Source organism: Euleptes europaea, chromosome 1 (assembly GCF_029931775.1).
Source record: "Euleptes europaea isolate rEulEur1 chromosome 1, rEulEur1.hap1, whole genome shotgun sequence".
In the NCBI taxonomy this organism is placed as follows: Eukaryota; Metazoa; Chordata; class Lepidosauria; order Squamata; family Sphaerodactylidae; genus Euleptes; species Euleptes europaea.
In genome coordinates this window covers 53,569,637-54,723,069 of record NC_079312.1, presented here as the reverse complement: position 1 = coordinate 54,723,069, position 1,153,433 = coordinate 53,569,637, and the positions used below count along the sequence as shown (strand labels likewise).

General features: G+C 44.0%; 10 protein-coding genes, 1 non-coding gene and 1 pseudogene across 12 annotated transcripts; 5 read left to right on the top strand and 7 right to left on the bottom strand.

Moving 5' to 3' along the window:
- The first annotated feature begins 78,830 nt into the window (after window positions 1-78,830).
- CFAP100 (cilia and flagella associated protein 100) lies at window positions 78,831-107,351 on the top strand. The gene is made up of 13 exons (XM_056862921.1): window positions 78,831-78,934; window positions 81,454-81,646; window positions 83,521-83,588; window positions 86,034-86,197; window positions 86,922-87,002; window positions 89,240-89,421; window positions 91,369-91,543; window positions 93,524-93,587; window positions 95,331-95,482; window positions 96,413-96,548; window positions 96,781-96,983; window positions 105,294-105,387; window positions 107,202-107,351. The coding sequence occupies exons 1-13, from the start codon at window positions 78,842-78,844 to the stop codon at window positions 107,313-107,315; spliced, it is 1,719 nt and encodes a 572-aa protein (XP_056718899.1). The 5' UTR covers window positions 78,831-78,841; the 3' UTR covers window positions 107,316-107,351.
- A 3,229-nt stretch (window positions 107,352-110,580) lies between these two features.
- Window positions 110,581-130,005, bottom strand: ZXDC (ZXD family zinc finger C). Its single transcript, XM_056855204.1, has 10 exons — window positions 128,832-130,005; window positions 124,417-124,569; window positions 123,513-123,591; window positions 122,998-123,128; window positions 120,741-120,911; window positions 118,551-119,236; window positions 117,745-117,829; window positions 113,407-113,558; window positions 111,862-111,963; window positions 110,581-110,733 (listed from the first exon to the last, which is right to left on the bottom strand). Exons 1-10 carry the CDS (start codon window positions 130,003-130,005, stop codon window positions 110,647-110,649), a joined length of 2,820 nt encoding a protein of 939 aa, XP_056711182.1. The 3' UTR covers window positions 110,581-110,646.
- A 13,491-nt stretch (window positions 130,006-143,496) lies between these two features.
- Window positions 143,497-198,072, bottom strand: UROC1 (urocanate hydratase 1). The gene is made up of 20 exons (XM_056846907.1): window positions 197,947-198,072; window positions 189,815-189,945; window positions 187,960-188,053; window positions 186,854-186,913; window positions 183,326-183,454; window positions 181,911-181,972; window positions 181,436-181,502; window positions 179,326-179,469; window positions 175,323-175,411; window positions 174,410-174,472; window positions 173,610-173,789; window positions 168,413-168,510; window positions 166,268-166,340; window positions 164,186-164,307; window positions 159,242-159,312; window positions 158,151-158,249; window positions 156,594-156,693; window positions 155,493-155,574; window positions 144,833-144,932; window positions 143,497-143,643 (listed from the first exon to the last, which is right to left on the bottom strand). Exons 1-20 carry the CDS (start codon window positions 198,070-198,072, stop codon window positions 143,497-143,499), a joined length of 2,037 nt encoding a protein of 678 aa, XP_056702885.1.
- Window positions 198,073-203,546: 5,474 nt separating this feature from the next.
- Window positions 203,547-260,782, top strand: LOC130475157 (netrin-4-like). The gene is made up of 10 exons (XM_056846896.1): window positions 203,547-203,637; window positions 212,978-213,519; window positions 227,469-227,732; window positions 241,990-242,116; window positions 244,277-244,465; window positions 249,226-249,442; window positions 250,664-250,800; window positions 252,140-252,208; window positions 253,081-253,251; window positions 260,618-260,782. The coding sequence occupies exons 1-10, from the start codon at window positions 203,547-203,549 to the stop codon at window positions 260,752-260,754; spliced, it is 1,944 nt and encodes a 647-aa protein (XP_056702874.1). The 3' UTR covers window positions 260,755-260,782.
- Window positions 260,783-267,682: 6,900 nt separating this feature from the next.
- CHCHD4 (coiled-coil-helix-coiled-coil-helix domain containing 4) lies at window positions 267,683-276,354 on the bottom strand. Its single transcript, XM_056862631.1, has 3 exons — window positions 276,271-276,354; window positions 272,723-272,821; window positions 267,683-268,033 (listed from the first exon to the last, which is right to left on the bottom strand). The coding sequence occupies exons 1-3, from the start codon at window positions 276,290-276,292 to the stop codon at window positions 267,744-267,746; spliced, it is 411 nt and encodes a 136-aa protein (XP_056718609.1). The 5' UTR covers window positions 276,293-276,354; the 3' UTR covers window positions 267,683-267,743.
- A 536-nt stretch (window positions 276,355-276,890) lies between these two features.
- TMEM43 (transmembrane protein 43) lies at window positions 276,891-292,018 on the top strand. Its single transcript, XM_056856540.1, has 12 exons — window positions 276,891-276,939; window positions 279,753-279,902; window positions 281,205-281,339; window positions 282,849-282,943; window positions 284,122-284,171; window positions 284,955-285,024; window positions 285,484-285,554; window positions 285,799-285,920; window positions 287,601-287,675; window positions 287,786-287,887; window positions 289,812-289,929; window positions 291,681-292,018. Exons 1-12 carry the CDS (start codon window positions 276,928-276,930, stop codon window positions 291,881-291,883), a joined length of 1,203 nt encoding a protein of 400 aa, XP_056712518.1. The 5' UTR covers window positions 276,891-276,927; the 3' UTR covers window positions 291,884-292,018.
- Window positions 292,019-295,879: 3,861 nt separating this feature from the next.
- XPC (XPC complex subunit, DNA damage recognition and repair factor) lies at window positions 295,880-312,824 on the bottom strand. The gene is made up of 14 exons (XM_056854072.1): window positions 312,713-312,824; window positions 311,219-311,336; window positions 310,323-310,407; window positions 308,432-308,589; window positions 308,098-308,215; window positions 306,759-306,848; window positions 305,178-306,131; window positions 302,881-303,041; window positions 302,152-302,233; window positions 300,206-300,340; window positions 299,243-299,412; window positions 297,784-297,877; window positions 297,255-297,344; window positions 295,880-296,116 (listed from the first exon to the last, which is right to left on the bottom strand). The coding sequence occupies exons 2-14, from the start codon at window positions 311,269-311,271 to the stop codon at window positions 295,904-295,906; spliced, it is 2,403 nt and encodes an 800-aa protein (XP_056710050.1). The 5' UTR covers window positions 311,272-311,336; window positions 312,713-312,824; the 3' UTR covers window positions 295,880-295,903.
- Window positions 312,825-319,142: 6,318 nt separating this feature from the next.
- LSM3 (LSM3 homolog, U6 small nuclear RNA and mRNA degradation associated) lies at window positions 319,143-324,911 on the top strand. The gene is made up of 4 exons (XM_056865047.1): window positions 319,143-319,237; window positions 323,372-323,482; window positions 324,132-324,227; window positions 324,825-324,911. Exons 1-4 carry the CDS (start codon window positions 319,217-319,219, stop codon window positions 324,903-324,905), a joined length of 309 nt encoding a protein of 102 aa, XP_056721025.1. The 5' UTR covers window positions 319,143-319,216; the 3' UTR covers window positions 324,906-324,911.
- Window positions 324,912-345,176: 20,265 nt separating this feature from the next.
- LOC130493200 (ATP synthase subunit f, mitochondrial-like) lies at window positions 345,177-345,465 on the bottom strand (annotated as a pseudogene).
- Window positions 345,466-585,122: 239,657 nt separating this feature from the next.
- Window positions 585,123-633,859, top strand: SLC6A6 (solute carrier family 6 member 6). Its single transcript, XM_056854961.1, has 14 exons — window positions 585,123-585,188; window positions 600,616-600,855; window positions 601,353-601,487; window positions 605,790-606,024; window positions 612,768-612,900; window positions 615,975-616,109; window positions 617,379-617,482; window positions 617,603-617,727; window positions 621,340-621,452; window positions 625,979-626,116; window positions 627,477-627,579; window positions 628,745-628,845; window positions 630,872-631,042; window positions 633,580-633,859. The coding sequence occupies exons 1-14, from the start codon at window positions 585,134-585,136 to the stop codon at window positions 633,718-633,720; spliced, it is 1,929 nt and encodes a 642-aa protein (XP_056710939.1). The 5' UTR covers window positions 585,123-585,133; the 3' UTR covers window positions 633,721-633,859.
- A 13,499-nt stretch (window positions 633,860-647,358) lies between these two features.
- GRIP2 (glutamate receptor interacting protein 2) lies at window positions 647,359-1,139,808 on the bottom strand. Of its 2 annotated transcripts, none has more exons than XM_056861417.1 (24): window positions 1,139,723-1,139,808; window positions 740,703-740,783; window positions 732,692-732,827; window positions 731,461-731,606; window positions 728,525-728,611; window positions 728,162-728,237; window positions 726,355-726,500; window positions 710,049-710,196; window positions 705,226-705,395; window positions 701,480-701,605; window positions 699,945-700,097; window positions 697,088-697,274; window positions 687,039-687,184; window positions 684,416-684,496; window positions 672,099-672,162; window positions 670,471-670,616; window positions 669,943-670,087; window positions 665,064-665,203; window positions 662,640-662,816; window positions 659,746-659,905; window positions 655,716-655,836; window positions 653,838-654,077; window positions 651,754-651,918; window positions 647,359-647,595 (listed from the first exon to the last, which is right to left on the bottom strand). In XM_056861417.1, the coding sequence occupies exons 1-24, from the start codon at window positions 1,139,775-1,139,777 to the stop codon at window positions 647,398-647,400; spliced, it is 3,294 nt and encodes a 1,097-aa protein (XP_056717395.1). In that variant the 5' UTR covers window positions 1,139,778-1,139,808; the 3' UTR covers window positions 647,359-647,397. The 2 variants fall into 2 exon arrangements, with proteins under 2 accessions (XP_056717395.1, XP_056717404.1); XM_056861426.1 differs by having other exon boundaries at window positions 651,754-651,900.
- TRNAA-CGC (transfer RNA alanine (anticodon CGC)) lies at window positions 825,554-825,625 on the bottom strand. The gene has a single exon. It is a non-coding gene; the product is annotated as a tRNA-Ala (tRNA).
- Window positions 1,139,809-1,153,433: the final 13,625 nt, after the last annotated feature.

The window sequence follows — 1,153,433 nt, the reverse complement described above, 5'->3', positions numbered from 1 at the left end:
TCGAGCCATGGGTCACGGACAACGCTCTGGAAGCTCTGTGATCTTCCAAGCATCATTTTAAGCTGAATTACATCTATGTGAGGCCCCGATTTGGATTATGGCCATGCAAGGTCTTCCACCCTTGCATGGTTTTGCTAATCAAAACCAACACCATGTACCACACTGTTACGGCTCTTTAAAGGAAAAAGACTGGCAAATAATGGGCATTTAGAGAATTAATAGCAGCATGGGTGCCCAGTTTTGATTAGTGGAAACATGAGGAGGTGAAAGAGTTAAGCCCCCCTTCCTCTCTCCCCACATAGCCAAGATCAAAACTGGGGCCCCACACAGCTGTAATTCGGTTTTAAAAGCTGCTGGGAAGCTATTGGTCTCCATCACACGTGCATTGGCTCGTTGGCTTGGCATATGGGGTAGCGTTATTACTTCAAGATCTCAAAAAAGGCATCTTTGCAGACATTTAGGTCATATGCACATTAATGTCTATTTAATCACCACAGTAATTGATTATTTAACAAGTAGGCAATTAAAATCCTTTACTTGGTTAATTTATTCCTGATTTTTGCTAGTGAAACAAAAGACAAATTTGACTACGGCAGTTTGGATGGGCTTAAAAAAAAGTATATCTAGCATTGCCTTTCATTTTTGCTAGTGTGAAAAAATGTATATAGTAACTGTCATAGTCATGGGAGACTCGGCTTTCAACGGTGGCTCAGCAGTACGCAAAAGGTTGGGCTGGGAGACTGCTTCTTTGCGATGTGGGACTTTCATACACGGTTGGTGTAGGTTCAGTCATACTTTTCAACACAGTGTGTCTGGAAATCTAGGGTGAGGAATCAACATTACATTAATTGCACTACCGTCTATGTCCTTCTTTAGAAGACCTACGTGTAGTGGTAGAAACCTTGGGGTAGGGATCACTGACAGGCTGGATGGGGTGTATCCAGACAATACAGAGAGGCCTGATTGATCTGCATGTCGGCAGTTCTGCTGTGCTAGATAGAGTCAGAGTTCCCTTGAAATTAGAGATGCCAGCCTCCGGGTGGGACCTGGGGATCCCCCGGAATTACAGCTCATCTCCAGACTACAGAGATCAGTTCCCCTGGAGAAAATGGATTATTTGGAGGGTGGAATCTATAGCTAGGGTTGCCAGGTCCCTCTTCACCAATGGTGGGAGGGTTTTGGGGTGGAGCCTGAGGAGGGTGGGGTTTGGGGAGGGGAGGGACTTCAATGCCATAGAGTCCAATTGCCAAAGCTGCCATTTTCTCCAGGTGAACTGATCTCTGTCAGCTGGAGACCAGTTGTAATAGCAGGACATCTCCAGCAGGACATCTCCAGAGGTTGGCAACCCTATCTATAGCACTGTATGCCACTGAGGTCCCTGTCCTCCCAAGGCTCCACCCCAAAATCTCCCGGAGTTTCCCAATCTGGAGCTGGCAACCCTACCCCCACCCCCAACTGGTGGCCACGGGGGACCTGGCAACCCTACACAGCATTTGTATTGATTGGGATCTTATTTAGGGTTGACAGGTCCCTCTTCGTCACTGGCGGGATATTTTTGGGGCAGAGCCTGAGGAGGGCGGGGTTTGGGGACTTCAATGCCATAGACTCCAATTGACAAAGCGGCCAGTTTTCTCCAGGTGATCTGATCTCTATCGGCTGGAGATCAGATGAATTAGCAGGAGCTCTCCTGCTACTACCTGGCAGTTGGCAACCCTAGATCTTTCTGGATTGGACGTTACTCTTGGCCTCCCAGGTGGCAGTTATGGCAAGGAGTGGCTTTTACCAACTGAGGACAAGGAGGAATAAACTTTAGAGTCTGAACATCATTTTGCGTACTTTCTAATAAAAGACCAATTGAAGGAGCTCATAAAAACATGGTGGTTTATACACAATATTATACACCGTGATGATGTGCCAAATGCGATACAACACACTCTACATAAAGGTACATTTGAAAGCGTTCAGAAACACCAAGCAGCTCAAAATGCCACAACGTACATTATTAGAAGTTATGAGCAATGAACGCTGATACTGAAAGAATTACACTGGCTCCCAATTCATTTCCAGACACAGTTCAAAGAGTCGGTCTTCAGTTTTAAAGCGCTATATGGACTTGGTTCAGGGAACCTTTGGGAGAACCTTTTCCAATATGACAACATGGACACATTTTCCCAACAATAAGGTCTTTAGCGCAGGACCTGCTCCAAAATTTTGTTTTCTTAGGAACAAGGGAAATGGGTGACACCCATCTTATGGAATTCCTTCCCTAGATATGTTCCACAAGCCAACTCATATCGCGTTTTTAACGGGGGGGGGGGGGGAGCTTCAAGCAAGTAGAAGACTGAGAAGGCTGAAAGGGGATATGATAACCATCTTCGAACACTTGAAGGGCTGTCATATAGAGGAGGGTGCCGAGTTGTTTTCTGTTGCCCCAGAAGGTTGGACCAGAACCAACGGGTTAAAATTAAACCAAAAGACTTTCCGTCTAGACATTAGGAAGAATTTTCTAACAGTTAGAGTGGTTCCTCAGTGGAACAGGCTTCCTCGGGAGGTGGTGGGCTCTCCTTCCCTGGAGGTTTTTAAGCAGAGGCTAGATGGCCATCTGTCAGCAATGCTGATTCTATGAACCTAGGCAGTTCATGAAAGGGAGGGCACCTTGGCCATCTTCTTGGCATGGAGTAGGGGTCGCTGGAGGGGTATGGGGGAGGTAGTTTGAATTTTCTGCATTGAGCAGGGGGTTGGACTAGATGACCCTGGTGGTCCCTTCCAACTCTATGATTCTAAGTGTATGTGGGAGTAAGGAAAATACTTTAATTAATGCTATCGGTTCCTGCACTGAACCTGTTCTTAGAGTTTTCAGAGTGTGGTGTTTAACTTAAGTATGTTCCACTGAGAAATTTGTGTGTGGTTGCTTTTGTATCAATGTTAGCTGCTCTGAGCTGTGCCATGCATTACAATGTAAGTTTCAAACTCAATCCATTAATCAAGAAGTCTACATTCAATTCTAAGAGCTCTCTGACATGCCCATCCTGACACATCAGTGGTCCATGAGCACTATGCAATATGCAATGAAAACATGATGAAAAGTTATGGTTAACAGCAGTTCCCTGGCGCGAGTCTACCAATCATTAGGGGAAACCCATCTCTCTTTAAAGATCATTGCAGAATGAGGCATACTTAAACCCACTGATAATCAGTGGATTTCATATCACCTAACTCCTCTTTGGATTGTGATCAATCTGTTTACCAGGGCAAGTACTGATTTAAACTGCAAAGAGAAACAGGCTTTTAGAAGGAAAGAGTTGAGTGTACAAAAAATATGAGAAATAAACCACAGCGGGATGAACAGAAAAAAGGACAGACAGAAATTCTCAGTGTATATTTTAAGTTGTCCTTGTCAGCTTGCAAGTCACCATATGATCACAGGAAGGAAGCCACCTTACATCTAGTCACGGTGTTGGTCCATCTAAAGTACCATCCTAAGCAGAATTACACTCATCGAAATCACTTGAATCTAGATTAATGTTTTCCACAGGCACAAGTACTTTTCCTCATCTTCTCCCCTCCGCAGCAGCCTGAAATACCCCCCCCCAATCCTGTTTCTGGGGAGGAGGGTATCCTCAGGAACAAGATCTTGGGGGGCAGGGAAGATGGGGATTGCTGGGGGGGATTGCACTTTGTGGGTAGAAGTCTTTGTACAATCAGAAGATGCACACTCAACTCAATGCACCCAGCTCTGCTCAGGACTGCACTGCTAGTCCAGTACTGTGCCTGACAGCGACTCTCAGGGTCCAGGGAAGACAAGATACCCCACACTGGGTATCTCAGATCCTTTCATTTTTAGATGCCAGAGAATGCACATAGAATCTTCTCCATGTAAATAATGTGCTCTGCCATTATGGCTCCTTCCTATCATTTCAACAAGTGATAAAAAGGACCTCTCATTTCAGAAAATATGGTCCTTAAACCACAATTGAGGGAGAAGAGGAGGGCGAGCATGTGATTCTGCAAATCACAAGTATGTTTTCCATACGGGGCCAGCTGTTCTTCTTTTTATATCTCTGTACCCATATGGCACAAATCAATGCTGTCTTGGTGAGGAAACATGAACATGAGGCAAGGGGTGATATCCCGAAAAAGAACACCAGTCAGTAAAGAGATGGGAGATCTTGTGCCATTTTCATTGCCCTATCAAAGCTCTGACTGAAGTTAAAGGGAATTTAGGGTGTTGGAGGAATGCACATAATTAATCATTCCCCCACTAGCAGCCAAATGCTTCCTTTGACTTGAGATTCTCAAAGGACGCAGGACAATAAATAAAGTTACAGTTATTTTTAAACATATTTTCATTGATTGATGGCTATTCCCAACATTTAATCAATGAATAAGTTCTTTTCATCTGCAGCTGAAATGCAGCCAGCACTGGGGTGATGCACATTAACTATTTCCCAGTGCACAATAGTACCCCAAATCTCAGCCAAGCTACCACAGTGTTGCTGTCTTGCCGCTGTTGTTCAGAGCTGCCTTGTTCTTCTCAATAGTCGCCTACTTAAGCCACCAGTGAAGAGGCAGTAAACATGCCAATAGATCACTGTATTTTCCCAGCTAGTACTCAGAACATCACGAGGACAGCAAAGGAAAATAACTGAGCCGCTTGTCACTCTCGGGAACATTTCAAGCACTAAAAGGGAATGCCCTGTTGCTGCTACCACCACCCGCCTGCTTCACTCCTTGCTGCTTTTCAAACAGCTGCGGACTCTCTAGGCCAGCGGTTCTCAAACTTTTTTCGCCGCGGCACCCTTGTCGGGCTAAAAAAAGTTCGCGGCACAGCTACCCTTAAAGCGGTTTGAATACTTAGGAAAAGAAGAAGAAACAGTGCAAATTTAATGCTCAGTTGTCTTTAATGCGATGAATGAAAGTGTTTGGATGAATTTTTCATTATTTCCTTTGTGTTGATGGGAAGTTTAGTTAATTTTACCCTCAAATCACTTGACCCAGAAAGTTTACTCCTGTATCTGTTTTTTATGTAAGCTTACGTTGAGAATGCAGACTCACAGAGATAAGTTGAAGTAAAACGCACAAGTCTTTTCACTGCAGCCTTGCCAATAGCATTGTTTTCTGAATACACCTGCATCCAGTACTCTTCTTGGCTTTCTTCACAGTATTTCTGTTTTAAACTGCTGTCTTCGCTGATCTCAAGCAGACTTTGAAAAATTTCATTCGTCATTCCAGTAGGTTTATGTTTCGGGTCGCAGGAAAGAGGAGGAGGTTGCAGAGACCGGAGGGCCGGCCGAGCTCGCCCATTTTGCGCGGGAAAAGAGAAGCACCAAAATGGTCGGGGGGCGCGCGCCTGAGGGAAAATCAAGGAGGTGCACTTGTTGCTTCTCTTCGCGCCCCCCCCACACGCAAAATGGAGGGGTGAGCCTGAGGGGGAAAGGAAAGGGGGGGAGCTTGTTGCTTCTATTCGGGCCCCTCACACACACAAAATGGAGGGGTGCGCCTCAGGTGGAAAGGATAAAGGGGGCACTTGTTGTGTCTCTTCGGGGGAGGGGGCCCCAAAAAAACGGGGGAGGCGAGCCTGAGGTAAAAAAGAAAGGGGCACTTGTTGCTCCTCTTCGGGGTCCCCAGCGGAGGGACACGCCTGAGGTGGAAAGGAGAAGGGGGGCACTTGTTGCTTCGCCCCCCCAAAAAAATGGGGGAAGCGAGCCTGAGGTAAAAAGGAACAGGGGGCTTTTGTAAAAGGGGGTCGTGACTCGAAAAAGGTTGGGAACCACTGCACTAAATAATCAGTCTCTTAAAAGAAAAGAATACAAATTTACCGTCAAATTCACTGGAATCTTTTTTTTTTTGCGACAACAACCCGGTACCACTCGAAACAAATTACGCACAACCACAAAATAGGCCGACGAGTGGCAGACGCAGCATATAGACAAGGAGATAATGGTGTTGCCATGTTATAAAAACAGATTCTACTGCTAAATTGCTAAATCTTAGTGAAAATTAAATATTATTGCCGTGGCACCCCTGGCACCCAGATTGAGAACCTATGCTCTAGGCTTGTCAACAGCCCTTGATACCAACCAGTCCCATAAACCTATGTTCTCCTTACTACCCAGGTTGCACAAATATAATTTGTTGATACTTGTTTACACAACGTGCGAGTCAGATTGGGGCATAATCAATGCATCTTCTAAAAACCCTTGCATAATTTCAAGAGAACACTGTGGCCCAGAAATTCCAAGAAACTCAGACTCACTTACCCCACAACTGTTATTGTTTTCATGCAGGGAAATTATATAATTAACAGCCAGTGTTCTCTAGCACCCAGAGTGACGAGTTTGGCTTGGGGAATCCAAGGGCGAAAACGCATGGTCGCTTTATCCTCCTTTAATCCGTTTCAGCCAGGATTCAGCCAGGATCGAACGCATGCGTTTTGCCTAATGTGCGTTCGATCCTGGCTAAAACAGGGATTAAAGGAGGATAAAGCGACCATGCGTCTTTGCCCCAAGGCTCTAATCCCTGCACATCCATGTATTCAACCACGGAACGAGACATGTTCCAGCCTCAGTTCCTCTTCAGGAAAAATTCCGTCACAATCCATAGTGACGAAGACCATTTCTGCATGGTCAATTTTGATGCTTGCTCACAGCTCTTTTTAAAAATGCGACTTTAAAAATGCCTATTCGCGGTCCCAACGCAAAAGGAAAATTACACACACACCCACTCGCCTGCTCCTTCGTTCCTGTTGCATATCTATTAGCATGTGCATAGCTAACACTCTGTTGTTGTTTTGCATGGTTCCTTCAGGGGATTCTTCGCAACGGGAGCAGAGCAAACATCAAAGGTCGCGTTAAAGGGACTCCTAAGTAATTCAAAGCAGGTATGCGCTGGCTTCGCAGTCACTTCCGGAATGACAGTTCAGAGTGAAAAAATTCAAAAAAATATGCGGGGCAATTCAACCTGGAACACACTACTAATTACCATGCATAAAACCCAGGAGGTGGCTATGCTGATAGCAAAAGTGAAGCTATGTGAACAGGTGCAAGGCTGGTTTTCAAAGGTTAGGGTCACCATGATCAGAAACCATGTTCATCCTCACTCCTGGGATGGCCTTAAGTATACCAGCGCTTACTCCCCCCTCCCTCATTAGTTTTCTTCAGTGGAAATGCCATACTTGGGGGACACCATTGCAACGAGAAAACCTGCCCTAACAAGTGTCTCTGTGAATACCATGGTCTTTACCCATTGTACTTTTCAGGGATCCTTGCAACACACACATCTTGTATCCATATTCACCCTGCCTATCATAATGACAAGCATTTTGCTAATGGGAATCACAATGGCCAGGACCCCCTGGAACATTTCCGCCAACAGAAGGATCTCCACTTGCGGGGTACAGCTTCCTCACGTCCCTCCTCCTGCTGCAGCCCCAAATGCCTAATAAAATGCTACTCCCTGGGAACAGCATGTGATTGGTGTTTGGGGCTGCAGCAGGAATAGGGAGGTAAGAAAGTTGTCCCCCACGGATGGAAATCCTTCTGTCTGAAATGCCCTGGCGGAACCAGCCGAATGGCCGGAAGGTTTGAAAGTTCTGCCTGTAGAGAAGACCTTCAAGATGACAATACAGAATGAGAAAGAACTATTGGTGGCTCAGTGATAGAGTGCATACTTCGCAAGCAGAAAGTCACAAGTTCAATCCCCTGCATTTCCAGTAAAAGGATCAGCAACAGGTGGTGTGAAAGAGCTCCGCTTGGGACCCAGGAGAGCTCCTGCCTGTCAGAGCAGACAATACTAATCTCGATCCACTGAGGGTCTGACTCAATATACAGCAACTTGAGGTGTTTTCCTATGCACCATTGTGCATACTGAGCTGGCACGAAGGGAACTAACAGCACGATCCTATGCCTATCCAGACTAAACCAACTGAAATGAATGAGTTTAGACTAGACAATAACTCTCCTTAGGATTGCACTGCAAATTAATTATTATCACAAAGCATATCATAATAATATAATCATCCTTTATTGTCATCTGCTTGTCAGGCTGATTTAAAAGCATGCTTGCCAGTGGTTAAATCCTACGAAAACGGGAGGGTTCACTGTTGTGCCAAGTAAGCATTTAAGATTGCCAGTGCATGGTGCTACCTTTACATATACTAATTGCAGGCATGCTGCCTGGCTGCATACACAGTCCAAAGGCCAGCCTTTGCAAATCCTCACCAATGCTAGTTTTCATGTTAAGATACTGGACAAGTTTCTAGATTTCATGGCTGGCGAGAATATTTAAAAGGCCAATTATGTAAAAGAATCTCTGCAAAAGCATTGTGGAGCGGGCCAAGAAAAACTCTCTAGCACACGAGCTTAAACTCTTTGCCCCTCTTTCCCCTCACAGCCTACCTCACCTCTAGTGTCTCCAGTGTCCCGTGAGACTCTTTCTTGCCATTCACAAATTCAGAAGACATAGCCTACCCTTTATTTTTATTATTTGTAAGCTTGCAATAAAGAGAAGATACCTGGCAATAAATAAAAAGGGAAGTGGTTAGGGAAGATTCCTACAAGATCCCAATGTGATCCAGTGAGAAATGTTTCCCTTGTTCAGAGCATTGTCTGAGATTTCTGGAGGAATGTTCAAGGGGGAAAGAAGTCTTTTTTTTCCTTGTGCAAAGCCAATTGCTCTTTAAAGACGGCCATTCTCCTTTAGTTTCTGAAGGAGGAAAAGACTTTGTTTACAGCAAGGCGGGCCAAAGACTTTAATCCGCAGCTCTCGATTGTGTACATTCCGCTTGACATTCATGCCGGTCACACACATGCAGTCCCAAGCCTGTCGATGCTAATCTATCACGATGTGAATGGATAAAAGCTGTGGGATTCATTGCACTGGGCAGGGAGGGGAGGGGGCGGAGGAAGGGGAACGGAGATGGAGGGGGTACATTTCATATCCCCGCAAGAAGCAGGCAGCGGTTTCGCACAGGGTTTGTTTTGCTTCCCCTCAATAGCCAAGTGTGCATAGCGCCAGCTCGGCTTCACGAGGTTGGGCATTAGAGAGGAGAGAATCACTTCTCTGACTGAGGTGGCTTTGCCTTCTCTACACCCTCTCTGAAGTGTGGAATGACCGATAATAACCCCACAACCATCTCTCTTTTTCTCTCTCTCTTTTATTTATTCTGCTTTTATTCCACCCTTCCTCTAAGGAGCTAGGGGCAGTGTACATCTTTCTCTCCTCTTCCATTTTCATCTTCACAACAACCCTTTAAGGTAGGTTAGGCAGAGTGTAACTAGCCCAAGGTCACCCAACAAGCTTCCTAGCAGAGTGGAGATTCTTTCTTTCTTTCTTTCTTTCTTTCTTGTTTTATCCTACCCTTCCTCTAAGGAGCTCGAGGCAGTATACATCTTTCTCTCCTCTTCCACTTTTATCTTCACAACAACCCTGTGAGGTAGGTTAGGCAGAGAGTAACTAGCCCAAGGTCATCCAACAAGTTTCCGGGCAGAGTGGGGATTCTTCCTTCCTTCTTTCCTTCCAGAGCCAAGCATACAGCTGCCTCCACCTGTTGGGGCTGTCGGTTCCTTTTCCCACCGTTGCCTTCCAAACCAGCCCAAGCCAAAGTTGTTCAGGGGAAACTGGAAGCAGAGCCTGGCTCTGCTGCTGCAGCACCTCCTTCCTTTCTGAAAGGGTATTTCTCTTATCGCTCAAGTGAGACTGGAGAGGAGGAATGCAGCTGTTCACCATTCCTGCGAGCAGCAACAGACTGACTAAACGCACTGAGGGATATTTATGAGGGGGGTGTCCTAATGATGACAGCTGCCGCTTCAGAAATAGAACCCAGAGGGCTTCACCTGTGACATTTCCCCTGTACAGTGTAAGGGAAGACCTCTGTTCCCCATCATCTGTGAAAATGCACACAGGTACTCTACCACGTGCTTGGAAGTCATGGCACACACGGGGGCCCACTCAAGATTCTCACCCCTGACACGTGTGAAACTTTCCTAGAATTCCTCTGGAATCTCTTTCCTCTTTTTTTTGGGGGGGGGGCAGAACTCATATCCCTGGGAGTTCAATGAATCCAGTCCCAGGTCAGCAACTGGAACCTACAATATGGGGCTTTCCCCAACTCTCCCATCCTGCGAGTAACTCCCCGGTGAGAAGAGGTGACTTTTTAAATCTGCTGGTGTCAGATTGTGCAGGCCTCAGAGTTTCCAACAATGAAGGGGGTTCTTTCGCCTACGCAGAACTCCCACACTGTTCCAACAAGAAAACAGCAACGCAGACACTGGGCCTTTCTTCAAACGAACCCGCCTTCATCGGAAGCCACCTTTGCGCCCATATGCCATCTCTGCCTGGCAGGTTTGGCCTTGGAGCGGCCGCTCCCCTGAGGCACCTTTCCCCCCACCCAAATTCCCCAAACTCAACCATCAGCCCCCAGGCAGAGTTTTGAGAACTCGGGGGTGGGGGGTGGGAAACGCGCATCGGGAGAGCGGCCAATGCAAGGCCCACCCTCCCCTGCACCCTGTCCATTCCCTGGGCCTCCGAGGGCCGCGAGAGCCCCCTCACCAATCCGCTCCGGGATCAGGAGAGCAGAGAGGGGGTTTTGCGACAGGCGCGCAAGCCGCGGCCCTCTGCAGCGCCCGTGGCCGAGCCACGCGTGGGGTGGGTGGGGGGAGGAAGGGACCGCTGTCGCTTTTTAACCTGCTGGAAGGAATCAAGCCTGCAAGTCCAACGGGGCGGAAAGGTTTCCTTTCCTTTTCCTCCGCCCGGGGGGAGGCCTAGGCCATTGATGCACGGGAGGTTCCGCCTTAAACGTGCCGTTCTCTAGGCGCACGTTTTTCCCTATCCATAATTCTCAAAACTCTGCTGATTGTTGAGTTTTGAGCATTTGGACGGGGAAATTGTGCATCTGGAGAGCGGCAGGTCCAAGGCGAAACTTCCCAGGCACGAACGGCCGTAATAGATAGATGTCGCAGCCTCCTCCAGACGAGAAATCGCGCCTCGGGCAGCTGGAGGACGGGGGGGGGGGGTCAGCACCTGCCTGTTCGCTTGTCGTTCGGAAGAAGGGGGCTGCCGCCGCGCCGTGGGCCGAGGAGTCCGGTCTCAGCCGCGGCCCTGAGCCGGTCCGCCTTGACATATGGTGGCAGGTCAACCACATCCCGCCGCCTTCCTCCAGCGCCCGTTCCTTCCATCCGGACACGGGCGACGGGGATCCTTAGCAGGATTCGCACTCCCTCCCTCCCGCCGCCACCCTGGGCTCGAAAGGCATGCACCCTGTCCTTCAAGAAGGATCGCTAGTAGGGACCCTTCCCCCCACACACACCCCGGCGCGCGCGCATACACGCACGCACACACGTGCATTATAAACACCTTCCCCAAACACCCGCGCCGCCCTGCCTCCATCGCCTTTCGCAAATCCGGACCGGCCGGGAACCCCGAGCCGAAAAGCAGCGGGTCTCCCTGCAAGGCTCCCCCCACCACGAGCGACCCCCGGGCCTGCTTGGCGTTTCTGGGCGCGCGCGCACGCTCCGGCGCGAGATTCGCACTCGCTCCCTCCCTCCCGCTCCTGCCCCGGGCCAGGAATCCGAGTCCTCTGCTTCTTACCTCCACTTTCCTGCCAGTACCCGCGGTGGGGGTGGGGGAAAGCACCCCAATGTTTCCTTACTTGGCGAAGAGATCCCAATAAACAGCGGCTCCTCTTGACATTAAAGCAAATAGAGAGAGAGATATAGGTCAAGGAAATGTTTCAAAGCCCCGATTTCTTCCTAGGCAAATGGGGGCAACCGGGTGGCGACTGGTGTCCTTGAGAGCCGCCTCGAGGCAAGCGGGGTCCCGATTGGCAACCAGCAACGCGGCTGGGGATGTGTCCTTTAGCTCTCCTAGCATAGTACTATATCCCCGTCACATGACTGCCAGGGAGGTGATCGCAGCGAGAGCAGGGGAAGGCTTGAAGGAGGCTCGACCCAAACTGGCCACTTCATTGGCCGAGGGAAAGTCAAGGGGCGGCCCTGGGGTTGGTCGTCAATGGAAGCATCTGGCTCCCTAGCATCTCTCTCTCTCTCTCTCTCTCTCCTCTTACTCTTCCCCCCCCCCCCCAATTTCTGTACCGAAGCCAACAAAGCCCCAGAAAGAATGTCTGGCTTCTTCTCTTTGCTTATGATGCTGCCTCTTCAGCCAGGGCGCAGGAGATCATGTAAACGCGAGGGAGAAAATCCCGCTAGGCACGAGCTTAGAGGCCTGGGCTACTAGAAGGAACCTCGCGCCCAAACCCTACCCCCAGCAATCACAGGATTTGCTTTAGAGCAGTGGTTCCCAACCTTTTTTTGACCAGGGACCACAAGGACTTTTTTGTTCAGTGCAGGGACCCCAAGGTTCAAAATAAAAATTCCGAGAATTTGAAAATAAACTTTAATCGTAACTGTTAGTTAAACATTAAGCTTAGAGTAATATTTGAATATATATTTTATAATAGAGAACTTTTAATTGAAAATATTAATTTATTATGGGTTTATAACTTTGACCTTAATTTAGTTCTCATGGACCCCTGGGGGTCCACGGACCCCTGGTTGGGAACCAGTGCTTTAGAGAGACAGGAAAGGTGGCCACCCTTTCAAAAGGCATTTGATTTTGGAATGCAGAGCTGGTTTGTGGATACCAGGTGCGCTCTCCTCTTATGGGGCTAACGTAGGGTTGCCAGGTCCCACTTCGCCACGGGCAGGAGGTTTTTGGGGTGGAGCCTGAGGAGGTGGGGTTTGGGGAGGGGAGGGACTTCAGTGCCATACAGTCCAATTGCCAAAGCTGCCTTTTTCTCCAGGTGAACTGATCTCTATCGGCTGGAGATCAGTTGTAATAGCAGGAGATCTCCAGCCACCACCTGGAGGTTGAGTAATCAAAAACTGGCTCCAAGTACACAAGGAAGGCAAGGAATCAAAATAATGCACTTGTATAGCTAACAATAAAAGCTCAGACTCAAACTGAAATGCAATTAGGTCTATTCAAAGGAACAACCTTAATTATAAGAATAAATACGTGCTCAAAGAGCAAAAGACAAAAATCAAACAAAATTCACAGTTACAGTATCCCAAAGGTAAGTATAAGTATACAATTTCTCTAAAAGGTAAGTCGAGGTATAATAGGCCAAAAGTCCAAACATCCAACTGGTAAGTATGCACAGGCAACGGAGTAGTTATAAACCGCAATGGGCTTCCGGTAAAGTCCCCATTTCATATTCTTTTTTCAAGCTTCAAACGTTTCTGTGTGCCAATAACCCTTATGGGAAAAGAAGCTTGTAAGCTTGCAATTAAATATGGACAGCTTTACCAAATTTTGTTTGATTTTTGTCTTTTGCTCTTTGAGCACGTATTTATTCTTATAATTAAGGTTGTTCCTTTGAATAGACCTAATTGCATTTCAGTTTGAGTCTGAGCTTTTATTGTTAGCTATACAAGTGCATTATTTTGATTCCTTACCACCTGGAGGTTGGCAACCCCTAGGTTAACTCTTTGCATCCTTGGTTTCTTCACTTTTTATGCCCTAGGGCTCAACAGTCTCTGTCTTGGAATGCACTGAATAAAAAATGAGGACATAAACATAGCACTCCAGCAAGGAAATTTTATTTGTGTATAAGGAAAGGCTGTGACATGGATAGCCCAGGCTAGCCTAGGTCAGATCTTGGCTGCTGAGCAGGGTCAACTCTGGTTAATGCTTGAATGGGAGACAGCCAAGGAAGTCCAGGGTCGCTATGCAGAGGAAGGCAATGGCAAACTACCTCTGAATGTCTCATTTTGAAAACCCTGCCAGCTGTGCATATGCCACATAAATTTCAGACTTATATCCAAGGAGACTTTGTGCCTGATAGCTGTCTCCTTAACATATGTTTGATTCCTATGTACTATGTGCCACTCTAAGAACCTAAGGGAAACATTTAGAATATGGAATATTATCCTGCTGGCAGGGTGAGTGGTATAAAACCACTCTTCTTCTCTTGCAACTGTGGAGAAGGGGCTGCCTAAAATCCCGAATGCCCCTAATTTGTGCCCAAAATGTCAGAAGCATCCCTCCCCAGATTTGTAGGTTGCCCTGGAGGGAATGGTATGCCCCATTAAGAATTCATAATGACAAACCCTACATGGTGACAATTCTCCGCAGAGTTCTCATTGCTACTTCAAGGCACTCACAGCACTCCACAGGGCAGTTTCCCCCACAGTTAATTTTGCCTCCACCCCACATGCTTGCTTGCTTGCTTTTTCTTTCTTTCTTTCTTTCTGTCTGTCTGTCTTTCCCTCATCATCCCACCCCACCTCCTGCCACCATAGGGATTTTTGGAGGAAGAAGCTAGGAATACACACACACACACACACACACACACACACACACACACACACACAATCTCTTGCCATGATCCACTAGCTCCTCCGAATTCCTAGCTTCTATTTTTTTTAAAAAAGCAAGTGGCTAGCCCTTTGTGTTGTGGAGGTGTAAAGGGTACATCTTCTGAGTTATTCACACAACCATTGGGTTGGGATTAACCTCTGCAGGGATGCTCCACTAGCAGCTTATTGAAATTTTGGGTTGCCTGGAACTACTAAAGCTGAAATTAAAATTATCAAAACGAAGAGGATAAAATGGAGGAGAGGAGAACAATGTAAATCACTTTGACTCCCCATTGGGAGGAAAGGCCGGGTATAGATGAAGTAAATAAACTGGCTTATTTGTGTTGCTTGCTCAAGAGTAACTGGACCTAGCATGCGCTGACACACTGCAGAGTAGGTGTTCCCCACATTAGGCATTATTAGGGCAGTCTGTTTTCCTGCATCCACTCTCGGCGATGCTTTGAAATGCTTCTGCTTGGGCACATCAGGTTAACACAGAGTTTGTGATTCCAAGCAAAACAGGCTACCACCTGCCTGAAAGCACTTCACTGTCAAAGGAAGAATGCATGACAAAACGTAGAAATGTAGAACACAGTGCCTGCTTTTTGAATTAAATGGGCGGGTTTTTTTTGTGTGCAGAGATGTGGTGCAGAGCTCACAATGCCAGGCATTATTATTTAGTTATTTGTTTAAGTAGAGCTTTACATAATCCAAGGCTGTTTCAGCTGTTTAGAGATTTGGGTCCCAATCCAGCTAAATGTGATTTAAAGCTGCCATTCTATGCCCCCTTACCTGGGTGTAAATCTCATTCAACTCACTGTTGTTTATTTCCAAGTAAAGATGCAAAGAATTGAGCGGGCGTGTCTCATTGAAAGCAGGTTTCTGAAGCAATTGGTGGCCATGCTGGAAAGCTGATTGACAATCACACTCCAACTTCGTGGTGCTTTACCAGGCACACATTATTGCTCCGTTGATTGACTGGGACACCCTGACGTAATATTTTTAAATGGACGATGGTGTCATTTTTTTTGTTTACTTATTACATTTTTGTCTCTTTAAAAGATTTTATGTCCCACTTCTTTAAACATTTGAAATGGCTTACAAATCAGTAAAAAAGAAAAAAGAAAAAAAAGAATCATATTAAAACCAACAATTGAGTAAAATAAAATAAATTGTTTATTACGGTCCTTTGACCAAACATAAAATATTTACAGGAACATTGCCCTACCCAGAGCAGCAGTATAAAACAATACATTTTAATTAAAACACTATGCAAAATGTTACCCTCGTTAAAACAACTGGTCAACAATACAACTTAAGCAATCACTCCACTTTACAGCTTTTCATTCCTGTTTACATTTAGGTTTCCCATGATTAACTACTATTCTACAAAACTTGGCCACTAACTTTGTTACCTGAGAAAATTCATCCTTTTTGTACCCAACAATTGAGTACAAAACAATACTTCTCTATAATATAAACAGTAATGTCCAAGCAAAGGGCTGAGAGACGAGGGGTGAATCCCATCATTTTTGTCCCCACCCCATCCTACCCTCAGTAGGTTGCTCACTTGCTGGCCAGCCTGCCCACCTGCAGAGTTGCTGCCAACGGCTGCCTGGCTCCCGTGGCAAGGAGCAGCAGAGGATAGCTCCAGCTCTCCCTTCCTTTCCCCCCCTGCCCATCTGCCTGCCTCCTTGCCTGCTTGACTCCCTAACACATGGGGTGGCAGTTCCAGCTGTCCCTTCCTCCTTCCCACCTGCTTAACCTGCCTGGCACATACAGCAGCAGCTCCCGTTCGTTCGTTCTCTTCTAGTCTCCTCTCTCTGCCAGAGAGTGACAGCTTTCCTGATCTCCTCGGGCAAGCCATTCCAAAAGGTGGGGGTCACAACAGAGAAAACACATTATCCACCAAAGGTCCCCCCCCTCTTATTTTTTTATGAAAACCAACAAACAAACCAGCCCTGTGCCTCCTAGGAACTTGTTAAGTTTCTACAAAGACATACAGGACTGAACTTGAGAACTTGACAGCCTGAGCAGTTTTACAATGCTACCTGGCAGGCTGCGGGGAGGGCATTGCCCCCACTGGGAAATCCTGGAGGGCCTGGCAGCCTGTGAGGGGGGGAACATTGCCAGGATGAGCACTGCTCCCCCCCCCAAGTTTATACCCTGAGGGTGTTGATGATCTGCAGCAACCTTGCTATGCTAAATTACGTATTGAACCTAGGGTTGCCAGGTCCTCCCTTGCCACCAACGAAGGATGGTGGGGTAGGGCTGCCAGCTCCAGGCTGGGATACTCCTGGAGATTTGGGGGTGGAGCCTGAGGAGGACAGGGACCTCAGTGGTGTACAATGCCACAGAGTCCACCCTCCAAAGCATCCATTGTCTCCAGGGTAACTAATCTCTGTAGTCTGGAAATGAGCTGTAATTCAAGGGGATCCCCAGGTCCCACTTGGAGGCTGGCATCCCTAACTGAACCGGAGATAGTATATCAGTGAGATTTAGTGCTTACCAAGCATACAGGAATGCATAAAGGAATACATATGAGGACAGCAGACCATTATGGCAGTGTTTTCATATGTCATTCAGCTGAGAAGTATGTGCAGTAGGCAGCTCTGATGCGTAAGACTCTCCTGGTCAAGGCTGCCTTGCACCAAGGTATTTCTTGCGGTGCATTGGGTGGTTCTTCCATAGGTTCTGTCCCTGTGCCTCGCATATGTTGTGCCAAATGGAGCAGGTTGAGATAACAATGTATACAGTCTGCATTGCATGTAGATATGATCCAAGAGTCACCATCTGCACTGTCTCGGGGGCAATGTTGAGTCAAAATCAGCTTGCATCACACTGTCCCTGATTAAAGGAACTGAGTCTGTCTGGGGATTCTTCCTCCTGCTTTTCCCTGCAGATAGAAATACAAAATATGAAGCAGCTCGTGGTCGCTACAAATACAGCAAAGGAAATTACATTTGCTGATTCACTTCTTATGAATCATGCATGTTGCAAAAGGACACAACCCCCAGGTCACAAGTTTGGCTGTGTGTGTGTGTGTGACTTCTTTGGCAATATCTTTTCTTAAGTCAGGCCCCATATAATTTCCCATTCCCCCCTTCTCCCTCATGAATACTCATGAACACAACTTGCAGTTCACTCTACTATCCAGCCAGAATCAATCCTGCCTTCTGTTTACGAGGGCCCAGTGCAGTTAAACCTGCATCTGATTCTGGATTCTTCAAGCTAATGAGACAGCTATTTGCTCTTGATCCCACCCATACCTTGTTTAGGCAAACTTCCCTTTGGCTGTGAAAATTCTAAGACCCTAATGGAAGGTCTGGCCTGACTTTCAATTCATTCAGGGCCATATGTACTAGGTTGTCGATTTAAGTGGCGTATGAATAACAGATGTTTGATGGATTAAAGTTTTGTAGAACATCTTAGTAGCTGTTGCACAATCAGCTGCTTAGGATTGGACTAACTCCCAAATCACATTTTTATTCTACCCTCTTTCTATAGAAAGGGCAGCCGTGAAGGAACTAGAAAAGATTCTTAAGTGTAAGGATGTGTCACTGGCAACCAAGATCAAGTTAATTCATGCCATCGTATTCCCTATCACTTTGTATGGGTGTGAAAGCTGGACAATGAAGAAAGCTGATAGGAAGAAAATGTAACTCATATGCACATGATGATTGCCTTATTTGCACTTACATTATTATCTCATATTCAGTTATCTAGATAATAACCACATGATTAAGATAGAACAGATTTAGAGAAAGATGACTGATATTTTTCTATAAATCTGAATAAAGCCGAATCCTTATATCAGCTTTCTTTGGATAATCGAAATTTTTTGGATTGATTAAAACCGCACCCGAAAAATACGCATCACAGAGCTGAACACTTGGCTCGCCCGAGCCCAGCATTCAGTTCACTGCCGCCACCTCCAAAGTCCACATGGACTCAGTCAGCAAGTAAATGAGGGAGGGAGGGAAGGAAGGAAAATGGCGGCAGTCAAAGCAGCCCTGAATAATGCTGAAACATTCAGCACTATTCAGGATTCGCTTTTTGTCTCTCTTTAATAACCACCATTTTTTCCAGTAAAAAAGCTCCCCAAAATATCTTTTCGGTTCAGCTTTAGCTGAATGCACACTCCTAATATGCACTCCTGTGACAAGCAAACCAGATTTCTCTGTATGGACATCTCAGAAGAAGACTAGGTGAGATTTCTTGGTGGGTAAATTGGGCTTTTGATAATCCCTAAAAGCAATGAGACAACAAGATGGAACTTTATTTGGTTTAAAAACTATTACTTGATGTAATATGATTAAGCGATGCTAGGAACTTTGATAATTTTAGCATTTATCTTCACAGTAACAGTAGGGTTAACTTTTTCATGTCTGTATTTTTTCTGTGTTGCTCAATAAAAACAATATTTTCTTATCTCAATAACAGATAAAAATTTCTACAGGTGTTCTGTCTAGTTTGCTGGTTAATAGTTCAGACAATCAAACTCATCCCCTTACTCTTTTGTACTATCAGAATTAAAGGTTGTTAATCACCCTTTAATAGATAAATCCTGAAGAATTCTGCTGCTAAACAGTTTTGCACAGGCAAAGCCTTTAAAAGTGTTTAGTCCAGGTTCTGTAACTGGATGTAGGAAGGAATCTCTCATTACAGGGCCTTCTGAACATTTCCTCTCCACAGACGGTATAATTCTGTATAATACTATCAGCCATAATCATGCAATTAAATAGGAGAAATGCCATGACCGTATTTTGTTCCCTCATGTCCTGATTCTAATGATAGTTAAAGGAAATTTACAAGAAAGAGAAGAGTTTATGACTGGGCACTGGTACCAGTATGCAGCGTCCAATGCCAAGGGTTTAGGAACATCCTGAGGTTGGATTATTATAACCTATATATGTGCCTGCATTATTGTCCAAGGTAATCTGCTTTTCTGGATCCATGCCCTCAATATTCCCCAGAATTATAATAGACAAGGATTACCCTTAGCATTCACATACAGGTTAATAATACCCCAAACCACTTAAATAACGAACAGAGCATTCCTGACCGGAATGCCTGCACCGGGCTTAGGAGGTAATGCAGCGGCACTGCCTCCTAAGGACACTCTACGGAAACCTCTGCCCGGTGCCAAAAAATGGTGTATCTTGGCCAAAATAAAAGGGGGTGTTCCCGAGCTGAAATGGCTCAGGAGGCTGCCTAACGGCGGCCTTGCCCCCTAGCCAGCATTGTAAAGCCCTGGGAACACCTCCTGGGACGCCGTTACACTCCTGGAACGCCTCCCGGGATGCCGTTACAACCCAGGAACGCCTCCTGGGTTGCCGCCGTGGCCTTTGCCTGTATCTGGACAACTGCGGCAGGCTCCGGCGGTATCCGGGCCTGGCACTGCAATGGCAGCACCCAGAAACCAGCATCCAGCCCTGCACGCCGGCGGGGGGCCATAAACACCAACGTGTGCCTCCCGGACGCCGGCACTGTGGGCCCTTGTGCCAGCGTGGGCCATCGTCAGCCTCCAAAGGCCTTTGGGTCGGGCCGCTAGTACACCTCAGGAATGCACTGAAAGCTTCCAAACCTGCATTTATCAGGAGGGAATACAGAGATGAAGAAAGTTAGGATTATAAACCTGCACACAGAAAGTTATTAGGTGTAGAATCAGCATTCATTCAGTTCAACAAACATTGGCAAGAGTGTGAATGTGTGTGAATACAAATATATTAGTGTCCACTAAATATTGATATTGAGGAATAGAGCTTTTCATATTTATCAAATCATCACTAATTTTAACAATGGAACGGGTAACATGTTTGTCAAATTTCCAGAGGGCACAAAACCAAGAGGAATTGCAAACAATATGGAAGGTAGGGCTGGCATTCAAAATTGTTTTGATAATTTGCAACATGCTGGCTTGTAAAATGAAATATTGAAATTCAGCAAGGAATTCAGCAGTTTATTGATTAGAAAAACTCACTGGGAGGTTCTCCTGTATAATTTTCAATGAAATAAATGGTAATTGTACCAGATAACTATTCTGTTCCAGGAGATTGTGCCCCTGTTGTCAGCAGTGTTTTGGACCAAGTTCTTCTGAAAGGAATGAGCAATTTAGCAGTGTTATGTGATGAAGTAGGAGAGAGGGAAGCATTATTTTGCAGGTTCCTTCAAAGTATTTTATATTGCAAGACACACAAGATAATAATATCCCTCTGGAATCTAGGCCCCATTTGCTGTATTATGCCCAATTTTTGGTTATCATGTTTGAAGATGAATGCCAGCAAGTGAGAGAGGATCCAGAGTAAACATCAAATAGAGGGTGTGGCATACATGAGTTACAGGTAGAAAGCCTGGAGAACGATGCCTGTTCTTAACCAGTTTGATTGATGTTCTGCTCCTGCTGAAGTCAACAGAAAAACACTTCAAAGGTTCAGCTTTGGAACTAGAATGAAGAATCTTGCATTGTAATCTGTAGCGGGAATATGCTAACCATGCATTGGCAGAGCACGGTATGGCCCTTGTTTCTCTGCTTTCCTATACATGCATTTCAGGGATCTGTGTTGTAAGTACAGCGATGAAATTATCCATGAAACTCCTAGATAAAATCACATACTTTTCACTTCTGCTGATCTCTCACTCTAGTGGCTTTTAACCTTTTGCTGTATGTTGAAGACCAGGACTCAGGTTTGCTTGATCTTGTGCACATGTGCGTGCATGTGTGTGTGGTCTACCACATTTTCTTATGGCCACCATGTGAGATAATGACTGAAAAACCTTTGAGCTATAAATCAGCTGCTAATCTAGAACCATGCATACCTGGGCGGGCTACATATAACCAGGGCTTATTTTGCAGCCTGAAGAGGCAACTTGTTTTTCAGTTTGAGTTTTAAGATATAAAGTGAAACAGGGCTGCTGCATCAGCATGCAGAGAAAATTTCAAAGGAATCTCGATTTTGTCCCTGCTCATGTCAACACAGGAGAGGTAGGGTTGCCAGGTCCCTCTTCGCCACCAGCGGGAGGTTTTTGGGGCGGAGCCTGAGGAGGGCAGGGTTTGGGGAAGGGAGGGATTGCAATGCCATAGAGTCCAATTGCCAAAGTGGCAATTTTCTCCAGGTGAACTGATTTCTATCAGCTGGAGATCAGTTGTAATAGCAGGAGATCTCCAGCTATTACCTGGAGGTTGTAAGAATCAAACAGGGCAGGCTCACAAATTACAAGAATATCGAAACGTGTATTCAACGTCAAAACAAGTGCAAAACATCAACAAGCAGTACAGTGTGACACAAATATATACAATACTATACAATATGTACAGGCTATTTTAACAAATAAGCACACTGGCTGTTTCTCAAGTCAGACGTGAAGCAGAGTCCACTTCAAATGGGTGAGTAGAAGGTCACTATTTAAAGTTATGGGTCTTGCCGCAGCACCACAGCAGGCAAGAACAACAAGGAGGAAACGCTTTTCCGGATATTTCTGGCATTTTCACCACAAAAGCTTCATCAGCCTGAAATTATTAAATAAATAACATTTGCTATCTCGAATATTAACTATAATATATTTATAACTTGCATTGCAAATTCTCACCTCAAACAAAGAAGAGAAAGGAACTCCCCGTGGAACTTCTCCAGATTTCTTGGGAAGGTCGCGAATTCACTTAGAGGATTGGTTAATTAACCATCCTTATTTCCATATATGTTTTTTGCTATTTTTATTTGTTTTTTAATATATGCTCCCCTTCAAAACGGGGCTGCAATGCAATGTTTTAACTCAAAGTGTAGCGTCTTAAAGATATGGGGTCTATGAAGAGGGCAAAGGAGAGCTGGAAGGAGGTGGGGCAGGAAGGGCCCAGCAAGAAGGGAATGGAGCCAAAGCAAATGGGGGGAGGAAGGAAGCAGGGGCAAAAAGTCTACATTGGACAGGACAGGAGCCAAAGAAGGAGAGGGTTTTCCTCTCCCCCATGAACCCTCATTGCTCCCTTGCTTTTATTACTCTACTAAGCTACTGTCATTTTTATTTTCGTTGGCTAATCAATAGCTTTGAGAGCTGAGGGTCAAATTAGAAGAGACAGAAATCATGCCTCTCCCAGCATCTTTTCAGTTGAATTGCTACCTTGTAGGACTCTGGTTTGGATTGGGGCTGAGTAGGAGGGGAGAGGAGGTTTAACCCCTCCACCTCTGCACACCTCTGCACAGATTAACTAATGGAAACTGGGTCTTCTGTGTTATTAGACCTATAAAGAAAAAAAGTAAGGAACCTATATTAGAATATTGTCAAGGGCTTTCACGGTCAGAGTTCATTGGTGTTACTCCTCTGAAGATGCCTGCCACAGCTGCTGGCGAAACGACAGGAAAGAAAATACCAAGACCACAGTCACACAGCCCGGATAACCTACAAGAACCAACCTACATTAGGCCTGTCTTTTTCTTTTTCTTTGAAGAGCTATAAAAGTGTGTATGTGTAGGTTTTGATTAGGAAAAAAATGTAGAAGCAGAAGGATTAATCCCCACTTTGCTCCCTACATGGTCCCAATCCAAATAACAACCTGTTCAGCTGCCATTCAGCTTTAAAAGATACTAGGAAAATCTCTTCTGATCTGAAAGCTGGCACAGGATGAATATTGTTGTCATATTGTGAGAGATCCCCTCTCTCTGAGTTTGCTTCTCCAAATCAAATGTTCAGACGGTGGTAAAGAAACAAAGGATTTATTGAAGACATCAGGAGATGAGACAGGCACAGGTAGAAAGTTGCAAGTGAGGGGCTATTCGGGTTTACAGAATATATTGACTCCAGGGCACTGGGGCACTGGGGTTCACACTTATTGTTATGGGAAGTTACAAGCTTGGCATAATACAAAACATCAGACGAGTCCCAGGAAGTCTGGTGAAGCTATCACACTTCCAAGGCCGCATCGGCCTGAGGGAGTACTGACAGGAAGAACAGCGGGGGGGAAGATACTAGGGGCAATCAGGCCTGGCGCCTGAGACCAGAAGGTGTGAACTGCTTTTACGAGTTCACTGATAACAAAGCAGGTGATGGGAAGCAGAGACACATAGACAGAGACCCTCACATTCTGCCCCCCTTAAGGCCCCCCTCCAGGGTCCTCGAGAGGGCGAGGCTTATCGGGATAAGCGAGGTGGAATTCTCGGATCAAGCGAGGGGCCGCCATGTGGGGTGCGGCCACCCACTCGTCGTGAGCGGACCCAAGGTTTTTCCAACGAACAAAGTAAAACAGTTTCCCTTTCTTCCATTTGGAATCTAAAACCTTGGATATTTCCAAATGGGTATCCCCCCCTACCACGGTAGGAATCTCGTGTGCGGGAGGGGGGTGGAACTGGGGAGCTGGCACATAAGGTTTGAGGAGGCTTATATGAAAGACTGGATGGACCCCCTTGAGGGTCTTTGGGAGTTCCAGTTCCACGGTAACCTCGTTGATTACTCTGGTAATGGGGAAAGGTCCCACATAACGGTCGCTCAATTTTTTGCAGGGACGCAGAGAGCGGAGGTTTTTAGTGGACAGATAGACTTGCTCTCCCACCTTAAGTTCCCACCCCGGAGACCGGTGTTTGTCTGCCTGTTCCTTGTATTTGCTTTTTGCCCTCTCAAGATTCTTGAGCAGCCATGGCCAGGTAGATTTGACTACCTGAATCCACTCCTGAAGATCAGGGGTGGACTGGAGATCTGGCGTGACGGGAGCGGAATCGAAAGGACCGAATTCCGTCCCGTATATTACTTGGAAGGGACTAAAGCCGGTAGAGGAATGAGGCGCATTGTTGTACGCATATTCGGCAAATGGCAGCAGGTCGACCCAGTCGTCCTGGTGGAAATTTACATAGCAACGCAAATAACATTCTACCACCGCGTTTACTCGTTCAGTTTGACCATCCGTCTGGGGGTGATAGGCGGAAGAAAGGCCCTGTTCCTCCACCCCCATTAGCTTTAGGAAGGCTCGCCAAAATTTGGCAACAAACTGGACCCCCCGGTCGGAGAGGACCTTCCTCGGGATCGAGTGTAGCCTGAGGACGTGTGTGACGAACAGTTTAGCCAAGCCCTGGGCTGAAGGAAGACCTGCACATGGAACGAAATGGACCTGTTTGGAAACGAGGTCCGTGATTACCCAGAGAACCGTCTTTCCCCGACTTGGAGGTAGGTCGGTGATAAAATCCATGGCGATGACTTCCCAGGGACGGGAGGGGTTCTCAAGCGGTTTGAGAAGCCCTGGGGGTTTTCCCATCCGTCTTTTAGCTGTGGCGCAAGTGGGGCAGCTGCGCACATACAGCTCTACATCGGATCTCATACCGGGCCACCAAAACTGCCTCCGTACCAGGTGAAGAGTTTTTATGAAACCAAAATGACCCGCCAACCTGGCACCATGTACAAGTCCCAATACCTCTTTACGAAGGGAGGATGGGACATATAGTTTTCCCCCTTGCACCCACCAGGTGTTGGATCGTTCCAAGCCAGTGGGGAGGAGATGGTGCTCCTCCTCCTGTAAGGAGGCGTCCCGGAGCCGCTGTTGGAAGGCTTCCGGGATACCTTTGAGCGTAGGGAGGGTCTCTGGTTGTTGGGCTTGGGACCGGGTAGTGACGGCTAAGCTAGGAACCTCCCCTCGCTGCTCGGGAGTGAACAGGGAGTCGACTGGGCGATCGAAATCGTTGCGATACTGGGGAAGTCGTGACAAAGCGTCGGCTAGGGCATTCTCTTTGCCAGGGACATGCTTGAGGGTGAACCGGAATTTTGCGAAGAATTGGGCCCACCGAATTTGTTTGGCGTTGAGCTTTCTAGCTCCCTTGAGAGCCTCAAGATTCTTGTGATCGGTACACACTTCAAACGGCAGCTCGGCACCTTCTAAAAAGTGCCTCCATATGGTGAGGGCATGTTTGACCGCCGCCGCCTCCTTCTCCCAAATAGCCCAGTTGATTTTGGACTGGGAAAACTTCTTGGAGAAGTAGGCGCATGGTCTCAACCGCCCCCCTTCATCCCTCTGCAATAGGGCCCCACCCATGGCCACATCCGAGGCATCCACTTGCACCACAAAAGGCTTGGTGCAATCCGGGTGAGCCAAAACGGGTTCGGATGAAAAAAGCAGCTTTAAACGTTCAAAAGCTTGCTGGCACTGGGGGGACCATTGCAAACGGGCTGAGGGAAGCGCGGCGCTAGCCCCCTTGTCCTTGGTACGCAACAGGGCAGTGAGGGGAAGCGCAACTTGGGCAAAGTTGGGAATGAAGTTGCGGTAAAAGTTAGCGAATCCCAAAAACTGCTGAAGTTGGCGGCGGGTAGTGGGGGGTTCCCAATCCCGCACCGCCTGGACCTTTGCGGGGTCCATTTCTAACCCTTGGTGGGAAATCACGTACCCAAGAAATGTAATGGAAGGTTGGTGGAACTCACATTTGGACACCTTAGCATACAGTTTGTGCTCCCGCAGCCGCTGGAGCACTTCTCGCACTAGGCGCACATGTTCTTCCATGGTTTCAGAGTAAATAAGGATGTCATCGAGAAATACCACCACCCCCCGAAACAGCAAATCACGTAAAACCTCATTAATTAATTGCATAAACACACTGGGAGCCCCCGAAAGTCCGAAAGGCATGACTAGGTACTCAAACATCCCAAAACAGCTGGAAAAGGCTGTTTTGGGTTCGTCTCCTTCTTTAATGCGAATGCGGTGGTATGCTTCCACTAAGTCCAGTTTGGTGAAGATTCGGCCCTCCTTTAATTGTGCTAGAAGGTCGGGAATAAGAGGGAGAGTGTAAGCGTTAGACTGGGTGACGGCGTTTAGCCTACGAAAGTCAATGCACAGTCTTAAATCTCCCGTCTTTTTCTTCACAAAGAAGGCTGGGGCCGAATAAGGAGCCTTGGAAGGGCGTATGAAACCCCTCGCCAAGTTGGCATCCAGATAGTCCCGTAACACCGCCTTTTCACTAGGGCTCATGGGGTAGACCTTCCCTTTAGACAGTTTGCCTTCCCCCACAATTTCGATGGCGCAGTCCGTCTCTCTGTGGGGGGGTAGTTCGTCACATTCCCTAACATCAAAGACGTCTGCAAACTGCGAGTATTCAGTGGGCAGTTGAGGAGGAACGGTGGCTGGGGGGGGGGAACCCTACCACAGCGGCTGCCGGAGACCGGACAACCCGTTCCTTGTCATGTAACCTACAGGGGTTTTCGGGAAACGAGAGCACCCGTTCAACCCAGTCGATGGATGGGTTGTGTCCCCGTAGCCAGTTCATCCCTAACACCACAGGGGTTACTATAGGGGCGATGGTAAAATACAAGCGTTCCCAATGTTCCCCCACGGACATAATCACGGCTGCAGTTCTGTGGGTCACCGGGCCCCGTTTAAAATCACTCCCGTCCATTTGGGAAAAGCGGAGGGGTCCCGGAAGCCGCTTGCGCCGGACTCCCAGTTTCTTGGCAGTGTCCTCACTAATCATGGTGCGGGCACACCCCGAGTCAACCAAAGCGGGGAATTCTAAACTGGGACCCCCTTTTGGTAGGGAAAGGTGAACACGCACATATACATTGTCCTCTTGGGCGCTTACCATCGGTGGAGCTCCTTGCACAACAACAGGGGCGGTCTGCTGCGGAGCCCCCTCTACAGCAGACCGACGGCGTTTTTTGCCGGCTGTTCCCACTCCTCCTCCTCGCTGGAAGAGGGGGAAGGAGTGGTGGCGGTCGGGGACCCGTCCGAATCAAAAGTAGTACTTGTAATCCGGGACCCCGTTGGGCCAGTAGAAGTGGAGACCCCGTCCTGGGGGCGCGCATGGAGAGCGGAGGGTGCGCCGGAACGTCGGCCCGGTGGTCCGCTCCTGCGGCGAGGCTGGTCCTCGGCAGCCGCCTTCTGTGGTTCGGTCGGGGCTTGGCGTGGGGGGTTGGGACGGCCTGAACGAGAGGGGCATTGCGACGCAAAGTGTCCCTTACCTCCGCAGGTCAGGCAGACACCGGTCTCAAAACGCTTGCGGCGTTTAGCGGCCGAGGGACCCCCGCTGCCCCCCCGTCGGAAGTCTCGGCCCCGGTCGCCCCGGGGTCTCGGGTCTCGTCCAATGCGTTGTTTGGACAAGGTCAGAAGTTGTTTGCGATTCTCGATGTCGGCAGCGTGGCGAACCCAACCTTCCACATCCGGGGGGTTCCCTTGCATAAAGGCCCAATGTTGGAGGTCCGGGTTGAGGCCCTCCCTGAAACACTGTACCAAAGTGGCCTCACTCCAGTCCAGGATTCGGCTGGCCAGTGACTGGAACTCACTTGCATACTGCGCCACCGACTTGGTCCCTTGGCGCAGTTGCATCAGGGAGGCTTTAGCCCGCTCACCCAGAGTCGGGTCCTCAAAGCGGTTTCGGAGTGCTACCATAAACTCGTCCAGGGTTCGCAGCACCGGCGAGCGGAGTTCATACTGCAACACCATCCAGGCGGCCGCCTCCCCTTGCAGTAAGGAAGCCACGTACTGCACCCGGGACTCCTCGGAAGTGAAGGTTCGGCCTTGTTCTCGCATAAAAATGTCCACTTGGACCATGAAAAAGGTCAACTGGTCCCCTGAACCGTCATACGTGACTTTCAGGTCCCGACGGGACGGGAGGCTAGGAGGCGCGGGAGGGGCTGCCGGTGCCCCGTCCGGGAGATTGCCGGCGGGCGGTTGCACTTTCAGTGCGTCAAGGGCCGCTGCCATCTCACCCATCACACGCTGCATGGTCTCCATCTGCTCCTGCATAGCTTGGCGATCCTCCTGCCACTGCTTGCGTTCTTCCTCCATCAGGGCCTCCTTGCGTGCCGGGTCCCCTTCGAGTCCCGTGCTGGGAAAGGCTAATCGGCGATCCTTCGCCGCGGTTCGGGAGAGAGACCAACCCTTGGGGGAGTCCAGCCAATTGTTGAAAAGTCCTCGGGGACGTCCGTCCCGGCCTTGGTCGGGGATGGGATCCCTAGGTTTCTTTGGCTTGGCACCCTCCTCCTTGGGGTCCGGTTTCTCCGGCACCACCGGTTCCTTCGGTGCCACAGGGGTAGTAGGGGTGTTTTCCTCGTCGCCTTGCATTCTGTCCCAAAAGGTACAGCAGCAGTCCGAGAGGCAAAGACTTGCAACTTAATGTGAGAGATCCCCTCTCTCTGAGTTTGCTTCTCCAAATCAAATGTTCAGACGGTGGTAAAGAAACAAAGGATTTATTGAAGACATCAGGAGATGAGACAGGCACAGGTAGAAAGTTGCAAGTGAGGGGCTATTCGGGTTTACAGAATATATTGACTCCAGGGCACTGGGGCACTGGGGTTCACACTTATTGTTATGGGAAGTTACAAGCTTGGCATAATACAAAACATCAGACGAGTCCCAGGAAGTCTGGTGAAGCTATCACACTTCCAAGGCCGCATCGGCCTGAGGGAGTACTGACAGGAAGAACAGCGGGGGGGAAGATACTAGGGGCAATCAGGCCTGGCGCCTGAGACCAGAAGGTGTGAACTGCTTTTACGAGTTCACTGATAACAAAGCAGGTGATGGGAAGCAGAGACACATAGACAGAGACCCTCACACATATCTCCAGCTTTCAGAGTCATATGTCAATATAGTTTTGCCGCAGCAAGAATTACTATTGCTAAAAAATGGAAGCAAATAAATAAACCTTCAATTAAAGAGTGGAGAGAAAAACTATGGATGTATATGCGGATGGCCAAAATTACAGATTCTTTACATGGTAAAGATATGGATGAATTTAAACACACATGGTTAAAGGCCGCCGCATATTGGGATAAATTGGCAAAAACGGATTTTAAAGGTATAGTTAATGAATTATAGTTCAATGTGATTTTTAATTAATGACTATAATAATAGGTTTCTAAATACTGTCATAACACTTCGCCGGAAGTCCAATGGTGAAGGGCACATAGGTGGGTGGTAGGGTATGGGGCACTATAGGCCTTTTTAAAAAAAAGAAAAGATAGTAAATATTAATGTATTAGTATTGGTCGTAATAGTGCGCTGTATATGTTTTTTGTGTATTTCATGTTTTTTTCTGTATTGGATTATGATTTTATTATTATTACTATATATTTTTTCTTTTTTTTCTTTTTTGTATGTATTATTATAAAAGCAATAAAAAAATTAAAAAAAAGAAGTGTCATATGGCCACTGAGATCTCACAACATAGTCACATGAGACCTCATTTGGCATTCTTTTTCTTAAAGTTGCAATGTATCCATTTGCGTAGGCAACACTTCTATGTGTTTTTTTTAACACCCCGTTTGTTTGTTTTTGGGTTTTCAGATTCTTTTGCAAACCAAAGGTTCCCTTAGCTTTGCAGAAACATCTCCCCTGTCTTTGAGTGGTCCAGTTGTACAGATTTTTTAATCTGCGGGTGGGTCCACTGTAACAATTAGATATATAGTCTGTGAACTGAACAACACAGATGAATCATGTATTAGGGTCTTCCACAGGGGTTATCTGCCCCAAGTTCAATGCTTTTGGAAAGGCAGGGTGTGTTTTCCCCCCTCAGCATCACGGTGCATTCGTGCACCTCCAGAGGTCTCCCCAACTTTCCCCTGATTTTTCTCAGACCTGCTTGGCTCTGATGTTCTGGGAAAGATCACAGGGAAGCCTGGATGGCTGCTGTGTGGGTGAGTAAATTGGGATTTTCTGGCCAACATGGGAGCCATTTCCTCCTCCCTCCTCCAACTACTGGGAGGCATTTTTAAAAAATTGCACTAGAATATAGTTATATCAATATACCATTGTAACAATAAGTGTGGTAGGTTCTCTGAATTTCCAGCTTTCATTTTTTAAAAAGAGACAGTGCATTCCTGAGAAGCGCCAGCGCCCAGGGCAAAAGTCCTTTAGGAGGCCCGGCAGGGCCTGCACCAGCATACGGCCACACCCCAATGGCATCCGGGCAAGTTACACCGGCGTTAGTGGCCCCAATGCTAGTGGGAAGGCCCAGACGCTGGTCGCCAGCCACTGCCGCAGCTGTGCCGGGACGGGACGCCGACGGAGTCTTCCACAGCATCTGAACACCAGCAAAGGCCGCTGCAGGGACGCCTCCCAGGACGTTACGGCGCTGGGCTGGGGGTGGGGCCGCCATTAGGTGGCCTCCTAAGCCATTATGGCCTGGGAATGCCCTTTTTTCCCCTTTTAGGTGGCATGTCTCTCGTTCAACTCTATGAGGGTTGCACGGATTTTTTTGCGCCGGGAGGAGGCAGCGCCGCTGCGTTGCCTCCTAAGCCTGCCGCAGGCATTCCAGCCAGGAATGCACTGTAAGTTTCACGATCCTTCCCATGCAGAGATATAAGGGGGGGGGGGGAAAGCTATATCTTTGCAATCAAAGGGGTCAGCAGCCTACTTTTTTAAAAAAAGTGAAAGCTGGGAATTCAGAGAAACTGCTACTCCTATAGTTAAAATGGTATATTGATATAAATATATTCTAATGCTTTTTTTTTAATTGCGAAAACCCTGTTGGCCCAGGGGAGGATGGATGGCTGCTTCCTGGGGATTGGGGCAGGAAAACTGTGGGGAAATCTGCCATATGGAGGCCCATTGCTACTGGGCTCTGTCTGTAGCTGCACAAGCAACAGGGAAATCACAAAATCCCATCACCATATGGAAGACACCTTGTTTGCGAAAACATGGTGAGCATTTTTCCTAACATAACAGATATGAAACAATTGTTTTTTTTAATAAAAGGATCAGTACTGAGTGGTATTTCACAGGGAAGAGCTTTGGTAAGAAACTGATTATAAGCTGCATCAGAATTTGTTTGTTCCAAACATGCAGCCTGATTCTGAATGTACCCACAAGGGTAGGCGCCAGTGCCCATTTTAATTATTTATATGCCAACCCTCAACTGCTGCCTGGGGCAGCAAACAACAATATAATACTTCACAGTATAAAACCTAAAACAGTCTATTAAACTAATTCAAAAGCTGTTCTTATGAGTAGGCAATCTTTTAAGGGACTGTGATATAGACTTTACTATTGAATAGAAATCTCTTCTCTTCTATCACATTTGCTGCTTGTAGGCTTGTCCATGATTAAGCTTAATGCATTGAAGCCTCATTCCATGTGTTTTTTTCGCAAAGGTTAAGTCCTGTTATGTTTGATAGGGCTTTGGTTGAGGTTAGTATGCTCAGAATTGCAGCCTTATTGTACTAAAAACAATGATTAATGCTTCTGGACCTAGGGGTAGGGTTGCCATGTCCCCCAGCCACCGGATAGGGGATAGGATAGCCAGATCCACGTTGGGAAAGTCCTGGAGATTTGGGAGTGAAGCTTGGGGAGAACAGGGACCTCAGTGGGGTACAATGTCCTAGAGTAGGGCTGTCGATTCGGTTCGTCCCAAACCAAAAAACAGCCGAATTTTCCCCGATTCGGCGGTTTCTAGTTCGGATGGAACCAAATTCAAAAAAGGTGGGAAAACAACGAGCCAAATTCTGCAAGTTCGGGGTGATCGCCGAATAAAGTCGGCAAATTTGGGGGCTCCGAATCAGCAGCATAACCGTCAGTTAGTAAGCAACTAGCAGCATTCGGCAGTTTAAAGCCATTAAAAACATATTCACTCCTTTCCGTGGCTCTGGGGGGGCATTTTTGGAGGTAGAGGTCCCAAACTTTCAGCGTAGCTTGAGGGGACCCTTCTTGCAAGAACCCCCAAGTTTTGTAAAGATTGGGTCAGGGGGTCCCGAGCTATGGGGCCCGGAAGGGGTCCCCCCAAAAAATCGCCAATTGGAATAAAGGCATTAAAAACATATTTGCGCCTTTCCACGGCTCCGGGGGCCATGTTTGGGGGTAGAGGTCCCAAAATTTCAGCATAGCTTGAGGGGACCCTTCTTGCAAGAACCCCCAAGTTTTGTAAGGATTGGGTGAGGGGGTCTTGAGATATGGGGCCCAGAAGGGGTCCCCCCACCCATCTGCCCATTAAAGCCTTTAAAAACACATTCGTGTTGGGCCATACCATTACCCCGGCCCGGGGGTCTGGTTGCCTCAGCAGTTGGGATGTACCATTACCCCGGCCTGGGGGTCTGGTTGCCTCGGCAGTTGGGACGTACCATTACCCCGGCCCGGGGGTCTGACTAAAAGGCAATTAATCCCAAGTTATGGGGTCTCCCCCATCCACCAATTGGAATGAATGGGAGCAGGCAATCCTTAATGTGCATCTAGAGAGCGGCAAATCCAAGGCAAAACCTCCCGTGCCAGAGAGTATGTGTGTGTGAGTCTGCTAGAATCGTATTGGATTACTCCTGACTCCCAGTCCCTGCTCCTGATAGAAGAGAAGAAGACATCCACAGTAAGACCCATTTGGGGGCTTTTCTCCATAATTCTCTATAATTTTTTTCCTGTGTGTGTGTGTATATATGGGGAGGGGGAGATTCTGTGTGTGTGTGTGTGTATGTGTGTGTGTGTGTGTGAGGGGGGAAGCCAAAGGGGGGTGGGTTTACCTGTTCTACTGGGGGGTGGGCTTGATTGCCTCTGTGTGGGACTGTGCTTTCTACTGTTTTCACCGGTTGCCAACTTCGTGTGGAGTTAACTGTGGGTCAGTGAGTCTCTCTCTGGCTGGTTCCTATTGTTTCCAATGGGCTGTGCAGCCGCTCCTGTTGTTTCGAATGGGCTAGCCTGTCATTCGTTTTAGTACATCCCCTATTTCAGTGGAGTCAATGCAAGTCAACCGACATTCCCCTCTCCCATTATCTTCAATGGGCTGGGCAGCCTCTCCCATTGCTTCCAATGGGCTGACTTGTCATTCATTTTAGTACATCCCTTTTAATGGCTTTATTCCAATGGGCAGATGGGGGGACCCCTTGCGGGCCCCATAACTTGGGGCCCCGACCCAATCTTCACAAAATTTGGGGGTTCTTGCAAGAAGGGTCCCCTGAAGCTACACTGAAATTTTGGGACCTCTACCTCCAAACATGCCCCCCCAGAGCCGCGGAAAGGCACGAATGTGTTTTTAATGCCTTTATTCCAATTGGCGATTTCGGGGGGGACCCCTTCCAGGCCCCATATCCCGGGACCCCCTGACACAATCTTTACAAAACTTGAGGGTTCTTGTAAGAAGGGTCCCCTCAAGCTATGCTGAAAGTTTGGGACCTCTACCTCCAAAAATGCCCCCCCGGAGCCGTGGAAAGGCGTGAATGTGTTTTTAATGGCTTTAAACGGCCAATTTTTTCCCCGAACTTCGAATTGCGTGCCAAATTCCATGGATCCAAATTGGGGGAGTTCGGGCTTCGGCATTTCCCAAATCAAAACGGGCTGAATTTTGCCGAATCCGAATTTTACCGAATTTTTTTTCAACAGCCCTATCATAGAGTCCACCCTCCAAAGTATCCATTTTCTCCAGGGGAACTGATCTCTGTAGTCTGGACATGAGCTGTAATTCCAGGGGATCCCCCAGGTCCCACCTGAAGACTGGCATCCCTACCTAGGGGTCATTTATTTTAGGATATTTTTATGCTGCCTCTCCAGAGAACCTGCTTTAGGTGGCTTAGAAATCACATGGGGCAACATTAGTCCTTGAGTGATATGACACTGGTCAAGCCAGAAAGGTATGTAGGAGAGGGGGCGGGGCTTTGCACCTTATAAAAACCTTCAAGAGTCTTCTTTTGGTTAAGAGGTAAATTTGTAACTTGAGAGACACAGCCTGCCCTTTTAATTATAAAATAACAAAAAATAATGTTCTTGTTGGCTTTGATAATCTAAAAGTTGTCAATCCTCTGCAATGAAAGTAATTCTCCCAAGCCAAGACCAGCTGATTTATTCAAGACTTCCACTGCATAAACAGCCGCTGCAATGCCCTCCCAATCTGTGTACACAGACATCAACTTTTTCGAATTAAAATAATGAAGGAGGCAGGAAAGGCAGTGTACCTCCTCATTTTCCATTTCTTTTCTACTTATTTAGAAGAAACAGCTTTGATCCTCTTTAAACTCCATATGCCCAACTAGCTGCACAAAAACTTAGTTGACCTTTCATATTCCCCCCCCACACCTGCGTCTTTGCACATTTATCCATCTGCCTGCTAAAGCAAACACTGTGGCCCATTTTTATTTAGCACACTGACATAGATTTTTAGTCCAAGAGCATGGACAACCAATGAAAGGGTTTCCATCTAATTTCTGCGTAGGTAGCAGGGCTGTTTTGACCGCATTAATTTGCAGTCCTTGAAACATTAGCAGATAAGAACTCCAAGTCCTCTTAATGCTCCCGGACTATTGACACAAGGAACGTGTTTATTCTCCAATGCCCTATTGCAGTACAAGGTAGAAACATCGGCAGCAATCCATGGGCCCATCATTCATTTGGCTACCCAAGGTCACTCGAGTGACATGGTTATTATGTTTTCACTTTATACCAGTTGTGTAATTTGGCAGTAAGATAGTTAACAACATTTGGGAGGAGTGTCTATAATTCCATGCTGGGAAAGCAATGTATTCACCAGCATTCCTAATACTCAAACATATGGCAAACTGAAAGAGAAGAAGGGATATTTTCAGATTAGCAAAATTTAACTTTACGCTCTTGCTTTATACTAGTAACAAAATCCAGACAATTTGTTAAATTAAAATTTGGGGAGAGAGTCTCTGACTGATATTCAGGGGGAAAGATACCAAGAGATTGGGATGTGTAAGGATACAAGCAGTTGACTTACATTGATGCTGTTCTATTGCCATCCAGTTATTGGAAATGGGCTTTCTTTACAGGTTTGCTGGAAGTGGTGCATGATGGGACTCAGGAACTTGACCAAAAGAAGTTAATGGTGTGTTCCTTACCTTGGTCTGGAGGAGCTAGGAGATTCTTTCAGCCTAAGGAGCCTTCCTCCAACTTAAGTGGCTTCAAGAACGGCGCCGAATTTGCACAGAATAGACTCTTCCCTTCACTGCAAAGACTCACTCCCATGTTTCAAGAACATTGAACAAAGGGGTTTGGTTTCACAGACATACACACACACACTGAAGTAGGGCACTTTTGGTGAAGTGACCCTTCTCTCTACTCCTGAGACCATTATTTTCAACGGGGAATCCCTTTGTGGGTCTTGGGCAGATGTTCGTAAAGATAACAGCACCAAAGTTACACAGAACATAATCCTCCCTTTCATCTAAGTTTCAAGCACATTTGTTACAGGTACGAGGGGGCTTATTGCCGCTGCGCCTCTTCCCTGCCGACTCCGCATGCCGTATTTTCAGGAATGGGCTGTAAATGTTTTAAAAGCTTCTATGAGCAGAGAAAACAGTTTTTAAAACATATATAGCATTAATAAATAGAAATTTATATAGCCTAGGATGCAAATTTGTTACACATATAAATGATGCATACAAATGGTAAATCAAAATCATGAAATGGACCACAAGTGCGATAAAAAATTAGGTATTCAAAAGCTGAACAAGGAGGGGGTGCTGCTCCACACCTGAGGGAGGTATCATGTAATCTGAGGCTGGCTCTGCCCAGAGAAGTGAAGAACGTATAACTCCACTGCCAGGTTCACACATGCAAGGGAAAGACGTGACAAATTGTGGTGGTAGAATGGGCTGCACTTCAAACAGCAAGTGAAAGACCACATTTTGGAATGCTCCCCTTGCTGAAAACTCCAGCACAGCAAGAAGAGAGGATGTAAAAGCTTCCTCCTTCCTGTAGCAGTTTTCTTTTGGAATGGCAATTTTAATGTGAACGAGCTTTTAAAGCTGGAACCCATCAGCAGCAGTCTACAATCCCTCCTACCATATTATTGCTATCTCATTCTCCCGAAGTGTGAACCAGGTGAAAGTTTGACTTGTAATCAGTTTTAATTTTGAAATTTGACCAATTATAGGGACATTTTGAGGCCATATGAAATGGGTATTAGAGCGTATTCTAAGGTCAATATTATGTACTTCAACCCATTGGCTTATGATTCTATCATTGAACTAGCCTTATTTTAATAACAAACACTTACAAAAATTCCATTGATTTTGTTGAAAAATTCACTCATTAAAAAAAAAGTTGTTTCAGGCTCCCTCTGGGATTAGGGGCCCTGAAGCTTAAGCTTCATTAGTTTCATAGTAGATCTGCCACTGCTGGAAGCTACGTGGATGCTCTAGCAATCACCTCTAAACAGGGTAGAAGTCTAATTAATGATGATGATGATAAACGTTAACAGGTAATGAAGAAAGGCAGAATTGCTCATTTCCTACTTTGCCTCAGTTACCCCTTGCAAGGGAAACTGCTCAACTTAGCAAAAAAAACCTTCTGGCACAGACTGTGTCTATGCTTCCCAGCCTGTTTCCAGAGCGGGGGAGGGGGTGAGTTTTACCCCAGGGTTGCTGTGGCTCAAAGGAAGAACAGCAGCCAGAGCAGGAGAGGGACCAGACACTTTGAGGACTGGACACCTTGAGGACTGGTCACTTTGAAACAACATCTGCCCACCAGCTGTGTGTGTGTTGCTCATTTGTTTTGTGTTGTTTTTATGGGATTATAAGTGGCTTTGGAAGACCATATACGGTGGGAATGCAGGGTAAACAATCTTTTAAAATAATAAATACACATGCTCTGTCACTGAGTCATGGATTCCTCTAGTGAGCTGCAGGGAAGGCAGCACATTTGTAAAGACAAAGGAACAGGGGGAAGATGAAAGGAAAGGAAAGACAGTGAGGGAAAGTATGTTCCTCCAAACAATGTGAAGGCTCCCTTTGTAGGTAGCATTGCCTAGCTGCTGATGCATTGCTGAGCAAGAATTAAGATGGAGAGAATGTTTATAAGCATATTGGGAGTGGGACCACTCATGTACACTCATGGATCCCATTGGGTAGACCAGCAGTTCCCTGTGCAATAGCTATATCTACACTGCCAAGGCTAGATCCTGCCCTCTGCACACCTCATGACTATCTAGGGGCACAACCTTTGAATGCTCAGCCCTGCTCAAGAAATAGCTGTATCACTCTACTTGGGTCCAATTTCATGGAATTTAGGGAACACCTATGCTACAAACTTCATCAGATTCCAATTCCCAGGATTCTTTGGGAGCAGACATGAAAGCTATACTCAGTATACACCTTCATTTCATAATACAGATAATGCTCCTGATCCCATTCAAGAAAGACGGTGAACCATTGAAATAACAAAGATGAGAAAAAGGATTTGAAAGGCAGGCCATATAAGAAACAGAGGGAGGTTGTGAGCATATTTGGCTTAAACAAACGATTAACAGGGTCAGTTTTTGATTATGTCCAAAAAAAATCTCAACAAAAAGAGAGAACACTTGTTTGCTCCTCTAGAAAATGGGCACATGTGGGCTTAATTGAGAAGAACAGAGGAAATGCTTTCTAACTGTAAATCTGAAACAGCCACATGGTTCAGTACTCGAAAGTAAATGAGGCACCTCAGGGTCGGGCAGAGCACCCTGGGAGAATTGTTCATCCACTGTTTTCCAGTACATTGTCGACCCACATCTGTCAGGTAGCTGCTGCTGCTCATACACTTTTGTTGGGCATGCACCAACATGGCTGAGGAGTCATACCGGCACTAGAGCACCGGGCAGCTTCTTTGACCCCTGCAAAGTGCTTTTCTTCCTGTGAGATTCCAGTCCAGTGTTAGCCTGCATGTGGGAGCAGTTTCAAATGAAAAAAGAAAATGGCCGGAAGCAAAAGGATAAGCACCATATCTCATCACATCAATCCTCCATACCAGATGGTGCCTTCCCAATGCTGCCTTTCAATTAAAAAAAAAACCCTTGGGGCTTCCTTACAGGTGTTTGCTCGTAATATGTAGTTTGCCCCTAAAAACTGACCATGCTCAGACTTACACCAAGTCTAGCAACAGACTTGAAACGACTACTGCTGAAAGTTAAAAGAGAAAGTGCCAAAGCAGGACTGCAGCTGAACATCAAGAAGACAAAAGCAATGACTACAGGAGAATTACTCAACTTTAAGGTTGACAATGAGGAAACTGAAATTGTTGAAGACTTTCTATTCCTTGGCTCCATCATCAACCAAAAGGGAGACTGCAGCCAAGAAATCAGAAGGAGATTGAGACTGGGAAGGGCAGCCATGAAGGAGCTAGAAAAGATTCTGAAGTGTAAGGAAAAGATTCTGAAGTGTAAGTGTGTCACTGGCAACCAAGATCAAGTTAATGCATGCCATCGTATTCCCTATTACTATATATGGGTGTGAAAGCTGGAAAATGAAGAAAGCTGACAGGAAGAAAGTAGACTCCTTTGAAACATGGTGTTGGAGGAGAGTGTTACGGATACCATGGACTACCAAAAAACAAATCAGTGGGTTATAGATCAAATCAAGCCTGAACTGACCATAGACACTAAAATGACTAAACTGAGGCTATTGTACTTTGGTCCCATTATGAGAAGACAAAAGTCACTGGAAAAGACAATCATGCTAGGAAAAGTTGAGGGCAGCAGAAAAAGAGGAAGCCCCAACAAGAGATGGATTGACTCTATAAAGGAAGCCACGGCCCTCAATGTGCAAGACCTGAGCAAGGCTGTTAAAGATAGGGCATTTTAGAGGACGTTGATTCATAGGGTCGCCATGAGTCGGAAGCAACTTGACGGCACTTAACACACGCAGCAACAGGCCGATCAGTCAAGGCACAAACCTCTGACAAGACCTGAGGAAAATTAATATTTGTATGAAGAAAAAATATCCATTTATTTTATTACTGTATTTCAATTCTGCTCTTCCTCCAGGGAGCTCAAGGGGCATTGTCCATAGTTTTCTGCTCCCATTTGGTCCTCAAAACAATCCTATACGGTAGATTCGACTGAGAGAGAGAGAGAGACTGCAGACCGGCCCAAGGTCATCCAATTAACTTCACGGCTGAGTAGAAGCCTCTCAACTTACTGCCCTGACAATCAACAAAAGGAGGCAAACACAAGATCATTTATGATAGTGTTTTGGAGGGCTGCCAGTTTGGCTGTTCTCTTCAGGCCAAATCAAAACAATCGCTGGGAAGTACGAAGGAGGAGCTCACCCCTCCCTTGTCAACTACATGAGCCTCTCTATGGAAACCTTTCTCACACTTAAGAGAACCAACATTTTCAACGAAATATCCGAAGAGACACTGTCCTTCAGTGTTACTCCTCTGAAGATGCCGGCCACAGCTGCTGGCAAAACGTCAGGAAAGAAAATACCAAGACTACAGTCACACAGCCCGGATAACCTACAAGAACCAATATCCCAAGCTTCTTCTGGAAAACTCAGCTAGTAGGAGCTTTGCCGTTAGGAAACACCTGAACAATTACGAGCTGGCAGTAAAACCCCTGAAACTCTTTTTACTGCATTGTCTTCAACACTCAGTGCTAGCACTATATGATGACCCAGCCAAGAGACTCCCCTGTAACGTACCTTCTAGCCGTGTTCTGTTTCAGCAGCGATTGCCTGGTTTTTCAGAGCCAAAGAAACAAATAAACCATTATGTGTATATTTTGCACTGTATGTGCCAGAAGCAATTAAAGATGAAACAGAGAGTATTTCCATGCAGCATAAGCCCTGATCACATGTTACAGTGAACGCATGTACATCCTGCATGAACATGTGTTTCAATCATACATTCAGCGCAAGCTTGTTGAGTGTAGCATGAGAATTACTCATTGCACATATAAGGAAAAATCAAGTGTAAACTGTACGTTCGGGTTGCCAGGCTTCCTGCTACGATGAGCCTCATTGCCTGCTGCTGCTCCAAGCAGTAGTGGGAGAAAAATAAAATAAAAACAGTGACATACCATTGAGTTTCCAGACATACCATAGTGATATGCCATAGGGATTCCTAGAGCTACCCTTTGTCACTTCTGGGTTTTTCCTGGAAGCGACACAGCAACGTCGCCATCATCAATGTCACATGCACAGCCCCTTGTCCCTACACACAGTCCTCCTGCAAGTTGCTGGGCATGGCCTGGCACTCCTACTTTACACAGATTGTACATGTATTCACCATAATGTGTGAACAGGGCTATAGAGTCTGACTTAATCCTGGTTTAGCCTCCTAATTTGTAGGGAAGACATTGCGTTCCTAGCGCCTGCCGTCTTTTCCATTGGAAAAGACATTATGCAGCTGGCAGGCGCTAGTATCGCAATGTAACTTATGACGGTTGCTCATGAGGAAGAATGACTGTTATGTAAAACTGGCGAAATGCAAGGGCTGAAGAAGCCATGATACGGTGAAAACGCCAATAAATTCTGGAAGACGCGTTTCCGAACTGAATCCATTCTTTTTCGCCTACAAATTGGTCTGCTTGGAGTACTATTGACATAAAAGCACAAGAATCCAAGGACAGTGAAGAAGGACTTTCTTACCAGATGGACATTGCTGTTGGTTTCCTATTTGTTGGTTTAATGTCAGTTTCGCTGTTTATATTTCTGTATATATAGTTAGATAGTCTTATGTGTGAGATTTTGTGCACATATTTGTTGGTGTTTGGTTTAAACACATTGAGTGTGGTTATTATAGAGATATTTTTGCTAAAATTTGAGCTACAGTGCTTCTTGTTAAGATTTGAGCTTGGGTGTGCTTGTTTGTGTATTCTTACCTACATCGCTCAGTGCTGGTGGAGATTAATTGCAAATACCTGGAGGTTGGCAAACCTAGTGTGCAGTCACTATTATGTGGGTCTGGAGAGATGGGCTACTTACCAGATTAAAAATATATATTAAAAACCATGGAAATTAACTGTAGTTGAACTTTTAGTGTCTATTACTGCCTTCTATCTTTAATATACCTGTACAGTCATTATCACAAGCAGGCAAGCATAGCCATATATCTTCATTATGGCGCCCTATCAGCTATCCAGGCAAAGCGATTTGCCTATGATCATCCTAGGAGTCCTTTGATGATTTTAATTAGTGTACTTACATTCTACTCTCAATAAATGCTGCAGGGCATAAGACTACAGGGTAGGATTCAAACGGTGTTGAGAAAGCTGGGGGTGGGTGAGTGGAGAAGATAACAATTAACCAGGACCTTAATTATTGAGAGATTCCTAAGTTGTGCCTGCCTGCAAATTACTTCCTGCAACCTAGAAATTCTCCCCTAATACTTGGGCAGATAAGAGTTTGTGGTTACCATGTAGCAAGGGGAAAGCATTCCACACAGTATGTTTGAAGTCTTGGCATTCAGAGAACTGATTATTTGATTTATTTAGATCCCTTACTTGTAGAGTTGCCAACCTCCAGGTACTAGCTGGAGATCTCGCTATTACAACTGATCTCCAGCTTATAGAGATCAGTTCACCTGTAGAAAATGGCCGCTTTGGCAATTGGACTCTATGGCATTGAAGTCCCTCCCCTCCCCAAATCCCACCCTCCTCAGGCTCTGCCCCAAAATTCTCCTGCCGGTGGCAAAGAGGGACTTGGCAACCCTACTTCATTGATTTTTCTGTAGCAAGCAGTGGTAGGGCTTAAAACTGCCTGGATATTGTGCCCCCTCAGCCCTTTAGAGTAAAGTACTAATGACTAAACTGAGTCTATCGTACTGTGGTCACATTATGAGAAGTCAAAACTCACTAGAAAAGACAATAATGCTTGGAAAAGATGCAGCAGGAAAAGAGGAAGTCCCAACAAGAGATGGAAGCCACAGCCCTCAGTCTGAAAGGCCTGAGCAAAGCTGTTAACAATAGGATATTTTGGAGGACATTGATTCATAGGGTCACCATGAGTTGGAAGCAACTTGACAGCACTTAACACACACACAGTTCTTTTTGTGTTGGATGTGATTATTCCTTGGTGAGTAAAATGCATTCTTCACCTGCTCAGCGCCATGCATTCCTGTTATTATAACTATTCTGTGGAACTGTCCTGGAGAGCATTTTTATAAAGGGAATCGTGACCTGATAAAATAGAATTGTTCTAGAGGTCACTTTTTACAAAGGGGATAGGGTTGTAGTATTAATAGACTGTGGGGGGAAAATAGACAGGGTTTTTTTTAAATATTGAATTTTAATGGCGGAGGGCGGGGTTTGGGGAGGGGAGGGACTTCAATGCCATAGAGTCCAATTGCCAAAGCGGCCAGTTTCTCCAGGTGAACTGAACTCTTTTGGCTGGAGATCTGTTGTAATAGCAGGAGATCTCTAGCTAATATCTGGAGGTTGGTAACCCTACCCTGGCAGCCCATCTCAAGAATGGGAAGCAGTGAAGAGGGAATGTGACTGGAGGCAAGCTGAACTTGCACTACTGCCGAAAACCCTGTACTGACCCTGTAGCCCTAAGCGCTGGTTCTGTTTTCACCAGGAAGCGCTTGTTGTTACTCTGCCCCCCAACTTTCTTTTGAATTAAATGAACAGGGCTGTGGACAGAGGCCCTCTGCTGGCTTAGACTGAGACAGTGAGACCAATGCACACGATCCTGAAGTTTGGGTTGTTTGATTCATTTTAATTCCGACTGTCACCAGCAAAGAGTTTGGGTGGCCATTAATGAAGGACAATGATGCAAAACCTATTTTGACAGGAGGAAAGAACCCCCTAGCACAACAGTGTGAGGGGTCTAGCCTTTCAGACATTCTTATTAATGGCTGACAATATTCCATGCAGTAAGCTACTTTGTGTGTTTGCTGATGGTCTCATTCTCACCCAGCATCAGTGACTTCTCACACTAGTACGGGCCACAGCTGAGAAACGTTGGTAGCTGGAGAGAGACAGACCATGTGGAGAGGATCAATCCACTACACTTGAAATAATAAAAAGAAACAGTAGTGCCTTGTGGTACCTTAAAGACTAATGCTGGTTGGGAAGATGGGGGTCCTGAAGGACATTGTTCTTCCTATTTTTGATGGAGTTCAACGGACCCTGGCTGTCTCAGTTAAAAGCCTTGGGGTTATAGTGGATCTAACCTTATTATTAGAGATGCAAGTTTATGCAGCTGCAAAAAAAGAGAGGCTTTTTTTTACAATTTAGCTTAGCCCATAAGATAGCCCCTTACCATGATATAGCTGATCTGGCCTCCTGGATCCATGCCACCATAACATCAAGACTAGACTACTGTAATGTACTGTACATTGGTCGACCCTCAAAATCAACCTGGAAACTCCAACTGGTGCAGAGTGCCACAGCTCAGCTATTATTGGGTGCTAGACAGAGCATGCTCATTTCTCCAGTTCTGCAGACACTCCATTGGCTGCCCATTTGTTACCAGGCTCAAGTTAAGGGATTAGCTATCACATACAAATCCCTACATGGTTTTGGTTCCACTTATCTGCGGGACTGCCTCTTCCCCTATGCTCCTTCACAACAGCTTTGCTCATCTGAGCAGGGCCATCTACAGGTGAAACCCGCAAAGGATAAAAATCAACAACTACCTGTACACGTGCTTTCAACAGGGTGGCTCCTACCTTACGGAATGGCCTGCCCAAGGAGGTCTGGAAAGCTTCCACTCTCCTGGCTTTCCACAAACTATGCAAAACTGAATTATTCAAGAGGGCCTGTCTGCCTGGGCAATAGGGCTGCGCTGTACAAAGTGGTTTAAAACGTTACTTGGATAAGTGGATAGGGACTCTAGTCTATACTGCTATGTATTGTTTACTGTAGGTAGGATTCTATTGTGCAATTTTTGCACCGATTAATGTGTCCTGTTAATACTTATGCTGTGCTTCAGTTCTTTCTGGTTGGCTCCAGACTTCTAAAATCCTAATGCATCATTTATTAAATGTCCCATTTTGTTGATTGTGCTGAATAAGGGCGAAAACGCACGGTCGCTTTAGCCTCTTTTATTCCCTGTTTCAGCCAGGATTCAGCCAGGATCGAACGCTCGTTTGGCGAAACGCATGTGTTTGATCCTGGCTGAATCCTGGCTGAAATAAGGAATAAAGGAGGCTAAAGCAACCATGTGTTTTGGCCCTAATTGTTAGGGTTGCCAGCTCTGGGTTGTGAAATACCTGGAGATTTTGGGGGTGGAGCCTAAGGAGGGTGGGGTTTGAGAAGGGGAGAGACTTCAGCGCCATAGAGTCTAATTGCCAAAGCGGCCATTTTCTCCAGGGAAACTGATCTCTGTTGCCTGGAGATCAGTTGTAATAGCAAGAGATCTCCAGTCACCACCTGGAGGTTGGCAACCCTACTAATTATGTGTAATCCCTGTGAGAAAAGTGGACTATAAATAACATAAGTACGTAAGTAAAATTTTAGTCTGGCATAAGTTTTGGTGAACTAGAGCACACCATCAAATGCATGTATTGGATCCTCACTGGACAGAAATGTATATAAGAGTTATGGGGGGGAAATAAGCAGCAGGGATAAAGGGTCATGAAATGCAGGAAATATAGGGTAAGATGTAATTAGGTACAATTAAAATGTAATCAAGTAACAAATGGACTCTAGTTCATGAAAGCTGATGCTAGAATCAACACCTGTTAGCCTTTCAGTTGCCACAAGGCTTCTGTTTATTTTTGCTGCAACGGATTAACATGGCTACTCTCTGTGGAATAAAATAGTTTACCATGCTTCAGCCATCTCTGTTTGCCAGGATCTTATTTTTTAGCACTGCTACCAGTCCCTGGTAAACCACCGTCTCTCTGTTGTCACTGTTGTACCATCTGGCAAGATATTGGGGTGCTTTTAGCCAACTCTGGGTTGGGACATTCCTGGAGATCTGGGGGTAGAGATTGAGGAGGTAGGGTTGCCAGTTATCCCCCAGCGACTGGGATAAGTGGGGGGTTAACTTACCGGCAGCAAACTGAGGCCTAGGTCTCTGTTGTCAGCAATGTGGCGACGTCATTTCCAGCGCGCACTGGAAGTGACGCCATCATGTCGCTGCTGATGGGGGGGACTCTCTTGTATTTGGGCAAAAACTCTATGGTAGAAGCTGTTTTGCCCTGACCTGGATGGCCCAGGCTAGCCTGATCTCGTCGGATCTCAGAAGCTAAGCAGGGTCAGCCCTGGTTAGTATTTGGATGGGAGACCACCAAGGAATACCAGGGTTGCTGTGCAGAGGAAGGCACTGGCAAACCACCTCTGTTAGTCTCTTGCCATGAAAACCACAAAAGGGGTCGCCATAAATCGGCTGTGACTTGAAGGTACTTTACACACAGAGAGAAGCTGTTTTACCATAGAATTTTGCCCTAATTCCAGAACATCCATGTCGGGTTGTTGTGGGTCTGGGAACCCTATGGGGAGGGCAGGGTTTGAGGAGGGGAGGACCTCAGCAGGGTACAGTGCCACAGAGTCCACCTTCCAAAGCAGCCATTTTCTCCAGGGGAAGTAATCTCTGTCTTCTGGAGATCTGTAAGCCCTAACTGTAGGTTGATTATCCTGCTTGAATTGCCATTCTTCAGCCCTCCCCCTTCCCCAGTCTCTAGAAGTTAGATAATAGTTGAAGCTGGGCAAAACAGATGCATGCACGTATGAATTCAGTAACCAACATGGCTGCACATGATTTTATGTCCCCCCCCCCGTAACCACCTATGCATATATTAGAAGTGTTATCCTAATCAGAGAGTTACACCCTTCAAAATCTATTGAAGTCAATGGGTTTAGAAGGGTGTAACTCTTCTTTGTGATTGCACGTAAATGTTACTGAAAGTACTTGAGTTTCAACTATTTAGTAATAACTGAGGACAATAAGATCCACTGTGAGATTAAATCTTGCATTAACCAGCCTTTGAAAGTGGATATGGATGGTTTCCTAATGTATGCTGTCTCATAAACCAATGTAGGTCTCGATATTATAGATAGGAATGTACACAGAATACAGCAGGGGGAAGGGAGAGCCTCTGCACATGTCCTTCCCATACTGATCCTGTAGATCCTATTAGTAACATAAGTAGGGTTTCCAGCTATCACCTTCATCACCCTTTTCATCAGTCAGGCTGGAGCCCAGGAGGGTTCGCCTGCCACTCGGATGGGAGCTAAGACAAAGCTCTCCGAGTGAGTTTACCGTGACTGCAGCCCCGTGTGGCTCGCCTGCCGCTCGGATGGGAGCTACGACAGAGCTCTCCGAGTGAGCCCGGTGTGGTTCGCCCGGTCCCGGTGGATCTGTTCCCCGGAGCTGGAGCCCTGGGTCTCCTCCTTGATACCTTCCTTTGAGGACGCCCTAGACAACGTTCATTGGGCAGAAGTGGAACGTAGCCGCCTGACTGGACTTGTACGGGCGCAGCGTGGAGGCCAGCGCCCGCCACGACCTCCTAGTGTCAGATTGTCTAGTGGAAGATGCTCAACTGGCCCGGTTGTGCGGAGCCGGGTTAAAAGCACTGGCAAAACGGATGGTTGCGCTCCTCCACGGAATGACCTCGACCACCGCTTCAATGGCCGGGATTGCTTAGCTGTCATAATGTGAGCTCTTGACCCATCGAACCAGAAATCACCACAGAGACAATCAGATTCCAAGCAGATGGCTTTTACTGGTCAAATAGGCAATACAGTGCATTGAGGATAAGATGACAGCTATGAGTTGTCTTGCTCGTTAGTTGGAGATATAAGGCATGGAAACGGCGGGAGATTACAAAGCATAAACAGAGCACTATTTTCCAGGAGTGGCGTTCCCAGGCTTTGGTATGTGGAGCCGTCCTTGAAGTCTGGACGGTTCAGCAAAGGAACGAAAGGAAACATCTAAACCGAGATAACAGCCTGACAACCAGAGGGTATAGGATATCCCGCCCCAGTTCCTATTGCCTGCTGCTGCTCAGCTGGATGGCAGGAGGAAATGCCCAGGCAAAATGGGGAGCATGATTGGCATCCCTGGTGTGGAAACATCACCTCTGGTGCAACCCACACCATCACTTCAGGAGATGCTCTAATTTTCACTCCAGGCTCTATGGTTAAGACATAGAATTTGGGGCAAATGCTAGAGCATCCCCCCCTCCACACACACACACAGTGCAATGGCATCACTTCCAGGTTGTCCCAAAACGGATGTTGTTTGATCCATGGATGCCAGCTGCCCATCTTGCAATACAGATGTTCCCACCTACCCTATCTCACCTCCTCCATCTAGGTGTTAATAACACACAAGCATCCCTGTTTACATCTATGATTTCGTTAGGGATATGTGTGGATAGGGTGGCCAAGCTCCAGGTACTAGCTGGTGATCTCCTGCTATTACAACTGATCTCCAGCTGATAGAGATCTGTTCACCTGGAGAAAATGGCTGCTTTGCCAAGTGGACTCTATGGCATTGAAGTCCCTCCCCTCCCCAAACCCCACCCACCTTAGGATCCACTACCAAAACCTCCCACTGATGGCAAAGAGGGACCTGGCAATCCTATGTGTGGATCAGCTGACACATATAGGTCATTCCATGTAGCACATGGTGGCTCTTTGAAGAAAAGGCAGATGAGGGAAGATTCTACTGTCTTACTCCTAGGCGCTAATAAAAGCAATCCAGTAGGTTGCAGGGAGTGCAAGGTTGGGTGGGAAGGGCCTGAGGAACAACACAGTATAGTATTTTATTTCTGGGAATGATATACCCTCTTTGACATTGACCTGGATCCTGGACAAGACAGTCAATTCCTTTGTGTTCCAGGGCGTACTGGCAAGCTGCAAGAGAACTGCTAATGTGCCACAAGAAATAGACGTTCAGTGATGAAAAGTTCCTGCAAGGAAGCTGCCAGCTGGTCTCTGTATGAGCTGGCTGTGCCTGGTGCTGATTAGCCTCTGCAGGCAGGTGCAGAATGTTGCCATGTCTCTGCACTGTGTCCGGTGGGATCGGCTCATTCAGTTCCTCCCAATGCGGTTCCTTGCCCCCAAAAGGAGGCACACCCAGTACACTGATTCATGCTGCACATATACTAGGGTGGTCCTCGGAGTGGATGGCTGATCTGATTCATAAACTGACTCCTTTAGTGCTGACCAGCATCCACCAAACCCTTGAGCAGCATGCCCGGGAAGAGGCTGAGGCTTAACACCTCTCAGTGCAGTTTTCTGCGCAGGCTGGGAGAAAAGAAGCTGGAGATAATGCTGGCCAAATTTGAAGACCACAAATGTTAGCGGTTACCTGTTAGCAGCAATCCACACTTAAAAAAATTAAGGTGATGTTTGGATGATGCAGATCAGCCATAAATCAAACCTAGTTTAGCCCATATTTTGATGTCTCGTATCTTCATTCTGGGATGTAGCAGTTTTTGGTCACATGAAGCTGCAGTATACTGAATCAGACTGTTGGTCCATCAAAGTAAGTATTGTCTACTCAGACCAGCAGCGGCTCTCCAGGATCTCAGGCAGGGGTCTTTCACATCATCTGCTTGCCTGGTCCCTTTAACTGGAGATGCCGGGGATCAAACCTGGGACCTTCTGCATGCCAAGCAGATGCTCTACCACTGCGCCACAGCCCCTCTCGACCACAATAATGCTTTCCCTTAGAAGTGATTTCCAATTTTCTATTGACTGCAGGCTTTTTGACCTCTTCTGCAGAACAAATCCACAGGGGGCAGCCATCAATGAAAGCAGATCTGCCTTTGCCAAAGCAATTTGAACCGCACGTGTTGCCATTTGGTAATCTATTAACCGGGCTGCCCAAACCCAACTGTCAATATATGATTTCTTTCATGACTCATGAGTCTGCTATCAGGCCTTACCTCTGCTGGTGTTGAAATGATGTATGGGGAAGAGATTGCAGGTTTTGACGTCATTCCAGTAGAATGACACCCAGCTGTTTGTCCAGAAAGGGGCTTGCAGGTATGTCTTTTGGAAAACAGAGATGTTACGCAACAGCAAAAGAATAGAATGGCCAGAAAGACTATTGATCATTCCACTTTTTTTTCTGCTTTAGCTGGAAAAGAGCTCTGTCGTTATGACTGCTTGCGTTTTCCATGGCTTCAGCCTGCCAAAGGAATCTGAATGTCATTTCTTATTAAGACTCAAAGTGTAATATTGTACATCTGGAAGAAGAGAGGAAGGTCAATTAGTCTTGGCAACCCCTTGCATAAAGATGCAATCTTCAGTATTCAGTGTTTGCCTTGGAATAGCTGCATCATGCAAAATTTTTAATGTCTTACAAGTGGAGAGCATACGCGTGCAGAGATCTGAGGCTGAGTCTCTTTAATTCATGCTGGGAGAATGATACATACTCTCTCTGCAGAAAGGAACAGCATCAATCAGAATGAAGCTAATCAATGATTTTTGACAAACTGCTAAGAGATCCATGAGCTTCACCATATCTGTTTTTGCCCTCAGTATCATATCTGAGCCCTGACCTGGATGGCCCAGGCAAGCCTGATCTCGTCAGATCTCAGAAGCTAAGCAGGGTCAGCCCTGGTTAGTATTTGGATGGGAGACCACCAAGGAAATCCAGGGTTGCTGTGCAGAGGAAGGCACTGGCAAACCACCTCTGTTAGTCTCTTGCCTTGAAAACCCCATAAGGGGTCGCCATAAGTCAGCTGCGACTTGATGGCACTTTACACACAAACATCATATCTGATGGACAGGTTCCCACAAGCTGTCTCATGAATAGCACTGATGATTAGCTCGACTGGCAGGAAGTAGATTTATGACTGGCAGGAAGTGGATTTGGGTCCCAAGACACCTTCATTGTTGGTAACCTGAACAATGTTATCACATGGAAGAGGCCAAAAAAAATGAAGTTTCAAAATAGGCACAGGTTTCCTTTTGATCTTCGTTTTCTGTAAAATGATTTTGTTTTGGATGCAAGAGGCAGCTTACATTTCAGATACACATTGAGATGTGAACCATATACGCGAGGTTATACTGATGTAATTGAGGTGCTCACATACAGCAGGCAGCATAGTGTGATCCTACACATGCAAGGGTGCTCATGGGGGGTTGCCAGGACATATTGTAAAGGAGTGCCAGAAGAGAGGGCCAGGTCAAAGGGAGAGGAGACAGCTGTATGCCACCTGTGCTCATGGGAGGAAGGGTGGGATAAAAGGGCTCTACATAAATACATTTATGCACAATAGGCCATAGAAAAGGTAAAGCTGACCAAATTAGAGGGCTGTAGATCTTGGTTTCTGCTCTGAAAGCCAGCTACATCATTACTGCACATGACTCTTCAGAAAACTGAATAAGCAAAACCAGAAGCAAATTCATGCTTCATGTAGGGAGTGTAAAACCTATTGCTGTGTTGTTACCTTGCCCTTCCCGCAAGGACTTCAGGGTAACATATATGAATCAAGGGTCTACCCTCCTCCATTTTGTCTTTACTAAGTCCCTCCCTTCCCCAAACCCCACTTTCCTCAGGCTCCATCCCAAAAACCTCCCACCAGTAGCGAAGAGGGACCTGGCAACCCTACCTGTGAGGTAAATGAAGCCAAGAGAGTGCGACTGGGCCAAGGTCACCCAGTGAACATCCTGAGTGACCAGGGGGAAAAAAGGCCTTCCATGCTCATGCACCCTTAGCACCAACCAGCACTGCAGAGTTAATGCTATTGGTTTATTGCATTGATTTCCTGGCTTTCTTTCATCATAGAATTCGAGGCAGTGTATGCTGTGGTTCCCAGGAAGGCTCTTATCCTGGCCCTGGCAAGACCTAGACTGGATTAGCTTCAGCAAGGTTGCCGTATCATTATTTATTTATGTATTAACATATTAATTAATTTATCAATTTATTACATGTTAATTATTTATTTATTAATATGTCATTGTTTATTAATATTTATTAGGACATTAGACCATAATGTTCTACCAAATATTTGCAATACATATCATCAGACGTGCGGATTATTATTTAATCTAGGCATATCAATATCGTATAAAAACAATATATCCAGTAATGCTTGTTTGTACATCACAAAAATGTTAACTATAATAGCAATATGAAGACGCTTTTTAAGGTCTGGAGCTTAGCATTAGCACCAGCTCAAGTGTGCTTATCCACTTCAAGCTTTTGCTTAAAAAGCCCATCTGCAAGAGCTTGTAAACAGATAATACTTGTTTGAAGGAGATGGATATATGTTTTTCTTATCTTACTCTTGTTCTGACTCAACAGTCTTGAACCGATGGCGATCCAACCCTCTTATAGGCAATCATCATAGCTAAATATTTAGGGACTGCTAAGGTAATTTTCCCAATCTATAAGGAAAAGCCGGATGGTTTTTGAGATGATAAATTCACATAACCCATTAAGAGGGAGGACAAATACCTTTTCCTCAAATCAGACCAGATTTCACACTCCAATAAAATACGTTCTAAGGACTCAAGCTGACCTGATCAACATATACAAATGCTGTCCGAATATACTATGCCTGCATATCAGCCTTCCAGTATGGCCAAGGGAAAAGAATTTAACCAAGCGAGCATAAATGCTCTTCTATAATGAGGGATAGTTAGGTCTTTTAAGTAGCTTGGAATAGCACAAGAGAATGGAACTCCAAAGAACGCTGGTGGGCATTAGGGCTGTTGGGAAAAAAAATTCGGTAAAGTTCGGCTTCGGCAAAATTTGCCCCTTTTTAATTTGGGACGTGCCGAAGTCCGAACTCCCCCGCTTCGGATCTGCGAAATTCAGCGCGAGATCCGGAGTTCGGGGGAAAATTCGCCTGCCCAGGCAGCGCCCACAACTTCAAAGAGTCGAAAGGGGGCTGGGGTTTTTAAAGAGCCTTGCGCGCCGTCGTGGAAGCCCCGTGAAGGCGCGTCGGGGGGGAACAGATCTGTGCCTCCCAGCTGGAAGGTGCAGATCTGTTTAAAGCGCCCCCCGCATGCCTTCATGGAAGCCCCATGAAGGCGCGAGGGGGCAGAGGGGTTTAAAGACCCCCGCCCCTCTTCCCGGGACTCCCAGGAAGGCGGGCAGTGGGTTGTCAAGCCCCTCTGCGCTGTCTGCGCAGACAGCGCAGAGGGGTTTAAAGACCCCCCGCCCCTCTTCCCGAGACTCCCAGAAGGCAGGAGGTGGGTTGTCAAGCCCCTCTGCGCTGTCTGCGCAGGCAGCGCAGAGGGGTTTAAAGACCCCACCCCTCTTCTCGGGACTCCCGGGAAGGCAGGCGGTGGGTTGTCAAGCTCCTCTGCGCTGGCTGCGCAGGCAGCGCAGAGGGGTTTAAAGACCCCCCCGCCCCTTTGCTGCTGCCCCAAACCCCAAATTTGCTGAATTTATTCGCGAACACCCCGAACTCGCTGAATTCGGCTCCCTGTTTTCCCACCTTTTTTGAGTTCAGTTTGTCCCGAACTAAAAACCGCCGAATCAGGGTAAATTCGGCTGTTTTTCGGTTCGGGACGAACCGAATCGACAGCCCTAGTGGGCATACATGCTGTGTCCTCAATTAGGTACTTGTTCTATCCAAATTTGGTACTGAGGCTTTATTTGTTTTACAATATCCATATCTTTATTATTAGGGTTGCCAGATACCAGGTAATGGTGGGCAATTAAGGGGGCTGCCTGGCTCCCTTCAGTTGCCTGGTGGGTGGAAGCAGGCCAGCTAAAGGGGGGGGAATAACCTCACTTCCGGGTTTACTCTTGAAGTGATGGGGACACTCCAGCACTCTATGGAAACCATAGAGGTTTTGGACAAATATGCTAGAGTGTCCCCATCACTTCCAGGTTTACCCTGGAATTGACGTTATTGCACCAATCACCACCACCCCAGCCCCACCACAACGATGTTCCCATCATTGACAAAGGGGGACCTGACAACCCTATTTATTATGAATGGATATGGAAATTCAAGCACTGAATAACACAACAAAGGGAAAGGTAAGACTAATGATGTAAGCATCTGTATCTAAACACCTTTGGGATAAGAACATAAGAAGAGCTCTGCTGGATTAGACTAGGGGTCCATTTAATCTACCATCCTGTCTCACACAGTTGTCAACCAGCTGCTCTGGAAGTCCAACAACAGGTCACAGAGGCCGAGTCCTTTCCCTGATGTTGCCTCCTGGCACTGGTATGTAGAGCTTTACTGCCTTTGAATATGGAGGAATGTGGAATCATTGGATATATGTTCACATGGCAATCAGGCTTGTCAGAAAATAATTCATGAGTAAAGGGGAGGTGCAGCCTCTTCATGACATCTTTTCTCAATAGAACTTCCAATTAGTCACACCAGTGGTCCCCAACCTTGTTGAACCTGTGGGCACTTTTGGAATTTTAAGGACAAGTAGTGCCTGCCACCACAAAAATGGCTACCAAGGGGAATGGAACCAATGACAAAACAGCTGCCATAGAATCAGCCCTTTCAGAATGGCTGCTCCCTGCCGATACAAAGGGCTCAGGAGCACTCCTGTTCCAGTGAGATGAAAAGCTCAGATTAGCTGTTTCTTTGGGGAAGAAGCAAGTGGCCACCAGAAAACATTCACAGGTGCCACATTGCGGATCATTGAGTCACACACTCAAGGGTGACACAACTCTTGTGTATTCTTCTTACTCTAGTGGCATGGATTGGATACCAAGCACTTAGACCAAGCCTTCATTCAAATGTCACTTGAATGTAAGGAACCTGGTCAGTGTTGAGTTGTGCAAGGACAAACACAGATGCTGTGGAGCTACAAAAGTCAATAGGCATGACTCCCTGTTCCAAGAGCTCATGTTTTGGGACTGTGTTGAAGGACATGGTGGAAGAACTTATATGAGACTATCAGTGCAATCTTAAAAGACATTTTCCTTGGAGTAAGCCCCATTTAATAACATGGGACTGACTTCTGAGTATACCTGTTTAGGATTGCTCCCTAGCAGTCTAATCCTGAGCAGAGTCATGCCCTTTTAAGCCCATTGACTTCAAATGATTTAAAAGGGTGTAACTCTGTTTAGGATTGCACTGTACAAGTGGGGGAAGTCATTGCTTTTATACTGGAAATATTCTGTTGCAGCCCTGAGCGAAATCTAGGTCTTCAAGGAAGTCCTGCTTCCATCTACATAGCTTTAGGTCTACAGCAGGTGCAGCTGTTCTATTTACTGACCTATCTGGGGTCCTCTGAAACTGTTTGTACATTCTGTAGCTAATATGTCAAGCACCACAAGAAAAATACTCCAGAGCACAGGAAAGAAAAGCACTGGTTGAAGAAGTAGTATCTTCTTAATACAATACATCTGGGAAAGCACAGCCTCTGGCCTTCTGCCCAGAATTTCTCACAAGCTTGAAGGAAGACAAACTGACCACTTTACAAATAACACTGTGTATGGAGGAACACTTGAGAAAGATTTTACTCGAGGTTTCTTTTGCCAGGCGCAAAAGTACTTTACAGATGCTTTCCAATGCTCTCGCTTACAGATGCATTTTGCTTAATATAGTCCCGCAGCGGCATAATGTTATCTTCTTGCACGTGAGTCAACAGAAGCTGAAAAACAAAGAACCCGAGAACTGTTTTGGTCTCATTACAGCAGCTTGCACCTGTGTGGCTTTTCTTACACTTAATCTTCGCTCGTTTATTTCCTGAGAACAGCGCAAGGGAAATGAAAATATGCAAACTTCTCCTTTTCAGCTCTTTGGAGTAGATTTTCTCCCTTTCATAAGCATCTCATTTCCAAGTGTGTACTATTCCTGTTCCTCAATACAGTTGAGTCCAAATGCTAATAGGATAGGAAGTATTCATACATTCATAAAAGGCTCTGAGTCTTTTCCATGACTCAGCCCCTGCCAGCCTTTTCTTAACATTCTTGTTCCCTTCTGCAGTTTAACACTTTTGTGTATTTTATTTAAACAACAACCATTTTTACCTTTTTGAATCCTCAGTTTACAGACTAGTTCAGAGTCTTGTTCCCTGAGTCATTCACCCTTAGGGTTGCCAACCTCCAGGTACTAGCTGGAGATCACCTGCTATTACAACTGATCTCCAGCCGAAAGAGATCAGTTCACCTGGATACAATGGCCGCTTTCCCAATTGTATTGTATGGCATTGAAGCCCCTCCCCAAACCCCACCCTCCTCAGGCTCCACCCCAAAAATCTCCAGGTATTTCCCAACCCGGAGCTGGCAACCCAATTCACCCTACAAACTTAAATCACTGTGATATCCACAAGACAAAACAAACAAAACCCCTCTTATAAAAGACTTAACAACAACATATAATAAAAATAATTCACAGTGGGTAGCCATGTTAGTCTGTCTGCAGTAGTAGAAAAGAGCAAGAGTCCAGTAGCACCTATAAGACTAACAAAAATATTTTCTTGCAGGGTATGAGCTTTCGTGAGTCACAGCTCACTTCTTCAGATACAGCTCACTTCTTCTGAAGAAGTGATCTGTGACTCACGAAAGCTCATACCCTGCCAGAAAATATTTTTGTTAGTCTTTTAGGTGCTACTGGACTCTTGCTCTTTTCTACTTCTGTATAATAAAAAGATTTTTTTTAATTATCCAGATTAAAATCAAAACCAAGTCAAATAACTGTTCTCTGAAATAAAAATTATCTTTGCCTTATAAAGGAATGCTAAGATTTGAATTTCCTGGGGCATAGTGCTCCACTACCCCATACAACCACCAAGAAGATTCTAGGGATGTGACACGGTAATCCTAGCAGTATAATCCTAAAAAACACTTTCCTGGGAGTAAGCCCTATTGAACAATCCTTAGTAGGATTCTGAGTTAGGGTTGCCAACTTCAGCTTGGGAAATTCCTGGAGATTGTGGGGGGATGACTATTTGAAAGGGATTTGGGGACAGATTTGGGATGGGATTTGGGGACAGAGTTCAGTGGGGATATGATGTCATTCTATGAGTTCTGTTTCTCCTACAATGTATGGCTTACCATAGTGTCTGCCCTCTGAATCTCCCATTTTCTCCAGGAGAACTGATCTTTGTAGTTGGAGATCAGTTATAATTCCTTGAGCACTCAAGCCCCCATTTTGAGACTGATAACCCTATTCTAAATAGTCCTGTTTAGGAATGCTCCCTCAGCAGTTACTGCCTTCTAAGTCCATTGAAGCCAAGGGGCTTAGAAGGGTATAACTCTGTTTAGGACTTCCATTTGAGCTGCTGTCTGCTACCATAGAGGTGACTGTATGGAGTCTTTGGCAGAAATGGCGCGGGGGGTGGGTGGGAAATGTGTGCCATTGGGCTTCTGGTCGTGGAGGCTACCAGACGCCATGTCAAACCATTCTCCCTTTAAAGACCCACTGCTAGCATGCTACTGGGCTCTGGTCAAGACCGAAAGATGGACTGGCCAGGAGCTAGTGATAATGAGCCTGAACTGGGTGGAAGGTGACTCAGCCAGTCCTCTGGTAGGCAGAGCTCAACCCCCATCTGAGTGAGCTCGCCCTGGCCCCCAAGGAGTGAGTGCTTTGGAGGAAGAGTTGCCTGTCAAAGAGGCTCCCCCTTATTCAGAAGTGGCTCATGAAACTATTTGGTGCACAGATGGTTCAGCCAAGTATGAGGGAGGAGAACGAGTGCAGTGTGCAGCTGCAACTAATTTTAAATGGCTATGGACTTGGGCTGGGAAAGGACAATCCAGCAGCACTATGCTGAACTGGTGCCTGTGGTGAACACCTTCAGATTTTGGGAGGGGTGGTATACTTGAACAAACCCCGATCAATCTAGAGGAATTAGTAGCAAAGAGCTGGGAACTACCTACTAGACAGCTGTAGCAGGCTCTGTTGTATCTAGATTGCCTAGACGTGGCAAAACTGAAACATGGAAAATATTGTCATGGTCAGAGTTCATTGGTTCTTGTAGGTTATCCGGGCTGTGTGACCGTGGTCTTGGTATTTTCTTTCCTGACGTTTCGCCAGCAGCTGTGGCAGGCATCTTCAGAGGAGTAACACTGAAGGACAGTGTCCTTCAGTGTTACTCCTCTGAAGATGCCTGCCACAGTGTCCTTCAGTGTTACTCCTCTGAAGATGCCTGCCACAGCTGCTGGCGAAATGTCAGGAAAGAAAATACCAAGACCACGGTCACACAGCCCAGATAACCTACAAGAACCAATGAAACATGGAAAGTAATGCATTTTGTTAATGTTTCTCTCTCATTGTTTTTCTTTGTTTTTTGCATGGAGCTGACTGTTAAGACCTATGCTGGTGGGTGTCTACCTTGAAGTCAAACCTGTATCCCCAAGACCCTTTCAAGCAACTGCAGCCTGAGACCTTGATCTAGGATGGGCAATGTGACTACTTCGTTGCTCTGCAAGTGACCTCTGCTGTCACATAAATGATGGGTCCCTGGGGTAACTGGGAAATGTATAAATAATTGGACCCTGAGTGGCCATAAGGAAAACACGGATGAAGGGTGTATTGATCACCAAGGGGTGGAGTGTAGTGGAAATTGTGGAAGACAATTGTACTCACGAGGAGGTAGGTGGTGCTCAATGCAGCCCTTCTCCATGTGAGAGCAATCTCAGGGAGTTAATTGTCACACTGCACTGTAGATAAGGAGCACCTGGTGGTGGGGAAATAAATCGGGCTTCGCTCTCTGCCGAAGAGAGAGGGGCTCCAGACACGAAGCCAGATAGGGACAAGGAGCGTCTGGAGAACCAGGATGGGCTGCCAGAAAGAGAAGGAGCGGCTTGCTTGCCTCCCAGGAGACGACTTCCCATCCTCGTAAGATTATTTAGCCTGGATAAAAGGTTATTTTTGTTTAAGATTACTTAGCCTGGCCCGTTTACGCACTAGCAACTTACCTCGTAATTGCAACGTGTCCAGTACACAAGAATCCAACTCGCTTTTAAATTTCTGCTCGCACTGCTCTGCCTTTCTTCGCTGCATGTGATAAGCTGGGAGCACCGGGCTCCCACACATGCCCAGTCGGCTCTGGAAGCAAGAGGACGGCGATTGGTCCAGCTTCCCTTAGGGAGGCGGGAGGAGTGGGGTGGTTGGCTGGCAGCAGGAAGTGGGCTGGCAGCAGGAAGTGGATTCAACACTGATTGCATGTTCCCACTGTAAGGCTCCCGGTGAGGAAGACGCTTAATTTTTTTACTTCGCCTTATAAGCGGATCCTCTTACTGCGGAGAAAGTGCGCTCTGATGACGCTTCAGAGATCCTTCGAACAGAGTAAGTGCGAACATGCAAGGAAAGCCCGCGGAAGCCGGCGCCGCAAATGGTAAGTGCGGACACGGCCCTGGATAAAAGGGTATTTTTTGTTTAATAAAGACTGCATACCTTGCTCTCCCCAATACCTGCCTATTGGAATCCTTTCTTTACCAAACCATGGGTAATACACTGGTGCAGACTATAAAGGAAAGATTGAAGGCAGCAGGAAAAGAGGAGGCCCCAACATGAGATGAATTGACTCAATGAAGAAAGCTACAGTCTTCAGTTTTCAAGACCTGAGCAAGAATGTTAAGATGTTTTGCAGGTCATTTTAGTTCATGTGGTCACCATAGGTTGGAAGTGACTTGATGGCACATAACACACACACATACTCCCAGATCCTAGTCCCACTCTTACCACTGCACCATACTTGGTGAGAGGATTGACCCTGGTTTCGGCTGGAGAGGGCAGGATAGAAATGGAAAATAATAAATAAATAAATTATAGGAATTGATAGTAGTTATGAAGAAATCACAGACAGATCTGAGGATCTTGTCTATCAATAAAATCCTGGGTAGAGCTATCCCTTTCTAAGTCAATTGAAGGCACTAAACTCAGAAGGATGTAATTCTGCTTATGACTGCTCTGTATGTCTTCAGGTCACAACTAAAACTCACTACCGCATAAGGAACTCTCATGTGAACTCTAACCAATGTTTTGTTGGATTTGGCTTGAGTTTTTCTCTACATTCTCCCACCATCCTCCAACCACTTCTTTGCTAACAGCTCCTTGTTATATAAAGTTGCCAACATTCAAGAGGTCTGGAAGATGATGGACAAAGGCTCTGCATGCTCTCTAAAAAGTTCTTTGAGCACTCTCGAGTGCATACTATCTGGTCTGGGGATTCATACTCATCCAACTACCTCTCAACTACCTCTCTGTTCATGTCAACCAGCAGCCTGGATGCTGCGCCTTGCCTGCTATCATCTCTAGATGAGCCCATTCTCTTCTTCAGGGAAAAAACTGAGGCAAAATAGGCATTGAGCCTTTCTGCTTTCTCTTTTTCCTCTGTCAGAGTTTCTCCATTTTCACACAACAGTGGGCCTTTGGTTTCTTTTCAATTGACCCCTCTGAAGAACAACTTGCAGAATAGCTTGACGTTCAGATGTTAGCAAGTGGAAATGCACATCTCTGTGCTATAAAAAGCTTCTGGCTGATTTTTGCAGCTCAAGTCCACTCTGAGTCAGATTTTGAGGGGCAGTGGAAAACCATAATGTATGATAGGGGGCTTTTATTGTATTTTCTCAGTCTAATCTTGACTGAACTGAGGCTATCGTATTTTGGTCACATTATGAGAAGACAAGAGTCACTGGAGAAGACAATCATGATAGGAAAAGTTGAGGGCAGCAGGGAAAGAGGAAGACCCAACATGAGATGGATTGACTCAGTCAAGGAAGCCACGACCCTCAATTTACAAGACCTGAGCAAGGCTGTCAAACATAGGACATTTTGGAGGACCTTGATTCATAGGGTCGCCATGAGACAGAAGCGACTTAAAGGCACTTAATACACACACACACAATCTTGATGTGAGACGTAAGCAAAGAAGCAAGGGGATCCCTCAAAATGTGAAGTTAGTTAGTAAGACCCAGTGCAGTTAAATTCAAGCTTAAGACTGTCGGCAAGATTTTCTGATCCAGAGAAATTAAACAGCAAATAAGCATCTTGTAATTACTGGAATAAGGAGCCATGAAGTCACAAAAGGGAAAATAGGATGGAAAGTTATAGCAGCAACCAGCTTGGGTAGCAATTATTCCTCTTATCACCCCCCAGGGCATTGACCTGCTGTACAAATTTGGGATAGGGAGACTCAGGCAGAGCAACCTCAAATGCAATATTGACACAAGAGGTCTTTCTGCTGAAAAACAATCTCCAGGATCTGCTGACATCCTGGTTCATGGAACTTGGTGCTTCCAGGCAGGTGTGGCCTTGGAGCACGCCAGCGATTGGTTATGGCCTTGGATCCTTCCAGCTGATTGTTGGCTGGAATCAGATCAACTATGTCTGTGACTTAGAGGTCACTCTTGGCCATTGCCAAATGACCAGACCTCCCCCTCCCCCCCAAAAAAACCAGTTTGGGTGGTTCCTGAGCCTCTAACAACAGCCTGGTCTCGGGGAATGAGTAGGTGAAGTTTTCCTCTGCGTTAAGCTGCAGCTGGAGATGGTTTTTAAAAGTTGGCAAGCCCTGCAAGCCATGTAAATTGCCCAGAGATAGATGTGCTCCTGAGAAATAAGCACATATAACCTGAAAACTGAGAGAGGACAATTTCCCCTGCATCATCCCTGAATGGGGACTTTGAAATGGCTAGCATCCATTTCCCAAGAAGCTGAGAAAGCAGACACCAGTATTTCCCCAGACTTCTATGTTTTACTGCACAAACCTGCTGCCCCCAAGGTGTACCCACTCTGGATTTTCAGTTTTTGTAACTATGGATCCAGAAAGGAACCAAGAAACAACAGTAATTGTGAGATTTGGATGCTTTGTAGGGAAATTATAATAAATACTAAAATGGTCCCACATCCTCGGCATCACTTTATGCAAGGCGGGGGGGTACAATTCCTTTGACCTTCACCAAGAGGAGATAATTTAAAGAAGCACAGAGAATTCAAAACAGGATTTCTTCTTTTGCTCTGCTAGTTCTGTAGGAGAATTTTGTGAGGACTGACATTACTCATCATTTGGGGAAATGGTCTACCAAAAGGAATGTTAAAAATAACACCTATATCTATAAAGACTGCCTGACTCACTCACGTTAGGCTACTGGACAAAATACATATTATCCAGAACTGTGATTAGGTCTCCTGACGTTTTCCTCAACATTTGAAAGCAGCCGTGGGTGTCTCTCTCCCCCGCCCCCCATTTGAATTGGAATTCTGGCACAAAAGAAGTTCGACCCTTCCCTCCTGCCTGCATTATCTTCTCAACCAGAATTGCTTGTCGGGCCAGCTATTAATCACAGTCGGGTGGCAAAGATGCGTACAACCCAGGTACAACCCATACTCCTTTCCCCCTCTGCTGCAGCTAATAGCAGCACCTAGACGCAATTCTATAGGGGGAACACCCTGGCATTCTGCAGTTGCCATGTTTGTGAGATACATGCCCATTGTTCAGCAAACGTTTCCATCCCAGATGAGCTTGGCCTGGCTTGAACCATGGTGCAATGAAAGTGCCCTAATTACCCCCATTTACAATCCAGCATCGCAGAGTAATGTTGTTTAGAGGCATTCTCTTAATTCCTCTTTACCCAATTTCTCCCTGAAATCCAACCCTCTGTTTCTGTTCCTCTTATTAGGAATTTGGAGTCTGTTTTGAATCAATTCTGTTGTGATCAAAGGAGACATTCTAAGAGAGGAGGAGAAGGGAGGGAGGTGCTACGAAATTTCAGAATTTCATTCTGGTAATGCTCAGAGGCAGGCAATATCTTCCCAAACCTTCCTACTCCTCCTGCTACAGCACCCTGTGGTGGGTAACATCAAAAAACCTCCACATGGACTGAAATGATAAAACGGTGTGTAGAGGTGCAACGGAAATTGACCCCGAGAAATAAAAGATGAAATTAAAAAGCAGGGTTTTTTAAGAGAAAAAATGGGAATAAGAGGAATCAGTTGCTATATCTTTTAAAAGTTTTTGGGGGAAATAAATTCCACTCCCCCATAACAACACTACTGCAAAGTGCAGGAAGTAGGCACTTCAACTGAGTTTTCTCTTAGTTTACTTTAATTCCCAAGCAACATAGCTGAAAACAAACAGTGGACTGTTCTCTTTGTTGGTCCTCATACACTTAAGCCATCCCTTTAGGCTTGTATGCTGTGTGCAGATGAGAGCTGTTCTGTTACATTTATTGACTATGGTGTTGGCGTAAAATTATGGCAATACCTGTATACAGAATGTGCATTGAAGATGACACCCAGAAGACAGGCATCAGGAAGGGTTTTGTCTCTGCTAGTCCTTACATGAAAGGCTGTTGCTTATCGTTTATCTCATCACAGGAAGAACTAGAGCAAAAGATGAAGAATTACAGTGCCATCCTAAACAGAGTTACATACTTCTAAGCCTGTTGACTTCAACTGGCATAGAAGGGTGTTTAGGACTGCGCTGATAGGCTGACAGGCATTAACAACCAACAGAAATGGGTTGTAATAGGGTTTAAAATGACAAACCTTTGTGTTCAGGAATGCCCCTCTTGGGTGGGGCCAGCAGATGGAATGAGGCTAGGCAGAATCAAGACACAGCCTGGAAGCTCAGGTGGGTTGGAGCAGAGCCAGGTAGGACTGCCAACAGGCCTGGAGAAAAATTCTTTCCCCCCTTTAATAGATGTTATTTACCAGATGATGTTCTTTATGTCCATGCTATTACCTCATATTAAGCCTTTACTAAACAGTAGGGTTTCCAACCTCCAGGTGGTAGCTGGAGATCTCCCGCCATTGCAACTGATGTCCAGGCAACAGAGATCAGAATAAGAACATAAGAAAAGAAATGCTGGATCAGACCAAGACCCATCAAGTCCAGCAGCCTGTTCACACAGTGGCCAACTAGGTGCCTCTAGGAAGCCCACAAACAAGACCTGGAGAAAATGGATACTTTGGAAGGTATATTCTATTGCATTATACCCTATTGAAATCCATCTTCTTCCTAAACTTTGCCTTCCTGAGGCTTCACCCCCAAAATCTCCTGGAGCAGCAACCCTACTAAAGAGACAGGCCATTTTTTCTAAGGACTGTTGGCAACCCTAAAGCCAAGACACAAACTGGAGCTTTTCAGACCAAACAATCCTGCAAGTTGGACCCATAATATCTGTATATCTAATTCTCAACATGGCCAGATCTGTGGATACTCAAATGTGTAGCATTTACAGTTTCAGACTAGGATATGGGAGACCCAGTTTCAGATCCCTCCTTTGCCATGGTGCTCACTGGGTGACCTCGGGCCAGTCTTACACTCTCAGCCTAACCTACCTCACAGGGTCGTTGTGAGGATAAAGTGGAGGAGCAGGAGGAGGATGTAAGTCACTTTGGGTCCCCATTGAGGAGAAAGGTGGGATATCAATGAGGTAAATAAACACAGATTCCCTACTGTGGTGAATAACAGTAAGGGATAAGAAGCCAATTGAATTCAGAAGAACAAACTCTGTCTCAGTGTCAGTCCCAATTCAATACTCCTTGATTACTATTCATAAAACTATAACTATGAACGTGGGAATGCCTTCTTTCAAAAGTTCTGGAAATCTGGGCTGTCCTGGACAAACTGGTATCATTGAAGGGTGCACAGATAGTCATAAGAAACTGTTAATCGCCACAGTCAAATCTGAAGAGAGTCAGCAGTATGTGCATTTATTTATTCTAACAGTACAGGCCCGGCTCTCCTTGCTCCCCTTGCCAACCCCATAGCTCACTAAACTGGGGATATTATTTTTAGGGTCTCTGCCTAGCATAGGGTTGCCAGATCTTCTGGAATTACAACTGATCCTCAGACTACAGAATCCGTTGTAATTCCAGAGAAAATGGCTGTGTTGTCCCCCACTTAGGTCCTTTCCCTCCCAAAACCCCACCCTCCCCAGGGTCCACTCTAGGGTCCAATTGCCAAAGCGGCCATTTTGTCCAGGTGAACTATTGGCTGGAGATCTGTTGCAATAGCAGCTAGCACCTGGAGGTTGGCAACCCTAGTCCACTCCCAAATCTCAAAGAATTTCCCAACTCTGACTTGGCAACCCTAGCCCTGCACGATCCATGGGCTAGCCTGGAAATTGTCGTTTGGCCCTATTTTTTCTCCTATTATGGTAAGTATTTTCCATACATTTCATCCAACAACAAATAACTATTCTTCAAAAGAAAACAATTAGAACAGCTAAATTTAACAACACGCAGCACTGGGATTTTCATTAGTTTTGTTAAGAAAGCAGCAAGTCGTACCCACATATGTTTCATCAAGCAGCATTTTTGCACACTATTCCAAATGTATGATGGTTTGATCCAGGCCTGCAACTCATCAGCTTCAGTTCCTTGTGGAATAACAGGACGTGTTTGTTGCAAGTCCCTAGCGATGACTCCTCCCACAATTAAGTTATTTCTTGACAAATCCTGCAGTGTGTGATCTAAAGCCTTTTGAGACGTGCTACACTCATCCCATATGCTCTTGTAAAATTGGAGCTTTTGATGTTCCTCGACCAGTATTCCAAGTGGGCTGGTCAACAGTTTACGTATTTGACAGTAGTTGCAGCTGTAGGAAAATGTGCATCCCTTACGCACTTCTTTTTTGTTCCCTTCACAAGCCATTCAAACAGCCCACCTTCTTCTCTATCTGTGTAGCTGCAGGAAGACTTCGATCTCAGCAGAACTCTGCAAAAAGAGATGTCTGGAGGAGAGGATATTCTCCACCTTCCCTCTCTAGTCTGCCTCCAACTTCCTGGCTTCCAGCAAGGAAATTATTACTTTCATTACAAACAGTAGAGGGATGTTCTGGAGATAAACTGCGCCAGGATGCTCCAATCCCCACCCCCAAAGTTTTGGCACTGCACTTCTGTGATCACCCTGAAGCTGGTGGCTTTATTTGTACCCCACTTTTCTCCCCAATGGTGATCCAAAGCATCTCACAACTTTCTTTCCTTCTCCATTTTATCCTTACAACAACCGTGTGAGGTAGATGAGGCTGGCCCCAAGGTCATCCAGCAAGCTTCCAACCTGGGTCCCACAAACATCCTGAAGCCAGTTTTGAGACTCCGAGTTTTATTTTTTAATTAGTTACGCCTGCGACAGACAGACAGATGCACACATTCTTTTATTATTACAGATTCATTTCCCTCGATTAGCTAAAGCAAGACTTGCAATATATATTATCAATAAAATACAACATGCCTACAAAGTGCTATTTTAAGTGTGCTAACACTTCCTCTTTTCCTGGGGCAGTCCTGGTTTGGGGGTACCTGTCCCTGATAAATCACTGGCAGGGTATGAGCTTTTGTGAATCACAGCTCACTTCTTCAGATAACTATAATAATGGTATCTGAAGGAGTGAGCTGTGAGTCACAAAAGCTCATACCCTGCCAGAAATGTTGTTAATCTTTAAGGTGCTACTGGACCTCGGGGGGAGGTGGTTGTGAATTTCCTGAATTGTGCAGAGGGTTGGACTAGATGACCCTGGTGGTCCCGTCCAACTCTATGATTCTATTATTCTATGACTCTTGCTCTTTTCTACTGCTACAGACAGACTAACATGACTACCCATCGTGATAAATCACTGTTCAGATTTTGTCTGTTTTTGCCTTTGGTGGGTTTTTTAAAAAATGTGTTCCCATGAGTTGTTAGCATTCTCATTCTTCTAGATTCAGAAGTTAACTCTCTAAGGAGAAGGGGATGTTGTGTTTGTGCCTCATGTATGTGAACAGTAAAAACCCCATGGAGTGCACCATGAGACATTTAATGCAACTGCTGAAGTATATTTTGAATTATAGAAAACATATTATAGAACAAATTATGGCTTTTGAGTAGATTTTGAAGCAAAAGAATGCTTGTCTGAAGGGCAGGGCATTTCACAGCAAAGGAATACAGGGGGAGAAACCAAGCCTTCAGCAACCGTAATGGGAAGTCAGGCTCAGGCAATGTGAGAACAGGGCTCTTAGAAATGCATTCCTCTTTTCATCTCTAATATGTCGGAAGGTATGCTATTAAATGCCTGCCTGAGACCCTGGAGAGATGCTGCTTGTCTGAGTAGACAATACTGACTTTGAGAGCCAGCGTGGTGTAGTAGTTAAGAGCAGTGGTTTGGAGCGGTGGACTCTGATCTGGAGAACCGGGTTTGATTCCCCACTCCTCCACATGAGCAGCGGAGGCTAATCTGGTGAACTGGATTTGTTTCCCCACTCCTACACACGAAGCCAGCTGGGTGACCTTGGGCAAGTTACAGCTCTGTTAGAGCTCTCTCAGCCCCACCTACCTCACAGGGTGCCTGTTGTGGGGAGGGGAAGGGAAGGTGATTGTAAGCCGGTTTGAGTCTCCCTTAAGTGATAGAGAAAGTCGGCATATAAAAACCAACTCCTCCTCCTCCTCCTTTTCTTCTTCTTCTTCTTCTTCTCCTCCTCCTCCTCCTCCTCCTCCTCCTTCTTCTTCTTCTTCTTCTTCTTCTTCTTCTTCTTGATGGACCAAGGGTCTGATTCAGTAGAAGGCAGCTTCATGTGTTCATGTGTTCAAATGCCAGTGAAACAATAAGAAAGATTCCAATGATATGACCTAGAAATCAAAAAACCGCCACCCCCACCTAGTTAAGTATGGAATTGCCTGGTTAGGAATGAAAGATACCAATCTCTCTCACACTGAACTGGACAAACCACATTGAGCCAAAACACTCTCATCCCTTTTAAAAAAAGAATACATCTCAATGTCGGAGGACATCATGTGGCAGATTTCAGAAGTGCAGCAATAAGGCCAACCAAGTAGGATTGTTCCCTACGTTATACTTCCCCTCTGATCTTTTAAGAACAGACAAGGAAGCTGGCAGCCTTTGTCGTTGCGGTCACATCACATATGGGGGTCAACCAACAAACCACCCTATCCGCAGCTAAGTTTCTGTCCTCTGCAATCAAAATACGGGTCGAGATAATGTCCCTTGTGCAATTTATTCAGATTCTGTAACTTAAACTGCTAGATTCTAGAATGAATGATGTATGCTGAGATTTTGTTGGTGTAATTAATTCAATAACAATAATTTTTCTGCTTCTATGGGGTTTATGGGCCATAATAAAGATTGACTGACATGCGGATTGCTGTATTATGGGGGAAAGGAAATAATTCTCATGTAAATTTGATGAATTGAAGACCCCCGTGGCGCAGAGTGGTAAACTGCAGTCCTGCAGTCCAAGCTCTGCTCACGACCTGAGTTCGATCTCGACAAAAGTTGCTTTCTGGTAGCCGGCTCAAGGGTTTTTTTTTAATTTTATTGCTTTTATAATGAAACATACAAAAAAGAAAAAGAAAAAAGAAAGAAAAAAAGAATAATAAAATCATAATCCAATACAAACAAAAAATGCACAAAAAAATAAACAGAGCACTATTATGACCAATGGTAATACATTATTATTTACTATCTTTTCTTTTTAAAAAAAAAGCCTATAGTGCCCAAAACCCTACCACCCACCTATGTGCCCTTCACCATTGAACTTCCGGAGGAGTGTTATGACAATATATAAAAACCTGTTATTATAGTCATTAATTAAAAAACACATTGAACTATAATTCATTAACTATACCTTTAAAGTCCGTTTTTGCCAATTTATCCCAATATGCGGCGGCCTTTAACCATGTGTGTTTAAATTCATCCATATCTTTACCATGTAAAGAATCTATAATTTTGGCCATCCGCATATACATCCATAATTTTTCTCTCCACTCTTTAATTGAAGGTTTGTTTGCTGACTGCAGCGAAACTATATTGACATATGACTCTGTCACCTTTATCTAAATCTTTTTTCGGAATACCCAATAAACAAAAGGCAGGATCTTTTTTATTTTTTATTTAGTCAGATTATTAGTTTCATTTACAACTAATCGCCAAAATCTCCTAATCTTTTTGCAAAACCACCAAACATGAATGAATGTGCCTATATCTGTTCCACATTTCCAACAAAGAGCCTCATCCTCTTTTTTCATTTTACTTAATAGTACTGGGGTTATGTACCATCTATAAAACATTTTATATAAAATTTCTCTTATTTCATTAGTAATAGTAAATTTAAATTCCTTTTTCCACAAATTGTCTTGTCCTACATTAAGTGGAGTTATTTGGTCGGGTTTTTTTGTTGCGCTGGGGTTATGTACCATCTATAAAACATTTTATATAAAATTTCTCTTATTTCATTAGTAATAGTAAATTTAAATTCCTTTTTCCACAAATTTTCCCATAATTCCAAATCTATATTATAACCTAAATCGCTCATCCATTTCACCATCACTGGTTTAATCCTTTCCTGTTCTAAATTCATTTCTATCAATAATTTATAAATCCTTCCTATCAATCCTTTATTACTCTTAGATAATATAATCTCAAATTTAGATTTGGTTTGATCAAACCCCATCCTATTATCTTTACTAAATACATCCCTTAATTTATAGTACATAAACCAATCCTTAATTTGAAGTTCTTCTCGAGTGTCGGCTCAAGGTTGACTCAGCCTTCCATCCTTCTGAGGTTGGTAAAATGAGTACCCAGCTTGCTGGGGGTAAAGGGAAGATGACTGGGGAAGGCACTGGCAAACCACCCCATAAACATAGTCTGCCTAGTAAACTTCGGGATGTGATGTCACCCTGTGGGTCAGGAATGACCCAGTGCTTGCACAGGGAACTACCTTTAACTTTAAATATGATGAATTACCTGTGTCACATTTTAATCATCAGATAGATGCAGTGATGTGTCTAAGGGTGTTTCCACATAGGTTTTTGCCCCAATTTGATGCTGCTGGGGGATATTTCCTGCTTTTCCACAACATTGTGGGGAATTGGTGCACCTCCTGGGCTATCCCCTGGCTTTCCCCCCAATCTTTTCTCGACCTGCTTTGCTGCAAAGTTTTCGGAAAGATTGGAGCATGGCCTGGATGGCTGTTGTGTGAGTAGGAAACTTTGGATTTTCCCACCCCCAACAGCCATTTTTATAGTGTCTGTCCTTGAAGCAGGCATGGCTTTTTTTGTTTTTTTCAATTAGCAATTGAATATTGCTATATCATAACAATATAACAATCCCCAGCTTTTATTTTTTGAACAAGTAAGCCTTTAACCCCTACGAAGAAGAAAATGAAGACGATGAAGACAAAGAGTTCGTTTATATACTCCAATTTTTTCTATCAAAAGGAGTCTCAAACCGGCTCACAAGCATCTTCACAAGACACCTTGTAAGGTAGGTGGAGCTGAGATAGTTTGGAGAGAACTGTGACTAGCCCAAGGTCACCCAGCAGTCTTCCTGGGTAGGAATGGGGAAACCAACCCATTTCACCAGATTAGAGCCCGCTGTTCATGTGGAGGAGTGGGGAATCAAACCTGGTTCTCCAGATTAAGGTCTTAACCACCATACCACGCTGAAGGAAGGCTTCACCTTTGCGTAGGTAGGATTCAGGCTGATGCATTTTTTAACATTAACATGGCACCAGGACAATATGTCTGATGAAAATGAACAGTGATAGCAGGGAACTGGTAGAAAGCTCTAACTGAAGTTTATGCCCTTAACTCCGGCTCTTTTGTGGACACTCCCCATTGCTTATCTACTGCCCCAATATACATATACTACATCTGCTGCATAAATTAGTTTCTCTGTTCACTTGGAATTTCTCCTCCACTGAAATGGATGGAAAGCCCTTAAAGGTAAGCCATCACAAGCCAAGTTTCCACAAAGAGTAGCCTGACCACAGCAACCAGCTGCATGTTTTAAAATATGCCTCCACAGCCGTGAGGGGTAGAATGTTGCACATTAAAAAAGCATTAACAATCTGCATCAGATTCCAGATCTTGTGTTCTGTGTCAAGTATTACAGCATCTTTACTCACTTCCTAGCTGTCTCTAGAGATTAAATCTAACACTTTGTGTCTTGTCCTACATTAAGTGGAGTTATTTGGTCGTGGTTTTTTGTTGCGCTGAAAATTGATTGAAAGGTTCACTATGACAAAGTGACGTGTTCTTGGATGTGTCTATTTACTTCTCTGCGATGAACGCCATGGGATTTGTGTGCAGCCTATGCAGATGTGCGTTTTTTAAAAAAATGTTTCACAATCAGCCTCTTTTCTCTTCTTGCCTAATTCATTCAACAGTTTCACAGGGGGCTGGCTCCAGCATCAGCGCAATCAGCAATTACAGGAAAAAAGATGTCTGTGTGACTACTAAATAAGAGTTTAGTTTTTTTTAAAAAACAAACACATTTTGTGTCATTTTTAGCAAAGAGAGTTTCGGCAGAGAGCACAAAACCATCTGGAATACTGTTGGCACAGGAAAGAAACATGTTGTTTTGAGAAGCTCTGTCGCCAGCCTCCACAACACAAACTGGGAACGTGGAGCTGGGAATCAACAACAAGAAAGGGAGATGGGGAATGACATAACTGTTGCCTTGGAAGTTTGAAAAACCAACACCTTTACGACCTCCTGCACACATTTACTAGAAGGACAAACCGATTTGAACGATGGGATCGACCCCAGGTAAGTTCCAGGGTCTTGATTACTGTGGCCTAGGATCAGGGAGACCCTGGTTCAAATCCACACTCAGCCATGATGACTTTGGGTCAGCCAATCTCTCTCTCTCTCTCTCAGTCTAACCTACCTCACAGGGTTGTTGTGAAGATGAAACAGAAGAGCAAAGTACCATATGCATCACTCCACACTTCTTGGAAGTGGGATTATACATGTCTGCGAGAGAGATTTATAGATTGTGGACAAAAAGGCTATTTTAGCCAACATCCACTAGGAACTTCTTTTGCCCCACTGTAATGAAGGTGTTCTCAAACGTGTAACTATTCCCACATTAAACAGGATGCTGAAGTTTGTGATGGATCTACTTTCTGCTTTCAAATATAACGTCATAAGAACCTGTTAATTGTTTTGCAGGATCAGACCAACATTCTGTTTCCAGCCAGGCACCATAGGGAGCTCCCAACTAGGTCACGGTTTTCCCTGTTATTTGTCCCCGTCATAGGCATTCAGACGTATGCAGGTTCTGACCACAGATGTTTCATTTAAGTAATCATGTTAAATATGTGTTGTGTGAAGGCGTGGCTTGTTGATCTAGAACCTACAGCTACATTGGGTGACTCCAAGTTCTATTATGAGACGGAGAAACACCTCTCAAATTTCACCTATGTTGTCAGCTGGCAGTTTCCCAACTAGTTGGACTGCCCAAATGCTCAGCTTCCTAGATCAGTGCTTTGTATCACCACTGGGCTGAACTACTTGCACGGTCATCAGCTTTACACACTTTGCAACATAACCCCTTTGAAAGCTCACGGGTGGAGTTAGGGAGCAAGCATAAGCATGTCTACTCAGAAGTAAGTCCAATTTTATTCCATAGGGCTTACTCCCAGGGAAGTGTCCTTAGGGTTGAGCTGGGATAATGTGACTTGACTTGCATTGATTCCGGAAACTCTGCTGTTAATGGAACGCAACAAACAGCAGGATTTCTGTATCTTCCATTGTTGCATAGAAATGTCAGTAGGTTCAGCTTTTCTTACCCCTCCAACACAGCAATATAAGCAGTGCACCTCCAGAAATTCTATCCTCCACAGAGGAGTCCTGTCTGCTGTTCCATTCGGTGCTTCTAGAACAAAGCCACTGCCTTAACAAAAACTCTTTACAAACACTACTTTACAAATTAACTAAGATACAGTTTGCTTGGTGTCAGCTTCTGGTTCTAAGGTCTCTCAAACGTACCTAAGGCCAGCTTTTACTGTTCAGCCCCAAAACCTTGCAGCATGAAAGCACCAGCTTTTGTGTGTCAAGTGCCGTCAAGTCGCTTCTGACTCATGGAGACCCTAAGAATCAGTGTCCTCCAAAATGTCCTATTATTAACAACCTTGCTAGGTCTAGCAAACTGAAGGCAGTGGCTTCCTTGGTAGAGTCAATCCACATGAACCCATGAAGCTGCCTTATACTGAATCAGATCCTTGGTCCATCAAAGTCAGACCGGCAGCAGGTCTCCAGGGTCTCAGGTAGAGGTCTTTCACATCACCTACCTGCCTGGTCCCTTTAACTGGAGATGCCATGGATTGAACCTGGGACCTTCTGCATGCCAAGCAGATGCTCTACCACTGAGCCACAGCCCCTCCCCAAACCATCTCATAGCCATTATCTTATTAGGTATTAATTCCAGATGGATATGCATCTTTGGCAGCAAAATAAAACTGGAGTCCAGTGGCACCTTTAAAGATTAACAAAAATTATTCCAGTATAAGGTTCCCAGAGTCAGAGAGCTCTCTTTGTCACATGAATGGACACATTTTCTCTCAGGAGTGTGAACAACTGCTATGGATGTACGCTCTGTGCATCGGATGAAGCGGGTCTGACTCAGGAAACCTTACGCTGGAATTGATTTTCTTAATCTTGAAAGGTGCCGCTGGCCTTCTTTTTATGTACTCTTCTTCCTATCCCTGCCCTTCCCGCAGAGTTCCAACCTCATGCCTGACATAGGCCATTTATGCACGGGAGGTTTTGCCTTGGATTTGCCGCTCTCTAGATGCACATTTTCCCCATCCAAATTCTCAAAACTCAACAATAAGCCCCCTTGCAGAGTTTTGAAAAATTGGATAGGGGAAAACGTGCATCTAGAGAGTGGCACATTTAAGGCAAAACCTCCTGTGCATCAATGGCCATCGGCAGGCATCAGGTTAGAACATTCCGGGAAGGGCAGGGATACGGTTGCCAACCTCCAGGTAGTCAGCAAAACAAGAAAAAAGAGAGCACCTCCGTGCTAATACCGTTAGGTTTGGAAACTGGAAAAATTCAGTACAATGATACAAAATATGTGTATTGTGTTTCAAGACATTTCAACAAGTACAATGGACTACAAAAAGTGACAATAAACAATATATATACAAAATATACAAAACGTGTTTGATGCAGTCTATAAATAGTACAATCTTCTTAGTATATATATATATAGAAAAATAGTTTAAAAAGTCCATCAGGTACATGCTTAATGTACCCATCCACCCATCATGCTTAATGAAGACTTTGTGATCATTTATACATGTACCTGATGAACTTTTCAAACTATTTTTCTATATATATATACTAAGAAGATTGTACTATTTATAGACTGCATCAAACACGTTTTGTATATTTTGTATATATATTGTTGTCACTTGTTGTAGTCCATTGTACTTGTTGAAATGTCTTGAAACACAATACACATGTTTTGTATCATTGTACTGAATTTTTCCCGTGCCAGTTTCCAAACCTCCAGGTAGTAGCTGGAGATCTGCTATTTCAACTGCTCTCCAGCCGATAGAGATCAGTTCCCCAGGAGAAAACGGCCGCTTTGCCCATTGGACTCTATGGCACTGAAGTCCCTCCCCTCTCCCCGCCCTCCTCAGGCTCCGCCCCAAAAACCTCCCGCCGGTGGCGAAGAGGCACCTGGCAACCCTAGGATAGGAAGGGACGGAGCTCGGGTAAACCCCACTTTCAGCAGGGTCCCTCTCGCTCCTGCCACCCGCCGCCGCACGCTGGTCCCGAAGCACGCCGGACTGACGTCGGCCTTCTGCCTTCTGTGACGCCACCGTCGCCTGGCAACTGGAAAGAATGGTCGCCTCGGCAACGTCAACAAGAGGGAAGAACAAAGGAAGCGGTGGAACGCCCAGACGCCGGCGAGGGTATCCCGCGTCCAAAGGCAGCGCTCCGCTGAAGCCCAATTGCCCAAAGGGGCTCTCGAGCGAGGATTGCGGCTTGCAACGAAATGGGGAGAGGAGGAGGAGGAGGGGGCGTGAGAAGACGAGGCTAACCTTGTAGTAGACTTTGTTTTCCTTCTCTGAATTTACCGGTTTGGTCAGTCGGAACAGAGGATTCAGGGTGAGCAATGTATTTTTTTGCTTCATCTTATGCATGGGTATTGAGAGGCGCCTGTTTTTTTGGAGGGGGGGAGAGCCACCAAGCAAATGTTTTAGTGGGGATGAATTACAGTGAAAATCATGACAGCCTGTTATAATGGATTAAAAAAAAATACCGCTTGCTGGATATTCAGCGGTAGCATTCTGGCTTCCTTGCCTCTACCTGGTCACAAATATTTATTTTCATTGAGGGGGGAGGGGGCTCGAACATCCAGCTGTCTGTGGACCAAGTTTTCCCTTCCAAAATATTTACATCGACGGTAATTCAGCTGCCTCTCAAATTCCCGTCACGGGGTTTATAAATATTTCCAATGCCTTTTCAGCCCAGTTACTGTTTTTACTTTGACAGTTGATTTATATATTTGTGCTTTTTAGGACAGCACGCTCATTCAAAGGGCTGCTATTTGAGACACATTTCCCCTGTGTGATCTTCTGCGGATCTTACCATTTTCTGGGTAGTTAAGTATTTACGGATTAGCTTAAAAAAATCCTGCGCTGTAATGTGCAGAAGTGGGTCTTGTTTCAGTAAGGAAAGTATGCCATAAATCCTGGGACTGGCCCTCCATGGGTTTGCTTATGGTTTGAGCATTAGGCACTTGGCTCAGTTCAATTGACATCAGTAGAACTAGTGACATATATTTGAAGACTTCTGTTGTGAGTATGCAGTGTGCAGTGAGTATGCAGGCTTTTGAATCGTACAAAAATCTTCATCCTGTTAGGAAGGAGTGATACCTTTTTTAAATTTATAGATGACGTTTTGTGGTTATTACATGTGCTAAAATATTCATGTACAATGATAATCTAAGCAGTTTTGTGTGTGCTACAAATGTTAATGGTCCTGATCTGACCTAACAAAAATTGGGTTTTAGTAATGCTGGGCAGCATCCTTTTCCCTGATTAAGCTTTTATGGTTTTAACAGATTGTGGCGGCAGAGATTTACAGTGTCACCTTAAACAGAGTTTTGCCCTTCTAAATCTAGGGGAGTCAGTGGATTTAGAACACTGGTTCCCAACCAGGGGTCCGCGAGAACTAAATTAAGGTCCGCAAAACAAAGTTATAAACCCATAATAAATTAATATTTTCAATTAAAAGTTCTCTATTATAAAAATATATATTCAAATATTTTTATAAGTTTAATGTTTAACTAACAGTTATGATTAAAGTTTATTTTCAAATTCTCGGAATTTTTATTTTGAACCTTGGGGTCCCTGCATTGAACAAAAAAGTCCTAGTGGTCCCTGGTCAAAAAAAGGTTGGGAACCACTGATTTAGAAGGATGTAATTCCCTTGGGATTGTGCTGTCCGTTCATAAGCAGAACAGGAGAACTGTTTCAGCACTGGAAAAAGCTGCACCTTTTTGTTTGTTATACAGCTGTTAAAGGCTATATAACCAAAAAAGTTATATAAAATAAATAAAAAAACAAAAAAGGCAACAGCTCTAACAGTTCATTTATTTATTATTTCTAATCTTCTTGGAACTCGGGATAGCTTACATGGCCTTCTCTGTTCATTTTTTCATCACAACGACCCTGTGAGGTAAGGCAGCTGAGAGATGTGACTGGCCCAAGGAAACCAAATGAGTTACATGGCAGAGTGGGGATCTGAACCCAGTGCTCTCCAGTCCAAAACCAATCACTGTACCCTCCCCCTCGGAACTAGTTACACTTCTGTCTGCTAAATAGTTTTGTGAACTTTGAGCTAGAGCGTGTTTTGTAAATGAAAACCAGTGCTTTGTGTCACTTTCAACAGAGCAACTTTTCCCCCTATCAAATATGTAGCAACTAGCTAAGCATAGATGTATCTGTCTTTCCACTGAAGATAACGTCCGCTTTCTGCGTGTGTTCTAGGAAGTGAACACAATCGGTACTGAAAACTGTACAGAAGCCAACATCCCGTGGAAACCTTACCCTGTGTTTTATTAGGCAAAAACGCCACCGCCATGTCTACAGTCTCTTTTGGACGTTCGAGTGTGACCCTGGATCCAAATAGCTCTGAACATGCTTTCAGTAAGACTTTTTTCTTCCCTGGGCATTTGAATAACGTGGACTGGCACTTTTTGTTATAGAATTCACATCTGTATATGGGGACAGCTTCTAGACAGACCTGTCTGGAATGTGGCACCTGCAAGAGGCTTCTTGAATAAATATTGCTGTTAAGCAGCCAGATCTACTGACATTGTGGCCATTTTTGCATGGTAATTAGCAGCGCGTTCCAGGCTGAATTGCCCACATATTTTTTTTAAATTTTGTACGCTGAACCGTCATTTTGGAAGTGACTGCGAAGCCAGCGCATACCTGCTTCGCATTACTAAAGAGCCCATTTAACCCGACCTTTGGTGTTTGCAGTAAAGAATCCCTCTCAAGGAACAATGCAAAACAACAGAGGTGCGTTAGCTATGCATATGCTAATTGCTATGCAAACAGGAACAAAGGAGCAGGCGAGTGCGGGGAGTGGAACTTCTCCTTTTGTGTCGGGACCGTGAAAAGGCATTTTTAGAGTCACATTTTTAAAAAGAGCTTTGAGCGAGCATCAAAATTGACCATGCAGAAAGGGCCTGTTTCCCAAACAATCTGTGTCTGGATCCCAACAGGAAATCCTTGCAACTACAAGATGTCCTCATTCATATTATACCTCTCAGTGTCCAGATCTCAGGAAAGGGAGTGGTGCTTTCTGACCAATGGTGGTGTTTCTGGGATACATAGAATTATAGAGTTGGGAGGGACCACCAGGGTCATCTAGTCCAACCCACTGCACAATGCAGGAAATTCACAACTACCTCCCCCCAACACACACCCAGTGACCCCTTACTCCATGCCCAGAAGATGGCCAAGATGCCCTCCCTCTCATGATCTGCCTGTCAACTCTAGCATGGCCTGCCTCAGAGAAGCCCAGAAGCTTCTTATTCCCTTCCTTTGGCTATATAGTGAAAGGGTGTGTGGCAAGAATCCACTAGCACAAAGGGGCACAGAACAGTGGATGCAGTCAACTAGGGATGCCAGCCTCCAGGTGGGACCTGGGGATCCCATGGAATTACAGCTCATCTCCAGATTACAGAGATCAGTTCGCCTGGAGAAAATGGAAGCTCTGGAGGGTGGTCTCTATAGCATTGCATCCCACTGAGGTCCCTGTCCTCCCCAGGATCCATCCCCAAATCTCCAGGGGTTCCCCAACCTGGACCAGGTGCCCATCCCCTGCCGGAGGGACCTGGCAACCATACAATCGACACAGAACTTAATCCTGAGTAAAATCCAATTTCTCAGGGCTTCAATTTTGCCATTGGGCTCCCTTGACAAAAAAAAAAAAAAAAAAAAAAGGAGAATTTCCTGATAAAAATTAGCCACATCTTCTGAACCATTTCAGTTTCCAGAAGTAGAAGCTCCCGTGCTTGGTCTTCTGGGGCTGTCTGGCAGTGTATTTTGGAAGGCGAAAGGACAATCAAAAGCACTTCTCTGAGGGCCAAACTTGAGAAGAGGCTGGGAGAGCCACAAATGGGTCTCGTAAGCATTTTTCATTTGGTGAATAGCTGCAGAAAGCGGGGAGGGGGGCAAATCTGGGTCAGCGTTGCAATGTGGATTAAGAAGGTTTAACCATTTCCTGACTTCTCTCCCCAAAGCTGCTATTTTGCGCAACAGGAGAAACGTTCTGGCAACCTGCCCACCTCTCCTAGCAGGACAATTTGCAGCTTTGGAAAATGGTTGGGGGGAGGGAATGGTTAACCCCTTCTGCCCTCCAGGGCTGCCCCCTACCAATACAAAATGCTTATAAGAACCAGTTGTGGATTTTCCCAGCATCTCTTCAAGTTCAGCCCTTGGGGACAGGCCCACGGGGGGCAATTCCTGGGTCCTGAGACCCTGAGTCCCAATCTCAAGCACCTCAGCTCTATCACTTAAAAAAAACAAAAACTCTTGATATATGGATGACTAAGAGCTGGATTTGATCTTTATTGGTCCAGGGGAAAGATGTCCCTCTCGGGACGTGGGGGATGTGTTTACGATTCCTTCCGTGAAGTCTGCGTCTGCAATGGACACAAAATCAGGTAAGGCGCACTTTCAGATTCTTACAGTTCACTTCTCTCAGACTCTCCCACTGATGCAATTTTGACCCAATCTTTCCTCAATCTGTTTCCCTGATGGTTTCATCAGGAGCATTTTCAGTCGGAAAGAGAAAATGGCCCCGGAACATGCCGAGCTGATTGGCCCTTGTGGCATTACAAGCCGGTGCTCCTTGGCCACTCATCCCAGCAGTGCCAGAAATGGGCATTCGCTCATCCACTGCTTCCTCCTTCAAACAGATGGCAGTACAGGAGACGCTGGGTGAGCTGACACTGATTACTCCTGCTGATCCTCAGCCGAGTGGGAGAGAAGGAGGCATGCCTCTTCTAAGATGGTACCGCACCTGACATTGTTGTAACCAATTGTATGTTAAAAAATTACCGCTTTAAAAAAAAAATCTGATGCCTGATTAACTGGGAGCATATTTGTAATCAGTCAGAAGATTTTTAATTGATTGAAACAAACTAGCTAATCAACTGACAGAGCAATCCAATGAAGAGTCATTCAAGTCTGAGTCCATTGAAATCAAGGGGCTTAAACTAGAGTAATGCTGCATAGTTTTGCAAGCCCTACAATTAAAGTAGGAGCCCCGTGGTGCAGAGTGGTAAGCTGCAGTACTGCAGTCCAAGCTCTGCTCACCACCTGAGTTTGATCCCGATGGAAGTTGGTTTCAGGTAGCCGGCTCAAGGTTGACTCAGCCTTCCATCCTTCCGAGGTCGGTCAAATGAGTACCCAGCTTGCTGGGGGTAAAGGAAAGATGACTGGGGAAGGCACTGGCAAACCACCCCATAAACAAAGTCTACCTAGTAAACGTCGGGATGTGACGTCACCCCATGGGTCAGGAATGACCCGGTGCTTGCACAAGGTAAACTTTTACCTTTACAACTAAAGTAGGATCATTCAGGTACAAATAGAGTATGGGTCTACTCTGTGATGGCTGCTCCAGATGAGATAATCACCTGATGTTACATTTTTCAGCTGACAAATGAGTGCATGTGAACTCAGATCGGAGCACAGTCCATTGTCGTGTTCCCGTATCTTCACAGTGGTGTTATTGCCTTTTTCAGTACTGATACCCTACTAACAACATCCTGTTTCTTGCAGAAACTCCAAGTGCTATGGAACTGGTGTTGGGTAAAAACCCTTTTAAAATCCCTTCAGACATCGATATCTTCTTATTGAGAGACAAACACAAGGAAAAAGCAAGATTAGTAAGTACAAATCATCACAAGAGACTTGCAAAAAAAAAAAATCCCCAAGAATGATAAGTCAGTGGGATGACTCTGGGTTGGACCTCACAGGAAATTTCCATATGTAAGCAGTAGTGCTAAAAGTACTCCTTGGTGTACCTACTTGTACTATAGGAAAGTGATAGTATCCCAACTATTTTTTCTATGTGTGTAAGATCAAACTTTTTTTGCCGTCAAATCACAACGGACACATGGGAACACCCTAGGGTTTTCAAGGCAAGAGATGTGGGGAGGTGGTTTGCCATTGCCTGCCCCTGCATCACAACCTTGGTATTCCTTGGAGGTCTCCCATCCAAATACTAGCCAGGATCAGGGCAGAGTGTGTGTGACTGGCCCAAAGTCACCAAGCAAGCTTCCATGGCTCAAGTGGGGATTTGAGCCTGGGTTTCCCAGATCCTAGTCCAACACCTTAACCACTGCACCACACTGGGTTTCAAGACAAGACATAGCACGAGTTATTTCTTCTGATCCATTCTCAAAAGCAAATTAAATAAAATCACACAAACTGGAGCATTCCATTTCTCCATATTCTCACTGTAATTTTTTTAAAGTGTTGTATGTTGATTTTTGCTGTGTGCGCATCTATACAGGTCCACCTGCCAGCCACCATAGCATCATCTCCCTCAATAAACTAGTGAAATATGTTTTCAGTCTAAAGTAAACTTTGCAGTCACGAAAAACTGGATAGAAGTATTAGCCCAATTAGTGCTGGCGTAAATAATAGCTTAATTGGGAGGGAAATTTTGCTTCGGGAAATGGTACAAGGAAAAGGGTTTGGTATCCTGTTTTTCTGCACCATGACCCTAATTTGGATGGCCATCTCCTATGGGACTGCTATTAGCTTGTTTTTTTTAAAAAAAAACCACAAGATTCTGATCAAGGACCTCCAGTAACGTTGTACTGTTCATTGCAATGATATCATTCCTTTTTCTTGCTGAGGTTGCAAGTTGACTAAGAGATTACACACCTGTTGCATAGAATTGTCTTTATCTTGGACAGTTAGTTGGAACAGTTACAGAAAAAGGCTAGATTAATTCCTTTTTAAGAGTTGTTATTGGCCTTTTTATCTTGCTGTATCAGATGATCTCTTATGCACCTGTTGATTGGTTATTTGCATGTATATTGTTTATCTCTTATTTAGTGGTAACAAATCAGATATTTAGAAATAACCACATGATTGTGATAGATCAAACAGAGAAAGATAAGACTGATATTGTTCTATAGACAAGCATTCTTGTGTCAAGCAAATCAGATTTCTCTGGCTGGAAGTCTCAGAAAAGGTGAAATCTCTTGGTGAAATTTGGGGTAATTTGGGCTTTTTTTGGTAATTCCTAAAAGCAGTGAGGCAGGACCTGATTTGTTTTAAAACTATCATTAGCTATAATATGATTAAGCAATGCTAGGAACTCTGATAATTTCAGCATTCATTTCAATGGTACTTGTGGGGTTAATTCTTTTTTGCCTTTATTTTTTTTCTGTGTTGCTCAATAAAAAGTGTTAAGTCCACGTGGGGAGGACACACCAGGTCAGAGACGGAGTTCCAACAACAACGCGTTTATTGTGAACAGGAACTGAACTAGAGAACACAGTGAATCAGCCCTGCTTATATGCCCCCCTGGCCGCCCGCAACCACTCCCCCCCTGATCCGTGATAGGGGGGAACAACCCCCGGGTCGCCAATGGCGCATGCCGGCTTAGGGCCAATGGCGCATGCAGGTTTAGGAGCCTTCATCGGGGACTCAAGCTCCTAGGTGTTCCCCTGCTTACAGGCCTAACTATATACATACGTAACAAAAAGCATTTTTGGGTTAATAAAAGATAAAAGCTTATGCAGGTGTCCTGTCTGGTTTGCTGGTGGGCAGAGCAATCTACAAGGGGAGGGTGCCAAAAGGAGATAGGAGCCGGTGTGACTCCTGTGCCAGCATTAATGCCACTTGCGCCAGCTAAACTGGCACTGGCGCCAGCTAAACTGGCACTGGCGCCAGTGCAGGGCCACTTACGCCGGCTCTGGGGAGCAGCGCAGCAGCACGAGGATCGAGCATCATTGCAGCCTTGCGGGCAGCATTTCTCCAGCGCAAGGGCTCATGCTGGCGCCGAATGGGGCATTGCTGGGGTGTTCCTGGGGGCAGAGCTGACTTGAGTCAGCTCTCTAAGCCCTTTTGCCCTGGGAATGCCCCCTTTTGCAGTCGCCAACGTGCGCCTGCAAAATTACTGGCGCAACCCCTTGAAACTCTAAGGAGTGGTTTCACTGGGTTTTCTGCAAAATAGCCTTTTTGGCTTGCTGCGCCCCTAATTTTGCATGATTAAGAGTTAGAGGCAGAGAAGTTTCTCTGACGTGATAAACCCTGGGGATCTCTGTGGCTAATGAGTTTTGCACAGGCAAAGGCTTGAAACTGTCCAGTGCAGAGTCTTCAGTTGGGTGCGGGGGATAATCTCTTGCTACAGTACACAGTTGGGCTCTAATGGCTGCATCGCCCCTAGGAGCGAGAGCGAAGGAAGACGCTGAAGGTCCATGAGAAAATGACCTGCTCCACTATGATGGGTGCAAAACAGTCTGGGTTCAAAAGACAAATCCAGCTGGAAGAGGAAGCTGAAGACAGAGAGTTAGCAGCAGAAGCGGAACGTCTGAAAGCTCTCCGGGAAAGCATCTCATGGAAGATCGCCGTCACTAAAGGTAAGGATCTTTTTGCAAACACTCAAATCAAGACTCATAGAGGGACCAAAGTTCAGGAGCTGAACACAATCTTTGTGTGGGCAAGCTTCCAGGTCCAGTTTTGGGTGATTTCCAGTTGAAATGGCCTTAGGCTGAAACCTGCCTGTGACTCAAACACACACGAAGCTGCTTAATACTGTGTCACTCCCTCGGTCTATCAAGGCCAGTTATTATCTGATCTAAATGGCAGCAGCTCTCCAAGAGCTCTTTGAGAGAGATCTTTCCCGTCACCTGCCACCTGATCCTTTTGAAGTGGAGAAGAAACAGATTGAACCTGGGACTTTTTGCATGCAAAGCAAATGTTCTGCCGCTGAGCCACAGCCCTCCCAAATGTGTGGTTCCCCTGAGATTCATTTGTTTCAATGACAAGCAGGGGTGGGAAGCTAAATTATTTAGAGAGGGATCTGCAGGGGAAGGGGAAGGGTCGTTGTCCCACTCCAAGTTACCCCTGGCTCCAACTTGTTTATCTTTCTCTGAGGGAAAAGATACCCGTATTCTCCCACCAATCAGCTTTGAGGGAGCAATTTTGAGCAAGTTCCCTCTTGCTTCTATTTCAAGAAAAAGGTGAGGGGGACATGTATGCAGCTCCGTGTCACATGTAACAAGCCTGGGATAGAAATCAGCTTCAGAGCTTGGAAGCAGCACACAAACAGAAGTGGGCTAGAGGTTAACTTTGAGCCAACATGTGGCAGGAGTAGCACGTGTTAATTCCACTGTCATTTTGTCAATTCCATGCCTCATTTTGAATGCGGTGGGAACCAAAATTCACTCCTCTCTTATTTCTCCCCAAACAGTTTTATAAGATAGACTTTCTCACACACCATTGTTTTATGTGGCGAAATCATCAGAGTTTGAAATTATTTTGTTAAAATGCTTTTATGTGCTAAAGGCACCACTTCCCACTTCCCAAACAATATTGGAATAGTGGGGTTTTCTTGAGCAGGGTGAACAGCACTGATTGAAGTCCTATGTATAGGACTGTGCACAGACACACAAACACAAAATCCTTTACAGACTCAATCCAGTTTTGTTAAATTCAGTGTTAAAGCTCTCTGTTTAGTTGTTCCATGCAGGTTTCACGTTCATTGGGAACCACATTTCTGGTAATAGCTATTTTGTCACATCCAATTGGGATGAAATTCCCAGGGACTGTACTCCTCATCCAGGGGATTCCCTCTGCCAAACTGCAGATGGAGGAGAGAAAGCTCCAATTTACAAGCTATTGATATTCTCATTTCCAGAAGGAACAAAGGAGGCATTTGGCAACCCAAAAAAGCCAGCAGAAATAATATACAATAATGAAGGGGCTATCCCAAGCTCCCTCCCCAAACTCCACCTCCCCAGCCTGCATCGCCCAAATCTCCAAGAATTTCTCAACCTGGAGTTGGCAACCCTACTTTTCCCTGATGGCCATCAGACAACTCTGTTACATGAAATTCAGTTTCTTTTTGCTCTTTGTTACTTTATTTGAGGGCCTGGGGAGAAATCTGGGATTTTATCCTCTGGGTGAGGTGAGTGGTATAAAACAAATTTCCTCCGCTGGCTGCCAGAGGCCATCACAAGTGGAGAAAAGGGGCTGCCTAAATTTCTGAATGCCCCCTATTTGCCCCCATAATTTCTGAACGTTTCCCAAGATTTTGTAGATCGCCCTCTATTAAGAATGTTACCCAGGTAAGATTGACTCCTAATTGCAGTTTCCTCTCACGATCCCAGTGAATGGATGAAGATTTTTGAAAGCCTGTTGCAACCGATGCCCCTCCACTTCTCATTGCTGCATTTTCTTGGCAATTCATTCTGCTTCTTGCTCATACAACTTTGCCTCTCTTTTAATCTAGACCAGGTTGTAGAAAGAGAAAACATGTATGACTACATCAATCAGAAACGGCAAATGTTCCTGCTGCAGGTATTTCGCTTCCCTTTCAGGGGTTAATCTTGTGATTGAGCCTTGTGGTTTTAAGAGCTGGATCCCTTGGATCTGTTCAGTTAACAGTGGTGCTGACAGTCTCGCACCAGGGGAAGGGCTCCTTGTGCCAGAGGGAAGCGCCACTCCTGGTGAAGCAGATCTGCAGAATCCAACCCAGTGTTGTCTAGGCCAGAGAGATTAGCATTTATTTATTTTTTGCTGTCAAGTCTCAGCCACACTTACGGTGACCCTGTGGGTTTTCAAGATAACAGACATTCAGAGATGGTTTGCCAGCATGGTGTAGTGGTTAACAGTGCATTCCTGAGAGGAATGTCTACGCTGGTCATAGGAGGCAGCATGGCTGCTCTGCCTCCAAAGGAAGTTTCGGCCCTGCCTTCGCGCCATTAAAAATCCGTGCAACCCTTCATAGGGTTGCACGGGAGATACGCCACCTTTTAGGCATATGTTCTTATGTATCTTGCCCCCAAAAAGGGGGCGTTCCCGGCCCAAAAGGGCTTTGGAGGCCACCTGAAGGTGGCTCCTCCCCCAGCCTGGCACCGGAATGCCTCAGGAATGCCTCCCGGGATGCTGATGTGGGCTTTGATGGTGGTGGGATGCCAGTGGAATGTCCCGTTGGTGTCCCGGGGTGGCGCAGCGCCTGGCGTCTAGGCCTTCCTGCCAGCATTTGGGCCACTTATGATGGCATAAGTTGCCCGGACGCCGTGCGGGGGCCCCGAATGCCGGCGCCACGCCTTCCTGGCCTCCTAAGGGCTTTTGCCCTTAGAGCTCAGGAAATCGCTGTTAGAGCAGTGGTTTGGAGTGGTGGACTCTGATCTGGAGAACCAGGTTTGATTCCCCACTCCTCCACATGAGCGGCGGAGACTAATCTAGTGAACTGGATTTGTTTCCCCACTCCTCCACATGAAGCCAGCTGGGTGACCTTAGGCTAGTCAACTCAGCCCCACCTACCTCACAGGGTGTCTGTTGTGGGGAGGCGAAGGGAAGGTGATTGTAAGCCGATTTGATTCTTCTTTAAGTGGTAGAAAAAGTCGGCATATAAAAACCAACTCTTCTTCTTTTACCTGCCTCTGCATGGCAACCCTGGACTCCCTTGGAGGTCTCCCATCCAAATAATGACCAGGGCCGACCCAGAAAGGCTTTAGTTGCCAGAGGTTTTGCCTGATTCAAATCTAATGATGGTTACTGTTTGGGAAGTACATTGCCTCTCACCTTCTTCCCTTAGAAAACACACTTCTAAGAAGTTATGTACTGCAGTTAAACTGGAAAAAAAAACACCCAACCCAAATGGTTATTTCACCTTTGAAGGACAGAAGTGTCCCAAGGTGGGAAGATGTAGGACAACACAAAGAAGCAATGGTGGCTGAGGTGTTAGTCTTTTCTCTAGCGTCTCATAAAAACCGGGAAATAATTCTGTTCTCTGTATGGCAGGAGTACGGTTGAATGGGTCTCTCTTCTCACGGTGCTACAGCTCTGTGTTGGAAGATGCTGACCTGTCAAATCTGTCTATGTTATTTGAGCCACAGGAGTACTACTTTGGCTGCTAGCACAGAAACCCAAAACCGGGTCCCAGTTCAGCAGCTGACTCTGTTGTAGAGAATGCTTTTTGTTCATGAGCTCTCTAACAAGGATTGGGGAGCTCATAAACTGCATTAGAGACGTTTGTGGAGTCCAGTTGTCTCCCCCACCCAATGTTCCACACCCTTCCTTTTCATCCAGTACCATTCTCTGTTAGTCCCAATGGCCACCAGAGCCTTAAACCTGACCACCCTAATTCCTGTGTGTTAATATTGTGTGTGTAAAGTGCCGTCAAGTCGCAGCCGACTTATGGCGACCCCTTTTGGGGTTTTCATGGCAAGAGACCAACAGAGGTGGTTTGCCAGTGCCTTCTTCTGCATAGCAATCCTGGTATTCCTTGGTGGTCTCCCATCCAAATACTAACCAGGGCTGACCCTGCTTAGCTTCCGAGATCTGACGACATCAGGCTGTAACATGCTGCCTTCCCTCCCTGTGTTAATATTACAAGGATGTAAATCCTGGGACCAGCCAGTTGGCAGGCCGGGAAGTGGGATGGCCGACTTGTCAGTTCAATTGCATCGCACTTGCCTGTCCAAGCCACTGACCTAACTGCATATAGAATAGGACCAGTTTAAGGAGCAAGTCTCTGCCTCAAGGAAAACCCATTTGAAAGGAATGCAGAGGACTTCTAGAAATTTGTTCTGATGTTTCCTGTACAACATGGAGCAAAACAATGCAATAATCCTGCTTTGCATTTCTCTCTCTCCCAGCCTTAGAAAGGTTGTTTAATGTTTAAGATCCTCAGTCTTCGTGACAAACTAAAATGGAATTCTTAGTAAGCACACCTGAACAAATGTCCCAAGCGGTGTCAATCAACAGACTTGCCCCTTTTTTTGTCTTGAATTTCAGTATGCTGTAACTGTAAAGAAAGATGAAATTCAAAAGCTAGACAAGTTGGCAATGGAAGAGGAAACCAAGCTGGAAAAGGCCGAGCAAGACCTAGAGAATGATGCTGCCATGTTTGACGAGTTCCTGAAGGAGAATGACAGAAACTCTGCTCAAGCCCTGAAAATGTAACGCTCCCAGTTGGACGGTGGTCTTTGGCATTGTTGGAAATGTCAGGTGGTGGGACAAAACAGACAAATCTCTCTTGCATTCAGAATCCCTAAGGGATTCTGTTTACACAGCCCATGTTTATATCTATCTATTTCTCTTGAGGAGGAGGGAGATCAGAAATGTTTGCACCATGAGGATTACTCAGTATTATGAGAGTAAGTAGGTTAAGGTGAGAGTGTACGACTGGACCAAGGTTACACATCAAGCTTTCACAGAAGGGGTAGGGATTAAGGTCACCCAGATCCTAGACCGACACTCTAGTCACACCACACTGGATCTATATTCCACCTATCCTCTACCAGTGGTCCCAGATTCAGTCTTTAGCACCGCCTCTTAAAGGATATTGAGTAGCAAATGTTGGGCAAGACCTTTTTCTGCCTACGACCTGGAGAGCCACTACCAATCAGAAAGACAATATTGAGCAAGATGGACCAGTGAGGCTGACTCAGTATAAGGCAGTTTAACACATCCATATATCAGAAAGTTGGACGACAGGTATGGAACTGTTTCAGAAAATAGCTGACATCTGTCCTAGCAACAGCCAGTGCCTTTTTGGAAAGACCTGACCTGGGCATTGAGAACCACCCCTCTGTTCCACAGCTGCTTTTCTCCTGCACAATTACCATTCTCAATACCATTGCAGTAATTTTTAGTTACCCGTTCTTATGCTTTCTTCTGCAGTGCTGAGAAAGAAACCAAAGCCAAGCTGGAGAAGATACTTGAGATCCGAGAACTGACGGCCCAAATGATGAATATCCAAAGGTAGCAACTGCTCAGGAAATATTGTAGCTGAAGATATCACTCATAACTTGGGGGTTGGCTGGTTTTCCTCCTCCCCCTGTATATCCATAAGTATTCATCTACATAGTGTGGGATTCATTCATGCTTTTAGAACCCCACAGCATAACTACAATGTGCTGTATATGAATTTCTACAGGGTGGATTGCTGGGAGTACATTACATCAATTCTCTGTATAGGCTCCTCATGATTTTCCAGGAGCTGCTTGTTACCACTAAAGCCCTTAATGGCTTAATCAGACAAGAGGAGTCACTAATTGGCTTCTAGGGAATCCTGGGGATTCTCTGAAAGCTTATCAGGGGGTTCTCAACTAAAACAGTCAGTAACGGTAAGACAAATTTCCCCCAAAGTCAGTTTTTCTATTACTAATGACCTGCATCTTCAGTAGGCAGCCACAGGGAAATGTTGGGTGTCACACTCAGTTCATATTGGGTGAGGGCCAAAAATGCCCTACAAAAATGACAATTGCTAAACATGTCTCAGAATCCTCTTTAACTTGAAGGTTTGCTGTAGAAGATTTCCTTCATGGACAAGTCGATATGACAAGTTTGCCCTGAGGGCAAGATGTTTGGGGAGTCACTTTGATACACCATTGTGTGCCATCTATTAGTACTATCGATTATTAAACACCTTGGCAGATCAACTACCAGGTTATGGCTTGGATTCCATGGAATATTTCCCCACCTCCTGCTGTAGTCCAAAATGCCCCCCATGCTGCTCCTGGGGAACAAAGGACCTCCCCCAGAACAGTATGGGGAGGGAAGTCAAAGGTCTGCAACAGGGTGAATCAACAAAAATCACATCCTTTCCATTTGCAGAAATGCTCCATAAGATCCAACCCATTGTCAAATATCAACAGTCCAGTATTCAATCTTGAACTAAAATATTATTGGGTATCCAACACAGATGCCAAATGTTTGGCAAATAGACCTCCAGAGAGTACTCAGCAGCAAAAGCTAAAAAAAAGCAGAAGTTGGAGGAGTAAGTTGTGTTGGAGCTCAAGTTGGGACCTTCAGGCTTCCATTTGTTGCTTTCCTCTGCAATTTGGTGCTTAGCTTATAGCATCCGGATCAGTCTGCCCTACAGGCATCTACCAACCTCTCCGCTCATGGCAGCCTTTAACACTGCATTCTGCCATTGTGAGGATAATGGATGGTAGGGTGTTACTCTTTTTCCACTCTGGTTTCCACTCCTTTTCTACTCTGGTTGACTTGTTACTCCTTTTCCAATGCTGATTCTGTGGTCAATCTGCAAAACCTAACTTATGGATGTATCCAGGGGTCCTTTATGTTTTGGGAAGAGGGCAGTTTCCTCACATTTATACATTCCAGGATCAAAACAGATGCCGGCACGTTTTTAAACGATGGGCTGTCCATTAGGAACTGACTGTTGCGTGAAAGAGGGGGCTTAACTCTTCCTCCAAAGAGTTTTCTTCACCTTGAAATGCCCCATTGAGCTGCTATTCAACTTGTTGGGTGAAACTGACCATAGTTTCCTCTGACGGCAGCTCTAGGGTGAGGACGGGTGCAAGGGGAAACAGCTGAATCTTCTGAACTGTGGATAAGGACTCTGGGGCTGCTGTTTAGCAATATTTAAAAAAAACCAGTGGGGTTCCATTTTTGTTGGGTTGCTCCTTGGGTTGGCCACTCTACCAAACTTCTGTGGTGGCATGGAGTGAGATCCCAACACTCTTCTGGTGCAGAAAAACTGCCAGCTTCTGAATCACTCCTTCCCTTGACTTTGCCCCTGCCAAAGACACTGGAGCCAGCATGGTGTAGTGGTTAAGAGTGGTGGTTTGGAGTGGTGGACTGATCTGGAAAACCGGGTTTGATTCCCCACTCCTCCACATGAGCGGCGGAGGCTAATCTGGTGAACCGGATTTGTTTCCTGCTCCTACACATGCAGACTGCTGAGTGACCTTGGGCCAGTCACACTCTCTCAGCCCCACCTATCTCACAGGTGTCTGTTGTGGGGAGGGGAAGGTAAGGTGATTGTAACCTGGTTTGAGTCTCCCTTAAGTGGTAGAGAAACTCGGCGTATAAAAACCAACTCTTCTTCTTCTTCTTCTTCAAACAAGTAGGGTTCAACAATTCTGCCAGCCAGTCCTCTGAGCAGACCCCTGCTCGAAATCGAAACATTGAATCTGTTCACCATGAGAGGTCTCTGTGTAACTTGTTGATCCTGTCCATTTACCTCCTAGTGAGATAGCCAGATTTGAAGACACTTTGCATGAATACATGGTGTTCAAGGACTTCCTGTTCCAGCTGTCCCCAAAAGAGTGGCAAGAAAACTATGAAAGAAAGCGGCAGAAAGAAAAAATGATGACAGTTGTTCCTGAACTTAAAGATGAAAAACCTGCCCAAGTACCCAGTGCAAGCCGAGGTAAGAGGGCCAGCAAAGGACAGTCTACTGTTTGATCTTCAGCAGCTGGCATTTAAAGGTACACTGCCTCTACACCTGGATGTCCCATTGAGCTATCAAGGGAGATAGCATTTAGAGATGAAGGCCCAGGGGGGTTGGGAGAAATTGGAGGGGGCTTCAGTTTTTGTCTCCCCAAGGACTTGTTTCAATTTTTCCAATGGGAAAAGTGGAGAATTTGGGGGACCACTGAGGAAAAACCTCAGATGAAATATTCTCTTCTTTAGAATGAGTAAAATGTTTCTTAAGTCGTTTTTCACACTGAAAATGTATAGCATGCATAACATCTACTTTTTCCATGGGAAATACTGGGAAATTTGGGGGACCGCTGAAAAATAAATCTCTTATACTTTAGAGGTTTCATATACATTTCCAAGATTTAGTTTTGTTCTGTTTTAGCAACAAGTAGTATGCTATAATGTGTTTAATGCAAATACATTCTTAAAGAAGTCAGCATTACAAAGTTTAGCTTAGAATCTGAGTTCTACCTGTGGAGATCCTATGAGGGAGTTTCTGTCCAAATAATACCCGTTCTTTTATTAACTACAAAATTTGTTTTCTGTCTTCAATGTTTATTTTTCCTACCTAAACAATAAGAGAAAAAATACCTATCTATGTCCTAAGCAATCAGTACTGAACTCACATAGAGTGGCTACTCATAAAGTAATACAACATTTTATTAACAACCAAACACAGTGAATTCTAACACACCCGTGAATCCTATAAGTGAGATACAACTACCGGTATATCTATGAAACTTAACACATTAAAGCATACATTAGAACACACACATAAAAGTAGAGTATCCAATAAAGGCTGGTCGCCTATTTTCAATGTCCTTAGTAGTAGTAAGAATGATATGGTGTAGTCTCATCTGGAGAGTCCATGTGCAAACACACAACAAGACGGCCCATCTCCTCTAGAGGCTTTCAAAGCCATTTCATGTATAAAACACTTCTTCAGTTGTTTTCAATATTCTTGTTTCCATTGACAGGCGTATTGATTCTTGCCCAATACATTTGTTAGTAGCTACTGCTTACAGCTTTCTTTGTGCCTCTAGAGGAGATGGGCCGCCTTGTGTGTTTGCACTTGGACTCTCCAGATGAGACTACACCATATCATTCTTACTACTACTAAGGACATTGAAAATAGGCGCCCAGCCATTATTGGATACTCTACTTTTATGTGTGTGTTCTAATGTTGTATGTTCTAATGTGTTAAGTTTCATAGATATAGTTGTATCATATTTTTCCAACCTCTCTGATGGCAAAAACCAAAGCTACATCTTCAGTGGTGGTGTAAGGTTCAGCAATTTGCAATTCTTTTTCAAGTACTGGGCATACTTGAAATTTTTCTTAAAAGAAAATGAAGATATGTGCATGCTTATATTCCGTAAATTTTCCAAGGAGGACAATGTTCTATGCTCACTAAGTTATAAATGATGCATCATTTTATTGTTCAATCAATCAAAGTTAGTTGGTTCTTGTAGGTTATCCGGGCTGTGTAACCGTGGTCTTGGAATTTTCTTTCCTGACGTTTCGCCAGCAACTGTGGCAGGCATCTTCAGAGTAGTAACACTGAAGTACTCTGAAGATGCCTGCCACAGTTGCTGGCGAAACGTCAGGAAAGAAAATTCCAAGACCACGGTTACACAGCCCGGATAACCTACAAGAACCAATGAACTCTGACCGTGAAAGCCTTCGACAAATCAAAGTTAGATTTGATAGAAAAGTATGTACTGTGAATATTTCAATTCCCCCCCCCAAAAAAATTTCATTTTTTCTCACCACCTTAGTTATCTTTTTTCTAAATAAAAAATCCAAAACATAGATGCCTATATATCTGTCTTTTTAAAGGATTTGTGTTGTTGTTTTTTGTTGTTTTTTTGTTTTTTGCTTTTTTTGTGCTTAGGCCGGGATTCCCAGAGCAGGAGCAAACAGAGAGTCACACATTCCAGTTTTGACCTGTCCACGCCAGACCAAGCCACTTCTAGGAGTCCAAGCTTAAGTATGCCAAGGAAAGAATCTGTCAGATTAAGCCGAATGTTCTCTCGGCAAAACTTCAAATCCCTGCATAACAGAAAAGTGTAAGTGTCGGGGCGGGGGGGGGGGTAGCAAACAACATCAGCTTTACGTTACCTTCTGTCAGAGAAACGTTTGCTTATCCCACCTTGTGAACGAAGGGCTGCACTTTAGTTTTTTTCAGATTAGAACAGACGAGCAATCAAAGGGTGTGTGTGTGAAATGTGTGAAATCTGGGCATGGTCAGAGCAAATCAGCAGCGACTGGCCATGCACATGACTCCTATGGAAGCCTTATCAAATGTGTGCCAGTGCTATTGTATACCACATTTCGCTGCCATGGCTTCCACAAAAGAATCCTTCTCTTCTGCAATTTGAAGCTAACCCTTTTAAATTAATGAGATACTGTGTGTGTTAAGTGCCATCAAGATGCTTCCGACTCATGGCGACCCTATGAATCAAGGTCCTCCAAAATGTCCTGTCATTAACAGCCTTGCTCAGGTCTTGCAGACTGAGGGCTGTGGCTTCATTATAGAGGCAATCCATCTCATGTTGGGTCTTCCTCTTTTCCTGTTGCCTTCCACTTTTCCTAGCATTATTGTGAGTCTTGTCTTCTCATAATGTGACCAAAGTACAATAGCCTCAGTTTAGTCAGTTTAGTTTCTAGGGACAGTTCAGGCTTGATTTGATCTAGAACCCACTTATTTGTGTGTTGCTGTTGTTTTGGCGGTCCACAGAATCCATAAAACTCTCTTCCCACACCACATTTCAAAGGAATCTACTTCCTTCCTGTCAGCTTTCTTCATTGTCCAGCTTTCTCACCCATACATAGTAATAAGGAATACTATGGCATGAATTATTTGAGATACTGTTAATGGGTATTTTCAGCCGATTCCTGAAGTTGGGGGCTGAATGGGCATAGGAGGAGGCATGACCCCTATGCCGGTGTCCATGCCACTTGCCCTGTGCAAACTGGCATGGACACCGGTGTAGGAGCACTTACACTGGCCCCCTGGACTGCGGTGGCAGTTTAGCCCTCCGACGCCGGCACGGCCTCCCGCCAGCATCCTCCTGGCAGAAGTCCTTGCACCAGCATCCTGGGAGACGTTCCAGGGGGTGGAGCTGCCGTTAGGCAGCCTCCTAACCACTTTCAGCCCGGGAGCACCCCCTAAAGCTATGATGGTGCTGCACCACCTTTTTGGTGGTGCAGCACTGCTGTACTCTATGGGGCTTCCCCCCTATTTCTGGGTTTTTACAAATAAAACCCCCTTTTTTCCTCCTGTGCCAGCCATGAAACCTCAATGGAGGTGGAGGAGGGGCCACGCCGCCCCCAGCCATTGCAGCTCTCAGGAATGGGCTGAAAGTTTCCTATTTTGTCTTGTGGCACCTTAAAGACTAATGCATGTATTATGGCATAAACATTCATGACAAAAAAACCACTTATGCTGTATACAATAAATCTGATATACAAATAACAGCACTTAGGCCAGTAATCAAACAGGTGTCTATTAGTCACTATATTTTACATTGTATATTTTTTATATCATATATACAAAATATCTCGCTTCAGGATTAGAAATAAGACACCTGTTTGATTACTGGCCTAAGTGCTGTTTTTTTGCATATCATAAACATTCATGAGCCAGGGACTGCTTTGTTAGATGCATGGAGTGTTATGTTCAGATTATGTTGCTGTCAAGTCACAGCTGACTTACAGTGACCCTGTAAGGGTTTCAAGGCAAAAGACATTCTGAGGTGGTTTGCCATTGCCTGCTTCTGCATAGAGACCCTGATATTCCTGGGTGGTCTCCAACCCAAATAGTGATGAAGGCTGACCTTGCTTAGCTCCCAAGATCTGATGAGATCACGCTAGCCTGGCCTATCATGTACAAGCCAAAGGTATAAACAAAAGAATGCTGTTGGCTCCCTGCACATCAGTGGGCAAGAAATAAAACAAAATAAATAATTATCACATATGTTCTTCCATGTAAAAAGTATACAGTCTTTTTGTGCTAGTATTCAACCCAAGAATAATCCCTACAGGAGTACTGTAACTGTGATAACAGAAGACAAGGACTCTCCAACCCTGTCTGATGAGGAAGATGATGAGGTCAGTAACCTTGAATCAAACGGCTTTTGAATATTACTTTGGATGTTCTTAACTGGCGCTTTACTGTATATGATGCTGTTCTAATATATTCTTGAGCTACTCGATTCACTTTAATGAGGCTTGTGCAGGAGAAGTTACTTGTGACCAATGTTCTCAGTTTGGCACTCCAGGCAAGTATAAACTAGTTAACTAAAATTTTTTGGCATTTGGTACAATGTGGTACAATTGCATATTTTCTCCATAAGGTCACTGTGGTCTGCAAGAATTAAAAACTAGAAAACACTAATGTCTAGGACACAATCCGTATTTGGTGAAACAAAATTGTACCTTTTTAAAATTAGGGGTGAGCAAACGTGTCCAATTTCATTTCTTAGGTTTTTGTCAACTGGTTTGGTTCTTTGCTCTCTGCAGCTGTTTTTGTAGATTCTTGGGAATTGTGTAGACATTATAGGGCTTTTATACACTATTAATATATACATAGGTCCAATAGAATGCAGACCAACACACTGATCATGTTGTAAAAAAATTCTGCCTTGTGAGAAAAATTCAGTACAAGGAAATAGAAAAGAAAGAATCTTGGGATTCACAAAAGATTTCACAAAGCCAGAAGAGGGATTTTAGGGTAAATATCAGGGACGAGAAATTCATTATCATCTCTCTTTTGAATCCACCTGTTTACATTTCATTTGGCGAAGAGGCATTGTGGCATTATCAAGAAAGATGTTCAGGCTATAGACCAGGGTCCCAAACGTGGTGCCCTTGGGTACCATAGTGCCCGCCAAGTATTTTTAGGAAATAGGTGGGACCAGGTAGGGCTTTTGGCCAGCAAGGCTTCTTATTGACTATTGGAGATTTAATTGGCTGTGCAGATTTTTTAAAATATTGCTTTGTCAGCAGCCTGCCACAACACAAGGGTCTACACTGTGTTACTGAAGTTAAGCTGTGGCAATCATTTTGTGTCTGGCTCTGCTTCCGGCAGTAGCCATTTTGTTGCTGTGCCCACCAGGCCATGTCAGAATTCCAAATGTGCCCACAGGCTCAAAACGGTTGGGAACCCCTGCCATAGATTATTATAAATGGTTAGCCGTGTTAGTTGTAGCAAAATAAAAGTCCAGTGATATCTTAAAGCCTAACAACATTTATTTCAATATAAGTGTTTGTGAGTCGCAGCTCACTACTTCAGAAGTGAGCTGTGACTCATGAAAATTCATATTGAAATAAATATAATTTGTCTTTTAAGTTTCACTGGAATTTTGTTTTCCCAAGCCATGGATGGCCTATCTCTCAGATTAGAACTACTGTACACATGATAGAGTTTTGTGGGTGCAAATTTCAGATCTATGACAGCGTATACCTGTGAAGATATTGTCTTCTAGACAACTGTTTAAGGTAAAGGAGCACTAAACTAGCCCTCCACCTTCTAGTTGAGGCTCACTATGGCCCACAATTTTCCTTGTGAGATTTCTTAAAACCTTACTTTGGTTTTTGCGTCGCCTCAAGTGAACAAAGTCTTTTTGAGCATAAAAGGAACCCAACTTATAAAGTGGTCTATTTTGAGAGAGAGAGAGTACAATTACTTGAATTGCAAGTCAAAACAAAAATATTACTTTAAAATGTTATTCTGCATCCTTAATGAGAAGAAAAGCCACCAGAAGGGTAAGAACCCATCTCTCCTGCTCTGCATGCTCTCTGCTGAGGATAAACAACAAATACATTCTTAGGTCTTTATATATTCCTTTGCAGCAACCTGAGATATACTTTACTGATCCACACCAGCTGCTAAACCTTTTCACTGAGCTCGAGGAACAGAATCTGTCTCTAATTCAGAATTCGCAGGAGACAGAGGAAACTCTAGATGAACTTCGGCATACTTTGAGTACTACTCGCCATAAAATGTAAGTTATTAACAGTGCAGTTCTAAGCAGAGTTACCCACTTCTAAGCAAACTGACTTCAGTGGACTTAGAAGGGTGTAACTCTGCTTAGGACTGCATGATAAAAGATGCTTCTTCTGTTGAATCACATTCCTTAATATTATGGATTGTCAAAACAAACTACCTGCACTGTTAATGTTACACCATATGTAAAGAAATGCAGTTTATTATTAATATTGAGAAATTATGCTGCTATGTTATTGTAAGAGTACTCTATTGTCATACTGGGATGTGCATTCAGGTAAAGCTGAACCGAAAAACCCCTAAAAAGTACCTTATTGGTATTTTTTGGGGGGGGAGGGGGTTTACCAGAAAAAATGGCGACAATTAAAGGGAGCCAACAAGTGGATCCTAAAGAATGCTGAATTTTTTCAGCATTATTCGGGGCTGCTTTGGCCCCACCGCCATTTTCCACATGGACTTCAGAGGTGACAATGTACTGAACGCTGGGCCCAGCTCTGCACCATGTATTTTTTGGGTTCGAGTTTAATAAACCCAAAAAGTTTTGATTATCTGGAAAAAGCCAATATAAGGATTTGCTTTTTCCGGATTTTGTAAAAAATTCCAGATTTATAATACCAGAAAAACTTTTTGCACAGTCCTAATAGCTACTGTAAAAAAAAAAAAAAATGGAAAAAGGACCAACAGTTTGCACTTTTTCTTTACTGTCACTTTTATGAGATCCATGTAACTAGGATTCATTTATCTTGTGAACTAGCACATGTTCCCCAAACCTATCTTATAGATTTTATCCATCTTTGTCACCAAACTTAACATAATGGGCCACCTGAATGGACTGTCACATGAAGCCTGCCAATGATTGCATAAAATTCCTACATGGTGAGAAAATATTATGAAACCTTTTTAAAAAATTCGATTTCTTGTTGAACAGGGACATGGAGATTGAGCAGTTAAAGCAACTTTCAGTCACACTTCAAGCCAACATTGTTAAAGAGGAAGAGACAGCAGCTGACCTAGAACTCAAAGCACGGGTCTTTTCCTTTGGAGAATACAAAGCAGAGGTTCAGGTATGCAAGTCAATCAAAGCCATCAAAGAGAAATCACTGGCCAGGATAAGAAGACATATGCATGGCTTACGAATAAATGTCTACTGACTGCCACTAATGAGAGGGTGACACTGTTTCCCCGGAAAAATATTCTACATTTTGCAAGAATGATTGTGAATACCAGTTCAAAGTCAACATGTGTTCCTGGACTCTCTGTCAGCGCTTGAGAATTAATGCTGTCTCTTGCCTGCAGGACAAAATGCTGGTGAGCTTACATCGAAAGGTGCTGGAAGTCTATCGACGCTGCATTGGAGAAAACGAGGCAAATCTTGGAACCCTACAGATGCTAACTGTTATAGAACACCAACTGGATGACTTGCTGGAATGTCTCGAGAGAGTACCTCCGGCAAAAATAGAGCAAGCTGAGAAAGCCAAAGAAAAAGAACGAAGGATAAGGTAAGAGAGAAATCAGATTAGGAATACCCTATTGTTTCTGTCCATTTGAGAGCTGATACATCTGTATAGAAGACTGACCCGTTGTGGATTACTACCTGCACAAAGGCCAATGCACAAAGGTTTGGAAATGGTGAAGTTTCAGGCCTGATTATGGGACTGAAGGCCTTGTGGATGACCTGCCCTGGAAAAGGGACAGGAAGAGTCCAACCCTGTTAACTCTCCTGAAGTTCTTAGTGGCTTTTGATACCAGCAATCATGATATCCTTTCTGGACCACCTTTTGGGAATCTGGGAAGCACTGTTTTGTGGTGAGTTTTGGTCCCACCTCGAATATAGGTTTCTTAATGTAGTACTGGCCCTGACCTGGATGGCCCGGGCAAGCCTGATCTTGTCAGATCTCAGAAGCTAAGCAGGGTCAGCCCTGGTTAGTATTTGGATGGGAGACTACCAAGGAATGCCAGGGTTGCTGTGCAGAGGAAGGCACTGGCAAACCACCTCTGTTAGTCTCTTGCCATGAAAACACCAAAAGGGGTCGCCATAAATCGGCTGCAACTTGACGGCACTTTACACACACACACACACACACACACACACACACACACACACACACACACACACACACACAATGTAGTACGGGGGGGGGGTTGCTGCTTGGCCCCTTGGCCTCTGGTCTGCAGGGTTCCACAATACTCCATCTTGCTGCCACCCCATGCTTTTTAACATCTATGTGAAGCCACTGGAGAGGTGATCCAGAGATATGGGCTGAGTTGCTACCAATATGTGGATGACACTGAGTTCTGTCTAGCACTTCTTGCCAATCCCAGGGAGTCTGAGGAAACTGAATAGGTGACTGGAAGTAGTTTTGGGATGGATGAGGGCTAACAAATTGAAACTTTATCCCTACAAAATGGAGGTGCTAATGGTGGGGTGAAGGTTTGATCAAGGAATTGATATGCCTCCTACTCTAGATGGGGTTGCACCCCTCCCCTAAATGTGCAGGGTCATACCTTGGGGTGCTGCTGGACCTGGCCTTCTGTTGGATAAACAGGTGGCAGCAGGAGCCAGGGGCACCTTTCATCAGCACTGGCTGGTGAACCAGCTGCAGCCCTTCCTAGGCAAAAAAAAATCTTGCCACTGTGGTGCACACCCAGATTAAACTATTGCAATGCATTTAATGTGGGGCTGTCTTTGAAGATTGTCCAGAAGCTAGTCAGTACAGAATGATGCAGCTAAAATGTTGACCGGATTGTGTCATCTGACCATATCAGAACTGTCTTGCTCCATCTGCAGTGGCTTCCAATTTGCTTTTGGGCTCAATTCAAGGTGCTGGTATTGTCCTTAAAAGTCCTACACAGCTTGCAGCCAGCATACCTTAAGGACCACTTACTCCCATATGAACCTACCTGACCACTCGGCCCAGTTTCAGGTGCCCCCACCATCTGAGGCTAAATGGGTGACAACCTGGAAAAGGGCCTTCTCATGCATGATGCCAAAACTTTGAAACTCCCTTCCCGGGTGGGATCTGTCTATCTCCCGCTATTGTTGTCTTCTGCCAGCAGGTGATGGGGGTTTTTTTGCTTGGGATTTCCTCATTATGAGCTTATGTGTTTTATATATTATGGAAGGTAGAATCTAAAATTCAGTTATTGATTTTTCAGTTGACCATTGTCAAAAGACAGTAGTTTGAAAAAAGACTAGTTTCGCCTAGCTTTGGATACAAATTGCGAGCAGCGTTAGCTCTTTTCTCATGTACCAAAGTCCCAGCAGTTTTATAGAGAGGCAGCTATAAAACGAGTTAACAAATAAAGTTTGATTGTCATCACTTACTGCTTAACAGTACAAATTTAAAATATTGTCGAAGGCTTTCACAGTCAGAGTTCATTGGTTCTTGTAGGTTATCCGGGCTGTGTGACCGTGGTCTTGGTATTTTCTTTCCTGACGTTTCGCCAGCAGCTGTGGCAGGCATCTTCAGAGAAGTAACACTGAAGGACAGTGTCTCTCAGGGTCAAGTGTGTAGGAATAATATATAGTCAGAAAGGGGTTGGGTTTGAGCTGAATCATTGTCCTGCAAAAAGTATCAAAGGTAATGTGCTAATCATTGTCCTGTAAGTATCAAGATAATGTGCTAATGAGGATGTGGTATGTTAACATTGAACCATTGTATCCTGAAGTGATCTGTTAATGTGTGAAATCCAAAGCTAATCCGCATGGCTATTGTGGACTGTAGTCTTTGTTAGTCTGGAGGTTTTCAGGACAGGAAGCCAAGCCTTATTCATTCTTAAACTCTCTTCTTTTCTGTTAACGTTGTGCTGATTTAATTTAATCTGTACTGCTTTTTTGATTAATTGTACAATCTTTTTGAATAATGAAGCCTTGGATACTCACCGTAGAGGCTCATTCTCTTCTGAGGCGAAGGGCATCCTGATCAGTGGGTTATTTTCCTCTACATCCGGGTAGGCAGGACCTAAACTCAAAACTTCCTGTCTCCCCTTGGCGGGAAAATACCCCACAGGAAGCCAGTTATCGTCTAGACTAGCTATATTGACAGGAACAAAAAACGCTTGCCAAAAAACCCCTCGTTAACCATTAACATAATAACCGTAACAGGAAACAGAACAGTTAACATACAGAATTCTAACATTCTAGTGCATGTCAGTTTGTAAACCTTGAATTGTACCGGGCGGGCAGGATGCCCTTCGCCTCAGAAGAGAATGAGCCTCTACAGTGAGTATCCAAGGCTTCATTCTCCACTGAGGCAAGGGCATCCTGATCAGTGGGACTTTACAGAGCTCCCCACTGGGCGGGTATCCTTCTATTCTACCACGCTTTGAAGCACCCTGCGGCCAAAGGCCGCCTGCGCTGAAGACCAGGTTTTAATCCTGTAGTGCTTCACAAAGGTTGATACTGAGGACCAGGTGGCTGCCCTACAGATTTCATCAACTGGAGCTTGTTTATCAAATGCCGCTGTAGTGGCCGCACTACGCAGAGAATGGGCTGTAATTCCCCCTGAGGTTGGGACACCACAGCTGTACACTGTCGCAGCGTGTAACCTATAGCTGCCGCTGACATCCTTTTCCCTTTGTTTGGGTTAGAAATCCCTATGAACATGAAATCTGACTGTCTAATGTCAGCTGTCCTATCTATAAAGATTCGTATGGCTCTTCTCAAATCTAAGGTGTGCCATAGTTTTTCTAAGGTTCCCTTAGGTTTTGGGCAAAACGAAGGAAGGTTTATTTCTTGAGTCCTGTGAAATCTAGAATTGACTTTTGGTAGAAAGGTCAGATCAGGAGTTAACAGATCAGGAGTTTGTCTTTATGAAATACACATAGCCCCTCCCTAATTGAAAGGGCCCTAAGCTCCGAAACCCATCTAGCAGAGGTGATTGCTGTTAGGAAAAGCACCTTCATGCGAAGGAATCTCATAGATACCGAGCGGAGGGGTTCGAAAGGCGGCAGAGTGAGGGCTTTGAGGACCAAGTTAAGATTCCAGGATGGGAACCTGTGAACTATGGCTGGCTGAATTTGAGTTACCCCTTTTATGAAGGCCAAAACATGCTTGTGTTGTGCTATTGTACCTCCCTCGTAGCGAAGAAGAACGGTCGCTAAGGCTGCCACTTGTCTCCTCAAGGTAGATGCTGAGAGACCTAGGTGGGTCCCTTGCTGTAAAAACTCTAATACCCGTGGTACACCCGGTAGCAGGGGGTCAACTTTCTTTCTTTTGGCCCATCTAACGAAAGCCTTCCAAGAGGCATTATACATGAGTCTTGTGGACGGTCGTCTGGCCTCAATGATTGTATCCACCACATCGTTGGTATAACCCTGACCCTTAAGGGCTAGCCTCTCAAGTGCCACGCGGTCAAACAGAACCACTGAGGGTCTGGGTGCACTATAGGTCCCTGAATCAACATGTTCGGAGATGGTGGGATCTGCCAGGGTTCCTGACACGATAGTCGTTTCAGATTCACAAACCATGGCCTGCGAGGCCAGAACGGGGCAATGAGAATAACATTTGCCTTCTGTTGTGAAATTTTTCAGAGTACCTTGGGTAGGATGGGAATTGGAGGAAAGGCATAAAGCAGACCTTTTGGCCAGGGACTCAGAAGAGCATCCGTTCTTTCTGCCCTTGGATGTTGGTACCTTGAATAAAATCTTGGCACCTTGTGATTTGAGTCCGAGGCGAATAAATCTACTGAAGGGGTACCAAATCTGGCGGTAATAAGATGAAATGTTCCCTGATCTAGCTCCCATTCTCCCTCGTCGACATATTGGCGGCTTAGCCAATCCGCCTGCACATTGAGGCTGCCTTTGATGTGTTCTGCTCTTATTGATGGTATGTTTTCCTGAGCCCAAACGAATATTGCCAAGGCTTCTCTGTGTAAGGCCGAGGATCGAGAACCGCCCTGTTTGTTTATATAGGCCTTTGTCGATGTATTGTCCGTCCTTATGAGGACATGATGGCCTCTGAGATTGTTGGCAAAGCTCAGTAGAGCTAGTTTCACCGCCCTCAGTTCTAGGATGTTTATGTGAAGCATGGACTCCTGTTGAGACCAACGACCTTGTGCCATCTGTTGGTCCAGGGTGGCCCCCCAGCCTGTTAAGCTGGCATCCGTAAATATCTGCAGGGGTTCGGGATGTATGTATTGAGTTGCCCTGCGTAGTATCGTTGGCTTGCACCACCAGTGGAGACTGCGTCTGACCTGTGTGGGGATTGAGATCATCTTTACCTTCTTTCTGGCAATGTCCAATTGGTATGGGAGAAGAAATGTCTGTAGTGGATGAGAGTGGAAACGAGCCCATGGTACCACTCCGATGCAAGACACCATCAAGCCCATAAGTCTTGCTAGGGACATGAGTAAGGCTGTCTTTAACTTGGCCGTTGAAGAGGCCAAGGATATTATTTTGTCCACTCTGTCTTTTGGAAGTGAGATGGTGTCGTGTTTGGAATTGATCTGTACACCCAGGTGTGTCATGTTCTGGGATGGAACTAAGGAACTTTTCTGGAGGTTGACTAGGTATCCATGTTCTCGGAGTACCTGTAAGACTAGGTTTGTATGTAGTGTGGATTGACTCCGAGTTGGAGTACAAATCAGGATGTCGTCCAGGTACGGATGTACCTGGACTCCTTGTTGTCTGAGTACTGCGATGACCGTAATCATGGTCTTCGTGAAAACCCGCGGTGCGGATGTCAGGCCGAATGGAAGGGCTCTGAACTGATAGTGATTGGTCCCGTAAGCAAATCTGAGGTATTGTCTGTGATTGGGGTGTATGGGTATATGAAGGTATGCCTCTGTGAGGTCCACTGCCCTCATAAAGGTGCCAGGGAGGAGGGACTCCACTATCGATTTTACAGTTTCCATCCGAAAATGCCTGTGAGCCATCCTCTTGTTGATGTACTTTAAGTTGAGGATGGCTCTCCAGTCCCCGTTCTTTTTGGGGACGGTAAAGAAGATGGAGTACATCCCCTGGCACCTTTGCTGGGCTGGAACTGGTTCTATTGCCCTGATGTGTAAAAGGTGTTGTTTAGCTGTGAGGGTTCTGAGATGTTTCCCCTGTTTGAAAGAGGTTGGGGACCGTAGGAAGCGGTTGGAAGGTTGGGAAGTAAACTCCAGCAGGTACCCCTGTTGTAAGATTTTCGCTACCCACTTGTCTGGGCTGGACTGCATCCACTGAGTCGCAAACTGCTGCAGTCTGCCTCCCACTTGAAGAGAGTTGGCGTCACTGCGAATTGGACTTGGGAAATCTATCCCCTTTATCGGTTCTAGGTTGTGGACCTTGGAATCTGTGGAATCTTCCTCCTCTGCGAAAGGAACGAGAGTTCCCCCAGGCTCCCCTGGGTGATCCCCAAGATCCCCTACGGTTGTCAGCCCTGAATCTAGGCGCCACCTTGGAGGAACGAAAGGATGGATATGACGTTGGTCGATGGTCCTTCCTAGTCTGCATTGGTAGCGCTTGCTTTTTGTCCTTGGTTTCTATTAAAATACTGTCTAACTTCTCTCCAAACAATCTACCTTCCTTTATGGGATAGACCATGAGGTTGGTTTTTGCCTTAAAATCTGCGGGCCAGGCTCTGAGCCATAATGCCCGCCTGAAGGATGTGACAGATGACATTGATCTAGAGACAAATGACATGGTGTCAAGGGATGCGTCTGCCATTAGGGAGACTGCACTTAGTACCCTTTCCAATCTGCCTATAACTCTCAGGTTATCATCTGGAACTAATTGAAGAATCTTCTTAATCCACAAATATGAAGCCCTAGCAAAAATAGATGTCGTGGCACTGGCCTGGATAGCCATTGCTGAGGCTTCGTGTGATTTTCTTGCAAGGTAATCTGATTTTCTATCTAGCTGATCCCTTAAGGATCCTACTTCGTCCTCTGGGACTAGTCCTGGTGACTGGAGATCCAGAACCGGTGCGTCCACCAGGGGAACTTTTAACATGGTCATTGCATGTGTTGCCAGAGTATATAACTTTTTTATATTAGGTGGCACTTGGCGGTTGGATGAGGGATTATCCCATTCCTGACTGCCCTTATGAAAAATTCAGGAAATGGCACAAGGTTAGACTGAGGATGAGGTCTGGGGAAACACTCCTTGACTCCCTGTTTTAACTTTGATTTGGGTTCATCCGAAGGATTGGTCTCTTCGTTTAAATCTAAGGCTAAGATGGCCTTGGCTAGTAGCCCTTGATAATCCTCCCCAGAAAACAGTCTAGAGTGTTGTTCAACAGACTGAGGGAGTTCTTCCTCGTCTGTGTCAAATTCCCCTTCCTCTTTCTCTTCCCCTTCATCCTCCAGGGAAGAATTTGTGGACTTGGAAAGTTCCATCTGTGGATCCCTTTGTTCCACCACCACAGCTTTCATGGCTGCCTTTGTGGGCCAGGCAGCCTGCTTTGTAACCCCTGAGGTGCTAGGCCCAGAAACCACTGTGGGATTAGGGTTTTGCATGGTAGGGGTGGATGTATGGCCATCTGGAACCGCCCAGATAGGTGGGGGTAGTCGTGCCCGAAAGGCCTGCCATTGCCGCTGGAGGGCGCAGTTAATCAACTCATCCGCATTTTCCCATGATAGAAAATGGCCTCCCGCCGCCGATTGAGTAAAAGGGGGAGGTTGCCAACTCCCGCCTGGGAAACAACCGGTGCCGCAAAGTTACCCGTTCCCACTGGGAGGGAGACCGCCGCTGCCGCTGCCGAAGCACAAGCCTGAACCGTGGGCATCGCGTTCAGGTGTCTGGGAGACGAATTAGGCGTTCTCCGGCTGGCTTTCATGTTAGCGCTAGCTTTACCGCCCCGCCTCTTTCTCTTCCCGCTCGGCTGAAGCGGCGCGGCTTTTCGCGCCTTTTTTATCCTTGGCTGGGTCGGGGGCGGCTCGCTAATTAGGGCTTCGTCTGGCTGCGGCACGCTCCCTAATGGTCCGCAATTGCGGCCGTTGGGAGAAGCGGGAATCTTTGGGACATTTTGGACCAGTCCCCTTTCATAATCCTTTTCAGAGAGGAGATCGTCCTCTCTCAGTGAAATGGCGTCGGCCATTTTGGCTCCCCTATGCCTTAAGGCTGAAGGAACAGAGGAGAAGACACACCGGGAAGGGGGGGGGAATTATTGGAATAAAACAGGAGGAGAAGGGGAAATGATACACTCACGATTACAGACGGACAGAACGATTTAAGTAAGACTCTCCTAACCACTCCTATCTAGAAGAAGGCACGGAGCTCGCGATGGTGCCTGCTCTACCCGAATAGGCAGGACGAAAACTGGCTTCCTGTGGGGTATTTTCCCGCCAAGGGGAGACAGGAAGTTTTGAGTTTAGGTCCTGCCTACCCGGATGTAGAGGAAAATAACCCACTGATCAGGATGCCCTTGCCTCAGTGGAGAATGCTTGTAAACCAAATAATAGAAGGCAGGCAAAGAACAGGTGTGTGTGATCCTGGTTACCCAAGGATAATTTTCTACTGAAGAGAAGTGCAACAGCACTTAGTCAAATCATGAACGAACCCCGGAATTCACTTAAGTGTGTTTGTCAGTAACAACAGCTCGGGCTGAGATTCAAAGCACATGTTGCATACACAGGGACTTTGTGGCTTTCCCCTTCAGGCGAAAGCCCTCATGACTCCCGTTTATAAGGGGACATGGCGTTTTCCAGAGCAACAGCTCACAATGCACAAGAGGCTATTACAGCAAAGAAAAAACGTCTCCCCACCCCCGTGCATGCACAGAAGCGTGTTCTGAGCTTAGAAAGGCCCTCTCTGGACCCTTGCCCTTGAACAAATACATGGGGCTGACGCGGCGATCCTTAAATCTACTGTCTCGATTTTGATAGGATGAGAGAAGAAAAGATCAAACAGCAGAGAGCACTGCAGGAAGAGAGGCTGCAACGAGCCCTGGCAAGGGCACAAGCTGAAGTTAAGAGAAAGGTAAACCCAGTAACCCGCCACATTTTGTTTAGAATTTTAATTTAACTTAGATCCAAATTGTTCTGTAGCTCTAATTCAGCTGAGCTGTGGCTATACAGAGGGTAAGGTCTGACTCCGGGTATTGTTTAAGTTTGTACATTGCTATTCTTAAAGGTAAGATTTTTGTATTTCAGATGTCCAAAAGAACTTTGAGGTGGGTGGTTTCACATGCACCTCAGACAGCAAAAGCATAACACAGGGTATACTCGTTTTTCTGCTTTCTATCATCTAATCAGTAGTTCAAAGGGTCCTTTTTGATCAGTCTCACCATGAACAGCAAAGGGGTTGTCGTTTCACTAGAGGGAACAGATGGTAAAGACCCTGGATTATCATCACTCTGTGCTGTAAAAAAAACCTGACCCCCTACACTTGTTGTGAAATGAATGTGGATTTTCAGATATACCTCGTGTAGTGAATACAGTGTTCAGGTAAAGAATTTATGACCAGCCATCAAATCAAGTAAATCAACTAAAAAAATTCCCAGTATAGATGAATGACTTACTAGGTTGTCCTGGCATTTTTCCAGTCCTCTTTTAAGACCTGTTTTATCTGGATTGCTTTGGATGAGAGAATCTTTGTTGCAGTGACAGCTTGGCAGTTGAACATGGTAAAAATATTAGGATCTTCTGAAAGTTTCTGGCCTTTTTCCATCTGAAGAATCCTGATTCACCACGACTGCCTGGGTCAGTCCGCCATAATTACAATACAGACCATCCTGTCATCTGTAGTTTAAACATTTGAAACTAGGGGTGTTAACAGCTGCTGATATTGAAAAAGTCTAAGGTACTTTACTCCAAAAGTGGAGGTTGCTGCACAGGCATTGGTGTTCCCGACTTATTGCTAAAGGACATGGCAACTTTCATTGTAAAATATGTATAAAAACCATGTAACAGTCTCGTGGTGCAGAATGGTAAGCTGCAGTACTGCAGTCCAAGCTCTGCTCACGACCTGAGTTCGACCCCAACGTAAGTTGGTTTCAGGTAGCAGGCTCAAGGTTGACTCAGCCTTCCAGCCTTCCAAGGTCGGTAAAAATGAGTACCCAGCTTGCTGGGGGTAAAGGGGAGATGATTGGGGAAGGCACTGGCAAACCACCCCATAAACAAAGTCTGCCTAGTAAATGTTGGGATGTGATGTCACCCCATGGGTCAGGGGATGCACAGGGGACCTTTACCTTTTTAAGTCTCGTAACGAGCAGCAGTGGAGCAACAGAAATGGTGGATGGCAGAAACTGTTCTGCACAGGTTTAATCAAGTGTGTGGTTGTGGTGAGCAAGTAAGGAGGAGCCAAAGCAGGCAGCCTTTGTGGCAATTCACAACGCTTTTCTGTTACCATGGTAAAGGGCACACGCTACAGTCGTTCCAGTTTTAGTGAGGAAGAAACAAGTTAGCGTTGCCCTTTTTTTCCTGCTGGATAGGACTGCTGGAACAGCTCGTCTTTCTTTTAACCCTCTTTCTGCTTTAGGTAGAAATGGAGCAGGGAAGACAAAGCGGCAGTCATCTTACCACTCCAGTCAGCCTTCCTCCAGCTTAAGGAGCCTGCTTCTAACTTAAGAGGCTGTTCCTGCAATGAAAGACCCACTTAAGATAGAAGGAAGCTCCTTAGGCAAGGCTGATTGTAGGCTGCTGTCTTAGCTTTCTATAGCTGTACTTCTGGACACCGTTTTCTGTATAACAGTATCAGCTTGTAGTTTTAAAACGGTTTCTGCTGTCAGCATTTGCACACTAAGCACCAAACCATTATCAGACCTTGCACCTGCTTTTCCTGTATCTTTTCAGACTGGCAGAAGACTGGTGTACCGCTCTGAGCCTCCAGCCATCAAGGAGAAAGAAGATGAGGATCTAGGACTGATTGACAAGGAAAAGGAAGAACTGCTGTACTACTTTACTTAGCAACTTGACAAAAGGCTCTGAAGCGTCGCAATGAGCATGAAGTGAGTAACAGTAGTACAGACTACTTAGGAGAACTGGGTTTGCGTTTTTTAGTCACTCGTATTAAATAAATGTTTTTTAAAGGTAACAAAATCTAATTTTCCTTTTATTCGTTAACCAGCTAATCCAACCCAAAGCCAGAAGAGCCACCTTTTCGGCACTGCTTTAAGCTAGCAACGCAAACCCCTTCAGTTTTGACTTTTTATAACTGAAACAATGAGAACAAGATTAGGGAGACGGAAAGAAAAACCTTGGCTCCAACCAGATGGTTTAATTCCAGCACTGAGTCTGGCAAGTGTAAAACTGAAAGTGACAAACTATTTCGGGATTTCATTAGCAGCTTTTCTTCAGAGCTGTAAACTTCAAAACTTGCAAGAGTTTAAGAATTTCTTTTGTTGCAGTAAACATACTGCGCAGAAATTATTACAATGGTAACATCAACAAAACCCAGCTAAAATGAAGAACTGGACATTAGTTTTTATTATTTCTTCTATCTCAGCAATTTTAGGTGTCCACTGCCAGCAATGGACTGTGCTGGAAAAAGAAATTGATGCTAGCTTACCCTCCAAGCCATTAGAAATTTACAAGGATTTACAAAGCCAAGTAAATAAACTTATTAGAAGTACAGTTACAAGCCCCATAAAAACATTGTCTTTTTAAAAAAAACAAAAAACGTGTGACTGCAAAAATAAAAGGGAGCACCACTTTAGATGGGTCCAGTTCACACTTTTACCCAGCCAATAATCCTCTTCACGTGTTACACTGAGGATCTACCCCCAACCCCAATCACCTAAGGTAATATGTTGGGTCTGTACTCCATAAGTACATCCACAGAGAATCGTTCTTCCCCCTCAAAAAAGGGTGGAAAGATAGACTATTGTGTGGGTTAGGCCTAGGCACATATAGACCACCTCATATAGACCACCTCATGGTGTGCCAGTTTCACACTGAAGCTATTTCTCTGCTTTCCGACAGGACATCACCACAAAAGATGCTTACTGGCCAGATAAGCATGTGAACCATTCCACCAGGTTAAGAGTTTGAGGTGTAAGCTTCAGGGGATGATGTGTCCCCAACTATTCTTTCAACGCCATCATTTCTTAGAAGATTCACGCTGTTTTAGTTTCTCCTAAACATAATCTGAGTGAATTTTTTTAAAGGCTTGAGAGATTAGCAGTATCTTCATCCTTCTGGCTTTAAAGGCTTCGTCTCAGAAACATGAAAAATAATTTAGGCACAAGTTGCAAACAAGTATAGAAACTGTTCGAGCCACTGGTCAGACAGCATACAACACCAGTAATGTAAAATCAAGCCAGTTCATCAAGATTACATTTTTAAACATAATTCAGAAAATCAGAAGTGAGCTGATCTGTAAAATTATTTCAGTCCCAAAAAACTGCATTATCCTGGAAACGGGAGCTCAAAAGGCACAAGAATTAATTACCACATTTTAAACAAGTGATGGGTAAACCCTGTCCTGACTCTCAATTTTGTAACAGGTGCAAATATTTATTCTCCAAAATAATAAATATTAATACTTTTAAATATTCCCAAGCCCAGCACAGCCCTGGCCTCATCTTCCTGATGAAGTACCTGAGACCCAAGACTAGGCCAAGTCTATCTCCTCCAAGTTCCGAGAACGATAGCCTTCCTGGCATCTCTAGTAAGGGTTCCCAGCATCCAAGATATTGCCACTACTGTACACTACAGGCTTAAGTGGAAGCCCGGTCATTAACCTCTTTTCATTGCCTCTGTCCTTAGGTAAGTTTGGGTGGGAGAAGCAAGGAGGCAGCAAACAGGGCCAATCTCATTCCTAAACTGTGCCCAAACTTGGCAAGCCTTTGGGCCAGTGCAGAATACAATGGGGGAGATGGTCAACCTGCAGACGTTTGCCCCCAAACACTGTCATCATCACTATTTCTTACAGCATTCCATGGTCGCAAATAAATTTATGAAAATGTAGGATTATACAGTGCTCATCTGTAGGACCTATTGCTTTGTAAAACAAAAACCTGAAGCGTATTTGTCGTCTCACTTCATGGGAATAAAAATCCATAGACACTAAAATCCATGCTCTTAACAAAATTCTATTTATAATTTTATAGTCATTTGGGCATGTGACAAGAATGTTAAATTCCAGTCTTAATCTATACCGTTGAATGTTGATTTTACACAACTTTATGATTAGGTGGATTTGCTTAGTCTACAGTTTTTGTAAAAAGGCGGCTTCCTATTAAGTTAAAAATGCTCTTCCCTGCTCAGGCAAGAATTCATTTGCCTTCACGCAACACACACAAAACACTATCTGGAAGCTCTGTGCAGCTCAACAGATATGTGAATGGTAACCACGTCAAGGTGCAACCATATGCACGCTTACTCCCACGTAAATTCCATTGAACTCAGCAAAACTTACTTCTGAGTAAACATACAAAGGATCAGGCTGTATGCAATTAAGAAGCAGCAGCTTCATTTGAATTGGCAACACTGTTTTGTATTACTGTAAACATAATTGAAGGGGTAGGAATTAGCATCCACAAAAAAAGCCTCCTAATGAGCAAAGTGAGGCATTTTTACTTGTTTTCTAGGATCTGATGAGATCATTAACTGGCTACCCATTGCAGAGTAGGTAGTAAACCTATCATATCCAAGAACTGCAGAAGAATAATGCAGATTATCAGGGATGGAGGCAACAAGGAACTATTTAGTTCTATTTCAATGTGTGTTATTCCTGAGAGCTGTCCTATTCTTCTCTGCATTAGTCTCTTTAACGATGGTATTCTTCAATGCTGTTAACAAAAAGCAGTTTGTGGAAAGTAAGCAGTCTACACCCTTATTCCTCCATTTTAGTTCTGTATCCAGTTTGGGACACCTATCACCACTTACTTGTATCGATACAGAAGAAAAACAGTCAACTGTAACAGTTAATTAGTATTTCAGTGTTGTGTCCGTCAAAGTATCTCTGAGGATATCCATTCTAGTGCACCTCAATCCAAAGATGTATTTCAAAACATCTATGGAATAACTCAAATAAGGTCTCACTCACACACATTTAGCCACCTTTTTCTGACCACCAGAGAGAATGTACCAAGATTTCCAAGAGCAATATCAAATAAAATTTACTGAACAGTTTTTTTTCATTGCACTATAACCATCAAGCAAAACCATCAGGAAGTACTGATGAGGGTACACTCCCATTTTTCATTTTTTTCTTTTAAAAGCAGGAATGTTCTCTTCCGTTCTCAAGACACCACTGCACTTTTTAAACAGCTTGATGTTTCTGTTCCAGAGACTATCATTCCAGGTCTTGTAAATTAATTGTGCTTCCTGTAAACTGAGAATTATCCGAACTAGCATCGTCTTCATTGGAATTGTGGGGTTCCTGTTCAAAGAAAACGGAAAAAACTCACACAAGATCTTTAAAGCAGCTCTTTCACTTCATACATGAAAATTCAAGTTATCTGATAAGAACCTAGGGGAGGGGCTTTGGCTCAGTGGTAGAGCATCTTCTTGGCACGCAGAAGGTTCCAGGTTCAATCCCCAGCATCTCTAGTTAAAGGGACTAGGCAAGTAGGTGATGTGAAAGACCTCCGCCTGAGACCCTGGAGAGCCGCTGCCGGTCTGAGCAGACAATATTGACTTCGATGGACCAAGGGTCTGATTCAGTATAAGGCAGCTTCACGTGTTCAATATGGCCACCTAGTGGAAATTCTAACTGCCCAAAAAAATCTAATCCAAAATTATAAAGGCAGAAAATGGCACATATTTGCTAAAAAAAAAAACAATTATCACCAACATAAACCCAAACCTGTGAGGCTCTCCCCTTTCCAACTCTGTCAGCCAGTTATCAGCTGTCCTGCTGGGTCCCACTGGTGGGTCTCTCAAGGCTTCAGAATGGGAAAAGGGAGTAACTTCACCTGGTTCCGTCTCTATCCCAGGACAGCAGCTCTTCCAGAGCTGTCGCCTTCCTTGCTCCTTTGCCTCTGACAGGAGCCCATTTTAAACAGGCTGTCTAGCCCCACCTTCCAGTCCTCACCTCCCCAACCACACCTGGGCCTATTCCTGGGGAGCAGTGACTACTCTCTCCTTCCCCTTTCCGACTGCATGGCTGCCAGCCTCCCTCCCTCCTCCAGCCACCCCTCCCACTGACTGTGCCCTAGAGTTGGCTAGGATATGCCATAGGCCCTTTGGGCCTGCCCCTGCTTCCCCCAGGTCCACCCATCCCCAGTGTCTGGGGTGCTGCTGGGCCCGGGTGACTCTTCCTGGTCCTACCCCAGCCTCCTCCATATCTGCTGGTGCAGACATCTTGTCACGGCTGCCCTGGAGTTAAGCCTCAGCTGGCCTGGGCTGGAGGCAGCCTCACCAGTAGGGCAGCTCAGAGTCCAGCACCCTCCCTGGGCACAAAAATAGGGACACTTTACTGCAAAAGAATATTAGTTGCCTACTTTTTCCAAGCCAAACAACCAACATTTCCTTTGATGTCCAGGTATGCAATGGGAGTGTGCTATACCTGAAGGATATGAACAGGCAAGTCCACTGTTAGCTGAGAATGCGAAGAGGAGGACTGAGAGCTGAGCTGGAAGGGAAGATCTCCCTCTCCTGGGGAATCATCCTAAGGAAGAAAAAAATCAAGTTAAGCTTCTAGCCATAAATTAACCCTGCTCTCTTGCAGAAGTTTAAAATGTAGAAGGAAGGGGAAGTGTCTGGAGATGGTACTAGTTAGGCATGGTATGTATGTAATTCAGTGTAGTCCATTTGAGAAGAACCTGGGAAGAAATTTTGTCTGTATTCAGAAACTGGGACACCCCCTAACTCTTATGAAAGGCATACAAATAATATCACCCAGTCATGTACTGAAAATCATTATCTTAATGATTCATAATAAGCTGCCAATTAACTGCAGAAGTTGGGATTCATATAGGCAGGTGAAAGTAGTAATAGTTTTCATCTGGTTTACTCACCTATGGACATTACCTTCTACGTGTTAAATAAAAACTTAAAAAGCATACTGAAATGCTAGTCTAGACAAAGCCACTGTCACTCTTCTTAGAGAAAAACCAACTATGTGTAATGTAATTCTATTAAGTGATTTGTTTTTTCCCTAATAAAGCCCTTTTCTAGGTCGCGTTCTCACAAGGTTGCTCCTTCACTGGTGATGGTTTTAATCCCTATGCAATAATGCAGACATTGTACTTATTTCAGAAGAGAATCCCCTTCTCCCAAGGCATGTCACACTCTACTCCACGCTGCCTCTCCTTTACTCTCCCACTCTGACATCACAAACGTTTGCTTACATGCCTCTTTTCCATTTGCTGCTTTACCACTTACTCCTATTCCTGCTGGCATGTATCCAACCATGCAGATCCTCTAATGCACTGGTTCCCAACTGGGGGTCCATGGACCCCCAGGGGTCCGCGAGAACGTGAAACAAAGTTATAAACCCATAATAAATTAACATTTTCAATTAAAAGTTCTCTATTATAAAAATATATATTCAAATATTATTCTAAGTTTAATGTTTAACTAACAGTTATGATTAAAGTTTATTTTCAAATTCTCAGAATTTTTATTTTGAACCTTGGGGTCCCTGCACTGAACAAAAAAGTCCTAGTGGTCCCTGGTCAAAAAAAGGTTGGGAACCACTGCTCTAATGGAATGGTATTTCCACGCACTGAGAAAGATCTGCTGATACCCCTACCCCTCCCAAAACAAAACTTTGGGAGATTCAGGAGGGAGGAATCAAAAAAGCCCTGCCGCATGAAGTTTGCAGATGACTAGACACACAGCGCTGTTTCATGTCAGCAGAACCTATTTTCAGTAAACAGACAAATGAAAGGCGTTCAGAGATTTAAAAACCTGGACACAGAAGGGAACTGGAAGGCTTCAGTTTATTTTGGAATAGTTTCCCAAGTTCTTCTCAAATGGACTGCACTGAATTACATACCATGATAAACACTGAGAATCATAAATTCCTTTTAAAACTTTAAGCAGCTTTATAGTCTTTCTTTTTAAAAAATGAGTAGGTTATTTTTCCTGTCAGGTACTGAATTCTCACCTGAAGTAGCTGAATCTGACCATATTGTGAGCCAGCTGATGGATCTCTTACTGGTAGGCCTCCATTTGGCAAAACACTGTTACACAACCGAGTCCCATGGCTAGAACCGATTTTATCTCCTTTGCCTTTTCTTATGCCAGAGGTAGGGGATCCTGAAATACAAGTGACATATGTGTAATACAAAGTCAAGTGCCCAAGGAAGTGGTAGTTGGGTAGCTGTATATCTAACACCTCTGAATGGGAACAACAAATGTTTCTACCTACAAAAACAGTCCAGTTGTAAAGATAAACATTTTGTCACGATTCCTATTTCTGTTCACTGCTATTACTATATTGATCCCAAAAGAGTTTCTAGACAAAACCCAGAAGATAATGGATCAATACACTTGGAGGTACAAAAAGGCTCAGATAGGCAGAATGCAAGCCCCTAAAAAGAGATGTGGCCTAGCAGCTCCATCAACTGAAAACTACTACCACGCTACAAGATTTGTGGCACTGTGGTATCGGAAGTCCTCAATATGAGAGGGTCTGTTATTTGGAACATTTGGACTTAAACATAACACTAAATATATGGATCTGAGGGAAGACTAAGGATAACATACAAAATGTTAAGTAAAGCCTTGTATGTTCTCTGGTTGCATGGAATAAATTGAGACTGTTACTCCTAGTGGACTCCTCACCCCTATAAGCTCTTACTCATAACAAACAGAAGGGAGTTTGGTCATGGAATCAGATGAGGGAAAAGATGGACAATAATCCTCTAATTCCAGCACCAGCAGATTCAAAGCTTTATTTGAAATTTAGCTCAAAGAGTAGACATTTTCCAGCCACTGAATGTTTCTGAGAAGTTAATGATGTCCTCTGAATTTTCCAAAGGTCTATTAGCAAAACTCTATGAGGTCCTTCTAGAATTAGATTATAAGGAGCCAACTTACAGGCAGAGATGGCAATGTGATTTAATACAAGAAATCACTAAAGACAAATGGGGGAAATGTATAAAGCTATCTTAGCCACTTCGGCTGACCGTAATGTAAGGGAAAATGGCCTGAAACTAATGTTAGGTGGATTATACATCTGTTATATTAGGAAAAATGTTTGATTACATCTCTGACCAATGCTGGTGATGCCTTCAAGAGAAGGGTTTGTTCTACCATATATAGTAGACTTGCCCAGTTATAAAACAATTCTGGGAGATAATATTTAAAGTATTAAGTGAAATCAGAGCCCATAGAGTAGAATGGTTGGCATGGTTAATCTTTTTTGTCCAAGCAGAGCACTTGTTAGACAAGAAGTATGGTCACAACATAAGGAACTTGGTGGGGTCTGCAAGGATACTGACTGCAGGTCATTGGAAACAAAATACTATCTGTCAAAATTTGGCTGAGGAAATGTTCGTTAACTATGGTGATGGAGAAAATTGCAGTATGTAAGCACTTAAGGGAAGAAAACATAAGAGCAGTTATTTTTGTTGTTGTTCAAAGATGGTCTCTGATCATACAGTACTGAGCTGACCAAGCTTGTGATTCTCAACAGTGTATGAAGTAATCATTCGGCGTAAATAGTGGTAATGTACTCATACAGCCCATTCCTGAAGGGGGAGGCAGTTAGGCAGCAGCCAGGAGCGGCACTGCCTCCACAAAGGCTTCCAAGTCGCAAGGGGAATCTTTTAAAAAAGCCAAATTTTCCCCATAGGGTTTAGTGAGGGTATGCCACCTATTTTGGTGGTGTAGCAACGCTGCAGTGTGAGGGGGAGTTCCCGAGGAGAAAGGGGTCTGGAAGCTAATGCCAGCTCTGCCCCTGGAAATGCCCCCCCACACACACACACACACTGGTGCAGGCTTTCCCTTCCAGGATTTCTTTGCCGGCATGGCAGCAACAGTGGCTGGCGTAGCTCTGTGGCTCCCTGGGCCAGCGTGTTTGGCCCTGCACCAGCATCCATGCCACTTTGCACAGTGGTAAAGTGGCACGGACGCTGGTGCGGGGTCATGCCAGCTCCTATTGAGCTTCAGCCCCCCACCCCCTCAGGTTTGCATGGATAAGGTTAGAAATGGATATAGGTTTTGTATGAAGGTGATATATAGTATTAATTCTATAAATGGATATTGTTTAATTTTGGTAGTTATATTTTGGGTATAAAGAAATGTTACTTGAGGATTATTATTTTTCCAAAGTTACTATTATCGCATATATTTTTTAAAATTTAAAAGTATACAAGTCCCAGATTCATAGAGGTAGCCGTAATGCTGTGAATTTAGTGGAAAAAAATGAAATATATATAATGTAATACTTCTAAGATCTAGCTGTACTTCACTGTTTTAACACTGTATGTACATTATGTATAACTTAGCACATAAAACAATACTGTTATATTTTATGGAAGTATAAATGCCTTACTTTTATTCAAACAATGGTTACAAATATATCCAATGGTAAGGACGGAGAAGCAGGCCACTGCACCCTAATCTGAGTTTTTGCCAGTCAGGAAAATAAAAAAGTTAAGAGTTGAAAACAGAAACCATCAACACGGTAGTAATCGAAAGGAATGTTTTATTAGCCACACTTAGAAACAGAGCCTTCTCCATAAAGTCAACATTATCCAGAAAAAAACTAGAAAAAACCCCTGCAAAACCTGTTTATCATAGGTAACAATCCCTCTTTCAACAATTCCAAATCTAAAAGAAAAAAGAAAAGAAAAAAGAAAAACCCTATTGTGTGCATCTAGGCTAAAAGATTATAGAACATCAGTAAATCTGGACATATACTCTTCAGTCATCACTTGACACAGACAGTACTTTCAAGCAAAGTTAGTAAATATCACTTTAGCCTATTTAGTAAATATCACTGCATAATGAAATGTTGGCAAACAGCTGTCAATTCAGATTTTCAAAAACAAATACAGAATTAACTCAAGATGCATTTTATTAAAGGACACAGAAATTCAGAGTCTACTGCAGCATAGCAGCCTAAGATCGAACTACAAACCAAATCACCCGATTCAGATTTCTCATGGGCCATGAACTTGGTACATTTTTTTTTTACCGTCAAGTCACATCTGACTTATGGTGACCCCTGGTGGGGTTTTTAAGGCAAGAGACGTTCAGAGGTGGTTTACCATTGCCTGCCTCTGCGTCATAACCCTGGTATTCCTTGGAGGTCTCCTATCCAAATACTTGCCAGGGTCAACCCTGCTTAGCTTTTGAGATCTGATGAGATCAGGCTAGCCTGGGCTATCCAGGTCAGGGCACTTAGTACATGGGCATAAGCAAACTACTGCCCCTACTACTGACCACACACCTATTCTTAGGGGCACACACATAAGATCAACTCGTCCGGAATAAGCAAATTCCTAACTTTGTATCACACTAAGGGATTTGAACGTCACATTAAGTGAAGAAAACAGGCACCAGCACTTGGGGTGTTTCCCATTCTTCTGTCTCATCTACAATCAGTTTTTCATGTACGTACACATCCAGTAGAAAGCTACTTAAGCTCCCACTGCGGAGAAAACATGTATACTTTCCTACTAGTGTACATCCACATGAAATATACATTTAAGATAAAACAGAAGGAAAGGAAACTTACAGCTCATTCCTGAGAGCTGCAGCAGCCACGGACAGCGTGGTTGTGGTGGTGCCACGGCGCCTCCAAAGAGGTTTGGCTGAATGGGGTGTTAGAATCACAAATCAATTGTGCTCTTTCCTCCTCTACTGCACATCTGAGTACATAAACATAAAATTGTTACATAGTAATCAAAGGAAATTTTTTTCGGAAACACAGCTAGGATCAGGTTGCGAGGTAAATTATAATTACCATTCCCTACATAAGCATATAATTTAGAAACATAAGAAAAGCAACCTCTGCTAAGCTATCTTGAACATGATCCTTTAAATTCCATTCATTCAAAGAGCATTTATAGGGACTATTTTTCTAAGCAGTGAGAAAAGGTTCCATGAGCCAAGAGACAATCTACTGCATTGTTTCTTCACCAGTCTATATTTTCTACTACAAGAGACATTCTTGAGTCTGACTCTTCACACATTCTAACCACATACCATGAACAAGTATGAGGAGTGACACACTCCATCCTAACCTGCAAGCATTCATCAGAAAGCGCACATATACAATGAATGAGAACCCTGAAAAGTAGGGCTCATTACCAGAGTCAGAACTTAAAGCTATGATATTTACATATTCTAATGAACATGTGCAGGAGACCTTGCTGCCAAGAATACACGCACATTCACTGCATATGCTTAGAATGTGTGAAAGTTTTTTCTGATCTTCAAAACATCCGGTCTCATATCATGGTGAAACTGTTTTCAGCAATCGTTTACTCACCTATGTCGCTCTCGTTTCCTTTCTGTTTTCTCTTCTTGGCAAGCTGAATGGCTCTATAATCAGTTCTTGCAGACCCACCACTCTCCTAATGAGAGAAGAAGGTTTATGCATATCACCACAACTAGGGAGACTATGTTTTAACATTATGTTCCTATTCAGAAAACATATACACTTTTCCAGACAGCACTGGGCAGCTTCCCACAAGTCTGCACTCTAAAATTAACACACACGAACTATGTAGCTCAATACTGTATTTAAAATACTGATATGCCATCTTTCAGTTCAGGGAACATACAAGGCAAGCTAAATACTTAATCCTCTCTTTCCAAATCCTACACACAATTGTTTCATGCAGCTCCCAATACTTAATCCTACTTCAATTTAGAGGGGCTCAATTTCAATGTCAAGCCCAATTAAACAATTGTGTGCAGCATAAAGAGTTCATTTTTCAGGGCATTTTCCTTGTTACATTAAGCAGTGCATCCTTTTCCTCTTGGAGCCCTCATAGCTACACGCTCTTACAACACGTTAGGGAGAGATGTACTTGCAGTAAACCCCAGCTGGGAAAATATTTGTACTATCGCATTCAAGTATGCTGTACAGTGTTTTAACTGGATTCAGTACTTTTTACAGGCAGCCACAATTTATGCCACTTACATTGTACAAAACACACGGCGACTTCATTCATGGCAGACATTCCATAAACCCATTTGATTTGGTAGAAAGGATTGTTCATACACGGCAACATAATATCCTCATAGCTAAGATACTAATGAAAACTAGAGTTACTGAGAGTTACTGCATACCAGAAAAGAGCTGCCAGTCACCATGCTCAGATCAGTTTCTTTCTGCGCACTGTAACTTCCTGGAGGGTTGGAGAACACAAACTGAGTCACCACTTTACTGCCTTCTTGCTGTCCCACAACATCCAGGCTAGGAAGCAAAGGCTGTTCTGCTTTAATTGGAGCCAGTAATTCAGGAGCGTTGTTTCCACCAAAGTTGCTGGAAGGAGTTAAAGTGGCTGTGTCTACCGAAAGGTTATTGCTGGAGGTCAAACCATGCAGTTCTTGACTGGAATTCTTTGCGGACAGAGACGCTAGCGAGCCTAAGGCCTCTGCATTTACAGTCTGTACATCCTCCAAATTTAAAGTGCTTTGCTGTAAAACTGTGGCATTGGTTCCCAAGAGAAGAGAGCTGTCCAGGCTGTGTGGAATGTCACCACTAGTTACTAAAATCAGCGGGTCAACTGTCTGACCAAGAGAATTGCTACCAACGGAAAGACTGCCCCCAAGGGTGGAGCCCACAGAAGCTACATCTATAGTGAGAATTCCTGAGTTTATCAGAGCCATATCAGTTGAAATTCCAGAACTGTTCCCAGATACGCTGGAAAAGAGGGACACAAGATCTATATTGCTGAGGTCACTTTGTCCTGAATTGGTGAGTTCACTGCTAGGCGTGAGGGAACTGATAGTTTCCATTTGATTTAAGAGATCTGAAAGAAATATTTGGAATACTTTAAAATACCAACACCACAGGACTTTAAGACAAAATGCCAACAATAAATTACACCCCCAGTTTGACTAAAGATCCACCACCAAACTTTTTCACCTAACTGCCCCACTCAGTACAGTCAACACCTCCTTTGTACTACTTTCAAAGCTCCCAGAATCTTATTTGGCTACTGTTTCAGGCAATTTTAATTTCCTGCCATTTCCCTGGCGAGAAATATAAGGCAACCTCAAATGCAATCCAGTAGTGTGCTGCCCAAAACCATTTTCATACATCAAACGCTTTGGGTTTGTTTCAACTTCCTGCATGTGACAGACAGAGTGGGAAATACACCAGCTGGTGTCATGTCTCCCCAGGGCTGGAATGGACACCAACCACACAAGGGGCTCCCCTTAAAGAGAGCCCTGAAACTACAACTGATCCAGAATGTGGCAGCCTGACTCTTATCAGGGGCTAGGCACTGGGAATATGTGTTGCCCATTTTGAAACAATTACATTGGTTGCCAGTCTGTTGCCAAGTCCAATTCAAGGTGCTGGTTAGGACCCCTCATGACCTGGGACACAAGTATTTGAAGGACCACCTCCTTCCATATGTCCCTGTGCACCAACTGCGGTTGTCAAAAGCATTTAGGGTGTCCCATCTGGCATTGATCAGAGGACAGGCCTTTTCCGTTGTGGAATGGGCTCCCTGAAGAGGAGAGAAGGCCCACTCCTTGGAGATCTTCAAAAGGTGCTGTAAGACCTGCCTGTTGCCAGAGTTTTAGAGAGGTTTGAATGGCAGGCATCTTTTAAGGGGGGGGGAAGGGGAAAGAGATTTGAGGTTTGCTATTTTATTTTTTGTTTTTAACCTGAAAGTTTTAAACTATCATTGTAAGCCACCCTGAACCTCAAGGGAAGGTGGGATATAAACATTTAAATAAATAGATCTGACTTGATGATACAGAAAGCCAATTCAAATGTTCCTGTAGCTGCATGGAACTTTTACTATACAAAACCAATTTTCAGTGGCTACCAAGCCAGTATAGCACCCATGGATCAGCCTTAAAGCATCCAGCAACAATAATCTGATGCCTAAGAACACTCAGATTATCCCTATAAATGCCCAAGTTAATAGTCAATTTGTCCCATAAGTTAGACAAAGCAGATAAATAGTGAATCTCCTCTTAAAGAATACAAAACTCACAGTAAAAATGCATCAAGGCTTTAGGAGAAAGAAGAGACACGCAACTTCTACATAACTTTTTTGCCTTCTAAAGCACTTTTGAAGTTGCAATGCTATGCACCCTTCACCGGTGAGCACAATGCAATCTCCAAATTAAAAACACATAGGACTGCACATCACATTTCTATGTCAGAAGTAAGACAAAGAATATTTTTCAAAATTTTGGGCTTTAGATATTAGCACATTTCTGCAGTGACTGACTGAACAGACACCAGATATAGTTAAAGAACTGTGTATATATACTTAAATACTCCAGAGTCAATACCTGCACTGAAGTTGTGTTGCTTGACCATATGCGTTTTCATACTGTGCTTCGAAGTAAACAATTTATTACAGCTAGATACAGGGCAGCGGGTCTTCAACGATTCCACATCCTGAAGGTGCTTTTTGGAGTGAATGTAAAGACTACTGCGTGCGGAGAATTTTGCACAACAACCTGAAATAGGATATGTATATTTAGATGCTGCTGCTTTCTTCCTTTATCTATTACATTCACTTTTCAGCCATTAAAAATGACATTCTACTACGCTTAAACTGAGACAGGATGACTGCAGATCCATGAACAATGATGTGGGCTTTTGGGAAAAACTGAAAATTTTAGAACTAAAACTTTCTCCAGTTTATACAATTTACTCAAAAGAGTATGATCTTATTTGAACACTGCTCACTTTGACTCACACGAAGAAAATTAATTATAGAAGTATATAATATTAATTTCCTGCCCCAAAACTTTATGTGGACATTATTTTAATAGCATACTATTTGTAAAAATTTAATATAGAACATAATTAACATTGCTTAATTAAAAAAAACCCAAAGGAACTGAAAACTGTTGATTCACCAATTTTAGCACACCCAAAGAACTGAACAATGTGGTTGTCCATGGATGTGGTTGTCCACTCCCCTACTTGAACAGAATTTAATTCTCATCTACCAAGGTCACTGGGCATCTCATCATTTGTACTAGGTGGGACCCAGTGCAAAGACTGCACAAGGACCGCGGATCCTCCAGCAGAGGGGTCAGATCTTCTCAAGGCCACAGCACCACTCCAGTTCTCTCCATGGCTATCAAAAACTGCACAAGATCCATCACAAATCTCTTGCCATCATGTCAACCTTTAGATGACACTGGGCACACATCAGATAATACCTTCCATACTTATTACACGCTGAAGGTGGGTATCAATCTCTACTGGACAAACATTTGCAGTGCAATACAAAATTACTGAAACCTAAGAACTGTATGGAAAGAAGCAAAGGTGGCCAACATGCCAAGTAACCACCATTCAACTTAGTACTGCAAAACTTTCCCATGAGTTGGCAAGCAGGACAATGCTTCAGGAACTCTGAATTTTACATTTTCTCTGTTTTGCCACACCACTACCTACATTTTCACCTCTCATGTCCTTAAATAAATACCGCATCCTATCCCCCATGGTCCCTTCCAACTCTATGATTCTATGATCACTGCCTGCAGTTGCTGCAAGTGGAAAGATCAAAAAGTGTTTTTTTTCCACTGATGGTACCCAACATTTGAAACTCTGCAGTCTTGTGTTTTCTGCTTCCATTGAAGGCCAAGTCAAGACATTCCTGATTTCATCTGTGTTTGACCAAAATGGTCACTGAACATTGCTGGCTCTTCCATTTAGTCTTTGCTGGTTACTGCTTGTTTTGTTTGAATCTGCCTTTGGTAACAGCAACTCTGAATTATACGTACATGCACAAATGACCCTTTGCCGATACAGAAGAGCAAGGGGGTGGGACTGTGCTGGGTAGGTGCATGTAAGAAGAGTAGTAACTATTATTTTGATGGTAGGGTCCCATAAAACCCAAACAAAATCTGGACTGATTATCTCAACTTCAGAAGAGATCTCAAATTCCAATGCCAGTAATTCATAATTTGAAACTTTCTGACAGACTAAAACAGCATCCTAAATAGAGTTACACTCTTCTAAAACCATTGGAATTTAGGACTGGACTGTGTGTGTGCGCTTGCTTCCGACTCATGGCGACCCTATGATTCAATGTCCTCCAAAATGTCCTATCTTTGACAGCCTTGCTCAGATCTTGCAAATTGAAGGCTGTGGCTTCCTTTATTGACTGCAAATGTTCTATTCAAGTAGCAATAATGGCTTTAGGAACCCCCTAAACCTGCATGCAACTAAGGACCAAACTGGACCCAATAGCGGATAACCCAAACCAGGCTGGACTAATTTTTTACAAGGGGAGGAGGGTAGACAACTTTAAGCACATTATGAAGGGGAGCTGTTTTGCAGTCAAAACTGCTTTAGGAAAAAAAAACTTTTCTGGTAACAACTATAGATCAAACGAATTTCACTCCATCCTCCTATCCTTGTTGCACTTCACACCTCCCTCTTTCCCCTCACAAGCTCTGTATGGATTGAGCAGCAACCTGATCCTGACACACAGGTCTGCCACCATCACATCTACTTCGTCCTCAAGGCATGCATGGAATCCACGGAAAAGAAGACATCCTATAAGATCCCAAGTTCAGGTAATACCTTCTACTGGACACTCAAATGGCTTTGTGCCAAGATGAGTTATACTATGGCCTTTCAAGTGTTCTGCTCTTGTGAAGGATTTTCCACAGCCTTCTACAGAACATGTAAATCGCCTGTCATCTTCATGTTTCCTACAACAAAAATTAAATAAATTTTACATTAATATCAAGTACCAACAGCACAATCTAGAGAACACTGGTTATTAATGGGAATGATTGACTGACATTAACTATCTGTATTTGATTTACCATAATGTATATTTACTAAAGGCATTAGACGGCATGTAAAAGTATTGAATTTCTTTTTTAATTGATAAGATGCACCCCTATCCCCAGGTAAAAAGTCCATCTACTCATTACTGCAGTTGCTCATTCTTCTTGCTACCCTTTCCTCTCCCACTGTCAAAATTTAGATCGCAAAACCTATTCTTTCAACTCTGAACAACCATGTACAATGAGCATGCTATTATAACCATCATGTGCAAAACATCAATGAAGTTAAATCAAGAACTTTACCTTTTGTGTCTTAATAGCTTGGACATGCTGGTGAAAGACCAGCCACAGCCTTCAAAATCACAAATGAAAGGCCTTTCACCTACAAGAAAAAACAACAACCATAACTTACCATTGCCTTCTCAACTGAAAAATGAAACAAATTTGCTCTCAACCATTTCACAGAATATTAATCCAGGGGTTTATAACCCTGATGCCTTTACGTTTCACTTAGATTATAACTGTGTTTCATGGCATTTATTGATAGTTTAGTTGTATTGCTTTACACATTAAACTGCTCTGAGACTCTCTATAACCAGGAATCAACAAAAATGCATTGGTAAACTATCCTACACGATGTTTATCTATTGCCCCTCCTGCCAGTGACATCTTTTCTAGAGTCAATACTAGAAAGAGCCAGCTTTGCATACAGCTTCCTTGGCTCACCTCTGACAGGACTGAAAACTATCTGGATCTGGTAAGTCACAGATTGCAAGGCTGTTTTAAGACTACTACTCATGTGAATTGCAAATGAAAGTTTCACAAATCCATGGAAGCCTGCTACAACGATCAGTTAAATGGAACACAGAACTCTTTGGTCCAGTTCATCACCTACCATTCATCTCTAAGGAAAGATTTGCCCATTTATTCAGTTGTAAATTACATGCTACTCAAGTTCTGAACAACTAAGGTAAACCAAGGACAATGTGGTAATAGTTGGACGTAAAACAGGGGAATGAAAACTGAATAGGAAACGTTTTCTGTTCAGTAGTCCTCAGTACTGCAATTTCTATGTTCAAGTATTTCAGCTGACATGATTTGTGTTTCCTTAAAAAAAGTGTCTAATAACCAGAGAACCCCTCCGTTCAACAAAAATATTTTGTAAAGCAACTACTTGCCAACAGTTACCAATGACCTAGCTTCACACCTGTGTGACTTCTCATGTGGATTTTCAGTCGGCAGGCTTTGTCATACTGCTTGCTACATCCTGGAAAGGAGCAGGAGAACAGTTCTTGTTCTCTAAAGTGGACCCGATTATGGGAAAATAATGCACTCACTGTTATGAAAGTCCTGTCACAACCTGGAGAAAGAAGGAACAAGCAAATCGGATCTTAGGGAACAGAAGAAGCAACAACACAATTTGTTATGCAACTTTACAACAATCTAGAAAAGCTACAGGTGATAATCATATTTCGACTTCAGGGAAACTGATTCCGGCTAAAGTTTGGTCCCATTATTACATTATATACTGCTTTAAACGAGTAGCAGCCGTAGCAATTCATTCTGCACTATTACATGTCAATCAGAGTGGATAAAAATCAATGATTTTTTTAAAAAATTAAAAATTGGATTTTTAAAAATTTAAATTGGATTTTTTGTTAAAATGCTTTTTGAGGAAAAATCCATCTAAAGATAGCTTAAATAGTTTTCTATTTAAGATACACTATAATCCAAAGGTTATTCATCAGGAAATAAGGACTGTTTTTTAATTATGTAGCATGAGACTGTATTTTCAAGCAATGTTTAATGTTTTTGGTAAATGAATTCCATTAATTCATTCTCTTCTCTCCAGTATTAGAGGAGCATGCCTATTATATTAGGTGCTGTGGAGCACAGGCAGGATAATGTTGCTGCAGTTGTCTTGTTTGTGGGCTTCCTATAGGCACCTGGTTGACTACTTGGTGAACAGGCTGCTGAACTTGATGGGCCTTGGTCTGATCCAGTATGGCTTTCCTTATGTTCTTATGTTCATACACAATGTCATGCTCTTCCAGAGGTTTCTGTAAGATTATTGTGGGCAATTTTTCTATCTAAAAGATATTATCACAGATACTTGGTTTTGCAGTTCTCAAAACTGTGAATTTGTGTCTGCAGATATAACATGCCTCTTTTTCACAGCAAAAATGTTATAAAATAAACATACAAAGACCTTAATCCCATGTTTCCTTTCCAAATCTATGTATACAGAATCAACCCCCTTACCTCTTAAGTGCTAAGTTTCAAGAAATTCAATGAATAGAAGATTGTTTGGAGCAGAATAGATCTGCACAAGGACCTAAGTGTGAGGAAGATGGGGCAAAGAGTAAAAATGAAAGGGAAACCTTTTGATCAGAACACTCCACAAGTCTTGGGATCTTTGTGTGTATAGCCTGAAGTTTATCATATTATTCTGTCCCTGGAGAAAAAAAAATATGTAATGGCAGCAGGCCATAAAAGAGACCCAGTTTTGGAATATTTTAATGAAGTTTCTCTACCTATGGGTAAGGAAGGATGCAAACAAAGCAACAAAGAAATGCAAGACATGGTGGACTGACTGAAACTGGAAACAGTACACCATGTACTTCTAACAGTATAACCAAATCAGTAATTTTTGATATAACTGTAAAACTGACCTGAAAAGTTATTATTTTAAAAATGAAACCTTAATCTGGTTGTAAATATTATGAATGAGTCTTTATGAAGAAAACCATTATATAAATCAAGTCTTACTGACTAGGGATTTAAATCATTATTTAAATCAAATCCACCCTAGTGTACACCCATACACAAATTATCCCCACCCCCAAGCTTCCAGCTGTCACCAAAGATGGCATCAGACGAAAAGCAGGAAGCAGACAGGCACGCCCACTATTGTATCTGGATCAGCTTAGCTGAGGATGTCCCTCCCCCCAGTTCTTTTGATTTTTTAACTTATTGGTCATTTATGCATGGTGGCTTTAACCTTCTTTATTCCCCGTTTCAGCCAGGATCAAAGTAACCCAGGTTGGAGGAAACTGTATGCATTGGCTGGAATGATCAGGGACGAAACTGAGAGCTAATGGAGGCATGAATACAGAAAAGCAGTCTCCCTAGTTCAAATCAAGTCCCACCCCTTTAAATGCTGCTCTGTAATTGGCTTACCTCGGGAGAGAAGATTTCCTCCCCCCCCCAAACCCAACTGCCACATAAAAAAGCATTTTAAGGACAAAAAACGGAGCAATCTGAAAGAAGGGGGGGAGAAATCCAAGCCTCGTTTTAAAAAAGCCTTTCTTTTGCTCAGAAAGAACTCCGAGGTAGCAGGAAGCACTTGAATCCCTGCCTCTTTATACACTGCTCCGTGACTGGCTGTGAGAGAAGCCAATCTTCTGTGCTTCCCATTTGGCTATCTGCATGCTGCCTTGAAGAGGGGTTTGGAAAAGGGTGGGGCAAAGCTCAGCCCGAGAACGGAGCATGCATGCTCTCTGACTCCGGAATGAGCCAGGATGAATGGTTTAATTCGGGCCAGGAGAGGAATGGGAAAACCCAGGTTCATTTTGTTGAAACAGGGTTGAGCCAACAAGGAATGAGGTAACGTGCATACAGAAAAAAATGATCCTGCCTGAAACGGAATAAAGGAGGGTAAAGCGACCATGCATAAATGACCACTGACATCATTTCTACCCTGCCTTTCTCTCCTAAGGGGATCCAAAGCAGCATACATCAGTCTCCTCTACTCATAACAATCCTGTGAATAGTAGGCCAAACTGAGGGTGAGTGACTGGCCAAAGTCACCAACTGAACCTCCATGGAAAAGCAGGGGTTCAAACTCAGGTCTCCCAGTAACTAGCCTACTTCCGAGAAATTCCCATCCTCTCTCACTGCCATCCATGGCTGCACAATGAAGAACCAATGGGATTACAACTGTCAGCGAAGCACCCAGGAGGCCAAGGTTTGAACCCTTCAATCAGCCAAGGAGCCCACCAGATGACCTTGGGCCAGTCACTCACCCTTAGCTGGGGGAGGGGGAGGATCCCTGCTCCCACAATCCATACCTCCTACGCACTCAATCTTTGGGATTTTCCCAAGTCATACCAAACCTTCGCTGCATACCTTGTGCATTTTTGATAGTTTTATAAATCTCATTGTGCATAAGAATTCTAGGCAAATTTGAGCAATTTCTCTTTGCATATAGCACTGGGCACATACCAGACTCACTACCAGCTGTCAAGAAGCACTCAAAGGCAAAGACCCACTACCAGCTGCCAAAGAAGCACACAAACGTGAGGGCACCCACCCAGTGTGCCCCAGAGCGGTGTCACAGTGTAGGGATCCTCTGCATTTAGAAATGAGGTCCACACTGGTCATTTCTGGAGAAGGAATTCACAGCTGACCAAAGAGCCCTGGGAAGAAGAGACCCAAAACCTGGGGGTGGCTTTCATCAACACTGCAGCCTTCAGGTCAGCAGCCCACCAGGGCCAGCCCACCAGAGCAGTGAGAGCTGAGCCTGGTGTTATGGTGGCCGATTCAGTCAATATGATGAGGCAGGTGGCTGTGGCATGACACGGCCAAAGCAAAAACTGGATATCTTAGAGAATGTGTGTTATGTTCATACAATAACTTCTAAAGCTTCTGCTGGCATATAATCTTATGCGTCTTTCAGGTGCCCCCATTTATTTTGTGTTACAAGCACACACAACTACCCCCTGGAGAGATGTTTCCATTTCTGTAATACAACTCTAAAACCTACAAGAGCTAGAATGTGCATTTGTTTTTTAATGGCTCGTCTTATGACTCCTACTCCACAGCAGGAAGCTACGACAGGATACAGAAAGGTCCTGTTGTACCTCCACTTCTAAGCCTTGCTAAGGTCTTCAGTGTCTAATATCTGAAGTTGGTAGTTTTAGTTTAATTAACACAGAAGATATTTGAATCGCTTATGATAGAAACTTCTCTATAACCGTATCTTGCAACTAAGGTAAAGGTCCCCTGTGCAAGCACCGGGTCCTTCCTGACCCATGGGGTGATGTCACATCCTGACGTTTCCAAGGCAGACTTTGTTTGCGGGGTGGTTTGCCAGTGCCTTCCCTTTACCTCCACCAAGCTGGGTCCTCGTTTTACCGACCTCGGAAGGATGGACGGCTGAGTCAACCTTGAGCCGGCTACCTGAAACCGATTTCCGTCGGGATCGAACTCAGGTCGTGAGCAGAGCTTTTGACTGCAGTACTGCAGCTGACCACTCCGCGCCACGGGGCTTGCAACTAGCGATCAAGTAATGGCTTTCAACGCTTCTACACTATATTGTATAAAATGAGTATCTTAGAAATGGAATATGTTATCGACAAAGGTTAGAGTTTATTAATCAAAGTCTATAGCTGGATAAAAATGTATTCTGATACGGTGGCTTGGGCGCAGAAATGTGAATATTCTTGTTTCCCCCCTCCCCCATGCCCTTTCCCCCCTTTTTCTTTTTTCCTGTATCCCTTTATTTAAAACAATAATAAATAAATAAATAAAATAATGAAATAGTAAAAAAGGCGGCCTTCCTCCCAAGAGGCCCCCTCTGCGGCTGGAGCGGGCCGTCGCGGGCCTCCGCCGCCCCCTCACCTGGGTACTCGCAGCGGTAGGGCCGGTGGGGCTCCAGGTGGCTGCGGCGCCGGTGGGCGGCGAGGCGGGCGGCGCTGGGGCAGCGCTGCCCGCAGGCCTCGCACTTGAGCGCCGCCTCCTGCTCGTGGGCCCGGCCGTGGGCGCGCAGGTTGTAGACGGTGGTGAAGCGCTTGGCGCAGCCGTCGGCGGGGCAGGCGAAGGGCCGCAGCTTGTCGTGCGAGTGCTGGTGGCGCCGCAGCTTGTAGGCCGTGGCGAAGGCCCAGGCGCAGCCGGGCACCGGGCAGCGGAAGGGCCGCGCCGGCCGGCCCGCGGAGGCGTCCGCCTCGCCGCCGCCGCCACGGTGGGCCGCGGCGTCGGCGCCGTCGTGGGCCGACAGGCGGTGCAGCCGCAGCAGCTGCTTGCGGGGGAAGCTCTGGGCGCAGCGGGGCTCGGGGCAGGAGTAGGCCGCGGCGGCGGGGCGGGGCATCAAGGCGGCGGGCTCGGCGGCGCTGGGGGGCTGAGGCGGCGGCGGCGGCGGGGCCCCGAGGCTGAGGAGCCCGTTCTCGAAGCGCACCACCAGGCTCTGGTTGTGGATGGTGAGGGTGCCCGAGAAGGACGAGTCCTCCGGCGGGGGCTTCTGCGGGCGGGCGGGGCCTTCAGGCAGAGCCGGAAACGGCGCCTCGCGCCCTCCTCGGCCGCCGCCCGGCGCCTTCTCCGGCTGAGGTGGAGGCAGCGGCGGCTCCTGAGGGGGACCTCCTCCTCCTCCGCCGCCGCCGCCCGAGAGGCCCCCGCAGCCTCCGCCCCGCACCAGGTTGAGCACCAGCAGCAGAGCGTCGCTGTCCTGCTGCGCCGCGGGGCCTCCAGCGCCCGGCTGGAGCGCGAAGGCGGCGGCGGCGGCGGGCCCTTTTGGCGGTTGGAAAGGAGGAGGAGGAGGAGGGGGCAATGGCGGCGGCTCCGGCGGCTTCTCCCCCTCGAGCAGCAGCAGCACCGGGAATGTCACCTCCGGGCCTCCTCCTCCCGACGCCGCGGCCGAGTCGCGCCGCTGAGGGGATCGGCGAGCCGGCCGTGCGGGGGAAGGAGCCGAGGAGAGAGGCCGGTCGTCGTCGGCCCCCCCGCCGCCGCCGCCATGTTGCCGGGCGCCAGGCTCGGGCCGGGCGGCCTCCCCGTCGGCGGTTGGCAGCCCCTGCGTTTCCATCTTGGGGGTCCCTGTAGCAGCGGCTGAAACCGGAGCTGGGCGGGGCGGGGCCGGCGGGGCGAGAGGGGAAACCCGGAGCGAGGGAGCCGGAGCCGGGGCTGCGGCGGCGCGGTGGAAAACCCGGAGGCTGGAACGCTTTGCGAACCAGGCCGGGTCGTGGAGAACGGGGCGGGGGCGGAGCGTGCGGTGCGGAGATCCCGAAGGACTCGGGAAGGGGGCCAAGGGAACGGGGGGTCCTGCGGCACTTTCGAGACCAGCCAAAAAGTTTGAAGTCGAGCATCAACTCTCACGGACGAGAATCTCCTTCGACAGATGCATGTAGCTACGGAGAAGGAAAAGGTTTTAAACAGGGATGTGCAATGCGGGAAGTACAAATTGACCCTGCTGTTTAGAACGAGTTGGTGGGAAAGCCGGAACAGAAACAAACAGCCCGAAACGGGCATTAAATAAATAATATTACTGCAAAAAAACACTGGGAGAACACATGAGAACAATATTTTAGAAATGAAAACACTGAAAATAATATGCTGTTATTAACCCTTTCCTAGCCAAGGTGCAGGGGGAGAAGAAGAAGAGTTGGCTTTTATATGCTTTCTCTACCGCTTAAGGAAGAGCTTACAATCACCTTCCCCTCCCCACAGCAGACACCCTGTGAGGTAGGTGGGGCTGAGAGAGTGTACCAGCCCAAGGTCACCCAGCTGGCTTCGTGTGTAGGAGTGGGGAAACAAATCCAGTTCACCAGATTAGCGTCCGCCGCTCATGTGGAGGAGTGGGGAATCAAACCCGGTTCTCCAGATCAGAGTCCACAGCTCCAAATCACTGCTCTTAACCACTACACCACGCTGGCTCACTGAACAGGCATTAAATAGTGGGATGGGCTTTAAAGCCTGCCCACCCCCCATCACTTGCATGAAAATGTCTGCCTACATGCGTTTAATAAGGTGGACCCTAATCCCTAAAAATTATGCTACAATAAAACTTGTTTTTAAACATGCGCTCGTTTATTTTTGCAGTGAGAAGCTGGAAATAATCAAGGGCCAGACTAATGAAGACGGAAATCTAGAGTGAGGTGACTTGCCATCACAATTTGCCTTTTACATGCAGAACAAACTGACACATGTTTACTCAGGTCCCACAGAATTTAAAGACACTAGGGCACATACGGTAGAATTGTATGCAGAATTACTCCAGTCTAAGGCCATTGTGCTGCTTGCACACTTTTTCTAATTTGCACTGGTAAGACGGTAGTTCTGTGTACACTTAACCTAGAGCTATGCCCTACTGAATTATTAAACTTGCTTCCAAAGAATTCCAGTTGGATGGTGGTGTTAGTCTGTTGCAGCAAAAACAAACGGAAATCTTGTGGCACCTTGTGTGTGTGTGTTAAGTGCCGTCAAGTCGCTTCTGACTCATGGGGACCCTATGAATCAATGTCCTCCAAAATGTCCTATCTTTGACAGCCTTGCTCAGATCTTGCAAATTGAGGGCTGTGGCTTCCTTTATTGAGGCACCTTAAATACTAGCAAAATTTTATCGTAGCAAAAGAATTTGTGGACTAGAGCCTACTTCTTCAGAAGTTATGTTCAATTCTGTAAAAGCTGAAGCTGCAATAATATCTTGTTTAGTTGTTAACAGCCCATTCCTGAAACCCGCAGCAGCTGGGGACAGCGTGGCTGCGGCGTCTCTACAGAGGTTTCGCAGCCACCACGGGGGGGAAAGAGTTTTAGAAAAACCTGAAAATGGGGGGAAGGGCCCCATTGCAAACAGTGATGTCATGCTACTAAAAATGGTGTCGCGGCAACGCTGTTGCGTTAGGGCAGTGGTCGGCAAACTCATTAGTCAAGAGAGCCAAATATCAACAGTACAACCATTGAGATTTCTTTTGAGAGCCAAATTTCTTAAACTATATAGGTAGGTACACTGTTTATTCACTTAATAAACTTTAATTAAAATTTTAAGCCTTAATTAAACTATAGGTACACTGAATAAAACTTGATATCATACTTAATAATGATCTTATTTATTGATAAAAATTAAATTGTAAGTAAGGTATCCATAAAATTAAATCATGACAATGACTGACAAACAATGTGAACAATGGCCTTGTATCTCCTTGGAAAGTTTGGGTAAATCAGGTTTGTATGTTGTTGTTTTTAATTTTAGGCATGATTCCAGTTTGCACGCTGCAGGTAGCACGGACACTGGCGTAGGGGTCATGCCGGCTCCTACGAGCATTCAGCCTCCCCTTTCAGGAATGCACTGTAAGTTGCCACTAGACTCTTGTTTATTTTTACTTCTTAAGGTATGTCTATAGGGACCGGATGTTATTTTACCTTTTGAGGAAAGAAACAATTGATGATAATGTCAGTCACAATACCGTTTTTTTAAAATATCCATAAGGGATAATATGAGGATAATAAAGTATTTCTGGCATTGTGTGGGGTGATTTCCCTCCCCGCTGATTAACTATAGCCATACATTCATGATTAAGGGGTGGGATTTCCTAGTTAGCAGAAACTCAAGACCAAACTTCCCGCTCCTGGTCCAGATCTCGCCCTGTGCCATTAACAGTCTAAATGTGTCATTTGAAGACAGATTCTCTGTGTCCTGAAAATAAATTTATCAGAATGCAGCAAATGTGTTTAAATCAGTTCTTTAAAAAAGTTATGTCTCTCTTCACTCTTAAGAACAACTAACTTTCTCTGGATTGTGCATTTATATTATAATATCTGGAGATATTTGCTGTTTTGGTCAAGACATATTAAAAGCAACTTTTTTGCTGTATTATTCTGTTCTGCGAACAGGAGGGGGTGCTATTCCACCTCACAAAACATTGTGCAGTAATATTAGCCACACTTACTGTAATTCTAAATTTATGTTGATTTTTTTTTAGTGTTACCGTTAAAACAAACAAAACAGATTTTCTTCCGCCTTTAAAAATAATGTTGTGTGATTATTTCAATGTACAAAATGTATTGGGTCTATCACCCTAAATACGATTACTGTCCTGTCTTCTTCATCCCCACCCACAACCTATATCCCACTATGCTTACTCCTCCATGAGGTTCTATATGCTCCCCTCTCCCAGATCACTATATATCCTGCCTCAGGTAGATGGGACCACAACAAGAAGTCATGACCCTGCTCCTTTCTTTCAACAACTTTGCTGGAGTTGCAACCTCCCTCTTGAGAAATGCTGTCTTTTAGACTGCTACAGGCCTGTTACCAACAAAATGTATGCCATTATTGCCATCACCTCTCTTCTCTCACACATATATTTCACCCCTCACTTTTTCCCCCTATTTGGTATTGTGGCGTCTTCTTTGTGATATTCAGTCAGGATACCCTCCTGTGCACTAAAGATGTGTGACTGTGGGAGCAATCGTAAGCAGGTCTTTGTTTTTTGCCGTTAAATCACAGCTGAGTTATGGCAACCTTGTAGGGTTTTCAAGGCAAGAGAAATTTCGGAGGTGATTTGCCATTGCCTGCCTCCACGTTACGCCAGATATTCCTTGGAGGTCTCCCATCCAAATACTAGCCAGGGACAGGGCTGAGAATGTGTGACTGGCCCGCGAACACCCAGCAAGCTTCCATGGCACAAGGGGGGATTAGAACCTGGATTTCCCAGGTCCTAGTCCAACACCTTAACCACTACACCACTATGGCTTTCTACTCAGAAGTAAATCCCATTTTAGTCAATAGTGCTTACTCCCAGGAAAGACTCTTAAGATTGCACTGTAACCTACCTTCCCTTCAGCATGCGCTTCTTTATCGATGTATATTTTAGAGCAGGACATTTTCTGGCCTTGTTTATCCCTGGGAGGATATTAGAGAACACAGCTCTAATTTCAGAGTCAGAAATAAAAAAGCACTAAACTGTTGACAGGGTAGCCTGTCATTCCTAACAAATTCTACAGAAGTAGTTTTTCATCTCATAAGCTATACTTATGTACAGCATGGAACGACAGATAGTAATAGTGATTTTATGTGATTCCCAAAACAGTTTTGTTTCAGAGACTGAATACTATACTAGGCTGTTCCTGTTCCCACTGAAGACATTAGGAGAAACCAAATAATTTTACAAGTACTTTGGCCCCCGCTGTGTCAGCTACTGCTACTTAAGGTTGTGTGACTTAGCTGTTCATTTTCCAGATAGAGCAATTCAGATTAACCCCAGTGTATACTTCACTGTTCATTTGGCCAAGGATTTTTTTTCATATTACACAGAAATTCTTAGTACAGTATTTAGATAGAAGAAATGACACATCTGCAACTGTGAGAACCTATTGTCGGTGGCTATGATGTTAGTGTGGTGCAAGAAGTTGGCATTCACCCAAGAAACAGGTAATGTCCTTCAAAAGAAAGTTTCAGATCCTCCATTGTGTGAGACTTCTTTTTGTATTGGGGGGGATGCTATTCTGTCACCACAATCAGCAGTGTATTCTGCTCATACAGCGAAGACCTAGGCTGTTACCGCACTAGGTATTCCCAGCAATGTATTAAGATATTGTCAAAGGCTTTCACGGTCAGAGTTCATTGGTTCTTGTAGGTTATCCGGGCTGTGTAACTGTGGTCTTGGTATCAAGGAAGAAACTAATCATCTAAATCATGCACTGCTAGCAAACGGCTATTCCAGAAATGAAATCAGAAGGGCCATTAAACCAAACAAAAATCAGAAAACTCAGGAAAAACAGTCTCCCATAGGAAAGGTATTCTTGCCATTTATTAAAGGAGTCACTGATAGGATGGAGAAACTTTTGAAAAAATATAACCTACAAACAGTGTTTAAACCCACCAAGAAAATACAACAGATGCTATGATCAGCAAAAGACAAAAGAGACCCCCTCACCTCTGCAGGAGTATATCGTATAACTTGCAGCTGTGGACAAGTTTATATCGGGACAACAAAACGCAGCATACAAACAAGGATAAAAGAACATGAAAGATACTGCAGACTTGGCCAACCTGAGAAATCAGCAGTGGCTGAACATGAACTGACCCAAACAGGACACAGGGTCTTATTCCAAGACACTGAAAGACTGGACAATTCTACCAACTATTTTGTCAGATTGCACAGAGAAGCCATTGAAATTCATAAACATCAGCACAACTTTAACAGAAAAGAAGAGAGTTTAAGAATGAATAAGGCTTGGCTTACTGTCCTGAAAACTTCCAGACTAACAAAGACTACAGTCAACAATAGCCATGCAGATTAGCTTTGGATTTCACACATTAACTGATCACTTCAGGATACAATGGTTCCATATTAACATACCACACCCTCATTAGCACATTATCTTGATACTTACAGGACAATGATTGGATACTTTTTGCAGGACAATGATTCAGCTCAATCCAACCCCTTTCTGACTATATATTACTCTTCCTACACACTTGACACTGAGAGACACTGTCCTTCAGTGTTACTCCTCTGAAGATGCCTGCCACAGCTGCTGGTGAAACGTCAGGAAAGAAAATACCAAGACCACAGTTACACAGCCCGGATAACCTACAAGAACCGATGTATTAAGAGTTTGAAAATGTTATTAAAAATATCGCTTTAAAAGGGTTTTTGGATACCATGGCTTATAAATGGTTGGAAGACATCTTCACAGCTAAAGGGGCCAAACAAAATGCGAAAAGTATTTTTTATAACGTTTTCAAACTCTTAATACATCACTGGGAATACAAGTGCGGTAACCCCCCTACTCAGACCTTTGCCATAGTATACCAGGGAGGAGAAGTGAAATAAAATTTCTTTAAGCAGCTCACTAACTGTTCACCAACTAGGGATGCCAGGTCCCTCTTCTCCAGGTGCACTTATCTCTATCGGCTGGAAATCAGTTGTAATAGCAGGAGATCCCCAGCTAGTACCTGGAGGTTGGCAACCCTATCACCAGCCCAGTAGCATGATTATTGGTTAATTGTTGAGAGGATGATCAGAAATGCTGACCTCATGGTCCACAGATATTCCACAAAGTTGTTAGTTTGGATTTCAGTTACTGTAGACGGATCTGTCATCCTATTGGCCTCCCACTTCTGGGTGCAGCCAGAGTCTATTACAAAAGAGTGGTAACTTTCTTAACAACTGTGCATGTTTTCTCAGTGGGTGCCAATTACTATGTCACGTCTCTAATGTTTTTCATCTCTAACTTGGAAGAATCGCTCTGTATAATACCCTATTTGCTCTCTAGCTATCAGGATATTGAGGATGACAGACATGAGTTTGCATAGCCTGAAAAGATAGGAAAAACAGCTCTCAAAATTTACATAGAGGAAAGCTGATGGAACAGTCTCATTCCTCTGTGGCATCTTTTTAATTTCATGTGCCCCTGCATGACAGCATAGTAAAAATACTAGTTAATTTGTCCCTGCTGAAACAGGTTATCTGCCATTGTATAATACTGGACAGTTAAGGTACATAGATTCTTTCATTTCTCACTCCGTGGGTGATAAACTATTTATACACACACAAACACCACATCATTTTAGTGCATTTGTTGATCTTTTATGCTGAATTATCTTATTACTTCTCTGAACCTAGCATATTACTTTACACAGTTGCCTTTGTTAATATAATATTAATATACCCAAATAGATTATATTAGTATACCCAAAGTCATATGAAGAATATTGGTCATAAACATGTTTACCCAGGATGCTATAAAATCTTTATTTGATTTTGTTAAAAGAAATACCTGTTACTGAGAACAGGGAGTCCTCAGTCTTCATTGCAGAACTAGCTTAAACTGGCCAATGAGGTATGATTCATTGATAGCTTACTTTGAACTGCATTCCACTGGCACAAAACCATAATGGAACAAAAACCCTTCCAAAGAATTCAAGATTTGGCGGAAAGCAAGGCTAGAAAAGAGCTGAATATCATCTAGTTCAATCCCCTGTGTAACAGAATAAGTCCTATATAATATTTCTTGCTCACAGAGTCACTTCTTGGAAGTGAAAATTTAGGTGAGAAAGTTGTAATTCCAAAGAGGTAGCTGTGCTAGTATGCTACAGCAAAAATAAACAGGAGTCTTATGGGACCTTAAAGACTAACACAATTTTATTCCATCACAAGGTTTTGTAAACTAGAACCCACTTTTTCTGATAGACTGCGTTCTCTACATAATTTTTCCGAAGGTGAATATATGAGACCCTATTTACCCAATATCTATATGGCTATATTTCAAGCCTTATAATGTACCAGTGAGGAGGGAAGTCAGCATGGTACAGCCCAATCTTATCAGATTTCGGAAGCTAAGAAGGGTCAATACTTGGATGGGAGATTATCCAAAACTGACTTATTTAGGAGAGCTGTTTTTACACAAATAATTAGGGCTAATTTTTTTTGCCATTAAGTCACAGCTGACTTAACGGCAACCCTGTAGGGTTTTCTAGGCAAGAGACATTCAGAGGCGGTTTGCCATTACATGCCTCTGCATAGCGAACCTGGTATTCCTTTGTGGTCTGCTATCTGAATGCTAACTAAGGCTGACCCTGCTTAGCTTCCAAAATATGATGAGATCAGGCTAGCCTGGGCCATAAAAGTCAGGGCAATTAGGGCTATAATGTAACAATGTTTCAGAAAGTTGCTTTGGCAAAACTATAGCGATTCTTGCTTTTAAGTATGATCCTACTGTGTAATTTCTGCATCATTTAATGAGTAATGCTAATATATAAACTTCATCTCAATTCTGTCATCAGATTTCTGAAATCCAAACCTTATTGCTTTGTTTATTGGATGCTCTACCCTGCTGCTTGTATTTGCAATTCATCTTGAGAAAGGCATGTAAATAAATGAATAAATAAATAAATGTTGGCAGTGGCTGCATTAAAATGGGTGTGTATAAACTCTAATAGGAGGGGGAGCTGTTCATTTTGAATTTGGCAATACATTTAAAAAATACAGAAAATATAAACAAGATCTTGGGGTGGTAGCAGAGCCCTGGCAACAAGTCAGGAATGTTCTGAACCGACAATGTAGCTTTTGTGTTTCAGAAGATGCCATTGTGAGCTGTTTTAATTGATTCTATCACCTCAGACTGCAATCCACTACTGCAGTCCTGTAAGGCTGAAGAAGACTTTACTGCCTGTAACTGAGGATCATTCCAGTCTCCATTCCAATAGCAGCAACAAATCATCACTGCTGTGGTAGTGGAGTACCATGCCAAACAACACCATTGCAAGTTGGGGGGGGATAATGTGGGGCCTGCAGGAGTGATGACATGTGTGTGTTTTTTCTGCATGTGAATATGGTTGACATGTTGTTGAGAAACTTGGGTTGCCAGGTCTCCCCTGGCCACCGGCAGGGGATGGAGGTAGAGTTGCCAGATCCAGGTTGGGAAACTCCTGGAGATTTGGGGATGGGGCTTAGGGAGGACAGGGGCCTCAGTGGGGTATAATGCCATAGAGTCCACCTTTCAAAGCATCCATTTTCTCCAGGGGAAATGATCTCTGTAGACCAGAGATGAGCTGTCATTCTGGGGGATCCCCAGGTCCTACCTGGAGGTTGGCATCCCTATGAAGAAATGAATGATTTTGCTACAGGATGGGCAATCTCCTTCCAGACCAGGGGCCAGCAGCTACCAATTAAATGTTAAATGTCATAATGAGGTGAATTTTTCACTCATTTATTAGATCTATAGTCTGTGTTTGATTTTCAAAAGAAAAGGCCCAGGTGGCCAACTACAAAACACAATACAAATTAGTGAAAGCAGGCCCACAGAAGGGAGTCGGGACCTCACATCTAGTTCTGTAGAATGGCCAGCTGCTACTGAGGGATGGATAGCCATTGGGACAGGCAGAAAGATGGAAAGGCCCTCGTTCTGCCTTTCTTGCCATTAAGTAGCAGAATTCAGTTTCCTCACTTTCGACACAGCTGAGTGGCTATGAAATAGTTTCTTTATGTGTAGATGTGGAAGGCTGCCACATCCTGATCTGTTGATAGGGATGTGGGAAAGGGATCTGACAGAAAGCAGTGTTTTGTAGAGTGGATGAAGGTTGGATTATGGGAAAGTTCTGGTCCAACCATAAAAAGAACAAACAAGGTAAGGGAACAAGTTATCTGAGGAGGCACTTGTATTCTATCCTCATTTTGGTGGTGGAAGTGCTGTCAAGTCACAGCCAACTTATGGCAACCCCGTAGACCTTTCAAGGCAAGAGACAAACAGAGGTGGTTTACCATTGCCTGCCTCCACATAGCAAACCTGGTCTTCCTTGGTGGTCTCCCAGTGTGGTGTAGTGGTTAAGAGCGGCGGACTGTAATCTGGAGAACTGAGTTTGATTCCCCGCTCCTCCACATGAGGCCTACTGGGTGACCTTGGGCTAATCATAGTTCTCTCAGAACTCCCTCAGCTCCACCTACCTCACAAGGTGCCTGTTGTGAGGAGAGGAAGGGAAGGTGATTGTAAGCCGCTTTGAGACTCCTTTCGGTAGAGAAAAGCAGGGAATAAAAACCAAATCTTCTTCTTCCCAAGTACCAGCCAGGGTTCACCTTTCTTAGCTTCCAAGATCTGACAAGATCAAGCTAGCCTGGGCCATCCAGGTCTGGCCATTCTCATTTTACATATAAATTTAAGGAAAAGAGGTGTTTATGCAACAATTTGCAAGCTTTGCAGAGTGAATTTTTTTCCCTCCCCCTCCTCCTGCAGACTACTGAGCCCACCAAACTTTTGTTCTTGGGGGTCAAAGGAACCCTTAGGAACAGCATAGGAAGAGAACTAGTGGTCTGCAGCAGGAGATGGGAAATCAGTGGAAATCACCAACCCCTCTTCCACAAATGGAAATGCCATTCTGTTATAGGAAGTATGTTGGAAATGTGCCCAAATCCAAAAGCAGCACTTTCCTCAATAGATTTCCAACGGAAACCAGTGAGTGTCAGATCTACCTCTTGAGAAGTTTGGAGCAGGATGAGGCAAAGAGGAAGAAAGCTGAAGGAGATAGTCACTTAGCACTGCAGATCCTTTCTTGGCCAGAACTCTGGTGGCACATGGGCAGTCACTGATATCTGTCAGATCACTTAGATCAGATGCTTAGATTTCTGGATTGTTGAACAAGAGTGTGTGTTCAGTATTTTAGCTCTGCCATTCATGCTGAGTAAAATCTTGTATCACAAAACATTTAGTATTAGGTGCTTGGAAAGACTTACATTAGCCATGTCCAAAGTCCGGCCCGCAGGCCGATTGCAGCCCGTGTTCCGGTTTAATATGGCCCCACAGGTAATTTGGCAAAATCTATCTGTTGTGGCCCCCAGTGAATCCACGAGCGCCGCTCAGGACCCCTGGGATCTCTGGATCTTTCAACGCCACGGGACTGCACGTCCTCAGTCTACGTTCTCGCGATCTCTTGGACGTTGCGGGATTTGGTGCGTTCCTTCTCCCTGCGCTGTGTCTTCACCACACACAGCAACAAAGGCAGGCAATTCATCTTTGCTGCACTTGCCATCTTTATTCAGGACAGGGGACAATAGACAATAGTCCAGAAGGGCACAAAGAGCTAAAAGTAAAAAAGATCAAAGTTTATTACGTGATGCTACAAGACACCGCCTCCAAACACTACCCCTCACTTGTGACCCGCCAGCATTTAGCACTGTACATTACAGCGTAACTTCGTTTGGAAGAGATCTCCGGCGAATTCTTGTTGGGCAGTGTATTAGTGCTTGGGCGAACATGCTTAGTATAATTAGGGCTTGGGTGAACATACTTAGACCAAAACCTCTGGCACTGCGCTCACATAATCCCTTCCCCTTCTGGCCAATTTCTAAAATGGTAACTGTAAATAAGAGAAGGAAAGTTGACAGTGAGGGCCGCCGCTTCCAGGACAGGTGAAAAGTGGAATATTTCTTCACTGAAATACAGAATCACTGTGTTTGTCTGATATACCAAGAGACTGTGGCTGTTTATAAGGAATTTAATATCAGGAGACACTACCAGTCGAGACATAGCACATACGACAAGCTAACAGGGCGCGACCGCAGTGAAAAGTGTAAGCAACTTGAAGCTGTTTTAATGTCACAACAGCGATTTTTCACAAGAGCCCATGAGTCAAATGAAAATGCCACAAGGGCGAGCTATGAGGTGGCAACGTTAATTGCTAAAAATTGCAAATCTTTTGCTGAGGGTGAATTTATCAAAGAATGTGTTATGAAAATGGTTGAGAATATCTGTCCCGATGAGAAGCAAGAGTTTGCCAACATTTGCCTGGCTCGTAACACTGTAGCACGGAGAACTGAAGATATTTCATCAGATATTAAGAGACAGTTGACGTCCAAAAGAGTGGATTTTGACTTCTTTTCAATAGCCTGTGATGAAAGCACGGACCTATGTGACACAGCTCAGTTGCTGATTTTTATGAGAGGGGTAGACGATGAAATGAATAGGACTTAAGTGGATAATAGTTTGTCGTTGATTGTTATTGGGATCGTTTGGAAAAGGAAGTTTAACCGTGGAAAGACATTCATTTTTACAATGGCAATTCTGCCCAGCCAAGAAGCTTTTAGTTTGGTCCATGTGAGGAGATTTTTTTCTATTTTGTTCCGAACTGCTTCATAGTTGTATTTAAATAGATCTTGATTTTTTTGGGTATAAATATCCCTAGATATTTTATCGGTTTGATGGATATAACACAACCAGATTGTGCAGCTATATTTGCTTCTTCTTGTTGTGTTGTATTTTCTAGGAAGATTTTCGTTTTTGATCTGTTGAGTTTGTATCCTGCCAGTTCACCGTATGTTTGTATGTTATTCATTAATCCTGTTATGCTGAGTTGAGGTTGGGCAATTGTCAGTAGAACGTCCCCTGCCATGGCTGGTGAACGAAGTGGATTATCAACCCTAATCTGTAACAAGGTGATCAAAGAAGGAGGCAAAGCTATTAAACTCCGTTGTATCATTCATCAACAAGTTCTCTGTATTAAACATCTCAAATATGATCATGTTATGAAACCGGTGCTAAAGACTATTAATTTTATTCGCTCTAAAACCCTGTGCCACTGCCAGTTTAAACAGTTTCTACTGGACATCCAAGCTGAATACGAAGATGTTTTATATCACAACGATGTAAGATGGCTCAGTCGGAGGTCTGCACTGCAGCGTTTCTACTCTCTCATAAAGGAAATCGGAGAATTCTTGGAAACAAAGGGAAAACCGATGCGAGAACTATCTGATCCTATTTGGCTGGCTGATTTGGGGTTTTTAGTTGACATAACAAAGCATCTGAATGTACTGAACACGAGTCTTCAGGGGAAAGTTGCAGCTGTGAACCAGCTTTATTCACACCTCAAAGCCTTTGGAACAAAGCTGCAACTTTTCCAAAGGCAATTGTCACAAACAGAGCCCAATACCATACATTTTTCATCATTGCAGGAAATAATGAACAGTTTTCCACAGGACAATATCAGTGTGCAAACAAGCAAGTATGCAGCAGACATTGCATCTCTGGCTGGGGAGTTTAAACTGCGCTTTCAAGATTTTACTGCTATTGAAAAGGAGATCAGCCTTTTCTCCTCTCCATTCTCTGTAGACCCCAATGATGCTCCAGATCAGCTGCAGCTCGAGCTCATTGAGCTGCATTGTGACAGCAAGTTACGCAGTCATCACCAACAGCTCTCTCTTGTGAACTTTTACCACCAACTAGATAAGAGCCGGTTTCAAGAGATTCGGACATTGGCTAAGAAAATGCTGAGCTTGTTTGGCTCAACATATTTGTGCGAGAAGACATTCTCTGCTATGACCTTTAACAAGAACCGTGTGAGGACAAGACTAAGTGACTCTCACCTGCGTGACATTTTACTAATCAAAGCCACTGCCTTTGAACCAGACCTAGCCTATGTGCTGCAGTCCAGATCTCAGTTTCACCCTTCACATTAGTGCAGGCAAGTTTTTTTTTTCCAATTGAGATGAATACATTGTAAAATCTCAGTTAATGTCCGTTGGTCTAAATCAGGTATAAATATATTTGGACACAACATGTATACCTGGTGTTATGTTCCTGTTCATATTTTTTGAACTTAAAAGTTGACAGACAACCTTTATTACCAATAATATGTAATGTACTTTACAATGTTCCTGACATATATTTCAGCTTCCTGGATTTTTTTTTTCATCTGGCCTTCAGATATGAAAGGCAGAGTGATTTAACACCTGTTTAGATTTGTCATCCATGTGACGAAATGAAAAGTATGCCGTTTGCAATAAACTTTGCATAAAATAGTTAATTTGCATTTAATTTTAATAGTTCAAAGAATGTCAGGCAAAATGGTCGGCCCTCATGCATGTTCACTTCATCAAATCTGGCTCTCTTTTTAAAAAGTTTGGACACCCCTGACTTACATTGATGTTGAATATATATAGATAGATTTCCCTAATGAGAAAAAAGGAAACACTTGCCTTGAAGACAGACTCAAATATGCATTTATTATAGTACCCCGAACTCACACTTTTAGACAGAAAGAGAGCAATGTTTGAAGCACGGTGCAATGGCAAAATAAGGGAATTTAGTGTAATTTTAACAGGGCTTGTTTAATGATGTTGTCATCCGCCATCTTATGTGGAAGGGTCACTTTCAGTTTTTTGTCTTTCTCCATAGCTTGGCAGATGGTTTCATATGCATTGTCGTTGCCTGACCAGCACCGTCTAGTAACCTGTCCATATGAGCAAGAGAGAGAGTGAGAGAGAATAAATTAGAAACTATTATTTCTTTACACTATGACCAACATAGAAAGAGGGGAGAAATGTGACAACACCCACTACTTTAAGGGAAACAAGCAAACCCAGAAAGAAACAACAGGCCACATGAAGTATAGTTCCACAGATTACTTGCATGATTTCAAAATGAAGGGATGCTTTGGAACAAATTCACCTCTTCTGTGTTATGTTAGAGAACTGCCAGTATAGCAGACATAAAATTATGGCATTCCTAGGTCTGACGGGCATCCAGTCAATTCAGTATTCATAAATTGGGTTCATTGGGAATGCCATGGACAAAAAGTTCCATTTGTGTATACTCTGAATTGCAAAAACAAGGAGTTCTGGAGTTGGGGGGTTGAATAATATGGGGATAATTCCTATCAAGTGTGAGTGGAGAAGTGCAAATGGAAGCAAACTTTCCCACCCACTACCTACCACCCCCTACACTGAAGAGTGCCTCATCTCCAAAAAAGCCCTGGGAGTCAGTGAATCCTCAGGAACAGCATGGGGTAAAGTGGGAGGCAAAATCAGTAAAACAAACAAACAAAGAACACCCAATTTTCCAATGGCAGAAGTGCCTTCCCCAAGCAGAAAACATGACTAGGGATATAAACTATTAACTTTACAATGCTTGCAATTGGACTGCCTCTTTTATTCTAATAAACATTGCCTGCGATTTAGTGATTTTTCCTACTAGGCACCTTTTTCCTTATAAAACTCTGTACTTTATTGTAGAATCCAGGCTTGCTCCATATCTAATAGAGGTAGAGATCTTAACAGAGATTTCACTGCATGTATCATTAGCAAATAATTAGCAGAGGGAACTATTATATATATATATATATATATATATATATATATATATATATATATATATGAGCAGAGCTTGGACTGCAGTACTGCAGCTTATCACTCTGCGCCACGGGGCTCTTTTATATATATATATATATACTTTTGAGGCTGGACTTTATGGTATTGTACCCTACTGAGGTCCCTGTCCTCCCCAGGCTCCAGGAGTTTCCCAACCTGGATCTTGTGCCACTAACACACAAACACCCATCTCCCACGAGTGGCCAGGGAGGACCCGGCAACCTTATATGAAAGCAATATTTCAAGATAAGCAGATGAAGTAGATTTGTTTACTCCATTGGAAACATCCCAGCTCAGCATCATCTTAGCACGTTCTTCTGCTTGTGTGGAGCCATCTAGAATCAGGCCAAATCCTCCATTTATCACTTCTCCCCTTTAAAATAAAACAAAAAAAATGCATTCCAGATTTTATGTTGAAATGAATCAGAGACCATCACAGTTTCATCATATGCAAACTTGGGGGAAAGGAAAATATAAATTTAAAATTTGCTATACTTAGATATGACTAACCTATAGTCACTTTATTTAAAATATAGAGAATGAGCAATTTACAATAATATGTGTGCAGGTTGAACTTTATTAATCACAATCTGACTTAATTGACATCCCGTTCAGAAATACAGTAAATGTTCTTAACCTGACCAAAACAATTTCCAACATTTGGGAGCAGCTGGGAGCCTTCTGATCTGACAGTTACAGTGCAATCCTGAGTCATACCATCGTGCTGGGCTGGCAGGGGAAAGGCTTTGTTTGTACCCTCTAGAAAGTGGGCTAGGGGGATAAAGACAAAGCTTGCCTGCAGCTTTTCTTGATAGACAGTGCCAGCCATGCCCGCTAGGGTTGCCAACCTGAAGATCTCCCTCTATTACAACTGCATTCCAGATGACTGAGATCAGTTCCCCGAGAGAAAATGGCTGCTTTGGAGGGTGGGCTGTGTGGTTTGGGATGAGGAGGGACCCTACTGAGGTCCCTCCCCTCCCCAAACCACACCCTCCCCAGGCTCCATTTCCAAAATCTCCAGGTATTTCACAACCCGGAGCTGGCAACCCTAATGCCTGCAAAGGACAGAGGAAAATACTTTGCTTGTACTAGCTGGCAGGCAGGCAGAGGGAGACAGAAGCAGAAACCCAGCAATAGGAACCCACCTTCCTTGCAAACAACCAAGTGAGACAGAGGCAGAAGTTCTGGCTTTGCCTCACCAATGGTACACACACACACACCAAACATATGAGATGCAAGAGATCATGAAGAGGGGGGAAAAAATCAATGTCTCAGATAATCTCTCTGAGAATTTATTTACATCTCTCCTTTCTCTCCAAGGGGGACCTAAAGCAGCTTACATCATTCCCCTCTCCTCCGTTTCATCCTCACTACCACCCGGTGAGGCAGATTAGGCTGAAAAGTGTGTGACTGGCCCAAAGTCACCCCACAAGCTTCCATGGCAGAGTGGGGGATTCAAACGAGTTTACCCAGATCCTAGTCCAACACTTTAACCACTACACCACACTGGATCTCTGGATCAGAACTGCTGGTTCAGAACTTGAGATCTCTCAACGTCTGCAGGGATGAAAGACAGGCACTTCCTCCTATTTATGTGTAAGTAAAGTGAGAGGTGACATGGTCTGTTTTTAAGCAAACCCCATATGGGTCAGGGGAGCTGAAACCTGCCACATCCTACATCTTACTCCAGTGTTTTCTGATCTTCCCCCCGCCCCTAGCCACGCTGATTTCAACTCAAAGCATAGCCAGGAAAAACAATGGTAAGAGAACTAGAAAACAGTGAGGTGGGTTTAGGGAAACATAGCTTAATTCCCTTGTCCAAGGGCTTCATTTTTATTTAAAGTGGCCTTCCATACTACTTAAGGCTCCCAGGATAGGAGGGGAAAGCCCATCCTCAGCAGAATTTAGGCCTCTCTCCCTGCCCCTCCAAATGAGAGTTTAATTGCCTATCGAACAGGGAGGACACTTCCCCCTACCTGCCTGGAATTTGGGTTGCAACCCATTAGAATTGCAGCCCATTTTGGTGGAGGGTAGGGTTGCCAACCTCCAGGTAGTGGCTGGAGACCTCCCACTATTACAACTCATTTCCAGGCAACAGAGATCAGTTCACCTGGAGAAAATGGCCACTTTGGAAGGTAGATTCTATGGCATTATTCCCCACTGAAGTCCTTCCCCTCCCCAAACCCTGTCCTCCTCAGTTTCCACCCCCAAGATCTCCAGGTATTTCCCAGCCTGGACCCGGCAACCGTAGTGGAGGGAGGGAAAGCTGCATCCGAAAACCACCTTCAGTTCTGACATTAAAGCAGCTTTTCAAACAGCAGTTTTAAAAAAGAAAAAAAGAACCAACAACATGACTTCAAATCCAACTTAATTTCTTTTCTTTTTTTACATAGCCCTAATTCATGCCAGAATCCTGGCGTGAGATAAGGAGCCTCCCACTTGTACTTTCCCACACTGCCCAGCCTGCAACCTCGGATCTTGCCCAAGAGCTGGTGCCTACTGTAATTCCCCTGAGTACAAGATGCCCCAGAAAGCACTTGCTTAAACAAATAATGTAAATGCCAGCATGCCTGATGATTAAGTGACTAAAGCGACTGGGATTCTTAAAGGTCAGGCTATGGTTATTTAAGTTTATTACACTGCAGTTTGGGGTTCTGTTGCATTGGAATCTTAATTGACACACCAGATTATACATCACTGGATCAGGGGAGAGTGATATGGTCCACATATTTTCCATGGGACCATCACTACAAATATGTGGCTTGGGATTTGAAGGCTCTATTTTCACACTGTCTTTTTGTCAGATCACAGGAATGTGTACATTGCCTTGCTAAATTGGGCCTCCCTTCCCCATTTTATCCTCTGAGGTAGATTAAGCTGAGTAAAAATGGCTACCATAAGGGCACACAGCAAACTGAGGCAGGATGGAGACCCGAATGTGACCGTAGGCTGACGCTCTAACCACTACACCATACTTAGTCTCACAAACGAGGCATGAAGGTGATGGCCTTTTCCCTTGTACTTTGCTCTCAGCTTGGGTTGCCAACCTCCAGGTGGTAGCTGGAGATCTCCCCTTATTAAAATTGATCTCCAGGCGACCGAGATCAATTCACCTGGAGAAAATGGCATATGTGGAAGGTAGACTTTATGGCATTATATCCCAATGAAGACCCTCCCCCTCCTCAAACCCTGCCCTATTCAGGTTCCACCCTCCAAATCTGTATTTCTCAACCTGGACCTGGCAACCCTACTCTCAGCACCTATATCCCTTCCAGAGATATTCTGCTAATGAATATGAAGTTTTCATATTCTTTCAGCAGTTGAAAGACTGATCCTCCATGAATTGGACAGGGGCCATGGCTCAGTAGTAGAGCATGTGCTTGGCATGCAGAAGGTCCCAGGTTCAATCCCCGGCATCTCCAGTTAAAGGGACTAGGCAAGTAGGTGATGTGAAAGACCTCAGCCTGAAACCCTGGAGAGCTGCTGACGGTCTGAATGGAGAATACTGACTTTGATGAAACAGGGCCTGATTCAGTAAGGCAGCTACATGTGTTCATGTGAATTTTTCTATTAAAAAAAACAACAACCTGGATCTAAAACCTGATCTGGGAATTCAGATTTTGAGGTAAGAATATGTTTACTTACCAAGGAATGGCCAATAAATAGCTTGCAGAGGTGGCTCAAGAGTTTACCTACAGGTCTGGACTACTAAGTGTTGGATTCCTGATCTTTTTTTGGTTCTTAGCTTGTTCTTTTTATAGCCTCATCCACCCTAACAGGAAATGCATGTCTTCCTTCTGCAGTGGCAACATCTTCCTGGTTTCTGGAAGGCTGACATATACAGACATGTCAAAAAGGAATGTCTCCAACTCTTCTATGTGCTTCACAATTCTCTCTTACAGGCAGCACAAATGACTGTAACTATTGTAACTGAGCGCTTCATATCAAAGGTATATACAAACAAAGGCACGGCAACGGCCTGCTAGAGCATTTATAATTTGCCATCGATAATCATGGCAGGAGAGGGATGGGGGAGAATGAAAGGCCTGACGGCAATGGATGTTTATGTGCAGGACATCAACTAGTATTAATTTGCCCTACATTTTAAAATACCAAGGTTTGTTCTTCTATCGTTCATCTTTTACACTAGACAGAATAAACTCATATATGAAGCTTGGTTCTTAAGACTTCTTCCACTTATACTACATCCCATCTGATGTGGGAGTGGTATTCCACTGCAGAGCACGTTCCTCTGGTGTAGGCTCTTTCCACATTACTAAAAGACACTTGCCTTGCAAGAGAGGAAGTGCCTAGTGCCAGAGGAACATGCTCTGCAGTGGAGGGACACCCCTGCAACAGAAAGGGACACAAGACAAGAGGACAGATGACTGGGCATCTGTGCCTGAGATCCTTTTAACGAGAGTTGGCAGGGACAGACCCTTCAACCACTTGGAACTACAATTCCACTTCTATGAAAATTGTGACAGATCAGTTTCCATTCAACTTGTATTACCCACAGAAGATACAAAGCAGAGGAAATCTGTTTGCTTAAATCCCACTATAAAAGTATAAAGTATAAAAGTTTTCAGTGAATGAAATTTTATTGTATAGTAGGGCTGTCGATTCGGTTCATCCCGAACTGGAAAACAGCCCAATTTCCCCCGATTCAGCGGTTTTCAGTTCTGATGGAACCGAATTTAAAAAAAAGGCGGGAAAATGATGAGCTGAATTCGGCGAGTTCGGGGCGCACTGAATAAATTCAGCAAATTCGGGGGCTCAGAATCAGCAGCATAACCTTCAGTTAGTAAGCAGCATTCTCCAGCGGCCAATGGTGACCAAGCTGGGTCTTCTCCTGGCCAATCAGAGCAGGGATTCTCACTTTTGAAATGGCCAGGAGAAGAGTCTAAAAACTCTCTTCCCTCCCCTCCCGTCCCGACTGTATTCATTGCCTTCCAATTTGTTGGCGGTGCTGCTGAGAGATCCGATTCCTGACTGGGCTGAGCTGCTGGTGCTTACCGGAATAGGATTGGATTTACTTCTCCTCCGTGCTCCTGCTGGAAGACAATTTGATTTTGGGGTTTTTTCTCTATACCTTTTCTCCTGTGTGTGTGTGTGGGGAAAGCAAAGTCTGTGTGTGGGGGGGGAGCAGTTTCTGTGGGTGGGGGGGAAGCCAAAGGGGGCTTTCGCCCGTTCTGCCAAGGGATGTGTGCCCGCTCGCCTCTGCAGGAGTGTGTGTTCTGCTTTTAAAGTTTTAAAGTTTAAAGTTGAGTCTGTGCAGCAGCTAGTGAGTCTCTCTCCGCTCGGCACCCGCGCCTTTTCCTCCTTGTTTTTTTTTCCCGTTTGGGGTTGAGCCGAGCCGTACTGGTTTGGGGGGGGGGGCTTTCACCCATTCTGCCTGGGGGGGGAGTGCCCGCTCGCCTCTGCGGGAGTGTGTGCTGTGCTCTGCTTTTGTTTTTTGCCAGCCTGATAGTATTGAAAGCTATGTCTTAAGAAAACTTTTAAACTAAAACTTAACTAAAACTTTGTAACTAAATGGGACATTTGAAAGATGTCATTTGCATTTCTCAAGTTCCCTCTCTTAATTCTACAGATACTGCCACGCAATTCTTCAACAGAATCAACAGTTAGTTTTTTCATCCAAGAGTCGAAATCTAGAATTATGACATATTTTGGTTGCTACACCAACAGATCCAAGATCAGTGAGATTTGCCTTCTTCAAGACACCTAAAAAATGATCACAAATTAAATCTACAGCAAGTCATGTTCGTTGAGTTGAGTTTTCCAACAAGTCTTCTCACTTTTATAGGAGAGCACTCTGCCCTCATTAGTACTGGGTCATATATTCAGATAATCAAAGAAACATGTGGCATTTTGACCTAAGCTACCTCCTATAATTTCCAGATGTCTCCATTCAAGGTGATCAAAGAACTCCAGGCCCCTCTCGCAATCAAGACATCACACTGTTGACTGTGTACTTCAATCGGTAAATTGCCTGTCTCTTTGTTTCCACAAGTCACTTTGGGCTCCTGCTAATAAACAGGATTTGAGAACTGAGTTGCTTTAATCCCTAATGTAACTGTAATTCCATATTTGGTCCAAATAACAGTAAATGTGGCACCAGATTCATATGGATAAATTATATCTATCTCTGTTTAAGCTGTGTGATGATCAGTCCTATAACTAAAAACACAGACAAGATAATTCCTCCAATCACTGGAAAGATGAATTAAAATCTTCCAAAATCCTTAACAAAATAAAGCGGTCATAGAAAAAGCTGGCTGATAAAATCCAAGTAAACACATCACGGTGCATATGAGTAACCTTGCTACAATTTTCTAATGATATCAGATGCCCAAACTTATGTATACCAGAAGTTCAACTATAAGGTATGGATGTTGGGAAAATGAAAAACTAAAAGCTAAAAGCTTGTTTATTTGGGGGTATTTTTTTAGTCATCGAATGCATCCGATCTCCATAAATCACAAAATTTGGCATGCCCTTCATCCTTTCTCATTTCCACTGCAGACAGCCCACATGGGAGATATAGCAATGTAAGTAGGAATTTACGCACTTACTAGTTAATAGAAAATAGCAATGAGAACATATGATATGTCCTATGTAATATGCCTGCAATTATATAGCTAACACATTAAGAACTGGCCCCGTAAACACAAATGAATCTGCCTTATACTGAATCAGACCCTTGATTCATCAAAGTCAATATTGTCTACTCAGACCAGCAGTGGCTCTCCAAGGTCTCAGGAAGAGGTATTTCACATCACCTAATTGCCTGGTCCCTTTAACTGGAGATGCCGGGCATTGAACCTGGGACCTTCTGCATGCCAAGCAGATGTTCTACCATTGAGCCAAAGCCCCTCCCCATGCTCTATTGTCTTTGGGAAGAACTAAATAACATGGAGCAAACCGATTCTGTTGCAAACCAAATGATGCTTTGAACCATAATTGTGGGAGCTGCATCAGCAATGTAGCTTGTTTTGTAATGGAAGCAGTTGCGCTTGGAGCCTCCAGAACAAAGCTTGGGTTTTTCAGTTTATTTATTTATCACATTTGTATCCATTGAGAAAAGCAGCATACATGTGCTGTACCCGACGTTATCTTCACAACAACCCATTATGACTTTAGGAAGCTAACTGGGCTTTCTGAAAATAGTTTGCAATTTTCCCTTTCATCCTGCACAACTGAATCAGAAGAGCAGGGCGGATCAAAGAATCCAGTGCACAGGCAGGTACTACAGTGATGAGATAGAATAAAAGAAGGTGTCTGCCTGAACTAATTGCTAGAAGGCTCTCATGCCCTAAGAATTGTTGGAGGTTTAGTGCCCAGTTAAAAGAGATTTGTTTCATCAAGTTCCTACTTTGCTGCTCTTTTTTAAGAAAAATGCCAGAGCTAATTGGGGATGGAGGGGGTGGCTAGCACTTGACCTGTTTTGCATCAGCAATCTGTTGCTACATTTTAGTATAAGGGCCCCTTATATTGGGGTCTGAAGGTCACAGTTTTTAAATGCAGCTTGAAGGGCATCTAAATGCATCCCATCCACTGACATTCTGAGTGCATATACATATAAACATGGTGTTGGGTGTAGGGTTTTTTTTAAAAAAAATCTCAAGTCATTTTGCTCTTGTTTAGAAAAGTGAGACTTCCAAATCATGCTATGGTCACTCACCAGAACATTTAGGTCTTTGAAAACATTTGGATATTAATGAAAGAGAATCACACAACTCTGGGCCTCAGTCAAGAACATAGTTTTACAAAGTCCAGCAAAGCCCCTTTAAACCACACAATAAATTGTCTGTGTTTCCCAGAAGTAGCTAAAACCAAAGAAAGCCAGGAGGGTCAGACAGGTTTTTCTGAATTATCATTCTTTTCCTTTTTTTCTTTGTTTTCACGACCAGTGAATATTTGTATTTGTAACTCATTTGTACATACAATGCACACATCTTGCATCAAGGCTGTGCTTCTGTTGCAAGAATATCAGATTTCCTAAGCACTTGTGGGGAGGGGAGAGATTGGGTTGGTTGGTTTGTTAGTTTGCCTTTATTTAAAAAAGTGCTTGTTCAGTCCCTTAGTAGAACTCTGATTGCTACTGTGATTATTTTTGCAAAATCTGAGAGCATCAGTGTTATGAACACCTACTAGATATGGTTTTGTGACATAACTAGCGATAAGCACCACAGCTCACATTCTTCCATGCTGATTTGTGAATCTGTTCTTCCAAAAGAAAATTATTCAGTGGATGAGTTTCCACATAGTCTAATTAACTACACACCAGGACAGGATCTAGCCATATTTTAAGTGACAAATGCTAGCAAGGCTCTCTCCCCCCTCCCCCCAATTCCACTGGAGTTCTCATACTGTGTTTTATTGTAATTATTAGAAGGGTGTGGGCTTTCATTCTTTTGTGCTAGAGCACCATCTGACTAGATTTCTTGTGCTTGTGTTGTGCATGCAAAGAAGCAGCACAGTAGTACTCCCCCACCCCACCCCAGCTTTTGTTCCCACCAACAAGCTTAATCTTTTACAGGACATCATACGGTTGTCATTGACAAGGACTTTCAGAATTATTGTACAAAAGCTAAGTTATTGTCTCTTTCCTGTACAACTGGCAAGTGAAAAAGAGGGTACCACATGGTTCAGGTTTTCCTTTGCCAACATCGTTTCCCCCTGCATAAGGACTACAGCATCTGTGTTCAGCCCAGGACTGCCCACCTCACTAATCGCTACTCACATCACATGCTATATCCAATAGATGATTTTCACAAGTGGAATGTCATGGGTAGGGTTGCCAACCTCCAGGTGGTGGCTGGAGATCTCCTGTTATTATAACTGATCTCCAGCTGATAGAGATAATTTCGCCTGGCTTTGGCCATTGGGCTCTATGGCATTGAAGTCCCTCCCCTCACCAAGCCCCATTCTCCTAAAGCTTCATCTCAAAAAGCTTCCACCGGTGGCAAAGAGGGACCTGGCAACCCTAGTCATGGGCCTGTTAACAGATGTCTGACAGTAACTTCCCAGTCTCTCTGACTGGGTACAGTGGAACACAACAGGAAATTTAAGATGAGTGTTACCCTTGCAACTTCCACAGAATTTTCTCTTGGAGAATTCACAGCTTCAATATTGCAAACAAGTAGCAGCAGCAGCAATACTCTGACAATTCATCCATCACATTATCTCTCAGCAATTAAATGCTATTAGTAAACAATGCTATAGCAAGCAGCAGAGGGATATCCATAAGCATACAGTCCAGCTGAAAATTATTAACACGGGTATGACCATTAATGCACATCCCTGTTCTGAAAAACATTCAAGGTTGTCCTGAATAGCTGTTGTTGTTTACATAGGAGACCATCAGATGTGCCCCTATGCACCAATGGGGAAAGCAGGCAGAAAGGGGCCAGTATGAACTGCCAGGAAAACATGATGGAGACCTGGGAAAACATTTTACCCACAGTCACCACTGAATTTAGTTAGAGAACTAAGATAAACGTTACAAGAGCACCAGCAACACTTGTAATCCACTTTCAGCATTGTGTGCACCCCAGACCACAAGTTTTATGTCCCATGTGCACCTCCTAGCCCAATTCTTTGAATATCCATATGACCGATGCCGGTGGGTCCTGAGCTGAACACTGCAGTCCTTACATGATTATGGTACAAGAAAACCGGAAGCCTTTTTCAAGGGTTTGCTTTCCACACTCACTAATTGTATTGTAGGTGTGCAACAATTCACCAGGAACTTATACTGCACAAGTATTCTCGCTGAAATAAACAGGAGCTGTGCAAGATCTCTGGCAATGCTCTTTTCCCATTAATTTCAGTGCAGTTTGTGTTGGACCACATCCCCACTGATAGTACGTAAAGTGTGAAACAGAAGCTCTGGAAACTCCCATGCAAACATAGTGTTCAGGACTTCCTCCACTACCCTACAATCACTGCCTTTTATCAGTGATGTCACCAAAATTCAGAATTACCAGGCTTCACATATAATTGTTTTCCAGCTTGTAACACTCAGATGTATGAACTAGAACTTGGAAAATGACCCCTCATAAGCTCATATCTGGTAGACAGTCAAAAAAAGATTCTGTACGTTTATAATCAGCATTCAGCAGACCACGCTTACTCTGAACAATTCACTGGCTGATGTGATATGAAATGATGAGAACTACAGAGCATTTTGGTGGTGGTTCCCAATCTGTGGAACTCCCTGCCCTTATCTATTTGCCTGGCATCCTCTCTGATGGCTTTTAACTATTTAGTTGGCTTCCATTCTATGCTGTTGTCTTGGGCTATTAGTTATTGTTTTTCCCCAAGAGAATTTCAGAACTGCTTACGTTTATGGTGATATCATTTTAAATAATTGTGGTAAGAACCCAAGTCAAAGAGCCATGTAACAAATTTTAAATAGATAATTAATTAACAATGCTAGAAGCTTTTTAGGTGCATGTGGAAAAGTTGTTTTAAACAGCTTAGTTTCAAACTATTTGAGTTGTTTCTTGCAAATCTATTTGGGTTGTTCCTCGCAAATCTTTTATGTTGCTGTTTTCCATCCAGATGGAAAGCTCTCGTCTGTTCCTGGGTGTGCTTGGTGGGAGGGAAGGGTCAATTTCCAAACTGAGCTTCGGTGTTATGGGTGTGTACAAGGCAGGTGAAATGAAGCAACATCTACAAAGCTCCAGTGCACTCGTGTACAATTATGAGTTGGGAGACAACCCTTAGACAATAGTCACTTTTTTCCTAGATGCTCATTGAAAAACCTCAAAAAGGCTAAGTCAATTCTGAAAAGCTGAAAAGGGGAGTTCATTTATCACTGCCTAGTACTGCTGCAGCATTATGTATCCCGTATCACTTTCCCTCCTTTACTCACACAGCTTTCACTGGACAATGTCTCATCATTTCAAAGTCAAGTTCTCCTTACCAGCCAACACCACCGCCGTTGTGTAAGGCAACCCAGGTAGCCCCTCTGAACGCATCTCCTACAAAATTCTGAACAGCCATATCTGCAGGGAAGGAAAGGAAATCACAGAATCATAGAGTTGGAAGAGACCACCAGGGTTATCTAGTCCAATACCCTGCACCTTGCAGGAAATTCACAACTACCTTCCCCCCCACACCCCCAGTGACCCCAACTCCACACCCAGAAAATGGCAAAAAAAAAAAAAAAAAACCTCCAGGATCTCTGGCCAATCTGGCCTGGAGGAAAATTCCTTCCTGACCCCAAAGTGGCGATCGGCACTACCCTGGGCATGCAAGAAAGGGCCACGAGAGCCAAACGCTGATGCAAACCTTCCTGCCCTCCCTCTCATGATCTGCCTTAGGTCACAGAATCAGCATTGCTGACAGATGACCATCTAGCCTCTGCTTAAAAACCTCCAGGGAAGGAGAGCCTACCACCTCTCGAGGAAGCCTGTTCCACTGAGGAACCGCTCTAACTGTTAGAAAGTTCTTTCTAATGTTTAACTGGAAACTCTTGTGATTTAATTTCAACCCGTTGGTTCTGGTCCAACCTTCTGATGTATGGGAATTTTAAGGGCCTCATAAAAGGGAAAAAAATGGAAACCCTACTTTATTTTTAATCCAGCTACTTAAAGCTGGACTATCTGATTCTTTTTCAAAAATTTGTTCTGGAAAATATACAAGGATTAAAAATGTAATTACGATTTCTCCCATGCAGCTTCCTCCCAACTTTGGTGTGCAAAAGATAGCTGTACATATTCATATATCTAATCCAGAGTCAGTCATCAGTCATGCGCTCCCAACGTGTGATGTGCTTTTTCATGTTTTAAAATGCAATATGTAGTTTTAGGGCCCATTCCTGAAAAATGGGCCCAAAGCCCTTAGGAGGCCAACTATGGCCTTCGCTGGCGCCGGGGCCCACACCGCCAGCGCCCGGAAGGCGCATGCCGGCGTGAGTGGTCCCAGCACTGGCGTGCGAGTGGCCCCAGCACCGGCACATACAGGCCATCGAGTTCAACTAGGGTTGCCAACCTCCAATGTTTGGTTAAACATAACAGCTGACCTGCACAAAGCGCTGATCCGTCATAGATATTTGATGTCTCTCTGTAAGGACTGTCTGTCCCACTTACGTCATGGTGATCTCGACTAAGGACAACAGGCGCCTGGTTGTTGTTTTTGTTGTTGTTTTAAAGGAGAAAAGATTGGAATTTTTGGTGATTATGCCAAATAGTGGTAAAATGCATTGTCTTTTATTTACCAAACTCAGTCAATATAGAAATTTCATTAACCACTTAATTATATATTAACTAATTAACTAACCAATTAAAATAATGCTATGGTCTCTCAATAAAAGCAGGGCCATCTGTAAACAAGGTGGGATGGACTACATTGGGAAGCAGATATTGAAGTGCTAGGGAGTAGAGAGAGAGAGAGAGAGAGAGAGAGATCTAGTCACAGAGCTCCCAACCTATTATCATAACTCGTTTGCCCTTGAATTGATAGGATATAGAGTTTGGTCCTGTTTTGTGCTTCTAGCAAAGTCTGTGGTCTATTTGTATCCACTACAAGGATGGCAGTGGCCAAAACAAGATTTTGATAACATTTTAAAAAGAGACACAATACACACTAAAGGGTATGGGAGTTTGACCTTGCAATTCACAGCCATGGATATTTTTCCTCTCTTAGGCTATGATTGCTTTATAAAACAATGTTATGGGCTCTTTGTGCGCTCCAAAAAGATCAATTGTATTTAAAATATGACGATCAATATTTTCAGAGTAACATAAACCAGACATGCCTCAGTCAAGATTTACCAGATTGAGTCCTTACCGCGTTATGATTATTCAGCTAGAGTACTGAAAGATGCCTGGTATTGCAACTTTATTTGGACTGAATACTTTTAGGCCAATTGCTGATCTCACAGCCCCTAACGCTTTTGATGGACTTAAGTGTTTTCTCAAGGCATATGTTACTGAACTAGATTAGTGCCAAGGTCTTTGTTTGCTTAGGGTCCCAAAAAACCTTGGGGCAGCTCTGGATGGGTCACCCTACCAAATGAACTTGGACTTGTGGGTCACCATACCAAAAAGATTTGAAACTGCTGACCCAGACCAAGTTTACCCATTAGGCTAAATCCTACAAGGTTTCTAGTTCATGCCCAGGAATCCCCCATACAGGAAGCTGTTAACTATTGTGGCTTTCCAGCGTTTGCACCTAAAGCAGAAAAAAAATGCTTTTGACACCCTCCTTGGTGAGAGTAACTCTCTAGAATGAAAATGCTATAATGGATCATTCCAGATGGGAACAGAAAAAAGAGAAGGCTTTAGAAATCTTATAAAATATCACACTTACAAAGGCTCAGCACAATAGGCTCAACCCAAAGCCAAGCTCATTTCAAACTATTACTTTTGTTACTTTACTACAGATTTTACTTCAAGCAATTTGTATTTTATGTGGAAAATATTTGCCCCATATTCCCCATCTCAATTTTGATCCTGTCAATATGGTGTTAACACTCCTTGTGGATGGTTAGACTCTACTGCTCTTTCTCTTCCAGACCACTTTTAAATCAAACATTTCAGGTTAGATTGGGTAAAAAAACAAAGTAGAAAGATTGTACCTTAATCCTGCCTTCAGCGATGCCTTGGTTAATAGCTACTGCAATAGCTACACGGCCATTCTGATCAGAATACAAAATTCTGGCTTGGGAACCTACAACCTAGAAAGTAGAAAGATTGCTAGAATAAAATGTCTTGGCTTTAACCCCATGGTCCAGATATGGCCAAAGCCAAACCTGTCTCCTTTAATTGAAAAAGCAAGGATAGTGAATTCATGGCTGCCTGTTTCTAAGGACTAAGGTATTACACTTTCCATTGGGCTATATTTTTATCTATACTCACACAATGAAAACTAATCATTCTGTATTTAGCTGCCGCAAGCCAGCATATTGACAACCTGAGACCCACAATCCAATATTAACAGTTCCCTTCTTGTCAGATAAGAAGAATAGGACTGGAATTATTAATGGAAACTGAAAAGGAACTACAATTGCAAAGAACGCCAAATATCTGCGATGCTTTCTGTCTCTCTGTGTGCAGTATTTGATTTCCTAGTTCTGAGATGTCATATGGTGATTCCCAATGTTAGGTTTCCCTTGTTTCCATGCCTTTTCCTGATCACTGATACCGATCCTGGGTATTACTTTAGCTGTGGCTAATTTTTTGTAGCAGTGGCTTCTATGTGGGGATGGAAACAGAGCCTGGTATTGTAAGATTAGTTCTGTCCAAGGCTACTGGGTCAGTGGATTGTTAAAGAAAGAAAGATTCCCAATGTTACACTTTATTCATCTAAGGCTCTATATGTTGTTTTTGTTTTGAATGACCAGTGTTTCGATCAAGGGCAATTAGGATGGAATCAGAGTTCTATATGATCCACAATTACACAAGTAATAACAATTTCTTAAAATGAAACATTTTGGAGGAGTGGCTGTAAAGAACCATTTACCATTAAGATGGACTATAAATGAAGTGAAATAAATAAATACATTTGATAGGTAAACTGTCACTAAAAAACAGAGACAAAAACAAATTTGGGAGTCAAATATCTCATTGTTGGAGACAAACTGGTAAGAGGGAAACCCATAGTATCCATATCTAGACCTGAAAGGTATATTCCCTAGCCTAGGATCCCTGAGCTTCATGATACACATACCAAATTGTGCCTCCTGGCTTCTTCAATCCAGCGGATGTTGTCACGGTATTGCTGCTTTACAGAGTCACTTACTATAAAAAAAACGAAGCAAAGAAATGGCTCGTATAATTATTACAGCACAGCCAAGTTATGTGATAGCTCCAGAGCCCGCATGCAAATCAGCTCTGAGATATACATAAAAAGGAGAGAGACATGCACACCTCCAAGATGACCCCACTGGTGTTAAAGGAGTAGAAGAGAGAAAAAACACTATGATCGATTGCCATGTCACTAGGCTTATATATAAACATTCAAGTCCCACAAAAAGAAGAAAGGATAGAGTATTCATGACCAGGTAGAATCTCCTGCTAAAGAGGCCTGTAAAATATATGTGCCAATGCTCAGGAAACAGACATTACTTCACTCCTGTGCCATGACATTTTTCATAATGTGTAGGGCTTTGCAGCAAGATGCTTTAAATTATACATTGAGGATTAAAATGTCAGTCTTTTTAATAACAAAGAGTCAAGGCTGAAACATCCGCTTCCTTACACCAGAAATCTTTTATGGAAATATAATCTATAAGGATATTACTAGACAAATCAAAAAGGAAATTAAACAGGGGTTTGTATAATGTAATAGAGGAAATGTCATAGAGTCAGGGAACTGTCAGATGAGAAACGGCCATGGGAATTCCTTGACTTCATATTGGTGTCAGCCCATAATTCTGAACATTTCTTATCATCCATCTTTATTAGTCCACTGTGACTTGTTTATGAGCATGAACTGTATAGAACTGGAATGAAATTTCCCCAGATTTTGAAATCTGGCAGAACTTTGACCCATATTTGATAATTTGGTAATAAAATTTTAATATCACAGTTTGAGAACAAAGTCCCAATTTGCCTGTTCAGATAGGCTGAATGATGATAGAATAAAACTAATTACGTACTATTGCAAGTAAGTTAAATATGGATTGCTGCTGCATGTCCTATGACAACTATTGATTTCTACATAATGGATACTGTCTGAGAATGGCATCCACTGTGTGTCAGGTGTCAAGTATAGTCTGCATATTGTCAAATAATGACCAGTGCTTCCAGCCAACTCCAAAATCGTTTGTTATCAAATGTAGATGACAACTAGGCAACATTTATCACCTATTCATAGAACCAGAGACCATTAAGAGAGCATTCATTCACATTAAGATTTACAGAGGAGAGTTCCGGGGGGTGAGGGGGTAGCTCCAGGGAAAGAATGGTGACACTGGTCCCTGTCACAAAAACCACTGCTTGTGTCATTGTGTTTTTACAAAATCACAAAATCACACAAGGTTGTAAGAGACCACAAGGGTCATCCAGTCCAACCCCTTGCCATGCAGGATCTCACAATCTAAGCGCTCCCGACAGATGGCCATCCAACCTCTGCTTAAAGACCTCCAAAGACGGGAACTCCACACACACACCCCAGGTGGTAAAGTACCCGTTTTTAGAGGCACTTTTCCTCCTCATCTTGTGTCTCCTCCTCTTTTTCCCAGGCAGAATTACTGCTCTTTTAGAAGTCTAATTTTTCTTGGTGGGGGTTGGGAAGAGAGGCCCTTCTTAAATAATTGAATTTCATTGGTTCTCATAGGTTATCCGTGCTGTGTAACCGTGGTCTTGGTATTTTCTTTCCTGACGTTTCGCCAGCAGCTGTGGCCGGCATCTTCAGAGGAGTAACACTGAAGGAGAGACACTATCCTTCAGTGTTACTCCTCTGAAGATGCCTGCCACAGCTGCTGGCGAAACGTCAGGAAAGAAAATACCAAGACCACGGTTACACAGCACGGATAACCTACGAGAACCAATGAACTCTGACCGTGAAAGCCTTCGACAATAATTGAATTTAATTTGTTTTTCTTTTTTTAAAAAATGTTACCATTTCACCCATGAAAATATTCCTATCTCAGTTTACGTGGGTGACTCTGCTATTTGCTGATCTTTATTTAGGTTTTAGAAGATACTGAAAGTACATTGTGATCTTGTCCACTTTATTTCCAACAGTAAGGAAGTTGACTCCCTGATGTTAAGAGTTATTATTTGTATTTGCTAATGTATTTTTACATCCTCCCAGCCTCTCCAAATACAAGGAGAGCAGGGAACGCATTCTTCATTCAGTTGACATTGTTTCACTCCCCCCTAAGCCCTAACCTAGTCAAGCAACCATTCTTCAGAAGGTATTCAACTTCTGATGGAGATATCTCATGTAATTTTAACAACAAAATAGGTAGCTTTGGGTGTGCTGACTATTTTTGAAGAGTCAAATAATGAACCTATATGCAAAATAGATCATGATATATGCAAAAGTCAGCCATGGGCTTTAGCGTTCCTTTGCAAGCTCTGTTGAATAAAGCGTAGCCTTTCTTTTCCTCAAAATGATGGTGAATGGTAGAATTAACTCGTTGAGGAATGCCCCAAATTCAAAGAACTGGAATTTTGTTTTGGTTATTGTAGCAACTATAGGCACAAACCCTCCGAAGCCCCAGTGCCCTGACAAAGGAGCATCTGCAGTTCCTTATCTAATGGACACCTTGATACATGAGCCACGAAAGGTAAAGGTTTACCTCAAGTATCAACTGATACAGTGAGAATATGGATTGGTGGGTCCACATGGAATTTGATTAATAGGGAAGCCATTGTGTGCTTGCCTCAGTTTATCATTCAGTCCACATTTAACCCACTAACATTCAAACCACTTCTGGCAATTTTCCAGTGGGTGGTAAATACAGATTGGGTGACAAATTTGGTGTATAGCAAACCTATCACACACTTCACCCGTGTGTCAAACTCAGTAGTCATCTACTTAACTCTCTCAGCATACAAATCTGCTCCTGTGCCTTGGCTATCTACAACATGAAAATGGCACCGCACATTTAACAATCTCTGGAATGAGATTTTACGTAGATTCACATTTAGGGCTGTAGCTGAAGTACTGCTTTTAGCTCGCATAGCTGAACCACAAGCAGAACATTCAATAACAAAGAGGTCAAAGAGGATTCCCTGAAAGGTTCGTTTTAATAGGCATCTTTTCCAGCTTTCGTTTCTCACTGAATTCCTCTCCCCAGAGCTCTGCCAAGCACAACAGCAAATCCAATAATAGAGCTGCCACCAAATCTGCTTCAGCCGGCTGGATTTTAAAATGTCATTTTATATACACATATATATAATTCCAATGGCCATTTGCTTGTGAGACATACATCCTTCTGGCCTTATCATGCATTAAAATATTTTGGCCTGTATCCCTTTGAATGGTGGGAAATGCAAGGCAAGTATTTCCTGGGCTGGATGTCATACCTTCAGGGAGAATAAGGGGCTCCTGTTTATTACAGTGTTTTTGTGGTGGACTACTGTGGATCTTCACTCCAGATTAAGCCCTTTTGGTGTCAAGCTGTTTCCAACTGCCCAAATCAAAAGCAGTCAGAGGCAAGCCCCTATGGTATTCAGTACCAAAGACAGGCACTCCTTTTTAATCAAGTAAAGGTCCATATGTCACTAATAACATGTTCACACCTGTTCTGTCAACAAAACCAGATTTGAAGTCTAACAAGCAGCCCACACAAAACCAATATTCCTTTACAGTCAAACCAATCAAGAGAAGTCTAGATTAGATTTTTTTAAAAGCAAAGGAATAATAATAATAAAAAAAACTCATGGGGAAACAATGTTGTTCAATCTTAAAGTGTGGCAACATGGAGGATATGAATTATATTTCCAATATGTGTTTCAGAATATGATCTAAGTAACAGTGCAGCCTTAAGTACAGATACACCTTTCTAAGTGCATGGAGGTTAATGGGCTTAAAAGTGTATCGTTCTGTTCAGGTTTGCAATGTATATTATTCCACCACCACCCATTCTTCCAAGGAGCTCAGGATAGTATAGCTTTTTATACATGTTATCCTCAAAAAAATTCTGAAAGTTAGGTCAGACTTCATAGTTGACTTGGTGTGGGGAGATCTGTGTTCAAATCCCAAGTCCAGTATTCTATCCACTATACTTCAATAGTCTTTAATTAAACCCATGCCAAGAAGCAGAGGCTGCAGTTAGACATTTCAGTGACCCCAAAGATATATATGGTAGGCAGGCCCAGTTGGTAGACATAATGCAGAGAATGTGAAATCTCAAATGTAGAAGACTGGGAAATTTTCTTTGTGTGGAATGATCCAGCGAAGACAAGAGTGTGGTGATCACTCATTGGAAAGAAACAATGATCTGCAAGTATCCCAGAATTATCCATGACCCACGTTCATCCAGGACTATCAACAGCATGGGGCCAATGGATACTCCGGCCCCACCTGGTTCACCTCATCTAACAATTGTTTTAAAAAGAGGCTTTCAATTTGTGACATGAAAGCCTCCACTAAAAATAAAAAATGTTTTAACAATGGATGACCTAAGGCCAGTCGCATTCTCTCAGCCTAATTTAACGTATTCTTTTGAGGATAACATGGGGATAACTGTGTACACTTCCCTGAGCTTCTTGGAGGAAGGATGGATGGATGGATGGATGGATGCATGGATGGATGGATGGATGGACGGGTGAATAGATGGATGGACTTATCAATATCACCCTTAGTATGTTTTTGTCCTGAAAACAAAATCCCTCTTTTGTATGTATGCCATGGCACAAAGTGAGTAAAGGCTGATTATTTCTTTAAATAAAGTACTTTAGAAGTAGGCAAAAGTTTCTGGAAGTGATTGGTTGTGTTCACCTTATAAATTTCTGACTTTAACAATTTGTAAAAATTAAAATGCACACAGACACATGAACTTGGCAATAGGGCTTCAGAAGCTCTTTATGAGGAACTCCTGGATTTTCCATTCATTCCTTTGAAATCCCACTTGGAAATACAGCAACCCTACCCAGCAAGGAAGGCTAGCTATGTCCCTGCATTCATGTAACGTTTGGAAATGAAATCATGCCCCACCTTCCTGAAGCACAGCATCTTCAAGTACTAATTTGGCAATACCATCGGTGATTGCCAAGTCTTCTGGGTTGCCCGAGGTACAAACCCACCGAAATGGACCGAATCCCAAAGAAAAAATGTCACTGGGAAGAGAATATGCTTAATGATTAGAAGATAGTTCAAATTCCTGCCATATTTATCCTGGCAGCTAGCAATGCTTTTCTTTCATTAACTGAAGATGGAAGAATTTCAAACATTTCAAACATACTAATCCAAACGCAAGTCTCTTTGTTTCAGAATTTAAACAAGGCTTTACAAACAGGCATAAGCCGATGTGCATGTATAATCATAACCCACACCTGCCACAAACATGTTCTGAAAGAAGACCAAGGGTTTAATCAGAGCAAGGTTATTTTATGATTCAACTACAGTCACCCACGGAGGGCATCCAGGTACGGTCCCAGGCTGCTTGGAGACAGAGTGCCAGTTCTATCCTGCTCTCCTTTGCCTTTAGGCTCTGGCACTTACCACCTCTGTCCTCAAGAGGCAAACACAAGAGAATGGTGGGAGAGGCCAGGTGTGTGAAGCTGGAGTGCATACCAGAGACCTTTGCACCAAAGCAAAGGATTTGGGGGCAGACGCTTGCTTTTTGTGTGCTGCTATCAGATGTGTGGAGTTTGGAGACTTGCCCAGGTGTCCTCTGTGTGATTCCAGAAGACTCTGAGCACTCTCCAACGTTGGGCAGGGCAGTAGCCAGATCAAAAGCAACAGAGACAGGGGGAGAGAGAGAGGGGGGAGAGAGAGAGAGAGAGAGAGGGGGGGAGAGAGAGAGAGAGAGAGAGAGAGAGAGAGAGAGAGAGAGAGAGAGAGAGAGAGAGAGAGAGAGAGAGAGAGAGAGAGAGAGAGAGAGAGAGAGAGAGAGAGAGACCATTTCTGAACCACCGCATTTAACACAATGGACTTTAGTGTGCATTTTAAGTAGTGGGTCCTGGTCTTCTCCAGGCTGCCTCTTCTATCACTACTCCATAGCACCACTGCTCTAGAGGAGATGAATGGTGGTGGTCACTTAGGGTTGCCAACCTCCAGGTACTAGCTGGAGATCTCCTGCTATTACAACTGATCTCCAGCCGATAGAGATCAGTTCACCTGGAGAAAATGGCAGCTTTGGCAATTGAACTGTATGGCATTGAAGTCCCTCCCCTACCCAAACCCCGCCCTCCTCAGGCTCCACCCCAAACACATCCCTCCGGTGGCGAAGAGGGACCTGGCAACCCTATGGTCACTGGAGGCATCTGTAGAATCAAATGGCATCCTCAAGGGATGCTTGGTCTGTCGGGCACTACCTGCCAAACCCTGCATGCCTAGTCAAGGGCACCCTAAAGTTGCTGTGTTACGGTCACCCTAGCTTTTCATACCAATCCTAATCACATTTACGGTCGTTAGCAGCAACAGATATCAGTGGATCTGTCTCCGACATACATGTGTTTTAAGTCCACAACCTTTGGAAATCATTCTGGGTTTGTTAAGACACTACCTTTCTGAATCACTGGTTTGATGATGCAGCATGCAACGAGAACTTCAGGAAATACCAAAAACAAAGTCAGGGTGTTGTTTTTACTTTGGGGATGTTCCTATCATTGTCAAGTATTTTATGGCTAACTTGAATTCATGGACTATCTTCTCTCAAATGCCCAAGACAGATGTGGAACAGTTGGCCTGTTGTGTTTCACCTCTTATAGCTGATTCTCATAATAATTTCCTATGATCAGATTGGCTTTCATATATCTCCTTCATGCCTGCATACGTATATGTACCTGTATGAATGAAAGATAGGCATGACTGGCTTCCCAAAAGATATGATAACTGCTACAGTCTAGAATTCAGTAAATAATGCACAGGCTTTCTTATGAATTAATTATTCATTTAAGCATCTGAGCACATATGGATAAACAGAAGTGATTAGAAAAAAGTCACTTCAGACTTGGCAGCTCACTCAGTAGCTCCTTCCTTCCTTTCCCAATTCCCTTCCAAAGCACAAGCACAAAAGGTCATATTTTTTAAATGCAACATTTGCTGCTCCATGTTCCACTTTCCCCTGCTTACCCCATTATGTGTTGAACATAAGATGGATATCGGAATTCTCCTTTGTTGGCTCCTTCTTTCCCAACATCAGCACCTTCAAAAGAACTCTAGTTATTTAGTAAGAAAGAAAGCCCTCTTTTATCCATACCATTCAACCTATCTATCAAAATTTTAGCAATAGCTGTACAGGAGCAACATAACATTCAGGGAACTAAATATCAAGAAAATACCACAAAAACACATATGATGTAGTATTTACTATACAGGAAGCAAATAAATTGGTACATAATTTTATTAAAATACTGGAATATTTTTTGGGGGGTATTTCAGGTTATAAGATAAATAATACCAAATCAATCCTGTTAGGTATAGAATTGACAGGAGAAGCCAAAAATGTATTACAGGTATTATGGGCTCATCGTGGAGAACAGACATCAGATATCTGGGCATGCTAATTTCAAATAATCTTGATTCTATGATGCAACAGAATCTTAACCCAATACTTTAAAAGGCAGAAAATAATTTAGATAATTGGAATAAGTATAAAATATCTTGGCTGGGGTGAATGTGGGGTGAATGTGGAATGCACTGCCTCGGAGGGTAGTGGAGTCCCCGTCTTTGGAGGTCTTTAAGCAGAGGTTGGGTGGCCATCTGTCGGGAGCACTTTGATTGTGGGATCCTGCATGGCAGGGGGTTGGACTCGATGGCCCTTGTGGTCTCTTCCAACCTTGTGTGATTTTTTTGATTTTTTGTGTCAGAATGTCTTTCTGTTATAATGAAACTCCCATTGCTGGTTGACGGTTCCATTTTAGACAGAATTCAACCTATGTTCAATAAATTCATATGGGAGAATTTTTTTTAAAAATCGGTAATCAGGCACTTTAACAGACAAGGGCAAATAGTGAGTTGGCTGCCCCTAAGATTATGAGATATTACTGTCCCACAAGACTGATGGCACTCACTAGCTGGTTTAAGAGGTACCAAACCAAAGTAGTCTGCAAAATTGAACAACTGACTTGCAATCTTTAAAGCACTAACAGTGCAATCCTAAGGACACTTTCCTTGGAGTAAACCCCATTGAATAGACCTGAGTAGGATTCTAAGTAGACCTGTTTAGGATTGCTCTCTAGATGATATTCTAGGAATCAAGTGCTGTGGGATCTCAGGGTGGCTCTTTTAAGTATTTTCCCCAGCCAGAATACATTTAAAAAATGAAACATATATTAAAAACTTACTTATAGCAGTGAGACTACTAATGGCAAAAGCCTGGAAAAGTTTCCCAGAATAGAGACATGGACCCATAACATATGGTATATCATGCTTATAGAAAAAATCTTATCATATAAGAAAATTTGGGGAGGGAAAAGCTGTGCATAGGAAAATATTATTGAGACTTGGTGCCTTTTGTTGTGTATTGGAATAGAATTAAACCCTACAACAATGTGAAACAGATTGTTTTAAATTATATTTGAACCATTTCCCCATCGATGATCACAATTTCTTTCCCTTAAGGATAATGAATTACCAGTTGTGGATATTATTATAAGTAATAATTTGTTGATGGCTTGTATCTTTAATATTTGTAGAATGATGTTTTGTATTAAGAAGGGTTGATCTATGTATTTGTCATATGGGATGGGTCTTTTTTAAAAGGATGACACATTTGTTGTTTCTTTTTGTGTACAATAAAAAATTAAAAGAAAGAATATCCATAAATATCAAGGTTGATTGCATTCTTCTGTACATGTCTGCGGACTATTAAATTTTCCATGCCCAAAGAGATTGAGAACAAGCTTTACTCCATTCTTACACTGGATTAGGCACTTTAAAGCAGCATCAACCTTTGGATTGCCTAGCTCTGTGGTGACTGAGAATGAGGTGTGGGGAGAAATTGAAACCAGTTAACAAATAACAAAATTCTAGCACAAAAAACACTCTAAAATGGGAATCAATATGAAACCCACATATGGCTTCCCTTGAGCGTGCTGTTGTTTTACACCACATGAGAGTTCTACTCGCTTTATTCCTGCACAGAGAACAGCCAACCTTCCATGTAAGAACTTTGTAAATATGAAACAACCCTTACCCAGAAGTGGATTATCTGGGGTTCCCAACCAAATGTAAGTTTTATCTAATCTGTGCACCAAAACAAATTTATCTACTCACCAGCTCTCTGAGCTTCTAGAAGAAAAGCATTTCCATAATCCCAAAAAAACATTCCTTGATCAGACAGTTTGTTGATAGCAGCCACTTGTCTTCTCAGACTAAAGACAAAAAGGTACACAATGAATTTGAACACCATCTGTCAATTTACATGCAGTAAAAAACGATGTGATCACTAACACATCCAGTGTATCCTAAAACATGAGGGATAGGGTTGCCAACCTCCAGGTGGTGGTTGGTGATCTCCCGCTATTACAACTGATCTCCAGCCAATAGAGATCAGTTCACCTGGAGAAAATTGCTGCTTTGGCAATTGGACTCTATGGCATTGAAGTCCCTCCCCTCTCCAAACCCTGCCCTCCGCAGGCTCCACCCCCAAAATGTCCAGGTATTTCCCAACCCAGAGCAGGCAACCCTAATGAGAGACTAGGATGATGTGAGAAGGAAGGAGTTTGAACACAGAAAGATCTTGGTGGGGTGCGGGAAATGTGGCTTCAGATTAAAGCTCAGACAAATGTTTTCCAGATCCCCAAAGCTTTTTTTCTTCACACCTGTTCATGGATCAGTTGCTGCTTTGGTTGAGGCAAAGACAGCTAATTCAGAATGATTTTCTTCTTATAATAATAGCAGGTTCAAAACCTACTGAATAAATATTACCCTCATGCAAAATTAGTTTGCTTTAAAATATTGTCGAAGGCTTTCACGGTCAGAGTTCATTGGTTCTCGTAGGTTATCCGGGCTGTGTAACCGTGGTCTTGGTATTTTCTTTCCTGACGTTTCGCCAGCAGCTGTGGCCGGCATCTTCAGAGGAGTAACACCTCAGTGCCGGCCACAGCTGCTGGCGAAACGTCAGGAAAGAAAATACCAAGATCACGGTTACACAGCCCGGATAACCTACGAGAACCAATTAGTTTGCTTTTTCTCAGTGACACAATCATACAGCCAGCTATGATTGGCTATGAGGTAAAATCATGTTGCCCCTGACCTGGCTGGCCCAGGCTAGTCCGATCTCATCAGATCTCGGAAGCTAAGCAGGGTCAGTGCTGGTTAGTATTGGGATGGGAGACCACCAAAGAACTCCAGGGTTGTGATGCAGAGGCAGGTAATGGCAAACCACCTGTGAACATCTCTTCCCTTGAAAACCCTATGGGGTCAACTCGCCATAAGTCGGCTACAACTTAATGGCACTTTCCACCATCACCATGTTGGCCCACAACATATCCCCCCAGACCCATGTCTTTTTTGCAACCTGAGATCCTCTGACATTCCAAAGTCAGAGGTGCTAATGAAATACATCCATGCTGATATCAAGGCAGGGTCCCTCAATTAGGCAGGTGTTTCTCCCAGCACTTTCAAAAGGAAATAGTTTAGCTGCCTGCATGCTGCAGAAGAGCATTAATCAAGGTTCTTTTGTGTGACCCTCCAAAGCTCTTCATACCCATGGCCATGAGCAATGACCCAGGATTGCACAATAATAACTGAAGATTTCAGAGTCTCCCTCGCAATACAGACTTCCCTGATAATTCAATCATAAGCCCAGGAAAAGCCATCAACCCATCCCTGGCCATTGTCAGCATGTTGGAATCACACCTGCTTTACTAATTAAATCATACGCAACCAGACCCATATCCCAGTCCCCATTGCATCACCCTGGTATTCTTTCTTTATAATGGAAGATTTGGACTGTACTATGACAGCTCAGATCCAGACCCTCGCACCAATGAGATCTTGGATCCTAACGTTGCACCAATCACAGTGCAACCCAAATTCCCCCAGTGGGCAGCCAGATCCTGCACTTTAAGTCCAATGCCATCACAGATACTAATTCTACACCAAATTTAGCCAATAGCAGTGCTTCTCCTATTTGTGTTCAGGTAAGTTCAGGTACATAAGAAGGGAAGGTCAAGCTCTCCATTTTCATTGTTGGTTTTGCTCTTGATCCTTCTTCCACGACCACAAACACTAAAACCACTGGACAAACAGAGTATGTTCTTTTCCCCCATTCTGCTTCCCTTCCCAGATTAGACCCTCCATGTTTTCCTACATGCTCCTGCCTCTTAGCTTCTCCACTGCCTGTTCTCAGTCAGTTGGCACTAATGGCAGATGGCTTTCTCATAGCATCTACCAACTGGCTTATTCCTACCATCCTTTCCTGTTTATCCCACTGCATCTTCCAGTCCCTTTTGGGAGTGGGTGGGGCTGGAGGGCAACCCTTCACCTCTTTCGGTTTGGTTTCTCTGAACTAATCACATAGAAGGTACACAATTTGGGTTAAAACTAACTTTAATGGGGCATTTAGCTTAAAATAATACAACTGTACACTAGAATTATACAGCATGCATGGTTTTTATTGTATTGCCATGCATAAATTACTGCTGTACTATTGTCACTGAATAGTTCAGTCTTGCTATCTTTTACAACTACTATTCTTCTCCCTATCTTTACTGTATCAGATAGGATAATAAAGTTACTTGCTGGTTAAAAATCTATCTCCCATCTTTTCTTCGCTAAGAGATTTATTGTGCTATGTTGGGAACTGTAAATACAACAGACTCAAGTCATCTCTTTTTACCCTGGATCTTTGTACTGGTTCTTCATGTGTAGGGAACACTCTTCATGTGACACCCCTGTTACATAGACCGAGTTGGATAACAATTATTGTTAACTAGAAAGAAGGAAATGATTTGAAGAAACAATGTTGACATGAATAGAAGCTCCCAACACAATTTCTACCTTAATGCCAAATGCAGGGGAGGGGGCTAACTGGATGTAGGTGGGGGCATTTTGAATGTGCACCAGAGAGGATCACTTACCTTCTGCACCCCCTGCTACCAAATCATCCCCCCAAAAAAAATCTTCCCCAAAAGGGAAATGTTTTTTGCAGAGGAAACCCCCCACCCAAAAAAAATTATCTCCCTGTTTTGGCTCAGCTTTAGTTTAAATCATTGTTCAGGATGAAATGAAACATTACTCCTGATTTCTGCTGAAAGTGGAATCATTCCCACATAATATAAAGTAATACTAAATGCATTATGTCATCCCATCATCAATAGGGTTGCCAACTGCCAGGTAGTAGCAGGAGATCTCCAGCCGATAAGAGATCAGTTCCCCTGGATAAAAATGGCTGCTTTGGCAATTGGACTCCATGGCATTGAAGTCCGTCCCCTTCCCAAACCCCGCCCTCATCAGGCTCTGCCCTAAAAATCTCCCGCCGGTGGCGAAGAGGGACCTGGCAACCCTAATTATCAAATAGCAACCCTCCCATAGCTCTATTGCTCTGAGTTGTTTGTGGAGAGGGAAAGATTTGCAACACAGTGATATCATATGATGCATGGTGTATTACTGATGGTTACCAGGACTGGGGAACAGCAAAAAGGAGAGTGGGGGGGCTGCTAGTTTCACTGGCAGCCATTTGCGCGCTATAATGTCTAGTTCAGGCTTCAGCTAGGAAACAAACTGGGGGTGTCCTTGGGCTGTCTCTCAGGTTAACTCATCTTACATTGTTGTTGCAAAGAGATGAAGATATCATGTACACTGTATGGATGGAAAAGAAATCTCATAAATAAATGAAAATATCGATACGTGAGTATCATTTTCTTTTCCCAAGCGGAAGCCTCAAGTGACTTATTGAAACTTGAAACAGTGACGAAGAACCGTTTATTTAAAGCAGCGGTTCCCAAACTTTTTGAGTCATGGAGCATTTTTCAGGAGAGAAATTCATCACGGAGCACTAATTTTCACCTAGCACCTATATACTAAACCGAATGACAGTAGTATTTTTCTTTCCAATCTCTTCCTGGAGCACTAGGAGATGTTTTGCTCCAAGCGCTCCGTGGAGCAGTTTGGGAACCGCTGATTTAAAGAATCCTCCTGTAATGTATAGAGCAGGAAGAACGGGGTTCACTTTGAAAAGCAAAAGTGAGGGGATCTGAGCATTCGCCCTTCATGGGCCTCCCTGCAGTCCAACACTCAAAATCCTTTTTTTGCCCAGCTGGACTCTGATAATAAAACTGAGCCCTGTTGGGAGAAAAATACTCGGACTGCCATAGGAGGGGAGCAAGTTCCGCTTGCATCCCCCTCACACCCTTTCGTTCTTTAAACCAGACTCTCCCCTCACGCTTTGTACACAATTGAGGCAGGCTCAAGAATAACCAAATGGGTCTGCTGCGGTCACTGGTTTGAGCCACAGAGTATCAATTGATACGAGCAGCTCCTGACTCCCAGACCATCGTTTCAGAAACGGAGACGTAACAGGAGCAAGCTGCAGGAAGAGAACCATTACTGCTAATCTAATTCTGAAATTCCTAGTTCCGGTGATTATGGGATGGAAAAGTGAACAACTGGCTACAGTTCAAAAGCAACAGAGCTGGGTCACTTAACATTTGCAGTGTTCTCAGAAATAAAAAAAACCCAGCCATTTGTTGATTTGGTTTTAAAACAGAAACAGAAGAAAATAAGGACTTTTCTGTTACTCCCTTCAGCAAAGATATTTTTGCTTCCAGCTGCAGTACTTCTTTTATCGTTTATTTTTCTCACAAAGACTTGTCTTCATCTGCTAGCTCACCAAACCTTATTGCATGCAAGGTTTTCAAGGCAAGAGACTTCAGAGGTGATTTGCTATTGAATGCCTCTATGTAATGACCCTGGTATTCCTTGGTGGTCCCCCATCCAAATACTGACCAGGGCCAACCCTGCTTAGCTTCCAGGATCTGACCAGATCAGGCTAGCCTAGCCTATCCAGGTCAGGACATAATTTCTTACTTATGTAATTATTATCAACATCATATAAAAATGGGGGTGGACTGACTGACTCTTGATTCTAGAGCTTTCTTTCAGCTTTATGTAGAGACAGCGGCAGTTTAAAGGATCAGTTTAAAGGATCAGGTAGCAGGTGATGTGAAAGACTTCTGCCTGAGAGATCCTGGAGAGTGGCTGCCAGACAGTAGACAACACTGATCTTGATAGACCAACACTCTGACTCAGTAGAGGGCAGATTTCATGTGTCTATGTTGCTTAATGCAGAGATATATAACTTCAGATTGCGTTCACCAGAATATAGTCCAGATTCTGATTTTATTAATCCCATTCCAAAACTAGCCTCCTATCCCACACCCCAATTTAAAAATAAAGTCAACTGGGACAAAATGTCGTTCAGCCTACAAATGTCTTGCGACAAAACCGGTGAAAATTATTGTAGTACCTTTCTTGCACAAGGACTTTGAATGCCTCTGCATTGCTGGCCATGAGCTGGTTAGCTTCTTTAAAGTTCAGCTGTGCTGGGTAGTATCCTCCATTGAATGGATTGTGGCAAGATGTTTGATCAGATCCCAAATCAACTAGCAGATCTCCGGTCTTATTGAATTCATCAACAAGTCTCTCCCTGCCCATAGAAAAAGAGGAAGTTGACAACTGTAGGTCAGTTAGCTTGATTTCGATATGGAAAATGTTTATAAACCGGTGGAGGAAAATGGGCATAAGCTCATTAGCCAAGATGCATTTGCTAAGAACAAGCTATCGGGAATGATTTTAGTGGCACATGCTTCACTCTCCCACTGAAATTAATGATTGATTAAAAATGATTAATTTTGGCTGGATCAGGTAAAGCAAAACACAGTGATCCTTTACCTCACCACCAGGCTCTGTGAAGTTCGACATGGAAGAGCCGTTTAATTTGGAAGAAGGCTCCTCAGGCTGGAAGAAGGCTTCAATGGTAAGTTGCAGGCCAGAATCTTTTGTTGGATAATTAGCTTAGTTATTGAAGGAAAAAATTAAGTGGGCATCATGGTTCACTAGCATTTGACACAATGGTATTTCTCTCTCTCTCTCTCTCTCTCTCTCTCTCTCTCTCTCACACACACACACACACACACACACACACACAAGAGAATCACAGGCTAGAAGAGATGCTACAAGGTCCGTACACAATGCGTTGAACTTCATAGTAATTCTTTATTAGTACGTCGTCGTCAAGAAGATCACAGATCAGTTTCATTTACTTACCAAAGATCTACCACATTCCCATGATATCCCATACTGAGAGCCTTTTTATCCTTCCTGGCTTTTCTGTGCAAAGTGAGAAGAAACTAAATTTTAAAATGTGTGTCTCAGTAGTCTTAGCAGATAAGATAGTTTTTGCTCAAAATATTTTTTTTGATAAACTCTTTCAGCAACTGACAATTTCTGTAAGTGGCTTCACTGTAACAGCACACTTGCAGCCCACACTTGAGCCTTTCCTGACATCTTGTTCTTTTCCACTCTCATTTTGCAATCTCCTCCTCAACCTCTGACCTCTTTGCCTGCCATGCCTCTTTTGAGATCATTGGCTGATCTTCTCTGATGTCATCATCATCAGACTTTATTCGCAGTCATAGACCATCAAGTCTCCAAACAAATCTAAGTTAAATACATACATACATAGGGAATAATAATATAATATAATATAAATAATAAAATGTAGCAGAAATTAAAACTCGGGTCTCTGTTGTCATAATTGAGTATTCAGGCATAGCTGTTACAGCATCTCTACTGTAGTTATCATTGATTTAGCAGGCTGGTCAAACCCTTGGCATCAGCAGAGCTAAGGAGACTTTGAAGATCTTAGGCAAGTTATTTACACCAAGCGAAAAGTAGCTGATTGTGTGAGTATTTGTCGGGTAGGTCCAACTACTTCTCATATTCCACTGGAAGACAATTGTAAAAGAATCATATTGGCTTGTTTCTTGCTTATGAACTGGATTAAACCAAGGTGCAAAATCATAGTTTGTGGGGAGGGAGCAAAATGTAATTTGTCCAAATGTCTACATTTGTCCAAATGCCTACAATCCTCCACATTGCAGAAAAGCTTCCAAAAACATTTTAGTGGGGTTTGGAATTAATTAGTGAAAAACTGAGGAACGGGTTTCTTGATTAGTACCTGAGCCGAACAATGCAGTAATCCAGACTGTCGGTGATTTCCATGAGCCATCCTTGCTGGTAACGTTTTAAGAGTGCAGCTTCATCAACCTGAAAGATTGCACACACTCACAAAAATGCACTGACTGCTGAATTTTAGAATATTTTGCCCTAGTTATAAATAGCTAGTTAGTGATAAGACTGACCAATGCTGTGTTGATCTGAGTTCTAGCTTGGAACAGGTCATTCATAGCTACAAATTATTACACTGTAAGATTCCTAGCAGAGAAAATTATCTTTCCTCCCCACAAACCAGCATTCTAAACCATGGTTTAGCCTCAGTTTAGAATCTGATTTGTTAAGGAAGAAACAAGTGCCAGTGTGCCCAGATGTCTGCATTCAGACATCATAGCAAATTGGAGTTTGATTGATTCCTAACCCAAAGCTTTTAGTTGTGCTCCATGTGCAACAGGAGGAGGGAGGAAAGGAGAAGGAGGAGGAAATGTGTAGGCATGACAAAGAAGCCACATTTATGACCGTAACAAACAAAAAGAGGTTTGTTGTAATGTCTATTTGAGGTTGTATCAAAGATGTTGAATGTTTCTGACAGGAAGCAGAGCAAGTTTGGTATCCTTTGTACCCAAGGGAGGAAATCAGGGAAGGGTTTCCTAATACTTTCATGGATTTTAATGTTTTTATGAATATTAAAATCCCAGACATTGTCCTTAAATAAGCTGCTTGAATATTACTAGGAAGTTGGCACAGAAAAACCAATTTTGAATGCATTAGTCATATGTAAGCCAATCTCAGATATACGAATGGCAGATATTAGAACAAATTCATTTAGAAATGATTTCATCCTAGGCAGAAGAATAGGGAGAGGTCATGTGAAGGAGCATAAGGTAAAATGAAAATGTCTGCTTCTTACAACTATGCAGAAGTGAAATTACCTCATATGAAGAATGCAAGAGTTTCATATTTTCCTTACTGGTTTTGAGCCAAGATCTCTGCATAGTGAAAAACCATTGGTTACAGGACTGAGAGACATGGGGTCCAATACTCTACTCATTAAGTTTACTGTGAGGTAGGGCTGTCAATTTGGTTCGGCCCGAACTGAAAATCAGCCGAATTTCCCTTGATTCGGCGGTTTTTAGTTTGGGAGGAACCGAACTCAAAACTGGCGGGCAACCGGGGGGGCCGAATTCAGCGAGTTCGGGAGTTCGCGAATAAATTCGGCCAATTCGGGGCCGTCAGTAAGCAGCATAACCTTCAGTAAGCAGCATTCTCCTCCCCCGGCCAATCGGTGGCCAAGCTGGGTCTCCTTCTGGCCAATCAGTCAGGATTGAGTACTGGAGGAATCAGCTGATGTGCGGCCGGCCGGGGAAAGAGATAGAGAGAGGGAAATCCTCATGTGTGTGTGAGGGGGTGCTTGTGCACATTCGCTCCTTTCCGTGGCTGCAGGGGGCGCATTTTTGGGGGTACAGACCCCAAACTTTCAGGGGATATTCAGACAAGTTTTCTTAAGAGACCACCCAAGCTTTGTACACATTGGGTCAGGGGGTCCTGAGATATGGGCTCCCCCCCTTTTTCTTTCCATGGCTGCAGAGGGCGCATTTTTGGGTGTGCCGACCCCAAACTTTCAGCGGGGCATCAGACAAGGCTTCTTAAGATACCCCAAGTTTTGTAAACATTGGGTCAGGGAGTCCCGAGATATGGGCTCCACCCCTTTTTCCTCTCCCCCTTTTCCATTTTCGTGGCTGCAGGGGGCGCTTTTTTGGGGGTGCAGCCCCCAAACTTTTATCATAGTTTCAGACAATCCCTCTTAAGAGACCACCCAAGTTTTGTAAAGATGGGTTCAGTGGGGGCTGAAATATCGGCTCCCCCCTTTTCTCTTTCCGTGGCTGCAGGGGGCGCATTTTTGGGTGTGCCGACCCCAAACTTTCAGCGGAGCTTCAGACAAGGCTTTTTAAGAGACCACCCAAGTTTTGTAAACATTGGGTCAGGGGCCCCCGAGATATGGGCTTTCCCCTTTTCCCTATTGGGATGAATGGATCACCCTCGAGAGATGCATACATATGGATCTTATATTGGATACAAATGGAATCATATTGGATTACCCAGCCTCCCAGCCCCTCCTGCTGGAACAGAAGACAGCCACAGTAAGACCCCTTTGGGGGCTTTAATTTATAATTTTTCTTTTCTGTGTGTGTGTGTGGGGGGAAAGCAGAGTCTGTGTGTGTGTGTGGGAAGGGAGCAGTTTCTGTGGGTGGGGGGGAAGCCAAAGGGGGCTTTTGCCGGTTCTGCCTGGGGTGTGTGTTCCCGCTCCAGTCTCTCTCTCCCTGGTTTGAGGGGGGGCTTCATTTTTATTCTTCAGGTTTTTCCTCATTCATAAGATCAGTTAGGTTATTTTGATGCTTGCTCAAAACTGGTTTTCAAATGGTGACTTAAAGAATGCATCTGCCTGGTCCCAAGTCCAATGCAAAAGGAGAAATTCCACCCCCTCCTGCTCATTATGCATAGCTAGCTGCCTCTGTCCCTTTCCATGGTATGCAAACTCCCAGGTGTCAGGTGTTGCTTTGCACTGTTGCAAAGGTGTTGCATTGCGTGCTTGTGTTGCTTTGCAGTTGTATTGTTTTGCAAAATTCTTCACACTTGCCCCGCCCTTTGCATGTTTGCAAAGGTGTTGCTTTTCAGTTGTGTTGCTTTGCAAAGTTCTTAGCACCTGCCCCGCCCTTGCTCTCATCAGCTGTTTGTCGGGGCTGGGAGCTTTGTGCCTGGGCGGCAAGCTCTGCTGAGAGATGCACATTAAGGGTGGGGGGGACCCCTTTCAGGGCTCATATCTCAGCCCCCCCTGACCCAATCTTTACAAAACTTGGGGAGTCTTTCAATATATGTCCTTGGAAGCTCTGTTGAAAGTTTGGGACCTCTAAGCCCAAAAATGCCCCCCCCCCGAGCCGCGGAAAGGCGCGCTTGTGTTTTTAATGGCTTTATTCGGCCGAATTTTTTTTTCCGAACTTTGAATTCCTGCCGAATTGAACGGATCCGAAGTGGGGGAGTTCGGACTTCGTTACGTACCGAACCCACAAGGGCCAAATTCGGCCGAATCCGAACTGTACTGAATTTTTTTTTTTTGACAGCCCTATTGTGAGGCCTCTGGCAGGTCACAGGGATGCTGGAGAACTCACTACACACCTGACTCAGCTCCTTGGAGGAAATTTAAAGTACTATACAAATGTGATTAAATAAGTACAAAATATCACACATTTGGACTAGCTATGACCAGCCCAATCCCCTTGAGGAATACAGATACAGGTCTGTTGAATCTTTCCAATTCTATATCTTTGTAATTCACTGAACCCACTGCCCTGAAAGTGAACTTGAAACTCTATAAAATTCACCCAGTGATTCTATAATGCGATTATCTTACTGTAGCATCATGATTGGAGACATCTTACCCTATTTTTCAACTATGATAGAAAGCACCTGGTAAACCATCAGAAAACCAGTGTGCCCAAAATGTATTTTTATGAGATATGCTGGTGCTTTTGGTATGGTCCTTTAGGATACGACTAGAAATGCAGAAAGCAGTTCTGGGGGTGAGGTAACTTGTACCATGTTGCAAGGGGCTTTAATATTCTAAGAAGAGCTATTGTTAGAAGGGAATTCAGCAGTGGAAAACCAACAGGAAAAAGGGATTGCTAATAAAGCCTGAATTCTCCCTGGAAGCTAAAATGACTAAATTTAGGCTATTGTACTTTGGTCACATCACATCATGAGAAGATAAGACTCCCTGGAAAAGACAATAATGCTAGGAAAAGTTGCAGGCTGTAGTAAAAGAGGAAGACCCAACATGAGATGGATTGACTCAATCAAGGAAGCCACAACCGTCAGTTTTGCAAGACCTGAGCAAAGCAGTTAACAATAGGATGTTTTGGAGGTCATTAATAGGGTTGCCATAAGTTGGAAGTGACTTGATAGCATATAACACACACACAAGCGAAGTAATACAATATAAGCAGTTTTACCTCAGCAATAATTCCAACACAGCCAGCGATGACTGCAGCCTTTGCTTGAGCTCCACTCATTCCTCCAAGACCTGATGTAACAAACACTTTCCCAGACAGGTTCTCAACTCCTAAGTAGCGACGACCTGCATTGAGCACTGTTAGCTGAAGCACACAACAGAAGAGGGCCGTTACCAGTCCTTTCCCCATACCCTTCCAATGACAATATTTTTGTCACATCTGCATTTCAAATAATCACAATGCAAAAGCCATCACATAATGCCTTCAAGGACTATTCGGTTTCTGGATTTGTAACAACTTGTAAATCAGGGAGTCTCTACAGCAAGGGTCCCCAACCCTTTTGAGCCCGAGGGCTACTTTGGAATTTTGATAGAGGGTGGTGGGTGCAACTACAAAACGGCTGACACCGGAAGTATAGTCAACCACCCAATGTCAGGTAGTGATGTTCTGCATAATTCTAATAGTAACCGACATTTGAGGCAGAAGTTCTGCTTAACAGGGTGCCTTTTTAAATGAACATATTGTTTTAAAATATTTTCTTGCATACTAGGGTTGCCAACCGCCAGGTACTAGCTGGAGATCTCCTGCTATAACAACTGATCTCCAGCTGATAGAGATCAATTCCCCTGGAGAAAATGGCCACTTTGGCAATTGGACTCTATGGCACTGAAGCCCCTCCCCAAACCCCACCTTCCTCAGGCTCTGCCTTCAAAACCTCCTGCCGGTGGCCAAGAGGGACCTGGCATCCCTATTGCATATATACAGTTTACCTTCAGTCACACAGTGAAGATCCTTATGCTGTGGTGGCAGCTGCTGCTGAAGCAATGTTTTCTTGAGACTACACAGCCAATCAGATCTGTAATGGCCTATCGAAAGCCTTGCTAAGCAAAAAGGCCCACCTGGTCCTGCTCACTTTCTAAAAACACTAGTTTGTCACCAGGAAAGGTGTGAGAGGGTACCATGGCAGCCGTGAGCACAACATTGGGGACCCCTGCTCTATAGCAATAGTTTGCCAAAGCTTCTCCTTTTTTTGTTCAAAGCACAGAGTTCCAGTTTGTATAGCAAAAAATAATCTTCAGGACCCATGAAAGGAGTGTGGAAGCAGCTTCCCAAAGATACTCCCCACCACTTCTGTATATGTGGCAGAAATCTACCTTGTCCAAGAAAGATTCTGCCTTTTCACATACACCCTCTTCCCAATTATAGTGAGTGGAGCCCATCAGCTGCTAGACCAATCAAGGAAAGAGACAAAATGGTATTTGGCCTTAACCTGGGAGACCTGTTCACATACCTTCTTGTGAGGATAAAACAGAGGAGAGGAGAAAGATAGAGGCCTCACTCTCCCTGTGCATTTCCGTGCATTTTGCCTGTGTTTTCCAGATGCTGTTTTAGCCAGAATCTGGAAAATGCAGGCAAAACGCACGGAAATGCACGGAGAGAGCGAGACAACCTCTGATGGTTGGAAAAGGCATGCATAATCAAAAGGCAGCCCCGAAGCAGTTGGCGAGGGTGACCGCAGGGAAACATCCCTGCATAAAAGGTCATAAACTGCTTTTGGTCGCCATTGGGGGAAAGACCAGTGTATGTGTGTGTGTGGGGTGGAGGGGTTATAAATGAAGTAAATAAAGATAAAATTACCTGTGCATGGCTCTACATGGCCAGAAGGATCCCATTTAAATTTAGTCAGAGTCTTCTATGCGTGCAAGGTCAGCATATCAAGAATCCATGGCTCTGGTTCACAGTGCAGTTGATGCCGCACACAGACTTTAATGGCAGAATTTACATATGACACTGATCAACTCGGGATGCCCCCATTCTGATTACATTCACATGATGCAGAAGCACAGTGGAATTGCCTGCCCCAGAGAGGCTGCCTGAGAGGAGGAAAGGAACCCCATGCATCTTTCAGAGACAGCAAGTACCCTCCTGTGTTCTTGAGGGATTTGGGCTCACAAAAGCCTTTAATTGTTTAACGACTCCCCCTATACAGGCAGCTCTCTTGCAGCGTACAGAGTGAAAACTGCTGGTTTAGCTATAAAAATAATCTCTCATAATATTATGAGTCAGTGGGTCAGATCTGCAGCTTGAAAAGCATGGCGCCTTTGCTCACCACAGTTCCATGGACTATTCCCTGTGGTCCAATGTAGCAGTAGCTGCCTGCTGTCATCTGTCCATACCTGTCAATAACAATGGACACAACACAGTGTTCTTACTCATCTCTGCATAATACTATATGAAAACAAGAAATTTCCACTCCATCATCTTACAGGTACAAAGTTCCCCATTTAATTGTATGCTATGGCACATTTCTGTATTTGCACCACAGAGCCTTTTAGTCTGTGGGTATATACATACATCCCTACTCATAGCCTGAGAGGGTCCTGCCTCTCTAACATAAGCTGTCCAAAAATTCCAGACTTCTGAAGACAAATAAATCCTTGCAAATTATTTAAGAAAAGTAACTCAGCTTTGTGCAAATTGAGTTTTTCCAATAGCAAAGAACTAATGGCCTAAATCCAGGTCCCATGCTAATAGCAGAAAGCAAGTCCTAGCAGCTTACTGAAGAATTATCAAAGACAACTCACATCGTGACCCCCATTGCAAACAGTTTCTCATATTCATCTCTGGAGGAATAGTTAGGAATGACCTACACAAAGAAAGAGTAAAATAAAAGCAGTGATGAGAGGCTGTGGGAGAAGAAAGGAGAAAGATCTGCTTTGGAATGGATGTCCCCTCCACACACATACACCATCAAGCTATATCCAGTCAACCTTGCTCATATTTACATTGTGAGAGATCCCATGGGAGGAGCAAGGGAGATCCAACATTATATGTTGTAATTAAAGGAAATATAGTGTGGCCCTGTTATATTCATGATGCTCCAAGAATATCAGAATCTAATGACCAGATAATTATTATAATCTGTCTCTCCTCTTTCTTCTCAAGCAATAAGTAAATTATGACAGAAGACAAGGATGCCTTTGGCTCAATAACATGAAGACCCCATGGATGCAAGTATGATCATGTAGGGTTGCCAACATCCAGGTGGGGCCTGGAGACCTCCCAGCGTTACAACTAGGGTGGCAACCAGAGGGAGCTTGATGGCTGGGACATGGGTGGGTTCAGGGCATCATGTGTGCCATGACGTCACTTCCAGGAAAAACTGGAAGTGACATGATGTCACTCTAGGAATCGCCAGAAACCCTTTAGCAAAACCATACAATTTCCAGTGATTCCTAGAACTACTTGATGGCACTTCCAGATTTTCTCCAGAAATGATATCACACCACTCACAGCCCTGGCTTTTAAAAAAACAAATTCTTCAGCCACTGCTCAGAGCAGCAGCAGGCAACAAGGGTTACCATGAAATACCTCCGGACACAGTGGGAGCCCTGGAAACCCTGGTGGGTTGACCCCTGACACCTAGTTTCAACTGACTTCCAGACGATAGAGATCAGTTCCCCTGAAGAAAATGGCTGCTTTGGAGCATGGACTGTATGGCGTTATACCCCACTGAGGCCCCTTCTCCTCCACAAACCCTTTCTAGCCCAGGCTGTACCACCAAATCTCCAGGAATTTCCCAAACTGGAGTTGGCAACCTAATGATCAGTGTTTTTGATCTTGTGTCAAAAGCTGGTGTATGTTTTAGTTCAATGTGTGCAGTTGGATTGCCAACCTCCAGGTGGTGAATGGAGATCTCTCGCTATTACAAGTGATCTCCAGGCAACAGAGATCAGTTCACCTGGAAGGTAGACTCTATAGCATTATACCCCACTGAAGTCCCTCCACTCCCCAAACCCCACCCTCCCCAGGCTCCACCCCAAAATCTCCAGGTATTTCCCAACCCAAAGTTGACAACCCTAGTGTGCCGTCAGCATGCTGGAGAACAATAACCAAACCAAATAAAATCTAAGTGCTATGTTTGCCAGAAAGTAGTTCAGAAATGACAACAGATAATAAACAAAAGATGAACAGAGGGTAAAATGATTGTGGTGTTTACCATGCCATTGGTGATGACTAATCGAGGAGCATTCGGATGGCTAGGGAAGAGCCCCAAGGGATGTCCACTGTACATGACTAATGTCTGATCTTCTGTCATCTCAGATAAATAGTGCATCACCAGCCAGAACTGAAGGAGAAAGAAACAAGGGGGGGGGATGCACACCATATTTCCTTCTTATATTGGCCAGCTTTATTATAGGATTTTAAGGGGCAAAGTAGATATGAAGACATCAGCCCTGTGTAGTAGAAAATGGGTTGCAAAAGAATTCTTTTGTAAGTGGGGAAGGGAATTTAAAATAGAGCTTTTACATGCTTTCCCCCTAGAAACTGCTTCTCCCCATGTTTTTCCCCCCAACCTGGTAGGCCTCCGTACAGAACATCAACGTTAGCTGCAATTTTATTCTTTTAAGTATTTTAAGTGGTTTTCCTTAGTAGAAAATGCAAATGCTACTGCAAGTCTAAATATGAGAAGCCTAAATTTGTTCCATGAAAACATTTATCATCCTGCCCTCCATATCCAAATGCAAAAGAGTAATTATTATTATCAACAATACTAATGGCTTTCCCTCCGCACAACAGACAGCTTGTGAGGTAGGTGGGGCTGAGAGAGTTCAGAGAACTGTGACTAGCCCAAGGTCACCCAGCTGGCTTCATGTGGAGGAGTGGGAAAACCAACCCAGTTCACCAGACTGGAGTCCACAACTCTTTAACCACTACTGTACCACACTGAGAGTAGTGCTGTGTTCAATCCTGATGAGGTTTGATTTTTGCTGCACTTTGAAGTGAGTGCTGACTCATCAAAGCTTATGCTGAAATACATTTTGTGAGCCTTTAAAGTACTTCTGGATTTTTAATTTTGCTGCAACAGACTAACATGGATACCCCTCTGGAATTATTGTGAAGTGCCCTGTTTCACCAAAAGCTATCAGAGTCTGCCCCTTGACTCTGGAATAATCTGCCTTCAAAACCCACCCATCCAGCAAGCAAATGAGACGAATTGTTCTCTTGAGCACTTCCACAAAGTCTGATTATTTTTACATCTCTTCTCTTATTCCATTTAAATTGTGGAAGAAAAATGAATGAATATTGATATATCCTAGGATTTTTCAGTATTGATGTAGGCACAAGAGAACCCCAGCTCACCCGCCTACTTTCTGGAATCAGTGGAATCCCTGGCCAATGGGTGTTTATCTGTACCATGTTTGTACTGTGTATTGTTTATTTTATTTATTCACAAAATTTATATCCCACCTTTCTGCCCTCACAAGGGCCACCAAAGCAGCCAGCAATTTAAAATATACATGACCAATCATATATAAAACCATCAAAATCAACACCCTCATTAAATCAAATTGAAAACAGAGTTAAAATATGTACAAAGAACATATGTACATAAAACAGCAATTAAAACATTGCTAAGGAAGGAGGGATCACTAAGGAAATGCTAAATGAAACAAAAAAGTCTTCAGCCACTGGCGGAAGACTGCAACAGAAGGGGACAGACTAATCTCCCTGGAGAGAGTTCAGGAGTGTTGGTGCCACAACCAAAAAGGCCCTTTTCCAGGTTGCCACCCGCCTAATCTCAGAAGGTCAGGTGGGTTCATAAGGGAGTAAGTATATTGCTTGTGTTACCCGTGCAGTAATGTGCATTGAGAATAATCTGTTTGCTTCATATCCAACAAGTGTTGGGGCTTCTTATTGAGAAACGGCAATGAGACAAAGCACAGCAGCCTAGTTTCACTGATTCAAGGATGCTCCCAGCCTTTTGTAAAACTGGAAGGGAAATCTGTCCGTCAGGACAAACACAAACTGATGCCCTTCAGTAACCCTCTTGGAAGAAAGGAAGGGGCAATGCAGATAAGAAACACCAGAAATAATGTTTGGAGTCAGGACTTTGAAACAACAAAACAGTTTTTAAACACAGTCTCTTTTTTCACGACTCATAATGCCAGGAACAAACTGTCCTTGTCACAACCAAATAAAATCATTCATCCAATTGCTATTCTTAAGTAACCAGTGACAAAGAAGTATTGTTCACTGTGCTGTGAAACTCCTGGTAGATATCTGAGTCATATCTAAACAGGACAAGACTACTGGAGCAAAGGAATGGATAGCAAGTTTCCAAATCTTGTGTTGTGTGTTGCTGCGCAATATGTGCCCTGAAGAAAGCTAGGCATGGGACACAAAAGCTCGTACTTAACGTACTTTTAGAAGCACAATGGCTAATTCAAAAAAAGAAAGATGAGAGCGCTCCAGTCTGCCTTGAAACCTGGGACCCCTGCCTTCTATGCTCAGATTTGGAGACGGCCACTGTGTTTTTTTAATGGTGAGCAAAGTGCACCTGCTCAGAAACACACCAATATTCATTATGATAATCATTCCATCTGTTCTAAAGCTGAACTCTATCCATGCCCATAGTGGACATTTAGGTCCCTTTCCTATGGGCTTCTTTGGCTTCTGATACCCCATGGATTTTAAGGCTTCACAGAACACTAAAACAGCAAAAAGACATTGGAGAAAAACAGGTTCTGGAAAACCAGACTGAAGCTTTATTAACTATAAGAGGACAGTGTTTTATCCTTAAGGTGGTGTGAAGCCTTAAAATCAGTTTGCCTTCAGAAGCCAAAGTGGGTTTTACCATTATGGTGTGTGAAACCTTTTAAAAAAACCTGTTTGCCTTCAAAATCCAAAGTGAGTTAAAGAGCTCACGTGAGAAGTACCTTCCCTGCTTGTACGTATTCACTCAATTATAACAGAAACTCCAGACAGTATTGCTGGAATCCTGTTTTGTTCCAGTGTTTTCTGTACTGTTTTTCTACCTGTTTTTGCGGCAATCTTTAAAATTTTAATTTTAAAAATTCCAGTGTCATGACATATGGATAGTCAAAGCACTACTGAATTTCTCAAGATGGCAACTCCTTTAGACTTGTCTCCCTTTCTTCTCCTTCCAGCATAAATGATTTCCAGTTTCTCTCACTGGTAGTATGTCAGCATTCATAATTCAACTGTAAATTATAAACTCTTGTTTTAGGAGATGGGGAGATGTTTTTCACTTTGTAGACAATCAAAGCTACCACTGATTTTAACAAAATTTAATTATATCACTGTTTCATCATGGCACTGTTACTATCACAAACAATAACATTTTTAAAAGTTCCTACCTAGCTACTAAATGAAAATGTGTTCTTAAGACCCTCCCCATTCCCCAACAGAACATAAACTGATAAACATAATTTATTCATAAATGCTTCAAGAGAACCAGTCAGACACAAGATGTCAGGAAGCAGCTTAGTCTGAAAACAAAAAAAGGCAAGAAAATTTTCATGGAGAAGTAGAAACTTTTGCTGAAGCTGATACACTTCTGAGTAACAAGATCTTTCTGCAGAGGACAGATTTTATGGTCAATATAGCTCTATAAGTGCTCTGTGGAGCATCCAAGTCAATTCTATTTGAAGCTGAGTGCAGAAAAGTAATCCTTCACCAACACGGTCAAGATTATACTGTGACATTTGTATCGGCACTGTACCTGTGCCCAATTGTTGAAGACTTGTCCGTTTCCTCCGTAAGTTACAAGTTCTTGGGGAAACTGCAGAAAGCACATTTGTAATTATATTTTAAAAAGTGTCTGCCATTTCAGAACACCACCTTTGTGTAATCTCAGTACTCTTTCTTGAATTCGCAAAATCCACATCACAAAAAGCATTTAATCTCTAATGTAGCTATGGTATATTGTTTTTGGCCATCAAGTAACAGCAACCCCAAGGCAAGAGATGTTCAGAGGTAGTTTGTCATTGCCTGCCTCTGGTGGGCTCCTTTCCCAGTACTATCCAAAGCTGACCCTGCTTAGCCTTCAAGATCAGGCTAGTCAAGGGTATAGCTATATGCTGCATACTCCTGGAACTTCCACTCACACAATAGGGAATTCACAGATTTCTCATTCAAGATTCTGTTCCCCCTGCACTGCATCCCATGCTGTTCTCTTAAGGGTTCCTTAACCAGCAGGAGTAGTTATTTGGTGATATGGGGAACTACATCAGACAATAAGAAGAAACAAATATCTCTTCTGCAAGCAGAATGGAGCTCATGGATCAGTGTATCTGATGGTAATTCCATGGATCAGTGTGTCTGATGGTAAAGCCCGCTACAGAGTTGCCAGCTGTGGCAGTCACCCCACAGTCCCAATCTGGGCTGGCAAGCCCGCTGTGGGCTTGCCAACCGAAGCAGCCACCCCCACCCCCACCCTGGATCTAGGCTGGCGAGTCATAGCCTGGCCCAACCAAGTGAATTTATGTCATATCTGGCCCTCATAACATATTTATTTATTTATTTATTTATTTATTTATTTGGACTTATATCCCCATCCAAATACATTCAACACCCCTGGGTTAAAGGATGGCCTGAAGTCACAGACCTCTGATACCTTATTCTTCTGTTCATTACCAGCTCAGCAGTATATAAGTTCCGGTAGCTTGCCAACTCTTTGTCATTCAAATTAGTATTTAAAACTTAGATGCTCTCTCCATTTCAGAATAATCAAAGAGGAACTGAAATATGCTAACTCACAAGGTTCAACCCACTAACATCAATATCGGATTTCTTTCCAGGGCTAAGCTTTCATTGAAGTTTCATTACCTGGGCCACTGCAGGATCAAGATTATTCATGATCATGTGCATTATGGCAGCAGCCTGTATTGTTTGGCAAGGATATTCCTGGATGGGGTAAGCTCTGAAATTAAAAAAAAAAAGGGAAGGGGGAGTATAATGAAATAAATATTATTGAGCCTTTTACAGTTATATCTGAATCATGAGATCAAATATTGATTGTCACTTGGTATTTCCATTACTTGTTTTGTGACATGCTTTGGAAGCACTGTCATCAGAATTCTTTGGGCTAGATCTTATGATTCACAAGTAGCAGAGCAGAACAGAGATCCCCCCTTCCCATTATAGCCTCCCCAAAACTGCCCAAAATACTGCCCATGGGTTATAAAAGGTCACAACCCATCGAGTCACAACCCACTCATGGTGACCCCATGAAGTTCCATCTCATGGAGCTTTCAAGACAAGAGCCATTCAGAGTTGGTTTGCCATTGCCCTCCTCTGCATAGCAACCCTGGTCTTCCTTGGTGGTCTCCCGTCCAAGTACCAACTGTGGCTGACCTTGGATAGCTTCTGAGCTCTAACAAGATCAGGCTGGGCTGGGCTATTAGGGCTGCTCTTCTAGGTATTAGGGTCCCCCAAGAACAGTGCTAGATCTGCAGCAGGAGGGAGAATCAGGGAAAATCACCTCCCTCTGCTGGCAGAAGTGCGCTTGTGGCCGCAGAAATATACTATCTTTCCAATCCCCACTGCATAAAACAATGTGATGCAAAATAACGTTCCTATAGTCCAAGAACCGAGAAGGAAGGCAGTATGGTATAGCCCATTCTTGTCAGATCTTGGAAGCTAAGCAGGGTCAGCCCTGGTTAGTATTTGGATAGACCAACAAGGAATACCAGAGTTGCTACGCAGAGGTACTGGCAAACCACCTCTGTTAAGTCTCTTGCCTTGAAAACCCCATAAGGGGTCACCATAAATCGGCTGTGAATTGATGGCACTGTACACACATACATAGTCCAAGAATCACAGCACTGGAAGATGTGTAGCAACAGCTGTATTTATCAGTTTCACTAGGTCTCATTTCGGGGGGGGGGAACCCACTTGGTTTGCACTTGGATCATGAATGGCCACAGGGAAACTCACTTCACTGAAACATTATGGCAGAATCAGATATCCATTGACCAACTTTAGATGAACTATGAACAATGTAGTTGAATAGTTTTAGCTGCTGGTCTCTTCCTCATGGACACATATCATTAACTACACTCATTAGGATGAAAGAAAATGTGTGGTCTTTGCCAGGCTAGGAAGCCATTTTAATTTTCCTATTTTTTCCATTTTAATTTTTCTAATATACGAATGCACGATGTTATTCCAGTCTAGGGACTCAGCCAAACATAAAATTTTGAAATATATTAAAGGGGAAACAGCCCAAGTTGTGAAACACTTTTGGATGCTTTTAAAACTACTTGGTTGTGTAGATTTAAAGCAACCAACATACATCTTGTTGCTTTTAAATGTTTCTTAATAAGTTCTCTAGACAGGAGTTCTTCATTGATAGATTTCTCCAATAGGAATAACATTGTTCATTGAAGTTCTTTCCAGAGGTATGATGGTTTAACTGTCTCATTAGGGGTGTGTTGGCCATTTAGGCCACCATGGAAAGTCCTGGTGGGCTGATTGCCTAGGAGACTACCTCCCAGGCCCCACTGTGCCTGCCTTTGCTTTGTTTTTCCATGCCTGCATTCCTGTCTGAGGATAACCGGACTCTTCCTTGCCTGGCTTGGTTATGGCTGCACCCCCCCGATCCCTGTTGACATTTTGCTACACATCCTTAACCAAAGCAGAGTGAATGTCATTGTTCACTGTCATTTCTTGAGATCCTTACCTCATCTCAATTTGGGGACAGAACCTGTACATGTAGATGTGTCCATAGTGCCTTAGCTCCTCAGCAAATTCTGGCACCAGCACTGGATGCAAGTTGGGTGGGAAATAACGTAGGGAGTTCTTCAAAGCCAGCTGCCAAGGTTGAGGAAAAAAAGGGAGCATGAGTAAACTTAAAGGTGACTAAGTGGGTGGTTATCACAGAGAGTTAAACACATGAATTTTATCATATCCAGTGGGAAATGTGCCCAGATCCTACAAGCATGTTCAAGGGCATTGACCGTAGTAGCAAAGATGTTCCAGCAAACAAGGTAGGACAGTATTTTGGATGATATCTCTTCACCCCTAATGTTTATATAAACAAAATAATCCCCTGGCACAGTCTGTGCTGCACCCATTCCTCTGAAGAGATAGAACCAGTGAGCAGAACTAGCAGTAGTTCACAGGACTGTAGGCGTATTCAGTCTTAATTCCATCATACTAAGCTCAAAATGTTGCCTGGTTGGAAGCACAAATTTATAGTGATGATGCAGACTTGAATTGGTATAACTTGATGATGCAAACTTGAATTGGTACCATGTGTGGTAACCTTTTGGGCCAATTGTACCAAATACAGTGCAAAAGAAAACAGATTTCTATGCTCAAATATTTCAAATGTGCTGGGATGTTTCAAACAACCAGAATTTTTGTGAGCCTGTACAATGTTTTTGCCTCATGGATGGCTGCCAGAAGTGGAGATTACAATGTCCCACCCGCCCAAAAAAGATTAGCCATTTTTGTATGGGACATCCTATCAGAAATGTATCTGCTTCACTTTCGTGAGATAGCTGCTTTACAAGCAAGTTATTTCTTGCCTTCTGGGCATGGCACAGGTGTAGTGTCTGGATTCTGTTAAGTTCTTCTGTAACGGTCTGATGTGTGGATGGTCTTACTTGGTGGCAGGAGGCTTGGAAGCATATGCAACAGCTGCATGCCTTAGCTGGGAAGACCACTGAGACCTACCCGTTGACCATAGACTGCTAACCTCCAGGTACTAGCTGGAGATCTCCTGCTATTACAACTGATCCCCAGCCGATAGAGATCAGGTCACCAGGAGTAAATGGCCACTTTAGCAATTGGACTCTATGGCATTGAAGTCCCTCCCCTCCCCAAACCCCACCCTCCTCAGGTTCTGTACCAAAACCCTCCCACCAGTGGTGAAGAGGGACCTGGCAACCCTGTTTTGCCTTTTGACCTGCCAGGCTTTGCTAGTGGGAACTGTTTGCTGGATAGTTGGACTTGTAGCTTCCACACTTGCAGGGGGGGGGGGGACTAGCTACCACTGCTAGGAAATAAGCACAAAGCCCTCACTTGTCACCTTTCAATGAACAGTGCAGTTTTCAGATTTTCTCTGAACCTTCAAAGTTAGCAAAACCAGAATCTCTTTATAAAAAGAAATAGAATGACTACAGTGGGGAAAATGACCTTCATCTCAAACTTAAGGGCAGGGACCAGGTTTTAATCACCTATCCACCCTCCCACAGTATTCTGCTCATGTTGAAATGTTGGAATGTTTTAAATAACACAGCCCAAGACATCACTAACCTTAACTGTACTCTGAGGGATGGTATTTTTTGGTATTTATATTTCCTCAGCAGGCAGATCAGACTCTCCCCCCTTCTCCTCAGCTGGCTCATGTAATTGCCATTAATTCTAAAAAAAGATATGGGATATGAAGCAAGGCAAGAGAACCCTATATACTGCTGAGCTGTTCACTTCTCATGTTTGTTCCTTACTCCTCAAGCAATGTGTGCTATGAGGTGTGTGGGAACAACCCACATGGGTGGAGTAAAAATAGGACATATACAGCAAGTCCTCCTCTACTCAGGCATTGCTTCCCTGGCATTCTAGGGACCTGCCCCTAAAATGTGATTATGGCTGTGGTTATACAGCCTGCATGCCCACTGGCTTCTTTACAAAAGATAGAGTAAACATGTCCCTACCAAAAAATGGCTTACACAATTTGAGTTCCAAATAAGCATTTAGGTGAAGACTCTCATTTGTGCAAAGAAATAACAGATCACTTGTCTATTCAGGTAGTTCCGCTCTTTCTTGTGTTGCTCAGTCATTCCTTTTCCACATTTAGCTGTGAGTGGAATTGAAATGGGGTTCCTTGTCCTTGGCATATCATTTTCTTACCTGCTTTTGCCCTCCTCAGGTTCTGCCCCAAAAACCTCCCGCTGGTGGTGAAGAAGGACCCGGCAACCTTATATTACCCCTGCCCCCACAAAAAAAAATCCATCCAGACAGGCAAGATCCTACTACATATTTTGCAGGAAAAGTCCTGCATCTTTGTGTGTGTGCGAAGTGCCGTCAAGTCGCAGCCGACTTACGGCGACCCCTTTTGGGGTTTTCATGGCAAGAGACTAACAGAGGTAGTTTGCCAGTGCCTTCCTCTGCACAGCAACCCTGGTATTCCTTGATGGTCTCCCATCCAAATACTAACCAGGGCTGACCCTGCTTATCTTCTGAGATCTGACAAGATCAGGCTAGCCTGGGCCATCCAGGTCAGGACATCTTTACAACTTCCCTTTTCTTCCCTTATGGGAGGTTTTCACTCTACAAATATTGTGTCTTTCATTTCTATGCTTTAATGTGGAGTTTTATGTATATGTTTCTGTGATTTAAAATGCAGGCTGGATGCTCGATTGATAGGGATGCATGACTGATTGACGTAATGGTTACAGATAGGTGTACAGCTCTTCTCGTTTCTCTAAAGTTCCTTAGATAAACCCAGGCACAAAGCTTAATTTCCTCAGTTGCCACTTAGGCTCACAACCTCTACCTAGAGCACAGATTTCTTTCACAGCACTCTGCAGCACCTCACTCCACCTTTTCTCTCCACACACACTGTAATAACTGTCTCTCACACAAAGCCTCTCTGAACAAACCAGTCAACTCCATCCCCTAGGGTACAGTTAACTTCCAATTATAACATACTTCAATCACTAAGGTTGCCAACCTCCGGGTACTAGCAGGAGATCTCCTGCTATTACAACTGATCTCCAGCCGATAGAGATCAGTTCACCTGGAGAAAATGGCCACTTTGGCAATTGAAACCTCTGGCATTGAAGTCCCTCCCCTCCCCAAACTCCGCCCTCCTCAGGGTCCACCCCAAAAACTTCCCGCTGGTGGCGAAGAGGGACCTGGCAACCCTAGCAGTTGAGATAATTGTATGGCCCCTGCGCTACTTTAACATCTGCTATTTCACAAAGGAGAAATAATGTCCAATCTTCCAATGAAGAGCCAACGTGGTATAGTGTAAGTGCTGTGGACCCTAACCTGGAGAACTGCGTTTGATTCCCTACTCCTCCACATGAGCGGCAGATTCTAATCTGGTGAACTGGGTTTGTTTCCCTACCTGCTGGGTGACCTTGGGCTAGTCGCAGTTCTCTCAGAACTCTCTCAGCCTCACCTACCTCACAAGGTGTCTGTTGTGGGGAGAGGAAGGGAAAGAGATTGTAAGCTGTTTTGAGACTCCTTAAAGGTAGAGAAAATCCGAGTATAAAAACCAACTCTTCTTTTGTTTACCCATTCAAACAGCTGAAACCAGGAAGATGACATATATATTGGTGTTCTACTAACATAATTTAAACTCCTTACTAATTCCTTATATCAGAGTGAAGGCAAACATCGTTCCTAACTTCTTTATGTTATTGATAAGTGAACCTACCTGTTTCAGGTGGAATTCCAGATACCAGAGCAACAACCTGAGTAACTGGCGAGGGGGTCAGTTCTGACAAGCTGCAGTTTTTGAGAATAATCCTGCTAAAATCATCACCTTGATTTTATGAATTCAAAGAGGTTGATTCATTTCAGTTCAAATTTTACATGTGCAGAAGCTTCAAAGTATGACTAAGGTATGCACAGCCTATGAAAGAAGCTTAACAAACATAAAGAGGTAGAGGCATTCCACATGCACCAGAAGATAAAAACAGAACAAAAAAACCTGTGGCTCCTTAAAGAATAACAAATTATACCTAATGCACTCTTAAATTATTGGGGGCATGCCATATGGGGAAAAATGTCTTATTTGGGGCAGATAGCAGATGAGCACAGAGACTCACACTTTGGGGAAGGGAGAAGAAGGAGGATGTTACTGTTTCATGCCCCAAGCAACCAAAGAGCTTGGATGCAAAAGTCAGGAAATATAAGCAAAGTGCCTTACAGCTATGGTTTTTATCCAAGGAGATTAAGCAAGGAATATAAGAAATAACTGTATATCTCTTTAGAAGACCCCGGAGAACACGGATGAGTCTCTTATATAGTCTTTATTTTATTGCCAGAAAACAGAGGTACATGAAAACAAACCATGGGAATAGTTTATATATATTGCATATATAAATCAAGGATGAAGAGCTGCAAATATTAGTTCTTGTAGGTTATCCGGGCTGTGTAACCGTGGTCTTGGAATTTTCTTTCCTGACGTTTCGCCAGCAACTGTGGCAGGCATCTTCAGAGTAGTAACACTGAAGGACAGCGACACTGTCCTTCAGTGTTACTACTCTGAAGATGCCTGCCACAGTTGCTGGCGAAACGTCAGGAAAGAAAATTCCAAGACCACGGTTACACAGCCCGGATAACCTACAAGAACCAATGAACTCTGACCGTGAAAGCCTTCGACAATATTTTGCAAATATTAGTTTCTGTAAGCTCATATTTGCTATGTTATTGTTTGCTTAGCAAAAGTTAAGCTTAGCAACATATTACTATTGAGATGATAATGATTGTGACTGTAATAATAATAGTAAACAACCACCAGGGCTTGTAATATTAACACATAATGTTTAACAACAGTACAGGAGGAAAATATCTGGTATGTCTGTTTCATTTGTAGGGTTGCTAACTGCCTTGAGAAAAAAGGTCCTGTCCCTTTATTAAAGTCTTAATGGCATGTTATTTTCTCTCTGCCCTGAAAAGCTTTAAAGGCTCGTTTCCACATTTTACTCCTCTATTAAAGGGACAGTACACATTTTCTCCAGGCTCGTTGGCAGTCCTATTCACTTAGCTTGAAATCATGAAATCTTGTATGTGGACATTGAATGCCCCAGACAAAAATGCTAAGATTGCTTACAAAGATGGAAGGTTCCTCTTTAAAATGTTCTTTTGAAGATGAAACCAGTTATTATCAAATCGCGTAATCCTAAAAAGAAATGCCCCACCTTCAGATAAAAATATATGATGGCATATATGGACCCTGGAGATTTCAGTAACTATCCACCAGTCTCAAATGTTCCATCCTTGAGCAAGGTGATTGAATGGGTGGTGATAGATCGCTTCAAGCATTCCTGGGTGAAAAATTGTTCGGATTCTTTCCAAGCTGGTTTCAGGCCTGGTGATAAGACTGAAACAGCCTTGAACACTCTGGTGGATGGTCTGTACCAGGGAATGAACAAAGGGAGTGAAACTCTGTTGATTCTCCTGGGCCTCTCAGTGGCTTTTGATACTATCAGTTGTGGTATCCTTCTGGACTGCCTTTCTGGGCTGGGATTAGGAAGCACCATTCTGCAGTGGTTCCAGTCCTACAAGGAGGGTGAGTTTCAGAAGGTGGTGCTGGAGGACTGCGGCTCAGCCCCTTGGCCTCTGCCCTGTAGGGTTCCACAAGGTTCCATCTTAGTCTCTATGTTCTTCAGCATTTACCCGAAATGGCTGGGTGAGGTCATCTAGAGATTTCAGCTGGCTTGCCACCAGTATGCAGATGACACTCAGCTCTATCTTACACTTCCGGCTGATCCCAGGGAGGCTGTAGAAACCCTGAACCGGTGCTTGGAGGCAGTTTTGGCGTGGATGTGGGCTTATAAACTGAAGCTTAATTCCAACAAGACAGAAGTGCTACTGATGAGCAGAAGGTCTGACCACTTCTGGATGGGGTTGCACGGCCCTTGAAAGAACAAGTCTGTGACCTGGAGGTGTTCCTGGACCCAGGCCTACTGCAGAATAAGCAGGTAGCAGCTGCAGCCAGGAGTGCTTTTTACCAGATATAACTGGTTAGCCATTTGTGACCTTCTCTAGTCAGAAAAGATCTGGCCACTGTGGTGCATGCCCCGGTTACATCTAGACCCTTCTACTGCAACACACTTATGCGGGGCTGCCTTTGGGAGGTATTCAGAAGCTTCAGTTGGTACAGAAGGCTGCAGCCAGGATGTTGACTGGAGTGGGTCATCGGGACCATATCACTCTAGTCTTGATTGATCTATAGAGTTGCCAATCTACAGGTACTAGCTGGAGATCTCTTTCTGTTACAACTGATCTTCAGCTGATAGAGATCAGTTCACCTGGAGAAAATGGCCACTTTGGCAATAGGACTCTATGGCATTGAAGTCCCTCCCCTCCCCCAACCCCCCCCTCCTCAGGCTCTGCCCCAAAAACCTCCCGCCGTTGGCAAACAGGGACCTGGTTTCTGGGCACAATTTAAGGTGCTGGAAGAGAAAAACACAATGTAAGCCACTTTGGGTCCACATTTGGGAGAAAGGCACAGTATAAAGGAAGTAAATAAATAAATAAATTTAGAATATATATTTTTTTAAAAACAGCAGGGTCAAGGCTGTAGAAACAGCCTTAACCCTGGGGTTGCCAGGTCCCTCTTCGCCACCAGCGGGAGGTTTTTGGGGTGAAGCCTGAGGAGGACGGGGCTTGGTGAGGGGAGGGACTTCACTGCCATAGAGTCAAATGGCCAAAGCAGCCATTTCCTCCAGGTGAACGGATCTCGATCGGCTGGAGATCAGTTGTAATAGCAGGAGATCTCCAGCTTGTACCTGGAGGTTACACCAAAGGAAAAACTCACTGTTAATCTATAATGGCAATAAGAAAACAGTGCAGGCAAACTGTATCAAAAACATATATTTAATGAAAAAGTGCAAACATCAACATACAAAGGAGCAGCAAGTTTGTTCCTTCAGACGTTGGCTTATTATAGCTATTGACACTGGATTTTTGTATTGAACTTTCTCAGTCTCGTTGGACACAGCCATTGTGCCTTATGTATCATTGCTGCCACATTGTGAATAGCTTCTTTGTGTGTGTGTATATTTTGTAATTTCATTGTTCATGTTAGCACCTTTGTATGTTGATGTTTGCACTTTTTCACTGAATATATGTTTTTGATACAGTGTACCTGGAGGTTGGCAACCCTACTTTACCCTAATGCTGCTGTTTGTTTTGTTTTTCAAACCTCCCACAAGTACACCCCCCCCAAATGAGGAAAGTAAATCTGCAACCAACACACAAACCAAGCTGCAAAAGGTTGAGGAGCAATCAATATAATCTAAACAAATAATTTCAGGTTGGTAGCCATGTTGGTCTTCAGTAGAAGAACAAGATTTGAGTCCAGTAGCACTTTAAAGATCAACAAAAAAAATTAAGGTATAAGCTTTCGAGACTCAAAGCTCCCTGGAAACTTTATACCCTGGAAATCATGATGGTCTTTAATGTGCGACTGTACTCGAATCTTGCTCTGAACAAATATCCTTTAATAAATTAATTAAATATCTACAACCTGCAGAACATTCCTGTTATAATCCATGAAAAATTAAACACGTTTTGATGTATTGTCTTCTGTCAGTGGTCCCTTTACGAAATGTTATAAATAAAAATTATTCCTTTATAAAAGATATGCAAAAAGAGTGAACACACTATAAAGAGTTAAAATATAAAAAATGCATATAAATTCAGTAGGGTTTGGGATTTTTCAAGGATCATGTTCTGTTTGAGTTCTACACATAAGGTTTTTTTAACCTAGAGATATATCTGTTTACCAATAACCTGAGTTCATATTGATTGAAAATTGATCATTGCTAAGATATTTTACTCATTGGTATTTAGTCAAATGATTATGCTGCGGTCTTTGGAAATAAGCCTGTAAAGAATGACTGGCTGGGCACGGGTTCAATAAGACAATTTATTTGCACGTTTGATATTTTAACACTACGTATTGTGTTTATGGTTTTTGCATATCTTTTCTAAAGGAGCACAAGCTGCAACGCTGCCAAAACATGGCTATATTTTCTTGTATTTCGGAAGTACAGCAGACCACTAGAAGGTGACGTTTTGCTGGTTTTGACTGACGGAAGGCTATGGAAAAGGTGCAAACTTTCTTACCTTTTCTTCATGCTCTGTGAGGTTGGGAGTCCTCACCGGAGCATGGGGAATTCCATCCTTTCGGCCTCTGTTCTCGGGAAGAGAGTGCAGAGGAAGCCCACCACAAATTTCTTTCAGGCTGGACATGGTGACTTGTGAGAAATTTTTAGTGCAGAAAGACCATTCAAAAGAGAATTGTAGAATAAGAAGTAGACAAAAAGTAGAGAGTTCTACAGAATCTACAGTGATTCCGCAGTGCAACTCGAAGAAAGCTGACTAGCTTTTGTACAGGTACTTCTCATTCTCTTCGTCCCACACAATTCAATTGGTTCCTCCGGCCTCCTCCTCCTAAAGAATCATTCACAAGTCTGTTTACTCTCTGGTTGCTCTTTGCACATGCTGTCACCCTATCATGGTGAACCAAATTTGCTCCACTCCTGTATTTTATGCGCACCACTTCACCACGAAGCCTGAATTCTTTTAAAAGAGTTTGAATTGAGACATTGGGATCCTTGTCCCTTATGTTTATGTCCTCTAATAAGCAAGTATCCAGACATTACCCACTGGATGTTGTCATATGTGGTGCTACAATCAACTTTGAGCCTCTCTGTTATCATTTATAGGACTGACACAAATAGGGGGAAAGAGAGAGGCTGAAAGGCAGTTTGAGCTTCACATGTGAAAACATCCTGATAACTGTTAGTGTGAAAGAGAGTCATTTGTCATGTAAATAAGCATCCTGGCCAGCGTAGCCTATCTATTCCTATTACAAAGTGATTGAAGTAACTGGATAACCCAGAGGGTTTATCTGCATCCAGTGTTTTCTTCTTGACATTCTCTCAACATGAGTGGAGCAATCATCCTTTATGACTTCCTTGATGCAACAGAGGAAATGTACAAGGCTGGACCGAAGCTTGTTCTTCTGTCTTTCTTGCAGCCTCTCTGAAAAGGTGAATAGTGTCCCAAGTTCTTTGTAGGTTTCTAGTGTGATCCTAATTCACAGTGGGTAGCCGTGTTAGTCTGTCTGCAGTAGTAGAAAAGAGCAAGAGTCCAGTAGCACCTTAAAAACTAACAAAAATATTTTCTGGCAGGGTATGAGCTTTCATGAGCCACAGCTCATTTCTTCAGATACAGCTAGAATGTGAATCCATCTGTCTTTAAGTAGAGGAGAGTGAATTCAGACAAGCATTAGTATGTAAATGTTAACAGTATGTAAATGTGAACAGCAGGCGTGATGGGATTAGGTGTGGTATGCAGAAGAGTCTGTGATGTCCAAGGGAGAGATGGGTGTGGAGAAATCAGCATTGGTAATGAGCCATGAATGCAAGGTCTTTATTCAGCCCAGGTAAATGCATTGACTTTAGTTTGAATATCAACTGTAATTGAATATCAACTGTAATCTCAAAGTGAGATTGGAAAGAGAAACTGCTGAATTACAACTGTAATTCAACTGTAATCTCAAAAGGAGATTGGAAAGAGAAACTGCTTAATTACAGTTGATTTATTAAAATTGGGCAAGAATAAATAAGAGAGAAATGAACAGTGAGGATAAAATAACAACTAATTGCAAAAGACTAACTACACAGTTACAAGCCTTGGTTCATATAGCAGGATGTTACCAAGAAGACTGAGTCCTTTCAGGAGTCACAGTCCTATGTCAGGTTTCCAGTCAGCAAGACCCACCAACAAAACAAGATTATCAGGCACCTGGGCCAAAGCTCATGACCAAGTAGAGTTGCCAGGTCCCTCTTCGCCACTGGCGGGAGGTTTTTGGGCAGAGCCTGAGGAGGGTGGGGTTTGGGGAGGGGCTTCATTGCCATAGAGTCCAATGGCCAAGCGGCCATTTTCTCCTAGTGAACTAATCTCTATCGGCTGGAGATCAGTTGTAATAGCAGGAGATCTCCGGCTAGTACCTGGAGGTTGACAACCCTAGGACCAAACTAGAATGAAGGATCTGAGCTGTATGCCCAAAGACCTGCGTTGGCCTGATCCTGGGCAGCCAGTCAAAAGAATGGTCAATGATGTCACTTGACCAACAAAACCTGTTGTTAGCCATGTGACCTAGGGGGTCAGAGGAATTTGCCAATGTGACCGGACACTCTGCAGCTGTGGCCAGCCCCCTCAACAAGGCTTCTCTCCCACTAGATGAGCTCAGAAGCTAATTCAATGGAATGTTCTCTCCCAGCCCCGGTGTCCTTGGAGCTGCTTACACTTGGTGGTGGGAACTGCACCTGGGTTCTTTTATCTGTCTCTGCAAGTCAACAATTTGCTGAGTTTCAGTAAGGAGACTTCCATCTTGACTAGGCCCTCCCGCCTGAACCAGTGTTTTGAATAAAGCAAGAAACTGCATTAAAAGACCAGTTTGTTGACACCACCAGGGAACGTTTGCAGGCTTCTTCCCTGATGTTCTTTAGGTTGGCCTGCAAGGCAGTTTTGCTTTGGAGAGTTTTCTGCTGATACTTGCGTTTGGTTATTCCATTGGAAACATGGAGGTGGAGCTGTGTTTATTGTGACTTTTTACTTAGTTTTACCTTGGGCTTTAAATGGATTGCTACTGTTTGCTTTTAAGCTGGTTGTGTTGTGAGCTACCCTGAGTTCCAGGAAAGGTGGAATGTACTTTTTTAATACAGAAATTAATGAATGGAACTTACACTTGTGAAAGATACACACACTGCATCAGGTGAAGACTCACCTATATTGCACAAGATTTTCTATGTTTGGAACTCCCTGTGAATTTTTAAAAACTTTATTTGTTTATTGAATTTCTAGCCCACCCTCCCCGGAGAAAGCCAGGCTCAGGGTGGGCACCAGCAATAAAATCACAATTTACACATATATACTAATAAAACATTTAAAATAATAAAATGTCAATTCACAAATTATTAAAAACAGAAGGCGTGCCAAATGGTGATGTCGTACATGCTGCAGCATAATAATAAATAAGAAGGCCAAGCAGGCAAGCCCTCCCTATAATTACACTAGTTGAAAAAGGGGGGTGAAGAGTAGGGAGGCCAGCATTAATACCACCTGCGGCTGCCCTCAGTTGTAGGCTTGATGGGATCTCCCCCATGCCATTTTCCTGACCTCACTGGCCCTAGGGAACCACTATTTGCCCCACAGGGATAAACAAGTTTAGCAGCTTCCTAAACTTAAGTTTAACCCAAGAGAGCAAGCAGCAACTCCCTGGGACAATTTTAAGATGGGGAATATGGTACAGGAGGGGAAGCTTAAAACCTTCCCCTTCCCAGGTGTAATAGCCCCCAACCGAAGTTGGGCCCCTGCATCCCAGAATGTTGAGTCTAACAAAATCCCTGGAAACAGCAAACACATCTAGTTTGGTCCTCTGAGCCTATGGTCCTGGATAGCTTGATGAATACGTACATACAGGAGGAGTCCCCATATCTGGTACTATCTGTTTATATTGGGCACCAAGCATTGTTCGTCAGAGTGGAAGGGATGGTTCTGAGTGGAAGGGGCCGTGGCTCAGTGGTAGAGCCTTTGCTTGGCATGCAGAAGGTCCCAGGGTCGATCCCCAGCATCTCCAGTTAAAGGGACTAGGCGAGTATGTGACGTGAAAGACCTCTGCCTGAGACCCTGGAGAGCTGCTGGTGGTCAGAGTAGACAATACTGACTTTGATGGACCAAGGGTCAGATTCAGTATAAGGCAGCTTCATGTGTTCATGTGTTGCACACAGAAAAGATATTTCTAGCTCCCACGTCCATAAAGTTGCATCTACCCTGGTGAAAGAAAAGGACAGATTCTTGAAATCAAGAGGTATGACTTCCATTCCTAGCTGTCCTTGACCACCGCAGTTCGCGGGCATTCATTCTTAATGGCCAGCATATGTCCCGTGGCACCCACATTTTATTACACACTCCCTGCCTGCCTCCCTCTTCCCTCACAAAAAGAAACACAAGTCCAGCGGCACCTTAAAAACTACCAACATTTTTTTCCTCCGTGAAAGCTCAGTCTGATGAAGTGACCCCTGACTCCCAAAAGCTTACGCACCCCATATATTTTTGTGACTCTGCCCCCCCCCCCGGGCCACTGGACTGGCGCTTTAATTTCGCCGCCGTCCGCTAACACGGCTGCGCATCTGGAATTCTGCATAGGCTCCCCAGCTTGCAACCCACGGCCGGCAAACAGCGCTGGCCATCTCGTCCGGCAGAGGGCGCGGTGGACACAGGAATTAATGCCCGTCTCCGGGAAGGAGGGAGGAGCCCCGCTGGCCACGCCCATGGCCGGGCATTTAATTTAAAGGTACAGTGTTGGAAAGCCGAATCTGGCAAGCCCGGCTCTTGTAAGAGGGGTAGGAGAGGCGGCTAGCGAGCGACCCGCAAACACGTGCGTGCGTAGAGCGGCAACAACAAATCCAAGCCATTAAGGGGCGTGGGAATGATCGCAAGCCCTCCCTCTGCCCCTTTAAACAGTGGGAAGAAGATCACATGTTATAATCATCTTTCTCTGTAGGCAGACAGGGAAGGGAAGGAGGGCAGAGCTGACTGCCTCGGGGTGTCGGGGGGGAATAGATCGCTGTGGAAGAAGAGAAGGCGCAATCCTGGAAGATCCCGAAGTCCTAACACCGGTACAGAGGGGGGGAAACCGCCTCCAAATAATATATTAATAACAATAAAAAAAAAAGAGAGAGAGAGAATTTCTTCTTTGCAGGGATCTGAAAGCGAAGGAAGGCAATGTTCTCTCCTCAAGTGCCCAAAGCGCAGCCAAATGCCACGCTGGCCATTGTGAGCCGCCCTCTGCCCGCTTTAACGACCCGATCCCGCAGGGCGGAGAGGTCCGGTTTGGAAAGCACGCCGCGACCCAAACTCCCCCCCTCCCACCCCCGCCCCCAATCGGTGGCTGTTTTTACCTCTGGCTCCTGGGAGGGGAGCAGAAAGCGGCCGCGCGAAACGGGGGGGGGGCGGATTTTACAATAACCGTATATGACAATTGTTGTTTTTTATTAGTTTTAACCAAAAAAGAAAACATCACAAATTATAAATCACATAAACAAGTAAAAAAAAAAATACAAAGGATGCAAAAATTACAAAAAGAGCACTACTTAATGATAATTGTTGAAAGGGGGGAGGGAAGCAGCCCGTGGCGCTTTCCTCCTCGTCCTCCTGAAACCCCCCTCCCGGCGCGCAAAAGGGGAAGAAGGCACCGCTTGGGCGCCGAGGGTGTGTGTGTGTGCGCGTGTATAACTAGGTGGGTGGGTGCGTGGAGAACCCCAACAAAGGCTGCGTGGTTCGCCTTCCCGGCAGCAGCCCACCTGCGGGGAGAGAAGGGCGAGGGCAAGCCGGCTCCCCGGGGACGCCGACGCCTCCGCCGCCGCGCGATCGCGTCCCCTGCCTGGGGCGTGGGGGGTGCGGGGGGGGGGCTTTCCACCTACAGGCGGACGGGGCTGGCGGATCGAGCCGGGAGGCCGAGCTCCACGCCCGGGGGTGGGGGGACGCGAGGAGGGCTGCAAGCGCCGGGAAGGGGGGCGCGGAGGGGCGCGGGGACCCCAAGCATGAGAAGCCGGCAGTCGTCGGTGCGCTGAAGGGGAGAGGGGGGGGGCCGCGCGGGCTCCGGACCCGCCGGGGGGTCTTGAGATCTGCTCCTTCGCACCTCGCCGGAGAACATGGGTGTCCTCCTCGGCGGAGCCGGGCCGCGTCCGAGCATCGCGCTGATCGTCCTGCTGGAGTCCGTGCTTTTGGGGCAGCCTGGCGCAGGTAAGCGGAACACCGGCCACCGAGAAGTACATGCTCATCGCTCGCCTCTGCGACCCAGTGGCGCAGCTCTTTCACATCTCTCTCTCTTTTTTTTTTTTTGGACCCAAGTCTTTGGTTTCGTCCTTGGTGCCGGTTTACAGCGGACCTGGTTGCCGAGGCCAGAAACGACTTATTCAGCGGCATCCCTTTTTAGTTGGGTCGTGTGTGTGAAGTGCCGTCAAGTCGCTTCCGACTCATGGCGACCCTATGAATGAAAGCCCTCCCAAATGTCCTGTCTTTGACAACATGTCCTGTCGCTACCGTTGCTCCCATTTTCAAGAAAGAAAACTGAGTTGATTCTCTGGCCGTTTATTGCACGGGAGGTTTTGCCAGATGCGCGTTGTCCCCCATCCAAATTTCTCAAAAGTCAACAATCAGCCCCCATGCAGAGTTTTGAGAATTTAGATGGGGGGAACCTGCATCTAGAGAGCGGAAAACCCAAGGCGAAACCTCCCGTGCATAAGTGGCCTCTGACGATAGCAAGTGAGTGCAGAGCTGAATTGGGTTTGAGTAGAGGTGAAATGGCTGGACTAGGGGACTGTTTTCAAATTTCACTTCTGGTGGAAGAAAACCCAGTTCTGCCAAATTCTCAAATTTCAGACTTGCATCTGGGGAAGGAACTGCATCTGAAATGTGTCGGAGTTCCAGGTTCTGAGGACAGATCAGCTTTTCGGCGCATGTCCATGCGTCACTGCTGAAAGTTTGTGTGCAGCACCTGCCATATTGTTGGGGCAGCGTACAAGTTAATAGGAACAATGGTGGCAGTAATACAATACAAGCTTCAACTGCATTCAGTATTTTGTGTAATAAAAGTCAGTGTGGTTGCAGTAGTTAAGAGTGGTGCATTGAGGACTGGGGAGACCTGGGTTCAGATCCCCGCTTGTCACGAAACTTGTCTTAAAGTCATTGGGCTTAACCTACCCTTAGGATTGCTAGGAGGATAAATAAGAGGTGGGGGGAAACTATGTGCACTGCCACAAGATCCATGGAGGAGGGGCAGGATAGAAATGCACTAAATAAGTAACTGTCACCCGCCTATCAAATGTTTATCCCACCCTTCCTGCAAGAAGGTCATGGCAGTGTTTATTGGGCTCTCCCCACCATTTTACCTCCGTAAAAACCCTAAGAGAGAGCTTATGTTGAGAGAGAGAGTGACTGGCCAAAGGCCAACCAATATGCTTCCTGCTTTACAGGCATTTAAACTCAGGTTTTTTCTGGTCAAAGTCGAGTACTGTAGCCACTACACCACACTGCTTTTCACATCAGGCCACACCTTGGTAGAGAAAGGGTGGGATAGAGAGCCAGCGTGGTGTAGCGGTTAGGAGCAGTGGACTCTAATCTGGTGAACCGGGTGGGTTTCCCCACTCCTACATGTGACACCAGCTGGGTGACCTTGGGCTATTCACAACTCTCTTAGAGCTCTCTCAGCCTCACCTATCTCACAAGGTGTCTGTTGTGAGGAGAGGAAGGGAAGGTGGACTGTAATTCGGTTTGATTCTCCTTAAAAGGTAGAGAAAATTGCCATGTAAATCCAACTCTTCTTCTAATAAAATAAATAAAAAATTATATAACCCAAGTGCAAAACTTATGTTCTCTTAAATATTAGTTATTTCCCAGGAAGGACATTTCTTTAATCTGTTATCTTTGATGAGCCAAGAGATCCACTATGGTGCCATCCTAAGCAGTGGCACACCTTTCTAAGCCAACTTGCAGCACTGGACCTAGGAGGGTGTGGTTCTGGTTAAGATCGCCCTGCATGTCATAAAAAGAGCAGGATCCTTCTCCCCCCCCCATGTATGCAGAGAGGCCCCCCCCCCAGTGTGCTGCTTCCTCTAAGCATTCAGCTAGGGAGACTTCCATAGCCAACAGGTGGTTGTATTGCTGCCGTGCTCTTCCACAAAACGCAAGGCCTTGCTGCACCTTACCTACTTGCCTGTAGTACCCATATCAGCTAAATTAATGCAGGATGCACATAGTGGTATGATGTGCAGAGTGATCTAAGAGATGCCATGCAGAATAACGTGAAGCCCAAGTAATGAGATCATGGCCATTGTTTTTGCTGGTGAGCACCAGAGCCAATGCCATAGAATGGACTGATCATTATCCAATTAAACAATGAAATACAAACTGCCAATTTGATATCAAATGTTGAAAGTAATAATAGCAGTAGAAGCAGTAATAGGGCTACTGACGATTTGCTTTGTAAATACATATGATTTTCTGATCAGTTAAAGACATAATGCCAATTAACTGGGCAGCAGATCTTTAAAAATGGTTTTTAATACCATTTAATTTTGACAAAACCGAAAAGTGGCAGGCTCCATCTTAGAAGGGGGCACACTTCCCTTCTCATGCAGGAAGGGAATGTCTCTTCCAAGAAGGCATCTTTTTTGAGCATCCTTTGAAGGACTGTTTTATTCATGTACAGATTCAGGCAGATTTATTTCATTTAATTGATTGATCAAATAAAATGAATCCAAAATAGATTATATCTTGCTTTACACATGCAGCCAAGTGAGGCTGGAATAACATGGTCAGGTTCTGAGTTGGGGGGATGGACTGTACCTATGGCTGCGATCCTCCAGCTCTCCTGGAACTACAGCTGACCTCCAGATGACAGAGATTAATTCCCCTGGGGAAAATGGCTACTTTGGAGGTTGGAGTCTATAGCAATATACCCTGCTGAGGACCTTCCCCTCCCCAAACCCCACCTTCCCAAGGATTCATCCTTAAATCTCCAGGAGTTTTCCAACCCGGAGTTTGCAACCCTAACGGTGCCATCAGTTTGGATGTGGTAGGTGGCACTGAGAGCAATCCTGAGCAGGTCTACTTAGAAGTCAGTCGCATGTTTTACAATGGGACTGACTCCCAGGAAAGTGCTCTTGCAATTACAGCAGCGCTCCATCAGATTTAAAAAAAAAACCGTGGCGCCATGTCAAAGAGAGTGTTTCAAATCCAGCCTATTTCCTTCTCTGCTTATTTTCTATTTTCAGGGAATGGTTTTACACAGGAGGAACATTCAAAATTTGTAGAGTGGAGCGTTACAGTCCATTCTACCAACTCATTATGCAGCATGTGTGATACAGGCCTAACATTTCTTTAACTGTATGCTGAGCCTAATTCAATAGAAAAGAAAAAGATAGGTCACTGCCCCAGAGAGCTTACATATTTTGCCAGTGAAAGAGGCAATAGGAAGGATAGCCAGTGGTGAATTTGAGCAAAAGCAGATGAGCCTTATACTAATCTCATGCATGTCACTCAGAAGTCCTACTATGTTCAATGGGGCTTACTCTCTGGCAAGTGTACATAGGATATCAGCTTAATATCACCAAGTGTATCAGCTGTGCTAGAAGAGTCCTGGTGGGTCGACCGAGACGGCCACAGTAGCAGCATCCAGTTCATCCGAGAGTCAAAAGAGAAGGCAAAACTGGCATGTTGCAAGGAGCTGCAGATCAATTTGTGTCTGTCCTTTGTGCATGAGAGTCTTTCAGACAAGAGACCTGGAATGCTTGTTCTTGGTGAACTCTGTAGTTTCAGACCTTATCCAAAAGATGGTGCTGTTACAGTATAGAGCAGGGGTGGGTGGAAGACGGAGCGTGATCCATCACTGGCTGGTTTCCGGTAGACCCCCAGCCCTTGCTGACTGCCAAAAATGTTGGACTCAGTGGACCTCAGTCTTGGCCAGCAAGGCCTTTCTAATGTTCTTAGCTACAAGTTCATCCTCGGAATCATTTAACATTTAGTTCTGCTTGTCCTAAGCATGCACTTTTGCTTCATGAAAGTAAACTGCATTTGGTGAAGATCCGAGTGAAAGAAAAGAACCAGACTACGTTAAACTGGTAAGCTGCCCGCACATGGATGGTCCTCATCCATTTCCCTAGTGATTCATTTTCTTCTTATGTCACCATGTAGTATGAAAGGCACTCAAGAATAAGGACAAACAAAGAAGAAGAGTTGGTTTTTATATGCCGACTTTCTCTACCACTTAAGGGAGAATCAAACCGGTTTATGATCACCCCTTCCCTTCCCCACAACAGGAACCCTATGAGGTAGGTGGGGCTGAGAGAACTCTAAGAGAGCTGTGACTAGCCCAAGGTCATGCAGCTGGCCTTATGTGTAGGAGTGGGGAAACCAACCCAATTCACCAGATTAGTGTCCGCAGCTCATATGGAGGAGTGGGGAATCAAACCCATTTCTCCAGATTAGAGTCCACCGCTCTTGACCACTACACCATGCTGGCTAGTGGCATGGAATGTTTGGTGGTTTGACTGTGAACCCATCTTTGGGAACACAAAGAGTATTGTGCATACTGCCTCTTTTCAGCTCAGTAAACGTAACAAGGCTACAGTGAACATTTGGTGCCCACTTGAAATAATCTGATTTCAGCCGCTACCCATCTGACAGGCTGTCCAGTGCGGGCTTTTCCAGCTGGGCAGCTAGCTCCAAATGGAATGGCTCCTTCATCATCAGACACTCCAGCCATTTGCCAGCCATCCCCCAACAAAAGCAGCCACCTCGGCTGAGCAGCTCCCCTGGGACAGCTGGCAAAAATACATAAATAGTTAAATGGCATGGATTACTGGGCCTCGCCATCCATCAAGAGAGCCAACCGTAATCAACCTCAATGACATGCAGCCCCCTGGGGCAGGTGAGGAAGAGTGCGCTCAAATCGTGATTGTTGGGCCTTTTATGAATTATTCAAAGAGCCCCTTTTGGCATTCAGGGTGAGTCCCCGGATGCCGGACCCGTTCTGCCCCTTGAAGGCCCACTGCTATGACCCCACATTTTGAGAAATAACCGAGTGATGGATGAGCTGCCTTACTGGGAGGCCAAAGCAATCTTCAGAGTGTTAATTTCTTCCAAAGTGAAGCTCTTAATCAACCACAGATTCTGATCTGTCCCTTCCCACCCCCCTCTCCTCTTTGCTCATCTGCTCTACTTTGCTTTTCCTAATGACACAGCAGTTCAGACAGGAACTGTTTATTGATGTTGCTGCATTAGCAGGCACAGCAGATAACCCTCCTTGTCATCACTGAGTAGAAAGCCAACTGTGCTCACCCCTACTTTGCATGTTCCACGAAACGTTGTTAGGAAATTCAACAAAATGTTCCCTGACTTCACCTAAAGGAATAAAAGGAAACAGCTTTCATATTTTTAGAGGGGGAGAATATCTGCCTTAATTTCATGCCATTCCTCCATCGTGCCATTCCTCCATCCAAGGATCCATTGGGCCAGTTCAGCTCATTCACTGAAGCGACTAGGGTTGCCAGGTCCCCCTTTGCCACCAGTGGGAGATTTTTGGGGTGGAGCCTGAGGAGGGTGGAGTTTGGGGAGGTGAGGGGCTTCAATCATAGAGTTGGAAGGGACCACCAGGGTCATCTAGTCCAACCCTCTGCACAATGCAGGAAATTAACAGCTACCTCCCCCCACATCCCCAGTGACCCCAACCCTTGCCCCGCCATGCAGGATCCCACAATCAAAGCACTCCCGACAGATGGCCATCTAGCCTCTGCTTAAAGACCTCCAAAGACGGGGACTCCACCACCCTCCGAGGCAGCACATTCCACCATCGAACAGCCCTCACCGTCAGAAAGTTCTTCCTAATCCTAGCGATATTCAGAATATGAACAGCAAAGCTTCGGGACTCTGTTGGAAATGTCATAAAATCAGAGGCACTTTTTTCCACTGTTGGTGGGCATGTGAAGTCGTGCAGAAATATTGGGAAAAAATTCATAAGAACCTTGAAGGCAACGTAGGACAGAGCATAAAATATGATCCCAAACTCTTTCTTCTGAATAAATCACCAGATACTATGAATGAGGACCAATGAGGATCGTATTAAAATATCTTTTAACAGCTGCGAGAGTAGTCCTGGCATCACTTTGGAAAACAAATAAGATCCCAAAACTTCAAACATGGTTAGATAAGTCCCTAGAATATATTACTATGGCACAATTAACAGAATATATGAAAGATAATACACAAGAACAGAATCTTGAGAGATGGAAATCCTTTTATGAATATATTAAAAGCACCAGATAAAAGATCTAGTCAAATCAAATAACTATTATGTTAAGAAAATATGGAAGATGGTATTATAAAGAGGGGTAGAGATAGTTAGATACCAACAAAATATGTAAATAATATTATCTTCCCTTTCCCTATTTTTTCCCTCTGTATATCTACTTATTAATGAAAAAATATGCAATAAAAAAAAAGTTCTTCCTAATGTTTAGGTGGAATCGCTTTTCTATTAGTTTAAATCCATTACTCGGTGTCCTAGTCTCTGGAGCAACAGAGAACAAGCTAGTTCCCTCATCAACATGACATCCCTTCAAATATTTAAACATGGCTATCATGTCTCCCCTCAACCTTCTCTTCTCCAAACTAAACAAACCCAACTCCCTAAGTCTCTCCTCATAGGGCATGGATTCCAGACCTTTGACCATTCTGGTCACCCTCCTCTGGACACGCTCCAACTTGTCAACATCCTCCTTAAATTGTGGAGGCCAAAACTGGACACAGTATTCCAAGTGAGGTCTGACCAATGCAGAATACAGTGGTAGTATTACTTCCCTTGATCTAGACAATACTCGTATTGATGCAGCCCAGGATTGCATTGGCCTTCTTAGCCACCATATCACACTGTTGACTCATGTTAAGTTTGTGGTCCACTAAGACTCCTAGATCTCTTTCACATGTACTGTTGTCAAGCCAACTATCTCCCATCCTGTACCTGTGCCTTATGTTGTTTCTGCCTAGGTGAAGTACTTTACACTTCTCCCTATTGAAATCCATTTTATTGCTTATGGCCCAGCTCTCCAATCTATCGAGGTCATTCTGAACTCTGACCCTACCCTCAATGTAGGGTTGCCAGGTACTTCTTCGCCACCAGCGAGATATTTTTCAGTGCGGAGCCTGAGAAGGGCAGGGCTTGGAGAGTGGAGGGACTTCAGTGCCATAGAGTCCAATTGCCAAAGCAGCCATTTTCTCCAGGTAAACTGATCTCTGTCGGCTGGAGATCAGTTGTAATAGCAGGAGATCTCCAGCCACTACCTGGAGGTTGGTAACCCTACTTTAATGCCATAGAGTCCAATTGCCAAAGTGGCCATTTGCTTTAGGTGAATTGATCTCTTTCGGTTGGAGATCAGTTGTAATAGCAGGAGATCTCTAGCTAGTACCTGGAGGCTGGCAACCCTAGAAGTGACCTATGCAAAAGGTTTTCCAGAAGCTCTTGGGCTCAAGCCAAAGATGCCCTTCTGCACATGGTAGGTGTTTTCCACTCATGGCAGATCATTGCCTGATAAAAGTGAAACCAAATCCAAGAGTGTTCTGTTTTGAGAACTACTAGGCCAAGGTATAGCACCACAGGGACTTTTCGCTAGCATGTGTACAAGAGCTTGCAAAACAGAACTTGTGACTACTTTACTTCCTCTTGCAGCTCTTTACATCCAGATCACTGATTTTGTCAAGGCAGTTCAGTATTGACTAATGTGCCCTGCATTTTGCCCTTTCTGGAAAACAGAACCATAACACTAAAAAAAGAAACCTGGGTTGGCTAGTGGAACCATTTCCTCTGCAGAATGTCACCCTGTATTAAAGTATCTTACCTAAAACTTTTTGGTAGCCATCAAATGGGTTATTCTACAATATCCCTTGGCAACTCACACAGCTTTCCTTAATGTTTAACCTAAAATGTCCTGAGTTTGTAAGATATAAATTGGAAGAAGCCTGTACAATGATTGAATAAAGGCAAGAACAATGTGGCCTATGGCTGAAGGACCTCAATGATGATCTGGCTCCCAATCCTGAGGTTATAATCAACATATATCCAAATATAGGTGAGGGGGGGAGGACACTAAATGTAAGAGAAGAAAAATCTAGAAACAAAAGGAAAGGTATTTCAATTAAACCAATCCAACAGCAGGCCAGATTCTGGAAACTGGAGTGTGAGAGAAGATAGAGATGGTTGAATCCGGTCACCCAGCTGTTGACATCCTGCTGATCAGCTTGAGATGTCCTGCAGGGGCCTGACTGAACAAGCATCCCAGCCAAGCAATCATAGTCTAGTAATGAGAAAGCTGTGAGTTGTCACGAGCTTAATAGGTAACAACAAAGTCCTGTAGACTTTTTCATGGTTTCAGTATCATCATTAGGGTTGCCAGGTCCCTCTTTGCCATCGGTGGGAAGTTTTGGGGGCGGAGCCTGAGGAGGGTGGGGTTTGGGTAGGAGAGGGAATTCAATTCCATAGAGCCCAATGGCCAAAGGAGCCATTTTCACCAGGTGAACTGATCTCTATTGGCTGAAGATCAGCTGTAATAGCAGGAAATCTCCAGCTAGTACCTGGAGGTTGGCAACCCTAATCATCATCAGGGGTCTAGTTTGGCTGGTTGCAGTTTCAGAATCCAATGCAAACTTAGCACAGATTTCTTGGTGTCACTAGCTCAGATATAGGGTTGCCATCCTCCAGGTGGGAGATCTCCTGGAATTGCGGTGGTTCTCCAGACAACACAGTTCAGTTACCCTGGGGAGAATGGCTGATCTGGAGGGTGGATTGTATGGCATTATTGCTCGTTGTGCTCCCTCCCCAAACTCCACGTTCCCCAGGCTCTACCTTCAAAACATCCAGGAGTAGGCAACCCTACTCAGACAATGTGGTTCTCTGTTAGGCTGAGTTCCAGCATTCAACATGTTCGTGTCACTTACCATGAAGCACCACTGCACAGTCTCTTATCAGAGCTGATGCATGCAACATGGAGGCTGATTTAAGTTGTTTTGCCCATTGGTAGCTCTTCCTTGTTGTGTGCACGGTGACTCACCATACAGATCATGCGGATTCTGTCCTCGCTCTACCAGCTCTTTTTTGTTTTATAGCAAGAATAAGTGATGCCCATTTGAGTGTAATGGGATAGGTAATTATGTTGATTTGGTGTCATTTGTTCTGCTTCTGAAATGAAAGGCTTAATTAATTAATTCATGTATATCCCTCTTTTGGTGACCCAAAGCAGCTCACAACTCAAAAATAAACTATAAAAACACAGGGGAAACAGAAGAAGGGAAGGGGGGATGCTTCTAAAGGCAGAACCTCCCTACCACCACCAGAAGATCTGTAAAACTCTAAACTACCACCATCAGTTTTAGAGAATTTAGAATATGTATACAGTGGTTTGGGTAGCAGAAAGGAACTGAGCAAGAGAACGGCATGAAGATTGCAGTTAGGCGTTCAGTAAGGATCCAGAAGAGTGATACATAACAGGCCATTGGTTCTGCATAATTTTGTGACCTCATGCTCTCACTGCAGATTCAGCAAGGCTCCGAGCTTTCCGTTGTGATGGACACTCCTGCAATCCTCCTGTGGGGAATCTAGCAACAGGCAGGACACCGGTCACACTTACCACCTGTGGGCAGAACAGCACTGAACTGTACTGTTTTTACCCAGACCACAGTCTCCTCCATCATGTACCACACGGATGTGGGCAGCCCACGTGTGCCAAGTGTAACGCCAACCAGCCTGATAACTCTCACCACCCTCATGATATGACTGATGACTTCTTTCTCAACCCAGCTTCCTGGTGGCAGTCGGCACAAGGGGTACACAGGGAAGAAATCAGGCTGGATTTTGAAACTGAGTTCTACCTGACCCATGTTATTGTGGTATTCAAGTCACCTCGCCCAGCAGCCATGGTGCTGGAGAGATCCCAAGACTTTGGGAAAACATGGAGGCCTTACAAATATTTTTCTGTCAACTGTACAGCCACTTTTGGGCTCCCTGATGATACCGCTGAGGAAGCTTCTTTGTGTACGTCCAGGTACTCAGATGTGGTACCTTGCACCAGAGGAGAGGTAAGTGATGGTAATTGAAATAATGATGAATATTTCAATAGTCACCTAAAAAAATATGCTGAACAAAGTTAGAGATGGATTCAAAAGAAACAGAATCTAATCCAGCTGCAACCACGAGCAACTAGTCACATGTAACAACTGGTAGCCTTAAATTGGGGCATAGAACAGGGGTCACTGGCAGGTGGGGGTGGGGGAAAATAGTTGAGAATGTCTCGTGTTGTGTAGGGGGTTGGACTAGATGACCCTTGAGGTTCCTTCCAGCGCTATGTTTCTATAAACAGCTGTTTATAAGATCATGGAAAGTATGTAAACATGCAACAGATTTGTAATTGGACACAGATTATTTACGGCACAAGGAAATAGATTGGTTACATTTAAATTGGGGTTTTTACTACCATTCTGTTCCAGCATGGCATGGCATCTTGCATACACAGATGTGCAGCCCAATTCTATTCAGGCTTACTTGGAAGTAAGTCCTGGCCCAGGTACGTGTGTCTTGCAACTTTAAGGTTCTTGATGCCCCAAACCTTGATGCCCCAAACTTCTGTTATCTGATTCAGTTGGGTCCCGAGAGAGCATTAGGTTTCTTATGGGTCCGTGTTCTATTTAATAGAGAATCTCTGGTCTAAAGCTCTTTCCCCAATTATAAGGCGTTACAATCCACCCTAGTTGATGAACTTAAAATCCTGGGATTCAAAAGAAGTTAAGAAATGGGTAAGTGACAGGGAAGCGAACCAAGACATATTGCAGATACAAAAAGCACAGTTTTCAAAGTGGTATCCTTTATTCATTTTGAACAAAGCCGCTTCCAACTACCTCATGGAGTTAATAGATCCTGAAAAGAGGAGAGCCTTTACAGTGGCCTGGTTACAAATGTTTCCATCAGAAGTTATTCAAGGTAGATATGGTAGTATCCCATCTGGTCAACGATCTTGCCTCTACTCTGCTGACCCGATAGAAGACCTGCCACGTGTTCTTTTTCATTGTGCCCTATACACCACAATACGTCCTAGATTTACTCAGTGTATACCACAGGTGCTGGTTTCAGAAGAAGCGCAAGTAAGTTTCTTATTGGCAGATGTAAACTCATCTATCACACAGAGAGCAGCCTCTTTTTTCATCACAGCTCTTAAATTAAGGGAAAGTTTTCAATAAGCCTGATATAGGTTAATTATGGTATGACATGGTTTGTAACATGCCAGTAAATGATTTTCGTGGCGGGGGGAACTCCTTGTTGTTTTATTTCGATGTGTAGCAGTAGATGTTACTGTGTTTTTCATTTTTTTAGGGTGTAGCTGGATTGTTAAGGTCTGGGCCTACAGCATGAATAAACATGATGATGATGATAATCTGATTCAGTTACATGCAGCTTGTTCCCCATCGCTTTCAAAATGTTGGATATGACCTACTGTAATAATTGGCTTAAATCTCACCTGGTGTGAGCAGCATCCACAGAAGCTTAAATTTCCTGCTTCCTCCCCCCTCCTCAACTGTCCCCCTCCCCCCAACAGTGCCCCTAGGAATAACACATGGGCAAAGTGGGGGTTCTGCAACAGGAGAAGGTTTTCGATTAAAGTCTCCCCTCTCCTTTCCACTGGTGGAAGGGCTTTCTACCAGTGGAAAACATGGTCAGGAGCTTAGAACATGGGAACACATGAAGTTATTCTTTTTTTTTTTTAATGGTGAATGAGAAATTCAAATATGCTGTGTTATAGAGTGAGTTCTATTGATGAGGACAATGACGGCACAATGAAGGCACAGATATTCATGATGGGTTTCGAAAGCTTGTTTTCTTTGCTACCAATAGAAGTCGTTCCAATAAAAGCCTTCCTCTGGCCTGCTTTATGAAGCCATTCAGTCACATCATGTGGTCTGGCCACCGTTTTCCTTTTGCCTGCATTGTTCCAATCCGATTCAAGATAGGACCCGAAGCGCAAGAAAAAGTTGACATCACAAATAAGATAGAATGAAAATGCTGGGATCTTTCACGTTGTCAGCATGTGCGCTGAAGATTTTGAGAGATTAGAAGCACTTTTTTTAAAAAAAGTAGAGCTTCTGGAAATTAAAACACAAGTCTTTAGCAGAGGGGGAAAGTTTAGATCAATGGAAAGTTGCAACATTTCTCTTCAAAATAACAGGAACTACTGATCAGGATACTTTTCTGGTGCAGAGTGTTCTTGCTTATCTACATTTTTATTAGACAAAGCGCAGGATTAATCAAAAGCCCATCATTTCATCTGTGACAGATGACACCAATGAAGTGTGCTAGAGTGAGCCCATTACTGGAATTCACTGGGGGAAGTTGAATTGTGTATGTGTGAATAAGGTAACCCGTTGCTATGGTAACATGTTAAATATGCCTTGCTGGGCCAACCCATCTTGGACCTGGAGGTAAAGAAGGGGCCATGTGCTTTTTTAAACACACACACAAGTAGATTTTCTAACGTTTCCCCTAAAAGCTCAGCCTGATTGAGCTCTGGCTGCCACAGATGTCACAGGTACGATATCCAGTCCAAGACTCTCTGGTGGCTCCATCGGGCATAAAACCACTCTGATGGGATCCTTTGGTAGCCACCATTCCAGGGATTCTTTTTAGCGTTAATTATCTTTTATGCGGGCCTCCATGCAATGAATAGAGTGCAAAGCAACATGCATAGCAAACCTGCGGACTCTACCTGTGCAAACATCCTTGCCCAACAGAGGCTCCTGGATGGAGATAAGAAACAAGAGCATGATTAGAATGTCCTGGACCTGGCTTGGAAGGCCGTACTGTGCTTTTTAATAATTGCTCAACAGAAGGAAGTTCAGAAAGGGGCATCACCTCCCATCACCGCTGCAAGATATGAGAGCTTTCTTCAATGCTAAGTGTGGGCAACCCCAGACTTATTATGAGTAAAGTCTGCAAAATGAACGCAGATGGTCAATACAAAAATGAATGAGGGGAAAGATGGTTTGTAGGAAGATGGGACTGAGTAAACTGTCCGTCACCTTTCGCCAAACAAAGCTGACAGGTGAACTGAGGTACTAGCTACTGCAGGCTTGTCCAAACTGTGGCCTCGGACAGCTATGAATGTGGCCCAACACAAAATCATAAACGTACTTAAAACATTATGAATCAGCTATCGTTAGTGTTAGTGTATTATATGTGCAGCCCAAGTTAGTGTTAGTGTATTATATGTGCGGCCCAAAACTTCTTCTTCCAATGTGGCCCAGGGAAGCCAAAAGATTGGACACCCCTGAGCTACTGCTAAGATAGCGAACGATGGTTCTGGGGGAACATGTCAGGGAGCTCGCCTCACGTGTAACTGAGTAACTTTGCTCTGGAAGAAGAAGAGTTGGTTTTTATGCCTCATTTTTCTCTACTGAAAAGAGTCTCAAACCATCTTACAATCACCTTCCCTTCCCTCCCACACACAGAATAAGCACCTTGTGAGGTAGGTGAGGCTGAAAGAGTTCTGAGAGAACTGTGACCAGCCCAAGGTCACCCAGCAGGCTTTGTGTGGAGGAGTGGGGAAACCAACCCAGTTCTCTAGATTAGAGTCCGCTGCTCTTAACCACTACCATGCTGGTTGGACTCAACAGGGAAACCTAATATGAGAGGTAGGAGGAAAGAGGCAGAGGCCTGACAAGAGATGGGAGGCTCAGTTCCTAAAATCATTTTAATCTCCTTGTGGTGGTCCCTGTATATCCTCAGAGGTCCCAACACGAAGCCTGAGCTGGTCAACTCATATAGCATCAGGGGAGAGACTTTGTCCAAGGGAGGAGAACTAGCAGAAGATGGGGAGAGTGTAGGGACACACTTTGTTTTTCAACTCATGGCCAAAAAAGGCAGAGGCCAATGCTAGTGGATCAGTTTCAGTCATGCAGCTGTTTGGAGAATGTGGCTCAGTGGCAGAGCATCTGCTTTGGGTGCCAAAGCTCCCAGGTGCAATCCACAGCATTCGCACTGAAAAGGCTCAGATATGAAAGATTACTATGCAAGATCCTGGAGAGCTGCCACCAGTCCAAGTAGACAGTGCTTGTTAGACCAGCAGTCTGACTCAGTATAAGACAGCTTTGTGTATTCATGTACTAGGGTTGCCAGATACCAGGCAATGGCGGGCAATTGTCCACTGCCCCTCAGCTGGCTGACAGGAGGAAGCAGGCCAGCTGAAAAGGGAACAATTAACATCACTTCCAGGTTTATCCCGGAAGTGATGGAGATGCTCTAGCACATTCCTCCAAAAACTCTATGGGAACTATAGAGGTTTTGGAGGAACGTGCTAGAGCGTCCCCATCACTTCTGGGTTTACCCTGGAAGTGACATTATTGCACTGATCACCCCCCAGCCCCACCACAATGAAGCTCCTGCCGGTGGCGAAGGGGGTCCTGGCAACCCTATCATGTACACATGCCCTGGACATACTAATTCCCATTAATACAGCTAGCAAGCAGAATAAAAGAATCACAGTATTGAATACATCCTTTATTGCTGTTTCCTGATCCCGGTGCGTTTCGCCTATGGCTTCATCAGAGGATTTATTGTTACAAATGTGTCCAGTCTCACCTTGAGCAACTGGGATCAGGAAGTAACAATAAAGGATTGATTCAACACTTTGCTTCTTTCCTTCTGCTTGCTACTGATGGTGTGGCCCTGAGTTCTTCCTCATTAATACAGCTATACATTCCCCCCCCCCAGCTGTTGCCTTTAATACTCCTGACTTGGCATATCTCAACTGATTAAGCCCAGGGAAAGGCAAGGTGGCAACCCCATGGCCTCCTATTGAATGGCGGGGGCCCTGCCCTCAGCAGATCTGCTGTGGCCACCATGGCAAAAAAGAGAATTATCACCATTCTTTAGTTTATTCCGACTTCCAGCTGGAAAAGATCGGCGAAGGGATTAGAGGCTCCTAAAGGCAAGTGCCCAAATGTTATGACTAGGGCTGTCTGTTCAGCATTTCGTTGAACTTGAGCTGCAGAGGAGAGAAAACGCAGAGGCAAGCATGGGGGGAAGCAGTTGACCCCGGCAGAATAAACATGCAGACAGCACCACCAGGTTCGGCTTCCCCAGAGGAGAGGCTTAAAGGGGCTGTGCCTCTGTGCGCGAGGGAAACGTGGCCTTATGGCTGAGGGGGAGCTGAATGGGAAATAGATCAAGAGGCTCTTCCATGGCTACGAAGTCAAAGAGTTCTGTTCCAAGCAGCATTTAAATAAGCCGTGTCAGCGTGCTTGGATTTTGGGGGTGGGGGAGCAACTTGTAAACTAGCCAGGAATAGGCGCTGTTTTTTTAGCATTATTTCTGCACTTCCTGACATCGGTTACTGAATAGATTTCTCATCCTTGCATCATTATATAAATGCCTGGCGAAGCTCCTGCTTCTTTTGTCAAATCTAAATGATAAGGGAGACAAATAATAAAGGCTGTTTCTATCAGAAATCGTGAATGTGGTGGATGTGCTCTTTGTGTAAACTTACAGAATGTATTTATTTACATTTATTTAAAATGTCACTTTTCCTTTAGGAGACTTTTACTCAAGAGTAAAAGTCCCCTGTGCAATCACCGGGTAAAGGTCCCCTGTGCAATCACCGGGTCATTACTAACCCATGGGGTGATCTCACATCCCGACGTTTACTAGGCAGACTTTTTTTATGGGGTGGTTTGCCAGTGCCTTCCCCAGTCATCTTCCCTTTACCCCCAGCAAGCTGGGTACTCATTTTACTGACCTCGGAAGGATGGAAGGCTGAGTCAACCTTGAGCCGGCTACCTGAAACCGGCTTCCGTCAGGATTGAACTCAGGTCTTGAGCAATGCTTGGACTGCAGTATGCAGCTTATCACTCTGCGCCACAGGGCTCATGAGACTCTTGAGTACCTGATAGTAACTCCTCCAGTCAGGTCCAGACACGTTTAGTTTAGATACTACCATAGCATCAAACGTTCCCACATCATTCAGTGGATTCAGAAGCTGCTTTATGCTTTAAATTTGCTGCTTTATGACAGCAGATTTGCAGAGTGAATAGCAGATTACACATTGCCATGGTACAGATGACCTTGTGGGAAATTCCCTCTCAAATGCAGGCAGATCTTGAACAAAGCCCATCCAAATAATCAGACTATATAGCCCATCCCTGAAGGTCAGGGGCTTCCTTTGTGCTCCAGCAGTGTGCTGAATTTCAAGAGCATTTATGCGTTCGCTCCCTTGCTTTATTTACAGTGCAGTACTACAGATGGCTTCCTGGGAGAAAGCCCCATTGAATAAACCTGAGTTTAGGATTGCTGTCTTAGAATTGAGAGTTGTTGTATCCTTGTTGATGGCTTACTGTGACAATTCTGCAGACTTTTGTGTGAAGATAAAGTCAATAAGATCCATTAGAGCTTGGACTGTACTGCCAAAATGAAGTCTCAAATTGAAGAGTCCTGGCCTTCTTTCAACAGGTTTCGTTGGATGAATTGTTGACACTTAAGCAACAAGGTTCTTGCCAGTGCCCATGCTGCCTCACATCCACTATATCCACTTTTTTCATGGGTAGTGGTTAGGTTGCCAACTTCCAGGAAGCACCTGGAGATCTCTCACTATTACAGTTGATCCCAGATGACCAAGATCAGTTCCCCTGGAGAAAATGGCTGCTTTGGAGGGTGGACTGTATGGCATTATACCCTGATGAGGTTCCTCCCCTCCCCAAACCCCACCCTTCCCAGGTTACACCTCCAAAATTTCCAGGTATTTCCCAACCCATAGCTGACAACCCTAGCAGTGGTGTGAGGGATTGCTGGTTTGGATCCCAAAGAGCATTAGTGCTTCCCAGATTGAGGGCCTTTTAAAATAGGTATTAAAGGAAGCTCTAGTTAATTTAAAAAAAAAAAAAAAAAACTTCACTTCCTAAATTGCATACTCTTTTAGGTGACCTTCTACATTTATTTCAATCCAGTATCTAGCTGGGCCACGGGATCCAAGCTGCGTTGGTTGCTTTGGCAGATTATTGTTTCTGAGAACAGCAATGAATGGAGCATGACTTCTCAAAAGAGTTCAAGGACTGAGAGCTTGGGATATTATTTTGCAGTAGTTTCACTTCTACCCTGTAGGTGGGTGGGCTTGGCAGATTTATTACTCAGACCCATGGTAGTAGGGAATTGTAGGAGGCCCAGAGCCACTGCTAGGTAGTGGTTTGAGTGTTGGACTGGGATCTGGGAGATCCATGTTTAAATCCCCACTCTACTCCATGGAAGCTTGCTGGATGACTTTTGACAAGTCACACTCTCTCAGCCTCATTTACCCACAAGTTTGTTGTTAGAATAAAAAAGGAAGAGGGGGAATTATGGTGTATGCCACTTTGGGTCCCAGTTGCAGAGAAAAGTGAGATGTAAATGCTTAACTAAACAAAGGAGTTATTTTATCTTGCATGTTGTTAAACATCTACAAGAAACTGCTGGGAGAGTTCAGCCAGAATTCAGAGTGAAATTTTAGTACTTTGCAAATCATCTCCACCACTCATTTTCACTAGATCCAAATGTAAACAGTGGCGTACCTGCCTTGAATCAGTAATGTACTGGCTGAGGTCAAATAAATTCAAGATCACATAATAAGGAGCTGCTTATGGCTGGAAGTCTGAGAACCCAATCCTGGATGGGTCACACACTCCCTGAAGAATATGGTTTTCAGTGTAAAAGTGAATCTGGCTTTTCTGTTAGATTCCCGGGTGGTATGTGGTCAGAAGTGATTTTTATTAGTTTAGGTTAGTATAACAGTTATGCCTATTTCCAGATGATATCACATTGCCAGATGCTAGGGTTGGTGGGATGCCCAGGCCACAGCAGGAGACAGGGGCAGTGGGGACATGAGGGGGCACGGTTGGTGATATTGAGATATTACTTCCAGGGAAAATGTGGAAGTCATATCAATCCTCTCTAGGAATCACTGGAAACTCTATGCAAAACCACAGAGTTTCCGGCAATTCCTAGGGATGACTAATGTCACTTCCAAGTTTTCTCTGGAAGTGACATCGTGCTGTCGGGCTGTCAGCCATTTTTGTTTATTTTTCTCCCCCTGCCACTTGGCAGCCCTGCCGGTTGCATCCATGCCCTGGTAATTTCTCAGCCTGACTACTGTAGTGGGTTCTACAAAAGGCTGCCCTTGAGGGTAGGTTTGAAACTTTGGCAATTTCAGAATGTGGCAGCATGACATTTGCCTGGAGCCACTTGCAGAGAGCATACAAACACTGATTGTATCCACTGGTAATGCATCTTCTTCTATGACCCCTCCCCTTCAAGAACTGAGATCTAGTCTAGACACTCTTGGTTAAGGTATTACCAGTAAATGGTATTGTAGAAATACCCACCCACCCCCATTTGTTTGATATGCTTGTCACATCTTAAGGACAACATCCCTTTCTTCTGCAGAAAGATATCCTGCCAAGGGAGGTCATGCGTATGAAGTGCTCTGAATTCATGACTCACGCATCCTCCTTGACTATGTGGGTTTAAAGTCCCGATAAAAGGAGCTGTTGTTGTGGCTGCATCTTTTCACATCTACTCCAGACTAGGAGACCAGGTTATAATAACAGAATTATCTGTGTCATGGTGGGAGAATCAAAACAGGAACCCATAAATGGCAGGAAATCAAAACTCCAAGACATTGTCTTTGGAATGAAGATGACTTTCTTTGCTGGAGATAAAATATCAATGAGATGAAGCTGCACTAGCTGCTGAAGAGGAAAACACCCTCTTCTTGATGGTTGTCAGCTTTAGTTTTCCCGTCACTCTAAGACACTCCTAAACTCTTTACTGTTAGAGGTCAGGAGCAGGCAAGGACCATAATACTCAATTTTATTATAAATCACAGCTGAATGGTTGCAACCAGTAGCACTTGGAGGATAAGAATGGAAATCCTAACAAAGCATTGGACTCAGCATCATTTTAAATTATAAAAGCCAGAGAGCTTCCATGTAGATTCAGAGGGTGCTTCCAGTCTGTAGGCAGCCAATCACATGGAGGGTTGATTGTACAAGTCCTAACAGAATAAAAGTCAGGCAGTAGTTGCCAGGTTGCATCTCTGAAATATTGCATTTCCTATCCTCTACAGGTCTTTCTGATCACCCCTCCTGCCTTGCCAACTTTGAAGCAAAAATGCAGGCTTAGATCCAGTTCCAGTTTTCTGTGGGTCCCATAGATTGCAACCTTCTTGCCTCTGGCCTCAAATGCTGTTCAAGATGTTGCTCCTGGGGGTGGGGGGCAGGGGACACTCCCCGTGACTATCCTAGGAGGATAGCTTGACGAGCAGAAACACCAAACAAAGGCCACATAGACGAGTCCAGGGCTGACTTGAAAGCATTTATAATCAAGACAGGTGAAGAGGATCTCCGGGGCTTTGTGGGATGGGAACAGAGTCAAATCTGTGCCAAAGAGAAACAAGCAGATGTTCAGGAAACCACAAGATAGAAGAAGTGCCAAAACCACACAGGAGTGGGGCACAAATTGGCCTAGCTGCCATTGACACATGGGCAGTGCCTCCCAGATGCTTGCCACTGCCAGCTAGGTCTAAAATGAGCCTCTGAGGCGGCAACAGAACATCTTGGTCTCAGTTTCCAGTGGGAGGAAGTACCTCTCAGACTCTTAGAGCTGCTAGCCAGATCCAAGTAGTGTTGCCAGCTCCAGGTTGGGAAATACCTGGAGATTGTGGGGGTGGAACCTGAGGAGGGGAGGGTTTGGAGAGGGGAGGGACTTCAATGTCATAGAATCCATCTTCCAAAGTGGCAGTTTTCTCCAGGTAAACTGATCTCTGTTGCCTTGAGATCAGTTGTAATAGCGGGAGATCTCCAGCCACCACCTGGAGGCTAGAAACCCTAGATTCAAGTGAGCTAGGGTTGCCAGGTCCCCCTTCGCCACCTGTGGGAGGTTTTTTGGGCAAAGCCTGAGGAGCATGGGGTTTGGGAAGGGGAGGGATTTCAATGCCATAGAATCCAATTTCTATAGTGGCCATTTTCTCCAGGTGAACTGATCTATATCGGCTGGAGATCAGTTGTAATAGCAGGAGATCTCCAGCTAGTACCTGGAGGTTGGCAGCCCTATCCCAACTGGCAGCAGCCAAGTCCAAGCCAAGCCCCAGCAGTGATTGTCGCATTGCTGAGGCTGTCCATGGGAGGAGGTGATGATAGGGGAGCATAGTTGGAACAGTAACATCCCTTGAACTAGCCCTGAATGGAAAGATGAAATCTCAGTAAGATGTAGTGTATTTGTTTTTAGCAAGCAACATTCGCGTTTTCAGTTTAGAATACATTTTTGCAGTTGGTCATTACTGCTTCTCAGCCAGTAGCAGTATATGTCTTTTGCATTAAAAGATGGCTGACATGTCTGCTCCGCCCAGTCTCATCAGTGAGCTTAAATCTCTTATGCAGAAATAAGCCATGAATAAATCATATAAGCACATCTTGGTGTGGAAGACTGGAGGTCCATAAAAGGATGATACGAACCCTTTGGGACAGGCCTATGCCATTAGCTTGGTGGCTGATGGGCAGATTGCTGATGGCTCATGGGGACCCTTGAGATGTTAAGCAAATTGGCAAATATTTACAAAACAGTAACCCTACTGGGAGAACTGGCAATTTCCCAAGCTGTCAGAAAAACCAAGAGGCCTGCAGGCTAGTAGTCGGCATTCAAACAAGAATTGATTGCTCTATAGCTGTTCTGTCAGTAGTGAAATACTCTGCCTAGTATGATTGGAGCAATCCACCTCTAATATAATCAATGTACTTTTTACTAATTTTTTTATATTGCTTGTACATTAAAATATCCCAATGGACCTCAAGAAATGCAGGTCCAAATAACATTTAAATTAAACAGTGACAATAGGGTTGCCAGGTCCCCCCTCTCCTTTGGCGGGAGGTTTTTGGGGTGGAAGTGAGACAAAGATCACGCATGCGCATGACCGTGCCAACACAATTGCGTCATTTCTGGTTTACACCTGGGAGTTTGAGTGGTAAAAGGCCCATTGCGATGTGGCACTTCCAGGTGTTAACCAGAAGTGACGTGGCACGGCAAGCAGGCGCGCATGCACACGTTGCCTGCCGACCCTCTGCTGGTCGACAGGCAGCCGGGTGGATTGGTGCGGGTTTGACCACCACCACGAAGCACTTGTAGGGTTGCCAACCTCCTGGTACTAGCTGGAGATCTCCTGCTGTTATAACTGATCTCCAGTTGATAAAGATCAGTTCACCTGGAGAAAATCGCTGCTTTGGCAATTGGGCTCTATGGCATTGAAGTCCCTCCCCTCCCCAAACCCCACCCCACCTTCTGCCCCAGAAACCTCCCGCCAGTGGCAAAGAGGGACCTGGCAACCCTAGGCACTTGTCAACCCTAAGTGAAGGCTAAACTAGCTGGTGGTCAGATTTTCAGCACTTGCTACATTTTCATCAGTTTTTAGCAAGTCAGAAGCTTGCTCTAGGGTTGCCAGTGTCAGCAAATACCTGGAGATTTTGGGGGTGGAGCCTGAGGAGGGTGGGGTTTGGGGAGGGGAGGGACTTCAGTGGGGTATTCCATAGAGTTCCCCTTCCAAACCAGCCATATTTTCTGTTGTCTGGAGATCATTTGTAATAGCAGAAGCTCTCCAGCCACCACCTGGTTGAACTGATGAGCTGAAACAACATACAGCACGCTGGCTCAATATCTGTGAATTTCTTATTTAATATTAATGCCTTCAACTATCAACGGAAACTTATCAACAGAAACTTATAAATTCTATTTGACTTAGTACTAACGAACCTATAGCAAAACTAACAAGGCATTGACAGTATGTTTGAAATTATACAACCAACGGAATATCTGCACCTCTTATGATACAATAGTAAACACACAAGACCAGGAACATACAAACATTCATATCCCATTGTCAACACATATATCCAAACCCGGAGTTTGGCAACCCTAGCTTGTTCCCAGTGTGCTTTGCCAAAAGGAGTCCTCATCTATTTATTTTATTAAATTTATATCCCACACTCCCCGGCAAAGCTGGGCTCTACCCCCCCCCTTTTATTTGTGTATAGACATCTTAACAGGTAGATACTGCAGGTTTTTGGCAATCAGAACAGTAAAGAAGAGAAGTGAAATCTGTGCACAAGTCCCCTGTGCCAAAATTAAAGTATCAGTCTCAGGAAGACCATTTGGAGCTCTGGGGATTTTGTACTTCAGAAGGAGAAATAAAATGAAATTTTATTCCATTGGTTTTTGACTTGAGATTTAATTCCAGTGTTTCTCTACTAGCAGTGGAATGGTGCTATCTGAGCTGCATACGCTGGTCCTTCAGCCTTTGTTGCCATTAACCAAACTCAGGCAGGCACGTGGATTGAGTAAACTTGGTCACTGGCCTTTAATTCTGTCGGCAGAAAGAATGCCGGGCACCTGTGCTACACAGAGTGAGCTATTTGCACATGGTTCCATTCCTCAGGGGAATGCGGGCAGCTGGCCGGAAGGGGCCCATGTTGTTTTCTCATGCTTTCATTGATCAGGGGATGTGGAGGCACCTGCGCTGGTTACACACGCTGGGCAGTGTGCCCGTTGCTGCCAGGAAGAAGGGATGTCTCTGATTTGAACCCGGGGCCATTGGCAAACATTTGACCCTTACAGAGATGGGGAGAAGTTGGGAAAAGAGCAAGCAGCAATAGCAGAATGGCATGGAAGTCATTGCTGGCTCTCGTCTGCACTCCTTTGTCAAGTACAGATGCTTCCACAGCTTCTGAGCCCGGCAGCTGATATCCATTATTTTTACAGGCTGTATCTTGCACGTGCTGCTCGCATAGAATAGAGTTAACAATCAGGTTCCCAAACCTCCACCAGCTCATTCTCAGTCCTTGTAAGACATGAAGAAAACGTTTATTTTTATTAGTTAAATGCATATGCTCACAAAAATGGCAGGAGAGACTTTTTAGATTCTAAGTTTTAGATTCTAAGAGGCCCGCAAGCTGAATTTTTACTGAAATCCACCTTCACTTACCGGTATTAGTATTTGTGGTCCAGCCCAACATTGTCCAGCCCAACTCACCGGAACCAGGAAGGACCATAGACACCATTCTCCAGAGGCCAGACCCAGTGTGGCTGGTAGGGTTGCCAACCTCCAGGTACTAGTTGGAGATCTCCTGCTATTACAACTGATCTCCAGCTGATATAAATCAGTTCACCTGGAGAAAATGGCCACTTTGGCAATTGGACTCTATGGCATTGAAGTTCTTCCCCTCCCCAAACCACGTCCTCCTCAGGCTCCACCCCAAAAACCTCCTGCGGGTTGCAAAGAGGGACCTGGCAACCCTAGTGGCCGGGCCTCCTCTGGTGGAGGATCCAGCAGGGCTGTTCTTATCTTCCTTCCCACCTTCCTTCCTTCACTCCAGTATCATAGGAGCATGCCTATAATATTGGGTGCCGTGGAACACAGGCAGGATGCTGCTGCTGCTGCAGTCGTCTTGTTTGTGGGCTTCCTAGAGGCACCTGGTTGGTCACTGTGTGGACAGACTGCTGGACTGGATGGGCCTTGGTCTGATCCAGCAGGGCTCTTCTTACGTTCTTATGAGGTAAGGGTGATTGCTGCAGCATGGGGGGCTGTTTCCGCCAGTCCAAAGAGCAGCTGGCATGAGGGGTGGAGTTAGGGTTGCCAGCTCCAGGTTGGGAAATACAGTTACAGTTCCTTCCTGTCCATTATTTATTTGTTATGGCACATAATCTATTCATTAGAGGTTTAAACTAGCTATGTTTAGCTAAACTAGCTTAGCAGTTATTCCTTTCCCACCCCCCAGCAAATCCCAGGAATTGTATTTCTATGAGGGATCTGTTGGAGAATTTACAGTATCTTGTCCAGAGTACAGTACCCAGGATTCTCTGGGGAAAGCCATGGCCGCTATTAATTAAAAGTTCATAGCATAGCTATTGATCATACATATAGATGATTATATCATGTCATTTATATATTTCCCCCCTTTATCTTGGCTTCTAGGTGATCTTTCGTGCCTTAACTCCCGCTAACAAGATTGAAGACCCATACAGTCCAGAAGCACAAGACCTCCTGAAACTTACGAACTTGCGACTCCTCTTATTAAAGAGACAAGAGTGTCCTTGCCAAGGTCCAGGACTGCTGGAGAAGCCACACAGATTTGCCCACTATGCCATCTACGATCTAATTGTTCGGGGCAGCTGCTTTTGTAATGGCCATGCAGAAGAATGTCAACAGGCCAATGGGACCAGGGCCATAGATAATGTGGTAAGTGTTCCCGCAGTGCCTCCCTCTGATGCCCAGTGCTTGCCCAATAGTTGTGGCTAAGCTTGTATGGACCAGGAGCCCTTGAATTATGTCATTAAATTGATTTAATGATATGTGTTTGGAAGGGAAGTGCATTTTAACGGTTTTAAAATGTAATTTTATCATGTATGTTTTTAATTTTATTTTATGATAAATATGGAAAGATGCAAAGAAATATAAAAGATACAATGAAAAGAATATAAAAGTTGTAAAAGACCTATAAATGAGATCGAACTGAGATTCTGACGATACGTATCGTTAATCTAGCATGTTAATATCACTGTTATATATTCAGTTAAACTGACCTACTAACCTCACATTATCTAACCACCACCATCTATACATTCCTTAATACAACCAGCTTGCTACTTTAGCTTTTATACATCTAAAAGGGTATTTTACAATCCTTTATATCATGTATGCTTTAATTGTTAGCCGCCTTGGTGGCCCTTGTAAGGACAGAAAGACAGGATACACATTCTGTAAATAAATAATAATAATGCAAGTGAATTTTAAAAATTATTTTAATATGTTTAGTGTTATTTAGTGTTGTTTTAGTATCAACAGTGTACTGGGTTGTAAGTCTAAACCAAGTCTTTTCTTTTTAAATGAAAGCAGGAGAGTTAAATCCTCTCCTGATTAACAGTTGCTCTCAGTTCTAACCTCATTTCTGCCTCTAGAGAAATGCCAGATTTGTGAGGAGCCTGGGAATTAGTCATTTTTCGCATAAGCTGGGGACAAGCCCTATAATTACATCTAAAACAAAATGACAGAATGAGGGCATATTTACAAAGGTCCTGTGGATTTTGTGACTTACATTTTCCTACATGTACAAAACCATAAGGATCACTGTGCTGGATCCAAACTACATTGGCAATTGCCACCAATTCCCACTCCCCACTGCAGACTCCCCTTGTGTCGTTCCTTAGTAGGGTTGCCAACCTCCAGGTACTAGCTGGAAATCTTCTATTACAACTGATCTCCAGCCGATAAAGATCTGTTCACCTGGAGAAAATGGCCGCTTTGGCAAAAGTCCCTCCCCTCCCCAAACCCCACCCTCCTCAGACTCTGCCCCAAAAACCTCCCGCCAGTGGCAAAGAGGGACCTGGCAGCCATATTCCTTAGGGTCCCCTCTCCCCCAGGAGCTGCAGCATTTCATGGAGATCAGCGGGCTGTAGTGGGAGGGGGGAGGCAAGAAAGTTAGGTTCCGCTGATGGAAAATTTAGTCTTGATCCAACCCTGCTTTATACCAAGTCAGATCATTGGCCTGTCTAAGTATAGTCCACTCTGCAGATCTTCAGAATCGCAGGTAGAGGAAGGTCTTTTCCAGCACTTGCTAGCTTGTCTCCTTTAATTACAGATGTCAAGGACCAAAGCTGGGACCTTTTTTAGGTAAACCATGTGTTCCACCCTGGAGCCATGGCTTACCCCCTCTCTCTGGGGACAGAGCACCCTATCTTTTCCAGTGCTTCCAGATTATCTAAAAATCTTAACCATTCCAACCTTTCGAAGACTTTTCTTCTTGCAGACATAATGCCTTACCCCTCAACGAATTATTTGGCAGATTCTTAGATAGTCCAATTGAACAGAGAAAGGCAAAGACATAAATACTTATAATTCAATAAAGGCAGCATTTGTAGAAGTAATGATAAAGCTTGCTTTTTCAAGGAAGTTTAGAAAGGTGTGTTACAAGTTCAGATTCCAAAGCAAAGTTCAAGCCATCTGACCAGAAGCAGCAACATCACTTAGCAGCTGAAAGCAGCCAAGTTTCTTAAGGTTCTTTGGATCTCTGAAGAAATCTAAAAGCCTAATCAGTTTGAAATGCCTTAATCTTGGCATAGCCTGGCATTATAAAGTCAAGGACTCCTTTCGCAACTAAGTTAATTTCTCTCTAGATTTTTGTCATGTTGGCTCTTTTTCTGGGCATTCCTGACTTCCATTTAATTGTTGTGGCTTTAGAGGGCATTATTTTAAAATGTTGCAGTATCTTAAGTAAAATTCTTCTCCACCCCTTTCAGCTCTGGTATAAATTTAAGTCCCAAATCTCCTAGCAACACCCATCAACAACAAATATGGACCCACTTAAGGAATTAGTCAGTAAGAGGAAAGCAAACTGATTAATATACTAGTGGTGAAGACTCAGAAGATGAATAATGTGTTAAATTAATACAGCTGGTAGAAGAATAAACACTCAGCCCATCAAAAAGGAAAACATATTGTGGCCCACGCAGTTGGCACACTTTTAATAAACCATTGCTGTATTTCTCTCTTTGCATATTTTTCCATTAACTGTAATGAAACAGGGTTTGTTATGCCACAAAATGACTTCATGCAGCACAAAATGACTTAATGCAGTACAAGATTAAATAGTTTGTTTAACTAAAATTCACAAATTTCTCACATCCTAGAAGACAATGGGAAGAATGCATCCTGGAATGTGCACTGATACATCAACAAAAGATTCTTTTCCAATAAGAAAGAACCTTAGTCTCATCCCATGGAGTTATTTGTTGATTTATTTGTATGCCACCATTTTCAGCAAAACTGCAGCCTCAAAGCAAATTACAGAGAAATATAATATAAACAATAACAATCCACACATTTACACAGTACAGAACATAAACCGGAAGCAATAATGTTAGCTGGCCCTAACTTTTTTGTGTATTCAGCTAGTATCATCAATATATTGTACTCTGTCTGCTTATGGATTCTTATGGACTCAAACGTAGCAGTGCATCATACAAAACCACTGGGAGGGTGGAGATTAAAATTGAAGTAATAAATTAGTACAGGCATACCTCGTTTTATTGTTAGGGTTGCCAGGTCCCTCTTCGCCATTGGCTGGAGATTTTTGGGGCGGAGTCTGAGGAGGGTGGGGTTTGGAGAGGGGAGGGACTTCAATGCCATAGAGTCCAGTTGCCAAAGTGGCCATTTTCTCCAGGTGAACTGATCTCTATTGGCTGGAGATCAGTTGTAACAGCAGAAGATCTCCAGCTAGTACCTGGAGGTTGGCAACCCTACATAGCTAGTATCCAATAGGTAGCCTATGACACCCATACAATGATTGTATTACAATGAGTACACATATGGGGTGAGGGTCAGTCACATTTTTGTCAGTAATAACACCTTGCAGTCCTGGGGAAAATATGATATCCCTGAGACAAAAACACTATTAGTGCAAAAGATGCCTGAATTAAAAAAAACCCCAAAAAAATGAGTAACAACTTTTTTATTGTGGAAAGAAATAAACCAAAGGTTGCACAAAAATCCCTGTGGTGTAAACAACAGAACAGATTTTTTTTTTATGATTAGTTCCTTTAATATAAATGCTAATCTGTAAAGTCACAGATCTCTCTTCTTGGTAAAAATAACAGTCACTATGTTTTGTTTGACTTCAAGTAGAGAAAGGTTAGCATAATAATGAAAGATATAAAATATCCTTGAAAATTATACTTGTGATATCATGGGTTCCTGATATGAAGCAAACATTTTATTTTAAAGATGTGTAATAGGGAAGTCTATGTAATAAGCCACACAAATGTTTTAGCTGAATGCTTACCAAATGGTAGGAATATGTGTGTGCTTCTTTATTTATTTGAAGAATTAATATCCTGACCCTCAGCCTGAAAGCTCATAGGACAGCTCACAATAAAATATGGATACACATTTATTAAAACCCTACCCAAATCCACATCAAATAAAATGATGTGTATGAATGGTTCAGCTATAAATTATTAAAATAAACTTGGAAACAATCCTGATAACCCATGTAAAAACATATGCACAACGTGGATAAATTAAGCAGAACAATAAGATATCACAGAATAATTGAGCAGGCATGATGTTTAAAAACAGAGAGTCCGAAATATTAAGTAGGTTGAATCAGAAACATTCTCCGGTCTGTTCGGTAGAGCTGGCTCCCAGAATAGTGTAGTTAGGATTGCACTGTAAACTACCAAAGCAGCAACAAATAAACTAAAAGAATGAATGGTATTTAAATAAATTTGCAGATATCAGATTCCCTTCCTGCTCAGCTCAGCTTCTCTCTTACTTCCATCCTTCCCTAGGCCACCTGCTACTTTGGTTTCATCTGTCTGCTTCCTTTCTCTTCTCCGTACTTCAACCCCCTGTCTGCTTCCCTTTTTTTTTTTTTTAAGACTCTTCAATTGTCAAAACAAAGAGTAATTTTGGCCAGGGACTGTTCCTGGTAACTAGAGACAGTTGGAGACTGTGCCATCCCCCCTCATATGGGACGTCAGTCGGAGGTGGGAGAGAGAAACCTGGGTTATGTGAGGTGAAAACGGTTTTTCTCATCCCCAGCCGTCTTCTTGGTGACTTGGCTATCCCTTTTCGTTGCTTCCTCTTGAAATACTTCCCTGCTGTTCTCTCTGATAATTCACCATCCAACTGAGTTACTTCCCACATTATCTGATCTAAGCTGAGCCAGTCTTTGTGACCTCCAAATACCATCAGAGGTACTGTGTGCCGTAGCGAGCTGTTCACAGGACAAGCTTTCTTGGGAGAAAAGTGAGGTTGTTTATGCCAATTAGCCAGCTAACATAAGAAACATTCAATGGGCATTCACAATAGCTTGGAGGACAACTTAGACGGGTTTCTAGGGTTTGGGGAGGGAGGCTGGGAGAACTTGTTCTCATAAATGCTTGTGCAAAATGTGTTACATACAAGCATGTGTAGCAGTGCCAGGACAGACTTTTTTTTTAAGGGGGGGGGAGAGAGAGGCTTACCCTTCTCCCTGCCAGCCATTTTTTCTTCTGCAAATCATGTCAGTTGTTTTTTTTCTTCCATGGGAATCCATATGCATGTTTATTAGGGTTGCCAGGTCCCTCTTTGCCACCGGCAGGAGGATTTTGGGGTGGAGCCTGAGGTGGGCGGGGTTTAGGGAGGGGAGGGACATCAATGCCATAGAGTCCAATTGCCAAAGTGGCCATTTTCTTCAGGTGAGCTGATCTCTATCGGCTGGAGATCAGCTGTAATAGCAGGGGATCTCCAGCTAGTACCTGGAGGTTGGCAACCCTAGTGTTTATTCTTGTAAACATGCATCTGGTCAAATATATTGATAATAGTAATCAGCTAGACACATATTATACCGAAGAGAAGGAGTTGCTCCTACAGTCGTAGTTCCTAGTCACCAGGGGACTTGCATTATATGAACAAGGACCTCAGGAGGTTCAACTTCTGACTACTAAAGTTAGGTCAGTCACCAGGGGCACCTGTGAAATTAGCAGTGTGAGATGATGAGTTGGCTCATGAAGTGCCTGTAGTCTAGTCATCAGAGAAGAATGCACCCAAGCCTACAGTCTGCATCATGTTGTGATTGTAGTGGTCCTTTCTCTTGGCATTGGTAAGGTGTCTTTTAAGCTACTTTCACGGTCTGGCCTCAAGACAGTATCCAGAAAATAATGCCAGTCACAGGGTCAGGAAGGGTAAGACACCTAGAGAAAAACAAAAGATCTACTGTGGTTCTCTGGTTACGGAGGAAGATGCCAAGCAGAATGCTCAGGACAGAGATAGTGGCCCAAGGCAAGACATACATGGATGTGGGTATAGGATTTTTAGTCAATGAGAATCATAGAGTTGGAAGGGGCCATACAGGCCATACAGTCCAACATCATGTTCAATGCAGGATCAGCCTAGAGCATCCCTGACAAGTGTTTGTCCAGCCTCTGCTTAAAGACTGCCAGAGAGGGGGAGCTCACCTCCTCCCTGGGTAGCTGATTCCACTGTTGAACAACTCTTACTGTAAACATTTTCCCCTAATATCCAGCCAGTACCTCTCTGCCCACAATTTAAACCCATTATTGTGAGTCCTATCCTCTGCTGCCAACAGAAACAGCTCCCTGCCCTCCTCTAAGTGACAGCCCTTCAAATGCTTAAAGAGAGCAATCATGTCCCCCCTCAATCTCCTCTTCTCCTGACTAAGCATTCCCAACTCCCTCAGCCTTTCCTCATAGGGCTTGGTCTCCAAGCCCCCGATCATCCTCATCGGCCGAGCTGAAAACTAGTTCTGCAGAAACTGAGTTATGCACACAAAGGGTAAAGCAAATTTATTTTCCAGATAAAATAAATTTGCTCAGACAAGCTCTGAAATAAGGACTGTCCACATGAAGGTTATTTTGCATAGCTGAAGGCTTACTCAGCTGTAATCAACAGAACTGAAAATGGAGGTTATGCATGGCACTTAATATTCTTCAGAAGAATGCAATAATGTCTGTCCTCACAGGCGAGATCCAACTATATGTTTACTCTTCAGCAAATGTTCCATGTATCCCTGCAATTTTCTTTTTGTTTCTTTGTGTTACAACCTAATGAATTACTTCCTGTCCTCTCCACAGCCTGCTGGCATTGATATATCAATTGTGGATCATCAATTAAGTACTGTATTTTTTACTTTGTAGGCAGAGCCCCTGCTCATTTTTTTTAATTATCACAATTTTGTAAGGGCACTATAATGATAATAAAAAGGAAATAAAAAATAAGAGAGGCTTTGCCTGAAAATTAAAAGCAGTATGGAATTTTTCCATTCTACTACAAAAATGAAACAGGAATAGATAATGAACAACTAATTCATGAATGCCGAGGCTGGCCAAAGAATTAATTAAGCTGAAAGCAGAAGGAAAGGAAGAAAATTAAAAGGGACGGTAGCCTTGATCAACCTCAATAGCATTTTGATTATCCACATTGGACAATCTGGTGTGGCAATTGTGTTTTATGTTAAAGAACAGAATTGCAAATCAAGTAGGAAAACAGTAGGTTAACGCAGAAAACACTGGAATGCACATGTTTTCCAGAAATAGCTGGATTCTCTATTAAAACCAAGTGAAAAACTCCTAACAGGTATGCAGGTCTTCTGTGATAAAAACATGCTCAGTACTGTATCTATGTAATGCATTGTCCTATATCAGCACTTGTGTCTCTGAAAGATAATACTGAAAGTATGTCCAAGAACTTAAGTCTGTGTTATCTAATGAAGAGTGTAATGTAAAAAAAAAATGCTACAGTCTTCTGACACTATTTTGTAGGATAGATTAACTAACTTCCTTGATACTAAATTTTAAGCAACCCATCTTAGTAAAAGTAAGGAACATGCTAGGAACATGTGAAAAGAGACTTATCTGGTAGTTTAACAGCTTGACTACTGGGGTGTTGTTTTTTCCTTCGTTAATCACTCCGTTGTGCCTTTCTGCTACTTTAATCTCTTATGAAAAATCAGCACTAATCCTGCCAGCAGAGCTCTTTGATTGGAAACACTTGTAAAGGCACTTAAGGCTAGTAAAGTGACCTAATTGGCCTGATCTTTCCCTCAAAGGAACTTTTTCCTATTAAACACTTTAAAAAAAAAACAACTAATCAACTTCATTTGAAACAATCAAAGACTTTTTTGAGATGAGAAATTTTCTAGTGTTGATCTGGTTTTCCTTCATCTTCACCATTGGAGGACTATGCCTACTATAATTTTCCAAGGCTGGCTCAACTAACTACTATGTTCTATCAAGGTCAGCGTTAATGGCTGCTTTTCTCTGCAGCTGGCTATTAATAGTAAGGATATAAATAATGCACCTGTTGAATACCATGTTTTAAATAAGCAATATATGTGATAAAATCACAGAGAGGAGGGCGTTGGGGTTTAGGTAGGGATGCCAGCCTCCAGGTAGGACCTGGGAATCCCCTGAAATTCCACCTCCTCTCCAGAGTACAGAGATCTTTTACCCTGGAGAAAATGGATACTTTGGACGGTGGACTCTATGGCATTGTACCCTCCCTAGGCTCAATCCCCAAATCTCCAGGAGTTTCCGGCAGTCTGCCTGTAGATCCTGGTTGTTGATAGCTCTCACTACGGAGCAGTACTAATCGTGAACGTTCCATTAATGTTCAGATCAAAAATGTGATGTCAAACCTTGTGCTAGGGAGGTTGCAGCCTGTGTTTATGCCAAACTTTTCAATACATATATATCCAACTACCGGTATTTCAAGTCGCTCTGAAAAAAATGCTTAGATTTTCTTCATCTAAGAATCTATCGTATCCTAAATTTTAGGTCATTAAATATTTGAAGCAAATTAATTTTCAATATATATTGATTTTTAAGCCAGGAAACACATTTAATAATACTATTCTATTAATTACACCTCCCATCTTCTTCAGAGGAACTTGTCTGTTTGTGTAAAGTGCCGTCAAGCCACAGCTGACTTATGGCAATCCTTTATGGGGTTTTCAAGACAAGAGACTAATAGAGGTGGCTTGCCAGTGTCCTTCTCTGCACAGTAACCCTGGTATTCCTTGGTGGTCTCCCATCCAAATACTAACCAGGGCTGACCCTGCTTAGCTTCTGCGATATGATGAGATTGGGCTATATGATGCTGCTAGGGTTGCCAGGTTCCTCTTTGCCACTGGCAGGGGGTTTTTGGGGTGGAGGCTGAGGAGGGAGGGGTTTGGGGAAGAAAGGGACTTCAGTGACATAGAGTCCAATTGCCAAAGCAGCCATTTTCTCCAGGTGAACTGATCTCTATTGCCTGGAGATCAGCTGAAATAGCAGGAGATCTCCTGCTACTACCTGGAGGTTCTCAAAAGTTAGGAGAGCCCGTTGGGTCGGCATATGAGGCTTAATTGCCCTAAAAATTATGAAGAAGATTGACTGAAGAAGCAACTCCTTTGCGAAACAACCACTTATCTGGAAGTGTCGTCTCTTTGCGTTGTTTGGATTTCTCCTCTGTTCTGTTTGGATCATTTGTCCCCATTCCTTACCTTGACTTCGGTTTTGGAGTGGTTCGTTGGGGTGATGTAACCTCCTTATACTTGGACCTCAGTTTGATTCTTTTTTGGACTCTTAAACTCATGGACTTGAGAACTTATTTTGAGGTGATGTTTTCCTCAATTGTTCTAGCTCTTTGGTGATGTAACCTTTATATTCTGTTCCTTACTTGTATTTGCAATTTGTATGCTTTAGACCAATTTTCCGTGAAATAATTTTTTGGATTCAATCAGTAAATTTATTTTGTGAGTGAATCATTCAGTTCAAGTACTGTTATCTTCTAGGACAAGCCTTGGTGCTGTTTATTGATTGCATAATAACATAGTTTCCAGCACAGGTTATTGTATTATATTGTTCAACTACCTGGAGGTTGGCAACCCAACATGCTTCCTTCTCTCAGGGGAACTTAGGCCAGCTTAATTGTAGCCTTCATGTCATCTACGATCAAGCAGGCAGCTTAGCTCCAGCAGCGGAATTGTATCATAGACCTTGAAACCATTGTCACTGGGCAATACTAAGTCTTTGTTTACACACCTCCTTCATCTCTAGCTGGATGAACAAATATCCCTATAATAACTGTTATTATCTATTTAAAGACCCAGCTCATAGTGCCATAAAGAAACACAGTGACTTCAGTGACTCAAGTCAGCAAGAGTATTTGACTGTAGCACCCTGAATTCCTTGTTTGTGTACCCAAATAATAACTGTTCATGTACAGATAATAAATATCGTATCTAATCCAGTGCAGGTGATTAAGTGGGGAGCACATCAAGCTTGCTTGCTGGACCCCCCCCCCCCAACCTCCAATTGTTGATGGGCTCTTCTCCTGTATGCGCAGAGACTTTCTTCATGCAATCTGCACCTTGTTTTTGCACATGCAGAAAGTCGATGCATGAGGTGCAGTCAATGCATGGAGACTGGGGCGGTGTTGTCTGTGACCAGATTCCCAATTCCCCTTCCACCCAGTGATTGTACTTACATTTAATCATCCCTTGCAGGTAGGGTTGCCAACCTCCTGGTGGTGGCTGGAGATCTCCCGCGATTTCAACTGATCTCCAGGCGACACAGATCAGTTCCCCTGGAGAAAATGGCCACTTTGGAAGGTGGGCTCTATGGTGTTACTCAGTGTTGAGGTCCCTCCCCAAACCCCATCTTCCCCAGGCTCCATCCTCCAAATTTCCAGGTATTTCCCAACCTAGAGCTGGCAACCCTACCTCCAGGTCTCTGATACTTGATCACACACACAGGCATAAGACACACACACCCTTCATTCATTTGAATAATGCAATAGGAGTTCATGTAATGCTTTAATCTCCTTTTAGGGTTCTCAACTCTGGGCTGGGAAATTCCTGGACTTTTGGGTGGGGTTTGGGGAGGGGAGGGGCCTTAAAGGTAAATGAAAAGGTTTGATGTCCCCAGGGTTTGATGTCATAGAGTCCACCCTCCAAAGCAGCCATTTTCTCCAGGGGAACTAATCTCTGCAGTCTGGAGATCAGTTGTAATTCCAGGAGAACTCCAGGTCCAACCATATCCCCTTTAGACTGATTACACTTTCACGGAACAGAAAATTGTGTCCAAGTCTGGGGCAGATGAGAGTTTGCATTATTTTTCAAGAAATCCATTGTGAACGTTTGTCCCTTCTTTGGGGTTTGCAAAATGACTTGCAGATGATGACGTGCAAATCTCTGTGTCCAAAACCACTTTGGCAATATTACAAAGTAAACACGCATCCCAAAGACAACATTTTTCTGTGAATCGGCAACAGTTGCTTGGTTCTAGGAGGCCTCCAGTGTGCACCCTTCAATCAGAAAGGGAAGAACACCCCCCCAACATACAAATGGCAGCCAAGAAGCAGCAGCACTGGTACCAACAACAGAAGCACTTGTCAATAAGATAAAAGAGGCCAAGTGGAGTACACATAAAAGGAAGGAAGGAAGAGGTGAAACAAAATTGGAATACAAAAGTCAGTGTCACAATAATCTGTCTCACAAATGTCCCAGCCAATGTGATTCCCCCCACCCTTTCAATCTATAGTTTCCGTTCCTTTAGCGTCCTGATCATAGCTGTGGATAAGAGGAATTCCTGACTGGGCTCCAGAAATTAAAGCATTGTGACAGTAGCAGGACACAGGGAGCATATTAAACATATTCTTGCTCAATTGCACTTGCTGACAGTTGGCTTCTAGGCCCACTGAAGATGCTAGCTGTTATTGCTCACAAAATGCCTACTGTGAGGATGCTCTCTATGTGATTGTAAGGAGAAGGGATCTCATATTGCAGGGACGCTATGGGAGATAAAATGTGTTTGTCTCACCACAGACCTCAATGGGAGCCATTCAGAACTGAGTGTGATTCCATCTGCTTTGTGCTGTCCCTTTAACAGCAAAGCCTCCTCCTGGGTTTGGTCTTCGTCACACTACAGTATGGTGTTGGGCAAGTGGAATGGATTTCTGGGACTGGCTTTTATATGGAGAAATAGATGAAGCCGAACGTGATAGGCGATTGTTAAATCAGTCACATTATCATATAAATCAGTCATAAATAAGTGATGTGTTTTGCATAAAAATCCTACCGTTCGTGTTCATCTAAGTACTCCTTAGTGATGTCAATGGCTTCTGATCTGTTTGGATCAGCAATGTTTTCACACGTGCAGTTATAATTGCAGGAGATCTCCTGCTACTACCTGGAAGTTGGCAACCCAATCAATACATGAGTTTCATGTTGGGCTGCCAGGCCTCCTACTGTGGTGAGAGACCTCCTGCTGACACCCCTGGGTGCCCCACCAGAGTTCTGAGTGATAGCAGGGGGAAAAAATTTTAAGTCAGTGTCATGTGCTCCTATACATCACTTCTGAGGAAAACCCGGAAGTGATGTAGGGTAGCTTTAGAAATCACTGGACTCCAGTGATTCCTAGAGCAACCCTGCATCACTTCCGGGTTTTCCTCAGAAGTGACAAAGCGGCCCACACAATGCCATGCCCCCCAATGTCCCCAGTCCTGAAGATCCTGCCACATGTCAAGCACAGCCTGCCAACCCTAGCTTCATATATGCAGATTAGTTCGATTGGCTGAAATGGAGTCCTTCAAGCTTGATTAGAAAGAACTCTAAATTTCAAATTTCCATTTCCTTCCCAGTTTTGTATCATCTACAAAATTGCCGAGTTTTGTTATTTCTCCATCGTATTTATTAATAGTGCAGTAGGTCTGTTTCAACATCTCTGTTACAGGAAGAACACAAGGATGTATTTGTGTGGTTCCCGGGTCTATTAATCAAACGGATACATTCAACCTCAAACATTTTACTTCTGAATTCACTAGCATGTACCCAAAATTCCCCAAGGTTTTGTATTCAGAGTTTTATCCTTGGCATGAGTTTTTTAAAATTCCTTTCTATTCCTGTTTTATCATATCCAATTTTTTCTAGTCTCTGTTGTTGATAATTTCTTAAAAGAGGCTTTTGCACGCTAGCATACAAAAGCACAGTTAATCAGTCGTTCTCCTCCTGCATTCCCCCCCATCCTTTTAAGTCCTAATCACATTTAGGATTCTGAACACAGACAGCTATCTTACACAATCCTCTAGAGACAGTCTGTATAATGTGCTCCGTACCCTATATCCCCCCTGAGGCTGACCAGAGCCGAGGGCAGAGAGGGAGCGAAAGAAATGCATACCCTGAAGTCTGTGTTCAGTCTTCCGTGAGGAGGCAGCCAACCGCTCTGGGCACAGCAAATCTGCCAGCTGGCTGCAGAGGAGCAATGGCATCAGCTACAGCCTGTCCCCATATCTGATCTGACAGGATTAGGAATGAGGGGAGAGGGGGACAAAATTGCCGTGGCAAACTGAGGGCAGGAGAGAGGAGTGTGAAACAAACTCCCCCCCCTTTTAAGTACCCTTCTCACCAGCTCATCTTACCTGCAGGGATGTGTGTAGGGGCAAGTAGTGGGCCTGAAACACAATAGTTTCGACTTTTCAGGAAACATTGTGTAGAAATATCACTGGCATTAGCAGCAAGATTAAAGGGATTTAGATTAGATCCATGCCCCAGTCAGAAATGGAACCCCAGGCTCCACTTTTGTGTATAATATTCAGAGAGGCAGAAGGGTGGCCGGGCAACCACAACATTTGGCACGCACAAGACGGGATGAAAGGTTGTCTTGGGGTCTGGGCTCCTCTGTGCTAGGGTTGCCAACTCTGGCTTGGGAAATTCCTGGATATTTGGAGGCAGTGCCTGGGAAAGTGCAGAATTTTGAGAGGGGGAGCTCAGCAGAGATGTGACACCACTGAGTCAACCCTCTGCGGCTGCTGTTTCCTCCGGGGGAATTGATCACTGTAGTGCGGAGATAACTAGTCATTCTGGGAGAACTCCAGGCCCCATCTGGAAGTTGGCACACGACTTGATTCTGCTTGTTCTGCTAATGTTCAAGTATATCTGATCATTCTGGGGCAGCAGAGCCAGAACTAATGAATGCACTTCTTGTAAACATTTGGTGAGAAAGATCCAATTCAGAATTTCACAAACCTTGCAGCTACTCACAGTGCTAATGTCATTGCTAGCAGGAATAGGGATGCCAGCCTCCAGGTGGGACCTGGGGATCCCCCAGAATGACAGCTCACCTCCAGACTACCGAGATTAGTTCCCCCAAAGAAAATGGCTGCTTCAGAGGGTGGACTCGATGGCATTGTACCTAGGGTTGCCAACCTCCAGGTAATAGCTGGAGATCTCCAGCTGTTACAACTGGCCTCCAGCCGACAGAGATCAGTTCACCTAGAGAAAATGGCCGCTTTGGCAATTGAACTCTACAGCATTGAAGTCCCTCCCCTCCCCAAACCCCGCCCTCCTCAGGCTCTGCCCCAAAAATCTCCCGCCGGTGGCAAAGAGGGACCTGGCAACCCTAATTGTACCCCACTGAGGTGCCTGACCTCCCCAGGCCCCATTATTAATGGGCTTTGCTTGTGTCTTCTTTAAAGTTTGTATCTCCAGTATCTGGCATTAGATTTTATGGTACACATGGCCCAGCAGACAAGGGGACATTTATGTCACATCCAGCCCTCATAACAAATGAGTTCGACACCCCTGCTCTAGAGAATGCTGTGCACGCATAGAGACACTGTCACCATGTCAGTCACAGGAGAAGACAGGGAGTTCATCAGCCTGAACAGCATAATGAAGCCACCTGTTAACTTTTATTCTTGGCACACATACAATACATTTTGCTACTCATGTCCAGAGAATTGTTGGTCTCTTCAAATACAGCTATGATTTCACAACACCACACATGAGTAACAGTCCAAGATTTTTGGGGGTGAATTTGTCGTCTGTGACTTTTAAAATGCCATTGAAAAGTTGAAGCCATCAGCTCTGAGAAAGCAGCCACAGGACTCCCTTCGTTTGGAGCTCTCTTGTCCTTTTAGCGCTTCTCGTTGCTTGAATGTGTTTTCCTTGTCTCGGCAGGTCCATGGGAAGTGTGTGTGCAGACACAACACGGCAGGAAACCATTGTGAGAGGTGTGCGCCATTGTACAATGACCAGCCATGGGAGTCAGGAGATGGAAAAACGGGGGCACCAAATGAATGCAGAAGTATGTGGGTCTGGCGAGGAGGGGGGTCGAGATGGTGGGTTGTAGAGTGATCCATCATTCCCTATGTTGGCAAAGCCCGATTACGGCCAATTCAATGTGTGATGGATTTACAAAGCTGTAGCAGCAGATGGAGAACGGATTGCTAAGTAACAGCATGGAAAATCTTCAGTCACAATATGTGTGTGTGCATATATATATAATATTTCAAATGTAACTGACCTTCTTGACCCATTGCAAGACTTCACAAAGAGTAGAGCAGGCCTTCAAAGAAATTTTCCCCCTTTATTTCTGTCATTGTTCCCAAAAGCTGGGAAGTGGGGGGGGGGGCAATTCATGCAGTGGGATTTTAAAAGTTTACCGGTTCATCAGCAGATGCCAGTCTGGATTGTGTTTTCCCCTGATTTTGTTTAAACTGCCACTTTAATTCAGGATTCATTTTATGTATTGATAGCTCTTGGTAAGACATGATTTCCCCTCTATTGTAAAAAAATATATTAATTCAGACTATTTTTGTCTGTGGATGTTACACTGGTATAGTGTTTGGTAAGAAGAAACTGGACTAAAAGCGAAAACGTCAGCCACAGGAACACCGTTCTAGTCAGAACTGGGCAGCTTCTCTGCAGAGCTCTGTGGTGTGCATAATCCAAATTCTAACCCCAGGGATCCTTTTGTTTTAGAACTATGGAGCAATTAGTGACCTGGATGGAGATGTATCTGTTGCTGCCCACTTTTACTTCTATTTACAAAAGCATAGAGTCACGATTCCAAAGAGATTCCAGTTTAAACTATCTGGATAAAAAAGGGGGGTTGAACAACCCAGGCCCCCTTGGGGCAAATGCAGCCCCAAAGGCATCATTTACATCCCAGTTCTCTTATTAGTATTAAGGGGAAAACACCTTTCCATATTTCATGTCTTTAATATGTAAAAAATCTGTGGGCTTCTCTTATTAATCTGGAGTCCAATTTTCTTAATTATCTTTATCAAGGAGGCAAGTGAAACTCCTAAATGCATTTTTTTAATTTCTTTTTTCAAATGTCATGATTTCTTGAGCTGTATTCTTTTTTTTTCAAACATGGGGTGGCAGATTCTCACACTTGAATAATTACAAAAGAGAAAATATCCAAGACCAAATAAAGCAGACTCAGTTCCTGTAGCTTCTCAGTGCAAATCTGGCAATCTTTTGTGCAGATAATCATGAGATGGAGGGCAGCAGTTATATTACTACCGAGATCCCTCCATTGTTGAATTGGTGGTCTTTACCATGAATTGGTGGTCTTTACACTTCTTGTTACTCACCTTTTCAGTGCTTCCTTTACATTACTAAGAGATGAAAGTATTTATTTATTTATACCCCACTTTTCACCCCAAAGGGACCCAAAGCAGCTTCCAACAGAAAAAAACCCTACATAAACAAAAGCAGTACACAGCAAACACACATACACCCACATACTTACACACACACACACACACAGAGAGAGAGAGAGAGAGAGAGAGAGAGAGAGAGACTGAGAGAGACAGAGAGAGAGAGACTGAGAGAGACAGAGAGAAAGAGAACAGGTGAATCACAAGCTGATTCTGGACTCATAGGCTGGCTTTTCTGGAGACACAGGCTGCAAGCCATGGGTAAGAGCCAGACGGCCAAGAGCCTAGAACAGGAAGGGGAAAAACAATCCTCAGCAGAGATGTCACCCAGCTGGCAAAAACATTCCTCCTCTTGCTCTTTCTTTTCCTCCCTCCCTAAGATTTAAAAAAAAACCCACAGCCAAAAATAAGTTAATTACACTTAAATCATATTTGTCTGGGCTAATGTGTTCCATGGCACAGAGTGATAAGCTGCAGTACTGCAGTCAAAGCTCCGCTCACGACCTGAGTTCAATCCCAACAGAAGTCCGTTTTGGGTAGCCCGCTCAAGGTTGACTCAGCCTTGCATCCTTCCGAGGTTGGTACAATGAGTGCCCAGCTTGCTGCTGTGGGTAAAGGGAAGATGACTGGGGAAGGCACTGGCAAACCACCCCGTAAACAAAGTCTGCCTAGGAAACGTCAGGATGTGACGTCACCCAATGGGTCAGTAATGACCCATTGCTTGCACAGAGGACTACCTTTACCTTTACCCTAACATGTTCCTTGTTTTTTCTTCCCCCCCCCTTCCCCCCGGACAGAGTGCCGATGTCACAGTCATGCTGATAGCTGCCATTTTGACCGGAGCGTCTGGCTGGCATCAGGAAAGCAGAGTGGAGGCATCTGTGACCACTGCAAGCACAACACAGAGGGATACCGGTGTCAGAGGTGCAAACCTGGTTATTACAGAGATAGAGGGAAACCCATGTCTTCCCCAGAGGTTTGCAAGCGTAAGTCATTTTTTGCCCAAGGCAATGCATAAATAGGCGTTTACGTACAGTGGAAATAAAATATATCAATTCAAAGGTTATTTTTTTTTCAACATGCTGGTTGCCTTTCGAGGCTTAAAAACGGCATCCAGGGCTACAGTTGATCCAAATAGGTTGGAAAATTCCTGGAGATTGGGGAATGAAACACTACTACATGTCAGCCTTCAAAGACTAAAATCAAATCTTGCCAGATATCAAATACAGATGGTAAATATTCAGCAAATATTCGGCGAATCGTGAAAATCCCACATCAGCGTTGCCTCAGGTGAATTTTGAAGGCAACGTTTGGGAGTTAAGAACTGAGAGGAAGGTGAGCACTGAGGAGAACAGAGGTCCAATTTCACCGAAGTAGAATATCCTATGATTGGCACAGGTTGATTCTTCAGAAAGTTTTACTTTGTTGTTTCCTTCAGTGAATGTCGAATAATACATCCTGCCGGTTACAGAACCTTTGCTCCGCTGTCAGACTGCCGAACTTGGACACAGAGTCTTTCGACCTCTATAAGACTTGAAACTTAATCGTGTGGAACAGTGACTTTTACAAAGCTTTGCTGTCCCCAAGACTTCCCAGAGTAGAAGAAAAACCGAGAGAGCAGTCCTTAAGTGTCGGGCAACATGGTGGGGCACCCCAGCGGGTTAGCAAGGCAGCTCCTCATCCAGCCTGCTTTCATGAAAGGTTAAAAGTTGGTGAGCAGGGGGCCGTGGGGGCTGAGCCAGCACTAGCATTCAGAAAAGGCAAGCACAAAAGAGCAGAAACAGAGGAAGGGCTGTGAACAGGGAGTTTAAACTATGTCAGGGGCTTGGTTACGGTAGCAAGACAAGCATATGTAACCGGAGTTTAGAGAGACCTTGAGCAGGCATCTTAAAGGAGCAGCAGCACCACTCCAGAAGAAGGACCGTCACCCGTTTAAAGAAATATCAGGGTGAAGACTAGGGTTGCCAACTTCCAGGGGGTGGCTGGAGATCTCCTGCTATTACAACTGATCTCCAGGCAATACAAATCAGTTCCCCTGGAGAAAATAGCCGCTTTGGCAATTGGACTCTATGGCATTGAAGTCCCTCCCCTCTCCAAACCCCGCCCTCCTCAGGCTCCGCCCCAATAATATCCAGGTATTTCCCAGCCTGGAGCTGGCAACCCTAGTGAAGACAGAAGTAATGGGAAAAGGGAATACAACTTCACAGCAGAAATGACACATCCTGTACTAGCCCAGCCACCAGTCTAGCCCTGCCCCATCCTTCAGGTATGCAGCCTACTTTTCAGAATGTATTTTCAGCTATATTTTTGCTTAAAATGGTGCCCCTCTTTATTCTGCTTTCAAGGCAGCTTACATAAGACCAAATCTTAAAAATATAGTAAATAAAAGAGCCAGTATAACTTTCTCATTAAAAAATTTTTTTACACTGCCCCTCTGATAAAATCTAAGAATGCACCTGGCAAAGGCCTGACAAAAGAGGATTGTTTTGTAATGTTCATTTGCTGTTGCCTTATTCATTTCCTTAAAAAAAAAAAAAAGGTTTTAATAGAAAATCTCTCTGGGGATTTCAAGGAATTGATGACACCACAGGGACCCAGGCCCTGTTAATAAACTCTGGGTATTACTTACTGTGAGGGCAAACTTGAAGTAAGAGATTTCTCACTTCAGTGTTTGCTTCTTGAAAGAAATATGAAGGAAACAACATGTGGAAGACATAGACCAATCAACTTTCAAGTTGGCAGCCATCACCACATGCTGGGGCAGGGAGTTCCACAATTTAACTATGCATTGTGCAAAGATACCCTTAACTGTTCTTTAATTGGCACCAAACCACTAGCTCTTCATATGTGCCACATCATATCCTGCAGGTCATGAGCTAAAGACCTGAGAATCGAGAGGTACCAATAACTATTATACTCAGCTTATTTGGCTAAGAGACTTCATGCTAAATATACACTTGTTTTGATGCTGGAAAATACCAAAGAGGAAAATAACAAATTTGTCACAGCAGATTGCACGGATGTTTGTGGAGTGAGCAATGTGGTTCTCAGCTCCACTGTGAGAAGGAAGGAAGAAATGCTTAAGGGAGGGGGGGCGGAATCAAAAACTCTCCCTGTCTCTTCAGTGGACACTAGGTTAGGGAAAGAAAGCAAAGGCAAAAGCTGAATGAAATACTTTATTAATCCCTAGTGAAAGCCTGCTTTAAGAGTGCTCTTCCATCCAGAGCAAAGTACCCCAGTTAAGCTGCAACAGGCCCTCAGGCTCCCAAGAAGAAAAGAGAACTGGACTCTGCTCAGACTCAGAAGGAATCTCTCAGCATTAGTCATAATAATCGAGCACATTCCCTCTTAATCACCAGTCGTAGGGGGAAAAAATGTGTTGTATAACAGTTTGAATGCTCTGAGGCTAGCCAAGGCCCTCTTTGCTGACTTCCTGGGCCTAGGCGTTCCTGTAAAATATGAGACTCCTTAGCCAAAATGGTAATGTGTAAATACGAGATGGTCTGCTATTCCTTATCGTCTGTCGGACTGCTTATCTCCAATCTTTTTTTTGTGCTCATTTGGTACTAAGGGTTGGGGCTGAATGACAGCCAGACTGCACACACGTTGGTCTGGGTGGCTGCAGTCCAGTTCACAGTTGGGTTGCTTAAATTCCATGGACTTCAGTGAGATTTAAGCAGCCTAACTGTCGGGTAGGGTAGCAGCTTAGGATTGTACCTTCCAGTTCAGCCAATTCAGGTCATGTAACAGAACTGATGCAGGAAAAAGAGGTAGGATTGATTGTCAGTTACAGAAAAGGCCTCCAGAAGCCAGGGCTACCCCTATTAAAGTGTGAAGGGCAAGTGTGCTCCTGAACAGCTGAGGGTGCTCTACGTAACGGGCAGTAGACCCCTCCTCCAGATTTGAAGGCCAGGCCTATTTCCCGTTAAAACTAATGTCCCTTTAAACTTTAAAGGAGTGTTACTTTTAATGGATAAGCAGCAGCCAGTCAAGCAGGCTCTGTCCCCACTAGGGTTGCCAGCCCTGGGTTGGGAAATACCTGGAGATATTGGGGGTGGAGCCTGAAGAGGGAGGGATTTGGGGAGGGGAGGGACTTCAATGCCATAGAGTCCAATTGCCAAAGCAGCCATTTTATCCAGGTGAACTGATCTCTATCTGCTGGAGATCAGTTGTAATAGCAGGAGATCTCCAGCTAGTACCTGGAGGTTACCAACAAAAACAAACATCTCTGTACTGTTACCATAGGTTATAGTACAGTATTCTACTCTTAAGGATTTTAAAGCAGACCAGGTGCACAGCTTCTTACAAAGACTGTAACAGGTTCCTAGAATCCTCAAGACTACTGTACTACAGATCTTTATGAAAATTGAATATAGCAAGACCATGTATCCATATGAGGAACTTCTTAATCTTCATTGAAATGAACACATACACTTATGATGAAATATGTGGGACTGAAGAAAACTCCGAAACGATCATATCCCAGCATTCCATCTTGTTCTTCGGTAATATGAACATCCATTGAACATCTACCTGCATTTAGGATACGAAAAATATATGCCTAGATTGCTGTATATGCTTATGGCAATTTATGTACATAGCGCTTCACTGATGTGATTTGTCACTTCTGTATATAGCACTTTGCTGTTATTGTTTGTTTGGTTTTCCAATACAAACTGTTCTTGCAGATATCTCAGCATATTCTTGTACTAAGTACCTGGAGGTTGGCAACCCTACTCTCCACCCCCTTACCCGGAAGGCAGCAGGAGTGGTGAGCGAGGAGGCAGAGCCACCCTGGCCTTTGGAACTTTGAAGGGCCATTATTTTAAATGGGAGGTAGACCTGGTCTCTGAATTTGGAGGCCTGGTCTACCACTCATTGAAAATAATGGCTCTTTAAGTGCACAGCCCTAGTCAGAGATAGCACATTGTATCTCATGCATACAAAACAAGTGCTTCACCACTGAACAATGGTGTCTTCCCAAAACTGACTGGTACCTCTCTTGATCATTTGGTGCCAGACTAGAAAACTGCCAGGGCAAACCTATGCAAAGTTATTCCAGTTGAAACCCTTTGAAATCAATGGATTTATATGAGAGTAACTCTGCATAGGATTGCACTGGGGCTGCCAAATTCTGGGGTGTGGGGTAGTTCATTAATGTCCAGGGACGGTGTAGCTCTGCCACCTCCTGGGAGGCTTCCCGACCAGAAAAAAATATTAAAACTGCATTAAACCCCCATAAAACGCTCCTATTGAGTTTCACGGGGCTACGCTAGCTATTTTGTAGGCATAACTTGATGCCTGCAAAATGGTGAGTTCCGAGGGCTAAAGGGCTTTGGAAGCCGCCTAAAGGCAGTTCTGCCCCTGGGAACACCCCCCCCCCGGATGTTGGCGCAAGCCCTCATGCTGGAAAAACCCTGCTGGGGAGGCAGTGCTGGTGCACGAGGCTTACACTGCCGTGTCACTCCCCAGAGCTGGCACAAATCGCCCTGCACCAGCATCTGTGCCACTTTGGGCGGCGCAAGTGGTATGGGCACTGATGCTGAGGTCACACCAGCTCCTAAACGGCTCCACCACCCCCTTTCAGGATTGCACGGTTAATCTCTCCACTAAGCATGTTTCATGTAAAGAGGGTGATTACCATGTTCCCTACTGAGCGCTATACATGCTGCATTTGCAGAAATCCTATCTATGTATATGACTATGGGATTATAAACTCAGCTGCATTCCCCACTTTCTCATTTAGCTTGCTCCTGTCAACCAGTGGGCTCAGTGAACACAACCTTCAACCAGAGCTGGAGATGCCATCCAAAGACAGGCTTCTGCTTCTGCAAGCCAGGTGTTGCAGGGCCAAAATGTGACAGGTGTCTCATGGGATACTGGGGCTTTGGAAAAAATGGCTGCCAACCTTGTGACTGTGCCAGGGACTGTGACAAGAACACTGGAGAGTGTCTTCTTGATAGGTATGCAAATTGTCTTATTGGGAAAGGGTTTGGGTACAGTTTCCTAGGCTTTTAAATCCAACTGAAAGAAGAGTAAAGGCTGATTCACATATCACAAAGTACATGTGGCAGACCTGTGGTTGCTATGAGGACCCTGGATCAGAAATGTGACTGGAATTCCATGCTGGAAACTCAGTTCCCATGTCTATGGAGTTTCTGTAAATGATTTCCAAATATCTAAAAATAAGTCCATATGCAATTGCCATCTACATGCCACACGTTCAAATACTGATAGAGTTCTAAGGTCCTCATTCCGTTGATTTACCAGAGGTTGGCTTTTATCATTCTAGTGTTGTAATATGAGTCTTTTAGCTGTAGTAAGGGCTCAGAAGGTCCATTTTTGTTGAGCAGATAGTTTAAAAGTACATAAGCATCTTCAAAAATCCATAAACATTCTAATACAAATTGATATAAATAATAACTTCTTCCTAGAAAAACCGAATTACTGGACACATCCAAAGCATATCCTGCAAGTTACAACACCAATAATTAGACACTTTACTCAGTCCTTTGATAAAGAGTCGCTGTGGTGTCCAGTGTATCCTAAACATAATTTTGTTGTTGTTGAATACGTTTCAACAAGATCCATAGAGAGAGTAGGTATAGACTTTCAGGCCATATCACGTTGCTTTGGCAACGTAGGGCAATCTAGCTCCTTATTCCATTCATTCCTGAGAGGTTGCCCAAAAGTTAACAATTACTGCTGATTTCTGTGGAGCTGATCAAAAGTTGTGAATGAATTCAAGATCCTACTTACTCTGGATGAAGACAAGGTTATCTCCAATTATGTACAGCAAATGTTGCTACAGTGCTAGACTGGATGACCCTTGACCTCTTTTCCAATCTGTATCATCGTATGTTTCTATATAACAGTCACTGAGCAATTGTCAATGACAAATGTTCAGTTCTTAGGCTGCCAAGTGGTAATCATTACATCCTATAATCCAGGGGTGTCAAACTCAATTGTTACAAGGGCCGGATATGACATAAATGTCACTTGGTTGAGCTAGGCCATGCTTCACCAGCACAGATAGAGAGTGTGGGGCGGGGGGGGGGAGGTGACTGCCTCAACTGGCCGGATAAGAGCTTTCAAGGGGCCAGATCCAGCCCGCAGGCCTTATGTTTGACACCCCCGCTATAATCTGAATACCTTTTCTGCTCTTTCCATTCTCCTCTTCCCAGTTATGACAGTCAGCATTTTTTTGATGTTCCCATTGGTGGGAGAATTCCTGACCTCATCCAAACCCAATTCAATGAAAGTGGAGATGAATGGCAATGGAATTATCACGAGCAGGGATTTTCTGCGTTAAGGCATCCAGGTATGAATTTGTGTTCTAGCTGGTGAGCATCTGTTATCACTTCTACACTGATCAACAAGGTTAGAAATATGGTTCCCTATGCCTGAGCACTGAATGTGATTGCTAACATACAATCCTGTAAAATCTGTAGAATCCCAAGAAAACAAGCAATCGTGCTTAGGAACTCAATGGGACTTCCAGGTGAGCATGTGGTTCAGCGAGGCAGAATATCTAGACATATTCATTACAGTTATGTGGTATACATCATAAGCAGTTGTCTGTAGCCACTCAAGAATATGTAGTTATGGATGGTGAATCTTTTCTTTCCTGAACCCATTACACTGTTGACCTGGAGGCTGAGGTAACCCACCAGAAGGGGGAATAGTAGATATTCTGAGCCATTCAGAAAGAGCCTACTCACCCACACACAGTTGGACTGTAGTGTTGTGCATAGAAAATTGCCAGGTCCTACAAGTGGAAGTACATTAATCAAATTGTGGAGAGTGGATTTAATGTATTGTGAGTTCTTCTATCACATAACTTGGCCTTTTTAAAACAGAAGTTGATATTTTGAAAGAAGGGCAGGCGTTCCTGGGTGGAAGTTTTCAGAGAATAGATGTATGGCCATAGTACGATGATGAGTTCTGCTAAGTTAAATTACAGACTTCAGATCTTAAATATGCTCACATTTCTAAATAATATCCTTCAAAATCATCGAGACTTGCTTCAGGTAAACATGCTTCAGACCAAAATGTTAGCTTTGCTAAGGAAGGAATTCCCTAAACCACCTCATGTTTAGGTTTATAGCACAATGAGAACTTATTCCCACCTTTCTGCCCCAGAAGAGTGCTCATCTAGGTCTGCCTGAGAGACGCCACTTACTATTATGCACCAAAGCCTATGGATGTATACTCAGAAGTAAGTTCCACTGAGTTTAAAGGGGCATACTCCAAGAAAGCATGCAAGAAGACAGCAGGCTTCATTTGTTAGTACTGACCCCATGAAAAGGAGCCTGTTGCATTGTCCTGAAGCAAAGTGCATCTTTCTCAAAAGTGTTCCTATCCAAGTACTGACAAAATCTGGAGTTGCTTAGATTGTTCATGTGTGATTTTCCTTGCACCAGTGTCTGATTTCTAAAACTCCTCATTTAGCATATATTTAATCTCTTTAATTTCTGGATTTGAGTGTTTGCAAATTTTATGGCGTTGTATTGTTTTATTTTAAGCCACTTCAAAATTAGAAGTGGAACAATATTTTAAACAAAATAAATAGAAATATGTCCATGAAAATAATTTGATTTTCCTCCCCCCCTTCTCTTTCATAACTCCTTCAACACATTGGCCTGTGATTCCCTGCCTAGAAAAGTGTGTATGCAAAGAGAGAATTCTAGGAAGTGTCACCAATTTCTGCCAGATGAAATATGCCTATGGTAAGCGATGTGAAATACCTTCTCTTATTTAAATGGGAGAGGCTACTGAAGCACTAGAACCTCTTTCCTATGGCCCTCCGCCTTCCAAAAATCAAACTCTGCACCTAGAAACCTTAAATTGAACACTCCACCATCAATCAAGGTTATGTGACATAAAGCCATATTGAAATTTCTGAAGGCTTCTCCTGACTCACATAGTTTCATACCTCTATCGTGGGGTGACTCATCCACTGGCTAACTATTTATTTCTTCCTAAGACCTCCAGGCGGCATGCTGAAATCTCAGGGCCATCAGTTTGCCCAAACGGTTGATGTAGGGTTGCCAACCACCAGGTACTAGCTGGAGATCTCCTGCTATTACAACTGATCTCCAGCCAATAGAGATCAGTTCACCTGGAGAAAATGACCTGGGATGCCTTCAGCCACAGTTTGATGTGCAGAAATCAGCCATTGAAGCTTTTCACAATATGGATTTAAGCATGACGCCTGCAAAATTAAGCCACTGTTAACAGCACAAGTAAAGAAGTTGGCAACCCTAAATAAAACTATTATTGATATATGAGGAGAAATCTTGATATATAGAAGAACATGAGTGAAAGCCAGTAAGAAGGGACTATACAAATACAGGCACCCCACTCCTTCCAGAAGTATCCCCATTACTGTGAGGGATAATAAGCCTTACTATTTTTAGAATTAAAAGCTTAGATGCTGAGAAATCCAAATTCTGTGCTAGGTCTGAAGACAAACACCCCTGCTAATAAGATATTCCATGTCCCTTATAGTGGCGCCTCTGCAGTCTGCCCATTAGCACAGTGGCATACATTTTGTTGTTTGGGTGAAATAAAAAATGTTTGCGTTCTTGCTTTCTGGCAGTTATAAAAGCAAAGATCCTCTCAGCTCACGACAAAGGAACTCATGCTGAAGTCGTAGTAAAAGTGAAGAAGGTTCTCAAGTCAGGCAAAGTGAAAATCACTCGGACGAACAGGAGCATCTATCCAGAGTCTTGGACCAACAGGGGATGTACATGCCCTATTCTTAATCCTGGTAAGGGCTTCATGTTTATAACACTGTTTCTGCGGGAAAAGGGGTATTTCTGCAGATTTCTCACCCAAAGCCTGATACGAGCATGTTCATCCAGTGCTTTGCAACATACTGTTCCTGCATGAAAAATACATGGGAACCACCCAGTTTCTTCTGCACATGCAGAATACCACGTGGAGGACCTCCTCATAGAGCATACTGTAATTCGCATTGTTACAGTCCCCAAGTATGATCTGAAGGCACAGGAGGCAGCAAACTATGTATATCACCTTGGGTTCCCAGAAGCAAGGTGGAATGTAAATATGATAAATAAGTTCTGAATACTGGTCATGATGCATACCTATTCTCTCCAGGATCAGAGGAGCATGCCTATTATCTTGGGTGCTGTGGAACACAGGCTGGACAATGCTGCTGCAGTCATCTTGTTTGTGGGCTTCCTAGAGGCACCTGGTTGGCCACTGTGTAAACAGACTGCTGGACTTGATGGGCCTTGGTCTGATCCAGCAGGGCTTTTCTTATGTACTTATGTTCTTATGGAGTGTGCTGATTCTGTCCTGGACACGATAAATGTGTCCAGTCAGTTGTTGCAAGCCGAGTTCATTCCTGTGCCTCAATAACATGCACCCAGCAGCTTCTGCTCTCTGCCTGAAAGTCAGCATAGTTATTGGACTTAGACTAGGGAACCCCAAGTTTGCATTGCTTTCTCACAGCCTAACCAACCATGGGCATTAGCTCAGTGATAGAGCATGCGGAAGGTCCCATGTTCAAGCACTGGCAGCTCCAGTTACAGGATCCCAGATAGTTGATAATACTGAGCTAGATTATGATATCCATAGTAGCTGTGGCAATATGTTTCAGAGCCCAGAAGTAGCAGGCCACTGATGCATATAAATGAAGCACAGGAAATCCCAGATCATAGAACTGATTAAAACTCCACCGTGGAAAGTGAGTCCCCCTGGCTAGCAAGGGCAGTGGCTGAAATGAAAGGATGGACTTTATCCCAATGGGTCTGCTCTCAGTGCAAGGCTGTACATACAGTACATCTTTTAGTTGGTAATGGCTCTAGTTTGTTGTTTCAAGCAGCGGGCTGGAGCCCTTCTGACAAGTGGATCTACTCATGATGAGCAAGCACTCCAAAGATTGCTGCTTCACACAATGCTTCCATTGTCTCTGGGGTGGTGTAAATTGCAAACTCACAGGAGGAGGGATAGCTTCCCCCTCTATCTCCCAGGGGGGGGGGGGAAAGACTCTTAACGTTCATGTGGGTTCCCCTATCGCAAGTGGATTCGCATTTGTTCCATGTTAGGTCAGTGTGAGATAATGTTAAAAATAACCAGCCATATTAAAACAATGTATGATTTGCTTCAGGCGACTGGCCGGGCCCTGTAGCATAACCATCAGCACAGAGACAGAATTTTGCATTGTTTCTTCCAGTTGAACTGCTGTGTTCGGAAATTAGATGCACCATGTTCTTCAAACCAAAGCCTGGGAACATTCTTTGGACCGTGTCTTCCTTTTAAAGGCAAAGTAATCAGAGAACACAATGGTTTACTTTTGCGGGCCATTAAGTTAAAATGAACAGGCTTATACCATCAGGGTTTACACTTGTCTTGCCCTATTCCCTTGTTCAATTACTACCAGATAAATTACCTTGGTGTTTTTTTTTTAAACCTGTGACTAAAATAATCATCCAGGGTAGCTGGGGAAAAAGCAGGGCGTATATAACCTAACCAACCACCACAATTAGCATGGAAGAAGCTTCCTCTGAATGCCTGTAATGATTCCACCCTATCATGTTCTTTGACACTCTTCTTTCAAATTTGTTTCGAGCCCCATGAAATAAGCCTGCAGTCAGAAGATATTTTTTTCCCCTGAGCATTTAAAGGGGTTTCAAAGAGATTGCTGCTCAAGGTGCATTCAGGCATCCCACTATCACCAGTGCCAAAAACATTTTGCTGTCTTTTGTATTGTTTCAAAACACCCATAAAGCCAGTTCATAAAGCTACGGTGGGTTGTTTCTTTATTGCATTTTTATCCCACCCTTCCTCCAAGGAGATCAGATTGGTATACATGATCCCCCATTCCCTGTATTTTATTATCACAATATCCCTGTGTTAGGTAGCAGAAGAAGAAGAGTTGGTTTTTATATGCCGACTTTCTCTACCACTTAAGGGAGACTCAAACCGGCTTACAATCACCTTCTCTTCCCCTCCCACAACAGACACCCTATGAGATAAGTGAGGCTGAGAGAGCTCTAAGAGAGCTGTGACTAGCCCAGGGTCACCCAGCTGGCTTCGTGTGTAGGAGTGGGGAAAACAAATCCAGTTCACCAGATTAGCCTCTGCCGCTCATGTGGAGGAGCTGGGAATCAGACCCGGTTCTCCAGATCAGAGTCCACCGCTCCATACCACTGCTCTTAACCACTACACCACGCTGGCTGTCTGGCTTACAATTAGGTAGGTCAGGCTGAGTGGCTGGCCCAAGGGCACCTAGTAACCTTTGTAGCGGAGTGAGATTCCATCCTGTGTCTAAGGGCATCTGTAGAAATAATTTGGAGGGGGGAGGGAGAAGGTCTATTAATTGCAACTGAAGATCTAATACATTTATGGAGGGGGTGTGGATCAGTGGAAGAGCCTCTGCTTTGCATGCAGAAGTCCCCCACATTCAAGCCTTGGCCACTCCAGTTAAAAGGGCCAGGCAGTAAGTGATGTGAAAAACCTCTGCCTGAGACTCTGGAGAGCTGCTGCCAATCTGCATAGGCAATACTGACCATGGTGGACTAATGGTCTGATTCAGTAAAGGCAGTTTCATGTGTGTTCAGATTTTGGACACTCCCATGTAGACACCCCTGCTTGGGTCTCTTTAGTCTGACACTCTAACCAGTACACCACATTGGCTGTTATATGTGCAGTATGAAACACAAAACCACTCTCAAAACCACTTCCAGTGCTTTTTAAAATCTACTGTTTGTGCCTAGGCTGACTGTGCATTCACACAGTCTACCTCATTTCTCTATGCAGCTCCCTCCCTTTGATTCAGTAACATTTCACACCAGTCCTCAGTCAGGTTTGTCTTTCAATAAACAAAGGCTTCCCGTTTACACAAAAGCACTGATCCCACAACCTTGTGGGCAGAACCCAAATAATATTTGATAGAGTGCTGGACTTGTATTGGCACATTTGTGTGTGAGTTTGTGCTCGTATCAAAGGACTCTATGCAGTCCTGTACATTCACATTCGGTCTTTGAAACAAAACTAAAATCAATATTTGTGCAAAAGCACCTTTTGCAACTGAACTGGATGAAGCTGTGTTAACTTTAATTAGGTAAATGGATTAACACCTACCTCATATTATATTGTAGTTACAATACTGCTTGTTCGTCATAGATTTTGTTAACACTTGCTAGCAATGTACATATAGCCGAGGACAACAATTGTTTTTAGTAATAGTTATAGCACAAATTACAATTTTGTTACCAGAGGTAAGAGTAATAACATTGATCATATTTCTGTCCTACCCTTCCTCCAAAAAGCTCAAGAGTTTATACATGAGATCATTCCATCCTCATACCAATCCTGTGAGGTAGGTTATAGAAAGTGATTTGCCCAAGGTCACACCCTGAGGGCCTAACTACACCTTTCACTTTTCCAGGTCTGTCTTGCGACTGGTCAACAGATAAAGTCCGGACGTTATGTGCTTGGACAAAGTCTGGATGTTAGGTACCTGGGGGGTCCAATTTGGATTGGGATCCTGGCATTCAGGGAGAACGGCTTAAGCATCTCTCCACACCATTTTCCTGACTTGAAATGGCCCCAGGGAGCTACTATTTGCCCAGCTGGGGAAACCTACCTGCAGTACATGTGCAGCCCATCCATGCCTATTAAAGAGGCAAATAGAGTCATTTCTGCATGAAGCTGCCTTATACTGAACCAGCCCCTTGGTCCATCAAAGTCAGTATTGTCTACTCAGACCGGCAGCGGCTCTTCAAGGTCTCAGGCAGGGGTCTTCCTCATCGCCTACTTGCCTAGTCCCTTTAACTGGAGATGCTGGGGATTGAACCTGGGACCTTCTGCATGCCAAGCAGATGCTTTGCAAACTGAGCCACAGCCCCTCCCCAGTTGGTGAAGTGGTAACATGTCACCAAAGGGAAGGCGTAAGCCCACTTTCACTGTTTTCCCTGGTCCAGATGCAAATTGGGTCCCTAAGGGCCTGGGAATTGAGCATGGCATTTCCAGACCTCAGCCATCAATGAGACGGGGGAGACAGACCAGGGAAAAGTGCAACATGTAATATTAGGGCCTGTCTGAGCTTTATATTTGAGCAGGAATTTGAACTCGAGCCTTTCACGGTCAAGTCCAGGAGGGTTCACTGTATCACACTGGCTCTGAGCCAGCGACCTATGGATCAGAGACCTGTGAGGCACTGAAATATTTGTGTATCGAGACACGTCTCGTGCTTCCCTTCCCAATGCTTTAATCCAGTTCAGGAGCATGCCCCGTTCTCGTTCTTTCCGGCAGTCTGCTACGTACTGCTTCCTGCCCCTTTGTTTTCAGGAAGAGGAAAGGTGTCTTTGGGAAAGGACAAGGAAATAATCCACACTCGCCTCCGCTAGTCCAGTCTGGCTCTGCCGTTGACAGTGCTTTCTGCTGCGCGCAGCAGTCTGGCTCCCGGCCCAACTGTCTCTGTGGCATTGTACTGTATGTTCTTCCCCAGCTGCTGACAGGAAGTTCATATCTAATCTCATGGCCTGACAGTTTAATCATAAAACTGAATTTATGGTGTGGTGCCATGGAATTACAACACGGATTCCTTTTTAAGTCTTGCCTGCTTTCCAGGCAAATAATAAAAAGACAGAGATGTAGAAAACAAGCCAAAATAGCCACCTACCATCTGGGCCCTAAAGGCAAAATAGGGCTGGAAAGACCGTCAGCAGACTGAGCGAGACACCCGAAGACTGCCTATAAGATTTACCAAGTTGGAAAGTTACATCTTGCGTTCTTTACAGAGTATCAAGCTGCAGTATGGAAGCAAAAGAGGAGTGGGCCTATGGTAGGGTTGCCAGGTCCCTCTTTGCCACTGGCGGGAGGTTTTTGGGGTGGAGCCTGAGGAGGGTGGGGTTTGGGGAGGGGAGGGACTTCAATGCCATAGTCCAATGGCCAAAACCGCCATTTTCTCCAGGTGAACTGAACTCTATTGGCTGGAGATCAGTTATAATAGCAGGAGATCTCCACTAGTGCCTGGAGAATAGTAGTGAAAATATAGTACTAGGCTCAAACCAATGGCTGAGCCACTGCCATAGCCATTTTGAGCAGCCTTTTTGGTGCAAGAAGACTGAATCATTCTCTCTGTATTAGATTGCTATTATTGCATCTACAAAGACAAACCAATTAATATCTATGAAGATTCCAGCTGATGAAGCTGCAATTTTGCCGTGAAAACGCTAGTGTGCATCCGGACCGCGTTACTGTGGACTTTTTCAGCCTTCCTCGTGTTGCTTTTTGAAGAAAACAACCTAGAGATAAGACTCTTACTTACCTTGAAAAAGACTTTCCATCTTAGATTTGCTTGTACATACTATCACTGCTGTTTTCACTTGTCTGTAGATGTTACACATTGTTCACAATATATGTTTGCATAGTTTGCTTGTGTATTATTTAAATTAATTGGTTTGAGCCTAGTACTATATTTTCACTACTATCCCAGTAGTACTTGTGCATATTTTTCTCAGTGCCTGGAGAATGGCAACCCTATTCACGGATCCAAACTGGATTCCAGAATGCTTTGGGAGATGTTAAGGTTTCAGGCTCTGTTGAGGATGTGTTAGCAGCTTGCAACATGAAGCTCCTTGAAGCTATCAACAAGGTTGCCCCCCGACTACCTCTTCCAACCTTATGGTGGAATTCAGCTCCCTGGTTTAAAAAAAAATACCATAGAGCTGGGTGGCCTGAAGAGAGCTCAAATGTAGCCTATGCGGACTGGCAGAAAGAGTTGCTTTTGGGTAGCCATACACTCATCCCTGGTTTACCTGGCTGTAATAGAACACTTGTTTCTTTGGGAACAAGTAGCACCTCTCCAGCTTTCCATTCAAGTTCTTCTTTTCCCCTCCACTCACACAACTACCCTGAACTTTGCTGATGGTACAGAGTCTCTGATCTGCTTCTTTTGGTGCCCCTGATGGCTTAATTGTCAGAACATCAGCACTTATTACATTTAACAGCCGTTGTGCCTCTGTAACATGGCACATAGAGATTCAGTTGACCCCCTTTAGGCAGTTTATCAGTCAAGGAGAACACAAAAGCACTGCAATAATTGTGTTAATTGTGATCCGACTGGGAATAGAGGCCTTTTGGATTTGGCAGGTTTTTATATCATCTTGTCTCAGATGAGAATATTTAGTTTGGGGAACTGAATCCTAAAAATGAATGTTTGGAATACAGAACTCCTCCCTTTTAAAATGGAAACCTTTAATTACAAATCGGATAGGCATGGACATGATTTCAGACATACTGGAGTGGCTAGATTAAATGCAAAAAGTTGAGGAAGAGTGAGACACTAAAGGTGTCTGATTCTGTAATTTACTAACACAAAGGAAACTGCTACCTTGGGAGTGATGTATTGTAGTAGAAGACAATCTTGCGCGGGGGGGCATTTGACAAATGCAGTAGTTTGGATCCACCAGAGAGTTTCTATGAGAAGGAGGATTTCTACCACTGATGCATCACTTCCTCCCCTCCTCTCTGCTGCTGCAGCCCAAAATGTCTGCCCTTCCAGTGCTGTTGAGAGTGCTGCCCCCCCCCCCAGGAGCAGCATTTCAGGGAGCATCTTGGGCTGCGGCTGGAAGGGGAAGAGAAAGTCACATTCTGCAGCCTGTGGATCCAAGGCGGTTAGTTCCTCCCAGGGGGCCAACTTTTCAACCAACCTCTGTATCTGAGTCTTTAGGAATAGCTGCAGAGCTGAGCAAGAGATACCGCCATGCTGGGAAAACCTTCACTTGTTAATTTCAAGAAAGGGCACAAAAGCAGGCTAGACGTGCTACAGGGGTGGGGAGAGGGGTCAACCGAAAACCGTGAAGAACATTCCTACGCACTGCTAGTCCCTTTCTCCCGTGTGCCCTTATTTTAAATGGCCCACCCTTTCATTTGAATTCTCTTTTGTCTTTGAACTTGTGCGCTCTGTAGCCATCTCAAGCTGCTGAAAGTCTTTGAAAGCGTAGCTTGTATTCTGAAAGACGGACGTTATTTGTATTAAGGTTGCAATGCTTGCATTCTTGTAGCGGCAGACCCCCCTGAAATATAGGCTGTGGGGTTTCAAAGGGACAAGCACTATTGAATATTTGATTCTAACACTTTTGGTATTTTTTTTAAATCAGGCGTCGACTACCTGATAGCCGGACAGGAAGACACAAGGACAAACAAACTCCTAGTGAACATGAACAGCCTGGTGAAGCCGTGGAAAACTCACTGGGGGAAGCTGGTGGCAGACATGCTTCGAACGGGATGCAAATAGTCTCTTATTTCAAAGTGAAAGTCATGAACCTTACACGTTAGTAACATTGCAGTGAACAGCCTAGTTAGTTCTCTTTTTTGTCATTCAGTACATTCCTAGCTAAGTCAACTTTCAAAGCAGACTCACCTTTCCCTCTCTCAATATGAGGGTTAGGCAGGAATCTGTCCCATGACTTCTTCCTTCCATGAATCAAAGGACAACTCCTCCCCTCCCTCAATATTTGTAGGGTTGCGGCTCGCCTCCATAGGTATCCAGTACTTCAGTTCTCCAGGTCCAGAAACAAAGATTACAAGCCACAACAATCAAACTAATGTTACTACATAGGATTGCTGCATCGGGCCTTCATGTCTACAGGATCATTTTCCAATGTGGTTGAAAAGGAGCAGTGACTTTGTTGAGCTTGGAAACTGCAGTGAAGAGGAGTTGGTTTTTTATATGCCGACTTTCTCTACCACTTAAGGAAGAATTAAACTGGCTTACAATCACCTTCCCTTCCCCACAACAGACACCCTGTGAGGTAGGTGGGGCTGAGAGAGCTCTAACAGAGCTGTGACTTTGCCCAAGGTCACCCAGCTGGCTTCATGTGTAGGAGTAGGGAAACCAACCCGGTTCACAAGGTTAGCATTCGCCGCTCATGTGGAAGAGTGGGGAATCAAACCCGGTTCTCCAGATTAGAGTCCACTGCTCTAAACCACCACTTTAAACCACTACACCATTCTGGCTCTCCTTGGCAGCGACTCCTCATTCTGTGTCCAATACTGGAAAAGGCCACTCGTTTGTAACTTCTTTTGCGGCGCTTAGGGCAATGTGGCATACTGAACTGTTGACGGAAGGGAAACATTTGCTACCTTTAGAGATAGCCACATGACCTACCCTTTCCAAGATCATATCTGATTCAGTCGTTATCTTTCTCAAATCCTGTTTTCAGTCTTTTCCTTTCAAGATATTCATCACCACTTCTGTGGTTGCAATCATTGCAGCAACTTGTAATTAATATGACTGTTGTCCAGGGTCCTGAAGATCCCACAAGTATTCACCTTGGAGAAGCACAAACACCTTGTCCCATTGTTCCCACACCCCCGCTTCCGCAGCATTAATAAGCGAGCAGGCATACAACACCCATAAAGCTGCCCCATGTACTGAGAAGCAAGTGGGTAGCATTCTACTTCCTGACCAAATCAGGTATACAGGAAAATGATACAGAAGAAGTGGGAAAGAGAGAAGAGCTCATGGTTCCTCGGCAGTTACTTGCATTTCTTCAATATTCTACAGAGCACACCTGTGGTTAAAAATATTTCTATAGCCTTCAATGAAGAAAGCTTACAGCTATATCAACAGGACAGAGTCATTTACTAGAAGAAACTTGGGAGCATCTAAGTACCACCCCAGTTGGGACTTGTTGTGGCTTCTTCCCCCATAATTAAAGCCTTGCTGTCCCCCTCCATCTTTCTCTGCAAAACCATCTGCCACCCCTCCCCCCAAAAATCAAAGTAATGCATGTATAGTTAATATACTGGTACATGTAATACCGCCTTTTTAAAAACCCACAAAATGGGCTTCAAAAGTGGTTTAAAACTGCTTTGTGTAGGAGAAAGTGTTGGTGACATCACAGCTATTCCAGCCAATCAAGCATTATGCCTAGCCAACATCAGCTACAAACATGCAGCCTCACGCACTGCCCCTATAATCCAGATAAACTGTGGAATGCATTTTTGCAATGAGTTGAGTGCTATACTTCTGGTGTACCCTAAGAAATCATGCCCAGCAATTTCTTTTGAATGGCATCATGAAGCAACACAAATCTTAGGTCTTACTTGAATGATGATGGAGGCTTGTCCCTCAGGGCAAGACAAAGACTGGTATTCTAGAGCTTTGGCCAAGGCACATTATCGACATTAACCAAATAGACTGTATGTGGAAGCCTCCCATTCTTAGGCAACACACGATTTGTCCTAGAACCTATGAAGATTGCTTTGAATACCATTCAGTTGTTGCAAAACAAATGAATTTACATTCAGCTAAAAACATGGAAGAGTAGAAGGGGTGAGGCTCTGGCTTAAGAGAATGAAGTGCGTGATGTTAAAAACACCACAATTTACAACAGGCCTAGCTATCTCTTTGGCACACGATTGGCCTTCCCTTTTATTTAAGATCTGATACCTACTTCTAATAATCTGTAAGTGGAGACATTATTTCCAGCTGCTCACAAGTTCTTGTTAAAACATTAGTCAATTGGGATGCATTGTCTGTTGTAAACTCTACGTGTATACTATATTGGTTGAATGTAATACGCCTTACTCATGCTTTGTTCTGACCAGGAATGTTCAGTCCCCTGAAGAGCTAGGTTAGCTAAATCTTGCTGAAGGCAAGGCGGTCCATTCATATAGAGGAATGATAGGAAGTCCCACTTGTGTGGCTGCAGGTGATTGAGGCTATGGCTGTTACCGCACTAGGTATTCCCAGCGATGTATCAAGAGTTTGGAAATGTTATAAAAAACATCGCTTTAAAAGGGTTTTTGGATGCCATGGCTAAAAAAATGGTTGGAAGACGTCTTCACAGCTAAAGGGGCCAAAGTGTGAACAGTATTTTTTATAAGTTTCAAACTCTTAATACATCGCTGGGAATACCTAGTGGAGTAACAGCCTATATTTTGGATCTTCGGCGGGAGAAATGATGACACATTCTACGTAAGCAGGAACACTTGGTGCTCCATTGGGAAAGAAACCAGAGAAGAGCGGGAACTTGCTGGATCACACACTGTCCACTTTTATAAATTGCTCAAAAATGATAAAGCACTACCAGCCATGTTTTTGTACTCTTTATTTCATTTTAAAAGTAAACTAAGATATTGGATACTGTTGTTTTGAGTGCTTTTGGACTAGGAGGATGTCATTTCTGTTCATGCGGTGCAGAATGGGAAATGAGAGAGAAGCACCGCAGCCCTGTGAAGGGGAGATTTACAACTACAGGGGTTACATATATTCAACATACACCCTGTCCAAATAAATTTATTTACTTTATATCTTGCCTTTCTCCCCAAAGCGGCTCACATCCTTCTCCTCTCCATTTTATCCTCACAAGAACCCCATGGGGTAGGTTAGACTGTGTGATGGTCATGGAAGGTTGCTGAGTGACCTTGGGCCAGAGTGGGGATTTGAACCTGGAGTTCCCCAGGTCTTAGTCTGACACTTTAACCACTACACCACTTTCACTATATGTTGAAAATAAAGTTTGTCAGAGCAGATAATGGCTTGAACCTGGAGATGCACAAGCAGAAAGTTGAACAGACTTAGTGCAATTCCACTTGCAGAAGATTTTGTGCTTTCCTGTGTACTGCAGTGTCCCCAAACTGGTCACACAAGACCTTTAGCAAGTAGGGATTCGATAAATTTGACTTGGTGCAAGTGGGAATTTTGTGCTTTAGCCATTCCACTGTCCCTCATGTCCAGGAGTTACATAGTATTGAGGAAGTTTCTTTCTGTACCCTCCCCACCATTTGCTGGGCCTGCAGTCATGTCCTAAAAGGGTGGCTAAGAGGACATCCTAAACAGAGTTACTACATCCTTCTAAGCCCACTGACCACAATTAGGTTTGTGCTATCATACATTCAAATACCAAGCTAATTGTAGCAACATTTAAGTTACAGCATTCTTGGGTAACTTATTTTCTGTGGGTTCATCATGTTATAGTGCTCTTGTAATATTTAAAGGCTAAGAGCAGCATGCCAGATAAACCCACAGAAAATCAGCTCTCATAACATTGCTGTAACATATGAAGATGCCTGTTGGTACCCGGATTCTGCAAATATTATATATAATAAACCCTCACTATGAAGGCAGCAAGATGAAAAGGATTACTATCAAACAAAGGGGGGGGGGGAACCAGAGTATCACACGACCCAATCTCCCTTTCGAGAGGTGCTTCACGTAATAAGTTGTCCTCAATAGCTTACAAGTGGAGGTCCAGGTAAAACCCATTCTTAACAAGTGGTCTCTTGTTTTTGATATGATCACTTGAGACTCGATCCACATGGGTCACCAGTTTAGGTCCCAAATTTACCACTTCAGTTCTTTAGACACCTGTTTTGTTGACTACTCTGTTCACAGACTGAGAAGCCTTGTCAAACTCTCAAAATGGCCGCTATCCAGCCCAAGAGCCCACTGCTAACAGGCAGCGGGTTGTTCAGCCCCAGTTGGATAATGAAAAACTAACTGAAGCTATCAGATGGCACTTGAAAAAAGGCCTGGAAGGAAAACATGAGACTTGTTTACAAATGTATGTAAAAGCTTCATAACCTTTTGCAGCCAGCTGAAGAGACGAGTGCTGACACATTACTGACAGCTGAAGTTCATTAGTACCATTGTAAAAAATACATTTATTTTAAGGCTTACCAGTGAGCACCAAGGTAAAGTGGTTATGTCAGATGTCAAAGACAATAGGTGTTGATTCAGCTTGACTTCAAAGCATGCAAGAATCAAGTGTCAAATACAAAAAAAAAAAAAGCACAATGCCTCTAATATATAAATCTACCCAAACCCAACATGAGTTTTTAAATGGCATACACCTCCCAGGACTTAGTAGCTTTTCAAAATGTCCCCCTCCCCCGCAAAAAAACACCATTAGAAGATATTAAGATTAACCAAGTCCTCCAACTGGTGTGGGTTTAGATACTTCTGTGGGTTATCATGTAGCTGGGAACATAACTGGCTCCCGTATTTGATTTCTGGCAGCTAGTCAGTAGGGTTTCAACTTTCAAGTAGGGTCAGCGTCCAACTACAGATGGTTGTTGAATTTTGATTGCTGCTAAGGTTAGAATAGAGACAAAAATCCTGTAAAACTGGATTTTGATGCCATGGACCCTCTGGGTGACCTTGGATCGTGTTAATCTTGACTATCCCTTCCAATAAAACGAGAATGATTACTTCATGTCAAAGTTTGTAACACACTTCACACATTGAAAGTACTGATTAGGACTTTAAAGAGGACAGGAGAGTTTACCCTTTTTCTGAAAAGAACTCAATAGAGCAGCACTTGATTGACTCACAAGACACAGTTCAGTAACAGTTTCTACGACACTGACCTAAGAGTACCTACAGTACAAAAACTGGTTCCTAAAGATGAAAAAAAATGTATGAAGGATGGGATCACCTGCAGCACATAAGCATTATGTTTATTGGGGTATGGGGAATAATAAAGTCTCTTTTCCAGATGCCCATAGTCCTCTGAAACATATTTCAGGGAGTAGAACATTGTCTTCTTTTAGCCTCTGATACTGGCTGTTGTCTGGACAATATGTATTATATATATTAAAAAAAACAGAGCCAGTATGTTGTAGTGGTTAAGGTATTGGACTAGGACCTGGGAAACCCAGGTTCAAATCCTCACTTGCACCACGGACGTTTGCTAGGTGACCTTGGGCCAGTCACACACTCTCAGCCCTGACCCCAGCTAGTATTTGGGAGACCTCCAAGGAATACCAGGGGCATGACGCGGAGGCAAACAATGGCAAACCACCTCTGAACATCTCTTGCCTTGAAAACCCTACAGGGTCACCATAGGTCAGCTGTGACTTGGTGGCAATTTAATATATACGTGTATATATTAATATATATTCAATAGAATGTGAGCAAGCCAAACTTACTCCAGCCTATTTTACACCTTACATGTTTTCCAGTGCCATTTTGCTGCAGATGAGCTACATTCCCAAGGTCGCTTAATTGCCACGTCTGGGAAGAGAACCTATGTCAGGGCACAAACACTAAAGTAAAATGCAAGAAAAGTTCCTGAAGCAGCAAGGAGAAATTTGTCATGGAATGTAATGCACCAACAGTGTTTCTAGAATGGTGCGAGTCATGTTGAAAATGGCAGCCCCATAACTTCCCACAAAGGAAAGTGCCTGCAGAAGCAGAAACAAGAAGACATTGCTTGTTGCAGGGACCAACTACAGGGACAGGATGTACAGATTTCTGAAGGGTAAAAGCAGGTATGTTGAAATCAGCTGGCCGGCGGGGACTGCCATTTTTCCTGGGGTCAAAATTGGTGTATGTGTGTGGGGAGAGTATTTTTAACTGAAGAAGAAATGTAACTCGCATTCCATATAGTCCATCATCCACCATTAATAAGAGGACACAAGGACTTCTGTACAAGGTCAAGATTTTAATTTTTTATTATGTACTCAGTCACAGTAGTCACAGTATCTACTCAGAGGCTGTTACTCCAGGTAACATAATAGTTTTCCTATCAAGGGCACATATTTTATCAACCTGTCTGAAGGTGCGAGACTAGAAGGAACCTCACAAACCAGGAACATTAAAGAACACAGTGGTTAGTATTTTCTCATCAATTCAGTTACATCAGGAACTGATCAACATAAATTATAAAAAAAGCAAAAATCTGACTTTCTCCCCATCCCAACACCAACTTTCTATTACTAGAAATCAGTAGTTTATGCAAACTGCATACGGCGTTGAAGCAAAGATTGTTCGACTGAGAACATCACCCACGTTCAGCATCGTATGACTGGTGATGCTAAGAAAGCATTTTATACTGTTTTTAGTATAGAACACGCCCAAAAAGAGTTAATTACTGAAATTTAATGAAATCAATCATTGACCCTATATCCTTAGCAACAGATTCTCTCCCCACCCACCCCACATTTACTATAGGTTGTCTCTACCGATCTTTTACGAGAAAAGCTGCAAGACGAGCATGGCTGGAGTAGAAAATAACAGTTAAATGTGTGGTTTCGCTGTGGGTAGGCATCCTTGACCCCTCTACAGCATTGACTCAGTAAGACCATTGGACTGACTTTGTCCTCCACTTCAGTGAGTTATTTCACAATGCAGTGTGCAGAAGGGCGATGAAAGGGCATTCCTTGAAGAATCAAGAGGAAAGTGGGGTGAGAAAGAAAGAGCAGAGAAGGTGGTTTGTATCCGTTAATGTGTCTTTTGGAATATGGAGGGGAGACCATAGCCTCCGTGAGGCTTCATTAGCTAGATCCCTCCTCCACTTTGGCTACAGAAGGAGTAGTTTCTAAATCTTTGTTCTGCTTTTCTTCCTCTTCGTCATCATCTTCCTCTTGAGGGTAGAGATCAGGGTATTTCTGCATGCACTCCTGCATGGCACGGAACTGGTCCACACAATCTGACCCCTTCATCTCTTCCTTACTATAATGAAAGCAGGAAAAGGCTGACTTGAATTGTTCCCCACAAGGGCCGCTAGCCATTCCACCGAGACAAGGACAATTCCAGTTGATATCTCCATTGGGCAATATCAAACCTAAGGAGGGGGGAAGAAAAGCTGGTAAATTCACAGCAGATTACAAGGATTTTAAAAGTTGTGAATGCATTTATCCCATCTGCACGACTGAATTAACGTTCTGCAAATTCAACATGATGCAGGACAGGGCCAACACTAACAGCCTATTCCTGAGAATGGGGCTGAAAGTTCTTTGCAGACAGCGTGACCTGGCCGCCGGCGTAAATGCGTATAATCATGCAATTACATACATTCATGCGGGCAGTGAGGCCAGTCCCGGCGGCGGCCGAGCGCCGTGGGACCACGCCTCCCCCCTCCGCCAGAGCGGCCTCTCCGTGGTGCCAACAGCGTGGAGAGGCCACGCCGGCACAGGGGGGCGTTCCGGGGGGAGGAGCCACCGGTTAGGCGGCTCCCTATCCCCTTTCGGACACTTCTGCTGGCGCCAGGAATGGCAGTGCTGCACCTGCTTTTTAGCAGGCAACGGCGTGGAGAGGCTTTTTAGCAGGCTTCACCAACCAGGTGTCTCTAGGAAGCTTACAAACAAGACAACTGCAGAAGCATCATGCCTGTGTTCCACAGCACCTAATATAATAGGCATACTCCTCTGATCCTGGAGAGAGAAGCTTCTACTTCTCTCTGACACTGCAAGCAAGTCAGGCTGGTGCTGACTAAATCGCACAGCAAACAGGAGCTACAACATGAAAACAGACTGGAAAACATGAAACAGAGGAGATCAGACCTTTCTGCAGAAAGCAGCGGGGACATGGTCTTGCTTCACAAAATGAAAAACTAAAGTAGATGCCAACAAAGAAGAAAACACCCCCTTGAAATTTATTAACACATTTAAAAGTACATCTCAGCAATTTCCCTAAGCGAGGCTTGATCGCAGCATGGTTACGTAGTTCCCTGGGGGGTGGTTCACCAAGCACAGCTGCTGCATGCCCAATATGAACATCAATGGAGTCCCAAGGTTAATGGTAGATTGGACCTTTTGTGAAGGAGCTTTTAAACAAGAGGGCAATTCAATTAAAGCAGATTATCCTGAAAACCCGTTACCAAAAGGAGGAAAAAAATAGATTGAACCAAGGCATGTTGCAGGTAAGGCTTTGATAAAAAGCACTGATGAAATTAAAAAGCTTCTGACACCACTTACACCAAGACTTTTCCCCCCCATGTGTTAGGCAGATAGGGCATAATTAATTCTGATGAACAAGAAAAATCAAAGACTTATTATTATGTTATGTTGGGTCAGGTTACCAGATTGCTTCAGTCACTCCGATTTACCAACTCAGATGCACACCTACTTGCCAGAAAGACATGCACATTCAAAGATTGACTATGTCCAACAGAAAAGTACAAGTAGGCTTGTAAAATTTTGCCTTTGCTTACAGCTAGGGAAGCTTCTGTAAACTGAAAGGCAGCAGCTGATATACCATGGATAACAAGGCCTTAGGAGTGTAGGGATGATACAATTGTGGACTAGTAAATTTTCTCGCCTTAGTTGCAAGAATACAGCTATTGATAAGAGGAGATCTTCCACAGTTTTGTTGCATGTAATTTGTGGATTCAGAGGACCCTATAATGCTTGCAAAATAAGGAGTATTTTATAAACACCTGACACAGCAGCCTGACTATGGAAGAACTAGCAGAATTGTTGGTTGCCATTGGCAGGTTCTTAAAGTAATTGACTGCCACCGATTATATCCATTCTAAAACAAGTCCATGTGGCAAAGGCTCACGCTCAGAAGACATATTTTAAATTGGATCAAATGCTGAAGGCAAGTGCAAACTTCAAATATAGCCGTCCAAGTGTGCGAATGCTGCCCTCTAGAGATGAAAGCCAAATGCAGATTTCAGACTTCATTTTTGTAAAAAAGGAAATCCCATAATCCACATTAAAACTACTTGTTCAAACTGGATTATAGGAAGAATGTGCTGCTAAACATTAAGGGGTCACACAGCACAAAAACAATCTTATAGAGAATGTAGTTGTAACTTCCAACAGGAACGCCCTCTCTTGACATCTCTAGCCAATTTCAGCATCGCTAGATTTTAACATTTCAATTCATCCTGTTTTTAATTTAAGTATGCTGTATGCATGACACAAACCTCACAAATCAAGTGTTCTGCTGCTCTGCCAAAACAAGCCTCCTCCAAAAATCAACCAATATTATCTGAGCTTCTTCAAAGGCAAGAGGATGCTCTCCTCTGTCAAGCAAGGCAGTGAAAAGTGTTGACTGGGCAACGAAGAAGAGGACACAACCATACGCTTGTCACATAAACACATGAAGCTGCCTTATATTGAATCAGACCCCGGGTCCATCAAAGTCAGTATTGTCTATTCAGACCGGCAGTGGCTCTCCAGGGCCTCAGGCAGGGGTCTTTCACATCACCTACCTGCCTAGTCCCTTTAACTGGAGATGCCGGGGATTGAACCTGGGACCTTCTGCATGCCAAGCAGATGCTCTACCACTGAGCCACAGCCCCTTGTCACCACGTTTAACAAAGGTACACATGAGACCTACTTTATGGAGAGTTAGCAAGGTGTTGACATCTACAACTACTCACGTAACACATGAAGCTGCCTGACAAGTGTTGTTCCATCATACCTCGCCATGTTTATACCAAGGGGCAGTGGCTCATCAAAGCCTTCCAACATCTCTTCCCCAGCCCTGTCCACAACCCTTTTAACTGACTTGAACCTGGCCCCTTCTGCACCCAAAGTATGCGCTACAGCCCCTACTTTTGTCAGGCATGACTGGAAAGCACTCAAGTTTTTGCCACGAATGAGGAGGAATGGGAAAAGGCTTTGATGCATACCTGGCCACAATAAAGGCATCCTAGTAACTGACTACTAAGGGGACTCAAAAATATAGCAGCATCACCAGAAACAGTAAAGGGGGAATCCAGCAAATAGGGGGGGGGGAAATATACTGTAAGTGTAAGATGTAGCTGCACTAAGTCAAGAATTCTCAAAGGCAACTATCCTTTGAAAGGAAAAAGATTGTTCACAAGGCAATACTTACTCGTGTTCTTTAATCTGCCCAGCAGAAAGGGTACACAACCTTGTATGACAACTAGCAAAATATTAGCAGTATGCCTTTGCCTATTCAGTTGGAAGGGAATGGCCAAACTATTCACGCTTTTCTTGACATGTCCTAAGACATGTCTTTTCTTGACATGTCCTTCTTTGGCAGCTAAACGGTTCCACTCTCTAGTCTCAAAGCCAAAAGGAGTTTGTAACAATCTATGACTTCTTACATCAGGTCCAAAACTGCAGTCCAGGTTGCTTATCCTGGATAGCACTAATGAGCAAATTAACAACTGAACATCTTTTAGAGCAGTGAAATTCAGTACTCACAATATTTGTAGGTCATTTTTAGGTTACTCCATTCTGTTCTCTTTCCTCTCTCACATGCAAGAAGAATGTATATCTTGGGCTCGTTCATGTAACAATTATTACTATTCCCAGCAAGTACACCCAAAAAGGGCATAATGAGCTTGGCTCCAGCCATTGTCCAGGAACCCACAGATGCTGGGGACCTAACCCCACCTTTCCCAAACATAACACGCTACCACAAAATTTCTCTGCACTGAAGAAGCAAGTAGAAGAACCACCTGACTCCAGTCAGCCACTTTCAAATACAAGCACACACAAAAACTGTGAGCTGACCTCAGCAATAGCTATTCTGGAAGAGGTCATGGAATAGTTGGAAAAATTATTTTGGAAAGGTTGCGTGTCTTCCCCTCTTTTTTGATAAAACATTTTAAATATTGTATGAACTACTTGGAGTCTCAGGGACGTAATGGGATTTAAACTGAGCAAAACAGCTGTTGATAATTTCTTAGCTCAAGGTCTGACAGGCTGAGCACATTATCATAACATGGCAAAATGACCATCAAAACGGCTAGCAGACTGACAAGATTCATTGATTCTAGTTTGCTTATTGAGTTTACTTATAGCATAGACCTCCTTAACACTGACACACTTAAAACTTAACATAGCCAGCATGGTGTAGTGGTTAAGAGCAGTGGTTTGATTCCCCACTCCTCCACATGAGCGGCGGACTCAAATCTGGTGAACTGGGTTGTTTTCCCCACTCCTACACATGAAGCCAGCTGGGTGACCTTGGGCCAGTCACAGCTCTCACTGAACTCTCTCAGCCCCACCTACCTCACAAGGTGCCTGTTGTGGGGAGAAGAAAGGATTGTGATTGTAAGTCAGGGTATAAAAGCCAACTCTGCTTCTTCTTATTTGAATGACGCAAAACCTGCATTCCTATGGGGGAGGATTCTACTCCGTGAGCAGAGTTTTTGCAGTGAGCAAGCACAACAGGTCAGCTGTTAGATATCATCTGTCGCCCAATCACAGATTGAAATGCCGGTCAATGAGATTTGCTTCTGCATATTTTCACCGCATTTCTCAAAGTAGGCCCTGCCCAAGCAACCAAATTGTATAAGTGGTAAGGAGGGGACAAAAATGCTTGAGCCATCTCTGAGTTTTGAAGGTCAATCGAAGACACCAGCTTCACTGGGCTCATTTATTTTGATTAGACCACAGGGGTATGTAACTAACATAGCAATACATTTTAATTAAAATGAAAATATCCACATAGTTTCCATCCAGAATCCTTTGACGTCCCCAATGCAGGAAACCAAATGAGAAGTGATAAATTCTCCGTAAATCTGTCAGTCTCCGATTTTACTGACCTTGATCCTCATAAGGGTCGTTGGGATCATCTGCTACCAGTTCAGCACTGCTTGGTGTCTCATGATCTTCTTTGGTCACAAATATGATTCTATCCTTTCCTGAAATGATAAAAAAGAGAAGTTCAGAGGAGTATTAGGTCCAGATTTTTTAAAAAGGCTGTTCGAAGCTATTGTCCAGCACAAGCCTTTGAACTAATCCAGGGCTTGAAAGGAATGAATCTGTTTTTGGATTGAGATGTTCAAAGCTTTGTATTGGCCTGGGCATAATGTTTGGTTAACGTGAACTGAAAAAACCATACAGAAATTAAAGGCAAATCTTCTCGTTTCCAAACCTGTGTTCAAGAATTGCAAGGAAAGACAGAGAAGCAGACTGTGCTCATTCTGAAGAAAGCGATGATTGAGGCTCAGGCAGATGACTGTCAGCAGACACATGAAAAGATGGTATGAAAGAGTCAAGAGATCAACTCATCTCATTACTCGACAAAAGACAGTCAAAAAATAGTAATGAGCTGAAGATGGCATAATTACTACCCTTTTCTTACCTGTTGTTACAGACTTTGTTCTCAATAGCACCTTAAGCATCATCTATTAAAATACGAATATTGTCATTCATGCTTCCGTGTGAAGGAGGATACTATCCGATCCATTAAGCATTACACAGTGATCCATTAAGCACTGCAATTTGACATACTGTGCTAACCAATGCCACCAGTTCATTCACTTTATTTTGTGAGGGTGGAGAAGAGGAAAAAGAGGAAAGGTTGAACCATCCTCGTCTCTAGGATGGTTGGTGTGTGTGTGTGTATAAAGTGCTGTCAAGTCGCAGCCGACTTATGGCGACCCCTCTCGGGGTTTTCATGGCAAGAGACTAACGGAGGTGGTTTGCCAGTGCCTTCCTCTGCATAGCAACCCTGGTATTCCTTGGTGGTCTCCCATCCAAATACGAACCAGGGCTGACCCTGCTTAGCTTCTGAGATCTGATGAGATCAGGCTAGCCTGGGCCATCCAGGTCAGGGCCTCTAGGATGATAGCTACTGATAAAGAATCCAGCATCCTATTGCCAAGACCACATTAGATACATCAGAAAAACATAGCATATCCAATCAGCACACCAGGAATTATTAATAGTGAGAATCATTTCTGGATGGGTCCAGGCCTTCTTTGCAGTCATTCCTGTTTTCTGGAATAGTCTTCCCAAGGGCATGAGTAAACCCCAATATTGCAAAGAGCTCTCTCAAGCAAAGCTTTTCAGACATGCTTTGGTTCACTCACAAGAGGACATCACTTAGTATAACAAGTGTTGCCTTTTCTTTTGATTCACACTTTTGAGCCAGCATGGTGTATTGGTTAAGAGCGGTGGTTTGGAGCAGTGGACTCTAATCTGGAGAACCGGATTTGATTCCCCACTCCTCCACATGAACAGTAAACTCTACTCTGGTGAACCGGGTTGGTTTTCTCACTCCTACACATGAAGCCTGTTGGGTGACCTTGGGCTAGTCACAGTTCTCTCTGAACTCTCTCAGCCCCACCTACCTCACAAAGTGCCTGTTGTAGAGAAAGAAAGGGAAGGTGATTGTAAGCTGGTTTGATTCTCCCTTAAGTGATAAAGTCGGAATATAAAAACCAACTCTTCCGCTATTTCTGTAGACAGACTTTGGCAGGCTTTAATTAACTATACATACTTTAAATAAATAAATAAATAAATAAATAAGAAAAAGAGCTATGGACATAAGACTTCGAAGTTCAAACTTTCAGTAATACATAAGTCAGGCATCCAGGTCTAGCTGGGTCTGCCCACTGCATATTAATTTAAGTGTCATGTAGTGTGTGATGCCATCACAAGCCTAACCTACCTTACAAGGTTATAGCAGAAATAAAATGCAGTAACAGTACAGTATAATTCACTATCCCACTAACGCCCTTAGAACAGAATTGTATATTCTGGGCTGTTACTGACTTGTCTAAGGGAATCAGAAGCCAAGAACAAAACCCAACCACCACTAGAAAATCAATTCCCATTTGCCTAAGTCTTGGTGCCTTCAGGGAATTGGTGTAAGAATTTCTAAAATTTAAATTTGCTTTTAACAGCCAGGAGCAGGCCAATTATTTTTAATTATCCAGTTCATTTAGCAGATTATATGGGAAACATATTTCATAGGCAAAAAGACACACATTATATCTCTTGTAAAAACAGAGGAAATATGGCCTGATCAGGAGTGGAACAAAAGTAGCTCTCGTGCTCTACAATCAGATGATGGAACACATGTCATTTAACTACTAAATAAGTGGCCTTGAAGGTCAATGCCAGCCACTGAGACTTTTAAAAATTAAAATTATTATTGCGCCTTACTGACTTCACCTTCGTATTTACCCTCTCTAAAACAGGGCTCAATCTGGGCCACTGACGTGTGAGATTAGCATGATTTGTGATCGGACCCAACTTTGAAATAGGACAAAATGAAATAAATAGGACAAAATGAAATAGGACCTAGAACAATATATATGTGCATACACACTCTATTCTGTTTATTAATAGAGGTGGTATATACTGATTAAGGTTTCCTACTCTTACAAGACAGGTGGGCAGAATTATATATATATATATATATATATATATATATATACATACACACACACACACACACACACATACACACACGCACGCACTATTCTGTTTATTTCATTAATAAAGGCAGTATATATGGTTTAAGGTTTCCTACTTTTAAAAACAGGCGGGTAGGACAATATATATGTGCATACACACTCTAATGTGTTTATTTCATTAATAGGGGCTGCATATACCGATTAAAGTTTCCTACTCTCAAAGACAGGCGCGTAGGGTCCGGAGATTTTATTTGGACAGGGATTTTTTAAAAAAATGACGGTTACACTCAGCCTGAGGTCTTTTGTGCCGCCTCCTCCTCCCCATTTCATTTTTTTAATAATTTTTTTTATTTTTATTACACAAACATATAAAACAAAACAAATACAATAATAAAAAGATACAAAAGAATATCAGTTATATGATCTACTTAATCCATTCGAAATTGAAAAAATTACAAAATTCAAAATATCCTTTTGACCCACCACCCACCCAAAAAAAGTGACCCGTCACCGGACTTCCGGAGAAGCGTCTGAACAGTTTAAAAATCACACTATTGATCACAGAATACAAAAAAAATTAAACTTATTTCTACAACTCATTAACTAATATAGTAAAATCAATTTTTTGCCAGTTTATCCCAATATGTGACGGCCTTCGCCCATGTTTCTTTAAATTCTTCCATATCTTTTCCATGTAGGAATTCCGTTAATTTGGCCATCCTCATATACATCCATAATTTCTCTCTCCAGTCATAAATTAAAGGTTTATTTACTAGTTTCCAAATTTTGGCTACTGTAATTCTCCTCCCCCATTTCAGACCAGGCCAGTTATGCAGCTTCATCGTTCCCATATTCCCTTCCACGACCCCTTTTCAGGCCTTCGCCTGCAGCAAGGCCGCCTTCTTCTTCCTCCTCCCCCCACCCTTCCGCGCGTGCCCCGGTACCTTCTTGCCTGCAGTAGGACATAGCTGGGCGGCCTGAGAGCGCGTTGCTCCCTCCACGACGCCGAGTGGCCCCCGCCGCGACCCGTCCGCCCTTCCCCGCTCAGCGGCCGGCGCCGGAATGGAGCGCGCGCTTTCTGTTTCCAGGCTCCCACGCGGCGACCTCTCACCCTAACGGCGCGGGAAGGACCCCAAGGGAAGGCCTCGAGCGCCGCCTGAGCGCCTTTGCTCCGTTTCACGCACGCATAGGCGTACGTACACATGCGATCGCAGCGAGCCAGGCACAAGCCCCTTCCTGATTTATCAAGGGGGCTTTCGAAAGGGCAACGATGAAACGGGACCGCTTAACCCGTTGTTCATGAAAAGACTACATGTCCCACTAGGCTTTGCGAGAGGCAGGGTTAGCCGCCCTATTTGCAGACTACATTTCCCAGCGTGCTCCACCAAAATGCCTGCGAGAGGGGGTGGAGCCTTGTGCTTGGCTGCAGTGGGGCGGGGTCCGCCCTGGGAGTGACGGGTTAACCCCTGCTGGGTGGGGAGCTTTGGCAAAGAGGTTTGCATTCATTCTTTAAGGTCTGTTACACTGTAACAGTTACAGCCACCCTTTTCTTTTTGGTATAAGAGACCTCATCCAAGAACTTGGAGGCGCCGAAGCTCACAATGTCTCGAAATGTAAGTGTCTCTCTCTTTTTTTTTTTTGCAAGAATTTTTGCAAGAATGAAAGCTTGTTCGACTTCATGATGCCACAGGCAGTATATTTTTTGCAACGGCAGACTAGCATCTCTCCTACTCTGGAATTCTTTCCTTAAAAGCGGCTTTCCCCCTCTCTAGTTCCTTTAGGCGAGGGGAGGGAGACTATAGGAGTTGCTGTTGTGGCATGCGGAGGCTGCAAGCCTATGCACACGGGCTTAACTCTGTGAAAGCCTGTATATTTGTGTCAGTGGGGTGGTAGTGGACTAGGTGAGACCTGGTGGAAATGCTCAGTCACCAGTATTTGTATAGGACTAGCTAGTTTATAAGTATAAACATTTTGAGAGCAGCAACCCCCTGTCTCAGATATGTGAGAATAAACTGAGATGACCGGTATCACTCCATATGTTAGAGATAGATCCTCCCAACTCGATTCATTTTATGATTTTAGTGAACCGTTGCCTGGGAAAGGTTTCCTACCACAAACTAGGTGTTGTGTGTGACTGTTTGCTTCTTTGTTGTAGCTACCACATTGTTCCCTTTGGAAAGAGCATCTGTTCCTCGGTGTTTTGTTATCAGCACGTTTTCACATATGATCTGTAAAGGTTAGGTTTTTCTCCAGCCTGATCTCATCAGATCTCAGACGCTAAGCAGGGTCGGCCCTGGCAACTATTTGGATGGGAGACCGCCAAGGAAGACCAGGGTCATGACACAGAGGCAGGTAATGGCAAACCACCTCTGAAGATCTTTTGCCTGGAAAACCCTATGGGGTCGCCATGTCAGCTGTGACCTGATGGCAAAAAAAGAAAGAAGAAGCACAGTGCAAATGTGTGGCCTACCTTGGCTACAGTATGCGTTTAGTTTGAAAAGGCTGGGCTTCCTCTTTCTCTCCCCTTTTAACATATAAATCTAATGCCTCTGTGTCTGACATAATACCTTTTTTATTAAGTGACAGGGATCCCAAGGCTACATTGTCAGTGGCAAGATTTATTTCAGTCCTTATATCCCTCAAACATTAGATATATGCTGCTCAAGATCAATGGATCAAGGAGCTTCTAAGGGATAAAGGGCTTCCTCTTTCTCTCCTGTATTAGCAACACTTATGCCTGTGTCAAAACAAATAGTGTGAGAAGAAGCACAGTTCAGTGCTCTGTGTGCAAACACCTTTACCATGATTTTCTCCAAAATGCTTCTTGAGGCTATGTACAGTGAGTAGTGTACAGTGATAATAATAGTTAACATCCCAAAGAACATTTGCCTGGGAAGCAGAAGAGTTCGGGTTGGAGAGGCCTCTGTCTGCATGAATTTGGAAGAAAGGGCTAGATTGAACTGCCAGCAGTCTTAATTTAATATGTTCATAGTGCAATCCTAAACCGAATTACACCTTTCAGTAACATTGTACTTAGAAGACTGTAACTCTGTTTAGGATTGCCATGTCAGTCCTGCTTAACTCAAATTTTAAACATATTGCTAGATTAATGCCAAGATATTCTCTTGTTATGCTTTTGAAGTAGCACATATGTATGGGCCTAGACAAAGCTTCTTCACCCCAGGGCCATGTTGCTCAGGGAAACAAGTATATATCAATGCTGTTGGCCCCACAGCCTGTCGCCATGGGCAACTATAGAAAATATTTTGAGTTGACACACCCTTTGGTGTGCTCAAGTGGGGACAATGCAAAACCGTCTGTTCCTTTTCGATACCTTTTCTGAAGATAGCCTTGTAGCTACATCATTTATCTACAGCAGTGGTTCCCAAAGTGGGCAGTACCAGCCCCTGGGGGGGTGGCGGAATTACCTAGGGGGGCACTAAGAGGCAAGGCGGCAGCAGAGGGGCGCTAGAGGTGGGCCCCTTCAACTGTGTTGTTTACTAATTTACAATAGATCACGCTCTGGCACCATGCTGGCAAATTAGGTGGAAACTATCAGAATTTTTTTTCCAGACTTTGAAGAGCTGGTACCACTGGATCAAGTTCATCAGTTTTGTTGAATAAACTTCAACTAAAAAGTTTTAATTTGATTTTGAATAGATGTGCAATTAATTGTTACTGTTTTTAAATTTTATCGTTCTTATCTTATTTTTAGTGTGTCCTGCAAACCCCTATTTTGAATAATGCTTTTTATAGGGAAGGGGATGCTGGGGTTAAGTTTGTGGGACCAAGGGGGAGGGGTGGCCCAAAAAGTTTGGGAACCACTGATCTACAGTAATGAAAGGTCGTATGAATTGGACCTCTGTGCAAACAGGCTTAAGTGTTGAAGCTGTATCTGCATAGTGGGAGGAGGCATGTCTGACCTACCCCCTCCACTGCAGAATTGTGATCCTTGGGCCAATGAGACTGCTAATTGAGACTACTTCAGGGGACTGAATGCTCCAGTGAGATCTGAGAACTACAGCCTTGATTCTTTGTAGTGATTTTCTTTTATAACTTCACTAACTTTATGATGTTGTGGCAAGTGGTTAATTGTATACGGACGTTTGGTAGCAAAGGTTCTTTGTGCCTTGCAGATCTACAGCCCTGGCTTATGGTTGTCATCTGTCTGGTCCCGAATAAAAAGGATTTGGGCCACTATCCTGTTCCAAACTAATTGTTTTCCTGGGAAACTGCCAACCCTGCTATTTATAACACATTTTTCAGTGCCACTAATGTGCTAGGTGAACCTACAGTCCTTCTTGCTGATAAACCTTTTGTGTAGAGAGCTCTTTTTGTAGAGGCCAGTTTTGGATTTGTGCGTAGATGTGATTTCATGATAGGAACGCAGTCTGCAAACTATTTAATTCTTGTTTCTCTGTAATAGTTCTCTGACATGGGCAACAAGAAAGAACATGTTAAAATCACAAGTGAGAGGAAGCCGGGGTTTCTGGAGCGCCTCAGTGAGACATCTGGGGGGATGCTCATTGGGCTTGCCACTTTTGCAATGTCTTTCTACATTCTCTTTACCAATGAGGTAAGTATTGAGGGAAAGCGGTGTCACAATCCCATTCTGGGTCTATGTGTTCTCACATGTGTGTTACATGTTTGCCCACATGTAAAAGCGTGTTTCCTTTTCGTTGCCACAACCCCAAGATATAAAACCTAACCTCTCACATAACCAGTGCCTTGGGATACCTGGTAAAGCTGCATCAGAGCAAGTACACAGGGCAGAGCTTCTAACTACTGTAGCTCCCCCCCCTCCCCACGTGTGTGTGCCCTTAGCATGTAAGAGAGATCTTTAGCGTGTAGGTAGGATTTGAGTCACAGTCTGCTTTCTTAAACAGAAAAGGACCTTTGTTACTAAATATTAAATGGGAGGGTTCCCCACCCCCCATGAAGACAAAAGACTAATCGGGCGATAATTAGATGGGTTCATCCTATTGTCTTTTTTATAGACACTATAAATCGCTTGTCTCCACATGCTTGGGATTATACCAGTTTCATTTATCACTGAAAAAATTGGAGTCAGGGTAGAGCTCCACAGCGCTTGGAAACAGAACTGACTCTCCTTACGTTAACGGAGCCCAAACTGTATTCAGTCGCTCTATTCTACTTCTACAAAAAAGGCTTTATCTGTTAAGCAGATGAGTCATCCTCAAGGTTATACACTGATGGCTGTAGATAACTTAACCAACTTCTGCAAGCACAGTCTATAAATAATTCCTTAAAATACGTTCAGCTGTGAGCCTATGAAAGCGTGACAAGAGATCGCCAGCCTTCTGTTATGGATTCCAGTTGTGCTTTGGGGCTTGACTCTGAACTAAGCCCCGCTGTGTATGTCCACTAATCCTGGGATCACACCATGTTCATAACTTGCTTATGTCCTACCAAAGTTAACAGTACTATTGGTCGTTGAGTTGCAATACACAGGAGTTTTAAGAGGGTTGAGTTTAGGGCTATAAGCTCTGTCAGAGAGGCCTGTAGTGAACAGCCATGATCGAATCCTGACAAATGCCCATGCCCACTGCGCTGTGCCTCAAAAATATTCAATTACAAAACGGCTCCCACCCACTAAATTGTTCAGAATGTCATTATCCACAGAGCACGGTGCTTTTCCAAGCAGAGTTAGATTATTTATGCCTGAGAGTCCAAGCAGAGGTGGATGGCGCGGCAGTTAAAGTCTTTCTGTGTATGGAACCTGTGGTTGTACAGGAAGAAGATCCTGTTTGTTCCCTTTCAGCACATTGCTTCATGGGTTTTGTGGTTGTTGTGTTTGCTCGCTCATGTACCCATTTTCTTTTCTTTGCCCTATTTCCCCTCATTCAATTATTGGTAGGGCCGAGCTTTGAAGACAGCCACCTCTCTTAATGAAGGGCTTTCTCTGGTGGTCCCACTCGACAACATCCAGAGTATATTACAAGAGAATGACCATAAACTCGTGCACCTGTCAGGCCCCCTTAGAACATCAAAGGTAATCAACAGGGTTTTATTTGAAATTTTAAAAATAGCAGTGACGGGCAAAAAGAAATGTTTTGCTGCTGCAGTTCCTGGTGGATGTATATGCCTCAATCTCCCCCCTCCCCCAAAAAGGCTTGCACTTTTTGATTTCATCTCAGCTTTTTATGTATATATCTGAATTTGCATCTGCAAATTCCGTCCAAAAGTTAACAGAGTTGACCTCTGGGACTGAGAGTTGACTTACAGAGCTGTTTATCGTGGCCTGTTGCTGAATTGCCACAATGTTCTAGGGCACACTGGACTCTAGTATGCCATTAAGATTTGGGTCATGGAGCTCTGCTCTGCATGTTTATGGTGCCTCTCTAATATGTTTTATAAAGGGATAGAGCCTAGAGGTTAATTCTCCAAACATAAGCGTAACTGCTTTGACTTACAACCTTTCTCTTTGAAACTGGCTGTGGTTCCATTCTGTGCATTTTGGAAGGTGCTCCTTATTACGGCTTTAGGTGGAGAGTGCTGAGCGGTCACAGAAATTAAGCCATAGAGCTGTATAAAAGCCCTTATCCAAAGGCCGTTCAAGTCCATGCGTTACAGCGTGACGATATCACAATGTTATTCCAGTCTGCCACCTTGCTATTAATCAAGATTTTTTTTTTTAACTTGGCAGACTAATAAACAGTCCCAAGAGTTGCCTTTACAAACTTGGGAGCTTGGCAACGATGCTGTGTTTTTGATGCATCATTCCCAAGCTTTTGGCCAGTGGTCCTTGCAAGAGATTGGATGAAACTGATTATGATAAAGGTGGTCATGGCTGTTTGCTTGGGCTGCCAGCACTAGCGAGGACTCCAGCTGGCTGGCTTTTCTAAACATCCTAGTCCATAGAAAACATTAGGCACCGTTCACTGCTTGTGGCGAGCCTTAACAGCAGGCCGCTCAACAGAATTCTGGACCTAAAGGACCCTGGCTCTATTTATATCACTGCGTTTATCATGTTAGATCTTAAAAATATGGTTTTGTTGTGAGGATTTTTTTTTTTTTTTACAAAATGTGTGGGATATAAACATTTAAGAGAGGCAGCGTGGTGTAGTGGTTTTAGAGTGGCAGACGCTAATCTGGAGAACCGAGTTTCATTCACTACTCCTCCACATGAGTGGCAGATTCTAATCTGGTAAACCAGATTGTTTTCCCCACTCCTGCACATGAAGCCTGCTGGGTGACTTTGGGCTAGTCACAGTTCTCTCGGAACTCTCTCAGCCCCAACTACCTCACAAGCTGTCTGTTGTGGGGAGAGGAAGGGAAGGCAATTTTTAAGCTGGTTTGAGCCTCCTTAAAGGTCGAGAAAAGTGGGGTATAAAAACCAACTCTTCTTCTAAAATGGTATCATGGGGCGGACATCTAACAAGTATGGAAGGACATGGGTAAACCACAGATTTAAAGGGTATCTTCCTTTTCTGTGTCCTTGTAAAAGTCCTGCTAAACTACAAAATCTTCTACTGATGTAAATTTCTATTGCATTTCCTAGCCTTTGTATGATCCCAGCTACGGGCTCTCCATTCGCGCTGTCAAGCTTAAACGTCATGTGGAAATGTATCAGTGGGTAGAATATGAAGAATCCAAGTAAGATGCACACTTATGAACATTTATTCTGCCATAAAGTATGTTGTATGAGAGAGTTTTTGTGTAATTCAGCTAGAAATTAAGAGGAGGCTTCTGTATTCTTCAGTACACAGCGACACTGTGCCCTTGGGGCATGGCTATAACAATGATTTGGTGTAGTCTCTTTTTTTGGCATCAAGTTATTATTTTTTCCACTGGTGACTAGTGTTTCAAAGCTATAAAGAGCAAATGAACACACAGCTATGAGTCACTTGTTTATAGCTGGCTTCAGGAGTGGAAAGTCTGAGGAACTGAGATCTTGTGGGGAAAAATCCTTATCCCTGGTTTCTACACCTCTTTCAACCTAGTCTTGAGTGAGTGAGGTGCCAAAATGGGTTAGAGCTCAGTAGTTTAGATACTTGCATCTTGCCCACATATCTGTGTCACACCAAACTTGAGGCTGTTTTACTGAATACTCCATTTAGCAGTCAAGCTCTCAGTGCAGATTTGAGAGTGGTCAAGATTCAAGAGGAAGTATCAAGGAAAGTTGCCTAGCCTCATGTGGAAGCAGATGTTCTGTGTGACTTTGACATTAAATCAAGGCTTCGAATCCCAAAATTTGTCCATGCAGCTAACATGTAATTGGATTTCTATATTTGGGACACATTCTTCTAAGCTGTACTACATAGGAATTTTCTTAACGATTGCCCTGACATGTTGAAATTCTAGCCAACCTTCAGACAGCATTACTATGGGGCTGTACCATGTGAATCCACCTTTAGTCCCTCCTTTTCAACAATTATCTTATTTCCCCCATTTTTCCTCATTCTACTCCTCAAACCCTTCCCTCATGTCCCCTATACCTGCCTTCTTGTGTTCTTCAGCTCTTTTCATTTGGCTTCCTTGCCCGCAGCTCCCTTGACATTGCTTTCCCCTCAGTCTTGACAGCGTTAAACCCTGTTGTGTAAAGTTATTTCCCCCCTCCCCTCAAAGCCGAGCTTTCCCTTATCTCACAGAGGCGGCACAGTTGGCCATTCTTCAACTGTCGATGAGTTCATCTGGTTAGCTAAACTCTCATACTGGCCTTAGCTAATATTTGGCCTAGCATGCGTAAGAATACAGAGTTGTATGGGGTGTCGTGCACTTCTCACAGGACATACTTCACTGTGTGTCATGTCCTTTCTTCCTCCTGCCTATAGGGATTATGAAGAGAATGGTGAGCTCAAGAAAGAAACAAGATACTCATACAGTAAGTAAAACAGCATTGAATTTCTTCTGCTAGAGTTGTCAGTGAGAGCTGTGTGATTTCAAACAGCATCATGGCTGTTGGAAATTAACATGAACTGTTCAGACAATCACTTGTTGCTTCAGAACGGGCAGTTTTTGAGGCTAGTGATGGCTAGTTACATCTGTTGAATTTCTGCCCGCCCTGCAGCTATTATGTAGATTTCTGCATTGTGGGTTTTAAAAAGGTTTTGGACCATTTATCGGTGATATCTGTACTCTGCACCTCCTTCAAGAAGCTCAAGATGGACTGTGTGTGGTTCTCAGGAATAGTCGATGGTATTCTGAAGGGGCCAGAATCTTGCTGAACCCTTCATCAAGTATACCTGTGTCTACATGTGTAGTGTGCACGTTGCACTGGGGATTCCTGGACTTCCTTATTCAAAAAGCGTGGTGAAGAAGACTCTGCTATTGCAGAAAATTAAAGAAGAGATGACTTGTGGAGGTTCAGATATTCCATAGCCCTTCACAACATAGGGAAGATGTCGCTTTATTATTTGGTTTTAATGGCTTGTTCCCTCCCCTCATCCTCAGTTGATATCTTATTTTGCTCCTACCCCTTACTCCTGTGAACCTCTCCTTTGGGACCTGTTCTAATGATATTCATGGGGCACTCCTTTAGCACGCAAGCGCCCTTTGCTCATTGTACTGTGCATGTTACATGGCCTGTGGAGACTGAGAAGAACGTTTTGAAACCAGCATTTCTGTTTTTCTTTTTTGGTATATGTGTCTACTTGTTTCCTCTTAGATAACGAATGGAAATCAGAAGTTGTGAACAGCAGAAACTTTGATCGAGAAATTGGCCATAAAAACCCCAGGTAAATCTTGTGTGTTGGAGCAAACTTCTCCCGGCTCTATTCTTCTGACTGTGTGTGTTATGAGTTATTTGACAGAAGGATTCTTTTTTTGACTGACCGAATCCTTCAGTCCATCGGATGTTGCGAATTCTTCTGGAACCAGAATAGGAAGAGATTATGAAACCCCCAACAGGTGCATTTATGTAGGCTTTTCTAAAAAACTATGCTGCCTTGCCGGTTACTTTACTAGGGGCAAGGGAAGGACCTCGGCTCTCTTTTGATAGGCTAGAAATGTTTCATAAGATAGAAGCCTTACAGTGCAACTCTGTGCAGAGTTACTCCAGTTTAAGCCCACTGATTTCAGTGGGCTTAGACTGGAGTAACTCTGCATAAGATTGCATTGTTAATCGCCTTTGACTTTCTCTGTACCTTTGTGACCACCATGCTGGAATTCATCTTGCCATTCCCTTTGTCCTGCAGTGCCATGGCTGTTGAATCTTTCACTGCAGTTGCTCCTGATGTCCAAGTGGGCAGTTTTTTTCTTTCCAAAGGTAAGGTGTTTGTTTCTTTGGGGTGGGGGGGGGGGGAATGATCTAAGATTATCCCACAGCTGGAGAAGCTTGGAAAATCTGAAAGGAAATGTTTACCTTAAAAGTCAGGCAGTCTTTATTTTCTGGTTTCACTAAACCTTTGCAAAGCAGATAGTAGATAAAACCCAGATTGTCTCAATGGGCTCTTGTAGTTAAATTTCTTGTGATGTACATAGAACAAAGTGAATGCTTTATTCCATCCTAGGCCTCATTGAGAAGATCGATAACTTCAAACAGATGAGCTTGTCGAAACTGGAAGATCCACATGCTGATGTGATCCGCTCCGGGGATTACTTCTTTCACAGTGAGAATCCTCGACGTCCAGAAGTAAGAACCCACAGGCAAAAGCAACAATAAGCCCCCTGTCTTCTTTAAATAGTTATGTGGATCAGGTTGCATCCTTCTTAACTGGTCTTGCTCCTGCACCATTAATAGCCGCCTAAGAGCCCCATGGCACAGAGCGGTAAGCTGCAGTACAGCAGTCCAAGCTCTGCTCACGTCCTGAGTTCGATCCCAACGGAAGTTGGTTTCAGGTAGCTGGCTCAAGGTTGACTCAGCCTTCCATCCTTCCGAGGTCGGTAAAATGAGTACTTAGCTTGCTGGGGGTAAAGGGAAGATGACTGTGGAAGACACTGGCAAACCATCCTGCAAACAAAGTCTGCCTAGTAAATGTCGGGATGTGACGTCACTCCATGGGTCAGTAATGACCTGGTGCTTGCACAGGGGACCTTTACCTTTACCTTTTAAGAGACATTCAGTAGGTACTCTCCATCAGAAGCCTCCCCTGCTTAATTCTGTGTGCCCTGCTGCTTTTAAAAGCCAAGGAGCAGGGCAAGTGGTGACAGTAACATGCTGGGTACCCCTCAGGTCCCATCAAAGAGAAGCAGAACATCACACTGAAATAGGGCCTTGTGTCTTCCTCTTTCCCTTCCTTTGTCATGCTAGCAGTCTTTTTAACATTTTACTTTTAAACACAAACGAACATATAACCATTTAAACATAAGCAATAATAACACTACAATATTTGTGGAGTTTACTGTTTAAAATTAATTTCAGTTATTAACTTCTTTGAACTACATTACTCCTTGTTCCCGATATATTTTCATATTTATTAACGTATTTATTATTAAACATGTATTACCTAAATCTTTCTTGTCCTGCTTTAATTTAATTCTGTTCTTAATTTTTATTTATGTAGTTTAAAAAATTCAATTTTTCCTGAAATTCTGTAATTGATCTATTATGTATAAGAGATGTTAGTTTTGCCATAGTTGCGTAGTCTGTTAGTTTATTAATCCATTCAATCAAATCTGGGTGTTTCTCAGCTTTCCACGTTGCTGCATGTATCACTCTTGCTGCCATCACCGTGTACCTAAATAGTTTGTTATGTGTTTTGGGGATATTACCGAACAGTGTTAAGATAACATGACACTAAAAGAAATTGAGAGTTGTGTATACTTCCTCCTCCTCCTCTGAGTAATCTATCTGGGTTAATGTTCTTAATAGCAATGAACTAGGAACAGAATGACTGAGTTTCATGGTTTTTGGTTGAAGGAGGACCACGTGACCCTCCGGATACCTTTCTTAAAGACAGTCCTTGTGGGTGTGTGGATAAACTTTGACTTGAAAGACCTCAGTTCTGTGCTCAGCCATGTACTCCTCAGATGGCTTGGCACTTCGGATGTGTCTCAGCTTGGGTTCGCCATCTGTAAAATGGGAATAGTAATGGTCCGGTATAAATACAAATAACATTTCTCACGGAATTTGTTCCAACTGCCCTGTCAGCAGAGTTTCCTGGACAGTTGTCAGAATTCACCGCTTGCAGGGACTGAAGTCTGCTGATTCCAAAGTTCTTCGTTATGACAAACTTGAGAGGTGCCTCCTGGGAGTCTCTCTTAAGACCTAGGAATAGCACCTGCTCAGAGAATACGGGGAACCTGTCCCCTGAATGTCCGCTTCGAAATTTCTGGTCCCACCTGTTTTACCATTTCCCCCTCTGTTTTTCAGGTTGGAGACCTTCGTGTTTCCTTCTTTTATTCGGGTTTGAGTGGAGACTCATCCCACTTGGGGCCAGCAGATATGGTAAATCTTCCTCTTCTCATTCTAAAGCAGTAACACGCCACAGATTGTAACGTGTGAGACTCTTAAGTCTGTGTTGATCTTGTCAATTGGGCTGATTTTTTTTTTTTTAGGTGACAATAATTGCTCGGCAACGAGGGGACCACTTGGTTTCATACAAAACCAAATCTGGGGATGCTCTGGAGATTCTTTATCCTGAGGAGCTTTCCGCTGAGGTAAGAGTTAACTGGCCATTATAGAGGAGACCAGTGATATAATAGTCATATCTGGATAGACAGGTAAAAACCACTATGGACAAAGTAATCACTTCCCATGTTCCTAGGAAAACTCTCTCTCTCCCCCATCTGTTACTGGAAAGCATAGTACATTGTAACAGTAGGTCACCTCTGACACCTATTTTGTATAGCAGACCCACTCCATAATTGATCCCTTTGCCCCATTTGTAGATAGATCTCCCCCTTCCTCCCTTCCTTTGGCTTCTGCCTTTTTAAAGGGACAAGCAGTGTTCCTGGGTGAAAAGCCAACAACCTTATTACTGGGTCGAATCATCGCTTGCCAGCAAATACAGCATAGAAGAATTTGGCTGAAGCACAGGGAGGATAGGTATAAGAGTGTCACTGCAAATTGTTGCCTGGCTAATAATGAAAAGCACTAGTCTTCTCCTTGACTTCTGGTATAACCATCATGTGCTTGAATTGGAGGCATAAGTTGGAGTCCTTCCCACATATAGGAATTACAGAACATTTCCATAATCAGTTCCCCATCATTTCTCGCAGTGGCGTATGAAGGGAATCCAAATTGCAGGAGAATTACTAGGATTATCATTTTCCAGTTCTGCTGAGGCACCTTATCAGAAACCGATTCTGCCTTTCCCCCCCTTTCCCCCCCTTTGTAAAAATGTTTGGCTATTTCTTTGTAGGCTAAAGAAATCGTGACGTATAACTCAGAGGGTTACATAAATGTCTGTGACTTTCTGAATCTGCAGCTTTGTTATGTATGAGTGTTCTGTCTCTGCTTTCTACACTATCAATATCTCTTACCTGTCTCTTCCCTTCACTCCACCCAGATTGTTTCTCACATCTTTAAAAGTCATACTTTCCACGAGGTCCATGAAACGAGCAAGAAATAGCTGCCCCACCCTGAATAAATCCCACTCTATTTATGAAGCCTTGTGCGCAAGGGCTTGTGAAGTACAGCTGGGTGGGAGTGTCCTACATGCTTGGGCAGCACCAGTCAGTCAGTCCCTGGCAGGTTGATTCCACTGAGGGATTATCTCCCGCCTCGCTCCAAAGGAGCACTGATATAATTTAGCAATGTAGATCAGTTTAATGGAATGTTGTTTTGTAGTGTGCGACAAAGGCAGGCGCTGTAAGGCAGCTGTTTTATTTTTAACCTTCTGCAAGCTAGAAAACATCATTTTGAAGCTCATAAGATTTTGAGAAACCAGCCATTTTAATTTGGAGACGATTCCTAACCTGTCTGTGGCTGTCATTTGCATGGGATTCCCCTCCCAATGGCGGTGTACTAAAATAAATGTAATATTAAATACTCAGTATGTTTGGGTAAGAAGATCTTTTTTATTTAGGCCAGCCTAAATAGCACCAAATAGCTAGTCTTGGAGTTTACTAGAACTCTTTATCAGGGTGTTCAATACAAAAACCATTCATGCCTCCAACACAGCTGTTAGGGTGGGATTATCCTAAAGCTTCTCTGCATGGTCAGTTCAGTCCTCTGGGCTGGCTCACAGTCTCAGTACACTGATTTCTTCCAGCTGACGTGATTAGTCAAGCTAGTGCAATAATCCCCAACACAGAGTCTGCTTCATGCCAGCTTCCTTCTTCCCCAAAGCAAAGAGCCGATCCTGGTTTTCTTCTACCTTGCCGGAGCAGGAAATCCAAAGGGCATCACCTTTGTTCCTGCAGGGAGCACCCATTTCTGAACAACTTCACAGGAGGATGCTTGGCTTGGAATCTCCCAAAATTCTGTGATTGGACCCAGGGCCTGTGGCAAACATTTTGTTGGCTAGCTATGTGCCCCCTTCTCCAATAGAGGCCATTGCTGCATATACAGAAAGATATACAGATGAATTGTATGCATTTAGGATAGCAAGGTGTATGATCAGATGTACTCACATTTTAGGAGGTGTTCCAGAAGGAGCATGAGAGTAACAGCCTGAAGACCTGGGGTCTACGTGGAGCCGGCTGGCTAGCTATGTTTGTTGGCATCAACCTCATGATGAGAATTTTTTACACCCTGGGTAAGTTTGCTGATAGCAGTCTAGTTTCATTTTATAAATAAAAGTATCAAGATCTTGGATCAAGCAACTTCAATCTTAGGTTTATTAAGAGTGAATATTGCTTGAATTATCAGTATAATGCTATATAGATCCAGGCCCTAAATTTCAACTCTTCCTCGACTGAGAAATTCCAAACCAATCCTCCCCTTCTAATATTTTGTGGCTGATGCTCAGGAGTTGGGACGAAACTAGGATGTGTCTGTCGTTACCTTGATTTAGAAAACAGCTTATTGAGACTTGGGAAATGAGAAGGAAGGTAGATGTGGAAGTGCTCTAATATAGCACTGAAATGACTTTGAGGCCCTACAAATCAAGGGGGCTTACAGCATGCTAAAACTCTTCTACATTGAGCGAAAGCCAGCATCTTGCATTGTGCTCCATGAAGTGAAAAAAACGTGCCTAGTCCTGCCCTATTGGCCCCTTTTTCATTCTGCTGAATTTCTTTGAGACCTTACATTGAAGCATTTAAGTTCCACTGAATCTCTCCCTCTTTGTTAAATGATGCCACCTGTCAGCTCCATTTCCAAACATGTTGGGAATTATTTTAGTTGCATTTGTATTCTGCCTTTCCTTCAAGCAGTTTAGGATGCTGTATATGGGATGTTTTCTGTTCTGTGCCCTTACTAAGCCTGTGAGGTATGATGAGCAGAGAGATGTAACTAGCCCAAGGTAATTCTGTGAGTTTTGTGGCTGAGTGGAGATGAGAACCTTAGCCCAATACTGTGATCACTATACTACACTACCTTTTTAGTGCTCAGATCAGTATCTAACAGGAGAGTAGGAAAGGTCTGATCATTAGTTAATGTAATGGTAGGTCTGTGGAGGAAGAGGACTACAATGAAATCAGTAGACATTGGATTGGATTCTAGAGATTAACTCCTTTCCTCTCAACAGCCCTTACTGGCCATGCCATCTCTTAGACCCCTGTTCATGGGTCTTTTCAGCAACAAACTCTGTTATGTTTTTTTGTAATGGGTCTTCCAGGAGAGGTTAGAAAGTCACTTTCTCTGTTGGCCTTCAGGAAGTCTCATAAGGCAATTATATAGAAAAGCTTTTGATGGTGTTTCATCAGTGTGGGAGTTTGGACGCGTATTTCTGTCCAGTGTTTATAATGTGCATATTGTTCAACTCTTTCAATGGTTCTGTGAATGTGTATACTTCTAAGATATACAAAACATATCCCAAAGAGGCATATGGGTATATAAGATGCCTTGAGCCCCTTTCAAGGAATGGAAAGGTGGGATTACAAGTACAGTAAAAAAAGCTGTGGTGCCCAGCACTTGGTTAATTGGCACACTCAAGGGAGAGCAGGCGGTGGTGGCATGGGCTCCAGGTCTCAGCCATGGGTGCCACCACCTCACGGGCAGTGCCTGTGGCCCGGCTCCCGCTGCCATGTCCCTTGCTTCCTGACCCCATGGTGCAGATCAGGTGTGCAGCAGGCAGCAGATCAACTCTGGAGGAAACTGCATGTTCCGGCCGGCCATGGGGTGCTGCCAGCACTGCTGCCCACGGTCAGGAGCCTACCGGGACTCTCTGCCAGCAGAGGAGCAGGCAATGGGTCCCCACTTGGCTAATTGGCATGTTTGGTTAACCAGCAATCTCAGCTCCCCATCAGTGCTGGTTAACTCAGCTTTTGCTGTATTTTAATTGCTAAAATATTGTTGATTTGATACAAGCTTGTTGATGCTTCATATCTTATTTCTTTGCTGCAGTGGATTGGTTTCCAGTAGTCCGGGAGCTGGTTAACATCGGCCTGAAAGCCTTTGCCTTTTGTGTGGCCACCTCGTTATCCCTGCTGACTATTTCAGTGGGGTGGTTCTTCTACCGGCCACTCTGGGCGATCCTGATTGGGTTGCTGGCTGCGGTTCCCATTGTGATTGCCAGGTCCAGAGTTCCACCCAAGAAGCAGCAGTAACAGGGCGAAGGACATGGCCTCTCTTTGCGCCTGAATCCCTTTGGAACTTTGACACATCCAGAGCATCCATCCAGCTTGAACCCATTATCACTGTCCTCTGTGTGTGTGTGTGTTAAAAACAAAACTTGACAATGCAGTACAATTAATACCAAAGATACTATAGTGGACCTAGATGCACAACTATTTGTACATTTTAAATTGTGTAATCAAGTGCTTGTTTTTATACTAAACTTGAGATGTGACAGTTTTTGAGCACATAATTGCTACATTTAAGTGGCAGTAACTTTGGAAGTATCTGCCACTTCTCATAAGAGAAGGATAGGTGGAGTGTAGCCTTGATGGGGGATTGGAAGGTACCAAAAAGTAAGTTTTTTTATATTATTGATCTGAACTTGTGCTTTTTCCTCTCTGCTGTCCATACCTGGTGTCTTCTAAAAACATATGCAACCCTGTGTTCTATTTTTTTCTTGATTCTTTAGTTATAGACCTTTGGCTTGTGCATTTAAGTTCTGTCAGTTTTAAAATCTTCAGCGTTGTTGCCTTGTCAAGGTGCTAAATGACACTGGTGTGTTTGTTTACTGTTGCCACAAAGCTAAAATTTGTCTGCAGATTCTAAACAAATAGTTTTGTCCATTTAGGGTGCCTTTTTGCGGGGGGGGGGGGGGTATAAAAAAGGATTGTGGATGCTAAATTAACTATATTGGATGTATTTATGTAGTAGTCATTTTAACGGGCTGGTGAGGAAATTAAGATGAATCGGATTATTGCTTTACAATGAAGGTACGTAAACACCCATAGGAGAAACTCAACATCTACAGGTCTGCAATAAGCTGAAATGTATCACTATCTACTGATTAACTGCAATAATATTTTTTAAAAAGGGAATGTTTCTATGTAGATGGAGATACTGTTCATCCATCACTATACTGTGTGTGTGTGTGTGACTGGCCCAAGGTCACCTTATGAGTTTCATGGTAGAGTGAGGAGTTACACCTGGATGGCTCCAATCTTAGCCGAACAGTCTAATCCCTTGGTTCTTGTAGGTTACCCGGGCTGTGTAACCGTGGTCTTGGAATTTTCTTTCCTGACGTTTCGCCAGCAACTGTGGCAGGCATCTTCAGAGTAGTAACACTGAAGGACAGTGTCTCTGAAGGACACTGTCCTTCAGTGTTACTACTCTGAAGATGCCTGCCACAGTTGCTGGCGAAACGTCAGGAAAGAAAATTCCAAGACCACGGTTACACAGCCCGGATAACCTACAAGAACCAATGAACTCTGACCGTGAAAGCCTTCGACAGTCTAATCCCTATTCCATACTATTTTTTAATGTAGACCAATGATAAAATTAATGTTAAATGTCCTGTCCCATGTCCTTACAGAGATATGATAGGTTAACCCTTTAGTATCTGATAGCCAACCCCCTACAAATGAGCCAGCCTCAGCTACAATTTAGGGTTCTGCAAACTCAACTGTGAGCTATGCCAATATGACATCATGCTTAAAGCAAAAAAAAAAAAAGTCCCTTCTCAGTATTTGTATATTTTTTCAGTAGTAACTTTTGAAACTCCTGTTTTCTATTAACGGAAGCACCAAACTTCTGCATTTTATTAATAAAGCTTCAAACATGGTGGTGGATGTTGATTTTTGCCACAGAGTTCAATGTTAATTCAGCCCTTACCTGAGTGGCTCCACTGGCACTGTAGAGAGTAGCTCCATTCCATCTCCTGAAACTGGATAGTGCCAGATCAGGAAGGAGCTGCAGACTTATGATGTTCTAGTAATATATTGGGGGAAATGTTGGAAAGGCATTCCTATGAACTTTTTTCATAATGCATACATGCTCTTCCTAACCTTGTATAGTGCCAGCATAGACTTGGATCCTGTAGCATCATCCCCCCCCCCCCCCATGCTTCTTTCTGGCTGCTGTGGGCACTGGCCTTTGCCATCCCACTCCCTTCCTCTGCCGCTAGTATTTCTGCATGCAGAAGATCAATGTTTTTCATGGAGCCCTTCTGCATGTGGCAACATCAGAAGTGAGAACTGCAGCAGACAAAAGCCTCCATGGAAGCTGGAGAAGCATGCAGGGACCGATGTCATAGGATCCAAGGCCTGGCGTTCCAGGAAACTGGAAGATTTATAGCCTGCATTTAAAGGGATTGTAGTAATCCATGTGAAACCATGATTAACAGGTGTTGTACCTTGCATTACAATTTTAAGTTTTTGTGAAAATACTGGGGGTTTTTTTTATAAACAGCTTGTCACAACATCCAGTCAAAACAACCCACTAAATTTACTTCCCCCCCACCCCCGAAATTTGGTTTCCTATGAATTTACAACATTTTAAGTACAAATGTTTCATAACCCAGGCTAAATTCACTGGGATGTTAGGAGTGTGGTATCAAATCAAGGAGAGCTATTGGGCAGTGAGTACTTAGTAGAGAGTTACTCATTCTTATGTGTCCAAGCTGGAAATGTATCTTTTGGGCCCTATAGTCCAACCCAGAATGCTCGAAGGGGTAGGACCAAAGAGCTCATTGGCCATCACAAACCATTACACATAGCATAGTTTCACAATTAGGTACACAAGCATGATTTGAGACAGCTGTGTTGAGATAACAATGTAGCCTAAATTGCTAAAGTCCCCCAATTATGCACTTATGGCATTCACCCAACAATTACCTTGAATGGAAAGAAAGTGGATGCTTGTATACCAGATCTTATTACAGTTTATTTTATTTATTTATTTAGCCAAGGATTGAATATAAAAATAATTTGGAACATATTTAAAGTGCTAAAGCTAACTACAGTCAGGTCCAAATAGTAGGACATTAAAAAAACACTACAAGATCTACACTGTGTACTTAAATCTTGTGTAAAACTGCAGGTCTAGTTTGAATATTTCTTCTGCAGTAAAAGTGCACTTAAATCAAGGCAGTCTTAACAGGCACACAAGTAATTGTATGGTTTTCATTATGTGTAAAGGTAGGTTGCAAGCATAAATGTCTAAATTAATCCTATTCCGGTTGCATTAACTCACAATGTTTAAAATTTCAGTCGTAAGAGCTTAACTAAAGTTATCAACATGACCCGTAAAGATTTGTGAGGATACAGAGGAGAAATAACCAACAGATAAAAACATTCTAATAATCAAAGTCCTCTAATGGTCCCACAGTACGTTTTAACCCTATAAAAAGTTTCACCTGCATGCTAATAAGACTTGTAGGAGCGTGATTCATTGAGAAGTACTCCTGTACAAGCCCCAGCAAAACAAACGGGAGCTGTACAAGAGCTGAACACCATGGTGTCATCCAGCTGCCATTTTATTTCAACAGAGCTGGTGTAGAACGTCCTAATGGATCGTTCCCTACATGTGGAAGAACACTACATCCTGAAACAGAAAGAATTCTGACCTATTTACAAGCACAGAATTCTACTCACACTAATTGTGACACCTCTGGGGTACTTCTACCGATGCTTTGAACAAACTAAATCAAAAGATAAGAGCAGTACTTGACAGTGAAAGGGAAGCTAGTAAATGTGAAATTACAAGAATGTTCAATGGAGGAAGGAGGTCCCGCAAGGATTTCTCTTAAAAGACTGTTCTCATCTAATAAATCTATGCCTTTTTTTGCTGTCAAGTTGCCTATGCCTCATAACCCCACAAATGTGGGGGTTAAGTGGAAGACCTCAAGCTCTTAAAAGATAAGAATAAAACATGTGATCCAGAGCTTTTCAGGACAACTTACATTGGAACTACACTGTGGAAAAAAGGGTCCATTTTGTGGCCTAGACTTATAATAGTTCTTATTAATTCCCTGATTTATCACCTGAAGCATTTTTTAATGCCACCTATGAAAATGCTGCTATATTTATATATTGACACACGTCCAAGTCTCCAGTTTTCAGCAAATATAAAAATGTAATTTGTTAACCCTGAAACTACAGGCTGGTTTGAGCAAAGTCACATATGCCTTCCCTTGGCACAATGGGTTTCAACAAAAGCCCAACATTTCCTCCTGGTCACAACTTCTCAAATGGGAACAAATGCTTTGCTTCTCCTTTCTTCTCCCTCTGGCTCTTTCTGGTTCTTTTTTCTCCCCCACTCTGTTTCTCCACTTGCCGGTTTTGGGGCCAAGAAACAGCCATGTCCCCAGCTGCGGTCTCCAAGCTTGGTCCTTCTTCATCAGAGGAGAACCCAGTCTCCCTTCCCATCATGCCATCTGCTGCCTCATTCTGGAAGAGTTGAAAGATTTAACTGACACTGTGGGAAAATTCCCTTTCAGAACAGAGAATACTAGAAGGAAATCGGCAACACAGAAGTATTTTCAGCTCACTGAGAAAAATAATGCACACAGAACTCTAATATTCAAATGACAACCTATTCTAATACATTCACAGCAAAGTAGTAGAGTAATAAATGAACTACACAGCAATAGTTCAAGCAGGTTTGTCAGTAGAATCAGCTAAGACAATGCTCTCAGGGTGGGGGATCATGCCATCTCTACTTCCTGGTCCAGAAGAATACTATGTTTGCTTGTTCCTCAAAGGTCAAATGCAGACTCTTCAATGTCCACACAATCCTGAGTCATCTCAAGCCTCAGAGTCACACCACACATTGTTATTAATTCAACAGCCACTGTTACAAGTTCCATCATTCATTATAATGTGTCTGTGGTAACAGATTAAAAAAAATAAATTGGTGTGTTTACTCTCATCTATCATCTCTAAAATTCAGGGCGATTTTTCTCCTTCCCGCCCACCAACTGTGGCAATAATGACCCTTTCTGTCTGTTGCACAACCTGTGGCTATTTTGGTTGAGTGATCTCCAACCTTTGCTCACAACGTGATCTTTTGTGATTCAAGCCACTGCAGAGTCCTCCTCCAATCCAGACAATAGGGTCAAGACACAAAACAAGCAATTTTATATCTACCATGTAGATTAATATTAGTGCAAGCCAGTCCTACAGCAAACGTTATGCCCCTCGAACATTAGAGATCAGTCTCTGTGTAAAAAGAAGAGTATCATTGCAAGTATAGCAGGAATTTGTCAAAATATACTGATAGGGCAGCCACTCCTTCAAACAGCTGACTGATCAGTGTGGCAAAAGGCATGTGAAACAACATGTAGTAACTTTTTCCTGCTTAGGGAGCTGCAACATCTGAAGAAGGCCTTCGTAGAAATATAAACAGGAAACTACACAGATTTCAGGGAAAGGACAGTACTGTCCATCCTAGTTCAAAAACAGTTTACACACACAGACTTTTTCTTCAGGAGCCAAATAAAGGCTTCCAATGTCCACTCAGTTCTGAATTATCTCAGCAGTAACAACATCCAAGTAGGAGAAACACAGCTTATAATATTTTTTTTACCTTAGTGGAGTAACGTTCCTTCAGTCTCTCCCGGATCAGAACTCCTTTCACCAACAATTTCCAGTTCCCCAACACTCTCTTTTCCCGCTTCTGTGTTTAAAAATCATTCAAAATTAGGAAGTGAAAGGTACAAGGATTAAAATAATTGCAGGCCTTCTATCTTACTAGAGAAAAACATTTAGTAAACTGAACTCCCTCAGTGCAAAGGGCAGAACTAGTATGTCCAAATACCTTTCTATTTACTGTGTTAAATTGGCCTGACTTTGAAAAGTGGGATTTCAATAGCAAAAATAAAGCATCCCTAATGTTACGCTGACCTTCATATTCACAACCAGGTAATAACCCAAGAACCCAAACATTTAGGAACGCATCTGGGTAGAGGTTAATATTGTGAAAACATTTTGCTGTTCACCAAATTTACATTTAAGGAACTGCCTTGTTCTCTATTGCTGTCCAGTTCTATCAATGCCAGTTCAATTCACTGAAGGTGGGGAGGGGGAATAGACCCTTTCAAAGGGATTCTTCTTACCTCCTTTTCTTTCTTTTCCCTCTCTGCTTCTTCATTCTCCCAGGCTGCAACAAGCACCTCTCTGTATTCTTCACAGACTACGTAGCCTTCAGTACTGGTGAAAACATAATAACCTAGTTACCCACATATTGTTTGTGTGTTGATTCAATAGATTAACAATACTTACACGACAAGATTCATTATGACATGACTAGACATTAGGGGATCCCAGATTATTCTAGAAACCTAAATGGCAATATGGTTATGCCTTTGTGCAGTGGCAACTGGAATCCCATTTACTCCCCACAAGATATAAAGATTGTGCAGTTGAGACAAGCTCCTGATCTAGTGCCAGAAACAGCATGGTGTAATGGACAGGTTGCTGGCCACAGGCCAAGAGCTGTGTTCAGATCTCTGCTCGGCCCTGAAGCTCACCAGATGGCCCTGGGCCCAGTCACTTCCCCTCAGCCTAACCTAATTAACAGGATTTTTGTAAAGGTAGTTCCCTGTGCAAACACTGAGTCATTACTGACCCATGGGGTGACATCAGATCACGACATTTAATAGGCAGACTACGTTTACGGGGTGGTTTGCCATTCCCTTCCCCAGCTGTCTACACTTGTATAGACAAAATAATATAATCTGCATTTGTTCCCCTTAATTCATTGGCAAAAAGCAGAATATAAATGAGACAAAAAAACTGAGTCCCTGTCCCCATATCTACTTATATCAGGCTTCCAAAACAATTTTCCTTTATTCTTGGGTTAATTATTCCTCTGTTCACTCAGTGATTTCCCAGAGAATCCCTTAACTTTGCTTCACCCACATGATATCTCGTATTTCTTGAGGTGCTTCAGAAGCTTCCTCGTGCTTTGTGGGAAGATGAGAGGGATTATTCTGTGGAAACCGTAGCACTAAAAGGACAACACCAGCAATTCTGCCCACGTGAGCAATATTTAATTTAATGTGCCAGTTGCTGAACTAGCAGCATCTCTTTGAGGAATCTTGAATAATCCAGCTCGATCTGATTTCTACTGCCTGAATATCATGAGAAGACCAAAAACACACACACACACCCAAAAAAACAGGATGGGGAACTAAACATCAGCCAACACCATATACTATTGTTAGCAATAGTTTTGTTTTATTATTTTCATTTTATTATAGCCCACCTTTCTCCCCAATGGAGACCCAAAGTTGCTTACAATATTCTCCCCTTCCCCCATTTTATTCTTGCAAAACCCTGTGATGTAGTTTAGGCTGAGAATGGGTAACTGGCCCAAGGTTACTTGGCAAGTTTCCATGGCAGAGTGGGGATACCCGCGCTGCCCTGGAATCTTACGGGATGATCTTCAGCCAGTCGCACGCTTTCAGACTAGCCATATCTAAGACATATCCTCCACTGATGGAACATGTGTCAAGTCCAACACATGACACCGTTATAGGCCTAGCCAAGCCAGAAGGCAGAACTGTGACATACACTGGGTGCGAGTAGCCACCATGAAAATCAAATCCAGTAACAGCCGGAACACAGTCAATATCCAGTTTACGTGCCACTCGGTGAAGGTTGGGAAGCTTCAACTGTACACAGCCTATGGGTAACATGCTGGGCTGGAAAAGATACACATTTCCAAATTCGTTCCGAGGAACCTGAAACAAAGAAAGAAGGAAGAGTTAAGCAAAACAAAAAAAGACTGAAGTTCATATTTTAAAACAGAAATTGCCTCTGGCCGAGATGCCCGCCACTGTTTAAAATGGTAAATTTTAGAGGAAAACTTGCTGCAGGACTGAGTATCTGTAAGTTCATAAGAACACAAAGCATTAGATGAAATTCTATATGCTTTGTTTTAAAAGCTGTAACTTTATAAAATGCTTACTTAAAATTTACATTTAATCTACATTTTTATTATCATGCCAATATTCTTGTCAGACTTGAAGATTGTACTGGAAGGCCTTGGTGGAATTTTACACTTGTAACAACCTATTGTTATCCTGTAAAGGGTAATCCACAAGCGGCTTAAACAGACTCTGGCCCAGTTCAATTCATTCTGGCAATACTTGTTCTCACTGGGTGGCGACACGACGTTACAGCTGGAAATGAGGGAACATTTAAAAATCACCACTTTTATTAGCAGGACCCAGTAACTGGAAAATGACTAAGACCCTCTTATTTTGCTTTTGAAAAGTGGCAATTTAAATGTGCGCCCTCTGTTCACAAGTAACATGAGGATGTGTGCCGTACCTTTTTGAAGAAATTCAACATAGTTTATGGTCTGACTTGCAACCATTTTTGTGGGGATAAGATGCATATGGAATGCTGTGCCAGCAGCATTGTAAAAAATGATTATGTTACGTGGGTCAGCAAGCAGATACAGCGGTGCAGATACTAATGTTTAGGTGTAGCAAAGCCTCTCCATCATACTTGATCTTTTCCCCTGCTTACCCTTCCATCCACTGCCACAGGGGGCTGATACTGTTCTGTCTGCCAGAGACCAAAGAGTCCCAAGTCCTTTTTTTCCCGGTTGGCAGGTTCCACCATTCGTGCTTTCCTTGCCTGGTTGGAGAAGCCTATGACCATCTGTGTAAACGAGACAAATGAATGCAAACCACATTGCAGATGCATCAAAGGTACGCACTCCATTCAGATGAGATGGGGCATAAAAGACAGGTTTGCTTATTTGTAGGTAAGTAGATAGGTAGGTATGTTTTAGGCCAAACTGCATGCAGTCAAGTATCACTTTGAACCAACAGAAATGCGCACTATTCTGTCCATTATGAGAACAGCTCAGCTCTTCATAGGGGACAGTTCTTCATTAACGACACTTCAGACTGAAGGGGACTTCGAGGGGTCAGTTGTAAGGAGGGAGAGGTGCAGATGTTGGGGAACCATGAGTTTGAGATAGGATGGGAGAATAAAACGAAAGTAATTTGAGGCTTGCCTAAGGGGACAGTCACTAGAGCGGAAAGAGAAAGATCTATCGAAAGAAGCTGGAGCATGAAGAGATTTGACAATGAAAAGCAGAAGCTTAAACCAAGCTGGGTAAGGAAATGGAATCCAGTAGGCAGAGCGCCGCAAAGGAGAATTGTGACCAAAAAGAGAGAGAGAGAGAGAGAGAGAACTCAAGCAAGCAGCAGAGTTAATATTCAAGGAAGGAGACCAACTGAACTGGCTGGAGACCAAGATTAAAAGGAATCTTGGGGTTGTAGTGAAAAGCATAGTAAAAGGGTTGACCCAGTGGGTGGCAGCAGTGAAGAAGGTAAACTCCACACTGGGAATTATCAGGAAAGGGGTTGAAAGTAAAACAGACAACGGTGTAATGTTGTTGTATAGAAATACTGTGTGGTCTCATCTGGAATACTTTGTGCAGTTCAGGTCATCATATCTCAAAAAGGATACTGCAGAGCTGGAAAAAGTACAGAAGGGGGCAACCAAGATGTGTTGGAGCACCTTTCCTATAAGGCTACAGTGTGGGACTTTTCAATTTAGAAAAGAGACAACTAAGTGGGGGGACATGATAGAGGTTTATAAGATTACACATGGGGTAGAGAGAGCGGACGGAGAGAACTTTTCCTCCCTCTCCCAAGAAACTATACCTTGGGGGCATCCAACAAAGTTGATGGGCAGTAGATTCAGGATGGACAAAGGGAACTACTTTATCCAATGATTAAAATGTGGAATTTGCTGCCAAAAGACGTTATTGATGGCCACAGGCACAGACTGCTTCTAAAGGGGGATTAGATAGGTCCATCAATGGATAATAGCCAAGAACTCCACATCCAGAGACAATAAAACCTTGGAATTAACACACATGAACACATGAAACTGCTTTATACTGAATCAGACCCTTGGTCCATCAAAGTCAGCATTGTCTACTCAGACTGGCAGTGGCTCTCCAGGGTGTCAGGAAGGTCTTTCACATCACTTACCTGCCTAGACTCTTTAAGTTAAGATGTCGGGGATTGAACCTGGGACCTTCTGCATGCCAAGCAATTGCTCTACCACTAAGCCACAGCCCCTCCCCTACATTACAGTGTAAGGAAGCAACATCAGAAGAAAGCCGTGGCCTCAATGTCCTGTGTCTTGGCCCTCCAAAGCAACTGGTTGGCCAGTGTGTAAAACAAGATGCTGGACTACATGGACCACTGGTCTGATCCAGCAGGGTTCTTATGTTTCTATGGATGAACATGTTATTCTATCTGGTCTAATGCTGGTCACTTTAAATGGGAGCAACTCCTAAACAAAGCCCTCCAGGGTCATTGGGATATATGTATTTCCTAGTCTGGTTATCCTCTTGACAGATCCAATCTCAGGTGAAAATGCCTTCTGTATACATACTTCATATTTTGCTACTGAGGTACAGACCCAACATTGCCATTCCCTTACCTTACCTTGTATGGTACTTCCCCAAGCCTCACCACTCGAGCTTGCTTCAGCCACGTGTCCTTGGAGTGCAGCGTATGGATACAGTCTCTGAAAAGGGCCAAACAAGACAGCATCCCTTCTCAATGCAAATATGCACAATGGATCTGGTTACTATTCATTATTAACAGCACACCTTAGAAAGAGAGAATCAGAACGGTGCTAATGGAACCCAAATTCTACAATAAGAAAACCTAAAATTCTGCTGTCAGTACAAATTGAGAAAACTTGCAAATGGTTATAATTTTACATTGATTCTGCTTTTCATAAAGAAGGCCAATTGAGCAATGTAGGCTACTGAAGGCCTATACCCCCCACACACTCCCAACTAGCAGTTCTTTTGAAACCTCACCTGGCATCATCCACGCATGTTCAAAAGTGTCCTTCCCAGCCATAAGGGCGAGAAAGCCTCTTCTAAAAAATGGAAAGCTGGGATGCTCAAGATGCGGGATTCTGCACTCCATAACAAATGCAGCCCTTCTGCGGTCTTTACACAGGAAGCACAAAGCCCAGATTATTAACATGGTTCACATTAGAACTTCAGGATAACATAACAGTGTGTAAGGAGTGAACTTTAGATGTGCCTCTGTAAAGGTTTAGCTTTATTCAAGGTACCACAACAGCAAGGGGATCTAGGATCTGATCACATACCCGGGGAAGCCACGTTTCACGGCATACACACCTCAGGGATATCTCACCTGGAGTACACGGCCTCCCCTCGGCAGTATCCTAGCACAGCAGCTGATTCAGGGTAGATGGCTTCATATTTAAGAAGATGCCTCTTCAAGGCATAAAGTGGGTGATTCTTGTATTCGCCAACGGCTGTTGGGAGGGGCTGGTCTTGAAGCTGAGCTAGAAACTGTGGGAGCCACATGGCCAGCGTCACACTTCAGAGTTTATACCACACAAATATATTCTTCAGCTGCTGGAAGATTAAGTCCAGCTGATACATGCAGGTTCATCATTTGATCAAGCGATGATGACCTGCCTGTGTGGATGAACCATCCCAGCTTTAGTGCCACAAATGGATCTTTCGTATCACCCAACACCACCTCAGAAGTAATATTTGCCTGTGTGGTCAGATCACACATTCAGAGAATCATAGAGTTGGAAGGGACCACCAGGGTCATCTAGTCCAACCCCCTGCACAATGCAGGACATTCACAACTACCACATTCGGCTGTGTCGTCAAGGGCTGAATAAAACAAGCAATGAGACCCTGAGTCTCACCCCTGCGTGAACCAGCTCTCAGACACTCTGCATACAAGGAGAGAGCTCATAAAAGCCAGCCATTCCTGACATGGTGAGGGTGTAATATGAATCGAGCACACCCTCAAAGCATTTTTCAGTATTAGGGTTTAGTCAGCCAAGTGGCCTTTTCCAGGTCTTTATTCCAGATGCCATTATTCCTGATCACAGCAGCCCTAACAGCCCAGACTAGCCTGATCTTGTCAGAGCTCAGACGCTTGCAGCATCAGTACTTGGATGATTGACCACCAATGAAGACTGGAGCTGCTATGCAGAGGACGCCAATGGCATACCACCTCTTCTCACCGCATGCCTTGAAAACCCTGTGATGTGGAACTTCACAGGGTCACCATGAGTCAGTTACGACTTGATGGCACACTTTACTTACAGGGATATACTGGTTCATAGACTCAAAGCTATCTGGCTCAAAGCTATCTGTATCAAATTTATGGACGGTTGGTCTATCATCAGCTAGGTAAAGGTAGTCCCCTGTGCAAGCACCAGGTCATTTACTGACTCATGGGGTGACATCACATTCCGACATTTCCAAGGCAGACTATGTTTACGGGGTGGTTTACTATTGCCTTCCCTAGTCATCTACACTTTACCTCCAGCGAGCTGGGTACTCATTTTACCAACCTCAGAAGGATGGAAGGCTGAGTCAACCTTGAGCTGGCTACCTAAAACCGACTTCCGTTGGGATCGAACTCAGGTCATGAGCAGAGCTTTTGACTGCAGTACTGCAGCTTACCACTCTGCGCCACAGGACTCTAGTGATCAGCTATGCGCCACAATTGCGTAACAGAATTTCTAGGCTCAGAGGCATATACCTCTGAATACTCGTCTCTGTGCGTTCAGGCCTTGATTATGGCTTACCTGCTTAATCACTATAGGAAACAGAAGGCCAAAAGAGATACTTGGTCTGATTCAGCAGAGGCCTTCTTATTAGTTCCTACCAGCGGAATACAGTCCCTACCAAGCCAGGTGACTTTCACCACTAGAATACAAGAACAAGCCCCATTATGGCTCTTGTAGGTTATCCGGGCTGTGTAACCGTGGTCTTGGTATTTTCTTTCCTGACGTTTCGCCAGCAGCTGTGGCAGGCATCTTCAGAGGAGTAACACTGAAGGACAGTGTCTCTCAGTGTCAAGTGTGTAGGAAGAGACTTGACACTGAGAGACACTGTCCTTCAGTGTTACTCCTCTGAAGATGCCTGCCACAGCTGCTGGCGAAATGTCAGAAAAGAAAATACCAAGACCACGGTTACCCAGCCCGGATAACCTACAAGAACCAATGAACTCTGACCGTGAAAGCCTTCGACCCATTATGGCTTTTTGCTGAACAATGACATTTCGTGAGTTGCACAAATATCCCTTTTCCTGCAAGCCATTCTGGCATAAATGGTCATTGATCAATTCTGCTTACAATTTGAGGAATCTAAATAGAAGCTACCAATTTATTAGGAATGCTTAACACAGCATTTGCTGCCTCTGTGCTTGCAGATCGCAGAGGCTGCTACTCCTTAACCCTCCCTCAAAGCTGTTAGTGAAACCCATTCCATAAAAAAGAGTGCACTTTACACCTCTGACTTCCATCTTCCCACCCCCTATCCCATTGTTTAAATAATCAAGAAAAGAAAATCAAAACTATTAACAGGACAGGGGAGCACCAAGACAACTTGGAACCCATTTTGGCCACACAGAAAAAAAACAAAAAGCAAAACCCTGACCAATTCCACAGTACTTACAGCCTTCTCTTCTTTTTCCTCCCGTTCGACAAATGGGCTTCTGTACGGTTCCAAAGTGTCCTCCCACCACTGGGCATCCACACGGCTTTTCCTCGTTGAAGTCATCCACGCCGGATCATATCTTTGTGTTACATCCTTTACGCACCCATCGTTGTCAAAGCCAACGATATAGCACACTGGTTTGGTGGCATATCTGAAGCACAGTGAAGGCTGGCCAACTGTGCCATGTACACAGTTGACATCCACCCACTTGTCTTCTCGTTCAACAAAAACCTCCACCCATTGATTTGTGCCTCTTTGTATAACTGGCTCCTGACTTCCTCCTTCATCATCACTACTGGAAATTATTTTGTTCTTTTTCTTTGGTGGGTTTGAAGAACTTGAGAGATTGGTTTTCCTCGACAAATGCTCAACGTTGTCTGAATTCTTGGGTTCTTTCAACATCGAAGGTGCAGATTTCCATCTGCTATTAAATGCTGTTCTTGCTTTAGGTGTTCCCCGTGAAAACCTATGCTTCCTATTAGTAGTTTCAAAATCATCATCAGAGATGCTGCTATCATCCTGACCATCTTCTGAAGCATGGAATTCAGAATCACTGCCCTCACCGCTTCCACTCTCCTCTTTGTAAGACACTTTGGAGGCCACTCTTCGTTGGCGGTCATTTTTGGGCCTCCCCAACACTTCCCTTCCCTTCAAGTTGTTTTCACCATCACCACATTCCTTGTCTTTCTGACCACCCTTCAGTACCTTGGATTTACTTATTTTCCTTTTGCCTTCAGGGGAGTTTGGTTTCCTGTCAGCTTCTAGGTTCTTTGGTGCAGTCTCCTCTCGGCCTGCTCTTGGTTTGCTCTTTGGTCCTGAGCATTTTCTTGGTGCAGCTCTAGGCTTTTTGTCAGAACTATCCAGTTCCTCAGAGACTAAACTGACAGAACGCTTCTTAGTTGGGGGCTTTCCCTGAAACAAAGAAAAGGGGGCTCCTGATGATCGTGAGAAGATGAAGGAAATTTAAACCCACTAGGTTCTTTTGCACAGGCCAACAGCTTGAAAGAACTACTAGGTAAACAGTACTACGCTCTGAAGTATTTGTTCTGTACATTCACTGTTTGGCTCTGTTCAGAATCACACAAAACCACAGTTTGATTAAACTAACTATGGTGACTGTGATTGTAGCATGGCCTCTATTCATATAAACAAATACTTTCATTAGGGTTCATCAAACCAGGAGCTTGGATTCACCAAGCATGTCTGATGAAAGAGATTGCCATCAGTGCAACTCAGCTTTCTTCTCTGCCTCTTCACACTGTAGCGTGAAATGCTACCCCTGGGGGACACAGGCCTCCCCAGAAACACCATAAGGGGAGAGTCAGGGGTCCGCAGCAGGAGGGGTGAAATCAGTGAAAATCATCCCTCCCTTCTCTTTGTGGAAATCCTCTCATGGATCCAAGCCAGGATCTGAATCTGGCTTGAAGAAACAAAGACGGGAAAGCAAAAATTGCAATTTGCTTTTTGTTTTTTACAAATGTGAACATACACCTGCCCACAGGGATCCTGCCACCCATAGCTTCAATGTTCCATTCTTACCTTCTCTGGTGGCTTTTTCAGAGGAATGGGCTGTAAAGACAAGACAAGCCGGCACAGAAGCTGCAACGACCGCAGAATGAGTAAAAATATCTATTTCAAATACAAACAGAAATGATTTGTTTGGAATCTTGAGTTCAGGCACACAGTGATTCCCCCCACATACACACAAGTGCATTTTCCTGTTTCCCCCAATGACCTTAGTAAAAGTTCCTTCCAGACAAAATTGAATGAAAAGCAATAAAAACAGCATTTCCCCCAAAGCGGATGTGCCATAGGTCTGACTCTGATCCTCTTCACACAGAGTTTCTATGGCTGCTGCCACTTGCATGGCTGCTCCAGTGTTGTTTGAGTTCCATGCAAAAGCTTCTGCCCAAAAGGTTTTTCTAGCAGCAAGTTTCTGCATATTTTAGCCCTGCAAACGGCTAAGATGTATAGCTGCCTATACACAGGTCTTCTGTGTGGTGGCCCCCACCTTGTGGAATGACCTGCCTAAGGAAGTCAGGAAGGACCACTCTTGTCACTCCACAAACTATGTAAAACAGAATAGTTCAGGAAGGAAGTTTTATAAATATGGCTATAGTATAAAGCTGACCTGGATAGCCCAGGCTAGCCCAATCTCATCAGATTTTGGACACTAAGCAGAGTCAGCCCTGGTTAGCATTTGGATGGGAGACCACCAAGGAAGTCCAGGGTTGCAATGCAGAGGCAGGCAATGGCAAACCACCTCTGTTAGTCTCTTGCCTTGAAAACCCTATGGAGTCACTATAAAGTCAGCCACGACTTGATGGCACTTTCCGCCACAATCACCATAGTAAAATGGAATGGTTCAGGAAGGTGCTTTTATAGAGAACAGGGATGTAGTCTAAGCCTCTGTGCACGGCATGTATTGTCTGTTTGTTGCATGTATTACCCTGTTCTTATTGCATTGTTTTCTACTTTGTAATTCCATTTTCTGCACCACTTAATATATCATGTTCAATAGGACTAGGATTACAAAATTTAAGGTAACTTTTTTGCATTATCACATAGTTTATTAGATCTCTCATATTTAACTACATTGCCTTACACCATGTTATTTGCCTTGAGTGTTAAGAGAAAATATAAATCTTGTAATATACCCTGCAGTCAGTGGAAATCAGTGTGGCTTGCATGGCATGCTAAAGACACTACTGGAGAAACCATATGGGTGGAAAACCTTACAGAGATGCAAAGCATGTGATAACAGCCACAGAAGTGGCAGTAAGCATCCACTTGGGGTTCATGCGAAAGCTGTCTGGTCTCCTATTTCCAAAATCTATATTCCCAAAGTCTTTAGTTCTTTAAAAGCCTGGTCACTTACATGCACCAATTCTTCATCATCTCGAGCAGCATAGACAGCAAAACGCCGCTCCAAGGTGGACTGCCAACTTTCTTCAATATCAGAGAGCTCACTGTTGACAGTAAAGGTTGCAACAAACCTCGAAGAACAAAATCATGTTTTATTTTTCTGCTCTCCAGGCTAGCTTCTTCATATTGCATCCCCATCGTTTCAGGGGACTTGCATTCTCCCATTCTTACAATTAAAGTTTTAAAAAAGAACAAACTGCTTTCACTTAGGTGGCTACACAGATGGAAACAAATATTTCCTCTTTGTTGCACTGAAGACAGAGTTGGTCATGGAGAGAGACTCTTACCATTTCACAAGGTTTGACAGATACAAGCGGTCTACACGATCCGTAGGCACTTTCGTAAAGTGGGCTGGGATAATGGAAAGGCCGATCGCTTGGAGATCTGGCTGACTGCAGATTCTGTTCCGATAGAAACCGTTTCCTAACAAGCACAGTAAGTGAACCTGTTGGGGAAAAAGAAACAGGACCCCAACATAGAAAGCAGCAACCTTTTAGTTTAATGACGCTGCTTTGAGCATGAAAATCAAGATCAAAAAAGGCAGTCCTGGCTTTGACCAAATTCATTCTAGGGCAACGATACAGCTATATCAACCCCTCACAGCTGCCCACCACCTACATTTGACAGACTGGGCCCTTCTCAATGTATCTTCAAGAGGCAGGAACAGTGTCTGCTAAAAGCAAGCCCTTTACTGTAATCACCCTGAATTTGCTACTGAAATTAGACCATGTTTCTCTCTCTTATCTTTTTTTTGTAAATTAAATTTGTTTGGGTTGGAATTAACAGTAAACTGACTTGACTATAACGTACTAGCCAGCAATAATTTCTTGTATTTGGATCCTGTTTGGTTTACTGGTTAAAGTTATTGTTTTCATTGCTGTTTTATTCATAATTTTATGCCACTCTGAACACAGAAAACACAACATATAAACATAAAGAAACAAACAAGTTTAGACTTACAGAATGAAAGCTATACTAAGAGTTAAACAGAACTGTATGAGAAAGGGGAAATTGGTCTCACGAGTGGTATTATGTACTATTTTAAAAAATTCGAACCCGCACAAACAATAAATATGTTCTGGATGACTTGGCAAACGTATAGTTCTCTTGCTAGTTTGTGTGTAAAGTGCCTTCAAGTCGCAGCCGACTTATGGCAACCCTTTTTGGGGTTTTCATGGCAAGACACTAACAGAGGTGGTTTGCCAGTGCCTTCCTCTGCACAGCAACCCTGGTATTCCTTGGTGGTCTCCCATCCAAATACTAACCAGGGCTGACCCTGCTTAGCTTCTGAGATCTGACAAGAACAACATTTTAAAAAAGGTAAAGGTCCCCTGTGCAAGCACCTAGTCATTCCTGACCGACGTTTCCTAGGCAGACTTTGTTTACGGGGTGGTTTACTAATGCCTTCCCCAGTCATCTTCCCTTTACCCCCAGCAAGCTGGGTCCTCATTTTACCGACCTCGGAAGGATGGAAGGTTGAGTCAACCTTGAGCTGGCTACCTGAAACCGACTTCCGTTGGAACTGAACTCAGGTTGTGAGCAGAGCTCGGACTGCAGTACTGCAGCCTACCACTCTGTGCCATGGGGCTCTAGTAACAACATGTGTGTGTGTGAAGTGCCGTCAAGTCGCAGCCGACTTATGGCGACCCCTTTTTGGGGTTTTCATGGCAAAAGACTAATAGAGGTGGTTTGCCAGTGCCTTCCTCTGCACAGCAGTCCTGGTATTCCATTGTGGTCTCCCATCCAAATACTAACCAGGGCTGACCCTGCTTAGCTTCTGAGATCTGACGAGATCAGGCTAGCCTGGGCCATCCTGGGATATTAATTACGCTCAAATTTCAATAAACTCTTCTCTTAAGAGCTAGAATAAGGTGACAGAGACAGAATCTCATCCTTGTCCCTTGCAGTTTACTTTCTTCAGCTACATTTCTATTACCTTAGGAGCCAGTGTGGAGAGGTTGGACTAGGATCTGAGACACACGTTCGAATCCCCTCTCTGCCATGGAAGCTCATTGGATGACCTCAGGCTAGTCCCCTACTCTCAGTCTACCTACTTCACAAAGTTGATGTTGTAAGAATAAACTGGAGATGAGGAGAATGTTGTTGTGAGCCTCCTAGGGTCTCCACTGTGGAGAAAAGCAGGGTACAGATATATAAATAAAGTGTATTAAGTCTTACCCTGTGTGTATCTTCATGAACCTCTTTGTTGAAGCGTTTCATCATTCTCCGGAGGTATGTTTCAAACTCAGCTTGTCTTTTCTCTCTGCAAGATGCCACAGTCAAATCAGAACTCTTGCCCCGGAAGACACAAGAACAGATTCTTCACATTGTAATTTGTACACAGCTGTGTACAGTGCTCTGAAGCTGTAGTTAGACCTCACTTCCAACCAAGATTCAGCACAAACCCAGCTTGTTGCTGGGCTTCCTCACGCACGAAATGCTCCTTCCCTTCTCATGTGGACTAAAGTGAAGGAATCCTGCTTTAAAATTAACTTTAATTGCCCAAAATTTGCAAAGGTCAGGCAAGGAGTTAAATGAAATCCAGGCTTTGAATCCTGGCTTATGAAGGGACAATTAACTTGGGTAAAACAGTGTGGCCTGCATCCTGTGAGCAGGTTCTGTGCATGCTAGATAGTCTGTGCTGCAGAATGCTCTTCCACTAAAACTTCTGCTTGCCCAAGACCAAGGGTTTTCAATGGGCCCTTGAGCAAACAGAAGTTTAGTAGAAGTGGAAGCACACTCTGCAGTACAGACTATCTCGTGCGCATGGAACGTTTGCAGGATCCAAGCCCAACCCTACTCTCACATGTTATGGGTAACAGGTCAGCTTGAAACCAGAACTTCTTCGTCACATTTTATGTGAGGAAGTAGGGTAAATGGAGGAAGGTAGACAGAATCCAGCAGCAAGCTGGACTTGTATACACTGCGGTTTGATGTGACAGTGAATTTCACCCACCATGTACTATTGGTAGTTGTGTAAATGTGGGCCTTCTTTGGATTTGCTGACCCACATGGGAGAAAAGGGACAGCTAGCCACAGATCTCTGGATACAGAGCTCTCCAACTTCACCTTACCTTCTCTCTCTTTTCTTTGCTTGTTCTGGTGTCTCAATCTCTATCTCAACCATTTTGTTGGGCACGGCTGGCGTTGGAGAAATGTCTTCCAAGATCCCTACCTCAGGTTCACGAAGTTCTGGAAATGGAAGAGTTAATCTGTTATTTTTGATACTCGTTTTCTATATATACCTTATATTCATTGCATTCCGGCATATCCTATTTCATCCATGTTTATTGATATAGATTTTGATAGTGATGCTTTATCATTTGACTAATTCTGGAATGCTTTGAACGACTTGTTATGCCAATAAAGGTTTTTGAATTTGGAAGAGTTAATCTAAACTGCATAGTTCAGATGAAGCCCAGTGAGATTCCAAGCATTTCAGTTCTAACTCACAGCCGATTCTCCTGTGTTACTTTTTTTTTTAAAGGCAAACTTTTCCAAACCAGAGTCTTATGAAGAAAGCATATCATAAGGGAGTTCCGAATAATTCAGTTTCACAGAGAAGATGCAAGTTCTCTGCACTGGTTATCAGGGACTTTCCCAAATGCAGATCTTGTCTGTTGAATGCGTGGGCATGCAACTCTTTGTACCTGATGCTTGCATGGATCTTAAGACAGAGGGCATACAGGGCAGAACCTAAAAATATGTTATGTATGTATATAGTTAGGCGATATGCAGGGGGAACTTAGGAGCTTGAGTCCTAACGAAGGATCCTAAGTCCTGCATGCGCCATTGGCCCTAAGCCGGCACGCACCATTGGTAACCCGGGGTTGTTTCCCCTCTATCACGGATCAGGGGGGGAGTGGCCGTGGGCGGCCAGGGGGGCATATAACCAGGGCCATTTGCACTGTGTTCTCTAGTTCTGTTCCTGTACTTCAATAAAGCGGTTGCTGTTTGAACTCCGTCTCCGACCTCGTGTGTCCTCCCCACGCGGACTTAACATATAACATGAGGGGCAGACCTCCAGTCCTGTACAAACACGGCCCAGCTGCCACTTGCTGCTCACGAAGGATCCAAATGAACCCATTTTATTTATCCATTTACCTGCAGCTCTGAAGACACCTTAGCTGAATAAAGCAAATATAACATCACTATCAACCATTCTGAGGGGAAATGACCAGGAATGCCACGACTCACAGGCTTCGTACTTCAGAATACAACTGACTGTGTTAAAAAGGGGGGGAAAGATAGGCCATACAGATTTCCACCATAAATTAGAGGAGAGCTCCATCACAATGTCGGTCCGCTCACTCTAATTGTACTACTGCATATTTAATATTGGAATCAAACCCTAGGACACCCGGCTAACTGAGGTGAAGGCTATGTTATTCTGTGCCACCCGATTTAAACTTTATCTGAAGTTGCTAAAAAAAAAGAATGCCTAAAAATAATACAAAACTCAATTCGGCTATCATAAAAGCCAGGAGAATTCAGCACAAGAACAAGACCAAAGAATGACAAATCCAGATAGAAATTAATGTTTTATAGCAAAAGAAATGAAGGACTACCTTCCACATCTTCCCACTCATCTTCACTTTCCTCTTCATCCTCATCCTCTCTCTTTTTGATGGCAGGTTCTCTTTTTGCACATGTCTCTTCCTGTAGAAAAGTGCTCTGCAAACCACTATAAAGGGTGCAAGAAGAAACAACGAGCTAACTAGTTTAAGGAGACCACATTTAAGAGAGCATCCGAAGCATACTTCTGTGTGCCAGGCACTGCTGAAAGCCCCAACGGAAAAAACACAAACTCCTATATGCACAATCTGTCTAAAACGATGGGCGGTGGGGAGATTAAAACTGTTTAATCCACAAAAGAAGTTAAAGCTTCACCTTAACAAGCGGCTTCTTTACATTTTCATTAAGCTCTACGAAGAGGGTTTAACAACACAGAGTCATCTGCAAAAATGGGGCGTTCCACCACACTCATCACCAAGAATACAGGAATGGGAACAACTGCAATCTGCTGCTCACAGCCCACCCACGAGCCATGAGAAGTGCCTGCTGGATCAGGCCAGTGGTCCATCTGGTCCAACATCTTCTTCCACACACTGGCCAACCAACTGCTCCAGAGGGCCAGCAAGTTAGTTCATTCAGAGTAATGAGACAAAAGCCAATTAACACACTGTACCAGGTTTAAATCCCCACTCTGCCAAGGGAGATCACTGAGTTACCTTGGGCCAATTGCTAAATCTTTGCCTAACCTACATCGTTACTTTGTTGTCTTCCTTCAAAGGTCAGCAAGATAAAAAAAAATGTTATTAAGATTAATAGAAAACTACAACCCGCAAAGAGTTGCAAGAGACATATCATTTTTCCCTCACCCACTATTTCCTCTTTCCCTTCCCTGTTAGCCCCCAGATCCTCTCCCTTTTTCCTGCTTCCTTCTCTCCTTCCCACCCACCCACATTTTATCTGCCCCCCCATCTTCAGCTATATTTATTATTTTCTTCATTTATACTCCCCCCTTCTCCATAATGGGGACCAAAAGCAAGTCTCATCATTCTCCTCCATTTTATTCTCACAACAACCCTGTGAGGTAGGTTGGACTGAGCGTATGTGACTGGACCAAAGTGTGCTAGGTCTCCTCTCAGTCCTAATCTGCAACTCTGATAACTACTCCACACTGTCTATTATGGGGTGGCCGCAAGTTGCCCAGTGGTTGCTTCCAGCCCTGGTCATGACCCTCATAGGCCAGAACGCTCCTGTAAAGGGCTCTGCCTCTTCCCCTGCCTTTTACTGATAGAAAGGTCTGAAGGCTGACAATACTGTTGTGGTTGCCTGGCAACAGCTACCACACTAAAGTTGTTCCCTTCTTAAAGCTACAAGTGCTGCTTCTAACATGCTGGAAGATTTTAACCCTTTAATGTTTTGTTTTAAGATTTCATATTTTCTGCAAATGTGGGGCTTTTCTCTGGTTTGTAGAAAGATCTGTCTTGTCTGTTCATGGCCCCAGTCTCCAGATTTAAGTATCCTCAGATGGGGCCATGTTGAAAATTGGATATATTGACAAATTCATTCACCTGCATTTTCCCTCTTTATCTTCTACATCTATATTATTCTCTACTTTCACTTTTGATGCTTTCTTCCTTGAATTTTTGCAGGGTAGGACACTCTTCTCACAAGTTCTCTTTCTTTTTTCAGACAAAGCCTTGGTCTTATTTGGTTTTTCCTCTTGAAAACCGCCTGTTGGGATCAGAAATAAAAACCAATGTAAATGTTAGGAAAAACAATGCATGTTTAATTATAACTGAATAGCAACCAGGTTGTGAGAAGCCTTTCATAACAAACCAGTAACTTCTTCTCCTATGAACATTCAAATCAAAATCATTTTATTATTAACTCCAAATTACACCAGTAACTACAGAATCTTTTTTTATTTTGTTATAGACAGACATATGCAAAAAAAGAAAACACATATCAAAATACTTTCCTTAAGACTCCAGAGGACTTGTTCCAAGACACAACGTGTGCAGCTCAATTTTTCCAATACTTTAGAGAGAGCCCCACACATTGGGGCTTATTTCCAGCTAAACGCCCACAGTATCAAGATGCACATATCTACATAAGAATAACAGCCCTCCTAGTTCAGACTAATGATCCATCTAGTCCAGAATCTTGTATCACACTGTGGGCTTACCAGTTGCCCTGTAAACTCACTAACAGGCCATAGAGGGCAAGACCTTCCCCATATGTTACCCCTCTAGCACTGGTATTCAGAAGTTCACTGCCTCCAACTATGGACGTTTCCATCACGCTGGAGAGCCAGCGTGGTGTAGTGGTTAAGAGCAGTGGTTTGGAGCGGTGGACTCTAATCTGGAGAACCGGGTTTGATTCCCAGCTCCTCCACATGAGCGGTGGAGGCTAATCTGGTGAGCTGGATTTGTTTCCCCGCTCCTCCGCAGGAAGCCAGCTGGGTGACCTTGGGCTAGTCACAGCTCTCTTAGCCCCACCTACCTCACAGGGTGTCTGTTGTGGGGAGGGGAAGGCGACTGTGAGCCGGTCTGATTCTCCCTTAAGTGGTAGAGAAAGTCGGCATATAAAAACCAACTCTTCGTCTTTTCTAGGGACCTTCCAGTTCCTGCTTTACACATTAATTAAAGTAATTCATTGACAGAAACAGAAAATATAAACGTCTGCCGGAGGAAGGTGCGAAAAGATCCTGTAATGAGAGCTCCTCCCGGCTTCTGCGCACTTGGTCCCCTCGGGACTGCTTTGATCCTAACTGTTTATGCAACCACCAACTGCTTATGCAACCACTGGCAACATCCACAAGTATCTTTAAGAACATAAGAAAGGCCCTGCTGGATCAGATCCAGGCCCATCAAGTCCACCAGTCTGTTCACACAGTGGCCAACCAGGTGCCTCTAAGAAGCCCCCAAACAAGATGACTGCAGCAGCATTAAAAACATAAGAACATAAGAAAAGCCATGTTGGATCAGACCAAGGCCCATCAAAGTTCAGCAGTCTGTTCACGCAGTGGCCAACCAGGTGTCTCTAGGAAGCCACTAACAAGACAAGTGCAGCAGCATTATCCTGCCTGTGATCCAATGCACCTAACATGATAGGCATGCTCCTCTGATCCTGGAGAGAATAGGTATGCAGCATGACTAGCATCCATTTGAACTAGTAGCCATGGACAGCCCTCTCCTCCATGACCCTGCCCACTCCCCACTTAAAGCCTTCCAAGTTGGCCGCCACCTCCACGTCCTGGGGCAGGGGGTTCCGCAGTTGAACGACGCGTTGCGGGACTCCGCTTTGCCCACTCACCCTCTCGCTCCTGCTCGGCGGCTGCCGGACCCGAGGCGGACTCTGCAGCCGGCCCGCGGCCCTTCTTGCCCGGCCCGGCCGGCGGCGGGAAGCCCCCTTGGCGCTTTCTGCCCATGCCGCCCCCCGGAGCACAAAGGAAGGCGCAGGGAGGCGAGCGGCTCCCCGCACCAGGCTAGCACGGGAGGCTCGCGGCAGGTGGCCGGGGCCCGCCCGCCCAGCTCCAGCCCCGAGGCCCCGCGGGAGGCAGGAGGAGGGAGCCGGCCGTGCAGCAGGCGCCGCCGCGCTTCTCTCCTCGCTCCTCCTTCCTGACGTCCCTTCCGTGCCGGGTCTGAGAGCCATGTGCAATATGCGTGTGCATGCCGTTGCTGCAGGGGAGGGTTTGCCGCTCTCTAGGTAAAGGTCCCCTGTGCAAGCGCTGGGTCATTCCTGACCCATGGGGTGAGGTCACATCCTGACGTTTCCAAGGCAGAAATGTCCGTTGCCGCTCTCTAGGTGCGCGTTTTTCCGATCCAAATACTCAGAACTCAATAAATCCCCATTCAAAGTTCGGAGAATTTGGACGGGGGAAACGTGCATCTAGAGAGCGGCAAAGCCAAGGCAAAACCTCCTGTGCATCGATGGCCAATGCCCCTTGCCTCCTGTTTGCTTTTGCAGCAGCAGGCGAATAAGCGATCCTAAGTGTGTCTGTGTGAGAAGCACCTTCAAGTCGTAGCCGACTTACAGCGACCCCTTTTTGGGGTTTTCATGGCAAGAGACTAACAGAGGTGGTTTGCCAGTGCCTTCCTCTGCACAGCAACCCTGGATTTTCTTGGTGGTCTCCCATCCAAATTGGTTCTCGTAGGTTATCCGGGCTATGTGACCGTGGTCTTGGTATTTTCTTTCCTGACGTTTCGCCAGCAGCTGTGGCCGGCATCTTCAGAGGAGTAACACTGAAGGACAGTGTTACTCCTCTGAAGATGCCAGCCACAGCTGCTGGCGAAACGTCAGGAAAGAAAATACCAAGACCACGGTCACACAGCCCGGATAACCTACAAGAACCAATGAACTCTGACCATGAAAGCCTTCGACAATATTCCCATCCAAATACTAACCAGGGCTGACCCTGCTTAGCTTCTGAGATCTGACGACATCAGGCTAGCCTGGGCCATCCAGGTCAGGGCTCATGATCGCCTAAGGTCATAGAATCAGCATTGCTGACAGATGGCCATCTAGCCTCTGCTTAAAAACCTCCAGGGAAGGAAAGCTCACCACGCAGTAGTATAGATCACAGCCCCTAATAGTAACTTTGTGAATCATTTAGTACAGTGCAAATCTATTGGCTGCATAGAAATGCTCTCTTGAATAATCCACTTTTGCATAGTTTGCAGAAAGCCAGGAGAGTGGGAGTCTTCCTGACCTCCTCAGGCAGGCCATTCCACAAGTTGGGGACCACAACAGAGAAGGCACATGTACGGGCAGTTGTTGTTGCAGGTTGGCACCTGCAGAAGACCTTGCTCCGATGAGTGACACTGTCATAGCTGTGCATAGGGGAAGAGGCAGTCTCATAAATGTGTGTGTAAAGTGCCTTCAAGTCGCAGCCAACTTATGGCAACCCCTTTTGGGGTTTTCATGGCAAGCGACTAACAGAGGTGGTTTGCCAGTGCCTTCCTCTGCACAGCAACCCTGGTATTCCTTGGTGGTCTCCCATCCAAATACTAACCAGGGCCGACCCTGCTTAGCTTCTGAGATCTGACGAGATCAGGCTAGCCTGGGCCATCCAGGTCAGGGCTACTCAGTGTGTCTACTCAGAAGTAAGTCCCACTGAGTTCAGTGAGCCGAACTCCTTCGTAAGTATGGTTGCGATGACTGACCTACTATGATTCAGCAGCCCTTTACTTCAGTTGATGGGAGTGATACGCCTCGAATGGCTCATCTTACAAGTTGGGACCGCCAACTCGTCTTCACCAGCCTTAAGTTAACACGCTTTGGGGGGAAAAAACCCTAGGTCCTGCAGCTTATTAAAGACACGTTTATTGTAGCATAAACTTTTGTGGGCTTGAGAACTCACTTCTTCAGATGCAGTTTCACACTGAAATCGGTGAAGAGTTGAAATGGAAAGAAAACCCCATTCTTTTCTGCCAGTTGTATTGTTGGCGGGGCAGCACACGCGTGAAGGATGCTGGTGCACACGTGACAGCATCCATTATATTACACCCAGGGCTTTGCTCGCCTGTCACTTAATGACTGCAATCTCCAATTACTTGACTTAACCAACTTGCTCTCAGATAAGGACATGGAGCTAACTTTTAAAGGGGCCAAATTTGGATGGCAAGCTAGGACTAGGCGTGCATGGGTTGAACTCAACGGCTGAGCGATTTAGAACTTATATTTATGTTGATTCCAATTATGTATTATATTTTAAAATCATGCTCTCAACGGCTTTTTATGAGTGAGTGATTACTCTTGACAAGTATTTATTGGGGTATATACTTACTATCCTTTTTATTCCCGTGTTAGTCTGTCTGCAGTAGTAGAAAAGGGCAAGAGCCCAGTAGCACCTTAAAGACTAACAAAAATATTTTCTGGTAGGGCAGGAGCTTTTGTGAGCCGCAGCTCACTTCAGATGGTATCTGAAAAAGTGAGCTGTGGCTCACAAAAGCTCCTACCCTACCAGAAAATATTTGTTAGTCTTTAAGGTGCTACCGCACTCTTGCCCTTTTCTATCCTTTTCATGTATGTATATGTATATCTTTCATTTGCTGGTCTTGGACCGTATTAAACTGATTGATGGGTTGACTAAACCAACCATCGCAGAATCTTCAGATCACCTCGCCCGGCTCCCCACTGGAGCCAGTTCACGCGTTCTTAGCGCACGTATGAATCTGCCTGTGAAGTTAAACAACCGAATGCGATAAGTGACTTCACCGTAAGGCACGGATGGTCGGGTGAAACTCGACAGACAAAATTTCACCCCTATAGCATTTGCTGGCTCATCCACCCTTGCAAGAAACCAGGCGCGCGCGTGCGTGTGTATACGGCTGGGCGCACGCGCGGCCACAACGCTCTTCCGTTACGAAACTACTAAGCCGAACTACTCTTTTTAATGTCAGTGGGCACGTGCTCTAGGGGCAACCAATCACAACGCCCTGCTGGCAGCGGCCGCTCGACGACGGTTCCTCCCTCGCGCGCCTGCTTTCCCTCAGCTGCGCACGCGCCACCTCCGGGCATAAAGTCTCGCGAGGAAGGACGGGGGCTGGGTTTGAAAAATGGCGGATGAGGTGGACCAGGTGAGGGGAAGAGGGGAGGCTTTTGGGTCGCTTTGCTTTCGTGGGTGGGAACGTGCATTTCGTGTTTTTTTTTTCCTGCTTGGGTTCAATATTAAAGTTTTTTGGGAGTTCTATGACCTGTGCTTTGGCTGAAAGGTCGTGTACTTCTCTTACAGAGCTGTGCCTCTTCTTTTTTTGGGGGGGGGGTTTATAGCTTACAGTCTGGTGTCCTGATCAGAGTGTTGAATTAGGCTCTGGGTTCAAATACCCACTCGGTAGTGAAGCTTCCTAACCGACCTTGAGTTAGTCTTAACTCTTTCCGCATACCCTGGCGTTCAGGGTTGTTGCGATGCCTCAGCACAATGGAAACAGTGCAATGGAAAGAGCTCCTACCCTACCAGAAAATATTTTTTGTTAGTCTTTAAGGTGCTACTGGACTGTTGCCCTTTTCTACTACTGCAGACAGACTAACACAGGGCTACCCTCTGTGAATTACCTTAATGGAAACAGTGGTGTAAGCCATCCTGAATTGCTTGGAGAAACAGTGGGATGAAAAAGTGCTATATAAATCTTTTAGAACATTTAATTTAGTAGTATGATTTGCACTTGGAATCTCTTTGATGAATGGTCATTAACTTATTATTCTTGTATCTTTGTTGTAAGTTATGTATCTGTAAGTAAGGTAAAGGTCCCCTGTGCAAGCACCGGGTCATTTCTGACCCATGGGGTGACGTCACGTCTCAACGTTTACTAGGCAGACTTTGTTTACGGGGTGGTTTGCCAATCATCTTCCCTGTACCCCCAACAAGCTGGGTACTCATTTTACCGACCTCGGAAAGATGGAAGGCTGAGACAACCTTGAGCCGGCCACCTGAAACTGACTTCTGTTGGGATCGAACTCAGGCTGTGAGCAGAGCTTGGACTGCAGTACTGCAGCTTACCACTCTGCGCCACGGGGCTCTTCTATGTATCTGTAGTATGTAATTATTAATGCTTAATGTTACAATATGAGCCCCGTGGCGCAGAGTGGTAAGCTGCAGTACTGCAGTCCAAGCTCTGCTCACGAACTGAGTTCGATCCCAATGGAAGTTGGTTTCAAGGTTGACTCAGCCTTCCATCCTTCCGAGGTCAGTCAAATGCGTACCCAGCTTGCTGGGGGTAAAGGGAAGATGACTGGGGAAGGCACTGGCAAACCACCCCGCAAACAAGGTCTGCCTAGAAAATGTTGGGATGTGATGTCACCCCATGGGTCAGGAATGACCCGGTGCTTGCACAGGGGACCTTTACCTTCTTCTTTTTTTTAATGTTACAATCTCCAACTTTTTCAATAAATGAAATACTTTTTGTAGTACATAACTTAGTTTTAAGTAGTGGTGAGATTCTCCATTTGAATAGTGCATATTTTTAGAAACTTGTATATATCTATTTTAAAACTTAGTTTTATTTACTTATACCCTTCCTTTACCCCAGGGGTGGGGAACCTTTTTCCTGCCAAGGGCCATTTGCACATTTATAACATCTTTCGGGGGCCATACCAGGTGTAGAACTCCCGGTGGGGGGGGAGGCTAGGGTTGCCAGGTCTCCGGCCACCACCTGGAGGTTGGCAACCCCAGGTGAGGCCACGCAGAGAAGGCCTGGAGGGCGCCCCCACTCCCCCCCAAGCGCGAGGGCAGCCAGCGGGGGGGGGGGGGCGAGCAAACGAGGCACCAGGGGGGTGCAGCCCGCAGTCAATCAGCAAGGGAGGAAGGAAGGAAAACAGAGAAAGAGGAAAAGGGAGAGAGGGAGAAAGAAATGGAAAGAGGGGGAGAAAGAAAAGGACAGAGGGAGACAGACAAAGAAAGAGACAGAAAGAGAGGGAGAGAGAAAAGCCTTCCCCCCCCCCCCCACACACACACACACCTGCCGGCCCCACGTGACCTGGCCCTAGGCTCCATGCCTTCCCACCCCCAGAGTCCACAAAAGGCCCCCCGAAGCACGATCGGCTCCTGTGCGCATGCTCTGCCGCCAGGAGCCGTGGGCCTCTTCCCCCCCCCCATCTTGCTGCTCAACAGCCGACAGGCAGCAAGAGGGGCTTACAGTGTGCCCCGGTGTTCCTGCACGCTGCGATGATAGGGGGCAGCCTTGGGGGAAGCGTCCTTCCCCCTCCTCTTGCCAACCAACAGCTGTCAGTCGGCGAGAGGAGATCCAAAGGGCGCCGCAGCACCCCTGCAAGCTGTGGCCCCAGGAACACCCTCAGGGAGGGCCGCCCTGTACTGCGCCTCCACGGAGGGGCCCCGGAGCTCCCGAGGGCCACAAAAAATGTCCTCGAGGGCCGCATACGGCCCCCGGGCCTGAGGTTCCCCATCCCTGCTTTACCCAGTGGGTGACCCAAAGCGGCTTTGTATCCATTTCCTTGCTTTCTTCTTATCCTCTCAACAACCTTGTGAAATAGTTTAAGCTGAGAGTGTGTGACTGGCCCAAAGCCACTCAGTGAGTTTCGCTGGCAGAGCAAAGATTTGAACCTGGGTCTCCCATAAGAACATAAGAAAAGCCATGCTGGATCAGACCAAGGCCCATCAAGTCCAGCAGTCTGTTCACACAGTGGCCAAACAGGTGCCTCTAGGAAGCACACAAACAAAACAACTGCAGCAGCATTATTCTGCCTGTGTTCCACAGCACCTAATATATTAGGCATACTTTTTGTAGCAAATCCTAGACTGACATTCTAACCATTGCACCACTCTGCCTGTCAATATTATGTTAACATATGTTTCTGTATACAATCACTATGCTGAAGAGCATGGATTCCTTTATTATAATGCTTTTTACTGCTAAACAACACAGGATTTATCTTGGACTCTTTGAGATATTGGTTTGTGTGGGAAAATGTGGTTTTGGAGGTCTGTCTAGACCAGTGGTTCTCAACCTTTTTCTGACTGTGGCCCCCTTCCGACCTTGTTTCCTTCCTGTGGCCCCCCTGTCCTTCCTGTAGAAAGGTAGCTATTTAAATGTTTTTGTTTTTTGTAAATATCCAAGGAACAAAGAAGCATAAACAGCCACGCAAAATGCACACATGCAGTTCTTATTGGGAAACTGAAATTTACCAAAAAAAAATACCCCACAAAAAGGGAATACAACATGCTAATAAAAAATGTTCACATACAAGGGAGAACAAAGCCTCTACCACTGTTTTCTATTTTCTTCACTTCTGTTTTGTTTTCTTTTCTCGGTCACTTCTGTTTTCTTCAATTTTCACTTCCCTCTGTGGCCCTCTAGTCTTGTGCCGTAGCCCCCCATTTACGCAATTTTCACCTGTGGTCCCCTTGGAATATGCTGGGGGCCCCCGGGGGGCCATATGGCCCCAGGTTGAGAACTACTGGTCTAGAGTGACCCAGTGGTACAAAAAAATTTCTATCTCTGGAGCAGACGTTAAAGTATCAGATGTAAAGAAACCAAGGAAGCTAACCCATTATGCATGGGGAGCTCTCTGTGACTTAAATATATTCATGGTGTAAGAGAAGTGGCAACTTGAATCTGCTCTAGGTTTAATGGTTTTCATTCTTAGGGCATTTCTAACAAATGAGCTCAAGGTTAGAGAAGATGTTGGGGACAGGTCTGTGCTTTACATGCAGGTTGCCTAACAGCACAGTCCCATGCACAATTGTTCCAAGTCAGGTTTTAGGCAGAGCAACTCAATATAGGATTGCGCTGTAAATTTCCCTGACTCAATACAAGATCACAGCCTAAATTACCAATGGTTTTTTTTCTTCAGTTCACTGTCATTTTTTCATTATGAGGTGGAATAAAGGGTTAGTTTTATTCTTCCCACTTCTCAGAGGTAGAGCATCTGCTTGGCATGCAGAAGGTCCCAGGTTCAATCCCCGGAATCTCCAGTTGAAATGACCAGGTAGTAGGTGATGTGAAAGACCTCTGCCTGAGACCTTGGAGAGCCGCTGCCAGTCAGAGTAGACACTACTGACCTTGATGGACTGAGGGTCTGATTCAGTATAAGGCAGCTTCATGTGTTCATGTGTACAGTGTTTTTGAGGTTAGTCATTTTATTTAGCTGAATAATGTACAACAAAACCAATAGCATTTATTCTGGTTACAGTGGCTCTTTCCTTTATGGTAAAGGTATCTGTTGCCTTGTACTACGTGACATCTTTTCTCTTATAGCAACAAACTACCAATACTGTAGAAGAGCCTTTGGATCTCATCAGACTAAGTCTTGATGAGCGAATATATGTGAAAATGAGGAATGACAGAGAACTTCGAGGCAGACTACATGTAAGTAGAACTGTATAAGGATGCTGGAAAACATGATGGATAGGTATAAGATTCTTCTGCCGTTATAAAAAGGGGGCTGATAGTAGTGCACAGACCCTGACCCAAATCCTCTATTGTTAAGATAGCAATAAGTTGTCTTAAGCTGATGGATTTGCTTGTAAGAGGGCACTTCTCATTAACGTGCATGAAAGACTAATTCCACAAACTGGACATTGTCCATAGAGCAGGCATTTATAGTTCAGTTTCCCAATACTGTCATTTTTGTCACTGTTCTTGAAAACCTGAGGGGTAGTTTTCATTTATTTTTACAGTTTATATTCTCAGTTTATTTCCTCTTCTTGTCCTAATGCGAATATATTGGTACTCCTTTGGAGGAGCTACAACTGAGTGATTAGATTTGATAAAGAATGCATGAATTAGAAATGATGTAATGGTCTTTCAGCTCTAGGCTAATAAAACAAATGGATTGGTCTTCAAGCACAAGACCGTTCCACAATTGTGTTGAGCAATCCCATATTTTCCCAGAGTGGGAGAAAACATGCTGGGAAAGTACATCACAGTGCAGCTCAAGTTATGGATCTATACCTTTTTGTGTTAAATACCTATCAGTAGCAATCATCATAATTTTGAACTACTTTAACTTCTACAGGCTTATGACCAGCACTTAAATATGATTCTGGGTGATGTTGAAGAGACTGTGACAACAATAGAGATTGATGAAGAAACCTATGAAGAGATTTATAAAGTGAGAACTTCTAATGTTTTCCCCCCTATCATGGCTGTTTAAAAGTGCAAATGTTGTTTCAGAAGCAGCGCTGATAGAGAAGTACAAGGCTAGAATTTAAATTCTAACAATCATGTTTTATTTTGATACAGTATCAGCTCTGAATAAAAATCAAAGTTAGGTTCAAATAATAAAGTAAAATAATAAAAGCTGATGATTCTGGGAGGGATGATTTGAAGAAGAGGAGGAAAGATCTTCTATGGGGAAAGGTTTTCAGTTAGCTGTTTACCAGTCCCACTAGACCAGAGGCAAAATTTGGCTACTTGAATGGTTATCTCCCGAGAGGAGTCTGCTAAGAGAAGGGAAACTTTAGTACTTCTCTAACAAGATTGTTTGTAGTGCCTTGATGTCTGGTAACACCAAGCAAATCATAATCACTGAAAGCTACCGTGTGTTAATGTACAGTTGAAGCAGTTGCTATACTTTAGGTCTTGCAGTTTGAATGTACAAGATTCTGTGGAAGTAAAATCAGTCACACTGTTGAATCACAGCGAAGTTAATTTTTGCACTTGCTTTACATTCTTTGATGCAGTCTGCGCGTTGTTTTTTCTTTCGTAGTCTACCAAGCGGAATATCCCAATGCTGTTTGTCAGAGGAGACGGAGTTGTGCTTGTGGCTCCTCCCCTGAGGGTCGGCTGAAACTATTGAAGTGTATCCTTTCGTAAAGTGTCAGACTGCAGGACACTGACTTCTGCTGATCAAACATTAAGATTCTGCACCTCTTTTTACAGAGGGCTACCAGGGTTCAACAGTACGTTGTCGAGGCTCCATTTCATTTTGCAAAAAAAATCTAAGTTTACCAGATTAATTTAAACCCCTAACAGTCTCTTGTGTCAAATCTGTGGATTTAACCTATTTAGTTACATTTGTGGCAGTTATGTTTTTTTAAATAAATCTCTAGTTTGCTTATTTAATGTGTATTTAGTGTGAAAAAGAATTATGGTCTTGGTTCAATGTGTGCTGTCTTTATTTAGGCAATTCATTTACCACCTCTTCACAGAACTCAAGATGGCTCAGAATGTAAAACATGATAAAATCATTAAAGCATAAACATCATTATTAAATCATAGAAAACCAGTCAGAGTATAAAACAACATAACATGTAGCAGCCTAAAATGATCATCATAAAAACAGTCCTTGGGCTGCAAGCAAATGGCTAAAAAAAGTTTAAACATTAAATCCTCAGTTAAAAACCTGTGTAAAAAAGCAGAGCAGAGTAGATACCAGGTCAGCCTCAAGGGGAAGGGTCTTTCCCAGGATAGGAGCTTGCACTGAAAAAGCAGTTGAGTTGCTGTTCGCTATTGCAAATTTGCTGTCAGCCAGCATTTCATCAGATATTAGTTAGATTGTGGTTACTTCAGTGACCTGGGTGGGTTGCATGTATGTAGTTCATATGATTCAGCGGTAAAACTATTTGGAGTTCTCAAATTCACACTCTATCTAGTAGAGAGGGTCACAAAGGATGGAGGAAACTACAGCTTGTCTATTTCTCCCACCACCTTCTATCTGGTAGGCAGATATTCCAGATGAAACTGTGGGCACCTTTGGAATTTTACATGGAGGTGGCGAGCACCACCGTAAACCGCTTTGAACCACAAAGAAAGGCAATGTATATGTCCTGGTAAATAAATGGTTCCCTAACCCAAACGGCTTCTACAGGAGGCTAAGCCAAAGACAATACCTCCCTCACATTGCAAAAGGGCTGCATGCCAACCATGCTGAACACATGAAGCTGTTGTGGAGTCCAGCCATTCATCTGTCAAGATTTGTACTTTGGTGGGAAGCATTGTCCAGCCACTGGGAGGACAGCACGCCTGAAGAGGGAGTGAGTGGACTTCTGCTCCTGAACACTTACCTTCCTTCATGGAACAGGGAACCTCCCTGGACTCTAAGATTAGAACAAAGCTTCCTATCTGCTGTACAAGAGAAGCTCATGGGAACAGTTCGTCAGGCCTGGAGGGGTGGGGATAGAATTCTGTTAAGAGGAATTCTAATTCATCTTCAGCCAATTTCTCCCTGAAATCCAACAATCCATTTCTCTCCCCCCTTTTAATATTTTGGAGTCTGTTTCAAATCAATTTAGTTTTTTTGACCAAAAGTGACATGGAAAGAGATGAGGGCCAGGGAGGGAGGTTCTTGCAAAACTTCAGAATTTCATTCTGGTGATGCTCAGAGGCAGACAATGCCTTCCCAAACCTTCCTATTTCCCTGCTACAGCATTCTGGAATATAATGTTTTAAAAAATCCTGCAAGGGCTGAAGTTACCACATGAGTGAATAGAGAAAACGCAGAGAAATTCTTTTAAAAGAATAAGGAATCAATGCTGTATCTTTTTTTTTTTAAAGTTAATTTCAGGAAAAGAAATCCATTCCTCTTTAACCCTAGAAGGGAACCACACAATGACTAAGGAAAACCTGGGTGCGTTACCACTGCTGATACTGCAGTGCCTGCAGCTGCTACTGCAGCCATGGAAAACCTTTTCCTTTGTGTGAGGGCAGCCAGTTTCAAGCCCTGCCTTACAATGATCCTGCCTACTTTCTGATAAGCTCGGCAGCTGCTGGGTAACCCTGTTCTAGGCACAAGGATCTTTTTCTTTCTGTTTTCTTTTTTTTGTGTGTGTGGCGGTGTTCAAGTATATCCTGTTCGGGTGCTTAGCAGTACTTGCTTTATTTTCCACAGAATCCAGCACTCCAAATTGTTACCTTTGCTGTGAACGTGGCCTAGTTATAAATGATCCTTATGCAGGAATCTCTGCTGCTTTCTTAAAATCCTCATTGGGCACTAGGTGGTGCTGCCTGCACAAAAACCTTTTGGCGTGTCTTGCCTGATAGTTATCAGCAATGTAACACTATACACTAAGAGGCCAAGTATTTCGTAAAATTAAGTCATTTGTTTCGAATGAGAAGCTGCCATCATCTGCAGCCCTGAGTGGGCAGTAGCAACATTCTGAATAGCAGTGCTTTAAAGAACAGAATGTTCCCAACCGCTTTGTAAATATCAGCGGCATTCTCCGGAGAAGAATAATGGTTTAACATGTTTATCGTCTGGTCGAAGTCTTATTAAATGATATGCTTCCTAGATTAATGTTGGGGTTTTTTATAGTCCCAGTTGCACAAGAGTGCCTGGGGGAAGGTGAGTAGGAGAAGGAAGGAAAACGCAGGCAAGAACGGAATAAAGAGGCTACCACTAAGTGTTCGTGGTTCACTGCAGAGGCTGGTGCATGTTAGAGACTGCAGGTAGCAATACTGGCGCAAGGGAAAGAACAGCAGTATGGCAATTCTTTTAGGATTAGCTCTTAGAATTAGCTAAAATTTATCTATAGTGAATAAGATTTTGAGTTCTGTAGAACTCTTATCGAGTTTGAATGTTCTGTACAAAGGAAAAAGAGGGAAGAAAAGGAATGTTCTAAGGCAAAATGGGAAAGCTCCTGCTGTGCGCTTGGTAGCAGTCTGCCTTACCAGTGGAGCTGCATGCTGCAAATAGTACTCCAGAAGTCTGAACTGGAAGCTTTTAGTCTCGAGGGAGGGGGGGACCTTTTTGTTCCAGTGTTCTAGCAAGTGCAGTTTGAAAGGTGTTCTAAATCCAGCTCCATCTAATTAAACTCTTCAGTACTTTGTCTTAAAACAGGTACAAAGTGTAGTCCTGGGTTTTCTCTGTTGTGCCTGGACACATCTTTTTGCGCTTCTCCCTGTTGCCTCTCTTTTTTGTGTCTTGGCATTGAACATACATGAACACATGAAGCTGCCTTATACTGAATCAGACCATTGTTCCATCAGTCAGTATTGTCTACTCAGACTGGCAGTGGCTCTCAAGGGTCTCCTACTTGCTTAGTCCCTTTAACTGGTGCCGAGGATTGAACCTGGGACCGTCTGCATGCAAAGCAGATGCTCTTCCACAGCCCCTCCCTCTACAACACCTAGTCTCATTCTGGGGGCCCTGAAGTCTTGCTCATCATTTTCACACTTCAGTTGGTTCCAGTAAAAAGGCAGGACTAGTGCATGTGTACATACCAGCTGCTGACCTAACCATACTCAAGAGGTTTGAACTCAGTGGAACTTACAAGGAAGTGAAAGGCCAGTCCTTTGCTGTGCAAACATAAGGACTGGCTTTTCACTTCCTTTCATTTTCACCTTGTTGTGCAGTTTAACCTTTGCCTTAGGGCTGTTGAACCAAAGGAAGAACACCCTAGCCCAAATCAACAACTAGAAGACTAAGGGCTGTGCCTGCTTCCTCCTAGAGAAGGAAAAAGCTCTCTTTGGCTTGAAGTACTTACTTTAAAAAACTCAAATTGGGACAAAATATCCCAACTTCAAGTACAGGCTAATGGGGTCTGAACTTGCTGAGACTGACAGGGAAAAAGATCTTGGGGTGATAGTAGGTAGCTCAATGAAAGTGTCAACCCAGTGTGCTGCAGTGGTGAAAAAGGCAAACTATGTTAGAGATTATTAGGAAAGGGATTGAAAATAAAACAGCCAATGTTATAATGCCCCTGTATAGATCAATGGTGTGTCCGTCCCTATGAGGAAAGGCTGAAGAGTGAGACTTTTCAGTTCAAAAAAGAGAAGACGAAGAGGGGGGCATGATAGAGGTTTATAAAATTATGCACAGGGTGGAGAGCGTTCCAAAGAGAACTTTTTCTCCCTCTCCCAAAACACTCTCACTCAAGGGCATCCAGTGAAGCTGCTGGGCAGTAAATTCAGGATGGACAAAATAAAATACTTTACGCAGGGAGTGATTAAAATGTGGAATTCACTGCCAGAGGATGTAGTGATGGCCACAGGCACAGACAGCTTTAAAAGGGGATTAGATTTATTGAGAGGTCTATCAGTGGCTGCTAGCCATGGCGACTAAAGGGAACGTCCCCATTCAGAGGCAGTAAGCCTCTGTGCTCTGTCGTTGGCCCTCCAAAGGACCTGGTTGGCCACTGTGTGTGACAGGATGCTAGACTAGATGGGCCACTGGTCTGATCCAGCAGAGCTCTCCTTATGTTCACCATCTCAAACTAACCTTGCTTGTTCTCTCCCCTTTCTGGTTAGTGTAAGCCTGTGTCTCTTGTGACTACTTGCTGTTGCCTCTCTAAAAATAGATCTTTTCTATCTCTCCTTCCCATTCAGTCTCTTCCAGAAGAAATACATTTATGCTACAGCTAAGCATAGGCTTTTTTTTTAACTAGCCTCCCAATGACACCACAGGTGGTTGAGGGGGAGGGGAGAATGGTGCCTCCTGACAAGGAGGCAGGTCACTTGGGGAAGTCAGCCTTGATGCTTCTACTGAACCTCTGGTCTAAGGTAGGATTTTTTTTTGCGGGTAGACCGGCAAAAAAATCTTGCCTAAAAATAGGCTGGATAATATAATTAAAGCATATAAAATGCTCCAGATTAGCCTCACTCTCTGATCTGAGGCTTGGTTTGTTGCCTTTTCCCAGTTCTTGCCTAGGTCTCTCTGATGCTTCCCCTCCCCCCATATTTTGGGAGGTGCTCCTAATTTGTACCCTGCTCAAGGTACTCTTGTACTGCCCCCAAACGGAAGGCTTATCGCAAGTAATTATAGCAAGTAATTATCCTAAGGAGCTTATTGGAAGAGGGCAGGCTGTGTTGCTTCACCTGTTGCTACATCATAGACCTGTTTGTACAGCAGCAGCTAAATCTTGGAGTGTGATGGCCAGTAAGAAAAGTAGGATCCCATAGGACGTGGTTAATGCCAAAACCTAAATAGTACATCTCACTATTCCTTGGGTTGGCTCATGCCCATTTGAACCATCTGCTGCTGCTTGCGTCTATAAGTAGTGAATTCTGCACAGCAAAGGAAGGCAGGATTGCTGTCTCATCTGATGAGGATTAAAGGGGGTTCTAACACAGTCAACAAAAGATTGGAGTTAATCTCCTTGACTCTTTCTCCCTATTTTAGCCAGGGCTGCATACATTATGTATAGTAATTGGTACAGACTGTGCTTCTAGCTCCCTCCCACTAGTAAACAGAGGGGAAGAAACCAGGGTTTCCCAGGGTTGATTGCAAGTGAGGAAGGCTGCCCTTATCACAGTGCTAACTGCTTAGGCAAGGAGCAGAACCAGCGTGGCAGAGGCGAAGCAGAATGGGTGGAGGCATTGCCTTTTACTTACGTGAGTTTTATTTAGGAGCTTTGTCTCCTGATACCGAACAGAGTTGCTGATGAAGCCGCCGTTGCGGTGGTGAAAACGTCAAGTTAATCCGGACTGCGTTTCGACTACGACCTGACCTGTTCTGCTTTTTGCTTCTTATATTGTATGAAGTCCTTGGGACCTTTGCAAAGAGACTTAGACGTTCTCATTGAAGACTCCGTTGGGAGCAATATATTCTAGAATTGTATTGTGATGTTTGTCATTGTTTCACTTTCTGCACTGATTTTTCACTTGCACTAAATTTGTGTTTGCATTCCAGTTGTTGTTTGGTACTTAATTTTTCTCTCAACCTCCAGGTACTAGCTGGAGATCTGCTATTTCAACTGATCTCCGGCCGATAGAGATCAGTTCACCTGGAGAAAATGGCTGCTTTGGCAATTGGGCTCTATGACATTGAAGTCCCATCCCAAACCCTGCCCTTTTCAGGCTCCACCCCAAAAACCTGCCAATGGTGAAGAGGGACTTGGCAACCCTGCTTAGGATGCCTGGGACAAAAGTGGGTTATGATGACCTCCCCTTCCTCCTTCCTGCTATTATCTCCCAGTAATCAGTTTTTGGTGCTGGGGGAGAGAGAGAGGGATCACCTTACTTGCTGTTAGCCAGAGTTTGATAAAACTGCACGAGGTGTCACGGATGTACAAGCTCATATACCACAGCATCTCAGCATAGTCATGGAATGATGAATTCCGGCACAGAAGTTTCCATTTTTAGGCTCTAGAGATTCGTATTCAAAGGGAAGATACTAATTCATAACATTGTGGGGGGGGGAAGCTTGAACTCTTACGGAGTAGCTGGTAAATGATCAAAGAGGAAAAGGGAAAGCTTAGAAAGCCAGTGTGGTCTAGTGCTTAAAGTGTTGAATTACGATTTGAGATACCCAGGTTCGAATCCCCATTTTGCCAAGGAGCTTTGCTGGGTGACCTTGAGTTAGTTGTACTGTCTCAGCTTACCCTACATCACAGGCTTGTTCTGAGGATAAAACAGAAGAGAGAATTCAATCAAGTAAATAGGTACAAGGCCTGCATATTATGTGGTTATCTCCCACCCATGGCTACTATTCCCTAGCTTTTTACTGGCTGCTTAACCCTCAGACTCTGTGCCCCTCTCTTCTTTGTGTTTTGGCAAAGCCTTTGTATTTGCTGAAAAATACAGACTGCACTACAATGAATAAATTAAATCTTAGAATTTTTGTATGTTTTTTTAAAGTATAGAATTTGAATAGGAGGATACGGTTGTAACATATACTGCTCTATGCTTACACTTGGATTTCTGAGGCAAATCATTATTGTATTGACGGAACGCCCTACATTTCTCAAAAGCCCTGACAGAACATGCACTACCCTCAGCAGAAATCCTCTTTTCGATTATTTAGAGGCAATCTTTGGCTATTCCAAAGCCTTGGTAAGAAAGGCCCTCAGGAGGCCATATTTACAAAAATCAATTAACCCTCAGAAACCTCATTCAGATAGAAAGCAGATGCTATTAATCCCAGCGTTGTATCTAAATACGCTGGCACTGGGTCAATTGCAGTGCAATCCTAAACAGTTAGGCCCATTGAAGTCAGTGGGCTTAGAAAGGTGTAACTGTTTTTTAGGATTGCACGGTTGGAAGTGCAGATGGAGGCCGATGAACGCTAAAGTGATTTGCACTCGCAAACAAAGCTGTCTTTATTACAACTTTCACCTTGTCGGCTTATCTCAGCTTTGTGTTCATATCTCTAACCAACATTCCTGTGGAAAGTAAGAGTAGCCTTATTCCACTGGTTTGTTCTGAGGGGTACTGTTTGGGATACTGTGCAGAGAACAGTAATCCTTGTTTAAATATTCAGAATACCTTGGTGTGCACTAACCATATAATCCTTTCAACAACTTTGCCAAGGTAGGCCAGTATTATTGCCATTCTGCAAATACGGTAACTGGGCTGAAGCTGAGAGGACCAATAGGTATGTGGGTGGAAGTAGGACTGAATCAGGGACTTCTGGTTCCTAGGGCTGCCAGCCTCCAGGTGGGGCCTGGAAATCTCCCAGAATTACATCTTCAGACAACAGAAATCAGTGCCCCTGGAAAAAATGGCCACTGGAGAGTGTCCTCTGTACTAAGGTCCCTCCCCTCCACAAACCCTCCCCTCTCCAGGTTCCACCCCTATATCTCTAAGAATTTCCCGTCCCAGCATTAGCAACCCTATGCTCGGGTCATATTCTCAGCCAGTGTGTTATATTTGCTCTAGAGCCCCGAAAGGTGCAAAGTAAAAATATCTGTAAATCTAAGACTGAATTTGCAAAGGTTGAAGAGGTTTAAAGTACCTTGCAAATTAAAAGTGCTAATTCAAGCACTCCTTAATGTGGCACCCCCCCCCCCCAATGTTTCTTGCTGTCAACTTCCTGCCTTGCTTGCTGTCTGGCTTCCCGATCTGTTCCACACTCCTTTCTTATATTTATCCCTTTTCAAGCTCCTTTCTGCTCTTTGTCCTCTTTTGCTCCAGGGTTGCCATGCTCTAGGTGGGACCTGGATTGGGTTGCCAGGTCCCTCTTTGCCACTGGTGGGAGGTTTTTTGGGCAGAGCCTGAGGAGGGTGGGGTTTGGGATGGGGTGGGACTTCAATGCCATAGAGTCCAATTGTCAGAGCGGCCTTTCTCTCCAGGTGAACTGATCTCTATCGGCTGGAGATCAGTTGTAACAGCAGGAGATCTCCAGCTAGTACCTGGAGGCTGGCAACCCTAGACCTGGAGATTTCCTAGGATTACAATTAATCTCTGGATGACAGAGATAATTTCCCCTGGATAAAATGGCTGCTTTGGAGGGTAAACTCTATGGCATTATACCCAACTGAGGTTCCCCTCCTTTCCCCACCTTTCCTTGCTTCTCTCTTGAGCTTCTCCATCTTTAACCCCAGCCCCATGACCCTTCTCCAGCCAGCTCTGTGGTCAGCAAAAAGTGATGAGAGGATGCAGCTGGTAGAGTCGGGATTGGAGAAGAGGGAAGAGCCCAGTTTCCATCCCCTCTCTGGCAGCAGCTTAAAGGGGCCTGTATGCGCCCTTAGTCTGTGTTAGGAATGTCTGCTTGTTCGAGGTGACTTTACCACAACAGCAGCTCCCACTGCAACAGAAAGAAAGGCTGGGGAAAGGGACCCATTATGAGAAGTGAAAGAGAACACAAGAAAAGCTGGAAGAGATGGAGGAGGAGAAGAAGAATTGGTTTTTAGACTTTCTCTACCAATTAAGGGTGACTCAAACCGGCTTACAGTCACCTTCCCCACCCCACAACAGACATCCTATGAGGTAGGTGGGGCTGAGAGAATGTGACTAGCCCAAGGTCACCCAGTTGGCTTCATGTGTAGGAGTGAGGAAACCAACCCGGTTCACCAGATTAGCCTCCGACACTCATGTGGAGGAGTGGGGAATCAAACCTGGTTCTCCAGATCAGACTCCACCCCTCCAAACCACTGCTCTTAACCACAGGAGGAGGGGAAAGAAGGCAAATAAAGAGTTTGCACTCCTCTCCTCTCAGTCTCTTGAAATCCAGCCGTGCTTCCAGCACCTGTCACATCCAGAATATCCTCTCTCCCACAATACCCTACCAATAAATCCAATGTACACAGGCTTACAGACTCCCTAATATTGGCTCCTATTGGACCTTGCCTCCTCTGAGTCCCAGATGCCACCTAGCACAATTTATTTCCATTGAGGAGGTATTAGCAAGAACGAGTTATTTATTATATTATTACCTGAAAGTTTTCTTGGCTTCCTATAAAAAAATCAGTTTTCCTGCCTGAACATTTCATTGCATTGATTTTTTTATTTTAAAGCGATATGAACAGGTGAAAGTTAAGGTTATGCCTCCTCCATGGTAGTCATTTCGTGAGGGTGTCCTCCATCCTTTCTCACTATCTCCAAAGTACCCGAAAGCTCAACAAGATTTTGAATCCCTCTGCTAATTAATCGATAAATAGTCATTTGGAGATCTGCGCTGGTGAAGTCGTCCTGCATGGCAGCACTTCGCCCACCAGATGGCGATGTTGCACAAAGTTGGCCAACTGGCTAGGCTTGGTTTCAGAGGCCCAGCCTGGTACAAACTTCAGCAGTCCGCTGCAATGATTTGAAATGCAGAACCGAGACTCGCAAGGGTCTGAGGTTGTGTCTGCTGCAATTTTCAAATGGAATTCGCTTTGGATTGTGTAGGATGTGACCGAGAGCTCTGACGCGAAGAATTTGAAGGGAAGCCAATTGCAGCTGCGTTTTGAAATCCTCTGTGGCATCTTGTGGTACGCTTTATCGTAGTGACATGTATAATGTTCCATAGCCTCCCCCGCACAAACCCAACAAAGAGCTGCTTCTGCTGCTATGAGCCTCGAGGCCTGGAACTTGCAATTGCCTGTTCCACCTTAAACTTGTGACCTGGTAACGCTTTATGGCTGCTGAGTCTTTTGTTAGAGTAATAGCTCAGGGTTGCCAGCTGTAGGTTGGGAAAAACCTGGAGATTTTTGGGGAGGAGCCTGAGGAGGGAAAGGTTTGGGGAGGGACTTCAATGCCATAGAGTCCAATTGCCACAGCGGCCGTTTTCTCCAGGTGAACTGATCTCTATCGGCTGGAGATCAGTTGTAATAGCAGGATTGTACATGCATTATAAGCGCCCAAGGATTGAGAAGTTATCAACCTTTCAGGGGATGCAAAGGAAATTTAAGGAATTATAATAAAAGCATGTAAAATAGATATAGTTGTATGCATATTGTTTGGATCGAGCCCCATGCTGGTGGTTATTGCAGTATCTGGAGGTTGGCAACCCTAGTAATAGCCCAGAATGGTGGGCTGATGCTTCATCCATGAGCACCAATGGCCAGAGGTGGAGTCCTGAAAGCTCTGTGTTCTTGAATGAGATATCCATGAGAATTTGGGGGAAGCGAGACCCCCCCTCCAGCTGTGTGAGAAAGAAATAAGTTAATACTTTAAAGGACATAGAGGGGTGAATGACAAAAGTAGGGTACTGTGTAACTGATGTGAGCTGAAGGATTCTTCTCAGTTCCCACATGCATAGTGCCCAATTCAGTTCAGTGGATTTCCTCAGTGGATCAATGGGCAGCCTACTGGTCCATTTTAAGTCGGGGAAGTGGTGTGGGGGAGGGAGTGGATGGACCCCCTGGCCCACGTGCACCATAGTCCAAATTTGAATTAGGCCCTGCACATGTGAGAATTGAGAAGAACCCTCAAATGACATAGAATTGTTACCCAGGGTGAAGACCCAACCTGTGCACTCCATAGCAAGTTAATCATTCCTATGAGTTGTCTGAGCGTGAAACACCTTGGGATCCAGGGTATCTGCTATAGCTTAGCAAATATCCTGCCTTGTAGGAGGTCCCCTTTGCTGTTCTTGTATATTTGTATGCAAAGTAAATATTGCAAAGCCAGTATAAACCTTCAGTGTTAAGGAAACCAGAGCCAGATAGTACTGCCTCTGGGATACACACAATGTTTTTTTCAAGCAGATGGGTAGCAGTTTCCATGGCAGATAGCCAGAACTAGGCCTAATTTATAGGTTTGTTTTGTTATGACTAGATTACTAGGCAGCTACAAAAACACAGCTCCTCCCCCCACACACACACATGAGCAAGATGCCTGCCCCTTCAGATGCAGGTCCAGAATAACAGTTTGTTCAAGGAGCCACTATTGCAGGACAAAGAACACATGCAATGCACACAAGCATTACTGTCAATGGGCTAGAACCCTAGCCAACTGCACTGTGTATCTTACTTTGGAAACTGGGGTCACATGCAAAGAGGAAGGAGCACTTTTCAGATACCTAGCAACCATGATAGGTAGCACTTGTGGCTTCATCCAGATCTGGGGAACGCACACCCCATCCAGGAATCTACTCTTTGCTGTCATTGCAGGAGTTAATAGGCTAGTAACTCTTGTTGGAGCAAGGCATCAAAGAAGTACTCTAGATGCAAGTTACTCCCTTTCTCCTCCTTTGATCGGCGCCGAACGCTCTAGGGTTTATAATAATAAGAGTTGGTTTTTTATATAGGGTTGCCAACCTCGAGATAGTAGCTGGAGATCTCCTGCTATTACAACTGATCTCCAACCGATAGAGATCAGTTGACCTGGAGAAAATGGCCACTTTGGCAATTGAACTCTATGGCATTGAAGTCCCTCCCCTCCCCAAACTCTGCCCTCCCCAGGCCCTGCGCCCAAAACCTCCCGCCAGTGGCGCAGAGGGACCTGCCAACCCTATTTTTATACCCTGCTTTTCTTTACCATAAGAAGTCTCAAAGAAGCTTACAGTCACCTTCCCTTCCCCCAAAACAGGCACTTTGTGAGGTTGGTGTGGCTGAGAGAGATCTGAGAGAACTGCAACTTGCCCAAGGTCACCCAGTAGGTTTCATGTAGAGGAGTGGGGAATCGAACCTGGTTCTCCAGATTAAAGTCTGCCGCTCTTAGCTGCTACACCACGCTGGATCCCTGGTATAAACTTGTATTCTGTACTTCTTGGATATCTGATATTACTCAAATGATTTTCCAATACCTACAAGGAGAAGTTAGAATCTAGATATGGATGGAAGGTCCACGATTCACACCCTTGTATCTGGTCAGCGCCTGGATGGGAGACTTTCTGGGAATTCTATAAGCTTCCTTGAGTTCCATAAAGAAAAGGGTAAAGGAAATAAAATGGAAATTCCACCTGGGTCTTTCCCTTATGCCTTTTTTGGATACCGTATGTGGTTTTCATCTATAAAATGTACTAGACATGCACAGACAAATCCGTACCAGAGATGGCAGCATTGCTTGAATGCGTTTCAGTTGGATTCCTCCCCGCCCCCCCAGTTTGTCTTGCTTTACAAATAACAGTGGTTGCAATTAATAAGCAGGATTCAGAATGGTTGATGAAGGGCAGGGAACCCTCAGTGTATTCATGTGGCTGCACGCTTGATGTTAGACTTTTCCCAGGTGCTGTTTACATGTTGATGCCTTTTCCAGGAGCCTTTCCTCTTTTAGTGACTAAGCTATATATGCATAAATTGATTTAAATATGTGCAGAATTTAAATTGCCTGTCGTGTTGGCAATAAGCTCAGCCTTTTAGCTAGAAAGGACTCCGATGGATGGTCCCCCAAGCACATCGTGCCACCCTGTTCTTCATGCTCCGAATCACTCTTTCCAGCAGATAGGGAGTGAGAGGGGGTCACATTGCTTCTCACATAATCAAACTCCCTTGAATTTCCCAGGAGGGGGCCTGCCAGATAAGAAGAGCCTTATGCTTGCTATATCTCGGAAGAAACTAACATTTTTCAGTAATTATGTTTTTGACACTCTAACCGCACATACCGGGAAAGTGGCGACGCATCATTATGTTTCAGTAAAATGGCCATCATTCATATGGCAAGGGGTGCATTTTCAGTCTTTGTACATGCTGTCTGATTGTGGTGGGTACTTGTCCACATTTGAAGCTTGAAAATATGCATGTTGCTCTTCATACAGAATGAGAATTGCACAAATTGGGAGGACTGCTGGTAGCGCATTTCCTAGTAGATTGGCAGGAGCACTAAAAAGATAACAACGGGAGAGGACTGCAGGGAGAGCCCTCTGACCTGGGTGACAATTCATTCATGCGGATCCTGTGAGTCTGGGAATCAGTTCCCTGGCATTAGAAAGGACCAGTGGAAGGAAGGCAATTTCAGCAAAAGCTCCTGATCCTTATAGCCATGGATCACTGAACCCTATAAGCTTGAAACTTTGAACCCTGTGGGAACTTTTCCAGGTAGATGTGGGGGGGGGGTAGCAATCAATCATCCATTTCCCACATTTGCATTCTGAAGTGATTCTATCATAGGAGGACTAGGCATGAGAATTTTCTGAACCTGTCAGCTGACCCTTAGAGCCCTCGACCATCTGTGGCATTCCTCTTCCTATACAGGTTGTTCCTTATCAATAAGCAAGTTTAATATAATGAGGTTGTATATGGATTTTTTTTTTTTTAGGAGCCCCGTGGCGCAGAGTGGTAAGCTACAGTACTGCAATCAAAAGCTCTGCTCACGACCTGAGTTCAATCCCAACGGAAGTCGGGTTCAGGTAGCCGGCTCAAGGTTGACTCAGCCTTCCATCCTTCCGAGGTCGGTCAAATGAGTACCCAGCTTGCTGGGGAAAAAGTGTAGACAATTGGGGAAGGCAATGGCAAACCACCCTGTAAACAAAGTCTGCCTAGTTCCTCCTTCAGGCTCCATCTCAGATTATTATCCCTTGTTATCTACATGGGTAGATAAGCACAATTGTTGAACGTTATGGTAAAATGATCTTGATCTTTAAAAAAAAACAAAAAAAACTCCATCCTTCTGCCAAATCCTGTAGGCTTAATATCTTTGTTCCTAAATTCAGCCTTGATTGCCAACTTCTAACTGGTCAACAAAGAATGTTCTCCTTAATTCTCCGTCTGTGGTTGTCCTTCGAAACATGCTGAACTTTGAATGCACCTGTAAAGGCGCCACTCGCCTGCGTTGCTGCTGGTAACCGCACAGATGGAGCCAAGCAGACAGAAACGAGAATCAAAATTAAAGGCTTCATTTCAGAGAACGAAGCCTAGTTTGCCAGTTTCTTTTTACTCGCCTCAGAGGAGGTGCTCGTAGGGCTATCGCTGCTGCAGTATCTTCTGCAAATCCCCCTTCAAAAACATCACATGAACAGAAATTCCAAAGTGCGCAACTCAAACATGATTGAAAGCTTGTGAGTTTACTTATATTATGTAATTCAGGTTGCAAGTTTTTCTGAAGGGCTCTGTTTGTCCAAGCCAGGCACAAATGCAACTTGTTCCATTGCCTGCATGTTTCTCATATGATTTTAGGAAGCTTTGAATCAACTCCCAGTTCATCCTGAGTTCTGGATGCATATGTTTGGAGAACTGGAGTTGGTTTCCTTCCCTCAAACCAGGGGATTTTCTGAAACGCGGTCTAATTCCAGTTTAGAATCCTGTTTTGTGGGGAGGAAGTGAACTCCAGATCACCCGGGCATTTATTGGACATCACGGGCAACTGGAGCTTGATCCAAGCGAGCCTTCCCTTGCACTCAGCACTCAAGGGCAGAGGAAAGGAGGGAGAGGAGTCCTGAGCTGAGCGTGGCCATAGGCTGTGTTGGCACCAGTCACAGGCAAACCTCTGTCATAGCATTAAGGGTCTGGAATTGTTTTGTAGAGAGAGACCGAAGGAAGCTGGAGGAAGCATTTGAACACTGGGATGAGGGAGGTAAACATGGAAGAGACTCGCACCTCATGAATGTGGCCAGATGCCAGTGGCAAAAAAAAATGGAAGAAGAGTTCGTTTTTATAGCCCGCTTTTTCTCTACCGTAAGGAGTCTCAAAGTGGTTTACAATTCCCTTCCCTCCCGCCCCCCACAACAGACACCCTGTGACGTAGGTGGGGCTGAGAGAGTTCTGAGAGAACTGTGACTAGCCCATGGTCACCCAGCAGGCTTCGTGTGGAGGAGCGGGGAATTGAACAAGGTTCTCCAGATTAGAGTCCCCCACTCTTAATCAGTACACCACTAGGGTTGCCAACCTCCAGGTACTAGGTGGAGATCTCCTGCTATTACAACTGATCTCCAGCCGATAGAGATCAGTTCACCAGGAGAAAATGGCCGCTTTGGCAATTGGACTCTATGGCATAAGTTCCTCCCCTCCCCAAACCTTGCCCTCCTCAGGCTCTGCCCCAAAAACCTCCTGCCGGTGGCAAAGAGGGACCTGGCAACCCTGTACACCACACTGGCTGGAACTGTCCAATGGCTATACCCCCCTTTCGTAGGCTACATGCAACCTCCAGACCAATATGCTATAAATCTACCAGAATTGTTATAACGACTTCACTAACAGGAACCAAAGCCACTGGTTGTAGTCTAGTTCTTTCACAAGACAATCTGAGAGATAACACCCAGGGGGCGTTGTTAGCCAGAGGGCATCAGGGCAACTGAGGCCCCACAATGGGAAGGAAGCCCATTGTCCTGTCCCTCCACAGTCCTTCAGACAGCTGTTCCCTACCCTGCTCTGAAGCCCCTGCCCTGGTAGTGGTGGAGGCTTCACTCAGCTTCCCTTCAGGAAGTAATCTACTGTCAGGCAGTAGGGGGGCAATGAACCAAACAGCCCTGCAGCTACAGTTGCCCACCTCCAGGTAATAGCTGGAGATCTCCTGCTATTACAACTGATCTCCAGCCGACAGAGATCTGATCACCTGGAGAAAATGGCCACTTTGGCAATTGGACTCTATGGCATTGAAGCCCCTCCCCAAACCCTGCCCTCTGTGCAAGTTCTGGTAGAATTACTATTTACACAGAAGTGTCTATATTTGGATATAACCTCCAGGTGGTGGCTGGAGATCTCCCGCTATTACAACTGATCTCCAGGTGACAGAGATCAGTTCCCCTGGAGAAAATGGCTACTTTGGCAATTGGACTCTATGGCATTGAAGTCCCTCCTCTCTCCAAACCCTGCCCTGCTCAGGCTCCACCCCCCAAATCTCCAGGCAATTCTCAACCCAAAACTGGCAACCCTAGTGGGGCCTGACTGCCCTACTACTGGCCTCCTGAGCTGCCTCAGTCTGAGGAGGTGGAAGGGCTCCGCAGTCGTAGTAGCAGCCTGGGGACAATCAACTGTGCAGGGGGATGCCCCCACCCCAGTGATTCTGGGGCCTCATCCTTGACTTTTCAAATCCCAGGTTCAAATCCCTACTCTTCTATATAAACTTACTAAGTGACCTTGGGCCAGCCACATAGTCTCAACCGTACCTTCCTCACAGAGTTATTATAAGGATAAAATCGAGGAGGGGAGAATGATGTAAGTTACTTTGGGGGCAAAGCTTGGCTATAAATGATGTAAATTAATAATAAAAAAAGAAATGCTGCCCCTGATAACTAAGACTGCCATTGATAACACCAGAGATCACTGGTTGTGTAAACGGTATTATTCCCTTGTCCCTAGCACTATGGTTATGAACATACATGAACACACGAAGCTGCATTATTCTAAATCAGATAATTGAACTGTCGAGGTCAGTATTGGGTACTCTGACTGGCAGTGGCTCTCCAAGGTTTCAAACAGAGGTCTTTCTCATCACCTACCACCTGGTCCTTGTACCTGGAGATGCTGGGGCTGGAACCTGGGATGTTCTGCATGCATGGCCCCTCACAGTCGGTGGTGGTATGTTGAAACTTTTCCGTGCCCACTATGCCTCCCCTCCGAGTCAGGCTTTCAAGATATTCTCCTCTCTGTGGAGTTCTAATAATGTTTTTGTGAGGGCAAACACATAGTTAGAACCCCACAAAGGAAAAGAAGCAAAACAGAGTTTCTGCCACAAAGTATGTTGCAAAACAACATAAAAACAACAGTGTTATTGAATAGGCCAAGGTTTTATTGCCTTTGCATGTTGGTTTCAACGAGTTATGATTGATGTAACTGACCTCCGTTCTTTGATCTTGGGTCCATAGTTTTCCCTGTTCTTGTCGACCCTAAAAGGTACTCCTGGGTCATAGTTATGCTGTTATCTCGAAAACACCAGGCCAAATCGTCATAACCCCACTATTTGATTAGTTGTAGTTGAATGAAGATAATAAAAGTGCTTTGGTTCCAAAGTTTGTTTTTGCTGTTTTGGGACATCTTAGAGAGAGCCAGCGTGGTGTAGCGGTTAAGAGCAGTGGACTTTAATCTGGAGAACCGGGGTTGATAGCCCCTCCTCCACACGAAGCCTGCTGGGTGACCGTGGGCCAGTCACAGTTCTCTCAGAACTCTCCCATCCCGCGCAGAGGCAGGCAGTGGCAAACCACCTCTGAACATCTCTTGCCTTGAAAACCCTATGGGGTCTCCATAAGTCAGCTGTGACTTGACGGCACACGCATACAGGGCATAGTTCCGTTTACCAACCTCAAGGTGGGGCCTGGAGTTCTCCTGTAATTACAGTTGATCTCCACACTACAGAAGTCATTTGCCCTGGAGGAAATGGTAGCTTCAGGGGACAGATTCTATGGTATACCATAGGCTGGAACTGAAGAAACTTCAGTCCTAGAGTGACATCACATCCCCACTGAGCTCCCTCCCTTCCCCAAACTCTTTCCTCCCCAGGTACTGCCCCTGAATCTCCAGGAATTTTTTGCAAGCCAGAGTTGACAGCTGTAGGGCTAGTTAACATATCCAACATTTCATCCCTTTTATTAATTCTCACTTTATCGCCATATTCCACATCTCCACCCATACTTATATTTAGAGTTTACCTGCTATAGTTCTCTTTATGTATCTTGCTGGGGGGTTGTTTTTTTTTTGGGGGGGGGGGTTGCTTAAAAAAGTTCCAGTTCCATTCCATTTGACCCAGACGTTGTGGCTTCTTGTTAACTTCAGTTAACTGGAGGCACCCCCAGAGACACACGCACCTTCCTGTCACCCCCTTCTCTTTCCCTTTCTCGACCAAATTTATTTCCCTGCTTTAACTGCAGTTAAGGGAAACGTACACTTGACTGCGAGTAACTCTAACCACAGTTCCCGTTTCACCCGGACCCCAAACCAGTTTTTAACCTTAGGGTCAGCTGCTTGTTAAACAGAAGCCCTGGTTAGCATTAACTGCTGTGACAGTTGGTGCAGCCGTTTCCCTTGACCCTGGCTGAGGCGAAGGATGGGAGGCAAATGCATTCCAAAGGCTGGCGCCAGATATATATATATTTTTAATGGCAATTAAGTAGGAGCTAGCTTTGTGTTTCACCAGCCTTTTTTTTTTTTTTTTGGTAATCTCTTTGCTGCTACAGTACTAATATGGCTACGCTTTTGGAATGCGTCCAGTATTCAGAGTGATAATAACAATGTGGCTTTTGATGATAAGATGGTAACTTTGGTTCAGATTGGGAGGGGGTAAAGAAACAATCAAGGTCATGTGCCCTTGGCAGCAGAGCTATCCCACATGTCCGGGACTCTTGACTGTCAGAACAATGCCCTTGCCGCTTAGCCCCATTGGCTGAAGTTCAAGTTGTCAATAGACAAAGTCCACTCGCTTTATCTCGCTGTAGATTAGGCTTGTATGTGATGCTACTCCAAAACGCTGGGATTCTCATTCTCGCCAGTCTCTTGCTGCTTCCAGTGTCATTTAAGCCGTAAAGCTTTTATTGAGCCACACTCAGTTATGATGGTAATGGAAGAGGCGGTAATGCACCGTAACAGCAAGATCTGAAAGGTGCCTGCGTTCAGCATAGAGTGGCTCCATACATTATTATCTTCGTGTAGTCCAAATAATCTCCCATTTATCCTAATATGGCTCACTCTCAAGGTAATCTTGTTCTCTGGGTAATAACATGCATCTAGGTATGTTTATTTTAAAAAGTTAAAATGCCACATCATATGGACCATAAGAAGAGCTCTGCTGGATCAGGCCAATAGTCCATCTACTGTAGCATCCTGTTTCCCACAGTGGCAAATCAGATGCTTCCCCAAGGCCTGTAAGCAAAACCTGAAAACCAAATCCATCTCCTTTTGTTGTTCCCCAGCAACTGATATCATAGATATGCTGCCTCAAAACAAGGGGGTTCCATTTACAATCATAGCTGATAGCTAAGTTCTCTGTGAATTTGTCTAACCCCTTGTTTAGAGCCATCCAAGATAACACCCATTCCATCCTGTGACAGTGAACACCATAAATTAATTCTGTGTTGTGTGAAGAAGTACTCCATTTTATCTATCCTGAATCTCCTCTGCCAAAGTAAGCCACAGTATGCCTGTAAGGCAGTGATCTCCAGTGGTCACCCTGATGCCCAGTGATCTGTTTCATGGTGCCCACTTCTCCAAATACCTCCTGTCCAAATCAGAGGGCCAATCCTGGCTTTTCTCCATCTCATTGGAGCAGGAGGTGCTTCTCAGAGCAGAAGGCATCATGTTTTGGTCTGCAGGAACTGCTCGCTCAGAAATAGCTGCTCTCATTATGGGAGGATGCTTGGCTTGGGACCCCCCAACCTTTTGTAACTGACTCCCACGGCAGCCATTTGTTGACTGATCCTGTCTCCCATGGCAGTCATTTTGCAGTGAATAAGATAATGAATGCATTTAAAGGTCCGTGGAGGCATTTAAACCAGACACGAGCAGCAAAGAGGGAACCAGTGGAAGGAAGGAAGGAAGGAAGGAAGGAAGGAAGGAAGGAAGGAAGGAAGGAAGGAAGGAAGGAAGGAAGGAAGGAAGGAAGGAAGGAAGGAAGGAAGGAAGAAAGGTCAAAATGGTGCTGAAGAAATTATCAAGTTGAGGAATGCAAGGAGAGGAAATAGGCTTGATGGCAGAGGAAGAAACCCCAAGTCAGGAGAGTGTTGCATTAGCCAGTGTGGGAAATGGTGAAAGATTGAACAACAGTTGAATCAAAACAGAGATATGAGCAGATTTTGTAGACATCACCAAGATGAAAATGACAATTGGAATTAATATATTTGGGCGAGTCATATCTTGCAGTCTAGTCTCACAGGCTGAAATGACATAACCCCATATTCACCGCTATTCATTGAAGGAAGGTGAAGGTTGCACATGAGACAAACGTAAGGGAGATAAGGGTTTATTTGTTTTTTTTTGTTTTTGTGCTTGATTGATTTTCTCTATATGACACTAAGCAAGATCAATTTCTTTTTTCCTTTTTTTTTTTAACAATAAATGTTTTATTATTGGTTATGATACCCTATTCATGCTGGAAAAGAATTCAGCATTTAAGGACTAGGAGCCTTCAGTAGATGGGATCTCTGCTCTTCCCACTGCCAGTCAGGGGCTAACTATGTTCTTCTGGTGCATTCAGTCTCAGTGATATTTCCTCCAGCGCTCATGTTTAATATGGCCGTAGCTACAGATATAGCTGATCACCACATCGCTTGTAAGTATCATCGCAATACCCCTGATGCCACCTTTCTTCACATCAAAGTACTTTTTGTAAAATCAGCTGGTAACTTGTCGGTAAGCTCCAACAACTCCTGGAGGGCTGTAATCTCGTGATGCCAACCATGCCGGGAGCTGACTTGGTTTGACATCCAGAAGCCTCAAGTCTTTAACAGGAGCGGGTCGGTCTTCCATTTTGCCGCTGCCCAGCAAGATCAATTTCTTGAAGTGTCCAAAACGTTGCAGAACCAAGGGCTGGTTGATACAGGGAAAACCATGTTTTGTGTGTGTGCCCTAGAGAGAAAAGTTCATGTTGTTCAGTTTAGAGAGTTTAACTATTCATAATTTGTACAAGATGACTTACTGTGACATATCGTAATATGTATTTCAGCATGCCCTGTTACACAGGTTGCTTCTGAACACAGAATAAATACAACACAATGTTCTAGGTACATTGGCTATGCCTGACATACAGGCAACTCAGGTGTTAGGTTTCTGAAAGCTCGGCAGAAAGTGACACAAGAGACTCCCTTTTAAATGCTCTGCCGCTTCGCCCATTAAATGTAATTCCCAGAGGATGATGTAGAACAGGTTAAGATCTCATTAACTAACATGTGCATCTGCATAATTTCATCTTGAAGGCTTCCTCTATTAAGTATGTGATCAATGCCAGTCCCTCAGTGGTCATTATCACAGCTTTGGTGTAAATACAGGTAGGTGAGTCATTCATGTGTGTGTCTTAAAGATCTTGATTGTTACTTCATGGTCCTGGAGAACAGCAAAAGGGAGGGACACTTAGAGTTGGATCTAGCCAGTTTTTTCCACTTACTCTTACCCAATCTTTCTCTGTACTCCAGTGCTCATCCTGCATGGCTTTTGTATGTGCAGGTCCCATGATTCTCAGCATGGGCTTTTTTAGGTTTCAAAGAAGCACTCCTTCCTTTTTCATCAGCAGAACAGATCATTGGACTCAACCCTCTGTGCTGAAGTACAGCATTAATGGAAATAGACTGAATCCTAAAACATGAGTCTGGAAAAGTGGGGGACAGAAGTGGCTTAAAGCTCATTTACTGATATTTTTATAATTGCATTAAAATAATCAGTGGTGTTCATTCACAAGTGTTAGCTTTCAAAAGGTTGAAGCCAAAGATTCAGTTCCACTAATGGCAGACCCTGTCTCCAACGCAAGCAGTCGTCTTCCAGTGGAAGAGATAGAAAACTCTTGGCAGCAGTAGAAAGCTCCACTGTTATCGGGATGGAACTCCAACCCTATGTTTGTCATTATCATATGATGGTTCTCGTTATAATTACTGGCCTCCCTAGTCCTCCCCCCCTTCTCCTCTACTGAGCACCACCCCTTTTATACCACCTTAGAGTGTGGTTAGATTAATTTATTACTTGCAAATTCTGTCTCTGGAGTTTTGGTGCCACTGAGGGGCATTATTGGGCTATTTTAAATTATTTTAATGGGTTATTGTTTTATTGTGTTTTAGACTGTGTAAACCGCTCTGAGCCCAACCTTCGGGTTGGGGAGAGCGGGGTAGAAATGTATTTTTATTTTATTTTTACTCAATAACCCTATTTGTCATTATATTTAAATTCTTAATTTTTAACTCAATAACCAAAACATTTTTATTTATTTAAAAATGCTTCTTTCGCAGGTAAAGGCAGAATCAGATGAATTAGGCAATATTGTTTTGCAGAATTATATAACTTTCAGTTGCACAGATGTAAAAAAATGGATTTGTCACCTTAACAAGATCCCCATTTCCTCTAAAGCAAACCATACATAAATAAAAGCTGCACTCCTAAGAACCCTTTTCTGAGAGTAAAAGCCCAACTGAATAAAATAGGACTTACTTCTGAGTCAACCTGCTTCAGCTTTCTTCCACTTGCTTGAATATAAGGGTATAAGGGTAATGTAATTAGGCTCAGCAGTCAAAAACTTTCTATTAATAGCTTGTAAGGGAGTATATATCTGAATCTTTCAAAGAACCTAATTTATTGTAATGCCTTTCTTCTAGATATGGAAACATCCTGTTATTCCTGTTTTTTATTTATTAATTAAAATCTTTATAGTTTGCCTTTCTTTGTGGCTCAAGGTGGGAAGTAAATATCACTCACAATATTGTCCAGTCACACAAAGGGAATCCTGTAAGTTCCCCTTGCCTATTACTGTAAGGGCAGAACTACACATTGGCCTTTTATGCAGGGGCGTTTCCCATGGTCACCCCGCCAACTGCTTCGGGGCTTCCTTTTGGTTATACATGCCTTTCCTGACTGTCAGAGGTCACCTTGCTCTCCCTGCGCGTTTCTGCGCATTTTGGCTGTGTTTTCTGGATGCTGTTTTAGGCAGAATCTGGAAAACGTGCAAAATATGTGAAAATACACGGGGAGCATGAGGCGACCTCTGACGGTCGGGAAAGGCATGCATACTCCAAAGGAAGCCCTGAAGTTGTCGGCAGGGGTGACCACAGCCCTGCGTAAATGGCCATTATCTTCCCTCATGTGTCTTCAAGGAGTTATTGAATCTGTAGTTGTATTGTGCACCAGTGTTGATCATTAAGACAGCAATTCTCAGTAGCATGGAAGTAAACCATTATTGACGTGTTTATTGCTTACAGTTAATTGGAAACCCGCTCCCAGCAGAGCAAGATCGTGCTTGGCTCAGCACTTGCGCGAGGCCTCCGCTCATGAAGCTTGCAATACCACCTTGTTCATGAAAGCCTTGTGAATGTTTTACCCTTCCAATTATTTAAACGGATCAGAGTAGCAGGGCAGACTTCCCACCTGTCCATCATGTCAAAGCCTGTCCTTCATTTAAATAATGAAATGACCTGTATTTCATGTAGATAATTTCCTACTGACTTGAAACGAGGGGTTGGAAAAGAAGTAACGAGTCACTCAAAAGTCAAGTGCAAATTTTCTTTGATTTAGCTCAGCATCCGACATGCTTGTTAGTTTATGGCTTTTTGCCTGTCGAAGATTGGGGGTGGGGGGAAGGATCAGGGTTTGAATGGGAAAGTTAGACAATATTTGCAGTTTTCAGCTTAAGATGGTAAAAGGACATCCAGAGGAAGGTATTGATAAACAAAGCCAGTGTTACAAAGAACATGAGATGGCTGCTGAACATGGCAGCACTGTGTCACATCTGCTAAACTCTAGTACAACTTACCCTGTGTCCTATATGTTTTTACCCTGCACATAGGGTTGCCAGCTCTGGGTTGGGAAATATCTGGAGGTTTTGGGGGTGGAGTCTAAGGAGGGTGGGGTTTGGGGCAGAAAGGGACTTCAGTGGGGTATAATGCCATAGGGTCCACCATAGGATCTCTGACACCTGGAAATCAGTTGTAATCCCAGGAGATCTCCAGCCATCACCTGGAAGTTGACAACCCTACCTGCACATGACTGGCTGGTGGTGGTGAAGGAACCATACAGTGTTAAAGACATCAAAGCTCTGACACAAAACAAGAAGGGCTGGGAGCGGCAGGAAGGGTGCTAGGCCTCTCATAACTCTAACCACCACATCTGATAGGATGTGTCTGAAGTCCCATTGATAACTTAGCTCTCGCCTTGCTCTGCCTTGCTTGTGTCTTGGGAGACGAGCCTCTGCTTGCACATCAGTCGATGCAGCAAGGAGTAGGATGAGATGGAGCAGGGGCATACTCGGACAAGAGTAGGCGAGAATTCCCCCTCCCACCATTCTAAATGCCAGTACGCCATTCGTGACTTCTTAGGGAACATTGTGATCTCAGACGCTGCACCATCTGTTTTTCCCTTCCTTTCTTCTTCTCCTTCCCAAAACACACAATCGGATCTGTCCGAGGGAGCCTTTGGAGAGCTTATTTTTCTGTAACAGGCTCCCACTGGGAGCAGCTGGATGGGTATACGAAGCGTGGAAAGATACGCCTCATTCCTTTCAGATAAAGCCAGGAAACTGAAGGTAACTGGCACGGCACACCAAGTTCCAAGTGAGCCCAGGCAATGGGTCTGTGCATTCTGATTCCCCCGCTCCTCTTCCAAATCCTATTTGTCCACCTTCCTACTCAAACATTCTGCCCATTCCTCTCTGCCCAGGATAATCTAATGAATGAAGATTGCTGTCCCATCCCATGCAATGGAATTCCTGCACTGGCAGGATCCACTGAGCCCGTGACAAAATTAAGAAGATCTAAAACTCAGCAATAGGGTTGCAGGTCCCTCTTCGCCACCGGCAGGAGGTTTTTGGGGTGGAGCCTGAGGAGAGCGGGGTTTGGGGGGGAAGGGACTTCAATGCCATAGAGTCCAATTGCCAAAGCAGCCATTTTCTCCAGGTGAACTGATCTCTATCGGCTGGAGATCAGTTGAAAATAGCAGGAGATCTCCTTCCACCACATGGAGGTTATAAATAAACAGTAAACCCCCTATGCTGCACTAAGTCAAACTTCAACCAAAAAAACAGCACGTGGCTCACAACTCTTATTAAGGAACAATATGAATTTTACTACTAAGTGCAAATAATACATGCAAAAAGCTCACAAGGTGCTGTACAACAAACCACAATAGAAACAAGCACTAACTCTTACTGTGTATCAATATATACAAAAGTGAAAGAATCCAGTTTGTAACTTCAAGGAGTCAATGTTACACCAATAGGCACAAATCTTCCACGGTACGCCGAAAGTATATCTGACAACGCCAAAAGCGTAGAATAACGGCGTAACTTGCGTAAGTAATGTATCTTTTCATTACAGAACGTCAAAAGTATATCTTGTGACGCCAATAACATAACACAGCCATGCAACTTGTGCAAAATACGTATCTTCAATATTGTTTGGTTTTATGCCGCTGGATTCAAATATTCCGCAGAAAATCTTGCGATGATCTCTTCTACTTTCGAGTAGGAGTAATACATCAAGCTATAGGGATGTGCATCCTAGGTATTTATCCACGTTTCACCTTAAGGCTTCTTCAGCCTAATATACATCCTTCGACCTCTGAGGGTTCGTGAAAATCTCTTTCTGAAATGGAGGTTGGCAACCCTACATAACAGGGAAGGTTTCCAAGGAAGGGACAAAGTGAAGTGGCATGCATGGCTGAAGTATGCCTAGTAAGGAAAAAACAATGAAGGGATTCAGGAGCAACGTCTCTCCCTCTTTTGGGTCTCACACCACATGCGATTTCTTCATAGGAGAAACTTACCTATATTTCTTTTTGCTATGAGATATCAAAAAGGAAAAACAACAAATATTATTCAAATGTACAGGTTTTGGCAGTTTAAACTCGAATTTACCCCAAGAATCTACTTTTGACCCTTGCGATGAAATTTGTTGTTCTCTCTACTCCAGTACTTTCCCTTCACGCACGCACGCACGCACACTTACACACACAAAAACACGCACATTGAAACAAGAAATGGCAAGGGGAATAATGTTCTTCCCCGCTTATGCTCAAATCAAGCCAAGGAGAAAATATTATCTGTCTCTTAGGAAAGGGCTGCTAGATACATTTGCCAGGCATACAAGTATTGTCCATGTGCTCTTCACTTCCTTGAGAGAGGGTCCAGGGGTAGTGCATTAAGTTTTGTCTGGAATCCGTGTGTTTAGTTTCTTCTGGAGATTTACAGTGTTATATTTGGTTTATTTATAAATATCCAAGCAAAGCTATGGCAAAGAGTCACTTCTGTATGATATCCACATAAGATCCTAGAGAGAAATTCTGCACTCTAAGGGGCTTTGCCTTCATTCAACTTACTACTTTCTTTCGATGTTTCTGAGCCCCTGACTTCAAAACTGTCAAAGTACTGCTATGTCTTCATTCTCTCTCTCTCTCTCTCTCTCTCTCTCTCTCTCTCTCTCTCTCACACACACACACACACACACACACACACAATTTTTTAAAAAGCTGGAAGCATGTCACCTTTTCCAAGGTCTGATAAGTAAATAATCAAACAGTTCTCAAGAAGCTGAAAAAGGAGTAGTTAGGAAGAAATCTGTAACTACACAGTTCCCCATGTATATCCTTTTCAGACCACTGGGGTCAGAAGGTCTCCAGCTAGTACCTGGAGGTTGGCAACCCTACCTGGAAGGGCTAGAGGCTTTGTCCCTTGGTCTCTAGCTGGTTGGGTAACAAAGGGGCTGGTGGCAGTAATACCCTGGAGTGTGCACAGGACCTTGGCTTTAAGGTCCTTTCACAAGGTGATACAAGGGATCTCACATCAGACTACAGATGGCGGATCGTATGTTGGAATACCCCCCCCATTCTAGAAAACTACTTGCAAATAAAAAAACCAGCACCCTAAAAAAAGAGAGGTGAGCAGAAACTTTCTCCCAGCTATGCTAATATTATAGTTGTATGTAGGGTTGCCAACATCCAGGTACTAGCTGGATATCTCCTGCTATTACAATTGATCTCCAGCCAATAGAGATCGGTTCATCTGGAGAAAATGGCTGCTTTGGCAATTGGACTCTATGGCATTGAAGTCCCTCCCCTCCCCAAACCCCACCCTCCTCAGGCTCTGCCCCAAAAACCTTTCGCCAGTGGGGAAGAGGGACCTGGCAACCCTAGGTGTATGGACTTTTCACATGAAGAAACATTCAAAGGTGGAATCCACCACCTGCTGTCTCAAGTGGTATCGTCCATTCTGCTACCTCAGCATTCTATCATTTTGTTTTCAAGCATGTAGAAACCAGTGTCATGGGATGAAGCAAAGGGTTGCTACAAACACATACATGACGCCCTGGTTTGTGCACTGCAGTAATGCCTTGTTCAGCTGCAGTTACAACATTACTTTCCCTCTGTGATACAGGAGGCCAAAAAGCTGGTCTACCAGAAGCAATGGCATGCCAAAATGTGTGGACTTTTCATAGGCATCTGTAGACACACACAGGTCATGTGTGCATGGGAGTTTTACCTGAGGTTTGTTGCTCACTGGACCCACACTTTCCTGTTGGGAATCTATGCACCAGCAGTCTCCAAGCTCAAATCAATCCCCCACCTTTTTAAATGCTGCTTTGTAATTGGCTTACTTTGTAGTGCTTAGTGTGAGAGAAAATCACCCCCCAAATCCAATTGCCAAATAAAAAAGCATTTTAAGAAGAAAACAAAAACAAAAAAAAGGAGCAATCTGAAAAGGGGGGAATCCAAACCTTGTTTTTAAAAGGCCTTTCTTCTGCTCAGAAAGAGCTCCCAGGAAGCAGGAAGCATTTGAATCCCCACCTCATTACACACTGCTTTGTAATTGTCTGCATGTGTTCTGTGATAGAAACCAAGCTTGGGTGTCCTGCGCTTTGCATTATGCATGGGGATTTCACCCGGGCTGAGCTCAGGGGAGAGGGAAGAATCGGGTTAACAGAGGAATGGGAAATCCCGGGATTTGTGAGGGCTAGCAGGGAGGTAATCTCTAATGGATGGGAAAGTCATGCATAATTCCAAGGAACAACCAAGACAGACCAGGGGCGAATGTGAGTGAAAGTACCCATGCATAAACAACCACAGTGATCTACACTAGAGAGCTATTGGAGTTCCCTGGGGTCTGGACACCATGTCTATGTGAATACATGAAGCTGTCTTATACTGAGTCAGACCAGTGGTCCACCAAGATCAGAATTGTCTACTCTAACTGGCAGCAATGCTCAGGCAGATATGTCTCACATCAACTACCAGATCTTTGTAATGTCCAGGATTAAACCTGGGACCTTCTGCATATCAAGGAGATGCTCCACCACTGAACCATGGCCCTTCCCCACACTCTTAGCACTGCCATGTGCTAAATCCACTCTTTGGAACACATGTATACCCCCAGTGTGGCATGTTGAAGCAGCTGTGAAGCTAGCCTTTTGCTACAGCTGCCACAGGCTGAATTGGTTGTGAAAATATGCTTTCCCTGTGGAGGAAAGAAATGTTCTGGCCTAAAAATCTTACTTAAAAAATGTAGACAAGGTTTCACAGGTTAAACTTCAGATTAGAAATCAGTGACACACAGAAAACCATCCATCTCCTTTTCGCCAGCTGCCAAGCATGCAGCTACCCACTCGACAGATGGCTCCTGGGAGGGCAGAGAGACTGCTTGGGAAGCATATATGCTGTGCTTTTAAGAGGACCGGGATGAAAACTTTTATGTAACCGCATAGGCTGACTGGAGCTCTTCCGCTGCCCATGTCAGCCAGAAGCGAGAGAGAGACTATGTACGACACCAATCTGCTGCTGTTTGGAAGATAAATGCTCACATGCATTCGCTCAGATAGAACAAAAATATTATGGGATGGTGGTTACCCTGGCAACAGACATTTTCAGGAGGACTATGGCAAGCACATTCAGCTGTCAGTGTTTGTCAGAGAACTACCAGGAGCTATTAAGGAATAGAACAGGCTCACAGGTTGTGATGGGAGGGATGCTCAACCCAGGTAGGATATAAGATAGGTAAGGTAATACCTCGTATTACCTTCACTTGATGTTGGGTTGGCACAACAACAACCAATTATACAGGTTGCAGGGAATGTGTTTCTTCTTTGCTTTTCTGACCAGGCCCTTGAGAAATAATATGGTTATCTTTGAAAACTTCTTACTTTCTTCTCATCTGTATAGTATTGATTGGGGCAGTAGACAATGGACTACCGCTGCATCAATAAGACCTTGGAAGCTAAGCAGGGTTGGCCCTGGTTAGTATTTGAATAAGAGACCACCAAGGAAGTCCAGGGTCACTATGCAGAGACATGCAATGACAAACCACAGCTGAATGTTTCTTGCCTTGAAAACCCTATGGGTTCACTGTAAATTGGTTGTGACTTGATGACACTTCCCAACACCACTAGAGAATCATCTTTCCATACAAGAATGTAAACACTGGAATCCCATGGGCCTGCTTTTTCCTCTGTTGCTTTGAGATCCTTTCTCATTCTATTGATTGAGAGAACAACACTGGTTAAACGTTCTGTTTGGGTTTTTCTTAATTATATTTAGCTGCTTTGAGAACCATCTTTAAGAGCGGTACAGATATTGACAGATAAAACACATACATTTGGGAAGATTTAACATTTCTTCCTATCTTCCAATTTTTTTCAAAGAGGCATGGTTGTTTTATGGATTGCTTTGCAGCCACTTAAGGGTTATAAGTAACTGATTAGTGTATAGATTTTTTAAGCCATTGTCAAAAAAGTGAAACAGACAAAATATTATCAATGCATAATCCTCATCACTGTGGCTTAATCTCTGCAATGAAATGCTAGGCCAAATAAGAAACTCTGAGCATGTCTGAATGGTGTTTGCCTTTCTCTGGGAAAGAGACTCAGTATAGATGCTGGAATACTAGTACAGTGTGCTCTTGGCAGCCTGCTAATCTTGGGGGTAGACAACTACATTCTGCTTCGGATGATCCTTCCACATGGTTGCCAAGGGAAACCTCACATACAGCACATTATGGTAATCTAGCCTCAAGGTTCCAAAGATATGAATGAGGATTGCTAGGTCTCAATCTTATTATTATTATTTTTTTAATGATTCTGCCTTCTCCTTAGATGGATTGATGAGTGCTTCAGGTCAGAAAGGTAACTTGCACTCCCTGATGCTGCAGTGTATCCAGGTACTCTCAAAGGCTATAAATCAGCATGACTAAAGGAAATTGAAGTCTGTCAGTCTGAAAATGCCTAGTAATATTGACCTCCTGGTTTCAAGGCCTACTGACTACCATTGTTTCAATATTTTATGGGTTCAGTATATCCTTTGTTCTACCATACCAGCTACTGGGTGAGAAAGAAGACCTCTAGAACTGAATAAAAAGGAGAGAGCTGAGTGTTACGAATGCATTCATTGTACCATGTTCTATGTCTTCACAGAATCCTGACCAGGAGCATCTAAATACACTGAACAGGAGCTGGAACAAAATGGAACTTCATGGCCTATATGGAGAAATGCCCTCCACCTCCCAAAAAATCACCTTGACATTTGAAAACATGGGACAACACTCTGTCTATGAAGTGGAGCCCAGCTGCAAGTTTGTAGCTGGCAAAGAAGAAAGGTGTCAGGGTCATCAAAACCAAGCCCAGGGCACTTCTGGGCTTAGTTAGGCAAATGGATGTGGCTGGAGTAAGACAAAAGGTTTATCATCTAACATCTCTGCTAGATTGTCACACCTAAACAAACAGAAACTGGGAAAGTAAAAATTCTTAATAGTATTTTTCCCCTTGAGTCAAGAAGACTGTGAATGACCCCAGAGGGAGGGTGGGGGAGGCAGCTTCCAAGGGGACTTATAAATTATCCAGACACAAGGAAAAAGCTCTCTTACTCTTACACTGGCTGTTATGCTCTTATCTCTTGGGTTCTTCTGTACACATACCATGTAGGACTAAACTTTTACTTAAGGATTCCATCTTGACCACGTGTCAAGGGACAGTGGGAGAAGCCCCAATTCATGCTGCAACTTCAAGAATTACTAAGCTACCCTAATTAAACATTGTTTATGATAAGTATAGAGTTTAGAGGGTTGCATGTTTTCACTGTTTCTTTTTATCCTTGCTCAGCCTGATGCTTAAACAGACCATGTGTACTCTTTTTATTTGTTCAATCAGCTTATATTTTGAACGCCCAAAGCCCAATCTCTGTACCCAAACCTATTTGATCCCACTTTTGAAAGAGCAATAAAGGGGAGGGGCAGCAGTTTAGCTCAACATCCCTTGAGCACAATAGCTTGAATGTGTGAATGTGGAATACATCATCCCCACACTAGCTAGAATGACAAAAGCAGGAGATGCAGAAACACAGATATAGAGTGCTAGATGTACAAGTCCATCTAGCAGGAGATTTTTTTCCAGGTTTGTTGGTGGCAGCAGTAACCACCTAGAGAGAAGATGACACCCTTGGGGTAAAGGGAAGGACTGTCCCACCAGGTGGAGACCTGGGGTGGCCATGGGGGCTTTTCCAATCTCACAAACTAATAAGGAACAGTGCTTGCAAGACTCTTCCTTCACACCCTGCTACAAGAAATATCCTGAGGGTGTATGATAAACCCTCCCACTCTAATGTAGACATTATCTCCAACACTTCATAATCAGTGGGATCAAAAATCGCAAAAATGTCTGTTGAATCAATAAGGTACTGTTTATTCCACTTATCTCTAGGTAAAGTTCATCAACCAAGGCTACAAGTGGAGTCTCATTCCATAAATAGGGTGAAAGCCAGATCGGCCGGCTCCAGTAATCAGATATTTTCCAAGGGTGCTTGAAGCTGCAAAGCAGCCACTTTCTTAGAAAGGAAAATTGGATCCTAGGTTGGAGAGAAAATGATTGCCAGTAGGGAATCAGCATTACATGTATTTTGCTTCTTTGAGCTGAAGATGAATAAATTGGTCACTGATTCGAGGCTCACCTCCTTCACTCCTTTAAAGATTAGTGGATCACCCTAGCTGATAAAGGACCCAACTTCTCCTGGGTGACTTCCACCAGCATGGGCATGCATCCAACTGGCAAGTGGCAGCTTGCTTGCCCCAAAACATTCCTTCTGCTTTGGGGCAATACCAGCTGAAGCTGGTCCACGTTGCAATGACTAGTCCGATCCATGACTGTTTGTTTAAACTAGTACCTGCTGCCTCTTGTCAAACCAAAGAGGAACAATATTGTCTCGGGAGCATGTGGAAATCTCCTTCCTGCAGACAGGCCATCTTCCTCAAAGATAGCGTAGGCTACTCATCAATGCCACCATTTGGTCACGCCACCAGCAAATGCCACCACCAGCAAATGCCAGGGCAGGCAAAAAGACTTTTCTTCATGGTGGCCACTACTGGAAATGTTGTAAATGCTCGCCAGCGCTGCAGCAGTCAGCAGTCTGGAAGAAAATGGGGAAGTCATGAGATAAAACCTAATGCACACACATACTGTACACACCCCTTCCTGTAAGTACTTCTTTAATGCCCATCACTTTTTAACTTTAGTGCTCTACAAAACATGAGTAATCCTAATGCATTCAGGAGGTGCCTCAACTTCTGCTGAACTGTGCGTGCTTTTCAGCTGAGATAGTTACTTTCTGCTATGGATTTCAGTTCTCCAAAGGTCAATTGATACCGCTGAAATCTAATAGCACGTTCAGATCAGGGAGGAGATTTCAGGAAAATTACAGGACAAGGCCGACCTCCTTATGGGATTCTCGAATTTCTCCTGGAGCCCACTCCCTTCTCCTGCTGAAAACAATTCGTCAGGCACTTGCGATGCTTTGACTTCCCTCCAGACACACGCCGCTGCTGAACTACCACTGTCTGCTATTCTGTAAAAAGTGGAGGACATTTCAAGCACCTTAGAAATGCTGCTCACTTCATTCTGGCCATGTGGCTGGGACAGCTGACTGCCAGTCACCTGATTAATATGCTGCCATTTGCTGTAACGCTAGATGGCCAAGCAGTTGGCTGTGGAGAGGAGGGAAGGGAGAACACAGGGACAGGACTCACTGCTGACAGCTGCTTGGCAGTTAGAAAGCTGGAATGGGATATGAGGATTTCAAGATATTTAGCGGTGGGGAGCCAGCATAGGGGAAAGGCTGTGGCTTGGTGGTAGTGCATCTGCTTTGCATCCAGAAGGCTCCAGGTTCAGTCCCCAGGATCTCCAGCTAATAGGTTTGGGTGGCAAATCACGTGAAGAACTGTAGACCTGGGGAGTCTGAGTAGACAATGCTGACCTTGATAGGCCAATGGTTTGATTCAGTATAAGAAGAAGAGTTGGTTTTTATATGCAGACTTTCTCTACTTAAGGGACACTCAAACCGGCTTCCAATCACCTTCCCTTCCCCTCCCCACAACAGACACCCTGTGAGGTAGGTGGGGCTGAGAGAGCTCTAAGAGAGTTGTGACTAGCCCAAGATCACCCAGCTGGTTTCGTGTGTAGGAATGGGGAAACAAATCTAGTTCACCAGATTAGCGTCCGCTGCTCATGTGGAGTGGGGAATCAAACCCGGTTCTCCAGATCAGTGTCCACCTCTCCAAACCACCGTTCTTAACCACTACACCATGCTGTTGTGTTTGTTTATTTAGCCTTTCCTCATAGGGCTTGGTCTCCAGGCCCCTGATCATCCTCGTCGCTCTCCTCTGCACCCACTCGATTCTGTCCACATCCTTTTTGAAGTGAGGACTCCAGAACTGCACACAGTACTCCAGGTGCGGCCTGACCAATGCTGTGTACAGAGGAATGATGACATCTTGCGACTTGGATGTTATTCCTTTGTTGTTGCACCCCAAGATTGCATGTTTTTCCCCCAAAATACAAACATTAAAACATGTAGCTCATGGTTGTCATCCATGGTTGCTTCCAGACTGACCTTTCTGACCCTAGGGAAACAGCGAGGCCATTTTAGAATACCATATAGGAATGTTTGGCTGTCTAGACCCAAACATGTTTACAAGCAAAGAAGCCAGATTAAATGACTATCACAAATAAATTATGACCTTACTGGGACCCCATGATAGGCTCCACTGGCTCTTTGCCCCAGGAGTAATAACTTCATCCGCAAACACCCTATGACTCTCTGCTGAAATGAACGGTGCTTTCACATGGATGGAGATTTCTCTTCAAGCAAAAGGTCACTGGAACAACATCCCAGCACAGCATCTTAGGCAGCAGATTGCGCCAAGGTGACCAAATGCCATTTCTTTGTCTTTGTCACAGAGGGAGGTCATAAATTAGGCATGTTCCTTTTAAAAGTCAGAGGCATAGGCAATGTGGTGGAACCAACCTGTTCCTGCAATAAAGTCATAAACTATTATAATCAGGCCTTTTGTTCCCTGTATAAACGCAGCGCTTATTTACTTGCATTTCCAGTCTGAATGTCTTGTGACTTGTGAATTTGTTCTCGAGAATGCTTGGCTGAACTCGTCCCACAACAAACCTGGTGAACTTCCTTTTTATTTTCATGAGCATGTTTAATTGTTACATCTACTGTCGACAGTATTCTGGAAGCCTGACATCTTTCCCCTCCTCTCCCAGACATACACTCACACACCCTTTTGGCTCCGTTTCAGAGGACAGCCGCTTGGTCTGCAGCAGAACAGTTAGGTTTGAGTCCAGTAACACCTTTGGGACTAACAAGAGTTTCAGGGTATAAGCTTTCGAGAGTCAAATCTCCCTTCATCAGACACAGTAGAACAGAAGTGGAGATCAGAGTCCTTTCATATGACTCCCACCAGCTCAGAGTTCTAAGCCTTGTCTAGGGTGGCCGGCTGCTGGTTTGGAAATACCTGGAGATTTTTGGGGGGGTGGGGTGGAGCTTGAGGAGGGCAGGGTTTGGGGAGGGGAGGATCTTCAGTGGGGATCAACTGTCAATGTGAATTTACATTTGGTCCTATTTGGACCAACCATTTGGACAGCTGATAGTACCGGAGGTGGGACAATGTGTGCCTGGTGGCAAGTTATATACACTCTCTTTCCCTGGTTCCCACTGCATGTAGGGCTGGGTATTGTTTGGACTGGCCCCTGGCCCAATAAGTGTCCAAAGAACATACTTTGAAAACCAATCACATCTATGCTTTATGACTTCTAACTTGAGCATATGTCTGAAAAATGGGGTATCAGTCAAGCATAAAACAAACCAAATGGAGAGAAACACCAGCAGAAATAAGCCCGAGGGAATGCCTTTCTTGTTGGATGATTCTCTGCAGCATATAAACAAGCAATACTCTGTTATTGTGGTCTGGCCTCAAACATGGAGGGGGTGAAATAGGTACGTTTGATCAAGGATCCAGGGGACTGAAGCCTAGGTTTTTATTCATCCAATTTTGAAAATAAAATAGACTCTTTTTTTCTTTCATGATTCGTGAGATTTATGTACAAATGTGATGGGATCAGTCAGGGGAACTTGTATTATGGATTTGTGCCCAGAGAAATGATGCTTGGAGACTGGTTGTGCTTCGGTACAGGCAGGGGAGACAACCCCCCCCCCTGATCTGCTAAATCAAATCTCAAACAGCATTTGGAAGCTGTGTAAAGAACAGCAGGTGGTGCCAAATCTCACTCCTCGCAAGTATTTGCTCGGCAGATCTGTACGTTTATCTGTACGTTGTATGACCTAAGTGAAGTTTATCCCGTGTGTGACAATTCTATAAGGAGTTATGTCACACAGATGACCACACATGAAGCTGCCTTATACTGAATCAGACCAGGAATGAGGGTGGGATATAAATGTAAATAATAAATAAATAAATAAAATCAGTATTGTCTGCACAGACTGGCAGCAGTTCTTCAGATCTCAGACAGAAGTCTTTCACATCATCTAAAGGTAAAGGTCCCCTGTGCAAGCACAGGGTCATTCCTGATCCATGGGGTGACGCAAGGCCGGATTTAGGTTTGATGAGGCCCTAAACTATTGAAGGTAATGGGCCCTTTATATGTCCAGCTGTCCTTTGTCAACAACAAATTGTCACTGTTTTTTATGTTGAATATATGCTATATGGTAATTTATGGACCTAATAGGTATCTAAAGCCATTTGCACATAACAAAATACGTATTTTATCAAAGTAATTGTTGAACTGAAATACAATTAAAAGGAAGTATATTAATAGTGAAATAATTATTAAGCTCTAATTTAAAATGATTTTTATTCATAACAAACTTAATAATGCAAACATTGCATTTGGCAAAAACAAAAGTTCCTTTAGTAACACAATTTACAAAGACTCATAATCTAGTCTCTAGAAACTTGCTATAACGTGAAATAATAATAGGTGTAAATATATGATGCAAACTACTAATAATTATAAATAGCTTTATTAATATGAAATTAAGTAGTCCACACTGTTCATTGGGACAGCAGACCTTTGTACCCTGTTACACTTAGTGAGTGTAAAAGACCGTATTGATGATCTAAATTACAATACTTTCCTTCTTGCCTTTGCCAAAGCAAAGTCACTGATGATATCATCAAATGATAAACTGCGTAGCTTGTCACTTTCTATGCACATGAGGCTGCGGTTACATAATTTATCTTGAGACGTTGTTCTAAATTCATTTTTTATCCTCTTCAGCTGAGAAAAGGATCTTTCTCCATGGCAATTTGCAATAATCATACAAAGGAACATTCTCAGAATTGCTTCTACATTAGGGAATGCTGATTGGACATGGTCATTAAATATTACTTGGTACAGATCCTGATGTGTCAGATTATCATGTTCATGGCTTTGACTATGTCTAACATATTGATGAAAATGCTTGAGTTCTCCAACAAGGTTCATGTCCACATTTTCAGGATATGTTTGGCTTAAAGCATTAACTTCTTCACGAATTTCTTCTTCTGTAGCATCTAATTTTGTTAAGAATGAATTTTTTTTGCAGCATCATTGTTTACTGATGCTCTTTGTGCCAGATTTGATTCTAATGCATCCATCACATGTATAAATGCTTTGATTCTGAGCTTGTCTCTTGGCTCAAGGTTCTCTAAAGCTTCATCTTCATCTTCACCTATATGCCTCCTTCTAGATCTTCTTCTGCTTTTCTTGTAATCAACATCAGGCAATTTGTCCTTTGCCTGTTCTTCAAAATGATCAAAAAGATCTCTGGAACCTTTAACAAAATCAGAAAGTAAAGCATACAATTTACTACATACATCTAGGCTAATTTTGGGGTCTTGCAGTTATTGACTAACCTTGTGAAATTTATCCAGCAAATAACTCCACAAATATAACATTACCATAAATTCAAGTTCCTCCATTTTATTCAAAATGTTTCTGGCTTGATTTCTTGTTTCACCCTTCTCTGTGGTATCAATATGCAGCTGATGCAATGCAGAAATTATTCCATCATAACTGTCAAGTATTGCACTTGTGACCCTTGAATGAGCTTCCCATCTAGTCTTTGACAAAGATTTTGGAACTTTTGAATCATCTTTGAAAAATGACAACAGCACTGCCCATCTATGTGTAGATGATGAAAAGAAATCATATATTTCTTGAACAATTCCAAAAAAGTTTACTGCATCTAAGCAACAGTTAACTGCTGCTCTGCCAACAAGATTCAAGGAATGAACTGCACATGGAATATACATAGCATACTTATTAATCTTCAATATTATTTCTTGCATACCCTTGTATTTGCCAGACATATTGGCAGCATTATCATATGACTGGCCTTGACACTTACTAAAATCTATTTTGCATTCATTTGTAAGGTAGTCATGCACCATCTTAGCCATACTTTCCCCTGTGTGGCTACCCATCTCTAGGAAGGTTAGAAAATGTTCAATAGGGAGCCCATCATCTTGTGAGACATACCTTACAATAACAGTGAGCTTATCAACATGGGACAGGTCTGGAGTGGAATCTACAGATAAACTGAAGTACCCTGCAGTTTCTAAATCATCCAAAATTGATTCTCTTACTTTAAATGCCATCATTTGGATAAATCTCACATATTTTTTTAGAAAGATAGGATGTGACACCTGATCCTCTATTTCCAAATTCTTTTATATGGTTTGCTAGAAAAGGATCAAATTTTGCAATAAGTTCCAGTAATCCAAGGTAATTGCCATTATGGGGAGAACCAAATATTTCCTCATCTCCTCTGAAAGGTAAACCACGCTCCAGTACTGCCGTTCATTATGTATCTGTTCTGCTAGTTGACAGTCAATTGCTGAGCCACGTTTTCTTCTTGTAAGATATGCTACTGAAACTGCTCTATGGTCTTCAGAGTTTTCATGACTTTGAACTAAATAGGTGTTGCGCCAATCAGAAAATCCATCTGATAATAATGGTGTGGAAGAATTTGAAAAGAGTTTGCACACAAAACAGTATACACGACCAGTTTCTGGTGAATATACTAACCATTCTCTGCAGTATTTTTCACCATTAGCCCGTTTGGGATAGAACAAGCTCTTTGAACAATATCTGTCTTGGTTTGCAAAAGACCTCTTTGACTTTTCAAATGAACCATCTGAGTGCTGACACTCTGACAGACCTTTTTCTACCCAGTATACAATGTCATCTTTGCTTAAATCACCCCATAGCCCAACATCTTTCTGTTTGTATCTTGATATTGAATCTTCTGTGCTTGTACTACTCTCTGGTTGGTCAATCTGAATATTTCTTGCTTCAGTCATTGAAGCAGATTCTATAGAACTAGATGTACCAGGTTCTGTATCAGGAATGGGACGAATATCACCTGACTGACTAGCTGTGGTATAAGCTTTGGGTTCATCAGGCCCCTTATCTGTCTTTGTAAAGAAGCTATCTAATTTTGGCAATTTGCTAAGCTCTTCTTCAGCTTTCTGCTTCTCCTTTCTCTTTTGAGCTCCACTTTTGTAACTTCTGGTTGACATTTTAGAAACTGTAAGAAAAATATTTAATATAATTATAATATTTATATATAGTATTATAGTAGAAAGTGGGGGTAATAGGGAACTGTACTAGTAAATAATAATATAGGCCTACTACTTCATAATAAAGATGAATATTGTTCTAAAGTAATTTTATAATGGGATCAAAATAAATAAATTATGTATTACATGAAATCAATCAGTAGGCATAAGACTCATACCCTTAGTTTATGCTGCCTGATCATCAGTCTACAAGCACTCTGTAATATTTGATAACAGGTACAACAGCTTGACCTACATTCAACTGTGCTGCACTGCAGTCTGCAGCTGCATGCTGCATGTTGCCATGCAACCAGTCCATGCAGAATGTAGGCACCCTATATATAGAAATGAGCAAACCAGTGATATTTTAGGGAGCAGGCTAGCAGGCGGGGCCCATTACTTACATCATAGGAGCCTACACAACACAAAACACTGTCGCTGTATGTAGGTTTTATTTTATTTGTTTTTTATCTTATATTTTGGAAATGTACATCAAGGGTTTTTTTCCTTTAAATTTTTTTGGGGGCCCCAAAAGAGTGGGGCCCTAAGCAATAGCTTGTTTAGCTTATACGTAAATCCGGGACTGGCACGTCACATCCCGACGTTTCCAAGGCAGACTTCGTTTGTGGGGGGGTTTTGCCAGTGCCTTCCCCAGTCATCTTCCCTTTACCCCCAGCAAGCTGGGTACTCATTTCACTGACCTCGGAAGGATGGAAGGCTGAGTCAGCCTTGAGCCGACTACCTGAAACCAACTTCCGTTGGGATCGAACTCAGGTTGTGAGCAGAGCTTTTGACTGCTGTACTGCAGCTTAACACTCTGCACCACGGGGCTCCTTTCACATCATCTAGAGCCTGATTTTTTAAAACTGGAGATGCCAGGGATTGAACCTGGGACCTTCTGCATGCACAGTAGATGCTCTACCACTAAGCACAGGCCTCTCTTTAAAGGTCCCACTATGAATGTAGGCAGATCATGAGAGGGAGGGCACGAACAGATGAGCCAGTGCTCAGCTCTTGTGGCCCTTTCTTATATTATTCCCAGGGTCATGCCAATCTCCACTTGGGTCAGGAAGGAATTTTCCTAAGGCCAAATTGGCTCAGGGATTCTGAAGGGTTTTTTGCCTTCCTCTTGGCAAAGAGCAGGGGTCACTGGGGGAGTGGGGGGGGGAAGTAGCTGTGAATTTCCTACATTGTTCAGGGGTTTGGACTAGATGACCCTTCCAGCTCTATGTTTCTATATGAGCATCCGTAGACTATGTGTCCCACCCCCCATTAGACTGTATGGTGTAGCAATTAAAGTATTGGATTAGTACTGGGATACCTGGGTTCAAATCTCCACTCAGCCATGAAGGTCACTGAGTGACCTTGGGCCACCATGAGGATAAACAGAGAGAGAACCATTGTGTCCTGCCCTGAGGTCCTTGAAGAAAGTGTGGAACAAACAAGTACTAGTGAGAGAAATAATGGTAGTTTATGCATGGGAGTTTTACCTGGGGCTCAAAGGTCGGTCGACTCACACTTTTCTGTTGCCAGTCTATGCACCAGCAGTCACCAAACTCAAATCAGGAAGCATTTGAGTCCCTGCCTCTTGAAACGCTGCTTTGTAATTGGCTGTAGTGCTTACTGTGAGAGAAACGTCACCCCTCCCCCGCCCAACTCCCTTGTTGCGGGCTTTGGCTTATGCATGGATATTTCACCAGGGCTGATTTCAGGAGAGATGAAAGAATCGGAATTTCAAGCAATGGGAAGACCCAGGATTTGTGAGGGCTGGCCGCAAGGTCATCTCTATTAGATGGAAAACTCATGCATAACTCCTGGGAACAACCGAGTCACACCGGAGGCGAATGTGAGTGAAAGTACCCGTGCATAAATGACCAATAATGAATGTGTCTAGTCATTTTTAAAAGCAGGAAGCAAATTTACAAATTTATATTACCCTCTGCAGAAAACAAGGCACACAAAGATTTTATTTATTTATTTATAGTCTGCCTCTCTTACTGAGACTGAAGATGGATTACATAATGTAAGCCAGTACAATCAACAGAATGAGGAGACATATAATAAACCATGCAATAGGACTAAGATAGCAGAAATCTGACACAAAGCATGAGTGTTAAACATGACTTGTTGAACAATGCAAGCAATGGTATTACACAAACAAAAATATGCAGACACAAAAACAAACGGCAACAGAGAACACGTGTTAGCAGTATACTCCACAGTCCCATTCCCTCTGTTGAAACATCTTCCTGATTCATTCTGCTATCATGCAGCCCTATCCCTTTATTTAAAAAAACGCCTTCTCAAACTGTTCTGATTTAAATAGTTTGCAGAAAGTCAAAAGTGTGGGAGCCTTCCTGAGTGTGGGCATTCCATAGGATGGGGTCCACGAGCAAGAACGCACATGGATGGGCGGTTGTGGATCTTGCCCCATTTGTAGCATGGCATCTGAAAAAAATGCCCTATCTTAGATTTTAACGAATGTTTTGCTTTGTTTTTACTGTTTTAATATATAGACTCAGCAGCCCTGAGTTTATATAGCCCAGTCTAGCCTGATCTCATCAGATCTCATAAGCTAAGCACGATCAGCCCTGGTTAGTGTTTGGATGGGACAGAGACCGCCAAGAAAGTCCAGGGTCACAATGCAGAAGCAGGCAATGGCAACCCGCCTCTTGCCTTGAAAACCCCATGGGTCCACCATAAGTCAGCAGTGACTTGACGGCAAAAATAACAACAAATAGACTCAACAAGTGGATAATGCAATCACAAAAGTTTGCTTGGCTTTCTTGATATTAGATATTGCAGTCTCTGAGGTACAACAGAACCCAATGTAGTATACTATAGCTGAACTCCAGTTGCATTTGATTCTGACCCAGCTCCTCCATCTTTAAGGAACTCAAAAGCAGGAGCATTAGTATGTGACTTCAGCTTCATCCCCACCTTTAATAGAATTCCATACCTTTCATAAGTTTAACATGAGAAAATGCTTACATTTTTTTTTTAATCTCCCTGTTTTCATTATGAGAAGAAATCAAAATCTTTAAAGCCCCAAATCTCTTCAAATCCCCTTTGAAGGACTGAAGCATTCTCACAATAACTTCTTTTGGTTGATTTTGTCATTGACAAAACATGTCAGATGAGAAACGACATCTACATATAGAAAGAAAATCCATTCTGTGTTCCAGGCTTCATGTCTACATAACAAGAGCTCTACGTCAAAGGCAAATGTCTTGCATAGAAGGCTTTATTTAGTTTTTTTGTTCAATAAATGTTAAGAAATTTGTTACTTACCGGTAGTTGTTTCTTTGGAAAGACTTGTGATAGCTGGCAGAGAGGTACACTTTCCAGGATCATCACACATACAAAACAGAATAGAAATTTTGTTTCCTCTATTAACCTGTCCATCCCAGAGACAATTATTGTATGGTAGGGCTAAGTCTATGTCTGTACATGTATCAAGGACCACTGTCTCCCATATGCAACTGCCTGATGGATTGAGGGCATGGCTGGAAGGCACACAATCACAGCAACCTGAACGAAGCAGGTCTGTGCCTAGTCAATACTTGGATGGGAGACCTCCTGGGATTCCTATGTAAACTACCTCACATTCCATGAGGGCAGAAAAGCCACACAGAATGATAGAAATAATATAGTTTATCCATTGGGAAACTTAACATGTAGCCATCATGATATGCAAATTTCCAAACAGAGCAAATTTCCAAACAGACTGCAAAAATAGCATGGGGTGGGGGGGAGAGAACATAAAGAAAAGCCATCAAGTCCAGCAGTCTGTTCTCACAGTGGCTAATCAGGTGCTTCTAGGAAGCCCACAAACAAGACAACTGCAGCAGCATTACCCCGCCTGTGTTCCACAGCACCTAATATAATAGGCATGCTCCTCTGATACTAGATAGAATAGGTATGCATCATGACTAGTATTCATTTTGACTAGTAGGCATGGATAGCCCTCTCCTCCATGAATATGTCCACTCCCCTCTTAAAGCCTTCCAAGTTGGCAGCCATCACCACATCCTGGGGCAGGGAGTTCCACAATTTAACTATGTGTTGTGTGAAGAAATACTTCCTTTTATCTGTTTTGAATCTCTCACCCTCCAGCTTCAGCAGATGACCCTGCGCTCTAGTATTATGAGAGATATTGTCCCAATCCAAATCAGACTCATCCATGCCTGCGAAGCACAGAATTCCAAGAACATGTGACCTAAAGTATTTTGCAGCAGCCAAGTCTTCAGGCACGATGACCTGGCTTTGTCTACAATGGCCCCTTAGCTCCCATCCCCTTTGTTTGCTAAGGGCTGTATGCATGCAGGCTGGTTACTTGCATTTCCTGTTCAAATATCTGGGCATTCAGAGGGTTAAACGATTTCATCTCTGCTGTCCTTTCCCAGTCCCTGTCTTCTTTCCTCAATGTGTGTGATACCCATCTATGTGTTTCTGGTGGTTTAAATGTGTCATCAAAATCCTGGAGATTGTAAGGCCAGAATAATTCACAAAGTGGCAGCTGTGTAAGGCAGAAGTGGTAAGATAATCAGTAGTTGTACAGCTAATGATGGCAGGACTCAGGATTATTTATTTTGATTTACATCCCGCCCTGTCTCAATGGCATCGATCTCAGAGCAAGAGACAGTGGGAGAAGAAAAAATGCATCTCCATGAAACTCTCCTCTTGTGGTTCCTGTTCTTCTTAACCAAAGCTTGTGTTTACTGAATCACGGAGATTGTCAAGGAACAATTTGTATGATCTATCTCCAGGGCTGATACAAGATGTTTGCTTTAATCCAAAGGAATCCAAACACAGGACAACTCGGAGCCTAGAAACACAAAGCTTTGCCCATTCTGGCCAGAGAAGCAAAAAGCAAAGAATTCAGACAATGCCTGTACAAGGGCAGCCAAACCTCCTAGCTTGCCATGAACCAGCTTTTGCTGTAAACAGCCTGAAAGTTTATTAAAATCTCTGGGTCTCAGGAAGTGAACGGAGCTGCCAAATATCTACAATTACCGCTGAGGGTTCAACAAGCACTGCTGTTTGGAGACAATACACACTGGCTTTGTGTCAGAGGAACACTTTGCTACACGGTTGCCAACCTCCGGGTGGTGGCTGGAGATCTCCCACTATCACAACTGATCTCCAGCAGATAGAGATCAGTTCACCTGGAGAAAATGGCTGCTTTGGCAATTGGACTCTATGGCATTGAAGCCCCTCCCCTAGGGTTGCCAGGTCCCTCTTCGCCACCGGCGGGAGATTTTGGGGGCGGGGCCTGAGGAGGGTGGGGTTTGGGGAGGGGAGGGACTTCAGTGCCATAGAGTTCAGTTGCCAAAGCGGCCATTTTTCTCCAGGTGATCTAATCTCTATTGGCTGGAGATCAGTTGAATTAGCAGGAGATCTCCTGCTACTACCTGGCAGTTGGCAACCCTCCCCTCCCCTCTCCAAACCCTACCCTCTTCAGGCTCTGCCCCCAAAATCTCCAGGTATTTCCCAACCAGGAGATGGCAACCCTACTTTGCTACTATCCTGTGAGGTTTAAGAATCCTGACAGGTTAGGCTATTTAGATCAGCCCTGGCAAGGCGGTCCCCTTGAATATCTGGAGACTGGGTCCAGAGACCTATGCATACCACACTCAGAACTATCCTGGGATGATTTTAATATTCATAAATGAGAATAATCTAACCACTCAGCCATCAAATGCACATTATGTGTCATCAGACCTATTGGAAACTCACCACAACTAGAAGAAATATTGATTTAAGTCTATGTATACCCTTCTTTTAGTATTTGGATGGGAGACCACCAAGGAATACCAGGGTTGCTGTGCAGAGGAAGGAACTGGCAAACCACCTCTGTTAGTCTCTTGCCATGAAAACCCTAAAAGGGGTTGCCATAAGTCGGCTGCGACTTGATGGCACTTTACACACACACATACCCTTCTTTAACTAAGGTGCTTTCCAATTATACTGTTTATCCTCTACATTGTACCAAAAGTAACATATACTCAAGACTGGAGGCATGTATGGATGTCAAAGCTTCTGGATAACCCAAAGGCGAAATGAAGCTGTTGAACAAAAATATATAATTAATTTGGGGAAACTGGAACATAAATTCAGTCATACAAAGAAAACAAACATAAAATAGCATTCTATGGAATAACATGTCCTAATGTGAGTGGTCAATACTAAAGGACATTGCCTAAAATGTAAGGATTACACGTCTAAACCCGAGCTAAATTGTGTTTCTTCCTCTCTGAAACATAGTATTAGAGATTATCTAGACATTGCCAGAACTATATGCAAATTTTCCACTCGAGGCAGTGATTTCTAAGAACACAATGAGACATGAGTTTCGAGTTGTGATTCCTGAAAGCCTGGCTTGATGCACAAGCGTATATTTTCATAGCCTGGTTCACATGTTACAGTGAACACACATACATACTGTCTGTACATGTATACATCTGTTTATAAGAAAAAGCACGTTCACTTTACAAATGAAATCAGAGAACAGTATCTGGATAAATGTGGGGTTTGTATCACACGTTCAGCTTCACGTGTGTTGAATGTAACATGAGCATTACTCAACACGCATACAAAGAACAGTCAAGTATACACTGTACAGGGATTGTATGTGCATCCACTGTAATTTATGAACTGGGCTCACGTAATAGACAAATGAAGTAGAAATGAGGGGCAAGTCAGTGGAGTTGAACAAATGCTCTCAAGAACGTAAGAATTGCCTTGGTGGATCAAGCCCTGGATTCTGTCTGGTGAAACATCAATGGCCAACAGGAGGCCTCCCACACCTAGTGTATAATGATGATGACAGCCATCCCCTGGTGCATTTAGGAATCAGAAGTAATCTCTCTCTAAACATAGAAATGGATCCCACCTCAAGTTTTCTGTGAAAACTTGCCCATTTTCTGTGAAAGGCTGCACAAGTGGTGAGGGTAGGGTTGCCAACCTCCAGGTACTAACTGGGGATCTCCTGCTATTACAACTGCTCTCCAGCTGATTGAGATCAGTTCACCTGGAGAAAATGTCCGCTTTGGCAATTGGACTCTATGGCATTGAAGTCCCTCCCCATCCCAAACCCCGCCCTCCTCAGGCTCCGCGCTAAAACCTCCCACTGGTAGTGAAGACAGACCTGGCAACCCTAGGTGAGGGAGATGATATTTGCCAAGCATTCTTCCTGCTGCAGCATGCCATGCCCTCCCAAATCTTGACCATAGAAGTGGATCACCAGGAACAGTATGAAGGTAAAGTGGGAGTCTGCACTGGGCCAGGACTAGGCTTGCCAGCCTCCAGATGGTGGCTGGAGATCTCCTGCTATTATAACTGATCTCCAGGTGACAGAGTTCAGTTCCCCTGGAGAAAAATGGTCACTTTGGCAATTGGACTCAATGGCATTGAAGTCCCTCCCCTCTCAAAGCCCCACCCTCCTCTGGCTCCAACCCCAAAATCTTCAGGTATTTCTAGGGTTGCCAACCTTTAGGTGGTGGCTGGAGATCTCCTGCTATTACAACTGATCTCCAGGCAATAGAGATCAGTTCACCTGGAGAAAACAGCTGCTTTGGCAATTGGACTCTATGGCATTGAAGTCTAGGGTTGCCATGTCCCTCTTTGCCACTGGTGGGAGGTTTTTGGGGTGGAGCCTGAGGAGGGTGGGGTTTGGGGAGGGGAGGGACTTCAATGCCATAGAGTCCCATTGCCAACGTGGCCACTTTCTCCAGGTGACCTGATCTCTATCAACTGGAGATCAGTTGTAATAGCAGGAGATCTCCAGCTAGTACCTGGAGGTTGGCAACCCTATTGAAGTCCCTCACCTCCCCCCAAACCCTACCCTCCTCAGGCTCTGCTCCAAAAACCTCCTGCTAGTGGCAAAGAGGGACCTGGCAACCCTAGGGTATTTCCCAAGCCAGAGCTGGCAATCCTAGCCAGGACCCCTCTCTCCTCCCAAGTGGAAAACTTGAGTAGGCTCTAAGCCATACAAGTTTAATCTGGCAGTCATAGGAAATACCCTTTAATCTTTAGGGTCCCCATGTGCCTACTAGTGATGGACAATCACCTGCTGATTCCTGCCGCTGCCTGCCAACACTCACCTGATTGGTGGCCAAAAGAGGGGGGGGAGCGATCAGTGCATGCATGATGTCCTGACTTTCAGCATGATGCGGAAGTGCCAGCATCACACCATGGGGATGTTCTATCATTCTCCCCAAAACTCTATGGAAACCATAGAGTTTGGGGGCCAAGTGCTAGAGTGTCTCCCCGGTGTGATGCTGGCACTTCTACATCGCACCAGAACTGCCATCATCACATACATACGCCAATCACTACCACCCTATACCTCCCCCCCCCAGATCTCTGACCGGTTCCATGAATTTCTCTGAGCCTTTGAAAAACCATTTGCTTTGGTAATTAATCCCATAAGCTGAAAACGGAGGGAAGGTACACTGAGCCTTGGATTTGTCCAAAAACCAGGTTGAGGCTAAGGACAGGAAATGAATGGGACAAACTATGCAATCATAATTTCCAAGTGAATAATAAAGCTATCCCAAACCAGGCCATACAGTTCCAAAGGAGCAACAAAGGCAGTTAGGCCCAAGGGCTTCATGCAAAGCAGGAAAGGACTGAAAACCATTTCAGAATCAGAAGGCACCTCCACTTTTGAGAGCTGCAGCCCCACAGGAGGTATACTAAATGGTATACTAAATGGTTATGGTTGCCACGTCCCTCTTCACCACTGGTAGGAGGGCAGAGTTTGGGGAGGGGAGGGACTTCAATGCCATAGAATCCAATTGCTAAAGCAGCCACTTTCTCCAGGTGAACTGATCTCTATCGGCTGGAGATCAGTTGTAATAGCAGGAGATCTCCAGCTACTACCTGGAGGTTGGCAACCCTATAAATGATAGGAGTTTTAAGCCACTGGATCCTCAGGTCTAGTTTAGAAATGAATCTTGAAAGCCTGGGCATTTTTTTTTTAATCAGAGAGTGAATGAACACAATCTGCCTATTTATAGATCAGTGCCTAGAGAGAGGCACATTATAAATCAGCTTTGGCCGTGTGGATGACAAAAACTCCATAAAACGTCAATCCTTTATATTTACTACGTGTCACCACCAGCTGGGCCTAGAAATCTATGTCAAAGAGGAGGATCCTCCTCTGTGCTTGGATCAAAGAGAGATGGAGAGACGCCAGCCTCCAGGTGGGACCTGGGGAGCCCCTGGAATTACAGCTCACCTCCAGACGACAGACATCAGTTCCTCTGGAGAAAACGGAGGCTTTGGAGAGTGGTCTCTATGGCATTGAGCCCCCCCCCCCCGTGAGTTCCCTCCCCCCCCCACAGGCTCCACCCCCAAATTTACAGGAGTTTCCCAACCTGGAGCTGGCAACCTTACCCCCCACCCTTTGCCGGTGGCCAGGAGGGACCTGGCAACCCTCTGCTATGCTATAATTACGATGGCACATTTTCACATTTGTCATTATAAATACAGAACAGCTGTCAGGATGTAAGAATGTTTGCTTGGGTTGTGTCCCAGTGACATAACCAGTGCCTATGACAGCGCCAGGCGAACTGTTGATATCACAGTCGCAAACATGAAAGTTTGGGGGGCATGTATCAAAATGCTGTTTCCTCCTCCCTCAGTGACAGAGCTGAACTCAGCACTCCAAAACTCTCTAGGGGAAGGGTCTGTATTTACCTAGGGTTGCCAACCTCCAGGTACTGGGAAAGATCCAGACAGCACTCACAAATTGTAATACAAAAGTAAGCTTTATCAAAGTGTGAAATAGTGCAAAAGGTGCAAAATATATATACAAGGATGACGAAGATACACATACAAAATAAATAATGGAAGTCCAATATGATATCAAGTTCAAATGTCCAAAGACACAAAGTAGGTAAATATCCTGAAAACAGGTAAGTCAATATTTATAATCCAGTATGGACTTCTGTTGTACTTATAGACAGCTGAAGGAGCAGATGTTCCAGGCGAGAGCCACAAAGGGAAGGTGACCGGACGTGTTGTCTAGATTCAAATCACGTTTCGCACATGGCTTCATCAGCAACATGTATCAAAAGGATGCACAGCAAAATTTCATTAAAGTCTCTAACAGGACCAGAGCAAATGATAGGTCTCAAGCCTGGCTCTCGCCTATTTTGCACTATTTCACACTTTGATAAAGCTTACTTTTGTATTACAATTTGTGAGTGCTGTCTGGATCTTTCCCATTATCCATACAGCGCTGAGCCTTTATCTTTTTCAAGTCCAACCTCCAGGTACTAGCGGGAGATCTCCTGCTATTACAACTGATCTCCAGCCGATAGAGATCAGATCTCCTGGAGACAATGGCTGCTTTGGCCACTGGACTCTATGGCATTGAAGTCCCTCCCCTCCCCAAACCCCGCCCTCCTCAGGCTCCGCCCCAAAAACCTCCCGCTGGTAGTGAAAAAGGACCAGGCAACCCTAATATTTACCAGAAGAAGTACAGAAGGACTTTGCCAGAAACAACCAGCTACTTACTACCCTCATGAGCCGTACACTGGAGTGACCTATAGGATCAAGAACCAATCCCCAGCCTATTTGCAAAGTTGCTGTTAGAAGACTTGCATTAATTTAGGCAGAGGACGGGCCACAGCTCAATCAGGGTCACAGTGGTAATGCTTTGTAAATAGGTCAATGACAGCCACTCTGGTACAGTAGCTAGCATGCTGGATTACAGCTGGGAAGATCCAGGTTCAAAACCATACACAATTGTGAAGCTCACTGGGTCGGTAATTATTTCACAACCTAGCCGTTCTCACAGGGTCATTGTGAGGATACAATGGAGGACAGCAGGAGTCATCCTGAGCTCCTCGGAGGAACAGCAGGATAGTAACATAATGGATAGATTGAAAAGTCTCCGATTTTATTGCCAGCACTACAGCTAAAAAGATCTCAGGGTGCAGCATGGAGAAAGACTAATGCCCAGAGCAGGGGTCGCCAACCTGCTCTGGGCATTGAACCTGCAGGCACCTTTGGAGTTCTGACACAGGATCTTGGTGCAATCACAATATGGCTGCCACAGGAGGGATGCCAACTACAAAATGGCTGCCACAGTATGTGGAGCTAATAGGGTTGCCAACCTCCGGGTACTAGGTGGAGATCTTCTGCTATTACAATTAATCTCCAGCTAACCACAGAATGTCAAGAAGTGAGGTAGGGTTGCCAACCTCCAGGTGGTGGCAGGAGATCTCCTGCTATTACAACTGCTCTCCAGCCGATGGATCAGTTCACCAGGAGAAAATGGCTGCTTTGGCAATTGGACTCCATGACATTGAAGTCCCTCCCCTCCCAAAACCCTGCCCACCTCAGGCTCCACCCCAAAAACCTCCCGCCTGTGTGAAGAGGGACCTGGCAATCCAGTATAAGGACCATTTCTGACAACACATTTTCTGAGACCACATCTCAAAAGCAATCTCATGCCTGTGAATATGGCCAATGGCCGGAAATTATTGCCTTGCCATATTTGCTGTATGCAAGCTCCATGCATGCAAGAAACCCATACTCTTCAGTGTGGTAAAAGCATTTGGTTGGAATTCATTCTGAGAAGCAGCCTTTGTGTGGGGAAACAAAAAGGGACATGCCTGGACCATAAGAGTTCAGACTCTGACACCCAAAGCAATGAGAAATTGCCCCATCGGGACTGTAAAAAGCAGGAAAACTACTTCTCTGCTGGATCCCCTGTTTCCAGTCTCCTGTTCTTGAGGAGGGAGGGATGGGATTTGTCCGAGATACTAAATCCGATGGGACCACTTTAGAAAGCTAAATATAAATTGCACCTGTTGTTAAAAGTGATTGGAAGACACTGCTGCTTCACTGGGATGCCTTCCTAGATCATCGAATTTTCACGAGAGTTCCCCCCCCCCCCCCAGGTCTTCTTGCTGCATTTTGTGTCTGCCAAGGTGGGAGCTGTCCCAAACAAATTGTTAAAAGTTTGACCCCTCCACAAATCCAGTGACATTGGGCTTGGCATGTGAGAAATTGACAAGTACACAGAGTCCAACTAAAAGGACAGGAGGGCTTAGTGGGACTGTTTGATGCTGCGTAATCCAGATGAAAGTAGGATTAAATTATTAAAAGTGACAGCGAAGGAGAATCAGGCCTGTCTCTGTTTAATCTTGCTTGTAGGCTAATGTATCTAAAACAACAGCAGATATTACTTTATGGAGATCATGACTCTGATGCAGTAGGGGATATCGATCCATCATTATTCAGACCATGGGGAAAACAGAACCTTGTGACTTTGCAAACCCCATTAAATAGTGGGAGAACAGGGCTTAGATGTTTAAATACTGGTTTTATTTTACTCTGGGAAAAGAGCCTCTTATATCAGCAGAAGTCTCCTTGTGCTAGAAGAAGTTGCCTCTGTTAGCAGACCAGTGCTGTAGGATCTGATCTAATACATTTAGGAAATAAATAAAATACGCAAGCACTGCTGTACTTGAGTGGTACAGCAGAGAAGAATCCAAAGTTTAAAGGAAACAGAAAACAGAAACTTTCAAAATTGTCACAAAAGGGTGTGACACGAGAGTGGGAGAATTGTGCTGTGTTATATCAGATGCCCTGACCTGGATGGCCCAGGCTAGCCTGATCTCCTCAGATCTCAGAAGCTAAGCAGGGTGGGCCCTGGTTAGTGTTTGGATGGGAGACCACCAGAGAATGCCAGGGCCATGATTCGGAGGCAGGTAATGGCAAACCACCTCTGAATGTCTCTTGCCTTGAAAATAGGGTTGCCAACTTCCAGGTACTAGCTGGAGATCTGCTATTACAACTGATCTCCAGCCGATAGAGTTCAGTTCACCTGGAGAAAATGGCCGCTTTGGCAATTGAACTCTATGGCACTGAAGTCCCTCCCCAAACCCCGCCCTCCTCAGGCTCCACGCCAAAAACCTCCTGTCAGTGGCAAAGAGGGACCTGGCAACCCTACTTGAAAACCTTACAGAGTCTCCATAAATCAGCTGTTACTTGACAGCCAAAAAAAGAAAAAAGCAGAGACCCCCATGACATCCACATCTTGGATAGCATACCAATCACTGCAGCCCTGCTAGCTGGAGAAAGAATCATATTTTCTGTGTCCCAAAATAATATCCTTGAAAAATGCAGTGCTGCTGAGGGAAGAAGCCTACAGATGAAAAAAAACCACACATTGCTACAGATGAAAAAAAACACATTTCTTATGCACATAAACCACTGCTGTTACTTAAGCAACAAAGTCTGTATTATTACATTCCACCTACAGTGTCTGCATTATGAACAGCGGGGAATTGTTCCCACTGGTGGCCTGTGTGGTGTCGTAGTTAGAGTTTCAGGCTAAAATATGGGAGACCTACTCTGCCACGGAGCTTCTGGGCAGCCTTGGGCCAGGTCACACACTCTCAGCCTAACCACTGAGGAATAGGGTTGCCAGGTCCCTCTTCACTACCGGCGGGAGGTTTTGGGGGTGGAGGCTGAGGAGGGCGGGGTTTGGGGAGGGACTTCAATGCCATAGAGTCCAATTGCCAAAGCGGCCATTTCCTCCAGGGGAACTGATCTCTATCGGCTGGGGATCAGTTGTAATAGCAGGAGCTCTCCAGCTAGTACCTGCGGGTTGGCAACCCTACTGAGGAAGGCCCAAAAGACCGAAACGCATATGGTCTATTGGTCATTTATATTTAGTTATATCATCAATGGTGTTGATTGTTTTTATAACGGTTTATACTTGTGATTTTATATACAGCCTGCAGTCCAGGCCCATTGTTTTTATCCATTTTATTGTGTACACCTAATATATATGTGTGTGTGTGTGTGTTAAGTGCCGTCAAGTCGCCTACGACTCATGGCGACCCTATGAATGAAAGTCCTCCAAAATGTCCTATCTTTGACAGCCTTGCTCAGATCTTGCAGATTGAAGGCTGTGGCTTCCTTTATTGAGTCAATCCATCTCTTGTTGGGTCTTCCTCTTTTCCTGCTGCCCTCAACTTTTCTTAGCATGACTGTCTTTTTCAGTGACTCTTGTCATCTCATGGCGTGACCAAAATACGATAGCCGCAGTTTAGTCATTTTAGCTTCAAGGGTCAGTTCAGGCTTGATTTGATCTATAACCCATTGATTTGTTTTTTTTGGCAGTCCACGGAATCCGTAACACTCTCTTCCAACACCACATTTCAAAGGAACACTGCTCTACTACCTGTGTAAAAAAAGCCTTCCTTAATGTTCCCGTCTTCCTGATAATTATGAAATCTTTTCAGATCACTTCACAATAGTCTCTTAAGCCGTTTATGCTTGGTAATTAGCAGCACATTCCAGGCTGAAGTGTCCACATATTTTTTTAATTTCTTCATGCTGAACCGTCATTCCAGATGTCACTGCAAAGCCGGTGTAGACCTGCTTCTCATTTCTTAAGAGCCCCTTTAAGAAGACCTTTTGTATTTGCTCCGCTCCCGCATCGAAGCATTCACTGAAGGAAGCATGCAGAATCCCAGCCGCGGCTTAGCTATGCAAACGACTATTGCTAATGGCTTTGCAAACGAAGGAACGAAGGAGTAGTTGAGTGGAGGGGTGGAATTTGTTTGACTTTCTCCTCTTGCATCGGGACAGTGAATGGTCATTTTAAAGGTTGGATTTTTAAAAATCAGCACTGAGCAAGGAGCAGAATCGACCCTGCATAAATGGCCATAGAGCTAAATTCTGTATTTTCCTCCACAGACGTCACTGTGGGGTGGATCCCACCCCATCCTACCTCTCCGCTGAGCAAAATTGAATTATTAATTAAAATATTTAAACCCCACCTTTCCTTCTGGCCTAGGGTTGAAGCCTTCCTCCAATTTAAGGAGCTACCCTCCAGATTGTGGATTTTCTATTGGAAGAACAGCTTCTTAAATTGAAGGAAGTTTTCTTAGGCTGGGGGAAGACTACTCAGCGGATGGTTGGATCCACTCTAGTAGTTTGTAGGGTCCTAGGACTGATGCATACAACATAATTTCTCATAGTATGAGCCAGCGTGGTATAGTGGTTAAGAGCGATGGTTTGGAGCGGTGGACTCTGATCTGGAGAACTGGGTTTGATTCCCCACTCCTCCACATGAGCGGCAGATGCTAACCTGGAGAACCAGGTTGGTTTCCCCACTCCTCCACATGAAGCCAGCTGGGTGACCTTGGGCCAGTCACAGCTCTCTTAGAGCTCTCTCAGCCCCACCTACCTCACAGGGTGTCTGTTGTGGGGAGGGGAAGGGAAGGTGATTGTAAGCCAGTTTGATTCTTTCTTTAGTGGTAGAGAAAGTTGGCATATAAAAGCTGGTTTGATTCTTCCTTAAGTGATAGAGAAAGTTGGCATATAAAAACCAACTCTTCTTCTAATACTGGCCAACCCCAGACAGCTAAGTATGGGTGAGGTTTCCCGTTCAGGCTTGAGCACCCATTCCCCCCTTTTTATTTAGTTTTAATTGATCAGTCAGTCTTTGTTTCTTTACAGATCCAAGGAGCAGAGCTCACTTGGCATATACGGGGCACAGATCATAGAATCATAGAACCATAGAGTTGGAAGGTACCACCAGGGTCATCTAGTCCAACCCCCTGCACAATGCAGGAAACTCACAACTACCTTCCCCCTATACCCCCAGTGACCCCCACTCCATGTCCAGATTCTCATAATCTGCCTATGGTCAGAGAATCAGCATTGGTGACAGATGGCCATCTAACCTCTCCTTAAAAACCTCCATGGAAGGAGAGCTTACCACCTCCCGAGGAAGCCTGTTCCACTGAGGAACCACTCTGTCTGAGAGTTCTTCCTAATGTCTAGATGGAAACTCTTTTGATTTAATTTCAAAGATCAATGAGCTTTCCATTCATACTCTTATGCACTCCCCCCTCCCATAGGCAGATCAGGTCCATAGCTTTCTGCATTCTGCATCCTATTTTTATTGTGACCTCCTCAGAAGATACCCTTTAATTCCAGCAGGTCTTCCCTCAGTGAACTGCTTTTGACACAGCTCTCTTAAAGAATGTAAGACAGATATCTGCTCTTAATACTGCTGTGGCTGTCCTGCTTCTTTCCTGGTGTTAAAAAAAAGGATACAGAGGGCTCAGCTAATACTCCCATCTCTCTATCCAATTTAAGAAGAGGATTTAATTACCCACTATTATTACTTATCAGCTGCTCACAGGCTGGATCTGAAAACTGTGTCAGAACCTGCTGTTGGCTCAGGTGAGGGTGGGGAATGGAAACAAGAACTTTTATGTAAACAGCACCTCTTTCCTGCTCTGGAGAGTAGACTCTATGGCATTATACCTGGCTAGGTCCCTTCCTCCACTCTCCTCAGGCTCCAACCCTAATTCTTCAGGAATTTCTCAGTCTTGAGTTGGCTACCTAGTTTAAGAGAAAGGTAAAAAGATATATCAAAGTTTGCAAGAAGGCCCCACAGACTATCTGTATAACTTCAGTCTACCATGCTGCATACTGAAGGGCAACCTTTTTACAATCTGGGCTGAGACCAAGGTTGAACTTGGTAACAGGAATAAGATCCAGATTCGGCTGTTGGGACTTGATATAAATGAGAAGGTTTTCTTACTAAGAAGACAGATTATGGGAAGTTAGAGTATATGGAATATTAACCTTTCTTTGGTAACAGGAGCCTTACTTCCAACCTCTGCCTTGTATGAGAAAATCATCATCTTGCATAATCCAAAATTGGCAACGGAAAAGCCGACCCACAAGCTTCCCCTACCCCACTGAGGGCCTTCCACTTGGGAATAATATCTCTTGCTTTTGCCTTTGCTTATGGAACCTCAGCTTCTGTGAATAATACTTGTGAAACTGGGACCATAAAGTTATGTACAAAAAGATCATCAGTTCCTGGAAAGAGAATTCCAGAGTACTATATTTAAACTGTTCACCGAGTTATTTTTAATGTGCTCTTTAAAAAAAAAGAGTTCAAGTCAGCTTCTAAAATAAAATTTTTATATTGCTTAGATGTTCCTCTGTTATGAATAATGCACACTGAGATTTGTCCTTGAAGGCTGTCTCCACACTTACAATGCAATTGATCTCAAGGAATGTATTGCAGTTCACATACTAATATCTTTGGTACTCAGCAGTTGCTCTGCTTGCAAGAACTTCTTCATTTTGGAGACAGTGCATTCTGACTGTTCCCTCTCTATAAATACCTCTATGTCTATCACATGCATAGTATTGCATGCATATGCCATGACTGGGTATCACATGCCTATGCCATGATTGGTTACCAAATCTTGAGCCCGTCCTTCAAATCTCCCTTCTGTTGTTGGATGACTTTAAGTCAGTCACCACCTTTCAGTTTAAATGCACTTCACAGGGTAGTTTTGAGTATGTAAGATGGGATAAATGCCAGTTGACCAGCCCGAACTTCTGGAAGAAAGGGTGGGATCTAACTAACAAACAAATAATGCCCTGATATAGCAACCAGTTGTTAATGTTCCATACTCTTAAAGCTCCTTCATCTGGACTGGCAGATTCTCCCATCTTAGAAGTGACATTCTGAAATGATGAACTTCTTGTAACTGCAATGCCACCTCTTTCTTCTCCCTTCCCTAGGGGGTTTAAGGATCAGCAGTATCACAGACAGTTGACCATGGAACGATAAACAATATGTTTAATATTGTCGAAGGCTTTCACGGTCAGAGTTCATTGGTTCTCGTAGGTTATCCGGGCTGTGTACCAAGACCATGGTTACACAGCCCGGATAACCTACGAGAACCAATATGTTTAATATCTCCACCCAAAAGGTCATGCAGATGCAAGGAAGCAGCTGTCCTGGCTGTTGCTTTTCTCTTAGACATACTCTCTGGAATACACGTATTCTCTGTGATTTCTTCTGCCTCCTGACAAATCAGACAGCTAGCATAGAAGGTAAATTGGCCAATCAATAGGAATTTTGTTATTTTTGTCCCAACCTGCATTTTGGCTCCAAATCAGCTATAAACATGGATTAGTATTTGAACTGGGCAATGCTTCCTTTTTTCTTATTCTACTCTCCCAAGTAAGAGAATGCTCTGCTCTACTCGTTCTTCCGTTAATTATTCAGATCATGGATTATTCTCACTAAGTAGTGTCATAAGAACATAAGAACAGCCATGCTGGATCGGACCAAGGCCCATCAAGTCCAGCAGTCTGTTCACACATTGGCCAACCAGGTGCCTCTAGGAAGCCCACAAACATGTCAGTCAACACAACCATTTTAAAACATAGTAACATCAACAATCATTCATCTGCATCTGTTAAACCAGCCTCATCTTGGGTTGAAGTAGGACCTGGTGAGTCATGATTTGGCCAGTACTGAACCACGCACAAGACTGTTTCATCACGTGCAAATCCACTGGGGAGGGGGACCAATCAGCAGGCATTGTTGTATCAGTGACTCAGGCTTCAATAGGTCCTAAAAGAGAAACATTATGCTTGGAGAATGTCATGCATCAAATATAGAGGAGGTAACAGGTTATAGCGCTTGATTCTATTGAATTTATTGCTGCACAGTCCTCAGCTTCCTTGAACAGTGACAAGGTCAGCACTAAAGGATTCATTTTCCTTTGGGAAGAGTTATGACCTTTTTGGTGATATCAATTTATATGCATATGCATTACCCATGGTGGAGGAAGAAACACTCAGACAGACAACACTTGCCTGTTCCCTTGGTGCCCTTCAAGGCTTCTTTCTCCTCCCAAAGCAAAAGGCATACGGGAACAGAAGATTTTAGTCCACACAGACTACAACCTAGCAATACCAAATGGATTTTACAAGATGAGCTTTTCCATTCTTGGCCATGAAACGTGGAAATTACCTATTGATTTATGGATTATAGTTCTTTCAGAGTTACCCATAAGGAGTTTATCCTCTCAGAGTTGTCTACCTTGTGCTAAAATGGGGCTATTATACTACAGTTTGGCTTTGCAACTTATTTTTAGATCTCGAATGTTGACCTCCAAACAGAAGAGATCAGTGTAATGTAAATGGGAATTTGCCCAGTGAGTAAATGCAGTTTACCTCTAGGTCTAGGATAATTGGAGGAGATATTGCAGTGATCCTGAGAAGTTAACATTCTATCCAGAATAAACTTTGCACCCCTCCCCCCAAAAAACCCTGATGCATGCAAGTTTATATTTCTAATGTCTGCCTTCTTATTCCACCATCACTAAATTAAAAGGCTGCCTATAAACCAAAGGTCCACACCCATCACATGCTTTTAAAATAAAGTTGAAAGAACTCAAATAGCAGATGCCTCTTTCAACCGCAACAGCCAACTTTTAGAATCCCGAGTGATGGCCTTCCCCTTCTCAGGTGCAAAAATACAGGACACTTCAGATAATCATCCTGTATCTTATGTACTGAGTTACGTACTTGCATTGGTTAGACAATGTTACAGAGATTCGTGCTTGCTGATGAAATTAGTCTTAGAAAGGACCTTTTCTATAGGCATGGAAGCCACAATAAAGGAAGCTACAGCCTTCAGTTTGCAAGATCTGAGCAAGGCTGTCAAAGATAGGACATTTTGGAGGACTTTCATTCATAGGGTCGCCATGAGTCGGAAGCGACTTGACGGCACTTAACTCACACACATAGGCATGGCATGAGAAGACCGCCCCCTCCCCACATTCAAAGAATTGAGGGGAGGGGCGCATTTTGTCTGCGGGCGCGAAAGGAGAGCCAGTCCTCTTGCATCTTTGCCTGACGTGGGGAAGAGGGCGGGCCTGGGGGAAAGGGCTTAAGAGCGCCGGGGTGGAAATTTCCTCCCTCTTTTGGAAGCGGACGGAGCAGACAGGCAGTCGGAGGAACAGAGGAACTCACACCCGGACACGTGGCTAAGTATCCGAGCGAGGGAGAAAGGCGGGGGGGGGGCATCCGCGTAGTACAGTCCTCCCAAGGGGGTGGCAAGCATCTGCTTGTGCACGGAGGGTATCAGCAGCTCCCGCTGTCCGCACGCTGCTTCGCTCCTTTTGTTTCCTCTGCTTTTAAGGGTCATATCCTTTGTCCTGTTTAGGAAGCCGGGTTGCGGACGGGCTGCCCGGCAACAGGGTCCTACTGCCCCCATTGTTAAGGGGCTGGTGGCTTAGCTTTTGTTTCTCACTCACGCACGTTTTAGAACAGAAACTTTTGTCGGCTGCAGCATCTGCCTCCTGCTTCGCGCACGTTTTTGAATCGGAAGCCCCTGCATTCCTTCTCTGACCCCTCAACCTCTGGCCTTACCAGCCATGGGATCAAGGAAAGGCACACAGCCCTCACAGGCCATAAGGTCTAAAAGGGCACGTAAGCCTACGCTGAAAGTGCTGGAGGGGCAGGCTGCTGGCCACGTGGCCCGGCACATCCAAGCCAGAAGCACGACCGCCCGGAAAGGGAAGCGGGGCGGTGCTTTTCAAGGAGTGAGTGGGGTGCAAGGAATCGTGGGGCAAGGGAGGCCGCCTGCTCGGGGTGGGGCCTCACCACAGGGGGCTCATGATTTAGAATCCATTTACCAGATTGTGTCCGTGATTGCAGGACGTATGGATGACATTGCAGGGCGTATGGATACGCTGGAGCAGGGGAATGCCAGTGAACCCAGGGAGGGCAGTGAGTCTGCCCCTGCACCAACAGGGGAGAGCTGCTCTCCACCCAGGCTCCCGGAATCAGGTGAGTCCCCAGTGCACACACAGTCACGGGCCACAACATCTACTGGGGAGTCTTTAGTTAATGAGCAGGCAATGGACTTGCCACCCCCTTACCAGTCAAATGAAGCACTGCCTGCCTTGGGGCCCACACAGTTCTTTCGCCAGCCTGCTGCCACTGCCCAGGATCCAATGTCTGTGGTCAATCAGGTTTGGCAAGGACAGCAGGCCACTTGCCCCCGGGGGACGCTGGACGGGGGAGCCACAGGGCCCGCTGCAGTGGCTGGGCAGCCTACTGCTGCAGCTACGCTTGGCCAGGGCCCTCAACCTCAGTTGATGGCACATGGGGAGATGGGGCTTCCTTTGGGATCCCACCTTCCCCAGGCCCTCACAGACAAAATACTTAGAGGGGAATATGTGGATATGTTTTCACTCCTGAATGGGGATGAGGAGCCAAAAGGGAGAGACAAGGAAGGGCATAGAGATGACGATAAGTGGCGGAGGAGGAAAGTGGACCGCACTTGGCCCAACTGGCTGGTAGGTTACCTTATCTACCAGGGGGTGATTGTGCGTGAACAGCCATCCAGGGCCTTGGCCTTGGTCAAGTATCTGGACATCATTAATCGTGCTTATAGCGAGTTCACGGGCCAGGCTTGGCTCCAGTACGATGAGAATTTCAGACTGCGAGCGGCTCGTAATCCGGCACTTGCTTGGGATGTCCCGCAGGGTGAATTGTGGATGCAGTGCATGATGCCTGCAAGGGCTGTGCAGGGTGAGAGGTCCCACAGCGGACACCTCATCGATCGCGCTCCAAGCTCTAGGCCCCCTGGGGGCCAGGCGGTTCAACCCCGCTTGCTCTGCTGGGATTTCAGTTCCACCGGCCGCTGTGATCATCGCCCCTGCAGATACAGACATGAATGCCCCATCTGTAGGGAACCCCACCCCGTCACTTCCTGCCCCAAGGGCCGACCCAATAGGCGGGGTCGAGGGGACCGGGGCTGGGGTCAGAAAGGAGGTGGGGGAACTGCCACAGGTGCTGCTCCAAAAGGCGCCCAGTCCAATTAAAGTTCTCGAACTCCGGCGCCTTTTAGCTGCCTACCCGAGGGACTTAGACGCACGGTATTTGCTGGATGGTTTTGCGTATGGTTTTCGGATCCCAGCGGTGGGCCCTAGGGCTCATAGCATGGCCAGGAACCTGAAGTCATTAACTGGGATGGAGGGTATAGTTAAAACGAAAATTGATAAGGAAGTCAAGGAAGGCAGAGTAGCAGGCCCGTTCAGTGACTTGCCCCTAAAAAACCTGCGTATTTCACCACTGGGTATAGTCCCAAAGAAGGCTCCTGGGGAGTTTAGGCTGATACATCATCTATCATTCCCAAAGGGCGGATCGGTGAATGATGCCATTCCCCAGGAGCTTTGTTCGGTCAAATATTCATCCTTTGATAATGCAGTGCGTTTGATACGCAATTTTGGAGAGGGTGCACTGTTGGGGAAGTGCGACATTAAGTCTGCATTCCGCCTCCTCCCCGTCCATCCACTTGACTTCGATCTCCTAGGTTTCTCATTTCAAGGCAAATTCTATTTTGACAAGGCATTGCCTATGGGCTGTTCCATATCATGCGCAGCATTTGAGAAATTCAGCTCCATGCTGGAGTGGGCAGTTAGGTTGCTTTCTGGTCTATCAGGTGTAACACATTATCTAGATGACTTCCTTTTTGCCGGCCCCCCCGATTCGCAGAAGTGTTTGGAGCTCATGCAGCGATTTCATACATTGTGCCAGGGGCTGGGAGTGCCCCTGGCCCACGAAAAGACTGAGGGCCCATCCACCAAACTGACCTATCTAGGTATCGAACTGGATACCGTGGGCCAGCTTTCGAGGCTGCCAGTCCAAAAGCTTGCTGAGCTACGGGGCCTCGTGCTTAAGGCTAAGCGGGCAAGGAAAGTCACGCTGCATGAGCTCCAATCCTTGGTGGGACATTTGAATTTTGCATGCAGGGTAGTCACGCCGGGGCGTGCCTTTTTGCGTCGCCTCTGCCGGGCCATGGCCGGCGTGCGGGCCGCCCACCATAGGATACGGGTCACTTCTGCCATGCGGCAGGACCTTTGCATGTGGGCCCATTTTCTGGAAAGTTACAATGGGGTATCTTTCTGGAGGGAAGACCTTTTGCTCGAGGCAGAACTTCAGGTGCACTCTGATGCAGCGGGGGCCCATGGGTTTGGCGTTTACTTCCGGGGCAGGTGGTGTGCCGAGCGGTGGCCAGCAGAATGGAAGGCCAGTGACATAATACGGGACCTCACTTTCCTAGAATTTTTCCCAATGGTTGTGGCAGTTCACATCTGGCCGGAGGCTCTAGCCAATCATTCAGTGCATTTCTGGTGTGACAATCAGGCTGTGGTCCACATCGTTAACACACTGTCCTCCCGCTCTCCTAGAGTCATGTCTTTGGTGCGGGCTTTTGTACTACAGTGCCTCAAATATAACATCCTCTTTTCAGCTCGCCATGTTCCTGGAATAACAAATAATTGCGCTGATGCACTATCCCGTTTTCAGATAGAGCGCTTCAGGAGCCTGGCCCCTCTAGCCCAGGAATCACCAGAGGAGATGCCCGTGGCACTGTGGAGTCTTGGAGGGGTGAGGCCTGGCGTGCCATAAACAACTCTTTGGCTCCGCGTACTCGGAATGGCTATGCCAGGAGTTTCCGGGCTTTTGAGGAGTTTAGGGGGAAGGAGCAGCTACAGCTGGCTTGGCCTATACCGGTGGACCACCTCATGCAGTACTGCGTCCAGCTGCACGACACAGGGTACACGGTTTCCACTATATCTGGCCGCCTGTCAGCTTTGGCATTCTACGCAAAGGCAGCCAGGAAGGCAGACACGACAGGCGACTTTAGGGTGCGGAGGATGCTAGAGGGGTGGGCCAGAGAAAAGCCAAGGAAGCCAGATGCCAGGGCCCCTGTGTCCCCTGAGTTGCTAGCAGGCCTGTCGCTGGGCCTAGAAGCGCACTGCGCCTCAGCTTTTGAGGTCAAACTGTATCGTGCAACTGCCCTCCTGGCCTTCTTTGGGGCCCTGCGGATTAGTGAAATGTTAGTGCGGTCCAAGTGGGATCGATCAGGCAGGGCACTGCATATGCGGGATGTTTCCGTAACGGCCACGGGTTTGGCGGTCACGCTCCGAGCATCTAAGACTGATCAGAAGGGTAAGGGAGTGGTATTTCAATTGTACCCCTGTGCATCAGTGGCCATTTGCCCCGTGCAAGCCGTGCAGAGCTATGTTGCAACACGGGGACAGGGATCTGGGCCTTTTTTCCAGCATGCCGATGGCAAGCCACTTACTAGGTACCATTTCTGGGCGGTGGTGAAGAGAGTTTTAGCCAGCCTGGGAGCCCCCCCTCACCTTTTTGGTACTCACTCATTTCGCATTGGGGCTGCCTCCACAGCGGCCACTCTGGGACATGGGGATGAAATGGTTAAGGCAGTTGGCAGGTGGCGATCAGCAGCCTTCAGGTCTTATGTCAGGCCTTTGGTCGCGGTGGCACAGCTACAAGGAGTGGGTCCGGGGCAGGGATCCTCTTTGCCGGCACACTGACATTTTGTCTTTACAGGCTGCCAGCGCAGGAGGAGGCGGGTGCTCATCTGTGGCCACAGCATTATCTTTTGGGCTAGCCGCAGGGCAGCCACAGGGGGTTTCGGCACGCAGCTGGGTTTAAGCGAAACGATGCTGATTGCATGGCTGGGCAGAAGGGGCATGCAGTGGGAACAGTTACTGCCAACCCTCCACGATCACCTGAAGGCGTCTCACCCACCTCAAGTAATCGTCATCCACTTGGGCGAGAATGACATGGGAAAGCGGCCTGGAAAGTCTATTGTTTTGCAAGCCCTGGCGGATTTTGAGCACCTGAGGGCCCTGGTGCCCGGCGTACGGTTGGTTTGGTCAGACATGCTCCAGAGACGGGTCTGGAAGGGCGCATTGGCCCCAGGGCACCTGGAAAGGGCTCGGGCAAAGGTGAATGGTGAAATACGGCGTGCAGTAGTCTCGGGGGATGGCTTGCATATTGCGCATCCGGAAATCAAGCATTGCTTTCCACACCTATACAGACCTGATGGGGTCCATCTTTCAGATGCAGGCTATGACATCTTCTTGAGGGATCTGCAGCGGGGCCTCCTGGCAGCCTAGAGGGCAAGTGGGGGCTGGGGGCGGACCAAGCATTGGGCTGATCCGCCCCCGTGGCGGGAGCAGTGCGGGAGAAAGGTGGCTTCATGGTTCATTTTACAACTCCGGTGAGCACCCTGAGGCATCACTTGGGAAGATGAAGGAGTAACCCTCAAACCAGGACTGGGGCCTCGGTGCCTGGCAGGGAACTGGGACAGGAACTCCTTGAGGGGTGCCGCTATCCTTTACCTATAGACCTCGCGGCTAGGGTGGATTGGACGCGGCACACCTCCCTCGAGCACTAAAAAGGCTTGGCAAGGAAGAGCGGGAGCCGTACCACATGTGACGGCTCGGAGCTCAGAGCCAGGGTGGGTCTCGCCCTTAGAGCGGGGATGCAAAAGCAAGAGGAGGCCTGACTCTTCAGCATCCCCACAATGGCCCGCACTGCAGTCAGTTATTGGGGATATTTTGGTTTTGTGCGCTGCAGATCCCTATTGAATGATTAAATAAAGTTGGCCCTTTTATTATCCCAGCTCTGGTGTCGGCTCACATTATTTACGCATCCGCGGACAAGACCGCCCCCTCCCCACATTCAAAGAATTGAGGGGAGGGGCGCATTTTGTCTGCGGGCGCGAAAGGAGAGCCAGTCCTCTTGCATCTTTGCCTGACGTGGGGAAGAGGGCGGGCCTGGGGGAAAGGGCTTAAGAGCGCCGGGGTGGAAATTTCCTCCCTCTTTTGGAAGCGGACGGAGCAGACATCCCACCCTCCCTCTCCGTGTTTCAGAGTAGGCGTAAGCTGGTCGCCCGTCTGGGGGCCGGGTAGGAATTTTTTACCCCCCAGGCACCATTGGCAACTAGCCGAAGGGGTTTTTTCGCCTACCCTGCTCTGAAAGTGGTAGGTAGCATGCGGGAGCAGTGCGGGAGAAAGGTGGCTTCATGATTCATTTTACAACTCCGGTGAGCACCCTGAGGCATCACTTGGGAAGATGAAGGAGTAACCCTCAAACCAGGACTGGGGCCTCGGTGCCTGGCAGGGAACTGGGACAGGAACTCCTTGAGGGGTGCCGCTATCCTTTACCTATAGACCTCGCGGCTAGGGTGGATTGGACGCGGCACACCTCCCTCGAGCACTAAAAAGGCTTGGCAAGGAAGAGCGGGAGCCGTACCACATGTGACGGCTCGGAGCTCAGAGCCAGGGTGGGTCTCGCCCTTAGAGCGGGGATGCAAAAGCAAGAGGAGGCCTGACTCTTCAGCATCCCCACAATGGCCCGCACTGCAGTCAGTTATTGGGGATATTTTGGTTTTGTGCGCTGCAGATCCCTATTGAATGATTAAATAAAGTTGGCCCTTTTATTATCCCAGCTCTGGTGTCGGCTCACATTATTTACGCATCCGCGGACAATTATTGAAGGATAGAGCCTAGGAATCTCCAGTCAAATCCATGGTAGCACCTTAAAGAAAATACAGGTGGAATCACATTGCAGAACGTTATTCACTTCTGCTATAGGCGTATGACTGCTGAGTAAGAAGAACCACTGAATGCCTCATGCAGAAGAGCTGAGGAACATTGTAGAATAGTATTTTCTCTCCCCCCCTCCTTTTTTAATGAGGGAAAATGGCAAGCATGTATCTTCCTTAAGGAAGCTTCCTTAAGGATAGCTTAAGGGTAATATAATTATGCCACCTTGAATCACAATCTTGAGTAGATGTAAATTAAAGTATTTGCCAGGGATAGGGTTGCCAACTTCCAGGTACTTACAATCAAGTAGACACAGAAACAAACTCTTATACAAATGTAAGAAATTCTATATTATACCACAACAATTCTAAACATTACAAGCTTACAAAAATACAAATACAAATAGGGAACCTAGTAATATATGGAAGTATGGAAGTATACTAGCCACTTGCTGGCAGATAATATGAAACTAATGCTACCCATGGGAGCTATGTGAAAATATTGGAAAATTGCATTTTGTATTTTGGAAAATTGCATTTTGTATTTGTATTTTTGTAAGCTTGTAATGTTTAGAATTGTTGTGGTATAATATAGAATTTCTTACATTTGTATAAGAGCTTGTTTCTGTGTCTACTTAGTTGTAACTATTATATACACAGAAGTGTCTATTGCTGCTAACTTCCAGGTACTAGCTGGAGATCTCCTGTTATTACAACTGATCTCCAGCCGATAGAGATCAGTTCACCTGGAGCAAATGGCTGCTTTGGCCATTGGACTCTATGGCACTGAAGTCCCTCCCCTCCCCAAACCCCGCCCTCCTCAAGCTACACCCCAAAAACCTCCCACTGGTGGCGAAGAGGGGCCTGGCAAGCCTAGTCAGGGAGCATCCAAAATAGGGTGGCCAACCTCCAGGTACTAGCTGGAGATCTCCTACTATTACTACTGATCTCCAGCCGACAGAGATCAGTTCCCCTGGAGAAAATGGCCACTTTGGCAATTGGACTCTATGGCATTGAAGTCCCTCCCCATCCCAAACCCCACCCTTCTCAGGCTCCGCCCCAAAAATCTCCTGTTGGTGGCAAAGAGGCAACCCTAGCCAGGGAGCATCCAAAATGAAAGGCATGGGTAGCAGGATGAGAGTGCAAGGTAGCAGGTATGGTTGTGTGGTCAAGACTAAGCAGAGTCATTCCCAGGGCCAGAACTGGCCAAGCCGCCACAGCAGCAATTCTGTGGCGCAGCACGATGTGGAGGGTGTGCTGATATTCCACAGGGGCCTGGCTTGATCCCTGCCATCAGCAACAGGAGACTCTCAGCGTGGGCCGTGACCAGTTTGGTACAATTTACTTGGGGTGACAAAATGCCTTGAAGTGTGCCCTAGCTGTTGCCTCAATACATTTCGAAAGAGAAGCTTGTGAGCATGGCTGCGATCTATAAACCATTTAAGCTGACAATCTGAATTAAGTTAGTGTGGGTGATGCACTTGGAATGGCGGGAAATGCTATTGTGAGAGATCACTTTCCTGTTATTCCAGCTTGGCTCATTCTTAGAAATGTGCCCTTGCACACTTCATGACACAAAAATAACAGCCTTCATTTTTAATTGTCGCATTTCTGTGGCTGGAGATTTATTTTACCATGCTGGGGCACAATTATGCATAACTGCAGAATAATAACAGGAAAAGTCATCATATGGTGACATTTTCCTGTCAATTAAAAACTCAACTTCAGGTCCTTTAATTTCCAAAGCATTTTTCATTTAAAGAATCAATTCAAACAAAAAACAAAACAAATTGAATCCCCATTCAATAGCTAGGCCCTTGATATGGGATAATTAAATTGATTCTTCTGTAAGGCAGTAGGCAGGATGGATTGCATGACCATCTGGTGATCCTTTCATATTTAAATTGTTCACTAGGGTGGTGAGCACTGTTAGATTTGAAGAACTGTATCCAGCCTAGATTAAAGGATATAAGTCTTTGTGCTCAAATCACAACCTGGAGTCAACCATCTCTCACCCGTTTTCTCCTCCTCTTGAATTCATATATAAAAGCAGAACTTTCTTCACTCCCATCTGTCAAGGCTGACCCTGCCTTGGTGCAGTAACGTCACCAAGTTTACCTGGGTTTGGGTCCAGTAACTCCATGAGTAACACACACCATAAAGCAAAAGAAGGCTTTTATTGAAGAATTTTAAAAAAGGATATTAAAACAAGGCATATAGTTCAGTGGCAATGAAATGCGCAAAAATAACACTAACTAGTTAGTTTACTTACTGGAGTCCTAACACAGCGTGCAGCTGATTCTTAAGGCAAAAAGTTTCCAGAGCATAATACAAATATCTTCGCGGCAGCAAAGAGGGGCAGGAAGGAAAGGGTGGATAGGGATTCTGCTGTCTAGCTACACTTATAGGAAATTGCTGACCATAACCTCCAGACCTCCTCGACCAGTCATTGGGCAGTATCCATGGAACTTTCCAGGATAAGAGTGAATCCCCCCTCCCGTATCAGATTTACAGCTGAATCATGTGAGCTAATTAAGTGGCCTGACAAGATGTCCTTGAGGAATAGATGCCAATGTGGGGATCACTAACACAGGCGGAGGGTCAGGGAACAGTGAATTAAGCTGGAAAATTCCTGTAAGATGGCTCATCTCTTGACACCATCCCCTGCATCTCGAATTTCCGCCCTACCCTTAATATTTCATTCATAATATTCAAATTTTCTATGAGAATTCTGCTCATCATTCAGGTCTCATTCCTGAAGGTGGGAGGATAGCTACCTTGTTTAGAGCTGAGGGGAGTTTTAGAAGAATTCTGATGCCAGCAGCGGGATGAACTTTCTCCCTGTAGCAATATATATGGAACTGAGAGAAAGCAGGCAGGGAGAAATGTCTTGGGGAAACAGGAGAAAAGAGAGAGCACAGTTGCCAGTTCCAGGTTAGGACATTCCTGGAGATTTAGGGGGTGCAGCCTTGGGAAGGCAAAGTTTGGGAGGGGGGGTGAGTGGGGTTTACTGCCATACAGCCCATCCTCCAAATCAGCCATTTTCTCCAAGGGAACTGATCTCTGTAGTCTGGAGATTAGTTGTAATTCTGGGAAATCTCCAAGCCCTGCCTGGTAGGGTTGCCAGGTGGGTGGTATTGGTAGGCAACTGCCTGCCAATCCACCCAGCTGCCCTGGCACGGCGGCTTAGGGTTGCCAACTGCCAGGTAGTAAAGCAAAATAAGAATCACCCTGTGCTGTAATGAGAGTAGCTCAACCAAATAAACAACACACATGGTATCTTAAGCAAACACAAGTGTATTTACAATAATGACAATAGCTAAGGAACTACCTAACTAACTATCTAATAACATGCAATATGTGGACAGACACACAATGGTACTGAACAAAATATATACAACTATATATAGTGGATAAATTTGACTATATTGTCCCACGACAGGCTAATGAAAGTGGTAGGTACAAACGATAATAAGCCATGTGCAGACTATACAAGCCTTCAAAAGCACGGTGATATCTTCAATTCCACTCGTAGTACCAAAGCCAACATGGATCCCTTAAAAGAGTAACGTCAAGCGTCTAGTGAGACCCACAAGAAAGGTTTGTTCAGGATCGTATATAGGAGGGACGCAAATCCCAGGTATTTAATTGTGTTTCACCAACTGAGGCTTCATCAGCCTTGCACGTCTCAAAGGTATTTCGCAGTTGCCTTGAATAAAGGTCAGAACATTTCCAAGGAAGAAGATTCTGTATTGTAGTAGCAGGAGATCTCCTGCTAATTCAACTGATCTCCAGCCGATAGTGATCAGATCACCTGGAGAAAAATGGCCGCTTTGGCAATTGAACTCTATGGCATTGAAGTCCCTCCCGTCCCCAAACTCCCCCAAAATCTCCCGCCGGTTGAGAAGAGGGACCCGGCAATCCTACGGCGGCTGCAGGCATGGTTACGTGATGATGGCACTTCCAGTTTTACTTCCGGAAGTGCCGCAATGCCACGGCTGCTTTACCACTCAAACCCCCCAAAATTGGGGGGTTGAGTCTTAAACTGGCCACAGCAATGCAGCGTTTCTGGAAGTAACACCAGAAGTGCCGTCATTGTGTGAGTGCACCTGCGCGCACCCTGGACCTCCCCAGCCCTGCCCCCTAAAACCTCCCATTGTTTGAGAGGGGGGACCTGGCAACCCTACTGCCTGGGGATGGCAACCCTGATACAGAGTGAGGGAACAGCTACCGGAAATGACTCAGCGGAGAAGCACAGACAGACAGAGGCCAGGAAAGATAGAGCTCCTTTCCTTTATCCCTCAGAAGCTCATTGATCCATTGATCTTGAGCACCATATATCTAATGTTTGAGGGATATAAGGACTGAAATAAATCTTGCCACTCACAATGTAGCCTTGGGATACCTGTCACTTAATAAAAAAGGTATTATGTCAGACACAGAGGCATTAGATTTATATGTTAAAAGGGGAGAGATATAATGTGAAAGATAGAGTTCAGGAGTTACAAGCAGAGCAGTTTAAGGAACACTTTTTCATATTACTGTTGCGGGACTCTCAACTAATTACTTACCTCACTTGGAATACCGTGGCAGGCAGCAGTTTGGAGCAGGACCCAGTTTAAGCAGTGCAGCTGGCACAACTGAGGCAGCAATGGCTTTCACAACACGGAGCCAGGCCTGAAGCCCCTAGCAGTGGACAGACTTTGCCACAATCAGTCTAACTCAGGCACAGCAGCAAGAGAGTGGGGAGTTTCTGGATCTTGCCTTGGATGCTGGGCCAATTATACGAAAGAAGATGGTCGTATTTGACTTGAGCCTTATTCTGAGGTTTACTTTGCATAACAGGAAATTCAGCACTGAGTGGAGGCTTGTGTCACATGTTACCGTCTTCTGTAGTCTTGGGGAGAAACAAACAAAGGAGATGATGACCGGAAAGGGTAATGTGTTTAAGGGCTTCCACAATCTACTGTTCTCAAAACCTGAGCATTAGTTTCATTACTGTTTTCCCCATGGCGATGAGCAGAGGATTCAGACTAAGTCCATTCTGTGTGAGTTTGGCAGCTGCCTAAACGGGTCTTCAAAGGACATACATTAGGGTTGCCAACCTCCAGGTACCAGCTGGAGATCTCCTGCTATTACAACTGCTCTCCAGCTGACAGAGATCAGTTCCCCTGGAGAAAATGGCCAATTTGGCAATTGGACTCTATAGCATGGAAGTCCCTCCCCTGCCCAAACCCCACCCTCCTCAGGCTCCACCCCAAATTCTCCAGGTATTTCCCAACCCGGAGCTGGCAACTCTAACAAACATAGTTACTGTCAATATCTTTGTTCTTATGCCTTATGTTCTACCTTGCCTTCACAAGCAGCCAGAGAACCATGGAGTAATACCTTATGCATAGAGGGTGTCAGGCCAAAAGGGCCTTCTTAATGGAAAGATCTCAGCAGAAAACAGTAATGATCCTCCCACGCAATCCACAAAAGGGAAAACCCTTTAAAATATTTGAGTCAAGGAAAGAAAGCTGACTGTATATGCATAGGCTAGTCCATGAGATGAGAGCTAGCATGGTGTAGGGCAGGGGTGGGGAACCTTTTTTCCGCCAAGAGCCATTTCAATATTTATAACGTCATTCGCGGGCCATACAAAATTATCAATTTAAAAAATAGCCGACCAAGCCCCAAGCAGGCAGCTGCCCCAGATGACCACCCCCCTGGAACGGGCAAGCAGGCAGGCATCCAACCTGTGGCGCACTCGCCCACCTAGTGGCACAGGATGGTCTGTTGCACTAGCTGGGTGTAGCCATCCAGCCGCACGCCAGAGTTGCTCCTGCTTTGCATGGTTGGGACCGGATTCTACAGCTGGCTCCTGCTATCTCTGCCTGCAGGGATGAAATAAGGACACACTGGCTAAGAACTCACCCCCCCCCCCCGCGTGCGCATTCTGGCCTGCCCCCTTTAACCCCCCCATTGTCACCACTTCCACCCCCAGCCCTCTTGTAGTACAGAGGGAATACGTTTCTCCATGGCCCGGGTGGGAAAGGGTTAACACAGTTTCTTGGGCGGTCCTAGCAGCTCCATAGCTAACGACTCTTCTGCAAGGGGGGAAAAGGTTCCTTTTCTCGGCAAAACAGACTCACATCCGCCTTGAATAGAGACTATTGCTGTCCTCAGGAGGGGGCGGATCACCAGTCTTAGATCCTTCTGTGCTAGAGATCTGCCAGGACCCACGAAGGGCCAAACCAAATGATTTAAACGGCCCCTGGGCCTGACGTTCCCCACCCCTGGTGTAGGCGTTAAGGTAACGCAACAACAAAATAAGGGGAGGAACCCTTTATAAAACTAGAATAAGGTACCCAAAAGGTAAGGAATCAACATGAAATCATGGGCTAATATTGATACGAGTGATTTTGTGAATAATATATAATAAATTTAATACAAACACAAAATTAATATAAATATAAACAACTTTTATGTAGCCCTGTCCTAGCCTCTATCTGTGCTAAACATGCCAAATAAACATAAAAACACAAAATTACAACAGTATGACAATATACCCAAACAATATCACATCTCAAACCATACATGTTTTGGCTGTGAAGCCTTCTCCAGTGGTCCGAATAATACAATTCTGTGCCATTTTGAATGTGCATGAATGTATAAGAAAATTGCAATCTTTAGACTGAATAAGCTGACATTTGTAAATGGTAAAATCTAAAGTTTATTTATGTATATTTCATCCAGAGTTGCCTTAATAATCTTAGGCTCCTATAGAAGTATTCCTTTCACAGTACTCAGCCATCAAGATATATTGGAAAAATTTGGATGATAGACCTCCAAGGAGTACCAGGGTCGTGATGCAGAGCCAGGCAATGGCAAACCACATCCAAACATCTCCTGCCTTGAAAACTCTACAGGGTCGCCATAAGTCAGCTGTGACTTGACTGCAAAAAAAAAGTCAGTGGGATGCATAAGAACATAATCTTTCCCATTTTGCTCCTAGGGTTTCATTTACTGTGCCATCCTAAGCAGCCTTACATCCTTCTAAGGACACAATTAGATGTGATGGCATCCATGGGTCATACCCGAGGATGCTGTCACCATTTTATTGCCCAATGGGAGATTTTAAAATATGAGGGCCTGCACGTGATCAGGCCTGCAGTATGGCAGGACCAGGTACCTGAGTCCTCCTCCCCAAGCCTTTTTAAGTGCTAAATCCTACCCCCCATGTTTGTTCCAGCACTTGAAATAGTGCAGGGGGGAACAAGAGCGCCTGGTCCAGCCACCCTGCAGGCCCAATCAGGATTGGACCCTCATTGCATTTTAAAATAGTTCCTGTTAGATTGCCTGTGTTAGAGGCATCTGTTTCCACGAGTAGGGCTGGCAGTTGGCATGACAGCATGGTCAGTCAAATGTGTTCAAAGAGCTACACAGTTTGCTCCAAAGAACAGCGATGATTAGGGTTGCCACCCTCCAGGTACTAGCTGGAGATCTACTCCTATTACAAGTGATCTCCAGCCGATAGAGATCAGTTCCCCTGGATAAAATGGCTGCTTTGGCAATTGGACTCAATGGCATTGAAGTTCCTCCCTTCCCCAAACCCTGCCCTCCTCAGGCTCTGCCCCAAAAATCTCCAGGTATTTCCCAACCTGGAGCTGGCAACTCTAGCAATGATGGGGATGATCTAATCATTTATATCCTGCTTTTCAACAAAAGTCTCCAAAGCAGATCACAACAAAAGTCAATGCCATTTAAAGTCACCCAAAATGCTGCATAACAAATACGAACTGTCAGCAGTTAACAGCTGGAACTGGATGGAATCAGGAGTACTTTAAAATGTTTGAAAAGTTTGAAGCAAGCAGAACAAAACCCAAAGGGCTTGACAAAAGCAATCTAGATGACTGGCAAAATAACTTAACCCCAAAGCACACCTTCATAGGAGGACACTTGGCTTGGAACCTCCTAATATTCTCTAAAAACATCCTACATCTTGTGATTGGAGCCAAAGCCCCTGGAAAACATTTTGTTATTGGTCCCACCCCTGTGGCAGCCATTTTACTGTGGTACCAACTACATGTTCTTAAAATTCCAAAAGTGCTTTCAAGGTTGAGGACCCCTGCACTACAGGATCAGGTAGCTGCAGCTTTAGTTGTTGCAGTTCCAGTTGGCAACATGTGAACTGCTTGCCACAACCGCCATTTTTAAAAATCTGTACTCTTACACCAATATGCCATTTTTGTCATTTTTCCTGCTCTCATGGCATAATCACACTCATCAGCTCAAACTAAAGAAAAATTATGGAGGAATACTTCTACCAACATTCATAAACAAACAGGAAAGTGGATTTATGATCATAACAAGCAAAAACCAGAAGAATTCAGACAGAGCACGCCTAGGCAGAATCAACAGAAGGTAACTATGCATAGGATAGCATTGAGAGGCACTTAAATAATAAATCTCAAATCAAACAGAATGTTTCTCCTTTTAACTCTGTGTCTTTTAAAACTAGAGACAGCAGCTGACAAGTTGTCTACATGTATGTGTGAGGCTGCTGCAAATAGACAGGGTAATAAGTGACCTAATCATGTTTCTCCATTGGCAAAGCATACCTCTATCACTTTTCCCCATTTGAGCTGATTCATGTTATTATGTCACGACTAGGGTTGTGCATATCGATAAACCCAAACCAAAAATAAACCCAAAATTAGCCATTTCGGTAAATTTTGGGATTCAGGTTTACCGAACGCCAAACAGCAAAACCTGGGGATAAAGCTGAAACTGAATAGGTGATTCCTAAAAAGCTGAATAGCTTTTCAGGTTTGTCTATTCGCCTTTGCTCAGAGGCATGGCTCTGTGCTTTCTCCCCTTTTTATTCTTTTTGACTGGTTTTGTTAGGGCCCCATAGCTGGGGCCCTTTTGAGATAGGGTTATTTAAAAGATGGGGCTCACCCAGTCCCATTCAGAGGGATATACCCTCCCCCAACTAAAAAGAGCCAGACAGCTGCAAACCACCAGGCTTCCGAAGGAGATTTCTTCATCCATGCGGATGAGCAATCTTCAGACAGCCCCCATGGTCATGACTTCAGTCAGCTCTGATATCACCCTTCCCCCAGGAAAACCTGCTTTCCAAAAGAAGGTTGCCCTGAGTAGAAGCTTCATATCCCCACACGGTGACCATCTCTTTGAATCTGATTTTTCATGACCACAATAAAGGACTGCTCACATGATGTCATTTGACACCAAAAGACATGTTTTCTGTGCCTTATTTATTCATTTAAACCTTTTCCCTCCATTTGGAAGCCCATTTGCATGGACATCATGCAAAACGACCCAGAAACTAAGGCAGACTTTGAGGTACAGCCTGGAATCGCCTCTTTCCACCAGTCCTCGGCAACGCTGAACTTTTGAACCTGATGGACAGCTTGGCTCCCAAATGCCTGCAGGATGGGGGTGACCCCTTTGTGGGCCCATAAAATTGGACCCCCTGTCCCAACATTCACCAAACTTTGGTGACCATTGAAGAAGAGTCCCTTGCAGCCATGCTGCAAATTTGGGGGTACTACCTCCAAAAACGCCTCCCCCCAGGAGCTTTGAAAAATTTCCCATTGACTATAATGGGCCTGAATTTTTCAGGAAACTTGAAAATAACCGAATACCCACATTTACCAGAATGGGTATTCAGCTTGTTTCAGGTTTACTGAAAAAAATCAGACCAAAAAACCCCAAACCCGAAATGTACCGAACTTTTTTTTTTTTTGCACAACCCTTGTATTGACACCAGGAATATCACCTAGTAGTTTCTATAATTTTGTCCATCAGGTTCAAAAATTGGACCCAATTTGAATTTGTTCAGATGCATCTTAAACGGCTTGCTGAATGGTCAACTCCCTGCTCACAACTGGTGAGCAGAATATGAGCTGAACTGGCAGGTGCTCAGGCATGCCTCTTTATGATAAAGCTCTTAGCATACAGTTTACCAACTAACTACAGAACTCAGGACCAAAACAGACACAAAGTTGTCCCTGGGCTTGTCCACGAGTACCTTCTTTCATGTGTGTTTCCCTCAGAATGGCTGGACATTTGCTCTTTTGGTCACACTGCTCAAAAGACAAAGGTCTGCCTTTGGTTTTCTCCAACTTCACTCAATCCCAAGGGTTGAGCATCCTCTGAATTCAAAGATAATCCTATAAGGATGTTCTGTTTGATCTGGCTTTTGGGAGCTTTGGTTAAGCCAAATTATATTTTGGAACTCCCTGCCCCAGGATGTGGTGATGGCTACCAACTTGGAAGGCTTTAAGAGGGGAGTGGACATGTTCATGGATGATAAGGCTATCCATGGCTACTAGTCAAAATGAATACTAGTCATGATACATACCTATTCTCTCTAATATCAGAAGAGCATGCCTATTATATTAGGTGCTGTGAAGCACAGGCAGGATGGTGCTGCTGAAGCCCTCTTGTTTGTGGCTTCCTAGAGGCACCTGATTGACCACTGTGTGAACTGACTGCTGGACTTGTTGGACCTTAGTCTGATCCAGCATGGCCTTTCTTACGTTATGTTCAAATGAAGACTATTATCTTTTAAATTTGAGAGGGGTGGGAGGTGATGTTTGTAGGTGCCTTTAAATCTGCTTAATATTTACTTATTTGGTTGTTTTATTTTAAATATATATACTCTGCTTTTCTCACCAGTGGCGACCCAAAGTAACGCACACCTTATCCTCATAACAACTCTTCAAGGTAAATTAGGCTGAGAGATGGTGACTGGGCCAAGGTCCACCCAGAGAGGTTCCATGGCAGAGTGGGGATTGAAATCTGTGTCTTCCAGATCCTAGTCTGAGATTCTAAACACTATATCACACTGGGTAATTTTATTACCCATCCCTTCCTTCTAGAAAGTAACAAGCTCCAAATTCAAGCAAATTAAATACAAATTAAAGGTAATAGACTATGTGCCTGTCAAAACACTGAAGTGGGATGTCTTATACATTGGTCAAAGGTACTAAGGGAAGACAAGGGTGTTTATATTTGATTTCTTATTACAGTGGGTCAACACGAGAAGCTTATTCTCCTTTTCTGAACTTTCCCCTAGCTCTTGTTTCTTCAAATCTAGAGTCTGACTTGGCTTTTCATGATATGTTTAGCACAGATCCTGTTACTTAGCAATGCATAGATAAAATGAGAGAGACATGCACAACTGTCCACTACCACCGCTATGATTGGCAGCTTCTAGCCCCAGATGCACAGCTCATTAAAGGAAAAGCAACATTGCTGACGAACAGGAAACACTAGAACTTGAAATGTGCCATACCCCTTTTTGCTGAACGTATCACAATTACTGAACACTGACACACCCCTACAAGCTGTCTCAAATTCTGACTGTTAATATTAGTTTGGAATCTATATCACTCCACTCTGCAGATGTCGATATTCTGTCAGGGACACACTTTTTGGAAGTGGAATGACTTCCAAATTGTTCTTTTCCATTCCTAGAAGAGATAACTTTCCAAGAAAGCAACAGGGTTATTTGTTTATCAGGCTCCCTAGATGTAGCAAGTACATCATAGGGCTCCTTGACTCTATCTCCTAGTTCATTTAGGAATGGCAAAATACGGATGACCCTGAAATAGAACATTGGTAATGGCTAAGAAGGCGTTGAAAGCACAGACATTATCAAGGGGTATTAGTTCTGAGGGGGTAATAAGAAAGGAAAACAAGGATCCTCAGATAACCACAAAAGCCATAACTTGGATCCCGAGACAAACAAAAACCATAACTGTGTGATTTTTCTGTAACGAATATTCTATATTATTATTCCATTGCTCAAATAAGTCTGTGCCCTCTGGGTCTTGATGGATAACTGTGGCATTAGAAGGATTCCCAAAGGACTTATTTACCAATTACTTTGATATAGTGTCAGACTGGTCTCATTGCTATAGTGCTATATCATCATTAACACCATCTCAAATTGTGTAAATGGGATTTACCCTGTTCATCCCCACTACTTAGTGGGCACAGTTTGACAAAAGTTGTTTATGCAAGGGTACTTTCATTCACATTTGCCCCCAGTCTGTCTCGGTTATGCATGAGTTTTCCGTCCATTGGAGATGACCTCTCAGCCAGCCCTCACAAATTCCAGGACTTTCCATTCCTCTATTAACCCAATTCTTCCATCTCCCCTAAGATCACCCTGGGTGAAATCTCTATGCATAAGGCAAAGTGCGGGACACGGAAGCTTGGGGGAGTGACATTTCTCTCAGAAACAGCACAACAGCCAATTACAAAGCAGCGTGTCAAGGGACAGGCATTAAAATGCTTCCTGCTTCCTCTGAGTTCTTTCTGAGCAGAAGTAAGGATTTTAGAAATGAGGCTTGGGTTCCCCCCCCCCCAATATTCCTTTTAGAGAGCTCTGTTTTTTACAATGCTTTTTTATGCAGCAGTTGGGTTTCGGGGGTGGGGGCGGGGAACTTTTCTCTCACAATAAAGGATTCAAATGCTTCTTGGTTTGACCTTGAAGACAGCTGGTGCATAGATTCCCAATAGGAAAGTGTGGATCCAGCGAGTAACAAACCTCAGGTAAAACTCCCATGCATAAACAACCTCAGAGAAACTGGCTCTGAGTTACCAGTTAATTATATGACTGAATGAAGATGTGAACACAGATCCCCTCCATTCAGGTCCAATCTGCTTTACCACCCTGATAACAGAAGTATTCCATAAATTCCTTGCTCACACCTTACAGCTATTCATATGAATAATTGGTATGACCTATAGAGAAAATAAGTGGCCATTTGTAATGTCTGAATATTGCCTGAATCTGTATATGCTGGCAGACTTTTGCTGTAGAGTAATTTTGTACAGTGGTAATCAACTATGCCCATGCAGGTTTTTAGAGTCTCTAATTAGTCCCAAAATATTTCTGCCTTTTTCTTTCTGTCCCCCACTTCCCCCCTTAAGCACACCCTACCTTGTATTTTGCAAGCAATTCTTACAATGTGCCATTTGTTATCCAAAATAAACACTATGTGCTTTTTCAGTTCCAACAAAAGGTTGGCTGGATTTGGTCCAACACTCAAGAATGACCCTGGAATGACCACTAATTGTTCAGAGGCCAGCGCCATTCAGTCCTGATGATTCAAGAAGAATGGTCAAAATAGACAGGCTGTTTTGAACCATTTCCGTTTTTATTCACGGCGTGCCCATCATTGTGACAAGCAGTGCACCAAGTAAACATCCTCATCTGTGTCGTGGGAGATGAAACAGAGAGATAACATATTGACATTCTGCCTCGCGCCAGCACACTAGAACAAAAGTGCTTATAAACTGCAGGGATAAAAAATGAAGCAGAACCAAACTGGCAGCTGGCTACTGGCTTGAGGAACAGAGATGCGGGATCCGTCATTGCAAAATGCCCAAACGATGCTTTCTCTTGCAAAGAATTGCAGGCTTTCAAGTTGCACAGAGGTCATCTTCAGGCTGAATGAGTGGGGAAGCTCAGAATTTGTTTAAATAGCACTAACTGCCCACAAATCCTTCCTCAGCTCAATCAAACGGGTGTCCCGCCTCTGTGACATGTGCGGAAGTGTACAATGAATAACATGGTGAGTTGCTGCTGGAGTTTCATAGGGGAATAACTATATCCATATCAGCCAGACAAGGCAGGGGCTAAGGTCTCTCAGCGATGAGGGGAGTTATATTTTTCTCAGTGTACCTGCCAATGGGGTTACAGCCAAGGACTGAGAAAGAAAGCTGTTGACCTTCCCAGTTAGCTGGAGAAATGTGGTTATGTCAGATGCTTGTCATCTAACTCATGCTGAACATTATGACAATTTTATGCTCCTGGTATCAACACCCTTCCTACACACATACCATCCTCACGCCACATAATTCTTCACCCAGCCGTTGTTGAAATAGCTCACAGTGGACAAATATAGGAAGAGTGCACAGAGGAGAGGCAACATTATTTTAAACTCCCATCTGAAAAGCTGTAACCCTATCTGGTTGCCTTCGTCTGAAGCCACTTTAAGCCCGATTCTGTTCAATATCAGAACCGAGTTCTTCCGGCCCAGAAAATGCCATTGAACAATTCACACCTCAACAGCAAAAACGATTGTTCAGCAAACAGCAGCATCACCTGATTCTGTTTTTATCAAAAAGCTAAAGTACACTGTGGAACGACCTACTAGAAAACACCATGCTGTGTGGATAGTTATGCTAAACCTTTCCTCTAGTTTGTTTGCTCATCTACGGAACCTGTTTCAGTTCTGTTTTGGCTCCTTCTTGTTTAAACATGTTCAAGAGGTGAGGCTGTACAAACACAACTTGAATTGTTTCTATAGAAATGTTCACTGTGTGCGCACATCAAGGAACTCATGACCACCACATCAAAGCTGTATGAAATCCTGTCACGTGGTGTCTGCCACCATTAGTGTGTAATGGCTCCTCACTCTGGATGGGAGACTTTCAGAATGCCTCTTGTTCTTAGCTGTTTGCAGCCCCATGGAGAAAATCAGTCTGACTGGGGAGCCTCCTATGGCATCAGCTGTATCCTTACTATTGGTAATAAAGGTCTAATCTATATATCTAATAGCGGCGTGTGGCCCTCATCTGCAGAAACTTAAATCTGCAGATTGAGGCCACACCAACACTTAGTGTTTACATAGCATTTTTGAGTGTTCAAAGTCCATTGCCTTTTTGTAATCCTTACAAATTAAGTCAGAACTATGATCTCTGTATTGACCAAGAGGCAGGGCTGAAGGGTGTGTGGGAGCTTCCACATGGGCTCGAGTCCCCATTTGGGTCTCACTGCGGCTATGAATGCAAAGGTATTCATTGTGGCACACAACCTCCACGTGGGGCAATTCTCTGTTCTTTCCTATCTGACCTACCATTATCCCTCCCCACCACCCTGCCTCCAGCAGGTTTTTTTTAATTGATCCTTTGAATGTCACCACAGTGCTTTAACTCCATAGCAATATCCTTAAGACCAATAATTTTAAAAATCTGGCAAAAAGCCTGCTGGTGCTGGTGGTGGGAAAATGGCAGGTCTGAAGGAAAATGGCACTAGATGTATCTGGAGAGGTGCTGCATTCTGTACCTTCCCCTCTGTATTTTCCCCAGACTTTCTTCTATGCCTAATGGGATATGATCTTTTAGAAAACTGCAGAGTGGAGCTCAGAAAGGGGAATGTGTGACAGTGTGGTACATGACAGGGTGGTACAGAAGGCTCCAGAAGAACCACTGCATTATGGGAGGCAAGGTAGAGCAGGAGCTTCATACGGCAGCAAACCTACAACATGCTCATAACAGAGGCAAGCGTCAAACCAGACATCAGGAGCCACAGTGAAAGCTTGCTAGGCAGTGCACTCCAATAACTACACCCACATTTTCCCCGCCCTGGATACTGAAATGGCACTCCTGGTTTTTTAAAAAAATCAACATAAAAATTAGAGGCAGGGAAGACAATTTGAGAGCTGGCTCCACCTTATTCAACAAACCAATAAATGTGATACAGACGTATATTTATTGTCCTTCCTTCCTTTAAGAGGTTTAACACATTATAAAGAACAAGACGTGTGTGTATAAAGACACATGTTGGTCACCCACGGACTCAGCCTGGAAGGAGTCCAGATATTGCAGTGTACCTCCTGTAGAGTGTACCATGGCTACAATTCAATGTGTTTTGGGAATAATAGCATTTGATTAATGGTGTTCAGTGTGGTGGAAGGAAAAATAATTAGAAAATGTTTTGTAAGCACCCCATGAATATAATCTGTAGGCAGAAAATTTCAAATAACTTGTCAGCATCAGCAATGTCAGAAGATGACTCATGTGCTGATGAGATAAAGGGTACGAAGATCATGGTGGCAACGCTTGCCAGAATGAAATGATTGTCACAGTTTCTTTAATAAATATCATTTTCACAGTTGAATTGCTCAGGCTTTGAATCTAGCTGCCCATCACATTCTTATCCCGCCCTTCCTTCAGGGAGCTCAGGTTGACACATGAAGTTCTCCTTTCCTCCATTGTATCCTCACAGCAACCCACTGAATAAGGTTAGAGAGAGAGAGAGAGAGAGAGAGAGAGAGAGAGAGAGAGAGAGAGAGAGAGAGAAACCAATTGGCCTTAGGTGACTCAGCGAGCTTCATGGCTAACTATATAACACCCAGTCCTTCGGTCAGGTATGAGTTGGCCATGAGGATTGTCAGTCAACATGGGCCAGCAAGTTCCTCAATGGGAACTCAGTTCCTAAGTGTGCAAGTTCTAATTCAGGTCAAGACCATGTCACATGGGGAGAACACATGGGCACATGAAGCTGCTTTATATTGAATCAGACCCTTGATCCATCAAAGTCATTATTGTCTACTCTGACTGACAGTGGCTCTCCAGACTCTCAGGCAGGGGTCCTCCACATCACCTACTACCTGATCCTTTTACCTAGAGATGCTGGGGATTGAAACTGGAACCTTCTGCCTGCCAAGCAGATGCTCTACCACTGAGCCACGGCCCCTTCCAAGGAGTTTATGCCTTCCCACACATGCCACTTTCTATACCTGAAATGCCCCGTGGGAGCACTGTTTGCCCCACTGGGTGAAGCTTCGTGTACCCAACTTGTGGAGCCCCAGTAAGATAACCCCGTGGCTCTGACCTGAGCCAGGCCCTGCTTGTCTAGGAACTGAGTTATCAGTGGGGAACTTGCAAACACTTGTGAATTATGCAGACTCAGAGAGGACTTGGGGGGGTGTGACTTGAACAGTGGCTCAGAGGTAGAGCATCTGCTTGGCATGCAAAAGTTCCCAGGTCCAATTCTGCCATCTCCAACTAAAAGGACCAGTGGTAGGTGATGTGAAAGACCTCTGTCTGAGATGCTGGAGAGCCACTGCAAGTCTGAGTAGTCAATATTGACCTTGATGGACCAGTAGTCTGATTCAGTATAAGACAGCTTCATGTAGTCAACATGTACTTAGAGCCTGAGTGGGCATCTGAACTCAGGTCTCCCCTTGTGAAATACTCTAACCACTACTCCAGAGTGGATCAATCAAAATGAGAGAAGTTTATAGCAGGCAACCCCTTCTTGGGCCTTCCAGATGCTTGTTAAATTTGCAGTTGTTGCAGGGAAACCAAACATCTGTCTCAACCAGTTTAACTGTTGCTGGGCAATTGTATTATCTCCAGCAATAAAGTACAAAGGTTTATTCATGGGGAAATTAACACACACACACACACACAAGCATGTTCTTTGCAGTTTGGAATGCAACAGATCTTTTTCTGCAGAACAATCCTGAGAAAAAGGGCAGCTTGTGTTTTGATACTCATCATGAAGAAAGGGTCTGAGGTAGGGGATCTACCACTGGAGCCAAGAGGTCTAAATCTGTCCCTTCAGGATTACTAGTTGGCCACTCTAGCTGACATGCCGGAGGAAATGAGTATACAATGTAACTAGGGTTGCCTACAACTGATCTCCAGCCATTAGAGATCAGTTCACATGCAGAAAATGGCCGCTTTGGCAATTGGACTCTATGGCATTGAAATCCCTCCCCTCCCCAAACCCCGCCCTCCTCAGGCTCTGACCTAAAAATCTCCAGGTATTTCCCAACTCGGAGCTGGCAACCTTAAGTGTAACAAATATTTCTGACAATGGAGTCTTCTGGTGATCCAGTCCAGGGTTCCCCAATATTGTTGAGTCTGCAGGATATGGAATATGGAGCCAGAACAGTGGATGCCATCATACAATGGCTGCTATAGAGAAAGGGCCAATCACAAAACATTGGAGCTTCCAAGTCAAGCATCCTGCTATGATGGAGGTCGTAGCTTCCCATTAGAAGCTTCCTACAGACAAAAAAGTGATACCTCCTAGGCTGTTCTACAGCACCTACTGCTCCTAGGAGCCCCTTTGTTTTGAAAACAAGGCAGGTTGGTTTCTGTTTCCACAAAAAAGGGAATGTTTACTCACTGTGTAGCCATAGAGACAGGTTACCAAGACCATAGACATAAGAAAATCTGTTTCCATGGCCGAGCTGAGGGTCTGCACATGCTATGTACCTGGCTTTGCCAGTCAGTCAGCTGGTAGGGAGCAATCCAAAGCTCCCTGTTTTCTTTCTGTTCACAGAGTGTAGACTCCAGGACTCAAAATGTGAGCAAGTACCAGGAAACACACCAGCATTCACCATGGTACCCATGGGCATCACATAGGGTCCCTGGTCTTAGCTCACTTAGCCCATCCCCTACTTTCCATCCTCAAAGCAGCCCTCCTATAAAACAAACTGCTGACCAGCAGCAGCTGGGGAGTCTAGGAAATCCATGAATTCGACCTTCCACTGAGTTAGTTGCTTCAGGATAGCTCCGTTAAGCCATGTGTCTGTGCAAAGTGCCATCAAGTCACAGCCGACTTATGGTGACCCCATAGGGTTTTCAAGGCGAGAGACATTCAGAGATGGTTTGGCATTGCCTGCCTCTGCGTACCGACCCTGGACTTCCTTGGTGGTCTCCCATGCAAATATTAATCAGGGCTGACCCTGCTTAGCTTTCGAGATCTGTAGTGATCAGGCTAGCTTGGGCCATCCAATTAAGCCATAGCAAAATTGTATTTTTCCACTGTCTTTTCATCCCTCCATTGTTACAACCTGCATTACTTTCATCTCATTCCAAAGCTTTCTGTCATCAGCTCTCCCCTGGGGCTTTTACTGTTAGGCCAATTCTTTCTTATACTTGCTCGCTCAAGTTTACCATTTCAGTGAAGCAGAACACTGGTGCTAGTTTTCTCACTGGGAACTGAGTGAGCGCGCCAGTCAATCATGGGAGCACGCTGACATCACACCATTTAGCAGGCTGCCAAGCCATTCACATGCATACAGTAACTTTCCTATCGTCAACAATGATGGTTGCCAAAGAGAGTGAGAGAGAAACACCAAGTGCCTCAGCTGAAGGACGCAAGAACAAAAATGGAAGCAATTGCACAAACGGGGTTTAACAACCAATCACACAGTACAATCCTATGGAGAGTTACTCCAGCCTAACCCCACTGACTTCAATGGGCTTAGACTGGAGTAACGCACCACAGGACAGCACTGTTAGTGTCTTCTGCATGTAGCATAAAAACATCTTCCCTTCTTAATGGCCTCTGTATGATTCCGAAGGGGCAGTCGTGTTCATCTATCACAGGAATAATAAAGAGCCGCCAAGGGGCACTGGAAAGAGTACCCTTTTGTCAAATGCATTGCAGTAGGTCCTCATTAGGCAGACATTAATATGGGAAAACATAAACTGCAGGGACAAAAATCCATGACATTTTATTTATTGAAGTGGTTCTACCCTGCTTTTCTACCCATTGGGGACCTAAGGGCTGCAATCCTAAGAGCACTTTCCTTGGAGTAAGCCCCATTGAGTAAAATGGGACTTACTTCCAAGAAGATGCATCCAGGATTAAATTGTGGAACTCCCTGCCCCAGGATGTGGTGTTGGCTGCCAACTTGGAAGGCTTTAAGAGGGGAGCGGACATGTTCATGGAGGAGAGAGCTATCCATGGCTGCTAGTCAAAATGGATACTAGTCATGATTCATACCTATTCTCTCCAGGATCAGAGGAGCATGCCTATTATATTAGGTGCTGTGGAACCCAGGCAGGATGGTGGTGCTGTCGTTATCTTGTTTCTGGGCTTCCTAGAGGCACCTGGTTGGCCACTGTGTGATCAGACTACTGGACTTGATGGGCCTTGGTCTGATCCAGCATGGCTTTTCTTATGTTCTTATTTTCTCATGTAGGATTGCTCTCAAAGTGGCTTACAACAATAGCAAACAAACAAAGAGTGCAAACAGCACAATACACTGCATACTGAGCTAACCCCGGTTCCACTGATCTGGCTCACTCAGGGCCACTGGCAGCTAGCCACGGGCTAAACTCCAAGAGCCCTTTGGCTCACGTCAAAGGCTTGCACCTCTGGCTAATTACCTGAAACGGAGGAGGAACGGAAGCTCAGGCCAGATCTCATTCAGCTGCCATACAGATGCTTCCAGCCATAAATATGTTCTCTTGTTCTTTGTTCTTTGCCAGAACTAAAAAAGAAATACAAAGTAAGATCATTATGTACAGTTCAGCTGTAACAAGGAAAGTACAGAGTACTTTCACTGTGGTAGAAATGTTCGTAGTTACCCCCCAGTTTTGCTAATCTAAATAACACCTGATATAGCTGGGGAGATCCAGCTCTTGATATTGTAAATGGTCTCTGTTCTTTTCTTAATCCCATTTGAATTTTTCTTAATTGTATCTCACCTTGCATTTCTTGTATTTCATGGCTCTTTGTCCCTGCTGTTTATTTGTTCAGTTATTTACTTCATTTATACCCTGCCTTTCTCCCCAATGGAGATCTAAAGCTGCTTACGTTGTTCTCCTCACCTCCATTGTTATCAACGATGACCTTGTGAGGTAGCTTAGGCTGAGAATGTATCACTGGCCTAAGGTTTTCCAGCAAGCTTCCCAGGCAGAGTGGGGGAACTGAACCTTGGTCTCCCAGATCCTAGTCCGGCACTCTAACCATTACATCTGCTGTCCTTCCCCCATAAGCTCGTTTATAAGTGCATGCATCTGACAAAGTGATATATATGATCATTCTGACAGACGATCCTGTTCCACAGGCTCTACTGCCCGCCACTAGTATCCAAAATGTTTCAGATGAAATAATCAGTTGAGTGAGGGTGGTGTAAAGTGTGATGTGATTAGAAGGAACCAAAGCACTAATAAGAAGAGTTACAAACCCATCGTATTCCAGAGTCTGCAATGGCTGCCTGCTTCATCACCCAAGAGTCGTAGGAAAACTCAGTTGCAATTGCAGAGGCAATGCCTCCCGTGGGGGGCATTTTTTTTTTTGAGATAGAGTCACCAAATTTGCAGCGTAGCTTCAAGGGACTCTCCTTGCATGAACCACAAGGTTTGGTACAGTTTGGGACAGGGGGTCTGATTTTATGGGGTCCAGAAGGGGTCACCCCTCCTTCATAGAGAAGTATGGTAAAGTTTACAATACTTCTCTATGGAGCAGGGGGTGATCCCTTCCGGACCCCATCAAGTCGGATTCCCTGACCCAATCTTCACCAAACCTTGGGGTTCATGCAAGGAGAGTCCCTTGAAGCTACCCTGAAAATTTAGGAACTCTACCTCAAAAAATGCCTCCCCCAGAGCTCATTAAAAAAATTCCCATAGGGAAAAGCCTGGGGAAAGCCAAAGCTGAATACCTATTCGGCTGATTCGATGATTGGCTATCTGGCTTCGGCTTTATTCCCAGGTTTTGGTATTTGGTAAAACTGAAACCTGAATATTGCCGAAACGGCTAATTTCAGGTTTATTTTCGGTTCAGGTTTATCGATATGCACAACCCTAGACCCATCCTGTTGATTGAGTTGACTTACAGTGTGAATTCTGCCTTGAATCTCAGCAAGAATGGCGGAATATAAATAGCATAAATGAGTACATAGATTAGACACAAAGTTTCTGAATGTGTATGTCAGGCTTCCTTAAGAAAGGAAGCTTCAGAGGGTAGGTGTGTTGGTCTGCAGTAGGACAGCTGGATTTGAGTTCAGTAAGCATCTTAAGGACCAACAAGATTTCCACAGTATAAGCTTTCGAGAGTCAAAGCTCCCTTTGTCAGATACCGGATTCCTTAAGAATTGAAGTGTCCTGGGGCAGACAAATGGACCTAGACAGCAAGAAAAATCCCCCCCACACACACCCCTTGGCCATTTTTGCTCACAAAATTGATGTGGGAGGAAAGGCCAAAGCCCCTTCTTCCACTGTACCATGAATGGTATCAGTCACCCATCTTATGCGTGATTGCAAGTTGGGCCGCAGGACCCACAACCCAGTGAGTCACACTTCTGCTAGAGAATGTAGGGGGGATGGTTAGGGTTGCCAGGTCTGGGTTGGGAAATACCTGGAGATTTTGGGAATGGAGCCTGAGGAAAGCGGAGTTTGGAGAGGGGAGGGGCTTCAATGTTATAGAGTCCAATTGCCAAAGCAGCCATTTTCTCCAGGTGAACTGATCTCTATCGGCTGGAGATAGGGTTGCCAGGTCCCTCTTCGCCACCAGTGGGAGGTTTTTGGGGCGGAGTCTGAGGAAAGAGGGGTTTGGGGAGGGGAGGGACTCAATGCCATAGAGCCCAATTGCCAAAGCGGCCATTTTCTCCAGGTGAACTGATCTCTATTGGCTGGAGAACACGCAAGATTTATCAAGATAGCAGCCCGTCAGGGAGCTCCACTTTAATCCTAGGAATAGTAATATTAAGCCCTTTTGGTTGATGAAGCTACTTTTGTAGTGAAAACGCTGGAATACGTCCGGAGCCGCGTTACCATCTGCATCTCCGTTGCCTGAAGACACGTTGAAATTGACTAAAACATGACTCTATGTCTTATACGAACTTTTTTGTACCTATCATCAGCAACCCTAGCTGATTTTTTTCTTGACCTTGTCATTTCCTTGCTTTGTAACCCTTGTTGCTTAGCTTCGTTTGTACATTTATTTTCTTTGTAATATAGTTACAGCCTCGGCTGTTTTGCTGCCTGCTATCTATTGCCTATTGCCTTATTCAATTTTGCCTACTACTGTTTCATTTGCATCATTACTATTTACAGTAGAGTGAGTTATTGGTATAACCACCTGGAAGTTGGCAACCGTAGGGATGGTGGAGGAACATTTTCTCTCCTGTGCTAGGCTATTTTCTGTATCTCGGAATTCTGGTTGGGCTCATTCTCACAAACCACACGCCTAACAAATATGTGTACGGCCACAGACGGCAATGCATGCCTAGTTTCATGTTAGACTGTGGCCAGCGTGTCTCACACTTTTTCACAGCTATAAGGATCATTTCGCCTTTTGACGCATTAAGTAAGCTTCGAAAAGGGGGCAAGCAAATGGGAATGTCTTTCTGAGGTTTTAGCTTGCTGAAGTGTTGCAAAGGCCAGGAATAGAATTCAGGAGCCCTGACTCCTAGACGCCGACTCTCCCAAATAAACGGCTTTGCTTCGGAGGCCACAGCAACAAAACAAACAACAAAGCCAGAAAGGGAGGATTTGACTTCATTGCTTCTGGAACAAGTTACCAATACATCTCTCTGCTTTTTAACCTTTGCCCTATTTAGGACTTAGATCATTCTTATAAAATTTAAACCCTTGCAATCTATTTTTTCCCCTGTTTCTAATTGCTTGAAATGGTCACTCTAATTTCAACATCCTATTATTGTAGTGGAGAATCATAGAATCATAGAGTTGGAAGGGTCCATCAGGGTCATCTAGTCCAACCCCCAATAAATAAAGCCATGCAAGCAAGCTTTGTATCTGAGCCCTGAACAATTTGTATAATTTAATGTATACCTTTGTTAATACTTTGTATTATAAAGGCTATGGTATAAATGTTCTTTACGGCTCATTCACTGGCCTTCCTGGGCAGGGAAGCAGCAGCTATGAGTAAGTATCTACATGTCTCCCTCACCTGCCCTCTTCTGTTCATGCCAATGGCTGCCAACCTCCAGGTGGGTGAGCTGAGATAAATATGCACAAGTACTAACAAAGTATGGCTGAGTAAACAATAGTACAAGGCTCAAACACTCAAATAGCAAAGATGTATATTTGAAAGTTACAATGGTGAAAGTGCAGGAAGTGACAAAAAGGAAACTTAACACGAAATCTATTCACTAAGATCTAAAGGTCGATAAATATGATAAACTCAATAAATATGTCTCAATAGAATTTTTAAAAGTTCATAATAAATATATTCAAATCCTTGCGTTGTGGAAACGGAAGTCAGGAGAAGACGGAACGCGGTCCGGATGCCTTGCGTTTTCGCCGCCCCTCAGCTGCAATTAAAAAGATCCCTTGTGGGCTTAGCAGATATATTGGCAACACCTGTGTTTGAGTTAGCAAGCATTTTCACTGAGCAGCCCAGTTGGGAGCAAGAAGAGTTTGCCTGAGATTTTATATCTAAGAAACTGCTGAATGAATATTTAAGGCATGCTCACTGTATCGGTGTTGATGCAGAAATTTTTTTTAAAAAATGTGATGACTTAATTATAGTTAAAAAGACTGTAGCCTAGAGAATTTTCTATTGTGGATGTTTGTTTCTGCAGGAGAACAGTTTCTGTTTATAACGGAGAGCTGAAGAAGCCGCCCTGAGGGGCGGCGAAAACGCAAGGCATCCGGACCGCGTTCCGTCTTCTCCTGACTTCCGTTTCCGCAACGCAAGGATTTGAATATATTTATTATGAACTTTTAAAGATTCTATTGAGACATATTTATTGACTCTATCATATTTATCGACCTTTAGATCTTAGTGAATAGATTTCGTGTTAAGTTTCCTTTTTGTCACTTCCTGCACTTTCACCATTGTAACTTTCAAATATACATCTTTGCTATTTGAGTGTTTGAGCCTTGTACTATTGTTTACTCAACCTCCAGGTGGGGCCTGGAGTTCTCCAGGAACTACAACTGATCTCCTGACTATGGAAATCAACTCCCCTTGAGCAAATGGCTGCTTTGGACGGTGGACTTTATGGCATCATACCCCACTGAGGTCCCTCCCTTCCCCAAACTCTCCCTCCTCAGACGCCACCTGCAAAGCACCAGGAATTTCCCAAGCTGTAGTTGGCAACCCTAGGGGGTTGGGCAATGGAGCCTGGATGGGCAATCCTTCTCCATGCCTGTCAGGAGAGGGCAGGCAATGGCCATTTCCAGGCTACACAGAACAGGCAAGTGCAACTTGTTAGAGAGTGGTAGGGTTGCCAGCCTCCAGGAAATACCCCTGATCTCCAGACGACAGAGATCAGTCCCCCTTGAGAAAATGGCTGCTTTGGAGGGTGGGCCCTATGGCATTATACTCCACTGAGATCCCTCTCCTCTCCAAACCTTGCCCTCTCCAGGCTCCACTCCCCCCCCCCCCAAATCTCCAGGAATTGCCAAACCAAGAGTTGTCAACCCTAGGGAGTTGAGCGGGGAAAGAGATGCTGTTGGAATCGAGAGTCTTCTAGAGCTGAGGGTTGAGTTGGGACAAACAACGACGAGGGGAATAAGAGGAGGCAGTCAGTCACCTGAAAGGAAAAAGTTAGCTCCTGCCCTGTCAGTGATCTGGATATGAATTGTAAGACCCAATATTTTAAGAAAATGGCTACTGGGATTCTAGATTTTTGCACCTGTCTTCATGTAAAAAATATGCATCTCAGATTAGAAAATGGATCAGACTATGATATCAAAGTCATGGCAAGAAGCCAGACTCTTTACGTCAGAATATATTGATGAGATTACTGGTACTGGGAGGGCAGGAAGGGTTGTGTCAGTACTTGGCTCTCATGGCCCTTTCTTACATGCCCATGGTAATGCCAATCGCCACTTTGGGGTCAGGAAGCGATTTTCCTCCAGACCAGATTGGCCAGGGATCCTGCAGTGTTTTTGTGCCATCTTCCGGGCATGGAGTAGGGGGTCACTGGGGGTGGGGGTGGGGGAGGCAGTTGAGGATTTCCTGCATTGTGCAGAGGGTTGGACTAGATGACCCTGGTGGTCCCTTCCAAGTCCATGATTCTATTATTCTACTTGAACCATTCGGCATGCTCCTCTGATCCTGGAGATAATAGGTATGCATCATGACTAGTATCCATTTTTACTAGTAACCATGAATACCCCTTTCCTCCATGAACATGTCCACTCCCCTCTTAAAGCCTCTTAAACAGTAAGACCTTTTTTTAAAAAAAATCATGTTTATTTATAAATTATTGGTTTGGAGAAACGTGCAGTGATGACAGGCATGTAGGAGGGGAGCTGGAACTCCCATTAGGCCGGGTGACATGCTGCCAGCATGTGAAACGCTGTTGACTGTGTTGTACTCTACCTGGCAAGTAACTCACCACAGAGGTTAGAGCGGCTCACAAACTGTCAAGCTGCCTGATGAAAAATTGGCTACCTACTCACAACTGGAAAGCAGAACATGAACCAAAGCAATGGGCAATCAAGAATCCCTAGTTCTACTTGTATAAATCTCTGGAGAAAATGCACACACAAGATGGGTAACCGACAGGAGCACCAAAGGGGTTCCAAAGCAATATAAATGACAGAGCTGATGATGGGCGAAAACACACGGTCGCTTTAGCCTCCTTTATTTCCTGTTTCAGCGAGGATTCAGCCAGGATCAAACGCACGTTCGGGGAAAACGCATGTGTTCGATCCTGGCTGAATCCTGGATGAAACGTGGAATAGAAGAGGCTAAAGAGACTGTGCGTTTTCGCCCGATGATGCTTTTTTCGCCCTCTTTTAATTATTGTCTATTGGGGTTCAGCATTATGAAAGTAAACTGCTTCTGTGTGGTTCAGATGTCATGACTTCTCCCAAGGAAACCTCTAGATCAGGGGTGTCAAACTCAATTGTTACAAGGCCCAGATATGACATAAATGTCACTTGGTTGGGCTGGGCCATACCTCACCAGCCCAGATTGAGAGTGGGAGGGGGGTGGCTGCCTCAGCTGGCTCGCAGGCTGGATAAGAGCTCTCAAGGGGCCGAATCCGGCCCTCGGGGCTCATGTTTGACACCCCTGCTGTAGATTGTCATTTTATCAATATAGAAATTCCTAGCCCTCTCTTGGGTAAGCCAAAAGAGTTACATTATTTAAATTTGTTAGTACATTTAGAGTCAATTTGCAAAATCCCCAGTATGAAAATTATCATGTGCGGTGGAAAAGTAGCCACATCTGTGTACTCATAGCATGTGTATGTGTAATGTGAGTGTATACATAAACAGCCAATTGCTGCAATCCTGGCACCTAAAAACATAACGATGATGGCCATGGCAAGGGGATCCCATAAATCTGGGTTATCCTGTGTGAATGAATACTGTATAACTGTACTGTATAACTGCTTCATATGGGCCCCTTTGAAATGTGGTGTTGGAGGAGAGTGTTACGGATTCCATGGACTGCCAAAAAAACAAATAAGTGGGTTATAGATCAAATCAATCCTGAACTGACCATAGAAGCTAAGATGACTAAACTGAGGCTATTGTATTTTGGTCACGTCATGATACGACAAGAGTCACTGGAAAAGACAGTCACGCTAGGAAAAGTTGAGGGCAGCAGGAAAAGAGGAAGACCCAACAAGAGATGGATGGACTCAATAATGAGAAGCCACAGCCCACAATTTGCAAGATCAGAAGAAGGCTGTCAAATAGGACGTTTCAGAGGACTCTCTTGTTGGGTCTTCCTCTTTTCCTGCTGCCCTCAACTTTTCCTAGCATGACTGTCTTTTCCAGTGACTCTTGTCGTATTCATAGGGTTGCCATGAGTCGAAAGCGACTTGACGGCACTTAATACACACACACTGGCCCCTATGTACAGTATTTCCCGATGATATGTTATTTTTTTTACTGTAAGCCTTCTTGAAAACCAACTGGGCTGACAATGTGGGATATAAATGTTTCAAACAAACAAATAAAATGCTTTTGAAACAATGCTATGTAGGCATTGAGAAAGATATTCCAGCTTCTGCCTTGAGGACTTTGTGGTTCAAAGCAGCAGAGCACTGCTCTAACTCTATGCAAAGTCATGAGCTCAAACAGCCAGGCTTCAGCAGCTAAGCGTATGAAAGGTTGATTCTTGGCGTCACCCACACTGCCTTCTATAGATCAGTGGGCATAACAAGAGTTCATGGGCGTGTATGCATGCAACTAATTGCCCAGGTATGCAAGCGCATGCAACTGAAATCAAGGCTTAGTCATTACCTACAAACAAGGCAATCAGAACCACAATGTAACAGCTGCTAATTGTGTGCCCAGAGGCTGTACACAGTTTTAAAGCAAGCTGGAACCGTAATACGGCAAACAAAATAGGAGCAGTGTGTTTTTTCAGGCAGCTCTAGCCAGGCTCAACAGCCACCAGCCTTTTGCACATTAATTCCTACTATAGTTGATGAGGGATTTCTCTTCTGCTCTCTCTTGGACTTGGAGTAGGTCACTGCTGCCAATTAGCAGAACTGTCCAACTGCCCCACTACTAAATGAAGGAGAGAAGGTTGAGCTGCAACCCCCCTCCACAACTAGGATTGCCAACCTCCAGGTACTAGCTGGAGATCTCCTGCTATTACAACTGATCTCCAGACAATAGAGATGTGTTCCCCTGGAGAAAATGGCCACTTTGGCGATTGGACTCTATGGCATTGAAGTCCCTCCCCTTCCCAAACCCTGCCCTCCTCAGGCTCCGCCCCCAAAACCTCCCACCGGTGGCAAAGAGGGACCTGGCATCTCTATCCTCAACCCATCTCTTTCTTCCTGCCTGGGCTGTTGTTGCTCCAAGGTGCATAGCTGAGTCTTTTTAATAAGGATATATTGGGATCAAAATCGGGGAGGAGGAAGAAGAAGAATTGGTGTTTATATGCTGACTTTCTCTACCTTTTAAGGAGAATCAAACCAGCTTACAATCGCCTTTCCTTCCTCTCCCCACAACAGACACCTTGTGAGGTACGTGGGGCTGAAAGAGTTCAGAGAACTGTGACTAGCCCAAGGTGACACAGCTAGCTGCATGTGGAGGAGTGGGGAAACCAACCCAGTTCACCAGATTAGAGTCCACTGCTCATAACCACTGCACCACGCTAGATAGAAAGAAAGCAAGGCTTCCAATCCCAAAACACATCACGTCTCCAACCAGGTGACTTAGTAGCACTTTGCCCATCCACAGGCTGCCACTGCAATTCATCCTTTGAAAAAACTGCCATAAAGCAGCTCCAGGGAAGGGGGATAGCAGGGAAAAGGCTGAAATTTGGCACTGATATCATCAAGATTCTACGTAATAAGTCAGTAATTGAAATTCCAGAGATAACAGCTGGTGCAGAAGCAGCCACACCAACTTTTCATTGTATGCAATTGGCCAAGGATAGAGTCACTGCATATCCTGCTTTCCTGGCACAGGGTATATGGACTTCTCATTCAGCCTTCGATCCAGTCATTTCCCAAGCCTATACCTACTCCACTTCATAAATAACCGATTTCTATCTGCCTCAGACAATTCCCTGGTCTCTGAAAATACACTGAACTCTAAAAGATGCCACAGAAATGCCCGATAGTTGTTGAAAATAAAGCTTAGAAAGCGAGTACACTTTTCACACAGCCCTTTTCTAGCAGATGTTGGCTGAAATCCCGCACCCTGTGTGAGTGAAACAGTGGACTACCCTCTAAAAAAAACCTCCAGTGTAGCCTCCCCACTATACCACGGTTGCTGTACTTCTGACACACCAAGTGTGTAAATAGACAATTCCCTCCCTCTAAACAGAGGCTCCTCTGTGCAATATCTACGGTCATCCATCATCATACTGCCCTCTCCAAGACACTTGGTGCATGGTTGCATGGAGGTACCTTGGCAGGAAAAGGGGAAGTACACTTGGCTTACTAGGAGAGGCTGCAAAGTACCGTACACTCCTCACGCTCCATACAGGTTCACAACCTTTGGCTTGGTGTTCCACCAGCATCCATTAAACATGAGAAGGAAACAAATGGTCCTTCTACACTGGGCAGGTCCATAAATATTTTAAGGTTCAATTGGCTTCTGTGAGATCATGAAAGTATATTTTGTTACGTACTGCAAGGATAAAAGAAGGATGGGTAGCTGCTCAGCATCATACTGTTTGATTGCCTGGTTCCGCTATAATAGTTTGAATGCTATATTTAGGTTCACTGGGCACTATGAGGTTGATAGATAGCCTTTCTGGACTACCCATGCAATGAATTGGTAGCCTTTGACTTTCCCCCAGGATTCAAACAAGAGGCACTGAAGGAGTAGGAGGCAAATGTCTGGTCAGCCCTGCTGTTTTTGCTTCCAAAATCTGCTCTAGGTCAGTGTTTCCCAACATATGGGTTGGGACCCAAAGTGGGCCACGAAGCTTCTGAAAGTGGGTTGCAGGCCAACCCTCCTGAATGGCAGCTCCTGCCCTTTGCATCTTTCTCTTTCCTTCCTCCTTGCCAGCTTCCCACATTCTCATCTTCCCCTCCTTCCTCAGGAGAGGTAAGCGCTCCTTCCCTGGAGGTTTTTAAGCAGAGGCTCGATGGCCATCTGTCAGCAATGCTTTGCTGATTCTATGACCTTAGGCAGTTCATGAGAGGGAGGGCATCTTGGCCATCTTCTGGACATGGAGTAGGGGTTACTGGGTGTGTGGGGGGGAGGTAGTTGTGAAATTCCTGCATTGTGCAGGGGGTTGGACTAGATGACCCTGGTGGTACCTTCCAACTCTATGATACTCTATGATGTTGGGAAATGATTGCTCTAAACTCACCAGGGATTGAGCAGCCTAATTCACACACACACACACCATTCCCTTTACCAAACTTTCAGCTGCTCTCAACATTTTATGCTTCCTACAGCATACTCAGTCTTCATCAGACTATTTGTTGGGGGGGGGGAAGTTTCATTTCCTTTTGGTTTAGTGTCCAGGTTACAATTTGAGTTATAGTTTTACTGCCTTGCCTGGGGGGACACCTATGTATTCCTGCTATTACAAATGATCTCCAGCTGATAGAGAGCCATTCACCTGGAGAAAATGGCCACTGTGGCAACTGGGCTCTATGGCATTCAACTCCCTCCCTTCCCCAAACCCCACCCTCCTCAGGCTCCGCCCCACAAATCTCCAGGTATTTCCCAACCTGGAGATGGCAACCCTACTGGGGTGGTCAACTTTGACTGCTTTTGTTATCACAAGAGCTAGCCATTTTCCCACAGGATATATTGATAGCCAGAATAAATCATATTTGTTACCACAGGCAGACCCTTGATAGGATGGTCCCAGCCATTTGATATAAACATATGAATTGGCCTGATAGTGGATCGGATCATTGGTCCATCTAGCTCAATATGGTCTACTTTGACTTGCAGTGGCTCTCTATGCTCTTGGGCAAAAAAAAAAAAAAAAAAGGTCTTTCCAAGCACCTGCTATATGAGATCCTTCAATTACAGATGTCAGAGAGTTAAACCTGAGACTTTCTGCATGCAAAATATGAGCTCTACAACTGAGCCATAACACTTCTCCATATGAAGAGTATACCTTTTGGGTCTCAAAGTATGGTTTTGTAAACATAGGTCTCTAAAGTTTTCATTTACCAAACACACAAAAGCTGAGCCCGTCTCCTCAAGGTGAAGACCTGAGTGATCCAGAAGCTTTTAGAAGGGCCAGACATTGTCACATGGCCTGATCAGGACTGTTGCTGCTCAAAAGGATTCTTTTGGCAAAAACGCACAGTCGCTTTAGCCTCCTTTATTCCTTATTTCAGCCAGGATTCAGCCAGGATCGAACGCATGCGTTTCGTTGAACATGCGTTCAATCCTGGCTGAATCCTGGCTGAAACAGGGAATAAAGGAGGCTAAAGCAACCGTGCGTTTTCGCCCATTGTCTTCCTAGTGATGATGTAGTAGCAATTTCTTCAACCAGAGCTTGGCAGTATTACAAAAGATGAACCTCTCTGACATCTCTACAACCTTTCCCCTCCCTTTTTTTGTTGCTACTAGGGAAACAGTAGGGGGGCTCTAATGAGAAACTCCTGCTATGGCGACAGCCCCCATGTAGAGTTCTAGAACTGGGATTTGCTTGAACTGGCAGTCAGGTTCACTTGGGAAATTCCACCGAGGTGTAGGTGTCTGTACTATATAGGCATTTTACATTTTACATTTTATAGAGTCTTCTTCCCACGTCACTGGGCAACAGCCAAGGCTATCAGATAAAAATCAGAATTAATTGCCCAGGTGTCATTACTTGTTTTCCAGCAAGGTTTTCCAGCTGACTTTACATATTTGTTGGCTTAGATAAGGAAGTGTTATCCATTTATTTTGAATCGAGGTAACATAAGGTTGCCAGCTCTGGGTTGGGAAATACCTGGAGATTTTGGGGGTGAAGAGGGTGGGGTTTGGAGAGGGGAGGGGTTTCAATGACATAAATTGTCAAAACGGCCATTTTCTCCAGGGGACTGATTTCTATTGCCTGGAGATCAGTTGTAATAGCAGGAGCTCTCCAGGATCTCAAATAGAAGTCTTTCTTAGCTCTGATAACTGGAGATAACCAGGATTGAACCCAAGACCTTGTAAACACTCTGTGTGATAAGCTTCTTCTGAAGGCTGAGTGTAAGACATCGAAAAACATACTACTTAATTTTGAATCACAGATAGGGATAATGGAAGATACCAATGGAGGCAGGCTTTGCATTAATTATGGAGACTTTGCAATATTGTCTGAAGTAAACCAACTGTACATAAAAGCCAGTAACAAACCATGATTTTTCAAACTACAGAAACAATTTTTCTTTTTCCATTTCCTTCTTTCTGGCTGAGGTCTATAACAGAATGCAAAATATCAGTGGACATGTTACATTTTCAGAAAAGAAAGAGAAAAACTGTAAAGTTCTTCTTGTTATTATCAGTAGTATTTTAGAAACCCACACGCTACTTTAGTCTGCGATAGTAACCCCAAACAAGATGAATGAGAAGATAGGCATGGTAAAATCCCACTGGATGAAGATTAGTGGTTTGGTTAGATATATATACTTAACTCACTTTATTTATTTATACCTCACCTGTCTCCCCAGTGGGAACCTAAACCAAATTATATCATTCTCCTCTCCTCCATTTTGCCCTCACAGTGTGAGGTAGGTTATGCTGAGAGCGTGTGAAAGGTCCAAGGTTACCATGCAAGCTTCCATGGCAGAGTGGGATTCAAACTGAGTCTCCCAGACCCAAACTCAACACTCTAATCACTACACAGCACAGAATGCCTGACTCTGTGAAACTCTATAACAGTAGTGTTCAAGCTTTCTTTATCTGCCAATGAAGCCCTCCTTATTACAGAACATTCTGAAGCATGATCTAGTGTGTATTTTCAGTTTGTGTGGAATGCCAGTACAGTTGCCAGGTTCCCCGCTATAGACAGATCTCTCAGCAGTAACCCCCTCACCCCCACCACTGCTTGGTATACTAGCAGCAAGAAAGAAAGAAAGAAAGAAAGAAAGAAAGAAAGAAAGAAAGAAAGAAAGAAAGAAAGAAAGAAAGAAAGAAAGAAAGAAAGAAAGAAAGAAAGAAAGAAAGAAAGAAAGAAAGAAAGAAAGAAAGAAAATCACTATTGCATGGGTGATGTGACATCATTTCCAGGGTGGACCTGGAAGGGATGACACACTGTTCTAGGATTCAGTGAGTTTCCACAGAATCCTAGAGTAGCTTCCTGTCACTTCCAGGTTCACCCCAGAAATAATGTCACACCACCAATGTGATAGACCCCATGTCCCCTCAGTCTCCCAGTGTGTGCCATCATGCCAGGCAGGATTGTTGGGTTCCACTGTTGCCCCATGCAATCTGGGAGTGGATCTTAGAATGTCCCCAATGTTCCCCTAAGTCTGCGATTCTCAGGAAAGATCTGGTGATAAACCTAACTTCCAAAGAAGTTTGTTTATTGTGACTGATCTTCTCACCTGCTGCCTGGAGCTCATTAGTAACTTGCTGCAAAGACATTATTTGCTTTTCTTAAGACAAGTCCCAGAACTGATTCTATGGTTGAGACACCTGTTACTGAAGGAATCTAAGCTGGTCTGTGAGAGAGCAGTAAAATCGAAATTTATTATCACACTGATTACATTCACTATGCCCTTGAGATGCCTGCCTGATCTGCTTTCCATGTTCCATTTATTCTTTCTCAGTCTGTAAATCAGTAACCAAGCAGATTTCTAAGAAAAGACCATAGACTTGTTTATGTAGAAATGCTACCAGACCTGGAAGTGTCTGTGTGCAAACTGTGAAAAGTAAAAAATGGCCCTTTCATTCAAGATGGCTGCACAATCATCATTTTCATTGAACACCGAAGATGATCCTTGAAAATTGTTAGCAAGCTCTCTTCCACAAATGAGTAGCCTTCAAGGCGTATCCTGGTGACTGTTTTCTGCATCCAATTCTAAGAGGGAGATCCCATCAAGTCGGATTTTCCTGTCCAAGTAGGTATTGAACCATTCATCAAGCAAATTGAAGAGATCACTTACATTCAACTCCATTGGTATCAGCGAAGCTGTTGGAATTTGGTTTGTTGTATATTCTTCCTCTTCTTCCTCAGCTAAAGAGCTCTCTACCATTGCAGTATTTGGAGATACATCTTCAGAATCTTCCATAAATTCATTCCTGTTTTGAGTTACTGACAGGGTGAAGATATTAAATTTGGTCATCATCTGCTCCAGCAGTGCTGACATCTGCTTTTGCTGATTTAGCAGTCGTTCGTAATACCTTGCATTTGTCTCATTTTGTAGATTGAACATATCCTGAATTAACTTTTCCATGGCAGTTTCTTGCCAGAATGCCCTTCTTAACAGCGATTTTGGCAGGTCCAAGATTAAAGATTTTAATGAGTGTGGGTAGATTAATAAGCTTTGTTTAGCATAATCACTAGGAATTTTTTTCAAAAGTCCTTAATTTGAAGTAGAAATTGAAGTTTAATTTTTTTAAAAAAAAAACCCAACAAGTTTATTGCAGACGCTCTAGATCGGCAGTAGACAGGAAGTAGGAAGTTGACAGGAAACAGTATAGCCACGGACTTTCCGACGTCCCTTTTGCCTTTAGATGATGCACCGAGGGGATGCCTTTCAGTCCTGCACGCTTCTTTCACTTCCCTTCTCCCCTCAATCGGCAAACATGCTTCTGCAGATCACAGCAATTCCTAGATGTCTTCCGGTTCTTGAAAACGAAACTTAAGGACGTGGATGGAGGACCTTCCCCAGCCGGGAAAAGGTAGCGTAATCCAGGAGAGGGAGGGTTTTAATTCTCCTTTCCCCGCAAACGTCACAGAAACTGATTGGTCCCTTTCACATCAATCAGGAAGTTCGATTGTTTTGTCTACCCACAGATCAATTTGATAAAGTCTTGGCCACTTTATCTGATGATTTATCTTAACAAAAAAGGCTTTATACGATGAGGGGGGAGGCATGCGGAGTTCCCAGTAGTTGCTTTCAGCCCGGTTAACTTTCTGTACCCGGTAAGATCAAAAGAATTCTTGTACTCACTTAGACTTCGGAGAGTGAGGTATTTTTCCTTTAAATGTTTCTTAAGATGGTAATAGGTGCTGGAGGTCTCGGCCGGTAGCCAAAGAAAATGCTCGCGGCGATGCCTTCTCCCCTCAGTGCCAAAGCAGGACTGCATCTACACCTCCGGGGGACTTAAAAAAACTCCCCCGGAGAGTATGGGAGTCACACTGCTATCTTCTGGCTGCAGAGGAATTCCTGCATCCCAGTCCACTTTTTAGGACCGGGTTGGTGTGCTAAAAGCACTCCAATTTGGAGCGTATCTTGGATTCTCCTAGGAGCTTTACTGTAGCTTTAAATTCTTTAATCCAGTCTTTAAACCCAAATCCACTTACATCCCAAAAAATTGCAGCCACTTTTTGCAGACTTTTCAATCTTTAGTTCTTCGGGATATTGCCAAATTGGAAGGGCGTAGAGCCAACTCTGGAAGTTGTCAGAATATTTCTGCTACTCAGAGGGACATACTTCATGAATTAGCTTCAGATCATTCTATCATTTTTTGCCCCGCTGACAAGGGAGGTGGTTTGGTTATTCAGAATAGCACTGATTATAATAATGAAAATTGGAGACAATTGAATGATACCATTACAAGAAGCTGTCTTCTGATCCTACCAAGAAGGTACATAACATCATTAAAACCACCATCTTTGAAGCCTCAGCTCTGAACTACATTGATAAAAACACTGCTGATTATCTCCTTGTTGATTTTCCTCGTGTACCTATTTTTTACACGCTGCCAAAGATTCATAAGTCCTTATCCCAACCCCCCGGAGACCAATTATCAGTTTGGTCGGCTCTTTACTTGAACCCATTTCCCGGTATTTGGACTCATTTCTTCAAACCTTTACTAAGGATACTCCCTCCTATATCTCTTATACCAGGCATCTGATTCAGGATATTGAGGGTTTAGCTATTCCAACTGAGGCTTCCCTTACCACCTTTGATGTATCTTCATTGTACACTAATATTCCCCTTGATGAAGTTCGCCTCATCATTGAAGATCTTCTTTTATCTAGATCTGAGTATTCTCCCCCCACCCATTTCTTGATGTCCCTTCTTGATATTCTTTTTGAAAACAATTTTTTCCGTTATCAAGATACTTTTTTTCTGCAAATTCGAGGTGTGGCAATGGGGGCGGCGTGCGCTCCCTCCATTGCCAATATTTTTATGGTTCATTTTGAAAAAACTTGCCTATTTTCTTCCACAGTGTTTTCTTCGCAAGTGTTTTGGTTCAGACGGTACATTGATGACATTTGTGTCATTTTGCTTGACTCTAACTACTTTCAAGGTTTTTCCAACTGGCTTAATTCCTTGCATGATTCTCTTTCCTTCACAGGGTCCTCTGATAAACAGCACATAGCCTTTTTATATGTTACTATCTTTCGGTTATCTGATGATAAGTTGGCTGTCAGACCTTATACCAAACCCACTGACTCTGGGTTTAATTTACATTTTTCTTCTCACCATCCACTACACTTACGTACCAATCTTCCTTTTAGCCAATTCCTCCGCATCAAGAGGAACTCCTCTAGGGAACAGGATTTCATATCTTCTTCTTCTCTTTTGGCTTCTAATTTCCATAGAAGGGGGTACCCATCCCAGATCATTCAACGTTCTTTTGACAAAGCACTTTCCAAGCCCCGATCTGATCTTCTTCATAGGGACTCTTTCCTACCCAGACATGCTTCCGACAGAGTGATAGCCTCGTCTCAGTTTTCTCATTTAACATATGACATTAAAAAGATCTTGGCACGCCATTGGCACCTCCTTCATGACATTCTGGGTTGCCAAAACCCACCCATTTTAGGCATGAGAAAAACACTGTCCATCAGAGATATTCTTGTTAAGACTGACACCTTATTACCGCCATCTCCGGACACTTCTCGTGTCAAAGGCCATCATAAATGCGGCCATTGCTCCATGTTCCCTTTCAGTCTTCCTATTAAAGATGTACATTCATCTACATCTAATTTTTCTTATACCCTTCAACAATTCAGTAATTGCAGCACGGCCATGTCTGTTTATGCGGTCCTCTGCCCGTGCTGTCTTATGTACATTGCTTGTTCATCTCGCCCTGTTCGCCTTAAGATTGGTGAGCACAGGGCGCGCATACGTGCAAAAACTCTTGAGGCCCCCCTCGTTCAACATTGTATCAATGCTCATCATTCTGATACGGATCTTATGTTCTTTGTATTATGGCAATTCAAGCCAAAACCTTTTCACATTCAAGATGCAAAAAAGATCCTACTTCAACAAGAATCCCGCCTCATTCACGCATTCCAGACGTTCACTCCTAATGGACTCAATAATGAGTTTGATCTTTCCTGTTTCATATAAGAGATGTCCCCTTTAAGAACTTGGGAGTGCATGATGAGCCTGATTGGCTAACCCGCCTTTAAAACCCCATCCCCTCTCTCCTCTCTTCACCGCCTCCATGAACATTCCTGCACAATTGAATTTCACATAGACGCAGCTTCTAGGTAATAATGCTTGGATAGCGCCTTTCCTTGTTCTACTTTCCTGTTTTTCATATATATTTGAATTGAGTTATATATTGTAATTTTGTGTCTATTTCACAGCTGACGGTCATTGGACAACGTGCTTTTTTCAATTGGATTTTTAAAGCATTATCGTTGCCTATCAGTTTGGAGCTGAAGAAAGCCTTTGAAACGTGCATTCATGACTAGCCACGCGTCCTCCAATTTTTTTCGTTCTTTTTGACCTTGCTTCGCATTCATTGTGTGCCCGGACAGGAGCTTTTTATTTTTGGTTCCAGTTGGATTTCACACTCTCCCGGGCGGGAGGCTCTCCTGGTTTATGGACTCTCACGGCTTCTGGACTGGAGTTCTCTACCTTTGTGGTTTCACTTTGGTTTCACACAGAAATTATGTGCAAAAAGCAACAGAGAATTAAAGGTTCTATGGGCTTCCGGTAAATTCCCATTTCATAATGATTTTTTTTTTCAAGCTTCTAATCCTTCCGTATGCTTGAAGATTCATTCAGGAATCAAAGGAGTGTGCCTTACTTTCTTGAAAAACAGATGGCTGGATAATGCTCCGTTGCTTTTTGCACATAATTTCTGTGTATGGACTGTTTTGAGTGTCTTTAGCGCCTTTTGTATTGTTTAAACGCTTCGCGTTATTTGTACTTTGCATGCTCCAGACCTGCTGGTCTTCTACCCTTTTGGTCAACTGCGGTTGTTTCCTTTAGGTTCGATTTTCTATATATATTTATTAGCATTACCTATTTGACTTTTATGTGCCTCATTTTGAGCCAGTTTGTTCTTGTGCTTATCCTTTGAATTCCAGCCACCTGGAGGCTGGCAACCCTAAATATGAGAGAGATCCTAGTAGACCATAATTTGCACATTTGCAACATAATACTCTGCTTGTAATTTGCTGTCCACACCTGTTGCAAAGTAGGGTTGCCAGCTCCAGATTGGGAAATACCTGGAGATTTTGAGAGTGGAGGGTGGAGAGTGGAGGCAGGGTTTGGGAAGGGGAGGGACTTCAATGGGGCATAATGCCATAGAGTCTGTCTTGTAAAGCAGCCTTTTTCTCTAAGTGAACTACCTCTGTTGCCTGGAGATCAGTTGTAATAGCAGGAGAACTCAATTGTAATAGCGGGAGAACAGTTGTAATAGCAGGAGAACTCAGTTGTAATAGCAGGAGAATAGCAGGAGTCCCTCCTCTCCCCAAACTCCACCCCCAAAATCCCCAGGTATTTCCCAACCCGGACTTGGCAAGCCTATCTGGAGAAATGGAGAAAGGATACGTAAATGAAGTGCCAAAGGCTACCCAGTATGCCTGTGCCAGAGTTCAAAATGACAAGTAATCACCTGACTCTTTTCCTTTGCTCTCGCTGCTCCCTTTGGGAGTGGTGTATCTTAGTGGCAAAATAGTATAATCAAATAAGGAGCGCATTGCAATCATTAACCAGCATTAGGTGACCTTTGATATAATTCTACCTAGATACCGTTCTTGTTTGCTTCGGGCCATGTGTATTCTGATCTCCGTTCTCTCTCTCCCCCACCCCCTTCTGTTATCTTTCCCTGGAGAGCTTTGCAAGGCTTGAAGTCCTGCATTCTTTGGCACCAACTAAAGCTGGTTTAGTAACAGATTCTGGGCACAATCCAGCAGAAGTTAGTGATAAATTTGCACTCTGATGTGAGGGTATGCCCTCCCGAACTCAGTGGAATTTACTGGGCTGTAAACATGCATAGGATTGGGTTATGAATCCCATCAAAATCAATGGCCCTTTAATAAGTCATGATTAAATTACATTCTGCCACTTTCAATGGGAGCTCGTCATGACTGACTTTGCTGGATTGTGCCTATTTTCTCAATTGCTCTAACCACACTGGTATTTTTCAGTGGTATGTAGGCATGTATAATGTGCGTAGGGTTGCAGTCTGTGCATCTCCCTTTTGGGGTTTTTTTTAAGGCCATTATCAACATCTTTCTCTTTTGGATGGTAAAGGAGACAAACAATATGACAAATAATGCAGAGGAAGCCTATGTCAGGGCCAACATCAGGGAACCTAACAGTGCAGGCCTATGCAGAGTTAGTCCAATCTGAGCCCACTGATTTCATCTGGTTTACACTGGAGTAAGTCTGCATAGGGATTGCACTGCAAATCACACACACACCTTTTACCACAAGAATGTTTCCCTTAGATCTGTATTCGGTGGTACAATGGAATAATCAAGTCTAGCTTTCAACGCAGTCTTTAAGCGATCCTCATGATTTATGATCAAAGTTGCTTGTGAAATTTGATCATATTTGGCTTAGAAACCATCAGTATCTTAGGTTGCATAAGTTCTGTGCGCTCCGCTCTGCCCCCTCTTCTTTAAACTACGAAGTCCATTCTGTTAGAGTCATATCAACACTGTTGATAAGTAAGGTTGCCAGGTCCCTCTTCACCACCAGCGGGAGGTTTTTGGGGCAGAGCCTGAGGAGGGCGGGGTTTGGGGAGGGGAGGGACTTCACTGCCATAGAGTCCAATTTCCAAAGCGGCCATTTGCTCCAAGTGAACTGCTCTCTGTTGGCTGGAGATCAGTTGTAATAGCAGATCTCCAGCTAGTACCTGGAGGTTGGCAATGGCGACCCTAATTGGAACCCATGCATTCCCCTGTTGGCACAAAACAGGGATAAGATGGGAAGCGGGAGGAGTCTAGTCCCATGATGTAAACAGCACCAGAGCTCTTCTCTGAATCCTTGCTAGCTTGTCAACATCCTTCTGGCATTGTTGTGCGCCATCCAAGTTTGAAATGTTTCCCACATGGATCTAACCCAGGATGCATTCAAGCCCAACTGAGGCAGAACAATTTCCTCTATTCAGTCCTGCTGCATTAAAACCTGTGTTGCCTAATCCTTTTTGTCTGAGTACGTTGCTCCCGGCTCAGTCTTTTCAATTTGCTGCTAATGGGTTTTATTAATGATTTGGATGGCAGTACAAGGTTAGGCCAACTAAATTCGTACACGGAAAAAAACATATTGGAAGCTGTTGCAAATGACCAATCAGCAAGGACTGTTAATACAGATGGAACTGGAGGGGCAGGGTGCAAAACCAGGCATGAAATTCAGAGCGGAGGCAAGCTGATAGGTGTGCCAAGAGCTAAAGAACTAGGCACTCAAGATGTTTTGGGGGCCTGAGCCAGAATCTCCAAAATATTCCAACAGGAACTAGGGGTGTGCAAAAAAAATTAAATGGCAAAATTCATATTTGGATCTAATGGAGCTGCATTTTTTTACGGATACCAGATATTCCAGAACCCCCATATTGGGAATATCCAGGATGCCCAGAAAAATTCGGGTCCATTAGACCCGAATCCAAATTTTACCTCCCTCCCCCATCTTCCCCTCCCCTCACTTACCTCAAATCCAGCGGTGAGTGGGGCCGCCTCTGAGTCCGATGTGGAGGCTGGAGGGGCTGGTGGCGGGCATGAGGCTGCACCCTCTGGGTTCGGCTGGACCGAGCCCCACATGCACCTCTGCACCTGCCACTGCCTCCACGTCCCACGTGGAGGCTGGAGGCGGTAGCAGCTACCAGGTAAGTGAGGGAGAGGGGGGAGAGGGGATTCCCCTACTCTTTTGTTTTTAATGACAGCAGGGCCAAAGCAGCCTGGATCATGCTGGAAAAAATCAGCATGATTCGGGATGCACTTTTCAGTCCCCTTTTAAATGCTGCCATTTTGGGGGGAGAACCCCCCCCCCCAAAAAAAATATCGATTAGGTATTTTGGTTTTTTTCCCAGTTCGGCTTTGCCGAACGCACACCTCGAACAGGAGCTGCCTCAAGGGTGGCCAACCTCCCAGTTGTGGGTGGACTGTATGGCATTATACCCTAATGAAATCCCTCCCCTCCCCAAACCCCACCCCCTCAGGTTCCACCCCCCCAAATCTCCAGGTATTTCCCAACCCTAGCTGCCACTCCTGGGCCGGCTGGCTGGTGGTATTTTGGTGCAGCTTTGTGGGAGACAGCGGCTAGATGCTACAGCAGTGGTCTGACCCGCCTTCTTGCGAGAAGAAGCATCCTCATTGTGGTGTATGCAACCGTTCTATAAACAATGTTACTGTAGCATTACAGCATACCTTCTGTATCCCTGCTCTGGCCTGGCAGTTCTGTGCTGGGTGGCTGAAGTTAGCAGCAGTGTGCTCTCAGTCTGGTTGTAACTAGTTGTTGCTCACTAATTAGAAGAAGAAGAGTTGGTTTTTATACGCCGTCTTTCTCTACCACTTAAGGAAGACTCAAAGCGGCTTCCAAGCACCTTCCCCTCCCCACAACAGACACCCTGTGAGGTAGGTGGGGCTGAGAGAGTGTGACTAGCCCACGGTCACCCAGCTGGCTTCAGGTGTAAAAGTGGGGAAACTAACCCGGTTCACCAGATTAGCCTCTGCTGCTCATGTGGAGGAGTGGGGGATCAAACCCAGTTCTCCAGATTAGAGTCCACCACTCCAAACCACCGCTCTTAACCACTACACCATGCTAGTTTCCCACTGAAACTGTGTGAAACAGGGCTGTGGACTCGATGGACTCCTGATCTGATCAAGCAGGGCTCTTCTTTGTGTGGTGTACGTTTAAGAAATCTGCAGAAGAGGGCATTTGGAAAATATGAAATTCCCTGCAGAGGCAAGAAAAGCTGCCTCTGCGGAAATTATCTCTTCGACATAGCTGTTAAAAATACAAGAACCCCACTCACCCCTAAGGGATTAGTGACTAATCCATTGCAAGATATGAAATTGCTGTGTTCTTGGTGCTCTGCTCGATTTCAGCTGGAAACTCTTTGCCCTCATATTGGTCATGCACGACAACCAAATAGCTTTATTATGGCTATTGCTTTGCCAACATTCTCAGACAACTGTTGTTGAGTTAGTTGTTATCAGCCCTTTGAAGTCATGGGAGTCCTGAGGCGGGGAGACTGTTCCAGCCTGGTCACATGTCTTGCCAATGATTCAGGATCATCAAATGCTTGATATTTTTCACATCATACTGCTGTAGTCTGATTAAACAAATTAACCGATGGCACATTCACAAATCTCTCCCACAGAGACCTGCTCCCCCATGCTGATTTTAAAATAAGAAAAGTTCCATTATAATGCTGGAAAATCTTCAGAGGAGTTTGCACATTTTGATAATGACATTTTTACCAGAACTGGACCCAGAGACGGGGGGAATTAGCACGTCACAGGGTCTCCAGCCAGATAAACAAGGGATCTTTTGCCCATGTATACAGAGGTTTTATTCCTGCACAATATTCCCAAGGGGGGAAAAACAACAACAGAGAGCAACCTATTCAAACTAAATGAAATATTTATTTACTCTATTCTACGACACACAAATAGAGGTAAACCAGTCTGACGGTAGGGTTGCCAGCTCTGGGTTGGGAAATTCCTGGAGATTTGAGGGATGGAGCCTGGGGAGGGTGGGGTTTAGGGAGGGGAGGGACCTCAGTAGGGTATAATACCATATAGTCCACCCTCCAGAGCAGCCATTTTCTCCAAGGGAAGTGATTGTAGAATCACAGAATCATACAGCCATCTAGTCCAACCCCTTGCTCAATGCAGGATTAGCTTAGAGCATCCCTGACAAGTGTTCAGCCGCTGCTTGAAGACTGCCAGAGAGAGGGAGCTCACTTCCTCCCTAGGCAGCCAATTCCACTGCTGAAGTGCTCTTACTGTAAAAAAAAAAAAAAAATGTTTCCTAATGTTCAGCCGGTACCTTTCCTCCTGTAATCTATACCCATTGTTGCAAATGCTATCCTCTGCTTCCAACAGGAACAGCTACCTGCCCTCCTCTAAGTGACAGTCTTTCAAATACTTAAAGAGAGCAATCATGTTCCTTCCTCAACCTCCTCTTCTCCAGACTAAACATTCCCAACTCCCTCAGCCTTTTCTCATAGGGCTTGGTCTCCAGGCCCCTGATCATCCTCGTCACTCTCCTCTGCACCCGCTCCATTCTGTCCACATCCTTTTTGAAGTGAGGCCTCCATAACTGCACACAGCTCTTTATGTGTGGTCTGACCAATGTGGTATACAGCAGGACTGTGACATCTTGTGATTTGGATGTTATGCCTCTGTTGATACATCCCAAGACCACATTAGCCTTTATGTAGCTTATAGTCCACCCGTACCCCTAGATCTCGTTCACACAGCGTTACCCAAAAGTGTATCCTGCATCCAGTATTCGTGCTTCTCCTTTTTGTTACCCAGATGTAGAACTCTGCACTTGTCCTTGTTGAATTGCATCTTGTTCACATCTGCCCACTTTTCCATTTCATTCAGATCTTGTTGAGTTCTATCTTCCAGGGTGTTCACTTCTCCTCCCAATTGAGTGTAATGTGCAAATTTAATGACCACTCCCTCCACTCACTCATAATTTATAAAAATGTTGAATAGTACCAGGCCCAGAACTGAGCCTTGTGACACCCCCACTGGACACCTCCCTCCATTCAGATGAAATGCCATTGACAACTACTCTTTGGGTGAGGTTCTCCAACCAGTTACCTATCCACCTAACTATCCTAGAGTCTAGTCTGCAGTGTTCCAGCTTACCTATCAGAACATTGTGATCAGCTGGAGATCAGTTGTGATATCGAGAGAGCTCCAGATGCTACCTGGAGGTTGGCAGCCCTGGGGGTTGACCTAACTGTCACTTGCAAAACCAAATGAGATAATGGAAAAACTGGCTTTGATTCTATTCGTTCAGAGGCACTGCATCTGAAGAGGTTTGTGAAAACTTATGCTGGAATGAAAATGTATTACTCTACTTTAAGGTGCCACTAGACTCCTGCTTATTTTTGCTCCAACAGAGTAACATAGCTGCCTTTCCTGCTTTGAAGGTGGTACTCTTAGCTGGTATAAATAGCTACAGGCAATGGCACTCAAGAAAAGGAATTGACACCTACCAAGGTGTGATGAGGCCTACTTAGCACCCATTCTTTAGATCCTTCAAAGCTGTCTAAGAGCTGGGAAGAAAGGAGAGGGGAGCTCTAGGAAAAGATTTGTGGGACATTTCTGTGATACCTTTTGTTGTGTCCTGGGAGATGGCTGGGTCAGGACATGTGCAGGGTGTCTTACAGTCAGGTTGGGATTTGACAGGTGAAGAAAAATAATGCTTATGAGACACACAATTCACATTAGGTAACTTTCACAGACTCTTTAACACCTTTGTTAGTATAAGGACCACCAAATATTCTTTTGTTCTCTGCCTTACAAGACACCCTTGAGCCTCATTTAGCACTGGAGAGACACTTGACTACCTGCTGCCTTTTATACTCACAAAGGGAGAGTGTCAATTGCTTTTCCTTCTGTCTATCTCCTGGCAGTCACTGGTGCCGTTTCTACCTACCCCATCTGATCCTATTTCCCCTGCAGCCCATGACATCCTGTATTCCTTTTTAAGACTGCGGATTTCCATCTTTTTCTACCATACCCTGAGACAGTTTTCTCTTTCTCCTCCCTTTTGTTTTTTCTACAGAGTATCCAATCATATGGGGGGAAATCCAGAGAAATCAAAAACTTGAACACTAGCTTGTGATCCTGATAAGATTTATATGGGTTTTGGAATTCTCATAGTACTGTTACAACACCCATTGGAATAAAATGTATATTCATACATATCACAAACATCAGATGGGCTTTATTGACATCATAAATATAAATGTGCAAATACTAAAGTTTTCCAGATTAATCCCTGTTCTTTTAGATCCTTCTCAAAAATTAACAATATCAATTTCAAACCTTATTTCTGGGAGGGGGGCAAATTGCAGCAGTGTTGGAAGAAAACAATGCAATAGTATTATTTATAATATACAAGAGACTTCTGAATGTCAGACTTTTCAATACAGTTCAATAATTGGTAAGAGAAACTCAAATGCTATATGCAGTAGCCTGTAAGAAAAATATTAACGTCACTCTTCCTAACAGTCCATCCAACTTGATATACAGCTGGTTTGCTCATAAAAGTTTATCATAATTCCTCTACCAAATGAGCAGCATTATAGTTCTGGATAGGTCAAAGGATCTAAATAGTCTTTCCTAGAACAACAAATGCCAAGGGAGAATTGCTCTATTTTCATGTATGGCCATGGATTTCCATAAGAAGTGGACCTAAGTTTATTGGTTTATTCATTAGATTTTTTTATCCTGTCCTTTTGTCCAAGGAGCATAGGGAAATGTGCATAGAATGATAGAATCATAGAGCTGGAAGGGGCCATACAGGCCATCTAGTCCACCCCCCTGCTTAATGCAGGATCAGCCTAGAGCATCCCTGTCATGGTTCTCTCTTCTCCAATTTTATCTTCTCAACAACCCTGTGAGGGAGGTTAAGCTGACAGAGAATCAGGAGTCACAGTCAGCCGGTGAGTTTCATGTCAGAGTGGGAATTTGAGCCCATGGTCTCGCCTGTCCTAATCCAACACTTTAACAATTACACCATATTGATCACCTACTTCCTAATTACATTGTCAGTATCCTAATTGTCCCCTTCTCCTGTGTCTTTAATAGCACCTTAAACTGCAGGCATTAGCAAGTGATAATGCTTATCTCTATCTTGTAAAAAGTTTCACCTCCTGATTTCTGTTGGTTAAAGGGACAAGAACAGGACAGGACTTTTTTTTTTTCTGGTCAGTTGGCAACTCTGAGCCATTGGCCTGTTTACTTGTAGCAGCGAAGAAGTGTTTCCATGCACTGAATTTCACAGAAGTTTGTTTTTTCTGTAATGCCACAAATGATTAATATAGATATGAGTGGCTATGCAGGCAAATGAAAAACATTTTGTGGACTAGTAAATTCTGTGGCAGAGCTAAGAAAGCCCAATGCAGCATCTTTGAGGGAAAGCTTTCTGATTTGTAAAGTAAATATGCAGGGATGATAAGATGAAGTGGTGGGACTGGTGTTTTTGTCATTAAAAAAAAAACCAGGATCAGTATTGATACTAATGCACCATCTGCTCTGTATTTCATCCTAGCATACATCTTTAAAACAGGCCTGAAAGATCTGAGATGAGTTTCTGACAAGGAACAGAACTTTTTATTTGGTGGCGGGATTGGGAATTTGCTCATCCATCAGTCTTTGAGAGAAATTCGGCCGTGGGAGGTGATGAAATCTAGGCAGCTATCTGGAGCCAACAAAGTCCATGTGGTTTGGAGATAACAGAATGGAAGGATGAACCAATGTACATGTGGCTGTTAAACACAAGCTCTTGTTCATCTAACCTGGCATTTGAATAAGATTTTAAATTTGATTTCACCTTCAGGTTTTATCAGGTTTCTGAGGAATTTTTCCCATTCCCCGTCCAAGACGCTGAGCACAACATTAAAAAAAAAAAAAAAAAAAAACTCTTCGAGCAAATAGTGGGATCTGGAAATTTGCTGAGCCCCCATGTTGCAAGCTCAGAGACTTTCAGTGATGCAGCAGGCAATGAGAATATAGATTCCTCGCTACACTGGAAGCTACCAGATATGTAAGCAGATGTTGCAAGCCCTGGGGATCTCTCTGGGCTTGGCTGGCTTTTTCGCGCATGATTTGCAGAGCAAAATTGGAAGCAGCAGATTCTGGGTCAGTTTTGAATATTATTGCAATCCAATAGGTGTGCCATGTTCCCGCTTGGATTTCAGATAGGGCAGCCTATCCACAGACTTTCTCCATAGGCCTTCTTCTAAACTACCATCACAAGCCTATTTTCCACTCACTTCTGTGCCTCAAAGAGTCAATGACTTGATGCGAGCCATGGAAAATTAGTTCTATTGCATTAGATAGGCAGACTGGTAAGAACAAATATGGTCTATAGAATATATCCCACATGGGAAACTATCTGTTCTCTTTAAAATACACGCTTCTCACAGAAGTGTCTCCCCCAAATTCTGGAAGGCAGATTATTCTATGAAATTCTGGGATCTGTTTTTGCCCATGCTTAATTGTCATAAAGTTAGCAATTCTCCCAAGGAGATCAAAGCAATCAGAGCAGAGAAGCCTGCTTTAGGTTCCCAGGCAATTTCCTTGACAGGTTCTGGACAATCCCAAACCAGCTCTTATTCAGAAAATGGTGTAACTATAGCAGGCACGTTCTCTACAGTAACCATAGTTCTCTGATCCTAGGTGCATGTGGGCTAGTTGCCAGCTCCAGGTTGTGAAACACCTGGAGATTTTGGGGGTGGAGCCTGAGGGGGTGGGGTTAGGAGAGGGGAGGGACTTCAACAAAATAGAGTCCAATTGCCGTTTTCTCCAGGGGACCTGATCTTTGTTGCCTGGAGATCGGTTGTAACAGCAGGAGATCTCCACCAATTACCTGGAGGTTGGAAACCCTATGTAATAGTGGGAGATCTCGAGCCACCCCGTGGAGGCTGGCAACCCTAATATGGGTCAGATTTGGATCAAGACTGTGGCATGCAAGAAGGGGCTTCAGACTTTTCCTCTGGGCTATTTTACAGACCTGAAAAGGCTTAGGGGCACTACTTGCCCCTTTGGAGAAACCTATTCATACTCTATCAGTACGTATGGAGCCCCTACTGAAGCAAATAGGGCTTCCTGAGGTGATTTCAGATTAGTAAAATGGAGGGGGGGAGGCTGAAATTAAACCCTTTCTTTCACATACTGTGGTCCTAATCCAAACCAGCCTGTACACACCTAGGAAATGAATTCCCAGTATGAATTCATAATGCACATCCGATCGCACAAGCCTCAAGAGGATCTAGGGAAAAACAAATGTGTAGTTAGGTAAAGAGTTTATTTCCCCTAAGATACCATCCCACATTGTCAAAGTATTTCAATTTCCCTTGACATGCAGGGCACCACCACAGATCGAGAGTGCTTCGGATGAGAGACTCACGACCACATCCTTCTAATATCTGCGTTATTTACAAACCTCTCAGCGGAAAAAATAGATTCCAGCAGGAGACAAACAAACTGCTAATCCTGCTGCACATTTCAAAGAGCTCCCCAAGGATCATGGCTTGATTCTGTCTATATTATTTGCAGTAATCCCACCTTATATTATGGTTTGTATAGGTTCTGTTTTTATTATTATAAAATAAAATGATTTTTTTTTTTACATAAAAACCAAAAAAGAAAAAAAGGGGGGGGGAGGCTATGTTGAGGATCACAGGATCTGAATAGACACAAAAGCCATAGGGGATGGGGGATTCAGTAAGGAGGAGAATTGGATGAGAATTGGATGAGACTGACAGCTCGTTCCTGAGCCTTGCAGCAGCTGGGAATAGCTTGGCCAAGGTGCCACTGCGGCGCCTCCAAAGATGTTTCCTGGCCGCTGCAAGGCTATAAAGCCCCTTTGAAAAAACGAAAAAGAGAAAATGGGGGGAATAGCCTCATTGAAAATAGCGATGCTGTGCCAAGAAAAACCTGGCCAGTGTGGTGTAGTGGTTAAGAGCGGTGGTTTGGAGCAGTGGACGCTGATCTGGAGAACTGGGTTTGATTCCCCACTTTTCCACATGAGCGGTGGAGGCTAATCTGGTGAACTGGATTTGTTTTCCCACTCCTACACACGAAGCCAGCTGGGAGACCTTGGGCTAGTCACGCTCTCTCAGCCCCACCTACCTCACAGGGTGTCTGTGGCAGGGGAGGGAAGGGAAGGTAATTGTAAGCCAGTCTGAGTCTCCCTTAAGTGATAGAGAAAGTCAGCATATAAAAACCAGCTCTTCTTCTTCTTGCTGGAGGGGACGTTCCTGGTCTGGAGGGGCTTAGAAAACTGACTAGAGTCAGCTCTGCCCCTGGGAACACCCCAGGAATTCCCCCGCCCCATGCCAGTGCCGCATTTTTCTTCCATGATTTAGGTCCCAGAGAGGTTGTGGCATTGGAGAAGCCCAGGCGCCGACGGAACTGCCCCCACCGCCAGTGTAAATGCCTCTTATTCCATGATAAGAGGGCACTTATGCTGTCGACGGGGTCACGCTGCCTCCATTCCACTTTCAGCCCAATCCTCAGGCTCGATCCAACCCAATGCTTCCATTCTCTGAACTGTAACACTGCCTTCCTTCCTTTATCAAACTTTTCAGAGTATTGTGCATGCACCACAAATATTCACAGATATTTTCAGTGATGTTTTCTTCTTAATAGCTCCCCATCTCCAATTTGTTTCTTTGATTCTAGACTCTTCTGAACCCTATCAGATTGGAATGGTGAGCAGTGGCTTCATGGCCTCCCTACAGTTTAGGGACCTAACCACAGATCCACAAGCCTCTTTATGCACTGCACTGTACAGAAGATCAGCCTGACTGCCTCCACAGTGGTTGCAGTCCCAGGAATAGAAAATCCCTCCAAAAATCCCAGATGGATTAACTTGATTCCATTTTATTTTCACAATTTTCCACTGGATTTGCTTCTGAGAATGGATTGTCCTCCAGGCAGAGCTGAGGGTTTGTAGCCAAAAGCACAGAGATTACTCTAAACCTCTGCTGATGTAGAGTCAGGAAGAAGCATATGAGCTGTGATCAGGGATATTCAAATAGTGCCTCAGCTATAAACTCTGTAAACAGCTTTTGGGAAATCAGCCCCAGTCTTGCTCACACTCACCTGCAACATGAAGACAACAATACTGACCCGCTTTACATGGTTGTTCACCAGCCGGTGAAGACTTTTTTGTTTCTTTTGACATTCCCTCGATCCCACCTTCCTAACCAAAGTTTTTATGTTTTATATGAATTTAAACTGTTTTGTGTGCATTTGACCTGTTTTTAAACGCTTTTAAAGTTGTTCTAATGATATATGTTTTATATATATATTTATATATTTTACTAAGAGCAAAAAGGCGGGATATAAATTTTGTCAATTAATATAAATTATAAAGAAATAGGATAAAATAGGGAGGGGACCCTGTGTGCCACCCCGGGTTCTCCAGGTGGTTGAACATATCCTCTGCAACATCATTCCCACGTCATCTGCTATGAATGGATTGCTTGGGGTTTGTTATCTGCTTACTGTTGAAAGGGTCTACCACTATGAGCTTAGCCTGCTCTGAAGTGACACACTCTGTGGGGGTCCAAAACTCAAAGCCGTGTCATACCTTTTATAGTGACCAACCACGAAAAAATGTGTGGAAACTGTCCGGTTCTCCAGAATTTTTCATCAGACTAGTTGGTGGGCGTCGAAACCTATGACTGAAGAATGCTAATGTTCTTCCATGGATGCTAAGTGTTAGGAGATGTAGGAGGAGTTAGCTCGAGTGGGCAGGTGTGTGTGTCTATGTGATGAGAGTTTGGAGGTGACATAGAGTGGGAAGCAGAGACAGATCCCAGAAGGGAAGTTGTGTTAGACAGAGACAGCTGTGAGTTGGCTGAAGCATTTTGGTGCAGGAACACTCTCTCTCTCTCTCTCTCTCTCTCTCTCTCTCTCTCTCTCTCTCTCTCTCTCTCTCTCTCTCTCTCTCTCTGGGCTCTGCTGTGGACTACCATATTTGTTGGCCTGTAGGACTGCCTGTTTTCCTCCACTTCTGCTGTACTTGTTTATTGGTTAATGGAGCTGCCCTTGGAACTTTCCACCACCTGGATAAGTGGGGAGCATGCAACAGTGTGTGTGTGTGTGTTTTATCAACAAAGAGTTGATTCATGAAAGGAAAAGCAGGCACAAAAGTTTTTTTTTTTTTTAAAGCTGGATTTTTCTGGTGCTTCTCGTTGTCCTGTCCATTTGTACACAGCACAGGAATTGCATTCCAGATATCAATGGTAAACACTAAACTGACTTGCATCCAGGGAGTGTGGCTACTTTTCCAGCGTCTCTAAGCGACCTCAGAAATAAAAAGTTGCAAACGGCAATCCCTTTGTTCACAAGTTCACAAGTTTTCCATCTCAGCTATTTCCCTCTGTGGTTTCTGGGTCTGGGAAGGTAACAGTGGATTCTACAACTGCTGACTATCTTGACTCACCCTGAATTTTAATTCAGTAAAGACAACAACCCCACTATTTTTTTGTCATGTTGCAGCCAACTTCTGGCAACCCCATCGAGTTTTCAAGGCAGGAAACATGCAAAGGTGGTTTGCCATTGCCTGCCTCTGGGTAGCGATCTTGGACTTCCTTGGTGGTCTCCCATCCAAATACTGACCAGGAACCATACCATTTATTCAGAGATGAAAAACTGATAGCATGACCAGATGCAAAGGAAGATGGTATTAGAGCTGGCAATTAGAATATGTGACCCTAGCGTTCCCTAAAGACATTTCCAATATCATATTCCAAATTACTTTGGAACAACAGCATCAGTAATTTAAAGATTTCCCTGGGAATCTGCCATGAACCAAGTCTGCAAACTACATTTTCCTAGCTCTGTCCAAATCACTTCCTTGGCATAATACCGGATGCCCAATTCTGCGCTTGTGCAAAGGCCGGCTGAGATTGGGCGACAGAATCTAAGAAGGACAGAAGCCTTATACAGACAACAAATGTGGATGTGAGGCCAGCATGTATAGAAGAGGAGCAGAGTCAAGCACACTGGCTCCTCTCCCACTCAGGACCGAGCACATTGGCCTTATCCCTGTTTACATACATATATCTCACATGGACACAAAGCCTGCATGTGAACTGTAGGCTCCGTCCACTGCTGCTTTTCAAATGTTTCCAGTCATAGTAATGGACCCTATAAGCACAGAGTTTGCACTCGCATAGGCATTGTGTCTATGTTAGAGAGCCAGCGTAGTGTAGTGGTTAAGAGCGGTGGACTCTATTCTGAAGTACCAGGTTTGATTCCCCACTTCTCCACATGAGTGGCAGACGCTAATCTGGTGAACCGGATTGGTTTCCCCACTCCTATTCTTGAAGCCAGCTGGGTGACCTTGGGCTAGTCACAGTTCTCTCTGAACTCTGTCAGCCCCACCTACCTCACAGGGTGTCTGTTGTGGGGAGGGGAAGAGAAAGTGCACCAGCGTGGTATAGTGGTTAAGAGCGGTGGTGTCTGATCTGGAGAACCGGATTTGTTTCCCCACTCCTACACACAAAGGTAGGAGGTGACCTTGGGCTAGTCACACTCTCTCAGCCCCACCCACCTCACAGGGTGTCTGTTTGCCGGTTTGAGTCTCCCTTAAGTGGTAGAGAAAGTCGGCATATAAAAACCAACTCTTCTTCTTCTTCTTCTTCTTCTTCTTCTTCTTCTTCTTCTTCTTCTTCTTCTTCTTAGAACCTTACCAGGTCCTATTCTTCATACGGCACCCATGCTCGCCCGTCGAGCCCTGATGCAATTATTTTTCATCTCCATACCCTACATGCTGGTGTAGATGTGTGTTAGCCTGGCAAACAGAGAATATACTTTCACCATTTTGTTTCAAGTTAGGGAAGATGAGGAGCACTGTGAAGAGAGAGAGAGTGATATCCTTCAAAGAACCTAACAAAAGAAGCCTCTGAATCAGCAACGTTCCATGAAATGGCAGGGCACGGTAATTGCCAGCTCCTCAAAGATGATTGCAATTGCCCTCGCCGTCGTAATTCCGATAGCAACAGAGATTCAGAAGTATTCGGTGTGCATATTGTTGATGTCAGTGCGCAGCCCCCATCTGCACTGTGATGCTCATCCAGGCCCGATAGAACAGGCAGGATGCATCATTTGATGGAATAAGGATGCGCATATTCACATCAAAGGCCACCAGTTGTTCCTCCAAAATTGCTGCTAGATCACAGCCTATTTTTAATGTACGAAAGCTCTGAGCAAAGCGCCGGCTACTGTACCTCCTGCTCCCATTCCTCATCTAATCATCCTGTCTCCTTTCCTCCTACATTTGTGAGGCAAAATTAAGAGTTTTGTGTAGAATGCAGCAAACAGGAAAGAGAGAGGGGGAAGAAGATGAGTGATGGACTGGGATGGCAGCTGTGCCTTTTCTCCTTGTCCTCGTACTTCTAAAGGGGGTGTCTTCAAGCAAGGGCCTGGCACCCCTATCCAGGGTAGGGTTGCCAGGTCCCTGCTCACAACCGGTGGGAGGTTTTTGGGGTGGAGCCTGAGGAGGGTGGGGTTTGGGGAGGGGAAAGACTTCAATGCCATAGAGTCCAATTGCCAAAGTGGCCATTTTCTCCAGGTGAACTGATCTCTATAGGCTGGAGATCACTTGTAACAGCAGGAGATCTCCAGCTGGTACCTGGAGGTTGGGAACCCTAATCCAGAGGCTTCACTAAGAAAAAGTACCCTCATGTTGCTACTGACTAATGTGTTTTAAAACAAAGGGGGAAGTACCTCTAATATCAGAGGAGCGTGCCTGTTATATTAGGTGCCGTGGAACTCAGGCAGGATGCTGCTGCAGTTGTCTTGTTTGTGGGCTTCCTAGAGGGGAAAGCCCTTAGGACAAATCATTCATAGTCTGGAGGTTGGCTGTCATCAATATGGTGACGATACTCAGCTCTTTATATACTTACCCAAATTTCGTGATGTAGTAGCAGTACTGAATCACTGCCTGGCTACTGTGGTTAGCTGGCTAAAAGTGAACAAATTGAAACGAAACCCTGAAATGTCTGCGTTAACACTGGCCGGGAAGGCGGGAAGGCTTGAAAGACATTGTTCTCCCCACTTCTGATGGAGTTCAGCTGACCCATGTTTTCTCTATTGTGGCCCCCACTTTATGGAATGACCTATCTGATGAGGTCAGGAAGGCTCACATTCTCCTGGCTTTCCACAAACTATGCAAAACTGCATTATCCAAGAGGGCTACTCTACACAAGTAATAGGGTTGCACTGTACAAAATGGTTCTCAAAGTTACTTGGATAAATGCTTAGATCAGTACTACGATCAGTACTACTGTGTACAGCTTGCTGTTAAGTAGGATCCTACCATGAAAGAGTTGCATCAAACTAATATGTCATGTTAATACTTCTGCTTTTCTTCAGTTCTGACATTAGATTTCTGGTTGGTTCCCGATTTCTACAGTCCTAATCCTATTGCATTGTTTATTGAATGTCTCATCCTGTTGATTGGATTGACTCACTAAATGTAATCCACCTCGAGTCCCAGTGTGAAAGGCAGACTATAAAAAACATAAATGAATGCATACATTAATTAATTAATAGGAGGTCGTTAGCCCAACTTTCAGTTTCAAAGCATGATTCTTATTTAGAAAGACCCATAAAACTATGGAAATAAAAAAAGGAAGGTTTGTCTGTCATAAGTACTTCTTTCAGGGGGTTGATCTGAGACCTGAAGAAAGCTGAGATATCCACAACTTTCTGTCATGTGACTACAATTATTTTAGGATGAGCACGCATGGCAACTCAGGAAAAAAATCTACATATGATTTAGATGATGAGAGCTCTTTAATCTGCTTTCATGCTGTGATGGAATTTCTTGACCTTAATATAATCCAGACCACAGGTAGCTATGCCAAAAACCTATTCAGCCACAAATGAACTGGAAAAAAATATTTTAATTAAAGTAATTGGATTTAAGGGGGAAATAAGATTTCTGGGTCTGGCCAATCTTGATTTCTGTTCATACTTCTGTAAAAAAAAAATTGGAACTCCAGTACATTGCTGAGATAGATGTAAATATCTATGCTCAACCAGAATTTGATTTTTCCTGCATGGAGTGTTGACATATTTATTACTCACCAAGTGCACTATGATGTTGACATATTTCTTCTTCCAGAAGCATTATAGCTCCTTAGGGTGATATTCAGGTATTGAAAGAGTACAGGAGGCTCAAAATTACTGTGGTGTGGTAACACAGTGAAGGTTACCCTAAAGGAGGATATTATAAGTTTTACAAATTTGGTTTTCTTACTATCATTAGATGCTCGAGTTTTGACTAGAGAACAAAAAAAATTGAACATTAAAAGATGGCATAAATAGTTTTAAAACGAAAGGTATACTTTCAGAATCTGGCAAATAGCCACTAATATTTGTTGCTGATATGAACTGTGAATAGGGTGGCCAGCAGGCCTGGATAAAAATTTCCTGCTGCTTGGTTTGGTTTCACGTGTGGAAATGAAGCTTCTCATTCCATTAAGGCTCTATTAAAGGAACAGGACTTTTTTTCCTCCAGGGAGTTGACAACCCTAGCCATGGCAAGCTTGATATTCAGGTGTGTGGCACAGCAGGTATTGGGAGGCAGTTGAAAGGTCAAGGGAGGGAATGGATGGGAGCGTCTTTGGAAAGGGGCCAGTGTTAGAGCATCTGTTTGGCATGCAGAAAGTGCCAGACATATGCAGTTAAAAGGATCAGGTAGTAAGTAGGGCTGTACAAAAAAAATTCAGTAAATTTCGGGTTTGGGTTTAAGCTGATTAAGCCGAATATCCATACTAGTAAATGGGTATTTTGGCTTAGAATCATAGAATCATAGAGTTGGAAGGGACCACCAGGGTCATCTAGTCCACCCCCTGCACAATGCAGGAAATTAACAACTACCTCCCCCCACATCCCCAGTGACCCCAACCCTCCCCCTGGCCATGCTGGATCCCACAATCAAAGCACTCCTGACAGATGGCCATCTACCCTCTGCTTAAAGACCTCCAAAGATGGGGACTCCACCACCCTCTGAGGCAGCACATTCCACCGCCGAACAGCTTTCACCGTCAGAAAGTTCTTCCTAATGTTTAGGTGGAATCGCTTTTCTATTAGTTTAAATCCATTACTCAATGTCCTAGTCTCTGGAGCAACAGAGAAAAATCTAGTTCCCTCATCAACATGACATCCCTTCAAATATTTAAAAATGGCTATCATGTCTCCCCTCAACCTTCTCTTCTCCAAACTAAACAAACCCAACTCCCTAAGTCTCTCCTCATAGGGCATGGATTCCAGACCTTTGACCATTCTGGTCGCCCTCCTCTGGACACGCTCCAACTTGTCAACATCCTTCTTAAATTGTGGAGCCCAAAACTGGACACGGTATTCCAAGTTAGGTCTGACCAATGCAGAATACAGTGGTAGTATTACTTCCCTTGATCTAGACACAATACTCCGATTGATGCAGCCCTGAATTGCATTGGCCTTCTTAGCTGCTTTATTTGTGGGTTCCCCCCCCCCAAAAAAAATCAGGTCTATTATAGTCTATAGGAATTTTTCCAAAGCTCCTGTAAGGGGCATTTTTGGATGTAGAGTTACCGTATTTTCAGGGTAGCTGTGAGGGACTCTCCTTTGGATGAGCCCCAAAGTTTGGCAAAGTTTGGGACAGGGGGTCCAATTTTATGAACCCCCGAAGGTGTCACCCCATTCTCCATAGGAAAACATTGTAAACTTTACTATACAAGGCAAAGGATTTTTTTTTTTGTAATAATACATCACATTTGTTCATTTTTTTATGGAGCAACAAAATGCTGGGAAGTGGACTCACAGCATTTGCCAAAACTGACCCTGAAAGATTGTCTCAGACATTTTGAGATGCTGTCAAATCAGGGGTTTTTTTTTGTTTTGTTTTGTTTTTGCAGTTGCCACAACCAGTCAATGTATTAGAGGTGCTTTCTCATGGTTCACATCTTGCTCATTATGGATAACGAGCACACAGGCATAAATATACTTGGCCATCTTTGTACCCAATTAGGGCCCTCAAGGCAATCAACAGTTTCAAAAATCTAATACAAATAAAATGTAAAAACAGTACATATGTATAAAACCAGCAATTATATATTTGGATTGTGATATTTGTTGGAGGGTTCACAGTGCATTCCTAAGGAGAGTGACTCCAGTCTAATCCCATTGAAATGAATGGGCTTAGACTGGAGTAACTCTCCTTAGGAATGCCCTGTAAAATAGTTGTAACAAAGATGTAACTCTTTGTTTAAAAAGCGGAATGATGCATTACTCCATATTAAAATAAGTTTTATCTTCTTCTGTTAGCTAATTTATGGCTCCTTTGATCTAGTGCTGAGTGATAAAATTAAGTTTCCTTCTTTCTAACTGATGTTTACAAATGAGTATCTTCCACATGTTAGGACTGTTCGATTGCTTAAGCATTTTGGATTGACCTGAATTGGCTTCTTCACTTATAAGAGTGGAGAAACCTTTGCACAGACTTTGAGACTGAGGCTCCTCCAGATTGATATTTGTATTGCTTTTACACAAATGATACCAATTTTATTGAATGCCCACCAAGTAAAGGCATATTTTCTTCTCTCTGGTTTTATACAAAGTAATTAAAGTAACTAAGAAAACACAAGTTGGTATGATTTCTCTTTACCCTGGTAAACAAATGGAAATGGAAACGGGGGCAGTTGAAGAAAAAGGAAGGGCCAACGGGAGGGGTGTGGTTGGAGGCAAAAAAGAGTCATACCAAAGAGGAAAGGGTGCCTTATTATACTCCATCATCCAGGCCCCAGGAATCCTGAAACCAGCTTGGATCTGAATGTATGGTAAAATGTCTGCAGTAGATATAAGAATGTAATTTCTTTATTCCAAAAGCCGCTCCTAGCCCTTCACATTCTAATTGTGAAGAGTTTTGTTTCTGCAGAGGTCAGAGATCTTGATGCATAACTGATGGGGTGCTCTAATCCATCAGGCATTTCATGGGATAGCACAGTTCCCACTCCATATGGGGAGGCATCACAAGACAAAATATTTTTTTATGGCAATCATAGTAAATGAGGAGGGTGGAGGAGTTCAAAATGTATTTATTTATTTGTTTACATTATTTATAGTCTGCCTTTCTGACTGGGACTAAAGGCGGATTACACAGAGTGAGTCAATGCAATCAAGAAGATGGGCTATTCAATTAATAATGAAATAGGATTTGGGTTGTGTAGATACAACTAGAAGTCTAAAAAACAGTATGGAAGCTTTTAAAAAGCTGTTTCTTGTTCTTGACCCCAGTGGAATTTTACCCCTTTCTGCAAAAGTTTGCGTAATGGGCCTGAACTGATGCTAAATTTGGTAAAATTTCAGCATAATAATTTAGTAAACTCTGAAAGGACATCAGTTACAGTACTGGTTTTGGTGATGATGTCTCAGTAATGGCATATACTTTCTTCTCTACTGGATGTAAACCTGCTCTATCAGTCTAGAGTCCCAGTGTAAGCAGGGTCTGGACATTCAAAGAGTTCTGAGCACAGCTGGGCCCAGGATCACACTTACCACAATATTATCCTGGCCATGCAAACCGGTTGAACCAGCAAGGCTGTCTGCACAGCCCAGAGCTAAAATAGTCTAAAGAGGGAGAAACCCACCTGTTCCTGAGCCTCCTCCAGCTTGATTGAGATCTGATCCTGTGAAGTACTATGTGTGCTCAGGCAGTGATCTGGCTCAGCAGCTGGAACACAGGCTGCTAGCCTGGGCACTTCATCGCTGTCAAGCTGCCTCCTTGTGGGGTTGCCATCTTTGCCACTCCCACCCTGAGGGACCAGAACATGGGGAACTGGCAATCAAAGATCTGACCCTATGGGGTAAGTAGCTGGCTGCCCTGGAGTCTGGCATGCTGGCAGCACCGTGTGGAGTTGAGACTTCAGGGTCAGGTGCTTTGAAAGGAACCTCAGAATCCAGGACTCTGGGTCTGGAGAGGGGTTCAGTGGTGTCCACTGCCCCCTAAGCTTTCTTATCATCCCCCAGGGTGGACCCTGATTCATCCTGGTCATCCTCAAATGAAAAGTCCCTTCCTGGATCTAAGTCTAGCAGTGGGGTGGTGGTGGTCCTTACAGCGTAATTCTCCATTTGAGTCTTATGTGCCTATCCCCTATAGCCATGTTCAGTTTGGTGGAATATAAAATGGACTGTGATGTTGGCTTTGTTCTATTTTTATTTACTTCATTTATGACTCACTTTTCTCCCCAATTGGGGCCAAAAGCAGTTTACAACATCATTGTCCCTTCCTCCTCCTCCTCACAACAACCCTGTGAGGTAGGTTAGGATGAGAGTGTGTGACTGGCCCAAGGTCACCCAGCAAGCTTCCAAGGCAGAGTGGGGATTCAAAACTGGGTCTCCCAGACTGCAGTCTTTATTCTAACCACTACATCATACTATCTTTCTGAGGAGAAGGTCTCAAACACTTTACTTTTTTACTCTACTACTTTACTTTTATTAGTGACCTAAGTATCTATGAAGGAGCCCCGTGGCACAGAGTGTTAAGCTGCAGTACTGCAGTCAAAAGCTCTGCTCACGACCTGAGTTCGATCCCGACAGGAGTCAGTTTCAGGTAGCCAGCTCAAGGTTGACTCAGCCTTCCATCCTTCCGAGGTCAGTCAAATGAGTACCCAGCTTGCCGGGGGTAAAGGGAAGATGACTGGGGAAGGCACTGGCAAACCACCCCGTAAACAAAGTCTGCCTAGGAAACGTCGGGATGTGACGTCACCCCATGGGTCAGGAATGACCCCGTGCTTGCACAGGGGACCTTTACCTTTTCCCTTTATAAGTCTCTATGGCTGTTTGTTCTGCACATCAGTGCCCATTTAATGTATCTCTCGGAGTTTTAATAGGGCAGCAAACATGGTTCTCCTCTCTTCTGTTTCCCCTCACAACAACCTTGTTAAGTTCAGAAAGAGTGATTGATCCAGTGAGTTTTGTGGCCAAGTAGGGATTTGAATCTGGGTCTTTCTGGTCCATGTACAACTATCTTAACCACTACCCTTCACTGTCTGGCTTGTTAGTGATACTTCATTGGTTTATCTTGTCTCCTGCTCCTAAACTCCCTATCCTACCATACAAAAGCTCAGGCTAATCCCACCATGAATATTGAAGTCTATGCATTTTTCCCCACCTGATGCTAAATAAAGAGAAGGCTAGTGTTTCAGAAACTTTCAGGAGCAGCATGTCCTAGCTGCCCTTGCCAGATCGCAGTTTAGCTCGCTCAGGCAGTGTTGCTGTACTTATGATAGGGGAGTGTGTCAGGCACCACAGCTGATGAAACCCAAGCATTTGCTCGACAAGGCAGGGGCAGTTGACACAAGAGCCTGGTACCCATCAAGTTCAGTTTCAAGGACTGCAGCGTAAATCTGGCCAGCTTTAACTGTGCTGTCCTTGAGTTTAAAAATAGCTCCCATCCCAGCTCCCTCCAAGTGAACTTGCTTCCGTCTCTACCAACTCTGAAATGAAATGGTAGGTGATTTTACAGGAGGTGCTTCGCATTCCGGCTTACTCAATTTTCATTTATTAACAGGTCAGTTGGACACAACTCTCAGCTGTTTTGCAGCTCCATCAGAATTTTAATGGTGGGGACATACTGGGGGACCGTGGCGTCATTCGTGACGTTGCAGGGCACTCCCCCCTCCTTCCCTCTTTTTTTTTGGTTTTTGCGTAGGCATGCTAATGATGGTGTGATGGTGCACTGTGATTGGCTGCCATCTCACTGGGTTCCTTTTTTGAATTGTTTCCATCGCCATTTTTGTGTGATTCCTGTGTCACATTGCCATTTTGAGAATTGCCACATTTCCACAGCATGTAGAAAGGTCAATTTACTCAAAATGGATGCCACGACCCTAACTGAAACAAGATAATCAGTGGGGGGGGGGGGGGAGACCAACACTCCAAATACAACAGTCAAAATACAATTATTATTTTTTAAAAAAAATTAAAGAGCAAGGGGGACGGGAAGGAGAGGGGAATCGTGTGCTTGGGATTGTTCAGTGCAGGAACCATATCAGAGAATGCCCTGCAATTGCCAAGATGTGTATCAAATGCTATGATCCGTTTAGAAACTGGCATGATGAAGGTGGAGGCAAGGGTTGTCTTGTCCTCGCTTTATCTCTGCCTGAAAATTAATTTCAACCCCAAGGGTCTTCTTCCACTGATTCTCTGTGATACCTTTAGGTCAAAGTGGATAATAGCCATTGAAGACAAACTAAATAGCCTGGGTTTTACCCCCCTAGCACTACTTCAGTTAGGGTGGGATCAAGCTAAGTCAACTATAAACCAAAGGGTTAAAGATATCGAGCGACAAGTAGATCTAGCAAGAGTGCCCCTATTGATGGCTCCCCCCACTCCAAATTTATCCTTGCACCAGCAGCCTAACTCCGTTACTTAGAGATAAACAAATATAGGAGGGCTTTTACCTTGGCTAGGTGCGCAGCTTACCCTCTGCTATGTTAGAGGGGAAATTCAAGAAGATACCCAGGGCAGAGAGATTATGCCCCTGTAAATCTGTGGATTTAGAAACCACTGAACATGTTCTCCTGAATTGTAACTTTTACACTATACCCCGTTCTAAGTTTATTGAGCCCCTCATACTGAGAATGGGACCTGACAGGGAAAGAGAAAAGATAGAAAAGCTCCTACAAGGAGATAATCCCTCAATCACCTCTCAGGTAGCAAAATTGTGTACGGCTGCAATGAAAATTTGTTGCCACAGAGTAGTCTCTTAGTCCAAATGGCAGATGTAACTTGGATGTTATTTATTTTATTTTTTTATTTTATTTTAAATTATTTAAGACTCTGACTGTAAACCTTTGTTGGTAAGACCATTTTAGTCCGTATATCTTGTTTTATCTGGCCAAGGGCCGCAAATAAATTATCTATCTATCTATCTATCTATCTATCTATCTATCTATCTATCTATCTATCTATCTAATCAGAGAATGCCACATAATGCCCCTTTTGTGGGTTATGTCTCCTAAGAAATGGACAAAGCAGCAAAATCAACAGGTGGGGTTAGTCCAACGGAATCATCATCGTATAAGTGTTTATCGAAAACATGGAGATTAAACGGTTGGAAAATGAATCCAATACCATACAGAGGGGAAATGGTGCAGACACAAAAAGATAAAATGTTTCATTAAATGTTGCAAATAAATAGTGCAAATAAATAGGGCAGAAACAGCTGGTGTATTTCTTTACTACGTTTCAAAGACTATATCCCTGGGGTGCGGACAAGTTGGAGGTGCTATTAATTTTTGCACCCATATCCCTCCCCTTCCCCCTCCCCTCCCAACAGCCATTTACTGGGTTTTTTATTTTTTTATTAAATGAACTAGGACTACCAAAAGAACGTTAGAGTGCACAATGAGCTTGTTGGGGAGGGAGTGATTGCCGTGCAGCAGCCAATCGCCACTAATTTATACTACTTTCTCCTCAAGAGCGAGAGGTTGCGACGGGGGGGGGGGGCGGCGCAAGTGCCATTTGACCGCCTGGCAGGACAAAGTGGAGGAGGCCGAGGCGCCTGTGGAGCAGGGCTGAGTGGCATGACGAGTGGGGAGTACACATGAGTCAGCCAGCAGGAGCTGTCCCCTCAGCCGCCACCATCATCATGGCCGGGTCGAGCCATCCACCATCACAGCAGCAATATTGGCTGCAGCTGCTAAGCGCTGGCATCCGGCCTGGTTCCGTGACACCTCGCCCACCTCTTCTTCCCTTCCCCTCAAGTCAGCCACCCATCTTCTTCCTCTCCCATAAGAGTATCAGTTACAGCAACTGGCACAGGTGTGGGGGGCCCTTCAGACATGCTCTGGAAAGGGGAAACCCAGGAGCGCAGGAAAGGAAAGAGAGTGACAGCCACCAAGGGACATCCAGCCATTTTGGGCTTTGCCAGACAAAGAACTACTGCAGCGGCTGTTATCCTCATCTGAAGTGCCCTCAGGACCGTAGCTGCCGCCCACATGCTTGCTCCCCTTCACAGGCCCCCTGAGCACAACACACTTAAGTCCCCCTTGCAAGCCTTCCCCACCTCCCCTTGGCCATTTTGCGTGCTTTTTAATTTGTTTTATTAAAAGTACCATCGCTGGCGCGTATGCGCCAAAACAAAATGGGGGGAAAGACGGGGGAGTGTCCAGCGCATCCTCAACACCACAAATGACATGAATGACGTGATGCTTTCCCAGGGGAACATATCGTGTTTTTGGGGAAGGTGCAGACAGGATGAAAAGGAAGGAATAGAATGGCGAAAGAAAGTTACATACAGACTAAAGCTTTGCATTCGATGCCAAATCTATAAGATAGAACATGAGGATACACTGTACTAAGTTAAAGGTGTGGTAATGGCATAAGTTTGAAAAATTAATCTGCCATATATTCACCAACACCCTTTTTTTACAAAGCTGGTGATCCTGTGACAATATACATTCATAGGTTACATTTTCTGAAGAAGTACTTTTTCTGAAGAAGTAGGTTACATTTTCTGAAGAAGTTCTGAAGCAGTATGTCTGGGGATGAACTTTGTTTTCATATTTTGAGACAGTAATTTTCCACATCTATTTTCTTGTTATGCTCAGAGATTGCTTCAGGGAATAGGGCACGTAATAACAGAGTTACATTGTCTCAGACATTGTGTACAATCCGTATTACCTGATATTGGAGCCCTGGAATTAATTTTATTCCCCAGGTATCATCAGTTTTGTGTGTGTCTATTCCTCCACTTCTCCTGAAGCCAATGCCTTCATAAATGCTCTTTAAAAACTTGTCCCATATGTGTATATGTATGTGTATATAAAATCTCCTCACATAGATTCCCAAAACCAGACTTTCACCTCTTCTATATTAACTATTAATAACATTAATTAACTTTTAAAGAAAGATACAATTCATTCCCCTACCTGACCACTTTCCAGACATCAGCACACAAAACATGAGGCAGCTAGCGAGATGCTCCATCTCCATTAAAGGCATCAGACAAACTTTTTCCTGTTTTCAAGGTATCGTTTTGATATTTGAAATGGTTACTTAGTTCATTCTGGAATGATGTCACAATGACTTTATTAGGACTTGTCAGAAAACATTGAGGCAGCTTTGAGGTTCTACAGAACTTTTCCTCAGAACTTGGGAAGGGAAGAGATTGTCTGAAGATGGTGGTTTTGGAAGGTGTGATATTGCTACTATGAAGGCTACCACATTAATCCCTGAAATCCTGGGAAGCATAGGATTGAACAAAATATTATGTTAGAGATCCATGATTTGACCTCTCAACATTTATTTAATTTTCAAAAACAAGTGCGTGAAGAGGGGCGAAAAGATAGTGCCAAGGATGTTGAGGGGTGCTTTATCCCTTCTCCTAACATAGTTTCCTCAATACAATATGTCCCTAAGCCCCATAAAGAAAACAAGATCCATATAATATGTTTCCCTGTCTTTTTCCATAATAGGGAGGTTTAGGAGGGAGGGGACATTCACAAGGAATGTAATCTGAATGAATTTAATCAATACCAACATCAATATTTTTTATTGGCTTTGCTTTAATCATGGGGCAAGAAATAGTGTTGGGGAGGTCTGTGCAAGAAGTGGAAGACGTAAAGACCGGGAGGGGGCACTTAAATATCCTTCTTTGGGTTTTTCAAAAGCTGGGAGGTAGGTTTCCATTCTCCAATGACATGTCAGCTCAGTGAAAACAGTAATGAATATACAACCAGTGTTGCACCATCACAATGAAAACAAAGGGACATTCACGGACTATTGATTCTATTCGAGAAACCCCAAAGTTGCCAAAAAGTCAGTTACCTTGACCCTAGTTTGACATTACAGCATATTTTTCATTCACTTTTGACAAAGCTATTTTTTAAGGCTTGATTAGGCCAACCCTGTCTGCCAACTGTAAATAATAGTTCCAGGGAGAGGCATAAACTGTTTCACAATTCATTATGTAATGAATATATTTGAATGGCTTGGGGTACAGCCAAAACTTTCAAATAAAAATTGAGATTAAAATAAGCTACAACTGCACGTTTCATATATCTGAGGATCAGAGAATAGGAATTATACCCTATTCTAACACTGCCATCCTAAGCAAAGTCCTACCATTCTAAGGGCCAAACTAGACAATATTGTATCCCTGAATCTACCGTGGGGACCATTTTAGATCCTCTTTTTAACTTTTAAATATGCCATGGGGGACCAAGTCTGATGGGGACTTTGGCACAGGGAGATATGGGGCTCCTGCCTCTCCCATACTGTTTTAAAGAGGCAAAACAGCTGCCACTGGATAACCCGACTTGCAAGGATACAGTAAGCATAAAATGGAAAAGAGAATGATGCATTCTCCTCTGAGTTTCTTGGAGAAAAGGCAGTATACAAATGTGCTAAATAGATAATCACATTCCAGTCCATTGGTTCGGTGTTGTATTCTGAACTTCCTGTTTTCCAGTATAAAAAAATTCATCCCCTATGTTCATAAAAATAAATAATGCTCTCTTACAGATCAGAAACTGGAGTTGTTGTTTTTTCCTGGAGGCATTTATATATGTTTTGGTTGTGCTGAATTCCAGTCTGATGTATAGCAGGCTGTATTTCAGTCCCTTCCCCTTGAAAACTCTAAAACCCAAATTGGCAATCTGTTTTCACTGAGAATAACAGTCCAAAGGAGGTTGCAAGGAATGACATGCAGGGGATCGATTAAGAAACACACACAGCTGATTGTCTCCATATGATGCATCATTTTTATTTTGCTCTCCATTTCTGGGACAGGGCAATTTTTATATTTTATGGGTTAAGGAAAATTAAGTTGGGGTTTCTGACTGCATAATGGCTTTCACTTCCAGTTATTTAAATAATATATGCATAAAGTAGTACATTTTGTATGCAAAGTATTCCATGGGTATTAAAAGACAGTGAGAATTATTCACCAGTTCACTGGTTCCCACACATTTACCGCTTTTAAAAATGTGTTAAAAGAAGAAAAGAAGTGCTCAGTACACAATTGAACCATCCACACATCCCGATTCATCATTATTTTAAAAATAACTTGAACATCTCTGCACCTGCATGATAAAGTACACATGATGTGCAAATACACTGTGACTATTTATAGCTGATGCTGGAAGTACGTGAAGTTGTAGCTAGCTGTGCTTTAGGCACACGTGGAATATATATGAGGGTAGGTATAGGTCATTTGCCTTGTACTTGCCATTCATTATGACAAGTGGCAGCTGTGATGATGGACACTTGAACACTGCTATTTGTTAGTGACATCTATTCATATGAAATGGCATGATCACATGTAGGAGAGAGTTTGGCCTGCAGTACAGTTTTCTTGAAAATGTTTTTTAAGCATAGTTTAACTGCATCATGAGTCAACACTGTCATTTGGATGTTTCTATTGTGAGCTCATCTTTTCCACAATTATTCAGGCACATATAAGGCCTGTCAAACACTTTAGCGTATATTGGTTTTGAATGACCGGCAATATTGGATGCGCCATTGCATCCGGTTAATGCATAGAAAGGTAGGAGAGCAGATCACGCAGTTAGGATGCGTGGTACCTCTTTTGCATTAGAATGGACGTGGATGTCTTTTCTCACTTGGGATGTTCCAGGTTCCAGCTTGCATGCATCGTTTTGTACAGTTCAGCTAATTAGAGTGTGCAAGTAACAGTGGCTGATTCTACATGAGGAGGATTTTATGTGATGGTCATTTTGCCAGCGAGATTGTTGGGGGATTCTAGGGGTGTGCAATTGGATATTACTAACCCAATAAAATGCTTAATATTTCCAGTAGCAGATCAGCAACATCTGACACCATAACAACCCCCTTCCAACAATTCCTCATTATATTTCCTGATAATATCAGGATCATGTTGGGTTGGGGACTCAGGAGTGGCTACAGAGGGGAGAGCGCTCTCTAGGTGGTCTGCAGGATGGGGGAGAGGTACAACAACAACAACAACAAAATCCCAGTATTGACACACACTGCCAGTGCAACAGAAGTAGTGTGATTGTGCTGTTCCAAGAAATGTTCTTTTTTAAAAATACGGCAATTTGGGCTATACTGAAATGCAGCCATCCCCTTCCCCCGCAGTTATGAATGGAAAAGTCTTTTTAACATTGAAGGACTACATCGATGACATGCCATGTTATTGTGTAACTGCACTGTTCTGTAATAGACATCCCCCCAAAATTAAAATATTACAAACATTACAAAATATGCCTGAAGGATCAGTGAGAGACATATCCACAGGTGTCTAAAGACACTTGTGGAGTAGGGTTCTGGGTGCCAACACATTTCAACTTAGAAAGGTATGGTTTTGTTTTGGTGCAGTATAGTAACAGCATTACAACTTTGCCATGACCACCCAATTTCATACAAAAAAACCAAAAAACCTGGAGGCAGTTCACTGTGAAATGCAAAGGAAGGGGTTAAAAGGGATGTTTCCTTTCATTCAAACATAGGATGTACCATATTTTCTGGCCAATATATTGAAATCATCAGTGGGATGGGATTGGTTAAGAAAGAGGGAGCATAATTCTACAGTATTAACTTTCCAAAGTGCTACTGTCTCTTCATACGTTTTCCCTTCCCCTCTTTTAAATTGAAAATATGCACATTCCTCTTCAGGTGACAAAGAATCACCTTTGTTGCTTGATTTCTCCATGGCCTGCCATTTTCTTCTGAGGCTGTGGCTTTGATGTTCTTTTCTCATAATAAATTAATGCACACCTGTCGCACACAGATAACTGTGATCTGATACAGACAGGGGCCTGAGAGACTTTTAAGCTCTGCAGCTTCTCCAGTTTCTCACTCCACCGTGAAGATGGCATCACTTTCTTATCTGTTAAAAAAAAAAGCCCAGCAACTGTACATATAAATAATGTGTCAACTATTGCTGGCTAAATGTGTCAATGACATTCCCCTTCTGAGAACAGTTCAGTTTTGTTTTCCCATGATGCAGTTGACTGTTGGCATTCCTAGTCTGTTGCTTTCAGAAAACAGACCGTAACTTTGAGAAGAAGGGAAAAAAAAGATTTCCTCATCCACGATGTTGCTCTCATTAAAGAAACATAGCTTTATTTTAAACATCGATCTAGATCTCACAAAGAACTTGGAGGGATCTTCAGATTAGGAGGGGGTGGAATTATGTATTTTATTTGTTCGTTCATTATATGTTCAATCTTTTCATCCAAAATTGGCTCCCACTGCAGCTCAAATGGATTTTAAAAAATATATAAATAATATTAAAATTCAAAACAAGTGTCCTTTGAAGAGAGCATTCTCACCTAAACTAGATCTAGGCATAAAGGAAGGGGGCCTGGCTACTTCCTGCCTTCCCTCTAATGCAGCATTTCTGTCTTTTTACCCTTGCAGAACTCTTGAAATAATATTCATGTCTCAGGGAACATATGATTACATATGATTAGTCTATTCATCACTATTTATCGCGGAACCCCTAGCGATTTCTTGCAAAACCCTAGGGTTCTGGGGAACCCTGGTTGAGAAACCCCACTCTAATGTCTTGAGCAATGGCATGGGAAACTTTTGCTTGTGCCGCAGTAACTGAAATGCTACCATACAACCATGCCAAAAGCTGGTACACAGAAAAAATATACCACCTTATATATCATGGGCTCGTTGAATCTTTGTTTTTCCCCTCACCCAGTACCAGCCAGTATAATCACCCGCTGATCATTTCGGCTGATGGAACGGAGTTTTTGCCAATTGTCCCTCCCACTGCACAAATGATTGGTTGACCCCCCAGGCGTAACATTTCAGGAATCATTTGGGTTTACACGGGAATGACAGGGTCAAGGACTTCCCATTTGGCTGACAGAAATCTTTCCCCTCTGTGGAGATTTTCACTGGGACCCAAGCTATACATTCCATAACTGATGGCAACTTGAGGAAAGGAAAGAGAAGCTAGAGATGGAAAAGAATGACGGGAAAAGAAAAGCCATGGAGCAGAGGGTGTTGCATTAATGGTACGGTTGTTTAGGAGAGGATCTTTTCCCTCAAGTCTTTTATAGGGGCAATAGCTAATAGTTTTTGTTATGGGACACTGATAGCTAGGAGATGCTACCTTCTGTAAGCATCAGTAGTAGTTGATGGCTGGTGGCTACTCCTGTGGTGGGAGGTTGTAGAAAAATGGTTTGTCATTTGGAAACGTAGCCAGTGAAGGTGGTAGGAGATCTGGTTTTACAGCTGGCTATCAAGAAACAAACTTTGGGGAAGGGGATCTGCTAATGCATGCTGTTTACTTTCTGATGCTGCTGTGAACACTAGCAGTTTCTGTCTGAGTACTTGCTTGCTCCACTATGCATATATATTTGTAAAGGAACAGATTATTTCAAATACTTTAGCCAGGATTCAGCCAGGATCGAATGCATGCGTTTCACCAAACATGCATTCGATCCTGGCTGAAACAGGGAATAAAGGAGGCTAAAGCGACCATGTGTTTTTGCCCCTGGTATCCGGTTCACTGGGGCTATAAAAAGCTACCTCCTGAAATTTCCTATGACACAGGCGAATAGGGAAATGTGAAACATTCCTAATGGGAAACAAGGGTGAAAAACCAAAAACCAAAAATGCTTCCAGAGGGCATCTTTCTGTGTTCTCATTGGCATCTGCAAGCAAAACGGAAGATAGGCCTTTTAATGGCTACTAGCCATAATAGCTAAAATGGAACCTCCATATTCAGAGGCACTGAGTGCTGATGTTAGGAAGAAACATTGGGGAAGACCTTGGTGTCTTTGTCCTGTTGTTTGCTCTGAAGGGCAACTGGGTTGGCTGCTGTGTGAAACAGGATGCTGGACTAAATGTACCACTGGAGTGTTCTAGTAGTGCAGTGCTTATGTTATGTCTTGTGTTAAAATTAAAAGTACTAAAAGAGGGACTCACAAAACAGAAGACTATTTTTGTGGGCTGAACATTCAACTGGGCTGTGAAGGGCCTGGTCCACACATGCATAAAACGAGGCAGGAATGAACAGGTAGGTAAGCAAGATGGAGTGCATAATGTCAGGCTGTCAATGGCACATTCCATTTGATAATGCTCCCCCACATAAACCATCTCCTGCAAGCAAATTAAAGCCTGGAGAATCAGGGAGAAAGGTTCTAGATCACCTGGTTGCTGGTGAGCTACTTTTCTCAATGTAAGGATTATGAGTTCAAATGGAGCTGCCTCAAAGTGACAGGATTATTCATAAACCTGACCACAATCTTCTCTCCACTATAATGGGTTGGATGTTTTGAACAAGCATGGGAACCAGGGCCATCCAAATGGAAAGGTTTGGGAAACTTGTATCTTTATGGGCGTTTTTCATGTTTTAAAAATGTGATTCCTCCATGTGACATCTGGGGTGATACTCAGTGCAAGCCTAAAAACGCTTTCCTGGGATTAAGCCCCACTAAGTAGACATGAGTAGGATTCCAAAAAGACCTGTTTAGGATTGCTCTCACAGTCTATTCTAGCACCGTCTATTCTAGCATTCTAGTCTATTCTGCAATTCATTCCCACCTCATTCTCCATCTAGTGAAGACCAAGATCAAGCTATGTACTAGACATACTACTAGAAACACTCTTCTAGTCAATAGAACGAAAACATCTAGCAATACACATAATCACACCTTTTAAAGAGCCCTGAAAATAAGTCCACTATAGTTGCTGCTAGTCCATAATGATTGTTCTTGGCATTGATCCCTTGACTTTTTAAATAAGCAAATTGGGAGAGAAGCATTATGCTTTTGCAGAATTTATTTAAAAAAACAACAACCCCGTAATCTTCTGGGTAAACCTGATTTCAGAGGCATGATTCACTAGTCAGGCAGCTGGTGACAGGAGAGGCAGCCGAATTTCCACTGCTCCAAGATTCCCTGGTTTTGCATTTCTGCTCTTCGATAAGCAGCAACCCATCAACTGCCCTATAAGCTACAAATAACTTGTGATGTAAGAATTAAGCTTATTATTTAGTAGCAAATGGCAGTCACTGTTTCATGTTAAACGTCTGGAGTGGATTTTAACAAAACAAGGGCTTAATCTCCATTTAGAAAGCTTTGTGCCAAAAAAAGGCTTAAAAAAAAAAGTCCGCTGGCAGGCAGCTGCTATTTATGTTACATAAATTCCTGTCAATACATGGGGCAGAGGGACAGTTGCGAGTTATATCCTTTGGTCTTGCTTCCATCTGTGTACGTATTAATTTAACTTCATTGTGAAACAAGGATTACAATCTCGAGCCTGATCAGCACCTTTCCCACCATAATAAGTTCAAAGGTTTGAATAAATGTGGGAGCCAGGGCCGTCCCCATGAAAAGCAATGCGGAGACTCGTGTGTAAGTTTTTTGCGTTGTAGACGTTTTGTGTGACCTTGAGCAACTCGCTTTTTCTCACACTCACTTCACCTTCTGTAAAATGGGGAGATGATAGTGACCTATTTCACAGTATCCCTGATATGTTCGCCTTCACAACAACCCCTATGAAATATATCACTGCTATTTTCCTTAATATAGATGGTGAACAACTGGTGAGAAAAAGAGGTGAGTTCAATAACTGGTTCAGATGGTCCAGAAAACACAAAAAGGCTAAGGAGCCTTCTGCCAAATTAAATTATTCCATTGGAGAAAGAACCACTTATGCTGGAGGACAACTTGTTAGCCTTCAAACTTCGCTCAGTGGAATGGTAGGATACATGCCACTGATATATTGGCCCTAATTTTTTGGCATGTGGTTAAGCAATAGGGTTGCCAGGGAGGTTTTTTGGGGGGAGCCTAAGGAGGGGAGGGTTTGGGAGGGGAGGGACTTCAATGCCATAGAGTCCAATTGCCAAATCGGCCATTTTCTCCAGGGGAGCTGCTCTCTATCGGCTGGAGATCAGTGGTAATAGCAGGAGATCTCCAGCTAATACCTGGAGATTGGCAACCTTATTAAGCAACCATAGCTGGGGCCAGATCTCAGTGGTGAAGTGCATGCTTTGTATAAGCAATGTCCCATGTACAATCCCTGACAATGTCAGTTTATAGAAACCTCCTCCTGAAACCTTAGACACCTGCTGAGGGTGGGGAGTTTTTAGTTCTCGGTTAGATGATCTGGGTTATAAGCTAGTTTTTTTAGTCACTTATAATGCAAATGTTTGGGCAAGATGCACATACTCTCCAACATTTGTCACTTGTTTAAAATTAGCTGAACAAAGAGCTCTTAGTTAGCCAGTATAAGCAAGACACTTCTGTGGCATCAAAGCATGAGAATTGTCTAGTCTGGCATTCTATTTCCAGGATTGAGCAAGATGATCCTGGGAAATTCACAGAAAGATAATGAAGATGAACCTTTCCTGTCCCTCCCCACACCCCCAGCATGTGGTAAATAAAGGAATATTGAGTCTGATGATGGAAATTCCATTTGTAACTATTCCCTCTTACTTTACTTTAATGATACTGTTCATATGGCCAATTCAGCCCTGAGCCATGATAACTATTCCCTCTATTAATCCAATTCTTTTTCTAAAAGTCACCTATGACCTATCATGAGATTCTTTGGCAAGGAATTCATTGCACTAGATGAATTATTCATTGAGTGAAATACTTATTTTTTGTAAAAAATATTTTGAACATATAGTTGTTCTAGTTTTTTTAAGAGAGCTTGGGGGGGGGGGTCCTTTACCAAATTTTGAGGCAAAATCTCTTTGAAATTAACTTCAGAAAAATTTCCCAAAATTCCAGAAAGCACACACATACACACACTATCCAGATCTTAAGATTGGTGTGTGGGGTTCAAAATACAACAAACACCATTGAGGTTGTAACCTTGATTTTTAGGTGAGGCAAATAACCTAGGATGGTTGGCAGGCAAGCAGTGTTAGGTATGCATCCTGCAACGTGGACAACCGTCATGCACTCAGAAAGAAAAGTGTTTCTTTGCCTATTAAATAAGTAAGTATCCTTGGCAGTTATATGGCTGAACTGCCAATTATAGGTCATTATAAATAATGTCCTATAAGCAAAATATATAAAAGCAAAGAATGCTAAGACAGGGCATTCACATTCAACAGGGGGCATTAGTTCTTGACCTCTGCAATGCCTCTTAGTGTATTACTTCAAAGATCACCTTTTATGTAGCTGAAAGCACATGGTCAGCTTCTCAGGCTAATCTGGCCTATAAGAAGATTTGCATTACAGAACAAAGGATCGGACATTCCAGACAAGCTAGAGTAGTTCACTGAGCCACTGGCACTGGCTATCCAGTACTTAAGACCCAGTCTACTACTGCAAATCTGAACTGTTTCAAAATAGGTCTGGCTGTCATGGCTTCCTTCAAAGTGTTCTGGAAACTGTAGTCTGTTGAAGCCGCTGAAAAGCGAAATCATCATTCTTTCCTTCTCCATTTTATCCTCACGACCAGAACCCTGCAAAGCAGGGTAGGCTAAGGGAGAATGACTGGCCCAAGATCACCCAACAAGTTTTCAGGGTGGAGTGGAGATTCAAACCCGCGCCTCCCAGATCCTCATCCAGCATTGCAGCCACTGCACCACATTGTGGACCCTGAAACTCTAAACCTAAGTTGGCTCTTAAGCTTGGCGATCCCTAAGCCCTTTTTGGAAATATTTCTCTGACCTATATTTCTTGTCTCTTGCTAATAGTTCTTGTCTCTTGCTAATATTACTGCCTTGTTTCTATTTCGGTCTGGATGACTTCATATGACAGCAAACGACATCTAAAAGTGAGCTATTGGTTTGCCCTTCTTCTGCAGCTCCGGTATCTTCTTCCTTTTTTCTAATCTGCATCCACACATTGTTGGATATTAAGCTATCCTTACCCAAGAGCAATCATTCTCAAATGGATTTTCCTGTGAGGGCAAGACAATCCATGAGGTGAATGATTGCTATAGGACAACAATAGGACAATATCCAGTGCTGAGTGAATGCAGCCTGTTATGCTTCAAGTCTTCCTTCTCAGCTAGATGCTTCACTAGGGTTGCCAGGTCCCTCTTCGCCACCGGCGGGAGGTTTTTGGGGTGGAGCCTGAGGAGGGGGGAGTTTGGGGAGGGGAGGGACTTCAATGCCATAGAGTCCAATTGCCAAAGCGGCCATTTTCTCCAGGGGAACTGATCTCTGTCGGCTGGAGATCAGTTGTAATAGCAGGAGATCTCCAGCTAGTACCTGGAGGTTGGTAACCCTACGCTTCACTGTCTTCTTGGCCTTCTCTCTCTCTACCCCCGCCCCATTTCTCCTTTTATTCAAACTATTACAAACATGTTCAGTTTCCAAGTACTAAAATATTGCTCAAATAAAATATTATTCCCACTATTATGTATGCGTAGGTTACACACAAGGCTGGAGGCAGCAGCAACCGCTTTATTCAGCTAACAGGGAAGAGAGAACGAACTTAACTGCAAAACGCCCCAAACTTATATACAGTTCCCAACCACCCAGAGCCACCACCCCCAGTCCATGGTTGGACGGCCAAAGTCCACTGTCCAATAGGAGAAACAAACGATGGAGTCTGGACGAGAGGCTCAAGCTCCACACAGTTTAGCACAGCTGAGTTCAACAGTTCAAGAGAGTTCAGCATACTCCCTGCACCAACTAAATACATTACACCCACATTGCTCAAAACTTTCTAAAATATTTATATACCCTAACCAACTTAGTTTTGTCTGTGGCAGGCACAACTGTTGCTTGTGGCCATGTGCTTCCTCCCCCTCACTCATAGAGCACAACTGAAAACTTTCTGATCTGGAAAGTCTTCAGTTGAGTACCCCGATTGGCCATGAGGTTCAAATGCTTTGGAGTTCAGAACTGCAGTTTGTTTCTTGCCTGTTCCTCAGGATTCGGAGCCAGGATTAAACTTGAGTTTAGAATCCTGGTCTGTAGACTAGAAACTAACAACAATTGCTTGAAGCACTTGAAGTTCAGATCTCATGACAAAATGTGTTTTGTTACGAACCAGGAAGCCTTTCATCTCAATGAGGAGTGTGGAGGAAGGAAGGAAGGAAGGAGCATTCATATTGTCTTATTGTTCTCCTTGTGAGATGAAGACGCAAGCAGATTTTGGAGAGGTGGCTGATTGTCATCATAAATTGTGTGTGTGTGTGTGAAGCCTGAACACAGCCAGTTTCTACCTTTCTTTCCTGGAATATTTAATTCAAATGTAAAAGTCTGTTGCTAAGCAAATGTTTCTCCCTACGCACAATTACATAATGCCATTCATGCCACCCATAGCTCTCACTGAATGTTCACAAACCCTGCCTTGTTAGCCATTCTGAGGACCGTGCACTGATTCTCCAGTGGTCTGCATAATGGGCCATGAGGTTGAAAGGCTGTGGATTGTCCAACAGTGAAGGTTTTCACTCAAGGGAGGCTTTGCTCTGGTTCACTGAGAGGTTTGCAGGCCCTTCCATTTTTCTGGCTGTGTAGCAAGCCTTCTTTTCCTTCTGCCCCACCCCACCTGTGCCTGTGAGCAACATCAGCTTTCCACATCTTGCTGCTGTTGGCCTCAGGCGGCTGCCAAACCATGTGGTTGTGGGGGTGCAATAGTCTGTGGCTGGAGGGGGGCATGGGAAGATGCCAAGCAGCAAGGGGGGATTCTGAGAAGCAGATCTGGGGGGAATGGGAGGCTTTGTGAGGTGTCAAAAAGTAGCAGTGGGTCTGTGATGGAGGGGGGATGTGTGGGGAGGGCCTGCAGACTGGCCATGGTGGGTCTGTGAGGGAGGGAGAGGCATGGGTAGGGTTGCCAATTGCCCGGTGTTGGCAACTACCGCCCATCCACCGGGATGCCCTCCGGCCAGCTGAGGGCTGGTGGGCACTGCGGGCACGTGCGTGCAGACATAGCACACGCCTCACTTCCAGTTTAACCCAAAAGTGACATGGACACTCTAGCACCCTCGGCTAAAACTCTATGGAAACCATAGAGTTTTGGCTGGGATCGCTAGAGCGCCCCCGTCACTTCCGGGTTAATCCGGAAGTGACATAGGCGCATCGCGCGCTAACGCCACGGCCCCGCGAAGCTCCCCCCGGTGGAGATGCAGGGCCTGGCAAGCCTAGGCATGGGGGCTGGTGAGTAGCAGCAGTGGTATTGTGGGGAGAAGGAAGATGAAGGGGACTGCTGAGAGGCAGTGGGAGATCTATATGGGAGAGAGAAGAAAAGCATGGGAGGGGGGCTTCTTTTTATATGGAGCTCAGGATGCCCTATAGTGTTCATCCTCCTCCATATTCTCCTCATTAGAAGATAAGATGGGCTGTGCTGGCTCAGATGACTGGTCCATCTTATTTCACACCATTAACCTAGAGGGCCAAAAAGCAGGGCATAGAAGCCAAGCCCCCCCGCCGCCGCCAGGTTGCCACCGATCACTAGTATTTATAGGTTTACTGCCTCACAACAACCCTGTGAGCTAAATTAGGCTAAGACAGAGAACCTTGCCCAAGGTCACCCAGTGAGCTTTATGGGAGAGTGGGCACGTGACCTTAGGCAGTTCATGAGAGAGAGGGCTTCTTGGCCATCTTCTGGCCATGGAGTAGGGGTCACTGGGGGTGTGGGGGAGGGGAGGTAGTTGTGAATTTCTTGCATTGTGCAGGGGTTTAAACTAGATGACCCTGGTGGTCCCTTCCAACTCTATGATTCTATTAACATGGCACTCTATAGTATGAGTCCAACTGCTGTACCACACTATCTCACCCTTTTTGGTACTGCCATACATTTTGCCCTTTGTCGCACGTCTGTTGCTTCCTTCCATGTCTGGCTACTGTGTGGGCAGCGGATGTGTAATTCCATGGTTGGTGGGTGTCAGCAGCATTGCCATGGATTTTGTGGGAGTGCTGTTTGGTGATGCTACATTATTGTTTGTTGAAAGTGGTGTCATTGTGACAGATTACATAGGATCTCAATTGTATTAGGCTGGTCTTGGTGGTCTTCAGCAGTACAGGACTATTGGATTGCCTTGGCTGTGGATTCTTGTTTTTTTAAAAAACTATTCCTTTGGCATTGCTATTTCCAGTCAAAAATTTGAATTTAAGAATACTCAGTCCAATTAGCTGTTAAATAGTTCTATCGAACATTTGTTGCTCTGGTTCCAATACTTGCACAAAACACTTTGGCTGAAAGAGAGCCAAAATGAGATGTGCATGTTCTTGCTCATATTTGACCACTCCCATTTCCTACTCAGGCTTCAACTCAGCATCACATGAACACATGAAGCTGCCTTATACTGAACCAGTCCCTTGGTCCATCGAAGTCAGTATTGTCTACTCAGACAGGCAGCGGCTCTCCAGGGTCTCAGGCAGAGTTCTTTCACATCACCTACTCGCCTAGTCCCTTTAGCTGGAGACGCCGGGGATTGAACCTGGGACCTTCTACATGCCAAGCAGATGCTCTACCACTGAGCCACAGCCCCTCTGGTTCTGCTTTTGTTTTCATCCTCTGCTTTTGCCCTGTGCCTCCAAGCTACAAGGCCTTACCTCATGTTTTCAAAGGTCCCCAAACACTGCCTTCGGTGGCTGCCTTTCCTCTTGGAATGTCTGTAGCCTAATCTTCCTTTCTGGCAGCAACCAGAGTCAGATGCTTGACCCTCACATGGAGACTGAATCTCTCTAATATGGGATTATACCCCAACAGCTCACATGCTCACAGAAGCCAAAGACGCAAGGACAGCAGAAGCCAAGGCTGGGGGGAGGGGACAAGCTTTCACCTTCTGCAACAGCCTCTATTTTTAAAAAATGGATGCCTTCAGTTGTGTACAGATGCTGACTTTCACTGTACATAGGTACATGAGACACACTTTTTTTCCTTTGCAGCAAAGCAAATGCTTATCCAGACAAATCTGAAAGCTGCCAGCCCTTCAAATCAATGTTGTGCTTTCCTTAAGCATCTCCTGTACCAACATTTCCTAGATTTCTCGGTCTTTGCCCGTGATTCCCAAATAGTATGTCAGGAAAGCCTTATGAGTGGCACCCTGAGCTGCCAGATGTGTGAAGCTGGGATGTCAGATGTGTGAAGCTGGGGTGCCAGATGTGTGAAGCTGGGATGCTAGGCCAGCTGTTTCAGGATTACAGCATTGCACTGTCTACGTTGGGGAGACATGCTGTCATCCCTGACAGGGGCTGTCCTATTGAGCACTGTGACAGAGTGAAGGATCTAAAATGTCAGACAACATTTAGAGCAGGGGTGTCAAACATAAGGCCCGCGGGCTGCATCCGACCTCTTCAGAGCTCTTATCTGGCCCGCGAGGCAGCCCCCTACTCTCAATCTGGGCTGGCGAGGCATGACCCGGCCCAACCAAGTGACATTTATGTCATATCCGGCCCTCATAACAATGAAGTTTGACACCCCTGATTTAAAGCTTGTGCAGATGTGGATTTACTTCCCCCCGGCAGCTGTTCTCAAATCCAGTCCCAGCTGAATTGGGGAAACCATATTTCAGAAGTACGCAGAACTCCATTCCTAACAGCATACTCCTCCTTTTATGAGGTGTGAATTAATGCTCGCTCGTAGCTGTCCAAGAGATGGGGAAGCCAGAGCTCTCCTTCGAGTCCTCCTGTGTCATAGAGGCAGAACTAGAGGGGCTGGTTTTGTTTGTCTTACCATGCTTTCTTTATGAAAGACCTAGTCTATGTTGAGGGGCACTTCCTTTAGCACCGTGAATTTTGGATACAAGGATGGGAGAAGGGAATTCTCTTTAAGAAGAGAGGGTTTCCCCCCCCTACCCAAGAGACAACAGGCAGCAGCATAGTTCTGCCTTTTTTATGATAGCCATACTTCTCAGTGGAAGCTATTTTTCAGTACAAGTATGCATTTAGGGTTTTAACTAATTAAAACAGCTCCCAAAATGTTCACGATTTGTCAAAATGAGATCTTAGTACTTGGACCCCAAGACTTCTGTGAAAAAGCCCTTATTTCAGAGAGCCAGTTCATGTAGTTTGTATCAAACATGAGGTTGGAGTTCTGTGCCTTCCAGATGCACATCGGCCCAGTTCTGGTTGTAATCCCAGGATGTGTGCAGATGGGGCTTCGTCCTCCCCACCCCCAATTACACATATGCACAGAGACACACACTCTGTTGCCAACCTCCAGGTAATAGCTGGAGATCTCCTGCTATTTCAACTGATCTCCAGCCAATAGAGACCAGTGGAGAAAATGGCCACTTTGGCAACTGAACTCTATGGCATTGAAGTCCCTCCCCTCCCCAAACCCCACCCTCCTCAGGCTCCACCCCAAAAACCTCCCGCCGGTGGTGAAGAGGGACCTTTCAACCCTAAGACACACTGTTTTGCATCTTGAAATAACCCTGGGAAACAACTATTTGCTCAGGTGGGAAACTTGTATAAATTGTTTCAGCCACACATTATTTTCACAAAAGAGCAAACAGTGCCTTCACAAGCAGTCTCAGAACTCAAAAGTAGCATAGGAGGGAGGGAAGGCTGAAACCCCATCTCCACGCATGCCACAACGGGAGCCAGAATTGGGTCCATGTGCATCTGGGAGGCAAAGAATTCCCATTGCATGTCTGATACAAAGACCTGATGGTGGCCACAGAACTTTAAAGGTAAAGGTAGTCCCCTGTGAAAGCACCATGGGGAGACATCACATTACAACGTTAACTAGGCAGACTTTGTTTATGGGGTGGTTTGCCATTGCCTTCCCCAGTCCTCTATACTTTACCCCCCAGCAAGCTGGGTACTCATTTTACCAACCTTGGAAGGATTTAAGGCTGAGTCAAGCTTGAGCCGGCTACCTGAAACCAACTTCCGTTGGGATCGAACTCAGGTCATGAGCACAGCTTAGACTGCAGTATTGCAGCTTACCACTCTGCACCACAGGGCTCTTCTACAGAACTTTACATTGCATGAATCCACCCTGACAGCAGAGTAGGGCGGGTTTCTTTCCAACTGTGGAGTTTTAAACCAAAAGTAACAATCATTAGACACTGTTCATATATTTGCCATCAAGTCGCAGCCGACTTATGGCCACTCCTAAGATTTTCAAGGCAAGAGATGTTCAGAGGTGGTTTGCATTGCCTGCTCTGCATAGCAACCCTGGAATTCCTTGGTGGTCTCCCATCCAAATACTAACTAGGGCTGACCCTGCTTAGCATATAAGATCTGACAAGATCTGACAAGCCTGGGCCATCCAGGTCAAAATACTATCATATTAGTGCATATTTTTATTTAAAGAAAGATGGAAAGTAAAATCAAAAACACATTCTAAGTTCTGTAGAAATATCTTGCGCTGCCATTAGCCACTTTCTTTCTCAGCATGGTTTTGCATTATATGGGCCAGGTTCTTTCTTGCATTTTGAGTAGCCATTTACACCTGAAGGAAAAATTAATGCAGAAGGTAAATAGGCAAGGGCCTGTTTAGTGGCTGCTGTCAAATGCTCTCTAGGAAAGCTTATGGAAGAAAAAGCTTGTGGTCAGAGGCAAAGAAGAAAACAAGGAGAAGAGGATGAAACTATGCAAACTATTCCAAACATCAGCATCTTACAACCGCTACTGCTTAATCTTGCCAGGAAATGGAATGAAAAACACTTTGGAGGGAGGTTTGGAACACAGGAGCTCATGAATGTTATCCCACAAGCCATAAGTCACCCAAGCCTGTGGAACAGGACTTTCCTGCTTCCTCCATTAGCTCTCTGACCATCCCCCTCCTGCTCCTGGGTCTCAAGGGATCCTCACACATGATGGGGGAGGCATAAAGTGAAGGTCTGCAGAGGGAGGGGGAAGCAGCAAAGTTGCCCTCCAAAGTTGCTGTAAGGTAAGAATTATTCACTTTCTAAGGTCTTTATGGGAGCTCATAGCTGTTGGGGAAACAAAGGTGTTATGTTTAGCTTTCTTTTGTACAAGATAAATGGAGGGGGGGACAAAAGGAAGGCTACAAAGTCCACTCCTGTTTCATGGTAGCCAGGTCATAAAACAGACTTTAAAACAACCATGAAAGGTGGGTTGGGTTTATGGCTCATTTAAAACACTGGAGGGGTTGATTTCAGGTTGCACTGGAGGGCCCGTCATCTGTTCCCAGCTTTGTAGGTTAAGTACATTGTGCAATGTTATGGATATAGAGTGTCTTGATTCTGCTTCTAGAATCTTGTGGAGTATGAGGTCAGAATTTGCCTTGTGCAGCATAAATCATGTTTCTCAAAGACATTTTTTTGTTAAGCATAAAGCCTGATATAAAGCCAATTTATACATCATAAAGTCTTCATCCCCCCACGTGATCAGTCAATAGATGTGGTCTGGAAGTTCTGTACTGGGAACTTCATTCCCACTTGGGCCCTATTCAGATAAGGATTGTAGCATACAGGGAGGGGGGACTTAAGCCTCCTCCAGTACCATTGCCCCAACCTGAAGGGGTCCTAAGGAGCTGCTGCATGCCCTACTGGGGAAACTTACATGTAGGCTGTAGCCCATAATACCTCATAGTCCATCAGTACATGCAAGGATCCCCAGCATGCAAACAGGAGCTCCCTGAAGCGTTTTCAAGACAGAGAATTGTGGGGGGAACGTCTACAATCGTCTGTGCAACTATGTATGTGAATTGATGTATCCCTCGTGGAACTGAAGATTTTTAATATACTTAAGTTGCTTTTTTCATCCCAACGGGAGAATTGAAAATATCTTTAATGCCTGCATAAGGAACCATGCATGTGAAGTGATTCTCATTGAAATGGGGCTGAGGAAGAAATGAAACGATCGTCCCCCTGCAACAACAAATATACATGAAGACATCGTTCCAGCTTCTACTTATGAACTTTGATACTCGTACCTTTTGGACTGTTCAGTGAAATTGTATATATGTATGTATTTATTTATTTATAGTCACCTCATGCACTTTAATACACTTTGCTTCATATAGTGATTGTAAGTTTCTTCAGCCATACTCTGGCTTATTTCCTAACCTTTGGTAACAGTACAGTCGTGTTTATTTTGGTTGCTCAGTTTTCTGTAACACCATGGCTAAGTTTACAGACATCCTCCAGGTAATAGCTGGAGATCTCCCACTATCACAACTGATCTCCAGCCGATAGAGATCAGTTCACCTGGAGAAAATGGCCGCTTTGGCAATTGGAATCTATGGCATTGAAGTCGCTCCCCTCCCCAAACCCTTGCCCTCCTCAGGCTCCGTCCCCAAGACCTCCCGCCGGTGGCAAACAGGGACCTGGCAACCCTAGGTGGTCGGCTTAAGCCCTGTCTCTCCACATGTCACCATCCTGATCCAAATTGGGCCTGTGCATACCTAGGTATTAAGTGCTGAGCACAAAATAGCCAGAGTACATCTGATCAGCAGTACTAGAGTAGACGTGTGGGAGGCATGGGGTCTGTAATGTGTGAATTGGCTGATAAACTAATCAGTCTCTGAGACTGAATGGTTACTATCAAGCTAGTAGAGGACAGCTTCGCCAGCTGCACTGGCTCCAGACTGAATTCTGGATCAAGTTCAAGGTTTCGGTATTCATCTTCTGGGACCACAATATCTTTGGGACCACCTCTCCCTATATACCCCCCAGAGAGCCCTACAATCGGCTGGTAATAACTTGTTAGTGATCCCTGGCCCTAAGAGTGTCTGGCTGTTCTCGGCCAAGGCTTTTTCGGCCTTGGCCCCAGCCTGGTGTAACTCTCTGTCTAATGAGACCCTTGCCCTGTGGGACTTGGCCCAGTTACTTGGCTTGCAAGATGGAGATGTTCCACCAGGCCTATGGTTGAGGACAGCATCTGTAACTGGCCTCCTTACCCCTCCATATTGGATTCCCCTTTCCTTGTCCATCTCCTTCCTCCCAAGGCATGACATCAACTAAATCTGATGAAATGACAACTGCCTTAGAATATCTCTCCTTGCAGAGTAAGGTTGCCAACCTCCAGGTGGTGTGGAAAGAACGAAGGCTCAGTGCTGTAAAAGTATTGGAGAACCAAAACAGCACAGAAACAATATACGAAATGCTTAATTTTATAAGTGAGTAAAGTGCAAAAGTGACAATAAATATATACAATATAATACAACAAGATACAGGTAAGTAGTATATCTCAATCCAGCATGTCAAGGACTTGGAAACCTCTCAAGTCCATTCGGATGTAAGTCCAATAAATCCAGTAGTTATATAGGAAGAATATTTCCTTTGTGGGGATCAGTTGTATGTCTTTTCAGACTATATCTCAGTATGCTGGAAATCATTCAGGAGGGGTTCGATGATCTGTTCTTGAAAGGGTGAGCCATGCTTACAATGTAGCAAAACGTGGGCCACTGTTTCGGCTTGGTCGATGGCACAAGAGCATAACCTTTTAACATAGGGGACCTTGGCATATCTGCCCCTGGTCCAGGCCGTGGGAAGGATATTTAAGCGGGCTTGCATAAAAAGGCATCTGAGGGAAGGGGAGGTCAGAGTGTAGAAGTAACCGGGTAGGGAGCTCGGGGTCATATGAATACCATAGGGTAGTGGTGAGCAGGAACTTGTGGCTCTAGCAAGAAGGGTTTGTTCCCCAATGTCTGTGATCCTTTGTTTTAAGATTCTATAGGCTTGTGCCTAGTTTAAGGGGAGTAACGCCTCAAAGGAAATCCCTATGGATTTAATTTTATCAGTGATAGGCCTGCTCCAGAGAGAGACAAAGCGGTTGGAAAGCATATGCCATGTCAGACTCGACGGGGTGGCTCTATAGTGGAGCCTCAACCAGAATTTAAAAATAAGCAGCCAGACCCTAGTTTCTAAAAGAACTAGTCCTGTCTCTAAACAAAGAACGGAGTATGGGACACAAAATATAAATTAAAAAGGTGGGGCGCCAAAACGCAACCCTGCTTGACTCCCTTGTTTGAGTTTATATGGTGAGTAAATTGGTCGGATCTATTGTACCAAATTTGGCAGCTGTTGGAGGAGTATAGTTGTCGAATCAAAGTGAGTAAGCGAGGATCCATTCCCATACCGGCCAACTTGCACCAGAGGTGCTCTCTGGGAACTGAATCAAACACACTTCTTAGGTCTAAGAAGGCTGCGTACAGTACCCCCCCCCCTTTGTGACCACTATACTTGTTAGCCAGGTGAGAAAGAACCGCACAGTGGTCAAGTGTAGATTTTCCCTTGGAGTAGCCTATTTGCTCCCGGCCTATCTGGGAAGGAGACCAGATGAGCAGCTTGGACAGCAAATGGCTAGCATATAGCTTGCCCGCCACTGAGAGCAAGCTGATGGGGCGATAGTTGACTGAATTCGTTGAAGCCCCTTTTTAAAAAAGTTAAATTCTTCTGCAAATGAAAGAAGGGAAGAGGGGCCAAGGGAAAGGATAGATTAGAAGACAGACAGCAGAGTGATAAAATACAAGTTACTCAGGTTCTTTCACACAATGTTTTGTATTTGAGTACAACTATATAAGCATGAGTGCTTTATTTCAATGCAAACTAAGACTTACAAGAACCTGCAAATTCCAGGCTCTAGATTGAACAATTCATGCAGATGGAATAAACTCCGCTTTAATATTTCCTAACCAATCGATCAGTTCTTCCTACAGTCCTTATAAATGGAATGTGACTAACTTAATTGCAACATCAAGTCATGATTTTAAAAAAAGAAAGACTATCTTCTGTCCTTAGGCAGTCATAAAATCTGTTACTGGAAGCAGGCAATGAGTTCACTTTATGAACCACTTGGGAATCCAAGTGTGGTTTAGAGGCAGCAGACCCTTTGAAATACTGCATCTGGAAACTGGACTTCTCTTAAGGAGCAATGACCTTTCCCTCACAGTCTTTAATCAACCCTTGCTGCCAATGTCCACATGGACTGACCCCCAACCCATGCGTTTTGCAGATTGCATTCTTAATCTCATTAGAGATATATGTGTAGGGGTTTTGTATGGGAATGTGACATCTAAACCAGTTACCAGGGATACCATTTTAACCAAACATCCCTGGGCTCTCCAACTTGGCAAGGATCGTAATTTCTGAGTCAGCCCCGAACAAAAGAGTTTCACATTTGCAAGGAATTAAGGCTGTACAGAGCACTGGACTCAAGTTAGTCGACTGATGCGATCAGGATCTTTCAGCCAACTAAAGTCAGAGAGGATTTTTGGATCAGTTTCCCGGCTTGATATGACTTGATAAGATCCTAAGATAGTTGTGGACTTCACATCCATCATGGGAATTTGGAAGCAGCTGTGCCTGATCTGCAACATTTTAGGCTTGTCTTTTCAAGCTCCATCCAGCACATCTGTTTAACTTACTTGTTGCTATCTGCACAGGCCAGCCAGTGGTAGCGCTCAACTATTCCATTAGGAAAGCAGCAGTGGTTAAGCCAGGAATGCATCATGAGGAACTGGCATAGCACTCATCCAAATAGCGAGGGCTTGCAAAATTTGTTGCAACAGGGACCCATAAGATCATGTTCTAGGGGTACACATTGTATGGGAATTAGGCTAAAAGATACAGTGCTTCACAACCAATAGGCTTCAGATTATTGGTTCCTGAATCATGAGACCTGTCAGCTTGTCCCATCAGGACTATATTCTGCCAACATTTGCAGCACAATCCTATGTACATTTATTCAAAAGTAATTTCCTACCACATTCAATAGGATTGACTCTCAAGTAAGAATGTGTAGGATCACAGAAGTAGAGCATAGACATAAGAACATAAGAAAAGCCATGCTGGATCAGACTGAGGTCCATCAAGTCCAGCAGTTTGTTCACATAGTGGCAAACCAGGTGCTTCTAGGAAGCCCACAAACAGGACGACTGCAGTAGCATCATCCTGCCTGTGTTCCACAGCACCTAATATAATAGACATATTCCTCTGATCCTGGAGAGAATAGGTATGCATCATGACTAGTATCCATTTTTACTTGTTTTACTTGTTTTACTTGGCCATGAATAGCCCTCTCATCCCTGAACATGTCCGCTCCCCTCTTAAAGCCTTCCAGATGAGCAGAAGTTCCATGTGAAGTATTTATTACTAGCTCCTAATTCTTCAGGCTGTAGGTGGGGAAATAAAATATTTTATTTGTATTTTATTTTATATATATCCTGGCCATGGGTGGGATAGGGCAGGATATAAATCTAATAAATAATAATATTTATTGACATCATTTATGCCCACTTTCTCCCCAATGGGAACCCAAAGTGGCTTACAACTTTCTCCCCTTCTCAGTAATATCCTCATAACAACCCTGTGAGGTAGTTTAGGCTGAGATCGTGTGACTGGTCCGAGGTAACCCAACAAGCTTCCATGTTCATTTAATGTTCAGCAATCAGTTACCTGGAAAGGTCAACACAGAACAGCCATGTTTAACTTCAAAAGATGCAACTTCTCAAAGAGGATGGGATTAGTTAAAAGGCAATTGCAAAGAAGAGTCCAGAAGGTCAAATCTCCTCAGGGATGTTTGGAGATGATTGAAAAATCCAGTAGTAGAAACTCAGCTAGAATGACTATCACTGACCCGAGGGGTGGAAACACTGCCAGCAAGTGGCTGGCGTGGTTAACGAGTGGCATCAAGGGAGCTATAAATGGCAAGAAGGCTTTAGAAAGTAGAAATCTAGCCCAGACAGGGAAAAACTGAGGGAGCACAAACTTTGGCAGATGAAATGAAACACAGCTGAATGGAAAATACATGCACATTGTCCTTCTGTGTCCAGCTGTTGCATTGCACATCTGCTGCAGTAACCTTGTGTGTTGTTGAGGACTCTGGCGCATCCTCTTATGGTAAACTCTCAGTTTGTGCCAGGAAGGTCCGTTGGGCTTTGCTTGCCAACACAAATGGAGAATATGCCCTAACATAGAATAATAGAATCATAGAGTTGGAAGAGGCCATCCAGGCCATCCAGCCCAACCCTCTGCTTACTGCAGGATCAGCCTAGAGCAGTGATGGCGAACCTTTTAGAGATCGAGTGCCCAAACTGCAAACCAAAACGCACTTATTCATCGTAAAGTGCCAACACGGCAATTTAACCTGAATACTGAGGTTTTAGTTTAGAAAAAACAACTCATACGTTAACATCTTATGCTCACAAGCATAAAATGATCCAAACAAAGTAAGGAAAGCAATCCCAAGTGCTTTCATTGATTTAAAATTATTTGGCAGAGAATTCCACACTTTAAGGATTTCATTTTCAGAACTAATTGTACTATCCTTTGTCATCCATAAAATTAAATCATGGCAATGACTGACAAACACCATTTTCCCCATCTGCATTCTCAAAACTCTGCAGGGGGGCTTATTGTTGAGTTGTGCATCTGAGTGGCAAGTCCAAGGCAAAACCTCCCATTCACAAATAGACAACAAACCCACCCCCCCATGCAGTTTTGAGAATCTGGATGGGGTAAATGTGCATCTCAGTGGCAAGTCCAAGGCAAAACCTCTCTTTCACAAATAGACAAAAAAAAACCCCATGCAGTTTTGAGAATCTGGATGGGGTAAATGTGCATCTCAGTGGCAAGTCCAAGGCAAAACCTCTCTTTCACAAATAGACAACAAACCCCCCCCCCCATGCAGTTTTGAGACTCTGGATGGGGTAAATGTGCATCTCAGTGGCAAGTCCAAGGCAAAACCTCTCTTTCACAAATAGACAACAAACCCACCCCCCACCCCATGCAGTTTTGAGACTCTGGATGGGGTAAATGTGCATCTGAGTGGCAAGTCCAAGGCAAAACCTCTCTTTCACAAATAGACAACAAACCCCCCCCCCATGCAGTTTTGAGACTCTGGATGGGGTAAATGTGCATCTCAGTGGCAAGTCCAAGGCAAAACCTCTCTTTCACAAATAGACAACAAACCGCCCCCCCCATGCAGTTTTGAGACTCTGGATGGGGTAAATGTGCATCTCAGTGGCAAGTCCAAGGCAAAACCTCTCTTTCACAAATAGACAACAAAACCCACCCACCCCCATGCAGTTTTGAGAATCTGGATGGGGTAAATGTGCATCTCAGTGGCAAGCGAAAGAGCCGCCCGCCGCAAGCCTCCCGCAAGCCTCCCGCCGCCCCGCTGTGCCTCAGCAGCAGCGCCGCCGCCGCACCCAGGCGCCGCTCTGGACCCGCCGCCGCCACCGGCCGCTCATGCTCGGCCCCGAGGGCTGCCCTGCCGGCCGCACCGCTACGCCCGCTGAGTTGCCCCCGCCCCTCGACAAAGTTGGCTGCGGCGCGGCGGAAACGTTCGCCGAGGCTGCGAGGAGGGGCGGAGGAGGGGGACGGGCAGCCAAGGGGGTGGAGGAGGGGGAGGGGGCGACTCGGTGGGCGTAGCGGTGCGGCCGGCAGGGCAGCCCTCGGGGCCGAGAATGAGTGGGCGGCGGCGGTTCTGGAGCGGCGCCTGGGTGGGGCGGCGGCGCTGCTGCTGCTGCTAAGGCGGAGCGGGGCAACGGAGGCAGATGGCGTCGAGGCCGCAAGGAGGGGGCGGGGGACGGGCGGGGGATGGGCGGGGGACGGGCGGCTCCACGCGTGCCCATAGAAAGGGCTCGGCGTGCCACTTGTGGCACGCGTGCCATAGGTTCGCCAACACGGGCCTAGAGCATCCCTGACAAGTGCTTGTCCGGCCTCTGCTTAAAGGCTGCCAGTGAGGGTGAGCTCACCACCTCCCTAGATAACTGATTCCACTGTCGAAAAACTCTTCCTATAAAAAATTTCCCCCCTAATATCCAGCCAGTACCTTTCCGCCCACAATTTAAACCCATCATTGTGAGTCCTATCCTCTGCTGCCAACAGGAACAGCTCCCTGCCCTCTTCTAAGTGATAGCCTTTCAAATACTTAAGAGATCATGCCCCCACCCCAGACTGAACATTCCCAAGTTCCTCAGCCTTTTCTCACAGGCCTTGGTCTTCAGGCCCCTGATCATCCTTGTCACGCTCCTCTGCACCCGCTCAATTCTGTCCACATTCTTTTTGAAGTGAGGCCTCCAGAACTGTGCACAATACTCCAGGTGCGGCCTGACCAATGCTGTGTGCAGCAGAACTATGACATCTAGCAATTTGGATGTTATGCCTAGAATCATAGAATCAAAGAGTTGGAAGGTACCACCAAGGTCATCTAGTCCAACCCCCTGCACAATGCAGGAAATTCACAACTACCTCCCCCCCACACCCCCAGTGACCAGAAGATGGCCAAGATGCCCTCCCTCTCATGACCTGCCTAAGGTCATAGAATCAGCATTTTGACAGATGGCCATCTAGCCTCTGCTTAAAAACCTCCAGGGAAGGAGAGCTTATTACCTCCTGAGGAAGCCTGTTCCACTGAGGAACTGCTCTAACTGTTAGAAAATTCTTCCTAATGTCTAGACAGAAACTCTTTTGATTTAATTTCAACTCGATGGTTCTGGTCCGACCTTCTGGGGCAACAGAAAACAACTCGGCACCATCCTCTATTTGACAGCCCTTTGTCTTCTCCTCTTCAGGCTAAACATACTCAGATGCACCCCAAGGATCTCTGTTGATGTACCCCAAGGAGTAACATGCCAATATTTTTTTGCAACACGTTCAAGGAAATAGCAGACAAGGGCTGTTACCGCACTAGGTATTCCCAGCGATGTATTAAGAGTTTGAAAATGTTTTAAAAAAATACTGTTCGCACTTTGTTTGGCCCCTTTAGCTGTGAAGACATCTTCCAACCATTTTTTAGCTGTGGCATCCAAAAACCCTTTTAAAGCAATTTTATAACATTTCCAAACTTTTGATACATCGCTGGGAATACCTAGTGCGGTAACAGCCACAGTTAACTTTTGGGCAACTCGACCACCATTTTTGTTCTTATTGTAGAACCCTCAGTAAGTTTCTATAAAGCACAGCCTGGAAATCACCAGCCAAGGGAAGGAAACTTGAGTTCGGTCCTGCAGATCCAAGTGACTAGAGGCAGCATTTTGCACAGAAGAGTCTCTTGCTTCGGGGCAAGGCTCCTTGCACCAGAGGAATGCACCACCAGTAGTAGGATGGATCTGCAGGATCAAACCCTTTACATTTACAGATGAAGCTGACAAGCCACAATAGTTACTGAACTCTCTCAGGATCATGTTATGATTAGGAGTAATAGTTGCTCAAGGATGCTACATGGCAAAAGCACTGGCAGAAAGGAGAGTGGGAACAGGTTCTTGTTAGATACTTAAGAGATGTCAGGGCAGATCTTATGTTGGAAATTGGATGCACACATGCAGCATTTCTGAAGCCCACAATCTGTATGTACCTGGCTTTCAAGCCATCCTGGTTCACCACCCATCCTTATGGTAGGGATGGGAGGAATCTCTGAAGCCAGCATAGTCTTCTGCAAACTGTACTGTTAGGGTTGCCAACTTCCAGATGGTGGCCAGAGACCTACTGCTATCACAACTGATCTCCAGGTGACAGAGATCAGTTCACCTGAAGAAAATGACCACTTTGGAAGGTAGAATCTTTAGCATTATCCTCCATTGAAGTCCCTCCTCTCCACCCCAAAAATCTCCAGGTATTTCCCAACCTGGAGCTGGCAACCCTATGTACTGTAGGTTTTCTGACATTGGTATGGGGTATTTTAGGAGAAAGGGATGAAAAAGGGCTTGCCTTTTCTGGGGAACATTTCCTATTTCTGTCCTACAATAGTAAAATTGGACTACAAACTGCAGCCAGGTTGCAATAACACATCCCAACATGCTACATTGAAGTGCATTTTGCTTCGTCGTCCACAAAAACAGTAGTTTTCTCCCCTACCAGGAGCTGCCCTTTCAAAAGGAAGGACACATTTCCAGTTTGACTCATCCATTGGTGCCAGAGGATACTGTTTATTGGAACAAAGGTTTCAAAATGCTGTTTCTTTTCTGTTCTTAAATAATGGTATATGAACCATTCAAAGACGATCACGTTTTTCTCCCGCCTTTCCGCCAAGAAACTCATGGTTCTCCCTCCCTCCATTTATCCTAACAGCATTCTGTGAAATAGGTCAGTCAGAAAGGGGAGCGTGATGGGCCTGAGGCCACCCAGAGTGCTTCAGTGGGGATTTGAATTTGGTTCTCGCTGGTCCTCGTCCATCACTCAGACCACTACGCCACACGGGTCCTCATATGGGCTCTAATAATACCCTAATACTCTAATAATACACATAATTCTGATTTCATTTGTTAATTATGTATGAGCCCTGTGTACAATGGGCCACCTCCAGACTAATGATGTCCTTCAAACATCACTGGAAAAGGAGGCATTATCACTTCAGTCTCCCGGCCAAAGTTGGAGGGCCAGGTGTATTTTGATGACACATTCTAGGGCTCGTATGTTAATGCAAGATACAGGCTAAATGGAGACCTGCCACATGGAAAAAATTCTAACCAGGCTACACTGACAGGCTCTACACAGACGTTTCACTCATGTATTTCTCACTTACATTTTATTAATAGAAAGACACAAGGACAAAGGCCGTTTTGCATGTCAATCCAGTCGAAACACCCACCATTCTTTCTTCATGTTCTTCAAAGTGACAATTGGAACCAGCTTTATCAGCCAATTCAGCAGCTTAGAAAGAACACATCGCAACGTTAGCAGATGCACTGCAGAGCAATTGGGAGTCAGGCATCAAAGATCCTTGTGGCTGTATAATTATATCTGACTATCCTTGGAAAGAGTTCAACAAGGACAGAGAAGCCAAAATATATGTGTGTGTGTGTGTTTTTAAGGACCATGCATGAGCTAGATAACTCAATTTTTCATGGCCCTGTTCAAAGAAAAGCAATGGTTCACATAAGAATGACTATGGTGTGGAGTCAAAGCTGAGTAGCAGCTCATGGAGTGCTGGACTTGGAGTAGGAAAAACGAGGTTCAAATCCTGTTCAGCATGAAGCTCACAAAGTGGGGCAAGCCATATTCCCATAGCCTAATCTATTTTGCAGGGTTGTTCCAAGGACAGAATAGGATAGACCCATGTGCTCCTTGGAAGAAACACGATGAATTAAATAATATCTCCTTGGCCATTGGGACACAGTGTGGTGTAGTGATTAGGCCAGAGTTAGGAAGACTTAGGTCCAAATCCATGCTTAGCTATGGAACTTGCTGGATGACCTTGGCCCAATTATTTTCTTTCAGCCTAAATTAATTGACAGGGTTGTTGTGAGGATAAAATGGAGAGGGGAGAATGATGTAAGGTCACCTTGAGCCAGTTGGAGGGAGGGCAAATTTAAAATGGAATAGCACAGATTATCAGGAAAGCTTTTCTGCCCAGTTAGAGGGATAACAACATCCATGCAAAGGCTATCAGTAAAGGCTGAGTATCCCTTGTCTGAAATGCTTGGGACCAGATGTGTTCCGTATTTTGGATTTTTCCATATTTTGGAAAATTTGCATATATATAATGAGGTATTTTGGGGATGGGACCCAAGTCTAAACACCAAATTCATTTTATGTTTTATATACACCTGATACACATAGCCTGAAGGTAATTTTATGCAATACTTTAAATAATATTGTGCATGTGGGGCATCATGGGGAGCCTGCCATTGGCGTGACTGGCCTGCGACGTGTCATTTTATTACCCTTTGTGGGCTCTCAAAAAGTTTTGGAGTATTTTGGATGTTGGATTTCCAGATAAGGGATACTCAACCTGTCCTTCATTCAATCCCTTTCTGATAGAAGAAGAAAAGTAAACATTGCTAGGATGTTCTCTGTGACACTCCTTCCCACAGTTAAGAAGCCATGTAAACTATTCCGTCATCACTGTCCTATAGAGCTGTCGTATGAGTAGAGAAAATTGTCCTCATGAGCTCTTATTTCTTTTTTGCAAAACAGCCAAAAGCCATGTAAGTGCTACAGAATAGTTCAGTATGATATACTGGGTTGTTTTTTCGCACGCCTTCTAGCAAAGTCATGTGGCCAGCCAAGCATCTCCCCATCCCAAAAGTCAAATGAGAACACTTGGATGAAAATAGCTGAATCTGCCTGAGTAGCAAACTCTGCAGACAAACTGCAAGAATTTAGTTTTTGTTTGCATTGGTTTCAATGGGAAACATTTTCCACCTCTAGTTTCCACCCCTTACATCCCATTGGGATGAAATTCTCTATAACTGAGCCCCTCGGCCAAATGATCCTCTGTGTCAAAATTCAGACAAACAGGGGGGAAAGTCCCCATCGTATAGGCAATTTTGACCACACAAAACCCAACCATTATTGAATCAGTTGCAAGGTTCTTACAGTTAGCAATCAGGTATTGTGAATGGTGTGTAGCTTTCCTTAATGGCTGATTTGGGATGGTTTTATCCAATTTTATTTATTTGTACTCGGATTTATCCCAATGTATGTTCTTCCTTTTTATATGCCAATAAAAGCTTGTGTGTGTGTGTGTGTGCATGTAGACAATTTAACTTCTCACTATGGTTGCCACTTTGGCAATTGGACTCTATGGCATTGAAGTCCCTCCCCTTCCGAAACCCTGCCCTACTCAGGCTCCACCCCCCAAATCTCCAGGTATTTCCCAACCCAGAGCTGGCAACCCTACTTCTCACTGACATAGGAAGGTGCTCACTGACATAGGAAGGTGGGAATCTCCAATTCCCATGGGTAGCCCCAACATGGGAATGAATTTTGTTTTTTACAAAGAGAAGCCACTTAGGACTAGGTGAAGAGATGAGGGTTATGAGGTTTATAGTTTATCCAGAATAAAGGGGGAGAATAAAGGGGGAGAAAATGGGAGCTAGAAGAGTCATGCAGAGATTGGCCATGACATTGTTTTGGCACCCCATTCACCTCAACTTTGGAGCTCTTCTAGGGTTCCCAACTCTGGCTTGGGAAATTCTTGGAGATTTGGGGCAATGCATGGGAGAGCAGAGTTTGCTATGGGAGCCCAGTGGGGATATGATGCCCTTTGAATCTGCCATTTTTTCCAGATATTTGTAGTCTAGTTAGGGCTATGCATATAGATATGCCAATTTTTTTTTTAAAAAAATGCTGTTTTTCAGGGGGATTTACTGGCAAAAATGCCGGCAAAAAAAATGGGCCCCCCAAAAGAGGACCTGAATAATGCCAAATTTATTCACCATTATTCAGGCTGCTTCGGCCCCACCACCATTCTCCCCTACCCTCCCTCCCTCCTCCCCATTCCCTGCCATTTTCCCCCTTCCCTCTCCCCTTACTTACCTGTTTGCTGACTCAGATCCATGCCGCCCACCTTCTCTGGACTCCGGAGAAGGTGGGCAGCGTGGATAGGAACACCCCACCTCTCTCTCTAAGCTGCTTGGAGTCAGAGCCCACAGACAGTGGGGCTAGGAATGGCCCCGCCCTTGCCAATCCCCCCCCCCTGGCATTTTTCAGGTTTGTGTTTATTAAACCAGAAAATCTTCGAAAATCCAGAGAGAGAAAAACAGTGCACACCCCTAAATCTGGCAATCAGTTGTAATTTTGGGGAAACTCCGGGCCCACCTTTCAGGTTGGTAACCTTAAATGTTTCCTAGGAGTCATGTGCTTACAACCAAATTTGATGAACTTTGGGAGCCCAACAAAAAACATTTCTATTTTGTTGGGCATTTGAGGACTGCTGACGGAGGATTTTATTCTAGGTTTGACTTTGTTGCTGTTCTGCTTTGTCATTTTACTGCTGTGGGTTTGTGTGTGTTTGTTACAGATTGGAAATTGTAGTTGTTTACCTGAATTGTTGGTCAATTATACTGTTTTGTTCATTTTTTGCTGCTGTTTTAATCTTGTTTACTATGATTTGCTTTTATTGTTGCAAGCCAACGTAAGGATTTTAAACTGAGTATCCAAGGTATAAAGATTTCCGATAAATAAATACCATGTTCTTCCTTACATTTTAAGTATTTGATCTATTAAATTTTACTTACCTGCCACTAAATTCAAGCTAACAGATCTAACAGTTACCCAGGTCATTTCTATTTCTCTATCTTGAATACAGTGGGTTGGATCCTACTACTCCTTTCCAAAGAATCTTGCTCCAGAGCATAAGACACCTTCCACCAGAGCAAGAGTAAAGATCCAGACGAAGGACAGATATTCTTCAGTCCCCAGTCATCTCTCTAATAGTAGGTAAAGTACACTTTTTTGGTTGGTTTTTAAATCTTTTAGAATGGAAATGTTTTTCATGCTTTTCATGTTTTATATCTTTGGATGGAATGTGAACCTGAGTATGAGTTTCCCCCAACATCCATTTAAATCATTATGAGTATATGTGTGCTCTTTCTGATCAGTGAGCAGGTTTGTTACTCGGTTGCTCATTCTTCTGGGTTTCATTGTCTACCCTGGAACACAGATACCATAAAATATTGTTAAATGTGAGCTTCCTTTAATCTTTGTAAAGGGCTGTGTAATCCCTGAATGAAATCTGCTTTATACATGCCTGCCTTATTAGCATTATTACGAAACATGAAATCCCAATCTTTCACTCTTTCCTTGTATCTCATAACATTTTAAGAACATAAGAAAAGCCATGCTGGATCAGACCAAGGCTCATCACTTCCAGCAGTAGGGTTGCCAGGTCCTACTTCACCACTGACGGGAGGTTTTGGGGGCAGAGCCTGAGGAGGGTGGGGTTTGGAGAGGGGAGGGACTCCAATGCCATAGAGTCCAATTGCCAAAGCGGCCATTTTCTCCAGGTGAACTGATCTCTATTGGCTGGAGATCAATTGTAATAGAAGGGGATCTCCAGCTAGTACCTGGAGGTTGGCAACCCTATCCATAGGGTACAACTGGACAATTCTACCAACTATTTTGTCAGATTGCACAGAGAAGCCATTGAAATTCATAAACATCAGCACAACTTTAACAGAAAAGAAGAGAGTTTAAGAATGAATAAGGCTTGGCTTCCTGTCCTGAAAACCTCCAGACTAACAAAGACTACAGTCAACAATAGCCATGCAGATTAGCTTTGGATTCCACATGTTAACAGATCACTTCAGGATACAATGGTTCCATATTAACATACCTCACCCTCATTAGCACATTATCTTGATACTTACAAGACAATGATTAGCACATTTGATACTTTTTGCAAGACAATGACTCAGCTCAAACCCTGAAGTGCCTCGTTGTCTTATAGAGTCCAATGACAGACAACAAGGAGGAGGTTAAAAAGAGCAACAGTTCTTTATTTAGCTAAACACAGACCTGGGGTGAAATAACCACAGATAAGATGCAGAGTTACTCACCAGAGAACAAAGGAAACTCAGTATTATTTATGCATTCGAATGGGACAGGCCCATAGCTGCTGACAAGCAGATTGATACACAAAAGCACCAATACACATTAGGTGTCTACTCCACATTAATTAGCATAGCCTATAGATATTGCCCAAAGGCGTCACTGAGTGAGTGCTTGATCTTGTGAGCTGGTAACCAGAAACCACATTCATAAGGTTAGAGGTAATTCAAAGACAGCTTTCTCTCAACTGGTGAGAGGCAGTACCAAGCACAGTGTATGATTTCTTGGCTTCTGGATGCCAACTTCCCCAAAGCTTCCATGTGTGTGCATATGAGTACATAGTATTTTATACCAGCCCTTATATCTGGGCATTATAATCCAACCCCTTTCTGACTATATATTACTGTTCCTACACACTTGACCCTGAGAGACACTGTCCTTCAGTGTTACTCCTCTGAAGATGCCTGCCACAGCTGCTGGCGAAACGTCAGGAAAGAAAATACCAAGACCACGGTCACACAGCCTGGATAACCTACAAGAACCTATCCATAGGGTTGCCAGGTCCCTCTTTGCCACCGGTGGGAGATTTTTGGGGCGGAGCCTGAGGAGGGCGGGGTTTGGGGAGGGGAGGGACTTCAATGCCATAGAGTTCAATTGCCAAAGCGGCCATTTTTCTCCAGGCGATCTGATCTCTATCGGCTGAAGATCAGTTGAATTAGCAGAAGATCTCCTGCTACTACCTGGCAGTTGGCAACCCTACCTATCCAGCAGTCTGTTCACACAGTGGCCAACCAGGCCATATTAATGGGAGAGAGATAAGGTTGCCAGATGTGGGTTGGGAAATACCTGGAGATTTGGGGGGTGGGGTTTGGGGAGGGGTGGTACTTCAATGGGGTATAATGCCATAGTGTCCAATTGCCAAAGCGGCCATTTTCTCCAGGTGAACTGATCTTTGTCACCTGGAGATCAGTTGGAATAGCGGGAGATCTCCAGCCACTACCTGGAGGTGGGCAACCCTAGAGATAGATGAGAGCAAGCCCTATAAAGATCACTGTGCAGCCCCTTCACACACATGATGATCTGTGTCAAAGCTGATTCCCCCACAGTGCTCACCCACACTGTGAGGATTGTTTCTGAATAATGACACCATGGTGGTGGGCCTGATTCTGTGGGCCTTTCTCACTCAGATGTCATGCTCCCTGATGGTCTGCTCTGGTGGGAAAGACTCGCACATTTGGCTCCGCTCTTCCGGCTTTGCTCTTTGCCACAGGAAAGTAATTTTTCATTGTTTAGCCACCTCAGTGGCCCTTGTGAGGGCAGAAAGGCAATATATACATTGTGCAAACAAACAAACAAATAAAATAAAAGTAACTTCCATACAGCTCAATATGTTGTGAAGGGTTCCCTCAGTACTTCCAAATGTGAACCGTAGTGAACAGAGTTGAGGGCACTGATTATTGGGTGCAGATGTGGCAATTTCCCCTCCCCCTAACCACAGTAGTATTTTCTGCAAGCATTAAATGAGGTAACATCTGCAAAAAAAATGGTTCCATACCTGCATCCCCATTCCTGGATTGTTAATTTAGTGGGACTTGGTAAAATCAAAGAGTCTGGCATCGTTATAATGGGTAAAGGATAGGGACAGATAAGGCTTTTGTTAATTATATTCATTGTTCCAAGTGCAGACTTATCTTGAACTGGTGTTTTTTTAATGCAAAAATGCAAACACCGGTTTTTGACTTTGAGGTCAGATGGAAGTGCTGATGTTTAGACTTTGATGGAGAAACTGAATCCCCAAATGTAAAGAAGGGCTAAAATAACAGATGTTGGATACACTTTGCCTGTAGAAGCAAAAAAGATGGCCAATTTTAAAATATTTCAGAACTTGCCTTAATGAACATTTTCTCACAAGTTTGCTACTCTAAGTTACAGTGAGGGGAAAAAGTATTTGATCCCTTGCTAAATTTGCCCGTTTGCCCTCTGACGAAGAGGTAGGTTTATTGTAGCTGTGAGAGACAGAATAACAACAGGAAAACCCCCAGAAACCCAAATGGTAGGTTTATTGTAGCTGTGAGAGACAGAATAACAACAGGAAAAACCCCAGAAACCCAGAAGACAAAAGTCAGAGATTGATGTGCATTATAATGAGTGAAATAAGTATTTGATCCCCTATCAACCAGCCAGATTAGGGTTAGGGTTAGGGTTCTGCTGTCAACAGAAGCAATCAATCCATCAGATTCCAAACTAGCCACCATGACCAAGACCAAAGAGCTGTCCAAGGATGTCAGGGACAAGATTGTAGACCTGCACAAGGCTGGACTGGGCTACAAGACTATTACCAAGCATCTTGGTGAGAAGGTGACAACCCTAACTCTAACTGTCAACCTGCCTCGTTCTGGGGCTCCATGCAAGATCTCATCTCGTGGAGTTGCAATGATCATGAGAACAGTGATGAAGCAGCCCAGAACTACACGGGGGGAACTTGTCAATGATCTCAGGGCAGCTGGGACCATAGTCACCATGAAAACAGTTGGTAACACACTACGCCGTGAAGGACTGAGATCTTGCAGAGCCCGCAAGGTCCCCTTGCTCAAGACAGCACATGTACAGGCCCGTCTGCAGTTTGCCAATGCACATCTGAATGACCCAGAGGAGAACTGGGTGAAAGTGTTGTGGTCAGATGAGACCCAAATCGAGCTCTTTGGCATCAACTCAACTCTCCGTGTTTGGAGGAGGAGGAGGAGGAATGCTGCCTACAACCCCAAGAACACCATCCTCACCGTCCAACATGGAGGGGGACATATTATGCTTTGGGGGTGTTTTTCTGCTAAGGGGACAGGACACCTTCACCGCATCGAAGGGATGATGGACGGGACCATGTATCATCAAATCTTGGGAGAGCACCTCCTTCCCTTAGCCAGGGCATTGAAAATGGGTTGAGGATGGGTATTCCAGCATAACAATGACCCAAAACACACGGCCAAGGCAACAAAGGAGTGGCTCAAGAGAAGCACATTAAGGTCCTGGAGTGGCCTAGCCAGTCTCCAGACCTTAATCCCAACGAGAATCTGTGGAGGGAGCTGAAGGTTTCCAGTAGCTACACATCAGCCTCGAAATCTTACTGACTTGGAGAGGATCTGCAAAGAGGAGTGGGACAAAATACCTCCTGAGATGTGTGCAAACCTGGTGGCCACCGACAAGAAACGTCTGACCTCTTTAATTGCCAACAAGGGTTTTGCCACCAAGTACTAAATCATCTTTTGCAAAGGGATCAAATACTTATTTCACTCATTATAACGCACATCAATCTCTGACTTTTGTCTTCTGGGTTTCTGGGGTTTTTCCTGTTGTTATTCTGTCTCTCACAGCTACAATAGACCTACCATTAAAATTATGGACTGGTCATTTCTTCGTCAGAGGGCAAACGGGCAAATTCAGCAGGGGATCAAATACTTTTTTCCCTCACTGTAAATTTTCCATGGTGCAAGGTTCTTAAAGAAGCTGAAGTTCTTCTTTGAAGCATTCCAATAAAAGACCTAACAAGCATCTATTAAGTGCAGTTGAGAGGTACAATATCCTACTTTAGGATAGGTTGAGTTAGGACTGCTTCCTTTATTCTACATCCAAAGAATATTACAAGGCAAACTCTGAGGCACAGAGTTAATTTCTCTTTGTGGCTGCTTAGTAACGCCTAACAATTACCCCCAGACAGTTACTATGACATAACCAGAAGAAAATGCCCAGAGAAAAATACCCACAGACAGATTCATATCTTCGTTCTAAACATTATCTCAAGTCTTTCTGCATGGTGAATTCTTGATGCTTATGTCACATATCTGTGCTAGTCATTTAAACTTGTTAATTAAAATCTGTTAAAATCTGTTAATTGCTACAGGCCCCAACTGAGGACCTTGCAGGGCAGTCGTTTGCAGAGTTATACCGTTCTAAGTCAGTTGAGGTCTGCTTGGGTGTACTATAGTTCTATGAAGTGTCTACAATCTCTGAAAAGTTCTCAGCATCTTCACAAAGCTCTTTGGGGGGAAGTTTCAAGGTGCTTTACAGTGTAATGGTAGGTGTGCCCTTGAGAACTGTGTGTTTCTCGGAACATAATTCTGGATGCAAAATGGATCTATCGCTATGGGGTCCAAAGTCACAACAGAATATTGATAGTTATTTTTCCTTTGGTGAAATGCAGCTGTCACTTTAGCCATTATGATCTGAACCCAGCCTTAGTATTTTGCTCATTATGAAACTTTTAACACTTCATGTTTACATTGCTGTTCAGGAAATCCATGTGTGCCTCCACTGGACACACCTACTGACTATGGTTTGGTTTGGATTGGATGGAAGTTTGGTAAAACATCAGAGCAGGACTACAGAATCCATAATCATTGTCTAAATCTGGCTTCTACATTTCACATTTGCAACTTCCCATTTTTAATTCCAGTGAGAGACCTGGGGTGGGGGAGGAATGCTGAACACCTAAGCCAAACACTTAGGCCAGGGGTGTCAGACATATGGCCCGGGGGCCGGATCCAGCCCCTTGAGAGCTCTTATCTGCCAGCTGAGGCAGCCCCCTCCCGGAGTCCCGATCTGTGCTGGCCCGGCCAGACCAAGTGGCATTTACATCCTATCTGGCCCTCATAATGAGTTCAACACCCCTGATTTAGTCCTTTTATCAAAGACACAGCCCTCCAGGTTCTCCTATGGAAGCCCCCTTGAAATATATCAGAGAGCATATAGTCCCACATGGAATTAAGTCTATTCTAGCTTTGCTGCTGGACTCAGTAGCAGTAGTTGTATTGATGTTAACAGAATGCATGCTCTGTGAGTCCAAGGACGGAACATGCCCCAAGGTTATGACTGTGGGAGCACAAGCGTGCATCCATCAGTGATTCTTTTAAACTCTTATGGTCAAGCAGAGATGGCTGCACAAGGGAGGAAAAGGGTGTTGTTTCCAAGGGGCAGAAAGGAAACTGCAAAGAGTTTCATTATTTCAGATGCAGCTTTAAATTTTGCTTTTGTTGTTGCTGTTCTTGAATAAATTGGCAACTGTCTACCGTTCCAGGCCTGTGGCTACTTTACCTATTAAACAGGCATCGAGCGGGCATTAGGTTGCCTTCTGCACCTGCCTCCTTGGTTTAGCCAGCTCTGATTTCCACTAACAATATTATCCAGTGATTACAAGTCTGCGATATAAACAATCTAAAATCAAATACCTAAAAATTATGAACCATAATGCACAACCGCTATAATGCACAATTGAATTAAATTGGATTTACTACTTAGATTTTGAATCTGTTCTCAAGGGAGCTTACCTTCAGGATCATTAGCATTATATTAGTGCTATACTGCAATTTTTTTTCTCAGTGCTATCTAATCTAAACCCAGCAAATTATATAAACACAATAAGTGAGATAGTCCTTTGGGCAGAGAAGGGGGAGACAGCCTTACCCTTGATCTCCGCTCCTCTATTTAATCATAATCCCATGTGAACACATAAAACTGCCTTATACCAAGTCAGACCATTGGCCTATCACAGTCAGCATTGTCTGCTCTGACTAGCAGCAGCTCTGCAGGGTATCAGGTCTTTCACATCACCTACTACCATGTGATCCTGTTAACTGGAGATACCAGGGATTGGCACCACTAAGGATTGTACCACTAAGCCACAGCCCACTCAATGCCCTCCGCTGTTGGCATTGCACGCATTGCCCCAGGCATTTAACTGAGCCTCTCCATGGCTAGACAGAATAGCTCCCTGTGACATGCGCTTCACTTCACACCCCACACCATCCAGTACCCTGGCACCAGAAATAGGTTCAGGAACACAGCCTTGAACCAAACCCCTAAGAACCAGAAGGAAGGCAGCACTCAGTTCCCTCCAGGTTTCATTTGTTCAGCATGCGGCCACCCCTGGCATTCCGTATCAGAGTGTCTTCCCGGAGATTGATACATATGTGGTTGTGTATTCTACCACATAAGGTGCTGTGGACAGACATACTATGTCCTATAGAATTCAGAAATAGCCGTCATGATTGGTTGCATGCTGGGATTCACATGTGTGTGTGTGGGTAAAGTGCCATCAAGTTGCAACCGATTTATGGTGACCCCTGGGCCATCCAGGTCAGTGATTATGTAAATTCAGATTATAGTCAGCAGAAGACATTGTAATTACCTATGGAATTGCCCAATTTACGCCCAAGGAGGAAGTGCCTCTTAGAACCTGTGGATGAATACACACAAACACATGAAGCTGCCTTATACTAAATCAGACCTTTGGTCCATCAAAGTCAGTATTATCTACTCAGACTTGCAGCGGCTCTCCAGGGTCCCAGGTAGATATGGATCCCAGGTCCCAGGTAGATATGGATAGATTCCATAGAACCAAGACCAGGAGACCATTCAAACACTCCTAGAAAACATGTTATCAACAACATGGGTCTAGCCTCCCTTTGAGAGAAAGTGCCTGTATTTATTTATAAAATAGGATGGTAGTCGTATTGGAATGGGGGGGGGAGGCAGTATCACCACTGATCAATTATTAGTCATGGGAGGGGGGAAAGATGGGCCACCTGTCTTTTTTTTTCTTCCAGGGCTAATTCTGGGGGGATTTCACTCAGAGAAACAATGCAGAAGGAAAGGATTAACATCCTTGCCCCCCCCCCAGTAAAATGCCCCCAATCCAAATCAGTGGCTCCAGAAGCAAGGTATCTGAAGATACAATCAAAGACCTCCAGCATTTTGTATAGTTGCACCCTCATAAATCACAAAATCACACAAGGTTGGAAGAGACCACAAGGGCCATCCAGTCCAACCCCCTGCCATGCAGGATCCCTAACTTAGACTGGTGTGAATTTCACTGGAAATAATGCTCTTCCATTTATGACAGCAAAAATAAACTAGACCATAGATTGGGTAGGAGAGAACCACTAGGTAATATTTGATTCTCACTCTGCCTTATGTAGGATGAGCCAATCAAAACATGAACACACTTTTTAAATTGTCAGACTTTTTGAAAAAATACTAGCTAAATACTGACTGATTGACAGTTGAAAAAGGTATTAACTGTTACAGTCCTTTCTCATGAACTAGAAGCCTACAGTGTACTTCATGCAATCCAAAACCTTGTAGGAAGATCTGGAAACACCCATGTATATACATTTCTCCCTTGAAATGAGTGAAGTGTACCTCAAAATGGTTAAAGCATTTCTACATCACATACAGAGCTTCAATGTATTTCTACATCACCTACAAAGCCAACTTGGAAGACTTTAAGAGAGGAGTGGACGTGTTCATAGAGGAGAGGGGTATTCATGGCTGCTAGTAAAAATGGGTACTAGTCATGATGCATACCTATTCTCTCCAGGATCAGAGGAGCATGCCTATTATATTATGTGCTGTGGAACACAGGCAGGAGAATGCTGCTGCAGTCATCTTGTTTGTGGGCTTCCTAGAGGCACCTGGTTGGCCACTGTGTGAACAGACTGCTGGAATTGATGGGCCAGCATGGCTTTTCTTATGTTCTTAATGTGGTCATGACATATTGAGCATGATATGACTGGGAAAGCATCTGTTGGCTTTATACATGTGCATGGTCACACCAGCCAGGAGTGGGCTTTCAGACTTTGCCTTGAGATTTTAGCTGGATTCACTCCCGGCAACACAGCTGACCGGGATTTCCTCCTCTATTTCTTCAGGCTCCTGTTTGAGCTCTCCTGCAAGACTTTTTCTTTGCCCACTGAATGCTTCCTCGTCAGCTACAGCAAACGTAACCTAGAAAGAGCAGAGACAGCACCTGTTGACCTTCCGCTGCAAAAAAGCTCTCTGTCCATCGGAAGCTTTGAACCAGAACCTAAAATACGGTCCAAACATGAGAAGCCACTCTCTGAACTGATTCTCTGGATAAGCCCTAGGTCATTTGGCCCAGTTGGTTCTCAAGGCTTTTTCACCCAGCCACTCAAAGCATACCCTCACCACATTTTAGTGACTGCACAACGTAATAGATCAGCAACAGTGGTGCAAACTCCCATCCCCATGTATTCTTTGGGGTTGGGGCAGGGAACAGGGGATAACGTTGCTCTCTGGTGCCAAGAGCAATGTTTTTGTTCTGCTTCTTCATGCTTTCAGATTGGCAGGACATTCTGTTTTTCCATCCAAAAGAACAAAACAAAAACAATGGCATGTTATGGGGGTTTGGAGCACAGTGAGAAAGACTAATTAACTACAATAAAGGGCGCTTCATTTGCTGACATGGGTTTTTTTTTTTTTTTTTTTTTGGTCAGACAAAACCATGATTGCGCAGAGAGTTACATGCTACAATGCCGCGCACTTACATATTGATTTTCTTTTTATGACCTCCAAACTAGAGGCAGAAATAGAACTGCTGATGCGTTGCCATAAATGGGATGTTGTAGAGTGAAAAAAAGATTCAGCGGGTGCAGCTTCATTGTGATGGGAAAAGCCACAGGTGCTGAATTTGTGCATTCATCTGAAGGCCCAGTTTCAGCTCAGCGTCTGCAGTCCTAGAGGTCAGACTAGAAAACTAGAAGGCAATGAACATTGTGTTGTGAGAATGCTGCCTGTGAATGTGTCTGTCGGTTCACTATGAACTACCTCAAAAAGGCCAAATGGTAACAAAACATTAATGTTCCTTTCAAGGCAAGTGAGAAGCAGAGGTGGTTTGCCATTGCCTTCCTCTACAGTCTTCTTTGGTGGTCTCCCATCCAAGTACCAACCCTGCTTAGGAGCCAAGATCTGACAAGATCAGGCTCTACTGCGCCTCCTTCCTTCCATCCATATATGAGAGTAGTCTTGAGTATTCCCTGGCTATACACCCAAAATTGTGAAACAGGTGATCGTGTTGAGAGCCAACAGCAATTTCTGAGATTGTGGTGCTAGAAAACAGCATTCAATGCTTTTTAAGCATCATTGATTCCAATGGGATAGTTAATTTCACACTTAACTATCTCCCATTGAAATTAGTTGGATGTAAGAGAAGAAGAGTTGATTTTTTATATGCCAACTTTCTCTCCCACTTAAAGAAGAATCAAACCAGCTTACAATCACCTTCCCTTCCCCTCCCCACAAAAGATACCCAGTGAGGTAGGTGGGGCTGAGAGAGCTCTAAGAGAGCTGTGACTAGCCCAAGTTCACCCAGCAGGCTTCATGTACAGGAGTGGGGAAACCAACCCAGTTCACCAGATTAGCATCCACCGCTCACATGGAGGAGTGGGGAATCAAACCCAGTTGTCCAGATTAGAGTCCAGTCCACTGCTCCAAACCACCTCTCTTAACCACGCTGGCTCTCATGGTGTACAAGGGGCCTCAAAGGGGTATAATGCCATAAAGTCCACCCTTGAAAGCAGCCATTGTCTCCAGGTGAAATGATCACTGTAGTCTGGAGATCAGTTATAATTCCAGGGGATCTTCAGGCTCCACTTGGAGGTTGGCAACTATACCACAACCGTACCAGGTTGGCTGAACTTTTCTTTAATTATTGAATTGCGTACACAGGAAATTTGGAGCAAGAGAGCAAAACACTTTATGGTGCTACTGGACTCTTGCTCTTTTCTAGAGAGCAAAACAAGCAGAGAAGAAAAAAATAATTCATCATATTGTCATATTTTCTTTCTTTTTAAACTCAATATGTAAAAAAGAAAACAGGCTTGCTTTGTAGGACTGATAAGTAAAGCACAAGAAATCTACACATATACTGTACTGTCATATTACATCTTTTTTGAAACAATAAAGTATTGATTTAGAAACTCAGAGCTGAATTTATGCCATTATGAATTTCAAAAATGAATGTATTCAGAGCCCAACTGCAGTAGAAATCAGCAGTAGCTTAGAGGATGCACATTGTTTTCTAGCTGTTCATGTGTTATCAAGTACAAACCAACGTTTCCAAATTCCAGCAGGGAACCAAAAGAGCTTTAAGAATACATCACAAGTTTCCAAAGCTCAGATTCTGATTTAACTCAGATCATCATGACAGCTTCACGAACAATGTGTACTCCACAGTGTATGGATTGAAATTTGGGCCCAAATGTTGGAATGTTTATTTGTTTCAGTCAAAAAGAAGTCCAAGTATGAGTTACCTTTCACTTCTCCATTGTTTCTCACCTAGCATAGACCAGAAGCTCTCCTACTCTGTGTGACATTTAGCACATGAACACCACTTATTTCCACTGTGCATGTTTATTTAAACATGGGGCTATCTCTGGTTTTGTTTACATTCTGCACATGTTCCTGTCTGCAGAACTAAATTAAGGAGGAGGTGGCATTTCAGATGCTCAGGGTGCGTCCAGTGGTTTGAACTGATTTATTCCTGCGGTCTGAATATCAGTTTAGTGCTCTCAATACAAGCCTTTAGGAACATTGCTTGCCGTACACTTATCGTCAAAGGCATTCATAAAGCTTGAAATATATTTTGGCCTCTTTAGCCCAGAAGGACAATGCCACACCGTGACATACTGTGCGATCCTAAACTGAGTTGCATCTTTCTAAGCCCACAGAAACTAAACCATGGAATTTAGGCATCCACAACCAGGGGAATAGACTTCTCAATTTCCCGAGGGTGGGGGGGGGAGAGAGTGCTGAAAACGGTCCTGTCCCAAACTTAGTAATTGATATTAATTTATACTGTATTTCCAAAAACCATATTCCATCAACAATTAATCATGCGATCTTAAAAATGTAATTTTCCCACTTGTAATAGTCTGAATGTCAGCCAAAGAACGAGGAAAAATGTTATAAACTTCTTCACCGAGACAATTTGAGTAAATATTTCATTTCATAGGGTTGCCAGCGCTGGGTTGGGAAATACCTGGAGATTGGGGCGGGGGAGCCTGAGGAGGGTGAGGTTTGGGGAGGGGCTTCAATGGTGTATAATACCAGAGAGTCCACCTTCCATTTTCTCCAGGTGAACTGATCTCTGTCACCTGGGGATCAGTTGTAACCCCAGGAGATTTCCAAACACCACCTGGAGGTGGCCAACTATATTCATGTATGAAATGAAATACTTCCTCCCCCTCTCTCTTTTCCTCACAACTTAGGCTGAATGTGTGACTGGCCCAAGGTCACACAGTGTGCTCCGTGGCTAAGTGGGGACTTAAACTCTGGTCTCCCCAGTTTTAGACCAACACTCTAACAACTACATCACCCACATACTGGACATTCAGTACAAATCTCCAAATTCATGTCTGAATCCACAGTAAATACTGGCTTCTCAGATACCGTGACCTGAAAACATGGGAGCATTTGTTTCACTGAAGTAGGAACCAGGACAGCAGAATCAACTCACTTTCCATATTTGGGAAACCAGATTTATCCCCTGCCCCATGTGCAGATGCACAGAGACACAAAAGAATAGCTAGAGAGAAAAAACTCTTCCACAGGCCCTTCTCTACACACACACACACACACACACACACAACACACATGGCTAAAGACAGAAATATTCCCATCTCCTCCATTTCTTTTCTCTAAACCCCGGTTTTTGCCAGGGAGGGTGAACTATAAGTTTAATGAAATCAATCAATCAATCAATCAAGCTGCAAGTCCCAGGATACCGAAATCACCTTAACTTCCATTACATTGCCTGGTTTGATGATCTACAGAAGCGTTTCTCAACCTTGTTACCCTTGTGGAACCCTTGAAATAATATTCATGTCTCAGGGAACCCCTACGTATGATTTACATATGATTAGTCTATTCATCATTATTTCTCGCAGAACCCCTAGCAATTTCTCACGGAATCCTAGGGTTCTGGGGAACCCTGGTTGAGAAACGCTGACCTACAGGTTGAGAGTAGAGGCTTTAGGCAAAATTTCCAAAGATCCCAAGGGAAAAGTAAGAGAAGGCAGTGGAGGGGTGCTCAAGTAAATGTCCCAGAGTCCCAGAGAAAGAAAAGTGGAGTTGGCAGCCTCTGTGCAAGTGGAGGGGATGAGACTACACAGTTTTGGCTGGCAGAGCAGAGATAGTTATAGGAGCCAGCATACAGGAATTTCAGAGATACGGTCCAGGAATTCAGGGTGAGTCCAGGTGGGGAATCTACTGATTTCCTGGCTCTGACTGAGTTAAGGGTGGGTGGGTGGAGAGGCTTCCCAGAAAGGTGACAAAAGCAGATTGAATCCAGGCCGAGTGCACAAGTTTCCAAAGCCTGGGGAAGGCTGGTCGGCTAGGAGACATCCAGGGAAGGTCAGCAAAAGGTAATCAGCTCACCTGGCTGCTTGATAGGAGGAGGAAGAAGAAGTTGGTTTTTATATGCCAACTTTCTCTACCACCTAAGGAAGAATCAAACCGGCTTACATTCACCTTCCCTTCCCATCCCCACAACAGACACCCCGTGAGGTAGGTGGAGCTGAGAGGATGTAACTAGCCCAAGGTCACCCAGCTGGCTTCATGTGTAGGAGAGGAGAAACAAATCCAGTTCACCAGATAAGCCTCCGCCGCTCATGTGGAGGAGTGGGGAATCAAACCCAGTTCTCCAGATCAGAGTCCACTGCTCCAAACCACTTCACCACACTGGCTCTCCGTATTTAGATTTTGCACTCAGGAAGACTTGCATTTGCTAATGAAATTTAGACCAATGTGGGTGCCTGGCTTTGCAAGCCCCTGTGGCAAAGGGGAGGCATGCAGATAGGGTTGCCAGGTCCTGGTTGGACAATACCTGGAGATTTGGGGGGGTGGAGCCTGGAGAGGACAGGGTTTGGGGAGGGGAGAAATCTCAACAGGGTATAATGCCATAGAGTCCACCCTCCAATGCTGCCATTTTATCCAGGGGAACTGATGATCTTGGCTATCTGGAGAACAGTTGTAATAGTGGGAATCTCCAGGTGCTACCTTATCCATCAATGAATCAGCCTCCTGCCCAAGGTTTTGGCCACTCATTAGCATAGCCTGAGGAGAGCCTTGAACTCACCTTCTCCAAAGCAAGGCATTGCTAACACCAAACATGGCTGCCGAGGCAAATTCAGCCAGGATGGAATCAAGGCAGACAGCACACGTCTAGGTAGGAAGGCGATCTTTGGTAACACTCCCTCACACATAGGGTTGCCAGGTTTCTCTTTGCTACCAGTGGGAGGTTTTGGGGGCAGAGCCTGAGGAGGGCAGGGTTTGGGGAGGGAGGGACTTCAATGCCATAGAGGCCAATTGCCAAAGCGGCCATTTTCTCCAGGTGACCTGATCTCTGTCGACTGGAGATCAGTTGTAATAGTGGGAGACCTCTAGCCACCACCTGGAGGTTGGCAACCCTACCCACACACAGAGCTAAAGATAAAATGGAGATGGGACCATTTCCTTCTTTTAGGCAGGGCCACCACGACACAGTAGTAATGTAATTATTAATTTCCCATCTGTGAAGGCAGACCATAATGCTCTGGTTCTGTTACATCCGATAGTTTCACAGGGTCGCTGTGTTGGTCTGCAGTAGAACAGGTAGATTCGAGTCCAGTAGCACCTTGGAGACCAGCAAGATGTTGGAGGTATAAGATTATGGAGAGATTAGCACCTTTCCCCATTGAAATGCTGCCCCTTCTCTAACTGGGCAGGAAGAATTCCACATCCTACTGCTACTGCAAAGTCGTCCGAGCTGAAAGCTCCCAGGAGCAACACTTGCAGCTGTCATTGGGCCACGGGGATTCCCGACCAATCTCTTGCTTATGAAATGGCTTCTTCTTCTGCCAAGGGAGTGAGCAGTAACACGTTTCTGCAGCCTGATACTATAAAGATCCCCCAAGGCCCAAGCATCCGCTATGAGGAATAGAGCTGAACGTATCCAAAAGGACGGAAATCAAGACTGTCTTTACTTCCTTACACTTCAAAACGGGGTCCCGTTCTGATAGCAGCTGTCAAGGGTCATCTGAGGTCAGGAGAAGAGGAGGGGGGGATATTAACCCTTCTCATTACACGCTGTCACCCTGCAGTTGTTATTGACCAAATCACTATCTCTTCATTGCCAAGTCCAAAGTTCCCTGCTCTGTTCTCACCCTCCTTGTCCTCGCTGCAACCTTTGACCAGGTGATCACTCAGTCTTGTTTGGCTTCCTTCACATCCTCCGTTTCTGTGACTCTTCTTCTTTTTCTGTCTAATCGTTTGTTCATAGTTTCCACAGGTGGAAGCCCTTCCTTTGCTTTGCTTTTCTGTGTTGGGGTTAGGGTTGCCAGGTTGCTGCAACCGGTGGGCAATTGCCTGCCAATCCAGCAGCCTGCTTGGACCGGTGGTGGCGTGTGATGTGCTACGTCACTTCCGGGCTTTAGTCCCTGAAGTACCACATCATGAAGGGTACTAAACTCCCCGTTTGAGCAGTAAAGGGCCCCTTCGCAATGTGGCGCTTCTGGGACTACACCCAGAAGTGACGTAAGCATGTCACATGCGGCCCCCAAAACCTCCCACTGGTGAAGAGGGAGGACCTGGCAACCCTAGTTGGGGCCCACCAGGGATTTTTCCTTGGCCTTTTAAAAATATCCTCTCTCTGCCTGAGGCCCCTGAAGGACCTCATCAAGTCACGCCTCTCCTTAAATCCCTACACTGGCTTCCCTTCTGCTCCTGGATCCAGCACAACTGCCCCCCTATCCCTTAAAGCCCTCCATGTAAGCTTCCCAGAGTCCGCAGCTCCATCAGCAGGAGCTTTTCTTCAGTGCGCGACGTGCCTGTGTGCCTGGCGCAACACGCCTACGTCACTTCTGGGTTTACTCAGAAGCGAAACGGACACGTTGCCCGCCAGTCCTCAGGTGGTCAGTGGGCAGCCCGGTGGATTGGCAGGATTTTACCCGCCACCACCAGACACTTGGCAACCTTACCTCCATGGCCTTGCCCCTCTGTATCTCTCCACTCTTCTTGATACTTTTCTTGGCAAAGTGCCATGCACACTGATGGTGTGATCATCATCACATCGTATAATCACAGGCTCTCCCAACACCTCCTCTACTTGGCCCTACGCACAATTGAGTCCATGGCTCAGCAATGTTTAATGTACCTGTGGCTTTGGGTAAGTCTTCATAGCCCCTCCAGGGTTGCCAAACTCCAGGTGGGCCTGAAGATCTCCTGGGATTAGACCTGATCTCCAGGCAACAAAGATCAGTTCCCCTGGAGAAAATGGCGGCTTTGGAGGGTGGACTCAATGGCATTATACCCCACTGAGGTCCCACCTCTCCCAAAACCCCTCCCTGCACAGGGTCCATCCCCAAAATCTCCAGGTATTTACAAATCCAGATTTGCCAACCCTAAGCCCCTCTGCTTCCATGCACGTGATGACTCTCTGCAGTTTAGAAGGAACACTGGAAGAAGGAACACAGAATGCCTTATGTGTGCTCTAAAGTTTCAGAATGCCTGACTAAAAAAGAACAACTCTGGTGGTGCTAGATTCCAGCCCAGTAACACCTTAGAGACCAGTGATATTTTGGGATTATAAACTTTTGAAAGTAAAAGCGCCCTTCGTTAGATATCTTCATCAGAGAGCTTTGACTCTCAGACGTTTATACCCCAAATGTATCATTGGTAGGGTTGCCAACGTCTAGGTACTAGCTGGATATCTCCTGCTATTACAATTGATCTCCAGCAGTTAGAGGTCAGCTAACCTGGAGAAAATGGCCGCTTTGGCAATTGGACTCTATGGCATTGAAGTCCCTCCCCTCCCCAAACCCCACCGTCCTCAGGCTCCGCCCCTAAAACCTCCTGCCAGTGGCAAAGAGGGACCTGGCAACCCTAATCATTGGTCTCTAAGGGGGTACTAGACATGAATCTAGCTCTTCTACTGCAGACCAACATGGCTACCCTCCTAAAATTAATTCTGGTGGTGGCAGCAGTCCCTGGTCTAACTTCCAGGTTGAATGTGTGTGAGGCTTTTGGAAATACCTGTCAGTCAATAGATTCAGCAATGTCAGCTTGCTTTGCCAGGCCATATGAGTCACAACAACTATGTATTTTATTCCAGTAATGACCTTGCTGTAGTGGTAAAGGTCAGGATAACTGTAAATGCAGCTAGCGTTCACTACAGACTGCCTTCAAGATTAGTATTCTGCAGCCATCAATAAGGGATGATAAGAGATCCAGATACTATTAATGCTGTATTTGTCCGCATGCTACAGAAAAATAGACTTTTATCTTTTTTTAAAAAATCACAAATGTTTTAATCAGTGATAAAGAGCTGGATCTGTCTAGCTCAACTGCCCTTTCATATACACATTCAGAAAAAAATTAGTTTACATTTTTCTAAAGATCTGCTGCTTCATCCAATTGTCTTTACTGCTCTGCATTTTGTCCTTTAAATGAAACGCCATTTTGTAGCTGGATATTTCTTTCAATATGTTAGTACTCTGACAAGCTGACCCTGAGTCAGGGGATTTGCACTGAGAATTTTTTTCCTAATGCATCTACTGCCGGGAAAAACTGTCTATAGACCAGGGTAGGACCTCTAAACGAGTAACATCTATACTTTCTTTTCCTTTTACAGTGAGGGAAAAAAGTATTTGATCCCCTGCTGAATTTGCCTGTTTGCCCTCTGACGAAGAAATGACCACTCCATAATTTTAATGGTAGGTCTATTGTAGCTGTGAGAGACAGAATAACAACAGGAAAAAACCCAGAAACCCAGAAGACAAAAGTCAGAGATTGATGTGCATTATAATGAGTGAAATAAGTATTTGATCCCTTTGCAAAAGATGACTTAGTACTTGGTGTCAAAACCCTTGTTGGCAATTACAGAGGTCAGAGGTTTCTTGTCGGTGGCCACCAGGTTTGCACACATCTCAGAAGGTATTTTGCCTCACTCCTCTTTGCAGATCCTCTCCAAGTCAGTAAGACTTGGAGAGTCTCCCTCCACAGATTTTCGATGGGATTAAGGTCTGGAGACTGGCTAGGCCACTCCAGGACCTTAATGTGCTTCTTCTTGAGCCACTCCTTTGTTGCCTTGGCCGTGTGTTTTGGGTCATTGTCATGCTGGAATACCCATCCTCGACCCATTTTCAATGCCCTGGCTGAGGGAAGGAGGTGCTCACCCAAGATTTGATGATACATGGTCCCGTCCATCATCCCTTCGATGCGGTGAAGGTGTCCTGTCCCCTTAGCAGAAAAACACCTCCAAATAATATGTTCCCCTCCATGTTGGATGGTGGGGATGGTGTTCTTGGGGTCGTAGGCAGCATTCCTCCTCCTCCAAACACGGCGAGTTGAGTTGATGCCAAAGAGCTCGATTTGGGTCTCATCTGACCACAACACTTTCACCCAGTTCTCCTCTGGGTCATTCAGATGTGCATTGGCAAACGGCAGACGGGCCTGTACATGTGCTGTCTTGAGCAAGGGGACCTTGCGGGCTCTGCAAGATCTCAGTCCTTCACAGCGTAGTGTGTTACCAACTGTTTTCATAGTGACTATGGTCCCAGCTGCCCTGAGATCATTGACAAGTTCCCCCCATGTAGTTCTGGGCTGCTTCATCACCGTTCTCATGATCATTGCAACTCCACGAGATGAGATCTTGCATGGAGCCCCAGACTGAGGGAGGTTGACAGTTAGGGTTAGGGCTAGGGTTGTCACCTTCTCACCAAGCTGCTTGGCAATAGTCTTGTAGCCCAGTCCAGCCTTGTGCAGGTCTACAATCTTGTCCCTGACATCCTTGGACAGCTCTTTGGTCTTGGTCATGGTGGCTAGTTTGGAATCTGATGGATTGATTACTTCTATCAACAGCAGAACCCTAACCCTAACCCTGTTGCAGGCCTGAAAGGTAGGGTGCCTATACCTGTGGTTTCCCTATGAATCTCATGAGTAAAGCATAGAAGTAAAAGTTTACAAAAAGGTTTATAGAGGCTTATTTCTCTGAACAGAATTGTTGATGTAGTAAATAAAATAGAGTAAAGGTCATGAGTTGCTGGCTAAGACTATTCTTAATATTCTGAGATAAATAAACTGCAAGACTACAAGGTTATGATATGCAATGTTGCCCGCTTGATGGTTGTGTCTGAAAAATATCAGCATCACTTATCCGAGGTGCTTGGCCTCTTCTTGACATTAACAAGAAGGTCATTTCTGCCTGCCCCTCTGATAGCTGCCATGTGAGGAGGGAATAATGCTAACCTAATGATTCAGACCTAGTCTTCAAACAGTATAACAGATGGTAACCTTGCACTTGTGAACTTTGTGACTCAATGCCAAGAACATGGTAATGCTTTCTTCACAGACCAAGTGACAATGGCACACCACCACCATGTGTGACCATGCCAAGTGCAAGGATTCAGGTATTAGTGTAGCCACCCAGGGCAGAAGCTTCTAGTCTCTCAGCTCAGATGACCGCTGGTCTGAGAGAATAAAAGCCAGCACCAAACTGCCAGAAGGCATGGAGTTGACAGAAGATGGCTTAGGCTGCCTGACCTCACTCTCTCCACATCTCCAAAGATGTAAAACTTGGAAAGAAATGTTGGTAGAGGACAATGCTGGTTGTCTGGCTATCAGCTTTCTCTGTCCCTTGCGTGAGACTAAGAGAGAGTAACTGGAGAACAGCTTCAGCTGTCTGGCCTTGCTCTCTCCATCTTGAAAGATGTAAAACCTAAGAAGATTGAAGGGAGACAACTCTGGTTGTCAGGCTTCACTCTCTTACCATCTCTTGCATACAGATTTACAGTCTTCTTGCCTAAAGCTAGAAATCCCTTTTGAAAGAGAATTCAGTTCAGCAATTCTAGTTCTCATAAAGGCTAGAATCTGAAGTGAAATGCTGGCAGGCTGCTCCATGACAAAGATGGAGACCTTAGAACTTCTAGCACTCTACCTTGGAGATGGGAGTCTAAGTGTATTGGATTTTCACCATATTTGGTATATTGAGCTTCAATTGATCCTAGCAAGGATTAATGGAACCTCAAAGAAGATCTGTCTGATCCTGTTCTGGCTTTCCAACTGCTGGCAAGCATGAGGATTGTATCTCCTATATAGATCCTATATAGATAATTCCCTGGACCTGTTCAGAAGTCTTTTCTAAATAACAGAAGGGCTTCAGAACTTTCTCAGGGTAAGAGGCCAGAGATATTCCTGAAAAGAAAGAAAGGTCTCTGTTTTCTGTAGTAATGCACAAGGCACATATAAAGCAGTGCTTACATAAAACATATACAGAACCTATTAGGCTTATTTGTGGAGACTCTTAACCAAGTAAACATATTCTCTGAGATGGCAAAGCCAGAGAATAACTGAGTCTTCCATAGAACATTAATACAGCCTTAAGCTTACACATAATGAATTATACATAACACATAAGCTCTGCATTGCTGACTGTTAAGATACACACATACTTTCAGCATGTATGTAGCATTCCTGATCTTAACAATGATCAGAAGTCCATAAACATATAACAGATTAAATACAAAGCTTATGGTATTCTATCCTCTACACACAGCATTGGGTAAAGCTAACATATACTGAAATAGGGCTGTTGATTCGGTTCAAGCCGAACCGAAAAACAGCCGAATTTCCCCCGATTCGGCTGTTTTTCGTTTCGGACGAACCGAACTCAAAAAAGACGGGAAACGGGGGAGCTGAATTTGCCGACTTCTGGGGTTCGGCGAATAAATTTGGCAGATTCGGGTGGGGCGCCTTCACGGGGCTTCCATGAAGGCGCAGGGAGGGGGCCCTTTAAAAAGGTCTGAGCCTCCCAGCTGGGAGGTGCAGATCTGTTTAAAGGGCCCCTCGCGTAGAAAGCGCAGAGGGGCTTGACAGCCCCCCACCAGCCTTGCCAAGAGTCCCAGAAAGGCTGGGGGGGGGTCTTTAAACCCCTCTGAGCTCTCTGCGCAGAGAGCGCAGAGGGGCTTGACAGCCCCCCTCCAGCCTTGCCGAGAGTCCCAGCAAGGCTGGGGGGGGTCTTTAAACCCCTCTGCACTCTCTGCGCAGAGAGCGCAGAGGGGCTTGACAGTCCCCTGCCAGCCTCCCAGTTGGGAGGCGCAGATCTGTTTAAAGCCCCCCCCCCACGCACCTTCAGGGAATCCCCCTGAAGGCGCGCGGGGGGCCGAATTTTCCCCCAAACTCCGGATCCCCCCCGAATTTCAGGGATCCAAAGCGGAAGAGTTCGGACTTCGGCACGGCCCGAATAAAAACGGGCCGAATTTTGCCGAATCTGAATTCTACCGAATTTTTTTTTAACAGCCCTATACTGAAACATATAAATATCCTGAACATAAATTCAGTTCCCATGAAGTTAAGATGATTTACAAATGACATGGCAAAATAAAAGCATGTCTTTTGTCCTGAAATATTGCTATGATACCTGAAATGAGTTTAAGATTTTTTACTAATCATATCTTCCCTTCCATTATATTAATTATATTTTGATAGGGATTCTGTAATGATTATACACTAACCATGTTTTTACAAGATTCTGTAACTGTAGTATTCTAAATGAATCTAGAAATACAAGTTGAAAGGTTTAAACTCTCATAGAGAGAAATATTATGAAACATAGAAAGTGCTTATAAAGATTGTTTGAAACTGCTTGCATATATCATAATGTATTTTATGACATGTTTTGAGAGTGTCTAAATATTCACATGCATATATATATTATGTGAAATAAATGTTATTTAAAGGAAGTTCATTGTTTATAAATTTTCTGGCACACTTCAATAGAAAGCCTACAGTAGTAGGAATTATCATTGACTCCTGTCTGTGAGGTCTCGCTGAATAAGATAACTTCACTTCTCAGTAAGTGATACATTCTAAAAGTGTAGACCCCTTAACGACACGAGCCGTGACAACCCTAATCTGGCTGGTTGATAGGGGATCAAATACTTATTTCACTCATTATAATGCACATCAATCTCTGACTTTTGTCTTCTAGGTTTCTGGGGTTTTTCCTGTTGTTATTCTGTTATTCACAGCTACAATAAACCTACCATTAAAGTGATGGACTGGTCATTTCTTCGTCAGAGGGCAAACAGGAAAATTTAGCAGGGGATCAAATACTTTTCCCCTCACTGTATTTATTTGTTTTTTCAAATTTCTATGCTGCTTCTCCAGGGAACCTGCCTGAGGCAGCTTACAAAACAAAACATAAAAAGTTGGTAATAAAAATGCAGCATTAAAAACCCAACCAGAGCATAGAACGTAAATCATTAAGCGGCTTAAAATGAATAGCAGTTTCCAGGCCTAAAAGCACACTTTAAAAATGGTGTTAAAAGATCAACTCCTTAATTAAAAGCCTGGGTAAAAAGAAACATTTTGGCTTGGTGCCTAGAAGAGAGTAACATAGGCATCAGGCTAGCCTCCAGGGGAAGGGCAGTCCACAGGCGAGAGGCCACCTAGGTGAGGCCTGGAGGACTCCCAGAATTACAACTGATCTCCAAACTACAGAGATCAGTTCCTCTGGAGAATTTGGTTGCTTTGAAGGTTGGACTCCTCCCAAATCCTGCCCTTCCCAGGAAGGTTCCACCCCAAATCTCCTAGAATTTCCCGAGAGTTGGCAACCCTAATTTGTTACCCTAAGTAGGGAGTCTCCACTTTAATTTGGGGAAATTAGCTGGAGACAGAGAGCGAGAAGAGGTAACTGGGGTCGATAACCTATGTATACCAGGATAGTCCTGTGTGAAAACTCTCAAATGAGCAGGCAGATGGTGCCTATGGCCAAAAGTTTCCTCATTACTGATATACAGTCTCCCTGCTCCAACACTAGAGTGGGAAGGAAGTCCAGAAGGCTTTCCGCTAGCACACAGGCTTGTTAGAATCAGGTTACTACAGCACATGGTATAGTAACTGGTCCTTATTAACACCTCTTGCACCAGAAGAATTTTTTTTTTACTAGAAGAAAAGATACAATATCCATACTCTTCCCATTTTCTCCTCCATCTCACCTTGTAGACCTGTGGCAGCAGCTCAGGTGTAGGGTTGCCAATTCTGGGTTCAGAAATACCTGGAGATTTGAGGGTGGAGCCTGAAAGAGTGGGGTTTAGGGAGGGGAAGGACCTCAGTAGGATATGCCATGCAAACCACCTTCCAAAGCAGCCTTTTTTTCTCTCCAGGAGAAGAGTCATAAATGTTTTAAATAATTAAGTACTAAATAAATCAGTGATGTATGTAGTCTGGAGATGAGTTGTAATTTCAGGATCTCCAGCCCCCACCTGGAGATTGGCAGTCCTACATATATGGTTGCCAGGTCCCTCTTCGCTACTGGCAGGAGATTTGGGGGCGGAGCCTGAAGAGGGCAGGGTTTGGGGACTTCAATTCCACAGAGTCCAATGGCCAAAGTGGCCATTTTCTCCAGGTGAACTGATCTCTATCAGCTGGAGATCAGTTGAAATAGCAGGAGATTGCCAGCTAGTACCTGGAGGTTAGCAGCCCTACTTACATAGGTGGCAAGCCTTTGGGAAACCCCCCATCATTTCCTCTGTAACACTCATCAAGCCCCCTTTATGCAAAACACCAGTTCAAGGACTCCATGTGCAAATGTTGCATGAATTTCAGGATCAAGACAAAGGGGGGATTTAGCCCTGGGCAAAATGTTTGCTCAGTTATGCTGTACTTTTCCCCATGAGGAAGAGCATATACCACAATGATTCAGATGTATGTTGGGTGATTCAGACAAATTACAACAGACGTTGCAAATGGAATTTTACAAACTTTCTTTAGGAACCCCGTGAACTTGTCAAGATGAGTCTGCACAAAAAAACTCTCCCCCCCCCTCCTTATTTTGGCACAGCCAAACCAAAATCAGGTAGTGGCTTGCAGAGCTTTGCTGTAGCTTTCATCATTTACCCTTGCAATTATATGCACAATTTAAAAGGCAGTGGGAACTGCAGAACAATTAAGCACATACTTGCTAATGGAAACTTAATTCTGTTTGGAAGTCTTATAATACTACTATCTTGCCTTCACTGTGGTTTTTTGTTGTTTTTTTTAGTTCAGCTACCTTAGCATGTTTTTCAGTTTATTTTCTTTCATGCCAGATTTTGTTGTCATCTGTTCTCTCCAAAAAAACAAAAACAAAAAACACCCTCTCTCTCCCCTTTCTTCTTGAGGTTACATGTTTTGCCCTGGGTTATTCAAAAACTTGGTCCCGGTCCCAAAGGAGGCTGAACCCTCTTGGTTCAATACTATTTGGATATGAATCTTTGTGACAGCAAGCAGCAGTAATGGGGAAATCCCTGTGTTAAATAGCACCGGGCCAGCTCAGATTTGTCTGTTTTTTTGTTAGCCAGGAGCACGATCTCACCCAAATCAGGCACTATAAAGTACCTTTGGGAGAAAGTTAAGGGTACGGTACGTATAAATTGTCTTCTCAGTTAGATCAATCCCTGGACTTGTGACAAGCAAAACCATCAGGCATCATCGCAAAGTTGGACTCCAAAGGGTAAAAATACCGGCAAAGGGTGAAATCAGAATACGGCATGCTAATGCAAATAAGTTCTGATCAGGATGCAAACAGTGATAATAAGATATGTGCATACTTCGAAGATGAGAAAGTGCCACAAAGTTTACCCAGGATGTAACTAAGAAGTTGTTCCTCAACAGAGTTAGTGATAGTTTCCCCCCCCCCTTTTTTTTGTAATGACCATGATTTCTGAGTCATCTGATTTTGAAACCATCAAAAAGAATAACAGGAACATTTTGTTCCTGTTTGGTACATCTATCAGGAAATGCTTATATTTTCACAATTATTAAAGCAAAACTGTGGGGTCAGATTGATCGCTGGACTGAGCAGTGACAGGGAACAGAAAACCACATCTAGGATCCCAGTTTTGGAGACTTCTGGTTTTTCATTTGCCATTATTGTTCAACAACATCATCTGTAAACTCAGGCAAAATAAACATCTTGTGATCTTTAGGGAAGTAAAAGGTAATATAGGAGGTATAAATGGACATAAAATCAGGCCTGGTTTACATATCCAGGAGACTGAGGTCTGCAACTCTATAGACTGCAGGGTGGTGAATGCCAGTTTTGAAAGCTTTTAATTTAAAAAAGAAAATCTTGCACAAATAGAAAATTAGTACAGCAGGAGAAAAGCTTCTGCCTGCTGTCTAATTTGCTGTGCTGGTTTTCTACTGTAGAGAATTTTCAACATAGTGAGCATTCAGTTATAAAATCCTGTACCCACCGTCTGACATAGTTCAGTCATTTCTACCACCTTGTCATTCTACCACTTTGTTCTCACTTCATTTTCCTGCAAGTGTAGGTCAGGTCTTAGAGACTTGATTAAAAGGAAACGTTTCCCAGAGGTTTTGCTTTAGACCTTATTAAACTTCAAATTCAATTCATTACCACCTTTTCTTTCAATTACCACCAAGGTTCCATAGTCCATGCTAAGACCCCATTTGGGACACCAGTAGGGTTGGCAGGTGGCTTGGAATGGTGGGCAATTGCCTGCCAATCCATCTGCTGGCTGACAGCAAGGGTTGTGTGTGCGTGTGGCAGTGAGCAATGCGATCCCGGCACTTCTGGTTTTCTTCCCGAAAGCTGCAGCGTGATGGGACAATTTACTACTCAAATGGGGGTTTGAGTGGTAAATTGTCCCGTTGTGCTGCGGTGCTTCTGGAAGTAAACCAGAAGTGACAGGATCAAGTTGCTCGTGGCCGTGCGCGTCCGATCCCCGCACCCAAAATCTTCCACCGGAGGACAGGGGGGACCTGGCAACCCTAGACACCAGTACTCTGCATGAAAATATTGCAGAGTATCAAATAGCTAACAGTCCAAGATAAGCCAGGGATTCTGCTGGTGTAGCAACCATCCAGTGTTTACCCAGATTACCCAACCAAGTTGACTGAGTTGGCTGTGATATCTTGTTGAACTCTTACTTGGGATGTTGTCCAGAGTCAGCATGTTTAGGTCCCTGCCGAAGCCCATGACCTGGTTGAAGATCTGCCATCATGTGGAGATGCCAAGATAATCTACAGCCCGGAGGAAGAAGGCAGACTATAAGAAAACCATGCATTTGGCTACCTTCTTAATGCCTCCCATTCATCAGGGCTCTGACTGGTGCTTCTTTTAGACCCACACTGGCATCATCCAAGCACAAAAAGGAGAACAAGAGAGCCATTCTGTAGTTGGAGGAGAGAAGGAATCTGCAACAGAGGGGCTCATTGACACTATGCCAAAAGGTCAAGAAACCTGCAACTGACCTTACGGCTCAGAGATCCATTGTACTTCGGTGAACTTATCATGCATGCTGAAACTAAATGCTTTGTGGTAGCCTCAAATTTTCTTTTTGTCATACATTCATGACACCCATGGGTAGGGTTGCCATAACCCTGCTGTCCAAGAAGTGATATCATACTGTCAGTAACACACACACACACCATGACCTTCCCCACATTCCTGCCAGTTGCCAGGCACAGCCTGGCAGCCCTGTCTGTGGATCTATCCCAAATAACGGGCCCCAGAGGTGTCACAAGACACATCCTGGACTTGATGTTTGGAAACTGTAAATTGGTCATTAAGGATGTTAGCAGAATGTGCATTCAAACAGAAACTAACCAAATTATGTCACCTCTTTCAGAACCATGAGGCAAGAAAGAGTGGGATGGAAGAAGGGAGACAGTGAATGAGCAGGAAACAAAAGTGACAGAGAGGACTAACCTTGCCCTAAAGACAATAAGTTTCAATAAGTCAATAAGTGAGGGGTCTGGAGACCAAGTCCTATGAGGAAAGGTTGAAGGAGCTGGGTATGTTTAGCCTGAAGAGGAGAAGACTGAGAGGGGACATGATAACCATCTTCAAGTACTTGAAGGGCTGTCATATAGAGGAGGGTGCCGAGTTGTTTTCTGTCACCCCAGAAGGTCAGACCAGAACCAACAGGTTGAAATTAAATCAAAAGAGTTTCCGCCTAGACATTAGGAAGAATTTTCTAACAGTTCGAGCGGTTCCTTGGTGGAACAGGCTTCCTCGGGAGGTGGTAAGCTCTCCTTCCCTGGAGGTTTTTAAGCAGAAGCCAGATAGCCATATTTCAGCAATGCTGATTCTATGATCTTAGGGAGATCATAAGAGGGAGGGCACCTTGGCCATCTTCTGGGCATGGAGCAGTAGGGGGTCACTAGGGGTGTGGTGGGGGGAGAGGTAGTTGTGAATTTCCTGCATTGTGCAGGGGGTTGGACTAGATGACCCTGGTGGTCCCTTCCAACTCTATGATTCTATTATTTCAGTGCACAGCATTTCTACCAGCCATAGCTCAGCTGGGGGAGTGCTATCTGGATCTTATACAAATACGGAGCATGAGCATTTCTCTGACCTTACCCAGTGTCCCTTTCTCCTTGATAAGTTGTGCATGAATGGTTCCCCTGTCACAGGAGATGCGGGGAATTTTGTGGTGAACATCTTTGACAGCTGATCTTACCGTGTTTGACTGTGACAATTACACATGAACGTTTTACCTTTGTGGGAGTGAAAATCCCTCCCTGAGCCTGCTGTACTAGTGAGAAAATTAACTGCATAAAAAATAGGGGCACACGTGCTCCTATCTGTATGAAAATCGACATGCAGGATTCTTTGGGGAAGGATGATGATGATCCCTGCAAGTTTCACCCCAGCTGGCTAGGAAATATAATGTCAGAGCCAGAAATGTGTTTCCTACTTGAAAACAAAGGAAACATATTAAAGAATAGGCAAAAAAGTAATTTTTATAATAAAGGGAAAAATTAACAAAGGTCACCCAAAGAACAAAATTTTTGTGCATATTCCTACTGAGAGACATCAAAGTCAAATATGTATCTTTTGGAGATATGGATGTTTGCTTTGCCTATGTTTCTGGTGTGAACACACATGAACGCATGAAGCTGCCTTATACTGAATCAGACCCTTGGTCCATCAAAGTCAGTATTGTCTACTCAGACCGGCAGCGGCTCTCCATGGTCTCAGGCAGAGGTCTTTTACATCACCTCCCTGCCTAGTCCCTTTAACTGGAGATGCCGGAGATTCAACCTGGGACCTTCTGCGTGCCAAGCAGATGCTCTACCACTGAGCCACAGTGGATAAGCTGGATTGCTTTGCCCTCGGAGAGTTTGGGGGCCAGCTGGATTCTAGAACTCTCTAAATGATTCCATTCAGCTTGATGGCTTCTCTCTCAATGATCTGTGAAGCAACAGGCTGACTCTGACCCCAGGCACAGGCACGGTCTGTGACCATTTGATCAGCACCAACCTATGCAATTTAAGGAGGGTTTGGGCCATGAAATGACAAGAATGGCTGGTTTCATGTCATATTTCTGCTCCGTCCTTCTGAGAAGCTCAGAGTGGATTCCAAGGCAGTCTCCAAGCCGTACGGTTGACATGCTTGGCTTGAATTGTAAGAAGAGCCTTGTGCTAGCTGAGGCTATGCACGAAACTGACAAGTGTGTTCTAGTTGAGGCTGTGCACGTAACTGACAAGTGCGTATTTGCTATGCAATACGTTAAGGGCTGAGAATGGAATGTGCCGGCTACAATACCTATGACAGAATAACACCACGTGCAAAAAATGCTGTAACATTGCTGCCAATTTTTTGATGTGTGTTAATCAGAAGAAGGGTTGGTTTTTGTATGCCAACTTTCTCTCCCTTTTAAGGAGCATCAAACTGGCTTACAATCGCCTTCCCTTCCCCTCCCCACAGACACCTTGTGAGGTAGGTGAGGCTGAGAGAGCTCTAAGAGAACAGTGACTAGGCCAAGGTCACCCAGCAGGCTTCGTGTGGAAGAGTGGGGAATCAAACCTGGTTCTCCAGATTAGAGTTAACCGCTCCTAACCACTACACCACGCTGGCTCTCAGATGCACTTCCACTGGATATGATTAGAACTTTCAGTCATAATTCATAGGTTTACGTGCAGGCTTAGTTTCCTAAACTCTGGAGCTTCACACTGCGTGTCTGTGAGCACACATTCTTTTCCGCCTTCCACTGTTTATGCTGAGCATTCCCTTCTGAAAAGGATCCCATTTTAAAGAAGAAGAAGAAGAGTTGGTTTTTATATGCCGACTTTCTCTACCACTTAAGGGAGACCGGCTTACAATCACCTTCCCTCCCCCTCCCCACAACAGACACCCTGTGAGGTGGGTGGGGCTGAGAGTGCGTGACTGGCCCAAGGACACCCAGCTGGCTTCATGTGTAGGAGGGAGGAAATTCTCCAAATTAGCCTTCGCCACTCATGTGGAGGAGAGGGGAATCAAATCCAGTTCTCCGGACCAGAATCCACCGCTCCAAACCACTACACCACACTGGCTCTCCGTATTTAGATTTTGCACTCAGGAAGACTTGCATTTGCTAATGAAATTTAAACCAATGTCGGCACCTGGCTTTGCAAGCCCCTGTGGCAATGGGGAGGCATGCAGATAGGGTTGCCAGGTCCTGGTTGAGACTGTGTGTTATATCAAAATAGGGAAACAGCCATTAAAATGCCAAACACACTACTTTTCATGCTGACTTTAAATTGTCTTTCTTTTTTTCTTTTTCTTTCTTTTTTTTACAAGTCAGGAGGATGAAATTCTGATTTTGCCACTGAAATGCTGGCAAATTGCCTGGCAGCCTTATGCATAAAAACTGTACCTATACATAAACACTCACAGAAGTGCAGTCCCCCTCACTTCCCTCAAATTATGGCCTGAAGTGTAGGAAATGATTATATAAATGGCATTCAATTTATATTCGTGGTTGCCTTGAAGCTCTGCCCTTTCGAATGATGCTTTGGTTACCATAGCAACCGATGTTCTTGGAGAAGGAAGGGGGAGGATAGAAAACCAGAAAAAAATAATAATAAAAAGACATATATGTGCAAAGCACATTCCCCTCCCCCCATATTTTCCTACCGAAATTGGGCCAAAGCTGAGGATGCAGTGAGCATTGCTCCAGAATGGCCCATGGTTCCGTTTTATCATTCCCAGATCCATTATCCTGAATAAGAAGGCCATTACGGTCGATCATAGACATAAACACTTGCTCAGTATCACATAAAATTGTGTGTGTGTTGACATGAATAACAAGTACACTTTAGCTGAAACATAGATTAGCAAATGTATGTGCTCTCAATACTTCAAAAGTGTCCTTGTCTTTTGCTTGTGGGCCATCATCAGGAGTTTTCAAGAGATATATAGAGGAGGAAGAACATTCACAAACTAGGGATTCAGCTTTAAAAACCAAGCTTCATACTACCAAGGTTTCCAAAAAATGCAACTATCGGACTGAGTATTTGATGGGGTTCAATATACTGCTTTGATGGCATCACAGATTTGTATAGCAGGATAAATCATCATGATCCTGCCTGTGTAGATGCTATTTATTTATCTACTTACTTCATTGATACTCTGCCTTTCTCACCAGTGGAGACCCAAAGAGTCTTGCATCATTCTCTTCTCCATTTTACCCTCACAACAACCCTGTGGGGTAGGTCTGGCTGTGAGTGTGTGACTGGCCAAAAGTCACCCAGCAAACTTCCATGGCAAGTAAATGCATCTGGCTCTGCAAGTAAATGCATCCCTGGTAAGCAAAGAGGAAATCTAAAGTAGGGCAATAATAGTGCCATCCTGAGAGCCATTGTGGTGTAGTGGTTAAGAGCGTTGGTTTAAAGCAGTGGACTCTAATATGGAGAACTGGGTTTGATTCCCCATCCCCACTCCTCCAAATGAGCAGTGGGCACTAATCTGGTGAACTGGGTTGTTTCCCCACTCCTACACATGAAGCCAGCTGGGTGACCTTGGGCTAGTCACAGCTCTCTTAGAGCTCTCTCAGCCCCACCTACCTCACAGGGTGTCTGTTGTGGGGAGGGGAGGGGAAGGTGATTGTAAGCCAGTTTGATTTTTCCTTAAGTGGTAGATAAAGTCAGCATATAAAAACCAACTCTCTTCTTCTTCTTCGCAGAGTTACATCCTTCTAACCCCTTTGATTTAACATGGTGTAACTCTGTTTAGGATGGCCACGTAAGACATGTTTCTCAGTCTGAAGCTCTATGTTTAGTTAGATGAACACACAGAGATCCAGGGATTTCATTCTTTTTATTGCTACTGGGACCTGGGTAGCCCAGGGTAGCCTGGTCTCATCAGACCTTGGAAGCTAAGCATGGTCAGCCCTGGTTAGTATTTGGATGGGAGACCACCAAAGAATACCAGAGTTGCTGCACAGAGTAGGGTTGCCAGGTCCCCCTTTGCCACCAGTGGGAGCTTGATGGCAAAAGAGGTCAAATTGTCAGAACGGTTAGGGTTGCCAGATTCAGATTGGGAAATACCTGGAAATTTGGTGGGTGGAGCCTGAGGAGGCCAGAGTTTCGGGAGGGGGGTGACTTCAATGGGGTATAATGCCATAGAGTTCACCTTGCAAAGTGGCCATTTTCTCCAGGTGAACTGATCTCTGCCACCTGGAGATCACTTGTAATAGTGGGAGATCTCAAGCAGCCACCTGGAGATTGGGAACCCTAAGTATGGTATATAAGCTAGAGTGCCAGACTTAGATTGGGGAGACCTGTGTTCCCATCCCCACTCAAGCAGGATGTTTACTAGGTGACATTCAGCCAGTGACTACCTCTCATCCCAAGCTATCACATAGGACTGTTATGAGAATAAAATGAGATACCTTCTATGTATGGCACTGTCAGGTAGGTAGCCATGTTGGTCTAAGATTTGAGTTTAGTAGCACCTTCGAGGCCAACAAGATTTCCAGGGTATAGGCTTTCGAGAGTCAAACCTCCCTTTGTCAGATACCAGAAGGAAGCTTTGACGTTCGAAAGCTTATACCCTGGAAATCTTGTTGGTCTCGAAAGCGCTACTGGACTCAAATCTTGCTCTTCTGTGCATGCTATCCTGAGCTCCTTAGAGGAAAGGCGAGTTAGAATACATCTTAATAACGTCCACTGAGACTATAAATCAATGCAGCCAATCTTTCAGGTCAGTGTCCACAAGCCCAGTGCATAGGGTTGCCAACCTCCAGGTACTGTCTGGAGATCTCCTGCTATTACAACTGATCTCCAGCCAATAGAGATCAGTTCACCTGGAGAAAGCTTTGCCCATTGGACTCTATGGCATTGAAGTCCCTCCCCTCCCCAAACCCTGCCCTCCTCAGGCTCTACCCCAAACCTCCTGCCGGTGGTGAAAAGGAACCTGGCAACCCTATGTACCACTTCATGCTATTTTACAAACGCATCCCCTCCCCCTACACACCCACACTCACGTTGCGATGACGTTGCCTCTAAGGCACCGAACTGCAAACTGGCCTTAATAAAGGAAACAGAAAGGGAGCCCGGAGCTGGTGGCTGGAGATCTCCCGCTATTACAACCGATCTCCAGGCGACAGAGATCAGTTCATCCGGAGAAAATGGCTGCTTTGGAAGGTGGACTCTATGGCATTATACCCTATTGAAGTCCCTCCCCTCTCCAAACCCCGCCCACCTCAGGCTCCACCCCCAAAAACTCCAAGTATTTCCCAACCTGGAGCTGGCAACCCTACCTAAGCCTGACTCCGCTACTGCTAGTGGCAGTGGCCTTTCAGCTCCTGTCCAAATATGCCACAGACTCCTCATGTGCGCCTTGCCGGCTGGCCACTCAAGCTACACATGATTATTTAATTCTTTGGAAAATTTGTATGCTGCCTTTCTAGACCTGCTCAAGGTGGCCCACAACAATAAAACAAACCCGGCCTATAGGGTTGCCAACTGCCAGGTAGTAGCAAGAGATCTCCTGCTAATTTAATTGATCTCCAGCCGATAGAGATCAGATCACCTGGAGAAAAATGGCAGCTTTGGCAATTGAACTCTATGGCATTGAAGTCCCTCCCCTCCCCAAACCCCACCCGCCTCAGGCTCCACCCCAAAAACCTGCTGCCACTGGCAAAGCGGGACCTGGCAACCCTACCTATAGTAAGAACATGAAAAACAAATTGTTAACAGTAAAAATGTAATAAAACCAGCTGGTAAATAATAAGAAAAAACATACCCATAAAACTATCACTTAAAGCCAGCCCATAAAACAGAGTAATCTTAACATTATATTAATAAAAACAAGTCCTTCAGGCTAGGAGCAGACCATAAAACAGTTGAGATGATGGAACGCCTTAGTTAAAAGCTGAAGGAAAGAAAAACATGTCTTGGTCCAGTGCCTAAAGGAGAGGAAAGTAGGCACCAGGTGAGCTTCAAGGGGGAGGGTATTGCAAAGGTGAGAAATGCACATGGTATGTAAATACTGTGCCCAAAACGTCCTCTATGTTAAAAACAAACAGGGCAGCACAGTAAGAGTGCACCCCCCTCCCCGCCGGAATATAATCCCATAGCAAATATATCACTTTCTTAAATTATGGTCACAGATGGGACTGTTTTCTTGTGAGAAACTTTGAGATGAATCAGCGTGTGAATAAAACTCAGCTCATGGCTTGCTTCTCTGACTGTTCCTCTGAATAGCTGATATTTTGTGAGTCAACGTGCTATCAGTTCTATTATACATAGTGGAAAATGGCTTTTGGTGTGGTCTAATTATAATTGCAGAGAAGGACAATGGGTACTAATGGGCAATCGATCCATCCCATAAAGCCCATACTGTGTGGGTCTCTTGAACATTTGGTGGTGGAAAGTGCTGTCATGTCTTAACCCACTAGGGTTGCCCGTTTCCAGGTATTAGCTGGACATCTCCTGCTATTACAACTGATCTCCAGCCGATAGAGATCAGTTCACCTGCAGAAAATGGCCACTTTGGCAATTGGACTCTATGCCATTGAAGTCCCTCCCTCTCCAAACCCTGCCTCCTCAAGCTCCACCCCAAAAACCTCCCACCAGTGGCGAAGAGGGACCTGGCAACCCTATCCCTTAACTACAAGAGCCTCAAGGTCATCATCAACAACTGCTTTCCAAATAAGATTGCAGCCTTTCTTTATTTTCCTTTGCCTTCCTTTGAATGTCAACATTCATCTTGATATCATTGCAAAACAACCCGTATCTATTAGTCATGCACAGAATGCACTTGTTATTGCTGAAATATTTCACAAGTGCTCTTTGTAAGATAAAGATTGTTCTTCATTCACTTTCACTTCCTTTGCACCTCCCTGCAATTTAGTCTCACAGAAATACCCACCTTTCAAAAGTCAAAGCCTCTGAAACTTTTCAGCCACAATGCCCATAGCATTTAGCCATTTGAAAGGGAATAAAATAAAAAGCACACAAATGTACTGCATGCTGATTGCATAATAATTGTACATTAGGAAAAGCGCTGGGCTAGTCATGTATTATTAAAGTGTATGCTAGATGTCTTGATTACTTCTTTTTAGGGCACAAGACTCAAACCTTCTAGTCATATGTTAAACAACATCATTAAACATTTATATGGCACATTATGCAGGACAAGTGGGGGAGCCACGAGGACACAAAGGGGGCACCTCATTTCCTCCTGTTCACCTTCCCACATTACTCTTTCCTGCCCCTGGCAGCCCCTAGAGCCTCTCCTTTTTCCTGTATCCTTTCCTTTCCTCCCTCCATCCCATCCCCACAATTAACTTCTCTTCATCTTCCTCCTCATTCTTTAGCTTTTCCTCCTCCCCCCCTGCAGCTTATCCCCTTCTCACTCATCCACCTGCCTACCTTTGCCACGCTCCCCTCTCCAGCTTTACTGCCTTCTTCTCCCTTTCTCTGCTACCTTCCCTACCATCTTACATCTTTTTTTCAGTGCCCCCCTTCATGATCTGAGATGGAAGCTTTTCTTTCTTTCTTTCTTTCTTTTTCTTTCTTTCTTTCTTTCTTTCTTTCTTTCTTTCTTTCTTTCTTTCTTTCTTTCTTTCTTTCTTTCTTTCTTTCTTTCTTTCTTTCTTTCTATTTATACCCCACTCGCAATCCCTGGGCAAGGCTGGGCTCAGGGTAGCTTCAAGCAACATTGTTGTGATTGCCTAGCACTCCCAAAATGGCCACAAATTTTTCCCAGTGTAGTCCTGCAAGACCTTGATGGGTTCATTTCTTCTTTGTTAAGATTTCAGCTTTTTCTGCAAAACCTGGGGCCTCTGCCATGCTTGTCAGAGAATGCCCCCCTTATTTGTTTTTGGACCCATTGTGTGGAATTTTTGATCCACACTCTAGAGTCTGGGTCAGAATTAGATATGATGATTTATGAACCTTATTTCAGTAAACCTTCACAACATTATGAAGTAGATCCTTACCTTCATTTTACAGCCAGAGGTTCAGTCACTTGTCCAGGGCTGCTCACTCAGGGCAAATAGGGAGTCACATCTTGATCACCAAAACTTCTTTTTGTTGCTGCAGACATTGAACCATTTTGGTTAAAAGTAGGACAAAACCCATCACATTAAAATACTGTATTTTATTAGTGCATAAAGCTCTGAGGGTGTCGTTGCTATCTGAAAGTAAATTTACATATGGGAAGGCATGGCAGCATACATTTCAAGGAGCATGCCTCCCATGCTGATCCACACGTGAATCTCTTTCTTGACTAGGCACTCCATCTTGCCTTATAAATAGGCCCATTTGTCCCTCCATTTTTCTTGTCCATCATTGTTATTCTCAATGCAAATGTCAACTCAGCTTGCAACAATGATAAAAATCCAAATTCTATGCTAGGGAACATTAGAAAAGGGGCTGAAAATGGAACAGTGCCTGTCCTTACCTAGATCTGTGATGCGGCCACATTTGGAATAATGCATACAGTTCTGAGTGCCCCAAACCTAAAAGAATATTCTACAGCTGTAAAAGATATAAACAAAATGATCACAGAATGGAGCACCTTTTCAACAGAGAACCTTAAAGTCTGGAACATTTCAGTTTAGAAGAATAATGACTAAAAAGTAGGGTTGCCAGGTCCCTCTTCGCCATCAGCAGATGGTTTGGGGGGCAGAGCCTGAGGAGGGCAGGGTTGGGGGGGGCAGAGACTTCAATGCCTTAGAGTCCAATTGCCAAAGCAGCCATTTTCTCCAGGTGAACTGATCTCTATCAGCTGGGGATCAGTTGTAATAGCGGGAGATCTCCAGCTAGTACCTGGAGGTTAGCAACCCTGCTAAAAAGGAAAGGGATAGAGGTTTGTAAAATTATGTATGGTGCAGAGTAAGTGGATACAGAGCACGTTTTCTTCCTCTCTCATAATACTATAATTTTTGGATACCCATTGAGTTGTAGATTCAAGACAGACTTCATGGAATGTATGGATGGCCATTAGTTAACTGGCTTAAAAGGTTGCTCTGACCCATGCTTGCTGTTCTACAAAGAGGAGAACGGCATTTGGAGGGAGGAAGGACAATGGATACTAAAGGTCAAGCACCAGGAATGTGAGTCACACTTGTCTTTGGAAGGGTGGAAACTTGTTCTGCCACTCTGAGTTGGCAGAGGATATGTAGGGAAAGCTGGACTCAAACCATGTTGAGAATGCCCTCTCTCATCACCTTTTCCCCCGTTATATTATTTTAGATCTCTGCAATGGTTTTAAAAAGCCATTTCAAGAGCCAATTTTTGCCCGAAACAAAGAGTGAAAATACAACAAATACCGAATGAAGAGCTAAAACAATAGCAGGGCAGAGTTTTGTACAGCATCTTGGTGTTTGCTTCCTCCTGAAAGGTGGAGCTGTACAAAACTCTTGCATGCAATTGTTCTAGACTCCACACAGAGGAAACCTGCTTTCCACAACTGGGCATTCTAATGCGAACAGGAAGAATTTCTTTTCTTCAACAGTGCCTTTCCCTGCATTAGTTATATTTTAGGCCAATATAATGGTGGCACTTATTAAAAATTATTTAGATCATCAAAATTCTTTACACATTAAATTATCTGGCTGAGAAACCCCTGCTGATCTCCCATGGAACCCCTGTCTGTGGTAAAAGATTCTGGGAAATTTTCTAGTTAGACCAGTCAGGTCATGCTAGATGCTGGACAGGCCCATGTGGGAGTCATAATTGCTTCATTTAAATGGAGAGTGTGCTTTAGAGTACACTTGACATTTTCCTGAGGCAGTACATTTAAGAGATAATCGTTAGTGCTGGGAAAGCTCTCTTTCAAAGATGTTTATCAGCCATTGCTGATCTTTTCACTGAGGATCCTCTAATACGATTGAAGGGAACCCACAGTTTAGAAGCTACCAAGTCAAATGATGAATGAAACCTAATCTTAGTGGTGCAACCAAAAAATAAAACAATTTGCTTTAGCAATGCAGAGTTTGTGTGTTCTTTTTGGGAAACCTTCAAAATTAAAGCCAAGGACACGAGAACTGAATTTTGATCTGAAACTGTGGCATCTCAGATTTTTCCAAATCCTCCCCCTTGGGGAGGGGCCATGTTTCAGTGGCAGAGCATCTGCATGGCATGCAGAAGGTCCCAGGTTCAATCCCAGGCATCTTCTGTTTTAAAAGGATCAGGTAGCAGACCTTTCCCTGACCTGGATGGCCCAGGCTAGCCTGATCTCGTCAGATCTCAGAAGCTAAGCAGGGTCAGCCCTGGTTAGTATTTGGGTGGGAGACCACCAAGGAATACCAGGGTTGCTGTGCAGAGGAAGGCACTGGCAAACCACCTCTGTTAATCTCTTGCCATGAAAACCCCAAAACAGGTCGCCATAAGTCAGCTGCGACTTGAAGGCACTTTACACACACACACAGCAGATCTTACCTGAGAGACCTTTGAGAGCCACTGCCAGTCTGAGTGGACAATACTGATGGAGCAATGGTCTGATTCACTGTAAAGTCACTTAATCTGTTCATGTGTGCTCACTGGAGTATCAATGAAAGCAAATCAAGCTGAAAAACTGAAGCAAAAAAATCAGCACAAGAAAAAAATAATGATTTCACCAATTGATTTGGAAGTAAAATATTAGGTATACAGGCCTTGCCCACCTATCTGAAAAGGAAACAGGAAAAAAATCCATAATAGTAACTCTGAAGAAAAGTATAACCCTAGTATCCTGGGCAAATACTAACCACTTCCATTTTTCAACCCTATGATGACAAGTGAAAACCCATTTGTTTGAGAGCCAGCGTGGTGTAGTGTTTAAGAGCAGTGGTTTGGAGCGAATTTGATTCCCCACTCCTCCACATGAGCAGTGGACTCTAATCTGAAGAATCGGGTTGGTTTCCCCACTCCTACACATGAAGCCAGTTCGGTGACCTTGGGCTAGTCACCGCTCTCTTAGAGCTCTCTCAACCCCACCTACCTCACAAGATATCCATTGTGGGGAGGGGAAGGGAAGGTGATTGTAAGCTGGTTTGATTCTTCCTTAAGTGGTAGAGAAAGTTGGGATATAAAAACCAATTCTTCTTCTTCTTGTTCTTGTTCTTCTTGTCAGTCTTTAGTGGTGATATGATGATAATGACAATGTAAATATAACAATATTAGTAATCTAATGCTATAATTTTGCATGCTGGAGCCATAAGAGTCATATAAATCAAATAAGCTAATACACATTTCTGTGTCAATCATATTAGACTGTAATTTGATTGTAAAGCATATAGCCTGGGCCTTTTTTACATATTTATTTTTATATCATTATTATTGTTTTCATTATTGTTATTTTACAGGTAATCAATTATATCAGTTAAGAGTAACTGGTTACCATTGAACTGGTTACCATGCGAAGTGATGGTATCGCTTTACTCTGCTCTGGTTAGACCTCACCTTGAGTACTGTGTTCAGTTTGGGGCACCGCAATTTAAGAAAGATGTAGACAAGCTGGAACATATCCAGAGGAGGGCAACAAAGATGGTGAGGGGTCTGGAGACCAAGTCCTATGAGAAAAGGTTGAAGGAGAGGATATGTTTAGCCTGAAGAGAAGAATACTGAGAGGGGACATGATAACCATCTTCAAGTACTTGAAGGGCTGTCATATAGAGGAGGGTGCCGAGTTGTTTTCTGGTGCCCCAGAGGGTCAGACCAGAACCACGGGTTGAAATTAAATCAAAAGAGTTTCCATCTAGACATTAGGAGGAATTTTCTAACAGTTCGAGCGGTTCCTCAGTGGAACAGGCTTCCTCGGGAGGTGGTGAGCTCTCCTTCCCTGGAGGTTTTAAAGAAGAGGTTGGATGGCCATCTGTCAGCAATACTGATTCTGTGACCTTGGGCAGATGATGAGAGGGAGGGCATCTTGGCCATCTTCTGGTCACTGGGTGTGTGTGGGGGAGAGGTGGTTGTGAATTTCCTGCGTTGTGCAGGGGGTTGGACTAGATGACCCTGGTGGTCCCTTCCAACTCTATGATTCTATGATCACAATCAAATGAACACCATTTTCCACTGTCCATAATACTTCAATGATTTATTTAATCCATTATAATTCCTGTAGAATTCAGTACATTTTCAAGCTAAATTGATGTGGAAGGCACGTTTCTCTTCAAGTGCATAACTATGTCATAAACAAACAGGTTTAATAGGCAGCTCTTCTACTTAAAGAAACAATTCCTAGATTCTTTGGGAGAAGCCATGATAATGCAACTGGTATAACATTCAAATAAGTTTGCTGTGCAATTTATGCCTTAAACACCTCCAAAGATTCGTTGCAAGATTCTTTCCTTGCCAATTTCATCTGCTTTACTATGGAAGTCCCCCATGGTGCTGACTGCTATAACAACAAACCAAATGCCACTCTAGCCAGCCAGAACGCAATTGCTTTTCGATATCAAAATGTAAATACAGTCGTGGCTAGGGCAGAGATATTATTTCCAAAGTGAGTCCTTACAGAATACACAGTGGTCAGGCCATGGTACTTTTTAATGGAAACTAATGAGAACAAAATAATAGGCTGTGTGATCTCTGGCAGAAGCAGAGATGATGAAAATGGGATACAATGTACTTAGACTCTTAGCAAAAAAACCCAAAATCTCAAGTCACATTGTGTATAGAAAGTAGCATGTTTATCAGCTTGCAGCTAGTGTTGCCAGGGCCCCACTTACCACCAGCGAGAGCTTCCTCGTAGTGGTGGTGGTGGGAGTGATTTGCATAATCTGGAGTCAGATCACGAATGGGTAGCCCTGCTAGTGTGTCAATAGCAGTAGAAAAGAGCAAGAGTCCAGCAGCACCTTAAAGACTAACAAAATTTCTGGCAGGGGATGAGCTTTTGTGAGTCACAGCTCACTTCTTCAGATACAGCTAGAATGTGAGTCCATCTGTCCTTAAGTAGTGAAGAGTGAATTCAGACACCCAATAGCAAGAGCATGTAAATGTCAAAAGCAGGTAAATTACAGTAGCAGGCATGACTGGATTAGATGTGATATGAAGAGGGGTAGTAGGCATGGAGAAATCAGCATTGGTAATGAGACATGAATGCCAGATCTCTGTTCAATCCAGGAGAATGTGTTGTCTTGAGCTTCATTATTAGTTGTAATTCAGCAGTCTCTCTAATCTCCCTTCGTAAGAGAACTGTTACTCTTAAGTCAGCAACTGAATGTCCTGTAAGGTTGAAAGGTCCACCCACTGGTTTTTGAATGCTGTGGTTTCTGATGTCAGACTTATGTGCATTTAATATTTGTTGCCGGGACTGGCTTGTTAGTCCAGTGTAGAGGGTGGAAGGGCATTAGGGTTGCCAGGTCCCTCTTTGCTAGCGGCGGGAGGTTTTTGGGGTGGAGCCTGAGGAGGGTGGGGTTTGGGGAGGGGAGGGACTTCAATGCCATAGAGTTCGATTGCCACAGCTGCCATTTTATCCAGGTGAACTGATCTCTATCGGCTGGAGATCAGTTGTAATAGCAGGAGATCTCCAACTAGTACTTGAAGCTGGAAGTTGGCAACCCTAAAGGGCATTGCTGGCATGTGATGGCATGAATCACATTAGAAGATGAACAAGAGTATGAACCTGAGATAGTATGGCTGATGTTGCTGGGCCCAGTGATGGTGTTGCTAGGATCTATATGAGAGCAAAGTTGACACCTTGGTTTGTTGCAGGCCTTGGTACCGGAGTCCATGCTACTATTAAGTAGTTTATCATTGCGGGTAAGAAGTTGTTTTAGGTTAGCAGGCTGTCTGTAAGGAAGAAAGGGCCAGCACTCCAGTGCCTTAGAGAAGTGTCACAATCCAGCATTGGTTGTACGTAGTTAATAATACATTAGACTGGCTTGAGTTATGAGCTGTACGTGACCACCAGAGGTGTTCTATTGTCCCTTTCCTTGGGTTTGTCTTGTAGCAAGCTGTGCCTGGGTATCAATCATCTTCTGGCCTTTCCAATCATCTTTCTTACCATATCAGCACAGGGTTGCCAGGTCCCTCTTCACAACCAGCGGGAGGTTTTTGGGGCGGAGCCTGAGGAGGGTAGGGTTTGGGGAGGGAGGGACTTCAATGCCATAGAGTCTAATTGCTGAAGCGGCCATTTTCTCCAGGTGAACTGATCTCTATCAGCTGAAGGTCAGTTATAATAACAGATCTCCAGCAAGTACCTGGAGGTTGGCAACCCTATATCTGCAGGATATTGCAGTTGCAAAAATGCTTGCTGTAGGTCTTTTAAGTGAGTTTCTCTGTCTGAGGAGTTGGAGCAGATGCAACTGTAGCATAGGGCTTGGCTATAGACAATGGACTGTTTGGTAGCTGAAGGCATGTAGATAGGTTTGCTGATCTGTCGGCTTCGGGTATAATGTAGTGCTTGTGTATCCCTCGTGTATCTGTACTGTGGTATCCAGGAAGTTTATTTCTTGTTCAGAGTAATTCATAGATTGATGGTGGGGTGGAAGTTGTTGAAAGCCTGGTGAAATCTTTCGAGGGCTTCTTTGCCATGAGTCCAGACAAAGAATTGAAGTCAGATGAAGAAAATCGAATTTAACTGAAAATGAATGGTTTGGCAAATATTTGCGCAAAAATATTGGCTATATGGAAAGAAGGAAGGGGAGGAGATATATAATGTGAACTTGGAAACAGCCAGCATTGTGGGGTGATAACTAAGAAAAGGAACAACATATGAAGTTGCCTTATACCAAGTCAGAAAATTGATCTATCAAGCTTAGTATTGCTGCCTCTGACAGCAGATATCCAGGGTCTCAGACTGAGAAGCATCTTTCCTAACACCTACTTAGCTAAGTTTCTTTATCTGAAGATGTCAGGATTTGAATCTGGGACTTTATGCATGGAAAGCACATATTCTACCACAGGGCCACAAACAATGTTCCTACAGGAGTCAGTTGCAGATCTACAATGTCTAGGTCTCTCTCATACCTAGAGAATTCCAACATCCCTGAGTCAAGGGACACAGACCTAAGATTAACCTAACCAAAATAGTGGAAAAACACTGCGAAACAGAATTATTCCCAGTCCAGTTTCTCAGCAGGCAATCACATGTGAGCGACAACTACATTTTAAAAATATGTGATTGCTTTGCAACTGGTTTCCTAACTAGACAAAAATGTTAAAATGTACAATGGATATTATTCTTGGTCAATAGTTCAAACGCTTCCCAGTGGGCATGTTCTGTTAAAAGGGGATCTTGTTCTTAGTGGGATGCTTGGATTCAGTACTGGACACAAAGAACTGAACAATACATGGAAACATAACTACAGTCATTTACAGTGATATCCAAAGCAGAGCTAACCCCTTCTAAGTTCATTGAAGTCAATGGCCTTAGAAGGGTGTGACTCTGCTTAGGATGGCACTGTTAGTTTCTCAGTTGTTATGGTTTGGCTCCTGCTTGTTCCTTGCTTCAGCTGAAGCTCAGCAATTTTCAGTAACAATTGTGGATCATTTATATTTGTACTCAGGTTGAATTTTCCCAGTACGGAAGTGAGAGGGAACTCAAAGTCCAATGATATACAACCATTGACCTCAACTAGTTGAAATTAGCTTATTTTGAAACGGTGTGAGTGAAAGCCAGATAGAGAGACTGGCAATTGGATAGAGACCTTGACTTAAAGCAGTAGTTTTCAAACTTTCTAACTCAAGAGAACTCTTTTCTCATCAATATAACATGAGGAACTCTGTTAAGGTTACCTGGAGAATTTTGGGCTGGAGCCTGAAGAGGGCAAGGTTTGAAAAGGGGAGGGACTTCAATGGGGTATAATGCCCTAGAGCCCACCTTCCAAAGCTGCCATTTTTTCCAGGTGAACTGATCTCTGTCGCCTGGAGATCAGTTGTAATAGTGGGAGATCTCCAGTTACCACCTGGAGGTTGGCAATCCCAAATTCTGTGCATGTTTTGTGAGCACATGCTCTTGTCCCACTGGCATTGGTTAAGTCTGCTGGACATCATCATCCCCTTGTGTGAACTAACATCACACTCTAAACAGGATGTGCTTGTGGATGTTCATTACATAGGATTGCCAGGTTCCCTAGCTCTACTGGTGGGAGCTTTTAGGGAGTGTGGCTGGGGTGTGCAATGTGCATGCATGCCTGGCATGACACAAGTGCGTGACCTGTACGCCATGCCTATTTCACTTCTGGGTTTACCCGGAAGTAATGCGGATGCTGTAGCAAAGTCCACTGAAACTCTATGGTTTTCATAGAGTTTTGGTGGAGGTTGCTAGAGCGTCCACATCGCTTCTGGGTAAACCTGGAAGTGATGTGGGCGTGGCGAGCAGCCATGCATGCATGTGTTGCTGCCGACCCTCAGCTGGTCGGCAGGCAGCCGGGTGGATTGGCAAGATTTTGCCCGCCACCACCGGACACTTGGCAACCCTATCATTACAGGAAGAGAGTGGTAGTGGTGGGAAAGCTGTCTTTCAGGGCCAGGAGTGACATTGTGTAGAAGGGGGGAATCTTCTGGTCATTGAGTCACACAGGGCTTTGTGCTACTGTTAGGTTAGGTTATGTTAATAACCTGCCCTCCCCAGCCAAAGCCAGGCTCAGGGCAGGGAACAACAATAAAACCACAGATACATATAAAATACAAATTAAAAATCTTATTAAAATACAGTTTCCAAACAATTATCTAATCCAGAGGTTCCCAAACTGTGCTCCGTGGAGAACTTGGTTTTCTGTGAAACATCCCCTAGTGCTCCATTAAGAGATTGGAAAGAAAAATACTACTATCATTTGGTTTAGTGTATAGGTGCTAGGTGAAAATTAGTGCTCCATGATGAATTTCTCTCCTGAAAAGTACTCCATGACTCAAAAGGTTTGGGAACCTCTGCTCTAATCGATTATTATGTCGATTCTTCCAGTTTATCCCTATAAATTCTATTTTTCTTATGCTCAAATTCTGTTCAACAAATGCTTCTATTTCAGGCAGTTACTCATAGGCTGGATCTAAATACACATTTGTGCATACACAGGACTTGCTGATTTCAGCGGCATTTGTAAACACCTGTGAACCAGATTGTAGCAAATTACTCCATGTTTTCTTTGTAGTTTGATAATCAATAGCTGTCCCATGTAAGCTGTAATATGATTAATGGGGGGTGACTATTCAGCACTTGCTAGGGCTGCCAGCTCCAGGTTGGGAATTCCCTGGAGGTTTTGGGGGTGGAGCCTGAGGAGGGCAGGGTTTGGAGAGGGGAGGGACTTCAATGCCATAGAGTCCAATGGCCAAAGCGGCCATTTTCTCCAGGGGAACTGATCTCTGTACCTGTAGCTCAGCTGTAATAGTGGGAGATCTCCAGCCACCACCTGGAGGTTAAGCAAACCCAAAACAGCAATGTGTTGCAAAAACAATGAATAATTCAAAAATATATACTTGTAGTAGTGTTATTTCAAATATCATATACACTATGTACAATGAACTTGGTTTACAAACTTAACCATATATTCCAAAGAACACAAAATTAGAGGTGCAGAACGTAGGTACAATGCCCATTTTTTGCAGTCCTTTTAGCTGTATAGAACGTCTTGTCGTTCAAGAGGTAAGAAGGTCAGTTCTTCATTTAAACAGAAGCCCGGTTGTCTTTCTGTTTCGGCTTAACAAGAGCCTTCCTCAGCGACCACTACAAAGATACAGCAATATATACAATGCAAAATGGTCTATAAATAACAGGAATCAAAGGTAAGCATTATAAAAGTAAGCATGAACAACAAGTTGATACTTACACGCGAGCTGTTACTAACTGGCTTTCGCGTGTAGTGTAGGCCTGCTTTGGGTCCTTCACATGGCCCTCGCAAATAAATACTAGCCATGGTTCCTTGGCTGATGTCCAACCCCGGCAATTACGAAGTGCACTCCCCCGCTCATACTTCCCTGTAGTTTCAATTAGTCAAATTGCTTTCAGACTCTGTGGGGTACTAGCCCTGGTCTCATTAAACAGCTTCAGCTTTTCCTCTCCTAGGAAGCTCTGCCTTTTCTTGGTGCAGTCAAATAAACACACACTTCACTAAGTGGGAGCTAGAGTCTCCAGTGCTGTAAATTAACAATGTTTTCATTGAGTGAATGGACCGATGCCAGGTCACCTCAGCTGGGGATCTTGACCAAAGAGCCTGGAAGCTAATTCTTTCCTATATTAAAGCTGCTATAAATGGCAATTAATTATAGGCGATTATTATTGTTATTCGTTCAGACGCTTCAAGTCAGAGTTCCAAACAATGAGGTGTCTCATGCTAGCAGTTTTATACAGGTAGAGTACACAATTTCCTCTCACTGTCACACTAGGTGCCTGATTGCAGGAAGCTCGTGACAGCCACACAATCCCCTGGGTTCCCCCGCTTAAAAGAAAAATAATCATATGTATTTTAAAGAAAAAATATACATGCCCACCTTTCAAGTGTAGAAGAGTTAGGCTGAGGCCGACTCAGGAGAAAAGTCTGTTAGGAGTTGTACATGGAATAGGCAGGGACAGATTCTTTGGGCCATCCCAAGCATAAAGAAAATATCCAATCAGAAGATTGACCTTAACGTGACACAGCTATGGTTCATTTCGCCGAGTGGGGATTTAATAGGGTTGCCAACCTCCAGGTACTAGCTGGAGATCTCCTGCTAATGCAACTGATCTCCAGCCAATAGAGATCAGCTCACTTGGAGAAAATGGCCGCTTTGGCAACTGGACTCTATGACGTTGAAGTCCCTCCCTTCCCCAAACCCCACCCTCCTCAGGCTCCGCCCCCAGATACCTCCCGCCGGTGATGAAGAGGGACCGGACAACCCTAATAAACAGACCGATCCTTTCTGGCCTTTCTTTGCATGAAAGGTATTCTATACTTCTGACATGCTTCCTCAGCATGAGATGCTCTGACGTTAATGGAGTTATTCAAGAATTAAGCAAGTGATCGGTTTTAAAAGACTCCCCACATGGAATTTTACTCTAGAGGAGGAGGAGGAGGAGAGATGGTTTTTATATGACGACTTTCTCTACCATTTAAGGAATGCTTGCAATCACCTTCCCTTCCCTTCCCCACAACAGACACCCTGGGAGGTAGGTGGGGCTGAGAGAGTTCAGAGAGAACTGTGACTAGCCCAAGGTCACCCAGCTGGCTTTATGCGCAGGAGTGGGGAAACCAACCCGATTCACCAGATTAGAGTCCGCCACTCCAAACCACCGCTCTTAACCACTACATCACGTTGGCTTCTGATATTCATAAGCAATCAATCCCATTCCCCAAACAAAGATTTTTTAAAAAAATGGGTGACACTGCCCTTCTTTGAAATCCGAAAGGCAACAGCAATGTTTTATACCATCTGGAGTCTGTGTAGAATCTTATTAGGGAAGCCAGCCAACAGAGAATTACAGTAATCAGATCTCACAGTAATAGAAATACAAATAACCCCGTTTCAGAAACTCAGGAGAGAAACATGACAATATGTTTTTCTCGCATTCATTATTGACCTGGACCAACATGCAGCCCAGTAAGGGAGAGGAATTCTGAAGTGATAGAACAGATTTTCCATTTCAGACTGGAGGTGAGTGGGTTTAATGCATTTTGTTTTCTCTGCACCTAGAAACCTAGAACAACAAGGAACAGAAAAGGTTAGATTTTTAGTTGCAGAGAGTTGCTGCACATGGGAAAGTACTGCAAAATGATCTTTCCACCTGCACTATGGATGGCTATACTCCCTCTTTGCTGTGGTCTTGCTCTTCATTGGGGAGCTCTGGGGCGACCTCATGATGTCTCATCACATGAAGCCCCCAGACAGTACAAGACAGCATCACACTGGCCTGTGTGGTGTAGTGGTTAAGAGCGGTGGTTTGGAGGGGTAGACTCTGATCTGGAGAACCGGGTTTGATTCCCACTCCTCCACATGAGCAGCGGATGCTAATCTGGTGAACTGGGTTGGTTTCCCCGCTCCTACAAACGAAGCCAGCTGGGTGACCTTGGGCTAGTCCCACTCTCTCAACCCATCCTACCTCACAGGGTGTCTGTTGTGGGGAGGGGAAGGGAAAGGTGATTGTAAGCCGGTTTGAGTCTCCCTTAAGTGGTAGAGAAAGTCAGCATATAAAACCCAACGCTTCTTCTTCTTGATGGGCCTTGCCCTGATTAGCTTTCCTTCAAAGGCCAATATGGGCTTGGAAAGGACCCCCCCACCCCGCCTTTTCTTGACACAACCCAAGGATGCCAATACTGTTATGGTCTCTTGAAGATTTTTTGGGGGGGGTTGTAGCCTAAGGAGGGCAGGGTTGGGAGAGGGGAGGGACTTCAATGGAGTATAATGCCATAGAGTCCACCTTCCAAAGCCATTTTCTCCAGAGGAACTGATCTCTTTCACCTGGAAAGCAGTTGTAATAGTGGGAGATCTCCAGCTACCACCTGGCAACCCTATGTCTGTTCACAACTCCAGTCTCCAGATTTAAGTATCCACAGCTGGACCCCTGTTGAGAATTAGATATATAGATTATTTAAAAGCAAACATGGAGTCCCATAGGTAGGGTCCTTCTGATCTGTGTGCTACCTGCATGAAAGTTGCTTTGATTTTTTTTAAATCTCTGACAGAATCTTCTTATTTCTCCTAAGCTAATGGACTTGTGTGTTTCCTATGTAACTGCAATAGTTGCTACAGTCTTGTTGGCTAAAACCCATCAAGATTTAACTAACTAACACTCTGCTCCTGGTCCCTCAGTGATTGTGTGAAGAGGAGCAATTGAAATGTATCTTGGAAGATAACAACAGCAAAAGGTTTACTTAGGGATGTGAGTGAACTAACACTGGAGATAAAGATTTTCATCCTAATGGAAAAAACAAACAAGGCAACTAGACTCTCTGCCCCTCCCCTAAATATTAGCTTGGGTCCTTAATCCATAAAAAATATCAGGACCTTCAGCTTCTCATTGATTCCACTATTTACTTGAGAGTGCTTTTATGCTCATCAGATAAACCCCAAATGTCTGGGAACCAATTTTGTCTGTGAAAGATGCTGTATGCTTGGCTTTTCACATTTGTATTTCCTCCTGCTTCGGAGGGGCAAGAGAGACCGAGCCTTTACGTTTCTTCTTATTTATACATTGTTTTAAAAATATCAAAATCACCAAGGAAACCACTAACATCATTTTCAGTGCTTCACTCTGCAGCTTGACATAGGCAACCATCGACAAACCACTTGTCCAGCATCCCTGGAGCCTGTAGGGCTACAGATGATTATTTCTGTGGAGGAAAAAGGCAATTACCACAGGTTGCCAGCTCCAGGGCAAGAAATTCCTGGATATTTGGGGGTGAAGCCTGGAGAGGGCAGTGTTGGGGAGCAGAAGGATCTCAGCTGTGTATAAGGCCCTACAGTCCACCCTTCAAAGCAGCCATTTTCTCCAGGGGAACATCTCTGTGGTCTGGAGAACACTTAAATTCTGGGAGATCTCCAGGCCACACCTGGAGACTGGCAACTCTAGTTCCTCAATTCCTAATTGCAGTGAATTGTTGTAGCTTTGCCCTTTTTTTTGCCTGGCAGGAGGTTTTTTGGGCGGAGCCTGAGGAGGGTGGGGTTTGGGGAGGGGAGGGACTTCAATGCCATAGAGTCCAATTGCCAAAGTGGCCATTTCCTCCAGGTGAACTGATCTCAATTGGTTGGAGATCAGTTGTAATAGCAGGAGATCTGCAGCTAATACCTGGAGGTTGGCAACCCTATCCATATATGAAATGGATCTTTGGATGCTAGATCCCCAAATCTAGTCCCTTTGGTATGCAGTGTTCAAAAGGAAGAGGAGCAGCAGATTTGCAGAATACCTTTGGCTTTGATATAATTTGCAATCTGTGCAAGCCTGCTCAAATTTACCAAGACTGCTTTGCTGTTTCCTTGCTGTGGCTCCTTCTGTTCTACCCTCTCACACCTGCCATCGAATCTATTGGTGACTGAGGAACAAAACAAGTCCATCTTACACAGAATGCTTTGTATCTTGTTAAGTTCTGTTACACAACAGTGCACAGAACAATCACAGACACTGAAATCAGTTCTATTGGGTTAACAGCTAATTCAGTTCCACTCACTACTGCAAGCAACAATCCAGAATGCTCCACTGAAAATGTCTGCCTTGGCCATTATCAATATAGCACTGGGGAGGCATTAATAGGGTTGCCATAATAGGGTAATAGCAAGAGATTTCCTGCTGTTACAACTAATCTCCAGCTGGTAGAGATCAGATCACATGGATAAAATGGCCGCCTTTGGCAATTGGACTCTTAGGGTTGCCAGGTCCCTCTTCGCATCTGGGGGGAGATTTTGGGGGCGGAGCCTGAGGAGGGCAGGGTTTGGGGAGGGGAGGGACTTCAATGCCATAGAGTTCAATTGCTCAGGCGGCCATTTTTCTCCAGGTAATCTGTAGGGTTGCCAACTGCCAGGTAGTAGCAGGAGATCTCCTGCTAATTCAACTGATCTCCAGCCGATAGAGATCAGATCACCTGGAGAAAAATGGCCGCTTTGGCAATTGAACTCTATGGCATTGAAGTCCCTCCCCTCCCCAAACCCTGCCCTCTTCAGGCTCCGCCCCCAAAATCTCCCACTGGTTGCAAAGAGGGACCTGGCAACCCTAGTGATCTGATCTCTATCGGCAGGAGATCAGTTGGCAACCCTATAGACTCTATAGCATTGAAGTCCCACCACTCCCCAAACCATGCCCTCCTCAGGCTCCCCACAAAAAATCTCCTGCCGGTTGTGAAGAGGGACCTGGCAACCCTAAGCATTAAGGTGAAATATGTTTTAGGAAGGGATATAACAGAAATATGAAAGCAGCACAAATGTTATAAATAGCAGGAAACCCAGAACAATGCAGTAATAAAATCCATGCGGAAATAAATCCCTTGTGGCTATGACTCCACTCCCCCCTCCGGCCTGTTCCTATTTTCCAAAGTCTGAAAGATCATCTGATTGTTGTTCAGTAATACACAGCCAGAGAGTTAAGGTTTGGAGCATTATGCAATGCACTTAGGCGTCTGTTGGTATTTTTCTCTTGATATCCTGCCATGGATATTCAACTGTTCTACACCACTGCCAAATCTACAGTTTGTAAAGGAGGTGGAGGGAGGAAAAGGAAAAGCTTCATGCAGATTTGGAGTCGTTAGTTATTAGCTTTTATTTTTCATAATGTTCTAGACATTCTTACCGATGATTCTTTGGAACAGGTACATATACAATCTGTGTAGATTTATTTTGCCATTGGAAGGACTACCAAGGGTGTTTCTCTTTGCTCAATTGTAACCTAGGAAAAAACTGTTGATAATTACAATCAATTGAAAATGTGAAACTTTTTTCTCAGTGTAGGCCAATAATACTTATAATGTGTATAGTCCTTAAGAGTGTTCAAAATGCTTCACATATGTAGTGCCGATCGCCACTTTGGGGTCAGGAAGTAATTTCCCTCTAGGCCAGACTGGCCAAAAGCCCCACTGAATGGGCCAAAAGCCCCATTGAAAACAGTGAGGCTGCGCCTGCTCAAAAGCAGGCATAGCACCGCTGTTCCCGGTGCTGGCGTATCCGGCCGAGCCGGGATAGGAAGCCGCCTAACCAGCGGCTCCTCTCCCCGGAATGCCCCCACAACGCCCCCTGTGCTGGCGTGGCCTCTCTGTGCCGTGGCCGGCGCCACGGAGAAGCCGCACCAGCAGAGGGGGGAGGCGCGGTCCTACGGTGCTCTGCCGCCAGAGGGCCTGGCCTCGCTGCCAGCGTAAGTGCGTGTAATCGCACGATTACACGCACTTACGCTGGCGGCAAGGTCACACCACCTCCTATGGACTTTCAGCCCATTTTTCAGGAATGGGCTGTTACAGTTCTATTAAGAGCTCTCTCAGCCCCACCTGCCTCACAGGGTGTCTGTTGTGGGGAAGGGAAGGCGATTGTAAGCCGGTTTGAGTCTCCCTTAAGTGGTAGAGAAAGTTGGCATATAAAAACCAACTCTTCTTCTTCTTCTATGATTCTATCATTTACAGTGCTGGTGATGTTTGAAATGAGAATGTCCTGGTTCACTGCAAAATCACAGAGGGTGAACCGTAGCTGTTTCCTGGTCACTTCTAGTAAAAGTAAGGTAGGACAGGGGTGTATCATCACATACAGTGTTTTCCTATTCCCACACCTCACCAGTTCATCAGCTGCTACTTCCAGGAGGTGTCGAAATGACGAAAATGATGATGTCCTCGCCTGCGCTTCTTTTACTGGTTATTACAAGAGAAAAAATATGGGAGGCCCACAGACTGGTGATAAAGAGGCATCCTGAGCCACATCTGCCTGAGCCACTTCACAGCGGTAGTACACTAGCCCTCAGAGCTAGTATTTTTATGCCAAAGCGGTAAAGCTGAGTCATCCTTATACTTTAGAAGCTAATAAGAAATACATGAAAGATTGTAGCATAAGATTGTAGCATAATATGTATTTTCGTCAGCAATCCAGCCGTTTCCTTGATTTGCCCAGATTTAGGGTTGCCAACCTCCAGGTACTAGCTGGAGATCTCCAGCTATTACAACTGATCTCCAGACGATAGGGATCAGTTCACCTGGAGAAAATGGCTGCTTTGGCAATTGGACTCTATGGCATTGAATTCCCTCCCCATCTCAAACCCCACCTTCCTCAGGCTCCGCCCCAAAAACCTCCCGCTGGTGGCAAAGAGGGACCTGCCAACCCTACCCATATTAGTTTTCAAGGCCAAATGAAAAGGCACTTATTTTCGTAGGCATTCTGTTGTTCTTTATTTGTGTGTGTTTCCATCCTCCTTTTGTTACCAAATTTTAACTCTGCACTGGCTTTTCTTGTTGTATTTTAACCCTATCTTCTTAGATTGGGTAGTTTTAAGAGAACATTTTGATCGTATCCTTTCTACGGCCTGCTTTTATTGTCTTTCTCCTTCTCTGTTCATTTTACTGTCTTAGGCTACTTCTAGATGAGGGTGAAAAAGGGGACTCCACCATGGTGGCAGCAGGCAGAGCAGAAACAGCACAGAAAGGCATCCCTGTCAACCAGTCCTGTGCTGCTTGATCCTCTGCTGCCCCCCCTGACCCCTCCTGTCATGCCAATGCATTACCCTCCACAGAGTGTTACCCTCTGTGGAAATTAATTCTCATCTAAAGGGTGGTGGGGAGCTTAGCTCAGCCATTTTGGAGGTTAGCTCTGCCTCCCCTCCCCATGCTGCCTACTGGGGACCATAGGGTTGCCAGGTCCCTCTTCGCCACTGGCGAGAGGTTTTTGGGGCGGAGCCTGAGGAGGGTGGGGTTGGGGAGGGGAGGGACTTCAATGCCAAATAGCGTCCAATGGCCAAAGCGTCCATTTTCTCCAGGTGAACTGATCTTTGTCACCTGGAGGTCAGTTGTAATAGCAGGAGATCTCCAGCCACTACCTGAAGGTTGGCAACCCTAGGGGACCATCCAGATGGTTGCTCCACCTGCAGCCACCCCACAGTTTCCAGTTTAAATAGGAGAAATTAAGGCTTAGATTTTTCCCAGAGTTAAGGAAGGAGGGAATGGGAGCCAAACAAGTTGTGTGCCTATTAGACATGATGCCATCTAGAGGGTTGCTCCCCTTTACTGGAGGGCTTACTACTATAAGGAACATTCCCTCTGTGGAAGCAACCTTAATTTCAAATACCTCTTTCTTTCTTTCTTTCTTTCTTTCTTTCTTTCTTTCTTTCTTTCTTTCTTTCTTTCTTTCTTTCTTTCTTTCTTTCTCTCTCTTTCTCTCTTTCTCTCTTTCTCTCTCTCTTTTGCTGGTGTTAAGTTGTGTTTTTTCACTGGTGTTATTAATTATTATTCTGTTTGATTTACTGAATGTAATAGTTGTTTTAATGTAAAAACCATAAGGGAAACCTGAATTCACTTGACAGTGCAGAATTAAAATACATAAAATAGTAAATTAACTGAGTCAACAAAGTGAAGTTTAAGGAAAGGAAGAGTCTCCTCAAAATCCAACCCCTCAGGTTAAATGACACCAACCCTCACACGGCTCTGAGTCCTTAGGCCACAGAGATGGTATAAATGGCTATACAGGTGTGGATAAAACCCAACTAAAAACGCAGCTTGCAAAACCAATTCAGAAGTTGCCCACCACTGCACAGCCTAACGCCTTGTCCTTTCACTTCCTGCTTCCTGATAACATCAATATCAGTTTTGAAATGTGTTAAAAATGACTGTCGTGTGTAAAAAAAAACCCCAAAAGGCATAAGCTAGAGCTGTGACTCACGAAAGCTCATACCCTGCCAGAAATGTTGTTAGTCTTTAAGTTGCTACTGGACTCCTGCTCTTTTCTACTGCTACAGACCGACTAACATGCCTACCCATCATGGGTAGTAATAGAGACAGCAAGGAGTAGAAAGTAGTAACAGCTGTGACAGCTGTAAGAACAGGGAGCAACAAGTCCCTTGAGCCAAACTCCAGCTCCCTAAATAGAGAGTCATACACAGAGATCTTATTGTTCTGAAGACTAATAAAGAATTGGGAATCATGAAAAATACCAAGTTTATTCTTTATACCCTCAGTCCATTTAACTGCTCTGAGACGCCCAGTATTTTAACTATGTAAATCCTTCATTATTTGTACATGCTGGCAACCACCCCTCCTTAAAATCAAATAAAAAAGAGGAAGATGGCCTGATAACAAATTTCCCACTGAAAATTCTTACTGTTTTTATTCCTAGGCACTCATCTACATAGCTGAGTCTTCTTTTTGTCTAGAGACTCCAGGCTGGGTTGCCAAGCCAACACGGTTCACCAGCCTAAAACAGGAGAGAGACATAGAAGAGGTAGAGATTCTTTTACCTCCCTAACACTTTAGAACATAAGAAAGGCCCTGCTGGATCAGACCAAGGCCCGTCAAGTCCAGCAGTCTGTTCACACAGTGGCCAACCAGGTGCCTCTAGGAAGCCACTAACAAGACGAGTGCAGCAGCACCATCCTGCCTGTGTTCCACCGCACCCAAAATAATAGGCATGCTCCTCTGATACTAGAGAGAATAGGTATGCAGCATGACTAGTATCCATTCTAACTAACAGCCATGAATACCCCTCTCCTCCATGAATATGTCCACTCCCCTCTTAAAGCCCTCCAAGCTGGCAGCCATCACCACATCCTGGGTTCCACAATTTAACTATGCGTTGTGTGAAAAAATACTTCCTTTTACCTTTTGAATCTCTCACCCTCCAGCTTTAGCAGATGACCCCGCATTCTAGTATTATGGGAGAGGGAGAAAAACCTCTCCCTGTCCACTCTCTCCAAACCATGCATAATTTTATAGACCTCTATCATGTCTCCCCTCAGCCGCCTTCTTTCCAGGCTAAACAGCCCTAAGCGTCTTAACCGCTCCCCATAGGACAGTTGCTCTAGTCCCCTAATCATTTTGGTTGCTCTTTTCTGCACCATCTCAAGCTCTGTAATATCCTTTTTTAGGTGTGGTGAGCAGAACTGTACACAGTATTCCAAGTGTGGTCTCACCATAGATTTGTACAAGGGCAGTATGATATCAGCAGTTTTATTCTCTATTCCTCGTCTAATTATGGCCAGCGTGGAATTTGCCTTTTTTACAGCAGCCGCACACTGGGTAGACATCTTCATTGAGCTATCCACTACCACCCCAAGATCCCTTTCTTGGTCTGTCGCTGCCAACACAGATCCCATCAGTGTATATGTGAAGTTGGGATTTTTTGTCCCAATATGCATCACTTTACACTTACTCACATTGAATCTCATTTGCCATTTTAATGCCCATACTTCCAGTATGCAGAGATCCTTCTGGAGCTCTTCACAGTCCGATTTTGTTTTAACCACCCTAAATAATTTGGTGTCATCTGCAAACTTGGCTACTTCACTGTTTAACCCCAACTCCATGTCATTGATGAACAGGTTGAAAAGCACCGGTCCCAACACAGATCCTTTGAAATTAAGCATGTCGTTTTAAAACAGGCATGCATATTTGGGCTTCTAGCACAGGTCCATGGATGCCAGCGGAGCTGTGCCAACCTGTGCCTACTGAGGTTTTGCCCTTAATGTTAGAGCCAGAGGATTAAGTGGAGTTAATGTCAGAGCTGGGATTGGAATCCAGGAATCACAGGAGCTCAGGTCACTAGACAGCTTCCCTCAGCTTTACCAAAAGACCTACATGCTGAGGGAAAGGTCCAGGTCTATCCGATTTAGGTTCAAATCTATTGGCTGTCCTCATTATATTTTTTCTCTCTTCCCCTCTATAATTTGCCTCACAGTGTGTTATTTGCTAATGAACATGGCTATTTGTGTATAAGCAAAAGAGCTGGTGCCTCTTTACTCGCCCAATCCTCTTAAAGAACTCTGTACTGGGGTCATATGAATAAATTCTTGCCATGACGCAAATGGCAACATAAGGTTAAGAAGAGTTGGTGAGAATAAGCACCGACTGGCAACTGGCAGTGAAGAAAATGTTGGAAACAAAGCTGAGAGTGCAAAGCTTGTTGCCTGGCTAGCAAAACACCAAGTAGTTCTTAATGCATAAAAGGGCATTTGCTGGTGTGTTTGGAGCTCAGCAGGCCTGACAACCTGAATTTAGGCTGCCCTTTGTAGTTCTTCTGCATCAGTCGCTCCTCTGGGCATGCCTTCTTACATGGCTAGAACAGCAGTTCATGAAGAAACACAACAGGTGGGCCCTACTGAAAGTGAGCAGTTCATTATCATTCACTCTTTAAGGATGTTTGAGCAAAGCATGCCTCCAAATTTAATTTACAAACAAGTGCATCTGAAATATAAGACGTTTCCCAAATGCTTTATACATGAACATCTGAAAATGTAAAGCATGCCTGTGATACAATTTAACGCATAGTTAAATTGTGGAACTCCTTGCCCCAGGATGTGGTGATGGCTGCCAACTTGGAAGGCTTTAAGAGGGGGGTAGATATGTTATTGGAGGAGAGGGGTATTCATAGCTACTAGTTAAAATGGATAATAGTCATTATGCATACCTATTCTCTCCAGGATCAGAGGAGCATGCCGAATATATTAGGTGCTGTGGAACATAGGCAATATGGTGCTGCTGCAGTCGTCTTGTTTGTGGGCTTTCGTAGAGGCACCTGGTTGGCCACTGTGTGAACAAACTGTTGGACTTGATGGGCCTTGGTCTGATCCAGCAGGGCTTTTCTTATGTTCTTATGTTCTCACATATAATGTTTATCAGACTTAGGGTTGCCAGGTCCCTCTTTCCCACCAGATTTTTGGGGTGGAGCCTGAGGAGGGCGGGGTTTGGGGAGGAACTTCAATGCCATAGAGTCCAATTGCCAAAGTGGCCATTTTCTCCAGGTGAACTGATCTCTACCAGCTGGAGATCAGTTGTAATAGCAGGGGTTCTCCAGCTAGTACCTGGAGGTTGGTTCCTGGTATATTCACAGGTGCCGTCTACATTTTTCAGACTGCCTTCTCCTTGCCATGTCCTCTCTTAATACTGTCTTTATGGAAACCACTGGGTCATGGGTTCCGCCTCCAGTAGGTCCAGTTCTCTGGAAATGATAGGGTTGCCAGGTCACTTCTGGCCATCAGTGGAGGTGGGAGGGGAGGTAGGGTTGCAGGTTCCAAGTTGGGGAACTCCTGGAGATTTGGGGGTGGAGCCTGGGGAGGACAGGGACCTCAGGGGGGTACAATGCCATAGAGTCTACCCTTCAAAGCAGCCATTTTGTCCAAGGGATCTGATCTTTGTAATCTGCAGATGAGTTGTAATTCCAGTAGGGTTGCCAGGTCCCCCCTCCCCACCAGTGGGAGCTTCATTGTGGTAGGGCTGGGGGGAGAGTTGATCAGCGCGGTATGGTTTCCATAGAGTTTTGGGAGGAATGTGCTAGAGCATCCCCGTCACCTCCAGGCTTACCTCAGAAGTGACATTAATCACCCGCCATTCAGCTGGATTGCTTCCGCATGCCGGCCAGCTGAGATACTGCAAACAGCCCCCTTAATTGGCGGCAATTGCCCAGCATTACCTGGTTTCTGACAACCCTAAATTCCAGGGGTTACCCAGGTCTCACGTGGAGGCTGGCATCCCTAGGAAATGACTACCAGAGTGAGTGTAGAAAGGGGCAATGTTATTGACTACATTTAGGAAGTCGTGTAAAACTATCTCAGAGGACGTTGCGGGGAGGGTAAACAGTTTCAGGGGATTTGGCTGTGGGTTTTTAATCTGTGTATTTTTCATTTGTGCATTACTTATATTTTGTTCATGGACTCCTTTGGATTGCATCCTCACAACTTGTTGTTCCTCTGTTAACCACCTGGAGTTTGAGGAAATAAGGTGGGATATAAAAATTTTAATTAATTAAGAGGCACGCTTATCAGGGAGCCAGGACTGATAGGGAATCTCAGTTGAGTGTGACTCAGGGCTGGACTATATGTTATGCAGGAGATCTGTGATTAGATCTATTTTTAATTAACTGTACCCGTGGGGGTGCCAATGTGATCAGAGCAATAAGCTAAGGTTTTCTTGTTGGGTTTTGTTTTTGTTTTTTAGAACACACCACAATGAATATATGAACCTGCCTTATATTGAATTAGACCCTTGGCCCATCAAGGCTAGTATTGTCTATTCAGCTTGCAGCAGCTCTCCAGGGTCTTTCCCATCACCTGCTACATGTTCCTTTCCACTGGAAATGCCTGGGATTGAACCTGAGTCTTTCTGCATGCCAAACAGATGCTCTGCTGCTGAGCCACAACTCTGCCCCTTAAAATTAGCCAAGTTCTAATAACCAGAATAGGGAAACAGACAGTGATATGAGATTTTAAATACATGGAAACCAGCACAGAATGCCTATTGAGACTAGGACTTGAAAATAAAGTTCTGTAATAAAAGCAGTTTTATGTCATTTCTTAGCAGTTGTTTCATTAGAAAAAGACTTGGTGTTATAGTGCCTCAGCTTCTTACGGGCTTGTGCTGGAATAATAAATAATTAATACATATCAGGCAGTGTCTCAATATGTGCTACTTGTAGGGTTGCCACTGCCTGTTAATGGCAGGCAACTGCCCGCCAATTAACAGGTCTGCCCGCCACCCCTCAGCTGTCCGGTGGGAAAAACTAAAGAGTGGCACAATAATGTCCATTTCAAGGTAAACTTGGAATCTATGGGGATGCTCTAGCACATCCCTCAAATAAACTCTATGAAAACTATGGAAGCCTTTTGGAGGAATATGCTAGAGCATCCCCGTCACTTCCAGTTTTGATGGAGATGCTATTCCTCCAAAAACCTCTATGGTTTCCATAGAATTTTTAGGGATATGCTAGAGCATCCCCATCACTTCCAGGTTTATCCCAGAAGGGACATTATTGCATGTGCACACCATGCACTTGCAAAGCCCCCCCCCTTCAAATCTTCCGCCGATGGCAAGGGGGAACCTGGCAACTCTAGCTACTTGCAATGGGTCTGTTACCTTGAAGTGTTGGTCCCGTGGGATTTGAACTTGTACTGCAGATGGCTCGTGTTCCATGGATGGAGCATACACACTGACCTAAGTGGCAGAGCTTGGATGGACTCCAAAGGGGGAACTGAGCCTTGGAAAGGAGGACAATGGTAAAAGGACTGGTACATAGGTTTGGGGAGGTGTCATGATTGGTGGTGGTGATTCAAGCTTGCACTGAGCTTAACCCAACCAATGTGGCTTCAACTCAAATAAAGCCAAAATTATTTTTTTGAGTCAGACCCATTCTGAATTAGGCTGAGGGAAGCATACCCATCAGTAGTCACATCCATATGTTTGTTGTCATAGTACTAGGGTGGGTAACCAGCACACTTATTCAGAGCTCATGTCTCAAGTTCATGTGGACCAATACGACTGGCATGACCAGCATATGGGGTGAAAGCTATCTTCTTGTTTAAATACTATCAGTAATTCAAAACCTCCAGAGCAGGAAGTGACTTTTTAAACAGATACTTTCAGTTTGCCCTGTGGGATAGCCCAGATTAGCCTGTTCTCTCCAGATCTTGGCTGCTAAGCAGGATTGTCCACGGTTAGTACTTGGATGGGAGACCACCAAGGAAATCCAGAGTCGCTACACAGAGGGAGGCAATGGCAAACCACAACTGTTTGTCTTTCCTTGAAAACCTTATGGGGCTGCGACTTGATGGAACTTTCCACCACACCTTTCAGTTTGGTGATCCCCTCCCCGCACTACAGTCCCTTCTAGGGGTAATTTCAGGAAGCACCCTCATTTAGCATCTTGGGGGGGGGGATCGTAAATCCAAATCTTTACTCAGCTACAAAGCTCATTAGGAGGCCTTGGGAGAAATCACCATCTTTCGGCCTCATTTAACCTATCGAGTCGTTCTGCTTGAGAGCCCTGAGGTAGGATACAAATAGACAGAATAAATAAATAACAATTGTGTATTCTTCCTGAACTCCATCATGGAAGGGAGGAATACAGACATGATAATTGCATTAATGTTGAATCGAAGTCTCACATAAAAACCAGACTACCGCTGCTGATGGGGTCAATGATGACCCCCGTGTGAAAAGGAGACTCGGGTGACAGAATTCAGAGGCTAGGGAAAGCGAGGCCATACACACTGAAACGGTGTTCAGTGTTTGCAAAAGTGCTTAAAGATGCCTGTCCACCACTGGAAGCAGATTAAACATCTACAGTGTCTTATCCTGCTCTGGCATGCCCTACATGGAAGAGATTTGCAATTAACAGAGTGAATCCACTCTGCAGAAGTAATAGATTTACTGGGATCAGATGGCAATGCCAGTGAAAGAAAATACCCCTCTCATTATATCATAAACAAGAAACAATCCCTCCTTTTCTTGTGTCAACATGCAACTAATGCTCTCCTGTTATGTGTCCCACTTATCCTTCATAAATAACTACGCTGATTTTGAAGCGCAGTGCAAGAAATGGGTACATACTTGCCTGAGTGGGTAATAAACTATCCAAGGCAAAACACACACACACACACATGCATCTTAATCTGCTATTAAAACACACACATGGAGCATTGTTTATTGAAGCCAACAGAGTGCAAGGTTTGAATAGGGTGGATAAACATTCTTGGCACCCAAGCACCCAGAGGAGACTGTGCGAACTGTAAAGCTTGGTTGATACCCTGCAGAGGAGGAATGGAGAGAATGGTTTCGGCAGCTCTCTGATTCTGCGATACAGCCAGACTGAGGTGTTCTGAAAAGGAGAAGATTACTCCGAGCATTGGTGGGAGGAGCAGATGTTCTGTGCCTCCTTATCATTGCAGCACTACAACAGGCAGTTTTCTCTAATCTGTAGAATGCTGGCCTTGACAGTGGTTAAGGGAGGCTTGAACTGTAGGGCCCCCCCCCCCATCTCTCACACACACATTTCATACTTGTCTTGCTTGGATAAGCGACCATCAGACCAACAGCCTATCTAATCCAGCACCGGGTCTCCAACAATGGTCAGTATGATGCTTCTGCAAACTCAGAAGCCAAGTATTGGGGATAGCCAGTCTCTCCAATATGTGGATACCATCCCCTGTTGCTTTTCCCCAGTGATTCAGAACTAATCTCCCTCTCTGGTCTGTGTACCATGCTTCATCCAATTTACGTCATTTGGTAGTAATGGGAACCCATGGCACACTTTGTATGGGCTTATTTTGCATGTTTCTAGCAAGCCAGGGCTTAATTTTAGCCACAGTTCACCAAAGTTCACTTGTGACATGTACGGCAGAACTGTAGCTCGTGACATGTGACTTAACAATGAAGACAAAAGTGAAGAACCTTTCTCTCCATGCGGCACAGCCTTCTCAAATCCAAGATTAAGGAAAAAAGAAACCAAACACTGCATTGTGTTATATGAAGGGTGAGGAAGAGGGCATACTGTAGACCTTTTCCCCCCTTAGATATGGCTAATCAACAAGTTTAGGTAGGAATGGAGTCTGTCAGTGGTCTTCGGACCTTTTCAATCAAGAAGCCCTCCCTTGGGGAAGTTTACAATGTCAAAATCGGAATAGTCCTGGTCTGATCTATTTCTGTTAGACAGAAAGAGTGGGTTGTACTCTGCCCTCCTCTTATATCAGGTTTACATTGCCCAGAATAACCATGAGTACTATAAACAGTAGGCCATGGTTGGTGTCATTCATGGCAGACAGATCAGCTGTTACCCGCTATGAGTGGCTGTCTGTAACTGATCGGTAATAGAAAGAACTTAGGTAACTTTTTTTACTTTATATTTGTACTTGTTCTTGGTGAAGGAGCATAGAACTCTTCTGCACCAGCCACTTAGTCTCAAATTGCTGCCTTGGGGACCCTATTTTGTGTAGAAAGGTAGCAATAAAAGTTTCAATTAAATAAAAATAAACATATTAATTTTTTCAGTTTTAATAGGAGATTCAGATGATGACGTTGGCAAACCATTGCAATTCTGTTTTCCTCTTACCCAGCCAACTTTTCCAGATCTTGTTTATGGCAGTTTTTTAAACCCTAAAATGTAACAGTGCCAGGTTGTCCAGTGTGAATAGTCAAAGTACTAAAAATGGTTCTCAGGGCTACTGTCTCTTTACATTTTCCTTCTGGTTCCAGCTTAATGAATTACTTGCTCTTCTCTTACACACCTGGCCACAGCATTACTGCAGAAAATGGTCACGTAGTGTTTGTGTGTGTTAAGTACTGCTTTCACTTTTATTACTGCTGTAGCATTATTACAAAATCATAATACAAATGTATCCATAGGCACAAGCAAAAAATAGTCCAACATCTTCCCCGACCCCCTGCAACAGAAGCATGACATGCAGCCACATGCTTGAAATACAAGCAAGCACACTTTCTATAAAGCATTAGAGTTGCCAAACCCCAGGTGGTGGCTGGAGATCTCCCGCTATTGCAACTGATCTCCAGCCTATAGAGATAAGTTCAACTGGAGAAAATGGCTGCTTTGGCCATTGGACTCTATAGCATTGAAGTCCCTCCTTTCTCCAAACCCCACCCTCCTCAGGCTCCACCCCCAAAATCTCCTGGTATTTCCCCACCTGGAGCTGGCAACTCTATGAAGCATACAGAGGTTTGGGCACTGATCCTGCCATCCCTCTCTGCTTGCTGCCTCTTCTTCCTTCATGTGATAGGCCAAGAATGTGAAGGGAGGACCTTGTATTGCAAGATTCACAAGGCAGCCACTTTTTTGCTGTAATGTGTTCAAGATGGTGTTGGAGAATGGTAGCAAAAGCATCCCTCTGCTGGTTGGTCCCTCGAGGAGTGGCTCCATGATCACCCCACCCACCCATAAAGGATTTTTGTTTAGGAAAACCAGAATCTGTCCCATTGAATCATTCCGGACCTTAAAATAGCCTTTAATGTGAACAGCCACAGGCAGTATCATGTATTGTGTTAGCAAAAATCACTGGCTGTTTGGGGGGAATCCCAGCATTGTACGCAATGTAGAGTCATCAGGTTTTTTCTTGTGTTTTTTTAATGGGCATAATCTCTTTGCCTCTAAATCGCTTCACAGCAGGCTAAAATCAACTGGGGTAGTGTTTGCCATCCATGTGTCTCCAAGCTAGAAAGCCCTTAAAAGGGACTGGGCCAATAGCAGTCTAAGGAAATGTGCAATGACTGGGTACAAAGGATGGAGAGATCAGGGCAGCTAAAGCCATGGGTGTGGGAGTCACCAGGGCAAGGAGTTTGAGGGATGGCAGAGGGAAGACAGGATTTGAGGTGGTATGGGGAGAGTTGCTGTGGAGCTGAAGGAGGAACCAGGAAAGCAAGACAACTAAAGTTATAAAGAGACAACATGCCTCGACTTGCCCAAGGTTCACATATTGTGTTACCACTGGCCTTAGAAAGCAAGGTTGAGTGCACTTGGCACAATGATCTGGAGCAAGATTCAACACCTTATGCATCTGGAGGCCTCTTGCTGGACAGCCTTAGGTGACTTGGCATTTCTCAGCTTCAGTCCCCCATCTACAGAAAAGCACTGTGGTGGTGGTGGTGCCATCAAGTCACAGCTGACTTATTGCGACCCAGTAGGGTTTTCAAGGCAAGAGAGCTTTAGAGGTGGTTTGCCAGTGCCTGCCTCTGCGTGGGCTGAGAGTGATCTGAGAGAACTGTGACGGGCCCAGGGTCACCCAGCAAGCTGCATGTGGAGGAGCGGGGAACCCGGTTCTCCAGATTAGAGTCCGCCGCTCTTAACCACTACACCATGCTGGCTCTCACAGGCACTAGGCATGTTAAAAACTGCTTGAGCGAACAACACAGATTAACAGTAAGGCAGGACTGTGGAGCAGGCTAATATTGCTGCCCCCAGAATCTAACACGAGCACCAACTGAGGAACCCTAAGCAATCATGCACCAGGAACTAGGTATAACAAGAACCCTTGTTACATGCACTTACCCGATAACCTGTATAACAAAACCCTTGGTTAATCACTGTTTGAACTGCTTTATATACATTTGTTTCCTCTGAACACCCTGCTAAATAAATATTTCCCAGCCACCTAAGGTTTTTGTGTTGTTTTGTCTGTCAACAGTAGTGACCAGGTGCTTCGCAGAATGGCACAAGCTTTTGTCAACACATTCTCAACAGTGCTCAACACAATAGACTCTCTCCCATAAGTATTACATAACATGAGTCCACTCTACGGTCCAATGCCACATCACAGAACTTGACACCTAGCAGGTCTCCTGGGATCAACCTTTCCAATAACACTTTGGAGAACTGACAGCAGAATTTTTATTTTTTTTAATCATGCTGTTCATATCAGATGGGAGCAGAATCCTTTAAAAAGCTTGAGCAAATTTGCTGGAGGGAAGTGGGCCTAAAAGCAGCCTGTGACCTCTGAGAAATTTCTGTCCTACACATTTGCAGTTCTGTCCATGGCGTTTGCTTGGTAGTCGACGCAGCAGAGGAAGAGAAGCCAGTTTATTGAACAAAAAGCTGTGCTGTTCTAGAAAAAGAAGAAAAAATCCATATATGTAAAAAATGATTCTGGGCACGTTCCACCGAGCAAGAAACTCTTCCGTATATGTGCACCAGGAAAATTAATGGGAGCTGTGTCAAATGAGGGAGAGAACACACTACTCATTGATTTATACAAGAACATAAGAAGAGCCCTGCTGGATCAGACCAATGGTCCATCCAGTCCAGCATCCTGTTCACGCAGCCACCAAACAGTTGCCCTGGAAGACCAACAAACAGGGTGCAGAGGCCAAGCCCTCTGGTATTCAGCATTGATATTCAGAGGCTTACTGCCTCTGAATGTGGAGGTTCCCTTTAATCACTATGGCATTGATGGGCCTATCCTCCACGAATCTGTCTAATCCCCTTTTACCCTTCAGTGGGGCTTGGAGACCCTTATGCCATGCTATAGCATTTTGGGGCAAATACCACACCCAGAAAGCTGACTGGTTTGGAAATTGCAAAGGGGCACAAGGTTAATACCCCACCCTGTTTGCTGTGGTCTTTCTCTTCATTGGGGAAGTCTGGGGCGACCTCACAATGTCTCATCCCATGAAGCCCCTAGACAGTACAGGAAATCATCACACCGGCCAGTGTGGTTAGTGGTGGTTTAAAGAGGTGATCTGGAGAACCAGGTTTGATTCCCCACTCCTCCACATGAGTGGCAGTTGCTAATCTGGTGAACCGGATTTGTTTCCCCGCTCCTACACGAAGCCAGCTGGGTGATCTTGGGCTAGTCACACTCTCTCAGCCTTGCTTACCTCACAGGGTGTCTGTTGTGGGGAGGGGGAGGGAAGGTGATTGTAAGTCAGTTTGATTCTTCCTTACGTGGTAGAGAAAGTCGGCATATAAAAACCAACTCTTCTTCTTCTTCTTCCAATGTTAGTTGGTAGTTGATGGGAGAATTTCCTCCCCGCTCCACCCATCCTAACATCCTAATGCTTCAAATCTGTTAAGTGGCACTGGGGCTTTCCAAACAAACAGTTCCTTTATTCAACACTCCATAGTGGTTGGATTCATCCTTTCAATCGCCGGAAGAAATCTCAAGATCCATTTAAATCTCTGGGCATTTTGCCATTTACTTCAGCTGTATACCATGTGAAGTTAAAATACTATGGGGCAAAAAGGGCTGTGGCATGGCAGAGATTCTGTCAGGGTCTTTGTGGTATGAGCTTCCATACGTCTACATGGCTCATTAAACAAGATAATTTCTCTGTTAGAAAAATGAAGAGAACACCAGTACCGGGGGAAAGAAAACAGTGAATAAGGGGCAAGAGCATGGGAAGAAACAAGGGAAATTAATCTCTAACATCCTTTCAGTTTTCTGATTTGCAGGAGATACATGCTAAATTTACAATAAAAAGAACCCAGCTTGTTTTTACTTAGCTGTGTTGTCTTTGGGCAGAGAAGTATCCTTATGCTATTGGTCAATTCATTCCTTACTTCCTAAACTCAGGTGGACAAATGCCAGAGGGGCTTGAATCTCTCCCACAATCTAGCTTTCACCTACCCATGAGTACCTGTCTTGTGAGCTACAATGCACCTGTTGATGTGTTGATGTGTCTTTGTTTCTCTTCTCATTGGTATCATTCACTGTCTAACTGCTCAGACCCTTTGGCTTGGCAACTGGAGCTTTACCTGGACCTGAATGGTTACCATCAGCAGTTATAGTCCCAGCTTTACCCTCTCACTCTATTTCTTTGACCTTGAGCCAAGTACATTGTACAGTGTTTGAATTTTTGGAGTAACTTGACTCTTGTTGTGAGCTTCTAGTACTGGGCATTATTGAGTGGCCTGGTATCATTTGGACTGATTTTGTTAATTTTCCAGCTGATGTGTGTGTGTTAAGTGCCATCAAGTCACTTCCGATTCATGGCGACCCTATGAATCAATGTCCTCCCAAATGTCCTATCTTTGACAGCCTTGCTCAGATCTTGCAAATTGAGGGCTGTGCCTTCCTTAATAGAGTCAATCCATCTCTTGTTGGGTCTTCCTCTTTTCCTGCTGCCTTCAACTTTTCCTAGCATGATTGTCTTTTCCAGTGACTCTTGTCTTCTCATAATGTGACCAAAGTATACATGTGCATTATGGCCCTCCATAAATGTTTATCGTCATCATTAATAATAATAAATTAATGATAACTATTAATAAAATAAATAATGCTGATAATTATTATTAATAATATGCGGTGTAATAAATATTTCAGATTTAACTGTAATCAGATTCTCCAGGTGTACAGAGGCACACTGCCATTTTGTGAAAAAGCTCTTATAACCACTTGTGCAGGTAATTGCCCGGGTTGGGAACATTCCTTTCACTTAAGTCAGCAGTAACTTGAACACAAGACTAAGAAACAGTAGGAGGGTTTTCTTCCTTATACTCAGGCTATTCAGTGTGAATCTGGGCTCCAACTGGAAAATGGACCCCGTTCACACCAAGTGTTTAGGATAGATGCAGTGTTGACCACACATAGTAGGTAACACAGTGGTTGGTTGTCGTGCCTCCAAACCAAAATTCTAAAGGACAGTTTAAATGTGGTTTAAAATCTGGTTTGTTCCAAACAAGGAAGTCTTCAATCTTAATGCTGTGCACAAAGGGAAGAGGGAGCGAGCTGGCAGCCCCTTGGACTTTTTGACTCATCCTTGTCATGAATAAACCAGTTTGTTCGTGATGTCTAAGTGCAGCCACTATATTCTCCAAGTGTTGTTGTTTTATAATAAAAGTGTGTTTTAAATCAAGATTTCATTTACCCATTTTCATAGTCTATCTTTTATGGCCAACAGGGACAAACACAGCTGCCAGCTTATTTGTGTACAAGTGTACATCATTTATTTTGGGCTTGGAGGAATATAAGGGTGAAACCCACTCAATGGCAAAGTTTTAATTTATTTAAAGGAATCAGCTGTGTATGTTTCTTAATTTATACCTGGAAACAAGGAATTTGTGAGTAGAAGTCATGCTTTCAAGATAGATAGATTATTGCTTGGTAGAACAGCTGGCTTCACTCTTCTCTCCACCCCCCCCCCCCCACAAGTCTTAGATAAATTCCAAGTGATGCTATGGGAATGTGGTATCCTGATATAACAGTAAGCATGCCAAGAACCAATTAAAAAGTAATTGTTCTAGCTTGTTGGGTGCATAGAATACATAAATTAAAAGGCACCACATTCATTCTGGATTAATTGCATGCTGTTTCTGGCAATCCATCGTTTGAATACCAATATGTTGCAAAAGATTCCAGCTCCTTTTTTTTTTGCATGGACTACCACAGCAATGAAATGACTATAAAGATCTCATAAAAACACAAGGAGTTATGATGGCAAAAAACGTACTGAGCACATCCAGTCATTAATTTATTTGAGCCCTGGAAATGCACAGTTCTCCAGTTCCAAAAATAGTCCCATGAACACATGAAGCTGCTTTATATCAAAGTAGACCATTGGTCCATCTAGCTCAGTATTGCCTACTCTGGCTGGCAGCAGCTGTCTGGGGTCTCAGTCAAAGAAATGTCTTTTCCAACACCAGCTACCTGAGATCTGTTTTAGCTGGAAATGCCTGAGGTTGCTCTTGGGATCTTCTCTCTTGTGTCTTACCAATGGGTGGGCCATCCCCACTTCATACATTGACTTTATGTGACTTGAGAATTAGGTTTTTTGGGTTCCATGATGCTATAAAAGCCAGTACAACAGTCCAGGATGTTTTCTTAGCACTCTGAGTTATATTTCAGATTCTACTTATGCTAGTAGTGGTGTACCTTGTATGCACAGTTGTCTAATCCAAATCCTCCCCATAGCCATACTTCCTCCTATCGTTTATACGCATCATCAAGTAATGTCATTCATTTTATAATGCAGCTGCATAAATATTAGCCGCAGGACACTGGAGATTTTAGAGCTACAGTGATTTAGGTGGTTGCCCCAGTGCAGAATTCCAGATTTCCCCCCCGCAAGATTGCATTTGCAATAAGTGAGTGAAAGCTGATATGAAGCACAAAAGATGAATGCAATGCCAGCAGCTACACTGAAGTGAGAATTATCTGACAATAGGACTCTCATTACCGTATATACTCGTGTATAAGCCGAGTTTTTCAGCCCAAAAAAAGGGCTGAAAAAACCAAACTCGGCTTATACACGAGTCAATACGGTGGGAGGGGGGAGGGGGGAGGAGGGAAGGAGGGAAGAGGAACTTACCGCCGCCACCGCTGGCCCGCATGACTTCTGGGCGGCCTGGAAGCGGCCAGCGGGGCCTGCCTGCTCGCAGGCAGGGCCCCGCCGCCGCCCCCGCCGCCGGCCGGCGCGCTCTCTGGGCGCCTGGAAGCGGCCAGCAGGGCCTGCCTGCGCGCAGGCTGGGCCCCGCCGCCGCCTCCGCTGCCGGCCGGCGCGCTCTGTGGGCGCCTGGAAGTGGCCAGCGGGGAAGTGGCCAGCGCCTGGAAGTGGCCAGCCGCCGCCACCGGCTCCAGCGCTGGAAGGGCTCCGCTGCTGCCTCCAGCTGATCAGCGGGCCTCCTCCTCCCACCTCTCCTGGTAAGTTGGGGGTTCAGGGGCTCTTCCCCCTCCCCCCCCAGGGTGGCGCTGGGGTCTGGGTGGGTCTGGAGGGCCCGGGAGGAGGTGGCACTGGGGTTGGTCTGGAGGGCCCGGGAGGCCTGGCGGGAGGGCGACCCGTTGTATAAGCCGACCCTCGGCTTATACACGGGTGCCTAATTTTTCCCCATTTTTGGGGTGAAATTAGGCACCTCGGCTTATATGCGGGTCGGCTTATACACGAGTATATATGGTAGTTCATAACTGGAAGCTATAGGGCAAGCCAAAAAAACACCCAAATGATATGTACCAGAATCTGAAGCAACAACCGCAGGTACCTTTTCACAATAAAAGTGCAAATAGCATAACATGACAAAACCAAAACTCAGGAAATCACTGGGTGCTGGCCTGGCCTAACTGGCAAAACAATTCGAGTGGTTGCCAGAAGCTGCAATGTGCCAAAAGAGGATGTCATAATGATAGGGTTGCTAAGTCCCTCTTCGCCACTAGTGTTGGATGTAAATATACACTCTCCTCTGTGACCAGATTTATTATCACAAAGTAGAGACGACGCCAGGTTTAAGAAGCAAAGGGAGAAAAAAGCTTTTTTTATTTTGCCAGGCAAAAGAGGAAGACATTTCAGCCCTTTTCGGGTTTAAAAGTGAAAGTCTCCTAACAGACTCCGCCTAGTTCTCATATTTATACTTTTCCAGAGTTCTTTGTTCTAAGAGGATTTGAATATCTCCTCCTCTCAAATCCACCCTAACTCTGATCTCATATTTGTGGTCACATGTATATGATCTCATCTGTTATTTGGTGATATCCTGTACCAGATACAAAAAATCACCTGCTTTGTTCAGTTTAAGTTAGACAGGACTATTTTCTACTGACTTATATAAATAACCACAGCTTACAAATATAATAGAAAAATAACATTTTTCTAATATGCTAGAATTAAATTAATTAAAATCTTACACATCCCACAGTCCCCCCTCATGATCAAAATCAAAATTATTTTGAATCTTGATCATTTTATTATATTAACTTGCAATTTTAAAACAATAATGTAGACACAATGTTTCCCTAGCCACTTTTTTTTAACCCAAAGGACCAAATAATACATTAAAATGGCTTTCTAAAAGAGTCTCAAACATCTACTCTTGTTCTTTAGCTAACAATTGTGCTCTGGTTTCCAAGTTTTCAATCATAAGTCTTGTTGATTTTTGAATAAAAATTAAGTTCGCCTGCAGGTTCGACCAACCACTTCGAGCCTCTTGCGCATGGACTCTCTCCAGTTGCAGTGGCGTTGGCTGCCACGACGTCATTTACTGCCCTTCTGGTCTCGACCTCACACGGTGGTAGCACTTTCTTGCATTTGGACTAATGGACCCAGCCTTCCTTTTCATTTACTTTCACTGCGACATCTGTGGTGAAAAGAATTTGGAACGGACCCGTCTACCTGAGCTGGAGAGTAGTATGCTTTTAAGAATTTACAAACACCCAGTTTCCTATTAAAAAAAGAATGGACAACAGAGTTTAGGGGGAGAGGTTGTACAACACAAGCCAGTTTTTTTTGGGTTTCCTTCAAAGCTGCATTTAAATTTTTTTATATAGTTTTTTATATATCTGTTTCCAACCTTTTTATTGGGTGTTCCCTGATTTTAAAAATGCTAAAAGAGACATTCATACAGAGCCTCAAAGGGCAACAACTTGTGTGGCCCCCGGGCTAATATACGGATGCGTGTCAGTGTGATAGGCAATACATCTGACCATTTTAAATTAGTTTTTTTACACAAATTTTAATTAACATTTCTTTTTAGGGTCTGATTTATTTTTTTTACTGTCCCTGATAACTGGGGTCGCCAAGCCACGTAAAAACTATATTTTATTTTCATTTTTTTTTTAGAACTGTTTTATAACTTTCCTAACAAATAACCCCCTCTGTCTACATATACTTTTTGATATGTTACATGCTTTTGCTATGTGTTTTGTTTTCTGATAGATGCCCTTTCCATTGTATGACTGCAAGAATATTTCTGTTAACCCTGTTCCCCAGATGACTATTCTAGTGTAATTGTGTGAGGATGTGTGTGATGTGTACCCTTAGGCTTTTTTTTTTTCAACCACCCCCCTCTTGTTTCTGTAGTCCTTACTTTTGCCATCCAGTTCATTTTCTTTTTCAGTGCAGGGCCCTGTAGGTGGTAGTGTAAAAACTGGGGTTAAAGTCATTACCATATCATAGGATGTTGATTTTGCTGTAGTCACTTTTGCCATTTTATCAGCTCTGCAATTTCCTTTGGCCTCCTTGGTATGTCCAGTTTGATGTTATTGTCACCTGTAACTAAATATTGTCCAAAACTTGTAAAATCAAATTTCCATGCTTTACAGCTTCCCACTAGCTGTCAGGACTCCTCGTTCTTTTCAGATGTATTTATATGCTTGTACAACTTCAAAAGCATCTTTGCTGTCAGTATAAATGTTCACAGTCTTACCTGCTGCTTTAAATAAGGCCTGGTTCAATGCATATAATTCGGCTGCTTGTGCTGAAAATGACGCTGGTAATGGCTTTGCTTTAAGCACTTCGCACTCAGTCACCAGGCTGTATCCACTTTGCCTTTTTCCACTCACCACTCGAGAAGATCCATCAATCCAAATTTCGAGATCTGCGTTGTGGATAGGCTCATCTACCCGTGCCATGGTGCACATATTTACAGTCTGTAGACAGTCAGTTGTTACAGGCAGCAGACTAGCAGGATTTTTGTAAGCCACTTGGCTCCTTTCCGTTGTAACAAAATAGTCACTGCATGAGGGCAAAACACTCTGATTGGATGTTCAATAGTCAATTTCTTTGCTTCCTTCACAGCCAGGGCAGTTGCAGCTACTGCCCTCAAGCATGGAGGCCACTCTTGTGCCACTGGATCCAGCTGTTTTGATAAATAAGCTACAGGTCTTTCAGTTAGCCCACAAGTTTGTGTAAGGACCCCCGCCATGCAACCCTCTTTTTGCAGGTCAGGGATACCCAGAGCTGGTGCTGTCATCAAAGCTTGCTTCGCTCTTTTTACTTATGTGCATTTTCAGGTTCCCACTACAATACTTCTGGTTTTTCATCATGGCATATTTTTATAAAGTCTCTGGTTAGTTTACTATATTCTTTTATCCACTCATGACAAAATTTCAATATTTCCAAGAAGGACCTTAGCTGTTTCTTAGTTTGAGGGAGTGGCATGCGATAAATAGTCTTCCCTGTGTTTTTTGTGTCCCAAATAAATTACTTCCCTTTGGGCTACTTGGAGTTTTTCTTTTGAGACCCTATATTCTTTTTGTCTTAAGAAATTCAGCAATGAGATCGCTCCCTCTAACACCAGCTTTTCTGTTTTTGCAGAGATTATTTGGATTTTTTTACCTCAGGAGAAACAGGTCCTTAGAGTTGGCATCCAGTGGAATGCTAAAAAGGCATTTTTCAAATTTGTCATACTAAACCATACATGGTGTCCTGATGGGATGTACAGGAAAGTGTGAGGATCTGACACCACTGGATACCCATGTTGAACAATCTCATTAATTTCCTTTAAATCCTCAACTAATCTTCATCCTCTTCTCTTTCCTTTTTTTTTTACCTGGCTTTGGCAATGCCAGAATAGGGATGTTGTCTCCCATTTGTCAGCAACTGCTGTACTACTGGTAATTTTAACTGGCATTTACGCTCCCAGTCAAAGGTTACTTGTATGGGTGAAATGTTTAACTGGCCTGCATTGTTATTTTGCACTTACAGCATTTGTTTACAAATAATATATATACCTTTTTTTTTTATTAATGATGCCACTTTTATGTTATAACAACATAAAAACAGAAAAACATAAAATAAAAAGACACTGTCCTTCAGTGTTACTCCTCTGAAGATGCCGGCCACAGCCGCTGGCAAAACGTCAGGAAAGAAAATTCCAAGACCACGGTCACACAGCCCAGATGTGTGAACCAATGAACTTTGACCGTGAACCAAAGCCTTCAACAATACCCTGGCTTTAATTTGACTGTGTTTTAAAACACTTAATATATTAACATGATTTCTCCGTCCCTGGAGAAAACAGGCACCCAGCATCACCAATATCCATTTCATTGAATAACCATAACTATCCTCTCTCTTTATAAACCCTTCTGCTTTCCTCTCTTAAAGTCTTTCCCAACCATATATAACACCTTTCCTCAGCCCTCTTAAGCCAAAACACTTGCCCCTTCACAACACACTTAAAACATGCTCTAACTTTCTCATAACTTACTTATTTCCTCATATTAATACACATTGCCTTTCCACCTTGTAAGCATTTCCAGTCTGTTTCTTTTCTTATAAAGTTTGATACAGTTCACAAGACTCTGCTTTCCAAATTCCAAACACTCTGACTTGACCCCTCCTCCTGCGTTCAGCAAGAGGGCTGGTTCAGTCAGAGTTAACTTAAAATTCCTTTTTTTTTTTTTAATTTTGTTTCACATTTTAAACTTCAGGGAAAGAAAGGATCTTCTGTTAACAAAACAGTATTGCTGCCTTGATTTACGACCAGTCTGATAGAGAGAAGAAGAACAGAAACACTTTGAAGCGGAGAAAGGAGGGGCATGGGGGATTTTTTCTCTTCCAGTCTCTTCCTCAGAAAGAAGACAACCAGATTACTTTTTTCCCAGCAAAGAACAGATTTTCAACAGAAAACAACAACAACACACACAACAAAACCAGACTACTCAAACAATTTGATTTCCTTTCGGCAACACAGTTTGAAGGGAGGAGGGAAATTCCTTTTGACTGACGCCGTCCAGTATCCCAGGCTGGCCCCATAAAAAAATAAACACGTTAACATTTGTCAAATAATCACATAACCCTTTATAAAATACTTTACAGAAAGAGGGAACATAAATCACGTTGGACAAGACAAAACACCACGTTCCCTCTTCCAGGCATTCACCTCCTCCAGTGCCCTGGAGGCAACCGGAAAAACTCCGGATCAGCACAGGACTTCACAATCCCTGGCTACTGCTTTTCACACTGACAATAAAATACCATTGGCTGAACCCTCTGTTACAGCCCCCGTTACCATTTCAACTCAGTGGCGTCCCACTGAGCCCCTTATCCATGGTGGCGTTGCTTCTGCCTTCTCCTCTTAGAAGGGCTTACCTCTAAGATCTGCCCCACCATTAAGGTCCCGTAATTCCTTTCCGCGGTTCCTTACCTCCAGCCCGTTGCTTCTCCTGGGTCGGTTTAAAAGTGGGACTCTGCAATTGCACTCACCCCCAGATGCTGTGTCTGCCAAGCTTGAGGACCAGCGAAATCGCCGGGTGCACCTGTCCTACAAAACTTCGACACCCGTCATCTGTGAGTAGTTGACAACCAGATGTCCCATTGGGGTGCCAGAAATCTGTTGGATGTAAATATACACTCTCCTCTGTGACCAGATTTATTATCACAAAGTAGAGACGACGCCAGGTTTAAGAAGCAAAGGGAGAAAAAAGCTTTTTTTATTTTGCCAGGCAAAAGAGGAAGACATTTCAGCCCTTTTCGGGTTTAAAAGTGAAAGTCTCCTAACAGACTCCGCCTAGTTATTTATACTTTTCCAGAGTTCTTTGTTCTAAGAGGATTTGAATATCTCCTCCTCTCAAATCCACCCTAACTCTGATCTCATATTTGTGGTCACATGTATATGATCTCATCTGTTATTTGGTGATATCCTGTACCAGATACAAAAAATCACCTGCTTTGTTCAGTTTAAGTTAGACAGGACTATTTTCTACTGACTTATATAAATAACCACAGCTTACAAATATAATAGAAAAATAACATTTTTCTAATATGCCAAAATTAAATTAATTAAAATCTTACACATCCCACACTAGGGGGAAGTTTTTGGGGTGGAGCCTGAGGAGGGCGGGGTTTGGGGAGGGAAGGAACTTTAATGCCATAGAGTCCAATTGCCAAAGTGGCCATTTTCTCCAGGTGAACTGATCTCTATCGGCTGGAGATCAGTTGAAATAGCAGATCTCCAGCTGCTACCTGGTGTGTGTGTGTGTGTGTGTGTGTGTGTGTGTGTGTGTATATTTAATGGCCATCCCACCTTTCCACCCAGCGAGCTAACAGTGGTTTACAATGATAAAAATAATTAATCTAAAGCCATGCTGTATGAAACAGTATTAGTATTTTTAAAAAATGTAAAGCCTCAGAACAATATACTATTTATTTGTTTCATATACTATACAGTCTTTCAGCCATTCCAAGGCAGCTTACAGTTCAGAACAACTGCCCACAATATAATGCACACAACACAAAAGGAAAAGGAGGCAGAAGGAGAAGTAAAACAAGCATGAATTCTCAGATAATATACAGAACTGTCTCCTAATAAAAAGACTGAACGATCACTGCAGGTAATTCCTGCAGAGAAGGAACCAAACGGTAGTTGATCCCAGAAAGACCAAAGTTGGTAGCCTCGCTGACTCACTTCTTCTGAGACCAGATGTTAAGATTCACACATCTCTGAGGATCCGTGTGTAACTCGGTTTAAAAGCAGCACACAAACGAGAGGACATTTTGCTGTGTGCATGTGCCTTTGAGCACTCTGCTATTCTAAGGGGTAAAAGCCCCAGCACTCCTCCTTCAGTTAAAAGACTCCAAAGCTGTTGTGTGTAATTTTTATTCGATTTCACATCTCCACGACTAATCGTTCTTCATCTTCCATCTCTTCCGCATGGTTTTTTTTCATTGGTTCTGACCCCATACTACTTCAGTTTGCCCAGATTTCCACATGCCTTTTGGGCCTTTACTTTTTCTTTTTTTGTCGCCCCCCGGTTTTTTCCCTTCTCTTTTGAGACAACTTTACCCCAGTCTTTTTCTGGAAACCAATTTTGGGTTGGCTTTTTCTTTGTGCATGTTTCTATCAGTTTTCTTTGTCCCACCTTCAGCCCACTTTTCAGTTATTGGGCTGTCATCATCATCATCATCATCATCATCATCATCAAATCACTCTCTCTCCCCTCCCCAAGACAGCAATTTCAATTTTTAAGAAGCTCTAAAATATTAATATAATGCTATAGTGTTTTAATGATAGTTTAAGCAGGATCTCTGAATTCCAAGCTTTCATTTTTTTAAAAAAGAAGTAAATCTCTTTTACTTTCCCTCTTGAAGTTATGCCTTTCCCCTTATATCTCCACCAGGGAAGGAGCTACAGACTTACTTTTTTAAATGAAAGCTGGGGCAGAATTTTTACAAATGCACCCTGCGAGAACTGAATAACTTCATAGAGGAAGTGAATTTGTGCACATCTCTCCCTGGGCCCTGACCCTTAGAAGGGAATGAAAAACCTATCTGGATGGGAGGCCATTTCGGCAGGATAAGAACTAGGCTGATGTAAGAGATATATTTGTTTTTGGCTTTAGCGACTTTGCTGAGGTTTATGATAGGTGGCAAATGGAAGCATTCAGTTGATCTGCGGGTTTTTATTGTAATGACTAGGGCTTTGGCCTTGCTTTGTTATTTTATATTTGATGTATTCCATCCACGCTGAGCGCACAGAGAAGTGTGATATAAGTGAATAAATAGATGCACATGCCAAAAGTAAAGTGGGAAAGACCAGGGAGGAGGAGCTCATGCTGGAACCATTGGTATAATATTCTCAATCCGTTTTCCAAAAAGGGACTTCTATTGCCTGGAAGTCAGGACATTTTAAAATGTCATCTTACAAAATGGAAGGTATGTTTAATTCATTGAACCATCATGCCCTCCAAGAGGACAGCTGAGTTATATGGTCCCTTTCCCCTGTTTTAAAATCCGCCTTCTCCACATGTGAATATCTCCCACTTAGACAAATGTGATTTGCCATTGTAACCCAAAAGAAAGAGATGAATGATATGACCTTGTTTTCCTGGAAAATACAAGGAAATTAGGATAAGCAGGGTGTGGCTGAGTGAAAAGAATTAATGAAGGCCCTAGTGCTATTGTTAAAAAAAGAAACCCATTTCTCATCATGTAAATCTCTGAACTGCAAGTGCAGACGCAGCACAAATTCATGCAGGACTATTGTTAAGAACACTGCAGGCACCTAAAGATTCATTTAAAGCAACCAACAGTGAGAGATTTAGTTAAAAATGCAACACCTAGATAAAAACATAGATCGCAAAATAAATTCAAAACACTAGAGTTTACCTAGTTTTTATGGAAATGTGTTACAGTAAAAAAGATTTCTCAGGGAGTGTTAGCATCGGCACTGTAATGCCAGTTCACTCTAGGATGGTTCTAGAATAGAGTGGCTCTTCCTTTATAACTGGTAGTTGAGTAGAGTGCCTTTTCAAAGGAGCATCTTCTGTTCTACATCATTTAATGAAAGGGAAGGAAGAGTGGATAGCCATTACCTTTCTTCTCTGCAATGAGATAGCAGCAAAGAATAGCAGCAATTTAATCCATACTGATTCAGCCATGTGTCCTTTACTGGACAATGTTGCCTTTGTCAGCAAGTTTAAACATATTAATATTTCGGACTTGCGTTATTATATTAATAATTTGTCAACCTCAATATTGCCTGCTCTGTTGAGCAGCTACTTATCTATGTCAATAGTTGAGCAGCAGCAAAATGCATTATAAATTTTATGCTTAGATAAACAGATGTTTCTTTATTGTTAACAACAACAACATATACGTTTTTAGGAAGAAGGCACCACTGAAAGGGCATTATCTTTTGAAGGTGGGGGCATTTGCTTCCAACAATGATTACAAAGAATGGGCAGCCTCACATAGGAATAGGCAATCCTTACAGACAAACAATGGGAAACATTTCCTATTGTTTTCAGCACAGCCCATATATAACAGTGCTTTGGAAAAATAATTTCATAGGTCCTTAGGTAGGCAGGACGTGTTTATTATCTTCATTTTAATTATGAAAGACACATTGGGTATGTTTGTATGGCTCTCTCTGTAGCTCCCATCTATGGCAGTCCATACAGAATTAGACTAGTAAATGAATCGTACATGAACAGCAGAGATAGTACAGATATAAAAAAACAATAAGGAAGCTAGAAATTAAACACAATTTTTAGTTACCATCATAATACCTGTGTGAAGAAGAGCACCATGTTCCTATTTTAGATAGACCTGACTTTTAGAGATAGTGAACTGCCCAAATATTTCTCATGAACAGATCACAGATGGCTAAGAGCTCCCATCTACCCCCTACCCCACATACACACACAGCTGAGAATGGATTTAAAGAAATGTGTGGTGCCCATATTACTAGAATAGTTTGTCAAAACACAGCACACATCATTCAACTTGCATAATCTACACATTGCTTTACTTCATCCAAACACCCCACAGTGTAGTATGCATGATCATACATTGCTGTAGGATGGATGTGTGAAAATATTTCAATTAGGTGGGCAGGGCGGTTCACATGGGTTTTTCCCACTCGATTCACACATGGCCAGGAACAGGTAAGCCAGCTGAGTGGGGAAGACTCAAGCAATCAGACCTATCCACATAGTTAAAATATATTGTTCACACATACTCCTAAATGGTATGGAATCACACCAAAAAGAAGTAGCTGCCACTCTGTAGGTATACATCCAGCAGGAACTTCATGCAATTAACATGAATACATCCAGCAATACTGTGCAGATTTACTTCAGTCTAAGTCTATTAATTTCACATCTAGGCTGTTTAGTTGTAACCATGCAATAGCACCATATTCTTTTAGCCTCTATTTGAGGGGTCTCCTGTTCTGGTTGGGGTTGCACTCCCCCTAAAGGAGACGGTTGACAGCTTGGCGGGTCTGTTGGACCCAGACCTCTTGTAGGATAACCAGGTGGCAGAAGTGGCCAGAAGCGGTGTTCACCCACTTTGGCTGTTGAGCCAGCTACAGCCTTTCCTGGGTGAAAAACAACTTGCCATTGCAGGTGTATGTCATGGTAACATCTAGATTAGATTACTGCAAGGTGCTCTACGTGTGGCTGCCTTTGAAGAATGCCCAGAAACTACCACAGGGCTGAGCAGCAGTTTCCCAGTAGTACCTTCTGGAATTGGTCAGACAAGACAGATCCACTGAAGCACAGTGCCCTCTACTTCCAACTGAGCCAGCTTCTCCAGAAGGGCACTATGGTTAAAGGTACTGAACGCCACCAAAAGATCCATGAGAATCAACAGGGACACACTCTTCCTGTCACTCTGCCAGCGGAGACCATCAGTGAGGATGAACAAAGCTGCTTCCTTAGGAAATACAGGCCTGAATCCAGATTGAAATGGGTCTAGAAATTCTGTCTCTTCCAAGACTACCCGAAGCTGCACATCTTCATATACAAGCTTGTTTCATGTTTATTCCCATAAAGCAGTCAGAAATCAGAATTATTGCAGATGTATACTGGTAGCTAAAAATTATTAATTGGGCTCAATCAAACAGAATTTGAAACACATTTAATTGTAACTGGTCTCAATTATTTGAAATAATATGCTCATGGGCAGGAATTTTTAGGACTGTGGCTTACCAGTGTAATATGACCCACATATTATCATCCTGTAACCGTTTTGAGAGGCTTGGATTAATAAAATATGGACTAATAAGTACCCAATTTTATGTCATGTAAGAATGATTATTATTATGACTTTAGTCTGTTCCAGGTAATGTTTACATTTTCCTGATTCCAAAACATCTTTGTTTCCTCTTATACATTTGGTGCCCAAAGGAGTCTGATTATTTTTACTTTTGCTGGTTGGTTTCAACAAAACAAGAAGAGACATGAACCAAAACAGAAACAGTCAGATTCATCACACGGAAAGTGAGGCAAGAGAGTTCTGCTTACTTATTCGCAGAATGTAAGAGGAAACCCTCTTCGTACGATACCTTAGCCTACGCAACACTTCACTGGTGTCACAGCCCGGTTGCTCTCTTAAACAGTGAGGCTTAGAATAGAAATCAAGAGATTGGTGCCAGACTAGGATCTGAGAGACCCAGGTTCAAATCCCTGCTCTGCCCAGGAAGCTTAGTTAGGTGACCTTGGGCTAGTCACACACTCTCAGCATAACCTACCTCAAAGGGTTGTTCTGTGGATAAAATGAAGGAGAGCAGAATGATGTACTTGGCTTTGGATCCCCTTTGGAGAGAAAGATGAAGTAAATAAAACAATAGATATAAAAACCCTTGTGTAGTGCTCCCATAGCAGTGAATGTAGCTAATTCCAAGGCCAAACAAAAGGGATTGAGAGACACCTCTGAGTACTGAGGTCTTAGGTATCCCCTAATGATTTTATCTCCAGTTTTCCTTCCTACGAGATCCGCTGTCTAAACTGAGATCACTTTTGATTGTTCTGATTGCATTGAGTCCCAATGAGAAAGGCAGACTATAAATGTAAATAAATAAAAATTGACAACCACACATGGTTGACCAAAACACTTCTGATTTAGTGTGTCCTGGAGGAACCAGCTCTTATGACGGATGCAACATAACTTCTGGGAAATGCATTTTCTCCTCAGCATTCTTTATATCAACTTCTATTTTCTTCGCATGCTCCTCAAATTCATTGTGGTGATATAGTTTCATTTTTTAAAAATAGTCGACTCACTTCCGTTGTGGTGCAACACTGCCATTCAGTTACACTTTCTACCCCTTTCTAATTCATGTGCACCTGGACATTCTTATGTTCTTAAACATCAGTACACTTCTCGAGGAACTCTGATCCTCCCTCCTATTAAATCCTATTGTTATGCATTCCCCATTCTTCAAGGGATGAGAAGTTCCAAGTTCAAGGGTTCCCAGATTGGTTCTCTTTGGAGAAGAGACCATTGGACACTTATGCCGTTTCTGTAATGTTTGCTATATCTACAAATATACATGCAGGGCATGGAGTCACACAAACATTATTACAAGGCAACAGATCTACTCCCTCACATCAGATCCTGCGCCCCAAAATGTTTCACCCAGCTCACAATTGTGTCATCTTTTCTTTTCCTGCCGGACTCAAAAAAATGTTCTTTTCCCCTCGTACAGAAACACGGTCTCCTCCATTCAGCTGGGAGAAATCACCTTCTCCAGGCTCTGATGAGTGCTTCAAAAGAGCCATCAGTGGACCATCTTCGGACAATTAGCCTCCATGAAGGAGACCATCCATGACATTTAAGGAACACTAGAACTTGTAGCAGTTCCTTGAAGCCAAACCCCTAATGCTATACAGTCGGATTCTGGAACAGATACCGGTAAAAACAGTAAGGAGAAGGTGCAGGTAGTCACACTGGCCCACAGAAAAACCCAACAACAAAATCTGTGTAATAGTTAGTCAAGCCACAGCTAACGGCAACCCCGTAGTTTTTTTTAAGGCAAGAGATGTTCAGAGGTGGTTTGTCATTGCCTGGTATTCTTTTGTGGTCTCTTATTCAATACAAACTAGGGCCAACCCTGCTCAGCTTCCAAGGTCTGACAAGATCAAGCTAGCATGGTCCATCCAGGTCACCCTTAATGGGAAGCTAATTCCAAATGTGCATGGGCAATAGTCACCCAATACTGAATGAAATTTGAGAGGGCTCAATCTATAGTTTTTTTAAAAAAAATATTACTTCACATGTTGCAGGGTTACAGAGTGAAAATAGGTAGTACGGCTGAACTCTGGCCGTGCCTGTCTCATGTTTTCCTTCCAGGAAACATCTCTGCAACATCTTCATTGCATTTATTATTGGTTACTCTGCTACTATCCATCACTCTTCACACAAGAAACTTGGAGCATTTCAAACATCACACTCATACAGTGAGGCAGAACAGGTGAAGAGGGAAGGACTTGCCCAAGGACACAGCTGAGCCGGAATTTGAACTTTCCTCAGCCACATCCCACTTCTACCACTGCATCAGACTTGGGAGTGGCGGGGGTGGGGGGGAGAGAGATTAGGATTCTACTTTGAAAGTAAACAGTGGTGCCATCCGAACAGGAATTGGGGGGTTCTGGTTCAAGGTCGAAGGGGGTGGGTTGGGGAGATGCAGGATGAAGTTTTGCATTTGTAGCATTCATCGTCATATAAAGGCCGTTCATTCCAGAGCCTAAAATTGCCTAACACTGCGCGCGCGTGTGTGTTAAGTGCCATCAAGTTGCTTCCAACTTATGGCGACCCTATGAATCAACGTCCTATTGTTAACAGCCTTGCTCAGGCCTTGCAAACGGAGGGCCCCGGCTTTAACAGCACAGCCGAAGGTAAATACATGAGGCAGCAAGCCAACGAGCTGCACTCCCCACAGTGTCATGACTGGTTGCACAGCGCGGGTTGCTTATACAATAAATACAATACTCACAATGCAAAGCAGAAAATGGCTGCTTTGGCCATTGGACTCTATGGCATTGAAGTCCCTCCCCTTCCCAAACCCCACCCTCCTCAGGCTCCGTCCCCAAAAGCCTCCCGCCGGTGGCAAAGAGGGACCTGGCAACCCTAGGTTGCAAGGACATTGCTTCGCCAAGCCTCCCTCACCTTGGGTGTCTTTGTGAAGGAGAAATGGGGGGGGGGATCTAAGCCTGCAACACCAGCCGGCGCCTCTTACGAAGCGCACCGGTGACTCCCTGCCCTAGGGTCGCCAGGTCCCTCTTCTCCAACGGCGGGAGGTTTTTGGGGCGGAGCCTGAGGGGGCGGGGTTTGGGGAGGGGCTTCAATGCCATAGAGTCCAATTGCCAAAGCGGCCGTTTTCTCCAGGGGGAGCGATCTCTATCGGCGGGAGCTCAGCTGTAATAGCAGGAGATCTCGGGCTAGTGCCTGGAGGTTGAGCCTAATTAACAGCACGTGGGCTCGGAATCTAAATACAATAATCACAACGCAAAAAAGGGCCAGAGTCCGGTAGCCCCTTAAAGACTCACAAAAATATTTTCCGGTAGGGTATGAGCTTTCGTGAGCCACAGCTCCCTTCTTCAGAAAGCTCCTACCCTACCAGAAAATATTTTTGTGAGCCTTTAAGGGGCTACCGGACTCTGGCCCTTTTCTAGTACTGCAGACAGACTAACACAGGGCTACCCACTGCGAACGCAAAAAAGTAACCGCTGCAAAAACCATGACGGCCAACAGAAAAAAACAATTCTATTAAACGGGCATTCAAGGCATGCCCATTTCAAATAAAACTGCATGGCGATTATTGTATTTTGATTCTGAGCCCACGTGCTGTCAATGAGGTTCAGCCGCGTTCCATCGCCAGCATGGGTGGTGGTTGTTTTTGACCAGCGCCTGGGGGTTGGCAACCCTACCTTGCCCCCCCCCATTCCTGCACACCCCGTTTCCCATTGGCCGCGAGCCGCTCGCTCCTTCCCCCGCCTCCCAGCAGCAGCCGCTCTCAGGCCGCCGGGGCAGCTGCTTCCCGGCTCCTCGTGGCCGCCGGCCCCTTCCCCCCCCCCGCCTCGCCCAGGCCCACGGGCCGCCTGCCAGGCGAGGCCGCCTCGCGTTCCCCTCCGCGTGCGCCTGCGCGCGCGCGCGAGGCCCGGGCGGGCGGTTTGGCTGGCTGCCCTCCCTCCCTCGCCCCGCCCCTCTTCCCCGCCCCGCCCCCCCGCCAAAGAAGAGGCCGAGCTGGTGTTTTTCCACTCAGCAGGATGGGCGATGCTCGGCGCTCCCTCATTAGACGACAGACACGAGAGGTCAGGAAGAAAGCGCTTATAAATCGCCGTGGCCTCCCGCGCAGCCCCGGTTAGTCGCCGCGCCGCTCGCCCCCCGGGACACGCAGGGCAGGCCCGCTGAGGAGCTGGACAGCTACCTGGGCAGGGACGAGGAGCAGCCGCCTCAGGTAAAAAACACCCCCACCTATTCCTGTGCTTTGGGGAGGGGGGCAGGCGAGCGAGCCGGAGCCCCCCCCCCCCCCTGCCGCCGCCTCGCACGCTTTCCCGCGCTCCCTCCGAGCAGTCGGGAACAAAGGAGGCGCGCGGACAGGCGCGCGCGCATGTGGCTCTTCTCTCCCTCGGCTTCGCCGAAGACAACGGCGGGCAGCTCTGCGCGGATTCTCCTGGCTTCTCTCCGTCCAGGTGGGAAGGAAGGGAGGAAGGCAGCCTTGCACGGGGGGCTTCTTTGGCCAGGTTTCTTCCCGAGCTGAACCCCCCCCCCCTACATATCTGAAGAAGTGAGCTGTGGCTCACGAAAGCTCATACCCTCCAGAAAATATTTTTGTGAGCCTTTAAGGTGCTACTGGACTCTTGCTCTTTTCGACCACTGCAGACAGACTAACACAGGGCTACGCACTGTGAATTATCTTCATGGAAGCCCCCCCTACACACACACACACACACCCTTCCTTTCCTCGTTGGGAGATCTGTGTTTGTCCTTTGCGCTTCACCTTTAGGATGCAACGCTTGGCTGCGTTTTTGGAGAGCATGGCGGGGTTGCTTTTGTCTGCCCCCCCTTTTCTGGTTGTTGTTTTTTTTTGGGGGGGGGAGGAAGAAACCCTCAGTGCTTGGATGTACCTACACCTTTCTTGGAGCACCCTGCTGTTGGCTCAGCTGCAATTTCCACCTCTCCCCCGTGGCCTTCTAAGGCCCCGTGTTAACTTTTTAATAAGAGCTAAGAGGAATTAAGTGGTAATGCTTTCCGCCTGATTTAGTGCGTTTGGTTCTTACGTGTGTGCCGGTGTGTGGTCCCCTCCCCCCCCACACGCACATACAATAGGCTGCAAAATTATTTTTGAAGGTGTGGTTCCCTCCTCGGAAAGCTAGAAAACAGCAGCCGATTGCCGCACAGCTGTTGCCGATCCTTCTGTGCGGTGATAGCCCTCTTTCAAACACCTCCATTCGTTTTCTTAAAGGGGGGGGGAGAGAAAAAAGGAAAGGGATTGGGATACTTTCAGAAACTGCGGGCAAGAACTGAATCTCAGGCACACTTCAGTGTCAACGCTAAGGTAATGAATATTCAACCGTGTGTGACCATTGAACGGAAGGTGCTTTAGAGGTTTTTTGATACACCACCATCTAAATTGCCATATAAGAACAAAAAGAGGAAGCCAGTTTGCAAGCATATAAAGGATCAGCTGATAGCTGGCTGAGGGCATTGCCTTGTCTTTATGCTATCTCATAAAGTGGAGAATGAAATGATCGTTACCTATGAAACCTTTGTTTTAGCTAAGGTATGTACATTCTGAAATCATGTTCAGGATTTTATTTTTCATCATATTGCAGTCTAATTATGCACACTTGAGTGTATATTTCAAACAGCACATTTCTTGGTAAGCATGCTTAGGATCAGTGTCGTTAGAATTCTGAAGATAATATGATACAACATTATGTGAAATGAAGAGGCAGGTGTAATAGTGAAGCAGCAGCCAGCTTCTTTTGAAGTTTTGAATCTTCCTGTGGTTTACCAAGGTGGAGAAAAAGCAAGAGAGAGCTTTTTATTTTTTCTCAGCTGGACCATACCAGGAGAGGTATTATGAAAGTGTGCCAAGAAAAGTCAGTTGTGCTTAATGTGCTATTTTGGTAACCAGTGTAGTTTCTTGTGCCCTTACCTGATGGACCAGGCTAGCCAAATCTTGGAAGCTAAGTAGGGATGGCCCTGGTTAGTACTTGTATGGAAGTTGGTCCAGGTTCTGTATGCAGAGGCAGGCAATGGCAACCCGCCTCTGCATGCCTCTTGACTTGAAAACCCAATGAGGGGTTCCCCATAAGTTGGCTGTGACTTGACACTTTCCACCGCCATACTTTCTTGTACTTATACATCCAATGGTCTCAAGTGCTGGTCTTGCAAAATCTGAAATAGGTTTGCTTCAAGAGCCATGATATGGACTGCACTATTTGGAACTTTGATGAGTTGCTGATAGATAAAATTTTACCACTTAAATAGAAAGAATGTAAAGCAAATTACTTTATTAAAAATGTGTAGTCATGGATGGCTAATTTTGAGTAACGAAGCCAGTCAAGGCCAAACCTCTGTGCCACTGGCAAATTATTTTGTGCATTCAGGTTTGTATTGGGGGTGATCGTTGCTATGGCAGAATTGGGCTTCAGAGGAACATGAAGATATTTTCCTTGATGATGTTGGTTGGAAGTTGATCTTCTGTAGCAGAAAAAGGGAATGGATTTTAGTTTGTGTATGAGATGAGCATCTACTGTAATAACAATGTCATTTACTTAAGGCAAATTTTGAGAGTGAATGAAGTGTACAGAGAGGAATAAATCTGTTTTGGCTGCATTGGTCTACTATTCTCTTTCTATTTGAGATTGTTCTTTCATCTTCCCAGCCTTGTTCAGTGTTTATTCAGGGCTCCTTTTTGCTCCTCAAGCTTTCTCCAGAGGCTTCCCCCCCCCCTTCGTCTAAGTGTTCATGCTTTCATTTTCCTTTCTCTCTTTGTCTCTGCACTAGTCTCTAAACCGAGGGTGGCCCTTTTACTGGCCCACAAAAGCAGATCTGACAAATTAACATCCCATCCTGTAGGGGGCACTGTGTTGGATGAGACCAATGTAGTACTGCGTTAAATATGATATGTCGAGAGAAGATACAAAAAGAAGACATTTTTCACTTGTTGCTTGGCCACAGATTATATTGTTGGTATCTTTCATTGTGGCAGTTAGGCAAAACAGGCTTCAGAGAGCTTCTTCCTGCATTGAGCATAAGTACATACGGATCTTGGATACGATCTAAAGAATATTGTTTTATGCCAGCAAACAGCATCAGGAAGTGAACAAAATCTGGAAGTGTTTGTCTGTGAGCAAATACCCAGAAGTGTTTGTCTGTGAGCTGATCATAAATTGAACTGCTTTGGTTTTAGAGACATTTGGGCAGATTTTAGTAAAGCAGGAGCAACTTTACTAAAGCTGATTCACCCCTGGAGTAGACCCAGAGTGAAATGTGATATTGTGTGGTTACTAAATACCATGTCTCTGAAATGTTGAGATATAATTAGAATTTCTTTTCCCCATCCCTCTTTTCTGAATAGTAGAAGGAGAACAGGCTGGGGTAGAAGAGGCTAATAACTAATTAAGGAAAATTTGATTGAGAAAATGGTGCACATAGGAAGAAAATGTGTGACTGGAATATTAAAAATAGATGAATAAGACACAAGTCTGTCTCTTTTTTTTGGTTCAGTAAGGCTTTGATGAGAGATTTTTGTATAAGTCGCTCTGGGGCTTATTCAGTGATTGCTTGCCAAATCATTAGTGGCATCTCAATTATGGCCCATTGATGTCAGGAAAGCTCAGGGTCAAACCACAGGTCACGGGAAATCTCTGATTTGATCTCCCAGGTTTCTTTTTAATGAAATGCAGGAGGCCAGGGCTGCATGTCTGTCTGATCAGAAGCAGCATAACCCTTTGTCCTGCACCATTTCCCCAACCCAAATTGCTCCCCAACCTGCATTTTGCCTTATGTGGTAGAAGAGACTGGGCACAGTTTTGATCCCATTTCCTGAACAGCCTGTAATTTCCTCCCTGGGATTCTTCCTAAGATTTTATTCCTTTCCTCTGAGGTGCTAGAAAGTCTTCTGTTGGGCAAAGTTAGTGTGCTAGAAGGCCAAAGAAGGTGTTGGGACAGGTATTGAGGACTTATGGTGCTCCTGGATACTTTACCTGTTCGGTTCTACCTGCTCCTAAACTCAGTCAACTAGAGGCAATATTCCTCTGTGCTTAGGTGTTGGGGTAGCATATGTACTAAAGAATGCCCTTGAGACATACTGAGTTGCACTTTAGATTTGTTGCTCTTTTCCCCAAAAGATCGGCTGCCACTGATCTAGTTGATCTGATCATCATAGTTAGGAGTGGGACACAATTCCCCACCACCACCAGGACAGATTGGCTTGTGGTTTTGGGGGAGGGAAGCAGCTGTTGGATCCTATGGAACATTTCTATTAACAGAAAAGATTTCTGTCAAGTGAAACGGAGGGGACCTTCCTTGCCTATCTCCTCCTGCTGTAGCCAAAAATTTCTTCCAAACGTTGCGCCTAAGGTTCAGGGAACCTTCAGGAACAGTGTGAGGGGGAGAGTTGGTGAAAAAAACCCTTCCTTTCACAGAAATTCACCGTGGGACTCAACCCGGTGCGTGGATCAATTTACTTGCTTGAGCTTTCTGTGCTGTTTTTCTAAAACATTCTGGATATTTCTTATGCTTGTTTTTATGTTTGCTTGTGGAATACCTTATATGATGGGAGCTACAAGTTATGATGTGGTGATGTGGTTGCTGTTAAAATGCTCTGTTGTGGGTCAGGGTTCCACTGTGCTGCTTTCACATGTCCAGTCAACTTCCTGTGTGGATCAGCTGCTTGTGTGGTGAACCCTCACCCCTGCACCATGCCCACTAATCCTGCTTGTCAGTTCCAATAGAAAGAGCACATATATTTTCCTTCTGTTTGTGGTGGTGTAAATGAACATAATTGATCAACATGAAAATAAAAAAATGTGGTGTAGACGCGGTTTATATTGCCGTTGCACCCTAAGGAGAAAAGAGGTTGCGAAATATCTAGGGATACAGATCTACATTTAAGTTTGTGTATAACAGATTAAGCAATAAATTCAGGTCGTTCACCAGAACATCATGATGCTGAAAATGTCTAGTCGTTTTGGGAAAAGCCTACAAAATAAATCAGGAAGTGCTACACTGTTGACTCAGCCTTCCATCCTTCTGAGGACAGTAAAATGGACAGCTTGCTGGGGGTAAAGTATAGACGACTGGGGAAAGCAATGGCAAACCACCCCATAAAAATAGTCTGCCTGGTAAATGTCGTGATGTGACGCCACCCCAATGATCAGTAATGACCCAGTGCTTGCACAGGGGACTAGCTTTACCTTTACACTGTTGTACAGAAATGGTTCAAAACATACTCACCATTTGTTACGATGGACTGCTGTATATAATATTGTAGATTGCAGTTGAGTTGTTGCCCACATGACTTTTGAGGTTGTGTTGTAAGATTGCTGTCTCCTTCACTGACTTGGCAGATTCGTTGATATGATGGATTAACAGTACAGCATGCAGAGCCAAGTATTCCTGTGTTGTGTGTCCAGCATCTTTTGCATAGGTAACAACTTGAGATAGTCAGTTCCTACCTTGAAGTACTGTGGAAAAACAAGATAAAGTAGTTTATATGCTACAAGTGTCCACATATATCTTCATGATAATCCTGTTAGCTCTATAATAATGTTTCAGATGTCTGCAAATTCATGCAAGAGAGACTGTCTGCTTTTTCCCTTCCAAAAGTGTTTAACTGACAGAAGCAGTGATTTCAGAGAGAGTCCTTCAAATGCCCCATCCCCTTAGGAAAAGCTCTCCTGAACCACTTCACTAGCATGGGCAGAATGTCGGAAGGAAGGGAAAGGCAAATGACTAGGTCCGGGGAACGTGTGACCTTTCAGCTAAAAGAGAGGCATCTGAGTGCTAGAGAGATACTCCACTCATAACTACGTAGGGCAGTAGGACCAGCTTCCTCAATTTAAAAAGGTGGGGGGAATTAAAGTGCTTCTGCGGCACCAGCAGCTATTACCCCCTCATACTCATCTCAGACTTCTTGACACACTAAAGAAAAGCAGCAGGAAAATCTGAGATGAAGGAGGAGGAATGATGTAACAGCTGCTGATGTCACAATCGTGTGGTTGTTTTCCACCTAACTACCATTGTAACGGGTGGGCTGAATGGAACAGAAGGAGGGGAAAGTTGGGGCAAGGAGCAAGAGTAAAGGTGGGACGGTGGAGAGGTGAGGTTTCTAAAGGATGGAGAGAAGGAGGAAGTGGCAGGGGCTAAGAATCATGGGCAGGCCTTAATACTGTGAGAGCTGAAAGTTTCTAACACCTTTCTTTATATCTGTTTTCTATCCACTTAGCTTTTTTGGGGGGGATGCAGGGTCATGTTTTCAAAGAGCTACAGCCTTGCCTCCTTTAGAAACTTCTTTTCATAATTTCTGTGGAACCGTTCAGTGATTTACTATTTTGGTACTTTGTCCTACCAATCACCCAAATTGATTACGCTGTGTCTTTCCCAAGACATCTCATTATCATGGCTGAGCAGTGATTCAAATATGAGTCTCACTTCTCCAGACTCAGCGCCTTCACACCACTGACCTCACCAGGACTGGAAATGACAATGAGCATGAAACAGGGGACTTAAAATGTCTAGTAAGAGCGACTGGCCTACATAAAAGACCTTCATAACAGCCTATCTTTGCTCTGCTTACCCTTTTTCTTATTCACCAATTTTCTTGCCACCAGATACTCTAGATAATCATGAATCAAATGGTTCTTGGAAGCCAAAACTTCATAAATAGATATTAAGAATGGTCTAGATTGTGAAATAATACGTCCATCACAACACTACACACTTCGGTGAACAGCTCCTGATGCTTTCAATTCTGCCTGATTCCATTCTTGTTCTCTCTCCCCCCCCCCCCAGCTCTGCTTTTAAAAGCAAACATGCTTGAATAATCTCCTCTAACAAGGACTGAAAATTTTGCCCTGAGGCAATTTTAAGGCTGCTCACATGTAGTGTAAACCAGCCTTCTGTATCCATCACCTCTCCCTTTCTCAGCATCCACACAAAATTAGCTTGCCTCCGTCTAGGATTATTGCTTTATAGTTGCTGCCGGGAATGAGAGCTTGCTTTGTGGAAGCAGCTTGCTTCAAGACAAACACTTCATTTGCAGAAGTAGTGTGCACACCACACCCTCTCTGCATACAAGGGAATTCTCTGATTACTCAAGAAGGGTCCATCTCCTCTGCACGCATAAACTTGCAGCTTCCCAGTACATTTGCACATGATAGTAAACACGATAGTAAACACATATTTACCTCCTGTGTGACCCTTGTATTGGTACTCAAAAGATGAAATAACTGATGCACAGCTCATTTTTTGTATGCTGGGATGTATTAATGGTAGATCCTTCAACCCTTAGTACACCCTATTGATTGGAGCCTTATTGAATGATGGGAGTGAATTGACAGAGTGCTTTGATTGAATCTCCAGGTATTCTGTCTTTCCAAATATGTTAAATCTGTATGTGTTTTAAATCTGTATTATACTGGCAGGTATCAAAGAATGAAAAGTAAAGTTGAGTCATCAACATGGCTGAGAAGCGATACCACCCATTACTCATTCTAGATGTATTTATAAGTAAATCTTGGTGCAATCCTAAAAAAAGCCTCTCTTGAAAGTACCGTATATACTCGCGTATAGGCCGAGTTTTTCAGCCCCAAAAAAGGGCTGAAAAATCTCAACTCGGCCTATACGCGGGTCAATACGGTAGGTGGAGGGAGGGGGGGAACTTGCCGCCGCCGCCTCCAGCAAGCCTTCCCCCGGGCCAGGAGTGGCCTGCTGGGCCTCCTGCGCGCCGGGGGGGGGGGGGCGCCACCGCCTCCAGCGCGCCTTCCCCCGGGCCAGGAGCGGCCTGCTGAGCCTCCTGCGCGCCGGGGGGGGGGGCCGCCGCCGCCTCCAACACACCTTCCCCCGGGCCAGGAGCAGCCTGCTGGGCCTCCTGCGCGCCGGGGGTGGGTGGGTGGCGCTGCCTCCAGCGTGCCTTCCCCCGGGCCAGGAGCGGCCTGCTGGGCCTCCTGTGCGCCGGGGGGGGGGGGGCACCGCCGCCGCCAGCTGATCGCCACCTCTCCCGGTAAGTAGGGGGTTCAGGGGCTCTTCCCCCTCCCCCCCTAGGGTGGCGCTGGGGTCGGGGTGGGTCTGGAGGGCCCAGGAGGGCGACCCGGGGGTTGTATAAGCCGACCCTCGGCTTATACGTGGGTGCCTAATTTTTCCCATTTTTGGGGTGAAATTAGGCACCTCAGCTTATATGCGGGTCGGCTTATACACGAGTATATACGGTAAGTCCCATTGAATAGACTATTACTTTTTATCCTTGACTTTGTGGCTTTTCTTATGTGACAACATTAGCCTATTTATTTCAGCAGTAGCAAATGCTTTGTGTTCATAATTGATCAGCCAGACTATAACATGGTTGTTTTTCTTGTGTCTCTGCTGTCCTATGTTGATTAGGACTCTTCTTCTCTTGCGTTATCTAGTGTAAACTTTTTAGACTCCATAAAGACGTTAACATTTAATAATTTGGCTAAAGAAAGAACACATTTAACGTAGATTATCTTTGTCATACTGACTGGATTCTTTTTAATTATGGTTATTGCTCTCATTTGAGGTTTTTTAAAAAAATTATTTAAAACATTTGTATGCCACCTTTCCACTCAAATTGGGCCACCGCCACCATTGCTTTGCTGCTGCCATTATGCTTTCAGGTAGTTGAGCCTAAGCAGAAGGTTCGCAGAGGTTGTTCTGAGAGCTGTGTTTGCTCAGAAGTCTGTGTATTGGGTTGGATCCTGTGATCCATGAACACAAGGACTAATTTCCTGCATTCCCCTCCACACAGGAGTCCTTTCCAACTTGGAGAAAGTTTAGTCCCAGGATCACGGGGCTCCTATGGACTAATAGCCATGCAGGTCAGTGAGCGGTAGAGAGTAGGGGGAAGGTGACAAAATCACTCTCTTCCTCTTCTATCAGCAGCACTACACTGACGGAAAAGGCAGAAAGGGCAATTTTGTCCCCATTCCCCTTCCTACCACAACCCCCTCACCCATGTGGCTGTTAATCCACATGGGTGCCACAGTCCTGGGAATAAACCTTTCTGGGGTTGGATAGGCCTGCTAGGGAGAGGGGAATGTGGAAAAAATCTGCAACTGCAGAGCTTTCTGCAGATGCAATCTATTTCCCACAGTAGCCAAGAAAGTTTATGCCACAGGCTGCATTCAGGTGTCCAATTTAGCCATAGTTAAATTTGGTTCCTGCATGTACCTGGCTTCTCCCTTTTTTTCCCATGTTGCACAGAACACAATTGTTTATTTGTTTATTTACTTGGTTTATAGCCCACCTTTCTCACTGAAACTGGAGGTGGATAACAAAATATAGTGAACAGTTCAGTGGAACAGAACAAATCATCCAATAAACAGTTCAATGATACTAGGAGTACTGAATTAGAAAACAAGTGGGAACCCGCAAAACACTTGTGGAAGGACATTCCCCTCTCTTGCTTCCTTCCCTCTTCCTCCTTTTCTGTCAAGGTTCCCCATCTCTCTTTCTGCTCCATCCCTTATCTATCAATCTTTGTTCACCTGCCTTTTCCCTACTCTCTATATTTCAGTCTCCCCCTCCCTTCTCTAGCAGTCTTTTCTTACCCCCCCTTCTCCCCTCACCCTTTGTGTAGCAGAAGTGTTCTGGGACTGGAATGACAGCCCTCAGAGTGGAATTACAGTCCCTAGCAATTAAATCAGTATTCTGAGACTGGAATTACAGGTTGCAGAGTGGAATGACAGCCCCCGGGAAAAGCCAAAGTGTTCTGGAACTGGAATAATAGGGCACAGAATGGAATGACGGTCCCTAGCAATAAAATCAGTATTCTGGGTCTGGAATGACAGGTTGCAGAATGGAATGACAGCCCTGGGAGTAGCTAAACTGTTTTAGGAATGGAATGACAGCCCCCAGCATGGAATGACAACCCCTGAGAGTAGCAGAAGTGTTCTGGGACTGGAATGACAGCCCCCAGCGTGGAATGACAATCCCCACAAATAGAATCAGTGCTTTGGGACTGGAATGACATCTCTCCTCCCCCCCCCCAAGTGCAATGATGGCCCCTGAGAGTGGCAGAAGTCTTCTGGGACAGGAATGACAGCCCCCCTATGTGGAATGACGGTCCTGGGGGCTTTTCATTCTAGGCCCAAAACTATTCTGCTACACCCAGGGGCCATCATTCCACTCTGCGATCTGTCATTCCATTCCAAGAACACTTCTGTTACCCTCTCCCCTCAGACAATCTCCCCTTTTTTTCTTTCTCCCCTCCTCCCTCAGGTGATCCCCCATTCTTTCTCTCCCACTCCCTTAGACAGTCCCTTCCTTCTCTCCCCGCAGACAGTCTCCTTCCCTCTTCTTTTTCTTTAGGAGCAGCGGCTGCTGCGGCAGTGGCGCTGGGAGCTGCAGCTTGTCAAGAGCAATGTCAGCAGCATGAGGAGATCCTGTGCCGACTGCTGGGCTGCTGGGAACCACTGTGACGGGGGCCAAAGGTGCCGCGTAACTACAGGGCCCCAGGAGCTGCCAGGCTGTGGCAGAGGTCTGGGAGATGCTGCGCATGCGCCTCTCAGATTCCTTAGAAGCTTTTGAGGAGAGATGGGTCTCCCAACGGCAGCTGCTGTTGTGTGTATGTGCAGAGGTCCATTTGGGGGGGGGGAGTTAAAGACTGCCCCTCGATTTTAGCAGTTTTTAGATTTTTCTGCAAACCCAGGGTGTTCCCCAAGTTTGCGGGAAAGTCTTCCTTCTCTCCATGTGACCCCGATCCACATAATTAAGTATACACAGGTTGAGAATTAGATATACAGATGCAAACAAAAAGCTGTCTTAAGGCATAATAAAGGGATTTAAGACTAATTCCAGTTATGTATGAAGTATGAGTAGGTGCACAGTTTAACCGGAGTTGATTCCCCTACCCCACAAGATGAGATGCTTAACCAGAGTTTAATCCTTCTGTAGGATCCTGGTTAGTGAAAGGGAAACTAATTTTGGTTAAGCCACATGTCTGTGTTTGTATATCATGGATAAGCATCGTTATTCTAAAACCACCGCTGTGCGTGAGAAGGGTGGAGGAAAGAGGGAGGAGCCAGGCACATGTGTAAGCCAGATTTATACACGTTTTTGTTAAATTCATGTTTTAGAGTAGCCACAGTGTTCAAGGATCCATGGAATGAGAAGCCAAGCCTAGTTGGTTCTTTCATGACATGGGCTGTTTACCTCTTCTGACTGGAGGAGGGGGAACCACATGTTTAATGCTCCCCCATATTAAAAATCTCTGGAAATTAAAAGTAGCCCATCAGGAAGAGAGGTTCCATCCTAGCCTTTTGCATACTGTGATAGCTTTCCACTTACAGGGAATTATTTATCTAGAAGAATCATAAAATCGTAGAGTTGGAAGGGACCACCAGGGTCATCAAGTCCAACCCCCTGCTCAATGCAGTTAATACACAACTATCCCCCCCCCAAAAAAAACAAAAAGGTTTGTGTGTGGGGTGTGTGAATCAATCCCTCCCCTTCAATCCATTCTGTCATCTCAGAACTCTGCCACCTCATGACCATTTCATTTTTCTGCATGTAAAGGACTTCAGCTGCAAATTAGTCAGAGGCCACAACTCCAGACTGGCCCTCTTCCAAGGAAAGATTCAGCAATCCTTCCTGCCTTCATCCTTCCACAGCTCTGGCAGAGTAGCAGGAAATCACCAATGATTTTGGCCACAAAGTCCTTTATCTGTGGGACCAAAGAAGCTAGTTTGCAGCCTTCCATGATGAAATTTGAAAGTTCAGATACACTGTTGTAGGCTGCTATATACATTTCACAGTGTTAGAACAGGGCTGGTAAACAATGGAGATCCTAGGCAAAGGTCCATGAACCATAAAGAAAGAATCTGGAAGGTGATTTAAAGTAGAATGGTGTGAAAACTCACATGTGCTACATTGTACTCTGCTTTCCTTTGAGGCAGTTTGAGGTGAAATTGTTAGTGGCATGTTACATTAAAGATTTAAGTGGAAAGTTAGAGGAAAAACTGTCACCCGTTAACAGAATCAGTATTATTTCCCAGCGTTCTGATTAAGTGTTTTTTTTAAAAAAAAATGTTCACAGCCTATAGTTTTCTGGCACAATTATGTTCATATTGTTATTTTCTCCATTAGTGTCTTCTTTTTTTGTTTTGTTTATTTTATTTTGTTTTATTTATTTTTATTTTTATTTTGAAACAGGAAGAGAAAATCCATTCTGGAGAGACTCTTCTTCATGTAAGTGTTATTTACGCTCGTTAATGAAATTAGTGAAATATTAGCAGTGCAACTCAGATGTTCAGAATCCATATGTTCTATGGTGGATTATTAAAAAAGAAGTAAGGCAAATACTGTTGCTCTTTGTCTATTAAAAATGGCGTAAGAAAGGAGAACTTTAGAACAAACCAGTGTAAGACAACAGTATAGAATGCATAAGGTTCCCTGCCGCTGTGCCAAGATATGCTTTTTAAATTCTTGGATTCTGCTACATAATCCAAGTTACTATGTGCAAAGTTGGTTTTGGTTGTGTGTGTGGCCTCAAATAGCGCTTAGATGTTACAGGCTTTTTCAGTGGTTTCTTGCATTACTTGTTAACGGTCTTGAAGACATGGGGTATAAACAGTGACTCCCAAAACTGCCAATTCTCTGTGTAAGCAGCATCCTAAGGCAGTTTGAGGTGGAAGACTATTCATGCTGTTGCCCCTGGCAGGCCTTTAACTACAAGGTTGTGAGAAAGGGCTGATTTGTACAGCTATCATTGGCTTATGTTGCACATGTTTTGAGAACATCTGCAGCACATCTATACTAAAATGCCCCTCCTCTGTATGAGCATGGTACTTAGGCCAGATGGAACACCATGTAGACATTTTTATACACTGTTCATGGATTTGGCTTGCTTATAAACGGGATGGTTCCAAAAAGCTACTTTAGGTGAGTTGAAGTACTTGGGTACATTGGTGGGATCTTTAGGATTTTTAACCTTTAAATAATAATAAAAATAATAATAATAATAATAGTGATCCCATTGGCATATCACTGAGCATTTTTGAGTCTCCCATCAATTTCAAAGTGTTTGACAGTACAGTATGCAGCGCTGCTGTTTGGGAAACATATTCAAAGACCTCTTGGGAACATGGAACAATTTTTTTGGGAGTATGGCCCCGCTTTATATATGTAAAATACAACAGAGCATTTAATAAGACTTCTTTATGGAATGTTGTTCTGCTACAGCAAAATCAAGCCTTGGAGTGAGAAACTACTGCATTGTTTGCGATATGGATTTCATTTTGCATAATTTTCTTTGTGTGCACTCTGCCTTGTATAATGGTAACCCCAGGAACATTTGCATCAGGCAACTTTTCCATAAATTAATATGCTTTCATTTTAAAATAACACACATTGAACTACGATGCTGCATTATTCTTGCATAATAACAATTGGTTAATGCTAGCAAAAAAGCTATATAGTAACTTTTTTTTTTGCTATCGTTGGGCTGAATTATTAGTTGAGCTTTTAGAATAAAAGCAGCTTGTTCAGCATACCCTGCATAAGTGATTATTTCTGTGTTAAGTGCAATCATCTGTACAATAAATTATTTCTGCCTTTCCTTTAAATCATGTCCTTACTTTGCACCTTAAGCTAGCAGTGTATTCAGGTGTAGAGAAACTTTGATGAGCAGCTGCAAAATATTGTGATGGAGGCCGAGATGGGGCAGAAGGGAGGAAAGAGGCTGTCCTTTTCTGCCCCAGCTTCCTCCCCTTGCCACGCCCCTTTCCTACATACATCTCAAACAGTAGGGTATAGATGATCAAGGAGCTCTCTTTTCCTCACTCATCTTCCTCCCTTGGAGGTACGGGTGTGCCTTCCTTACCAGGCTGATGCTTGATCCGGGATATTTCGGATAAAATGGCAGTGAATTCATTAGTATGCTGTCTTATAGAAGGCAGTATGTAGATGGACCCAGTGTTCCCTGCTGCTTTGCCAGAGGCAACGTATACATAGAGGCAGCATGCAAAGAGACCTATTTATTGTTCTCGCTGTCACCTCTTGACTTAGGATCTTCCCAGCTAGTTTGATTTATCTCAATTGTGTCAATGGCGACCAAGTGGGCAGCTTTGGTGGGTGAGGACTGAGAGCATAGGAGTAATGTAAAACAACCCAGAGAATATTAAGTTCATTGCAGGGGGTAAGAGAAGAACAGGGAGGCCCATTGACCGGGGCCATCAGCCCATTTGCATCCTGGTCTCCTGGTTACATGAAAAAAAGCTTCCTCCCCCTGCTGCAGCTCTGGAAGGAAAACCAGTTGCCCATCTGCACTGTTATCCGTGAGTGAAGGGAAATGAGCCTTCCCATGCTCGTTCAGTGTTTCTTGCAGGGTAGTTTTCAAGACAGGGTGAAAGCTCTCACACAAATTCCAGCCCATCGTCACTCAAATTACCACCACTGGCCCATGGAGGTGTGTACCTGTGCCCTCTTCCCAGTGCCATCCTGGCCTAATCCATGTTCACTCTGTGGCAGCAGCAGTGGTTGGATGATAAGCTTCAGGGCAAAGGGCTCTCTCCAATCCCAGTTCACTCCTCAGAGCCTGCTGTCCATTGGAAAGTGTCAAGGATGTTATAAGGAGAGTTTAGTGCACCTCTGTACATTCAGTGTATAGTGACATATTTCCTCTCTTGTATATGTGTATCCACCAGTAGAAATCCCCTCCTCTGACGACTGAAGTCACTGTTGTTAGTTTGCTCGGCGAGCCTGATGAACTGCTTCCACCCTGGCTGCTTTCCCCAGTGAATTTCTGCATTGCTCAAGAATGCAGGTTCTGATGAGCATACAGATTGTGTCTTTGGTCCTCATCCAGCAAAGTTGATTACTGTCCTGCACTTCCAGTGACCTTGCACCACTGCCATTGAGTTGGAATGAGATAGGGTTACTACTACTTTGTTTATCTCAGTGGTCTACAAGGTGAAAGGGGAAGGCAGAAGATTGGGAGAGAGTTCCCCCTTCCTCCTGTACCTACTTATTAAAAATTCTGCTTGTTGCTAGGAATGTCACAAGGCCTCAACCACTACAATTGGGAGTTTGGCCAAAGCAGTCTGCCAGGTACTATCTTCTGAGTCCAAGATTCTCCCATCCTACAAGAACCTTAAATTGTGAGGCAATTTAATGGATTGGGTGGTGGGATTGGCCTGAGAACACATGCCACTTCCTCCTCCCAAGACCAGAGAGAAACACACACTGAGGTTCCCTTCTCCAAGTCCAATTTCTTCCTCCCATATACTTAAAAATGTGAGGAAGATTTTTTTTTTTACATTGTAAAGGGCGACAGGAAGGAGGTTTGGAGAACTTCGAGCATGTACCCTTCAGTTTTACGCATGAACCTGTGATGCGGCCTTATACTGATTCAAACAGTTGGTCTATCAAGGCCAGTTTTCAGTATTGTCTACTGTAACTGGCAGCGGCTCCTTAGGATCCTGGGTGGAAGTCTTTTCACAGTGCTTATTACCTGATCCATTTTAAATTGGAGATGCCAGGTCCTGAACTTGTGACTGTTCCTTGTGCCCTTGTCCCTGGTGTGACTTGGTGGATAGAGTGTCAGACTAGGACCTGAACGACCGGCTTCCAATCTGCCACTCGGCCATGGAAGCCCACCAAGTGATCTTGGAAGCCCATCTCCTCTTAACCTACCCTCACAAGGTTGGTGTGGTGAGGATTAAGTGGAGGATGGGGAAACCATGTAAAAAGCCACTTTGATTCCCCGACCGCCTGGTTGGCCACTGTGTGAACAGGCTGCGGGACTTGATGGACCTTGGTCTGATCCAGCATGGCCTTTCTTATGACCAGAAAGAAAAGCTGGATATAAATAAAAAAATACTCATAAAATAAGCATAATGCAAAGCAGATGCTTTATCACTGAGACACAGACCCTCCCCAAGCCCAGCTTCCTTCCAATGGAAAACAAGCCATAGCCTCTCTGTTTGTGCTGAGAACTTTGAATTTCTGTAGAGCAGTAGCCCTAGATGTCTCTAGAGGATTGGAAGGTTCCTCATTCAACTAAGGACATCTGGTTACGATGTGCAGAAGTGTCCTTTACACGGAAGGCATATTTGGATCCATGCCAATGTCATTGGAGAAGGGGGGCACAGAAGCTCTCCACTGTATATTTGATTTATTCCTGCAGTTCCTAGTTGAGAAGTGAAAGCAGCCTATTTCTGCACGTGGATTGTATTGGGGCAAGGATGCATGAGTGGGAGGGGGCAAGACTTTGGAAAGAAAGAAAATTTGCTGTCTCTTTCTCCTCCCCCCCATTCATGATAAATTTTCACAGGCCTACATGGCAAAAGGGGGTGGGATGCAGCAAAGGAACTTAGGAGCAAAATGTACAAAAAAGGTCTACTCTTGTACAGATGCATATCACATATGTACAACCTGTAGACTCGTAATACATGCAGTGTGGGTTTACTGCCTGCCGTGGCATGTAGCAGATTTGAAATGCTGGTGCTTCCCCCCCCACTTTCATCTGCACGTAACAGAAGAAGGCTCACCTTTGATGTATACATCCCTTTCTGTTCATAATCTCTTTGTATGGCTTATTGCTTTGGCTCCTTTTGACTTGTAGAGCATTAATTTTTTAATAGGAGCTAAGTGGACTCCAGGGAGTTACACAATAATGGCTTGTTTAAAATGCTAGCCTAAAACGGTCCAAATAATTTTGGAATGGTATCTGATTCTTACTTTGTAATTTTTTTAAACAATCAAAACGTATCAAAATAAAAAACGCTCTTTGGCAAAGTTAATTTGCAAGAGCAATATATAAAACGTCGGCTTGGATCCAGTAGTAATTTGAGCTGATGGAAGGGGTTTCTGTCAGCAGAGGAGGACTACCTTGTCTCATCCCACCCCTGTTGCAGCCCAAAGTACCCCCTCAAAAGCTATTTCTGGAGGACGGAACACCCCCCAGGAATAGCACGGGGGAGTCAGAGGTCTACAGCAGGAAGGGGGGAATTGGCAAAAATGGCTCTCCCATCTGTTTGTGGGAATCCTCTGCTGGATCCAAACCATAAATGCTTCCAAGACAGCTGTGCCCAAGTATTGAATTGGATGGATTCAAACAGAAATGAATGTTCAAAGAGAACTCAGGATTGTCAGGACTGTGACCCCCAGATGAAGCCACGCATGTGAAATATTTTGAAGTGGGTTGTTTCTTAGTATGGAAGTCTTTGTGGAGATAGTTGACTACTCATTGCCATCGCCCGCCTCATTTGTAAGAGTAATGCTAAGAAGGATCATCTTGCTGTGATCATTTTGCGACAAATACTACCATCATTCATTACTTTCTATCAGTGCCTCACCCTATGGAGGAACCAGCACTGCCCATCCACATTGAGGAGGGGACAGAAGTTCCAACTGGTGAGTGCAGTTAAGATAGATGCTTGTGAAAGGGGTGGGGGGGGGGTCATGTCGGTACATGGAGCATGACAACTCGTTTGTGTTTTATCCATGTCACTGAAAATTCTGTGTTACCTGCAAGCATTCTATATATCTGTCTAGTTTTATATTTATGTTTTTCTAAACACTGCTGCTCTGGCAGAATTGATTCCTAGTTGATCAGGAGGAAAAAATTATGGCATGGGAGGTCACACACAACTCTTCTGTTTATCACAGACTTATCGACACATCCAGAGTCATCAGCTCTCATTTTATTGCCATTGTAATGATTATAGGGATTCCTGTCAGTCCTGTTGGTATGGTCCAAAGAATGCTAAGCATGCATATGACTTCTAAGTTTCTCTGGATTATTCCCAGTATTTTATTAATGATTCCTGACGAGTATATAACACTTTTCTTACCTTAATTTTAAGAAGTTGTTCTCTGTGCTAGTGTCAGTTCAGACATTTCACTTTGTGATGGGGCTGCTTACTGGCGAAAATACACTCTTCAGTCTAACCTTTACTGAGGTTTGCTTTTGTTGCAGTAACTGGGATTCTTATCTAGGATTGTGCCTTGGTTAAGAATTCTAGTTATTATGAAAGTAATATAAAAAGGCCACATTTGGACAATTGAAATTAGATTGAAGATGTGCCCCATGAGAGAAATCAGGAGGGAAAGCGTGTCTTAAATATTAACCAAATTCGTGTCTATTAAAAAATACATAGATTTGTTTGTGAAGTCTGACACAAACCCTACTGCCTCTTCAGGGACATTAATTTTCTAGCATAATGGATACCGAAGACAGTAAAATCTATAGATGAGCAGTGTAGGAAAAAGATATTGTAGCTGCCACAGAATAACATAAGTAAAAAGCATGTGAAAAAAATAAGCAAATAATCCTCCCCCCCCCCCCACAAATAGCCCACAACTGACATTTGGAACTTTCCTCTATTCAGCCAGCAGAATGACTTCCTATGGTGCACCCAATGTAAGCAGTAACTAAAACCTACACTTTCATCTAGCAGAATGGGACCTGGAGAGCTGGCTTTTTGGAAGATCCATTGTGGCTGGGGTGTGCGTATGAAAACTGGAGCTATGTAGGCAGGGGAGTCACCCCAGTCTCTTCCAACACATTGCTGTCTTTGGCAAGAAGAGCTCACATTTAAAAAGCCTACTACAGTGTGAGCAAGAAGGTTTTCATGTCTTAGAAAGAGGCTTCTTTCCTTTCTTCCTTTTTCCTTTCTTCCGTCCTTCCTTCAGTCTGTCTGTCCGAAGCACCTCTCAGTTCCCATTAATAAAGATTTCCATCTTGAAGTGCCAGTCATTTCAGTGCCTTGGGGCAATCAAGCTAATACAGAGATGACCTAACCTTCCTTTAAGATGACTTCAGCGTCTTGGGGTTAACTCCCAAGAAAGCATGCATAGAATTGCAGCTTTAATTTTTTCTTTTCTATTCATCTGTTATTCATTGATTACCTGCTACCACTGTGAATTTCAGAAATGGTATTGAAAATGATCAGATTCCAAAATTTCTGAAAAGAACTAAACGATCTTAATCAAAAGAAGTGGATAAAAGAGCAGACAGAGGACAGCCATTAAGCCCTGGTGCATCTTAACTCACGGCCATGTATGTATACACATGGCTGTGTACATAAACACATATATTAGAAAACCTATTATTTGCCAAGACAATCAAGATCCAGCATTAATAAAATACAATTCTGCAATCTATATATTTTAGTTAAGCAGCTTTATGTAAATTATTCTGGTTTAAAAACAGGCTTACTACTTTTAGTTTTTAAAAAGGCTTATTACTTTGAATATTTCATGTTCTGGTTTTGCTAGTCAAGCACTGAGCTTTGGAGGAGCACTGAAATCCCACTCTCAACTACTGGAAATCTTGGTCAGCCACTTCTCTGGCTTCTGAGATTTTGCCTGGCATTTCCTGCACACTTCCAAATAGAACTTTATGAACACAAGAGCTTTGATCTTCATGGACCTTTGTCTAATTTTCTCTGAAATTTTATTGCTGAAAAGCATATTTGAAAATAATTACTTCTACAGAATTTTTGTTGTGGAACTCAGGGTGGCATTCTTGGGGGTTCCTTGGAGGTCTCCCATTCAGGCAATGGCCAAACCAAGACCTTCTTAAGAACATAAGAAAAGCCCTGCTGGATCAGACCAAGGCCCATCAAGTCCAGCAGTCTGTTCACACAGTGGCCAACCAGGTGCCTCTAGGAAGCCCCCAAACAAGACGACTGCAGCAGCATTATCCTGCCTGTGTTCCACAGCACCTAAGATAATAGGCATGCTCCTCTGATCCTGGAGAGAATAGGTATGCATCATGACTAGTACCCATTTTAACTAGTAGCCATGAATACCCCTTTCTTCCATGACCATGTCCACTCCCCTCTTAACCACATGTCCACTCCCCTCCCCTCCATGTCCACTCCGCTTCTTAACGTCAGTAAGAGTGCTGTACCTTGTGCTCTCTGACTATGGGAACCAGGAGCAAAACTTCTTCATAATTCTAGAATTTTGGGCCCAATCCTGAAGGGGGTGTAGATCCGCAGTGGCCAGAAGTGATGGAGCCGCACCACCTCCTCTGAGGCTTCCTGGCCGCTGCAGAGCTTGACATTTTTTTTAAAAAAATTTAAAATTAAAATGGGGGAAATGCCCCATTGAAACCAGTGAGGCTGCGTCACCAAAAAAGGTGGTGCAGCCCTGCCACCACTCAAGGGGATGTTCCTGGGGCAAAAGGGCTGTGGAAGCTGCCTAAAGGCAGCTCCACCCCCAGGAATGCCTCCCTCCACCGCTGCGCAGGCTTTCCTTTATGAGAAAGCCCTGCTGGCGTGGCTGCGCTGGCAGGGGGGCCGGAGGTGTCCGGACGCCAGCATATTTGCCTCCACACCAGCTCCAAAGGGCTTGCCCCCTTTCAGGAATGGGCTGTCCGTCTGATTTCTCTGTGCTTTTAAAATGCGTATTTCCCAGAAGTGTTGGGAGATACAAACATATTTTAAAGTGGAAAACTGAGATCCTCACTTCATCAGAACTACTATGGAAATTACACATTTTGGGGGAAATAATAAACATTGTTAGATGTGATAAAGATGACAGCTAGCAAAACCTGAACTTTCATACAACATTAACTATTTTTTTCTTTTAAACTGTGTTAGAACACAATTCTAGTTTTATATGGGTGGGGTAGTTTTTAAATAGGTTTTATTTTTTCAAGACAAAATTAAAAATCACATGCATGTGTCATTGGCTTAATAAAAGAATGACTCTTTTAATTTGTTCCCTACCACAATTATTTTTAAAAAATCTTTCTAAATACTTTATCTTATGTGTGAATTTTTGGAATTCTGCAATATGCTTTTCCAAGTGGATCACGGGAAGTGTTTTTCTTCTTTCCTTCTATTGTTTTAATGTTTATTTCTTTTTCACTAACCTTCGCCTTCTTTCATCCATACTGTTTAAATCCTATGCAGTCATTTATTGTTATCTTATTCCAGATCAGATTTATGTTGTTCTTAGTTTGTTTTAAAATCTGGGCTAGTTCCACTGTAATCAGATAAGGCTGCTGCCAAAGTAAGGATTTATTATATATTTTAATTGCACCCACTTTTTGTCTCTATTGAAAGTAGGAAAAACTCGCATAGACTTATAAACAACCAAGATTTACAGGAAACTGTTCCCTACCCCTCAACCTTTAGTAGTAGCGCCTTCTTTCCAGTTCTGAAAGTACATTCAATTTTTTTAGTGTTAGCCTTTAAAGTCTGGTTTGCCTTCTTTGTGTTTGGTTTGTATAAAAGCTGTTGCCATGACAAACTACTCATAGGCTTATAGCTTAAAAAAAAAATTGCAGACATTTTTCCACCTGGCCAAAATTTCATTCCCTGACAACAGACAAAGGAATAGAAATCCAAAGTACAATTTTAATGCAGCAAAGGATGACCAAACATAATCACTATTTGTCAGTATTCATTTTGTTAAGACTATAAACTTGTTCTGTGAAATTAACAAAACATTAAATGAGGAAACCTTATAAATAGAATCCAAATTGGAATATAAAATCAGCTAGAACTACTCAGACTGAAAAAAACTATCAGAAATATGTCTGTCTTTCTGTGTTTCCTTCTTCTTACCTACATAAGAGTGACAGTATTTTACAGTAGGTATTTTAATAATAGCCTTAGCAAGACAGCACTAACTGTCATTTATTATGACATTTGGAAGAATGTTTTCATAGAGTTGTGGGATTCTTTTCCCTCACACTCAGACTGATTCTGTGTTCACTTAAAAGGAACTTCTACTTTAGTGAGTTTTGTTGGCTATGGTTAAAAATATAGGATAAATTATTTATTTGCATATGTTGTGCAAATTTCATTTTGCAGAGCATGTTTTACAGAAGTGGGCTATGTGTTTGGTTTCCTTAGAGAAGTGAAATGCTTATTTTGAGAAGTACGTGATTTTTCTCATTAGTCAATAGAAGAGCGTTGTTTTAAAAGCCTGCTGTTTCTTGTATAACAACCAGTTGTCAAAAATTTGTCATGCTGTGTTGAAGGTATTTTTCTAAATTAAAAATTTCACATGGTCTTCAGGAGAAGGTTTGGTTTAAGGGGCTGGGAATTATATAGAAGTCTTTCATTTTCAGGGAGTTGGAGGAACCTGGATTCGTGATGCACATGCACACACACAGAACATAAGCTTTTCTGCATTGTTACTCTGGACTACATAGAAGACTCCAACTGGCCTCCCTTTTCAGGTGCTGTGGACTCCTACCTTTTTGATCCAACCTTGCAAATAGACAAAGTCTGCCCTGCCTACTCTCCCTCTTGTCCATCCACTCACCTGTTGTCTCTTCCAGTCTTAAATAAAATTGCTCTATTTTCTTCCTTAGTCACACAGGGTTTCCTGCCCTATTCAACACATCCAAATATTTAGCCAGGTTCTTTTTCTGACTGAGGAGGAGGGAACAGCAGTGGCTGTCAAATTGTGTGTGTGTGTAAATAAAGTGCCCTGACCTGGATGGCCCAGGCTAGCACAATTTTGTTAGATCTTGGAAGTTAAGAAGGGTCAGCCATGGTTACTACTTGGATGGGAGACCACCCTGGAAGTCCACAGAGGCAGGCAATGGCAAACCACAACTGTTCCTCTCTTGGCTTGAAAACCCCACTAGGGATCAGCATAAAGTCAGCTGTGACTTGACAAAACAACTTTCTCTATAGAAACATCCTGGTCACTTTCTCTTTCTCCCTGTATTTCCAGTACCTTGGTGATTACTGTAGGGCTTCATTTCCTGTTTTAAACACAGCGACTATCTAGTTTCTGTTCAGCATTTTCTTCCTTTGATATTTTTGTTTTTAAACAGAAGTTCTAGTTTAAGGAAATAGATTTGCCAGAGTTTATAAAGGGTTGTCTTATCATGAACCTAACAAATGCAGCCATGCCACTTATTGGTTCTTTTTCTTCTGCTCCAGAGGGCAGGACTAGAGCTAATGGGTGGAAATGACAAGGAAGTAGCTTTCGGCTGAATATTAGCAGAAAGTTCCTAATGGTAAAGAGTTACTTAACAGTGAAACAGATTTCCTCAGGAAATGGCGGACTCTTTCTCTGGAGGTCTATAAGCAGCGGCTGGATGGGCCATCTGTTAGAGATGCTGTAGTTGCATATTCCTGTACTTAAGAAGAAGAGTTGGTTTTTGTATGCCAAGTTTCTCTACCACTTAAGGGAGACTCAAACCGGCTTACAATCACCTCCCCACAACAAACAGCCTGTGAGGTAGGTGGGGCTGAGAGAGCTCTAACAGAGCTGTAACTTGCCCAAGGTCACCCAGCTGGCTTCGTGTGTAGGAGTGAGGAAACACATCCAGTTCACCAGATTAGCCTCCGCTGCTCATGTGGAGGAGTGGGGAATCAAACCTGGTTCTCCAGATCCGACTCCACCACTCTAAACCACCGCACTTAACCACTACACCACACTGGCTCTCAGGGGGTTGGACTGCATGTACTTAACGGGGTTAAACTGCATGACATCTAGGATCCCTTCCAACTCTTAAAATTTATACATCTCTTACATTTCTGTGTGTGGATGCGTTCTGGGGGAAAGCTCAGCTGATGGCTTTTTTCTTTTTGTCAGACATCTAAGATTGGTCTGGTAAGTACAGGAAATTACAGTCTTGTGTCGAAGGCAGCCTTAATCTGATATAATAAAAACAAAACAGTACATAGTATGGAAGTTTATGGCTTTTAGGCCTGTTTCTTTTTCTGATTTCATTAATCCAACAGAAGCAGAGAGTTGGCCTTGGGAAATTTCCATCTGATGTGTCAGGGCAAATAAAAGAATTCTCAGTGGTCTCATCATTTCAGGGCAGAGCTTCCTCTTGAATTAGATGGGAACGTGGCCCGAAGAACAAAACAAATTTGCCCACCACTGAAGTAGAGGGTGGGAGGATGGAATGCAATGAGCTGAAGTGAAACCAAAGACGTGGGCCCCGTCTTGAATCATAGCTTCATTAATTTTGAATCCTTGCCTTTTGTGTAAATACTGGTCAGTTTTGATATGTAAGAATTGCTTCTAAGAGAGCAATGCTTAAGTAGGCCTATTCAGAATTTCACTCAGTTCACTTAAGTGGGGCTTACTCCGAGCAAAGTGTTCTCAGGATTGCGCTGTAAATGACCAGAAAGGGCATGTTTAGAAATTTTATTTTAGTCCCACAATGAATAAAAAGTATCTGTAAGACAACTTTGTTAGTAAATCAGTAGAGAGGGCTATTTACCTTGGTTGAACTTACTTGCAAGGCTGCTGCATCCAGAACTGAACAATACAAGCATTGGTTCATATTATTCTTTTTTGTCCCTTGAATATTGCGCTGCACATTAGATTAACAATTTCCTACATTTACATCAAGAGTAGTGATGATGTAATGAAAGCTGCAGTGTTATCAAGGGAAGCAGCAGGGAACTGGTGCTCCTTTCTAGATTATCAATCATTAGGCTTTTATCTAGCATTCTTCCCCCCCCCCCACCATGTGTTAATTAGGATCAGAAGTTGATTTGTTGTAAACCAGACCATTTCTCCCTCAGTTTATCAACACATTATAGCAGGGTTTAGTAACTTCCCTCCATTCCTTTGTTTTCTATCTACTCTTGCTATCCTTGGCTTGCTTGCATTTAGAAGCAACACAAGTCCTGTTGCCTAATGTGCATGTTGTTGTTTTGGCTGTTGACAGCTACAGAAAGGAAGACAAAATGAAGAGAGGCCTGGTATTGGAGCAACTGCCTTGTAGCGTGTTATGTCTCAAGCACTCATGATTCATAGAGCCCATGCCTTGTGTGACGTTACTCTGAATGTTATGTAACACATGGTGAATTTTGTCTGCCTGATGGAGCCATCATTTCTTGGGGGCATTTGCTGTGATTGCAGTGGCTTAAAACTGACTCCATCTGTGGAGATTCTAGTTCATACGAACTAGACAAATATGTAGACTCTGAGTAAACACTGCAAAATTTATTGTGTGAACTGGCCAATAGGATGTTCAGCATGGCAACAGCAGAGACAGATCTGAAAGAAAATACAGGTAGGTATCCTGGTCTCAGGCAAGATAGTAACTTATTGTGTGTGTGTGTGTGTGTGTAATCTCATAGGAACATAAGAGCCCTACTGGATCGGACCAGTGGTCCATTTGATCAAGCATCCCGTTTCCCGCTGGCTGTGGAGCTCCCTTTAGTCACCGAGGCTAGTAGCGATTGATGAATCTCTATTTCCATTTTAATTTCATTTGTGCTCATGGTTATCACTATATCCCCTGGCAGCAAATTCCACAATTTGATTCCTCACTGACTAAAGAAGTATTTCCTTTTGTCTGTCTTGAATCCATTGCCCATCATCTACACTGAGTGCTTCCAAATTCTAGTATTATGGGAGAGGGAGAAAAAGTTCTTTCTAGCCACTTTCTCTACTCCCTGCGTAATTTTATAAACAGTTGTGATGCCCCCATCATCTTTTTTTTTTTCTAAACTGAAAATTCCAGACTCTTAACCTTTCCTCATAAGAAAGGTTAATCATTTTGGTTGCCTTCTGCTTGATCCCTTTCATGCCAGGCAAGTCCAGAATGTTGCATAAAATCACATGAGGTAATCTGATATATAGGTGGTAATTGCCTTTATTCTTTTTATGAGATAAAAGCTTTATATTCCAGTTAATACAATTATAGCCTTACTTCCCAAGTTGTGTGATAGCTTATATCAAGAATTGCTTGGAGGGAAAAAATAGTATAGATTTGTTAATCCTACTTCTGATGTCAGTGTGTCTTTATATAAAGGCATGAGAAATAGCAATGACATAAGCAACATTTGCTGTCTTAAGAACAGTAAAACTCAGATGAACTTGTAGCTTGTAATGTCATCTATTCACTTGGTATGATGAAGTTTAAATGGGCAAAGGCCAGGTTGCTTCAAGAAGTGGCATGAAATGAAAAATAAATTTGATAAGTAGAAGACTGTATAAAATGATATGAGGTAATCTGATAACAAAGTACATTAAGATAAGGGAAGAAAAACAGGAGAGATCCTTCAAAACAGTAATATGGATACAACCACTGTTTATTAATCTTCAGAAAATGCAAGGGTATAAGGTTTGTATTTAATGTGTATGGAATTTAAGCACCCATATGATTTGCTTCAAGCTATGGCTTCTGTGGTGGAACAGCCCTGCTGAGCCATGAGCATTTCTCCATTTGTCCTCCGAGGCATCCAGATTCAGAGTCTCCACCTGGTGATGCATCACTCTCCCAGCTCTCTTGAATCTCAGGAGTTTCTCTGTCTTCCGTACATGGCTTCCAACTAACTGGTCATTTTAGGAATTACCCACCAAGAGGGCCAGTACTCTTGACTTCCCTCCCCACATTGCTGTTCTAAGGCTTAGCCTAATGCCTACATCTCCCACTACCTAACAACTGGTTACCATGGGGATGGCTTACTGCACTTGCACACTGTTGAGGAAATAGCAGTTTTGCAACTGACTGCCTCCCTTCCCCTGCCACCTGAGTTAAATATTGTGTTCAAATGGTGGATGTCTATGTGGTAAGAGAACAACTGCCAGTGTTTAAAAAAGAAGAATGTATTAAAAGTAAAAAGTCTACACACATACTCTGTGCACAGCAATGGCTCAATCCAGAACACAAAAGAAAGGTGTAAACATACAATTCACTGTATACATGCCCTAGCTGATCTTATTCTAAGGCAGTCTCTTTAACTTAGAAGCTGTAGTGTTCTAAAAGCTTCTAATTACCTTGTCCAGGCAGCCGGCCCTTGTCTGCTGCACATGGCAGTGGCGGCCACCAATGGTAGAGCTCAGATGTGAGAGCCTCTTCCCTCGGATATAAACGGCCAAGATGGACTTGCAAAATAGATTTCTTTCCTTGCATGTCAAGGGATTTATCTCTTCTGTTTTCCCACCCCCTTTGTGGGTTGAATAATCCTTTTCTGAAAATTTCAGGAACATACTATTTAGCCTCTCCCACCCCAAGTCTCTGTGTCAGGTTCCTGCTAGGGTGTGAGCCGGCCATTTCATGTCTCCGGCCAGGATGGCCATTAGCATTTCCAAAGCTTTGGTGGTTTGTACTTGTGCAATACTTGCAGCAACTGACTTCCCCTTTCCTACCAGTCTTCTGACAGGAGAGAGAGAATTTAAAAACAATGTTGTGGGAGGTTTGTCAATCCCCAACCCTGAAGTAAAAAGGTATTTCTCCACAGCTCCCAAAATTATTCAGGAGGCACAGTAAATTGTTAGGGGACCTCACTGGGATCATCTCCGATACTAGACTAGCAGTGACTTTCCATTAATGTCAGAAACTGTCCCATAACAGAATTTAATGCACCCTACTGACCACCACCGTGAGTGATTTTCCTAGAGTTTGTAAACAGATTTCTTTCTTTCTCTTAACATTTGAGAAAACAGAATGGCAGCTGGGAGATCATAGCAGTATACTCTGTATATATGTATAAATGCATCTCTGTGCAATCCTAAAGGTGTAGATTGCCTATGAGATTTCTCTCATATACATGTGTTCACTCTACCCTCTTACAATATCCGAAAAAGTCTGATGTGGTTTTAAAAGACGGACATTATATACTTTCTCCTCCATATAATATTATAGAAAATCCTGGTTTAAGTGCTCTTAATTTGGTCAAATTGACAGATTCCCAACGGTGGAATAACAGCGCTTAAAATATTGGTATGGAGAAAGTGTCTTTTTGTTTTGGAAGGCCTTTTAACTGCATTTGAACTCTTTGTGCTATAAATGGCAACTGTGGCTCACTGCTCATCCATCTTTTGGGCCAAGCCCTTATTTCCTGAAAGGAAGTCAGACATATGACTTCTAGAAGCTGGCATGGAATAGAATGACTTGTTTAAGGCTCTGTGAATAAAAGTTATTTTTAACTATATTGTGCCTGTCTTTTGGAGACTCTGTTCTCTATTAACTGATAATAGTCGTTGTTCTAACCCAGAAAATAATTTACAAATATATGTTGATTGTTATCTCTTGAATGGCATTGTTGTTTCAATCAGCGGAATAAAAGAACAGGAAATTAAGCACAAATCCCATTAATGTTCAGGACAATGCCTTTCACTAAACAAACTGTTTTCTCGGAATTCCCCTCAGTACTGCAGTACCTCAAATTGCCTCCTTTTCCTGTAGTTGGCAATAGCTAAAAGACTATGGGATAAAGTTCAAGAGACAAACCAAATAAGAGAGAGAGCTTTAAGAGACTCATTTATATCATATGTTAGAATCATGATAACTGCTCAGTGCAAATATTATGGGAGTGATCGGTACCATGGGCTATACAAATACTGCTACGAACAATGGAGGCCTCAGAATCTGGCACTTGTAGGCTACATGACTTCAAAGCCATGCTAATCATATCAAGAAATAACACAACCAGTTCATGTTTATTATGATTCCATGTTTAAGCAGTGCTCTTTGTTGATTCTGTGAGGCCAGAAAGCATTTGCCAACTGGACAAGCTAAAGCATTTGCTCACTGGCAAACCAACAGCTCACCTGTGGTTACTTCTAGACAATCTGGTCCCTTTTCCAGTAACAACAGCCTAAGGCCAATCAGACAAGTTGCTCCCACTTTTTCGCAAAGCATTCAGAGGATCTGAAATCAGTTCTGTTTTAAATGCAAGGATTTCCCAACAGGGTTCACTGGATCCAGACAATGACATTCATTTTCTAATTTATTTCCCCCCATATTTAAACCTAGAGATACATGTAGTAAAGCAGGGGTCCCTGACCATTTTGAGCCTTCAGACACAGGTTTAGCAATGAGGATGATCAGAGGGCCTGGAGACCAAGCCCTTTGAGGAAAGGCTGAGGGAGTTGGGAATTTTCAGTCTGGAGAAGAGGAGGTTGAGGGGGGACATAATTGCTCTCTTTAAGTATTTGAAGGCCTGTCAGAGGAGGGCAGGGAGCTGTTCCTGTTGGCAGCAGAGGATAGGACTCGCAATAATGGGTTTAAATTGCGAGGGGAAAGGTACTGGTTGAATATTAGGAAAACGTTTTTTACAGTAAGAGTTGTTAGACAATTGTATCAGCTACCTAGGGAGGTGGTGAGGCCCCCCCCCCTCGCTGGCAATATTTAAGCAGAGGCTGGACAAGCACTTGTCAGGGATGCTCTAGGCTGATCCTGCATTGAGCAGGGGGTTGGACTAGATGGCCTGTACGGCCCCTTCCAACTCTATGATTCTATGAATTCTGGCACGGCATGGTGGGCGCAGCTGTGGGTTAACTTGCTGTTATCTGGCATGCAGTACTTATTCCACACATAGGCTTTCTTCAGGCACATTGTAAAAGGTTTGTATTAAACAGCCCTCATTGTGATGTTCCCTTTTGCTTGCAAACCAGGAATGGGGTACTTAGGTTCCTGCTCTTAGGTCCACATAGAAAAGGCAGGTGTGTTCAAAACAACATGCATTTATGAACAAGAAGATAAAGGGATGGGAGCATTTTGTTTTGGTACAAGGGAGCTCAAACAGTGTCCAATTCTAACAAGTAGAACTAAGGAGCAGAGACCCCACCTAGGGTTGCCAGCCTCCAAGTGGTGGCTGGAGATCTTTCACTGTTACAACTAATCTCCAGGGAGCAGAGGTCAGGTCACCTGAAAAAAATGGCTGTTTTAGAAGGTGGACTCGATGGCATTATACCCCAAACCCTGCCCTCCTGAGACGCCACCCCCCAAAATTCCAGGTATTTCCTAAGCTGGAACCTTAATCCCACCCCATGAGACTAAATCAACGAACACAAATATCAGAGAGGGGGGTCACTGTAATGTATGCAGTAAACACACCACACCAATAAACATTCTTCAGAATATAGTATCATTAAAAGTTAATACACCTTTCTCTTTAGACCTTAAAGCTTGAGGAAACTGTTGTATGTGTCATGCTGAAACTGCTTTTCAAATGTTTAACAGACACACAAGTCAATGGTATACCCTAGATTGGACTTGCTAAACTATGTAGTTTATGGAAGGCATTCCATCTGCCAGGGTACAGAGATGCATATCTATCTTGTTCCAGTTGCAGATTTCCTGCAAAGCTGATGTCAACCCAAGTTTCAGGTCACTGGTACACAAGCTAAATCTGTTTACGGATCAGGAAGCAGCAAATTAATTGTATAGTTTTTCTTAGTAAATGGATACCCTTGTATACATAAACAGGAAGAAAATTTTTGCAGGCTGAAATAAATATGCTGGTTTGTACAAATCCAGTGAAAATGTAAGACCTTGTCATTTAATTTATCACATAAAGATAAAAAGTTAATGTATTAGTGTATCCCAGATATAGTCAGTTTATTTAAACTGGGCAGCTGGGCATTACTGCCTTTTATCTGCAAGTATGTACCAGCTAAATCATTTTTCTCTGCTCTATGAAGGGTTATTCCACATGTGCAGTTCCTCACATAATCATTCAGCATATTTGCAAAATAATAGGAGCTATGTTCACTGTTTGCATGGGGAAATTAGTGTCCCAAGTAGATGGGAAAGTCAGTTGATTGCTCTGCCTTTAAATGTGTGACACCTTAAATCCGCAGAAGTGAGCATAATTCAAGTGATATGTGTGCATCTCGGTCTCAGCAATGTGTGAACATTTACTTCTGCACTTCAGTGCAAATTGCCTCTCCTCAGATCTTTCTGCCAACCTACCACAGCCTCCACATTGGAATTATTAAATGTGACCCTTTAGGACATGTAAAACTTCCTGGATGAATCTTGTCTATTAGCCCATGCCAGGGAGGGGCAGATAGGTGACAGCACGACTGGGGACAGCACAACCATTCCGCCGCCTGAGAGATTTCCTTGCTGTAAATGTAAAATAAAAATGATTTTCAGAGCAAACCCTGTAAAACTGTCCCGTAGAGGCAGCACCGAAGCAAGAGGCTCACGCTGCTGGCAGTGCCCCCAGGGCCAGTGTAAGTCGACTTGCGCCGGTGTCCGTGCCACTTTGTATGGCGCAAGGGTCACGGACACTGGCGTAGGGTTCAAGCTGGTTCTGGTGTGGCTCCGCCCCCCTTCAGGAATGGGCTGCCCGTGTTTTGTCATGGGATGATTTTTACATAAAATGTTTGATTTACCTAGCTATATAGATAGGTAGATATATGTATACACGTTGTGGTTTAAATCGAGAGCACTATTTATAAACCGGTAACTAGGGTTTAGTTTGTTTTGGGGTTTACTCAGAGCAAGGCTTCACTGGCAATTTCATTGGCCACTGCTATGGCAAATAATGTGTTTCTAATGTGTATCAGAGTGACTCAGACCTATTTATTTTGAAGTACAAGTGAGTTGCTGAAGTGGCATTGAAGTGAGGCGGGGGTGTATGTCAGAACTCAACTGAATTAGAAAGGTTTATTTATACAGTGGGTTTTTAAAATCAGTACCAAGATATAAAAATAGAAGGGAAACACTGCTTCGGATCCTTCCGTTCATTAGGATAAATCACTATGTTCAAGAAAATTTCACTTTTAATGGAAGCACCATGATAACCCTCTTTGTAATGCCATAATATTCCAGGCAATGCAAACTACAAGAGGTTGGGAAAGAATTATGTAGTGTTTATATTATGTGTATGACTGTTGGCCAGATTTGCCTGGAAAGGTGTGGGGTAGAAATCAAATCAAAATAAAATAATTTTACAGATCATCTGACAATTTGAGAATGACTATGACCTTCAAGAGTGTGGCTCTAGACTAGCATTTATGTCTGAGGTTCATGGCTTTCCTGCCTCCCCAAAAATGCCTTCCAACTCCTTGGGGTGAAAGGGGCCTTAGCATTGGGGGGGGGAGGGGATTTTGGGCTGCTGCAGAAGGGGGGAAACATTCACCTTGGGCAGAAATCCTTGCACCTGCAGAAATGCTAGGTTGGATCTAAGGTCCTGAATGATATTAGGACTTATTTTGGTTAGTTGTATTCCTTGGACCCAAGCTCAGCCTTCTTCCTCAGTTGTTTGTTCCCATCTCTGCCTCTCAGTATGCACTGCTTCTTTCTTCCTCTTCCAAAGAACTTCTGCTACTTCTCCTACCGCTCCCTCCTCTACACACATGGACATGTGCCCTTGGGACTTCCCAGTCCCCTTGTACTTGCTACCTACAGCTTATCTATTTACCACTCTTACCACACACACACACACAGATTCTTCTAAAGGAAGGTTATAAATAAGCATGATGCAGGTGCCTAATGAGTGAGTAAGGCCCAGTGTCCTCTTCCAAGAACTTCCTGTAAGCTGACTCTGGGAGGAGCAGAAGGCTGTCCACCAACGGCTTAGCATCACCCATAAGCCTATATGGAGACAAATGTTCCAGCTGTTCCATGAATAATTCGGACAGAAAAGGGTTCTGTGAGGATTTCCAATTCTTACTGTCTCGGAAAAAAAGTAGAGAACATTTTGTTTACTAGTGTATTGTTTTTAACACTTTTAAGGATGTCTGAATTGTAGAGACGCTGCCACTTGTCCAGTGCTCGGTTTTGTTTCAAAATCAAAAGCTGACATGAGTGTTATGGATGAAGATCTTTTGGCTGCCTTTCCAAAGAGTCCAGAAACCTGGAATGCTAAAATCATATTCTGAAAAGAACTTCTGTATGTGTCAAGAGGTTTCCGTGTAATTTTCGCTCATTTGTTGGGAGTTAGATAGTACTATAGCCTTACCAGCATCTTGCCCTGTGTGCATATATTTCTGACCAACTTGAAAGAGTGTATGATTCTGAGGGAAACCTTGTTCATTATCTGCTTTGCATTCTTACGAACAAAAGTGATTCATAAGCAGAGGTATCTGTTAAGTAAGTTTGGTCAAGTAAAAACTGTTCATAAAACCTACATTGCGGTTTCTTTCCTTGTAGAAAACAAAAACATGGCAACAAAGGAGAAGCTGCAGTGTTTGAAAGATTTCCATAAGGATATCCTCAAGCCTTCTCCTGGCAAAAGCCCTGGGACACGGCCCGAGGATGAGGCAGAGGGGAAACCACCCCAGCGTGAGAAGTGGGCAAGCAAGATTGACTTTCTGTTGTCCGTGGCTGGAGGATTTATCGGTTTAGGCAACGTATGGCGATTTCCGTATCTCTGCTATAAAAATGGCGGAGGTGAGTGTCATTATTGCTTTCTGGGTTGTTGTTGTTTTGCCAGTGGGTGGTGCTGCTACTCACATTCATTTATTTTGAATGTGTCTGCCAGAGTACTAGACTGCTTTCTAGCTATTACTTGCAAAGCAGAGGACTAATTGTATGTGGAGGGGGGGTTGTAAAGAGGAGTGAGAAAAGAACTGTAAAGAAAATTAAAGTACTGTTGAAATAGTAACAAAAAGATGTTTTTTAAAGGGGAAGGTTTGGTTTATAGTAATGAAAACCAATCCCATCTTCTCTGCAGGGTTTTCATTCTATAAAGTGAAAACAGGGAGGGTGTTTTCTTAACATCTTCAAAATCTGCTGATTAATCTTTATATACAAATAACAGTTTCAAAAATGCTGATGGAAGGGCATAGGGAAGCTTTCTCAGTAATGTTTATATATCAGTATCAGCTGGTTTTTTATTTCATTGAGCCACAGAGCTTTTCTAATCACTCTTGTGTTTTTCTCTACAGGTGCATTTCTCATACCTTATTTCATTTTTCTTTTCGGGGGCGGTCTTCCTGTGTTTTTTCTGGAGGTGGCACTAGGACAGTATACCTCCGAAGGAGGAATTACATGCTGGGAAAAGATCTGCCCTATTTTCACCGGTAAGTTATTTGCCTTCGCATAGTGCTGTGGACATCTATCTGCCTGTATAAAAGCCGTCTCTCAATATTCTGTCACACCGCAGTGTGCCCCTGAAACTGAGTCCAGGATGGGGCTGGGCGGAGGAGGAGGAGGGCTGTGTACACATGAACACATGAAGCTGCCTTACACTGAATCAGACTCTTGGTCCATCAAAGTCAGCATTGTCTGCTCAAACTGGCAGCGGCTCTCCAGGGTCTCAGGCAGGCGTCTTTCACATCACCTCCCTGCCTAGTCCCTTTAAGTGGAGATGCTAGGGATCGAACCTGGAACCTTCTGCATTCCAAGCAGATGCTCTACCACTGAGCTATGGCCCCTCCCCAGCTGTACATTGGAGCAGCATGATTCTCAGTGGCTGGAGTTAATGGTGTGTGTGTGTGTTTATTCCTCATCCTAGTTATGTCCCCAATATACTCCTTTGCCTTTTCCCATCTAACTTAATGGTTGCTACCCAGTTTTACGGGAAAGAATTAAGTGGTGATCTTAGGACTCTACATCAAAAGGCAAAGCATGCTCTCAACCTGGGTCAGGAATTCCACAGTGTCAAATAAATGCATTGTTTCCGAAAAACCAATTTGATTTTTTTTTGGTACCTGAACAAAACAATTATGCTTGTAATACTGTAGGATCTTTCAACAATATTTTGGACTTCCTCATTTTCACTGCTCATGCTGTCTCCCTCTACTCCTATATTCAGTAAAAATGTGAATTGGCTTTTATTTAGGAATCAGGAAGTCAATCATGCCCTTACATACTTTCAATGAACAGAGATGGGATATCTCATTTTTAAAAAGTGAGATTAAAAAAAAAAAATCGTCACCCAATATTCCTAAACACGTTCTATCATTTAATCCTTACCAAATCCTTCTCTTTTATTAAACAAAGTTCTGAGTTTACTTAAAGGATATTTGTCTACAGGTCCCAAGCTTGCCCTATCTTTAGCTTTTAAGCGATGTAAGATTTCCTGTAGTTTTGACACATACATGAGAAAAGAAATGCAGAAAAACATGGACCTATTTCCCCCTCCCCCCAAGATTGTAATGCTTAAAAATCTGAAGCAATGTAACCATTTTTGTGTATTTTTAAACATAATAGCAGTACTAGATCCTGATAAGTTTCAGTATTTACCTTCTTGTTAAGTTGCACCCTTCAGTACAAAAAGAGCTCCCTGGATCATCATCTCTGAAATGCTGGTTTTTGATGAGTATGATGTTACCTCTCAAATGAGCGGAGCTGAACATTTGCCCCAAAGAAATGTGGATTGACTGCTGCAACCCAAATCCACACAAAGGTTACAGAAGAACTGGTGCATTCACAGTTTGCTGAATTAGTGAGGGGTTGTCTCTTCTAAAACACTTATTTTCAGTGGCGGACTGGCCATTGTGTCAGCTTGCCCGATGGCAAGTGAGCCCTGTGGGCCCCTGATGAAGTGGGCCCCCTTAAACATTAGACAATATGTTAAAAATAAAAATTAATAAAAATTAAATGATAGCCTTATAGTTGGGGGTGGGGCCCCCTTTGTCTCCTGGCAACCAATATTTTTAGACCCAGTCCGCCAGTGCTTATTTTGATGCATCCTCTGCTGAAATCAGTAGGACTGACTTCTCAGCAAGTAAGGGGTTAGGATTGTGATAATAGTCAAATCTTTGTATTTTGATATAAAGGCCTTGTTAGCTGCTTGCGTGCTGTTTTGATCACTGAGGGCCGTGGTCTTATCTACCAACGACCTTGTGTTTGAAAAACAAACAGAACAGTATTTTTTTTAATTGTCTAGCATTAATTTTAGAGTTAAACATTTATCTAGTTTTCGTTACCACAGGCATCAGTCCCCTGGGGAAAAAAGAATGACTACCTGAATTCAGCTTTGCTGACCTTCCCCATTTCTCTCTTGACCTTCTTGTTATCTCTGGCGCAGACTTGTTGCCTTTTCACTGAGAATATTATTAATTTTTATTATTATTACTGTTCCTGCAGCTACTAACTGCTGTTTGTAAAACTTAGTTACAGGCAGAGGCTTAACGTTTTTGTTAACTGCATTTTAGATAGTCATAAGAACGTAAGACTTGTCCTGTTAGGTCAATGCAAGCACCATCCAATCCAGTAGACCTTGACAGAGGTCAGGCAGATGTATGGGCTGGTAAGAAAGCACTCCTTCCCATCTTCTGCACTTGAGGCCTCTAAACTTAAAGCTTTCATAGATGAAGGGCAAGATATCTCAAACATACAGGTCTGGACTGAAAGAGCAACTTCAGGTCCATTTTTGAGTTAAACTTGCCCAGTGGGATTTTTTTTAGTCTTTTTCTTTGAACAGCAAATCCAACCCCCCCTTTCAAAAGCTGGTATTAAAATCTCTTGAATTTCATAACAGTTTGCCATGTGGCATCAGAAGGCAAAGTACAAGCCCAAAGTCCCTTTCTCTGAGTGGAACTTCTTGAGCAGCTCTTTTGGATTTTAGTTACAGTATGTTTTTTACACATAGCAATAGAACCATAAATATTAGTATCATGCACCAAGGTTACCATAGAAACAAAAGCATGTAATTCTGTGTTCTGTCTGAATGTTTAAAATGATGCTTACACTGAATTTGTTCCATTTCAGCTTCCAGCTCCTCTTACAACCATTTCATATTATAATCAGTGTGGTAGAGGATCTAATGTACCCTGGAAGATCTGGGTTCAAATCCCCACTCGGCCGTAAAGTTCACTAACAGTGAGCTTTGCTTAGTGCCATCCTAAGCAAAGATACACCATTCTAAGCCCGTTGACTTTTATGGACATAGAAGGGCATAACATTACTTAGGATTGCACTGTGGGTGGGCAATAATTCCCTTTCAGCCTAACCCACCTCACAAGGTTGTTGTGAGTAAAAAAAAGAGGGGTAAGCCATGTACCGTTCTTGACATTGAACTCATGGGAGGAAGTATGGGATAAAAAGGTATTGATTGGGTGGTCATAGCACTAGTGGTCTTAATCTGCTTTAACCATGGGTCTGCCAGTTTACTAGTCCCTCTAGCTGACCCTTTAACATCAGTTTGATCTGCAGCAAACACCAGGTGAAGTTATTTGCTCCCCTGCTGTGAAAAGCTTCCGCTGCCCCTTTCCACACATCAAGCCTCTATTAAAGGATCAGGACATTTGTCTCCTGGCCAATTAGCTACCCTACTTAACCAGTGTGCCCATGAACATGGATTCTGATTGGCCGTGGTGGCATGGAGCATATTAGGTGAAAAAAAATATTAACTTGTGCACATTGAAGCCGCTGGAAGCACATAGACAACCAATGAAGAACAAAAATATCTCGCCATTGCTGTTCTTCAGCCGCATGAGACCTTTTGTCTGAAGTCTTCTTTCTGTCCCTGTATCCCAAGTTGTCCCCCCTTACTTCAGTGGAGGTTGTTGGTGTTCAGCCTTTTGATGACTGCTGCCGGGTCTACATATGCACCAGAATGAAGTGACAGAATAGGCTGTACCACTTGAAATGGCAGATGGGAGGTTTATATTTTCAATACTCCCTTACGTAACAATCCCCTGCAAATAAAAAAGCACACCAAAGAGAGATATTATAAACCAGCAATTTCCATATTGTGCTAATTTTCTGTTTAGGAAATTATTAATATAGGGGAAACTTTGAAAGATGCATTAAGCAGGAGGTTGGACTAAGTGTCCTGTTTGGCCCCTTCCAACTCTATGATTCTACGTAGAACCTCCCCTGCAGTCTAAAGAGGTACAGTCAGGGTTGCCAGGTCCCTCTTCGCCACCGGTGGGAGATTTTTGGGGCGGAGCCTGAGGAGGGTGGGGTTTTGGGAAGGGAGAAACTTTAATGCCATAGAGTCCAATTGTCAGAGCGGCCATTTTATCCAGGTGAACTGATCTCTATCGGCTGGAGATCAGTTGTAACACCAGGAGATCTCCAGCTAGTACCTATAGGTTATGGCAACAACAATTGGTCAGCCTGCTGTAACGTGTGTTGAAATGAATAACAGCAGAAAATTGCCCAGCTTTTTGGATAATCAGGAGTGTAATAACTTACAAAATAGTGTACATCCCTAACCAATACGCATAAACAATCCTATAACATCACACACACATATATATATAAATCAATCCAGCTAATAAAGTCCACATTGGAATATTGTTATCAACCACTCAACTTCCTGTTTGCAAAGTATTGCGTTTTCCAAGCCTCAGGTAAGTTGAAAAAGGAAAATCTTTATATGAACCAGCCAAGTCAGCATTATTTCATACATTTCTTCTTCTTTTAAACAGGAATTGGTTATGCTTCCATCGTGATCGTGTCGCTTTTGAATGTGTATTACATCGTCATCCTGGCTTGGGGACTGTACTACTTGTTCCATTCTTTTACGAGTGTCCTGCCCTGGTCTCACTGTCACCAGAAGTGGAACACAGATTCCTGTGTAGATGACACTCTCAGGAGGAACAAAACACTTTGGCTGTCTATGAATGTCACCAACTTCACGTCTCCTGTCACAGAGTTTTGGGAGTAAGCAAGTTTAATTGTTACTGGACGCAGCACATAAACACATGAAGCTGCCTTCTACTGAATCAGACCCTTGGTCCATCAAAGTCAGTATTGTCTATTCAGACCGGCAGTGGCTCTCCAGCACTCTGTATAAGGGGCACAGAGCATAGATTAGCACTGCAATCCTAAACAGAGGTAGTTTCCCTGGTGCTGCTACAGCTGCCGATAACAGCACAGTGGCAATGGGGCTTCCCCATAGCAGATTTCCACGCAGTTTCTCTGACCCTCTTCTTCAGCATAGAATAGAATCATAGAGTTGGAAGGTACCTCTAGGGTCATCTAGTCCAACCCCCTGCACAGTGCAGGAAATTCACAACTACCTCCCCCCGCCCACACACACAGTGATTCTTGCTCCATGCCCAGAAGATGGCAACAGAAACCATCCAGGATCCCTGTCCAGTCTGGCCTGGAGGAAAATGGCTTCCTGGCCCCAAAAGTGGTGATCGGCATTTCCCTCCATGAGAGCCAAACACTGATGCAACCCTTCCTGCCCTCCCTCTCATTATCTGCCTAAGTTCACAGAATCAGCGTTGCTGGCAGACGGCCATCTAGCCGTTGCTTAATAACCTCCAAAGAAGGAGAGCCCACCACCTCCCAAGGAAGTGTTCCACTAAGTTTCCTCCCCTGGGCCACACTCCCCCCCCCCCATTTTTTTAAATCAGCAATTGAATATTGTTATATCGATATAACAGTCTGTGTACTGGGCTCTCTAAATTCCCAGCTTTCATTTTAGAAAAAAAGTATCTCGCCCCTTTTGTTGCGGAGATATGGTTTTGTCCTTATATCTTCTCAATGAAAGGGGCTAGAGACTAACTTTTTAAAGTGAAAGTTGGAAATTCAGAGAACCTGGTACAAAGATGTGTCAACAATGATACTCAATTACTGATTTTTTAAAAGCCCTCTGGTGGTAGGAAGTGGAAATGTCAGCCTTGGGACACAATCAGGGATAACGGCTGTCGTGTGGACAGGAAAATTCAAACTTTCCCATCCACGCGACAGCTATCTAGGCTTTACTGCATTCTTTCCAAAACCTTTGCAGCAAAGCAGGTTTGAGAAGGGGAACCCCTGGGAGGTGCATGAAATGCACCACAGTGCTGAGGGAAGCACTAAAAAACTCACTTCCTAGAGCATCAAATTTAGGGCAAATAACCCATGTTGAAATGGCCAGTGTTATATCCTTCTCAGCCCATTGACTTGAGTGGATTTAGAAGGATGCAACTCTGTTTTGGATTGCATTGTAAAACAGCAACTCTTATTGAAACTATAACTGTAAGTATGAAATATAACCTGTAAGGATCTGAGTTAATATTTTTTCTTAAACTCTGATGGATCAGTAAAAGGATTTCCCTACTGTCACACACATACATGAACAGATGAATAGGTAATATTTAATAAGTTCTAATTTATATGTTTTCGTTTTGCTTGCCACATTATGATAGCCCACATCTGAATGGAGATGAATATTCATAGGATCCATTGATTTGTTCTATTAAGGGAACATAACACAGGACTGAAACCATAATAGCTATCCTTTCCCCAGTATTTTAAGGGAAACAATTATTTACTTGCTTAGCTTTCCCATTTGCTTCACTATTTAGAACTTTGACAGCATTAAAGTATTCTGTGTGAGGAAGTGCGTTATGTGGGAGCTGCTGGATGTCAGTGGTTCTGTCAGCAGAAACCAGTCCTGGTTTATGTGTAACATTTGCTTCCAGCATGGCTGGGCTTATTTCATTCATTTAAGTATGAGCTAGGCCCTCTGAACGGACTTGACTAACCTGTTTCTTTATAAATGAATGTAAATTGATAGTTACTAAAAAAGAATAATGTTTATGGGGAAGATGTTTGGCATTTGTTCTGAATCAGTTGAGTAGACTAGCTTGGATTATAAAGATATCATAATTTGCCGATGACTAAGTTTATACTAAGAAATTGGTAAATATGGCATTTGCAGTAGACTTAACCATTGCACATTGTGTGAAAATAATCAAGGATTGCACGGTCAATTGTGCTTGTAATGGCTGACACATACGCAGAAGGGGGGAAGATTTTATCACACTGAAAGGGCTTAACAAATTACATTAATGAATTTCAGTGACCTATAAATATGCTATATGCATTAACTGGTCAAGGAAAATGTCAGAGCTACAGTGAGGGAAAAAAGTATTTGATCCCCTGCTAAATTTGCCCTCTGATGAAGAAATGACCAGTCCATAATTTTAATGGTAGGTTTATTGTAGCTGTGAGAGACAGAATAACAACAGGAAAAACCCCAGAAACCCAGAAGACAAAAGTCAGAGATTGATGTGCATTATAACGAGTGAAATACCGTATATACCCGTGTATAAGCTGACCCGCGTATAAGCCGAGGTGCCTAATTTCTCCCCAAACATGGGGAAAAATTAGGCACCCGCGTATAAGCCGAGGGTCGGCTTACAACCCCCCCCCCCGCAGGCTTACCTGGGCTCCCGGCAGCAAGCGGTGCGGGCCTGGCGGCGGCGGTGGCACAGCCCGGCAGGGGCTGGGGCAGCCTCCCTGCAGCCGCAGGAGGCCGCCCCAGGCCGCTCTCGGCAGCAGGAAGCGGCGGCGCAGCCGGGCGAGGGCCGGGGCAGCCTCCCTGCAGCGGCAGGAGGCCTCCTCAGGCCGCTCTCAGCGGAGAGAAGCGGCTGCGCAGCCAGGCGAGGGCCGGGGCAGCCTCCCTGCAAGTATTTGATCCCCTATTAACCAGCCAGATAGGGTTAGGGTTCTGTTGTCAACAGAAGCAATCAATCCATCAGATTCCAAACTAGCCACCATGACCAAGACCAAAGAGCTGTCCAAGGATGTCAGATTGTAGACCTGCACAAGGCTGGACTGGGCTACAAGAATATTGCCAAGCATCTTGGTGAGAAGGTGACAACCCTAACCCTAACTGTCAACCTCCCTCGGTCTGGGGCTCCATGCAAGATCTCATCTCGTGGAGTTGCAATGATCATGAGAACGGTGATGAAGCAGCCCAGAACTACACGGGGGGAACTTGTCAATAATCTCAGGGCAGCTGGGACCATAGTCACTATGAAAACAGTTGGTAACACACTACGCCGTGAAGGACTGAGATCTTGCAGAGCCCGCAAGGTCCCCTTGCTCAAGACAGCACATGTACAGGCCCGTCTGCAGTTTGCCAATGCACATCTGAATGACCCAGAGGAGAACTGGGTGAAAGTGTTGTGGTCAGATGAGACCCAAATCGAGCTCTTTGGCATCAACTCAACTCGCCGTGTTTGGAGGAGGAGGAATGCTGCCTACGACCCCAAGAACCCCATCCCCACCGTCCAACATGGAGGGGGACATATTATGCTTTGGGGGTGTTTTTCTGTTAAGGGGACAGGACACCTTCACCGCATCGAAGGGACGATGGATGGGACCATGTATTGTCAAATCTGGGGTGAGCACCTCCTTCCCTCAGCCAGGGCATTGAAAATGGGTCGAGGATGGGTATTCCAGCATGACAATGACCCAAAACACAGCCAAGGCAACAAAGGAGTGGCTCAAGAAGAAGCACATTAAGGTCCTGGAGTGGCCTAGCCAGTCTCCAGACCTTAATCCCATCGAAAATCTTGGAGGGAGCTGAAGGTTCGAGTAGCTACACATCCGCCTTGAAATCTTACTGACTTGGAGAGGATCTGCAAAGAGGAGTGGGACAAAATACCTCCTGAGATGTGTGCAAACCTGGTGGCCACCGACAAGAAACGTCTGACCTCTGTAATTGCCAACAAGGGTTTTGCCACCAAGTACTAAGTCATCTTTTGCAAAGGGATCAAATACTTATTTCACTTATTATAACGCACATCAATCTCTGACTTTTGTCTTCTGGGTTTCTGTGGTTTTTCCTGTTGTTATTCTGTCTCTCACAGCTACAATAGACCTACCATTAAAATTATGGACTGGTCATTTCTTTGTCAGAGGGCAAACGGGCAAATTCAGCAGGGGATCAAATACTTTTTCCCCTCACTGTAGCTAATATGTTACAGACCTCATTTAACAAGTGTGGGATAGCGCTTCTTACCAAGCAAGCATATAAACTTTTATCATATGTTAACTCGCTTGAAATTTACAGAAAGTGTAGGTAGTCTTCTTGGTCAAAATCCAAAAACAAGAAGTCATGTAATACCTTTTATTAAGACCTACCAACTTAACACAAGACAGTCTTTCGGGCTCTCCAGTATTGTTCATCAAGGTGGATGTTCAGAAACAAAGTAGGGGGGTAAAACCTCTGGCCATGATCTTGAGGCCCCTTTGTCTGAATCTTGGGTAGAATATTCAGCTGATTTCAGTGGGTGCAAGGTGTGGTTAGTATGATGTTGCAGCCATGGCATTATGGGAAGAAGGAGCATGCCATGGGTACAACTTGGTACTTTGCATTCTCTGAAGTCAGCTGACAGAACTGCCTTAGGATCATGGACTGGATGAGGTTTTCATCCCCCTCCCTCTCTGTTTCTGAACATCTACCCTGATAAAAGTATTCTAGAGAACTCTAATGTTTGCACACTGTGTTGTGTTGTTTTGATGCGGATGGGTTTTAATAATTGAAATTGATGGTAGTCTGTCCATAGCATTGTTTGAGTTTTGAAACCTAATGTGGTCTGTCATGCGGGATGTTATCAATAGAGATTTTGGAAGATGACGCATCTGAGACATGGTTTGCTTTACTGAAATGTTTACCTCCACATACTGAGTGACATCCACTTCTAAGTAATGTTACTGATTATACATTGGGGGCTGTCATTATGGCTTATTTGAGTTAATGGCCTGTGGAGATCTCATGATTGTTTGAGCAATCACTGGGGATAAGCAAATCTGGCTTTATTTCCAGAGACTTACCCTTTGGGATCACATCACATGCTTCAGCTTCATAAAGGTTGCATTTTATAGTATCTTCTTGCAGACATAGTATGAAAAGTCAAGAAGCAGAGGACAATTGCCAGTAAACAAGAGCTTTGATTGTTCCCTGCCAACCGGAAGCTTGTAAGTGCTGAGGAATCAGCAGACCTGGTTCATCTAAAATCCAGGGAGGCTCATCATCTGTTTTGGACATGCAAATCTAAAGAAAGCAGGTCAAAACTAAACAAAACCTGTTGATAAGACTCATGTGCCCTTGAAAGCGGTCATAAATCTGGGAGGGAAAATATCTTCACTTTTCCCCCCTCTCATGCATGAGATCCTTGGGCAAAGCTAGTTTATTATGAGCCATGCTATTTTAAACACTTCTTGGTTGAAATGGAATATCCTTCAGGAGTTGTGCAACTCCTATCATTCTATGTTTTGTTTGTGTTCTGTCATTGACAAAGCTGGTGACTGCGTGATCATATTTCTGGGCTCTACAGAGTCATGGCAGTTACCGTTCTATATCCAGTTCCCCTCTGGGCTGGGTTTGCAGTGCAATCCTAAGCATGTTTACTCAGAAATAAGTCCCATTGAGTTCATTGGGACTTACTCTCAAATAAGTGTGCTTCGGATTGCAGTCTCTTTGTTTTTAAATAAAGTTAATTTACCTATACAAATCTTAATTTGCTTATATCCTGAGAGAATATCTAGTAAAGAAAAGTACAAATACAAAATGCACACACACCAAACCAGTCATCAACAGAAGTACTAACAAGTTTCAGTGCACCCCCTCCCTTTATTTTAGCTGCATTACAGAAGTCATTTGCTTTGGCATCGGCTTGGAATAATTTCACTAACTTCAGAAGGATTCTCATGAATAGACTGCAGCTCTAGAGTGCAACAAACATTGAAATGAAGAAAAGTTGGAAAAAAAGAAAAGTAATGAAGAAAAGGCAAAACTCACACTCATAGGACAGTTTAGGACAGGTGTCGCCAACCTTTTGAGCCTTGGAATTCTGACATAGCGTGGGGAGAACAATCGCAAAATGGCTGCTGCAGCTTACCTTTAGTCACACAGTGATGATTCTTGTACTGTGGTGGCGGCGGCTGCCGGAGCAACTTTTTAAAAAATCTGCATGGCCAGTCAAAGGCCCAGTTGCCCATCTGAAGCCATGTGGCAAAAGCCCCGCCCGCCCCCGCCCGCTTTCTAAAAGCACTTGGCAGGCACCATGTTAAGGAGTCCTGGTTTAGGATAAGTTATATAGTGTGCGTGCCACTCACTACCTGAACTGTCCTCTTATTGATATATTTAAAATGTTTATTCCCTGCCTTATCTTTTCAAATGCAAGGCTGCTTATGAAACAGCAAAAGCTTCATCAAGAGCATCCAGCAATAAGTTAAAAACATTAAACAACTAATCCAGTTAAAAGCAGCCAAAGACACCAAATGCCCTCTGGAACAAAACAGTCTGACATGCCTTCCTGATGGTGGTGTAATTTGTAATTTGATGTGTAATTTGGATCTGAGAACTAATTCTAAGAGACCGAATGCATGAGGGAAAGGGAAAGGAAGAGAGGAAGGAGACTCAATGAAGAGGAGACTTTTTAAGGCGCAACATCATCCTTGAGTCTCTGAAAGACCACAAATCAAACGCCACGTTAGTGGATTCTTTCCATTTAATCTAGTTGTATTTGAAAATTAGTGTCCAAAGAACTAAACTGGTACATCAGTTAAAAGGTATTATTTGCACCCTTGTCTTGCTTTCAGACACTTGTTCTTGTGGGGAAAAAATTGATTGTTATTGTATCTTTTGTGTTTCTTGTTTCCTTTCACACTTTAAGGCACAACGTACTGAGCTTGTCTTCAGGAATTGATGATATTGGTGTTGTCAAGTGGGACCTGGCTCTCTGTCTCCTCCTTATCTGGGTGATATGTTTCTTCTGCATTTGGAAAGGTGTCAGATCCACTGGGAAAGTGAGTGTTCTCTGCTTCCCGTAATTATGATCATGTTAAAATGCCATCTCTGACCGGAATTAAAGGGATGATTCTTTGATGTGTCAGTGAATCGCTTTGTTAGGCTTTATCAGCTTTGGGGACAAGGGCCTTGATGTACTTTGTCAACTCTGACGACAGGACCAAACTACAATGATAATGACATGTTGAGTCAACTTCTTCAGATGCCTAAATACAAACAAATTTTTAAGTCTGAAATTACAGAATTATGTTCCTGGTCAAGGTTTTGTTCCTGCTGTTATTTTGGCTTTCCAGCCTATTCCTTATTCATCCAAGCATGGAGAATGCATTCATTACTTAGTTTCCTCTTCAGCTAGATGCACTGAAAACTCAGAGTTCAAGAACTCTTAACATCTGGTTTATGTTAATTTAAATGTGTTTCCAGAGTCAAATGTTCAAGTTTCCATGTTCCATCCCCCCGCAATTATTTTTATTGCTGAGCAACCCTCTTTGGTTTCCTTCATTTTTTTTTAACACGGTCAGTGCAGAGGTTGGGCGGTAGGGGAAATTATGAACAATGTTTTAAAGAATGGTTTAAAAATATAATTTCCCTACCCACAGGGGTGGAAACGATATGGAAAGACTGGTATAGTTACAAGTGTTGCATTTAGAGATCGGTCTGGCTGCAGGAGTCATTATGGTACAGCCGCCTTTGATATCTGCGTGCAAATCTCCTGAGGTTCACTTAAAAGGCAAGAAGATGCATCTCAGGAGCTTTCAGCTGGCTAAACCAATTTCACAAAAACAAAACTCTATTAAACAAACAGCAGAGCTGTAATTACCAGGGGGTACGTTGTGACCCTGTTAAGGGAACAAAAAGAGAAAGCTAATCGGGATTTCACTGGAGTGTGGATGCTGAGATGCCGCAGGCATAAGAACATAAAAACATAAGAAAAGCCATGCTGGATCAGACCAAGGCCCATCGAGTCCAGCAGCCTGTTCACACAGTGGCCAGTTAAGTGCCTCTAGGAAGCCCTCAAACAAGACAACTGCAACAGCATTATCCTGCCTGTGTTCCAAATCACCTAATATAATAGGCATGCTCCTCATTATGACTAGTATCCATTTTGACTAGTATCACTCCCCTCTTAAAGCCTGCCAAGTTGGCAGCCAAGTTGGCCGGCAGGTGTGCGCTCAACTATTGAGGCAAGCACAGCCAGAAGCAGACAAGGAGCTCCTACTGGGAACTTTTCTCACACAAGGCCAATGTACACATGACCTTCTATTCATTTCAGAGGGTCTTCGTATAGGGCATTTCTGTGTAGCTTGTGCCCCCTGCTTTCCTTTGCCAGTGCTGAAGAGGAGGAGGAGGAGGAGGAAGCGGCACCCTTTGAAGCAGCAGAGCTTCTAATGGGACCAATTGCTGTGGTCTCCATGGATGGTTTTGTGCGGCATGTCTCAGTCCCAGGCTGCAGTGGATCCTTGTCTAATCCATTCTGCAAAACAGTTCTGATACGTTTTCCTGTAGTCCTTCATTGCATTAAACTCAAATCTTTGGAAGGAAACCAAATCGCTATTTCAGTATCAACCTGCATTTGTCTCATATTTCCTTCTGCCTACACTGGGACACTAAAATGAATGCCTGGAAACATTATGATTAGCTCTCATTGGAAACAAGCGACAGTAGCATTTAATTCTCTCCCTTATGTTGTCAGGCACTGTCTTGGCAAAAAAAAAAAAAAAAAAAAAACCCTCCTGAATCGAGTGGTACCTGAAAGACAAAAAAAATTATTGCGACAAAGCCCACTTTGTCGTATGCATGATGTGTTATTATTGGTTGGCACAGAGATAGAGAAAGAGAGCTACAGCAAGAAAATAGCAAGAGGCACAGCAAGAAATGCAAGAGACAGAGACTGTGACATTTCTATACACAGCTTAAATAAGTGTATATTTGTGAGAATTTCACAGTCAGAAAAATACTGGATCTTTAGCTTTGAGGGAAAGGGGGTAGAAAATAACTCCCCATGTTTGTGGCAGATCACAGTTGCTCTGATGTTTTCACATTCAACACCCAAAGCACCTTTGAGCCTCTGGGTGCTATTTGTGTTCATACTGTAGATGTCATTAATATGGGGCAGAAAGAAGAGGAGTTAGTTTTTGTATGTGCAGTGGGATCCATATTGAACTGAGTTGCTTGAGGTGGTCTGTTGCACTGTAGATTTTGGCAAAAATGAGAGGGGAGTATGGCCACGTAAATACAAACTTAGAAATATGCTCTGATTTTCTGGTGAAATCAAACCAAGTCGTTCTTCATTTGAAAATGTTCCTTTGAAAATGTTTACTGTATAGAAGACATCTACAGTTCGGAAAGAAAAAAAATGGAGACTGGAAGATCTTTATAACTCAACTTTCACTTTCCTCTTTGTGTGGTTTCTATATTTTTGAATCTATGTGCTTCATTTGCTTGTTCTCAAGCACGTGTATACTAGGAATGAAGCAGGCTACTTTGTTGGCTTGAGCAACAGTACTGGAAGTTGCTGTCAAGGAGGTCTCAGTTTAATCGGGACTGATGGGACTTTAGCCTATCCTCTGTCTCATCTTCTCCATGTTGAGAAGATTTCCCCCCTACCACCTTTGGGAACCTTCACTGTGCATATTTATGTAAAATGGTGATTTGTATTACCAGAAAGAATTGCAATGAAAAAACATTAGGTGTGTGTTCCGCTCTCTCTCCCCCCTCTTCCTGTGTGTTTGTTTGTGTGTGTGTGTGTGTGTATGGGTGAGAGAGAGAGTGATAGGAACAAGAATTGTACCCACCAATGAACTGAACAGAGAAGTCCTTTGCCCTGTCCTTAGTTGCAGATAATCCATTTGCTCAGGCATGATGGATAAACATTTGTGCAGTTAAATCAGGTTTAGGGGACCGTGATGTTCTACTGAACAGTCCAAGACAAAGGCAAACAGGAAGAGGAGACGATTAAACAGGAATTATTCCAATCATGACCTCATGTTTCAAGTGCATACAAATTAATATCTTTGAATCCCTGGCTTTTTACTAGTAAAACGTACCTTTTTTCTTTTTTTTTAATTCCTAGGTTGTGTATGTAACAGCAACGTTCCCATTCATCATGCTTTTTGTACTGTTAATCCGTGGTGTCACCTTACCAGGAGCTGCGACGGGCATCAAGTTTTATCTTTATCCTGACATAGCTCGGTTAGGTGATCCTCAGGTGGGTTGCTAGGGATTGACAGTAACAATATTTTCTTCCCGTGTTTTAGAGCAAAATTTGAGGAGGAGAGTAAGGCGCAGTAGATTTCCCTGCTGTCTTAAGCGATTGAAAGCTAAACCGAAGATTGCTTCCATAGTTCTCCCCTCCCCCGCTGTATCGTGTCGAAAGGTTATTATTGTTAATATGTTAATTCATTTTCCATGTATGTATATCTTTTTTATATTAAAAGGATTCTGAGGCTTGTAGACTCTGTCCAAATGTAGCATCTCAGCTTTTTTGTTGATATTAGACTGGACAAGGTAAGGGAGATAATTTTTGCGTCAGTCTTTAGTTCTGAAAGGCAACAAAATTGTGGAGCAGCAAACAGAACGGTAAGAAGCAATTGTGAGTATTTGCAACTGATCACAACCGTGTTCGATGGATGCTTCTGGGGCAGGCAGTGAAGGACAAAAAGGGGGAACAGTTAATACTGGAAGATACCCATAGCAAGGTGGGAGAGTCTAATGCTTAATTTCCCCCCCCCCTAAGGTACTTGCTACATCAGCAAGGCCATCTTCGTCTCCTCACAAATGATGTGACACCTTATTTTCTTGTCAGCCACAAGCTCCATTCCCTTGCAGTGGGAGAATACAAAACTATCAAATGAAAAACATACATGTAAACAAGAATCTGTTTTTTTGTTTTTAAAAAAAAATTGTGATCAGTAAAGGAGAAAGTGTAAGATAGAGGAAGATGTACACCCAGAACATTTTCATACCAACCTTGGAGGATGGGAGATGTACAAGAGCGTGTTAAAAAGCTACTGCTTCTTCGCCTTTCAGAAGATTTGAGGCAGTTTTCTGTTCACCTAAACTCGTGGCTCTAGTGTCCAGGGATAGGAGGAGTATAGTGATATCCACTATTTTGTTAAAAAGTTTGAATTTTCAGAGAATTCCTATTATTGTATTTTCCACATATGTCGTTCTGCTGGTGACTGAACAATGCTGATGTACAGGCCATATATGTACACATACATATATATGTTTATAATGCTCTGTTGTTATTTTCAAATTAGTCACGTTTTTATGCATTTTTCCCCATCAAAATGTTGTATGTGATTGAAGCAAAAGGGGGGAATGTGCTTAGCAAATATTTCTAATAATGCTCCTCAGCACGTTGTTTCTGTTGAAAAGATGCTCTTTTCTTGGAGGTGGGAAGATGCTTATGATTTGCATGCTCTGGATGATGCTGTTTTTTCCCTAACAGTGCTCTCGTCCCTCTTTCCTTTAGGTCTGGATAGATGCCGGGACACAAATCTTCTTCTCCTATGCAATCTGCTTAGGTGCGATGACTTCCTTGGGGAGCTACAATAAATACAAATACAACTGCTACAGGCAAGTTTTCCTTCCAAAGGGGTTTTTTTTAAGTTGTGTTAGCTAAATGATGTGTAGGGAACCATGGATTCAAAAAAATTTCCTTTAATTAACTTCCTCCATGACATATGTGTGACTTAGGGACTGTATGCTGCTGGGATGCCTGAACAGTGGTACCAGTTTTGTGTCTGGCTTCGCAATTTTTTCCGTCCTGGGCTTCATGGCACAAGAGCAAGGGGTGGACATTGCTGAGGTGGCAGAGTCAGGTACGATGGTTTCGGTGGCAGTGATGGTGGGCACTGCCACCCAGGTGTGTGAGCAAAGCGCTACGAACAAAATCGACCAAACAAAAAAGAGAGAGAATTAAAAAAAAAATCTTTCAATAAGAAAAGTCTTAATTTGTTTCAGACACCATAGCAAGTTGAATATATTTTTGTTTGTCAAAACAAGCTAAAATACAACATAGATATTTAATTTAACAGAAATAAAACAGACTTGAAATGTTATGAAACTAAATCCTCTTTAGACATCAATCCTGCAAGCACTTGTGTGTGTGTGTAAAGTGCCGTCAAGTCGCAGTTGACTTATGGCGACCCCTTTTGGGGGTTTTCATGGCAAGAGACTAACAGAGGTGGTTTGCCAGTGCCTTCCTCTGCCCAGCAACCCTGGTATTCCTTGGTGATCTCCCATCCAAATACTAACCAGGGCCGACCCTGCTTAGCTTCTGAGATCTGACGAGATCAGGCTAGCCTGGGCCATCCACACACTTACTTGGGTGTAAATCCCATTGAATTCAGCAGGACTTACTTCTGAGTAAATATGTTTAGGGTTCTGCAGTTACTCTCAATTGGTTTTGATACTAATAGAGAGCTTTATGGGATCTCCACTGACCCACCATGCTCATAGATTAAAGCCGTGCTAGGGAAAATGTCAGATTTTTATCATGGCTCTCGCATTTCGGCGTGAAGCCATGATGGAATTCATGTGACCTGTAACAAGCCTGAGTAGAAATTAGGGGGAAGTAGAGAGATCCAATTCCCTGTCATATCCTTCCTGCCGCCACCATCACCACCACAGTCAGCGCATGCAGGATGTGCACCTGTCAACTGGCCCCTCCTTTGTGTGCACAGTGCTGCAAGCATGTGCACAGAACTGTTCCCCACACATTTCCATGGGAAGGTCAGAATGGACACAGGGATGCATTTCCCCCTTATTGTGTGTTTTGTTAAATAGTCCTGAGCTGTTGGGGGGGGGGGGGCTTTTTGTTACTTTTGAGCAAAACATGCAAATTCTCTTGGACTTCCCTTGTAGCACTTGAACAAGTGAGGCACTCCGAAGCTGTTATGCTTTTGAAGCTCAGACACACTAAGCCAGATGGTCATCTTATGTCATCTGACATCTGTCTGTGTACTGAAATCTAGAGTGCTGTGATGAACTCTCAGCTATTTGTGCAAATGATGGCTGTAGTTGGAAAAAAGTGTCCTGGGGAATCCCAAAGGTTGTTGCTGGCCATTATCGCCCAAATTATACATTATATTTGTCCATTCTGAATGCATACATGAGGAAGTCGAGGACAGCTTTAGAAAGGGAAGAAATACAAATGGGCCCCCGAGTAGGAAGCCCCAGAAAGACTATAAGATAGACCTAGTGTGAGGACACACCTAGAGTTGCAGACACAGGCTAGTGAGGCAGGTACCAGGGGGAACGCTTTTTGCTCTGTGATTTCCATACCATTGTTGCTGTTTCAGTAGCGGCGAGGAATTCCAGTGGAGATTTGTGTTTCCCCTTAGATTTCTTTAATAGCTAAATCCAGCTCTATTCTTCTAGGCAGAGGAGGAAGAAATGTGGGAGTGGTGTTTAACATCTCTTACTCTGTTGGCATGTAAACCTGTATATTTGACTCCAGTGTATTTTTTTCTTATAAAATCCTGGCCACAAGTCAGCACAGAGGTAGACTTGCTTAAGAGTTGGTTTCAGTTAGAGCTAAGCAATCCTTTCTAGTACTGGATTATAACCACTGGGTTTCAGTTTCCCATGCCTTTTACACATCAATCATGTTGAAATCCATTTCTTCAAAGCGATGACTAACAACCTGATCCTAGTCACATTTACTATGAAGTAAGTGCCACGTAGTCCAGTGATACATACTTCCAAGTATATGTTGCTGGGATCTTACCCTAAGATATTTTGTAAATGACCAGAGAAATAAATAACAAGATAGTTGGTCATATTGAGGGGCATGCAAGACAACTTGGCAGAAGTTGGGTCACTTGTCAGATGAGCCCAATGTAATCAGTTCTGCGTAGCTATAATCTAATGTAGCACATTCAGAGCAGCTGGAAATGTGTGCAAAGCTAAAATCCCACTGAACTGGGTTTTGGCAGGGAAGGGGAAGTTGAAAACCTGAATTTAGACCTTCCCTCACTTCCCTTCCTAAAGAACTGAATGGTTGGAGTTTTTTTTTTTTAAGGGCTCCACATGTGTATCTCCAGCTGTTTGGTTGTAAAGGAGAATCGCTAGCACATGTGGTTTCTCATGCAGCTGGGGATATATAATGGGCACAAACTTACATTGTGTCCCATTGCCCCGACCCACAGAAAGTTATTTGTGCTTGTACCTGTTGGACATTAATTTTACTGAGACATAAGCACAACTGGTTTTCTGTGGTTTGGAGCCCAGGGGTTCGTGGGGCGTTAGCTTCTTTATCCTTCCCTCGCACCTGGTTAAATAGAAAAGAACATGGAAGGTAGCAAGAGCATCAACAGTGAGTGACAAGTGCTGATCCATGACAAGAATTCTCCAGCTGTACTTTTCTGGTAGAAAAAAAGTGGTGTTTCAGTCTGACTTTCAGATATTCCAACACTTTTAATGGACTTTCTTTAAAAAAAAAAAAACTTGCATGAAAACTGTTGATGCAGTGTTTTCTCACCATTTTCAAAACAACCAAAACATTCAAAAGTAAATAACATCTTGCAGCTTCTCAGTCTTCGTAATGTTCCGTCAGTCCTAGTACCTGATAAAGTGACACTGAAATAAAATGGGGAATCTCATCACAATGCATGACTGTTTTGTGCTATAAAACTGAGCATAGTTTTGACTTCTAGCAGCTCGTCCACAGGGATGACACAGAATAACCCACCCCTGACTTTGCTGTTGCTAACTGTAGTGGGAAATACATTAGCCCCATTTCAGTTAGAGAAATTTATTTTCATTGTTAAACGAATGGGGTACAATTTCTGCAGCAGTTGCTATGTATAAATAAGAAATACCAGATAGCAGCAAATGGATCTGTTGTAGCAGCAGTGTGCTAAACCATTAACAGAACATGGCTACCAGTCACACCGCCCGATAAGACTTAACAGTTATTCAGATAATCAATTGTTCCATTAGAAAGGAAGCCAAGTTCCTTTGCTGTTTTTGTGCAAACGCTGTCCCGTTGCTGAGTTACCAGCCCAAGCCGTAGAACAGAAAGCGTTGTGTGGGTTTTGCTTTGTCCCAAGAGTCCCAAGAACTGGCCCTGCAGTAATTGCATTTCATGTGCCAGGCACCCCTCTCCCATCGCAGCTTCTTTGTGCATGACACGTGCAGGGTTTGGCATGCTTGAGTGAGACGATGAGCCTGGCAAATGGATAAGCAATGGCTTTTTGGCTTTGAGGACTGCCGGTCCTGTTGGAGCCATGCATGCTTCTATGTCAGATAAAAGGATCCGAATGAATTCCATCCTGGAATCTTCAGTTGGGTTTGGGTTTATCTGAATGGAACCAGGCATCCCTACTGGGGGAAGTAGGGTGGGGGGGTCTTGCCTTCGCAGGAAGCGGCTTACTGACTACCTCTTCTCCCTTTCCCCCCTTTCCTTTTTTCTCTCTTTATTCCTCTAGGTCCAGGACTGGCCTTTATTGCCTACCCGAAAGCTGTGAGCATGATGCCGCTGCCAACTTTTTGGGCTATTCTTTTTTTTATTATGCTTCTGTTGCTTGGCCTGGATAGCCAGGTGAGTCACCACCACAACATACAGTGATGGGAAAACCTGCACTGCATGTGAAAAGACTTCTATTGCATTTTCTGTTCTGAATTAAACACATCATAGGCGTTGCAGGAGAGGGTTGTGTGTGTCTCCGGGCAGGGAAAAGGTGGCTGAATGTCATCAAGTTCATAGGTAGGTTCTGCAGTTTAAATATATTTTGCTGGTCTAAAGGGAGCAGAGTATTTGGCATGTTGTGTTCAAATCTGGTTAAGGAAAAGTGACTTGCAAAGTAAAAGAGTCCAGAAACTAAATCCTAGAATTATAATGCACCAAGCTCCTTTTAGAGTGCATGAGAAATTGTGATTTCAGAACCTGAGGGAGTTACGCTACAGTTCAGACTTCATTGCCAATTTTAAATAAGTGAGACATTCAAAAGGCATTCATGTGTTCTCTCTTCCTTATAAGTAGGCATCCCTACATACACGCTGTTTGTGTTGTACTGTCCCTTCAGACAGCTTCAGCACCGCACATGAGGTTCCTAAGTAGTTTCCTATCCAGGTCTGCTCAAGGTTACACCATGGTCTTTTCAGATTTAAAAACAAACCTACATTGGTGGTTTTCAAACCATTCACCAGGCATGGCAGATGTATACTATCACAGAAACTTCCCTCCTTTTTTCCCCCCCTTCTACAAATGCATCAGTTTTCTGGGGCCATGGAATAAGTGACAGATGGAGGATTGTGTAGATAAAAAACTGAATAAACAGGAAACGGTTGTTCTTGTTTCCAATACTGTTTTCACCTCACATGAACACATGAAGCTGCCTTATACTGGTCCATCAAAGTCAGTATTGTCTACTCAGACCGGCAGAGGCTCTCCAGGGTCTCAGGCTGAGGTCTTTCACATCACCGACTCGCCTGGTCCCTTTAACTGGAGATGCCAGGGATCGAACCTGGGACCTTCTGCTTGCCAAGCAGATGCTCTGCCACTGAGCCACAACTGGACATCTTTAGCATACCTGCTGCCTTTGTTCTTTATAAACCTTATATCTGCACAACGCAGCCACACACACAGGGCCCAAGCAACATGGGCCTAAATTAACAGGGAGTGTTAGGGAAATTGCAAGAGGCCAGATTGAGCTTGCAACTTTGTTTGTCCTCTCGTGTGCTATTAAACAAGGTATGGTTGATCAGTAGGCTTTGATAGATGTCAATCACTATCACCAGTTTCTCTGTTTTGCACTACGTGACATGATTAATTAGGTTCTTTCTGAAACCAATGGAATAGACTTTTTTATAGCTGGACTAAGTTACTTTAAAATTCATACGGTTATTGTTACTCACTGGGAAAATGGAAGGTTTGGGGATTTTCTACAAGACCTTTTCTTTTCACTATACAAAGCAATCTGTTAATAATTTCTAGACAATTGCTAGTTGCACAGATGTACTGGGGATTTAGGGGGCACTTCTTTTAGGTCATTTTAAGATTTCAAATTAACAAGCTCCCATTTATTCTTTGCTAAAGTAGCTTTAATGTTAAATAAATATACTTGACAGGGGCAAACTGTTTACTGAATTCAGAACCTCTCATATGAGCAGGGATTAGTGGAGTTTTCCCTCTGGTTGTTACACACTTGATCTCTTAAATTGTCAAAGCATTCCATTTGTTCTAAATGGCTCTTTGGTGCTTAATCTTTGAACTCCAGTGAGTGACTTTTAATCACTTCCAAATTGAATGTTAAAACACGCTCAGTGCTGAGGTTCTGCAACCAAGTACTTATGTAAATTGAGGGTTGCCTAGTAATTTTAAGTCATTTCTCACTGTGTCGAATAATTAAAACTAATTGGAGCACTTAATGTTTTGTTTGCTTTTGGAGCGCTGTCAAGCAGGATTTTGGAATGCTAGAGCAGCTTAGGAACAAGCTGGACCCAACCGTTACATTGCGACAGAAATTACCCAGACACTTTTATATAATGATGTAGGTTAAGAAAGAGATGTAACACCATCTTTTCTGAGTGAACCACAAAGCACTAGTGGCTCCTTAACCGAGAGAAATATGGTATAAATATGTGTAAAATAAATTACTTAATATATTGCATGTATAGGAAGATGAAAAGAAGAATTATGGGGCATGGAACATAGCTAATGAAAATACCTGCCTATCACACAGTAAATGTGTGCAGGGCAACCTTGGGTTAGTCACAATTCTCTTAGAGCTCTCTCAGCCCCACCTACCTCACAAGGTGTCTTTTGTGGGGAGAGGAAGGGAAGAAGATTGTGAGCCGGTTTGAGACTCCTTAGAAGGTAGAGAAAATTGGCATATAAAAAAACAACTCTTCTTCTCCTTCTCCTCCTTATTCTTACCTGTAACCTGTCTTTGGTGAGCCATCACTGAAGAACCACCCTCAGAGAGGTAGTCAGGCTAGTCTTTTCCATCAAAAACAATAGAGTGGGTCTACTAAACACTTTGTGTTATAATGTAAGAAGACCCATTCAGTTATGAAGGGGGGGTTAATTTATGGATCATCCAAGCCTTCTTTTCCTGAACGGAAGCAACTGCCACTCTTAACTAAAGGTGTGGTGTGGTTTACGAACCACCCACCGTGAAGTTATTTAATGAATGAGTTGGATTTGGCCCCATTAGGTCTGCTTTGTTGTTTATTGCTAATCATTAATAAAGCTCTTGCTCCCAGCTTTATTGAATTCTAATGTTACATTATAAGCCAGGCTGGAGTTATGACTGCCTTGCAGTCACTGCATAAATGTCATTGAACAATTATAATTAGGAAAGGAATCTGAAAGGTGACCTTTCTCTAGGCCTCTTTCTTTAATATGACCACACATATGCTTTACTTTCCTTCTACAGTGGCTACTTCACAATTAGTATCATACTTGGTGTTGTTTAATTATATTGGCATCTATTAAATGAATGCGGGAACAAACTAGGCAATAAGTCTTTGTGTTTCTCTGGCCTGCTTTGGCCTTTTGACAGCAAAAGCAATTGGTCTTGCAAGGAGACACATCCGGACCCCGGGGAATTTTGCCTGTACTGAGCTTCTTACCTAGACTCACACAACTGTTTTAGCTTGAGGAATTGGCAGTTGATTTGCTGTCCATAACAGCACAACCTGTGTTTAAAGAAAAAAAGTGATTGGATGGCTTGACCAAATGGCCAGATTAGCATATGCCATTACCAAACTGTATCTTGAAGGAGTACACTAAGTCTGGTGATTTCCAATCTGAGAATGAAGTGAAGCCATCACATGGTAACACCAAGTGCTGAACTGCCGTACTATAAAGACTGAATGGTTTCTGCTTAGTTTCTGCTTAGTTTATCTAGCCTATGTGGAGGCCTGGATGTCATGCTAGGAAATAGGACAGCACAAACCTACTGAGGAAGAAATGGTTGCCCTCTTTGAAACCAGCATGGCAGAGGTACACTATCACCAGGCGGATCAGATAGAAAATCTGTCACATTTTTATCGTGCCCTTCTTCCACAGAGCTCATGGGTGGCATTCCTGGTTATCTCCTCCTTTGTTTGGCGCTCCCTGTGAAGGAGGTTAAGCTGAGAATGAATGACTGGCCTTAAGTCACCCCGTGAGGTTTATGGTTGAGTGGGGATTCCAACCTGAAGCTCCCCAGTATTAGTCCAGCTCTAACCATTATACAACTTTGGCGTTCAGCACAGAAGTGTGGCCCTTCTTCTCTGATCCCCTGATCCTATTCATGCCTTCCATCCCTGTCCCCTAACCTGACTTAAGCACTGGCTCTCAGATCAGATAGGGGTCAGGGCCTGTTTCCCCTTCTTCTCTTTGTAGCTACCTTAGCAGTGTCTGCCTGTATATAGTGGCTAACCCCCAACCTGGTATTTTACGTACTGAGTTTGCATCACTAAAAAAATTACAGCCAGGTTGTTTCTAAATGACAAAAATAACAACAGCAGCAATAATAATAACAATAATTCCCAGTGAATCCAAAGAAAAATGTAGATGCTTCCTCTGCTTTTTTTGGGGGGGGCATGATGCTTCCCTGTGTTCAATGCTCATACATGGGGAGATAGTCCTGCTTCTCCCCTGTTCTTTCTCTTTAGGGTACATCCATGGGTATTCACACATGTACAAGGGCAGTCTGAAGACTAGGTGGTCTCTGCACATGCCTTTCAATTCCCTGTCTAGATTTCCAACTGTGATTGGCCACTTGGCACACTTGTATAATTTGACAGAGCACAGAGGGAGAACTAGGTCAGGATACAACATGTATGCACGGATGTTCCTGTCGCTGGACTGCCCTACTGCAAATGCTCCAATCAATGATCTTTACATGCATAATAAAGTTTATCTGTAAAGGGTGAGGAAAAAGTCACCAAGCATCCAGAAAACATGGCTCAAAACCAAACTGGCATGAAATCTTGACTTTTTGGAAAGAAGGCCGAGTGAATTTTACTCCTGTGCTGGAATTGCTGACGCTGTTCTCAAGTGGTGCTTTGTTATAAGAGGACGAAGCACTTGCTGTGCATTTGTTCAGTGCATTTTCATTTTTTCTTCCCTTCCAGTTTGTTGAAGTTGAAGGACAGATCACATCCTTAGTTGATCTGTACCCATCCTTCCTAAGGAAGGGTTACCGACGGGAAATCTTCATCGCTATAGTGTGCTTCCTCAGCTATCTTCTGGGACTAACTATGGTGACTGAAGTAAGTAAGCCTGTGACTGAAGCAGCTTCGCTTTGCTGTGTGTTTCGCGATGTGAATCCATGCTGTAAAGGCAGAGCCCAAAAGAGCAGTGATGCTCCATAAGGGAGAATTCTGCAAAATATACCAACAAACAACAATTGGCATCTCTTGTTCCAAATTTCAGTTTCCAGAATTCCCATTTATTTGAGGTCTGCCAGTGTAGGCACATGCCAACTCAAGGTCTGTATTATAAAGACCCCCTTTTATCCAGTGCTTTCCTCCAATGCATGTTTTTATACAAACAATTGAATTTTATTATATAAGACCTTGCCCTGACCTGGATGGCCCAGGCTAGCCCAGTCTCTTCGTATATTGGAAGCTAAGCAGGGTCAAACCTGGTTAGTACTTTGACAGGAGACTATCAGGGAAGTCCAGGGTTGCTACACAGAGGCAGGCAATGGCAAATCACCTCCAAATGTTTCTTGCCGTGAAAACTCTATGGGGGTGGCCGTAAGTCAGCTGCGACTTGAAGGCATGTCCCACCACATACAAGAAACTGGGCTCTGCTGTGCTACTGACATGGAGTTGGATCCAGCCAGCTTTTTGCTCAATCTCATCCAATCCCCTTTCTTACTACAGCTCCTGTCTCACATGGCTTTTGGCCATGAAAGTCCCATGGCCCTTTTGGTGGTCAAAAGCAACTCCACCCTCTTTCTCACCAGCTGAAAACCTGGTTGGATCCAACCTTTTATATAGAAAAAGTGAGTGAAGGATAAGGCATGTGGGACATTATGTCAGGAGTGCAATCTAGCATATTATATTTAGAGCCCATTAGGGAGTCTAGAGGGCTTTGGAAAAAGCAGAAAAATTATTACTGTGCATGAAGGAGAAATGGTAGGCTGAGGGAAAAAATCTTGGTCCATGCATTAGGGGAGTGCCTAGTGAACTTTACTTGCATATGTAAGTCTCGTAGTTATTTATGCTAAGGATCAATTGTTTTCTTCCATCTTGTTTCCAAAAATGCTCTTCCTAAAATATTATCCTGTAGGAAGGAAGCGCTTCAGTGTTTCAGTAAATTATACTGAGTGGCTTAATTTCGGTCAATCTCGATTTCTTTCAAAATTCCTTCTATAGTCAAACAAACCTGAGTGCAGGTTTTGGAAAGGACCACAGTATGTACTTATAACTCCAAGAGCTGATTGCAGAAGATTACTTGTCCACAAGCATAAGTGCCAGAGTGAGTCATAGATACGAAGGATATAGTGATGAAGGTCAGCTTGCTTTCCACACTTTTTTTTTTAAGATGAGTATGACGGTAGTGTATTAATAGTACTCATGCACTGTGTGTGTGTTTTTTCCACTGTGTTCCTCTTTTTTACAGGGTGGCATGTATGTGTTTCAACTCTTTGACTACTATGCAGCTAGTGGTGTATGCCTCTTGTGGGTTGCATTCTTTGAATGCATTGCTGTAGCCTGGGTTTATGGTGAGTAAGTTATAAAGTTGTAGTCTGATGCCTTCCTTTCAGGAAAGAGGAGGGCTGTTGCAGGACAAAGCCCAAGTTCCTGGGGAACCAGTCAGGTGGCCTGGGAGGTGGGAAGTTAGATAGGGGAGGGGGGGAGAGAAGAAAATGGCAGACTGCAAAGCGATCAGAGCTCTATAACCACTAGTAGTATTTTCACCCTGTTCTCCTGTGTTATGGGATTTAACCAGCAGCATTGCATCCTTTGGGACACGTTCTGCCTTGGCCTGAGACGGAGAGAGTTCACCGCCATCTGCCATGCATAATATAGTGCCAGAGCTCTGCTCCTACTCAAACATGTTGAGTTTCCGCTCTATAATCCTCTGGGACTGGTTCATGGGTTTGGGAGGGCTGCCAAAGGCTTGGTTCCTGAAGCTTGGTGGCAGCAGAGAGGGAACGTATTCTCCATGGCTCAGCTGAAACCGTATCCCTGTTTTGCCATGTGGTGGTGAAAATGCAAAACTTGGGAGGATTAGTGCTCAATAGATCAACCTCTTGAGTTGTATGATAAATGGGAAAAATTATTTGATTAGATAGCTGTTAATTAATAAAAATAATAGAATGTAAGAATTTAAGTTAAAAAATCTATTGTAAAATATGAACACATAATAATCTAAAATATATATAATCGAATTGAAACTACAGAGTAAGTTCCAATATATTTAAGAATTTGGTGTCTATGTTTTTATGTTTTGTTTATCTGTTTGAAAAATAATTTTAAAAAATTGGGATGATTGGATGGGATGTTCATCGGATTGTACATTCTGATGTGAAGGCAATGTCACTTCATCTCTGCTCATTAGCATAATCACACAGCCAAATCTGATTGGCTCTGTGATATCAATATGTGATCTCTGATTGGCTCGATTGCATAGTAAAAGAGCAAGGAGAAGCCCTGTAAATGTTAAAATGTTAAGCGGCTGATCAGGGGAACGATAGTTTTGAGTACAAAAAACAGGTAAGGTGGGTCCCCCACCCCAGAGTGTAATTCTGTTTTTTGTTTGGCATCATTCATGAAACTCACTTCAGGTATTCAGTGCTCCTCTAGTTACAAGGTCAGCCCACTGAGGGAAGCAGGAATCTTTTATTGAGACTAATGAATCTGACTTCTACTGTGTTTGAATTCTAGGCGCTGATAATATTTACGATGCCATTGAAGATATGATTGGTTATAGGCCCGGTCCATGGATGAAATGGAGCTGGATGATAACTACACCAGTTCTTTGCATGGTGAGTGTTGAAATATGCAGGTCTCAGTTGAAAGGGACCAGGCAAGTCGGTGATGTGAAAGACCTCAGCCTGAGACCCTGGAGAGCCGCTGCCGGTCTGAGTAGGCAATACTGACTTTGATGGACCAAGGGTCTGATTCAGTATAAGGCAACTTCATGTGTTCATGTGAAATAAATGTTCTAAATCAGGGATGTCCAACATACGGCCCAAGGGCTGTATCTGGCCCCTTGAGAGCTCTTATCCGGCCCGCGAGCCAGCCAAGGCAGCCCCCCCCCTCCCCCAGTCCCAATCTGGGCTGGCGAAGCCTGGCCTGCCCTGACCAAGTGGCATTTATGTCATATCCAGCCCTCATAACAAATGAGTTGGACACCCCTGTTCTAAATAATTAATTCTCCCACACACACATTTCATTTCATTCATATATTCATTTCCTATCTTCTATATTCTCTCCAGGATCAGAGGAGCATGCCTATTATATTAGGTGCTTTGGAACACAGGCAGTATAATGCTGCTGCAGTTGTCATGTTTGGGGGCTTCCTAGAGGCACCTGGGTGGCCACTGTGTGAACAGGCTGCTGGACTTGATGGACCTTGGTCTGGTCCATCATGGCCTTTCTTATGTTCTTATGTATTTTTCATATATGCATGGTTGAAGACATAGGGATGTGCTAGAGAAGTGCAATTATACAACTCTCAAAAGCCAAAGCCTTTCTATCAGGTGGAAAACAAGCAAGAATATAAAGACTTAACGGGTTTATTGTGGCACAAGCTTCTGTAGGATACACTCCATGAATATGTCTCTAGCCTACAAAATCTTATAGCATGATAAATCTGGTAGACTTTAAGACTCCCTTTTTGTTAGCGGAGCATGCTAGTGTGGTGCAAGCAAGGTGATCACACATATTGTGCAGAATAGTGTTGGCTGCAGAAGAGGCAACTGTTTTTACTTAAATGACAATGGTACTGCTCAGTTAAAAAAAACCCAGGAATCAGGAGTAAAAAAACAAGTAAAACATGGAGGAGTTGGGTTTTTTCCAGGTTTAAAATTATTACATCACATTTCTTAGAAGGGAGGCAAGCTACACAATGGGGATTTCTCCTACATAGCATGAGTGTGCACACATTGAACTGGTGCATACATTAATCTGGCCTACCAGCGCAGAGCAGATGGTATAGGGGTGCATGAAACAGAAAGGGATGAGATAGATGTGGCCTTGTTAATTCCTGTTCCTTTAAAGAGGGCTTGCATGTTAGTGGATGAAGAAAGTATGGTGTAGTGGTTAAGAGCTTAAGAGCAGTGGTTTGGAGCGGTGGACCCTGACCTGGAGAACTGGGTTTGATTCCCCACTTTTCCACATGAGCGGTGGAGGCTAATCTGGAGAACTGGATTTGTTTCCCCTCTCCTACACACAAAGCCAGCTGGGTGACCTTGGGTTAGTCACAGCTCTCTCAGTTCCACCCACCTCACAGGGTGTCTGTTGTGGGGAAGGGAAGGTGGTTGTAAGCTGGTTTAATTCTTCCTTAAGTGGTAGAGAAAGTCGGCATATAAAAACCAACTCTTCTTCTTACAGCTCAGAGGCCACTATGTATGCCACATCCCCCTGTGTGCACATAGAAGGTCACTGTGCAGGCTTTGGGGTGAGGAAAAAAACCTTGACTGTTAGTAAAATTACAGTTAAGTGTAGCTGTTTGATCAGGGAGACCCCAGATCACACACCCCCACTGATCCTACCACCACCCCGGATCATACTCCCCCTCCACTTATTGTGGGGATACCTTGGGCCAGTGTCTGTCTTTCTAACTTAACCTCAGAGAGATTTGAATGGAGGGAGGAGGGCATATACACTGCCCTGAACTGCAATGCAGACTAGTGGGATAGAAATGTAACAGACAACGTGTCCTATTGTATATAAAGTGATAGGATTATTACCATTGGCATTGCCCGCCCATGCAGCAAACACTGGCAAACCACCATTCTTGCGGCACTTCTTGAATCTGACGCTTGTATTTTTGGTCTCTTTACACAGGGATGCTTTATCTTTTCTTTGGCCAAGTATACACCATTGACCTACAACAAGGTGTACATATATCCTGACTGGGCAATCGGCCTGGGCTGGGGTCTTGCCCTCTCTTCTATGATCTGCATCCCTCTAGTTATGGTCATCCGTATAATACAGTCGGATGGGTCTCTCATTGAGGTAAGTTCTTTTTTAGAAAAAGAAAGAAAATCCACAGGGGCTGGAAACAGTGAAAAATAAACTTGAGCAAGCTGGCAGTCTTCTGGGCAGCTGCTATCAGGGTTTGATCCAGTAATCGACTGCAGTCAAGGGGAGTTCCAGGCCGTATATATGCCTAACCTGCAAATGGTTTTCCCAGGCATTCATTCTGGTAGATGGGGCAGTTTCAACTGTGCTATGCATGTTGTATCACGTCCACGCGGCTCTCAGGTTTCTGTATGGGACAGAGCAAGGGTCATAGTGCCCTCCTAAGCAGAGTTACAAACATCTAAGTCCATTGATGTCAAGAGGCTTAGAAGGATGTAATTCTGTTTAGGATTGCACTGTCAGTGAAGCTTAAACAAGATAGTCGTCATAAGTTGATACGAAGAAAGACTGTGGGAATTGGGAATATTCAGTCTGGAGAAGAGGAGGTTAAGGGGGAATATGGTTACTCTTGGGAAGTATTTGCAGGTCTGTCATTTGCAGGAGGGTAGGGCACTATTTCAGTTGGTAGTGGAGGACAGGACTCGTAATAATGGGTTTAAATTACAGGTGGGGAGATATTGACGGGATTTTAGGGAAAACGTTTTTAACAATGAGGGCAGTTCAGTTGTGGAATCAGCTGCCCTGGGATGTGGGTTCTCCTTCCTTAGAGCTGTTTAAGCAGAGACCGGATATTTATTTGGAAGGGATACTTTAGGTCATCTTCCATGGTGGACCTGGTTAATCTTTAAGCCCCTCTGGATTTAAAAAAAAAATTCTATAAACAGGAGAAGAGAGGACTCCCATTTCCAGGTATTTTTCTATAAGCCAAGCAAACTGTTCACAGGTAGAGAAGTCAATTAAGTTGCATGAGAAGCTGCCTTTGTTCTAATATATGCCAGTGTTGTATAGTGGTTAGAGTCTTAGACTAGGATATGGGAGACCCAGATTCGAATCCCAACTCTGCCATGGAAGTTTGCCAGGTGACCTTGGGCCCGTCACATCTTCTCAGCTTAGCCTGCTTCACAGGGTTGTTTTGAGGATAAAATAAGAGAAAGGGAGAATGTTGTATGCTACTTAGGGTCCCCGTGGGGAGAAAGGTGAAGCTTAAATAAAGTAAATATTGAACCTCAGACTGTTCGGCATGGTAGGGATACCAGAGTCCTGAAGGGACACGGACAGATTAGAGAAACCAAGGGGCACAGGCTCCTGATGCAAAGTACAAAGCCTTCTTTGCCCCTTCCGGCATGCTGCCTGAGAGCTGAGCAACCCTGTTGCAGCATGTGCCGTGTGAAAGGCAGTGGGTGACCTGCGGCAGCTGCAGAGCTAAGACAGCCACCTAGTGGCTTAAATAACTCCAGTGGGCCAAAGAAATTCCCCTTCGCCTGTTTTGCTTGCATCCTCTTTCCTTTTTCTGAGAGCCAGCGTGGTGTAGTGGTTAAGAGCGGTGGTTTGGAGCGGTGGACTCTGATCTGGAGAACCGGGTTTGATTCCCCACTCCTACACACTAAGCCAGCTGGGTGACCTTGGGCTAGTCATACTCTCAGCCTTGCCTACCTCACAGGGTGTCTGTTCTGGGGAGGGGAAGGAAAGGTGATTGCAAGCTGGTTTGATTCTGCCTTAAGTGGTAGAGAAAGTCGGCATATAACAACCAACTCTTCTTCTGGGAAACATTCAGTGACTTTGATTCTTCATTCTTTGGTTTGCACATGACAGCCTCCCCCCCCCCCCCAAGTTAGAGATTACCTGGTTCCGGCCCAGGGTTGTCTAGTTAGGCCTCAGTTGCAGTAACTGGCTAGCCTTCCCACTGGGTATATCACTTGATAATTAGGGTTGCCATTTGCCACATGGTGGGAGACCTCCAGGTAATTCTGCTGTTGCCTGCTGATGCTTCCATGGTTGGTAGGTTGGTAGAACTGGCCAGGCAAACCGGGGGTGGGGGACTTGTTATTGTCATCCCTGTGCAATGGTGCAACTTCTGGCACAACCCAGAGGCGACAGCATTGCCTCCTGTCGCACTGTAAATTGTCTGATTGCATGAGGATGACAATGGTGCTCCCCCTGGGTAAGTCCCTGCTTCCCCCATCTCCCTACTTGACAACGTACAGTTAAATTGTGGAACTCCCTGCCCCAGGATGTGGTGATGGCTGCCAACTGAGGGGAACAGACATGTTCATGGCTATCCATGGCTACTAGTCAAAATGAATACTAGTCATGATGCATACCTATTCTCTTCAGGATCAGAGGAGCATGCCTAATTATATCAGCTGCTGTGGAACACAGGCAGGAAAATGCTGCTGCAGTCATCTTGTTTGTGGGCTTCCTAGAGGCACCCGGTTGGCCACTGTGTGAACAGACTGCTGGACTTGATGGGCCTTGGTCTGATCCAGCAGGGCCTTTCTTAAGTTCTTATGATAACAGTTGCATGAGAAGCTCTCCTCTGTGGTCTGTGCTTTGCAAGTGAGCCTGTAAAAACACAGCCCGGTTGTCTGAACGCCTCCTCTCCCAACCTTCTTCTGTTCTCTTCTTCTTAGAGGGTGAAAGCTGTCGCTGCCCCGCGCGAAGTGAACCGGTGGGCAAGGGAGTCGGAGAGTGCCGTCCCATTCTATCCTGCTGCCATGGCCAATGGGGGAATGATCAAGCCAACTCATATCATCGTGGAGACTATGATGTGAGCTCTCTCTATGAGAGGAAGACGCCTGCTTTAAAACTGCCGTTTACTAACCATAGAATCTCTCATAGGACCAGGTTTACAGAGCTTTATATTTGCACTAGGTTTATTTTTTATTTCTCACAGAGAAAGTTATTTTTTGTGTGTTTTGGTTTTTATTTTTTAATATTTTGTAAAGTAAATCACAGCAGATGCCTCTCGCTCTATTTAGAGGCAGAGCTTTCATATCAAATTAGGCACATTACAGGATTACTATTTTTTTCTCCACATAACATATCTAACTCCTATTCATCATTTCTGGTCACTTATTTTGATTTTCTTGCCAGCAATACACACAGGCACACACGCGTACACACCCACACACAGGGGAAAAATATGCATCTACAAATCTCAGATTTCTTTAGGTGCTGGTATAATTGGGAACAGGGTAAAATGTAAATTTGTTTTTTTTAAAAGCCAATCTTTTATTGAAGGGATTAGCTTTTTAAAAAGATAGATAGCATGCATATGTTATTTTAAGAAACTGGTTTTTCAAAGGCATAGCATTATCTTCCTCTGGTTCAAGTGGGGAGAATTGCAACAAGCAAAGGGTACATGCTTTGAGGCTTGCTGTGGTCCATGTTAGATTATATATGTGTGCGTGTGTACAATTGGAAAAGTGGCAATGTAGAGTGGGAGCAGTTAGGAACCAAGGGAACAATCCAAGTTACAGCCATTTCTGAGTATAGTGCATGTGTGAACAGTCTGTAAGAAGGTAAGAGACAAAAATGTTCATGCTTTGGACGGAATTTTTTTTTTTGCCCAATACTTCCCTCTCCGGGCTACTTTCTAGCACACAGGAGTCCTTTCCCAAGTCAGCCCTGTGCCTAATAATCTATCCCTGGAAGGGTTATACACGCATCTGTCTCCGCAAAACGCAGTGATACAGCTGAGTTGCTTCAAAAAATGTTGGAAGACCAGTGTTTCTCTGAAAAGCACCTGTATGTATCTTTCCATGTTACATTTTTAGGCACAGGAGTGACTTGACAGATAACTCATCGCTAGATAATTTCATGTAGAAAGTGACTCTCACTTTTCATCGATTCCCCGCTGTACTCAAAGACAAACTGGTATTGACTTGAATTTTTTTTTTTTAGAATATTAGTTTGGTGTCAAAGAGCACATACAAAAGCTGAATTTACAAAGAAATGCTGCAAAAGTGCTGCACAATTCCCAAAGTTGCTTAAAACCCCCAAATTAGCCAAAATTTGTTGTTATCAGGAAATGCAAAGGATTGTTGGGCACTGTGATGATACCAGCCAGGCCAGGTTGCTAATTTCACAATGAGAATGCTACTGGAGCCGCTGCAGAGGAAGCTTTTATAGCAAGGCACAGTCAGAAGAAAAGAGATGGTAGTAGCTCTTAAATCGCGATCTTTAGAAGAGGAGGAAGTACAAGGAGATGGACTGAGCGACAGAGACATTTTAGTTTGGATAAAGGTGCAAACGTACTTGAACAAGATTTCTGTAGGTAAATTACATATTAAGAATTTTTCCACTTAGCTTAGAAATAAGGATTTGCTTCTAGTAAACTCACCTAAGATTTTGCCAAGCCTGGATTTTGTTGTTTGTTTAATTATCCTCACATTCTGTGTTGGATAAAGTTTCTAAACCCTTCTATTATGGGCATTGTTCTTGGGAGGTATCTCCTTCTGAGTGAGTATTGGTACTAACTATAATATTGGAAGTATTCGAAGCCAGAAGAAATAGCAGTAAAGTTTTCGTTTTATATATGTACATATTGCCAGTTTAGTCTGTCAGTGACAGATACTGTAGTGTAAACTGGAGCCTAGCCAGTATTTAAAACATTCCTAAATGCATTTAAAACAAACAAACAAACAAAACAGCCACAGCACATTGGCTATGCATTTGCTTACTAAGTCATGTCGTTTTTTGTTTTTTTAAATAAAATGGAAGGGATAACGTCAAAATAAGGACCAAAGCACAGCAGTTTCATCTGTCTTGTATAGTGGACGTTTCTGTAGTTGGAGACTGCGATTTGTTGCACATTAGAGAGATGCGCTTTCAGCAACACAAATAGGTGAGATCAGGGTACGTTTGCTTTTCTAGTTACCATTCTGCTATGAGATCTGCAAATCAAACTCTGCCAGGGTAACTGAGGATCATGCAGCATCCTCAGCAGACCCCAGTGAGGTTCATGCAGCATCCTCAGCAGTCCCCAGCCCAGTGGAAATTGCTATCTGTCTTCCTGCTGAAAAGCCAGTGAATATGTTAACCAGGAAAAAGCAAGGCAGACGAGAAGAAGTTATCATTTCCCTTAATTTCTGCTGGGGCACTGAGGAACATTTAGTTCGACACCAAACCAAGGCCCCAATTTAATTCAGTGAAGTTTAGTTCAGATGCTTAATCTTTCATTCATGTGATCCAGGAATGAGAGCTCAGTGAGGTGTTTTTTAAAAAACGTGAGTAACATCCCAGTTCTCTTGACTTGCCTGGTGCATGTTGCAATAGTTAGTTAACAATAATGAAAGGAGTTCAGAATTTCAAAAGTACCAGGTATACATCTGTGTCAACCAGGGTATGCTTTGAGCACAACAAACCAGAGAATCTCAGCACTATACCTGTAGAGTTCCAACTAAGGCAGAGGAGAACCTAGTCCCATTTGGATAAGCTGTGCCATTAGAATCCGTTGCTTCCCTGTCAAGCGGTGAAAGGCTATTTATGCATGCACACAGTGACCTTAGAAGATACTCTGGCTGTTTAGGCTTGACTGCAAAAGTAAAGCTTGGATTCAGGGAAAGAAGCTGTAAAATTATCATGTAACACAACCAGATTCAGTCCCCATTTTCTGTTCTAAGGAGCACATTTTCACATCACACAGTTACCAGATAATAGAATGTGGTAAATCTGAATGTCAGTAACAGATTCTGCCAAATTAAAGAGGAAGGGGGTGGGGGTGGTAGGGGAATGTTGTAAACAACTGTTTGTATTTTCTACTTATTTATGATTTCAAAAAGAAAAACCTGATTTCCCCCCCTAATTTACTTTGTAGAACTTTTGTGGCCTATTTTATCTGTCATTTGTAACTGAGAAGTTAAATATTCAGTATTGTGACTGTTGGTAAGCTGGTTTGGATACTGGGGGAACAGGTGGGAGGGTGGAATCGCCTGAATGTTTATTCAAAGAAACACTTTCATTGTCCAAAAAAGAAGGTGGGAGAGAGAGCACCTTGAATGCTTTGTGGGTTCCTTGATTGGTTTGGGTGAAATCAAGAACATGCAAGGCAGACAGGCTCATATCTAATTCAAATCAGAAAGATATATACATGTCCACAAAGTAGTTGCGAGAGGTTTTGGAAACATGCATCCTGCTCTTAAGTTAATCTTCCAAAACTTTCAGCCTTCATTCATAATCTAATTGGATGGTATCAAAAATATCATAACCAATAGTGCATATTCTAGTATTTATACAAACTGTGCTGAGTTTATACCTGTTGTTTACATTTTGCCCCAAATCTTTGTACTTGGATTCTGGTCCAGTTCAACCCACAAGGCAGAATAAGAATCGGAGTGCAAACGTTCTTAAGTACCAGCTGAAAACTTGAATGATTTGTTATCGGAGCCGCAATAGCTGCAACTCTTGTGAGGCAGGCTGGGGTGGGGATAGAAGGACAGGTGGAACACCAATGCTTCCAGCAGAAGGAAACCTGTGACAAATGAGCACAGCAGTTAGCATAGCAAAGAGCACACCATTGCATATAAACGTTGGAAACTGCAGTCTGCTTAAAAAGTAACAGTTACATTCTACAATTTGACCCTAGCCATAATTACTTGGGAGAAAATTGCATTGAATTCAGTGGTTTATGTTTCTAAGCAAATGCACATGAATCGAACCGCTCTTAACTTTAAAAAGTAAGAAAACACACACACACACACACACACACACACACACATACTGAAACTGAACTACGTTGCCTCACTTGGCTCTTTCAAGAAGTGTGTTCAACAATAAAAAAGATTGGGCTAGCAGCACAGATAAGAAACTGAAATTGTTTGGACTGAAGGCAAGTGGGAACCAAATCCTGGCTGGAGTCATCATCCACACTACATTCGATGCAACTTTCTTTCTACTAAGGCATTTTTAGGACTGCAGCCTTTGATTTGCTTTTATTGAAAGTTCTGTTAAAAATCTGTCAGAAGGGGAGGGGATAATAGGACTCTGGGGGAAGAGAGCAGGGCTGGAGGGAGATATTGGAGCGCAAACACATTCACTGAGAGATGTGCATTTACACAGCAAGAAATTCTGTGACAGACTGCTGACTTCGTTCCCCCCCCCCCCCCAGCACAATGCTGCAGAGGAGTCAGCCTGCCCAGCAACCAGTTTGGCTGGCTGTGCCCCTCTGTTAAGAAAGACCCGATAAGTTAGTTAAAAAAAAAACATTTTCTCGAGACGCTGCCCACCTGATTGGCCCCCAGATGGCTGACTAGTTGACCATTTGCAGGAAAGCAGTGCAGAAGCTGACATTTCAGCGCTGACTGTTTTGTAACCTGTTTTAAGTAAAGAGAAGGTAGGTTTGGTGGGGGGGGGGAGAACCAAATGGCAGGCTGAGATGGCTCCTCAATGTCTCCCTCCACTTGCACCCCCAGGCAGTCAGTACAGTGCTCTGATACCTTCGCTATTGTACTAGATTGTTGCCGCTGCTGTATTATGCTGTTGCAATGTTGAAAGGGGGAATGCACCTGCAGGGGCTTCACGGTTATAAATAGTACAGACGTCCTCTTTATTCTGCTGAAAATATTGGTGAACGTTTTTAAATTATTGTTTAAATTCACACTCGTGACTACAGTCTGTAGTAAATAGCTGCGTGAATTTGAGGGGACACCAGATGGTCCTCCTTTTAAAAAAAATTTTGAAAGTAATTTTTAAAGACATTTTAGACCTGTTGTTGTTTGTCATCATTATTGTTCCAATAAAGAATATTTGTATAGGATTACAAATTTGGAGTGTACCCTGAAAATTAGGTTTTTTGTGTATACAGTAAATGTTTGTATTTTGCAGTTTATCTGTTTTGCTTTTTAGATAAAGAAAATGTATATTGATACTTTAAAGTCATTTTTTTTTGCTTTTTTAGATGAGTTTGTAATCATCACAAACAACAATAAATAAATAAAAAGAATCCTTTCCTCTACAATGTGAGCCTTGGTGCTGTTTTTCACTCCTGAGATTCATAAGAAGTGTATGATTTAAGAAACAGCTGTTTTAGAATATGTAAGCAAAGTTTGGGTACCTCTTATTTTAAGAATGTTGCTACTCCATTGACATTCATAAAATGTAAGGCCGATTTCTGTAGCATCCTTCATTTTTGACAGCCATAGGAGTTTCCGGTTGGCTCAGACGGAGGGTCCATCCAGTCCAGCATCCTGTTTCCCCATAGTGGCCAAATGCCCATCAGCTTCAGTTCTGCTATTCTGGGAAAGGAAGACTGAGTTCATCCATAACTTCATAATCCTCCGTCTATCTTCATCCTCCCTCACCCTTCCCCCGCAAGTAATCTTTTCTGTTTAGCCTTTGTTACAGGGAAGGTGCTGCTGTTCCTTGATCATTTTGGTTGTGCTTCACTTTTTCCAGTTCTATGATATCCTTATTGAGATTAGGGATCCAAACGATACGCTATATTCCAAAGGTAACTGTACATTAGATCTAAATGCAGGACCATTATGATATCAGCCTGTTTATTTTCAGCCCCTTACCTAATAATCTTTAGCATAGAAGTTGCCGTTTTCACTGCTGCTACACAGGTTTTCATTTCACCATGACCTCAAGATGTCCTAAGCCACACAAATCTAGACAACTGGTTCCCAAACGTTTCGGAACACCGCCCCCTTGGTTCCACAAACTCAACTCCAGCGCCCCCTACCCTACCCTATAAAAAGTATTATTCAAAATAGGGGTTTGCATGACGCACTAAAGAAGGTAAGAATAATAAAATTTCAAAACTGTAACAATTGCACATCTATTCAAAATCAAATTAAAACTTTTCAGTTGAAATTTATTCAACAAAACTGATGAATTTGATCTAGTGGTACCAGCTCTTCAAAGTCTGGAAAAAATTCTGATAGTTTCCACCAAATTTGCCAGCATGGTGCAATAGATTGATCTACTGTAAATTAGTGAACAACACAGTTGAAGGGGCCCACCTCTAGCACCTCATGCTGCCCCCTTGCCTCTTCGTGCCCCCCTAGGTAATCCCACCCCACCAGGGGGTGGTACTTCCCACTTTGGGAACCACTGCTCTAGACCCATTCAGGGTATATGTAAAGTTAAGAATTTTTGTTCCAGTATGTATCATTTTACACATATGCTGAGCCTCATTTGCTACACAGTCATGCAGTTTGGAGTGTTCCAGGCAGAGGTCCTGCTATGACAACTGATCTCCAGCCGCTAGAGATCAGTTTACCTGGAGAAAATGGCCGCTTTGGCAATTGGAGTCTGTGGCATTGAAGTCCCTCCCTCCCCAAACCCCGCTCTCCTCAGGCTCCACTCCAAAAACTTCCTGCCAGTGGCGAAGAGGGACCTGGCAACCCTATTGGGATGGGGAAGGACTATATCCACTACGACTCTTGTCCTACAGCTGCAACAATTCCTTTGCCCTCCCTCCACTGCTATTTGCTGCTCCTATTGCTGGGGCCAGTAAGAGGACAACTAGGGCAACACTGGATTTCCCCCACTGATGTTTCCCTCACACTTCCCTCACAACAATCCTACAAGGCAGGTTAGGCTACGGGACAAAGCTCAGCTCAAGGTCACTAAGTGTGCTTCATGGCTGAGGGAGGATTTGCGCACTCTAACTACCACATTGCCCGGTATCATACAATACCTCACCCATCTCCGGTATCATACAATATTCTTCCTGGTCTCCTTTCACAGCTTTATGTGTACAAAAGGCATTTTGTAGCAAATTGCTGCCCTAAAACAACAGCTTGTAACAAACTTCTTCGATTGTAGGGCTGGCCTGTCAATCCTACCCTTTTATGAGCAGTGGCGCTCTCAAAAGCGAGCAATTTACCTTGGCTGAATGCTGAAGCCACATTTGCTACACATTAACCTTTTCTCAAGTTACAGAGCAATGTAGCTCTATAGCTAAACCGATACGTAAAATCACCTCTGAAGCATCAACCTGGTTTGATTATGATTGCTTAGCTCAAAAAAGGAATTTAAGAATGGTATTTGGAAACTCTAGGAAAGGAGGCCAAATAATCGATATGGAACAATATTGCTAAAAAAAGCTTATCGGGAACTAGTGGCTAACAAAAAGAAAGCCTATTATCAAAAAAGATGGGACCAACTTTTTTTGTCTATGAAATCAAGTGACAGTAAAATCTTTTGGAGAACAATTTCTTGCTTATTAAACAACAAACTCTCCCCTGAGTCAAATATTGCCCCCCAAGTATGGGTTGATTATTTTTCCAATGTCTTTGGCTCTGATGTGGTCCCTCTATTTGATCATGAGGAAATTACTCCCTCAAATATCTCTCCATGGCATGTAGTAAGTAGGGAGGAAATTATGACCCTAATTTCTGAACTAAAAACCGGTAGAGCACCAGGTCCAGATGGGCTCCCTGTCGAACTTTTTAAGAAATATGCTGACTGGTGGCCCGCCTATTGGCCAGTCTTTTTACATCAATTGACCAATATGGTATCCTTCCCGAATCATGGCTGAACTCAATCTTAATGCCAATTTAGAAAAAGGGAGACCCTACTCTACCGTGAAACTATCGCCCTATTAGCTTGCTATCAATACTGGGTAAGTTATATGCTAGACATCTTGAGATCCGCCTTTTGGAGTGGTCTCAAGCTAAATCCATTATTGGCCCAGAGCAAATAGGATTCACTAAGAACAAATCAACTTTGGATCACAGTCTCGTCTTATCCTTTCTTGTGGAAAAATACATAAAGATGGGGGGGGGGGATTGTTTGTATCTTTCATTGACCTAAAAAGTGCTTTTGACTCTATCTCTAGAAAGAAATTGTGGGACAAATTGTCAAAATTAGGAATTGACCCCAGGCTGCTAATGCTTCTAAAGAAATTACACTCAAACACCACTAGCCAAGTTAAATTCTCACCCAATGGTGGTCTGACTAACAAAATTTTAATTCAAAGAGGCGTTAAAAAGGGGTGTGTTTTAGCTCCCCTGCTTTTTAATATTTTTCTTTCTGATCTAGCGCAATCACTAGATTCAGTCAATGGCCATCCACCTAAATTAGGGCCCCAGTCTTTACTTCTACTCCTCTATGCGGACGATACAGTCATTCTCTTTTACTAAAGTAGGCCTACAACGGTATTTAGATGCTTTTAACAATTATTGCCAATTGAACCTACTTTCTATTAATCCCTCCAAATCCAAGGTTGTGGTGTTTTCTAAAAAGTGGTCTTTATATAAATGGCATATTGGGAAGGATTCAATTGAACAGGTTAAAAGCTATAAGTATTTGGGGATTACTTATAACTATAACCTCAATTGGACTGTACATCGACATGACACAATCAAAGGTACAAGGATTTCCTTAAACCAACTTAAGCAATTTTTTTACGCGAAAGGGAATCAATGTGTCCCCGCAGTGATTAAAATCCTGAACATAAAAATACTCCCCCAATTTCTGTTTGCTGTTCCTTTATGGATTGGAGCCCTTAATCAAGAAATGGAGAACACCCAAGCCATATTTCTTAGACAAATACTGGGGATACCTAAATGTGTTTCATATTTTACAATTTGCCTTGAAATCGGACAAAACATGATTACCACTAAAGCTTGGATTCAAACAATCAGATATTGGCTCAAATTATATTTTCAAACTGAGCCAGGTTCCCTTTTAAATCCTTTGAAAAGTGAACTTCACTACTCCTCGTGGGACATATTAATTAGATCTAAACTTTGCCAAATTGGAATTGATTTAGATAACCTTACTCTGGCCAATGAATCTTATATTTTTAAAAGAATTAAGCAATGTCTCCTGGATGTAGAACTGCAGAATCTTAACCCAGCTCTACCCTCCATCTGTTCTCCTGCGGCTTTGGGCCTTAATAACGAATTGGGTAAAATGGCTAGGTATTTGGTTAATCTAGAGGTACCTTCTCAACGCCGCGTTTTTTTATTAGCTAAGGTTAACGCATTCCCATCTAGAATGCTCTCAGGCCGATATCTTCAGTTCCCCAGGCATGAATGCTTATGCCCATGTGGCTTAAATTTGCCTGATACAATTGATCACATCCTCTTAGATTGCCCTCTTTATGTGACTCTGCGGGATAAACTGTTATTTACTTTGCTCCAGTCCATGAGATACAGGAGCAACGAAATGAAATGTAAATTTTTATTGAGTGATCAGGATCCTAAAATTACGGCTACTGTGTCTGAATTTCTTACAGGAGTTCTTAAAGAACAAGAAAAGTTTTATTAACCTGAATTGTGAATTATATGTATTGTCCCTTGGAGGTATATTGTTGTTTTATTTTTGTTCTCTGGCATGCCAATAAAGGTTAATGATGATGATGATGATGCTACACATTAAGTGTTGACAGGCACTTTTGCAGTTCACTGAAAAGTCTCAGGTCTGTCTTGAAAAAGAGACAGACTCGGCTACCAGGTGCCAAACCTCGAAAGGTCTTTGTTCTGTTAAAAATTCATACCTGGAAAAGAGTCCAAAGATCACAGATAAGAGTTGTTCGATGGAATCAGCACTCTTCCCTGCTGAACGTTAATCAGGAGGTGGGAGGAGGAGGAAGAGGGGGAAAAGTTGGTTTTTATACCCTGCTTTTTCTTTACCGTAAGGAGTCTCAAAGTGGCTTTCAACCCCCCCCCCCACAACAGGCACCTTGTGAGATAGGTGGAGCTGATGACTGGGGAATCAAACCCAGTTCTCCAGATTGCAGTCCTCTAATCTTAACCACTATACCATGTTGGCTTTAAAGAAAAGAGAAAAATACTTTTTGGGTGTACACATGGCTTTGAGGGGTTTTTTTTGGGGGTAGGTTTCTGTCAACTCACAGCTGGCTTATGGCAACCCTGTAGGGTTTCCAAGGCAAGAGACATTCAGAGGTGGTTTGCCATTGCCTGCTTCTGCATCACAACCCTGGAGTTCCTTGGTGGTCTCCCATACAAATACTAACCAGGACTGATCCTGCATAACTTTCACACCAGACAAGATCAGTCTTGTCTGTTCATAGCTCCAGTCTCCAGCGTTAAGTATCCACAAACTTTGCCATGTTGAGAATTAGATATGAGAATTCTTTTTCATTGCCACCACTAAATTAAAAATTAGAGATAGATTTGCTTAGTTTTTACAAGGCAAAAAATAGACTAGGCTTATAAGATTATCTTCAAATTAAGAACTGGACTCCTACTCCAAATCACATGGATCTAATGGAAGGCTTCAAAATCTCATTTCTTAGGGTAATTCAGCTCCAGGAAGGCATCTTCTTCAGCTCACATACAAAGGTTGAATGAGAAAAGAGGGAGTGAGCTGTGGCTCACGAAAGCTCATACCCTACCAGAAAATATTTTTGTTAGTCTTTAAGGTGCTACTGGACTCTTGCGTTTTTCTACAATCTTTGTTTGTGTTTGCCAAGTTAGGCTTTTAAGGGAGTGTAATTAAGACCACTCACGCACCATTTACAGAAAAGGAAAAAATTAACTTGTATTTGCAGTTGTTAACTGCAAAAATGAAGACAGTTGAACAAAACATTTTGAACCTATTACTGAACAAAGGAAAAATAAAATCAGCAATAGGGGTAACCTCTGTCTCTGTCTAAAACATATTGTGATAGTGAATTAACAGGTATATATTTCAGGCCATGTTTAGGCCTGTCCCTTTCATAGTCATTCCTGACCTTTCATTGGCATTCTCCCCATATCAACTCTACATTCTTGTCTCATTCCTCCACAGAAAAAGACCTGAAAGTCTTCCTCAAATCTCTCTAATCAAAGACTAAGTTCATCAGTTCTTTTAGGTTATCCGGGCTGTGTGACCGTGGTCTTGGTATTTTCTTTCCTGATGTTTCGCCAGCAGCTGTGGCAGATGTCTGCCACATCAGGAAAGAAAATACCAAGACCACAGTCACACAGCCCGGATAACTTACAAGAACTGATGAACTCTGAAAGCCTTCGACAAAGACTAAGTTCTTTCTTCAAATGTTCCCAGACCCCACCTTTTTTATCTGTTGGAAAAACCGGTGCAAGTTTCCGGGAACTTCTCTGATTTTTCACTGATTATGTAACCATTTTGGTCCTGTGATGCCTAGAACTAGATCCTGGAACATTTTACTGTTATCAGTGAGTCAGAAATGTGGCCTTAGCCAGCAGAGATCCAAAAACAAGCAGATGTAGACCACACAGACACACAATTTGTATTCCAGCTTTTTGCAGAACACAAGATGTCTGTTTCATTTATTTTTATTTAATTAAAAAAATCAAAGGAATTGCAATACCATTTAAATACATAGATTTACAAATAGGTCCAAAACAGGACTAAAATATTCTTTGAATATTGTGCTTTCATAGATACATAAGAAAATCAGCATATAAAAATACTTTACAAGGAATACACTCTAATATATCGATAAAAATACACATTTAAGTAATGCATTTCATTTTCATATCATTCAAAATGCATAGGAAGGGATACAAGGACCAATTTTTTTTAAAGCCTTATTAAAAGTCTTCATTAAAAACCTATTTGAAGCCACATTTGAGCTTCTGCCGTTTTGAGAATATTGCATATAAAACCCCCTTTTCTGCTCAACTGTCGATGCTCTGCAGTTTTCTTTTTATGGCACATTATCTAAATTATGGCAGCAATGGTATGGAATATTGCATACTTTGCAAAGAGAGAATGGCTACATCTAGAGACAGCCCATTGGGACTCCATGCACATCTTAAGGGATCACAGATACTTTATAATGGTCCAAGAAGTGGAATGGAGGGTGGGGAGAAGTAGACACAATCACAGCTTGGCCTGGGAACTGCTCCTGACCTAGCCTTGATCTGACAGAGAAGGTTTCCAACCTGCACCAAAACGTGGCTCCTTAATATGCATCACACAGTACAAAAGAAAAAAACAAAAACCCATACCAGATACAAAGGAACAGCGGCCAATTCCTCAGATCAAGGACTTAACTTAAATTCCCAAACAGGGTCCATCAGAAATTCCCACGATAAAGTGCTATTCCAGAAACCCTGGCACAGGCAATTGCCCTGGCCAGAGAGAGACGTGCAAGACCTGGTAATGCTTTATGTCTTGCTTCATGGCAAAAGGAAGAGATCAAGGGCGTGGTTGCATTCCAACCCTTTTGCTGCAGGCAGATCATTCAACTAAATGTGAATATCGCACCGATTTATCACTACACAGGGATTTGGTTGGAGGCAGAAGATGCAGGATGTGGGGCACGGGGTCACAAAGGCATCGTGCTGACAGGTCAGGGAGAAGGTAACCATAGAAAACTGAGGGGCAGCTGCCAGGAGTGGCTACATCAGAGTGTCAAACCTCATCATGTGATAAAAAAACCATGTACTTCCACTAAGATGACCCGCAGAGGGCTCACTGGGAGGGGGGGACACGATATCTATCTAGCGCAGGATGTCTCTCATGCCAACAGTGACAAGGGGATGGATACAAGGCTTACCCTCCCCATACACACACTTTGACACACATAAAAACAAAAAATTAAGGGCAAGGAAAGAGTAGCTGGTGTGAGTGACTCACGTCCATTCACAAGGAACAGATTAGGGCCACAGTGAGGAAAGAGCTCACTGGTCCCCTGTGTGTGCACAAGAAGACTGGGGGTCCAAGACGGCGATTCACCTGTATGTTGTGTTCTATACTAAGTGCCTTCTAAAAATGCAGTAAATAAACTGTCTTTAGGCAAACAGTGGGGGAAAGTGCTTCAATTTTGTCCCAAAGATCAAGTGCGCGTGGTGGAGGAAGAGATTTTGACTGCCTGAACTCTGACAATGGGCTATATATATATATATATATATATATATATATATATATATATAAAAACCTAGCGAGTGAAATCTGCTCTTGGCTTTAAGGAAATCCAATGTGGCCCAGTGAGAAAGTGATGGCGAAAGAGTGAACTCGGAGAAGGGATTCAAGGTTCTTGCAACTGTTTAAGAAAAGGCCATGGGATAGTGCAGGGTGAGGGGTCTTTCACAGAAACAAGGGGGCTATTTTAAAACTTTACTGTACATGATTTAATAAAGCAAACAACGACAACAACAAAAAATAGCACCATGTGTCCAAGCCCTTCAGATTGTGGTGAAGAGATGGCCCATTCCCTGTTAGCCCATGCTCTGGAGAAGCTCAGGCAGACCATGAGTGACGGACTGGAGAAAGATGTTCTCTCACGGGTGAGATCTACTGGATGCTGCTTTTGGGGGCCAGCAGCGCACTCCACTGTTTGCATTAGCCAAAGGCAACGTCCCTCATTGGAGCAACAAGGCCAAGCCTGACAGGCTTCAAGACATGGCTAATCGGAGACCCACTTCATCATGGCAAGTTACGCTACAAAGAGTAACCACAAATACTAGTGCAAAAGAAAAAAGAAAACTGAGGAAAAAACACAAAAGAGACACCAAGAAGCTCTTCTGCAGAGCCTCGAGGGCAGCTCACAGCAAGGCCACCGTTCAGAGCGTCTGCATGCTGGCCTTGACCTCCACCCCGACAGACGACTGGCCAGACAGATTTCCATGGTCATCGAACCGGGCGTTGGCAGCAAAGGCTAGGGGGTTTCGGCTGATCACTAGATCCAATTTGTCTCCTGCCTCGGATATCAGAGGAACGGCCAAACAGCAATCAAAGTCTCTTGTTCGGATACGATTAACCTGAAGGGATGGATGGAAAATTCATTTTTTTAAAGAGACAGAGTCAACTGGAACTAATTAAATAGTGGCACCATTTTCTTCTACTGTCCTGGAATACAAGACAAAAGACACCCTGAGTTATAGACTGCAATATGGGAAGAAGAAGAAGAGTTGGTTTTTATATGCAGACTTTCTCTACCACTTAAGGAAGAATCAGACCAGCTTACAATCACTTTCCCTTCCCCTCCCCACAACAGACACCCTGTGAGGTAGGTGGGGCTGAGAGAGTTCAGAGAGAACAGTGACTAGTCCAAGGTCACCCAGCTAGCTTCATGTGGAGGAGTGGGGACCAACCCACTTCACCACATTAGAGACTGCCGCTGATGTGGAGGAGCAGGGAAACAAACCCAGGGGCTTATCGCACTGTCTGGGAAACGTCTCTCAAACCCTTTAAAAACATTACATTCTTTTCCCCACGCACCACAGACCTCCCGTTTCAGCTGGAAATGCTTTGGAAGCGCCAGACATCTGTTTTTTCCGAAAACGCCTATACCACCATGTATTTCCTTATGTCGTTTCAAAAACGGCAAGCCAAGGGGTGCGTTCAATTACAAACGCTATTCTGTTCTCCTCCCCTCTTTTCGCCACACCCAATGAAAAGCCTTTCCCCTCCCACCACCTTCCCCCTCCCCTCCCATTTGCATCCACCAATCTTTACTGCTATTAAATCCCCCCCCCATAAGTGCTTGTGCAGAGGAGGGCGAGGGCTGGAAAAGCAGCAAAATTGCTGCGAGTGGCAGAGGGGGGAGGGGGAAGCAGCACAAGGAGGAAGGGAGAGAAACTGAGGAATAGAGAGAGCGCCCGCCCGCATGAGCGCGCGCACACACGCACACACACAAAAGTCAGGGCTCTCCAGTGCCGGCACAAAGTTTCTCCCTGCCTGTTTTTATCTTTCTCCCGCTCGTCCAAGCGATAAAATGCAACATCGTTGCACCAACACCCGCAAACACCCGCTCTGTGACCAGCTCTGTGCAAGGAACGGCTCATTTTGGTTTATTTGGGGGGGGGGGGAATACCTGCATTGGTTGTGATTAGGGTTTCCCTGCCATGGGGGGGGAATGTGAGCCCATTGCCCTATTGTCCGGATGCACTGACGATACCGCGCAAGCGCACTGACATGACGAGAGGGGGGGTGGAGGGGAACCCAAGCGACGTCATGATTAGGCGGTGCTCCTCCACGCCCCCTTATCTCTTGGGAGCGCTGTTTCATTGGAGGTGCGCTCAGAAGGCTAACATTTCAGAGACATCTCAGAGACGTTAGAACGGGCAGAAGCGCGGGGAGAAAATAGCAAATCGCCTCGAGCACCATCGCTCTTTAGGTGTTTTCCACACGTTTCCCAGACATGGTGCGATAATGCCCCCAGTTCTCCAGATTAGAGTCCACGACTCCTAACCACTAAACCACGCTGGCTCTCTATTATGTGACAACATACAAACACACACACAGAATCATGCATTGCATATATGTGACATTTGTTTTGTCTTTTGCATGTCATATTTAAGTGTGGAATACTCCATTTCTTGAAACCATTTCTCTTTTTCTTATAAGAGATGAAACTTTGGGCAACCCATTTACCCTAAATTGGTTAAAATTCTACATTTCTGCTGGGGAGCAGTTCACATTTCTGTGGGATGGTGGGGGGCAGACTCATCCCATGGCTTGTCATTTGATTTGCTTATTAGATGCTTTTCATCCTATTGATTGCTCTCATTTATGCTGTGTAATCCGCTTTGAGTCTCAATGAGAAAGACACACTGTAAATAAAGTAACTCAATCCTTGCTGTGGGATACAGAGTGCAGACTAGGGAATGAGGCCACGCAAAAATTCAGTTCACAATAAGCAGATATGCAGAAATAATGCTCTGATGCACCAACACCTGGAGATTTCTTTGTGGCTATTTCAAGACAGCTGCTGGACTGTTCCTTTATTTTTGCAGGATGCAAAAAACAGAGAGGATTCTGGGAGATGGCATGCCGGGGATCAAGTCAGAAGCCTTGCGTGCTCTCAAATGTTTTTGGGTTGTTTCAAACTCCACTTCCCTGAAGAATCAAATTCCATTAAAATGCTAGTTCTTCTGCACCTGGGTCAGGATTAGTACTTGTTTAATCCAAACAAAGCCAATTCATGGTCTTTTATCAGCTTTGAGTGATGCCAGAAAAGTGGACTCTAATCTGGAGAACTGGGTTTGATTCCCCACTCCTCCACATGAGCGGTGGACTCTAATCTGGTGAAGTGGGTTTGATTCCCCCCTTCTCCACATGAGCGGCAGACTCTAATTTGGTGAAACGAGTTGGTTTCCCCACTCCTATATATGAAACCAGCTGGGTGACCTTCTCTCCGAACTCTCTCAGCCCCACCTACCTCACAGGGTGTCTGTTGTGGGGAGGGGAAGGGAAGGTGATTGTAAACTGGTCTGATTCTTCCTTAAGTGGTAGAGAAAGTCGGCATATAAAACCAACTCCTCCTCCTTCTATTTCAACTAACTAACTACAATTAGGGGTATCCAGATGGACCCCTCTCTTGGTCCTGCCTTGGATTTTGTATTCATTTGGGGGAACAATTATGCTTGCCCAGGCTGTAACTTTGCCGGCATTCACCAGAAACATGGCTGACAGCCTAATTAATTGTTTTTGGGTCCCATTCCTTTTTGCTGGTCTTTCATTTGAGGCTGAGAAAGAGCACGTGCACGGCAGGTCAGCTGGCCATGAGCCATAACAAGCCCCAGCAAGGCTCCCAACGTCGTTGCCAGATTGTCAGCTGCAGACCCTACATGTGTTGATCGTGGCACAGTCAATTCAGCTCTGTAAATGCTAAAAAGAAAAGAGGAGGAACCGAAAGGGAATTTCAAAACTTCTATCTACAATAATGGAAAAAAACATGGCTGGAGAGGAGCAGGAGGGTTGGATTTTTCGCCTGGGGAATTTTAGAACTGAATGGCTGCCTTGAGAATGGGGCCTGAAGGGCAGTGCTGAAAGGACAAACAATACAGGGACCAATGGGGGAGGGGTCAGTGCGGGGTCTTACACCACCTCCCATATCCTTAAACTCTTGTCAGCGGAATTCGTTGGGGTGGATCAAATACCATGTTTCTGTGGGTGCAAGCATGACTTTGTCATCTCCACCAAGGGTTGCCAGCTCCAGGCTGGGAAATACCTGGAGATATTGTGGGTGGAGCCTGAGGAGGGCAGGGTTTGGGCAGGGGAGGGACTTCAATGCCATAGAGTCAGATTGCCACAGTGGCCATTTTCTCCAGGGGAACTGATCTCTGTCACTTGGAGATCAGTTGTAATAGCGGGAGATCTCCAGCCACCACCTGGAGGTTGGCAACCCTATTTCCACCCCTCCTGCAACACAGCAGCCCAAATTTTGCCCCTTGAAATCCTGCTCCAGGAGGAAATCCCCCAGGACTAGGATTTCAGGGGCCATTTCGGGTTTCCGCAAGAGGGGAGAGATGAGAAAGTTGCAACCTGTGGACAGAAGTCCTTGAGCCCACAGAAATGTGGCATTGGATCACATTTTGTCACTGGCTGATGTTACACACATTTGGAAACATTGATAATTTCATACCAGATGCTTGTGTGAGAAGTTTCCATGTCACAAAACCCATGTTTTGAGTTAATAAGATACACCTGGCCACACAAGATAAAAGGTTTTCTAATTCCAGATATAAAATATCTCTTTAGGTGTACTTCTGGATGTGTTTTTCATAATCATGGTTTGCATTTATGACCACTGAGGAAGGCCCAATAGACCGAAACGCATATGGTTTTGTATTGGTCATTTATAATGAGCGCATCATCAACTGTGTTTAATATCTTTGTAACAGTTTATACTGGTGGTTTTATATGTAGCCTTCATCCCAGGCCCAGTGTTTTTAACAAATTTATTGTGTATACTATATCATTAATAATAATTATTATTTTGTTATAGATTTTAAAGTTTCCAGCTCAGCCTTTGAGGCTCCCTGCATTGGATCTACGCCCATTATCTTGGGATACCGCCATAGCATAATCAAAAGACAACTTACCCAGGTATTGTTGGTTAAGTAACACACAATACTATACATTGTGAAAACGTATCCATTTCAGTCACTCAAAGCTTTCCTTACATTAATTACCTGAAGGACTCTGTCATAGGGCTTGAGGCCACACTGGTCAGCTGGCCCTTCTGGACGGATCATGTTAACGTAGACACCTTTTTCTAGCAAGCCATCAGAGACACTGAATCCAAAGTCTTCCGTCTCTGGATCCTTGTAGATAGTCATCTGCAAGAACAGGCAAGTCTAATGTGTTGCAGCCAACAGAAATAAAGGGGAACTATGACATGAAACTAGAACACGGGGTCATCTGCTGAAGCTGGAGGGTGAGAGATTCAAAATGGATAAAAGGAAGTATATCTTTACACAATGCATAGTTAAATTGTGGAACTCCCTGCCCCAAAATGTGGTGATGGCTGCCAACTTGGAAGGCTTTAAGAGGGGAGTGGACATGTTCATGGAGGAGAGGGGTATTCATGGCTACTAGTTAAAATGGATACTAGTCATGATACCTATTCTCTCCAGGATCAGAGGAGCATGCCAAATATATTAGGTGCTGTGGAACACAGGCAGGCTGGTGCTGCTGCAGTCGTCTTGTTTGGGGGCTTCCTAGAGGCACCTGGTTGGCCACTGTGTGAACAGACTGCTGGACTTGATGGGCCTTAGTCTGATCCAGCAGGGCCTTTCTTATGTTCTTATGAAAGTTTGTACAAGGATGATAAGATGGACAATGGGATTCTGCTACGGGTCTCATTGTGAAGTTTTTCATTGACTTGGGGCAAAGTGGTAATTTGCAGAACAAAATTGTGTGGCATGGAGAATAAAGTATCAAATGAGGGCCAGGGGGAAAACTTATACCATTCTTTCAAGAGTGCCAGGCCCAGTTTCCCCATGTCTATTAACACAGTAAAGTTACCCCAAAACAGTTGTCCTTTTTCTTCTTGGTGATCACACGGCAATTATTCTTTATGAATGTGTTCAAACAGCTGTTCTATCAGACAAAAAGTCTGAACCTGAATATGTCCTCTAAAGATTAACAACAAATGCCTCCAACTGGGGACGCATTCATATGCACTACGCAACAATGATGAGGCAAAAATTAAAAGCAGGAATAGTAATCAGACATTAAGATGAGTATGCCTGTAAGCATGTATTCCCTAGCTAGTTGCACTTATACAAAAAAAATCCAGTTTTTAGCCAACAACTTTACAATTAATCTTCTCTTTAAAAAAAAGTTGTGAAAGTAGATCTCTAATCTTAGAGACTACCATAACTCATTCCAGAGCAAACCCTCTGTTGAAAGTATACAAGGGCTCGTTTTTAACTAAAAACTGATAATATCAGAGCTTGGGGGTACCCAATTAAGTTGTTGGATAACAGATGATGAAGAAGAAGAGTTGGTTTTTATATGCCAACTTTCTCTACCTCTTAAGGCAGAATCAAACCAGCTTACAATCACCTTCTCTTCCCCTCCCCACAACAGACACCCTGTGAGGTAGGTGGGGCTGAGAGAGGGTGACTAGCCCAAGGTCACTCAGCTGGTTTCGTGTGGAGGAGTGGGGAAACCAACCCAGTTCACCAGATTAGAGTCCACTGCTCCAAACCACCGCTCTTGACCACTACTGCACAGATGATGGCCTTGAGCACAGATGACTTAAGAGGGGAGTTAGACAGACTCATGGAGGAAAGGGCCATCGATGGCTACTAGCTATGCTGAGTTATGGGAACCTCCATATTCAGAGGCAGTAAACTTCTGAAACCCAGTGCTAGGAGGATACAGCAGGGGAAAGGCTTAGCCTTTGTGACCTGTTGTTGGCCCTCTGGGGCAACTGGCTGGCCATTATGTGAAAAAAAGAATGTTGGACTAGATGGACCACTAGTCTAATCCAGCAGGAATCTCTTCTTATGTTCTTGTGAAGTTCTTTCCACCTCCAAAAGCTTTGTTGGAGATGCTAGTGCCATAGTCAGCATTCCTCTGTACATGGGCTAATGAATTACTCTTAGTATTCCTGAAAACAGTGTCACCTTTGTGGTTGCATTAAATCAAGCATCTCAGCAAGCAGCTGTTGATAGCCATCTGAGAATTAATTAAATTGTGCATAAAAACCACTCTCGCATATTAGAAATACCGACAGCCTGTAATGGAACCCTTTCTTAACACATACCTTGTGCAGTTCAAGAGGAGTGGGGGACATAATTTCCTGAATCTCTTCCTTCATTATCTTGATTTCCAAATTCCTCTCATTTTTCTTGGTAGGAGTGACATTGCTGTGGCCCTGCCCTTCACCTGAGCTCTTGGGGTTCCCTTTCCTCGAGGGGCTCAATCCAGACTGGTTAACAGAGTTCATGAGCAGCTTGCCCCCATCAAGACCCAGATTATGTACACTCCCTGTCATGATGGATGCCTACAGGAAAAATAAAATAAAGTCAGACTAGCAGCAGGAACCTTGGGAAGACATAAACCTTGCAAAGTCAGCGTCAGGGAAGTGGCGATATTTTCTCACCAGGTTTCAGATCTTCTGCCATGTAATATTCAGCATGCTTAAAGGCTGAGGGATATTGCATCCCTCTTACTGCCACCTTCCCCCCACACACCCAACTTCCAAGACGTTGGAAAGACCAGCAGAGATGGTTAGAAAGAGAACAGTCAATGCACCCACTCACTACAAATGCTGACTTGCAGTTTGTGACTGGAGTTGGTGCTGCAGAGTTGCATCTGGGTAGATGAACAAGGTCTGCCTGCACAAAGCTTTACTATACCTTCCTTTAAAAAAAAAGTGACATACTTTTTCTTTTGCAAATGCAGCCCCTCTGGGATTGTTTGCTCAAGGAGAATGGCATGGGAGGAGAGGGAGACATTAATCTGTTCCCTCTCCTATTGCTTTTTTATTGGAAAAAGTCACATCCAAGCTGCTTTTACTCTTGTGGGGAAATGTGTGTGTTAAGTGCCGTCAAGTCGCTTCTTGGTGACGGAAGCACACCCCTTGACTAAAGATGCTTCCATTAGTCATGCTCAGTCCTTTGTATCTTCCTTTTAGGAAAGGAAAGCACACCTTTCAAGTGAGAAGGTACACTTTGTGTGTGTGTGTTAAGTGCCATCAAGTCGCTTCCGACTCATGGTGAGTTAGCCACCCTATGTATTAATGTCCTTCAAAATATTCTATCGTTAACAGCCTTGCTTAGGTCTTGCAAACCGAGAGCTGCGGCTTCCTTCATAGAGTCAATACATCTCATGTTGGGTCTTCTGCTTTTCCTGCTACGTTCAACTTTTCCTAGCACTCTTAATGACTCAAGGAAGCAGAAGACTGTGAGAGGATCTATTCACCCTACCGTTGGTAGGGTTGCCAGCTCTGGGTTGGGAAATACCTGGAGATTTTTGGGGCGGAGCCTACGGAGGGTGGGGTTTGGAGAGAGGAGGGACTTCAATGCCATAGTTTCCAATTGCCAAAGTGCCCATTTTCTCCAGGTGAACTGATCTCTATTGGCTGGAGATCAGTCATAATAGCAGGAGATCTCCAGGCACCACCTGGAGGTTAGCAAACATGAAACAGCAATTAAACTGGCCAACGCTGAAGTGTGTTAATAACAGCTAGAGTTGGTCCCTGAGGAAGGCTGTGATAAGCCGAAACAGAAAGGATACCGGTCTTCTGTTGAAGTGAAAAGACAACTAACTTTACCTCTTGGACACAGGAAACAATCCTGATTCAGGACTTTACGGTGCACTTCAATTTAGAGCATACGGACTATAAATATATGTTGACTACTTGTTGATAAGCTACAATACTACGTTGGCTAGAAGCTTTGTATACTATGTAATTTTTCATGTATATAAATTGAGTTGAATGCAGTTTAATTGCTGTTTCATGTTTGCTAATTAACTGACAGCACGCTAACTCTCGTTTGCCAAACCACCTGGAGGTTGGCAACCCTAATCACTGGTCCCTGTCCTGTTCCCACCTGGAAAGGCTCAGCTCAAAACATACAAAGGGGGATAACTTACTAGAAGTGGCCACAACACTGGAGTTTTCAAATGCTAAATTTACCTCAATCTCCCTCAAAAGTTCAGACTGGCCGCATGTTTCCAAGTCTTCCAAAGCTTCTCCAAAAACACGCCAAAAATTATCCTCGTGTGCGGTCTCAAGGCCATTTTGGCGGTTGGGATATCTGTTGTAACGTAGGAACCAAAGATTGTCAGCACTCTTCTGCAGCGGGACGGAAGCCGCAAGGCTACAGCAAGTGGCTCGCCAGTAAAAGCAGAGACTTGGCAGAGTCTTCATATACAAAAGCAAACAATGTGAACTTTTTTTCAGGCAAGAGAGTCCAAATACAAAACCTCCATGCACTTTTACTAACAGGGCAAAAGTCCTTCAAAAGGAAGAATTTAACTGGTGTAGTAAATGTCAAGTTCAAAAGGGTAAATAAAAAAGTGCCTGTAGGAAGATTGTAGGTTTAGGAAAACGTTTTGGTGAAATAGAGAAAAGAAAAAAAAAGGATGCATTATGGGTAAACCAGGAGCCTCAGAGACTGTTAGTACAAAGGCGGATGGGACAGAGTTCAGATCTGAGACACAGAACACCTGAGAAAAGAGAGAAAAACACAGAGGGTAACAGACATGGTGAGAAAATGATAAATACATCAGGTCTCTGCGTGAATAAATGTAAAAAAGATGTATATAAAATGATTTTCCCTAGACTTGACCAGCAATTAAACACCGTACATGATTATACACAGGGGACTTCACAAGACCCGTAGGCAGCCCAGACTTGTTTCTTCTTCAACATCTAACCTCAGATATTTCACGGATCAATAGTGAAGGTTTTGATACATCTACTTTTAACTTGTTCTGTTGCCCTTTCCACTTATATGATGTAGGAAAACATCTCTCCCGGCACAGAAAGAGATTCAGGCTTTCCTACTGGCCAATCACCACCTTCCCCAAACCAGCACTCTAAAAGCGGGTCCCGTGTTTCATTTATGTCATGTGACCAAGCGATGGAGCCTATGATGGGGTATGCAGGTGGAAAGAGGTCTGATTCTCAACAGCTGGGGTCACTCAGGACAGGAAGTAAGCTTTGCCCCCCCCCAAGCTGTGCCCGAGTGCACCCCTTTACTTAACTTCCATATAAGTGAATGGATGCCGTTCATTCCTATGGAGAAAAATCAAGCACTGTGCTTGTGGATAGTGTAGCAGGGAGGGTAAAACCTTCCTTTCCCCCACACATTGGGGTGGACTGGTCCTCACAGACAGTAACACCTGAGCTGTGAACTGCCTTCCCGCAAAGATACCCATGATGGGTATGTTGCAAGTTCATTATCATTTATCAATGCTTAAAATACACTAGGCGCACAATAGCAACACTGGCTTCTTGGGCATGTGGGAAGGCCACAACATTGGATTATCTGGCATTCACTCCTCCACACACTAAAGGGAAAACAGGAATTAAAGGAGAACCAAAGTCATATGAAATGGTTTTGGAAATTCATGCCAAGGAGATGATTACTGTTTTAATGGGTCAACACTACAAAGAACTGTGATACAAACACAGGAGATGTTGGGTTGAGGTGTGTTTTTTAAGTGAGTACATTTTTTGGTTGGTTTGCATTCCTTTTTATTCTCCCATCCAAACTCCCCCTGGGCATCATTCTCTGGATGGTTGCAGTACTGAGACAGAGCCACTGAGACATAAGCAAACCACGGTGTTAAGAAAGCCACATGAAGACTGTTTAGTCCCCAGTATGCAATTTAGGAGACTAGTAAGGTCAGTCTTGGCAGCAAATCCCAGGCAAAAGGTTGTTGCATAGAACCTAACACATAGCTGGGCAGGAATCCATCATTTGGATTCATGCTTAACAGGTACTGGAGAATTCTAATGTCGGCAAAAAATAGTAGTCGGCCATGATTGGTCTATTAAGGTAGCAGTAACCCAATCCCTTTATTCGAACTAACGGCAGTCATAAAGAACCGAGAAAGCTACTCTGAAGAATTCTGATTAACTCAAAAGACTTTTACACGTTTCTTTTTAGTTGGTTATAATAGAAGGAATTGTGCTACTGTTATTTTTGGATTAAGTCTAATGCACTTCACACCTTAGAATCATTTTCCCTACTTTGTAGTAGTATCAGTTTGCGGATTCGGCAGATTTTGGATACTGGTTCCCTGCTCAAGCACCATGGAAAGACATGACATTTTTGGTGCAACAGTATAAGCAGTGAGCCACAGGATGCACCTGCAGATGTGCTTTTATATGCCTCGTGCCAAATCACACAAGTACACTACGCATACAAATGAATGTGGCTTCTTACACATAAGTGCACATCCCCAGCAACATCCCCATCTGGTCATTAGCACGCTCAGTGGAAAAGATCGCCTTTTAATCAACACTGCTCAAAGATCAAATGTGAGCCACAAATTAAAAAGGTTACTTCCCTCCAATTAGTTGAGCTCTGTTATTAAGAGGGTAACCCCAAGCTAATTAAGCCAGTGTCTGGATAATCAAAAGGCCTAACGCTGGCTTCAAAATGTTAACGGCATTTTACTTAAAGCAGAAAGCTAATTCAACAAACAACAACATATAAGAAGACAGACCAAGGCCTGCCCAATAGAATGCCAGCTGTGGATATCTGTTTTCTTCATTTTGCAGGCCCAATTCATCTCTCAAAATACTTGTCAAGGCATTATTCTGTTTGGTTAAGTCTAGACAGAGCTGAATGTTTTTGGAACAAATTCCCTGTATCCCCGGTTAAACGGACAGCTACCCACACCATTATTTGGAGATCGAAACATTCAGATAATGTTTTAACCAATTACAGATAGAAAGGATACAACACAATCATTCAGAGGGTGATTGTGTTGGTCTGCAGTGGAAGAGCTAGGTTCGAGTCCAGTAGCACCTAAGAGACCACCACGATTTTCAGAGTATGAGCTTTCATGAGTCAAAGCTTCCTCATCTGACAAAGGGAGCTTTGAATCTTGAAAGCTCATACCCTGAAAATCTTGTTGGTCTCAAAGGTGCTGCTGGACCAGAATCTAGCTCTTGTAATAAAACCAGTTTGCCATTCAGTAAAAAGTTATTTGTCAAGCACTGAAGCTTGCAATAGTGGCTAATCATCTCCACCCATGAGTATCATCAAATACTACTCTTAAGGAGACAAATTCTTATTTTAGGCATTCTGAAGAGCAGCACAATCAGCCCCCTTGCTGCTTTCAGTCCTAATTTCTAGCCATTAAATGGAAGGAAGTTACACAGTACCTGCCTGAGAATCTAAAAGCATGCCCTTGAAGGGAAAGATGTCTTGGGAGTTCCATGGATGCAGTGATTTGGAGAAAGGGAATAGAGCAGGTAATGCAATATCCAGCAATTCCCATGCAATCATGAAAACCTGATCTTTCCATTTTTAAAAACAACAACAGATTTTTGGTTAATAATTCCAAGGGAATTACTAGATTCTGCATTAATTGTCAAATGCTTCCACTGAATTACTGTAACCATTAAGACAACCTTCTTCTAAACATCTGCTTTTAGATAGAGTTGTGATATTTTGTGTAATCTTTTACAGTCGTATACATAAGAGATATTTCATTAACATCTCGTGTAAACATTATGCATCAGTAAACCTTAAATGTTATTTGTAAGGTTGCCAACCTCCAGGTGGTAGCTGGAGATCTCCTGCTATTACAACTGATCTCCAGGCATCAGAGATCAGTTCATCTGGAGAAGGTGGACTCTATGGAATTATACCCCACTGAAGTCCTTCCCCTGCTTTCCCCATCCTCCTCAGGCTCCACCCCCAAAATCTCCAGGTTGGCAACCCTAGTTATTTGTGTTGAATGGAGCTGATTCTTCTGTATGGACACAGCTGCTATCTAATAGCTATTAAGAAATAAACACACACCCTAGCAGCTTTCCCCATTCCCAGCCAAGATCCTGCACTTCAATGTAGACATGTACTCTTGTGGAATACATTTATGCCCCACTTTCCTAAAATAAATAAATAAAAATTCAAAGTATCTTCTGGCCAACATGAATGCACATTTGCGACCACCTTTCTCTTCCATTTAGTGTCCTGACATACCTGCTGGGCTTCTCCCAGTCCTCCTCACTGAAAGAAGTGCCATCCATAAATGGGTAACTCTTCCTGGGGTCCCCAGGAGGGGTGCTGCTCTTCTGTCTGCTGGATCTCCACTCATGTGGATGAAGAGCAATACCAACAGCTTGGGGTATGTAAGTACCTACTGGGAGACGATGAAGAAGAGACAGACAGGAAGGGTCCTGTTGTTTTAAGAAAGCCTGGTTGATGCTGTTATAGGTAAAAGACCATCATATGAACACATCCATAGAAATGGAAACCAAAGCATCCTGTATCAAAAGTATCAACTTTTATTGATCATGAGATGGAGGGCATCTTGGCCATCTTCTGGACATGGAATAGGGGTCACTGGGGGTGTGGGGGGGAGGTAGTTGTGAATTTCCTGCATTGTGCAGGGGGTTGGACTAGATGACCCTGGTAGTCCCTTCCAACTCTGTGATTCAATGATTCTATTGTTACTGCATTGAAGTATTTGAATTGTTGGTCACCTGGAGGCTCTCCAATATTCAAAAAGTGGGGAGAACAGAAACGGACAATGTCAAGATATCCCCATCTGTTAAAACTTTTTTTTAAGAGCTATTATTCCCTTTGGTTTGATTAATAAGACTAAATTCTTTAAAGATTCATCAACTGTTAAGAGATGGACTTCCCACTGAGAAGTCAGAGAGAGGTCACATGGCTCGTGCTACAAAAATGCGTTGTGGTTGACTTGTTCTTTTCATAGCGGAAAATACTAGACTACAGAAATGTTGTCCCCTACTTTTAACCAACATGCAATGTAATTCTAAGCACAGTTAGACCCTTCTGAGTCCATTGAAGTCGATTAGGATTGTGCTGAAAATGACCCCTAGTCTTGCATACTGTCCAGGCAGAAAGGGTATAGTTCTGTGACCTGAATTACTTTGCAAAGTTAACTAGGAAAGAAGGGCAACTTTAGAAAGCATGAACAAGTGAGATATGTCATCACGTTGGCTGGGTTTCTTTGGGTTCAATATATATTTGATATTAAAATGAAAAAAAGAAGTGTATTTTAAGAGCATTTGTTATGGAATAATTACACTACTACCTAAATGTTGCACACAGGGCTAGAACTAGAAATCTGAGCAAGTACACTTAAAAACATAAGAAAAGCCATGGGGGATCAGACCAAGGCCCATCAAGTCCAGCAGTCTGTTCACACGGTGGCCAACCAGGAGCCTCTAGGAAGCCCACAAACAAGACGACTGCAGCAGCATCTCAGACAGTTACATAATGCTGTACCCATCTGTAAGAGGAAGATGAACACAGGACCAGTCCCAAATATGAACATAGATCAGACCAGAAGGCCCACCCTGCTCAGCATTCCGATTCCACTAATGGTCAACCAGATGTCTCCAGAAATGCCTTCTCTTGTTTGACCGCTTCTCTTGTTTAGGGAGGGGCTGTGGCTCACTGGTAGAGCATCTTGCTTGACATGCAGAAAGTCCCAGGTTCAATCCCTGGCATCTCCAGTTAAAGGGACTAGGCAAGTAGGTCATGTGAAATACCTCTGCCTGAGACCCTGGAGAACCACTGCCAGAGGCCTAATGCACTAAGCATAAACAACGCTTAAACAAACGTCTTATCTTTGTCTGATCGCACTCTATGGTCCTGGAAATGTCTGTGCTTTTAACATGTGCTTATAGCACGATGTTTCTACTTCCTCCGTTTCAGGGTCATTTTCCCCTGAGGAGTGTATACCTTTAAAACGTTGCATATCTCTCCGCCCCTCTGTAGTCTGTGTAGCCCATCTTCCCTCCCTCCTCCCCTCCCAATCCCCTCCCCACAGGAATAAAGGGAATAAAATTCTGTTGCACTTAGCAGGGCTGCGTTTCTTAAAGTTGTACACGCCCGCTTCTCTACCCCACTCCTCTGAAACTTTCCCTGGAATTAACACGTCGCGCTCCAAACAGCCACTTGGTCTGGGGAATTTCACCTTTCACACACAAGCCTGAGCCCAAGAACCGGCTGCCTTGGAGCCCTTTGAAATTAAGGACTTCCCTCCCCTTTGAAATTAAGGACTTCCCTCCCCCGGCTCTGCTAGCACAGCTAGAGAGAGAGAAATTCATGGGTAAAGGAAAGTATTTACACTCTAAAGCTGATCATGCTCCTGCCTCCTTCCCTGAGTGAGGGGGAAGGGTGGAACAATACAATGTTGGAATGCTGGCTCTTTTCACCAGCACCCCTTTTCTTAGCGCAGGGGGGCAGTCACCATATCGGCTTAAGAAAAAAAGAAGGGGGGGAATTAAGAGTGGGGAGGGGGGAAGCTTGTCGCACTTCCATGATGTCATGGATTATGCAACTTCCCCCAGGGAGAAACGCAGACGGGGCAAAGTTAAAATACAGCGAGGGAAAAGTCAAGATGCGGAGGGGAAATTTGAAAGCGCAGCCAAACCGTGCAGTTCGAGCACAGCGATAATGTGTAGTAGGTAAAAGGTGCGTTAAGCCTTCCAGTCTGAGTAGACAATACCGACTTTGATGGACCAAGGGTCTGATTCAGTATAAAGCAGCTTCATGTGTTCATGCGACCTGCAGCAACTGATATTGCCAGCACTGCCTCTGGAGGTTGTATTTTGCTACCATGGCTGATAGCAGCAAACAGGCCCATCTTCCATAAGTATGTCAAACCATCTTCTAAGCAATTCAGCCAGTGGCTATCACCACACTTCGTTGTATGCTAAAGCATTTCCTCTTGTCTGGCCTTATTCTATTTACCTCTTTAGAAATAAGTCAGCACCCAGAAATTCCTAATGGAATCAAATGGGGCAAACGTATTCTCTCTGAGAGGCACAGTTCAGGTATGAGCCAAGCAGTTCTTCCTAGACCCAGGGATTTGCACTGTAAAAGGAAGAGCAACTTACCCTGGCTTCCATAACCTGCATCAATGCCAGAACCATCCCAGGATTCCATTGCGCTGTCCACACTGGGGATCGTGGTGGAATAAATCTCAGAGAGTTTGCTAGTTTTCTGAGAGTCGGTCAGGTCATCTTCTGGGTCACTCACTTCATTCATACTTGCAGACTTTTTGGGATAAATTCCTGGAACCAAACACAAAGCACATGATGAGCACAAAGCGCTACACAGACTTTTTGGCACATTGCAGTCTATGACCAAAGAACACTTGGCAAATGTTTCTTAGGGTGCAGGACCAAGCTTTGTGCCTCCAGAGGGTCACATGAGAGTGCTCTCTCTGACAGGGGCCAGGTCTTCTCCTTAATTTAAGAAAGGGAAAGCAATTCTACATGCGTAAAAATCATGCAATCACTATTTCTCCTATAGCAGCTTATCCACAGTATGGTATGTGCGTAAAGTGACATCAAGTTGCTGCTGACTTATGGCAACCCCAGCAAGGCAAGTGAGGAGCAGAGGGGGTCTGACATTGCCTTTCTCTTGAGTCTTCCTTGGTGGATCTCCCTTCCAAGTACCAACCCTGCTTAGCTTCCAAGATCTGACAAGATCGGGCTATACCATGCCGCCTTCCCTCATATCCACAGCACTAGGATGATCCTAAAGTCTTTGACTTTCACTGAAGCTAGTTAGATTTATTTTCTGGTACATGGTGTTAAGATTTTAGGCTGGAGAAAAAAAGAGAGTTATTCTTTAGTGAACACTTAAGCAAATATTCCCTAGAAATTTGCTCTTTTACCTCAGAATATCTTCTGAGTGAGCAACAATTCTTTAATAGAAAATAAATGGATGGTCTTCCAAAATTAGGACGAATTAATCTGTTCTCTTGAAATGGCTGTGGAATTCTAAATTTAGATAATTCAGATTTGGAATTACCAAAGTGAAGTCATTTCCCCTCATTCTGGTATCTGGAGAAGGTATTTTTGTAAGGAAAACCATATTTTGCACTGGGCGAAGGATTTGCTTGCAAATTTTCGACCTTGAAATGTCAGGTTCGTGCTTTCTATAGGATTATTGTTGTGGTGGCTTCTGCGATTTGGAAACTGTCCATTTTTCAAGTAGACCAGAAATCTTTTAATGCTAACAAGATGGCAGACTGGAAGAAGGCATAATAATGTATTACATCTGAAGTATGGTTATTGAGTTGGTATAAAACTCCATATCCTAGGCAAAAGTGAGGGCAAGAATTTTATCCTTGCTGGCGCAAAAAAGTGTTAAGAAAACAGCAGGGGAAAGGAACGGTCACAGAAAAGGGAAGGTTAGAGTCTGAGCAAGCAAGAGGTCCAATTTGTCAATAGCTAAGCAGGAAAGTAAGAACGATTAAGCAAGGAGAGTTTTCTGTGCTCTTGAAGAACGAAAGACTTAAAGGAAGGAATCAAGAAAGTGGATGAGACTTAAATCTTAATGGGTCCATAAAGCTTGCATGGATACTACCTAAACTGTCTTCATTAAATCAAAGAGTGGAAGGAAAGAGATGTATCCCTCAAATTTACGTTAGAACAGAGGTTGGTATTTGAAAGGAAACCTTATTCCTTTCAAGGTACCGTGATTCAGGCTGAGATCCTTAGCATGGCAGGAAGGGTTGTTGCATCAGAATTTCAAAATACTAGGGGCACTTCACAGCTTCAGATCCTGAGGAACAGCACTTGACTGGCAAGCACGTTGGCAGGGAAGGAATGCCTAATAAGCGTTTCTTCAACTGGCTTTGTAGCAATTCTTTTAGAAATATAACACTGCATCAAAGTAGAGGGGCTTGAACAGTACTAAGGGAGAAAAATACCATGTGAGGAAAAGGTTTGTCTAGATTGACAGTTCTGAAGATGCTCTTTACATTATAGGGTGGAAAGAATTCCTTCTTTATACAGGAAGCGGAGAGCTCAAAAATGGAGTCAACATCTCAAAACTGATTTTCAAATGTGTACTTGAGATTACCTGCCCGTCTGTACAGAGAACCCACAATGAAACCATCACAATTTCCTATCATTTCCCTAATGATCCTATATAATACTGTTATATAGAAAGGAACAAATCTGACACTGTAGAAAGGAGGTAAAGGTAGTCCCCTGTGCAAGCATTACTGACCATGGGGTGACGTCACATCTCAACATTTACTAGGCAGACTATGTTTACGGTGTGGTTTGCCATTATTCATGAAGGTGTTTTGATTTTGACTGTAAAAGTATAAAGGTTCTCCCAATAGTATTTTATTGATCTGGCTGGATCACCTCAGCAGGCATATATGTAATGTTTCCCCTTCATACTCCACCCCGGAAACCATGTATCTCCTGCTACAATGATCTATCCCCATTCCAGCTCGTTTGCCGGCCACCGTATAAGGATGTTAGAAAGATGGGAGAAGAAAAAGTCTGAGAACTTACTTTCAGTTTGTTTCTTGATCTTTAGTGTTACAGTCTCTCCAGCCATTTGGAGAAGATGAATGGCTTCGCTCAGTGGCTTCCCCTTAAGGCTTACATTATTAATAGCTAATATCCGGTCTCCTACATGTATGGCTCCAGTTCTGAAGAGCAAGGAAAGAGAATTGCAGCTACTGGGCATGACCGTAAATTTTATTGAAAAGCCAGACGCCAATCAAATCAAGGCTGTTCCAATAATCGTAAAACATATCCATGTTTGGTTAACTTATACACACTGCTGTGATTATTGTGGTCAGCAGGAAAAAAAAGATATTTAAACAAATCTACTTATCCAATGAGTGCAACTGCCTCAACTAAAATGTACAGTTGCACTGTCAGTAAAATGTAAGAAGAAAAAGCGTTGGTTTTTACATGCCGACTTTCTCTACACTTAAGAAAGAATCAAACCGGCTTACAATCACCTTCAATTTCTTTCGCTACAACAGATATATTGTGAGGTAGATGGGGCTGAGAGAGTTCAGAGAGAACTGTGACTAGCCCAAGTTCACCCAGCCGGCTTCATATGTAGGAGTGGAGAAACCAACCCGGTTCACCAGATTAGAGTCTGTCGCTCATTAGGAGGAGTGGGGAATCAAACCTGGTTCTCCAGAGTAGAGTCCACCGCTCTTAACCATTACACCACACTGGCTCTCATACAAACTAAAACACATACCAGCTTAGGCTGCTGTTCCACAGTGATCCGGTATGTTCAATCCCTTTGATTGTCAATGGAGCAAATGCTCAGCTAGGTTCAGAATTATATTCTTTCACCCCAATCCAGTGATTTACTACACAGGATTTGTATTGAATGAGTTATTTCCTAACTGAATGTTTGCTGCAGGCCTAGCTTTAATTTGAGCAGGCTTGATTTTTCTTCCATGAGTGTTACAAAACAATCTCCACAGAAGACCACATAGCACAAGGGGAGCTGTTCAAGCAATGCTCCCTAGCACAGTGGCCTATTCGACAAAGTAAGTCCATTCGGTCCATCTTAGCAATACGCTGACTCAGAATTTATAGCAACTTATACAACAGACTGGGGAACTGGCTTCTAGAAAGCTGTATGATATGGTTACAATAGCAAATCTCCTAGCAGCAAAAGCAAGCAGGAAGGAGACTTCAAGAGTAACTTAAAAAAAAATCCCAGCACAAGCTTTTCTGGACTAGTGGCAATTTCTTCAGATGCATGAGGTGGAAATATGACTACACTGTAAATGGTCACTGAATCAGAATCAGATTTATTAGTATGGCATATGCCAGTAAAACATTTGTATCATCTATACATGAGATAAAAGATTACATAGATTTTTAAAAAGACAATACCTGGTTAAAATTCTTGACTAATATTTAAGAAACTTAAATTCACTAAATATTAAAAGAAAAGTTAAAAAAAATCTAGTTGTCATGACCCAACTTTAAGCAGCGGACTTTATATGTGACTGCTAATCGGATTTATGAATACGGCGAAGCCATTAAAATATTCATATTGATTACAAAACAAAATTAAAAGATACAATATCTAAAACTATGGGATGTATAATTCTTAAATAGATAAATAAATTAGCTAAAAAACTCAGATTAAAATAACCTTCTCCATTTTAGGTTTGACTGCCAAGCCCCCGCTTTGTCTGGCGGATCTTGTATATTGCAGCACAGAATTTAGCTACCTGTTTCATCGTCTGGGCTGACCAATGGTCACTGTACTTTGATTATAATTGCATTATGTCGTCACAAGCTGCAGTACTTGTATCACATGGTCTTTTGACTTTGCTGTTTGGTAATTTCCCTTCTCCGTAACCATGGGCGCGCATGTGCGCTCACAAACTCACCACCCACTGGAAACCCATGCATCTGATGAAGTGGATTGTAGTCTACAAAAACCTGGGCTTGAATAAATAAGTATAAATTTTTAAGACTCCCGCTCGTATTCACAATAATAAAAGGTTGGTCTTGCCCATCATATGGAAATACTTGAGACTTGTACCCCAAGGGCGAATTTGCCATATCTTCTATGCAGCTTAAAACACATCCCAGCATTTTATCTTTGTGGGTGCTAAATTTTACAATGCCGAGAAGTGTTTTTAGCTGAGGGCTTGGAGATACCTTGGACAGGAAAATGTCACAGCCAACTTGGAGGAATGCACAACCTGTTTGCTGTAGCCATTGAGACAACAGAAAACAGGCCTGCCTTTGCTGTTAATTCTGATGCTCTAGCAACCAGGCATGGCAGAATTTGCAAGATTTGTCATTTAAGATTATTTTTATTCTTCCATCAGAACAGTTGCTTCATTGTATCCTACTTCCTTTCATGGGCAAACTATTTTTGCTTACAATTCCCACAGACAAAAGAAAATAATCTCCTGTCAGCTGAACAAAAGCTTTGCATACTGTCATATAATCAATGTGCAAAATCTGTTTGTTGGCAATTTGTTTGTTCAGCTTCTATGGACGTGGAGTTGTGTGTGTATGTGTGTGTGTGTGTGGTTAGCGCACACTGATTTCCCTAGCTATCCACTAGAGGTCAGTATAATGCCAGTCAAATACCAAAGCAACACTATCGATTCCCAAATGACAATTTAGCACTCCTCAGTGGATTATTACAATGTTCTTTGTATTAAGGAAAGATCTCACTTCTAGATTATAGTTTGGAACCAATAGCTGGCACAAAGGTGGATATATGCCATCCCAGGGGTAGATCTCTTATTTCGCCAACACAGTGAAATGTCCCAGTCTTTCTGATCTATGACAGACAAGCCAGTGGGTGCTATAACAGCCTAGCCATGTCTACTGAACGTTTTATCTTAGAATGAAAATTCTTGACATGCTTCCATTCTGCCTCTCTCATCAAGGAAATAAATTATTGATTCACAGATGGAAACAGGTCCCCCCTCTTTCCATTACAACATTAACCATTACGAAAGTAATGTCTGTATGGCTATCGCTGATAATCTTGTGTGACAAATGGAGACAGTTATGGATGGGGCCCTGAAGCAAGAGAAGTTAATGCTCTTCTCCTACAGGTCCCTCGCAAGAGACCCTCAAATCTTAGGGTATCATTGCCGCCTTTAGACAAACAACCTAGAAGCTTCTGCTTGTAAAGCCAAATGGTATACAACAGCAGTGTAAGCAGTGCAGGACAATTCCAGGCCAATCTGGACTGGTTACTCATATGCATTACTAACAAGAAGAAAGACTAATGTATGGGGTTGCCAACTTTCAGGTAATGTGAGGAAATAAATAGTACTAGGCTCTTGCAATGCAAACAAACTTCTATTAATAATACAAAACTGTGCAATAAATGAAAGTGCAGAATATTACAAACGGAACAACAACACATACACAATACAATACAGCTCCAAAAGGCTGCTCAATGTTCCACAAAATTTATCACTAAGTTGTTATGATCAGTCAAGGTCAAGAATTATCTCAAGATAATTTAGTTTGAATATCAACTGTAATTCAGCAGTTTCTCTTTCCAATCTCCCTTTGAAATTCCTTTGTAACTACAGTTGATATTCAAACTAAAGACAATGCATTACCTGGGCTGAATAAAGACCTTGCATTCATGGCTCATTACCAATGCTGATTTCTCCACACCCATCTCTCCCCTGGACATCACAGACTCTTCTGCATACCACACCTAATCCCATCACGCCTGCTATTCACATTTACATACTGTTAACATTTACATACTAATGCTTGTCTGAATTCACTCTCCTCTACTTAAAGACAGATGGATTCACATTCTAGCTGTATCTGAAGAAGTGAGCTGTGGCTCACGAAAGCTCATACCCTGCCAGAAAATATTTTTGTTAGTCTTTAAGGTGCTACTGGACTCTTGCTCTTTTCTACTACTGCAGACAGACTAACACGGCTACCCACTGTGGAGTACATCATGGCAGTTTCTTTGCCAGCTGCTCGGGCTGTAGACCCAACAGCTACGTAGTTTGGATCATTCAAATATTACTGTACTCATCGGTCTCCCGTTTGTAATAAGCACAGCAAAAATATCCAATTAAAGCTTGTGAATTTGCACCACCATGTTCCATACAGCATTTACAATAGCAGATAATGTGCCATAATGCATTAGGATGAGAGAGGCTGCAGCTCAGTTGTTAAAAAAGCCAATGCTTTGCAAGCAGAAGGTCTCAGGTGCAATCCCTGGTGGCTCCAGATGGAGGATATCAGGCAGAAGGTGCCTGTCTCTGAAGACCTGCTGTCTGTTGAAACTATGACAGACTAACTGGAGATGCCAGGGATTGAATTTGGGACCTTCTGCATCCCAAGCAGATGCTCTACCACTATAAAAGACAAGGGAGGGGCTGTGGCTCAGTGGTAGAGCATCTGCTTGGCATGCAGAAGGCCCCATGTTCAATCCCTGGCATCTCCAGTTAAAGGGGCTAGGCAAGTAGGTGATGTGAAAGACCCCTGCCTGAGACCCTGGAGAGCTGCTGCCACTCTGAGTGGACAGTACTAACTTTGATGGACCAACGGTCTGATTCAGTATAAGGCAGCTTCATGTGTACGCTAGATGGGCCAATGGTCCGATCAGACATGAGGCAGCTTCATATATGACATCAGGGGGAATTATCACATCCCTCCCCACAAGGAACGCAATATTGCACTTCCAGATTTAACAAAATGGGATTTCTCTTCATCAACAGGCACAGTCTTCACATCTTCTCAAAACTGCTTGTGACAAACAAGAAGCAGAAACCTATGTCTGTGTGTAGCCGCATAATAAAGGGATTATGCAGAAAAACTTCTTAAGCAGCTCCGATTTATTTCAATCAATGGCTTTCACTCGTAGTGCTACTGCCACAGGGCGCAGCTGCGATCTCACCTTTCTGCCAGCCCTCGTTTTGTCAGGCCCGAGATGACAATTGGATCGAAAGGTTCCTCTGTCCCTGAAATGGTTATCCCCAAGGGCCCGCCATATCTCTTCAGTTCCACTGTGTAGATGATGGCGCCGGTAGTTTCTTGTTCATCTGTTGGGGTGGGGGAAGGTACAGAAAGGTTCCAATCCTAAGGGAGAGCTCAGAGTATTTTGCCAGCAAAATAGTTCCTGGCTTTGAATAAAAATATAATAACAGCGGGATGAAACCGCACGGCCCATATATCCCAGAATTCCCTTTTCCATAGACACCAAACAGATTCTCTCTTGAGTCTGCACCTGTGTTTACATATCTGCAGACCAAAGGGTGTACATGTGCACACACACAAACACACACACAGGGACATACATACTAATTTAATTGAATAACGGTTCTTAGCTTGTCACACAACTTTGTCATTACTATTAAGAGATGTTCTAGTCTACAAGAGCTGGATTCACAGATTTATACCAGGAGCCGGATTCATAGATTTATACCAGAATTGTCCTCATCCTTCCTGATCTTCAGTTTGACCAGCTCTTCACACTGCTTTAAAATCTGCACCGCATCTTCCATTGAGCAGTTGTCGAGTCGGATGTTGTCAATGGCTAACAGCTTGTCCCCAGGCTCTAAGGTGCCCGTTCTGTGTACAAAGGTATAAAAAGAGTACATACTTCTGTTTAGCATATTGAAGAAATAAGGGATTTTTTCCCCTTCCCAGGACTCTGCTGCAAGAATACTGACAGTATCTCTCCTCCTAGATACAAGAGAATATTTCCCAGTCTAATGTTTGAAAATGCTGTATGGGGAAATAAATGTGTTTACATAAACTCAGCACAAATTCAAATAACTAATGATCAGCTTGAGAATATACTTCATTGTTGAAAGGTATTCCCCAACTGGTGAAAAATAAAATGCTTTTCATTGTTTCGGGCTGAGTATCCCCAAAAGTTCAGAAAATTCTGCGATTCCACATTATCTTACAGCTCAAAATCAGAAGCAAAGGTGAAGGATGACAAATTTCGGCTCCAGTTATCAGAGCTATTAAATTCAGAGCTACGCCAAACCACAATGGTTCACTGGAGCTTACTGTTATTAGCAGCGGGCTGCCCTACTCACCCATAGTATATTATGAAAAAACATCAGGCAAATATGGGTTAGCCGAGACCCAGCCAGACAGCGAACCCTTTTAAGGCTGGCATGTTCTACAGCTACATAATAGAATATTAATGACAGAAGCACTCATAGTGGAATCAGGTAGGCTTATTTAAGGGGGGAGACAAATCCCAGAAATCAGCACCCTTTTCATTATAAGAGAGGAGGGAAAAGTCATCCTGCTCAAGCCCCTGAGAATTTAGAAAAACATGGGGAACCCCCCCCCCAACCCAGCAGTTCTTCATGGGTCCCCAGCTTGTAAACCCTATTTCATTAAATCTTTTTCTTTCTTTCCCCCTGTTCTTACACTGAGGTCTTGAACAATAAAACCATAAAACATAAATAAGACCGTTCTCTAAAAACACCTCCCTTCGACTCTTCTCTGCAGCCTCCAAAAAGCGAGCAACAAAATAAGTATGCTGAGGGTCACAGTCCTCCAAGAGGAACTGAACCTTTTGCTCCAAAGTTGCTCGAGAAAATGCGGACCATTTGTTAAAACATGGTATAATCCATTTTAGCCTATGTTGGTACACATAAGGACAATTCAAAAGGATATGTACCAAAGAGTCCACTGATTGAAGAGGGCAGGGACACAGCCGGTCTGAAAAAGAGACCTTTAGCAAACGGCCCAGCAAAACCATTGAAAAGGGGAAATTAAATCTAGAATGCATAAAGATTCTACATAACTTTGGACTAACCAGAGAATCCAGATAGGAAGATTACCCATGTGTGTGCTGTATGTGTGAAACTATTTTTGCTACGCACCGCGATGCACAGAAGAAAAAGATGCAAAATGCCATGAATGTCGAAACAATTGGAAAATGTTGGGGGGGGGTGTCTCACAGCATTGGTTTCCAAGGGCTCAGCCACACATCCGAACCTCGAGTCCCTATAAACTGTGCCGTGGGCAGGGCTTAGACTTTTCTACTGAAGAGGGTTCACTAGTGGAGAAGCAGAGAACTTTGCTCACCTGTGCGCCACACTCCCCTTCTTGATATCGGAGATAATTAAAGCCTCCCCTGGTTTTCTACTTGCTGTTTCAAAAGAGAGACACGCAGTCAAAGGTCAGCTCAGGAAGCGACAAGTCCGCAGAACGATCTTCAGCAGAGGTTATTGAAACATGCCCTCGCATTTAAAATGTAATGAAAGATTTGCATTGAGAGCTGCCAATGCTTCGACAAACTGAAGTACAAGCCCTACTCTCTTCCAGAACAGCATCCAAGAACAAAGTTTGGCATCCTGTACAAAAGAACTGCTATATAAAACGTTTTTAAAAAAATATTAAGCTTTGGACTTCCATCGTACCATATTGATAAGGAATACAACGTCTTGAAGAAAAACATTCCTCTTTCAGGATCTCATTCCATGATCTAAATGAATTACAAACACGCACACACAAACCAAAGGATTTGCATTTTGATGTGGAACAAATGAAGACTAGGGGTGGGGCAACAATACAATATTTCTCCATACGTTTTAGCCTCGGTTGGGCCAAAACACTCACTCACAAAACATACTGCTCATCTTCTGAGCCTCTTTTCCCTAATGGTCCTCATTTTCTATAGTGCTGAGAAGACTGACTGCAGTTGTCAGCAACTCATTGGGAGAACTCTGACCCAACTTCCCCCCGCCCCCCAATTTATACCCTGCGCTCCCCTGGAGAAGCCAGGCTCAGAGCGGCTTCCGATATATTATATATACATATTACATATATTTGCCAACATATGGCAAAACATGCTGTGTAGTTTGTGCTTCAGAAAGCGACTCTGGCCAAATCAGTTTTTCTCAGCCTAACAGGCTGTTTGAGGATAAAATGGTGGAATGGAGCACACCCTACCCTAAGTTTCTGGGAGGATAACAAAAATGTATTAAAACAAATCAATGCACTTTCCCCTTTCAAACTGCTTCTACAGCAAAATGAGTAAAAAGGGTGGTACAGATGTTTAGTCTATATGTTTTGGGCATACAACAAGATACCGTATTCCTAGAGGGAAAGAAGAGTAAATTCCAAGAGCACAGATGCCTGTCAGACAGGAAGCATTTCACTTAATTTACTCTCTCATAGTCAGATTCTTTATCCAGTAGATTGAGATATCCAGTCTCTGTCGAAAACCAATCCCAAACCCATCTGTACAAAGCTTTTGGAAACAGGGCAATTTAAAACATATCAATGGAGCTAGTAAGAATCTATTCCGAAAGATTCTCAAGAACTGCCTTCATGCTACCTGAACAAATTCATCCCTATTTGATAATGTAAAAAAAACCAAAAAAAAAAAACCATAGCCAGTCAATATCCACACAGCTCAACCAACAGTAATTACATCCTGGGCAAATCGAGGGTAGATGCTGACAAGAACGGATAGCTCCAGAGCGGAGGCAAAATATTCCATCCACATTCATCACTAAGCTTAGAGCACAAGATGAGATGTTAGCGATTGCATTGCCCATCTTTTTGAATCTTTTTAAGGAGCAACTGGGGAAAGGAGCAAATTGGATCAAAACCGTGGTATAGGCAGGATTGTGTTGGCGTTGAAGCCTTTTCCCCTCTGCACTGTTTCCTGAGGTCAATTCCTCAGGGTTCTATTTGACCTAACATACAACGGCTATCAATAGTCATTTAAAAAGAGGGCTATTTGGTCACTGATTTCTAATGCCTTGCCTAGTTTTGTCCTTAGGATTCTGGCATAACATTTCGGGGGAGCCAACAAAACAGGCAACCACTGAGCAGCAGAGAGCTGAATATGATAGATGTGGCTTTTAACTCAATTGAACGTATACATGATTAGATGCATTTCCTTTTCAAACACATAGAAATGCTGGTTGGGAAAGGATGTGGCTCTTATCGTATTTTAAAGCTACCTACTTGGCAGCTCAGAGAAAACCACATCGGCATTTACCATCAACCAAAAGAACCACACGACTACTGGCCGCCTCCCCCAAACACACAATGAAATAACATTAGTAGAAAAGGGCAAGAGTCCAGTAGCACCTTAAAGACTAACAAAAATATTTTCTGGTAGGGTAGGAGCTTTCGTGAGCCACAGCTCACTTCTTCAGCTCATACCCTACCAGAAAATATTTTTGTTAGTCTTTAAGATGCTACTGGACTCTTGCCCTTTTCTGCTACTGCAGACAGACTAACACGGCTACCCACTGTGAAATAACATTAGACACAACTATTAATATTAAATATATTACTTTTTTTGCCGTCAAGTCACAATCAACTTATGGCAGCCCCGTAAGGTTTTCAAGTCATGAGAAGTTCAGAAGTGGTTTGCCATTGCTTGCTTCTGTGTCACAACCCTGATATTCCTTGGTGGTTTCCCATCCAAATACTAACCAGGGCCAATACTGCTTAACTTTCAAGATCTGACAAGATTAGGCTAGCCCGAGCTATCCAGGTCGATGCATTAATATTAAATTTAGAATGATAACATTTTTAAATTACCAGATTACTTCTGCATATGCAGGGTGGCCTCTCTCCACCACTCTTGAAGTTCAGCCAGCCCTTGTTCACTGAGGTAAGGGGAAAGGATTCCCTCTCTGCCTTCTCCTTGGAGCAGTGGACTCTGAACTGGAGAACCAGGTTCGATTCCCCAGTCCTCCACATGAGCAGCGGAGGCTAATCTGGTGAACTGGTTTTGTTTCCCCACTCCTACACACGAAGCCAGCTGGGTGGCCTTGGGCAAGTTACAGCTCTGTTAGAGCTCTCTCAGCCCCACCTACCTCACAGGGTATCTGTTGTGGGGAGGGGAAGGGAAGGTGATTATAAGCTGGTTTGGGTCTCCCTGAAGTGGTAGAGAAAGTCGGCATATAACAACCAACTCTTCTTCTTCTTAGCAGGAGACAAAGTGGCAAAGGTGAGAGAGTGAGATTTCCAAGGCACCTGGAGAACAACTTGCTGTGGATATGGAGAAGTAAAACCAGCATCACTGGCTGGTTTGGCCTTTTCTTGGGTGGCTGCCATGATAGTCATTTTACTCTCTCTTCTCCGTAGCCAGCTTTCTCTCCTCCCAGCAGCTGCTCATGTGCTGAGTTGTGAGTTCAGATGCTGCAAAGAGGGTGAGGGTTTGTTGCAGAGGATGGGGCTTCAACCTCCATCCCTGGCATGCGGCCCACAGCTCAGGAAAGCTCCTAGTTTACCCATCCTCCGCTCTCTGTAATGGGAGCTGTTACCAAGGTGGAAATCGCACGCAAACCACAACGGCCTTGTTCATTTTCCTGGAACATGGTGGGGTGGGCAACAGTGGGGAGGAGTGCACAGAAGAGCCATATGTGGCACGTCAAAGAGCCACGTGTGGCTCCCAAGCCACTGAGTGAGTATCCCATTGCAAAGAGAAGCAATTATTCTGTTCCGACCACATTTTTGCAACTGATTTTGCAATGTAATTTGGATGTAACCCTGAAAATTTTGTAGCTCTGCCTTTCTCGCGCTCCAAGAACAAAGCACTGAAGCAAGACACCACCATCAGTACAGCCATTTAGCTAAGTGCACTGCAGCCAACACAGGAACCTGTATGGTTTCATCAAAAACAGGGTGAAGAAATCACACGTTACTGCCAGGACAGTTAGGGAAAACGCAACATGTAGCTGATTAGGAGTTGGTGCTCCATGACAGCCCACTCAAAAGTACCAGACTCATGAGGTTAAGAAGTCCAACATCATTGGTTCTGGAAGCAGAGAACATCACCCCATTGGGCAGCATGGGCCACAGGATTTGATGCACCTAACCATGCTAATCCAGTGAGCCAAATGGCCATTGTGGTGAACCCTAGGTAAAATCACTTAAAGGAGTTCTAGCATATGCAAATGTTGAATGGGGGGAGGGGGAAGACACTTTAAAAACATGTAAGCATCAGTCCAATTGCTCTTCTCCGTTAAATACTGTTATAGCTGCCCCCTCCCATCTCCAAATCCTGCTCTAAGCCAAGAGGCAACACAACAGAGGTGCATGTGCAGATGACATTCATCCTGCAAATATAGGCCCATATGTTGCACAGACCAACCCACCTTTCTGTCCCAAGAGGAGTAAGGAGCTCAGAGGAAGATACCATCTCAGTACAAAATTAAAACATTTTAGAAGACTTTATTTATGGGAACAGCTTCAATTACACATCCCAAATAGGCTTAATGATATTTAATTTAGACATAGCGGTATACATCCAAAAGGCTGTTTTGCATGCTGATAACTGAAGAGTTTCCAGATCAGGCTTCGACAAAACTGGGAACAACTTAATTTGCTTGAAGCAGTCGCGAACAAATTAGCACGCTCTCCAAAACAAAGCTTATTATTCGTTTTAAACAAGGTACATTATCGGTGCAAAATGTTTGTTAAAAACTAATTCAGTATGGTGCTGTTGCAGACTGTTCTGTGACATTTCTCCCTCAGATGAAAACTAAATCTGAGGAGGTGGAGGAGTGCGCAGTAGACAATTAGTATTCATTTAACCCTATTAGTACTTATTAGCCAAATTAAATTCTCATTGGCAAGCTACTGTCCCTTCTTTTCACTCAGGGGCTTCCAGCTGGGTTTTACTTAGCTTTCCTGAAACACAGATCAACTGGCTTTGTTTTTAGCACGCTGAGCCATTTTAAGACTTTAAGCCCAATTATCTGGCCCTAGGAAATCATCTCCAATTTTTATTTGAAAGCTCATAGTGTAAAATATAACGCAATTGACTCAACCCCACCCTACCTACTAGCTAATCTTTGATATGCAATTTGAAGTTTTAATTTACTTGATAATAATTACTTTTGTTATATATGGCTGGTGGTTCTTACTGCAGAAGGGAAGGAAATATTGGGAGAAACCAATATTTTCCAGCTGTATCATCTTGTTGAGCATTTGTTTTTTCTTTCCTGTTCCAGGTACTCAGGGCTGTAATGGGGGGGGGGGGAGGGCAGCCGCCGCTGCCCCTGTGGCATGCAGAGAGGGTGGCAGAACTGCCTCTCCTACAAGAGGAGCGGGCCAGGTAGTAGAGGCAGTTCTGCCACCCTCTCTGCATGCCACAGGGACAGCGGCTGCCCTCCTAGCCCTGCCTCCAGTTATTGCCCTACAGGTACTCTAAAGCCTTGAGAGTAGCCAGAGACATAAGCCCTTGGGTGCAAATAAAGGGCTCTTGTAGGGTTGCCAATCTCCAGGTGGTGGCTGGAGATCTCCTGCTATTACAATTGATCTCCAAGTGACAGAGATCAGTTTACCTGGAGAAAATGGCCGCTTTGGAAGGTGGACTCTATGGCATTATACCCCATTGAAGTTGCTCCCTTCTCCAAATCCTGCCTTCCTAGCAACCATTAAGTTAGAAGGGAAAAGGCAAAGGAGTATATTGGGGCATAACTAGGATGAGGAATAAACACCCCCCGTTAACTCCAGCCACTGAGAATCATGCTGCTCCAACGTATAACTGGGGAGGGGCCATGGCTCAGTGGTAGAGCATTACCTTGGCATGCAGAAGGTCCCAGGTTCAATCTCCAGCATCTCCACTTACAGGGACTAGGCAGGTAGATGATATGAAAGACCCCTGCCTGAGACCCTGGAGAGCTGCTGCCCATCTGAGTAGACAATACTGACTTTGATGGACCAAGGGTCTGATTCAGTATAAGGCAGCTTCATGTGTTAACTTGCCCACTTTATTTACATATTCTTAAATTTACTTTAGGAAAATGTTCTTAAACTATAACATGACTACAAATAAGTGCTGGGTACCTTAGCAACAGAAAATGTTTCTCAGTCCATTGTAACAAACTGTAAATTGTACACACACACCCTTTGTCTTGTTATCAGTTGCCTGGGCAACTGAAAGACAGATCTCATCCTTTCCAATAACTGCACCAATGAGCCTCCCACCTTGGTTTTTGAGCAATAAATTGGCCTGCTGGCCATCTTAGTACTGATCATTATTATCAAGCCACATAGATCATATTTAAAAACTGTTCTAAGGACTGGTGGCCAAACCTGTCAGAAGAAAGATGCTCTCACAATTTAAAAAAAGAAAAGAAAAGGTGTAAACAGGAGCTGCAAGGTTGCCCAGTTCAAAGGGTTTGAGGAATGCGAGTTTTACACTTCTCCTGCATCATTTCCCCAACCTCAGCCAGTACCTGGCTCTGCTATTAAAGCCATGAGCACAATTTGCAGGCTCCATACTAGAAAATGGCCACTCCAGAGAGGGAGGGTGTGTGTGTGCAGGAGGTCAAGAAAATGGCACAGGGAAAGGGTTAACCTTTTTTCCTCCCATACCATGGCCATAACCTGACACATGTACCAGCTTTCGAACAGCTGCAGAATTTAGTTGGATCTCCTGACATCTCATCACAAATGAGCTCCTGGCATAGGAGAGTTATGGAAAGAAAAAAGGCTTCAGCAAGAGAGAGCTGTCTGAGCCTGGCTGCCACACAATAGCAAGATGGTATGCTCTACACACAGGCTCCCGTAGTTTCTGCTGGGATTCAGGCTACCTCTGCATTATGGTATGATGGATGAACTGCCTTGAAACACATGTCCGCTTTGTGTTTTTAATAGGATACATAATGACTTAAGATGGGGAAATTATTTCCCTCAGAAGAATTTGAGCACATAACTCACACGCACCAGTGACTTTGCCGGTTATAAAACTCCTTCCTGTATTGATTGAGACAAAGCAGCATTTGGGAAATGTGTAATTAAACAAAGCCTAATAATGCTATAAAGCTGAATATAAGAAGTGCTTAGAAGTAAGAAGAAGTGAAGAAATGACCCAAAGAAAGATAAGAATCCAAGGTTAGCAGGGTAAAGGGGATGCAGGAACAGATGCACAGACACACTTAAAGATGCACGGGAGGAAAAACCATTTCAGATCTGAATTACAAGAGAATAGTAGTCAGCATAAACACCTGGAACTCAAACACTTCTGAAGAATCCAATAATTTTGAAGAGAGATCACAAATTAAATGTGCTTGAAGTTGGATACGCACATCCAGCTACATCTATTTATTTTCCAAATCTGAGACCAAACCAAAATACAGCTAGCCAGCTTGCACAGCCATTTCAAAAGGGGAAAGTCACTAACCGCTTACATTCCCTCTCATCCACCAATTTCCATGTGTTGTACTGACTTGCGAATGCTAAACTCCTTATTTATAGCCCACTTTTCTCTACAGTGGGGGCTTACATCAGGCTCCTGTCCTCAGTTGTATCCTCACAACCAACCTGTCAGGTAGGCTTAGGGACTGGACCAACATCACTCAACAGGTTTCCACGGCAGAGTGAGAATTCAAACATGGGTCTCTCTGATCCTAATCTGACACGCCTACCACCACACCACACTGGCTGTTTACCATATCCAAGAACGTACCACTTTTTCAGCATATTCCAAGGCAGGGAGGAATTTAAAAAAGGTATTGTTTGAACTGGCAAATACATTGTGAAGTGGTTAGCTAAAATATACGGACATCAAGTGCCAGCTGTTGGGCAGCACTTCCTGGTAACAGGACTGACAGGAATTTGATCCTGTGACCTTAGAAGAAGAAGAGTTGGTTTTTATACGCCAACTTTCTCTCCCACTTAAGGAAAAATCAAACCGGCTTACAATCACCTTCCCATCCCCTCCCCACAACAGACACCCTGTGAGGTAAGTGGGGCTGAGAGAGCTCTAACAGAGCTGTAACTTGCCCAAGGTCACCCAGCTGGCTTCGTGTGTAGGAGTGGGGAAACAAAACCAGTTCACCAGATTAGCATCTGCCGCTCATGTGGAGGAATGGGGAATCAAACCTGGTTCTCCAGGTCAGCATCCACCACTCCAAACTACTGTTCTTAACCACTGCACCGTGCTGGCTTAGCTTGCCCATCATCACTCCATCTCCATACCTATCAGCAGAATACCAAATAGGTCCACCCAGAAACAAGGTGGGTTTTAAAAAAGAAGGAAAAAGATCCAAACATAACAGAGCCCAACACTGAACACACTCCTGCCTTACAGAAGACACAACATGCTAAAAGAACCTGAATGCAAAGGAAATGAATTAAAAATGAAAGTGTAGGGGGAGCTATTGGCCTGATTCTGTTCCTAGCAGCTTATAATAGAGGAAGGGACTAGGGGTCTGGGGATATACACCACCCTCACAGCCCAGAATTCTATACATTTTAAGGGCTCTAACCTTTTTGGAGATAAGAGCCATGAAGGGATTCGTTAGGATCAAAGGGAAAGCATGTCCTGACAAACTGCATATACAGGCCCAGGAACACTTAAAGCTGCAAAGGGGCCAGAACCACCTAACAGCATATTGTACCTGGCTGAGGGGTGGGGGGTGGGGGAGAGGGAATAGGACTAGACTATGCATGTTCTTGGACAGCTTCAAAAAAATCTGAAAGAAAATATAAAGAGTAAAGAGATAACGCAAGCCACAAAAGAGAAGAACCAAGGCTTCTTACTATGCTCTTGTTGTTGAGATTTTAATGAATCCCACTACATTTTCATGCTTGTCTCTAGAAATAAGAACTAGAAATTTAAAAGATAATGTGAAAATCTGTAAGAAATTACAGATTACTCACACAAAAGGATCCCCGGGGCTGTCTGAAGCCTGTGAGTGCGCAAGTTGCTAGTCCCAGTTTGCTACATATGTTTTGCTACCCCTTCTCCCTCTTCTTGATTGATGGCTAATTCAGACATTACTTTTTGATGTGGTGAAGTCAGCACAAGGTGACTTTACTTCATCAGGTTCACACTTCTGAATGCACCTTCCAGATGGTGACAGCTATACTTAATGTATCAAAGAACTTGTTACCTCTCAAGCTTTTCCACAGAGGTCATCAATAACTGTCACAGAGTGGGAAGAAGTGGGGATATTCATAAGTTTGGCTCTGTGTAAGTGCCAGAAAAATTGAATTTTATAATCCATTTAGTGGATAATTACTAAATACATAAATTTAGTAATTAATCACGTTTTACATAATTTCTCTTAGTTTGCATAATTGAATCTGCAATTTGTATTGCTTTGCATAATTGATTCTTGTTTGGTTCCTTGTGGAGATGGGCAAGGATCTGCACAGGTCACCAAACTCCTGACATTGACAACTAGAAATCTTCTCCTTTCATTTATTTAGAAGAAGAAGAAGAGTTGGTTTTTATATGCCGACTTTCACTACCACTTAAGGAAGAATCAAACCGGCTTACAATCACCTTCCCTTCCTCTCTCTACAACAGACACCCTGTGAAGTAGGTGGGGCTGAGAGAGCTCAAAGAGAGCTGTGACTAGCCCAAGGTCACCCAGCTGGCTTCATATGTAGGATTGGCAAAACCAACCCGCTTCACCAGATTAGCCTCTGCCACTCATGTGGATAGGCTTACCAGGTCTCTTTGCTCCACTGGCGGGAGCTCTTCAGCAGTGCGTGACCTGCGCATTGCGTGCGCGTGACCCACGCGATGTGCCCACGTCACTTCCGGTTTTACCCAGAAATGACGCAGGCACTCTATCAATCGCTGCCGAAACTCTATGGTTTCCATAGAGTTTCGATGGAGGTTGCTAGAGCGTCCACGTCACTTCCGGGTAAAACCGAAAGTGACGTGGACACGTCTCGCGTGCATGTGTTGCACGCTGGCCCTCAGGTGGTTGGCGGGCAGCCCGGTGGATTGGCGGGATTTTACGCGCCACCACTGGGCACTTGGCAACCCTACATGTGGAGGAGTGGGGAATCAAACCCAGTTCTCCAGATTAGAGTCCACCACTCCAAACCACTACGCTGGTGTGGTATCCTGCCTTACCACTGTGCAATCTACATGGAGGCTAACATAACAGTGAAAATACAAACTGGGATAACCAACAATGCACAGTGAAAAAAAGCAGTTTTGGGCCTGGTAACTGACTACCTGCCTGGCCTCCAAAAGTGGGGGCATACAGAGGTTGTCCTCAACAAATGCATAGGCTCATGTGGAAACAGCTGTTATTCAAAACCTCACTGGCTTCTGAGGCAGTACCTACAGGCTATCAAAGATGTATTCAATGCTGTAACGGCTAGAAAATTGCTTAAAAAACAAAAACAAATAACCCAACGAAAATAAGATGCTCAGGAAAGTGAATTGCATACCTAGAGCCATAACCTGGATTTTTCCCCCTGTGCTCCTATGAAATCGCAGACTACATTCAGTCTCATTCTTATGAAGTGCTTACCACATGAAAGTGATGTAGCAAAATCAAATGATGGCTTGTGACCCCTTGACTTGAAATACAAATCTTGGCAGCTCATAATGCTTGCCTTCAATCAAAAAGTGAGCATTATGATTGAGAGTTATTCTCTGGCTTGGACTTTAATCTGAGTCTAAGAAGTACTCCTCTTTCGCACCCTCCCAGCAGCCGTCATGTTGTCTCTTCTGTGTTCTACTCAGTTCTTCTCTATGGTTCTTTTTCTTGGCCCAGTCTAGAACGCTCCTATGTCTGTGTTGCAGCTCTAGGACTGCTGGAACATGTAGTTTTCCAAGGATGCTTGACTACTCCTAGTAGCTGGAACGCAAACACAGCAGCGTTTGAGAAACCAGGGAGAAGAGCAAGAGGCTGAGGAGACAAATAGAAGCAGAGTGTTCTATTTTTGTCCACACTAAGTTTCCCACTTGCACAAGACACTTCTGTCGATGGAAAAGAACATTCCTGCATTCCTCCTTCCTATTGCAGCCCATCGATCTCCCTGGAATGCTGCATCCAGGGGAACCCTCAGGAACAGCATGAGAGGCAATTATCCCAGCCCTTCTGCTGGTAGAAAATTTAGTCTGGATCCAGCCTAGAGAGAGACCACTTTCCCATTCTCCCACCACCAGTCACTGAGTTCTCTCAGGCGCCATGAGGGGTCCACGAATTGGGGCAGGCAACTACAAATGATTCTAGAACTAAGAAAAAGAACCCTTTTCGTCCTCATCTTTTGCTCATCATTGCCAGTCCCAATCTGAATTCAGCAAGCCGGGAGCTCACCCGTCACAACGAAAGCAAATGTACTGATTGGCCTTGAGCGTCTTTAAAATTCAAATGCTTTACAAAATTACAATGTACAGGGTGAACTGGAATAGCTATTAAAAAAACCAAATTATGCCTCAGTACAGTCCTTCTCAAGCAGCCCTGTGAGAAGCTATTTTAATAAATGCTTAATTAAGAAAGAGCAGCGCATAAATTTAACCAGCTATCATCCTCCTGAGGCTAGAAGAGACATTTATACATATAACTTATTTTAAATGTCAGTTATTGACTCCACTCAAAGTAAAACACACCACATTATCCCGCTGAAAATTTTTGACTCGTACACAAAGAGAGGAAATCATTATTATTATTTTTTATCGACTTGCACTCTGATAAAAAAGGCAGATCCACACTGGACAAATTGAGATCAGTTATCATTTTATCTCTGCCACATGCTTTGAGATTGAGATTGTTATCTCAATCATATCAACACAAGCCCTATGAGGTTAGTCTCTCTTGGTTCCATTTTACAGAGAGTAAATAAGATGGTGATGCAGTTATGGCTGTTGAATGAAAAGTTGTTCTCTCTTCATCATTTTTATGAGTACTCCTCTAGAATCTGAAGGCTGTGGGGGTGTCTACTCAGTATGGCCAGGAGATGTTTGATATAGTTCTAAATCAAAACAGACAGTTCTTTGATTGGTTGAAGGATATAAACACTGGGTGAAAGTCCAACTGAACTGGATTTACAGAAATTGCATATTATGGGAAATGCAGTTCACAAAACACCACAGTCTATCTTTTTTGTAGCAGCCACTCTATATGGAGGACCTTCCCAGTGTACCTGCTTTACATTTGTAAGCAGGATATCATCAAGATGGTTCACACCTAACTGGGAGTACAGGAAACATCATTTGCCACAAAACAGTGAACTTCATGATGGTTCAGCATAGCCTTATTTCTAATCAGCACTGGATTTTTAATTTTCCAGGGCACTATATTTATGATCAAACTGGGTGGTGTCTCTGGTGACAGACCTTCCTGAAAAGATGAAAAATGACCTTCAGTTTTTACAACATTCTTCGTCAGAAACTCAGAGAGTCTTATTTTGGAATACAATTGAGTTCTCATCTAGAGCCAAAGCTACCTATTTTCCCTGGGAAAATCCCATCTGCCCAGTTTTTCTCCTTGAATGAACCAAGCCTGAAAGAAATGGAACAGCAGTTCTGATCTCCTCAGTTTAAGATGTATGAATACACTTTATCCAGTGAGTACTTGGTACAGAAAGTATCTATAAATCATCCATCAATTGCGAAGACAATTGTAAAATACATCTCCTAACTTGGTAGCTATAACTTGAACTATACTTACAGCTGATGGTAATTCCAAGTTCCACACCTCGTTTCTTGGGCAGCTTCACATGAAAGGTCCCGCTGCTAGGAATGACAGATTCTATGGGACAAAATAAGCCAAATGGATAAGCACTTGCCAGTGGAAAGGATGCAGATGGCTTTCTAGGCTGTTGAGGAATTCCCCACTTGTCATATCAAGTAAAGGTACACCGAGCAAAGGGGCTGCTTTATATACTACGACAGGGGCTGTAACTCAGTGGTACAGCCCATGTTTTGCATGTAGGAGGTCCCAGTTTCAGTCCCCAGCTGAAAGGATCAGGTACTAGGTCATGTGAAAGACCTCCACCTATGATTCCAGAGAGCTTGTCAAAGTAGACCGTACTAACCTTGATAGACCAGTGGTCTGAATCAGTATAAGGCAGTTTCGTTTGGGTTTTTTTTAAATGTTTGATTAGAGGGTGTCTCTTACCACATGCGTTGGCTTGATGTGTGTGGAAGCTTCTGTGTTAACACTGCACACTCCTGGTGGCTGTTGACACTAGCATTCAAGACTCTCCACACACCCGGGCCAGTGCATGCTTCAAAAAGTACTGCCAACAGAAGTAGTTCTAGGCGGCCCCCCACATGGAAATTGTAATGTATGAACGACATCTGCCTCGAGTTCTCGTTTACAAGTGGTGATGGCAGGAAGACATTCTAAATGCAACGGAAGAGTTTCGCGCACATAATTTCTGCCCTGAAACCAAATACTTCCGTTTGCGGGAGATTTATGTTCATACCATTTTCACCATTCATAAAATTAAAATGTTATGTCTGTCTTCACCCTAAAACACATCTACAAAAGGACATAATGGTTCACCTTCCAATGGTAATTAATGGAATTAACAAAACCACCTCCTTATCAGGGCACTTCATATATATATTCTTCTAGTACAGTGACTACCAGTACTAATGAATGTAATTCATATCTAAAAGTATAGCTGACATCTCTCTGCATTTAACTCTGAACAGCATATGGAAAGTTTATGTTATAATTAGCTACAAAAATAGCACAGCACACTTTATGCATATAAGCAGTGATTCCCCTTGCAAGCAAGAGGATTTCCCCCCAGTATGTAATAATTCCAACTCTAAAAACAAAGAATGATGTTTTAACAGTAACACTAAACTCAGCTACATATAATCCCTCACAAAGCCTAACCATATTTATTTTTACAATGATAAGAAATCAGAGATCTGAAGGAGGATGGTGGCTGACAGTTGTTAGAAGATGGGCAAGGGAGGAGCTCTTGACAAATTATAGTGGCAAGGCAGGTATTCTACATTAAACCTTCATAATAAAATGGATGCATGCCATAATTATGTGCAGATAGGACTTTGTGGTAAGTTTCCAAAGGCTTCTCAACCTAAACACAATCACCATGAGTGGTATTGTTATGGGCAGCGGCTCTCCAGGGTCTCAGGCAGAGGTCTTTCACATCACCTACTTGCCTAGTCCCTTTAGCTTGAGATGCGGGGGATTGATCCTGGGACCTTCTGCCTGCCAAGCACATGCTCTACCACTGAGCCATAGTCCCTCTCTTTACTTGCTGCAGTGCTAGGATGAAAGCCATAAATTCTCATGCCATACTCTGAAGATGTTCTGAGTCAGAAGTTGCAGCTGTAGATCCCAATCACAAGCTTCAACCAAGTTGTTTCATACTAAGACTACTGACCTACCTAGTTGAATATTGTTTACTCTTGATCAATGACAGCTCTACAAGTTCTCAGATAAAGATGTATCCCAGACTTGCTGTCTGAGATAACAGGGACTCTGGCATCTGATACATGCCCACATCATCAAACTACTAAGCATATACATTATAAATAAGCTACAGTTCTTCTCCTAGTAGACGTCCATTATTACTACTGGTATCTTCGAGGCTTTCCACTAGGTTGCCTTATGTGTACACTGAAGCAAGGCTAGATAAGCTGAGAAAAGCCACTGATTCTATTTTAAAAAATATGTATTGGTCAAGGACTCACTAAGAACATGACCTCATTTGGGTTTATGGATCACTGGATAACTGAAAATGAGCTGTCCTCTGCTTTTCCATGCTGCCATAACTTCACAGATTTAAGAGCAAGAGTCCAGTAGCACCTTAAAGTCTAACAAAAATATTTTCTGGCAGGTATGAGCTTTCGTGAGCCACAGCTCACTTCTTCAGATCTGAAGAAGTGAGCTGCGGCTCACGAAAGCTCATACCCTGCCAGAAAATATTTTTGTTAGTCTTTAAGGTGCTACTGGACTCTTGCTCTTTTCTACTACTACAGACAGACTAACACAGCTACCCACTGTGAATTATCTTCACAGATTTAAGGAATTGATGGAAGCCAAGAAAGGATTTAGGAGAGGTACTGTGGCTCAGTGGAAAAGCATCTGCAGACAGAAGGTCCCAGGTTCAATCCCCAGCATCTCCAGTGAAAAGAACCAGGCAGTAAGTGATGTGAAAGACCTCTGCCTGAAACCCTGGAGAGCTGCTGCCAGTCTGAGTAGACAGTGCTGACCTTGATGGAACAATGGTCTAACTCTGTATAAGGCAGCCTCATGTGTGCTCAATGAAAAGTAAATTGGGGACCACAGGGAAAAATTATTTCCTTACCTGCCACGTCAAATTCAATCTCCAGCACAACCTTATTAGTAAGAGCTGCATCCCGCAAGAGCTGGTTGGCTTCTTCCATTGTCCCATCTTCTGTTGCAATAGTGTTAATGGAAAGTACTCTGTCTCCAACTTGTAGTAGGCCACACCTACAGAGTCCAGAATGGAGGGAAGGCAACAGGAAAGGTCAAGAAAGAGAGATGCCTACAGAAACCATGACATTTCAAAGAAGCTAGTCACACTCATATCAGATGTACCTCGATAAGATACACAACACAGAGAAATTACCCAACATGGGTGTTGATGGGCGATCTAGACATGTTGTCCGTAACTTTCTGAAAGTCAGCACTGATTCTTAGTGAAATCCTCTCCTATTGCAGAGAAGATATTTTCTGCATCCACAAAAGGCTATGTTAATCATAACAAAGGCCAAAGCTTCAAAAAAGTAGCTAACTGACCATTGTCCTTGCTTTGAAACCATGCTGAATACTACAAAAGTCACATTAAGTTAGCCTAAACTTACCTGCAGCCATACTAATGACACTGAAAATTACAAACTCCTCTGATTAATATATGGGTAATACAGAAGCTGCTACTCAATGGGTCCAGTTCAGCATCTCAGCAAATTGTATAATCACTGATCCCTTGTAATTTCCCTTCTTGAAACCAAAATATACATGCACACTGCTTAACGATGCTGAAAAGCTAATATTATAGGAAATGGTTGCAATATGGCCTTCACCCCCATTTGGTGTAAAGGAAATTGCATCTTATATGGTGACAACAACTGGAAAGGAGGAAAGAAATCCAGAAACTTTCAAAGAAAATAAGGGAGAATTAAGGAGATCCCATCAAAAGAAAAGAGAAGTGGTTGCAAAGACCCACTGGATTTGGATGTGATGAACCAGCAGGCAAGCTCTAGTAGTCCACAGGCAGCTAGGAAACAGAGCTGAGAAAGGAGTGAAGGTGAACTTGGACTCTAGCAGAGGATGGGTGGTTGGTGTAGGAATGAGGAGCATGGTGATAGAGGAGGGATCCAGGGATAGAATGGGAAGTTACCATGGCCTTTGAAGAAGCCAAGCTGAGTAGCCCCTCTGGTGCCATGAGCCAACAACAGGCTCACTCATTACCTCCTCCCACAAAAAGGAGGCCATGAGGAGACAATTGGTGAGATGACACCATTCATCACTGCTGCGGAAGTGTCCAAACCAAGTGGCCCCTCGAGCGCCAGTAGAATTGCTGGAGCTTGGCGATGTTTACACCTGGCCACCAGCAGCCTTCCAGGGCAGCATCCCATTGGGAAATTTCCCTGAAACTTAAATGGTCAGTTTGCCCCTGCGTCAGTCACAATGCTGAGATGGATGGATACCCTTGATCTCCATTTTTATATTTTATGCCCAAGGCATCAAAATATCTAACCAGCCTTGCTATGGAAGACCTTTCCAGATGAACCATCTCATCTGTTCCACAGAGGCCAGCAGACTGGACCGGGCAGACAATTGCTCAGTGCTTGTCTGCCCCATTTATGGCTAAAATGGTGGGTGTGGATTCCTTCCTTCCTTCCTTCCTTCCTTCCTTCCTTCCTTCCTTCCCTCCCTCCCCACACATTGCTCCTGGCATATTTCTGCCTGCCAAATTCCAGAAGTGAGCTGGGCTGGGGAGAAAAATGCCTACAGCAATGCAGCCTGGAAGAGGGGAAGTTTCAGCTACCTTTATGCACATGGTCTCTATGCTGTAGTGCCTGTGTTAAGCAAACATGTGAACAAACGTGTGTGTGTAAAGTGCCGCCAAGTCGCAGCCGACAAATGGCGACACCTTTTTGGGGTTTTCATGGCAAGAGAATAACAGAGGTGGTTTGCCAGTGTCTTCCTCTGCACAGCAACCCTGGGCTTCCTTGGTGGTCTCCCATCCAAATACTAACCAGGGCTGACCCTGCTTAGCTTCTGAGATCTGACGAGATCAGGCTAGCCTGGGCCATCCAGGTCAGGGCTGAACAAACATAGCTTTCCCATTATGGCAAGTTTGGCCCCAACGAGTAACGAGGAAGCTGACTTCTAATCAAAATATTCCACCTTCATTCAAAAAAGTTTGGCAATCACCCTGGGGTCAAAATACAAACAATACAGGTAGCCATCTGCCCTCTCCCAACTGATTGGCACTTTGTGTGGACTAGATACTGTGGCTTGGATTCTAGGCAGAGTGAGAGGAGTTGCACTACAGGAAGGCAACTTCTCTGCCTCCTCCTCTCTCTGCAGCTGAAACTGTGCCCCTATGGGCCAGTAGATCCCCAGGAACTGTATGGGGGAAGAACATTGGGAGGTAGGGTTGCCAGGTCCCTCTTCGCCACCGGTGGGAGATTTTTGGGACAGAGCCTGAGGAGGGCAGGGTTTGGGGAGGGGAAGTACTTCAATGCCACAGAGTCCAATTGCCAAAGCGGCCATTGTCTCCAGGAGAACTGATCTCTATCGGCTGGAGATCAGTTGTAATAGCAGGAGATCTCCAGCTAGTACCTGGAGGTTGGCAACCCTATGGGGAGGGGATTGACAGAAATCGTGCTCCCCTCCTCTGCAAATGGCAATGCTTTGCCATAGGCGAAACTGCTGTTACACCAAGAGCACAGCGGGTAAGGATCCACCTCTGAGCGCCCTGAGAAATGGCACACTCTGTCTTTAGAAGCTGTAAGCTAGCACAGTCCTCAGGTTTCCTGTATATATTCTTAAAAGGGCAACAGCCCCCTTTCCCCAAGCTCCTTCCTCTTCAGTTATTACCAGGAATGGCTGGGAAAGAACATGAGGAACTACAGAAGCTGCTTTCTCAATTGTTTCTGACGGATCATTATTGGGCCCATGATGGAGCCATTACTTTAACTGCTCATTTCATAGACAAGTAAGAAAAAATCTTGGCAACAGTTTTATGCTTTCTCCCAAAGTTTTATCATTTCCTCTACTAGATAGTTTTATTACCTTGAGTCCACAAGCATTCCATCTATCTTATTGGTAGACTGAACAGAGTTAACAGAATGTTTCACCACCCAGGTTTATAAAATTTTGTGAAGTGAAACCATAATTGGCCGTTCCCCACTGACGAGAGATGCCATGGTCAACTTCTTTTAAAATAAATTCAACACACTGTGGCACGGTGAAAAAGGCTGGTGTAAATCTTCCTGGCTCCTGTACTGGGCTAGCATTAGAAAACCTTTTATCTGTAAAGAAACAAATTTCACTGTAAAAAAAAAAGAATTATATGTGCATGTCTACTTGGAAGTCCTATGCAAATCCCACTGGAATGAATGTGCAAGTGAATTTGCTATCGTTGAGCAAATCCCACTGGAATGAATGTGCAAGTGAATTTGCTATCGTTGTGGTGGCAATATTATAGGAGAGAGGGGCTACTGAATTCCCCCCCCCTCACCCCATTTTCCCTCCCAAAATCACCACCTCTAACCTGCGTTTATCTCAGCTGGGAGGAAATAGTAAGTTCTCTGCAATGCAACTAAAACTAGCTTAGGCTCCCAAATTTTCAGCAGGAAAATGGGGCAAGGAAACAGGTTTAAACAGCCCGTCTCTCTTTGCACAGGTCTCCACTTCAGGGCTCAACTACATCTTATCATTTCTCCAGTTTGTTTTGGATAGCCTTTTTTCGCAAACTTAGCTACCAGAACTGCTTTACGAATTCGGTGGAGAGGACAGAGACACTTTAATCTTTTGCTCCCCTGCTGTTGTGTCACTGGGAAAAAAAGGCACCCTGAGCTGATTTTTACCCCCGTTGGTGAAAAGGTACACATACACATACGTTATTTTCCCCAGTGGGAGTAAAAGCTCCTTGAGGGTGGCTTTTTCCACTGATAAGATGGCAGGGGAGGAAAGGATTAAAGCTTCCCTCTCTCCTCACTCCATAGATACATTTGCCCAAGAATATACAACACAGCATGCTGTAATCTTTAATTTTGTACTATATGTCTCTATGTGCTGCAGAAGATGCTTAAGAATCCCACCAATACATGAGAGAACAGGAAACCCCTCTTCTAAAAAAGCTGGTGGGAGTTCAGATACTAGAATAGTTATCTCTTTTTTTTTTTTATAGTGGTGCTCATTTCATTTTTGGTCATAATTTTAACTGATCACAAGATTTATAATCTGTTCATAAATAAAATAAATGTTAAACACTGACATATTCGCAAAGGTGAGGGACATGTTAAACCTTTTTTTTCAGGCAGTTGAAAGGGGACAGTTGAGTTCCACCTCTTCCTGTCGAGCTACTGATAACAACTCTGGCATAGTTCATTTGACTGAGAAGCTTTGCCACAGACCATGATGCTCTTGGACTGCTTATAAGGTCACTAGATCTGAAAAGAAAATATTTAACATTTTGGACCCGCTGACCTCTGGCAAGTCTAGTTCATTTATTTACACCCTGCCTTTCTCCCTAGTGTGAAACCCCCACTTACGTCATTTTCCTCTCCTCCATTTTATCTTCACAACAACTGTGTGATGTAGGTTATTTTGAGTTTGAAAATTTCATTTTGGTAGAGGTGATACTCAATGCAAATCCTTGGCTGTGTATTCACAATAGAACCATCACATGATCACCATCATCTTGATCATTTACATTCTGCTCAGCGGTAGAGAATAGTAGGCAATGCGATGAAAATTAAACCATATCACTGATTTGGATAAGTGCGTGCTAAGTGTGCCTGACTTTCTTCACTAACCTAGTGGTTACACAAGGGACAAGCAGTGTGCATTCAACTGATATTCTCAGCGTCTACAATAGTCGGCTGCCTCAAAATGGGTTCCACGTGTTTACCACTCCATCTTTAAAGAGACATCGCAGGGAATCTGCATCTAGTTTTCTAACTACATGAATATCACAGTTGTCAATGAATGATTTGGGACCAAACTAGTTGTGCAGATGTATTCCCCCCCGCCCGAAGAATGGTTTCCTGTCCCTGACAGACCCTGTATCTTTCCCAACACTAATGAAAAAGCGGCAGGGAGGCATCGTTTGTGAACAAACAGCAAAAAGTCTAAGCAGCGCCTTCCCCTGACATCCTGCCTCTCAGATTTGCAGCCAACTCTGCCTGCTTTTCACTGAAAGCAAAATGCCAAGGGGGAAAAAATGCATGGCTGTGTATCACACAAAGTTTGGCCCTCATTTGGAAGTTGGCATGAAGACAGATACTTTAAGCTGTTTCCAGTTGGAACAGAGTCCTCAACGAACCTTTTGCTTCAACAGGCCGGTCAGAACTGGACACCAGATGGGATACAAATTAATTTCTACAGATAGTGGGAAGCAGATATTAAGAACCTCCTCTGTACTAACTGAAAGGCACACTAAATTAGCTCCCCAAACACAGCCTGATATGAAGCACTGACCTGAATCAAAATGTCCTTCAGGGGATAGGAATCAAATGGCCTCTCCTCTGTTTGGACTCTCACTGCAGCAGCACAAACTCTGGTAATCTGTGGACTGCTTACCTCCACTCAATTTACACTGTGCCATACTATATTCATTCTGTGTAGATGAACTATCGACACAAGCAAACAATTATGATGATGATATTGGATTAGCATGGAAACCTTACCCTGAGCTGAGGTACTTTCACAGAACACCTAGCAACATTGCTGAATGAAGAGCAGCTCTTTAAGCCGGTCTCATGAAGTCTGAGCACTGTCTTGGGGGACCCAAAAACAGGATGTAACAAATCCATAAATAGTCAGCTCTTCAAATGATCTGAAATTCTATAAAGCGTTGAGGAGAGGCCTTAGCTCAGTGGGAGAACACACACTTTGCATTCACATAAGACTCCACTGCCAATGAAGTAGACAACACTGGGGTAGATAGAGCCGGGGGGGGGGGCGTGCGGGAGACAAGTTCAGTCATCAAAGGGAGCAGCCCTCCCATCACTGGCAAGGGTGATCCTCACCAGCCCTTCTCCTGAGCTTAGGAATCTTCACAAACAGCACTTTTCAAGCTTGGTTGTGGTGGGAGCCCCCACCTGCCTCTGCATCTCAAAGCCCCAGGGGCTCACTGGCATCACACTGTACTCTGGAGACACCAGAGCTCATCACAATATAGCTGAGTTTCACTTCTCTTTTTGACCTTTGACCTGGGGATGATGGGGGGGGGGACACAGGATCACCCCACAACTCAATACGAAGTCAGTTTTATCTGGCTATCAAACTTAGCCAAAATTCGGAGAAGCCCAGAAACGACAACAGTTGGTTACAGTATATAGGCAGATTTCTATGTTTCCATCAAAATCAGGGAGCAGAAATGGAGCCTGGCTCTGAAAGAGAGGGAAGAATTGGCATCCTGCTACCAAGATGCACATGTCAAATCAAGGGTCCACTGTTGACCAAGGCATATGAAAAATCAGCCCCAAATAATGTGATCAGGACATTCTTCTGGGTGCCTTCCGGGTGGCCATGGTGAACATTACAGAACTGTTTTTTCTTCTATGCTTCAAAATACTTATGCATCTTTTCATAGCAATACCGTATTTTGGAACTGACTTTACCTTATAGTGAAAGCGTTTGCTATGTGATCTAACAGACTCCGACTGCTTTACCGGCCCTGAGAATTCATTCTACAAAAAAGAGGGAGGGCACTTTCCCCGGGGCACCTGAGTGGATGCATTGTATTGATCCTTCACCAAATCTGTTCAGACATCATGGATTCAGCTCAGAGCAGCTCTGTCACTAATGGGGGTGGGAGGGGGAGTTAATACACACGAGAGTTTTTGTAGGCTAGTTTTATGACATTTGAGAGTACAAAAGGAAAAAAGCACCAGTGAAGAAAAAGGTTACTTAAATTATACTGATGACCTTTGCCTGATGCTTTGTCTATTTTAGTTCATTAAGAACAATAAAATGTTCCTATTCGGACTAGCTGAGAAGAATTTAGAGTTTTTGTGAGGGGGAAAACACGTAGACACACTTTCCTCAGTTAGCCTATACAACCTAAGACAGGAGACCGTTTTTTTTTCCTGCATTCAAAATGGCTGCCTTAAGTTTCCTACACACTTCACCGGCCTCATGCTGACCACCCACCATGCATGAATAAGTGACTGCCAGAACAGCCTCTCGCCCATGTGCACAAAACTGGGTCAACAGATTTGTTTCCACAGGCACAAATGTGTGCAATGATCGTATGCACAATGACATCAGTGCTGAACAGGAGACAACAGCTAAGTTTATACGTGAAGCAAGGAATATAATATAGGAGAGGGAGACAGTAAATAGACTTCTGGGATTTTGCCTCCCAGAACTGGAATGCCACAGCGGCAAACCTGGAGACACCAAAAATGTGGACAAATTGCATGTTGCTTTTCCCTTTCTTATTCACCAGGAAGCATAAGAGATCCAGACTATCACAAGGAAAAGAAAGTAAGAATTCTTTGGGAAATCCCAAAATATGGCTCCTGCTGTTTGTACTGTCAAACTATGGACCTGCAAAATCATTCCAGAGTAACTGGCTAATCATCTTTACGTGTGGAGAATATTCAGCATCAAGATTTGTAAAGGGAACATTCAAGGATAATTCTGGGGAGTAAATTCAATACTTGTACAGTCATCCTTTTACACCTATGTTAATCAGTGTTTATTAATGCAAGCTAGCTGTTCCATTCTGAGTTGTCATTAAAAATTCATTTGCAGGATAAAAACATCTATACTTGTGGAACGTTTAAAGTCATCTCATTAAAAGAACATGGCAACCCCCTCCCACAACAAAGCCCACTGCCTTCCAAAGTTATTTAAAAAACAGATTGTGAAGGTTGATATTAAATATCAACAGTGAATCAATTAAGATTATCTTGCTGAGGAGAGGTGTGCACATAAAATCTCAATAATGGGGAAGTCAAAAATCTTCAGTGTAATCCCTCATTCCCACCTTACCCAAGGCAGGATCTTAAATCCACATTCGTGTCATATACTCCCACCTCTGGGAAATAAAATAAACCCATATTATGATAGGTGACAATTGTAAGAATGAGATGAAAAGTGAAAAAAAAAAAACCTTCATGCAGTCCACCAGCCACGAATAGCAGCCTTGGCAAGCCCTCTACTTTTGCAGATACAAACAAGCAGCAAAACCAGGAGATTTACTAAGCCTTTGGTGAGCCTCCACAGATGACCAGTGGAGTGTTTTCATGGTGGTGGGTCACAAACGGTGCAGTCCCCCCAAACAGGAGCTAGCAACGTTCTATTAAGCAGCGCACACAAAAAGAACATGGTGAAGCAGGGAACGGGCTGCGGAGCATAAACCCAAGTTACTCCATGCCACTGTATTCCCACAGCCCGGCCCAACAAAACAGTGCAGCCTGTTCCCCGCAATCAAGAGGGAAGCGAATATTTAGACCGCAAAGCGAGAGCCCTCCAGGGTAGGTATTTTAGAGGGAAAGTGACAGACATGACTCACTTGAGTCAGGCAAGCCCGCACAATGCAGTATAGAGCTTTGCTCTTGCTTATGGCTTTGGCAAGAGCATGAGAGGAATTGGGCTGTTTCCAAGCCCCCTGAGATGGCAAGCTTTGTGAACGTCCAATGCTTTTATATATATTTTTTAAACTGGCAACTTCAAAGTACATGTAGCTCAAGTCAGCCAAAAAACAGCAATCCTTGGATGAATTCAGGTTTAAATAAAAGAAAAAAGGGGAAGAGTATTCAGTTGCCCCCTTCTATCTGGGGAAAGTATGTGAGAGGGCAGCATTTTAATCAAGATCTCTATGGGGGGGATTCTGCCCCCAATCTAATTCTAATATTATGAAAAATAAAAAAAATTCAAAAGTGTTCTGAATCTGCTAAGCTCCTTATACCATCTGATCAATTTGATAGTCTTTGTTGATAAAAGGAAGTAAATGTTGAACAGGGGTTATAAAATATGGACCGTCTGGCTTGTACCCCAAATAAATTAGACTACATTAAAAGGTTGTCTGCTGGTTGTGTAGCAAATGGGTACACTAGTGAAAATTCATGAGTGGAAGGAAAACTAGATACTCTGAAAATGAAGGCAATGGAGTGGGACAGCATCCAGAAAGAGGACGAATGCAAGATTTCCATTCAGATCAACTGCATGAGCTTTTGTAACTGTTTAATGAGACAGTGTCAGTTTCAAACAGGGGAGATCTTGCACTAGTCAGTTTTTCTACCTAACCTACTTCAGAGGGTTTATTGTGAGGATAAAAAAGTAGGGAGTCGCAGTAGAAACCTGCACACTGCCCTGAGCTCCTTAGAGGAAAGATGGGATGAAAATGAAACAAAAACGTAAAACAGTAGAAGTTTCTGTATAACCGAGGTCCGTATTCACACATGCAAGGAGAACTAGCTTACTCTCCATTACCAAATGCCCTTCATCACCCGCTGCCAGGGAAACAAGCACCATCGCCATCAGCACTGCGGTGAATGCATGCATCGTATTTGCCAAGGGACAAAACAGGAAAATCTTTAATAGCACTATCCCCTGACTTATCACCCAACACGATGGCCCCATCATTCATTATTCATAATCAAAATGCACCGCTATGCCTCTTACAAAATGCTATCGCTGTTCCAGAGAAGACACATGCAGACCGCTGATGTAATATCACAAAGAACACAGTCCTTCTGGCGCAACAGAAATTCAGCCCACAAAACAGTGCCGTTTGGGTTAATCATACCGCAGACCAGACAAAAAAGGTTACGCTGCAATTTAAGTGGATTCTGACCAGTTATAACATGGTATGATACTTCTGAATGATAAAGTCTGAAATCGCAATACTCCTTGCTATCCCGCAGGGGGGGAGAAAACCAAACAGCAAAATTACATGGTCCAACCTAGCAAGGCAAGTAGTGTTAAATCAACACAAAGAGGTAGTTCCTCTGATGAATATTTTACAGCCGGCACAAGTTTCCTATTAGTACTTCCTTGATGAATGCAGGAGCTCCAAGCCACAAACAATTAGAATTCAGAGGAAGGTAATAAAAAAGTGACCTCTTGTGTGGGGGAGACACCTCTATTAACTAAAGGAAATGCTATCATCATCATTTGAAACTCAAGGGCAAGGTCTCTAACCTTTCTGCTGGGCTGTCAGGCTCAATAAATCGGATGAGGGGGGGAGAAGAGAGAGTTTCGGTAGCAAAGATCCCCCCCTGAAGCTGCAGTCCAAAGCCATTCAAGGGATCTCCTCTTAGAACCACCTCTGTTGTTTCCGTATGAACAATCTGCCCACCAGGGCCCACCGTGCTGGACGCCAGAGACACTGAAACAAGAGACACGCTCAAGTTAGCAAATACAGGTCTTTGGAGTGTCTGCCAATACATAGGTAGCAGCACTCCCTTCCTACCCCAAAGCTATCGGCAAGTATTAACCTGCAATTCTTTAAGCAAAATCTTTCTCCCAACCACTGGCTTCTGCAGAGCTAGGGGCATTGATGGGACCCACAAGATCTTTTCTGCAAAACAGGATGAACAGATCCATCTTTTTTGCCCAAGTTTGAAATGCACCATCATCTACAGAAAAGGCCTTTATTACTGCACTGTGTAGCATCTTACAGGGCACGGGGCCCACAGGGGTAACCTGCAGGCTCAAAGGCAGACACTTGCAGGAAAATCCGATAAATTATTGCAGTGTTTACACTGCCTTCCTTCCATAGCTGCTGTAGGGGAAATCAGGTCAAGAGGAGGAGAGAAGCCTGAGGGGAGTAAAAACAAACAAACAAAGGCCTACATATTTAAACAATCCACCATACTGGCAAACAGGTGGATGACCTTGGACCACTTCAAAAAATAACTATTCCATGCGGGAGGGAACAGATGGAAGCACACGCTCCTTTCCCGCTACACATTTAAGGCTTTGTCTTGGCTCAGACATGGGGTTCGATCTGGCCTAATTTTTCACCAGCAGAGAAGAACTTACCGCAGAAGACTGATCTCTATGAAATGCTGCTCTTAGGGGGCAGTGGACACGCAAGAAAAGCATGAGGGGTGGTGGTCTTGTAGAGCAAGAAAGGAGAAATTGGTAGAAACGGCTAATTTAGCCTAAACGCAACCCAACATGCAAAACCACAAACAATCCTTGAAGCAGCCTCGAGCTCATTTGCACCCTCCTCCTCACTTTGTGTGCTGCAAGTTGGTTAGTTGTTTCTGGCAGACCATTGTGGTTGAACGGGTAAGTTATCGCATGCTCTATGACTGCAATAAATTATTATTATTATTATGGCATGCACTTTCCCTACAGATCAGGACCCCAAAATGGAAACAAATACTGGTTTGTAATTCCGCTCGGCAGGGTGAGCGTAAACCATCATTTCTATTCCCGTAATCGCAAATCATGGTTTGCTTCAAGCCTGGAAGCAACCCATTTGTTCAGAGCATGTGAAGGGAAGAAAGGTAGCACAAGGAAACCCAAGGCTCCTTCGCACATTGCCAAACCCTAGTGGCGTGTTACATCTTCCTGTAGAGTGCTGAAGGCATTGTGTGAGCTGGCCCCATACAGGCGGAGGCCTCATCTGTGTGATCTGTCTCCCCTCTTCTATGTGGAGCACCGAGTTCACACACTAACTTGGTTCAGATTATGAGCACACCACACCCTTTACCATGGAACTTCAATAACTAGGCGAGAATGTATGAACCATCCCCACAGAGCGGATGCCCCCAAAGCTAGCTCAGCTCTGTTCCTCGCCCCTAAGGTGTGGGTCCTAGACCCTACTTCCGCTTGTGCAGCACTGTCCTCTGTCGTGAAGGTGTTCTTCCAGTACTAGATGCTTTCCATTCACACAAGGCCAGAGTCTTGTATAGACGGAGAGCACCTAGCACCAAGAAGTACATGCTCCACAAGTGGGTGGAAGGCATACGACCTAACACATAAGAAGTACCTGTGAAGAGAGAAGCCATTTTGGAGGACTATTCCAGCTATAAGTTTTCATTTTACTGTTCTCTGACTCTCCATAGGTGTCAGCCCCCCATGCTGGCAGTTATTCGTCAAGGTCATCTACTCAGGCCAGTTAATTAGCTCACACAGTTCAGCTATGAAGCAGGTATGGGAGGGGGAGTTCACTCTCCACCTAGAAAGTTCCATGGATACTGCCCAGTGATTGGTTGAGGAGGTCAGGAGGTTATGGATGGCAGCTTTCTATAAAATATAGCTTGAGTACCCGGCTTGCTGAGGGTAAAGGGAAGATGACTGGGGAAGGCACTGGTAAACCACCCCGTAAACATAGTTTGCCTAGTAAACGTCGGGATGTGACGTCACCCCATGGGTCAGGAATGACCCAGTGCTTGCACCGGGGACCTTTACCTTATGGAAAGGAAGATCCTTATTATTTATCCTTTTGCTCCCTATAGGCACCTTATTTTATTCTGTTGTCTAACAAACCCAATTAGTATATTCAAAACTGAAAAGGTGATCCAGGAGAAGGTGGGCTTGCGGTGTCGCAAGCCGGCTTCTGCTGAAGACTGGTAAAACTAGTTCTCTTGGAGGTTGATTCTGAAGAATAGGTTGTACAGCTGCATCCATTCCTCAGTGGATATTGTGCAGTCCCTGGTCCACTCAGGAAAAATTAATTTGCAAGTGACTGCTAAGCACCATACTTGCTCCATATCCTATGAGGTGTGGATGCAATCAGTGTACCTTCAGAATGCACTGATGCCGGTTTCTCATTAGGGAAATGTTAGATGGGGCGAGGGAGAAAGAAAGCCTGGCTTACTAGTGTTTCTTGGGGATTGGAAGCTACAGGGAACTCCAGAGATCCAGGTACGTAATCACAAAGGACAGTGGGAAAAGATGGACAGATTTTCATTCTCCTTTTGTGATCAACACCCAAAAAAAAATGAAGTGGGACAGAAATTTAAAAGACATATTAAATAGTCTTAAGGATCCCCAAGCACAGTTGCCTTCAATACTCTCCCCTTGAAATGCCTGTTCCTCTTACGTGAACTTTTGTGCTCCTTCTTCCTCTGTCTTCTCCGCAGCATGGTGGCCCGGGGGCTCATGGTGTGGTTGCTCCGAGGTAGAGTATTGGAATTCTGGCAGGCAAACCCTGACGTGTTCATCGTGGGAGATGAAAAATTGGCAGCGACAAGAGCTGGACAACACAAAACAGCCAAAGCAAGAGTCAAAAGGTCGGAATGAACCCATCTGGCTAGTTTTGTTAACCACTAACCTTTAACCCAATTTAACACGCTTCAATGCTCCTGCCAGCGACCTCAACTCTTGTGCATCACAGAGGTGCCTGGGAGAATACAGAGGTGGAGGAGCTGACCGCAAGTTATTTCCTCTCCCCAAAATCATGTTAATAATTGTTATTGTGAACCTCTCTTTTATGCAGAACACTAGCATGACAGCTGACCTAGGAAACAGTAAGCCTGCCATACTTCACGTTATCAAAGATGATCCCAAATCTATCATTCCCTGTACACCTCTTATTCTTCAAATTATAAATCAGTGAGAATCTTTCAGGGAAGAATGTCAGAAATCTGTATAACTACTACTACACATATTTGCTGTGCCTTTGGTACTGTATAGAATATAGTTGCGACACAGCCTATGTCCAAAGGGATTATAATTGATATTCAGCGATATAGGGGAGAAGAGAGACTATGGACTATAGAGAATGAGTTAGGGTACATAAAAGGGCTGCCAGAAGAGCAACTAAAGCAGGACTGGCACAACTAAGGTAAAGATTACAGGTTTTATTTTTTGATCTTGGGGCTAAACCTTTGAGCTGGGGGGCTAGGGTTGCCAACCTCCAGGTGGTGGCTGGAGATCTCCTGGGATTACAACTGATCTCCCGATGACCGAGATCAGTTCCCCTGGAGAAAAGGGTTACCTTTCAGGGTGAACGCTATCGCATTATACCCTGCTGAGGTCCTTGATTTCTGCTGATTTCACCCCTCCTATTCAACCCCCCACTTTGCCCCTATTCTGTGCTTGAATGTCTGCCACCCCCCCACACACAAACCAAATTAGAAGGAAGGGATCAGTTAACTACAATCAGAGGGGGGAAAGCGAGAAAAGCCTGCTCCACAAAGTCCATGGATGGGTGGATACATCCCACTAAAATTTATTTAAAACACAGGTCTTCAGGATGGCCAGAGCATGAGGGGGAAATGGCTCAATATGCAGGCAGATATATTTTGTTTGTTAATTTATGGGCAGTTTAAAAAAGACTCAACGCAAAGTACAAGAAGTGCAGTAAGACCCATAAAAACCAGTCAGTTTGGGATTAAGTATTATTTCCCTGACCCCAGTGCAAATGTGTCCCCCCCCCCAAAAAAAATCCCATCTCTTACAAAGAACCTAGCAGCCCAGGCTCGACCCCCCCCTTCCCCGGTTAAGTGTACTAATTTCCCCCCTTCTCTTATAATCGGACCTGAGACTAGTTAAAAGCCTGGCAGAGGGCCCTCTGCCAGCTCCCAGTATGAAAGGGCAGATCAAATGAACAAGAAAAAAATCAAGGAGCCTTACATTTGCAATAATCTTGGCTAGAAGTCTGGTTCCAGGTGGGAGTCTTGCAATGCCCCGGATGGTGAGTGTGGCAGTAGCTGACACAAGGATCCCAGCAATGGTGATGGTCACTCTTCTGCACTTTGACTGTGTCCAGCATTGTGCAGGGAATATTGAAAGCAGAAGCCAGAAGGAAAGATCATAAGCGTACAGAATACATAAAGCAAGCCTTCTGGTCATCCTCTATTGAAAGATCATTACAAAGCCACTCTTGCAAGTTGTGTGGACCAGACACAACAAATCTTCTTTCCTTTTAGCTATGCATTACAGGCTGAGTATCCTTTATCTGGACTGCTTGGCACCAGAAGTGGTCCATATTTCTGACCTCTCCATATTTTGGAATATCTGGTCCCCAGCTCTAGGCAGAGAGAGCCAACGTGGTGTAGTGGTTGGGAGCGGTGGACTCTAATCTGGAGAACCGGGTTTGATTCCCTTCTCCACATGAGCGGCAGACTCTAATCTGGTGAACCGAGTTGGTTTCCCCACTCCTACACATGAAGCCAGCTGGGTGACCTTGGGCTAGTCACCTTAGAGCTCTCTCAGCCACCTACCTCACAGGGTGTCTGTTGTGGGGAAGGGAAGGGAAGGTGATTGTAAGCCACTTTGATTCTTCCTTAAATGATAGAGAAAGTCGGCATATAAAAACCAACTCCTCCTCCTCTTCTTCTTCTTGCAGGCATGCCAGTGGTAGTCTCCTCCTCCCTGGAAGGAAAGCTGGCTTCCTTTTTTTTCCTCCCCATCCTTTCTCATCCTCCTTCCTGTCTCCTTTGTACCCTGTTCTGGGTGGTGCAGATCTGCCTGCTTGCCAGCTCAAATGGTTTGATAAGGGATACTCAACCTGTACTGGTAACCTGGAAGCTAAGCAGCAGGTGAAATTTGCTTCAGGTTTCTAGATTCTGGTTGACACCCCCCACAACAGGTGCCTTGTGAGGTAGGTGGGGCTGAGAGAACTGTGACTAGCCCAAGGTTACCCAGCAGGCTTCTTGTGTAAGAGTGGGGAACTGAACCCAGTTCTCCAGATTAGAGTCTGCCGCTCATGTGGGGGAGTGAGGAATCAAACCCGGTTCTCCAGATTAGCGGTCGCTGCTCTTAACCACTACACCACAATGGCTCATTTAAAGATCAAAGCTCAAGAGTCTGACATGGAAGGTGCAGAATGGAGTTTCCCTACCCTTCCCGTTACAGTCTAGAACAGGTTTTGTTGCATGCTGGTCAACAGTGGAAGCTTAGCCTGTGCCTTAACGTAAAAGATCACAAATAGTCTTTCAAGTGGTAGACTTCTACCAAAGGAGTGCTGAAATCTGTTCAAGTCTTACATACTGAGATGGGCATTTGATTAATCTGTTTTTCCTATTATGTTTCAACCTCCAATAAAAGCATACAAATGGTCTTCAAACACGGAAACAATTATTGCCAAGTGCCATTTACATGGCATGAATCTTTGAAGCTTCCCTCTTTCTTTTCTGCAGATTAGATAGCGAGTCCAGCTGCAAAATGACCCTGATAAAGCCAGAAATGGGAGAGTCCAGAGACACAGTTGCAAACAGCTGATTCATATTGTTATAAATGCCTGTGGAAGTTCAGGGTACACTGGGCAGCAGACAAAGGGAATGTGTTGCTGACATTTAAGTCATTCATGGAAATATTTTTTAGGTTACAATGTCCAGTGCAGTGCAGTCACTTGTCGTGGGGGTGCCCCAAAAAAGACAGAGAGCTATCTTCCCATATTATCTGGTACTCTGTGTGCAGCCAGCATTTAAAATGGCCTTAGACAGTTCAATTTGTGCAGCGTATCTCATCCGTGAAGGATGGCTATTGGTCTGAGCAAGGTTAAAAGAACTTGAGTTTAATTCATAGTAAAAAAAACCCCTGCAAATTATACAACTGGATAAAAAGAAGGATCTGGGAGCCTTGCTTAACAATTGTGCTGAAGGAGTTACATGGGTTTTTAACTAGCCGTACTGAATATCTGTATATCTAATAGCCATGGGTGATCACATGTGGATCAAAAAAATACACACAGAATGGGTTTATGCAGGACTAGATTATGCTCCAATAACAGGGTCAGGTTTCAGTCCTCTACCATGTGATCTTAGGTTTCCTGAAATAATTTTACCTAATCTAACATGCTTCAGTGTTGTCACAATGAAAGTTAATATTTCCTCAGAGAATAACAAGTATGGTTTTGCAAGGGCTGTAGCTAGGGTTGCCAGGTCCCCACTTACCACCGGTGGGAGCTTCCCTGTGGTGGTGGTGGGGGGTGCGATTCCGGTGATAGCATACAGGCCTGCCCAGACCTCCCGGACGGGATCTGGCAACCCGCTGTGCTGACACTGGACTACTCCGCTGGCCGCGCCCGCCCCAAAAGCTACGGGATGGCTGCTGCGCGCTCCGTCGTTACGGACTCGGCCGCTCCTGCGAGCGCCGTGCAGCTAGCGGCTGGGGAGCAGATGCAGGGGCAGCCTCCGGTGAACCAAAGGGAAGCCATGTTCCTGTATGGGCTCTATTCCAGCCGCAGCCATGTCAAGAGAAGCAAAATGTCATGTAGTCAGTGTCAAGCACCCCCCCCTTGCAACATCCACTGCTCAATAGGTCATCAGAAGCAATCCAGATATCATGATGAGTCATTCCTCCTCCTCAGCAGCAGCGACCCCAGGACGTTTACACAGATCGCACCCATTGTTCCTGTATGTTAATCTCATCAGCAGAGCAGTTCCAGCTCATCACGGGTTGCAAAAGCCATCGGAATTATAATAGATTTCCAAATTCTCATTGCCCTGCCCCGGCAGCCACAGCTTAATCCTTTTGTCATCTTTTGTCACCTGGGAACCTGGGAGGGGTAAAACCCCTCTACCCGCCCCCAGAAAAATAGTATAACTGGGGTACCCCTAGCCCATTATGACACCTTAGGTCTTTCCTGGCACCTTTGCCGTTACTCTGTTGGTTTGGTTTCGCGGACCTAACCACGTTCCCTCCCGCCTTGCTGGTCAAGTCTACGGGATTCCCTGACCCCATCTCGGTCTTCCTTTTCAATCTGTTTTAGCCTATGTGAATTTGGACAACACCTCGTCTAGATACGGTAAATATATGGTCAACGATCTCCTGCCACATTGGCAAATGTCTCTGTACTCCTCTCTTTAATTTACTAGTCTCTCTGTATGTTTGTGTTGCACCATTTGAATGCTTGAATACATAAACACTATTTAATTTGGAATTCCTAGTCTCTGTCTTTATTCAAGGTCTCATTAAACGGATTCTGGTAGAGTTGAGTGCGAACCCGCTATATAAATACATAGTTACCGATTGCTCAGCTAATTTCCCCATATAAAGGAGCAATTTGGCTAACACCGGGGAACTTCCAGGGTAACCTGGAAGTGATGGAGACACTCTAGCACATTTCTCCAAAAACTCAATGGTTTCCATAGAGGTTTTTTAAGGGGGGTGCTAGTGTCCCCGTCACTTCCAGGATAGACCCGGAAGGGACATTATTTCATCACACGCTGACGTGTGTGAGGGTGGATCACCCCTCTTCAGCTGGCCTGCTTCCGCCCGCCAGCTGAGGGGCGGTGGGCACGCCTGTTAATTGGCAGGCAATTGCCCGCCATTGACTGGCAAATGGGAACCCAAGCAGTAGCATAGTTATTATGCACCAGCATCCCAGAAGAAGTACCTGTACTTCGTATTTTACAACTATTCTTGGTCCATACCTGTGTCTGGAGGCTTGAGGGGCAGTCTGCTCTGGTGAGCAGGCAGTATCTCCAACTTTACATTTTCTGAGGTTGCAGCTAAAAGCTGGGTAGCCTCTAACAATGAACAGTGCTCTGTGCTGGTGCCATCAATGGAAAGGATGTGATCGCCAACATGCAAAGCCCCACATCTGCAGGTGAAGCACAGAAACAGATGAGTCACCTCTGGCGATGACAACAGCAATTGGAAATCCAGCAAATTCTCTCTCACATGCAGCTTACCCAAGCTATTGTGACGCTGCATCAAATCCGTTTTCTGCTGTATCATACCTTCCAACCAGTGGCGGACCTACATTTTTGGGGCCCTGAAGCTTGAACTGTTTTGGGGGGCCCTTCGCAACCAGCAACAATAGGGCATTGTCCAACGAGGTCCAAAGGGCCTTGCTGCCCTTGGACCTTGAGGCCCAAATGGCGGAGAACAGGGGGGTGGGGTGGAGTCCTTGAAAATGGGCCATACAGTGATGAAATAAAACTATAGAACTATTAAGCCATGCACCAACGAAGGATTTGAGGATCCAGCTGCCAAAATGTAGGCTGTGAATAGATTCTGGCGAGCTCAGTGAGCCCTTACAGCTGGTGGTTCAAGCTCTGCAAGCCCCCAAGAAAATTTTGAAATTTGACCAATTACAGGGACATTTTCAGGCCATATGAAATGGGTATTAGAGCATATTCTAAAGTCAATATTAAGTACTTCAGCCCATTGGCTTATGATTCTATCACTAAAAAACTCCATCGATTTTGTTGAGAAATTCACTCATTAAAAAAAGTTGCTTCAGGGGGCCCCTCTGGGATTAGGGGCCCTGAAGCTTAAGCTTCGTTAGTTTCACAGTAGATCCGCCTCTGCTTCCAACCATACTTTCAACCAGTTTTTTAGTCTTGTCCTGGGTATTTAACTGCCCAGGGAATGTCCCAGATTCTCCTTATTTTTGTTAGTTTCTTGACCTTCCTCCCCTAAAAGTTAACCAGAACCACCAAAAATCGATGCAATCTTCACCATTTTCTCTGCAGCCTCAGCAATCTAGCACCAATGTACTGACCGATCTGCAGGGCAAGGACATGCCAATCAATCTGTGGGGCCTACATGGAAGGGCAGGAGGTCAGATAGGGTTGTCAGGTCCCCCCCTCCTCCAGCAGGAGATTTTTGGGGCGGAGATCCGCGAGCAATGCGATCCCATCACTTCCAGAAGTGCTGTAAATCATCCCATCATGCTGCAGCGCTTCCAGAAGTAAACCGGAAGTGACAGGATCGTGTCGCTCAGGGCCGCATGCATACGTAATCCTTGCTGTCAGCCACCTGGCAACCCTAAGCTCAGACCACCTTGTTTAGATTGCTGGTTTTTATTACATACCAGCTTTTCCTATGTCTTCATGTCTCAGGTGCTGCTGTTTAATGCTCAAGGAGCTTATCCGCAGTGGTGTGTCTGCTCTGCCTGGCAAAATATTTGAGAGTCCAGCTCCTTCTCAGATTAGGGGCATGAGTTTCATGATCCTTGAGGTAAGCAGTCAGACTGTCCCACAACTTTCTCATGGTAGGCACATGAGAAAGTATGATGACTTCCCCCCTCTTGTGTGTGTGTGTGTGTGTGAGAGAGAGAGAGACAGACAGACCTTTGTAAAGGGGAATTTTAAGAACACTTGTGGTAGTTGGTTGCGAGTTCAACAAAATGATACTATGAAGGGTCTACACTTCAATAATGTGAATTCACTCTGAGAAATCTGTTGAGGAGGGACAATTCCAAATGCACAAACACACTGTGCCCAAGGCTTGTGTCTGCTTTAAACCTATGCAAGCAGAAGTTAAGCTGTTCCTAAACAACTCCCCTTTTCCCCCCATTTTTCCCCCCAGGTCTTAAAGGGATCCCTTTAGTAACTAAAGAGCGGTAAGCTGCAGTACTGCAGTCCAAGCTCTGCTCACGACCTGAGTTCGATCCCAACGGAAGTTGGTTTCAGGTAGCCAGCTCAAGGTTGACTCAGCCTTCCATCCTTCTGAGGTCGGTCAAATGAATACCCAGCTTGCTGGGGGTAAAGGGAAGATGACTGGGGAAGGCACTGGCAAACCACCCCATAAACAAAGTCTGCCTAGGAAATGATGGGATGTGACATCACCCCATGGGTCAGGAATGACCCGGTGCTTGCAAAGGGGACCTTTACCTTTTTTTTTTTTTAGTAACCGCATGTGTGTGTGTAAAGTGTCTTCAAGTCGCAGCCGACTTACGGCGACCCCTTTTGGGGTTTTCACGGCAAGAGACTAACAGAGGTGGTTTGCCAGTGCCTTCCTCTGCACAGCAATCCTGGAATTCCTTGGTGGTCTCCCATCCAAATACTAACCAGGGCTGACCCTGCTTAGCTTCTGAGATCTGACGAGATCAGGCTAGATTTAGCAGAGGAGGCTTTTTCCAGAATCTCAGTGCAACAAAGGCAAAATATACACCTGCTGAATTTCTTATCTAGCTATTGAAGCACAGCAGCCATGCCATACAAGTTGGACACTAGTTATATATATATATTTTAAAATCAAGAGCAGTTTGTTTTGGATTTGGTTTTAGAAAAAAGTATACCTCAACCTTCATGTTCTATTTTCATCTATGAAATGTTGGAGGGTCTGCTATATTCTTTGTCGGCTCTCATTTGAAGTCAAAATGATCAAGATTTCCAGCCCTGTACTGCTCTGGTTGGAAAGACATGAAAGCGCAGAGATTTTATCCAAAGGCACATAAAGATGGCTCGGCTGAAAAATTAAGATGCCTTTCTCCGTGCAGTGAAGTAAAAACATTCATGTGTCAGACAACACACTATTTTTATTGCAAGAATCAAAGGTCTTTGCTGACAATAAACAACCACAAATTTTTATTTTTATTCACTTAACCATTTGTCACTTAAAAAAAAAAGTCAGGGCAGACGCATGCAGCAGCACTAGATAGAATGCTTAAAGAGAGCTGAATAAACATGATTTTTCTGGCAAGTCAAATAACAAACAAAAAAAGTTTGTGAAATGGCATATGTTGGAAGAGGAGGGAGTATCTTTTTTAGAGTTTAACATTTTTCTCCTAACAGGATTATAGAAGTTGGATGGTTTATAGTCCTGCAACTATGTTCGCCTTGGTGGTGCTGACTGGGAAAAAGGCGGGATATAAATGTTGTAAGTAAGCAAACAGACACAAGAGCAAGAAGTATGTCAGCTTTGTAGCACTCCAAAAATATCCTGCTACTAAAGCACAGGATGTCTACATCCTGAACAACTGTGCATTTATCACACTCAAGAGACCGCGCACTTGTACTCTGTAAAGGCTCCACTGTGGCAAATTATTTGAGAAAGACCAAGTAGCTACTTACCCTTCACACAACAGGTTATCCTTCTGCATCAGCCAGGATCTCAAAATAGACATCTGCAATCTCTCCAAATTAATGTTTAAATATATGCTCATATTGCATATTCCACTGGGCCTAATTAATCTCTGCCAAACCAAATCCAGTTATCTTGGACCACATGGTAACTTAAATTGACTTGCAGTAGCGCTGTCAGATGTTCTTGATTGTAAAACTACTGATATCAGGCAATATTGTGAAACTCCTAGGTCACAATTTTCTACCTTGAGAAACACTTTTCACATTGATCTGCCTATAAAAGAACCCCTGAGTAGGAGTTCCTGGGCTTAGCAGAAGATTCCGGGTAAATGCTAGGGTATACTCTCCGTTTATGCAGGAGACTGGCCTGGTCTGCTGGGCCTTGGTATTGCTCTGTATGTACCCAAGAATGTGCTTTAATGTGCCCGTCTTGCTGCACATTGCAAAAGAACATTGGTTCCAAAGTAGGGTTGCCAGATGCCAGGTAATGGCAATTGTCCGTTAATTAAGGGGGCTGCCCACGGCCCCTCAGCTGGTTTCCATAGAGTTTTTGGAGGAATGGGCTAGAGCGTCCCCATCACTTCCAGGGTAAACCCGGAAGTGACATTAATCCCCCGTCCGGTAAACCCAGAAGTGACATTTCATGCAGATCCCCCCGCCCCCAGCTCTACCACAACGAAGCTCCCACCAGTGGCAAGGGGGGCCCCTGCCAACCCTATTCTAAAAGGCTAACATGTTATTCAAGAAAACTCAGAGTGCTCCAAAACACAGTATCAAGGCCACTACCTTATATTCTAATTTTATTTATTATTTAAAAGATTTTTATCATGCATTGCAAAATCTGCCCAAGGTCACCAATAGCATAAAAACAATAAATACAATTTAAAATTAGAAAAACAATCAAAATAACTTTAAACGCAAATCTTCAGTAAAATCCATCCTCAGTAATCACAGCAACGTCAGCAGTATAAAGAAAGTATTAAAGCAACCAGCCTGAAGGTGGGGTGAAAACAGGATAAAGGAGATGATAGTCAATTTAAAGCTTAGGTCAATTAAAATGTTTTGGCCTGGCACCCCAATAAAAAGTAAGGTGTAAGGGGAGGGCATTCCACAGGTGTTGTGCCACTAATAAGAAGGCCCCATCACTGGTCACCGCCACCTTGTCTTCTAATAGGCACAATGCACCAGTATTAGTGTTTGATGTGAGGTCCACAAGTGGACAGTATAGAGCAACATGACCCTTCACGCCAGTGAAACTTCCTGAAGAAGAAATATCAGTAATATTGCACAACATCCTTTATATCTTTTAACACACCATGTGGTGGCAAACTTTCCTGTATATTTCCCCACAATTTTCCTAACTGAAATCTGTTTTTCAAATATGGGAAACAAGGAACCATCATATACATGGGAAAAGGCAAGGCAGTTCAGCTTCCTACCTGTCCACTACACTGGCTGGCTTGATTTTGTCAATAACAATGACCTGCTTATTCCGATGGGTGCTGGTTGCCAGTGTGATTCCTAGTGCAGACCCCGGAGTCTTTGCTATTTCCACCAGCAAAGGGCCTGAAGCATTGGCTACTGTGTCTATAAAACAAAACAAACAAATTGAGATGTTTTGGCTTCAACATTCCCAAACATGGCACTAAGAAAGAGCTACCAATGACCACAGCATCACTTCAACTTGGGCATGCGATCCTTGACGCATACGGTCCCATACTCCTTTGTAGAAGCTCGTTTTGCACATATATATGCTGACTTCAGAAAATTTCGAAGAAGAGAAGCATTCAAGGGAGCTGTGACTAGCCCAAGGTCACCCAGCTGGCTTCATGTGTAGGAGTGGGGGAACAACCCAGTTTGTCAGATTCGCTTCCGCCGCTCATGTGGAGGAGTGGGGAATCAAACCCAGTTCTCCAGATCAGAGACCACTGCTCCAAACCACTGCTCTTAACCACTACACCACGCTGGCTCTTGAAACATATTAAACATACCATAAATACCAAGAGAACTGACAGGGGGGGGGGGAAATGATTCAACCTAGACTTCGGTAATGGTAGCACATCCACACCTGTATAACTCTATCTCTATTTTAAAGATCAAAAAGCCCCCTTGATGAAAAGATCTGAGCTAGCCAGCTCAGGGCCTCGAGAAACTGTGCCAACATGGGAATTCTTCTGGCCTCCCTGGAAGACTGTTCCAGTTAATAGGTTCCACAGCCTAAGAGTTCAGCTGCGAGGAGGATCACAGTTACAATTTAATTGCTGCAGAACTGCGGCCATCCAGCTGCTTGGCCTCCCTTTTTTCTTACTTTCCGGACAGTTTCAAGCAACGTTAAAAGCTAGCTTCTTGGTTTAATTTTTCACAAAAAGTGCTATCGGAATCCATATTATCGGCAGCATTTCAGAGCCCATGATGTCTAGATCTCAACTATTTCCAGGTACATATATGAAATACATACCACCCGGAACATAGTATCTGCCACTTTGGGCATAATGTTTTTCTCTGTTGCTCTTTATTATAATTATAGCTACAAAGCATATGATGTGTCTGGTGCTTCTGGATTGTAATTTCCATACCACTGATTCAGAGTTTATAAGAGAAATTCACAGCCAAGTAATTATGCTGTTTCTTATGACGAAGGAAGGAAGGAAGGAAGGAAGGAAGGAAGGAAGGAAGGAAGGAAGGAAGGAAGGAAGGAAGGAAGGAAGGAAGGAAGGAAGGAAGGAAGGAAGGAAGGAAGGAAGACCTTTTAAAATTACATGATGAAAAAAGTGCGTGTCAATATATTATAAGAGCATTATGTGGACAGATACTAGCACTGAATTGTTATAAGTCTATCTCCCTTCCAAGGGCCTTTCCAGTCTACCATTTCCTTGACCAATAAATCTGCAGCGTTTGTCAAATTATTTCCCCCCTCCAGGGGATCTAAATGCTACTCCCCTTACCTCCCAGTAATGTTGCTGCATGGAAAACATTATACTTTCCCTCCAGCACTCAAATGTCAAAGTGGCTGCGTTCGGAAGCCACAACAAACTCCAGTTAAACTGAGATTGTCCACAAACACAGCTACTGGCCATGCTCATACCTTCCTTTCGATGCACAGTATGGTAAGGGATGCCTGGTTTGAAACCAACTCCAATTCTATGTGAATTCATCCACAGATGGCAGAATTAAACCATGATTTGGGATCCTGGCTTGCACGGAGTAAACAAACCACAATTGACCCAAGGGCCTGCCTTCATGAGTCACAGAGAAGTGGTGTTGGCTTCAAATCAGGAATGCTGATCAGGGGTGAAAACTTGGTGAAAATTGCACCAAGCTCTGTTTGAACCTCGACTTCACTGGAGCTTTTAGTGATGTCTGAATGCAGACTTGGTGATCCTCTTGTCACTGGTGACAAGAAATAGTTTCCTCTCTTGCCTACACTTCTAAATTCAAAAGAAAAAGAGAGAAATTCTTTAAAGGTTGAGTGCTATACCACTGACAGAGGAATGCAGATGCAGCCTTTTAAAAAACAGGTAATGCTACCTTTAGCAATGGTTCATCACTTCAGGTTCTTTTCCCTTTAGTTCTCTGAATCTTGTATATTCTCTCTTTCTCTCTCTGGTGCTGCAACGCATACCTCTCCTGTTCAATTTAAATCCCTGCTATCTACCTTGCAACACTACCACAGTTCCTTCTGCCCTCCCACCCACAGTATGTCGATAGGCCTTCCCTCACTGGTGTTGCCCCAGAGCTAGCACTAGTTTAACTCTTAACATGTTACATTTGGGGCATTTCTAGGCACCCCCAAAGCCTCTGGACTTGCTTAATGGATAATTTTGCTTGCAATTGTCTGGTAACTAAAAAGGCACGCCGGATCAAAAATGTAAGTTTCTTTTCAAACGACAGAGGATATTTTTTTTAAAAAAGGCTCTGGAACGTAATAAAAGATACTCAACAAACCTAAACGGCATCAGATGCCTGCATTTCCGCCAGCCAAGATATCCAGACGGCTTGGCGTTGCTCACTCTAGCAACACTGCCAGGAGCCTCAGACACACCACATGCTGCTGACATCAGGTAACGTGAACAGGGCTTGTGCTTTGTCTGGCTCCAGCTCCTGCAGGCAATGCTGAAGAGAGAGCGCCCATTCGAGCCTACAGGCAACCGGTGTTGGGCTTCTGTCGCCAGCGCGGCCATTAAGCGCCCTGGGTGACCTTGGCCCGGTCCTCCTCTCTCAGCCTCACCTACCTCCAAGAGTGACTGTGAGGATAAGAGGGGAGGGAGGGGTAAACAATGTCTGCTGCTCTGCCATTGGAAGCAGGGTGAGATTTTTTAATTGAAAGGCGAAACTGGCCATTGCAGCAGCCATGGAGCTGAAGCCCCTGGGGCGGGTTCTCCTGGCAGCATCGAATATAGCAGCGTGGGAGGTGATGACATCATGCTGTGAGCAGACGGGCCTCTGCCTCACGTCACGGGCAATCAGGGCCAGGGTTGAGGGAAATGCACCGTGACATATCACGCCACACGTTGGGCGGAAAAGAGACAGGCTCTGAGTGGCGCAGCCGTGCCTCCCTTGTAGCAATCTAGTCCTGCCCCTAAAGAAAACACAGCTCCAAAGACTGGATAAATAAGATGCTGGAATTGACGGCAAAACTTACGGCTTTGATAAATCAGACTGACAATGTACAATTTTTGGGGGGGGGGGAATGGGAGGCATGGAGAATTTACGGTGAAAAGCAATTTTTAATGGGACCATTTAAAGGATACGCTTTGGTTTAATCCCTTATATATATATTGAATCATGGTTATATCAAAGTATTGAATTAACAATTAGACGAGATAAGATAAATATATATTAATCAAACAGGATAGGGATTAGTTGTGTTAGCAAAAGTATATACAATTTAAATTAAGATGGAAGAGAGTGAGGGGGAAGTCACTTTATGTTTTAACTACTATAATTATTTCCTTTTTATTACCTTATTAAATTTCAAGTAATTGATGTTTTTTTATATATGTTAATGAAATGAAGAAAACCATAAAAAATTATTAAAAAAGAAAGAAAAGAAAACACAGCTCCGATTTACCTCAAAGATGGACCTTACTTCTGGTCAACGGAAGTTAAAAGGACCATCCAGTCAAAATCAGTTTAAAACAGACAAGTTGCATGGAACTCACTGCTGGGTAAGCAAAAGTTGGGGCAGTGGTATTGCAGATGAACGTCCATTAGCACTACATAGGTTCTCAGCGGCAACCAGTGCTGGTTGCAGGTTTTGATAAGCTCTTGGGCACAGGGTATCCATAGGACCGCTTCCACTTTAATTCCATCCTCCCCTTCAGTCACCACCTTCTTCCTCTCCTCCTGAATCAGGATTCGCTTCTCCCCTTCCTCAAGTGCCAGTTACATCTCAGGAAGAGGCCACACAACCTCCTCTCTGCTGTCCTGCTGTGGGTCTTGGCAGCTGTCTAGCTCTAGGTGCCTACTTGGATGGCAACAAGATGGTAGAAAATAAAGCCAAAAATGCTCCTGTGAGCTGTTTCAGGGTGAACTCTTAGGTGGACATACAGGAAGAAAGCCAAAAGTCCTAGCAAATCCAAGCCATGCTTAAACTGTATGGATTAGAAAAAACCCATTCACAAATCCATGGGCACTTAAGAGAAATTCAATCTCAGGAATTTAAAAAAAACATTCAAGTTGAATATTATACTGCGCCTACCAAGGTCTTGACATGCTACTGCTGAACAAAGCAAAAAAAAGGTAAAGATGTACAACTACTCCCCCCAAAACCCCACATAGCAGCAGCTTTTATAATTCATGTAGCATTGATCAATAAAGGAAGCTAGTCCCTGAAAGGCTAATAATGTTGTGCACGATTCTATCGACTGCACTGTAAGAATTGCAAAACGCTTTACAAGCAATGCATTTGGCCTCTCAGCATTATTAGGAGGCAGGATGGCCTGTAATTCACAGAGAAGAAAAACAAGCAGCATGGACAGTTTCAACATGCAGGTTCCACGAACAGAAAAGGAAGGCCTAAAATAGAAAGAAGGCTTCACTGGAAATTCGTCCCTCCCCAAAAGGTGACCCAACTTTCAACAGGAACGAAACTGACAATTTTGGGACTTCAGGAACGAGGTCAATTTAATTCTTTTCCAATGACAAACATGTGCCGGTTGTAATAGTGAATGGACACCACACTTCTGAAGACGTATACATAACACCACCTTAGATGTTTTTGACTGGAGATGAGACATCTGTTTTTGAATTGTGTGCGTCTCCAGGACAGCACAGCATCCCAAGCAACATTCATGAAAGGAGCTTGCAAACAAAAATGAGGAAAGCTCTAATATGACCCCCGAGTGCTTGAATAAATCCACATATTCCACAGACAATAAATGTTCTGTCAATGAGCACACTTAACAGAAAGCTGCAGCAAACCGCAGATCCCTGAGTGTATCTATAGTGTTGCTAACATTTATTATTAACGTGTTTTTCACATTTGTACCTTTTAGATGTATATCTTAAAATGTCATGTGACTGCTATAAAAAATAACCCATTCACAGAATCTCTGGTATTCGTACTCGTGGGCTCATTTGAGCTAAACAGCCAGATAAACATAAAATTTCAGTGCAATATCAAAGGAATGTTCCCCGGTCAAATTATGTGACAATCCTATTTACAGCGCATGGCTCAGTTGTGGGATTGCTATTCACTTGAAGCCATTTCTGCAGAGTCTTACATTTGTTTTACCTCCTGTCATGCAAAAGGTGCAACTAACATGGCATGTAAGCAGAAAAGCTGAACATGTGAGACCCTGGAGGGTCTGAGCATTTTAATCTGATCTAACCACCATTCACTTCCAACCTTTGGGATAACCTTCTACATTCCTTCATAACAGCCTAGTTCTTTCCCAAACCGGCCTTAAACATCCCAATCAAAGCACACCACAGCATCCCAACCAGGTGCTATTTACCACTATGCACTTAGAACGTCCTCTGTGCTTTGGTTCATACTACATGTGGGATGTCTACAGTTTGTCTAGAGAACAAAATTTAACAAGAAGTGTTCCTCCAAATCAAGCATCTCAGGAAAAACAGAGGCAGCTGGTTTCCTGATGTATCTTCCATACATTAGACAGTCTCGAAAACACGACACATGACCACAGCAAAAAGTGTTTCAGATGAAAGAAGAGTAGTTTTGTAGTAACTGAGGTCCTTTATGCATGAGTACTCTGACTGAAGATCGCCCCCGGACTAACTCATTTGTTCCTTGGAGTTATGCATGAGTTCTCCGTCCCTCACAAATGACCTCACATCCAGCCCTTGCAAATTCTGGGTCTTCCCGATTTGATCTCCCCTGAGATCAGCCTGGGTCAAATCGTCCTCATCTCCATGCACAATCCAAAGCGCAGAAGAGTGGAGCTGGGGGGTGGGGTGACGTTTTTCTAACAGTAAGCACTACAGCCAATTAAAAAATACTGTTTCAAGGGGCGGGGACTAAGATGCTTCCTGATTTTTTGCTGGTTATTTTTTATTTGTTTCCCACCATGATTTCTTTCCGAGCAGATATTTCTCTCACATAAAAATTGGTTTTATAACGGTGCTTTGATTTCTCCCCCCCCTCCGCACCCATTGCTTTAACAGAGCTCCGTTTTGTGAAATAGGTTTTAAAATGGCACTTGGGAGAGCATGCGAGAAAGGGGGGTGACATTTTTCTCACAGTAAGCACTACAGCCAATTACAAAGCAGCGTTTTAAAGGGGTGGATACACAGACACTTCCTGATTTTTGCTGCTTTACTCCAGAAACCCCAGGACTTTCTCCAGGACAACATGCATATTATTTTTAGAATTTGAGACAGAAAAGTGTGGGTAAAGATAGCATTGAACCCCAGGTAAAACTCCCATGCATAAACAACCTAAATCTACCTGTTCTTCAAACCAGAGGGGAGAAAACTTTCTGTGGGAACAAAGCTTGTGATTTGTAATACTCTCCGAGTTTACAGTTCCTGTATTCCAATTGCTCTTTACGTGGCATAAATTAGAAAGCCGCATGTTTTTTTAATACAGATGGAGGATATCACTTCGGTTAAATACTCAGTTTCTATACAGGGCATCCTGACTGGGCATGCTGGAATCTTTGCAACAAACAAGTTTGCCAGGCAAAACACATGATGTTAAAAATCCTCCCTCAAATGCACAGGGCAAGCTCCAGATCAGATTGCTTCAACATTTCCTGCTGAAATTTGCCGCGAACACAGTCTCCTGACAATCAGCTTTGCACCTGCGCGGTAGCCATTTGGGTGCTGCACCTCATCCTATGGCTGCTTTTGCCAATTCGAGAACTGAATAGTCTCATTTACCGGAGAAGTGCCCCCCCCCACACTCACGATTGTTCAGGTCATTAAACTGTCGGGCTTGTGTAAAGGACAGAAGCACTTAACCATTCATTATCTTTGAGCTTCATCCTTTGAATGACCAACTTCAGGCAGAATGCATTGCCAGCTTTTTGCACTTGCACATTTCATGGCATTTGAGAAGTGATGTGATCACGAGGTTAGCTGGGTTCATGAGCTGACACTGAGACAAAAAGAAGTAAAAAAACTTCAGACTCATACTTTTCATTTTTTTATGTGGCACTGTGACAACTGACCCTTGATTACAAAACACTATGGTCGTTTATGCATACTTTCACATTTACCCCCAGTCTGTCGTGGTTGTTCCTTAGAGTTATGCATGAGTTTTCCGTCCATTAGTGATGACCTTGCTGCTGGGCCTCGCAATGGCCAGGACTTCCCATTCCTCTGTTAACCCGACTCTTCCATCTTCCCTGAACAAAGCCCGGGTGAAATCCCCATGCATAATCAAAGTGTGGGACATGCAAGCTTAGTTTCGCTCACAGCCAAATACAAAGCAGCACATCCAGAGGCAAGGACTGAAATACTTCCTGTTTCCTCTGAGTTCTTTCTGAGCAGAAGAATAGCTTTTTAAAACTGAGGCTTGGATTTCTCCCCCTCCCCCCTTTCAGATTGCTTCGTTTTTTATGATGTTGTTCTTAAAATGCTCTTATGTGGCAACTGGGTTTGGGGGGATTTTCTCTCACAGTAAGCACTACAAGTAAGCCAGTTACAAAGCAGCATTTAAAGGGGCGAGGACTTGATTTGAGCTTGGAGACTGCTGGTGCATAGATTCCCAACAGGAAGGTGTGGGTCCAGCAACCAACGAACCTCAGGTAAAACTCCCATGCATAAATGACCTTTATGATTTTCTTGCGTCCTTGACAGGGGTCTCCTAAAAAAAATGCCGATGCAATAGTGTGCACAAACACATTATCCTGCAATCACTAAATAAAAGTTGCAGTTGAACGACAAGAAATAGGGCTGGTTTTCAAAGAGATAAGGACTCCCTTAAAGCACCTGCTAAAATTTCCCCTTAACTGCTTGGCAAATAGCATGCCTGACTATATATGCATCTAATGGGCTCCTGAGGGACCCTCCTTTGGCTGATTGCAAAAGGAAACACAGGTCAGATAAACAGAAGGCTGCCCTTGGCTGCCCCAGACAACTAGCAGTCAGCAGCAACGATTATTCTTCTTGCTGCTCTGCACACTTCCATTCAAGATGCATTCCTCGCTATTCACGACCCGCCTCTCCGATGTGACACCAAAGTTCCCTTCAGAAAGGATCCCGCAAGGCTGTGCATCCTTCGTATTCAATTGAGCGGCTCCCCCCCAAATGGCTTAGGACAGCCAGCTGCCATGCCTCGCTTCTCGAGGGCCAAAGTAGATGTGACGGCTGCAGATCTGTGTGTTTAAACCCAGATCTGATGCAATCAAGTCCAAAGTAAAGGACAGACGCCCGACTTAAAGAGCAAAGCTGGGATGAAAAGCAAGGAGAGCAGAGCCTCCTTACTCCCACAGTCCTCCTCCCCAAGGGGCTTTTCTATCAACCAAGGACTCTTCTAGCATGGTAATCCGGGTGGGGTGGGGTGGGGGTTGAATGCATGGAGAGGGGCTTTAGGGTATGGTAAGTCCCCTCACCTTTTCACTCCTTAAATCAGCTCATCCCACCCATTGCTTTCGACGTAATTGCAGTAGACCCAAGTGACTTAATAAAAAAATAATTAAAAAAAACAGATAATGCTTCCGCCCAGCAGGTGGATTATCCCACCACTACCTTCGTCTGACAAAGGGATCTTTGCAGATCTTTGACAAGCTGCAGGATTCCCCATCTGCAAAATGTTGATATGGACCTTTCTCATGGGAGTATAGGAAGGATTAAGCATTTATATGTTTCTTGATCAAAGCCTCACTTTGCTCGTCTGTTACTTTAATTCTCAGCCTAGTCCCTGAAAGAGCTCCCCCCCCCCCACTTATTCCATCTGGATTAGGAGCTAGCAGCTGAGTGGTTTGAAAATATGCCTTTAATTCGTGCTCGGCGAGAGGGTGACCCACAGGAACTATGAGAGAGTAGCAAGCACACCGATATTGAAAAAAATATTTTAAAATCAGATGAAAAGAAAATTGGAAGAGAGGGAGAAGAGTCTCGCTTTGAATCTAAAGATCATGAACCCATTTAAGCCACACTCCAGACATGTGGGCTAGTTTTGCTCATTGGCTCTATACCACCAAACCTGCTGCTTAATAGGGTTGCCAACCTCCAGGTACTAGCTGGAGATCTCCTGCTATTACAACTGATCTCCAGCCAATAGAGATCATTTCACCTGGAGAAAATGGCCGCTTTGGCCATTTGACTCTATGGCATTGGAGTCCCTCCCCTCCCCAAACCCCGCCCTCCTCAGGCTCCGCCCTAAAAACCTCCAACCGGTGGAAAAGAGGGACCTGGCAACCCTCCTGCTTAAACTTCCCCAAGCTCTCTGTTCAATTGATAATGTGAGTTGCTAGTAAAGATAGAAGCTTCCCTCCACAAAGAACAGCTTCCGAGCAGTTTTCCCCCCCCCCGTCCCATTCAGAACAAGATCAGGAACCTTGTGCTACAGATGAAACCCTGGGACACATCTGTCCCCACCGTCACCTCATTCAGAAAACTTATGGCAGAGGGGGGGGGGAGTGTCACAGGCTGACACAGAGAAGCAAACAGAAAGGAAGACATCTGTGCCTGCGAGGCAGAAAAGCACGAAGATATTCACTCTGATGTATTTTACTTCAGTAAGCCAAGCTACATCAGCATCAACCGACAGCATGCTGCAAACATGAATCAGACCGGAGTCCGAAAGCCTATTCCTTCGTCTGCTTTCTACAGTCTTCTGTAGAGATCATTTCTGATCATTTCTGCCAATTCACATCTAGTCTTCTCTGCAGTGCTCCTTACTTTTTCAGCTCCAGGTATCCTTTGCTAATCGCACTCTAGTTTCAGTTGCAAAAGCGGTACGCAGAGTCAGGGCACCTCTGGCCAAAGAGTAAGATACTGAACATGTTCTGTACTTTGAAAAGAGACAGCCTGGATCCTGCAAGCAGAATCCCAAGGTTTAGGAATCAGACTCTTACTACATATTTCCCTAGTCATTTGCATAGGGGTTGGTATTAATTTGTTTACAAAATTTCTATCCCAGTTCTTCAAAAAGCTTCCTCAAGGTGGCTAATGATAAACACTATGATTGGTTTTGAATGATTACAACCAGTGATAAAGCTCCAGAAATCAAATCCTCAGCAAACATATAACAATAAACAGTCAATGCAGGAGCATAAAAGATTAAGGAATACAGGGCGGGTCATAGAGAGAATGCACATACGCTTGTCTGGCTAAAAGCCCCATTGAAGTAACTAGGACATAAACATGCAACGGTTTGCACAGGAATGGGCAAAAATCATGGAAGCTTTTCTCTCTGACAACTTAGGTCAAGCGGCTTGTAGCTTCAAAGAGTCAGGATGCTTTCACACATACTGAATAATGCACTTTCAATCCACTTTAACCATCGTTTGCAAGTGGATTTTGCCATTTCACAGTAAAATCCAGCTGCAAAGTGGATTGAAAGTGCATTACTCAGCATGTGTGAAAGCACCTTCTGATAAGGGAGATGGGAAACAACCCAAGTGCTGGTCAGACCCTCAGGCCTGGCACTTTCAAGGCCACAAGAATCCAGGAGAGTACATTCATCTTGTTAGTGTTCGAACTTATGGGTGGGAGAAGGTGTTTGCTTAATTGGACTCAATGCAGCTGCATCTGGTACAACTGGCAAACTCACCTGATTGGCTGAGTTACCAGGTCAGCAGTATCCCTGATTGGTCAAGTTACAGCATTTCCTATACATTTGATTATCCAAATAGAATCAGGCCAACCTGCCCCCTTGAACAGGACTTTGGCTTTAAGGTCCTTTGACACCCTGTCTCGAAAAAGCTTAGCTACAGGTGACTTCTGGGTATCGTTGCCAGCTCTGGGTTGGGAAATACATGGAGATTTTGGGGTGGGGTGGAACCTGAGGAGGGCGGGGCTTGTGGAGGGGAGGGACTTCAATGGGGTATAATGCCATAGAGTCCACCTTCCAAAGCGGCCATTGTCTACAGCTGAAATGATCTCTGTTGCCTGGAGATCAGTTGTAATAGCGGGATATCTCCAGCCACCACCTGGAGGTTGGCAACCCTATTTCTAGGTCTTACACCTGCCGCATTCAGGTGGGAGTTCTTGCTAGAACCATCTGCCGCTCGATGTCCCTCACTCTTCGTTTCCCCATTTTCTTAGCCTGATGGAAGCTTAGTAATTAACAGCCAGCGTGTAAGTACATTATTATTTTCTCTTAGAACAAGTTTGCTTATGATTATTCTTATATGCCGATGTACTGCATATTGCTATTTTATTTTATGTTATGAATACAGTGGCCCCTGAGGAAGGCTGCAATTAAGCCGAAACAGAAAAGAAACTGGAATTCTGTCGAGAATTGAATCTTTATATCACCTTACCTCTTGTATGGTCTTCATACCTTACCTCTTTGAGAGAAGGACATTATCCTAGTCAGTGTTCTAGGATTGTATATCATGTTGTATCACATGTAACTTTGTAATTTTGGACATTGTCCATTTTTGTAGCAGATACTGGGTGTATCTTTGCTCTGTCTTATGCTTTATAAAGCCAAATAATTTTGCAGTTTTGTGGCTGTATTTCATTTACTAATTATCTTACAGCACACTAACTTTGGTTTACCATACCACCTGGAGGTTGGCAATCCTATTTCTAGGTCTTACACCTGCCGCATTCAGGTGGGAGTTCTTGCTAGAACCATCTGCCGCTCGATGTCCCTCACTCTTCGTTTCCCCATTTTCTTAGCCTGATGGCTAGATTGAATACTGCCCCATATTAGAAAAAAAGTCTCCCTTCATACAGAAGACTACATCTTACAGTTCAAGCAGCTTAAGCCATTTCTCTGAACTGCTAGTTTTCTATTTGTAGAATTTGCGGGGTGGGGGAGACGACCATCACGACACACAATTCCCCACCTGCGGTCTAATACAGTATGATGACTGAATAGTCTGAACAGGGCTTATTGCCAGCCTAAACAGGTTACATTTGATTAGCTTTAATGTAATCACCAGGATATTACAATGACTCTATGAAACGTTTAAAACATCCACATCATTCGTGGCTGGAGATATTCCCTGGCGCGAGCCTTGCATGACTGAAAAGCTCTCCCAGTCCTTCTGCACATACACACACGTTCGTTTAGCAAAACATTCCTTAACAACTTTCACTTCAGAAATCAGTTCTACAGTCCCTCAACCTTCTGAAATGTAGCCCCATTTAATTCCCTGACCTGGTAGTAAGCTAGAAAAACATCGAGTAACGTTGGTCCTCCTCAGCTCCGAAATGTCATTCTAGTTGACAGGTTTAAAGGGGGGGAAGGGGGGAAGGGGATTTAAAAATAGCCAGTCCGGTCTGTTGCCCCCACCCCAGAGGCATTAAACTCGGCAACAGTTCACTGAGCTTCTGAAGCTAAACAGCCCTGGACTCGACAGCAGCCTTAAACTCATCTTTTTGTACACTGTGCTCAGAATATTGTCGAAGGCTTTCACGGTCAGAGTTCATTGGTTCTTGTAGGTTATCCGGGCTGTGCAACCGTGGTCTTGGAATTTTCTTTCCTGACGTTTCGCCAGCAACTGTGGCAGGCATCTTCAGAGGAGTAACACTGAAGGACAGTGTCTCTCAGTGTCAAGGGTGTAGGAAGAGTAATATATAGTCAGAAAGGGGTTGGGTTTGAGCTGAGTATTGTCCTGCAAAATACTTACAGGACAATGATTAGCACATTACTTTTGCAGGACAATACTCAGCTCAAACCCAACCCCTTTCTGACTATATATTACTCTTCCTACACCCTTGACACTGAGAGACACTGTCCTTCAGTGTTACTACTCTGAAGATGCCTGCCACAGTTGCTGGCGAAACGTCAGGAAAGAAAATACCAAGACCACGGTTACACAGCCCGGATAACCTACAAGAACCACTGTGCTCAGAATTTGCCACTATGAACCATTCTAAATTGCTGCACAATAACCACCCATCTCCCACATGAGGCCTGTGAAATTCAAAGGCTTGAATAGCTTTCGTGCCTGAAAACATTTTACGCTGCTGGCCTTTGATCTCCCACAGCAGCAGCTTACGAATATGTACAAACCAAATGGGGTGCCTCCTTCCTTTCCATACTGGATACTACTGCCTTGACTGCCACCCAGGTATAGTCAGTTCTGACTCTCTTCTTGACTACATCTGTGATCTGCATTCTCCAGAGAGCCCTAAGCTCTGGAGGTTAAATGCACAATGAATGAGCCAGGGGCTCTTTTTGGTTTTCAAACGCAACTCTGTTAGCTAGACTAAGTACAGAGAAGCCTTGAAAATGTCTACTCCCAGGCTTCCACATGCACATGTAGTATTAGGAACATTACTGATTACTGAATACTCAAATTCCTCCTCCAAGAAGTCCAGGGAGATGTGGATTTCTTTCAGGGCCTAAATCACAATGCAGCGCTCTTTTCCCGAGCATCACTAGGTCCAGCAGTGCTTCTTAGGTACACAGGGGCACAATTCAGCTCAGGGCCATAGCATGCAGAAAAAGAGCTAAAGCCTATCCCCCCCCCCATGCTCATTTCCCCACTTGGGTCTCTGGGCTATTTGTCCCACTGGTGAAACCTAATGTGTCCAAGTTGTTTCCCTGATGGGGCAAAGCGTATCTCCCTGGGCAAACAGATGCTCCTTAAATCCCCTCTGCCTGTGTGCCATGGTCCCAATTAGAATCAGGCCCCACCGTACCTCACAGGTACATGGTGTAGTGGTTAAGAGCGAGGTATAGTGGTTTGGAGCGGTGCCAGCGTGTTGTAGTGGTTAAGTGAGGTGGTTTGGAGCAGTGGACTCTGATCTGGAGAACCAGGTTTGATTCCCCACTGCTCCACATGAAGCCAGCTCTCTGAGCCCCACCTACCTCACAGGGTGTCTGTTGTGGGGAGGGGAAGGGAAGGTGATTGTAAGCAGGTTTGATTCTTCCTTAAGTGGTAGAGAAACTCAGCATATAAAAACCAACTCTTCTTCTACCTGGGAATCAAGGTCCCAGGCACAGAGCTCCCGGACCACACCTGTTGAACGCACCCGGGAAAAGTGCATTGTGTAGTCAGACACTCAGACACTGATGTATACAAAGTAAGGATATGAGCAGTAGAAGGAGAACCACAAAAGGCATGCTGGAAAGGGAAGGTCCAGCCTTCACTGTGTGTGAGGAGAGAAAACAGGTGCTAGAAACATTGGCAGTAGCACTAAGGTGGCTGTCACCACTTCCTGTTGTTTACTGTGGCCACAGCTGTAAAAGAGCACAGACAGATCTTCCCTAAGGAGGAATATGCTGCTCCAAAGGGCATCATAAAGCCCTTCCTGGCTCCACCCTGCCAATTTCTGAACGTTCGCTGTCACAATCTTCCTCGGTGTTTTCTGCATGTTCCACCCATCCCATTCAGGCAAACACATACGTGTTCTCTGATCCATCAGCATCTTCTGCTGTGGCATGGAGGAGCTCACTCATTTTGAATTTTGTAATACTGGCCTCTGTCCCTCACACTTCGAAAGCAGACTTTGGCAAAGGCTTTCAGTTTGAATTACACAGGCGTTCAAGTTTCGTGAAGTGCCCAATGCTTAATTTGCTCCTTTGCCAGTAAGTTAAGCAGAAGGATATGCAAGGATTGAAGCACGGACATAAAACAGCCCTGCTGGATCAGCCCAATAGTCCATCCAGACCAACATCATGTCTCCCACTGTGGTTAGCCAGGTGACCTGGAAAGCCCATAAGCAGGGGCAAAGAAGCCCAGGTCATCCACCATGTAATTCTTCTTCGGGAATTGGTATGCAGAGGTATACTACCTCTGAACATGGATGCTCCATTTAGCTAGCATGGCTAACAGCTGTTCGTGAATCTTTCCCTATGTGAGCTCATCTAATCCCCATTTCAAGCTATATATGCTAGTGTCCTAGCAAGGAATTCCATGTTACTTATGCATTGTATGAAGAAGTACTTTTTGCTCAGGATATTCAAAAGAATGATGATTCAATCTACTAAGAACACAAAGCATCTAAGCATTTTTACATACATTTACTATGATCTGAATGAAGGCAAATATATTAACACACAAGGGCACAATACAAGGACACACTGAAGGGTGTCTGGAACTTGGCAGTAGAGCCTTTCTTGGATTTTTAGACTGGCAGGTTGTGTTCTTTCCCTTACTGCAAACTGATTGTGCCTTGGGGGGGAAATGACTCCTATTTTGCATTACAATATTGCTTCCACTCAGGCCTCTCTTTCTGTATCATTTACACACTGTGTGCCCATGTAGCTCTGCTTCACAATGTCTTTAGTTAGGCCATTTGACTCTATTGTACATGAAGAGTCAATTGTTCATTCTTCTTTGAATTTAAGAGGTCTGTTCTGTTGGAAATTTAATAATCGTTGTTGTGTGATCTCCCTTCACCAAGGCAGGCAGTATTCTACCAAAGCTGAATCTGCCATCTAGAGCCAACTCCAGGTCGATAAACCTTCCTCAAAAGTCCCACAGCTTGCCTAGACAACATGGTTTATTGTCTCACTATTCGCAACAGAACAGCTCTATCCTGAGCAGTTGCATTAGGATTATTTGCCTGCAATGCCATCATTTTTTACCAGTTTCTGATGCTGTAGTTGGTGCAATCGGATGGCTTCTCCCATCCTAAGTATATATTGTTACTGCAGTAAGGTTCACTGAAAGTTCTATCCAGCCAGTCTAAATCAGAAGAATTTACTGCATGCCATGAAAAGAACACATCCCAAACTACTGCTCTCTGCAGTAATCGTTTTGTTCCTGTATCTGTGTTAAGTGCCATCAAGTTGCTTCCGACGTATGGTGACTCTATGGATTAATGACCTCCAAATCATCCTATCGTTAACAGCGTTGCTCAGGTCTTGCAGACTGAGGGCCCAGGCTTCCTTTATAGAGTCAATCCATCTCATGTTGGGTCTTCCTCTTTTCCTGCTGCCTTCTCATAATGTGGCCAGTGGCTCTTGTCTTCTCATAATGTGACCAAAGTACGCTAGCCTTAGGTTGTGTCTAATCTTAGCTGATTACTTGTTGGAAAGAGAACTCTTGCAGGCTTGGGAAATTTTCTGAATTTTGCAATATAGATAGGTCATGCCCTATCACAAATACATTTTTTACTTTACTCTTAAGTAGTATTATACAGCTCTATTGTTTCTTCCTGTGATCCAAATTTCTAGGGAAAGACCACACCAAGATCTCTTACCCATTATGGTGACATCATACTCAATCTGGAAGAGGGCCTCCTGGCTGCACTGACGTAGGATGTTCAGTGCATCGGCATGACTCACACCGTGGAGGGGGATCCCATCAACGCTTAACAACCTGTCCCCAATTTTCAGAGACCCTTCCCTGAAAGAAACAAGGCAGGCATAAAACTTGAACATATCCGAACAGTACCCTTTCCTATCAAACCATTTGCAGCATTCTTAGCAACCCCCACTCCCTGCTACTTACCTTTAATAGGCATACTTGTTGCTGCCTTTGTGATTGCTCCCATGCTAGCCCCAAGGCTATATATAACCTTAGTCTGAAAATGGCTCACATGATACAAATCCCTGGTACATTTGCAAACCATTCAAAGAATGCCTGCCCCATTGAGAGGTATGACCCATCCTCTTATCCCATGACGGCTAAGCTTACTTAGAGTCTCTGGTTAAGTATACTGTCAAAAGCCTTTTGAAAATCCAAGTATATAATGTCTACTGGGTCACTGCACAATTCCACATTTTCTGCATTGTTTAGTGTAACATGCCCAAGACCAGCGGTTCCCAAACTGTGCTCCGTGGAGCACTTGGTGCTCTGTGAAACATCTTCTAGTGCTCTATGAAGAGATTGGAAAGAAAAATACTACTGTCATTGGGTTTAGTATAGAGGTGCTAGGTGAAAATTAGTGCTCCGTGACAAATTTATCTCCTAAAAAGTGCTCCATGACTCAAAAAGTTTGGGAACCAGTGTCTTAGACAGTTTGTTGCTCATTATTTTCTCATTCTGTAAACCTAGCCCAATTGCATTGTTCATTGCATTGTTTTATATCCTGTAACCCGCCTTGAGTCTCAGTGAGACAGTCAGGCTATAAAGTGAATAAATCAATATGTACCAGGACAGGCAGGGACACAGCCACAGATGCTGCAGCAATCATACTTGTAACCACATGTGTAGAGTCGGAGTAAGAGCACATACAAGTGTACAACTGTGCATATGGTATAGCCTTCCACAGCAAAAGCCTTTGGCTGACATATCAAGCTTTCCACATCTGGAGAAAATGTTGATAGGGGTGAAGTTTTCAAAAAAATGACCCACACATATATTTTCAGTATTGGTGACAATTGCACGAAGAACTGCAACATAGAAACAGCTGTATATTTGTGTTCACTGTTAACAGGAACATATAGAACGGATCTTACAATAAATTCGTCTGAACTCAGAGGATACATACAGCTGACGGAATACTTCAAGAGCTGATTTTTAAATTAGTAATGGATTTGAAATGTCAATATTTTGATTTGGCTTTTAAAAAAACCTCTTCTCTGTCTCTTGGGAGAACTGCACTCAAGGGATCACTTAGAAACTATCAAGATAGGCTCAAGTGACATGTTGAGTAAAAAGCCACATCCAAATGTCAGCTTTAGTAACACACTTGAGATGTAAACCTACAAACGGGATATCTGCAAACAACAGGGGAGAGGCAATTTGAAAATCATGTTCTATCCCCCCAAATCTCCCCTTACTTCTTTTCTCCTCCTTGAATGGATACTGAGCTGTTTTCAACTTTCTGTGCCTCTTGAAGCATCCTCTGTATTCAAGTCCTTTGCTTCCTGTTTGGTTAGTATACAAAGTCATTTTGTTTTGCATACCTGAGGAGTCCAAGAAGTAAGTAGAAACCCCTCACTTTTCTCTGGGCAGCCTAATTTTCCTGCTTTCATTGCCATAATGGAGACCAGCCATTTTACTATTAGAAAAAGTGATTTGTGTAAGTGCCATTGCTAAGTGTAGTTCAATACAAATATTACCTGTCTGCCGGGCCACCGGGCCTAACATAGGTCAATACTAATGGCCTGGATTTGTGCCAGTCTTCATGGGCTCCTCCTGTAATAAATGGCAAAAAGTGGTGAAATGCACAAATATAAGAAGCCTATTTTTCTGCCATGGAAGACAACAAAGCAATTTTTGGCACAAATAGTCAAAAGATCTAAACAAACACATTTGAAATTCTATTTCAGAAAACAAAGCAAACAGTTACTGAAGATTGCTTTGCATGTGTATTAACCTTGAGGCTGATTTCCATGTAATACCCACTGATATTTCCTTCCCTTACTTTCAAAAGCTGACCTCGCAACATGGCTATCGCTCTCATGGGCTGAAAAAACACTGACCTCGTAGCACAAATCCAAAACTGTTGCCTTCTTTGTACAGGGTCACTTCGAGGGTCTTTGGAATAATGCCAGCACTGGTCTCTGGAGCTATAAATGAGAAGGACATGGGGTGAATTATCTCTCCGAGCTGCCATTTTTCTCCCTTTTTAATTGTGGCCTTTATAGAGAAGTTGCCTCATTATTCACACAAATCTTGCAATATGAAAGGATTTCGAATTAGATGAATACAACAGTTGCCTTAAACATATGAATCTATTACATAACTGCCTCAAAAGGTAGCAGAATTAATGTTCTAGATTGTATTAAGACAGATTGGGGGACACTCATCATACCAAGAACCGCCATTTCCCTTTCTCACAGCAGACTCCAGCTTTTAGAAAGTGGTCTTTCCGCTCACAGATGTCTAATAAATTCTGAAATCTTAGGTCTTTTCTGACCTCAGAAAGATACATTCATATCCTCGCTGAACCAAGAACAGTTTTGCCTACATTTCAATTGAGATCATTATTAAGTACCTCAACACAATCCAAAAGGAAATTAAAATTAGTACATTCTTAGCTTGGTACTTCAAGGAAGCAAAGTAAAATGGCTGTATTCAGCTGTCTTGCTAAACCATGGTTTAATCAAATTACGTCCTCCAAATGTAGACAAGCCAACAAATCGGAATTTTCCTGTTGGTCCTGAACAGGGGTTTCAAACTAGGGTTTGTTTGTTATTCACAGACAGTACTAACTGGGATATGCTGCGACAATTCAATTCATGAACACCAGTTTGAAGTAGCACTATCCCATAGTACTTGGCCACAGACAGTAGGGAAAATGTGTTCTCTCCTGGTACAGATAGAAAAGAGGTAACAAGCAGATAAACCAGGGGGTGGGGAAGGTCTCTGGCTCATTGGCAGAGCTTAAGTTTTGCTTGCAGAAGGTCCCAGGTTCAATCTCCAGGATCTCCCATTGAAAGATTAGGTAGTTGATGATGTGGAAGACCTCTGTCTGAGACCCTGAAGAGCTGCTTCCATTCTGAGTAGGGTAAATTGACACTGACAGACAAATGGTCTGGTAGTGTAAAGCAGTTTAATGTATTCGTGGACAAACCAGGGTTTGTTATGTATCCACAACTTCACATGACAATAGCTCAGGTTTTCATCTGTGGTGCCATCTCTTTGCCAGTCTGCCTTCTTCACGTTAACAAAAGAACATGAATATTTTACATTCATTTATAGTAAACTATTTTCTTTAGCAACTCTTTACAATCTTTCATCATCTAAATTAAATTAGCTCTTTAAGATATTTTGAGAAGTCCCAAAAACACACTTCACAGGCTTGATTACAAAAACAAAATTTCACTTGAATGTGAGAAATTTAGGCAGGCTGTCAGCTTCTAGCACAACATTTGAAAAGCATGAACTCGTGTTACAGTCTGTGGGTTAAGAAGAGTGTTCACTGTTTTCTGAACAGTTGAGAATCTTATGAAACCTTCTTAATCCATAGACAGTAACATCCTTTATATCACAAGTTGCAAATAGTAACAATTTACTTGCTCCGCCTGCCTGTGCTTACAAAACCTCAAGAATTGTCAAACACTTATAGATAACAAAATTCAGCATGGATGAAAAGAAAAGAATCTCACACAACACAAAAGCATTGGTTCCCAGATCCTAAAGCTAGGGTAGCACTGAGAAGGGTGAGATGGCACAAAATATGCAATGAAATCAGCATACTTAGGTAAAGCAAGAGGTTGAGTAATGGTTAGTGGCCCTCTTTAGGATGGCACGTAATTAAAGCAAGGTGCAAATGGGGTGACAGGGTGGATTTGAGATTCTAAGGTCGTTTATGCATGGATCACTCACGTTCACCCCCCGTCTGTCTCGGTTGTTCCTTATAGTTATGCATGAGTTTTCCCTCCATTAGAGATGACCTCGCTGCCATCCCTCACAAATCCTGGACCTTCCTGTTCCTCTGTTAACCCGATTCTTCCCTCTCCCCTGAAATCAGCCCAGGTGAAATCTCCGTGCATAAGGCAAAGTGCGGAACACGCAAGCTTAGTTTTGCTCACAGCCAATTACAAAGCAGTATGTCCAGAGGTGGGGATTCAAATACTTCCTGCTTTCTGGGAGCTCTTTCTGAGCAGAAGAAAGGCTTTTAAAAACGAAGGCTTGGATTTCTCCCCTGCTCCTCTTTTCAGATTGCTCAGTTTTTTGTTTTTTGTTCTTAAAATGCTTTTTTATGTGGCAATTGGGTTTGGGGGGGACTTTTCTCTCACTAAAGCCAATTGCAAAGCAGCATTTCAAGGGGCAGGGATTCAAATACTTCCTGATTTGAGCTTGGAGACTGCTAGCGCATAGACTCTGAACAGGAAAGTGTGGGTCCACCGAGCAACGAACCTCAGGTAAAACTCCCATGCATAAACGACCTAAGATGTTTTCTCACAACAGGACACACTGCCAAAAGGGGGGGGAGTTGATAAGGTACTGGATGGCAGATCAGAGATTTGCCGCTGGATCACTGTAACAGAAGAGAGACCTAACCAGCCTGTTACAAGGCAACAGACAAGAGCAGGCACCCATCCTGTTGAGAAAAAGTAGTTCCCTTGAGGAACCATTCTGCAACAATTGCCAAAGTTCCAAACAACTACGCACAAAATACCACACTTTACCTCAGGAGAAGGGGAAAAGATCAAGCAAACAGAGCAGAGGTGGCTCAGCAGCAGAGTTTGTGTTTTGAATGCAAATGGCCCAGGTTCAGCTGCAGACATCCTTAGTTAAAGGAACTTGGACAGAAAAATAGGGTTGAGACCTGGGAAAGCCACTGCCTGTCAGAGTTCAGAAAAATCAATAAAAGCCCGTTTCACATATTCGAGGGAAGGGGAAGCCGTCTCCTTCTTGAAGCATGGCTGAATTGTGACAAAAAAGGAATATTTAAAATGGAAGAACTAACCGGCTGGGGGTAGCTCATATTCTACTTCCAGTACCACCCTTTCTCCCACGTTCTTCAACAGGCTTATGATTTCATCATGTCGCAGTTTGGTCAAGTTAATCCCATTCACTGACTTGATGTAGTCACCGACGTTTAGCTGATCGCTCCTGTAACAGACAAACCAAAAACTCTTTGTTGATTTCTCCCCAGAGCCCATTTCATACCTGTGCATAGATCCTTTCTGGCTAACTATCTGGTATCTCTAATAAGGTCAAATAGTATTATTTAATGTGGCACTAGCAATAGGACATAAGCCACAGTCTACCTCCTGTATCATCTTTGGTTCCACATTCTTCAGCCTACTCATTTGCACAGTGTGAACTCCATGTGCAAATAAATAAATGGGAAGGTGGGGTGGGGCTAGGGAAAGGAACATAGGATTTTAAGAAGAAGAATAAGAGTTGGTTTTTATATGCCAACTTTCTCTACCACTTAAGGCAGAATCAAACCGGTTTACAATCACCTTCCTCTCCCCACAACAGACACCCTTTGAGGTAGGTGGGGCTGAGAGAGTGTGACTAGCCCAAGGTCACCCAGCTGGGCCCATGTGTAGAAGTGGGGAAACAAATCCAGCTCACCAGATTAGCCTCCACCGCTCCTGTGGAGGAGTGGGGAATCAAACCCGGTTCTCCAGATCAGAGTCTACTGTTCCAAACCACTGCTCTTAACCACAACAGCACACTGGCTTCTTAGATTTACAGGCTGTGATCTCTTCGCTGGCCAGGCTGATAGGAGTGTTCAAAAGCCATCCCAAGAACAAGGTTCTCAAAATGTAATTTTGCAGCCATTGCTTTGATCACAGCAAACAGACCAGAGTGGAATGCCAAGGCCGTGTCTTTCCAGCAATTCTTTTACATACTTGGTGAGCTCTATATCAACTATGGGCGAAAACGCGTGGGAGGTTTTACCTTGGATTTGCCACTCTCGAGATGCACATTTTCCCCATCTGAATTCTCAAAACTCTGCATGGGGGCTTATTTTTGAGTTCTGAGAATTTGGCTGGGGAAAATGTGCATTTAGAGAGCGGCAAATCCAAGGCAAAACCCCCCATGCATTTTCACCCTATCTGACACAACCCAAGGGCTTTTAAAAAAAAAACAAAAAAACAAGGAAAAAAACCTCTGCCAGCCCCTGCTGACCTTGTGAAACCCCCTTTCTCAGAATATTATACTTTCCACTGAGGTCGTCTCACCTTGCTGCCAGCCCTCCTGGTCTCAGATTGGAGACTCTCGGCTTCCCGTCTTTATCTGTGCCACCAGATATAGTTAATCCAAGGGTGCTTCCTTCCTTTTTGATCAGCTCCACAATTGTGACTCCTCTGAATTCCTCTGAGAGACAAAACATCGGGAACAGGTCAGGTCACTAGGCAATGTTAGACTCTCCAGCAGGCCTAAGAAGTCAAGCCAACAATCAGCCTAGCTGGAAAATAACAGGCAATAACGCTTATGATGAAAAGTTGGTAGCATTGCAAGGAAACCACCTTTGGTATACACCCCTCCGCCAAGACAGTGAGTATGAAGAAGAGTTAGAGAAACAGGAAAAGCCAGAGAAAATGACGGAATCTTTAAAACAACCCTCATGATAACAAACGAGAACAACTCTGAGTGACTACTCTCTGTAACGCGATTGTGAAAAAAGTGTTCTTTAATCATTCAGTTTAGGGCTTCAAGAGGGATGTTTGGGCAGTTTGACAGGAAGAGCAGATAAATAATGGGAAAAGTGTTCCTGGAGTGCACATAAAATACGAGATGTCAGATAAAGATTGAGCCTAATCTTTGTACTCACATGACAGCTTTCCCATTCATAGAGTTTTTGCAATCCTAGCTTCAGACTGAAAAGGCAGTGTCATTGGGAGATCCCCATATTCTTGCATGATCTTTCCTTACATGCATCCTTTTAATGTCACAGACAGCCACGGTATGCCATTATTTATTTAGTACATTTTATGCCACCCTTCCACCAAGAAGCTCAGGGTGCCGTAAAGTGTTCTCTTCTTTGTTTTATCCTCATAACAAGCCTGGTTGGGTAAGTTATTCTTCCAGATCTATGTCTTCCAGAGCATAGTCTGACATTCTAACCAGCATACCACATTGCAGTGGCTGTAGTACAATTGACAACCAAGACTAAAAAACAGTTTGCAAACTATGGCTTGAACTAATTGCAGTTACTAAAAGCACTAATGGCCTCACAATGAATACTATACCATGGTTAGATCCAAAAATGAAAGAGAAGAGGGAGAAAGAGGAAGGAACCATGTGATCGGGAACTCCTGATCTTTCAACCATTGTTGGGAGATAGGGCAAGCATTACACCTGTAGTAGGTCAAGAAGTGTTTTTTTTTTTAAAGGGACATAGGGGGGGAATGAAGGTATTCAAGAATGCACCAAGTTGAGAAGGTATGGGGGAGTTAATACATTTCAACAGCCTTATTTGTATTGTTCCTTCATTTCTGATTGATAAGTCACATGACTTGTAACACACTCTATACCAGACTGAGCCATTCATACTGGCAACTTGTAAAACATGCTTGACTCAAATGCATCACAAGGCTGAAGAGTGATAAATATTTATAGGGAGCCCATTATGTAGTACTTATTCTCCTTCACTCTTGCATTAATGTCAGATTGTTCTTTTCACAGGACCATTGTTATATTCTTCTTCATCTTACCATTACTAGCAGTGCAACCCTAAACAGTGTTACACTCTTCTATTGGCCATTGAAGGCAATGGTCAATGTGAAACATTACTACATATACAATTTTGGCATGTGATCAATATTTTATTTTTGGAAACTCACAATGTGTATCAAAGCTCTCAGGCAGACCTTGAAGGCTCAACTGGTCTCCAAGGCTGGTAGTTTAGAAAACATAAAACAAGCAAATTTAAAAAATCAAATGGGAAAAGCAGCTTTTAAATATGAAGCGATTCTAGAAGTCCTAACGAAGCAGTGGTATGAAGGGAACCACCTCAGAATTCATGCTCCCTGTAATGGAGTGCAGGGTGTTAGCAAACCTGTCGGGCAAGGGGCTGTGGAGCCCTCCAGTGACTCCCTCGGAAGGCCCACAAGCCTTATTGTGGAAGGGGGTTAGGCCAGCGTTACCAACTCAGAACTGGGAGATTTGGAGGGGAGCCTGGGAAGGGAGCTCAGCATGGATGAGATGCCATAGAGTCTACCCTCCAAAGCTGCCATTGACTTCAGGGTACCCATCTCTAGTCTGAAGATCAGTTGTAATTCTGGGAGAACTCCAGCCTCCACCTGGAGGTTGGCAACCTTACGAACCCTGACCATCCTTTCTCTCCTTCTGGCTGTTCTCCCAATAGCATAGGGGTCCTAGCTAGGGTTGCCAACCTCCAGGTAGTAGCTGGAAATCTCCTGCTATTACAACTGATCTCCAGCCGATAGAGATCAGATTACCTGGAGAAAAGGGCCGCTTTGGCAAATGGACTCTATGGCATTGAAGTCCCTCCCCTCTCCAATCCCTGCCCTCCTTAGGCTCCACCCCCAAAATCTCCAGGTATTTCCCACCCTAGAGTTGGCAACCCTAGTCCTAGCCCTCCTCCTTGGCCTGACTACAGGCCTTACAAGAGGCCTCCCAGTAGCAGTAGCCTCACCCCTGTGCCTCCCTGGCCCATCATATGGCAGTAGTGCGGCTCCCTGTCCCATCTTATGGGAGTGCTGCTGTTATGGGTGAGAGGCTCCACCCTCCCCTCCTGCCAATCCCCTCCTGTCTGTCTGAGTTTGTCAAGCACAGAACTGTCCTCTGCAGTCCCAGCATCCTTCAATTTCCAGTGTCCTGGAGAAGAGCTGCCAAGTTTGTTCTTGCCCCTGCTGGACTTGCTGTGGCCCTATTCTGGCACTGTTTTCTGGGGGTGCAGGTGGTGGCAGTAGGGTTGCCAGGTTCCTCTTAACCACTTTGGGAGCTTTTTGGGGGCGGAGAGGGACATTAATGCCGTAAAGTCCACTTGCGAGAGTGGCCATTTTCCTCAGGTGAACTGATCTCTATCGGCTGGAGATTAGTTGTAATAGCAGGAGATCTCCAGCTAGTACCTGGAGGTTGGCAACCCTAGGTGGCAGCCTCGCTGTTGGGCTGTCCAGGAGCCCCTTGGAGATGGGGAGTGTGGCCCAGAGGTGTCCCGACCATGGCTAGTAAGCCTGTGGGCTGAGCAGGACCTGGACACTCCCTTGAAAATATCTGACTAACCCAAAATACTCAGTAGGACATGTAACTGAGAGGCTGTGGAAGCTCATTTTTCTGAGAGCTAATGAAGCACAGTAGCTAATACAATCAGGAGCCCCTGGTTTCAATCTGCCATGAACTCAGTATCCCTAGGGAAGCCTTCCTCACAGCCTCTGACCTATATCTGGAGATTGCAGAAACTAGCAACCTACCATATACAGCTGTTGTAAGGAGCACAACAAGATAATGTCTGTGAAGCTCTTAGAATACTTAAAAGCACTTTGAACGATTGAAAACGCTATGTAAATGCTTAGCAGTAGTATTCATGTAGATAGCTGTTATTCAACTCTAGGAAAACAATCCCCAGCAATCTTCATTTCAGGAATGTAACTGAGTCCATAGAGAAATTTCAGACTGCGTTTACCTCATCACAGAGTTTCACTGCCTGGCTTGATACTAGATTAGTAACATTATTACAATTTCATTTCATTTATATCTCCTCCTTCTTTCCGTCATGAAAGTCAAGGCAGCATTCATAGGAGACCGGCATTCCAAGGAGGTCTCCCATCTAACCACTGACTAGACCCAAACTTGCTAAGCTTCAGCAAAGATACTATTTATCTATTTCAGACATTTTTATTCTGCCCTTCCCTCTAAGGAGCTCAAAGCAATATAAATGGTTCTTCCTTCCTCCATGTTATCCTAACAACCACAAACCTATAATGTCAGCTAGACCAAAAGAAACAGTAACAGTGAGCTTCATGCCAGAGCTGGGATTTGAGCCTGGATCTCCCAGATGCTAGCCTGACATTCCAATCACTACACCATATTGTATCTGGTGCCCTTCAGTTATACCTAGGGCTGCCAGCTCTGGATTTGGAAATACCTGGAGATTTTGGGGGTGGAGCCTGAGGAGGGCAGGGTTTGGGAAAGGGAAGGACTTCAGTGGAGTATAATGCCACAGAGCCCACTTTCTAAAGCACCCATTTTCTCCAGGTGAACTGATCTCTGTCGCCTGGAAATCAGTTGTAATCTCAGGAGATCTCCAGCCACCACCTGGAGGCTGGCAACCCTAATTATACCCTGGAGCCAAATTACTGTGGCCTTCCACAGGTAACCCTCACTTTCCTCATGGCTGTGGCTAGAACCTCATATGCACATAGCCAAAGTTACAGGCTACCGCACTTGGACACAATTTTTAATTTGAAGTCCCACAATCATTTTTAATGCTTTCTGTTTTTCTTAAATAATCTGGCTAACACCATATAGCCTTCAAGCCATCAGTTTGAATGTTGGGCTTAGAATGCTTTGATTTGTGTAATGCCATGATAGAAAAATATCATGCTCATTGGTTGCAGCCTTCAGAGTGTTAATTGATAAAGCAGACTTTGTAAAAGAGTTTATATACTTTAACAAGGAGCAGGGAATAATGTGGTGAACAAAGAGCTGGTTTGGAAGGCATTCATTCATCGCTATGCCCTAGTTTAACACAGCAACATCTCCTACTTTCCTAATGCTCTTGTTAAAATATCAAACTACTTTAATTAATGGCCAAGTACAATAGCGTATGCTTTCAGTTTATTGATCTAGAATCTCAGTGAGCGCAAGAAATCTTCCCACCATCCCCTGCTGCTCTAAATGGAATGCCATCTGGCATGATCTTTGAATTTTTCAAGAGGAAATTTGTAAGAAGTGACAAATCAACATTGATAGTGTCACAGTAAAAAGGTTATTAGCTTTTTCAGTGGGAGTTAACAATTGGTTTCTAAAAATTGCTTCACAAAATCACCCTAGCACAAATCCATTGTGGGTGAGGCACAAAGAGAAAATCTGTTTAGAATTCTCTCAGAACGTCTGATCAACATATACATGTATTTTATTTAAGATATTTATATGCTGGTTTTTTTCTAGCCAACTCACAGCAGTTTAGTTAAACCCCAATGCATTTATAAACAATAGTTTTCTAACACACACACACACACACACACACACACAATATAAGCAGAGTTAACACCCTCAGGAATCTAAAGTAGGCAAATGCCTACCGGAAAAGAAAAGTCTTATAAACTTTCCAAAATCCTAATAAGGAGGCGGCTTTACAGTTTTAGGAGCTAAACCATAAGGATCCTATTTCTTGACACTATCATCCTAAGCTGCCAGACAGAAAGAATAGGGAGCACGGCCCATTGACAAGACCTTGGTTGATTAGAGGTGTTACACAGTGAGAAACTTGAGGGTACCAGTTTGTGAAGAGCTTCAAAGGTCAACACCAGCACCTTGACTTGGGCTGGAAAAAGCACTCTGGGCAACCATTCCAATCTGCTTCTAAAGAGACAAGGCTAGACCCAGACAACCCATAACCAATCAGATAGTGCTACCTCTCTCAGGCAAACCCATTTCCTCCAGTCTGTCAACATTCCCTACAAGCATCATATGCACAGGGAAGAGAAGGCCAAGGTACCCCAGCAGGGTCTGTACATTCTCTCAGTGTGACAACATCCATCACCGCCAACCTAAAGAAAACCTGACGTTACTTCAAGGTAACAAACCATAAGCCGTTCCTCAAATATCTAATTTACATTCTGAACATGGAGATTTTTTTTCTTTTTAACATAAGTAAGAAGATTATGACTGTCTAAGTTTGGCTAAGAGTTAGTTATCTTGGACAATGCCACAGAGCTGAGAAGGAATGAAAACTTAAAAAAAAAACAGTCAGGGCATAGTGGGATATAAAAGATGGTTGATCTTTCCACAATACTAAGCAACAGGCAATCGCAAGATGCAACGCACAAAGGGGTCAGTGACATAGTGTTGTTCTCCGTCCTGAACAACCTGGTGTTACACAAGGGTTTCTTGCCTCACCCTCAGCTCCAGATCATTTGTGAAGCATAATAAAAGAAAAAAGCATAGGGCGGGAATAAATGAACAGCTTTCAAAGTTGAGGGAGGTAAGCAGTGGGATCTTCCAGGGATCTGTATTGGGACCCACCAGTGGTATTTAAAGTAGTTACCAATCCACACATCCTCTTATCTTAGAATTGTTAGGTTTACTCAGAACCTTTGGTGAAGAAACTTGTCAAACACTTTTAAAACTCCAAGCATACAATGTCTATGGAAGACTAACAAAATTTCTGGCTGGGTAGGAGCTTTCATGAGCCACAGCTCACTTCTTCAGAACTTCATGCAGAAACATCTGAAGAAGTGAGCTGTGGCTCACGAAAGCTCCTACTCTGCCAGAAATTTTTGTTAGTCTTTAAGGTGCTACTGGACTCTTGCTCTTTTCTACCGCTAGTGACAGACTAACACAGCTACCCATTGTAATCAATGTCTATTGAGTCGCCCCTGTCTACATGCTTGCTGACATTGTCAAAAACATTCTACAGGCTGAGTATCCCTTACCCGGACACCCGATATCCATACTGGCCCGAACACTGGACTTTTTAACCTGGCATGCAGGCATTACTTACAGGCCCTCAGCAGCATGCCAATTTGCTTTCTGATGGTTCAGTGTACACAAAATCATTAAAAATATTGTTTAAAATTACATTCAGGCTACATGTACAAAGTGTACATGAAACATAGATAATTTCATGTTTAGACTTGGGTCCCATCCCCAAGATATCTCATTATGCATACACAAAAATTCCAAAATATTCCAAAATACAGAAAGATCTGAAATACGGACCACTTCTGTTCCCAAGGAGTCCGGATAAGGGATTCTCAACTTGTATAGGAGTTGTGATGATTCCTCTTCAGCATGCCTTGTTGATCTATGTGTTTAACAATTCTGTCTTCCATGACACTTTTCTACTAATTTTCCAGGGACTTGGTTCATTAAAAAAAAATTGGCATGATACTGGTTATTTGACAGTCTTCTGGCACAGAGGCTGATATTCATGACAAACTATATATCTTTGTTAGAACATCAGCAATTTAATTTTTAGTTCACTAAGAATTCTTGGGTGCATACCATCTGGACGAGGTGTATTGTAGTGGTTAAGAGCAGTGCTTTGGAGTGGTGGACTCTAATCTGGAGAACCGTGTTTGATTCCCCACTCCTCCACACAAAGCCAGCTAGGCTACCTTGGGCTAGTCACAGCTCTCTTAGAGCTCTCTCAGCCTGACCTACCTCACAGGGTGTCTGTTGTGGGGAGGGGAAGGGAAGGTGATTGTAAGCCGGATTGATTCTTCCTTAAGTGGTAGAGAAAGTCAGAATATAAAAACCAACTCCTCCTCCTCTTCTTCTACTTGTTAGGTATGTGCCGCTGCCACCTGAGTCCAATGTGGAATCCACTGGTGTTGCTGGAACTTCTGAAGCTTGCCTGGACTTAGCCTGTGGCGGCACAGGAAGTGGCAACAAAATACCTTGAGATGATGCTGGTGGCCATATGCTTCTCAAATGGGCTTCTGGCAGGGCCTATTGCTACTCCTCCCCCACCCGTGCTTTCAGCTGCACGTGCTGCCTAGTGGCACTGGGGAAGGGGGGGGGGTTCATGAGCAGAGGCAGTGCTCCTGACAGCCACAGCAGCAGCACTCCCAGCTGGACTCTCCACCCCATGTCACTGAAGATAGGGCGTGTGTGTGGTGCAGACAGCTGGGAGCATGGTTGCTGGGAGGGCTGGTGAGCAGGAAGTAGAAGGATGCACAGCCAGGTGGGTGACAAGAGAGGTGTGTGGGGGGGGGGGCTGATGGTGGGCAGAGGAGCCTTTGGGCACTATCTGCATTGGGGGAGAAGAGGAGGAAGAGGAAAAGGAGGAGGAGGAAGAGAAGGAGAAGAGGAAGAGGAACAGGAAGAAGAGGAGGAAGAAGAAGAGTTGGTTTTTATATGCTGACTTTCTCTACCACTTAAGGCAGAATCAAACCGGTTTACAATCACTGCTCTTAACCACTACACCAAGCTGGCTCCCTGTGGATGCCCATAATAGTATGCACATATAGTGAAAGTAGCAGTTAGTCAAACTGATTATACGTTCAAAGCAACTGGAATATTAAGTACATGTGAAAAAGAAAGCATTCTTGCAGTTACCGGGAATACTTTGCCTTCTTGAAACTAATGCTGTGTCCAATCCTCCCGTGTCTTTGCTCCCTTTTGAATAAGGACCATCATCTACAAGAAAAAGAAAAATAGAGAATGTTAACACAAAAGGATTTTTTTAAAAAATATTCTTAACACTTCCTGAAAGCTTGCTTGCACAGTCCTTTCCTTCTTTGGAGTTAGTGCACACAATACTATTGCCACAGAGATGGTGGTTAACAACTAGATCCCTGTGGCAACTTCTTCACCGCACCTGCAGTTGTATTTAGAGTAGAGCTTGAGAAATCCCCGTCACCACGACATCATGAGACTTGGACATTTCATTGGGGCCATTACTATTTTCAGCAGTGTTTTTATTGCAGTGTCTCCCAGTGATCTTTACTAGAAATACAGTGCTTATTCACCAATTCACTTGAGAATGTTTTGTAGTATGGCATAAAAATGCATGCGTGTGAAGTTCTCGTCGTTGCTTGGTTACACATTAACTTGACACTCTTCAGTGGTGGTGGGTGCATTCATTTCTTAGCCAGCTGCTTTCTGTACCGGTTCCAATGTTCAATTAAAAAAAGCATTGTAAAGCACAAATGTAATTATGAGAAATGGGAAGAAGTCAGGTTAGAGTTACAGGATAGCTCTTGTGGCGGTGATGACAACCAGGGTTACCCCCATGCGTATTTATCCCATTTCTGTCACAGCTTTAATAAAATTACAAGAAACGGTCGAGCTTCGAATTAAGTGCTGTGGCAGCAATAACGATAAAATGTGGTCATTAAAATACGAAATACTGAAGGCTCAAAAATACGCCTGGCTCTACAGCCAAGGAAAGGTTGTGAAGGCCTGATTCAGAGGGTCTTAAGGCACACCTTGGTCCCATCATGTAGCAAGCCGTCACACCCCCAGTTCCATAATTCAGGCAGAATCAAAGCTACTTGCCACACTATATGAGCCACTATAGATTATGGCAGAGCGATGGCGGGGAAAGCACCATTCTCAGCAGCATTCCTCTGGAAAGGGCAATGTGCGCAGCAGCTTATACCGAGTGACTTGCAGATATATCCCTAAGTGGAAGGGAATCAGAAGCAGCAGGGAGTTAAAACGATAAAGAGCCCATGAATCATCAGTGGCGCTTTCCTTGCCTCAGATGAATGCATAAGGAACAGAACAGACATGGGAAGGAGTAGGAAGCCTATTACTAATGGAGATCCAGGATACCTACTTTCACCAGTTTCCCTTTACACCGGGGTTTCTGAGACCCTGTCAGCTGGAGAGTGCAAGCAACTAGTCATGATGCGTATCTATTCTCTCCAGGATCAGATGAGCATGCCTATTATATTAGGTGCTTTGGAATACAGGCAAGACAATGCTGCTGCAGTTGTCTTTTGGGGGGGCTTCCTAGAGGCACCTGGTTGTCCACTCTGTGAACAGACTGCTGGACTTGATGGACCTTGGTCTGATCCAGCATGGCCTTTCTTATGTTCTAATCACTCACAGTTACCTAAAATAATCAGCTAGAAGTGCAGCTTGAGATCAATAGGGTTGCCAGCTCCGGGTTGGTAAATACCTAGAGATTTGAGGGGTGATGTTTGAAAAGGGTGGAGTTTGGAGAGGGGAGGGACTTCTATGCCATAGATTCCAATTGCCAAAGCAGCTATTTTCTTCAGGGGAACTGACTTCTATCACCTGGAGATCAGTTGTAATAAGGGGAGATCTCCAGTCACCACGTGGAGGTTGGCAACCCTAGTGATCAAGGATGATAACACAGCAGTCAGTTGTGGCACACTAAGTTTCACGTCTGGCGCTGGATATGGAAAACTTCTGTGAGCATGAAACCAATACTACTTCCCCAGATCTGTAACCCCTTTCCAGGAGAACAGCCAGTAACTACCCAGTTTGATTTATTTTTCAGGAAATAACCCTCTATAAGGGTGAAAGAATATCAATCCCATAAGTTTTAAGAATTGTGAAGAAACTCATAGGCTCTAGACATGGAATAATACATCAGGATACCAACAGGGCACTAAATCATCATCCCTGAATTGAGTATCCTATTCTTAGACTCTCTTATTTTCAGTCGGCTTTTCTTGCTGCATCTTCAGTTAGTGTGGAGCAAAGGAAGAAGGGACAGAAAAAAAGGTTGGAGAAAGAGCCTTTGAAAGAACATCAGTTTAAAAACCAGATCAACACAATTAAACTTATGGTTTATTTCTTATGTGAATTACCTACCCCAAGGATACGTAAATAAGTATACACTCCTAAATCTTTCTCCATGTTTATTAGTTGCATCAAACCACAGAAGCTTCAGGACAGACTGAATAAGCTGGTTGTGAAGAGCGAGGACAGCACCATGTTCAAGGTGGGAGGGGTGGTCAGAACTTTAGTTCCCTGCTCCATCTTTGGAGGTGTGCCATGATGACTACTAGGGATGTGCCTTTTCGTGTTGTAGCTTCTCCTCTGGGGAATTCTCTGTTCACCTGTGATCTATTCTTTTAGGTGCCAGGTGCAGATGTTTTCAGCCTTTAATCGTAGTCTTGCTCTGGAAAGTGTGGTTCAGTGTCTTACGCATTCTTGCTTACGATCGGCTTCATGAGGTGAGGATTTAAATCCTACAGGCTACTGTGCTAGGAGGAATCTGGCATCCATACATTCAACATGGAAGGACCATAACTCCATGACGTAACATAGGCTTTGTATGAATAAAGCCTCAGGAATCCCAGCTGGCAAAGATTTCTTCTAAGTCCCTGGACAGCTACTGCTAATCAGAGTTGAAAGTGAATGCATTCATATAGGTCCGTAAGACGTTACATGCCCAACCTTGTACTGCTTAAGTGTAGTCGTCTTGCAAAGATCCTTTCAAGGCCAGCTGAGATTACCAGTATAAACCGCTTTATGTTCAGATGATGCTATTGTGACGGTTGCAAGTTTCTCAGGAGAAAAAAGTGTCACAAAGACAATGAAGGCCACTGAAATAATGGCCTCATACTTCACATCCTCTAACATACTATTTGACCTCAGATAAACTTTTACTTTCACTCTAGAGGGAAACTTAAGAGAGGGGAGATTTATGTTTGAGTTCCTAATGCTACAATTGTTTTTACTCAGTGCACTAAGCAACTGTGTTTAGACGTACAATGTGATGAAAGCACGTTAACCACTGGTCCTTCTGGCAAACCATCGTCTCTTCTGACCAGCAGTTGTTCCCCAAAGCAATTCATCTTGAAGAGACTACATGTACCGTTGCCCGATCTACCAAATTACTATTAGCCCACAGCAACTAACAGTGTGCTTGGGAATAATAATTTGCAACTATTTTAAAGCACTACAATTGATCAAGAACAATGGGGAAAAAAGTAGACAACTTTTATTTCAAGCAGGCAGGTGGACTGGAAAAGTTCTGGGACTCCCTAAGGGTTTAGTTGAGCTCGTCAGAACAATTCAGAACCTTCGGAGCTCCTAAAACAATGGGCTCAGAAAGAAGATGATAAGGAATCCTTGAGTTATGGGCACCACCTAGCTCACTCTGCCCGTGGCGCAGAGTGGTAAGCTGCAGCCCTGCAGTCCAAGCTCTGCTCACGACCTGCGTTCGATCCCGACGGAAGTCAGTTTCAGGTAGCCAGCTCAAGGTTGACCCAGCCTTCCATCCTTCCGAGGTCGGTCAAATGAGTACCCAGCTTGCTGGGGGTAAAGGGAAGATGACTGGGGAAGGCAATGGCAAACCACCCCATAAACAAAAGTCTGCCTAGAAAACGTTGTGATGTCACCCCATGGGTCAGGAATGACCTGGTGCTTGCACCGGGGACCTTTACCTTTACCTAGCTCAGGATGCCTCTTGGCAATTTGCAAGCCAAGATAAAGGGTGGAGTTTTGCATTTAACACAAAGAAACAAATGAGATAGAACTTTGCTATGTATTCGATCGGCCCTTGGAGCCACAGCATTCCAATTCTAGAAGCAAAGGTTGACTGTACTGGGAAACCGCAGAAGGCAGCTGAAAAGCAATCAGCCATCTGCCTCTCATTAAAAGCAATTTAGCAGTCCCATACCAATCACCAAAATGTTGAAACGTTCTTTTGGTAACGCCAGGACTATGCTGAACCCCTCAAAATCAGCAAGTCCTTGCTGGAGGTGTGCTACAAAAAATAAACAAGCTTGGCCGCTAAGCCAGCATCTCAAAAATCCTGCCCTCGGCAAATCCGCTTATCACCGCCAGGAGCCTCCGCAAACAGCTAAATGGCCTGAGTCAGCAATAATAGATCCATGCTGGCTATTTGCAATTACCCATTCAAGGAGGATGCCGGTCATCAAACTCCTCTGGCATTACACTGACAGTTCAGATGACAAACAATTAGCACCAAGACTTCCCTTTCTCCACCTCAACTCTTCTCCCCAGCCCAGGGGATGATGCTAAAGTGTTTGTTTTTGCTCATTAGCTGACTGAAATGTTTGAGCAGTCAAGGAAGGTGCTTGTTGAAGTGTGAATTGGCATTTGCTTGCATTCATTTCCCTGCTGTGTGCCTTTTGTTCATGTTTGGCTGGCTTCCCGCTTTGTCAATCAAATTTATTTTATTAGAGATTTCTTTTAACACCCCATCCACAATGAAGGCTCTTACATCAAGTGTTCGGCAAGATCCCATCTTATTTCTTGGCCTGTCATGCAGAACGCAGTCGAAGGAGCTTCATTGGAACATCTGTTCCCCTTACTGCGACAAGAGCTAGTGTAGTGCTTAGAGTGTTGGACTAGGATCTGGGAGTCCCAGGTTCAAATCTCCACTCTGACATAGAAGCTTGCTGGGTAACCATGGGCCAGTCCTACGTTCTCAGCCTAACCCACCTCATAGGGTTGTTTTGAGGAGGGGTGAACAATGTAAGCGGCTTTGTTTTCCCACTGAGGAGAAAGGTTGGGAATAAATCAAATAATTAAAATATTCTCTTCCAGTTAAAAGAGTTCTTTTATTTGGTCCAGATCAGAGAGTCCAGTTGGCATTTTACCGCCTGCTGGGGTATACTAGGTATCTCCCCGCAAGGAGTTTCCTTTTGTGACATTTATGCTTAACGCACATACCTGAAGTGTGGCCCTGCAACATTTAGATGTTTTGAAGCTTCTCCAGTGCCAGCCATTTTGAATATTTTCCATGAGCTGTATTACTGATGGAAAATATTGAGAGCCAGAGTGGTGTAGTGGTTAAGAGTGGTAGTTTGGAGAGGTGAACTCTAATCTAGAGAACCAGGTTTGATTCCCCTCTCCTTCACATGAACGGCAGACACTAATCTGGTGAACTAGGATGGTTTCCCCACTCCTCCACATGAAGCCTGCTGGGTGACCTTGGGCTAGTCACAGTTCTCTCCGAACTCTCTCAACCCCACCTACCTCACAGGGTGTCTGTTATGGAGAGAGGAAGGTAATGTGATTATAAGCCAGTTTGATTCTTCCTTAAGTGGTGGAGAAAGCCGGCATATAAAAACCAACTCCTCCTCCACCTTCTTCCAGCCTACTTCTGCAAACACAAGTGTTTGGCAGAAAACTGTTTTGCCAATTAAATTTTATATATGTTACATATTATTGTGTGTTTATAGATATAATCACACACACTATTTCTTCTCGATGCAATAAAAACCAGGTCAGATAAGATCTAGTAAATTCCCTTCTAGTGTTTTATACATAAAATCAAAGGGGAGGGGAACACAAGTTGTAACATTATTAATATTAAACCACTGAACACAATAGAAACCTGACTGAACTCAAGGTATTTAGCAAAACCGCAACACAAGAAAAAATACAGATTTGGATAAATATTTCAAAAGCTGGAAACATCAAAAATATTTGTTTATATATTTTATGATTTAAGCATAACGAAAAGCAGATACTGCAAAAATCCAAATTTTACATTATATTTCTGTAGAAACAACAGGAGTAGTTTCCCATGACTCAGCAGCATTCACATTTACCAAAGCTGTTCGTCACTGTGACTCACAGGCAGTTAAAAAAACTCAGTCCTGTCTCATACATTAAGAGCTTGTTAAAAAAATAAGCAGAAATCTCCCAAGCGTTCCAAATCCATTAGGATTCCTATCATGTAGGGTTACCAACCTCCCAGTGGTGGCTGGAGATTTTCCACGATTACATCTGATCTCTAGGCGACAGAGATCAGTTGCCCCAGAGAAAATGGCTGCTTTGGAAGGGGGACTCTATGGCATTACACCCCACTGAAGTCCCTAACCGCCCCCAACCCCTGCCCTCCTCAGGCTCCACCCCCAAAATCTCCAGGCATTTCCCAACTTGGACCTGGCAACCCTATTAATATGAAAACCAAGCAATAGTATCTATACAGAGAGAACTGAATTTGAACTGGCATGTAGAAACTGAGAAATACTACAGAGATCAGCTTCCCTGGAGAAAATGGCAGCTTTGGGGGGGTGGAATCTATAGTATCACATCCCCACTGAGTTTTCATCCCTTCCCCAAACTCTACCCTCCTCAGGGTCTGCCCCCAAACCTCCAGGAATTTCCCATCCCAGAGCTGGCAAACCGAGAATGAAGAAAGGTTTGGGAAGCACCCGCTTTAAGGGAGATGGCATAGTGTATTTAGGAGGTTTGGTTGGATTCTAGGAAGTTTTTATGTTGATGGAAGGATTTCCTTCATCTCCCTCTCCTCCAGGAACCATAAATGCCCCCCCAAAAAATGTTGCTCTATGTGGACAGAGGACCATCAGGAACACCATTGGAAGAGGGCATTTTGCATTAAAATGGGAGGCAAGGGAGTTATACTGTGGAAATCTTCCCATTTGCACAAAAGCGGAATACATGAAGCTGCCTTATACTGAACCAGCCCCTTGGTCCATCACAGTATTGTCTACTCAGACCAGCAGTGGCTCTCCAGGGTCTCAGACAGAGGTCTTTCACATCACCTACTTGCCTAGTCCTGTTAACTGGAGATGCCAGGGATTGAACGTGGGACCTTCTGCATGCCAAGCAGATGCTCTACCACTGAGCCACAGCCCCTCCCGGGGGAAATACTCTGGGAAAACGGCAGCTGGAGGCCTCGCTGCCGCCGCAGTCCAATGGGGGCAACATAAGTCACCCTACCCCAACAGTTTGCACAGTTTGCACAGCGCAAGAGGCACAGATGCCAGAGCAGGGGTGATGCTGGCTCCTATGGGTATCCCCCCCCCTTCAGGATTGCACGGTTAGTCAGGAAGCCATGGGCTAAAATTGAATGCTTTGGACAAGTTCTGAGCTTCAGTTCTTCCATTGTTAAGATGCAGGCAGAGTGACCTATTGCAATAGTTAAATCAGAAAGACTATAAAGCATTTGAGGAATCCAGAGTGCTATTTAAACAGTCAACAGAAACAAAAACTCCACCATATTACCTCAGCCTATTTTTTACAAGACCAAAAATAACTTTACACATACAAAAGTCAGAGGAGAAAGCACTCAGACAGGAAGTAGCTATTTAGGAAGAACCACTGAGATGGAAAAAAAAACAACCCACACCATATAGCAATTCATTTTTCTTATTGAGGAGATACTGCCAACATCCATTTGAAAGAGAAACTGGTACCACGCAGCTGCAATTGGCAAACCAGATAGCGCCTGATTCAGTAATGAGTCAAATTAAGCAGTTTGCCATCTTCTCTTTGTGCGCTCTGACATCTTCCTCATTCTGCGGGAAAGAGGACAGCCTGCTGCTTTGATATCTTCTTTACGAGTAATTTATTACAAATGGATCCAAACGTTTCGGAACACAATCCACTCTCTCGCGTTGCTTGACCCATGCCAAGATTTTACCGCAGGTAGCCCCCACAGGAAATAAAACACACACATGACCCAGCAGTAAGAATCATTATGTGGTCGCAAAGGAGGAGCGGTAGGAGCTACTGGACAATGCCTCTCGCGTTACAAGCGGTCAAGGGACTATAGTCAAGGGACTACAAAGTCAAACCTGGATCAGACTTACTAAATGTCATTTGTGAAATCCTTGCCGGCAATGTCGCAAATATAATAAAAGTTTACCGCCACCTGCTTTCCAATTTTCCCGGCGCCTTGCCTCTCTTTGCTTTCTCAGCAGTACTGGCAAGGGATCTTTTTACTCTAATTACTGTACAATTTCAAGGAATTTGGGGCAGTGGGGAAGGAAGGGGACACAAAGTAAGTTTAGCAACATTACCAACCTGTTCAAGGGCGAGGAAGGGATGGAGGGAAATCGTTTTACAAGGCTGCCCCCCCCCAAAAAAAATCAGAGGCTTTTTAGCTCTCCTATGTTTGTTTTTAAAAAAGACCACTGCTTTCAGTCAGTATCTAACAAGCATTGAAATATACACAGAGAAATGGTCCAGTGGCTAACTGATGATGGGAAAGCGGAAGCACAGACTCCTGTTAAACCACCGTTATCTTGTACCCATCGAGGCTTATTTTTTTTTTTTTGCCTGCAGCAACAGTTTTAAGACTCACAACATTGTTATGAGCTTCAACAGTTGCTGAATTTCAAACTTTACTTTCCAATAGTTTTCATAGGGAGTTCATCCCAAATGGTACATGGTTCCAACACAAAATCCTGCTAATTCATGCAGACACACATGCCCCATGAGCCCTGCTTCTTACTCATAATTATTGCTGCCAACGGGCCTGGAGAAAAAGGTCCTGTCCCTTTAATAGAGACTTAATGTGTTGAAATGGGCAGCTGAAGCTTTTTCATGGCATGGAGGTAAATAGTATAATTTATCTAGGGTTGCCAACCTCCAGGTGGTGGCCGGAGATCTCTTGCTATTACAACTGATCTCCAGCCGATAGAAATCAGTTCCCCTGGAGAAAACGGCTGCTTTGGCAATTGGACTCTATGGCACTGAAGTCCCTCCCCTCTCCAAACCCTGCCCTCCCTCAGACTCCACCCCCAAAATCAGGTATTTTCCAACCCAGAGCTGGCAACCCTATTGGTATTTGCTGACGACTGAACAGGTATCAAAAGGGACAGCAAGAGGACCAGTTTAAGAGTTGGCAACCCTACTTGTAACTATAACTGTAGATTATAATCCCAAATTCATTGAAAAAGTAACATGCTGATGTTGGGGGGAGAACAGTTATACTATTGGTATTTGCTGACAATTGAACAGGTATCAAAAGGGACAGCAAGAGGACCAGTTTAAGAGTTGGCAACCCTACTTGTAACTATAACTGTAGATTACAATCCCAAATTCATTGAAAAAGTAACATGCTGATGTTGGGGGGAGAACAGTTATACTCATGACAGATGGGGTTTAGGTGACCCTTCCCAAACAATGCACTCTTGCACCCAGCCTTTCCACTTGAGAAGCATGTTGGAGCTCTTGCCAGCAGCATTCTCTTTGGTTTACACTAGGCTGTGGATAGGGTTGCCAACCTCCAGGTAATGGCTCCACCCCAAAAACCTCCCGCTGGTGGCAAAGAGGGACCTGGTAACCCTAGCTGTGAATTATCCTCCCTTCTCAGCTCATCTCAACTAGCCATACTGAACCGTGCATTTGTGGCTTCCATGTTGGACTACTCAATATACGGGCCTGCCCTTGAAGACAACTCAGAGGTTTCAGCTGCTGTAAATGCATGATCTGGTATCTGGTACAGGAAGGCATGTCCCTGTGGTAGTTGAACTGGCTACCAATTAGCTTCCCAGTTAAACTGAAGGTCTTGAAAGCTCTTAATGACCAGAAATCCATATACGGTACATGAAGGACCACCTGACCCTATATGAATCCAGTTAATCTGGCCAGCAGATCCTATGGAGGTACCTAAACTTGGATGGGTTATGTACAGCACAGGCAAGATTATGTGCCTTTTCAGTGGCTGCTCAACATTCTGAAATAATTTGCCTGGGGAGGAGGTTTGCAAGTCATTGTTCCCTCTTCTTATGAAGCAAGCTTTTGGCTAATTATCTGGTTAACTGACTGATGCACCAATCCATTTAAACTTTATTGTATGCATTCCTTACTTTTTATCCAGCTCTGCATACTGCCTTGCATACCCAGAAAGTTAATGAGTACATGTATAAATAAAATCGACCATGATTTCAGTGTGAATGCAGTCACAGGCAGATAGATGCAGAGTACCACAAAGCATTAGAGAGTTATAGAAATGCTTTAATTCATTTTCATCACTTGAATACCACCAGGTGGTTTAACAGCATTAAGGTAATTAATCTGCCTTACCTGATTTTGAGTATTCCAAAGAGAATGTTCTACTGATACCTGATGCTGTAGCATAGCAGAAGGCTAAGTGAGTATGGACCCGATCAGTGCTTTGAGAGATGTTTTCAGCTTTCCAAGAAAGATAAATAAAATCTTCCTTCACCCCATGTATAATGCAAGAGTGCCCTATCTTGTTAGGACTTCCAACCCCATCACACCTGATTAGGGTTGCCAACCTCCAGATACTAGCTGGAGATCTCCTGCTATTACAACTGTTCTCCAGCCGATAGAGATCAGTTCCCCTGGAGAAAAAATAGCCGCTTGGGCAATTGGACTCTATGGCATTGAAGTCCCTCCCCTTCCCAAACACCACCCTCCTCAGGCTCCACCCCAAAAGCCTCCAGGTATTTCCCAACCTGGAGCTGGCAACCCTACACCTGATGCAGATCTGCCTTTTATTCAGCACAGTACTGAAATAACCTGCCGGTAGGAAGGAAATAGGGGCTGGATCTGTCAGAGTAAGTATAGAAGCTCCTCTGCCTGGTGGATCACGCTTCAATTCCTAAACATGGTTATTAAAGAATTTAATTAAAAAACCCAGAAACTTATACTAGTACTCTGAACGCAATACACCCATCCTCAAAGGCAGTGCCTCAAGGGTGAGGCTTTCCTCACACAATACAGCAGGAGAGCAAGAAGCAACCCAACACGCTTACTTTTTTAAGCCTTCGGGGGAAGAAACCTTCTGTCACACTTATCAGACCAACAATTGTGAAGGAATAAGCTCATTTAAGGATGACACTCAATTGGCATTTCCTTATCTGACTATTAAAATGCCATTTCTGAAGTTGCCACTAAAGAGCCGCAGTCAGGTTTTTCTGAAACCTGAATTTATTACCGACAGTCCCAAGCCAGATAAACAGGCAAATCCATTAATCCTAGTGGGATCAGGAAAAAGTAGTAAAATGTTTCTCAAAAAAGAATTTTTTTTTAAATGTGGCCGTTTACCCAAAAACCTTTTCCTTTCAGAACAATTGTATGTGGTAGCTAGAAAATCAATAAATACTGAAGCCCTGACTAGAAGTGTGTTTCCTAAGGAAGCCTCAAAGGTTGAGCTGGAATCTATGAAAGCTTATAAAATAATCATATTTATTATATAGTGTACACAACAGATTTCTTAAAAGCGCTGGGACTGGAATGCGGGCTACATATAAAACCACCAGTATAAACTACTACAAAGATATCAAACACAGTTGATGATACACTTATTATAAACGACCAATACAAGACCATACGCGTTTTCAGTCATATTAGTCATTTATTTATTTATTATTATATCCTGCCCACCCCAGCAAAGTCGGACTCATAAGTGTATCGTCAACGTGTATCATCAGCTAGGGTTGCCAGCTCCAAGCTGGGAAATACCTGGATATTTTTGGGGCGAAGCCTGAGGAGGATGGGGTATAGGGAGGGGAAGGACTTCAATGCCATAGAGTCCAATTGCCAAAGCGGCCATTTTCTCCAGGTGAACTGATCTTTATCAGCTGGAGATCAGTTTTAATAGCAGGATATCTCCAGCTAGTACCTGGAGGTTGGCAACTCTAATCATCAACTGTGTTTGATATCTTTGTAACAGTTTATGCTGATGGTTTTATATGTCGGCTATATTCCAGGCCCAGCGTTTTTAAGAAATCTAGGGTGTACTGTAAACTATAGAACATAATTATTTCATAAGCTTTTATAGTTTTCAGCTCAACCTTTGAGGCTCCCTGTACTTTTCTGGTTGAGTCCTTTCCCCCTTTTTTGTTGTCTACTTGTTTCCAAAGGAATACATTTATTACCATCTTTCACTTTGTGGCAAGAAACGCTTTAAAAAAAGGAAAGAAACATGAATTTTTAGATTGAACATGATTCAAGTTACTCTTAACATCTCAGTTTTAAAATGAAGCTCATATTAATCTGCCACTCAGATTTATTTTTTAAAGTTATAAGTGGAAAATGTTCTTGTGCAAGTAGCTACAAATGATGCAAGACTTGTCATTGAGATTTTAGTCACATAAAAAAGAAGTTATATACATTTTTAACTAGAAAACAGTTTCAATTAATATTGAAATTTGATGGAGAATACCACTGAATTCCTGGAAAACCAAGGTTGGCTATTGCTCAGTTTTTCTGTGATTAGAGGGAAGGTATGATTTTCACAGATTCTCCTCTCCTGCTGTAAACCTTCAACTGCCCACTCATGCTGTTTCAAGGTGGGGGTTTCCTGCTCCCCAAGAGCAGCTTTTCAGGAGGCATTTTGGGCTACAGAAAAAAGGGAAGGCAAGAAAGTTGTACCCTACTTACTGAAATCCATCCATCAGTGGCCAAACTCAAGTGTTGCTGTAGGCCTGGGGAGACTCGGACCAATCCACAGTTTGCCATGAATTTCACTGGGTAACCATGGGCTAGTCACTCTTTCAACCTAGCTTACCTCAACAAGTTATTAAAAACATGAAATGGAGGATGGAAGGACCATGGACAGGATAAAAATGTAATAAAAACTTTAATTGGTCTGTATCCCACATTCCTTGCCAGATTATCAGAAAAATGTGCATGGGGTTACTGTCACAACAATCAAAAGGGAGTCAAGAGGAAGAAACTTGCCAAAGTGAGCATTACAAACTAGCTGGGATCTGAACCAAGAACTCTCTGGTCCAAGTTCATTACTCTCACTATACATTGAGATCCACTATACAGTAATGCAGCAATTCATGCTACCTTCCCTACGATTAAAATCTGCCTATTTAAAAATATTAAATTGGATTACAGCTGAAATTTTGGGAAACCTAAGACACACACAGAGAGAGACATATATATTTCAGAGCTTGATATGCTGGCAGCTATGTGTGCGTTTTAATCCATATGAGTGGGTATGGGAGCATTTTTAATAGCAAAAGAGGCGAGAGGAAAAGTAACGAACCTACCCGCGCCCATCTCTTTCCAAGCATTCCCCACAGCCCAGCCCAGGATACCTAGCATAAGAGCTCAGGTGATGAAACAAATGCCTAGATTTGGGAAGGAAGCCAGACTGCAGAGAGAAAGCCATATCATTGGAACAGATCCATGTTTAACACACACAGATCTGTCACCATCCCAGCTAGTTTGGACCTTTGTTTGAGGGTGTCGATTAACAGTAAGGGATACTGCACCCTCACACGCCTCTTGCATTTTCAACAAGCAGCACTTAGGGCAAGTTTCAGACATAACATTCATCTCAAGCGAGTGCAATGATATTGCTAGCATAGTCTTGGCGGAGCGCTAACTCAGAGTTTTTCCACATAGCCATGGAAAAAGTATAAGGTGGCAAGAACATATGCAAAAAGGCAGGTCCTACACAAACTAAAATGCAGCGATCTTATGGACATGTTTTCACCGATCTTACCGTGAAGAAAAATTAGTAATGAAATAATAAACTGTAAATGTTAAGTTCCCTCCATTAAGTAAATATGACCAAGAGCCAGTGTAGTGTAGTAGTTAGGGTCTGACTAGGGTTTCCAGGTCCCCCTTTGCCACCAGTGGGAGGCTTTTGGGGCAGAGGCTGAGGAGGGTGGGGTTTGGGGAGGGGAGGGACTTCAATGCCATAGAGTCCAATAGCCAAAATGGCCATTTTCACCAGGAGAACTGACCTCTATCGGCTGGAGATCAGTAATAGCAGGAGATCTCCAGCTAGTACCTGGAGACTGGCAATCCTAGGTCTAAGATCTGCAAAACTGAGGTTCAGATACCCCACTCTGCCATGGAAGCTCACTTGTTGACCTTGGGCCCGTAACTCTCTCATCCTAATGTACCTCACAGGGTTATTGTTGTGAGAAGCAGTGAACAACAAATGCCACACTGAGCTTGGAGGAAAGCTGGGATAAAAAAATGTAAGAAGGCATACAGTATATTTTATTCCAGGCTTTCTAAAAAGGGGTGTGTGTGTTTTAAATGTACAGTTTTTTAATTATCGTGTATTTACTCACATTTTGAGAAGACAAGAGTGACTGAAAAAGACAATAACGCTAGGAAAAGTGGAAGGCAGCAGGACAAGCGGAAGAACCAACATGAGATGGATTGACTCTATAAAGGAAGCCACAGCCCTCAGTTTGCAAGGCTTGAGCAAGGCTGTTAACGATAGGGTGTTTTGGAGGACACTGATTCATAGGGTCGCCATGAATTGGAAGTGACTTTACGGCACTTAACACACACACATTTACTTTCAACCAGCTCTGCAAAACAATTCTCCCAGCTAGATTAGTCATTCTGTAACGTTTTAGCAGCAACACCCCCATTTTTCATCCCTGTGCAAAGGAGAAAAAAACTGATAAGAGTACTGATGACTTTGCAAAACCATGATGGAAACTCCTTAATGTCGCAATAAGTATATTAAGCTATCCAGCCTAAATTAAAGACACTAGTCGAGGTTTTATATGGAATTTGCTCATGAAGCCTCTGCAGCTGTTATCCTGTCTATTAATCCTCCGCTTGTTACAAAATTCAATGTTAAAAGAAATCAGGTGGGGAAGAGCTGAATGTTTTTATCCATGGCTGTACGCCTGGAGACATTTCAAGCTTCACTGGGCTGTCACCATCTCCAAAGCAGGACGGTACACAAGCATCGCATATGCAGCTATATTCAGAAGGCGGCTTCGTGTTCAAAGCTCAGGCAGGTGTTTATCAGTTCCATTCTCCTACTGGAAGCTGTCCAGGCCTGACTGGTGCTTTGACCAAAAAATAATAATAAAAATCCCTCTCTCCCCGAAAAGCCTTTGAAAAACTGAAGTTGCTCAAGCTAAAGTACATGAAGTAATTTTCCAAATGAAAAGTGGGGAGGTAACATCTGGTCATTTCAGGGAATAAGGCCCCGGAACCCTGCTTTTACAAAGCTGCTGCCTTTTGCTTCAGATAACCACGTTAAAAAAAAAAAAACAGAGGGAAGTAGGCCCAGGGAACTGCACTAGCCATTTAAACTATGAGAGAGCTGACAATAGCCGATTACCTGGGTATCCGATGCAAAAATTGATGCTTGCTTTGGGCCTATGAAAGTTTTTTTTTTTCAAAAGCTGAATGTATGAGAAAGACAACACCGTTTGGAATCAAGACCAGTTTCACAGCCGAGTGAACATCTGACCCGCTTCCCATCACTACATCTACCTGCAAATTACTGATCCCTTTGTGGATTGTGAAATGGAGAGGGGCCGTGGCTCAGTGGTAGAGCATCCACTTGGCATGCAGAAGGTCCCAGGTTCAATCCCCGGCATCTCCAGTTAAAGGGACTAGGCAAGTAGGTGATGTGATGTGAAAGACCTCTGCCTGAGACCCTGGAGAGTCGCTGCCAGTCTGAGCAGACAATACTGACTTTGATGGACCAAGGGGCTGATTCAGTATAAGGCAGCTTCATGTGTTCATGTGAAATCCACCCAACTGGGCCAGCCATAATTCACTACGAGAGCTCTGCAAACCTGGGGGAGGTTCCTAGGTTTGCAAGAAAATTTGCAACAGACTAGTGACATCTGCACAGGCTCCAAACAAACTGGCAGGAGTTCAGGTGCCAGTTCGGGTTGCCATAGCAACTACAAAGCACACCAAGGCACCTGCCTCAGTATTTGACATAGGATCTCTGAGGTGGTCATGGTGATAGTGAGTTGAGAAAAGGGGAACACTATGATCAGGAGGAGAGAAAAAAATCAGAGAAGAAAATTATATTCCCCTTTTCATGATTCTTTGTGTCCCCACCCCCCATCTACCTATTATATAAAATGGAGATAGTTCCATTCAATATCGATGCCTAAATGGGGGTCACAAAATCAGCACATGCAACAGAACAGTTTACCTAGCAATGAAGTATAAAAGCTTCACACCAACAAACAAATAAATAAAGTGGCCTCAACAAGAACATTTATCTGTCACCTCAGCTAAGACTGAGCTCTTTATGAAGGGAAATCCAAAGTGTGGTGAGAATTGAAGCATTAATGGCTAATGAGAATAAACATCACCAAGCATGGCCTTTTGAAACTGCTGAGCCCAATAGGATCAGACATGCACTCATTATGCAGTTACAAAAGCCACATAGTACCAAAGTGACATAAAACAGTGTGCAAACTTCACAGTTACACCAAACACTTGCTGATCACACTTCTGGGGGCTTGCTTTCTAGGATACACCTTGAAGGCAGAGGAAGCTTGCAAAACACATTTCACCTGTAACCATGGCGGATCACAGGAAACAGACATGCGTCCTTCACCACTATTTTCAAGTCAGTGAAAAGCTGTCATCTACTCACGTGCCTTGTTCTGCAGAGGATCGTGGCTTCTAAGACTGTGTACAGAGTTCAGACAGTTGGAGCAGCACGCACAAACGTTTGCTCAGCCAAGGATTGCTGGATCGTTGAGCAGAGGACCAGGCAACCCCCCCTCCCTGGCCCGAGAGCACATACAGTAGTCATGCAGCATCATGTTCAAGTACAGTGACTAAGGCAAGCATTCGATCTGTCGCTGAACTCAGCCTGAGGACTAATTTAATCTCTCTGACCATTTATGCATGGGAGGTTTTGGCTTGGATTTACTGCTCTCTAGATGCACATTTTCCCCGTCTGAATTGTCAAGACTCTGCACGGGGGCTTATTTTTTAGTCTTGAGAATTCAGATGGGGAAAATGTGCATCTAGAAACCGGCAAATCCAAGCCAAAACCTCCCATGCATAAATGGCCTCTATGTATAATCTGCCAGTAACGTCCATGGATTTCCCCTGTACACACTTGTGAGCATGAGGATGAATGGCTGGCATGAAACAAGTCCCCTCTCATATTAAAATATTTGTACCCCTTTTTTCCTCGCAATTCAAGGTGGCTCCTGATAACATGTAATCAGACATAGGGGGCATTTTTGCTCCCACCAACGGCAAGAAATAAATGCAAAGTGAGGTTAGGGAAACAGGACAGAACAGCACAATTAAGTCTGACTGATGTTATGTCGTGGGGGGGTTGGACTGGAAATGCTGCTTTGGCAGCAGCACATGCCTAGCACAACTTATCCTGCTTTTAGGCCCTTATTAACAAAGAATCATTCACATAATTAGTTAATTATCAACACATTTCTATCATGTCCTCCTCCAAGGAGGTTGGGGCATATTGTCTCCATAATATTTTGTGAGACAATAACTCTGTGAGGTAGGATAGACTGAAAGAAGGTGACCAGTCTAAGATCACCCAGTGAGAGAGAGGGCACCTTGGCCATCTTCTGGGCATGGAGTAGGGGGTCACTGGGTGTGTGTGTGTGGGGGGGGTAGTTTGGAATTTCCTGCATCGCGCAGGGGGTTGGACTAGATGAGCCTGGTGGTCCCTTCCAACTCTATGATTCTATGAGTTAGAGAGTTCAATGGGGGTCTGAACCCAGGTTTCAGTCTGATTCTGGAGAGGTGGTCAGCCTGTTTCTCACTTCGCATAATCCAAGCTGCTTCCCAAGGCTGTCTCAATTTCCCCAAGAGCCATAAGTGCAAATATGCCTTGTCTGGTGTTGGAGGGCCCCTCTATTTGTCATTGCTTCCGTAGTCAGGTCAGTTACGGAAACTTTCCTCCAAAAGTCCTTGTAAATTTCAGAAGGCATTAAGCTTTAACTGCAGTTCTCCTACCACAATATACATAGCACATATTCAGGATTTCCCCTGCCATTGCTCTAATGCTGTTACCCACTTTCTCACCGACTCTTCCGAGGCATGCAAGTTTCATAACCACCTGCTGCTTTATTCATGAGATGGGGACCTGTAAGGTGCACGACAGCTTATTGTTCAGCTAAGAGCTCCGTTCTTTGTGCACTCAAAACCTCTTTTGTGAGATTTTCAAATAAAAGAAAATTGATTTCCATGCACATTTAGATTTGATAGAGCCCCTATAAGCAGCCATTTGTAATAATGAATTATAGAAGCACTCAGGGAATCAGGAGAACTTGGTTACTGAAGGGCATAACGTTGTTAAGATCTGAAAGGGGGCAGAAGTCAATCACTGTCTTTCACGTACACACTAACCTTAAGCATATAAAAAGGCACACTTTTAAAAAATTCTCGTTTTAGTGTGAACATTCAGCAGACCAAGTGTAACTCATTCACTCTTAAAGAGCAGAGGAATCTGGAGACATGGGTGGATTACATTCTGCATTACCTCAATATAAACATAACATGTATGATTTATTCTATGGACCTGAAAATAGTCAAACATAGTCACCCCCACTGGTTGAAATTTTGATCTGGGGGGACTGGGATTTCCAACAGAACCCCAAGACATTCAGAGTTCATTTTGATAATGAAGAAGAAGAAGAATTGGTTTTTATACCCCGATTTTCTCTACCTTAAGGAGTCTCAAAGCAGCTTACAATCACAATCCCTTCCTCTCCCCACAACAGGCACCTTGTGAGGTAGGTGGGGCTGAGAGAGTTCTGAGAGAACGTGACTGACCCAAAGTCACCCAGCAGGCTTCATATGGAGGAGCGGGGAATCAAACCTGATTCTCCAGATTAGAGTCCGCCGCTCTTAACCACTACACCACACTGACAACCCACACATGAACACATGAAGCTGCCTTATACTGAATCATCTAACCATCAAGGTCAGTATTGTCTACTCAGACTGGAAGCGACTCTCCAGGGTCTCAGGCAGAGGTCTTTCACATCACCTACTTGCCTAGTCCATTTAACTGGAGATGCCAGAGGCTGAACCTGGGACCTTCTGCATGCCAAGCAGATGCTCTACCATCTACATCTAGATCTTATTTGCAAACAGGATTAACCCTAAGCAAAGAGGACCCAGTAATAAAAACTGCGGCCACTAAAATTCTCCGACAGCAGCCCAACATTTCTCAAAGTCTTTTTTCCACCACTCTAACTCACAAAGTAGGGTCAGCCTTTGTTACTCTTTGGATGGGAGACCACCAAGGAATACCAGGGCGCTATGCAGACGCAGGCAATGGCAAATCAGCTCTGAATGACTCTTGCCTTGAAAACACTATGGGGTCACCACAAGTCAGCTATGACTTGATGACGACACCCTCCCCCCCCAAAAAAAAACCTCACAATGGTTCAGAGGGTCCCAAGATGTTAAATAGTAGCAAGAACAACAGCTGGTGGAGGCTGAGTGGAGAACTGCTGGGGGGGGGGGGAAGGCTCTACAGGCAGAGGAAAGCAAGTATAATAAATGATTATTTTTTTAAAAGAAGGGGAAATAATAAGCGACCATTTAGAAACGCAGGGGACAGTTTGTTGTCCGAGAAGTGGCCAGGTGTCTGAAAGAGGCCCTACATTTGAGCCCAAGTATCAGTCCAGACTTACTACACTAGTTAGTACTACGTTTAAAAAAAAAATTGTATGCCCCTTCAGAGAAACTTGTGGTTGAAAAGCAGGTTGTAAATAGTTTCTGGACAAACTATAGTAAATCGCCAAGTGTAAGCTGATAGATGTTGTTAAGGTGAAACAAGCATGTAAACTGGATGCCCTTTTTAAACAGCTAAAATAAATTAAAATGGAGATTAGATTAGTAACTGCTGGGAACCGATGCTGGGGAATTCTTTTTTTTTTTTACTCTGGCAGCACAAAGAAGGGAGAGAAGAAGATGGGCCAGTCCTGTAAACCAAGTACAGCCTATGTAATGTTTTTTTTTTTTCACATTTCAGTATCCTCGTTTAAATTGTTACGGTCATTTTATATGTACTGACTTATTTTTGGTTTCACACACATTTTCTTGTGCTGCACCACTTAAAATGAGGAGGTGGCAGGTGGACCTCAGGAGAAAATGGATGTGGCATCTATACAAGGAAGTGCGCCTCAGTGCTTTCTATACATTGGAAAGACAACAGTGCGTGCTGGCTGCACGCACACATCCTGTGAAGATTTAGAAATCTGGGGTTTCTTTTTAACAATTAAAGCTATTCTGCCGTCGGCCTCCCATTCTAGAACACTGAATACTACACCACAGGTTGTAACCATTCCAGAATATAACATCTGAGGTCTATTATCGCATTGAAGTCGAGGCAGCCCTGAGCAGACTTGCTTATCTAATCAACCTATCTGGCGGAATGCATAATGCAGTTTTCACTAACGGTTATTAAGTTCTACACAAAACAAATTTTGGGAGGAAAAGACAGACAGACTGGAGGGGAAATTACCTTTTTAAGAATAGGGCTGGCAATAGATTCTGTCAAGTTTAGTGAGAGAAGGGGGTATTATTGAATTTTCAGATCCCTCCCCGTCTGCTTCAATTTTCATCTCTTTATTAGGCTCTTAGAAGTTGTGATAACCACAAAGAAGAAAAACTAAGAACGACCAAGACTGACCTTAGCCGAGACCCTCTTTTGTATCTTGACAATTGTTCTAGAATCGGAGCACGCACAGGGCAGGGTGAAACAGAAAAAGGTATTGGTGAGAACAGAACTACACATACTGAGGAAAACACAAGAGTCTGTCTTAGTCTCAAAATGCCAATGGGGGAGCACAGGTCCAGAAGAGGAAAACCAGTGGACAGGGTTGGAAGGGGTACTTCTAGCCCACTGAATCTCCCCTGCAAATGCACCTCAGGCTGATTTTAACCAGTTTCTTCCCTTAGCAGAGTATCAGAACTGGAAATAACAGCCTATTCCTGAGGATTGGGCTGAAAGTGTAGTGGGGGCAGCATAACCCCACCTCCAGCGTAAATGCCCTCTTATCATGGAGTAAAGCACTTACGCTGTCGTCGGGGGCAGTTCCGTTGGCGCCTGTGCGCTGCGGAGCTGCATGGTACTCCTCCGATGCTGCAGCCTCTCTGGGACCTAAATCCTGGAAGAGAAATGCCACGCCGGCTTGTGGGGGGGGGGGCGTTCCCAGGGATGGAGCTGAATGTAGTCAGCTTCCGAAGCCCCTCAGGCCTGGGAACGCCCCCTCTAGCAACAGCATTGCAGCACCAGGTTTTTCTTGGCACAGCATCCCATTTTTTATTTTTGTTTTAAAGACCTTTTTTTAGCGGCCGGGAAACCTCTTTGGAGGCATCACGGCAGCGCCTCGGCCACGCTGTCCTCGGCAGCTGCAAGGCTCAAGAATGGGGTGTTAGTCTAGCTGAGGGGAAACAACCCTTAGGAAACAATTTCAGAAGCACAACAGCACTATGAGTGTGCGCGCACACACATGGACCCAATACACTAATATACACCAATTTTATCCCATTTAAATGTGAAGTCAGTGTTGTGCTCCCCCAATTCTGGTAACTCAGTAAATGTGAAACTGTGGATATATGTTTTCCGAGACAACATGTAGGTGCTATTCACACAGCCCAAATAATGCATGTTCAATCCACTTTCAGTGCACCTTAACGATCGTTTGCAAGTGAATTTTGCCAGTTCACACAGTAAAATCCACCTTCCAGGTGCATTGAAAGTGGATTGAAAGTGCATTATTTAGGCTGTGTAAATAGCACCTTAGTTCCAATGTGGAACTTTGGCCAATCAGTACTACTTCAGCCCCTTTATATTTCTATGTTGTTTCCAGTACAGAGACTGGCACTAGCAGCTTAGAAATTCCATCATGTGGAATGTCTGCCCTCTTCCCTTCTACTGGATCGGTCCCGGACAGCCTCCCCCCTCAACTGCTAACTTCCAAGTCAATACTTTCCTTCCCAATGCAAACAGAAGCTCTCCATGTTTTCCCTTTACTGGCTTTTAATTGCTTGTTCCTCCGGGGATTCAAGAAAATTCAGCTGAACCTCAATATTGCAGCCTAATTGGTCAAGCAATCAGACTGACAAGATTCTACCTGCTGTGGGAGGGCATTTTACAACTGAAATTAAAGTAGCATTTTCTTTACCTGCTTTGAATTCTTAGCCTAATATGGCCGAGATGCTTATTCTTTCCTGTTTACTAAGCTCTGCATGTTTCACGCACACTCCCACACAGCTGGAAGAAACTGAAAATGGAAGATCCCAACTCTTCTTTTAAATATTCAGGAATGCGAAAAGCTTTCTACTTAGTTACTGCTAGGTTATTTCATTCTTACTCTAGCCAGCTGATAAATTCTGTGACCCTCCTAGGAAGCATGACTTTGGCCCAGCCTTGGGCCCTGAGATGCTTAGGAGAAAGGCAGGCTTACAATAAATAAATAACTGCTATGGACATATGGAGTTCTACATGAACGACAGGTTATAAAGGGAATACGGCTGCATTAGTCCTTATTTCAAGCATGCTGCCGAATTGTGTATTCCTTGAGAGCAAAATATATTCAGGTGAGCAAGTCAAGGAGCAACTCATCCCGCCTCTTCCTAATTCCAGACTCTTCAGCACAGTCCTACAAGTCCAGGGTCAATGCCCATAGTGCCATATTCATACCACACAACAGATGGGGGGGGGTAGGGTTAGGATGCAACCATCATTGCAGAGAAGAAGAAGATCAGTACATTGCTTATCCCCTCCATCTTTAAAACTGGGTGGTATACTTGTGCATACTAACAGAGAATACTAATGCTATTTAATTCTCCTTTTAAAAGATTGGAGGAAGAGACCATGAGTTGGATCCAGGATGAGGACAATGCAGTATCTTTTAACTTCATGCCCCCCACATGCCCGCAACTATTTCTGACTCCAGTAAAGTTTGTTCTCAGGGTCATAGGACCCACACAGGGTAATAGTTATGCTGGACAGGAAACAGTAATGGGGAGGGGAAAGGGGAAGAAACTGCTCCTTTTTTCCTCTTCTGTGAACAGCTCCACTAATGGAAGAGCCAGGAGGGAGTGACTGTACTCCCCTCCCTCTTCCTTCTGCAGCCTCCTCACCTGAACAGCTATCCAATACTAGGAATAACATTTTTCCAGGACTGGGACCTTTTCCACACTCTCAAGTTACTCCTGATTCTCTTGGGAGTTGATCCACAAGCACTGGGATAATTTTTGGCAGGGTTCTTCCACACGTTTGCCTTTCCTGTGCATTTTTACAGGGGGGGGGGGTTTAGCCGTCAAGTCACAGCTGATTTATGGTGACCCCGTAGGGCGTTCAAGGCAAGATACATTTGGAGGTGGTTTGCCATTGCCTGCCTCCGTGTCATGACCCAGGTATTCCTTGGAGGTCTCCCATCCAAATACTAGCCAGGGTCAGGGCTGAGAGTGTGTAACTGGCCCAAGGTGACCAAAGCTAGCTTCCATGTCGCAAGTGGGGATTTGATCCTGGGTTTCCCAGGTCCTAGTCCAACACCTTAACCACTACACCATGCTAGCTCTCTTTTTACAGTTGTGGAGTCAGTTTATTTTATTCTGCACATGGCTTAAATAATGAGGATTTTCAAGGGAGGGTGCTGTTGCCATGGGTGGCATCAGAGCACACATAAAGGTAAAGGTAAAGGTCCCCTGTGCAAGCACCGGGTCATTCCTGACCCATGGGGTGACGTCACATCCCAACGTTTCCAAGGCAGACTTTTGTTTGTGGGGTGGTTTGCCAGTGCCTTCCCCAGTCATCTTCCCTTTACCCCCAGCAAGCTGCATACCCCTTATTTTAAAAAAAGCCCTAAAATATTGATATATCACTGTAGTATTGTAATGCTATAAGAAAATATATCATGGAGATATAAGGGAAAAGGCATATCTCCCCATGAAAAGGGGATAGAGACTTACTTTTTTTCTTTGTTTTTTTTTTAATGAAAGCTGGGAATTCAGTGAACTGGCTTAAACTATCATCACAACACTACAGCAATATCGATGTTTTAGGGCTGTTTCTAAAAAAAAATGAAATCACGCATCTTTAGGGGAGGAGAGGGAGTGGTTTAACAATAATGGCACTCCAGTCATTGAAAAGTGAGCTGGAGGTGGGTGGGACAAAGAAAACCAACAGAAACATCATGCACTAGGAAAAAGCCTACTCAAACTCAATTTCCACAAGAAGATCGGTAAAAGTAGTATCAAAAGAGCCGGGGGGGGGGGAAACGGGGGTGGGGGGGACTGACCTGAAAACTAAAGGCTGAAAAAATGCATGCAGAAATCAGGGGATAAACTGAAGCATTATGTGGCCAGAACCTATGAACAAGAAAAAAACCATGGGAAAAGAGCTGGAAATAACAGCAGAGGGAGACAAAAGCTAGTAAGATCGGCAATCAACATCTCTTTCCACTGATTGATCCAACCCTGTTTGTGGATGCTAGAACTATCTAGGCCAGGACCAGACAATGCATTTTGCCTGCACTATGCCAATCTATTACCAGAATGCCTATTCTGTCAGTTATCTATGAACAGGCATCAAATTTGAATACGACACTCGCATGTAAAACCCAAATACATACGTGCTCTTGGGTAATCCAAGAATCTATTGTGTAACTATGGTATTGCCATAATGATTTTTTTAAAAACCTTTTTCAGACATCATAACCACAGACAAATGTCCAGTAGGACAGGATGTAATAGGAAGAAAACTCTTGACCGAAGCTGTAGCAATAAAGACTGAGACACACATACACACACCTCTGGTCAATTTCACCTCACCATTCTCAGACTGTTCTGTATTAATGCAATGGATGCTTGCATTAATGCTGATTAATGCTGATGTAAGCACAGATTCAGACAAGAATGACTTATGTGAAGAAAGTCTGCAAAACATGTTAGATTAAAAATCTCTCTGACACGCAAGTTATCCAACTGGAGCAACACTCATATTGTGAGAAATGGCCAAAAGTAAAACCATTTCACTGGGGAACCTCTTTCTAGATACTATACTACAGGAGCTATTAATCAGTACACAGGTAGAAAGAAGCAAACCCTAGAGAGCAAAGTAACCATTTATTTTTATATGGGCCCAAGCTTTGAGATAAAAACATTTATTTATTTCACCATCTTATATAATGCATCCAGACTTTTTTGTATTTAGCATTTGAATTCAGCATGCTCAAACTGCGTGCTTGTATATAATCCTGCCCAGACACAAAATTTGCCTGTCATCACAGGCAGTTCTCCATTTCCCCCCATCTCCAGAAGCGTCTACAAGGGACAGACTTTCTCAATAGCTGCCCCTTGGCTACAGAATGCCTTTACATTTTCTCTACAATTGGCACTCTGCTTGACATTCTCTGGCACCAGGCAAATATTTTTGTTTCGGACAGCTTACACCTGCTTTATGCCCTGGTTGATGGGCTGCTGAGGATCCTGCTGGCCTAAGTTAGGTTTTCGCCATTGTTTCATTGGGTTCTGGGTTGCTTTTATTGATCTTGATACTTATTTAGAGTATTTCTACATCCAACTCCAAATCTGCTCAAGATGACTAACAGCAGGAACAAAACAGCAGGAATAAAACAATGTAAATAATTACAATAACTAATCTCATCAGATCTCAGAAGCTAAGCAGGGTCAGCGCTGGTCAGTAATTGCATGGGAGACCACCAAGGAATACCAGGGTTGTTACACAGAGGCAGGCAATGGCAAACCACCTCTGAACATCTCTTGCCTTGAAAATCCTATGGGGCTGCCATAAGTCAGCTGCAGCTTGATGGCTAGGTAGCTGGCTGGCTAAACAGACAAACTTAATTCAAAACCAGTGCAAGAACATAAAACACAGTAGTTTGTTACCAAAATAACAACAAAGATTAAAAACCACAGATTTATAAATGCAGCCAAAGCTGCCCACACAGTTTACCTTCCATCAAATGAAACGAAACAGTCTTGGTGAAGGTACCCCCCACACTAGGGTTGCCAACCTCCAGGTGGTAATTCAAACAAGGTGGCACATGGCTAAACAACGCAAGAGTCAGCACCCTTATGCCAAAAAACTTATATATTTATATAAGCATTTTAAAGAGATAGTACATATTCACAGTTGTTACAATGGCATTGTACAAGGTACACTCTATGGCAATATACCCCATTGAAGTCCCTCCCCAAACCCCACCCTCCTCAGGCTCCAGCCCCCAAATCTCCAGGTATTTCCCAACCTGGACCTGGCAACCCTACTCCACACCCACTTTGGCAGGTAATTCTAGATGACCAGACCTACCCACAGGAAACGCCGATGACTAAACATTTGCCATTCAGATGATTCTGGGGGGGGGGGGGCATCATAAAGAAGACTGTCTAAAGAATGTAGCTGGCATGTGCCAGGAGAAAGCAGTCCAAGACCTAATGAAAGCCCTAGGTAATGAAGGGGTGTAAACTAGCCACTGAATTGGGCCCAGAAGCAAATAGAAGCAACAGAAGCAGCACTGTAATTATACCTTCCAAGTAGGGATGCTTGAACTTCTGTGGGTTCAGATTGCCTTGTAATCATCAGGTGTGCACATGTCACTGATTTATTGACTGATCACCAGAGTTCACTGGGGGCGGCGGCTGCACAACAGCCCTTACCCAGCTCTCAGGCGCGCATGTTGTCTCTTGCATCCTGATGCCGCTACTCCACAGACATAGCTATCTTTAAATCCATCCTCTGAAATGAATTAGTTCTAAAACACATTCTACCGTTTGTTGTTCTCATTAATGAATTCTGAGTATAGGTCGCCGCCACGGCATTGCTTAGAACTTAGCTGTTTTCCAAAGGAGCTCAGCAGAACTGCTACCCATAAAACCAGGAATGGGTTTGGCAGAGCAAGGAAATGGGTATAACATGGTCTCTGCAAATAGAATGAGGCTGGGATCTTCTTAAAGATGGACTGGGAGGCCAAACCATCACTGGAAAGAACCCACCCACTCTCAGCCACAGCCTCATATTCCTTGGTTGGAAGAAGAGAGCAGGAGAGGTGGGACACAGGCAGGATGCTGCTGCTGCAGTCATCTTGTTTGAAGGCTTCCTAGAGGCACCAGGTTGGTCACTGTGTGAACAGACTGCTGGACTTGATGGACCTTGGTCTGATCCAGCAGGGCTTTTCTTATGTTCTTATGAGAGCAGGAGAGCTGCCCTCCAACCACTAGGTCATATCACCTAGTTAGTCTTCTCTCTCAGTTTTGTAAATTTGTTTTCCACACAAAATACTAATCAACTTTGCTAATAAAAGCAGCACATTGCAAATCTAATCATCCTTACTTGAAAACAATTCTCAAAAACATGAGAATGACTCTAAATACAGCCTCAGCAAGTGGAATAAGAATGCAGTCCTTACTGAGAGTAAAGTCGTGGAATAAAAAGGAACTTGAGAGTTTATTTATTTACAAAACTTATACCCCACCTTTCTGCCCTAGCAAGGGTCACCAAGGCAGCTAGTAATTTAAAACATACATGACCAAACCACATTTTAAAAGATCAACATGCCCCAAACCCTCACAATTAAAACAAATTAAAAAGCAGAGTTAAAATATGTACAAAGGCATAAAAACAGAAATTAAAACCATTATTAAGAAAAACATGGGAGTGAAGAGCAACACTCAATCGACAAGGTCTGGAATGGCAGCCCCCAGCCTAGAATGATGGACCCTGAGATTGGAATGAGGGCTTTTTGTGGGCTGTTTTAGCCACCTAGACCACCCCTAAACTGGTCTACTCCAATGCGAGTCACCTTTTATTCAATGAGCGCACTCCCAGAAAGAAGGACTGCATCCTTATTCTGCTTGCAGAGACTATATTAGACTCATTCTACTTTCAGGCACTGGGTTTGACCCATCCTCTTGGTTTTTGTGATCCTTTCCTTGTTTAATTTGCAATGGGGAAGCAGTTGTCTTCAGCTGCAAGCACTGCTGTAGGTTCTCAAGGAGATGGGGTAGTTTGTCACACTAATGAATTAATCCCCAGTTTGGCTACCTAAATTCACTTGGTAAACTGATTCATGGCAAAATTCACTGCATCCCTAGTTCCCAGTGGCTGACCCCAGACAGGAATCCCTCTCCTGCCTTTTAAGTCAATTGACGCTTCCCACACATCTTCAAAGGAGGCCAACCTCACTTTCAAGACATTACAGTTGTTCAATCTGGTTACTATGGTTGCCAGCGTGGTGTAGTGGTTAAGAGCAGTGGTTTGGAGCGGTGGACTCTGATCTGAAGAACCGGGTTTGATTTCCTACTCCTCCACATGAGCAGCAGATGCTAATCTGGTGAACTGGATTTGTTTCCCTGCTCCTACACATGAAGCCAGCTGGGTGACTTTGGGCTAGTCACACTCTCTCAGCCCCACCTACTTCACAGGGTGTCTGTTGTGGGGAGGGGAAGGGAAGGTGATAGTAAGCCGGTATGATTCTTCCTTAAGTGGTAGAGAAAGCCGGCATATAAAAAACAGCTCTTCTTCTTCTTGTACAGATCAGCATGGCTAGGTTGGCGGAGTTAAGGGGGACGAGCTTATGAGAAAGGTGCAACTAAAGGAAGGCCCTCCTAGAAAAAAACCCTGACCTGTTTATCCATCAACAAGCCCAGGTCCAAGAAGGCTGAAACACTGAAGGGGAGAGCACCTCTTCTCTGCTTATTTGTAGCAGAAAGCCCTTTTGTTTTATTCCCGTAGCTCTTCTGAATGGCATAATATAAAAGCTCCCAAGAGAATTCATAGAAAGTTTAGCTTCTGTTGCAGATTGGTTATGCACTGTAAAGGTTTAACCAAGCATGGCAAACCAATCTGAAAGAAACTGGAATCCCTTAATTCACAAAGATTAACATTTGAATAAGGAAGAGGGTAAATTAACCTGTTGCAATCTTCCACTTGCTGTACCATTTAACAGAATAAGCCCTTTACAGTTGACAGTGGCTTGACAAGGATGCTTGTTAGACCTGTATGTCTCTCTGTGTGTTAAGTGCTGTCAAATTGCTTCTGACTTATGGTGGCCCCATGAATTAATGACCTCCACAATGTCCTGTCATTAACAGCCTTGCTCAGGTCTTGCAAACTGAGGGCCCTGGCTTCCTTTGACTGAAACAATCCATCACATGTTGGACCTTCCCCTTTTCCTGCTGTCTTCAATGTTTCCCAGCATTATTGTCTTGTCCAGTGACTCCTGTCTTCTCATAATGTGACCAAAGTACGATAGCCTCAGTTTGGTCATGTTATCTTCTAGGGAAAGTTTAGACTGTATTTGATCTAGAACCCATTTATTTGTCTTTTTAGCAGTCCATGGTATCCATAAGACTGTCCTCCAACACCATATTTCAAATTGATCAACTTTCTTCCTGTCCCACTTTCTTCATTGTCCAACCTTTGCACCCCTACACAGTAATAGTGACTACTATGTATTAACTTGCATGTATTAACTTGATCTTGATCACCAGGGACACATCCTTACACTTAAGAACTTTTCCTAGCTCCTTCATGGATGCCCTTCCCAGTCTCAATCTCCTTCTGATTTCTTGGTTGCAGTCTCCCTTTTGGTTGATGATGGATTCAAACAACAGAGAATCTTGAATCATTTCAGTTTCCACATTGTCATCCTTAAAGTTGTGTAATTCCCCAGTAGCCATCCAAAAATATTGCTTGTTATTTTGCCTGAGACTGTTCCTGTCCAAATACACTTTATTGTTCTTTCTACAAAGTTTGTGCTCTCCTTTTGTTTATTTTTCCTGCCTCTCAGATGACAAAAAACTAATGTACATGTGCCATGATAGCTTAGAGCTCTCTCTAGTACTGGGTATATGCACAATTCTGCTTGTAGAAAACAATGCAAAATTAAAAAAGAGTTACATCCTTGTAATCCCATTGGTTTCAATTTTATATGCTAGGTTATGAAATGATGCATTTATGTTGTTAAAGAAGTCAAATAACTTTAGGTCATATACCATTTCCCCCTCATGGCTTCAAAATTTCTGAAAATTCTACTTCACAAATATCCTCCACTGAAAAACATTTGAGGTGATGTGAAAATTCTGTGGCAAACATTAAAACATGAACATGCTGATCAGAAAGTGCTTCAGGTCACTATGACTCTAAGAAATCATATATTTTCCTTACACTCACAGTAATGAGAGACACGCAAATCATTTGAACTGGTCCGTATGAACCTTTGTTGACATAGCTTCATCGTGAGTTCAAATGGAGACCAGAGGGCTAAGCTACATATTACAACATTGCTCAACACTGATGCACCCCACAGCAAACAGAGAAGGTATCAGGTACATGACTGGCACAGTTTTCCCCAGACACATGTTCATGTTTTGCTTTCATGGTTGATGTGTTTGCTATGGAAAACAATGATGGAAAACCAACATTTCTTGCAGCAATCATAGCATTCAGTGCTATATAGTCTTGACTAGGCTGGGGAGTTCATTTGAACTCTAGAAATAGTCCAACAGAGGACACAGGGACCTAGGGGTGAAGCCACAACTAAGCAGTATGACTTTATAGGACCTGAGAGAACTGGCCCAGTTGAAAGCCAAAAAGGAGTTTGGAATGCTGCCCCAAATGCATTTATTGGAGTCTTATTTTAGTGGTTGCTCTTAAAACAGCTTATTTAAATTCTTCCCATCCTGCCCAGCCAAATAAACCACGAACTTCATCTAACATATTCATTTATGTATGGCTAAAATAGACACTGTTCACAGCTGTTCATTTATATCTCAGTGCTGGATCTTAAAGTCTGAAGGTTCAGCTGAACAATTTTAACAACATTTTGAACAAATCCAAATTTCAGAATTCTGCATTAGCTCTAGTCGAGAACACCTTATTCACCACGTTTATATAGACCCAAAGCTGCCAACGTAAAGCAGTCATCTATTAAAGTGATTACATCAATAAGCCAGAACCTTCACCTGTTCAAGCTACCCCATAAAGCTCTCTTAAATCTCTCTTCAAGCTCTTTCTTAAACAGCCTCGCTGGGAGTCTTCAGAGGTAGGTGCCTGCCTCACCCTTTTCAAGAGGAGGCTCCACACCAGGAAGCAGCAACAGAAAAGGTCCAAGCCATGATGAACTGTATTCTCAAGGTAAAAGGTACTGCTAGGAAACACGGTTGTGAAGAGCGCAGCTGCTGCATAGGTTTCTATCAGGAGTGATGGTCATTTAAGTATGTGGGCCCCAGGTCATGACAAGCTTCAAAGGTGATCACCGGTATGTTAAATCGGACCCTGAAACAGATGGGCAGCCAGTGAAGAGACTTAAGAACAAATGTAATGCAGTCCCAAGACTTAAGAACAAATGTAATGCAGTCCCAATGGATGGTCTCTGATAACAGGCTCCTACGTTTTGCACCAGCTGAAGTTCCTGAATCTTCTTCCTGTTGAATGTTATAGCAATGTAACCTCATGGTTACTATAGCACTGGTCAGTTTGGGCAGACAGGATGTCTGCAGAACCGGGGTTAACTTCCAAATTAAATGCAGCTGGAAGAAAATATTTTTTCACTCCTTTTGTTACCTATAGTTCTAACAGGAGACCTGGATCTCACAGGACTCCCACACTTTTTAACAGAGTCTGATGACATTTGCACCTGATCAATAGTGAGGAAAACGACTGCGTTCAGTGCAGACATCTTACCAGCCAGGACCACCTCCATCTCATCTGGATTCAGTTTATTCTCCCTCAGCCACTTCGCTACCACACTGAGGCTCTGGCTCAACACAGAGATAACAACTCTTAGCAATTTAGTCAAGTTGATATAGAAATGGGTGTAATCATTCCATGCGGATGATATCCCATTCCAAGTCCACATACGGTCTATTTCAGGGGTGTCACAGATATTGAGCAACGTGGAGGAAAGAAATGTACCTTGAGGCACCAGTCCCCCACACTGCAAAACTCAAGGATCTAATTCTACACCTCTCATTATCTCCCTTTAAGCACAGCTTGTCAGCAAAAAAACTAAAGTATTTTAATACTGCTGTGCTCAACTTTGTCTTCTAGGTGTTCTGTATGGTATGGTCCATTATGTAAAAACCACCCAAAGATCTAAATACAAGTAGCAGGGATGTATTCCCCCTTATCACTGGGTTATGAAAATCATCTTCCAGTGCCATCAAACCCCTTTCTGTCCCCAGCCAAGCCTAAATCCTGACTGAAAGGGATCAAGGACACATATTAACGGGAGAACAGATTTTAAATAAATATTCCCTATTGAAATATTGTCGAAGGCTTTCCCTATTGACAATATTCCCTATTGACAATAATCCACTTAGTTTTTTTAAAAATGAAGCAGCAGTATTATTTTTCTGTGCCAAGGAAGAAGTGGGCACAGAAGGCGCACATCGACAACAAAATACATAAAATAATTTGACAGTGTCAGCTCCAATATAGCCAAGAGGAGCTGATCTACGCAAACATATGAAAAGCCAAGGAAGGACTGAAAATGAAGACAGCAGCCTGATATTACTCAAAACTAAAATCAATGGGGAAATATAAAGGTGGGGGGAGGGTTAGAACAAAAGGCACACACGTGGGAAGAAGATGTATAATAAGCCAATTAGGGATATGAAACATAATAATGTTATTGAGGAATGCTGCACCATTCCAATCCCATGCACATCTTATTGGAAAAGTGCCACTAACAGAAATTTCTCTCAAGCAACCATGTTTCAGCATGACTAATGGATAGGGGTGAAACACTGTGTGTGTGTGTGTGTGTGTGTGTGTGTGTGTGTATGTGTGTGTGTGTGTGTGCATTTTAAATGCTTTATAATGTCTGGAACATTTACAGCTCATTCCTGAGAGCTGCAGCGGCCGGGGACGGTGTGGCCGTGGATGCGCTGCAGTGCCTCCAAAGAGGTTTGGCCGCTGCAACAGAGGGGGGGGGGAGGCCTTTTTAAAAAGAAAAATAAGAAAGGGGGGGAAGCCCCACTGAAAACAGCGATGCTGTCCCAACAAAAAGCTGGCGCAGTGCCACTGTTGCTAAAGGGGGTGTCCCCTGGGCTGAAAGGGATTAGGAAGCTGCCTACTGGCAGCTCTGCCCCCCCCCCCCACAGATGCCCCAAGAATGCTTCCTGGGACACCGGCGCGAGGACTTGAACCAGCAGGACGCCGAGTCGGCATCTGAGGCCTCTCTGCAATGGCAGTCCTGGGGGGCTGGCATAAGTGGCACTAGGCCAGAGTCCAGGTCAGTTTGCACGGTGCAAGTGGCGTGGACACTTACGTACAGGTCATGGCGCCTACTAAGCCCGTTCAGCACCCAAGCTCAGGAACAGGCTGATAATGTTTTATTTTCATACCTGCTGCCTTGACTTGGGTGGAAAGGCAGCCTAGAAATGTTTTAAATTAAATAAGCAATAACTATAGAGGGCAGTATCCCTAATCATAAAACGTTTCCACAATAGCATTAACTGCATTAGCAAGAAGAACAGTCACACCCAGCCACAGCCCAGAATAAGATTATGCCAGTCCAAACGCTGGGAAAACTTGTCTTCCAATAAATAGAAAGCAAGCTCACCTGCAGCAAAGGCACAACAGCTGTACATCAAAAATACACATCTGGGAAGGCTCTGAATCCTCTTTGCCTTCTGGGCTCAAATCTTGTTCAGTACCTCCATCTAACAGTCACTCATCTCACCCCGGACTGCCCCTCACCCCCGCCTCCCCAGATTTGACAGTTGTTTCAGTGTACCAATATTTCAGAGCAACAGAGAAGATGACAACACTCCTGTCTGGATTAATCTCGTGGCTTTTCACCTTCCAACCCATCTGTGAGGTTGTTGGTCTAGTTTTCATGAGTGATCAAGGCATCAGACCTAGCCCCAGCTTTCCTCCAGCTCTGACTTTGCCTTGCAGCCTTTAAACCCTTGTGTGTATGTGTGATTTTGCTGTCAAATCACAGATGACTTATGGGGACCCTGTAGGATTTTCGAGGCAAGAGAAGTTCAGAGGTGGTTTGCCATTGCCTGCCTCTGCCTGGGCTGAGAGAGTTCTGAGAAAACTGTAACTGGCCCAAGATCACTTAGCAAGCTTCATATGGAGGAGTGGGGAATCAAACCCGGTTCTCCAAACAGAGTTCGCTGCTCTTAACCACTACACCACACTGGCTCTCCTTAGAATGAGAATGCATGGGGTTAAAAAACCATTTCAATCCATTGCACAGATGTTAAAAATCTTGAAATATTTTTAAAGAGTCTACAAAAGCTACCACCTGCTTAACTGAACTGGCAATGAGTGTAGGACTCTATACAAGAGGTAATGATGCACATGAAATATTTTGAAAAGGCAGAATTTGTCTAAGAGGAATAAGAGTGGAAGACTAAGGAGGTTCTAGCACACGACACAAATGGCATCTTTTTGGGCTCTTACAGCCTTTCATTGGACACGCAAAGCTCTGCTCAATCGCTCTTAAATCATACGAAATACTTAATACCCCTAAAGATGATTCTCCTACCACTATTCCATTAAGTAGCAGTATTTCAAGAAATAAATACTGATTTGTGTGTGAGCAGGATTATGCATCCAGGCCAAAAAAAAAAGTTATTAGGGAATGAAAAGACAAACCACAGATGTTAGCACTTCAGAACTGATAGAAACATATGTAGATTTCGGCACGGAAACCATCCCCTGCACAATGGCCCATGGATTTGTGGGGGATCCTTTCATCCCAGCAGAGACAAAGACGTTGTCAACAGCTGTTGAAATACTGATCATATCCTTGCAGTTACAGAAGAAAAGGAGGTAATACATCTGCACGTACTTTGCAGGGCCTTGAGGGGTAGGCGGAAAAATGGGGGGGGGGGTGGTACAGCCAAACAGAAAGAGGAAAAGCAACGGCTCATTCCCATTGAGATATAAAATGTAGTTGATGAAAATTCACATGCTTCTAAGTCACAGGTGGGAAACAGGACAGCACTAGAACCCCCAGCAGAAGCACATGGCAGACACCAGATGCCACGAGGAGCACTTGAAAAACCCACCACCTGAATTGTAGCTTCGGCCACCAATGTGTATGATACAGTCTGTCACATCCAACATGCATGCTGAAAGGACAATAATGGCTGCACTAACCCTGTTTAGTTCCACAAACTAAGACATCCGTCCTGCCTTTTCATTGATTGAAATAGTTAACTCCACAAAAGGGAGTGGGGTAGGGTTGCCAACGTCCAGGTACAAGCTGGAGATCCCCCGCTATTACAACTGATCTCCAATCGACAGAGATCGGTTCACCTGGAGAAAATGGCTGCTCTGGCCATTGGACTCTATGGCATTGAAGTCCCTCCCCAAACCCTGCCCTCCTCAGGTTCCACCCCAAAAACCTCCCCTCAGTGGTGAAGAGGGACCTGGCAACCCTAGAGAGGGGCTGGATACTGCATTTTAAACTTTACCTCACCATTTCAGATCAGATTCTTGACCATAGTGTTCCCATCTCCAGATTGGGAAATACATAGAAATGTTGGGAGTGGAGCCTGAGGTGGGTGGGGTTTAGGGAGAACAGGGACTTAAGTGGGGTATAATGCCATAGAGTCCACCTTCCAACGCAGCCATTTTCTCCAGGTGAACTGATCTCGTTGCCTGGGGATCAGTTGAAATAGCAGGAGATCTCCAGCCACCACCTAGAGGTTGGTAACCCTACTTGACCACCTAGGAAATTCATGTTTTTACTCTGCATTAAGTTCCAGAACAGACTCGAGCCAGACACCCCTAGTTAACTCCCTGCTGACAGGGGCATGCTGCTATGAGTGCAAAAAGCAGGAGAAAGTGGGACGTGAACTTATCTTTGTACAAGGAGCTTTGCAACGTTGACTTGGTTTCTATAGATACAGGTTCATTATGAGATAATAAAAAAAATAACTAAAACCAATTTCTCTCCCTCTACTTCAAAGGCACATCTAATTACACTAAACAGTACAATCTCATTTACTGAAATGGTCTCAAGGACAACCAAATGGATAGTCAATTTTGATTCCTTTTATTTGGCTAACAGTTGCCTGGAGCACATACACACCACGAAATTTAAACAGATTTGAACCAATCAGGGTTTCTGCAATATACCCTGGGAATTGTAGGGGTTTTTTGGTGGGGTGCTAAGAGTAATGTTAAAATTCTTAGGCCCATCACCGAGGTAGAAGTAGAGTCCTTTAATTGGGAGTATAAAAGTTACCCATATTTGAAACTAGTTTTATTCTGTACCATAAATATGCCCTTAGTATATCATAGAAGGCTTTGAGAATTAGAGGGTTGGGGGGGGGGCTACTATTCAAGTACATATTTTGCTGTTTGAGTTTTGAATCTTTACTCCAACAAGGTCCTGAAATGAAAAGGGAAATGAAAAGGTCTAAAAGTGACAGAGCCTTAGCTTTACTATATAACTTATCTCTACGAGGCTCCAATATTGTGTTATTATGTACCATGCTCTCCACAGATGCGCTGACCATCAGGCAATAACACAACAGATAGCTCACAGATTTCCCTGAGACAAAAACAGCATTTCTTACCGGAAATTTAAAAAGTTGTCTATGGCTTTCAGAACTTAACTTCACCCACACACATGATGCTATTTTTGACCATTCCAACTTAGAATCAGAGAGTTGGAAGGGACCACCAGGGTCATCTACTCCAACCCCCTGCTCAATGCAGGAAATTCCAAACTACCTCCCCATACACACACACACAGTGACCCATACTTCATGTCCAGAAGATGGCCAAGGTGCCCTCCCTCTCATGATCTGCCTGAGGTCATAGAATCAGCATTGCTGACAGATGGCCATCTAGCCTCTTCTTAAAAACCTCCAGGGAAGGAGAGCTTACCACCTCCCAAGGAAGCCTGTTCCACTGAGGAAGCGCTCTGTTAGAAAATTCTTCCTAATGTCTAGACGGAAACTCTTGATTTAATTTCAATTCGTTAGTTCTGGTCCGGCCTTCTGGAACTTCATCACCTTTAGTTTACAGGACCCTTTCTGTACGTTGATCAGAATCCCTGCACCTTGGAGGCTCCTCTGCTAATGCATAAGGTGTTTACGGCATGCGGATCTTTAACAATTTTCTTCGCACAAGAGGTCATGTTTGATGTGAGCATCCCATATGCTAATCTGAACCCAGCTAGAATGCACTGACAACGCTGCTTTCATGGTGATAGGTTATCAGTGAACAACAGCATATATTCACACTTCCAGCCATGTGCAGCTACATCCTCTGTGAATCCACGCCCTGATGAGAACACCCCAGCGCTATGGTGCAGAGCTCAACAATATGTATCAGTGGGAAGCCAATGTCCAAAGGACACCAACAAACGATCAAGGCACACCAAAAGTGAAAAATAAACTGTGCCAGAAGCACCAGCAGACTAAACTTCACAGAGGTCCTTGCAACTGGTCACTGATGGAAGACACAAAACTATGCCTTTCCCTACCTGATCCCCTGGTGCCTACTTACCAGTGGCCTCCTTATACTCCAGGTAATTGCTGTCTCTCCAGCCACTGGAAAAGGAACCATGCTTAATTTATTAAGAATGCTTATATCCCATTTTGTGGCACAGAAGTGACAAGGGGAAACAAAATAAATACAGACAACATATTAACCATAAGGATAAAACTAACCATACCCCAACAGACACATGAACACAGGAAGCTGCCTTACACTGTTTAGAACCTTGGTCCATCAAGGTCTGTACTATCTATTTGGACAGGAGGCAGCTCTCCAGGGTCTCACGCAGAGGCCTTGCACATCACCTGCTTCCAGATCCTTTCGCTTGGGCAGTTCAAAGAGTGATGTATGCAGGTCACAAAGACCTACATTAAGAATGAATTCAACTCCGTGCAAGTGAGAAGAGGCCAAACCTGTAGATGGTAGACGCAACAGGGCCGTGAAGTCATTAAAAACACATTTGCCCATAACCATCCCTGGCTTACAATGTGTAATGTCAAATAAATCTACTAAAAATCTAATTGCCTATTAAACCAGTAGCACTGCTAGAGCTGGGAATCAACCACAATAATGCAACATTTACAAGGAAGCAGAAATCCAGTAGTGTTTGCACAGCTAATCCCTAGCATTGCTAGGTGACCTTGTAAAGGTTTTAACAGTGCTATCCTAAGCAGAGTTACCCTCTAAGCCCAGTGAAGACAATAGGCTTAGAAGGGTGTTAACTATGGTTAGGACTCTACCTTAGGATTGCCAACCTCCAGGTGGCGGCTGGAGATCTCCCGCTATTACAACTGACCTCCAGGTGACAGAGATCAGTTCACCTGGAGAAAATGGGCACTTTGGCAATTGGACTCTATGGCACTGAAGTTCCTGCCCTCCTCAGGCTCCATTCCCAAAATCTCCAGGTATTTCCCAACCCGGAGCTGGCAACCTACCTGTGAGATTTCTCTTGCAAAGTACACAGCTGTGCTATCCATTCAATATGCTAACAGAGGATACCCATAAAGAACAATATAGAGAGTTAAGGCATGAGGAATACTACTGGTATTAAAATTTTCTTGACTGATAGAAAGACCAAGGGAAAAAATAAAGCTTTAACAAGTCTGAAGAACAGTACAGAAAACTACATCATGTATTGCTGATCAGATGCTGCATGGGGATGGCCTTGTACTGACTGGGGTGATAAGAAAAATATTGTCTGAAAACTCAATAGATAGGCCAACCTTAATTTCCAAAAAGATCCAACTGACTATATTGAAAACCTAGAAAGCATCTTGCCCTATGTTCCTGGCATCACATGCCATTGATCCATATCATCTGGTTTGTTCTACTGAACTATTCATTGACTCTAACAGATAGGCTTACCAGATTCCAGCAAATGGCGGAAAAACTCCTCGTAATTGTTGCCAGTGCACCCCGACACTCATCTGGTTGATGGGTGGAAGCAGGCCGGCAAAATGGGGGGTGGCAGCGCAATGGCGTCACTTCCAGCATGACCGGGAAGCACTAGCATTGCATCAGGACAATGCTCTAGCATTCACCCAGACGTTCCACAGAGTTTTGGGGGGGAGTGCTAAAGTGTTGCCTCGGTGGGATGCCAGTGCTTCCAGGTCACGCTAGAAGTGACATCACTGCACAGTGGCAAAGATCGCCTCCCCCCTGCAGTAAGTACCCAGCTCCCTCCATCTCCCACCAGCTGCCAGGCCATGCCTGGCAACCCTCAGACTTCTCTAGCATGGGGTACTTACTTTTTTCTGCTCCTGCTTTCCACTTGGGGCAACCTACAACTAGGGCAAGGTGTGCTAACTTTTAGAGGGATGCAGCATGAGTGTACGTCTGAGTACAGAAGAATCCAAGGGTTATTGAGGAAGATCAGCAGCCAGTATGTAACAAGTGAGAGAAAGTATTTCTTTTGGAAACATGTAAACAACATGGAGTCCGTTGCCTCGAACTGTGATGGCAGCTAGCTTTAAAAACCATTTTGTGGATCACAAAATCAGGCCATTCAATGACAAAATAGGAACATCTATTCTGTTATACTATTTATTCTGTTATACTACTTATTCTTATACTATTTTTATTGCACTGTTTTCTGAATTTGTCTGCCTTGAGTCTCTGCAAGAAAGGCAGACTATAAATGGACACATACACTCCTTAGGCAGAAAAATGTCAATTAATCCCTTCCAATCCCTAAAAAATACCCTGATAAGGACTAGGGATGCCTGGTCACTTGGATTGGCACGCAATTGCCCGCCAATCCATCGGATGGCTCAGGAGCGGGGATCGCACGCAACGTGACTACGTCACTTCTGGTTTACACCCGGAAGTGCCGTATCGCGACAGGCTGCTTTACCACTCAACCCCCCAAAACTGTTTGAGTGGCAAACTGGCCCATCGCAATGCAGCACTTCCGGGTGTAAACCCGAAGTGACATAATCACATTGCACACGCAATCTCTGCCCCGGGGAGCTCCATTTCAGAGGGGAGCTTCCACCCAGCTAGCCGCAATGGGGCACACCCAGTAAGTCACAGCTGTGTGCTTTTTCTGGGTCACCTTATTGGCCACTGCTCAAGAAAGAGAGATTGGACTGGGTGTTTTGTTTTGTTTTTTGGTCTGATCCAGCAAACTAGTTCTAATGTGCCAGATCCCATTGAAAAAATACATGTGCACATGGGTGGGGGGAGATGATCTCCCCCTTCCAAGTATGGAGTCAGGCTGCTTCTAGGGGTCCCCCACCTCAGCAGTAGGACTTCAGCAGGAAATTCAAGCTGGAGGGAGGGAGGGAGAGGGAGGGAGAGACAGAGACAGAGAGAGACAGAGAGAGAGGCGGCACTTCCATGCATAGCAAATTTTAGACAGGATCCAAGTCTATGCTTTCACATGCTTACAGATTCAAAAAAATAATAAAGAAACTTGTTACAACTGCAACATGCAATTTTTTTTTTACTATAAGGCAGCCCCATGACTAATTGGACAAGACTTTTACTCATCTCATGTAACTTGAGTTTCCTTCTCTCTCTAGGCTAAAACGACTTTGTTTCATTCAGAGGCAAGGATGGTAGTTATCATGGGTCTAGGTGAGAAAAGGCAGAATACCTGTTGTGACAGGAATGACAGGGTTTGCTTGTTTTTTGCCTTGCCTGCTTCTTTTCAGGAACTCACAAGTTAAGTAGCACATCAATTGCAAGGCATGATTAAGTGTTTTCAGCGCTTCACATCTTGACAAGGAAAATCATTGCCACGAGTCCATTTCAGTAACCAAAATATGCAAGGCAAATTAACAGTGATTTTAAAAAATTACATTTCAGCCTTTCATGGTTCCCAGGTGTGGGGGGCCAATTTGCTACACAGCAATTTTCATTTCTTTCTTTCTAAAAGCCCACATCTGCCAAATATGTTGGCAGCCACTGAAGCTAGAAAATGAATTTCCCTGTGAAGCAAGTTCTTCCAGGATGAATTGAGTGAAGGGTGGGCACATAATTGTACATTTCTGCTTTAAAAAAATATATCTGGGGAGGTATTTTTATCTGCATCACCAGCTTAAAATGGCTGGAAGAGACACTTTTAAAAAGCCTTCATTCTCAAGCATGTAATTATCAAGTCCTTGAACAAATATATACATAAAATCTCTCATTTTCTTGCACACACACACACACCCCAGTAACGAAAGAACCGTATTTTAATAACTGCAAATAAAAAAAAGGAGGCATGCAGGAGCTAAGCAGAAAATTTAGGAAAGAATTTCCATCCCATCTAAGGAGAAGACTTCTTACAAGGTACTGTGTTTAGTGGAAGGAGTGGTCTTTCAGCCTTCGGTATCCGTGGGAACAGCACATGTCAAGGATTGCTCTAAGCACAAATATTGCCGACTACATCATTATTAACTGTTAAGCATCATATCAGTTAACAAAACATTAGCAGCAGAGAAAATGAAAAACAACCCCCCGCACACACACAAATGGTGTGGGGCATGGGATAACCCAGTTGCCAAAACACCACTCCTGCTCAGTCTGGAATGTACTCCCTCAGATTTTACTCCTGCTCTTAAATTGAGATACTACTACTACTGCTCCAGGGATCCTGGAAAGTTTTTTTTAAAAACTGGGTGTGTGTGTGGGGGGGGGGGGAGGTAGTTGTGAATTTCCTGCATTATGTAGGGAGTTGGACTAGATCAGGGATTCTTAAACTTTTCCCACTTGCGGCCCCTTTTTGCCCGAGAAATTTTTACACGACCCCAGGTATATAGGTCTATAAAATAGGTATACAAATCAAACACTTACTGATAACAAATCATAAATAAATTTATTTTAAAACAATTATTTGGTATACATATAATTTTACCATTTACTGTTGCCAAATTTTTCGTGACCCCCACATTCATTTACACAACCCCCATATGGGGTCATGACCCACAGTTTAAGAAGCTTTGGACTAGATGACCCTGGTGGTCCCAACTCTATGATTTCATTCTATGATAATGATGATGATCTTTTATTTATATCCCGCCCTCCCCCGGGCAACCGGGGCTCAGGGTGGCTAACATCCCAATTACAATAATTACATTCAATCATAAAACAATAAATATTATACAATGCTGAATGAAACCTGCTTTGATTAATCTAATTTAAGGCACCAAAATATAGATCACAGTGGGAAACTGCATCAATGGGACGACAACAGCCAAGACTAAAGTAGCCAAACTCATCTGGCTTGAGTTTGAGGAAGAGAAGGAGCTCAGCGGGGATGTGATGCTATTGAGTGCATCCTCATCAGTTCCTCCAAGGGAACTGATCTCTGTAGTCTGTAGTCTGGGGATCAGTTGTAATTCTAGGAGAACTTCAGGCCCCACTTTGAGGTTGGGATCCCTACGCAAGTAGGGTTGCCAGCTCTGGGTTGGGAAATACCTGGAGATTTTGGGGGTGGAGCCTGGAGGGTGGGGTTTGGGGAAGGGAGGGACTTTAATGCCATAGAGTCCAATTGCCAAAGCGACCACTTTCTCCAGCTGAACTCTATCGGCTGGAGATCAGTTGTAATAGCGGGAGATCTCCAGCTAGTACCTGGAGGTTGGTAACCCTAAGTATAAATAAAGTAAATGCAGAAGGTGTAATTAAGCTACAGACTGCAGTGCAAACATCCTAGAGTTCCATAATTCCTTTAAATCCCATTCTTCTCAATCTCACATTATACCTTTTTAAAAATTAAGACATAAACAATACATATGGTTGCCAGGCTATGCCTAGGAAATCAGGGGATGGGGGCATAATGACATCACTTCTGGAGGGAAACCAGAAGTGACAACAGTTCTTTCTAGGAGTCACTGATGGCCTTTTGCTTGTTTGTTTATTTTTTTCATAGGCTTGGCAACTCTAAGTATAGTAACAACAAAATTTATATATAGCAGAATTTCCCCTCTGACATTCTCCCATGGATTAATTTTGTTCCAAGTTTTAACAAAACTTTCTTGCATATTTTGTATCCCTTCCCAGATAGGCATGAAAAAACATGTTTTACAAATCCAGATTTTTGGAACAGGTAATTTGTGCCAATTTGTGCTTTTTCCAATATTGTGTTAACATGAATGCTGCTGTAAGTAAGTTCTTAACCAAGAACTTAGATCCTGAATTCAAGGGTTTGGGAAGAATCCCCAAAAGGGCAATTTTAGGAATTGCATGGTATCTTTTGTCTTATTATTTCTTCCACAATGCTGAATATATTAAATCTATATGTTTTTGCTTTGGGGCACTCACTATGCCTTTCTTCACCTGAACTTCTTTTCTGCATCTCATCCATGCTACGGCATCTAGTCTTTACCAAGAAAGACAATCAGTATGTGACATCCTCCATAACTGGGGATTTGGATACTGCTTTCCAGTTACAATGTGAAGAAATGACTGTCACAATCTGAGCTACTAGGCAGTTTGAAAGAAGCCCCAAAGAAGATGCACATACAAAGTTGGCATGAAGCCATTTCACAAGATGAGGCTCAATACATCTGAACAGCAACTATGCATACCAATCCTACTTTTGCAGAATCAAAATCTGAGGGGTCCAGCTGCACACCTACCAACTAAACATGCATCTGTATTGCTTAACAAAGCAATTGCTAGAAATATGGGTTAATATCTATAGAAAAACAAAATATAAGAAAAGCCATGCCGGGTCAGTCCAAGGTCCGTCAAGTCCAGCAGTCTGTTCACACAGTGGCTGACCAGGTGCCTCTAGGAAGCCCACAAACAAGACGACTGCAGCAGCATTAGGATATCCTGCCTGTGTTCCATGGCACCTAATATAATAGGCAAGCTCCTCTGATCCTGGAGAGAATAGGTATGCATCATGACTAGTATCCATTGTGACTAGTAGCCATGAACAGCCCTATTCTCCATGAACTTCGAAGTTGGCAACCATCACCACATCCTGGGGCAGGGAGTTCCTTTTTTTAGGTGAGGTGACTCGACACAGTATTCCAAGTGTGGTCTCACAATAGATTTGTATAAGGGCAGTATGATAGCATCAGATTTATTCTCTATTCTCTAATTGTGGCCAGCATGGAATTTGCCTTTCTCTCAGCAGCTGCACACTGGGTTGACATTTTCATTAAGTTATCCACTATCACCCCAAGATCCCTTTCTTGGCCTGTCACTGCCAGCACAGATCCCATCATCATGTGAAGTTGGGATTTTTTTTTGTCCCAATATGCATCACTTTACACTTGCTCACATTGAATCTCATTTGCCATTTTAATGCCCATTCTTCCTGTTTGTAGAGATCCTTTTGGAACTCTTCACAGTCTGATTTTAACCACCCTAAATAATTTGGTGTCATCTACAAACTTGGCGCCCTGACCTGGATGGCCCAGGCTAGCCTGATCTCGTCAGATCTCAGAAGCTAAGCAGGGTCAGCCCTGGTTAGTATTTGGATGGGAGACCACCAAGGAATACCAGGGTTGCTGTGCAGAGGAAGGCACTGGCAAACCACCTCTGTTAGTCTCTTGCCTTGAAAACCCCATAAGGGGTCGCCATAAGTCGGCTGCGACTTGACGGCACTTTACACACACACACACACAAACTTGGCCACCTCGCTGTTCGCCCCCAGCTCCAGGTCACTGATGAACAGGATGAAAAGCACCGGTCCCAACACAGATCCCTGAGGGACCCCACTGCTCACATTCCTCCATTGGGAGAACTAAGCATTTATTCCTACTCTCTGCTTCCATTTTTTTAGCCAGCTCTAAATCCATAAGGCCCTGACCTGGATGGCCCAGGCTAGCCTGATCTCGTCAGATCTCAGAAGCTAAGCAGGGTCAGCCTTGGTTTGTATTTGGATGGGAGACCACCAAAGAAGTCCAGGGTTGCTGTGCAAAGGAAGGCACTGGCAAACCACCTCTGTTAGTCTCTTGCCATGAAAACCCCCAAAGGGGTCACCATAAGTCGGCTGCGACTTGAAAGCACTTTACACACACACACAAATCCATAAGAGGACTTGTCCTCTTATCACATGACTATGAAGTCTGCTTAGCAGTCTTTGGTGGGGGACTTAGACAAAAGCCTTTTGAAAATCCAAATAAAATTATTACAAAAATCAGAAATGTGTTTCAGCTACAAAGCTATTTATGACTTATTCTAGGATAATGTTGTGATCATAAAACGTATTTATTTAGATAACCGTACCCTGTTTTTCTCTCCCCAGCAGGGAACTAAAGTCTGCCCCTCCTTATTCAAACAAGCAACAAAGCAGCCAAAGTTGTTCTGGCAAAGTCATCATCACCAAAGTTGTTCTGGCAAAGGAGACAGAGTTTAGAGAAGAAAGCTGACAGGAAGAAAGTAGATATCTTTGAAACGTGGTGTTGGAGGAGAGTTTTACAGATACTGTGGACCGCCAAAAAGACAAATCAATGGGTACTAGATAAAATCAAGCCTGAACCCTAGAAGCTAAAATGACTAAACTGAGACTCATACTTTTGTCGCATTATGAGAATACAAGAGTCACTGAAAAAGAGAATATTGCTAGGAAAAGTCAAAGGCAGCAGGAAAAGAAGACCTAACATCAGATGGATTGACTCAGTCAAGGAAGCCACGGTTCTCATTGGTTCTTGTAGGTTATCCGGGCTGTGTGACCGTGGTCTTGGTATTTTCTTTCCTGACGTTTCGCCAGCAGCTGTGGCAGGCATCTTCAGAGGAGTAACACTGAAGGACAGTGTCTCAATGGGCTTAGACTGGAGTAACTACCCTATGAGAGACACTGTCCTTCAGTGTTACTCCTCTGAAGATGCCTGCCACAGCTGCTGGCGAAATGTCAGGAAAAAAAAATACCAAGACCACGGTCACACAGCCCGGATAACCTACAAGAACCAATGAACTCTGACCGTGAAAGCCTTCGACAATACCACGGTTCTCAGTTTGCAAGACCTGAGCAAAGCTGTTAACGCTAGAACATTTTGGAGGTCATTAATTCATAGGGAGATCAGCCATGAGTCAGAAGCAACTTGGTGGCCCATTAACACATACACCGACAGTGCATTCCTAAGGAGAGTTACTCCAGTCTAAGCCCATTGAAATGAATGGGCTTAGACTGGAGTAATTTTCCTTAGGAATGCACTGAAATGTACCTTCTCACTTGAAAGATGTGCTTTCCTTTCCAAAAAGGAAGACACCAAAGATTAAGCATGACTAATGGAACCATCTTTTGTCAAGGGTCGTAGTTCAGTAATCAGTAGCACAATCCTATTTCTATGCAGTGTCAACAGGGTTAATGACAGTGGCCTTTGTACCGGATCATCAGAGCCAACTGGCTTAGTAGATGGTACATTAGACGTTTGAAAGAAGTCTAAGTCAAGGACTCTTAAAACACTTTTTAGGTAAGAAGGGACAGAAACCAATTACCTACCTCATCATGAAAAAATAGCAAACTTTCCCTAGTCCTGAACTACCCCCCCCCCAGGAACTAGCATGCCCCCACTCTTTTGAATCTCCACCCAGCATTATGTTCATCTTAAGCATGACTTGGAGCTCCTCGGTCTTGTCCCTTTGCTCCAACTTAAAGGGGAAACTGAGCAGTGGCTGCTGGCAGAGCTATTTCATTTGCAATTGTTATATAGAATTTTAGCAAGTCCACAGCATTTTCACATGCATTATCCCTGTAAGGTAGGGAGAAAGTTGAGCTAAGGTCAATTTAAAGTCCAAGCGCTCCCCAGGTGGACTTTCAACATACGTGTTCTAGAAATTTCAGGCTGGGCGCTCAATACCAAGGCATGTGGGTGTCCAATTAAACTTGGGACAATGATACAAGTTAGGGGCCTAGGCCTTTCCCGTGCACAGTTTTCACTATTTAAACTGCCTCAGGGAGCTGCTATTTGCCCTCTGGCAAACATACATGTACTGATGGCAACCTGTTATATTGTCAATGGAGTAACTAGTGGTTCCCCAGGGCCATTTTGGATCAGGAAAATAGTACGGGGGAGGCTTAGTGCCCCCCTCCTGGCAATCCCAATTGCAACTATGCATGCTTGGGAATTAAGTTCCCAGTGGGTAACCCCAGGCTCATATCTACTCCAAAGTCATAGGTTCACATGTCTGCCACATGAGCTTTGTAACATATTAATCAAGCCTGAAAGAGTTTTTAACAAGTAATAAGCTTGTTTCCACATGGGGATTTTCCCAACCACTCTGCAGAACCAGCCTGAGTTACTGTTTACCAAAGACAGACTACCAGGTCTTATGACCCCTGAAAGCCATGGGGAAAAACAACTGGATCCCCCAGTCTCTGAGGGTGTATACTTAACTGCGCATTTAATGGTTAGAATGTCAGTCTAGGTCCAATGTTTGGACATCCTCTCAGCCATCAAAGCAAGAAATGCTGAGTTTCAAATGTTTTAATAAAACAACCACTAAAGCACATCCAGGGACTTTAGGCAAGCCACTCTCTCTCAGCTTAACTTACAACATAGAGTTGTAAGAATAAGATGAAGGGAGAGAGAACTGTATACAGAACCCTGAGATGATCTACTGAAGGAAAGGCATGATAGAAACCATGGTATCTAATTTGTTACCCCATGGAGGCATGGTGTTCCCAGCAGCCTAAATCTCTCTAGTGATCTATGAAAATGGCAACCTCAGAAATATTACCTACTCACCAGACCACTACCCCTGTACTCAGCAAAGTACATTAGCGTTCTATATTACATGTGTGAAAATGATCAGGACCCAACAATCATTTCTCTGTACCTCTATACAAGTATCAACTTGTAAGATGGTGTTCACACAAACTGCCCCATTCTATGAACCTCAAGTCATAATTTATTTTAGTTCTGAAATGGCAGAAATAGTTTGGCTGCTAGAAACACAATAAACCACTGCTGCATAATAACTAGAATTCAAATTCACATTTTCAGTTCTCACACATCATCTTTATGCCACTCCAAATAAACCTTGACCATATGCGTGAATCCACTTGAAATGTTTGAAGAGTAGATAGATCTATTTTAAAACAGGTGTAATTTCACACACAAAAAAGCTCAGAATTAACTGTTCAAGGAGGAGAGCAAAACATTTAGGTTTTGAAGAGCTAAATAAAACCTTGATCTATAACCGAAGCAATCAGAAAAACAGTTTTGGTAAAATCCAGCAAAAGGCATGAATAAGGTTTTTAAAAAGGCATAAGTGTGGAGGTTTTTAGTGTTGGCTAAAAGGTAACACAGACTTCTTGTGGAGGTGGCATATCCAACGCTACAGCCCCTCAGTCATTACCACTCAGTGAAATCCTCAAATTAAAACGAAACAGCCTTCTACAAAGGAAAACGCCACATTCTGGCCTGTTAGCATGATCATCAGTTGGACGACTCAAAGGCAGAATGGAATAATGGAGTCCACTACAGATCATATCATAACTAAGAGGGCCTAGTTCATACGTGCAGAGACCTGAGGTAGACTGGATTGCCTCAGGAAGTAGGTAGAGGATACCAGACTCCTCTGGGATAAAAACTTACTGAAACTAGGAAAAACCAGCATGGCGAATAAAAAGAAAGGCTATGTCCCTGCTATACGTGTTCTCTATTCCTTTGGTGCTTGTGCGAAAGAACATGCAAAACTGGAATCTCCCAGCTGCAGAAACGCCATAGTGCATTTCTACCATCTCATTTTCCTGCATGAGTGAATCAGGCCATAGTGTCAGGGTCAGAATGGAGCCATGGATAGGGTTGCCAGGTCCCCTTTTGCCACCGGCGGGAGGTTTTTGGGGCGGAGCCTGTGGAGTGAGGGGTTTGGGGAGGGACTTCAATGCTATAGAGTCCAATTGCCAAAGTGGCCATTTTCTCCAGGTGAACCGATCTCTATCTGCTGGAGATTAGTTGTAATCGCAGGAGATCTCCAGCTAGTACCTGGAGGTTCAGCAAACTAGAAACAGCACTTCACAAGTTAGACACAATGATTATAAAGTAGTGGTATTTAATAACATATCCACCACTGATAGTATATAGGCAAAAACATGTGTTGTTAATTACTGCCTTAAAAGTAACACCAAAGAGAGGACTATGCCTTGTTACAAACAAATAACAGTATTATAGGTAAGTCCATGAAAGGGGGTGCCAACCTCCCTTTCTTCCACAGATATGCTTCTTGAGAGTAGCAATTCAGTAGTGCAGTTGTTCTCAACAGAAGCCCGGTGATCTTTCTGTTTCAGCGATTAATGCCTTCTTCAGGGACCAATGTTAATAACAGCCAGCGTTGGTCCCTGAAGAAGGCATTAATCGCTGAAACAGAAAGATCACCGGGCTTCTGTTGAGAACAACTGCACTACTGAATTGCTACTTTCAAGAAGCATATCTGTGGAAGAAAGGGAGGTTGGCACCCCCTTTCATGGACTTACCTATAATACTGTTATTTGTTTGTAACAAGGCATAGTCCTCTCTTTGGTGTTACTTTTAAGGCAATAATTAACAACACATGTTTTTGCCTATATACTATCAGTGGTGGATATGTTATTAAATACCACTACTTTATAATCATTGTGTCTAGCTTGTGAAGTGCTGTTTCTAGTTTGCTGAGTATCCTACAGCACGCTAACCTTTGTTTACCACAGTACCTGGAGGTTGGCAACCCTTGGTCCTGCATGAACCCACAATTTCTAAAGCTCAGGATATGCCCACTTTCTGTAGCTGAAATATAAGCTATAGCTGGCATTCTGTACTTCAAAAGCAGCCAGTGCCGCACGCTCCTATCTCCATCTGTGCCCGACAATGGTTCCAGGGTGCGACAGCACACTATCTTACATAATTTACTAGGCTAGGTCATCTCAGATCACGATATAAGCCCTCAAGCTCTGACATACAGATCAGCCACTGAAGGCCCTCAGGATCAAACCTGACTCATTGGGAAGTACGAAATTCAGCCCTCAGTTATCAGTTCAAAGGCAAGAAGATGGGGTGGTGGGTGTGGCAATGAATCTGCTGGCTCTACAGACCAACGCTCTACCTTTCTCCTCAAAAGCTGGCCGGGAGCAAAACTAGCCAGCGAGCAGGATAATAAAACAGTTGTGACTAATTTTATCGCTTACCGTACCAGAATTCAAAGCAATTCGCAATGAATTCCAAAACCCCCAGGATATATGCTCTAACAGCCAGCATAAAATAGACATCGTTCACTAGAAATAAGGACATTTGAAAAAGTTAAAAATGTATGCAGACCAACTGGCAAAATAGACAAAGTGATATATATCTTTATTAGGCTTAATGTTGCCAACAAAAATTCCTTGCACATTACAGCGAAAGTCTGAAATTCAGTGGATGTTGTCATTAAGATGTGAAGGCTAACAATTCAAGATTGAATGTTTGGTTGCTTACAAAATGAAATACATGCTGACCAAAATTGACAGACGCCTCAACATGACTTGCCTCAACATGACTATCAGCATTCACTGGTATGTATCACAATAGGTAGGAAATATGTATTTTCAGACATTCACAAAAAAAAAATTGCTGGGGATTGCCAGAGTGGAAGTTTAGAATTCGCTTCCTTCACATTTTGCTCAAAGTAGAGTCTACAGAGCTGTACAGCTTTCACACTTAATACCAGCCTACCAAGTTTCACACTTAATACCAGGCTACCAAGTTGTCTTAGTAACTGTTACAAAAGCCATGCTGCCCAGACATTTCATAAAAAGGGACTTTCCTTCTTTCTCCATTAATTCAAATTAGATGGTCAAACAAACTTGCAAGAGAAGCAGTTTTCCTTATGAAAGTAGATAACTGGCCTAATCATCATTAAGTGCTTTAAGCAATATACAGGCAGGATGAACTATGGTAAATATGCCCAAACTGTGTTTTAATACAATACAATAGCTTTCAGAGGGCAGCAGAGATAGAGCGCTTGCAACACAGATTACCAGATGTGCTGACATTTGTTCCTTTTATTCAACTAGATCAAGACAGCCAGGCAGAAAATAAATCACCTTTCTAGAATTTGGGATAAGCCCCTTTCTCCTAGAGCAGAAGTTCTCAGAAGTATGTAAAGCAGAAAAAGAAAAACCTTCACATAGAGCATTAGAAAATGAAGACACTGGCAAAATTTAGTGTAACTGCATTTTACTGTCAACCACATTCTTCTTCCAAGCGTTTTACAATCAGGTTTCCTGGGATATCTGCTCAGCCTCCAAACCCATAACATTTTTTTTTAAATGTCCATTAAACCCTATTTCTGGGATTGAAAAGACTGAAATAAAAGTAGTCCTTGAAAGTAAACTACAGGAGTGCCATTTGTCAGGGCCAAAACAAACTTTACAGCTTGTTCATGTGTATGCATGGTAAAAGGGATGCATAAAGCCATTTCCTATGTATACACCTGCTCCACACAGGCACACGACTTTAAAATTTAGTGTGTGAAACAGCCTTTATTAAACAGGCAATTTTCTAGCGCACGAGAGTCAGCGATGTGTTACATGAGGTTAGATGGAAAAATTATCACTGGAAGCAGCACTCTCTACATCAAGATTCAGAGTTGGCAATCTGTCTATATTTAGCATGCTCTTACTATACTCACACATATACACCATGCTCTCTCTCTCTCCTTTCAGCGAAAACCCAGCTTTATAGTAACAGGGGAAACACAAACAGCACCCAGCTACACACAAAGCCTCCACAATGAACGCAAGCTGTAAAAATGACTTCCAAGAGAGCTCAGCCTAGAAAGGCATAGTTTCCAAGGTTACAAAGTCAAATTCATTACATGCCAGAGAACACCCGGGCACATCCAGAGCTGCCTACTGTATCAAAGCGTGGAAGTCACAGCATAAAATCTGAGCCGATTTCTATTAAGGTCTTCTATTGAAAATATTAACGGTTACCCTTCTACGAAGATCGGGCTTCGTATTCATATGAACACAAAGTTTTAAGAATCAAGTTGCCCTTAAAAAAATCATCTAATTAAATTAAGTGTGGGTGTGTGGGGGGGGGGGGAGTCTCACTCACCGAAATCTGACTGCAAATCCTTCTTCAGCCCACAAAGCATGTCTGCTGCGACCTACACCACAGCATTCAAAAAGGCAAACTGCGAGAGGCGCTCCTTTCTCTCCTTTGCCTCGGCTGGCACGGGAATCACATTACAGCCGTCTCGCTACAGCGCTCCTCCGCTTAAAGGGAACAAAGTCCTATTGAGCCCCCCTGGAGCGACACCTAACAAATGCTCGACGCGATTCCCGGAGCAGTACCAGGAAGGCTCACATCCGGATCTCAAGATCTCAGCATGGCAAAATAATAATAATAATAATAATAATAATAATAATAATAATAATAATAATAGTTATTATGATTAATAATAATAATCAAGGTTGACTCAGCCTTCCATCCTTCCAAGGTCGGTCAAATGAGGACCCAGCTTGCTGGGGGTAAAGGGAAGATGACTGGGGAAGGCACTGGCAAACCACCCCGTAAAACAAAGTCTGCCTAGGAAAGGTCGGGATGTGACATCACCCCACGGGTCAGGAATGACCCGGTGCTTGCACAGGGGACCTTTACCTTTTTACCCTAATAATAATAGGATTCCGAACCAAACAGACCCCTTCAACCGTCAATCAATCCAGCAATAGATCTGCCCCCCTGCTTTGCCGGGAGGCAGAAACCAGAACAAGAGTTCTAGCTGCAGGTCTTAAAAAGGAGCGGCGCCGGGACCCCGCGCCGCCTCCCCCCCAGCCTGTACCGCCAAGGCCAAGCCGAGACTCCGCTCCCAGCAAGAGCCCAACTTGGAGCGCGTTGCGAGCGGGCAGCCACGGTCACCCCCCGCAGGGGAGGCCAGCTCGTCTTTCCGGCGGAGCCTTTGGCGGCGCTCGCCCGGCGATGGCGAGCAATCCCGGGGGGGGGGGGCGTTTCTTGGCCGCGGGGCGAGGGGGGGGGATCTTCTGCTCGCTCCCGTCGGGCGGCGGCGAACGCAGACCGCAACAACCTCCCAAGTTGCAGCGGCGCGTCGGAGCGCTCGGAGAGGGCGATCGGCGAGTGCTGCGGTATTGCTGGGACCCTCTTTGCTCTCCGGCCCCCTTTCCCAGGCAAGGTCAAGCTGCAGTTCGAGCCTTCCGCTCTCTTCCCCCCCCCCCCACACACCCCACAGGGCCCGGGAGAGTGACGCTGCGGTTGCACGGCACGTGGGTCTCGGAGGCCATTTATTGCACGGGAGGGTTGGCTTTGGCTTTGCTGCTCTCGAGAAGCGCATTTTCCCCACCCGGATTCTCGAAACTCAAAAATGAGCCCCCCCCCCCCCCATGCAGAGTTCTGAAAATTTGGATGGGGGAAATGTGCCTCTCTAGAGTGGCACATCCAAGGTAAAACCTTCCATGCGTAAATGGCCTGACTCGGTTGAACTCGTCCTGGGAGGGCAGATTGGGCTCCACTGCACAAGTTTCACCCTGCCCGGTTTGGGCTTTACCGAAGTCACGGGGTTCAAACCACAAAAGACACCCCGGTTCTGAATGTCTACACTCCACAAAGGGGGAAAAAAAGGGTGGGTGGGGGTTAGACAGGAATGCTTGCCTGGCTGCCGAACAATAGGTATCCTGAACAACGGGGAGGGGCCGTGGCTCAGCGGTAGAGCCTCTGCTTGGCATGCAGAAGGTCCCAGGTTCAATCCCTAGCATCTCCAGTTAAAGGGACTAGGGAAGTCGGTGATGTGAAGGACCACTACCTGAGACCCCGGAGAGCCGCTGCCGGTCTGAGTAGACAATACTGACTTTGATGGACCAAGGGGCTGGTTCAGTATGAGGCAGCTTCATGTGTTCAACTGTAGTATTAAACCAAGAGTTCAAATTATTGGGGGGGGGGGTAATCATGACCAAATCACACCAACCCACCTGCCTAGCCTTCTAAAAAACAGCAGGGGCCATCACAAAAGGATGTGGACTCTATGGCATTGAAGCCCCTCCCCAAACCCCGCCCCCAAAATCTCCAGGTATTTCCCAGTATGGATCTGGCAACCCTAATTGTCCATATTTCCACTGCACAGGTACTATCTTTCCCCAAGGCATGCCATAAAGAAGCCATCTAACACCCACTGGTTTGCTCCTCCCCATACACCTATTTTGACCACTTCTGACTGTAGAACGTTGCATCAAGAATTCCTTGAAAGTCATGTAGCTGATTTTAAGGGAAGCAAGTCTTGCCGTTGCTAAGCACGCAACCCCCACTTTCAGGTTGACTGCAGCTAGCAACAGTAAAGAACCAAAGGCCAGGCAATGCTAAATGAAAGCACCAATCCAAGGAAGGGAATATGGTTGGCCCTTCATGATAACCTCATCTTCCCATTCTTTGGATGTTGGACATGATCTGGCCAACACTTAGCACTCCAGTTTCATGCATTTCCACAAGTCAAGCACTAATATTTCTCCCATTAAAACCAACTGAACTTCAAAGTGCTCCGCTTTGATTATTTTGCCCACAGCAGCTGAAGGTTGTCTTTTCCGAGGCACCCATTTGGCCATCCCTTGGAAATGCTCCGGGGATACCAGAAAGATGACCAAGAGCTGGGCAAAGCTACAGTCTCGATTACTCTTAAGATCAGTGGATCTGGCCCTTCACCATCATCTTCAAGCACTTTCTATTCCCACGTACTGCCTCCTCCTGGAATTATAAGCTTGAGTTGTCAAAAAGGCTATTCATCGTTTCATAAAGGACACACTGATGTGTCCTTACATGCACACTAATTAAATTCTGCACGGTGTGTTTTAAAGGAGTGCGGGGACAACTTGGAACAGGATCATGAAAGAGCGTAGTTACAAGATTCTAACAAGAAAGTTTGCTCCGGTGAGCTCTGCACAGGTACAATAATGCAAAAGAAGACAGGAGAATAAAACAGCAACCAACACTGAGAGAATGAGATTTTTGTCTTGATTAAACATGAGACGTTCATTTAATGAAGCACAAGGGAAAAAAACCATAGTGCTGAACAGGATCTACTATAATTAAGAACTGCGAGAAGTTATCTGAATTCTCCAGTCTTTCATGTGCTTGTTAATATTAGGAAAAATAAGTAGCCTCTATGCTTATTACTAGGGGCACATGCTGTTCTCCGTGATGGTTATTAGCACATGGTATGTGCAGAGGCTGACCATGTAGTTCAAGCTATGCCACCAAAGACTTCTTTAGGCTACTTTTTTTGGGGGGTGGACATTGTTAGCTCGCTTAGGGTTGCCAACCTCCAGTAGCAGGAGTTCTCCTGCTATTACAACTGATCTCCAGCCAATAGGGATCAGTTCACCTGGAGAAAATGGCTGCTTTGGCCATTGGACTCTATGGCATTGAAGTCCCTGCCCTCCTCAGGCTCCACCCCAAAAACCTCCTGCTGGTAGCGAAGAGAGATCTGGCAACCCTAGGCTCACTACACTGCAATGTCTGCCTGGCAAAGCAAGGCCTCCATATAGAGGTCCACCACCTGTGTGTCCATCCCAAGCCGAAAAGCATAAAAATTCAGATAGTGGAAGTGAGTCGTGTGACCCACAGCACTGTGATACAGAAGCAGTAACATCTTTATATTTGAACCAACTCACTTGCTCTGGGTTCGACTGCCTTGAACAGAGAGCTAAAGCGAGCAAATCAAAAACCAAAGCACACACAGGATAATTTTACTCTGTAATTTGTTATTAAGAGGGAAAAACACCACAGCCGTCTTTTGATAGACTTAATTAGTAACAGAGTTGGAGTTTGCAATTAGAATCCCTTCATACTGCACAGCATTCTTCAAGAAGAATAATTGTGAGAGTTTTGGAAATTCTTCAGAAAATGGATATATTTGGAAACTACTAATTTGGGGTGGATGCATTGTACTGTTGCAAATTACAATGAAGTTGGTTGTATTAACAGTGGATTTCTGTACAGAAAACCTTGCTCCCTTCCCAAGAAGCCTAGGTAAAAGAAGAGTTGGTTTTTATACCCCGATTATCTCTACCTTTAAGGAGTCTCAAAGCAGGTTACAATCGCCTTCCCTTCCTCCCCCCACAACAGGCACCTTGTGAGGTAGGTGGGGCTGAGTTCTGAGAGAACTGTGACTAGCCCAAGGTCACCATGCGGAGGAGTAGGGAATCAGATCCGGTTCACCGGATTAGAGTCTGTTGCTCATGAAGGAATCTGAATGCTCAACCACTATCAACATAGATTGGATTCTTCCCCTCCCCTTTTAAATTAGATTGAAGATGTAGGTATCAAAAACATACCATATATCAAATTAATTCAGCAATATGTTCCCTGAAGTAAAGAATGTTTCTCAAAACACTTGCATGAGATTGGAACAAGACAATTGTTTCTCTGCCTGCAATGTACTCTTTGTGAAACGACTGGTAGGTCAAAATCCGTCCTATGTTACAAAGAAAATAATTATCAGTGGAAAGATGGAAACATACCCACAAGTACTCAGGAAAGCCAGACTCAAATGATACCGAAATTTCAAATGATACAGAAATTTCCAGATGGCCAGCTGTGGTCGTCTGCAGCAATCAAATATAGAGCCCACTGGCTCCTCAACAAAGTTTATTGCCAACACAAGCTTTCCTGAGTCAGAGCTCACTTTGTCAGATGCGTGGAGCGTACCCTCCATGCACCTGAGGAAGTGAGCTCTGATGAATGAAACCTTGTGCTGCAATAAATTGTGTTGGTCTTTAAGGTACCACAAGACTCCTGTTTGATGACTGATGGGCACTTTCTCCACATGCCTGCTCCATGGAGACTTGCCCAAGGTCACCCAGCTGGCTTCATGTGTAGGAGTGGGGAAACAAATCCAGTTCACCAGATTAGCCTCCGCCGCTCATGTGGAGGAGTGGGGAATCAAACCTGGTTCTCCAGATCAAACTCCACCGCTCTAAGAGAGCTGTGACTAGCCTAAGGTCACCCAGCTGGCTTCATGTGGAGGAGTAGGGAATCAAACCCAGTTCTCCAGATCAGAGTCCACCGCTCCAAACCACTATACCATGCTGAGAGTCCACCTTCCAAAGCAGACATTTTTTCCAGGTGATTGATCTCTATCAGCTAGAGATTAGTTGTAATAGTGGAAAATCTCCAGCTAGTACCTGGAGGTTGTGCAAAAATATATATAGTACCAGGCTCTCAAATGTACATAATCTATATTTTCTAGTACAAACATGCACAGGGTGCTGACAATATCTGCAACAATACAAAGTGAATTATACAAGGTCACATTGAACAAGACAAGACAAAGGACAACAGGATTGTAGCAAAATGTAGTGCTTCCACATGGGGGTTGGCAACCCCACACTTCACTCAGCCAACAATGGAATTCTGAGCCATGTGTAACCTGGCTCACAGCCATCTTATATCTAAGCTTCTTATTTTAAATTGCAAGCCTTTAAATTCCATGGAAACTTCATGTTCCATGAGACAATTATAGATATCATGTCCTAACATGTCCCACTAACTCCTAATAAAATATAGCACCATACTTGCACGTATAGTAGTTCTACAGAGTCCAACCACAGGATCACACACTGCTTAAGAACCCATACCTGCTACATGGGGGCCATTCAACAGTCCCCTCCACTATGGTCCGAGGTGTTGCAGGCATCAGAGCAAAACCAGAAAGGCTTCCACATGCCCACAACCACCTCAGATCCCAGCTGAGATTCACAGATTCATTATAAAATGCACAAGACCGTTTAAGAAAAGGTATTCCTTCCAAGAACGGCGTCTCTTAAGCACAGTGCCAGGAGACTTCGCTGGGTATCCTTCCATGAATATGGGATTCCACTAGTCATTCTTAAAAGCTAATTCATCCTCAATAATTGGCACTGCATGATAAATGGACCTTTCCAACAAGCAATTATAACCCTTTCTTCAGAGAGAGATGCTGCCAGAGCACAAGGGAGGGAAGAGTATTCTTGGGAATTCTATTATTTTATTTATTTATTTTTAGCCATACTCTCCCCATTAACATCCTGCTTCCTTAGAATTGGAATCCAATGAAAGTGACCATACACGCTGGACTATGCCACATTTTAGCAAGCAACCACATCCACCTCTGGTCACGAGCAGCAGCAGCACTGGCAATACCTGCAGTGAAAGACCACTAAACAAAGGATTATGATTGAAAGGAGGGGTGAGGTGTCCAAGTGACCCTCCATCTGACACCAGCCTCTTTGAAGTTCCTGGATTACACATTTCACATGTATAGCTGCTCGACCTAATCAAACTGGAATGCATGTCAACTTAGCAAGCTGATTTTCAGCCATATGCCTAAGCCAGTGGAAGATCGGAGGTTTTAGAAACATCACAAGACCTCAGATATCGCCAGATGGAGTCTTTGCTAAGGACTTGAGACATGTCAGCACCCCCATAAAATGTGGAAATATTTTTTGTGCCATCAAGTCACAGCTGACTTATAGCAATCCAGTAAGGTTTCCAAGGCAAGAGATGTTCAGAGGTGGTTTGCCATTGCCTGCCTCTGTGCCACGACCCTGGTATTCCTTGGCGATCACCCATCCAAATACTAACCAGCGCCGCCCCCACTTAGCTTCCAAGTTCTGGCAAAATCAGGCCAGCCTGGGGCTACCCAGATCAGGGCAGAAATATCTTTTAAGGTGATATTTTCCCTTACTAAATTATTTAAGACATTATAAAGTGAAGATGAGCAGGAAGGAGATTAAGTTTTAAGATACCAAATAGTATGATGGGGTGGGGAAGAGTGGAGGTGGTGCATGCAGTGGGGTTTTCCATGGACAGAAGACTGATAACATCTGACACCATCACATGGAACAAATCACCAATAAGATGTGAGGCTTGCTATGAGAGCTGGACAAACTGAGAGCTGCATTCCAATCTGCCCCCCCATTCCAATGTATTGTATCTGTTCTCCTTTCTACCTACTCTTCCTCCCATACCACAGCGACTATACTCAGAATAACTTCAAGCTATCCTGCTGCTGTAAGACCAAGCGGGCTAAATAGAATGGACCAATTAAAACTTTTGTCTGCTTCAGAATACCTGGATTTTCAAAGCAGATAAAAAGATGTAAAGTCGTTATGTTGATCAGTTGTGAAGCATTCACAAACTGGCCCATGTTTGCAAAGAACAGCTTCCATTTTTTGCTTCTTCATCTCATCATGCTTAGAATTCCCACAATGGCAGAGGTGCAACCTCCTGCCTGACGTTAACCACACCTTGCACTATCTGAAGTCAGCAAAGCAATTACACCAGAACAAAAGAGGATGGATGGTCAATAGGGTTGCCAACTGCCAGGTAGTTCTGAATTCAAAGCCAAAGCACAAGCAAAGTCAATCCAAAATAAGGCTACTATAATACAATATTGCTGTTTAGAAAAATATATTGGAATCTCACAAACACAACCGCAGTCGAGAAAACAAGAATTTTACAAACTGGCCTATTTTAGACCCGATATAATGGTGCACTAGGCGTTACAAAGTAGTAAATATACTACTGAGGCCCTCCTCAGGCTCTGCCCAAAAAATCTCCTGCCGGTGACAAAGAGGGACCTGGTAACCCTAATGATCAACATGGCCTGAAGATCCCCCCCTTCCTGATTTAACATTCAGCCTGAAGAAGAGTTCAAAACTTAAAAACTTCCACCCTGCATTGTTATATTGGCTGGTCCTAATAAAGGATATTGCAAGGCACTTGTTTATAAATATTAACTTTACCCATTTATTGCTTTAGTCCCTCATGAAAAATATTTAATCAAAAGCGTGTTGTACCACCATTTCTACAAATCTGAAAAAACTACTATGGAATGAATTGAGGATTTGGGACATGAATAGATCTGTAGACCAGGGGTCCCTAACGTGGTGCCCATAGGTACCATGGCACCCTCCAACGTATTTTCTCGCGCCCACCAAGTAGGGCTGCCAACCTCCAGGTACTAGCTGGAGATCTCCTGCTATTACAATTGATCACCAGCCGATAGAGATCAGTTCCCCTGGAGAAAATGGCCACTTTGTCAATTGGACTCTATGGCATTGAAGTCCCTCCCCTCCCCAAACCCCACCCTTCTCAGGCTCTGCCGCAAAAACCTCCCACTAGTGGTGAAGCGGATCCTGACAACCCTACCACCAAGCGTTTTTAGAAGGTGCGTGGGGCTAGATGGGGCACTTGACCAGCAGGGCTTTTGATGGGGTAGCCAACCTCCAGGTGGGGCCAAGATCTCTCAAATAAAACTCGTCTCCAGGCAACAGAGATAAGTTCCTCTGGATAAAATGGCTACTTAGGAGGATGGACTGTATGGCATTATGTCCCACTGAAGTCCTGCCCCTCCCCAAACTCCTCCCTCTCCAGGCTCCACCCCCAAAACTTCCAGGTATTTTCCCAACCCAGAGTTCACAACCCTAGCTTCTGATGGGCCAACTGAAGATCCGATCAGCTGGGCAGATTACAATGAAATTCAGTGGCAGTTGCCACCACAGTGGTCTCAGTGTGATATCGTTCAGAGCCAAACTGGCTGTGTGAGGAGCCTTATTAAAGTAAAGTGTAGTAGTTTTACACACTCTTACTCCTCTTTCCCAGTGAATTTAAGTGAAGCACTTAGTAGGGTTACCAGGTCCCTCTTCTCCACTGGTGGAGGTTTTGGGGGCTGAGCTTGAGGAGGGCAGGGTTTGGGGAGGGGAGAGACTTCAATGCCATAGAATCCAATTGTCAAAGCAGCCATTTCCTCCTGGAAAACTGATCTCTTTCTGCTGGAGATCAGTTGTAATAGCAGGAGATCTCCAGCTAGTACCTGGAGGTTGGCAACCCTACCTGATGTAGACATTCAAATAACCATCCAACCAAAATTGACCACAGTCATTATAAAGCTTCTGAATGCAAGCAGAGTTGGTTCAGCACAGGGATGCCAAAAATCTGCACAGCTATGCTCAGTTCCCATTTAGAACATTATTTTGGTCATATATACTACAGGAAAACTCAATGTTATTGTTTTGCAATCAAGTTACCTATTTGCTTCAAAAAAGTGTTTTTTTGCATGAGAAAAACCAACACCCTCCTACCCTTTAAAAAATCCAATGATGAGCAATTAAAATTATGAATAAATACAGGAGAAGTGTCCCTTTGCTGCTCCACTGGTTAGCTTTTTTGCTCATTAACAGTGCTGTGTGGCCAGTACATTGAGAGTCAAACGTTGTTTGGGGGACCCGAGTTCAAATCTACATTCATCCACAAAAGCTCAGGGTGGCTGGTCCAAATTTTTCTCAGGGTTGATGCCTTTATTATCAGAGGGGGAATATATGGCCTGTAAATATAGGGCCTTCTCAGTGGTGAGGAGCTTACGTAAGTAGGGTTGGCAGCTCCAAGGTAAGAAATACCTGGAGATTTTAGGGGTGATGCCTGAGGGGGCAGGGTTTGTGGAGGGTAGATCTTCAATGGGGTATAAAGCCATAGAGCACCTTCCAAAACAGCCATTTTCTCCAGGTGAACTGATCTCTAGTGCCTGGAGATCAGTTGTAGTAGTGGGAGATTTCCAGCTACCACCTGGAGGTTGGCAACCCTATAAGTAAACGTTAGGTGCTAGATGATGACTTTGCATATTACTTGGGCCTTCAGGTGCTTGGCTATTCCTTTCCTGGATTTGATGATTTCCAGTTTGAACTGTTGACTGTTAATGACATTCTTTACTGCTGATCTTATAAACATGATAGATTTTACCATGCATTTTATTTTGTGACTCACATGCCACCTTTCCAAGAATAAAACAAGGCCACTATAATGCTTAAACTGCTGGTTCAGACCGCTTGTATTGTTTCTTCATACACGTAGGCTTGGACCCCAAATGCCCTTTCTGTTAGCAGTAGAGACTTGCAGAAGGGAGACGGCAATGTTGGCCAGTTTTCCCCTCACAGCCCCTCTTTTCACCCCCATGATGTGCCTGGTGGTCTCCGGAACATCATTTCAGGGCGGGGGGAACAACTCACTGCCATGGAGGAGAGAGTAGGGTTACCAGCTCCAAGCTGGGAAATACCTGGAGATTTTGGGGGGTGAAGCATGAGAAAGGCAGGGTTTTTGGAGGGGATGGACTTCAATGGGGTACAGTGCCATAGAGTCCATCTTCCAAAGCAGCCATTTTTTTCAGGTGAACCTGGAGATCAGTTGTAATAGTGGGAGATCTCCAGCCACCACCTGGAGGTTTTCAAAACGAACCTCGTGCTGTAACAAGTTAAACATGTTTAAAAGGTTTATTATAACTTGTTTATATACAACACAGATTATTGAAATATAATTGCATTGATTCAATCACAATATTTAGCCATCAGTGCTGTTTGAGTGTGTGCAATACCGCCTGGAGGTTGGCAACCTGAACAGAAAGGAGGCAGGAAAGTTACTGCAATTTCTATTCTGTAAATAGGAGGAGTACAGAGAGGCAACCTAATAGTCCATTAAATAAAAGAATTAAAATAAAGAAACATTTTATATGCCTTGCAAGAGATTCATCAGCTCCACTGACAGCCATTTGTTGGAAGAGATTATTAGTGTGCTAGTTGAAATGTAACTATCAAAGTACAGCAATTCCACAGAGCATTTAAAAGAAAGCCCGTTGCAAGAATTCTCCTGGCACTCCCATCTTTGCTGGGACACAGCGCCAAGCCCAAAAGGGAAAACAGAGCGAGGAGGTCATCACTCTTAATAGGTGTCGCACAATTTCTTTTGAATGAGTAACAGTGTAACAATGCATTAACGAGAAATGAAACACCATGTTAACACTAATTTGCATAGCATTAAACCATGATGCTTTGCTTTCCCCGTTCTCCTTTGAAACCGTCCTGACCTGCATACGAATCAAGATAAAATTTAATTGCAGGAGTATTCAGCAGAAGCGGTGCATTTCTGCTTCATAAGCCTTCATTTCCCCCGCTAACATATCACACACCTTTCCTCCAAGGTGCTATAGACGAACTACTTCACATGCAAACATCTCTTCCCAGGGCTTCGTTTTAATAAGCGTTGCGACAGGAACAGGATACAACTTAAAAGCCCCTTTCGCAAAAGAGGAAATATAAATTAAACTGTGCATTATGATAAAAGCCAGCAATAACCTGGTCATATTAAGACAGCGGTAATCAAACACACAAAGAGCACAAAGAGCTTCTGTGATGTATCTGTGCAGCTTTGGATGCTTTCTGTTGCCTTCCATTCCATGGAAGGACTGAATTTACTCAAAGAACAGGTCTTGGTTAGTTTTTGAGTAGGAAAACTCCAAGGGGAAGGAAGAGGCTAATGGAAAAGATGCATCTTTTTCAAGCTTTTCTCTGCTTGTGGTGATTGGCACCTCTGGGTCGCCATTAATCAACATTATGCAGCCATTCATAAAGGGGGATATTTTATCACATTTACAGCAGTCAACTTAATAGGGAAACAAGAACATGAGATGGTGAGTTTACCTCAGAGGAGCAGCTACATCATCAGGACAGGGGGCACACAAAGGCAATGCCCCTCCAAAATTATGCACGCCATGCCTCCTTCCTGAATTCTTACTTTTCATTTTTTTACAATAAATCTCTAGACCAGGGGTATCAAACTTAAGGCCCAAGGGCCAGATCCGGCCCGAAAGCCAGGTGAGGCAGCCACTCCCCACTACCACCCTCTATCTGGGCTGGGAAGGCATGGCCTGGCCCGACTAAGCGACATTTATGTCATATCCGGCCCTCGTAACAATTGAGTTCGACACCTCTGCTCTAGACCTTTTCATTGAGAGGTACAAAGGAAGAGGTGGAAGCAGTTTTTGCCCCAACTGCCTGGATCAGAATAGGAAAAAGAGGTGTTGCAAGTCATTTGCAACCCAGCCATTTAACACCTTCCTGACCAAATTCATTGTCCTCTGCTTCAGCTAATCACTATTTTTTTCTCCTTGGGCCTTTTGTTTCTTCTTTGTTTCTGTCTCCTTTAATGTCCACCGTGCCAAGCAGGCTGAACACTGGGTAGAAAAGCGGCAGTGAGATTATGGGTGCTTTCATACATGCTGAATAATGCACTTTCAATCCACTTTGCAGCTGGATTTTACTGTGTTAAATGGCCAAACTCACTTGCAAATCATCATTCAAGTGCATTGAAAGTAGATTGAAAGTGTATTATTCAGTATGTGTGAAAGTGCCCTTGTAGTATTTGGAGGTTGGCTGCTCCTGGGAAATTTGCCTCAGGAGTAGGTGGGACCCTGGGAGGGCAGGCAGGAGCAGAAAAGTTAGTACCCAGCTTCACTCAGCCTGGTTGTCTGGTTTTAATCCTCAGCTGCAAGCCACCTTGCTATACTCGCCTGTGTAAAATGAACAACTCTGAGCATGTGCAGAATGCCTTTCTCTCACCAGTGAACAGGTACTGTCAAACGTCTTTCCTCACGTTTCCCAGAATCTGGGAACAGGCAAGTTTATATGCCAGAACATCTCACTGAAGAAAAATTTAGTAGTACTTTTTAGTAGTTACTGCAGTAATTTAGTACAGAAAAGCAGAGGGGAAACAGTTATATCTAGGCACCACTTTAAAGTCTTTGACAGGGTCTAAATAAATCTGTACATGTGTGCAGAGTGGTCATCCCAATATCCACCCACATCTACCTACCTGATATTGGCATATAATTTCTATGTTGGAGGGAGCAACGGGTATTATTTAAGAATCTTTCATTTTTGCATACCAGGTACGGGGGCAAAAGAAGTGTCTGCAGCAGCAGTTTTCCAGTTTGATCCACTTAACATACAAGAATAGCAAATAAGAATGCCTATTCTTAGTATAATGTCTATCTTGGCCATATGCAGACTATGCTTTTGTGGGATTAAAATAAAGAACTGTCCAAGAGATTCACACGTGTGATTAAAGCAAAGAACCGTCCAAGAGATTCTCTTGCAGTTGGTATTAGCAGAAGCAGTCAGATTTAGTTTTGGATGTTTTTAGGGTGAGAAAAAGCAATTGCAAACTGGCAACTGAACATGCTTAGTTAAGGCTGGCAAACGGAAGCAAGCTGATGGTATGAAAGCAATATATTAGACCAAGAAAACACAAATATGGAAGTTTTACATCAATATATTTCCAGCCAAAATACATTAATTGAAAACAACTATTCTTCTGATTACAGATAGGACGTTTTGGAGGACATTGATTCATAGGGTCACCATGAATCATAGAGTTGGAAGGGACCACCAGGGTCATCTACTCCAACCCCCTGCACAATGAAGGAAATTCCAAACTACCTCCCCTCCACACCCCCAGTGACCCCTACTCCATGCCCAAAAGATGGTCAAGATGCCCTCCCTCTCATGATCACCTGTGTGTGTGTAAAGTGCCGTCAAGTCACAGCCGACTTATGGCGACCCCTTTTGGGGTTTTCGTGGCAAGAGACTAACAGAGGTGGTTTGCCAGTGCCTTCCTCTGCACAGCAACCCTGGTATTCCTTGGTGGTCTCCCATCCAAATACTAACCAGGGCTGACCCTGCTTAGCTTCTGAGATCTGACGAGATCAGGCTAGCCTGGGCCATCCAGGTCAGGGCTCATGATCGCCTAAGGTCATAGAATCAGCATTGCTGACAGATGGCCATCTAGCCTCTGCTTAAAAACCTCCAGGGAAGGAGAGCTCACCACCTCCCGAGGAAGCCTGTTCCACTGAGGAACTGCTCTAACTGTTAGAAAGTTCTTCCTAATGTCTAGACGAAAACTGTTTTGATTTAATTTCAACCAGTTGGTTCTGGTCCGACCTTCTGGGGCAACAGAAAACTCGGCACCATCCTCTATATGACAGCCCTTCAAGTACTTGAGTTGGAAGCGACTTGACTGGTGGGTTGGGTGAAGGGTTTACAAGCCCATTGCTTTCCCTTTTCTCGAGTATTGATGCTGTGCTCTGGGGATGGAGAACAGACGATGCAACCTTCTGCAGACTAATTCAGGGGTGTCAAACATACCGCTCTGGGGCCGTATCCAGCTCCTTGAGAACTCTTATCCCTCCCGCGAGCCATCCGAGGCAGCCACCCCCCCCCACTCCCGATCTGGGCTCGCCAGCTGAGGTAGCCACCTCCCCTAGTCCCAAGGTGTCAATGATTAACGATTGTTAAATAAAAGAAAATCCTGCAAGATTGTAATTTTTTAAGCATGTGTGTATTTTAAGTAAAAAACAATATTAAAAATAATATTAATTGGCTTTGCCTGTGTCTTCTATAAAGTTTGTATCTCCGGTACCTGGCATTAAATTTTATGGTACACACGGCCCGGCCAAGTGACATTAATGTTATATCCGGCCCTCATAACAAATGAGTTCAATACCCCTGCTCCAATTCCTGCAGACATTCTAATAAGGTGTGGCAACATAACTGGATCTCTTTCAAAGACCTGAAGTTGTTATTGTAAACAGAAGTTTCAGGTCCCCTTTCAAATTAGATCAAAGTAAGATCAAAGTTCTAAAATATAACGAATCAGTTCCTTCCAGACTTGAAGCTTGCCCCACACTTCAAATGAAGTTTCATTACCCTCCCCCAACACTATACTCCTGCTCCCCTGAAGGATTTCATAACATCATGCTCTTTTCTCAATGGGGGAAAAACGGTCTAAGGCAGGGGTGTCAAACTCAATTGTTACAAGGGCTGGATATGACATCAATGTCACTTAGCTGAACTGTGCCATGCCCCGCCAGCCCAGATTGAGGGTGGGGGTGGCTGCCTCAGCCAGCTCACAGGCCGGATAAGAGCTCTCAAGGGGCCACATCTGGCCCTCAAGCCTTATGTTTGACATGACTGGTCTAAGAGATGCTTCTCCAGGATCAGAGCAGCATGCCTAGTATATTAGGTGCTGTGGAACACAGGCAGGAAATTGCTGCTGCAATTGTCTTGTTTGTGGGCTTCCTAGAGACACCTAGTTAACCATTGTGTGAACAGACTGCTGGACTTGATGGGCCTCGGTCTGATCCAGCATGGCTTTTCTTGTGTTCTTATGCTCTCTCTACAAATAGGGCTTACAGCGACATTACTGTTTGCTGAAGTAACGGGATGTGAGGACAGGGGACAATTATTGGGCAGCAGCTTTAATTCTCCCCATACAAAATGTGAAAGAAACTTGGGAAGATGGTGGGATGGTTTGGAAGTGTAGCTGGCAGAAAGAGAGAGAGTTAACCAGCCCCTCTTTCCACCTACATGGCTGGCTTTCAGATTTAAAAACAAAATCAAGGGGCAGGGACATGCAACTGAATGCAATGTTTTATCCCCAACTACTGCCCCAAGTCATCTTTACAGCATGATATTCAAGGGACTAATGTAAGAACATTATTGACATGAAAAAGTTTCACTTCTTATTCTGCTTCCCCCAGGCATCCTACACACCTTTGGGAAAGAAGCAAAACCATTCTCATTTCCTTCATTTACAGTCTGCCTTTCCTTACAGACACGAGGCAGATTACAAAAGCAAGAAGAAATTAAACAAAGACCTCCAGTGTCAGTGAGTGAGAAAAACCTGAACAACTCTGAATGCCCAAAGATAAATGCAAGTATTCACAAACCGTTTTTGTCCACACTCGCAAAAACAATTGCTGCAAAATTGGTCTTGACCTAGTTTCTAAGACCTTGCAACAGGTTAAGGTAACAATATCCGTCAAGCAGCCTCGAGATTACAGTGTCACAATACCAGGATCACAGGTTTTTATTGGAAAGCTTGAATTGCATCCAAGACATAAAATGTCTGAGACATAAAACTAGTGAAAGAACCCTGTCATTTCCATTAAGAAAAAGATTCTATCACGCAGTGTCTGCGGCAAAGAAACAGGAGACATTTTCCTTTTCCTTTGCATGAAAGCATCTTCCGTCTACTCACAAAGTCCTTGGAGTAAAAGATGAAAGGCTATATTCAATATAAAGACTAGCTGGGATGAAACATACCCAACAGCTTTCAAGTCCCGATTTGAAATACGCAAAACAGTGTAGCGACAACACACAAATAACTGGCCGGAGTCGTAATTTTCCTCCTGGAACTAACACCTCACACCACCACACAATTAAAAGGCAGAGGTAGTCCCCTGTGCAAGCACTGGGTTGTTACGGACCCATAAGTCTGCCAGCTTCCAGGTGGTAGCTGGAGATCTCCCGCTATTACAACTGATCTCCAGGTGATAGAGAACAGTTCCCCTGGAGAAAATGGCCACATTGGCAATAGGACTGTATGGCATTGAAGTTTTTTGAGACGGGACTCTGGCTTCTGTGGTTACAGACAGGCAATATAATATCTGATGCAGAGTGATAGAAACTGAACGCATTGTGTGCCACGGAGGCAGGTCTCACCCTAGTAAGAGCTCATTATGCTTCTGTTACAGAAAACACAAGCTGTTACATCAATCCAACTCGGCAAATTCCAAGCCAGAACTGGAACTGGTTCACTACTAGTCTTTTCCGTGCGACATTCACTCCAACAAAGCATCCGATTCCTCCTTCCCTTTTACAGCTTTCGAGCCAGCGAGCCAAACCGGGATGCATAACTTATCTGTGGCATCCTTTATCAGTACAGGCGCCAAGTACATTTTGCTCAATAGGCGTATCTTTAATGTGTACCTTTACCCGATTTCGCCATGGAGCCAAAAATCAGAAAATGTGAGATTCAAGTATAAAGATGATTGAAGGGACTTCTGCAAATTGTCAGCATATAGCCCTTCAGGCAGACGTGAACACAAACCTCTGCTACTACCCCCCTTCATCAGCACAAAGATTTAAGATTTTAAGGGGGAAGGGGACCCACACCACACAGCAGGCTCTCTTCTTGACCAGAGAGTCTCCAGCATGGAAGAGCTGCCTGAAGTCACATAGCCATGCCTTCCAGTTAAGTTACCATAGCAACACAATGCAAATATAATGCAAGTGTTTACCCAGCACTGCTGATTTATGCCAGCCCAACTAAAGAACTGACAGCAATGCTTTCCAGTGACTTATTCCAAAGGGTGGTAGCCATTCAGGGCCTCTGCTCTCCCATTACTCTGGCTCCAGCTCTGTACCCACCACAGAGATCTTTAAAGTTTCATGACCTCGGTGAAGTTCAACAACCTCACTTGATTCAGCCACTCGGCATAGCCTTGATCAGCTTTACAGCTCTCATCGCTCAGTGTTCCTGGACTCTCAAGGTTTAGGAGACATCAACTGCCCTGAACTTGTGTCCCTAAACATCTCCATCACATTTTTTTCAAGTCCCAAGGCTGTTTTTTTTTAATCCAGATTTTAAAATATCTATACAGAATACCTTGCAACTATCTAAATCTACACATTATGGGACTTCACCCAATCACTGTAGAAACTAGGGTTGCCGCTTCCCCCCTGGCCACCAGAAGGGGATGCAGGGGTAGAGTCATCAGCTCCAGGTTGAGAACCTCCTGGAGATTGGGGGGTGGAGATTAGGGAGGACATAGACCTCAGTGGGGTACAATGCCATAGAGTCCACCCTCAAAAGCATCCATTTTCTCCAGGGGAACTGATCTCTGTAGTCTGGAGATGAGATGTAATTCCAGGAGATCCCCAGGTCCCACCTGGAGGCTGGCAACCCTAGTAGAAATATTTTGCAAGTCCTATAACCATCACTGGAGACGCTGCAAGAAAAATAAAAGGCCTTCCTCATGCCATTAGGACGTTTGTTCCTGGAGCAGACAAGTGGGTGTTCTGCACATGGGGCTGCTCCTGAAGGCCTTTAATGCCTTTAATAAATGAGTAGAGTAACCAGCTTTCACACAGACACCTAATTTGAGGAAGTTTCTCGCTTCCCTAATCCCTTTGTTTAGAAGCAGGCCAAAGGGGGATTTATTGGGGGGGTGGGCAATAAGAGGAAGGAAGCCAATGAGGTGAACGCTCACTTATTTGCTCCATGTGGTAAAATGAACACCAATTACTACAAAGACATTTTTTGCCACTCAGTGAGCAGGAAGGCTCAGACTGGAATCCAAAAAGCAAACGCAAATCACCTCGACTATCTGGGACTAGAAATTGTCAACTTTTACCTGATGTACGTTTGACATCCAGTGCTCAAGATGCTGAACGACAATGTTGTGCTACTCATCACTCCCTCTGACCCCTCTCTTGATTTGCATATAAACCTCGAACAGTAAGCTCTAAAACAGGGGTGGGGAACCTTTTTTCCTCCAAGGGCCATTTGGATATTTTTAATATCATTCACGGGCCATACAAAATTATCAACTTAAAAATTAGCTGACCAAGCCCAAAGTAGGCAGCTGCCCCAGATGACCCCCCCACGCAGCAAGCAGGTAGGCATCCAGCCAGTGGCACACTTGCCCACCAGGTAGCACAGGATGGTCTGTTACACCAGCCGGGCATAGCCGTCCAGCCGCATGCTGGAGTTGCTCCTGCTCCGCATGGTCGGGGCCGGATTCTACAGCCAGCTCCTGCTACCTCCGCCTGCAGGGATGAAATGAGGACACACTGGCTAAGAACTTGCCCCCCCACGCATTCTGGCCCTGCCCCCTTTAACCCCTCCATTGCTTCCACTTCCACCCCCAGCCCTCTTGTAGTACAGAGGGAATACGTTGCTCCATGGCCCAGGTGGGAAAGGGTTAACACAGTTTCTTGGGCGGTCCTAGCAGCTCCATAGCTAACGACTCTTCTGCAAAGGGGGGAAAAGTTTCCTTTTCTTGGCAAAACAAACTCACATCTGCCTTGAATAGAGGCTATTCCTGTCCGTGGGAGGGGGCTAATCACCAGTCTTAAATCCTTCTGAGCTAGAGATCTGCCAGGACCACAAAGGGCCAGACCAAATGATTTCGCGGGCCTGACGTTCCCCACCCATGCTCTAAAAGTACGATTTCTGCATGTATCGCTTCTCAGCCTTTTGGCTAAGATCAAGTGTAGTAGTGTAGATTTCTGCATACAAGTTTCTTAGCAAATAGCATTCCAACAAGCTTATAGAAAACCCAGGGCAAAGATACCCATTAAAATGAGCATTCTCTGACAAGTCAGAAATGTAACTGTCTTCTCAGCTGAAGGTGATAGGGGTTTCCACCTCTTTTATTGGAGGTAGAAATGAAGAAGCCTTTGCTGGCGGCCAGCTACCATCTGGGGTAGGTTTGGATTCTTCGCTTTGCAGGTACTTAAATGTTTCGTACAGCCAGAGGGGCTCTCAGATTGTGGCCTGCAGCCTAGGGCTCCTGTTAGGCAACAGTGTCAAACAGGGATGCCCCCGATTTGTTTAATTGTACTATTTATTTAAATTCATAATTTCTGCTTGGGTCTCCGTGTGAGCTACTGTGGATGCTGTCGAGAAGACAAAAGCAGGGTATGAATACTGTAAATAAAATAACCATCAGAGACTCATTCCCAACAGCCTAGCAAGCCACACAGAAATGTTTTGTAACCTCCACAGCACATCCCAGTTGCCTGGCAAGCGGCTGGTTCTGCAAGACCCGTTCCTTTTCGCCTGGCCAATGTCTGTTGCAAGCCCGGGGGCAAGACACCGATTAACAAGCTGTTGCTGTGCTTTGTTTCCAGATCTGGATGAAAAGGAGGAGGACTGGAAGCAGGCACAAGAGTGGAACAGAAGAAAAAACTTGGACCCCTTTGAGAGTGTGCTAGACATTAGTGGGCACAGCCTTAAAACAGCAGGGCTGGATTTCCTCTCCTCGTTGCTTGAGGGAAAGTTTAGTAGCTTGAACAAAATACCCAAAATGTGTTAAGTGCTTTGTTCAAAGCCATTAGATTCAGAGTTAGCACAGAGAGACACATAATATTTACCATTTACAGTATGCACATAGAACTGTATAAAGTAACAATTAACAGCCCTCCAGGATTCTTGAGAAATGGTAATACTTCCAGAGAGGTAGTAACTCTGGAGTCTGGTAGCACCTTAAAGGCTTACCAAATTTGATGTGAAAGGCCTCTCCCTGAGACCCTGGAGAGCCGCTGTCTGTCTAAGTAGATAATACTGACTTTGATGGACCAAGGGGCTGGTTCAGTATAAGGCAGCTTCATGTGTTCAAACTAACAGGTCAAAGACTGAAGGTTCTGCCTAGTAGCAACCCACAGTAAAGGAATAGCTGCCTACTTCAAACAACCTCTGTGTGGTACAACTGGAACCTGCCGAGTATCACAGATATGTCTCTGTCTATATGGATTCATGGAAATAAGAACTGGGAATAGTCTATTAGGTTCTGCTTAGGGCTGTTTTAGGAAGGTGGTGTAGTGGTTAAGAGTGGTGGACTCTAATCTGGAGAACCGGGTTTAATTCCCCACTCCTCCACATGAAGCCTGCTGGGTGACCTTGGGCCAGTCATAGCTCTCTCTGAACTCTCTCAGCCCACATGGAGGCAAATGGCAAACTACTTCCAAACATCTCTTGCCTTGAAAACCCTACAGGGTCGCCATAAGTCAGCTGTGACTTGACGGCTCTTTCCACCACCACCATTAAAGAAACAACAAAAAACCAGAGTGTACATTTGCACTACTTAGAAATTACTTCACTCGAGTAGGAAATTAGAGCTTTCATTAATGTTCCTGGGTTAAATCTACTGGCTCTCATTTCATCACACCCCTCTACTTCCTTTTTAGGCCTCTGTATTAGGAGTTGCATTAGCCCCTTCTATTAAGACAGACTCTAGTAAGTCAGATTGAGTAACTCCGGCTCGAAGTAGTGTCTTCTCTTCCTCAGGAAAAGTATAAGGGAGTACTACCAGCAACTTCTTAGACTCTTCCTCCACTTCCCCACTTACTTCCCCCAAAAGGCAAATGCTTAATTTGAGCTTAAACAGACCAGGTCCCTCCAATGCATTTCCTTCCGCTTCAAAGAGACAAGCTGAAAGCTTCAGTGGGGAGAGAAAAAATTTGACAGCTCATGGGGCTTTCCCCTCTTTGCCCCCCATTAAATGCTTCAGCTTCACAAAGGATTCCCTCTGCAGGAGAGTCGAGAACTATAAAGCAGGTTATACTTTAGAGAGCAAAAGCAAGGAGGGTTAGCAAGGAGAGGGAGCGTGGGGGGAAAATAGAGGAGACAGCTGATTAACAGACTTGCATTTATGACAGTTTAATAATAGAGCTGTCACAATAGGAGAGATTTACTAATTGCACAGTCGTTTCCTTTCAGGTTCCCATCACATTACCATTTAAATCCCTAGGCAACGATTTCTGAACACCTCTCTAAAGAGGGGGAGGGAGGAGAAAGCACCTACATTCTTTATTCAGCTAAATATGATTTTCATTCCAGATTGCATGTAAGTGGAAGTCCTCCTTCACTGTCCGTTAAAAAAAAGAGAGAGCGAGGGGGTGGCATAGGGAGAATAACACCAGATAATGATGTAGATTCTAAATCTAGCTATGATAAATAAGGTGGGTGTGTGTGACAGTAGGCTTGCATGTTCAACATCTCTTGCACATGTATAAGAACATGTACGGGCTGTCGGATCCACAGTCCTGGGCTAAGGGAAACAGAGGGTGCAAAGTGACATGCACAGGAGATGTATCAACTGGGGTATCTGGTTAGTCACTGTGGCAGAGTTGCCATATTGGCTGGGCTTTACTGAGAATTTGGACATCCAGTCATCTACCTAGATGGATAGGTGCCAGGAATTCCCAGCTTTCGTTAAAAAAGCAAAAGTCTTTAGCTTTTATGGATCTAGTGAGAGACAGCAAATATGAGTGTGCGCACACCATCAAGTCAAAGCTGACTTACAGCAACCCATAGGGTTTTCAAGGCAAGAGATGTTCAGAGGTGGTTTTGCCATTGCCTGCCTCTGCATGGGCTGAGAGAGTTCTGAGAGAACTTTGACTGGCCCAAGGTCACCCAGCGGGCTGTATGTGGAGGAGTGGGGAATCGAACCCAGTTCTCCTGATTAGAGTCTGCTGCTCTTAACCACTTCACCACACTGGCTTCTCAAAAATAATGAAAATAGTTTGCTACTTATGCAGTGGGAAAAGGTCTCTTCTACCTTCCTTTTGTTCTACCAGTGAGGGGAATCACAGCCATTACTGACAAGTATGGGAAGTAGGGTTGCCAGGTCCCTCTTCACCATGGGTGGGAGGTTTTTGGGGCGGAGCATGAGGAGGATGGGTTTTGGGGAGGGGAAGGACTTCAATGCCATAGAGTCCAATTGCCAAAGCGGCCACTTTCTCCAGGTGAGCTGATCTATATCGGCTGGAGATCAGTTGTAGCAGGTCTCCAGCTAGTACCTGGAGGCTGGCAACCCTAATGGGAAGCCCAGGGGAATACCACCTTCCCTATTGCTACCAGCTGCTTCTTTTAAGCTTGCCTTAGCTGAGCCCCTGCAGCAGCAACTGGTTGTTCAGTTTGTGTTCTTTTCTGTTTCTAAGGCTTTAACTGGCTTCTAAGATTATGTAATTTTAAGCCAAAGTATTTCATACCTTCTTGTAAATTTCCAAATTATTTCAAAACACAACAGTAATGTACTTTACTGCATTTATACCCCACCTTTCTCCTCAGTGGGGACCCAAGGCGGCTTACAGAATCCTCCTCTCCTCCATTGTCTCCTCACAGCAACACTGTGTGTGACTAGCCCAAGGTCATCCAGTGAGCTGCCATGGCCGAGTAGGAATTCGAACCTGGGACTCACTAACCCCTACACTATGCTGGTGCAGCGTTTATCAATCCCTTCCCCAGCTTTATCTGTAAGGTTGAGAAATGCAGAAAAAAAACAAGCAATCTTTATATTGGTTCTTGTAGGTTATCCGGGCTGTGTAACCGTGGTCTTGGTATTTTCTTTCCTGACGTTTCGCCAGCAGCTGGCGTCAGGAAAGAAAATACCCAGACCACGGTCACACAGCCCGGATAACCTACAAGAACCAATGAACTCTGACCATGAAAGCCTTCGACAATCTTTATATTTCCAAAACTGGAATGCAATTTTAAATGTTGCACTAGCAAGTGAAAGGAGCCAAATAGGGTAGAATTACCTTGGGGATGGATGTAATTTCTGCAGTCCTTCAGGTACCTTTGGAAGCTATGGAGGTTTGAGACAACGTGACTGTAAGTAACTATAAATAAAATGGACTGGTTCATAAATATTTTCTTTGCGTACAGCCCATATTCAAATGGGGGGAGCATTCAGTAACTCTCTAAAACCTCACCAAAAGGTTAAGGTCTGGACAGCACGACTCAGCCCTTTAATTGTATATTGGCAGGAAAAGAGGAAGACCCAACAAGAGATGGATTGACTCTATAAAGGAAGCCACGGCCCTCAATTTGCAAGACCAGAACAAGGCTGTTAAAGATAGGATGTTTTGGAGGACATTGATTCATAGGGCCACCATGAGTCAGAAGCGACTTGAGGGCACTTAACACACACACACAATTATCTACCACAATGCACTCCACAGAAATATCGTTCCTGTTACTTGCTGATGTTCCTTGTAAGGATTTTAAACATGTGCTTTGATTGGCCATGTTAATAAAAAATCACATGTCTTTTCTGCAGAATTGCGGGGGGCGGGGGGGAGAATAGCAGCAGATCCCCTGCCAACAGCAAGCTATAACACCTCTTCTTGGGGTTCAGTTAAGTAGTTATGGTTATGGACTGATACATTAATTTTAAGTTTTATAAACAGCTTAATGGTTTGAACAAAAAACCCTCAATGTTATTGCATGCTGTTGGGAGATTCTCAGGATGCCTACAGCTGCAATAGTATGCACACTTGTTTGGAAGTAAGCCCCCATCTAAATGAAGATAATTTACTTCTGAGTAAATAAGGACTGAAGTCTAAGGCTGCAGTTCTAGTCATACATGATTGGCATTATGTTTTATGGAAACAAATGAAGTCCCACTGAAATCAGTAGGTATGCACAGAGCAGTGGCCCAAAAGACTAGAAGAATTCCCCATTTCTACTAGCAAAGGGTAAACTCTACAAGCTAATGGGTGTGTGCATTTAATATTTAATTGCCAAGGGTTCAAAACACAGCACAAAACAAATGAGAACCTCTTGTGTGGGAACCTTTACCTGCATGTAGGGATGCCAGCCTCCAGGTGGGACCTGGTGACCCACAGGAATTACTACCCAGACTATAGAGATCAGTTCCCCTGGAGACAATGGATGCTTTGGAGGGTGGACTCTATGGCATTGTACCTCACTGAGGTCCCTGTCCTCCCCAGGCTCCATTCCCAAGAGTTTCCCAACCTGGATCTGGCAACCCTATCCCCTAGCTGGTGGCTAGGGGGGACCTGGCAACCCTACTAGCACATTAAACAGATGCAGAGGTACATGATGCTACAGCAACAAATTTAGAGACGATACAGCAAAGGGCTTTGCTCCATCATTCTCCCTCCTAGACAAGCTTTGCTGTTTGCATCAGAGAGCTTGAGCCAATCCTGGCACGAGCAAAGGGTCAGGTAAAGAGATGTTTTCTATAACCCTTCCCCAACTATTTTGTTGTTATTAACAGGAGGGGGGGGGAAGCAACTGGTTTGCTACAATTAATATGCCTGATCTACATAATTAGCAAACAATTAGCATAATATGCAAATTAGGTTACCCATTTTGGGGAGAATATGGTAATTCTGCCTCGGATAGGCCAAGGCTAGCCTAATCTTGTTAGATCTCAGAAGCTAAGCAGGGTTGACCATAGAAAGTATTTGGATGGGAGACCTCCAAGCAATACCGGGGTGGTGACACAGAGGCAAGCAGTGGGAAACCACCTCTGAAAGTCTCTTGCCTTGCCCACCAGGGGTTGCCATAAGTCTGATGTGACTTGACAGCAAAAAAAGGGGGGGAAGGGTAACCCTACACTGTGGTAAACAGGATGCTGTACTAGAAGGAGTATTGGTCCGAAACAGCAGGCCTCATATATTTTGTACCAAAATCTTAGAACTCTGCAGAATTTGATACAGTGAGAATAAGGGTATATCTGGAAGGCACGTAATACAACCACTTTGCTGAAGCTAAGCAGACAGAGGTCTGGCCAATGCCTGGATGGGAGACTCCCTGAAAATTCTCTATGAGATTTCAATAAATCCCTGAGTATCATGACTGCTAAACCAGGATATAAGGGCAGCAATCAAAAAGCCAAACAATGAACTCCACGAAGTTCCACGGTACCTACAACCACGATATCCACCTTCCAGCCTATCAGCTGTATAGTCTATCCATGGATCGAAAGGATCCCCAGTCTCTTCCCTGTCTTCCCAGTTACTGAGCAGGAGGGGTCCTTTCTCTCTCTCCCCTCAAACATACATTAATTGGTTCTGGCAAATTTAACAGCCCTATTCCATCTGTGAAAGGAAGTTTTGCACTTAAAAAGAATGCAGCACAACTTAGAAGATAGTGTTGTTCAAAAGCTGTCTGTTCAAATGAGGCGATTTAGATAAGTACTACAATGTGGATAGGTAGGAATATGGAACATTTTAATTAACAGCTGCCCATTGTTTCCATGTGCGCTTTTATCCTCAACAGCAAAAATGGGGACATTTAGCCATCACCAGACTTCTTGTGGAAATGGATTAACACTTCAAATTTAAATAGGTATGATTTCCGAAACACTATTATACCCTGCTTTCCTCCTCTCCCAATTCCCGCATGTTAATAGATTAGCATCCAGGTGATCAAAACCGGAATTATTACTCCAAGGCAAGAAGGTTAATGGCAAGATAAATCCACTGTCACCTCATTAAAGAAGGAATCTGAAATGTTCATCTGTTTATTATGCCTGATTAGTACAGATGCACTAGAGACCAATTTGACAGACTGACAGCTAGATTGGTTTTTGCACAGTTATCGGCAAGGATTACCTACAGTGAGCAACCAAATGTACACCTACGCAATGGAAATGGAACCATGACAGTTGTCACAGAAAGGTTATTCAGCTGATTTGTGGGCAAGTCTAAGAAGCCAATAGAATCATGTAAATGAAATTTTAGGAGACAGTGCTTTGTTTCGAAAATCAGTTTGGTCTAGGTATTCGCACATATTTTTTCTGAGCCATGAAGAAAGTCTTCAGCTTCTCCAAGTGCTGTCAAGATAAGCAGTTCGGCTGCTTATTGCCATCTTGGTTTTAATGACGAGCAGACACAAGGAAAGGGGACCAGATAAGGCAATCCAAAGGACCCACAGGGTCAAGCTCCAAGGATGATACACACAAAATCCAAGTTGGAGCAAGACACCACACTGTTGAAGGCACCTATCTGTCAACATGAAGACAAGTTGAGGGGGGTATAAACTTTGTGGCTAAGTCAACAAACTGACGGAAACTGGAACAGTTCAAATCTTAGAAAATTGCACCATATCATTACAGGCACCAGAAGGCCTATTGTATTTCAGGTTGTTAATCACCTTACAGCAAGAAATATCCTTTGAGACAATACCCACAGTGTTCCTCTTTCAGAACACAGGTGTCATTCATTTTCTCTTGATACACCAGACCACCCAAGAATTCATAATTGATCACATTGCCATTCCTGGTAAGTAAGCAACCCAACAGGGGGAGATCTTTTTCCATTTGGACTCACACACACAAGGCCGGTATTTACTTGCTGTAGGCTTATATTTTATTCACAGTATGTATATCCTGCCTTTCTGCTTCAGTAAGTTCTTGAAGTGGCCTTCTAAGAAGGACTGCAATGAAACATAGCATCAGTTAAACACACATAGTGACTCCAGCTGAAAAATGGCTAGTAACAATGCAAACAAAAACGGGAGCACCACAAAATGTAAAATGTTCAATTTCAAAAGCTCTCCAGAATAGACAATTTTTAGACAGTGTTTGAAATATAAAAGGAAGGGGGCCCAGCCAGTATGCAGGGTGCAAAGCATTCCCAAGAGCATTGAGACAGTAGGTGAAAAGGCTGGGTGTCTTACATGTCTACCAGCCTCACTAGCAACAAGATGTTCCCAAAGGGGTACCTCTGAGAGGCCGATCCTGGAAAGTAATGATGAGCGACCATGAGTCTGGTGGTGCCCTGGTGACCCACCATCCATCCTAAAAACCACAGGAAGTTGATGCAATATACACACAAGCCATTACAATTAACTGGAAAAGTCCTCAGCGCTAAAAATGACAGGTGTAAAAGAGTTGACTGAAACGGCACAAAACATCTGGAAAATTCAGGCAGGAAGAATTCCAAAGAAACCAGAAGAACCAAAAATGTACAGGTTCATGCAAAGCCTGTTGATGACAGAAGGCAGAGATGATTTTTAAAAATTGTACATGTATCATAAGGAGCAAAACCTGTTAACTTGTAAACGGGACTCTCTCTGCCTCAGAAAGCACCATGAACCCCAATTCTAATTTATGTTCTGGAGGGAAGCGGAAAAGGCAGATCGAGAAGTGGAAAGGGCAGATCATGCGACTGATTGACTGAACTGTACTGTTTCATTTATTTTAGAAGGTTATACTCTGCTTTTTGGCTTAATAACCCACAAAACTTACAGTAAAATACAACAACATTGTTATCTTGTTTTTAATCACAAGATAAGACTGACTCATCAGATCACCTGCCATCCAGAGCATATTTCTCATTGTGCCATAGCTAAGTGGAGGGGGAGATCTGCAGAGAGGGGAGACAGAAACAAAGTCTCTCTTTAGTTAGTTATTTGTTGCCCTGAAGACAAATTCAATTTCCTACTTTCAATAAAGCAGATTTGGGGATGGGGCTCACTGAAGGTCTATTGCACGCTGGCCAGGTATATTTCATGTATATACTGCATCCTTTTTATACAGGAGGGGCACAGACAAACTGTGTTCCAAATACAAGTCAAGGCTAAGAGTTTCTTTCCTGTAAGCTTCATATTTTAGTGCTTCAGTTGTGGCAGGAGGCAGACAGCCAATTCATTCTATACTGGGAAGCCTGGCCATGGCACGGGGACCATACTGCAGCCATATGTATGAGGATGTCACAAAAGTTAAGCCTGTTGAAACTTGGCAACTGACCCAGACACGCTTCATCTCACCGCACACAAGTTTCATAGGCTTCTTTTTACCTTTAGATTCTCACTATTGCTATTGCATCTCTGCTACTGCAAAGCATTTTTCTCCTTAACCAGAGCAGGAGACACATGGGAAATAAACAGGAGGAAAAACAAGAGGCAGCAGATAGAAAAGTCGACTGTACCAACAGGGTATTTCTCAAAGCGGCTGAATTGGTATATCCATATTTAACTGAGGTTTGTAGTTGGATATTTATATTCAATACACAGCCAACACGCAAGCCCAGATATTTTTAGACCTCTACTATATGTCATAGACACTCACCCAGCAATGCAAAATGTTTGCACTTAGTTTTCCTTTAAAAATATAGACTTTGCTGTCCTGTTCTGCCACTCACACAGGCAAGGAAAGATGCTGCTACAATACCTCTTCTGACAGAAATAGCCCCCCGCTGCAACCATCAATAAAGGTCACTCTCAATCATCCCACAGCACTATCAGAGGAGAGATTTGTACGTACAAAAATCTTAACACGTCTCAGAAAATTTTCTAAACTTCGCTTTGTCCAGGGGCAACTCCAGCACCATATACTGTTGCCAACTCCAGGTTTGGATATCCCTGGAGATTTTGGGATGGGGCCTGGGGAGGGTGGAATTTGGGAAGAGGAAGAAGCTCAGTAGGGATGTGGTGCCACGGAGTCCACCCTCGGAAGCTGCCATTTTCTCCAGAGGAACAGATCTCTGTAGTGTGCAGAACTCTTGTAATTCCTGGAGATCTCCTGGCCCCATAGGGTTGCCAGTCTCCAGGAAGGGCCTAGAGATCTGGAATTTCTAATAATCTTCAGATGACGGAGATGAGTTCCCCTGGAGCAAACGGTTGGTTTGGAGGGAGGACTCTATGGCATTACGATCCATCCCCTCCCCAAACCCTGCTCTTTCCAAGTTCCACTTCCAAATCTCCAGGAATTTCCAAGAGAGAAGCTTGGCAACCCTAACACCCCATCTGGGGTTGGCAACTCTAAGTACAAAAGTTCACCAAGTGGGGCAAAACTGCTATCTCGGAAACCCCATTTCTGAACCTGATTCAAGTTCTGCTGTGATCATTTTTACTGAGTCTCCAGTTAGCAACTTAGAGGGAGCCAACTGGAGAAGCTGTTGACAACTCTGCCCTCTTGTGACTAGAATTGTTTAAAAAGAGTGTATTACACTGAAGTCCATGAACACCTAAATACCAGTGAGGCTTCCTACCTCCCAGAGAACAGGATTTCAGGAGACCAGGGCCAGCCACCATTGGAAAAAACACTTGAAACCGTCAGTTGTGTATGTGAATTTTAATTAGAAATACTTGTAAAAACATTTTTCTCTTCAGAAGATACATGAATTACAAGCAATTACAGAATTTCACTGCGGTGGAAGACCTTCCACTATCTGCCTGCTGTCCCTGTTCCCACCCAGCAGGGAGGAAAGGGGCCGAAAAAGCGTTGTCATGCCATCACTTCCCACACCTAGAAGTGATATCACCGCAATGGTGTGATGCTCCAAGATTCACTCAAAAAATCTACAGTAAAACCAAACACTTTTTTTGGGATGGGGGGGTGTATCCTCGAACACCATGCCAACACAGTGGCACCACTTCCAGGTTTGTGCCAGAGGTGACATTGCGCTATTGGCAAGATGTCATTCCCCCTGGCCCTGCCCCCTCCCTCTCCTACGGGTTGCCTGCCAATGGCAACCAATGGCTGGCAACCCTACTTTGCACAAGGTACCATCTCAAAATAGCATTCCTTCCTGTGTGACAGCCAAAACGTTGTCTACCACCTATGGGTAGGGTTGTCAGGTCCCTCTTCAGCACCAGTGGGAGGTTTTTGGGGCGGAGCCTGAGGAGGGCAGGGTTTGGGGAGGAGAAAGACTTCAGTGCCATAGACTCCAATTGCCAAAGCGGCCATTTTCTCCAGGTGAACGGATCTCTATTGGCTGGAGATCAGTTGTAATAGCAGGAGATCTCCAGCTAGTACCTGGAGGTTGGCAACCCTACCTATAGATTTATAATAATGTTTTAATACTTGCTGCCATGGGGTCCAGACTTGGGTGGACACAAAACATAGGAATGTTTTAAATAAAACACAATACTTAAAAAAAAATCAGCTAATCAGAGCTACCTTTAAAATTGAGATTAGTTTTTCTACTTGTTTGAGTCAGCTAGAACTTACATAGCCAGCTGTAACACATTTTGCTCATTTTTCTGTAACTGATGTTATTCTAAGTAGCAAGTGCTACAGATAGACCACCACCACCACAGTTTCTGTTTAGAGTTGTCAAATCCCCACTGGGGCCAGGAAATCTCCTGCTCTCATTGGCCATTACGCACTGGCACTTCAGCGGCTAGAAGGAGAAAAAAAGATCACTATTGCCAACAAAGTGACATCACTTCCAGGTTCTCCCCCTGAAGTGATGTCAACCATGTCACCGCCCCTCCAGACTCCCACTGGTTGCCAGCATGGCCTGGCAACCCTATTTCTGTTCAGGATACCCAATGAAGCAGAGACTGCTGATTGTCATTGTGAGTATCGTACTTCTTAAGTAACACAATCCCTCTACCAGTTTGAATTTCGGAACAGTTCGTACAACAAAAGTCTAAAACTGGAACTCACTTTTTAAGGGCCATGCATACATAAAACATTTTCAAAACAGTTTAAGAACAATGGTAACGGTTAGATGGAAATATTTTTACCTACAAGTTCAAGGGAGATGTCTGTACTTTGCAATCAAGATGTATTTCAAGCAGAGTGTTTGAATACCACCATTTTCAACATAATAGCTTGATTGTGTGAGATTAGTACAGGTAACTGGAATGTCTCATATTGGGTCACAGCTGAATATTGCCTGAAATCTGCAAGAAATGTACATATTGTTCTAAAGGATTTAGCATTCTGCACAGGGATTAATTCTCAGTGGTTTAGTTACCCATTACACTCAAGAATCCTACTCGATTACCCAAAGTTGGCCAGAAGTAACATGCCTGCAGTTTCTTTTCCCATGGCTTTAACACAACTGTAGCTGTTAGAAAAAGCCACACAGTCTTGAGAACACATCATATTTAACTGTGTTGTCTTCCGAAGAATGTGATATTTCTCATGGGAGAAATTCATTTCGAGGATTAGGAGAATTAAATCTAAACTAAAAAAAGAACCAGATGATTATATTGATACCATTTAAGTCAAAACAACAAAGATCTCTGAACAGCTCTTGCATTACCTGCCATTCTTTCCCTCCCCACAACAAAGAATTAAAGTAGATTTCACATTTCATTTATGCACATCCCTAAACATAGAAGTGTTAATCCCACACATACAAATAAAATCTGTTTTCCTCTACTCACTTTGCCTATGCAATAAATTCTATTTTCCTCCATATTTTCCTGCCACCGCAGTTCTCCGTGAACCCACTAGGGAGCAGTATATACCTTCAGCTGGGAGACTATTGGCCTACGGAAAATATTAAAATGGCTAATGCTATTATGCTGGAGATTAGATTTAAGCCCACACACAGTCACGCTGTAGTATCATTTAGCTTTGTTAAAGAAAGAGGAGCTACTGAGGAGAACAGACTGAAAAGAGAGAGCGCGCGCGCACGCCCAAGAGCCTTTGGGCACACATTACACACATGACGTGAGGCGAAAGAGTTTGACCGAAGCCGTCGTCTCCAACCAGCTCAAATAGGTCACTGGGTAAAATTTCAAGTTCAAGACAGAATTTTAAAAGAAAACCACACGAAAGGAACAGCGAAGCACCAAAAGGAGCGCACAGGGTTCACATTGTTCAACAAGGTAACATAAGAAAAGTAGTGTCGGGAATATTGCCATTCGAGTCAGTTTGTCTAGGATGTGGGCAGAAAGGAGGGAAAGGAGACAAGGATGAATGTAGCCAGTAAGTTCCAGTTTGTTTCAACTTCTTAATTTATTTATCCAAATAGCTACTGGCCATCAAGTTTAGGGGTGCGGAAACTAATTTGTTTTGCTACCAAACCCATTCTTTAGCAGGTACCAACCTAGTTGGTATTTGCATTTGTGTCACCCAACAGCAGACAGCATGTCATGCCAACGTTTCCATTGTTAAGAAGCCAGCCAGACATTCTCATTCCCAAACTAGAAATAAGGATAATTTGAATTAAATTGATTGCCCCTGTCCCTACACACCTTGTTTTCCCTCCATTACCCATGCCTTATAAAATGAAGACCATATCCTTGCTGGCAGAAAGAGTCCTCTTAAGACTCTATAGCCTGGCACAAAGACAGTAGGCAAAGCAAAGCAAATAAATTAGGAGTTAGGGCCGATAAAACTCTGTTAAGGAAAACTGAATGAATGTTATTCTTCAGCAGTGAAAAATGGTATCATTTGCTGGCAGGGAAGGGAGAATCACATACACTTCCCCAAGCTCCTTCAAGGAACGGTGGGATGCAAAAGTGCTAGATGGACAGCAGCTAGATCTACGGCTTAGTTTGTAATGTGGAGAAGCCAATCCCATACAGCACATAGAAGGCACCCTCAGCCTGGTCCAGGTGGATCCTTTCCAAGAGCTGACTTACAATGTTTGGATTGTTATTCTCCATTACTACTAAGCACAAGGGTATAGAGGAACAGAATCTGCTCTACTAGCCAAGATAACAGGTACCTCCATGAGTTCCCAGATGGGCATCACTGCATAGTAGGCACACTATGCCTTGCTTGAAACCTCAGAGATGCTGACACACAGATATCTATGGACACCAAAGACTTCCATCCAAGAGAAGTCTACTATGAAACAGAAACGAAAACATGAGGAACTCAACCTAGTCAGCACTTCAAAAATGTCAGACAAATCCACGAACAGACAGTCTAGTGGTTTTCCTTTAAAGCTAACACCAGTTGTAGGAGAAGAGTGTTAACCCTTTTCTTAATGTGCCATTTTTTTCTTATGTCAGCTACTCCCCATCTAAGCAGCTGTGTGCCTCACAGAAGAAATAGACTAGTATAGTGCAGGGCAAACAGCAGCTCCAGGTTAAACGTTTGTGGTGTAATCTCTAACGCTACCAACAGCCACACACACACACCCTTTCTCCACTGTGTCCAGGAATCACAAGAACACATGAAGCTGCCTTATACTGAATCAGACCCTTGGCCCATCAAAGTCAGTATTGTCTGCTCAGACCACCAACGGCTCTCCAGGGTCTCAGGCAGGCAGAGGTCTTTCACATCACCTACTTGCCTAGTCCCTTTCAACTGGAGATGCCGGGGATTGAACCTGGGACCTTCTGCATGCGAAGCAGATGCTCTACCACTGAGCCACAGCCCCTGTCCTCCTCCAGGGTGTGTGCTGCAGCCCAAGGCCAGGAATCTTTTCCCTAAGGAAGTTTAGCATATTCCCAGCACTGAAAATTATAACCCCAAAAAACTGGCTGGATCATATGCCACCTGGAAAAAAAACAGCACTTTTAAAATTTTACACCTTTTTTGGCACCCTTAGATTCAAGTCCAGTAGCACCTTCGAGACAAACAAGATTTTCGGGTATAAGTGTTTAAGAGTCAAAGCTCCCTTCATCAGATATGAGTAGGAATGGAGACCTGAGTCTTTATATCCCAGTTAGAAAGTGGGAAGGGTGTTGTAAAGTAGGAACTCGTGATGCAAAGGTACAATGCATATTGTAATCAGCTTGATTTGAGCAGAGGGGAAATGCTTGGAGGCAGATATGACACCCTTGTTCATTGGTGTTTGATTTTTGTGAAATCAAAAACATACCAGTCATTTAAATAAAAAACTTAAAAATTAATTTTGCATGGCACACAACCTATGTAGCCTGCATAAAGTCTGTTAATGTACCCCTGTTACAAGAAGCATGTATTTCAAGGACATAGCCATTAAGTTGGCAAACGTTTTTGAACTGAAAAATAACTGTCCTTATTCATCGTTTACATTTCTGACACAAACTTAGAAATATTAAAACAGAGGCCCCATTCAGACATCACAAGTCAATATTACCAAAATGTTTTCCAATAGTTTGACCTGCTCCTTCTGCCTTCCATACCCACACCAAGTCCAATTAAAAGATTCACATACCAGGAGGCTTCCGTTCACAAGGGGTGGGGAGTGGGAAGAGAGAGATGGCGAGTAGTGTACAGTTGTGCGTATCAGACAGGGGTAGGTCATGAAATCTGAATGCAGAAACCCCTGCGTCCAGCAAAACAGCAACAGAACTTCCTGGTAGTCATGAGAAAGTTGCCGACTAATTTTCTTTGAAGCTGCACTATGCAGTGAAGATTGACAACAGCCCTTTGTGTCTTTGCAAGGATTTCAGCAAGGACCCTGGTCTCAGACTCCTTCAGAGCTTGAGACATGCTTCACTAGCATTATACAACTCCTAGGGTGAATGTTTAACTCTTTACCAGTTATTGCCTTTGAGAACTACAGCATGTGATTTGTCTCGATACAATCTTATTGTCTTCCAGATTTCTTAAGTGATGTCCAAGTCATATTTACTAATATTTTGATCCAGTTTCTCTTCGCCTTTTCAAATACCTGCCTACCAGCTGCCTTGGCCTTTTAAATATAAAATAAAATAGCTTCATAAATCATCACTGTCACAGGCCTGTCAAACTCAATAAGCGCTGACAAATTTAGCCTTCTATCTAATTAATTTTGCCAGGAAAGAGGAGGAAATTAAGACTGCCCAAACCATTGAAGATTTAACACAGCTTTCCCCCATCCTTTCTTGCCTAGGCCCAAGAAATATCCCACCTCAAGGCATAATTAGATTCTGAACAGGTTTTTGACTGCCTTTTCTCTCCAAGAACTGCCCATTTCTATAGCATTCATTAAGCAAGCTCAAAGCAGAGGTGTGAACGTGTGCACGTGAGAGATTTAAGTGCTGGCACTGATTTTTCATATTCCCGTATGACCCAGCATATTGCCTCCTAAACTGAAAACTGGTTGCCATGATTTATTATTGGAGGTGACGTTACTGTGTTAATGAAATGGGAACATCAATTGCATGGCATTATTCTGCCAAGTTCCACAACATGTGGTAAGAAACCATTATAGTGTCCTTGAAGGCATGAAAACCTAACCCATTTCTGTACTTCCATATGATTTTGGTGTCTGGAACCCTTCCCAGCTGCCTTTTGTATTACTTTTAACTGCCCTCCCCCTGCAAGCTGTCTTCATGTGGGAGTAAAACACCAAGCCCCAGCCAAGGTTCTAAATTCTCCTTGCAAAACTAGGCACAAAACCCTTTTCAAGAAAGGGTGCGATAAATCAAGTTACCCAGCCAGCTGTAAAACATAAAAAACATTTTTAGAAGAGATTTATAAAAATATAAGACTTTTTTTTTTAATGGAGATGGCCTAGAGCCCTAGACATAGGGTTGCCAGGTCCCACCTGGTGAAAATGGCTGCTTTGACAATTGGACTCTATGGCATTGAAGTCCCTCTCCTCCCCAAATCCCTCCCTCTTCAGGCTCCACCCCAAAAACCTCCCCCTAGTGGCAAAGAGGGACCAGGCAACCCTAATAAAAAAGAATGTTGAAAGATGTAGTCTTCATAGGACACAAAAAGAAGATATGGTGTCAAATCAGTTGTTCAGCTGAGCGATAGGGAGTACAACCTCCAGGTAAGACCTGGATACAACAGATTAACACACTATGGCAATGAACTCCCATGGAGAAAATGGCTGATTTGTCTCCTGGAGATCGGTTGTAATAACAGGAGATCTCCAGCTGCCACCTGGAGGTTAGCAACCCTACTCCAGATGCTTTAGCCAACTCACAGCTCTTCCTATCTCTTTCACACTGCAAATTGCAGCTCCTTTTTATTCTCAGTCCCTTCACCTCACCTGGAGGAAGAATGCCTTTTCCCTCTGCTGTAGGTACCTCCTTTACCAACACAGAGCTATCAGGAGAAAATTTCCTAATGATTAGCTTCACTCCTAAACATGCCATTAATAGTACCTTTTTTTTTTTTTGGTCAAAAGCCCAGCACTATTACCACCTGGTGCCCTGACCTGGATGGCCCAGGCTAGCCTGATCTTGTCGGATCTCAGAAGCTAAGCAGGATCAGCCCTGGTTAGCATTTGGATGGGAGACCACCAAGGAATACCAGGGTTGCTGTGCAGAGGAAGGCACTGGCAAACCACCTCTGTTAGTCTCTTGCCATAAAAACCCCAAAAGGGGTCGCCATAAGTCGGCTACGACTTGATGGCACTTTACACACACACACACATTACCACCAGGTGTCCCTATAAACCAAGCTACAGAGCTAAAACCCAACACATATTAGCATGGCTCTGCATTCTCTGGATCACCTGCGATAAGTGCTTTGGAGACCTTAAAGCCCCATCCTCAGTCAGCTTCTTTGAGTAAGGAAAAGGCACTAAGGTAATAGAAGTTTAATTAGTGGAATTGGACAGCTGAAGGCATGAAGTTAAACAACATTACCTGGCAATTGCTTACAGATCAATCTGATCTTAAAGGGACAGTTAGATGGACTAGTTTAAAAGCTGGCAACAGAGCTACATATAGCTCAAGTGAGATTTCCTCTCTAGTGAGGGAATTGTCACACAGAAGACAACAGCTTCACATCTCTTCCCAACTTGTCTAAGTAACCGACAGTCGAAACTAGCCTAGGCTCATGGGGAGAAGGGGGATTATGTCAACTTTAGTATGAGCAGGGTTGCCAGGTGTCAAGAAGCTGAGCTCCCTCAGTTTCTTGGGGTTCATGATTTCCTTGGTTCAGGCCTGGAGGCCTATGATTTTTGTGATATTGTGAACAGTAAAATAGTTTCCTTTTGAAAACTGCTTCTGTGGAGGGAGTAAGGTAAGCCCCAGCTGGTGCTCGTTAAAGCCTTCTCTCCCCTTTCTGGAATGCAAGGCCGTGCATGGCCATAGTAACAAATCGGTCAGCCATCATGACAATGTCCAGGTGCAGGTAGTTCTGTAAGCTTCCTGACCTGAACACATCAATTAAGGAGTCAGCATTTCTGACCAAGTGATTAATTAACAGCTAATTGCTTTCGTTTTCTCAATTGGCCTCTATGAGCTCATGCCACTGAGAAAACGAATATAAGGACAGACCAGTCCTGAGCCTAACTATGCACGCTTTGGGGTACAGCAGGAGAGCTGTGCTGGTGGCATCAGAACCCATTTGATTTTGGCCCTTGAGGGGGAAACTCTGGTCAAGCTGACCTTTTGGAAAAACCTTTGGACAACCTTTTGAAACGCTTGAATGCTGGAAGCATCTTTGGAACTTGGTAACTATAAATCTGATGCAAGAAACCTTTGCCAATCCTTTTGAATCAAAAAGGCTTTTTGAATGTATTAGTTAGCTATGCTAAATGGTTTATTATTTTCTTGCTTAAAACTTCATGACTTTTTATTTCCTGTAAACCAGCATAAATCTTATAAATAAATTGTTAGCCTTTAAATGGACTGTGTCTTTTGATTTTGGGATTCCAAGCCTAAATTCTAAGTGCCTTCTGTGAGTGTAAAAACCACCTACCAAAAACCTAAGACAGTTTTGGGAAGTGTGAACAGTCCTGGCTAGGTCTCAGCCTGGCAGGAAAAGTGTCACATTGAATTTGAAGCTTGGCAGGGGTTACTCTGGACCCCGTGCCTGGAGGCTTAAATTTTGGTCCAGAGTTGGTGGCAGCTACTGATTAATCTTGGGGTGGAGATCCAGAGTTTAATGTTTTGTCTTTTGGGGAAACTTTTGACCAAGCCAAAGCAGCTCCAGCTGGTGGAGGCTGGTTGGAGATCTTTGAGTCCAGGTCCCTCTTTGCCTCTGGCAGGAGGGGTTTTTTTTGGGTGGAGCTTGAAGAGAGCAGGGTTTGGGGAGGGGAGGGACTTCAATGCCACAGAGTCCAATTGCCAACACAGCCATTTTCTCCAGGTGAAAAAATCTCTATCGGCTGGAGATCAGTTGTAATAGCAGGAGATCTTCTGCTAGTACCTGGAGGTTGGCAACCCTAAGCAAGGGGCAGTTCAAACATGTGTGACAGCTTCTATGATAGGGTTGCTAGTTCCGGGTTGGGAAATTCCTGGAGATCTGGGGGTAGAGCCTAGGGAATGCAGGGTTAGAATCACCTCTAACCTCTAATCCAGGTACTAGCAGAAGATCTCCTGCTATTACAACTGATCTCCAGCCGATAGATTTTTTCACCTGGAGAAAATGGCTGCATTGGCAATTGGACTCTATGGCATTGAAGTCCCTCCCCTCCCCAAACCCTCCCCTCTTCAAGCTCCACCAAAAAAAAAAAACCTCCTGCCAGAGGCGAAGAGGGACCTGGCAACCCTGCTCATACTAAAGTTGACATAATCCCCCTTCTCCCCATGAGCCTAGGCTAGTTTCGACTGTCGGTCTTCTCTTCTTCAGGCTAAACATACCCAGCTCCTTCAACCTTTCCTCGTAGGACTTGGTTAGAATCAAAACTTGCCTGGTATGTGGTTTATACAAGAATTGGCCCACACAACATTAGACTTGTCTTTTATCACAGAGAGTATCCCCACAATAAACAGTTATTCAAAAGAACTGAATAAACCTCCTGATGTCATGAAGCAGGAAGCTACAGATGTACTCAGATATTCAGTGGGAAATCTAAATTATCCTGTTGTAGCTCATGCCCCAAGTTATATTTTTTATAGAAAATTAACTTGCCAGATTTAGCCAACCTGTTGCACATAGCCAGGAATTGTACAGGGCAATTCTGGGCAGAATTATTCTAATCTAAACCCTTTGATGCCAATGGGTTTAGAAAAGATTAACTCCTCATAGGATCACACTGGCAGGCAGGCAAATACAAAATGATGTACCAGGTCACAAAGAAACAAATGTCTGCAATGCTACTTCATTATCTTTACATTTGAGAGCCATTTATTTCAAGAGAATTGTACATTCTTGGGATTATCTGTGGCATTAAAGCAAAAGATGGTATATTTTTTGGCTGATTCAAGGGAAATAAAATCCAGCAGTTTTTAAAAACAATGCAAAATAGATACTTGCATTTCCCCCCCTCCCATATGGCAGAATACCCATTTTATCCTACTATAGGAGAAAATGGCATCCTGCAATCCTATGGGTTTTTTTTTTATTTAATACAATCAATTTACAGCTTCCCACCCTGGTTCTTAGCAAGTCACTAACGTAAGAACATAAGCCATGCTGGATCAGACCAAGGTCCATCAAGTCCAGCAGTCTGTTCCCACAGTGGCCAACCAGCCACACACCAAGCCACCTTACAGATCTAGGAGTGAATCCATGCTGCCTTGGAACATTCTAGAAAGGCTGAATTAGCTAAGCGGTAACACATCCAGCAGAGAAAATTACGGAGTACATTAATTATGTAAGTAACCCCCCATAATAGCACATTCAAGTGATAAGTACTTAATTTCTTGCCTCTAGAATGAGAAGCAATCCTTCATTTTTATGGTTAAAGTTGATGGACTGCTTATTACTGTGGTACCATCATGAGCAGAAAATGAAAAAGATCCTTTTAAAGACATCATAGGCATTTTCAATGCATAGCCATTCCACCCACAGAACACCAGATGATTCCAAACAAAGCAATGGTACTCCATAAACGCACAGACATCTCCAAAGACCTAGTGTGCCCTAACAGCTCCATGCCAGGTAGGTTGCCAACTTTTTCTTCTGGTCTTGCTTCTAAGGTTGAATAGCTAGAAAGGAAGCAAAGCTATCCCTCATTCCTTTATTTGCACTGCAAGAAAGGCTTCAGTGGTGTAACCAAGTGTGAGAGAGAAGACTGGTAGCTAGACCTACTTGCCATTCAAACTGGTCTTGCTATAAGGGCATCTTGCCCATTTTCGGTTTGTGTTGCCTTACTCTGCTTTGCCTACTGTCTTCAGCAGCCGTAGCCCCAAAGCATTGCTAAACAAAAAGATGTTAGCTGCAGATCACAGTTACTTTTACTCTGGACCTCATTGAGATTGATCCGATGGCTCCAACTACAGTAATTCAGCCGTCAGTCCTGAGAACATTGTCACTTTAACAGCCCCACCAGTTCTCAAATTAGTTACTCCAGAGTGACTAGTGCATACCTCAACAGTGCCTGCATCAGAGCTTGTGGCCAATGGCCAATTAGCACCATAGTTTTAACATATACATTGCACAAGGAGCAACCAGAAGCAATTTCCTGAAGAGAATTATAGAGGGATTCCTATTATTATCACATGCAACATTTTAGACCTCCTGTAACTACAACTTAAAACACCTGTATATACATATAGCCATTATGAAGCGTAAGAGTAACCACCAAAATGCCACACTCGCCACTGAACAAGTTGGGAATCACTGCCTTTCTCACCCACCTACCCCTTACTACAACAGTATTCCTATCATTCATGGACTATGTTCCATTACATACAAGATGGTAAATGAAAACTCATCAGATTTCCAGTCTAGGAAAACTGCAGTTCCACTGGATTTTTGCCTCTAAACAGGAAGGCAGGTAAGTTTCTTAGAACACCTCATATCATTAACACACAATATTTAAACCCCAATCCCTGTCTGCCAAAAGAGCTGCAAGAAAACATTTTCACCCACCCCATCATGCTTTCTCTTCAACTAGGCACTTAGGAAACAGACACACCCAGAAAATGAAGGACCGCATCGTTATTCATCCCCAGCCTACTCAAAACAGCACATTAATACACCATACCTGTCAACAGAGTGTAGGTGGTCACACTTAAGTAATACCTCCGCACCATCAGAAACCTACCACCAAATTACACACAGCCTCAAACAGTCTCCGGTGGTGCAGTTTAAAAGCATCCCTCCCACGAATCCTGAGTGGCCCCTGGTTAATTGAGCCCCCAGACAAAGGAAAGGGCCAATCAAGGGTGCAATTACCTCGGAGTGCCCTCCACCTGAGGAAGGTCTGCCAGAAGTGCATGCTCTTTTTTTCCAGTCCCAGGGGAGGGAGCAACATCAGCCTGACCTGGTAACGCTCTACTTCACACCCCCGTGGTCACTTCAGCATCCGTCCAGCTCTGATGAAGCGCATCTGGTCTGATCAGCTCATCATCGATATGAAAACTAGGAGCTTTACCTCCCCCCACTCACTCTCTAACTCCCCAAACAAGCAATTAGCATGAATAATTACAGCTCTGATGATAATACCCAACCAAGTTTGAGCAAGAAGGGGGGAAAGCTGCAATTAACTCTTTCTTAGGGATCAGTTAAGAAGTCCGTGAAATATCATATGTCTATTTAGCTGCTTCTGGGGATGTTTCTCTAAGGGAGCAATCCTAAGCAAGTCTACCCCAAAATAGGTCCCATCTTATTTGGTGGGGCTTACTCCCAGGAAAATGTCCTTAGGATTGCTGCCTAATTCTAAGAAGGCTAGGTCTAGAAACAGGTCAAATACAGGTAAACACCTTCTGATCATCTGACAGGCAGAGTTTCACATATAGTTATCAAATGCTGACTCAGTAGGCTTTGAGAAGGGGGGATTAGTTTATGCAAAAATAATTACTACATTGTACATTATCAACGGCTCAGCGTCTATTAAGTCAAGTTCCATAGCTCAACCTGAAAGTGGAAATTCACGAGGCCAATTTAACAAAAATGTTTGAATAGAATTCTTTCCCAGAACCTTGGGCAGACTGAATTGGACCAGGTTTGCAAATGCTTCAAAACATGTTCATGTTGCAGACCTATGTCATTCTGAAATGAGCAAGTAATACGTTGCAATCTGAACACCCTTTGAATCATTGGCAAAGTAAGCTCAATATCATGTTGGCTACTCTCTCTCTTTTTAAAGCTTTGTCTGCAATAATCAGCCACATGACACAGCTTTAGAACTGGGGTGTTTGTAACATTAATTTTAAAGGGTAGCTGTGTTGGTCTGCAGTAGACGGGTATGAGATTTCGTGAGCCACAGCTCACTTCTTTAGATACTGAAGAAGAAGAGTTGGTTTTTATATGCTGACCTTCTCTACCACTTAAGGAAGAATCAAATCGGCTTACAATCACCTTCCCTTCCCCTCCCCACAACAGACACCCTGTGAGGTAGGTGAGGCTGAGAGAGCGTGACTAGCCCAAGGTCACCCAGCTGGCTTCATGTGTAGGAATGGCGAAACCAACCCATTTCATCAGATTAGACTCTGCCGCTCAATTGGAGGAGTGGGGAATCAAACCCGGTTCTCCAGATCAGAGTCCACCACTTCAAACCACCGCTCTTAACTGCTATACCACGCTGGCTCTCAGAAGTGAGCTGTGGCTCACGAGCTGTGGCTCATACCCTGCCAAAAATGTTGTTATTTAAGGTGCTTCTGGAGTCCTACTCTTTTCTGCTGCTGGTGACAGACTAACACAGCTACCCATCATGCAGTAGAATAGTTAGATACTAGAAGTCCAGTAGCACCTTAGAGACCCATAAGATTTTTTGGGTATAAGCTTCCAAGAGTCAAAGCTCTCTGAGGAGCTTTGACACTTGAAAGCTTATTCCCCAAAACTTGTTGGTTTCTGAGCTGCTACTGGACTCGAGAGAGTCAGCATGGTGTAGTGGTTAAGAGCTGCAAACTCTAATCTGGTTTCGATTTCCCACTCCTCCACATGATGCCTGGTTTATGTGTCTGTGTGATGCCACAGACATGTATTTACCATAGAGCTCAGGGGAATTCCTAGAGATTCACATGATATGGTGATGTCATCACATTGTATAATGCTTTCTCTCCCCATGCCCCATCCCCAAAGCTCTTGTGCTTGCCATGCACATGCCTGGCTACCTAATTCTAAGTCCACTGGTGTTAATGGGCTTAGAAAAGGGTAACTCTGCTTGGAAATGCAATGTAAATTCGTTTGTATCCATGCTTCTTGTATTTCTGCTGATATTGTGAAAACATGTAGGCATTTCATGGAAGTAAAAAAAACAAATTGTACTTTAAATTACTGACCTAATATATCTGATTATCTGGAGCTGTGTATCTTAATTTTCCCCAATTCATCAGTTAAAAAATACTGAAGTTTTAATAACTCCCTAAGCATTAAAACATTAATTTCTATGCAACAAAGTCTTTCAGTATAAGTCTTAATTTTATTTATGAAGCCAAGATACTCAGGGTATCCTACAACATAATAAAGCAAATTAAAATGCAATAAAATATTTAGATATTAATTTGAGTAACTTCAATTTTTACCAAGTATATCTTCAGGATGTTTCTGTGGTACAGAATTAAATTTCATGCTCACTTTGTTAATTTTCTTTTCTAATCTATTCAGAGCCATAAAAGCAACTGCAATTGAGATTAACTCCAGCAAATGATTCCCCAATGGAGCTCAGGGTGGTATACATGGCACCTTTCCGTCTATTTTGTCATCCCCTAAGCATTTTATTAACATGGCAGAGTGAATATTTGAACCCGTATTGCCTGTCCCTAGCCAGCTATACCACGAAGTTCATGCACATTAAAGTATTTTCACTTGCTAACAGTCTAGTCCCAATCATTTTTTGTGTTGTTTGGCAACTCCCATAAAGTTGGAACTATTTCAGAGAGGTCCAAGGTTTTGTACACGTAACAGCACTAGGGTAACCAGATGCAAGGATTGTTGGGTTCCTGTGGTGTAGAAGAGGGGCTTTATATGGGTAACCTCCTCCTGCCAAATTGTGCTTCTGCACAATGGCTGACAGAACAGGAGCCCTGTCCTTCTTCATCTCTGCTTCTGTGCCTTCAGCTGCATTTTGATGTCATCTATGATATTAACAGGGTTGCCATCAGGCCTGGAGAAAAATATCCTTTTTGTGTGCATAAAGTGCAGTCAACCTGCAGGCAATGTATGGCAACCCTGTAGGGTTTTCCAGGCTAGAGACGTTCAGAGGTGGTTTGCCATTGTCTTCCTCTGCATAGCGACCCTGGATTTAGGGTCGCCAGGTCCCTCTTCACTACTGGCGGGAGGTTTTTGGGGTGGAGCCTGAGCAGGGCGGGGTTTGGTGAGGGGAGGGACTTCAATGCCATAGAGTCCAATTGCCAAAGCGGCCATTTTCTCCAGGTGAACTGATCTCTATCGGCTGGAGATCAGTTGTAATAGCAGGAGATCTCCAGCTAGTACCTGGAGGTTGGCAATCCTACTCTGACCCTCTTTGTCCTTCCCCTGCCCGCTTGTGAGCTCTCCCACTGCCCATGCTCACCAGTGCCTGCAGCCCTTTCCTATTGGCAGTAAGTAGTAAGTGTAGCTGGGAGCACAGTGGAGCACTAGCAAATAAGTGATTGGGAGTACCTGGAGGTTGGCAAACCCCACGTGGACTTCCATGTTGGTTTCCCATCCAATTACTAACCAGGGATGACCCTGCTTAGCTTCCAAGATCTGAGGAGACTGGGTTAGCCTGGGCCATCCAGGTCAGGTCATCAAATTTCAGCTGAGACCCTGGAGAGCCGCTGCCAGTCTGAGTAGACAACACTGACCTTGATGGATCAAGGATTGGATTCAGTAGAAGGCAAGGAGAAGGGACTGTAGTCGAGAGGTAGACTGACTGCTTGGTGTGCAGAAGGTCCCAGGTTCAATCCCCAGCATCTCCAGTTAACGGGACCAGGCAAGTAGGTGATGTGAAAGACCTCAGCCTGAGACCCTGGAGAGCCGCTGCCGGTCTGAGTAGACAATACTGACTTTGATGGGCCTTGATGGTCTGATTCGGTATAAGGCAGCTTCATGTGTTCATGTGTTCATCAAATGGGTAACTGAAAGTTTGCGTGGCATGGAGGTAAGTAACATAATCTGGCAAATAAGATCCCATTAAGCCTCTATTAAAGGGGCAGGGCATGTTTTTCCCAGGAACGGGCAACCCTCGACATTAAAGCAGGATGTTCACAGGTCTGACTTGTTGCCTTCCTCTACTCCTCCGTCCTCACATGGAGAATTCCAGTTATAAACTAACTGCAGCTACCTGTAACATATGAATACAAGTACATGGGTTAACTGGAGTTGGTTCAATCCAGGTTTAAAATCCCTGTTTGTGGAGATAGGAAGAAACTAATTGTAGGTAACCAGTACACCTATAGTCATACCTCATTCGAAGTTGGATTTTCCCCATAAGAAGAAGGGATGTGCATGCATGGACAGCAACAAACCAGGTCTGTGCACATTCTGGCTTAATGCCAGTTAAAAGTGACATCTAAAACCATTGTTGTAGCCAGGTCCCTCTTCGCCACTGGCGGGAGATTTTTGGGGCAGAGCCTGAGGAGGGCTGGGTTTGGGGAGGGGAGGGATTTCAATGCCATAGGGTCCAACTGCCAAAGTGGCCATTTTTTCCAGGGGGACTGATCTCTATTGGCTGGAGATCAGTTGTGATAGAATCCCTTTGGGTTGGAATCCCATCTGGGCCTATGTCACAGTAACCCCAATCTCATTCTCATCCCTTCTAGAGACTGCCAGCTCTACCTTTTAGCTCAGGGTGCCTGCCAAGCACACATTATTTTGAAAACACAGTACACATTCATAGTCTCTCTGTGAACATATCCATCCATTGTGAAGAGCCGAGTCTGACAGAAACACACTGTGATGTAACGCACATCCTTTTTGAGAACGGTGTCCCTCAAGAGTCTGTGTAGTCTTTAGGGCCTCAGGAGCTGGAGCCTTTGTAAAATTTCCACTGAAGCACAGTCCTGGAGGTCAGGCAGTGCTCCTACAATGAATCTGACAGGAATGAGTTAGCGGGAGAAAAGAAGAAGAAAAAAGATAACCCAAGGGGGAAATGCTAGCTCACAGGCTTTCTGACATAGCACAACGCGGGTGCGGGGAGGAATGGAGCAGAGAAAGAATCTCAACAGCAAAGGGCCGCAACCCCCATGGACAAAAAAGCCTAACGATTAAGTGATCTGAATCAAAGACGCAAGGATACTATTTTATTCATGGTGATAGTTCAGCAACGATCGCATGCAGGAAAAAGATCTCAGGAGAGAAGACTCTTGCTTTACTAGCAAAATCCTGTCCAGATCCAGGCAAACACAAAGCGTTTCCTGCTGTCGTGAGCCACCACAGTGCAATGGGCAATGGTTTAGTAATGGTCCGGTCATAGGGTTGCCAACCTCCAGGTAGTAACTGGAGATCTCCTGCTACTACAACTGATCTCCAGCTGAAAGAGATCAGTTCACCTGGAGAAAATGGCCGCTTTGGCCATTGGACTCTCCAGGATCTCAGGCAGAGGTCCTCCACATCACCTACTGCCTGATCTTTTTAAAAACTGGAGATCACAGAATCATAGTATCATAGCATCATAGAGTTAGAAGGGGCCACCAGAGTTATCTAGCCCAACCAAGGATTCAACCTGGGACTTTTTGCATGTGAAGCAGATGCTCCACCAACAAGCCACATCCCCTACCCTACGTTGCATGGGCTCCAGATCTGTTTTGGAAGAACCTGCCACATCCTGGGCCTATTTGACCCAGTTCTCAATATGAGACTAGGACCTTGTAAGTGTGGGGAGGAGGCACAGGAGCCTCTCCCAGTGTGTCAGCCTTGTGGAGGTTTATGGCCTCTGATTGAAGCTCAGGACGGTATTGCTGAACTCTAAATGATTCAAATCACTTGAAGCCCACCGATCTGAATAATCTAGTTCCCCCAAGAGAATGCAATTTTACATGGCCTCCTTTTCTGTTATATTTAAAAACACTACAAGTGTTGTCATGCAGCAAGTTTTCAGACCTCTGTGCATCCACAACCTTGTATGCGTGCAGAAATAAGGAACAACAAAGCATCAACACACACACCAATACTGAAGGAGCTGCAAGGGAAAGATTACAACTGTGCAAGCTGAAAGCCACTAACCACCCCCTCAAGTGGCAAATAATGTGTGGGGGGAGGAGACAAGTTTGACTTTTGAAATAAGGTAGGGTTGCCAACCTCCAGGTAATAGCTGGAGATCTCCTGCTATTACAGCTGTTTTGGCAAGTGGACTCTATGGCATTGAAGTCCCTGCCCTCCCCAAACCCTCCCCTCCTCAGGCTACGCCCCAAAAATCTCCTGCTGGTGGCAAAGAGGGACCTGGCAACCCTAGAATAAGGCTTCATATCTGTCACATTGTCCTCTGGTTTGTGATGTCTAAGCAGCTGAAGGCCACGCAGCATTTAAACAGTATCATTGAATGGCTAACCAAGACAACATGAGCTGACAGATAATAGTCCAGCACTCCTCCCAAACTTTATGTGCATAACTTGGATGTGATAGGGCACTTCTCGATGCTTGAGAGAAGAGGGAGCAGTAAATCCAGAGGACAGCATAGCTTTAATGAATAAAGAAAAGAAAGGACACCGAGACTGGAGTGTGCCACCTCTTTTAAGAGCCTCATTTCAGAGCTCTCCACATTGCTTTTCATGATAGTACAAAGGGCTCAAGGGAAAACTTAAGAACTGTGAATCTCAGCAGAAACGGGGGCTGCCATTGTACCCCAGCAATGAGGGATAAGGAGTAAATAATTAATCACAACAGCAACAGAGAGTTAACAAGCTGGATCAAACTGCATGAAATATGGAAGAAAGTCTCCCTCCTCCAGCACCCCCTCCTCTTCGATACACCGAAAACCTCATTTAAATAATATACGGTAGCTCTCTGGAGTCCAGGAGATAAAGGGTAAAGATTTTTTAAAAGTTCTGCATATGTATACATATATGTATTATGCCAGTTTAAGTTTTCCAGTTCTTGAAACCTCTGCTGACACAATCAGTAGAAATCTCATTCTCTGGGGCTAGTCTTTGCTCAGGTTCTTCTTGCATCATAGCTTAGAGGCTGGTGGTATATAAACATGGGCTTAGAGTTGAGGCCAACTGTAAGAAGAGACAAAAACATGTCTCTAGACCAAGCCCTGTTCTGTCCAAAGTGTCTCATGGAAAATGGAAAATGGCTGTAACAGCACTACTTTTCGTGCTCACCGCGTTTGTTCATCTCAGTTTTTTGGAATACCACCACCACACGGTTTGCCTGCTTATACTTATTATTTGACAACTCCTCATCTTTCTAGAGCCTTCTGTTAAGCTAGACTGAATGCTAACCCCTCTATGGTTATGCAGGGCAGAATTCTGAGTATACCATACCCAGACAGGACCTGTCCTTGCTCTTCTGGCTCTATTGATTCATTAGCTCATGCCCTCTTGGAATGCCGCTTTTAAGAGGAACCGCAATCACGTTATATATCTCCCCTTTTAACATATAAATCTAATGCCTCTCTGTCTGACATAGTGCCTTTTTAATTAAGTGACAGGGATCCCAAGGCTACATTGTCAGTGGCAAGATTTATTTCAGTCCTTATACCCTCAAACATTAGATTTACGCTGCTCAAGATCAATGGATCAAGGAGCTTCTAAGGCCGTGTTGGCGAACCTATGGCACGCGTGCCACAAGCGGCACGCCGAGCCCTTTCTATGGGCACGCGTGGAGCCGCCGGGCCCCCCCGCCCATCCCCCGCCCCCTCCTTGCGGCCACGACGCCATCTGCCTCCCGCCGCCCCGCTCCGCCTTAGCAGCAGCAGCAGCGACGACGCCCCACCCAGGTGCCGCTCCAGACCCGCCGCCGCCCGCTCATGCTCGGCCCCGAGGGCTGCCCTGCCGGCCGCACCGCTACGCCCACCGAGTCGCCCCCGCCCCCTCCTCCAGCCCCTTGGCTGCCTGTCCCCCTCCTCCGCCCCTCCTCGCAGCCTTGGCGCACGTTTCCGCCGTGCCGCAGCCAACTTTGTCGAGGGGCGGGGGGGACTCGGCGGGCGTAGCAGTGCGGCCGGCAGGGCAGCCCTCGGGGCCGAGCATGAGCGGCCGGTGGCGGCGGCGGGTCCAGAGCGGCGCCTGGGTGGGGCGGCGGCGCTGCTGCTGAGGCGGAGCGGGGCGGCGGGAGGCTTGCGGGAGGCTTGCGGCGGGAGGCTCTTTCGCTTGGACTTGCCACTGAGATGCACATTTCCCCCATCCAGATTCTCAAAACTGCATGGGGGGGGGGTTGTTGTCCATTTGTGAATGGGAGGTTTTGCCTTGGACTTGCCACTCAGATGCACAACTCAACAATAAGCCCCCCTGCAGAGTTTTGAGAATGCAGATGGGGAAAATGGTGTTTGTCAGTCATTGCCATGATTTAATTTTATGGATGACAAAGGATAGTACAGTTAGTTCTGAAAATGAAATCCTTAAAGTGTGGAATTCTCTGCCAAATAATTTTAAATCAATGAAAGCACTTGGGATTGCTTTCCTTACTTTGTTTGGATCATTTTATGCTTGTGAGCATAAGATGTTAACGTATGAGTTGTTTTTTTCTAAACTAAAACCTCAGTATTCAGGTTAAATTGCCGTGCTGGCACTTTACGATGAATAAGTGGGTTTTGGGTTGCAGTTTGGGCACTCGGTCTCTAAAAGGTTCGCCATCACTGTTCTAAGGGATAAAGGAAAGGAAAATGGTTGATACACAAGACTAATTTTTTAATGTGGCTTTACACTGCAGAAGACATTTCCACACGTAGACTCTTTTGTTTTTATTAGTCTTGTGAATTTTAGAAGCATCTCAACTTTGAGGCTCACCATGTCCTAAGAAGCTTTCTCACTACAAGTGAAGTCAGGTATGGTATGATTTAGGACAACACATCAACATGAATTTATGTGAAGTCGTGAATTATGAAAAGGTGTCTTTGAAAATGTTGACTGCTCTCCCAAGTCACGGTGGCTCCACTATATAATCCCTCAACAGTTGTAAGAGAAAACAGTCCACACCGGATGTGAAGAAAACCCCAAAGAGCAAGAAATCACCTAATCAAAAGTTTAGTGTACATAACAATGCTTCTGCAATGCCAACCTTACAGTAAGCACTAGGGCTGTGCGCCAAAATAATAATAATAATGATGATGACGATGATGATTGAGAAAAGGTTCTGGAATTCCACTGATATGTTTGATTTGATGTGCTACAGCATCTAACTGGACTGTCAAGAAACAGCTGTGTGAATTTGCTCCTCAGCTGCCGCCAGGAACTACTCGACTGCTTAGCCTTGCCGCTCCATATGCTTGCTGCTGGATCAATATGCATACTTTCAGTCAGGTTAAAAGTGCTGCTGAAGAATCAAAGCTTTATCCACCCTGACAGCATTCTCTTGCTCTGCCTGTTTTCCCACCTCAAGATCACTTTCTGGGTTATCAATGAGACTTTATCCAGGAATCAGTGCAGCAACAAACAAGGTAGAACAGAGCCTCAAGAAGGCCAAAACATAAAATACTTCTATGTGACCCTGGAGAATACATGTGATAATCAGCCATTTATGGTGTACCACACTAGGATAACCAAAGCTCATCAATTTCTATGGCCCCACATTCATTGGAGTGATGTGGGCTGTACCACATTTGATTTCATCAGCTCATAGAATCATAGAGTTGGAAGGGACCACCAGGGTCATCTAGTCCAACTCTCTGCACAATGCAGGAAATTCACAACTACCTCACCCCACACCCTCAGTGAATCCCTACTCCATGCCCAGAAGATGGCCAAGATGCCCTTCCTCTCGTGATCTGCCTAAGGTCATAGAATCAGCATTGCTGACAGATGGCCATCTAGCCTCTGCTTAAAATCTTCCAGGGAAGGAGAGCTCACCACCTCCCGAGGAAGCCTGTGCTAAAGAGAACTTTTTCCTTTATAACTAGGCTACATCTCTGACACAATATGAAGTCACCACTTAATATTATTTTTACCCATTATTTTTGAGGCTTGCGTCCCCAGACCCTGATCTTTAGTGGACTGACCTGGAAGGAAACACTAGTGAAATCAATGGGCCTACTTTCCAAGTGAATGCATTAAGAATTGTGGTGTTAACTTACAACATGAACGATACACAAATGTAGGGTGGTTTCCCCCCACCCGTATACAGCCGCATCCCCCCAATATCGAAATGAGGTCATGTCCCTGATGGCAAGTAATTTACATTGCAAACTCCCCCGCTTCTCTGATTTTCTTTCAAGTCCCCCAATCTGTTTGCATAATTGGGGCTTCTGAGAGAGGAAAAGAGAGCCTGTGTGCGTAGTTGTGCACATCCCTCCTAAGCCTTCACACAGCTGGCAGTCTGGAAAACACCAGTAAGCAGGGGTTCAACTGAAGTGGAAATAGTTTCTCTTTGAAAACAGGGAATTAAAAGTCCAAAACAGCTTCAGTGCAGCTAAATTAGTCCCCAAAGTGCCAGAAAGTAACAGCAAACCTCCGCCTAAATAACAGCCAATGGAATGTGTGGTAAATAGCATTTGATGTGTCGGTTCTAGGGGATCGAGGAAGAAAAGGCAGTCCGTGCAAACCGAAAGCATACGGCTGCCCTGAGGTAATAGGAAAGCCTTGGATAGACGTATTTTTTGTCAAACATCCCGAAAGTTCAAATACCATCACACCACCACCACTATAGCCTCTAATCCTGTGAACAAATATAGGAGGGGCAGTGACTCCTTTATCTGTAATAATTTTAATACATTGTAAGCTGCATTGAGTTCTGCAAGGTAGAAAGTTAATGTTTTAAATAAAGTTATTATTAATGTACTGCTATCATAGTATAGAGGAGCCCTGTGATGCAGAGTGGTAAGCTGTAATACTGCAGCCCAAGCTCTGCTCACGACCTGAGTTCGATCCCGACGGAAGTCAGTTTCAGGTAGCCAGTTCAAGGTTGACTTAGCCTTCCATCCTTCCGAGGTCAGTAAAATGAGTACCTGGGGTAAAGTGTAGACGACTGGGGAAGGGAATGACAAACCACCCTGTAAACACAGTCTGCCTAGTAAACATTGTGATGGGATGTCACCCCATGGGTCAGTAATGACCTAGTGCTTGCTTAGGGGACTACCTTTATCTTTTATATCCATGTATAGAGCACTTCTAAAGCTACCTTTCTCTTAACACAGTTATGTATTGCCCTCACATGCATTCCCTACTAAAATGCCACTACAGGGCTACCCTCAGGGCTTTAGGACTTTGAATTCTTATTGGGAGGGAGATGCCTGAGGGCATGAGTCTGTATAATACTCTCCAAGGATTAAAGTCTCTTCGTGTTCCAGTTCTTTTCAATCTGTCAAGAGACTAAACCTGACGATCTCATGATAAGATCAGGGGCCCAAAGGGGGATAAAATAGAGTTCAGGAACACTCTTCACAGTTAAGAACCAATCTAACAAGCAGCTGGATTCCAAATACACCTGCAGCTACAGGCCTGCCTGCCAGTTATACCATTTGTACACCTTCAGGCATTCCCAAATTGAGGCCACATGTCGGGCTAAATGTTGCCTTAGAACTAGGGTTGCCAACCTCCAGGTACCAGCTGGAGGTCTCCTGCTATTACAACTGATCTCCAGCCGATAGAGATCAGTTCACCTGGAGAAAATGGCCACTTTGGCAAATTGACTCTATGGCACTGAAGTCCCACCTCTCCCCAAACCCCACCCTCCTCAGGCTCCGTCCCAAAAACTTCCCGCCACTGGTGAAGAGGGACCTGGCAACCCTACTTAGAACTGGAACCTGATTTAGAGTCATCCACTCCATATCCCTTAACTTGGCTCAGATTGCCTTAGCCTTGACATGTTTCAGATGTATTACCATACTCGGACTGAGAGAGAAGTAAATTTGCTGGCTTTTCAAGGTATACTAATTGGTGAAACAGCGATTCTAATGCTCTCCACAGGTTTATTTGCATCTTTACTTAGAAGTGATCCCCACTGTGTTCAACACAGTTAACTCCTGAGTAAAGGCTCTTCTTAAAGACTATGAAACCAGGGAGTAGTAGTTTGTACAAATTAGCATGGAGGTTGTTTTTATTTTTTATTATTTTTTAATTATTTTTTGCCATCAAGTCACAGCCGACTTATGACGACCCTGTAGGGTTTTCAAGGCAGGAGACATTCAGAGGCGGTTTGCCATTGTGTGCCTCAGTATAGTAAACGTGGTATTCCTTCATGGTCTCCCAAATACTGACCGGGGCCGACCCTGCTTAACTTCCAAGATCTGATGGGATTAGGCTAGTGTGGGCTATCCAGGTCAAGGAACCAGGAGTATAAGGGTTAATAGTGCATTTGGGAAACATAGCTTTACAGGCAGCATGGTATGTTGAATAATGTGTTAAATTTAGATCAGGAGGATCTGGGTTCAAATATTCAGTCAGCCCTGAAGTTCTACAGGACAGACAAGGCAAGTCACAGTCTATCAGGCTAATATATCTAAAAAGGTTGCTGTGGGATAAAATGCATAAAAGCTCATGTACAGGTTGAGTATCCCTCATCCGGACATCTGATATCCAGAATGACCCCAAACCCAGACTTTTTGAGCTGGCATGCAGGCATTACTCACAGGCCCTCAATAGCATGCCAATTTGCTTTCTGATCAACCCAGTGAAGCAGGTTGATACCTGCACACATAGTATATGAGAGACATATACTAACCAATATTACAACTAGAACCTATCTTACCAGATGTTTGAGTAATTGGGAATAGATTTTACAACCTATGCACATGCCTGGTTGGGTTTGAGCTGTTTGTATATGTATTTATTAATTTATTTCTGTAAATGTGTGCAGTCTTAACAAAGGTTTTAATTAACCACTGATGAAGGCCCTATAGGCCGAAACGCGTTTGGTATGTGGTTACAGTTATTAACCTCAGGAAATGCCATTGTGCTATTTTAATGCTTTTAAATAATTTTAACCTTTATATAGCACTTCTAATAAATTATATTTTCAGTATTTACACACACACACACACACACACATATTCTTTCCACCCAACCTTGGGTACCCAGCTTCTTACCTGTAAAGCCCATGGCCTGGGATCCTTATTTGAGGGGCCTTCTCCCCTTTCATCAATCCACCCACTGGAGAACCAGCGTGGTGTAGTAAAGAGTGGTGGTTTGGAGTGGTAGACTCTGATCTGGAGAACCAGGTTTGATTCCCCACTCCTCCACATGAGTGGGGGATGCTAATCTGGTGAACTGGATGTTTCCCCACTCCTACACATGAAGCCAGCTGGGTGACCTTGGGCTAGTCACACTCTCTCAGCCCCACCTACCTCACAGGGTGTCTGTTGTGGGGAGGGGAAGGGAAGGTGATTGTATGCAGGTTTGATTCTTCCTTAAGTGGTAGAGAAAGTCAGCATATAAAAACTGACTCTTCTTCTTCTTAAGACTGCACAATGATTGCTTTTTACTGTTCTGTCTGTTCACTGCTGCAGCCTCAAGAGATCAGACTAGCCTGATCTTGTCAGAGCTCAGAAGGTAAGAACAGTTGGCACTTGGGATGGGAAGCCAGGATAACTGGAGCTGCTATGTAGAGTCAGACAATGGCAAACTGCCTCTGCTCATCTCCTGCCTTGAAAACTCCATATGGTGTCTAAATGAAAAGATCTTAAGAAAATGGCAGAGAACAATAAATAACTTTATATGCAGCGGGAAGAAGCCAAGAATAAGATTTAAAGTATTACAAGATGAAAAAACAAGAGGTGGCTTAGCTGAACCAAATATCAAATTGTACCAACAAGCAACAGCATTAGTCTGGATATCAGATTGGATTTTAGATCCGAAATGGAGAAAGGTAAAATTGGAAATAATTGACACCAAAGAAGAAATACATAATTATTTATGGAGTAAGAAGTAATTAAGAACAACCCAGAATCAAGATGGGAAAAATGCTCTGAGAGATGGCTTGTTGAAATTATGGTTTCAATGCAGAGGCAGAATAAGTCCGCCAATTTCACCATTGTCATCTCACCATTGACATCTCATAAAAGATTTATAAAGTTTTATAGAAGAAATAAAACTATTTTAAAAACCTCCATATGGTGGAACTTCACAGAGTCACCATGAGTTGATTGTGACTTGGAAGCACACTTTACCTTTGGTTCTTGTAGGTTATCCGGGCTGTGTAACCGTGGTCTTGGTATTTTCTTTCCTGACGTTTTGCCCGCAGCTGTGGCAGGCATCTTCAGAGGAGTAACACTGAAGGACAGTGTCTCTCTTCAGTGTTACTCCTCTGAAGATGCCTGCCACAGCTGCGGGCGAAATGTCAGGAAAGAAAATACCAAGACCACGGTCACACAGCCCGGATAACCTACAGGAACCAATGAACTCTGACCGTGAAAGCCTTCGACAACACTTTACCTTACTTATCTCTTTGTTAGGTGTGGTTCTCTTCAGTGACATCAAGTTCTTTCACAATTATGGCCCCCATTTCTCGAGAATGATCTCACCAAGGAGGTCAATAGGGCTCCCTCCCTCTCTCCCTCTTTTTTGCAGATTATTCAAGGCAACCCTTTTCAGAAGGGTTACTGCTGATTACTGGAGAATGCTCATTTACTATTGTTGATTTTTGTACAACATTGTGATAATCTTTCATGATTTATTGTTAGTGCTATTTTTAACTGATTCTTTATTGATCATTCATCGGGGGCGGTTTCAGTGGTGGCGCATCTGCTTTGCAGGCGAAATTCAGTACCCAAAATCTCCAGTTAAAAGGATCAAGAAGTAAGTAATGTGAAAAACTTCACCTGAAACCTGGAAAACGATTACCAGTCAAAGCAGACAATACTGGCCTTGAAAGATCAAGGGTGTGACTCACTATAAGGCAGCTTCATGTAGATTGCATTTTGAATGCCTCAAATTTCAAAGTGGTTTCAAATTTCTGGAGGGCCAGGGTATAATTTTAAACAACATTAATTGGGAGAAATCGTGTTTTGCTTTGCAAGTGAAAACAAGCATATAACATTCATTTTTAAATCGGCAGTGTTCTGCAATTTTCTCATGTTTATGGATGCTTAAAATGATCAACTTTAGATCAAAGTAATGAAAAAGCAATTCATTTGCTCTCCCCCCCCCCACTTCAGGAATAAATTTGCCACCACCCCCATAAAAAAACCCAGTTTAGCTTCAAGAAAAAGTTTCAGAGCACTCTAAGGCCGTTAATGCATGGCTCCGCTCTCATGTTTTTGTTGCTGGTAAATTACACGGGTTTTTTGCTCTGATTTCAAAAAAATTAAATGCATGAAGCGCCCAGCGGGCGCTCTGCACTCCTCCACCCCACTGTCCTCCAGGTGGAGGAGAGAGGAAGCCAGTGGTGGCTGGAGGTGGCGGCGACTAGTGTAAGGAGCTGCCACCACTCTGCCGTCCCCCACTGGGTGGAGGCCCTCCGCCTCCTCCTCCCATGTCAGCGGCGGTGGCCGGTCTCTCGGCCTTCCACCTTCTCCAGCAGCGGTGTGTGTGGCAGCGGCCTGTCTCTCAGCTCTTTGCTTTCTCCTGCAGTGGTTGTGCACGGCGGCAGCAGATCTATTGGCCTCTTACCTTCTCCTGCAGCGGCACGTGCAGCGGTGGCTGGTCCATTGGTCCCCTGCCTTCTCCTGCAGAGGCATGTGTGCAGTGGTGGCAATGGATACATTGGATCTGAGACTGGTGATCATCACATCCTTCAGGTGAAGGCTGGGAATACTACCCCAACCCCAGGGAACAGCAGCCACTCTTTTGGGGCTACAGATGGAGGATGAGTGATGTCTTTATAGGTAGACAAAAGTACAGCTACGTGATGGGCTCAGATTAAGCAAAAATATGAGCCCAGGGAAAGGAAAATTGTGTATGTGTGAATGAGGACACCATTCCTGCTGGGCTAGAGCAATGTGGCCCTTTCCATGACCTGTTCCTGGATGTATATTATACTTGTACCATGGAAATCAGTGTTTGGCTATCGTTCTAATTTGGAACTGGAAAAGAAAAGTGTTTTAGGAGAGGTACCAAGTAGTACATGGATTTGGGCACTAGTCGCTCAAACCTGATATTCTCCAGTCTGTCATTAGGATTTAAAGTGTCCTCAGCATGGAGCTCAGCAGTCTCTATGGATCACATACTGGATCAGCGCACACACACACACACACACACACACACACACCCATTTGTCTGGAAGCAACTCAAGCTTTATGCGCAAACCAGACTGAAATGAAAAGTGAGAGACTGCAGCCATCTACATGTGAACACTCCTGAATTAAAATATCAAAAGTCCTGAACCTACCCAGTATGTCCTGTTTCAAAAGCTGCCACTGAAATACTTATGCCTAATCACCCTCTTCATTGGTCTTCCCCTATTCTCCTCTTCCTGTTCAATTGTTCTCATTGATAGGATTTCCTCCCCCACTTTTTTTACTGCTAGTACCTCTGATGCACATGAGCCAAAACCCACTCTTTTTAGAAAACAGCCCACCCCTGAAACCGAAAACCTTGGAGAATGCCCATTAGGTTTTTAAGGAATTGAGAACACTCTGTGTACGTCACTCAAATAAATGCTGATTTATATGGTATTCCAAAAGTTGCTGGCTTTTCATAATTAATCCGTGAAACAAAGTAACAGTGCGAAAAAAAGTAGGTTAAAATAACCCTCGGGTTCATTTGTGAAATGGAAAACAAGGAAGTTCAGCATTTAATGCTAAAACTCTGAACTGAGTTCAAATCCAATTTGTTAAGGCTCGCATGTGGGACACGAGGTTTTAAAATGTGGTCACGGATAAAGACAACACAACATGACACACAGGGCTGGGATTTAAAGAGTGTGATCAATGAAGTATGTCGTGGGGAAAGCTGAAATCTCATCTCTTCCATTCTGTACATTTTCCCTTCTCAAATCTAGGAGAACTAAATACATAAAACCTTCTTGAGGGAAGATTAACATTTGGTTAGACAATTGGTGACAATAACTACTGGCCAAGAGACGCTCTTCCAGTCTAAATATATCTGAATTTTACCAGAAATGTGCATTTCAGTGGGAAAATTAAAGGGCAAAATCCAAATCTGAATTTTGATGGCTTTTGAATTACTCATAAACATAAGAGTTTTTTGGTCTTCTGTTAACACTATGAAAATACTTAGAAATCATTGTTCACATATCGTATTTCAATCTTGCCCTTCCTCCATGGAGTTCAGGTAAACATACATGGCTCTCCCCTGGTGTAGTGGTTAAGAGCGGTGGTTTGGAGCCGTGGACTCTGATCTGGATAACTGGGTTTGATTCCCCACTCCTCCACATGAGCGGTGGAGGCTAATCTGGTGAACTGGATTTGCTTCCCCACTCCTATACACATAAGCCAGCTGGGTGACCTTGGGCAAGTTACAGCTCTGTTAGAGCTCTCTCAGCCCCACCTACCTCACAGGGTGTCTGTTGTGGGGAGGGGAAGGGAAGGTGATTGTAAGCCGGTTTGAGTCTCCCTTAAGTGGTAGAGAAAGTCGGCATATAAAAACCAACTCTTCTTCTCCTCCTCCTCCTCCTCCATTTTATCTTTACAAAAACCCTGTAAGATGGGTTAGGCTGAGACAGAGTACTCTACAATGGTTTGGGCTGCCCCTTTGCTGGAGCCCTCCCCTTCTGATAAGCTCATTGTTTATGCCCGCCCCCAACTCCACCCAGCGGATTACTTGTGCGGTTCACCTCTGTGGACACGGCCCCAGCGCAGAAAACAAGCACCAGTCCCTCTGGTTTCCTTATATAAATTTTCTATTTACCATGCTATTTACCAACTGAGAAGAATGAGAAATGGACTTGCAGCTCCATTAACAGCTGTTAAATTTTCCAAAGGAGGGTTCCGATGTCACACTTTGAGAACTGTCATTCTAGTAAGATTGGCTGCATTCACTGTAAAGGATTTCCTTGGTGAGGATAAAAAAAAATCAGCATGAATGTAGCTCAGCTTCTTCTGTCTGAGGTGTTAGTGATTCATCAGCTCCTGCTGGGCTAACCCAGATCTCTTCACAAATGCTGTTGAAAGCCTCTCGATTTGGCTCACTTCTCAGTTTACGTTCCTTTGCTGCCTTAAAGATTACATTTAATAATGATTCAGAGTTTCAGTCTTATTCTGTTAATTGCTTTACTTAAGCAACTTGATTACAAAAAACAAAGTAGAAAAAGTAAATAGCATGCAGGTTGCTTTAGGTGAGGTAAAAATTAAAACCCAGACAAGATCATACGGGGATATTTGACAGAAGGATGCATCAATAAGAAAATTTCCACTTTGGTTGTGATGGCTTCCTTACATTTCCTTCAGCCTTGCAACCAGAAACCACCTTCAGCTGGCTTGATTGGATGCATGGATTTCTATGATGTGATTGCAGTTTCTATGGGGTCATCTCCCATACCAGTAACACCCATGCACAGGAATGATACAAGTGCACTAGTATGGGAAGTGAACATGGTGCGCATCTATCCCTATCATTCCTGTTTACCTGTGTCATTAAGGCCATCATGGTCATACATAAAGCCTATGTCAAGGGAGAAGAAGGAGAAGGAGTTGGTTTTTATATGCCGACTTTCTCTACCATTTAAGGAAGAATCAAACTGGCATAAAATCACCTTCCCTTCCCCTCCCCAAAACAGACACCCTATGAAGTAGGTGGGGCTAAAACAGCTCTGTGACCCAGGATGCCTTTTGGGTTCCGAAATGATATTGGGGACCTGAATAATCCAGAATACTGGTGTGGAAACTCTTCCGGAAATCCAAATCTGAAAAACTCCATTTTTTTCTCCAAATGCTCTTTTTTTTACAAGGAGGATTAAATTGGAGGGAAGGCTTTGTTTTGCATTTCTGTGCCCATAAAATGAAGGAGGAAACTACACAGACTAGAATGTGCCTTCAATTTTAAATTCTTTTCTCCTACTTTCTGCCTTAACAAGGAATGACAATCACAAGTGGCATATCCTAGACTAAAAGACGCTTTATACTGTCACTTCTAAAAAGGGCCTTCTTGGGTACCCAGAGCAGAGAAAAGAAAGACTGTCTTGGAAAGGGGGGGGGGGAAGTACGCTAACAGGAAAACTAAGACAGATTTACAATAAAAAAAAAAGAGCTCAGAACACTTTCAAAGCACTTCAGACCAGCCTCCAAACCTGACCTGTCAGATGTACCAGCATGGAACTGCAAGCTGAAGGAAGCTTTTCAGTGTCTCCCCCAATGTAGCCTCTTCCTACCCATTACTGCCTTTTAGCTGCTGAGCAAAGGGTGCCGGAAAGCTTTTAACCTGCAGGAGGAGGGAGCAGCAGCGGTGAGCAAAGAAGCCATCAGGGAGGGGAAAGTCTGAAGAGGACTCAGGCTCAGTTTCACCCCAATTGATTGATTTGCTTATTTAAAACGTTTCTAGCCTGCTTTTCTCCCAAAGGACTCCACGCAGGTGATATGTTTGGCAGCTCAGGTTGCCAGGCCAGCTGAGAATACCTCTGGAGAACGCACACCGAGTTCTCATTTTACTGTACATCTGCCTGCGAAGTAGGATCAGTCAGAAAGAAGGTATTGCAGGAACGTATGCTGAGTGCCATCTTCAAGATTGTTTGGAGTAATCCTGACTCCTAGTCTTTCAATGGGAATGGAAAGAGTTAATGTACAAAGAAGAGCCAGTGAGGCATGACGATTAGTAGGGTTGCCAGGTCCCTCTTTGTCACCGGCAGGAGGTTTTTGGGGCAGAGGGTGGGATTTGGGGAGGGGAGGGACTTCAATACCATACAGTCCAGCTATCAAAGCGGTCATTTTCTCCAGGTGAACTGATCTCTATCGGTTAGTTGTAATGGCAGGAGATCTCCAGCTAGTACCTGGAGGTTACTGGAAATCACAAGCACTTATGGCAAAAAAACAATTACAGGCAACATATGCTGTGAGGTCTATTCAAATAATAAAGTGCACACACATTTGATTGCCAGTACCTGGAGGTTGGCAACCCTAACGATTAGACTATTGGACTGGGTGGGGCCTGGGAGACACAGATTCAAATCCCCACTGATCATGTAACTCAATGGGTGACCTTGGGCTAGTTGCTCTCTTTCTCAATCTAGCGTCTCTCACAAGGTTGTTGTGAGGATAAAAAGTAGATATGGGAGAGAATCATGTATACCGCTCTGAGTTCTTTGAAGGAAAGGAAAGGTAAAAATGTACCTAAATAATCTGCCTTTGGGAAAATGGGCAGGGTTTCTGTTCTTATGTTGTGCCCCATAAACCTCTCCCAAATCATTCTGATGATGATGAGGCCTCACTCTTCCCAGGAGGTAAAGTTGATACTGCCTACCCCAGGACATCCCTGTACACACAGTGAGAAACTCATTGCGCTAAAATAGTATCAGTTCCAATCAATGATCTGGACTGGCAAGTAGTCACTGTTGGCCATCTACTTTAGGAAATTCCTAAAAACACTTTGGGCAGTGTCCGAGGAGGCCAGAGGACGGAGCTCAGCAGGGATGTGATGCTACAGAGTTCACTCTCCACAGCTGCCATTTCCTCCAGGGGAACTGATCTTTAGAGACTGGAGATCCGTTGTAACTTCAGGAGAACCTCAGGCCCCACCTGGAGGCTGGTGGTTCTACCATTGGCTGAAGCTACGGGAATCACATCTTATTTTTGAAATAAGACCTTTTATGAACATGCCCTATAAGATAAGTCACTAATTCTCTGTTTTTCACACCAAAAGATTAAGGTTTTATATAGCAGTTATATGAAGGGATCACTTCCTTCAAATTCATCCAGCTGTAATTTACAATCAGTCACATGTAACAACTGGTGGCCCCAGATATAGATTTGCACCCCCCATTTATGCCAAAGAGTACATCCAGCAACTTTGAGTTTGTTTGGAGGTTCTAGCAGGGGAGTGCAGCTATCGTACACCCTTAACCAAAGAACGGTACACTCCTTCTATCTGGGATGGTCGTCCTCTTCCACCGAGCGCGCAGCTTCTGGAGGGACACACATGGAGTAGTGAGGGAGGTAGGGAACACCCTCCTAGCCAGCCAGATCAGCCAAATCAACCCTGGTGATCAATGGGGTGATGGATGTTGCAGCCAGATCGCCCTCACATCCATCCAGCCACTTTGGTAGGACTCAAGTGAGCATTGTGATGTGGATGCACATTCCGGCTGTGCTAGTCATGCACTGAATATAACTAAGAGCCCATTCCTGAAGGGGGGTCCCAAAACTCCTTAGGAGCCAGCGTGATTTCGCGCCAGCATAGGGGCCACTTTATCACGGAATATGGTGGCCCCTAAGCTGGCGAGGGGGCAAACACATCAGTGTCCTGGAGTCGTAGAGATCCGCCGGCCCCCACCGCCAGTGCAGCCATGAGGGGGCGTTCCAAAGGGCAGAGCTGATGTTAGCCAGCTTCCTGACCCCTTTCGCCCCCTCAAGCAGTGACGTTGCTACTCCACCCTTTATGGTGGTGTAGCCCTGTTGCTTTCTATGGGGGCATTTCCCTCTTTTTCATTTTAAAAATACTTTTATTTTCCTTGTGGCTGCCAGGGAGCCTCTGTGGAGGTGGTGTAGCTGAGCCGCTCCCGGCTGCTGCCTAACTGTCCACCCTTTAGGAATGGGCTGTTACTCATGTTGGATCAGAGAGACTGGGTTGGATCCAACCCACTTTTGCCCTGGTAGGAAAGGCGCTGCTGGATATTATGGGAATTGCCTGGATCAAAGCTGCCTGGGGCAGGGCCTGTAAGGAGAGCTGGGAGAAACTGAGTGAAAGAGCCAGTTGAATCCAACCCACTGTTTACTTTGTTCACCTGCATATACTTCTTTGATCTTTCTTCCTATTTGCACTGATTCAGCTCTTTGAAGCATCGTCTGATTGGGTTGTTAATGTGTTGTTTTGCAAGCCAACTAACAGATGCCTCTTCTGGGCTTGTACATCTCTAGGGATGCAACAAACAGTTTGGTTTTTTTAAAGCATGTAAAGATCAGAATAGTTACAGATCAGAAAACCACTTGATTCTTCCTTGGAGATAATATCCATTGCTATCCACGCATTAATGAAACATTACATTTTGATAGAAGGAAGTCCGTAAAAGATGGCAGTAATGACCATTTTTGCAAGTAACTAATTTTATTATCTGGTTTCCAAATATGCAGAAATTGTATAGTAGACATACTTTCCCCTCCTCCCTCCCTTCACTTCATTTGAAAACCAATTTCATCCCAATTTAATCCCCGATCAAAGTAGTAAAATTTAGCATAGGATTAGTAATTTCTATACTTAACTCTAAGTATCATGGAATTTAAGCAAACTCGGGCAAACTCAGATAATGCGGAAAGTCTATTAACCCCTACGGTGGATTTGCACATCCTAGCAGGCGAAACATTGTGGAAGGGCTGTGGCTCAGTGATAGTGCATCTGACATGTGGCATGAGGAAGGTCCTGGATTCAATTCCCTGCATCTTCAGTTAAACGGATAAGGTAGCTGGTCAACTGGAAAAACCTCCGCCTGAGACCCTGGAGAGCCACTGCCAGTCAGAGTCGACAATACTGCCTTTGATAGAACAATGGTCTGACTCAGTATAAGGCTGGATGTGTCTGTGCATGTGTATGTGTTCTTTTGTATCCAGAATTTTTTACGTGCATGATGCCGCCAATACTACAGACATTAGATACATATTTCTGTCATCTCTGGAAATCAGCTTACCAATATCAGACTTCTGAAAGCAGTTGATCCTCACTTGTACAGTATTAAGTATGCTACTGGAATTAAAGAGAACAAGCAGGTTTGGTAGCTCGCAGAATCAGACTCCTTGGTACGGTAGCCAATCTCTCCAGACCACAGAGATCAGTTCTCTTGGAGGAAATGGCAGCCTTGGAGGGTGGACTCACATCACTGCTGAGCTTCCTCCCCTCCCGAAACACCACCCCTCACCAGGCTATACACCCACATTCCCAGGAATTTATCAGCCTGGAGTTGACAACACAAATCCTCAGACATTCTCAAGGCAGCACTTTCATCTGTAGGGTTGCCAACCTCCAGGTACTAGCTGGAGATCTCCTGCTATTACAACTGAGCTCCAGCCGATAGAGATCAGTTCACCTGGAGAAAAAGGCCGCTTTGGCAATTGGACTCTATGGCATTGAAGTCCCATCCCTCCCCAAACCCTGCCCTCCTCTGGCTCCACCCCCAAAATCTCCAGGTATTTCCCAACTCGGAGCTGGCAACCCTATTAATCTGGGATTTTGCAGAACCTGAGCCAATTTCTGTGCCACATCACAACTTCTCTTGGCTTACCCCCCAATGCAGCATTAATGGCCTGTGAAAGTTGGACGAGAGCAGAAGAAGCTACAGACAAGAAAGGGCTTAAAGAACATCTGAAGCCATCAAGTTTGACCTGAAGCAGATTAAACTTGCACAGACTGCCTTTCTCTCACCCCAGAGAGCAGTCAGCCTCCATATTGGGGGAGGTAAGAGGGTGGAAGGTCCAGACGCGCTTGAGCCCTGGCAAATCTCTCACTTTAGTTAAAATTAACTACTCACAGTCGATCTGACCTCGTGTTTATATGATTATCTCGGGCCTTCTTTATCCCACTTGAGGCATTGAGCCTGTGGGTCTCTTGAATGAATTCCAAGCAGATAAGCTGTATCAGAACTTGGCATCGGGCACTAAGAATTGCTCTAAATGAGGGAAAGAAGGTGAGCATGTACGGTTCAGGAAATCAATAACACCCACCCACATTAAGTCCCTTATTATTCTTTAAGGGTTTGTATGTCTGTGTGTGCGTTTAAAGCTTCCTGTGGCTTTATGAGATGCTGCCTGTGTTTTACAGCCTGCAACCAGTACGCCTGGCTTTTAGAATCACAGGAAAGATTTTGCAGGGCTGAAGATGTCCGATTGGTGCATCTAAGTTTTTCATTAAATTAGAGAACCTATTGGAAAGGGCTGTTTTTTCCTTCATTTTTAAAAGCACCTGACTCCAGTGATCTGACCCCCCACCCCCCATCTCAGAAAGGAACAAAAGGAATCGGATTGTCACTGCAGTAAAAAGTTCTGAGATCTGTCCCCTTTCGTTTGAACTTAACGGGTCTGCAACCAGCATGGGCATCTCTTGGCCAAAGAAAGCGATTCAATTCGTTTTTCCTAGCACCATGCTGTAGGTGATAGGAAGTGAATTGTCTTGCCTTTTTTCAGAAATCCTTTCCCTTTATTAATGGTTTTCACACCTTGTCGTAGATTTCTCCTATAATTAGTGGGAGCACTCCGTCGCTGTGTATCCATTGAACAACAACCACACACACAAAAGTCTTTCCATTCCAACCTTCTAAAGAAACAACTAGCAAACAAGTACCGGGCACTGTTGTGAAAGTCATGACATACAAAATTGTATCTGTTCACGCAAAGTACAAATAATCCCCTCCAGGAAATCTAAGTGGAGACATATGAAAAATCCCATTTGATTTCTAACACACTTATCTTTGGCAAGGACAAAACTTTCAAACCCCTTCACATAACTCAAATAATATTATAGGAGTAGCGGAGAACCTAGCCTTCTGTGCTCCCCAAACACATACTGTACACAAGAATCCGAAGGCATGCAGCAACCTAGTTTCTTACGTTGTGACTACAAAAAAAGTAACCAAAAAAAGCAACAACCACTCCCCATCCTTCTGCTGCCTCACTTCCCTTTGGGGACCCCCTCTCATGAAACGCTGCCCTAACCTCCATTCCCACAGTACCTTTGTTCCGGCGTTTCACCACCCCTAGCCGGCACTTCAGGGACACAGCAAACATCTTCCCCAGATCGCAGTCTTGCTAGCGCCCGTCTCACATGACTCTGTGCAGCTTCTCCCTCTACACCTCTGCCTGACTCGGCAAGGGGCTGCCGGCTTTAAATTAATTTATGATTACTGTGAAAGGGAGCTGTGCTTCACGTTCTGACAAAAGGAGAGAGTCAGAGAGAGAGGGAGAGAGAGGAAGAGGAGGAGGGGGAAAAAGGGAAGAAAAGAAGGCTCAGATGAGGCACAGTCCCATCTGAAAAATTCCTGGGTTGTATTTTGTTATTTGTACCATCTAGTCCACATGAAAGCGGACTTATCTTATAATACTCTGTTTCTTTCTTAATACACATACCATCTCTAGCACTCTGAGAATCCTACGCATCAACGTACTAATTAGCAACTGTAAAGTTATTTTTATCTGTGCCTATAAAAATAAAACCTTAACAAGGCTCATTAGCAAGGAGGCACTCTCAATTTCACAGCAAACAAGGAAACAGTATGTTTCTGGGGTTCACCATCAACTTGGAGTCTGTGCTGGTAGAGGCAGATGATGCCAAAAATAGTGAGATTACATATTCCTGGGGGTTCAGCCGGGGCAGGGGGAGGAGAGAAAAAATGACAACCGTATTCATTGGGCTATGGTTCTTAAACACTTGCTTAAGCTGAAAAGAATTAGCATCCCTAAATGTGATCAGGATAATGCTGCAGGGGGGAATTAGCTTCATTCGTGGAACACTGCTACTGAGATCATCTCTCTCTGTGCTCTTGATGGTTGAACTCAAAGCTCTGGTGGTATATTTAAGAGGGTGTCCTTGGGTGATTTTAGGGATCATGTTGAGGCACACAGAGGAAGCAGTCTCTATGGCATGCAAGGTTCAAGACCTGTATAGAACAGATGGTTAGAATTATTTATTGATTTATGAAAATGTTCTACCTCTATCGGCTCAAATTAGCTATCAATAAAACCATAGAAAGATAAGGAAATAGATTACAACGAGTAACAGCAGATGAATAAAAACCAGAGACACATTACTCAATACAGTGCAAAACCATCTGACAGAGACACTCCTTCCTTTGAAATGTACTTCTGTTTAGAGATAGCAGCTTCTTACAAAATAAGGCCATTTGGGTAGATGCTCTAACTAGGTGCCTCCTCTAGAAGACTGTTCCAAAAGGGTGAGTACCACTACAAAAAAACACTGACAGCCCACTCCTGAGCCTTTTGGCGGCCAGGGACGGTCGGCCGAGGCACAACCGTTGTGCCTCCAACGAGGTTCCCCGGCCTCTGAAAGGCTTCAAAAAGCCTCTTTTAAATTAAAAAATTTACGTCCCAGAGAAACTGCACTACTGGGGGAGCGGCGTGCAGCTCCACGGTGCTCAGGCGCCAACGGAACTGCCTTCACCACCAGCATAAGTGCCTCTTATAATGGAATAAGAGGCACTTACTGGCGGTGGCCTCACGCCACCTCCTAAGCCCACTTGGCCCTGAAGTTCAAGAATGAGCCCTGGGATTCTTACAGACAGGCCTCCCTAAAAGAAAGGGCCTTTGAAAGAAAGTGCTGAACCAACCGAAGTGGGCAAAAAGATCTTGTTCAAGGACAGGTGGTCCTTCCTGTATGTGGGCCCCAGGTTCTGAAAGGCTTTAGAAGCATCTTGAACGAATCCTGGAAACATACAGGCAGACAATGTAGCTATTGCAAGATTGGCAGCCTATACAGACACTGCCTGACGCCAGTTAAAAAGCGAGCCTCTGTGCATTTTGCACAAGTTGGAGTTTCCTAGTTACCTTCAGAGGCAGCCCCTGCAGTGTGTTACAGCAGTCCAGTCTGAAGGTTACAGAAGCATGGATCAGTGTCGCTTGGGATTACAGGTCAAGAAAGATGAGCGTTGCTGAATTACATGTAGAGGATGAAAGGTACTCCTAGCAACTGTTTCAATCACTTATCAAAATATGGAGATGAGTCCAGGAACACCTCTAAACTTGTCCCTTGATCTGACAGGGTCAGTTTGACCCCATCCAGATTCAATGAGTCTGATTCCTCAGTATCACCTGCCTTACTAACTAGCATCCATACATACAACATCCTCAACTGAGAGCAAATTCCTATCACTGAGTTGAGGTGCAATGTGAGGCTCCTCCCTGTCTGGCACCGCCCCCTGGCCCTCCGCCACTTTACCTCTCAGGGGTCGTCCTCAGAATCGGACGGGGGCAGGTGGAAGGTTGTGTCACTCGTCAACTCTGCCCCCTCTCTCCTGGGGCATTGCTCTCTATGAGAGGGCACACCACTCCCTCTCTTCCTCTCCAGCCTGGTTGCGGACCCATTTAGAATTATGCTCTGTCCTCCCCAATCAGCCCCATCCACACCTCATGGCCTGTCCCCATGGCCTGTGCCATATCTGGGTAAGGGGCTGAAACACTATTCCCCCAGCCTTGCCTGTCTTCCCCAGCTCTTGTGTGGCTTGGCCTCCCACCTACCTCAATCTGGCCATCCCAGTCGGCCATCTACTGGCTGCCTCTGCTCCTGCCAGCTGGCACAATGGCCTTTGAGGACTGTTCCTCTGTCATTGTTGGCTTGGTGCCAGGTAGTGGCATCATTGAGTGACAACCTGTTCTCCGGGGCTGGGGAGCGACGAGGCCTGCCCTCAGCTGATGTGACTAAAGCTACCTCTGGCCCTGAGCCTCAACCTGAGAGCTCCGACTGCATCTTTGAAGGCCACCAAAGGTGGGAGGATGGTGGGAGGGTCTGGCTTGGCTTCCACAGTGGCAGGGATAGTAGGTGCCTTGGCTGAGGCCAGGCCATGCACTGGGCTTGGACATGCTAGTTAATTATATCCAGAGCCTAGGGTTGCCAAGTCTCTCTTCGCCACCAGTGGGAGGTTTTTGGAGCAGAGCTTGAGGAGGGCAGGGTTTGGGGAGGGACTGAAATGCCATATAGTCCAATTGCTAAAGTGGCCATTTTCTCCAGGCGAACTGATCTCTATTGGCTGGAGATCAGTTGCTAGAGATCTCCTCTTACTAGTACATGGAGGTTGGGAAATAGACACCACTGTACTAGTATCATGGGGATAAGGAAATCAGTCCAGGAGCTAAAATAGTTAACAAAGTGCAAAAGGTTTATCACAAATGCTACTAAATATACAATTCAAAACAACAACATTGGTATTTGCAACAAAAAAATACTACTATACTATAGGATATATACAGGTGCAATGAACATATATAGAGCAAACCATTCAAAAAATCTCTTATAGAGTACGAGTGTCATTGCAGACAGTATAGTTGTATAACGCAGTTCAGTGCGTGATCCTTAGGATGTGAAGCCGAAGTTCACCAAGAGGATACGGCCGTTTCATTTAAATTCTTCTTCAGTCCTTCAAGCATTAATACTGTGAAAAGTCTACATATTCACCATGAAGATAATACAGGATAGTCTCCAATTCCCTCGCAGGGTAATGAGGTGTGTGAGGTTAGTAGTACATGGAGGTTGGCAACCCTACCAAAGCCACATCTGCAGTAAGAAAATCTGGCAATGATGGCTTTTCTGTGGAGTTCACACTTTATATTTTATCACGTGGTAGATGCAGCTATCACTTCTTTGCTTAAATATGCAAAACTGCTATGAAAACAATTATGTCTTCTCTCCTTGACAAACTGGCTAAAGGATAAGAAGCAAGGAGGTAAGAAAGAACCTATAAAATGTTACTCTTTCTTTGACAGTGATGGGCTCACTGAAGCCCCAGGATGCTATCTTGTGATAGATGCACTCAGCATGTGATAAAAACACCAGCAACAGACTCTGCTCGAAGTGGGGGCAAAGGCAGGAAAAGGAATGTACCTAAGCTAGACAGTGAGCTGCCATCTTAGTTACAGATGAGGAAGGATTCCTGTTTGCAGATGGAACATAATCTTGATTCCTCTTTACGTGGCCAGACAGTAGTAGTGCTGGTCACAGTCCTGGGGGCTTGTTTCAGCTTGCCATGGCCTCCACATCTGCAAAGCCAGTTTGATCAGAGACCATGACAGGACACGAATAATGAGCATGTGTACCATAGGCAATGACAGTTCTGAAAAACTATCACTCGTACAAAGTCTCTGTTCCGGGGCGATAGAAAATAAATTGATTGCATCAGTCTGCAACCCCAGTGGCTTCCGTGATTGATTCATTCAATGAAGTCAACTGATCCTTCAGCATTTCCTTCAACTGTTCTCTGCCCTCCCTTTCCACAATGGGGTAACAACGCTGACTGGTAGAATGTGGAGTAAAAGCCTTGCTGTGCAGATGGCAGAAGCTGAACTTGCCAGACGGCTACAGCTGAATTGTTTGCAGCCCTGAGTGTGAAGCTGTGAGAGTTACATTGCCAAAGTTATGCAGACTTAGCCAGATATAGAAATCTAAGCATAGTACCACACTTGTAAGATAACTCTGTTTGTCGATAAATATGGATTAGAGTTTTGTCCCCCACAGCCATTAAAAGAATGCACATTTTGCATTTTTTTTAATCCTCAGAATGTATTCTGAAAGTAGTGTAGTATTGTCAGTCCTATTTAAAGACAAGAAGAAGGAGGAGGAGGAGAATAAGAAGTTTTTTATATGCTGACTTTCTCTTCCACTTAAGGAAGAATCAAACCAGCTTACAGTCACCTTCCCTCCCCCTCCCCACAACAGAGGTAGGCGAGGCTGAGAGAACGTGATTGGCCCAAGGTCAACCAGCTGGCTTAATGCGTAGGAGTGGGGAAGCAAATCCGGTTCACCAGATTAGCCTCCGCCGCTCATATGGAGGAGTGGGGAATCAAACCCGCTGCTCTTAACCACTACACCACACTGGTTCTCCACCGCTCTACAGAGCTCACAAGCAGTGAGATATTTAAAAACATAAAGGCACCTAAAAATTATTCAAAAGATCAGAATAGAGAAACTGGTGAATTTGTAAAGTGGTCAGAGGCTACTATACAGGGCTGCTTTCAATTATACAGCTTGCCCTCCTCTCCTCCTCAAACACTGCCCAAAAGTGCTTCCATGAGGTGGCATTCTATATAGCAAGCTTTAACACTGGAAAGCCCTTGACCACATATGTCCTTTCAAGGAAAATGTAAAACTGGAAAAGCTCCTTATCACATACATAAACCAATGCCAGGAATATGAAGAGATGACATGAAGATGCTACGTGTATTTGGTATGGCACACATGATGAGGATTTCCAAAAGCTGTATCCGGATTACCATTTCACAGAAACACTTATCTGCTGCCACCACGCGGATGCGTTATCAGCTTGAAGTCAAACAACAGTCCTGTGCAGGTGACATTTTCCAGGGAGAATAAATATAGTGGATGGAGATTAGGATCATGCATGCTGGCTCCACTTAAGACCTGTTCATAGATGCACACACACCCTTCAATCTCCATGAATACTTTGTATGCACGGGGGGGGGGGGCATGGCTCAGTGGTAGAGCATCTGCTTGGCATGCAGAAGGTCCCAGGTTCAATCCCCGGCATCTCCAGTTAAAGGGACTAGGCAAGAAGGTGATGTGAAAGACCTCTGCCTGAGACCCTGGAGAGCCGCTGCCAGTCTGAGTAGACAATACTGACTTGGATGGACCAAGGGTCTGATTCAGTAGAAGGCAGCTTCATGTGTTCATATGAAAGGCTAATTTTAAAAGGTATATTTAATACGTTGACCAAGAAGGGAATCCAAACAAAGGAAGCATTAATACTGTATGATTTAGTAAAAAGAGGGGGAAAGGATTCCCAAGTCAAAAGGCGAGAATTGGTTGTCCCGGTTTTCAAAACGATGGGCTAGCCTGGTGCATGTAGTTAAGCCAAGCAGCAGTGCTCATTACACCTCTGAGCCCTCTCAAGATGTCCGCTCTGTTGCTACAGTAGACCAGCTCTGTGCTGGCAGTATGGGTTGATGGATGCTATTGTGTCGCAGGGGACTGGTCTAGATGGTGTCATGGTTCCCTCCAATGCTACAGCTCCAGGATTCAGTGACCATTTGACCCTCATCTAACTTGTCTCGTCTCACTGAAAGAGCCCCCTTGAATGCACATCATGAGCCTATGGACCAAATGAATACCCCTTAACTCCTATTTTTAGATCTGAAATGCGATACGGACAGAGCAGAAATCTTGCGCCAGCCTCTTGCAAGGGATAGAATTCCACTGGCTACATTTAGCTGTTAAATAAAAGCTCTGGTTATTACTTTTGACATTTTTGCAATGAGATAGTTCTGTGAGGCATATAAATCCCGGGTTACGAAAGGCGGATCTCAGATATTTCAGCCATTAGGTTATCAGGATGAACACTGATAAGGGGCTTTATTAAGCCGCCACAAAGTAATATATGTTTGTAGAAACAGCATGGGATGAAATCAAATGTAGAATTTTCTTGGAAATGAGCAGAAAATGAAATTAGCAAAAGGGCAGGGAATACTTCTATGATAGCTGTCAGGATGAATTATAGTTACAGTTGCATTGCTCAATGGTTTTGTTTCAGAATTGCCTTTTCTAATCAAGGGGTCATGAAGACCCAAGTGCATTGGACGTTCTGAGAAGTTCTTTGTGAAACAGCCTCACCGTAGCTCTCATAATTTTTTCTTTTGTTTCTCTATTAGAAGAACTCTAAATCACCCTAGTCAGTATCTTAGATACTAGTTTTTCAGACCTTAGGAACCACCTTTAACTGAAACATGGAATCTTAAAATTTCCCCATATATTACCATTTCCCATTCTCTCCTACTATTAAAAACAAACAAACCCAAATAACCAAAATGGTGGTTACACCAAGCTTACACCAGCAGGGGCACTGGATTGATTTGGATGGTCTGCCCACCGAGATCAATGGGTCCTGTTGGATTTCTGGTGGCTCTGAGGGATTTTGAGAGCCTCTCCGGCGACTCTGTGGAGGCCATTGTAGTACATGGAATGATGGGCTTACTGGGGCAATAATCAGAGTTGCTCCTTGGTATCCTCTTCCATACTGTGAAACCCCCAGCTCCTTGGTTTACCTGGGAGCTGGGCAACAAAAGGCATAGGATAATCAGAAAGACCAGGAGCCCTGTTGCGCAGAGTGGTAAGCTGCAGTACTGCAGTCAAAAGCTCTGCTCGTGACCTGAGTTTGATCCTGACGGAAGTCGGTTTCAGGTAGCCGGCTCAACGTTGACTCAGCCTTCCAACCTTCCAAGGTCAGTGAAATGAGTACCCAGCTTGCTGGGGGTAAAGGGAGGATGACTGGGGAAGGCACTGGCAAACCACACCGCAAACAAAATCTGCCTTGGAAACGTCGGGATGTGACGTCACCCCATGGGTCAGGAATGACCCAGTGCTTGCACAGGGGACCTTTACCTTTTTAATCAGAAAGACCACATCATAAAGCACATTTGAAGGTCTATGATGAGGTGGTGATGGTAGCGAAGAAGACTTTCTTGTCTGCTACCATTGTGTCAGCAGAATCTTCCAGCTCAATTATTCAAAGTGGTGCGTGACTTGATAACTAGGGTTGCCAGGTCGCCCCTCTCCTCTGGCGGGAGGTTTTTGGGTCAGGGCTGGGGCAAGGATTGTATGAGGGTCTGAATGGTAAAGCGGCCTGTTGCGATGCGGTGCTTCTGGGTGTAAACTCAGCCGTGTCGGGGCAGCAGCACACGTGTGCAATCTCCACTCCTGAGCCGGCCAATGGATTCACAGGCAACTGCCCGCCAATCCAAGCAACCTGGCAACCCTACTTGATAACACCTATATCTGATACAGTAGGCGATGAAAATCTGCCCCCCGGCTGTGATGTTTTTGCAAGGTTCTTTGCTGACAAAATCTTTCTCAACTGTGCAGACTTGGAGGACAGGCTGAGTGCAGAGCCTGTACCTGAGGTGTCAGAGGCACCTCCTTGTCCTTTGCTATGGATAGTTTCAGATTGATTCTGCCTACAGATGATGACAGGCTCCTTGTAGGCGTGGGGGCCACAACTTGTGCTTCGGATTTTGAGAACCTCTCTTTTTAACTAAAGATCTCAGGGATGAAACTGGGACCCTTCGGCATGCAAAGAATGGACTCTTCTACTGAGCTGTGACCCCCCTCCTTTATACTTTGACTGTGCCATTGCTTATATTTGTCTTGCTTCTCAAAAATATCTGTGAAGGATGCCCTTAAATATTCCTCGATGAATTATGGGCCCCAAATGGCTAATGCATGGTCTTTAGTACCAAGGCCAAAAGTTCCAACACAATTATTCATGAGTAAAGATTTATTAAAATCAATAGTATTTTCTGCCTAAGTAAGCATGCTTAATTTTATCGCCTCCCTGTTACTGCAATGTTATCTTTTAATTGCATTTTAAAAGACTACACAGAATGAAATACATACATTTCATAAATTCCCAGTGCCTAACTTTTTGGTTGCTTGGACTTATCTTACAGAAAATGTGGCTTGCATATGATTTAGAGAAGAAATGAATGCAGTTTTCCCTATTCTGGCAGGGAAAAGCCAGATTCTTGCAGTATTATCTAGTAGGGCCAATTCACCCGTCACAAAGTTCTTATGTCCCTCACCTGTCCTGTTGATAGACATGCTCTTGAGAGTTTCATGGTCAGGACTTAATTCCGAGGAACTTGCAGTCCTGATGTTGGTCAGGGTCATGGCAGGTCTCCTGCTGTGGCGAGAGACCTCCTGCTGGCAAGGCATACTTCCTGCTGCTGCTCCTTTGGGCTGTGGGAGAATTTTTTTTTTTAAATCACAGTTGTCCATGGCATGATGTCACTTCTCTGGAAAACCCGGAAGCGACATCACGTCACTCTAGGTCTTGCTGAAAAACTCTACGGGTTTATCATAGAGTTTCCAGCGATTCCTTCAGCAATGTGACATCACTTCCGGTTTCCCCTGACAATAGTGGAAACCAGTGCCCTGTCCCCACTCCCCCACCTCCCACTGGGTTAGGGTTGCCAGGTACCTTACATCCTCCGGCGGGAGGCTCTTCTTGTTAAGTGTGTGGGCGCGTGTTTAGAACCGGTTTCGATCCGGAAGTGCCGCATCGCAAACGGCCTTTACCTCTTAGTTTGAGTGGTAAAGTGGCTCTTTACTGCTCAAAGTAAGAGGTAAAAGGCCCCTCGCAAGGCGGAACTTCCTGTTCTAAACCGGAAGTGACGCGTGTGGTATGCACGCATGCGTGCATGTCTGCCCGCCGACCCTCAGGTGGTCGGCGGGCAGAGGGGGAAATTGCCGGGGGTTTGCCCGCCACCAGTGGGCACCTGGCAACCCTACACCGTGCCAACCATTGGCTGGCAATTCTACGCGGCATGTAGGAATAGGGGGCTTAAGCCTTTCTTCCTGCACTGTTTTTCCTACCCGAAACAGCCCCAGGGAGCGACTATTTGTTTGGCTGGGGAGACTTACATGTATTTTATCCGTACGCACAAGTTTACCCAGTAGGGCAAATAGTGGCCATTTCAGGGCAGGAAAACAGCATGAAGGGAGGCCTTAATCCCCAGCTCACTGCAGTCCTGATCTAAATCAGATTCCTGCACACCTCAGAATTAAGTTCCAAGCACAGAATTACCAGCATACGTGTGTCAACAGGCCCCGCGGTGGACACAAGGACTTTGTAATGTGTGCACCGGCCCTACATTTGATGTGCCCAAAGATATGTTCAGAATAGGTGTAATTCTAGTGAAAGAAGGGCAACCAGAATTGCTCGGGCTCTAGGGTTGCCAGCGCCGGGTTGGGAACTACCTGGAGATTTTGGGGGTGGAGCCTGAGGAGGGTGGGGTTTAGAGAGGGGAGGGACTTCAATGCCATAGAGTCCAATTGCTAAAGCGGCCATTTTCTCCAGGGGAACTGATCTGTCACCCGGAGATCAGTTGTAATAGCAGTAGATCTCCAGCCACCACCTGGAGGTTGGCAACCCTATCGAGCTCCCTGCTGTGAATCCAGACAGTGCTTCCCCTGTACTTCAAAATATTATTTTCTAGATGTTGTATAATATCATATATACTTTCCCCAAACAAAACAATATTTTGTCACAAACAACATTACAGAGTAACATAACCCTTGGTTACTGTCTTTTCACATTATTTTTGAGATATACTATTTCGACCTAGCAGTTGTTATGCCTTTTTCCTGTTCAGAATCATCGGAGTATGTCTTTTAAATTGCTGTTGATTTTCCTGCTTCAAGAAGACCTCATCATTCTGAATAATCTCTCACTTTTGATTTTCTTGAGGCAGTTGTTCTATCTGTAAAAGGAGGCCTCATCCCCAGACACTGAATCCAATGTATTCCTGAGTTCTCGCCGCTTACAAATCCTTAGTTAAAGAAAGAGCCTGCCCCTGTACGCACAATGCAATAGAGCAGCAATCGAACAAAGAGAATTTTTAAAAGTCTATTTAGCATGAGCCATTTCTATTTCTCAAGTTTGGTATTTGAAATGTTTCCAGCGAGGTAGAGGAAATTAAATAATGATGAAAAGATGGATGTGCACACTCACTGCAGTTAAAAGAGAAATTCAATGGGTTCATAATGAATATCAAGCAACGTATATTGAGCAATGTTATTTGGACACTTATCTTCATTTGATACACAAATGAAACTGAACTGATTACAAAAAAGAACTCTTTGGGGAGTGTCCATAAAGTATGCAATTTTTCTGAGGCCTTTTTTTAACCCTCTGTGCTGGCTGCAACTACTATATATTTTTACATCTACTCTTATGTTGTTCTGTGCCACACAGGACATATCTCTATGAACGTCCTAACTCTTCCATCTCTTTCCCTCCCATCAAATCTGTCTGGGCACTCAATGGCTTGATAGTGGCAGGGAGATGGGGGGTAGGGTTGCCAGATCCAGGTTGGCAACCCTCCTGGAGATTTGGGGACGGAGACTGGGGAGGACAGGGACCTCAGAGGGGTACACGAGGCCACTTATGCAGGGCTGTTTTCCCGCAGTCACCCCCGCTGACTGCTCCGATGCTTTGCTTTGATTATGGATGCCTTTCCCTACCGTCAGAGGTTGCCTCGCTCTCCCTGTGCGTTTCTGCACGTTTTGCCTGCGTTTTCTGGATTCTCGCTAAAACAGCATCTGGAAAACATGGGCAAAATGCGTGGAAATGCACAGGGAGAGTGAGGCAACCTCTGATGGTCGGGAAAGGCATGCATAATCAAAGCAAAGCACCGGAGCAGTCAGAGGGGGTGATCGTGTGGAAACAGCCCTGCATAAATGGCCATAGAGTCCACCCTCTAAAGCATTCATTTTCTCCAGGAGAACTGAACTCTGCAGTCTGGAGATGAGTTGTAATTCCAGGCAATCCCCAAGTCCCACCTGGAGGTTGGCATCCTTAGCACTGGGAGTCCAGGCATTTTGAAACAGTGGGTGGGGAGGGAGAGATGTGAATGTGCACTTCCAGTGTGAGATGCTACGTTATATGCACTATATGCATTGTGGTAGACATTCAAAAGCAGGAAGGCAACAATCCGCACTTCTGCCGTTGTTTTGCATGCAATCCTAAACAGCATTAGACCTTTCGAGGCCCACTAGACATCCAGCATTGACACTGGAAGGCACGGGGATCCTGGGAACATGGATCAATAAAAAAAATAGCAAATTCAATACATTGCAAAGAAATGAATGACAATCTGATCTATCCCACAATGTTCTGTTATCACAAATACAAGGTCTACGCAAATGATATAAACTACCACAGCATATCAATAATCTTTTGAAGATATAGCTATGTTGACCTTGGAGCGGTGGACTCTAATCTGGAGAACCGGGTTTGATTCTCTGCTCCTCCACATGAGCGGCAGACGCTAATCTGGTGAACGGGGTTTGTTTCCCCACTCCTACACATGAAGCCAGCTGGGTGACCTTGGGCTAGTCACACTCTCTCAGCCCCACCTACCTCACAAGGTGTCTGTTGTGGGGAGGGGAAGGGAAGGTGATTGTAAGCCGGTTTGAGTCTCCCTTAAGTGGTAGAGAAAGTCGGCATGTAAAAACCAACTCCTCCTCCTCCTCTTCTTCGTCCAGCTAGCTCAGTATTGTATGTGCTGACTGGCAATTCTTCTCCCAAGTCCTTCTCTATACTTTAAATAAAGATAACAGGAATCAGGCCTAAGACCAGCCCTCTACACATGACTTCTCTGCGCACTGGCTGAATGCATGGAAGGGTGACTGGGCACATGTGCACTGATCCTGCCCTCTGCCGCCGCGTGATCGCCAGCTTCAAATTATCCATCAGAATCAGAGTGCATCTACAGGGCATCAGCACCAGGATGATTCGCTAAGAAGGCAGTAACACGGCTATTATGTGTCTTGCAATCTGAGGAACGGGGGATTACGAGGCAGCAAGCAAGCGTGTGAATTCATCTTGAAAAATGCACGCTATTATGCTGAGAAAGTGGCAAACGCCAGTGCTGGTTTTCTTTAATAATTAAATGGTACAATATGTTTGCTCAATCCCCAAATCCATGTACAAGGCTCAACCGCTCCTTCCAAGGAAACAGCTGAGCCTCCTGAAGCAAGAAATTGAACGAGCCTTATCTTCATGTGCATTATTGCCACTTGCGTTCTTTGCCAATTTATTTTGGAAAGGTTAGGAAACAGGCCTTCTTTTACCCTACTGGAAACAAATGACTTCCCAGTCTGTGGTCATGCTGCCTCCATGTATTACTCTTAACTGCCTCCTGTTTGTATTTTCACCTTCACATTATATTAATAGAGCCATATGTTAGCAAAGTTGTGCCAGGGGAAGACAGCCAAAGGCTGAAAGACATTTACCTCACATAGGTGCTTATTACCTTACCTCTCTCTTTCTCTCACTCACACACATGCACACATTCCCACATACACAACATGACCTGAGGTGAGAACCTAAATGTTATTACACCTAATTCTGTTATTTATTGAACATTACTGAAACCAAAGGTAATATGAAACTAAGACCATAATCCTAAACCCAAGATCTTCAATCCATTGTTATAACAGTGATGGAGGAAATGATCCCCCCCAAATCAAAGCAACTCCAGCATCAATTTAGTTACCTTTACAGAAATTCGCTGCACCTATTCACTTGTTGAGGCTGCTAGAGCAGACTCTTTTTGCCATCTTCAATAGAAATTAAGCATCCAAGTGTAAGAAAGATTAAAATACTTTTACAGAAATATGATAAATGGCATCTCCTCCAACCCTTAGATTAATGCTCTCTTACACAGCCTCCAAAGCATTAAGAGAAGACCATGGACAATCCTGGTACAGAAGTATTACCTGGTTCGCTGTGGCGACCAAGGAGAACTAACTGAGCCCTTTGAACTGGCCAAGGAGTTAGACAAGGTTGCCTCCTTGCTCCTCTCTTGTTTAATCTATACCTGAATGATATGACAACCAATTTCTCAGAGTCTTGTCACCCCCCAAAGCTTGCAAGTCATCCCACCCCAATTCTACTCTATGTGGATGATGCAGTTCTCCTGTCTCGCACAAGAACTGGTTTGAAAAGATCTTTACAAACCTTCTCTGAGTACTGCTCTAGGGAAGATTTTAAAATAAACCATCGTAAATCTAAGAGGAGAAAAATGCCTCTTTTTCGCTGGGTATTAGACGGCTTTGAGGTTGACCAAGTCAAGGAGTTTGTTTACTTTGGCATTCTTTTTCCCCATAACCTAAATTAGAATGCTTATCAAAAAGCAGTGTCCAACAAAATTAAACCTGGGATTGGTGCTACTGTCAACTTTTTCCACACCAAAGGTGGCAAATATATTCCAGGGGCTATTCAGGTTTTCAATCTAAAAATTATCCCAGTTATTATTTTTGGTGTTGCCATCTGGACAACAGTTGTCAATGAATCTATAGATCATCCATTGCTTCAGTTCTTATGAAAACTCCTAAACGCCCCTCAATGTGTTGCTGGCGTTACTCTTCGTTCTGAGTTTGGCCAAATGTCACTCGAAGCTAGGGCACGGTTGGCCGCCTTTAAACTACACCTTAAACTGTGCTTTAGCACTGAGGGGTTCCTAGCTTCTCTGAAGCACGACCCTTTTAAATCCTCATGGAAAATAATCTTAGATGAGAAACTGTCATTGTTGGGCTTCTCGCAGGATATGTTATTAGATCTTGGGAAAACTGAAGCTTTCACCAAAATTAAAAACCGTATTAAAGAGCTTGATTATAACAGCACTACTTTTCGTGCTCACCGCGTTTGTTCATCCCAGTTCTTCGGAATACCCCCTCCACATGGGTTGTCTGCTTATACATATTATTTGACAACTCCTCGTCTTTCTAGAGCCTTTTGTTTCGCTAGATTGAATGCTAACCCCTCTATGGTTATGCAGGGCAGAATTTTGAATATACCATATCCAGACAGGACCTGTCCTTGCTCTTCTGGCTCTATCGATTCACTAGCTCATGCCCTTTTGGAATGCCGCTTTTACAAGGAATTTTGATCACATTATATCTCCCCCCTTTTAACATACAAATCTAATGCCTCTGTGTCTGACATAATGCTTTTTCTACTAAGCGATAGGGACCCAAGGCTACATTGTCAGTGGCAAGATTTGTTTCAGTCCTTATATCCCTCGAACACTAGATATATGCTGCTCAAGATCAATGGATCAAGGCGCTTCTAAGGGATAAAAGGAAAGGAAGGAAGTATTACCCAAAACAATTGCTGAAGCAGAATGAAAGAGAGATTGCTATGTGTGCCTTGCTTGTATACTCTGGTTTGGATCCTGAGGAACGTTTCTGCTGATGGTAGTGAGTGAATTCTGTTAGCAGAGCAGATCTTCTTTACCTCTCCATTGCAATGTGGCAAAAATGCCCCCCAATGTTACTCTTGGGGGATAAGGGACCCCCACCAGGACAGCATGGGATATGAGTAGAGATCTGCAGCATGAGAGGGAATCTGTGAATACCTCCCCCCTTTTGTTAGAGGAAATTCTCTGCAGGACCCAACCCTCTGTTTCAAATGGTTTTGCTATGTTGAAAGAATAAGAAAAAAGAAAGAATAAGACGCACCTACAGTATTCTTCACTTACAGCTTTTTAAACAGCACCAATCCTAGTAACTAATTGCCATACACAGAATTGCCTAGAATGATAGATTATACCATCTAGCTCTAATACCAAACAAAAAGGGAACCACTCCAATAAATCTCACACACAAAGAGTGTGCTTTGTGCACTGAGTTTCACACTAGTCAGAGGAGATTTTTATTGCTGTGGTTAAATTAAAAAAAAAACTGTGAATGGAGTTCCAATCACTGAACATCTTTCACGCTTCTCCCTGTCTTCTGCATCCTGCTGGGTCCCCCCCCCCAAAAAAAAAGCTTCTCCTGACCGATGTTGGAACACTGTAAACAGCATGGGATGTGGTGAGAAGAAGGTTGCCACAAGGGAGAAACCTGGGCATGGAAAGCACAACTCGCCTCAAGGGCTAGTTTGGATCCACCCTATTACTTCAAGTAGTAAAAGTGTTGGTGCTGGGAGTAGTAGCAGCAGCAGCATTTGGAAACACTAGCCAATTTCTAGCATTAGTTATTTGCTGTTCATCAATATATGTTCAGACTGTCTTTCCCCCACAAAAAGTGAGCTCACGGCAGTTTACAGTGTGGTTTAAACAACATAGGCCATAAACCATCTCAGTAAAAACCATGGTGGTATTCACAAATCCAGAAAGATGATAACAACTTACAACAAGGTATATATTACAAAATCAGCAGTCTAAGACCAAGACTAAAGCACAAATATCTTTGGCTGGAGGCTGACAGGAGTTTTTAATTGGACTAAGAGAAGCTTAACTTTCCATGATGTTTACATATATGTCTTGTTTCATTGCTACTCCTGACCAAACAGATCTGGCAGGTTTTTGGAAGTAATACAAAAACTTTTTATCAGAGGCAAAAGCAGGTTGAGTGTACACATGACACAGGGCAGTTGATCTGTCAAGCTACCTTCAACTGTCTTTGCCTGCTGGCAGAAGCCAATGACTGAAGGGGATAGACGGATCTCTCCAAGAAAGGAATTCCATATTTTTGATGCCACAACTAAGAAGGCCCTTTTCCTGGATTGCCATCTGTCTAGCCTCAGATGACAGGGGCAATCAAAGAAGGGACCCTGCAAATGATCGTAATAGTTAGGTTGGTTCATTGAAAACACTGGTAGCCATTGAAAACGTGGCCACAGTTGTTAGGAGGTATGTCTAGGAAAAGATAAAAGAGCATCTTGTGACTTCAAAACACCCTAATTTGGATCTTGGCCTCACCTACGTTTGCTGTTCCCTTAGAATGTTGACACCAGGTACTTCCCAGGTAGATGGGCAGTAGCCAGACAAGAAGAAGCATATAGGAAAGCATACATAAAAGGATGTGTGACTTTGTATGTGTACTGACTGACAAATCTAGGTGGTGTCCTCCTTTTCGGTTACTATTGTCATGGATGACATCAAAGCTAGGGCTGTTGAATTTTTTTTTGTAGAATTCGAGTTCGGCAAAATTCGGCCCGTTTTTATTCGGGAAATGCCGAAGTCCGAACTCCCCCTATTCGGATCAGTGGAATTCGGCATGAAATTCAGCGTTCATGAATAAATTTAGCTGAATAAAGCCATTTAAAGCACATTCGCGACTTCTGTGGCTCAGGGGGGACATTTTTGGAGGTAGAGGCCCCAAACCATCAGGGTAGCTTGGAGGGACCCTACTTGCCGGAACCCCCAGGTTTGGTGAAGATTGGGTCAGGGGGTCTCGAGTTATGGGGTCTGGAAGGGGTCCCCCCATCCGCCCATTGGAATGAATGGGAGCAGGCAATCCTTAATGTGCATCTAGAGAGCAGCAAATTCAAGGCAAAACCTCCCATTGTTTCTCGTTGGCTATTTATGCACGGGAGGTTTTGCTTTGGATTTTCCGCTTTCTAGATGCACATTTCCCCCAGAAAAATTCTCAAAACTCTGCAGGGGGTCTTATTGTTGAGATTTGAGAATTTGGATGGGGAAAATGTGCATCTAGAGAGCGGAAAATCCAAGGCAAAACCTCCCATTGTTGCAGACTGATAAAAGATGGCGTTGTTTACAATTCGCTCCGCTTTACCTTGGGAGCAAAGCCCCACCGCGACTCTTACTTCTGAGTAAGCAGGCCGGAGGATCAGGACTGCCCTCCCTTTCCTCTATATTTTGCTTGCTCCTGTCACCGCTTCCTCAGCCCCGGGGGCACCCCAAAACAACGATGACCGGGGTGGGGTGGGAGTTGAGGGAGGAGACAATGTGGCTGAGCTGTCACTGTCAGGGGAAAGGAGAAATCCTGAGCAGGGACATCCGTGGGGGGCCGGGGAGGGGGGGAATAAGCAGGATGCTGCATCGGCTATTTATGCATGGGAGGTTTTGCTTTGGATTTGCTGCTCTCTAGATGCACATTTCCCCCATCTGAATTCTCAAAACTCTGCAGGGGGGCTTATTATTGAGATTTGGAAATTTGGATGGGGGAAATGTGCATCTAGAGAGCGGCAAATCCAAGGCAAAACCTCCCATTGTTTCTGGGGCAGCCAGAGAAAGACTCACCAACCCACACTGACCTCCAGGTGAAGGTGGCAACCAGCGAAAACAGCAACAATCACACTCGCAAAGAGGAGATCAAGCTGTCCCCCCACCAGGACAGGTCACCCCCCTTTGGCTCCCCCCCCCACACACAGTAGAAGCCAGTCCGTGGCTTCTAAGAGCCAATGTAACTACACCGAAAGTGCATCCCACTCAAAGCATAAGTAAACAGCGTAACTAGCATGGGTAACGTATCTTTTCATTTCAACACAGCCAAAGTACATCCTATAAGGCTACTAACGTAAGCGCAACCTGCACAAATTGCGTATCTTCAGGATTGATAGATTTCATGCTGCTGGATTCAAATCTTCCACAGCAACATCACACTTTCAAAGAGGAGATCAGTCTCCCCCAGGACAGGTAACCCCCCCCCCCAATCACACTCGCAAAGAGGAGATCAAGCCCCTCCAGCAGAACAGCCCTCCATTGCTGAATATGAACATTGCTGAATATGAACCAATGTTGATAGTCAGTCAGGCTGGGAAAAATCTCATCATTCACATGAACCCATGAAGCTGCCTTATTCTGAATCAGACCCTTGGTCCATCAAAGTCAGTATTGTCTACTCAGGCCAGCAGCGGCTCCCCAGGGTCTCATGTAGAGGTCTTTCACATCACCTACTTGCCTGGTCTTTTTCACTAGAGATGCCAGGGATTGAACCTGGGACCTTCTGCATGCCACGCAGATGCTCTACTACTGAGCCATGGCCCCTCCACAATTCCTCAATTGCATTTAAAGAAATTACAAATTGAAACAAGTATCAGTGATAACCTTAATAAAATTAGGACTAACCAAAATCTCTGTTTAATAATATTAGCGAGCGCTCATCCAGACATGCTGGAAGAATGCCTGGCTGCTGCCTCATCAAACTCTGAGCTTGTTAAATATAGTGGGCATCTGGGAGGAGGAGAGCTGTCAGCTAGAGCAGAATCCAAGCACAATAGAGGGGTACCTGGATGTTGCCTCTTCTCTTTCCTGTCTCAGTAATAGTAGCTCCTAGCTAAAAGGAGGGAAGCTTTTGTTTGTATGTATTTATTCACGTTATTTGTAATCCACCTTTCTCACTGAGACTTAAAGTGGAGTGTCAGTGAATGCAATCAACAGGGCGAGGCCTCCATTACACAGTGCAATAGGGTGTGGATTGCAGACATCTGAAGCAGAGCTGAAACAAAGCTGAAACAAAGGATGACATGAAAGGATGCAGTAGGAGCATAATTACAGCAACAGACAGTGCTTAGTAGTACAGTCCACAGTCCCTATCCCTTTACCATAGCATCTTTCGGAACTGTTACATTACAGTATAGCCCTATTGTGTGTGTATGTTAAGTGCCGTCAAGTCGCTTCTGACTCATGGTGACCCTATGAATCAATGTCCTCCAAAATGTCCTATCTTTGCCAGCCTTGCAAATTGAGGGCTGTGGCTTCCTTTATTGAGTCAATTCATCTCTTGTTGGGTCTTCCTCTTTTCCTGCTGCCCTCCACATTTCCTAGCATGACTGTCTTTTCCAGTGACTCTTGCCTTCTCATAATGTGACCAAAATACAATAGTCTCAGTTTAGTGATTTTAGCTTCTAGGGTCAGTTCAGGCTTGATTTGATCTATAACCCACTGATTTGTTTTTTTGGTAGACCACGGTATCCTTAACACTCTCCTCCAAGACCACATTTCAAAGGAACACAGCTCTATTACCTGTGTAAAAAAAGCCTTCCTGGATAATTCAGTTTTGCATAGTTTGTGGAAAGTCAGGAGAGTTGGAGCCTTCCTCACCTCATCAGACATGCTGTTCCCTAAGGCGGGGTCCACAACAGAGAATAAACGCATATGGGCAAGTTGTTGATTTTGCCCATTTGCAGGGTGGCACAGCAACACATTTGTCCGCAACTGCAACCATGAAGTCTGAATCCAACCATATTGCCTGGCTCACACCCAACTACATATCTTGGAATGGTTTGGACCAGCTCACATGTTGTGCAAACTGGGCCCATGTGTGTAGCTGATGTTTTCAAGAGCAGTCCTGAGGATCGGTACTCTTTTTAACGTGTATGATGGGAGGCAGCATGCATTTTACTAACTTACAGGCAGCAGACAATGTCATCATGTGACACCAGTGAGAAAATTCTGTCCCACACAATACAACTTTGCACCATTGAAAACTAACTCTCTTCTGCCTGGTGATATAAATGGGTGAGGAGGATGGGGGAGAAAAGACTTAAGGATCCTTAAGTATCCTATCATGTTGCTTCTAAGAACACATTTAAACTGCCTGAGATATTACTGAAGCTCTTGTTCTCTACTCCCTGCAGTGAACTAACGCAAGCAATTGCTTTTATGTCTTAAGTGGAAAAGCATTTTTTAAAAAAAATCTCCCTTGGCAAGCCACTGTTCTGCTACCGGGCGTGTGCGCTATTTATTTAGGTTTATAACCTTGGCTCAGGGTGAGATGTTTGTTTTTATGGCATGTTAGTGTGTTTTATGAAGTGTGTATTAGGCATTTGAACATTTCAGGGGCGTGCAGAAGATACTGTGGAATGTGGTTTGGCCAGGCTAAGACTTAAAGTGGGCTTTCAGGGAAGGAAGAGGAGGAGGAACATTGCATTGGATTGGTTGGACTGGGCATGTGCACTAGTGGATGGATATGAAGACAACCATGATATTTCTACAACTTGGGTGGCCACTTGGAATCCTTCCCATGGGGTGCGAGACTATAAAACGCCAGGGTTAGATAAAATGCTTTCTGCTCAGCTAGCCCTAGATCTTTCTGCTCAGCTAGCCTCATAGTGCTTCGTGCTGTTGCTCTAAAAAAATCCTTACAAAATCCTGAACCTCAGTGCTAAAGTTTGGGGATATTTTTACTTCCTCTCCTTTTTACTGCATGGGATAATTTGGAGCTAAAGAGACCAATCAGAACAGGTTATTACATCAATACATAATACATGGTGATGCACCTTTCAGAAAAAAATTAAAGACCTTTTGCCACCTTACCTAATGCCAACATCTGGTCTGGCCCATGGACTAATCAGAAGGAACAGAGGATGCATAATGTAACAGAAACCTATCTAGTCTGATCGTATTGAATGTAGGGCTATACTTACTTCAACATCTGGAGGCTGGATAGTGTTGGAGAAAAATATTGTAAAAGACCTCTTCCAAAAAAGCTGAAAGCGCAAGAAGGCAAGGGATAAGGGGAAGGCTAATCTGTTATCCTCAGTTTACAGATGGAGTATTGAGTACCAGAGACATTAAACAGCTGAATTCCCTGCTGAGTCCAGTCGGCAGAGCTCCATTGCCTTTGGTCTGGTTGCACCAGTTATACACAGCAGAAAAAATCTAATCCTGAAGTGATTTGTTCAAGTTCACACAGTGAATTTATAGCATAGTTTCAGTTCGGTGGGAGCACATTAACTGAAAGACATTCCTTTCCAGCTAGTCAACAGTCATTTCCATGTGCCATTTATTTCCATATATAAAGGATTAATTCTGAGTATGTAGAGGGGTTACGGCAGATCCCAGGGCCCTATTCGGAATTCTACAGTTTCTCAAAGTAGAATTAGATAGCTACATACCTGATGAACTCCCTTTGCAGCATTATCAAGTCAGTAATTTTATGCTCATAGGCTGCCTTGAGAAGATAGCTAGAACAGTTACAAAAATGGAAAGCAACTCATTTATGGATGTGGTTTTCAAGAATACTCAGTAGGGTTTTACATCCGGAGTGGAGATTTTTAAGCCTGAAGCTTTTGCTGGCCTTTGACGTTTCTCTCTCTTTGGTTGCAAAATTGCTGTCAGTGTAGCCCATGTCTTCATATTTCTTAGGTGGGGAAAAAACACAAAAGCAATCCCATGTATTTATTTATTAATAAGAACATAAGAAAAGCCATGCTGGATCAGACCAAGGCCATCAAGTCCAGCAGTCTGTTCACATTGGCCAACCAGGTGTCACTAGGAAGCCCACAAACAAGACAACTGCAGTACCATTGTCCTGCCTGTGTTCCACAGCACCTAATATAATAGGCATGCTCCTCTGATCCTGGAGAGAATAGGTCTGCATCATGACTAGTATTCATTTTGACTAGTAGCCATGAATACCCCTCTCTTCCATGAACATGTCCACTCTCCTCTTAAAGCCTTCCAAGCTGGCAGCCATCACCACATCTTGGCAGGGAGTTCCACAATTTAACAACAACTATTATTACTACTACTACTACTACTATTATTATTACTATTATTTTAATTTTACATGGGATTGCTTTTCACAAAATTAAAAAGGGCAGCAAAATGGAAGAGATGAAATAACAGTAACAACAATAACAAAGAGTTAAAACTAAGAACACCATTTAGATGAGGGATGCTCAAACGTACAGCAGCAACCAAATAACAGGATCAAAAGACCAGGGGTTCGATTCTGCAGTGTATTTCTGCTGGTGCAAGGGCCTTTTGGAAGATGTCATACTGTAGGATAACTAAGTCCTTCCACTCTATCGGGTACAAGTAACAATGTTTTCATTACTGAAAATATCAAGACGGAGGGTATTTACACTGCAACATTTGATGCTTAGAATGGTCTATATTTGCTCATAAACTTTGTATAACAATCACCACAATGCTAAGGGAAGGGGGCTGAATGGACAGAGGGAGTGGACTGACCCCTACACTGGCACATCTCGGAGATATGCTGGCATAAGGGCCATTTACGCCGGTGCAGGCCCCCAGTGCTGCTGCACCAATTTCGGGTGCCGGCCCAGTTCCACAATAGCTGAGTACCATATGGGGGCTTTTGCAAAATGGATCAGTGCCATGGCCCTTGTGCACGTCAAGCTTCCAGCTGGCCATGTCGGGGAAAATGCCACCCATTTGCAGGTTGCAAAATGATGCAGGTTGCAAATGGTGCAGGAAGAGCTGGAATGATTCCTTTGGCCCTGCTCTGAAACACGTGCGTTCCCCCATGGTACACAGTGTCCCTTATAAATGGACAGTTGAGGAGGGTTTCCCTGGTGCTGAGGCTGTCCTGCAGGTGGTGATACACCTGTGGTAGTGAGTGGACGTGGCATCGAGGTGTTGAGTAGTGTGTTTCAGGTGTTCTTCAGTTACCTGGCCCCTGCATGGGTGTTGCGGCCGCTGACGCGGGGGATTCCAGCCCCTTGCCAGGTCCCGAGGCATGGCGCCCACGCCTGGCTCTACCCATCCCCCCACCCTGTTGTCCATGTGGGCAGCGACAGAGCACGAGTGACTGGAGAGCAGGCAAGAGTAGTGGGAAGCTTTCTCCAGGCATCAGCAAGGGATGGAAGGGCTGTCAGCCTCTGGCAGAAGCTGCCTGCCCACTGAAGGAGCTGCTTGCCATCGCGAGGGACATGGGGGAAGCACAGGGGCAAAGTGGAGATGCCACTGGGGGACCTGTCAGTGGCACTTTGGGCCCCTGCCCACCGCCCCGCCCCACCGGCCCCTCTCCAGCTCCACCATGAGCAGGGGTGGTACAGGGGTGCCCTCGGCAGTGTTGGCAGCCAGCTGCACAGCACGGTCACCAGTGAGCAGAGAGGACTCTCGCTACTGCACACACTGGGCATGACACCCCCTCCCCCTTCGATCCATGTGGGCACTGACCCAGCTTGGGGTGGTGTGGGGTATGTGTACTGGAGCCCATGCCAAACTGTCAGGTGCCCAGTGGCTTGGGACTGAACTGGGCCCCTTTATGAGGGTGGGGTGCACTGCTGACGGTCAGCTACCCTCCCTGGACACGTCCCTCTCTGCCCTTGGGCTGAGGTGGCCACTTGACTCTGCCACCATGCCTCTTTGCCCCTGATTGGCTGCGGCTGCCCTGTCCATCAGAGCCCTGCCACTACCCCTCCACGCCACCACGGACTGCCACCGTGCGGTTGCTGGGGACACTGCCATGGTAGCACCCAGAAATATCCTTGAAAAAAATTCCATTTCCTGCTGCCCTCCACATAAATATCCCCATAGGGAACGGACTGCTGGCACTGTAGTTCTGCCACACCCGCCACCACGCCCCCTGCCCGTCTGTTCCCTGTTTAGATGCTACCAACATCATAGACCATAATTAACTTTCACAATCCCTCACCTTTCCAGCACACGTTAGCTGATTTTTCTTGGAAACGACAGCAGTTACAGACACGGAAGACAAGTAGTCTCCAGAGGAACTGTAAATAACCGAACACTATAATACCTCAAGAGAGAGCTCGAAGATATCTGGCCTTTTGAAAGAGAGGCAGGATTAAAGGAAACGCTTCCTCCTTCTACTGGCCACCACGGGGGAAATCATTTTGAATGAATGAAAAAGCCAACTTTTTCTGGTTCGGTAGGTTTCATGACACAATCCTATAAATTCAAAAGACCTCTCGCTGAGGCATTCTAAAGAAACCTATTACTGCATGCATGCATCTCCACACAGTGGATGTTTTGGTCTGTTTCCCCATCTTGTAATTTCCCTCTCTCCCTAAGCAGCTGTTCTACTGACTACACTGCCTTGATCTCTCCCACTTGCAAGATCTTCCCGGAAACTAGGGCTGGGCCAAAAGCACTCCCATCAAAACGGAAGCAGCAGCATCAAAAAACTCCCCCCTCTTCAATGGTGCATCAATTGTGGGCTTTGAAAGTGTTTGTCGTTCAGTAATCATTACCCTTACTCTAAATCTGATTGCTTAGACAGCACTGTGGCTTCATCATATTTGCCACACAATTAGGGTTGCCAAGCTCCAGGTACTAGCTGGAGATCTCCCGCTATTACAACTGATCTCCAGCCGATAGAGATCAGTTCCCCTGGGGAAAATGGCCCCTTTGGCAATTGGATTCTATGGCATTGAAGTCTCACCCTTCCCCAAACCCCGCCCACCTCAGGCTCCACCCCAAACCTCCCGCTGGTGGCAAAGAGGGACCGGGCAACCCTACACACAATTAGGGTTGCCAACCTCCAGGTTATAGCCGCAGATCTCCCACTATTACAACTGATCTCCAGCCAATAGAGATCAGTTCACCTGGAGAAAATGGCCACTTTGGCAATTGGACTCTATGGCACTGAAGTCCTCCCCTCCCCTAACCCCGCCTTCCTCAGGCTCTGCTCCAAAAAAAACCCACCAGTGGCGAAAAGGGACCTGGTAACCCTACATACAATCCCTGAATAAGGCAGTATTGACCATGCAATTAATCCAGAAATCATCTCTACAGTGACTCTTATTTACCCTTGGTGACCTCAACATGTAGCATCATGATACTATTACTAAATGATCCCTAATTGGCTGGGTACAGCCATGTGAGTAATGTGGGAAAGATCTAAACAGGAAAATAACAACACTGAAGTAGCAGCATTGAGATAAGACAATATTCAGTGCGGTCCTGACTGAAGCCCATTTTCTGTGCCTCTCCACTTCCTAGCTGTTCCCAGCACTGCTCACATCATGTATGTGAAATACAATGTTTGATTCATCAGTGTGCCAAAATGTGAATAATACAGAGCTGTGATGTGAATTGCCACATTCTGAAATGTTCCCACAACTGCTTCAGGATGAAGGCCAGCTTGAAATGCCACCGGTGTTTAAGGCAATGCCACAAAGCTTTGGTTAGCAACAGTGCAGGAAATATGAGTGGAGCTATGAGCTGTGCATGACCCAAAGCATTTACAGAACTGCTTCAGTGTACAGTCAGCTATGACACGCATCCATTTTTCCAGCCTACATCTCAACAAGCAAGTCTGGAATGAGGGGCTGTAACTTACACATACCCCTCAAGTGTGTTCTTCCAGGGAGAGTACTGCCCCCCTCCACAAATGCTATAGCCTGTGAATATTATACTTTGTCTCTCCTGTCAAAGTGACACAAAGCAAGAACTGGTGGAGGTAGCACAAAGGCTCAGTTTCTGGAAAAGGCCCAAGGCAAGGGTGAATGCTAAAAGCAGAAAGTTCTGGTTGCTAGATGTCTGAGCTGGTCCCATGAGATAAGAAGTGTGTCCTCAGAATATGTCATACTGTGTACAGATGCAGGCAAAACTTCATATGATCTATCCGATAAGCAGTTCCCCTAATCTAGAAGTGCATGGCACAGATAAAAGCACAAGGTTTAGGAGCCGGTCCTGGCTTGCAGCTCAACCCTGGCGTGGCAATTAACCCTGTGATATGGTCCTAAAGGGAAGATTTGGAAGGACTGAGGAAACATTAAAATCCCTTGCTGCAGTGAAAGGAGGAGGAAAGTGACATTATCATCCCAGGATGCTTTCCTCAATATTTTGAGAGTGTGCTGTTATTTCAAATACCTGCTTTGCCTCTGTCTGAGTTATCTGAAGGAGGGCAGACTTCCTAGAGAGATTTGTGGCTGGGAACCACCACATAGAGCTTTAGAGCTTTCTAAGAGATTTCCTCTACCTGGAAGAGACTATCAAGAGCCTTTCTCCTCTGCTCCTTATGGCTACAGGGCAGAAAAGTAGACACATACTGAAGCATGGTAACATTTCCAGCTCCTCCCAAACCCACAGAAAGCAATAGAACTCCAGATTTTGGGGGACACATATACCCTTGTTTGAGCTAGAAAAATCAGAAATACTGGATGATTGAACATATTTGAAACTATCTTCTGCTGAGGGGAGGGGAAGGTGATTGTAAGCTGGTTTGATTCTCCCTTAAGTGGCAGAGAAAATCGGCATATAAAAACCAACTCTTCTTCTTCTGAGTCAGACGTCAGTCTATCAAGGTCAGTATTGTCTACTCTGACTGACAGCAGTTCTCCAGAGTCCTAGGCAGAGGTCCTTCACATCACCTATTACCTGGCCCTTTCAACAGGTGATGCCAGAGATTGAACCAATAACCTTTTGTATGCAAAGCGGATGCTCTACTACAGCATCACAGCCCACCTCCAATTGGCTTGTTGATAAAACACGTAGAGCAGCAGACGAATAGAAAAGGCAGTTGCAAATCCATAGGGCAGGGAACACTAGCAGGCCAACTTGGGGAAACTGCCACCATTTTGCAAACCACTCTAGGGACTTATGATGGAAAAGGCAACCAGTTAAGATTCATGTTATTATGTAAAGGTCATGGCAGTTGACTACTTACGGATGATTGTTTACGGAATGATACACATGATTTTAAATGAGCAAGGCACAGGAAAAAGGAATCTATCTCCCCCCCCACCCCGAGTTGTGATTTATAGCTTGAAGCAAAGCCATCAGAGCAAAGCTATCAACTTTCCAGTGATCAGCCACAACAGAAAAAGACAAATGTGATATAAACAGAGGGAAGAACCAAGGCAGGGCACTAAATCACCTGTCAAAATTTAAAGCATTGCAAGAGAGAAAAAAGGGAAACTAAGTAGATATAAATTCCATTGAGAAATGAGATTATGAGGCATTGTTCAAAAAATGCTCATTTGCCTTGGGGGCTTTGTCATAGCTTCTTTTCTAATTTCTCCTTTGTCTGCAGCAGTAGCACAAGAATATTGTCTGGATATAGGGAGACGGAGCAAATGGGGGGGGGGTCACCCGTATCTGTATTGCTTGCAGTCCTTGCCAGTCTTCCCAGTTATTTTACTCTTCACCCGTACCTTCATGAACCATCAGAAACCACAACATCTCTGTAGAGTTCTGTCTCCTTTTAGATCACCTCATATGCCAGTTCCATCATCAAAATAGTCAGTTCAGAAGACGAGCCCTACATTTGTTTATTTTATTAAAACCATTTTTATGCCGCCTATCCACCTGATCAAGGTCCCCATTTCAGTTAAAGGAATGCCAACATCACAGAGGTATTTACTTAAAAGATATATACCCTGCCTCTCAATTAATAAAATGGCTTACAACAATAAAAATTCTAAAATGGCAAAACGATACAAGGGTCACATAAAAGGGGGGAAAAACAGCAGAGGGGGAAAGGGAAAAAAAAGCAACGGGCAGTCATTATCCTGAGGACATCCTGAGAACTATGATTCTGTGAGAGTCCCCAGGGTCTCTAGCTGAAAATTCTTAACACCCTCACTAGACATCATTACTACATTACCCTGGGGAATATACATCGGTATTAAATTAATGCAAGTGGGTAGTATATGCTTACCTTGAGATTGTGTTTGTGAAGCTGAATGTTTCTGCTAGTTAGTACCACCAGATAGCAACAGAGCAGTGGAGCTATTTCCAATTTACCTCATTATCAAGGTAATTAATATTTGAAGTTCCCTTTTAAAGAACTGACTTTACTGTGGGGTTGTTGTTGTTTTTACAAAATGATAAGATGACCTAATATTTATAATTTTTATTTCAAGACAGATCAGATTTTTCAGTAGGCAAGGGTAGGCGATGCCCAGATCATTCTAGAGAGCTGGTGTAGTGGTTAAGAGCAGTGGACTCTAATCTGGAGAGCTGGGTTTGATTCCCCACTCCTACACATGAAGCCTGCTGAGTGAGCTTGGGCTAGTCACAGTTCTCCCCAAACTCTCTCAGCCCCACCTACCTCACAAGGTGCCTGTTGTGGGGGGAAGGAAGGGAAGGCGACTGTAAGCAGCTTTGAGACTCCTTACGGCAGAGAAAAGCAGGGTATAAAAACAACTCTTCTAGTTACATTGGGAACAAACCTAGGGTTGCTAATGCCAGGTTAGGAAATTCCTGGAGATTTGGCAGTGGAGTTTGGGGAGCGTGCGGTTTGGGAAGAGGAGGAACCTCATCAGGGTGTAATGCCATAGAGTCCACCTTCCAAAGAAGCCATTTTCTCCAGAGGAAACTGATCTCTGTCATCTGGAGATCAGCTGAAATCCCAGGAGATCTCCAACAACTACCTGGAGGTTGGCAACCCTAAACAAACCCGAACTGACGTGTGATTTAGGGCCAAACTAAACATTCTGCTGGGAGAGACACCCACACCATTTTGCTAACCCATCCTCCCATAGAACATTAGCTATAATGTTCTTGAAAGGTGAACGAGAGAAAATTGATTTTTACCTTCTTGCGAATGATTTCATCTAAATTTTAGCCATTCAATTACATTTTGGGTTCCTAGGCATTGTGAAGGCAGAGAACCTCGAAGACCCAACTTTTATGAAGATGCTATGCTAATCTTCTGAAAACATTATCCTACCGTATACGCTTTTTTTAAAAAAGTACTATTTAAATGTTTACAAGCTAACTGCCAGGCAGATGCAGAAGAGACACCTCCATTATGCAAACAATAGGAAAATGCTGTCTTATCTTTTCACACCACCAAGCCTTCAGGCTGCAAAATAAGGTTCTGCATTGATTTACATGTTATTTTCCAGATTCAGTTGGCTACAATAACTATTCCATGAATGTGAAGGCATGGATGCTCCAGTTTTCCTCCCATTTTCTGCAGCAGCTGCCTCCCATTTTCTGCAGCACCATTTCATCCTCATCATTTTTACAATCTGGAAGGCAGCACAGATTATAAAAGTACTCTTTAGCTAACTTTTTTAAAAAGCAAAAATACCTTAATGACCTCACCATAGTTCTCTTCCACTGGAAGAAGAAGTGGTATATGAAAAGCCACACACAGAATTTTCCCACTGACTCTGCACCTTTGTGGTATAATGGTCAAGAGCGGTGGTTTGGAGCGGTGGACTCTGATTTGGAGAACTGAGTTTGATTCCCCACTCCTCCACATGAGCGGCGGACACTAATCTGGTGAACTGGTTTCCCCTCTCCTACACATGAAGCCAGCTGGGTGACCTTGGGCTAGTCACAGCTCTTCAAGCTCTCTCAGCCCCACCTACCTCACAGGGTGTCTGATGTGGGGAGGGGAAGGGAAGGTGATTGTAAGCGGGTTTGATACTTCCTTAAGTGGCAGAGAAAGTCAACATATAAAAATCAACTCTTCTTTTTCTTCTAGTACCATTGCCCAAAATGACAAGGTTAAATTAGATGCTGAAATTTGACCGAATCAGTCATTTGTGATGTATTCCAGACCTCGGCTCCTGTACCTGATGAAACACTAGGATTTCAGATGGAATAGCTAATTTCTAGAGACTGTTCATACCTCAAGAGCCAAGTAGAAACTTCACTAGAGGTCTTCATTTTTGTCCCCATGAGTTACTTCTCATAAGGAATGACACCTCAATGGAAGCCAGGACAAAAAGGGCCAGCATCTTTTGGGAGGAGGGATCTATGAGTTCCCAGAGGCTAGCCCACTGGAGCTGATTGGAAGACACAGGACATCCAGTCACTCTCCTCCACTCTATTGAAACCCTGCTTGTTAGGCAAGCCCACTCCACACTGGCTGGAGGCCAGGATTCAAAGGAAATTGCCAGAGGTGAGTGAGCCAAAGGGTGAGAACACAAGGGCTCTTGGCCTATGGCTCTTAGCCTGGGGCACACAGCCAGGGGCCAGCCATGTTAGATTACGAGTGGATGAAGGTGGGCCGCTACCGGGGAGCAACAGTAACTCCAGTTACTTACCTGGAGAGCAGGAGCAGTCGTGACATAGGATCAACACCAGTTGGACGACACTAACAGCAACACATCGTGACTAGCCCTGGACTGCTGCATGGCTTCTTTTTAGACACTAGCATGTTGACTGTGGGGGGGTCGGCTAATGGCACTGGGAGCAATCACTACCTGGAGCAGGATGGGAGCTGGTAGAAGGGGGCTGGTAGATATGGTAGTGGGATTTATCAAAGATAGGCAGTATTTGAGAAGGATGCTCATTGCCTATCTAACCTTTGTAACATCTCAAGAGCAGACGATGTAATGGCCCCTATTTCCTCCATCTCTTCACTAGTACTGTTCAATACTAGATCAGGGAAGCATAAAACTGGTTGCCTATCTGGGATGTTACAGAAGGAAAATATTGGCTTTCATGACTGAGAAAATTACATAGTGTTTGTGTCCCTGCTAACTTCATCTGGTTATGTGGCCCTCCACCAACACCATACAAGGGCCAGGGAAGAGGGGTGGCTGTTATCCTCCATGAGTCCTTCAACTTTCACAGATTCCCAATACACACTATAGCAGGCATTGATTTTATGCTCCTTATGTTAGGGACTAAAGATAGATTGACCATTCTGCTTGTTTAATGGCGGCCTAACTCCCCACTGGGCACCCTCTCTGAGTTGGCAGAGATGCTCTTGGATGTGATGCTGGAGACACCCAGACTAATTGTTCTTGGAGCCTTTAACATTCATGTGGAGTGCTCTTCCTCAGGACTGGCCTAGGATATTACAGCTTCTTTGGCTGACCTTAGCCTGTTTCAAATCATGATGGGCCCAACACATGAAAAAGGCCAGACTTTGGACTTAATCTTTTGCATGGAGTCTTTGAGGGAGCTCTTGTTTCCAGGCTGGGGATTCTGCCTGAACCTTGGCCCGAACACTGTCAAGGTAAAGGTGAGTATAGTGCCAACACCCCACAACAAAGGAAGCCAAGTTAAAACAGTCCACCTATGGAGGCTCATGAATCCTTTCGGATTCCAAAATGCTTTGTGTGTGTGTGTGTGTGTGTGTGTGTGTTAAGATTTCAAACTCATGCTTTTTTGAAGCTGTGGTTGGAAAGTAAAACTCCTCAAAGCTATCCACAAGATTTCTCCTCGTTGACCTCTACCACCCTTGGGGCAGAAGCCAGCCCATGGTTTACCACAGAGCTATGTGACCTAAAGAAGGCTGGAAGATATCTAGAAACACACTGGTAGAAAACTCATACTGAATCTCACAGAGCAAGCTACGGAGCCTAATGAAAGATCTTTGAAGTGGCAGTGAAAGCAGCCAAGAAATGTTATTTTTTTTCCTGCAACCATTGTATCAGCTAGCTAACAGAAATCCCAATTATTTAAGGTATCTTGACACCTGTTGACTCCTAAATCTCAGCCTTTTTGTCTCAGGAACAGACAATTAGCTGTGCTACTTTTGCAAAGGTTTTGCTGATAAAATAGCACAAATACCCTGTGAGATGGATGCCATCTGTACTACAGACTAGGCAGAAGAACTGCCTAATACTTTGCCTGGTCTGCTTATGGACCACTTTAACCCAGTTGCCATGATGGGCATAAACAAGATCCTGGGATCTAACAAGGCCACCACTTGTGCACTGGATCCTTGCTCTTCCTGGGTCCTAAAATCATGTAAAAACCATATTAGGGAGCAATTGAAAATATCATAAATTGATGATATCATAAGTCAGTCACTAATGCATGGCCCCTTCCCTCTAGCCTCTCAATGAGACAGTTATTCATCCACTACTAAAAAAACCCCATCCATACAGAAAAATGATGTGGCCAGTTGTTACCCAACCTCTAATCTGCCTTCACTAGGAAAATCAATTAATAGTAGCAGACCACCATCAGGTCTTCTTTGATAACTTGTGCTCTGGATTGCCATTGGAGACCAGCTGCCTTCAATGTGAGAGTTGCCTTGTGTTGTTCTACATGCACAATTTTATTTATTTATTTAGTTGTATTATTTATAGTCCGTCTTTCTCACAAGGACTCAAGGCGGATTACACATAGTGAGCCAGTACAATCACAGGAATGGAATATCCAATAACCAATGCATTAAGATTTTAGAAATCGGGAACCACCCGAAAGAACTGAAGCACAGCATAAGTATTCACATGACACATTATGCGGTACAGAAATTACATAAATGGGATCCTATTTACAATGAGCTCTACGCAGAAGTATACACCACAGTCCCTAATCATTTATCCAAGCAACATTGTAAAACCATTTTGACCAGTGCAACCCTATTAAAGGTGCTGTACAAGCACCAGGTCATGGGATGACCCATGGGTGACGTCACATCCCAACATTTACTAGGCAGACTATGTTTATAGGGTGGTTTGCCATTGCCTTCCCCAGTCATCTACACTTTACCCCCAGCAAGCTGGGTCCTCGTTTTACTGACCTCGGAAGGATGGAAGGCTAAGTCCACCTCAAGCTGGCTACCTGACCCTATTACCTGCACAGAAAAGCCGTTTTGAATACTAGAGAAGGACATTCAGATATCTGTAAACAGATCTTGTGCAGGGTTTTGGTTGTTGTTTTTATGAATAAAGAGCAGCTGCAGGGGACCCCAACTAGGATCACAGCTGCAGAATGGGGGCAGGGAGAAATTAACCCTTTCCCAGCTGCAATCACTCTCCTAGATCCCACAAGACAAATAGGAGTCGGGGAGAGGGTTCAAGGTTAGAAAAATGGCATGGTGAAAAGTTTATGCCCACCCATAGCACTGCCCCATTCAAATCCAAACCCCCCTGCTACAGCTGCTATTTACTTCTTTTTAAAACTGCAATGGATTTGCTCACAGACCTCCGGACTTCAAATTCAGTTCTATCCTTGTGATACATGTATAAAATTAAAGGAAAGTAGCAGATCAGGGAGACTATATCACACAGTGACTCTGTATTGGCTCTCTACTACCACCTGATTTCCCAGATGAGGAGGATTATGGGTGGTATGTGTCTCAGCTGGGTGCCATGGGGCAGTCCCTGGAGAATGGGTCCTCCTTAGAGGAGGAACTCTACCAGGAGAATTCAGCCCCAATGGAGCTGCCTCTGACCTCGCAGCCTGAAGTGGGGCCTGATTCAGCACAGCCTGGTGAGGAGGCTGACTGCCCTGAAGCGGGTGACTCTCCAGAGCAGGCACAAGACTTACAGTCAGAAGTCATGGCAGAACCAACCCCGTCCTGCTCAAAGCCTGGACCCAGTGGCCCAGCTGTGAGCCCTCAAGCTACTAAGGCAGCAAAGTTTGACAGGTGGAGGCAGCAGCAGAGAAAGGCACTGGTGGCTAAAAGACATAGTGCCCAGCTGGAAGCTTACCAACGTGTGCTGGAACAGCAGCAGAACAGTGCTTGCAGGAGGAGGACAGACAAAGAAGTCAGATGCAGAAAAGCCTCAGCTGAACAGCCCAGGGTCGAGGAAGTAGCGCATACCTGAATAACTTTCTGGGCCATCAGACTTTGGACTGGCTGGTTGGACCTCTGACTCTCTGTGACCCTCGACCTTGGACCGGCTACCTGGACTATGAACTGTAACTCTGATTTGGCAAGTACTGGGCTCTGATTTCTGGCTTTGACAAACGGACTTGTTCTTTGGACTCTGCTTTTCCCTCTCCCTGCTGTTGCCAGCCACCTGGAGCAGTATCTCAGAGACACGGCAAGTGGAGACCTGAGCATTGGCAGCTAGCCGGCACACTGGAACTGCCTCTGGTAATCTTTTTTTAACCAGCAGGATTTGCCCATGGTGGGCAAGATTTGTGCCACAAAGCCCCTGACAACATCCAAAAACTCAGGAAACATATGGTTAAATTCTCCTTTGTATTGTATCCTCTGAGCTTCAGTTATGTTTCTATAAAATGAGGCCAACCGTAGTGCCCAGTTTCAAAACTGATACTGTACAATATAAGCATGATAAGGTGCTAAGGCCATAAATAAAGCCAGAGTTAATTATGTAGATAAGGACTACATAAGGAAGATGTGTACGGAGAAATTCCCTGCATTGTACCAAAATAAACACTGTGTACAATATTATACAAAAACATGTCATTAAATCTCAGTGCTGAAAAGAGCCATCACCTGTATATCAGAACACTTGCAATTTCCTCTGTATTGTGTCTGTGGTTAAAACTGGCCTGAGCCTCTAATTCCAATTTCCTTGCTGCACAGAATAAGGGAAAGCTTTCGAGAGTCATTTTTTCAGCCTTCCCAGCTCTTCAGGTGGGAACAAAAAGATGATGTGACATGCAGCATCAGGAGAATGAACAAAGGCTGATTGTTTAAAAGAAGACCTAAACCTCAACTTCTCAAAAAAGTTAATGTCAAGGGTTCTCAGAATCACAATCTCATTTAAAACAACATAGTTTAAAAGCATTGAAAGCATTTAGAAAGCACCGTATTACAATTTTACCACCATTCCACACCTCAGAGATCTACCTACACAAGTGAACATCATACAGCTTTCTTTAAGTTGGGCTGCAAAGGCAACATAGTCGCTTCTGCACACTAGCCTGCTTATGCACAGGGTTGACCTATACAGCCCTAGAGGATTCTGGGATACAGGGAAGTTAGTGGAGAGAGTGGCTTGCTGGTTTCCCTCACTATGTGATGACAGACAGGCGGTCCCATGGGTATTTAAATAAATATACGGTATAACGAACAATGCAGTTTGTCTCAGATTATTCTTTTCTCACTTACATATGTATCCATCCCCCTTCCCGAGATCTGTGCACTTACTTGCACAGAAGTGCTGCTACACAGCAGCCAAATTTTAGCCCTTTAAAGGGACATTCTACAACACTCCTGGCACAAGCAGATTTACATACAGAAGGTATGCACATACCCATGAAGCAGCTTCTCACATTGCTGGCTGGACAAGGCAGCTTGGTCAAATTGTGGGTTGGGACCCCAAAGGGACTTTCTCATAGGTAGGTCGTGAGACCAGGAAGGAGGAGGTGAGCAAAAAGAGGAGAAAAGGGCGAAAACGCATGGTCGCTTTATCCTCCTTTAATCGCTGTTTTAGCCAGGATCGAACGCACATTAGGTGAAATGGCTGAATCCTGGCTGAAACAGGGATTAAAGGAGGATAAAGTGACCATGCGTTTTCGCCCTTTGAGAGGTTTGCTGGTAAATGTGGGTTTGCTACAACATAATGTGCAAAATGGCCATGCAATATAGCTTGTTGCTCAAAAATTCTATATATTTATAAATATTAAAAAATGCTTTAAAAAATTAACATATACACTTGTTCAGGGTTAAGTAGCATGGAGTTAGTTTGCAGATTGGTTCTGAAAGTAGAGTAAGGGTAGAACTGGGTCCCACCCCAATGAGTTTGAGAACCACTGCTGTAGGTTTCACCAAAGCACTTTATCACTCCCTGAAAAAGACACAATGGCAGATGGCACTACCTGCGCTGGCCCTCATTAGGCATCTGAAACGGGAATGTGGCTGCAGGAGCTGGACCATCCTCTGCAGTTAAAGCCATGTGATCCTTTCCAGGGAGTTTATACAAGTGAAAGTACAAAAGGCTTTGAGCCAAGAATACATCACAGGTGAATGCAGGGCAGAACATGAAAGGGAACTATCAATTGAATATCCATTGTGGTTAAGTCACGGCAGACTTTTCATTGTGTCAGATTGAATATGTTTGCTTCAAAGGGGCTGAGTATGTTTGCTAAATACATTAACCTTTTTGGTTCTTGTAGGTTATCTGGGCTGTGTAACCGTGGTCTTGGTATTTTCTTTCCTGACTTTTCGCCAGCAGCTGTGGCAGGCATCTTCAGAGGAGTAACACTGAAGGAGTGTCCTTCAGTTTTACTCCTCTGAAGATGCCTGCCACAGCTGCTGGTGAAACGTCAGGAAAGAAAATACCAAGACCACGGTTACACAGCCCGGATAACCTACAAGAACCAATGAACTCTGACCGTGAAAGCCTTCAACAATACATTAACCTTTTTTTTTTGGCTATATTGGCATTTCATTTGGATGTTTTGTGTGGCTTTATGTGGCTTTTTTTCAATGCTTTCCACTGACATCACATGGCATCAGTTTACAGGTCTCTTATAAGCACCGATTTCCTAATTTTCAGACTCATCTCTATGCAGAATCACATGGGTTAATGCACCCAATAAGGTTAAAAAAATGCTGTTATCTCAACGAGCATCAGTACAGAAACCTGATGGGTCAAACACACAAACGGCATCCTGCAATTCCGCCAGCAGTCTTAGTATCATTATGTAATTTCCAATAATAAGAACAGTGAGGGCACCTTTCGGAAGAGCAAAGTGTCGAGAACTGTGCAGCTCAAATGCCTCAAACAGACAATTTTCATCAGCAATGAGAACAAGAAATGAGACGCGTGTGAAAAGTTTACACTCATCTCTAATTCCAAACAATATTCATGTTTAAATTACAGATGCTGCACATTAAGCAAAGTATCCCTCCCACCTCAATTTAAGCATCATCTGTAAATCGCCTTAGAAATCTTCACACAAATTATTGTCTCCATCTCTGCCTGCAAGGAACTCTTGACAATTAGAAATCTCATTAATCCAGTGTCCTTACCCCCGCCACAAAGATGCAGATTGCACAAACCCATTTGGTCACAGGATCCCTGGCTTTCCAGCTCCTCCTCCACCCCGGTTTCCTCTTTCCATCGCCTCCTTCTTGAGGACTTTTTAACGATCTGGAAGACCTTGGTAACTTTCTTCATTTGTCCACACCACCACAGAGAGGAAGAGAAAGAGAAAGCACAAGATCTACGAATCTTCTGGGTTCCTACATTTTAACAATCTCAGTTCCTTAAAAAAAAATAACCCCCCAAAAAAGAGAAAAAAAGAACGGCATTAACTCTATTTTTTAAAAAGCCTAATCGTTTCAGTGACACCCACAAGCGTAGGCATGGCTATAAAAAAGGTAACACAAAATCTTTTCCCACTGAATGGAAGCATGTGGCGAGAAAGAAAAAGAACAAGGCAGGAAACCACAGCCCGCTGTGGCGCTCTCAAAAGTGCGAGCACGTAGAGCTCTTTGCCTGGAACTTGTGAGACCAAATAACTCAGAAGGGCTGCAGCTCGTTTTACAAGGTTCCCAGTGTCTGTTTTCAACACTGAATACATTCTGGCAGATTTCAAATGCTCTGCGGGCATAAAGAGTCAGCCCTGGTACAGAAGGAGCAGTGACTCTTCCAAACACAAGAAGACTCGCTCGAAGGATTAGAAATAGCCAGAGCAGATCACAAAATATGTAGAGGAAAGGTACCTCCACGTAGTCTCCTGCTCCCCACTAATTATACCTTTAAAAAAAATGTAGCCTCAATTAATTTCATTTTTCATGTTGTGGCCTATGACTTAATTTGCCGGTTGGAAATGCGTACTGATAAATGTCACCCCAGGTTTGCAGTGATTTGTGAAGCTGCGAAACCAATTAATGGGAAAAGTTGGAAATCTGTGAACAATTGGTTCATTCCAAAGACTAGAAAAAGGAATGATATCAATTAGGCGTAGCAGATGACCACTCTTCTAGATGCACAAGGGAGGGAAAGTGCGCAATCCAAAGTCAGTCACACTGGAACTCCATGACCCCTTTTAGCCTGACCCTGAGATAAGGAAATGGTTGGAAGGACTGGGATAACATCGAAGCACTAATGTGAAGTGACTTGTTATCCCTTCACACTCATGCGACACTCCAGCAGCCTTGGTGGCGCAGCAGGCGCACATCATTGGCACGCATAGGTATAGGGTCAAAAGTGATAGCAGTGCCCTTGTATCACCAAAGGTACAGCCCACATAACCAGTCATAGCCAGCCCCACCCACCATATTGGTATTTTTGTTTTGATGGTGGGAGCACGGCCAGCACCACCCAGTAGTAGGGTTGCCGGGTTCCCTCTTCCCCACCAGTGGGAGGTTTTGGGGGCGGAGCCTGAGGAAGGCAGGGGTTGGGGAGGGGAGGGACTTTAATGCCATGGAGTCCAATTGCCAAAGTGGCCATATTCTCCAGGTGAACTGATCTCCATCGGCTGGAGATCAGTTGTAATAGCAGGAGCTCTCCAGCTAATACCTGGAGGATGGCAACCCTATTCAACATTCTTTTTATTAAGGTTGCCAGGTCCCTCTTGGCCACTGGTGGGAGGTTTTTGGGCTGGAGCCATTTTTTCCAGGTGAACTGATCTCTTTTGGCTGGAGATCAGATATAACAGCAGGAGATCTCCAGCTAGTCCCTGGAGGTTGGCAACCCTACGCAGTAGGCAGTTCAAGTAGAGGACAATGGTTTTTATAGATCAAACTGGGAAAATGTTGCTAGTCTTTAAGGTGCCACCAGACTTTTGTTTCTTCAAAGGACATGTGTTACTCTGGTATTTCTATCTCCATGTATCTTCTTACAATCAGCATCCAGATCCTGCCACAAATCCAAAGCTGATTGGTGGTAGCCAAGTCAGTAGGTGTGGATACCAGCACCTCCTCCTAAGGGGCTTGGGGCTTTTTCATTCTGGAGTCACAATGTACAGAAAGCTTCCTGGTACAACAGAAGAAGCAGCTTTGGTTTTTATATGCCAGCCTTATCTTTTAAGGAGAATCAAACCGGCTTACAATCTCCTTCACTTGTTCTCCCCACAACAGACACCTTGAGAGGTAGATGGGGCTAAGAGAGTTTGGAGAGAACTGTGACCAGCAGGCTTCATTTGTATGGGTGGGGAAACCAACCTGGTTCACCAGATTAGAGTCCACTGCTCCTATGGTGGAGTGGAGGATCAAACACGGTTCTCCAGATTAGAGTCCACCACTCTTAACCATTACACCATGCTGGCCCTCAAGTGGTCACTCTATCTCCAAGTGACATGGTGTGTCTTGTAGTCTGCAATGCTGTGTAGAGAGAGACATTGTGGTACTTTTGGGAGGGGCTTTGGCTCAGTGGTAGAGCACCTGCTTGGCATGCAGAAGGTCCCAGGTTCAATCCCCGGCATCTCCAGTTAAAGGGACCCGGCAAGTAGGTGATGTGAAAGACCTTCGCCTGAGACCCTGGAGAGCCGCTGCCGGTCTGAGTAGACAATACTGACTTTGATGGACCAAGGGCCTGATTCAGTATAAGGCAGTTTCATGTGTTTTCTATGCCAATAAAGGTTGGATTGATTGTTCATGTGTACTCTGATGGGGATATGGAAGATGCCTTGTTGCCCTTCTATATGTCATTGTATGGGCTTATAGGAACAATAGTGGAAGGTAGAACCTGCAGTGGCCCCAAGTGAAAATCATGCAAGCGAGAATTTCTTGGGAAACTCTGCCCTGCCTCCTAAGAATAGGGCTATATTTTTGGTTCGCTGGTGCAGGTCAGCCCTTGAACTGCTGTGGCTCGACCCTGAAACACTGAAAAGCATCCACTTCTTGGTCGTCTTGGCTGAGGGAAAAATAGGCAAGGTCCCAGCACCTTTCAGAATTGTGCAGAAGAGAGAATTTCAGCAGACACCATTTCTCTCTTTCCTGTATGAAAAGCTGTCCCTGCCCAAAGTCTCTGCTTCTACACGGTGATTCAGAGCTACCTTTCTATTTGTACTGATGCATTGATCAATTTGGGGGGGCGGTGGCGATAATCCTTCATACGTTCCCCATCAATAAGATTTATGAGTACAATCCCATTTTATTTTGATGGTTAATTCCAACGCTAGCATTGCAGTTGTGTCTACATAATTAGCAATGAGGCTAATAATGCCAAGCCGATGTAATAGTCATTTTATCAGCTTCCGGCTTCATTAGTTAGAGCTGACACAATCAATTCATGTTACCACGAGCAAGGCCTAATCAGCAACAGCACTTTTCTCATATAATAAAAGCTGGCCCAGGGAGCTGCAGGGTAACAGGTATTTCCTTGCCAACGAGCAACATAAGGGAATGCCTGAAGGAGTATTTCTGTTCCTGATAACATTATTGTAATGCTAGAATGATCACAATCCAATTCAAGAGAAACTCTGCATACCTCTGGAGACTAAGCATCCAAAGATTAAAAGTACTTTGGCTCAACCCACCTAAGTCTCCATTGCTGGATGTTTTCCAGAAAACTGTCCTCTCTCTTTATCAGACTCCCTCTTTTTCCTACCTCCGCTGTCCTGTAAGAATGGCCAGTCTGATGCCCAAACAAAGTAAGAAACTGTTTTGGGATGCCAAATTGGCAGGGGTAGCAAGGGAGCACGTACGCCCCCCCACACACACACTTTGCTTCCTGGCTCAAGTGTAAAGGAGTTTGCTTCTGCAGTCAACCTTGCACCCAGTGGGCTGGCATTTTGAAGTGGCACATTCCTTCACGCCACCGTTGGGCTTGGGTGTAAGTTGGCTGATACTGAAACCCGCCTTGCATCCATTGGAGCAGAAGAAGAAGTTGGTTTTTATATGCTGACTTTCTCTACTCCTTAAGGAAGAATCAAACCAGCTTACAACCACCTTCCCTTCCCCTCCCCATAACAGACAACCTGTGAAGTAGGTGGGTCTGAGAGACTTGTGACTAGCCCAAGGTCACTCAGCTGGCTTCATGTGGAGGAGTGGGGAAACAAATCCAGTTCACCAGATTAGCCTCCACCACTCATGTGGAGGAGTGGGGAATCAAACCCGATTCTCCAGATCAGAGTCCACCACTCCAAACCACCGCTCTTAACCGCGACACCACGCTGGTTCCCAGCAGCACAAGACAACCACACTTGGGGTAGGAAATGGCATGAGCTGCCCGTCTATAAGTGTCATACAGCTCAGGTTTGGTGGGTTCCCAGACAAGGTATCTGTCGGCCCCTGAACCTCAAGGGGGGAACCCAGGTTTTGTTTGTGTGTACCTGCCAATGACCTCTACCCTCCAGCATGGAGTTGCCAGCTCCAGGTTGGGACATTCCTGGAGCTTTGGGAAGGGGAGGGGAAGGACTTCAGTGGGATATAATGCCATACAGTCCACCCTCAACAGCAGCCATTTTATCCAGGGGAACTGATCTCCATCACCTGGAAATCAACCATAATTCTGGAGAACTCCAAGTCCTACCTGGTGGTTGGCAGCCCTACCCCAGCAGCCACTTCCCATCTGGGGTCCATGGGCCTTTGTCTGTCCTTTTGACAACCAAGGACTCTTGGTTCCAGAGCAGATTTGCCTTTCTAAACCGATTGTGATTGTTTGAGGGCCATTAACCCACAGCATGAATTAACGTCTCTGGGTATTTTAGAGGCCTGCCTCCCTCCTCCAAACAGATCCCCCACAATGCAATTAGCACTGCTGTTTTTTCCTCATTTAGGTGTATGATTCATGCTCAGTTTGCTGCTGCTAATTCCACTGACATCAATATAAAAATGTCACAGAGCCTCAATGAGAGCTTATGTAATGGAAGGGTTGGAAGCAGCAGACAATCCTGCAGCCTCCGTAAAGCATGCAAGACTCTCAATTTTTTTCCTTGCAATTTATTTCATTGAGAGACTCAGGTTGATGCAAAAGAAAGGAAAAAAATTCTCTGTGTGGCTGCTGTAATGAAGCTCTCTCCTTCGACATGCTGGATATGCAAGACCCTGCCTCTGTACATAATTTGAGTTGGCAGGCCCTCTTTCTACTCAGCTTCATTCAGTTGATTGTCCTTTTCATTAGATAGCTTGCCTTTCTTGTTCTCCACATTCTATTTCAAAGTTATATTCTTCAAACTTCATTCCCAGTAGGTAAGATTTTGTGGATTCTGATTGACCCTCAACTGTATGAGTAGCCTAGGGGGACACCTAAAATGATCTAGGTAATCACAAGTTTGAAAAAAAAAAGATGGGGCTGTTAACAGAATATGGACTACATGAGGGGAAAAGAGTTGAATAATAAAGAACGTTGGTAGGGTTCCCAACCTCCAGGTAGTAACTGGAGATCTCCCACTATTACAACTGATCTCCAACTGATAGAAATCAGCAAGAGTCCAGTAGCACCTTAAAGACTAACAAAAATATTTTCTGGCAGGGTATGAGCTTTCGTGAGCCACAGCTCACTTCTTCAGATAGAAACTGATAGAAATCAGTTCAGCTGGAGAAAATGGCTGCTGTGGCGATTGGACTGTGTAGCATTGAAGTCCCTCCCCTCACCAAACCCTGCCCTCCTCAGGCTCTGCCCCCAAAATCTGCAGGTATTTCCCAACTCAAAGCTTGCAACCCTAAATGTTGGGTCTGGAGAACCGGTGTTCTATTGCGATCAACTTTCGTGAAAATCTCTACCATCACATCAGATTTGTGGAACATATTACAATGTTCCTTTTAAGCTTGTTTAAAACAGCAACTCACCCACTGTTCACATTATACTTGATTTAACTTGCTTTTGGTGGGGGGGTTAAATGATAAGGGAATGGCAATGACACAACGGCCATTATGTGAGTCAGTAGATTGTAGGGTAGCCTTTTGCCTGACAAGGCAAAGAGCTAACGACTAGAGAGAACTAATTATTATTCTTGCAGAAAAAAATTAGACCTCCCTCCTGTCCTCCTAACAGAAGTTCAATGCCTACAAAAAGGCTTTGGCACTGCTCTATAGTAACTTAGATGCTAGAAGGCCAACACATTTTAGGATGTAATGCTTAGTAAACTTCATTTGAGTAAAAACTCTGTAAAACTTGATATATACTGCACAAGGGTTGACGGTGGACAAGTTTTGAGAGTAGTTCCACCACAGCATACCAGATGATGGTATCCCTACATCTTTCCCTTCATACATGAGTCCTTCATGTCGTCACTAATAACAATAACACTCAAGATAAAGTTTCAACTTAAAAATATATGCAATTTTATTAAAAGATAATTTAAATTCAACATTGGGTTATACGGACAAATGGAATGTCCCGGGTCGCCCTCCGCCTGGGCTCCCAGGCCTTCCCGAGCACCCCAGCCCCAGCCCTCGAGAAGGAGGAGAAGGGCCCTGGAAAACCCCACTCACCGGGGGAAACATCGGGAGGGGCGGCAAGCGGAGGCAGGCCCGAGCCTCCTCCACGCGCCCCGGCGAATGGGCCGGAGGCCCCCGCAACCGCCAACGGCCCCGCTCGTCAGCTGGCAAGTGGGAGAAGAGACGAGGCCAGCCCAAGCCCAGCAAGCGAGGTGCAGCGACAGCCGCGGCATTGCGGGGCACCCAGGCCTGTTGGCAACCAGGGACCCCGGGAAGGCTCCCATCGGCTGGCAGGAGGGAGGAGGGCAGCAGGGGCCAGCGGCCCCAGGGTGGCGGGCGAACCGGCGCGATTCCCGGTTCCCAGCGGCCGAGGGAAGGTCGTGGTTGGGATGGGGGAGGGATCAGGCGCAGAGGAAAGGCGCCCGACGTGAAGACCCGCCCGGAGCTTGACCGACGCAGGGCGGGCGGAAGAGCTCAGACTGGGCAGAGACGGGAGCCATGCCCGCTGGCGGAATTCCCCGGGGCAGGGGAAGAGAGGGAAAAGAGGGAGAGGTCATTTATAGCCTCGGTTGGAGGCGAGTGGGGGAGCACAGGTGGTGGCATGGTATAAAGCAGCGTGGGTGGAGGATGGCTGGTGACTGACGCTCCCTGTTTCCAGAGAGCTAGCAAGCTGGCCAGCTTTTGGAGGAAGGGCTGTCCTCCTCCTTTGAGTGGTCTGAGGCCGAGGAAACCCTACCTGCAAAAGGTTGGGTTCAGCCAGGCGGGGCATCGATAGGGGAAGTCCCGCTCGACGGCGCAGCGGCCCCGGCCGGGACGCGACATGGAACATTTATTTAGATAAACCGCTGAATGATCAAGAATGGGAATATATTTTTTCAAAGGGATTAGATTTCTCTGTTAGTTTGCAAATAAGAGAAAATCTAATTAAGATGGTATATATGTGGTGTTTAACTCCAATTAGAATAAGTAAAATCTACAAATCAGTGAACAATAGTTGTTGGTACTGCGATAAAAAACAAGCAGACTTTGTACATATGTGGTGGAAGTGTGAGAGAACTATGACATTCTGGACTGAAATAGTGAAATACCTATCTGTTGGAATGGAGATTGACATTCCGGGTAAACCTGAGATACTCTTGTTAAATTTAGTCCTTAACCTAACTAAAGATAAATGATGTATGGGGTTACACATAATAGCTGCTAGAATGACCTTTGCCAAACACTGGAAACAAAAAATGACTCCAAAGATAGAGGAATGGTTGGTTAAAGTTAAATAAATCTATGTATTAATAAAGTTAACAACACATCAGAAAAATAAAGATACAATGAGCCTAGATGAGCTATGGTTATGAACTGTAAATAAAATGGAAAATCTTATAATCAAGGGTGAGAAAGGACAATGTGCTGCGATGATAGTCTAGCTATTTTACAGAGGACCAAACCGTGTTTTTTGGTGTGGTAGTATGAATGAGGATATGGGAATCAGTTGTATCTGTTAAATTTTTAAGTTTACATATATATATTGTATTTTAAACTATGAAGATTGTTGTATGTTTTTTGTTGATGTTTATTTTATTGAATAAATTTATTTTTAAAAAAATAACAATAACACAGCTACACATAGTTAGTGCTTCAGCATGCTCAATGAGAACTCTCCTTTAGCAACCAACAGAGAGAAAACAAACGGAAGTGGCCCACAAAACTCTTTTAAAAAAGGAAGTGGAAGCGTTCTTTGCTCACAGGTTTTCCCAATCTGTATGGGGAAAGGACCAAAAAGAACATGACTGCTAACCACTTGCTTCAAAGTAAGACCTCCCATCAGTCCACCACAGAAGGCCCTGGATCCTAGTGCGTGCAATCAATGAAACCAACTTTTTGGCAAATAACTACAGATGACTCTGTCAAACGATAACACGAATTCAATCAAACCTGCCTCTCATATGCTTCAATTTTCTTTTCTGTTAGCACAAGGCATAGTAAGATATTAATTCCCCCGAGTGACCTTTAATAAGAGTAAGCCCAATGGGAGTTTAGCTCCTTACAAGACTAGCTCCTACTTGCCAGAAAAATATGAAATATGAAACCATAAAATCAATACCTGGCCTATTACAGACCCTCCAATTCCCTCTTCCCTAGGGTACATCGTTTGATTAACCTTTTCTGTCCAAGTCTGTCTGCAGCGGAGAAACATTTTAACTCATTCACAATCACCTTGGGAACAATATCACTGGAGATGGAAAGGTCCACTTTAATTAGCAATAGAGATACATGACAAAGTCCTGTACAAATACGTCCTACTTCAGTACTGATTCCAAAGGTAAGGTCATGTATCCACCCTTTGCACAAATTTGCATAACTGAGGCTCTTACCTAGTGTTCAAAAGGGCCACATTAATTAGAGAGCATATCTACTGGTTTATTATGTTTTTTAAAAATCTCTGTGAAAATTGAGCAGGCTTTGTTTCATTTTCCACTACCCTGAAATCAGTGTGTTCAACATATATATATATATATATATATATATATTGTAAGGGGAAATATATATTTAACTGTAAGTTTCTGTAATAAAGCAGTAAGTTAAAAAGAAAACCACATAAAAATACAATGGACCAAATGATTTTTTTGAATACAAATGCAAGATAAATCCTAGGTTAAAAAGCCATATAAAACAGTTTCTGCTGTAAAAGGATATCAACACAGGTCACCTACAATACTACTAAAAACACCATGGCAAATAATTATGGGCTGGACCCAGTGGAGCATTTCCACAGATGGAAGGAGTTCCACTCATGAAACACCTCCCACTGCAGTTTAAAATGCCCCCAACCCAAGCAGCATTTAGGGGGCATTTAGGACTGCAGGGCAGGGGTGATAAAGTCATGTTCCCTCGGCAGAAACCTTTCCATTCTCAGAAACACTCCATTGCATCTCATCCCATCATTCCACCTGGCATCTAAAGGATAAATGTCCAGTCAGCAGAAGAGCTTTTGTGTAGAGAGCATGTCACAGACAAGGCAGCACCATTTTGGTTGATGATGGAGCCAAGGAATAGAAAGCCTTGAATAATTTCAGTTTCCTCATTGTCAACCTTAAAGTTGAGTAAATCTCCTGTAGTCATTACTTTTGTCTTCCTGATGTTCAGCTGCAGTCCTGCTTTGGCACATTCTCTTTTAACTTTCAGCAGTAGTCGTTTCAAGTCTTCACTATTTTCTGCCAGTAATGTAGTGTCATCGGCATATCTCAAATTGTTATTGTTCCTCCCCCCCAATTTTCACTCCACCTTCCTCTAAATCTAATCCAGCTTTCCTAACGATATGTTATGCATATAGATTGAAGAGACAGGGAGATAAAATACATCCTTGTCTAACACCTTTGCCAATTGGAAACTATGGGTTTCCATAGCAAGAGACAAAAACTGTGGAGATAACAGTAGCTCACAAGTCCCCTAAGGGTCCTTTTTAAATATTGCCTATTTTCTGCCACAACCACCTGAGTGATTAGAATATTTTGTATTTTTGAAAAATCCAACCACCATATTCATTGATGACTGAAGTGGCAACCACTGTCTTCAGATAATCTGAGATAAAAGATAACCTTCGTGGAGAGCCAGCATAGTGGCTCTTCTGGAAAACTGGGTTCTATTCCCCACTCCTGCACATGAAGCCTACGGGGTGACCTTGGGCCAGTCACAATTTTCTTAGAACTCTCTCAGCCCACACAGAGGCAGACAATGGCAAACCATCTCCAAATATCTCTTGCCCGTGCCATAAAGCAGCTGCGACTTTACGGCACAGCTATCCATCTTGATAGTGGGGACTTTAATTGCTGAAGAGAATTTTCAGGAATTTATTCCATGGCTTCATTCCCCATTCTGAATATTCACATAACAAAAGAGATAAGTTAGGCCTAGAAATTTCTTCTGGTGCAGACGTTCTGCCCCCATAGGATTGCCAACTTCCAGGTGGGCACGGAGATCTCCCAGCAGTACAACTGTTCTCCAGACTACAGAAATCAGTTCCCCTGGAGAAAATGGTTTCTTTGAAGGGTGGACTCTATGGCACTTTCCACCACAGTGGAGCAGAAACAAATAATTCCTATAAAAAGAGGCATTGTGGAGAAAACCCCAAAGAGTAAGTACAATGAAAAACAACTGTATAAAATATCATTAAGTTACAAGTGTTTGGTATCTCAAAAGTATATGGTACAACTCTGCAGAAATTCTTCTCCTTTGTGTTCATCAAATGTTCAAGAATTATCTCCCCACATCCCACCTTCCTGTAGAGTTATGTGTTTTCCAGCTAGCTCTTCACTTCCCATTAATTACCAGACTGCCTGACTGCTGAAGCCCACGTCTCACAGCTGGGGTATTGCCTCGGTGAAACACTGTGTTGCTATTAATGTTCTTAAGAGAGAACATTTGGAAATGAATGTAGCAGTTTAGTGCAACTGATCAGAAGCTCCACTCTCCGAGCTGGAAGTTGATGGGATTTTTTAACACCAAGGAAAAGATGAGGTTGCAAAACATGAATACACTCTTTCGAGCTTTCAGATTATGACTTCCACAGCATCTTTTTCCTCTTCAAAAAGACTAGCAAAGCACCAATCACCTTATTAAATGAAGAAAGCAAAGATAAAGTAACTGGAATGAAACATGCTCTAATTTTAGCCAGTACAGCACCTCACTTAGCTATGTGCCAGATTATCCTGATGTGACGCTTGGGAGTATTAGTTAAAACCAGCTTCCTTCTTAATTTTTTTTTTTAATTAGGCTTTCGTATCTCTTAAGGTTAGGCTATATAGCAACAATGCTCAAATAACATAAAGAAACTATTACATTTTTTTTCTGAATTCACAGAATTCAGAATTCATTCAACATGCCTGGACATTGGGGAGCACTACATCACTCAGGTGTGTATAAGTGTTATCTCCTTGAATGGGATGCTCCTCCCTTTGTCTTAATCTGGGAGCTGCCCTCTGACCCCTCCTCTGTCTCTATGTCCATTGTTCTTCCCATTCTCCCCATGGCTCTTGAAGGAATCACACATGTCTATAGACACATGTCTATAGAAACAATCCCTCATACTTGTATACACATGACGCCAGATTAGTTGGCCACTTGTGACAGGGAAAGGCACTCTGTATATTAGGTTTCTTTCTTTATTTCGACTACAACCTGAATGTGAACAGAATCAAGTTGAATAAATGTAAGCTTTACTTTTTTTGCAATATACTTATTGGGAGATTTATTTACTGTACTCAATATCATGCTTCTAAGACTGGGCAAACTCTGCTATATTAACCAAATATCCCAATAATTTGAGACCCTTAAAGCTAAGGAGGGAATCCAGCGCACAATCACACATACTGAAGTTCTCCATTACACGGTGGATTTCCATGGGTTTGTTCAACCGTGGAATGTGAAGTTCAGGAAAAAAAATACAGTAGAGAGGCAGTCCAGTGCAGTGGATTGCCTGACACAAGCTCAAACCCGCTTCCAACTATGATTCTATTACATGAGGCAGCCTTATACTGAGTCAGACTATTTGTGTGTCAAGGTCAGTGTTGTATAGTCTGATTGGCAGCAGCTCACCAGGGTCTCAGGCCGAGGTCTTTCACATCTCCCACTACCTGATACCTGGAGTTGGGGTTAAACAAGTAACCAAGTTTGCAGATGACACCAAATTATTTAGGGTGGTTAAAACAAAATCGGACTGTGAAGAGCTCCAGAAGGATCTCTGCATACTGGAAGAATGGGCATTAAAATGGCAAATGAGATTCAATGTGAGTAAGTGTAAAGTGATGCATATTGGGACAAAAAATCCCAACTTCACGTATACACTGATGGGATCTGTGCTGGCAGCAACAGACCAAGAAAGGGATCTTGGGATGGTAGCGGATAGCTCGATAAAGATGTCAACCCAGTGTGCAGCTTCTGTGAAAAAGGCAAATTCCATGCTGGACATAATTAGCAAGGAATAGAAAATAAAACTGGTGCTGTCATACTGCACTTGTACAAATCTATTTGTACACTTGTACACTTGGAATACTGTGTACAGTTCTGGTCACACCTAAAAAAGGATATTACAGAGCTTGAGAAGGTGCAGAAAAGAGCAACCAAAATGATTAGGGGACTAGAGCAACTGTCCTATGGGGAGCGGTTAAGACACTTAGGGCTGTTTAGCTTGGAAAGAAGGCGGCTGAGGGGAGATATGGTAGAGGTCTATAAAATGATGCATGGTTTGGAGAGGGTGGACAGGGAGAAGTTTTTCTCCCTCTCCCATAATACTAGAACACAGGGTCATCTGCTAAAGCTGGAGGGCGAGAGATTCAAAAGCAGATAAAAGGAAGTATTTTTTCACACAACGTATACTTAAATACGTTAAATCCTGCCCCAGGATTGGGTGATGGCTGCCAGCTTGGAGGGCTTTGAGAGGGGAGTGGACATATTCATGGAGGAATGGGGTATTCATGGCTATTAGTTAGAATGGATACTAATCATGCTGCATACCTATTCTCTCCAGGATCAGAGGAATATGTCTATTATATTAGGTGTTGTGGAACACAAGCAGGATAATGCTGCTACAGTCGTCTTGTTTGTGGCTTCCTAGAGGCACCTGGTTGGCCACTGTGTGAACAGACTGCTGGACTTGATGGGCCTTGGTCTGATCCAGCAGGGCCTTTCTTATGTTCTTATGTTCTTATGTGATACTTTGAACGGAAGATGCTGGGGACTGAACCCAGGACCTTCTACATGCAAACCCCATGCTTTTCCACCCCATCTTTTTCTCAGATGCTCAGGTGTTATGGTGACTCTTACATAGGCATTGTTCAATACAGTCACAGAGTAAAGTGAAAGCATTTCACATTGTATCACCAAAGGATGGTCTTTAATTGCTGAGCACGTGGACAGTTCTGACAGCTGACTCACCGAGCGCCCTGGAGATGTGCCATTTTGGGCTGGCTTCGGTGATTGACTTGAACTTCACTAGCTTTCTTCACCTGTTTACTATAGCAAATGGAAATTACGCTAAAAGCAGCAGGGAGACCGAAACTACAGAAATGAACCAGTCACTTGAGATGAAATCCCAGCTCTGTTGAATTTAATGCCCGGTCTCACACTGGCCTTACTGAGGGCACGCAGTCAGCAACGCAGCAAAAATTGTCAACACACAGCCAATATGCTTACATATAGTCCCAGTACTCACACTCCGAGGCTGCCTGAATGCTTTCACCGCTAGTGAAGCTGGGAAAGGGATGGAACAGGAGCTCAAGGGAAAGGGAATTGTATTTGGCTCAAATGGAAGTCACAAGTGCTTTTTGAAGTGGCTTGGGTTGTTTTAAAGACAGTGACACGGAGGCTGCACCAGGTAACTCTTATAAAATTCCTGTGGTACTTCCAGGGATTGCTGCCACTACTACTGCTACTGGACAGAAAAACAGAAAAATCCCCACCTAGGGTCAACCTAGCTGTGATGCAGGTGATTCTTGATGAGTATGTCCTGTGTATTTTTGTTTTATTTCAAAGCAGCCACGTGAGGCAGCTCATCGGACTGAAGGGAAAAAACACCGGAGAGGGGTTTCTAAAAAATGTCCTCCCATTCTACTTCCCCACTCTAAATAAATCTCCCCCCCCCTCAGCTGGGGGACACATAGATAGCATCCTCCACAGCTAATCCTCTCATGGGGCCACTTCCCCAATCAAATCAGCCGCCCCACAAAACTGCTTTGGGGTAAAAAAGAACAACTGCAGGAGGACCTGATCCTTATCTAGTTTGGCTGAAGGAGGTAAACTGAGGCAGTGTCGGCAGAGAGTAACTTGTGGGACCTCTGCTCTAGACAATGGGAGTTTTAATAATGGTGGTTTGTTACATAGTCTTCTCATTACAACTCCAGTGACTCCTTCCTCCAACGACCAACAGCCCTTGTACTCCCGTCCACTCAGTTCCTTCCTCCATATTCTACCTCTTGCTTTGCAGACATCCATGACATACAGCCAGGCTGGGGATGAAGTGCCTGTAATCTCCTTGCCATAACTGTAAACTAAACTCGCCTATCACCTTTCTACACCTTCCCAACAGTCCTACCATCTGTGGAGTCAAGAGAGGCAGGTGGGGCCATACAAATGAAGAAGCAGAAACTGTGGGGATTCTCCTCACAACTACTTCTCTCTGTAGCACCTACCCTCTGAGCTCCCACAGCCCCGCTGGCGGGTCAGACTTTTTGAAATCAAAATTTGGCAACCTGTTCCTGATGGGCTACCTTTAATCTCTTAAGACTTCTACCAATGGGTACATCTGCCATTCTAAAGACTAGATGCCAGTGAGGTGATGCTGACAATTGCCCCCAAACCAATGAGCAGTCATCTTGTCACCAAGCAGTTTGAGAAAGTCGCCTGACAGCCCCTATCCCCTAGAGCGTTCTTAAACTCATCCAGTGAAGTGCTTCGTTCATTGCCTAATTTTTCTTCTGGTGCTGTAAAAACCCTTTATAGTCCCCCCCTCAAGGTCTGAGGGTAACAAAGGCATTCTTCAGGGATTCTTCAGCTAGTTTGCCACTATCTTCAAATTTATCAAGATAACAATGCCTAGTAAAAGAGCTTGTTTAGACAGGGCATCCAGCAAGCAGGCTGGAATTCTGCAATGAGAACCTTGCTCCCCCCCCCATACTCATCAAAAGAGACAGCAGTGGTACCATCTGAACAAGGCAATGGGGCATTTTCTCATGACAAACCTCATGAATGGTGTGTGACAGGGTCCATTTTAACAGACACAACAATTTCAGGTGATCTATACAGCTTTATGGCAATGGGGGGAAATAGTAAAAAGAGAGGAATCGCTCCATGTTGTTCCTGAACTTTTGACAGTATGCCATGACGTTGGATTGCATTGTCAGGTCATATAATTTGGCTTAACAAGGCAATGTAAAAAAAAAAAAAGAATTTCTTGGGGAAACTGCAAGGAATCTCCTTTCCTTGGTTCCAGGGCTTCACCTCCCCTTGAAAAGGATGAAAAGGGTTTTCCATTTTCTTATAGGAAGGAATTAAAATAGCTGCAGAGGTAGCAAACAAGACTTGGAAACTAGGGTAATATTACACCAAACAAGGCAGGCAGCTGAATGGGGCTTACTCCCAGGAAAGTGTTCTTAGGATTGCACTGGACCTAGGGCAGTGTCTCAGGGGTCCAGCATATGTTGGGCAGGTATAAACCCCTACCTTTCATTCTTGGCATTTGCAGTTAATGCAGGAGGGGCCATAGCATGGTGTTAGTACAAATCCCTTGTGTGAAGGTCCCAGCTTCAGTTCCCCAACATTTCCAGTTATAGGGTTTTTGTAGCTTCAGACATGCACCAAATCCAGAAGGCTTCTCAGCCCCAGATGGGCTAGTACATGTGGCCAGTGGCCCAAGAGTGGTTAAAATAATAAGGTAAATCTACAGCACGCTTGGGTGGTTCCACTTTTGGCAAATGGCAGCTCTCATAGAAAAACAGCTCCCCATTCTCACATTAAGTTCAGAAGGCACGGGCATTCATTTCAGTGGGATTTGTAGAGGAGAACTTAACAGGTAATTAAGATTTGCAGAACATTCATCACACATGTGGCTGGGTATGCATTCACTCTTTTCTTTGCCATCAAGTTGTAGCTGACTTATGGGGACTCCGAAGGGTTTTCAAGGCAAGAGGTAGTTCACCATTGCCTGCTTCTGTGTAGCAACCCTGGATTTCCTGGGGTGACTCCTATCCAAGTACCAACCAGTGCTCGTTCTGCTTATCTTCCGAAACCTGATGAGATTGGCCTTAGTGGCCATTCACTCATACACCTGAGTAACCCCAAGCCTCTTTTGTCAGCCTGGGAGAGTGATGGATGGCCCTGAGAATGCCACGGCTCTAGGGTCGGCTGTATTCATCCCTGAAGCTTTGGTTAACTCAGAGGTTACTCTCTACTTCAAAGACAAAAAAACTGCAGCTTTTCAGGCAGGGGTAACATCAAATGAATATTTAATATTTCTTGTGTATCCACAATGTGAAATATTTAAGTAATAAGGTCTGTCAGAGAGAGTGGATGCCATAAGCTAATTGCATCTCTGGGGTCTCTCGAAGCACAAGGTTCAAACAAATGCCTCTGATACTTCAAGCATGTGATTATTGCCTGATTACAACATCCTGAGGAATTGGGTCATTGCCAAGAAAAGGCTCCTGCCACTGTGGCCAGTTCCAGAGGCTGCCTTGCATTCCTCTTTCATTAGCCAAGTAACAATTACGGTGGTGACACGAACTCTCAGTGTAGCCGGTAGGAAGGAAAAAGGCTTTCATTATGCCCGGTCCTCCCCCTCCCTCCCCACTGTTAATGATTTATAGTCATTCACAGAAAGGAAAATAAAATATAGAAATAGTAACAGGAACAGAACAAAATGAAATGTGCATACTTGTTTCGTTTCCTCTGCAAGGCACCCTTGGCGCGACATGGACGTGGCAACGCAGTGCTTTCCCCAGCTCACATGCACACCACTTCCCTGCCATCCCTTCTCCCCTTTACACACAGCCCGCTCATTCTGAGCACTCCTCTCCCTTCCTACTTGGGATGGTGAGGAGTCTGGAGACCAAATCCTATGAGGAAAGGTTGAAGGAGCTGGGTATGTTTAGCCTGAAGAGGAGAAGACTGAGAGGGGATATGATAACCATGTTCAAGTACTTGAAGGGCTGTCATATAGAGGAGGGTGCTGAGTTGTTTTCTGTTGCCCAAGAAGGTCCGACCAGAACCAATGGGTTGAAATTAAATCAAAAGAGTTTCCGTCTAGACATTAGGAAGAATTTTCTAACAGAGCGGTTCCTCAGTGGAACAGGCTTCCTCGGGAGGTGGTGAGCTCTCCTTCCCTGGAGATTTTTAAGGAGAGGTTAGATGGCCGTCTGTCAGCAATGCTGATTCTATGACCTTAAGCAGATGATGAGAGGGAGGGCATCTTGGCCATCTTCTGGGCATGGAGTAGGGGCCACTGGGTGTGTGTGGGGAAGGTAGTTGTAAATTTTCTGCATTGTGCAGAGAGTTGGACTAGATGACCCTGGTGATCCCTTCCAACTCTATGATTCCATGATTCCCAGCCCCCCAGGAAAAAGGCAACAGTCGTCCATCTCAGAAGGATTCCAGATAGTACATGTTTATCACACTATTTCCCCCAAGGAGCTCAGAGCAGTGTCCCTGGTTCTCCCCTCTGCTGTATTCTTACAACAACCGGGCAACATAGGTTGGGGCTTGGAGAAAGAGTGCCCAGCCCAAGGCGACTCGGTGAGCTTCATTACAACCAGGGGTGGGGAACATCAGGCCCAGGGGGCGTATAAGGCCCGCGAAATCATTTGGTCTGGCCCTTCGTGGGTCCTGGCAGTTCTCTAGCTTAGAAGGATTTAAGACTGGAGATCTGCCCCCTCCTGCGGGGCGTTACTGGACCAAGCTCCTTTGTCTACAACCCCCAAGCGGCTTGTCACTCTGTCTTGTGTTTGCTGCCCTGCCTGAATCTTTTGGGCCCAGCTGGGGACAGCAGAGCTCAAAAGCGAGTTGCTCTACATGGCAGACACTCGGAGCCATCTCCGGTCGTGCCTCGGCTCAATGTTTGACCAAATATACCAGGCTAATTTTTAAGTTGATAATTTTGTATGGCTTGCGAATGATGTTATAAATATCCAAATGGCCCTTGGCAGAAAAAAGGTTCCCCACCCCTGGTCTAATCCAACACTCTGACTGCTACAGCTTAGTAGCACCCATTAGCCTTGGGGAGCAGAAGTGCTCAATACCCAAAAGCCTGTGATGGTGCTATTATAGTACTTAAAAGTACTACTTAAAAGCTATTATAGTACTTAAAAGTGCTACTTAAAAGCTAGATTTTTAACATTGCAAAAGCACTGTTTTCTTTGGTGGAAGTCACACACAATGCTCTACTATCAGCTCTCAACACCAGTGCCAGAATGCTAGTCATGGCATCCTTGACAACGACTACACAGGACACCTAAATTCAGGACCAAAAAAGTTTTTCTAGGGCAGATTACCAGACAATAGCTCTCTCTAAATCTGTTAATGTGTCCTATCAGCTCTCATAGATTTCAGACTGGGGGAAGGAGGGGAGGTAGAGACATTTCCTTGAATGTCCTAGCATCCCCAAGCACTCTTTTAGTATTAGGGATGTGTCTGGATTCCACTGTCTCAGATCTGCTAGTTCTGAGCAAACTTGGAATCACTTGTAGACCTGTAGGTCTTAGTGGGCCACCTCCAAAGATACACAAAGAGTTGCCAAGGAAAATACAAGCATCTTTGCGGTCCTTCCAGTAAATGACTTGATTGCCCCAGGAGGCAATATGTCATTAACCTACCCACATCTAATCAGAACTAGAAAAGAATTCTTAGCCAGCATACCCAATTATTCGTGTTCATGATCAGTGCTGGAGGTAAATACTTTTTTTTTTTTTTGCTTTTCTAGATTCCCATGCATCCTCCCTTTCATTTCATATCTTCTTCTTGCTTGTTTCATCAACAGTGTGTACACTGCTAGGCAAACTGTCAACATGCTTTGTGTCACACTTGGGAAGGTCCAAATACCTGTTTGCATGACTTATGGATGCTTACTATGACAAGGTTCCTCTTGTAGACTAACATAAATCTAAAACAGTCAATTGATTCTGGTAGAGCCAACTGCAGGCTGAAAATGCGCCCGAAACAGCAAAGCTAAGAAATCAAGGCATTTGTCCCGTTTTCAGAGCAAGGTGCTACATAAGATCCCTGCTTTCCAAGGAAGCCAGTGTAGGCGTGGGGAGCGCAAGTCACTTTGGGATTGGAATCAGTGATCATGCCGTTCCAGAAGAAAAATCTTGTTATCCTTTGTGTCAGGCTTCCACCAAAAAAGACACTGGCACTTGACTGGTCTTACCAGACAAAGGGGGAAAGGGGAAAGAAAAATAAACTCAACTGGGATGAATACTTTAAAACCTAAATCTATGTTTAATCACCCACTAGTAATCACCCACTAGTAATTTTATTTTATTAAATTTATATCCCACCCTCCCCAGGAAATCCGGGCTCAGGGCGGAACACAACATATTTAAAAACGTCACTGCATAATTAAAACATCCCTAAGTAAAAATTAGTCCTGTAAAAACTAATTTTGGTGCGTTTTGCAGCATAAACGACAGCAGAAATAACCAGCTAGCACCACCCACAACAATGGTCTATAGAGAAAAACGGAGGAGGCCAGCGATTGACGGAAAGACCGTAGCTGACATCAACCAAAGGCCTGGCAAAATAGCTCAGTCTTACAAGGCCCTGTGGAATTCCCTAAGGTCCACAGGGCCCTGGTCTCATTAGAAAGGCTATTCCACCAGGCAGGGGCCAGGGAAGAAAAGGCCCTGTCCCTGGTTGAGGCCAAGCGGACACTCTTTGGGCCAGGGAACACCAGGAGATTATTGTTTGTAGAACGAAGTGTTCTCTGGGTCACATACCAGGAGAGGTAGTCCTGGTATGAAAATAAAACAGAGAGTATGGTTTTAAGACAACTTTGTGCACACAATAATGTGGTTTTTAAACCTGCTGATGGGGTGGAGCAGGAGTTGCATGGGATAAAGTGGATTACCCTAATGAACTGCATAGACAACATGACAATACACTTCGTTATTCTAATGGCAAATGAGGCAGAAAAAGGACTGCATCTGAACACGAGAAAAAGACTGCGTATGAACTCAAAGTGCTTCACACACTCATAGGAATTTACAAGCTACTTTTCAGGCAAACTAGGCCCCTCTAACTATGGGTTGATAGATTTTCACATATGCTTGGTGTCCTTTTACATTGGTCCCCAAGCAAGGACATATAAAAAGTGATGAATCTGTGTCAAAGCAAACCAACACAACAGTAAAACCACTCACAGCTTCCAGAGAGCAGGGAAGCAGATTGCACACAGTGAAAAGGAAGCAGTTTGTGGCTCACCCTAGATTAAGCTACACTTTCAGATTTTAAAAATTGGCTTTCAAAGTTGTTAGATGTGGGCAAGACATCCAAGAAGGGGGAGTACAATCTGTTTTCTACATGGGCTCTTACTAAAATAAATACAGAGACTGAAGGAAACCAACTAGATTTTACGAAGTCCTGCTGTGAAAACAATATAAATTGCTTCATTCCTTTTAGGCCTACCCAGTTATTATTTGTGGATTATCCCACTTCCTGAATAAGCTCCCATTTTATGTGGGGAACACCCTACTAAGCATGAGCACGAAAAAACGCTGCTCCAAATTCTTCAAGCAAAAAGCTCTCAGATACTCTCATAGACAGGAAGCAAAGTTAAGGCAAAAAGAAAAACATCCCCTCACAGCACAATTGCATGAGTAGGGTTGCCAACCTCCAGGTACTAGCTGGAGATCTCCTGCTATTACAACTGATCTCCAGCCGATAGAGATCCGTTCAGCTGGAGAAAACGGCTGCTTTGGCAATTGGACTCTATGGCACTAAAGTCCCTCCCCTCCCCAAACCCCGCTCTCCTCAGGCTCCGCCCCAGAAACCTCCCGCCAGTGGCGAAGAGGGACCTGGCAACCCTTTGCATGAGATACAAACAGATTCAAGAGAGGGTTTTTTTTGGGGGGGGGGTAAAGTCCTCCTCTTTTTCCCTGCAGTTTGTGCTTTGCAACAATCGTGTGAAGGATTTACATCCTGGCTCAGTCCAGTGCTGAGTTATTCCTGTCAAATGCCTAGCACTTCCATAAGGATTCCAGACACAACAGCATGAATCTAACCGAACATTATTCTCTGTTAGAATAAGGATCCTCGGCATGACACCCAACCATGTGTTTCAAGGCACCCACTCGTTTGTTTCCCGAAACATCTCTTCCCCAAAGCAAAAAGCTAGTCCTGGTTTTCCTCCACCGCAGAGGAGTAGAAGATGTTTCAGAAGAGCCCAGGAGGCATCACATTTATGTCCACAGGGAACACCCATTTCAAAACAGTTGTCTCCATCCTTGGAGGATGCTTGGCTTGGACTCTCCTAACATGCGGGGGGCCCTCCTAACGTTGCGTAACCAGACTTAGCCTCTATGGTAGCCATTTTGTGATTGGTCCCACCCCTGGCAGCCATTTTATTGTGGTGCCCGCTCTAAAAGAGCCCACAGTTTCAGTCAGGTTGACCCAACGGTTACAGACTGCAGTGCCAGCTGTAAAAACTGAACAGGCAAGGAAGACACCCGCCTTTTACCACCACTGTATCTTTTGCCAGCCTCCAACTACCCTTTTCTCAACACAAGCTAAAGGCACTAAAATATTTCATGCCATGTCTGGATGTGGAAATGAAACGAGTGCTTTTTGTGCAGGAAGGTTCGAACAGATGACAGTCATGTTCTTTCCCAGCAAATGATAGATATAACCGGGGAGGGGGGGGGGGTAGCCTTGCTTCACTTCAATGACGGACTGTTCAAATGTACTGATTATATAAAATTCTTAATCAGGCAGACTGGAAAGACATCGAACTATGTAAAGGGACTAGTAACCAAGAGAAATATTTGTTGCTCTAAATACAAATAGAGAGGAGCCCAAGCAACACATCATGTTACGTTTCACATATGGGCCACTTCAGATCCCTGTAGTCGTTAGAGCGTCAGGCTATCATATGGGATACTCAGATTCAAATCCCCACTCAGCCAAAAAGCATACAGGGTGACTGCGGGTCAACTGAACGCCCTGCCTAGCTTACTTCACAGGGTTGCTGTGAGGATAAGTTGGAAGAAGCACTGACGCCACCCTTGGAATAAGCTCAGAATGAAAATCTTCCAGAACAAAGCAAATTTAAAAGGAATCTTCTTCAAAACGACATGTGGCATATTTAAGTATGGTTGTGTGACCATTTCAAACCCCAACCTAAGTCATTTGCAGTTGTCTGTCCCCCCCCCACCCCCCCAAAAAAAAACAGATCTCAAAGACATCTGCATGCAGGGCATTGTCATTTGTGATAGATCTGCAGTGTTGGCTGCAACAAATCAACAGTCCAGGATGTTTCAATTAGCCAAGAGGGGAAAATATTAAAGCCATAGGGGGCACAGATTAATCAGAAACGTGATGCTAAGTTAGCAGCAGGTTCTCTCTCAGCTCATTCGTGACAAAGTCATTATGAAAATTGGTGGCTTTAAAAAAACACAACTATTTTCAAGCAGAGTATTTATGGTTATGCTATCACTCTGCACGGGTTCTGCATGAAGGGTGCTTAACAAAGCAGAAATTAGGGCATCCTTTGAACAACTTTTGCAGATACCATTGTGTGCGTCTGTGCCTGAGGACTAAGAAGTTGCATCCTCTGTCTCCATCTGCCCAAATGGCAATAAGCAACAGACAGCAGCAACAGCTGCAGAGGAGGCTGAATTTGATCCAACACGTCTATTTCGAGTTCCTGTCGAGGAGAAAGCAAAAATGCAAAACTGCGCAGGGAAATGAGGCTGAGAGTCTGTAAACACACATAAGAAGGGGGGGACTTATGATCTACCTGCAGCCCTGGGCTTAGTTATGCCAATGAAATATAGGCCGGTTGGCTCCCCTGGCTATCTTCCTTGAGAATTCCAACAGCTAATTCAGTCATTTAATTAATGCACTCTTTACACATCAAAGTAAAACAGTCTGGGTTTATTTTGAGGAAAGGGATGGAAAATGTACTAAATATTAAAAGGCCCAATGGGAGAAAACATCTTCGCTGAAATTTTATTCTGAGGTGTGTGATTTGGCTGACCACTTTTAGATAACGGCAGAAGGGCAGGACACTTGTATGGTTTGCTGCTTTATTTCCTTATTTAAACCTCGCTTTTCTATTCAGTGGGGACCAACAGTAGTTACAATATCATACTTTCATCCTCTATTTTAACTTCACAACAATAATCTTGTCAGGTAAGTTAGGCTGAGTGGCTAGTCCAAGGTCACCCAGCTATCATATATGGTACCGTGGTGGGATTGGAACCTGGGTCTCCCATATACTAGTCGAAACTCTAACCATTACACTACACTGTTATCTGCCACTGAATTCTTTATAGTGGTTAGAGTCAGACTAAATCATGGGAGACCTGGGTTCCATCCCTGCTAAACCACGTAATTGGGTAAACATGGGCCAGTCAGTATCTCTCAGCTAACCCACTTGGTATTTATTCATTTACAAAATTTGTATCCTGACTTTCTGCCCTTAAAAGGGCAACCAAAGTAGCCAACAATTTAAAACATACATTATAATATAATATTTTAAAACCCTTAAAACCAACCTTCACACATCAACTCAATTAAAAACAGTTAAAATACATACAAAACATAAAAACAGCAAGGGTGCGACAGAGCTGAGTCTCATCAAAACCACTGCAGAACTACTGCAGAACAGTGCCTAGCTCAAATAGGAGGTCCAGAAGGATACCATGATTGATGGTATTGAAAGCCCCTGAGAGGTCCAGGAAAATCAACAGCGTCATACTTCCTCTGTCCTTCTCTGGGTTTAAGTCATCCACCAGGGCAACCTAGGCTGTTTCAGTTCCATAACCAGGGCTAAACCCAGATTGGAAGGGATATAAACCATTTGCCTTATCCAGGATAGCTTGAAGTTGTCCAGCCACACCTGTTCAATCACCTTGTTCAGGAATGTAGCCTTTGAGACTGGTGAGTAATTATTAAGATCTCCTGGGTTCAGGGTAGGCTTCTTTAGAAGTGGATGCACCACAGCCTGTTCAAAGGCTGGGGCAACCACCCACTCTCTCAAGGAAGCATTAACTACCTCTTGAATCCATTCAAGCCTGTTTGAAGGCTGGGGCAACCACCCCCTCTCTTAAGGAAGCATTAACTACCTCTTGAATCCAGTCAGTCATCCCCCACCGAAGATTTAAGTAACTAGGAATGGCAAGTGTCACACATGCAAGCGGTAAGCCTTGCTTCCAAGGATCCTGTCTGCATCCTCATACTGAATAAACTGAAAAGTATCCGAAACAATGGGACAAGCTGGCACCATAGCAGCATCTGACTCTTGTCACTGCTAATGTTGGAACGGATGCAAGAGAATGCTGAGCAAAATGGTCATAGAGGGCCACCAAGCAGTCCAGCTCTTCCTACAGGCCAGATCTCAACAGGCCTCTGACACCCAGAACAGCTCCACTGGCCTACACTGTGTAGGCACAATGGTGGTGGGAAAGTGTTATTTCTTTGCTGCCATCACTGCCACAGAGTATGCTTTAAAATGAACCTTTGCCCGTGTCCTATCAGATTCGACATGAGTCTTCTTCCACTGTTGCTCTAGCCAACTCCCTAGTCTTTTCATTGCCACAGCCCCTCAGTAAACCAAGGGGCTACCTGGGCTCTAACACTTGAGAGAGGGTGCCTGTGAGCGATTGTGTCAACTGCCCAGGTCATTTCCTCATTCCAGAAGTCAACAGGATCACCAACTATATCAATAGGAAAATCCCCATGAGCCACCAGAAAATCATTTGGATCCATCTAGCTCCAGGACGGATCATTTTAATGCATGCTTTGGGTTGCTGTGAGGATGGAATAAAAAAGGGGAGAATTGTGTAACTTGTAGTGAGCTTCCTGAAGGAAGGGGGATTTTAAAAAAGGATTAGATAGACTGTTTAATGGAAACTGAAAACTCTCCTGGAAACTGGCAGGGCAGGCATGAGAAATAACTAATGTCATTCCCATTACTCAAGCAATTACAGACACATGAACACAACTAAATGCCACCATACTTCAAAGGTATTTATAAAATGGTGATGAATCAAGGGTCTAAAATAAGCAGGGGTGAAGAACATCAGGTTCTGGACCAAATCGGTGTCCCAAATGACATCTGGTGCTTTTCAAATCTCAACAGCTGTCAGTTTACTTATCCTCTGGCCCAGCCCTGACCCATTTCTGTAGGGAAGCCATTAGTGGGGTCTATGATAGTGCTCATTTGAATCAGTAGCTGGAGCCTGCATGCAACTAGGTGACCACACAGAACATTTCCCACTTGTAATACTTTCTCAGTGAGAAGCAATCAATGGCTTGGATCCAAGAATGTGCAAGCAGAAACATAAACAGATTTTGTGCAGTTCCGTTTGCCAAGATCTTCTGCAACACCAACCATTCTCCTCCCTATATATTATAGTGGCCAGAGATTAGTTACACCAGATCTTGCACAAGCAGAAACACAAGTGAGGATACAGTAAGTCTGACTCAGCACAAGCAACTACCACGGTCTTTGACTTTTTATCTTGATCTAATCCAAAGCCAGAATGATCAAATCTCCATCTACCTTGAGGTCTTTCTGTTCATAAAAGAAGGACCTCCAGGCCCGGCAAATTGTTCCTCAGACCTCCTGTCCAGTTCTCTGCTGGTAAGAGCTCTGGTTTCCTTCCAAGAACCGCTACTACATAATGCAGCCTTTTTCTGTTTGCTTTGCCAGCTCCTTGCTCTGCTCCTTGGATCTCCGCTGCATACACAGACTACAAGGCCTTGCATTATTCCTTTCTGGAACCCTTTTTAAACCTAATTTCACATTCTCTGGGTACTGACTATCTCAGTGGAATGCAAAGCCAGATCCTGGTCAGCTGGTCTTGTGGTATGGGGAGCCCAGTGGAAGGCAAAATGTTTTATATGTAAGATTCCTAGTTGCATTTTTCTTGACCTTTCTCTTTCTGGAACATTCTGCTTCTGCTCTCCCACCTCCCCCACCCCTTGTTCCAGGTCCTAATCTGATACTCTTAACCCCTACATCATGCTGGCTTTCTGACAATTAGAATGTACCCAAGTAATCTCAACAATTAGAGGTTAGATCAAAACTATTAGGGGTTCTAGCACAAAACAAATACAATGGGATTGGAGAGGGTGATGATTTACGGACCACCAAAATTCAAGCTGTCGAAGAAAATGGAAAACATTAAATAGAACAAAGAGAACTAAATGTAATGTACAGAATGGTCTTTTTAAATTAAACAATGTCATGCTGTTCAGTGAAGCTCCCATATTGCAGTTCTTCTGTTGCTGCCTCCTCCCAGTGGACAGGAGACCCTGGCTGGATCTTTGAGCTGACAGTTGAATGGGAAAGGGCATTTTACACTGTCAGGGAAGCACTTCTGGAACAACAACACTTTGGCAAGAAGCAATTAAGCATCACGCTTCAAGTCTGACATCTGGCATCTGCTAAAGTGTCTGAGGAGACCTCCGGTGCTCCCAGCTAATACTCACAGCACAAAATGATTCAACCACTAGCTGAGCGGCTCTTGGAGCAAAAAGTGCATGATGAACTACTGGGGGGGGGGGGGGAGAGAGACTCTGGTAAAAGTGGGAAGGAAGTGAGTCCTTTATTGATTTGCTTATTTTTAAAAACATGATGCTCAATGTGTCACCAATTGATTGTTTGCTGACATCTCTCTTTCTCCAGGATTCCAGCTTGCCATCTTCTCCTAACCCCTACAGAGTGCACTCAATAGGGTTGCCTGGTCCCTCTTCACCACCAGCGGGAAGTTTTTGGGGCGGAGCCTGAGGAGGGTGGGGTTTGGGGAGGGGAGGGACTTCAATGCCATAGAGTTCAATTGCCAAAGCGGCCATTTTCTCCAAGTGAACTGATCCCTATTGGCCGGAGATCAGTTGTAATAGCAGGAGATCTCCTGCTGGTACCTGGAGGTTTGCAACCCTAGCACTCAATGATGGCTGAGCTTTCAGCCTTAAGAGATACCGATGACAGAAAGAAATACAGCCCCCCCCCCCCGAAAAAAAGTGGTGTTGACATATTGCAAAGATTTCATGCAAGTCTGGCTTCTCACTGAAGGGCAAAAAGTTGTCCCAAGGCTCATAGAAAGAAAGCTGCTTTTAACATGAAGTGATCATAAGGCTGGCGACAGACAAGAATTTGGAGAATAGCCTGAAGACAGACTGCTGAAGGTCGTGTGATAGTAGTGTGTACTCATTTCCTGTGTATATCTCCATTTTGTTGTCCTACTATCATATGTAGTCAATGATTTTTGAAGCACAACAATACCTTGCAAAACCTGTTTAATGGAGACAATATGCCTTGAAGGGCTGTCTCAGAGAGGATGGTGTGGAGTTGTTTTCTGTTGCCCCAGAAGGTCTCACCACAACCAACGGGTTGAAATTAAATCAAATGAGTTTCCAGCTAACCATTAGGAAGAACTTTCTAACTAGAGCAGTTCCTCAGTGGAACAGGCTTCTTTGGGAGGTGGTGGGCTCTCCTTCTTGGGAGGTTTTCAAGCAGAGGCTAGATGGCCATCTATCAGCAATGCTGATTCTATGACCCTAGGCAGATCATGAGAGGGAAGGCAGGAAGGTCTGCATCAGTGTTTGGCTCTTAGGGCCCTTTCTTGCATGCCCAGGGTAAAGCCGATCGCCACTTTAGAGTCAGGAAGCAATTTTCCTCCAGACCAGACTGGCCAGGGATCCTGGATGGTTTGGTTTTGCCGTCTTCTGGGCATGGAGTAGGGGTCACTGGGGGTGTGGGGGGAAGGTAGTTGTGACTAAATAGAGTACCCCATTTATTAGGCCTGTCTCTGGGGATGAGCAGACCTTGTACCGTTTAGTCCGACTCTTGGGGAAAAGGGAGGCTGGTGGGGGTGGAATCCTGAGTTTGTATGAGAGGGTCCAACCTAGGGGCTCATCAGTAATAGCCTGTTTGTGTCTGAAAGCATTAAAGAAAATTCTAACTACTCTCTAATGCCATACTGATTTAAATGTATGTGCCTCAGCCAGGTTTCTCCTTTGTCTGCCTGGAGACCTGTGCTGTTGATCTATTCCTTGAGACTAACCTGTAAATAAATAAATCTTCTTTGTTGCTTATATTCAAATCCGGCCTCAGCATCCTCCATAAACTCCTTGTGCACTACAATATTTACCTCACAGCAGCAAACCCAAAGCCTATACATCGCTACCTTTTGAACACCTGGAAACTGATGGGAAGGTTTATTGTTCAAAACGAACCTGGATCCCAAAAAAATCTTAGGAAGCTGTGTGCGTCCTCTCAGGAGGGAAAAAAAAGGCTTGTCACACTGCTGTAAACCAATGAAGCAGGGCTGCATTAGTACTGGGATCCGAGATCATTTTGGTAACGGTCAAAATCCACACGGGCGGTCAATGGCACAAGGGAGCTAGTTGTGGGCAACTGCCAGAATCAGATCCCTAACTGATGAAACCGATCATGTGCTGCCTCAGTGCCGAAGCTCAAATAACAAAGACAAGTGCATGAGAAGGGATAAATATCACTTGGCGTTTTTGCTCTCACATATTCAAAGAAGCATGAGGGCGAGAACCTGCTCCTTTGTCAATCGAAGCTGCCTCAAGGGCTGCGTGCAAATTGCTGATATGCCAGGGAGTGAGCCAGCTACAAAACATTAAAAGGTAAACAGTCCTAAACCCATTAAATGCCAGTCCGCTGATTTTGGTACCATTGAGTGGTTCTGCCCATTGCAGCATGAAAGGAACATGGGCACGGCTACTGAAATGGTTTGTAGCATTTGTAAAGAACAATAAAGGAGATGAACTTTGAGCACAGCACAGTTTGCCCTGCAAGCAGACTATAAACTTGCCTCAAGCCTAACTGAAAGTTTTTCCTTCTTAAAAAAAATTCTTTTCTAGTTACGATGTGCTATTCAATTTACATACACCCAGCTAATTAAATTAAAAATAAATTCCAGTGTGGCCCTCAAGGGATAGCTAGAAAAAACCTTTTTATCTTCACTTGAAAATTTACATTACTTGGGAAAAAATATGTTTATGATGGAAGCAGCCCCAGGCTCAAGGCTGATGCAGCCTTAAAACTCCTTAGAGCTCTGCATCTGGAAAACAGCCTGTCTTGGTAGGGTTGCCAACCTCCAGGTGGGGCCTGGAGATCTCCTGCTATTACAACTGGTTGCCAGATGACCAAGACCAGTTCCCCTGGGGAAAATGGCTGCTTTGGAGGGTGAACTCTATAGCAATATACCCTGCTGAGGCTTCTCTCCCCAAACCCCCTACCTCTCTTGGCACCCCTCCCCCAAATCTCCACATATTTCCCAACCCAGAGCTGGCAACCCTAGGTCTTGGGTGTCTCAGGAAGCTGACTATTATGCCCATGTTGTTGGATCCACCATGCTTCTTCTTGTTTAAAAACTTAAAGACTGGTATTTCTTTCCAGCCATTGTAGAGAAATCTTCTTTGTGTTTATAGCTTCAGTTTTACCTTTTTCACCTAAAATACTCAGGAGAATCACAGTATTATCTACACTGAATGATGTGTAGAAGCATTGTGTGTGTGTGTGTGTGTGTGTAAAGTGCCATCAAATTGCAGCCAACTTATGTCAACCCAGTAGGGTTTTCAAGGCAAGAGACTTACAGAGGTGGTTTGCTATTGCCTGCCTCTGCATAGCAACCATGGTATTCCTTGGTGGTCTCCCATTCAATTACTAACCAGGGCCGACCCTGCTTAGCTTCTGAGATCTGACAAGATCAGGCTAGCCTGGGCCATCCAGGTCAGGACAGACGCATTAGATATCAAGAAGAAAATCAGCCTAGCATAGGCTACCAATTTCTCTATGGATACATTTTGCCCATTCTCTACAGAGCTCAGCATGGGACATATGGTTCTTCCCTGCTCTATTTTACTTTCACAACAACCGTAGGAAGGAGGTTAGGCTGAGAGAATGTGACTGGCCCAAGGTCACCCAGTGAACTTTATGGCTGAGCGAAGATTTGAATGAAAAGTTTCCCAGTTCATGCTCAAAACTGAACCTTTACCAGCTCATCCTTCTGTCAGTCCTTTTCACATGTGGTTTTCCTTTTCCTATTCTAACATTTCCCCTTTATTATTTTTAAAAACTGATCTGTCCGAAGCACTGTTGCTTTAGCACACTTCAGTTTTGAAACCAACAAAATTGAGCCTCATCCCACCCCAGTCATCATTGGGCTTTTGGAGAAGGGGCTGTATTATAGGCCATTTTTTTAATGCAAGAAATGGGGAGGCATTACCCACAGAGTTGCTAAATCTCACCATTCCTCCAGCCGAGGAGATCAATAGCGTATTACGGTTCCTCACTAGCGGGCTAGCTCTGCAGTTGCAGCAAATCAACTCTGATATAAGACTAGAGTTCAGCACAAGGGAAAAAAACTGAACTGCAACATGGCATTGTCTGAAAGAATAAATGAGTACACAAATGATAGCTGTAGTGGGGGAAAGTCCCTCGATCAATTTATCCCCCCTTCCATGAAATGAGTGGAAATACTTATTCTGTCTGTGATATCACAGAAAAGTAATCTACAACAAACCAAAACCAGGCAAAGCGAAACCAACCGTAACATACAGAAAGAAAGGGGGGAAAACCCATAACGGTCAAATGAGCCCATCCCTGATCTCTAAACCAAATTAGTAAAGATTATGCTCTGTATGATCAAACAAAATGGAAGCTCAGTGTGTAGGGTTGCCAACCTCCAGGTACTAGCTGGAGATCTCCTGCTATTACAACTGATCTCCAGCCGATAGAGATCAGTTCCCCTGGAGAAAATGGCCGCTTTGGCAATTGGACTCTATAGCATTGAAGTCCCTCCCCTCCCCAAACCCCGCCTTCCTCAGGCTCCTCCTCAAAAACCTCCCGCCAGTGGCAAAGAGGAACCTGGCAACCCTATCAGTGCGCATGTGTGTGTTTATGTTTATGTGTTTGTGCATGTATGAGACGGGGGGGGGATGAACCCGGAATTCCTGATTTACCTCACTGTGTAAACAAAATGCACGCAGGATACAATGACAGTAGATTATATGCAGAGCTAGCAGTAAAACCTGCAAATGCTCCACAATATTTTTCATTCTAAGCAGCCTAGTCAATCTGAGCAGAAAAGATGAAATAATTACATTTTTTGTAATTGCTTTTTTACATATAAGCCATTAAAATGGTTATTTTGAACCATTGGAATATGAAAAGGCATCGAAATTAGTGACGGAACAACACTGACCAAGATAGTAAGGCTTTTGATAAGGTTCCACATAGTATTCTAGTTGACAAATTGGGAAAATGTGGTTTAGATCCTATTATTGTTAGGTGGATGTGAAACTGGTTGACAGATCATACCCAAAGAGTGCTAGTTAATGGTTCCTCATCCACTTGGAGAGAAGTGACTAGTGGAGTTCCTCAGGGATCTGTGCTGGGCCCTGTGTTGTTCAACATCTTTATAAATGATTTGGATGCAGGCATAGAGGGGGTGCTTATTAAATTTGCAGATGATACTAAAGGGGTGGCAAATACGGTAGAAGACAGAGCCAAATTGCAGGATGATCTTGACAGGCTGGAAAAATGGGCTAGAACTAATAAAATGCACTTCAACAAAGACAAATGTAAAGTTCTGCATTTAGGTAGGAAAATCAAATGCATAATTATAGGATAGGGGAGACTTTTCCGAGCAATAGTGTGTGTGAAAAGGATCTTGGGGTCTTAGTAGACCAAACACTGAACATGAGTCAGCAGTGTGATGCGGTAGCTAAAAAGGCAAATGCAGTCTTGGGCTGCATCAACAGACGTATAGTGTCCAGATCACGAGAAGTGATGGTATCACTTTACTCCACTCTGGTTAGACCTCAACTAGAGTACCGTGTTCAGTTTTGGGCACCACAATTTAAGAAAGATGTAGACAAGCTGGAACGTGTCCAGAGAAGGGCAACAAAGATGGTGAGGGGTCTGGAGATCAAGTCCTATGGGGAAAGGTTGAAGGAGCTGGGTATGTTTAGCCTGCAGAGGAGAAGACTGAGAGGGGATATGATAACCATATTCAAGTACTTGAAGGGCTGTCATATAGAGGAGGGTGTCGAGTTGTTTTCTGTTGCCCAAGAAGGTCCGACCAGAACCAACGGGTTGAAATTAAATCAAAAGAGTTTCCTCTAGACATTAGGAAGAATTTTCTAACAGTTAGAGCAGTTCCTCAGTGGAACAGGCTTCCTTGGGAGGTGGTAAGCTCTCCTTCCCTGGAGGTTTTTAAGAAAAGGTTAGATGGCCACCTGTCAGCAATGCTGATTCTGTGACCTTAGGCAGATGATGAGAGGGAGGGCATCTTGGCCATCTTCTGGTCACTGGGCGGGGGGGGGGGGGGAGGTAGTTGTGAATTACCTGCATTGTGCAGGGGGTTGGACTTGATGACCCTGGTGGTCCCTTCCAACTCTATGATTCTATAGTTTTGAGACGAGCTGAAATGCTGTGAGCTTGTTAAGCAACAGCAAGAAAACAGCACTCACCCACACACAAAAACAGAGTATAAAGACAGCTAATTAAATGTATCCCAAAAAGGAATATTAAACAACAGAAATACCAGGCTTGCAAATAATCCATGCTGGTGGCTAAACTCTAATGAGGCTAGATGCAGAGTGTGAAGCCATAAACCATGCTTAGATCATCTTATCTTTCTTCCCATCTCTTCCCTCAGCCCCCTTCTGAACTGCCTTCCTCCTCAGTTTATAATCTGCAAAAAAATAAATAAAAAAAAATGAAGATTTCCAAGAGATTGTGTTTTCAAAATACCCCTAATTGCTTGCTTGCTGCTTATGGCCATATTTTTTCCGGCGGAACAAAAGAATTCTTTCTTGGGCATGTTAAAGCCTGCTAGTCAAAGCTGATCTGAGTAGCGGGGCGGGGGGGGACAACCCTGAAAATCTCTTGTTGTTAGGCACATCTTATGCATTGCTATATCTATTATAACCACTGTAAATAGAACCACTGGAACAAATGGCAATCCACACAATGAAACCAAGAGACAGGTGAGAAGGGAAGGGCAAACAAAAACTACAAGGGAAGTTTTATAAACTCTCAAAATGGAGTCAAAGGGTTAACAACCCTTACCATTAAAAAAAAAAAACAGGGAAATGTGGGAACTAGAAGAAGAAGACGAAGAAGAAGACGAAGAGTTGGTTTTTATATGCTGACTTTCTCTACCACTTAAGGAAGAATCAAACTTGCTTACAATCACCTTCCCTTCCCCTCCCCACAACAGACACCCTGGGAGGTAGGTGGACCTGAGAGAACTGTAAGAGAGCTGTGACTAGCCCAAGGTCACCCAGCTGGCTTCATGTGGAGGAGTGGGGAAATCAACCCGGTTCACTAGAATCAAGTCCACCGCTCCAAACCACCACTCTTAACCACACCACCATGCTGGCTCTCATGAACAATTGCATGAACAATTGTGCTTCACCATCAGCTAGATTCCCTCATGCTATGTATATCATGCTATACTATAGGAGTTTCTATAGGCCTTGATGTTTGAAGCTCCCCCCACTCCAAGTACCAAGGAAAAAGTTCCAGGGGCAGAGCTTCCCCAAGTCGAGCGAACCTTCTCCAGGCATTCACGGCAAGTCTGCCTGCCTCTCTCTTTTCCAGAATACAAACTACTGCTTTTCTTCACAGAATAATACACATCTGCCCCCTTCCTTCATCTTGGGAGGGGGCAGCTCTCTCAAGCCCTGATGGGTACTTTGACAGAGCCATTCCCTAACAATTCAGACCCACTGAGAAAATAGCTACACTTGGTAAGAAACTTCACTATTCCTTTTATCATGGGCTGTGGCTCCCTGCAAGGCATGCCGCTTTAAGGCAAGCCAACTCACCCACAGTAACTTGCAACTAAAAGAATGCCAGCAACATAGAGATCCAAGGTCATTAATATAATGCCCATTTTGTTTGAAGAAAATGTCTGCCCCAATGTCTGTTACTTTTCTTCTTCTTTGATGCCCCAAAACTAATCTTTGCCTTCACTTCTCTCTCTTTCTCTCTCTGGGGAATATGGGATTGATCTTTTTAAAAATAACACTAAACTATACAATATACATTAACACCAAACTATACAATTCCATCCTTGCACTTCCAGGCAGATACTTTTTAATAAATCCAGTCAATTTTCAAGAGGTGTTTGAGTAGTGTTTTTTTTAACTGCATGGCAGTTGGAAACACAATTCCGTTCTTATCTTTAAAACTGTGTGCAAAGATCTAATATGCATATTGCATAGAGAAAAAAATAGGGCAGATCTGTTTAGACAGACCTATTAAACTTCAGACAGGATTGTGGTCTGGGCCAGGATATTCCCCCTCAGATCCATTTATTTCGTTCCCAGTTCACTGTTATTAATGACAAAGAACACTGCTCCATGTGCGCAAAAGTGATCGAAGGATAACCATTCCAATCAAACTTGTCTAAGAAAGTCTTATGCTATTAATTAAAAGACACATCCAGATCTCTGATTTTTCTCTTCCGCTGAAGACATGCTTGCATGTGTAATGACTCTTGGTTCGAAACAAACTGGCTATATCTATTACACAAGAGTCGTTCGAGATGCCACCGTTTCAGTCAATGTAAGTGGTGATTATAAGTGCCTGTCAGACATCCCTACTGATTATCTGATGCCATCTGGTAAACCCAACCATGGGCTTTGTTAAATCAACTTGGGAATTATATGGATCAGAACACCCATCACTGTGATTTCAGGAAGCAACGGAGCAGAACATGAATCTTCCAGCTGGCTTGAAGGAAATGAGTGAATAATTGATCTCGTGTCCCTGCTACACCAAGCCTATCTTTCCCTGCACCCACCTGCCACTTGCTTCTTAGTGCCTCTTGCATTTTCGAAGGCCTAACTTACCAGAATTGTGCTGTTACTTTTTAGTCACCAGATTAGAACAGGTTTGAGATGAAAAGTTTTTAAAAGAAGAATCACATGAGCCCAACACAACATCCCTCAGGAGACTACTAATCTTCAGAGGAAGGAGCAGGCTTTTTTATTATTTCGTTTAATTTCAGTATGGGTACTTTGCTGCTTTCCCATACTGGGGACTCGAAGTGGCTTATATATAAAATGTACACACAAAAAATAGACAGAAACCAAGAAAGACAGAACAACAGATACTTGGCGCACTTTTCAAGCAGTGATGAGGTATGAAGTCGATCTAGGCTGGTGCTGGTTCTGCTGGCATGACTCCCACAGGGCCATTATTATCCACCAGCTAAAATCAAAGGGCCAAGAGCCCTTTGGCTCCTGCCCGTTGGTTCATGCCGCTGGCAAGCCCAAGCTTAAAATACCTGCAAAATATGAACCCGTTCATGCTATTTTAATTTCTTTTTTTTATTTCATACATGCATTACCATCCATTTTGGTTGGCCTCGGTTTTGTCAACAGCACTGGGTGGGTTTTTTGTGTGTGTTGCTTTGATGCCATTTATATGCATACACCATTTAATTTCATTTATGTCATTTATACACCATTTTGTGCCATTTTATCCATTTATACACCACAAATGCACAAACAACATTGAAAAACACATTAATTTTATTGGGGAAGTGGTGAGAAAGGAAACTGATATGAAAACAAACCCTTGTAGATTCATTTTCCACAAAGGGAAATTAAACCAAAATGAGGATATTCTAATCACATCAGCCAGCTTTCAAAATATGGTATCATATCTAGTGTTCAGCGGATAGCACTTTCCATTTCATTAAGTGGAAAATCCATCTCTTTTGTTTCTTTTAAGCTTCTGTGTTCACAGAATAGTCCGTTCCACATTCCTATATCACAGGAGTTTAGATACTGAGCAAGACATCATTCCTCATAACAGACTCAGAGTGTTCTTCATCCTTGTAATATTGAGCATTTATATAATAATGTATGGCACTCACATTGCAGTCCTAAGAGTGACAGCTTTCTGATTCTATTGAAGTCAACACTCCTAAAAATCCTTAGGATTGCACTGTCATAGTGCAATTCTAAGCACCCTTATAAGTCCATTCTTTCACACACACTGCACTTTCAATCTATTTTCAGGGCACTTTGCAACTGAATTTTACAGTGTGAGATGGCAAAGTTTATTTCCAAACAATCACTGAAGTGCATTGAAAGCGGAGTGAAAGTGCATTATTCAGCATGTGTGAAACTACCTGTTCAATGGCCTTAGAAGAGTATGAGAGCCAGTGTGGTGTAGTGGTTAAGAGCGGTGGACTATAATCTGGAGAATCAGGTTTGATTTGCCACTCCTCTACATGAGTGGCGAACTCTAATCTGGTGAGCCAGGTTGGTTTCCCCACTCCTCCACATGAAGCCTACTGGGTGACCTTCGGCTAGTCACAATTCTCTCTGAACTCTCTCAGCCCCACCTACCTCAAAGGGTGTCTGTTGTGGGAAGAGGAAGGGAAGGAGATTGTAAATCAGTTTGATTCTCCTTAAAAGGTAGAGAACGCTGTAAAAACCAACTCCTCCTCCTCCTCCTCCTCCTCCTCTTCTTCTTCTGTGCTGTGCTGGGTTGCAGACAGTGTGTCTCATATGTTTAATCTTGTCAGCCTTGTAATGTAGATTTATTTAGTAGCAGTGTTTGCATGTGTTTGATAAGGTGCCAAAGGCACTCAAATTGTTTCCTAAGCCCCACTCTCTGTGCCCTCACCTGCAGAGGTAGGACTGCCAGGCCTCCTGCCGGCAGCCTTTATTGCCGACTGCTGCTCCAAGGGGTGACAAAAAATAAATAAATAAAAAACAAACAAACATTGGCATCTGCATCATGACTCCAGAAGAAAACCCAGAAGTGACATCAGATAGCTCCAGCGACCACCAGAAAAGCTATAATAGAGTTTCTGGTGATTGCTAGAGCTACCTGCTTTTAGTTCATCCTGGAAGTGATGTTATGGATGACAACATGCCTCCCTATGTCCCCACCCCCAAAGCTCCCGCCAGTTGCCAGTCATGGCCTGCCAGCCTTATGCAGAATTGAGGTGGGTGGTTGGAACTAGAAACAATCTTTTTCAGTGGTGGCGCCTCATTGTTGGAATACCCTCCCCCTTAAGGCTCACACAGTGCCTACCTTACTGTCCATGGAGCTAGATCACGATGGGTAGCCATGTTAGTCTGTCACTAGCAGTAGAAAAGAGCAAGAGTCCGGTAGCACTTTAAAGACTAACAAAATTTCTGGCAGGGTAGGAGCTTTCATGAGCCACAGCTCACTTCTTCTGAAGAAATGAGCTGTGGCTCACGACAGCTCATACCCTGCCAGAAATTTTGTTAGTCTTTAAAGTGCTACCGGACTCTTGCTCTTTTCTACCTTACTGACCTTTAGACATCAGAACAAAACATTTATTTTTACAAAGTCCTTCCACTGAGGGGCTCCATATTTTTCAGCTGTTTTCTGGTCTGCTTGAAGCTTAAGAATCATTTTATGAAAATCATTTCAAACTGCTGGGTTTTGTTTTTATGCCCTGGTTTTATATTTATAATTCCTATGTTGTCATTTTTTATGATTTTATGGTTTTATTTTTACTGTGTGAGCACACCATGTTCAGTTAGAATAGAACTGAGAGAAATAACAAAGAGAATAACAAAGCAGGGTATTAACTATTATGGTTCTATTTTCTTCTGATAAACCATCCTAAAAGTATATGCATACACTCTCCTACCTGACAATCTATTCAGAGCTTCCTATACAGCAATGATATTATTTTTTTAACTTAAAATACAAACAAACTCCTATAGTGTTTTCTTTTATTCAACAGTCTTTGATACCTTGGGACTGGGGGGTGGGGTAATGGCTGCCTCAGCTGGTTCACGGGCCAGATAAGAGCTCTCAAGGAGCCATATCCAGCCCATGGGCCGTATGTTTGACACCCCTGCTATACAGCATTTAATTGGAATAGGAATGGTGTTTTCCTCCAGTTTCCTGTCCATTCCCCAGCAATCCCTTCCACAGCTAAAAGGTAAGCCTTGCAAACAGAGGGATGTCAGGATAGCCTCTCAACCATGAAACTCTTTTCACAGCCTTGGACATCTTTCTTCCCAGCCCTGTCTACCTCACAGTATTGTTCTAAAGGGGAAAACGTGATAAGAATAACCTATTCTAGGGCAAGATATAGTTTTTTAAAAAATGTATTCTAGCACAAGGACGGCTTTCAGCTCCAAAGATTCACTAAATATTCCCATCTCAAATGTTCACTGTATGTATTTCTGTTGGAAGAAACAGTCCTGTAAAGTAGTTTTTCCCCAAGTGGTTTTTTGTGTGTGGTAAAAATAAAAGATGCTTGTACTCATATAAGGAATCAAGAGATTAAAACATACCAAATCACCCTTTTATATACATTCCAAATTTTCATTCTATTCTCATCCGATGCATTTCAAAGTATGGTTACAAACCTCTTGACCAGGCCCTGCTCCCGTGCCTTCAACAGCAACTTACTCTACAGACGCTGCTTATCTCAACAGCATAACCTTCCCCTATTGATTTCTGAAGATTAAGCTACCATGAAAAATGTGAGCAAGATAAGACACTTTTTTCCCTGATCAGTTGGCAACCTTACTCCAAAGTGCTCTGCTAAATCAAACGAAAGACTTTGTAGCAATCATAACCATAATGCTTCTCTAGCTATTTAACGAAATTCAATACCGTGACCAAAACCTAGTGCTTATCAATATATTTACTTTAATTTCAGTGGTTTAAATTTAAGCTTAATCCATCCAGTTTAAATCAATGTAAAACCTGCCTGAAGCCAGGATCCATTGAATGACAGGCGTAGGTGGTGGCAGTGGCTGCCTGGGCCTGTTCATCTCATCAGCCTTCTCCTACCACACAAGGGAGGGAGCGAGAGCAGGAGACCAACCGCTCCTTCCTCCTTCTCCTCTGCCAGGCTCTTCTGCCACCACCTTCCCCTGCTCAGCCTCTTCCCCTGCCAGCTCCTTCACCAGGCTCCGCACACACCCAGTTCACAGTGCAGCCATGTCTCCTTGCCTGCCTCGGGATGCAATGCCATGCCCACTGCCCGACCTGCCTCCCCCTGCACAGCCTCTTTGGCCGCCTGGATTTCTTTTCCCATTCCATGCCCCCACAAGGGAGCAAGAAAGAGTAGGCAATTGCGACCTACTTATCTTCTGCCGGTTCTTCTCCTGGCTCCTGAGAGCCAGTGTGCTGGTTAAGAGCGGTGGTTTGCAGCAGTGGTCTCTGATGTGGAGAACCGGGTTTGATTCCCCATTCCTTCACATGAGCGGCAGAGGCTAATCTGGTGAACTGGATTTGTTTCCCCAGTCCTACGCATGAAGCCTGCTGGGTGACCTTGGGCTAGTCACACTCTCTCAGCCCCACCTACCTCACAGGGTGTCTGTTGTAGGGAGGGGAAGGGAGAGGTGTTTGTAAGCTGGTTTGATTCTTCCTTAAGTGGTAGAGAAAGTCTTCTTCTTCTTCACTCCCCCCATCCAGCCTCTTCTCCTGCAAGCTTCTCCACTGCCACTGCCAGGTTCCATGCGCCCATCCGGCTCATTGCCTGGCCTCCCCCCCCCCCCGCTAATCCACCAAGGAGGAAGGGAGACAGCAATGGCCTCCCCACCCACTCAGCTCACTGGGGAGAAGGTGGCCAGGCTCCTTCTTTCCACGCAGCTCAGGTCATGGCAGCTTGGAGCATGCCCTGCTTGGAGTATGTCTGGATCCATACCGTGGCAGCTCAACTTATGGTGCGCCCGAGTCCCTACGTGCCCACCCTGGCAACTCTGTGCATGCCAGCCCCAATCCCCCTCCCTCCCTCTCTCTCTTTCTCTGGCTGAGTGGGGCAGGCTGACACACAAAGCTCAGGATGACACTCTCGCTTCCTAAACTCGACTGCGGCCACTGCGGCCTTCTCTGGGCCCCACCACCCAGCCACCCCCTCAATAAGAATGAGGACTTGGGAGAGCCTTGAGAAAGGTTCCAGGATGCAGTGGTACCATCATAAAAACAGTCCTGGTTTTTTTCCATATGCTGTGGGAAGGGTGATAAAGAACAGATATGGTTTTGCTGTTCTGGGTGGCAGTTCCATGTTTTTCATATCCTCTACTTCCACCCTGAGGTGTATATCTAAAAACATAGTACATAAACAGATAGCCTCAACTTGGGTAAAGTCTGCGACACCTTCCCACCACTTCAACATAATGAGACCTTAAATGGTTTACTACTTTCCTAAATTACCTGACTATTGGGGTTACAGAAGTATAAACACTATTATAATTTACAGAATCAAGCCCTTCCCATTGGTGTAATTGCCATGTAGTTATAAAGATGGTTATATCCTGCCCCTTTGGGTATAAGTTTCATGACTTGTTTGTACATCAGAATTAAGGCCTTCTGACTTTTATACTGCACTTTGTGCTGTGGCTATTATTTGTACGTTTGCATTATCCTCTGGGTATAGTTATCTTGAGAGTATCATCTATGTAGCGAGTTATATTCTCCTAGGGGTACAGTTATGCTGCCAGCAATATTTAAATTTTCTTCCACTGCCGCAGTTACATTCTGGATGTTATATAAACAGTGCAGGTATACTAGAGAGTCTGCACAAAGCAGTTGCAATATTTAACACAACAAAATGTGTAATATCATTCTAATGCCAGAAATACCTCACAACAAGCATTTAGAGTTAACACTTCCCTGTCCTGAGTAGAAGTTCCTTGCTTTCACCTTTTCACGAACAATTTTTACTGTTGAATCTCTGCCTATTGCACAGCTCTTATGAGTGAGAAAGAAAGAAAGAAAGAAAGACATTTGAAGGAGTCCAGTTCAATGCTGTTGTACAATGTTTGCCATCAGAGTAACTGCTTGGAAAAGGAATGGAGTTAAAGCAGCAAAATAAAACAAAGAAGGGATTAATTCTAACTATGGGGACTTTCACACATGCCGAATAATGCACTTTCAATCCACTTTCAATGCACTTTAATGATTGTTTGCAAGTGGATTTTGCCAGCTCACACAGTAAAATCCAGCTTCAAATTGCATTGAAAGTGCATTATTTGGCATGTGTGAGAGTGCCCTATGTCTTGGATCCTGAGGTAATTTCTGCTGGTGGAAGGGATTTTGGGTCAGCACAACAGGACTTCCCACTTTCTCCCTCTCACTGCATCTCTAAATGCCCCCAAATGCTGCTTATGGGGGACCCCATGAGTGAGAGTTGGAGGTCTGCATTTGTAGAAGCACTTTCCTTTGTAGAAATCCTTTGCTGGATTCAAGCATGTGCTTAAAAAAAAGAAATGTTCTGTTTTTGGCCACATGAATGTTCTCATCCATAGTTGTTTCAGTTTATCAAACCCTGCATGCATTTTAGCAAGGCTTTCAAGAGCCATTATGGGCAGCCAAACGGATTCCCTCTGGACTCCTCTTAACACCACCCAGAGTCAAACCAAACATCAATATATCTAATTCTCAACATGGTCAAATTGGGGAATACTTAAATCCAGAGGCTGGAGCCATTTACAGACAAGATACATTTTTCTGTACATCTGAAAAAGTCCCAGATGTGCAGAAAAATCTGAAATCTAAATGAAAGGCAAGTTGTTTGGGATCCATTCCTTTCTCCACCACGAACAAGTTGGACATCAGCCAAGGTACTTTATCTGTCTGTGTGATGTTTTTCCACATGTAGGGCTGATAGCATTCTCTGAGTAGCATGGAATATATATGAGTAGGGTTGGTCACTGTGGGAACATGAACCACAGTAATGCATGAAACAACTAGACAGAGTTCAATAAGGCTTTCCCCCCAATGTCTGGTTAATGACTGAAGCATCCCTTAAGCTGAATGACTGAAGCATCCCTTAAGCTGTGAAGGCTGTGCTGATTCTGGCAGATGGAGGTTTGTTTAGCAGACACTGTAATTCTAATAATAGTAATAATAGTACATTATACACTCTATAGGGACAGAAAAACTGGGTCAACTTATCATGTAATGAGGGAGAGCTAGTGTTGTGAATGAGAACAGTGTGAGTTTTTAAAATTTTTAACTGCCTTCTAAAATATGGATGACATTTTCTATACTAAATTCAACAGGAAATCCTATAGTATGCTAGAGAATCAATACTAGTATTAGACACAAAAACAGTGGCTTGCATGACACGAATAATTATATATGTTGAATGTTGATTTAAGTACATTAGTTATTTATTGGAGTCACTAACTAGACATAGAATAGACAGAACCTGTTTATACCTGCATTGCTTACTACAGTGATCCTGATTGTCTGTTGAATGGTCACTCTGCTTATCTTTGTAGACATTTGGTTTTTGCATAGAAATGCCACAGGCTGTACCTTTTATCCCCACTCTTTATAATATTTCCTTTTTACCCATTTCTATCTGCAATAAAATATGTCCTTCATGTATCTGATGAAGAGGGCTTTAATTCAATGATAGCACTATCAATTACATCCTCCTAAATCCCCTTAATGAGTTTAAAAGGATTTAACTCTGTTTAGGCTTGCACTGTTAATGCATAACTCTATAATGGGCCACAAAACTCCCTTTTTATTTTGTTTCTTATTAAGTATTATGTTCATCACATGGCAGGAGTCCAGGATGGCAAACAAGAGGTCAGGACCATGGACAGAGATCAGTTGCCAGCAAGCATGTGACTTACTTGAGCAGCTAAACTTAGGAACAGTTTGCTGCCCTTAAGACATTGATACTGAGAACACTGGTATGTGCTCTGATACACCTGTTGACAGGTGTGGGTGAATGGAAATGGACTGTGATGAGTCCAATGACTCTTATTGCTCACATCTCTGAGTAATCTCAGTTTTTACCTTGCTCCAAGAACCTTTTTCTTTTAAGTCTGGAGTCTTATGGCATTTTTTGCAGTACTTGGTCTCTGAAAAATATACAAGTAGAGCACAATTCACAGCAGGCTCTATAGCACTCTGTCTTTTCCAAACTAAACCTATGGCTTCTTCGTGCGCACACGGACACATACACAAACATACCCCATCAACTGGGAGAGACCACCTCCAAGCTCTCATGATACCTAACAAAGCCATCAGAGGAGGTTAACAATTAACACCCACTGGACGAAATCATCCATCCATTCTGAGTTATCAGTATAACAAAGGAATGGTCAGCCAGCAGCTGCTGTTAGAAAAATGCTACTTTTAATTTCATGCCTGCAGTCTATTTTTAACAGTATTTTTTCTGTCAAATTTTGCTAATATATTTGGAAATTTGATGTCTGGATTTTCCACCCAAAGATATCATGTGGAATACAGACCAAATTTTCCACCAACTGAAGGCAGTGAACTTTTCTGTCTCCCCCCTCTCATAGCAGTCCATTATTCCCCCGCCCCCAAATGTTGTTCCTGGGGAGCAGAGAATACTCAAGAATGGCATGAGGGGTAAATCTAGGGTCTGCAGCAGTAAAGGGAAATTGGCAGGAACTGCACTTCCCCTTCTGCTAATGGAAAATTTAGGCTGGATCCAACCCACAAAAGCGGCAAATGAAACCTGGATTTCAAATTGAACCAGAGTAGACACAAAATTCTGTTTTTCCTGGTTTTAAAGCCTTTTTTAAAATCTGTTTTAGGTTGCAGAGAAATGTTGAACAGGAATAAATAATTAAAATATTATTCTTACATGGATATTATTTAATTTTAATTATCTATTCACATATCCCAAAGAAATTAGCTTTTATTTTGCCCAAAACTCTTATCAGCTTTCCAAAATTCTTCTTTCTTGTTGGAAGGAAACAGGACTAGAAGTCAAATCACAGTAGAGCCATGGAATATTAACAGAGCAGGCTTGGATTTTCAGCCTTCCTTCTGCTCCTGCTATGCCCTATTCCATTGTGGGGATGATCCTCCACTGCAAATGTTCTTCCAATGCAAGGCCATTCCACTCAATGAGGCCAGTGAGCTGAAATGTGCCTACCACCAGCACAGCACACTCCAAAATGCAGGACTGCCCCTGCAAGGATGAAGTGCAATACAAGCAGAAGCAAAGTTTAATATCCGAGTCTATGCGAATCTACTCATTCATATTCAACAGATGCTGAACTAAACTGAACAACAGCAAGCATACATGGACGGCTGTAGGAACTTTAAAAAGGAGTGCCTTGGTGGAATCTCCATCTTAAAATGGCACGCGTTGTGTAGTGCTTATAGTGCCAGACTAGAATCTGAGAGACCCAAGCCTGATACCCCGTTCTGCCACAGAAACTTGCTGGGTGACCTCAGGCCAGTCTTTCTCAGCCTAAAAGGAGGTTGGGGAGAATGATAGTATGACTCCTTTGGGTCCACACTGGGGAGAAAAGCATAAATACATACACACACACACACACACACACACACAAACACACACACACACATACATTTTAAGACCTTGGTTCAAGCAGCTCAACATTTTGGCATCATCATTTCTGTCACCTCACAATCTGCTTATCCACCCCAACTGACTGGAGGACAGACACTTTCATACACCTTAATCTGTGGTGGCCAGGTTCACCAAAGGGGGTTCCTTGGTGTGCCTGTCCTTTTTGTGTCAGATTTGTAACCATGTTTTTTGTAAACCTAACAAATAGATGGGTTTTTTTCTGTGTGAGCTCTTTCATTCAATAGATATTGTTTTATTATTAATTTTTTGTCCTACCCTTTTTCCAGTGCACATGTTCCTCCTGTGTTATCCTCACAGCAAGGGCTAAGAGATAGCGAGTGGTCAGAGAATATGAGAGGAAAATGGGGATTTCGACCCAGGTCGCCTTGGTCCTAGTCTGACACTAACCAGTGCAGCTCTCTGGCTCACATCAGATGTGGTCTTAAAGAAAAAGCAAAAAGAGTAAAAGTCCCACTAAATTGTCCTTTTAGAAATACTTTGGTGATATCCCAAGTCATATTCTACATCTTAAGAAGAAGAAAAACTTAAAATTGATGGTTTGAATTTTCTGTCCTGTTTTTTACATCAGGGTCTAGATGAATATGTCCATATTGCTCTAATTTGTGGACTTTTGATTTTCATTTTCTTATTCTTGTGCATAAGCAAAATCACTTGATGATCAGTATAAACTTCAAGATCGATATTAGCTTTTTTGTTCTGTTTACTAATCTCATTGTTTTCTACGTCTGTTCTGGAATAAGTACAATGGAGAATCCATTGTACTTATTCCAGAACAGACGTAGAAAACAATGAGATTAGTAAACAGAACAATGAGATTAGTAAACAGAACAGAAAATATTTTTGTTAGTCTTTAAGGTGCAACTGGACTCTTGCTCTTTTCTACTACTGCAGACAGACTAACACGGCTACCCACTGTGAATTATCTTAATGGAGAATCCAGTAGATGATATAATACCTTAGCGATGGGTGAAGAAACTTCCAAATGTCAGTGTTTTAGCATTCGCTTATTGGTATATACAATTGTTGGTAATGCTGTTGCCTATTTATTTCTTCTCGTATATCTATGTGTCAGGGCCATTAACACCCCCAACACATTCCTTTCCTAGCATTATTTCCCATTTGCAAAATCTATGAAAATCTTGCTAAGAAAATCAGCACTTAATCATTTGGATTTCTAATTTGTTTGTATTTTTTTCCATTATAGAAACTAAAACTGGAATTTGACAGGTGTAATTGATTACACCTTTACAGACAAATCAGAAAGTCATTTGTTCTATAATGGCCCATGTCAATACAAGACCAGATACAATTTCTGTCCCTTTACCGGCCTCTCTCCCTCTTTTGTAAAGTCAATTTCAGCCTTTAACAGATGGGGGGGTGGGGGCTGCTGAATTCAGGCTGCCATCTTTCCAGCACCGAAATAACCCTAGAAGTAATGAATGGCTCCTGTTGTTATCAGCAAAACAGGGTATCACTCAATCTGACAAAATAATGTATGGGTTCTCTACAGATACACCGTGTGCAGAAAGAATGTTGGGTTTCAAGGCAATTTCATTGTGGATTATTAAAGGGCATATGTTTTGTTTTTTTGGTTAGGGAAATTCTTTATTTCTTTATTGCTCAACTGACATACAACGTTTTACCTGTTTGGACAACCAATTTATTTCACTGTCTTTCTCCCTCCCTCCGCCACTTCACATAAAGTCATGCTTAGACCATAATTTGTTTCAGAACGAACATGTGGTAAGGTTTAGCTGTAGCAAACATCTCTATTATATAAAGTGGCATGTATCCTGACGCTTCATTGAGCAAAGTTTCCATCCTTCCATCCTAAGATTCTTCCTCCTACTTAAATGACTCTTCCTCCGATGGTAGAGTCCCTGAAGCTGGAGGGATCTTTTAGCTGGAGGACAGCTGCTTGGCTGGAAGAACTTCCTCCAGCCTGAAGTAGGATACATGACAATGTGTTCTTTGGCCAATGGGCTCCTATGGTGACCCCAGCAAGGGGTTTTCAAGACAAGTGAGAAGCAGAGGTGGTTTTCTTAGGACAGTGTAGCCCTGTTTAAAATCAGAAACAGTCTAGGTCTTTACAGTCCAGGTCTTTACTAGCAACGAGTGGTAACTGTCCATTATAGTCAATATAATCAACCTGGTTGGCCACTGTGTGAACAGTCTGCTGGACTTGATGGGCCTGGGTCTGATCCAGCATGGCTTTTCTTATGTACTTTATATATGAAGACCTACAAGAACATTTGGGGAGGAAGGGGCATTGATTAGAAAAAGGGGATCCAAGAAGCTGTCTCTTGGCTGCCTTTGAACAATTATTAACACAGATCAGAAAGTTAAATTTTAACTCTTCTTTCTGATTCATTAGGTCCATAAAACATTTCACAATTCAATTGGATAAGGGGTAGAGGAATAAAGACAATTGAAAAATAATCACATTTCTTCCCCAGAATTGAGAGCCAGTTTTTCTTTTCTTCTCTATTAGCCTATACATAGTAAAGAATATACTGAAAGTCAAAGGCAATGCCTTGATTTTTTTTCTACAAGTGTTAAGGGATAATTGAGTTAGCAGATCTAATATTTCTAAAATGTAAAAATGAAGAGCTGTGGTATTTATACTGTAATGATCTGAAGTTAAGTGACAGCCTAGATGTACTATAAAGTAAGTAGTGACATTCCATAACAAGAGAGGGCCATTGACATATTTACATTATATTGAAAGAAATCAGATGGTAACATCATCTAAGGACCTGCGCTGTTAGTTCTAGGATGTAAGAAACTAATGTGTGAATCCTGGACTGGGATGGAGCTGGATGGGTACATTTCTAAGTTGTCTTTTTAATAAACAGCATTTACTTTTCAAGCACCGAACTGTGACTTTCCCTTCTGCCTACCTGTGCTATGTTTGGGCTATTTTTTTACGAGGTTCTGTCTTAATACTAGATTTATTTTGCTCCTTAAAGAAGAAGGTTATAAGAAAGTGTTCTAGTTCCATAAGGCCAGGGAGAGGTTTTATAGAGAGCTTAAACTCAGGTGGTGGCAATTTACAATTGTTTTTTTTACAGATTTGGAATCCTTAGCTGGACACAGGACAGACAACACACCAGAGTGTAGCAATCCATAGCTTTAAAGCACTCTGTAAAATCCCAACCAACCCATTGCAAGTGCACATACCACCAGTCCCCTCAGTCATCCGTAAACCTTAGCGTAATCTTTAAAACAATTTTTTAAAAAAAATCCCAACCAAAAATTAGCATCAAGCTTATTAACAGAAAGCATATACTTAGGGCTATAAACTGTGCTTAAAAGTATCTTTGTGAGACTTTGAGGCTTTGGACAAAAACCAAACCTGAGCCATGATAATTTATTAAACCTCTACATATTTATTGACTCCTTCAGAACCCTCTTATAAATCAGACCACAATAGATGGCCACAAGTGCTTTGGAAAAACTCAAGACTGAGTGTCTGAGAAAGATAACTTGCAGCCTAATTAACTAGGTATTTTTAAACCAGCCTGACCCTGCTCTGCACAGGGAAAGCTAGATTTTTGTTTTCCTGGCAGAAGCTTGCCAGAACCCAGCTGTAGATGCCTTTAGTAGGCACTGCAAAACATTCTTTCTAAGAAAGCCTTTTAATGAGCTCTTGCTATAGAACTCAAGCACCAACGTCGCATCACACTTTAGGTGACTCGACAGGGTTATGCAGAGAGGAGCAGGTTGGGCCTCATCCTACACGTACCACAGAGCGCACTAAGAATTTCTCCCACAGAGCTCAATAGCTACCTTAGCTACCATTGATTTGTACTGAGGGAAAGTAAGGGGTGTGCGCTGAAGGAAAGGGTAGCCAGAAAAAAGCTTGCAGGGGGAGGAAAACCAGAGGGACAGAGGTGAGACTGCTAGTACCAGAGGGGAAAATAAGAGGCTCAGGGCAACATTGGGCTGGAGGGGGGGACACACAGGAAAGCTAGAATAAAGGTGTGACATAGACAAGATAGAAGAAGAAGAAAAAGAGTTGGTTTTTATATGCTGACTTTCTCTACCACTTAAGGGAGACTCAACCTGCCTTACAATCACCTTTCCCTTCCCCTCCCCACAACAGACACCCTGTGAGGTAGGTGGGGCTGAGAGAGTGTGACTAGCCCAAGGTTACCCAGCTGGCTTCATGTGGAGGAGTGGGGAAACAAATCCAGTTCACCAGATTAGCCTCCGCTGCTCATGTGGAGGAGTGGGGACTCAAACCCAGTTCTCCAGATCAGAGTCCATCACTCCAAACCATCGCTCTTAACCACTACACCACGCTGGATAGGAGGGGTGGATTCTTCCTGACCCATCTGTGAAATTCCATATGCCTTTCTCCAGTGTAATATTAGAATAGCAATGCTGATATCTTTGTGGAAACACAATCAGGTAGATCTGTGGGGTCTTTTTATTCTTTTGCACTGCTGGGTACTTTTTAAATGCTTTATTTAGAAATACTGACACGCTCAAGTTACAGATCCACTGCAGACTAGAGTTTTTTAAAGCTCCAGATCAAGCATCGGTAGAGTAAGGCAGGTCCTATATTCTCTACAGTGTAGCCAGTTTAATTGCGTAAAGTGTCATAACTTGTTGTGATCCTTTGCCATAACCTGTCAGTGATACGGGCTGGCGGGAGCCAGAGTGCATGGAAAATACTGCGCAAGTCTTGACTGCAGGGTCCTTCTGCTCCAAGGCAGCACTTCAGGAGCAAACGTTCTACAAATGCCTTTCTTGGGACTGAAAAGCCTCTGAGGATGAAAGAAAAGACAGTTACAGCCAAGGCATTTCTCAAATGTCATGTGTATTTATTTTTTTACATTACACCCAATTTTATTTATACAAAATGCCTTGAGTGAAAAACAAACAGTAGGAGGGAAAAGCTGCTGATCAGATTCCAAGCAAGTCAGTCCCTTTTGCCGTCCAAAGGTAAGACGGTGACTTGGCATTGTTTTCCCGCATTTGTTTCAGCCCTTTCTTTGCAAAGCACACGTTCCTCAGGAACTTGGGATCAACCCCCTTCAGAGATGCGCCCTGGGCTTCTTAATGTGCCATTTGCAAGACAGGTTATGAGTGGTGTGGTTCTTTGACTTGGCCACAGCTTAAACCTCCACCTCCAACACTGCTCGAGCTACAACTGGAAGAGAGATCGTGTGAAATTCTGTTCGAATGGTCTGCACTCAGTTCATAAATCTGAGCTTTTTTGTAGTAGTTGTTGCTTTTAATAGAGCTCTGATGAACCTAGTTCTATTCCAGAAATTTTTGACAGTGCTACCCCCCACATTTCTCATGATTTTTCCCAGTAATCCTTGCATTGCCCTTGCTTGCATGACATCATCATGTAGCCAAATCTGTTTGACCATGCAGCATTACAACACCATCCCATTCACTGGTTGACCTCTGGGTGGGATCACTATTGGCTAATCCAGGCAAGAAGAAGCAGAAACAACTGCCCGGATAAAGGGATGCTGAAGAGGGAAAGACAATGGCACTGTCTGTTCCCTGTGGGAAACAACAACATCAGACAGGATTTATGGAAAAAACAAAACCCCCTTGAGTATTTACACAATCTAAGAATTCTGGAGATAAGCACATGGCTTCTTAAAAACTGAAAACAGGAATTTTGGCTAACTTGTTTTTAGGCATCTATTAATACTGTTCATAGATTTTTATAAATATGTTCCTGAAATAACCACAAAAATGTCCATTTTGATCCTTTTGTATGGTATATCATCATGTTCCCCCAGCCATGCATACGTTTTGCATATCATTTACCCATCTTTCTCATCCTGCCATCATGCTTTACCAGTCACTTCAAATACTTGCTGAAAACAGGTTGATGAGGAGTGTGGAAAAAATAAGAATGGTCTTGTGGGAACGGTCAATAAATCGCATGACTGCAGCTTATCTGGTAGAGTGGAAATACATTCACAGAGCATCAGTTTGGTCATGTGAATTAGCCAACAGTTCTAACTTGACCCTGGAGTTTGGAGGTTACCATCAGGTAAAGAAGGAATTCTGAAGACTCAGAAGGTTGTGTGAACACCTGAGACGTTCTGTAGAGCAACTTCAGCTCACAGTTACAGTGGGATACCTGACAAGCAATTAAACTTTATGAAACTAAATTGCCAGTGAAATTAACGCTCCACCTCTCTTAACAAATGCATTCAGTTCTCTGCAAGCATGTGTTTATTGCAAATGGGAAAATCTGTGTTGTTTGTCATAATGGTTTCGTTTAAACCACATTTGGAACATTAGGCCCTTGCTGTTTACTCAGCAACATATGACTGTATGATTGCTCAGATGACAGGTAGGCGGAGGAAGAAAGGAAGAGCACAGTGAGGAGAGAAAGGAGGTGTAACGGCATTTATTTTCACGATGCTTCTTGGACAGAAACTCATTATGGTTTCCCTATCATCCTCCTGAGCAAACCTAAAACAGCACCATAATGCAGTAGATAGTACAAAAAAGATCTGGAGAGGAAAAAAGTCTGGACGTTGTCCAAATGAGGTTCTGCACTGACTCAGCCACAGACTATTTACTTCGAGATATGTTGATAGTTGACCATTACTGAGTATCTCAGAACCTCGGTGGGTATCAATCACCCAAAAGGGCTGATTTCATTTCAGGGGGCTGCCCCGGGTTCACTGCTTGACCACATACCTTGCTGCTGTCAGACGTAGATAAACACTGAGCTAGATGCACCAATTATTTGGCTTCTTATGGCAGTTTTATGTGTTCATAAGAACAACATGAGTTCAGCTTGCTAAGAATTGAGCTCAAAATTAGTGATTGGTGGGTGGTCTTCTCATTCCCCTACCTCCTGGATTCAAAGTGCAACAATTACAGAGTTTGTCAATGGAAAATGTCATGGTATTTTTTCATAGTTGTTTTTGCACATCCATCATTTCTTTCTGGGAATGATGCATATGTTTTCCCTTATTGCCTCTTAGGAATTGTTGCACATGGTTAGATGGAGGCATCATATTTCCTGGGTTGTCATAATACCCAGAGTAGTACATTTGTATTCTTTGGGAATTCTTCAACCAGGTTCAGTTATGGGCCTCATTGGCAGGCCAAATTTTGAAACAGGTGGCTTTATTTGGTGAACTATTAAACTGATAGGAGTTTTCTCTGCGTCCAAACTTACAGTGTTCATTGCCTGCCCTCAGATCATGGTTGAGATTTTCTAATTTGGAAATTGCCAGCAAAGAAGCCAGGAGCCCAAGGATTGTTTGGTGAATGGCAAAAGTTCCATTTCAGTTCAGTTCCAGCAATCAACAAACATGCCATTGAGACAGCAGCTGTCTTTTTGCATGCCTGCTAAATGTGGTACACAGAGACACAAAAATAGACCTCATGCTCAAAACACTCTAGTTACAAATGATGAGCTTAAAGACTTTGGGGAGGCAATATGCAATGCCAGAGCGCATTCAGACCCTATCCATGGCTCACCTGTTCTAACCCTAATGGATGCTATTCTCAGATGTGTTTGGCTGAAGCTAAGTCCAGAGACCAATTCCGTGGGAGGTAAGTGGGGCTACAGTTGTGGGGCAGGAAGGTAGGGCCGTCCAAAGGTCTTTTGGCCCTCTAGGCAAACGATAACTTCATTATTCCCCGGCCCCATTCAACAAAGAGAAATGTGAGGAGTCTAAAATGAATGCTTTACTCACCAGGCATTCAAATGAGAATTGTAAAAATGAAAAGAGCTCTTCAAAAGCCCTCCATGTTGCATCATGGCAGCTTCAGAAGACCACAGTTGAGAGATAGGTAGACTCCAGAAGCCAGTTAATGACAAGCTTCCCTGCAAGCCATCGATGCGGTGTGGCTGTCTGGAATCAGCAAGGACAACCTGTCCATAGAGGAGATGGGATTTGTACACACTAACCCCAGCATTAGTGAATGCGCCAGCAATGGGGCAGATATGGGCGATGGGTCCAGAGCAGCTTTGCTAGGGTGTGTGTGTGTGTGGGATGTATGCTTGATGGATCACAAAATGTATGACTTGCTTTTATATTCTGATTTCATTTACTTGTTTATTTCTCAAATTTCTTGCCTGGCCTCCCTGAACAAGACCAGCCTCAGGGTGGGTCTGTCGTGGAATTCTGGGCAGCGTACAAGGTCTCTTGTGGAAGTGTGTGTCAGTGGTAGAGCGTCTGCTTGGCATGAAGAAGGTCCCAGGTTCAATCCCCGGCATCTCCAGCTAAAGGGACTAGGGCAAGTAGATGATGTGAAAGACCCTCTGCCTGAGACCCTGGAGAGCTGTTGCCGGTCTGAGTAGACAGTACTGACTTTGATGGACCACGGGTCCAATTCAGTATAAGGCAGCTTCATGTGTGTTCACATGTGTGTCCTTGGCCATACTCAACCCTCCCAGGGGAGATGGTGGGGAGGGGCCGGGACCTGAGCTGCACTGCCTGGCTTTGCTGTCACAAGGCATACAACCATGGACGGTGGCCAGGGCTCAGCCCAGCACCCTGCGGGAACCACCTGTGGCCAGTGCAGGATGAGCCATCCTTGCTGGGTGGGCCGGCTGAAGCAATGGCCACTCTTGCTGCTACCATCTTCCTAGGATAGGAAGAACAGGCACACATGGCTGGCCTTTAAGGGTGACTGCACGTGAAAGCTGATGCTCTTGCTTTCCATCCCGCCTCTTGATGATACCATCAAGAGTAGAGCTAGAGTGTTCGCTCTCCAGCACAGTGAAGAGGGCCCTGAGGTGAGGCAGGAGTAGACGGGATGCTGCTTCTCCTCCCGCCATGGCCCTGCTTCCCTCAACACTTCTGATGTTCCATGAATGCTTCCTCCCACTGATTTCAGCAGCTGTGGCCCCCTAAGCTTTATCCTTGCCCTATGCCACTCTCCCACCTGGGCAGAGTAGTGGTGAAGAAGAAGAGTTGGTTTTTATATGCCGACTTTCTCCACCATTTCAGGAAGAATCAAACCGGCTTACAATCACCTTACCTTCCCCTCCCCACAACAGACATCCTGTGAGGTAAGTGAGGCTGAGAGGGCTCTAAAAGAGCTGTGACTAGCCCAAGGTCACCCAGCTGTCTTCGTGTGTAGGAGTGGGGAAACCAACCTGGTTCACCAGATTAGAGTCCGCTGTTCATGTGGAGGAGTGGGGAATCAAACCTGGTTCTCCAAAGAAGAAGAAGAAGAAGAAGAGTTGGCTTTTATATGCCGACTTTCTCTACCACTTAAGGGAGACTCAAACCAGCTTACAGTCACCTTCCCCTCCCCACAACAGACACCCTGTGAGGTAAGTGAGGCTGAGAGATTGTGACTAATCCAAGGTCACCTAGCTGGCTTCATGTGTAGGAGGGGAAAACCAAACCAGTTCAACAGATTAGAGTCTGCCGCTCTAATGTGGAGGAGTGGGGAATCAAACCTGGTTCTCCAGATCAGACCCCACCGCTCCAAACCACCGCTCTTAACCACTACACCATGCTAATGGAGACAGATGGCACTTGGGCAGGGCTAGGTGGAGGATGGAAAAGCAGGATGGTGGGCAAGTGGTGGCTTCCCTTCAGTCTGCAGGATAAAGGCACATGGAATCACCTTTCAGTGTTTGGCTCCTCTCAAAACCAGGCACCCTAGACAATCGCCTAGGTTTGCCTAGTGGCTGGACCGGCCTGCAGGAAGGCCCTGGCCACACCATCTAATTTGCCATATATGTTTATCTAGCAATAAAGACTGCTTTAAGGCTGCTCAGAAGGAGGACAGAAACTCATTAAGACTTAATTCAGATGTAAGTTAATCCTTAATGAGTTTCTATCCCCCTCCCACAAAGAGGCAAGAAGGGGAACCTCTCAGCCAAGTCCTGTCTGTCTGGGGTCCAAATTGCCTTCTCCTGTTACTGTATGCTAAACCTGTTTTGGAAAATTGCATTCAGCCTCACGTTCCTTTCATGAGGGATTTATTTCGGATGGTTTTCTATGGCGGGACTAAATGCCTCATTAAAAACCCACTCCTGCAGGCCACAGTTTTAATTAGCTTTTGGCTGGATAAGCGTGATAAATGACCACTCAGAACTTTGTCCTGATAAGGAGAATTGTACGGCAGCTTGCCCTCCCCAAGCTCCCATAGGTGAAAAAGGAGCCAGGCACTGCTAAATTCAGACGAGGCTGTTTACCGAGGATCTGTTAATGTTGCTTGTTAGTCGATAAACATGAGTTGCAGAGCCCACTTAGACACAACTGGTTCCAAATAACACCGGATTTAAAGCATAAAGTATGCTTTAAATAGGGGCATTCTGCTTTTGTAAGCAGCAAACTTACAGTCCGTGTTCCACAACATCCGGAATCGCTTTCTGGTCCACCTTTCTCTCTCCCCGGGCACCAGTTTCCCCCCTTTCAGATCAATCGTTGAACTGCGCTTCTTTCTCCCACCACCCACCCCTTCAACTAACCAATATTTGTAACTCAGCCAAAAGTACACATCCATACTTCCAAAGACGTAGCAAACTTTCACCTCTTTTAATTATTGGTGAAGATTAAAATAGGTAACTTCCAGCTGACTTTGCACTATGCAGATAGAAAGAAGAGCACTTATGAATAAGTCATGCCTAAGGTAAGTGGAGAGATTTTGAGAACAACACCGCCCCCCACCCCCTTGCAGATTAACCGATCAAGACGCTTTCAGTCTTTAATTTAAACCAACACAACTCGCGGTGATATTGTGACACTCCGCTGTGCTCCATTGTCGTGGGCCATCAATCAACTGCTCCAATGTACCCAGCTATCACTATACTATAAGAGAGCACCTCTATGAATAGCATTAGAGGGGGAGAAATAGAAACAGAGCCAAGCAAAATATTGAGCCAACGTCTGCTTTGGGAACTGGACTCGCAGGAGACTCTGATCAGACGGCTGCTGGCTGCCCCACTCAACACCATCTCTGCCAAATATGGCTGCCATCTTGCCTGCACCTGGAAGACTGCATGATGAAGATACCAGAAGTGACGACAGCAGTATTTAGCAGGGTAGCTACTGAAGCACTTCTGCCTGGAGCTGTGCTTCAGGGATCAGGTATATATCTAATGCTGATCCAGTTTTATTGATCCATGCCATGCCTCTTCTCATCCAACACTGTTATGTCCATTTGTGTCAAGGGGGAGTGTCTGGGCATGATCATGGGGCAGTACATCTCGGGATACAGTCTCCCATGGGACAACTACCTCAATAGGTGTAGTGGTTAGGAGCCAGCATGATGTAGTGGTTAACAGCGGTGGTTTGGAGCGGCGGAGTCTGATCTGGAGAACCGGGTTTGATTCCCCATTCCTCCACATGAAGCCTGCTGGGTGACCTTGGGCTAGTCACAGCTCTCTCAGCCCCACCTACCTCACAGGGTGTCTATGGTGCGGAGGAGAAGGGAAGATGATTGTGAGCTGGTTTGATTGGATGGACCTCCTTTCGTACTTCTTGCAGTAAAAGCCAAAGTGGGGCAGAGCCTGCATTGGTGACCCTTAAAAGATGACAGGAAGCTACAATAAGGGAAGATGAAATGCCTGAGAATTAACTTGTCGTTTACCCCAACTTTTAACTAATGTTTAAAAAAAAAAACTATTTTATAGTCTGCTTCAGGTCTGTGCCTGATTTATGGATATTTTATACTGTTGTTATGTCCCTTACTTGTTTTAATGACTTTCTTTCTTTTTATAGTGATGCTTTATGATGATTTGATGGTGGCATTTTACTTATAAGCTGCCTGGAGCAGATGTCTGAAGAGACGACATAAACATTGTCTAGATAAACAAATAAAATAATGCCCCTAAACAGAGTAGCCTCATGGCCAGGATCAGAATAAAAGCAAGTTGTTCACAGTGTACGATGGTGAATTCTTGGCTAATGTACACGGGGTAGTGCAGATAAAATGATACAATATGAAAACAAACATTGAAGACTACGTTAAATTCTACCAATCAGTTTATAAAGAGATGTACCCCACTTTCACATAGCACACCACATCATTAAAAAAAACTCTTCTGCATTACTCCCTTAATTTCTACGTTAACATCTCATAAGGTGCAGCTACTTTGAAAAATTTCAGTCCTTGATATATTATATATAAAAAGCAGAAGGAATCTGTGGTTTCAGAAGCCCCCGTTACAAATTCTGGTTCATCACTGTTTCCTAGTATGCTAAAACCGATGGATCATTGGCCTGACCCTGCAGGGCTCTTTTTATGCTCTCAAGTGACAATTATGTTTACTAATTTTTGAGCAATCAATCAAATGAACAAATACACATGACATTTAATAAAGTGATCAAGCAAACACCATTATCTCAAACAACTAATGAGAATGTGGGTGCCCTAGGGCTAACAGTCTCAGGATTGTTAAAAGTGAAATGTAGATTCTAGTGAGATTTTGACTTCTAAATATGCTTTGACTCTACATCCCAGAAGCAATTTTTGTTTGCATTTAGGTGTCACAAATGGACATGCGGCATTGCCACATAGCCTCTTATCTCCAAGATACAAAATTGCTTCAGCATTTCAAAATTTAGCTCATGCTGACAAGGTTGTTCGATTCAGTTCCCAAGTGAGGTGAATGGTACTGGCCACCAATATTAGGTACCAGGGAGCAGCTGTCCACCAGCATTCCATGCAACATATTTACAAACCAGGAGCATTATGAGAAAATAGGTATTGCACTTTTTATAATAGGAAAGACTGACTGGTATAGTGGTTAAGAGTGGCAGACTCTAGTCTGGAGAACCAGGTTCGATTCCCCACTCCTCCACATGAAACCTGCTGGGTGACTTTGGGCCAATCACAGTTCTCTCACCACTTGGAGCCAGATGTCAGATAGGGCTTCTGACAGCTCCGTTCTCAAATAAGATGGTTGAAGCCTGACACCAGGCAATGGCAAACCACCTCTGAAAGTCTCCTGCCTTGAAAACCCTACGGGATTGCTGTAATTCAGCTGTGACTTGACGGAAGTTTACACCCCCACCATAAAACTGCAATTCCCAAGTTTTTTTCTGAAGAGAGGCATATTTTCCACATAAGAAATGTGGAAAGAATTGAGGTCAGTAAGAACTGAGGTTGTTGTTTTTCCCATTCAACCATTTTTATTTCTTTTTTGCAAGTAAATGGGTTAATTGTGTGTACAAACTAGATTTTTTTTTTTGAAATATGGTAAAAAGTCAAACACTTGACAGCCAGTTTAATTACCCTTTCCTAACCAGGGAAGGGGGAAACTCTCCTTTTTTATGGTATTACATATTCTCTTACATTTTATGCTATGTTTTCCAGTTGAAATTTTGTTTTATGTCTTTCTTAAAAGGAGTCAACCCTTAAGTCATGAATAAAAAAGAACGTAAATGTCAGGATTCTTACTCAACAATTTTTGTAATAAAGCTTAATCTGTCAACAAGCTTCGCTAAAGTAAAAAACTATGGTGAGTTTATAAAACAAGAAAAAAACACTTTCATAAAAAAACTTTCATTACACACCTCAAAATAAAAGTTGAGAAACCCTTTTAACTCTGCTCCAGCTATTTGTGACACTTATATACTAGCGGTTGCTTCTTACATTATTTTTCTTCAGAATTTTTCTTACAGTGCATGCAAATAGGTCGTATCAAACCAGGTTTAGTGGGGGGGCATGCAAATGGGAGAAGCCAAGGACAACGCCATGTGGATGCTCTCCAAAACAAGGAAGCCAAGGCAAAGCCAAGCCTCCATGCAAAAACGGCCTCTTTTTGTTCTATTCTCTCTTTCCAGCAACTTGGAACACAACGAAAACACAAACTGACATCTTAAAAACAAAAATCTCATCTTTCTGTTTCTTTTCAAATGTTCAAGCCTTTCAATATTTTATTTCTTTCAACAGAAAATGCCAACCTGTTCTGTTTCGGCATGCTGCAGATTGAGACATTTCCATTCTCATGCTGATTAAACATGAAAACTAATTCCAAGACACTAGGAGGCTTATCGCATCAACAATTTTCAGCATATTATCATCGTGTTCGGTGTGTGTGTTTTGGATGCATAGTCTTCATTTCCGATCGCACCATGCCTGTTAAGACTGCTCCCAAGATGGTTTATCATCATATCGCAAGGAGGAGCGTGGGGTAGCAGTGCATCATGTCTACGTTGCTGATGCTTCCTCGCCTCCCCTCCCCTTTTTTTCCACGCATGCGCAATATCATTGATCCGAAGGAGCGCTGTACGCCATTAAGAATTGCCTCATTTGCATGGCAGAGAAATCCTAATCACAACCTATGCAGGCATCCCCCCCCCCAAAAAAAAAACAAAATGAGCTGTTCCTTGCACGGTGCTAATTACAGAGCTGCCGTCTTTTCAGGCGTTGGTCCAATGATCTTGCATTTTTTTGTTGGGACGAGCACGTTAAAAAATTTTTTTTGAGAGCAGGGAGGCACGATCAACCCCGGCAGCGGGAAAAAGGGAAGAACAGGCGGGGAGAAACTTTGTGCCAGCAGGAGAGCCCTGACTTGTGTGTGTGTTTGTGTGTGTGTGTGTGTGCAGGCACTCTATCCCTCAGTCTCTCTCCCTTCCTCCTCCTGCTGCTTCCCCCTCCCCCATCTGCCACTTGCAGCAATTTCGCTACTTTTCCAGCCCTCGCCCTCCTCTGCATTCCTTCCCCCTCAAGCCCACAAACCGTTTACAAAATCCACTTCAAGGACATTCCATATATGAGGGAAATGTTTGATTGGGACCCTGCACAAATAAAAATGGTTGATCTAATGTTCCAACGTTCCCGTGTTCCTTTGTAAGACCACAAGCACTGGGGGGGGGGATTAAGTAACAATAATGATTGGTGGACGCAAACGGGAGGGGAGGGGGAAGGTGGGATGGGAGGAGAAAGGCTTTTTATTGGGTGTTGCAAAAAGAGGGGGGGAGAACTGAATAGCGTATGTAACTGAATGCACCCCTTGGATTGCAGGTTTTGAAACGACATAACAAAATACATCGTGGTATAGGTGTTTTGGGAAAAAACAGATGTCTGGTGCTTCCAAAGCATTTCCAAGCTGAAATGGGAGGTCTGAGGTGCGATCTAACCTGGATAACACTTTTTTTAAACTTAGTATATACTGAGTGCGTTAGGCCCCCCCAAATGAAAATGCTGCTTTCCAAATGGCTCTAAGGCTAGGTCAAGTAGTTAAGTGTGTGTAGTTAGAAGGGCAGAAGAAGGAGCAGCATTGCTTTAGAGATTTCCTGTGGTGCAGATGTATGTCACATCGGCTTTTTAAAAAGTACTGGGTTTTTCAGAAGAGGAAAAAAAGCAAATATGTTTACTTTAAAATGTAATGGAAAAATATATGTATATATTTTTGCCACCAAATTTTAGAGAATGCTGCCTGAACCACTGAAAATTTGGATTAGATTCTGGTTCAAGTTCATTAGTATTCTTACAGTGCAATCCTAAACAAAGTTACATTTTTCAAATCCTCATTGACTTCAATGGAGTAAAAAGGGTGTAACTCTGTTTAGGATATTCATTGAGATGGCCACTTTCTGCAGCTTCCAGTTAGAAGCTTCCAGAGGCATCTAGCTAGAAACTGTAGTGACAGACTTTACAGATTTACAGCACAATCCTATGCAGAGCAACTCCATTCTAAGACTATTGAAATTAATGGGCTTAGACTGGAATAACTCTGCATAGGATTGCAGTTAGTCTCATCCACTAAGGCAATTTTTTAAAAAAATTAAATTTACGTCATTTATTATCCACCTTTCTCACTTGGACTCAAGGCGGATTACACAGAGTGAGCTGATACAATTGACAGGTTGGGATACTCAATAACCAATACAATAGGATTACGGTTGTAGAACCAATCAGACATCTAAAAACAGAACTGAAGCAAAGCATAAGACTAAACATGACACATTAAATGATGCAAAAATTACATAGAAGGATCCTAGTTTCAGTAAGCTACACACTGTAGCACAGACCACAGTCCCTAAAAACCTGTCTAAGTAACTGTGAGAAAAACGCATGGTCACTTTATCCTCCTTTAATCCCTGTTTCAGCCAGGATTCAGCCAGGATCGAAAGCATGCGTTTCGCCTAATGTGTGTTCGATCCTGGCTAAAACAGGGATTAAAGGAGGATAAAGCGACCATGCGTTTTTGACCATACAGAACAGTGCAACTCTATTTGCCTGCGTAGAAAAGCTCTCTTGAATCATTCAGTTTTGCATAGTTTGTGGAAAGCCAGGAGGGGGTGGGAGGCTTCCTGACCTCCTCAGGCAGGCTCTTCAATAAGGTGGGGGCCACAAATGAAAAGGCATGTGTATGGGCAGTTGATGATTTTGCCCATTTGCAGATTGGCGCCTGTAGAAGACCTTGCTCAGGTGAGCGAAGCTGTCGTGGCAGTGCATAGGGCAAGAGGCAGTCTCACAAATATGAGGGTCCAAGGTCATGAAGTTGTATGTAATTGCCAATACTTTAAATTGAGTCTTGTAACTGATGGAGCAATTGTAGAATGGGAGTATTATGCATGCTCCATCTAGCTCCTGATAATAGCCAAGTCGCAACATTCTGCACCAACTGGAGTTTCTGAATTGATCCTGAGGGAAGACCAATGTACAGTGCATTATAGTAGTCTAGTCTGGATGCCACCGTGGTTTGGATGCAGGTGGCCAGATCAGCTGTATCAAGGTAAGGGATCATCTTACAGGCTAGGCAGAGTTGAGAGAATGTCTTTTTACAACTGCATTAACTTGCACTTTTTATACAATAGGAAAGAGATTGGTGCTGGGAGACTTCTTTTGTGGAGTTCTGCTGGGTTCCACTGTGTCTCTCATGCGACCGTATTTAACTTTGACATAGAAGTGTTGAGTGAGATCTGGGCTTCAGTAAAACCCATGTACAGATGTCACACACCACTATCTTGCTTTTCCATCTGTTCCAGCCATAGCTGTTATCCTGAGCCAGTGCTTGAGCTAAGCAAAAGACTGGATGAGGGCTTGATGTATCTGGTGAACATAAGAACATAAGATAGGCCATACTGGATCAGACCAAGGCCCATCAAGTCCAGCAGTCCATTCACACAGTGGCCAACCAGGTGCCTCTAGGAAGCCCACAAACAAGACAACTGCAGTAGCATTGTCCTGCCTGTATTCCACAGCACCTAATATAATAGGCATGCTCCTCTGATCCTGGAGAGATCATGACTAGTATCCATTTTTACTAGTCAAGTTTATTTAAAACAGTCATAGACCAGAATATAAATAAGAACACAATTAATCCATAAGTAAAATAGCTTACATACTACCAATATACATCTTATTAAAATACGAATTTACATAGTATCCATTTTTACTAGTATCCATTTTTACTAGTAGCCATGAATAGCCCTCTCCTCCATGACCCTGTCCACTCCCCTCTTAAGGCCTTCCAAGTTGGCCGCCACCTCCACGTCCTGGGGCAGGGAGTTCCACAATTTAACTATGCATTGTGTAAAGAAATGCTTCCTTTTAGCTGTTTATCTGGTGAAGGCATTTTTGATCACTGTTTGTCAAACTATGAACACCACAAAACTTTAATTCCAAATTTTCCCTGAGGTGCTCTGTTGGGGAAATGAACTTTATTTGAAGTTTCCAATTTACACACACACACACACAAATGTTAAAAATTGCATTTTTCAACTATATGAATAAAAGCACAATACCATTAAAGCAGTTGTTCTGTTAGGAAGCTACCTGCCTGTTCCACTTCCAAACAGTACTGAGAAACTTAAACCGGCATTTCAACATTACATCCACTATTTGTTACTGCTGAGCTTACTTGCTAATGTAAGCATGGTGCTAAGAGCCTGCATGGTGTAGTGGTTAAGAGCGGTGGTTTGGAGCAGTGGACTCTAATCTGGAGAACCGAGTTCGATTCCCCACTCCTCCACATGAGCGGCGGAGGCTAATCTGGTGAACTGGATTTGTTTCTCTACTCCTACACATGAAGCCAGCTGGGTGACCTTGGGCTAGTCACAGCTCTCACAGCCCCACCTACCTCCCAGGGTGTCTGTTGGGGGGAGGGGAAGGGAAGATAATTGTAAGCTGATTTGATTCTCCCTTAAGTGGTAGAGAAAGTCGGCATATAAAAAACAACTCTTCTTCTAATGTAAATTGCATCACTTTTGTTCCCGGAAAATTTCTCTCTTTATATTGTTGCTCAGAGTTTTCACGCCACCTGCTGAAACCTACAGCCCATGCAAGTAACGTTCAAACTGGATCAGTGGTGTGAGCACTAGAGCCTCTAGGAATCTGTGAGCCATGGCCTTTTTTAAATGCAGGGATGTTTCCCCGCGGTCACCTCCGCCGACTGCTTCAGGCATTCTTTTGATTATGCATGCCTTTCCCGCCTGCCAGAGGTCAGCTCTCTCTCTCTCTCCACGTGTTTTCCAGATGCTGTTTTAGGCAGAATCTGGAAAATGCAGGCAAAACGTGCGGTAAGAGTGAGGCGACCTCTGATGGTGGGCTCATTTGGAGCATCGTACTCAGCTGCCACTGCAAGCTGCTCTTAAAAGACACAGGAATTAGATGGCGAAAACAGCCCACATGTTCCTGCATGGATTTTGCATTCTGACATACAGGTCCTGTGTTGGGGCAGGCAATTAAATCTCAGCCAAGTCTCAGGGCAATGCAGGTGGAATGTAGAATATTGGTTAGGTTACCTTTCTGTTTGTGTGAACATGCCTGTCACTGAGGGGGATACATTCCTGGCATGAGTCCTTTTCCTTCTAGAGGAATCTTCAGTTACTAAGTGTCATATCATGCTAACATAGTGCTCAAACCTAGGGGTTACTCCCAATAATATCTTACTTTCCTTGTATTTCTAAAAGACAAGCAGTGTAATTTCTGTAATATCTGAGGGGTCAGATGAAAGTATGAGCCCTTCATGAGGTTACTTTTCTCTCTCTCTGGGCTTCTGTACATTTCACAGGTCCATGATAAGCAGGTGCAGAATTTCCCCAGTGCACAGAAGGAAAACTGGGAAATCTTCCCTTATCATTTAGGGAAGGCACACAAGCTTTGACAACTGTAGTCTCCCATTTCCCGGAGGAACATCCTTCAGAATTTAAAAGAAGAGTAGGTTTTTTATACCCCGCTTTTCTCTACCGGAGGGGGTCTCAAAGCAGCTTACAATCACCTTCCCTTCCCCTCCCCACAACAGGCACCTTGTGAGGTAGGTGGGGCTGAGAGAGTTCTGGGATTTCTGTGACTGGCCCAAGGTCACCCAGCAGGCTTCATGTAGAGGAGTGGGGAATCAAACCCGGTTCTCCAAATTAGAGACTGCTGCTCTTAACCTCGACACCATGCTGGTTGTAGACAATTTGCAATCAGATTTCCAATGTTAAAAAGACATTTTCGGAAATGTGCTTTTCAGATGCAAGCCGGGGAAAATGTTAATGTCAACGCAAACGTAATCTGCAATGAACACAGAGGATATTTTCACCCTCAGGACACTCTGGCTGAGCAAAGCAAAACTATTTCCAGCCTTTTCCCAATGATTCATAGAAGTCAACCAATCAACTCCTTCCATTTGCCACCATTCAAAGGCTTTATACTCTGTCATATCTCCGGCTTACACTTGGGAACGGAACAAATCACCCATACAGAGGGGGTTTTTGGTAATCAAGTTACTTTTGATTTCTTTCTTTTTTAAAAAATGAATGTCAGCAATGATTTCCCCCTCCTTTGGCATTGGGCTCATTATTGATTTACAGGCATTATTTCTTTACAGCGTTTCCAGATGGCCTCTCGTGACAAAATGCAGGTGCCTCTCGCCGTTCTAGCGCTCCTGATTTTCAAACCCTAAATGACTGGCACTTCCAGGGTAAAGTTCACAGTCATTCAGTAATCATACTGTTTTTGTTGGAAGGTTTATAATCTGGCAAAGCATGATGTTCAAGAGGCTTAGAGGAGCGGAAAGCTGCTGACAGCAAGGCGCATAAAGAGTCAGTCATAAATGGCATCTTAAAAAGGTCTGTAATCAACAAGATGCACATGGAACCGGCAGTCAGATTAAACGAGCGCGCTTTTCTAAAGTGATCTAAAGTGCCACCATGAAGGAATGGAAATGAGGAAGACAAATAAAAGCCCCTGAGAGAGAGAGAGAGAGAGAGAGAGAGAGAGAGAGAGAGAGAGAGAGAGAGAGAGAGAGAGAGAGAGAGAGAGAGAGAGAGAGAGAGAGAGAGAGAGAGATTGATTTGTGTTAGGATTTGATTCAAGCCTCCCATCACGAAGGCACCTATAATAATAAATGCTTCAGAAAATCAAATTGTTAATTTCCGGAGCCTATTAACATCCTTTAATCCAGTGCCTCAGTACTGACTGACTGTAGACCCCCACACCAGCAAGTTAGTTGGCAAAAGTTACTGGTTCAAAAAAAGTTATTATTAGCCTGCCCACTGATCTGCATATATCTTCGTCAGTCATTTATGGCAAATTGAGACACAGAGATCCAATCAGTCATCTTTCATTCATGGGCTCCTGGAGACAGTTCTTAACCAGGCACAGGCAAGGAGTTAGTTGCCAGCTTGAATACCACCATCCCTATCCCATACCCCAGTACTATCACTTCATTGCCTAATGTCAGAGGTGTGATCATAATCGGAGAAGTGCTATTGGAGGTGCTGGTGAGGATAGGCAGGAAGCTTTGATAGGAAATTTACTAAAGTCTATTGCCAGACCTTTGGGAAGGAATTTTGCACTTGTGCTCAATTGCTAATTGCCCCATTTGGAATTAGTATGGCAATTTCCTTTCAATCCAAATTGGCACAAGCCATCAAGGACTGCCTTATCAGGTCCTCCAGGCAGGTTCTAAACAAAATGCCTTTAAAGTCTCCTCTGACAAAATGTGGACTCAAAGTGACCAACAATGCAAAAAGATTGCCCTATGGTAGGTACAAAATACATCTATTTTATATTCCTTTATAATGTATTATTGAGGAGCCCCTTGGCAGAGTGGTAAGCTGCAGTACTGCACTCCAAGCTCTGCTCACGACCTGAGTTCGATCCCAACGTAAGTTGGTTTCAGGTAGCCGGCTCAAGGTTGACTCAGCCTTCCATCCTTCCGAGGTTGGTAAAATAAGTACCCAGCTTGCTGGGGGTAAAGGGAAGATGACTGGGGAAGGCACTGGCAAACCACCCCATAAACAAAGTCTGCCTAGGAAACGTCAGGATGTGATGTCACCCCATGGGTCAGGAATGACCCGGTGCTTGCACAGGGGACCTTTACATAAGGTATTATTGCTGGATTGCCTTTTTTGCGTTATCCTCCCCCCTCCCATATGGCCCAGAAAAGTACATATGCATAAAAAATCAGACAGAGGCTATTATTATTCAGCATATATTTACCACAGTTTCTCCTATTTTTTTTAGTGTGAACTCATCCATACGTACTCTACCTTCCAAGCCCTCAACTCATTGATAGCCATCTCTTTGGCAGGCAAGCAAGACAGTGCTCATACTTAGCTGTGTGCGTGTTGGGAGAAAGGTATTTGTGACTCTGCCTGCTGCGAAGAATCAACTACATAAGAACATAAGAACTACGACATTCCAGACACTACAGAAGCTGTTTAGTCGCTATTCTGTTATGAAGAGTGACCTTTCCTATTACAACATAGCCATACTTAACTATTGCCTGGTAAATTCTGGAGGACCAAGTGCTTAAGGGGAGACTGATCACTCTGGCCCGCCATGCCATGGTTTTCTCCTGTCTTCTCTAGGGTCGTAGGCTAAGAATGCTCCAAAGCTGCGGTGCCCAGGAAGACGTAACCCACCTAGAAAGCCAAGAGGCTCTGTGATTTCCCCCTTTCTTCTTAGTGCAGCAGATTCTGAGCACTCCAAGCCCAGAATGTGCTTGGAAAGAGTTGGCTCCCCCTCTTAGTATATGTGAGAGAGATGACAGATAGATGCACAGATAGACAGATACAGCTTGTTCAGCCTGTGTCTCTCAGACATGCCGAACTTCTGATGTGCTACACTTTCTACTGCAATGGTGGGGAACGTCAGGCCCGGGGGCCGTATAAGGCCTGCGGAATCATTTGGGCTGGCCCTTCGTGGGTCCTGGCACATCTCTAGCTCAGAAGGATCTAAGACTGGTGATCCGCCCCCTCCCGCAGACAGGAATAGCCTCTGTTCAAGGCAGATGTGAGGATGTTTTGCCGAGAAAAGGAACCTTTTTCCCCCCTTGCAGAAGAGTCGAGCTATGCAGAAGAGAAGAGCTATGGAGCTGCTAGGACCGCCCAAGAAACTGTGTTAACCCTTTCCCACCCAGACAGTGGAGAAACGTATTCCCTCTGTACCACAAGAGGGCTGGGGGCAGAAGTGGTGACAATGGAGGGGTTAAAGGGGGCAGGTCCAGAATGTGGGGGGGGGGTTCTTAGCCAGTGTGTCCCCATTTTACCCCTGCAGGCGGAGGTAGCAGGAGCCGGCTGTAGAATCCGGCCCCAACCAGGCAGAGCAGGAGCAACTACAGTGTGTGGCTGGACAGCTACGCCCGGCTGGTGCAACAGACCATCCTGTGCCACCAGTTGGATGCCTGTCTGATTGCCCGCGCAGGGGGGGGGGTGTCATCTGGGGCAGCTGCCTGCTTGGGGCTTGGTCGGCTAATTTTTAAGTTGATAATTTTGCATGGTCCATGAATGATGTTATAAATATCCAAATGGCCCTTGGCGGAAAAAAGGTTCCCCACCCCTGTTCTACTGTAAGGAGGCCATAGCTTCAAGGTAGAGAAGACACTTGGAATTCAGAAAGCCTCAGATTCAATACTATCACCGGTAGTAGCAGATCTGGGGACGATCTCTGTCAGTTAGGGTTGCTAGGTCCCTCTTCGCCACCAGCGGGAGGTTTTTGGGGTGGAGCCTAAGAAGGGCGAGGTTTGGGGTGGGGAGGGACTAGATAGAGTGCCTTAGAGTCCCATTGCCAAAGCAGCCATTTTCTCCAGGCAAACTGATCTCTATCGGCTGGAGATCAGTTGTAATAGCCGGAGATCTCCAGCTACTACCTGGAGGTTGGCAACCCTACCTATAGTGCCCCTACATGTTGAAGACAACAATAGCAGGTTTAGATAGATTCAATACAAGGCAACTTCATTTGTAACTGAAAAATATCAGGTAGTCAATTTGATGGTACCATCCGTTGCAGCTGTACACCTCTATGGCATAAACTAACCTACCCCACTAAATGTCAGTTCGTTATGTTGGTGCAGCAATACAGCTACATCGAGAATATTTTACCTTTCCAATTGGTCCTTAGTATTCTAAAACTTTTCTTCTTCTTTTACATTCAGACGGGAGCAGTTTTGATTTTAAATCACAGCTGTCATAGCCAACCTCACAGCAGTCACTACGAAGTTCCAGGGAAGAAGGAAAGAGAGAAATATATTGCTAACAACATTTTTTTGACAAGCTGCAGAGGATTAATGCAACAGCTACTCACAGCATGTCTTTAGCTGTCTGGCAAGGACCTCTTCACTCACTGCACATCCTGAAGGTGACATGCAGAAAGTTTCTGTGGCCAGGCCGACTGCTTAACATGAAACGGAGTTTAAAAAACGAGCAAGAGTCCAGGGGAAAACAACGAAGCAGATAGGAGGTGCGGCATGAGAGCCAAGAACAGAATTGCACGCTAATAAATGCTTCCACTGAAGAATATTCTCAATACGGAAGCTTGGATCCTGCAGTGCTATCTCCCAGACAAGCAGGGAACAATATCTCTGTGTGGTTCGGCCACAAAAGATGAGAGCCTCACTGCGGCCAGGGAACTTCCCTGGGACAGAGGAAGTTCATCTGGCCTGGACCAGCATAGCACCACACCCTTCCAGGGTAGTGCCTATGTCATCTTGCTGCACATAACACACCGATTAGCCTGCTGGAAACAGAAGTCAAACAAAGCAACAGCAGTGTTGGCTATGAATAATCCAGACAATTACAACAACAACAGCGTAGCTTTGCTGTCCATTGAATGCTATTCAATATACATTCAAGTACAACCATGTAATACAATGTGCAGTTCTCACAAACATTACATGAACAGAAATACCATATTCTCAACGCAAAAATGAAGAGAATTACAGTCCAAGTCCATGCCCTGAACTCCTTGAGACGAAAAGGTACATTTAATCCTGATCTCCCTACAGCTGTGTTGCGAGGTGCAGGGCTTCAAAAGTGGACAAAAGTTGGTTCAAATGAACCCTTCCCAGGACAGGGAGAACATTCCAGAGAACATTTGTGTTCCAATCAACATAAGAACTTGCTACTGTGCAGCCTATGTTGAGTCGTGATGAAGAATCTACCGAAACAGGAAGAATACTGGATCCCTGTCCTGGGATGGGTTCATTTGAACCAACTTTTGTTGGTTCCAGTTGGGTGCCTTGGAAGAGAGGAGAATGCATCACTTACACCTCTACTTCCTAACTGGGGGCGCTTGGTTTTCCAATCAGAGGAAGAAGGGGCAACAGTTGGTGAGCAGGGAGGTGGCGGGGCAGTGGTAAGAATTATATATCAAGTAGGGATGCAAAAGAAATTCTCATATTTGGTGACTCAGCTCACACCATGCTCTTGGGGTTTTTTTTGGTAACCACAGCACAAAGAAACTTTGCAATTACTAGTGGAAGTCCAAGTGGGAGCCTATTTCTATTGTATTACTATTGTCCAGTCTTCCTGTCATCTTTTTTTCTTTTTTGCTATCTGATTCCCCCCCCCCCCAAATGTCTTCACTATCATTCTTTCTTTCATGACTTGGGACATCTTTATCGCCTGCTGGGAGTGTTCCCTCAGGATCTCATACCAAGTGTCCAAGTGTTATTCGTAATAGCATTGCTGCAAACGTTGGCTGACCAAGTCTTTGCTAGGTTAAGCGTTATGAATGGATGACTAATGTTTTGTCATTGGTCATTAGTTGTTCAGAGAGAGCCCTTGTTAAATATCTATTAAAGGAGGAAAACCTTCCACTGAAGGGAGGGGAAAGCTGCATGTTTGTGTGAGCAAAGGAACAGCAACAAAGAGCAAACTGATCAGGCCACATCGATCCATTAAAAACTTTCTGTATAAAACCCCAGTGAGACCTTACAAAAGAAAGAGTAAGAACTGCATGGAAACATTCACTCTGGGTGAATTCATTTGCAATAATATCCCCTGGAAACTTGAAAAGAGGAGAGGAAAAGATCCTCGTCGATTTACAAAGGACAGTTCTGTCACAACAAAGGAAACCACAACAATACAGGATAATGCCAGCCTACTCACAATTCTGGAAAACAGAAAGCATTTTTAAAAATTCACATACAGAAGCAGATTTTAGTCAGTTAAAACCAGACAGCTACAAAAAAGTGACAACAAAAATAAGTGTATCAAAAGTATAACACTAATGTAAAAGAATAATTGTAATTTGTATTTTTTTGGGGAAAGAACTGAAAAGGGATGAAGCAGGGCTCTTTGAACATTAAAGAACCACAAAAGAACTGAAAACGTAAATGCCCATACATCCATTATATCAGCATCCAATTTGCTAGTGTGCACAGCCAGATGTTAATTGCAAAAGAAAGCTGACAGCATTCATAGCGCCACGAGTTCCCTATAGATGTCTGTGAATATGGCTGAAGACAGTCTCATGGCTACAGATGTTGTTTGATTTATGGGTCTGGAAATTTGGGGAGCTCACAGCACTGTAATTGAGTCCATTGTAAGACATGTTTTTAAGCAGCCGCTCTCTCAAACTCATTCGAGCTGAGGAGTAAATTACTTGTGGGTTGCTACGTTTATTAGTGCTGGACAATGAATTAGGATTCACTTATCTAATTAAGCAGTGAATACATTGCTTGCTTTTAAGGCATATGGAGCAGAACTAGCTTCTAATTGCAAGCAGTTAACACAGTCTATATTTTAAAATGTGGGACTTGGCATGCCAGGAATGAGATAGAATTTCACTTGTTTCTGATGCTCCTCACTTGGTGCTACAGGGCAGCTTTTGGTCATCATAGCCCCATGAAATGAGTTTCTGCCTCTGTTTGCTCAACCCTGTAAAATTCAGTGGTCAGGATATTCCTGCAAAAATCCCCACAAGACAAGAGTTGCTGAGCATCATCTGGCTGGTGTTAAAATTGGGTCAGACCTTTGTAGGTGTCAGTGTAGATTAGACACTTGCTAATGTAAAATGCAAACGTTCCTCTAGGGCTCAATCACAATGAATTAAATCATCAATCCTAAATACAGACACAAGAAATCCACACCTTGACATACTGATTCATCGATAACCTGAAGATGAAACTGAAGCCAGAAAAATCTGTTCATTTGCCAATACAGCACATTCATTATCAGAGATCACAAGGGGTCCCCCAGCTTGTTATGCAACCTGCAAGGTCTGGGCTTAGTTTGCTACTATACTGTGTCTTCCATTCATTACCTGCTAATTATTGCTAAGGACAATGGAATCTACATTGCAGGGAAGTCTGAAAGCTCTCCTGTTCAAAACAAAAGGGTAATTTGCAATCTTGTCAGTATTAGATTAATTCTAGGAGACCTTGCTTTAGAACAAGCATATAGAAGGGCAAGGTCTTCTAGGCAAAACCCAACATGGCTTCTGTAAGGGTAGGTCCTGCCTTATTAACCTATTAGAGTTTTTTGAAAGCGTCAATAAGCATGTGGACAGGAATGAGCCTGTGGATATTGTGTATTTGGATTTCCAAAAAGCTTTTGACAAAGTCCCCCACCAAAGACTGCTAAGCAAACTTCATAGTCACGGGATAAGAGGACAAGTTGGATTGAGAGCTGGCTGAAAAATAGGAAGCAGAGAGTAGGAAACAATGGTCAGTTCCCACAATGGCGGGATGTGAGCAGTGGGGTGCCTCAGGGATCTGTGTTGGGACCGGTGCTTTTCAACCTGTTCATCAATGACCTGGAGTTGGAGTTAAACAGTGAAGTAGCCAAGTTTGCAGATGACACCAAATTATTTAGGGTGGTTAAAACAAAATCGGACTGTGAAGAGCTCCAGAAGGATCTCTGCGTACTGGAAGAATGGGCATTAAAATGGCAAATGAGATTCAATGTGAGTAAGTGTAAAGTGATGCATATTGGGACAAAAAATCCCAACTTCACATATACACTGATGGGATCTGTGCTGGCAGCGACAGACCAAGAAAGGGGTGGTAGTGGATAGCTCAATGAAGATGTCAACCCAGTGTGCGGCTGCTGTAAAAAAGGCAAATTTCATGCTGGCCATAATTAGACGAGGAATAGAGAATAAAACTGCTGATATCATACTGCCCTTGTACAAATCTATGGTGAGACCACACTTGGAATACTGTGTACAGTTCTGCTCACCACACCTAAAAAAGGATATTACAGAGCTTGAGAAGGTGCAGAAAAGAGCAACCAAAATGATTAGGGGACTAGAGCAACTGTCCTATGGGGAGCGGTTAAGACACTTAGGGCTGTTTAGCTTGGAAAGAAGGCGGCTAAGGGGAGACATGATAGAGGTCTATAAAATTATGCATGGTTTGGAGAGAGTGGACAGGGAGAAGTTTTTCTCCCTCTCCCATAATACTAGAACACGGGGTCATCTGCTAAAGCTGGAGGGTGAGAGATTCAAAACAGATAAAAGGAAGTATTTTTTCACACAACACATAGTTAAATTGTGGAACTCCCTGCCCAGGATGGGGTGATGGCTGCCAGCTTGGAGGGCTTTAAGAGGGGAGTGGACATATTCATGGAGGAGAGGGGTATTCATGGCTGTTAGTTAGAATGGATACTAGTCATACTGCATACCTATTCTCTCTAGTATCAGAGGAGCATGCCTATTATTTTGGGTGTGGTGGAACATAGGCAAGATGGTGCTGCACTCATCTTGTTAGTGGCTTCCTAGAGGCACCTGGTTGGCCACTGTGTGAACAGACTGCTGGACTTGATGAGCCTTGGTCTGATCCAGCAGGGCCTTTCTTATGTTCTTATGTTCTAAGTCAGCCATGGAGTCACCAGTCTAAGAGTGCATCAAGATGCCAACAGTTTTTCACCAATCTGTTAGTGATAAATGTATGAAAAAAGGGCACAGATCCATACTACATCTCAATATCTGCCATGGTTTATCTTCCCAACCTTCTTTCAATGACCGATGCATGCATGTGCACTGATAATTGTTCAAAGATTTGCTTTGTGGGGCGTTTTACCAACATGCTGGAGCGCATACGTACATCAGTCAAACACTGCACGAAAAGAATCAAGACTGCAATGGTAAAGCATAGGGTAAAAAAAAGAGAAAAAAGTCATGATCAGCCGGAAAGATGTGCCAGCCCCAATCTGTACATGCTGCTCTAGTTTTGGAAATTCTGCTACTGTCTATGTCCTGCCTCTGGACTTTCAGAAACATCTGCTTGAACACTATTGGATAATGAAGTAGATGACCATAGTCTGATTCAGCAAGTCATCTGTTGTGTTCTTGCATGCTAGGTGCTGTCAAATTGCTCCTAGTTTATGGCACCATATGAATTAATCGCCTCCCAAATGCCCTATTATCGACAGTCTTGCTCAGGTTTTGCAAACTGAAGACCAAGCCTTCCTTGATTCAGCCAATCTACCTCATGTCGGGACTTCTTTTTACAGCACCTTCAACTTTTCCTAGCGTAATTATCTTTTCCAGTGAGTTCTGTCTTCTCATGATGTGACCAAAGCACAATAGCCTAAGTTTAGCAATTTTAGCTTCTAGGGAGAATACAGGCTTGATTTGATCTAGAACCCACTTATTTGTCTTTTTGGCTGTCCCTGGTATCTGTAAAACTCTCCTCCAGCAACACCTTTCAAATGAATCAATTTTCCTCGTATCAGTTTTCTTCCTTGTCCAACTTTAACAGCACTAATACATGGATTGAGAGAGGGATTTGTCTCTAAATTTGAGTGACTATGTAAGGAGATGCAAGAACATAAAGAATTCTCCATTACATGCACTGGGATTACTTGTTCCCAGTGACAATTCATTTTTATTATTTACTATTTATATTATATAGACCACCTTTCTTATTGCAACTTGAGGAAGATTGCGCAATGTAAAACAGTGCACAGTAGAATAAAACATCTGATAAGTGATGCAATAGAATTAGGATTACAGAAATCTGAAAACGAAGCATAAGTATTAGACATGATATATTAACAATTCCCAAAAGTTGAAATTACATTAGTAGATAAAAATGTAGCGAGAGCAAGATAATACAAACAGCAAATAGATAACATATGCCATGAACAGTAGAGTAGCCATCCCATTCCTTTGATTAAATTGCCTTCTTAAACCTTTGCACCGTAACAGTCCTGTTGCCTTTATGAAAATGCCCTCTTGAACAATGCTGTTTTACATAGTATGTGGAATACCTAGGGTTACCAACCTGCAAGTAGTAGCTGGAGATCTCCTGCTCTTACAACTGATCTCCAGCCGATAGAGATCAGTTCACCTGGAGAAAATGGCTGCTTTGGCAATTGGACTCTATGGCATTGAAGTCCCTCCCCGCTCCAAACCCTGCCCTCCCCAGGCTCCACCCCAAAAACCTCCCTCCAGTGGCAAAGAGGGACCTGGCAACCCTAGGAATACCAGAATTATGAGGCCCTTCCTAACCTTCTCAGGCAGACCATTTCACAAGGTGGGTGCCACAACAGAGAATGCACGTGTGTAGATACGTATCATGCAGATTCACTTCATGAAGGGACAAAACAGAGGGGAAAGCAATATTTAGACTGCATTCCTCGGACGTGTGCTTTTACAATTTTAATAACAATCTGCTATCATAAGCACATAGCACGTGGTTTTAGATTTCCAACCCTGAATTTGCTGCCATAAGGGCTTGTGTTTATGCCTGAGTGCTTTGTAATGAATATATTTCATTATTGAATTGATTTACTTCATTAAACATTCAGGGTTGCCAACTTCAGGTTGGGAGTTTCCTGGAAATTTGGGGATAGAGCATGAGAAAGGCAGTGTTTAGGGAGGAGAGAGACCTCAGCGTAGGGTTGCCAGGTCCCTCTTTTCCACCGGCGGGAGATTTTGGGGGCGGAGCCTGTGGAGGGCGGGGTTTGGGGATGTGGGGGGCTTCAATGCCATGGAGTCCAATGGCCAAAGCGGCCATTTTTCTCCAGGTGATCTGATCTCTATCGGCTGGCGATCAGATGAATTAGCAGATCTCCTGCTACTACTTGGCAGTTGGCAACCCTACCTCAGCGGGATATAATGCCATACAGTTCACCCTCCAATTCAGCCATTTTCTACAGGGGAACTGATCCCTGCAGTCTGGTGATCAGTTGTAATTCTGGGAGGTCTCCCAGCTCCACCTGGAAGTTGGCAACCTTAACATAATCCATGCCTGGTATCACCTGTCTTGTTTACTGTGGTATTCTATAATCTGAATAATCCAGTTTTTAACAGAATGCAAATATTTTATTTATTTAGGCTATACTACCTTTCCAACCCAAAGAATTATTTAAGGTGTAAAGTTTAGAACTGGAATCTGATCTAATCTCTTACACCAGTGCTAATTTTGCTACAAAATCAGTTGCTTCCTCTAAATTTCCCCTTTCAAGTAGATAACACTGTCTGACACTCCTGTACTATAATTAAAATCAGGCACCTGAACAGTTTGCTCCTGAACAATGTGATAATAAAGCACTTTCAGCAGACAGAAATACACTCTCTAAAGAAGTAAACCGGATAATCCCACGCACACTAACCCAGCTTCTTGGGAGAAGGCTGGGATACAAAACCTAGTGTAATGATTGAAAGGAGAAAAGGACAGTGACAAACCATGGTTTAAAATCTGTATTTAGGGCAAAGTCCTTGTAAATACAGGAACAACAGCCTATGGCATAGGCCTCATGTCTTATCAAGGCAATGGACTGCACCCCAGTGCAGGAAACGGCAGCACTGCCGGCTGTGCAGGCAAAAAACCCCAAAGAAAACCTTTAACTCCCATCACGTTTCAAACACCCAAGTTCTCTCAAGAGAAAAATTGCTTCACAAATAAAAAAAGCAGTTGGATCTGCTCAGCCATTTGATAGAGTACAATCTTGTGCCTTATGCATATTTCACAAACTCCTATCAAGTTAAGGCAGCGTAGCAGCTCAAGCAGACCCCAGAACAAGTCAGTGACATAGTCCAACCACCTTACTTGTTCACGAAGCATTTTTCCCGTAATTAAAAATGCTGCTTTGTCTACACAGCTGTTGCTGTTTTTCCTTGTGCTGTTGGATCCCTTTTGTTGTTTCCCTCATACAACGGCACCCTTCCTAAGCTAGGGTTGCCAGCTTCCAGGTACTAGCTGGAGATCTCCTGCTCTTATAACTGATCTCCAGCCGATAGAGATCAGTTCACCTGGAGAAAATGGCCGCTTTGGCAATTGGACTCTATGGCATTGAAGTCCCTCCCCTCCTTAAACCCTGCCCCAAAAACCTCCTGCCGGTGGCAAAGAGGGACCTGGCAACCCTATCCTAAGCTCTTGGATGAAGGCCTATCCTGACAAAACAGTCTGCTTCCTCTTCTGTGCCTTCCTCGGGTCACAATGCCAGGTGAGATCCATAAAGCCTTTCTTTTATGAGTTATTTCCGGAATCTCAGTTCTTGGATAATGTCACGTTGCTGTATTTTTTGCTAATGAGAGCCAGCATGCGGTAGTGGTTAAGGGTGGTGGTTAGGAACGGTGGACTCCAATCTGGAGAACCGGGTTTGATTCCCCACTCTTCCACATGAGCGATGGATGCTAATTTGGTGAACCAGGCTGGTTCCCCACTCCTACACATGAAGCCAGCTGAGTGACCTTGGGCTAGTCACAGCTCTTTTAGAGCTCTCTCAGTCCCAGCTACCTCACAGGGTGTCTGTTGTGGGGAGGGCATGGGAAGGTAATTGTAAGCCAGTTTGATTCTTCCTTAAGTGGTAGAGAAAGACGGCATATTAAAACCAACTCTTTTTCATCATCATCTTTTAATATCACCATCCGGATAAATGGATGGTGCCACCAGTGTTGAGCTCCTAATCTGACTAGGGTTGCCAACCTCCAGCTAGTAGCTGAAGTTCTCTTGGGATTACAACTGATCTCCAGGCGACAGAGATCAGTTCACCTGGAAAAAATGGCTGCTTTGGAAGCTGGACTCTATGGCATATTACCCCAACAAAGTCACTCACCTCCCCAAACCCTGCCCTCCCCAGGCTCCACACCCAAAATCTCCAGGTATTTCCCATCCCAGACGTGGCAAACCTAAATCTGACAATGGTTGCTGATCTGGAAAATTCAGTCTAGTCATCACTGTGTGCTGAGCGCAAGAATTTTCTGTTTCTACGTTTAATTATCTTGCATCTATACTACATGCCTCCATGGGTACCCCTATCTCTCCCCCCTCCTCTCTCATAATCCCCATGGTAACAAAGAGCATAAAGCTGCCCATTCACCCATCCTTACCAGCACGGAGGGGATGGGGAAACCCAGCATGATGCAACATAACGCCACAAGGTAAAGCCTGCAAGACCTCAGAGTTGCCAGAAGGAAATTACAGTTGCTATTTTGAGTGGTTTGATTCCCCACTCCTCCAGATAAAGCCTGCTGGGTGACCTTGGGCCAGTCACAGTTCCCTCAGAACAGTTCCCTCAGGCAAGGGCAAACCACCTATGAACGTCTCTTGCCTTGAAAACTCTACGGGGTCGCCATAAGTCAGCTATGACTTGACGGCCCTTCACACACACACACATTTTGGGTGGTAGCCTGGCAGCCAGACTTTCATATATTACCCTGTTTGTCCCTAGGTTTTGTATTCAGCTTGGCTCTGACGCAGAAGTATCCTGTGCAGTTCTGTATATTTGATGTTTCACAGGACAGCAACAGGATATTTGCCAATCCAAGTGTCACTGTTGAAAGGATAAAGAAAAGAGTACAAGATTTAGTTGCCAGTAAATTAAAATTTTAGCAGCCAATGCTGGTTTTTATCCAAGTAATCACAGTAAATCATGGAGCCATCTATACCTTTAGACCTTTCAGAGAGCATTGCGCTCATCTGATAACAACCTTTTAGTGGTCCCTGGCCCCAAAATTGTCTGGCTGTCCTCCATCAGAGCTGGAGCCTTTTTGGCTCCAGCCCCAGCCTGGTGAAACTCTCTGTCTGATGAAACCCAGGACCTGGGGGACTTAGCTCAATTCTGCAGGGCCTGTAAGAAGGAGATGTTCCACTAGGGACACAGTTGAGGACAGCAATGGTTATATAGATCAGCTGGCCTCCCCCCCATTTCCCCCTTCCCTTTCTTTTCTCCCCCCCATCCTTCTTAGTTGGGTCGTTTCCCTTCTTCCCTTTTTTCTTCCTTTTCCTCTGTTTCTTCCCTTCTGTAACTTTCCTCTTCCCATTGCTCTGTGTACTCTTTGGGCCTGTGAGCGTTCATAGGTTAGCTATCTCCACTTATTCGTTATCATCTTCAGACCATCCACACCTAGAACACATAGTTCACCTATATAAGATGGCTATGTAGTATAGGGTGCTATCCGAATTTGTAAATTATAAACCTGGATCTATTTATACAGTGGGGGAAGTACTTACTAACTTCAAAACTACTTGTTGTACTTCTAATTTTTTTTTCATCTCTAGCATTTAATGCCACACATCTAAAAAACAAGGAGCCTCTGCAGAATGGTGTAAAAGCAATAACCACTAGAAACATTCCACAGCAATTTTAGTTCATTGCAGCGAACACAAAAAAGGAACCTTATAGCATCTTAAAACCCTAACAGATTTATGGTGGCGTCAACTTTTGAGGATGAGAGCTCACTTCATCAGATGGATGAAGTATATCTTCAGTTGTCAGAAACTGCTTCATAAAAGAAGTAGTGTCACCCAGGAATTTGGACAGGAAAAAGCCAAAAACTAATGTTCAAAGTTTAAATGTGGTCTGGTACATATATTAGTATAAGAGATCCTGAAGTGGTGTGCACAATCTTTATACTCTATGGTTTTATAATAACAGCTTTTGAGGTATATTCATATGACAGCATTTGAGGTGGGAAAGATATCACACGGTGTCTTTTCTCTCAATAAACACATAATAAAAATTGCACAAAAGCTACCTGATTATGAGGAAGTGCTCGTTATCAAGGATTTTCGGAACATATATTATTACTTCATGGGTTCACAAAACCACTTTACTGCATGCAGGAGAATAGCTACGTTGTGGTGACTTGTGTAGCTTGTTTAGTAATTTGTCCCTAATCTTTTATGCACAATCCCTTTTTAATGCCAGCCTTGAGTTATGAATTGGAGCAAGTGGGGAAGAAGCAACGGATACACTGTAGAAGGGTCTAGGTAGGCAGAAAGGGATGCGAAACCATTAGTATGTTAAATAATCTCTATATCAATATATCCAATTCTCAACATGGCCAAATCAGTGCATACTTAAATCTGGAGACTGGAAGCATGGGCAGTCAAAGATAGATCTTCCTACAAATCTGAAAAACACCCCAGGTTTGCAGCAAATTCTGAAATCTAAAAAAAAAAAAATGCATGGGGAGGTTAAAACCTTTCCAAATAATAGAAGCAGTGATAAGCTGAGTTAAGAAATGAATGTCCACAGTGACCATTGCTAGGCAACCACACAGCATTGCCAGCCTGCAATCCTTGATTGCTGGAAGTAAAAGACACCTGGGTATTAAGCAACCTGGCTGGGCTTCACAAGGAGATGTTCCCTGAATGTGCCTCCAAATGCAAATGCCAGACCAGAAGGATTGAACTCATGAGTGACAATTAATGGAAATAATTACCGTTTGTTTATTTATTTTATTTATATCATGCCTTTCTCCCCAATGGAGACCCAAAATGGCTTACATCATTCTCCTCTCCTCTGTTTTATCCTCACAACAACCCTGTGAGGTAGGTTAGGCTGAGAGGGTGTGTCTGGCCCAAGGGCACCCAGGAAGCTTCCATGGCAGAGTGATGATTTGCACCTGGGTTTCCCAGATCCTGATCTGACCATTTAACCGCTATACCACGCTGGCACAGTAGTGCTGGCAGGAGAACAAAGCTAGTACAAGACAAGAGGGAAATACACATTGTAGCGTCACATGACTTTCCTAATTGATCTGGCACATGCTTCATGCATACACACTCAACATCATGCAATAGGACATGAAATCAGGTTTTCCACTACTTGGAACACAAAGACAAAATACAGCTTTGGGACTCAAAGGTGATGCAAGAACATGGCTTTGGTGACTAGGGCTGTTGATTCGGTTCGGCCCAAACTGAAAATCAGCCGAATTTCCCTTGATTCGGTGGTTTTTAGTTCGGGACGAACCGAACTCAAAAATGGAGGGCAACCGGGGGGGCCGAATTCAGCGAGTTCGGGAGTTCGCGAATAAATCCGGCCAATTCGGGGCCGTCAGTAAGCAGCATAACCTTCAGTAAGCAGCATTCTCCTCCCCCGGCCAATCGGTGGCCAAGCTGGGTCTTCTTCTAGCCAATCAGTCAGGATTGAGTACTGGAGGAATCAGCTGATGTGCGGCCCCGCCGGGGAAAGAGAGAGAGAGGGAAATCCTTGTGTGTGTGTGCGGGGGTGCTTGTGCACATTCGCTCCTTTCTGTGGCTGCAGGGGGCGCATTTTTTGGGGTACAGACCCCAAACTTTCAGCGGAGCATCAGACAAGGCTTCTTAAGAGACCCCCCAAGTTTTGCAAACATTGGGTCAGGGGGTCCCGAGATATGGGCTCCACCCCTTTTTCCTCTCCCCCCTTTTCTATTTCCGTGGCTGCAGGGGGCGCTTTTTGGGGGGTGCAGCCCCCAAACTTTTATCATAGCTTCAGACAATCATTCTTAAGAGACCACCCAAGTTTTGTAAAGATGGGTTCAGTGGGGCAGAAATATCGGCTCCCCCCCTATTCTCTTTCTGTGGCTGCAGGGGGCGCATTTTTGGGTGTGCCGACCCCAAACTTTGAGCGGAGTTTCAGACAAGTGTTCTTAAGAGACCACCCAAGTTTTGTGAACATTGGGTCAGGGGGTTCCGAGATATGGGCTTTCCCCTTTCCCCTATTGGGATGAATGGATTAGCCGATCCTGTGTGCATCTTCTCCAGAGCAAAACGTCCCGTGCCTAATTGGAATAATCTTGGATTACAAGTCCTCCCCAGCCCCTCCTGATGGAACAGAAGACAGCCACAGTAAGACCCCTTTGGGGGCTTTAATCTATAATTTTTCTCCTGTGTATGTGTGTGTGTGGGGGGGAAAGCAGAGTCTGTGTGTGTGTGGGGAGGGAGCAGTTTCTGTGGGTGGGGGGGAAGCCAAAGGGGCTTTCGTCGGTTCTGCCTGGGGTGTGTGTTCCCCCTTGAGTCTCTCGCTCCCTGGTTTGAGGGGGGAGGTTTCAGTTGTGTGTCTTCTGGTTTTCCCTGTTGCAAAGGTGTTGTTTTACAAGGTTGTGTTGTTTTGCAGTTGCTTTGCAAATTTCTCAGCTGTTGTCGGGGCTGGGAGCTTTGTGCATGGGCGGCAAGCTCTGCTGAGAGATGCACATTAAGGGTGGGGGGACCCCTTTCAGGGCCCATATCTCAGCCCCCCCTGACCCAATCTTTACAAAACTTGGGGAGTCTTTCAATAAACGTCCTTTGAAGCTCTGCTGAAAGTTTGGGACCTCTAACCCCAAAAATGCCCCCCAGAGCCGCGGAAAGGCGCGATTGTGTTTTTAATGGCTTTATTCGGCCGAATTTTTTTCCTGAACTTTGAATTCCCGCCGAATTGAACGGATCCGAAGTGGGGGAGTTCGGACTTCAGCATATCCCGAATCTAAACGGTCCGAATTCGGCTGAATCCAAACTATACCGAATTTTTTTTAATTCAACAGCCCTATTGGTGACTATGCAGCTGCAATCCTGAAAGGGGGGGCGCTGAAGTTCCTTAGGAGCTGGCATGATCCTGCACCGGCGTAAGTGCCCATTTAACCTGGGATAACGGGCACTTACGCCGTCCTGGGGACAAACATGCCAGTGTTGGGGAGCCGCGGAACTGTGCTGGCCCACATTCCCAACACAGCCACACCAGCAGGGAATTCCCAGAAGGGAAAGTCCACACTAGCATGGGTGTGTGTGTGTGTTCCTGGGGGCAGAGCTGCCTTTAGGCATCTTTCTAATCCCTTTCACCCTAGGATCCCTTTCTAATCCCTTTCACCCCTTTGCATTGCAGTGTTGCTACACAACCTTTTTTTGATGGGGTAGACTCAGTGTTTCCAGTGGGGGCATTTTATTTTAATTTTAAAATGGTTTTAATATCTTTTCAGCAGCCGGGAAGCCTCTGTGGAGGCAGTGTAGCTGCCTAGCTGCCCCCCCTTTAGGAATGGGTGTAAGTCTAATCGGCAACACAAGGGCAGCCGTTGATTGATATGAAATGTCAGGAAAGTTGCTCTTTATTGCCAGGGGCTTGCTATAAAAATTAATACCAATTGGAAAGGACTAAAAATGTACTGATCTTGCTGGCAATGCAGAATAAAATGGGACGTTAAAAGCACATGTCTCATAGAGCATGGTCAAACAAAAATTTCAGTCTCAGGGCTATATACGCCAGAGGAAAAATCTTTGGACACACACTTTGACAATATCACAGTCTACAGCCAGTCACCAGCACAACTCTGGGTTCCTGAACTTTTTTATTCCAAAGAGCCCACCATTAACGGATTTTCTCTTGTTCAAGGAGCGATCCATAGGAAGCTGCCAAGCACAGCATCGGTGCTCATCTCCAAGAAAGAAGGCAGCCACTTTAAAAGTAAATAGTAAGTCTAATGAATGGCCATAGCCACAACACATAGGAAAGATGCTAACACACACAAATACAAATGAAGAACTTATACACACAACATCTTAGTGCCTTAGAACTACTTATCACACGTTGGTATTTTTTTAACAATTTTATTTTAACAAACACAAACAACCACAAACACATTAAAACATAAACTCAATATTACAATATATATGAAGCTTGCCATTCAAAATTACAATTCTATTGTCTACCACATTAAATTACATTGCTCTTTGTTTATAACATATTATTCCATATCAGTTAGCACATTTATTGATTGATTATTACCTAATTATTATTGATTATTATTATCTAAATTTGATTTAGTTCTGTTCCAAATTTCTAGCTATATAATTTAAAAAATCATTTCCCCCTGAAATTCTGTAATTGGCCTATTATGTATAAAAGCTGTCAACTTTGCCATAGTTGCAAATTCTGTTAATATGTTAATCTGTTCATCTAAATCTGGGTATTTCTCCGCTTTCCGTTTTGCTGCATTTACCGCTCTTGCCGCCATCACCATATACTTAAATAGTTCATTATGTGTTTTTGAAATATTGCTTGGTAAAATATTTAATAACATAGTTTTAGAATCCATCACAAACTTAATTTTTTTAAAAATTTGCATTTCGTTGTGTATAATTATCCAAAATTTCCTTGCTTTCTTACATGTACACCACGTATGATAAAACGTTGCACCTACATTATCACATTTCCAGCATTTCCCATTATAATCTTTGTTGGCTTTTGCTATATCTTTAGGCATGATGTTCCCTCTAAAAACATTTTATATCACAATTTGGTCTAAAGAGTTTAAAAGAGCGTATTTGGTTTTTGCTTCCTCCATTGTTTCTTCACAACCACCTTGTGTGGTGGGTTAGGCTGGGAGTGGATGGCTCACAGTCATGCAAGGACCATCATGGCTTAGTAATAATTTGAACATGAGGCTCCTCTGACCTAACCACTATACAGGCATCTCCCCAGTGTTGGATGCATTCTCATTCCCCCCACCCTCCTGGGCCAATGATGTCTCTGGTTAAACAATACTGCAAAGTGACAAAAACCTGCAGAACATTAATCAGAGATGGTGGAGAGTCGACTATACACAGAATTAGCAAGGATCCTGTTTCACATCACCTTCATCATTCCCACCCCCCCAAATCACTTTAAAAAAAGGTAAAGGTCCCCTGTGCAAGCACCGGGACATTCCTGACCCATGGGATGATGTCACATCCCGACGTTTCCTAGGCAGACTTTGTTTGCGGGGTGGTTTGCCAGTGCCTTCCCCAGTCATCTTCCCTTTACCCCCAGCAAGCTGGGTCCTCATTTGACCGACCTCGGAAGGATGAAGGCTGAGTCAACCTTGAGCCGGCTACCTGAAACCAACTTCCGTCGGGATCGAACACAGTTCGTGAGCAGAGCTTGGACTGCAGTACTGCAGCTTACCACTCTGCGCCAAGGGGCTCCTCCCAAAATCACTTACCTCCAGCCTAAATTCCCTGCCAATGAAATTAGAATAAGGCCCAGTTTATATAGAGAAACCTATTCTCACATTCAAACTTCACATGAACGGCACAGTTTATGAACAGCGTGCTTTAAACTCTAGCCAGTTTTACAACACTGAGGAGATCCAGTAAGGGGACTCAACTCTTGTGTAAATGAGGAGGAGAAATAATGATAAGTTCCGTTGGCGATGGTGCTCACAAAGTTCTTAGCACTGATCCGATTCAATATAAAGCAGTTAACTGTGGCCCCGGTTTAGCACTTTGTGAATCCGCGAGCAGACGACTGAAACTTGGGACAGCTACAGGAGTGGGCTAGGCTTATGGGGCTTTTCGGAAACCAATAGCAGGGCTCAGCCTCAGAGCGGCGTCTGAACAAGTTTAGATGCTTCAGAGCAACTGTCAAGAAGGAACACACCACAGTTCTCAAACCTTATTTGTGATAAGGGGGGATGATGTTTGGTGTTATATAATATAGCCGAATGAAAAGGCGGTGATGGAGGCAGAAAACATCATTCAGCGCTTCAGCTCCCCTAGTTCTTCAGCTCAAGAGTCAAAGCAATTACTTCCACTGTTTCAGAAACCTTTGCTCTCCTCCATTGCTGTGTCAGATAGTATTACTTTAATTGTACCTAACTTTGCCCTTGGAAACAGAGCGCGCTTCCCTTGGAAGGTAAACAATCCACGATTGTTTCCTCATTGTTGCTCCATTTAAGTGATCATCCCAAAATTGTCTCCTGATGAAACAGGCTCTCGAAAATAACATGGTTCAGCACAACCACCCCAGGCCAACAATCCAAGTTAAATACATTCAGTAATGGCTTTGTCAGAAGGCCGTTGGGGGAGGGGGAGGCTTAATAATTGCAAAGTTGAAGTTTTTAAAAAAGACACTCGCTTTAAACCCTGCAAAGCCATGAGCAACAACCTTCAGATATTGGTTCTTGTAGGTTATCTGGGCTGTGTAACTGTGGTCTTGGTATTTTCTTTCCTGTCGTTTCGCCAGCAGCTGTGGCAGGCATCTTCAGAGGAGTAACACTGAAGTGTTACTGATCGAGCAGTTGCTCAATTGTGAGTGCATGCACCATATTGCGATCTCAAGAAGGCTTATATTCCTTTGGGGTGTAGCCCACTCCATAGTTTCCCTGCCCAATAGGGATGCCTATGGGAGGGAGCTCGGGGGGAGGGTATAAGGCCACAGAGCCCAGCCTCCGAAGCAGCCATTTTCTCCACGGGAACGGATCCCTGTAATCTGGAAAAGAGCTGTAATTCCAGGAGATCTCCAGACCCCACCTAGAGGATGGCAACCCTAATTCTGCAGTTTACAATTTTATCAACCGACAAGTGACTAATGAATCCAGAAGCAGGGCAATTACTAACAGAAGGCCCTTTGGACTAGCTGAGCTTTAAAAGGCTAAGAGGGTCAGGACTTCGTACAGAGAATTCAAAAGAGGCTGTTCCATAATAAGGGTGCGGGCAGCCACAGAAGAAGCCTGGCTTTTATCTGAAGCCAGGTAGACATCCTTTGATGAAGGGCTAGTCGGAAGAGACTGCTGTGCTGAATTAAGCCCACGGCCTGCACCAGAATAGGGGGGGGGGTCTCTCAGAACTGTAATTTCACCACAAACGATAGGGGAAAAAATTACTATCCCCAAAGGTTCCAGCTGAACCCGTTTGCTGCTGTGAAAGCTGAACAAACAGCTAAGCCTCAGACCCCATTCACAGAGGAAAGCGAACAAACATTAAATGAAACGGTTATGTGAGGCCTTTTTCATTCGTTCCTCCTTTTTCTCAGGCAGCGCGGTAGTGCCGGCTTTTGGCCCAAGGTACATCCCACTGCTGTTCATGGGAGCTCCCGAATTGAGTTTCTCAATGAACCTTTGCAACAGGATTTATTTCATTGGGGAAGTGTCACAGATAGTGAACTAAGCTGACTTGCTATCGCGGGCACTTCTCTGCCTTTAGTAGCTGCCTGTGCCAAAAGGAGATTATTACTGAAGCACAGGCAAAGAGGGGATTTTATTTATACATACATACATACATACATACATACATACATACATACATACATATATGGGTTTATATATATAAATATACACACACACACATACATACATACATATATGGGTATATATATGGGTATATATATATATGTGTGTGTGTGTGTGTGTGTGTGTGTGTGTGTGTTAATAATTAACATATATGTGGGTTAATAATTAACAAGCTTAGAACCCCAAAAGCAAACCAAACAAATAAACAGAACAAAACTCACAATCCAGCTAAAATCTTACCAGGAAGTCACATTGCTAGATTAACGATTTCTGCACTCAGAAATCCCAGCCAAAGTTGCTCTGGGACCATATGCGGATTGGGTTCATGGCACCGATTCAATAACACTAAATTCTGCACAGTGAATGGGGTTTTTGCTGCCTTTTTTTTACAGAATTACTGGCTGCAGCTCTATAAAGCAAAGGGGACAGCTTTATGGCTCGTCTTTGCCACACAGGCTCCACGCGGGCATTTTAAGGCCAGATTTTTTGAAAACTACAGGTGCGTAGCCACACAGTCCATCTCTACAGGCAGCAATATAGGCAGCGCTCAGCTGCAATAAACTCTGCATACCACTCCCCCATATATTTGCAGTAATGTATGCCTGCATGTCATAGGGCTTCCTCGTTCTCTTTTTCAGGGTTGATTTTGGGGAAGAAACTGTGACGCCCTATATACCTCAGGACCACACAAACTGGCCGAATGGACTGCATGCCTACACAATAATCAACCAATCTGTCCCTTCCTCTCATCATTTTAGCATATGGTGCAGTCACTTCAAACAACTATAAATAATAAATAATATGGAATGGATACTTTTTAATGGTTGGGCTCTTGCACAGGGCAGTTGAAGCTAACAAACAGCATGACCTTTCATATTTTCCACTAATATTTCCAAATCCTATCTATTCAGCATTAATGCCTATTGGTTCTTGTAGGTTATCCGGGCTGTGTGACCGTGGTCTTGGTATTTTCTTTCCTGATAATGTGCTAATGAGGGTGATCAACTTTAACAGAAAACTTTAACAGGGTGATCAACTTTAACAGAAAAGAAGAGAGTTTAAGAATGAATAAGGCTTGGCTTCCTGTCCTGAAAACCTCCAGACTAACAAAGACTACAGTCCACAATAGCCATGCAGATTAGTTTTGGATTTCACACATTAACAGATCACTTCAGGATACAATGGTTCCATATTAACATACCACACCCTCATTAGCACATTATCTTGGTACTTAAAGGACAATGATTAGCACATTACCTTTGATACTTTTTGCAGGACAATGATTCAGCTCAAACCCCACCCCTTTCTGACTATATATTACTCTTCCTACACACTTGACACTGAGAGACACTGTCCTTCAGTGTTACTGCTCTGAAGATGCCTGCCACAGCTGCTGTGAAACGTTAGGAAAGAAAATACCAAGACCACGGTCACACAGCCCGGATAACCTACAAGAACCAATGAACTCTGACCGTGAAAGCCTTCGACAATATTAATGCCTATATTTAGAAGCACATCCCATTCAAATACGTGTTTTTAGAGGCGGACGTTTACCACCCAGAACATTATTTTAAATGAAAACACATCATTGTTCAGTATTCAAAAATCCTTTCTGAAGAAGAAGAAGAAGAAAAGAGTTGGTTTTTATATGCCGACTTTCTCTACTACTTAAGGGAGAATCAAACCGGCTTACAATCACCTTCCCTCCCCCTCCCCACAACAGACACCCTGTGAGGTGGGTGAGGCTGAGAGAGTGTGAGTAGCTCAAGGTCACCCAGCTGGCTTCGTGAGCAGGAGTGGGGAAACAAATCCAGTTCACCAGATTAGCCTCTGCCGCTCATGCGGAGGAGTGGGGAATCAAACCCGGTTCTCCAGATCAGACTCCACCACTCCAAACCACCTGTCTTAACCACTCTTTCTCTCTCATCACTTGAAAAATATTACTGTAACATTGGCAGCAAATACTGTCTCAGGGCTGACAACACAGATTTGCTTGGGTTGCAATATTCATATCTAATGCAAAGTTGCCAAACCATGTATTGTACTGTGCTCAGAGTGCCAGTCTGGAATCAAGGAGATGCAGAAGCTCTTTGAGTAAACTTGGGTCAGTCTCTCGTTCTCAACCTGTTGTGAGAATAAAATGGATCGGGAGAGTTCTTTGGAGGAAGGGCATTAAATAGTAGTAAATAAATATGTATGCCGGATGACAATACTTACTTTCATTACGGAACTGTCAGAAGAATTACTGAGACAAATTTTAAGGATTGGTGTGTATACTTACTGAATAATACTAAACCCTAAGTACTCGGTCCTTATAGGATTTTAAATGAATTATACCTAGAAGGACTTTTGACATCATCTATTAAATAGTACTTTGTGTTATTTAAATGACTCTGTTCTTTTCTGAGGTAGAGCAGGTATCTTAGAAATACTGAAACTATACAGAAGACAAGGTTGGAGTTAAAAAGTTTGTACTTTATATTCTAGTGTGAAATGAGAAGTGATTGATGGATAACCAGTGGCTGTTAAATCTAGGGAAAGGAAGTTAAATATTCCAGTTCCATGACCCAGCATGGTGCAGTGGTTAAGAGAGGTGGACTCTAATCTGGAGAACTGGGTTTGATTCCCCATTCCTCCACATGAGCAGCAGACTCTAATCTGGTGAAGTGGGTTGGTTTCCCCTCTCCTACACATGAAGCCTGCTGGGTGACAGCTGGTGACAGCTTGGGCTAGTGACAGCTCCTTTAGAGCTCTCTCAGCCTCACCTACATCACAGGGTGTCTGTTGAGGGGTCAGGAGGGGATTGTAAGCCGGTTTGATTCTCCTTAAAAGGTAGAGAAAATCTTCTTCTTCTTCAGTTCTGCTTTTCAGATCTCTTGCAAGCTGCTACTGGGTCAAATTCAAACTGTCCAACCTAGTACATACCTACTCAGAAGCGCAGTTCCTATGTTTTCGTATGAGAGTGTGAGACCCCTGTCCTTCCCGCTTTGAGACCCCCTATCTGATCCCCAATACCCTCTGTGTTGTTTTGAAGGGCATCCCCTTAAAAGCATAAGTATGGTAGGGATCCCGAGGACGAGTCTCAGAAAGCACATCTGGTCTGCCATGACCAAGGCACATTCTGTCAAAGACTCAGGATGTCAGTGACATGTGTAAAGCATTTACAAGCATATCCCTTGCTTCAAAGAATGCTTCATCAAAGCAACATAAACCATGTCATGCCACCCTTAAGTGTCACCTCCGATCCAAACGTTGATCAAGGCAGCCTATCATCTGATCCTCTCAGGATGATCCATCAGTGAGACAGTTTTATCATCGTTTCACACCAGCTTCTTTATAGCCACCCCACTTTGGAAGGTAAGATGACACCTCCAGATTTGCCCGCCAGATCTGGACAGCAGTTACCTTCAAACTACCCAGTCAAATTCAAACCATTCCCTTGGACCTATCTGATCCTGGGAAAATAGGGTCCCATGTGTAGCTATGGGGCTCTTCCCCATATAAGGACCAGCCCAGGTCGGTGTGCCAGGTTCTCTCTCTACCTGGATACTCCTGCAATTGCCTTGCAGGATCCTTTTCCTCTCTCCTGGACACTCTGCTGCCTTGGACTTCTGCTGCACAGACTCCCCGCAATTCTCAGCCTCTCACGTACCTTGGATCAGGTAGTATCACCCATCTGAATAACCTCCCTCTTCTGTCCTTGCCTCATTCCTCATCGTGTGTGTGTGTGTGTGTGTGTGTATTCGGGAGGCAGAGGGCAGTTTATTGTGGTTTAGTGTAGTTTATTGTAGTTTGTTCTTGGTCCTATAGTTGAGTGACTGATTACTAATAAATAAAAGCTTCACTTAGTTTGGATCAGTTAATCTGTGTCACTTTTCTGTTGGAACACTGCTCTGGAAGAAAAACCCCATATACACCAATAAAATATTCCTTGTTTATATATCTGGAAACCCTGCAAGCCAGCGTGGTGTAGTGGTTAAGAGTAGTGGTTTGGAGCAGTAGATTCTAATCTGGAGACATGGGTTTGATTCCCCACCCCTCCACATGAGCGGCAGATGCTAATCTGGTGAACCAGGTTGGTTTCCCCACGCCTACACATGAAGCCAGCTGCGTGGCCTTGGACTAGTCACAGCTCTCTTAGAGCTCTCTCAGCCCCACCTACCTCACAGGGTGTCTGTTGTGGGGAGGGGAAAAGATTTTAAGCCTGTTTGATTCTTCCTTAAGGGGTAGAGAAAGTGGGCCTATAAAAACCAACTCCTCCTCCTCCTCCATCTCCTTCCTCTTCTTCTTCTGATCCAGTTCAGGTAACAAGAGGGGGTGATTTCCACTGATTCCCCCTCCTTCTGCAGCCCGCTGAGTCCCCCCTCCCACTCTGTGTTCTCAGGGGTCACCTGACCCTCAGGAACAGAACAGTGGAAGTCTGCTGTGGGAGATGGGGATTGGCAGAAATTGCCACTCCCTCAAGAAAATTTAAGTCTCAAGAGCGTGGTTGGATACTACTTTCCCCTGCCACATGCAGTTCACCTGCTACAGGGAGGCCAATGTCTGTTCTCCCATCGGCCCTTCACATTAGCTACATGAAACAGCCTTATAATGAGTCAGATCCACTGGTCCAACCACTGAGAACTGCCCATAACTCTCTACATCGTCTTTCCTAGTCCAGTAATCAAATGGAGATGGTAAATGCTTGGGGTTGAACCTAGGCCTTTACATATGCAAAGCATGGACTTACCACTGAGATAGGGGTCCATTCTCATCTATGGAGCACATGCACTCAGACACTGAAATGCAACAAGTGTGCAGCAGTATTCTCTTACAAAGCATATGCATTTGACTGTTCCTTACATATATAATTGTGGGTAAACCGTTTACCTTAGCTTAATTAAAAATTGGACAGCCAGATAAATGTGCTTTAGGAGATGGATCTGATCCATGGTCAACTATCCCTGACCTGAAATACACATCAGTTTTAGTGACCATTCTCTGATGGAAATGAGAAATCACAGCTTTAATTAAACAATGTGAAATGGATTTAAACTGGAATTGAACAAAGGAAACCCGAACTCAGCTTTTGCCAGTGAGGGTGGGCTATAAGACTAATAAAATAAATAAAATCAATTGTCACAAAAATGATGCAGGAGATGAAAATGCAAGAAATGCTGCCACCTGCCAAGTCAAGTTATTTTCCTACGAGAGCAACAACAGCATCAATAGCAGGCCTTTTTGTACCTCCTGACTCCACCAGAAGAGATCACCCATATAACTATCGGCAATGCTTGCCACATTTTCTCTCTCTCTCCCTTTGCCAACAGCATGGATAGCCAAGTTCAGAACACATTTCTTCGAATGGCTCTCACTTTCCAAATGGGTATTTAATGTATTAGATAGACTCTTCCTTCCTAACAAAGCCAGAAAAGTGAATAAATGGCTAAGACATACTCTGGTCTCAAGAAGACATACTCTGATCTGGCCATGACAAATCTGAATGTGATCTCAGCTGTCTAGAAGAATCAGAACAACATTTTAATCCATGCCAGCAACTGCTGCCTGTCTCCACAAACCTAGAGTATGAATTCCAGAAGCAGAAGTCTTCCCCCCAAGCAAGCATCCTCCTGTAATGGATTTACCATCACAAATCTCTGGAAAAGTCGGTTTCAAAAGAAGGCAGACCTCAATTCATTTTCTGAATGGAAGAACAAGATAGGAGGAAAAGAGGTGAAAGGAAACTAAGTGTGGCAGTAATTGAAAATGCCCACACACAAAACATATATTGGTAACAAATTACGCATAATAATTCACACACACACAGCATTAATATTCCACTCTTCCATCCTAATACAGATAGATGGGGTAAGTTATAATAGATTTAAAAGAGCATTAGCCCCCCTCCCAACAATATAAAATGATGTCCAGGCAAAGCAGCCCCTGATTTCCCAGGAGGAATAAAAATAGTTGCATCCACCATTAAAGCAAATCAACACTGCAGCAGTTGTCAGTCCATACAAACACCCCATGATTGGCACTTCAGACTGGTCCACAGCATGCTGCAGAATGCCAATAGGGAACAAAAGACTTTCTTTGGAAGGGGGGCATGGAGTAGGGGTCACTGGGTGTGTGTGGGGAAAGTAGTTGTGATTTCCCTACATTGTGCAGGGGGTTGGACTAGATGACCCTGGCGTAGTTCTATGAATTCCAACTGTGTGATTATATGAATTTTCCAAGTATCTAAAAATGGTTACATCTAGGCCCTTATCAGGAGACCCATGCAACCAATTTGCAAACAGGTTATATACAGGTAGATCTGGTTGTTCCTATAAACAGGATTGTTAGACAGGTGAGGCCTATGTTAAGTGGCACAACCCTTACTCATCCTTGACTGGTTAAAGCTGGTTGATTTGGAAGTCATTATAAATGCTTCTCCTCAGGAGATGACAGGGAAGGAACAACTCCAGGTCTTCCTGGATGACTCGTTTGCTCTTGTCTAGACAATTTTCAGTCTGGATACTCTGTATCTCTATGGAGGAGCCGGGCGAACTTTCCCACCGTTTAAAGCCCGGTTCCTCCATTGAGATACATTGCGGAGATCAAACTAAAGAATCTGAACACAGCCACTTTCCTATGTCTTTTCTAGAGAGGAGGATGGGGGTGACCATCTTATCTGGCTTTTTCGGGAATTGGCAAATTCGGCTTTGCCAACCTCCTGGATTTTGCGGACTCGGTAAACCCGAACCAGAAATTTACTGAAATGCCATTTTTCGGTATTTTTTCAGTTCAGTATTCACCGAATGCACAGCTCTACATAGGACTTGGTCTCCAGACCCCTCACTATCTTTGTTGCCCTCCTCTGGACACATTCCAGCTTGTCTACATCCTTCTTAAATTCTTAAAACTGTGCCCCCCCCAAAAAAATTCTACAGAAGTGCTTACGTAGACATACTGGTGGGGGAGACGTGCTTTTTTGCCACTACTACTGCCACAGAATAAGTTCTAGAATGGGTCTAGCCCATGCTTGGTCAGATATAGGCAAAAAATGCAGTTGTAGTTGTAGCCATCAGTTTTCCTGCATGGGTCCAATGGAAAATAGAAACTGCCCAAGACACTTACACTGTGCACTGTTTTCAGAAAACAAAGGTGACTGAACAGCTAGACTCGAGTCCAATAGCACCTTAGAGACCAACAAGATTTTTAGGGTATAGCCTTTTGAGAGAGTCAAAGCTCCCTTCGTCAGACTCAAATCTGGCTGTTCTACTGCAGACCAAGATGGCTACCCTCTGAAACTATCTTCATAAAAGGTGTTTGAGTCAGAGTATTATAACAATAACATTGAAGGCTCTTGTGGCACCTTAAAGACTAGAAGATGTATAAACTGTGGACTACAGCCCACTTTGACAGATGAAAATGGTCTCTAATCCACAAAAGTTTTTGCCACAATAAATCTGTTAGTCTTTAAGGTATACTAGAGGCTCATGGTCTTACAAAATGACAGAGACCAAACACTGTACATAAATTCAGAGCTGCACAGCATTCTTACTGGTGCAAACATATTTCTGGGCTATGCTATATTCCTGATTATTTATACAGCACCAGATTTCAGAGTAAGGCAAAAAATATAGGTCCCTGCCCCCAAGAAGATAACAATTGAAGAGAGAGCAAATGCATGTGATGAAATTCCAACAAGTACTATTTTTAAGCAGCTGGAAAAGCAGATGTAGGCAGAGGAGATTTGCAGCGAAGCAGCAGGCAGAGAATGAGTTAAGTGCCCTCTTCCCTCCCTGCTACTTCTTCACTCTAGATCACTCCTCCTTCCAAACCTATTTCTGTTTAGAGTAGCGTCGCTAACCTCCAGGTGGCAGCTGGAGATCTCCCGCTAATACAACTGATCTCCAGCTGATAAAGATCAGTTCATCTGGAGAAAATGGCTGCTTTGGCCATTGGACTGTAGGGCATTGAAGTCCCTCCCCTCCCCAAACCCCGCCCTCTTCAGGCTCCATCTCCAAAAGCTCCAGGTATTTCCCAACCCGGAGCTGGCAACCCTAGTTTAGAAACAGCAGCTGTAGTGGGCTTGTCATAAATTTAGTTACTCCCACAGCCAACACAATGGAATACACTGAAGGCAGCAAAAATGAGTTTAGGTTTAATATGAACGGAGAAGGGAAATCACTGAAAGGAACAGGGAGGTGCAGAAAAGAGCAACCAAAATGATCAGGGGACTAGAGCAACTGCCCCATGAGGAGTAGTTAAAACACTTAGGGCTGTTTAGCTTGGAAAGAAGGCGGTTAAGGAGAGACATGATAGAGGTCTATAAAATTATGCATGGTTTGGAGAGAGTGGACAGGGAGAAGTTTTTCTCCCTCTCTCATAATACTAGAACGCGGGGCCATCTGCTGAAGCTGGAGGGTGAGAGATTCAAAACAGATAAAAGGAAGTATTTTTTTCATACAACGCATAGTTAAATTGTGGAACTCCCTGCCCCAAAATGTGGTGATGGCTGCCAACTTGGAAGGCTTTAAGAGGGGAGTGGACATGTTCATGGAGGAAAGGCGTATTCATGGCTATTAGTTAAAATGGATACTAGTCATGATGCATGCCTATTCTCTCCAGGATCAGAGGAGCACGCCTATTATCTTGGGTGCTGTGGAACACAGGCAGGATGGTGCTGCTGCAGTTCTCTTGTTTGTGGGCTTCCTAGAGGCACCTGGTTGGCCACTGTGTGAACAGACTGCTGGGCTTGATGGGCCTTGGTCTGATCCAGCATGGCTTTTCTTATGTTTTTATGTTCTTATGAGGTAGGGCCTTGAAACAAGCCAAATAAGCAGTTGAAGTTCAGGTAAGACAAGAAACAATAATGTTACTCCATATTGTTTGTGTTCCTTGCCTACTGGGCAGGCTCTATATGCAGCCAAGCAAAGGTTGGATCCAAGTCCACAGCAAGCTCTACATAACAAGTCGATGCCAGCCAGTGTTATCCCTAGGTCATCGGTTTCTGCCCAGTTCAAACAATGACTGACTGGCTGATTCAGCTGCTCCTGCCTCTCCCTATAATGTGCCTGAATGCAGCTGGACATTGATCTTTCCCTTATTCGCTGATGGATAAGCAAACCCCTTCCAAACTGTCATGCCAATGCCGATTGAAATGCAGCAAAACCATTTCCCCAGCAGAGCTCAGCAACCTATAAATCTGCTTCTCATAAACTTTCTCCTACAACCTAATCCTAGCCATCAGTCTGGCTGCATTAACTCAATGTCACCCACCGGCCCTGTCAGAAGCGAAGGAGCACATGGTCAGTATAGTTAAGATGGAAGCCTTGAAGACAACCGCATATCTAAGAGACATAAATTGACCCAGATCTAAGCAGGGAATTTAGCGATACATCTTAATGCTGACTCCCCTAATAAGAATAGGCAGCTTCAGTCTATAATTATAGTGCAACAAACAGCAGAACACAGTGGGCTGGAACTCTCTGCCGTGTTGGCATCTAAATGAGAGTCAGAAATGATTTCACCAGTAAATGACCGGAATGAAATGAGGCAGCACAATATATCTATATCATGCTTCAATCTACTCTTTTTGGCAGGAGTTCAAGGTGACCCATAACCACTTGGACCTTCTCTAGCCCAGCCTCTTGTCATTGGGCTTATCCAACCTCCACTGATCAGAATGGACAACATGTTTCTGCCTGTCAGCAAACACAGGTCCCCATGTGCCAACTATGGTTCTCAGGTTGCCACCGACTGGCTGTTCCCCCTCTTAGGATGGCCTGCCTGAGCCTGTGACTTCTGCATCATAGCTCCCACCTTGTGGAACAGGCGAGGTGAAGGAGGTGCAGACTCTAGAAATGTTTCCGACAGGGGTGTCAAACATAAGGCCCACAGGCCGGATCCAGCCCCTTGAAAGCTCTTATCCAGCCGCCACCCCCACTCTCAATCTGGGCTGGCGAGGTGTGGCATGGACCGACCAAGTGACATTTGTGTCATATCCGGCCCTTGTAACAATTGAGTTCGACACCCCTGGTTTAGGAGGTGCTGCCAGACATTTTTATGGTGGTATAAACTGTAATCATTTGGGATGGAGTTGTTTGGGGGCTTTTCTTCAGATGTTTTAAAGTATGTTTTCAATTGTGACTTGCAAGTTGCCTTGAGCCACAAGGGAAAGTAGGATATAAATATCTTAATTCATAGCTATAAATAAATAAATGGAGGAGAGTGCTTGATAAGCGGCACTGCAATGACTTCTCAAGCGCCAAACCGGGTTGGCCATAGCACACAAACTCATCCTGCTATAATCTCACAGGTTGTGCTAGTTTATGCAGTTCTTCTAAAAACTAGAGATGGCAGTGAAACAACAGGAAACCGGATGGGAAAGTACGCCTGCAAATTCTGATCATCTCTGGGAGCCAGCGTGGTGTAGTGGTTAAGAGCGGTGGTTTGGAGCGGTGGAGTCTGATCGGGAGAACCGGGTTTGATTCCCAGCTCCTCCACATGAGCGGTGGAGGCTAATCTTGTGAACTGGATTTGTTTCCCCACTCCTACACACGAAGCCAGCTGGGTGACCTTGGGCTAGTTGGCCCAGCTCTCTCAGCCCCACTACCTCACAGGGTGTCTGTTGTGAAGAGGGGAAGGGAAGGTGATTGTAAGCCGGTTTGAGTCTCCTTTAAGTGGTAGAGAAAGTCGGCATATAAAAACCAACTCTTCTTCTTCTTCTTCTTAAAGTACCATCTACTTACTGCCATGGAGATATCATTTAAAAGGAATTTAGACATAAGTGCTTATATCCAGTGATCTGTGCATGGAATACAGAGTTTTCCTGTGTTCCTCTCTGTGACAAACAGGAGGCTGTCCTGCCCCTGAAGGGAACAACAGCCACTCGGCTGAGCCTACGGGAGTGCTGCTCCAACACCCAGTCATCTTTCAGAAAGGGGATGGGATGTTGGAGGGAAGAACAGTAGGACTTTGTTCAGGTCTGCCTCAGGGAGAGAGCAGGGATAGCTCAGGTCCAGCTCAGCAAAAGAGCAGACAGTTTGAAGGGTAGATTGTCTAGTAGTGTGGCAGAGTGGTATGGCTGGGAGAGAACAGAGTACCCGATTGTTAGGCCTTGTCTCCGTGGATGAGCAGACCTCATACCATTTAGTCTGACTCTTGGGAAAGGGCCGGCTGGTGTGAGTGGAATCTTGTGCATGTGAAAGGATCGAACCTGGTGACGAGACTAATTGTACCTGAAAGCATTAAAGAGAATCCAAACCACACTCTGAAGCCTCCACTGCCTTAAAATTATGTGCCTCAGCCAGGCTTCTCCCTTTGACTATCTGGAGAACAGTGCCGGGGATTGAACCTGGGACCTTCCGCATGCCAAGTAGATGCTCTACCACTGAGCCACGACTCAATGTACTTCTTGCTCACCACAAAACTTACTGCATGGCCTTTACACTCGCCACCCTAACAGTGTCTTGTAACTGAGGGGAAGGCTTACAATTCGAAACAAACCTGGTTCCCCAAAATCATAAGTGGCTCTATGGGTCCCCTTGGTTCCAAGAAAGAGCCTGTCACATTCTCTAGTCTTTCCGACAGTTCTGACCCCCAAAAAGAGGTGCAGATGAACAGTTGCATGGGCCAAGGGACCAGAGTCATGAAGGGACAAAGGGGGGCAGCTCTACTGAGAGGAGGGGGTGATTTCATTCCCTTGACCGTCCTCAGTCCAGCCCCCTACCCACGTAACTGTTCCTCCGCATGGATCCTGTGACTCCAGGAAGTCTTTCTGGAGGTCAGAAGGAGCCAAAGGAATACAGGAAAACTCCTTGTGCTGTCCATACATGAAAGCCAGGCTTTTAAAAAATCATATCTACTGTATTTTGCGATATATATTTAGAAAGTGAAAAAAACCTCCATTGATTCCAAGACTCAGCAATATTGTGAAATAGTAATAGGACTATTGGCCAGGTACACCTTTTCCAGAGAATATGGCACAACACTGCTGCTTGTTTCAGATGGCCAAACTCAAGTACTATTAATAATAATTTATGTTCCTCTTTAGTTGACAAGGTACACTGTATTAATTGCTTCATTCATTCTTGTGGGAGCTTGACTCAATGAGTCATCGTGAAGACAGAAAAGAAACAGTGGCTCAAAGGCCTGTCTAGTCTATTAATGATAGAGGGAGAAATAGAACCCATGTCTCCAAGGTTGAAAGATGACCTTCTATTCATATGAATGCTCTGGTTACCAAAGACAGCCAGTGTGGTGTAGTGGTTAAGAGCGGTGGTTTGGAGTGGTGGACTCTGATCTGGAGAACCAGATTTAATTCCCCACTCCTCCACATGAGCGGTGGAGGCTAATCTGGTGAACTAGATTTGTTTCCCCACTCCTACACATGAAGCCAGCTGGGTGACCTTGGGCAAGTCACTCTCTCTCAGCCCCACTTACCTATCAGGGTATCTGTTGTGGAGAAGGAAAGGTGAATGTAAGCTGGTTTGAGTCTCCCTTAAGTGGTAGCGAAAGTCGACATATAAAAACCAACTCTTCTTCTTCTTCCTATCCAGTATGTATACCTAAGCAATCACCTAGGGAACCAGAGCTGGAGGGGTACCAACCAGGACTCCCATAACATTCTGGGATTGGGAGAGGTGGGTGGCACTGCACCAAGGCACTCAAGCGGCAAGTGGGGCCTTTTCCCATTGCCTGGTCCAGGGCAGGAACGGGAGGTGTTGCACCACAGCAAACAGTAGCCATAGACTCTGCTGCATCACACCGATGCACCTGAGTGGTGGGTGGGGGTCTTCCCCCCCATTGCAGCATCCAGGATTGGTGTCAGGGGTGACATAGCAAGCTACAGCCACAGCCTCCGTGGGAATGGCTTCCCTGTGGCATGGGGTGGCGGGAGACAGACAGGCTGCCAAAAATCCTTAATCTTGCCTTGGTGCCAGATCAGATGTATGATACAGCATCATCGCTAAGAAAGTCAGCTTCGAAGTCCTTGGCTCAACTGTGGCTTGAGCCATGAACTCATGAGATAGACAAGTAGGCTTGCTATTTGTCTTCTGGGATATTTCCTATCCCACCCCCAGCTCCTGTTGCCCACCAGCACTCCCGCAGCTGGTGGGAGGAAAAATTAATCACTGTTTTACCACAGAGTTTCCAGCAATTCCTAGAGAGGCATGCTGGAGGTTTAATCACCCTAGAAGTGATTTAACATTGATGCTCGACGGCACCCCCCATGTTCCCACCCCCTGTACTCCTACCGCTAGCTGGCAATCCTATAGACAATCCACTATTTTATCTGGTTCTGGCTCCACCTGCATTATGGAGATGTGATGTCCCTGGGGTCTTCTGAAGAATAATTTTCCTTACCCTGGTACTCCACAGTATCTCTTGGTTAACCAGATTTCTCCCCAGCTATAAACATTTGTTCAAAGTGGCCAACAAAATCCATAAAACAATCAATAAGAAAAACACCAAGTACCGTTTTTAAAAAATGATTAAGCCAGCCAGATCTCAGTTGTGACAGGCCAGTACAATAATCAAACAGCAGTACAATCAGAAATAAAAACTGAATGCCAGAGGAAATAGGGTTTGCCGGATACCCAAATGCCAATAGCAGAGGCACCAAGAAATTCTCACAGGATAGACTGAGGTTGCCAACCTTTTCTTTAATGACAACTACACTGGGGCAATGAAAAATATCCTCATCTACTCCCTCCACCCCTGGCATGTTACCAAGCTTTTTCTGTCCTAGAAACAGAACACTGACTAGGTAGAGCACCAGAAGCAAAGCTCTAGGGTAATCAGAACAGAGAAAAATCCTATGAGATAAAGGCTTAAAAACATTATAGAGCATAATATTGTCGAAGGCTTTCACGGTCAGAGTTCATTGGTTCTTGTTGGTTATCCGGGCTGTGTGACCGTGGTCTTGGTATTTTCTTTCCTGACATTTCGCCAGCAGCTGTGGCAGGCATCTTCAGAGGAGTAACACTGAAGGACAGTGTCTCTCAATGTCAAGTGTGACACTTGACACTGAGAGACACTGTATATATATATATTACTCTTCCTACACACTTGACACTGAGAGACACTGTCTTTCAGTGTTACTCCTCTGAAGATGCCTGCCAAAGCTGCTGGCGAAACGTCAGGAAAGAAAATACCAAGACCACGGTCACACAGCCTGGATAACCAACAAGAACCAATTATAGAGCATATCTTTTTGCTATCTTTTCCTGGGCCATCTAGGATTCTGCAGCAGCCCAATGAGCTATGGGTAGCTTACAAGCTACCTATTGGAGACCCCTTGGTAGCGGATTTCAAAGTCGTGAAGCCAAACTGAAAAGGACCTAGTCCTGGCCTCTACCCACCAGAAGGCAGGAGAAGAGCCTCTCAGGTGCATGTATCTACAGCGTTCATTTGGAAGCAAGCAGGTATTCAGATATGTTGGGCACAAGACGTTTAAGCAACTTCAAATTGCATCTAGAATCTAAAAGCAACCCCATGCTGCAAACTTGCTCTTTTCATGAGAGCGCCACCTGTAATTGGTCATCCTGGCCTGGAGAACACCATCCGTGTTTGCCTAGATGGAGCTTCACTTTAGCTGTTATTAACTCTATTTCTGCCTCCATACATCTGTTCATCACGGCCACCATAATACTGTAAAAAGGTAAAGGTAGTCCCCTGTGCAAGCACCGGGTCATTCCTGACCCATGGGGTGACATCACATCCCAACGTTTACTAGGCAGACTATGTTTATGGGGTGGTTTGTTTGCCAGTGCCTTCCCCAGTCATCTTCCCTTTACCCCCAGCAAGCTGGGTACTCATTTTACCAACCTCGGGAGGATGGAAGGCTGAGTCAACCTTGAGCCGGCTACCTGAAACTGATTTCCGTCGGGATTGAGCTCAGGTCATGAGCAGAGCTTGGACTGCGGTACTGCAGCTTACCACTCTGAGCAATGGGCTCATAATACTGTACTGGGAAGAAAAGGAGAAAAAGAGTTGAATATCATCTGCGCACTAGTGGTACCTCAACCCTATCCCCAAATAATTTCAACCAGAGGTTTCTTGCACATGGACAAGAAAGATCCTGTAGAACCCCGTCGCATAATTACCAGGCCTAAATTCCCTCAGTATCACCTACCTGACCTCTACATAGGAAAGGAACCACTGGAATGTGGTATCACCAACCACCAATCGAGGTAGGCATCTCAGCAGTATAACATGATCAGTAGCATCTCAAACCATTGACAGATCCAGGAGAATTGACAAGACAACACTCCCCCAGAATGATCAAGGTAGTTTCACTGCCAGACCCTGGACCAAATCCAAATTGAAGTGGGTCCAGAAAATCAGCCTCATCTAGAAGTGCTTGGACTTATTCCACTCCATCTTCTCAGACACATTTGTGTTAGTCTTATTAACAAATACTTTGGTTAAGTAACATCTGTCATTTTCAGCACAACCTGGAAGTGATGTGATCACATAGTGGTGATGCTCTAGCATTTGTTGAAAATTTTATAGTTTAATCATAGAGTTTTAGGTGAATACTAGACCGTCGAATACTAGAGCATAATGGCACTTCTGGGGCAAGCCAGAAGTGACATCACTACATTGCAATCATGGGCGATTCTCTCCATTCCTACCTCCATTGGCCCAACAAGGAAAGGCTGGGAAAGAGGGCTGCTGGTGGGAGATCTCCTGCCATTCCAGGATTTCTAGCAGCACTAGTTACTACATACATTTAGCATGCCACCTCAAAAATCCACCTGCAGAGTTTCACTATCCTTTTAACCCTGCTGATTAGAAGATTTGCTTTATACTCCCAGGGAATGAGGCTTTAAGTATCTTCTGCAACTGAGCTCTGATTCTGAACGGACTATCTAGACATCTGTGCCCATGTCTCTCCTTGAAAGTGTCAGTGCTTCTACAACTATTTATTCATTTAGATGCTTATATTCTATTTCTCTTAACCAATACGGCTTACAATATCATTCTCTGTCCTCCATTTTAGCTTGTTAACAACTTCCTGTCATGGGTAACTCTCCTTTCTGGTCTTAAAGGACCTGAAGGGGAGAATTTCTGAGCATGGAAATGGCATGCGGGGAGGAGATAAACACCCTCTTCCCAAGCACCATATTGGGCTCCTCTGTGGAAGTTATTTAAGGTCAAATCTCACATCTAGAGTTTTGCTCATGGAACTCCAGTGTCACATGCATGTGTGTTTCTGGGGAGCCCTTTTGCTGAAGTGCCATTATGAAAACCACAAGGATATGAATGATCTTAAACATTTGCAATCTCATTTCTGGCCAGACCTTTCACAAACGCCTTTCCCCCTGCTTTTGCATTCCTTGCAGCAACACCGCCTGAGCTCCAAAGCTGGTACGGATATAACCACATATATTCAGATCTGATGCTATTACAATGGCAGCGTGAAAGCTTTCATGGCATTAAACCTGCCCTGATGATCTCTTTATGGTTTTATAGACTGCATTCACTCTAATGAAAGGATGCCAAGGCTACGTTATCAGGGTAATTCACATTTCCCCTAGCTTTTGTGAACACCGCATACAGATCACAAATGCTGATGCTGTATTGTCGAAGGCTTTCACGGTCAGAGTTCATTGGTTCTTGCAGGTTATCCGGGCTGTGTAACCGTGGTCTTGGTATTTTCTTTCCTGACGTTTCGCCAGCAGCTGTGGCAGGCGTCTTCAGAGGAGTAACACTGAAGGACAGTGTCTCTCAGTGTCAAGTGTGTAGGAAGAGTAATATATAATCAGAAAGGGGTGGGGTTTGAGCTGAATCATTGTCCTGCAAAAAGTATCAAAGGTAATGTGCTAATCATTGATTATTGATCATTGATCAATGATTAGCACATTACCTTTGATACTTACTGTATCCCTTTGGGAACAGTTGAAGTCGTCTGTGCAACTATGTCTCTGAGCTGTTGTATCCTGCATGGAACTTGACATTGCCATTATACATAAGTTGCCACTTTCATCCCCATGGGAGAAGTGAAAATAATTGAATTCCTGTATATGCATGTGAAATGATTCTAATAAAAACGGGGCTGAAGAAGAAATGAAACGATCGTCCCCCTCATCATTCATCTTTGAAGAAGTGTTCCAGCTTGATCTACATTGAATATTTGAAAATAGTACCATTTGGACTGTCTAAGGTGTTGTTGTATATATTTATTTATTTATTTATTTCACTTTATGCACTTTAATACGCTAAATACCTGGAGGTTGGCAACCCTAGGCTGAGAGAGTTCAGAAAGAACTGTGACTAGTCCAAGGTCATCCAGCAGGCTTCACTTGGAGGAGTGGGGAATCAAACCCGGTTCTCCAGATTAGAGTCCACCGCTCTTAACCACTACACCACACTGGGTCTCTTGCTTCATGTTTCTTGTTTATAGTTGTTTCTTGTTTCTAGTTCTCTTGTTTCAAGAGGAAGTATGTGGCAGTTACTGGGGAACTTAGCAAGCGGTATCTGACAAAACCATGTGGCAGCCAGCTGCTTAAAATTCCCTGAGTCAATTTTGTGGGGTGAATATAACATTTACCTTGTAAACAAAGAGCCAACTGGAAGGATGGAGGAACAATCAGAATTCCTCCACAGGAACAGATTTAATTTTTCTTCAAAGTGTACTAGCAACAAATAATGGCGAAGCAGATTTAACACTTCCAAAGGAAAAAAAAACCCTTCACTCCTTCAAGTAGCCAACTGACTTACCAATCTGCCTCTTGTATTCTTCTTGGGAATTTGTATTCTTGTATTCTTCTTGGGAATTTGTACTCTTGTTCAATTTAACCCTTTACCACTCTGAGCTTATATATGACTGACTCATTTATTTTTCAAAGATCTTACTGGATTTTCTTAATATGAAAGGATGGAACACAAAAAGGAAGGAAGGTATTAGTTTCACAAATGAAACAGAATGAAGGGCAGCCATGTTATATTCAAGGTCACTTCAGACTAGCGTTGCTAAGGGGAGACGAGTTTATTTTCCAAAATTCCCTTTTTTAGCCACTGATTTTGCTTATTCTTTTTTTCTCTTTTAAAAGAGTGATTTCTGTTTCATTTCTTTTTGAAGAGAAATGAATGCACCCTTTTATAATGTCAACCCTTGCAGTTGTTTTATGTTACAGACCCCAGGAAGGTGTCCTAGCAGGAGGATAGGAAAGGTTTGGGAAGACACTGCCTGTCTCTGAAAATGTACAGAGTGAGGGGGGAGGTAGTTGTGAATTTCCTGCATTGTGCAGGGGGTTGGACTAGATGACCCTGGTGGTCCCTTCCAACTCTATAATTCAATGAAGGTCTGCAGAACCTCCCTTCCTGCCCTTCCTCTTTCTGAATTTCTCTCTTGATCAAAAAGAAATTGATCTGAAAAATACTCCAAATTCCTAAGAAGAGGAAAAGAAGCAGATTTCAGTAAGATACTGGGTAAAGAGGAATGAAGAGGGTTTCTCTTACCAATGGTAATTCTAACTTCCTATACAGTAGGGCTTTTTAAAAGTGTGATTTATTTTATTTTATTTATTTTATTAGATTTTTATCATGACATTATGTGGCTGACATCGCAAAGGAGAAAACATTTTGAGTTTAAATCTTAAGAAATAGATTTTATATTGTGAACCAGAAGCATACAAAGCACTTCAGTGCATCACCTCACTAACTCCTATCGGACTTACGGCACGTCAGCCAGTGTTGTTATCCCAATAATGTAGGTGTTGAGTGGGCCCATCTAAGACCAGAGACACCAGCTCGCCTAATAGCTCCCAGTGAATTCATTGCAGAGATGAAACTTGAAGCAGTTGGTTGAATACCATGATCCGTTCTGCTAGCAGAGTTTTTTTTTTTCTCTAGTGGAAAGAGCCTTCCCTTATGCAAGACACTCGGAAGAGCATCTTGCATCATGGGAAGGTTCCCTCCCATAGAGGAAAGCATCTCAACTGGTAAAGCAGACCCCCCTGGGAAAGGTGCCTTGAGGAATTACTTCTTTGATTTGACTATTGAGAAAAGGGAAAAGCCAAAGGTTTAAAAAGAAGATCCTTCAAATTGCAAGTGAGTCCTTCTTCTACATTTTCAGTGTCTATAAGCATTAAGTAATCTTACATAAGATCTCTCTACTGTGCGTCTCTAGATAAGGGTGGTAACTTCCAGGGTTGCAGAGACAGCAATTAAAATAGGAACCTTTGATGTAGCGTATTGTGCTCACATATGGAATCTGGAATCTACCAATATTTGCCACACTTCTCCATTTCTCTTCTATTGAGACAGATGCAATAGCATCCAGGGGCCAGGAAAAATATCAAAACAACATAAAAACAGGCGTGGACCCAGAGTAGCATTTCCACCTGCAGAACATGACTTTCTTGCCTCCTATAGAGCCTGAAATGCCCCATATAATAATAATCTTTCTAGAAGTCCTTACCCTGCATCTCTAATAGTGAGGTGACCCAAAGAGGTAGATTCCGTTGTACTTAAGTTAATCAGTATATAGCCATCATGCAAAGCTATGTAACAGTTGGTACCCAAAATTGTTTATTATCCTCATTCTCAGTCATCGTTTCCCTTTTGGACTGTTATGGCAGATCACTGTTTTAGATTGTAAACTGTCATGAATGCATGAGTAGAAAGGTGATATACAAGTGTAGTCAGTGTGAAAATACATATACATTTTAAAGACTGCCTTTTCATGCATTACAGGATGTGGCTCTTTAACCTGACTCCATCTTTGTCTCTTTCACACACAGCATCTCTCTTTAGGATTACCTGCGGGTCTAGTAAGAGTAGCTGGCTCTAATAAATAGAAGCATTTTCATCGGCCATAAAAAATCTACTTTGTTTATTGGTCCACCCAGGCTATTGGGAACGATTTAAGCTTTGCAATGCCATTCCAGCTAGATTCCTATAAGTGTGCCATTAGCAGAGCCTTAGGCTCCTGAATTACACATTTCTGATTTCCACTGGGACAGATGTTTATTACTCACAGCTTGTTGTTCAATCAAAACTTTTATTTTCCATGTCATTTCGGTTCAGTAAGCCGGGCACATTCTCAAACAACCGATCGATATGGGAGCAGCCGCTGCTTACAGTGCCATCACTCGATACTCAGAGTCATCCAGCACTATGCAATGGTTGATCCACCTGGGCACAGGAGCTTATGAGACGGGTGACGTAGTGTGAGGAATATTCTCTCATTGTGTTCACCAGACCAGTGAACTCATATAGAAACATCTGCCTTCCTACACACTGAGATAGCTGCTGTATTCTCAGTTAACCCAAATGCTTTGAGAAATAAAACAGGTAAGAATATGACAGATGGACTTCCAGGACCACATACCGTTCCACCTCCCACCCCAGTCCTCCTTCTTGATCATTCCTCATGGAAATAACACAGATACATTCCTTGATACAGTCCTCTTTTTGATATAAAAATAGTATTCTGTCTCATGCCTTTTGCACCTTAGTCTACTTCTTTAGTTTCATCTCAGTTCATTTGTTATCTAATTACCAACACCGGGCACTTGGCAACCCTACTTCCAGCAGGGCCTTGGCACGCCTGCCTGGTGAAGTTCAGATGAGCTGCCTAGAGGGGGGGGAGGGAGAGAGAGGGGGGGAAGAGAGAGGAAAGTCCCAGCTTGCCCAGAGCGAGCCACCAAGAGAGAAGGAGGGAGGGAAGCCTTGGTGGCATACCTGGAGCAGTCTGGCTAGCCGCTGGTGTGGCGGGGGGGGGGGAAGACTCAGCACGCCTGCCTGGACTGCTCTGGGCGAGCCACCAAGAGCAGGGCTGTGGGGAGAGAACTCTCAGCCCCACTTACCTCACAAGGAGTCTGTTGTGGGCAGGGGAAGGGAAGGCGATTGTAAGCCGCTTTGAGGTTCCTTAAAGGTAGCAAAAATCAGGGTACAAAATCCATTCTTCTTCCTTACTTCCTTTTCCAAACATCCAAATTATTGCCGGTTCTGCTGTCTGTTCCAAAATCCACTCTCTTTTCTCTACCCCATTCTTCTCCCTATCTGTTCAGTAGTACCTCTCAGGCAGGCTACAGCCTCTTCCTTGCTGACCTTGCCTCCTGCCCAGCCACTTCTCACTGTTATCACGGTGTGTATTTCTGCTAAAACCCCATCTTTCACCCCAACAAACCAATAAGACTTCTCATTAAGGCCGTTTGCCCAGGGCTACAGGGTTTAAAAGAGCAACATGTTCTCAGATATTAGGACTATTTCTGGCTGTTTTCTGACCCAAAGGTAGCATTTTTTCATATTCTACTTCATGCTTGGTCGTGAGAGAAAGGAGCTCAGAACTGGACAGGCTCAAATGCAGTCTTTTTAAAAAAATGGTCTAATATATCCCAGAGCTGAGCGTTCACAGAGAAAACAGGTTCTGATACTGCATCCTGGTAAGCCTTGCTTCAAATTAAACTCTGGCCTTGATCCAAATCCTACCGAGATAAAAGGGTTTATCCGGATCAGGCCTTGTATTAGTTTTACATCTTGGTTCTCCCTCAGGACAGATTAATGCTGGTTTTAACCATCCATAGCCTACGAATGAAAAGGAACACACTTCAATAACATGGCAAGTATCCCTCTTTGATGAGACTGGAGCCTTAGCTTGTTTTATCTCCGTGAATCATGCTGTAAATGTAAATTCCCAGCTATGAAAAGAAGTGAGAGATTCAGGGTGGCCAAGACCACCAGCCTACAAATATTAGCTTTCTAAAATACCATCTCTTCACAGGTTTCTGACTAGAGGTTTCCAAGGCTATTAAAATGTCATGTTATTTATCTGCCCAGTTGTCCTTCTGGGTGAAACGTCTTAAGAGTTCATGGATCTGATCTGTGGCTGCTGACATACTCGTGTATTCGTCATACAATTAAATGCTGGAAAACCCTCAGTATGTGGGGGATCTGTTGCTAGGCTACTGAATTGAGACTCCTTTGCCTGAGGGACAGGGGACTAAAAGATCAAGTGAAGGCCTCTGTTAAAACTTCTAGGCCTCTGGTTGCAGAGTTTGTCTTTTTCTCCCCTGGGTGCTAATGAGAGCGGTTGGGTTTTTGTGTGTGAGTGATGCCAGCCACAGGATGATTTGCCGTTTCAAGCAGTATAAACCTAGAACACCTTGCAGTAGCTGGAAGCGATGAACGGGGAAAAACAAGTCATAATTAGAACTGGTAACAGTTTCATCTAAGACAAAGAGAAGGCACACACAAAACAATCTTACAAGCCACGCTATAGGCCATGACGGACATAGATAAAGCTCTCACTAAATTATCATTCTGAATTATTTCCACACATGATGGATTATAGGACTCAGATGCTGGTTACAGATTATTTATTTTGGTCGAAGACCAATTCAGAAATAACTACAAGAGCAGCAATGATACATAATTATATACCTTATATTAAAACAAACAAACATAATTCATAAAACAAGCCTTCTGTTACATTCCTCCAAAGTCCAGGGGTGGGGAACCTTTTTTCCGCCAAGGGCCATTTGGATATTTACAACACCATTCGTGGGCCATGCAAAATTATCAACTTAAAAATTAGCCGACCAAGCCCCAAACAGGCAGCTGCCCCAGATGACCCCTGCCCCCACACGGGGGCAAGCAGGCAGGCATCCAACCAGTGGCCACTCGCCCACCTGGTGGCACGGGATGGTCTGTTGCACCAGCCAGGTGTAGCCATCCAGCCGCACGCTGGAGCTGCTCCTGCTCTGCATGGTCGAGGCCAGATTCTATAGCCGGCTCTTGCTACCTCTGCCTGCAGGGGTGAAATGAGGACACACTGGCTAAGAACTCACACACACCCCGGCACATTCTGGCCCTGCCTTCTTTAACCCCTCCATTGTCGCCACTTCCGCCCCCAACCCTCTTGTAGTACAGAGGGAATATGTTTCTCCATGGTCCAGGTGGGAAAGGGTTAACACAGTTTCTTGGGCAGTCCTAGCAACTCCATAGCTAACGACACTTCTGCAAGGGGGGGGGGAGTTCCTTTTCTTGGCAAAACAAACTCACATCTTCCTTGAATAGAGGCTATTCCTGTCCACGGGAGGGGGCGGATCACCAGTCTTAGATCCTTCTGAGCTAGAGATTTTCCAGGACCCACGAAGAGCCAGACCAAATGATTTCGCGGGCCATAAACAGCCCCCCGGGCCTGACGTTCCCCTCCCCTGCTCCAAACCCTTGTTTTGTTTAAAGATTGGTGGGTAGGTCAACAGCCCTTTTCATGGCTGAATATTCCTGAAAAATATCCTCCAAAAGTGGATTCATTTCTGTCACCATTGCTTGTCTTAACAGATTGTTTTCCAAAACAGTGTTCCAGTGAATTGGGGTGGGTGGATAATAAAGGATTTCCCAATTAGAAGGATGATAAAGGCAGAGAAGCTTCCCTGAAAGATGAGCATGCCCACCACTTCTCTTGCACTATGCAGGGACAGGAGACTGTTATCTAAAGTAGAGTTCCCCCACATTGGCCATTCATGCATGGCTGTTTCCTCACTGTCACCCTGCAGTCTACTTCGGGCCTTTGCTTTGATTATGCTTGCATTATCAAACCATCAGAGGTTGCCTTGCTCTCCTTGCCCGTTTCCACCGCGTTTTCTGGATGCTGGATAAAAACGAATCCAGAAAATACAGGAAAAACATGTGGAAACGCACAGGGAGAGCAGCTGGGAAATGCAACTGACAGTTGGAAAATGCAAACATAAGTAGTCAGTGGGGTGAAAAGGAGGAAACAGCCATGCATAAATGGCCATGGAGTCCTTGGGTGTCAAGGCACCCACCTTTCCTGGTGCCCGCCAAAGTGGGCGGGGCCAAGTGGGACTTTTGCCCAGCAAAGTTTCTGATTGGCAATTAGAGATTTGATAGGCTGCAGCACAAAGAAGACATTTAAACCTTTCCATCCCTGCTTCAAAACCAACTTGCCTCCTTGGTGTGGCCATTGTTATCCCAGGAAGGAAGGAAGGAAGGAAGGAAGGAAGGAAGGAAGGAAGGAAGGAAGGAAGGAAGGAAGGAAGGAAGGAAGGAAGGAAGGAAGGAAGGAAGGAAGGAAGGAAAAAAAGACAGGCACAGCTCTCTAACACTACATTTGGGTTGTTTCATTGGCTTTGAAGGGCTTTGATCTGCTGCTATAGATCTTTAAAAACAGCATCTCATCTAAACAGACCCTTGGTTCATCCATGGCAATGGTGAGGCCAGCCTGCCACACTAACCTTATGCACCAAAGAGTACGTCCCAGGTCCTTCAGCAAGCCACAGAGGTTCCACAGAAAACACACAGTCAGGGCTGGTTCTAGATCTGGGGGGAGGGCTATGGGCAGAGAATGCCCAGGGGCCTTCCTCTTCTCCTCTGCAAACCGCTAGACCCCTCTCTGATGCCTCCCTTCCCACCCACTGACCCACACGCCCAGGCAACCTTTCCCCCACCCCTTCATGAGCCCTCTTACCACTTGTACTGACAGATGTCTGCACCACCCTCATGCCCATTCCCTCACAATGCTGTGCAGTGCATACGGCTGGAAGCACAGATTCCAGAGAGCTCGCAAGCAAGCGGGTATAAGGGTGAGCGGGCAACAGATCAGTTGCATGGCCATTGGCAGTGGGCCCTCCCAAAAGCCCTGGGCCCCAGCAGCTGCCCCACCTCAGGATATGCTGATGCTGGTTAGCGTTGACAGCTCTGGATTAGGAAATACCTGGGGATTTCGGGGGTGGAGTCTGAGGAGGGCGGGGTTTGGAGAGGGGAGGGACTTCAATTGCCACAGCAGCCATTTTCTCCAGGGGAACTGATTTCTATCGCCTAGAGATCAGTTGTAATAGCAGGAGATCTCCAGCCAACACCAGGAGGTTGGCAACCCTTGCTGGTCCTGCACACAATGCATTTTCAGCAGATTCATCAATACAGAAAAACTTTCCTGAAGGTAGAAAGCTTGAAAGCCACCATGGACATGAATATAGGACGTAGTATAGTCCATTTCTTGCAGGTCTGTCAAATTCCCGGCACGTCCTACGGGGAAAAAAAGTACTTTCAATTTCCCCATGGCATAGTCATCAGCAGAGAACATTCACAAGGAGATATCAGACAAGTGCCACATATCGTCTGTGCTTTTTAAAAAAGAGTTATGGCTTTCCATGGGGAAAGCGAATGTGTCTTGCCATGCCATGATGGCTAGATTACTTTTAAGTGGTGGGGACTGTATTACTAATGTGATTAGTTTTTTTTAAGCATTAATATTTAAAGCGTCTGTTAGCCATGTCAGCCTTGGATGTAAGTCAGTCAGTACAGTAAAGTCACTGAAACGAAATTCAGAAGGAGAAATGAAACCATGGGGGAAAGTGATGGGAAAATGAGCTTATTCGTGTAGCACAAATTTCTGCTTTTCATTTAGTCAAAACCCACATTCTTTGTGGGAGTTTATAAAGTAGGGCAGGGGAGCTTCTGTCAGCTTAGGACAGCTTTACATGCATTCTCATCTTGGTTTTTGGTGAGGCATTGCAATTGTGCTCTTTGACGGTCTCTTGCTTGAAGCATGCACTCAGAAATAAGTATGCAGCACATGCGCTCGCATGTATACATGGAGAGCTGGTGTCGAGTAGTGCCAGAGTAAACTATGCATCAAATGAATAAAAAGTTGCCTTTACTGAGTCAGAACAGGGGTTCAGCTAATACAGTATTATCTACTCTGACAGGCAGTAGGCCTCAGGCACAGAAAGGACTTTCCCCAACGCTTGCTATTTTAACCGGAGATGCCAGGGACTGAAAGGAAGAACCTTCTCTGTATGGGACCCAAGCTGTTCCTAAAGAGTTACAACCTCTCCTCTACCAGGAACTGCTTGATTCAAATCTCACCTCTGGCAACAACTCACTCCACCTCACCCAAAACACTCCCTCAGTCTCAGCCAGTCACCAAACATGGGGGGAATAATAATGATTTCTCCCATCTAATATGGGAAAGAGATCCAGCACGGTGTAGTGGTTATGAGTGGCGGACTCTAATCAGGAGAACCGGGTTTGATTCCCCACTCCTCCACCTGAAGCCTGCTGGGTGACGTTGGGTCAGTCACAGTTCTCTCAGAACTGTCTCAGCCCGCACAGAGGCAGACAATGGCAAACCACTTAAGAAACGTGTCTTTCCTTGAAAACCCTATGAGGTCGCCATAAGTCAGCTGTGACTTGGTGGCACTTTTCACCAAAAAAATAATGATTTATCTTGACAAGATAACACAGTGTGCATAGAGCACTTTGAACAGTCTAAAGTTATAAGCAGAAAGTGCCGTGCTTCCTAAGTACCACAAACCTGGCCCTATTGATCCTGTGTTTAACCCTGGTTTGCGATCTGAACCAGCCATGGAGTATGCTGAAGCATCTTACCCATGTGTACTGTGAGGACCAAATGAGAAGAAGAAGAGGAAGGTTTTTATATGCTGACTTTCTCTACCACTTAAGGAAGAATCAAACCAGCGTAAAATCACCTTCCCTTGCCCTCCCTCCTCACAACAGACACCCTGTGAGGTAGGTGGCGCTGAGAGAGCTCTAAGAGAGCTGTGACTAGCCCAAGGTCACCCAGCTGGCTTCATGTGTAGGAGTGGGAAAACCAACCCACTTCACCAGATTAGCCTCCACTGCTCATGTGGACGAGTGGGGAATCAAACCCGGTTCTCCAGATCAGACTCCACTGCTCCAAACCACTGCTCTTAACCCCTACACCATGCTGGCACTATACCATTGGAAAAGCATCTAGGACAGTTCCACCCTAAACAGTTACACTTTTCTAATTCCATAGAAGTCAATGGGCTTAGATGGGTGTAACTCTGCTTAGAGTGTAACTTAAAGTGTTAAGGTGCAACACTGTAAGGCACTCTAAACAGGGCCAGTCCTGCCATTAGGTGAACTGGGCCAGCACTAACCCAAGAACATCAGGGAGAAAAAAACAGTGCTGCCTAATGGACTCCCAGTGCCAGCTTTATAGCCTGCTCAGGATGGGGCTAAATTGAACAACCTAATCTAAAAAATTAGGCTCCCAAGGCCATAATCAAGAACCTAAATAAGTACTTAGTTTAAATGTGCTGAGTATCCAATAGTTTCCATTGACGTTACTGATAGCAGTTGCATACTCAGCACTTTGAAAAAAAAAGCCCATTTATTTTCATGCCAATTATTGATTTAAGGGCCTAAGGTCAAGCAACAGATATCTATACATTCATCTATAACTATTGCTATCTTTATCTGTCCATGTAATCTATAGCGTTTTGTGATTAAAAGGTGCAGTCTATTTTTGCATTCACATGGGCATCTGAAGATTGCATCCAGAGTGGTTTTTATGCATTTTTATGTAGACTGAAACTGAAAATTCCCATGAATATCTATCAAAATGTCTGGATATACTTCAAACTGGAAACATGTCTTTCAGCTATGGATTCCAAAAATGTAAAATATCTGAACGGTCAGAAATTAATTCCTATTTGCTGCTTGTTTGATGTATTCAATGTTCTTTGTTAATGAATTGGCTGTTCAGCAATTTGTCAACCAGCCATCGACGGGTCCTTCCAGCCAAACACCTGCAGATATTTGAGAAGCTGAAAATAGATGGAATTGGGTCCATCCCTATTCTGCTGAGAAAAAACTGCAATTGGATGCCAAATTTTGTAGGTCTATCTGTTACTCTATGATTATTTGAAGCTCCAAAAAATCATGTGCAATTAAAACCCAAACTGACATTTTGTTTAACAAAAGAAGTGTTTCAGCTATAGACTCAAAAGCCAGACTAGGAAGTTATATAGATGTTCCCTTTGTTTATAGTTTGTAAATGATAAGTAGTCCTAGGCTACCTGTGGGATTTATTTTCCATTGCGACCTTATGATGTATTTCAGATACCTGCAGTGCAATCCTAAACAAGTTACATGCTTCTCAGCCCATTGCTTCTTACTTTTAAAGCCCTAAATGGCTCAGAGCTTGAAAGATCACCTCTACCCATATTTTCTAGCCGACCAGTTAAGATCCTCTTCTGAACCCTTTCTCTCTGCCAGCCTTCAGAAGTGAGGTGTGTGGTGAACAGAAGCAGGGCTTTTTCAGTGGTGGTGCCTTGTCTTTGGGATGCCCTCCCTCATTACCCGTACCTGACACCTGACATACTTTTCTTACCCAGATTTTTAACTAAGGGGTTTTATCTCTGAAACATATCATGGTTTGCTTCTGGCTGGAGGATCATTTTATCTAAAATATTTTAGGCTGTTCAATGTGTATCTTATGCTGTTATGCTCTCGCTAACATTGTTGGCTTGATTTTTAGTGTCTTGTTTTAATGGTGTTGGCTTTGTTTTTAGTGATTCATGTAACAGCTTTGTTTTTACTGCTTGTGTTTTCTGGTTTTGTTTTATTCCCTTTGCTGTAAGCTGCCTGGAAAGGGAGCGTATACATTTTCTAAAGAAATAAACTGACTTCAACGAACTTAGAAGGGTGCAACTCAGCTTAGGATTTATCAACCTCATCAGATATTTTCTCAAGTATCTTCTATAATAACGCTCCACAGATCTGTATGTCATTGACTCCTAACTGTTCTGCCAATATAGACGGAAGAGGTACTCTCAGAAAGAAAAGAGGGAAAGGAAGAAACACAGTTGTTTACGGCATAAGGAATACGCTAGATCCACTGAGGTATGTATAGATCCAGGTGAACCTCTATCCTCTGCCATCACCTGCTTTGAGCTTGCAAGTATATAATGTGCAACTGTCCATAAAATATAGCCCTGTTTCTCAATGTTTCAAATCTATAAATAACAACAATGAAAAATAAAATATAAATGCACCCAGTGTTAAGTGATGTGAAGTTCTTGCGTTTTATGTTGGGAGGGGGAAAGTAGTGTGGAGTTCTTCTGCAAGTGCATCCCGAAAAGTAAATTTATAAGTGGGTTTATAACCACTGCATTACACCAACCCTGATCTTCATCTCACATAGGGTTGCCAACCTCCAGGAACTAGCTGGAGATCTCCTACTATTACAACTGATCTCCAGCCGATAGAGATCAGATCACCTGGAGAAAATGGCCACTTTGGCAATTGGACTCTACGGCATTGAAGTCCCTCCCCTCCCCAAACCCTGCCTTCCTCAGGCCCCGCCCCAAAAACCTCCCGCCAGTGGCAAAGAGGGACCTGACAACCCTAGTTTCCCCCTTTGTAATCCCTCTGTCGGACTTTTTCTGTGAGGCACTAGTCATACTTGATGGGTTGGACCCGCCGGACTCATCATCAGACCCTCTACTGCTGCCATAGAGACACAGCTCTCAGGGGCCCTACCCCCACGGACAGAAAGCCTGGCAGCCTCCCAAAGGACAACTCAGGGCCCTTACCTGGCACCCCAACTCCAGGCACAGCCGGAGGAACCAGCTGGGGCCCAACATTGGAGTGGCCCAGCAGCCTCCACAGTTTCAACAGAAGCCAGGCCAGGGCTGGAATGGCCTGCACATAGGCAAGCCAGGAGAGAAGCCAAGGAGGAACCAGAAAAGCCAGAACCACGGCAAGTAATCCCAGTCGCGACCCAGAGGCCTGGGCTTGGGAGGTCCAGGGAAAGGCAGGTGCAGGGATTGAGGGCTGGCAACCTACCCCACCCAAACCCTGGTATAACCAATAGGAAAACAGGAAGGGCAGCTGGGGGGAGGAGCCATCCAGCAGCCCAGCAGAAGAGACAGGTGAGGAATGAGTCACCACCCTCCCTCAGAGAGAGGCTGGGTATGCCCACCAAAGGGACGGGGCCATCTTGACCTTTAAAGGCAGGTTCCTGGGAAAAGCCAAGGGGAAGAAGAAGACAGAACTCTGATGTGGCCAGCATTGTGGTTCCAGGGAAAAGAGAGGGAATAAGGTGGTGCAGCAAAAGCAAGGTAATACATACAATAAACAGTGCACTAGACCACAATCCTACTCCTTTGCGCATTCCTGAACCATTCCATTATACAACAGCCCTATACCCTTTATAGAAATGCCCTCCAGAGCAATTCTGTTTTATGTAATCTGTGGAGTGGCAGAAGGATGGGGGCCTTCCTGACCTCCTCAGGCAGGTGATGCTACAAAGCGGGGGCCACAGCAGAGAAAGCTGGGATCTGGGCTGCTGTTCTTACTCATTGGGAGGGAGGCACTCTCATGATGTGTGCAAACAACACACTTTCTTTGGTTTACTACCACATTTGTTTTCTAATTTCTAATTTTATTTTTTCCTGCCTCTCAGATGGCAAAAATTAAGGTACATATTCTAGAATAGCATATGGTACAGCAGTTTGCATCTCTCTCTCTCTCTCTCTCCCCCCCCTCTCCCTCTCCCTCTCCCTCTCCCTCTCTCTGTGTTATTGGCATTTTTGCAAGTTTTCTTGTAGAAAACTAAGGAATTTAACCTTTTAAATTCCACAAATATGACAAACTCAATTATTGTATATGCTAAATTATAAATGCCGCATCTTATGTTTAGGTTTGATGAGAAAGTAAATATTTCATACATTTCAATTTCTCCCCAAAAAGTTTTTTTAGGAGAACGCACCCACCTCCTTTCCCCTATGGCTTCAACATTTCTGGAAATGTTACATCTCTACCAACCAGTGGTAGAGCATCTGCTTGCCATGCAAAAGGTCCCAGGTTCAATCCCCAGCATCTCCAGTTAAAGGGACTAGGCAAGTAGGTGATGTGAAAGACCTCTGCCTGAGATCCTGGAGAGCCGCTGCTAGTCTGAGCAGACAATACTAACTTTGATGGACCAAGGGTCTGGTTCAGTATAAGGCAACTTCACGTGTCCATGTGTGACCACTTCTCACTCTGAGGAAAAAGGCAAAGATTGCCGCATTTAATAGATGGGGACTACTCTTCTGGGAGCAAACACTAGTGAACAAAACGGGACTTTCTTCCAAGTAGAGCTGCTTTGAGTTGCTCCCCAAGGACGCAAACCCACAGAGATGAACAATCCAATGTACCTATTCAACATCCAATTCTACTGTATTGCTAATGTACTGTAATGTAGAAATGGGACAAGAATAGGACATCCCAGGTTTTTTTTTAATATGTTGGGTAAATGTGATGCCAGAATGGCAGCTTGTGAAATGTTTTTCACTTGGAAAGGAAGGGCACTAGGCCACATGGGCTTATTGTCTCATATACATGAGATCCCTTCCTTCTTTCCTTCCTTCATTCCTTCCTTCCCTGTAAGCACTGAATATGACAACAAGGGGTATGCCCAAGAAGGAAGCAGCCTGTACTGGCTCATCAATTCTACTCACCGTTCAAAAGGGAGGCAAAAAACAGATCAGCTCTCATGCTGTACATAGACCATTATTTATTTAGCTACCAGGTTATGCATAATATATTATTTATGTAACATGCATATTTATCAGAAAGGGGAGAAATAAATTGCCTGCTTTCAGCTTCAGCCTGCCTATACCAATCCTTCTCCTTTTTCTGGGAGCTTGAATAATCCTTCTGTGTTCAGAATACCTCTCATGTACTATCTTATACTACCTAGAATGCCAGCCATATACTAATTTCATACTGTCCCTTTAAAAAATTTACAGCTCAAGCAAGCAGGCACACCTATGAATATTGCCCTAAAAATTGGAGTATGTTAGTGGCTAGTTCCATATTATTTCAATTTCTCTGCAGCTGTGAGGCATTTTTGTCCATTTTTTTCTATATGATAACATGCTGAATGTAATCCCTTCTAATTTAAGATTGTCAGATGTGTTATTTCTTTGTATTAGTTTTTAATGCACCTTGTTAAATAAAACACTTTTAAAAATTGCTCCAGACGGCATACAGTAAAAGACAACATGGGATGCATGGGGAGGGGCTGTGGCTCAGTGGTAGAGCATCTGCTTGGCATGCAGAAGGTCCCAGGTTCAATCCCCCGCATCTCCAGTTAAAGGGACTAGGCAGGTAGGTGACGTGAAAGACCTCAGCCTGAGACCCTGGAGAGCCGCTGCAGGTCTGAGTAGACAATACTGACTTTGATAGACCAAGGGGCTCATTCAGTTTAAGGCAGCTTCATGTGTTCATATGCTCACGACCGCCTGCAATTTTGCTGTGTCCCATTGCTGGACACTCTCTGAAATTATCCAGCACATGGATACTGTAATCTATAGCATCATTTGCTAAGTGGCAGAAAAAACGAGACTGCAGGGTGTGAAGCTTTAATACATCCTTGCATTTCTGAAAGATGGTGGAATTACCATGACGGACAAGTCACTCACTACTTCAGTGAGAACAGTTCATTCACTGTAAGCAATCAAGCCTTCCCTGGTTTTACATTTTCTCAGTAAATTCTTAACGTACTAAGGAAACAGCATCAATAGAGAGCATCAAGGAAACACAACGAACAGAGGATCAGTCATGCACATCTGCATAGTTTCCTGCACTATTTAGCTTGAGGGGGGACATGATTGCTCTCTTTAAGTATTTGAAGAGCAGTCAGAGGAGGGCAGGGAACTGCTCCTAAGGATGTTGGCAGCAAAGGATAGGACTCACAATAATGGGTTTAAATTGCAGGTGGAAACGTACGGCTGGATATTAGGAAAAACATTTTACAGTAAGAGTTGTTCATCAGTGGAATCAGCTACCTAGGGAGGTGGTGAGCTCTCCCTCACTGGCAGTCTTTAAGCAGAGGCTGGACAAGCACTTGTGAGGGATGCTTTAGGCTGATTCTGCATTAAGCAGGGGGTTGGACTAGATGGCCTGTATGGCCCCTTCCAACTCGATTCTATCTCAGAAGCTAAGCAGGGTCAACCCTTGCAAGCATTTGGATAGGAGACCTCCAAGGAATGCCAGGGTCGCGACGTGGAGCCAGGAAATGGCAAACAACCTCAGAATGTCTCTTGCCATGGAAACCCTGTTAGGGGTCCCCGTAAGTCAGGAAAAAATCCTTGGGATTCAGGTTTCCCGTAAGTTTTAGTACATTATGTTTGGAAGGACTTAGAAAGCACCTTAGGTGGTCCTAGCATATCAATGTACTGAGAAAAATAAATGACCAAATATTGTTGCTGATACTTTTTGGTGCATGGATATCCAGGATGATGGTTATGCTATCTTTTGCTGAACTGTGGCTGGCTCTGTGCACCACACATTAACATTTAAAATTTACAGCAGTTGTTGTCTTTACTGTTCACCCCTCCTCTCCTGTACTGATGATTTATTACAATAGCCAATCAGACCCTTCCCTCTTCCTTGTCTGCTGCCATCAACTGGGACAGTTTCATGCTCCTCATTCTTTTGTCCAATCAGAATCAGTCCATACCCTAGTTATTGGTTAGGTAGTGCTTCTGAGTCTGTTACGGTATCTCGTGAGATGGTGACACTATCAGCCTGTCTCTTTCTAACCTGGCAATTTTTTTAACATGGCTGGGGGAACAATTTTCCAAATAGAGCTGCTTTCAAATAAGTGTTTTCCAACATGGTTGCTAAAGACTCCACATGAGGGCTCCAGCATTGCATCAAGACTACTTCATTCTGGGAGCCAATCAAGATATAAAAAATTTGCACCTTTACTGCTATAATCAATCCATAATGTTAACTGTCTAAGGAAAAAGACAGAAAGGGCATTCACTGCTTGCCTTGTTAGTCACTCTAGAGTCTTTGTAATCATTGGTCAAAACAAGTGAGTGGAGGAGGAGGAAGCAGCATTACATTTTACTAAGGGTGAGATGACCCGTATAATTTCCTGTTTGTTCACAACCTGGGCCTCTGGGACAAAGCCTGGGTCACCTTGATTTCCAAGCAATACAGCAACTATACACATGACAACATCATGTGGGGGTCATCTGCTGAAAGCCATGATAATTACTGTACTTAAGAGTGGTAGCTCATCAGCATGAGTATCAATTTGTACATACAGTGTAATACAAAAAACAAAACTGATCAGTCTTTTGCATGGCCCAGAGTGAAAGTAATATTCACCTGAAACTCTCATATGAATATGTTTCATATTATTTTAGGTCAGTGCATTTCCAACTGTGATTCAGGGACACTCCTAATCTCAACAAGGGTTCCTCATGAGAAGCTCCGTGATGTTACACAACAATCCCTCAAAAAGGTAGCTTAAATCACCAGTGCCAATTTCCCCACTTAATGTACAGTTTTATAATGTCCAGTCTGGAGAGGCGACATTAAAAAAATCTCCTAAATAAATAAATATAGTAAGGTGAAGCTGGCACTCTATGGGAACAAAATGTGCACCCTGAACCATCTACAGATTTCTTAGCAGCGAATCAGGCATTCTGGGGAACCGAACCAATACAGAAAGAGTTCCCTGAAGGTACAAAATTTTAAAACCATTTCTTTTGGTGCCTTTATTTTCGTAGATGCATACAGTGCTCCTGAGTTTCAGCTAATAAAACTCTGGAGGTTAAAATGGATGCTTTTTAAGTTCCGTACTTCTGCTTCTGAATCCTGCTTGGAGAGATGGACAAAGACATCGTACATCGCCCAGGAAAAAAAGAACTTTTCGCTCACCACGTTCAATCAAACAGTACCTGATCAATTTCTGCACATGAGTTCCATTCACTAAAACCGAAGCCTTCCCTCTTCACAAAATCTTCTAGCACAGGCTGCTATGACAGCCCCATCATCACTCTCAATATATCACGCAGCAGCCATTATCTACTTGGAAATCATCATTTTTTTAAGAAATCAAAAGAGAGGAAGGATGAAAAACCTAAAGAGAAAACACAAAGTGGAGCCTTTCTTTGATGAATGTTTTTTAAAAGCCACTGTGCTAAATTGCCTGAAATAAACCAATAATAATTTTCATCAAAAAAAGTAGAAAAATCAAAGCTGTCGTCTCATTTTATAGAGTAAATAATTGATTGAATCGCTGGGTAAAGGCATGAGCATTTATTGAGCAACCTATTCCCTTCCCAGGCACTGAAGAGAAACTATTTTCTTCTGAGTAGTACTCAAACTGCACCCTACAGGAGTTCCACAGTTCTTTCCTCTGCAGTTCTTTTTTAACCACGGGGCAGGTGGCAAATCCGACTGAAAGAAAAGTGGACAATGATAGGCTTACTCTCTCTCCCCCTCCAGTTCTTTTTCAGCCCCAAAATCACCGTTTCCAAATTGCTTTTCCATCTGCGGAGGAAGAGATATGGGATTCTTGGGATTCTTGTAGCTTCCCCATATCCCTTTTCCTGCAGATGAAAAATTAATTTGGGGAGAGTGACTTTCAGCTGAAAAAGAACTGGGGGGGGGGAATCCAACAGCCTCCTCACCTGCCCTTCTTTCACTCAGTATCAAGCACCCCACATATCATGAAGTATGAACTTGTCTAATGAACCTGAGGAAGTCCATTAGACAATTCATGTTAACTGTCAAGAGAGCCTTGTTGATATATCGTCCTAAAAGAAGCAAGGCCACGAATAATACCAATGGTGTTCTTAGACAGTGAAGGCCACAAGGCTTCCTGGTAAAGGAAGTGGCTGATGTAGGTTGGATCAAGTAATCTACCAGCAGAAGACTGTGATAGGATTGCCAACCTCCAGGTGGGGCCTGGAGCTCTTCAGGAATTATAACTGATCTCCAGACTACAGAGATCAGTTCCCCTGGGGAAGAAATGGCAGCTTCAGAGAACAAACTCTATGGTATACCATAGATTCTAGGTGAAATTCCGACCCAAATTCCCCCCTCCACAGACCCCCCCCATCTCCTAGAATTTTCCAGGCCAGAGTTGGCAACCCTAGACTTTGATGTTCACTGATGTTTCCCACTCCCCTCAGCAATTCCATCTAACCCTAGGAAAGGTGAATCCTAGAGTTACAGGACACGTACCGTCAGGGAACTGCAGTGTAGAGAGGGAAGGAATGAAATTACTCTTCCTGCTGATTTTACTCCCCTTCTGCCTCGTCAGACAGTACAGCCTCTCCCCCTAACCCATGTGGCTATTCATTCACATGGCTGAACACTCAAGAATCAACTTGAGGACAGGACATCTGGGGGGATGGGAATGCGGTTAAGAACCTCAATCCTTGCCCCGACAGATCAGTGGATCCAGCCCTGCATCAATCAACAGCCAGTAGCCAATATGCTATGGATGGGGAAGGGAAGGGCTGTTGCCTTTATGCCTTGCATGTAGGCTTGCTGGAGGCATTTGGTTGGTGATTCCTGTAAAAAAGAATGCTGAACCAATTGCGGTAGTTCTTTTCCTAAGAAGATGGAAAGAGAGCATATCTTATCTGAGCCTGGAGAGTTGAACATTTGACAGACCGTCATAAATCTGCTTTTCATTACTTTTTCACACTTCCTGTAGAATGTGTGTGTCTACTTCTGATCCAGTTTGTTACTTTGCGAAGCCAACAAGAAAATAAATCACACCCTAGTCATTTGAAGGAAGGCTGTGCATGGTACAAAGTGCATGCTGTGAAAAAATCCCATGTTACTTTGTCCCCCCCAATACAAAACGGGAAGTTGTATAGAGCAGATACTATGATAATGTAACAGAGCTGTGGCTATACAGACCAATGTAAATACTCCTCAAGAATCTGCGGGCGCAGATGGTTCCAATGGTCTGTCTCTAGACACTGCTCTGCATTTATCAGTGCCTGACACTGCATACAGAAGACAGCCTGGATGACAACATATTCAGGTGGGCTTTGACGAAATAAAAAGGACTTTAGTATCTAGAGTTACTAGATGATAACCATGGAAGAGCCAAAGCACCTCCTCCAAAAGCGCTAAAGGAGGAGTCATCGACTGGAAATAGTGGCATTGTATCCCATCACGGTGTGCCAAAGAATTAATGGCGCTTAAGCATTTAGAAGATGGGGCAGCAATTTCCATTGATTTCCCCTTCCCGCTGAAGAGCCCCACTTTGCCCTGGATGCTGCTGACCCTTCAGGAACCAAAACTGATAGGCTCAATGGGACGTCAGCAGGAGGAGAAAATCCTGCACAGCAAAGTCTGTAAATTGTTTGGATAAACCTCATTGTCTCCCTAGACTGCACTGTCATTCTCGGTTTGGGTATACTAATTATTTCAGGGGAGCATACTGCCCAATCCTAACTATCAGGCACAAAATCCTGGTGACTGGCACTTGGGCAGAAGGGGCTGACCCCCTGTTAAAATTGTCACTGTGCGTTGTGGAATGGTATAATATAGCTCAATCTCATCAGATCTTGAAAGCTACTTGGATGGGAGACTACCAACGAAGACTTTGCAGAGGAAGGCAATGGCAAAACACCACTGCCTTGAAAACTCTGTGGGGTTGCCATAAGTCAGCTGCGACTTGACAGCACTTTACACATGCACACAAAATTGTCAGTATCTTTATATTCCTTCCCCACCCCTAGCATCTAGCAGGTACATTCCAAGAGTGAGCAGATATCACCTGTCCACTTATCCATGATATATGGCTCTAATGTCTTTCAAACCAAGTTATTTTATTAAGCTTCTCTTGGTCTCTCGAAAGCATGTGAAAAGATAAAACTAAACAAAGCTTCTCGCATTGCCAGATTCTTGTGATTATGGCTATTATTCTTCTATAGAGCGAAAACAATAGTGTCATGCACACTCACTCACTCAGCACTTGTTTCATTTTTAAAAAATTATTTCTGTCCCCTAACTTCCCTGGTCTTTTCTTTCCTAACCTAAATGAGTCTTGACATTTTTAGTTTCCCCAAGTGTGGAACCCCAAGCCAAATAATTGTCTCAGTATCTTCTGTTTTTCTTTTTTGGGGGGTGGGGGGAGAAAGCCCTGCATGGATTTCAAAGCGGTCAACAAATACCTGCTGACCCCCTTCGTGTATGCATGATCTTACTTAGAAGCAAATCCCCCACTGTGTACCAAGGAGTCATTCCTCCAGGATTAGCAGACCTACCGGCTGAATTAAGGGTACAATGCTACAAATTCTAGGCACTGAAGGTTATGAAATAGGAAGATGTAATCAAAGTTGTACATTTTATTTTTTTTACCATTAAGCAGATCTAAGAAATAACCATGAAACAAATGACCCAACATTTTAAAATCCCTTTAAACTGGATTCTCTCTAATCAGGCTCCTATTCATTTAGTGAGGTAATTTGGGCAGTCTGTAAATAAAGGTAATTAGTCATATTTTCTTTCCAGGCAGAAGGCAGAAGAGGGAAACAAGACAGTTAAAAAGACTGTGTGTGCATTTTGTAATAACAGTTGAATGTCAGAAATAAAAGGCAACATTTTAAAATAGTTTTGACTACAGAGCTTCTAGATCTCAAATTAGTTTTCAAACAGCATATATACCTACATACAGTAACTTTTCATTTTTCTTATAACTATTTGGAACTGAGCTGATCAGAACAAAAAAAACAGCTATTGTGCCCTGAGTGGGGAATGGGTCACTTTCGTGCAACTCAGGGCCTTATGGCAAACTGTCCTCTGAAGTAATCCCATTAGTGGCTTCCAAAGCACAGAATACCCCAAAACATTCACAGCCGAACAAAATAAACACAAACATTTTTAATGTCTGAAAAGCAGATAAATGCATTTTTAGTCATGCCCCATAGATCCATTAGCAGTAATCCTGAGCAGCATGGTACAACCTGTGTCATTTCATACAACTATTTACAAATATTCATTTCCAAGGGGATTCAACACACCCCACAGGAGATGTCTGCCAAGATTATGCAAAGGGCTAATTGTATGAACTGGCACAGTGAGGGGTTACAGTGAGAGAATAAGCTGGGTTGTTCTGACTATGGTCATTTATGCATGGGTACTTTCACTCATGTTCGCCCCCGCTCTGTCTTGTTGTTCCTTTGAGTTATGCATGAGTTTTCCATCCATTAGAGATGACCTCACTGCCTTCACAAATTCCAGGTTTTCTGGATCCCCTTTAACCTGATACCTCCATCTCTCCTGAGCTCAGCCTGGGTAAAATCCCCACGCATAAGGCAAAGCACGTGACATGGAAACTTGGGGGAGGGATGTTTCTCTCACAGAAAGAACTACAGCCAATTACAAAGCAGTGTGTCAAGAGGTGGGGAATCAAATGCTTCCTGCTTCCTGGAAGTTCTTTCTGAGCAGAAGAGAGGCATTTAGAAACAAGGCTTGGGTTTTTCCCCCTCAAAAAAAAAAATCCTCTTAGAGAGCTCTGTTTTGTTTTTGGTTTTAAAATGCTTTTTGACCCAGCACTTGGTTTTTTTTTTTTTGGGGGGGGGACTTCTAAGCACTACAGCCAATTACAAAGCATCATTTCAAGGGACGGGGACTCACAAGCTTCTTGTTTTGAGCTTGGAGACTGCTGGTGAGCAGCTTCGCGAGAAGAAAGTGTGGTTTCAGCAAGCAACAAACCTTAGGTAAAACTCCTATGCAAAAGCGATCTATGCCAGCTTAAAATAGGACCTCCCAAATCATATGGCGTGTTTGTGTCTGAGAAGGGTTTGCGCAATCACTTCTCGAGGGGCCATAGAAATCTGCAAAAAAGTTTCACCTCAAGCCATGTTGAGATGGAAGAAAAGAACATCTACAACACTGCCCTGAGCTCTCTGGAAAGCTATTTTTCCTATTGTTTTCAACCAATGCTTTTCAACTGGTGTTCCAGGTAACCCTGGGGTTCTTAGAAGCCTGGTGGTATTCCTCAATGAGGAGGTCAGCAGTCCTCAGAACAGTTCTTGGGAGAAAGCCCTATTGGAAAAAGATGGATCTTATTTCTGAATAGAACTGTTTAGGATTGCTCTTAAGGTTACATAATCTAGAGGAACTGCCGATATACAGGTGGTAGCGCTTACCTTTGTGCAGGTAATTGGTAGCAATTTGTGCAGGGCAACTACAAAGCCCAACAATCCTAGCTATGGCCCACTGAGTCTATGTCCTACAACAAGCCCACGAATCTTCTCTTCTAGGGCTGTATGGTAGATGCTCAGAGGTCCTTGGCAGACAAGTTGAAATTAGAAGGGGGGGAGGCTAAAGATCAAAAGCTTGAAACCCTTTGCTCTAAACTCTTCGCATTTTCATTGGGAAAACAGTACCTGAGGTTGAGATAAAATGTTGTTAACAGCAATGACATTTAATTTTTTTTTTTGCAATGGCCATTGGATTAATAGCATCTGAGCATCTCCTAATGATTATTGTTTCTATGGGGCTTAACGCACGGCCAATTTGTCTCGCTTTTGTGCCTTAATAGTAGCGAATCTCCGTGGTCCACACGCACGACCGTCCAAGGGCTGCGCATCAGACCCACCTTAGTCGCGAATTAAGGCAAAAAAACCCGGGTTAATCAATCCCTGTTTTCTAGCGATCTTTTCAGTGCTAAACCGCTACTTTTTTTTTATTCCGCTACATTACTGGAACGCCGACGTGCGTGTAATTACTCGGCTAGCTCGCTACTAATGCCCCTTACCGGTCTCCTCCGTCCCGCCCCCTTCCCTGCGCGAGCAAGTGCCGCTTCCCATCCCCGTCCCGCCCCCTTTCCTGTGCGAGCAATTGCTGCTTCCGGTCTCCCGTCCCGCCTTTTTTTAATTGACCGGTTGAGACGATGGTATACCGGAACGCTGGTGTTCCAAGGAAAAAAAAGGGGGAGAATCGCCCTTTGATTGGATAACTCCTCAGCCAATCCTTGGGCGATGTCACTCCCCTGCTATCCCGCATTGCGAACTATCCCACATTATATGGTTGGTTCAAACGCACGGGGAGCCTCCAGCAGCTATTTGTTTCAGACTTAATGTGGGATAGGCTGGCGTCATGCGTTTGATTATCCAGACTTAAATATTGTGGGATTAAATATTGTGGGATTATTGTGAGATAACAGAGGAGCGAACCAGGAACATTCTGCCCATGCGTTAATGCCCTATGTCTACACCATCCCTAAATGGCAAATGACAAACCAGCTGGAAATTAAATGAGAAATTAAGCAGCATGTCAAAGGTCTACCCAGCATGACATCTAACCCAGACCTCACCAGGGCAAACGTTCAACCTGTTCCCCTCCCCGAAGGGGACAGCTATTAACAAACACATAAGCACAGGATCCTGGCTCTCACTACTGAACTTCCCTTTTCTTCATTTAACAAATCTCCAGCAGCGGAGCACCAGATACGTTAGATGTTTAAATCTGGCAGGCTGCCTGATTGCATTTCAAACATGACAAAAATAGAACAAACGCCGAGGAACAATAGGCGCAAACCACTCTATTAGAGACAGAAACAAAACAAAACAGAGAAGACAGATTTAGGCAAATGTATACAGCACAGAGGCAATCGTTGCAACACCCGCAGAGAGAGAGAGAAAAATCATGGTGCATGTAATTGAGAGAGCCCTTTTCAATCAAGTCTTAAGGTCCTGCTCCTTAACCCAGGCCAAGCTGAGATCATCCCATTGGTGTAGTTAAAGCACATGGGATGACTGATAAATGACAGGGTAGAGAAGCCTTGCTTCAGATATCACATTCATTCTGCCTACTGAACTATGTTCAAATTTGAAATACAGAATAATGTCCGGAACATGAGCACCAACTTCAGATCAATTCTTCAGAGCAGACTGCACCAAATAAACAGGCGTACAAAACAAACAAACAAAAAAAAAAAACCAACGAAACCGACGAATGGCAAACAGGGAACTTAAAACAAAGGCCGCACTTGGTTCTATCACAAGAGCATGATACAACATCTGACTGTTCAGTACCTGTCCCAGTCCCAATTTGGTATATTTTAGGCATAGGCCAAATTCTTCATCACTGGTATCACCACCGTCAAAAATAAAAACAGAAATCAGAAATGCTAGCATCTATGCAAAATATATCCTCAACCCAAATGTGTCCAAACACTTATCTTCTTCGTAGCTCTGTTACAAGCACCATCAGGTACACATCTGCTTCCTTTGATGGGTGAACGCACGCTTCAACCCTACAACCATACTAGGGAGCAGAGGAAGTTCCTAAACCGTTCTATCCATGAATGAAGACTTTTGTCTTGGATTTATTGCCCTCGAATTTAGCTTTTGGATTAGACAGCCCAGAGTACTGAGTAGAAACTGCCGAGAAAGTATGAGTGCTCCAGCAATATCTTATGTGCTGCTTAGACCACCTGCCACTCTCCGGTCATCCTTTATGCTCCGGTTTTGGTTCTACAGATTCTGTCCCCTCGTGATTGACTCCTCGACCAATAAAGTAATCGCTTTGTGTCTAGAACCAACCAAGAGCTGCTGGGATGTGTTTCATAACATACTGTCAGATTTGTATTCTGAAAAGGCGTTGTAAAATAATAATAATAATTGCATTCTCTCCATGAGATCTTAAAGTACACAGTTATGTAAGTAAAGCTGATCATTAGTGACTCTGGGGAGGGAAAAACCTTGGCTCATCAGAGACATGGCTCAAGATTGCTTTAAGGTGAACACCTTGTATTGTACTGTCTTGCATTACGCCAAGCTCTCCCAGTGAAAATATAAAGCAAACACTGAATGTGGATGACCACAGTTTGCATCCAATTAACAACATGCTTCAGGAATTTATTCAATGTTTACTTCAGGCAACAACAATAAAACTCCTAAAAAAATGCCATCAGAGTCAGTTCACCCTGATGAAAACTGTCGTTTGGAAGATCATCAAACCACGAGCCAAAAACCTCTTACATAAGCCTACTTGCACACCAAAGGGCACACTGGCTTCAGGTGATTGGTGGATTCAAAAGGAAGAAACTGACCTGCTGGCAATATTGGAGGTGGGTAGTAGAATGCAAAACAAGCGGATTTATTTAAATACCCTGGGGAAGATGGGGAGAAAGGGGCACATCCCAGACATCAGTATTGTGAGTCTTGTTAAAGAAAAATGCTATTTTAAGAATGTGCATTCCCTATGTAACATAACTTGCTTTCCTTACTAGATTTGACCTCATTGCGAAACAATGTACTTACTTTCCTGAGCTGATTTAACTGGCAAAGACACACTTGACCTAGCCAGCATGGTGTAGTGGTTAAGAACAGTGGTTTGGAGTAGTGGACTCTGATCTGGAGAACCGGGTTTGATTCCCAATTCCTACACATGAAGCCAGCTGGGTGACCTTGGGCTAATCACAGTTCTGTTAAGAGCTCTCTCAGGCTCACCTACCTCACAGGGTGTCTGTTGTGGGGAGGGGAGGGGAAGGGAAGGTGATTGTAAGCTGGTTTGATTCTTCTTTAAGTGGTAGAGAAAGTGGCATATAAAACCCCCCAACAACAACTAGTAGAGGAGTTGAACACTTTCCTCTGCCTTTATTACTGGTCGTGTTTCCAACCATCTGTGGACTTTCCAAAGTAGATGTCCCCACTTCCCCCTCCCACTGCAACCCGATGAGCCCCCTCCCAGGAACAGCATACAGGGCAATGTGGAGGGTCTGCAGTGGGGTGACTTGCAGAAATTGTTACCCCCTCTTATGAAGATTTAAGTGTCCTTAAGACTTCAGAACTATGTGATCAGATCACGTCATTACAGGCATACCTCAGAGATATTGTGGGTTCAGATCCAGACCACTGCAATAAAGCAAATATCTCAATAAAGCAAGTCACACAATTTTTTTTTGTTCCCCAGTGCATATAAAGTTATGTTTACACTATACTGTAGTCTATTGTGTGCAATAGCATTATGTCTAAAAACTATGTATATACCTTAATTAAAAATACTTCATTGCTAAAAAATGCTAACCATCATCTGAGCCTTCAGCGAGTAATAATCTTTTTGCTGATGGATCTAACACAAACAAAATTGTAATTAAAGACATTGGTTACAAAAAGGAAAGTTGAACTAAAATGGTCAAACTGTAGATCAAGGGGAAAACAAGATGTCCAAAAAATGCAGTTTTCTAAAACATACCTCAATACCATACTGAATTAAGAGCTAGGCAAAATGATCTTAAATTACCAGATTTCTATTTCATCGTTTTGTGCTATTTTTTCCTAGGCCTTCTCATAAAGCTGTTTCCTCTTCAGCCTGGGCCTATCTTGGTATGTTTCTTTCCCAGCTACTCCTAGACATCACCATTCCAAACCCTGTATTTAAGTTTTCCCCACCTTCCCGTTTGAAGTCCAAATAAATATTTTAAATGGAAATTTCATTGTGCTTTCATTTTAACTAAAATTACAAGACGTGTTTTGGGATCCACAGTTTTGGCGAGACCCAATACTGTGGTAACACCGAATTCATTATATGAAAAATCATTTAGGAAAGGTAACCACACATCTTGGTTGCCAGAAAACTACATTATCTATCATGTGTCTTTCAAGCAACAGTGACATCTAGTGGGTCAAGATTAAATGAACATTCTCTGGTCTCCACTTTCTCAGAACTGATCTGCATACAAGCATGTCAACATGTTTTATTTTAATCTAAAAATAAAGATGCCCACAGACAGTCGTGTACTTTCATAATTAAAACAGCTCAAGGAAAACCATTTCATTAAACCGCCAGTAAATTACACTTCAGCCAGCTGCAAATTGGTAAACTGTCTACCATCTTCAGGAAGGCAAAGCACAAAAGTCTCTCCTGGAGGTTCTCTTACTTCACAATCTATTACTCCTCTTCAGCAGAAAGCAACAAATAAAGACGACCAAACATGAAGTGGAAACTGCCAGCCACAGCTGGCATATTTAGCTACTTAAAACACAGGAAAGCAAGGAGAGCTACGCCCAACTTATATTAGCACGCTCTTCCTGGGGTCCTGACAGGTATTATCCAATGGATAGCATGAACCTAGAAGACTGACTCACCCATGTGAATCAGCCTAGGAGGCCCCTAGAAATGTCACACTATGGAAGCTTTTTCATGGGAGAAGTGTATTCCCATGTTGTTTTCCCATGAGCAGCTTCGCACGTGGTTTATACTTTTCACCACGTGATTGCAACTCACCCCTGCCCCCCCACAAATCCACCTGAAGACTGGTTCACATAAATGGACTGCCACACCAAGTGCATTTGTGGATTAGATGTAGGGTTTGGAGACCCTCTAAATGAATGAGAATTAGATACCAAATATCTGTCCAGCATGAAGTCCATTGGATGCCTTGGTATTACTGTATATGTGTTAAGTCCCTTAAAGTCACTTCCAGCTTACAGTGACCCTGTCAATTAATTACCCCCAAAGCTTTCTATTGCTAACAGCCTTGTTAAGATCTTGCAAACTGAGGGCTGTCAATCAAATTTATGTTGGGTCTTCCTCTTTTCCTGCTGCCTTCAACTTTTCCTGGCATTATCAATTTTTCCAGTGACTCTTATCTTTTCATAATGTGACCAAAGTATGATAGCCTCAGTTTAGACATTTTAGCTTCTAGGGAGAGTTCAAGCTTGATTTGATCTAGAATCCATTGATTTGTCTTTTTGGCACGCCACAGTATCCATAAAATCTGTAAAACTCTGCTCCAACACCGCATTTCAAAGGAATCAACTTTCTCCCTGTAACTCAGACTGAACAACTTGGAAGGATAAAATAGAATAGTGCTATGTGTGCTTCCTGTGATGCTCTGGAATATGGGTAGTGTACATGAGAGGACAGAGCCAAACTACATATGTGGGGGGGCAGATCCATGTCTTTAAATTTAGGTTTACCCAATCATGCCTACAGTAGGATGTAATTCAAAACTCCCAAAGGGTACCCTGATCTGGATGGCCCAGGCTAGCTTGATCTCATCAGATCTCAGAAGCTAAGCAAAGTCAGCCCTAGTTAGTATCTGGATGGGAGACCACCAAGGAATTTCAGGGTCACCATGCAGAGGAAGTCAATGGCAAACCACCTACTCCTGGCCAGGGAGCTATTGGTTAGACCCTTCACAAGATAAGTGATCAACAGGAAGCTACATGGTCCCAAATCATTCTTTATTTTGCAGGCTACATGCATCCAATGTACTCACGACCTGAATAGAAGGCATCTGCATTCATTCTCTTGATAAGAGTCCAGTTGTAGTTATCCGTGAAAACATAATTAATTCTCATGCCTCTGTTCTCCTCTGGTCTCACTAACAATTAAAAAAAAAAGATGCTTACTATTCCCGGGCAAATCAGAGCCAATCAGTGAACTAATACAGAGACATGTGACTACTGGGTTTCCTAAACTGCAATAACTATCACACACCTTTCTTAAAGGGCAAGTACTATTTCCTAGCATATTACTAATATAACATGAGCTTTAACCTATGCACACTAGAAAGTCTACTGTTCTGCCTGGGGGCAGCACATCCCCTCTGTTAGACTCTTGCCTTGAAAACCCTACTGGGTCGCCATAACTTGACTGCACTTTACACACACACAAGGGGTGCCAAGGAAGGGGTGCTGAACCTGCGGCTCCTAGGCAGGTCATGCAGGAGCTTTTCAGAAATGCCAGAAATGACCACAGCTGGAAAAAGAGTGGCTGGTGGGAGGGGACACCACTGGGTGAAAGTTAGTTCTTCTCATCACATGAGCCAACTCTCAACTGTTCAGTTCCTGATCTATAAAATGTAAACTACAAAAGGCACGTACATGAAATAAAGATTACCAAAACCATTTTGCCCCCAAACAAAATTCTTAATAAAACTGTGGCTCCTATAAGCTTTCCTGCTAAAGTTGCATCTATATTAGTTTTCCTTATAGCTGCCCCCCCCCGACCCCAAAGGATCCAAATTCAGGAGTTGCATCAGGCTGCCCTACAGCCTGCCACACCCAAATCAAATGGGAAGACATTATTTACTCATAGCTCTTTGGGTCTCGCTTCCCTTCAAAGATTATGTCCAAATGGATCTGCACAGAGGATTCTGGACTCTGCTATGAAAAAGTTGCCCTTGCACAAAAATCCAACAATCAGTTTCCAACCTACGGAAACATTTTTTAGAAATAATTTCATCCCTCAACGCTGCTCTCCGTGACTTTTCTTTCATGGTCAGGAAGTCCTTCAGAATCCCCAGCCTCCAATTAATTACAGAAAACAGTTCTCCCTCCTCTGCTTTGTCAATATATTTTTCCCCACACAGTGCGTTTTATAGGAGAAAACTCCAAACTCTTTGTGGTTTTGTAATCCTTGAGACACTACTGTGCTTGGGATAGTTTATCTCATAGGTTTTGACGACTTCTGGTTGCCACAGAAAGGGTAATGCTGAATGGAGGAGTGCTGAATCTTACACTGCTGTCATAAAAGATAAGGCATGCAATTAAGACTCTGCAGATTGATCCCTATAATTGTTTTGAAATGGCCCAAAATATTAAAATATAGTGTGTGTGTGTGGGGGGGTACCTGTAGTTATATTATACTTCTTGTTTAAAAACTGTAAAAAAAATCTTGTATAAATTATGGAAAAAAGGTATGTAAAGTTATGCTGTACCGAAGTCATATTTTTGTGAATTACGGTGCTTTAAAAAATAACTCAGTGGCAGCAATGTTACTGGTTTCAGTTGGATGAATTTTTTCATGCACCATCTGTGGTGGCTCTAAGCTGATCCAATCCCATATACTACCCCAGAACTAACAGTCAGCTGAGACCCATCATATCAAATCCCAGGTATGTGGTGGGATCCAGGATACTGGGTGCAAAAATCAGCTGAGGCAGTTTTTATGGTATCCAAATAGGCCCTAAGGTACCCTGGGACACCCCACATGGTATACAGGACTGGAGGTAGTGTTCAAAAGATGGAACAGTGCTGTGTAGCCAGAGACTGAACAGGGTCTCCTGGCATCCATCTTGTTTGTGCTAAGGCTGAAGCAAGCTGACTGGGCTGATCCAGCTGTGCCATACTCTCCTCCCCTTAAAGGAATGTTGCAGTTTCTCCATGAAGACAAAAAAAGACCAAGATAAGCCTTTTCCATTTCTATACCCTTCCTGTAATAGAACACAAGCATCCTGCCATATCTTTTCACCCCTATTCAGATGGACTTAATCTTATCCTGACGCCAGCCAAACCCTCTCTCTGACTCACCTTCTGGACCCCACCTTAATTCTCAAGTCTATCACTCAATATCTGGACACTTAATCTCAAGTGTTCCAGCCATCATATTCTGATGTTCTTATTCACTGCAAGTTATTAACCCAACCTCGAGCAATCAAACCTTTGTCACTGGCAATGACCAGCCATTCCAAGCCATAGCCTCCAGCTACATTTAGGGATATAAGTATAGCCCCATTGACCACAGTAAGTTTCTGTCACTTTCCTGGATCCAAAGTGCTAGCCACAGTGCTTGTGTGTGTCGTTTTCCCTCACTTATAGTGCTGGTCACTATTAGCTCTCTTCGCAGCTGGCTTCTATCTGGGACCTCGCTCTTCAGGAACTATAAACCCGCTTGGGACCCTCAAACCTTTATTTTCTGAATTCTGTATGTGTTGGGAATTGTGTGTGTGTGTGTAGCTAATTTGATTGTTTTTAATAAAACCCTTAAAAACTTATAAAACATTTCGTTATTGGGCGTTTCCATTTGGTTTGCTCACCTGGAGCAGAATTGGTTCAAAGACACCCACACCCACGCCAACCTCTCATACAGCTCTATCCATCTCCAGCTAATTTTCCCCAATAAACGGAGACCCCCCTGTGCTTGTCGTAACGCAGTGGTCACTTCAGTCACATCAGGTCCTGGTAGAGAGCCTCAAGAACCCATTCCTCTCTAATCATGGACTACTTGTAGTAGCCAAAAAGGGAATGAGATTCTATCCCCAGAATGCAGACAGGAAGCCTCTGACCATGGAGAGCAGCGGTGTCAAACAAAAGGCCCGAGGGTTGGATCCAGTCCCTTGAGAGTTCTTATCTGACCCGCAAGCTAGCTGAGGCAGCCACCCCCCAGTCCAGGGGTGTCAATGATCAAAGAATGTTAAATAAAAGAAAATACTGTAAGAGTGTTATTGTGTTAAGCATGTTTTTATTTTAAGAAAAAAATAAAGTAAAAATAATATCATTAATTGGCTTTGCCTGTGACTTTTATTAAGTTTGTATCTCTGGTACCTGGCGTAAATTTTATGGTACCCATGGCCCAGCCCAGCCAAGTGATATTTACATCGTATTTGGCCCTCATAACAAATAAGTTTGACACCTCTGATATAGAGGGTGTCAAACTCATTCTTAATTATATAAGTCCTTCTTAAGGATATAAGCATGATCAGTTACTGAGGGGACAGATGGGAAAGACAGCTAAGAGATCTTGAAGGTGAGAGTAAAGGATCTGGAGCCATTCAAATTAGCTGCACTCGTGGATCTATCACTGTAATTCCACGCCATGAAGAATTTCCACTGTAATGACAAAAGAATGGGAGAACAATACACTGATGAAGAATGTATGAATTGTGGTAATTGTGCTACATTTCACTAGTGGGGAGCTTCCCTGAGTAGTTTTCATTTTTAAGATAGCAGGGAAACCTTGCTGGTAAAAATGTGTTGGGGAGAGGGATTGGCGAAGATGTCAGGACTGATTTATTTAGTCATGACTTGGACCTTTTTATTTTGTTTTAACATATGTGTTGCTTATTTAAAACTTGTTGGAATGAGCTTTCGGCAGCATTTTCTAAAGTTTATGTTGACTATTGCTAGTGATTTCCCAACTATCAATTTTCTAGTTATGTTAATTGTTGTCAACATTCTTGGCATTTTATTATTTTAAAAGTTGTCCTTAAAAAGACATTCTCATGTACAGAGAAAAACGTTGTCTTGACTTTGGGAACAGACTGAAACTTTTAGTCTTTTCCAGCATACCAGAGTCCCTAACCAATAGTCTCCCTTATGCAATAGAACATTTATAAATCTGCACTGAAACTCTTTCTTCTAGTCCCTTAACCTTCACAGGACCATGACCTCTAGAACTTGGACAAAACTAGTCATTCAAGGGCTTCTGTTTGGGAGCCATTTCAGCTCTTTGTAAGTCCAGGGATATGGCAGATGAAATAAAATTTGATGAAGTGCTTATACTAGTCATGATGCATACCTATCCTCTCCAGGATCAGAGGAGCATGCCTATTATATTAGATGCTGTGGAATACAGGCAGGATAATGCTGCTGCAGCCGTCTTGTTTGTGGGCTTCCTAGAAGCACCTGGTTGGCCACTGTGTGAACAGACTGCTGGACTTGATGGGCCTTGGTCTTATCCAGCATGGCCTTTCTTATGTTCTTATAAAGAATTTCAATCTATAGAGAGACTAATGTTTGAATTTCCTGAGGCAGAGAACGATTCATCTAGAAGAGACGTTGACCCACCCACGGTCAAGCAAGCAAATCTGAGAAGGGAGATTGTGTGGTGAGCACATATCTCGGAAAGGCCATGAACCATTAGCCCTTTCAGACTCCAGGTTTGTTATAAAACGGAAGAAACTCTTAAGCTGCCAAAGCAGTTACTAGATAAGTGTTTCTGGAATGCTGGTGATGTGAAATTTAACTGAGAAGATGAAGGATGTTCAGAGAAGCATGCCAGACCTTCAAATGAAATGCTTTCAAGCCCTTTTTTCAGGTCATATTTCTACAAATATGACTAGTATGAAGAAATTGAGGAGAAGCTTCTAAGTTTTACTGAATATCAAAATAACACAAGCAGCTGCGACACAAGGTTTTAGAAATGTCTGGTGAATGCAGGCAGGCACCATGATGGAATGTGCTCCATAACAACTGTAGCTGCAGATTCCGTCCACGTTTCATGTAAGCCTAAAAGCCTGTCCCAACTTTACTCCTGTTTTTTGTAGTAACCAATGGAACCTGCTGCATTTAGCATTGGGGGCATATCCATAGCATCTTAACAATCATTCCCTCTCCCCAAGTTCAAACTGTAATTCTGCAAGTATGTCTTGGAGCTTCAAGAGAAATTTCCAATGATGCAATGTATGCATCATTTAAATACAGTTCTCCAGCCTTCCTTGGGGCTGAGTTACTGTAAGAAAATAGAGATTCCCAGCCCTGGAAATGTATTTAAACCCATCTCTTCTGATCATTGTAAGTGGATTAGAACTTATTGGTTTCAGATGGGTTTTGCCTGAACTTCCTCTTCACTTATAGGACAATCTTCAGTTTGGCTACCTAACCTGAACACATGAAACTGCCTTACACTGAATCAGACCATTGATCTATCAGGATCCATACTGTCTACACTGACTGGCAGCGGGTTTCCAGGGCCTCAGGTAGAAACTTTTCACCTCCCATAATAAGTGATAATTTTAATGGGAGACACTTAAGGTTGAACTTGCACAGTTAACATAAGAACATAAGAAAGGCCATGCTGGATCAGACCCAGGCCCATCAAGTCCAGCAGTCTGTTCACACAGTGGCCAACCAGGTGCTTCTAGGAAGCCCACAAACAAGGCAACTGCAGCAGGATTATCCTGCCTGTGATCCAATGCACCTAATACAATAGGGATGCTCTGCTGATCCTGGAGAGAATAGGTATGCATCATGACTAGCATCCATTTTTACTAATAGCCATGAATACCCCTCTCTATGAACATGTCCACTCCCCTCTTAAAGCCTTCCAAGTTGGCAGCCATCACCACATCCTGGGGCAGGGAGTTGCACACTCTAACGTTCTGCAAGCAAAGCAGATATTCTATCATCAAGCAATGGCTTCTCCTGGGAAAAAAAAATTCTGCTCATTCCCCCACCTACATTCTGAAGTAACGGAGTTCAGATAAGTTATCACATGCTCTTCAGAACTAGGTGATATGGCGTCTCTGAGTCTGCCCTGGGGATGCACCACCATTTTGTAGGGGGAGGGATGGCGGGAACCCTGCCATGGTGTTCCTGACCAGAATTGGGGGGCCCATAGCACTGTTAAAAGGAGCTCCCCAGTGGGGGCAAGCTACCTCCTATAAAATGGTGGCATGTCCCTGGGGCAGACTTAAGGATCTAGTTTGGCCCTAAGTCTGAATCTTTAATTGCATGGACTTAATCACTGCTATGTTCTATTTGGTACAGTGGCTAACCACTAAATGTTCTAGCATGGTTGCTGAGCAATAACGGATCTTTCTAATGTAATAGGTTCATAGTCAGATGTAAAGTGGCAGGTGAAAGGGTGGGAGCCAGCAGGACTAATCCTCTCTGAACCGAAGAAGATTTCAAAATGTCTCTTCCATGCTCTTTTGACCCTCAAAAACGCCATTTAGATTTTGCTTCTCCATTGTGTGACTTAAACAGGTGAATTTTCATTTTTGCATGGTGCTCCGTTTCCTTGTGCTGAACCTTTCCCCATTAAAATACACACGTTTTCCAACACGATTTGGAACATCAATAAATCATCATTATACATTTCAGGCATTAATGATGTTCTTTGTATGCATAAATACCATGTCAATTGCGCACAAAACCACACAACTTTCAAACACAATACAAACCAATCTACAAAGCCAACAGCAAAAACCAGAGAACCAAACCCACTGACAAAAATATAAAAACATGAAAAGAAACTAATATGAGGAACATTCACTCGTCCCTACTCTATAGATTCTCACAGATTCATCTGAGGATGTACGTCACTGTCTTCAGCGGTGCTGATATTTGTCTCTTTCTAGCATCCAGGCCCAATAAAAGCCTTGACAAAGGAGCTTTGATTTCATTGTAGCTATTTAAAAACTCCTACAGGAAGCTAATACTAACATCCTTTAGATTCTTCACCACCCCTCACTGAGTAATTTTACCTGTGGAATTTCATAAGATGTTGACACTCTGCTACTGGCTCCTATTCCTGTTTTCATTGGGTCCAAGCAGGAATCACCATGCTAAATCTTATCAAACGCCCTTGCTGCCAAGAATGCACAATATAATCCTCTGGTTCATTACAAGATAAGATCACAGGCCGTATTTCTCAAGATCCATCAGGATTTCTGTAACAGCAGCACCAATGCCTCAGTACCATATTTGTTATCTTGCCTTTCCTCCCCACCCCATCTTCTTCCTTAGATTTCCTAGAAAACCAATATATTTGGAGGATTATCCATTTCTGGCATGAGCAGAGTGATTATGATTGAAGGCTCTTCCAAGGTTCACTTGTGTCATGAAGAAAAATGAGTAAGTGTGGTATTGAAAAAAATACTTTTTTAATTAATGCAACTGGTCATAATGCACATGCCCCACTGAGAGGAGTCATAAACTTCTTCCTTCCAGAATGCGTCAAGCTACATTCAAGTAACAAAACAAAAAGCATGGACAGAATGGCACAGATTACTAGTACAATTTCCTTTATTGATAGAATTCCACAGTTAGGGATTATCATGAAAGTGCCCAAAGGAATCAGTCATCTGTCTATTACACACTAACACTACACAATACAGAACTGATGGAAAAGGCCAGGAAAGTACAGGTGGGTGCTCTCTTCCCTTCTTCCCACACCCTGCTATCACTCATTCTGTATCTCCTAGTGCACCTAGGAAATATAATTGTGGTTTATTAGCAGGAGTGTAGTTGGGAAACCTAGGTTCAAATCAAATCAGCCATGCGGCTCAGTTGGGTAATACTTTATCATTCACCATAGCTCAATCTAATTGGGTTCTCATGAGGATAAAATGGACTAATCCCCATATACTGCTACTCTAAATTCCTTGAAAGAAGGGCATGATTGGGGGTAATTAAAAAAAAATCATACAAGTGGATTTTGCAAACAAATGTTGATGACACAAACCACCATGATTCCCAGATTCCTCTTTGACTTGAAGCCGATCTATAGGAATTCCGATGAATAGATCAAGAAGCATTTGCGCTTTTGGGGTTCTAATCCCTCTCCCAGTGTTCTGGGAGACTAACCAGAGGGAAATTTTGTTTTTTAACAAACGTGTGTGTGCTTGCGCATGCGTGCAAGCAATTCCACAACTCAGCGTTTTGGTTATCCTGGAAAGCACTGTAGTCGCTGGGTCTATCTCCAGCCGAGAGTGGGGAGGAGGAAACATGCTGCATACCTATTCTCTAGTATCAGAAGAGCATGCGGTGGAACACAGGCAGGATGGTGCTGCTGCACTCGTCTTGTTAATGGCTTCCTAGAGGCACCTGGTTGGCCACTGTGTGAACGGACTGCTGGACTTGATGGGCCTTGGTCTGATCCAGCAGGGCCTTTCTTATGTTCTTATGTTCATGAGCACTCGCAGAAGGCTGGGAAGGGGTCGGGTCGGGTCTCCATGTCTCCCCCAAGGAAGGCACAGGGTTCCAGGTATGATCAACACTGCTTTATTATCAAGGATTGCTGTTGCTATCTCCTCTCATTCCCTGCACCAGCCACTTGGTGCCACCTGAAGAGCCAGCGTGGTGTGGTGGTTAAGAACAGTGGTTTGGAGCGGTGGACTCTGATCTGGAGAACCGGGTTTGATTCCCCACTCCTCCACATGAGTGGCGGAGGCTAATCTGGTGAACTGGATTTGTTTCCCCACTCCTACACATGAAGCCAGCTGGGTGACCTTGGGCTAGTCACAGCTCTATTAGAGCTCTCTCAGCCCCTACCTCACAGGGTGTCTGTTGTTGGGAGGGGAAGGCAAGGTGATTGTAAGCCAGTTTGATTCTGCCTTAAGTGATAGAGAAAGTCGGCATATAAAAACCAACTCTTCTTATTCTTCTCCTCTCACTGTCCTGTGCATGTCATGTCTGCCTTGTCCTCTACCTCCCAGCTCCTGTGCATGACCACCATTAAATCCCTTCCCAATAGTTTTGTTGTCTGAGATAATAAAGAAATGGCCTCTCTCCAGCATCACCACCACCAGCCCAAGGAGAAGCCCTCCTCACTCAGGGCTACAGCCACGCCCACCAGCCAGATACATCCAATATGGCGTCTCTCAGGCCAGGCACATCCTACTGGCTTAGAAGAAGAGTTGGTTTTTATACCCCAATTTTCTCTACCTTTAAGGAGTCTCAAAACGGCTTACAATTGCCTTCCCTTCCTTTCCCCACAACAGACACCTTGTGAGGTAGGTGGGGCCGAGAGAGTTCAGAGAGTTCAGAGTTCAGAGAGTTCAGGTCACTCAGCAGACTTCATGTGGAAGAATGGAGGATCAAACCCGGTTCTCCACATTAGAGTCCACCGCTCTTAACAACTACATCACACTGGCTCTCCTCTTGTGCTGCCACCACTACCACGACCTTGCCCCATTGGTAGACTCTGTGGGCAACTCTGCCTGCCACAGGCACATCCATGTGTTGTGCCCCAGAAAGAAACAAAATGGGAGGGGGGCTTCATTAAGTGTCTTTTGTGTGCTGAAAAGCTTTCCAGCACTCAAAGGGCTGGTTTTGACAGGCTTCCTATTGTTTTCTTGTTTTTTTATATTGCAGAAAGCACAATTGCTACTTCCAGATACTGGGAAAATGGGTAAGAGCATTCTCTCTTTGCTCTTCGGGTTCCGCTCAACAAAGTTCCACAGAGTTTGATAGAAGATCATCAGGACAGAACCCTATAAGTAAAGAGAGAATGAAACGCAATGAGGATGGCTTTTGGGAAATCTGCTTGTCCCTAAGGATGATGTAAATGTGACAGAAAGGAGAAAGAGTAGGCAGCCCTAATCAGGGCTGGCCAGTATATAAATCTCTGGCAAAAGCAAGGATGGGGACCACCTTCCCCCCTTATTTCCACTCGCAAACCATTCCCAACATTCATGCCGTGACTACAGCAGTTCCAATCACCCAGCCTTCTCGCTCATTTTGACAATATTCTAGGGCAAACATTACCTTCAAATAATCACTACCTTCAAATACTTCCCAGAAAGAACAATATGAAGAGCCTTCTGGGTTTAATGCCAGCTGATTTGCCTCTTTACATTAATTTTGCTTGGCCAAGAATAAAAGGGCGGGTGAGAGGGTGCAGAGGATTTCAACCAAATCTCTGCCCCTTGCAGAGAGATTTCGCAGTTGCTTACTGTACCATGTCAGACACACACAGCAGTGGAGCCTCTGGCGAAATCCAGGAAAAGCTTGTCCTGATTTCCAAATGTCATCAGCAGGAAGATTGTTTGCATTTGTATTTTGGATTGCAACCAGAATGAGGGTTTAAAAATTAGATTACAAGGCAGGCTACTTCCCACTCAGCATTGCCAGGACCCTGCCAGGAGGAGCAGGGATACTAGAAACAGGCTTGGAAACTCCTGGAGATTTGAGGATGGAGCCTGAGGAGGGCAGGGACCTCAGTGGGGTACAATGCCATACAGTGCACCCTCCAAAGCATCCATTTTCTCCAGGGGAACTGATCTCTGTGGTCTGGAGATGAGCTGTAATTCCAGGGGATCCTCAGGTCTTCAGGGGTGGGGCTGTGGCTCAGTGGTAGAGCATCTGCTTGGCATGCAGAAGGTCCCAGGTTCAATCCCCGTCATCTCCAGTTAAAGGGACTAGGCAGACAGGTGATGTGAAAGACCTCTGCCTGAGTCCCTGGAGAGCTGCTGCCAGTCTGAGTAGACAATACTGACTTTGATGGACCAAGGGTCTGATTCAGTATAAGGCATGGTCATGTGTTCAGGTTCCACCTGGAGGCAGGCATCCTACCCATTCACAGTAAGGAACTGGCAAACATTGTACATGCTTGTGATCTAGTAGAGGCTGATTATTAACATGTATATATTAACATGTATATGTATGCTAATCATGTATTAGTATTCCTAAGCATACCAGAAACACAGAACTTCCTACTGTGAGAACTCAAAGACACCTGTTAACAATGGCACACTGCTGCCCTGGTATGTCTTGAAATAATTTGGGGGCAATTCGTTATTCTGTCGAACACCCAGGAGATGTTCAAAAAACAATCTGAACTCCACAGAAGACCTATAGGTCCTAGCTGTTGAACTAGTCATGCACAACAGCATTCAGACATACTGGGGACAACAGGGAAAATAGTCCAGGTCCAGAGGTCCAATCAGACTTCATTTTACCTTCTTGTTTCATTAGATTTCCTAGAAGTATTCCAGGGCATGGTAAATTGTGATTTTACTGTTGACCAGATCTGTATTTGTATGACCACAAATTTGCAGTACAGATTTACCTATGGTGTGTGCTGGTATACAACTGTCTCCAGCATAGTCCACTAAGGCATTACACACCATCGAGCAACTGTTTCCCCCTGACAGTTGTGAGGAGTCAGGACGGAGTTAGCACTGGCTGATGACTGACTGCACCTTTCCCAGCTTAAAAGATGCATTTGCTACCACGTTTATTTTATTGAGAAACTTAGTATGACACCTCTCCAGAGTCCTGCTCAAGCTGGCTCACAAACTCAAAAACAGCACAACAAAATGACAGCAAACATAAAAAAGATCAACGTGAACACAAGCGATCAAACAAACCAAGAGGCAACCATGAGCATAAAACAATATTCAGGATTAGTGCCGCATGTGCCAAGGGGACGCTCAGCAAGAGGTCTCAAGTGCTGGCATCCGCGCCCAAGGCTGGCGGTCAGCACTATTTTCAGGTCCCTCTGAGATGCTGCTCAGCCTTCACATGGGGTTGTTCATCTTCCTTCTCCTCACTACCAAGAGCTTTGCCTATGGTATGACTCTGGGAATCTACACAGCCCCTGGAAACCAGGTGTGTAAGATGATGCACTGTCACTCCACAGCCTTGCTGGTATTTTCTATTGCAGCAGCAATAACTCAGCAAGCAAGCCTTAACAGAGAAGTTTATTTGCAATCCAGATTTACATCTGGAAGCTTTTCCTGGTGAAGATCCATGCACTCTGCTGTGTCTTCTATATTGTCATTTGCAGCCCCTTTTCGATCTTGACTGTGATTCAAGGACCTAGGTCACTGCAAAGAACTGTAAACTAAACTCCTTTCTATCTATCACATATGATCCCTATTTCTTTAAGGTGACCACTGTGACTAGTGATACTTCTAAACTGCAAACCTGGCTTTTCAAGGGAAGTATAACCCCATCCAGGCCAGATCTCAAGTCTTTGGTCTGCCTTACTATTAACCCAGAAAACCTCTGTCTTGTCAGGATTAAGTTTCAGCTTGTTCACCTTCATCCAGCCCATGACTGACTCCAAGCACCAGTTCAGAACATCAACAGCATCCTCAGAATTAGATGGAAAAGAAAGGCAGAGCTGGGTATCATCTGTATATCGGTGGCATCGCAGCCCAGACCTCCTGGTGACCTCTCCCAGTGGCTTCATATAGATATTTAACAGAATGAGGGATAAGACAGAATTCCATAGGTCAATGGCCATGGGGCAGAGCAGGAATCCCCCAACACTACCTTCTGAGACTGACCCCCAGATAGGGCTCGAACCACTGTAACACAGGTCCAGTGTTGAAAGGCGGCTCAGTAGGATACTGCGGTCAAAAGCTTCAAAGGCTGTTGAGAAATCCAGCACAACTAGCAAGGTAACATTCCCCCTGTCTACTTCTCAATAGAGGTAATCAACCAACGTGACCAAAGCCTTGTTGGATGACCACCCTTTGCACAATCCCTTCTAAGTCATAAAGACCACACGAATGGCAAATATGGACCCTACAGAATTTCCTCATGGGAAACACTTTCATGTAGGAAACGGTGTGAAACCTGATTGCAGGGAGTCATGTGCGGCAACTGGACCTGCATGTTATTTCATAGAATCATAAAATCGTAGAGTTGGAAAGGACCACCAGGGTCATCTAGTCCAACCTCCTGCACAATGCAGGAATTTCACAACTACCTCCCCCACACACACACCCAGTGCCCAGAAGATGGCCAAGATGCCCTCCCTCTCATCATCTGCCTAAGGTCACAGAATCAGCATTGCTGACAGATGGCCATCTAGCCCCTGCTTAAAAACCTCCAGGGAAGGAGAACTAACCACCTCCCGAGGAAGCCTGTTCCACCGAGGAACCCCTCTAACCATTAGAAAATTCTTCCTAATGTCTAGATGGAAATTCTTCTGATTTAATTTTAACCCATTGATTCTGGTCCGACCCTCTGGGGGCAACAGAAAACAACTCGGCACCATCCTCTATATGACAGCCCTTCAAGTACTTGAAGATGGTTACCATATCCCCTCTCAGTCTTCTCATTTCTGAATGTTATTTCTGCAGAGAATACACAAACTGGAAATCCTCCGTGAATTAAGGCTTCCCAGTGCATACCCAACAGTATGCCCAACATGTGACTTGTTCTATAACCCAGATGCCTCTCCATGGGCCCAATTTCATCTGGACAGCATTGGATCCTGGATGTCTAGAGCTTTTGCACCCCTGATTTATATGTGTTTAGCCTTATAGTAAACTCTCAGAGACGTTTCCGCATTTCCTTCTGGGTTATCCCAGGATATCATCCTGCTGCGGCTCAGAGTGATAAGATTTATTTATGTAAGACCCAGGCTCTGTTTTCTTTATTGCCAAACATCAGCATTTAGAAGGGTTATTCTAGCCGGTCCCATCATAATCAATCATAACAGTCGGCTGTTTAGCACAGCCAGGAATACCAGATTGCCTCCTTCACAACAAGCACACATTTCTCTTGTTTTGTTACACTTGAAGAAGAAAGTCACCGAACTCATCTTAAGGTACAGCCTGCAAAGAGGGAAAGTGATTAATTAAATTGTAAACAGAAAAGGCTACAGCTGGCTTGTCAGTCGGATCAAGGTGGGGGGTTGGGTTTGTTTCTTTAGGGTTTTTTTTTTTTTTTGCCATTGCTCTGATTCATTAATCAGCCAAACAAAGCAGGAATAAAAGTGTAGGGGGATTCTCTCCTGAAGGCATTCTTGCCTGCTTCTGTGATCCGTACTGTGCTTCAACCAGATTGAAAAGGAAGATTGAGTCACTGTGCTTTAAAGGGGAATTTCAATGGGAGCAGATTTTCTTACCCATGCAAAATATGCTACCCTAGGCGAATTCTCCTCTTCTGTCTTTGCCTCTGGTCAGTTCACCATGCAGCCTTTCTCTATCCTTTGTGAGCGCTCCTTCAGAAAAGCATATCTCAATGTTGGGGGCTGGGGTGGCGGGGACGATGAGAGACCTCTTCCCTCTGGAGCACCACGGCACCAGGCCCTGTGCCTACCAGGCTCAGTGTGGCTGTGGTACACTCTAAAGAGCCACAAGCCAGCCAGCTGATCAATGACTGCTGGCCCTTTAACAGCCAGCTATCTTACAATCAACTGTTCGACAGCTTTACCTCAAATAGGGTTGCCAGGTCAGAGTTGGGAAATACCTGGAGAGTTTGGGGACAGGTTAGTGAGAGGGGAGGGAATGAATCTGGTATAATGCCATAGAGTCCACCTTCCAAGGCAGCCATTTCCTCCAGGTGAACTGATCTCTGGCACATGGAGATCAGCTGTAAAAGCGAGAGATCGCCAGCCACCGCCTGGAGATTAGCAACCCTTCCCTCAAAGCAAGAAAGGGAAGCAGCAGAGGAAAGACTGTTCCAAGACTGCTATTGGTCCATCACAGGCTTGGCCACACCCCCATTGGGATTCTGGGTAAAGGGAGGCCACTGGGCATGGCCAAGGCATGGCTAGGGCCTTTGAAAGGCCTTAGGGAGGAGGCCGATAAGTACATACCAGGTCTGGCTCCCAGCACAGAGGGGAGAAGAACTAGGGGAGAGGATGTGGAATACGGTGATACTCTTTTTTTTTTCCATAAAATTTTTATTATTTTTAAAATATTTTACTGTCTGGTACTTTTCAACAACACATTCATTTCATAAATCATACAATAAAAAACTTTAACAGCGTCATCGAAAAGCATATTCATCTATTAATGAAAAGATATTCAAATAAGAGACTTCCCCCTCACCTTCCTCCATCTTGCTATAAATTTATCTATTCTTTTGCAAAGAAGTTCTAATCCAGAAAAATACATCAAGCTTGATTACTAAGTTAATTCTAAATTATTCAATTCATTTACAATTAGTACGTGTTTATTATTGATTTCATATATAGTAACAGATTTTATTTCAAAACCGTTCTTAAGATAAAAGGATTAGATCAGTAAATACAAAATTCCCTAGTCATCATTTAAATCCCTGTTTAGCCCTCTGTTTCTCTCTATCACCCATAAACTGCATGTTTCCTTTTAGTTTTGTTCTTGCTGTGAATTTTTGTTTTTCCAACACTTCTGTTATTTTTGATGTCCTGTCTTTTTTGTCCAGATGTCAAGGCCAACTCCTTTTTCTCCTCTTCTTGTTGATGTTGTGGCTCCTGGTTAAGGCCAGCTAGATCTTTTTCATAATTCTTCAAAAAGTTTTTTACTTCCTCCTGTGAAGAGATAGTAAATCTGACCTCTTTGTAGGTAAAAGTGAGTCCCTGTGGGAAGATCCAGCAGAATCTTATTCCATTCTTCTTCAATGTCCCAGTAAATTCTTTGTACATATTTCTCTTCATCATCAAATGTCGTGGGATATCCTTAAGAATGATAAGAGGATTTCCATTCACAGACAAAGGATTATCAGAGAGGGTTTGCATAATATAATCTTTCATCCTTATATCATAAAAGGAAATCATAATATCTCTTGCCTTTGTCTTCTCCAAACTGGTGGGTAAAGGAATTCTATATACTTTGTTTATTGCATAATCCAGATCTTGTTCACTTATATGAATCAGGTCAGCCAATGATTTTATGATAGTTATTCTGGTACATCCCATTGCTTCTGGAAAATTGCGAAGACGTACGTTCGATTGTCTTAATTTTAACTCCATAGTAGCCAGTTGGTCTAAAACATTTTCTTGTTGGAAATGTATAGCTTGAATTTGATTACCTTGAAGTATCTGTTTATTTTTAATATCTTTCTGTTCTTCAATTGCCTTTTTAATTGAAGTATCCATTTTTCCCATGTCAGTTTTCATTGTAGATATTTGAGATTTCATATTTGTAATTTTGCTTGCCAAAATGTCCAATTTCTGACTAGTCTGGTTGGTAGTTTGAGTTAGACTAGTCAATATGTTGGTTAGCTGAGCCAGACGTTGAGATTGTTGCTCATATTGTTTAGTAAAGGCATCCATGTGTTTTGTTAACATTTCCTGTATTTTCTCGTCGGCCTTTCCCATGTTTATTTCTGAAAATAGTTCTAATAATTCACCAATACCAAGAAGTGCTGTTTTAAATATGTTGGCAGGGTCCAAAACCTTGTAGTGGTTCTATTCATCAATTATACAGGTCCCGGGATTAAATGGCTGCAAATTCTTCTCTCCGCTGTAAAACAATTAGTGTTGTTGTAAAGGGCCATCAAGTTTTATTGACACTCTGCTCGATTGTAAAAGAAGGGGGTGAGCTGGGCATTATTTAAATCGCGGACCTTCGGCTGTCTTGTTTTCCAGTAGTAGGAATATGTTGCGTGTTGCACAATAAAGACACACTTCAAGCCCTGTGATTTTCCTGTATGATCTTTCCCTTTCAGTCTCGATGGTTTTCTTTGATGAATCGGAAAGACGTCATCTCCAGAGGAATTTAGCCCATTCGCTCCCACCCCTTTTAACACCTCGGCTTCTAATTGGTAGCTAGAGTGTCTGTCAGCCGTCCCGTTTGTTATGCCAAAGTGGAGATCGAGTAGATAAGGCTCCTGCCGTTCAACTATAGACTTTTTAAACAAACAAAGTCACTTATATTCTGGACAGAGAGATGCAGATTGCATTGATGATTGTTACGATCTTCCAGAGCTTCAATTTCAAGGTAAAGACAAAAGAATTCTTGCAACTTACACAGATGTTGGATGATAAGGTTACGGTGATGATAATTTTCTTAGATGGTGATTGAAGGGGGAGGACTGAACCTTGATTACCCATGAAATGTTCCGGCGATGACTTTCCCTCTTGCCCGCAGGACCGGCATCAAAACTTTCGAGGGGCTTAGAAGCCTCCCTTGGAGAGTTCTGGAGGTCAAACCGCATAAGTGGCTGCAGGGAATTCCTGCTTCCCAAGTCCACTGTTTAGGACCGGGTTGAGGTGCTGTTTAGCACCCCAATTTGAACATTTCTTGGATTTTTCCTGGAGAGTCCAGGAAACATGGCGCTCAGCCCAGCTGCCCCAGCAGGAAGTCCTGGAATACGGTGATACTCAACCCCACCCCTCCCCATCTGAAGTGAAAGGGAGGTGTTTCGTCCACGTTGGGCCCTGGGATACGATGACCACAGTTCAGGACCTGAGAGTAGTTCTAAGATACAGAGAAGCAAGTCCTTCTACCAGTCCTCCAAATCCTCTACCTGATAATGCAGCAATACATAAAGTGGCAACCATGTGCCAGTATTTTCAGCTTCCCTTTGAGCAGAACTATGACCACTGATCACTGCCTGCCCTGCAAGAGACGGGCATACAGAACAACCCCAAAGCATATCTGTGCCAATTCTCAGGACCCTCCAGTTCCTTTAGTCCTCTGGTTAACCACAAATAGGAGTCTTTTAAATGTGAACAAGGAACTCTCTCGGTAAATTAAATAATGGTATCACTATTACAAGTCCACAATATACTTCAGAGCTGCTGACGTAAATCTAGTGTGCCTTGAATGAACCCTGAGAAATGAAGTTTAACACACCTAGAAGTCAAATGGTATAAATGAGAAGCAAGAGGACCTTTATAAATCTCTGAATTGCAAGAGCACTAAAGGAACATAGGACTTACCCAATTAATACCAGTCAGTCGATATTACGTTTTAATCTGGCCTTCAGAAAATAACTGTGCACAAAGAGGACCAAATGGGGACTAATCTTTGGCAACAGCAATGCCTTAAACAAGTCAAGAGCTGTTTATGTGATGGTGTTCCTATGTTAAAAGTAGCTTACACAGCTAAACAAACAGTTGCCAAAAGTCATTGTTCTGAGAAAGAATCTTAAACAGCTTTTGATTTGCTTTCTTTCTGCAAGCAAGCAGGCAAAATTAACTGCTAAATGCCCACTAAAAAAGTCGCATCTTGCAATAAGGGTATTTCAGATGAGTGCTCATCAAGCTTCCTTGTGAAGAAACAATTTTAATATTCATGATGTCAACCTTAAAAAAAAAAAGAAATCCTTAAGAAAGTTAAAGTGGGATGTTGAAATCTGAGAACTGCACACTCATTTGCAGGGTTGCTGAGAGCCACCATGAGCCCTTGAACAAAAATTCAGTCTGGGCTCTCCCCTATGACCCTGGTCCAAAACAAATATAACAAAAAAAAACCACTTGGCTTTCTGTTACTGTGAATAGAATAATAATAATTACCTACTAACCCCCTCCCAAAAAATTAGACTCATATTATGCTTATCCGGGGGTTGGAAAATTGGGGAGATGTGAGAAGTCAGTTTCATCATCCAGGGAGAGGAAGCAGGTGAGCCAGGTTTCCAGATGGTGTTGTCTTCCTGCACCTACACTAACTTTATAAAGTGATTCTTGTTCCCAGATGCTAAAATCCAACTAGCTCCAGCTCTCTTCCCAATCCATCCTATCTCTTCTTCACCTGCAGCTGCCTCCTTAAAGAGGAAAAAATAAAGCAGGAGAGCAGGGGCAGACTGGGCTTGCAGGCTCCCCTATAACCACAATAACGTTTTGTGTTGGTATCCATAACGCGTTTCACATGTAACATGCCATTCACCAGTAGACTGACATCCAGAAACAGCTATAGTAGATCTAGGGGACGCTTTTCATTTACACATTTATTTATTTAGAAAAAAGAATTATGCCAGCTCTCCAGGGAACTTGCAAAGTCAGCTTACAAAAAACCCAAAAAAACACCCCAATAACATTAAAAGTTATTAATTACAAACCAGAATTTGTTTTAAAAAACAGCCAGATCATAAAAACAGGTAACTGAGCAGCTTAAAATAGTTTTTCAGACTAAAAGCACATAAATCGTATTAAAAAAATCACCCCCTTAATTTAAAGTCTGGGTGAACAGAAATGTTTCAGCTTGGCATCTAAAAGACAGTACGGGGTGTGTGGTGGAGAGGGCATTCTATAAGCAAGGTGCCATCACTGGAAAAACCTGTTTCTGGTTGCCACTCGCCTCACCTCTGAAGGCAGGGGTCCAGAGAGCATGGGTTGTGGGTGTATCCTCTTGGCTCTTTGTATGTCTTTTTGACACAATGGATCATGATATTCCAATGGTTTGAAAGCTATGATGGGAACAGGTCTCTAAAGATTTTTACCCAACAGGATATAGAGAGTTTCCATCAAAGAAACAAAGACAGCTTCATAGGCTTTAACTCGCAGAGTTCTTCAAGGGTCATACTTTCCAGTATCTCTGTCAAATTGCTGAGTGAGACTGTCTGTAGTTTTGGAGTTGGCTGTCATTACTATGCAGATGACACCCAGCTCTAATTTCATCATCTAACCTACTACTGATGTCCTGAACCAGCGCTTAGAAGCTGAGGCCAAACTAAGTTCAGACAAAATGGAAGTAATGGCTGATCTAGGTCCACTGATCCATGCTGCTGTAACCTCCAGGATGGACAACTGTAATTGAACCTACGTTGGGCTGCCCTTAAAGGTTATTCAGGAGTTCCTAGTAGGGCAGAATGCATCATCCTACCTTCTGACTAGGGATGGCCACTTTGAAGTTTAAAAACAACCTCAGTGGCTGCCTATTTACTTCAATTTAAGGTGCTGGATGTATACCTTTAAAACCCTTCATGACTGCACGTCTTTTAGGAACCTGTGCACTAATTATTCTCTGCTGGTCAGCTTCTATCCATGATGTCCTCTCATAAATGCAACCCTGCTAGTTCTGCTGGACTTTTCAGCAGCTTTTGATAAAACTGACCACGGTGTCCTTGTGGACCACCTTTCAGGGTTGGGACTGGGAGGTGCTGTTTTGCAGTTGTTTGGGTCCTACCTGCAAGATAGGCTTCAGAAGGTGGTGCTGGGGGACTGCTGCTGAGGTACCTGGGATATTTGTCTCTCCCTTTGCATCACTGTTTTCTGCCAGTGGATGAAAACATCCTGCCCTATGTTTTAATTGCTGATCTTATGCATGTCTTATGTTGTTTTCAACAGGTTTTAAGATGTGTTTATAATGTTCTTTCAACTGTTAGCAACCTTGGTGGTTCTGTTTGGGCCAAAAGGCAGGATATAAATGTTGTAAATTAATAAATAAATCAGTGAGTTCCTTCTCAATTCAACCTGGTGGCTTTTCAATCTCTGGGCCATCTCTGTGGAATTTCCTACCAGAGATCTGAAGAGTGCCGCCTTTGCCCATCTTTAGGAAGGCTTAAAAGGTAGAGCCTTTAATTGGACACGGTTGTTTTTTGTGGACTTGCTGGAGGTGGGGGGTTGCTCTGGGGCAGAGGAAAGGCTGCCACCCATTTGGGTGCTACCCCCAAAGCCAAAGTAATGGCTGGTGGGACAGTCAGAGGAAGGCATACCCTGGCTTTAGCTGCTAACTGCTGGGGGAAAGAATTCTCTTAAGAGGGCAGTGGCTGGCAGATCTCACACACTGCCTGTGAAGCTACCTTTAAAAGGTACTGGGAAGGAGCTGATGACGATGGGACCCAAATACCTTCCATAGGCTGTGACTGAACAAGCAGACAGGAGGTGGAGTAACAAGGTGCTAGGAAGACCTTTTCCTCCTGACTCAGAACTATGGAGGAGGACACCCACGGGTAATGTCTGGAGGCCTCCTCTCCCATCTTGTTTTGTATTTGTGAATATGTTGTTTATGGTTTTAATTTTCTACCTCTTCACATATTGTTAGCTAGCTTGAGTCCCTTGGAGAAAGGCAGGATATAAATATCTTGATAAAAATTCCCACAATTGGTACACGTTTTATACCACTGATTTTAACAGCTTTCATTTCCAAGGAAGGGGTATATAGCCTTTTTCTTTTTTTTCCTACACAGTTTGAAAATGGAACTTCTTTTTATTTATATGGGGGCACAGTATTAGCTAGGTCTAAATCTTACACATAATGTAAAGTTTGGTTGCGTTTTCAGTTACAGGTTTTCTTAAAGAACGCTCACAAGTCTGATTAGGGCAATCTGAAATATTCCACATTGTCTGTGACTTTTCCATAGAGTATGTAGGTCTGCCTTAAGAATTTGCTGTTTCTAAAAGGATATACAATAAATCATAAGTAACTTCCTTGCACAATGATTTATCATGCCTTAAACACGTAATGTCAAAAACCTTCTCCCACCACATCCTTTATCACCTATTTTTAAGCGTATCCACCATTTTAGGCCTGTAAGGCTTGGGCAAGGCAAGCAACGATATTTTCTTATCTCGATCAAATACCTGAATATCTTTATTTCCATTATGCAGATAGCAAGATACGGTTTCTTGTCCAAGGTCATACAATAAAGACAACAACAGAGATTTGAATCTGTGCCTCCTCCCAACAAATCCAACATAGATACCCTTAACCCAAAATGGTTTGAAACCAAGACCAGGAAAATAAAGGCACTATATGAAATAACAAGATATGCTGACTTTGACTCCCAAAGTTATTACATGAAGTTATTTAGCCTGAAGAGGAGCAGACTGAGAGGGGATATGATAACCATCTTCAAGTACTTGAAGGGCTGACAGCCAGATTTATGTATAAGCTAAACAAGCTATAGCTTAGGGCCCCACTCTCTTGGCCCCCAAAAAAAAATTTAAAGGAAAAAAAAACTGGATGTACATTTCCAAAATCAACAATTACTTTGATAAAATACATATTTTGTTACGTGCAAATGGCTTTAGATACCTATTAGGTCCATAAATTACCATATAGCATATATTCAACACAAAAAACAGTGACAATTTTGTTGTTGACAAAGGACAGCTGAACATATAAAGGGCCCCATTACCTTCAATAGCTTAGGGCCTCATCAAACCTAAATCCGGCCCTGGCTGTCATATAGAGGATGGTGCCGAGTTGTTTTCTGTTGCCTCAGAAGGTTGGACCAGAACCAACGGGTTGAAATTAAATCAAAAGAGTTTCCGTCTAGACATTAGGAAGAATTTTCTAACAGGGCAGTGTCTCAGTGGAACAGGCTTCCTTGGGAGGTGGTAAGTGCTCCTTCCCTGGAGGTTTTTAAGCAGAGGCTAGATGGCCATCTTTCAGCAAAGCTGATTCTATGACCTTAGGCAGCTCATGAGAGGGAGGGCATCTTGGCCATCTTCTGGGCATGGAGGACGGGTCACTGGGGGTGTGGGGGGGGAGGTAGTTGTGAATTTCCTGCATTGTGTGGGTGTTGGACTAGATGTCCCTGGTGATCCCTTCCAACCTATGATTCTATGATTCTGTATGTGTGTTTTCTCCAGCAGTAGATGAAGGTTTATTTCCACCCAGCTACCCCCAGCACAGGAGCTTATGGTCTTCAGGACAAGTGGTTTCATGACCAGCAGACACCACAAGTGCTGATAAAGTACCTTTTAAAGCATTCTACATTTATCTGGAAGCTTCCAACGAGCCAACAATCAATTCACAGTAACAGAACTTGTTAGGCACTCTCTGCTTCTAAGCAAAGCCCCAGGATGCTGCCTATTGCATGTGTGATAACACATAACTGATATTTATGACCTACCTAAATTTCAAAGTCAGTAACTGCAATGTATCCACGGCAGCATCAATCCTAAATTGCACCAATACCCTTCTGTTTCTCAGGTATATTATCTCCTAGGACAGTTCAGTTCATGATTTCACCAGCACAGGCCACAGAGCTAGATGCCACAACTTAGTACAACCAGAGGTGGGGGGTGGGGGACTAAAGCAAAAGGCAAAACTTATCCAAAGGCTAGACCTCTGGCTTCTCTAGCTCTTTGAGGTTTCCTTTCATGCTGCAGCTATATTCTCTGTTGAAGAGATATCAACTGAGCACCACAGATATCATCTGCCCCTAAGAAGAAGGAAACTACATTATTTATATAAATTATTTAAAATATTCATATCCTGCTTCCCCCCATCAACTGGACTCAAGGCAAGTGTGGGTTGCCAGCCTCCAGGTGGGGCCTGGAGATCTCCTGGAATTACAACTGATCTCCAGATGACAGAGATCAGTGCCCCCTGGAGAAAATGGCTACTGTGGAGGGTGGGATCTATGGCATTATACCATGCTGAGGCCCATCCCCTCCCCAAAACCTGCCCTCCCCAGTATCCACCTCCAAAATTTCTGGGAGCTTCCCAACCTGGAGTTGGCAACCCAAAGCGGGTCAAAATGGGTGATGAAGAAGAAAAGGCTTTGGTGCAGAAGAGAAGGCTGTTCTTGGCAGGAGTGCAGTAGACATACAATCAGAGTGGGAAGAGGAGACTAACAGACCTCCTAAGATTACCTGATACTATCGCTTTGCTACTCCACTGTTTTTGCCACAAGCTGGCCTTCCATTTGCTGGTCTTTTGTTCTTGGACCTTTGAACTCCATGGGGTCGGGGGTCAATGATCTGCGTACACAGCTCAGCTTGCAAAAGTGGTCTCTTCACTCTGCCCCTTCCTGCCAAAGCCCCTGCTTACATTCACATAAGTTTAAGAACAAATACAGTATCACATTGAGAGAAAATACAGACACATCAGTTGTTCACTCATGAACAACTGAGGACATGATGAAAAAGCTCTACTCCACAGAGGCGCTGAAACCTGCAAGTTGAGGGCCTTCCTCACATCTCCGGGAAGCAGGTACAGAGGAGAGTGACAAAGATGATCAGGGGCCTGGAGACCAAGCCCTATGAGGAAAGGCTGAGGGAGTTGGGAATGTTTAGTCTGGAGGGGAGGAGATTGAGGGGGGACATGACTGCTCTCTTTAAATATTTGAAGGGCTGTCAGAGGAGGGCAGAGAGCTGTTCCTACAGAGGACTGGACTTGCAATAATAGGTTTAAATTGCAGGCGGAAAGGTACCAGCTGGATATTGGGGGGGGGGGGAGAGAGAGATTTACAGTAAGAGTTGTTCGACAGTGGAACCAGCTACCTAGAGAGGTGGTGAGCTCCCCCTCACTGGCAGTCTTTCAGCAGAGGCTGACGAACACTTGTCAGGGATGCTCTAGGCTGATACTGCAGTAAGCCTGAATGGCCCCTTCAACTCTACGGTTCTGCAGTAAGCCTGCCCTGTAGCACATCTGTAGTCCCAGAGAAAGCATGAGCCTAAGGGCTACCATTCTTACTCACCTAAGTGGAGGAACAGCTAATAAAATCTGGTCTGATGATCAGAGCTGCTCCTTCTGGTAACATATAATTGGAGGGGATCGGGTAGATATGAGAGTCTCAGGTCATGAATGGCTTGACACCAGCACCTTGAACTGACTCCCCTTAATCTATGCCCATTGTGACCTTCCTCCACCACATTCCAGCCTTGTACCTCTTGCACCAAGCATGTCCTTTCTCTGCTTTATGCTGTACGTAGTAATGGTGTAGAAGAGAAGGAATGACTGATGACTGGAACAGTCAATTCTCCCACAATAGCCTACAGTCCTAGCAGATGCTTTGGGTAAAGGTAAAGGTAGTCCCCTATGCAGATGCTTCAGGAGAGTGTCATTACATTGAGGAAATGTTGAGGCCCTGCTCTACAATAATACAAAACAGGTTTAAATGAAGCATCCAAAATCTGCCCATTTTTCCCATCAACATTATATTTTCCTTCTTGCTTTCCTTTCCAACTCAACCTGTTTTGCTGCATCCTGCCACATTCATCCACTTAGCCAATTAACACCACCATTAAGCACCTGCAGAATACTTCTCCTACGTACACAGCTACTGTAGGTAATAATTCGTGTTGTCTGCAGACAAGCTGGGATTTTGCCTCTAACGTCACCCAAAACAATTTGGAGCAGCTCCTTCACAGCAGTTTTTTTTCCTAATTAGAAGACTCTTCTATCTATAATTGAAATGCTAAAGATTTGGCTGGGGAAAAGCCAGATGATGCGCATTGCCCCATGATCCTGTTACAGTTTACCTTTGCTGCATTTAGGATAAATACTGAGTTTCGTGCGCATTACTTGTGGTTGTCGTTTTTTTGAGGGGGCAGCATCACATATTTCAAATAGTAGTAGTCTTGAAAAATTGCTCACAGAGCCACAGAGAAGTCCCCTGTAATTCAAAATGCATCAGCCAGACCTTCTGAAACTGCAAGTTTAAAGAATCTAAAGCGATCCACACATATTCCTCAAATCTCTCAATGGGCGAAAACGCATGGTTGCTTTATCCTCCTTTAATCCCTGTTTCAGCCAGGATTCAGCCAGGATCGAACGCATGTGTTTCACCTAATGTGTGTTCGATCCTGGCTAAAACAGGGATTAAAGGAGGATAAAGCGACCATGCGTTTTCACCCAAAGTCTACCGGTATTTTATCTCATCTTTTTCTTTAATATGCCTCTACAGGGAATATCAGCTTGTTTCTCCAGTTTTATTAAAGACTGCTAAACATCTCAGTGTGAAAATTTCCTTGGTCACTGACCGTTTGAAAGTCTGACCATTCAAGTCTGACCTCTCTTCGATTGTGCTCAACTGAGTGGGATGGTGAACCATAGAAACGCTTTAGAGCTTGCTGTGTGTCTGAAGCCCAGCCACACGCGCACACAAACGCAAACAGCTCTGCTTGTGCTTTTACAGTGGGGGTTTCTGAAGAGTTTACTGCCGACGACGTTTAGAGGCATTTGTTTCTTAAAAACTTTGCAGTCTGCCATATCAGTGGTGGTATATAATATACATTCTGTTTAGGGTTGCCATATACCCTGTGGGGGCAGGAAATCTCCCGCCTGCATTGAGTGTTGCCTGCCAGCACTCCAGCAGCCAGAGGGAGAGGGGAAAGCACTTCACCAACAGCGCGATGTCACTTCTCAGAAAAACCCTGAAGTGATAGCACACCTCTCTAGAAATCAGATTCTTTAAGGCGAAAAGGTTCAAGTTCACGGAAGTGGATAAGGCAGACCAGTTTTTAAGAAGATATGATGCAGAACTGGTTAAACCTCTCAAGTCAGCCAAACAAGTTCCAACTAGAGAATCCACAGAAGAAGAAAAGGCATCTGAAGCTTCTGGTGGTGGAGATTTGCCAGTAGTTTCATCAGAGGACTCTCCAAATGAGGATCCTGAAGACTGAAGATTGAATAGTATGGGGGGTAGGGGGGGTTGCAGTAGTAGGAGTCTGTATTTACTGTGGAAATATATGGAATTTAATTGAAAATTTGATATGTTACAGGTTTTATCTTGGAATGTTAATGGATTGAACTCTCCCAACAAAAGGAGGAAAATATTTCATCATTTACGAAAATCTAATGCTAATATTATTTGCTTACAGGAAACGCATATACCCCCAAAGGATGTTTTCAGGTTGGAACATGCCAGGTTGGGTACTTTATTTACGGCTTGTAATGGGAGTAAAAAAACCAATGGAATAGCTATGTATATACCTGCTTTATTACAACCAAAAGTTATTTATCAAGATACAGAGGGAAGAGTTTTGTTGTTGGAGGTAACAATTGGTTTCCAAAAGGTATTGCTTGTGGAAATATATGCACCTAATACAAATCAAAAGGTATTTTATGAGAATTTAGCACTATTATTAGCTGAATATGCTATTGAAAAAATGATATGGATGGGGGACTTTAATGGAGTCAAGGTACCTAAGGTAGATAGATCTGGGAAAAAGAAAAAAGCAAGTAATGAAGGAAAGTTACCAGGGATTTTTGATGTTCTTACAGATCAGTGGGATATGTTTGATGTCTGGAGGTTGACACATGGCAACATGAAGCAATATACTTTTTTTTCACAGAGACATCTCACGTGTTCCAGGATAGATATGATATGGATGTCAAAGGGTCTGGTACAGAATTTAGAAAACTCTGAGATTTTACCTAGGGTGTTGTCAGACCACAACGCGGTATCAGTTAAAATTGAAATGGGAAATAGAGGTTACAAACCCTGGAGAATTAATGACTTTCTTTTAAAAAATAAAAAAATTGTAGACAAATTGAAAACTGAAATAACGAATTATTTTAGAGAAAATATGGATAAAGGTACCAGTGAAGACATAGTTTGGGACGCTGGTAAAGCAGTAATTAGGGGATTTTTAATCCAACAAAACACAAGATATTATAGGGAAAGGGAGAATAAGAAAAAATGCATATTAGATGAAATAAAGCAGGCGGAGAGATATTTATGTAGATTGCAAGATAAAGGGGCTAAACAAGAACAACAAAATAAGATTAGAAATTGCCAACATCAATATGAATTCTTACTTGCTGAAGAAATTGAACGAAAAGTTATGTATACTAAACAAAGATTTTTTGAACATGCTAATAAACCAGGTAAAATGTTAGCTTGGCAAATTAAACAGAAAGATTAAAAAACACCAATAATTCAAATTAGAAGGGAGGGCAAGATAACAAGAACTAAAGAGGAGATAGTAGATACATTTGTGAAATTTTATACAGATCTTTATAAAAAAAGTTAGTTTCAGAGGTAGAAATGGAAGTTTATCTTGCTAAATGGGATTGGCGAAAAATAACACAAGAAAATAAAGAACTTTTAGATTCTCCAATAACCAAGGATGAATTGGAGCAGGCTATAAAAAAAAGTAAAATGAATAAATCTCCTGGACCAGATGGTTTTACAGCATATTATTATAAAACATTTAGAGAGCAATTAATCCCCTATCTTTTGGAAGTTATGAATTTAGGGATGACAAAAGGTATTATCCCTCAGACCTGGAAGCAAGCAAATATAGCCTTAATACCAAAGGTGAATTCTGATATATTGGAAGTTAAAAATTATAGACCGATTTCATTGTTAAATATTGATTACAAATTATTTGTAGCAATTTTAGCTACTAGACTAAAAGGAGTACTGAATCAATTAATACATGATGATCAAGCTGGATTTTTACCAGGAAGACTGATTAGCCAAAATGTTAGGGTGGTAATAGATCTTTTAGAATATGCGGAACAAGATACAACACCAATAGCTTTTATATTTTTGGATGCCGAAAAAGCCTTCGATAATGTTAATTGGCAGTTTATGATTAAGGTATTAGAATATATGGGTTTTGGTGATAGTTTTAAAACTGCCATAAAAAGTATACATACACATCAAACAGCTAATTTGATTGTGAATGGGTCTTTATCACCAAAGATGGAAATTCAAAGGGGAACGAGACAGGGCTGTCCTCTTTCCCCTTTACTTTTTATTTTAGTATTAGAGGTTTTATTGAATAACCCTAGAAAATCTAATGATGTAGTAGGGGTAAGAATAGGGAGAAATCATTATAAACTTAAAGCTTATGCGGATGATTTAGTATGTTTTTTGATTGACCCGATTGAACAGTTTGACAGATGGAATAAAATATTGGAGGTTTATGGAAAGATTTCAGGTTTTAAAATTAATAAGGCAAAAACAAAAATTTTGGTTAAAAATATGACTCTTTCACAGCAACAAATATTGATCAAAAAGTCGGGACTCAATATTGAACATAAAGTTAAATATTTAGGTATATGGTTATCGAATAATAATCTTAATTTATTCCAGGACAATTATGTGAAACAATGGCAACAAATAAAAAAAGATTTGATAAGTTGGGAAAAAGTTCCTTTATCATTTTGGGGAAGAATATCAGTAATTAAAATGATGTTATTGCCCAAAATGCTTTTTTTGTTTCAAAATTTACCAATAGTGACAGGGGTACAGATATTTGATGAATGGAAAAAAGATATTTTGAGATTTCTTTGGGGTAAAGAGAGACATAGGATTGCATATAATAATTTAATAGAATTAAGGGAGACGGGAGGATTGGGATTACCGGATTTAAAAATGTATTACCAAGCGGCCTGTTTCACCTGGATTCAAGATTGGATTCTCTTGGAGAATCCAAAGTTATTAGAATTAGAAGGATATAAACTGCGATTCGGGTGGCATACTTATTTATGGTATGAGAAGCAGAAAGTGAATAAGGAATTTAATTCTCATATTATCAGGAAAAACTTATTACAAGTATGGAATAAATATAAAGATGCTTTAGAAAGTAAAACTCCCGGTTGGATAAATCCTATAGAAGCTTTTATGCGAAGAGGTGCACATCTAAATTTGGACTGTGATATTTATAGAGAATTGATAGATTATAGAGATGGGATATGGATATTGAAAACACGTGAAGAACTTCAACTAAAAGACTGGTTTATGTATTATAAATTAAATGATGTTTTTATCAAAGATAATAGATTGGGATTTAATCATACTAAGTCCAACTTTGAGATAGTATTATTAAAAGGTAATAAAGGATTGATTGGTAGGATTTATAAAGTACTTATAGAATTGAACTTAGAACAAGAAAGGATTAAACCAGTCATGTTGAAATGGATGAGAGATCTAGGATATAATATTGATTTGGAAATTTGTGAAAAGCTCTGGAAAAATGAATTTAGGTTTACTATTTCGAATGAAATAAGAGAAAAATTATATAAAATGTTTTATAGATGGCATATAACCCCGGTTTTATTAAGTAAAATGAAAAAAGATGATAAAGCGTTTTGCTGGACATGTGGTACTGATATAGGAACGTTTATGCATAGTTGGTGGTTTTGTAAAAAAATTAGGAGATTTTGGCAATCAGTTATGAATGAAACTAATAATCTGATTAAAGTAAAAATTAAGCGAGATCCCGCTTTTTGTTTATTGGGTATTCCAAATAGAGAATTGGATAAAGGTGATAGAGTCATATGCCAATATAGTTTTGCAGCAGCTAGAATTATAATGGCAAAAAAGTGGAAGCAAACGAACAAACCTTCAATTAGAGAATGGAGAGAAAAATTATGGTTGTATATGCGGATGGCCAAAATTACAGCATCTTTACATGGTAAAGACATGGAGGAATTCAAAATTATGTGGTCAAAGGCCGCTGCATATTGGGATAAATCGGCAAAAACGGATTTTAAAAATATAGTTAACGAATTATAGTACAATGTGATTTTAATTAATGTATAATAATGTGATTTTTTCTATTAGTCACTACACCCCATCGGAAGTCCATGGGTGATGGGCACTGTGGTGGGTGGTGGGTTTTTGAAGTAGGGCGTAATATATATTTTTATATGTATAACAACATATGTATAACAATATATGTATAACAATATAAACAATATATATCTTTATATGTATAATGTAATAACAGAATTGTACGCTCTATATATGTTTGTATTATTTTTTGTTTTTTTTGTTTTTCTTTTATTATTATTATCTTTTATTATTATGTATATATATTTTTCTTTTTTTGGATTTATTATAAAAATCAATAAAAAAATTATATATATAAAAAAAGAATCTGTTGGAACTCCAACAAAGCCACTACATTTGCAGAATTAAACCATAAATATAAACAAGCCTATTAAAATGTCTTGCAAGGCAAGCATTTTTATGCATTTATGAAACACATGAAAAAGAACCAGCCCGCAAAATAACATAACATAGAGCCTGCAGAATCAAACCGGTGGCCTGTCTAATCCAGCATACAACAGTCAACTAGATGCCTTGGAGGGCCAAAAATCAGGGCACAGAAGCCAAGGCTTTCCCCTGATGCAGCTTCCCAGAACTGGTATTCAGAGGTTTGCTGCTCTGTATATTGACGCTTCCTTCTGCCCATCAATGGCTACTAGCCAATGATGGACCTCTTCTTCATGAACCTGTCTTCATGAACCTGCCAACTATGCCTGTGGCCATCATTACCTCCACTGGTAGTGAATTCCACAGGTTAATTACTTGTTCAGCAAACAAGTATTTTCTTTTTTCTGTCCTGACCCTGTTCCTCCAAAATTTCATAGGGGCCCCTCAAGTTCTACTAGTATAACAGAGTAGGTTTGCCAGCTTCCAGGTGGGGTCTGGATAATTCCGGGACTTACAAATGATCTCCAGATGACAGAGATCTGTTCCCTTGGAAAACATGGCTGCTTTGGAGGGTAGACTTTATGGCCTTATATACTCCACTAAGGTACCTCACCTTCCCAAACTCCACTTTTCCACCCTGAAATCTCCAGGAATTTCCCAAATTGCATAGTAAATTATGAAACTCCCTGCCCCAGAATGTGGTGATGGCTGCCAACTTGGAAGGCTTTAAGAGGGGAGTGGACATGTTCATGGAGGATAGGGCTATCCATGGCTACTAGTCAAAATGAATACTACTCATGATGCATACTTATTCTCTCCAGTATCAGAGGAGCATGCCCATTATATTAGGTGCTGTGGAACACAGGCAGGATAATGCTGCCGCAAGTCATCTTGTTTGTGAGCTTCCTAGAGGCACCTGGTTGGCCACTGTGTGACCAGACTGGTGGACTTGATGGGCCTTGGTCTGATCCAGCATGACTTTGCTTATGTTCTTATGTACATTAATACTTGGTCTCACACCGGCCATCTTAGATGTGTCGGATGCCAGTCCTTTTGATGGTGACCTTCATCTTTCCAACTAAAATGTCTAAATCTCTGCCAGAGATCTCATTGTATGGAGAGCTATGGGCCAAGAACACAGGTCCACATCTAATCAACACTGAATAATACAAGGGCATTGTGGCATTTTTTCCAGTTAAGTAAGAGACAGACGTTGACAGCAAGGAGAAGCATAGCATTTATTCAAATAAACATAAACTTGGTTTTATATTATACAGTGTCAGCATGATGTATGGTGAGTCAAAGTAATCAGCGAGGTTTTTTTTTTTTTAAAGTATGATTCATTCAAAGTCAATGGCCTTTTCCCAATTTGTTCTGCTTTTCAATGTGGTGAATTTCTAAACATTAAGATATCGCTTCGAAAAAGTTAACAGGAAACCCACAAAAGGTGCTGCATAACCTTCTAGTGTTCAGATACTGCCATGAAGGTGACATCTGACCATATGATGTAAAGGAACCTTAAAAACCCTCTTTCCAGCATACCTCAAAAGTCCGTGTTTTAGAACTGCATGTGAGAGTATGTGTAGCTGAACAAGTACAGTTCGCCATTAACCAAGTAAGATAAATGATCACTTGGGTAGCCAGTAATTTGTATTGTCCTGTGTGAAGAAATGTACCTGCAAACATTCCCTCAAGTCCCAGGAGTTTGGAAAACCCCACAGCTGCCCTGGATCTCCACCAGCACCCATGTCCGTACTTCGGGGGCCGGGCCTCAAAATCAAACCGGGTAGTAGTCATTGCACCAGAAAATCTGAGAGTATCTCCTGCAGATAGATTTCAACATCTAGCACACCGTATCTGCATTGCCACTTAGAGGCCCTGCCTAGTTGCCATGTCTCCCACATCGCTTGTACTAGCCAGCACAGGGAAGATAATCACACAGTTTCAAGCTATCATGTTCAAGGAATAGTGAACTCACCCAACAACCTGGAGAAAAGTTCTGCCTTTAACAGAGGCTTAATCCAATGTTATTTACCTCTGTGCCAAGAAAAGCTTCAGCTGCTCATTCCTACATATTAAGCCTCTCTTAAAGGGAGATTTTTTTTCTCTCCAGTTTGTTGGCAAGCCTAAATGTAAGACAAATAGCCCTGATCTTTAAAAGAGCATTTTTAGCCATATTAGTCTTTAAATAAGGGGGTTTGTTGGTATAGAGACATAGGAGGGGTATGTGAAATTGCATGATTTTTTTATCTTAACAGATTAAACCTCATTTGTATAATTAAACTTATGCCCATTATATAGTGGGGTTCATAAGAATCAAAGGGGTTATGAATCGGCGCACTGGTAGGTTCTGTCTCCCAGAAGGATTGCTCTGGAACGTCTCCAAGCTGGTTTTTTAGTTATTTAAGGGTTTATATGTCACGTTTCTCCCCAATGGGGAACCAAAACAGCTTACATACCAAAAAATATAATAATATAGTATAAACAAACAAACAGGAGACGGAAAAGGGGCTTCCAAGTACGGGACAGGCTTTTCTCTTTCCCTCTGCCGGCTGAACTTCTCCCAGTTCCAGGCCACAGCCCTCAGGCCGAGAGCAGATGGCTCTTTAGTCTCAGGCTTAAAAGGGGGAGGGGGTGCAAAAAAGGGGTGGGAAAGAAGTTCAGCCGCAGGTTCTTACGGTTGGCTGCTGTTCCATTTCCCTCAGAGCACCGGGTACCACTCTTTTTGTAACTTTTAGGAAAGAGGGTTTTAACCTTGGTAACCAGATTCAATATTCATTAGGTTGCCACCATGCTTGGTTTCTTTTTCTGCTGCCCTGCTCTACATAGCAATAATTTTCGCATCTGATCAACACCAAGTTTATCTGAATACTTTTCCTGAATACGTCCTGTACCTGTTTATCAGTCCTTGGGCAACACACCCCCACACCCCACCCCGTTCCTAAATAAACTGCCTTCCAAGTCCACTCTCCGATTCTTGGCCTAAACAGCTAGAGAAGTCAGGCATTTGGGAAATAAATGGGATCGAGACCACAGTGATCTGTGAGTTCATAACTCAGAGGTCCCAGTCAACAGCTATTCTCTCTGACATACAGTTTTCTATGTGTAGAGTTATTTAATAAACAAAAACATTCAATACGTCCACCCTTGCCTGTAGCCTGAAGTGGAAGTTCAGGATCAGCTTTCAGTAGGGTTGCCAACCTCCAAGTAGTAGCTGGAGATCCACTGCGATTACAACGGATCTCCAGCTGATAGAGATCAGTTCACCAGGAGAAAATGGCCACTTTGGCAATTGGACTCTATGGCACTGAAGTCCCCCCTTCCCCAAACCCCGCCCTCCTCAGGCTCCACCCCAAAAACCTCCCGCCGGTGGCGAAGAGAAACCTGGCAACCCTAGCTTTCAGCATCTCACCTGTTACTTAGATGAACCATCTTTCCACATGCACACCATGGGCAACACCGGATAAATGGGAATTTGTTTACAGGCTCTGAGTGCAGGTACATTGCTGGTGACTAGTCACAAATCTATTCGGGAATTACAACACATTAAAAAAATTCTGAGAAGATGTATAAAAGAGGCACAAATTAGCCAATGTGTAGCTGCCTTTAAATGCATGAAAGAAGAACACAAAAGACTCAATTACAATTGGGCAATCCCTTTGGAGTCAGTCTGTGTGTGTGATCACTTAATCGTCTCTGCCAACTGTCACAATGGCATTTTCCTTGGCAGAGAGACCTTTATGGTATGTAAAACCTCAACACCCTCTTGTGGTTTCTGAATATCATTTCTTTCATGCAGCTGATGGTTTTCAAGAATACAGATTTTTAAAAACCCTACTAAATCAAGCATCAGAATGTTGATGTTTGCATTCAGCATTTATGTTAGCTCTGTTAACTCTATCATTGTCCAGTAGTGGAAAGCTACTACATAAAGAAAATTAGGGTGTGTTTTTTTTTAAGGAAGAAGAAGAGTTCAATTATACCCCGCTTTTCTCTACCTTGGAGGAGTCTCAAAGCAGCCTACAATTGCCTTCCTTTCCTCTCCCCACAACAGACATCCTGTGAGGTAAGTGGGGCTGAGAGAGTGTGACTAGCCCAAGGTCACCCAGCAGGCTTCATGTGGAGGAGTGGGGAATCAAACCCGGTTCTCCAGATTAGAGTCCACCGCTCTTAACCACTACACTACGCTGGCTTAAGAGAAGCTTACTGAAACACACACAAACTGGAATGTACAAGTTTCTAAACTGAAAGAGATGAAGAAAATCTTGTATCTTATGGCACAGATCACAGTCCTGCTAATTGCAGAAGAAGGATAATTTCGTTTGAGAACACAAGTCGGTTTCTACTCTCCACATCTGCACAGACTAGAAGAAAAATCTGCTAAATGCTGTTGGGGGCAGGGATATGCCTAGGTCTAGGTCAGTAAAGAGAAATAACGTCTTTCTGAAAATCTTCTCTACTGCCAAGCTTCCATCCTTCAAATGGCTACTGAACAACAAGGGTCCAAGAATCCATCTCTCACTATAGTCGGGGGGCGGGGGAAAGCAATGTTCTTCCAAAAACTCCAGATTTACAATCAGATCTAGAGAAATTAGATAAATGCTAATATCCATCATTTGTCCCATAACGTAACAGAGGAAAGGCTGGAGCAGTCCCAACATTTGCCTGCTTTGCTACAGAATTTGGTATCCCTTAGTAGGCTGCCTTAAGAATGAAGAAGCGCACACACATAGAAATCTAATTTTGCACTGCTTTCAGGCCATGACACAGAAATCCCCAATAACATAACCCTGATGCATGCAGATAGCATCTGTAATAAGCATAAAAGCTTCCTTAGGAAACACAGCAACTCCAAAGCACAGTGAACCAAAAGGGAATGCTTCCCGTCCAGTAAATGCAGATTGCTATGAATGGAACTGATGGCAGTTGACTGAAAGGGAGGCAGCTACTCTCGCAGCCCATGAAATTGCAGACTGCCATCAAAAGCTATTTCCTTCGATTCACAGCATTCCCTCCTTTAACAAAAGGCCTGGGAAAAAGGACTGAAGCATCTGTCAGAACCAGATGGCTAGAAAAATTGCTGCATATATATGGATGTTTGTAGAGACAGACAGATAAACAGAATCGGGAGAGAGAGGAGCTTCCCCTGAAAAGCACAAGACATACTCGAAACGTGGAGGAGCCAAACTGGCTCCAGCTTCACTTGATCAGATAAGGATAGAAGGTAGATTTATCTTATTGCCACAGATGAAGGGTGGTTAAGTTTTACATTTATTGAGCCCTAAGACAAGGGTGTCAAACATAAGGCCTGTGGGCTGGATCCAGCCCCTTTAAAGCTCTTTATCTGGCCGACGATCCAGCCGAGGCAGCCCCCCACCCTCGATCTGGGCTGGCGAGGAACGGCTCGGCCCGACCAAGTGACATTTATGTCATATCTGCCCCTCTTAACAATTGAGTTTGACACCCCTGCCCTAAGGCTAACTCAAGGGGGAGCATGATTCAGTGGCAGTGCATACACTTTGCATGCAGAAAGCCCCATGTTCGCTCCTTGGTATCTCTAGTTAAAGGATCTCGGGTCACAGCCAAGACCCTGGAGATCTTCTGCCAGTCAACAAATAATACTGAGCTAGATAAATGGTGGGTCTCAGCATAAGGCAGCTTCATGTGTTCCACTTAATTCATTGTATTAGGTTTTTATGCTAGCAGAGCTGGCCTTCAACACCTGCAGGAGTTCCAAAAACTGGGGCACCACATAATGGTGCTTTTCTCACACTTCTACTTTTAACTGGAGATGCCAGCTTGGGTCAGAAATTTTATGCATGCAAGCCGCACACTCCAATGCTGAGCTATGGCTTCTCGCCAAGTCTGACAGGAGGACTGAAGTATTTTGAATCTCAAGCTCAGACTTAGGCACCCGAGAAGAGCATCAATTCTAAAATAACAAGGGCACCAGAATTGTAATTAACTGGTTCTTCAGCTCAGATATATTACAAGCTGAGTGCCATTTCCCCTGGAAGTTCTACATGTCAAAACAAGATTTTGCTTAGCCATCAGCAAACCAAATTTTCAAAGCCAGCAGGTCTGCAGGTACATGATCTTTAATGTGACTCCATGAAGAAATGCTGACTGCTGCAAACTACCAGTTCATGACACGAGCTCCTGACCAAGAGGTAGGAGGCAAATCTTGTCAGTTCCATCACTGTCTGGATCAGCCATCTTCAAAACGTTCCAGAATTGGGATCCACTGAGCTGCAAGCATGTGAAAGGAAGTCACATGACACCACAGTCATGTGACAGGAAGAGAGGGAACCGGGACCTCGTTGGTTGTAAGGCCAGGCCGATGAGCAACAGATGAAAAGAGCACAAGCCAAGCATCAGGAAGAGTGCCATAGTGAGGAATAAGCCAAGGGTTAGGGTCAGAGCCAAAGAGGCATCTTCTCTACCACTGTGATACTTGGCTTCACATTGCTGCTGCTCTTCTCAGCATGCAGGCAAAGGCAGGCGGGAGACACACCTCTCTTGCTCTCTATACAGCAGGTGCTTTCAAAAAGCGGCAAAAAATGGGTTACTCAAAACACCCCACAGTGTTTCCATGAATGTCCCATAACAGTGGGCAGAACTCTGTGGAAATAAAAGGACAAGTTTGGAACAACCTTAGTTCGAGCCATGTTAAGAGATAACTAGCAAACAGTAAAAAAATAGAAATGATTAATTACAGTAGAAGTTTTGTTATCTGGCACTCATGGGGAATGGGGCTTGGTGGTTAATCAAATGTGTCAGATACTAAACAGCTCTGCTCCACCTTCTCTCCAGAGAAATCTAGATCAACCATACCCCACCACACTGGAAATGACATGGTGACAGCCCCCCCCCCATGCTTGAGGGGACTTTTCCTCTTCCTCCCCAGCCACAGAGCCATCCTATACAGCTGGTAAACAAGCAGGCCAGCTGCCCAGGACCCCTCCACAAGAGCCAGCTCCTTGAAAGCTCAAGGCAGGCCGAGGGGGAAGGAGGCACCCAAGGAGGATGTCAGCTGGTGGCACCAGCTGTCACAAATCCAGCAGTGGCCCAAAGGCATCAAGCTAGCCGGCTGGCTGGCGAGGTGTTGGGGGTCTGAATTAAGAGTTAAGGAGGAAAAACTTTCAGATGGAAGAACCTTCAGATGGAAGAACCTTCAGATGTAAAAACTTCACATGCAGCTGCAGAAGATGCTAGATAAGGAAGTGAAATGTGTCAGTAGTGTCCCACATATCCTGCTCTAAGCACAGATTGGCTCAGCAACTCGTAGATGAGGTAGCAAACTTGATCAAGGACAGAGACAGAGGAGTTACCTTATTAGCATAGTAAATTGCCCACCCTAATGAAAGAACCTCCACCATTTTGTGTACATGCGATGTGTGAAGAGGTATGTTGTGGATGTGACAGGGCAATGTATGTATAAGTAAGGGGAAAGATGATGTGCACAATGATTGACAGCCAGAAGAGTATTTAACCTTATGCTGATCTAAAAACAGTTGCTTCTGCTTTTGGACCAGAACCTGTTATTCAGCTGAATAATAAAATTTAAACCTTCTCCCGCTTGGGCTGGGACACCAAGGGATGATCCTGTTGGTATAAAACTGCTTTCGGCCAACAGTGTGAGTGTGTGTGCCTGAAGATGAGGGACTTTAGTGGCTGAAGGTGAGGACCTTGTCCTCTGGGCAATACCAGTTAACTAGGATTGCCAGGTCCCTCTTTGCCACCGGCGGGAGGTTTTGGGGTGGAGCCTGAGGAGGGTGGGGGTTTGGGGAGGGGAGGGACTTCAGTGCCATAGAGTCCAATTGCCAAAGTGGCCATTTTACTCCAGGTTAACTGATCTCTATTGGCTGGAGATCAGTTGTAATAGCAGGAGATCTCCAGCTAATACCTGGAGATTGGCAACTCTACAGTTAACTGAGCATTTTGGATAATGAAGTGCCAGCTAATGAAGCTTTTACTCTATGAGCTCGGAGCACTTTTGCTTTTTTGCTCAAAGGTGGAATCGGCTGTGTAGTTCCAAGATTTTAAACCAACGTTTGTGTATCTGTATGGATGGTTAATTAAGCAATAATGTGTGACAGTTGAGAGCACCTCTGGTCCTAGACCTATGTTTTCGAAGCCCGGAAAAGTGCCTTTCCCCATTTCTCTGGTTATGAAAGGTGTGAAATGTTCAGGAAATGTTTGGACTTTTATTCAAAACATGAAGTGCCAAACGCTTTAAAAAACCTTTTATAGTGGCAGCCTTGATCACAGGGCTTACAAGAATGGATTGCCTTTCACAAAGTCTACATTTACAATTTGAGCCTTGAATTCAACAACTATTTATGAGTTGGTTTCACATTTGGTGTAATTTAGGTTGGTTTTCTAGACATGTGAAAAAAGCAGAGGGGCTATATTGAGTATACTCATACGCCTTAGAAGACAGCCACAACAGACCACAGGCTTATCTGTAAATAAAATATAAACCTGCTCAATAAATAAATAAAAGAACAAATAAAAGAATGGAAGGAAAGCAAAGGACAACCAATTCTATTTTCAAAAAATGCAATTTCTTTGTGCTGCATATTCTTGTCTGTTATTGTGTCTGCTCAAGATATTAACCTCAGTATTCCCACTGAAGCATTGAAAACAATTATCATGCTGGTGAATGGGGTTTTCAACCAAGAAGAAAAGTGTATTAAAAGAGGAAACAAATGCTCACATGTGAGCAGCAGCTGCTCTCGTCTTGCTAGCTAGCTCATAATATACCATTAAACCAAAATGTCATCATTAAGATGGGAAGGCACGGTGCGGACTCTTGAGGGGTGCTGATGTGTTGTATCCCGGTGGGCCCCGTCTATAGAGCACTCCCACTCCCAACCTGCTCTCCTCAGGAAGTAGGAAAATGCCCCAGGAGCCTCGGATGTTGCTGCGGACCTCTCATATGATCCCGTTTCCTGCTGGGAGCGGCATTGAGGACATCTTTCCTGGGATGCCTCTCCCCCATGCACACAACCTGGCCCTAAACCTGACAGTAAAATCTCCAGATGTTCTTTTGAATGTCTGGTAAAGGTGCAGCAATGCATTTTGGAGGGTTTTTTTCTCTTTAGAATATAAATAGTATTTCGGAATTAAACAGTGTAAAATATACATATACTATCTTTTCTAACATATGCAACACTTCTGTTATGCCATGTTATCTTCTGGAAATTTGGAATGGTAAACCTTTTAGAAATTTAAAATAATTTTATGTATAATGTATTTTATGGACCAATATTTTATTGTATTTATTGTATACTCTGGTTGTTGCCAAGATTTTCCCCCAGTTGATTAAGATTAAGAATTACTAATTCTCTAGTGTGTGTGTGTGTGTGTGTGCGTGTGTGTGTATACTCCCCTTTCTCTTAGTGCAACACTGTTCAGAGCTGAATTGGCTGTATGAACAGTATCATTAAAGTAAGTATACTCTGGTTGTGAGCCGCCCTGAACTCAGCCTCAGTTGGGAAAGGGTGGGTTAAAAATCTAATAAACAAACAAACAAATAAACAAACAAACAAATAAAGAAGGAGTCAGTAAGGTCAGTGTCAGGGATCTTAGCACAGACTGAACAGAATGCAGAAAATTACTTTTCCACATATGAGAGAACAGCAACAGTTCCTTCATAGGAGAGAAATTGAAAGGCTGCATCTGTGAATCAGATCCTTGGTCCATCAAAGTCACTACTGTCTACTCAAACTGGCAGCGGCTCTCCAGGGTCTCAGTCAAATGTCTTTCACATCACCTACTACCCAATCCTTTTTTCACTGCAAATATCAGGGATTGGACCTTGGACCTTCTTCACACCAAGCAGACGTTCTACCTGAGTAGACAACCTGCTCCTTACTCCCATATTTCCAGCATGGGAATGATGCCTGCTTCTTCTGCACAGCCCATTCTGGGGATGCTAAAGCACAACATAATGCTGTGAGCCAGCTTCTATATAAAGACAACAGTGGGACAGAGAGAAGAACATAGACAGCTAAGATCCAGCGAGGAGGCCAAGCCCGTGCAGTGCAAAAGGCTTAAACCAACGAGGCAGTTTCAGCAAACTCTGTCATCGCTCCCCATTTTCCTTTTACCAGCAGTCGCCACCAGAAGCAAATGCTGCTGGCAGAATGCAACACTGTTGCAACAAGTGACTTTCCTCAAATCCGTTGCTAAAATCTAAGAAAACCCATCTACTGCAAGGTTATCGCAGGAGGGGACTGAGGTAATTACTGATTGGTACCCATGTCTGTCCCGAGTCTATTTGCAACCTGGCTGCTCCCTGGGAAAGAGAGGAGCGTTTAGCAATGCTAATGAAAAGAATGGAGGCTGAATGCAGCAGCTGGCATCAGCCTTAATGGGCCCTCAAAAGCATTCATGCTGTCAGGCACTCCACAAGTTTGCTTGCTATGCCACTGTAAATTAAGGTGGAATGTGGATTTTGTGAAAAGACCACCAGGTCAACAGCAGAAACTGTCTACCTAATTTGTTTTCTGGAGGCTGCCACCAGTTCACTAGTGGGAGAAAAAGTGGAGAGTTCTCAGTAGTGCGAAAGTGTAGGGTGGCCCCCTCTGTTCCACTGGCCCTGTGCCTTGAAAAGCAGCCCCACGCAGATGAGCTCAATTAGAAAGCCTTCCCGATCACGTTACCTCCATGTGAAGAGAAGCGTCATCCACTTACTTTCTATGGGTTGGATAAAGGTCCAGGAGAAGGACTGGCAAGAATGGCTTGGATTCCTAAGCAACATGGGTGGAATCAGAGATGATAAAGTTCTCTACACCAGTGCCTGGAGGCAACGTTGGGGAAGGCCTTGGCCTCTATGCCCAGTTGTTGGCTCTCCAGAGGTATCTGGTGGGCCACTGTGTGAGACAGGATGCTGGACTAGATGGACCACTGGTCTGATCCAGCAGGGTTTTTTTTATGTTCTTATGTTCATCTTGCTTGAGAAAGGAAATGTCCTCCCCCACCTACTGCAGCCTTCAATACTCTTTCGATATTGTTCTCCTATGGGTTAGTGTACAGAAATAGCATGGGGCAGTGCAAAAAAACAAACAAGTAGCCACCAGGATGAAAGAAGGGGCAAAAACTGCCTTCTCCACCGATGGAAGTACCATCCTGTCAGAGGTAATGCTGTTGTGCCAATGGAACAGCATGGCACCGTAGGATCCAAGCTACTGCTGCCAACTGTGGCAGAATCCCCTTTCTGCTTTCTGTGAAGGTGAAGTGTCAGGATTTAGCTCAAATTGCCTGCCTCCTGGTGTCTTCTTTATAGGTAAATAAAGAGATAGCTTTTGTGATTTCTATCAATGGGATGAGGCAACAGGCCCTTCACAAGTGTTCTCTTCCCTCCAGGATTAACGGCCCCCATGCACAACGGATCATTAGTCAGTGCGACAAGTCCCAACAAGGTTTTGGTAGCCTGCCATCCCTGATAAATCTCTATGATGTTTCATTGTCTCCCACTGGCACAGTCTGTCACTGAGCTGGTGATGAGTAGCTGGAACCTTTCACTCCATCTTGCCATCTTGCTTGTTGATTACAGACAAGATAATGGCGAAGAGATCATTTTAACTGCTTTGCTAAGACCAGTGTTGCTCCTAAGGGCTGTTCCCTTGCAGTCCCAGAGTTCAGCCGACATGAAATGTGGGGTTGCTATTCAGCAGGCATGAGAATTCCTTTGTGCATTTGTTCTTCCCAGTCCTGATAACAGATTTATGACACAAATATCCCAAATCCAGCTCTCAGTTGGAACTTTGGTAGGCTCTACACCAGGGGTGTCGAACTCATTTGTTAGGAGGGCCGGGTATGACATAAATGTCACTTCGTCAGGCCGTCCATGTGCATGCAAATAAATAAATAAATAAATGGAGGGAGGGAGGGAAGAAAAGAAAGAAGGAAAGAGAAGGAAGGAAGGAAGAAAGAGAAAGACAGACAGACAGACAGACAGACAGGAGAAAAGAGAGAAGGAGTGATAAACAGAGAGAAAGAAAGAGGGAGCGAAAGTGAGAAGAGAGAAAGAAAAAGAGAATGAAAGAGAGGAAGAGGGGCGGCTTCCCGGCTGGTGTGAGGGGCCACGGACAGCGGCCTGGGTGCCCCGCCAAGGAACAGGGGAAGCTTTGTGGGGCTGCGGAGAGCGGCCTGTGGGCCCCGCCGAGGGACATGGGCGGCTTCCCGGCTGGTGCGCGGGGCCGCGGAGAGCGGCCTGCTCGCCCTGCTGAGGAACAGGGGCAGCTTCCTGGCTGGGTCTGCATGCCCCGCTCAGGGGCAGCTCCCCGGCTGGTGCATGGGCAAATGGAGAGTGGCCTGCGCGTCCCGCCAAGAGACAGGGGCGGCTTTGTGGAGAGCGGCCTGTGAGCCCTGCTGAGGGACAGGGGCGGTTTCCTGGCTGGTGCTCGGGGCCACAAAGAGCGGCCTGCGCCCCTCCGAGGGACAGCGGCGGCTTCCCGGCTGGTGCTCGGGGCCACAGCAGTTCCGAGAATCTCACAAAAGTTCAGGGAAGGGGGGAAAGAAGAACTAGCGGCCTTCTCTCCACGGGCCGGAGAAAAGCCCTCTGGGGGCCAGATCCAGCCCGCGGGCCGCATGTTTGACACCCCTGCTCTACACACACGTCAGTTCATCCAAAGTTCTTCTCCAAGCTTTCTGCAATCGAGTTGTTTACTTCAAGCAGGGCAAAACTATGAACATCAGGGTGTGTGTGTGAAAAGAGGCATAATCTCCCACACCCCAAAACAACTGTGAACAAAAGTACCTTGGGGAGTCTTGGTTTTGAACTGAAGCTACTATGTTTCCCATCTCTTTTACTCCTCCGATACCATGATGTCACCTCTCCCTGCTCCCAGCAGAGGTCTTGGGAATAGAAACATCACCCCTCCACCCAGAGAACACTTCACTTCCTCTAAAGCTCCCCTACTTATACAGTCACAAAAAAGTGAGTATAGAGCTTTATTGGAGGTGCGAAAACATTACAAAAATCAGCACATTTCAAAGAAGTCCTAGTCTTCAATAGTGATGGGAAGTTTCCCCCAGATTCAGTTCAGATATAGCAATTATAAGAAAATTGGAGAACTCCTGGATAAGAGTCTCCCCCTGACATGTTTTAAATGCCTAGGCGAGCCGTCATAATATAATTTATGTATTTATTTATTATTTCAGTTTATAGCCCACCCACCCCGTCCAAAACCAGGCTCAGGGTGGGTAACAACCATAAAATCAACATACTTTCCAATATAAATATATCAATAAAACAATTAAAATAATAAAATATAGTACAGCAATCTTCTAACTGTTAAAACCGTAGATGGTGCATAATGCCACAGAGCGCTCACTGAGAGGCTGTAAGCAGGCAGGGCATCAAATCAATGCATCAAATCAATGCATTTGCAGAATCGATGATGGAAAAAGAGGGAGGGGGTAGGAAGGCCAGCATGCTTGTTGATGTATACACATCCTGAGAAGCTTGACATCATATACAAGGTGTGAGCTGTGGGCCATGTTTTAATACACGTGGAATAAACAGTCCTATGCAAAGCCACATATAATAAAAGGGTATTACATATTTTACATTTTTTTTTACCTTGTATTACATTAATGGAGATGTCAGGATGTGTATTATATAATAATTTTATGTATGACCACTGGGGAGGGCCTAGATAAGGCAGAAACGCGTCTGGTCTTAATTTGGTCATTGTATAGAGATATACATCAATGTGAATGTGTTGTATGTAAATGTTTATTGTTTTCAGTTAGCCTACATTGTAGGCCCTGTGTTTTTAACATAATTGTGCACCATAATAATAAAACAGATATATTTATTGATATTTTAATAGTGTTTCGCTCAACCCCTTTGGTTTTGTTCTACTTTCAGGTTGTTTCTTTTCTCCCCACCCCCCTTTTTTCAGTGGGTTTGCAGATAACAAAGTGTCATATTCGTGGCCAGTGCTAGCAGTTGGCAAGACGGGGTGTTTGTATATGTGTGTGTGTGTATGTATGCGCGCATGCGCCAAACCTGATTTAAGATGATTACAAACATCATCCTTGAAGTCCAATCCAAGCCTCATATCATCAACCATAGCCCTGACTTTGCTGGGACACAAGTTCAAGAACACATTCCAGAATCTTCTGTACCATCTTGCTTCTTGCTGGGTCCATTTGCATCAGGGACAGAATATGAAGTTCCCAACCTGCCCAGCACTGAACTGAGAACACACCCAAGGGTCACAAGACACCCCAAGCAGGTCACCAGTCAAGGCAGAAGCAGTATATGCTAATTTTAGTCTACTTAGGGCCCATCCAAAAACAGGAATGTACCCTTAAAGACTCAGTGTAACCCTCTGTGTAACCCCCCCTCCCATCTGTCATCCATCAAAGCTCACATATACCTGGAACCCTCTTTTGCTTCCATTTATAGACATTAGCATTCAAACTTATGCATTTTAGCAGTGGCTGATTTTCTTCCCTGAGGCAGATGGCAGCTCAGCTTGGCTTAAATATCAGGCTGTCTCCAAGAGAAAGTTCAATCAAGTAAACAGACTAGTTAGTGAATGGTTGAGAAGAGTAAGTTCTTGGGTTGCCAGGCTTTGGGGGTCACCCTTTGGGATGCAGATGGTTGCCAAAGACGTTGCGAGATCTAGAAACATGGGTAAGCCAGTGGCTGCGGAATAGACATAGGAATATTGGAAGAGATATTACTGTCCTTGTAATGATAGCGGAAATGGCTTAGAAATAAATCAGGGGAATGGGGAATCTGAAGCTGGAAGCCTCGAATCAAATCAGCTGGTGATTTTAGTTAAACCTCTGCATTCCTTCCTCTATCCTGGCAGCTGGTAGTTATCAATGCGGGATCAATGTGATACGGTTTTGCTTCAAATAGCACGAGGAAACAGAGGAGAAAGTTCAGCTACCAGGAAGATACCTTAAAGAGACTGTGTGGTACTCAAGATATCCCCTTTGATTGCTCCCCATCTTAACTGGGGTAGAGATAGTTTTCCATTTCACTTTACTTTCAGAATCAGTTATTTGCATCACTCGCATCCCTGACAACAACATCCTATTTTCCTGTGAACCATTTAACATCTGGTCAGCAAGGGGTTCCCCCCCCCCACAACGGCATGAAGAATCCAATCACATCCTCCACCTCTGGAGAGTGTCAGCATTTAATCGAAATAACTGTCAAGAAAGAATCAACTGTTTCTCCTGAAATGAGGTTATGTTGTGAATGTATGAATCAAAGCAGTCCTTTGATTCTCTGTAAAACTGTCCTACAAACTTTTGTCAAATAAGTAGCAATTTTGTAGTATTTGACAAGTCATTACATTCAAGCTGTTTCAGATTGTGGGGGAGAGACCCAAGGGATCCCATCTCCTGATCCAAACCTTCTGTTGTTTTAATAGCTAACTTTATAGCAGTGAGAGGCTTAACTGATGCCACTATTTCCACTGCAGGGCTTCCAGCCACGAGAGAAGATGCACTTCTGAAAATTCTCACTGTCCTACAGCTGCACCAAAGGAATTTTGAAGTCATAAATATTCATAATCATAGAGAAAAAGAAGCACAAAACTCTACAAGGAGATTTAGGATATCTCCAAAGTCTGGCGCCAGTTCTGTTTTCATGCTCTGTGCATTACAGGATCTCAGGAGATATCTCTGCAATCAGCACAAAATGAGTGTCTACTTTGTTATTTGTAATCAGGCATTAATTGGTACTGATGTGCAAATTCTTTTAAATAATGGCATCGTAAGATCTGTTCTTTACAGAGGCCGAGATATAGCTAGGCGTTTTTGAGGCAGCGTGACCTGAAAATGCAGTGGGTCTCCTTTCTGAAATGGTCGACACTACGTCCTCCATTGGTAAAGCTGGTTTGATCATTTGATTCTTCATTTAGTTTATAGCACAGCAAGTTGGGAGAGGTATTACACACATACCTGAATGGATATTTTTTTTAAAGAAAGGGGTAGGCAAGAACCCACAGTCTATCAAGAGCCAAGGTTCACCAAAAATAGCAGGGTTGGCAACTGGACAAAATGAAAAACTGCTTGGCCAATTCCTGTACCTTTACCAGCTTGATCCACAGAAGTAGGCAGGTAAGCATGGAGACGTGTGTGTGTGTGTGTGTGTGTGTGTGTGTGTGTGTGTATAAAGCGCCATCAAGTCACAGCCGGCTTATGGTGACCCCAGCAAGGGGCTTTCATGGCAAGGGAGAAGCAGAGGTGGTTTGCCATTGCCTTCTTCTGCAGAGCCTTCTTTCGTGGTCTCCCTTACAAGTACTGACCCTGCTTACCTTCTGAGATCTGACGGGATCGGGCTATATACCATGCCATCTTCCCACCATTTCAGCCAGTATACCTCATTTCAGTATTTCACTTATGATAATGCAGTATCCACAATTAAAAACCTGAAGACTCGCCCAAATATGCCGAATATTCCTAAAACCACAGCACACGTGCTTGGGTCTAACAACTTCAAACACATTGTCGCTTCCCCGCCAAATTAATATGCCTTGCACAGAATCCCTCTAAACCGAGGAGTGAAAAAATTCTATTAGCTACTCTAATTCAACCTGTTCCGTCTGAATTTCATTAGCTGCAACTGCACTGGTGACTCACTAACAAGCTGCTGCTGCATTGGGAACCTGCCCGGCTCTCCAACGCAGCCTTCCCAACCTGCAGCAGGCAGCTTGAAACGCCCTAATTAGTCACTGCACCTGCCAATGAACGACACCTGCACGAAAATAGCAGTGGGAACGCGACTTTGCCGCACAGCCCCCTCCCTAGGAGAAACATTAATCCGGGCTCTCCTGACAGGGAAACCTAGTTGTGGAGTCCTCCGACCCACCGCTGTCCTTTTCTGCTAAGGGGGCTGTCCGATTTAATGTTCAGACCCAAGAGCAGCTAACATCGCACCACCCGCATTTAAGCCAAGAATTAGTCCTTTTGAACCTTTCTTTGGGCTTTGAGCTTTCAGTGGGAGGAAGTAATGCCAGTCGTTGCTCAGGAACATATGTTAATGTGCTGAACAGAATTGCCTGTTGACTAGCACAGAGGCTGAGGAAAAAAATAAAAAACAGAACCAGATAACTGCCTACCCGTCAGGGAGTGGGAGGCAACAAGTAAACAACCGATGAGCAAGAAGAATGACCGACTTTAAACCAACTGCCAACACAGTTTTACCACAAACTCCACAAGCCAGGAGCTGCTCATCTACTGTTGCCACCATGCTTGGAGAAAAATTGCCATAGTGTGTAGAACTGGGCAGCTGGAGCCTTTCATGGTCTAGAGGTAAAGAACATCACTGGGTAAGAGGCAGCCCATTAAACCTTTATTAAAGGGACAGATTTTGTCGTATTTTGGCCACATTATGAGAAAATAAGAGTCACTGGAAAAGACAGTCATGCTAGGAAAAGTTGAGGGCAGCAGGAAAAGAGGAAGACCCAACAAGAGATGGACTGACTCAATAAAGGAAGCCACAGCCCTCAATTTGCAAGATCTGAGCAAGGCTGTCAAAGATAGGACATTTTGGAGGACTTTCATTCATAGGGTCGCCATGAGTCGGAAGCGACTTGGCGGCACTTAACACACACAAAGGGACAGAACATTTTCTTTCCACAGGCAGTTGGCAACCCTACTCAGATCTGTGGCTAAAATATTTAGCTGCTGTCTGGTATCAAGTGGAAACCTCATAAAAGATGTGTATCTTGTTGCTGGCAAAAAATGCAGCGTCGGTCAGCCCTGATTTGTGAAATTCAGATATAGCAGGCAAAAGCTGCGCAGAAATGCAGAATGACTGTACAAGACACTGCATGTAGTGTAAGTGAATATACAGTAAGGAGTGGATCCAGCATATCTAGGTATCACCAAGGCCCACTTGCCTCATTAATATTCTATTGTCTGTGTGGTGATGAAGCCTCTGAATCAGATTGTGTGTGCTGATGTAATGACACACATTTCTCATGAAACAGGAGAGGAAGACACTCAGAAGTAATGTGACTGGAGGAAAGGCTAGTGAAATGCAATGCGTAAGACTAGCAAAAGGGAAACCTGGGCTCCAACGCCTATTCGGTTGCAGGTGACCTTATGTTCATCGTTCTTTCTCATCCTATCCTACTGATGATACAATGAAGGTGTGGAGAACCATGAACACCCTCCTGAGATCCCTGAAGGAAGGGCATGATAATATTGTAACATCCTCACAGACATGGTGAGGAGGGAAAGGGAGCAGGGGTCCCTAGGTGGACATCAGCCTCCAGACAAAACTGCAGCAGAGTGGGTACGGACTAAGCAGTGGATTGAGTGAGTAATTTAATGAGGTGTGATCAAATCTGACTTTTCTGAGGCTAAAGAGGAGCCATGCGTTGTCAGTTTGGGTTGGCACTGTGTTGTTGGAGAAGAGAAACTTAACTCTTGGTGATGGAAAGAGCCATCAAGTCACAACTGACTTATGGTGACCCCACTGGGTTTTCAAGGCAAGAGACGTTGGGAGATGTTTTGCCATCGCCTGCCTCCGCATGGGCTGAGAGAGTTTGGAGAGAACTGTGACTGGCCCAAGGTCACCCAGCAAGCTTCATGTGGAGAAGTGGGAAACTCAACCCGGCTCTCCAGATTAGAGTTCCCTGCTCTTAACCACTGCACCATGCTGGATCTCTCTTTAACTCTTATTCCCTGAATAATTGTTCAGACAGAAATCACAAACACACAAGCTATCAAATGGGTGTTTCCCTTACCACTATTAACAACTGAGGGCTAAATCCATGCAATTAAGTCAACAACCATCCATTTTGCCACTTAAATAAACACACAATGGTTTTCACTGCTCTATAGCCCAATTATGTTCGTTCAGCTGCTGTGTATTAGGTTGGTTTTTGTTTATTGCTATTATTAGTTTGTTTTCATTTTTAATGAGAGTTGGACAAATATGTGGAAATATATGACCCAATTATTGAATGAAACCACCGAAACTACTGAAATCTAGGATAAATTCACCAGTATTCCTTATGAAAAGGTTGAGATACTTGAGCAAAAAAGTTAAAACGACGAATTGTGTCCACAGAATGACCCCACTGAGATCAGGGTCCTTTCATATGTGACAGGCTAGAACCTGAATTTCAGTTCTAGGTATCATGATCGTTGAGAGCTTCACGCTAACTTGGTTTTTTAGTCACTTCTGGGAGACAAGGAGAGCATTTTGCACTGCAAACTAATTAAGAAGTATTGGTTCTTGTAGGTTATCTGGGCTGTGTGACCGTGGTCTTGGTATTTTCTTTCCTGACGTTTCGCCAGCAGCTGTGGCAGGCATCTTCAGAGGAGTAACACTGAAGGACAGTGTCTCTCAGGGTCAAGTATGTAGGAAGAGTAATATATAGTCAGAAAGGGGTTGGGTTTGAGCTGAATCATTGTCCTGCAAAAAGTATCAAAGGTAAATTACTCCTCTGAAGATGCCTGCCACAGCTGCTGGCGAAACGTCAGGAAAGAAAATACCAAGGCCACGGTCACACAGCCCGGATAACCTACAAGAACCAATGAACTCTGACCGTGAAAGCCTTCGACAATAATTAAGAAGTATAATCGTGAGTGCACATGAGGTATCACATCACCCGTTTCCCCTTTGTCAAGAAGAGGTCCGGGTTCCTTTTGAAAGAAAGGTCAGTGACAAAAAAAAATTCTGAGCCAATTTAGTTTGTTTCCAGTATAAGCAAAAATCCCATTTAGTTTAGTAGCAGATGGGAAAACAAAGACAGAGCTCAGTGCAGGTAATTCCATGCAGCAGCTCCATCGGCATCCTATTGCACTGGTAGAAAACAAATGTTTCAATTTGTCCTCTTTCTCTTATCCCAAGCATGCTCTCTCACAAAGGTGCTTTCCCTGCTTTACATGTTGGTGCAGACATAAAACATAAATGCAGCTCACGTGCATCTGCAAACACATAAATCATACAGGTATACACACCAGGGAGCCAGGATTGGCCCTGGCTTCCTGCCAAGTGTACATTTGGTGGCCTCATTTGGTTTGCTACCTTGTCAACAGATAAATCACCCTCCTTCTCAAGCTCTCTTGGATTCAGGGCAAAGCTTCAGAAGCAAATGACATGATGAGTATGAATCTGCCTAAGCGATTCTGAACTATTCTCCCATCTTAACCCAGCCATTTTACAAAGGAAAGAGCTTCTTGCTTTCCCAGCCGTAACCCAAGACTGTGTCCCAATGGCCATTTATGCATGGTCAATTTTGATGCTCGCTCAAAGATCTTTTTTTGAAATGCGACTTTAAAAATGCCTATTCACGGTCCCGACACAGAAGGAGAAATTACACCCCCACACGCACACACACTCCCCTGCTCCTTTGTTCCTGCTTGCATAGCCATTAGCATGTGCATAGCTAACCTTCCGCTGTTATTTTGCATGGTTCCTTCAGGGGGATTCTTAGCAGCAAACACCAAAGGTCGTGTTAAATGGGCTCTTTAGTAATGCGAAGCAGGTATGCGCCGGCTTCGCAGTCACTTCCAGAATGACGGTTCAGCGTGAAAAATTCAAAAAAATATGCAGGGCAATTCAGTCTGGAACGGGCTGCTAGTTGCCATGCAAAAATGGCCAATGTGTTTCTATTCATTTAGAATCCACTGTTAGCTCACACAAGTAATTTAACAGCTGCAGTGCAATGGACGTCTCATATATTGTGCCACTACGCTTGCTATTCTGCCCAAAACACTGACTGGCCAAAGTCTGGGCACAATTCTGCCAACTACCCTTGTCAGCTTTCTGACACTGCCTGTGGAAACCCTGTGCCTCCCACTCTGACTAGAGACAGACCCTCTTTTCTTTCAGAAAGTTGACCATGGGAGCAATTTTTGCCCATGTTGTGCCCAGGCGTTCAACTATCCCTCTTTTCATAGGATTTGTAGTACTGTGCTTCAAAAATCAGCCACACCTGTTTGAAAAGAGAGTTAAAAATGTTGTCTATCAGGCACAAGGGCTCCATCAAGCCCCTTATACATCTCTCAAAAACTACTGTCTTTTGCTGGACTTCAGTGGTTTCAGGAAAGGAATGCATAAGGGAACATGAACATAAAAAGAGAGAAGATGGTGCCAGTTACAAGGCTCTTTCCAGAAAGCAGTGCAGTGTACAGCAAGATTTCTGGGGTTTTAAGTATTTAGTCATTGCATGTTTGGATACTCATGCAGCTGCCTTATATTATGTCAGTCTTATCAAGATCAGTATTGTTTACTTTTATTGGTGGCAGCTCTCTAGGGTGTAGGGTTGCCACCCTCCAGACACTAGCTGAAGATCTCCTGCTATTACAGCTGATCTCCAGCTGACAGAGATCGGTTCACCTGGAGAAAACGACCGCTTTGGCAATCTGTGGCATTGAAGTCCCTCCTCTTCCCAAACACCGCCCTCCTCAGGCTCCGCCCCAAAAACCTCCCACCGCTGGCAAAGAGGGACCCGGCAACCCTAGTAGGGTGCCAGGTAGGTCTTTCACTTCACCTACTGCTACCTGATCCTTTAACCAGGAGATGTGGAGGATTGAACTTGGGACCTTCTGCATGCAGAGCAGATGCTCTATCACCAAGCTTCAGAGCCTCACAACCAGCCTCGTCTGACTCCAAAGCATACTCGCTCAAAACTTGCTTTTCTCAATGAAAGCTAAGCTTACATAGGCCACTCCAAGCCACACTAGTGAGTCTGAGCTTAGTAGTGCCATCGCAACCAAACAACAACTTTTAGGCAGGACAGGTGGATGGGAAACTGCAGGTGATGAACTCAAGTAACTCCAGAAAGGCAGAGATTTCCTTTGCCTCCGTTGCAGGACCAGTCAGTTTAACTTAGCCACCTCCGTTCAGTTTGGATAACAACGATTTCCCAATGCAGACAGGAGCACTTTCAACGGCAAAAGCACTTATGGCTGAGTCAACTTGAATTGTTCATATGCTGCGGCAAAGCCACATTAGTATTGATTTCAGAATTACCTTTGAATTACAAGGATCTGCAATAAAGTTAACTGCATGAATTTCAAGTGTTGTTATGCTTCTCTTGTGACTTCAAGTATCGATCAAGTGCCATGATAGGAACATTAAACTCTGAAACCACCACAACAATAATTGTGAGACGACTGCTGCTGTGTTCTAACCTTTCAACAGTCAAACTTTTCTTCTCACGCTGTGCATTCTGGGGGGTGTAGTTCTCAAGCCGCAGCTCCTCAAGCCGAATTCAGCATGGGAATTCTAGAGTTTCATAGCAACTAACAACAAACAGTGAGCTGGGAAAATATTCTTGCCCTTTCCAGGAACCTACGTATTTGGATGGCATATCTCGGTCGTGTTTATAGCATGCCCAGGAGACTTCTGAGAACAGGTGGTCTCAAGGGAATCTTCCTGGAGATCTAAAATGATTCTGCACACATTCGCAGGCAACCATTCTCTCTCCCACTCAAAGTCCCTGCAACACTTGTGTACAATTCACTCCTACTTGTAATTATGCCTTTAAATGGACAATACATGCAGGGCAAATCCCTCTCCTTTCTGACTTATAAAAAGAACTAATTTTACATCCTAAGGCAACACCCAAAGACTGCATAAGGAAGAATTTGAATGCTCACATGCTAGAGGAAAGATTTTTGTTTTTGTTTTTTAAATAGCATGGCTTTCAGGAGTCACACAAGTTGGGAATCCACGGGTAATCATGAAGGGAGAGCATAATTTGGAAATCCAACCCCTAAAACCTTCTCTAGGATTCCACAAGCTCTCAGAATCTTGAGCAAGATCATTTTCTCGCATCCCTTTTTTCCTCTTTAAATGATGCTCAAGTGGTCTCAGCGTTCTATGTGCCAGATCACCAGACTACAGAGATGAGGAAGTGGAGGAAATGGCAGCTTCAGAGCGAGGGCTCTATGGCATCACACCCTGCTGAGCTCCCTCCTCTAAGCCTGTCTTCAAATCTCCAAGAATTTCCAAAGCTAGGGCGGGCAACCCTGCATTTCAGGAGCATCCCCCCACATTGCCATCCTGCAGTGGTGGCTGAACTCCACACTCCATTGCATGTCCAAGACATCACTGTCTTTGTACAAGGACTTCAAGGGCCTGCACTGGAATGAACCAATGATGTCACTGGCTACTCCCCCCCCTCTGGAGTGGTAAATTCCTGGAGGTTTTGAGGCAGTGTCTCCAGGCCCCACCTGGAGATTAGCAACCCCTACCCCTTGCTCAGCTCCCCAAGGTGGCAGTGGGTAGTTGCAGGATCACCTCAATTTTTATTTGCTGAGTGCATCTCTGCACAGAATCCTGCTGCTTCTGAGTAACACTATTTGGTTTAATATAAGATTATAACCTCCATGATTAAAAAATATATAATTTACAAGGAGTTATTTTGAATAATTGGTTCAAAAAGATGATCTTTGAATGCTGTATCGTTTTTGAGAACAAATAGTTTCCACCTCTTTTTAATGACAAAAAACATTGTGCTATATAGGTATCTAACTGGCCACCATAAATACAGGCTCTGTTTTACTACTGCCTGTTAGCAAAGAGGCTAGCGTTTGCTCCTCTTTGCTTTGCACCTATTAAAGCATCCATTAGAATAATCCAGCAGCCTTCCGTTCAAATCCCCGATTTACTCTGTCCCGCAATCTAATACAGTCTTCCCGAAGAGGTGGAACTATTCATGTCTTACCCATTTATCATTCTGGAGCAGACTCAGAGCTAGTCCTGACTTTAGGCAGAAAGATTAGATACCCAAAGTCTTCTAGCACTCGGTGTGCGCAAGCAATTACCTTAATTCATTGGGAGCAGGAAGCCCACCGTTGGTTCTAGATGAAACCACAAGGCTTGTTAAAGTCTCATTACATTGTATGTAAATCTTGCAAAGCTCTTCCTGGCAACCGGTCTCTCTTGGCAAAGCTGGCACAAGCTAGTTAGCTTTGTTTGATCTGCCCAATGGACCTGTGCATAAGCCTCACTGCCGTGAATACTGAATACCCGTCCCTAAAATACCTATAGGTCTCATTTAAAAGGCAGGGGCACTCCAAAGGCACCTCTTCGGCTTCCCGCTTTAACTGGCAACAGAAACTTTAAATCGAAAACACAGCCTGTGACGATGACACAGCAATGATACCTTTATTGCCCGGCAAGGGGTCCGTAACTAACAGCTGTCTGACTGGCAAGAATTCAACAGGTGCAACTTTACTGACTGCTGTATCACCATGCCAAAGTGTATCTGCCAAATTGCTATCCTGCTGTTGATAAAGGCTCCTCTTCTGCTGACAAACAGAAAGTGCGTGTAAGGTGACAGGATCCATGAAAGATCCTCTCCACTACCCACACTTCAGACAAGTAATGGCATTGGGTAGGGTTGCCAGGTCCCTCTTCGCCACTGGTGTGAGGTTTGGGGGGCGGAGCCCGAGGAAGGCGGGGTTTGGGGAGGGGAGGGACTTCAATGCCATTGAGTCCAATGGCCAAAGCAGCCGTTTTCTCCAGGTGACTGATCTCTATCGGCTGGAGCTCAGATGTAATAGCAGGAGATCTCCAGCTAGTACATGGAGGTTGGAAACCCTAGCATAGGGATAACCACATCTCACATCTGGAAACATTGTTAATTTTATACCAGGTTAGTTCTAATTGGTTATTTATAAATACTTCTGCTGCGGAGAGGGTTAAAGGTTTCTTAAATCTATAGTATAACTTAGCTTATGGATATATTTTTGTCATCTAGATTTTTGTGTGAGCGTGTTTCCATTTTGTAAGACCCATGGTTTATGTTAATAGTTAACATCAAGCCACACAAGATACAAAGTATATACAGTCTTATATTTAATGAGTTCAAAAAAATTCTTGTTATAATAATAATATTGGTCATATTAATTAGGCTCTCTTTGTTTTCTCCCTCAAGGTTTTCTATTTTCAGATAAAAAATACCTTGTACGGTGTAGTTCCGGGTGTGTCTTTAATAATCATGTTTTGTATTTATGACCACTGAGGAAGGCCCAAGAAGCCAAAACACGCATGGTCCGGTATTGGTCATTTATAAGGAGTGTATCATCAACTTTGTTTGAGATCTTTGTAACAGATTACGCTGATTTTTTAAATATGTAGCTAAGGTTGCCAACCTCCGGGTGGTGGCAGGAGATGTCCTGCTATTACAACTGATCTTTAGGGGACAAAGATCAGTTCACCTGGAGAAAACAGCCGCTTTGGAAGGTGGACTGTATGGCATTATACCCCATTGAAGTCCCTCCCCTCCCCAAACCCAGCCCTCCTTCAGCTCCACTCCCAAAATCTCCAGGCATTTCTCAACCCAGAGCTGGCAACATTATATGCAGCCTGTATTCCAGGCACTGTGTTTTTAACAAACTTATTGTGTATGTGTGTGTGTGTGAAGTGCCGTCAAGTCGCAGCCGACTTATGGCGACCCCTTTTGGGGTTTTCATGGCAAGAGACTAACAGAGGTGGTTTGCCAGTGCCTTCCTCTGCACAGCAACCCTGGTCTTCCTTGGTGGTCTCCCATCCAAATACTAACCTGCTTAGCTTCTGAGATTTGACGAGATCAGGCTAGCCTGGGCCATCCAGGTCAGGGTCTTATTGTGTATACCATATGATAAATATAATTATTTTGTGACAGATTTTATAGTTTCTAGCTCAACATTTGAGGCTCCCTGTACTTTTCTGGTTGAGTCCCCACCACCACCCATTTGTTGTTGTTTAATGGCATAGGGATAACCACATCCAAAGAAAGATGGTAACTTCCTCTTTCCTAATAAGCAATCTTCACAGTTCAGCTGCAAAAGGCAGGCCATGCTTGATCACATGCAGCACAATCCGACATACATATATTGTGAAGTAAGACCCACTTTTTGGAAAGGCAGATTAAAATATAATTGATTGACTGTATTCAGCAGGGCTTACTCCCTACTGCCTGTGCCTAGATTTTGCAACACCAAGCATCTAAAATTCTTATGTTCACTTTAAAGATTAGTTGCTAGAGCTTAGGAATTTAAAATATTTTTGGACATGCCTCAGATGCTATGACAGCAACGGAATAACCCCACATACGCAAAGGGAGGAACCCTTCCATTTATAGGAATGAGTCAGTCCTTGCACCCAGCGGACATTTGACAGATTTCAAGCTTGGACATTTCTAGAACCCACTTAAAACATGTTTGTTTTCCTAGGCTTTTTGTTCATTTTTGTTTCAAAACAGACTTCATCTGTATTAATACAGACTTGAGATTTTATTACCAGCTTTAAGAGACTATTCTAATAAGGGTGTGTGTGGGCTTCCCCACCCCCACATGCCTTTATTACATTTACTAGCATTTTTAAATACCTTTAAAATCTTCAAATTTCTAGGACCTTACAGTGGACCAGGGCTTAGTCCTGGGTGCAAAGGGCAAAAGTTAAACAGCAGTCTGGCTTTCAAGACAGACGTGCTACCAGAGAGTGGAAGGTCTGATCCAAGATCTAAGGTGTCACCCATTTTGGATGGGGTGGGACAATACCTGTGCCCCAGGAAAGATCAAAACTCAGCCAAGGCCAGTCTGCAAGGCAGGGCTTTATAGAACCTGAGACATCCTGATGGGTCCCAACTGTCATGTGCTGAGACCCAGTCAAGTGATCCCTGAAGCTGGGGACTGCTAGGCCAGATAGCCCTATTGGACCCCACAAGCTCCAGATCCTCCCTGACTTTTATATGATAGCTTATCCTGCTGCACATGTTTTAAGGTGCTACAGCCCGACTGGTAGAAGGTCTGGTTTGAGGCCCACAACAGGACCTTGCTAGTTTTATCTTTGAGGAACTGTTTGTTTTATGATTGCTTTAGTTTCCTTTGTTGATTTATTGTAACAACAAGGCTGAATCCAAAGTACCACAAGCCAGAGAGCTCCATTTGCAGAAAGGAACTTTCCCATCTCCGTCTTTCTACTGCAGTCCACCAGGCTCCCCAACGCTGCCTACGAGATTCAAGAGACCACAAGGAACAGAGCAGGGCATGGTGTGAGGTTCCATAGCATTTGTGTGTGTGTGTGTGGGGGGGGGACTGGCAAAAGACATCTGCCAGTGAAAAATAAGCTTCATATATAATCTTCATATTTTACCTGTAATTCACCATGAGAACGATAGAACGTGTGGCGTCCAAATAGATGGACTGAACGATACACCTCCTATAGCCCACTGCTGACAAAACAACATGCACTGATATCAGTGCACACAGAACAGGAGTGCGCCTGAGCATTCTGGCTTTGCTGGCGTGTGAGTAGAGTCTGTGCACATACAAAGTCCCCGTGATCAAGAATGGTGCTTTTTCAAACTTTCTTATGCATGGAGGAAGTGAGTACACTTCTTATGCATGTATACTCTGTGTTCACAAGCTAGAGATTGCACATATGTGGGGGGTGGAGCCAGCACACTTATGCCGGTTCTCCCTCTCTGTATATTGATTTCAATTTCCACACTGCTAGAGGGCTTATAGAGGGAGAAAATCTAGTCATGTATAGGTTTGCTGGCTTAAGAAGACAGAGAAGGAGGTGTAAATATGTGTGATGAAAACATGTGGGATACTTAGGGCTGTTCAGAACAGTTGCATAATTAATATGGTACTAGGCCAGGTTGAGTGTTTTTTCAGTGCAAAAAGTAGTGAAAATAGAAAGGAATTATAACAGCTGTGCCTGTTGTTGCTTTGCTAAGCCTATTAACTGAGTCATTTCATAGAAGCCAACAGACCAATTAAAAGCCACAGATCTCATGAGCTGACGGTCTACAGATTCTCAGTCTTATTCAGCTTCTTCACAACATTCTATGTCCATACCCTGGACTTCATACGGGCACAATAAGTCTAGTGAGAGGGATAACTCTCTTAGAAGACAGCTGGTTTATCTCAGGGCCCAGGGAAGTTTTAATACGGTCTTAAAAATTAAAAATAAGTTCAAAGCATATAAACTGTCAATATCAGAAGCACAAAGGAGCTTATAAAGCTGGAAACCAAACGCATGCACACAAGCACCCACACACACATACACACCCCTACCATCTTAGGTAAACACTAGCCAATATAGACGATATGCGGTGGCCACAAAAATGCCTTTCCTCACTCATTCTCCCCTTCCATCCAGGCCAGTGTTTCTCAACTAGGGTTCCCCGGAATCCTAGCGTTCCATAAGAAATCACTAGGGGTTCCGCAAGAAAAAAGTGATGAATAAGCTAATCATATGCAAATCATCTAAAGGGTTCCCTAAGACATGAAAATTATTTCAAGGGTTCTGTAAGGGGGGAAAGGTTGAGAAACACTGGTCCAAACTGATGATTTGATCATACTCCCAAACCTGCCCTGAAAGTGGCAGACCACAAAAATGCAATAGGAAGGAAAAGGTTGGAACATGATGATGTCATATCATGTATCTGGTAGCATTAGACATTACAGGGGAGAAAGGAGGAGACTTCGGAAGTTCGTGTTTGGGAGAAACATCAGAGGGATTTTAAGGGACGCTAGTGACATTACTGCTGGGGGAGCCAGAAGACCTTCATATATGTGTCCTGCGAAAGCCAGGGATCTTGATTACAGTCTCATTAGGGATGCTAATCTTCTTAAATTTCAAATAGAGTGGTCCCATGAGCAAAGGTTGGGCCAGGGTAGAATAGGGAAAAGAAACGGGGTGTATCAGGAGCAGAGCCTGGTGCTTCATGCTGAGCCTGGAGAGTCTTAAGAGCTGGATCTGCTGGGTCTTTGGGTAGGATAAATAACAAAAGCTCTTTGACACGCTCGCTCTGAAACCCCACAGTGGGGTTGGAGTCTATGAACTGCATGCACAAGGAGCTCATTGAGGTGGGTCTGCCCCAACTTCCCTTTCTCCCATCGACCCCCCCTGAAAAGCTGGGGCTAAGAGTCAGGGGACTCCCATGGGCAAAATGCAACATGGCATGGGGTGCTGCAGCGAGGAGAGGGAATTAGGCAAAAACTCCTCCTCCTGCTGTTGAAGAAAGCTTGGTGGACGGAAAAGAGGGGCAATTTCGCCTTTCCCTGTCCTCACTGCAACATCCCCTGACACGTGGCATTTTCTTAATGAGGACCCCCCACATCGTTGCCTGCATGAGTTCCTTGTGGGTGTTGTTCATAGTATCCAACCCCTTTGGCCTTTCAGATTCCAGTACCTGGATCCTTCTGTGCTATTGCTTTACTGGTAAACTAGATTGACACTTGGCGTTCCTAATCCTTGGTTGCGATCTCACAATATTAATTGATTTCATTACAGGTTCACCAGGGTCAGCTTATTGAGCTCCTCCCTTAAGACAAAACATTTCTCTTGTTTCTCAAGGAACCATGTCCGGTTTGGACATCTGGAGAGTCTTCTGATGATTATTCATTACCTGTATTCTACATTACAATTTATCACATGCACAGTACTGTTTACCCATTATTAATAATATATAGTAAAAAAAACCTGTTAAGGTTGACCATATAAAACGCCATTGCTCCAGCTGTGCTACTGGTCTTGTACTCGTACATACACACAATATGTTGCATGGTACAAAACCATGGTTGATCAGTCAACATCTTATAACTTATTTTCCCAGTTCCACAATCATTGGATCAGATGGAAGGAGACATTCAATAATCAATAACCCTTAAGAAAAAAAATTACATGTTAAAAATGTATCAATTTAATAATTCTATACAGTATGGCTGATTTAACTAGCACCTTGCCGTGTTTTCATGGTCACATGGTGAGAGAGAGAGAGAGAGAGAGAGAGAGAGAGAGAGAGAGGGAGGGAGGGAGGGAGGGAGGGAGAGAGAGAGAGAGAGAGAGAGAGAGAGAGAGAGAGAGAGAGAGAGAGAGAGAGTGAGTGAGTTAAGGTTACAGAGTTGGCTACTGAGGACAGGCATTGCTTTGTGTTCGGTTTCCTTCTTCAGGGCATTTAAACTGTCCGATCAGTCTCTGTCTTAATTCTTCACCTAATGGAATTTCCTTTGCCATTGGATACTCTTTAGATTTGATTACTTTTATTACTAACTCAGGTCAGTTTTGTAACTTCCCCTTTAACTTTAGGATTAGCAGGGATTGTCCTGATCATATGAAATGACAGAATCTACACAACTTAGAATTCCCCTGGCCTAGTCCATTCATAAGCTAGGGCTTTTAAAAAGCATAAATGTCCTTTTTGAAGCTGAGAAAATCCCTAGAAAATATGACTACGTATTGCCTCTGATGATCCAATCTCTTTCCTTCCTTAGTCTTGGCCTTGACTAGACAGTGACAAGGTTCCAGAGACAGAGCGAGGGATTCAAACTAGAAGCCAGGGCCAGCGTTGTCCTCCCAACCCTTAAAGCGAAGCTGCACCTTTCTCTCTTCTCTCCTCTCTCTTGTCTTGTTCCTCCATCACCTGCCCTCCCCAAGTAATTACAATCTCCAGGGATGGGAGCGGCAGACACTAGCTGATCAGCTCTGCGACCTCTGTGGGGAGCGAAATTAAAAACCAGAGGCATCAAGCATAATAGAGGGAAGACATCCTTCATGGCTAAGTTTCTGCCTGAAGGTTAAATGGCTGTGCTGCAAATTCTAATTTCAGTTCAGAAATGGGGGAAGTCTGCAGCAAGGACTCTCAACCTTTCTGCTCCCAGCCTGCTGTTTTTTTTTTGTTCACTAGACATGTAAGAGCCACAACCCCTGTTCACAAGGTACAGTGAACACATGTACAATCTATGTAAAAGTCTTTCACAAGTTATAGTGAATGCACTTTCATAGAATCATAAAGTTGGAAGGGACCTCCAGGGTCATCTAGTCCAACCCCCTGCACAATGCAGGAAAATCACAACTACCTCCCCACCACCACCTCCAACAAACCCTGCTCCATGCCCAGAAGATGGCAAAAAATCCTCCAGTATCCCTGACCAAACTAGCCTGGAGGAAAATTGCTTTCTGACCCCAAACTGTGTTCAGTGTACACTTGATTGTTTTTCATATGTGCACTGGGTAATCCTCATGTTACGTGTGACGTATGTACAGCTGAATGTGTGAAACAAATGACGCATTTATCCAGATACTCATTGTCAGTTTCAATTGCAAAGTGTATGCATGTATATATGCATGTCCGCTCTAACGTGTGAACAGCGCTACAGTGTACACTTGATTTTCTTTGTGTATGTGCTGAGTAATTCTCATGTTATGTTCAACATGAGGAATTCTCATGTTACAGCTGAAACCCCACATTTATCCAGGTACTGGTCCCCAGGATCATTTGTAAAGTGAATGGGTGTTGGCTTTTTCTCACAAACAGATGTACACCCATACAGGCAGGATGTACCTGCATTCGCTGTAACATGTGAACACTGCTACTGTCTACTGAAAGTATGCCTATTCTGCTTCCTCTGTTCCTCCCTATCCTCTTTCAAATGCATGGATACTTCTGACCCCTTTCTACAAGACAAAAAAACAAAAGGGGGAAGGAAAGACCCATCCTAAAACCAAAGTTGGGTGCCCAAAGTTTGGGTGGGGAAGACTCAGATATAAATATATTTATTTTAAGGTGCTGATATCTATATTAAAAACATTAAAATTATATTAAAAGAAAGCACAAATGGCAACTGATACAGGTTGATAAACTAAAACTACAATCCAAATGAGTTTCAGCCCCCTGGCCTTCATCAGTGGTCTAATAACAACACTCATAATGCACACCAATACATGTTGTATTAACAGTATTATAGCAGAATAACAACAATCCAGGTATGTATGTAAGGATGTATTCCAATTTGACTCTGTGCCCAATATACGGTAGTCTATAAAATTAAAGAGCCCACTGCCATGGAATACTTTCTACTTGTTCTTTTCTGGGCTCTGGTAGCGTTCTGTACAAGGTGTGCATACTAGTATCAACCAGATAAACAGAGAAGAAAAGGGAGAAGTACCCAGTGAAGAGACTATGTCCCTTGGTGGTAGCACCACAGAAGGGTAGTCAGGGAAAGGGGGGTTTCGGGAACAACATGTTTTGCTATTAAATATATAAGTTCTGATATTTCTCTAGGCAGCTTCCCAGATATACTGAGTAGCACCACACTACCAATTACACCTGTAAATATATGCAACATGGAATACAGAATTCCTACCACAAACGTTCTGGTGAATGTCCAACTATGGTGAATGCTGTCCTTCTCGTGTGATCACTGACAGTCCCAGTTCCAATACTGTGAGTGGCCTGGATCTCAGAGATGCAACAGTAAATACTGGCAGTCACCTACATGTAATTATCCATGCTTACTCATATGTTTGTAAAGTGGGAAATATATATGCATTAATTCACCACATGTTGGATACTGACTACAATGTATACTTTTTCAAATGGCACCAAAAAAAATAGTGTTTGTAATGGCTCAGATCCAATGGAGGATTTCCTCAGAACGAAAGGGGGGCAATTTTTGCCAATTTCCACCCTCCCACCATAGACCTCCAACTCACCCACTTGTGAGGTCCCTGGGGTTCCCCTGTCCCTGGAGAGCAACATTTGGGGGAGGCGTTTGGGATTGGAGTGGGAGGAGGGAGGTGAGGAAGTCATGCTCTGCAGATGGAAATCCCTTCTTTCTGAGAAAATTACAGGTGGATCCAAACCAATGGCTGTTGCACATTCCATAATGGGAAAATGGATGTTGACCTGCTAAGATTAACATTTCCAGGAAGGCGCAACACAGCTTTCTGGGATCAATTCGAGAAAATATCTACAAAATGATGTATAGATGGCATTTAACACCTAAGAAGATTGCAAGGATTTACAAAGTGACATCCCCTAAATGTTGGAAATGTAATAAAGAAGTTGGTTCTTTTTATCATATGTGGTGGACTTCTGACAAAGCTAAGGATTTTTGGGATATGTTTTATAATGAATTAAGACTAATAGTACAAAAAAATATACCCAAAACACCAGAAATGATGCTATTAAGTATGATACCTGATGACTCGTTAATACAAAGGACTTTTTTGATCTATGCGACAACAGCTGCAAGATTGCTCTATGCAGCAAAATGGAAAGGGGCAGACACTCCTGGGAAAAAAGACTGGATTATGAAAATGTTTGAACTGGTGGAAATGGCAAAACTTACAGCTACTTTAAACCAAAAGGACAATGTTCAATTTATGGGGGAATGGGAGGCTTGGATGAAATATTGTGAATATGAACTAGGACTGGGGAAAATGGAAGAGTACCTTTTAATCTGATCTAGATGACATTGCTAACATAAAGAAGTGTAATTAATTATATTAATAGAATATTGTGATTGAAACTTAACTGAGATATAAGAATAATTAAGATCAGATCATATCACGATGGGATAGAATACTTTATTAAGAGGCGGACGGAGGTGATGGGGAAGTCAACAAATTTTCCTTTATTTTTTATTTTATTAAGTACTTAAATAACTATAACAACATTACTTATGATTTAATTTTTTATATTACTTTTATTGTTGTTTGTCAACATGGAAAATTTATATTATAAAAACCAATAAAATTTTCAAAAAAAAAAAAAAACACACACACAGCTTTCTGGGATGAGGCATATAGAGAAAATAAATTCCCAGTAAGTGAATACTCACGTTTGCTCTTCTCTTTAGGAAGCCTAAAATGCCTCTTCAAATCCTGCTTCTGGGGGCTGCTATGGGAAGTGGATGGAGGAAAATAGCACTCCACAGGCAAAAATCCTTGCATCCCCAGAAACCTCTAGTCTGTATCCAAAGCTATGGGTGTAACCCCTATGCACACTTACATATGAAGTTGCTTTATACTGAATCAGACCCTTGGTCCATCAAAATCAGACTGGCTGCAGCACTCCAGGGTCTCAGGCAGAGGTCTTTCATATCACCTACTTGTCTAGTCCCTTTAACTGGAGATGCCAGATAACCTGGGGCATTCTGCAAGCCAAGCAGATGCTCTACCACTGAGAAACAGCCCCTCCCCAGGGAGTAAGCACCACTGAACACTAAGTGGGACTTACATCTGAGTAGACAGGCATTGGATTGCTCCATTAAAGTAGTACAGTTGTTTAAAAATCATTCAATATAAAGCTCAGACAATAGAACTACATTTTAAATCCATTTCTACAGCAAGCCTGACCCAGTGATATGGTGTTAACTATAAAAGCTTGGTGATGGAAAGTGCCGTCAAGTCACAGCTGACTTATGGCAACCCCGGAGGGTTTTCAAGGCAAGAGATGTTCAGAGGTGGTTTGCCATTGCCTGCCTCTGAGTAGCAACCCTGGACTTCCTTGGTGGTCTCCCATCCAAGTACTAACCAGGGCTGACCCTGCTTGGCAGCTGAAATCTGATGAGATCGGGCTAGCCTGGGCCATCCAGGCCAAGCCCTTAAAAGTTAATCACCCCTCAAAGTCTGGGGAGAGGGAAACGAATGCAGATTATCTCTTGCTGGTTTGAATGTTTTTAACTGTTATTGTAAGTCTCACTGAACAACAAGGAAAGATGGGATAAAAACGTTTTGATCAATGAATAAGCGAATAAATGTTTCCAAAGCCTGGTTGATAGTGAAAGATCAACTCAGCCCCTTCCCCAAATCCTGTACATCTGCCAGTAGCAACCACAGACAACTGCTGGATACCAAGGTCAGCCAAAATTAGTGGACTCCTGGTCAAACCAATAGCCTGGGGGAAGGGGGAAGAAAGCTTCAGGACAAAGAACAGCTAAGAAAGTAAATGTGTTAATAAGAAGCGTGTAGCACAGAGACTTCTGGTAGCTACTGCTATCACAAAGTCCACACAGTATCTTGCAGCAGTTAGGGGAGGACATAGCCACAGAAGAAATACATCAAAAAAAACTTTACACTCGGGTCTCCTGAAGAACAAGGCTGCATTCGGCAGCGTCATAAATGTGCAAGGGAGAAAACAGGTATTTACCTTCAGAAAAGAATTAAGATATTGTCTTTAAGAAGATATTATTAGTGGGAGATCATCAGAGCAATCTTTGTGATCAACGACAGAGCACTGTGACTAAGTACATTTCATAGTCTACCAAGCATCAAAATAGGAAAATGCCTCCTGCACAGACCTTCTACAGCAGAGGAATGTAAAACAGAAAGACTTTACACTTAATGGAATGAAAATTGCATCTAAAGCTCAATTGCTTTTGCATGCTTGCTTGCTCCTTGCTTGTCTGTGTGTGCGTGAGTGTGCGTGTCTACTTGTGCATACGTTTGGCTGGCTGATTATCTCCTGCCCAGTTGGGATTCTTTCATGGGGCTTTGCTGATCCTTGAAATATAGGCAGCTAAATAAATTGCAGCAATCCTTGAACCATCCCTAACTCTTTGGCCAAAGAAAGTGCAAACCAAATACTCTAGAAACACCATTTGCCCCAGAAGAAACAGTCTCTTAACCAAACACTTGGGAGTTGAAGTTTCTCTTGTTATTGACATGGCTCAATTTATTTTTAACAGGCCAGGATTCAAGTTACGTTCCTGGTCTTGGAAACACCTTTTCCTTGCCATGAATTGTATAGGGTCTAGCTACAACTATAGCTTAGGTTAGGGGAGGGGAGGGGCTGTGGCTCAGTGATAGAACATCTGCTTGGCATGCAGAAGGTCCCAGGTTCAATCCCCAGCATCTCCAGTTAAAGGGACTAGGCAAGTAGGTGATGTGAAAGACCTCTGCCTGAGACCCTGGAGAGCTGCTGTTGGTCTGAGTAGACAGTACTGACTTTGGGTCCGATTAAGTATAAGGCAGCTTCATGTGTTCATATGTCCTGGAAAAGCACTTAAACATCCTTATGATACACACTCCTTTGTGTATCTTCACATGTTCTAACTCTTGTTATTCAGAGTGAGTTTCAAGATTAAGCTGTTGAATGCTCCAGCGCATATTACTGTCGTTAGATAACTTGTTCCAAGAGTGTCCCACACAAGAATTTTACTATAATTTCATTACTGTTGTTATTAATAGTAATAATTAGCTCTACAATTCTAACATTTTAAAATGCTTAAATTATTCATCCTTAAAAGAGTCCTGTCATATTACCTTTTTGCAGGCAGAAACTACAAATCAGACAGTGGATCAAACTGAATGTTTCATGGGAGAACTTCGGTTGGTTGGTTGGTTTGTTATGGTCGTAGACCAGCACATATTTAGAACACTGTCTTGAACCATCACTATAAACATCAATTGGGTTTTCTGATGCTATGGGCCCGTCCCCCCACCTCAATTTGGATCTGTGCTGCAGAATGGCAGGGGGAAGGGAGCTAACCCATTCCCTCCTTCCCCAAAAAAATTACCTCCCCATAATTGCTATTAGAGAACCAGCATGGTGCAGTGGTTAAGAGTGGTGGACTCTAATCTGGAGAACCAGGTTTGATTCCCCACTCCTCCACATAAATCCTTCTGGGTGACCTTGGGCCAGTCATAGATCTCTCAGAACAGGGAACTCACAGCTGAAATCTGACTATAAATCCCCACGGTGGTCATGTGTCAAACATAATGTATAGATCAAATTTGAATCCAGGTTTCCCAAACACTGGTCTTATACTCCACAACAGTAGTTCTTGTGCCTGCTAGGGCTTGAAGCGGATGGATGACAGGCCTTTTGTTTCCCCCACTAGAGGCCTGAGGATAAACCTTTATTTTCCCCTGAGAACTGCATCAAAAGCTCTGGGATATATACCTTGCTGTGATCTACATGCTTGTGGACACATTTCCCAGAACATTTTCTCTCTCATTAGGTTCCACTTGCAGGTGTTTAAATTTCCTTCAAGCCATTCTCTACCTGGCTCTAACACAATCCATCTAGGCCTGGCTCATCTCCTGGCCTTTTTTCCCAAGAGCAGGCATGTGCCACTGACTCCCTGCTTTTGACAATTCGTTCAGACATCTAGGTTTTCCCTAGCAGCCTTCAGACATTTGGCTGCTGTGATCAGCTGTTCTAGCCTGACCCTAATTTTCTTCGCTAACTCGATCATGCCCTAAAAAAAATCTGTTCCTGGCATCTGCCCCTTCATCCTCTCAGATGAACCATGAAGCAAAGAACCTTTGATTTTAACTTATTTTCCACCGTCCATCTATTCTGCCAAACTGGCCTCTTGAACCGGCTCTTTCAGAGGCTTTGTTTGCCTTTAAGGGATGTGCTTATTTTAGCGTGTTAACGTGTACTAGGAGTAACCATGTTCGTTCTCCATACAGCGGACATATGAATACATATATACACATTCAGAGTATAGCTGTGCCTGCGATTCAACATTACAGCGGTCCTGGCAAAAAAGATGCCGCATGGAGGGTGTTCTTCCACATTGTTCCAGTGGATGTGAATAACCTAACCTGGACTGCGAACAAGGTGGAGATTTTAATCCAAGATTTGCCTTGACCCAATTTGGACCTATTCAGCTCTTAACCTAGCCAAGTGTACAGCATATGCAGCCCCTAGATTGAGCTTCCTTTTCTTTGCTTTTATCCTTTTTTTCACTTTTATGAAGCATGTTTATATCTCCAAACTGCTCCCCAAAATACCTTCCAACAGGGAGCATAATGTTACACCGCAGCTGCAGCATCTCTCAACAACACTGTCCTGTACAGCCAGCCTGAGATTAACTGGTCACAAAGCCAGGTTTAAAGAGGTCTCAGCTGAGGTATGAATCCTCTGGCTTCAGTCTACGAGTATCCCATGTCAGGTTCCAAACAGCAGGACAAGGTCGAGTTCTGCAAGGCTTGAGAGAGGTCACACCCTTTGCTCTGATTTTATTTATTACTCATCGGGACTCCAGGCGGATGACATAGAACAAATCAGTACAATCGACAGAGTGGGGCATCCACAAGACAATGCAATAGGATTTGACTTGTGGAGATCTGGAAACCAACTTGGGATGAAGCACGGCAATAAGTATTAACATAATACATTAAACAAAAGTGAAAATTACATAACAGGAGCCTACTTACGGAAACAGATAGTACAAACTGTACACAGTGGTATAGTCTACAGTCCCTAATCCTTTACTCCAAGTTTCTTTCTGAACCATATTGTTACAGTGCAGCCCTATTTCCTGTGAAAAAAAGCACTCATGACTCTTGGATCTCAACTAGGGTTGTGCATATTGATAAACCCGAACTGAAAATAAACCCGAAATTAGCCATTTCGGTGATTTTCGGGCTTCGGGTTTACTGGATGCCAAAACCTGGAGGTCTGCCCAAAGCCATATAGGCAATATTTCTGGGTGGCCTATGAGAGTGCTTTTTTCTCTCTCCACTGGCAGTTTACATGGAAACAATGTTAGGTCTTAGGTAGCAAGTTTCATTGTATTTCAGACAGTCAAGGGTTAAATTGTTTGTAACCAAGCTGACCAGATCAAAGGTGATGTAACCTACAGTATGTGTCAAGTAGCTATTGGTTAAACAGGACAGTTGTAAAAGTATTTGCATACTAGGGCTTCTTCTTTGTTTAGCAAGAAGAAGCCATTGCCATAGTATTTCAGATTTTACCATGTGAAGATGTAAAGCCATAGAACTCCCAGCTTCTGGGATGCGTTAGGAAACTTAGAATGTAGTAAGGCATTTGTTATTTTAAAACCTAAGTTACCCTTCCCTGATGTTAGTAAGTAAAAGTGATTTTTGCTAAGAGAAGAGACTGCGAGTCTTTATTGTGTGCGTGCAACATTAATTAGCTTCTACCGCTAATACCATTAATATCCAACAATCCATTTCCTCTGACAAGGGTATTATTCCCATCAAACAAGCAGGCTTATGCAGTTGGCACAGTGGTGATGATGAGGATTCTGGTTCCCCTCTTGACACAGTCTGAACTGTTGCCTTCTGGGAGCTCAAAACTGGGCTGTGGGAAGCCAAAACAAACCCAGAGGATCAAATGAGAATAGAGAACCCTACGTAAGTCACCCTGAGCTCCTGAGAGGAAAGGTGAGTTAAAATGTGATAGATAATAGACAGATGGGAGGTAAGGCAGCACGGTATAGCCTGATCTTGTCAGATCTCAGAAGTTAAGCAGGGTCAGCCTTGGTTAGTATTTTGATGGGTGACCACCAAGGAATACCAGGGTTGCTCTCTAGAGGAAGGCACTGGCAAACCACCTCTGTTAGTCTCTTGCCTTGAAAACTCCATAAAGGGATGCTAATCTGGTGAACCGGGTTGGTTTCCCCACTCCTACACATGAAGCCAGCTGGGTGACCTTGGGCTAGTCACAGTTCTATTAACAGCTCTCTCAGCCCCACCTATCTCACAGGGTGTCTGTTGTGGGAGGGGAAGGGAAGGTGATTGTAAGCCAGTTTGATTCTGCCTTATGTGGTACAGAAAGTCGGCATATAAAAACCAACTCCTACTCCTCTTCCTCTTCTTCCACAGAGCACTCTGGCTCAGGCTGGCTTATGGCCTACTAAATCCCACAAGCAGACTCCTGCTGACTTTCATGTTTATAGGCCCCCAACTAGGGTTACCGACCTCCTGGGATTGCAACTTATCTCCAGGCGACAGAGATCAGCTCACCTGGAAAAAATGGCCACTCAGAGGTTAGGTAGAGTCATTATACCCCACTAAAATCCCTCCCTTCCCCAAACCTTGCCGTTCCTTGACTCCACCCACAAAATCGCCAGGAATTTCCCAACCCGGAGCTGGAAACCCTACCTCCAACTGACTTGACTTCCAGTCTTGCTACTTGTCTCTCCTGCTACAACTCCGCTAGCTCTGAACACGTCCTTTGGCTCACACTGTTGCCTCTACTTTCCTGCACATTGCTCCTCCAAGTCCTAGGGTTGCCAAGAGGCTTGGAGAAAAATGTCTCATCCCTTTAAGAGAGGCTTAATGTGTAGAAATAAGCAGCTGAAGCTTTTCATGATATGGATGTAAATAATATCACCTGGTAAATAACATCCTGTTAAGCCTCCGTTAAAGGGACAGGACATTTTTTCTGCCATGAAAGAGGTGCCCAAATCAGAGACTAGCTCAGTCAAAGAGACAGGACATTTTTCCAGGCAGTCCTTGGGGACTCTTTCTTCACACTTGATTGGCTAAGACAGGACAGATGGGGGTGTAAGTGGAAGAAGAATTCATTTTTATATGCTGACTTTCTCTTCCACTTAAGGAAGAAACAGACCAGCTTACAATCACCTTCCCTTCCCCTCCCCACAACAGACAACCTGTGAGGTAGGTGGGGCTGAGAGAGTGTGACTAACCCAAGGTCACCCAGCTGGCTTCATGTGTAGGAGCGGGGAAACAAATCCAGTTCACCAGATCAGCCTCCGCCGCTCATGTGGAGGAGTGGGGAATCAAACCCGGTTCTCCAGATCAGAGTCTGCTACTCCAAACCACCACCCTGGCTGGTAGGGACAACTGAGCCTTGCCATCAAAAGCCATCCAACAAGTTCACAACTGAGGTGAGATTTTATGTGGGGCCATTTCCTAACTGATCTTCTCTCCTGTAAATGCAATATGAAAACAAGCGCAACCGTGCCTTGGCTGCTATTGTACTTCGGCTCAGAGAGGGCCTAATCTAGCACGGTGTTAGAACAGGAACTGTATGAAACTAGTTTCCCCATCATTTGATATATATTTCTGCCTTCTTCAGTGCCCTGGGGATCAGTCCTTCTGAAAGCCAAGCACATGTGGCAGAACCAACCCACAGAGTGTGGTTTTAATCTCGGTTTGTTTTTATATTCATTTATTTGGCAGCATTTTAGCAGCTCGTCTGCAGATGGCACTTTTTTATCTCTGAGAAAATATTCCCATAAAAAGTGAAGGGAACTTGTTAGAAAGAATGCAAACAGAGCGTGAAACTGTCATCAGAGACTATTAATGTCTCCTTAATGCATGAACTGAACTGGAAACGTTGCGTGGAAGAAAGGGGGCAGGGGCATCACTGCAGGCATGCCACTGCCTCTCCCTACCCTCTTCGCTGCCCTGCAGCCGATAGGGCTGATGTCCAATAAACTTCCTCCGACCCCAATTCAATACCACTGAGAAGACCCAATTACACTAGAAGGAACACTAGAAGGCCAGGAGAAAACAACAGCCTTTATTTCTATTTCAGCATCATTTCCATTTCCAAATGAAGGCATCTCTCTGAGTGTGGAATTAAGGCAGATGCACTGGAGATCTGCCCCCAAATTCCAAAGTCTCAGAGCTCCTCCACACATTTGCTTCTGAGAGCTCATAGCTTTAGCACATATATGCTAATGTTCTAATGTTCACAGGAAACTATGTGCATCCAGAGACTATCTTGTTCTAGTCTTTAGTACAGGGAATACTTCATGAATCCAGTGGAGTTCTTCACTGTGTACGTAGAGCTTTTCACAACATAGAAGAGACTAGGGACAGCCCTGTGCATATAAAATTCATATGTGCATTGGGACACCTGTTGAATTCTGGAACAATCCCCTTTATGTTTTACTGATTGGATTATATACTCAAAAATAAATTGTCTTGATGACCACTACATAGCTGCAGCCTTACATTCAGCACTGATTACAGGAAATTCAGCAGGGCAGTGATCCCCAATGTGGCACCTAATATGTTTCCTGGCACCCACTTCCTTCTTTCCCAAAGCAAAGAGGCAGTACTGCTTTGCCTTACTGAGGCAGAATTTTCTTCGGAAGAGCTCAGAAGACATCGCCTTTGTGTACGTAAGAAGCACTTATTCGGAACTAGCTGCCTCCATCACAGGAAGCCATTTGGCTCGGAACGGGCATGCCCCCTCGGCAGCCATTTTGTGGTGGCATGCACTACCTGATCTCAACAGTCCAAAAGTACTCACAGGCTGAAAACGTTGGGGGACCCAAGTTGCTTCTGACTATCTGTATAGGCAACCTTTTTTGGCCTAAGTGCCAAAATAAGCATATACACCTGTGAAGATGTTGGTGGACCAGCAAACAAAAAGGGGCTGACAAATGAGGGTTGCACTTTTCCAGATCAGGCTGAACCTCAAATCTGGCTGGAGCTGCAAGAGTCCAGGAGGCAATATTTGGCACAAACAATGCCCATTACCTTCTTCCGTACCGCCAGTCTTAGTGGTGCTGCCCGTGCCTCGGGGATTCTCCTTGGCTGCTGGAGCACAGAATCAGCCCTGCCTACTGACCAAAATGGTCTGGTGTGCCAGAGCATGTGTGCCAGAGGTGCCTTTTCAGCATGTGTGCCAGAGGTGCCTACCCATCCCCAAAATATTCCATGTAACTTTTTCTAGGCAGCCACAAGGCAACAGTCTTCCCCCCACTTTTCTATGTTCTCAACTGTTGTATCTCCTTCTCCTGTTCCTGTGATTCTTTTTCTATCTTCTCTTTCACCTTTGTCCCGCTTATTTCAGCTGGCTCAGTTCCACCTTCCCATGGACCCTGGAAAAGCCATGCTAGTGGTGCTCTGGGCTGCTCATTCCTGGACTGCCACATTCCTGACCCAAGTAAGAAACTCTGGTTGGATCCAAACACTTTGCTGCCTGCAGGGCACATGGTACATTGGACTTAGATACATTGCTCAGTTAGCTCTTGTCCCTCCAAAATACTGCTGGCTAGCTTCTGTGAACAGGTTCCTCAGGCAACAAGGAACTGTCAAAGATACAGTAGGTGAGGCCACGATACACTTCCTTGTCTTTGGGTCTTGATGGGAAAATATCAAGCAGCTTGGACCTTCTCAACATCCCATGGCTTGGAGGCAAAGTGTCCTATGGACAACATTTTCTCCTGACTAGGGACTATGCTCAGGCAAAGGCTATGGTTAAACAGATGATTCTGGATACTGAAAGGCAGCATGATTTGAATAGAGTTAATGATCCAGCCAGGCTAAATAAGGTAGCTTTGGTTCTTGTAGGTTATCCGGGCTGTGTGAGTGTGGTCTTGGTATTTTCTTTCCTGATGTTTTGCCAGCAGCTGTGGCAGGCATCTTCAGAGGAGTAACACTGAAGGACAGTGTCTCTCAGTGTCAAGTGTGTAGGAAGAGTAATATATAGTCAGAAAGGGGTTGGGTTTGAGCTGAATCACTGTCCTACAAAAAGTATCAAAGGTAATGTGCTAATCATTGTCCTGTGAGTATCAAGATAATGTGCTAATGGCCATGCGGATTAGCTTTGGATTTCACAAATTAACAGATCACTTCAGGATACAATAGTTCCATATTAACATACCACACCCTCATTAGCACATCTTGATACTTACAGGACAATGATTAGCACATTACCTTTGATACTTTTTGCAGGACAATGATTCAGCTCAAACCCAACCCCTTTCTGACTCTTCTGGAGATGGGAATACTGAGTCTCTTGAGCATATCCCTTTTTATTATAAGATCTATAGCAATATTAGGGGAACTCTGATTACCCCCATAATATCCCACTATCTTGATAAAAATAGAAGGACTTTTCTCTCAGTTATGCTAGCAAATAAGAATCAAGAGATCCCTTTCAAAGTCACCAAATTTGGATGGATAGCCTATAAGACCAGGAAAACTTGGGTAAGCCATGTATAGGCTTTTTAGCGATAATTTTAATAAAGATATTAGTGATTTTGTGAATTTATAATTTTAAAATGTTTCTTTTCTCAAAAGTTCTTCAATACTGAAAGTCTGAATTAATTCATATATTTTATTTTATTGGTCTTGGGCTGTATTAAATACATTTATTTATTTGTTCATTTGGTCAGAGACAAGAGCATGTAGGCTAAATTCTCCCAGATTGATGCAGCTTAATAGGGCTAAGGACAGGAGCGGGGGGCAAAAAAAGTTCCGTTTATTCATTTCTTACTTTTATTTGCAGTTCTTTGGAAAAAAATAATTGCCGATGCAGCCTCAAAGAGCTTCAGCTGACTCCTTCTGTTCCGCAGAGGAAACAGACTGAATGAGAGGAGGAAGTCCTCTCCCTTAGGAGGAAGTTGTTACTGTGTTCTTGCTTTCCATCATCTGGGAGAGTATCTTCCCAGTCGTTTCATCCTGATATGGATTGAGACTTGTCCTCTTTAACATTCAGCTCTTCCCCAAAACCACAGTGTGGGGGGGAAAAACACACACACACAGGAATCTGCCCTTTTCATGTATATTCTGTAGTTGGACTTGTTTCTTCTTCTTTGTCGCATACTATTAGTTTTAATCCATGACTTTCAAAATGCTTGCCCGACAGTGCTCACAACGCAATTGACATTTCTCATTTTGATCTGAGCGCTCAAGAGTACGCTCGCTCTAGGTCATGATTTCGGAAAGTCGTCCCCTGCCACACAGCAGCAGGCTGACTGAATCAGGAAAAGCGCCCCTGATATTTTATTAGGATAATTAAAAGCATTGTCGTTTTGGCAAGTATTAAATAACTTACCTCAAATTAACTCTGAGCTCTGTGAGCATGTGTAATTCTAATTGGGAGCTTTTCGTACTGTGAAATTTTCAACACAAAAGGGAACACACACAGACCTCAGATAATGAACTGCAAGCTTTTCACGGACAATTTTTGCAAGAAAATCTTGTTGCATATCTTCTACATACAGCAGGGATTTCAGCAGAACCAACATACCGCTTCCTGCTTTGATTTGCATTTTATATAAACAGTGAGGTGGGAATTTAACGCGTCATGTTTGGGAAAAGGTATCCAGAACATACAGATGTTCAACAGGGTTGCCAACTTTGGGGTCAATCAATTCAGAAAAAAAATCTTTCATGATTTGAAAGATATGTCCTGGAGAAATGACACCTGTCTTAGAAGGCGTTTATTCCTGCTGCCGGTCCTAGGATGGAAAGCTGATCTTCCTTGCCTTCTCCTTCCCTCTGAGATTCCCCAAAAGGCACAGATGGGGCTTAAGGAACCTCCACAGGTAAAAAGTCACTAGGTTTGGGGAGATGAAGAAAGGAAAGGGAATGGGGTCAAATCACCCCTCCTTCTTCAACTTATACCAGCTAAGTCTTTTGCACCAGCAGAAATCCTAATAGTAGAAGAGGGTGATTTCTCCCAAGGGGGATTTTTCCCAATTCCTATATCTTGTTGCTGCCCCATGCACACCGCTTTTTGTCCATGGGGGTCCACCAACCTCTGGGAATGCCTTTATCAGGGTAGGAGAAGGCAGGAGAAGAATTGCTTCCCCAAATGTCTTGTCTTCATAGCTTGTGGGATTGTCAGTTTCCACAACAAAAACCCTGGTCCAATGGGTTACTGTGTAGTATGGTTACTTACTACACCAAGTTTGAAGGTCAAAAGTAGGAAATTCAGAGCAGAGATTGCCCCAGCACAACTGAGATGGAACAAGTTCACATATTGAGCCATTTTCACCGGATGCTCCTATTTTGTGGAATAGCTTTCCTAAAGTTGTTAGACAGGCTTTTATTTTGTGAAGATTCTGCAAGCTATGCATGGTGAAATTATTTAGAAGGGCTTTTGATGCTGCTGCCTAATTCTTAATTGCATGAATTGCTTAGTTTTTATGTATTTTAAATTGTATATTGCCTTTATTATCACTAACACTCTTTGAGCCTGGTTTTGGAGAAAAGTAGACTAAAAATGCTCCTAATAAATTTTTTAAAAAATACTTTCCTAAATAGAGCCAAACCGTCCCTTGGCACAGAGTGGTAAGCTGTAGTACTGCAGTCCTAGCTCTGCTCACAACCTGAGTTCAATCCTGACGGAAATCGGTTTCAGGTAGCCAGCTCAAGGTTGACTCAGCCTTCCATCCTTCCAAGGTCAGTAAAATGAGTACCCAGCTTGCTGGAGGTAAAGGGAAGATGACTGGGGAAGGCCATGGCAAGCCACCCCATAAACGTCACCCTATGGGTCAGTAATGACCCAGTGCTTTCACAGAGCCAACCTATATGTGACAATGTATGAATTTCCCATTGTTCTTAAACTTTTAACAGCAGATGTGGGGTCCAAGGCAACATATACGTAGCTAGGAGGTCTGGTGCCAACTGAGATAACAGAAGAGCGATGGAAGAAATGTCAACCTCCCTCCCCATGAGGCACAGAACAAACCTGAGTCAGGGGCCCCACAGCTGCCCTTCAGAAAAAGCAGTGGATTCATGGATCTCCTACGCATCCCATCTAGCTTGGCCCTGAGAGACCCTGTGAACAGAAGCCTCGGCGCACATGTAGTGGCCTCCGGCTCTGACAATCACTACAGATGCCAACCCCAACACCCACACAACCCTCATGGCAGCCTCGCATGTTCAAGAGCTTTCACCATCTGACAGAACAAGGAAGCCAAGCAGCATCAGGGCAGCATCTTGATTATTCCCTCTTGCAAGAAAATACAAGATACTGCCCAAATGTGAACTGACAAGGGCACAAACAATTCTCTCCTTGTTGGGAATGTGGGGGAAGGTAAGAGCTGGAAGGGAAGTGTAATGGCCTACCTGTATATGAGGTGACTTAGGGCAGTTATGTTTCCGTTCATGATCATTTTAAAAGACTTCTTTCTTTTCCAAATGCTATGAACATAGCTGGTGTTTCTCCAAATACACACAAAGATTTACATGCCATTAACATTTCATTAACGCTTCCATCCTCTGCTGTTTTCCTGGTGGGGGGAAAAAGACAACCCTGAATTTCTTTTACCCCCACTGGGGAAAATGTATGGGATCCCTGTAACTTTTTCTTGATTGGGGTAAAATTGGCTAGGGGGTGTGTGGTTTTGTTCATTGGGAACATGGCAGGAGGAGAAGGAGTAAACAGCCCCCTAGGTCATCCCACCAAAAAAACAGTTGATCCATAAACAGTATTAGGAAAAGAAAAAGATATTTTTAAAATGATGACAGAACTAATCACAAATGCTAGGCCTCCCCTTATTGAGAAGCTAACCAACCCTGGGAAGACCCATCACAGGAAACAAGATATGAATCTGGAAAAGAGAAGCGCCATTCCCACTGGAACTTAAAAATAGCCAGATGTGTTTCTGCATTCTCTTGGCCCATTCTTTTGACTTTTGCAGCCCAATATATGTGCCTCTTGGCAGCAAAGCGGTAATACGACCATCGCAAGGCCAATGAGAAGTTGCGCAAGTGTTTCTTTGCCAGGCCTCTCCCCTCACTGAGGCTTCGCTCTGTCATCTCGAAAACATAACTGATTGTTCCCTACTTTTGAAAAATTACATAATTTAACATTCTATTAATAACTTTTATTAGATTTATCGATGATACCTGTGCTGCTACTGGCTCCAGGCTGCTCACCAAGCTGGTGGCCCCTTCCCTCTCCTACTCTTGGTACATTAATACGCACAAAGATTTACATTCCAGGAGAGCGCGAGAGAGCAAGAGAGTGAGATAAATGCGTTCCTTATAAGGACAATCTAAAAAGCTGCCATCCCAATGGCATTCGTACGGATTTATAAATACACTGTGTACAGTTTGGCTGCCCACTTAGTGCTTAACCTTTCTTTTTAATTGTGACGGTCAGACTAGAGTTTAACACTCACCTCCAGTGCTCAGTGAATGAAAAACATGATCCCTCTTGGTATTTAAAATGACACAGAAAAGAGACTCGAGTGGCCCTCGAGAGCAAACACTTTGTCCCTTGAACAGACACATTTTCCAAATCAGTGTCCGAATGTTCATGCTTACAGAGGCAGACCTGCAGATTGACGACCGGTTTAATAATAACTTTTTATACACTGCTATAAACTGTCTTTACAATCCCGTGTCTGCCAGAGATGAAGCCAGGTTGAGTCTTCTGATCTTACGATGGCTATTATCGTTGCTGAGCTATTATGGGTTAGCCATAAAAGACTGGAGGGGGGGAGCCTTTGTTTCCAAAGAGAGCCATCTGCATCGTCCAGCACCAGAGAATCTTTTAAAGGAGAATGAAATCACCATCAGGATAAAGCTACAAGAGCCTCTCCCAGGTTTTTTGGGGGGAGGGGGATAAGTAGGGTTGCCAGGTCCTTCTTTGCCACTGGTGGGAGGTTCTTAAGGAGAGCGGGGGTTGGAGAGAAGAGGGACTTCAATGCCATAGAGTCCAATTGCCAAAGTGGCCATTTTCTCCTGGTGAACTGATCTCTATCGCCTGGAGATCAGTTATAATAGCAGGAGATCTCCAGCTACCACCTGGAGGTTGGCAACTCTAGTGATAAGACATGCTATACTACTCCTTCGAAGCAGGCCTCATTCTTGTGCATTTTTTCCTGCTTGTGGCCAAGTTCACCTCACTGACCTGCTGCCTTCCATTGGTATAGCAAACACCAGCTTCATGATGGACTTCACACAACGTACATTCATCTCCCCCTCCTCCCCAGTGTATGTATGTACCCCAGAGGCAGTCTGATAAAGTGGCACTAGGGGCAGAGATATGAAAAATGTGCTAGCCCGATGGCACAACAGCAACAGAATAAATGTGAATAATGGACATTACCTCCCAAAACAGCATTACGAGGCCCATCCAGGTGTTCAGTCACTCCAGCTGGCCAAGACCCCTAGGTAGCATTGCCAGGTCCCTCTTTGCCACCGGTGGGATGTTTTTTTGTGCAGATCCTGAGGAGGGCAGGGTTTGGAGAGGGGAGGGACTTCAATGCCATAGAGTCCAATTGCCAAAGCGGCCATTTTCTCCAGGTGAACTGATCTCTTATAGGCTGGAGATCAGTTGTAATAGCAGGAGATCTCCAGCTAGCACCTGGAGGTTGGCAACCCTACCCCTAGTCAATAAGGGCCCGACAACCTATCCTGAGCATCCTCCGGCAGATAACAAGCAGACACTTCCATCCACACCAGGCAGGGAGTTATTAGCTTACGTCAGCTTTTTCCTGGCTCATACACCATTCCATTCCATAAACCTTTAATGGCATAGACATTATGACAAATATCACAAACAGAAAACATACATCTTAAAATCGGTACGATAAGATCAAAGCTGAGAACCATAAGTATCAAAGATTTTAAGGTTTTGGATTTTCATCACTTCAACCAAAAACTTGGCTACATCCACAGTGATCTCTGGAGTTACATCATTCATTAAGAATTGGCATTTTATTTTATTAGGTAAGTGAGACTTGGCATGTAGCCTATTTCCTAACCATTTCTCACGTGGTGATACATATAAAGAGCAGTCAAGTAATATGTGATCAAGCGTATCCAGGGAGTTAGAGTCACATGGGCAAATTGGATCCTGAATTGGAATTTGGTGAAACCTTCTGTACAAAATTCGAGATGGGAAGGCATTAACCCTGGCAAGAGAAAATGCTCTCCAAAGGGAAGGAGTATCCAAATTATAAAAATATTGGAGGATACTTTCAGTTTTAGTCGAGAGACCTAGCATTGCTGACGAACAGACAAAAGGTTGAGTGGGATGTAGCCACTGAAATTCCATATCCAAAAGACATTGTTTGATAGTTTTAAAGATGTGGGCCTCAGAAAATGGGTCTAGATGGTCAAGAGAGACTCCAATTGCTCTTATTTTGGTCAGAATCACGTTGTCCCAGGAAGTGTTGTGGAGTTCCTTTAACAGTAAAGATAAAAGGGAGCCCTGCTCCGTTCTAAAATGTAATTTGATCCAGTAGCAAATAGTTGATAACCAAGCCTTGGTTTTGCACAGACTTTGGCCAAGTTCAGAGGTGGTTGCAAAATAAGACACACAACAAGGAAAACCCAAAATTTGTCTAAAAAAATTAGCTTGGAGCGCTTCTAGATCGCGATTAAAGGCATTTATCCAAATAGGGATGCCGTGCAGAATCTGGGGTAAAATTTTAGAGTTAAAAACCTTCGTTGCGGCAGGGACGTATTGGTTGCCCTTACAAAAAAAAAAAAAGGACTTCAGTTGGCTTAAAGATATTTTCCCAAGTTTGATGGTTCAAATTCTATGCACCACCCATCTAAGGTTATAATTAAAGGTCATACCCAGGTATTTGAAACTCTTTACTTGTTGGATTTTGGCCTTTCCAATACGCCAGCTAGAGGGCGACCACTTCTTTGAGAAAACAAGAACATTGGACTTTGAGTAATTTATTTTGAGAAGGTTCAGCTGACAGTATTTCTCAAATGCTATTAAATAGCGCTTAAGTCCCATTTTAGAGTAGGATAAGATGACAGTGTCATCGGCATATAATAGGATGGGAACTGGTTTACCACCTAATTTTGGAGGGTGTCCGTTGATAGAGTTTAAGGAACTGTCCAAGTCTGACAAAAACAGATTAAAAAGAAGAGGAGTGAGAATGCAACCTAGCTTCACACCTTTGTTCCATGTAATTTTATCAGTGAGGCCTCCACATGAAGAAAATCTAACTTGGCTCATTGTAGAAGAGTACAATTTCTTTAGAAGGAATAGGAGGCGCGGATCGATACTAGTTTAGATAGTTTGGTCCAAAGAATATCTCTACAGATCGAGTCAAATGCAGACTTTAAATCAATGAATGCGACATATAGTTTCTTGCTGCCCAATTTCATGTACTTTTCTGCAAGAGTGGTGAGTACTAAACAGTGATCCAGAGTTGATTTACTTTTGGAAACTCCAATTTGCTCAGGTCCGATGGTGGAGTTATCTTTTACCCATCTTGAGAGATGCTGTTCCAGGTGCTTCCCGTACATTTTGCCTAAGATTGATAGAAGGCTGATGGGACGAATATTTTCAGGCAAGGATGGGTCACCCTTCTTATAAATGGGAATTATGATTGAGCCAGGAGTTTGGTAAGATACCATATAAGTCAATAGATGTAAATAGTTTGGCAAGGAGTGGGGCCTACCAATCAGAAAATTCCTTAAACAGCTCAGCAGGTAGTCCGTCCAGACCTGGAGCTTTACCAGATTTCAGGCTACTTATAAGTTTGGTAATTTCTTCAACATCAACAGCTGGCCATCTTGGATAAGATGAGGGAATAGTTTCATCAGAATTAAGCTGTGTATTAGTGAGGGAATAGAATAGCTTGGTAAAGTGATCCACCCAAATTTGGGGAGGAATACTAGTTTCAGGAGAAAAGTTATTGTTACTTGAGACAGCAATTGCTTTCCAGAAAGTCTTACTATCACGGGATTTAAGAGATGCGAGAAGATGGGACCATCTTTGTCAAAAGTGGGTTTTCTTTTTATCTGCAACTAAGTTGGCATACAACTTTCTGTGTGTAAAATATTCTTCAAAGTTATCACCAGGAAGACTCATACTAGCTTTCCTAAACAGGAATCTAAGCTGTCTTTTGTGGGCGGCTCATACACATGCTCTCAGCTCTCTGGGTCATGGTATATTATGATGCTTGGTATGGGGTTGTCTGGCAAAATTCAATTTTAGTGCATGGCTCCCATCTGACTTTCATTTGAGCTAGTGAGAGAATTATTACCAGCACAGGGGTAGGACTGGACCTAGAAAGTGAGAATGATATATTTGATTTCCTAACACATGGGCTCACAACTGCCCTTTTTTAAATTCAAAGTGGGCGGGGGGGGGGGGAGAAAGACGACTAAAGATATCTCTATCTCCGTTATCATTATAGGTATCTTTAAGCTACCAACGATATTGTGCGAAGGATAGCTTGGCTGCTGCATTTAGCAGCTCCATTTTTCAGCCCTATCCCACATTATTGCAAATGGATCCTGCCCAGGAATGGTGAGAGACGACAACACTAGGAGGAGAATCACAAATGAGCTGTTAACTGCTCCATCTGGTGTCATACATCAGTTCACAGGATGAAAAACTAAAATGAGAGGGCTGATATTCTCTTTGCAGAAAAGAGTCAAGATGGAAAGGGCAGAGAGGCCCAAAATTGCTGGTCAGAGGCAAAATGTAACAACCCTCGTCCGGCTTTATGCACGCTATAGTTAACCTGGAAAATTACAACCACTAGAATCTTGTCATCCATTTTTCTCAGTTTGGGAACTCTTTTACCACAAATAGCCCAGGAAGGGTAACAGGATTTATGAAGTGCTCACATACGTGCCTGTTACACATCTTGAGTAAAAGGTAATAATCTGTGCTTATTGCACTACCCATAGAAGATTCGACTACAAACTTGGGGGGTCCCATTCACGTTTTAAGATTGGTGGAAATGCAAAATTGCAATTCTAAGGCCAGTTTGTTCTACCATATGCAGGATGAGGTGGTGGCAGAGCCCAGTACAATACCACTTCAGGCTGCCAGGGTTGCCAACTCTGGCCTGAGAAATTACTGGAAATTTGGGGGGGGGGGGTGCCTATAGACAGGCAATTTGGGGGAGTGGTTAGAGCAGGGGTGTCGAACTCAATGGTTACGAGGCCCAGATATGACATAAATGTCACTTGGTCGGGCTTCGCCAGCCCGGATCTAGGCGAGGTGGCTGTCTTGGCTGTCTTGGGGTCTGGATAAGAGCCCTCAAGGGGCTGGATCTGGCCAGCAGGCCTTATGTTTGACACCCCTGGGTTAGAGTCCTGCCCTCTGAAGCTGCTCTTTCCTCCAGGGGAACTGATCTCTGTAGTCTGGAAATCAGTTGTAATTCTGGGAGATCTCCAGGCCCCACCAGGAGGCTGGAAACAATACAGACTGCAGGTGGGGATGCAAAGGTCCCCCACAATAAAAATGAAGCCACTCCAAAAGTACAAAACCAGGAGGTCTTTTAGTACTAGAAACAGTATGAATTAAAGTTCTAGCCAGCCCTTTCTCTGCTGTGCTTGTTTTCCCACTCACACAGAGATTTATTTACAAGGGAGAACCCTAAAAAAATAAGACTGCCCCACCTGTACAGTTGCCAACCATCAGGTGGTGGCTAGAGATCTCCTGCTATTACAACTGATCTCCAGCCGATAGAGATCAGTTCACCTGGAGAAAATAGCCGCTTTGGCAATTGAACTCTATGGCATTGAAGTCCCTCCCCTCCCCAAACCCCTCCCTCCTCAGGCTCTGCCACAAAAACCTCCTGCCGGTAGTAAAGAGGGACCTGGCAAAGAGGGACCCACCTGAGGTTTGGAGTGGTATAGTCCTATTGACCATCTCAGGACTCTATTCCCACCTCATTCATTCTTCACTATGTGCAGATCCAGCCTAACACATGGGAGAAAACTGCAATGAAGGTTAAGGACTTAAGTATCTGGGCCTTTGCAATCTCTGCCCATTTTTTTTGGCCTCATAATCAGGACTAAAAATGCATCCCGTTTCTCAAGATGTAAACTAGCCACCTGCAGGGTTTCGGAATGAGTTTTTATTTCTCCTGCAGGTTTACATTCCATTCCCGACTAAATTAAACTGCTGTCGCGCTATTTGTTGCCTCCCAACTGAATGATGCATTATTTTTGCTTGCTGCAAGATGTCAGAGGAACGGGGTCTTAAATCTGATGTGGCAGAACAAATCTTTCTGAGGGATTTCTAGGAATTCCTCACCCCGACTGCAAGGCACAAAAAGCTAGAAGGCGAACAGCCACAATTGCATTATAACGCCAGGAGCAACGACTTCACACGCCAGAAGTGAATGGCAAAAAGTGGACATACAATAATGGTTTCTAGAGGAAACACATTGTAAAAAAGCTTACCTCCTCTTCTCGTAGAGTGCTATTAAACTCTTCAAACACTTCAGTTTCTGCCCAGAATTCCTGGGCATAAAGCATGATCAGAGCTTTGGCACGAAATCCTACACTGGGCCTCTGCTGGGAACGTTTCCAAACACTTCAAGGCAAAGGTTGCCAACCCCAGTCAAAAACACTGCTATCTAATATTTACATAGCACCTCTGATTTGCAAATTATTTAGTGCTGGATCTTACAAACTGTGAGTACAAAGTGCTCACGCAGAAACAGCTCTTAACCACCTTCCCCTGCCCTGTAACCCCCACCCCCTGGGACTCCCAAAAATTTAATGCTGGGGGTCAGGGAACCCTAATGGATAGGGTTGCCAGCCTCCAGGTACTAGCTGGAGATCTCCTTCTATTACAACTGATCTCCAGCTGACAGACATCAGTTCACCTGGAGAAAATGGCCACTTTGGCAATTGGACTCTGTGGCAATCCCCTCCCCAAACCCTGCCCCAAAAACCTCCTGCCGGTTACGAAGAGGGACCTGGCAACCCTACTAATGGCCAGAATGTGACACCAGGCATAGGTGGACTGCAGTGAGGAGGAACCACCCTTCCTCCCTCTTCTGCTAGCAGAGGAAACTGAGGGAGCCAATCCCCAGGTAATGAAAGCAGGAGGTGGCAATTTGCCCAATCCCCCTTCCTCCCTGCAGCCCCCACCCCACCCCATGCAGCATTTTATCCATAAAGGTCCCCTGACCCCCAGCACTGGTTTTTCAGGGGTCACAGTGGCAATGGGTAAGATGTGTAAGACCTGACACCATGTGTAGCACCCAGCCCTTAGTCCGTAACACATTTGCCTTCATAAAAACTTTCTATTGTAGGTCATTGCCATTTAGCGAAGCTGAGAGAGGGGGTCTCTCTGCTTTTAGTGACACTGACTTGCATTCCAAAACTGAAGCAGTTATCCTAGGGCCACACAATGAAACAGCAGACCCCTGGTTCACACACTCACCTGAACCATTTCCGTGACTAACAGCACTTTCACACAGCCCAAATAATACACTTTCAATCCACTTTCAGTGCACCTTAACGATTGTTTGCAAGTGGATTTTGCCCGTTCACACAGTAAAATCCACCTTAAAAGTGCATTGAAAGTGGATTGAAAGTGCATTATTTGGGCTGTGTGAAAGTGCCCATAGATTCTTGCGCTCCCCCACAACTCTATAGCATAATGAGTGACAAGGTTGTGTGCATGGGTTGTCTCCACAGAAAGAATATACAAGCCATGAGCTTATATGGCCAAGCTGCATGTTCATTCCTAGACTTAATAAGGTAGTGTGAGCATTCAAACATCACCAGGCAACCCATTCAGGTTGCTATCTACCAAGGCTATTACTTGCTTAAACAGTCACTACTACTTAACAGTCACTCAATGATCTATCCTAGCAATTCTACTCTAATCTGACTTTTCCTGAATTATGTGAATGTCTTTGAATGTGTTTGTATCCTTCAACCACAGAAAATAAATTTGAAACGTAGCTTCAATTATCCCATCCCTCTGTTACACTGTGACATCACTTAATATTTTCTGAGCCAACCGGACTGATGGAGATCTATGCTACTGTTACGTATAACTGTACACAGAAAACACAAGGCTGTTAGAGAAATGGGAAAGTGGGTATGCCTGCGCTGACCATTTCCTGAACTGACCTGAAAGAGTGACCATCAGATCTTGAAGCGGGTGCCTGACGCTGTGTGACCGGGATGTTACAGGTACTTCGTTAGCTGCCATGGCCAAAACAAGGTCAATATACAAGAGACATGCGGTGGGTGCAAAGTAATAAATGGAATGTCACGCCAGGCCAAGACACATTTTCGATACATAAATCGAATAACCCCATCAGATACTTCAAGAGAGACAGACACAGCCGTTTCAGCAGCATTTCTGGACATTTTGTGAGTGACAATTATCGATGCATCTGCCAACCACATCAGAATCCTGCCCTTTATCTAAGGATCTCCTGGTGATGTGTGGGGTTATCCCAACTGTATTTTCATAACAGCCCTATTAGCTAAGAAACATTTGCCCATGAGAGGGTTGACAACCACAGCGTGGAAATTTCCTGGAGATTTAGGGGCAGTGCCTGGGGCGGGCCGAGTTTGGGGAGGGGAGGGGGTTCAGCAGGGATTCCACAGAATCTACCCCCGAAGTTGCCATTTCCTCCAGGGGAATTAATCTCTGTAGCCTGCAGATCATTTGTGATTCCAGGAGAACTGCAGACCCCTCCGGGAAGTTGGCAACCCCATGACCCAGTAAGCTGCTTGGCTAAGAAAAGATCGGTGCACAGCTGTCTGCTAGTACAGCATTTTTATCCTCTACACCTCACTGGCTCAACCAGATGTCTAAGAAAGAGCAAATAATGTGATCTAACTGGCATTACCGAAGAGACACCAGCTGGACTTTATTGTACTTGTTATGAAAAACAAACAAAACAAAACAAGCAGAATGTTCTATTTTATTTCTATCGGCTGTCTTGAATTTAAACAAAATATTATTTATAGTAGGTTGGATCCATGCCCGATTTGTGCTTTCACTCAGGGAGGGGGACGATTTCTGCCATCTTCCTTTTCCCATCGCAGCCCCGCAAGCCACATCCTATACTGTTTTCAAGGTTCCCCCAGCCAGGGCCAGCTTAGATCTGTCTATTGTCCTAGGCGGTAGGAGAAGCACATGGGGGAAGCTGTATCCCTCCACTCACGCCAATGCTGCCCAGTTCTGAGACGGCCCCTCTTGGAGCTGGCAGGCAGCTGCACAAGTCAAGGGGATGCCTCCTCTCAAGCACCCTCACCTGCTCCCAGGTGGGCTGTACAGCAACCCGCTGGAACGGGGGTGGCAGTGGTATGAGCTGGGAAGGAGTGTGCACTCCTCCTCACTTGGGTCACTTGAGCCTGACCGAGGGATACAGCCAGAGATGTTTCCTCTGCACCCTACCTTAGATGGATCCCAGGCAGAGGGAGAGGAGGAATGTTCCTTCTTTGCTGCTGCCTTTCTAGGAGCTTCCGTTGGAGGCAGGAGCATCCTCTGCGCTCAGCTTTTAATGGATCCTGAGAAAGTGGCAGTGGCACCACAGGAGGTGTATGTCTCCTCTCCTGTGATAGGGCCCGTGGTGACATGTAAAGGAAGTACCTCTGCTGGACCCTTCCTAGACCCCTCAAGGCAGCACCACTGGTGACGGATGTGACAACAGGCACATCATGTCCATCACCTCCTCCCACAGCAGTTCTCCCTGCTGTTTTGAAACCCCAAGTGTCCGCTTGGGTGGTGATATGGCCCCTAAGGAGCAGTTGGTCATGAAGGTCAGAGTACTCCAGACTGAAGGGAGAGGCAGCAAAAATCCACTGCATAAGCAGAGGTCCTGAATCGAACCCTTATATCAGGTTCATACAAGGGCTCCTACTGGTCTCCCACTGGAGAAGGTTTATCAGGTCAACACCTGTTTAGGTTGTAGCCTAGAATGCTCTCAGACCATTCATTGGTCTGCTGCCCTGGCCGTAATGATATTCAACTACATACTATTTTCAGGATTTTCAAGTTCACTTTTTATTGGGGTTGCTTTAACAATAAATATAATTGCAATCAATCGCTGACCTGGAATTTATCACAACAGTGGGTTTCTTGGGGATTGATCCCACAACATAACACTTATATTTGGATTCAAAAAGGGTTTTTCTACTAAAAGGAAATTGAAGACCTTGGGAGCTGAGAACAGAAGGTGGCTGAAAAGCAGGCTGAGTCAGATGAACTTCAGGCATGCAGATCGTTCTCCCTGAAAGCTGTTTCTTGTTTTTTTCATATAGCAAAATGGTGATAATGCCCCTTGTTTACTGCCTATTTAAGGCGTTATGGCAGTTTAAGCATAAGAATAAAATTTAGCAAAGGAACACCAAAGTCGTTTGCTTTCCCAATTAGCCCTATACATACTTAAGTTACATAAACACGATCAATACCCTTGCTTCTGCTGGTTATGAACTGGGATTTCGAATACGTTTAACCTTCAGAATTGCTTTGTGAGAGTGTGTGTGATGGCAGTCACTCGTATTAAGAACGAGCACCTCTTGGGGGGGTTCTCCCAAGTCCTGAACCTCATGTGCCAGCCAACCCTACTCACCAAGAGAAAAACAGAGCATACTCTCAGGAACAGCCTAGTGGGGAATCTACAGAGATGGGGGGGGGAATTGGTGGGAACTGGCACAACCTTATATATGAGTACATGCATTCCCCCCCAAAAAAGCAATGGTGTCAACTCTTAAGTCTATTTCACACATTGCACGCAGCAAGCCCATAGTTGCCAGTGTGTATGCTCAACAGAGAACCACAGCCAATGTGGTAGTACGTATTGTACACTGCCTCAAGCAGGTCTCTGAAGACGCAGCATATGAATTTTCCAAATTAATGAACTAATGCCCGTATGATCCATGTGTTTTCAAACCACCCATTTGTCACTCTACACATTTTAGGTATACATTGCTTTGGGATGGCTGCATTTTCATCATACATCTCCCTGTGAACTTTAATTGAAGCAGGTTGTGGTCAGCAAATGTAGCAGGTAAGGTATCTATCTTTTCCAACTTGTTAAGTAACATGCTGGAAATCCATGCCAAATCAATCAGAGAGTATGAGTTGTGTCTATTGGAGAAAAAAGTATAGTCTCTGTCCTTAGGATGTTGAAACCGCCATGCATCTGTAAGACTCCAGTCCTTTAAAAGTTGAAAGACCATCTTTGGTAGCTTCCCTCCTTTATATTTGGTTGATTTATCCAATTTGGCATCCATGACACCATTCATATCACCGACTATTAATATTTCTCCTTGATGGAAATTAGTTAAATCATCAAAAAAACTTTTAAAGAATTATCATTCTTGATCATCATTAATATTTCAGAAAACCTTTGGGCCATTTCCTGGCAAAGTCTGAAACTGCTTAGCTTAGGTTCTAGGTAATATGATTCTAAATATTAACATATGGGATCAGTGCATTAATTCAATGGATACACTTTATCCCCAATTTGTAGTCCTGAGAAAGGGCAGCCCAGGCATAGAAGATTATCAGGCAATGCCAGCACTGATTCTGTAGCTCAGTCAACCCACTTTCTCTGACAACCTATTTCCCACCTTTCCTGCGGTCTCTAATGGGCTGGCATCACATCTGCTAACTCAGGCCTGGCAGATCAATAGGCAGGACCGGCACAGATCAATTTTTAAAGGGAATAACACTTCTTTTCCTTGCTTCAGTAAACAGCTTCGTGCATACCATTTGCATTTGCTGCCAAAATTCTGAAAGATCCACTGAGAATACACTAATCAATTTTTATTTCTCATTAAACTGATGCTCACAGCATACGGAAGGAAATGGCCACAGAAGGTAACACAGCACATTAGGACTTTGGGAAACCGGGGCAGAGGGGAGGGAAGAGTTAGGGGATGTTATCAGTCATGGGGATGTGCCAAAACAGGCCAATAAATCCAGCCCAACAGATTTCACTAGTCACGGTCATTCACTTGCAGGGCAAACAACTTCAATGCAACAAACCTGATAAATGGGACAGTAGAACCACATGCAAGGGACTACTTGGAATTTAGTTTCTCGGGTCTTTGTGGTATAAAATTCCATTTAAAACAGGAAAGGTTTCACTTCTTTATTCATTTACTCATGTATCTCTCTGTAACGTTTCTATCCAGCCCTTCCTTTCAAAAGGTCAGAGTGGCCTGCCACACAACAACCTTGGTAGTCTAAGACGAGAGCTGGTGGTTTGTTTGTTCAAGAGCAGATGAGCAGGGATTTAGACCTGGACTTCCCCAATGCAAAACCAACAGTCTTATTGAGAACAGCACTGTCTGTTCGAAACGACACACATAGTACATCTAAAAACATAACACAGAAAGAACTGCGATAAAACCCGTCTTGGTCACTAACAGAGCAATCCTGAAGGGGTAGTTAGGCGACGGCTGTGAATGGTGCAGCTGCATTGCCTCCTGAGAGGCTTCCCGGCCCGAAAATAAATGTAACAAGTGTTTATTCCATTTAATTTCATTTAATGCAATACACGAATACAACAAGGAAATGAAAGAGGGAAGGTCGGACCAGAACCAACGGGTTGAAATTAAATCAAAACAGTTTCCGTCTTGACATTAGGAAGAATTTTCTAACAGTTAGAGCAGTTCTTCAGTGGAACAGGCTTCCTCAGGAGGTGGTAAGCTCTCCTTCCCTGGAGGTTTTTAAGAAGAGGTTAGATGGCCATCTGTCAGCAATGCTGATTCTGTGACCTTAGGCAGACGATGAGAGGGAGAGCATCTTGGCCATCTTCTGGTCACTGGGTGTGTGTGGGGGGAGGTAGTTGTGAATGTCCTGCATTGTGCAGGGGGTTGGACTAGATGAACCTGGTGGTCGCTTCCAACTCTATAATAATAATAGTATCATCATCATTCCTTTATTGGCATAAAAACATAATACACAAAGGGTACAAAAGGAATGGAGATATTAAAAGGTGCCCTTTATTGCAATATAATAATAATAATTTAAAAAAGAATATTCATTCATCCCAGTTCACTTTTATCCTCAAGGTACAAGTAGGGTTACCAGGCTCCTGCTATAGTGAGAGACTCCACGCCAGCAGTGTTTGTTGCCCACCACTGCTCTGAGCAGTAGTGGGAGGGAAAATAATGCCAGCATCATGCCTGGCATGATGTCACTGCTGGTGAAAAACCAGAAGTGTCGGCATGTCATTCTTGGGATTGTCAGAAACTCTATGGTAAAACTCTATAGAGTCTCTGGTGATTCCCAGAACAATGTGATGTCACTTCTGGTTTCCCTCCAAAAGTGACATCATGGTGCACACGCTGCTCGCAGGTGCCAATCCCCCAGGTGCTAATCCCCCAACATTGCACCTTAGTTACAAGTGTGGCAAAGGACTAAACAGCATGACACAAAGAGTTCTAGTTACACTTGTGTGTCGGGTTGCCACCTGCCAGAAGTGAAAACATAGCCTTGAAAAGGCTTAATGGGATGTTATTTATTTACTAGGTGATGTCATTTGCCTCCAGGCCATGAAAAGGTGTAGTCACCCACTGCACACATTAAGCCTCTATTAAAGGGATGGGACATATTTCTCCAGGACTGGTGGCAACCCTACTTGTGTGTAAGGGAGTTTCCTGAACACATAATGAAGCAAACAGTTGTGTAATGGAAGTATTACCAGTAATGGGACATTCCTTTTCTCCCTGTGTTGCCTGTAACATCTAATATTCATGTAGGCACATAGATTCAGCCATATAGCCTTGACACGTGTGTTCATTAATCACCAAAATCAGCGAACACTCGTTTCATACTGAGTTCAGTGTTTCGGTCACACTTTACATTCATGGATAGTAGTGAGGTCAAAGGTTTCAAATACATCTTTTCATTTCCAAGCGTTTGTACATTAAAGAAAATCCATGTCTCGTTTTTCTACAAAGCTTTTTAAATGAAATGTTATCAGTTGCTGCCTGAAAAAAAAATCCTACAAGTGTGACACATCCAAGTTAAGGATTAAAGTTCTTAGGTTGTTGTCAGGGACTTGAGGGATCCCAAGGCTCCCTGACTCTAAGGGGATCTGAGGAGCCAACTTCTGAATCCACTCACCAAGGCAACAAAAGACATTGAACCTTTAAGGCAATGCCTGCTGGTCAGCTGTTTGGCAGTAACTGGCCTTTTAACAGCTCACCGTCTGATAATCAGCTAGGAATAGGGTTGCCAACCTCCAGGTATTCAATCAAAATATCACCAATACTGTATGGTAAGTTAAGAAAAGTAACAGTACTAGGCTCTAGAATGATATGAAACATGATTCAAACTTGTATAAGTGAAAGTGCATAACACAGTGATTTACTTATTACACTTTACATAACAACCAACACAAAAAGTGAACAGTGCAAATTACAAACATAATATCTACATTACAACAAGCAAGACAGAACACAAAAGTCCTGGTATGGAGGTAAGTATCAAGTACAAAGTCACAGCAAATATTTTTACTAAAATTCTTTCTTCTTTTTTTTGCAGGTATCTTCATGTATTCAACTGTATCATGTTGGAACACCAATATCAGTCCAATAGGACTCTATGACATGGAAACGTTGTCCGGATTAACAAACACGCTTTCACCACAAAAAAAGTGGCTTCTTCAGCCAATACTTCAAGCTTAGTTTTTCAATACTTCAAGCTTGGTTATTCAAAGTTTGGTTTGTCAAAGAATAATGTTATAAACATCTTAGGGTGCCTCTGCGACTGTTCTTTCCTTCAGAACTTCTCCTTACCTTAAGGTAAGCCTCGTTGTTCCCTATGGGGCGAAAGGCCCCGGTTAGAGCACCTTTATGGCCGGAGTGTCAGCGGGCTTTTGACACACTGAAAAAGCTTTTCACTTCAGAGCCTGTCCTCAAACACCCCGACTGTGAGAATCCCTTCATTGTTCAGGTGGATGCCTCCGATGTAGCCATGGGGGGGGGGGGCTCTGCTGCAGGTGGGGGCGGGGCGCCTCCAACCATGTGCATATTTCTCCAAAAGGTTTTCGCAGTCAGAACTGAACTGGCCCATTTGGGGAAAGGAGGCTGCTGCAATAAAATGCGATCTCACGGTGTGGAGGCATTTCCTGGAGGGGGCTGACGTTCCGTTCGAAGTGTGGACAGACCATAAAAACCTAGAGGCTCTGAAAGGAACTCACAAACTCACTGCCAAACAACTGAGCTGGGCCGAATTCTTTTCCAAGTTTCGTTTTGTTTTAAAGCATGTACCCGGCAAGCAGAACCACCTGGCAGATGTGCTCTCCCGCCTCCCCCAGTATCAGAGTAAAGTGGACCGTTCCAAGGACTCGCTCTTTACTCCGGAGCAGCGGGGAACTTTGCCCGGGCTGGCGGTTCTCACCTGCTCACAGGCGGGGGAAACATGCCCCTTGGAGGGGGAACCGGACTCCTTCAGAACTGCGTTAATTCTAGCGTGTCAGGCCGAGGAAGCCACGAACAGTCTGCCTGACAAAATGGTTCAAAGGGACGGATGCTGGTTTCGGGAAAACAAATTATACGTCCCCGCGACTCTCTGGAGGGAGGTGATGGGTCCGGGCCATGGGTCGAAAGTAGCGGAACATTTTGGGTTCGTCAAGACCTTGCACCTTTTGCACTTGGCTGCCGGCAGGACTGGCCTCGCCGCCAGCGTAAGTGCATGTAAATTCGTGATTACACACACTTATGCTGGTGGGCAGGTCACGCCGCCTCCTATTGAGATTCGGCATGAATCTCAGGAATGGGCTGTTAGCCACTAACTACACCAGCCCCAGATAGAAGCATCTGATCTTAATATCTGAACCCTCCAACAGATACACTATTAAGGTTCCAAAGTCTACATTCTACCAAACAGCCATAAATACTAACATGGCAGCAAGCCCTGTATTCTAGGAGGCTTCTAATAATTTATAACTTCACTTGGTCTCCTGGAAAACTAGCCAATATTTAAAATACAGTTCCGTCCAAGCAACCCCACATAAAAGAGTTCATAAACACACTGAAAGATAACAATCGTAAAAAAAATTGAAAACATAAATTACAGACCCATAATGGGAGGTTTAAGATGCTGTCCTACTTGGAACAGAAGTGCAGCTATAAATAAGCGATATGCGCTTCTGAAGGCTACCCTCTTTCTGGATTCCACTTCACAGACCTGGAATAAACAATCATTTAGATAGAGACTAAGGCAGAACTGTTTACTTATTTCCATGCAAAATGGATACCACAGAATAGATCAACTGGAATAGACAGTATTATTTTCTAACTGGATTTTTATAAGCATACAAACACTCTCATACAAGGATTTAACAGCAGTGTGCAGAAATACCAAAACAGTTGTACGGGAAATGAATATGGTCAGTTAAGCCCTGGGAGGCTGTTTCTTCTCCAGAATTTTTAAACTCCAGACAAAATCCTGATGCAGTAGTTCATGTGGAAGGAGAGTTTCATTGCAAACAGCAAATAGCTAACACTGTCTGACATTTGTAACCGCAGCTGGGGGACACAACAAAATGTATGCATATTTAGTATCTCAGTGGTGAGAGGTGTGCTAGGAGGTCTTTGCAGAAAACCTAAAGGGGAGATTTTTCAAAGGCAGAAACTGGCACTGAAGGGATGAGCTCTCCTGGTCAGAGTTACGCCTGTAATGTAGGCCAGTATTAGTATTCCCACACAGCAGATGAGGACTGAGAAAAACATGCTGGATTAGACCAATGGTCCTTCTAGCCCAGCATCCAATTTCCTACAGAAGCTAACCAGAGGCCCTGGAAGGCTTACCAGCATGGGACCATAGGTGAAATCCTCTCCATGATGTCGGTCCCCTAGCAACTGGTATTCAGAGATATCCAGCCCCTGGGCATGGAGGTTCTACTTCACCATTACAGCAAATAAACACTGAATGTGCCTAATCCCCTTCCAAAGGTACCTAAGGTATCCTCTATCACTACATGTGGTGGTGAGTTCTATGAGCTAATTATGCATTGTGTGAAGAAATGTTTATTTTGTCTGTTGTGAATAAGGCCACCATCTGTTACCACCTGAGACTGAGGCAAAATTTGAACAATGGGCCTCTTGAATCACAGCTCATTATTTTTACTGCTTTGCAGAACTCTCTCTCAAAGAAGGGACCAACAGACTATTTTTTAAAAACCCAAATTTTAAAAATCTCATTTAAAAAAAATCAGAGGTTGGATCCAGCCACCTTTTTTACTCAGTCTCACCAAATTCCTCTCCATCGCACATGGCTTTTGCACAAACAGGTCCCATGATTCTCGGCATAACCTTCTGGAGTGGTCAGAGGATGCCTCCTTCATTTTTCACCAGCAGAAGAACAGGTTGGATCCAACCCAAGTTAAATTTTGTAGTAATATGGTGTTCTGCCGCACTCGCTCCAAAATCTGTAACAGCTGTGCAGGATAATAAAAAGCTATGATGATCATGGCATTATTTTTTTCTCCATCCCATATTTAATCATTAAAGAACGTGAAGAGCTGGCCTGATATCATTACATTGTGATCGCAACAGAGGTCTTGAGGTCATATCTATTTTATCCAACTGACAAGGTAAACAGTTAGACTGTCCGTAATTTGCCAGACTGAAAGGTTTCTGTCTCGACATGAAGCAGGCCTGAGGCTCTAGAAATCGGGATGACCAGAAAATTGATGACATTTTCTGAAAGGTGAAAACCGTTCCAGAGAATGAAGTCCTATGGGGACGGCAATAATGTAAAACTAAACAAAGACAGATCTTGCAGAAGTATGTGACTGGATAATATTACGGCCTCAAGAATTCAATTAGTGCAAAGGGACCAAGGCTAAAGCAATGCTAATTTACATAGGCAATATTGGGTCTAAATGAGTTGTTACTACTCGGCAAAAAGCCCTCTGAGGGCATTCCGAAAAGTTCACAGTAAATATCAAATTGGTGTGCTGCAACTGTCAAAAATGCTGCTCCTTTCCAAGCAGATCCATGAGGACTTCAGCCTCCTGGCAGTGGAAACTGGATACTGTGATCCAGTTTAATTAACAACAACAACCCCCACACACCGAACTGGGCAGAAGCTGTACTACAAGCACTCTGTGATGTAGTATCTTAATAGAAGTCTAACTGGAGTACCCAGCATATTTCTGTGGCCTCTTGTATGCCTTCATTATGGTTGGATGAAGCCCATGGCATAGCAACCCAGCTTTCCTGGCAAGAGGCTGGGGCCTGAATATAGTGCATTGCACCCTTGGCTTAGGCTTCCAGACATACAATATTGGGGTTCCTTTCCTTGATACTGGTAACTCTTGAAGCTGCCAAGTTAAATCCCAACACACAGGATATAACAGCAGCGCACAACGAATTCAGCAATAGGAGAAGCCGAGGAGATGGTCCAATTCTCTTTGTCCTTAGGCCCAGGAACAAACAGTGTTAGAATCAGAACACAATTCTGAAGCCATTTATTCCTGAAGAACTATCCCACAGAAATAATGGATATGAAATGATTGGTACAGCTGTAGGAATTCTGGGTAGCGGCGCCTCATGAAAAAGGCCTGGTGAAATGGGAGGCCGTTAGCCGGAAGAGCTCCGGGGTCAGGCGAAGGAGAGGGAGGAGAACCTCCAAAAAGGTCTCCTGGAGCAACACACTGCCCAAGTCAAGCTCTGCCAAAGAAGATGTCTCTTCAGCATATTCGCCTGCTGTGTACATGTAAGTGGGTGCAGCTGCTCTCAGCAGTGATGTTTATGGCAGTTAGCATCTGAGATGGCAGATGGAGTGGCAAAAAAAACCCACCCAAAAAAAAAGCAAGACAAAACAAACGCAGCCCAACTTGCTTTTCTGTATAGGGCAGCATTCCTCTAGTCCATTAATTATTTAAAAGCCATTAAAAGGCTGCTGTTTGTTGATGTTTTGTCAATGTCTGCGTAACAACCGAGCTGCACATGGTCCCTGGCAAACATCACATACTCCATAAAGGAGTGTGGCAGTTGGCTGCCCATGTAAGATGATCTCTGTGAGAAAAGCCTCTGGAGTTTCAGCCACCAGGGAAGATTGCAGACGTGCAGAACATGTTCAGAAGCCAAGAGAATGGCCATTTGTATCAAACGTTTTTCACACCAAATAAAATTAGTTATGGAGATTCTGCAACTATAAAAGGTAAAGGTAAAGGTCCCCTGTGCAAGCCCCAGGTCATTCCTGATCCATGGGGTGACATCACACCCCGACGTTTACTAGGCAGACTTTGTTTACAGGGTGGTTCGCCAGTGCCTTCCCCAGTCATTTTCCCTTTACCCCCAGCAAGCTGGGTATTCGTTTTACCCACCTCGGAAGGATGGAAGGCTGAGTCAACCTTGAGCCGGCTACCTGAAACCAACTTCCATCGGGATCAAACTCAGGTTGTGAGCAGCTTACCACTCTGCGCCACAGGGATCCTTCCGTAACTATGCAACAAGAAGTACCTCATGGTTGGTTGAAGTGGGTTTCATAAAACAACAGAACCTTGTTACATCAAGCATTTGTTACATGTTTTTAAATATTCTTGGCATGAAATTGGCCTCCTAAAAGACAAACGTTTGAGGACAACTCGCACCTCATGTGACTGACAGGTTGTTTGAAGAGTTCATCACATGATGGTTCTTCACATGATGGTTTTCTCATTAAGGGCAATAAGAATGAATCGAAAGAACATTTGCTTGTGGTATTACCATCTGAATGGGTAGTTAACTAGCAGTGTGGCGTTGAGAAGTGTTCCCCCCATATAATACTGCTTACATTCCATACACAGACATCAGTAAGAGAAGATGAGAAGGAGGGTGAGATTGCAACCACAAGAACTCCATATATGTCCATATCATTCTGGCTAGAACTTCTACTGGCCTGGAAAACTAAGATAAGCAAACCTAATAAACAAGATGACAGGGAATGCAAAGGCATTCCCAAGTAAGCATGTAGCATACCTGAGAAAACTGTTTTTGCAGCCTCTGAGATAAAATGTCATTTGGGGGGGGGGGTGTCTAAACATTTGGAAGCAGGAGTATGAGAGAAGATGCCCTGATTATCCTTTTTCTGCTTGCAGATATCAAGATATTACAAAGCTTGTTTGAGCCTTCTTAATCCTTGACGGTAATGATTTCAGAATCAGAACGTGGTACAAGCAGTATAACAAAAGCAGGGGAAGGAGATTGGAAACTTCTTGCCAGGGGAAGGAGATCTAAGCTATGCTTCTGTTCTTCCTCAGTTACAGGTGTTTAGTCTGGGTATGGCCAGAAGTTTCTACGTCTCATGGTCTGCGGCCCTAAATGAGCCCTATTAATGAAACCAGCACCAGGCCAGGATGTTACAACATCCATTATAAATGTGTGTGTTTGGGTTGTCTAGTTGTTTATGCTGCATACTTGCAATTATTTTGTAAGCCACGTTGATTCCCTCAGCATGATATGTTTATTGTGAAGCCCCCACATTGCTGAAAACAGAGTCCATCATAGGTAGGGTTGCCAATTTCCAGGTGGTAGCTGAAGATCTCCCACTATTACTAATGACCTCCAGGCGACAGATCAGTTCACCTAGAGAAAATGGCCACTTTGGAAGATGGGCTCTATGGCATTACACCCCATTGAAGTCTCTCCACTCCCCAAACCCCACCCTCCTCAGGCTCCACCCCCAAAATCTCCAGTTATTTCCCAATCCAAAGCTGGCAACCTTAGGATCTAACAGGAACATACCATGATGTGTACAAATAAAGGCTGGAACCTCAGCTACATACAGATCTGAAGTTCCAACACAAGTTAGTGCTTCAGCCCCACAGTTAATGTTATGTATGGATTCAGATGCACACACAGAGCCTGAGGTTCAAGACCCCTGGACGTCAGCGTTTCATGGGAATACAATCATGGTACTTCAGCCAAAAGCAGGGTGCAGCAAGGTTTATAATTTATAAAGGCTGAAAGGCAAAAGTATTTGTCTTTGATCTTCACTCACTTTTTTTCAGCAACCACTATTGATTTCTGCATTATGTGGTTCAAACAGCCATTGCCTTTCATTTTGGTTTTGTAGGGAAAGCATCTTGAATTATTTTTCCCATTTGTTAGGACAAATATTAGCAGTAAGACATGTTTTTTTCTTAGAGCCTGCTGTGAATAATTGACCTGAAAAGTCATTTGAAAAGTCAACACAGAAGCCTTACAATGAATTCTTACCATCATTTTCGTATGTTAAAAGTTACCATGCTTTGACTTTTTTCAGTGGATTTTTACATATACAGCTCCGTCTTGAGTATGATTCAACATGTACCAATTTCTTGATTCACTGATGTCTGGATCAACTGAGTTTTTAAATATCATCCAAATAGAGAGCATTTAATGAAATGTTGTCCTAAAAACATGTTGTCCTAAACATTTTATCAACTTTAGAGAATAAACAGGTAATATTGGCCAAGTAACTACCAGTTAATTAACATACTCTTTGGTAGACAATTTTGATGTTAATCAAGAAAGGCATTGATAAGTTATTTATATTGAATTACAGTGGATTGCACTAACTACTCATGACTTCCATTTTTACCATGAGAATGAGAAAAGGAGGGGATAATGGGTAGAATCCCAAAAAAGCAACCATGAGACCTACCTGAATCTTGCCCTGTGTCCCAGATCTCCCTGGCCCACAAAGGTTCTGCAGTGCATCTGTGGAAAACTCTGATGCACTGCAAGGACTGACAGTATCACTAGAGGGTTCCATGCATGAGAGGTGAAGTCTGTTAGCAGTTCTAATCTTTTTGTCTTAAGTGTATAGGATAAGGTAGGGTAGGACTTCATGTCCCAGAACACAGATCTTGCTAAATATTTCTAGAGAAGAATCAAGTGATTCCATCTATCTTCATCTTCTTTCTTGTGTATTAATTATTTCTCCAGGCAACTGATCTGAAGTCTAAGGAGACTAAAGGTAAAGGTAGTCCCCTGTGCAAGCACCGGGTCATTATTGATCCATGGGGTGATGTCACATCCTGACGTTTACTAGGCAGACTATGTTTATGGGCTGGTTTGCCATTGCCTTCCCCAGCCATCTACACTTTACCCCTAGCAAGCTGGGGACTCATTTTACCAACCTCAGAAGGATGGAAGATTGAGTCAACCTTGGGCCAGCTACCTAAAACCGACTTCCATCAGGATCAAACTCAGGTCGTGAGCAGAACTTTTGACTGCAGTGCAGCAGCTTACCTCTCTGCGCCTCAGGGCTCTGTGACTAATAGCACAGAATTAACTGAAAAAGGTGACAGCATCCGTAAGCTAAATAAATATTGAGACTATCTTCTAGTAAATGTAGTCAAAAAACACACCAAGGTTAGTACACATACAGCTGAAAGGAAGGGGCTACGAACACTTTGCTTTGTGCCAATAAAGGAGTGTGATGGAAAGTGTATAGTATTTAACAGGACAACCCTTACCAGTATGAAGAATGTATGAGAGAAATTGTTTTGCAGTGAGTGAGTGAGTATGTGTGGGTGTGTATGAGAGAGAGAGAGAAAGAGAGAATCTTCATAATATTATCTTTGCCCTCTGCTAGCCAGAAGGGAACTGCTCAACTGGCAGGGCCAGTAACATCTTCCACATAATGCATGGATTTAATCACAGCCTGATCCATAAAAGGTCCCTTGAACTTCACAGAGTGCTCTGTGGACCCCTTCCACTTACGTCCAGCATGGTTGGAAAGCAAAATACCTGGAGCTAAAAGTGTCGGAGCAGAATGCGCTTCACTGAACGAATTCCCTAGCAGAAGGCAACATGTTAAATACTGTCACCGGAATCGGTGAATTTTACTCGCGCAGAAGACAATTCTGGCTACAGATCCAAAGCTGGTAATTACAGGCTGCCAAAAACATCTACTGTTAATGAAAGGAAAAGTCAGGCAAATGGGAATCATCATAAAACCTGCAATTTGAAGATGTTACATTTATCCAATTTGAGCATCATCACCTTCAGAAAAGATGAGGAGAAGGAGGAGGAGGAATTTGGAGATCAGTTCAGCTCCCTTTCACAAAAGCAAGATGACTGGAGAAATATTATGATTTCTGAATTCTAAAAGAGAAAGCTTCATTAATCTTCCTTTCCATGGAACATGTCTACAGAAATATCAAATAAAACTGGACACAATGCAAACTCCCTGAACAATCTGTTTTAGCATAGCTTGTGATTCAGCTGAATCAAGCACTGCTGAGAAGGAAACACATCAATCTCTACAAGGACCAGCGCATTAGTGTAAAGAGCAGTCCCTCCAGGAATTTCTCATCATAACCCTCTGGCAAAATCAAAGCCACTTCTCGCCTCACACATACTGGCATAAATCCAGAGTAACATTTCTTATTTCAGTGACGCTCATACCTGATTTCCACAGCCGTAACTGAAAAAACAGTACTATACTGGTTATGTTGTCAAAGGGATGAACATAAGAAAAGCCATGCTGGATCCGACCAAGGCCCATCAAGTCCAGTGGTCTGTTCACACAGGTGCCTCTAGGAAGCCCCTAAACAAGACGACTGCAGCAGCACCATCCTGCCTGTGTTCCACAGCACCTAATATATAATGGGCATGCTCCTCTATACTGTAGAGAATAGGTGTGCATCATGACTAGTATCCATTTGGACTAGTAGCCACGAATACCCCTCTCCTACATTAACATGTCCACTCCCCTTTTATGCCTTATGACCCATGGAGGTCCCCCATTTTCCCCAACCCCGCTCTACCCAGGTTCTGCCAAACATCGCCTGGAATTCCCCAAGCCAGACCCGGCAACCCTCATGCAGAAGCCAAGCAGATGGTTTTCTGCAGGAGTCTGAGGATGAGGCTCAGAGCCACCCCAAGCATTCATGCTGCTCCACTTTTGAGCCTTGAAGTCTGGCAGCAGCAGGAATAAAGGGGTCAACTTCACCCATTCCTCCCCTGTAGGCTTCAAGTTCTTCTTCGAGCCTGGTGGTAGCACGTCTGAAGGGAATGCCTCCTGCCGAGGGCTGTTTTGGACCCAGGTGGCAGTGGTACAAGTCTAGTGAGAGGTGATGTGCAAGCCACGCCAGTTGCCTCCTCTACTACCATGTCGATTCCCTAGCGATGCCATCCTCCAGGTGGAATAGATCTGCACAAGGAGCTAAGTGTTAGGAAGGAGAGGCAAGCAATAAAAATGATCAGAATACCCCACAAGTCTTAGGATCTTTATGTGTGTAGCCTGAGGTTTATCATATTATTCTCTCCCTGGAGGAGAATATAATGACAGCAGGCCATAAAAGAGACCCAGTTTGGGAATATTTTAATGACGTTCCTCTACCTATGGCATGCATGCAAAATGCAAACACTGCAACGAAGAAATGCAAGGCCTGGTGGCCCAAATGAATCTGGAGATAGATAATTATGAAATTATTGTGAGGGGAACTATCTATGTGTTTCCAATAGTATAAACAAATCAGTAATTTTTGATATAACTGTAAAATTAGTCTGAAAAGTTATTATTCTAAAAATTAAACCTTTATCTGGTTGTAAATATTAAGATTATACCATCAAGAATTAGTCAGATCTTATTGACTAGTGATTTAAAGCAATTTAATTTAAATCTAATCCAACCTGAATACATTGCAGATACAACCTCTTGTGGAGAGCCTGCTTGCAACCCTCAGTCAGGGCCATTACCATGTGTTCACTTTCTCACCTTCCATGTAGCAACAACTGGCAACTTTTTGGACTTGGAGCAGCAAAAAGAAGCAAGGAGGTAACTGCTCATGTTTGAGGGAGAGTGGGGGAGTGAGTAGCTGCAGAATAGACACATGAAGCTGCCTTACGCTGAATCAGACCCTTGGTCCATCCAAGTCAGTATTGTCTACTTGGACCAGCAGCAGCTCTCCAGGGTCTCAGGCTGGTGTCTTTCACATCACCTACTTGCCCAGTCCCTTTAACTGGAGATGCCAGGGATTGAACCTGGGACCTTCCGCATGCCAAGCAGAGGCTCTACCACTGAGCCACAGCCCCTCCCCAAGGGCTCTCCGTATCTGCCTGTAGCAGCACTTGAAACGACTGGCTGCCTCAGTCAACTAGTTTTCTCAACATGTAGAGACTCATACATGGGCTCCAATGAGACTTGGGCTTCAGAATGTACCCATGAAAATCTGGAGCATTAACTACTTAACTACTTATGAGCAAATGTAACTCCAGCTGGAGTCAAAGTATCTAATGACCATGTCTAAAACACAACACGCTTTTACAAACAGCTTACACCCTTCTCTACTCCCTGCCCCAGGATGTGGTGATGGCTGCCAAATTATGAGAGGGAGGGCATCTTGGCCATCTTCTGGGCATGGAGTAGGGGTCACTGGGGGTGTGGGGGGGAGGTAGTTGTGAATTTCCTGCATTGTGCAGGGGGTTGGACTAGATGGCCCTGGTGGTCCCTTCCAACTCTATGATTCTGTGAACTTGGGAGGCTTTAAAGAGGGGAGTGGACACATTCATGGAGGAGAGGGTTATCCATGGCTACTAGTCAAAAGGGATACTAGTCATGATGCATCCCTATTCTCTCCAAGATCAGAGGAGCATTCCTATTATCTTAGTGCAGGACAGTGCTGCTGCAGTCGTCTTGTTTGTGGGTTTCCTAGAGGCACCTGGTTGGCCACAGACTGCTGGACTTGATGGGCCTTGGTCTGATCCAGCAGGGCTTGTCTTATGTTCTTATGTTCTTACCTAATCATGTTTTGTCCCATTTTAACCAAAAAGCTATCCCTTGTTTACTACAACTTTGCTACCCTTCCCCAACACATGGCATGTTTTTACAGTCTTTGGAAGTATTCAGAACTCAAAGAAAACAACCCTGTGCCACACTGAGCTGCATTTCAAGTAAATGTGAATTGGACCCAAGTTTAAGCAATGTAATCCATTGCAATCTCACTGGGAATTTGGCTACATGCCCATGAGTGTTATTCCTCAATTTTTTCTGGGACTCCAAACTGAAAGAATTCACTTGTGGGACAGCAATCTTCTGTGTGCTCTAGCTGTTTTATGCTCTTAGGTCATATGAATAAAACAATTTAGCTCCCAAAAGTGCCTACTGTGCCCCTATAGTTCACAAAATAAATATTACATATCACATTTTCCTTAATATAAATAATCCCTGTATAATGGGGAGAAACTGAAGACAGTCCGAGTCTTCATTTTGTTCTATTTATGAAAGCACTTAGCATCTATATAGTCATTTCTGAATGTACAAAATGCTTTATATGCATTAATAAATGGCACAATAAGCCTCTAAGGTAGATGAGTATAACTGTCCTCTAAGATATGGAGTTGAGGCTGAGAGAACATGCCTAGTAAGTTCCTGAGAGAGACCAGATTTGAACTTCCTGACTCACAGTTCTCTTTTCTAGCCACGAAGCTACTAAATGCCGCATAGATTTAGAAGATATTCTGAACAGCAACTTTCAAACATGTACGATTGGGATACTCCCAGCAGTGTATTTTTTTTTTCTGTGCGAATATTCAATCCACACCGAGGAAAAAGACATGGGTGAAACGGCTTGAACAGAAGTAAATGCTATGAACAAGTCCTCATTTATGCTTCTACCCATCTACATTTTAAACAGAAAGTAAAGAGGGGCACACCAGGGTTTGAGGGGGGGGGGCTACCGTGTCAGTCTGATGAATGAATATTTTCCTTTAAGTATTACCGGCTGAGACTTGAAAGCCATTCTAATTCCACACCATACATGGCAGGAGTTGTTGGAGGTCAGAGCCTTGATTTTAACATTTTATTTTAAAAGCAGTGGCCTGTATAATTAGCATTAGTGATAAACAACAGCCCATAAATTCTCATGCGCCATCTGAGTTGTTCCTTCCCAGGCAAAGCTGATGTGTGCTGTACAAAATTAAGGGTTGGAGTTTAGGAAATTATGACGAGACATGACAGGATATACACCGGCAGCCATCAATTCTTGTAGCAGTCAATCATGTACTGCTGGACCTTTAGAGAAGAGCAATCTGTGGAAACAAAGTCTTTGCTGAGAAAAGATGCTGCTCTGGTATCATACACTGAAATTCCTTGTCAGGAAATCAGAGCCAAAGAATTCTGCAAAGCAAAATTCCAAAGTAGCGAGTGCAAAAGACTTCATTAACCGCTGCTAGTTATGCAATAATTCCTTAGCTGTAGAGTCTGTGCCCTGACCTGGATGGCCCAGACTAGCCTGATCTTGTCAGATCTCAGAACCTAAGCAGGGTTGGGCCTGGTTAGTACTTGGATGGGAGACCACCAAGGAATACCAGGGACACTATGCAGAGGAAGGCAATGGCAAACCACCTCTGTTAGTCTCTTGCCCTGAAAACCCTACTAGGTTGTCATAGGTCAGCTGCAACCTGACGGCACACACACAGAGAGAGAGACTGCAGTCCTAAACACACTTAAACTGTTCTAACTCTCTTGAAGTCAATGAGTTTAGAACTCCAATTTGAAGCTGCCGACCTGTCAAAAATATGGTTCATTCAATTCATTTTCCTCATCAGAGGGCTGGAAGGTTGTTGATTTTGTAAAGGAATTGAGGGGTGATCCAGGAAATAGCAGACCAGTCAGCTTAACAACTCTCCCAAGAAAACTGGTGCAATACATTGTTAAAATTAAACACGCAGAAGAACAAGTCTTGCTGAGGACAACTCAGTGTGGCTTCTATAAAAGCTGTCTTGCCTCACAAACATTTTAGAATGCTTTGAGAGTATCACTTAATCAGAGGATGGCCCCTTAGCCTGGAAGAAGGCCTCAGATTTTGCTGAAAAGAGGGATAGGAGACAAACCTATGGATCTGGAATTCCAAAAATTACCAAAAGCTCCACAGTAAACGTAGCAGCCAAGGGATAAAAGGACAAAGAGTCTTACAGATCTGTAACTGATGAGCATACTGGAAGGTTTTTGCAATGGCATGCAGTGGGTTCCTCCCATAAGGGCCTGTATTGTGATCAGAGCTATTTAACTTACTTCTAGATCTAGTTAGGGGATAAGCAGCGAGGCAGCCTTGTTCTATAGATCCCACAGACTGTGAAGAACCCCAGAAAGATATCTTCAAACAGACTAAACTGGCAATGACATCGTAAATGAGATTTCTGCAGCCCAATCCTATGCAGAGTTGATTCAGTGGGTTTAAAGCAGACTAAACTCTATTAAGAACTGCACTATACGTCAACACAAAAATGTTGCACATTGGAGCAAAATATCCAGACTTTAGATATATGCTGCTGGGGTTTGAATTGGCTGGGATGACCCGTGAAAGAAGCTTCTATATGGAAGGACAATGAAAAAGGTAAACTCTGTTTTCTGAATTATTAGGAAAGGAACAGAAAATATAATTGCCGGTTTTCATAAAACCACTACATAAATCTAGAGCGCTATGGGCCTTTGGGAAACTATGGACAGTTTTGATCTCCCCATCTCAAAAAAGGTACTGTAATATCCAAAAATGTCTACAAAACAGCAATTAAAATAACATGTCAGTTAACTGTGGGTGTTTGTGTGCGCAAGTGCACATGTGTGAATCTGTGCGGTTAGTGTTTGGGGCTTATTGTTTTGTGTGTTTAGCAAAAAACTGACCAAAAAGAAAAAAATGTTCAACATTTATAACATTTAGTAGTACAGAAAGAGCAACTAAGGAGAATTTTTTTTCTTACATTGGAGGCGGGGGGGGGGTCACCCAAAGAACTAGATTAGCAGTGGGTTCAGTATGGGCAAAGGGAAGTGCTTCTTCATTCACCACATGACTTATGAGGTCGCTGTAAAGGGAGGTGAACATCGCTAGCTCTGGTGGCTTTAATTTTGCTTTCGAAAAATACATAACAGAGGACAGATAGACCAACAGCTATCAGCCATGAGCGGTAAATGGGGCTTCTGCATTCAGCAGCAATCTACCTCTGCACTGAAGATGCTGGGGATACAGAGAGAGTTGCCGTCAAGCCCTGCTTGTGGGCTTCCCAGACGCATCTGAGCAGAAAGATGACAGAACAGACAGATTTTTGTTTTGATTGATCTACATGTTCTTACTTGAAACACGGAGCTGGATTTGGACAAGAGCCAGATGGCGTCTACAGTGCATTCTTATGCAGAGTTACTTCAGTCTAACTCCACTGGAAATTAGCTAAATTAGACTGGAGACACTATATAGGACTACACTGTTAAAAAAAATTTATTATTGATTTTAAATTATAAATGGGATACAAGAGGAAAGAGGGGTAGGGGAATAAACGTAGGGAAAATCACAAAATAATTAAATACATAAATATTGTACCGTTTTAGTATATCTAGCACTACCACCTTGTAGAGTGAAGGAAAAAATAGGGAAAGGAAAAATGATATTGTTTACATATCATTATGTTAATATCTCACATTCACTACCCCTGTTTGCAAAATCTTCCATGTTTTTAATCTGATGATGGGTTAATTCGATAATATCTTTTGTCTGGTGTTTTTCATGAAGTCATAAAAAGGTCTCCACCTCTCGTGATTCTGTTCTCGTGTAGTATCTTTCAGATAGTCTGTCAAGTGAGCCATCGTAATATATTCCAGGGACTTATCCAACCATGCTTGGAGTGTTGGAATCTTGTTCGTTCTCCAAAGTGATGCCAAAACTACTCTTGCTGCTGTAGCTAGATATTTTACTACAATCTGTTGGTCCTCATTCATGGTATTTGGTGTTTTATTCAGGAGAAAAAGTTTGGGATCGTATTTTATGCTCTGCCCTATAATGCCTTCGAGGTTCTTATGAATCTTTTCCCAATATTTTTGCACGTCCTCACATGTCCACCAACAGTGGAAGAAGGTGCCTCTATTTTTATGGCATTTCCAGCAGAGTCCCGAAGCTTTACTGTTCATATTTTGAATGTCACTGGGCGTTATAGGACTACACTGTTAACTGATGGGAGCAAGCCTAAGCAGGTCTACTCAAAAGAAAGACTCGTTATATTCAGTGATGTTTACTCCCAGGAAAATGTTCTGAGGACTGGAGCCTATGTCAAAAGTTATGATCCATGCTTAGATTTCTCCCACCTGAAATTAGGGGGGCTGGAAAGTGTTTAGCTCCAAGTTAACCCATCAATTTGAAGATCGATCCATTAAGAAACTTTGCCTTCCTTCTCTACGTTGAAAGACTAACAGTGAAATGGATTTAGAAGGGTGTAACTCTGTTTACCCAGCTTGCTGGGGGTAAAGGGGAGATGACTGGGGAAGGCACTGGCAAACCACCCCATAAACAAAGCCTAGGAAACGTCAGGATGTGATGTCACCCCATGGGTCAGGAATGACCCGGTGCTTGCACAGGGGACCTTTACCTTTTACCTTAACTCTGTTTAGGATTGCACTGCAGGTGTCACATTTGTACATATTTGCAACCACATCCATGGTGCCATAAAAGAACCAGGTGTATACAACATCCTTCAGCTTCTCTTCTGATTCACCTGCTTTCTCAGATTCCACCCCCCCCCCACCCCACACACACACACAGACACATACTTGGCACCTCCACTTCGGGAAATCTTCCCACAAATGTTAGCTATTTGATCAAGAGAAATGAGCAATCTTCATTAAATGTCCTCTATATAGTCCCTATGTTGAGATATGTTACAATTTATTTTAATCAACAAATTAATTGATTGGCTGGTTAAAAGCAAGCCTGCTAATTATAGGCTGACAGCCGCTAACAGTAATGTGGTACTTTACAGCATCCAGCTGAGACTTCAGGGTAATGGATAAAAAGATCTCATTAAACTTCATGAATAAACTAGCAGCCCTATTAACCAAACCAGTTAAACCAAAATACTAGAATTTAGTCCCACTGGGTAAAATGAGACTAACGTAGCTTAAATTCAAATTTACCAAGTTTAACAGTCAGTTGGATATAGAGTTACTTGTAATGGTTATGCGGAATATTAGTTTAGGTCTAATCCTGAAAATATTTGCACATCTATTTAACCTACACCTATTTTACCACAAGTGAGAATGGCCCTCCCCTCCCTCACCAATGGAAGTGCTGTTCTACTGGCACAACAGCATGTTTGGATCCAACCCATTACATCCAGCATGTTTGGATCCAACCCATTATTCCTCACATAAGTAGTGCTGGTCATCCGCAGATACACATTTGTTTGGGCAAACATCCCCCAGCAATCAGGGACATGCTCAGCGGCGTGGAAATGGCCGGTTATCTCCACAGTCATCCAGCTTATACACTAGATGTTCCCAACAACAAACCATACAGTATGACTTGGTCCTGTACTTCCCAAAGCAGAAACCAGAGGTAAGCAGCCAAGCCCAGTTATTAAAAGATATGACATCAGCTCAGAGGATTTTGTGTACACTCACATCTTCAACACCTGGAGCAAATTCTTTTGAAAATGCACAATATTTTCTGATTTGACTATTACAGTTTCTCAACAGGGAGTTTGATTCGACCAAGTTTTCCATGGGTGAAAAAGGGAGGCGAGGGCCCCCTCTGACCACCCAAAAGACTATGCTGGGAGCCATGTGACCTGCATGAACAAACGCCATGTGGGATGGGGGCTGTAGGACCCCTCCTTACTATTGAGTGACATCAAGTAGAAAAGCTAACTGCATCCAATCCAGTGATTTCATTGTTTAATCTGTTAACATTAAAGGGAACAGAACAAACAGGAACACCCCCGCCTCAAAAGACATATCAGGGATCATATACCCAGCCAAGAAGTGTAATGGGCTCCTTTTTGTCTGCGTAAAAACTGGACCCTCCAATGGAAAGCAATTTTGTGTTTGAAACATATGTGGGATATAAGACCCTTCTTAAACAAAAATAAAAACAAAATCCATTATTAATTTAATTTCTCTTTAAATTCTCTGTTATTCTAATTTGATCTCTTAATGTGTGCCACAGCATACACAGCTAAAAATTATGTTAATGGTATACTCTATTAAGGACTTAACAGCATCCTTTCATCTTATAAATCAAAACACACAATAAACCGTTTCCTTCTCCGTGCTTCACTTGCGCAAACCTACCAATGGAAACCTCTGCCCACAACTCTGACAGTCAGCCTAATGATACAGCCAATAAAATTCCATTGTACACTCCTACAGCTGTTTCCTAGGTAACCATCACAGAGCCATATAAACTGGATAGATGCAGAGGAAAGAAAGGAACATTGCAGCCGCAGCCCCATCCTACAATATCTCTACTTTTGAAGAACAGTTTCAACTCGCTTCACCCACCCCCCCCCATTTTCCGGCTGATTCATGAAGAAAGTTATTCACAAAGTTGAGGTGTTACATTCTCCAGTTAGTATAATCACTGGCAGAGAAGGGCTGTGTCACATTTTTAAAAAAAACAGGGCTTGAATGCTGCATAGCACACACAAAATTCAGAAATTCAGCCATACAATTGCCTTGATTTTAGCCGGGAGTGCTAAATTCATTGCCATAAGAATGTAAGAACATACATAAAGCTATGCTGGATCAGACCAAGGTCCATCAACTGCAGCAATCTGTTCACACAGTGGCCAACCAGTTGCCTCTAGGAGGTCCACAAACAACTGCAGCAGCATTATCCTGCCTGTGTTCCACAGCACCTAATATAATAGGCATGCTCCTCTGATCCTGGAGAGAATAGGTATGCAGCATGACTAGTAGCCATGAATAGCCCTCTCCTCCATGAACATGTCCACTCCCCTCTTAAAGCCTTCCAAGTTGGCAGCCATCACCACATCATGGGGCAGGGTGTTCCACAGTTTAACTATGCGTTGTGTGAAGAAATACTTCCTTATATCTGTTTTGAATCTCTCACCCTCCAGCTTTAGCAGATGACCCCGCGTTCTAGTATTATGGGAGAGGGAGAAAAACGTCTCCCTGTCCACTTTCTCCAAACCATGCATAATTTTATAGACCTCTATCATGTCTCCCCTTAACCGCCTTCTTTCCAAGCTAAACAGCCCTAAGCGTTTTAAGCTCCTCATAGGGCAGTTGCTCTAGCCCCCTGATCATTTTGGTTGCTCTTCTCTGCACCTTCTCAAGCTCTGCAATATCCTTTTTTAGGTGTGGTGAGCAGAACTGTACACAGTATTCTATATGTGGTCTTACCATAGATTTGTACAAGGGCAGTATTATAGCAGCAGTTTTATTCTACTTATGGCCAGCAGTGTCTTGTCATGTGACGTGAGGACATTACATGTAGGCATATACGATTAGATGTGTCTACTGATGCTATCCTTCAGAAACAGTGGGCCCAATGATAACACAGGCTTGGATCCTAAGTCTTCTTTCCACTTGCGCTCCACCCTTTCCCACTGCACGAGGTGGTCCTCCACTGTGGAGTATCTTCCTCCAACACTAGGTGCTTCCACAGGACCAGTGTCTTTCAATAGCGGAAAAGTGCCTAGCGTCAAAGTGCGGCACGGCACAACAAAGGGCCTGCCCCCACAACTGACACAACACAGGCAGGGGCAAGGCTTCTTAGGATCTAAGCCATAATCTTTGGCATCATTCACAGGATAATATCTGGAACAGTAAAGACACCTGACAAAACGACATCTATACAAGCTGTGGGGATTTCATGTAGTCAAGGGGCTAAAGCGACTAAGCTGCCTGTGAGAGCACCGCTGGTTAAAATCTTGCCTCTGCCCTGAATTCTCTAAATGACCTTAGAGAAGCCATTCTCCAGGAATCAGTCCCTCTCCCATTTACAATGTGGCCTGCATGACAGGGTTGTTGTAAACATTCTTGATTCTGTTCAGCACTTCAACTATACAACTGCTAAGTGTTGTAAAATTACCCTAGGAGTTGAATCACACAGAAAAACTCAGAGGCAGCTCCTGAAATCTCCCTTGGACAATATGTGTAGCTGGTGCATTTTATGCAGATTGGGGGACCTCCAGGAACAGGATGAAGGGGGATCTATAGGTCTGCCATGGGAGGGGGGAATCAGCCAGAATTCCACCCCCCGCCCTTGCATATGTGGAAAAGATCATTGGGATCCAACCCTATTGGCGTAGTGGGGAGTATCCTACAGACACAAATAAACTGGGGTTGTGCCAATCCCTTCATGCACAGCTAAATGCAGATTTCTCTGCCCAAAAGTGGATTTCCGAGTTTTACGGCTCCAAGCCATGGATAGCTGAACTAAACATGCCCTGTCTGCTCCACATGCTGCAGCAACAGGCAGAGACAACTTGCTCAGAAGCAAAGGGTATAGATTAAGGTAATCTTTAAACAAAATCTGAGCAAAGCTGTGCAGAGATCACAAGATGCTATTATACCAAGCAAGATGTGGAAAGTTTTTCTGGAGTCTAGCTGAACAGCACACTGCAATATTGGCAGGAGCTGTTTCTGTTCTCCCAGTGGAAGGGCACAGTCTCAGCCTGCAATATCAAAATGGTATTGCTTACTGCTCTTTTTGTAAAGGAAAAAGATGTAATTTCAAAAGCTGAGAGAGAGTTTTTGCCTCAGATACTCAGCGCATAATCTTAGATCAAGCCAATTCCTTTTGCCTTCTACCTTCAGATTATTATTACGCGTCCAAAAAGCGTTTTTAATCTATGTTGGGAATGTCTTGCCTTTAGATACACAGCTGACCACATAATCGGTCAGACATATTTCTCCAGAGCATTCTTTGGAAAGCAGGACAATGTTATCAGAAGAGACAAAGAGAACCCTGTCAGGATAGCCTTGCCTTCTCCGCTAGGCAATTTTCTTTTATCTCCATGCTGGTAGTCTGCACAGAACTGCCAGACCAAAGTTTCAATGACATTGCAAAAGCTCATTCTATAAGAGTATAACTATTTGATGCTCCCAGTCGAGAAATGCCTGCGATGTTTTGTGCAGCTGTGAAGTTCTGGATTCAATGGGCCTTAAGTCTAAACAAGCAACACCTAGCACGTTATCGGGTTCCAGTTCTACCTTCCCGAGAGCAGCTCTGCAGCGTTATCCGAGATCCAAATGAATTATTGAGGTCTTTTACCTCTGGACACGCTAAGAAGCTGGGCAGCACAACAAATATGCAAACAGCAGATCGCTCGGCTATTGATGTAACAGCTAAAGATAACGAGATCCGATTAAGTCGCTCACCAGATTCATACAGGAAAATGTGCTCGCCGCTCGCCAAAATGTTACGAAAACGCAATGCAAGCGGAAATACAAATCGGGAAAGCAGCCCTTTAATTCAGCGGTTCAGAACCACCAATGTCCCTGTAGAAACACATCACCTGAACAGCCCCCCACCCCCAGTTCATAGAACAGGAAGTCACTCCGGTATTGGTGAAAAACGAACTTCCATAGTGTTGCATCCAGACAGTAGGAACGAGTTGAACACTGCAAAAGAGTTTTAAAGAGGCTTACATCATCTCCATTGCCTTCTTCTTCTGCCCCACTTCTACTATACCCCCCACAAACTGAATATTATTGCTGCTGGTTGAAGACGCCTGGTATTTTATTCTTACTGTTGTAGACATTGTAAATTATGGACTGTTTTTACCTTTTTAAACGGTTGTAAGCCACCCTGAGCCACCTTGGCCAGGAAACGGCAGCCTATAATTTGAATAAATAATAATAATAAGATAATAATAAAAAGCACTTCTACTTTGCTTTTCAAAAGTCATTCAAATCTCTGTTCAAAGCACCTTGGCTGCGTACAGCATCAAGTGTCTTAAAAATATACAGTGACTACAAAGCAGCAAAACCATGAGGGAAGTCGGACTCCTTGTAGTCAACGATTCATTCATACAAAGCGAAGGCTCTTCCTAACCTAACCCCTGCAGTACACAGAGAAGTGGCGAGTTTCAGCTTTGTTGGCTTCTTCCAGCCAGAAGTGGAGCCACCTTTGTTGACCATCATTCTTAACCCCCTTTTTTAGTGGCAAAAAGGGAACATAAAACGATACCCATCTGAGCCACTGACAGTCCCCTCACGCATGGGACAAAGGCGAACTGTCCTCCATGGGCCTCATCAGGGGATATCTGGCCACCAAAGTCCAAAGCATTTCTCCCTCCATCTCACCATCACTCCTCAAAACGCCCAGCAAAACCAACCGCTAAGCCAGGTTTCCAGCCTCCTTAATGTTCTGCCACCTGGTGGGACATTTCCTCAAACTTTTATGAGATCCTGCACTAATTCGAAGTTCACCCCCTCTGCAGCTCCTGCGGCGAGCATCCTCGGTCCCTGGCTCACAAGCCCGCCTCAAGTCTGGCGGGACCACCAGGCCGTTCCCAGTGAACCTTAATCCCACCTCTGAAGCTAATCCTGGCAAAGCACAATTGCTAGTGGGAACGTCAAAAGCGAAGCTCCCTTCTGTGCACTGAGGCTTACCCGGCACTCAAACCGTGCATTCCTAAGGAGCGTCACTCCAGTCTAAGCCCACTGGAATGAATGGGCTCAGACTGGAGAATCTCTCCTTAGGAATGCGCTGAAAATCACCTCCCAAGCGACACCTTCTGCCAGAAGGCAGCCCAAACTGGCCACCGAGCCACGCCAGCTGCTCGCCCACCGTCTGAGGTGTACTTCCCCCCCCCCATTTAAAGCAAACAGGGTATCATTCAGTTCGCCAAGATGACATCAAACCCGTTTGAAATGCAGCGGATCTACGCAAAACAATAATCAAAACAGTCACAAGTCCTCATTCATGCACAGCTTCAGCAGGGGCCTCAGCTTGCATTTGCAAGCGTGCCCCCAGGGACAGAAGGGAAACAGACCAATGCCGAATGAACCCCCCCCCTTCTCCCCTCCCTCTTTGCAACCCCCCACCCCCCAAACCCAAACCGACGCTAAGCTTCGCGGCTCTTTCTCAACGCAGGGCGATGCAACGCAACCAGACGTGCCCTCCGGCGGTCGCCTTTCGCCCCCGAGGGCTTCTGCAAGCTCGACCTTACCTTCATCTTGCATCCTCTGCAAACACAGGGTCAGGTTCTTCCTCCAGCCCGGCATCCCGGCGCAGGGTCCGCCTGCCGAAGACGAGAATCAGCCCCGGGAAAGGTGTGTGTGCGTGGGGGGGGGGACGCTTTTCCTCCTTCGCAAGGCTAGCCGAGGGTCCCCCCCGCGCCGCGCTGCAAAGGGCCGGCGGCTCCGGCCACCCCCGAGCCGGCGACGGAGAGCGAGGGAGGCTCGGCGAGGCTCGGCATGGATGTGCGCGGCGTGCTCCGTGCGTGTTTTGGAGCGGCAGGAAGCCGCACGGGAGGCGGGGAGGGGTGGGGAGGAGGGCTGGCCGAGGGGGGGACGGGGGGAGGCTCGGCGAATCAGGCTACGTGGGGATCGCCCGGTCTGTGGCACGGGAGCGGGGCTCGCCTAAGCCTTTGGGCTGCCTGGGAGCAGCGTGTGGCCATTTATGCACGGGAGGTTTCGCCTTGGAGTTGCCTCTCTCCAGATGCACATTTTCCCCGTCTGAGTTCTCAAAACTCCAAAGTCAGCCCCCGTGCAGGGTTTTGAGAATTTGGATGGGGAAAAGGTGCATCTACAGAGCAGCAAATCCAAGGCAAAACCTCCCTACCTATGGCCATTTATTCATGGGAGGTTTTGCCTTGGATTTGCTGCTCTGTGGATGCACCTTTTCCCCATCCAAATTCTCAAAACTCTGCATGGGGCCTGATTTTGGAGTTTTGAGATGGGGAAAATGTGCATCGAGAGAGAGGCAAACCCAAGGCAAAACCTCCCCTGTGTGTGTTGTTTCGTACTAAGTGGCAGGCAGCACCAGGGGAGGAGGAGAGGAGTTCACGACCTCCAGGTTTCCGAGGGAGCAGCTGAGCTCTTTGCCTTGCAGGGCCGGCGGCAGCCCCGCCCGCTCAGGCTGCGCGCCCTTGGTTCTGGGCAGTTTCGCCTTGGGTTTGCCGCTCTCTAAATGCACGTTTTCCCCCATCTGAATTCTTAAAACTCTGCATGGGGGGGCTGATGGTTGAGTCTGGAGAATATGGATGGGGTGGGGCGAAGTGCATCGAAAGAGTGGCGAACCCAAGGCAAAACCTCCCGTGCCTAAACGGCGAGAGTTGGGCGACGCGGGCCTTTTAGGCATGGGAGGTTTGGCCTTGGGTTTGCCGCTTTCTATACGCACAGGCCATTTAGGCACGGGAGGCTTTGCCCCTCTCTAGATGCACCTTTTTCCCATCCAGATTCTCCAAACTCAACAATCAGCCCCCATGCAGAGTTTTGAGAATTCAGACGGGGAAAATGCGCATCTAGAGAGCGGCAGATCCAAGGCGAAACCTCCCGTAAATGGCCTGTACAGTTTCCCCATCTGAATTCTCAAAACTCTGCATGAGCGTTTGTTTTTGAGCTTTGAGAATTCAGACGGGGAAAATGTGCCTCTACAGAGCAGCAAATCCAAGGCAAAACCTCCCATGCGTAAATGGCCACTTTGTTTTGTTTTTAAGGCAGCTGGATAAGAGACAACAGGGACACCCCCCCTTGAGGAGGGGGGTCTTTTAGTAGGAAGCACATGGAAGATGTTGTGGTTAAAAGACATCTGCAGTGGACATCATTGTGTCTCCTGTGGCGCAGCGCAAGCCTGCAGGAAGGAGGTTTCCCCCTTTTATTGTACAATGGGGAAAGTTGGGAGGATGGGGGGGGGGAGCTAGCCACACTTCCAGGGAGCGAGGGGAAGTGTTGCGGCTGCCTCCTCTTCAAGCGGGGGAACTGTCAGGGCCCTCCAGGGCTTTCAAGCCACCAGTGTTGTGACTCCTTACATTGCCCACACAGTCTGAATGCAAGATCAGTTTGACACACAGAGAGAAAACTGTCACTTGGGCCTGGGAACTAGCTGGAGATCTGTTGTAATAGCAGGAGATCTCTAGCTAGAGATCAGTTCACCTGGAGAAAATGGCCACTTTGGCAATTGGACTCTATGGCACTGAAGCCCCTCCGCTCCCCCAAACCTCCTGCTGGTGGCAAAGAGGGACCTGGTAACCCTGCTTGGGCCATGCTGTTGTGACCCCCCCACACACACACATAAAAAATAGGAGGGGGCAAAGTAACATCATGCATTGTTGAGCTATATACTTTTGGCAAAGAGGGATGCAAAAAAAAGGGCTTGTGCAGTGCAAGCTTAAACATGATCACCCAGAAAACCTTTTTATTGCCTTTCTTCCACCACGATGAGCTCAGTTGACATTTTAAAAAACCCTTCCACAAGTAGATTGTAGTCATAATGCAGCCCAAGGTTTGCAACAGACAGTCAAACGCAGCTTATAATCAGCAATACTTCATTATTAAAAGTGGCAGAAATCAACCAAAGAATAGCACCTGCAACATCTGGGCCACATGTGGAAAGCCACCGAATTCTATGCTTCCCTTTCGTTGGAACTTATAATATTCCGACTGAGCAACAATAACAGAAACTGGTATCGGGTTCCCCCCCCCCCCCCCCGCGGATGGTACGCAACATGACTGTACTTTCAAACTAATTAATTGGATGGCATGGAACCACAAGAGATGCTTCTATGATCTGGTCTGTCAAAAAGAGAAGGAGGAACAAGTTAAGTTCGAGTGGCTGGCTTAGTTTTAAGCAAATAAACATTTCTCAGCTATAACTGGGAGCCTGAAGTGAGACAGTCTATAAACAGAAGTGAAGCACGCATCATTGGTTTGATGGTTCAAGCTGAAAGGAACAGACTGTTGTGGGAAGGATACAACATAATCAAAATTCCTTTCCCTGAATTTATAAGGCATTGGGTTTCCTTTACCCCCAGCGTATAGTTAAGTAAATCACTGCCTTGAAGTACACTATTTTGGTTTGAGGGTAACAAACATGCATACTCACGCACGCACCCCCATTTGTGTGAATATAGCTGCAGAACTAGGCCGTGGCTTTATATTTCGCATTTTTAAAATGGCCCTTAAATGGTTAAGAATTTCTGTCTGTTGAAACAACAATATCTCAGTGATTTCATATTATTCTGCCAGAGCCTTAAAACGGGGATAACAAAGAAGGCATTTATTGCACATGCCACAATGTTCATGTTTTTAATTTCCTGGGGGCAAAATTTCTTAGCCTTGACTGGCAGGTCTTTCAGTACTTCGCCGGGCCTTTATTAACAGACTGGTAGGTCTCAGTATGGATCTGCTTCCATTGAAGCAGTGATTGCATTGTGTGTAGTGACAGATAACCTCTGCAAGATTACGGACCAAATTCTTGTTCTTATGGCAGTGCAAGGAATTTAGCGCATTTGTGGCCTGGTTTCATTGAAGACCCCTCTCCCTCCCCTTCGCCTTTGGACAGCAGGGGCTTGGGTAACAACTAGTTATGTTTTGAGGAGGGAGTGTTGGGCACTGAAGGCACTAAATCTCCATATAAATAAATAAACATTCCCCCCCCCCAAATGCAAAGTGGCCAGTCAGATGATTCCATCCCTCTTTTCTGCAACTAGATTGGCAACCAGGGGCAGGAACTGGTCTGTTCTTCCTTATGCGTACATCTCTCATTTAGATCTTACTCTACACTGTGCTGCACTTACGTTAACAATCAAGTTGTGGGCCAGATCTGACATTTTCCCACCATTATCTCCACACGCAGCATTTTCGTATGTTCAAACATCTTTTAAAAGACTACACATATGGAACCCCTACCGTTTAGTTTTTGCTAATTAGGAATCATGCATACCGGTAAGTCATACAATAAAATAGTATTTTTCTGCTCCTACGTTTTCCTTTATCATTGAACTTACAAAGCGATAAAGAGAGAGATCTGTTTTCCAGTGCTGGTTCCAGCCTGCTAATGTCATTTGGTAGGCTTTGGTGGGGCGAAGGGGGTCAATTCACTCTCTTGATGAGGAAAATCAAAGAAATATACTTGACTGACCAGAGTCACCAAAAAAGTGCCTGTGAAGCTTCCATTTGTCATTTGCAGGCCATTCACTGGAAGCTAGGCTAGGTGACACAGTTGTCTAGCCAAGCAGAATAATCCTTAAATTCTGCAAATGCAGATAACAGTTCTGGAGAAGCCATTGTGAGAGGCTAAGGGCCCACTCACACGGCCACTTCAGCCGTGTTTCATAACCCCTTGATGTTTAGCCATGCTTCCATAGGCCAATTTGGTTATATGCTAACTTCAGCATGTGGAGTTGCCGTGGACACAACTGTGGCAACATGGCTGTCACCATGGACTGGATGAAAATCATGGGTTGCATCAACTGACCTAAATAAATCATATCCCATGAAGGTTTGTGTGTTTGTTTGTTGTCTTCCTTTATTCCCCAGCAGGTTTAGCCTCACTAAACTTCCTTTTTTAAGGCACTTAAAAAAAAAAGATCTCCCTAAATCAGCTCCTCAGACACTCCACTAACAGCCCATTCCTCATCTTGAGAGCTGAAAGTCTTTAGGAGGAGTGCAGCAGCTCGCACCGACGTCCAGGCCCCTTGCGCCAGAGCCCTGTGCTCCTTGCACTGGCAAGAAGAAGAAGAGCTGGTTTTTATATGACGACTTTCTCTACCACTTAAGGCAGAATCAAACCGGCTTACAATCACCTTCCCTCCCCCTCCCCACAAGGTGACTAGCCCAAGGTCACCCAGCAGGCTTCATGCGTAAGAGCGGAGAAACAAATCCAGCTCACCAGATTAGCCTCCGCCGCTCATGTGGAGGAGTGGGGAATCAAACCCGGTTCTCCAGATCAGAGTCCACCGCTCCAAACCATCGCTCTTAACCACTACACCACACTGGCTCTCTTTATTTATTTATTATTTAGTGCATTTAAATCTTGTCCTACCTCCAGGAAACTCAGGGTGGCATACATTGTTCTCCCCTTCTTCGTTTTATCCTCAAAACAATCTCGTGAGGTAGGCTGGGCTAACAGAAAGTGACTGGCCCAAGGTCACGGACGTGGTTCTACTGTCTCCTACTCACATAGGCCTCATAAGGATGTGGCATAGGCTAAGCCCCTTCTGTAAAGAAGAATCGTTATGCATCAACTACCCTAAGTCCAAGGTTTTTGGAAAGAAGTCTCATAAGTTCTTGTGGCATATAGATAATATCCCAATAGCCCAGGGTAGTAGTGTCAAGTAGCTTGGGGCAACATTTTCTGAAACCCTTTCCTGGAAGCCTGATGATAACAAAGGCTTCAGTCACAAGAACAACTCGGGCCGTTCTCAATTTGTATTATTCAAAAGGTTTCCTGCCCAACTACTGTATGGGGTTGAAATTTGGGGCTGAGATGACAGCAGAGTCAGGAGTTCGGAGATAACACAGAACTCCTTTTTAAGGAGAATTTTGACTCTGCCTCAGGGCGCACCAGCTGCCTTGCTGCAGGCCGAAGTTGGCTTGCTCTACTGAAGTAAACTCCATCAAGTCATCTGACAAGGCTGTGTTTTACCCAGCTGCAGAAAGATACTGCCTGCGTTGCTGGTTATCATACAATTTTTGTCACTATCCGATTATCAGTCGACTCCCAGGATCTCACTTTGGATGGCCCTAAAACTCATGATTGGATATTTAACATAATTTGCCAGTGACATGAAAATTATTACCAGCTTCAGGTTTTCTCCTTCGTGTAAACTGCTCAAACAGGACCACACCAGAGCTTTTAACTAGTATAACCTTCCTTACACATAGAGAAGTCTTTACTGCCATCCAATTTCAAACAGTGTCAACTGCCATGTTAGCTAACCGCTATCTGCAAAAACCAGTCCCTCAGCAAGTGTATATTTATGGAGCTCCAGAACTAGACAACTTCCCCTACCATGTCCTATTTTGCCGTCTTTACTCGGCTACCAAGTCTAGGTTTCTTACAGCCATTTCAGCCAGGCACGCAGTGCTGGAGAAAACAATCTATCTTCTTTCTGATGACAACCTGCATGTTACCTATATAATGCCTGCATATATACTGACTGCTAAAACAAATCTGGGTGAGATTTTTGCTTAACATTTCTCGGTTTTACTTTGCTTTTATTGCTGTTTTACTTATTACTGCTTGGGCAGCTGTTGGCCATATACTACGCATTTTACCTACCAACCCACCCTTTCGTATGGTGGAAATCTCATATCCTTGTGGCTGTGTTGGTGCAGAGGAAGCACATTTTGTGCGAGAGATTATCTCAGTTAGGGCTGTTGAATTAAAAAAAATTCGGTATAGTTCGGATTCGGCTGAATTCGGCCCGTTTAGATTCGGGATATGCCAAAGTCCAAACTCCCCCGCTTCGGGTCCGTGCAATTCGGCGGGAATTCAAAGTTCGGGAAAAAAATTCGGCCGAATAAAGCCATTAAAAACACAACCGCGCCTTTCCGTGGCTCTGGGGGGGCATTTTGGGGGGTAGAGGTCCCAAACTTTGAGCGGAGCTTCAAAGGACGCTTCTTAAAAGACCCCCCAAGTTTTGTAAAGATTGGGTCAGGGGGGGCTGAGATATGGGCCCCGAAAGGGGTCCCCCCACCCTTAATGTGCATCTCTGAGCAGAGCTTGCCGCCCACGCACAAAGCTCCCAGCCCCGACAAACAGCTGATAAATTTGCAAAGCATTGCAACACAACTGCAAGCAACACGACTGCAAAAGCTACACAACCTTGTAAGCAACACCTTTGCAACTGTGCAAAGCAACACCTGACACCTGGGAGTTTGCAAACCATGGAAAGAGACAGAGGCAACTAGCTATGCATAATGAGCAGGGGTGGAATTTCCCCTTTTGCATCGGACTCCAAATGCATTCTTTAAGTCACCATTTGAAAACAAGTTTTCAGCAAGCATCCAAATAGACCTAACCGCTCTTATGAATGAGGGAAAACCTGAAGACACACAACTGAAACCCCCCCTCAAACCAGGGAGAGAGAGACTCGAGGGGGAACACACCCCCAGGCAGAACCGGCAAAAGCCCCCTTTGGCTTCCCCCCCACCCACAGAAACTGCTCCCTCCCCACACACACACAGACTCTGCTTCCCCCCCCCACACACACACAGGAGAAAAATTATAGATTAAAGCCCCCAAAGGGGTCTTACTGTGGCTGTCTTCTGTTCCATCAGGAGGGGCTGGGGAGGACTTGTAACCCAAGACGATTCCAATTAGGCACGGGATGTTTTGCTCTGGAGATGCACAGGATCAGCTGATCCATTCATCCCAATAGGGAAAAGGGGAAAGGGGAAAGCCCATATCTCGGGACCCCCTGACCCAATGTTTACAAAACTTGGGTGGTCTCTTAAGAAGCCTTGTCTGAAGCTCCGCTCAAAGTTTGGGATCTGCACCCCCAAAAATGCGCCCCCTGCAGCCACGGAAAGAGAAAAGGGGGGAGCCGATATTTCTGCCCCCACTCAACCCATCTTTACAAAACTTGGGTGGTATCTTAAGAAGGATTGTCTGAAGTTATGCTGAAAGTTTGGTGGCTGTATCCCCAAAAAAGCGCCCCCTGAAGCCACGGAAATGGAAAAGGGGGAGGGAAAAGGGGTGGAGCCCATATCTCGAGACCCCCTGACCCAATGTTTACAAAACTTGGAGGGTATCTTAAGAAGGCTCATCTGAAGCTCCACTGAAAGTTTGGGGTCTGTACCCCCAAAAATGTGCCCCCTGCAGCCATGGAAAGAAAAAAGGGGGGAGCCCATATCTCGGGACCCCCTGACCCAATGTTTACAAAACTTGGGTGGTCTCTTAAGAAGGCTTGTCTGAATCTCTGCTGAAAGTTTTGTGTCTGTACCCCAAAAAATACGCCCCCTGCAGCCACAGAAAGGAGTGAATGTGCACAAGCACCCCCCCACACACACACACACACAAGGATTTCCCTCTCTCTCTCTCTCCCCGGCCGGGCCGCACATCAGCTGATTCCTCCAGTACTCAATCCTGACTGATTGGCCAGAAGAAGACCCAGCTTGGCCACCGATTGGCCGGGGGAGGAGAATGCTGCTTACTGATGGTTATGCTGCTTACTGACAGCCGAATTTGCCGGATTTATTCGTGAACTCCCGAACTCACTGAATTCAGCCCCCCCGGTTGCCCACCATTTTTGAGTTCAGTTCGTCCTGAACTAAAAACCACCGAATCAGGGGAAATTCGGCTGTTTTTCAGTTCGGGCCGAACCAAATCAACAGCCCTAATCTCAGTAGCTTGGATTGCCTCCGTTTTTGCTAGCCAAGCCTCTGTCCCTTTCATAGCCGTTCAACTGACGGGGGGGGGGGGACTTTTTCTGCCAGACCTATGGGGAAAGCAACCCCTAGTAAATTTTTATTGGTACCCCTCACAGCAGCGAGAGTGGTTTTTGGGGAAATTAGCTCTGTGTCAGTCTTTTACCCTACCTGGCCAAAAAGTTCAAAGTAATTTACCACATGAAGAACAATAAAGACAATAGAATGGCTGGAGAAATACAAAAGGCACAATAAACCATACACTCAGTGGATTAGATAGAAATGATTAAAAATAATTAAAAACATCCCTATTCACCAATTGAAACCCAAAGAGAAGGTTTGCAAAACCTATTCAGTATCATTTTTAATATCATTTTATTGGATATTTAATTTTTATCGTGTGGATTTTATTTGAAAAGGGCCCCAGGAAGACTTTGGGTGAGGTAGAAATCTTGAATAAGGTTACTACAGTACTCTGTAGATTTTAATATAGACAGTTCAGAACTACTTGCTGGAAATGGATGGAATAGTTGTACTAATTCTGAAGAGTCAGCTAGCCCACATGAAAGGTCTTGCAGAGATCAGATGACTTGGTAAGAACTTAGATTCCAACCGTTCAGATGCTTTACTAAAGTGGTTGTCATTAGCTTTCACACAGCATACACACATGCAGGGGAGCTGAGCTATAGCCTGCATTGATCTAGCAAGGTCAGTTCCTCCACTCTCAGGCAATTTACCCTGATGAACATTTTTTTTTAATTATGTACTTCTTTTATAGCCTACCTTTCTTACTGAGACTCAGAAAAGATTACAGAATTAGAAAACAGTCTTTAAAAGGCACGTATAATATATACAAGTAATGCAATAAAACTAGATTACATAACTAGGCAACCATGAGGTAAAACAGTATAATAATTATACATTTAAAAAATACATCCTAACATTTTTCACAGGCCTAAGAACTGTAACCTTTTACAAATATCTTGAGTAGAAAACTAAAATGAAGGGGAACTTGGCTAAAGCAGGGGAAATAATTTTTCACATTAAATGGGGAAGAGGATTTCTAGCTACATCCTCAAAACTCCATCACTTATTTATCTCTTGACCTCTTTAGAGAGGAAGAAATGATAAATACAAAGAAACACGAATGATTAAGAAATATTAATTGCCAGACGCCTGCAACATAGGTAAATCAGGTAATGGCTATATGAACTGTCTAGAAAGAGGTTTGCCTGCTGTTGCCTTTGCAGATATCTGTTTGCACACAATTTCTCACAGAAGCGCTGCATCGTGGGGGAAGATGCTTGTCCAAGTTTGTGGGATCTCTTCTGATTATTCTTGAAAGAGGAGGTACCCTCCTCCCTCCATGCTCACTTAGGGAGTAACTAGGGTTGCCAACTGCCAGGTAATAGCAGGAGATCTCCTGCTGTTACAGGCTTTGACATATTAGGGCATATAAACTACTGTATTAATTGGTTCTCGTAGGTTATCCGGGCTGCTGGCGAAACGTCAGGAAAGAAAATACCAAGACCACGGTTACACAGCCCGGATAACCTACGAGAACCAATGAACTCTGACCGTGAAAGCCTTCGACAATATTTTATACTGTATTAATGTTGTACATCTGCAGAATTGTTCAATGTAAAACCCTAACAGCTCATAAAAGCCCATTTAAAAAGATACAAGCCTGAGCATTCTTGGCCAAGGACAAATGTGACAAGCCAGAACAATGCTTGCACTTTATCCTTGAAAGACTTAAATGTCCCCTAGCTCAATGCTAGTCCTTTATCCTTGAAGGACCTAGAATACTGTTAGCGTTCTATCCTTGAAGTGTCGTGCAGGAATTCCACTTGTATTCCTGTACTAAAAGGACATCACCTTCACAAACGTCTGTCCTACAACCTTGTATTTTGCTGACTAATGTACTATAACATTATATTGGGTTTTAATATGATAAAATGATGGTAGAAACTTATAAATAGGTTCATTTTATTCGTATTATCCAAGAGATGAGAATGATGGTAAAATTAAAAATATAGAGAGATGACATGGCTCAAAACTGGCTGTTTAAATTTTAGCAAAATAGCCTGGTGGAAGAGGAAGTCCTTATGTGGTAGTCTCAAGGGAAGCCACAGAGCATGTGCAGTACAACTGTATCCTGCTCGAGCTCAAGGTTCAAGCCCATTGAAGGTGACTGAAACAGCATAAAGGCACGGAAGGGCTAGAATCTCAGACCTCTCTCAGAGGGTCTCAGAACATTGGCTATTGGGTATGTATGGATTTAAATATATTATTCTAGATATTGTGAATCAGAATTTTTGAACTAAATCAGACTTTTAACTGTTATAAGTATTGGATTTTAAAACTGAATAGTATGTAGAACTTGCTTTATAGTATACATTGTTACTGAATTTTAAGACTTTGTAATACTTGCATATACACATATATACATTAAATTACATTGAAGCAATTCAATAAAAAGACTCATTTTTATGTGAGTAAAGTAGTTGAGTCCTGCTTAGTGGGTGACTAACTGAATAAGATAACATACGTCTTCTCAGGAAGTGGTCGATTCTAAGAGTATAGTCATTTGAAACACACTGACCCGCTTCACAGCCGATAGAGATCAGATCACCTGGAGAAAAGTGGCCACTTTGGCAATTGAACTCAATGGCATTGAAGTCCCTCCCCTCTCCAAACCCTGCCCTCCTCAGGCTCCGCCACAAAAATATCCCACCGGTGACAAAGAGGGACCTGGTAACCCTAGGAGTAACTTAAGCATTAGTTTGGATCCAGTAGAACATTTCAGCAGACAGAAGAGGTTCTCCCTGCAGAACACAATTTTCTCCCCCTCCCCTCTCACAGCAAGCCAAAATGTCCCCCCAAATGTTTGATTCCCCACTCCTCCACATGAGCAGCAGACGCTAATCTGGTGAACTGGATTTGTTTCCCCGCTCCTACACAAGAAGCCAGCTGGGTGACCTTGGGTCAGTCACGCTCTCTCAGCCCCACCTACCTCACAGGGTGTCTGATGTGGGGAAGGGAAGGCGATTGTAAGCCGGTTTGAGTCTCCCTTAAGTGGTAGAGAAAGTCAGCATATAAAAACCAACTCTTCTTCTTCTTCTACAAAGAAGGGGGACCAAGATGATTAGGGGGTGGGGCCCCTTTCCTGTGAGGAAAGGCTGAACAGTCTGGAACTTTTCAGTCTAGAAAAAAGAAAGCTAAGGGGAGGTATGTCTGAGGTTTATAAAAATTATGCATGGAATGGAGAAAGAGGATAGAGGGAACTTTTTCTCCCTCTCCTATAATACTAGGACTTACGGGCACCCAATGAAATTGTTGGGAAATATGTTCAGAAAAAAGGAAATACCTTTCTACTCAATGAGTAATTAAACTGTGGACATAATGATGGCCACAAGCATAGGTAGCTTTAAGGGGGATTAGACAGATTCATGGAGGAAAGGTCCATCAATGCCCATGTTGACTGAAGGGAGCCTCCGTATCCACAGGCAGAAAATCTCTACAGAACAGTAGTGGGAGGTAGAAGCAAGTGAGGGCCTCAACCTCTATGCCCTGTTTGCCCTCCAGGGCAAGTGGTTGGCCACTGTGTGAAACAGGATGCTGGAGTAGATGGACCACTGGTCTGATCCAACGAGGCTCTTCTTAAGTTCTTTTGACATTCAAGCCCACTTCATTCCATAGAATCAGCTCAGCAAACAGCAAATAATTGCACGTCAAGGTCTTAAAAGTCTGTTGATGGGCTTGTTCATGCAAATATTGTGGATAGGTATTCCTCTGCTAATTTAGCTTGATTTCAAGATGGTTCCTCTGCTGCTCATTCTGAGTGGTCTGCAGGGCAAATTATTATGCCCTTAACATGCATCAGGGACAAATGCAGCATGCAGTGACTGGCCATTCCCAGCCACGAGTGTATCAATACAGTGTTCCCACAGCCCAGTGGGGATTCTGCACTTAGATTGCTGACTAGATACAGAACCTAGATTGCACTATAACTGAGCTAGCAATTTACATTGATTTGTGCATCGTTGGAGTGTATAATTTGCCAGTAAATACTACAAACCCAAGGTTTTTTTAAAAAAAAATTGGACATACTATATGCTCAGCACCAACTATCTCAAAACATCTTTGGATGTCAATATCAATACAAATTAATGTTCTTTGGTGGGGGAGGAAAGGTCAGATGTTGTGCCTCTTTCTATAATAACCACAAACATTATTCTGAACATCTGGTGTGCCTCTGGTATATCATTCAGCTTAGTTGCATCTGAGCAAGATAGAGAGTGGATGGCTATTATCAGTACTTGTGGGGCATGATATAATCTGGCTTTTGAACTTCGCTGAGACCCCAATGTAGTACCCATTACAAAGGCCAGTTCAGAGAAAGAGGATGTGCCAACTCAGGTATAAATATCCACGTTGCCACATCAGTCTCTACAAGGATGGCAATAGGTCTGAGGCCTCGGACAGAGAAGATGAAGATCACTGGACTCATTCCTTTCATAACATGCTTATTGCAAGCTTTCTGTTGTAAATTTGCCTCAGGGGCCTCACAGGAAGTGGGTGTTCAATACTTCAACCTCCTCTCAGTTTTGCTGTTTGAAACTGGCTCCCCCACTTGGCTATCAGCATTGAAAGGAAATACTACAACCATACCACAGTTACAAATACAACCCATTGCCTAGTATGAGCCGTGCTACTGTATCCTCCAGGTTGGCTTAAGGGGCGGCACATGGGGCTGCCTTTGAAGACATCTTGGAAGCCTGGATAGGGGCAAAATGCGACAGCACGACTCCTGTCTGGGGGTCAACTGTGCCAGTGCTGCATCAATTGCACTGGTTACCTATTTGCTAATAGGCCCATTGTCAAAGTGCTGACGATTACCTTTAAGGCCTCCCAGCACAGTGATTTCATACTTATTGAACCTTGTTTTCTGGTATACTCCTGTGCATCACATACTTTCCTCAAGCAGCCTTCTCACGGTGGTGCTCTCTCTTAGGGTTGTCCATATGAGAAAAGCTAAGCCATGGCTTTGCTCTAAAGTAGATCCAATCCTCTGGAAGGGCCACTCGCCTTAATCTCTGTTGCTCATTCCTTGAGATCCTTGAACTACATATGTGCATCTGTCCAAAACCAAGACTTCCCTGTATTCCTTCATGTCCTCTCTCTCCCGTATACATACATTGCTGCTCTCACTATCTGCCATCTTGGCACCAACCTACCCACTTTACCAATTCACAAGTGATGAATATTGACAAAGGCTATATATTTTTATTTTATTCATTTTTTGAATTTATAACCCTCCCTCCTCGGCCAAGGCCAGGCTAACACCGGCCCTGGACTGCAATCAGACCAAATCAGGAGTTGCCACCTCATTGGCTATTTTAATTAGATGTGTGATCAGTTGCAAATAAGTCTTATGCAATATGGAACATTCCACTTGAAAGGTAAAAACATAGTCATAACAAGGGTCATTTCAATACTGGGCAATTGTCAATCGTACAAATGGAGAACATGATGAGCTTCAGCAAGAGCAGCAGAAGATAA

Excerpts from the sequence above, each read along its gene's own strand:
- LSM3 (XM_056865047.1), top strand. The coding sequence starts at position 319,217 with ATGGCGGATGAGGTGGACCAG. Across the intron at positions 319,238-323,371 it reads TGGCGGATGAGGTGGACCAG|CAACAAACTACCAATACTGT; the intron begins GTGAGGGGAAGA and ends TTTCTCTTATAG. Across the intron at positions 323,483-324,131 it reads AACTTCGAGGCAGACTACAT|GCTTATGACCAGCACTTAAA; the intron begins GTAAGTAGAACT and ends TAACTTCTACAG.
- CFAP100 (XM_056862921.1), top strand. The coding sequence starts at position 78,842 with ATGGAACTGGTGTTGGGTAAAAACCCTTTTAAAATCCCTTCAGACATC. Across the intron at positions 78,935-81,453 it reads ACAAGGAAAAAGCAAGATTA|GAGCGAGAGCGAAGGAAGAC; the intron begins GTAAGTACAAAT and ends CATCGCCCCTAG. Across the intron at positions 105,388-107,201 it reads AAGCTGAAGTTAAGAGAAAG|ACTGGCAGAAGACTGGTGTA; the intron begins GTAAACCCAGTA and ends GTATCTTTTCAG.
- XPC (XM_056854072.1), bottom strand. The coding sequence starts at position 311,271 with ATGGTTGAGATAGAGATTGAGACACCAGAACAAGCAAAGAAAAGAGAG. Across the intron at positions 302,234-302,880 it reads GGGGAGGCCGTGTACTCCAG|AGACTGTATCCATACGCTGC; the intron begins GTGAGATATCCC and ends GGCCCTTTTCAG. Across the intron at positions 300,341-302,151 it reads TTGGGGAAGTACCATACAAG|ATGGTCATAGGCTTCTCCAA; the intron begins GTAAGGTAAGGG and ends TCGTTTACACAG.
- ZXDC (XM_056855204.1), bottom strand. The coding sequence starts at position 130,005 with ATGGAAACGCAGGGGCTGCCAACCGCCGACGGGGAGGCCGCCCGGCCC. Across the intron at positions 123,129-123,512 it reads AAGCTATTAAGACACAAAAG|GAAACATGAAGATGACAGGC; the intron begins GTAAAGTTCTTG and ends TTTTTGTTGTAG. Across the intron at positions 110,734-111,861 it reads TGCCTGTTCATATCCTTCAG|GAACCCCACAATTCCAATGA; the intron begins GTATAGCACACT and ends TTCTTTGAACAG.
- CHCHD4 (XM_056862631.1), bottom strand. The coding sequence starts at position 276,292 with ATGTCCTACTGCAGGCAAGAAG. Across the intron at positions 272,822-276,270 it reads GTCCTACTGCAGGCAAGAAG|GAAAGGATAGAATCATATTT; the intron begins GTACCGGGGCAC and ends TTATCATTTCAG. Across the intron at positions 268,034-272,722 it reads CGACCCTTATGAGGATCAAG|GTTTGATATTGCCCAATGGA; the intron begins GTCAGTAAAATC and ends CCCCCTCCTTAG.
- TMEM43 (XM_056856540.1), top strand. Across the intron at positions 282,944-284,121 it reads GTAGAATATGAAGAATCCAA|GGATTATGAAGAGAATGGTG; the intron begins GTAAGATGCACA and ends TCCTGCCTATAG. Across the intron at positions 289,930-291,680 it reads GAGAATTTTTTACACCCTGG|TGGATTGGTTTCCAGTAGTC; the intron begins GTAAGTTTGCTG and ends TCTTTGCTGCAG.
- GRIP2 (XM_056861417.1), bottom strand. The coding sequence starts at position 1,139,777 with ATGCCGGGCTGGAGGAAGAACCTGACCCTGTGTTTGCAGAGGATGCAA. Across the intron at positions 687,185-697,087 it reads CCTGACAGCCCAGCAGAAAG|GTGTGGCCTACTACAAGTTG; the intron begins GTTAGAGACCTT and ends TGGACTCTGTAG. Across the intron at positions 670,088-670,470 it reads GAAGGATGAGGACAATTCTG|ATGAACAAGAAACTACCGGC; the intron begins GTATAAATCTAT and ends CCACCCCAACAG.
- UROC1 (XM_056846907.1), bottom strand. The coding sequence starts at position 198,072 with ATGTCCAGCCTGAAAGAAATTTGTGGTGGGCTTCCTCTGCACTCTCTT. Across the intron at positions 181,503-181,910 it reads TTTGCAATGGGGGTCACGAT|GTATGGACAGATGACAGCAG; the intron begins GTGAGTTGTCTT and ends TGTTATTGACAG. Across the intron at positions 179,470-181,435 it reads GAATAGTCCATGGAACTGTG|CTAACAGTGCTCAATGCAGG; the intron begins GTGAGCAAAGGC and ends TGTGTGCTTCAG.
- SLC6A6 (XM_056854961.1), top strand. The coding sequence starts at position 585,134 with ATGGAGGAACCAGCACTGCCCATCCACATTGAGGAGGGGACAGAAGTT. Across the intron at positions 626,117-627,476 it reads GACTAACTATGGTGACTGAA|GGTGGCATGTATGTGTTTCA; the intron begins GTAAGTAAGCCT and ends TCTTTTTTACAG. Across the intron at positions 628,846-630,871 it reads CTACACCAGTTCTTTGCATG|GGATGCTTTATCTTTTCTTT; the intron begins GTGAGTGTTGAA and ends CTCTTTACACAG.
- LOC130475157 (XM_056846896.1), top strand. The coding sequence starts at position 203,547 with ATGGGTGTCCTCCTCGGCGGAGCCGGGCCGCGTCCGAGCATCGCGCTG. Across the intron at positions 244,466-249,225 it reads TTCCCCAGAGGTTTGCAAGC|CTTGCTCCTGTCAACCAGTG; the intron begins GTAAGTCATTTT and ends TTTCTCATTTAG. Across the intron at positions 252,209-253,080 it reads CCAGATGAAATATGCCTATG|TTATAAAAGCAAAGATCCTC; the intron begins GTAAGCGATGTG and ends GCTTTCTGGCAG.